This window comes from Schistocerca gregaria, chromosome 1 (genome assembly GCF_023897955.1).
Source record: "Schistocerca gregaria isolate iqSchGreg1 chromosome 1, iqSchGreg1.2, whole genome shotgun sequence".
Lineage (NCBI taxonomy): Eukaryota > Metazoa > Arthropoda > Insecta > Orthoptera > Acrididae > Schistocerca > Schistocerca gregaria.
The window spans coordinates 1,012,084,435-1,013,237,867 of NC_064920.1; the positions used below are offsets into that span (position 1 = coordinate 1,012,084,435).

Here is a 1,153,433-nt window from a genome sequence, read left to right on the forward strand (position 1 = left end):
ACATTAAGTACCGTTTACAGCCATGTAAGATGATATTATAGCAGTGGTCTAAAAATATTTTAACCAATAGGGAATGGAGACGAGTGTCACACATTGTCAATGACAATGGATTTCGAACCCCACAGCAATTGATCCTCTCAGTGAATGCGAGTCCCTCTCAATCGAAGACTGCGAAGGAAACTGTATGCAGTTGACATCAAGGCTCAGCTATCAATCACAATGCCGTTGTTCACAGCAGTACATCGAGCAGTACGTCTTCGTTGGGTCCGACAACACAGACACTGGACGCTAGCTGACTGAAGGCTTAACCATCTACATCTACATTGATACTCTGCAATCACATTTACGTGCCTGGCAGGGGGTTAATCGAAACACCTTCACAATTCTCTATTATTCCAATCTCGTATAGCGCGCGGGAAGACTGAACACTTATATCTTTCCGTACTGCTCTGATTTCCCTTATTTTATCTTGGTGATCGTTCCTCCCTATGTAAGTCGGTGTCAACAAAATATCTTCGCATTCGGAGGAGAAAGTTGGTGATTGTAATTTCGTGAGAAGATTCCGTCGCAACGAATAACACGTTTCTTTTAATTATGTCCATCCCAAATCCTGCATCATTTCTGTGACACTCTCACCCATATTTCTCGATAATACGTGCTGCCTTACTTTGAACTTTTTGATGTACTCAGTCAATCCTATCTGGTAACGATCCCTCACCGCGCAACAGTATTCTAAAAGTGGACGGACACGCGTAGTGTAGGCAGTCTCCTTAGTAGATCTGTTACATTTTCTGAGTGTCCTTCCAGTGAAACGCAGTCTTTGGTTAGCCTTCCCCACAACATTTTCTGTGTGTTCCTTCCAATTTAAATTGTTCGTAATTGTAATAACTATGTATTTAATTGAATTTACGGCATTTAGATTAGACTGATTTATCGTGTAACCGAAGTTTAACGCGTTCCGTTTAGCATTCATGTGGATGACCTCACACTTTTCGTTATTTAAGGTCAACTGCCACTTTTCGCACCATTCTGATATTTCGTCTAAATCGTTTTGCAGTTTGTTTTGATCTTCTGATGGCTTTATTAGTCGATAAACGACAGCGTCATCTGCAAACAACCGAAGACGGCTGCTCAGATTGTCTCCCAAATCGTTTATATAGATAAGGAACAGCAAAGGGCCTATAACACTACAATGGGGAGCGCCAGAAATCACTTCTGTTTTACTCGATGACTTTCCGTCAATTACAACGAACTGTGACCTCTCTGACAGGAAATCACAAATCCAGTCACATAACTGAGACGATATTCCATAATCACGCAATTTCACTACGAGCCGCTTGTGTGGTTCAGTGTCAAAAGCCTTCTGGAAATTCAGAAATACGGAATCGATCTGAAATCCTTTGTCAATAGCACTCAGCAGTTCATGTGAATAAAGAGCTAGTTGTGTTTCACAGAAACGATGTTTTCTAAACCCATGTTGACTGTCTGTCAATAGACCGTTCTCTTCGAGGTAATTCATTATGTTCGAACACAATATATGTTCTAAAGTCCTGCAGCATATAGACGTCAACGATATGGGCTTGTAATTTAGTGGATTACTACTAATACCTTTCTTGAATATTGGTGTGACCTGTGCAACTTTCCAGTCTTTGGGTACGAATCTATCGTCGAGTTGTATATGTTTGTTAAGTATGGAGCTAATGCATCAGCATACTCCGAATGGAACCTAAATGGTATACAGTCTGGACCAGAAGACTTGTTTTTATTAAGTGACTTAAGTTGCTTCAGTACTCCGAGAACATTAACTTCTACGTTACTCATGTTGGCAGCTGTTCTCGATTCGAATTCTGGAATATTTACTTCGTCTTCTTTTGTGAAGGCATTTCGGAAGACTGTGTTTAGTAAATCTGTTTTGGCAGCACTGTCTTCGATGGTGTCTCCATTGCTATCGTGCAGAGAAGGCATTGATTGTTACTTGCCACTAACATACTTCACATACGACCAGAATCGCTTTGAATTTTCTGCCAGGTTTCAAGACAAAGTTTCGTTGAGTAAACTGTTATAAGCGTCTCGCATTGAAGTCCGCGCTAAATTTCGAGCTTCTGTAAAAGACCGCAAATCTTTGGGATTTAGCGTCTATTTAAATTTGGCATGTTTGTTTCGTTATTTCTGCAACAGTGTTCTAACCCGTTTTGTGTACCAAGGAGGATCAGCTCCGTCATTTGTTAATTTATTTGGTATAAATCTCTCAATTACTGCCCATACTATTTCTTTGAATTTAAGCCACATCTGGTCTACACTTATATTATTAATTTGAATAGGTATATTTTCCGCTATTTTTCGAGGATTTGAGGATTACAATATTCAATCTTGCTATGACAGCCCTGTGTTCACTAATCCCTGAATTGGTTTTGATGCTCCTTATTAACTCAGGATAATCTGTTGCTAAGAGGTCAAGTGTGTTTTCACAACAGTTTAATATTCGCGTGGCCTCATGAACTAACTGCTCGAGATAATTTTCAGAGAATGCGTTTAGCAAAATTTCGGATGATACTTTATGCGTATCTCCGGAATTAAACAAGTATTTTCGCCAACATATCGGGTGTAAATTAAAGTCACCACCAACTATTATCGTATGATTCGGGTACGTGTTTGAAATCAAACTCAAGTTTTCTTTGAACCATTCAGCAACTGTATCATCTGAATTGGGAGGTTGGTAAAAGGATCCAATTATTATTTTATTCCGGTTGCCAACAATGACCTCTGCCCATACTAACTTACAGGAAGTATCTACTTCAATTTCGCGACAAGTTAAACTACTTCTGACAGCAAAAAACACGCCTCCGCCAATCGTGTTTAGCCTATCCTTTCGGAATACCGTTAGGTTCTTCGCAAAAAATTCGGCTTTAGCCAGCTTTCAGTGCCTATAACGATCTGAGAATCAGTGCTTTCTATTAGCACTTGGAGCTCTGGTACTTTCCCAACATAGCTACGACAATTTACAACTGCTACACCAATGGTTCCCCTATCTACGTTTTTCCTGTGTTCAGCCTGCACCCTTTGTGACTGAAGCCTTTCTTGTGTTTTCCCGAGACCCTCTAACAGTGTAATCCAAAGAGTCATACTTAAAATAATAATATAATAATAGTAACAATAATAATGTTGTTGTGGTCTTCAGTAGTGAGACTGGTTTGATGCAGCTCTCCATGCTACTCTATCCTGTGCAAGCTTCTTCATCTCCCAGTACCTACTGCAACCTACATCCTTCTGAATCTGCTTAGTGTAGTCATCTCTTGGTCTCCCCCTACGATTTTTACCCTCCACGCTGCTCTCCAATACTAAATTGGTGATCCCTTGATGCCTCAGAACATGTCCTACCAACCGATCCCTTCTTCTGGTCAAGTTGTGCCACAAGCTTCTCTTCTCCCCAGTCCTATTCAATACTTCCTCATTAGTTATGTGATCTACCCATCTAATCTTCAGCATTGTTCTGTAGCACCACATTTCAAAAGTTTCTATTCTCTTCGTGTCCAAACTATTTATCGCCCATGTTTCACTTCCATACATGGCTACACTCCATACAAATACTTTCAGAAATTGCTTCCTGACACTTAAATCTATGCTCGATGTTAACAAATTTCTCTTCTTCAGAAACGCTTTCCTTGCCATTGCCAGTCTACATTTTATATCCTCTCTACTTCGACCATCATCAGTTATTTTGCTCCCCAAATAGCAAAACTCATTTACTACTTTAAGCGTCGCATTTCCTAATCTAATTGCCTCATCATCACCAGATTTTGTTCAACTGCATCCCATTATCCTCGTTTTGCTTTTGTTGATGATCATCTTAAATCCTCCTTTCAAGACACTATCCATTCCATTTAACTGCTCTTCTAAGTCCTTTGCTGTCTCTGACAGAATTACAATGTCATCGGCGAAGCTCAAAGTTTTTAATTCTTCTCCATGGACTTTAAAACCTACTCCGAATTTTTCTTTTGTGTCCTTTACTGCTTGCTCAATATACAGATTGAATAACATCGGGGATAGGCTACAACCCTGTCTTAATCCCTTCCAAACCACTGCTTCCCTTTCATGTCCATCTGGTTTCTGTACAAATTGCAAATAGCCTTTCGCTCCCTGTAATTTACCCCTGCCACCTTCAGAATTTGAAAGAAAGTATTCCAGTCAACATTGTCAAAAGCTTTCTCTAAGTCTACAAATGCTAGAAATGGAGGTTTGCCCTTCCTTAATCTACCTTTTAAGATAAGTCATAGGATCAGTATTGCCTCACGTGTTCCAACATTTCTACGGAATCCAAACTGATCTTCCCCGAGGTCGGCTTCTACTAGTTTTTCCATTCGTCTGTAAAGAATTCGCGTTAGTATTTTGCAGCTGTGAGTTATTAAACTGATAGTTCGGTAATTTTCACATCTGTCAACACCTGCTTTCTTTGGGATTGGAATTATTATATTCTTCTTGAAGTCTGAGGGTATTTCGCCTGTCTCATACATCTTGCTCACCAGATGGTAGAGTTTTGTCAGGACTGGCTCTCCCAAGGCCGTCAGTAGTTCCAATGGAATGTTGTCTACTCCAGGGGCCTTGTTTCGACTCAGGTCTTTCAGTGCTCTGTCAAACACCTCACGCAGTATCGTATCTCGCATTTCACCTTGATCTACATCCTCTTCCATTTCCATAATATTGTCCTCAAGTACATCGCCCTTGTATAGACCCTCTATATACTCCTCCCACCTTTCTGCTTTCCCTTCTTTGCTTAGAACTGGGTTGCCATCTGAGCTCTTGATGTTCATACAAGTGGTTCTCTTTTCTCCAAAGGTCTCTTTAATTTTCCTGTAGGCAGTATCTATCTTACCCCTAGTGAGATAAGCCTCTACATCCTTACATTTGTCCTCTAGCCATCCCTGCTTAGCCATTTTGTACTTCCTGTCGATCTCATTTTTGAGACGTCTGTATTCCTTTTTGTCTGCTTCATTTACTGCATTTTTATATTTTCTTTCATCAATTAAATTCAATATTTCTTCTGTTACCCAAGGATTTCTACTAGCCCTCGCCTTTTTACCAACTTGATCCTCTGCTGCCTTCACTACTTCATCCCTCAAAGCTACCCATTCTTCTTCTACTGTATTTCTTTCCCCCATACCTGTCAATTTCTCCTTTATGCTCTCCCTGAAACTATGTACAACCTCTGGTTTTTTTTTAGTTTATCCAGGCCCCATCTCCTTAAATTCCCACCTTTTTGCAGTTTCTTCAGTTTCAATCTACAGGTCATAACCAATAGATTATGGTCAGAGTCCACATCTGCCTCTGGAAATTTCTTACAATTTTAAACCTGGTTCCTAAATATCTGTCTTACCATTATATAATCTATCTGAAACCTGTCAGTATCTCCAGGCTTCTTCCACGTATACAGCCTTCTTTTATGATTCTTGAACCAAGTGTTAGCTATGATTAAGTTGTGCTCTGTGCAAAATTCTACCAGGCGGCTTCCTATTTCATTTCTTTGCCCCAGTCCATATTCACCTACTACGTTTCCTTCTCTCCCTTTTCCTACTACCAAATTCCAGTCACCCATGACTATTAAATTTTCGTCTCCCTTCATTATCTGAATAATTTCTTTTATTTGATCATACATTTCTTCAATTTCTTCGTCATCTGCAGAGCTAGTTGGCATATAAACTTGTACTACTGTGGTAGGTGTGGGCTTCGTATCTATCTTGGCCACAATAATGCGTTCACTATGCTATTTGTAGTAGCTTACCCGCATTCCTATTTTCCTATTCATTATTAAACCTACTCCTGCATTACCCCTATTTGATTTTGTGTTTATAATCCTGTAGTCACCTGACCAGATGTCTTGTTTCTCCTGTCACCAAACTTCATTAATTCCCACTATATCTAACTTTAACCTATCCATTTCCCTTTTTAAATTTTCTACCCTACCTGCCCGATTAAGGGATATGACATTCCACGCCCCGATCCGTAGAACGCCAGTTTTCTTTCTCCTGATAACGACATCCTCTTGAGTAGTCCCCGCCCGGAGATCCGAATTGGGGACTATTTTACCTCCGGAATATTTTACCCAAGAGGACGCCATCATCATTTAATCATACAGTAAAGCTGCATGCCCTCGGGAAAAATTACGGCCGTAGTTTCCCCTTGCTTTCAGCCGTTCGCAGTACCAGCACAGCAAGGCCGTATTGGTTATTGTTGCGTGGCCAGATCAGTCAATCATCCAGACTGTTGCCCCTGCAACTACTGAAAAGGCTGCTGCCCCTCTTCAGGAACCACACGTTTGTCTGGCCTCTCAATAGATACCCCTCCGTTGTGGTTTCACCTACGGTACGGTTATCTGTATCGCTGAGGCACGCAAGCCTCCCCACCAACGGCAAGGTCCATGGTTCATGGGGGGAGTAATAATAATAATAAAATTCTGATTCTGCCTTACTCTGAACCCACTATACAACATGCTAAATAATACAAATTATGGATACAGCAGATATTGACACTGCCGCACAGATTATGACAGACACCTTATTTCATCCAAGGACCGTGCAATACATTGTCCAAAGGTTTTAATGGCGTTAGCTGCATTTGGGGATTGCAATGAATCAATGGTAACATTTGAAAATTTGTGCGTGACCGGGACACAAACTTGGATTTCTCGCTTAAGTCGAGCAGTCATCTTAACCAACTAGCCATCAAAACACACTTGCCATCCGACCCATATTACAACCTATTACAAACTACTCCTGAACCCTTTACTCACAGTTCCTGATTTCCCCAAGAGATCGGTCATGATGTACATAGGCACTGAAAGACAGGACCACTGGTCATCGACACCCTATTGATATACAAGGTGGTCCATTGATAGTAACCGGGCCAAGTATCTCACGAAATAAGCATCAAACGAAAAACCTACAAAGAACGAAACTCGCCTAGCTTGAAGGGGGGAAACCAAATGGCGCTATGATTGCCCCGCTAGATGGTGCTGTCATAGGTCAAACGGATATCAACAGTGTTTTTTAATAGGAACCCTCATTTTTATTACATATTCGTGTAGTATTTAAAGAAATATGAATGTCTTAGTTAGACCACTTTCTTCGCTTTGTGATAGATGGAGCTGTAATAGTCACAAACGTATAGGTACATGGTATTACGTAACATTCCGCCAGTGCGGACGGTATTTGCTCAGTGATACATTACCCGTGTTAAATGGACCGCTTTTCAGTTGCGGTAAAGGTCGATACGAGTTCATGTATGGCTATTGTAATCAAAATGCGCAACGGGCGTGTGCTATGTATGTTGCTCGATATCCTGGGCGACATCATCCTAGTGTCCGGACCGTTCGCCGGATAGTTACGTTATTTAAGGAAACAGGAAGTGTTCAGCCACATGTGAAACGTCAACCACGACCTGCAACAAATGATGATGCCCAAGTAGGTGTTTTAGCTGCTGTCGCGGCTAATCCGCACATCAGTAGCAGACAAATTGCGCGAGAATCGGGAATCTCAAAAACGTCGGTGTTGATAATGCTGCATCAACATCGACTGCACCCGTACCATATTTCTATGCACCAGGAATTGCATGGCGACGATCTTGAACGTAGTGTACAGTTCTGCCACTGGGCACAAGAGAAGTTACGGGACGATGACAGATTATTTGCACGAGTTCTATTTAGCGACGATGCGTCATTCACCAACAGCGGTAACGTAAGCCGGCATAATATGGGCTATTGGGCAACGGAAAATCCACGATGGCTGCGACAACTGGAACATCGGCGACCTTGGCAGGTTAATGTATGGTGCTGCATTATGGGAGGAAGCATAGCTGGCCCCCATTTTATCGATGGCAATCTAAATAGTGTAATATATGGTGATTTCCTACGTAATGTTCTACCGATGTTACTACAAGATGTTTCACTGCATGATAGAATAGCGATGTACTTCCAACATGATGGATGCCCGGCACATAGCTCGCGTGGTGTTGAAGAGGTATTGAATAGCATATTTCATGACAGGTGGATTGGTCGTCGAAACACCATACCATGGCCCGCACGTTCACCGGATCTGACGTCCACGGTTTTCGTTCTGTGCCGAAAGTTGAAGAATATTTGCTATCGTGATCCACCGACAACGCCTGACAACATGCGTCAGCGCATTGTCAATGCATGTGCGAACATTACGGAAGGCCAACTAATCGCTGTTGAGAGAGATGTCGTTAAACGTATTGCCAAATGCATTGAGGTTGACGGACATCATTTTGAGCATTTATTGCATTAATGTCGTATTTGTAGGTAATCACGCTGTAACAGCCTGCGTTCCCAGAAATGATAATTTCACAAAGGCACATGAATCTCATTGGAACAACCGAAATAAAATGTTTAAACGTACCTACGATCTGTGTTTTAATTTTAAAAAACCTACCTGTTACCAATTGTTCGTCTAAAATTGTGAGCCATATGTTTGTGACTATTTCAGCGCCATCCATCACAAAGCGAAAAAAGTGGTCCAACAAAAACATTCATATTTATTTACATACTACACGAATATGTAATAAAAAAATACGCAGTTGATATCCGTTTGACCTATGACAGCACCATCTAGCGGGCCAACCATAGCGCCATCTGGTTTTCACCTTCAAGCTAGACAAGTTTCGTTCTTTGTAGTTTTTTCGTTGGACGCTTATTTCGTGAGATATTTGGCCCGGTCACGATCAATGGACCACCCTGTATGTATGTTGCGTCTGTTCCTTTGGCATTACTGAAAGAACAGATACCTTGTTTGATCCAGAGGCCACGCATATACTATTCAAAGGTTTTCACTTACATTAGCCGCAATTAGGAACTGAAATAAATCAATGACAAGTGAAAATTTGTGCCAGACCGATATTCGAAATCGGACCTTCCGTGTAGCGCGAGGGGTCGCTCCGGCCATCAGAGCACACTTCCATCTCACCAGAATTCCGAGCATGTTGCACACTACTAGCGCAGCGTCACCTACCCATGAACGCTTCACTCGCCATTTTGGACTCCCGCAAAAGATTTGGCCAGGTGTGCATCTGCACTGAAATAATGGATCTTTGGTCGTTGCATTTGTGTGTGTGTGTGAGTGTCATGAAAACCTTTGAATGGTATTTGTGTGGCCGCTGGTTCTCATAAGGCGTTTGAGTACAGGAGAGTAGTCAGTCAACCAGAAATTGAGTGTTTTAGGAAACTGCTCAAAGATATGAACTGGAAAGATGTTTATAGTTCTCATGGCATGAATCAAAAATATAATACATTCATGAACAATGTCAGTACCATGTTTGAAAACTGTTTTCCTCTAAAAGTTACTCATATTAAACAGAATTCTATAATAAAACCATGGATTACACAAGGAATAAAAATTTCCTGGCGACCAAGAATATCTCCAATGCTGATGATTTAGCTAAATACAAGGAATACTGTAAAATATTTAAAAAAAAGTAATTCAGACATCTAAACAAATGCACTATGAGAAAAAGATAGCAATTTCAGGGAACAATTATATGAGATATAGTGAAAGAGGAGACTGGTAGAACCAGAAAGGAATAGGAGCAAATAGCATTAAGCGTAGAGACACATCAGTAATCAATGGGCATAGTGTAGCAAATCTATTTCATAAGTACTTTATATCCGTTGCTGATAGATTGGGATTGTCAGGATCAGTAAATAATGCCCTTGGATATCTGAAACTAGCCTTTACAAATAGCTTCAGGTACATGAATATGTCACTCACTTCACCAAAAGATATAACTTCCATAATAAAATCTTTAAAAACAAAGCATTCTGGTGGTTACGATGAAATATCAACAAAGTCAATTGAGGCATGTTCTTGAGAGTTTAGTACAATTCTAAGTTACTTCTGTAACCAGTCAATTATAACTGGGATATTTCCTGATTGGCTAAAATATGCAGATGTTAAGCCTCTATTCAAGAAAGGGCATAAAGAGATACCATCAAACTATAGACCGATGTCACTTTTGCCAACATTCTCAATAATTTTAAAAAAAGTAATGTACAGGCAGCTTTTCAACCATCTGACCACAAATAACATATTATCTAGAACACAGACTGGATTTCTGAAGGGTTCTGATATCGAGACGGCTATTTACACCTACAGCGAAAATGTACTTAATTCATTAAATAACAAATTACAAGCAGAAGGTATTTTCTGTGGTTTGTCAGGGGCATTTGATTGTGTGAACCACAACATCCTTTTAAATAAATTAGAATTCATTGGTGTCATGGGCAGTGCTGCAAAATGGTTCAAGTCATACCTCGCTAACAGGAAACAAAGGGTGTCAGTGCAAGGGACTAGTGAAATAAGTCATCAGTCATCATCAGAATGGGAAGAAATTACATGTGGTGTCCCACAAGGATACATCTTAAGGCCATTGCTTTTTCTTGTGTACATTAATGATCTCTCATCAGTTACACTGCCAGAAGCAGAGTTCGTTTTGTTTGCAGATGACACAAGTATTGCAATAAATAGTATGTCGAGTGTAGTTCTAGAAAGATCTGCTAATGATATTTTCATGGATATTAATAAATGGTTTAAAGCCAACTCACTGACATTAAACTTCGAAAAGATTCACTATATGCAATTCAGAACTTGTAAGAGGTTTCCAGCCAGGATATGCATAAAGTATGAAGAAGAGCAGATAGAAGAGGTTGACAGTCTTAAATTCCTGGGATTACAACTTGATAATAAATTCAGTTGGGAGGAGCACACCACAGAACTGCAGAAACGCCTTAACAAATCTGTATTTGCAATTCGAGTGTTAGCAGACATAGGCGACATAAAAATGAAAAAGCTTCCATGCTTTCCCTACTTCCATTGCATAATGTCATATGGTATAATATTTTGGGGTAACTCTTCAAGTCAAACAAAAGTTTTCAGAGTCCAAAAGCGTGTAATACTTATTTTTTGTGGAGTAAATTCACAGACGTCCTGTAGAAACTTCTTCAAAGAACTGGGTATAGTAATTACTGCCTCTCAGTATATTTACTCCTTAATGGAATTTGTCCTAAATAATATATCTCTTTTTCCAACAAACAGCTCAGTTCACACATACAATACCAGGAACAAAAATGATTTGCACAAGGACTTAAAAGCACTTACTTTAGTTCAAAAAGGGGTTCACTATTCAGGAACACTCATCTTCAATAATTTGCCAGCGAACATAAAAAATTTAGTTACAAATAAAGATCAGTTTAAAAGGAGCCTGAAAGACTTATTAGTGGCCAACTCCTTCTACTCCATTGACGAATTTTTTAATATAAACAAATGATGTATCGTATATATTCATACTATTACTATTGTTATTTCAGCTTTAAAAAATTGACATGTTCCACATCCACGAGGATCTCCTCAGCAGGGACCTATGGAACGAAAAACTAATCTAATCTAGTCTGTTCTCCCGGATATATACAGTGAGACGACCAAAGATCCACACCAAGCCCGATCTCCCGTGGGAACCTGAAATGTCAAGCGAAGGGTTCGTGGGTAGCTGTTCAACAGGCGGAGAATCTGGGTGGAATTGAAAGCGCGCACAGATATCTGAAATTGTGAAACCGACCACTCGCGTTATCGGGAAATTTGTATTCGATTCTCAGTCTGGCACATTTTTTCACTTGCTACCATTGATTCATTTCAATGTCCAAATGCGGCTAACATTATTAAAACCGTCGAGGAATGGCCTCTTTATAACAAGCAGCAGGCTATGACATTGGTATCGAGCTGTATGATACCCGCTACTAACATAATCTATCCTTGTATGATTTGTCACAGATAGCATGGAAGAAGACTACTGTCCTTAATACCCATCTACACTGTCGCAGAAGGTTTTTTCCCACGGCGCTTCCATGGCACATTTTCCCTCTGCCCTAAAACCGCGATTTCTTCGTATGTATATGTCCACTATTATCTTCTGATGGGTTCAAATCAGTCGATAATCTCCACCAAACTTATGGACAGCATTACGGTTCCACCTCCTATGATCTCCTTGATTCGAATAACTAACAAATGCAGAGGTGAAAGTAGAAATTTTTGTGGTCAACATGCTAGTGTGGGCATGGCGGACCTCTCTCGCCATCTAAAACAAAATGGTGTTTTTCGTGCACTCGTTTTGAATACCGTGAACATGAACCAGTATGTTTCTGGAATGAGATTTTCACTCTAACGCTGAGTGTGCGCTGATGTGAAACTTCCTGACAGATTAAAACTAACTCGGGACCTTTGCCTTCCTCGGGCAAGTGTTCTACCAACTGAGCTACCCAAGTACGACGCACGACCTGTCCTCACTGCTTCAATTCTGCCAGTACCTCGCCTCCTACCTTCCAAACTTCACAGACGGTCTTCTGCGAACCTTGCAGAACTAGAGCACTTGCCTGTGAAAGGCAAAGGTCCCGTGTTCGATTCCTGGTCTGGCACACAGTTTTAATCTGTCAGGAAGTTTCATGAACCAGGATGTTTACTTCAATATTTTCGATGACCAAGTGCCGCTCTTTCTTCTACATTTTCTTGATGAATATGCTGCTGTGGACATTCCAATCTTCCAAGATGACAACAGTCATGTACACAGTGCTGAACGTGTTGCGTTTCTTGTTCGGCCTCCCGAGGTGACTAATTCTTTGTTCGGTGTGCTTATGTTTATATGTATTATGAATAAATAACAATTCTTTAATTACCTTCCTACTTCTAGTGACGGTTGGTGCAGTGAATCGGTCAGCGTACTATTACACAGAGCTTTTGTCACTTCTGTTTCTACAGACTCCATTTTCAGTAGGGAACAATACAAGAGTAGTTACATTTGATGGTGTGTCAACAATGCGTCATTTTTGGGGGGTAAGGAAAATACTTTTAACATATCAGTAGCTACAAATACTCACTAATCGTTGCTAATCAAGAAATTCTTATATTTCAAGTTTCTGGAAAACCCAATGATTGAAGGCCTCTACCGGAGTTCCATAATTACCACAATGAAAGCAGAAATAGCAGGGCAAGACAGAAAGGTGTTAAACGAAAATAAGGTGCTTGGAGTGCCACGCCTCAGACAGGTAACAATGTTGCATAAAATTAATTAGTTTCAAATCTGCCACATATTGCCTTGGTTACTAGTCAATTGAAACGATCAACGATAGTATGATTAGGATTCTTTTTTTCCACTTTCTTAGCGATATATATTCTATGCGATTCCTCAGAAACAATATTCACAACGACGTAAATACGGAAAATGTCGTTCAAGGCCGGTGATTAACGACACTGTTGATTTTCGAAGGGCAGCAATGTGAATTCAAGGCAGTTAACGACAATGTCCTAGCTAACTGGTTGAATATGTTCAAAACAACATTGTCTTGGCAATTTCGTAATTTTCCAATCTCCATGGTTAATGTGTAATGAAATCTCTTTTTGGGCGACTGTGCGTGAAAGGATTTGAAGAAACGATATTATATAATTATGTAATTAAAAACCTATGAAGTTCGCGCATTTCGTGTAAATGCGGGCTTCTCATGCGTCTCTTGAGTTTTCTGTTGTGTTATAGTGATTGTAGTATTCTGTGTACTGCTTCTATGGTGTGGTAACAAAGACGAGCAGTATGAAAACGATGCTTCCGAAATTTGACAAAGCTTTGTTCTCCATTCTAGAAAGTAAACGAACAGATAACAAAGACTGCTTAACACATGATGGGTCCAATGAACACGTAAAACTTGTAAAAGAATCAATGGAAGACAGAAACATTATGACTAATGAAAATGAATACCGATAATGTGCTAATAATTATTAGTTTGTACTGTCTGTTACTCACGACAGATGACTAGGTTCTATGGACCCATACGTTCAGTACATGCAGAGTTTTTAATATGAAGACTTTTGTACTTTTTTAAGTGCCTTTGAAAATGTATAATCAAAACGCGAAAGGCAGTTCCAACTAGGACTGTTGTTATCTTTAAAAATATCGCGAATTCGATATACCTATATTTAAATAATGACATATTGACCGTCATTTCATCGAAGAAATATATTGATATGTCGATGGAAAAAATGTCTACTTACCTGCCTATACAAATATCGGCTGTACATTGTAAATATATTGCCGTTTTTACAGCTGTATACTTAGGTATTGATTTATTATTAGATATGCTGTACATCAGCGGTAGCTGCCTTCTTATTCATCTTAGAGCGAGGATTGAAAGGAAAACGATGCACATTCACGCTTGGCAATAACCACTTTTCTAACAATGGTAACTGCATGTAAGTGGCAGCCGTTCTGTTTCATCACATATCCGATTTGTCCGGAACACTTCACGTCGACTTCTCTATATTTTTCGCTTCTGAAACGTCACCGAAGTAGCAGTCGTGTGAAAATTACATGGTGAAGTTAAACGTTGCAGTTTTTGTTGGTAGCGCCGTGTGCCGATTACGTCAGCGATTCCTCTCACACGTTTCCGCCCACCGCAAAGACCAATCTGTGTCACTTAGATTTTTAATCATCATTTTCAACAACTATTTTTGAAGAAAGCCAATGTGAAGAAATATCGCACTAGTTGCCGCAAAAACTGTTTTTGACGCAACTGGTATGCTGTTTCTTCACATCGGAAATCTTGTTGTTACGTTCACACTGCTACCCCCTCCCCCATCCCGCCAGTGCAGTCGGACTTCTATGTACCACGTATGCTTGCTTCACACGGTCAAAGTTAAAGATTAGACGTAATGAAAGCTCAAAAAAGAGAAAGACCTCTTCACACAGTGAAAGTAAAATTACTTTCTACCAGAATTTCAAAAGAACGATAACAAATGTTTAGTGACAATTGCGAAGACAATGATGTTGAAAGGTCTCTGTTGCATTCTTTTTCTTAAATCTGTTGTCATTTACGGCATAAATTCCTCTTCTAAATTTACTGTGGTGTTTCTGACTATCTGGGAGGAGACTGAGCAGTGAAACGTGTTACTTCTACACATAAACAAGAACGATCTGTCACACTACTACACTTTAAAACACAGTATATATGTAATTCATGTCACACAGTCTCATACGGAACCTACATCCGCTTTCTTTTATATACTGTATATGATAAGATTCTGTCATCCCCCTTCCCTTCTGTGTGAGAGGATGAATGAGCAAATGTATTTCTATTTGCATGCTTGATGGTAGCATACAAGCCTGTATGCTAGAGAACAGTAGGCCCAACGTCGGAACAGGTAGCTATGCTTTCTAAAAGCAAAGAGGTTTCTATCCTTAGTATGGTTCGTCCCTTGTCATGTTGGTATAGGAAGCTGCCTCTCTGTTCACTTCCGATTGTATCGGTTAAGCACGCTCGGTAGGAGCCCAGGTCAGTCTGTCCGCGGCGAGCGTCTGAAGTGGTAAGATCTCCGGCTAAGCGCGTGCCTGCTAAGTCCGTAGGACAATGGATTTCTTAAGTTCAGCCTAACTGAAAATTTAATCACCTTGATTTCAGGTTTTGCTCTAAAATATCTAATGTTATCTTAAATTGCAACGCAGTATATTTCGAGTGTGAACTTCAGAATATTTTCCAGTAGTTGCTTTGTCACTACTTTGTGATTAAAGTGGAACCACATGTTGATCAGTAACTCTAACTAAGATCATCAATCATAAATGCGAATGTGCGTGAGATTAAAACGTCTCGCCTTAACAATATTTTTCAATGTAGCAACTTATCTTTATGTTCAACCCACGTGGGGTGTACTTTGTGAGACCAGTACCACGTGCTTATACAATTGTTTGACCCATCAGGTTAATAGTAAGACGATAGTAATCAGTTCGAGGTTTTTCTTTTGTAAATTGCGTTTCGAAGTAATTTATTTTAATTATCAAAATTATTGTGGAGTCACACTCTTTGTGTAAACCAAGTTGACCACATGAAGCATGTGGTGTAAGCATCAAAGTAGCCCTCAGCTATTCTTTTCGGGAAGATTTCACAGAGAGTTAGTATGAATTTAGTATACCAGTGTGTGGTAATTTCATGACGGACAGGATTGCGGTACAAACGTAACTTCTTTGGGTGAAAGTTGAATTGGTTGGTTGTGGTTAATTTCCTCTTGCATATGTTTCAACGTTCTTCGTGTGTTATTTTATGAATGCAGTGTTGTATGTAGCCTCCCAATCTTGGCTCCCTATTTGATGTGTTCCATAAGATTACAAACTCACATTTACACAATCCTAAATAAGGCACCAGTTAAGTTATAAATCAAGTTTGATATGCTGAAATTTTAACGGAACAATGATCAGTGTTAAAATAAATGTCCAAATATAAACGGATTTATTTCTTTTTATTTAAATTATATATATATATATCTATATATATATATATATATATATATATATATATATACCACTAGTTATTGTAAGATGAGTACTAAAAGATTCTAATTAATGTTAGTCTGGTTGGGAATTTGGTAAGCTACACTGGATACCTGGTGAAACAGTTGCGCAGTAATGCAAGGTTAACTTCCTCAGATAGCTCACAGCTTTTAACCCACTTTTATGATCTTGAATATCAGCACCGCTTTCAGAACAAATTAAAACAACAAAATTACACATGGCGCCCCTGTTTGTGATTCCGCTAGACTCTGGAATCTCTCAAACGTTAGATTAGGAGCGTTGTATAATCTTCATTTTTTTCACAGCAGCGCTCAAACAGCTCCTGCGTTGTTTCTGAGCAGACTTTCAAAAGATTCACGGCGTTGTGTTGTTTGTCTTGTTTTGTTTTCTATATTTGTGTGTTTTATATGTATGTGTTTTTTTTTCTCTAGCTTGTAAATTGCACTGACTTGATCAAAGATATAAATTTGTTTTGCGTGTGAAAAAGTGCGTACTAGGTTGGGTACCTTTCGTGTGACTGTGGTAATTTTTGGAGGATACATTTATTTTGATTAGTGTGTTGCGTACCGGGTATAAATTGAACTAATGCAGACACGTAACCAAGCTAAAAGTAGACGGTCCAACAACTTAAGCAACATGGACCAAGGGGATAATTTGATTTCGAATATTAACGTGTCGGACGGCTCCGAAAATGCATTGGGGAATACTTCAGAGGAAAGACAAAACAGGACGAACGGGCTCACATCAAAGCCAGAAATTAGTTTGCCTCCAACTAACCAAATTGATTTGGCAGAACTCATGAAAGCCTTATTGCAACAAAATAAAGAAAACGCAGAGAAATTTGAAAAATCGATCCGAGAGCTAAGCGATCAAATGACGCAAAAATCTGAAAAATCGATGCAGAGTACTCTACCCTGCGCAAGCTTATTCATCTCATCTCTTCATCTCCCTCTATGGTGTTTACCCTCCACGCTGCCCCCCAATACTAAATTGGAGATCCCTTGATGCCTCAGAACATGTCCTTACCAACCGATTCCTTTTTCTAGTCAACTTGTACCACAAATTCCTCTTCTCCCCTATTCCATTCAGTACCTCCTCATTAGTTATGTGATCTACCCATCTAATCTTCAGCATTGTTCTGTAGCACTACATTTCGAAAGTTTATATTCTCTTCTTGTCTAAACTATTTATCATCCATGTATCACATCTTTACATGGCTACACTCCATACAAATACTTTCAGAAACGACTTCCTGATACTTAAATCTATTCTCGATGATAACAAATGTCTCTTCTTCAGAAACGCTTTCCGTGCCATTGCCAGTCTACATTTATATCCTCTCTACTTCGACCATCATCAGTTATTTTGCTCTCCAAATAGCAAAACTCATTTACTACTTTAAGCGTCGCATTTCCTAATCTAATTGCCTCATCATCACCCGATTTTGTTCAACTGCATCGCATTATCCTCGTTTTGCTTTTGTTGATGATCATCTTAAATCCTCCTTTCAAGACACTATCCATTCCATTCAACTGCTCTTCTAAGTCCTTTGCTGTCTCTGACAGAATTACAATGTCATCGGCGAAGCTCAAAGTTTTTAATTCTTCTCCATGGGTTTTAATACCTACTCCGAATTTTTCTATTGTTTCCTTTACTGCTTGCTCAATATACAGACTGAAAACCATCGGAGATTGGCTACAACCCTGTCTCACTCCCTTCCCAACCACTGCTTCCCTTTCATGCCCCTCAACTTTTATAACTGCCATCTGGTTTCTGTACAAATTGTAAATAGCCTTTTGCTCCCTGTATTTTACCCCTGCCAATTTCAGAATTTGAAAGAAAGTATTCCAGTCAATATTGTCAAAAGCTTTCTCTAAGTCTAAAAATGGTAGATACGTAGGTTTACCTTTCCTTAATTTATTTTCTAACATAAGTCGTAGGGTCAGTACTACCTCATATGTTCCAACATTTCTACGGAACCCAAACTGATCTTCCCCGAGGTCGGCTTCTACCAGTTTTTCCATCTGTCTGTAAAGAATTCGTGTTAGTATTTTGCATCCGTGGCTTATTAAACTGATAGTTCGGTAGTTTTCACATCTGTCAACAACTGGTTCCTTTGGGATTGGGATTATTATATACTTCTTGAAGTCTGAGGGTATTTCGCCTGTCTCATACATCTTGCTCACTAGATTGCAGAGTTTTGTTAGGCCTGGCTCTCTCAAGGCTGTCAGTATTTCTAATGGAATGTTGTCTACTCCCGACGCCTTGTTTTGACTTAGGTCTATCAGTGCTCTGTCAAACTCTTCGCGCAGTATCATTTCTCCTATTTCATCTTCATCTAAATTCTCTTCCATTTCCATAATATTGTCCTCAAGTACATCGCCCTTGTACAGACCCTCTATATATTCCTTCCGCCTTTCCGCTTTCGTTCTTTGCTTAGAACTGGTTTTCCATCTGAGCTCTTGATATTCATACAAGAGGTTCTCTTTTCCTGTAGGCAGTTTCTATCTTACCCCTAGTGATACATGCCTCTACGTCCTTACCTTTGTCCTCCAGCCAACTCTATTTAGCCATTTTGCACTTCCTGTCAATCTCCTTTTTGTCTCTCTCATTTACTGCATTTTTATATTTTCTCGTTTCGTCATTCAGTTCAATATATCTTGTGTTACCCAAGGATTTCTACTAGCCCTCGTCTTTTTACCTACTTGATCCTCTGCTGCCTTCACTATTTCATCTCTCAAAGCTACCCACTCTTCTTCTACTGTATTTCTTTCCCCCATTCTTGTCAATTGCTCCCTAATGGTCTCCCTGAAACTCTCTTCTACCTCTGGCTCTTTCAGTTTATCCAGATCCCATCTTCTTTAATTCCCAACTTCTCGCAGTTTCTTCAACATTAATCTACTGTTCAGAATCCACATCTGCCCCTAGAAATGTCTTACAATTTAAAATCTGCTCCATAAATCTCTGTCTTACCATCATACAATCCATCTAAAACCTTCCAGTGTCTATAGGCCTCTTCCATGCATACAACCTTGTTTCATGATTTTTAACCATGTGTTAGATATGATTAAAATGCTATCAGGCGGATTCCTCTCATTCATTACCCCATTCCATATTCACCTACTACTTTTCCTTCTCTTTCTTTGCCTACTGTCGAATTCCAGTCCCCTATGACCATTAAATTCTCGTCTCCCTCCAGTGTATGAATAATTTCTTTTATCTCATCATACAATTCTTCGATCTCTTCGTCATCTGCCGAATTAGTTGGCATATAAACTTTCCCTAATGTGGTAGGCGAAGGCTTCGTGTCTATCTTGTCTACAGCAATACGTTCACTATGCTGTTCGTAGTTGCATAGCAGCACTCCTTTTTTTTCGTTCCTAAACCAACTCCTGCATTACCCGTATTTGATTGTGTATTTATAACTCTGTATTCACCTGACCAGAGGTCTTGTTCTTCCTGCCACCAAACTTCACTAATCCCCACTATATCTAACTTTAACCTATCTATTTCCCTTTTTAAGTTTTCTAACCTACCTACGCGATTAAGGGATCAGACATTCCACACTCCGATCCATAGAATATCAGTTTTGTTTCCCCTGATAACGATGTCCTCCTGAGTAGGCTTTGCCTGGAGATCCAAATGGGGGACTATTTCACTTCCAGAATATTTTACCCGAGAGGACGCCATCATCATATAATCATACAGTAAAGCTGCATGCCCTCGGGGGAAATTATGGCTGCTGTTTCCCCTTGCTTTCAGCCATTCGCAGTACCATCACAGCAAGGCCGTTTTGGTTATTGTTACAAGGCCAGATCAGTCAATCATCCAGACTGTTGCCCCTGCAACTACTGAAAAGGCTGCTGCCCCTCTTCAGGAACCACACGTTTGTCTGGCCTCTCAATAGATACCCCTCCGTTGTGGTTGCACCTACGGTACGGCCATCTGTATCTCTGAGGCACGCAAGCCTCCCCACCAACGGGAAGGTCCATGGTTCATGGGGGGAGGCACTGTAATGTAAAGAAGCATATTTTTGTAATTATCGAGTGTCTTTTCGTGTGGATGCAGGCGCATTCATACACAGGTTCTGCATTCGCTTATTCTACTTGTGGCTCGAACGACGTTTCACGCTCGGAAATAGGCCTACTTGCTTCTTCGTTTTATATGTATCAGAGGTACATTCAACAGATCGTTGGTTCCGGTTTTATAGTGAAAGTAAATGATGAGCACAAACTTAAAAATGTTGTTCGAAAGCTCAATTATCGTTGCTGTTGAGGAGAGTTACGCATATTTAAGTAGGACTGCTTGTTGTTGTTGTTGTTGTTGTTGTAGCATCATGTTGTTTTTGTGCCGCTTTGAGCAGTTGTAATGAAAGCCAGAACTATCATGTTTTATGTCATATTGCGATAGGATATTTGTTTATCCGAAAAGAGGTGCTACAAAATCCGCAGCAATCAGTTCATTTAGGCTAAATATTCATTCAGTCCTGTAGCCTGCTACATGATTCAACGTCCTACGGGAAACCATAAATATGTTGTCAACCTGCTGCTGTCATTGTATAAAAGCAAGCATTTCTGTGTTACAAGCTCTTTCAAGGACCATTTGATGATTGATAAAATAAAACAATCGTTTTATTGTCTGTTAAGTACTGAGCTAGAAAGCTAATCACTAATAACAGTCTAGTATTTCTGTTGTGAGACTAACAGGAATATATAGAAATCATCCAGACTGTCGCCCCTGCAACTACTGCTGCCCCTCTTTAGGATCCACACGTTTGTCTGGCCTCTCAATAGATACCCCTCCGTTGTGGTTGCTCCTATGGTACGGCCATCTGTATCGCTGAGGCACGCAAGCCTCCCCACCAGCGCCAAGGCTCATGGTTCATGGCGAGGCGGGGGGGGGGGGGGGGGGGGTGGACCATAATACAATACTACAAAATAAAAATATCGCCACTCGACATTGCCATTTCGATATCGATATGTCGGTGAATTGAACATCGCCCATATGGGTCAATATTTTTTGTAAAAAATATCCATATTTCGATATTTTATCAACAGCCCTAGTTGCAATCAATAAGCTATGTGGCTAAGACAATTTGAAATTTTGAGTACAACATGTTCGGTAGGAATCATATCGAATTTTTGCCGTTTGCCGTGTAAGGGGAGCGTCTTGCATCATGCAAAATTTATCGATAAAATACAGAGGAGATACCTTCCAAGAAGTCAGGCAACTTCTTGCTTCGTTCTACGCATATCAAAGAAATTCAAGCTTAACCCACCACCACACATCCTAAAACGACTGTCGAGGTATAGATGTATACATAGACTAAAGTCAACTGCTGTCTTTTTAAAACAAACTGGTTTCAGTAATTTATCCAGCAACTAGCGAAAAATGCATTTGCCTTTATAATAGCCCATCAGATCAAACACTTTCGAGACTGATTTAATAAAATAATAGTGAAACGTTAAGAATGCGGTTTCGATGCTTTGTGTGTTCTACGTAATCTCCACTCCCCCCCTTGAGTATAACGCATAGGCTATTCATACATAACCGTGGAATAATCCAGTAAAGCCTTTCTTTGTGACGTTCACCCCTTCATGTGGATTTCTGCACTTTATCGTTTTCCAGTAGCTTCGCAGTGATAACTTCAAACCCTGTCAGCCACAAAGATTTTTTTCAAGAAAAGGTTGTCCACATTTTACGTTTCAGTCATGTTGCGGTAAGCGCCCACTCGTCGTCATGTTTGTTCAGGAGTCAAGGAATGCAAGACAAACATTACACACCAATTTCTGTTCTTAGAAACATTATGGAGAATATCTTGAACGCTTGATTTAGAGATGTTGCTCCATTGTGATTTGTGATAAAACAGTGTTGGATAGCTGCGGCCGACGTGCACAGTTGTTGTTGTTATGGTCTTCAGTCCTGAGACTGGTTTGATGCAGCTCTCCATGCTACTCTATCCTGTGCAAGCTTCTTCATCTCTCAGTACCTACTGCAGCCTACATCCTTCTGAATCTGCTTAGTGTATTCATCTCTTGGTCTCCCTCTACGATTTTTACCCTCCGCGCTGCCCTCCAGTACTAAACTGGTGATCCCTCGATGTCTCAGAACATGTCCTACCAACCGCTCCCTTCTTCTAGTCAACTTGTGCCACAAGCTCCTCTTCCTAATTCCCTCAGCATCACCCGATTTAATTCGACTACATTCCATTATTCTCGTTTTGGTTTTGTTGATGTTCATCTTATACCCTCCTTTCAAGACACTGTCCATTCTGTTCAGCTGCTCTTCCAGGTCCTTTGCTGCCTCTGACAGAATTACAATGTCATCGGCGAAGCTCAAAGTTTTTATTTCTTCTCCATGGATTTTAGTACCTACTCAAAATTTTTGTTTTGTTTCCTTCACTGCTTACTCAATATACAGATTCAATAACATCGGGGACAGGCTACAACCCTGTCTCACTCCATTCCCAACCACTGCTTCACATTCATACGCCTCGACTCTATATAACTGCCATCTGGTTTCTGCACAAATTGGAAATAGCCTTTCGCTCCCCGTATTTTACGACTGCTGCCTTCAGGATTGGAAAGAGAGTATTCCAGTCAACATTGTCAAAAGCTTTCTCCAAGTCTACAAATGCTAGATAAGTAGGTTTATCTTTCCTTAATCTATTTTCTAAGATAAGTCGTAGGGTCAGTACTACCTCATATGTTCCAACATTTCTACGGAATCCAAACTGATCTTCCCCGAAGTCGGCTTCTACCAGTTTTTCCATCTGTTCGTAAAGAATTCATGTTAGTATTTTGCAGCTGTGGCTTATTAAACTGATAGTTAGGTAGTTTTCACATCTGTCAATAACTGATTTCTTTGGGATTGGGATTATTGTATTCTTCTGAGGGTATTTCGCCTGTCTCATACATCTCGCTCACTAGATGGCAGAGTTTTGTTAGGTCTGGCTCTCTCAAGGCTGTCAGTATTTCTAATGGAATGTTGTCTACTCCCTGGGCCTTGTTTTGACTTAGGTCTTTCAGTGCTCTGTCAAACTCTTCGCGCAGTATGATATCTCTTATTTCATCTTCGTCTACATTCTCTTCCATTTCTATAATATTGTTCTCAAGAACATCGCTCTTGTATAGACCCCCTATATACTCCTTCCACATTTCTGCTTTCACTTCTTTACTTAGAACTGGGCTTCCATCTGAGCTCTTGGTATTCATGCAAGTGGTTCTCTTTTCTCCAAAGGTCTCTCTAATTTTCCTGTAGGTAGTATCTATCTTACCCCTAGTGATATGCGCCTCTACATTCTTACATTTGTCCTCTAGCCATCCCTACTTAGACATTTTGCACTTCCTGTCTATTTCATTTTTGAAACGTTTGTATTCCTTTTTGCCTGCTTCATTAACTGCGTTTTTATATTTTCTCCTTTCATCAATTAAATTCAATATTTCTTCTGTTACCCAAGGATTTCTATTAGCCTTCGTCTTTTTACCTACTTGATCCTCTGCTATCTTCACTATTTCATCTCTCAAATCTACCCATTCTTCTTCTACTGTATTTCTTTCCCCCATTCTCGTCAATCGTTCCCTAATGCTCTCCCTGAAGGTCTCTACAACCTCTGGTTCTTTCAGTTTATCCAGGTCCCATCTCCTCAAATTCCCACCTTTTTGCAGCAATGATAAGGTAAATTTATTATACGATATGGTTAACAGTAACACTTTAGTCATCGAAGTGCACTTCACGGCTTATAGACCTCCAGTAAACACTAAAAACATTACCAATTTGCACTCGTTGTTCGTATTACGTTTAGAAAGACTCGTCTTATCAGATCGCTATTGAAATAGGTCCTGCCCGAGTCTTCCGCGTCGGGCTGCTTAAATAGTTCCAACTCCGTACTACTGGAGAAGTCTGGTATTTTATCGAATGATGGCGCTAGCTCTAGAAGGTGCTTGCATCGTTGATAGAGAATACGTAGCTTGCAACGTCATCTGTGAGGCGACCTTGTCAAAATACACTTGTCGACAGAAGCCGGCCGTTGTGGAAGAGGGGTTCTAGGCGCTTCAGTATGGAACCGCGTGACCGCTATGGTTGCAGGTTCGAATCCTGCTTTGGGCATGAACGTGTGTGATATCCTTAGGTTAGTTAGGTTTAAGTAGTTCTAAGTTCTAGGGGACTGATGGTCTCAGATGTTGAGTCCCATAGCGCTCACAACCATTTGAATCATTTAACGACACAAATAAAACTAACTGGGGCTGCATTTATTATGTTCCGGTAACAGGTGGTGTTACTTTAGTACTTGAGCCAAGCTCATAATAGTATTTCGCAAAACCAGGACAAAGCTGAGTCTTGCCGGGCTGTCGGGACGAGAAGGCCCATAATGGTAATGGTCCCGATATACTGGGACAGATGGCAACTCTATTCACTTGAAAAGGTTTCCGACGTGATTATTGCCGCATGACGGGAATAACAGACTGTGGATGCGGAAAGGTAGGTGGAGCTAGATGCTTGGGACATTCCATTTCAGAAATCGTTAGGGAATTCAGTATTCCGAGATCCACAGTGTGAAGAGTGTGCCGAGAATACCAAATTTCAGGCATTATCTCTCGCATTTGCCGATGGCCTTCGCTTAGCGACGAGCCGCGCGGGATTAGCCGAGCAGTCAGGGCGCTGCAGTCACGGGCTGTGCGGCTGGTCCCGGCGGAGGTTCGAGTCCTCCCTCGGGCATGGGTGTGTGTGTTTGTCCTTAGCACAATTTAGGTTAAGTGGTGTGTAAGCTTAGGGACTGATGATCTCAGCAGTTTTTTTTTTTTTTTTTTTTTTTTGCTTAGCGGCCGAGAGCAGGGACGTTTGCATAGAGTAGTAGTAGTATGGTATTCTGGCTTACGGCAGTTCTTGTCAAGGGTTAAGCACCTTCAACTTTTGTCTGTCTATTACCCGTCTTTTTTTTTTTAATATTTGTCTCCTTTGATATTGTCCAGCATGTGATAACTTATTTTTCCTCTTCCCCTTTTTCCCTCCATCTTTCCTTCTATTTCTTCCTTCAATAAACAGTCCCTCCTCAAACAATATCTAATCCAGTTCCGTTTTCTCTTTCTGATGACTTTCAGCATGTTTCTTTCTTCTTCAACTCTTCTTAATACTTCTTCATTCCTAACTCGGTCTTCCCATTACACTTTTTCAATTCTTCTCCCTATCCACATTTCTAGTGCCTCCAATCTTCTTTCATCTTCCTTCCTCAATATCCAGGTCTCTGCACCATATAGTGCAACACTGCAGATGTAACATTTGGCAAGTCTTTTCCTCAGATCTTTGTTTAGTGGTCCACAAAGTAATTTCTGTTTCCTCTTGAATCCTTCTTTTGCCATTGCAATTCTTTTCCTAATTTCTGTTGAGCAACACATATCATCCATTGTTACACTTCCCTAAGTAATTGAAGTTATTCATTTGCTCCTTTTCCTCTTCCCCTATTTTCACGCGGTATTTTCTCCCCATTCCTCCAATAACCATGTTTTTCGCTTTCTTCTTGTTAGTCTTCATTCCGCATTCTTCTAATTTTGTGTTTATATCATCTAACATTTGTTCCATCTCTCTTACACTCTCTGCCATCACAACCATGTCTTCGCAAATCTTGTGCACTCCACTCTCCGACCCCCTATACAAACTCCTCTCCTTCCATCAAAACTTTCACTAATAATTTCCTCCAGGTATATATTGAACAGCCAGCCGGAGTGGCCGAGCGGTTCTAGGCGCTACAGTCTGGAACCGCGCGACCGATACGGTCGCAGGTTCGAATCCTGCCTTGGGCATGGATGTGTGTGATGTCATTAGGTTGATTAGGTTTAAGTGGTTCTAAGTTCTAGGGGACTGATGACCTCATCAGTTAAGTCCCATAATGCTCAGAGCCATTTGAACCATATATTGAACAGTGTTGGTGATAAACAACAACTTATTTTACATAGAGTATTCAGGTGTTAACATACAAGCAGCACTGCGTGAAATAATAGCAGAAATCAATATGGAACATACGACGAATCCAACCTTTGGGACAGTGCGGTGACATTTGGCGTTATTGGGCTGTGTCAGCAGACGATCGATGGGAGTGCCTCTGCTAACAGCATGACATCGCCTACAGCGCCTCTCCTGGGTTTGTGACCATATCAGTTGGGTTATAGACTTCTGGAAAACTGTGACTTGCTCAGATGAGTCTCAATTTACCCAAGTTGTCAACAAGGCACTGTGCAAGCTGTTGGTGGATCCATAATGGTGTGGCTGTGTTTACATGGAATGGACTGGGTCCTCTGGTTCATTTGAATCTACCACTGACTGTTCCAAAACAACGATGGAATTTTATGGATGAGAGTGCACGATGTCACTGGGCCACAATTGTTCACAGTTGGTTTGAAGAACATTCTGGATAATCTGAGCGAAAGATTTGGCCAGCCACATCGCTCAACATGAATCCCATCTAACATTTATGAGACACAATCGAGAGGCCAGTTCATGCACGACGTTCTACACCAGCAACGCTTTCGCAATTATGGGCGGCTGTAGAGGCAGCACGGATCAATCTTTCTACAGGAGACTTGCAACGAGTTGTTGAGTGCATGCCACGTCTAGTTGCTCCACTACGTCAAGCGAAAGAAGGGCCGGCACGATATTAAAAGGTATCCCATGACTTCTGTCATATTATTGCAGAGGGGGCTGTACTCGGGGGTGCTAGAGGTGCACCGGATCCGGGCGTCGGTTTCAGGGGGTGCCGAATGCTGAACGATCGATCGATCACCCATCTAGTTACTAATTTGTACTCTCAGGCTTCTAAACACCTGTGGCGCATATACGAGGGTCACTCCAAAAGAAATGCACACTATTTTTGTAAAAATACGGTTTTCTTTCTGCATGTGTGAAAGTTTTACAGTGTGTAGATACATCCTTCCCGCTTGTTTTCAAACTTAGTTCAACGTGTTCCCGTGAGTGGCGCCGTTCAGCTTGTCTTCAAGATGGCTGCTACACTTGACGTTCGTCAGACGCATCGTGCTGTCATAGAATTCCTGTGCTGTGAAAACTAGACAGTGGGAAACATCCACAAGAGGTTGAAAAAGGTGTATAGAGATGCTGCTGTCGATAGCAGTACAGTTAGTCAGTGGGCAAACAGGTTACGTGATGATAGCGGGCACGGCAATATTGAGGAATGTCCTCGCAGCGGCAGGCATCGTACTGCGCACACTCCAGACAATGTGCAGAGTGTTAACGAATTGGTGACTGCTGACAGACGCATCACAGTGAGCGAATTGTCACGCTACGTTGGGAGAGGGGAAGGAAGTGTTTGCGGAATACTACAAGTGTTGGCGTTAAAAAAGGTTTGTGCCAGGTGGGTTCCCAGAATGTTGACAGTGGCTCACAAAGAAACAAGAAAAACGGTATGCAGCGAACGTTTGGAACAGTGCGAGAATGGTGGAGATGAATTTCTTGGAAGAATTGTGACAGGTGATGAAACATGGCTCCATCATTTTTCACCCGAGACGAAGAGGCAATAAATGAAGTGGCATCATGCAAATTCACCCAAGAAAAAAAAATTCAAAACCACACCACCTGCTGTAAAAGTTATGGCTACGATGTTTTTAGATTCCGAAGGACTCTTGCTTGTGTACATCATGCCAAGTGGAACCACCATAAAATCTGATGCATATGTGATGGCACTGAAGAAACTTCAAGCTCGACTGAGTCGTGTTCGACCACATCGTCAAAAGCAGGATGTTTTGCTGTTGCACTACAATGCACGGCCACATGACAGTCAAAACACCATCGAAGCGATCACAAAACTCGGATGGACAACTCTGAAAAACCTGCCTTACAGTCCTGACCTGGCTCCATGTGACTATCATCTCTTTGCGAAACTGAAAGACTCTCTTCGTGGGACAAGGTTTGAAGATGATGACTCCCTTGTGCACGCTGCCAAACAGTGTCTCCAACAGGTTGGTCCAGAATTCTACCGTGTGGGTATACAGGCGCTGGTTCCACGATGGAGTAAGGCAGTTGACAGGGATGGAAATTATGTGGAGAAATGAAAATATTGTCCTAAAGGATTATCTACACCCTGTAAAACTTTCAAACATGTAGAATAAAATACGGATTTTTTTTAAAAACAAAAGTGTGCATTACTTTTGGAGTGACCCTCGTATTTATTTGTGCCTTCTTTTATGTAAACTGAATGCTGGAAATACTCGTCTTCTGTAATGGATACAGCCTCCAGTTTTGTACGGAGAGTGTGGGAAACGACCGTTGGGTGGAGCCAGCAGAAACCGGCGCCGAGGTGGGCTTCATGCGACAAACCTGCATTGTTTCCGGATTCCGGTCCACGTGAGCATCGGCGTCCTTAGTGGCATCAGTGTTGTCAAACGTACGAGGTTTCTCGCACAAATGGGAGATTTGTGGTCTACTGTGCGAACTACGAGGACACGAGATTCCGACATAGGAAATTTTATAACATGATTTTTTACTGTGGGTAATAATTTATAGCGTAAATGGATCTTTACACTATGGCTACATTGAGTGTGAAACATGAAAAGTAGACGTTTTAGGAATGTTCGCGGATTTTAATGTTCCTTTTGAAGTTTTCCTAGTTCGAAATAGTTTAGGCTTTCTTGGCCACTTGTTGACAAACTGCCTATTGGCTCCTGTCTCGAGTTCTTCGGCCGACGTTCATCTGATGATTTTACTGACGTTTGACCAGCACGAGTGGCTGGCATTGTCAAAGCTTCACCCTCCATTGCTTATGGTGAATTGGAGCCGAGCTCGCTGCCGCAAATGCCAGCCGCTCGTGCTGGCGAAACCTCAGTAAAATCATCAGATGAACGTCGGCCGAAAAACCCGAGACAGAAGCCAATAGGCAGTTTTTCCTAGTTCCCTCAGCTCCCTCAGTTTTCCTCAGAGTTCGTCGCAAGAGACCGGAATGTACCGTAGTTTTAAGCACTACTGCCAACGAATGCGATATGCAGTGGGCAGCACTACAATGAACAGAAGTTCAGTGTGCAGTGGACGCGAAAGTGTTAATGATAATGATTATGATGATTATGATGATGCTATAACTACACACTGACCCTACCTCATACAAATGCTGATTACGGGCGAGTTTTCTGTAAGGTTAATTTGATAAAAACAGACATAAGAAACCGGCTAACTGTGGAAAGTGTGAACGGGCCACTTCTTGATGCAGAGAGCGTGAAAGGGCTAACACGTATTGGAAATTGGGTCCATTTTGAACCGACAAAAGATATGTATAGACGTATGACTAGGGAAAAAATATACGGCAACATAAATAAGAACGATGTCCGTGAGACTGAGGACGTACCTGATATTATATTTGGAGACATAAACCAAGACTAGAAAATACCACAAAAAATTTCATAGTTGTATGCAAATGTAGTTTAGATGGTGGCATAGATGAGTGATCTATGGCGGTGCCGTGGCCTAAGTCGCTCTTCTAATGGCAGAGCATGAACAAAAAAAGCTTCAGCGTCACCAAACATTCGCCAAAGCAACGAAGAGGTTTTTCCCGCCAATGAGAGGGGAATATAATCCAGTCAGCAAACAACACAGTTAACTGTTGTTGTTGTTGTTGTTGTGGTCTTCAGTCCTGAGACTGGTTTGATGCAGCTCTCCATGCTACTCTGTCCTGTGCAAGCTTCTTCATCTCCCAGTACCTACTGCAACCTACATTTTTCTGAATCTGCTTAGTGTATTCATCTCTTGGTCTCCCTATACGATTTTTAACCTCCACACTGCCCTCCAATACTAAATTGGTGATCCCTCGATGTCTCAGAACATGTCCTACCAACCGATCCCTTCTTCTAGTCAAGTTGTGCCACAAACTTCTCCCCAATCCTATTCAGTACTTCCTCATTAGTTATGTGATCTACCCATCTAATCTTCAGCATTCGTCTGTAGCACCACATTTCGAAAGCTTCTATTCTCTTCTTGTCTTAACTATTTATCGTCCACGCTTCACTTCCATACATGGCTACACTCCATAGAAATACTTTCAGAAACGACTTCCTAACATTTATATCCATGCTCGATGTTAACAAATTTTTCTTCTTCAGAAACGCTTTCCTTGCCATTGCCAATCTACATTTTATATCCTCTCTACTTCGACCATCGTCAGTTATTTTGCTCCCCAAATAGCAAAACTCCTTTACTACTTCAAATGTCTCATTTCCTAATCTAATTCCCTCAGCATCACCCGACGGAATTCGACTCACAGTTAACTAAAGTACCTTAATGGCTCTGAGCACTATGGGACTTAACATCTGAGGTCATCAGTCCCCTAGAACTTAGAACTACTTAAACCTAACTAACCTAAGGACATCACACACATCCATGCCCGAGGCAGGATTCGAACCTGCGACCGTGGCAGTCGCGCTGTTCCGGACAGAATCGCCTCGAACCGCACGGCCAACTAACTGTTGTATCTCGTGGGAAAATTATTTTTTGATATGCTTTGGTGTGCATTCTCATTTAACCTCAATGTATAAAGCGCTTTTGCGAATCCTTGTTACTCTGTTCCAGTACATCTCATCTCACATCTGTTCGACGTCCCTTCTTGAAAACGGGGATGACCTGTGCCCTTTTCCAATCCTTTGGAACGCTACGCTCTTCTAGAGACCTACGGTACACCGCTCCAAGAAAGGGGGCACGTTCTTTCGCGTACTCTGTGTAAAATCGAACTGGTATCCCATCAGGTCCAGCTGTCTATCCTCTTTTGAGCGATTTTAATTGTTTTTCTATCCTCTGTCATCTATTTCGATATTTACCTTTTTGCAGCAGCAAAATGATGATGTGCAAATGGTAGTATGTTGTTTTTAACATACACTAAATTTAATTGTGCAAGTAAGCCTTGAACCAATTACAGACGCAAGGGCAAAGTGAAGTCAATAGTGGCATTTTTCAAAATAAACATATTCAGAGGCTTGCTCCAAAGTGTAGACAATCCACCTGCTGCAAGCATAGTCGAGCTTTATAAATATATGAAGATGCCACTGATACACAGATCACGAGATCTATTGCTGTGGTGGAAAGAAAATCATGTTTTGTTTCCCACGTTGTTTCAAATAATTAAACGACGTCTTTGTATTATGGCCACACGTGTTCCACGTAAGTGCATATTTTCAAAGCAGGGGCAAACGACTTCCTAACATTTATATCCATGCTCGATGTTAACAAATTTTTCTTCTTCAGAAACGCTTTCCTTGCCATTGCCAATCTACATTTTATATCCTCTCTACTTCGACCATCGTCAGTTATCAGCATGTAGATGAAACAATAACAGATAGACGATCCCGTATTCCAAGTGAAAAAGTATCAAAAACGATATTTCTAAACTACAATTTAGAATAGGCAATAGTGGATCTACTCAGAAATGAAACGCTAAAATTTCAATTGATATTGTTCTCTTCTGAATTTGTATTTGACTGTATTTTGTTTGGTCCACAAAATCTTACATGTAGCTACCTTACAAGAACATTTTTCTCAAATTTGTTGTACACAGAAGACACTTATGTTTTTGTTCACCAATCAGTGAGTTTAATTTTTTGAGTATATTATTTATTTAAGTGTTTGTGAATAATTATCTGATTTATCTATGTATATGTCTGTGTGTTTAATTTTGTACATGTGCTATGTTTGGTTATTACACATCTTAAGACTTGTGTATCATAAATAGTTCTCAAGCAAATCAACAATGATACTTGATACTTTTGTTTTTGGCGTTCAGATACTGTGATAGAAATTGCATTTCAACAGCAACTTAACTTCATTTCTGATCTCCTGGGGAAGTTTGTGATAAAATTATAAGATATCTGCTTGCTGTAAGTACTTGAGGGAACTCTATATACCTGTAGGTCATACAAACTTCTTTAGCAAGAACGGTAAGTGGTGTACAACCATATATCCCATGATATGGGTACCACAAAGGCATTACACTGTATGAACTGTTTTCAATTTTAGTCTGGATTTTTTACTTCAGGGAAACATACCGAACTCTGCATTTCAGTTACCTTGAAATGTTAAACATGTTTTCCAGTTCTATCAAGTGTTCATATTATGAGCTTTATCCACATGACTTGTGAATGTTAGATGAAAAACTGCCATACTTGACAATTGTGTAACACACACCAGTCGGTGATTTTTTGATCAGTCATTTTGCAGTCATGTTCTGTGTGACAAACAATGAAAAATTAAACTGTGAGTTAGAAAAGTGAGAGTGGCACACTCATAAATATTAATTCGGTGCCTCGCTTCCCAGGATGCAATCACAACAAATTATATCTCATGATACGCCTTTTCAAGAGCACATACAGATTATCCCACATGAAACCTATCAAAATTGGGAACTAGAATACAGGGAAACTAGTTTGGCAAAATCTGTTATGTAAAACATACAAAGTCTGTCCCCAGCCAATTGGAAAGTATGAAAGTGACGACACTAACTGCCAAGACGTGTAAGTAAAAGTTTCATACTTTTTGCAGTATGACCGGCGCTCTCGCACCTCATTTGTTTTTATGCGAATATTCATGCAGCAAACACTCAGGGTACTGTAATACGAAAACCGTTTCAATACAGGATCTATTCCATTGTCAAAATCCAGCCACGTCATTTACATGTTGTCCGCATCATACTATAATTAGTTCGGGCTAATAATGCAAAATGACGTTTCCATAGTCGAAGTTGCGATATATAACAAATACTTTAACAAGTGCGTTGCTGGGTGTGAAGTATTGTATTCACAAACTGTCAGCAGATATGGGCACATATTCCAATTTCCATAAGCATCTGGAAATAAGTAAGTGATATCGATAAGGAGATATCTCCTACTTTCAGTATTTTCCTCCTGAATTTCTTATTGCGAGATCCAATACACAACTGATGCGTGCTGCACTGCTGCTCGGTGTCGCCGGCAGATGTCAGCTCTACACGCTGCCAGGAAAACATCTCAGTTGGCCATCATTTTAACCCCGGCTCTTGCCGCTGTCTGCAGTTCATGACTACCTGAACTCGAGTCACTGAGTATTTGCAGCCACATTGACCGTACTCAGAGTGTTAACTTTTGAAACCTCCATATGTGATCAAGTAATTTGTCGAACTTCACTATTTATGCCAAACATTTGACAGTATACGGAGTTATTTGACGTTTTCGTCAAAGATCGCGTTTGAAGTGTTTTCCGAGAAATTTTGATTGACTGAGACTCCCCTCCATCGACCCCTCCTATCAACTTTGATCCTCCCCCCCTTCCTGTGTTATTTCCTTTAGGCACCCTCCCTCCCTTCTCTTTCCTTTTCCCCCTTACCCTTCCTCCAGGCTTCCCCTCCCTCTTCCTCCCTTCCCCCTATCTCCCCTGCCCATGGCATCTGCTCTCCCCTCTCTCTCTCCCACCCCCCCTCCTCCTCTCTTGGCAGGTCCCAGGACTCGTACACGGTTAGTGAACATTCGCGTGCTGGAGATCAACTCCTCATGTTTCTGTGTATGCCGTCGTTTTGTGCTTAAGTGGTTCAGTGTTATTCGTTTTGTGCACCTACGTTCACGTGTGACAATTTTTGGCTATGTATGTGTCCGAGTGTCTGAACAAATTTTATCTTGGACTCTATGCCCATGAAGGGCTCCATGTATTTTACAAAGTGTTTGTCTCCGTTTATATGTCCATCGTATTTTTTTCTCTAATTGTCTCCATTTGTATCTTTTGTGTTTCTCTGCGGCCAAAGAGCGGCGTAGTATGCTGCTGCAGGCCTGCCTGTAAACAGGTTTAAAAATAACAATAAAGAAAAAAAAAGATTGACTGAGAGTGTGACAGAATGGCAGACGTTGTTCGTATCGGTGTTTCACCACATATGTTTAATGTAAAATAGTTTATATTTTACCTAACTGTGTCGTAGTGGTGGCCACTGGAGCATGCGATTGGTGGGGGGAAAAACACCTTCGTTCGTTAGCACCAGTAGTATTAAGAAATTTCTGTTAACAATTCCATAATACACTCCTGGAAATTGAAATAAGAACACCGTGAATTCATTGTCCCAGGAAGGGGAAACTTTATTGACACATTCCTGGGGTCAGATACATCACACGATCACACTGACAGAACCCCAGGCACATAGACACAGGAAACAGAGCATGCACAATGTCGGCACTAGTACAGTGTATATCCACCTTTCGCATCAATGCAGGCTGCTATTCTCCCATGGAGACGATCGTAGAGATGCTGGATGTAGTCCTGTGGAACGGCTTGCCATGCCATTTCCACCTGGCGCCTCAGTTGGACCAGCATTCGTGCTGGACGTGCAGACCGCATGAGACGACGCTTCATCCAGTCCCAAACATGCTCAATGGGGGACAGATCCGGAGATCTTGCTGGCCAGGGTAGTTGACTTACACCTTCTAGAGAACGTTGGGTGGCACAGGATACATGCGGACGTGCATTGTCCTGTTGGAACAGCAAGTTCCCTTGCCGGTCTAGGAATGGTAGAACGATGGGTTCGATGACGGTTTGGATGTACCATGCACTATTCAGTGTCCCCTCGACGATCACCAGAGGTGTACGGCCAGTGTAGGAGATCGCTCCCCACACCATGATGCCGGGTGTTGGCCCTGTGTGCCTCGGTCGTATGCAGTCCTGATTGTGGCGCTCACCTGCACGGCGCCAAACACACATACGACCATCACTGGCACCAAGGCAGAAGCGACTCTCATCGCTGAAGACGACACATCTCCATTCGTCCCTCCATTCATGCCTGTCGCAACACCACTGGAGGCGGGCTGCATGATGTTGGGGGGTGAGCGGAAGACGGCCTAACGGTGTGCGGGACCGTAGCCCAGCTTCATGGAGACGGTTGTGAATGGTCCTCGCCGATACCCCAGGAGCAACAGTGTCCCTAATTTGCTGGGAAGTGGCGGTGCGGTCCCCTACGGCACTGCGTAGGTTCCTACGGTCTTGGCGTGCATCCGTGCGTCGCTGCGGTCCGGTCCCAGGTCGACGGGCACGTGCACCTTCCGCCGACCACTGGCGACAACATCGATGTACTGTGGAGACCTCACGCCCCACGTGTTGAGCAATTCGGAGGTACGTCCACCCGGCCTCCCGCATGCCCACTATACGCCCTCGCTCAAAGTCCGTCAACTGCACATACGGTTCACGTCCACGCTGTCGCGGCATGCTACCAGTATTAAAGACTGCGATGGAGCTCCGTATGCCACGGCAAACTGGCTGACACTGACGGCGGCGGTGCACAAATGCTGCGCAGCTAGCGCCATTCGACGGCCAACACCGCGGTTCCTGGTGTGTCCGCTGTGCCGTGCGTGTGATCATTGCTTGTACAGCCCTCTCGCAGTGTCCGGAGCAAGTATGGTGGGTCTGACACACCGGTGTCAATGTGTTCTTTTTTCCATTTCCAGGAGTGTATATTAATCAAATGAAATGCTATGGAAACAGAAAAAAACACTTATTACAGCGGCACGCTTCTTATGTGCAGTAAGAGTTTCGCATTCCGAAAAGAGAGCGAGGTATTGTGGGCGGGAGTTTGTTTTACTATCTTTTTCTCGCATCTGCCTGAGAAATAAAACATAATTTTCTTTCTTTGTTGTAATTTCATCCACCTGCCCATGGGGCTGGCAGCAGCACAGTCCGGCGCTCTTCAGCCAAACAATTGTACAAAAAAAATGAAAGGGGAACGATTACAAAAAAAAGGGGGATGAAAGGGGGACATAAAACAGAGTAGATGGAGATGATGGGAGTTAGAATATACACCAATATGGGGACATGCATTGGGGGACAGTTAAAAATTAAAAAAAGTTAAAAGAACACATCTGGCAATTTGTTGCGCACTTAAAATCACAGGAGTCAGACGCAAGTTAAAAGTCCGTCACAGTATGAAGATACACAGAGCGAGACGCTTAAAAAAAAAGGGGGGCAACTGGAAGCGACAGAACACTCACAAACTATAAAAACCGCTGGTAGGAACCTGCCGAGAGGCTGGAAGTCAGAGAGGAGGGAAAAAGAGGGGAGGGAGATGGGGGTGAGAGGAAGAGGAAAAGGGGTGCACCAAGAGGCAGGAGATGGGCAGGGTAGGAGTTGAAGAGGGAAGACAAGGCAGCAGGGAGTGCAGAGATATAGAAGGGGAGCAGAGGAGAAGGAGGGGGTGTAGGAGGGAGTAAGCTGCTCAGGGGAAGGGAGGGGGAGGAGAGGGAGCCCTGAAGAGGAGGGAGGACAAACGTGGGGTTAGAGTTGGTAGGAGGCGTAGATGTCAGGGCGAAGCTCATCATTGAGGGGAGTAGGAGCAGGAAGTTGCATTGGGAAAGGAGGGGAAGGGTGTGGATATGGAGAAATGGCTGGATACGAAGGTAAAGGCGTGGCAATGGGCTGGGGGTGGAGAAGAAGGTGGACACCAGGGGGTGGGGGGGATCGAGTCAGCAGATGATATACAGGATGCGGATGTGTTCGAGGACAAGGAGAAGGTGGGAGAAGGGAATGAGGTCATAGAGGGTGCGCGTGAGGGACAGAAGATGGATATGGAAGGCGAGGCGGAGTGTATGGCGTTCTAGGATTTGCAGGGCCTTATAGAACATGGGAGGGGCGGAAATCCAAGTGACACTGGCATAACTGAGGATGGGGTGTGAAGTATGGTGGAGGGATGCAGTCCCCATGTCCAGCCGGACAGGAGTTTCAGGAGGCAGAGTCTGTTGTGGGTTTTGTGTTGGATTGTAAGGAGATGGGAAGTCCAGATAAGTGGAGGGCAAGGGTGAGGTTAAGGTATTTGAGGGTAGGAGTGAGGTGGATAGGACAGCCGAACATGGTTAGGTAGAAATGTTGGAGACAGAAGGAGCAGGTGGTGTGGCCTATGACGATCACCTGGGTCTCAGAGGGGTTGATACAAAGGAACCACTGGTTGCATCAAGTAGTGAACTGATCGAAGTGGGTTTGGAGGGTATGTTGGGACCATTGAAGGGTAGGACAAAGGACCAATAATGTAGTGTCATCAGCAAATTGGAGGAGATGAAAAGGTACGGGAGATTTGGACATATCAGCAGTGTACAGGAGGAAGAGGAGAGGGGAAAGTGTGGAGCCATGAGGCATGCTGGCAGAGTGATAGAAGGTACGGAAGTTGGAATTGTGGATAGTTACATAGGAGGGACGATGGGATAGGAAGGAAGCAACGAGATGGACGAAATTGATAGGGAGAGCATAGGTCTGCAGTTTGTAGAGGAGCCAGGGATTCCAGACACAGTCATAGGCATTCTGGAGGTCAAGGGAAATAAAGACATTGGAGCGACTGGTAAGGTTAAGGAGCTGGTCATCGGCTGAGAAGGAAGGCTGGAAGCCACACTGGGTGAGGGGAAGGAGGTGGTGCTGGTTAAGGTGGTGGTGAATACAGTGGGAGTGGATGGTCTCGAAGACCTTACTGAACAGAGGTGAGGCAGATGGGACGACAGGAAGAAATATCAGAGGGGGTTTGTTGGGTTTAGGGAACAGCAGGACATGGGATGTCTTACACAGGTTGGGGTAAAAGTCAGTGGAGAGGAGGACATTGTACAGGGTAGCAAGGACAGCCAGGAGGATGGGAGGGGGGATTCTTTTAGGTAGTGGTAGGTTATGCAAACACGACCAGGGGCAGTGTTGAATTTGGAGCGGAGGACGAGTGTTATGTCGAGTGCAGTGATGGGAGTGTTTATGACTGAGAGGGGTAACTTATCCAAGTACTGTAAACTAGTAGCGAGCGGTGGAACAGAGGTATCAGTGTGGTCAAGGATGGTGGGGAAGAGGGAGTAATCAAAATGGGGATCGTCAGGAATGGAGAAGACCTCGGAGAGGTGGGAAGCAAAATGGTTAGCCTTACTGAGGTTGTCAGGGAAGGGACGATTGTCGTGGAGAATAGGGTAATGCGTGGTGGGATGGCTACCAATAAGGCGCTGGAAGGTTGACCAGTACTTGGAGGAGTTGATAGGGAGGGTGGAGTTGAGGCATGTGCATGTCTGGCGCCAGTCCTGGCGGTTCTTTGTTGTAAGGAGGCTCTGGATGTGTCGTCGTAACTGCTGGTGGCAGATGAGTGTATTCCAGTCACGGGTGCAGAGGAAGGAGCGGTAGAGCCTGCGAGATTCGCAAAGAAGAAGGACGGCCTGTGGAGGAAGCATTTGGCGTTGAGGGTGGGTGACTTTGGTAGGGACGTGGGCCACCACAGTGTCACAATAAAACTTAACAGCAAATTCTAAAATCTGTCTCGCACAAACAAATGTACACGCTTGGGCTGTGTTCACAGTGGCGACAACGGTCGTCAGACGCCGTCGCCAGAGGCAGCCCGATATCGTCGGCCGACAAATGGATAACAGTGTGTCCGATCTCATTCGCCAGTTTTTGCTGTGTCCAGGAAGTTAGGTTAGTTTAGGTTATAATCTATTTTGTGTGTGAAGTAGTTTAAATTTTAACCTTTTGGGGTGTGATGGGTGCCACGATGTCCCTGCGCTTGGAGACGAGAGCTACAATGCGGCGGTTGCTATTGAAGAGGTGCCTGATGCGTGTAAGTGAGTTATGTTTGTCTCGAGTCTGTACACTCCCTCCCCTGTTACTGGAATTCCACGAATACATGAGACGAAGGGAAAAACGCCATGCTACAAAAGTTACTAACGTTTTAACTTTGTGACGCCACTTTCCTCCTTTCACCACCGATTAGCGTCAGAAGCTAACAACATGCCGTAAGTAATCTTTGACTTATTTATTACATAAATAAGTAGCTTCAGTGACACATCACACTAAGGTTCTCTCCCGAACAACATTATTCTGAGTATGGTTAATTATTTTAGAGTAACAGGGTGTGCTACTTCAGTGTACGGCATAAATGTTTTGCCAATGAGGTTACGAGCGCATAAACGTTGATTTATGTGGTGAAAGTAGATGTCTCTATTATATGATGCATCGATAAGTTTGTGTGTGAGTAAGCAGATATATGGTTTCACGGCAGCTACATCTACATCTATACTCTGCAAACCACCGTGAGGTACATGGCAGAGATTGCATCCCATAGTACAAGTTATTAAGGTCTCTTCCCACTCCTTTCACATAGGGAGCACGGGAAGAACGCTTGTCTAAAACCCTCTGTGCGTGCTGTAATTATTCTAATCTTATCTTCACAATCCCTATGTGAGTGACACATAGTGGGTTGTAATACGAAGGTGTTTTTTTTTTTTTTTTTTTTTTTTTTTTTTTTTTTTTTTTTTTTTACTTAAGAACCGATTTGTGGCTCTGAGCACTATGGGACTTAACATCTTAGGTCATCAGTCCCCTAGAACTTAGAACTACTTAAACCTAACTAACCTAAGGTCATCACACACATCCATGCCCGAGGCAGGATTCGAACCTGCGACCGTAGTGGTCGCGCGGTTCCAGACTGAAGCGCCTAAAACCGCTCGGCCACTTCGGCCGGCAACCGATTTGTAATGGACTACGAGATACTTTATTTATGAACCTAAATTGCATCACAAACTACAATATACGCTTTTTTTCACTTTTCATAAAAGTCACCATGAATATTTAATTATTTGTCAAGTCGTGGCACCAGCTTTTGGATCCCAGAATCACAGAACTCTGCCGCCTCACTGTTAAATCAACTAATAACAGTTTCTATCAACATCTCATCACTTTCCCTTAGTTCTGGAAACAGATGAAATTCAAATGGTGCTTAGTCAGGGCTATATCGTGGAGATCGAGTCAGGGTTGCCTACCATAGAACTTTCTTCCTCGTTCATAAACAACTAAAAATCTCGTACCTTGGCTTTCAAACCTCGTACATTTATCAAGCTTTTAAAATGTCATATAACCAAAAATAAGACATGCTAAATGAGTGTGAATTTAGCAGGCATTCGTTAATTTAAAAATTTTGAGTTAAACTAATAAAATGTTATGGTGGCCATATTTACAAGTCCCAAATTCTGAACACATTACTCGTCTCGGGTGTTGAGGCGGTTAGATGAGACGAAGTGAAATGCGGTGAGTGCTTACTTAATATCGATTAACAACTATGATATAATTTTATTTCAGTCTCAGAAGAAACAAGGATTCGCATAAGCGCATTATAATTGAGGTAAAATGAGAACGCACATTCATAAATAATTTAACCACGAGATATAACAATTAGGTGATAATTTATTAATTTATGAAATTACACAGATACATGATATATTATTAATAGTTAGATGATCTTTAAGGCACTTTAGGTAACTGTGTTGTTAGCTGCCTGGAATATACTCCCCTCTCATTAGCCAGAAAATCTCTTTGTTACTTTGGCAAATGTTTGGTGACGTTGAAGCGTTTTTCATTCCTGATCTGCCATTAGAGATGCGACTTAGGCTACGACAACACCACAGATCACTCAATCGTGGCACCATCTAATCTACATTTGCATACAACTTTGAAATTTTTTGTTGTATTTTCTAGTCTTAGTTTATGTCTCCAGATATTATATCAGGTACAGCCTGAGCCTTTCTGAATCGTTCTTATTTATTTCGCCGTATAATTTTTCGCTAGTCGTACGGCTATACATGTCTTTTGTCGGTTCAAAGTGGACGCAGTTTCCAATACGTGTTAGCCCTTTCATGCTCTCTGCATCAAGAAGTGACCCGTTCACACTTTCCACAGTTAGCCGGTTTCTTATGTCTGTTTTTATCAAATTAACCGTACTGAAAACTCGCTCGCTGTTGACAATGAAAGCCATCTTGTCTTAGATTGCCTAAGAATTTTGTGGGGCTCCACTTCAACAAACGACTGGAGCTTACGAAAATCAAACTGGCGTTTATCACGGTGTTTTAAAAAGTAATAAATACCACGAGCTAGTTGCTCTACACTTTCAGGTAAATGTTTACATGCTTCGCTGGCACACAACTGGGCTGAGAGACAAACACATTTCACTATTGTGATTCCTTTAAAATCATGTTGTAATCTAGTTTTTACCGGGTCGTTTTCACGCATCATGACGTTACATCCATCTGAACCAAAGCCTATAACATTTTTCAGTGGGACATATAGCTGGTGAATGAATCGATAAAAAATCTGTATAAACTCTCGTCACTGCCTGTGGGAATATCATCAGCATCGGTTCTTTCCTTGAAGACGTTGTGCAACTCCCAAAATGTGCTACACATTTTTTGAGCTTCTTGATCAAAATAGTTTACCACAACGCCAGCAGTTTTGACCGTCGAAATGTCGGTTATCTCGCCCTTTCTGACCAAAACTATATTTTTGGTAAATTTTGGGCTAATTCTGCTTTATGATCTTCTTCAAGAACGTTCTTTACCACTGCCCTTACTTTAGTTCGTTTGAGCTATATTTCCTTAATTAATTTAGAGTCCGTCACACCTTCTTTTAATAAAGGTATCAAGTGGTTAGCAACCGAAAATGCAATGTTATGAAAAAAAACAAAAAAACTGCAAGTTTAATTTCTGCACGTGTTTTTTCTTTATTTTCTGGAGTTATACCTTTTTGGAATCCAAGGGATGTTAATGTTGGCGTTTGTATGCTAGAACCAGGTTTTCTGTTTATATGTTTTTTGGTAATGGCATGAGTTTTCAAATTAGATATTTCAACTACCATCGATGTTCCTGGGCAAAATGCACACTTAGCTTTAGTTGAAGCATTGGTGTCTGGCATAAGCCAGTCCTTAAAAGCCATATTCTTTAACCGCTGATGTCTACAATTTTGTGAGCGATGCTGCGATGATTGTTCGTTCCTTTTTTCTTGTCTAGCCGACTTTTCTGGGTATTTTTCTTGGTGGAGTAAGAGTACACAAACGGTTGCTGTCTTCCTCACGATCCCTTATAGTTGTAGGTAAGTAGATAGTACAATACCACACAATATTACACGTAGGAACAGAGAAAAGTAGGTACTACATACGGAGGCGGGCTATTGGCAGTGCCGAAAACACACCTGCGCTGAGCTATTGATAAATTGTGAGCACAGAGCGCCGTAACGATCGTCTGATTTCGTTACAGAGCGTTGCATATGTGTTCATGTTAAAATGTGTGGCTATTTCGTTATTAAATACCTACTGAAATAATACCGCAACACGCATTGTTAGACTGCATATGTTGGCAGCGCTACGATTTCAGTTCGGTAATTGTCGGAAAGCATCGGAGGAAGGGGCCATCGCCGGCCCAGGTGGCCGAGCGGTTCTAGGCGCTGCAGTCTAGAACCGTGCGACCACTACGGTCGCAGGTTCGAATCCTGCCTCGGGGATGGATGTGTGTGATGTCCTTGGGTTAGGTTTGAGTAGTTCTAAGTTCTAGGGGACTGATGACCTCATAAGATGAGTCCCGTAGAGCTCAGAGCCATTTGAGCCATTTTTGATGGGGCCATCTATTCTTGGCTGAGTATCGCTTTTGTGATAGTCTGAGACGACAAATACGAAGAACGGAATTTGTTCGTGGCGAATTCTCGGCTAACCAACCATAGAGTATACTGCTTCTCTTTTTAAATGATGGCATATTTATTTAGGGATACGATTGCAAGAGTTATGTCAATTTTTGTGTAACTGAAAGCCATTGAAACAAAAATTAATATCAATGAGAAAAAAATTATTTTATTTCCATTGGACTTTCTCGTGTTCATTGTCATGTACTTCGGTGTGCAAAATTCGAAACGTAGTTAAAATTAATTCCCGAGGTAGGCTTTATCAACTAACTATTTTTATGAATTGTAAATAAGTAAAGATTGATTAATGTCATTATTACAATAAAAACTTAACTTTTTTTAGTAATAAGAAAGTCACAGGCATGTTGTGTTTAAGTCAAAATTTTAGAAATTTAAATTGTAACCAAAAAGTACAAAAATCTACCAACAGAAGCGCTAATTTTAGATAACACTGCACCATATTTAGGAAATAACGAGTCTAATGTATTACCATGGAGATTAGATCTATTCTCCTTGAGTATTACATTCAACAGTTTTTTTGATTGCTGAGTAACAATTTGTTTTGCATGTGTCTTTTCCATACAAACTAGAAGTAAAACTTATAATACGCATGGTCATGGGTCACTATTCCTTGTAAAGTTTTTCTAGTTTCCTGGGATGAAGGGGAAGCGCGGCAAGAAGGAACGAAAGGAAAGCCAACGGATAACAGTGGAAAGGTTTCCTCGCAGTAGTGCCAACAGGCACGCAGTCCTCGCTTATTGTGGTGGAAATAGCACGAAAGTAAACACATTTGCTGAAAGAGCGTATTTGTGCAAGTTCATATTAAGTTACTGCTCTTTTTTTATATCAATGGATATGAAATACAGAAAAAAGTAAATCACGATGTGACACAGTTATTCAATGAGTGAGACATGAATTACATTGTGGTGTAAAAAGCACGGAAGTAAACATATTTGTTGAAAGAGCGTATTTGTGCAAGTTCATATTAAGTTACGGTTGTTTTTTATATCAATGAGTATGAAATACAGAAAAAAGTAAATCACGATGTGACAGAGTTATTCAATGAGTGAGACATGAATTACACTGAAAATCATGTAAAAATTTGTTTTAATACTCAGAACAGACATAATCATTAACAAGTCAGTCGCAAGCACTGCTTTCTTCTGGACTCTAGATTTCAGTGTCATCATCGTCATCATATCATCACCATTAACACTGCCGCATCCGTTCATTGTAGTGCTCCACATTGCAAATCGCATTCGTTGGCAGTAGTGCGTAAAACTACGGAACGTTCCGGACTCGGCTCCGAGGAAAACTGAGGGAGCTCTCGCAGGAAAGCTTCTGTGGAGTTGCGAAGGTCTGAGACGAGGCACTGGCCGAATTACAGCGGTGAGGACGGGTCGTGAGTCGTGCTTGGGTAGCTCAGTCGGGCATCTGCCACCGGCAGTGCTGCGAGGCGGTCACGCGCCAGAGCGCTGCAGGCGAGGCGCGCACCGTGTGTTTGTTTACTTCGGCCGCTGGAAGTGCCGTTTTCCTTCTAGACCACCATGGCGCACAACTAGACATTACGTTTCAACTTTTGTTCCGACTTCGCCCGACCTAAGGCTCCGGAGGTAGAATGATTTATTCGCGACGAAGTTAAAATACCACCAACGGATCTAATTGGTATCCACCTGTCCATAGTTAGCAGTACCGTATACGACTCTGCCTCGGCGAATGCGGGCTGGTTCCCCTTATTCCGCCTCAGTTACACTACGTCGGCGATTGCTGCGCAAACAAGTTCTCCACGTACGCGTACACCACCGTTACTCTACCATGCAAACATAGGGGTTACACTCTGGTGTGCGACGTTCCCTGGGGAGGTCCATCTGGGGTCAAACCGCACAATAACCCTGTGTTCTGTGTGGGGCGGCGGAGGGGTGAAGTGGACTGCGGTAGTCGTCTTGGTGCACCAGATATAGCATTCCCACGAATAAATAATATAAGTTTTTGATTACTACCACCTTCACTAACCCTTCTTCTTACATCTTCTATAGTAGATAATGGTGCTGGTACATGGGGTTGTGGACCACTGCGGCTGCGGCGGGGACGGAGCGTCTCCGTTGTTTCTAAGTCCCCGGTTAACATACAATACAACACCGTATACGTCAAAATGATCAACGATGCGGCGTGTGACAAGGAGCTTCAAGAGGCAAAACGTGGACCGCGTTTCTGTCATTCCGACGGCAACGTCGGAACCGTTACCGTCTCGGCACACGAACGATAAGGATCTTCGAACTGCCGTTCGAACTACCTGCAGACGTCGTCATTTCGGCGCTTCGTCCCTATGGCAAACTTCTGGAACATGTCGCCGAACGATGGGTACAATTCCAAATCTATCCCGTTTTAAACGGTGTCAGACAGGTCCGCATCGAGTTGCAGAAAAACGTGCCTTCCTATCTACGTGCCGTTATAATGTACGACGGCCAACCTCGCACCTGTTCCGGCTGCGGGAAAGAAGGTCATTTACGGTCTGAATGTATTCAACGATGTGTCGCGCAGCTCCCGTTATCGGAAGCGTCCGTCACACCCACGATGACCGCCCTACCGGTCACTTACGCAGCGTCTCTTGCCACGTCTACAGTTTAGTCCAGTCCTTCCGATCGGCACGTCCCACCGCCCCAGTCACCTACGGACGGTGCAGACGTCCCACCTGACAACCTTGCGGCCGAACAAGCTCCCGCACCGGACGCTGAGGAGAACAGTACTTCTTCACAACACCTGTTTGACAATTTCATTGTACCTACCGACGCTTTCGTCCGACACTAAGGAACACGTGCGCAAAGAACGCTCGCCGCGTAGGCGCAAACGCCGCCGCCGTTCACCCACGGACTCTCAAAGCGTCGCCCCCCAGACGACGAAGACGACACCCAACCAGCCGACATTTCCACACAGAGGTAGGCGGACAGCTTTCACAACCAACAAGACGTTTCGCAGGACGGGACCACCATGGAGGTCGCCACCCACAATGAAACGATCGGTGCGCAGGTTGAGACTCCTGTCTCCCCGCCGACAGCTCCAGATCTCTCTCACCACGATGTCATTCCCATGGACATTGGACGAGTCACGGCACAGGAGCATGGGCCGACGACGTTGAGAAAGGTACGCCCCCTCCTCCGGATGAGTTGCCTCCCCAGAACGAGGCTGCCTGTTAACATCAAAAGCGAGGCACTGCAGATGATGGGACGGGTCTTCCTGTCGGTGCCCTCTCCTTGGTGATGGTAGATGCACATCCACCACCACTGAAACAAACGTACCGGTTCGCCACACTGAACATCAACATGATCGGCACTGCACCCAAGCTGCAGCTCTTAAGTGACATGCTTCGGGCCTCTGACGTCGACGTCGCCCTTCTTCAGCAAGTTCGTGTTGCCAGCTACCACCGGTCTACGCTACGACTCATACACGTCCACATGTGATCAGTCAGAGCGTGGAGTGGCTTTCTACATACGCCAAGGAATCCCACTCACGGACACGGCAATCCTTCCCTCTGGTAGGGCCATGGATCTTACCATCTTCGACCTGCGCATCATCAATATCCACGCTCCGTCTGGCTCCACGAACGACGCAACAGTCCACTTCTTTTGGAGATGACGTGGCGCCTCTGTTTTCTGGGCGCTATGATCGCCTTATCATGGGAGGTTATTTCAACTGCGTCCTCCATCCGCAGGACCAAATGTCTGGTTATTCTCCATCCCCGGCGCTGCTCACTTTAATCGAAGATTTTCATCTAGTGGACGTTTGGGAGAAAATTCAAGGCAATACCCCCGGTTTTACCCATTATACAGCACATTCTGCGAGTAGACTGGACCGGTTTTATGTATCTGCCCACCTTGGCAACGACGTCTCCCAAGCAGAAAGATGCCTCCTTGCATTTTCGGACCATTGCGCCGTTATTTGCTCCCTGGCTTTGCCACAGTCAGTATGGCGCAGCAGAGCTTACTGGAAGCTTAATGCCTCCCTTCTTAATGATCCACACTGTCGTGGTGCGTTCCCGACGACAGGACCTCCTCCACGACGAAACGCCATCCATGCCGCATCCGACCATCGTCATCTACGTCGACTTTTCGTCCCCAACATCACTACCTCCGACGGTGTTCACCACACAACCCAGGCGGCAGTGGTGTCTGCCTTTGCTGAACATTATCGCCAATTTTATGGCGACGAACCGATGGCAACGCCAATTCCTGATTATCTCTATCCTCCCCCTGATCGGACCCTCACCGTAGTGGAGTCAACGTCCATGATGTCTGCAATCACCGCAGAAGAGGTGATAGATGCGATCAACAAGGGGGCCAAGAACAAATCACCAGGACCGGATGGTCTCCCCGAGGAGTTTTACCGGGCGTTCACCACGTTAATGCTTCCTCGCTGGCTGGAAATGATTCAGGAACTCTTCACTCCGTTCTTCCCAATTCCACCTGTATTCGTCACTGACATTCTTCTACCTGTGCCTAAGGCGAAGGGAGGGCCTCATGTCTCTGCATAGCGCCCCCTTACATTAATGAATGCAGACTATAAAATCTATGCAAGCCTCTTAGCAGCGCCCATATGCACCGTCTTATTTACGGTCCTTTCTCCAGAGTAGATTGCACGTGGTTGTGGAGCCACCCTACAAACAGCCCTAGGAGAATGCCGTGACCTCATCGCGCTGGCGGCAGTTTGTCGCCTTCGTGCAGCACTGGTATCCAACGATTTCACGAGTGCCTTTCATCGCATTCAACACCCATTCCTCCTCATGGTAGCGACACGTATGAGGTTCCCATTACTCTTTGTCGATGCCATTCGCCGGACACTACTTCCCGCGGTTTCGATGGTAGAAATCAATGGGAGAATTGTAGGACCTATTTCTATACGCCGCTCTGTGCGTCAAGGATGCCCTATGTCTACTTTACTATACGCCATTGCACTTGAGCCCCTCATCACTGGTCTTAACTTTAGACTGCAGGGTCTCACTTTACGTGACTGCACCTTCCACTGCAGGGCTTATGCGGACGACCTCCTCTTTCTCACCTGCTCCTCCACGGAACTCTATGACGCAATCCAATGGATCCACCAGTATGGACGTATTTCGGGTAGCATTCCAAATGTCCGCAAATCGACTATGATGCACATTGAGCGTGGCCTCAGGATATGGTGCCGACCACGCTCCTAGTCAGCACCACCCTTCGTTACTTGGGTATCGAATTTATGGGCTCCACATACCGCACAGTGGCCCTCGCCTACCGGTGGCTTTTGAAGTCGATTCGGCACCATGTTCGCGGTCAAATGCACCTTAACTTAACCAACTCCAACGTGTGTCCTATGCCAACCTGTATGTCGCCTCTAAACTGGTACACGCCGCCCAGATCCTACCAGTGCCGTTACACCTTGGTCGCTGCATCCAATCAACCTTTGGATATTTCGTGTCAGCAGGGGCACTTTTCAAAGTCCACTACAAAACACTTAACACTGCCTCCTGCAAAAGGTGCCCTCGGACTCGTCAACGTGCGAACACGATATTCTGCACTCTTTGTCCATACTATGTTGTGGCACTGGCGAGGGCCGGTCCCGTCCTAAACACTCAGTCTCTTAGATATCCTCCGACCACCTTCTCTCGATGCACCGATCAATGTGGCACCTATTTCTCCATTATTGTAGCATGCAGCCAATTGTTTCATAGAACTCAGCTACGTTCGGGCCGATCTTCCAATCATCCGTTCTCCCCGTACAAAAGACTATTATCGTTTGTTTACGCTGTCCAACCCTTGCGAACCCATGGTGCTACAGCACCCTGACATTAACTGGCGAACGGTTTGGGGGTGTGTGCATGCGCCCTTTTTACCGTTGTCTGTGTCTGCGCTCTGGTATGTTTTAGTTTATGGCAAATTCCCGACTAATAGTCGACTTTATCGCATAGGATTGGCCACCTCCCCACTCTGCCCTGACTGTCAGCTCGAAGACACCGACGAGCACCGTCTTAAGTACCCCCTAAAACGAAACGTTTGGCTCCTCATCCAACGAATCGTGGACTTTTACCTCCGTGCCCTGCCAACGACGGTAACCCCAGATTTCTTGTTGCTGCCCCAGACATTTCACTGCCCTCTTGCTAAGCACCATACACTCATCTGGTTTCGAGGACAGGCTTTAGAATACCTCTTTCAGAGTGGTCCGCATACAGTCCTCGACTTCTGCTACAAAGTTGAGACGGCGCATAGCACCCTCACCCGAAAACCGTCTTACCGACAAACTTTTGCCGGTTATCTCCACAGCGTCTTCCTTGAACCCCCTCAAAGTTGGGGTGTGCCATGCCTACCTGTCACATGATGCAACACCCTTATCAACGTTCTCATGCATCGACAAAAAAAAAAAAGACAGAAAGTGTTATATTTTGTTGTATTTAATGTATTTTTAATATTTTTGTTAAACTAAAAATCATTTTTATATGTTTAAATTATACCTTGAATAACTGTTGCATTGTGAATATATATGTACTGTTAGTTTGTTCAATCTATTCTGAAGAGAGACTAGAGTACACTATTTTTAAAAAAGTCGGTAGAGCACTTGCACGCGAAAGACAATGGGCCCGAGTTCGAGTCTCGGTCCGGCACACAGTTTTGATCACCAGGAAATTTCAATGTGTGGAATATTGTTCATTTAAACAATTTACAGGATACAGTTTGGCGTATGGAATTAGTTAATTTACAGAATTGGTCAGGAAATCGTATGTAGGATGTGGAATATTTAAACAACTGCGGCGCTTTTTCATTCCAATCACGTAAGGAAACACATTATTACACTGTCACAGATCGAAAGATCGCTTAACACTAGAAGTACCCTGTGGGTCATTTTTGACCCACGATGGTTGTTCGCGGGTCGTAGCCCCCTCCATAATCATTGCAGGACCAAACGCTCCCGTCACTTTTCATCATTTGTGGTGTTGTACAATGCACAAAAATTTCATACCCCTAGCTCACTTAGAAGTGTGAAAAATTTGCCTGTTGTACCAATAGTATCATGTGGGTCATTTTTCAGCCAGTTGCATTTTAATTCAATTTTTTATCAGTAACACCGCTTTTCACACACTAAATAGCTTCTGGGCGTGCCTCGACGTTACTCATGAGATGTTAGAGTATATTATGATACTTTGAGCCAAAAACAACGTGAAATACGAAGTATTCGGAGGTGGAGGATACTTTACACAGCGCGGCTTTTCGTTTTCTATGGACTGGCGACATGCAGACCTACGCAGTGACACTGAGAAGCTCTAGAATAAAATATTATACAGTTTGGAATTCCCCCGTCTCCTTCTAAACTGCTGTCTGGGGCACTGCTAACAGTTCTCTTACACGACAGCAGATTACAGGCCGTCGCCCTTACAGAACATCATGACTGACAACTTCTTCACCTCCTGAAAGTGGCAGATGAGCTGAAACAAAATGGAAGAAGTTTAGTTGGCACTCTTCGGAGATCACTCAAGGAGGTCCTTCCTGCAGCACGAAGTGGAGACGACACATGGTATGCAATACACTTTCAAGTCAGGCGACAATCTTTCCACAGCATACCAAGGGAAAAAGAAAAAATATTCGTGTCCTGAGTAACACGGAGTAGGAATTGAAATCCATATAGAAGAAATGAAAACTTTGAGGTTTTCCGACAACACTGTAATTCTATAAGAGACAGCAAAGGATCTGGAAGAGCAGCTGAATGGAATGGACAGTGCCTGGAAAGGAGAATAAAGATGAACATCAACTAAAGAAAACCGAGGATAATAGACTGTCGTCGAATTAACTCAGGGAATGCTGAGGGTATTAGATTCAGAAATGAGACATTTAAAGTAGCAGATGAGTAAATCAGAGTGGATTTAGGCCTCTTAAAGGTTGTCAGGACCAGATCTTTAGCTTACGGCAAATAATGGAGAAGTGTTATGAGTGGAACAGGGAACTGTATCTATCTACACTTTATAGATCTAGAAAAGACATATGACCGGGTTCCTAGGAGAAAGTTATTGTCTGTTCTACGAGATTATGGAATAGGAGGCAAACTTTTGCAAGCAATTAAAGGTCTTTACATGGATAGTCAGGCATCAGTTAGAGTTGACGGTCAATTGAGTTCATGGTTCAGGGGTAAGACAAGGCTGCAACCTGTCTCCACTGTTGTTCATTTTATTTATGGATCATATGTTGAAAACAATAGACTGGCTGGGTGAGATCAAGATATGTGAACACAAAATAAGCAGTCTTGCATATGCGGATGACTTAGTTGTGATAGCAGATTCGATTGAAAGTTTGCAAAGTAATATTTCAGAGCTAGATCAGAAATGTAAGGACTATGGTATGAAGATTAGCATCTCCAAAACGAAAGTAATGTCAGTGGGAAAGAAATATAAACGGATTGAGTGCAAAATAGGAGGAACAAAGATAGAACAGGTGGACAGTTTCAAGTACTTAGGATGCATATTCTCACAGGATGGCAACATAGTGAAAGAACTGGAAGCGAGGTGTAGCAAAGCTAATGCAGTGAGTGCTCAGCTACGATCTACTCTCTTCTGCAAGAAGGAAGTCAGTACCAAGACTAAGTTATCTGTGCACCGTTCAATCTTTCGACCAACTTTGTTGTATGGGAGCGAAAGCTGGGTGGATTCAGGTTACCTTATCATCAAGGTTGAGGTTACGGATATGAAAGTAGCTACAGGGTGTTTAAAAAATGACCGGTATATTTAAAACGGCAATAAAAACTAAACGAGCAGCCATAGCAATACACCATTTGTTGCAATATGCTTGGGACAACAGTACATTTTCAGGCGGACAAACTTTCGAAATTACAGTAGTTACAATTTTCAACATCAGATGGCGCTGCAAGTGATGTGAAAGATATAGAAGACAACGCAGTCTGTGGGTGCGCCATTCTGTACGTCGTCTTTCTGCTGTAAGCCTGTGCTGTTCACAACGTGCAAGTGTGCTGTGGACAACATGGTTTATTCCTTAGAACAGAGGATTTTTTTGGTGTTGGAATTCCACCACCTAGAACACAGTGTTGTTGCAACAAGACGAAGTTTTCAACGGAGGTTTAATGTAACCAAAGGACCGAAAAGCGATACAATAAAGGATCTGTTTGAAAAATTTCAATGGACGGGGAACGTGATGGATGAACGTGCTGGAAAGGTAGGGCGACCGCGTACGGCAACCACAGAGGGCAACGCACAGCTAGTGCAGCAGGTGATCCAACAGCGGCCTCAGGTTTCCGTTCGCCGTGTTGCAGCTGCGGTCCAAATGACGCCAACGTCCACTTCTCGTCTCATGCGCCAGAATTTACACCTCTATCCATACAAAATTCAAACACGGCAACCCCTCAGCGCCGCTACCACTGCTGCACGAGAGACATTCGTTAACGATATAGTGCACAGGATTGATGACGGCGATATGCATGTGGGCAGCATTTGGTTTACTGACGAAGCTTATTTTTACCTGGACGGCTTCGTCAATAAACAGAACTGGCGCATATGGGGAACCGAAAAGCCCCATGTTGCAGTCCCATCGTCCCTGCATCCTCAAAAAGTACTGGTCTGGGCCGCCATTTCTTCCAAAGGAATCATTGGCCCATTTTTCAGATCCGAAACGATTACTGCATCACGCTATCTGGACATTCTTCGTGAATTTGTGGCGGTACAAACTGCCTTAGATGACACTGCGAACACCTCGTGGTTTATGCAAGATGGTGCCCAGCCACATCGCACGGCCGACGTCTTTGATTTCCTGAATGAATATTTCGATGATCGTGTGATTGCTTTGGGCTATGCGAAACATACAGGAGGCGACGTGGATTGGCCTCCCTATTCGCCAGACATGAACCCCTGTGACTTCTTTCTGTGCGGACACTTGAAAGATCAGGTGTACTGCCAGAATCCAGAAACAATTGAACAGCTGAAGCAGTACATCTCATCTGCATGTGAAGCCATTCTGCCAGACACGTTGTCATAGGTTTCGGGTAATTTCATTCAGAGACTACGCCATGTTATTGCTATGCATGGTGGATATGTGGAAAATATCGTACTATAGAGTTTCCCAGACCGCAGCACCATCTGTTGTTGACAATTGTAACTACTGTAATTTCTAAAGTTTGTCTGCCTGAAAATGTACTGTTGTCCCAAGCATATTGCAACAAACGGTGTATTTCCATCGCTGCTCGTTTAGTTTTTGTTGCCGTTTCAAATATACCGGTCACTTTTGAAACACCCTGTAGGATGACTGCAGGGACTAGTAGATGGGAACAATGGCATTAGGGTGTCCACAATGAGGAAATCAAAGAAAAACTGGGAATGAACTCTATAGATGTAGCAGTCAGGATGAACAGGCTTAGATGGTGGGGTCATGTTACACGCATGGGAGAAGCAAGGTTACCCAAGCAGTAGAGGGTAGGAGGAGTCGGGGCAGACCAAGGAGAAGGTACCTGGATTCGGTTAAGAATGATTTTGAAGTAATAGGTTTAACATCAGAAGAGGCACCAATGTTAGCAGTGAATAGGGGATCATGGAGGAATTTTATAAGGGGGCTATGCTCCAGACCGAACGCTGAAAGGCATAATCAGTCTTAAATTATGATGATGATGATGATGATGATGAATAAGTTTTGGTATTTGGGGAGCAAAATAAGTGATGTAGACTAGCTATGGCAAGGAAAGCGTTTTTGAAAAAGAGAAATTTGTTAACTTCGAGTATAGATTTAAGTGTCAGGAAGTCTTTTCTGAAAGTATTTACATGGAGGGTAGCTATGTATGGAAGTGAAACAGTTTAGACAAGAAGAGAATAGGAGATTTCGAAATATAGTGTTACAGAAGAATCCTGAAGATTATATGGGTAGAGTAACGTAACTAGTGAGGAGGTACTGAATATAATTGGAGAGGAGAGGAATTTGTGCCACAACTCGAACAGAAGAAGGGACCGGTTGATAGAACACGTTCTGAGGCATCAAGGGCTCGGGAGAGCAAGGGATGAATACACTAAGCAGATTCAGAGGATGTCGGTTGCAGTAGGTACTGGGAGATGAAGAAGCTTGCTGCATCAAACGAGTCTCAGGACTGAAGACCACAACAACAACAATTGCACAACTCCATTGGACATATTAAGTTACTTATTTTCCAACAGTTTAATGTCTGTATTTCCGAATTTGTCTACAGCACTTAGAATTTATCAGAGATAACCAGTCACAGTACCTCACAGTAAAAGCGCTTTTTCTAAATTAAAAATAATAAAAAAAATTACCTCTGATCGACGTTGTCGCAATGTAGACTAACCTATTTATCTTTAATTAGTATTGAACATGATATCAGTTTTGAAATCAGTGGCATTGTCAACGATTTTGCGAAAACAAAAGCCCGGATTTTCTGTAGATTTTTATTGTTGTTCTCCTTTTAAATGGAAAAAGCAATACTGCTTTTCTTTTGTATGTGAGATAATAAATGAAGATTCAGTAATATGTGTTTTCCCTAAATCCTAAAACGAAATCATGCCACTAAATTTTTGAGTAGTAGAAGTGAAGTAGAAGCCCCACTAGACAACTTTACCATTTGTTGTGGAGGAGAGGGGAGGGCACCATGATAATGCTCGCACCCCGGCGACGGATACGTTAGGGCAGCCTATGCCTCAATGTATAGTAGTATCCATGTTGTTGTGAAATATATGTACTAGGTATTTATGAGTGCCTCAATGTATAGTAGTATCCATGTTGTTGTGAAATATATGTACTAGGTATTTATGAGTGCCGGTACAATTAAACAGTGGATGTGATCATTGTGTGGCTTGTTGCAAACCGTCAGTTAATATTGCTCTATTGTGACTTAAAAACATAGTGCGTCAGTAATGGGGTACGCAAGCCACAAGGCTGAGAGGACTGTCTGTTGCGAAGACGTCATAAAGGAAAGAAATTAGATCCTGTTATCGTTAAAATAACTAGGATGCTGTTTTGAATAAGCTGCTTTCACTCCAACGTAATTGAAATGATATTCACGGAGTGCCTAAGCGCGTTATTCTTTTTCAAGCAGATCAAGGCCCACAATGGTGTACCCTGAGTGTGATTTTCTTTTCCTGTTGCAGCTAAGGGTTCGAAATGATTCTTGTGAAGTACCAGCCATATTCACCAGAACTTTTTCTACCTGTTACGATGCATACTCTTCTGCTGCAGAAGAAAAGGAGCCATTCGGGCCGAGGAACACTACAGCGTAGGTGACAATGTCTGTCTTTAAAACACTTTTACATGTTTTTACTGCCACAGTACTTATTTCTCATAATCCGTCCATCACCTGTTATTGTTCTCCTAACCCAATTTCCATTTTCTGCATTTTCAGCTGGAGATATACCTCCAGTGAAGAACTAGATGGTATCAGTTATATGGGAACTATTTCAAATTATCACGGAGGAGGCTATTACCAAGATCTGTCCATTGTACCAAATGAGACAGTAAATATTGTGGCAAGTTTGAAAAAGAATCTATGGATTAACCGATCGACCCGAGCTGTATTTTTGGATTTTACCGTATATAACGCAAACATCAATTTATTCTGCGTAATAAAGTAAGAGGCTTCAGACCTCACAAGCCTTCCTAAAACATTACAATTGTTACTAAAATTTGATAATTGTATTTTTACTATGTTTCCAGGCTGCTCTTTGAATTCCCGCCGACGGGTGGTGTCCTGAGCTCTCGTGACTTCACAACCATGAAGTTAATACGTTATGTTGAACCATTAGATTACGCTGTAATGGGCTTTGAGTTTTTATTTATATTTTTTGTCCTTTTCTTCACTATGGAAGAAGTGATAGAAATTATGTTTTTCAAATTACAATACCTCTTTCACTTCTGGAATTACATAGATTTGGTGATTTTACTGGTATGTATTAATGCTTAACAAACGTTACCTTAAGTAGTGTAAACAAGGCGGAGGGAAGAGGGATATGCCAGAATTTGAATGTTCTCGTTATGGTCTTTAATCCGGAGGCTGATTTGATACAGCTCTTCGCACTAATGTAACGTGGACAAGCTTATACGTGTCTGAGCAACTGCCTTTACTGCACCCTACTGTAGAGTCGATGCAAGTTGATCCCTGACAATTACAGTGGACTGGGCGCCGCAGCTTCACGCGCATTCCCCAACCAATCACGTAAAGTGATTTTGTGAACGCCTCTATGGCAACGCCACAGTGTTGCCACAGCTATACAGACGACTATTGTTTTCACCTGTAGCCGTTAGCGCTACGCAAATGAAATCTGGCAGCAGCGCTGTGACCTGTCAAGGTTCATTTTATACCGACTCGACCGTACACCCATTTGAATCCGCTCACTGCACTTACTCTACAATTTCTACCAGTAACGCTTCCCTCGATAGCCAATTGTTTTCAATTTATTGGCTTTCAGGAGATGCCCTTTCATCCAGCCCCACAACGGAAGGTCAATTATTACGACACGAATTTAAGGACAACACAACCCCCAGTCCCCGAGCGGAGAAAATCTCCGACCAGCCGGGGATCGAACCCAAACCCTCTCGCTTTGCAATCCGCAATTGCCAAAGTACAGGGTGACTATAAATAAAGTTAAATTTTCAAAACATTTCTAGAAATAACACTACTGGTCAGAATGACGTCAACTTGAAACGGAATATTATCAGAGAAGGGGGGAATCGTATGGCAGAAGACAAAAAATAGTGAGAAAGTTGATCAATAGGTAGAGCTGTATGTGTCAGAATACGTAAATGAAAACACCTGTCATGCTCACGACCTACTGAAGTTGGTATAAACACGCCGGGTACACGGCTTTTCCTACTTTCGCGTCTGTGACGTTCGCCATGACTGTCTCAATGCAGGATCGCGCTCTGCTTGTAAAGCTGTATTACAAGAATGATGGCTATGCACACGTCGCTCTGCAGAAGTTCCAGACACTGAAGGGTCCGAGAAAAGGAGTCGGTCCAGTGACTGCCGTGGGTCTGGAGAAAATGGTTCGGAAATTCGATAAGATGGATTCTTTTGGTGTGCAACATGGTAGAGGGAGGAAACGAATTGATTCGACGTCAGTGGAAGCAGTGGCCACAGCAATGCAGTAGGAGACGAATGGTGGTTTGCAAAAGTGTAGTGCAGGGAGAACTGCCCAAACTTTGGACATCCCCTTGAGCATGGTACGTAAAATCCTTCGAAACATCCTTCATTCCTATCCATTCAAAATTACCCGTGTGCACAAGTTGCTTCCTGTTGACCTACCAGCAAGAGAGATCCTTGCTTTAGAATTTCTTGCCCGCATGGAGGTGGACAATGATTGGCCATGGAAGATTTTGTGGACAGACAAAGCCCACTTCCATCTGATAGGATATGTCAATACACAGGCCTGTCGAATACGGGAAACGGAAAATCCACACGCACATCAACCAGTACCACTTCATCCTGTAAAGGTCACTGTGTGGTGCAGGTTTATGGCATCATTTATCGTAGGGCCATATTTTTTTGAAGAGACAGGTTCTTCCGGTCTGGTTACATGTACTGGCACTGATAAGCACTATGAGTGTCTTTTGTGCAACCACGTCATTCCAGCTCTCCAACAGCGTGGATGGGATCATTTTCGTGCAAGATGGCGCACCTCCAAACATTGCAAATTCAGTTAAGTAGCTGCTGAAGCGCCATTTCGGAAATGCTAGAATTATCAGCCGCCGCCGCCATTTCCCTACAGTCTGGCCGTTTCGATCACCTGATCTTAATCCATGGTACCTATGGCTGTGGACCTGTCTGAAAGATGTTGTTTTAAGTCTTCCGATTGTAAACTTAGCTGCATTGAAGGCATACATTGCGCAACACAGAAACACTTCGATCAGTTGTGGAACGTGCTGTTTCTCGATTTCAACTTGTTGCAGAAAACGGTGGACAACATGCTGAACATGTTTTTGCGCCAGTCACACGGAAATTAATAATGCGATTTGATTTTGATTGATGCTTTTTATGCGGTTTTGGCCTCGGGGCAATTAAAAACCGATGTGATTGATGCTTTTTATGCGGTTTTTGGAGTTAAGACAGTTAAAAACCGATGTGATTGATGTTTTTTATGCGGGTTTTGGCCTCAGGACAATTAAAAACCGATTTTTCCCATCCGATGTGATATGACCTTCCTGTTATTCATGGTCTTTCGTAAGTAATACTATCACACATGTACACCCATGCACACTGAGTAGTACAGTTTGTTTAACATCAAACGTACACCCAAGGCAATGTTGTATGATTCATTTTTCATTTGCAGTCGGGCACTACTAAATTATGATGCGTACGGCGCCATCTATTGCTGCATTTTGTCACCATTCATTTTTCTTCTGCCATACGTTTTCCCCTTTCTCCGATAGTATTCCGTTGCAATTTGGGGTCATTCTGACCAGTGGTGTTATTTCTACAGAGGTTTGAAAGTTTAATTATAATCACCCTTTAAGTATTTGTTTGTGCATTACAGTTTACCCTATCAATCGCTCCCTTCTTTTAGTGGAGTCGTGTCACAAATTTCTTTCCTCCCCAACTCGATTCAGTACCTCGTAATAAGATCTATCCTTCAAATTTTCAGCATCTTTCTGTAGCAGTACTAGAGGTCAAAAACTTTTATCCTCTTCTTTAAAGCTGCATTATAAAATACATAGCTGCTGTACCACACTTTGTTATTGAACACAATCGATTCGGTCCAACATCAGAGCAACATCAAAAGCAACCAACCTAAGCATTTTCTCAGTTGCGCCACCAAATGTAACTTGTAGACTGTTCCATTACCGTTATTAACTGTCTATGTCATGGCAGCATCAGAGATAGACTTTGCAGCCAGAGATGGTTGTCAAACCGTCTCTCATTCTGACAAGGCATGAAGGTTGCGAATAGACAGTTGATAATGGTAATGGAGCAGTTTATAAATTACAGGATATTGCAGCTGTGAGAGAATTCATAGCTGAGTTGCTTTTGAATCCCCAAGATGATCTAATGTTGGACGAAATCGATTGTCTACAATGAAAAATATTGGTACAGCTGTGTAATTTCTTCGTAAACACAAAATATTTCTTCTTCTCGTCTTGTCTGTGCTATTTACGTCCACTTTTCACTCCCGTATGTTACATTCCTGACAAATATTTTCAGCAAATACTTCCTAAAACTTCACTGCTAACAAATGTGAAGCTCTCTGGCAGATTAAAGCTGTGTGCCTGGCAGGACCGTTCAGTCGCTAAGGTACCTGGCCTCTTAGCAGCGGAAGGCAAAGGTCCCAGGGTCGAATCTTTGTCCAGTACAGAGTTTTAATTTGCCAGAAAGTTTGTTTTTCAGAAACAAGTTTCTTGTCATTACCAGTCTGCATTTTAGATCCTCTCTACTTGTGCCATCACCAGTTATTTTGCTACCTAAATAGCAGAATTCACCTAGTATTTTCAGTGTCTCGTTTTCCGACCTAATTATTTCAGCATCACCCGATTTAATTCGACTGCATGGAATAAGCTTTTTTAGGGTTCCGTAAGTGAATCGGTGAAAGTGGAATAGGATCACAATGTTGTCTGTCTGTCTGTCTGTCAGGACCCATTTTGCTGAGGAAAGTAGAGATATCATGTTAAAATTTATGTCAATACTAAGGTCTACGGTCCCTTGGCGGTGTGAAACATTTAAGCTTCTAAGTGAATGCAGTCAAAAGATACGACCATTTACACTAGTGGCCATTAAAATTGCTACACCAAGAAGAAATGCAGACGATAAACGAGTCCTTAGGTTAGTTAGGTTTACGTAGTTCTAAGTTCTAGGGGACTGATGACCTCAGATGGTAAGTCCCATAGTGCTCAGAGCCATTTGAACCAATACTTCGCTTGGAGCGTTTCTATATTTTCTCTTTTCTTCAGTTCAATTCTGAATCTCGTGTTATACCTAAGGATTTCTATTGGGCCTCGTCCTTTTGCCCAATGGTTCCTGTTGCTCTCACTATTCCATCTCTCAAGTCTACACAGGCGTCTTCTGTTGTGTCCTTTTCAGTCCGTAGCTGCCTGATGCTCCCTTTAAACTCTCAACAAACTCTGATCCTTTCAACTTATCCGTTTTAGATTCTTCAGTCTCATATCTTGAAGTATTTTCGGTTTCAATCTACAATCCACAATAAAAAAAAATTGTGGTCAGAGTCCACATCTGCGCCTTTATGTGTTTTACCGTTTAAAATCTTGTTTCAACATCTCTGCCTTACCATTAAACAACACAGGCCAACGAATTGTTTTTAAACTTTTTTCCTTTGATAGATGATCTTTATAGATTTTTATGAGCTAAATCCAAATCTAGCTTTAGTTTTTTTGCATCACCCATAGTTTTCGAACAATATGCTTTTTATTATATAGTATAAAAGTCCTATGCTATATGGCTGGGAGCGGTCCCACTCAATATTTACAAAACGTTTGTGAGCATAGGCTTCAGTTTAGAATGGCATTTCCCCCCAGCGCTCGGCATTTTCCTTTCAGCGCCTGACCCCAAGACCTCAGCTCTCCCCACTCTTGCCCTGCCGATTGCGCATCTACCGGCCGCGTTATTCTGTGCGCACTCTACATTTACTGTTGAGTTTGGCATTCAATATGAACTCAGATCAGGAGCTGGCAGAAGTGTACTTCATCTACGGTAAAGCAGAACAAACGATATTTAAAAAACTATTTGAGGAAAAAAATATTTTTGCGTTACTTGTGTCAGCTTCATGATGACATGTCCATGATTTAGTTAATGGTCACTCCACTGACTCGTCGTTGGTGCCAAGAGAGGTAGCCACAGTGAAGATGTTCAGATTGGAAAACATTTGAATGTCTCTATCGCTGTCTTCGTGCTCATGAGAAGTTTACATCTCCTGATTTGGAGAGGGGACGACCGAGATCTACAAGTCCATACACAGAAGATGAGATTATGGATTCTATGGACGATTCCTTCCATCAGCACACGAAGGTCAGAGATGCAAGTAAATATTCCTCACACAACTGTCTTGAGACTGTTGTGAAAGCAACAGTTGTATCCTAACCATTTGCAACATGTACAGGCCAGGTCATCATCAGATTAAGCTGCATGAGTTATGTACTACCTGTGGTTCTTTCAGCAGTGTGTTGCTGATCTGAACTTTTCTGCTTAATCATTATTCACAGATGAAGCACAGTACACATCTGATCGCATTACAAAATTCCACAACTAGTTTGCAGTGGCGCCATCTGCCGGAAGATAAACATTCAGTGAATCCCACTGTTTTAAAGGCCATAATTCGGAAACCAAATATTTACAGACACGTTGTAAAGAACATTTTTAGTAGATGATACATACTTGAAATTATGCCTTCTGTTTTTCGAACATCCTGTATATTACCTTTATTTTTTTACATGTTCAAAAGTCATGTTACTTCACTGCGTATTACGTTACATTATTCAAATAGCTGTTACAGCAAAAATGGTTCAAATGGCTCTGAGCAATATGGGACTTAACAGCTACGGTCATCAGTCCCCTAGAACTTAAAACTACTTAAACCTAACTAACCTAAGGACAGCACACAACACCCAGTCATCACGAGGCAGAGAAAATCCCTGACCCCGCCGTAAATCGAACCCGGGAACCCGGGCGTGGGAAGCGAGAACGCTACCGCACGACCACGAGCTGCGTACTGTTACAGCATCGTACAACATTTATTTCTTGTGTTACTCAGCTTTTTCGCTCATCTGCACTAAAAGCAGCAAATGTTTTGTAAGGTATTTGCAAAATGGAATGCCCTTTCTTATTGGTGTAACATTTAGTGACTGCTGACATCATTCAAAAGTCGCCACCACTTACTAGCACTTTATGCAAACTAATCTTATTCTGATTGTATGATTTCTCTCAAAAGGTACCTGAGCTTACGCTCTCCACTGATCTCGTGGTTGGTGGAATGTTAAACCATAACCTACCTTCCTTCGTTTGATATTTTACATAAAAGTTTCTCCACGAACTTGTAAATGATGATTATTTTCTCAATAGACCGAATGATTATGAAATACAACAATTTCCATATAACACTTTAATATACTATTTTGTAGTGCAATCTGCAATCTACCGCAGCGAATTTTATCCAGTATGTACATACTCGTGTGGTAAACTTCAAGATGAAAGCAATTTTCGTATGATATGTTGCTGTCAGGTAACATTGGTTGACGCAACTTGGACCATGAATGTACATCTACATCTACATCTATACTCCGCAAGCAACCTGACGGTGTGTGGCGGAGGGTACCTTGAGTACCTCTATCAGTTCTCCCTTCTACTCCAGTCTCGTATTGTTCTTGGAAAGAAAGATTGACGGTATGCCTCCGTGTGGGCTTTAATCTCTCTGATTTTATCCTCATGGTCTCTTCGCGAGATATATGTAGGAGGGAGCAATATACTGCTTGACTCCTCGGTGAAGGTATGTTCACGAAACTTCAACAAAAGCCCGTACCGAGCCACTGGGCGTTTCTGTTGCAGAGTCTTCCACTGGAGTATATCTATCATCTCCGTAACGCTTTCTCGATTACTAAATGATCCTGTAACGAAGCGCGCTGCTCTCCGTTGGATCTTCTCTATCTCTTCTATCAACCCTATTTGGTACGGATCCCACACTGGTGAGCAGTTTCCAAGCAGTGGGCGAACAGGTGTACTGTAACCTACTTCCTTTGTTTTCGGCTTGCATTTCCTTAGGATTCTTCCAATGAATCTCAGTCTGGCATCTGCTTTACCGACGCTTAAATTTACATGGTCATTCCATTTTAAATCACTCTTAATGACTACTCCCTAATTTATGGAATTAACTGTTTCCAGTTCCTGACCTGCTATATTGTAGCTAAATGATAAAGGACCTTTCTTTCTGTGTATTCGCAGAACATTACACTTGTCTACATTGAGATTCAGTTGCCAATCCCTGCACCAACGTCAGTTCGTTGCAGATCCTCCTGCATTTCAGTACAATTTTCTATTGTTACAACCTCTCGATATACTACAGCATCATCCGCAAAAAGCCTCAGTTAACTTCTTATGTTATCCACAAGGTCATTTACATATATTGTGAATAGCAACGGTCCTACAGAGCGGTGGCGCAGTGGTTAGACACTGGACTCGCATTCGGGAGGACGACGGTTCAATCCCGCGTCCGGCCAACCTGATTTAGGTTTTCCGTGACTTCCCTATATCGCTCCAGGCAAATGCCGGGATGGTTCCTTTGAAAGGGCACGGCCGATTTCCTTCCCCGTCCTTCCCTAATCCGATGAGACCGATTACCTCGCTGTCTGGTCTCCTTCCTCAAACCAACCAACCAACCAACGGTCCTATGACACTCCCCTGCGGCACACTTGAATCACTCTTACTTCAGAAGACTTCTCCCATTGAGAATGTCATGCTGCGTTCTGTTATCTAGGAACTCTTCAATCCAATCGCACAATTGGTCTGATAGTCCATATGCTCTTACTTTGTTCATTAAACGACTGTGGGGGACTGTATTAAACGCCTTGCGGAAGTCAAGAAACACGGCATGTACCTGGGAACCCGTGACTATGGCCCTCTGAGTCTCGTGGACGAATAGCGTGAGCTGGGTTTCACAAAATCGTCTTTTTCGAAACCCATGCTGATTCCTAAAAGTAGATTTCTTGTCTCCAGCAAAGTCATTATACTCGAACATAACTTAGTACAGTATAGTACAGAAGGGAACTGAAAGAAATACACAATGAGACGAACAGAAACGGCACTTTCATTCAAATACAATTTCACCCTCAAGTCACCGCGATTTATGATAATCCACTGGACATTATGAAAGGCTGGATATGGTTCTTAATAGGGCATGTGATCACCACGAACTGCGATGCGTGCTCTGCAACATTCTCCCATGCCGATAGCACCATTGGTAAATGAGCTCATGTGTTAGGCCGTTTCATTCCTCCACTAGCGCGGCTGACAAATGCTGGGAGTCTTTGCTGTACACCAACGTCTACCCAACACATCTCATACGTGCTTCGTGGGATTTAAGTCAGAGGAACGGGCAGGCCAGTTCAACAGCTGAATAGTCTCTCGTTCCAAGGGCTCCTCCACGTGCGCTGACGCGGTCACGCATTATTTTTCATCAAAATGGAATCAGGACTGCATGGACCCTTGAAAAGACGCTTGTGTGGATGGAGTACACTGTCACAACAACGTTGACTAGCAAATGTACGAGGGTCACTCCAAAAGATGTGCACACTATTTCTGTAAAAATACAGTTTTCATTCTGCGTGTGTAAAAGTTTTACAGTGTGTAGATACATCCTTCCCGCTTGTTTTCAAACTTAGTTCAACCTGTTCCCGTGAGTGGTGCCGTCACAGCATGTCTTCAAGATGGCTGCTACGTTTGACATTCGTTAGAAGCAATGTGCTGTCATGGAATTCCTGTGCTGTGATAACGAGACAGTGGGAAACATCCATAAGAGGTTGAGAAAGGTGTATGGAGATGCTGCTGTCGATCGCAGTACAGTTAGTCGGTGGGCAAGCAGGTTACGTGATGAAAGTGGGCACGGCAATTTTCAGGATTGTCCTCGCAGCGGCAAGCCTCCTACTGCACACACTCCAGACAATGTGCAGAGAGTTAACGAATTGGTGACTGCTGACAGATGCATCACAGTGAACGAATTGTCACACTACGTTGGGATACGGGAAGGAAGTGTTTGCAGAATACTGAAAGTGTTGGCATTGAAAAAGGTTTGTGCCAGGTGGGTTCCCAGGATGTTGACAGTGGCTCACAAAGAAACAAGAAAAACGGTTGCAGCGAACTTTTGGAACAGTATGAGAATGGTGGAGATGAATTTTTTGAAAGAATTGTGACAGGTGATGAAACATGGCTCCATCATTTTTCACCAGAGAGGAATGGGCAATCAATGGAGAGGCATCATGCAAATTCACCCAAGAGAAAAAAATTCAAAATCACATCTTCTGCTGAAAAATTTATGGCTACGGTGTTTTTCGATTCCGAAGGACTGTTGCTTGTGTACATCATGCCACGTGGAACCACTATAAATTCTGATGCATATGTGACAACACTGAAGAAACTCCAAGCTCCACTGAGTCATGTTCGACCACATCGGCAAAAGCAGGATGTTTTGCTGTTGCACGGACACATGTCCGTCAAAAACCATGGAAGCGATCACAAAACTCGGATGGACAACACTGAAACACCCGCCTTACAGTCCTGATCTGGCTCCATGTGACTATCATCTCTTTGAGAAACTGAAAGACTCTCTTCGTGGAACAAGGTTTGAAGATAATGACGCCCTTGTGCACTCTACCAAACAGTGGCTCCAACAGGTTGGTCCAGAATTTTACCGTGCGGGTATACAGGAGCTGGTTCCAAGATAGCGTAAGACAGTTTATAGGGATGGAAAGTATGTGGAGAAATGAAAATATTGTTCCTAAAGGATGTATCTACACACTGTAGAACTCTCAGATATGTACAATAAAAGATGTATTTTAAGAAAAATAGTGTGCATTTATTTTGGAGTGACCCTCGTACCTTGTTCAAAGATTTGGGTGCAACATTATGCATCTGCACACCATACACCTGGATGATGTTCGAAAATGCTGGAGGTACCCTCATATGGCGAGAGGTTGGAACACGTAATGCACCCATGAACCATATTGACCATCTCGCTGTTCAGGAAGAGCGATAAGAGAAAGATTTCAAAGTGTTGAAACTGCTCTGAGCGCTATGGGACTCAACTTCTGAGGTCATCAGTCCCCTAGATCTTAGAACTACTTAAACCTAACTAACCTAAGGACATCACACACATCCATGCCCGAGGCAGGATTCGAACCCGCGACCGTAGCGGTCTCCCGGTTCCAGACTGGAGCGCCTAGAACCGCACAGCCACTCCGGCCGGCGAAAGATTTCAGGTTACGTGAAAGGTAAACGCAAAAATTTAATCTCCAGCAGTTACAATGTTCATCATCAATGGACAAAGCCCAAGCGCAAAGCAGGTATGCGCCCTGCAAAATTTTGAAGGATGGAATAGACCCACCATACTAGAAAGCTGCTACGTAAGAAAAAAGAGCTTCACTGCAAATATTCATAGCCAAAACCTCGGAGACGAGCAGAAATTAAACGAAATCAAAATTAGTGTAAGTAGGGCTATGTGTGAAGCGTTAAACGAATTAGAAAGAAAAATTCTGTCTTCCGACTTGACAGACAATCCTAATAAGTTTTGGTATTACGTTAAATCAGTAAAGGGATCGACGTCTTCTGCCCAGACACTCTGGACCATAATGGCGTTCAAACAGAGGATGGCTCAGAAAAGGCCGAAATACTAAAGGCCTTTTTCAAATTGCTTTACAGAGGAAGATCGGACTGCAGTCCCTCCTTTCAGTCGTCGCACGACCTACAAAATGTTACATTTTGAAGTACAGTAAGTGATCAAGCAATAGAAAGGCAGCTGAAATCGTTCAACTGAGAAAAGGCCACTGGACCTGACAGGATACCATTTCTAGTCTACACAGAATATACTAAAGAATTTCATCCCCTTCTAGGTCTCTAAAGTAGCGAAGCGTTCCTAATGATTGGAAAAAAGTACAGGTTATTCCTGTTTTCAAGAAGTGTCGTCAAACAGACGCACAAAACTGTAGGCCTTCATCTCTGACGACGGTTGGTTGTAGTCAGGGCCGTATTTAGGGAGGTGTAACATGTGCATTGAACAGTATGGCAAAATGTTTCCATCGAAATCTTTTTAAGTATAATTTTCATGCTCATTGCTTCAGCGTTCAGGCATTCAATAACTCATTGGCAAAGTGTTGACAGAAACTTGTATCTGTCATTAAACTCGTATTTTACTACTAGTCCACTTCTATGACGTCTTCCATGTACGAGGACATTAAGGCTCTGTCAAACATGGAGCGCGCAACCTGTTCGGGCACCCTCTATGGTCCTTTGCCCATCTGGGGCTACACATCAGTGCACAGAAGTGTTTCACCCTCGCCTTAGTAGCCTCGGGCTGCAAGAAGAAGGTGATGGTGGACAACACTGTCACCTTCATGGCCAACAACGCCATCAAGCCAGCACTACGCGTATGTGAGGCCTTGTCCAGGACTACACTGTGGCAAAGTGCACAAAGATGGAAATGCTCCTCTGTAAGAAAGAAGAGTGTCCCCATCAGTCAAGGCATAAGAGACCAGCACTTCTACCCATCGCCAACCCTGGCAGTGCCATCATACACTCGAAGATTTTGTAGGATGCACAACACAATATTAGCACCCAGGAGAAGATAACAGAACTCTCGCACTTTGAAGCCCTGCTTGAAGAGGTCTCTCGCGGATTGTAGGGGCCATGGTACCACTCACTTTTAATGTGGTCGATGTAAAGGGGCTGCAGTATTCCTCTTCTGGTCTGTGCCACTTCTGTCCTCACCACCATCTTCAGGAACAGCTGGACATCGTCACTCCGGCTCCCCTGAAGACGCAACAGCAACTCTACGCCCTTGTGCACGTGGTGCTGCCAGGCCTGTATCGTGGGCTGGCCCTCAGTTGCACCCACACCAGTGCCCTGAACAACGCAGACAATGTGGTGCGAGCAGCCCTCAGGAGATGGTTCCGCCTTCCAGTAGATATCCCCTTGGGCTACGTCCACACTCCTGTGGCCCATGGGGGACCCAGCATCCCATCTCCCCGCTGGGTGGGTCCTACCCTCCAGTGATCACAACGCTGCAGAAGATAGGGTCAGCTTTGGACGATGCAGGCTTGGGAAAGGTACAGCCTGATGTCGCGGTGCTCGAGCGGCACTTGCCATGGGAAGCCACCTCCAGAAGACGTCGGAGCAGGTTGCGGGGATATGGGCAGCTCATGGTAACGTCGCTTTCGACAGAGAGGCCCTCTCGGAGTCTGCTGCCATCCGGGGGCAGCACCAGTGGGTCGCTGAGAACAGTCAGCAGCTCTCTATGACTATATAGACGCCATTTGCACCAGCATAAACGCCTTGCCCTCCAAGGCATGGCGTAGTCGCAGGCGGATGGCCGACACCCAATGCCGTGTGGGCTGCACAGCCGTTGAGACCGCCAACCACCTCAGACTGCCTTGCGGACAAACGCACGAGTCCCACGTGAAACGTGCGTGGACTCGCGCAAAGGGGCTTTGACGTCTCAGTGGAGCTTCTACTCCGTACACAAGAAGGACTCCGCAAGCAGGACATCGTCACAGTCAAAGGCAGCCAAGCCGGCGTAGTCGACACCCAGGCAGTTGGCGACCAGATATTCGGCGACCACCTCTGGCTCAATTGGTGCCACAATGAGAACTGTACTTCGGTACAACACGCCGTCTATCTGGTGTGCCATCCTCGATCTGTGTCCCAGCGTCATGGAAGTGTCCTTTACATCGGCCACGTTGAACTGGAGGGTGAGATGGTCCCTACAATCCGCGAAAGACCTCTTCAAGCTGGGCTTCAAAGTTCTCTGTCATCACTCCCCGGGTGCTAACATTGTGCTGTGCATCCTACATCTTCGAGTGTATGACGGCACAGCGCCCAACATCCAGGGTCGGCGATGTGTAGAAGTGCTGGTCTCTTATGCCTTGAGTGCTGGAGACTCTCTTCTTTCTTACAGAGGAGCAATTCCGTATTTGTGCTCTATGCCACGGCACAGTCCCGAACAAACAGGAGGCAGGCACCTACGCTAGACTGCCGTTGTCTGTGGTGCACAGCTGGCAGGTTATGATTTTCTACTATGTCCATGGCCATCAAGTGAGCACAAGATGGTGGCAGAAACAGAAAGAGTGATTGAGCTGGTGCGTGCAAATGTACCTCTCTACAATATACAACACTGTGAGTATAAAAATGTGTTTGGTAAAAAGGCGACAACAAGGCAGACAATTGACGCAAGTGTATACCAAACACATGTTTCCTTTGTTTATAAATAAATGTGCGGTTTACAATAGGGCCTATAGAATTAGGTGAATATTGTAATGTACAATACAGTTCAGTTCGAAATAATGATGTACTTGCACAATCTAGTGGTACCATTGAGGTACAATTTAAGCTACAAATATGCTGCTTTGACAACAACTTACGGAGTACAAATTGTTAAGTCTGTAGGGCTTAAAAAGACTTATCACTCTTGAGCGAGTGTACCGATAGCATTTTCCACAACACGATGGCTTCTGCCTATTTCTTTACTGAAAATTGACTTTGGAGGATCATCCAAGGCTGCTGATTTGGGGAAAGGGATTGTCGGCTAGGTTTCTAATATAAGCCCTTCGTCACCCATCAGCACATGAGGGACAGGCATGTTCAAGCCAGGCAATGACTGCAGAGACACAATAAATTTTCCACGTATGAATTCGCGTAAAAATGCAGTTTTAAAAACTTGTGCTGCCACAATGTCCGCCGTAGCTGCCCACGTCGATAACCACGCAGTTCTAATCGTGATCAATAACTGCAAGCAGGATATTGAAAACAAGTTTTTGTAATGAAAATAATTTGAGCCACTGCTTTTAGGACACTTTGTTCTAACACGCTTCCCATCTAGGCTTCCAGTTTAGTTACGAAACTGCCACCGTTCCATCAACACCTTCTCAATTTCCTCTACTGGTTGAGGTAAATACTGTGGTTGTAAAACGCACAGTTCTTGACACAGACATTTGACTACGCTGGAGACGGTTGTCCTTGCCACGCGGAATCAAAAAGCGATGGAATGTTGTGAATCACCAGTGGCCAAATATTTGGAAAAAATACATCAGTTTGCATATGGCTTGATTGTCAGGTGAGGCTGTTTGAACAAGCCTGAAGAATCTAAGAGGCTCCTGTGGTAAATACCTCAAATACATAAAAGGAGCCACAGATTCAGCCAAGAATTATCGGAACTGGTCATGTGCAAGTCATTTGGTATTTCTTCCTGGCACACATTTGTTATATCATCAAATGTTGAAGAGTCAGAGGAACCATTTCCTGGTGACGGGGATCGAGTAGAAGAAACATTCAGCGAGAAAACAGAAACGAAAACAAACAGATGAAGGTGTAGCTGCGGTCACAAATTATCAGCATACCAGAGACAGTAACACGAGAGACAAGCGCGACCTCGGCTATAAGACAACTTATTCTTGAGTTATGAACTCGTTCAACACATTCCCAGCTCGAACACAAACTCAATGAAAAATGTAGCTGGCACAATGTTTGAAGAGATTGAACTTGTGATATTAAACGATGAAACATCACCACATCTATCCCTCTCAATCCTTGCATCACCCAGTTCAGTGGTGTCACAATGTATTGCAGATACTATATCATAAAATGAAGTTATCAACTAAATTTTGGGACCAGGAGAATCGTCTAACGACGTTTCTAGCGCTACATAAATGTATGAGAATGCAAAAATTTCGGTGTGGACGATTGACTCGCACTTGCTTGTACAGCGTGTTTACAATATTTTCGCTTTTATTTTAGTTACTAGTTCCATGTTTTACGATTATTATGATTTTCGAAAATGTATAGTTACAGTAAATAATAAAATAAAGTAAATGGTTTCTACCATAAAAATAATGTTCTGTTGTAAAAAATGTTATAGCAAACAGTGACAGAACAAGCATTTAAGTTCATAAATAATGTGCTTGCCTCAAACAGGCTGATAAGTCTTTCCTCTGAATTTACGGGCTTTCTCTAGTTCGTATCAATTTTTGAGATTTTCAGTTAAATGAGCTTGCGTAACGTTTCCAGTTGTGAGACATTCGAATGTAACTGAATGTCTTCACTGGACCTCAAGTCCTTGCAAAGATGGTGAAATTCCCTGATGTCTTTTCATTCAGAGTTAATTTCGCATTTCTGTTTCCTGCGTTAACTCGAAGCGAGTGCAGATAAAGGCAAACAGCTGATCGTCGTGAGAACTCATATCTACTGGACAACAGCTGACTCGCTCTGAACGAGCGCCATTCGATAGGTGGATCGCTGCACCCTCCCCGCACCAGCTTTGCCAACCTTTCAGCGTTACCGGATCCGCATAACTGCATTGAAATTATCGTACATTTCGTTAAGGGTTCGTACGTATCTGCAATCTGCAATATAAAATCCTTTTATGGGTGTCTGTCCTGGACATTTTGTAGCAGTTGGCCTATCTAACGGCTTCCAAAGGCAACAAAAAGTTCATTTTCAGTATTTCGTCGAAGTATTAACCGAATTTAAAAATTTACCACGCTGTCATAACCTACTCATTAACAGAAAGTTAAGTTTAACACAATGAGATAAGTATTACAATTAGAAGCAAAACTTTTGTCTTGAAACTGATGGCACTCAATTATTCCAACTTCGTTCATCCATTACTCGAAAATGATAACACATGCCAACTTCAAACGAACTTCACACAGAACTTCAAAGTTTTACGAAACTATTTCTCGCTGACAACTCCCACAAAAAGATGGAAGGAAAAAAGTTTATCGCTTCCTACATTTTCACTCTTCATGTGATCAAACTTCAGCATTTGCCATGGCGTTTTCATTTTTTACTTCTTTACTATTAATGCTATTCGCCACACACTTTGCAGACAGTATCTGCATATATCACTGAATGCAACTGCACTACTGTACAGCTCATAGTACAGAAAGGTACGACGGGATAGACACTTAGATGTGTCAAAAACTAACTTCTGCTTATACTGGTGTGCTGTAAAACTTCATCATGTGTGATGTTTTAAGTTTTTCACTTCATTACGAAAAATGTCATTCGCAACACATTTTGCATGTAGTGTCTACATATACTATAACTGATTTGTACCTGCAGCATAATATCACTGTACAGCAAATAGTTCATGAGATATGATGTCAGAAATAATGTGTGTCACACACCCGCTTAAGCATAAAATGGAATGCAAATTATGTTGTTGTTGATGTTGTTGTTGTGGTCTTCAGTCCTGAAACTGGTTTGATGCAGCTCTCCATGCTACTCTATCCTGTGCAAGCTTCTTCATCTCCCAGTACCTACTGCAACCTACATCCTTCTGAATCTGCTTAGTGTATTCATCTCTTGGTCTCCCTCTACGATTTTTACCCTCCACGCTGCCCTCCAATACTAAATTGGTGATCCCTTGATGCCTCAGAACATGTCCTACCAACCGACCCCTTCTTCTGGTCAAGTTGTGCCACAAACTTCTCTTCTCCCCAATCCGATTCAATACTTCCTCATTAGTTATGTGATCTACCCATTTAATCTTCAGCATTCTTCTGTACCACCACATTTCGAAAGCTTCTATTCTCTTCTTGTCCAAACTATTTATCGTCAATGATTCACTTCCATACATGGCTACACTCCATACAAATACTTTCAGAAATGACTTCCTGAAGCTTAAATGTATACTCGATGTTAAGAAACTTCTCTTCTTCAGAAACTCTTTTCTTGCCATTGCCAGTCTACATTTTATATCCTCTCTACTTCGACCATCGTCCGTTATTTTCTCCCCAAATAGCAAAACTCCTTTACTACTTTAATTGTCTCACTTCCTAATCTAATTCCCTCAGCATCACCCGACTTAATTCGACTACATTCCATTATCCTCGTTTTGCTTTTGTTGATGGTCATCTTATATCCTCCTTTCAAGACCCTATCCATTATGTATACTATCATTATCTAGTATTTCATAATAAAAGCATTAGCATCTTCCAACGAACTTGAAGCATAATTTCAATTCTTTTCTTTGCGTTTTTTTCACTTACTTGCTTATCGTAAAAGATAATGGAATTAGAGCGCTATTATGACTAGCGTCGTGCATTGGGAAGAACTCGTGTCTGGCCTCCGCCGGCGATTTTACTGGTACCATACAAAAATAGGCGTGTTCGGTTGTTTCGCGTTAACATCTCCACATTTTAATGCTATTGATTTTTAATTTTTTTCTTAGGAACAGATTTATAAAAATTAAATATGGTCCATAAAATTACATAAAAATTACTTCGTTATTCTGTTACCTTGGAAGAAGATTTAAAGATGGAATGCATCATCATCAACATCTTCTTCTTCCTGTGGAGGGTCAGGAACAGAAGAACTGGAGGTGGACGGCTTGATGATAGTGAGAGTATTTTCAGTAGAAACAAATTTTTTGCATGAGCAGCTTCTCCTCACACACTGGCTGGCAAGCAAACTTCCATTCACTGGGGAAATAACGACTTACCTTACTAAAAACACTTTTGCAGTGAGCATTTGAATTTGTAAGGGATAAACATGAGAGCGCAAACTCTGAAAGCGCTGGGAGTTCTCTCTCGCCAAATGAAATTTTGTATGTTGAGTATGTTCCCCCAAAATACGTCCACTTCTGAACAGTTCTCAATATTTTCGTTTATTTTTACGATAGAAAGTTTCCTCGAGTCATCATCGATTTGTTGTAGATGCTTATCATCATTCAGAGAGACTTTTCTTGGCAATTTCAACACAGAGGTATAAGAGAGGGAGGTTTTTTCTCTTTCTTTATTTCAAGGAGCCCTTTTAGGATCAAAACGGGAAGCAATGACAATAAATCGACAAAACTATATCTCTTTTTCAGTTCTGAACATCCTATCTGCATGAAAGCCCTACATCTGCCTTAAAAGTCTTTCACAGCATCCTATTCATTAAATATTTCAGGCTTCTGACTGTCCTTTATAACTTCAACTCCTAAACACATTTGGCTGTAAGAAAGAAACTTTGACCTGTTGTTGGGGTTAATGTTAATCGATTTATTGGTTACGACATGCTGCCAGTCCATGTAACAATGCAACATTTCCTACTACCATCTTTTCACGCAAGCCAGTAATAACAACCTTACCACTCTGGAAATACTTATTTAAATCTTTGATTTTCGGTAAAAGATAGGGCAGAAATAAATGAAATAATTTTAAACAATTGTCATTGAGGGAACAATGAATTTCTTCTGCTGTAATCAGCCTCTCCTCTAGGTATTTAGAACCAAAATAGAGACACAAAGCGTTTCATTGTTCTAAAATTCTCACTACAACGGCCCACAATAGCCATCTTCTCTGTGATGGATGCAACAATTTATGAATTTTGGTATCTGCAAAGTTTTGAAATTCAAACCTGTCTCTTAGTACTAGCTTTAAAATGGTTACGATATACCAAGCTAGGTCTTCACAATGGCTGGGAAGATACTTACAAGCTTCACTGGCATATATGCGAAGCGAGTGACATATACATTTGAGAATAATTAGTCCAGGACATTTTCCAGTGAATCAAATAGCAACAGAGTTTCTTGACCCCATCATAGGATTACAACTATCAGAAGCAAACCTTATAATATTGTTTTCAGAAACATTGTACTCAGAAAATGAAAGCATTACATTAGAATGAATGGTTTTACCTGTTGTATCTTAGTCTGTCTTATCATATTCACCCTCCTTAAAAATTTCACTAAGATTTCAAAATTTACTTTCTATTTTATTTGTGAATTTATCAAAATATCTAACCACGACACACGACACGACATTTTAACAGATACTATGTTTGTTGACTTATCAGTAAGAACGCTGAATTTTGTATATCTCAGTTTTTCTGCACATTCGTTCTTACGGGTCTTTCCTACCACTTTATTTACTATCTGGGAACATCCTTTACTATCTGGGAACATTTAATGTGACGCAAATGTATTTATTGCATTGGCGACTTTAGAGCCATGAAAGCAACTCTTTACTATGCCCTTCAGGTTATCTACAACATTGAAAGAAGATCGTGTTCTGGCATGAATCCTGCCAATTTAATTTCAGCAATGTGAGCCTGGTTCTTTAAAGACACATCAGTTGTAGCTGATTTCACAAGTGTACTAAAAACTGTCTGTGTTTGAGATGACACAATCTTCACTTTTTTGACATGATTCTCACTTTTAGAATATTTTTAAAATTCAGACATGAACATTACGTTGCAGATTCTTTAGCTAGCCTTTTCAGAGTCCGATTCATCGGCGTACAACCAAGTTAAAAATTCAGAATTAGTTTTCCAGACACTTCTACTTTTTGTTTACGCCTCTTACACCTTTAAACACGCCTGCTCTAGATTTCTTGAGAATACTAGGCCCATTACCACTATCTTCTGTTTACACTGACAAAATTTTGCACTAGTTAACACCACATAAATCGTTCACTGTCCTCACTTGAGCCAACAAGTTAACTGTAATATATGTGAGCACCATGCAGGATGCAAAGCAGTCAATATGGAGAATTCCCCAGGGGATTCATCGTGAATAACCTAAGTTGATATACGCAGCTGCAGCGTAATGAAACTGGGGAATCCCATGGTTGGATAAACTGGCATGTAAATTGTCAAAAATTAAATAAACCATAAAAATTAAAATTATAAAAAAGATGAAATCTTAACAATAGTAAGCATTTCAAAAGCTTGTGCAGCGGACTGGCGATACGAAGGCTGGATTGTCTCTTCGTGCACCAACTTTAGTTATCGTACATGTACGATCCAGGACGTACGGCTGGCAACGCTGGCCCGCGCTCTGACCACAACCGACCGCAGTGCGCATCAGAGCAATCTGAGTGCATGGACAGCGAGCACTCTGACACAGCCTTACTCAACGTAGGGATGCAACCTACGAGTTATTGGGTGCGGCGAGATGTTCAGTTCTTCATCCATTCACGGTTAGTTGCCATCATACAAAACATAACTTTTCATGTGGTTCTCAACTTAAAATTAAAGTACCGTATGTAATTCGAATACCAGCTGGTCACAGTAAAATAAGTTCTGTTGTATTCGATATAATCAAACTACAGTGGACTCGCCACTATCTGGCGCGTGACTATCTGGGCTCCGGACTATCTGACGTACTTAAGCTAATACTTCTCTGTAATAAAATAAGGATCAAATTATTGCATGTACTATACTTTTCCAAAGCTTTAGACAACCAGGCGTCAGCAAAAGTGCTGTGTGCCATTTCAAAATGTTACTTTTGTGCTTCTAATTATAATATTGAATAAATTAGGGGACCCATTCTTCAAAAAATGATACTTGCAAGCGCTCACAACAACAATGAACACACGGAAAGAGCATCTCAGTTGGCAACCCTGTGTTCTTTGTTTCTTCAGCTGGATATCAGATGGCCAAAGTGCGTGCCTTGTGAAATTGTTGTTTCGTGTGGTCCTTTGTGTTTCAATTAAAGAGTTCAAAATAGGTAAGGAAAGAAAACTACTAGTAGTGATTTTAGAAGTAAGGAATATTAATAAAAATCCGTTATTGGTACTTCTCGGGTCAGAGGACAGAATTTGTAAAACCCCGGACTATGTGGCTTTTTTTTGTTGTCCAGCTTGACTTTCCGCGTGATTAGGCGAAAGACTACTGTATCTTCAGTTTCCAACACACTATCTCGAAGATTTTCTATTCTTGCTTTTTTTTCATAAAGGTGAAGTTGCGGTTCAAAACAGTAACAAAAAACAGTGTAGCTGTGTAAGTGCAGATGAAATTAGTTCTAAACAATAAACAGAATGCCGAGATCATCATACGATAAGGCAGCCAACAGGGCTGGTGCATATTAGACTTGCAAGGAGGACTCCAGGACCGAAACTCTAATTTTCTTCATTCCATGTTCGGCTTACTCGCTGATTCTAGCTAGCTCACGAGCTGTAGAATGATGCACAGCAGAAATATTGTTTTTTGGGTTAATTCAAGGTTTATACAATTTCTTTGAAGATTCTAAAGGCTGATTGAATATCTTGGAAATAATTTTGATTCTGCGAGTATGAGACTGAAGTCGCTATCTGCAAGACGATGGTGGGCACGTAAGGTTTCGTGTAAAGCTGTGTTTTTTTTGCATTAACAACAAATTCAAAAAATGCAAGTGGTAGAGTCAGATGTGAAAGCTAAGTAGTATTGAGGTAGTTCTCATGACATCTGTGTCGTGTTCTATCCTGCAACAGTTTGGCAAACCAATGACAACACTGCAAGCAGAAGATGTAGACATTTCTACTTCTGTTGAAATGTGTATTCCCTGTGCAATGTCTTTAGTTGAGCTTGTGTCATTTTCTTCAGCTGCCAAGAATCGAGCTGGAAAAAACTTATGGATAAGAGAAATTTGGAATCAGTTCCACCTTCTTCAGCTGTCGAGAATCAAAATAGGGTGCAAGAGATTTTTTAATGAATCATCTGATTCAGATTGTGTTGAGATCTGCAGAAGAGTGAAAATGTCTCTTCAGAATGAATAACAAAAGAGATTTAATGTCTAAAAAGAGTGTAACTTAAGATTTTCGTTCCTCTCAATTATCGCCGAACTAGAAGGTGTTCAAATTTGTGATACTGCAGAGAAACTTAGAGCCATCTGTAATTATGACCTAGAGAGCAACTTCGGTGAAGAATGTACACATTTTAAAAGGTAGAAAGGATTTTAATAGGAAAAAATAAGATAGTGGAAAGGTGTTCTCTCTTCCATTTTTCTGTAGAATGTTGGTTTCAAAACAATTGGTGATGTATATCCAAATATGAACACAGCACTCAAGATTTACAGCTGTAGCCTACTCCAGCAACAAACTGGTCTGTAGAAATGCCCTTTTCTGTTTTAGCTACATACAGACAACATAAGATCAAGAACGACTGGACAGTCTTGGAGCACAAACCATAGAATCAGGCATGACAGTCAGTTTGGATTTTCAAGAAGTGATGAATGAGTTCGCAAATACAAAGATGAGAAGGGAGTCATTTCTCTAAGTTCACTTTATTTTGGAAAAGGTCATTTAAATGATATTGTATGTTGTATTTGGGACTGATTAAGTTGCACATTTAAGTGAAGTAATTTTAGTATACGGTTTGTTGAATATTTGACTTGCACAAGAAGGCAGCAGACGATCAAGTAGGTAAAAAGACGAGGGCTAGTAGAAATCCTTGGGTAACAGAAGAAATATTGAATTTGATTGATGAAAGGAGAAAATACACTCCTGGAAACTGAAATAAGAACACCGTGAATTCATTGTCCCAGGAAGGGGAAACTTTATTGACACATTCCTGGGGTCAGATACATCACATGATCACACTGACAGAACCACAGGCACATAGACTCAGGCAACAGAGCAAGCACAATGTCTGCACTAGTACAGTGTATATCCACCTTTCGCAGCAATGCAGGCTCCTATTCTCTCATGGAGACGATCATAGAGATGCTGGATGTAGTCCTGTGGAACGGCTTGCCATGCCATTTCCACCTGGCGCCTCAGTTGAACCAGCGTTCGTGCTGGACATGCAGACCGCGTGAGACGACACTTCATCCAGTCCCAAACATGCTCGATGGGGGACAGATCCGGAGATCTTGCTGGCCAGGGTAGTTGACTTACACCTTCTAGAGCACATTGGGTGGCACGGGATACATGCGGACGTGCATTGTCCTGTTGGAACAGCAAGTTCCCTTGCCGGTCTAGGAATGGTAGAACGATGGGTTCGATGACGGTTTGGATGTACCGTGCACTATTCAGTGTCCCCTCGACGATCACCAGAGGTGTACGGCCAGTGTAGGAGATCGCTCCCCACACCATGATGCCGGGTGTTGGCCCTGTGTGCCTCGGTCGTATGCAGTCCTGATTGTGGCGCTTACCTGCACGGCGCCAAACACGCATACGACCATCATTGGCACCAAGGCAGAAGCGACTCTCATCGCTGAAGACGACACGTCTCCATTCGTCCCTCCATTCACGCCTGTCGCGACACCACTGGAGGTGGGCTACACGATGTTGGGGCGTGAGCGGAAGACGGCCTAACGGTGTGCGGGACCGTAGCCCAGCTTCATGGAGACGGTTGCGAATGGTCCTCGCCGCTACCCCAGGAGCAACAGTGTCCCTAATTTGCTGGGAAGTGGCGGTGCGGTCCCCTACGGCAGTGCGTAGGATCCTACGGTCTTGGCGTGCATCCGTGCGTCGCTGTGGTCCGGTCCCAGGTCGACGGGCACGTGCACCTTCCGCCGACCACTGGCGACAAAATCGATGTACTGTGGAGACCTCACGCCCCACGTGTTGAGCAATTCGGCAGTACGTCCACCCGGCCTCCCGCATGCCCACTATACGCCCTCGCTCAAAGTCCGCCAACTGCACATACGGTTCACGTCCACGCTGTCGCGGCATGCTATCAGTGTTAAAGACTGCGATGGAGCTCCGTATGCCACGGCAAACTGGCTGACACTGACGGCGGCGGTGCACAAATGCTGCGCAGCTAGCGCCATTCGACGGCCAACACCGCAGTTCCTGGTGTGTCCGCTGTGCCGTGCGTGTGATCATTGCTTGTACAGCCCTCTCGCAGTGTCCGGAGCAAGTATGGTGGGTCTGACACACCTGTGTCAATGTGTTCTTTTTTCCATTTCCAGGAGTGTATAAGAATGCAGTAAATGAAGCAGGCAAAACGGAATACAAACCTCTCAAAAATGAGATCGACAGGAAGTGCAAAATGGCTATGCAGGCATGGCTCGAGGACAAATGTAGGGATGTAGAGGCTTATCTCACTAGGGGTAAGATAGATACTGCCTACAGGAAAATTAAAAAGACCTTTGGAGATAAGAGAACCACTTGTATGAACATCAAGAGCTCAAATGGAAACACAGTTCTAAACAAAGAAGGGAAAGCAGAAAGGTGGAAGGAGTATATAGAGGGTCTATACGAGGGCGATGTACTTGAGGACAATGTTATGGAAATGGAAGAGGATGTAGATAAGGATGAAATGGGAGATGTGATACTGCGCGAAGAGTTTGACAGAGCACTGAAAGACATGAGTCGAAACAAGGCCCCCGGAGTAAACAACATTCCATTGGAACTACTGACGGCCTTGGGAGAGCCAGTCCTGACAAAACTCTACCATCTGGTGAGCAAGATGTATAGACAGGCGAAATACCCTCAGACTTCAAGAAGAATATAATAATTCCAATCCCAAAGAAATCAGGTGTTGACAGATGTGAAAATTACTGAAAAATCAGTTTAATAAGTCACAGCTGCAAAATACTAAGACGAATTCTTTACAGACGAATGGAAAAACTAGTAGAAGCCGACCTCGGGGAAGATCAGTTTGGATTCCGTAGAAATACTGGAACACGTGAGGGAATACTGACCTTACGACTTATCTTAGAAGAAAGATTAAGGAAAGGCAAACCTACGTTTCTAGCATTTGTAGACTTAGAGAAAGCTTTTGACAATGTTGACTGGTATACTTTTTTTTCAAATTCTAAAGGTGGCAGGGGTAAAATACAGGGAGCGAAAGGCTATTTACAATTTGTATAGAAACCAGATGGCAGTTATAAGAGTCGAGGGACATGAAAGAGAAGCAGTAGTTGGGAAGGGAGTAAGACAGGGTTGTAGCCTCTCCCCGATGTTATTCAATCTGTATATTGAGCAAGGAAACAAAAGAAAAATTCGGAGTAGGTATTTTAATCCAGGGAGAAGAAATAAAAACTTTGAGGTTCGCCGATGACATTGTAATTCTGTCAGAGACAGCAAAGGACTTGGAAGAGCAGTTGAATGGAGTGGACAGTGTCTTGAAAGGGGGATATAAGATGAACATCAACAAAAGCAAAACGAGGATAATGAAATGTAGTCGAATTAAGTCAGGTGATGCTGAGGGAATTAGATTAGGAAACGAGACACTTAAAGTAGTAAAGGAGTTTTCCTATTCGGGGAGCAAAATAACTGATGATGGTCGAAGTAGAGAGAATATAAAACGTACACTGTCAATGGCAAGGAAAGTGTTTCTGAATAAGGGAAATTTGTTAACATTGAGTATAAATAGAGTGTCAGAAAGTCATTTCTGAAAGTATTTGTATGGAGTGCAGCCATGTATGGAAGTGAAACATGGACGATAAATAGTTTGGACAAGAAGAGAATAGAAGTTTTCGAAATGTGGTGTTACAGAAGAATGCTGAAGATTAGATGGGTAGATCACATAACTAATGAGGAAGTATTGAATAGGATTGGGGAGAAGAGAAGAAGGCGTATGAATGGGAAGCAGTGGTTGGGAATGGAGTGAGATAGGGTTGTAGCCTGTCCCCGATGTTATTGAATCTGTATATTGAGTAAGCAGTGAAGGAAACAAAAGAAAAATTTGGAGTAGGTACTAAAATCCATGGTGAAGAAATAAAATCTTTGAGCTTCGCTGATGACATTGTAATTCTGTCAGAGGCAGCAAAGGGCCTGGAAGAGCAGCTGAATAGAATGGACAGTGTCTTGAAAGGAGGATATAAGATGAACATCAACAAAACCAAAATGAGAATAATGGAATGTAGTCGAATTAAATCGGGTGATGCTGAGGGAATTAGGAAGAGGAGCTAGTGGCACAACTTGACCAGAAGAAGGGATCGGTTGGTAGGACATGTTCTGAGGCATCAAGGGATCACCAATTTAGTATTGGAGGGTAGCGTGGAGGGTAAAAATCATAGAGGGAGACCAAGAGATGACTACACTAAGCAGATTCAGAAGGATGCAGGTTGCAGTAGGTACTGGGAGATGAAGAAGCTTGCGCAGGATAGAGTAGCATGGAGAGCTGCATCAAACCAGTCTCAGGACTGAAGACCACCGCACACACACAAGTGCTTTATGTTAGTTAAATATTTCAGTAATGTTTAGAATCGAGCTAATGATTATGCAGCTCTTTTGCCGGTAGTCCAAAAATAAATAGTAATGCTGAAGTTTAGGACCAGGGTCGTAAAATAAATTACTGCAGAGGGGCGTCACACATCCTAAGTATGGTCCAGGTTGTGCTATTTTGTAGCACGTTGTGCTCGCCTGTTATGACATTTCTGGAGATCAAAAACTACTGTGTAGGAACAAACACGGGTTCCCATCTCACTCTGTCCTCAAGATCCACACAGCAGAAGGTAATGGCGTCCAGATAACTGCCATGTTCCATGACTTCCGAAAGGCATTCAGTACAGTTCCACAGTGCCGCCTAATGAGCAAAATATGAGCATACAGAATATCAGACCAGTTGTGTGACTGGACTGAAAAGTTTCTACCAAACAGAACTAAGAGTGTCATTCTGAACGGAGAGGAGTCTTAAGGCGCAAAAGTAACTTCGGGCGTACCCCAGTTGAGTGTTACTGGCAGCGGCGTAAATAATGCCTAATGCCCTGCAGTGTTTTTACATTTATTTTAGCTCTGGAAACTCATTAACGAGAAGCAAATAGAAATGTGTCTGCAAACATTTCGTACCCTTCCTTGTTTAACATTAACGAGAACGCTTTATCGCACGACGAACAGCACTGCGCGCAGCACACAGACAGATTCCACCACTGCTGCTTTTCTAGCCTAGCAGGGACCTGTACACCAGCTAGCATTCTGGAATGCACTACCTTCTTCATTGTTTTGTGTCCTTCAGTTGTTGTTGACAATAATTGGCTCTCCTACTGACAATCCCCAGTTTTCTTGTATGTTTGTTATGAACGCAGTGTTACATGCAAGTAAACTGTTAAGTGGAAAGTGACTCGGACATAACTGTTGTGTACAACAGGTACCTGTGTAATGCAGTTTATTTTCTTTTCATCTAAGCTGTACCTACACCAATGTAAAATGTATTGCTGTTTTGTTTGGTAAGTGTGAAAGTGCCACAGAGATGCTCAGTCATCTTCAGCTGGGGACACTGCAGAGAGGCATTCTGCATCACACTATGGTCTATCGTTAAAGTTCTGAGAGTATATGCTCCTAGAAGTATCAACTAATGTATTGCTTCCTCCTATGTATATCTCATGAAAAGACTGTGAAGATGAAGTTAAAGAGATTTGAGCCCACAAAGAATTTTGCCAACAATCGTTCTTCCCGCCAGCCAGATGCATCTGAAACAGAAAAGGGGAAGTGAAGTGGTACACAAAGCACCCTCCGCCACACACTGTAAGGTGGCTAGAGGGGTATAGATGTAGACATAGATGCAGATGTAGAAGGCCTCTCAAAAACTCAAAGAAATTCTGGTTATGTATAATGGCAGTCAAGGATATCAATGTTTAGCATTCAAATGCTCATGACTGCCACTGGTAGTGAAACTGTGAGCAATGAAGCAAAAGTACACAAACTGGTCCACACATTCAAATGTTCCTTAATAAAGGAAGCTGCAGGGGTACACTCCATTTTAATTCTAACACCACTACAAATATGATTGATACAGATATTAAACAATGGAAAATCCAGGATGGAATGTAACAATACGAGAGAAGGAAAGTTGTTACTCACCATATAGTGGAGATGCTGAGCTGCGATAGGCACAATAAAAAGATTCACACAATCATAGCTTTCGGCCATTAAGGCCTTTGTCAGCAGTAGACACCTATACACACACGCACACACACTCTCACGCAAACACAACTTGCACACACATCTGCAGTCTCAAGAGAGCAGTGTAGTTTCAGCTCTCTGAGACTGCAGATGTATGTGCAAGTTGCGCTTGCCTGAGTGTGTGTGTGTGTATGTGTGTCTACTGCTGACAAAGGCCTTAATGGCCGAAAGCTGTGATTGTGTGAATCTTTTTATTGTGCCTATCGCGGCTCAGAATTTCCTCTATATGGTGAGTAGCAACTTTCCTTCTCTCGAATTGATACAGATATTAGTCGCATTGAGATAGTTAAAATCATTTAAATCTAATAAGGCCACAGGGCACCGAGGAATCTTCATTTATTTTATTATCACATTCTATAGGACCATGTGAGCTCAAGCTACTAGCTCATACAGTGAGTTAGTACATAGTTCACAGAATGCTGATACGAAAATTTATAAACAAAGAACAATAAAACACAAAAAAACAATGTGCAACAGAATAAATAACACATTTCACATAAAAGATCTCATCTACTCTGAAGAGCTCCTGTACAGAAGAGAAGGCAGGAACCACAAAGAAACTTTTCAACTTGGGTTTGAGTACTATGGGTTTATCGTGCAATGTTTTCAGTTCTACTGGCAGCCTACTGAAAATGAATCTTGCTGAATAGTGCACTCCTTTCCATACAATGCTTAAGGAAGTGTTATCCAAGTGTATATCATTTTTGTTCACTGAATGAATTTTGCAGTTTTTTCTGAATGAGTCAGTGTTGTCAGCTACAAGTCCCATGGTGGGATACATGTAGCGGGACAGCAGAGGTAGAATTCTCAACACCTCATCAACAGCCTACACAAAATTCGTGAACTGATAGTGCAGATTAGTCCGACTGCTCACTTCTGGTCAGAGTGCGTGCACAGGTCAGGTGAATGAGAAAGCCACTTGATCTTACCAAAGCCAGAAATGACTTTGCTGGGAAACATTTCATTTGGGTTCCTGTGGAAGGAAGTGTAGTATGGGACACAGAAATGCTTGAAACATGGCTGTGTAACGCTCAGAATTTACTTTTACAGTACGGCCCTGATTTTCAGAAAAATTCAGACAGTAATGCACTTGAAGGAATACTGTCACTTTTGCACTTTGCGTAGGATGCTCCAGTAATTCACATGGGTTGTGTGCAGCCCAGAACTGACACTTCTGTTTGTTTACATACCCAGAACAGTGGAAAAGTGTCTCATCTGACAGTAATCTCTTCATAGTGTACTCTGCAACTTACAGAAGCTACTAGAACTTGTTGCAAAATTGAAGTCTCATCACATTGTCCCTCTCAGTAAGCTTGCGGACATCTTGGATCTTGTACACACGATAGTCAAAATATTTAGGCAGAATATGGTGAACTCTGGTATCTGTGAATCCAAGTGAGCTCCCTGCCGCCATTGGATTAGCAGCAGCCATCAGCAAATCACACTCTTAACTCACTTATTTGTTTCATAGTTTAATTCTTAATTTCTGTGCGTGTTTTAGGGTACTTGCATAGTTTAATTCACAAATATCGGTTGTATTATAGTATTTGAGTTTTGCAGCATCGCGTTTTACTACCCGTATAGTATAAATTCGTGTAGTCATCTGTCATCTGTTTGTTTTGAACGGCTTGTGAGATAAAAGAGGAAGAAAATTGTTAGGGATTGATAGGGACTGCGTCTGTTGTGTACGGATTCAGGGGGACTCAGCCACCGTTTTGCCCATGGTCGACAGGCTCCAGGCTGTTTCCCTGGGCTGCGGTGACATTGGGACACCCTAGGCGAGCGCTTTGGCTTCTCTGGAACCTGTAGAATCGCCTGGGATCTCTGATGCCACTGTGCCCTCGGATTCGGACGTCCGTGCCTGTCGACACTTGCCTGGCGGTGACGCGAACAGTGGCGGGGTCGCGAATCGCTGGACGGAAGGCGAAAGTTGGTGCTGCCTGCCAAGGCTGTACCCTTACGCCTCCGTAACAGGTTTGAGGTACTGCCCACTGCTAAAAGCACTTCTGAGCCAGAAAGGGCGGCCTCGTCTGTTGCGGCAGGGACTGTCTTCCTGAGGGGTCCGGACAGCTGACATGGACCTGAGTTACAGAGCTGCACGTAGTTGTACTAGTAGGCGGCAGAGGTCAGCAGTTGACGGACAGTGCTAGCAGTCGTAGTCAAAACAATATTCTAAAGTTATGTTTGATTAATATTTAATGTATTTGCATAATTATAATTGTTTTATATGTGTAGTAATTAGCAGTGTGAGTGTTGTATGAGTGAAGAAGAACAGAAGTAAATGAAAATTGTTTTGTTTATTCACGAAGTACCAGTTAAACTCTACAGGGGAGTCACTATAATTAAATGTGCAGTCAGTTTATGGTACTAATAAATCATGAGTAAAACACAAATTAATCGGTAATTTCAGATGGAATAATTTTATATTTGATACTTTTCTAAATGTATTTATTTAGCAATTGCCCCATAGAAAGAAATGTTTTACTATGATTGGTCATTGAAGTAAAGCGCGAGTTAGCGCGGGATAATACTGCAACCTGATTTGCTGTTTGTGGTATCAGCCAATCAGAAAAATGCAGGCTTGCGCCAATCTATGCAGGGAACAAAGCCTTTGGTGTGATCTAGGGAAGTCAGGGCTGAGGGTTCGAACTAGTAACATCTCATTGAAAGCAGCTCCGACGGAAGTACTGTAAAATCGCGGAAAAATGCTAATTACGAGTTCGTGAAGTAGTACAAAGTTTATTTAAGTGACCGGTATAGTAAAAGTCGTGTGGAATTTCGGGCAGAATATCAAAATTATTGCTTTTGACTGTTAGTTAAAACTGCGTGGCGTGTTGTGCGATCTAGACTGGAATAGGTATTATGTGTAGAGCAGAGTGCACAACATTTGAGCGAGCATTTTCATAACTAAACGATCCGGTGAACTCTTATTAACTTCGGTAACGGGTGTAAAATACCAAAAACTGGCTACGTGTGTGATTGTGGTGTGCGTGTGAACTTTACATTGTGTTGCCACTTAGTACAGACTTGGCAGTATTAACTGTGATCTTTATCGTAAAAATACACCTGAAAATTTACATTGCTAAGTCTAAACTTTTCTTTCAGTAGCTAGCCACATCCCGTTTACCGGACAATTCTATGTATGTTGCGACCTGCAATAGACAGCAGTGATCTAGTATTTTCTACTACAGCTTTTAGCTAGACAAATGAACACTGCTGAGCACTGGCAGGGCGGTAAAAAGGAACGTGCCGCGCCACACACTGTTAGGCAGGTGATGGAGCCCGCCCCTTAGGAATATAGCAGCTAAGGACAGAAAGAAAGCCAATGTGCACTCCGTGTGCATACTGGGGGGACTCAGTCATCCAACATGTCGAAAGGGTCCTTCCGGATGCCATGAAGGGTACAGGGTGCAGCCAACTGCAGGTAGTGGCTCATGTTGGCACTAACGACGTGTGTCGCTATGGATCGGAAGAGATTCTCTCTGGTTTCCGGTGGCTGTCTGAGTTGGTAAAGACTGCCAGTCTTCCCAGCGAGATGAAGGCGGAGCTCACCATCTGCAGCATCGTCGACAGGACCGATTGCGGACCTTTGGTACTGAGCCGAGTGGAGGGTCTGAGTTAGAGACTCAGACGGTTCTGCGACCGTGTAGGCTGCAGATTCCTCGACTTGCGCCACAGAGTAGTGGGGTTTCGGGTTCCGCTAAATAGGTCAGGTGTCCACTACACACAGGCGGCCACAAGAGTAGCAGAGGCTGTGTGGCGTGGACTGGGCGTTTTTTTTTTTTTTTTTGGTTAGACAGTTTCAGGAAAGATAAAAAATGGCTCCACCCTCAAAAGGTGGTATTGTCGTCGTAAATTGTCGTAGCTGTGTTGGAAAAATAGCAGAGCTTCAAGTGCTGGAAACCACTGAAGCTGAAATCTTTATAGGCACAGAAAACTGGCTAAAGACAGAGATAAATTCTACCAAAATTTTTATGGAGGTGCAAAACCATGTTCAGAAAGGATAAATTAAATAAAGTAGGTGGTGGTGTGTTTGTGTCTGTTGGTAGCAGTTTATCTTGTAGTGAAGTTGAAATAGATAATTCCTGCGAATTGCTATGGGTAGAGGTTATACTCAACAGCCATACGAAAATAATAATTGTCTCCTTCTACCGACCCCCAGACTCAGATGATATAATAGCTGAACGGTTCGAAGAAAACTTGACTCTCATTACAAGTAAGTACCCCACTCTCACAGTTATAATTGGTGGAGAATTCAATCTAACCTCTATTTGTTAGCGAAAATACATGTTCAAAGCCGGTGGTAAACAGAAAACATCTTCCGAAATTGTACTAAATGCTTTCTCTGAGAATTGCTTTGAACAATTAGTTCATGAGCCCTCACGAATTGTAAATGGTTGCAAAAACGCACTTGACCTCTTAGCCACAAATAATCCTGATCTCATAGAGAGCGTCATGACGGATACAGGGATTAGTGAACACAAGGTCACTGAAGCGAGGCTCAAAACCATATCAACCAAAACGACTATAAATAAACGCACAATATATCTATTTAAAACAGTAGATAAAAATTCGCTTGATGCGTTCCTAAGAGAGAGTCTCCATTCCTTCCAAACTAATTATGTAAGTGTAGACCAGATATGGGTCAAATTCAAAGATACAGTATCGACAGCAATAGATAGATTCATACCGCATAAGTTAATAAGAGACGGGACTGATCCACCACGGTACACTAAACACGTCAGAACACTGTTGCAGAAGCAACGAAAAAAGCATACCAAATTCAGAAGAACGCAAAATCCCCAAGACTGGCTAAGTTTCACGGAAGCTCGAAATTTAGTGCGGACGTCAATGCGAGATGCTTCTAATAGTTTCTACAATGAAACATTGTCTCAAAATATGGTAGATAACCCAAAGAGATTCTGGTCGTGTGTAAAGTACACCAGAGGCAAAAACCGGTCAATACCGTCACTGTGCAATAGCGATGGGAATGTTACTGGTAATGATGTCACTAAAGTGGAGTTACTAAATATAGTTTTCCGTAATTCCTTCACAAAAGAAGACGAAGTAAATATTCCAGAATTCGAAACCGGAACAGCTGTTAGCATGAGTGACATAAAAGTAGATATCTTAGGTGTTGCGGAACAACTTAAATCACTTAACAAAGGCAAGTCTCCCGGACCAGATGTTCCTTTCAGGGTATGTAGACACAATAGCGCCTTTCTTAGCAATCATATACAACCGCTCACTTGACGAAAGGTCTGGTCCTAAAGACTGGAAAGTAGCCCAGGTCACACCAATATTCAAGAAAGGAAATAGGAGTAACTGATTGAATTACAGGCCCATATCACTAACCTCGATTTGCAGTGGAATTTTGGAGCACATATTGTACTCGAACATTAAGAATCACCTTAAAGAAAATGACTTACTGATACATAACCAACGTCGATTCAGAAAATATCGTTCTTGGGCAACACAGCTAGCTCTTTATTCCCATGAAGTAATGAGTGCTATCGACAAGGGATCTCAGATCGATTCCATATTCCTAGATTTCCAGAAGGCTTTTGATACCATTCCTCACAAGCAACTATTAATCAAATTGCGTGCGTGCGGAGTATCGTCTCAGTTGTGTGACTGGATTCGTGATTTCCTCTCAGAGAGGTCACAGTTCGTAGTTATAAACGGTAAATCATCGAATAGAACAGATTTAATATCTGGCGCTCAGCAAGGTAGTGTCACAGGTGCTGTACTGTTCCTGATTTACTTAAATGATATTGGTGATAATCTGAGCAGCCCCCTTAGATTGTTTGCAGATGATGCTGTAATTTACCGTCTAGTAAAATCATCAGATGATCAGTTCCAATTACAAAATGATCTAGAGAGAATTTCTGTATGGTGCAAAAAGTGGCAATTGGCACTAAACAAAGAAAAGTGCGAGGTCATCCACATGGGTACTAAAAGAAATCTGATAAATTTTGGGTATACAATAAATCGCACAGATCTGAGGGCTGTCAGTTCGACTAAATACCTAGGAATTACAATTACAATAAACTTAAATTGGAAAGACCACATAGATACTATTGTGGGGAAGGTGAAACAAGGTGAAACAAAGACTGCGCTTTGTTGGCAGAACACTTAGAAGATACGACAAACCCACTAAACAGACAGCCTATGTTACACCTGTCAATCCTCTGCTGGTGTATTGCTGCGCAGTATGGGATTCTTACCAGGTAGGATTGATGGAGGACATTGAAAAAGTGCAAAGAAGGGCAGCTCGTTTCGTGTTATCACGCAATAGGGGTGAGAGTGTCACTGATATGATATGCGAGTTGGGGTGGCAGTCACTGAAACAAAGGCGGTTCTCTTTGCAGCGAGATCTATTTACGAAATTTCAGTCACTAACTATCTCTTCCGAATGCGAAAATATTTTGTTGACACCCACCTACGTAGGGAGAAATGATCATCATAATAAATTAAGAGAAATCAGAGCTTGAATGGAAAGATTTAGGTGTTCCTTTTTCACACGCGCCATTCGAGAGTGGAATGGTAAAGAAGTAGTATGAAAATGGTTCGATGAACCCTCTGCCAGGCACTTGAGTGTGAATTGCAGAGTAACCATGTAGATGTAGATCAGACAGGTTGCCGCAAAGCTGACCACTGAGGACTATGCAAAATCGCATCCTGTACACAATTCATGTTTTCCGGTTTATGCACTGAAGGAAGTCAACTTGTAAATTCCTGTACCAATGCGATGCAGTGTTCCACCGATTAGTGTTCCAGATCAAGTAAACTCCAGAGAATAGTGCCCATAAAAGTGCATGGTATTACAGCAGTGCTTAGTGAGTGTCCTGTGAATGAAAGTTTAAAAACTGTAAGTTGTTTCTGTTGCACCCTGTATAACATGATATGAGATAATAGAGTGAAAGTAAGCAAAGTGAACAAAGCCTCATGTTGTAGTATCAAACACAGTGGAGTTCATTGTTATTGCAAAGACAGAGGCTCATTTTCTGCACATCATCTTGAATGCAATACTTTCAACAAAACCTTCCATCTACCGCCTGTCCTAAGAATTTAAAATGGTTAACTTAACTGCCTGTTTGGCCACCTTTGGACAGTATTTTAGAAATTCTATATAGAATTTTGGAATGATCTGGACCCCCATTTTACCCATGATAAACCATACATCCCTTGAACAAAAACCTATGGCCAGTAGTTGGAAGAGAGCACAGGTCACACCCATCTACAGAAAGAATAGCACAAATGATCCACAAAACTACCATTCTGTATCATTGACATCTGTGTATTGCAGAATGTTAGAACATATTCAGAGCTCACTGTAACGAGGTTGATGCACAGCAGAATCACAACAATAATTATCCATTTGTCTGTGGAAAAAGAAAACTCATAATGGCTTGGTAGTTATGCATTCAATTTAACATGACAGAGCTATTGTTGTGTATCAGAAGAACGAGCCATGCTATATTGTAGATGTGTACATCTTTACTTAATCACAAACACATCAGTGGAAAAAGTACAATTTTCTGCACTAGAAAAAAAGGAAGAAAGAATGAATTTTCGATGTGGAAAGAATGCGCTCTCCAATATTAGGACCTCCTTATAGCCTATAGGTGCTAAAACATTACACAGAGCTATGAATTCTGCATTCCAGTTGGCATACTACTCAACAGTGACATGCTTGAGGGACGGGGTTACCTTGCTGGAGTCCTAGCCTACTAAATGTTCGTTCTACCAGCCAACTTGAGATAGCATTTTGGAGGTTTCTTACATTCGACAAATCTTATTTTGGCTCTGGGCCATGCCTTACCTAATCAATCCCAAAAATATGGCTTTCAAAACACATTTTGTTCACCTCCGGTTATGCCTGCCAATACTAAAAAACAGAAATCATGAAAGCATTGCAGTAAATCCATTGAAGAGAAATGAAATTTTATAACCAAACAGAGGTATGTATAACAGATAACATCAAATCCATTATACTTGTCCGGGCTGTTATGCCGTGGTCGGTTGATGAATTTTGTCTCAATTCCCAACGTTTCGTCTCCGACTGCGGGAGACATCTTCAAGGGGGTCCGTAGGTCGATAGAAGGTCCAACACACCCACTGGCTCGCTACTGACTGCCGCTAAATTCCGTCTCCGCGAGCTCCCGCGCCACGGTCTGACGTCACGTGTTTTGAAAACGTCAGTGCAATTGGCCGCTGTCCGTCGCCGTCGATCGCCGTTGCCATCACCCAATAGTGGACGGGTGGTACACATCTTCTGTAACACCGGCATCCATATACCGTTTAATTTCACGCCCTCCTCCTTTCGGTTGAAATTATTTGGGTGTTTAGCGATTTCGATAGCCTCCCTGTAGAGCCTTTCGTAGTATCCGCTTGTGGCCGCTAGTACTTGCGTCTCCTCGAAAAATTCGATCCAGCTGTTCCAATACATCATTAAGTGGAATTTAAGTCGAATTTTTCCTGCCGATATTATAGAACTATTTAAGTGTTGTTTGACGACCACATACTTCAAGTGGAATGAACAGTTTTATGAGCAAACGGATGGCGTGGCTATGGGAAGCCCCCTAAGTCCCGTAATTGCAAACTTCTTTATGGAGAAATTCGAAGAACAGGCCTTAGGTACTGCCAGCAAAAAACCAAATGTATGGTTCCGATACGTGGATGACACGTTTGTGCTGTGGAGACATGGTAGGGAAGAACTAAGCCGGTTTCACGAACATCTAAACAGCATAAACTCGAGAATTCAGTTTACAATGGAGGAGGAGGTAGACGGCAAATTACATTTCCTTGATGTGCTTGTTTTTAGAAACGAAAATGGTAGTTTGGGCCACTCAGTATACCGCAAACCCACGCACACAGACCGTTATTTGCACCGGGATTCGAACCGCCACCCACAACAGAAGCGGGGTGTTATCAAGACGTTAGCGGACAGGGCTAAAAATATTTGTGAACCTGAGTTGCTCGACGCTGAGATGGAACATCTCCACAATGTATTAATGAAGAACGGATATTCGTCCGCCGAAATAAAACGTGCGTTGAGGCAGCCACGCAGAAACCATACTGACGTACAGGCTACTGCAAAATCTAAGGTATTCCTGCCGTTTGTTAAAAATGTAACGGAAAGAATAGGAAGGATCTTGACGAAGCGGAATATTACCGTAATTTACAAGCCCACCAGGATGATACAGGAATACCTTAAGCCTGCCAAGGACGCTCGCAAACCTTTGGAAAAAGCTGGAGTGTATAGGATCCCATGCAGCTGTGGTGATGTTTATGTGGGTACAACTAAAAGAACGGTTTCTAAACGTTTGGAAGAGCACAAGGGAAACTGTAGAAGAGGAGAAACGGAACGATCAGCTGTTGCGGAGCATGCTTTACAGCCAGGGAACCACAATATTCGATTCGAGGAGACGCAAGTACTAGCGGCCACAAGCGGATACTTCGAAAGGCTCTACAGGGAGGCAATCGAAATCGCTAAACACCCAAATAATTTCAACCGAAAGGAGGAGGGCGTGAAATTAAACGGTATATGGATGCCGGTGTTACAGAAGATGTGTACCACCCGTCCACTACTGGGTGATGGCAACGGCGATCGACGGCGACGGACAGCGGCCAATTGCACTGACGTTTTCAAAACACGTGACGTCAGACCGTGGCGCGGGAGCTCGCGGAGACGGAATTTAGCGGCAGTCAGTAGCGAGCCAGTGGGTGTGTTGGACCTTCTATCGACCTACGGACCCCCTTGAAGATGTCTCCCGCAGTCGGAGACGAAACGTTGGGAATTGAGACAAAATTCATCAACCGACCACGGCATAACAGCCCGGACAAGTATAATGGACATGATATTTCCGGGCGTGAAAGTCTACATTTTAGTATCAGATAACGTCAAAGTTGAAAAGCAATTTTTAAAGCTTTCCCCCCCAAGCGTCCTCTTCAAGGGGTATTATGTAGTAGCATTTTTGTTGATATCCAGTCATGCTGACTGCTTTCACAATTTCTGAATTTTAATATCAACCTAATGTTATGGGAGAATGAATAAATGTTTTTGAGAATATTTTTACCTTATTTCTTACCTTTTTACTTGGATAACTACCCTGGATTTAATCATATATGGGTGTGATTTCAGATCAATGGAAAAAAAAAGCATCCACATTTTCATTAATAACAAAAAAAACATACAATTGAAATATACTTATCATTTTGTACCAAAGTAATCTATACAAAACCAAATAGGTAACTAGCAGTATTTTGAGATATAAAAAGTATTGTGTTGGCCTACTTATTTTCAAATTTAATTCATTGTGCGTAACACATTTTCAAACTCATCAAATCTTTTATAGCAATGTTCAATCATGGGCTTATAACTGTTCTTAATATATATGTTTCTGTAATGACCTCCATTTTATTTGAATCAGGAAGAAAAATTAATCCTTTTTGGAAGAAGATGTGAACATTATTGTCAAGTTGACCAATGAAGCATCCACAGGGAATATAGTAAATGATGTTTTTGTTATAGTTCTTATCAAGTTTTGCACAAATGGACTACCTTTAAAATTTGAAAAAAAGAAAGGAAAAACATCATACAGCCCATCCAGTTTTGTCACATTCTATGACTCTACAGGGTGTTTATAAATGAATACCGGGGTTTTAACACTTTATAATATCTATTGCATTAAACTTATAGTCATAAATGATATGTTGAATGAAAAAGCAACTCAAACAGTTTTACCAAGAACCTTATAAATGTTCAATGTGAGCACTGGCATAGCAAAGTATGTGATTGGTTGAACTTCACTGTACCCAAGCGTTGAATAGGCCGCTAGGGGCCCAATGACTGGGCTTGCTTTGCATGGCCTCCACGTTCACCTGACCTAATGCCATGTGATTTTTTTCCTTTGGAGCTTCATCAAGGATTGTGTGTACGTGCCTCCACTACCAGCAGACGTCCCTGAATTAAGAAACCTGATAGAAGCAGCTGTTGCTACAATCACTGAAGAGACACTTTTCAACGTTTAGGAAGAACTCAGCTATAGACTTGATGTGTGCCGAGTGACAAATAGTGCTCACAATGAACATTTATAAGGTTCTTGGTAAAAATGTGTGAGTTGCTCTTTCATTTGACATATCAGTTATAACTGTAAGTTTAATACAATAAATATTGATGATGATGAGTCCCATACTTCTTTACAGAGCATAGGGAAGCGACGCGGTAGACCTGCGCCGCCTTACTAGGCAAGGTCCTAATGGAGGTGGTTTGCCATTGCCTTCCTCTGACCATAATGGGGATGAATGGTGATGATGAAGACATCACAACAACACCCAGTCATCTCGAGGCAGGAAAAATCCCTGACCCCGCCAGGAATCGAACCCGGGACCTCGTGCTCGGGAAGCAAGAACGGTACCGCGAGACCACGAGCTGCAGACATATTATAAAGTGTTAAAACCCAGATATTCATTTATAAACACCCTGTAGTTTACCAATAAAAAATAATAAATATATTCTGGGGTGTGCATATTGAACAAAACTTAAACTGGAAAAGTCATATATTAAACTTGCCAATATGATTAAGTTCAGCTACTTTTCCATTAAAAACAATTGTCCAATGTGGGAACATACAAGTCATTAATTTAATATATTTTTAATATTTTCATCACCCACCATGCTAGCCGAGAGTGCTAATGCGCTGCTTCCTGGACTCGGGTAGGTGCGCCAGCCCCGGAACGAATCTGCCCGGTGGATTACTGATGTCGCCCAGTGTACTGGCCAGCCTGGATGTGGTTTTTAGGTGGTTTTCCACATCCCACTAGATGAATACTTGGCTGCTCCCCATGTTCCACCTCAGTTGCATGACTCGCAGACATCTGAAGACGTTCAGACTATTTCATGAATTATACTAGACACAGGGAGCGAGGTACACTAATTCCATCCCGGGGGTATGGGGTGGCGGCAGGACGAGCATTCAGCCACCCCTAAAAATTCACCTTGCCAAATCCGTCCTAGCCATGCCGGCCCTACGAAACTGCGGGACAGGGCATCAGCAAAAGAAAGATTTTCATCCAGTGCTGTCCAACTCCTCACTTATGCAAAAAATATTCCTTGTACGAAAGAGTACCCACTTAACATGAGAATTAATCACAGCCTCACAATAACAGAGTCATACACAGCTATAAAACTCTTTGATAATCTGCCCACTGAAAGGAAATGTCTGACAGACGGCAGTAGTGTACTGGAATTCAGATTACAATTGTTTCTCCATAACAACTCCTTCTATACTATACAGGAATTCCTGAATGCATGTAATTAATCCACTATAAACATGAAAATAACCAACACATAGCCATCTAAAAATCATTGCCCCCTGTCTCTGTAATCAATTTTTTCAACGAAGATGTTCCTCATCATAACATTTACTGTGAATATGATCTATAGTACATGGAACTAACTAAATATCTATCTACATAAGCCAGTTCCAAAGTTAGAAAATGTTATGGGCATATCACCTACAACAGGACCATACCTAGTAAAGCACTGTGTTGGTCAAACTAACCTTCAGGTTGTGGATGGCTGTTCTTTACTTATACTCTTCTACAAAGTTTACATTTATTTTCCTTTATCAAGTCCTGTCTATTTTAACGGCTCAGGAACTTATATATACAATTTTCTTTCAATTTTTATATGATTAACTGCACATGTACACCATCTGTACTATCCATGAGCTATTAATTCCCCAGCTGATGGAAAATTTTTCCTTGCTTTTAGTTTAAACTCCTCTAAGCCACTATAGCATATAATGAAACAACTGACGGAATAAAGTGATATTCTGCCAACAGTACTGTCAAACAATATTTTCAATGTGTCTGTCTGCAACTCAGTGTCCTTTATTTACAGTGAGTCACAATATATCCTTTTCATAATATTATTGGTATTTCAACCTGGATTTTTCACTGTTTGATTTTGTTCTGTCATTGGTGTTTGATTTTGTTCTGTCTTTGGTGTTTGATGTGAACAAGGAAGAGGGAGAAACTGTTTTGAGATTCACACATAAATCACTATGATTTGGCATCATTATTATATGAACCCAGTGCCTACAGAGGACAAAACAGCATTTTATAGTTGCAGCCATTATTTGTTCTATTGACAAAGACATTTGTGAACATTAGCAAGCAGAAACTTAGCTCTTCTCTCTAGATTAATCTACCAGATTGTTCACACTGAAACAGATTCATATCTCAGTGAAACCACTGACAAATTAAAATCTTACTCCATGCATAGACTTGCATAGGTATATGGATCTAAGTCACTGAATAGAAACTGTATGAAAAATACTATGACATATCTGATGAAATTGAAGGGACCTGCGTAAGTAGTCTGTGATCACTTAGTTATTTTATTACCTAGCTCTTCAGTGAAACTCATAAGTTACATGAGCTACATTATTGTTGAATCTCCATAACCATACAAATGTAGCATTGTATTTATAATATTCTCTTACTGATTATTTCACAAGAGAAATATTTTAATTTAGAAAACTTCTGTAATTGATTCATTTTCTGTCAGATTATTTTAACAGAAAGAAGCATGTTCACTTCCTCATTATTCAAGGAATTGGTGTAGGCCTAAATAATGTATTTCTCTTTTTATACAGTTGTCATACATCTCCATTGCCTACAGCTTGCATAAACTTGTCATCACAAGAGGTGTGTTGGAAAAATTAATAGATAATACAACTGAATACTCAAATTTAGAGTATGTAGCATTATGGGAAAAACAGTGTAATGCTGTAGCTGCCTTTCTTGTTTTCTTCATGTGGATAAAAGTATTGAAGTATATTAACATAACCCACACAACAGCTCAACTGAATGAAGCACTTAAACGGGTACTGTAAAGCCTTCACATGCCATTTCCTGATTATTAAATATTATAATTTGTAATTACTGAGCTAACAAAAGAAAACAATCTTTCCTTTTCAGTGTGCTAAAGATCTTGCTGCTTTTGGATTATTGTTTTTCATTGCTATTTGTGCATATGCCCAACTGGGATATAGCCTTTTTGGAACAAAGGTAAGTTGTAAAATAAAAGTATTCAGCTATCATTATACAGGAATCCCAGCATACTCTTTTGTTCTGAAATTATATGCCATTCAGACTTGCAGCCATAATGTCTGAGATAGGTCCAGAAGCAAATATTTGCAAAACAACATATACAATACAAATTTGGCTCTTTATTTTTCTCATCACATTAGTTCAACATTTTTGGGTCAATATTGTTTGGTTATCATCAATTTTATTGTGCTGCACTGGATATATGTGCTCCCTACATATGTCTCTCCGAAGCAAGGTGCGACTACCAGTTAAATACTGTAAGATGGTTGTTGGCATTTTTTATTGTAACACTGTGAATGAATAAAGGTGTAAGAAAGTCTTGTGGCAAGTTCATTAGAGGTAAGATCAGTGAAAGCAAAAGTAGCATGCTTTCTGGTTCCCATCACTTAGGTGGCAAACAAATCAATAAAATTAGTGTGTGAAAACAACAGTACTGCATGACACCACTTACAAAAACAATAAGTTACAGAAATAAACAGTAAATATGTTTACAAGAATCAGATAAGATAAAAGCTGCAATAGTGTACTTTTAACAAAAATATTATATGAATATATATTGGTCGTTTAGTTTTCTGACCACGTCCATAAACTATGAATTGTAATTAAAGGAGGTCACACATCACAAGATTCACAAGTGAAATTTTAATGAGTTGAGAGACACAGTAATGCATTCAGTCATTCATTTAGTCAGTCATTCACATTCCATAATGAAGGAGAGCCTTCAGGGATGTGGAACAAGTCAACTTATCCATTAAAAGGCTGAAACTGCAATATCAAACAACTTCTGTAAAGAATACCATCAACAAATTATGGCTAGTGCTAATTTACTTACACTTTTTGGTTCATATGTCCGTGTGAATATTATGATAAAAACAGCTTCATACTTTGAAGTAAAGTCACTGCTCCAGCTCTAGCACAACTCAACTATTGTTTTTAATGAAACTTCCTGGCAGATTAAAACTGTGTGCCGGACCGAGACTCAAACTCAGGATCTTTGCCTTTCGCGGGCAAGTGCTCTACCTTCTGAGCTACAGAAGCACAACTCACTCCCGGTCCTCACAGCTTTACTTCTGCCAGTATCTCGTCTCCTACATTCCAAACTTTACAGCTCTCCTCCGCTGCAGAGTGAAAATCTCATTCTGGATTGTTTTTAATGTCCAGATCACCTACCCAATCAAGAGGGTTCTGCAAATTTTTATTGTTATTTCTAATTTTTTTCTCACTTAATTTTTCTCTGTAATGTTTGAGTACAATTTGTTGTTGCCTATGTGCTGAGTAGAATAGCTGCTTGAACAGAGGTTGCTTGTTCTCATAGAACATACTGACCAAGTTGTTGTGCAAAACTTTGAATATTTAATAAAGAGTGAGGGAGAGAAATTGCATGTTGGCTGCAGCCCATTGCTGAAACATTAGTCCAAGATTGGGCCCTCTGTCTGGCTCCAGCTTTCAACTAACTATGATGTGAACCATATTTTCTCTCTCCTTATTGTTCAGACTTTGTTTTAACATGTATACATGAGCACTTGGCTAGCTAATGGCCTCACTTTCCAACTCTGAACTGAAGAATATGCTTCCAGATCAACTCGTTTGTTTAAAAAGAACTCCCTTCAGATGCTTATATCCTCATATGTTCTGGCCAGAGCCTTTCTGCACCTGCACAAACCAGTGCCATTAGTGGAATCCCCCCACTTACAACCTATATGGGATGCCATAATTTTTGTGGCAACATTTACCATGAATTAAGCATCAAAAGCTACATAGGACCAGTGAGAAACAGACAGAGCCATGAGTTGGAACGCAGTCCACCACTATCTGCCTGCTTCCTGCCACCACTGATCTCTGTGCTATTGGGGTCAGCAGATTCCACAATATCACCTCCAGTAGCCTCATCATGCTTCATGCTGCTGACAGACAAGCCAACCCAGCCACACACAGTATGTAGTAGCCATGAGGGCCTGCATCTTTCTATCTGGGATGTTAGCATCCCATTGATTCAACCTCATCTCAACATCGAAAGAGCTACTGTAAGTGACGCAAAAACACCATTTTATAGCTCTAAACTGCTGGAGATGCAACAAGCATTGGAGAAGAAAACAATAATTCTGTGTTTTAGGTGCCAAGCCCAAGAGAGAAATCACAATATATCTTTATGTTGATGAGTAAAATTTTCCTGTGCATCTCTTGCACTGACTTTAGTGGAAAAAATGCATACTACTCATTCACAAAGGGAAAGTACTTCATAGATGAGCAGTGGTGATCTACTTCTGCTGAATTAGATAGTGACCCTTGCTATGAAGAACTTACTACTACTGGAGCAATTGCAAGCAAGACAAGTGTTGCTATCTCATCAACCAGTAGATTTAAGTGAACAATCAACTAATGAAGATTCTGTGACATGTGCTGAAATCCTTTTTTCTGTATTGCAATTTAGTGTGTTCAGCAGTTTTCTCACTGTTAACTTCTTACCACCAAATGTTGGCCTGATGGGTTTCAGTTGTATATCATGCACCTGGAGTTAACTGGAGATGCAAGGTTCTACATAAACTCAGTAGAATTGCTGCACAGTGTTAGCAGTTTTGGTGTTTTGGCCAAAGGATTAACTAATGATATACTGGCAAAAAGGATGTAAGTATTTAGCAAGGCAAGCTGTCCTCCTTCTGTCAGTGGACTAGGGAAGATTTTGAAGCTTTTGCCGACTTCATCCACTCAGTTTTGTGCCATACCTATTTTGTGCTGTCAGGTAAAGGGAGAATTGATGTGCTTCTTGAAAAGGCAGAGGCGAGAGCTGTGGAAAAAAAATTTACATCACCCCCATCTTTGCAAGAGGCTGTACACCTGTCACTGCAGAGAAAAGGCACTAACGATTTTGTCTAGTCAAATGTCTTGTGGGGGTGGCTCCCATAAAATTTTCACTGCAGAGACCAATTGTAGGCATCGTAAATGCCCTGTGCTCGTAGCCGATAGGGTTTGGACTCCCCTACTGTTCTCACTGTAGAGAGATTGGTCACTGAAGTGCTGAATTTGACCATTTGTGGATAATGTTAAATAGGGGTCAGGGCGGATTTTGAGATCGAGGAGATGGAAAAGGAACTGGTGTTGCCACTCTTCAGTGCTTCCATTAAAATTGATTAATCTCATTACATCTCAGGGAGTAACAGAGCAACAAACATGATTGTTAAAGGCAACATAAAAGGAAAACTGGTAATGATTTTAATAGACATGGGCACTCAGATAAACCCCCATGGCAATAAACAGCACTGAAACCATCTCACTGCCACATCAGTGGATTGAATACGGAAATTATTTATCCATTGGGAACATGTCATGTCAACATGGAGATTGGTGAAGGAGAGTATAAATTTGTCATAGAAGTGCTTAGTAAAAGAGGACAGGATTTGATGTTATTCTTGGGAATGATTTCCTGTGCTACTTTTTGGGAGTTGTAGATTTTAGGTCATAACTTTTTAAATTGTTGACTCAGTGCAACAAGTTGGCTGTGACAGCACTGCTAACGAATGAGTTACAAGGGTAAAAATCCTGTTCCCCGAGTTTACACCAAACCACTTATCATAGTGTTGATAGTGCACTCCCCTGAAACTATTTGTGGTGGAACTGGGGAGTTCTCTGGATAGCACCCAAGAGCCTGTAGGAACTATCTTTTTGGTCAATTTGCTCACCAGAAACAAAGAGCTAGATCACTTCCAAGTAAAGCTTTAAAGGGAAAAAGTATGTTCCTATGTGCTTAGACAACTTTAGGACACAAAAGGTAATAATTCCAATTGGAAGCAGTGTGCAAAAGAAGTAGCTATTGAACAGTATCAACAGGAAGAAATAATATCAGGAAATTTCAAGAACTCACAATTGTGTTAGAAGAAATGGCAAGTGATGTGATGTGATGTGTGTTGCCAAAGTAAGAAGTTATCCAGTTATGCCATCTACCAAAATCCAATTGAGAGAGAAATTAATACAATTGACAGAGCTGGATAGGAACCTGTTATTTACAGTGTTAAGAGGAATTAGTGTGGTTGTTTTATGAAAACACAGTATTCACTGGTCACAGATTTAATGCAGCTTGAAATTCCAACTAGGGATGTGTAGCTAATAGCTCAGAAGTCTTACCACATTTGTTGTCATTTAGTCAGTTGTAGAGGAAAGGATTGAACAGCAGTTAAATGAGGGTATAGGGCAAACTTCCTCTAGCTCATGGACTTGTTTATTTTCAGTTGCCAGTAACTACACTTAATAACAATGTGGCTGGAAACTTGTCCTTGGAGCAAATAAAGTGGACTTTAAGTAATATTGGAAATGTTAAAACAGGGAGATGCATAGAAAATGGCCGGCGAAGTTCAGTACAATGTATTGCACTTTCTGACACATCAATAATGACAGTTCTGTCCAATAATATTTTTGTGGTGGTTTTCCTGGCAGACTGTCCGCCTTTGAATGCTCCATGTGTCAGATCTCTCTAGGACCCACTTGCTAGCACCCAGCTGCAGCTGCCATAGCAGAGCCGAGACCTTGTGTCAAAGGAATTGGCTACCACTCATTACTTTGAAAAGTATAAAATGCTTACTGTTGTTGAGTGATCCACAGTATGAGTGATCTACAGTATGACTTGCATTTCACACTTGAGAGCAATGGAGACAGATGACACTGGTGTAACTGAACTTTGGTAACATAGATGTATAGTTTTTTTTCAGTAACTGTAAAATTGTACCATGAGTGAAAAGTGTGGGTTCTGTCATAGGTTTGTGAGTAGTAGATTATGGTGTGGGATTTGTTCAAAGTATTTTCATTGGGGGGAATGCAGTGGGGAAGCCAGTGGTCATTTTAGGGAGACCCTCTCCTGGGAATGTAGAATCTGTAGTAGAAACAAATTAATAGAGGAGCAGGAGCGTAAGATCTGTGCCCTTCAGGTGCAGTTACAATGCGCAAAGGAGGAAGTAGATAGGTTGAGGAGGGTGAAGGGTGGTGGGGAATGGGAACTGGCAGTTGGCAAGAAGGTAGCTAGGAAGAGGAGGTATTCAGACAGTTTTACTTTGCATACATGCAATAGAAATGACCAACTGTCAGAATTGAGTGGAGAGGAGCCTTGTATAGCTGTAGATGTAGGTAACTTGCAGCAGTCCTCAGCAATTAGGAGGCCTAGGTTAGTTGCAAAGTCTAGCAGAAAGAAGGTTCTGCTGCTAGGTAGTTCCCATGGTAGAGGTGTGGGCCAGCAGTTGCAGGAAGTGTTGGGGAGTGAGTACCAGGTCACCAGCATTGTGAAGCCTAGTGCAGGTTTAGCTCAAGTGACTGAAAGCATAGGGGAGTTATGTAAGAATTTTACCAAGGAGGATCAGGTAGTGATAGTGGGTGGAGCAGGGAACAGTCTAGATAGGGACGGGGAATTTGAAGTCAGGGTGACTTGGTTAAGATAGCTACTCAAACTGGTGGCATAAATGTGCATTTTGTGCAACTGTTTCAGCATCATGATCGGCCTTACCTTAATGCGGTTGTTAGGCACGTTAATGTAGGGCTGGGGAGGGCACTGATTGCGGAGGGCATGGATCACATCTCAGTGGTGACAATTGGGTCTATCAGTAGATGAGGTTTCACTAGGCATGGCCTGCACCTCAATAGGTATGGGAAGGGGAGGCTGGCTAAGCTTATAGGTGATGGTTTAGTGGGTGGTGGTCATGGTAGTAGTGGTGTCACTCATGGAAAAATTCCTGTAGTAATTGATATTAGAGCTGCACCTTTCTTTAGACTGAAGTCAGCTGATAGGTATACCTGCTTAAAGGAAGTGCCTCTAACTAAGTGCTCACCTCCAGAGGATGTAATGTTTCCAGGTAGAGTAGGAATTAGCATATTTCATCAAAATATAAGAGGTATTAGAGATAAAGTTAGTGAACTGCTAATAGATATTAACTCTGAAATTGTTGCTATATCAGTGTGCCACTTAAATAATTTGATAAGTCAAAGGCTTCCTTTACCAGGCTACAGATTAGCTGGCTGTGTCTCAAGGAGTTCCTTGCATGGTGGGAGAGTAGCTCTGTACATAAAAAACAGTGTTCATTTGAGTCCATAGACGTATCACGACACTGCACTGATCAGATATTTGAAAGTTGTGGAGCATTAGTTGAATTTAGTGAAACTAAACTTCTAATTGCTGTTGTTTATAGGTCCCCTAACTCTGACTTTAGAGCATTTTTGCTTAAGCTAGAGAGGGTTCTTGATTCACTTTGTAGGAAGTACCAGAAAGTAATTATATGTGGTGACTTCAATATTAATTTTGTATATGATTGTGCTAGAAAAAGGATGTTGGTAGATCTCCTAAATTCATATGATCTGATGCAAACTGTGTTTTTTTTCAACTTGGGTGCAGGGGAACAGTAGCACAGTCATAGACAATATTTTTATTCATTCTCCATTATTAGATGGGCATTCTGTTAGTAAAAGGGTGAAAGGCCTTTCAGGCCATGACACACAAATTTTAACACTAAAAGGTTTTTGTACTCAAACCAATGTCATATTTAAGTACAAACTATGTAGGAAAGTTAATCCAACAGCAATAGAGAGTTTTTTAAAACTTGTCAAGGAACGAGAGTGGCAAGATGTTTATAGTGCCGATAATATAGATGATAAATACAATGCTTTCCATAACAGTTCTCATGCTCTTTGAGAGTTGCTTTCCATTAGAGCATTCTAAACAGGGTACTAGCAGCAATGGACAGCCTGGTTGGCTGACTAGTGAGATAAGGATATCATATAGAACAAAGTGGGAATTATATCAAAATGTTAGAAGTAGTCACAATCAAGCTACAGTAGCCCATTACAAACAGTATTGTAAGGTGCTTAAAAATGTTATTAGCAAGGCAAAAAGTATATGGTATGCAAATAGAATAGCTAATTCACAGGATAAAATTAAAGCCATATGATCAGTTGTGAAGGAAGTGTCTGGTCAGCACCACAAGGTCGATGATATAAAGTCAGTTCGCAGTAACAATATTTCTGTTACTGATAAATCAGATATATGTACAGTATTTAACAATCATTTTCTGAGCATTGCTGATGAATTAAATAAAAATTTAGTTTCTACAGGAAATCATATAAATTTCTTAGCAAATGCCTTTCCGAAATTGACATCTGAAATACTCCTCTGTGATACAGACAAGAGGGAGATTGAGTCAATAATTAAATCACTGAAGACTAAGGACTCTCATGGTAATGATGGAGTGTCTAGCAGAATATTAAAGTACTGTGCTGCACATGTTAGCCCTTTATTTAGCCATATTTGTAATTTTTCCTTTAGGAATGGTTAGTTTCCTGAGCAATTAAAGTACTTAGTAGTACAGTCGCTTTCTAAAAAGGGAGAAAGGGATAATGTCGATAATTTTAGCCCTATTTCTATGCCAGCAGTGTTTGCAAAAGTTATCAAAAAGGCTGTGTATGTAAGGTTAATTGATCATTTTATATCACACGATTCGCTATCAAATGTACAGTTCGGCTCTAGAAGTCGTTTGACAACTGAAAATGCTATATTCTCTTTTCTCTGTGAGGTACTGGATGGGCTAAACAAAAAGTTTCGAACGCTTGGCGTATTTTTCGATTTAACAAAGGCATTTGACTGTGTTGATCTCACAATATTGCTCCAGAAGTTGGACCATTATGGAATAAGGGGAGTAGCTCACAATTGGTTCACCTCTCACTTTAGCAACAGGCAGAAAAAGGTCATTATTCACAATGTTGATAACGGCTGTGATGTGGGATCTGAGTGGGGTACTGTCAAGTGTGTGTGTGTGTGGGGGGGGGGGGGGGGGGCAGGGATATCAGTGTTGGTGCCACTCCTGTTCCTTATTTATATAAATGATATACTCTCTAGTATTACGGGTAACTCTAAAATATTTCTGTTTGCTGATGACGCTAGCTTGGTAGTAAAGGATGTTGTGTGCAACATTGACTCGGTTTCAAGTAATGCAGTACACGACCTCAGTTCATGGCTCGTAGAAAATAAACTAATGTTAAATCACAGTAAGACTCAGTTTTTACAGTTTCTAACACGCCATTCGACAAAATCTGATGTTTTAATCTCACAGAACGGGAATATGATTAGTGAAACTGAACAGTTCAAATTTCTAGTTGTTCAGATAGATAGTAAGCTGTCGTGGAAACCCCACGTTCAGGATCTTGTTCAAAGACTTAATACTGCCATTTTCACTATTCAAACAGTATCAAAAGTGAGTGATACTTCGACACGTAAATTAGTCTACTTTGCTTATTTTCATTCACTTATGCCATATGGTATTATGTTTTCGGATAACTCTTCCCATTCTAGAATGACATTTTTGGCTCAGAAACGGCCGGTTCGGGCAATAAGTGGTGTGAGTTCACAAACCTCTTGCCGACCTCTGTTCACGAGTCTGGGTATTTTGACATTGGCCTCTCAATATTTATATTCCTTATTGTCGTTTCTTATAACCAATATTAGTTTATTTCCAAGAATAAGCAGCTTTCGCTCGGTTAATACTCGGCAGAAATCAAACCTCCATTTGGATCGGACTTCCTTAACTCTTGCGCAAAAAGGTGTGCAGTATACTGCTGCATCTATTTTCAATAAGCTGTCACTCAAATTAAAAAATCTTTGCAGTAATTCACGCGCTTTCAAATCGAAACTGAAGAGTTTCCTCATGGGTCACTACTTCTATTCTGTCGAGGAGTTCCTTGAAAACTTAAGCTGATTCATATTGATTTGCTGATAGCATTTACTTAAACTTATGGACTGACTTTTTTTTTCAGATTCATGAACATTTATTTTTATCTGTTATTACTTTTATGTTCTAAGCTCACGTATTGACACGTTGCATGACCTTGGAGATTTGTTCCTCAATTTGGTCCTACAGAACTCGACATGTAAATAAACAAATAAATAAAAACAGGGTGTATACGACCCGGAACAACCGGGAGATCCGGGAAAAACCCGGGAATTTCTTCATCCGGGAGAAAACCGGGAAAAACCCGGGATATTTTTAGAATTCCGGGAATTTTTCATTGTTTTAGTTTTCAGTTAATTTTTTTTTTTAATTTTGACTGGTAAGAACCTATACTCTAACAAAGGATATTACTGTATCCCGCTACTGGAGAATAATACTTCAACAATAAAACATAAACGAAAGAAAAAAACGAAAATAACTTAAATTGCAAAGGAAATACACCATATACAACCACGACACACAGTGCTCATGCAAGCGTCTGCCAATTGAAAACGTGTCAAAGGCTTTAGGAAGACTATGCAGTACTTCATAACAACAAATTGCCTCCAATGAGTGTGAAGTCGCAACTGTTTACATTCGATTTGTTTCAGCAGTTACGAGCGGGCTCCTGTGCATACGCAGTTGAGTCACGTTTGAGTAGTTGATTCTCCCGCTTCTAGCAACAGGAATGTGGCTGTTGGCTGTGCAAGCAGTCGCAGCAAGCAGCTAGATGCTACCGGGAAAAGGGGGCGCCAAATTCATATTCTCGAGGAAAAAAACTTGTTTCGCAAAGCACCTAGCTTCCAGCGCACATTTGCCTATCGATTATTCTTTATCTAGAAATAAACTTTCCGCAGACAAAAGGGGACGGAGCTATGCGAGCTGAGGGAGCAAAGCCGAACGGATGAATGCCAATCGCTGTCTGATATATGTGGCTGATTGGGTTTGCGAATGATCAGCGTTCTTATAATTATTAGCTAAATCCATAGATTCAGACTCAGAATGGAAATAAACGACTGACAGGAATAACAGGTGAGAAAGTTTACGTACTATCTTCTCGGTGTATCCAAGAAAACGAAATTTTGACAGAAAATTTTTGGCCAGATCGCTACACTGGTAAGGAGTACGGTCCCTGGCTAGCAGCCGCGTAAGTTCTATTCTGGAAGTAACGCGGAAAACGTGTTGTTCGAACACGTAATAACGCCTAACCGGAAAATAATCGCGGGATAACTAAACTTGTGATTCTGGCAGGGTTAGTTAAGTTAATCGGCGACAAATTTTGACAGTGGCAGCAATAGCTACAGAATTGGTGATGACAAGCTTGTTTGTTGGAACGAGGAAGGAGAAGAAACTGGGACATCACACAAATTATGAAAGAATAACACGTTTCCACGTTTATAAAAAAAGTTCGTAATACTACGTTTCGATCTCATGCTTGAGAAGCTGGTGAGTGTGAATGAAATGTGAAACTATTTCCTAACATAAAGGTTTTTCCTTGTAGTTGGCCTAATAGGCATTTGATATTGGTACTTATTGGATTATATTCTATCGTGTTATAAAAATGGCCATTTGTGCCAAAACAGTCTGGTTTATTTGGTGTGTTACAAAATTGCTGCCATATTAGGCCTATTTTGTTTTATCTAGCAGACAGTGACAAAATAGACGTAATCAGATCGAGAAACACATCAGTCTTGGGTATTATTTGTATTAACAGCTTTTTCAGTATTAGCTAACGACATTTCGATTTGTCATGTAGAAAACGTTTGACCAACTTTGATGAGGTAATAGATTTTTTCGCAGAAAGGAAACCACGCCATGTAAATCTGTAGTAATATTAGAGAGGAAAAAAATGCTAGGAGCTAAGGTTTGAAGAAATATGTAATTTTTTGCTTATCTCTTGTCAGTATTGGTTTTATATATCCTATATTTAATTTTATGGCACCCAAAACAGCAAGTTATTAACTAATAGTCAGTAAAGAGTTGAGGTTTTCTGTAGAGTTCTTGTTCTCTCGAATACAAATAATCCCTTCCGCTATTAATTGCGATTTTCTTTTTTTTTAAAAAAAAAAAAAAAAACGGAGGCAGGCTGTCAAACCGGCCGACTGGGAGCAGAAGAGGCACCACAGGACATTTTAAAAATCAACTCTTTGATGACGAGCCTTTAGAATTTTGAACCCTGAAGATCAGACATTTATGTTATTATTAAAAATTTTACTGGCACATTTGTGTGATATATCTTAAAGTGTAACACGCGCAAGAAAGATCAATAGTATATGCGAAAGCTTAGCTTCTCTTGCAGCTTGAGACCAATATTATATGTGAAAGTTTTACTTTTCTTGTAGCAACACTGTGTATATTAATTTAAACTATTAACTTTCCCTGTTTGTGTGTTCGTGCTACTTAACAGTGATGTTGCTGTTGGCTGACTACATCACGTGTCCTATGCTTTTCAAGAGTTTGACAGAGCACTGAAGGACCTAAGTCGAAACAAGCCCTGGGAGTAGACAACATTCCATTAGAACTACTGACAGCCTTGGGAGATCCAGTCCTGACAAAACTCTACCATCTGGTGAGCAAGATGTTTGAGGCACGCGAAATACCCTCAGACTTCAAGAAGAATATAATAATTCCAATCCCAAAGAAATCAGATGTTGACAGATATGAAAATTACCGAACTATCCGTTTAATAAGTCACAGCTGCAAAATACTAACACGAATTCTTTACAGACGAATGGAAAAACTAGTAGAAGCCGACCTCGGGGAAGATCAGTTTGGATTCCGTAGAAATACTGGAACACGTGAGGGAATACTAACCTTACGACTTATCTTAGAAGAAAGATTAAGGAAAGGCAAACCTACGTTTTTAGCATTTGTAGACTTAGAGAAAGCTTTTGACAATGTAGACTGGAATACTCTCTTTCAAATTCTAAAGGTGGCAGGGGTAAAATACAGGGAGCGAAAAGCTATTTACAATTTGTACAGAAACCAGATGGCAGTTATAAGAGTCGAGGGGCATGAAAGGGAAGCAGTGGTTGGGAAGGGTGTAAGACAGGGTTGTAGCCTCTCCTCGATGTTATTCAATCTGTATATTGAGCAAGCGGTAAAGGAAACAAAAGAAAAATTCGGAGTAGGTATTAAAATCCAAGGAGAAGAAATAAAAACTTTGAGGTTCGCCGATGACATTGTAATTCTGTCAGAGAGAGCAAAGTACTTGGAAGAGCAGTTGAATGGAATGGACAGTGTCTTGAAAGGAGGATATAAGATGAACATCAACAGAAGCAAAACGAGGATAATGGAATGTAGTTGATTTAAGTCGGATGATGCTGAGGGAATTACATTAGGAAATGAGACACTTAAAGTAGTAAAGGAGTTTTACTATTTGGGGAGCAAAATAACTGATGATGGTCGAAGTAGAGAGGATATAAAATGTAGACTGGCAATGGCAAGGAAAGCGTTTCTGAAGAAGAGAAATTTGTTAACATCGAGTATAGATTTAAGTGTCAGGAAGTCATTTCTAAAAGTATTTTTATGGAGTGTAGCCACGTATGGAAGTGAAACATGGACGATAAATACACTCCTGGAAATTGAAATAAGAACACCGGGAATTCATTGTCCCAGGAAGGGGAAACTTTATTGACACATTCCTGGGGTCAGATACATCACTTGATCACACTGACAGAGCCACAGGCACATAGACACAGGCAACAGAGCATGCACAATGTCGGCACTAGTACAGTGTATATCCACATTTCGCAGCAATGCAGGCTGCTATTCTCCCATGGAGATGATCGTAGAGATGCTGGATGTAGTCCTGTGGAATGGCTTGCCATGCCATTTCCACCTGGCGCCTCAGTTGGACCAGTGTTTGTGCTGGACGTGCAGACCGCGTGAGACGATGCTTCATCCAGTCCCAAACATGCTCAATGGGGGACAGATCCGGAGATCTTGCTGGCCAGGGTAGTTGACTTACACTTTCTAGAGCACGTTCGGTGGCACGGGATACATGCGGACGTGCATTGTCCTGTTGGAACAGCAAGTTCCCTTGCTGGTCTAGGAATGGTAGAACGATGGGTTCGATGACGGTTTGGATGTACCGTGCACTATTCAGTGTTCCCTCGATGATCACCAGAGGTGTACGGCCAGTGTAGGAGATCGCTCCCCACACCATGATGCCGTGTGTGCCTCCGTCGTATGCAGTCCTGATTGTGGCGCTCACCTGCACGGCGCCAAACACGCATACGACCATCATTGGCACCAAGGCAGAAGCGACTCTCATCGCTGAAGACGACACGTCTCCATTCGTCCCTCCATTCAAGGTTGTTGCGACACCACTGGAGGCGGGCTGCACGATGTTGGGGCGTGTGCGGAAGACGGCGTAACGGTGTGCGGGACCGTAGCCCAGCTTCATGGAGACGGTTGCGAATGGTCCTCGCCGATACCCCAGGGGCAACAGTGTCCCTGATTTGCTGGGAAGTGGCAGTGCGGTCCCCTACGGCACTGCGTAGGATCCTACGGTCTTGGCGTGCATCCGTGCGTCGCTGCGGTCCGGTCCCAGGTCGACGGGCACGTGCACCTTCCGCTGACCACTGGCGACAACATCGATGTACTGTGGAGACCTCACGCCCCACGTGTTGAGCAATTTGGCGGTACGTCCACCCGGCCTCCCGCATGCCCACTATACGCCCTCGCTCAAAGTCCTTCAACTGCACATACAGTTCACGTCCACGCTGTCGCGGCATGCTACCAGTGTTAAAGACTGCGATGGATCTCCGTATGCCACGGCAAACTGGCTCACACTGACGGCGGCGGTGCACAAATGCTGCGCAGCTAGCGCCATTCGACGGCCAACACCGCGGTTCCTGGTGTGTCCGCTGTGCCGTGCGTGTGATCATTGCTTGTACAGACCTCTCGCAGTGTCCGGAGCAAGTATGGTGAGTCTGACACACCGGTGTCAATGTGTTCTTTTTTCCATTTCCAGGAGTGTAGTTTGGACAAGAAGATAATAGAAGCTTTCGAAATGTGGTGCTACAGAAGAATGCTGAAGATTTGATGAGTAGATCACATAACTAATGAGGAAGTACTGAATAGGTTTGGGGAGAAGAGAAGTTTGTGACACAACTTGACCAGAAGAAGGGATCAGTTGGTAGGACATGTTCTGAGGCATCAAGGGATCACCAATTTAGTATTGGAGGTCAGTGTGGAGGGTAAAAATCGTAGAGGGGGACCAAGAGGTGAATACACCAAGCAGATTCAGAAGGATGTAGGTTTCAGTAGGTACTGGGAGATGAAGAAGCTTGCACAGTATAGAGTAGCATGGAGAGCTGCATCAAACCAGTCTCTGGACTGAAGACCACAACAACAACAACATGCTTTGAATATCCGCTATCATCCGCTGGCGAGATCACATGACGTGAGCTATGAACGGCTTACGAAAGTTCATCGAAATTTTGATTTCAATGATTCGGAAAGTAACATGCTGTGTTTAGTGGAATTCCAATATATGCTCTCGTAATACGAATATACGCAGCGTACATGTTGCTACACATCAAAGATATTTCCAAAATGTGTCTTTTTCCCTGAGTTTCATTTTCTAAAGTGCCTGGATATTGTACGCCATTGTATAAAACCATTACCATTCAAAGGATTGATAAGGGAAAATACACTGTCACCTGGGAGAAAGTGTATTTTTAACCGGAAAATCCGGGAATTTTTTTTTCCTTGTCCACGTATACACCCTGAAAAAAAATTTATATGATGAGTAATGTAGACTCTAAGACAAAAAAATGATACACCATGAAGGGCTAAAGCAAACTGGTCACAAGTTGATATTCATACAAGTATTGATGGAAAATACAAAACCATAAAAACTGGTGGTTGACAGGTGAATGTGTGATGCTGCAGCACAATTTCATCATGCAGCTGGTAGGAGAAGGAAAAGGGGACTGCCAATGCTAGGACATAAAGTCTTTGTGAAGTTCACTCCAAGTACTCAGTTGGACATTAACTGTGCATTTCAGACAAGTGCATGAACAATACATGCAGATGTCAGCATTGGAGACAGGGCGTGTAGTTGGGCTCAAAGTGGCCAGTTGGAGTAACTGGCAAATTGCTTGACATTTGAACAGGAGTGATGCCACCATCAACAATATTGGCATAAACGGGGAACCTTGCCTGAACACAGGGTCAAGAAGGAATTGATCAGCCTAGAGCTATGACAGAATAAGGAGACTGAGCAATCTTCAGAGATGTACCCAGGGAGCCCCGGATTCATCATTGTCATCAGTCTGATGTGCAACTGGTGTTTCAATGACATTGAAGATCACTAATAGGTGGATCACAGAAACAAGGGCTGAGTTCACAACTCACCTTGTTCTGACTGCTGTTGACCTCTGTATACCAACAAGCCCATTTGCAATGATGCTGGGCACCTTTAGCCTGGTATCTCACTGACTGGAGTAGAATTGTCTTCATTGATGAGTACCACTTCAAATAAAGCCCTAATGACCAGCAAAGAATGTCTGAAGAAATACCAGACATTGATTGGATACTAACCTGACTGTCAGCTGCCATACGGCCAGAGAACCAGGAATGATGGTCTGGGGTACCACTTCATTTCATACAGGGACCCCATTTATTATTAACCGTGACACTCTTACAGTGCAGTGTTACACTGAGAATATTCTACACTACATGTTTTTCCCCTTCATGGCAAGCCATGCTGGGCTTACATTTCAACACAATGCACACCCATGCATGGCCAAAGTTTCTACTGTTATTCTTCATGCTTGCCAAACCCTACCTTGACTAAGAAAGTCCCCAAATCTCTCCCCAACTGAGAACAACTGAAGTATAATGAGCAGCGCCCACTGATGAACATGGGTATCTGATGTGCTACTTAGGTGGAATTTGGCACAACATCCCTCAGGAAGACAACTCTCAATGCCAAACAGAATAACTGCTTGCTAGAGGTACACCAACACTTCACTAATTTGCTCAATTTGTGAAGTCCTTTCTCTTGGATAAATCTTCCAATTTTACTGAAATTGAAATTGTTATCATTTGCTCGTCTGTACATGTACAGATCATCTACCAATTTCTGACTCATTCAGGTAATTCCCTCATGGTGCAGCATTGTTTTCTTTTTGTCTTAGAGTGTATTTCACTAATATACAAGACATGATTATGGCTTAAAATTAATTTTATAGTTCACTATTCAATCAGAATACCTCACTACATTGTTTAATGCTGCTATTAACACTTTATATATAATTTATTTTCCTTTTAGAAGTGATACTTCATGCAGTTTTTCGTCAAGAATCCATATATTTTCATGAAGCCACAATCATAAACAGTGATGTCATGAGTTTTACTGTCATTGTTTGATTTTTTTATGGTAAATGTATATGATAAGCCCTCTGAACACCTTGCAATGCATGCTCTATAACAACACAGGCACACTGCACATTTTGTGGTCCACATAAGGGTTCATGAAGGACTTTACACTGATCAAGAGTAATGTTTAAGGCATTGAATTATATCTAAACCAACAAAATTGTCCATTTTTGAAGCTACCCATAGTTGGTGGAAGTTGCTACTGATAGTATCAGCAAATGTCTACACGGCTGCCTAATTGCTATTACACAGATTAAGCACAGAGGAGCTGCTCTCCTTATGTGTGGGTCCTAAATGATGAAAAAAAATAACAAAAAAAAAAAAAAAACACAAATTCGAGTTGATGTCGGTTGATTCAAAGTTCTTCAGGTAAGTTTGTGCAGTGAAGAAACTGGGTATCCATAAAATAGACATCTATGATCACTGACACAGCTTAGGCTACTGAATTGAAATTTACAGAACACAGAAAATGGGAACCTAGAGTGCACTGGTCTACACCATGATTAGAACTAAGACCTCATCAACACAATTTATTGCACAAGCCTTGGCTAACAGGACGGCAGTTTTTGGATTTATTCTTGACTTATCCAAGTTGTTTGACAAAATTAATCATGCAGTCCTGCCAAGGAGAGTACAGTACACTGCTATTTGAGGTCGAGCAGCAGACTGGATAACATCATATCTCATCAAGAAGAGCACATATGTAACCATTAACAATTTATACAGATCAGAAGTTAGAAACATTAAATATGGTTTTGCAGTGGGACCTATCTTCTTGAATTTATTTGGAAATAATGTACAAACATATGGAAATGAAAGTAAGATATGGTCTGCAAATGATATGACTATGCTAAATCTTTCCAACAGTTCTGAAGCACTTGAGAAAAACACTCTCATATAAGTCAATAATACAGAACAGTAGCTCATGGATAATGAGTTAATTCTTAATCTGAAAAAAACTATGTACATGGTTTTCATCACTAAACAAAAAGAACAACATGCAGATGTTTTTCTAGGTGAAAGAGAACTGGAGGAAATAACTTCAGGTATGTTTTTAGGTATAACAATAAACAGTAAGCTAAATTGGAAGCAGTAGATAAATACTGTTTCCAACAAGCTAAGCTCAATGATATTTGTAATAAAACAACTGACTCAGTATGCATTGCAAGACCTCTTTTTGAATCATACATGCAATATGGAATCACAGAATGGTGGAACTCAACTTCCACAGGAATGAAACAAATATTTGTAGAAACGGAAGAAAGCCATTCAGATTATATTAAAAAGGAATCAAAAAGAACATTGTAGAAACTTTTTCAAAGATGTTAATATTTTGACATTTTCATCACTGTATAAACTCAAAACAATTGTAGCTACTTTATGAGATCCCACAAAAGTGGGGACCAATGAGATCATTCACCCCTCACAATACAAGGAACAGAAAACAATTGTGGTATGTTTCACATAGACTTCATATTTTAAAAAATAACCTAAATACTTATTAAAGTTAATACATGCATTACTGAGAGACTTACAAAACTTCAAAACTTAGAAGATGTTTCCTACAACCCTAAAAACGTTTCTAATAGAAGAAGAATTCTGAAGTATGACTGAGTACATGAGTGACAGTGAGCAAAAGTTCATCCTGTGGGTGATAAATTTCATGTGCCATATTAAGAGAAACTAGAATTAGAGATTAGTGTTAGGAAGTAAACAAGAATTAAAACTACTCATGTGTAATAACGATTTATGTCACAAAATTGTATTTTTAGCTCTGGTGTTTGCGTTATAAATTACTGATCATGATGTAACACTAAGTATATACTGTAACAATATTATGAAAAGGAAAGTTTCCGCTCACCTTACAGCAGAGATGCTGAGTCACAGACAGGCACAACAAGAAGACTGTCACAAATAAAGCTTTCAGCCAGTAAGGCCTTTCATCAAACATAGATGACAGATATATCTAAAAACAAAGATGTTGTTACTTACCAAACGAAAGTGCTGGCAGGTTGATAGATCGTGTGTGTGTGTGTGTGTGTGTCAGTCATCTATTTTTGATGAAGGCTTTAACTGGCCAAAAGCTTTATTTGTGACAGTCTTTTAGTTGTGCCTATCTGCGACTCAGCATCTCCGCCATATGGTGAGTGGCATCTTTCATTTTCATGATATTCTTACATTTCATCCTGGATTTTCCATATGTACAAGGTGTAATTGGAAAGTTTTAAGAATGGATCCACTATCACTTACTGGTTTGGCAGGCAGGTACACAGAGGATGGGGGGTGAGTCATTGCCTTGTCCTTGAATGCCCTCTGACAGGAAACACTGTTTCCTTTATTCAGTTCATTGTGGCAGCTGGTTGAGTGTGAGTCTGTTAGAGCTTGTTGCCAGATCCTGTCTGTTTGAAAATAGACATAAAAACAGAGCGACGAGTTTGTGTGAAATTTTATTTTAAAACTGGTAAATCAGCTTCTGAGACTTATGAATTATTAAATCAACTTTTGGAGATAATTGTATGAGCCAGTCAAATGTTTTTGTCTGGTTCAAAAAATTTAAAAATTGCCATGAATTATGGGAAGATCAGCCATGATCCAGCCGTCCCAGATTTGTTAAACAGGGTAATTATAGATGAAGAATTGTGGGTATATGGATATGATCCTGAAACCAAAGTGCAGTCTTCGCAGTGGCAGACTCCAGGTTCACCACGGCCGGAAAAAGCACAGCACAGTTGGTCGAAGGTGAAAACAACGTTGGTGATTTTTTTCTATTCTACCAGTACTGTGCATCATCAATTTACCCCTGGAGGACAGACAATTAACCAGGAATACTACAAATGTGTCCTTGAGTGTTTGCGCAAAAAGGCGCAGAAGAAAAGTCTTGCATTGTGAAAAGACAGGAGCTGGGTGCTACACAATGACAATGCTCCAGCTCATTGTGCCTTCTCCATCGTTGAATTTTTGACCAAATTCAAAATTCCTGTGCTTCCACAACTGCCATATTCCCCTGATTTGGCCTCTGTGGACTCCTTCCTGTTTCCAAAACGAATTTTTTACTGAAACGGAAGTGATTTGACTCGATTTCAGACATCCAGGCAAATACACACTTCAAGAAAAAAATTTCCAGGAATGTTTCCAAAAGTGGAAACATCAATAGAGTCGGTGTGTTCAGTCAGAAGAAGACTATTTTGAAGGAGATGCATCACAGTAGCATGTAAGTACCACCATTATACAATTACAAGATGCATCACAGTAGCATGTAAGTACCACCATTATACAATTACAAGCCCATTCTTAAAACATTCCAATCACACCTTGTATATACTGTGCAAGCTATTATGAGTATTTGCTGTGGAACCTATTTTTTCTATAAATATATTTTGTCTAGATTGGAGGCATAATGACTTGTACAGTTTTACAAGTACATAGCTCTACAAAAGGTTAATTTATGGAACTAATAAAAAACACAAAGCATACACACAATTGTGTCACCCTTCCATCACAACACATGTGGAGAATCACTGAGCTAATGAGACTGTAATCTACCCCTCCCTTACTTGTTGTTGCTACTGTCCAAGATGGTGAAGTCTTTTCAGAAGATTTGAGAGGAGTAAGATTTACAATAAACTTTTTAAATATGTCTTCTCGTACAGTTGGCCCCAGTTCTTCATGTCTAAAGGTCTGATTCTTAAAGCTGAAATTCTCACATTTTAGGTTCTCGTGGTTCAGTTGGTCTAAATAATTTAGAAGAATGTCTTTGCAGAATTTGTGTTTTCACAATAATTTATTCTCACATTGTTCTATATCATACTGTCTTTTCAATTGTCACATTAACAAATCCAAACTACATTGTTCATCCAAAATACAAAAATATGTCAAGTCACATCAGAGGCACACATACTACTACTTTACTCTGTCGTAATAACAATATTCCAAAGGGTTTACAGTTTTTCTTGACAAGTGAATTTCTGTTGGTTTAGATTATTGTTTTATAAATGAATTGCTGGATTGTGTAATTAATAATAGAAATTTTAAGTTTGCTAAATATTTTGTAATTTCAAATGTTTCTAAAATAAAACAATTTTAATTGTACATTCAGAGCTAGTACATATTGATTGAAACAACGAAAACAAAGTAATTCCTTTTCATAAATTTTAGATTGAAATATCACATATTTTGTATAAAATTATACAATTTTTTTTTTTTCAGAAAAATGGCTGAGATAATATTGATCTGTCCAAAATTTGAAAAATATTTCTGGTATCAACTACTACTGTTGAGGAAAAGTAATGCTAGAGGAGGATGTCCCTTACAAACACAGCTAGGAGCTGGATTCTCTCATCACAATATTGGTCTCTGAACCTCACAAAGCAATGTTAAAGATAAGAAAAGTTGAAACTTGAAACTTCCTGGCAGATTAAAACTGTGTGCCGGACCAAGATTCAAACTCAGGACCTTTGCTTTTCGTGAGCAAGTTCTCTACCAACTGAGCTTCCCAAGCACGACTCATGTTCCGTCTTCACAGCTTTACTTCTGCTGGTACCTCATCTCCTACCTTCCAAACTTTACAGAAGCACTCCTGCGAACCTTGCAGAACTAGCACTCCAAGAGAAAGGATATTTCAGAGATGTGGCTTTGCCACAGCCTGGGAGATATTTCCAGAATGAGATTTTCATTCTGCAGCAGAGTGTGCACTGATATGAAATTTCCTGGCAGATTAAAACTGTGTGCCGGAGCACTTGCCCGCAAAAGGCAAAGATCCCGAGTTCGAGTCTCGGTCTGGCACACAGTTTTAATCTGCCAGGAAGTTTCATATCAGTGCACACTCCGCTACAGAGTGAAAATCTCATTCTGGAAACATCTCCTGGGCTGTGGCAAAGCCATGGCTGTGCAATATTGTTTCTTTCTGGAGATCTAGTTCTGCAAGGTTCGTAGGAGAGCTTCTGTAAAGTTTGGAAGATAGGAGATGAGGTACTGGCAGGAGTAAAGCTGTGAGGACAGAGTGTGAGTCATGCTTGGGTAGTTCAGTTGGTAGAGCACTTGCCCACAAAAGGCAAAGGTCCCGAGTTCGAGTCTTGCTCTGGCACACAGTTTTAAGCTGCCAGGAGGTTTCATATCAGCCCACACTCCACTGCAGAGTGAAAATCTCATTCTGGATAAGAACAGTTGTTACTTATGTGAAGTATGGCATTCCTAGTGTCCAAAAATTAAATTTTCTGCTACAATGACCCATCTGAAATGAGGATCACATAGCATAAGTCACTGAAATGGAAAGGGAATGCCAAGTGAATTTAAGGGAATTTGGGACCACATGCAGAGGTAAATGCACTGTCACAGTGTTGCCAAATATTTTCAATCATGTTGCCAGGTCTTAGAAGTGCTAGGGGCAGCTATGTAGTGAAATGCTTTGTTCTGGTCATCTTATAAGGGCTCTCAGAGGAGAAGCATGAAAGTGTTTGATTTTTGTGAAGGATTGCCTCCTGATACTTTCTGACATCACCTTTTATACTATCTATATACACTATGTGATCAAAAATATCCAGACAACTGGCTGAAAATGACTTACAAGTTCATGGCGTCCTCTATCGGTATTGCTGGAATTCCATATGTTGTTGACCCACCCTTAGCCCTGATAACAGCTGCCACTCTTGCAGGCATATGTTCAATCAATCAGGTGCTGGAAGGTTTCTTGGTGAATGGCAGCCCATTCTTCACAGACTGCAGCACTGAGGAGTGGTATCGATGTCGGTGGTGAGGTCTGGCATGAAGTCAGCATTCCAAAACATCCAAAAGATATTCTAAAAGATTCAGGTCAGGACTCCGTGCAGGCCAGTCTGTTACAGGGATGTTATTGTCATGTAGCCACTCTGCCACAGGCGATGCATTATGAACAGGTGCTTGATTGTGTTGAAAGATGCAATCACCATCCCTGAATTGCTCTTCAACAGTCAGAAACAAGAAGGTGCTTAAAACATCAATGTAGGCCTGTGCTGTGATAGTGAAAACAACAAGTGGTGCAAGGCCCCTCCATGAAAAACACAACAACACCATAACACCACTGCCTCGGAATTTTACTGCTGGCATTACACACACTGGCACATGGCATTCACCAGGCATTCGCCATACCAACACCTTACCATCAGATCACCGCATTGTGTACCATGATTCATCACTCCACACAACATTTTTCCCCTGTGCAACTGCCTGGTGTTCACACTCCTTACATCTGTGTACCGTGGTTCGTCACTCCACACAACATTTTTCCACTTTTCAATCGTCCAATGTTTACGTTCCTTACACCAAGCAAGGCATCATTTGGCATTTACCATCTTGATGTGTAGCTTATGAGCAGCTGCTTGACCATGAAACCCAAGTATTCTCACCACCCGCCTAACTGTCATAGTACTTGCAGTGGATCCTGATGCAGTTTGGAATTCCTGTGTATCCATGTCTGCCTATTGCACATTATGACCCTCTTCAACCGTCAGCGGTCTCTATCAGTCAATAGATGAGGTCGGCCTGTATGCTTTTGTGCCGTACATGTCCCTTCATGTTTCCACTTCACTGTTACATTGTAAACAGTCGACCTAGGGATGTTTAGGAGTGTGGAAATCTCGCGTACAGATGCATGGCACAAGTGACACCCAATCACCTGACCATGTTCGAAGTCCATGAGTTCTGCAGAGCACCCCATTCTGCTCTCTCATGATGTTTAATGTGTGAGGTTGCTTATATGGAGTACCTGGCAGTAGGTGGCAGCACAATGCACCTAATATGAAAAATGTATGTTTTTGGGGGTGTCCAGATACTTTTGATCACATAGTGTATAAGCTATTCGATTAGATTTATTGTAGACTCCCAAATTTTTTAAGTGTTCTGGTATGGAAGGGGGGGCTCTTAAAGCCAGTGTTATACAATTTCAGCACAGGGATAGCAAAGACAGCGACATCAGTTTCTGCTCATGCAGCATACAACATCTGAAATATTGAGGTATATAATTTTAAATACTGTACAATTTCTCCTAAATACAAACAAATAAAACTCTTACTTTGATAGTTCACAATGAACACTTATTTCAATGGAATAAAAAGTAACTGGAAATCAATATTCCCTCACACATCACACAGCAGTAAGATATGAAATGCATTGCGCCTCAAAATTGAATGTGTCTGCATGCATACTTGTGCCATGTACAGATAGAATTTCATAACTAATATGAGAATGCAGAAATATTTTGGTGGGGATCGAAGCAAGAAGAAACACAGTCTGGTTCCACTCAGTAATCAGTTCATTTGAGAAGATAAGAAACTGAAAATTATATTCATTAACATAGATACTATATTGTAAATGTGGGCAATGTGTAATTCTGTGCATTCGTATGTTTTTCATCGTGAGATCTACATATGTAATCCATAATAATAAGCCTGTTGATTGCTTTCTGAATATTTGTTCTTGTTTGGTCCCTAAATTTTGAAAAGAATTCAAATCCATGTCACTGATAGTTCCTTTGAATCATTCCAGTGACTTCTTTTGTGTGCTGTTGCATGGTACTCTTAAAGCAGACCACAAAGCCTGCTGCTTTGAGGTATTAGATCAAGGTTGCCAGAAGGCTTACAAATTGTATTTGAAATTTAATGTCACAAGTGAAACACACACTTGATTACCCAGATGTTTCGTATTAAGCTGTGTGAATAAAAAGCAAAAAGAAATTATAATCTATCAATTGGCATAACTCATTCAAACAGCAGAGGAACAAAATTATCCTCATGGTCACAAATTTGTAGCTATTTGGAGCAACGGCAGAGTCAATACTGTCTGTTCGATCGATGATTAATAAATAGACTGTGATATGGATCTATCTGTCATCACAGTGTTAAACCAACATAATTGTTGCTGAGTTCTGCCTGTGTCATCAGCCTCTCAAAGCTATTGTTCATTAGTAGCTTTTCCTATTTCCTTGGAAATGAGACCCCAACTTAAATGTGCATATTCTGCATGGTGAAACACCAACATACCATTTTTCTGGATTCACTGCTATTGTGCATCAGTAACAAACAGGGATAGGAAAATTCTTGGGAGTGAATGAATAATAATAATTATTATTATTGTAGTAACAATGACAAATTAAATTGAGTGAAGCTTATTGGATTACATAAGAAGGATAACGATTAAAAATAAAAATAGGCTGATCAGTTGGCGCAGTGCAAAGGTTTTCATAGAATTTTGTTACAGAATTTTACTCTGGCTATTTTCAAAGACAAAGGAGGAAAACTGAAGTGATACACATTGATGGTCCAGTGAGAGCTAAACCAGCAACAAACCAGTTCACAAGATCATAAAACAAGCTTGGTGCCACAGAGCAAACATGACAATGTTACATTTAGCCCTCTGCCTTACTCTGATCATAGTTGATGCAGACAGTTCACAACATGAAATACAAATTCAGTTGTAGTTTAAGTGTGGAATTATCTTCCAAAGATCAAAAAATTAAGTTTATGATTCCTATCTCATATAAATACGATAACTATTCAGATTATTTAATTAGTATGTAAAGAGAATATTATGAGAATTTAGCAGGATCACTCAGCAGTAATGCTGAAAGTAAGTGAGGATCATGAGATGCTAAACATCATCAACAATATTGCCTTTCCTCAACTGCACTGGCAATACAAAGAAGTTCATGGTTAGCTCACAATGTCCTCACTGCTTTCCATAGCATGCTCCAACCAGGTCTCAGTGGAGCTACACTAACAGACATCAGTCTCAAGGATGGCTTCAAACCAACACCAGATTACACCACCGAAAAATGCAAATGAGTTTCTTAGCTATTCCATTTGACTTCTGGTGAGAGCTTATTTTAACAAAACCAAAAATGTGAGCAAGACAATCATGTCCATAATGTCAAGAAATGGTGAGACCTCAAATGACTGTGTCTACATCCAGTCTTGTGTCATACACAGCTAAAATGTCAGGAATACCACCAAAATATGAAGACATTATGGGTAATAGACTAATACATCACTGCCACAGAGTAAAAATTCAACTTTTGGATTCACAAGGAAAAATTTAAAGTATTACTACTGAAGAATAAACAAACCAGAATAAATAGGCAAATGTGCAGTTGTGCTCTTTCATATATTTTGCACTTCAAGTTATACCATAAGAAATGCACACTAATAAGCATGTTCAGTGCTTTCATGATTTATCCATCTTGTCTGATCACGATACGATGAACAAGGTACAGAATCTTGCCACTGGCAGTTGCTTCAGATCTTTTCAGAGATTTTTGTTTCTTTTGTTGGTGATTAAGATGATATTCATGAATCAGACAACTGTAGCTACTCCTGGAAGGTCGCCAAGAGATATATGACATGGAGGATTAAGATTCACCAGTTACTAGTGACAGTTAGCAGCTCAATTAAAGTAGTAGTGAAAGGCAGTGATAAGATACAGCATTTGCAGCAAAATTGGAACTGATTTCAAAATCAGCTACCATTTTAGAAAGTGAGCCCTTTACAACTAAGCAGTCAAGGCACTGCTGCAGTAAACACTCTTTCATTGCCATAATTGTAGCTTAGGCAGAAGCATGCAATGTGTAAGATGAGAGTAGGTTTAGGTTATGCATGAAATAACCTTTTTCGATTCAAAAGGGTTTGCTTTACTAACCCAGTATGTTATCTTAAGTGGGAATTATTCAGATTATTTCATCAAGCTGACAAGGAAAAGTAAAACAAATTTAGCAGGCTCAATCAGTCCCACACTCACAAATATCTACCATTACAACAGAATTGGCAAATAATGCCTACGATGTTGCAAAGTCTCAACTGCACTAGTGGCTACTGTTTTTGTAGCTGGAATTTTGCGTGATCTGATCTTGTCAACCGGTCTAGCATGAGACGATGTGCTACATTGGAAGTCTGGATCTGAATATGTGAAGTACAAGTGGAATTGCACAGTGCCCACATTTATACTTTAGTATCTATGTTAATGAACATAATTATCAGTTTCTTCTCTTCTGAATCTTGAAATGAAATGATTACTGGTCAGCATCAAATAATTAGTTAACTGTGTTTTTTCTTGCGTTCTTGCAGTAGTTGTGAAATACTATTTGTATGTTGCACAAGACTGCATATAGACACAATTAATTGTAAGGTGCAGTGTGTTTGATATCTTACTGATTCGTGATGTGTAGGAGAAGATTGATCTTCAGTTACTTTTTATTCAATTGAAATACGTTTTCATTTCAAACTACCAAAGTAAGTGTTTTATTCATGTGTGTATTGTAGAAATTGTACAGTAATCATGATGGAAAATTATATACCTCAATATTTCATACACCGTATGCTGTATAAGTGGAAGCTAATATCACTAGCTTTGATATCCCGCCCCTGAAATTGTATAACACTGGCTCTAACAGCCCTCTTACACACCAGGAAGCTTCAAAAATGAGGAATTTTAGATTAAATCTAATTCAATGCCTTAAATACAGATAGTCTGAAAGGTGACATTAGAAAGTATTGGGAGGTTGTTGTTATTGTTGTGGTCTTCAGTCCTGAGACTGGTTTGATGCAGCTCTCCATGCTACTCTACCCTATGCAAGCTTCTTCATCTCCCAGTACTTACTGCAACCTACATCCTTCTGAATCTGCTTGGTGTATTCATCTCTTGGTCTCCCTCTACAATTTTTACCCTCCACCCTGCCCTCCAATGCTAAATTTGTGATTCCTTGATGCCTCAGAATATGTCCTACCAACCGATGCCTTCCTTTTGTCAAGTTGTGCCACAAACTCCTCTTCTCCCCAATTCTATTCGATGCTTTATCATACTCGAGAGGACGTCATTATCAGGAAAAAGAAAACTGGCATTCTACGGATCGGAGCGTGGAACGTCAGATCCCTTAACCGGGCAGGTAGATTAGAAAATTTAAAAAGGGAAAGAGATAGGTTAAAGTTAGATATAGTGGGAATTAGCGAAGTTTGGTGGCAGGGGGAACAAGACTTTTAGTCAGGTGAATACAGAGCTATAAACACAAAATCAAACAGGGGTAATGCAGGAGTAGGTTTAATAATGAATAAAAAAATAAGTTTGCGGGTAAGCTACTACAAACAGCATAGTGAACGCATTATTGTGGCCAAGATAGACACAAAGCCCATGCCTACTACAGTAGTACAAGTTTATATGCCAACTAGCGCTGCAGATGATGAAGAAATTGATGAAATGTATGATGAGATAAAAGAAATTATTCAGGTAGTGAAGGGAGACGAAAATTTAATAGTAATGGGTGACTGGAATTCGAGAGTATGAAAAGAGAGAGAAGGAAACATAGTGGGTGAATATGGATTGGGGGAGAGAAATGAAAGAGGAAGCCATCTCATAGAATTTTGCACAGAGCGCAACTTAATCATAGCTAACACTTCGTTCAAGAATCATAAAAGAAGGTTGTATACATGGAAGAATCCTGGAGATACTAGAAGGTATCAGATAGATTATATAATGGTAAGACAGAGATTTAGGAACCAGGTTTTAAATTGTAAGACTTTCCAGGGGCAGATGTGGACTCTGATCACAATCTATTGTTTATGAACTGTAGATTAAAACTGAAGAAACTGCAAAAAGGTGGGAATTTAAGGAGATGGGGCCTGGATAAACTGACTAAACCAGAGGTTGTACAGAGTTTCATGGAGAGCATAAGGGAACAATTGACAGGAATGGGGGAAAGAAGTACAGTAGAAGAAGAATGAGTAGCTTTGAGGGATGAAATAGTGAAGGTAGCTGAGGATCAAATAGGTAAAAAGATGAGGGCTAGTAGAAACCCTTGGGTAACAGAAGAAATATTTAATTTAATTGATGAAAGGAGAAAATATAAAAATGCAGTAAATGAAGCAGACAAAAAAGGAATGCAAACGTCTCAAAAATGAGATCGGCAAGAAGTGCAAAATGGCTAAGCAGGGATGGCTAGAGGACAAATGTAAGGATGTAGAGGCTTATCTCACTAGGGGTAAGATAGCTGCTGCCTACAGGAAAATTAAAGAGACCTTTGGAGAAAGGAGAACCACTTGCGTGAATATCAAGAGCTTTGATGGAAACCCAGTTCTAAGCAAAGAAGGGAAAGCAGAAAGGTGGAAGTAGTATATAGAGGGTCTATACAAGGGCGATGTTCTTGAGGACAATATTATGGACATGGAAGAGGACGTAGATGAAGATGAAGTGGGAGATACGATACTGCCTGAAGAGTTTGACAGAGCACTGAAAGACCTGAGTTGAAACAAGGCCCCGGGAGTACACAACATTCCATTAGAACTACTGACGGCCTTGGGAGAGCCAGCCCTGACAAAACTCTACCATATGGTGAGAAAGATGTATGAGACAGGCGAAATACCCTCAGACTTCAAGAAGAATATAATAATTCCAGTCCCAAAGAAAGCAGGTGTTGACAGATGTGAAAATTACCTAACTATCGGTTTAATAAGTCACAGCTGCAAAATACCATTGCGAATTCTTTAAAGATGAATGGAAAAACTGGTGGTAGCCGACCTCGGAGAAGATCAGTTTGGAATCCATAGAAATGTTGGAACACGTGAGGCAATACCGACATTACGACTTATCTTAGAAGAAAGATTAAGGAAAGGCAAACCTACATTTCTAGCATTTGTAGACTTAAAGAAAGCTTTTGACAATGTTGACTGGAATACTTTCAAATTCTGAAGGTGGCAGGGGTAAAATACAGAGAGCGAAAGGCTATTTACAATTTGTACAGAAACCAGATGGCAGTTATAAGAGCAAGCAGCAAAGGAAACAAAAGAAAGTTCAGAGTAGGTATTAAAATCCATGGAGAAGAAATAAAAACTTTGAGGTTCGTCTTATATCCTTTCAAGACACTGTCCATTCCGTTCAACTGCTCTTCCAAGACCTTTGCTGTCTCTGATAGAATTACGATGTAATCGGCGAACCTGATTGAATAACAAACTAGAAAATTAATTTTGAGCCATAATCAAGCACTGCATATTCATGTAATACATTATTCATCATATAAAAATGGGTTGTCTGCCTCCATTGCCATTGAGCTTGAAATGCAAATCATACTGTAGGTATTTTTTGTGGAGCATCACTCAACAACAGTAAAGTATTTTATACTCTCCAAAGCAATGAACAGTAGATGATGCTTTTGACACAGGGTGAGGAGTGCAGCTCCTCTGAGCAGCCACTGCCAGCTGCCACCAATTGGGCCCTGGAGGGGTCTGATGCGTATGGCATTCGAAGGCAGACAGTCTGCTAAGAGATCTGCCACAAAATGTTATGGGACAGAACTGTCATTACTGACTTGTCAGAAAGTAAAATATATTGTAGAGGTGCTACCGTTACACTCAGAATGGTTGCATTCAGATGGAAGGTGCTATAAACATTTAGGCAACAAGCAGTTATTACTGCAAGATGCTGTTTACTGCTAGACTATGGGTGTATATGTAGCATAACAACTGAAACAAAAGACATGACTTCCTCCAGGAATTGCCACAGCCTATAATGATGCCAGATTGTGTAGATTGGTGGACTTAGAGTATTATCAATGTGGACACATTATTTATCCCATGTCATGATCTGTGCAGGCATAAACCTTGTAACAGACAGCTGCTGGCCAAGTTTTATGTCCAATGTTGTATGTCAACACATTTGGGGCAAGTTTTTTACTATCTCGTAAATGAAAATTGTTTCAGATCTTTTGACTTTTTCTATATTCATAGGAACCATTTCATTTAGTATCAGTGGAATAAACAATAGCATATCTCTTCTTTTTTTGAAAAAATATTTGTGTGTTATATATTCCCATGTGTTGACATGTTCACCATCCTTGTGGATCTCTTCATGATGGATATAGTGAACAAAACGTATGTGTAACTGGTACATTTGATATGAGAAATATTGTATTATCTATCTGCTCCATTCTTCATGAACATACTTGTCTTGTTTTTATGAGAGATTTTTCATACATTCACACAATAAGTTTGCCAGGTGCACAGACACACACACACACACACACACACACACACACACACACACACACACAAATTCCTGTATTCGGAGGGGGTGACAGACAGAGGAAGAAGAGACACTGGGATGAGAGTGTGGAAACAGGGTGAGTGAAGTAGGGTTCTGATGGGGAAGACAGATGGAGCAGAGGGCTAATGGAGACTGCAGTAATGAGGGTTACAGGAATGAGAGATCTGTTGCAATGAAAATGCCCATCTGCATAGTTCAGAAGAGCTGATGTGGGTAGAAGGATGCACATGGCATGGTTGTGAAGCAGCCATTGAAATGTTGAGCTCTGCAGCAACATATTCCGCCACTGGGTGGACAACTCTGCTCTTGGTCAGGTTGGTGGTAGCTATTTATTGCTGGGTTTACCATGTCGACACCAGACACCCCAATTTACTGGCACTTTTTAAAGTGTGTATGGGACCTCTACGAGGCCAAGGGGAAAACAAGTAAAGTGCATGAAACTGAAATTAGTTTTTTGAGAAGTTGGATAGATGTTGGAAAAAGAAATACATGAGAAAGAAGGGAAATGAAAGTGTTAGGAAAATAACACAAAAATAAAACACGCTACAGGCTAAGACAGAAAAAAAGATTGAAATGGTATGGGTATGTGAAGAGCATGAAGAAAATGGTGCCTAGTAAGATGCACAAGAAGGAAAAAATTATAAGAGATAAATGAGAATTCTAAGGAACAAGTGGCAAAGAGGAGTGGGAGAAAGCATTCAGAACTGAGGAAAAGACTGGGCCACAGTGATGGCAGAGAGGTTGTTGGATACCAGAAGTGATGGAGAGGCGTGCATTCCAAGCTGACTCTGCCGGTGAGTGGAGGTGAAGAAGATGATGATGATGATGATTACAGTTCAGAAATGCTTTGGAGGAATTATTTCTGAGCATAATATTTTTTAACTAGAAGTAATGCAGCTGTTTCCTTGAACTGTTTTTAATTTTAATTGTGTTTGTAATACAGTGCATGGCAATCACAGAGGAGTTCCAATAAATACTTTTTACTCCATGCAGAATGTATGTCACCTGAGTATATGAGAATATGTGACAAGTTAAAACTGTCTGATGGAAAGGTATTTGAAACTGAATCGCTGCCTTTGATGGACAGTGCATTATGCCAATTGAGCATGCTTCTGGGACCAATTTTTAACATGTCAGTGAGAGAGAGAGAGAGAGAGATAGAGATAGATAGATAGAGAGAGAGAGAGAGAGAGAGAGAGAGAGAGAGAGAGAGAGAGAGAGGAGGGAGAAGTAAAAAAAATATTCTCGCTTTTCTTTATTGACACAAATTATCAGCAATGACCATTTATGAAATGAAGCAAGTAGTATAGGCTAATGATACAAATGTTGATGGCTCTTTCACTAATATGTGGGTGTCCTATTAACACAAATATTTATTTATCTTTCAGGCAAGGGACTTCAGAGGGATTGGAATATCTGTGGTGACTCTTTTGCAGACTATCATGGGATATAATATTTATGAATCAATTCAGAAAGCTGATTGGTTTTTTGCCCCTATATACTATATTGCATATGTAGTATTTGTTTTCCTCATATTATTGGTAAGGCAACTTTAAAAAATTATAAGAATAAGTGTTTACACAGCCATGGTGAATGTAATTGTGAAGCAAATGCCTTATATTTTCAGAATATGTTTATTGCAATTATTGTATATTCATATTCAGAAGTAAAAGCTGAGATAGCTGTTATGGATGACGATTTACATTTGACTGACTTTTTGAAAAGACACTTTAAAAATGTGATGGAGAAGTTTGGCGTATACAGCACATATGAGCCAAAGTCTAAGGACAAAGAGAAGAAGCTCACATATAATGATATCAGAGAAATTTTACGAGAGTGAGTGTGTTAAAATATCAGTACAATCTGCATTAATTCCAGTAACTTATCTCATTTCTGACTTTTGCTTCATTCATTTTTGTTAAAGGTGCAAATTTACAGACTTGGAGATAGAAATGTTTTTTGCAAAATATGACATCACAGGAGAAAGAATAGTAACTGAACATGACACACACAGAATGTTACGTGATATGGGATGGGTGGACAAGGAAGACGAAGGTTGGTTATGACTCAGATTTTAATTAAGGCCTAGTCATAGGGGTAGTTTGGTAACTCCCAGTAGCTAAACAAAATTCAATTTGAAAATCAAAATAAAAGTATAATTGAGCAAGTAATTCATTACTGGGTAAAATGTGTTTGAAATTATTTTAAATTATTCGAACATCATACAGCTATTCAAATTTGTATGGTATGCCCTTGAAATTGTATAAAGTTTGACGTCATCACTTATCCCCAATAATTGTCAGTCTGTAAAATACAAAGTACCTTTTACTGTATTATTCAAGCACTTGTTAATTTTGCTACAAAAATTGATAGTTTGACATATTTCTGTGAGAGGTTTGCTTCCATGAGTTTATGAAAGAGGCATTTTTGACTTTGAATCAGAGAATTTCTCTATAATAAAGTACCATTCTGGTGTGATTTATTTCGTACCTAATTGAGAATTTCTAAAGTTTTCCAATATTTTTGATTCAATTTTTTAAATTTTTCAAGCCTCAGATAATATTTAACTTAATACAGACTTTAGTATTAGAGACATTCATTTATGTTAAATCTTATGTACAGTAATATTAACATATTACCGTATTGGTTTACAGATGTGGAACCAGAAGAAGATTCTGGTGTGTCTGTAGATGAATTTGAAGAGTAAGTATGTTGCCTAGGAAATGCAACAACACTATATTCCATTTATGTCAGTGCAGTTATTTTAACTAAATTGTTAAGTGACAACAAGCTGTTGTTAAATTGAATGGTCTCTGGGGTGTGGAAAGACATCAAAGATGTACATTTTACTTCATTTATTTAATTTAAGTGCTACACAGTAAAATAAATTTAGATCACTGTATTACAGTGATAATTCCTAATTATGAACTAAACTAAGATATTAAATTTAAGAGTTCTTGCAAAGATTCTTTTCAATGGAGCAGATGGAGGTGCCAAACAGAAAGTTCTTCAATTCACTCTTAAACTTGACCACATTATCTACATTACATTTAATGTGCTTTGGTAGGTTGCTGAACACATGTGCATCCATGTATCTGTTCTGTAATAATTTTAGCCCTACAAAGTCTTTGTCGGTGTTACTTTTGGCTTTGTCTTATAAATGCTTTCCATTATTTTTTCGGAATAAGAAATATGTTGGTGATGATATATTGTGCATGTATTTGTGTCAAAATACCGAGTTTTCAGGTCTCTGCAGGATGTTCTAGAATTAACACCAGATACAATTCTTATTACAAACTATTGTATTTTGAAAATACTGTCCTTGTACACTGTCTCCAGAAAATGATTCTATACCTGATTATGAGTGGAAGTATGCAGAATAAAGTAGTTTCTTCATTTTTAAGTCAGCTATAGCAGTAATAATTGAGCTGCTCGGGGGAACAAAATGGTAAGTGCCAAAATCACAGTTTCGAGATACAGCGCATCTAAAGTTTCAATTGATCTGCAAATCTGAATAATTTTTTTGAAGAGTCATTTTATTCTGTAGTGATTCTAACATCTATCTTCTACTATACAGACATAAATGAAACTCAGAAGTGACTAAAACAAATGAAATATACAAAAATTATTACGTTACCATACACCATTAACAACACATAGTGATATAACATTACATATTAAATTTTACAGTAAGTTTTCAACACTTTACTGAAACTGCAAAATCATTCATCACTCTCATTACTAATGTCTTTTTCATCCAAAACTGTTGGCTTTAGTGAGAGGAAAAACTCATTGTGGCCAGGAAGTATGTAATTTAGGAACGGCAAGACGTCAGCAACTTTCCTCTTTTCAATAGGCCTTGGCCCATTGTATTTAAGTCGAAGCGTAGGAACTGGTCCTTGCCTTCCACATTTCCTGAAGCTTATTTCATGCCAAATGTCATGACAAAATGTCTCGCTGATGAATAAAGATGATGGATATTCAGAGGTCACTTTCCACCTACATACTTTCCTTAAGTTGACATCTTGACCATCAACTTTCTTCTTTCTGAAGACAAACGCTTCTTTAGAGTGTCGTTTTTAATAGAAATCCTCTCTTTTCATATTATATACAAGCAATGGACACTCCTTAGCCGACTTCTTGATGATCTCACACCACTGACCTGGACTGTACACATCTTGTACTTGTTGGTGAACGTAATTTTCAATTGTACTTCAGGAACATAATAGTATGTGCATGCACTTACCATTATGTTCATGAAACGTACTAAAGACAGTATATTTATAAAATAATATACCTCTGACTCATCTGAATCGTTAGGAATGTATTCTGGATCCCTCTCGAAGATATTAGTATCATTGGAAGTATATTCCTCGTCTTCTGCCATGTTCACTGTAGCAATAATCTCGGAGATGTTTTTACTTGCCGCCATTCTCTCTGTCACTTACCATTACGTTTCCGCAACAGATGGACAGTGGCGCTTACCATTAATCTCCTTCCTGACATCTGTCGAGTGAATTTGGAATTACTAGTAAGTTTAGTGCATTGTGCACGCTAAATACACGGTGATGGTGCTCACCATTGTGTTCCCCCAAGCAGCTCAATTAAAGAAAGGATTTTAAAATTCAATATCTTCCTAAAAATATAGCTGTTTTTGGACAGGTCAATGGATGCATTTGGGGACATGAAATAAAGCAAAATAAGCACAGTTTATTGGATCTTTTTGCACCTTTTTGTGAGCTTACTACATCTATTCCACACATAAGCACCTTCCTTCCCCCTCCCCCCATTTTCATCTGCATTTTGATTTTTTTTTCTCTTCTTGCATAAGATTTTAAGATTTTTGTCTAATCACTATTCAACAATGGTCAATAAATATTGAAATCTAATTTGTGGAATGCACTAGTAATTATGCATACCCCAAGCAACAATGGCCAACCTCAGCAGTAATAGTCAACCTCAGTAACAATAGTCAACCTGCAGCTGTGAAATTAAGTAAAATTTAAGCTGTGATAATGCAGCAGTTGAAGTCTAAATTCAGTTAGTGCTGGCATGAAATGAAATAAAATGTTATGTGATGAGGGTCTCCCATTGGGCAGACCAGTTGCCTGGTGCAAGTCTTTTTGACGACTTGCGTGTCATGAGGATGATGTAAGGATGAAGACAACACAACATCCACTCCATGAGCAGAGAAAATTTCTTATGCAGCAGGGAGTAAATGTGGGCCCCTTACATCGCATTCAGCCATGCTGACCACTTAGCAATGGAGGCGGACAGTGCTGGGTTGAATTTAATGGTTCCTATATTTTTTTGTTGTGCGAAAACTTTGATAAAATCAAATACTATAGTTGTGCTCTGGACTCAATGGACACAGAAGCCATCAAGCAGCCCCAACAATTAGTCAACAATAAAGACCTAGATTTGAAAATTTTTGCATTGTATGACTAAATATTTGCCTGATGTGATTCAGAGTTTGGAAGAAGAAGGTTGGGGAAGGAGGAACAGTGGGAGATGTTAATGAGCATGAGGGACTTCCTTGATGGATTTGCTAAAGATAAATTTGAAGAACAATCCAGATTTGGAAACATTTGCAACTTTTACTGAACTTCCTTTGTGGGTACAGACAAGATATGCTCAATTACTTTTTGTGGATGTGAGTGAAGTTTCTCCATATATAAGGAGTTATTGAGCTTAAAGTGCCAGTGACTTAGTGTGAAAAATATTGAAGTGATGTATGTAATCCACTATAATGTAACATTGTAACTGAGACAACGAACATTAATGTAGTTGGCTTAAACCCAAATAATGTAATTTTATCAGTGCCTTTTTGCACCTTTTTGTATGTATTTTTGGAACATTTTCCCCCTTTTATGACCAGAATTTGCATCTTAAAATCCCATCACAAGTGATCATGCACAGTGCAAACATAGCTGATTTCAGGCGCTTCATTTATTACAGGAAGTGGGTTTCCCAGTTAAAGTTGTGATCTATCTACAATCCCAACAATATTACCCTTTCTACGTCCTGTATTTCATTGTTTGACAAAACCTGTTTTACAGTGCATGGATTGATTTAAAAATTACTGAACTATTTGTACTGAGTCTTGTCAAAATTTAATGATAATCCATTTGCCTAGAACTACCTGTTTACATTTCTTGTATATTTCATGAGCTGCCTTTCCAGTAAATGAATTGGTATTATTGTTTATTCCTATTACTATGTTGAATATCATCTGCAAAAAGAACACCTCCTGAAACTGCAAGTGAAAGATCATTTATGTATATCAAAAACAACAGCAGACTCTAAACCAAACTGTCTGGTACACCATCACTGATTTCTTCAAATTCCGAGTGCTTATTGTTACATATTTGATGTAACTGGCACACATTGCATTCCATCACTAAGATAAGATAAAAACCATAAGCCTGTTTTGTCCACTACTCCATAATATTATAACTTTTCCATTGGGATATCACAGTTCAATAAGAGGTTTTAGTCAAGTACAAAATATTTCTAATGGTAGTAATTTCTGGTTTATTCATTGTAGTATATCATCTGTCAAGGTAAATATATCCAATCAGTTGAAATCTGAACTATTTGCTACTGAGTGTTTTTTCCTGTATTGAATGTTTATAAAATCTGTTGTACGTAATATTGTAAATTTTTTTTGAGGCTACTTACAGTAATCTGGTGAATCAGTAACTCTTTACCAATATTTTGTCTCCTTTCCTCTGAAGTGATTTGAAACAGTATGTTTAAGTCTCTCTGGGAAATTAACACAGTGAAAATATTAATTTCACAAGTAATTCAATACATTGTTACCCACCACATAGAGAAGGCATTGTCCTACAGATGAGCACAAATTTAAGAATACTATAAATATTCAAGCTTCCAGACAGAGTTTTTCCTCAGAAGTAGAACTCTTGCACATTCATCCACCAACAATTTACACACACAAGGCTACTGTCTCCAGGTACTAGGGCCTGACCAGACCATCCATTGTTCAATACATTATTAAATTCAGCTGAACAACATTTCATTATTTTTCTGCTGATTTCATCATAACTACTTGAACATTTATCTTTATCTATAACAGTTGGTGTCCTGATTGACTGACTTACTCGTTCAGTGACTCATCATCGCTTGCCCAAATCACCAAAGACATAGTTTAAGAAGAGATTTTTTGGTATTCCATCCCTAAGCAGGTGAAAATGGAGGTGAGGGGGTTTTGAAAATATGTTGCTATTAAGATTATTTTGGAGCTAGACCCACGAAAATTGGTATTTGAATTCTTGATCAGAAATAAAGGAATATTTGTTTCAGTATTTCTTGAAATTTAACCCCATTGTGGGTGAAATAGTGGTTGAAAGCTTTTCTGACAACATCATTATAAAGAACTACTAAAATATTTTTAAAGCTACATCTCTGAACATTGGTATTTGACCTCTCAGTTACAAATGAAAAGATATGTTTTTCAGTGTTTTTGGAAGTTCAGTCCCTAAGGGATTGAAATAGAGGATGAGATTTTTTATGTAATAATTTCATTATGAAAGCATTGTTAAAGTGAAATCTATGAAAATTCGAATTTGGGTCTCAGTTAGAAAAAAGAAATGTGTTTCACTGTTTTTGGAAATTCAGTCCCTATGGTGGTGAAATTAGGGATGAAACTTTTTATGGAAATATTTCATTATGCAAGCATTGTTTAAACTGAAGCTATAAAAATTTATATTTAGCTTCTCTGATAAAAATTAAAAAAAAAAGTGTGTCATTGTTTTTGAGAATTCAACCTGTATAGGAGGGAAATAGGGGGTGAAACATTTTATGAAAGTATTTCATTGCAAAAGCATTTTTGGAGCTAAATCTTTGAAAATTGGTGTTGGATTCTTGGTCAGAAACAAAAAAATGTGTGTTTCACTATGGGTGAAATAGGACCTGAATGATTCACTGTTTCATCATTGCCTAGCCAAGGACAGAAACTTGAAATCTGGAGAGGGTGTGGGTCTTATACTGTAGGTATCATTTAAGAAGGGATTATTAAAAATTGCACTCCAAATGAGGAAGGAGAGGGGCGTACAGGGGGATGAGGGGAGGGGGATGAAAGACTTTTTGAAAATATGTTACTATTAAGGCAATTTTAAGCTAGAACTGGTATTTTGTTTCTCAGTGTTAAATAAAAAGAAAAACTTGTTCATTTTTTGGAAATTCAATCACTAAGGGTGTAAAATTATGGTTGAAAGTTTTTTTGAAAATAAATCATTATTAAAGACCTACTAAAGCATTTTAAAGCTACATCTATGAAAACTAGTATTTGACTTCTTGGTTACAAATAAAAAATGTATGTGTTTTTGGAAATTCAACCCCTCATCCTCCCTGCAGTCCGGACTTGGCTCCATCTAATTTTTACCTCTGAAGGTCCACCTGGGAGGTAAAACATTTGATAGTGAGAAAGACCTCATTTCCTATGTCAAGCAATGGTGTAAAAGTCAATCCCCAGAATTTTACCAAAGTGCATTTACATCATGGAAAGAGTGTTGGGTCAGATGCGTCACAGTTTATGGAGGCTTCATGGATTAGGCTCAATGTATAGCTAAATGTTCCAAGTACGTTCACAAAAAATTTCATTATCCTCCTGCAAAAAGTAAAAAAAATAGAGACTACTGCGCAAAACTTTTTGAGCGCCCGTTGAGCATTTGGAAAAGACCAAGTTTCTATGAAAAGTTTCATTTTGTCAGCAACATAAAAATTTGATTTAAAAAAAGAGAAAAAAACAAAAAAAGTCAATGCATGCCATACATCTACACAAGAGAAGCAAACTAGTTTTAATAGAGTTGATAACATTGAGAACTTTTTTGGAGGGCTAGGACAAAGCTGAATTTTATTTAGCTTGATAAATGAAAAGTCCTAGTTTGCTTTGTTCTAAAGTATTACATTTATTCTGTTAACAAGTTTTCAGCTTACAAGGCCATCTTCAGTAAATATCTGAAGGTGGCCTTGTAAGCTGAAAACCTTTTAACACAATAAATGTTATACTGTAGAACAAAAGCAAACTAGTGCTTTTCGTTTCTATAATGTTGTTCTAATGAGAACCAATAGAAGATTTAGTTATCTAACTTCTTTTTGATGGCTTTTGTTTGGAACTGTGGGCTCTCTGCTAAGAAAGTGTTCAGACCTAGAGTATCTGCTACTGACAGCAAAAAATTACTGGAAGTTTCTGCCATAAATTTAATTTAAAGGCATTCACTTTCTTACATGTGTTAATGTTTCTGTTGGTGTACCATCAAAAATAATTAATATGGTCTTAATATTTGCTACCATGTAGTTCAGTAAAGAAAACAACCTTTGTAAGTTTCACTAACTGTATACATTTGTTCACATATAGGTCTCTCACTCCTCTGTTCAGAAATATAGTTTCTGAGTACATGTTGTTGTTTTTGTTGTTGTTGTTGTTGTTGTTGTGGCTAAACATGCCTTGGTGCACAGCCAGCACATCTTGGCACAGTGTTACACCATCCGGGTTATCTGGATACTTCCCACTAACACCAACCTATCCGAACTCCCGAGATGGGAACTTGCCCTTCAATATATCCTCTCTTCTCGTTCTCCACCAGGCCTCAATCTCCGCTAATTTCAAGTTGCCGTCACTCATACCTCACCTGTCATTCAACATCATCTTTGCCTCCACACTTCCGCCTTGACTTACATCTCTGCCCATACTCTTTGCCTTTAAATATGTCTGCTTGTGTCTGTGTATGTATGTATGGAGATATGTGTGTGTGTGTGTGTGTGTGTGTTTGTGTGTGTGTGTGTGTGTGTGTGTGTGTGTGTGTGTGTGTGTGTGTGTGCACGAGAGTATACCTATCCTTTTAGGCCCCTAAGATAAGTCTTTCCGCTCCCGGGATTGGAATGACTCCTTACCGTGTCCCTTAAAACCCACATCCTTTCATCTTTTCTTTTCCTTCCCTCTTTCCTGACGAAGCAGCTGCCGGTTGCGAAAGCTCGAAATTCTGTGTGTGTGTTTGTGTGTTTTATTCATTGTGCCTATCTACCGGCGCTTTCTCGCTTGGTAAGTCTCGGAATCTTTGTTTTTAATATATTTTTCCCATGTGGAAGTTTCTTTCTATTTTATTTACATCTTCACACAGTATCTTATCTCCCATTTCGTCTTCATCTACGTCCTCTTCCATTTCCATAATATTGTCCTCAAGTACATCGACCTTGTATAAACCCTCTATATACTCCTTCCATCTTTCTGCCTTCCCTTCTTTGCTTATAACTGGGTTGGCATCTGAGCCCTTGATATTCATACAAGTGTTTCTCTTCTCTCCGAAGGTCTCTTTAATTTTCCTGTAGGCAGTATCTATCTTACTCCTAGTGAGATAAGCCTCTACATCCTTACATTTGTCCTCTAGCCATCCCTGCTTAGCCATTTTGCACTTCTTGCCGTTCTCATTTTTGAGACGTTTCCATTCCTTTTTGCCTGCTTCATTTACTGCATTTTTATATTTTCTCCTTTCATCAATTAAATTCAATATTTCTTCTGTTACCCAAGGATTTCTAGCAGCCCTCGTCTTTTTACCTACTTGATCCTCTGCTGCCTTCACTAATTCATCCCTCAGAGCTACCCATTTTTCTTCTACTTTTTCTTTCCCCCATTCCTGTCAATTGTTCCCTTATGCTCTCTTTGAAACTCTGTACAACCTCTGGTTCTTTCAGCTTATCCAGATCCCATGTCCTTAAATTCCCACCTTTTTGCAGTTTCTTCAGTTTTAATCTACAGGTCATAACCATTAGATTGTGGTCAGAGTCCACATCTGCCCCTGGAAATGTCCTACAATTTAAAACCTGATTCCTAAATCTCTGTCTTACCATTATATAATCTATCTGATACCTTTTAGTATCTCCAGGATTCTTCCATGTATACAACCTTCTTTTATGATTCTTGAACCAAGTGTTAGCTGTGATTATGTAATGCTCTGTGCAAAATTCTACCAGACGGCTTCCTCTTTCAATTCTTAGCCCCAATCCATATTCACCCACTATGTTTCCTTCTCTCCCTTTTCCTACTGACGAATTCCAGTCACCCGTGACTATTAAATTTTCGTCTCCCTTCACTACCTGAATAATTTCTTTTATCTCATCATACATTTCATCAATTTCTTCATCGTCTGCAGAGCTATTTGGCATATAAACTTGTACTACTGTAGTAGGCATGGGCTTCGTGTCTATCTTGGCCACAATAATGCGTTCACTATGCTGTTTGTAGTAGCTTACCCGCAAACTTATTTTTTTATTCATTATTAAACCTACTTCTGCATTACCCCTGTTTGATTTTGTGTTTATAACCCTGTATTCACCTGACCAAAAGTCTTGTTCCCCCTGCCACCAAACTTCGCTAATTCCCACTATATCTAACTTTAACCTATCCATTTCCATAAATTTTCTAATCTACCTGCCTGGTTAAGGGATCTGACATTCCACACTCCGATCTGTAGAACGCCAGTTTTCTTTCTCCTGATAACAATGTCCTCCTGAGTAGTCCCCGCCCGGAGATCCGAATGGGGGACTATTTTACCTCCGGAATATTTTACCCAAGAGGACGCCATCATCATTTAATCATACAGTAAAGCTGCATGTCCTCGGGAAAAATTACGGTTGTAGTTTCCCCTTGCTTTCAGCCGTTCGCAGTACCAGCACAGCAAGGCCGTTTTGGTTAATGTTGCAAGGCCAGATCAGTCAATCATCCAGACCGTTGCCCCTGCAACTACTGAAAAGGCTGCTGCCCCTCTTCAGGAACCACCTGTTTGTCTGGCCTCTCAACAGATACTGCTCCGTTGTGGTTGCACCTACGGTACGGCCATCTTTATCACTGAGGCACACAAGCCTCCCCACCAACGGCAAGGTCCATGGTTCATGTGGGGTCTGAGTACATAATGCGAGAGAATTCAATGTCCTCTCTTTATTTGTGTCAAATGATGCTTACCTGGTATTATAAAAGAATGATAATATTCCTGCAGTACATCCACATTCATTAACCTGCCTTCCACAAGCAAAATACCCATGCACAACAAAAAGGCACAAATCCCCAAATTCACTGTTTTGTAGAATACTGGGATTGGCCTTTGACAAAGTAATCTCATTGACATATAATCTATGCAAACATTGTCAGCGGTCCTTCCTATGATGTTTTGAATTTACTGTGCAGTCAATGGTGCAGCTATCGTGTTTTCGTTGGATTCTGGTGTTATTAGCAAATATCAGTGCACACCATATAAGTCTTTTTGGCTGATAACTGTTTTCACAGCAGTTCATCATCAAGTTTAATGACTGATACGAAGATTACATTAGCACTCATGAGTTGACCCATTTGTAACATCAGTTTGGTTTGCTGCTAGTATTAGGTAAAATGGGAAGGCTTATCTGCCAGTAGAAGTATGTTGTGAACTCGATGTACTTATTCTTCTGTCATTTTTACCATTCTTAGTGGCATCTAGCATAACTGAGATGCCTCAACAGGCTTCTACTAGGAAGGTCATGGGGAAATGGGAACTGAACATAATTCATTAATGCATATTTGAATTACAGTTTATCAAGATTTCACATAAATCAGCAAACTTTAAAAGGATGGTCCTCCAAAACCAAAAAGTATAGTTACCAATTTCTGAACTGAAAGCAGTGCAAATGTTCTTCACATCAGCGAGCATTTGATAGCAAAATTATGTAATCTGAATTGTACAGGTTTTAAATAAAATCATACAACTCTGAAAAGCTTTTAGCACTGCATGAAACAGTGTACACAAACTCACAGTAACACCCAACTGAACTTTAACTGGGCACATCCTACAGCATTTAAATCAATTTAAATAACATTTAGAAAAAAGATGAATACAACATCTATAAAAAGAAATTCCAAACAGCCTTCTGGTATCGCAAGTGGTTTTTGCATGGCAGTAGAACCCATGACACTCCACAAGAACATGACCAAGTAATGTGAATTAACTGTCTAAAACGTACACAAGAGTATTATTACAAACACAATAAAAGTAACACACAAAACATAGTGTGGCAACAAATAGCTGAATTTCACACTGTGGGAATTGGATTTAGGGATTAGCTGCCCACTTCCTTCAGTACCACTCTGTTTTACAATGTAAGAAATGACAAGTAAAATCTTTCTGGTACTAATGGATATAGCAGAGAGATGCAATAAGTTACTAAAATATTGCTTGATTTACAAGAAGTAGAAAATTTTTGATTGCAAGACCTATACTACCAGTCTTCAATACACAATCCCATTAATACTTAGAGAGCTCAGGCTGGGCCAACTCCATAAGGATAGCCACAAGAACCCACATGGAGTTTCAAAAGTCACACCAAAACTTGATGTTATTCACAATAGCAATATGTACTAAATGTAAGATCACACGTCCTTTGGCCAAGTGGTTCTAGGCACTTCAGTCCAGAACCGCACTGCTGCTAAGGTCACAGGTTCGAATCCTGCCTCGGGCATGGATATGTGTTTATGTCCTTAGATTAGTTAGGTTTAAGTAGTTCTAAGTTTAGTGGACTGATGACCTCCAATATTATGTCCCACAGTGCTCAGAGCCATTTGAACCATTTTTGATCACACGCCTTATCCACATGTCCCACCAAAGGACCAATGCAATAAACAACAAGCATGTAATTAGAAGGAAGTTTTACTATGGGAGGCTAAACCTTGGCAGAAAAATTAAATGATTTAAGTAGCAAGATGACAATTAGTGGGTATCGGTGTCTCTCAGAGGTCTGTCCAGTTAATGAGCATTACCCTTGTCAGCACACCCTGCAAGACACTCAGCTGGTGTAATGTGTCATTAGTGCAGTTACAACAGTTCTGCTGAAATGCTAAACACAAGCAACCACTTCAAAGCTCCTCATTGGGTATTAATGGAGAGACATAAACATCCAGCTAGCAGTTCTGTGGCAGCAAGTAGCATAGAACTTTGGAACAGAGGGCAGTTTGTAGTACCAGTTCTTAGGCTGCAGTGGAAAAGGTTTCCTGTGAAACCACCTGCTATGGCGGAATGCGTCAAACATGCCTGTCATCGAAAGCACAGCCACCAATCGCAGACCATCAGGTGCTCCACATAAGCCAGGAGTTTGCCAGCTAGGCACCATCTGCCTCCTTGCCAGTGACCTCTTAGAAGCTACCTACAGACACACTCTAGTCGAAGATAAGTGTGCACAAAAGCCAGGCACAATATGTCGATTCATGATGTGGCTCAATAATATTTTTGTAGCTGGGCAGATCAACATGTCAAGTGTAACCTGATCCTTGGGAGGGACTTTGTGACTGTATATGTGTGCTCGTAGCAAGAGTAGTCTGTCCCTTTCTTCAGTAGATGCAGATAACTTTGAGACACCACATTGACTGGATTTTTGTATCAGAGCAGGCAGCTTGGTAGGGCCACAGCGAGCAGATGCACTGTGCAGTTCAAAAACTATAATTTTTTATACAAAATACCTTCTTTATAATTTATGTGAAACTAATGATAAGGCAGAAAGTACTTCTGTACTAACATTCAGAAACTGAATTAATGACTATGGGACTCACTCAAGCAGTTGGAAACTGCTGTGGACATGTTGGAAGGTCTCCAGAGAGTCATACCAGAGGTACCTCAAGTACTATCCTCTCCTGTGGAACCTGTCTCCTCTGCAGGAATTAAGAGATCCTTCAGTACTCAGTCCAACACTACTCATCCACTTGACTGTGAGTGGCATGTGATTGAATTGCTACACATCCTGTACAAGGGAAGACAAGGTCAGAGTGAACTCAGGGTGGTAATGCTGTCCCTCTAATAAAAAGTTCGAGGTACATAGAAAAGTGAGGGTAATTACAACAAAGCCAACTGTAAAGACAAAGGAGTTATGTCAGGAACTAAAACCAAACTGTATTTGTAAACTAACTAATGAAAATGATTAAGACTTTCATATAGATATGCATTGCACATAATTTTGATATGAAATTATAATATTTCAACATGATAATGATGCAGTGAATTGTAAAACCAAGTTCTATTACTTGTTTTGTAAAAGCATTGAAATCTTAATTGTAAAATTAAATAAGTTTGATTGAACCAACATATAATGTAAGTTTGCAATTGCTGAAACCTATATAAGCAGCCACAACAGTAGCCAAATTGAGTTAGTATTGCTTCAGTTTTTATATCAGTCCTACAATTATGTTTTAGGCACAAAACCAGTGTACGTTTATCAGTGTTGTGATACAATAAACATATTTTAAAAGTATTCTGACTGTTTCAGCTATGTTGTTTATCTGATTATTTCAAATCGAATAATGAAAAATCCAGGATGGAATGTAGGCATGACAACCAACAAGCTGTCTGTCCGCATGAATGGCCACCGACAAACTGTGGCCAATAAACAAGTGGACCACCCTGTTGCTGAACATGCTACCAAACATAATATCCCTCATTTCAGTGACTGCTTCACAGCCTGTGCCATATGGATCCTTCCCACCAACACCAGCTTTTCTGAATTGCACAGTTGGGATTTTTCCCTGTGATACATCCTATGTTCCCATTACCCTCCTGGCCTTAAACTTCGTTAGTCACTGTTAGTCACTGTTCCCATTCCAGCTCTACAGAGCCGTCATTTCACTGCCACACCCAGTCTTTTAATTTCTTTTTATTTCTCTCCTTTCCCCTACTTACCCCCTCCCCCCTCCACACCTTCTCTCTTGCCCTCTGTCTAAACTGCAACACTTCACTGTCTGCCACTCTCATCATACTATCCCTTCCCATCCCTCCCCCAGCCTCCTCCTTACCCCCTCTCAGTCGCCACTCCCATCATGGACTGGTGCTGCTGCTCGCAGTGTAGTTTCAGCTCTCTGAGACTGCAGACTTGTGCGCAAGTTGTGTTTGCTTGAGGGTGTGGTATATTAAAAACAAAGATTCCAAGACTTACCAAGCGGGAAAGCGCCGGCAGACAGGCACATGAACAAAACACACAAACACACACACAGAATTACGAGCTTTCGCAACTGGCAGTTGCTTCGTCAGGAAAGAGGGAAGGAGAGGGAAAAATGAAAGGATGTGGGTTTTAAGGGAGAGGGTAAGGAGTCATTCCAATCCCGGGAGCGGAAAGACTTCCCTTAGGGGAAAAAAAGGACAGGTGTACACTCGCACACACACACATATCCATCTGCACATACACAGACACAAGCAGACATATTTAAAGGCAAAGAGTAAGGGCAGAGATGTCAGTCGAGGCGGAAGTACAGAGACAAAGAAGTTGTTGAAAGACAGGTGAGGTATGAGCGGCGGCAACTTGAAATTAGCGGAGGTTGAGGCCTGGCGGATATCGAGAAGAGAGGATATACTGAAGGGCGAGTTCCCATCTCTGGAGTTCGGATAGGTTGGTGTTGGTGGGAAGCATCCAGATAACTCGGACGGTGTAACACTGTGCCAAGATGTGCTGGCCGTGCATCAAGGCATGTTTAGCCACAGGGTGATCCTCATTACCAACAAACACTGTCTGCCTGTGTCCATTCATGTGAATGGACAGTTTGTTGCTGGTCATTCCCACATAGAAAGCGTCACAGTGCAGGCTGGTCAGTTGGTAAATCACGTGGGTGCTTTCACACGTGGCTCTCCCTTTGATCGTGTACACCTTCTGGGTTACAGGACTGGAGTAGGTGGTGGTGGGAGGGTGCATAGGACAGGTTTCACACCGGGGGCGGTTGCAAGGGTAGGAGCCAGAGGGTAGGGAAGGTGGTTCGGGGATTTCATAGGGATGAACCAAGAGGTTACGAAGGTTAGGTGGACGGCGGAAAGACACTCTTGGTGGAGTGGGGAGAATTTCATGAAGGATGGATCTCATTTCGGGGCAGGATTTTAGGAAGTCGTATCCCTGCTGGAGAGCCACATTCAAGGTCTGATCCAGTCCCGGGAAGTATTCTGTCACAAGTGGGGCACTTTTGGGGTTCTTCTGTGGGAGGTTCTGGGTTTGAGGGGATGAGGAAGTGGCTCTGGTTATCTGCTTCTGTACCAGGTTGGGAGGGTAGTTGCGGGATGCGAAAGCTGTTTTCAGGTTGTTGGTGTAATATATATATATATATATATATATATATATATATATATATATATATATATATATATATGTGTGTGTGTGTGTGTGTGTGTGTGTGTGTGTCTTCTGCTGACAAAGGCCTTAATGACCGAAAGCTATAAGTGTGTGAATCTTTTTGTTTTACCTATCACAACTCAGCATCTCCCCTATATTGTTATCTGATTATTTATCTGATTAACTCAACAAAAATTGCATGACATATGGGAACTGGATCCAGAAGTTATTTCAGATGCAAGAAATACAACAAATCTGATTTACAACCGTCAATTGAGATCATGAATTATCGGAACTGAAATGTATACACAAAATTGGGTTATTTTTTTAACATCGTGATTGGAGCTAGGACACATTGAAAATGTCAGGATAGCCACATTAATCAGCTTTTAAGTCTCATACTTCCATGCATCACAAAAACCAAATTTTAAGCAAAAAATTCAAAATTGTGGGAATGGACGATGCTGAAAAAAATTTAAACATCTAGTGAGTGGATTCACTGAAATAACATCTAGAATCTCATATATGAGATTGAAGACCCGATTCTGAAACTACTCATTGATCAATGTACATGCACCCACAGAAGTATCAGATGACCAGGATAAAGACACCTTCTTTGAGAACCTCGTGAGGACTTATGACAGATGTCTTGTGTATGACACTAAAATAATTATTGGAGAGCTCAATGCACAGACTGGCAAAGAAGACCATTACCTCCCAGCAATATGAAAGCACAGCCCCCATGCCACAGAGTCATTCAGTTTGCACTGTCACATGACATGGCTGTAGGTATCACTATGTTCCCACACAAAAAATTCATAAAGCAACATGGAGTAGCCCTGATCAGCTTACCTTCAACGAAACTGATCATGTAATTATTGGTGGCAGGCATTTCTCAAACTTACTAGATGTATGTACTTACAGAGGCGTTAATGTAGATTCAGATCACTACCTTGTAATTGTGAAACTAAGAGCTCAATACAATGCAAGAAAAGTCAAAGGAACACCTCAAAGTAAGTATATGGTATCATTGCTAAAAAATGAAGACATCTCTACAACGTACTCTGAGAAGGTTGCTGAGAATCTTGCATTATACACCCCTCATGTAAGTGATAATCTGGACCAGGAATAGAACACTTGCAGGGATGCAGTCATTAAGGCAGCAGTAGAAGTGCTACAGAAAGAAGGAAAACAACTGAGGAATTGCTGGTTTGATGAAGAATGTAAGAGAATAAGTCAGGAGAAAATCTGGAATGCAGGAAAATGCATGAGAAATCATATACTCGTGTAGTGGTAAGAAATTATCAAGATAAAAGGAAAGAAGAGAAGAAAGCAAGCAGATTTTTTTCTTCTATACTGTAGTGGAAACAGTGGTTAAGTCATGTGAACTATAATATTTTTTTAATTGTTGTGTTAAGGAAAACTGTTCAACATGGAAAATTTATCTGAACAATTCACCAAGTTACTGACAAAAAACTAAAGTAACAGAGTAAAGAACTAAATAACTGTTTAGGTTGTAAAATCATGGCAGTGACATGTGTCCTATGTTGTGTGAAGCTGCATTCAGTAAAGTAGTTGTCCATCATTGTGTCTGACCATCATTAGTTCTGGTCCACTAAGATATCATAACTATAGTGGTGACCCCGGGTCAGCAGATACTTCACAATAAGAAATGCACAACACCTAACATTGGCCTGCAATGGATAACTTATAGCACCAGCAAATAGCAGAAGTTGACACTCAGGATGCAAACATAAATGGTGAATTGCACACCATTTTTATCCCATCAGCATAGGAAAAAAATGAAGGATTACAGGATTATGTACCTACAGACTACACAGAATATGGGGGTTGTAGCACACAAACCCAGCAGTGACTCTTGTGTAGTGTAGGAGCGAACATGTCAAATTGTGCCTCAAACCTTGTACAAGATGTTGCATGTGAAACACTTTCAACTTCAGATTTTTTCATTACAAGACTCCACCATGTCAGATTCCACTTCGGTGGAACTCAACCTAACATTTCTGCTTGCATCGGCATACCTCATGACCATTTGAGGCAAGTGATGGATGCTTCAAATTTACTTCCACGCTGTTTATAACCACACAGGGGAGTGAGATGAGCACAGGGTGCACTAATATGTCACAGGTGTGCCAAGAACTTTTGCCATCTGAACCTGGCCTTCCGACAGTGATCAGTGATAAGCCACTGAGACCAGGAAACATTCCTAAATTACCAGCGTTCCAGTCCAATGATCCTCAGACATGGTTTCAAATTGCCAAATTAATTCAACAAAGCTACAGAATAACAGATGATACTCAAAAGTTTATATCAGTGCTGGGAAATTTGCCAGAATATTCTCAGCTCAATAGCAATATTATTGCCTCTCCACCTACATCAAACAAGCTTGATGTGACAAGAAAGGCTTTATTGTTACATTTTTCAAAGATATCTGAATATCAAATATGAAAGGACTGGTACAAAGAAGAAATCAGAAATAGAACTGGTACAAAGAAGAAATCGGAAACAGAACTATGGTGACACCTTCGGCAAGCTATATCATCTGGCATCTTTTCCAGTGTCACCTTATGGAGAGTGTGGCTACTAAAACTTCCACCTACACTAAAAGCCCACTTATTTCAAGAGAGCAGGAACCAATAAAAGTCAGATTGAACCTGGCTGACAGAATCCATGCGTTATCTCAGCTACATAATGATATGGCTTGTGCATAAAATATTTTTCCTATGTTACAGAGTCAGCTATGTTTGTACAGCAAGAAGGACGTGGATGACCTGGTGAAACATGAACACTTATGGCCTCGTCCAAGGCTGTCAAGGCAACGCATGACTGTGGGACCCACAGTGATGATGGGTAATGGCAATTCACCAAACTGTCGTGGAAGCTGTCGACCTCTCACAAATACAGCACGTAATCTTAAGGCCATCAAATAACACAATACATGTGAGCAACTTATTTCTGTGACAAATACCTTGGTATCACAAGAAGTACAGTTCAATGGCACGCAAATGTATTTCACCATGTAATTTCAAATACCAACAACAGCCTACTATAAGAACATTGGACCGTGTAAGGCATGAAGTCAACAGGCTGCAAGAGGTAATTGACCAAAATAATCTTGTGACTTCTGAAATTGTCCCAGTGTATTTCTTCTTCCAGTAATTTTCGGGTTTGCAGCCAGATCCCAACATTCTGCCATGATACTTTGGCCCAGAGATGACCGGCCACCCTCAGGTGAGTAGACAAAGTACGGAGAAGACCTGATGCAGTCATGGTATTTATAGAAAAATCTGTGCATGCGAATCATACTGATGGTTTATGGCACATTCGTTAAGCTATGACATGCATGAGGTAGCCAGGTTGTGTGTGCTGCCCTCAGGGGAAAGTAAGAACAAACTAATTGCTGAGCATTGACTGAGCATGTCAGTTCCATTGTGACCACATCATTTTAATAATAGGATTCCAATTTTTATCATGCTGAAAGCTGTTGTCATGAGTCATTAAATTATCATCAAGATGTATTTCCATGGATTCTTTAATTACAGAGTCCCAGAAGCTGGACACTGGTGCTAAAATTTTGGTATTATTGTATTCAGTTGAATGTCCCATGGAAATGCAATGTTCTGCCACTGCTGAGTTTGAAGGTTGCTGCAGATGGGTGTGTCTTTTGTGTTCTTTACAGCGTTCCTGGACTGTTTGTGTCATCTGACCTACATAAGCAGGGCCACACTCACACTCCTGAGTCTGCCGTCTTAAAGCCCACAGTTTTCTGGTGAAATGTAGATGATACTTTCGCTGTATGGCCTCATGGCAGACAAGAACTGGAAAAATTCCTTTCTCATTTAAACTCTTTACATGAGAACATCAAGTTTAATATGGCGATTGAGAAAGATGGAACTTTACCCTTTGTAGACGTGTTAGTATGCCATAAGAATGATGGGTCTTTGGGACATTCAGTGTACAGAAAACCCACACATACAGATCTATATCTTCAGGTGTCCAGCTGCCATTACCCCACATTAACCACCGGTATTCTCAGTACTTCAATTCATCGGGCACATGTAATTTCAGATGCTGATAGCCTTCATGAAGAATTAATGCATATGGAAAGTGTTTTTAAAGAGAATGGCTATACTTCACATCAAATACAGAAGGCCATGCACAATTATAATAACAAGAAGCAATGCTCTGAGGAGACTGATGACGACTATAAATCAACTGCTTTCCTTCCAAATACTGGGAATGTTTCTTCCAAAATAGGCAGATTGCTTAGGAAGAATAATATTAATGTCATCTTGCATCCACCACCAAAGAATAGGGCCTTAGTTAGATCTGTTAAATATGATTTACAAGGTGGGTGTTTATAAAATGCCCTGTGAGTGTGGCTCTGCATGCATAGATCAGATGACACGAACGGTCCAGGAACGCTGTAAAGAACATGAAAGACACACCTGTCTGCAGCAACCTTTAAAATTAGCAGTGGCAGAACATTGCCTTTCCATGGGACATTAAATGGAATACAATAATACCAAAATTTTAGCACCGGTGTCCAGCTTGTGGGACTTGTAATTGAATAATCCATGGAAATACATCTTGCTTATAATTTAATGAATCGTCACAACGGATTTCATCTTGATGAAAATTGGAATCCTATTATTAAAATAGTGTGGTCACAATAGAATTGACATGCACAGTCAATACTCAATGATTAGTTTGATCTGTCTTCACCACTGAAGGCACCACACACAGCTTGGCTGCCTCGCACATGTCATCACCTAACATACGCGCCGTAAACCATCAGTACGATTCACATGTGTGGAATTTGCTATAAATACCATGACTGCATCAGGTCTCTTCAGTACTTTGTCTACTCACCTCAGGATGGTTGGATGCCTCTGGGCTGAAATATTGTGGCTGAATGTTGATGGGATCTGGCTGCAAACCTGAAAATTACTGGAACCAAATAATCTTACTCTCTATCAGCCTGTGGATCCCAGAATTTTTGTGTGGGTTTGAGAGCTAGGCCACAGGTTCCTGGTGGACGCTAGGTCAGCAATTAGCACACTGCGATCAGGCAAGCTTGTCTGGACTGCAAATTCAAAAGAGACCTTTCTATGTGCTATTAATGACACACCTTTTCATCATTGTGAAGTAAGACATTTGACAATAGATTTCGGACTCCAGTGCAAATACAACTTTGTTATAGGGGATGAACCAGTGCAAATTATAGGGGCAGACTTTCTTCGCCATCATAAACTGTTAGTAGACTTAGATAGGAGAGTGATTAGTTGCACTGTGACAGGACAGTCAGTCGGAACCTCCAAGGACACAGACACTTTAGGTATTCCAGCACAAGAAGAGAGTAAATACAAAATCTAGAATCTCTTACATATGATGAAACTGGCGGTAACTTCCATTACCAGCAAAGTAAAGGAAGCGGTACAACAGAAAGTATTATTAGGTCAAGAGAATACAGAACTATAAGTTCAATTAAAGCATCATCAAGAACAGTTGCGTATTATTCACAAAAGAGTAGCCAGCTTGTTGGAACAGAAACAGCTGCGTCAACTGTTGGTGGCACCAAGTAACAACACACAAACACCAGATTAGTATAGTGAAAGTTGAGAGTAATTCACCCAGGAAGAGTGACAGGAGCCAAGAAGATTCTTGCACCACTGTAAAGATGAGTAATAAACAATTTAGTGTCAAATGAAACTAATCAAAGCTCCAGAGCCTAATCTAGTTCCTATCATATTCTGTGCCACATCTGTATCTAAGTTAGCCCATATTTTAATCATAATCTGCAGAAGAGCCTTGTGAGAAGAAAGCAGAAGTCACACCTATTTACAAGGAGGGTAGCAGAAATGATCCATAAAAATACCATCCAGTATTTTTGGCATCCATTTTCTGTTGAATCTTAGAACATATTCTGAGCTCAAATGTAACAAGGAAGCCTATGTTGAACAGTATGATCTCTACAACAACCAGCAAGAATTCCAAAAATACAAATCATATGAAACCCAACTCACACTTTTCTCCCATGACATCCTGAAAGCCATGCATCAAGGGAGTCTGATAAATGCTATGTTCCTTGACTTATGTGAGGCATTTGACTCAGTACCACACGTACACTTATTGAAGATCTGATCATAGAGGTATCAAGAGAGATTTGTGGCTGGATTGATATATTATTATTATTATTATTATTATTATTATTATTATTATTTTTGTGTGTGTGTGTGTGTGTGTGTGTGTGTGTGTGTGTGTGTGTGTGTGTGGAGAACACAACATATTATCTTGGGTGGTGTCATTGACACAGGCCGAGAGGAGACTCTGCTGGTGTCTATCAAATGTGCCTGGGTGTAACTGGCTGCAAATCATGGCTCATGTCAACAAGAATGACACATGCTAGTTGAGTTCTGAGGCCATTCTCAGTTCCTTTCAGTGATTGGCTGATTTGCCAAAGACAGCTAGCATGACATACGGAGTGCAAGCTAGGCACATTATTTTTAGCATTATACCCTGAGTCGATTGTAGTCCACTGGTTTGGAGCAGAGTGTGAGATCTAAGCCAGCGATAAGATAATATTTCAATGACAATGAATGCAAATTTTTCAACCTCCGCTGTTGGGTGGAGAACTGTGGGGTATCCCGCAGTAGATGAGGGATGCAAGAAGCAGTACTAGGGTAGCAGAATTATGTGTGGAGTGCACTTGACAGATTTTTAGGTTCATGTAACTGCCTCATTGTGATCAGTGATGAATTAGCTGCAAAAGTCACAGACCAATTGACCACATTACACTCAGAAAAAGTTAGTCCTTGCAGATCATAAATAGTGAAGGTTAATATGATACTAGCAGACATCAGGAGCCTCTATGGTGAAGTCCAAGACTTAGCATCACTTATTAAAGGTAATAATGCCCACACACTATTAAGAACATAAAAAAGGTTGAAACCAAAAAGAATAGTAACAAAATCCTAGATACAGATTACTTATTGATAAAATTATTTAGTTTTATATCTAAAAACAAAGATGATGTAACTTACCAAATGAAAGCGTAAAGCACCTATGTGATTTACCAACTGACCCGCCTACACTGTGAATCTTTCTATGTGAGAATGACCAGCAACAAACTGTCCATTCACATGAATGGATACAGGCAGACAGTGTTTGTTGGTAACGAGTATCACCCTGTGGCTAAACATGCCTTGGTGCACGGCCAGCACATCTTGGCACAGTGTTACACCATCCGGGTTATCTGGATACTTCCCACTAACACCAACCTGTCAGAACTCCAGAGATGGGAACTTGCCCTTCAATATATCCTCTCTTCTCGTTATCCACCAGCCCTCAATCTCCGCTAGATTTTTTATCTATGCAATTAAATAAATATAGGTTAGAACATTTAACTTAAAGATAGGTTAGACACCAATAGTTGCAGCATATTTATTACAGTAAAGGGTTATTACCAATTCTGGATTGGAAGTAATCTGTGTGATGTTAAGCATCAAAGATGCATTGAATATGGGAGTTGGATGCTTTTCTATATTGCCTGTGTCAGGAGTTGTAGTGGCAGAGCACTTCAGAGAACTTGCAGAATTACATGAACAAGGTTCCTAATCACGCCACTATAATAGGGGGAGACTTCAACTTGACAGATATTGAATGGAAGAGTCATGTGACCAAACCTGGTGCCAGAGACATAGATTTGTGTGATGTTATTCTGTTTTGTATGAAAGTTACTTGGAGCAGATAGAGAACCAACTCACAATGGTAACATCTTATACCTCCTAGCAGCAAAGAGATCTGAACTTTTCAAATTAGTTAGAGCAGAGGAGGGTGTCGGTGATGATAAGGTTGTGATAGCATTAGTTTCCATGGGTGTTATGAGAACTATTAAGAATGCTAGGAAAATATTTTTACTAAGCAAAAGTGACAGGATACAAACTGCAGTATATACAAGTAGTCAACACCACAGTGCTGAGGATGAGGATGTGGAGGTGGAGCACGAACGGACAAAATTGATAAGCACCGTACAATACATCTTTGGCAAATACGTTCTGAGGACGGTTTTAAGGGATGGGATAGACGCACCATGATGTAATAGCCCGGTTAGAGAGTTGTCACATAAACAAAGAGATCTTTATGACAGATTTAAGAAAATCCCAAACTTAGCTGACAAACAAAAGCTGAATGAAGCAAAAATGAACTAAGAAGAGCAACAAGAGAAGGGTTCCGTGAATTAGAAAGAAACATTTTGCCAACAAATCTGACTAAAAACCCTAAGAGGTTTCAGTTTTAAGTAAAATCTGTAAGTGATTCAAAATCATCCATTCAGTCCATGCTGGTACAAAAATGGATGCAGAGATAAGGCGGAAACATTAAATTCAGTCTTTTGACACTGTTTCACTGTGGAAGATTGTAATATGGTCCCTCCTTTCAATCAACACACTAATGCCAAAATGGCAGATATTGAGGTAAATGATAGCGGAACAGAAAAGCCAAAAAATTTATTAGTAGTGGAAAAGCAGATGAGATACCAGTAAGACTGTACATACATTATGCAAAATAATTTGCATTTTTTCTAGCAGCAGTTTATTATAGGTCACTGGAGCAAAGAAGGGTATGTAGTGACTGAAAGAAAAAGCCAGGTCATCTCCGTTTCCACAGAGGATCATAGGTAAGATCCACATGAAGGTAAGCCTGTATCACTGATAGTATCTATTTTTCATACTCACATATTAAAATTTTCTTTATCTGCTAGTTTTCAAGAAAGAAGGTGGTAGTGTTGTCACATGGTTTACCGAAAACCCAAGCGCACAGACCATTACCTACACTGGGGTTTGGATCACCACCCACAACAAAAGTGAGGCATCATAAAAACATTGGCAGATAGAACGGGGAAAATCTGTAAACCAAGGCTGCTTGATGCAGAATTAAAACATCGCATTAATGCATTGGTCAAGAATGGTTATTTGTTCACTAAGGTAAAGAGAGCATTGAGACCATGTAGAACTTAGTGATGCTCGAGTGCCAGTGAAATCAAAAGTTTTCCTGCCTTTCATTAAGGTTGTTACTGACCGCAAAGGAAAAAATCTTGATAAAGTTGAACTTCACAGTAATCTACAAACACATGCAGAAGATACAAGAACATCTAAAATCAGCCAATGATGCTCGCCAACCACTGGAAAAAGCAGGAATTTATAGGATTCCATGTAGTTGTGGGGAGGTGTATGTGGGTACTACAAAATGATCAGTCAATAAACAACTAGAAGAGCACAAGGGCAATTGCAGAAGAAAGGATATTAACAGATCAGCTGTTGTAGAACATGCTTTGCAGCCAGCAGGCCACCATATTCATTTTGATAGGCCTCAAGTTCTGGCAGACACAAGCAGATACCATGAAAGGCTATACAGAGACTATAAAACACCTAAGGAATTTCAATATGAAGGAGGAGTGCATGAAATTGAATGTCACCTGGATTCCATCGCTGAAGAAGATGTATAGCAGTCTTCCACAGTAAACCCACATAGTACACAAAGGGCATCAGATTATTCAGACTGGGGATGTATCAAGAATGGGGTACCACAGGGTTCTGTCTTGGGGTCTTTATTGTTTTTAATATATGTTAATGACTTGCCTAATTATATACATGAAGATGCAAACTTGGTTCTCTTTGCAGAGGACACAAGTATTGTAATCAAGCCTAAAAAGCAAGAATCAGCTGAGGAAAATGCAAATAATGTTTTTCAAAGAGTTATTAGGTGGTTTTCCGCAAATGGACTTTCATTGAACTTTGAAAAAACACTGTACATACAGTTCAGTACAGGGAAAGGCATAACACCGGAAATAAATATAGAGTGTGGGGGAAAATCTTTAGCTAAAGCAGATTGTTCAACATTTCTGGGTGTCTGTATTGATCAGAATTTAAACTGGAAGACACACATTGACAATCTACTGAAACGATTGAGCTCAGCTACCTATGCTATTAGTGTCATTGCAAATTTTGGAGACAAGCACATCAGTAAGTTAGCTTACCATGCATATTTTTATTCGTTGCTTTCTTACGGAATCATCTTTTGGGGCAATTCATTACTAAGAAAGAAGGTATTTATTGCACAAAAACGTGTTATCAGAATAATGTCTGGGGCTCATCCAAGATCATCTTGTAGACAATTATTTAAAGAATTAGGGAGATTGCCAGTAGCTTCACAATATATATACAGCCTAATGAAATTTGTTGTTAGTAACCCAGATCACTTCAGAATTAATAGCACAGTCCACAGCTACAATACTAGGAGACAGGGTGACCTTCACTACCGTTCATTGAATTTGACATTGGCACAAAAGGGGGTGAATTATACGGCCACAAATATTTTTGGTCAATTGCCAAACAATATCAAAAGTCTGACAGCCAACCAATCGGCATTCAAAAGTAAGTTAAGGGAATTCCTGAATGACAACTACTCCTACTCCATAGATGAATTTTTAGACATAGGCCAAAGAAATACAGTAAGCATTAACAATTGTACCGTATATAAGACTAACAATGATTATTTGGGATAAATGAATCTTGTGTACTTTGACACGTTCCACATCATTACGAAAGAATCGTGTTCATGATCCATGGAACAAGTAAAAATAACTAACTAACTAAAATAACTAACTAACCACCATGGGGTGATAGCAACAGGGGATGACGGCAGTCGACAATAGCCACTTGTGCTCACATATTCAAAATGTGATGTCACACCTCTGCTTGGAACCATGCAGAAAGAGAATTTTGCTGCTGTCTATAGCAAGCCAGGAAGTAAATTGGACATTCAAAGACGCTACGATCCCCCTTGAAATTGTCCTCCACAGAAAGGGACGAAACATTGGGTTTTAAGGTGAAATCCATTTGACCATGGCATAATAGCCTGGAAAATTTTATTAATTGTGAAAGCAGGGTCTGTCAACTATGAGGGGATGTGGGGGAGGTTTGGAGGTTGTTTTAGAGGTTGTAGATAGTGGTAGAACAAGGCAGGAGTCGGAAGTGAACAGGGTGGAGAGTTTTTTGAAATGGCATTGTGCATGCTGGTCTAGTTCCTGGAGGGCAAGGGTTTTCATCTGTGATGTGAGATCCAGGAATTTGGGATTGCATAGCAGGAGAATTTTGTGGATGGAGAGCAGGTACTGCAAGAAGATTTGACCCTAATTGATAGGGTTTTGGTGTGGGTTAAGGACTGGGGATCTGAACAGATGGAGGTCATTGTGGAAGGAGGAGTTGCAACTGGAGATGGGTAATTTGATTCTAAGGTCATTTGGGAGATTCCAAAAGCCAAGCAACAACACAGGAACAGTATGTGGGACTGGGTCCTGGCTAAGGATAAGGAAACTTTTCTGGAATGATGCGGATGGAAGGAGCAAGGATTCGTGGTGGAAGTTAAAAATGCGTAAAAAGTAATGTAGAAATACATCCAAAAAATTGGCAAAAATACACCAAAACAAATGTTCTGCTCCACTCCCAAATTCAATTGTGCAATATTCATTAAAGACCATCTCTTGTTCTCCTGGTCCCTATAGTGGAGCCACTTTTTTGCCATTAACCCTATCAGTCAGATTCAACCAAAGATAAATGTTGAGCCTGCCTGACTCAGTTTACTCCTCCATCCAGCTGTGGTCCACCCCCACTGCCCCCAAATCACCCCCTGCTAACTTTCCAGAATTTCTTAACCTCAAACCTTGCATCACCATCTTTCCCCAAATCCCTCAACCTGCAAGCTAACCTTACATCCACAGAAAGAACAGCAAACCACCACCTAAAAACTGATCCTGACCTTATAATCCTACCTGCTGACAAAGGCTCCACCACTGTTATTGTGAACCACAAGAATCACCTGGCAGAAGGACTCTGCCAGCTTTCAGATTCATCCACCTAAAAATCCTACCACAGTGACCCCATTCCAGAAATCCAGCAGGCTCTCCAGTCTCTTCTCAAATCCTTAGACCCACCCCAGAACTTCTCCCCAGAGTCTATCCCTCTCCTCACCCCTAACACTCCCTGCATTCCTTCCTTCTTCATGCTTCCTTAAGTCCATAAACCCAACCAGCCAGGATGCCCTCATAATGCCTGCACTGAGAGAATCTCCATTCTCATAGACAAATACCTTCAACCTATTATCCACAAAAGATACGAACCATTTCCTCCACCAAATCTCCGGTGCCCTGCTCCTCACTGCCACCTCCCTTTATACTAATATTCATATTGCCCATGGCCTCGCCACTGCTGAACACCACCTTCAAAATGCCCAATGGATTCCAAACCTACGATCTCCTTCCTAGTTGCCATGGTCAACTATATCCCCACCCACAATTACTTCTCCTTTGAAGGCATCACCTACAAACAAATCTGGGGCATGGCTATGGGCACCTGCATGGCACCATCTTATGGCAACCTATTCATGGGCCATGTAGAGGAATCCATTCTAACCACCCAGAATCTCAAACAACTCAACTGGTTAACATTCATTGACAACATCTTTGTGATCTGGACTGAGGATGAGGACACCCTATACACATTCCTCCAGAATCTCAACAGCATATCCCCCAATCGCTTCATCTGATCTTCCTCAACCCAGCAAGCCACCTCTCTCAATGTTGACCTCCACCTCAAAGATACCTCCATCCATATCAAACCTACCAACCACCAGCAATACCTCCACTTCGACAGCTGCCACCCATTCCATACCAAGAAGTCCCTTTTATACAGCCTAGTCACCTGTGGCTGTTGCTTCTGTAGTGATGAGCAGTCCCTCGTAAAATACACCAAGGGTTTCACTGAGGCCTTCACAGACTGAAAGTGTGTCCCCAGCCTTGTATAAAAACAGATGTCCCGTACCTTATCTCGCTAGTCACCTACCACCTCCCATAGTCACACTGTCTGGCCACAGACGAGCATTCCCCTCATGACTCATTACCACTCAGGACTGGAGTAAATGAATCACATTCTCTGCCAGAGTTTTTAATACCTCTCGCCATGTCCTGAAATGAAGAATGTTCTACCCACTATCCTCTCCACTCCTCCCACAGTGGTATTTTGCAACCCAGAAAACCTACACAATATTGTTGTTCATTGCTACACAGCCCCCATTCCCAACCCCTTGCCTCGTATCTCATATCCCTGTAATAAACCTAGACTCAAGACATGTCCTCCCACCACCTACTCCAGTCCAGTCACAAGCACCTACCTCATCAAAGATAGGGATACCTGTATAGCAGCCATGTGATCTACAAGCTAAGCTGCAACCACTGTGCTGCATTCTTTGTGGATATGACAAGCAACAAGCTGTCTGTACCAACAAGCTGTGGCCAAGAAACAGCTGGAGCATCCAGTTGCTGAGCAAGCTATGCAACACAAAGTTTTTCATTTCAATGCCTGCTCCACAGCCTGTACTGTATGGATGCTTCCCACCAACACTAGCTTTTCTGAATTGTGCACACCGGAACTCTCCCTACCATGTATCCTAGGTTCCCACAACCCTTCTGGCCTCAACATTCACTATTCATTATTAGTTTCCTTTACCTACCTGTTTTCTTCACTGTTCCCATTCCAGCACTACACAGCCCTCTATTCTACCAACACACCACAGTCTTTTTACTTCTTTTCTGCTGCCTCTGCCCCCTCCCCCTCCCTTCCATTATCCTCCTGACTACACATAGCTGCCCTACCCTCTCCCCACCTCATCCCTGTATGGTCTTTACCCTACTATCCCTTCCAGTCCTCTCCCCAGCCTCCTCCTTACCCCACCATTGTGTCTGCTCCTTTCATCATACGCTGCTGCACGCAGTCTGGCCTTGGCAGCCAGAGACTGTGACCATGTGTGTGTGTGTGTGTGTGTGTGTGTGTGTGTGTGTGTATTCTGATGAAGGCCTGTTTAACCAAAAGCTTTGTTTGACAGTCTTTTTTGTGGTGATTAGCATCTCTGCTATATGGTGAGCAGCAACTGTCCTTTTCATAATATTGCCATTATTCCATCCTAGATTTTCCATTGTTTGTTTTATATATCTGCCTCACTGTGCCTCATGTAAAGTCCCGCTGTGCACCAGGGTGTTCTAATGTGAGACAAAAAATTCCTTATCCAAGTTTCTGTCAACAGTAAAGCAACTAATAAAGACAGGTCATTCTTGAAACTTTTGGAATGTTAACTAAAGATCAAATACAGTTCCAACAATCACTCAAGCCAGTTGACCAAAAACTTCCAAATTCCTTTGACAGTTACAGTTTTTTAATCTGATAATGGTAAACTCTCCCCTATTAAATGGCACTGACAGTGGATACTGAACATGAAAAGAGAAGGGCAGCATGAATGGTCACAGGTTTGTTTGATCCATGGGAGAGTGTCACAGAAATGCTGAAGAAACTGAACTGCCAGACGAATGAAGATAGATTCAAACTATCCATAAAATCATAATTACAAAGTTTCAAGAACCAGGTTTAAATGATTAATATAGGGATATAACACAATCCACTACTATCACTAACCATCTTATAGGAATTGTGAGGATGAGTTAAGTGTATTTCCTGAAAGACTGAAATAGGCAGTAATAAAACCCATTCATGAAGGTGAAGGTAATCAAATGACCTCTAATAATAGACCAATATCCCTCCTTCTATTGTCCCTCCTCCTCTTGTTTCAGAAATGTTTGATAAGGTATCGTATAAAAGACTACTGATCAACTTTTCTTCTAATAAGCTTTTAACAACTGCTCAATTTAGTGTCCTAAAGCATTCTCTACAGATACAGCAATACATTTTTATTTATTTTTATTTATTTATTATTTGTCCTGTAGATCAAATCAGTACAATGGCTTGTAAAACTGATATGGGATAAGTCAATACAAATATACAGTTTACATGAGTCTAAAACAGTAAACAAGAACACAGAAGAATGATTATTTTACATTACCTACAAAATTATGTTACTTAAAGTTACAGCTTTACAGAGAATTGTTACATGATGTGACAAAATTGACTTAACAACATTCAGCTTTGATACATTATCAGGCACTAAGACAATTTTGATTCCAAATATTCCTGGATGGTATAAAAGCAGTCTTTTATTAAAAACGACTTAACTGTCTGTTTGAATTTATTTATTTCTTGGATTTCTTGTATAAAAGTTGGAAGATGATTATATAATTTTATTCCCATACACTTGACACCATCACTGTGCAGTTTTGTTGAGTGGCTAAGTATTCTTAGAGAGGTTTTTGATCTTGTGTCATAATCATGGTAATCCATATTTTTGCTAATTTTGTTGATACTTTTTTTGGTAAAGAATAATAATTCTAGTATGTATTGGCATGGGAGGGGCAAAATATTTAGTTTCTTAAATAATGGTTTACAAGTGTCTCTTTGTTTTTTGAACATAATTGTTCTGGCTATCTTCTTCTGCAATTTGAATATCTTAATTGATTCAGAATTTTGGCCCCAGAAGATGATTCCGTAGTTAAGTACAGAGTGAAAGAGTGCACGGTACATTGTGGTTAGGGTACTTGTGTTAGTGACATTCCTTATTGATCTAATCATGAAGCATACTTTACTAAGTTTTGTGCTGGTAACATCAATGTGCCTTTTCCATGTGAGCGTATCAGTAATAGTGACCCCCAAAAATTTTATTTCATTTTCAAGTTTAACATTATTTTTTTCCAGTGATATAGTTGGTAGTAATGGATTTCTGTTTTGGGCCGTGTGGAAGGTCATTCCAATTGTCTGTTTTGCATTAAGCAGCAGCCTGTTACTATGAAGCCATCAACTTATTTGATCTCTGGTCCTATCTATATTAGATTGGAGAATTTATTCGGGCGCAGATATGAGTATAGAGGTGTCATCAGCAAAGAAAAGGGTTTTTGCATCTGGTAGGCTGTGAGGAAGGTCATTTACGTAAAGTAAGAACAGCAAGGGGCCCAGGACGGAGCCTTGGGGAACACCTTGCTTTATGGTATGTATGGAGGAATGTACAGTGCTAGCTGTACCTGAGAGCTTAGTTTCATTTAATTCGACATACTGCTGTCGATCTTCCAGACAGCTTTTAAACCTGTCATAGGCATTTCCTCTTATTCCATAGGAATGCATCTTTTGCAAAAGTATACTATGATTAACCATGTTGAATGCCTTTGTTAGATCTAGGAAGATACCTATGGCTGGGAGTTTTTTGTCCACAAGCTCCAGTGCATGATCTAGAAATTCTTGTATTGCATCAGTTGTAGCTTTCTTACTTTGGAAGCCGAACTGAGCAGGTGACAGGATATTTTCTTTGTCTAGAAAGGACATGATTCTTGTGGCCATTATATATTCAAATACTTTACTAAAAGTTGAAAGCAGTGCAATGGGTCGATAATTACTGGGATCCTCTTTGCTTCCTTTTTTGTGGACAGGTATAATTTTTGCAATTTTGAGCATACCAGGAAATGCACCATTCAGGAATGAGAAGTTTATTATGTGGGGTAGGGGTTTACTGATAAAGTTACTGCAATTATGAAGGAGGAAGCATGGAATTTGATCTTGTCCAGCAGATGATTTTTTTTAAATTTTGCTGTGAAGTGTCTTTTCTATTTAAATTTCAGATGTAGGCCTTAAAAATAGAGTCTCAGAGCATAAGTTTGGTTCTAGTTGTAAGGGACTGCTATTTTTAAGATGGTTAGCCAGGTTTTCTACTGTTTCTGTAAAGTAGTTCTTGAATTCCTCTGCTGTTTCTTTCCTACTGGAGACTAATTTTCCATTTATTTTTAAGCTAATATCACTTTGTAGTTGTATTCCCCTATTAGTATTCATATTAATAAGTTGCCTCATGCTTTTTCTTTTTATTTGATGATAATTTGAGGCAGTTATCATTCTGTAGCTTTTTGGCTGTATTTACTACGTTCCTTAATATCTTTTTATATAGAATAAAGTATGACTTAAATGCTTCACTACTGCCTAGTTTGGATTTGCTAATGTAAATAAGTTCTCTTTTTCTTTGTGATAATCTAATGATTCCTGGGGTGATCCAGCTGGAGAGTTTCCTATCTTTGTTGATACATTTTGTTTGTAAGGGAAAGTGGCAATTAAAATAATAACAGAAAATATCCAAGAATGCTTCATATTTGCTGTCTACTGTTTGAGCCTCATATACATTTTGCCAGTTTTCATTTTGTATATCAAAGAGGAAAGTATGCATGTGGGTTTTATTGAAGTTTCTCCTCTGTACAGTGATTTTATTGTGTTCGTGATTGTTATTTTGCAACCAGACCTGCATAATTAATGCATTGTGGTCTGAAAATCCTAGTTTGACAGAGGATACAGTACAATTTATATTGCTTGCTACTTGATACAGACAAGTGGTACTGTGATTTGTTATCCTGGTTGGAGTGTTAACCATTAGGTCTAGGTTGTAGCTGTTCATAAAATTTTTAATGCTTAGATGGCTAGAGTTTTCTGAGAGAAAATCTATATTATAGTCACCACATATTAGAACACTATATGATTTTCTTTTAGTTAGATTTTCTATTACTGGTGCTAGATTTTTGTAGAAAGTCCCTATGTTACCAGAGGGTGACCTGTAAAGTGCTATTATATAAACATTTAGATCTGTAAGCTGTATACCTGACAGTTCTATATCTTTTTCAATACTATACGAATTGCAAATATCAAGAGGTGTAGCAGTAATGTTGTCTTTTACAAATATGCAATTACCTCCACCTTTGTAAGATGTTCTTGAGAAGTGACCTACGAGTTTAAAATTTGGTATCACAACACTTTCTATTTCAAAAGACCTCATGAAATGTTCATTAATACATAATATCTGTGTGTCTGACAGTTCAGTTGCACTTGATAACAAAATTTCTAATTCATTAAGTTTGGTTTTGAGCCCTTGTACATTATGGATGTATACTTTTAGATCAAGAATTTTTTTGTTTAATTTTTTTACACATTAGTGAGGAGGTTATGGTAGAACTAATCAATTCTCTGAAGACTTTGGAAGATTTGTAATAACTGTTATGTTTGCTGATGGTACAAGTATTCTGATAAAGGGCCCCACATACATCCACAGACAGCATTTCACCATACAAGGCTTGTTATAATTGTTGCTCTGTACTTTTGATAGCCTTTGTAATAGAACTGTATTAGCTGTATTGTATTTATTTTTGGTGGGTGGTGACAAGATGACTTCACTGATTAAGTCAGTATGTTCCATGAGATTACTGAGGAGTGTGACATATTTGGTGTTCTTGTTGCAACTGAACATACACTATGTAGTAGCAAACCATAGTGCCAGTTGTTCTGTTCTACACAAATTGTGTAAATAAGGTCCAAAGGATAGTGTAATCACAGTTGGCCAATTCAATTTTGAAATCACAGGAAACTGTGCTGAGGTAACTAATGTGGAATCCAGTGCATGTCATTGCACTCAACAGTCTGTGTCAGCAGGTGTGATGTGGGTGGAAGTAAGTTCAGACACATTACATGTTGTGGGACACATGGACAATTTGTGAAACATACCACAGTTAGTGACTAGTTCCACTTGATGGGTCAGTACACACTGATGTGAACAGTAACTGATTGTTTGGGGATTAGATCTACATCTACATCTACATCTGCATGATTACTCAGTTAGTTCATTAGTTATGTTTTTGAAACAATTACTGCTGTCTGTCAGACATTTTATTTCATCCGGTAATTTATCAAAAAGTTTTATAGCAGCATATTTTACCCCTTTCTGTGCCAAAGATAGGTTAAGTAAAGGATAGTGTAGGTCTTTCTTTTTTCTGGTATTGTAATCATGAATGTCGCTGTTGATTTTAAACTGGTCCATGGTGTTGAGAGAAAATTTCATTATTGAGTAAATGTACTGTGAAACGGTTGTAAGAATTCCTAACCTTTTAAACAGATGAGTACAAGATGTGTGACTCTGAACCCCACACATTATTCTAACTACTTTCTTTTGAGCTGTGAATACCTTTTGCCTAAGTGTTGAGTTGCCCCAGAATATTATTCCGTATGACATCAGAGAGTGGAAGTATGCAAAGTATGTTAGCTTACTAATTTCTACATCCTCCAAATTGCCAATTATTCTGACTGCAAAAGTTGCTGAATCTAGTCGCTTTAGGAGATCCAAAATATGACTTTACCAATTAAGATTCTCATCTATATGTACACCCAAAAACTTAGTATGCTCTACCCTAGCTACTGACTTCTTTTGATGTGTTATGTTTATTGAAGGAATTGTACTTTTTGCAGCAAAAAATTGGATGTACTGTGTTTTTTCAAAGTTCAGAGCAAGCCCATACACAGAAAACCAATTAATAACTTTTCCAAAGACCTTATTTGTATCATTTTCTATTGGACTTTCTTTTAATGGATTAATAATTATGCTTGTATCATTAGCAAACAGGGTCAGTTCAGCATTTTGTTTCACATAAGAAAGGAGGTCATTCACATATGTCAAGAACAAGAGGGGACTCATGATCGAACCTTATGGAGCACCTAATGTAATTCCACCCCAGTTAGATGAAGTGGCAAACTCCTTTGAATCACTTGAAGCATATAAAGAGACTTTTGGCTTCCTGTTCTGTAGATATGACTTAAACCACTCATATGCTGTTCCATTTATACCATAGAATTGTAATTTCTCTAACATAATGTCACAGTTCACACAATCAAATGCTTTGGATAAGTCACAGAATATTCCTACTGGTGACATTTTACTATTAAAAGACTGTATTATGTGGACAGTGAAATTGTATATTGCTCTCTCAGTGGAACAGCATTTCTAAAATCTGAACTGTGATTTACTAAGTATCCCATTACTGTTGAGTTGGCTAACCACTCTTGAGTACATTACTTTCTCAAAGATTTTTGAAAATGCTGTAAGCAAGGATACTGGCCGGTAATTATTGACATCTGTGGTTTCCCCCTTTTTGTAGAGAGGCCTGACAATGGCATATTTAAACCTGTCTGGAAAAATACCCCGACTCAGTGATGCATTACATGTTGTTGTTGTTGTTGTTTTTGTGGTCTTCAGTCCTGAGACTGGTTTGATACAGCTCTCCATGCTACTCGATACTGTGCAAGCTTCTTCATCTCCCAGTACCTACTGCAACCTACATCCTTCTGAATCTGCTTAGTGTATTCGTCTCTTGGTTTCCCTCTACAATTTTTACTCCCACGCTGCCCTGCAATGCTAAATTGGTGATCCCTTAATGACTCAGAACATGTCCTATCAATTGATCCCTTCTTCTAGTCAAGTTGTGCCACAAGCTCCTCTTCTCCCCAATTCTGTTCAATACCTCCTCATTAGTTACGTGATCTACCCATCTAATCTTCAGCATTCTTCTGTAGCACCACATTTCAAAAGCTTCTATTCTCTTCTTGTCCAAACTACTTATCATCTATGTTTCACTTCCATACATGGCTACACTCCATACAAATACTTTCAGAAATGACTTCCTGACACTTAAATCTGTACTCAATGTTAACAAATTTCTCTTCTTCAGAAACGCTTTCCTTGCCATTGCCAGTCTACATTTTATATCCTCTCTACTTCGACCATCATCAGTTATTTTGCTCCCCAAATAGCAAAACTCCTTTACTACTTTGTCTCATTTCCTAATCTAATACCCTCAGCAGCTCCCAACTTAGTTAGACTACATTCCATTAACCTCACTTTGCTTTTGTTGATGTTCATCTTATATCGTCCTTTCAAGACTCTGTCCATTCCGTTCAACTGCTCTTCCAAGTCCTTTGCTGTTTCTGACAGAATTACAATGTCATCAGCAAAGCTCAAGGTTTTTATTTCTTCTCCATGGATTTTAATACCTACTCCAAATTTTTCTTTTGTTTCCTTCACTGTTTGCTCAATATACAGATTGAATAACATCAGGGAGAGGCTACAACCCTGTCCCACTCCCTTCCCAACCACTGCTTCCCTTTCATGCCCCTCAAGTCTCATAACTGCCATTTGGTTTCTGTACAAATTGTAAATAGCCTTTCACTCTCTGTATTTTACCCCTGCCACCTTCAGAATTTGAAAGAGAGTATTCCAGTCAACACTGTCAAAAGTTTTCTCTAAGTCTACAAATGCTAGAAACATAGGTTTGCCTTTCCTTAATCTAGCTTCCAAGATAAGTTGTAGGGTCAGTATTGCCTCACGTGTTCCAATATTTCTATGGAATCCAAACTGATCTTGCATTACATATGTGACTCAAAACATCAGTTGTAACTGCTCCACATTGTTTTAATAACTTGTTAGGGATGTCATCTACTCCAACAGAACATTTATTTTTCAAAGATTTAATAATTTTCCTTATTTCACAAGAGGTTGTTAGATGAAACTTAATCTGACTAAAGTTTTTCAAAACTGACTCTTCCATGTACTGCCTGGCTTTTTCTTTTGAACTATTTTCACCAATTTTTTCTCCTACACTTAAGAAGTGATTGTTAAATACATTGGCTACCGTGTACTGTTGGTTAAAATGGTCTCATTCTCCTACACTTAAGGAGTGATTGTTAAATATATTGGCTACCTGTGTACTGTTGGTTAAGATGGTCTCATTCTCTTTAACAGTAATACTACCTAGCCCAGTGGTTACTTTTCCTGTCTCCCTTCTAACAACATTCCATAGTGATTTGATTTTATTGCTGGAGTTGTTAATTTCTGCAATTTACAATTAAGTGCCTGGCAGAGGGATCACAGAAACACCTTCAAGCTCTTTCTTTACTGTTTGCCTCTCAAATAGCGCACAGGAAAAATGAACACTTATGTTTGTGTGAGCTCTGATTTATCTCTCTCTCTCGCTTTATTATTATTATTATTATTATGGTCATTCATCTCTATCTAGGTTGGATCCAACAAAATATTTCCACAATCTGAGGAAAAAATTGGTGAATGAAATTTCAGGAAAGATCATACTCTCATGAAAAATGCCTTTGTTTTAACGAAATCTATCCCAGTTTGCATATCATATCTGTGGCACTCTCTCCCCTATTTCATGATAGTATAAAATGAGCTGCCTTTATTTTTTTGATGTGCCCTGTCAGTCCTGTCTGATGTGAATCCCACACTGTGCAGCAACACTCCAGAGGAGGGCGGACAAGTGTGGTACAAGCAGTCTCTTTGGAAGACCTTTTGCATTATATAAGTGTACTGTTAATAAATCACAGTCTCTTATTTGCTTTCCCCACAACATTATCTATGTGCTCATTCCAATTTAAGTTATTTTAATTGTATTTAGTTGAATTTACAGTCTTTAGGTTTGTGCATTTTATCCTGTAACTGAAATTTAGTGGATCCCTTTTAGTACTCATGTGGATGGCTTCACACTTTTCATTATTTAGAATCAACTGACACTTTTTACACCATACAGATATATTGTTTGAATTGTTTTGAAATTTCTTTTAATCAATTGATAACGTTATAAGACATCATCCAAACAATCTAAGCGGGTTGTTCAGGTTGTCTTTTAATGTAGTTCAGGAACAGTGAGTGCTTATAACACTTCCTTGGGGAAGGTTAGATGTCATTTCCCTGTCTCTCAATAATTTTCCATTAATTACTATGTACTGCAACTTTCTGGACAGGGAATCACAAATGCAGTCATACTGTTGAGACAATACTCCATGGGAACACAGTCCAATTAGAAGTCACTTGTGACTAACAGTGTCAAAAGCCTTCTGTAAATCTAAAAATATGGAATCAATTTGACATCCCATGTTGATAGCACTCATGACTTCATGAGAATAAAGATGTGGAATGTGCAAATGCTCCAAAAAAACACTGATTGTGGCAGGGTGTGGCAATTTCGTGAACTTTAACATTATTAGACACAGTTACTGATTCACTGCATTGGAATGTGAATTCACAGGGTAATCTTGTGCAAAATCTGGCTGTAGGTTGTCTGTCTTTGGCCGTTGTCATGGTTTGGTGATTGTTGGTTCAGTGGTTGGTGTATCACTTAACGTTCTGGCCCACTCCCATTCTATAATTGAGTGGTTTTGAGCACAGTAATTATACTGTCAGTGCATTTAACATGAGATTAATCAGATGTGGAGGTGCATGGAGGTGGTAGCATTGAGAATCAAACAAAATATGGCTGCATTGCTAGTGAGTGTAGGCCATTTGTGATGAAAATCAAGGTATTGTGTGTCACAGTTGTACCTGGGGTCACGGCATTGGTAGAATTCACTATGAGGTGGTAGGAATGTACCAGTAATGAGACAGGAGTGATGATATAAAATCACATCCATACCCAGACACAGCTTGGAATGCACTCCCATCTTCAATCAAGTTTCAGATATTGCAGTCCTTGCCTGCTACTGGTGGTTGTACATATCAATATCTCCACAATTTAGTAATAGAATTAATGCAAGAAATGCCTATGGACATAATTTACATAAATCTTTGTGCACTGTTCTACAATGCTAGAGCCTCAGTCTTAGTGAATCCATACAGCAGCAGCATTCTTCAGGAAAAGACAACTTCCCCAACATGAGTTCCTGCTTACTTATCAGTTTACAGACAGATTACATTTCCCTAGAACTTCACTGAGCACATATGTATACAGTGGAGTTATTTTCAGTTTATTAAATGGATACTTATTTGCATTGTCAAGTGAGCTTTTATGTAAAATACATTCCTGTAAATGATGGCTGAGAACTGTTTAATTTTTAAGTGAGATGTTCAGTGAGCTATGTAGTGTTGGTGAGAAAGGGTTTGTATTGGTAAATGTGGTCCTTGCAGCTGTCTGTTGTTGATAGCATATTGTAAAGCTGTGTAATTGTGATGCAGTCATTTGGTTGTGAATTAATGAATGACTCGAAAGTTACTGCACTTCACTCGCCATTAATTTGTTACTCTTAGATGAAAGAAATCTCTTCCAGTCTGGAACTGGTGGCACTTTTAGAATGGGCTGCACTGAGTGGAACAACTTACCACACATCCACAGCACATCTTCCAAAGCCGATGTGGATATTTCTGATGGAATATGACTGATCATTTTCAAGTCTTAACAGTAATCTGCTGTAATGCATTGCTTGACTCATGTTCAAATGCCTTGAATTCCATAAACCTAGGTGACCCACTTCAGTTACAGAGTGAGCTAATTTAAATGGTCAGCCTCTTCAGATTTGAAAGAATTGAGGGAGGAGTGATGCATTTGATACCCCTCACACTGTGAAAAGTATTACAGCTGATGATAGTGGAGACAATGAAATCAACATTGTGGAATATATATTGACAGCTTTTTGCTCTGGGGACAGGTTCTTCAGCATGGTAGACAGATGAGAGCTTCAGCTGCTGAATATTTTTACATAATAGCTCACTTAACAACTGCAAATAAGTACTCGATTAACTGAAAATAACTCTACTACATAAACATGGTCTTGATGAAATTATCTTGCCTACTCACATAAGAGTACTGGCCAGGATATGCTGAGGAGGCATAGTCTGTCTGTAAACTGAAGAGTGAGTAAAAGTCACAGTGTGGGAACAGCCAGAAAGCAACGGAGAACATCATGACCATAATTTCCAGTCTGCAAATCCACATTACTCTTTGTACATACTGAAAGAAAATGTTCCAAATTGCTATTTACTCAACAGTACTGCACAGACTAGTGCAGCAAGGGGCAAGGCTGGTTTCTCACACAGACAGTGGCAATGGTGTTTTAGGATACCTGATTGGTAGTTGTAGTGGCACATACATACAACAAGTGCATGGCTACTGAGTGCATGTAATAGTCATTTTTGTAATAGAAATATTCTGAGTCTCGCAGCCCAACCAGGAGGATGGGGCTGTGCCAGATGAGAATGCCACATGGACCTGCAATAAGAAGTTGCATTATGGGGTGGCAGGTAAATATCCTAATGGTCAATGCTTCTGTTATGGTCAATACTTTTCCTGTGTCCTTATGGAAAGACACTTAAATTGTCTGTGCATGCCTTACACCTACCTTTGCTGTTTACAAAAAATCCTGAAAACTATTTCTGTGGTCATACAGAAAGCGATGGAGAACATACTGACCACAATTTCCAGTCTGCAAGTTCACATTACTCTTTGTACTCACTGAAAGAATATGATCCTATTTGCTATTTACTCAGCAGAATTGGGAACTATTACTATAAATAAAAGTTTTGAGTTCTAACAGATTGACATATTCTGTAAAAGTTCACAAATGCAAAATATAATAGTGTCCTTAAAAATAATAATAATAACATCCCCATCAGAAATAGTACTATTAACAATTAACAGTTCAGAGGTGACCTCTACAGGAAGTTCCAAGTAAAATGGTCTATCGCCCTGACTTCTAATTACCAAAGTTAACTGCTTGCCTTAAAAGTGGAAAATAATCTTGCTACTTGGCACACTGTTTTGTCAATGTTCAAGCAGCACACAGACGGTTACTTCTGTGAAATCCAAGTGATCCAAGACCGTGTACTGGCCTCATAAATTCACTTCCTACTTTTTCCGAAGATGCTTTTGCTAGCTAACTGACTCTGACGTCATCCGATGCACAGTACACACAGGATTTTACTGATGTGGACAGATTAATATCCCACTGTGAAGCGTATTTCCTCCTGCCTCTCTGGCTGTATTTATATACAGGTACAGCAGACCACCAAATAAAACATCTGCTGTCAACCACCCCAGGCACAGGTAGCAGTACCTAAATGGCTCCTTCCTCAGACAAGTATTAATTAATAGCTCTATCATTCAACTGTTTACAGTCTTCTCAATTTTTATATAAATAGAGTTAAGATTACTTTAGTTCTTGAGAAGATTTTAGCTCAACTCGAGTCAAGCCTTGCCAACAGTAGAACATGACCTCTGATCTGCCTCTTTAAGATTCCTTGTAATTATGATTGTTTACAATACAGTTTTGAAACTTGGTGCAGCTGTGTTGTTGCATTATTGTAATAAAGTGCTGTAATTAGAACCTTCTATTACAAATGCAAATGACACTTAATCTACCATGAATAAGGACGTTTTTGTTCCAGTTTTGGTTTTTAGTAAATAATTTGAAAACTAGTAGAGGTAGCTTTTTGATGTCACATAGTTAATGTTTTTATATGAAACTAAGGCTACATATGAATTTTCATATTTCTGAGTCTGGGATCAATTTTTCGTAAAAATGCCAATTTTGACCAAAATATTGCTCTCATCAACTTGAGACTTGTAACTTTTTAATTGTGACGTTCATATCATATTACGATCAATTTTAGCATTGTAGTCTTATTATTCAATGCCACTTATTTTTTTCTTAAGATTATATGTTTTGCATAACATTTATTTCATCATTCTGGGACCTTACTATGTTAAAATTAATATGCTGAAGCATACACTGATGAACTTTGGAGAAGTTATTTTCATTTTTAATTTCACTCTCAAATTATGGTTCAGTCCTTTGTATGTCAAGCACAGATGCGTTATGAACTTGAGGCACTGGTAGCAGTGAACTGGGGTAAGCCCCAGCATACTTGCTCACCTCTGTACCTCTTACAATTACACAGTGCCTGTTTCACGCCAACCTGTCTGATGCCACAGCAGGACAACAACTCTATGCACTAAGCCCTACCCAGACTTAGTGCCATGGCACAGCTGGCCATCCCAGATTATCTCTAGCAGCACACCTGACTCATGCCAGTGGGCAGTGGATCACACCCTGTGCACACTAGCTGCCATCTGCCCTCACCAGATGAGCATCTGCATGTGATGGGAATCCCCTGCCATGACACAACCATGCTTCACCCAGTACTGTAGCAGACATGCCATCATCAAGAACATGACACTGGCATGGACACTGCATGGCCTGTTTATGTGATGAGGCCACTGGTGTAGTGGAGTACTGTGTCAGCATAGCGGGGCATGCAGAGAGCCAGCCCAGTGGAATTCAGTGGCCAGCTGGCTACTGACCCATTTATCAAGCAGCACAGATGTGTCAAAAGAACTGTTATGTTTGCAGCTGGCTTTCTCTGGAGCCACCTGCCTCCAACACCCACTTGCACCATCCTGTCTCATAGCCCCACCCCACCTTGCACCATGGGGCACTATAGTTTGGTGGCAGAAGTGGGATCTTCAAGCTCATCACCATGCCATTTGGCCACAGTTGGGGGAGTAGCAAAATGTACAACCACCATCCATGGGTGAAGAAGATGACTCAAGTACTGCACGGGTGCAGTTTTTTCAACAATAGGTGGGATGAGTGTAGACTTTCTTTCTTTCTTTGTTTCTTCTTGGCAACTGGGTGGGAAAATTAAGGTTTTTAAAGGAAGCAGTGATGAACAAATTCCTGAGAATAATAATACAGTGATGTTCAGAAGAGTAACGTGGAAGTATCAGCTCTAGTATTATGTGGAGTTGTGGAGTCTGAGGTAGCAGGATTGAGTTTGGACAGTACCAGAGTGATTAAGTATGAGGACAGCAAAATGGGTGATTTAAGTGCAGTAGTATCTGCCCATTGGGTGATAACGGGTGTTGTGTTGAGACTCTAGAGCCTGGGCTGGAAGCACAGGGAATTTCATGTGCTGGTGATTTTTGCATTGTGCAGAGTGGAACTGCAGGCAAAGTTGTTTTAGATACTAAAGGGAAAGCACAAGAAGCTGTTGATGGTCATGTTGCAGATGTTATGGCAGGAGGTGGTACAGGCATGTATATTTCCTCAGAAGCAGTGAGAATGGGGGAAAATAAAGAGTTCATACAGCAGATAGCCAAGTCAACAGGGCTGAATCTGTCAAGGAGTGTATGCCAGAGATTCAGAATGTGGTGTGGGTGCAAGTACTGGGTCACAGCCTTGCAGGGCAAGCAGCTGATGTGTACAGTGATCTGTTTACAGCACAGTCACAGTCTTGTGTATACAATGAGTATGATATGGGTGAAGGGTACAACATGAGCCTAAGGGAAAGGGTAACTGTTGTCACAAGGACAAAGTTCTGAAAGTTGTCCTTCAATAGAGGGTTAAAATATCACCAGATAGACAGAAGGGATGCCAAATGTAACAATTTAATAGTGCCAGACCATGTATTGTTAAAGGTGATGTGTTAAGGATGATTTATTAAGAAAAAAGAGCGTCAATTGTAATTTGTAAGTGTGGAACAGAGAGTTAAAAGTTGTGTGTGCATGGCAAGAGGCCTAGCAGGAAATATGTTTCATAGTGTTTGAAATAATGAGCAAGGCAAGGGATCCTTGAGAGATGTTGTGAAATTAAGAAATATGAGGAGAGATTCCAAGGTGGTAGTAACATTTAGAAAAAGCATGAGGAATATTGTAGTATTGGAGAGAAATGTGTTTTTTAAAGTTTCAAAAGGTAAAATTGACAGAAGCGTAAAGCAAATGTGATAAGTAGACTCATAAGCAAATAGCATAAGAAGCATAGAAAATGAGATTGGATGGGAGTATCTGACCCATGTGGGCACATCACCAGATGTTTTAGTTATAAAATTTCTCTGTATTTTGGATGGATGTGTAGTGTGATATGAAACTAGTTTCAATATCAACCTGAGGACCATGTTTGGTTAATAGAGGGGTTAATGAAGTGTAACGTTCTAAAATGGGCATATTAGTGTGATCATGAGTGGTGTATTGCATCAGTGCTGATAGCAGGCATGCATGGGATGTTGTCACTGAAATAATTCAACATGGCCAGTGTAATGTTGTGAGATAGGTTAGCTTGCTGAAACACTGTTGCACAGATTAATGCAGAAAGGACAAGGCAATGGTGTCTTAAGATTGTGACTTGTACTGATGACTGTAAGCACTGGTCATTTTTGTAATAGAAATATTCTGTGTCTCACAGCCGAACCAGGATGATGGGACTGTGCTGGACAAAATGTCACAAGAGCTTGCCTGAAAAAGTGACCACTTCAAGGCCTTAGCAGTGCATCAGTGCTACACACTAAGTCCCTCCATGGACTGAGTGGCATGATCAGCTGGCCATCCCAGGTCATCTCTAGCAGCACAGCTGGCTCCTGCCCAGGGGGCTCGATGTTGCACCCTTGCACGCCAGACACAGCACTCACCATCAATGGGTGGGCATCTCCATGTGACAGGCATCAAAGGTGTTGCTGGGACCATAGCAGGCATGCCATCATTGAAAAGACACTGCTGACACAGATACCGTGCAGTTGGTGGATATAATAAGGCTGCCTGTGCGGTGTAGTACATGTCAGCATAGTGGGGCATGCAGGTAGCTAGCGTAGTGGAATTCAACGGTGAGCCAGCTACTGATCTGTTGTATGAAGCAGGGCAGATGCAGCAATAAAAGTACTTGTTACATTTACAGCTGCCTTTCTGTAGAACCATCTGAGCACCCAACTCGCCTGCAACACCGGCTCACACAATCCTGTCTCACAGCCACCCCACCATGCACCAGGGGTCACTATATCTTCCTTCATTTTGCAGACATTTGATGGAGAGAAGTGCGTGACCACAATTCAGTGACCTAACTTCCCTTCCTCTTCTACTTTCCATACCCCCTCCACCTTGTTACACTCCACAAATGCATTTTATGTCATAATACAGGTCTAATGCACTTATACATAGTACACACCTTTAATATTTGTTCTTAACCCAATGTATTTAACAATAAATATTAATTTTATACCATTAAAATACCATTTTTAATAGTCTACAATTTTTCCATCTGTTCAATGTGGAAACTATTAGTCCTAGAACTAAAATTAATAGGACCTCATTTATAGGAAATTTAATGTAGTTTAATTTTGTATATGGAATCATTTTCATAGAAATTGGCAACTCTTTATGGACTTTTTTTGATCTTCATCTGGGGCTTTCTGCCCCAACTCAAAAGTATCCTTTTATAATCTGCCTCATAATCAGTTTTAACATTTTTCATTTGTTCCCTGATAATGTTATTCTTGATCATTTTTGCTTTATTCTTTTAACCTCATTTGCATTTTCCAGATATCAAATAAATAAAACAAAGCTCTCTTATCTTAGCACATGATAATTTAATTCTAGATGTTAGGCAATCCTTCTGAAGTATTTACATTCCATTAGTGACCAATCCAGTAATTCTTTAAACTAGCATACATGCATTCTTCTTCTGTTTTATGTACTATCAACTTTCAGTACACATAAAATTAATGGCCAAAGATTTTTTCTTTTGTCTCCAGCTAGACATATAGTGTAAGATAACATTTGAATTTTGCAGGCTGAAGATGCGAGTAGCGAACATGGAACAGTTTATTGATAGACTTGGCAAAAAGATAAATACTGTTCTGGAACGATTGGAGCGTAAAAAAAGAGAAAGATAACACCCCATGAAAAGAAGATACTGCAGTTATTTGTGTTCAGTGTGTGTGTTTTGAAAGTTTAGATTAAGTAATGTTTTTATCTCCTCAGTATGTCTATAAAAGTCATTATATGTCAAAAGAGAAAGATAACACCCCATGAAAAGAAGATACTGCAGTTATTTGTGTTCAGTGTGTGTGTTTTGAAAGTTTAGATTAAGTAATGTTTTTATCTCCTCAGTATGTCTATAAAAGTCATTATATGTCAATAGGATATGTACTTTGCTACTAGAATTGTAGATTTTATTAAAATATGATTCTTTCATAATTGCTTCCTGTTTGTTAGCTTGGTCTGGATAATGCCTTGAGGTGGTTATCGACTGCAAGAGTCGACTGCCTCATCTTTGAGAATGAACTTCTTTGAAAACTGTGACTCAGTGTGTCCTGAACTCTGTATTCGAGCGGATGTGTTTGTACAGACATAATCAAAATAAAGTTAATTCATTACAAATGAGTGAATACTTTATGTTGGGTTCAATATTACCTTGCGTAACACCTCGATCCCCATACTGGTGAACACCGCTTATGATGCCAAAAATGTGTACTGGAACATCGCCATGGACAAACAATGCAGCAGCCCTTTGTCGGATTTCTATGTCCATCGACTTCGCATCGCACCGCATCTGGATGCAGTGTACAAGAAGTGTAATTAGTGTTTGAATTCCAGACTCTTGTGTGAATTGTGCTTTTTGCTAACTTTCGTCACCTTCTCACACATCGACAATGCAACCAAGGCGCACAAGTCGTCTGTTGAAACCTGCTCAACGCGTTGGTAATTTCACTTCTGGACAGTGCAGTGCTCCTTTGCCAATTAATTTGGACAATTTTGACTTGCTTTTGTGTGATAATTATTACAGTGACATTTGTCACTGTAGGACACTGGACAATCATGGCAAACAATGGACTGCAACAAATGGCGACTATGTTGCAAATCCCAGTTCACAAGAACTCCGAACTACGGCTAAATTGCATGCCTGGTCGAATTCACAAATACCTGTCATGGCTACCGCGTCTTCCATGCCATGTGCAAATTTGTTCGACCCAGTTTCCGCACAAGCTGATGTCTGCTTGTGTCTGTGTATGTGCGGTTGGATATGTGTGTGTGTGTGTGCGAGTGTACACCTGTCCTTTTTTTCCCTAAGGGAAGTCTTTCCGCTCCCGGGATTGGAATGACTCCTTACCCTCTCCCTTAAAACCCACATCCTTTCATTTTTCCCTCTCCTTCCCTCTTTCCTGACGAAGCAACTGCCAGTTGCAAAAGCTCGTAATTCTGTGTGTGTGTTTGTGTGTTTTGTTCATGTGCCTGTCTGCCGGCGCTTTACCGCTTGGTAAGTCTTGGAATCTTTGTTTTTAATATATTTTTCCCATGTGGAAGTTTCTTTCTGTTTTATTTATATCATCATATAATTATGGACATTATGTGTGACAGTTTGAGTGACAAGTACAGCAGAGCGAAACCCACTTTAATTCAGCACATCAAAACACCGACACTGTCAACTCCACTCGGAACATCCTGCCATCTACCACTGTAACACACTCACCGTCCACGGACTCTGAGGTGACACTTCCGTTTACACCGAAGTCATCTGCCAGCAAGATCAGTCACGTGCAGCTTGCTGTTTTCTCCCCTGCTGCGACATCAAGCGCCTCTAAAACTCCGTCATTACCGCAAGTGTTGCTCATCTGGCATCTCTTATGCAACATGTTAAGCCACAGCATGCTTGCTCCTTTATGTCATATGGCCAATAACAAACTGTTACAGGACATGTTGCACTTACCGCAGCACTTGCCAGCAAATACTTTGGCAATACATCGCATCGAATCTTCGATGCACTCTGCGCCTTTGATCAGATCAAAACCCCGCTGCGCCGCACGTCCTCGGCATGATGATGTTCTCCCCACTGACACGCCGCCACCTTCTGCATCTATCGTGCCATCAGCAGCATGGCACGGTCAACCTGTGGATGCCTTCCACGCCTCCTTCCCTCCGCTGGTCGTACCTACCAAGACATCGAGAAATGGTCCGATCGCGCCTCGCACTAGTGCCTGCAACGACATGATCGGTCACGTGCATCTGCGCCATCAACCGCCTGGGTGCACACATGACTCTCATCATCCTTACCATGCTCCGCACTACCAGCGGGGGTCTCCGTGACGGTTATCAACTGCAAGAGTCAACCACCTCATCTTTGAGAATGAATTTCTTTGAAAACAATTGATCTCAGTGTGTTCCGAACTCTGTATTCGAGCGGATGTGTTTGTACCGACAAGATCAAAATAAAGTTAATTCATTACATACGAGTGAATACTTTATGTTGGGTTCGATATTATCATACCTAACTTCTCGATTCCCATAGCCTAAACTTCGGATGTACATATGTTGAACACAAGCTGTGCTTTTTTCCAGGCACTATTCCGGTGTCATTGCAGTGTCAGTTTCTGAGGATTCTTTCCTATCATGGATCTGTTACTTCTTTTTTTAGCTGGATCACTTTCGTAATATCACAACATTAATTTGATTTAAGAGGAGTACTATAGTATGAACTGTATGTCTGCAAACCACAAATATTTCATTGTGTGTGTTTTTGTTGTAACTCTTTGAGGGTGTGTCCTTGGGACAGAGGAGAGTCAGCCTACCTTTCACTAGCATGGATGTGGGAGACTGCCCAAAAACTACATCCTAATGGTCCTTTACCTGTCACATAGATTCAGTCAAGATCTCATTCTTTGCCAATTTCTCTGCCATGTATATCTAGCAGTTTTCATTGTTACATTCAAAACACAAAAATAATTCATAATGATGAATACATCTATAATTCAGCTAATAAATCAAAGGCTACGTGGAGTGCTGTAAAAAAAGAATCTCGAGAATACAGACAATCTTGGAAAAATATAACACTATGACAAACAAATAAAAAAGTAGGAAACCCGTTAGAAGTAGCCAACACATTTAAAAAAATTTTCACAGGTGTTGCTGATCATATGTTGCACTCAAACTTTAAGAGCACCCAGGTGAATTAATATAAAATAAGTACATGTAGAGGATGAATGTACATCAGTTCTGTTTCACAAGGTGAAGTAGCTAAAGCCATAAAAGGACTAAAGAATTCCAATTCTGCAGGCATTGATGGTATACCTGCAACGATATTAAACAAGAGTGCATCAAATCTAATTGAAATACTCACACACTTTTGTGGCCGCTCACTTCAGGCAGGCACTTTCCCTGATGTATTGAAAACATTAAAAATTATTCCAGTGTATAAAAAAAATGAGAAAGATAATGTAAATAACTACAGACCCATCACATTTTCCTCCTGTATCTCTAAAGTATTAGAAAAAGTTATGTATGACAAACTATGAAATTTGTAAATGAAAACAGCATCCTATGTAATGAACAACATGGATTCAGAAATAAGAGGTCAACAACAACTGCTATTTATGAGTGCATCAATTTCATCCTAAACCTAATGGACCAAAAACAGGAATCAATAACAGTGTTTATTGACTTGTCAAAAGCTTTTAACATTGTGGATCATAAAATTCTGCTATGAAAGCTTGAAAGATATGGTATTCAATGTCGGCACACAAATATCGAACTAAAAACTGTCAAATGTGGTGTACCCCAACGATCAGTAATGGGACCCATTCTTTTCCTTTTGTACATAATTGTTCTAAACTTAAATGTTGATACACATAAAAAGTCATATTTGCAAATGACACCACAATCCTACTAAAAGGAGACAGCAATGAACAGTTACAGCAGTCAGTAAACATGGTCACGAAACAACTTAGCAGCTGGGCACAGAATAATCAGCTTGTAATAAACAATTAAAAAACCATTGCACTAAAATTTCACAATGCTCCTAACAAGGACATGTTTATGCCATTGGTCTCTGTCAGTGATGAACTAGTTGGTCACAGTACTGAAACCAGATTTTTAGGACTTTGGCTGCAAAGCAACATCAAATGGAATAAGCATATTGAATGTCTCAATATAGAACTGAGCAAAACATGTTACCTTCTTTGCTCACTAAAATCATGCTGTAGTGAGAAAACAGTAATGAATGCATATCATGCATGCTTTCATTCTTGTTTCAGATATGGGGGCACCTTCTGGGGAAACTCTAAAACAGCTAATAGCACGTTTGAACTACAAAAAAGTGCAATTACAATCTTGTTTGGGTGCAAGCCTAGAGATTCTTGTAAACCTCTGTTTAAGAAATCTGGTATTTCTCCATTACCATGTGTATACATTATGAAAATCCTTCCATTCTTTAAAATAAATGTAATAGGCAAGGACTGCAGATTGTAAAAAAATGTGAAATACATGATCACTTTACCAGACAAAACAGAAACCTATGTATAGACCAAATCAGCACAGTTCTGTCCAAAAAGGTACTTTTCAGATGGGTATTAAACTTTATAACCAACTTCCCAAAAACATAAAAGCTATTACTGAGGTCACTACCTTTGGAAGATCTGTAAAGTCATATTTACAGCATCATTGGTTTGACTCCACTGAAGAATATTTAAATTTATGAAGTGTGTTTCCTAAATATTTATGTATAAAGTGTATTATTGTAACCATAAATATGTATGCCTAGAAATGACTTTCAGCTGTATATTTATAACTTGACTTGTCCAATGTCTTATGCTTAAACCGGTTTTTAGACAACAGGACCAATAAATAAAACAATAACAACAACAGTTCTGGATTAAAAAGAGGAAACAAAACAAGAAATTAAGAATACCACTCTTCTAAAACCAAAAAGTTACTTCCTAAGAACCTAAGACAAAAAGAAAGGAAGGCCAGAAAAATGAGAAAACGTTAAAAAAGGAAGCATTCCATGAAGAATTTGGCTCAAAGCTGCTGTGCAGGATAAAAGACAGAATTTCAACACACCATGATTCATACTTGTGAGAAGATAATAGATATTACAGCAAACAAGGCAGTAAAAAAGTGAACAATAGTAGTTTTGTTTACAGTGATATAACAAACTAACACTCAGGCTGAAAAGTTGTGGAATCCTGATACAAACTTCTGGTCACCAGGAGAAACAGAAAACAGATAATGATCAGCTGATTGGGAGCAACTGTCACTTTGTGTCCCTGGTCAGTAGAAACACAAGTGGCACTCATCCAGGGTATAGGGTTTCTGTCACTTTAGCAGCTGTGCTACAGTTATTTCAACCATTTTTTTTTTCCACTGCATATTCTCTTTTCAAAATTTCACAGATGAGATGCAAATGGCAATGTTAATACATAGCTATGCATTTTGAGAATCACACTCTCATCATATGAATGTTTGTATTTAAATTATCAGCCAAAAGCCCTTCAATAGATGAATGTGGGTAAAAGTCCTGCTTAGCATCCCCTCAACAATGAGGTCATTAGAGATGGAACACAAGCTCATATTAGGCAAGGGTGGGGAAGTAATCAGCCACACCATTTCAAGGGAACCATCCCTGCATTTGCCTTAAGCTGTTTAGGAAATCACAGAAAACGTAAATCCAGGTGGATGGACAAGGATTTGTACTGTCATCCTTCCAAATGTAAGTCCATTATGTTAACCACTGTGCCACCTCACATGCTGTGGTTATTTTAGGTAGACATAACATTTTTATATGGGAATAACTCCTTTTTTTTCATAATTGCAGACATGAGTGTGTATCAACCTCTGCTCACAGATTGATCCACACCTATCCATTGGAAACATTGTGAACAACCAACACAGAAAAGACCAAGCTCTCCATGAGGCAATACATTGCTGCCTGCTGTGTTGCAAGGATTGAAGTGTGTGTGGTAGTGACACCTATGTGTGCCAAGATAGACACGAAGCCCACACCTACTAAAGTATTACAAGTTTATATGCCAACTAGCTCTGCAGATGACGAATAAATTGATGAAATGTGTGATGAGATAAAAGAAATTATTCAGATAGTGAAGGGAGACGAAAATTTAATAGTCTTGGGTGACTGGAATTCGTCAGTAGGAAAAGGGAGAGAAAAAAAACAAAGTGGGTGAATATGGATAGGTGGTTGGAGGGGGGGGGGGGGGGGGAGAAATGAAAGAGGAAGCCGCCTGGTAGAATTTTGCGCAGAGCATAACTTAACTTAATCATAGCTAGCAATTGGTTCAAGAATCATGAAAGAAGGTTGTATACATGGAAGAAGTCTTGGGATACTAAAAGGTATCAGATACATTATACAATGGTAAGACAGAGATTTAGGAACCAGGTTTTAAATTGTAAGACATTTCCAGGGGCAGATGTGGACTCTGACACAATCTATTGGTTATGAACTGTACATTAAAACGGAAGAAACTGCAGAAAGATGGGAACTTAAGGAGATGGGACCTGGAGGGATGTATTCTGGACTGGCATCCTCAGAGCCCAGTATTTTTTGAGCAACACAATGATATCATGATTTTCATCTTTGACTTTAGTTTCACAAATGGATTCAAAATTAAAATGTCCGCCTTCATGGTACAAAAGAATTTTCCAAGACCTTACAGGTATTACGTTCATAATCTCTTTCTACACTTCATCCAACCATCTCATGACATCTGGCAATTCAATGCTCTTCAGAATGATTAAAAATGCTTCATTATTATCGGATTGCAGATATCAACAAACAGAGGAGACTATGGCAATTCTTCTTCCGTAGCATTTCAAGGATGTCCTGGTCCATCAGATGACAAAGAGCTGTCACATTTGGTGGTAAAATAATGCTCTGACACCTTCATCTATGAGTTTGTCACTGGCATAATGTGAAGATGTATTATCTAGAAGCAGCAGAGGTTTCCTCAGTTAATTGCCATCTTTCAAATACCTCCCTACAGATGATAAGAATTCATTTTGGAACCAGGTTTTAAAGATTTGTGATTTTATCCATACTTTCTTTTGATTGGTGTAGTACAAGGGCAGTAATTCCTTATTTTTCAGGATTTTTAAAACTCTAGTTTTTCATGATTTCCCTATTAATGTATGCCTAAGCTTGTGGTTGCCTGTTGTATCACTGCAAGCCAATGTTGTACCTCCTTCCTATTCTTATATCTGGGTGGCACAGTTTCCTTTTTTGAAGCAAGCATGTGGCACAGTTTCCTTTTTTGAAGCAAGCATTTTTGTAGGGAGCATCTTGTAATTTAAACCACACTAACTGCATTGGTACAACTGTCCCCCAGAAATTTCCTCCTCATCAATTGACATTGAAAGAGAATCTTAAGACCATGGCCCAGCCTTTTTGTCAGTGGATAAAGGCTACCTGCTAATTGTAATCTGGTGAATACTGAATTTTTTTTCTGCTGATTCAACCGTCCATTACCGGCAGTAAATTCTAAGACTTCTTTTTGTATTTGCAGCTGAAACTGGAGTGCTTTTTCTTGCATTATTGGCCCATCAGTGGACAGACCTTTTCCTCTTAAATGTTCATGGCACAAAAATAAAACTTCCGCAACTTCTTTATGCTTACCTTTCAACATTGTCTTCCTTAGTTTTAGTCCATTTCCACTAGATTTGGAAGCACACCAATTCTCAGTTTCTGTCCATTTTTCTTCCAGGCTCCAATTGTGCTTTTCCCTACCCCTAAGTTCAGAGCAATAGTTTTGGTGCTACCCTAGAATCCAGTCACATTACAGCACATAATTTCTGATCCACAGTCACAGCAAGATTTTCTTTCATTTTGGACTCTTAATTAAAACACAAACAAGTGCACAAAACAACAGTTTAACAATGCACGTACTTTGGGAATCTGAAATGCAACTGAAGAAACAAAGAACAAAGGTTTGCCAACAAAGCTACTCTCTATGTGTGTTTATTGTTGTTTGTGAGTGCTGAAAGGGGGTTCTAAACATCTTGCTGGAAAAAAAAAAAACCATGCGGTACTCACAATGAATTAAACCCCAGTTTACCATGGAGAAGTATTATTATGATATAATTCAAGTTGTTGGACAGTATGAAGGCTAGATAGTAATGAAATGCATAGAAGCATAGAAAAGACTTTACTGTACTCGATAAGTATTCATCTACCCCTAGTTTTCCAAAGGTTTAAAGACTGAATAATCCTCATAAATCTGGCTAAATCCATTATTGGTGATAATGAAGTGATATTTATGGGATTTTGTTGCTTCCATGACTGGTATGTATCCACCAGCTGAGCACACCATCACAGTTACATATTTCCTGGCTCCAGAAACTGTGTGTGTGTGTGTGTGTGTGTGTGTGTGTGTGTGTGTGTGTGTGTGTGTGTGAAGTACATCGTTACCTTGGGCTGATGAACTTCTGCCATTGTTTTTGACCCCAACATCTTAGACCCAGGCACCACTCCATGCTATCCTTGCTGGCCCCATAAGCCATCGTTTCATGCCTGTTACTTGAATTAACAAACTAGAGGCAGCACATTTTTACGTGCATCAGACAAGCCACATGCACCTCCTTGCACATCTGATCACTGATATCCCATTTGCAGTTTTCTCAGACACATTATACTGCACTGTCAGTGCTGGTGCTGTGCTACAACAGAATGTAAGGGAGCACTTGTAGCCTTTGGGTTCCTTCTCCAAGAATGTCACAGAGAAGTACCACTCTTGGCCACAATTTTAAGCAGAAATTTTAGCAGTCTATAAAGCTGTTAGATACGATTCTTAATAGAGGGTCATGCCTTATATGATAGAAAGAAACTTCCACATGGGAAAAATATATTAAAAACAAAGATTCCAAGACTTACCAAGCGGGAAAGCGCCAGCAGACAGGCACATGAACAAAACACACAAACACACACACAGAATTATGAGCTTTCGCAACTGGCAGTTGCTTCGTCAGGAAAGAGGGAAGGAGAGGGAAAAATGAAAGGATGTGGGTTTTAAGGGAGAGGGTAAGGAGTCATTCCAATCCCGGGAGCGGAAAGACTTCCCTTAGGGGAAAAAAAGGACAGGTGTACACTCGCACACACACACACACACACATATCCATCCGCACATCCACAGACACGGACAGCACTGTCAGTTAGTACACCAATAACTGACCAGAGAAGAACTTTTGTCAGTGGCTGATTGCACAAGCTGGCAAATCTATAGTTTGTATCTTCAGTCTTGTTACACACAATTCAACTTTTGGAAGAAATGAAACAGAATTTTTTTTGTGGATGAGACAGCACTCATATCACCATTTGACATGTCCTTGAGCATTTTAGCCTGTGTATTACAGGATATTGAACTTCTGGAGATCACCTTTCTTCACACTTGATGAAAATTTCATACTATTTGATTTTTCACTTCTAGAGCAGGAAATAAAGCATTTTACCATTGACTGGTGGTTTTGGGCCCATAGGTGAAATATCTTTCAGCGTCTACTACAATTACTCTGGCATATAAATTTCAGTGTAGTCACAGCAAGCTGCCACAAGTCTAGGCTGTATACAGATAAGAATGTGTGGTCCTGACTAATGCTCAGATTAAGTTGGGTGAGGACGTAGGTAGTGCCCTTTCTGTGAACTGACCAGATATACTGTGTCCTAGTTTATGTTATGCTGGTGAGGAAGGAGAGGAGTGTCTAGGAAAGTGGTGGCTGTGTTCAGGCAACAAGGTTTTGGACAGGTAGTTTCCTGCAGTTCACAAGGGTGTTTACAAATAAGTGACACGAAAAAGTTTAGGGACTCAGTTTGATATTGTTCCACAAAGGTCTGAAACTGTCTTCATTGTAGGGTGACAATTAAATCACCATAAAAAGAAATGACAGTTTGCCAATAATAGCATGACAAGCAAATAAATATGTTTGTGTCACTATTACGTGGAACACAGTATTTCCAGTCACACTCAGCAACATAACCCCGTGATTTATTATGATCACGGGCAATATTTTTAGAAATGCATGATAATTAAGTAATAAATAAAAAGTGTGATCCCAGATACCAGGAGAGACAAGTGGTCCCTCTGGCATTTCTTCGGGGTTATCTTCGTGTGCTCCAAGAAGGAAGGTCACTACTCCCCGACAAAAGTGGCCGTTTGAAGCAAAATATTTCATACATGATGTGTTTTCAAATGTCCCCCAATACAAACAAAAAATTAGTATTTTTAGGACAGGGCTGTTCTAATATTCACGTCACAACCAACCCATTGATTATGGGAAGTGTGGTTGAGATTTTGGCTCAGGCATATGGTAAAATGTGGAGTAGCTTCATCACACTGGAATTACATTACACGCTGTATGTCCAATTGCATGTCTTCCCTGGCGAGCGTGGCCGAGCGGTTCTAGGTGCTGCACTCTGGAACTGCGCGACCACTATGGTCGCAGGTTCGAATCCTGCCTCGGGCATTGATGTGTGTGATGTCCTTAGGTTAGGTAGGTTTAACTATTTCTACGTTCTAGTGGACTGATGACCTCAGCTGTTAAGTCCATAGTGCTCAGAGCCATTTGAGCCACTTTTTTTTTTTTTTTTTTTGCACGTTTTCTACTACTGAACATATTTTTGAAAAATGCAAGCAACTGCTTCCTGTCACTTGTTTCTCCTACAAAGGAACAGCGCACCACAAGCAAAAATCTCCAATGTATCTTAACATTCTCTAATCAGAAACCTATCAGATAAGCCATCTGGTAGAATTTTGCACCGAGCATAACTTAATCATACAGGGTATTTCAAAAATGACCGGTATATTTGAAACGGCAATACAAACTAAACGAGCAGCGATAGAAATACACCGTTTGTTGCAATATGCTTGGGACAACAGTACATTTTCAGGCAGACAAACTTTCGAAATTACAGTAGTTACAATTGTCAACAACAGATGGCGCTGCGGTCTGGGAAACTCTATAGTACTTTATTTTCCACATATCCACCATGTGTAGCAATAATATGGCGTAGTCTCTGAATGAAATTACCCGAAACCTTTGACAACGTGTCTGGCGGAATGGCTTCACATGCAGATGAGATGTACTGCTTCAGCTGTTCAATTGTTTCTGGATTCTGGCGGTACACCTGGTCTTTCAAGTGTCCCCACAGAAGTCACAGGGGTTCATGTCTGGCGAATAGGGAGGCCAATCCACGCTGCCTCCTGTATATTTCAGATAGCCAGATAGCCCAAAGCAATCACACGATCATCGAAATATTCATTCAGGAAATTAAAGACGTCGGCCATGCGATGTGGCCGGGCACCATCTTGCATAAACCACGAGGTGTTCGCAGTGTCGTCTAAGGCAGTTTGTACCGCCACAAATTCATGAAGAATGTCCAGATAGCGTGATGCAGTAATCATTTCGGATCTGAAAAATGGGCCAATGATTCCTTTGGAAGAAATGGCGGCCCAGACCAGTACTTTTTGAGGATGCAGGGATGATGGAACTGCAACATGGGGCTTTTCAGTTCCCCATATGCCCCAGTTCTGTTTATTGACGAAGCCGTCCAGGTAAAAATAAGCTTCTTCAGTAAACCAAATGCTGCCCACATGCATATCGCCGTCATCAATCCTGTGCACTATATCGTTAGTGAATGTCTCTCGTGCAGCAATGGTAGCGGCGCTGAGGGGTTGCCGCGTTTGAATTTTGTATGGATAGAGGTTTAAACTCTGGTGCATGAGACGATACGTGGACATTGGCATCATTTGGATTGCAGCTGCAACACGGCGAACGGAAACCCGAGGCAGCTGTTGGATCACCTGCTGCACTAGCTACGTGTTGCCCTCTGTGGTTGCCGTACGCGGTCATCCTACCTTTCCAGCATGTTCATCCGTCACGGTCCCAGTCCGTTGAAATTTTTCAAACAGATCCTTTATTGTATCACTTTTCGGTTCTTTGGTTACATTAAAACTCCGCTGAAAACTTGGTCTTGTTGTAACAACACTGTGTTCTAGGCGGTGGAATTCCAACACCAGAAAAATCCTCTGTTCTAAGTAATAAACCATGTTGCCCACAGCACACTTGCACGTTGTGAACAGCACACGCTTACAGCAAAAATACGACGTACAGAATGGCGCACCCACAGACTGCGTTGTCCTCTATATCTTTCACATCACTTGCAGCGCCATCTGTTGTTGAAAATTGTAACTACTGTAATTTCGAAAGTTTGTCCGCCTGAAAATGTACTGTTGTCCCAAGCATATTGCAACAAACGGTGTATTTCTATCGCTGCTCGTTTAGTTTTTATTGACGTTTCAAATATACCGGTCATTTTTGAAACACCCTGTAGATAACACTTGGTTCAAGAATCATAAAAGAAGGTTGTATACATGGAAGAGTCCTGGAGATATTAGAAAGTATCAGATAGATTATATAATGGTAAGACAAAGATTCAGGAACCAGTTTTTAAACTGTAAGACATTTGCAGGGGCAGATGTGGACTCTGACCACAATCTATTGGTTATGAACTGTAGATTAAAACTGAATAAACTGCAAAAAGGTGAGAATTTAAGGAGATGGGACCTGGGTAAACTGACTAAACCAGAGGTTGTACAGAGTTTCATGGAGAGCATAAGGGATCAATTGAAAGGAATGGAAGAAAGAAATACAGTAGAAGAAGAATGGGTAGTTCTGAGGGATGAAGTAGTGAAGGTAGCAGAGGATCAAATATGTAAAAATATGAGGGCTAGTAGAAATCCTTGGGTAACAGAAGAAATATTTAATTTAATTGATGAAAGGAGAAAATATAAAAATGCAGTAAATGAAGCAGGCAAAAGGGAATACAAACATCTCAAAAATGAGATCAACAGGAAGTGCAAAATGGCTAAGCAGGGATGGCTAGAAGACAAATGTAAGGATGTAGAGGCTTATCTCACTAGGGGTAAGATAGATACTGCCTACAGGAAAATTAAAGAGACCTTTGGAGAAAAAACAACCACTTGTATGAATATCAAGAGCTCAGATGGAAACCCAGTTCTAAGCAAAAAAGGGAAAGTAGAAAGGTGGAAGGAATATATAGAGGTGGATTTACTTGACGACAATATTATGGAAATGGAAGAGGGTGCAGATGAAGATGAAATGGGAGGTACGATATTGCGTGAAGAGTGTGACAGAGCAGTGAAAGACCTGAGTTGAAACAAGGCCCCGGGAGTAGACAACATTGCATTGCAACTACTGACGGCCTTGGGAGAGCCAGTCCTGACAAAACTCTACCCTCTGGTGATCAAGATGTATGAGACAGGCGAAATACCCTCAGACTTCAAGAAGAATATAATAATTCCAATCCCAAAGAAAGCAGGTTCTGACAGATGAGAAAATTACCAAACTATCAGTTTAATAAGTCACAGCTGCAAAATACTAATGCGTATTCTTTACAGATGAATGGAAAAACTGGTTGAAGCCGACCTCGGGGAAGATCAGTTTGGATACTGCTGAAATGTTGGAACACGTGAGGTAATACTGACCCTACGACTTATCTCAGAAGAAAGATTAGGGAAAGGCAAACCTACATTTCTAGCATTTGTAGACTTAGAGAAAGCTTTTCACAATGTTGACTGGAATACTCTCAAATTCTAAAGGTGGCAGGGGTAAAATACAGGGAGCGAAAGGCTATTTACAATTTGTACAGAAACCAGATGGCAGCTATGAGTCGAGGGACATGAAAGGGAAGCAGTGGTTGGTAAGGGAGTGAGACAGGGTTGTAGCCTCTCCCCAATGTTATTCAATCTGTATATTGAGCAAGCAGTAAAGGAAACAAAAGAAAAATTCAGAGTATGTATCAAAATCCACTGAGAAGAAATAAAAACTTTGAGGTTCGCCAATGACATTGTAATTATGTCAGAGACAGCAAAGAACTTGGAAGAGCAGTTGAACGGAATGGGCAGTGTCTTGAAAGGAGGATATAAGATGAACATCAACTAAAGGAAAACGAGAATAATGGAATGTACTCAAATTGAATAGTGATGCTGTGGGAATTAGATTAGGAAATGAGACACTTAAAGTACTAGATGAGTTTTGCTATTTGGGGTGCAAAATAACTGATGATGGTCGAAGTAGAGAAGATATGTAGACTGTCAATGGGAAGGAAAGCGTTTCTGAAGAACAGAGATTTGTTAACATCGAGTATAGATTTAAGTGTCAGGAAGTCGTTTCTGAAAGTATTTGTATGGAGTGCAGCAAAGTATGGAAGTGAAACACGGATGATAAATAGTTTGGACAAGAAGAGAACAGAAGCTTTCGAAATTTGGTGCCACAGAAGAATGCTGAAGATTAGATGGATAGATCACATAACTAATGAGGAGGTATTGTGTAGAATTGGGGAAAAGAGGAGTTTGTGGCACAACTTGACAAGAAGAAGGGACTGGTTGGTAGGACATGTTCTGAGGCATCAAGCGGTCACAAATTTAGCATTGGGGGGGCAGCGTGGAGGGTAAAAATCATAGAGGGAGACCAAGAGATGAATACACTAAGCAGATTCAGAAGGATGTAGGTTGCAGTAAGTACTGGTAGATGAAGAAGCTTGCACAGGATTGAGTAGCATGGAGAGCTGCATGAGACCAGTCTCAGGACTGAAGACAACAACAACAACAACAACAACAACAACAACAACAGATAACAGATTTTATGTTTAATTTTTGTAACCACCTCAGCAAACACCATGTAGGACAGGACTTCAAAAAGTAAATTACAAGAGTGTGAAAAGCTGCAGCAACTGGAAATGTACTCCAAAGCTGAAGTAAACTGGACAGTAGTATTCTTGTCAGTTAACTGCTCATAGACTCTCAGTACAATTCTGGTGATGTATGGACCAAGTACAGTGTTGTGTTCAGCCTCAATGAAATGGTTCCAACAATCTGACCAAGGCTGCACATATGTGGTGATGCTGATTAGGAAGGAAGACCAATAACATTGATTACAGACGACTATATCCAAGCAATCCAGGTATTGATTAAGTCACAAAATTTCCACCTATGAGGACATTCACACAGTGGTTCTCAAAAGGTTCCATAACAGAGAAGCAAATTTCTAACACTGAGGAACTGTACTACTGGTGGAATTTTCTGACCGTTGTTTATAGAAACTTTGTGGATATGATGAAAAATACTGTCAGGTACCTTTGTCCCTTTGAAGCATAGAGCTGTATCCAGTAAAAGCTACTTGGGCTGCCATAATAATATGTAACTAAAGTTCCCAAGTAGCAAAATCTTTTAGACATTAATTTCTTTAGAGGAGGAGGAGATTAAAGTTTAACGTCCCGTCGGCAACGAGGTCATTAGAGATGGAACACAAGCTCGGATTAGGGAAGGATGGGGAAGAAAGTCGGCCATGCCCTTTCAAAGGAACCATCCCAGAATTTGCCTGAAACGATTTAAGGAAATCACGGAAAACCTAAATCAGGACGGCCGGAGACGGGTTTGAACCGTCGTCCTCCCGAGTCCAGTGTGCTAACCACTGCACCACCCCGCTCAGTAATTTCTTTAGATCTTCTTGTCGCAGGATACAATTTATCCTTACCAAAGACTCTCATTCTCCTTTCAATAATATTTTTTTTGGACATTTCCACAATCACCATCAACCTCAGACACATCCTGTTAGGCTACACTGATCATCCAGAACATTATGACCACATACCTAATAGCTGGTATGACCTCCTTCGGCACAGATAACAGTGGTGACACATAGTGGCATGGAAGCAATGAGGCCTTGGTAGGTCACTGGAAGGAGTTGGCATTACATCTGTACACACAAGTCACATAATTCTCATGAATTCTGGAGGGGGGGAGTGTAAACTCAGATACCATGTTCAAATCACCTCCCAGATGTGTTCAATCAGATTCAGATCTGGTTAGTTGGGGTGTCAACACATCAACTGGAACTCATCATTGTTCCTTGAACCACTCCACCACACCCCTGGCCTTATGAAATAGAGAATTATCTTGTTGAAAAATGCCACTGCCACGAAGGGGTGTATGTGGTCTTCAACTGGTATACAATACTCCTTGGCTATCATGGTGCTTTGAAGAGCTCCACTGGACCCATGGATGCACATGTGAATGTTCCCCAGAGTATAATGGAGCCATCACTAGCGTGTCTCTGTCCTGCAGTGCATGTGTCAAGGAGCTGTTCCCATGAAAGACGACTGATTCGCACCCTCCCTTTGGCATGAAGAAGGAGGTATCAGGATTCATGAGACCATGGAGCACAGTACCAATGTCCAGTGTCAAGGGTCACATGCCCATTTCAGTCGTAGTTGCCTATGCTGTGGTGTTAACATTGGCACACGCATAGGTCGTCAGCTGCGGAGACCTATTGTTAGGTGTTGTTCTATTTACTTTGTGCTCAGATATACTTGTACTCTGCCCAGCTTTAAAGTCTGACATTAGTTCCACTAAAGTTCACTGCCTGCCCTGTTTTACCAGTCTGCCCAGACTATGATGTCCAACATCTACAACGAGGGGTGGCTATCCAACCCCACTGCATCTGGACATGGTTTCACCTTGGTTTTGCCACACATTGAAGACACTCACCACAGCACTTCTTGAACACCTGGCAAATTGTGAAGTTTCTGCAATGTTCGTGCCAAGCCTCCAGGCCATCACAATCTGCCCTTGGTGAAACTCAGATCATGAGCCTTCACCATCCCACATATGGACAGCGTGCTCACTGATACTACATGTACGTGGTGGAGTCTGACTAGCAGTCATTCCTCACCATGTGACACTGCTATTACCTGGATGAGCTTATGCCAATTGTAAGTCAGTGGTCATAATGTTCTGGCTGATCAGAGTATATGTGTATATTGCAGCTCTACTGTACTATTCACATTTCTCCTGCATTCCTTATAGACAAGCAGTATACCTTATAGCTCTTCGTTAGTGAAATAATCAGCAGTAGACACATGTAAAATACACAGACATAATTTACAGCTGCATTTCATCTTTCCCTCTTTCTATTAGACTACTCCTTATACTAACATGATGAATGTCCTTTTTTGAGTATGAACTAATGAAGTTTTTTATAAGACAAGGATCAGTTTGATGTTCAAAATGGAGAAATTTTAAATAAAGTAATTCTCTGGAATTACTTTCAGTATTACCAAGAGTAAACTCCCAATGTTACAGATCTGTGAGAAAATACTATTGTTCTATTTGGAAAAAAAGATTCGAAAAGTAGCTTCCGATCAGCCACGAAATGGAAACCACTGTGAAAATCGAAAATGTTGTATTCACAGTCAGAGGTTCATGTGAGCAGAGATGAAACTCAGGGGAAGCCTTTTACAGGCTGTATTATGGGTGATCAAACACTTTCCATCAAAAATGCTGCATGAGCATCTTCTTTGCCCCTGCAGAATGTGGCTGAGAATTTTCTTGATGAACAAAATGCATGACAGTTATGTTATGTGGGCTGCATAACTTCAGGAAATATTTCTCACCATGGCCTCGTACTTGGTGGGAGACACTATTTTCTAGGCATGTTTACATTCTCAGAGCTGGAAAGAGTGGTGTGACATGATCGGCAGATGTACTAGAGACACTGCTCAACACATCTGTGCAAAGCTTCATCAAATTTTCACAGTGGCTTCCATTTCATGGCAAGCTGGGAGTAACTTTCTGAATAGCCTGTGCATTTGTCATTTAGGATGTATTCCTTATAGTTTATGTGGGTGAAAAAATATTATATCATCACAAACAGTTCTAAAAATTCTGTAATTGGGGTTTACAGCTTAGATGACTCACTATGTGTTTTGAAAATTAAATGAAGTGGCTGCCAAAATCCTGAAACCCATAAATTACTTCTTTTGCAGTATTGTCAATTGACACTGTAAAAACAAAACAACAATCACATGAAAATACTGAACAGAGGATTGAATGTATCGTTATTAAAAACTAAAAAATCTATGTAACATTCCAAAAAGTGTAAGTCCTGAGGTACTGAAAGCATATGATTTTTTAAATACTGTAACATAGCCAAACTATACTAGGAAAAATTAGTCAAGAAAACAGTTACATTATAGAGAGCAGAATGGTTGGCAAATGCATACCATAAGGAGGTGAAATTCCTTATATTGCTGATAGAAAGACTTAAAAATTAGAAAATACTTTACTCTGCTTTTGGTAGAGAGGGAAGAAAGAGAACATTGTTGGGATAGGTAGAAAATATATATATTTTTTAATGCTTACGCTCATTTTCCAGATCATTTTCATCTTAATATTATTTGTTGATAACATATGAGGGATGACTACAAAACAGTTTACATACAGCCTCATAATTTACCTCCAGTAATACTTTGCAAAGAAACCAGGCCATTGAATTAATTCAGGATATTCAATGATATGACTTTAGTGACCTCCTGCTCCCTTCTTACCTCTTAAGCAAGGAACATCCAAGTTGCAAAGGCTACAAATAGTATTTTCTAAACCAAAATATAGTGTGCTTCTCTAGATTATTAGTTTGATACTTAGTGTACCAGTGTCTATTTGAAAATATTTGTGGTTGTAGATTGTGATAGGTGTATTTAATATTCACTCACAGATTTATTATAAGTCACTGCATCCCACTGACACAGAAGGAAAGAGGAATTAGTTGCATACACCATCTTCGCTAATAGTTTTGAGTGTGTTTACCTCGATGCTACTAAATGAATAAAAAATAATGCTAATTAATTTGACACATATTATAATGTTCTGAGATTGGCACTGAGAGGAAAAGAAGTTGCTTCCTGTACTCTTTGAGAGATAATAAACTGTACAAATCAGAAAAAATAAGAGATTTTCAGCTGTTTCATAGTCACACAGCCAACTTCTAGAGAAACCCTTAGTCTTAAAAAGTTAATGACACACATTCCCCAGAAAATCATACCTTTCAGATCAATTGTATATACACCACATAAGGTATACAATCACATATCTTACACTCACTTTCTAGATCATTTACAAAATGTTATTTGATATAAATAAGCTGATGTTTAACCGCATTATTGATTTAAAGTCATTATTACTTTGGAAAAGAAATCCAAGCTAATACAGAGTAGTCAGTTAAGATGTTTAGCACAAGATTCATTCCATTAGATGCTACTGAAATCAGCACAAGTATTGTGCTTACTTCTCCAAGTACTACAAAATGAACTTTAATTACTCTTCTGAAGTCCAGATGTAAAAAGTTTTTCGAGGTGATCATTACCATGACAGTATAGTTCATACATGCCTAGGTAGAATGTCACGATGTATAATGACATATGTGAAAGATTGAAAGCCATGTATTAGTATCACTGAGGCAAGCAGTACCTGGAGGAGTTAATGCATCCTCAACAGAGAGTGGAGTAAGCAAGCAGAGGGCACATCATTTAGGCAGCCACAAAACAGCCAAATATTCCCACATTCAATACATTTTTACTCAATAAATTTTTGTAAGAGCTACAAAAGGTTCCTTCCACTCAGTTTATCTTATAGAGATCTGTAGTCCCTGTACACTCTCAAATCCTTGCATCACAGCACCGTAGCAGGGTGTGACGAAGCAAGCTGTGATCTCTTTACTTCCTCTCATTTTGCCATCTGCCTCCTTAAATTCATTTTATTTTCATTTTTGCATAATTACTATTAACATGCATGAGTATAATCTGCATTTCCATAGAAGAGAAAGGTTGGTCCTCAGTCTTAAAGAATATAGCACCAGGTCTAATTTTGGGCTTAGTTTTATAGTATGTAATTAATTTCCTAATTTTGACCATTCCTAGTTAATATCTTTTGCTACAGATCATTATAAGGGGAAAATGGGTAACTGTTTTGTGACTTAGATTCTATTGTTGAATAATAAACAAATATAAAGTCCGTACTAATTATAAAAATTTGACAGAAGAGCTACTAGGAGTCTTAAAGTATTTATTTGGCTCCATTCGAAAACATATCAGTAATTCCAAAACAATTACCAGATTTGTCAAAAGTATTGTTTGTATAACTATATCTGTTAATTTCATTATTTAAACAAATAATTCAGCCTAACCTTTGTGGTAGAAGGAACTGTTAAAAAGGAGGAATTTTTCGATGTATTCAGTTAACTGAATGAGTTATGTTTGAATTGTAATTTCTGTAATGTAAACATCAAACAATGTATAGTTCCAGTGCCCGTTATTGTGAGGATATATAAAGGACCGATGTTTGGTCCCAAGACAGTCAGTCCACAGCTGATTTTCAGACGTGAAACATGTGCTGATTAGATTAACAACAATGCATCAACTTAACAGTGGAATAAATGTAACACAAACGGGGCGTGTGTTAGAACAATTAATGAAAATGTCTGTTTAAATCATTCGAAAAGTATATTGTATTATTCTGCAAGAACTGTGAACTGTGTGGCTAGGTTTTTACTGATCACAGATGTTCAACAGCAAACTGTTATAGTACTATGCAATGCTGCCTGCAAACTGTTAATGAGGCTAATCAACATTTACCAGTACTGAACTGGCCATAAAATTGTATAATATTGGGGGGTTGTGAACAGTGAAAGTAAAGAACTGTGGAACGCAATTCTGCAACTGTCAACTACATCATTTACAGGAGTCAGTGTTTGACTTCCACCTCCCGTTTTTCAGGCAGTTTAACAATGAAATATGTTTTTCGAAGACTATCAATGAAGAAATAAAGCAGGCAAATGTCACAAGGGGGACGGGAGAGAGAGAGAGAGAGAGAGAGAGAGAGAGAGAGAGAGAGAGACTCAAATACATTCAAACGTTCTCTAACCAAACAAGAGAGATTCATACCATCAGAAACAACATGTTAGGTGAAGTAATAGATCTAGTGTTCAAACTTTAAAACACTTTGCTTGGCGTCTCTCTTAATTGATGTATATCTACTTTTTGCACTCTAAAAATCTTTATTTGCTGTTGCTTACTACTGCTGTCAAATTTCATACTAGGTGCAGGCACAGTATAGATATGATTTCAAATGTTTCAAATGGCTCTAAGCACTAAGGGACTTAGCATCTGAGGTCATCAGCCCCCTAGACTTAGAACTACTTAAACCTAACTAACCTAAGGACAACACACACATCCATGCCAGAGGCAGGATTTGAACCTGCGACCGTAGCAGCAGCATGGTTCTGGACTGAAGCACCTAGAACCGCTCGGCCATCACAGCCGGCTATTGATATGAATTTGATAGGAATCATTACAATAATGAAAAATCCTGTGTTCTTGTAAATATGTAAATATGACTTATACAAGGATAATATCCTCTTAACGGGATGAATAATTATTCGACATATTGTATAGTGAGCTCTTACTTGAGAGTGTCACAACACCCACAATTGCTATATATAATCTTACTAACTGTCTAAACAAAATATGGTTTCACTTTTAAAAAGAGTAAGTTTATATTACTAGATCACTGTTGGTGGAATGCATGCTGATTCACATAAACAAGATTTCATCCTCCAGAAAGATCGTAATACCTGTGTAAAGCATGTTGGAGGATGGTTTTCAAGTTCTTCCACTGATACTCCATATCTTCATCATGAAGAATGAATGCTTGATATGGTTGCTAATCATATATGTTTTCCTATAGTTCCTACCACCTGTAGTTATCAATGCTTTAAGAGCCTTATGTTCACTGTTTTTCTACTTTATGGTGAATGAATAGAAACATTTATATCTCTTGGTAAGATGTTGCCCTCATGGTATGGTTATCTAGCTCACTGCTCAATGTAGTTTTGACAAAGATAGTTGAAAAAAAAATCTCATACAGTATCTTGTCCCAGCATTTGTTTTAATCATGTTACTCTCCCATTATACAGATGGAGAACTGAAATTTTTCCTTATTGTAACAGATGATCAGCAAATTTACCAGCAGTACTGTCCAAGTAGCCTGCCACCACAGCTCCTGAGATGATAGTCTACAAAACTATCCAATTACCACCTTTGCTCCACTTTTGAAACTTAATCTTCACTCACACTATTTTGCATCTTTTAATAACTCCACCAGATATTACAGCAATTTTTTACAGCATTAAATAAGGCGCCACCATTGGCATCCAGCCTCTTCTTGTACTATTCAGGCTGATTAAGGCAATAATATTCCGGAACCATTTAAGATATTGAAATTCTGTTTTCACACATATAAAGAGGAAGCAAGTGCTCATTAAATTACGTATATTCTCTCTCAAAGCTGTTTTAACAACAACAGTATTGGTATTAACTTCGCTTTTCAGCCTTAACTATTGTAATTACTGTTGTTTCTATTTACTTAAAATTCTCACCTCTCAAAAAACAGTACATTAAAAGCAGCATGACTTCACCTTCTTTATATTACTCTCACATGATATGACTTAACCATAAATCATTACAGTCATCGTCATCACTGTTGTTGCCAGCACCACCACCACCACCACCACCACCACAGCAGATTTTAAACCACAATAATTTAAAATGATACGAATTGCACTGGCAGTTCAGTGAAACCAAACCACTAAGGTGAGCAGGATGTAACGGAAGTGTCACAGATTCAAGGTCCATTATGGATATGGTTGTAAATATTGATCTGTATAATGTTTATCTGTGTGCTTTCTGTAGTACTGACTTCTTGTAATATGAGTAATTATGTGTAATACTAAGAACATTGCCAGAGATTTGCTTGTGTGCTTATGTCTTGCATTTTCTAACTTTAAGAATCCTGAACACCATATGACATAAGAGTACAGGATTAAGGACGTGTATTCAGTTTTTTGAATGATAAAAACAATGTACTGTGAAGGAATTATCCTAATGGGACAGAAATTTGTACCTGTGATGTACGTGTACAGATAAACAAATCATTTACAATTTCAGAAAAATTGAACAATTTATTCAAGAGGAATAGCACTTCACAAATTGTGCAAGTCAATAATGCATTTGGCCACCTCTGTCTTTTATGCAAACCGTTATTCAGCTTGGCACTTATTGATAGAGTTGTTGGATATCCTCCTGAGGCATAGTGCGCTGGATTCTGCCCAATTGGTGCACTAAACTGTCAAAATCCTGAGCTGGTTGGAGGTCCTGCTCCTATTGCTCCAAACGTGCTCAGTTGAGGAGAGATTTGGTGACCTCGACAGCTAAGGTAAGGTTCAACAAGAATGAAGACAAGCAATAGAAACTCTCACTGTGTGCAGTCGACATACCACAGTGCTGTAAGGGTGCCACAAATGACAACTGCTGTGGTCCTGCTATGAAACGTAGTGTTACACCAGACCATGTCAGGCCATACCACTGGCAACAGTACGGTAGGTATCCAACTGTTGTCGGAGCATCTCTAGACACATCTTCACTGGTCATCAGGGCTCAATTCGAAGCATGTGGCTCAAGATGCCCCAGACAGCTGTGGGATACCAACTGTACCGTCATCCATCATATGGCCCAACAACCAGGAGTGATGGTCAAGGGTGCCGTTCTTTTCTCAGCAGAACCCCTTTGGTTGTTATCTACAGCATCCTTACAGCACAGTGATATGTTGGCGATATTCTCTGCCCCATTTGCTGCCCTTGCAAGCCATCCTGGGCTTACATTTCACCAAGATAACATTCACCCACACATAGCGAGAGTTTCTACTGCTTGCTTTCGTGCTTTTCAAACCCTGCCTTTGCCAGCACAGCCATCATTTTTCTCCCCGACTGAGGACATGTGGAGCATTAGAGGCGGGCCATCCAACCAGCTTGGGATTTGTACCAATTGGACAGAATCTGGCACAATATCCCTCAGCAGGACATCCAACAATTCTATCAATCAATGCCAAGTTGAGTAACTACTTGAGTAAGGGCCAGAGGTGGTAAATCATCCAATTCTACTGAAATTGTAATAATTTGTTTGTCTTTGTATGGACATGTCATCCACCATCTTCCATCCCAACTGGGTAATTAATTCATGCTTCTGCTTCTTCTTCTTCTTCTTCTTCTTCTTCTTCTTCTTCTTCTTCTAATTCTTCATTAAGAGTGTGCATTCATATAATTACCTGATAAAAGAAGTTTTCCTTAGATGAAAATTATCTGCTATGTAGACTATATAACAGATACCATTAACTGGGTTTAACTCTGCTGAACTTTCCAAATTGGGTACGATTGAGTGGAATATAATATTTAAGTTTGCTTCTCCATTTTTTTCACTTCAAAGACACAATTATGATTACAGCAGAGAAGCAGAACCAATACCCTATACAACACATGATAAACTTCAGGAAATCTCCTCTTTCAGAATGAATATTAAGGATGAGTAATGACAGACACATTTAGGAATGCTAATATTCAGTACATTTATTTGTTCAATTGGTAATAATTTACACACTTTTAATATTTACACTGTTCATATGATACACAAAACATAAAAAATATACACAACATTATAATGTATGTGATTGTATAATGTATAATATATCACATGTATAACAACACATAATTACAATCCACAAATACTTTGCCAAGCTCTCAAGATGCCAAGCAACCACTTAAGCTCATAACCAGAATTCGTGTAAACAATAATACAAGACACATTCACTCAAGCCTGTCCTGAGCACCAATGGAATGAATTTTCATATTCTTGCTGAGCTATTCCTTGAGTTATACAAAAATGACCACTATTCAGATGTGAAATTCCACTTTTGAGTATTTCGGATATAAAAATCTGGAACCTAATTCTTACATGCAGCTAACATTCATTGCACCATCAGAGCTTTACAACCAGTTGTTCTAACAACTGAAAGCCAGAAAAAGTCGAGCCAAGTCTTAAGTTCAAGTCCATCAAATTCTCTGAAGCTTGGAGATAAGGGATATACAAATCTTTTTCTACTACAAAGATACATTTTTGGCATTTCTTATCTTATATGTCATGTTATCTTCAGTGACACGAAGAGTGGACAATCTTTCTAAATGTAATATTACATATCACTTGCTTAAAAAACACAGACTATCAGCTAGTTTTAGAAAAAAAATATGAGTTCTTTGCCAGCTATAATCTTTGTAATGGGATGTACAGAATATAGTTCTTGGAGCCATACTCAAACAGCACAGTCCATGTTTACAATAAATTGTACCAACTTCCACAAATAGAGGACGACATAGAAGAAAAAAATTTACATAAATAAAAAAGAGAGACTAAAGATACAGCATATACTCATGTTAATGAGCTTTGGAAAGATACATACGTAATACTTTTGGATCCTGCCAGTCACTCAGTCAACATTTAACTACACTGGGGGAGACCATGTTTTATAAGCTGTTATTACTACTAATAAAACAATGTCCTTTGGTAATGTTTTGTTCTCGAGATGGAAATGGTATGTGTAGGAAAGGAGGTTTAGCGGGGAGGGGGGTGGAGGGGGTACTGATACTACCACAGTATATTACTATTAATCCTTGTCTCGTTGTAAAGGTAGATGCTGCTTTTAATAAATCATAAGAATGCTGCATACTTGAAGGTAAAAATGTATTCTTTGATTCATTTACCAAACACAAATGTTTAAATTATGATGGCTATAGCAGCAACAAATAAGCACTCTCACTCTACTCTTCGACCAACAATGGGATAGATGTCACAACACACGAAAATGAACTCTCTACTAAAGGTATGCTTAGATACATCAATTTATTGCTTTACTATCATGATTTAAATAACTTGGTAAAAACTAATATCAACTGGTGAAAGAAGATACAGGAATCAGTTGCAACTCATGATTACTGTAGCAGGTCTACATTTCAGTCACTGAGTGAAAGTCTTCATTGTACCAAATAAAGAGTTCAATTTCAACTTCTGGTGTGTATAGTACAAGAAAGACTATGTCAAATAATGACTAAAATGTGTTAACTTTATCCACTGTGTAGAAGATGGTTACTCAGTGACCAAAATCTGCTACAACAATCCCAAGTTGCATTTCATTACTGTGCCTCCTTTTACGACTCGAAATAAGTATGTTCACTGAGCACTTCCGGGTTCCAGATGAAGTCAAATCTAAAAAAGAAACTAGTATTTTCATCTTTTATCCAATCCAGTATCCATTACAACACTGCATACCATATTGAAAGTGTTAGTTGAATGATTTTATTTTCACTCTCATCTTAAGAAAAATTGGAACAATGATTTTCTGAAACACTATTGAAACTTTTGAAAAAAACCGTTGTTTTTTCTTTTGTTCCTTGTTTGTAAGTTGGTAGCCTCACAGAATCGTACGATTTTTACACTGAATTCCAAAAATATACACACATCAATAATTTTTTCTCATTCATACTGTGAACAGCTGCTACAGCCATCTAATGATACTTACAGGAACTAAATTTTATTGCAGTTCAGTCTTGTCTGAACAAGGAGTATAAATACTTTAACAAATACTGTTAAAAACATTACCACAATTATCCATGAATGACAATCTGAAATAATAAAAATAACAACAGAGTACTATACTTAAGTACAGATTTTCTGTCTAAAGCAATTTAGTAGCATTTCATAGGTTTTAATTCAGTAAGGAGCAGACAAAGAAAAGACGGGTTCCAACTCATAACGAAAGTTTGAACAAACAAACACACACACACAAAAATAATAAAAAATCAGGAAACTGAAACATATCTCAATATTGTAATTTCAAGTATACTGATATGAAAGAGTTCCAACAGCAACAATAACATATTTCTAATTCAGTTTTCTGAGATTTAACATGCAGGTTTAAGTATATTTAGCAACTTTTTCCAAGGCTCTCATTTATTAGTGCCTTGTGTATATTCAGTGTTAAGAAACTGGTTCATAAATGATCTAGCACAACTAACAAAACATACCTTAAATGCATGCAGTGTCTGTAAATACAGGGCCAGATTGAAACTAATATGTACTCAAAACTACAGAGGAAATGTTTTTGTTAACTGTTTTTACAGTCACTTGCCTATCACAACTAGCTCCTTTGAATACGTATTTCAGTTAATGTGCCATTGAGAGGGTGCTATTAACCATTAAAGCAAAAATAGTGAACATAACGTTGGCAAAATCAAACAATGGAAATGCCAGTTAGGAATATCAATAATGTAGGAAAAGACAGATTGCTACTTATAAAAATTACACGTTAAGTTGCAGACAGGTGCAATTAATAGACACACATAAGCTTTCACTTTCTCTTTTTCCAATGAAGGCTGTGGCTGAAAGCTTCGTAAGTATCATTTAATTGTCCCTGTCTGCAGCTTAAAGTGTCATCTTTATGATAAGTAACAATCTATCATTTCCTACATTGTTGAACGTAAGACTGGAATATAATTGGAAGATGTCCTAAAAATGTTAAAACACAGGAAAATGAGAGTACCCAACAGCCATCTTATTGAAATACCTTGATATCTCCATAAAAATCAACAACAAAATAAGTACTCATCTAGTTTTATGGCAAATACGTGTGTACTTACAATTCAGTGATTAGAGACCATTCCTACTTAGAAAGGAAATGTTTTAGAGGGAGGGGGAGGGAATGAAAAGAGAGAGAGAGAGAGAGAGAGAGAGAGAGAGAGAGAGAGAGAGAGAGAGAGAGAGAGAGTGTATCAGTGCAAACATATCCAAAGTGGCATATTCTCTTCTTCCCAGTTCATGGGAGAACAATTTTCAAATTGATAAAAAGTAAGCACCAGACATATAAAACACCAGATGAATTTATTTGAAAATGGGAAATTATTTTTTCATTACAACATTATATGTGCATTTTGCTGTTGATGACTGCTTCTAACAGTGCCCCCATATATACTTATTTCTCCAGGACACGACTTGAAAGTAATTGATTTTGTGTAACAAATATGCCAGATTTAATAAGTCAGGTGTGTAAAGAAAACACACTAAATATCATAAAAACAGATATCTTAGCATGGTTTACAGCTGTATATTTTAACACCAATATAACAGCTGTAATAAAAAGAAAAATACACTAACAGTTGCAAAAAGATATTCCAGTAATTATATTAGCATTGGAACATCCACAATAAATAGTTTTCAGAACTGCTACTGTTTTTGTTTAACTGAGTGCTGTCAGGCTGGAATTCTCTGAATCTACGGAACACCTATCTAGCATGCTACATTATGAATACTTTGAAATGGAAGAGGAGCAAGGTAGAGGTGTGGGTTGGTGGGGTGGGGGTGGGAGGGGAGGGGGTGAGAGCTACTGCTCTACTTACCAGCCACTTTGACTCGCGCACGCACACGCGCACGCACACACACACACACACACACACACACACACACACACACACACACACACACACACACACACACACACACACCTTCCTCCCTCTATTCTCCCACTGGTATTAATGTATTAATATGCTCCTCTTTCCTTATCTCAACCTCATTAACACAGCACACATTGCTTGAAGTATGAACTACCAGTCACATGAAACGCTCCAATATTCATAAATAAATGAGTTAATACAAAACATTATGTTCAGTTCATAGCTCACTGTTTTAATGATTCGTGTTGTCATAATGTTTCGTGGTTGTTTGTCTGAAAAAAATCACCTTGGGCTTATAGTCATATCATTTCAAAATAAATACTTGACTTCTACAGTTGTCTGGGCCATAATCAGGAGTAACACTAATGACCACAATGACTAGCACAATGTTCCACTCATACAGATGGTACAGCAATATCTGGTATCTTCCACAGGAGGTGCAGGCATCATTCTGGCTCCTCTTGGTAAGATTCCAGATGTTGCTTCCTCACCTATATGTGTGGAGTACTGTGCCAGTAACAGCAATTTTATCCAGTCAAAATGATGTGTCTTGAAACACTGAACATTTTACTCGTGTTTATAGATGTTTGGTGCATCTCTTCAATGTCAGATACAACACTACAACTCACATGACCTCAGCCTGGCTAACATTCCTCAAAATATAAATAAACTTTGTAGGAGAATGAAAATCAAATTAATAACCAACAGTTCACCTTAGACATCTGTGTTTTTTTAATTAATTTGTCTTGGGGAAAATGAGTAGAGAACAATACAAAAGAGCAAATAAATTTAGCAGCTGACAGTGTATTTCTTTTCTAGAAAGGATATTGGCATATTTTTCATAAATGGAAAGCTCTTCATCTTATGTTTCTCTCTCCTCAATTATTTACGTGTTAAAAAGAATGTTTTGTTTGGATTCAGAATACATGGTGTTATGTAGCCAGTATACAAAACATGTTTAATTTATGCATGGGGTCCCATGAAACACATTACAAATGAAACTAAGGAATAATGATAGTGTTTCCTAAAAGGGAGGAGGAGGATACCGAGTGACTTACTTCCTGTTCTCTGCAAATTTCTGTACTGCGCATCTGACCTATTCTTCATCTCACTTAAGACAAAAAAGTGTGAAGATTCTTTTTAGGATAACTACAGTCAGCAAAGGCAAAAAGCTTATGCTTTGCTTGGTTTCATAACAAAAGCCAAAAGTCAAACTACATCAAAGATTTGGAAATTATCTTACAAAAGCAAAGTCTAAACACCAGCAAATGCAATTAAATGCTCCATTAAAATATTGATTACAAAAGAGCACCATATTATGTCACCAAATTACTAACATCCAATTCAGAACATCCATTCCATAAATACAACAGATGTATTTTTAGAAAATTTTACATCAGTAACCATAAGCAGTACTAATTAGAGATGGCATCCCCATATACTTTCAGCATTCTATCATGCAAACAGCATTCTTAACCACCATATTCCTACTAATCTGAGGTTAAAATTTCATTTGTAATAGACATATGCTGCACATTAACTATCAATGTCTTTTCACACAGTAGTTCATGGTTGTAAATAGAATGAAACAGTGTCTCACCATTAGAAGAGTAGAAAAGAAAACAATTCAAATTAATTTCAGTATTCAGTATGTTGACCTCCTGGTGCGATACAAAAGTTTCGTGTAGAAATTACTTTTGACAAAAATTTTGTTGGTGTATGAAATGCTTCTATCATCATTTCAGGTGCCCTGTTCTCCAATGAATCACACTCTGTCAATCCTTCACATCGTGATGAAGTATGCAGGTGATGGTCTTGGACGTGTACATTTTTGCTAGATACAATTTCATTATTCAATACACTTTCAGAGTCATTGATACTGTCAAAAAATTCAGATGAGGAGGAGTTGCCATCAACAATAATGTTACTGTCACTGTTTACATCTTGGCTTTGTAAGTTAAGTTGAGATGTCAAACTTTTGAAATCAATCTCATCACTTGTTTTTGGTGAAAGTTCCACTTCTTGGTCAGGAAAATGGTTGAGGGAATCCGAAAAGGAATCTGCATCATGATGATCATCATGGTGACTGCCATGTGTCTCTCCTGTTGCGGAAGAACACTGTTTTGGCTCTAGACTATCAGATGCTGTTAAAACCTGTCAGCAGACACAAGAAAGTAAGCAAACAAATGTCACAGATTGCAAACATGATGCATAAGTTTGATGGGTTGAAACAGTTAAAGCTATTTTAACCATGTGTGTCCCTATTACAATTAATCACAAGATAATTCCCGTTCCAAAATAAATGTAAGTGGTCCCAGTTAGAGAAGTTAGAAAACTAAGCAAGTCTTACTGGTTGCTGTACTCATGAAGTCCCTTAGTTGTATTAAGTAAGCACTTAAAGACATCTATTTTATTTCAATCAAGTTCCTTGAAGCCAGTGATCATCTACAAACCCACAGCAAGATTTAAAATACCATATCAGCATATCTACATTGTTCTATTATTAGTAAGTGCAAGTTGATTCCGAAGCGTAAGATTCTGTCACGCAAGAACAAGGGTGATATAGCTTATGCTAAAGCATGTGAAATTTATTCTCTAAAAAGTATGTGGAAAGCGTGAAAATATCATGTGCAAAACAGTCAACACCATCATTTCTTTCATACTATGCATTACATTAAGCATAAAAAATATTTGCTATAAAATCAGGAGCATTATATTGCCACAGCACTTCCAGCCACCAAAGGTAACAAATATAACATTTCTTATCATTATTTCACTTGGAGCATTGAATAAATGCTTAATGAAATTTCCTACAAGTTCTTGGAATTAGATTTCTATCAAGCGGAAACTCTACTAGTTAAAAAGCTATGAATGATCAGTACTAACAATTTTACGTGAACGGTAACATTCTATTTACAGGTTGTCTTATAACAAACTCTGTTGTGCTGCATTAGAACTTGTTTTGCTGAGACAAATTAATAGGAGAACTATAGTAAGAGTCCAGTTGTGGGCATAAACAGATGTTCTTAGCACTCATCAGTTGTGAAAAAATATTAATCAATTACAGGTATAATTTATCAACAAAAATAACCAATTTTTGAAAATATAATGTAATTGGCTAGACCTAGACAAAAAATCTATTCACCAACAAGCAGCAGTAGAAAACAAATATAAAAGTGATAGAAATGTGCAAGCTTTTACAACCAGTGGCTTCTTATCCTGGCAGAAGGGTCGAAGGAAAGGGAAGAGAGGTGAAGGAAAAGAACTGGTGAGGTTTATAACACAGGGAGAGTTACGTAAAAATCATCCAGAGCCCCTTCTCACCCTGTCCAGTAAGCCTTCCATGACCCAGAATTCTGGGTAACTTTTCTGTAACTCTCCCCACTTCCTAAAACTGTTAAGTTCTTTTTCTTCACCTCCTTCCTTTCCCTTCCACCCTTCTGTCAGAAAAAAGGGCCACTGGCTCTGAAAGCTTGCACATTTCTGTAACTTCTGTGTGTATCTTCTACTGCAGCTGCTTCATAAGTAGATTTTTTTTATCTATCCAATTATATCAGCTTGAAATACTGACAGCGTTTACAGAAGCAGCTTGTATGAAAATAAAACAACTATGAACAAAAAATGCCAGCTGGAGGGCACAATCACAACTGAAAAGACACATGAAAAATAAGTATATCACTCATACTTTGACTGCATTCTTTCACTTCTACTCTGCACCCCTACACATCCCTTTTAGCTTGCAATTAGAATAATTTGCAAGTTATTTTTCTATTTTGTTAAAAATACTTTGCACTATCATCAGTGCACTTTTGGTCTCTGGTATGCAATATATGTTGCAGTTTTCTTTTCAAAGCAACTGGCGATGCTGGCCATATTGGCTGACAACAACAAACCTGACTCAGTCTGAGAGCCCACAAACAGAACTGGCAAATAACGGAAAGTTCTGTGAAGGAAGCCAGAAAGGGAAAGACCCTACAGTAAGAAAAAATAGTAAAACAAGTGACTTCCAGAATGTAGGTGGAAAGACTGAAAGAATAGTATTCTTGTCACTTATACACTCACACATACGTAGCCTGCAGATATGAGTACACAACTGTAGTGCTAAATAAAATACTGATAACACCAAGGGCACACTTCAATTTTGTATCTTATAAATTACAGTGTAGTCATTTTATGAGAGTTTGTTGCTGTTGTATTGCTTATACCAGCTATGTGACACATGTCCTAAAAATTTCAGATGAATGCTTTTCAAGTGTTGTGTTTCTCCAAACGGCAATTTTTGGGAAGATGAGTACTAAGTATTTCGAGAAAGAGGGAGAGGGACTGTGGGAGAATCAATATGTGACTCCCTTGCCTCCCCAGAAGAGATGCATGGATATGTGCCTGGTCACCTTCATACTGGCTATCGCTCTAGTGTCAGAAAAGACAAACTAAGAATACAAATGCTAGACACTACTAAATTCAGAATTTTTATGTTTTTACTCCTGATTCAACAGCTCTTGCATCAGCATCTGGAAAATAAATACATTTACACCACCTATAGATCACAGATGGGACACATGGCTTCCAAACACAGTGGAAGTCTGGAGGGAGGGGGTGTTCCTACACCTTTCACTTGTAGCTGAGTGGTTGCTCATCCTCATTCTTTTTCACTGATTTGAAGTGAGAATTTTCGTATCATCATCATCTGATTTTTGTTCACAAAAAATAAAAATGTTGAAAATGTGGAAGCAGTTTTCATTTTGAAATTCTCCGATAATTGTCGTCTGTGAATCTGAAAAAACCATTTTGGAAGTGCTTTTTCAAATTTATGTCTTCTTCAACTGTCTTATTATATTAAAAGCAATTTCACATGTGCATTCAAAATTGTGCTTCAACAGCGAGGAGTTAAGCTATATTAAATTTTTTGAGTCACAAAGAGAACAGCAAATTGTGAAGTTGATCCAGGCTGGAAAAAAAGGCTTTACATTGAATTGGAGGAGGAGGAGGAGGAGGGTATTAGCAGAGGCCTTAAATGCAAAAAGTATTAGGATCTACTGCAGCACATGTTAAAAAAAGGTTTGTATTTAATACAATTATTCATAGATGAGTCATTACATGTGAAGTAAGGAATAAACACATAATCAGTTACCCCACATTATCTTTAAAGCCAAATGATTAAGAAACTGCTAGGTATAGTTTTAATTTGCATTCCATTATTTCATAGTATTATGGGTATGGCTCAGCAAAAATATTTTTTTTAATATCATAGTGAGTATGACACACTCATGAGAGTAAAAATGATACAAGCAATGTTGAAGTAAGAACATAACAAGAAATTGAAAATCTGCTGTGACGAAACATGTAACAGGGACATGATACTCTCAGTGGGAGCTTATCAGCACTGACACCACTCGAAATGATGGAAGTGTGAAATTAAGTGTTGCAAAAAGCGGACCATTTACATCAACTTCACTCTGAAATGACAAGTGTTTGCTATGGCATTCTGTAAGGAAAAAAGTGTCCTGTCCTAGCCTTGCTTTATTTGAAAATAATTATGAAATGTTCATCAATATTACACTGTACAAACCCCTTTCCACATATCAAAATGGATACCAGCAAAAAATGCACTATTTATTCCAAACCAGTGTAACATTCTAGTAGACGTTGTGGAAAGGAGTTCAATAACTTTTGAAATATTCCCCCTAAAAATAAACATAATTTCTTTTAATCAAACAGAAATTTTACAGTATGTTATCACTTCTGTTGCCACCACCAATGCAAGTTACATCTATACAAAAGGAAAAACAGGCAAAAAGACATTGTAATGCAAGGTTTTCCATGCTCTTTGACTAACTAATGATTGAAAGAGTGCTGACAAGTGAGAAGTTTTTCACATGTGACCACGGTATAATATCAAATAATGCAAAGTTCAGAATGGAAATACAACAGTGTGAAACGATAGACTGCTACTCACCACAGAGAGGAGTTGTGCGTCACAGACAGACACAATAAAAATATTACTAAACTTTGAATTTTTGGACAAGAAAGGTCTTCTTCAGAAAAAGAAAAAGTTTAGTAGTCTTTTCATTGTATATGTCCATGACTCTACATGACCTCTATGTGGTGAGTAGCAATCCATCCTTTTCATGTCAAAATGAAATATTAATATTCATACTTATGAGCTTTGTTGTCAGAAGTGGGTTTCCAAATGAGCTACACATACATATTTTTTTTAATAGTAAACAATTACAATAAATCAAACTGACCAGGCTACATAATATACAGTTTTGATTAAATTTTTAATCCTAACCTTTATTTCATTATTCAATATTTAGGATTATTTGGCATGCCTGGAACTTGCAAAGGTTGTAGTTGTATGTATGAATAAAGTGAATTTAACATATGATGGCATTGGATGTAGCAGGAACTGAAGGGCATGTGAAAATTATATACAGAGTGTGTGTGTGTGGGGGGGGGGGGGGGGGGGGGGCATTGATAACAGCATCATAAGCATGCTGGCTAGTGCAGAAAAATAATATAAAAATGAACACAAAATATCCTCAAATACACACAGCCACCATTCTGGACTATTTGTATAAAGAATTTACAATTCATAGCTAATTTACAGTTGCTATGCTAGAGTTACTGCTGAATAACTCTTCACAAAACAGATAAGAAAAGTTGTTCTGTCAGTTATTTGCATTATTACTATCAATTCACTGAATTTTTGGTCATGCTGGCAAAAGTATAAAGTGTTTCTGTTTCTTTAAATACCAGAAGGATAATTATAATTAAAAAAATCTCAATCCCTGGGTACCAACAGCAAACAACAAATATCTAGTGTCTAGTCCAGAGCTCGACATTGCCTATACATTCGTTTACTTTTGGCATGTTCGGGAACATTATAAAGTGGAAGTTATGACAAAAATAATAATCTCCCTACAAGACAAAGTAACTGCACCAAAACTGAATTATGGATAATTTGTACAGAAAACTCATTTTGTCAAAGAACCTGAAATCTGTTTTAACTACAGTATGTACTCATTACATATCACCCTAGATGCTGAAGTTTCTTCCACCTTTGCCCATTCTGATGGGACTAAAAAAATTATACAAAGCAAACAAAGTTCCAATTGACCAAAAGCAATAGCAATCTTGCTTTTGAAGATCAAAAGATTTACAGTTTTTTAAGGGATTAGTATTTATGAGAACAAATCTGTTTTATGTAGCAAATGTGTTATCCTTACTTTTATTACTGTATTTGGGGGACGTAAATGTTTCATTTCATATATTAGGTTTTTTTACACAGGCAAAATAATGAAACTCGTTTATCATGTTCCAACTACTCATCTCTACCACAAGATGTGATGCGTAACAATGTCATATTCCAAACACTCAGTTATGTTTCTTCTAACAATTTACTCAGCTCATTGCTGTGATTAACTTCAACATTCTTACACTCAGTATAATCAGCATTCATGAGGACTCAACAGTTTCTGCAGGAGTACCTAAACAAATATGGCTGTTGTAGGCTAATGTACTAGTGGAAAACACACGAATATATTACACTGAAACCTATTCTACAAAAGCAACCAAATTACTGTCAATAAAATTGATGTTTTGATTTCAATACCTCAAATATGAAATGGTGTTACAGGGAAAAAAAAATACAGATGTTGTTGGGGATACTTCACAGTCCTGTTGCATCATATTTCAAAATAAGTTCTATATGTAACCCAAATTATTTTCGAAGAACACTTTGGAATCTAAGAATGCTCTCCATGTATCTGATAGGTCTAGGCACTTTACATTTAATAATTTAGTCACATGGCAAATGGACAACAAGCATTGTAACAAAATTTAGTGGGTAGCACAAATCAAATAACTGTACACTACATTTCTTTATTCACATGCAAAAATGCATAAATATGTATTGTAAGTGTAGTACACAAAGTTGCTGCCTGGAAGTTAAGCTACCAAAGATGACTGCATTGAACTAATTGCCAATAACATATTTAAATACACTTTTGAAAACTTAATAACACTGTACTCTCCAACGAATGTCAGTCAGATGCTGAACGTAATTCGTGCAAAAATGAATGTATGGCACATGGAGAGAGACAAGAATGGAATGAGGGGTATTATTTAGTACTTATGTTTCTTGCTTGCCTGCAATGGCAGGATATTTAAAGAATCCAGTATCTCATATGGATCCCCTTTACTTTGAAACCATTTCCAGATTACAATAAATGCACACTACAAAGTTTCATACAAACATGCAATTCAGATTTAGCTTAAAATTTTCAGAAATCCTGACAACTGATTGGTTTCCATTACCACAAGTAACTTAAGTTAGACAAGTATTACTTAGTCTCCTATCACACTTTTTCACTGTACAACTGACAAATAATACCTCAATAAGAGGGTGTTTGATGTTTGTAGTGGAGGAGCAGGTTACATCTTCTCAAAGTTTTATTCACAATGGCACAGCAAACATACATAATTCGCCAACCGTCACCAACACCACCATCACCAAAAGAGATACAGATGGAAAAAGTGAAATAATAAGAACTGTGGATTATTTTCTTTTATTGAAAGGCATTCTTGTTATTGGAATGTGAGTTTACTGTAACAAAATAAAAAAGAGAAAAGCCAAAATTACTGTGTGCTCAGAAAGAAACAGCTCAAAAATAAATATAAAGAGCTAGGAAACAATTTTAAATGCGTGCATGCTCAAACATTGCATATACATATAGCAAACAGAAAATAATTATTACATACAATCTAAATTACAAAGTATGTTATATATGAGGGACGTACTGTATTTGCAGGAAACACATACAATGATTGTAAGTTACACACAAGCTTCAATACTACAAACGAGCGTTTTTACAGACAGAGTTACTCATACATAAAAACATACAATTTTATGAGATTTATTAATGAACAAATCATAGGAGTAACAAAAATTCTAAGTTTCCTTGAGATCAGTCAAACAGTGCTTCTGATATGCTGTTCTTCCTAGTATAGAAAAATCTGAAAAATCAAATCAGCCACTTACGAGGAACTATACTTCCATTCCTTCTCATTCTACTCAAATGATTAAGAAACTGTCAAAAACACACTAACATATATCATCATATTCAACTGTCTGATTAACACTGTGCGACAAAGCTACTGATGTCATATTGTGCCAATTTAACTATATTCTAAGAAGGACCATTGTCAAGAATTTTCAACCAGTTGCTCCAAAACGAAAGCTTAGTCGGTCGTACCTTAGAGTTACGATCAGCTTGATCAATCACGTTGCCTCTTGTGATGCTTGCACTACTGGCCCTCCTCACTGGATGCTGAGTTCCTTTCCAACCACTGGATGATGAGAAAGAAGCTTCTCTGCTTTTTCCAGAAAGAGAATCTCGCTTGTTAGTATTCGATGCATTTGATGAGAAACTATTTTGACTATGACCATCTCTCGACCTAGTAGAAACCATTGTCACTTCCACGGCTGATACTTTTCGGCCATTTACTGAGTCACTACGAGATTTGCTCAGAATGGAATCTCTAGATTTACTACCATTTAGTGATTCTCTACTGTTGTTTCTTGCTGAAAGAGAAGAGTTCCTAACCACAGAAATAGGTTCTCTGCTCTTGCTTCCACTCAGAGAGGCACCATCAGCCTTGCTTTTCCATGAACTTTCCCGGCCAGATTTAGCTGACAGAGAATCTCTGCTCTTATTAGAATGTGCTGCCGTGATAGCACCTGTCTTCCCAGATGGCGGTCTGGGTGCACAGTACGATTTAGTTCCCAGTAAAGGTATCTTGCTAGGCCTGCGACGGGGAGAATTAGATGACTGCACACGGCGCTGTTCAGTGTGATCGTGCGCTGACTCAGTACTACTGCTGTGGTGCTGGTGGTTGTGGTCATCTGAACCAGCTACTGGCAATGCTAGTAGAGGCAGGATTGGATTGCATGTTTCCTCTGGGGGAAGTAGAGGAGGCTGCTCATCATCTGTTTCTGTTGACACTGCTGCAGTGTTTGTTTCAGCTGCCTTGCCTTGCCGCTGCTGTAATACTCGCATGCGTGCCTTGGTTCCCTCCAGCTCTATACTCTTTTCTGCAAGCTGTCAAAGAAAGAAAACAATATCCCTTAAACACAATGTATTTGGGTTCTACATTACAGTTGTTCCATTGTTTGTAAACTGAACATCTGTTTCTTTTGAAATGAATCATTGGCAACGAGAAGAAGTCATGTGATGTAACAAATATAACATTTTAGTAATGAATGACTGTATGTTTACTGCATTATATTCAAAGTAAGTGACAAATTCTTTCAATCATTACAACATTACCTGAAATCGTAGATCATCATTTTCATCTTTCACTTTATCCAGCTGCTCCAGGAGACTAGTGTGCAGCTTTGCTGTCTTCTCTAGTCGATTCTGCAAAGCCTGAAAAAAAAAAAAAAAAAAAAAAAAAAGTAATTTTTTCATTCACACTATTCTCACAAGTAAAATAGCTGTGGCCTAACCAAAAAGTGTCTTTCATAAAGATTTCTAAGTAAAAACTAATTAAAAACATGTGTCATGACATCAGTATCAAAGTTTGACTTTCAGTTATCATCATTCACCCAAAATTTATATGAGGGGGAGAGGCAGAGGGGGAGAGAGCGGGCGGGGGAGAGAGCGGGAGGGGGAGAGAGCGGGCAGGGGAGAGAGCGGGCAGGGGAGAGAGCGGGCGGGGGAGAGAGGAAGGAGGGGAGAGAGAGGGAGGGAGGGGGAGGGGGGGGGGGGGAGAGAGAGAGAGAGAGAGAGAGAGAGAGAGAGAGAGAGAGAGAGAGAGAGAGAGAGAGAGAGAGAGAGAGAGCGCAATATGAGGCCATTATATGACACACTGCATGAAAAACAAAATGTGACACATAAAGAATGACAATGACAAATTGCTGCTGGATTCAGTTTGAGGATAACAAACAAATCCCATATCGTGAAACGAAGTGATACACAATCAACAACATAGCACATCTCTGCCTGCAGGACAGTGAACAGTTGGTATGGTAGGACGGTATCTGAACTATTACAGTAAAAGTTATGGATCCAAAGTTCAGAAGTAAAGACTTCAGGAAGTTTCAAAACTTTGAATCACATTTCAGCACAAACAATACTTACCATATGGCTTAAAAATCATATGGTAGAACAAAATACTCATCTTGAGTAATAACTGTATCAGTACAACTACATATCCAGTGACAATTTGTGAATCACTGAATTACATGGTAAAGGATACTTTTTGGAGTAAGAAGTTTTCATGTTCCTTTCCATCACTCATGGATCGAGTCTGGGAGGAATAACTGCTTTTATGCTTTATTAGTATTATCTGCACAATATTGCCATGAACTGTGGTGTGTGTGCAGTATAGTGATTAGCATCTCTGGCTGGTATGCTGCAGTTCAAACCCGACAACCAACAATTACTTCTCATTTAGTATTTGTCAGTTTTGGGAGGTTCCTGAAATATCTTAGCTTTGCAGTACTTGTATATTCAGGAATATTTCGTGTACGTATAAATACTAGCATTGTGGAATATTTCATGTTTGTAAAAATAGCTGCACACATTGTCCAGGAAATCAGTTTTGTTCTAGCTTTATGTTGGTGATCTTAATATGTGTGCTTTCAGTGCTAAGTGTTTTATTCCACTGACAACCCTACTTTCGGATTTGGATTTGATTCTGATTATGACATGAGACCATTTGGTGGAGACGTCAGATATTACAAAACATTTACATCACCTTGGCTCCAATTAGGCAGCACAACAAGTGGGAAGACATGATACATCTGGCAAAAGAATTGCTTTACTTGGATGGCAGCCCAGCAGTGCTTTGAGAACAATGAAGAGAAGTTCAATAGCTGGGGCAAAGCCCAGCACCAAGTGAAGAAAATGTTCAGCAACACCAGCAGTGAGACCACTAAGCAGAACAACAAATGGGTGTAGAGCCCGAAGTCATGAACAAACAACACAGCTGAACATACAGAATGTTCTGGATCTCTATCATACCATAAAATCAACTTCGACAGAAGCCGACAAAACCTTATATTTGATGAAGGGAATGACAGAAGCCAGATACCACATTGTTCTTGTAAATGACGTCACAGTGACATCACAATTCATCAAGTGATTCCAGCAAATTGAGGACACACAACAGAAAATAGTGGATGAAAGCGGTATGACCAACTGCCAAATGTGTTTCCCTACAGCAGTCGTGAAAGACCATACTCATTCAGTCAGTCTCTCACGCCACAGAGTAAGAGAAGAGATACAGCAGTGTATGGCAGCCAGAAATATCAGACTGATTACACAAGAGAGAGCACCAATGAATGTTGAACTCATATGGCAGAAGGTAATAGATTATGTCAAAGGAGAGGTTTATTGATCTTTGGTAACAGTCTCCACCATCGGTTGAAATTCCTTGAAGAATGGACTCGACCAACTGAGACCCATGCCACTGCTGTCAAATCACAGCATCCAAGCAGCACAGGCACAAACACACACCACCACCAAGTACAACATCCTGCAGATGATCAGACATAGTCAACTTCAGACAATATAGTCAACCTGTAAGTTGTAACTCATCTCCAAACCCTGAATGAGGTCTCTGCTCAACACGCCATTCAGTGCCATACAGAGGTACCTGGCACTCACCTTGCTGTCAAATGCAGGAAAACTAGGCAAGGCTGCTACAGATGAAAATCCTCCATGGGCAGGATTTACCAAGATGGCAGGAAATTTCACTGATGTCATCACTGACAGCCAACCTGTCAAGTTACTAGTCACACTCATGGGCTTATTTTCTGTAACATTGCCAGCTAAAACAGGCTATGTCCTAGGATATGAAAGTGGCAGTGCTGAACATTGCAAATGGAAACTATGTATGGCTGATAGAAACATGAATTGCAACAATAATTATCACCTACTGCATCGAATTAACGGAATTTATTCTTAAATGGGGCACAGCATGCAGTGACAGACTGCTCCAAATTGATGAAGCTATTCCGGCAAACACACATAACAAGCATTGCTCTGGGTGGTTGTTTGCCATGGAAGACAATGTTATCCCATGGTCTTCAATGAGACTAGTTTCTGTCATCAATTGAGATGCTCTGTTAAACTGTGCAAAGGTTTTGTCAGGTGCAAAATGCTACTACTATATACAATGTAGGGCAGCAAGCTACTACTGAACTGCCCACAGGATCTGACATGATCAACTAACAATGTCAGTGTGTGATAGCCATACTGCATCAATTTTTCAAGTTTCCATATCTGGGGAGGAGGAAAGACAGACCATGTGACCCATGGCAAAACATATCAACATTGTGCATCATTAGCAGCCCTCATATACTGTGCTATTGGCTGAACAACACACAATCTAGGAGGAAGTGGAAAAAATGCTACAAGATGACATCACTGGAACTTCGGAGAAGCCTTGATCCTCTCCTCTGATGAGACCATAGAGTGCTTGAAAGGGCCCAGTATGTCTCAACTTTGGACATGCAGACAGGCTACTGGCAATCTGAGGTTCATGAGGCAGAAATTCCTGAAAGCCTCTATTGAGAGTAAAATTATGCTACATCAACTGCAGAACACTCCACCCACCTTCGATCATATGATGGAAACCTGCTCCAATGCCCTAAATGGTCAATGTGTGTCTGCCTTCTGGATGACACTCATTTTATCAAAGACATTTGGAGACCATCTAGGCTGTCTGTTAAGCATGTTGTATCATGTCCAGACTGCAGGCCTCAGCCCAAATTCAAAGTAGTGCCTTTTTGTTGTCCAAGAAATAAAAATTTTGGGGCACCTAGCAAATGACAATGGCATCCATCCTGATCCTCAGAAAGTAAGAACAGTCACTGATTTTCTGATTCCTTAGCACATTCCTGATGTGTGAAGTTTTCTCGGAGTGTGCTTGTATTACAAACAATTCATAAAGGGCTTCTGGATGAAGGCACATTCCTTGCAAGAACTAATGCAAGGAGGTGCCAAATTTTCCTGAAAAGAGGTGCAACACCGATCTTTCCTTGTCTTTAAAGAGGCTCTAGCACTATATGACAAGAATTCCATGACAGAACTAGGGGCTTTGAAATAGGGGCAGTTGTGATACAAATTCAGGAAGGGGGCTGGAAAAGGTAATAGCTTAAACTTCCAGAGAAAAGTACTCTCGAGATCCAAGATGAACTACTCTACAACTGCAATTGTTTGGAACGTCAACAATTTCTGGCTGTATTTATTTGGGAAACCATTCACCATTGTGATGAACGATCATTCTCTATTCTGGATGACTAGCTTGTAGGACCTGTCAAGTTGATTGGTGAGATGGAAACTGAGGCTTGAGGAGTACAATGTCACAGTGATATACAAAAACAGACATAAACACAAGGATGTCAACTGGATTTCATAAAATCCTTTAGTAGAAAACAGTGCCATGGACAAATTCTCTATCATCTCCACATCAAATGACATTGCTGGTGAGCCGAGGAAAGATCTGACAATATTGAAAACCAAATAAGCCTTGAAAGAGGAGGAACTGATCAAAGGAGAAATCCAATTAATAAATGGATCTCTTTATAAGAGGAACTATGATCCAATGGTGTGGAAATGGTTGCTGATCATTCTCACTAATCTATGGCACTCTATCCTGAAGTATTTCCATGATCCTCCAGCACCTGGTCACCTGGGATTCATGAAGGCTTTAGGCAGAATGAGACACAGGTATCACTGGTCAGGTGCCCACCAATCCATTTGACACTATGGAAGCCACTGTGAGGAATACCAGTGATGGAAGTAAGTGCCTCATTTACCTCCAGGGCCTTGGGTACAAATCCTGCCTGCAGCACTGCCCTTCCACCAAACAGGATCTCAGTGGGTGCTTCTTGAAGCCAACAAATGAGAATCAATGGATGACCAATGCTGTGCCAACTACAAAGCTCCAAAAACTGTGAAGTTACTTGTAGAAGAAATAATTTTGAAGCACGGAGGAACACACATGATGATCTCTGATTGTGGGAAAGTTTTCCATTCAAGATGAGTATCACAGAATTTCATGTTGTAATATTATCCACAAGATGACAGCTGCCTACCACCCACTAATGAATGGCCTCACAGTACACTTTAATAAGACTTTAGCAGACACAGTCTCAATGTACGGTGATATAGAACAGAGAGACTGGGATAGAGTACTTCCCGTCATGACATCTGCACACAAAAAAGTGAAGTAAGATGCTACATGCTTCGCACCGTTCTTCATACTCCACAGTTGTGAGGCCAAAACAACAATATATACACTATTCCTGCTTCAAACAGATGACACTCAGATTTATGGTGTGAAACACCTCAACAGCAGAGCTGAAGAAGCAAGTTAGTTGGTTCGTATACAGACCCTGGATGCCCAGGGTAAAGACTAGGAGTGCTGTAGTAAGTGGGATACAGACCGGAAGACTTGGTACAGATTTCTACTCCCGTATGGAAAGTGTAACTATCGTATAAGTTACTAAAGCACTACTTTGAGCTATGTCATATCCTTCATCACTTATCGGATGTTACATACAAAGTCTAAGATTATGAACCTTCATCAGCAAGACAAAATCACACAGACACATCATCCACATCATCCGTATGACATTCTACTACAGTCCAGAGGTGCAAATCGATATTGGGAAGATCAAGGAAACCGAAGACCCAGTCAATGATTGCGAAGCTTTGACAGTAAAGAGGATGGATGTAACAACATGACCAGAACATAAGGATCCATCAGTGCCACCATATAGATGACCATTGACAAAATCTAGATTCAGGGGACTGTAGTTGGCTCCAATGAGAACTTCTGAAACCGCAGGTCACTGCTTCGGAGAAAATGAAGAATTTTACTAATAAATAACTGAAGGCTGATAGGAAAGACATCTTTGTATTTGAAATTATTTGTATTCCATTTTAATCTAGATTTTTTTAACTAATGGCAACAACACAATGGTTTGGTAATCATTTATTAATTTTTTTACCTCCTTTTTGTGAAATGGCTTGATGACAGCATGGGATACATAAGATTTTGTAGTTATTATGTTACATTTCTCTTTGTTCCATAAATCCATAATGAGGAGATCCTCTCAAGAATGTAAAACATGTCATAAAATGAGAATACATAATACATATTTACAAATAAAAGGGAGATGCTAATGTCTCTTTCATATATCATAAATCAAATGGTCCTCATGGAAGTAGAAAAAGTAAAAAATTTCTTGAACATACTTTCATTTAAGCTGTAATAACAAAGTAATCGCAAAACATTTAAATGGAGAAAATCATATTGTGATATATATTTTCATTTATTTCATTATTACATTGAAAATTTGCAGAGGTCAGATTTTACATAATAACTTACCCACATTATTTGCTCTTGTTAATAACATATACATATCGGTTGCTTTTACTAATAAAGGCATCAGTGGAGGGAATGGGGAAGGCCGCCAATAAACCCTTTAGGTTCTTCTTAAACATAATTTTAGAAACATGTGCTGGCAAGCTACTGAAAATATGTATTCCTGAATAACAGACCAAAGAAAGTGACTTTGAATCTTTATGAAGATTATCTTTATTTCTAGTATTTATTCTATGAACTGAGCTGGTGTTTTGAAAAAGTAGTATTATTTATGACAAATTTCATTAAGCAATAATTATATTGGGAAGAGGAACACTAGCATCCAAAAGTTAAGCATTATCACAAAAGCATGCAAATGGAAAGAGTAACGGTTATGTGTCAACCAATATCAAGGTAAATATTACAAACGAACCCATTTGATCGTTCTGTATAGGAAAGTAATACTGTCACAAACAGTGCACGAGACCTCTCATTTCTATCTGTTCATAGCAAGGAGGGTGTAATCTCATGGTTAAGATGACAATGTAATAACACCACAAAGAGGACCTTTTGACAATGTTTTGAAAAGGTGGAATACTCAGCCACCTGGAAGCAGGTTCGACACTGGCTGAAGTCTCAGTATTCTTGGATGTGCCACAAAGTGTCATTTCAAGGCTTTGGTGACGGTTTTGAGAAACAGGAGATGTTTGTTGTAGCCCAGTATAAGGTCAACCAAGAATAACTATGACACAGCAGGACTGATATCAAGCCATAACTGCCCAACGAAATAGGAGTACATGTGCAAGACAGTTGGCAGAAAAGCTTGCAGCTGTTTCCTGACAACTGTGCATTGGCTGCTGAAAACAAATGCACTGTTTGCTAGACATCCGGCTGTGTGCATCCCACTAACTCCAGCACTGAGAAGGCAACATCAATATTGGACCAGGAATGAATGGAAGTATGTACCCTTCACAGAGGAATCACATTTCAGTTTGCAAAATGATTGACGTTGCACAGTACTCTGGAGAGAACACGTTAGCTGATACAACCTCAAGGAAATTGTGGAAAGAGACCGGTTTGGTGGTGATGGCATCACGGTGCGGGGAGGCATCGTGTTGCACGGGCACACGGAGCTGCCCATCTTCATTGGTGGTCAGAGGAATACTTAAAAGCTCAGAGGTACGGATTGAGGCACTGCTACCCAATGTTTTCCTTTTCAGAGGTGCAGTTGGTCCAGACTTTCTCTTTATGGATGATAACACCCATCTGCATTGAGTTGCTCTAGCTGATCAATTTGTTAAAGGTGAAGGTATCTCTCGCACGGACTGGCCAGCAAGATCCTCGGATATGAATCCTATAGAACGTGCTTCTGATGCATTAGGGAGGCTAATACCATCCCGTCAGCGTCCACCACGGACACTTCCAGATCTCAGGCTGAGGAATGGGATCGACTGATACAGAGATCTCTCAATCCATCTCGCAAAGAGCGTGTCACGTCGCTGTGCGGCATGTGCGACTGTTAGGAGTAGCCCCATTCCCTTTTAACAGCTTCATTTGTTGTGGAATAAATTTCCCAATTGTGTTATTTTCTTATAAACGTGTATGTTAGCTGTAAGAACTTTTCTAACGCTATGTTTCGGGCAGCACTGTATGCCAAATATTTTTGATGGAGTTCTATTTTCGTGATTATTTTAAACTTTTGGAGACTAGAGGAGTTTGCATCTGCACTTCCTTGAACAGGCCTGTGTAAGACGGTTTTGAGTTCGAACAACAAATCACTCTTATTACACGCTTTTGGGCTCTGAACAATTTTGCTTGACTTCATGAGTATTTGGTTTCCAGCTACGCCAACGAGAAATGGAAGCGAATAACAATGAGGAGGTGATGTAAAGAGGGGGCCGAGAGTGTGATTTGGTACATCCATGAAGCACGGCGAAGAGTGCGGGAGCTGCGCCGGCGCCTGTTCTGGCCTGGCCTGCGGAGAAATCGGCGACTCGCGAGCCTCCAGCCTCGCTTTCCGACACGGCCAATTCACAAGTGTGGCGCTGCTCTTCCCAGACCACGCGCCTGCCCAACACGTAACAGTTCCGACGATACCCCCGCAAGGCAGGTACGTGCCGAGTAAAACTGTGAGGGACGGGAAAAACCCACCGTGGTTCAACAACAAAGCTACGAAACTACTGCGAAAGCAAAGAGAGCTTAACTGCAAATTTAAACGCAGCCAAAACATCTCAGACAAACAGAAGCTAAACGATGTCAAAGTTAGCGTAAGGAGGGCTATGCCTGAAGCATTCAGTGCATTCGAAAGTAAAATTCTATGTACCGACTTGACAGAAAATCCTAGGAAGTTCTGGTCTTACGTTAAATCAGTAAGTGGATCGAAACAGCACATCCAGACACTCTGTGATGATAATGGCATTGAAACAAGAGGATGACACGCGTAAAGCTGAAATACTAAACACGTTTTTCCAAAGCTGTTTCACAGAGGAAGACCGCACTGCAGTTCCCTCGCACGAACGGAAAAATGGCTGACATCGAAATAAGTGTCCCAGGAATACGAGAAAAGCAACTGAAATCATTCAACAGAAGAAAGTCCACTGGGCCTGACGGGATACCAATTCGATTCTACACAGAGTACGCGAACGAATTTGCCCCCCTTCTAACAGGCGTGTACCACAAGTCTCTAGAGGAACGGAAGGTTCCAAATGATTGGAAAAGAGCACAGGTAGTCACAGTTTTCAAGAAGGGTCGTCGAACACATGTGCAAAACTGACATCGATCTGTTGTAGAATTTTAGAACATGTTTTTTCCTCGCGTATCATGTCATTTCTGGGAACCCAGAATCTACTCTGTAGGAATCAACATGGATTCCGGAAACAGCGATCGTGTGAGAGCCAACTTGCTTTATTTGTTCATGAGACCCATAAAATTTTAGATACAGGCTCCCAGGTAGGTGCCATTTTCCTCGACTACAGGGAGGCGTTCGATACAGTTCCGCGCTGTCGCCTGATAAACAAAGTAAGAACCTACGGAATATCAGACCAGCTGTATGGCTGGTTGAAAAGTTCTTAAGCAAACAGAACACAGCACGTTGCTCTCAATGGAGAGACGTCTACAGACATTGAAGTAACCTCTGACGTGCCACAGGGGAGTGTTATGGGACCATTGCTTTTCACAATATATATAAATGAACTAGTAGATAGTGTCGGAAGTTCCATGCGGCTTTTCGCGGATGATGCTGTAGTACACAGAGTAGCGAAATGCAGGAAGATCTGCAGCGGATAGGCACTTGGTGCAGGGAGTGGCAACTGACCCTTAACATAGACAAATGTAATGTATTGCGAATACATAGAAAGAAGGATCCTTTATTTTATGATTATATGATAGCGGAACAAACACTGGTAGCAGTTACTTCTGTAAAATATCTGGGAGTATGCGTGCGGAACGATTTGAAGTGGAATGATCATACAAAATCAATTGTTGGTAAGGCGGGTACCAGGTTGAGATTCATTGGGAGAGACTTAGAAAATGTAGTCCATCAACAAAGGAGGTGGCCTACAAAACACTCGTTCGACCTATACTTGAGCATTGCTCATCAGTGTGGGATCCGTACAAAGTCAGATTGACAGAGGAGATAGAGAAGATCCAAAGAAGAGCGGCGCGTTTCGTCACTAGGTTATTTGGTAAGCGTGCTAACGTTATGGAGATGTTTAGCAAACTGAAGTGGCAGACTCTGCACGAGACGCACTCTGCATCGCGGTGTAGCTTGCTGTCCAGGTTTCGAGAGGGTGCGTTTCTGGATGAGGTATTGAATATATTGCTTCCCCCTACTTAATACCTCCCGAGGAGACCACGAATGTAAAATTAGAGAGATTCGAGAGCGCACGGAGGCTTTCAGGCAGTCGTTCTTCCCGTGAACCATACGCGACTGGAACAGGAAAGGGAGGTAATGACAGTGGCACGTTAAGTGCCCTCCGCCACACACCGTTGGGTGGCTGGCGGAGTATAAATGTAAATGTGGAAGGTAGCAGCGCACATATCCTCCCCCTAAGCATTGTCTTCCAAGCCCTTCTAAACTTACACATTATGTTCTAACTAGGGTCAACCGAAAAAGAAGAGGAACAATAAAAACTTGGACAAGTACAGTACAAATAGTAATACAGAGGTTGGACGGAACATGGAAAAACCGCAACAAATGCAGGTGCTAGCTAAGCCTACAGGTTGCGCTGTTTTATTTGACCACGAACGTCATCTGCCCATTGTCCTTGATATGTTGTAAGCGTCAGTTATGAGGAAAGTGTTCTGTGTAGTTGTGAGTACATTTAAGACGGAATTAAGTGAAGTTGAATTTGGGAAAATTTTTCGTGTGGTGGGTGCTTCCGTGGCCAAGAGAACCTGTGTTGTTCGTTTCAAGAGCCACAACGCATAGATGATTTATACCACATACATGGATAACGGAATAACATCATCCGGTAGATCACAACACGAACGATAGTGTACTTTGAGGATCGTGACGGACGGTCATTCAAGAGGATTGCGAGGACGATAGCTGCAGAAGTCGCTGCAGAACGCTATGTCGCACTCAGGAACCCTGTCATCAACAAAAAAAAAAAAAAGAAGGGAGCTTCTGAAGCAGAGAATTGCAGCGCGAGCTGGAGTTCTAGAACAGCATGTCAGTGACGCAAATGCCTGTAACAGGAAACTGTGCTGCTGAAGCCACAAGACTTGGACTTTGGAGCAATGTCTCATATTGTTTCCAACTTCTGGCCGAGTTGCGTCCCTAGGGTGAAATATGGCACGAGTTCGGTGATGATTTGGACAGCCATATCGTGGTATTCCATGGAAGATCGCCCCACTGTCAAGGATCGTGTGGCTATTCCGACTGAACCGGTCCATCCCGCAGTACAACGCTAGTTTCTGAATGGTGATTCTGTGTTCCAAGATGATAAGGCATCTATTCACACAGGTCGTATCTTTTGAGATAGGTTTTGCGAGGAGGAGGAGGAGGATGAATTGTCGCATCTTCTCTGAACACCACATACGCCAGATCGCAATATTATTAAGGCTTTGTGGTCTGCTTTGGAGAGAAGGATTCATGACCGTTACCTACCTCCATTTCGTTACATGACCCTGACACTATTTTGGTCGAAGAATTGTATTACATTTCCTCGAAAACCATACAGAACCTGTTTATCTATCCATTCCGAGACGATTGGAAGTTGTTTTCAATGCTAACTGGTTTCTTCCACCACGTTAACCATAGGAAGTGTCGTGCTTGCGCCGTTTCTCGGTTAAATGTAATGTAACCTCGGTTAAAAGATTTGCTCTCATGAAACATTATGCCTCCCCATACAACAACACCTGGACTACCAAGGACGTACTCACATATGGTGAGAGATGGGAACTCTTACAGCATTCAGGAACACTGTCGAACATGACTATTTTGGTAGTCCAGGTGTTATGGTGCGGGAAGGCACGATGCTACGTACGCGTATTGACACCAAAATCTTTGAACAGGATACACCCGCTAGTCAATGTCGTTGTGACACTTACTACCCCATGTGCGTCATTTCGGGTGTCCATACGGCTCTGATTTCACTTTTATGGCTGACAATGCGCGACCGCATAGAACAGCGGAGGTGGAGGAGCTCCTGGAACGAGAACATATTCTGCAAATGGCTGGTGTGCAACCCCCTCTCCTGGAGGAATGGAACGCCCTACGACACGAACCCCGTACCATCCTTGTGGCCAGCGCGGGAGTACACGGCAGAGCATGCACGCCGTCCGTGGCGTACACACATACCCTATTAAGGGGAGGTTTAATATCCTTTGGTTCAACAAATCGATTGTTTTAAATTGCATTTTTGGATCCATAAAGGTGTTTAGGATCCACCCCTGAAACCGTTCTTCCGAATACAGAACGGAAATGTTTGTTATTTGCGGATGAACAAAAAATGCACCTGCCTGAAATCGGCCTTTTTCACGCAAGAGATTTTTTCTTTCAGAGGACTAGTTATTGTACTGCTGCTTGGGAGGAAACGCACAAAATTCATAAGTTGGAAGACGTGTGTTTGAAAGTTAGCCCCAAAGCATTTGCATTCTGTTGCGAAGACTGTGGAGACTGCGACTTTCCTGGCAGTGAGCAGCTTCAACGAAAAGGTATTCAGCGATTCTGAAGACCATGACAACGATCGACGTCAGCCTGGGACTCTATTCGACGCAGTTCACCAAGCATTCGGACGACCACCGGATTCAAGTGGCCGAAAACCGCTTGTCACCGACCGTACGAGCTGATCTAGAGCAGCGAAGGATGGCCCAGATGGAGCAGAACGCCCTCTGTGAGGAAGAGGAAGGACTATTTTATGGACCCGGGATAGCAGATTGAACGTAAGTTGCATAATATTACATTTATATGTAGACAAAATTTCAAACGCGTTTTTCTCGAAATGAATTTTGTTTTATCGCACGGAATGGTAACTTCAAATCCACTGAACCGATTGGCATGATTCATTTGTTTCCGACGAAGCTAACTAAATTGTCTCTGAGTAGTACCACTTTTAGTCCAATCCATCAGCTATCACTATTTTTACTTGGCCGGCGAAGTCGAAAAATCGATGAAAACACCCATTTTTTCAAATGGCCGCCATTTTGTTTCCTCTGGTCCAAATAACTTAAGCGAGGTACAACTCCTAAAAAATCTTATGTACTTCGCTAACGTCAACTCAATTTTGATTTCAGACGAGTCGGCTGACCTGCGACATACCGCGCATGGAGGTCTACATCGACATTTTGTTTCGTTCCGACGTCACTTCCGCCTCTGCTGTTCGACATTTCCGATCGAAAAAATTCTCGCTTGTAGAGGAAATATCAATTGACATTTTCACCAAATTTGACATTGATAAAGAACATGTTTTTTTCGGGCCAAAGATAGTAAACCTCCCCTTAAGAACAACATCCAGGACACGATCATCCATCACGGTGACTTCCGAGTAATTATGATCTTTGAAAGAGTCATTTCTGTCCGTTTCATTGGTTATTTCTTTCAATTACCTTCCATTCTATACACTACACAGGGAGTATAAAAAAGAATAATCCGATTTTAAAAAATCATTACTATTATGTTATTTAAGGTACGTTCGTGAACAACGTAAGGTTGGAAAGAGCAAACTCTCGAGTATTACATGGTCCCCGCTAGGTGGCAGCAGTGTGCGCCCACTTCACTTCAGTACTTGTAAAAATGGTGCCGGGACAACAGAAACCGTTTTGTGTCTACGTTTTCTTCCACGCTTTGTGTTTAGCGAAGAGGCAACATTCTATTTAGAAAGAAAGGTGAACTGTCATAATGTGAGAACATGGGGTATTGAGCAACTACAAGAAGTTGTACAACGTGAGGGGGACTCTCCAAATTTAACGTGTTTTCTGCAGTTTCACGGGAAAAGGTGTAATGTCCATTTTTCTTTGTCGAGAACACTTTTACAGGAAGCATATATCTCGATATACTTGAGAGTTTTAACTTTCTTTTCCCACAGTTGGAGACTGATTCGAACACCTTCATTTACCAACAGGATGGAGCATCGCCACACTGGCATCTGGAAGCGCGAGTATTTTTAAATCAAAGGATTACTGAACGATGGATCGATCGCAATGGACCAAGCCTTACATCACTGGTCTCCATGGTCACCGGACCTGGCTGTATGTAATTATTTCTTGTGTGTGTGTGTGTGGGGGGGGGGGGGGGGGGTTATAAAAGACTTTTTATGCGCCCCCGCTAGCAACAACAATGAATGAACAGACACATCGTGTAACAGCAGCTGTGGAAACTGTAACTCATGACATTTTTGCTTCGGTGTGGGAACAATTTGAATACTGAATTGATACACTATATGATCGAAAGTATCCGGACACCCCCAAAAAACATACATTTTTCTTATTAGGTGCATTGTGCTGCCACCTACTGCCATGTACTTCGTATCAGTGTCCTCAGTGATTATTAGACATCGTGAGAGAGCAGAATGGGGCGCTCCGCGGAACTCACGTACTTCGAACGTGGTCAAGTGATTGGGTGTCACTTGTGTCATACGTCTGTACGCGAGATTTCTACACTCCTAAACACCCCTATGTCCACTGTTTCCGATGTGATAGTGAAGTGCAAACGTGAACGGGCACGTACAGCACAAAAGCGCACAGGCCGACCTCGTCTGCTGACTGACAAGAGACCGCCGACAGTTGAAGAGGGTCTTCATGTGTAATAGGCAGACATCTATCCAGACCATCACACAGGAATTCCAAACTGCATCAGGATCCACTGCAAGTGCTATGACAGTAAGGCGGGAGGTGTGAAAACTTGGATTTTATGGTCGAGCTGCTGCTCATAAGCCACAAATCAATCCAGTAAATACCAAACGACGCCTCGCTTGGTGTAAGGAGCGTGAACATTGGCCGATTGAACAGTGGAAAAACTTTATGTGGAGTGACGATGCTGAGTGGCGATCCGATGGCAGGTATGGCGAATGCCTCGTGAACGTCGTCTGCCAGTGTGTGTAGTGTCACCAGTAAAATTCTAAGGCGGTGGTGTGGTCGTGTTTTTCATTGAGGGGGGCTTGCACCCCTTCTTATTTTGCTTGGCACTATCACAGCACAGGCCTCCATTGATGATTTAAGCACCTTCTTGCTACTCACTGTTGAAGAGCAATTCGGGGGTGTCGATTGCATCTTTCAACACGATCGAGCAGCTGTTCATAATGCACGGCCTGTGGCGGAGTGCTAAGACGACAATAACATCCCTGTAATGGACTGGCCTGAACAGAGTCCTGACCTGAATCCCACATAACACCTTTGGGATGTTTTGGAACGCCGACTTCGTGCCAGGCCTCACCTACCGACATCGATACCTCTCCTCAGTGCAGCACTGCGTAAAGAATGAGCTGCCATTCCCCAAGAAATGCTCCAGCACCTGATTGAACGTATGCCTGCGTGAGTGGAAGCTGTCGTCAAGGCTAAGGGTGGGCCAATACCATACTGAATTCCAGCATTACCGATGGAGGGCGCCACGAATTTGTAAGTAAGAGTTGAAGCTAAATCACACTCAGCATATTTGGGAGTCATCAAGCGTGATATACACGCCTTGAATCCAAGCTCGACCAGTCTCGGTAAGTTGTGAGCGGCGGTTGATCGGTCACGGACCAAGAAAGTCACCCACCGCTTTTGGTGTTTAATGCACGTATAATATTTGTGGAATTCCAGCACAGCGTTGGCAGAAGGACCACGAATTTCATTTCATATTTCTATTTCTTCAATATTCTCTTAGCTGCCTTCACATTTGAGTTTCGAGCGTATTTGTTCACTTTCAAACATTACTTTAGCGTATGTGGGCGTTATTCGACAAAACGAAGAAGAAGATAAATAATCTAAGACTTGTGTCAGCATCGAACTCAAGCTAAAGCGTTTGCTGTGCGGAAAAACACCGACATATGCTAAGGTAATGATCTGAAAATGAACAAAAATATGTTCTAAACTAGTCAGCATTGACTCAAATGCGAACGAAACTAAGACAGAAAACCAAAGAAACAGTGAAGTTCTTCATATTCATTCTCGCGAGATAAAAAAAAATTGTGTTAGCGGGAGTTAAATGCGTAAGACTGAATCTTTCTTGCTCCCCGGTATTTTCTGCAGAGATTAGCAAATAAGTAATCGAAATAGTTTTAGTGTTTCAAATTTTCTTTGTAGCAAACTTATATTTTTATTGTTGAGGCTGGATGTGCGAAACACACAGAGGAATTCCTCAAAACAATCTGAGATTAAATTTACGAAACAATTATTGACAAGGCAATATTAATGTTGATTCAGTGTACGTAATTGGGACAGAAGCGGCACCGTGCGTTTTTTGTCGTCATTTAAATGCGCCAGATTCGCAAATTAAGTTCCAAACCTCAGCGCGGCCCCTCTTGGCGTGAGAATAAGTCACATTACTGACAGCGACACCATCCACCGAATGTGAACGATAGGTACCCCACCCCACTTGGTGCTATACGAGTGGAGTGGACTGTGTGTTGACGACTGTTTTATTGGCATCGTTTCAGTGCTAGATTACAAACCCACCCTCCCTTATTTCTTCCACTGTATCCAAAACCAGGCATTGATTACTGGCCTGACGATGACTTCTTACTTATTTATAATAGTTGGATAATGTTTCGTGTGATTGTGTATGCTGTTAGGTACCACAAGTGGAGTTCTATGTCCCTGAAGATATTATGTACTGCGTGAATGGTCGAAGTTTGTGAACTCATGAATAGTAAGAGGATGCAGAGAAACTGCGCCAAGGCAGCCGTGTCTCTTGCTTTACACTCCGACGACGACGCCACTAATATCGGAGGAACGATAACTGAAGATGAGTCTAATGTGTTAACTGTGCCACGCTGAAATCAAAGGGGTCCCATTTGCCTTCCTACAAACGCACAACGTAAATATTGGTGTAACCCAATCGGTTTGCGGACCCTGCGATTATCGTCGCCGCGAGAGCATTTGTGGCTGATACAGAAAGAGCGACTGAAATGTAGGAAAGCTATTGAAGTTAATTTATACAGACAAGGCTACTGAACCCGATAAGATACACATGTTCTATATCGATAAGGTGATGTAACTGGTCACTACGCTATCAGTAGTTTAATAATGTTCGCTGAACTGTCGGCGTTTCTCACTGACGCACCCCGTTCTAGTTTGCAGGAAAATTGTAACTGTGCCAACGTATTGAACTTTCTCTATAATCTTGTACGTTCCGCAAAACGCGGGAGCGCAGAATCAGTTCGCCCTGAGTTACAAGGGTGTAAATGCGAACAGCTGTGTTCAGGATCTTACGTTTCTCGGCTTCCACAAAGCGTTTGATGATTTTGTATTCTGCCACTTAATGAACGAAACACGTGTCGATGGAGTACTGGACCAGATATACGACTAAACTGCTGCCTTTCAGGCAAACAGAAATCAAAACGCCGTCCTCAATTGGGTGACGGCAGAAGCGAAAGTGGCGTTAGACGTGTCTGAAGGAGGAAAGGCAATTCGTCGTCGACTTTCAGAGTTGGTACCAATAGGAAATGCGAAAAGCAAAATGGCATTCAAACAATTTACTTGGTCCACAGACGGTGCTTCGACTCCGCAATGTTGAGACGAAGAATTCGTAGAAAGTGAAACTCAAATGCGAAGAATGTTACTCGAAGATAATTCTGAAGTACTGATACACTGTCTGGAACATAATTATCAAGCTACATTAGGGAGAGAACGGCAAGATTTGTCTCACTTCTTTCAACACAAGGCTGTATAAGAAAGAGGACATGCATTACTGAAAAGATTACAGAAGACTGGACACTTGTATTTGTTGCAGCCTATGTCCTTCGTTGAGTCACTGAGGCAACTTCAGAGCAGTGCAGAAAGTATCAGTGGAAACTTTTTAAGAATACCAGAAGTTAGCTGCAATGACCTTCCAAATTCGAGAAAGAATATGCCAGTGCTGGACTGCATAAAGCTTGCAGTCAAGTGTGGTTAAGAAAAAGACTAATATCTTAATAGTTAGTATGTTAATATTTAGTTAGCAATTACTAGTATCTCAGTAAGTAACGAATTAGCTGGAATTTACTATCTCTTCGAAAGTAGTGTCAAATTAAATTCTAGTAATAGATGATACAGTAAAAAGCTATACGACCTTTAAGGTTTCTAGTTAGCATCCCTATAAGTAAAGTCATAAAACGCACGGCTGGTTTGAACACCTAAGTGCTTTACTACGCATGATCGTAATGGAAGCGGTATGCCCTCGCTTCTCTGAGACTTCTGCCTCTGAGCTGACCTATCCAGTCAGTTACGCTGGCGGTAGGAAGGGGGGGGGGGGGGGGGGGGGGCTACAGCTAAACGTGGATTTCAAACGCGGAGCAAAATGGCATTTTTCACATTAACAAACACTGCCAGAAGGAAAAAAAAATGGCAAGTGACGTAACAATTCTAGGAATGACGGGAATTGAACTTGAGATTTTAGGCCTAAAGTCTCGCAATTTACCGCTGAGCCATAGTGATATATATCCAAATAAATATTGCCATTGACAGTATTACTTACCACAATTTCCACAACTGCAATTTAGATCGTATGTCATTTTCAAGTGGTAAGCTAGAATGAATACAGACACTAAAGGTAGACGTTCTACTGCCTGTTTCATAGTACATTCACAAAAAATCTCGAATGACAATTAACAACAGATGATCACATGGTGACCAAACAGCACTTGTCAACGACCTCCTCCTCCTCCTTCTTCTTCTTCTTCTTCTTCCGCATTTGGTGGCTGGATGCCATTCCTGAGGCCACGATCCCCCCCCCCCCCCCCCCTATGTACTCCATCTGCTGCATCTACAGTAGATTTCATGGTCAAGTTTGGTAACGTTTCCTAAGGCTGCGACCACAGTGGCAATGATATTGGTGGAAACCGTCGACAACGGCCATCGGCGAAATACGGCCGCCTTTCCAACTCAATATGCCAGTACGTGCAGCCGATCTCATTGCCCGAACGTACAGACTTCGGACAACAGTCGGTGAAATTAGAGTAAGTTTTGTCATGTCGACCGACAAGATGAGAAATATGGACTGTGACAAACTTGTATGGTTAGTCTAAGCACGAGTTTGTGGCACCCTGAGAAAGAAAAATACCACAATCGGGATATATTCAAAATCTACTGACTGAAATCGCTGCTTCATTGGCAACCACAATTACACAAAATTGTTATCGGAAATTTTAGGCGCCTATTACAACTTCAAAAAATAGTTTGTTGAAGTGAGTCAAGTGGTGTATTTTAAGCTTGAAATTACTGTACTGGATCTTTTTTGGGTTCTTGTAATTGGGCCTTAGCTGTTACAAATTATTATTACTATTTACTAGCCTTTTTATGCCAGTAGTGTCGTGATTCTGCTCATGAGGTGGTTTGCAAATGCGTTGAATGTTTTTGCGCTTTTCAGTGCTTTAGATGTTCTGAGTATCTCATTCTGAACTTTATCTTTCATACGTGTGCTGAGTGACAATCACTGAAGGTTAATTGTCGTAGGTCTGCGTACTTTAAATAAATTCAGCAAAACAGGTTGTTTGCAATCTTGTTTTTCAAGGTCGCCACCAATAATCTCGAGTGTGTAACAAAGTTTTTCCCTTCATGTCACATACTCGTAAAACTTGTCTGATAATTCCAATAAATGGTCACCGAGTTTACAGTACTCACCACGTTATTTCGAGGCAGGTATACCTCATTCAACTGCATGGGCACTTTTTTAATAGCGGAAGCAGCGTTGCAGCAGTCGTCTCGAAACACAACCTACTTCATACACAGAACAGATTTTAAACTTCTTAATCACGCCAAAAACTGAGGGAGGAGATAGGATGCGCTGTGACCAAACTGTCTATCATGTTATCCGGCGATCTCTGGCGACGTCGTCTCACGACCGTTATCTGTGTCACTGTGAAAGCAGCGCAGGTGTTTGTGTAGTGTGTACCTGAAGTCGGACGTGGGTACTACTAAGACGTTTACCCAGCTGAATGTAGGAACCGCCTAAAAACCACAACCACGCTGCCGATCCGCCAGCCCTCGCCGTTAATTCGATACGGGTCTCGCTCGCTCCCCGTGATCCGAAAGCGGCCACCCTCAGCCCCCGTGCGGACCGTTTACCGGTATGTAAATCTCTTGAAACTACATTCATGGTATCTGCTGATGTTAGTTATGAGCACTGTACTGGCCAAAAACAGGAGGGAACCAGAATGAGATTTTCACTCTGCAGCGGAGTGTGCGCTGATATGAAACTTCCTGGCAGATTAAAACTGTGTACCGGACCGAGACTCGAACTCGGGGCCTTTGCCTTTTGCGGGCAAGTGTTCTACCATCTGAACTACCCAAGCACGACTCAGGCCTCGTCCTCACAGCTCTACTTCTGCCAGTATCTCGTCTCCTACCTTCCAAACTTTACAGAAGCTGGCAGAGCACTTGCCCGCGAAAGGCAAAGGTCCCGAGTTCGTGTCTCGGTCCGGCACACAGTTTTAATCTGCCAGGAAGTTTCAGGAGGGAACCAGCTTCAACAGATTTAAATAATTTCCAAGATCTACATTTTCACACAACATGAACAACTTTTGTTATTTCTCAATCCACATTTTTCACAGATGTAATGAGAAACCCATACGAGGACTGGCAAAAAAACCTGTATTAGGAACACGACATTCTCTACCATTCTTTCTTCATATGTTTTGTGTTCTTCCCTTCAAAATACTCCCCTCCACGATCCTTACACCGCTCCACTGCAATTCCCCATTGCTCAAAGCCGTGTTTGATGATACAGGATGATATTTAACCAGAACTTTCTGTCCAACCTGTAGCTTCTTGATGTTTACCTGTACTGTTTGCCCGTCGTTGATTTGGTGATCAGACTTCAATTACTTCTATCTGTCGTGCTGGACTTGCCCTTCCAGAGTCCTGCCACTGTGAATTATGATGTTGATTGAAAGCATGTTCATAGTCTCCGTCGCATTTTATTTCACGACTTCAACTATCTCAAATATTATTTCTGTAGCGCAAATTTCACTTGCGAGAACAGAAAGAAAGTCACAAGAAGTAAAATCTGGCGAGTAGGGGGATGTTCCAACACAGGGGTCCCCTGCTAAGCCAAAAACGATTAGCCAGGCATCAGGAACTTTGGCGACATTTTCGAACAAACTTTCCTGATTTGAAAATGTTCATCTAAATCTGTCGAACTGTTTCTTTGTCTATTCTTACAATATCAGCAGCCACACGAATACTCAAACGAAGTTCTTTTCGGATTAAATCGCAAACTGTTTTCGCACGATGTTGAGGTTGGGGGTGCCCTAAATGTGACTTTTCTTCAATCCCTTCTCGTTCCTGTTCGAACCGCTAAAACTACTCAAAAACTTGGGTGCATGAAAGACGTTCATCACCGTGCCCTTGTTTCAATAAAGAATTGTTCTCCGTGCGACAGCCTTTCCAAGCTTCACTCAAAATTTCACATTAATCTGGAGCTCTTTCAAAATTGTTTTGACGGGTTGCGTATACACAATAGGACACAAAAAGGCCATCTTCCGACTGAGGGGTCGGCAGGAGAATGAGCAAACAATGTCTGCGCGGCTCACCTTATCCACCTACACCCACACTCCTCCCCCCCCCCCCCCCCCGCCCATTTGGAGCTGTCAGTAGGAGGTGCAAATCGATCCTACAAATGGTATACTGGTTAAGTTGAATATAACTTGCAGTATGCACTTTCAAAGCAACGGCCCACTTCACCCTTGGTACCGTTTCGCATAATTAAATGTCAATGACACATTGCCGATGTAAGCCTCCAATAGATAGTAAGAAGAAAAACACTAACGTTAAAAGGCGTGTGTCTTTGGTGTAACGTAGTGGTTAAGGCCGTAGATTTGTGTCGTACTCCACTCAGTTTCTTTTATCATCTTAGCGTTTTTAATAAAGCTGCGACTTTGTTATGAAGGCAATCCAAATATCTTCTGCAATATTCGACGTTATTTACATATAAGAGCGCACTCTCAGGAATGAGCTGCTTCAATTTTGTGCCTCGAAAACGGAAGATGAAATTGCTGAGAGTGAAACGACCAGCAGTGACATCTGTATTCCTGTTTGTCACAAATGTTTGCCTTTTTTCCGAATATGTCGCCATTTCCGAGCGTGTGGTTAGGAAGCAACCTAAAAAGGCAGCTACGAGCAACAATAAAACTCATATTCACACCTATTCATATTCTACACCCTATTTTAGATCTATATGACGATGCCACGCTGATTGTATTCATATGTTTTGACGATGCCATTATGGCCTTATCACTTTAGGACATGGTGTAAAAACAGATCTGAAGATTATCATTACGGACTGAAACCGGTCATCGTCTAAAGAATTCATATTGTGATCAAAGACTGGAATAAAAAACGTTTACAATTCATATTCTTACTTGTCACAAACATTCAGTTGTTTATTTCCGAGTATGCTGCGATTTCCAAAAGTCTGGTTAGGCAGGAACAGCTCAAATTGCTGCGAGTAAAATGCTCTTGTCCCTGCGATTTCATGGGTGTGTCAGTGCTCGAAATATGCTGCTGGACACGTACATGCCATCACTTCTGATTAAGCCGACCTTGTGAATTGCACCTTCCGGAGCTGCGCAGATTTTAAGCTCATGTAGTTGAAAGGACAGAGGCGATGGAGAGAGGAGATGTCACATGGCTCTGCAGAGTAGCGTTTCATCTTGAGGCCCGCGCTGTTTGTCCAATACAAAATCAGTCTTTTTTTTTGCCAGTTATCGTATGCTTGATGTCAGTAGAATATCCAACTTTAGTGCATAGGCCCTAAATTGATTGTAGCTACCTACTTGAAAATGTCTTTACGTCTCAATCGCGAAAACTGTAACAAATAATAAAATAGCATACATGCAGAATGAAGATTAGTACCAAGGCCACGGTTCGAATCCGGATCTGCTGTTCACTAGGCAGATGCGCTAACCACTACGCCACCGTGGCACAGTGGCTTTGCACGACTGAACGGACGACCCCAGCACGATTCCCTCCTGAATGCGAATTCCCATTCAGGCCTGAGCGTGGTGGTGTTCCCCACAAGCCCAAGTGGCGTTGCAAAGGTCCTATAACTGTATTTGACTAGCGACTCAGCATCGAACTAAATGGAGGATCCTGCTTGAAACCCAGGCACAGGTAATGTAATTAAATGAAACTTTACGATTCGAGAGATGTTTTTAGGTCTGAAAAATGTATACAAGCAGGAACCTATGCCTGGGTTTTCGGCAGGATCCCCAATTTTGCTCGATAGTTAGGTGCTATTCCAATACAGTTGGAGAGCCTCGGAAATGCTATTCGAGATCTACTACACATATCTACTAAAGAGACTGCTCACACTACACTTGTCCGCCATATTCTGGAGTATTGCTAGGCGGTGTGGGATCCGCATCAGGTGGGACTGACGGATGACATCGAAAAAGTTCAAAGAACGACGGCTCGTTTTGTATTATCGCGAAATAGGGTAGATAGTGCCACAGACACGATACATCAATTGGAGTGGCAATCATTAAAACAAAGGCGTTTTTCGTTGCGACGGGATGTTCTCATGAAATTTCAGTCACCAGCTTTCTCCTCAGATTGCGAAAACATTATGTTGGCACCCCCTACATAGGGAGAAATGATAATCACGATAAAATAAGAGAAATCAGGGCTCACACAGAAAAATTTAAGTGCTCGTTTATCCATCGCGCCGTTTGAGAGTGAAACGGCAGAGAGAGAAAGCTTGAAGGTGGTTCATTGAACCCTCTGCCAGGCACTTAATTGTGAATAGCAGAGTAATCACATAGATGTAGATGAAGGGGTAATACCAGTGGCTCAGGCGTGAATGGAAATTTGCACTGAGGAGGGAAGCGCGCTAGGGTAGTCCATGCAGTTGCACAAAGCTACTGTGTCAGAGTGGTGTAGGGGTTAGATTGCCTAATGAGCAGCAGAACCGGTTTCGATTACTGACAATGGTACAAATTTTCATTCGACACCTCAGTGTGCATATAGACATCACCGTTGTTTGAAACTTTAAAGGTCTCTGGTCCACATAGTTTCATTTTACGGGGGTCACTCCAAAAGAACTGCACACTATCTTTTTCATAATCCATCTTTTATTCTACATGTTTGAAAGTTTTGCAGTGTGTAGATACATCCTTTAGGAACAATTTTTTCATTTCTTCACCTAATTTGCATCCCTCTAAACTGCCTTAAGCCATCTCGGAACCAGCGCCTGTATACCCGCACGGTAAAATTCTGGACCAACCTCTCGGAGCCACTATTTGGCAGCGTGCACAAGGGAGTCATCATCTTCAAACCTTGTTCCATGAAGAGTGTCCTTCAGTTTCCAAAAAGACACGATAGTCACATGGAGCCGGGTCAGGACTGTAAGGCGGGTGTTTCAGTGTTGTCCATTCGAGTTTTGTGATCGCTTCCATGGTTTTTTGAGTGACACGTGGCCGTGCATTGTCGTGCAACAGCAAAACATACTGCTTTTGCAGATGTGGTCGAACACGACTCAGTCGAGCTTGAAGTTTCTTCAGTGTCGTCACATATGCATCAGAATTTATGGTGGTTCCACTTAGCAGGATATCCACAAGCAACAGTCCTTCGGAATCGAAAAAGACCGTAGCCATAACTTTTCCAGCAGATGGTGTGGTTTTGAATTTTTTTTCTTGGGTGAATTTGCATGATGCCACTCCACTGATTGCCTCTTCGTCTCTGGTGAAAAATGATGGAGCCATGTTTCACCACCTGTCACAAATCTTCCAAGAAATTCATCTCCACCATTCTCGTACTGTTCCAAAAGATCGCTGCATACCGTTTTTCTTGTTTCTTTGTTAGCCACTGTCGACATCCTCGGAACCCACCTGGCACGAACCTTTTTTTAGCGCCAACTCTTTCAGTATTCTGCAAACATTTCCTTCCCCTATCCCAACATAGCGTGAAAATTCGTTCAATGTGATGCGTCTGTCAGCAGTCACCAATTCGTTAACTCTCTGCACATTGTCTGGAATGTGTGCAGCACGAGGCCTGCCGCTGCGAGGACAATCCTCAATATTGCCGTGCCCGCTTTCATCACGTAACCTGCTTGCCCACCGACTAACTATAGTGCGAGCGACAGCAGCATCTACATATACCTTTTCAACCTCTTGTGCATGTTTCCCACTACGTAGTTTTCACAGCACAGGAATTCTATGACAGCTAGTTGCTTCTGACGAACATCAAGTGTAGCAGCCTGTGGTGTCACCGCCAAACACCCCACTTGCTAGGTGGCAGCATTTAAATCTGCCGCGGTCCGTTAGTGTACGTCGGACCCGCGTGTCGCCACTATCAGTGATTGCAGACCGAGCGCCGCCACACGGCAGGTCTAGTCTAGAGACACTCTAGCAATCGCCCCAGTTGTACAGCCGACTTTGCTAGCGATGGTTCACTGACTACATACGCTCTCATTTGCAGAGACGACCGTTTAGCATAGCCTTGAGCTACGTCATTTGCTACGAGCTAGCAAGGCGCCATATTCAGTTACTATAATCTGAACAGATAATATTACCTCACTTCAGTATAGTCCTTCGCTCCTCACGGCAGCCTGCATGAGCTACAATGCGTACATTTCGGCCGCCTCTAGTAACACGGTGTTGGCTATTCTGCCAACACTAGACAGCCATCTTGAAGACATGCTGTGATGGATCATTTAGTAATCGCGAAACCGTTACGGAGATGATAGATAAAGTCCAGTGGCAGACTCTGCAGGAGAGACGCTCAGTAGCTCGGTATGGGCTTTTGTTAAAGTTTCGAGAACATACCTTCACCGAAGAGTCAAGCAGTATATTGCTCCCTCCTACGTATATTTCGTGAAGAGACCACGAGGATAAAATCAGAGAGATTAGAGCCCACACAGAAGAGTACCGACAATCCTGCTTTCCACGAACAATACGAGACCGGAATAGAAAGGAGAACCGATAGAGGTACTCAGGGAACCCTCCGCCACACACCGTCAGCTGGCTTGCGGAGTATGGATGTAGATGGCGCCACTCGCGGGAACAGGTTGAACTAAGTTTGGAAACAAGCGGGAAGGATGTATCTACACACTGTAAAACTTTCACACAGGCAGAATTAAAATTATTTTTACAAAAATAGCGTCCATTTCTTTTGGAGTAAGCCACGTAACAAAATGGTGAAGACGCCATTTAAGAAATTCATGGCGAGTGTAATCTCAAAATTAAAAACAAATTGGGTAAATAGATATTGCTTCAGCGGCTATTTGAAGGTGTTCTCGGACAGAATACGTGCTGATGAGAGAGACGGAGAGGTGGTACCCACCTGGTTGTGCGCGGTGGTGGTGAGCAGGTGCCTCTGCAGCTCGACGGGATCCAGCTCTCGCAGGATGGCGGCCACCTTGCGCGCGTCGGGGCGCGCCCTGGGCAGCGTGGAGGGCCCGCTGAGCACGGCGTCCAGAGCGCCAAGCGGCCTCCGCGGACGCGGACGAGGCGTCGGTGGCGGGGGCGGCCGCTCCTGCTGCTCGGCGGCGGGGGCAGAAGGCGCGGGGGCGGCGGAGCCCGCGAGGCGCTGCTGCAGCTGCGCCACCTCGTCGCGCAGGCGCGTGCCCTTGCGCTGGATCACGTCCAGCAGGTTCCACAGCTCGTCCTCCGCCTCGTCCACCACCACCGACGACGAGCTGGCCTGCGGACATAGCGCATCGCGGCTCAGCAGGCGGGCTGTCTGCGTCTGCGGAGGCCGCCGGCCGAGGGCCCGCAGCACGGCAGGCTAGGGAGGGGCAGGAGAGGAAAGGAGGGAGAGAGGCGACGTGACGGTCCGCTGATAACGCCCGCGCCGAATCACTGGTGCGGCCAGCTCTTACCGCCCATAGTTCGCGCCTCGCTGGCACGCCGCTCCACACGGAAACTTTCACTGCATTCCGTCCTGCGCAAGCTCGCCTCACTCCTGAGCCTACATGACCGCAAGACACAAATGCTACTTTTTTTTCAAAAGCGACGTATACGACATCTAACTAGAACAATACCCACTGACGTGACGAAAGACGTGGGATAGTGAGATGCATATACAGGGTGGTCCACTGTTCGTGACCGGGCCAAATATCTCACGAAATAAGCGTAAAACGAAAAATCTACATAGAACGAAATTTGTCTAGCTTGAAGGGGGAAACCAGATGGCGCTATGGCTGGCCCGCTAGATGGCGCTGCCATTACTCAAACGGATATCAACTGCGTGTTTTAAAAAAAACAGAACCCCCATTTTTATTACATATTCGTGTCGTACGTAAAGAAATGTTAATGTTTTAGTTGGACCACTCTTTTCGCTTCGTGACAGATGGCGCTGTAATAGTCACAAACATATGGCTCACAATTTTGGATGAACAGCTGGTAACAGACAGGTTTTTTAAATTAAAATACAGGAAGTGGGTACCTTTGAACATTTTATTACGGTTGTTCCAATGTGATACATGTACCTCTGTGAACTTATTTCTGAGAACGCATACTGTTACAGCGTGATTACCTGTAAATACCACATTAAGGCAATAAATGCTCAAAATGATGTCGTCAGCCTCAATACATTTGGCAATACGTGTAACGACACTCCTCTCAACAGTGAGTAGTTCGCTTTCCGTAACGTTCGCACATGTATTGACAGCGCGCTGACGCATGTTGTAAGGCGGTGTCGGTGGATCACGATAGCAAATATCCTTCAACTTTCCCCACAGAAAGAAATCTGGGGACGTCAGATCCGGTTAACGTGCGCGCCATGCTATGGTGCTTCGACGACCAATCCACCTGCCATGAAATATGCTATTCAGTACCTCTTCAACCGCGCGCGAGCTATGTGCCGGACATCCATCATGTTGGAAGTACATCACCATTCTGTCATGCAGTGAAACATCTTGTAGTAACATCGGTAGAACATTACGTAGGAAATCAGGATACATTGCACCACTTAGATTGCCATCGATAAAATGGGGGCCAATTATCCTTCCTTCAATAATGCCGCACCTACATTAACCCGCTAAGGTCGCTGATGTTCCACTTGTCGCAGCCATCGTGGATTTTCCGATGCCCAATAGTGCATATTATACCAATTTACGTTACCGTTGTTGGTGAATTACGCTTACTCGCTAACTACACCGCGTGCAAAAAATCTGTCATCGTCCCGTAATTTCTTTTGTGACCAGTGGCAGAACTATACACGACGTTCAAAGTCATCGCCATGCAATTCGTGGTGCATAGAAACATGGTGCGGGTACAATTGATGTTGATGTAGCATTCTCAACACCGACGTTTTTGAAATTCCCGATTTCCGCGCAGTTGGTCTGCTACTGATGTGCAGATTAGCCGCTACAGCAGCTAAGACACCTACTCGGGCATCATCGTTTGTTGCAGGTCGTAGTTGACATTTCACATGTAACTGAACACTTCATGTTTCCTTAAATAACGTAATTATACGGCGAACGGTCCGGACACTTGGATGATGTCGTCCAGGATACCGAGCAGCATACATAGCGAACGCCCGTTGGACATTTTGCTCACAATAGCCATACATCAACACGATATCGACCTTTTTCGCAATTGGTAAACGGTCCATTTTAACACGGGTAATATATCACGAAGCAAATACCGTCCGCACTGGCGGAATGTCACGTGATACCACGTACTTATACGTTTGTGACTATTACAGCACCATGTATCACGAAGCGAAAAAAAGTGGCCCAACAAAAACATTCGTAATTCTTTACGTACTGCACGAATATGTAATAAAAATGGGGGTTCCTATTAAAGAAAACGCACCTGATATCCTCATGACCTGTGGCAGCGCCATCTGGTTTCCCCCTTCAAGCTAGACAAGTTTCGTTGTTCGTGGTTTTTTCGTTTGCCGGTTATTTCGTGAGATATTTGGCTCGGTCACTATCAATGGACCACCCCGTATGCAGACGGCGGCAGCATCGCGTACACAAGCCATAAAAGTGCAGAGAATTGACGGAGCTGTCATCTGTACTCGAGCGATCCATGTGAAAAGGTTTCCGACGTGATTAGGAGCGCACGACGTGAATAACTGACTTCGAACGCGAAATGGTAGTTCCAGCCAAACGCATGCGAAGATTCATTTCGGAAATTGTTTGGGAATTCAATATTTCGAGACCCACAGTGTCAACAGCGTGCCGAGAACGCCAAATTTCGGACATTACCTCTCACCACGGACAACGCAGTGGCCGACGACCTTCAGTTAACGACCTGAAAAACTGCGTCGGCGTAGAGTTGTCATTGCCACTATACAAGCAACACTGCGTGAAATAACCGCAGAAACCAAAGTGGGACGTGCGACGAAGCAATCTGTTAGGACCCTGCAGCGAAATTTGGCGTTAATGGACCACGGCAGCAGACAAGCGACGCGATTGCCTTTGATAACAGCACGACATCGCCAGCATCGCCTCTCCTGCGCTTGTGAGCAGATCGATTGAACCCTAGTCAACTGAAAAACGGTGGACTAGTCCCGACTTCAGTGGGTAAGAGCTGATGGTAAGGTTCGAATGTGGCGCAAACCCCACGAGAGCATGGAAATAATTTATGAACAAGGCACTGTGCAAACTGGTGATGCTCCTTAGCGGTGTGGGCTGTGTTTACGTGGAATGGACTGATTACTGACTGGAAATGGTTGTGTCGGCTACTCTGAGACCAGTTGCAGCCATTCATGGACTTCATGTTTCCTAACAACGATGGAATTCTTATGAATGACAATGTCCCATGTAACCGCGCCATAACTGTTCGTGACTGGTTTAGAAAACATTCTGGACAATTCGAGCGAATGATTTGGCCACACAGATCGCCCGTTATGAATACCATCGATCATGTGTGCGACAAATCGAGAGATCAGTTTGTGCACAAAATCCTTACAACGCCTTCGAAATTATGGACGGTTATAGAGGCAGTTTGGCTCAAAATTTCTGCAGTGGATTTCCAATGACTTGTTGAGTCCATACCACGTCGCGTTGCTGCACCAGGCCGGACAACAGGAGGTCCAACACGATATTACGAGGTATCCCGTGACTTGTCAGCTCAGTGTATGAGAGATGGCAGTGAAGCTCTAAATGAATTCGTATAAAGAGCAGTCAAGCGAAAACGAGACAGATCGAGAAAAGTTTGTAATCAGTTTATTAATATAAAGTAATCGCCGTAACTGTTAATACATTTATTCCACTTTGAGACAAGACGGTCAAACACTTCGTAGAACAATGTTTGCGGTTGCCTACGGAATCATGATTATGCCCTGGAGAGCATCTCTTCGTCCGAAGCAATTCGACGGCCAGTAATGTCTCTCTTGTGGGTTCCAAAAATGAAGAAATCGCTTGATGAGAGATGGAGACTGTACGGAGGAAGTATAGGGCCTTTCCAACCAAACTTCTACAGCCTCGTCGAAACAACCTTGACAACACGTGTACGGGCTCTCATTTTGCCGAACTTGGTTGGACTACGCTGAAGAAGTTTTGCTGGGAAGCCCTTACACGTCCTTCAAACAGTCTCGATCTCTCCCCTGAGATTCCATATTTTGGAGCCGTAAAGACATTCGTAGCCGTCGATGTCAATGCCTGAGTACCATCATACGTAGGTCAACGTTTTTCCATAAAGGCACTGACCGTATTGTCTCTCAATACGATTCACGTATTAACAGTCCCTTACTTTCCAAATAATAAACAGGTTACGTACTTTCTTCCATTTTTCTAACTTTCATTTGACTGCCTCCTTATAGATGCCTTCAAGATTCTTCGTTGCTCTTGAAAACACTCTGGAGAGCTAATGAAGACTCGTGGATATACCATAGACGGACAGGGCCACAAATAAAGCAAATCTAGAAGACTCCTGATGTCTGAAAAGACATCAGAAGAGCAGATTTGGAAACATTTTGTTACGATTCGCACCTCCCTTATTACAAACATGAAATCAGCGTTAGGCTACCTTGCAGAAAGACTTATTCTGTCAGCAGAGGAGGTTGTGCTGTTCTGGAACTTCTTGGAAGATTAAAACCGTTTGCCGGACAGGGACCTGAACCTGGTTCAAATGGCTCTGAGCACTATGGGGCTTAACATCTGAGGTCATCAGTCCCCTAGAACTTAGAACTACTTAAACCTAACTAACCTAAGGACATCACACACATCCATGCCAAGGCAGGATTCGAAACTGCGACCGCAGCGGTCTCGCTGTTCCAGACTGTAGCGCCTAGAACCGCACGGCCCCATCGGCCGGCCCGGAACCTGGAACCGTGCCTTTCGTGGATAGTACTCTCACCGACTGAGCTATCCAGGCACGACAAAAGAGGGTCTGAAAACTTGAGCTGAGTGACACTTCTGCGGAGACCCATTTCTGTGGAGCCTAGGGCTCTTGCTGGGACCCTAAGAAATTCTTTCCTGCCTAGCAATGCACCGTAGCGAGCTGTAGTCTACCATACGTTTTAAAACGAGTTAGTTTTAACGTATGTTGAAAGGGTGAAAAAACTGCAACTAGTCACTTTTTTATGATAATTCGATTCTCTTTTACCAGTTTCAAGTTGGTTTGCTCATTCTTCCGACGAGATCTATGTTAGGTTGGAAGACGATAGTTTGGCTGTGAGTTGGCGAAACCATCAAAGGTGAAAGCAACACACTCCAGCACCGCACTAGGGTCAGTCAGCAGAGCTGACACCAACTCCGACTCACGACCTACCTCGTACCCCTCTCCTATCTTCCACATTTCACCAAAGTTGCCCTGCATACTTCGCTGAACTAGTACTGTCGATAACATGGATACTGCGAACAAATATATTATCCACAGCCTTGGGGACTGTGTTCAGTATGTACATCTCACTCTGCAGTGTATCGAGTCCTGTCTGGGTCGCTCGTTCGGTACAATCATTACCCGCAAAAGGCAAGGTTCCGGATCCGAAGAGCCCCAGTCCGGCACACATTTTTACCTTTCTCTTCAGGAAGTCTCAATTGCTATCGTTCTCGATAACTTACATTAAAGAAGGCAAGAGAAGCTATAAATAGTCACGAGAAAGTCTCTCCGAAACACGTATTTATCCTGTGACACCTTCCGTCTTGAGAAAAAAAAATCATGTTCTTAAACAAAGGTCAGACAAGGTGTCTAAATGTGTTTGGAGATTAAAATTAATACAATTTTATTTTATAATTAGAAGCCTCCGTCAATGAATTATTTCAAAGCAGAAATAGGGCCAAGACATTGGACTACTACTCCCCGTATTGGCAACCAGAACAGATACGGATACACACATTTCGAAACACGAGATTATAGCGTACGTTTTTCAGGAAGCTCAAAGGAAGGGATGCGTGGAAGAGGAAGGGACTGTGCAGTACACGTCAGATAAACAAGAAGACAATTGTCGTACGTATTGCCATTTGATGACAATGATGCTGAAATGATGAGGAGAACAAATACCCAGTCCCCGGGGCAGAGAAGCCTCCGTCAATGAATTATTTCAAAGCAGAAATAGGGCCAAGACATTGGACTACTACTCCCCGTATTGGCAACCAGAACAGATACGGATACACACATTTCGAAACACGAGATTATAGCGTACGTTTTTCAGGAAGCTCAAAGGAAGGGATGCGTGGAAGAGGAAGGGACTGTGCAGTACACGTCAGATAAACAAGAAGACAATTGTCGTACGTATTGCCATTTGATGACAATGATGCTGAAATGATGAGGAGAACAAATACCCAGTCCCCGGGGCAGAGAAGCCTCCGTCAATGAATTATTTCAAAGCAGAAATAGGGCCAAGACATTGGACTACTACTCCCCGTATTGGCAACCAGAACAGATACGGATACACACATTTCGAAACACGAGATTATAGCGTACGTTTTTCAGGAAGCTCAAAGGAAGGGATGCGTGGAAGAGGAAGGGACTGTGCAGTACACGTCAGATAAACAAGAAGACAATTGTCGTACGTATTGCCATTTGATGACAATGATGCTGAAATGATGAGGAGAACAAATACCCAGTCCCCGGGGCAGAGAAGCCTCCGTCAATGAATTATTTCAAAGCAGAAATAGGGCCAAGACATTGGACTACTACTCCCCGTATTGGCAACCAGAACAGATACGGATACACACATTTCGAAACACGAGATTATAGCGTACGTTTTTCAGGAAGCTCAAAGGAAGGGATGCGTGGAAGAGGAAGGGACTGTGCAGTACACGTCAGATAAACAAGAAGACAATTGTCGTACGTATTGCCATTTGATGACAATGATGCTGAAATGATGAGGAGAACAAATACCCAGTCCCCGGGGCAGAGAAGCCTCCGTCAATGAATTATTTCAAAGCAGAAATAGGGCCAAGACATTGGACTACTACTCCCCGTATTGGCAACCAGAACAGATACGGATACACACATTTCGAAACACGAGATTATAGCGTACGTTTTTCAGGAAGCTCAAAGGAAGGGATGCGTGGAAGAGGAAGGGACTGTGCAGTACACGTCAGATAAACAAGAAGACAATTGTCGTACGTATTGCCATTTGATGACAATGATGCTGAAATGATGAGGAGAACAAATACCCAGTCCCCGGGGCAGAGAAGCCTCCGTCAATGAATTATTTCAAAGCAGAAATAGGGCCAAGACATTGGACTACTACTCCCCGTATTGGCAACCAGAACAGATACGGATACACACATTTCGAAACACGAGATTATAGCGTACGTTTTTCAGGAAGCTCAAAGGAAGGGATGCGTGGAAGAGGAAGGGACTGTGCAGTACACGTCAGATAAACAAGAAGACAATTGTCGTACGTATTGCCATTTGATGACAATGATGCTGAAATGATGAGGAGAACAAATACCCAGTCCCCGGGGCAGAGAAGCCTCCGTCAATGAATTATTTCAAAGCAGAAATAGGGCCAAGACATTGGACTACTACTCCCCGTATTGGCAACCAGAACAGATACGGATACACACATTTCGAAACACGAGATTATAGCGTACGTTTTTCAGGAAGCTCAAAGGAAGGGATGCGTGGAAGAGGAAGGGACTGTGCAGTACACGTCAGATAAACAAGAAGACAATTGTCGTACGTATTGCCATTTGATGACAATGATGCTGAAATGATGAGGAGAACAAATACCCAGTCCCCGGGGCAGAGAAGCCTCCGTCAATGAATTATTTCAAAGCAGAAATAGGGCCAAGACATTGGACTACTACTCCCCGTATTGGCAACCAGAACAGATACGGATACACACATTTCGAAACACGAGATTATAGCGTACGTTTTTCAGGAAGCTCAAAGGAAGGGATGCGTGGAAGAGGAAGGGACTGTGCAGTACACGTCAGATAGACAAGAAGACAATTGTCGTACGTATTGCCATTTGATGACAATGATGCTGAAATGATGAGGAGAACAAATACCCAGTCCCCGGGGCAGAGAAGCCTCCGTCAATGAATTATTTCAAAGCAGAAATAGGGCCAAGACATTGGACTACTACTCCCCGTATTGGCAACCAGAACAGATACGGATACACACATTTCGAAACACGAGATTATAGCGTACGTTTTTCAGGAAGCTCAAAGGAAGGGATGCGTGGAAGAGGAAGGGACTGTGCAGTACACGTCAGATAGACAAGAAGACAATTGTCGTACGTATTGCCATTTGATGACAATGATGCTGAAATGATGAGGAGAACAAATACCCAGTCCCCGGGGCAGAGAAGCCTCCGTCAATGAATTATTTCAAAGCAGAAATAGGGCCAAGACATTGGACTACTACTCCCCGTATTGGCAACCAGAACAGATACGGATACACACATTTCGAAACACGAGATTATAGCGTACGTTTTTCAGGAAGCTCAAAGGAAAGGATGCGTGGAAGAGGAAGGGACTGTGCAGTACACGTCAGATAGACAAGAAGACAATTGTCGTACGTATTGCCATTTGATGACAATGATGCTGAAATGATGAGGAGAACAAATACCCAGTCCCCGGGGCAGAGAAGCCTCCGTCAATGAATTATTTCAAAGCAGAAATAGGGCCAAGACATTGGACTACTACTCCCCGTATTGGCAACCAGAACAGATACGGATACACACATTTCGAAACACGAGATTATAGCGTACGTTTTTCAGGAAGCTCAAAGGAAGGGATGCGTGGAAGAGGAAGGGACTGTGCAGTACACGTCAGATAAACAAGAAGACAATTGTCGTACGTATTGCCATTTGATGACAATGATGCTGAAATGATGAGGAGAACAAATACCCAGTCCCCGGGGCAGAGAAGCCTCCGTCAATGAATTATTTCAAAGCAGAAATAGGGCCAAGACATTGGACTACTACTCCCCGTATTGGCAACCAGAACAGATACGGATACACACATTTCGAAACACGAGATTATAGCGTACGTTTTTCAGGAAGCTCAAAGGAAGGGATGCGTGGAAGAGGAAGGGACTGTGCAGTACACGTCAGATAAACAAGAAGACAATTGTCGTACGTATTGCCATTTGATGACAATGATGCTGAAATGATGAGGAGAACAAATACCCAGTCCCCGGGGCAGAGAAGCCTCCGTCAATGAATTATTTCAAAGCAGAAATAGGGCCAAGACATTGGACTACTACTCCCCGTATTGGCAACCAGAACAGATACGGATACACACATTTCGAAACACGAGATTATAGCGTACGTTTTTCAGGAAGCTCAAAGGAAGGGATGCGTGGAAGAGGAAGGGACTGTGCAGTACACGTCAGATAAACAAGAAGACAATTGTCGTACGTATTGCCATTTGATGACAATGATGCTGAAATGATGAGGAGAACAAATACCCAGTCCCCGGGGCAGAGAAGCCTCCGTCAATGAATTATTTCAAAGCAGAAATAGGGCCAAGACATTGGACTACTACTCCCCGTATTGGCAACCAGAACAGATACGGATACACACATTTCGAAACACGAGATTATAGCGTACGTTTTTCAGGAAGCTCAAAGGAAGGGATGCGTGGAAGAGGAAGGGACTGTGCAGTACACGTCAGATAAACAAGAAGACAACTGTCGTACGTAATGCCATTTGATGACAATGATGCTGAAATGATGAGGAGAACAAATACGCAGTCCCCGGGGCAGAGAAAACCCCAACCCGGCCGGGTATCGAACCGGGTACCCCGTGATCCAGAGACAGCAACGCTAGCCACTAGATGACGAGCTGCGGACTATTGCCATCTGAAACCATAGGAACATCCACAATTACGATACTACAAAAATAAATCTTCTTAACTTCTGTCTTCGTTTCAGATGGAACTGAAAGACGCTGGGACGTAACTAATAAAATCTACTGTGGAGGTAAAGCTAGTACGCTTCTAAAAGGGAACAGTATAGTTACACACAAGTTTCCTCTAGTTCTCGATATCTGTGGAATGTGTAAGCAACTTGCTGATAATGATTGTCTGACGCACTTTCCGTTACTCAAACTTCCAGCATTGACTGACTCGTCTGCTCCAAGAGGAATTCTAGATTAACCTAGAGGAACTTGAAGGAGATCTAGGTATGTCTGACGCTGTGTGTCGTAAACGTAGTCCAGTTTCCAGTAAACTTCCCGGCAAAGAACATTCGCAGGTACAAGCGCGAGGAAGGAAAAAAAGTAATTACATTGAAAAATCACAAACAATAAAGAGAAAGCGCAGCAGAAAAGCACAATGTGAAGGACGACGACGAACTGCAGATGGTAAGGCTGAAAAATTTACAGAAAATGTATTGCAAAAGCGTAACAAATTTACCTAAAAACCAGCCGTGTAATTGGGAATTCTCTCAACGCATTGGCTTTTCCGAAAGTTACATTCTGGGATCCTCCAGATAATGTTGGGCGGTTTGCTTCGCGGTAATTCGGGAAATAATCGTCCTTCAAAAGTTTCATGAAGATTGTTATCTCTTATACCAGTGGTACCAAGTCACCCGATTATATCCGAAGTCCATGAGTTCCATTGGGTGTCCCATCTGTTCTCGGTTACTGTTAAACTGGAATGTGAACGCTAACTGTGTGCTCTACGCTATACGTGACGTAACCTTGTCTGCAGCACACTTCCTGAATAGTCTTCACGTATTTCTGACCACACGCGATAACGCGAAAGAAGACTAGACAACGCCAAAAGCTAACCAGTTCATTAAAAGGAAAGAAAGTTAGGGTTTCACTTCACATCAACAACGAACTCATTAGACACGGGGCACAAGCTCGGACCGTACAAGAACGGGGAAAGACGACGTCCCTGCCCTTAAAAATAAACCACCCTGCGTTCCACCTCCACCGACTTACGGCAATCATAGAAAAACTAAATCTGAAAGGTTGGATGGGGAACTGAACCCCGCAAATTTAAGTCCTATGTCTCATCCAATGCATCAGTGTATTGTACCAGCAGCCTCTCCTCGGTAGAAAGTAAGATATTTTAATAAAATGCTAACGTGGCTTAAAAAGTCATTAGACTTTTACTGTGCAAAGCACAAACTGGTCTTCGAAATCAACACTACATAGTTTGCCATCTACGTATTGTAAACGACGTTACAGGAGGAAATAACGAGTATGGTTAACACTTTATAGAAAATTTATTGATGTCAAGAAGGTTAAAAGAAAAATTTAATAAAATGAAAGGAAGAAAAGGAAAGGAGAAAAGGGATACAGTTACAAAGTAACAGGTTAATTGGGTAACTCATTACGAAAGACTAACTGGTGGTGTACAGGAACTGAACCATTAGTAATAACTGAATCAAAATTTATTCAAGCGAATATGAAAGTTATACAATTAGCATACTCACAAGCGATTGATACAGCAATAAACAAACAAAAGAAAAAAGAATCTCCTTGCATTTCGTTTGGAGAATAGAACACAGCAATCAGAAGTTAAGTTTCCAGTGTGCCTGAAAAGAGAACAGATGCTTCTCCACGTACAGATGCTTCTAATCTACGGCAATGAGATAGGTATAGTATGTGTGCAAACCATTCAGTTAACATCGGATAACGAATAGAAGCAATTTGAGATGACAATAAGGGAGTGGAACAGAAGTAAAACGGCGACGGTAAAGACATGAATCTGCGATGCTGTCGCAATTGTTACAAAACTGGAACAGAAATGATAGGGCAAACGCTAGTGTCTAGATAAATTCAGGGAAGGAACTTATCTGCATGCGTTCCACGAAACGAAAGTACCTGGGTGACGAGGTAGGTAAACACCACCAGGCAACAACCAGGAAACATTCGGATTCATAAGGCTGAGTACGTAGGGAAGAGCCTTTTTCCAGCAGCGCATGAATATGACGACGACGACGACGACATGAAACAATAGTGAAAACAGTCGGTCTGGAATAACCGAAGTACCCCTAAATTCATCGCTCGTGAAACCTGAGGAAGACGATCAGGTCAGCCGTCGTAATATTATGCAGAAAATTGTAAATACATCTTCTAAATTAAAGAATGGAGAAGAAGAATGGAAAAACTGGTAGAAACAGAGTTCGGGGGAGATCAGTTTCGATTTCGGAGAAATGTAGGAAAACGTGAGGCAATACTGAACCTACGGCTTAGAATATAGGTTAAGGAAAGAGCAAACCTACATTTACAGCATTTGTGGACTCAGAGAGAGCTTTTGGCAGTGTTGACTGGAATACGCTGTTTGAAATTCTGAAGATAGCAAGGATAAAATACATGGAGTGAACCACTAATTACAACTTTTACACAAACCAGACAGCAGTTTACTGGTCGAGGGGCATGAAAGGGAAGCAGTGGTTGAGAAGGGAGTCAGACAGTGCTGTGGTCTATAGCCGATGTTATTCAATCAGTAAACTGAGCAAACAGTAAAGGAAACAAAAGAAAAGTTTGAAGTAAGAATTAAAGTTCAGGAAGAAAAAATAAAAACGTTGAGTTTTGCCGATGACATTGTATTTCTGTCACAGACAGCAAAGGACGTGGAAGAGCTTTTGAACGTAATGAACAGTATTTTGAAAGGAGAATATAAGATGAACATCAACAAAAGCAAAACAAAGATAATGTAATGTAGTCGAATGCTAAAGGAATTAGAGTAGGAAATGAGACACTTAGAGTAGTAGATGATTTTGCTATTTGGGCAGTAAAACTGGTGATGATCGAAGTAGAGAGGATATAAAATGTAGACTGCTAATGCGAAGAAAAACATTTCTGAAGACGATAAATTTATTAACATTGATTACAGATTTGAGTGATAGGAAGTCTTTTCGGAAAGTATTTGTCTGGAGTGTAGCCATGTATGGAAGTAAAACATGGTCAATAGCAGTTTAAACAAGAAGAGACTAGAAGCTTTTGCAGTGTGGTGCTACAGAACAATTCTGAAGATTAGATGGGTCGACCACGTAACTGATGAGGAGGTACTGAATATAACTGGGGAAACAAGGAATCTGTGCCACAACTTCACCAAAAGACGGGATCGGTTGATAGAACACATTCTGAGACATCAAGGGATCACCGATTTAGTGTTGGAAGTAAGTGTGGGTGGTAGAGGGAGAGCAAGGGATGAGTACGTAGGCAGATTCAGAAATATGTAGGCTGCAGTAGTTAGTTGGAGATAAAGAGGCTCGCACAAGATAGAGTAGCAAGGAGAGCTGCATCAAACCAGTCTTTGGGCTGTAGACAACAATAACAAGTTAAAACGTTGGTAAAATCGATAATTGTATCTCTTAAATGATGAAATAAGTTAGAAAATGATGTTTATACTACATCGAGCTCTACGGAGAATATGCTAATAAGGATTACGATTTTAGTAAAATCCACTGTTAATTTTTATAGGCACTGGTATTTCAATCGTCCTCGTAACACTCCAAAAATGAGAGGTGATGTTCTTCATAATGATAGTACCATGAGTAATCCCGGTGTAGATGCAGGGTGGTGATACTCTGACTAAAACCGATTCTTACTTGACGTTTGTCGGAGGAGTGGATTAGGGTTTTACGTCCCGACGACTGCGAGGGCATTAGAGACGGAACAGAAGCTCGGGTTACCGAAGTATGGAGAAGGATATCGGCGGTGCACTTTCAAAGGAACCATTCCGGCATTTGCCCGGAGAAATTTATAATAATTACGGAAAATCTAAATCTGGATGGCCGGACAGGGCTTTGAACCGTCGAAGTAGTTGCCTTTGGGAGCTATACATCGGCGGAGTCGTCGTCCCCAGTCTTGACAGCAGCGCTGGAAGCCTTCAACTGGTACGGTCTTTAACATTATTTTGATTGTTCTCCGGAATCTTTTTACGACATTTTTCAATTTTGGGCACAGAGAAACGTCACAAGGACTCATATCAGGCGAATAGGAGGGCTCTGGAACAACAGGAAGGCCTTTTCCGCGATGGAAGTGATCGTTTGACGTGTGGCGTTGTCTTAATGAAATATCCATTTGTCTGCGATGTCGGGTCTCACTCGATTCACCCTTTTCCTAAGCCATTCAAGGCCATCTTTGAAAAAAAAAAAAAACTTGGTTAACAGTTTGTTCTTTAGGAACAAATTCTTTATGCACGATACCCCTGCTGCTTAAACAGCAAATCAACATTGTTTTAATCTTTGAATTGCTCATTCGAGCTTATTTCGGTGGAAGAGATGTCTCAGTATGCCACTCCTCACTTTGCCGCTTTGTCTCAGGATCGTACTCAGAAAGCCAGGATTCATCACCTACGATCACACGACTGGAAGATCAACGCACACGCTTCTTCGACTGTCGTTCTGCTCAGTTGTGAGGTTTCTCGGCACCATTTTGGCACAAATCTTTCGCACGTGCAAATCTACGGTCAAAATTTGACGGTGAAAGCGTTTAACAGGTCAGCCATCATCCTTATTGTTAAACGTAGGTCTGATCTCACAAGAACACGCACACGTTCGACCTTCTCGTCGGTTTTTGAAGTTGAAGGTCATACTGAGCGAGGTTCATCTTCAACGTGTTCTCGGCCTTCCAAAAACTATCTGTGCCAGCGAAAAACTTGCGCCCTTGATAAGGAGTGCTGCCCATAGACCTATTTCAACTTTTCAAAGGTCACACTCAAGGATTCCCCAAGTTCACACAAAAGTTGATGACTTAACGTTGCTCTAAATTCCGCCATTCAATTTTCATAAAACCCCACTAAAACACAACAACAATGACGGCGGTCTCAATGATCACCTGATGGCTGTACGGAGCTGAAAAACTGACATAGTATCTGGAAGGCACGCACCACCAGTCTACACAGGTAAAGGGGTGGGTTGTTTGGAGGAGGAGACCAGACAGCGAGGTCATCGGTCTCATCTACATATACATCTACATTTATACTCCGCAAGCCACCCAACAGTGTGTGGCGGAGGGCACTTTAAGTGCCACTGTCATTACCTCCCTTTCCTGTTCCAGTCGTGTATGATTCGCGGGAAGAAAGACTGCCGGAAAGCCTACGTACGCGCTCGAAACTCTCTAATTTTACATTCGTGATCTCCTCGGGAGGTGTAAGTAGGGGGAAGCAATACATTCGATACCTCATCCAAAACGCATCCTCTCGAAACCTGGACAGCAACCCACACCCCGATGCAGAGCGCCTCTCTTGCAGAGTCTGCCACTTGAGTTAGCTAAACATCTCCGTAACGGTATCACACTTACCAAATAACCTAGTGACGAAACGCGCCGCTCTTCTTTGGATCTTCTCTATCTCCTTTGTCAACCCGATCTGGTACGGATCCCACACTGATAAGCAATACTCAAGTATAGGTCGAACGAGTGTTTTGTAAGACACCTCCTTTGTTGGTGGACTACATTTTCTATGGACTCTCCCAATGAATCTCAACCTGGTACCCGCCTTAAAAAATTGGTTCAAATCGCACGACCACGAGATGCGGGCGTCCCCGCCTTACCAACAATTAATTTTATATGATCATTCTACTTCAAATCGTTCCGCACGCATACTCCCAGATATTTTACAGAAGTAACTGCTACCAGTGGTTGTTCCGCTATCATATAATCATGCAATAAAGGATCCTTCTTTCTATGTATTCGCAATACATTACATCGGATTATGGAAGGAGGGAGATGGAAGTCTGCCGTGCCCTTTCAAGGAACCATCCTGGCATTTGCTTGGAGCGATTTAGAGAAATTACGGAAAACCTAAATCAAGACGGCCGGACGCGGGATTGAACCGTCGTCCTCCTGAATGCGAGTCCCGTGTGTGAGCCACTGTGCCATCTCGCTCGGTCACAACACAGGTAGAACAACAAAGTGTTGCCAGATCGCTCGCAGTGTTGTCAGTCTCATTACGTTTTTGATACAGCTCGTATATGTTCTTGAGGACAATATTATGGAAATGGAAGAGGAGGTAGATAAAGATGAAATGGGAGATATGATACTGCGGGAAGAGTTTGGCAGAGCACTGAAAGACCTAAGTCGAAACAAGGCCCCCGGAGTAGACAACATTCCATTAGAACTACTGACAGCCTTGGGAGAGCCAGTCCTGACAAAACTCTACCATCTGGTGAGCAAGATGTATGAGACAGGCGAAATACCCTCAGACTTCAAGAACAATATAATAATTCCAATCCCAAAGAAAGCAGGTGTTGACAGATGTGAAAATTACAGAACTATTAGTTTAATAAGTCACGGATGGAAAATACTGACGCGAACTCTTTACAGACGAATGGAAAAACTGATAGTAGCCGACCTCGGTTAAGATCAGTTTAGATTCCGTAGAAATATTGGAACACGTGAGGCAATACTGACCCTACGACTTATCTTAGAACAAAGATTAAGGAAAGGCAAACCTACGTTTCTAGCATTTGTAGACTTAAGAGAAAGCTTTTGACAATGTTGACTGGAATAGTCTCTTTCAAATTCTTAAGATGGCAGGGGTAAAATACAGAGAGCGAAAGGCTATTTACAATTTGTACAGAAAGCAGATGGCAGTTATAAGAACCGTGGGACATGAAAGGGAAGCAGTGGTTCGGAAGGGAGTGAGACACGTTTGTAGCCTCTCCCCGATGCTATTCAGTCTGTATACTGAGCAAGCAGTAAAGGAAACAAAAGAAAAGTTCGGAGTAGGTATTAAAATCCACGGAGAAGAAATAAAAACTTTGAGGTTCGCGGATGGCATTGTAATTCTGTCAGAGACAGCAAAAGACTTGGAAGAGCAGTTGAAAGGAATGGACAGTGTCTTGAAAGGAGGATATAAGATGAACATCAACAAAAGCAAAATAAGGATAATGGAATGTAGCCGAATTAAGTCGGGAGATGCTGAGGAAATTAGATTAGGAAATGAGACACTTAAAGTAGTGAAAGAGTTTTGCTATTTGGGGAGCAAAATAACTGATAATGGTCGAAGTAGAGAGGATATAAAATGTAGACTGGCAATGGCAAGAAAAGCGTTTCTGAAGAAGAGAAATTTGTTAACAACGAGTATTGATTTAAGTGTCAGGAAGTCATTACTGAAAGTATTTGTATGGAGTGTCAGAAATGAAACACGGACGATAAATTGTTTAGACAAGAAGAGAATAGAAGCTTTCGAAATATGGTGCTACAGAAGAATTCTAAAGATTCGATGGGTAGATCACATAAATAACGAGGAGGTATTGAATAGAATTGGGGAGAAAAGGAGTTTGTGGCACAACTTGACTAGAAGAAGGGATCGGTTGGATGGACATGTTCTGAGGCATCAAGGGATCACCAATTTAGTATTGTAGGGCAGTGTGGAGGGTAAAAATCGTAGAGGGAGACCAAGAGATGACTACACTAAGCAGATTCAGAAGGATGTAGGCTGCAGTAGATACTGGGAGATGAGGAAGCTTGCACAGGATAGAGTAGCATGGAGAGCTGCATCAAACCAGTCCCAGGACAGAAGACCACCACCACAACAACAACAACAACAACAACAACAACAACAATGATCAAAGAACTTTGACAGCGCAATCGGACTTAACTTGCAAGGCGCTAAGCGTGAAGTGACAGGCAGTTTTAGCGAGAGTGCAGCAGCATGCGGCTGGGTTACCTGGTGGTGGTGAGCGGGAGGGAGCACGGTGGTTGCGGAGGCGGCCTTGCTGGAGGAGGTCTCGGTGCCGAAGCCGGAGTCCTGTACGGCGGAGCTGCCCGCACTGCTCGTGCCGCTGCCGTCGCCGCTCTTGGGCTGCTTCCGATGCGTCGCGCCGCTCGACGCGCCGTCGCTGCCTCCTACAACACCATAGCAACCGTGACATTTGTGCAAATAAGGAGAGAGAAGGAGAGGGAGAGAGTTTTACTACTACTACTACTACTACTACTACTACTAATAATAATAATAATAATAATAATAATAATAACCAAAGTGTGAAATTTTACCTTACTGTTTCACCAAAACAATTCAGTTCCAAGTAAGTCTTCCGTCTTCTCTTTCCTATGACAGGTGACTTCATTCAAGCGCACATACGCTCATTCACACTAACATAAAGCAGGTACAAATACGAAATCAGAGTAGTATTGTACACCTACACTGATAAGCCAAAAACATTACGTTCACTTCCCAACGCGGCGTTCGATGCCGCCTCGTCGCGATGTGTGCATGTGACGCGGTAAGGAAGTATTTAAGCCGAGCAGAGACGGAAGATACTAGCTGCATATGGAGAAATCCACTGAGATAAGCGACTTTGTCAAAGGAGGAACCCTGACAGCAACGCCACCATGTTGAATAATGCTTTTCGTGCAGTCATAGGACGTCGTGTTAAGACTCAAACTGAGCGCAAAGGCTGCATGATGCGCAAATTCACTCCCGACGTCCATGGCGAGGTCCGTCTTTGCAACCACGACACCATGCAGCGCGGTACATATGGACCCTAAAACACACCGAATGAACAGCTCAGGATTGGCATTACGTTGTGTTCGCCGATGAGTGTCGCACATGCCTTCAACCAGGCAATCGTCGGAGACGTGTTTGGAGGCACCCGGCCAGGCTGAACGCCTTAGACACACTGTCCAGCGAGTGCAGAAAGGTGGAGGTTCCCTGCTGTTTTGGGGTGGCATTATGTGGGGCCGACGTGCGCTGCTTGTGGTCATGGAAGGCGCCGTAACTGCTGTGCGATACGTGAATGCCATCTTTCGACCGATAGTGCAACCATATCGGCAGCATATTGGCGAGGCATTGTCTTCATGGACGACAATTCTTGCATTCATCGTGCACGTCTTGTGAATGACTTACTTCAGGACAACGACATCGCTCGACTAGAGTGGCCGGCTTGATCTGCATACATGAAGCCTGTCGAGCATGCCTGGGACAGATTGAAAAGGGCTGTTTACGGATGACATGACCCACCAACTACTCTGAGGGATCCACGCCGATTCGCTCTTGAGTGGGACAATCTGGACCAACCGTGCCTTGATGAACTTGTGGATAGTATGCCACGACCAATGCTACATGACGTGCTGCTGGGCATTAGAGGTACCAGTGTGTACAGCAATCTGGACCACCACCTCTGAACTCTCACTGTATGGCGATACAATATGTAAGGTATGGTTTTCATGAACAATAAAAAGGGCGGAAATGATGTTTAAGTTGATCTCTCTTCCAGTTTTCTGTGCAAGTTCCGGAACTCTCGGAACCAAGATGATGCAAAAGTTTTTTTTATGTGTGTATTATTACGCAGACCCTGTGAACGGGTATCTCAAAAACGACGAAGCTGGTCGAATGTTCATGTGGTACTGTTGTGAGTATCTACAGAAAGCAGTAAAAGGGCAGTGAAACTACCACTAGCTGCTCAGTGGTTGGACGTGCACACACACACACACACACACACACACACACACACACACACACACACACTGTGGGGTTTGGAGGCTTGTCTGCTCTGTAAAGTAGAATAGATGGCGAAAAAGCACAATGCCTGGGGACGCACACGTGTTTCAGAGCACACCATTCAGCAATCGATGTTGAACACTATGTTCTGCGGTAGAAGACCTCCTACGTGTTTACATGTTGGTCCAACGACATCAGTTACGATTGTAGCGGACTCGGAATCATCGTGATTGGACGGCATATCAGTGGAACCGTGACCGCTCGTCAAATGAATGTACACCAGGTCGATGGATGTCTCCACAAATGCCGTCATCCAGGCGAACGGTTCCTCGAAGCGTCCACCGCGTCCCACGCGCAGGCTGGTAGTAGTAGTATTGCGCTACCATGTGCATTCTCCTGCGCTTGCAAGGGATCTCGCACCACTTTGAGTGATGTCTTTCCTGAAGACGATTTCATCTTTCAGCAGTGTAACTGTCCGTGTCTCGAAGCCAGAGTCGTGCTACAGTGATTCGAGGAGCAAGATAGTGATGTAACGTTACTGTCTTGGCCACGAAATTCGGCTCATGTTAATCCGATGGTTACCATCTGGGTCGCTATCGAGCGCCATAATCGCGTACACAAATCTGAGGCGAGTTGATGATGATGATGACTCGTTTGTAGGGCCCGTAAGTGCGCAGTCATCAGCTCCCGTACAAATTCCCATTTTTTACACACTCCAATGGTTTTCACAGCTCAATCTAGCCGCTGTCACGAATGATGAAGATGATAATGAAATGATTAGGACAACACGAAGACCCAGTCCCCGGGCAGAGAAAATCCCAAACTCGGCCGGGAATGGAACCCAGGACCCCGTGATCCAGAGGCAGCAATGCTAGGCACTAGCTGCGGACAGAGGACAGTTATTTACGGGAATTACGTCACTTGCGCGTAGAGACCTGGTGCCACACAGCTGCACAAATCTGCCAACGAACTGTAGAATCGATTATATGTTGCGTTACAAAGATGCACCAACGAGCTACTAACGCCACGATACCTCTTGAGCAATTTGACGGAACACTGAATATGCATGATGTTTCAAAGTCTTTGCACAAACGTCTAGCACTGATAGATCACATCATAAGAAGCAACATTTGTTGGGGACAAAATGTTCACTAACACTTCTCTCTAGGTGTTCTTTTGTACTGGTTATACTCAGAGTATAAATACTTATGCAGTGAGCATTCGGATGTGTAGAACAACAGTTCTGTCCGCAACATCTGCATCTCAGGTCACGTGATTTTGGGACGGCGCATTTTAATCCGTGTAGCGCTTACCATATTGAGAGTCTTACTACTTCGCTACTACGGTTGTATCACCTTCAGAAGCGCCGTGAAACTTTGATTACGCTTTTAACGGTGATTTTAACAATTTCATAGCAGGAACTGAAGTTAACTGAAAGATGTGAAGAGCGATTCATTTTGTGCTTTTTCGCCACAGTATCATAACTCATTTTATAGTTTATTTACTTTTTTCGGTAAAGAGATAGGAAGTAAAGCCAGCAATAGTTTATTTAAGTTTTCTGTTGCATTTGTTCATAATGTGGAATCTCTGTTCTCATTACGTACTTTACAATGACACTGTATAAGAAACTGTTTCTCGAAAAAATATTACATACACACAAGTGTTTGAGAACCCGCATAAATTGGAGGAAATTACCCATCACGTATAAATTTTGTCTGCATATCAACATGGCACCAATATGCATACACTGACTGGCAGTTTACACAAACACACTTGCAAATTTATGAAGCACTTGTCTCGTAAACACTTAGTAGTGAAGTCGCAAAAATTATCTCAGCAACGCAATACTACAATCCCGTGCCTCGATTTTTTCAACACACAAAGCGCCTCATATCAATTTGACATTTACATTTATGCATGAAAAGTAACAGGTCCTCCTTTCACATACTTCTTTACATTCGTAATAAAGATAATACTGTATCATAGATGTTACTCTAATACTCAAAAGTGCAACAACGCATATAATACGCATATAAAACAAGGTGAATACATGTAATCTTCAATAATCAAACGAGCAACAACATATATAAAACAAATGTATATAAAACAAGGCAAATACGTATAATCTTTAGTAAATATAATCTTTAAGTTTCGCTATTGCCGCAAATTGTAGACAAGCAGCATCGTCCCGAAATCACCTGACTGGCCCGGTTTGATGTTGAGAACATGCGCAGAAGGATATGCTTACTCCATAGATTTACATACTCTATGGCTACGCACCTCAGAGGCGGCACGGCGTTAGCATTCTGCAGCGCGCGTATGCAATGCGTGTTGCCTATGACCCAGTCATCTGCTCCACGTGAAAGACGGTAGCCCGAGCAAAATTAAAAATTTCTGACTCGCTTCTAAAATATCTTTCTCCGCTCACAGGCACTTAGTCTTAATGTTTTCTTGTTAGAAATTCCTCCATCAGTTTACTGCGGTAGGTGATAAGCAGTTCACCTTGTTAGTAAATCCATCGAGTTCGGTGAACTCTCGTCGTCTCAGGCCTGGTGAAAATTAAACGACGCCTTGAAGTGTCGGCAAGTGCCAGTGAACATTTTACATCTACGACGTGCATTCAAAATATAACACCTCTTCTTTTTCCTCACAGAATAATTACGCGAAAACGGATATTTGCTTCACTTCTTGATGTAATCTCCCTGCAGCAGTACACATTTTTTACAACGTCGACGCCACTATTCCATGGCCGCTATGAATGCTACTTTAGGAGACTTGTTTGACCACTGGAAAATCGCTGATTCAGTGGCGGCACAGGTAGTGATTGTGTGAGCACGGAGAGTGTCTTTCATCGTTGGAAACAGTCGAAAGTCGCTACGAACCAGGCAGAGTGAGCGCGGAACATAAGAAATCATTTCGAAGTTGTTATGAAGAAACCGCAGCGTCGCGTTCGCCCGACGTGCTGACGCTTTGTCTTGGTGAAAGGAAACACGAGCAGTCTTTTCCGGCCGTTTTATACGCAGTGCTGAAAGGAGCATCTACAGATTGTATACGTGGACAAGAATAAAACATTCCCGGATTTCCCCATTAAAAACACACTTTTTCGGGGTGAAAAGACATTATACCCCAGTTAAAAGTACATTTCTTTCCGTTATAAGTGGCATCCTTTCCCAGGAGCTGTAAAACGCATCAATTCTTTGAACGCTAGGTGCCCACCACCTGCGTGGAACTTCCCGGCTCTCCCAACAAACAGTAACACATTTTGGAAAGATCTTACATGCGCAGCAAGATGTACACTGCATATTTTAATATTACGGAAGTATAAATACGAATGCACCAAATGCAGCACGATAGTTTCCGAACACACAACACCGACATACAAGCAGTGGATCGCCCTGTTACGATACTGAAACAAGAAACCGTAGTAGCGCTCCGAAAGGCCTGGCAGTGAACTTCGAAATCGGGAAAATATGGTGCGATAATGCGTATTATTGCTTTGCGCAATACAACCACTGGATGACATTTTTCATTAAGAAAATTTCACATATAATTCTGACCGACAAAAATTTTTTGCTGTTTTTTTCTGAGCGAATGGTTGAGCAGGATTTTAAGAGCACAACTTAAAGTGCAACAGCTGAATATTTTTGACAAGCATTAGCCGCGCGGTTTGAGGCGCCATGTCCCTCCCGCCGGATGTTCGAGACTTCCATCGGGTGCGCGCCGAGGTGTGTGTGTGTGTGTGTGTGTGTGTGTGTGTGTGTGTTCTTAGCGTGAGTTAGTTTAAGTAGTGTATAAGTCTAGGGACCGAGGACCTCAAGCAGTTTGGTCCAACATTTCCTGGGTTACCTGACTGAATACATGTTCCGTCGAGCACTTCGATTTTTCCACAGAAAAGCCTATTTTCCTCCAGATCTCATCTTGCACTTTATTTTAAGGATAATTATATTTTTGCTATCATTGTCGTACAATTTGTAATCTATGAAAGAACTAAATTAAATGACAAACTAATCTTTAAGGTGCATATTTTTTTTCAGTGTGTTCCTCTTTAACATTTCCAAAGACAAATGTGACAGTAAAATTTTAAATGCTGGCATAAACGATTGGTCTTCTGGGCCTAAGTGACTGGTCCTCCAAGTGTTAAATTTTGGAAGAGTCAAACACTCCACGATTTAAGAAATTCGTCGCACATTCTCACACGCAATAAAATTTGTCTTGCGTAAAGGGAATTCTGGTTTGAAAGTAACGCTTCTCAAACCACAATTCGCAATATTTTCACGCGACCTCTTAAAAATGTGAACAGTTGTGACATCACGCTCATCAAAAGAGGTTTTATTGTCATGAAGTACTGCGTAGTCTTCGTCCTAAAGCTTTTGACACATTTTGTTGTGTAAGCATTTTCCTCGTCTAAGCAATGTGTTTTCTTGTTGTAAATAGCGCGTTTTCTTTGCAACTAGAGTTTCATTTTCGTGTTATTCCCTCGCTTGTGTTTTATTGTTGCAATATTATTCTGCAGTAGCGGGTTAAAGTCAAATTCTTTGTTAGAGTAATAGTTCTTACCAGTAAAAGTTACAGAAATTTAACTAAAAACTAAAATAGTGAAAAGTTTCTGTGAAATCGTAAAAAATTCGCGGGTATTTCCCGGACGAAAAACGTTTTCGGATTTTTCCGCGGTATCTTTGTTGTCCTGGGACATATACACCCTGTTGCACTTCGAAACATCTTTTGAGGATGCACCTCTCACCACAGTGCCCTTTGGAACGCTATGTCCCAGAACATGACTACCATATTTTTTTCAGCCCTGGCGACAACACGAAATTTTTTCTTTTTTTGTGGCGGTGACTGTTTCTTCATTTAACTGACTCGCGCTTCCTTTCAGGTCGATGAAAGGGCAGTCCCATTCCTGCCATAATAACGCGACAACATTACTTGGCAGAAAGCCGTACGTCAACATTCGTGGCACCCCCCTGGAGAAGACTTTTAATATTTTCAGGTCTTCATGCAGGTTTGTCTGCATAGATCACACGGAAATGCCAACTTTGGATGGAATGTAAACCATGGGGCAAAGCCGAGATTGTCTCGGTTTGTTGTCTTCTTTAGACTGACGCACCCACGAACAAACTTTAGGTATATCTGCCCGGCCTCTGTGGTAGAGCAGTTCTAGGCGCTTCAGTCTGGAACCGAGCTGCTGCTACGGTCGCAGGTTCGAATACTGCCTCGGGCATGGATATGTGTGACGTCCTTAGGTTGGTTAGGTTTAAGTAGTTCTAAGTTCTAGGGGACTGATGACCACAGATGTTAAGTCCCATAGTCCTCAGAGCCATTTGAACCATTTTTTTTAGGTGTATCTATGACACCGTGTCTCACTCAACTGGCGATTAATTTCATTTGGTGTCACACCACGCAAATGGAGAAAACGAATGATTATACGCTGTTCTTCTAATGAAAACTTCGTCATTTTAAGTATCAAAAGTAGTCCTCACTCAAGCATCTGCCACTAGAGTTGTGTGTGTCGTACATTGCTGCCACCTCTGTCATGCATTCAGAATGAATGCGAGCGCATTTCAAAACAAACCGCATGCTTCTGTGTTTCCAGTCCAGAGAAAAAAATCAGATGCCGTATGGCCCGAATGCACCACGTAACGGAAGTTATCTACGGCGTAACGTAAATACTTCGAAACTCCTTGTGTACGGTCTTAGTGCCAGTTGACAATTAATGCCCGGGGAGGACTCGGGGAGGTTGTATGTGCGATGTAACTCTGGAACGCTAGAAGAAATTTCTGCCAAACTTCGTACACATATGGCTTGGAATCTAAAGTGAACCCAACCATCTTAAGAACGCCCTCTTAATCACTAAGAGAAGTTGACTGAATGCTCTGCTCTCAATCGTTACGCTCTAGAGCCCGAAGAACCAGATGTTATCTCCAAAAACTAGGCATCACTACCAAGAAGGATAAACCGTGGCCCACTTGTTCTGTTGCCTATTCTGCCCCGAGTCGTGCTGGTCATCACAGTGTGATACTGTAATTTCATTTTAGTGGTTTTTGTAATTAAGCTTCTGACAAGAATAATAAACTATCTATGTAAAAAATACTATGAACGTGGACGGGCAGTGGCGGTAGGTTGGAGGGAGAAATGATGACATGCAAGCATCACTCAAGGGCGTCTAGAGAAATTTCAAGCATACGTGATATGAACATTATTTACTGTCTCAAAAACAATCTAAGGGGGAGGGAGACAATTAGGAGCGGGTGATAAACAGAGTACCTTTAGGAGAGAGATTTGGAAGGACATTACATCTGAAAACAATCTGAAACAACCAATACTGATATTGGATCCAGAGTGTTCCATGTTGGTACGTTGACTGCTAAGTTTCGATGACATACACTATGTGATCAAAAGTATCCGGAAGTATCAACACCCCCCCCCCCCCAAAACATACGTTTTTCATATTAAGTGCATTGTGCTGCCACCTACTGACAGGTACTCTATATTAGCGACCTCAGTAGTCATTAGACATCAAGATAGGGCAGAATCGGGAGCTCCGTGGAACTCATGAACTTTGAACGTGGTCAGGTGATTGGGTGTCACTTGTGTCATACGTCTGTACGCGAGATTTCCACACTCCTAAACATCCCTGGGTCCACTGTTTCCGATGTGATAGTGAAGTGTAAACGTGAAGGGACACGTACACCTCAACAGGGTACAAGCCGACCTCGTCTGTTGACTGACAGAGACCGCCGACAGTTGAAGAGGGTCGTAATATGTAATAGGCAGACATCTATCCAGACCATCACACAGGAATTCCAAACTGCATCAGGACCCACTGCAAGTACTATGACTGTTAGGCGGGAGGTGAGAAAACTTGGATTTCTTGGTTGAGCGGCTACTCATAAGCCACACATCACGCCGGTAAAATGCCAAACGACGCCTCGCTTGGTGTAAGGAGCATAAACATTGGCGGATTGAACAGTGGAAAAACTTTGTATGGAGTGACTAATCACGGTACACAATGTGGCGATCAGATGGCAGGTGAACGTTATCTGTCAGCGTGTGTAGTGCGAACGGTAAAATTCGGAGGCGGTGGTTATGGTGCGGTCGTGTTTTTCATGGAAGGGGCTTGCATCCCTTGTTGCTTTGCGTGGCACTATCACAGCATAGGCCTACACTGATGTTTTAAGCACCTTCCTGCTTCCCACTGTTGAAAAGCGATTCGGGGATGGCGACTGCATCTTTCAACACGATCAAGCACCTGTTCATAATGCGCTGCCTGTGGCGGAGCGGCTACACGACAATAACATCCCTGTAATGGATTGGCCGGCGCAGAGACCTGATCTGAATCCTGTAGAACACCTTTGGGCTGTTTAGGAACGCCGACTTCGTGCCAGGCCTCACCGACCCACATCGATACCTCTCCTCAGTGCAGCACTCCGTGAAGAAGGGGCTGTCATTCCCCAAGAAAACTCCGGGTACCTAATTGAACGTATGCTTGCGAGAGTGGAAGCTGTCATCAAGGCCAACACCATACTGAATTCCAGCATTACCGATGGAGGGTGCCACGAACTTGTAAGTCATTTTCAGCCAGGTGTCCGGATACTTTTCATCACATAGTGTCTCACTCCTAAGGGATTGATAAATATTTGTATCCTGTCCATAGTATTCCGGACTGCTAAGCTGAATGGTACCAGTCCTGATGACATCCATAGAGGTGTGTGAGGGACCGCAATAATATGTAAAACATAAGTGTGGAATGTGTCCAACAACAACAAACTTTGTGCTCAAACCACATAATACTTACAAAAACATAGAGGGTAAGACCTATGTCAATGTAGGAAGCTGCTGAGGCTGGAAACAAAATATGAATAATATCAGCGACTCAGGAGTTATTGAGTGTTTGGTTACATTCGCAATGACACTTGACCTCAACACACGTCGTGTAGGGGGGGTGAGAGTGGGGTGACACAAAAATAACCACGTGACACTGCGTAATCAGTCAGTCAAGTAATAAAGAAGCGACTTCCAATCTTAGAGGCTGAGTGACCAACATGTTTGCCTGTCACACTCTTAACTCGGGTTCGACTCCTGGTACTACCATAAATTTCTCCCTTGGTCGATGAAACGAAAAGGCGTCCACTCAGCCTCGTGATGAGCTACTCCGAAAACGACTAGCAACAGCTATTTTTAGGGCCGACACCAAACATGGGGGGGGGGGGGGGGGGGGGGGAGGGAGGTGAAAGGATCACGTTCCTCTATACTGACAGCCCACGTCGCATTAGGTGGGGCATGGAGAAGTGGTCGTCGGTCGACGGCAAAAGACCCTACATGCGAAATGGTCTCAGTCCAGCACAGAGTGGCACGTGTAACTCGGGAAGGAAACGTACGCTGGTACCAGTCACCCACTAGAGGCGATCGCTCCATAATGAACGGTTGTACGAGAATGTATTGCCTGAATACAAAATGAGACTCCTCGCATGACTGGGAAACTATCTCGTCATGGCGTATTACCTTGAATCATGTCCTTCAGCTGCACGAAATATCAAAATCGATCTACTCAATGGCAGTAGATGAGCAGTTTACTACAAATATGTTCTTGCGATCCGTTGCAATGCTAAAACGGCGGAGATCCCACGAAGCTCACGGAAGAACGTATACAGAAATGCCTAAAGCACGTGAAGGAACGAATCCGCTGATATGCGGACGCAAATTGGCCTTACTTTGAAAGTGACCGCCGCTATAGGAAATTACAGAGTGTGGGACTGTTAGAGGTACAGACGAAAGGTGATGGGAGGGGGGGATGTAGAGGGCAACGAAACAAACTCTAATTCTACTACAAGTACGGAAACCAAGGGTTTCCCCGATACGACGTACGCGTAACTGCAGTTATGACAATGTTAAAACACCATTTATGTATATCTGTTCCAGGTGGCAGCTCCCACACTTAAAGGCAAATACAATTTGTACGTGTAGCATTTCAAGCATTTCCACACACATTTTCAAGTGAAGAAATGGCTGATATTCACTTCATGTGAAGGCCTGCTAATGTCGGTACATAGGATGCAGCATGGTTGTAAGACAAAGCATATCCTCAGAGGAAACAGCCAGACAGCTGAGTGTTCACTACATCCCATCAGCACCTGCGCGAGACCTGTTCATGTAAACGCAGCATGAACGTGCAGGTAGACAAGGAACAGTGTGGACACCACGAAGGAGCGTGTATTACAGCAACTGTACGCAATGGCCGGCGTAATTACGAGAAGAATTCCTGCTGATGAACACGTTTCGCCCACCACCAACTGGAGCATATAACAAGAGGAATAGGTGCACCCGTATCATGATCAAAGTGTGCAAACCCTGTCGGCACCAGTCTTTCTAGTCCGTATTACCTTCTACCAATAGACCCTTATGCAGTGTGCGAATGATTACCCTAGGCAGTATTAAGAACATCCACAGCGCACAGGTTCGAGTTTATGGGAACTCGCACCTTACCACTGAGACAGCACATTAGGGAAGATTTTCCGTTAGAGTCTGGGCAGCTGTCTTTCGTGGTACGGCCACATTTCCTATCCTGCTGACTTACTGAAACACAAACGAATCGACAATCTGCATGATGTTCCTTACCGTGAAAGGATGCTTATGAAGTACATGCATGATGCACCGGCACGCTTCCACGTAGTTGTACTGGAATACGTGGCGCGAATCTTCGACACCAGGTGTTTCAGCCGTGGTTCGCCAACAGCATGGCCTCTGACGTCCGCTGACTTCAATCCGTTGGATTGTTTTATGTGGGAATATTTATATTATTCTAGCCCTGCTGTTAGGGTCGCTGAACTCTGGGAATGCATTGTGGACAGTTGTCGATGCATTCGGAACACTCCTGGGATTTTTGAACGCGTAACGACATTGATAACGAGACGTACTGAAGCGTGCCTTCAAACGAACGGTGGTGGCTCTTTTAAACAATAACTGTAATATGTTTGTGCGCAAGAGCATACTTGCAGCTTTGATCCTCGTGGACTCCGTTACAAGGTGTTCATGTATTCAGTCGTAATCCGTCACATCGGGAACAATGTCCAAATAAAGAGTACCTGGTTTTTCATTTTTGTCTTGACGAATTAAAGTTACGTTTTCTTAATTTAAGCAACTTTTAGTAACAGTCTTTCATAAAATATCTACAATTAAGAACTTATATTTGAACTGAAAACAGGAATTTGGTGTGCAGTAATGAATTAGAAACAAGGAGACGTGCATTATTCATAGAAATAATGATGAATTTTACAATTATTGAGATGTAGGCATTTCAAATTGAACGAGAAAAAAATTATTCAGGCGAGATCAGAACCAGCGAACCATAAATTGCAGATAGTTACCAATCTATCACGCTACGGGTTCCGCTATACGTCGAACGTGTCTGCAGAGTTTCTAATACAGTTCCTCGCACAACTTCAAAGCCGATTATATCTGTAAATTTATGAAAAACATTAAGGACAAGCTATTTTTCGGCACTTTTTAACTGTGTTCCACACGCGTGTTTCACTACGGAACAGAAAGCAGCCCCAGCCATTTTCATGCCGCGCATTAACAGCGCGACAATCTGAGCACGACGGTGCAGAGGCGTGATTAAGAAAAAGGTTGATGGCTGTTAATGCATTTGAATGCATTAAAGTTTTATTTGACATACGTTAGTAACAACATATCTAATACTTTAAGTAGGACCTACTTCCAAGAGCCTGACAACACTAGAGTATGTGTGCTACGGCTTCTGAGCAACCATCGCGTTTGTGTTTGTTTACATCAGGTTTATTCTTACGCTGAACAGAGTATATAGTACGTCACGACAAATGGTTCTTCCGTATCCAGGTGAATCGTGGGACATTATATTATCAAGCCTATGAAGCATAAACAAGAAATCCACCTTAGCCGCAGTTCGCTTCCAATCTTTCCATACGACGATGGAGGTGCGAGAAAAAGTTTACTTCTACATCGAATCCATGATTCGTGAGTCTTGAACGGCCCCGTGCGGTGCCACGGCACCAAACAATGCGCCTGGGAAATAATTCTGGTGAAGCAGTGGTCGCGGCGACAGCCGTCACGTGTTCTATATGTTATCGTTGGCAAGTTCTCAGAGTTCTAACACAGTTACGTAAGTCGCTGGATACCAAGGAGTGCTTACAGTCCTAGGAGACCATGTGATTATGTTTAGCGCTTTTGGGTGACGGGAAAAACCATTTTCAGTAATAAATGTTCTTTCCTCCGCCTAATTAAAATGCTATGGTAATGCGTAAAGGGTTGCTGCAGCAGTACTACAACTTGCCTAATCTGCTATATCGTCAAAACTGCAGCACACGTCAGAAACTTTCGGACCGCTAAATTGTCTTCCACACCTCACTACAGTAAGCAGCACACGAGTTCTCTTGAAATCTCACACTGAACAGCTAGTATTCTTCGAGCAGGAACAGTTATTGTCATTGCTCCGTAGGTGATGTTTGCGATAGTACGACACACAATCTTGCCAAAAATGAATAAAAAAACTGGACAAACGCGAGTAGAGCTCGCGTTCTGAGGGCTCCATACAAACTAAATTATGTTCTGATGAGTGATTTGGCCGTCTCTTTTCATTGCACTGACTTAAAACCTTTATTTTTTTTTCATCGCGAAGGGATCTTATGTAGACCGCGGTATCTACCAAAATTCAAACTAGATACCTCTGCCCATTTCTGAGATAAAGGGGTCTTAACGGACAGGCAGACCAAACTGACAACAAAGTGACCCTAAAAGAATTCCGTTTCTACCGACAGCGATACAGAACCTTAAACAGAAACAGATCACTGCTTATACAGGGTGTTACAAAAAGGTACGGCCAAAGTTTCAGGAAACATTCCACACACACAAATAAAGAAAAGATGTTATGTGGACATGTGTCCGGAAACGCTTAATTTCCATGTTAGAGCTCATTTTAGTTTCGTTCTTCCACCTACGCTCAATGGAGCACGTTATGATGATTTCATACGGGATACTCTACCGGTGCTGCTAGAACATGTGCCTTTACAAGTACGACACAACATGTGGTTCATGCACGATGGAGCTCCTGCACATTTCAGTCCAAGTGTTCGTACGCTTCTCAACAACAGATTCGCTGACCGATGGATTGGTAGAGGCGGACCAATTCCATGGCCTCCGCGCTCTCCTCACCTCAACCCTCTTGACTTTCATTTATGGGGGAATTTGAAAGCTCTTGTCTACGCAACCCCGGTACCAAATGTAGATACTCTTCGTGCTCGTATTGTGGTCGGCTGTGATACAATACGCCATTCTCCAGGGCTGCATCAGCGCATCAGGGATTCCATGCGACGGAGGGTGGATTCATGTATTCTCGCTAACGGAGGACATTTTGAACATTTCCTGTAACAAAGTGTTTGAAGTCACGCTGGTACGTTCTGTTGCTGTGTGTTTCCATTCCATGATTAATGTGATTTGAAGAGAAGTAATAAAATGAGCTCTAACATGGAAAGTAAGCGTTTCCGGACACACGTCCACATAACATATTTTCTTTCTTTGTGTGTGAGGAATGTTTCCTGAGAGTTTGGCCGTACCTTTTTGTAATACCCTGTATTTTTCGCAGTACTCGTAAGAGTGATTGTCTGCTGTATGTCATTCTATTTGCCTATGTACAACTTGATATCCTTCCGTCCACTTCTGATACAATGGAGACCCCATATTAGACACAATGACTTCATAGTACCTCAGATCTGATAAATTCATGACTTAAAATTGAGAATGTGTCAGGTACTTGCACAATTACCTGCGAAATCATTAATCTCATGTAGACAGTTCAGAGCCTTGCTGCCGTATTCGGTACACAAAATGGGTCCAATAATTCTGGTTACACCTACAATACACCTCCATCTCGTTAGCAACGCAATCCATTCCACACACTATCTGACTTATCTGATGCCGAGTAAGTTGTGCGAGTACGCCTACATGACAGTACTGCACACTGTTTTAGGGTCTTTCGATCTCGTTCTCATATTAATTTTGTGCTTACAGAGCTATGAATGATACTGTGTGACAACGTTTTTCGCAGACTCACAAGAATCTCACTGAAATTGGCCTGAAAGGTACTATTTCCCGGAAGTGCCCACCGGAGAGCCTGGTAGTGGAAGCTGGCTGTTGACTGCATGCAACGCAACGAATCTACTGTCACTCGAACATCTCGGCAGTCAACTGTCGCGTCATCGAACAGCTCTTCCAACTGGTGCGGCTCGACCTTTAAAGAAGCTCTCTGGTGGTCACGTTGCGACTGCAGAGTATGTGAAACCATGTGCGCACCGCAATCTTACGTCAGTTATAATAGCGAAGAAACGTTTCTGACTATAAAAGCGGTAGGCGACTATTTAATTAGGTGTTAGTAAGTCGGCTGTGCATTTTATTATGATACATAAAATTTGTGGCGGACTGGGACACGAACCGGGATTTCCGGCTATCGCGAACGGTCATCTTAAATACTTCGGCTATCCGAGCAAGCGTCCTATACCATTCCAAACTACCATACGTCAAATTGTCCGTATCACCTATCCTCGCACTTTGTGATTCCTACACAGGGTAGGACGGCTTTTTAATGTCGTTACTTTTGCCGGTCGAGGCATATATTTGTATACCAATGATTTATACAATGTCTGTTTCTACAGTGTCAGCATAATACATTCAGTGCCCTACAGGCAAGCACTCAGAAACCCAATTTCCTCTTTCAGCAGGCAAAGTATAATAGTATTACAATCTACCTCTCCTTTCACGGAGACTGACAACAAACTAAGTTGTGTTCATAGAATGGACGGTTTCGTGGTCGGTATTTACGTCCTCGGTGATTTTCATTATACGAGCGTAAGGCCTCGGTGTAATGCACGTTTTGTGCCTAAAGCTTCGTCTCCAAATACTGCAGACAGACTTACTGGTTACAAATCCTTCGTTAGTTGATTTTAGATTTTGCCGAGTTGGAAGATGAACTGAAACTCTTTCTAGCCTCTGAGGATGTGTCAAGATTGGGAGACGAAACGTTACTCACGGAAACACGCCTCCGACCACCGCTTGAAGCATATACGAGGGTTGTAACTTAAAAACAGTGGCAACTATTTATTCACAAACGATACAAAAAGAGTTACCTGTTTGAACCTGTCACTGTCCTTCAAAGTTGTCACCAGCGTTATGTGGATCCCGTTGCCAGCGATGTGGAAGGCGTAGTATACCGTTAGCAGAGCCTGTTCTGTTGATGGTGCGAATGGAACGGTCTACTGCCTGTCGGTTCTCTGGAACAGTTCTCAATCGAATGCCACGAAGCGGTTCCTTCACCTTCGAAATCAAATGAAAGTCAGAAGGTCTTAAATCCGGGGAGTAAGGTGGATGGTACAGTACTTCCCAGTCCCATCGACCGAACAGAGCAGTCACAGCTTGCCATGTATGTGCCCTCGCATTGTCGTGCAAAATGATGGGTGGGTTGCATAGAAAGTGTCGCAGCTTCTTTCGCAAAACTGGTCGCTGGTGATGCTAAAAAACGTACAGTAATACTGTGCATTGACGGTCTGCCGTGGAGGAACATAATGAGTTAGCATAACACCATCACAGTGGTACGCGAGAATCGCCATAACTTTAGACCGCTCCATTCGCACCATCAACACAACAAGCTCTGCTAACGGTATACTACGCCATCCACATCGCTGGCGACTGAAGTACAGTAACAGGTTCAAACATGTAACTCTTTTGTATCGATTGTGGATAAGTAGTTGCCATTATTTAAGTTACAACCCTCATACATTTGAGAATTAAAATTAAAGAGGATGTAAAGGTAGCGACGTCGCCGCTACAGTGAGCAGGCAGTTACCTGTGATCTCCTTGTGGTGCGCGGCGCCGTGCAGCAGCTTGCGACGCACGCGCACGCCCGGTTCCCAGTCTGCAGCCGGCGGGCGGTGCCGGGAGGCGGCGCCGGAGGGGCTGGCGGAGGCGGCGCTGGAGGCGGGGGCGGCGGCGTGGTGCAGCTGGTGGAGGTGCGCCGGCGGCAGCGTGGCCGCCGTGGAGGAGGCGGTGCTGGTGCAGCACGACGAGGACGAGCCGCCGCGCTCGCTGGCCGCCAGCTTCTGCCGCAGGTGCGGGAACGTCTCCATGACCAGGTCCCGGAACTCCAGCAGCGCGCCCACCTCATTCTGCAGCTCCTGTGACAGCAGCACGGCGTCACTAGGGGTGTCGTTAATACTAACACAGTTTGTGTCTACTTGGAAATGAGTATCTGAAGGCAGCACACACCAAAGGCATTGCAAGGGTACGCTACCGGCGTCCGGTGTGGCCTAGCGGTTCTAGGCGCTTCAGTCTCGAACCGCGCGACCGCTACGGTCGCAGGTTCGGATCCTGCCTTGGGCATGGATGTGTGTGATGCCCTTAGGTTAGTTAGGTTCAAGTAGTTTTAAGTTCTAGGGGACTGATGCCCTCAGATGTTAGGTCTCATAGTGCTAAGAGCCACTTGAACTTTTTTTTTTGGGTACACTACGTTAACGCGTCACATCAGTAACGTGATCTAAAATTTAAAATGTAACATATGTCAGCAGTATGTGTAGAGAAGGGTTTGGAGAGTGTGTGAGTATATGAGGAAAGAAGGGAGGTAAGAGAGAACAGAAGAAATGAGGACAGAAAGAGAGAAGTGAGTAAGGGGGAAGAAACAAGTGAGAGACAAGTAGAAAAGAGAAGAGACAGATGGAGTAAACAATAGGCGAAATGGGGGTAAAGAGGAGGCAGAGAGAGAGGTGGCAGGACGTGTGGAGAGAGGTGGCAGGACGTGTGGAGAGAGGTGGCAGGACGTGTGGAGAGAGGTGGGAGGTGGTGTGGAGAGAGGTGGGAGGTGGTGTGGAGAGAGGTGGGAGGTGGTGTGGAGAGAGGTGGGAGGTGGTGTGGAGAGAGGTGGGAGGTGGTGTGGAGAGAGGTGGGAGGTGGTGTGGAGAGAGGTGGGAGGTGGTGTGGAGAGAGGTGGGAGGAGGTGTGGAAAGAGGTGGGAGGAGGTGTGGAAAGAGGTGGGAGGAGGTGTGGAAAGAGGTGGGAGGAGGTGTGGAAAGAGGTGGGAGGAGGTGTGGAAAGAGGTGGGAGGAGGTGTGGAAAGAGGTGGGAGGAGGTGTGGAAAGAGGTGGGAGGAGGTGTGGAAAGAGGTGGGAGGAGGTGTGGAAAGAGGTGGGAGGAGGTGTGGAAAGAGGTGGGAGGAGGTGTGGAAAGAGGTGGGAGGAGGTGTGGAAAGAGGTGGGAGGAGGTGTGGAAAGAGGTGGGAGGAGGTGTGGAAAGAGGTGGGAGGAGGTGTGGAAAGAGGTGGGAGGAGGTGTGGAAAGAGGTGGGAGGAGGTGTGGAAAGAGGTGGGAGGAGGTGTGGAAAGAGGTGGGAGGAGGTGTGGAAAGAGGTGGGAGGAGGTGGGTTAGGGGGAGGAGGTGGGTAAGAGGGTGATGAAGGGGAGAGAGGCAGAATAGTAGAGAAAGGGAGAAGAATGGGGGGGAAATGGGGGGAAAAGAGAAAGAGCATAGAGGGCATGCAGAGTCGAAATCTCTGACCTGGAAGTGAACTAAACCCAAGACCACACAATCTAGAGGAAGTGACGCTAACTAGTATACCACGAGCTGCGGACAATAAATAATAATAGCAAGTCATTTTTATTTTCTTCATGGAGACGTTTAGAGGGCTTATACACTCAGTTTCTGGTAGATCAGTGGATTACATGACGATTTATTTTCCTGAATGTAGCCAGTGGTCTCCCTTACCCTTGTTTTCACTGCAAATTACAAATAGTTTTTATGTGCCACTTGTTATCATAATACCGCACTCACGCCACACACGATAAACAATAGCAAAGCTGAAACTTCCTGGCAGACTAAATGCGACTCGACCCACGACCTCTGCCTTTCTTGGGCAAATTGTCTACCAAATGAGCTATCCAAGGACGACTCAGGGTCCTTTCTCACAGCTTTACTTCCGCCATTATCCCATCTCCTACTTTCCAAACTTCACAGAAATTCTCCTGTGTAACTTGTAGGACTAACACACCTGAAAGAAAAGGTATTACTGAGACATGGCTTAGCCTTAGCTTGGAGGATGCTTCCAGAATGGTTTTTCACTCTGGTACAAACTGTGTGCAGATATGAAACTTCTTCTCTGATAAAAACTGTGGACCGGACCGAGATACTAACAAGTTTAGAAGCTAGGAGGTGATGTATTGGTGGAAGTAAAGCTACGAGGACGGGTCGTGAGTCTTGCTTGGGGAGGTCAATCCGCAGAAAGCTTGCCCGCGAAAGGCAAAGGTACTAGGTTCGGGTCCAGTCCGGTAGACAGTTCTAATCCCCCAGGAAGTTTATCAGCGCACACTCCGCTGCAGAGCGAATAATTCAGTCTAGTAACGAAGCTGCCTATCAAGATGTGCGTTTGTATTACTGCAGGGCATGCAAACACAAAACAAAAACAATCCAATCATTGCACAGGTACAGAAATACGGTGCGTTGTAAGTCAAAGGGAACTAACTACCTGTTCACACTGCGAATCAAAGATACAGTGAACATCCACAATGTCTTTACATCTTCGGAACTCAGGCGTATAAAATTAAACTTCTTTAAAACAATTGCTTTTAAGGGTACTTACAGTGACTGAAATTACGAATAGCTGGTAGTTAAGGCCAAAATATCAAACCTAATCATCATCAAATAAATATGCTGAAATCTGTGTACATATATGTTGTTCGTTAATGTTTATACAAACAATTCATAAATGTGTGTTGTCTTTATATTCATTTCGCAATGTAAGCTCGTAATGAACATTGAAATTGTCAAGTAATGCACCGATCATCAGGAAATGAAGGTGTAAGCCATCAAAGCGCGTTTGAAGAAAACAACCATGACGATGCCGGTACTCGTTTTGTTTTTATTTAATAAACAGTTGCAGTCTCCAAATTACAATCCAGCAGGAACGGCGTGCAGTAATTTCGTCAAGTAGTTGTTTTTGAAAGAGGTTGTGCTCCACTTTTGGCTCTACAAGATTCTATGTCATATTACGGCACACCCACACGTTAACAATGACAAGCTCCTTGTAGGGATGTGTCGTCCTTGTTGGTAGGATGATTTGAGTTAATGGTTGTTATGAACAACGCGAGTAATATGAAACCTAATTTATGTTATTTACGTTGTCATTATTAACCTCTTTTTGGTATCTTTCATACTTAATCCTAAAGGGAGAAAATGAGCTGATGAGAGCGCTTATGCTCGTTTCAACCCAAGGTTTCATTTTTTCTGTTTTGGAACCATTTATTTTCTGACCAAGAGAAACAACAATTTTAATGTATTGCCGTTTCGCTTTTTTTCTGGTTTTGGTTTGAAGGGATAAATTATAATCCCAACATTCACCTTACAGGGGAGGGAAACCACACTAAAAGCTGACATGGGATTATTTCGCAGATAGTAGACAAACTACGAAGTAGTTGTCAGATCTATCTTGGGTTTTGTTACAAGAGATGGTTGATATTGCTGGCTGGTCCCGCTTCCAGGTAAATTTCTTTGTGTTCTTGGTATGTTTTACTCACGCACTGTGCTACTGTACTCGTATATGGCGAGTAAGTGTACTAAAATTTTGCAAAACTGAAATTAACGATTTTATCGTCAAATACTTCCGTCGTCAGTGTAATAGTGCTTAGATTGTTCAATGAAATTCTACAAGTAAATTCGATGAGTTTGCGTTTTAAAGGTTTTATATTTGCTATTTTGTATAAGGTTTGGCGTATGTGTGAGGGATCTTGTTGCTTTCCTTAAGATGCTTGTTTCAGTGCTGAACAATCTTTTTGCTTGATTTTGGTTAACCATCCATACAGGGGCAGCGTATTCGAAAACGGGCCTAATAAAGGCCTTTCACGTACATCTACGTGACTACTCCGCAATTCACAATTCACTGCCTCGCTGAGAGTTCATTGAACCACCTTCAAGCTATTCTTCTATCGTTCCACCCTTAAACAGCGCACTGAAAAAGACCAATATTTAAATCTTTTTGTGCGAGCTCTGATTTCTCTTATTCTACTACGATGGTCATTTCTCCATACATAGGTGGGTGCCAACAAAATATTTATCATTCGGAGGAAAAAGTTGGTGATTCACATGTCGTGAAAAGATCCTGCCACAACAAAAAAGGGCTTTTCTATTAAAACCTCAACTCGCTTATCATATCCATAACGCTCTCTCCCCTATTTTACGATAATACAAAACGAGCCGCCTTTCTTTGGACTTTTTCGAGGTCCTCCGTCAGTCCTATCTGGTTGGTTGGGGGTGTGGGATTGAAGGGACCAGACTGCTAAGGTCATCGGTCCCTTGTTCCACGATAAAATCACACGAAATAAAAACTGTCAGTCGTTAAAAACGGAGAACTGAGACAAGGGACGACACAATACAAGAAAGACAGACAAAGACCAGACAAATGGAACTAAAATCACACCGAGTGTGAAGGTGGTTGGCCGACCACGAAAATAAGGAAAAGCCAACCACCAAATGGCATTAAAACCCACAGTTTAAAACCACAGGCCAAAGGCCCAAGTCAATACAGGAAATAAAAGGACAAACACTCAAATCATACGATAAAAGCCCCCTGCCCGATAAAAACTCAACACGAGGTCCGCCATAGCAACGTCATCACATAAAAGGGCAGGGAGGGTATCAGGCAGCGCAAACGTCTGCCTGAGTCCTGTTAAAAGCGGGCAGTCCACCAAAATGTGGACCACCGTCAGAGCTGCCCCGCAGCGACATAGCGGTGGGTCCTCCCAGTCCTATCTGGTGTGGGTGCCATAACGGGTTGCGATACTCCAGAAGAGAGCGAAAAAGCATTGTGTAAGCAGTCTCTGTTCAGTCTGTTCTGTGAATAAAACGCCGTCTCTGGTTCGCTTTTCCCACAACATGATCTATGTGATCATTCCAGTTTAAGTTATTAGTACTTGTAATCCTGAAGTATCTGACAGTCTTTAGATCTGCGTGATTTATCGTGTAACCCAAAGTTAACGGATACCTTCTAGTACTCATATGCATGACCATTATATAAAACCAATGGCCACTTTTCGTACCATACAGATATCTTGTCTAAATCACTCTGCAGTTGGTTTGTATCTTGTGATGACTTTACGAGACGGTAAATGACAGCATAATCCGCAAACAATCTAAGAGGACTGCTCAAATTGTCTCCTGAACTGTTTATATACATTAGGAAGAGTAGGGGGCCTATGATACTATGTGGGGAACGCCAGAAATAACTTCTGTTTTAGTCAATGACTCTCCACCAGTAACTACGAATTGTGACCATCCTGACAGGAAATCACGAATCCAGTGACACAACTGAGACAGTATCAGACCCTTTCTGGAATTTCGGTAAATCGTGTTTAGTAACTCCACTCTGTGGCAATCAGAAACATTACCGCTACTATCGCGCAGAGAAGGTACAAATTGTGCCTTGGTGTTGGTGTATTTTACATACGACCAGAATCTCTTTGTATTTTCTACCAGATTTATGTACTAATGTTTCGTTTGAAGCGCCGCTGATCCGTCCTTTAATTACTTTTGAAAGTCGTTGTCATCTTCCTTTTGATATGATACTGTAATATTCATAATTAGTCGAAGATAATTAGCTTATTTCTTATTCTCATAACTTACGTCTTGTCTCCTTTCATTAATACGACACCGAATGTCCTTAAAGCGGGAAATGACATCACTTAAGGAATTCATAGAGGCTGCGGACCCACATAACAATAAGTTTGTCGAGTTTGCTGAATAGACTAGAAAGAAGAGGAGAATGGTTTGATCTAAGGCCATATCGCGGTATGCAGCCCTATTTGCGGTACTCAGGCAGCAGTGTTAGACGCGTTCCGGACGAGGCGCTGCGAGGAACGCGCTGTAACAGCATTCTTGACGCCTCTCTGCACGAGCTTGGCAGGCTTCGGTCTTAGCGCGACCTCCGCGCCGGCCGTGTAAGCTGGTCAGCCGTCACACTGAGGCAGCATATCGTAAATAGCCTGAGGCTTCGCGAAGCAACACCTGTGCAGCCACCGGACACTTGCTCTGCAGCACGTGCTTGCCGCCTCCTCGCTGCAAGGCAAACCCAGAAAGCCACCACGCTGACTTAATTCCATCTGCGACTTCGCAGTGCGCCACTTAACGTGGTTACGATTCACAACCTGCCCTAGAATTGACAGTTGCATTCGATCTACAATAACTACAGGGGTGGGGGATTACTGTAGCCCCTAGTATCAAATGTTAGTTGATTTGATTAGCTTTAGCACAAGTACTTACTTACGTATTAAGTGTCCAATATACACTACTGGCCATTAAAATCGCTACACCAAGAGATGCAGACGATAAACGGGTATTCATTGGACAAATATATTATACTAGAATTGACATGTGATTACATTTTCACGCAATTTGGGTGTATAGATCTTGAGAAATCAGTACCCAGAACCACCACCTCTGGCCGTAATAACGGCCTTGATACGCCTGGCCATTGAGTCAAACAGAGCTTGGATGGTGTATACAGGTACAGCTGCCCATGCAGCTTCAACACGATCCCACAGTTCATCAAGAGTAGTGACTGACGTATTCTGACGAGCCAGCTGCTCGGCCACCATTGACCAGACGTTTTCAATTGGTGAGAGATATGGAGAATGTGCTGGCCGGGGCACCAGTGGAACATTTTCTGTATCCAGAAAGGCCCGTACAGGACCTGCAACATGCGGTCTTGCGGTGGGGTCACGGGTCGTAACACAACTTCAAATGTAACGTCCACTGTTCAAAGTGCCGTCAATGCGAACAAGAAGTGACCGAGACGTGTAACCAATGGCACCCCATATCATCACGCCGGGTGTTACGCCAGTATGGCGATGACAAATACACGCTTCCCATGTGCGTTCACCGCGATGTCGCCAAACACAGATGCGCCAATCATGACGCTGAAAACAGAACCTGGATTTAACCGAAAAAATAGCGTTTTGCCATTCGTGCACTCAGGTTCGTCGCTGAGTACACCATCGCAGACTCCCCTGTCTGTGATGCAGCGTCAAGGGTAACCGCTGCCATGGTCCCCGAGCTGATAGTCCGTACTGCTCAAACATCGTCTAACTGTTCGTGCAGATGGTGGTTGTTTTGGAAACGTCCCCAACTCTTGACTCAGGGATCGAGACTTGGCTGCACGATCCGTTACATCCATGCGAATAAGATGCCTATAATCTTCGACTGCTAGTGATACGAGGCTGGCTTGGTTCAAATGGCTCTGAGCACTATGGGACTTAACTTCTAAGGTCATCAGTCCCCTAGACAGTCCCCTAGATCTTAGAACTACTGAAACCTAACCAACCTAAGGACATCAAACACATCCATGCCCGAGGCAGGATTCGAACCTGCGACCGTAGTGGTCGCGCGGTTCCAGAATGTAGCCCCTATAACCGCTCGGCCACTCTGGCCGGCGATACGAGGCCGCTGGGATATAGCACGGAGTTCCGTATTACCCTCCTGAACCCACCGATTCCATATTCTGCTAACAGTAATTGGATGCCGACCAACGCGAGCAGCAATGTCGCGATACGATAAACCGCAATCGCAATAGGCTACAATCCGACCTTCACCAAAGTCGGAAACGTGATGGTACGCGTTTCTTCTCCTTACACGAGGCATCACAAAAACGTTTCACCAGGCAACGCCGGTCAACTGCTGTTTGTGTATGAGAAATCGGTTGGAAACTTTCCTCTTGTGAGCCCGTTGTAGGTGTCGCCACCGGCGCCAACCTTGTGTGAATGCTCTGAAAAACTAATCATTTGCATATCTCAGCATCTTCTACCTGTCGGTTAAATTTCGCGTCTGTAGCACGTGCTCTTCGTGGTGTAGCTATTTTAATGGGCAGTAGTGTATTTGTATGTTCCTCATATTGCTGTGAACACATTTCCGTACGCCTCCATGTTCTTCTAGATATATTTTCGAGCATGTCCGATGTTTAAGTGAGAAATGCATCCGCAACAGCACTGCCCAGTTCTTAAGGATGTGAAGATACAGGCACCTTAATGAGATCCCATAATGAGATCCCATAATGAGATCCCATAATGAGATCCCATAATGAGATCCCATAATGAGATCCCATAATGAGATGTCAGGTGTAGTTGAGGTCAGGCCTTCTTAGTGGCCATTTAAAGGGAGCTGACGCTGCTGATAAACCAAGACCTGTGAAGTGTTTTAAGAAGTCAAGCCCTGCAAGAGAGTAGAGAGGAGGCGCCCGCCTCGCTGCCATACGCGTTCTGTGAAGCCTGTTTCCTCAAGCTGAGGTATTAACCATGTTTCTAGCATGTGAAAATAATTTGCGCCATTCACAATCCCTTCAATGCAGATGTGATGTCATCGCTGCCCATGTCACTACGTGACGTGTATTCCTTTCAAACTCGACTGTGTAACGAGTATTTTCTTTGGCACAACCGACAATATTCCTAGAACGTGAGCTGCGATGAATAGCACACTTATCTCAAAACATAACCTTGGCACGCTTTACTGCACTTGTAAATTCAGTATATAAAGCACGGCATACTAAAACGCGCTCATTCCGGTCTATATCCGGTAAGGTCTTTTTTCTACATCTACATCCATACTCCGCAAGCCACCTGACGGTGTGTGGAGGAGGGTACCCTGAGTACCTCTATCGGTTCTCCCTTCTATTCCGGTCTCGTATTGTTCGTGGAAAGGAGGATTGTCGGTACTCTTCTGTGTGGGCTCTAATCTCTCTGATTTTATCCTCATGGTCTCTTCGCGAGATGTAAGTAGGAGGGAGCAATATACTGCTTGACTCTTCGGTGAAAGTATGTTCTCGAAACTTCAACAAAAGCCTGTACCGAGCTACTGAGCGTCTCTCCTGCAGAGTCTTCCACTGGAGTTTATCTATCATCTCCATAACGCTTTCGCGATTACTAAATGATCCTGTAACGAAGCGCGCTGCTCTCCGTTTGATCTTCTCTATCTCTTCTATCAACCCTATCTGGTACGGATCCCACACTGTGATCTAGCACTGTTCTCGGTATACCGATTTCCGAAGCACTTTTATGTGTCTATTTCGTACGAAACTGAACAATCGAAGAAGTGACTCCGGTGCAAATTTCGCCTCGTGTCTTCTTCCTTCGCCGCCCGTTGTGGACGAGCGGTTCTAAGCGCTTCAGTCCAGAACCGCGCTGCTTCTACGGTCGCAGATTCGAATCCTGCCTCGGGCATGGCTGTGTGTCATGTCCTTAGTTTAGTTAGGTTTAAGTAGTTCCAAGTCTAGCAGACTGATGGCCTCAGATGTTAAGCCCCATAGTGCTTTGAGCCAGTTGATTTTCTTCTTCCTTCTACTCCGCGGCCTGTCTTTCAACACTGCCAAAAGCAAGAGCCCGTCTTTCCCAATTCAGAAGTGTTGCCTTATTAAATCTTTTCAAAAATTCTCCCATTATGTATCGCATTGTCTACCCTTTGTGTCGTCATTCACGCAGCCACACACTTGTCACTAAACGTTCCTCAGTAGTTTAACTATGACCGCTCACATCTGCTATGGCTACAGATTAAAACTCGACTGCGACAAAAAACAAACATGAATGCCAACAAATTACTCCAACAATTGATAAAAACGTAGCTACTAACCTGCATAACAACATTTCGTAGTAAGCAGGGGTTACAGGGGTACAGCGACTTCTCGCTCACCCTGTACTGTGAACTACCCTGTCTATGAAGTTTTTGAGAATTATCATGAACTATAATTGGAAATATAAATTAACATTCCTCAACATGAAGGTGGGATATTATTTTTTCATAGGAAATATAGGATGTTGATACTTGGTTATAAAAGCAAAACAAACCTATGACACTGGTGGTTTGCCTGTAAAAAAAAAAAAAAAAAATTGTTCAAATGGCTCTGAGCACTATGGGACTTAACATCTGAGGCCATCAGTCCCCTAGAACTTAGAACTACTTAAACCTAACTAACCTAAGGACATCACACACATCCATGCCCGAGGCAGGATTCGAACCTGCGACCGTAGCAGTCCCGCGGTTCCGGACTACAGCGCCTAGAACCGCACGGCCACCAAGGCCGGCATCTGATTTTCATAAACATCTCCCTTTCTCAAAACTTTGTGTCTTCGCTTTGGGCCCTTATGTTCCTCAATGCCTCAAATTACAACATGGTTACAGGGTTGCAGGAGGCTGTGGTGGTCTAGCTTTCAGAGCACATGTTTCCGGTCCTGAAAGACCTACGTTCAATCCCGCATTAGTGGCGAGGACTTTTCGTCGTTCCAGTCCCTCCAGGACAGCGCCAGCCCCGTGCACTCAGTGTGCTAACAAATGAGTATCATGGATATTTTGCGGCGGCAAAAGTGCGTCCTAGGATCGCAGCGAAGAAAGCCTGCTCTGTCATCTACAGCGAGGGCGGTAGCCCGCTCACGGGCGTGTGCCACAGACTTTACTTTTTTTACACGATTGCAGGACTATCACTGCAAGCAGTCACATCTATTAAACAACGACGTGTTCACTCAAAAACGCAACGAGAATGCAGTATGTTCGGGCAGTGGGGGTTACTGAGTGGTTGCAGAGTCGGCTCCTACATAAGCGTTGCATCTCGCTACTGCGCAAACGCCCCACGATGCTTAGCGTTTATTCTACAGCAGAGGTTGCTACACTTAATCCCTGAGTGCAACTAGATTTTGGCTGTGCACCCACCCCTCCCTTCCCCAACGTCATCAACATTAGCGGCGTCTAACTTTGCAACAAAAAAGCCTTTTTGTGAACAGTTCTATATCTTAAATAATTAATTTTAATTAATATTTACCTCTTGTAAATGTTTCCTTAAACCACGTCCTAATGAGTGAATGAGACAACTGATACTGCTTATTTCTAATAACTTTTTTCCTAGAATGGTGAGGAATTTTCAGGGCATCGCGAGTGCTACCTACAAACCTTCGTGCATAAAAGAAAGCGCCTACATTGACAGTAGACACTTCTTACAAAATAATAATAATGTGTAGATATAACAACAGTTTAGTGGTCATACATATCTGCTGTTCTGTTGTATTATCAACTATTTCGTAAACTGGAGCGTATACTGTGCTCTTGAGGCAACTAACTTAAAAGCCGGAGAAGGCATTTTCATGAGGTATTTAAGCAAACGTGATCCATGTGTTTCAGTTCCTCTGTCACCGCATACAGTCAAAGGGCACTGAGGTGACAAAAGTCATGGGATCGCAATATGCATAGATAGAGATGACGGTATTATCGCATTACACGCTATAAAAGGGCAGTGAATTGGCAGAGTGTCATTTGTACTGACGCGATTCACGTGGAAAGGTTTCCGACGTGATTATGGCCACACGACGGGAATTAAAAAGGCTTTGAACGCGGAATGGTAGTTGGAGCTACACGCATGGGGCATTCCATTTCGTAAATCGTTAGGTAATTCAATAACCCGAGATCCAAAGTGTCAACAACATGTCGAGGCGCTACCTCTCACAACGGACAACGCAATGGCCGACAGCCTTCACTTAACGACCGAGAGCACGGCGTTTGCTTAGAATTGTGAGTGCTAACAGATAAGGGACACAAAATGAAATAACCGCAGGTTAAATGTGGAACGTACGACAAACGTATCCGTTAGGACAGTGCGGCGAAATTTGGCGTCATTGGGCTATGTATGGCAGCAGACGACCGAAGCAGGTACCTTTGCTAACAGCACGACATCGTCTGCAGCACCTCTCCTGGGCTCGTGACCATATCGGTTGGTCCGTAGCCGTCTGGAAAACCGTGGCCTGTACAGATGATTCCCGATTTCATTTGTTAGGAGCTGATTGTAGGATTCCAGTGTGGCGCAGACCCGCCGAAGCTATAAACCTAAATTGTCACGAAGGGACTGTGCAAGCCGGTGGTGGCTCCATAACGAGGTGAGCTGTGTTTACATGGAATGGACCGGGACCTGTGGTCCAACTGAACCGATCACTGACTGGAAATGGTTATGCTGGGCTACATGGTGGCCATCTGCAGCCAATCATGGACTTCGTGTTCCCCTGATAATGCACCATGTCACCAATGGTGGTTTGAAGATCATTCTGAATAGTTCGAGCGAATGATTTGGCCACGCAGATCGTCCGACACGAATTCCACCGAACATTTACGGGACATAGTTGAGAGGTCAGTTCCTGCACAAAATCCTGCAATGGCGACACGTTCCCAATTGTGTAGAGGCAGCATGGCTCAATATTTCTGCAAGGGACTTCCAACGACTTTTGGAGTCCATGCCACGTCGAGTTGTTGGACTACACCGTGAAAAGGAGGACCGACACGGTATTAGGAGTTATCCCACGGCTTGTTACCTCAGCGATTGTATCTAGCTGGGGGACTATGTGAGGAAGATGGTGTTCAAAAATTAACAAGTTGAACTTCCACCATATTGTGCCACACGTTAATCCTAGAATTTGTAAAAAATGTAATTGTGTTTACTCATATGATCAGTACTAGACAGTGATGACAGTAATGCTCTATTAAAAATATAGTTTCTTTCGTGACCGAAACACCATTGTACCCATTTTCTTAAACCTCAGAAAATTACGTTTTTCATCTCAGTGGTAATTATCCTCAGGTTGGGAAACACTGTCCTATAAGTAAATGTCGTGTGGCTAGGGTCCCGTCGGGTAGACCGTTCGTCGGGTGCAAGTCTTTTGATTTGACACCACTTCGGCGACTTGGCGTCGATGGGGATGAAATGATGATAATTATAACACAACACCCAGTCTCTGAGCGGAGAAAATGTCCGACCCAGCCGGGAATCGAACCCGAGCCCTTATGATTGACATTCTATCACACTGACAACTTTTTTTTTTTAACAATACGTAAAACTTTATTCAACTCAAAGGTATATAGCACATGTAAGTTAAGTTTTAAAATTCATTACATTTAGTTTTCGGTTTTCCATTTTCATAGTTATTGTTTTTATTGCATTACTGTGTTGCGTTCGTTTATTTCTTTTCTAAAACCTTTTCCGTTCGTATTGAAATTTTGTTGAATTTGTGCCATTGTGTCTCATGATAATGGAGCTGACCGTTTTTAATTATGGATTTTCTGGCAGCGTTAAATGTGGACAATATTTTTCTAATGTATTAGAAAACACAAAGAAATAGAATTGGCAATTGATTATTTGCTTATCAGCTACCGGGGAGGGACACACTGCCCTACAGTAAACGCGGACCATCAGTTGACTGGTGGTAAGCAAGCATACCTGTAGCGCGACGAGCGATTTGGCCTGCTCGTGCATGAGGTACTGGAATGGCCCCGGCGGCCGATGCGGTTGGTGCGCATGCGCCGGCTGGAGCGGCATGCAGTCCATGCCCCCGCTGTCCGGAACCTGCAACACCAACACAAACGGCTCTCGTCAGCACAGCTGTCTACTCGGTAAAGACAGCAAGGCCACGCCGCGACCAGACACTGCCCTGCACAAAAAAAAAAGAATGCCACACAAGATACTACGCGCTGTGATCAAACAATAACAGAAATTTTTGTTTTTTGAAAACAATTTTATTTAACCGCGTACATCAACGTTACACCAGGCAAAATGGCCTCCAGAACACAAAAAAGGTTCAAATTGCTCTAAGCACTATGGGACTTCCCATCTGAGGTCATCAGTCCCCTAGACTTAGAACTACTTAGAACTACTTAAACCTAACTAACCTAAGGACATCAAACACATCCATGCCCGAGGCAGGATTCGAAACTGCGACCGTAACAGAAGGGCGATTCCGGACTGAAGTGCCTAGAACCGCTCGGCCACAGCGGCCGGCTCAGTTTCAGTACTAAAATATTGTCACAACTTAATTTATGAAATACAGGGTGATCCCGTGATGATGATAAAACCTATCCTGGATGATGGAAACGACTAAATGTATCCGTTAGAGGTGAGAGACCTCGGGCCAGGAAAACAGAGTCTTTATCACCGACTATCGTTCTGATATCAATGACAGAGGAACTACCTTCGGTTTTAAGGTAGGGAACTTTCGGAGGTGGGAATATGAGAAAAAGCTTCGTAAACATGGGCGTAAAATGTATTTCTTAAGAGCACTTGTTCAGTATAAGAGATGCTTCAAAGTAGCGAAGATGAACGAGTGCTTACCGCTCTTAAGGTATGCAGTTCAGAGCCCATGTTTACAAGGCTTCTTTTTTGTTTTGGTCCTTACTATCACGTCTGAAAGTTGACTACCCTACAATCGTAGCAATGACGGTACCGGGATAGTGGTACATGCACTCCAATGTCACAGGTATCAGAACTATTTTCGCAACTAACTTTCGACTCGGTCGTCTCCGAACCAGGGTCTCTTACCTCAAATTGGTATACATAACCTTCTCCATCATCCCTGATAGTTTGTGACATCACAAAATCATCCTGTATATGCTACGTAACAGAGAAAGTCAAAGTTTCCTAGCCTGTTTAACTCATTTCCGTAACTCTACCAATACCAAAGGGCGTGAGACAACGGTCAAGGTACCAGATCAATATTTTGGACGGATAGTTTCTGAATTCCTTGAGGCGACGTAAAAGAAAAAATAACGGAAAACTTAAGGCGAATATCGTTATGCTTATTTCACGATAAACGCAGCAGATTCCCGTCTATTTCCTCAACATCAGAGCTCTAGTGCTCTGACTAGCAAAACGATGTTGGCGAGAATAACTTCCGTCTTCTTCCTCGGGGTTTCACTTTGTTCCCATAAACATGCAATCGATACTCTCCCAAACTACGATGAACAGCAGGGCAGTAGACAGAAAAATCTTCCTGCTTCCCCCTACAAATACCCCCTACCAATCACAGGAATGTTTCAAACGTATTGTTTGATATAAGCAAAAAGCTTGACAGAGTGATCTCTGAAGATAGCAGCGGCCATACTATCGAACCACCAGTCGCTGTGGGAACTGTTCAAAGAAGCAATCGGGAAGACTAATGGTGTAGAGGAAAGACCTGCGTTTATGTTGGATAATAACACTTATGCATTATGGTTACGTCTAGTCACGCAATCTGAAAATGAACTGTACACTTCTGATGACTTCGAGAGATATATATATATATATAGGGAGGGAGGGAGGGAGGGAGGGAGGGAGGGAGGGAGACGCGAAGAAAGTAAATTGCTCGATCGCCAGATCTTACCGTTAACAGTTTCGGGTTAAGAAAACAATTCCTGTACATTGTTTGCCTGTTTCACGTAACTAACTGAAGCGTCGGGTCTGTGCGGTATGCATGTTCAAATGAAACAACTGGTGGCGCTGTCTGCAAAATGCTGGGATTCGGATTCGATCATCAGTCCAGAAAAGTTTTAACCTTTCATAATTAGTCAGAAGTCTGTGTTCCACGTTTTGCCAACCTTTAAGAACAGTTAAGGCGACCTTGCAGACTGACGGACGGCGAAGAGAGCGACCCGCGGGTGGGGGGGGGATTTTAGTCGGCCGCCCGCCCTCAGGAGCTCAGTTCGTCAGCGCACCTGACGATGGCGACATGTCTGATTGCCGAAATATTGTGCCCGTTGGACACTATGGACCGGCAGTATACCCGTGGACTGTTCGAGTGACCCTTTCTAGTTTCTTCCATACTTACAGGAGTTGAAGTTCAGCGCTAGAGTGTCAGTTCCCTATCCCAATACGACGCAATTAATTTGTGTCTCGGTGTGAGTGTATACATACACAGACACCAGAGATTTCACGATTAAGTTAAGCGCACGGCTTGTAGTGAGGCTAGCAGCTTTTTTTTTTTTTTTTTTACTTTTCTTGCGTTAAATTTTTATTAAAAACGGAAAATGTTAATTAAAAATATTGAATCATAATTCTTAATAAAAATGTGTTTCTAATTACTAATAGCTTGCAAGCAATCCCAATAGATTAAAATTTTGTGTAAAAATGCGAACCATCAAATAGCGAAGCCAACCCTCTTTATTTCTAGAATGAACCGTAATACTGACGTGGTAAATAATTTTCATACAATCAGTAATTAAAAATAAAAAGATATTTTATTAAAAAGTATGATTCAATATTTGTTAATTAGCATTTTCATTTGATAATGAATATAGCTGCTAACAAGAATCGAACCAGCAACTTCACAATAACAAGACGCTACGCACTCAGCTATCGGTGAACATGCGAACACGATTGAAATGTTTAGTACCTGACAGCGCTGGGAAAGCTCATCGTCAGAGCCCCCTTTTTTTTTCAAGTGTTTTTGAGCAATGCGTCGTACTGCTTTAGGAAATCGATGTCCCGGTGCTGGTCAAGAAATTCTGTAAACGTGGAGAAAGTACAATGTTGCCGGACCGTAAGGTATCCCTGTTACCGCTACTGTTGTGGAATACTGTCTTCTGCTTCGCGGTTTTCGAGTATTCTTAGAATAAAATTCTTTAAGTTTACAGGAATCTATTACCTACTCAGACCGGCTTTAAATCTATAGTTGCTCAGAATGAAGCACGAAAAAACAACTTCTTATATTACGGTGAAAGCATTGCTGTTTCTTAGGTTATTTTGAAAGCGTTGCATTGGACGAGGGGTTGCCGTCTGTTGGCCGCATTCGTGTCTGAAACCCTCAAAGAAACTGTGAAGGAATCATTGTCTTGCTAACACACCAGACGAGTTTAGTTAAGTGCAAAAAAACTGGAGTACCACTTTTATGTGCGTAAAGTAGCAAGTAGAAAGCACAGCCGACAGTATTGCTCACATACGTGACTCTACGAGTTAACTGATACTTTTGCAAGTGCTCTGAGGATGTTCAGCACTATATGAATAAGGAGGTTAGATACAGACAGCAACACTACGACTTTACGGACAGTACTTGAACAGACACACGGGGCAAATGGCAATGGGCAGCTGCTGTTCTCCCTGAGGGCTGACGGGTGTGGGTCTTTTGTGCGGCGGTGACAAGAGGCGCGCGTGTATCCGCCAAGTTCATTAGCCGCAGGAGCGCCAGCGCAGGAAGTCGGGTCGGGGTCCTGCATAAGCAATGCGGCGGGGCGCTGTCATCGCACCCGGCAGACTTTGGGACGTCTTCCTCCCGACGGCCAACTTCGAGGGTCACCTCGGAGGCCCGCAGTTAATGCCCCTGCGCCTGGCTATGCTCGCCTCACTAACAAGGCAACCTCCCCATCGCACCCCCCTCAGATTTAGTTATAAGTTAGCACAGTGGACAGGCCTTGAAAAACCGAACACAGATCAATCGAGAAAATAAGAAGTAGTTGTGTGGAACTATGAAGAAAATAAGCAAAATATATAGAAACTGAGTAGTCCATGTGAAAGACAGGCAACTTCATGAATAACATTAGCTCAGGAGTGGCGTGGTCTCGTGGTTAGCGTGAGCAGCTGAGGAATGAGGGGTCCTTGGTTCAAATCTTCCCTCTAGTGAAAAGTTCGATTTTTTATTTTCAGTTTATGTGACAATCTCTTATGTTTTCAACACTTTTTGGGAGTGACTATCACATCCACAAGAAAACCTAAATCGGGCAATGTATAAGAATCTTTTTACCAATTCGCCAAGTGTAAAAGTTAGGTGGGTCGACAACATATTCCTGTCATGTGACGCACATGCCGTCAACAGTGTCGTGTAGAATATATCAGAGGTATTTTCCTGTGGAGGAATCGGTTGACCTATGACCTTGCGATCAAATCTTTTCGGTTCCCATTGCAGAGGCACGTCCTTTCGTCTACTGATCGCACGGTTTTTGCGGTGCGGTTGCAAAACACAGACACTAAACTTATTACAGTCAACAGAGACGTCAATGTACGAACGGACAGATCATAACTTTGCAAAAATAAAGAAATAAAACTTTTCACTCGAGGGAAGACCTGAACCAAGGACCTCTCGTTCCGAAGCTGCTCACGCTAACCACGGGACCCTTGCGCACTTCAGCTTCTATTATCCTTGATGTTGCATATCTTGCACATGGACTACTCAGTCTGTATATTTTGATTTTTTTTCATAGTTCCACACAACTTCTTCCTGTTTCCTCGATTGATCTGTGTTCAGTTTTTCAAGGCCTATCCACTGTTCCAACTTATAACTAAATCTGAGGGGGGTGCGACGGGGAGGTTCCCTTGTAAGTAATACAGTTGTCCATTCTGGCTAAGTGTAAGCACGAATAAATTATCTCTCTTGTATTCCTCCAGCCACAGTATTTATTTTGCTTTAATTTAACCTCTTGCTACGCGTTTCGTGCACCAGCAGATGTTTCAACTTGCGTGCACTATAAACTTTTCTGTGTAGTAACAGATTTCTGCTGTGAAGTCCACAAAAATCTGCAGCAAACCACTTGGTACTCAGCGCTTCTAATGTTGTGATCCAGTTCTTTAATAAGCTGTAAGAAGAAAATAACGAGCTACGTGTCACGAAGGAATTATCCGAATGGAAGGAAAAGCGGCAGATGTGATGTACATGCACAGCCAAACAAATGATTACAATTTTAGTACAACAGAATGATTTAGTCAAGATGAAGTGCTTCACAAACTGAGCAAGTCAACAACTCGTTGGTCCATATATGGTCCTCATGCAAGCAGATATTCGGCTTAGCAGTGAATGACCGAGTTGCTGGATGTCCTCATGAAGGGTATCTTGCCAAATTCTGTCCAAATGGCGTTAGGTCGTCAAAATCCCGAGCTGTTTGTGGGGGGCCTTTCCCATAATGCTCTAAATGTTCTCAGTTGGAGAGAAATCCGGCGACTTTGCTGGCCTAGTTAGAGTTTGGCAAGCAGGAAGACAAGCAGTAGATATTCTCGCCTTGTACAGGCGAGCATTTGCTTGCTGAAATATAAGCCAAGGATAGCTTGTCCTGAAGTCGTCGACGTACCGCTGTTGCAAGGATGCCGCGGGTAACAACCGAAGGAGTCCTGCTATGAAACGAAACGGCACTTCACACCTGGCTGTTGGGCCGTATGGCGGGCGACATTCAAGTTGATATGCGACCGCTGCCTGGGTCGTCTCCACACACGTCTTCGTTGGTCATCAGGGCTCAGTTCGAAGCGGGACTCATCACTGAGTCAATTATGCTCCAGTCAATGAGACTCCAGGCCGAAGCATCGTGCGAAGGGTGGACACAGTCGATGTTTACGTCCACTAATAGGTGTCTCGATACTTTTATGATCAGACAGCTTATGTCACGCCAGTCCAGAAGACCGTCTGATTAAACACAGCTTTAACACTTCCGCTGTTGCTGAAAACGAATTACCGCACGATACTCCAAGTTAACAACGCTCTGTGACATTCTTGCCTCCTCTAGCGACGTGCTACGACACTGTGGGACAGGGTTTTCAATGCGTCGAAAAGAAACATGGAAACAGAAAAGATTGTAACAACTACAGAGGTATCTCTAATCAGCGTTGTGGGTAAAATCTTCTCAGATACTGTTGAAAGTGCGAGTATCAGTTGAGGACAAACTGGATGAAAATCAGTGTGGGTTTAGGCATCTTAGAGGCTGTCAGGACCAGATCTTTAGCTTACGGCAAATAATGGAGAAGTGTTACGAGTGGAACAGGGAATTGTATCTATGCTTTATAGATCTAGAAAAGGCATGTGACCGGGTTCCTAGGAGGAAGTTATTGTCTGTTCTACGAGATTATGGAATAGGAGGCAAACTTTTGCAAGCAATTAAACGTCATTACATAGACAGTCAGGCAGCAGGTAGAATTGACGGTAAATTGAGTTCATGGTTCAGAGTAGTTTCAGGGGTAAGACAAGGCTGCAACCTGTCTCCACTGTTGTTCATATTATTTATGGATCATATGTTGAAAGCAATAGACTGGCTGGGTGAGATTATGATAAGTGAACACAAAATAAGAAGTCTCGCATATGCGGATGACTTAGTTGTGATGGCAGATTTGATTGAAAGTTTGCAAAGTAATATTTCACAGCTAGATCAGAAATGTAAGGGCTATGGTATGAAGATTAGAATCTCCAAAACGAAACTAATGTCAGTGGGAAAGAGATATAAACGGATTGAGTGCCAAATAGGAGGAACAAAGTTAGAACAAGTGGACGGTTTCAAGTACTTAGGACGCATATGCTCACTGGATGGCAACATAGTGAAAGAACTGGAAGCGAGGTGTAGCAAAGCTAATGCAGTGAGCGCTCAGCTACGATCTACTCTCTTCTGCAAGAAGAAGTCAGTACCAAGACTAAGTTATCTGTGCACCGTGCAGTCTTTCGACCAACTTTGTTGTATGGGAGCGAAAGCTGGGTGGATTCAGGTTACCTTATCAACAAGGTTGAGGTTACGGATATGGAAGTAGCTTGGATGATTGCAGGTACTAGTAGATGGGAACAATGGCAGGAGGGTGTCCACAATGAGGAAATCAAAGAGAAACTGGGAATGTACTCTATAGATGTAGCAGTCAGGGCGAACAGGCTTAGATGGTGGGGTCATGTTACACGCATGGGAGAAGCAAGGTTACGCAAGAGACTCATGGATTCAGCAGTAGAGGGTAGGAGGAGTCGGGGTAGACCAAGGAGATCGTACCTGGATTCGGTTAAGAATGATTTTGAAGTAATAGGTTTAACATCAGAAGAGGCACCAATGTTTGCACTGAATAGGGGATCATGGAGGAATTTTATAAGGGGGACTATGCTCCAGACTGAACGCTGAAAGGCATAATCAGTCTTAAATGATGATGATGCTGCTGATGAAAAGAAAGTCATTGTGTAATACTGTTTTTGTGAGACGATAGTTTAAACTAAATGACTACTTATCTCGATGTTGCATCATGCGCGTTACAGGCAATTATTTATCACTTTCCTTTTTATACATTGCCTGAAGACAGATGACAGCCTACAGTCCTTTTCGCCGTAACGCAACAGAACAGCGAAAGACTGGTGGCTAACCATCCAACACGATAGCGCAGCGCTATGAGAGAGCTCCGATGATAGTATTTACAGGCGACGTGCTAGTTTCGCTGCTTGTAATCATCTTGAGAGTGCTCGCAGATAAACGGGCTGCGGCGACGAACAAGCGCCAAAGAGGCGCAGAGGCGCCGAACAGTGAGTGGGGAGGGGAGGGGAGGAGGCGGTAGAGGAGAGGAGGGAGGGGAAATAGAGGGGAAAAAAGAGGAACTGGGCGAGCAGGCAGGCTCTCTGCTAAATGAACGGCGCCGCATTCAGCTCGGGACGAGTGGCGGCAGATGAATTCGACGTGCTTCAAGATCAAGGGCTTAAGAGTGTCAGCTTGAAGCTAGCGAATCGCAAAACGTCTAGCTAGCATTCCGCCTTTTGCAGATGAATGTACCAAGTATGCCAGCACACCGCACCACATCTTACTGTATCACCGAGTAACGGTACTTCGGACCAATCTAGAAGACCATTTCTACTTTAATCATATGAAACCATATCGTTCCAGGGACCTTTTCAAGCCTCAGACTTCTGCGACGTGTATGTGCTGACTGAAGAGACGCATGAAAATTTGTACCTAGGTCAGGATTCGAACCTGAGACTCCCGCTCACTAGGCCAGCTGCGCCGACCATTACGCCTTCCTGGCATTTTGTAAAACTACAACGACTACCCTAGCACGCGTTCCTCTTCAACTCAAATTCCCATTTACGCCTTAGCCCGCTTGGTATTCCCCGCAACAGTTCGTTCGATGCTGAGGTGCCATTCCAGTACAGTTGGAGAGCCTCTACAAAGCTGTTGGGGTTTAGGCGGAATACCAAGTGTGCTACATATCTACATAAATACTCCGCAATCCACCATACGGTGCGTGGCGGAGGGTACCTCGTACCACAACTAGCATCTTCTCTTCCTGTTCCACTCCCATATAGAACGAGGGAAAAATGACTGCCTATATGCCTCTGTACGAGCGCTAATCTCTCTCATCTTCGTGGTCTTTCCGCGAAATATAAGTTGGCGGCAGTAAAACTGTACTTCAGTCAGCCTCAAATGCTGATTCTCTAAATTTCCTCAGTAGCGATTCACGAAAATAACGCCTCCTTTCGTCTAGAGACTACCACACGAGTTCCTGAAGCATTTCCGTAACACTCGCGTGATCAAACCTGCCAGTAATAAATCTAGCAGCCTGCCTCTGAATGACTTCTACCCCCTCCCTCAATCCGACATGACAGGGATCCCAAACGCTCGAGCAGTACTCAAGAATAGATCGTATTAGTGTTTTATAAGCGGTCTCGTTTACAGATGAACCACATCTTCCCAAAATTCTACCAATGAAGCGAAGACGACTATCCGCCTTTCCCACAACTTCCATTACATGCTTGTCCCACCTCATATCGCTCTGTAGTGTTACGCCCAAATGTTTAATCGACTTGACTGTGTCAAGCGCTACGCTACTAATGGAGTATTCGAACATTACAGGATTCTTTTCCCTATTCATCTGCATTAATTTACATTTATCAGGCGTCAATGCGAATTTGGATTGAGGAGGGAGGAGTGCGGTAGTCCGTGCAGCTGTGCAAAGCCACTTTGTCACGTTAGCGTAGTGCCTTGTGAACAGGAGATCCGGGTTCGGATCCTCGCGTTGGTACAAATTTTCATATTTCGCTTCAGATTTAATTTTTTATCGTAGGTATGCTGTTTGTGTCCTTTCTAAAATCATCTGTCTTTGTGTGCTCTTTATGTAGTTCTTCAGTGATCGAACGTACTATAGAGTATTTCATGTCGAATTATATAAGCTTATGCGAAAGTTCTTGAAAATGAAAACTCAAGGTAGGTGTCGAAACACATTTCAGTAACAAGAAACGCCACGGTGGTGCTCGTATTGATAATGTGCTCCTTCAATCGGTGCGATAACAATACGCTCTGAAATCCCTACTCCTGCGAGCGAAATCTCATCCCGGCTGACACCAACTAGCCCAGAAGTCTGAAAAACTGTGGCTTAGACACCATGTTATTTTTCGATTAATTTTCGATATGACCCCTTCACTCTCGTGTTTTAGGCGTATGTTATCCTAACATGATTTTTTTTTTCCTTTCTTCCTCCCCAGATAGCAAGTCGGATGCGTACCTAATGTACCCAGGTTGGTTGACACCGCTCTAGGAGTTCCAGAGCTACGTTGGTTACCGCGCACGTGTATGTGTTATGTCAACTTACTAGCTTATCGACTGCTAAGTAATTACATAAAATAGTCAAAAGTTAGGATAATTCCACCGCTCGTAGAAAAGAGATGCAGAAAGTACTCTGTACTGTATAGCGTAACCTGGGGTTAGCGTGATCTCTCTACATATCAAAGGTAGTGGCCTGACATCTTCGTCCAGTCCAAACCGCCAAGGATAGGAACTAGAAATTTGGAGAAGGTGCGGATCTTACACTGTAGGTATCGCTTAAGAAGGGATTTTTCGAAATTCCAACTCTCAAGGGTTAAAATAGAGCATGAATTTTTTTAAGCAAAATTTATGAAAACTGGCATTTCGCTTGTCAGATATAAAGATATATTTTGCAGAGAACACATAGTGTGTAGTGGAGCGATCACTCTGTTGTAGAAATAATTCAAAAGCCAAGATCGCTTAAATACTGTTTACCGGATAACCGGTTTCAACACACAAAAGGTGCCATCATCGGATCTGTGAAGATATAACAGGTTTGAGGGAGGGCTTAGATGAGTTACACTATATACGTTACTATTAGTGCAGTTGTTTCTTAATTTCTGTGACAGTGATTGTATAACAGCAGGTCTGCATCATGTATCGTTACATCCAAATGGTTTATAAATGTTTATCTACATTCTCGTATGTGATAATGCACTAACAGTAATGTATATAGTGTAACTCATGTAAGCCCTCCCTCAAACCTGTCATGTTATGTCTTCACAGATTCGATGATGGCACCTTTAGTGTGATGAAACCGGTTATCCAGCGAACAGTATTTGAGCGATCTTGGCTTTTGAATTATTTCTATAAAGATAGATTTTTTAGGGGGTGAAAGTTGCTATGTAAATACCTCCACAGGAACGCAAAAGTTAAGAAAAACATTGGATACTAGCTACCACAATACCTTTTTTGTCAGACGTATATGGCCTGAATTAGCATGAAAAGCTTATGAGGTGTCGCAATAGGAGAACATCATAAATGTTCGATTACATAAAAACAAAACAGAACTCTGCAGCCCATACAGTCTACGCGAGCGAAGCAGCGCACGCTAAGCTAGTGCTCAAATATGAGGAGTGCCGTCTACTTGGTGAGCACGCGAGTTTTGTAAAAAAGTTGAAGCAAGTCCACTAGCTGACTGTAGAACTAAGATTCGTAACTCAAGAAAAGAATTCATTTCAAGATTTAAACCTGACTCTTAGAAGCTCCCCTACTTATTTATCAGATAGGGATTGAGATTATGGTCTCGGATCGATATAAGACGCTAAGAGAATGATGGCGACAGTTCGTTGGTTTTATATTACATGAATCATAGTACGATTAATCGTAATTATGTGGAGTCATTTTATATTGACATTACACACTCGTGTGTAAATATGGCTACATGTTGATCCTTTACAACTGATTTTTTAATATGTATAGGAATAATGAACGTTAGTTTTTCTTCTGGTATTTTAGGTACGTCCTTTTGAACTGTAGTGGGTTATTTACAAAAATCTTCATGCAGGAATAAATATTCTGTGAAGTGGCAGGCAAAAAGCTAACTCATTAAACAGACCTCTACAAGATGTTCCTGTGTGTGCTCCACATATTATTATTAGCACGTTTTTGAGCAATGAAGACTTTCTTTCTCGAATACAAGTTACCGCAGTGAATTATACTATATGATTACTGAATAAAAATTCGCAAAATATTTAAGCTTACTAATTTCTCTCTCCCCAAGATTTTTAGTTATTTGAAGTGGAAATTTGGCCTAACTGCGTTATTATAGGAGTTAAAAAAATTCCTTTTTCCCGTCTAAATGATCAATACGGACATTATAAATTTCGACTTTTGTACTCTAGTTGTCATTTCCTCACATCAGTTACATTTATCATCGGCGTCTTACTTCAAGATGTGCAGAAATGAATGAGTTGTGTCTTTTCGAAATTGAGCGTGAGACCATTTGCAGAAAACCAGTTAACAATACTTTGAAGAACGCTATTCACTGTCTCACCTGTTGCTGTATATATGTTTGGTTTGCTTAACGTACTACTAGTGTCATCTTCGAAAATAAGTAATTCTGTTTATTGTATATTAGACAGAAGGCCGTAAGCAGTAGTGGGCCTAAGACGGAGCCTTGTGGGACCGCGCAACTGATATCTACCCAGTCAGCAGAACCTCCCCTGATTATATTGGCTGAATTATGAAGTATAGATCTCTGCATTCTTCTGGTTGTGTGTGATATTATCGACTGGTTGAGCACATAAGTTCAATATAACCTCGGTTTATCTAAAAGGATATTATGATTCATCTACAGGAAATCGTTTTTAGAACAAATTGTTGGTTGTATTGAACTAAAAAAAGTACTTTGTGTCACAGATAAGAGCAAAACCAAAGTTCTCTACGATTTGTTGGCCGGTGTTGTTGACGCCCCATCCTCCCAATGAGGCGCTGCAGTACTCCCGTCTCTGGCGAGATATTCGAAACCCGATAGGGACGCCACGTTCGAGTTAATAAGAGGACCTTTCATCGGCAGTCACAGGTAGCAGCTGATGCGGCAGTGGGAGGAGTTACACGGCAGGTGACTGCGTGGGAGAAATGGGACAGGTGAGGCGGGGGGGAGGGGGGGGGGGGGGGGGAGAGAAGGGAAGGTGGGGTGGGGTGCTGCCGTGGGAGAAAACCCGGCGCCGGAAGTAGTCGTTCGCTTCCCGGACTTGTCATCTACATCTACATCCATACTCCGCAAGCCACCTGACGGTGTGTGGCGGAGGGTGCCTCCTTATCGTGGGCAGGCGGGCATGCTCGTAATATTTTGTCTACATGAAGGTACAAAGACGTGTAACAAACAAATCGTTTTCTGCTACGTCATTTCCACCCACTACACAACACTCATCGACTCGGCGAGTTTTCCAATAGCCCCTTTTTTTCTTAATTAAAAATCGTGGAAACTCTTCCTGTAAACATCTGTAGATACTTTCGGAGAAGTACACACATGGCATGCGTTTATGGAATTCATGGTTGTCACTGTAACTGCGGAATCAGAAATAAATTTGGACACTTCTTCCCGCCTAATACGGGATAATTCTAGGGGCTCCCCTTTCAAGATTGCGTTAGTGATACCTACACTATCAAGAAAAGGGTCAAATGAGCAATCAAAACTATACAAAGATAATAATAATAATAGATCCAATCAGAGAGGTAAAGCACGCACAGTAAATTCAACACGAAAATCAAGTCATGTCTCGGATAAGAACTGAAAGTGAAGCAACCGTACACGTGACACGAGACCAAATACTTAAACCGTCCTTGTAAAAAATTCGTATCTGTCAAATATTATCCTCGAGTTATTGCTCTCTTTGATCTGGACATTTCCGAACTTCGTGTTTTAAATGTCATGCCGTATTTCTCTCAACTTTCCGTATCAGCTGTTCAATTTCCTTTTCTATTCTACTTCGGTTAGCACATAGTGAGGCATCTTCAGATATTTACTGACAAATATTTGTACAGCTGGCAAATGCTACTCGCGTTCCAACGAGCTCTATATTTACCGATAAGCCGCAGCGTTCGACACAGTATCGAGCTTGTTCGAAAAGTCATGTGACATTTGACTCGCGCGGCGCGAATGCATGGGATACGCAAGAAACAACGAGCTAGCCACAACAGTAAGCTGTGGGCTCTGCATAAACTTTACAATTTCATGAAACAGTGGAGGAAACAACATTAACGCCTACCATTGAACAAACTCCTATTGCGTTTGAACAATTTACAATACGCGTTCTTGTAAGGTACGTATGGATATAGGAAACATTTATGGCGATTTGTAAGTAAGGATAAGAGAGACGAAATCGCCGTCCGCTAAAAAATGTTGCTTGACTGAACCAAGTATAATATTTTATTTGACTACGAGAGGCGGTAATGACTTGCCAAGTAGGTTGCAAATGAGCAGTTCATTCCCTGTTGTCATATTTGAATAACAGATAAAAACTTTACCATATTTTAATGCGTTTGAAAACAAGATGGCAACATTCAGATGGAACAGTCAAGACAAGTAATCAAGAATTAAATGCCAAACAAACGAGCTGTATCGTAATAAAGAGACTATAATTTTTATCGCGACAATAAATTACAGCGGAATGACCCTCTTGAAGATAGTGCCGTCAAACCTCACCAGACAGGGACGATCGAAAGCTCGAGAATTACACAGAATCGCGATTGCAATCTTTTAATATTTTCCGTTGTGATGCATAACCTGCACCCTACAAGCTATGCGTGTTTCACAGTTATTTTTATTGTTAAAATACACAGTACATTTTAATGCTAAGGCTAAGACAGGTCGTTGTGATTGTGCTAACTGAAGTCATTAGATCGCATGTCTATCAAATGATTGAACAGAACCCGAGATTTCGCGAACTGAGACGTAAACTGTTCGAACAGTTCGTATAATGCTCAAATACAGCCGCAGGTATTTGTAATGGTCTAAACACCACTATTGTCCTTGGATGGTTACTATTGTTTTGAAAATAAAGATACACACGAATACAGTTTATGCATATGTTGCTCATTTGTCTCCTTTTCTGTCTCACAAACTTCCTACGAATATCTAATATTGGTTACCATTGCCTAACATGCCAGGGGACTAGAATAGAAGTACTTGTCCACCACAGCTAAACAATAAACGACGAAGCATAATGTGAAAGCCACTGGCACTGGACAGCTTTCAGCACTATAAACACATTAAGACAAACACCGTTGTAATTTCCGTAGCGATATGTCAAGTAAGAATGGTAGCAGACTGGTTCCTACGAAGTGCTTTTTCCCCACGATATCGCGTTTCATTCAACACCACTTTGCCACATATGACACTAAACGTAATCATTACTTCAGTTAATCAGAGCATACTACTGGTTTTCAGACCTCAAAATAGTTGTAGCGGGCGCTGAGATTGCGTCACTTTTAATATTCGACACACAGAATAAAATAACATGGATGAATCACGAAACATGAGAAACAAACCAATAGTCATGCAAGAGAAGGAATAATTAAATAAAAAAGAGCAGGGATAACTAAATAAAAACCGGTAGTCAGCGTGTAGTTTGAGGCCTACGTGAACTTTCATCTTCGTGACGCACGTCCGTTTGTCGTCAGACCCGCCATTTGTGTTGATTTGGTCTGTGTGCACAAGCTGACAATGCTATCTCTGAGAAGTGGTCTAGAGTCTGTCACGGAGTCCCTTGTAACTGCCTTCAGACAGCCCTGTCCAGTCTCGGCTATTGTATACAAGGGTGATTTAGGGAGAGAGGAGCTGTAGCTGTTCCTAAGCCCACTTATAGCGGACACAAATTCACTGTGAACGTTTCGAACGTATCACTTCAAATCACTTTCCGACATCATCATAGCTAGGGACATGACCTCTAAAGAACATCGATGCTCGTGAGTATCAGTGTTCCAAGTACAAATTATCACTCGTTCGTTCACAAGAAGAGAGGTATTCTACGACGGCGTAAGGCAGGACAACGAAGCGTCTCAGTAAGACCGGAAATCCATAAGCAGCCATCTTGAATGAATGAAATGAATATGTAAACATAATCTACACTGGGTCGCTGATAATTACATTCCACTGGTGGTTTTAACTGTACTACTGTTTTACTGTATCTCTTCAACAGCCAGATGAACAAATTGAATTATTGGGAGCAAGACTTCGTTAGGTTTCAACTTACAATTATAACGACTGTTCGTTACCTATCTTTATACCTCAATTCCACAGAGGGATGAAACGGAATTGGCAGCACACACAGACTTTTTTAGTGAGTTTTGATTCTGAGGCTGCAACAGCCTTCGAAATTACACAGTATTCCACATTAGACAACGAGACTTAAGCCTTGCGAAGTACTGTTTCAGAGAAAGTAGTGACAAGCACTTCAAACATACGAGAATGAGTCGTTTTAATATGTCGTTACACCGAAGAAAATGCCATACATGCGTATGACACCATCCCCAGATTCAGTTCTAATTCATTTAGTTTTATTACACATCGTTCGGTGGTGTCAGTACTGCAAAAGAAAAGTGCGATTCTGATTTGACTTATTTGACTTCTGACATTGCTTGGGAGCTAGCGGGAGCTCGGTTCCCTCACCAATAGCGTAGGTTTTCATCGTAAGTAATTCTTTACTCACGAAGTGCAATTACGAGTCTTGCTAATCACCGACGCCATGGATACTTTCATCACGCAAGGAAAACTCTGAAGATCTTTTACAAACTTTCTCCCATTAATCGCCATCCAAGTAACTGATCCCATTCAAAATCGAGTAGCTTCAGATTCTGCATTATGCCTTTGTACTCGCGTCGCATTATACTTCCAAGTGTGTCCGAGGCTAATATCGTTCACTGCAGTAACAAACGAGTCAGAAGGCTCGAATAAAAAGTGTTTCCTCTTCACAGATATTATGTATACAGCGAAATAAATGTTTCGTTTACACTGAAACATCGGCATTGATTGCCGGTTACAGAGCACACTTCATGGCGATGACAGTCGGCAGTGTCGATTACTGCACAACATTCATTGTTGTCTTGCGCTCTTCGCAACTGGCGTCCGACATCGCCGCCAGAATGAACGTAGTTGCGTCTGGCCGCAACGACATCGTTACTAAAGCGGTTAGTGCCGCTGACTCTCGTGCGGACACACGCAAAGCAAATGACGAGGTAGTTCCGCGCCTGTGAGGTCATCACAACGCTTACGACGCCATTAAAGAGCGGCAGCCCAGGGCATAAAAAAATACGGCTGTTTTACAGGCGGTTTGTGCGTCCACTGCAGTTTTTAATGCAGATACTCCACCATCCACAGTCTATCAGCTTTTGCACGATGGAAGAGCGGGTGAAGTCCTCAGGCGCGCGTAATTTGCGGCACTGCTCTTTGCTGCAGTTACCCAAGCCCAACCACGCCTCCGGAAATGGCGTTATCATTTAGGAGACTAATTTCGTAATGGACTGCAACGTCAGTTGACGTCATTTTTCCGGAGACGTGAGTTGACATCTTGCACGAGCTGTAAAATCTGTAGTAGCCGCAGTCATTCGAACTAAAGCAATTCCATTCCGAAAAATGAATATAGTGAAAGTTGAGGAATGGAGTGTCGTAAATTGAGGTACACTTTTACTCTGGATCAAAATAGGCGTACATGATTTACTTAAAAAGGAAAAATTACAATAACGCACAGTGTATTCATTAAAAGCAACATATTTCACAGAGAACTTACCAGTTCTACAAATTGAATAAAGCAGCTAAGTTTGGACGTAAACATCACAAGTCTACCAAAGTCACAATGGCAGAATGAAAAGAACAACAAGTTTACTGCTAAGTAGTAAGTTTTCTTGTCATGGAAAATGCGTGGCGTGGATAACCCAGTAGGTACTCTGTGTAATGCATGTAACAGTGGTTCTAGGTACTTATAAACGATCTGCCCTGTTTGCCTACGACACAGTAAATCGCATGTAAGTACCTAAAAACTCTGTTACATGCATTATACCGAGCACCTACTGGATTATCCGCAGCGTGTGCGGTCGATGAGAAAATTTCTGTAATTCACAGCCGTCTCAACAGTGGAGGGTCAATTATGACGATAGGAACGTTAGTGCAGCACAACATCCGATCCCCGAGCAGAGAAAATCTCCGACCCGGCCAGGAAGCGAAACCGGACGCCTTTGGTTAGCAATCTGCGCGCAGCTACCGAGACGGACAAGAGAACGAAGTTTAGTGCTAAACTTACGGATTCTGTCATATCGTTTGAAGTTCCAAGGATAATACTACGAAACGGTATGGAACGGGACGAAGACGTGGAAGCAGTATTATGGGAGAAGACTAAAAGACTTAGATCCGTTGCTTGTGTTATGAGAATGCGAGGTTCATTTGTAAAGAAAATCGCACACCCGACGCTACTGGGACGAGTTCTAGAATGGTTCTCCAGCCCTTTAAGGTGTTATCAGACCGCTAAAGTTTGCATGAAGTACCTTCCATCATGAACTGTGCAGTTGCTTGGAGAGTATTTAGGCCCACACTTAGCAGCCGGTGCATTATGACCACCTACCTAATAGCCGGTATGTCCATCTTTGGTACGGATAACAGCGGAGAAGCATCGTGGCGTGGAAGCAACGAGGCATTGGTTGGTTTCCGGAGGGAGTTGCAACCACGTTTTCATACGCAAGTAACGTATCTCCATAAATTCTGGGGAGGGAGGCGATGAGCTCTCACTCCAGGTCCAATCATATCCCAGATGTGCTGGATCAGGTTCAGATCTGGCAAGTTGGGGGGTCAGCACATTAATTGGAACTCGTCACTGTATTCCTCGAGCCACTCCATCACACTTCTGGCCTTGTCGCATGGCGCATTATCTTGTTGGAAAATGCCACTGCTCTCGGGGGACATGATCGTCATGAAGGGTTTAGGTGGTCTGCAAGAAGTGTATGATACTCCTTGGCCCTCGTGGTGCCTTGCACGAGCTCCACTGGAACCATGGATGTCCACGTGAACGTTCCCCAGAGGAAAATACAGCAGCCGCCGGCCTGTCTCTGTGCCGCAAGAAAGGTGTCGAGGAGCTATTCCTCTGAAAGACGTCGGACTCGCACCTTCCAATCGGCATGGTGAAGAAGGTGTCGGGATTCATCAGACCATGCAAGGCTCTGTCACTGCGCCAAAGTCCAGTGCCAATGGTCACGTGTGCATTTCAGTCGTAGTTGCCGTTGCTGTGGTGATAACATTGGCACTTGCATGGGTCGTCGGCTGCGGAGTACCATCATCAGCAGTGTTCGGTGCACTGTGTGCTTAGACGCGCGCGTCCTCTGTCCAGCATTGAAGTATGATGTTTGTTCCGCTACAGTTCGCCGCCTCTCCGGTTTTACCAGTCTGCCCACTCTACGACGTACGACATCTGTAATGAGGGGTGGCTGCCCAGCCCCAAGACGTCTGGACGCTGTGTGTTGGTGACATTCTCCACAGCACATTCACCTGACAAGTCCTGCAGTTGCTCGTGCCGAGCCTCCGGGCCATCACAATCTGTCGGTCAGACTTAGATCGCGCGCCTTCCGCATTCTATACACTGTCAGCACGCTCACTGATTCTATGTGCACCATGCGTGTGTCTGACTAGCAGTCATTCCTCGCCAGGTGACGCTGCTGTCGCCTGGACGGATTAATATCGATAGTAGGTAGGTGGTCATAACGTTCTGACTGATCAGTGTACGTAGATGTGATGATAATGGTGATTTAAACGTCTCCTGTAACTATTCTCCAGCGATGATTCGTGAATGTTGGTGTGATGTTAAGCACTGTGATGGTTAGTGCGCAACGGTACGAGTATTGTTAGTAAACACACGTATTTGTCCAAGGTGTAGCTGGCCGGTGTGGCCGTGCGGTTCTAGGCGCTTCAGTCTGGAACCGCGTGACCGCTACGGTCGCAGGTTCGAATCCTGCCTCGGGCATGGATGTGTGTGATGTCCTTAGGTTAGTTAGGTTTAAGTACTAAGTTCTAGGGGACTGATGACCACAGCTGTGAAGTCCCATAGTGCTCAGAGCCAATTGTCCAAGGTGTTTAGATTTCTGATACAGATAAATGTTATTCAAAACGTGAAAGCTCAAAACCATCCCTCAGCGCTGCTTTTGGTTCCTTCGTTTGAAGTATTTGTTTACCACGGATCTCTAAATTTACTAGGGTCGATGCTGAGAAGTCTGCCGTGTACACGCTCGCAATTGGTCTTTTGCTGTTTACAGACTTTCTCGCGTAAACTGCGTAGAAGCCGTGGGTATTGAGCAGTGGAGAAAACTGCCGACGGAGGTAACAGATTTCAGCCTGAAATTGTCTGTCACATTCGCAGATTCTTCTGTCTACTTTTGATAGTTCGCCTGCTCGCTTCTGTGCGTATGTACGGGCTAATCTCAGGTAATACCGTGGGGATTTTGATTCGGTTTTGAGAGCAACGAGCGGCCGCGGAGTCTTTGACGCAAAGCTCGCGTCGTTATCGTGTTTCACGCCTGTAGGTGCTGCAGTGGCGAGAGCTGCTTAAGTCGTTAAAATTTATGTGAAAGTGAAACCTATACGCAGACCAGTCGTCCTACCTAGATACTTTGTGCAGACCAGAAAATTACTAAAATCACTGCACCTGTTACACCATCTAGCACCAATTATTCGTTTCTCGACTCGAAAAATTCCAAAGTCACTGCTCGTATTACAAAGATTTTTTCGTGTTACGCGTCTACTGGCTATTTTCCTCTAAGTGTTATTTGACGATTATGTTCCATGTTATTCTTCTTTTCAGTTCAGAGTCTTTAACATGCTGAAGAAGCGTTTCGCCCACCTGTAATCATTCATTTTTCTTACGTTCACCGCACACGAAGTCACCCCAATGCGCACGCACAGATGAATTGTTAAGCCAAAACAGGTAGCGCAGCAAAAGTCACGTTCTCAACCATGCATACACGACATCTACGTGGGAGTGAGGAAGCAGCGATCAGCAAGACTCTGCTGTTTCATGAGGACATTGGACGTAAACATGACAGAGTGACGAAAAAGATGCATCGTTCCCAAGGCCGTAAGGTGTGTGAAGTCGCTGGATTTGTTGGTGTTTCGCGACGGTCTGTTTTGCATCCACAAACCGTGATGTAAAAAACGTGACCATGAAACACGAAGTCGGAATCATGGTCGGAAAAATATCCTGACAGAAGGACCAGAGACGCGTTTCACGGCTTGTGAATCACAGCCGCTTCCAAATCTAATAAGAAATGCCGCAGGCAATGAATGAAGGTCTTTTCCAACCTGTTAGCGGGAGGACATCGCGATGGGAACTTCCTGCCATGAACACTTCGCGTCTTTCACGGCACAAATGGCCATTGCTCGCAATGGCACATAAAGACGGCAACAGTAAAGGTAATCGGGAAGGAAGAATGTGAGACTGGTTTTCTGAACACTCCCCCACCCTGTTACATCTCGAAAAGCTTGCAAAATCACCTGACTTGAATCCCACAGAAAATCTGTAGGACGTTGAAACAACGAGTAAACCCCCGACATCACCCCGCAATTTGGTGGAATGGCGCAATCAGAGCCTCAGGCAGGCTACTACCTGCACAACCTTGTGGACTCACCTGCTAGCAGAAACCAGGCGGTTATCAAGTCCAGGGGCGGTATTATACAGCATTAAATGATGGTTTCTCTACGGGTGTCTAATTTCTGAACTGATGTGCTCACATGGCCTTAAAGCTAAACTGTGCCCCAGCACATTGTGTATGTAATTTATTTTATTTCAGAATACATTTCTTTGATGAAATCTTCTCAGATTATCGACCGAGTCGTGGCAGCTTGCAGTCGCAGCGTTTCGACGAATTGCCTATACGTCATCTACAGGCGAAGACTTGTCGAAATGCTGCGACAACACGCCGCCACGATTGGCCGATAACCCGATAAAATTGCATCAATAAAATTCACCGAGAAACCCTGTATTACCTCATTTAATATTGTTTACGTTTTTATGTACATCTATTTTTACAATTTACACACAGTGTACCGAATAAGATCTTCCTCTCTTTTCCTTCTACCATTCCGCTAACACACATCTCTCGGAGGCGATGAGATACTTACGAGCCTATAGAAAAAGTTGTAACGATGAATTGTAGTATTTATGGGAAGGCACTTCTATTGTACTACTTAAGAGTTTGCGTTTGGTCACCTTTCTTGAACCAAAACAAGGTGGCACGTTTGGTAATACACCCAAATTTATCAATAAAGGTTTTGCGAGAAAGTTGCCTGATGATGGATGTAACACCCAAGCGTCGAAACGTCGAGACTCCTCATTGTCGACGACTCCGAAACTTGAGTGAGACTCTCAACGTTTTGTGCAGCCGGAATGGCCTGGTGCAACGCGGACAGCAGCAGCATGGCGACGGCAGCTCGTAAGCGTGGGTCAAGCAGCGCTTGCACCGGAACAGCGGTCCGCCGCACAGCCCGCCACTGACCCTGCAGGCAGCGCAAGTAGCCCGAGGTCGGCAGCAGCAGTACCGTACAGCCGCAGCTAACACGGGCCGGCCTCGCACTGCCACCGTAACCCGACACGAATCGCGTCTCAGACACTACATCTACACTCCGCAAGCTACTTTACGGTGTGTGGCGGTGGGCACTTCCTACGCCACTATCACTGCCCCGCCCCCCTTGGCCTTCTGTTTTCCTTAAGCGGCGTAGCAAGTGCCGGATCCGAGTGACGGACCGATTCGCGCGCTTTGTGCTTGAAAAAGACTGTTTACTGCAAATTATGTCTCTCGCTTGCTTACCGTCACTATCAGTTATGGCAACTCGCAATAAATACAGTATAATTCACCAAATAACCGCTACGATAACGTTTAATGCTCGTCTCTCCTACTACATTCACAGCAGAGCTCTCAGAACACTACTGAACGTTAATTAACTGTCGGATAATGCGTGACGTAGGTGCGCAGAACAAGCCTAAACTCGACGCCATCGTTCGTGAATCCGTCTATAGTCATCTGAGACCGTGGGGCATTTTGCCAAAATACTCAGGCTGTCCCTGTACAACCTCCGAAATTTTGTCGAAGTTCAGCTCCTCTGCGCAAACCGCAACCCACCTTGCGGTGTTTGGCGCAGGGTACTTGTTGGATCGCCGTTAGAATTTTCCCCCTTCGTGTCCTTTCGCGAATGGTGTGTGTGGGAGCAACGATTATCAGGGTTTCTCCGTATGAGCTCTAATTTTTCTAACTTTCATTTCAAAAGCTACAGGACGGCCACAGTAAGTAGCAATTTCCTGTGGCGCAGAAGAAGTAAAAAAAATGTCTCCTGCATACGGCGAGATTTCCATGCTATGAGTTGCAGCAGTACGACACATATTCCAACAAGTCTGTTTTGATGTCCCCTCCATTTTGCTAACCATCCGTATTTTCTTCTCAAGAAGCCGGCTGGACCATGCGCCCGAGCCGGCCGCGGTGGTCTCGCGGTTCTAGGCGCGTAGTCCGGAACCGTGCGACTGCTACGGTCGCAGGTTCGAATCCTGCCTCGGACATGGATGTGTGTGATGTCCTTAGGTTAGTTAGGTTTAAGTAGTTCTAAGTTCTAGGGGACTAATGACCACAGCAGTTGAGTCCCATAGTGCTCAGAGCCATTTGAACCATGCGCACGACACGTATCTTATCTACTGGGTATCACCAGTTTCTCACACCAACCACATAAAGTAGAAGCCTTAGCATCACTAGCTATGTTTGTGCAATGACTTTCAGAGGAATTGAATATGGGTCAATATGTGTGACCTCTAGCTGTTTCTTCTATACTGACATCAGTTCGATTCTTGAGTATAAAAACATACCTCCTCAGACTTTCAAAGAGCTGTTCTTATTCAAATGTGAGACGAAAATCAGGCTACCGTGATGCCGTTATTTTTTTTTTCGTTACTGGGGTGACACGAAAATTAAAAGGGTTGGTGGCAGCGTAAATTACACAACTTGACATCGATGATAACTGAGGCATCTCAATTACTACGTCAGAATGAGAACAGCTGGATTTGAACCATGGGTGGTTTACGGGTGCTCTTCGGCTGGCAGGGGACCGTTATGTTGCACGCAACGCAAGAGAGTGGCGCGGAGAAGTCTGACGTTACGCATCTAGGCGGAGTGTTGAGGGATCGGAAGTCCCAATGAATGCACCTTTCTTGCACCTCATTTACGTCCTTGCACGCTTTCTTTAAATGCTTGAAGCATGCACACGTACGTCTCTGTGACATTTCACTACATAACGGCTTATATATATCCCTGTAACGCTCGCTTTTTCTCTGTGTAGCGAATGTTATTGCCATGATCCCAGTCCCAACAAAAGATTTAAATACTAACGACTGCGATTATACGTGGAGGAATACAGAAATCAACTACGACTTAGTGTGAATAAGTACACTGCACAGGATGCATTAAACAGAAAGGAAATACAGATACGAAGAGCTGCGAACAAGATTAAAAGCAAACTGAGGTAGGCCGTAACAGAAAAAAAAACTAAGGATAAATGCGTCAAAAACAGCTGTGAAGTAGCAACGGCAACAATCTGGCGTCTCAAAGAGTAGAGTCAAAATATTAACAGATTCAGTAAACCAAAATATTCTGTCCATTTATCGGCGTCACCGGTACGAATCAGCCCGGCGGATTGGTGTCGAGGTCCAGTGTGCCGGCCAGTCTGTGGATGGTTTTTAAGGCGGTCTTCCATCTGCCTCGGCGAATACGGGTTGGTTGCCCTTATTCCGCCTCAGTTACACTATGTCGGCGATTGCTGCGCAAACAATTTCTCCACGCACGCGTACACCATAATTACTCTACAACGCAAACATTGGGGTAACACTCGTCTTGTGTGGGACGTGAAGTAAATCGCGGTATGCGGAACAAGGTAATCTTTCTACCAATGTGTCATTCCAATGTGGTTTGTATATTGTGAAGAATCGAAAGAAAGCATTTTTACTGACATGAACTCTATTCGCTAGCGAATGGAAAGTGTTGTTGCTCACAGTGTTTACATACACGTGCATATGAAACACTAGCTGTAGTGCCCGGCGTTGCCCTGCATGTTTAATATCTGCCACAAGAAGTGATTGGCTATCGTTACATTTTGCGATAAGTATCTCATTGTGCTACTGAGAATTTCTTCTATTGTTTCAACTCAGATTTCACTGTTTCGAGCAGAGCTGTGTTAGATCACGATTCGAGCGGTTCGAACAGTTTACGCCAAAGTGAGGGACATCTCTGATTCTGTTGGATTTTTTGACCAGCCCGCGATATAGTGACTTTTGTTGATTCTACATCCACAGCTTGCCTAAGCGTTTGAGTGGCACTGTGGTTTTCTATAATAGAAATAACTGTGAAACGCGGACTAAAAAATCTTTCAGAGTAAATGTCACATGTAACAACGGCAATTAATTTTTTTAAAAAAACTTTATTCTATCCAATTGTTTCATACATCATAACCCACCACCTCATACATTAGTGGGTCTTAAATCTACATTACATTTTACTAATGTTAGCAGCATTTTTACTTTTATTTCTAGTTGTTAGTGAGCTTACTTGCTACAGGAAATGATGAGTTAGTTTCTTAATGGGTAAGATTAATTAATAAATAAGTGTTTGCAGTCATGTTTCTAGTCACGCCTGACAGTACTATATCCAAGACAAATAGTGCCACTGTTATTTATTCTCGCGAGAGGAATTACAGTCAGTTCACCACGATATATTTCGTTTCTTAGGTATTTAGTTTTTCATTAACCTTCTTCAACTTTTAAGCTGAATGTACAAATTTGGAGTAGATCGGCCAAGAACTTTTAGAGATTTTTCGTAACAGTCCTTCCCCTTTATACATTACATACATGCTGTATCTTGCAAGGCAGACTGCGAAATCTTACGTAGATAGTGATCTTCCCCTTTTCTTGCGGATAAAGGATGTGACATTTCATCAAGATCGGAATAAAAGCATCACTTGATTTAACCCTACAACTGTTTTATTTTTGTTGATGTTCATGTTACACCTTCCTTGCCAAGTAAGCAGGAGACCTGGATTCGAACCTGGTCCAGCACAATTTTTTTAACTTTCCCCGTTGATTTAAATCAATGTCAACCTCTTGACTTCAATAGATGTCAAAATACAGGGTGCATAAAAAACAATCATCCGATTTGGCACGTCTATATTTCTGAAACTAATAAACAACATTTTGTTTTTTATGAACGGGAAACTCAAACTTTTTTTTCACGCCTTTTTCGTAGTGTTTAATTCGCCACTCTTGAGATGCACGGCGTATGTCAATGTGGTAATCAAATCGTTCCCACACAGCAGCGAGCATGTCTTGAGTTACAGCTTCCACAGCTGCTGTTACGCGATGTCTCAGTTCATTCATTATTGTTGGTAAAGGATGCAGAAATGTTCAAATGTGTGTGTATCCCTAAGGGACCGAACTACTGAAGCCATCGGTCCCTAGACTTACACACCACTTAAACTAACTTACGCTAATAACAACACACACACCCATGCCCGAGGGAGGGCTCGAACCTCCGGCGGGAAGGACCGCGCAGTCCGTGACATGGCGCCTCAAACCGCACGGCCACTCCGCGCGGCAAAGGATGCACATAAACAGAGTCTTTTATAGAGGCTGGTAATGTAAGGGTGAATCATTTGGTCGAGTACGACCGATTCATCGTTCAGTAATCCTTTGATTTAAAAATTACCGCACTTCCCAGATCCCAGTGTGACGGAGCCCCACCCTCTTGGCAAATGAAGTCGTTCGAATCTGTCTCCAACTGTGGGAAAGGGAAGTTCGCAGGCATATCAAGTTATGTGCTTCCTGTAACAACGTTCTCGGTAAAGAAAACTGGAACGTACTCCTTTTCCCGTGAAACTACACAAAACACATTAAATTTTGGACAGTCCCTCTCATGTTATACAACTTCATGTGGTTGTTACGTACCCCGTATTCTCACATTATTACGATTCACCTTTCGATTTAAATGGAATGTTGCCTCGTCACTGAACACTAATCGTGGAAGAAACTGTCGTCCTCCATCTTGTCAAGGACCAAATTACGGAACTCCACACACTGTTGTTTGTCACCTTCATGAAGAGCTTGCAGTAGCTGAATTTTGTATGGTTTCATGTGTGACGCAACACACGCGAGACGCACACAGGGGGGCATGTTGAGATGTCGAGCTGCACGGCGAACGGATTGCTGCGGACTCCTTGTGAAATTATGGTAGATGTGTTCGATGTCTGTGTCAGACACTCGAGGACGGCCGGGCGATTTGCCTTTACACAAACAACCTGTTCGTCGGTACTGTTGACGCCATCGTCTAATGCTCTGTGCTGTAGGAGGATCCACACAATACCTAATACGAAAGTCATGCTGAACAGTTATTAATGACCCGCAATGCGCAAAACGTAGATCACAAAACGCTTTCTGTTGTCCCGACACCATTTTTACTAGATCTGAAGTGGGCGCTCACTGTTGCTACTTAGCAGGAAGCGCGTAAATCTCGAGAGTTTGCTCTGTCTAACAGTACCTTGTTCACGCTCGTATCTCAACATAATGGTTACGATATTTTTTAATCGGATAATTCTTTTTGATGCACCCTGTATTTCTACTACTGCAGTGATAACATTGCCGAATGGCACACACTGTCTGACCGTTTCCCTGTTCCAGATGCAACTGACGCTTTTCCAGTCACGCGTAGGGACGTGATGGAAGCCAGGTGCGTTCTTGCTTGTCAGCGACACTCCTCGATAACGCTCTGCAGATGCACGTTGCCGCAACGTGCCCTCGCACGCGTGTGTGTGTGTGTGTGTGTGTGTGTGTGTGTGTGTGTGTGTGTGTGTGTGTGTGTGTGTGTGTGTGTGTGTGTGTACACATCGGACCGCAAAGCCACTCTCAGCCCACCCAGTTGTCGCCGTATCTCGTTTCCTCTACAACGGCCTGGACAGGTTAACGATGCACTCCGTCAGCTTCAGCTTCTACCTCGCAGCGAGGTGAGCACCTGCCAAAGGGATGACATATAATCTCCCCCAATCCGCTTATGTCACTCCAAAGGCGGTCTCGTTTATATTTTCCCACCAACGGCAGTGGCAGCTACTGCTGTGCCTCCTGCTCACACCATTAAGAGTCCACATCCAAATGCAGACCAATCAACGCCATTATGCGGCTTTTGTGACCCCACAAAGATGAAGATGAGCATTTGTTATCACGATCACTGCACCATGTAATATCAGTATTGCTGCAACAAGTTTCACATCATATCTGTTCGTAACCATGTGTCAGACCTATCAAGCCATGTAAATGTAGTTATTTCCAAAACGTTAAGTTGTATGGCCTGTAATAGCTATCATGGTTATGATTTCTACGCAGTACTACACGACAGCTGCAACAGAGAAGTAGCTTGCGGCATAGTTCGTCGTCCCCTCGCGGATACATATGTAACAACGCATTTTCCGAACCAGTGCCTACAACTGTTTTGACATCATTGGCCGTATGAAAGTAAAGGCCATTTTACATTGAGGTGAAAAACGTCATGTGATTCTCCCAATATCTTGTCGGACCTCCTTTTGCCCGGCATAGTTCAGCAACTCTTCGTGACATGGACTCGAGAACTTGTTGGAAGCTGTGATGTCTCTTCCCTCCTCCTACACTCGCCAGGAAGAGACGCGACTGGTAACGATGTTCGTCCCCATCGGTGTAACGTGGAACAGTACCTGTAACTCTCGTGGTTTATAAATATTCTGTTATCTGTCCGCAACAGTCTTCTCAGTTTGTGCGAACTGGTAAACTGCAATCGTTTATTTTTTATGCCCGGTTAGTTCCGTGATGAAATAAAACCTTAATTCTTGATTTCATCATTACGGTCGTTTTTTACATCATACATAGTGAGGCCTCTTAGAGGTTGTCAGGACCAGATGTTTAGCTTGCGGCAAATAATGGAGAAGTGTTATGAGTGGAACAGGGAATTGTATCTATGCTTTATAGCTCTAGAAAAGGCTTATGACCGGGTTCCTAGGAGGAAGTTATTGTCTGTTCTACGAGATTATGGGATAGGAGGCGAACTTTTGCAAGCAATTAAAGGTCTTTACATAGACAGTCAGGCAGCAGTTAGAGTTGACGGTAAATTGAGTTCATGGTTCAGAGTAGTTTCGGGGGTAAGACAAGGCTGCAACCTGTCTCCACTGTTGTTCATATTATTTATGGATCATATGTTGAAAGCAATAGACTGGCTGGGTGAGATTAAGATATGTGAACACAAAATAAGCGGTCTTGCATATGCGGATGACTTAGTTGTGATGGGAGATTCGATTGAAAGTTTGCAAAGTAATATTTCACAGCTAGGTCAGAAATTTAAGGACTATGGTATGAAGATTAGCATCTCCGAAACGAAAGTAATGTCAGTGGGAAAGAAATATAAACGGATTGAGTGCCAAATAGGAGGAACAAAGTTAGAACAGGTGGACGGTTTCAAGTACTTAGGACGCATATGCTCACTGGATGGCAACATAGTGAAAGAACTGGTAGTGAGGTGTAGTAAAGCTAATGCAGTGAGCGCTCAGCTACAATCTACTCTCTTCTGCAAGAAGAAGTCAGTAACAAGACTAAGTTACCTGTACACCGTGCAGTCTTTCGACCAACTTTGTTGTATGGGAGCGAAAGCTGGGTGGATTCAGGTTACCTTATCAACAACGTTGAGGTTACGGATATGAAAGTATCTAGGATGATTGCAGGTACTAGTAGATGAGAACAAATGCAGGAGGGTGTCCACAATGAGGAAATCGAAGAAAAACTGGGAATGGACTCTATAGATGTAGCAGTCAGGATGTACAGGCTTAGATGGTGGGGTCATGTTACACGCATGGGAGAAGCAAGGTTACCCCAGAGACTCATGGGTTCAGCAGTAGAGGGTAGGAGGAGCCGGGGCAGACCAAGGAGAAGGTACCTGGATTCGGTTAAGAATGATTTTGAAGTAACTAATGTTAGCACTGAATAGGGGATCATGGAGGAATTTTATAAGGGGGCTATGCTCCAGACTGAACGCTGAAAGGCATAATCAGTCTTAAATGATGATGATGATGATGATGACATAGTGAGGATGAAAAATTTGCTATCTACTACGCCGTTGCCACGTCCAGTTAACAACAGCGGTTCGACTTAATTCCAGAGATAACTTATGTTGGAGGAATTTTTTTTTAATTTTGTAATACGCCATAATACTGGTTTAAACTAATCAGTCTTCACTGTTCATTATTCATGTACTCACTTAGTCACTTAAAATGTTTAAAGACTTAGGCGACACGTAAGATTTATCTTGTTGACTCAGATTTTATTGTTCTTTGTGTGATTAATTAACACACGCACACCGGTATATTCATTCAAGATTAGGGCCTAACTTCTGTTCAGTTCAATAATCGTGACGCTGACGATAACTTTTTGACTAATCGGCGTACTTGTCTTTCTTCCAAATTGAACGAAAACGAATGACCATAGTGATTTGAGCAGCTTATCGATGGGTTGTACCACATTAACGTTCTTCAACGTATCCTATTTTTTTAGAAACGACGTAACTGTATTAAATGCAGTTTCTCGGAAAACTTCAAAACCGATTATTCCTGTAAACGTGTGTAAAACATTAAGAACAATCTGTTTCTCGACACTTTTTAACTGTGTTATACGGATCAGGAAGGGAAGTCAGAGGTTTTTGAACTGCATATTAAGAGCGCGACGAGTACACCAGTACAGAGATCGCGACTGTACACGATTTTTGAAATGAAAACGACATAGTTAAAGCGTTATTAAGAAAAATGTCGACGGCTGTTAACACATTAGAATGTTATTAAAAATGATTTACCGTAACTTAACAATAACATACCCACTACACAGGCACGACCTACCTACCTACCTACAGGTACACCACCAGTGCACCTGTGCTTGCTGCTTCTGCTGCTGATCAAGCATCGCATTTGCGTTTGTTTACATCAGATCTTGTGATTAACAAAATACAGGAATTTTTCAATGCTGTGACACCGCTGGTCAGACATTCGGTACGCTCTTATTTTGTCTATCACGCGATCGAGAGGAACTATGCCAACGCGCTCCGGAAGTCAAGCAACAAGGCGTGAATCCGGGCGCGGGAACCTACCGTCTGCGTGTTCTGTGGACGAGAAGAGTGAGTGTGGTTTGACAGATGGGTGTTGTATCCATGTTGATTCCTGTCGAGGAGACTGTCAGTCTCCAGCCAGGTTACAATACAAGAGCGTAAACCGTGTTCTCTACTCCTCTCAAAGACTGACACTAGTCACCGAGTAGCGTTTACAGAAGTAACTGTTATCGCAAAGTCACAGTTTCTTAAATATATAGCGTTTAGCAAGAAAATGAAAGAGCACAAGAGACGACCTGATGTACAAGAAAGCTATTGGTAATAGCTACTTCAGTCCATAGGCACACGTTGTAAAGCGGAATTTGTTTTCATCAAAACCAGAAAGCAAATGATGTTGCAAAAGGAGGCGAGAGTGCAAACAGTACCAACTGACTTTATCTCCGTCGGAAGCAAGACGGATGCGAAAACGTGCTCCACCACTGAAGGGCATTGGGTAGTGACGCAAGCATCGGCCGCCGAGAAGCGGTCGATACAGCCACGCGACACAACTGCCAGGGATTTTCGGCGCTGAGTGAGTCACGTGACATGTTCTCTGTCAATTCACGCTAACGAAATTTCAGGAGATACGAAGAACTTCCATTTAGACACACACACACACACACACACACACACACACACACACACACACACACAAAAGAACGTCCCATCGCAATTTCTGTTACGTGTGTTTGCTTTGATTGACCCTGTTGACAGTGTGGTCATTAGAAGAAAGTCTTAGGAAACGGTTCATCAGATGTTGTCTTGAAGAAAATAATAATAATAATAATAATAATACCAGCATTCTCTTCAAATGAGTTATAAGGAACCACGAGTACGACACGAAATAATTGCAAAAGATATAGTATGAATCGCATATACGGCAGGCGGAGGTTTTGGGAGTGAAAATCTGTCTAGTTAATTTGGACGTGTGTGTATGTGGTTGTGTGTGTGTGTGTGGGGGGGGGGGGGGGGGGGTCGAAAAGTATGGAGGTAGACTAACAATCGCCTATAGTAAATATGTTCAAAAGGATGTCGATTGCAGTGGTTATTGAGATTTGAAGGTTCTACAGGATAAATTAACACGAAGACGAGCTTAAAACTAATCTTATGGCAGAAGAAGAAAACAGCAAAAGAACGAACGTCTGCCTGTATAAAATACTTTAAAATCATTCAACTTTTTTTTATTATACACGTACGTTGTAATCACTCTTCTCTTATGGGCGGGAGTAACGACACTACGTAAAACGTACATCGGCAGCATGTAGCTATGACGTTACGATACAAAATGAAGGAAGACTAGTGCATCTATCACTCAGACTGCCAGAAATGGCAGAGGGCCGACAAGCTAATTATCGCAATGAAAGTTTTCCTGACGCACCGCTTGGAGTGGGATGTTATGTCAGTACTTTAGCAACTGCTCGATATCCTTTATAAAAACCATAGTGGAGAAAACAAAAGAAAAGTTCGGAGTAGGTATTAAAATCCATGGAGAAGAAATAAAAACTTTAAGGTCAGAGACAGCAAAGGGCTTGGAAGAGCAGCTGAAAGTGGTGAAGGAGTTTTGCTATTTGGGGAGCAAAAAACTGATGATGGTCAAAGTAGAGAGGATATAAAATGCATACTGGCAGTGGCAAGGAAAACGTTTCTGAAGAAGAGAAATTTGTTAACATCGAGTATAGATTTAAGCGTCAGGAAGTAGTTTCTGAAAGTTTTTATGTGGAGTGTAGCCATGTATGGAAGTGAAACATGGACGATAAATAGTTTGGATAAGAAGAGATTAGAAGCTTTCGAAATGTGGTGCTACAGAAGAATGCTGAAGATAGATGGGTATATCACATTACTAATGACGAGGTACTGAATAGAATTGGGGAGGAGTTTTTGGCACAGCTTGACTAGAAGAAGGGATCGGCTGGTGCGACATGTTCTGAGGCATCAAGGGATCACCAATTTAGTATTGGAGGGCAGCGTCGAGGGTAAAAATCGTAGAGGAAGACCGAGAGATGAATACACTAAGCAAACTCAGAAGGATGTAGGTTGGGAGATGAAGCAGCTTGCACAGGCAGAGTAGCATGGAGAGCTGCATCAAACCAGTCTCAGGACAGACCACAAGAACAACAACAAACAACAACAACAACAACAACAACACAATACCAAGCCTCCTCTCTTCCAGTTTGGTGTGGCACACAAGATCAACGGCGAATTAAAAATAAATGATTGACGCAGAAGACTTTTTGTATTTATCACTCCAAGTCGTGGTGCCCTCGTTTATAGACGAAATAAATAGAAACCTCCACTTCCTAAGGCTCCTCCCAATAATGCCGGTCTGGTGTAAATTATTAGTTTACATGACCTTTCCAGCTCTACAGTCCTGGATATACAAATGTTGACATATATTTCAGTAACTAATCACAAATGGCTCAATGAAACAATTTCGCATATTCTCTCCGTATCACATTCGCTATTGTTTAGTTACTTGCCAGATTCAGTACGAAGTCTTCAGCATTACGCAACAATTTTTTAGCGACGTGCTTTCGCTCGCTTACCAGTAGGTCGGCCACGAACAGCCTAAGAACGTCAGCGACATCAGCTACCTCGTGGGGAATGGCAGGAAGTTGTAAAAATTACACAGTAGGACTCTGTGTTGGGACGCTTCTGTGGATGCAATGTGAGTTTCGCTAAGTACTGCGGCGAAGCACAGTCCTCCCCCCCACCTCTCTCTCTCTCTCTCTCTCTCTCTCTCTCTCTCTCTCTCTCTCTCCAGTCGTCGTTACCGCCAGCCCGCAAGGTCGCCAGCCTTGCTGACTCACAGGGGCAGCCCCCGGACGGCGGTCGGGTCTCGTTAAGCTTTGTGTCGAGAGAGAAGGGGGGAAGGAAAGGGGGAAGGACGGCGGGGGGGGGGGGGGGTTAGGGCGACTCTGCTCGTTGTGGCTGCTTGTCTACTGCAATACGACAGTCCTCAATGGGGCCGGGCTAAACTGCGAATTAGCCGCCGTAACAGCTATTTCTGTAAATGCTACTTATCGGTCAACGGTGTTTTCGGTGGTTTTAAATCACATTTTACGAACTCACAATCTGTATCCCCCTCCGCACTCACCAACGTTAAAATGTTCTTGCTGTTATTCATGATCGAGTCAGGACCTGTCATCACCGTTTTCAGGAACATAACCTTTCATCCCAACAGCACAGTCTGTATAATTACGCTCTGTAACATTTGTTGTTCTTTAGGCTTTAAATTTTGTAGGAATGAAACAAGAATGGAAATATTAATAGTGTGATATTGAGAATCATAATTCACAACGTTTGTTGAAACACAGTACAATACGAGTTCGAGTTCTAAGCGCTTTGTCATGGTCACAGCTGCTTGTGAATCACATTTTCAACCTTTCTCGATAGAGAGAGAATTCAGACATCATTGACAGCAGACCTGGAGATGTCACCGGTCCTTTAAACCATCTTCTTCTGAAGAAAGGTCAGTTTTTAAGCTCGTAAATAAGCTTAAATGAAATTGTTTATTGCAAGTGTGAAGGCCTCCTTCGCTCAACTTCTTTCGTTGCCGGAAATATTACTTCTTGTGCTCTGTGACTAACCTGCTAGTCATCACCCTCGGAATTTTCCAGACTCAGTTCCCATTCTTGATTAAGGCTGTCCTGGTATCCATTCACGTCTAGGTGAGAGGATCTTGAAGGTTCGAAATATTCATCGATATATGTTATAACGCTACTACTGTCCTTGAGAACAGTGGAAATAGCATGTGACTTCCACAATAGTATGAATGCGGTAAAACAATGGCGCGCAATCTAGTTGCGAATGAAGTCACAATCAGATAGCGATAACTTTTTATTACTAGTAGTTTGACTTTTCAGTTACTTGCGATTTGTAAAAGCTAAGTGACTTCGCCCAGCCCGAAATACGACGGTCACGTAATACAAGACGGTGCGGTTCCAAAAGGAGCGTTCATATGACTCTCCTCTCCCCCCCCCCCCCCCCCTCCGCAACCGCCATAGCCACCGAAACGCACCGTTTTACTAAAAGCATATATACATACATAATATATATTTATTTACAAACATCGACATCTCACTTTAGGAGAAAAAAAAGTATCATGAAAACTGAAGTATTTCGAAATCGACAAGGGTTTATATAGAGTTATAATGTTCGGTTAAAATACTTTTCAGTTGCTTTCCTGGAGGTTCACGCACATGGCTGGATTTGCCACAACAACAATTCCGACACGATTCGATAATATACAGATAGAACCGGTAAAGCACAGGAAGGTGAGCAAGGCAAAACAGAAAGGGAAAAAGCCTGAAAGAACACAAAAACAGAAAGACTGGCGTTCCAGAATCGTCGGACTACGTCAAATACTGATAATGGTAGGTAAACGTAAGCTTCGTCCACAGCGGTACCGACCGACTGCCGTTTCATCCTCTACCGACGGCGTTATTTTATGCGACATGGAGGTGCTTCCACCCCCCCCCCCCCCCCCAACTAACCATGGACTTGCCGTTGGTGGGGAGACTTGCGTGCCTCAGCGATACAGATAGCCGTACCGTAGGTGCAACCACAACGGAGGGAAATCTGTTGAGAGGCCAGAATAACGTGTGGTTCCTTGAAGAAGGGCAGCAGCCTTTTCAGTAGTTGCAAGGGCAGCAGCCTGGATGATTGACTGATCCGGCCTTATAACACTAACCAATACGGCCTTGTGTAATGGTACTGCTAACGGCTGAAAGTAATTTTTCCCCGAGGGCATGCAGCTTTACTGTATGGTTAAATTATGATGGCGTCCTATTGGGTAAAATATTCCGGAGGTAAAATAGTCCCCCATTTTGATCTCCGGGAGGGGACTACTCAGGAGGACGTTGTTATCAGGAGAAGAGAAATTTTTGGCACAACTTGACTAGAGGAAGGCATCGATTGGTAGCGCATATTCTGCGGCATCAAGGGATCACCAATTTAGTATTGGAGGGCAGCGTGGAGGGTAAAAATCGTAGAGGGAGACCGAGAGATGAATACACGAAACAGATTCAGAGGGATGTAGGTTGCAGTAGTTACTGGGAGATGATGAAGCTTACACAGGATGGAGGAGCACGGAGAGCCTCATCCATCCGGTGTCTGGACTGAAGACCACAACAACAAAGGAGGTGCTTATTGCCAGCCTATCGATCTCCCGGCCGTTGTCTGTTCTCGTAACATGGAGCTGCTACTACTAGGCATGTAGCTCCAAAGGTGGGTTCAGGAGGCTGAATGCACCCTGTTCCAATCCTACAGGAAAAACAAATCCCTGGCAGTACCGGAAATCCATCTCGCGTCCTCCACATAACTATAATGGTGAGTGTCTACTTCCATGCTGTTGTTGTTGTTGTTGTTGTTTTCAGTCCTGAGACTGGTTTGATGCAGCTCTCCATGCTACTCTATCCTGTGCAAGCCTCTTCATCTCCCAGTACCCACTGCAACCTACATCGTTCTGAATCTGCGTAGTGTAGTCATCTCTTGGTCTCCCTCTACGATTTTTACCCTCCACGCTGCCCTCCAATACTAAATTGGTGATCCCTTGATGCCTCAGAACATGTCCTACCAACCGATCCCTTCTTCTGGTCAAGTTGTGCCACGAACTTCTCTTCTCCCCAATCCTTTTCAATTCCTCCTCATTAGTTATGTGATCTACCCATCTAATCTTCAGCGTTCTTCTGTAGCACCACATTTCGAAAGCTTCTATTCTCCTCTTGTCCAAACTATTTATCGTCCATGTTTCACGTCTATACATGGCTACACTCCATACAAATACTTTCAGAAAAGACTTCCTTGACTTAAATCTATACGCGATGTTAACAAATTTCTCTTCTTCAGAAACGCTTTCCTTGCCATTGCCAGTCTACATTTTATATTCTCTCTACTTCGACCATTATCAGTTATTTTGCTCCCCAAATAGCAAAACTCTTTTACTGCTTTAAGTGTCTCATTTCGTAATCTAATTCCCTCAGCATCACCCGACTTTATTCGACTACACTTCATTATCTTCGTTTTGCTTTTGTTGATGTTCATCTTATATCCTCCTTTCAAGACACTATCCATTCCGTCCAACTGCTCTTCCAAGTCCTTTGCTGTCTCTAACAGAATTACAATGTCATCGGTGAACCTCAAAGTTTTTATTTCTTCTCCATGGATTTAAACACCTACTCCGAACTTTTCTTTTGTTTCCTTCACTGCTTGCTCAATATACAGATTGAATAACATCGGGGAGAGTCTACAACCCTGTCTCACTCCCTTCCCAACCACTGCTTCCCTTTCATGTCCATTGACTATTATAACTGCCATCTGCTTTCTGTACAAATTGTAAATAGCCTTTCGCTCCCTATATTTTATCCCTGCCACCTTCAGTATTTGAAAGAGAGTATTCCAGTCAACATTGTCAAAAGCTTTCTCTAAGTCTACAAATGCTAGAAACGTAGGTTTGCCTTTCCTTAATCTTTCTTCTAAGATAAGTCGTAGGGTCAGTATTGCCTCACGTGTTCCAACATTTCTACGGAATCCAAACTGATCTTCCTCGAGGTCGGATTCTACTAGTTTTTCCATTCGTCTGTAAAGAATTCGCGTTAGTATTTTGCAGCTGTGACTTATTAAACTGATAGTTCGGTAATTTTCACATTTTATACCGTGTAAATCCGTCGTTTAGAGCGGAGATCGCCGCCGTTTTTACTCACATCTAAGTTTTATAATTAGCACACACACTGTTTCACGTTGATGTGGAAATTACTTGCCACTGATGATGGGCTGTGTTCCCGAAAAACCGATGAGGCAAATAAGACTTTTGAAGTGCATTTCTTGGTGTGCAAGAAGATTTGCTTTATCAAATACGTGTTGGCCGTAGGTTTTCAAATCATTGTGTTGTTGTGTCCCAGGTACAGTGAGCCAAAATGAGAGGGGCGAGTGTTGCCCGCGCCCAGGAGGTGCGTTTGTACCTGGCTGGTGCTGTCTATGGACCGGCAGCTGCTCCAACGGCAGGTGGTGGGCAGAAATGGCATCGGCGGCCGCAGTTAGAGCGGCAACCGGCAAGCAGCTCCGCTACAGCTACACAGCAGAGGAAGGGCAGGGCCGCAGTGGCTGTGTCCGCCTCACAAAACAGGGCGCGCCGTGACCAGCAGCCACTCAGCTGGAAACGCGGACCGCCCCCACCTACAGCGCGCCACCTGCCAAGGCTACGTACAGCTGCTCCTCTCTGCTACACCCAACACGCCTCTTCAGCGCAGCAAGTGATGCAATATAACCAATACAGGACAATGTCGCGCCGCCCCCCCCCCCCCTCCCACACACACACAATCTACAATTACAAATACTGATGAGACGCCTCTCACATTCATGATGCACGCTTGAACGAATTAACAAGGAAATGGCTCACAAATGAAAATGAAAATGCTCCTGTATGTGAACAGTGCAGGTCTTACGACACGGGTACAGGATATCGAAGACCTTGTACACTGAAGAGACAAAGAAACTGGTACACTTGCCTGATAGCGTAGAGAACCCGTGAGCACGTAGAACTGCCGCGACACGACGTGGCATGGACTCGACTAATGTCTGAAGTAGTGCTGGAGGGAACCGATACCATTAATTCTGCAGGGCTGTCCATAAAATCGTTAGAGTACGTAGGAGTGGAGATCTCTTCTGAACAGCATCCCAGATATGCTCAATAATGTTTACGTCTGGGGAGTTTGGTGGCCAGCGGAAGTGTTTCAAATCAGAAGAGTCTTCCTGCAGGCACTCTGTAGCAATTCTGGACGTGTGGGAAGTCGCATTCTCCTACTGGAATTGCCCAAGTCCGTAGGAATGCACAATGGAGGTCATGATCAGACAGGATGGTTACATAAGTGTCACCTGGGTCGCATTTAGACGTATCAGGGGTCCCATACCTCCCCAACTGCACACGCCTGGCACCATTACGGAGCCTCTACCAGCTTGAACAGTCCCCTGCTGACATGTGGGGTCCGTGGATTCATGAGGTTGTCTCCATGTCTCGATACAATCTGAAACGAGACTCGCCCGCCCAGGCAACATGTTTTCTGTCATCAAAAGTCCTATGCCGGTGTTGACGAGCCCAGACGATGCATAAAGCTTTGGTTCGCACGCTGACACTTGTTGATAGCCCAGCGTTGAAATCTGCTGCAATTTGCGGAAGGGTTGCACTTCTGTCACTTTGAACGATTCGCTTCAGTTGTCATTGGTCCTGTTCTTGCAGGATCTTTTTCTGCCGCAGCGACGTCGGAGATTTTATGTTTTACCGGATTCCTGATATTCACGGTACACGCTTGAAATGATCGTGCGGGAAAATCCCCACTTCATCGCTACCTCGGTAATGCTGTGACCCATCGCCTCACGCCGACTATAACACTACCCAAATCTTGGTGACCTACCATTGTAGCAGAAGTAACCGATCCAACAATAGCCAGACACTTGTCTTATATAAGCGTTGCCGAAAGCAGCGCCGTATTCTGCCACTTTACACACCTCTGTATTTGAATACGTATGCCTATACCAGTTCCTTTGTAATATCTTACCTTTACTTACTGAACCTACCCAATTAATCTTCAACATTATTCCGTAGCATTACATTTTAGTAGCTTCTATTTTCTTCTTGTCCGAAATGTTGAATACTTCACGACTCAGTTCCGTACAAGGCTACACACCTGACAAGTAACTTTAGAAGAGATTTCCTAACTTTTAAATTTATATTAGATGTGAAAAATATCCTCTTTTTTTTTCAGAAATGTTTTTCGTGCTGTAGCCAGTCTGCGTTTCACATCCTCCCTACTCTGGCCATAATCAGTTATTTTGCTCCTCAAATAACAAAAGTCGGCTGCTACGTCTAATACCTCATTTACTAATCTAATTATTTTAGCATCACTTGATTTAGCTCTACTACATTACAACAGTTTTATTTTTGTTGATGTTCACGTTACATCCTCTTTGCAAGACCCGTCTATTCAGTTGAAATGCTCTTATTAATCTTTTGCTGTCTCTGACAAAATTACAATGTCACCAGCAACCCTTCCTGAACTTTAATTCCCTTTAAAAAATTTTCCTTGCTTTCCTTCTTCGGCCAGCTTACAGATTAACCCTGTCTAATTGCTCAGTTACTGCTTCCCTTTCATGTCGTCCTACTCTTAAGTGAAGTCTGGTTCTGTACAAGTTGTAGATAGCCTTTCGCTACCTGTATTTTACACCTGCCATTTTCAGAACATTAGAGAGAGTATTCAAGTCAAAATTGTCAAAAGTTTTCTCTAAGTTTACAAATGCTATAAATGTAGCTTTGCCTTTCAGTAGTTCCGACGGAATGTCGTCTACTCCCGGGGCCTTGTTTCGTCTTTTAGTGCCCTATCAAATTATTCTCGCAGTATCAATCTCCCATCTCATCTCTATCAACATCCTCTTACATTTCTTTAATAATGCCTCCAAGTTCATCTCCCTTGCATATACCCTCTATTTACTCCTTCCACCTTTTAGCTTTCCCATTTCTCCCACAGGTTGACAGGTGACGGTGGCAACTGGAAGGGCATCAGACAACAAAGTTGAAATAAAACAAATCTGCCGAGTCATCAAAACATCGGATAAATCCCAAGAAGGAGAGCAATTTTAGGAATTCATCATGAACTGTTGCACCTGCAAAATCTCGGAGCAACTCGATTCACTTTCGCACATAAAACTCCCCGTATGGGGAGTAAATTGTCTTAAAAGAATAGAGAATGTTCTTTCCTACCGGACATTGCTGCCTTTTTTCCTGGCAGATAATGGGAATCTCGCGAGAAAGTCTACCGTTGCCATAAAATGAGAAGCTTTTACTCACTTTGCGTACATGCATCTGCGTGGGCCTCAACTCGTTTATCAGCCGCCAATGCAACGCGCATTGTCCGTAACAGAAACCAATCGTTCGCCTTTGGAGAGGGAACACCTGAGCTCCCGAGAACTGCCAAAGACGTCGCCACCTTCATTTGAACATGAACACTGCGGCATACCTCTTATTGAATATTTGAACGCAATGTTCCGACGCTGTTAAAAAAGCATTAACGGAATATGTTAGTTCTGTGACTAACGTGACCTGCTTTGTAAACAAATGAATGTGACACACGTGTCTACTGAAGGAAAGACGCTTTGTGTTAAACCGTTATGGAATTATCAGCTGATGTTCCAGCGATTTACTTATTTATCACATTTATTCATTAAATACAAGAAGCAATCTACCTGGAGCTTAAAGTCGACCTATATTATTTCAATGTCTCCAAAGAAGATAAACAAATTATGAATTATAATACAGCGAACCTGTAGATGTTTTTACAACGTTTTTTTTTTTAAATTTCTGCCTCGAGAACAAATGTAAATATATTTTTGACTGAACTAGGCCGTTAGAGCGAAAAGTAAATGTATGGCAGAGGGGAACATTACCGTCCCAAATCCAAATCACAGTACTTAGTTCGACTAAACTAGGATTTGTCACAGGGATTGTCGTTAATCGACTAACTGCCTCAAAAACTTCCCATTCGATAGTAATTCCGATTTTTTTTTTACATTCTCCACTTACAGATTCAATGATAGTTTTTCTTTAAATTACTAGTGTTCGAACTAATTATCAAACTGTGCTGAAGTCGTGTACTATACGCACCTCCCTTGATGGTAGCACAGTTACAGAACTTAAAGCATTCGGTTCATGAAGCACACCTAACAGATCTCTGAAGATGAGACAACATTGTCTTGAAATCGACTGTACGTACTAAGGTTGGTTAAGAAGTAGGGGTAACACTGACTTAACGTGAAGGATGTGCATCTACCCATTTGCGCGCGCGCTTTCTGCAGTTGATAGCAAAAGGTCAGTCAAAGTAGTGCATTGGGCGGCAACAGCTGTGTTTGAGTCAATTTCAGTGTGTACTGTCTGGAAGTGCGGGAAGCCAGTTCAAGCGCCCTAATGAGTTTATGAAACCCGAACAACATGCGTGGATTGATACTGAAATTGCACGTGGTCGGGGCGCACAACAATGATTTCAGCGACGGCGTGAGGCGTGTGGTAATGCAGCATTCACCTGTATCGCCACCGTACGATATGGGCGAAGGGTTTCGGAATGGCAGGGACGTCATTCCAGATCGGCCGCCTTCGGGACGTCCCACCCACCATGGACAATATGACAACAGAGCTCCCTGCTCTATGTGGGTCGCTGACGGACTGCATCTCATCGTCCTCCATGACAATGCACGAACCCACATGGCGAACCCCACGCAGGAGCTCCTGCTTGTATGGGGGTGGGAAATTACGGATCATCCACAGTGTTCATCTTATGTAAGTCTGTGCTGTTACGATATATTCGCCAAAATGAAAGAAACTCTTCGTGGCATGCGCTACAACGAAAGAGACACCATCCGTGCTATAGGGCGGTCCTCGAGAGGCATCGACAGAGATGGACGCCCTGGCGCTGTACGATGCCATCCATCTGTGTGGGGGAAGGTGAAAGAGATGCCAGGCGATTATGAAGACGACATGTAATAAGGCGAACGGCTGTCAATACAGTCCAGTATGAATTGCAACGATGTTGCCACTACTTTCTATCCAACCCATGTACGTGACGTAGACATCAAAATAAAATGAAATATGTAACTGCAAGGAAGTTAACTTTCATTGGTATAAAAAACTAACAAATAAAAGTCGTATGGGAATTCGGGATTTAACAGACGCCACGAAACAAAAGCATCAAAAGGCGTTTTTGTTCATTAACGAGTAAATAACCTGAAGGATGTTTGCCTGCTGGAGAGTTCACCGTGCAGCACAAACTGCAAGTGTCATTGTAAGGACGTAAAAAAGCAGCGCTGTCACCGAAAAAGATATGACATATGTATGATCCGATGTACTAAACTCGACGTGGAATCATGTGTTTTCGGTCTGCAAACAAAGATCTGGCTTACCTTAAATCCCAATATTTCCATTGCATTAGAGCCACAACAAGAGAAAGCAACAGAAGAGCGACGTACACGAGATTTACGCAGCTGCGAAAACAACAAAGTCGGCGAAAGTTGATGTGGAGGCTGCGATCAGAAAGTGTTGTGAACGAAGGCACGGACGCTGCCTGCTAGCGCGGGTGTCACACCGGTTTTTCTGCCGAAGACTCCAGCGTGGGCCGCCCATCTGCATTTCAAAACGAATCCCGCCAGCCTCTCCCATAACACTGCGCCAGCTGCGCACACAGGGCGACCAGCAAGTCGATCTTTCCAGACACAGACACACACACACACACACACACACACACACACACACACACTGTCCGACAGCGCCGTAGTTCACTCACAGTGCATTCTTTCTGCTACTATTTTAGTGAGCCAAGACATCCAGGTTACTGTAAGCTTCCATATACATGCTTTTCTCCTTCTTTCATCACGATCTTTGCACAACCACAAGTAGTCCCTTTTGCATTTTCTTCTTTTTCTCCCCAAACCTATTCATCCTTTCCCTTCTCTCCTCCCATTGTTCAACAGAGGTCTTCAGTACTATCTTGTCTGCTCCACTGATGACACTATATCCGTTTCCCGTATCCTCTTCTGACGTTAACCTCTGGTATATTGATCAATGTGTATTTAAATTGCTTGTTTTCCTTGCCTTTCACCTTTGCCCCGGTGCTGAGCATATCCGAAAGGACGTCATTCCTTTCTTAACTCAACAACCAATAAACACCGAATTTACGAAGCAACGAAAATCTGCTTAGTTCCTATCTTTACTCTTGACCATCCATTTGTTTCCCATATTATTTTGGTATATTTACCCACAGTTATTCATCTTGATCACATATACCGCACATCATGTATTTTTCAGTCTGGTTTCTCCTAGATCGCCCTCATGCTCAAGTACATTTCTATGTCTTTCATTACTTCTAGAGCTCAGTATTGCTCTCTGTTTTTTCTCTAGTTGTTCTGCATCTTGGCTTCGTAGTATTTTTGTATCAGCAACATATAGTTACGCATTTCTCACAAATACTTTGCAGTACATGATCTTTACGTCTGCTGATACATTCATTTTATTGAACAGGTTTTTATTAAGCAAATTTTGTCCGAAAATAATAACGCATTCAGTAATTACCGTTCATGTGCAACACAGTTTTCTCTCTTCATTCTCTGTGTAATTAAACAGTATGCATAATCGAACAATTAAAGAGTCAAGATCCTTACGAATCCTGCCAATCGTCGCTGCCGTATTAAAGTACTTACTGGTAAAGATAAATGCACTCTGAATATAGTGTCAAACACATGACTGATTCGAGAAATTCTTGACGGATAAAACCAGTTACGTTAGACCATAGCACAGTGCGTAAAAAGAAAACAAACGCTCCAGCTTTATCCATTTTTTGCATTTGTGGACGTGACAATATTCAGTACACAGAAAGTATAAATAAAACGCCTTCAGTCACAAAAAATTCCGTATTTCATCAAATCATACGATACATTTCAGACCCTGTGGTTCCATCATGAAGTACAAATCGTTTAATAAATTACTTAAGCCCGGTCCTGAGTGATATGATGTAAAGAGGTTAGAAGATACATTTCGAAATATACGAGTAATCTCAAAAAATGGCCCTGAGCACTATGGGACTTAACTTCTGAGGTTATCAGTCCCCTGGAACTTAGAACTACTTAAACCTAACTAACCTAAGGACGTCACACACATCTATGCCCGAGGCAGGATTCGAACCTGCGACCGTAGCAGCCGCGCGGTTCCGAACTGAAGCCTAGAACCGCCCGCTCGACCACGGCAGAGGGGAGGAGTAATCTCAGTGTTTCCACGTATCTTCCGTTATGATTGGCGAATTTATAAGTTTGTTATCTAACCTTCTAATAAGGGGAACATACATTTTCCATTAATTCGCGCAAGAGCAGAAGTAAATTATGTAATAAGAGATTTGCACCTGATGCAAAACATAATTTTTTTTCTTTGATCTGAAGGCGTTACTATTCACACTTAGTGGGAAGGCAAACGTCCGGTAGCAACCTATTACATCAGCAATGATGAGCCAGATGTAATAAATATCTAACATTCAGAACCAGTTACAGGTAGAACTAATGAGGCGGCTTGAATTTTTGGGAGATTACTGGGAGTAAGTATGTAGTACTTCCACAGTTTCATACTTTATCTAGTCACGAATACTGCTTGAATGTTTAGAATCCTAAGGTGGGCGACAGAAGATATCAAGAGGTCTAGTTCTTTGCTGCTACTTGCTAGATTTTAAACCAGTTAATTTAGTCAAAACGAGTGTTTCGGAATGGATTTAAAGAGCTTGGTTGTAAAGTATTCTACTGTCTGGTGCTTGTAAGAGTCGTTTAAAGTCAGTACAAAGCTATAAATGAAGGAACGCATGGAAATTAAGTCAGTCATTTCCACTAAGCTCCACTCGTGAGTGAAAGAACAAAGAAAATGTCTAATACAAGCGTGAAATACTACCCACCTTGCGAGTCAGCAAATCCGCGAAAAATTTAATTCTGGATGGCTGTAATTTAGTCTCAGGCTACGTTTACTATTCAGTCTCTGGCGTTAATATAAAATAAGCAAGCGAAAGACAAACTATTATACTTGCGCAAAATTTTCAGCCACTCACTGTGAAGGTTACTAGATTCTTAGGAATTACACCGTTGAAGTAGACTAGCGAAAGAAAGCACGTTCCTGCCATTCCCATGGTATAGATTAATAATATAATTAAGTGCTCCTGGTTTCGAGTCCAGACGTTTCGTAAAGAAGCTTCCACTTCGCCCACATATTACACTTTTTCCAAACAGAAATATTCAGCGAAAAAAAAGAAAATTAGTCCTCCGTCGCTCGACGGTGAGAATGTCCCAGATGGGTAATCAATTCCAAACAAAACTGTGAGTTACAGTGGCACGAAGTAAAAGAGGCACAAGATAATTTTCGAATAACTCTCCTGTATATTCTCCCTGTACTTCGCTGATGGATGTCTCTTGATCTCTCGTTTCTGAAGATTCACAATGAAAAGCGAAGTATATAAACTGATGATAATGTCAGAGAAAGTAACCCTCTAAGCACACCGATGAAGATATGCAAGAGTTTATGCGAAAAGATTAGTTTGGTCTATACTAAATCCGAGATTTTCTTAACCTATGCATTCCGGCGGAAGTATTGCCTATTAGTAAGAGCTCAAACGCACTGAGCAGCTGGGGAAAAGGCAATTCAGTTGACCACGGCGATCCGGGGTGGCTTCTGCGCTGCATGGCTGCAAGCTGTTATAATACGTAGCACGTGTGGACAACGTGAGGGTAGCTGCATGCAGCAGACGGTGCAGCCTTAAGAATCCGGACCGGCGACGTGTTGTGTAACAGCGGCCACGGTGTTAGTCTCCTCAACTAAATTATCACACCATCAAAGCGCATGCCAGGAATACACTCACAAGGAGAAAATCCCCGTCTGTATATTATTTCTTTCCTTTCTCAGACGTTACGTCTGGTTAAAAAAGGAAAGTGACGCGAACCTTGATCAAGCGTGACTTCTTTTTAACTGTACGGTATATGTTACATTGCATTTAGGAACTTTCGGATAATTGAACATTTATCAATAATTACAGATTTCTGTAGTTATACAGATATATACGTTTGGATGTAGCTGTATTGCGTTGATGTACTGGTGGATATTGTGTGGCATGACTCCTGTAGTTGATAGTGTAATTGGTATAATGTCAAATTTATCATGATGCCGCATGTCCTTGACTTCCTCAGCCAGTTGGGCGTGTTTTTCAATTTTTTCTATTTTTCAATTTTTTCTCCTGTTTTCTTCTGTATATTTGTTGTATTGGGTATGTACACTTCGATTAGTTGTGTTAATTTCATCTTTTTATTGGTGAGTATGATATACGGTTTTTTACGTGGTGGTGTTTTATCTGTTATAATGGTTCTGTTCCACTATAATTTGTATTCATCATTCTCCAGTACATTTTGTGGTTCATACTTGTATGTGGGAACGTGTTGTTTTATTAGTTTATGTTGTATGGCAAGTTGTTGATGTATTATTTTTGCTACATTGTCGTGTCTTCTGGTGTATTCTGTATGTGTTAGTATTGTACAGCCGCTTGTGATGTGATCTACTGTTTCAATCTGTTGTTTGCAAAGTCTGCATTCATCTGTTGTGGTATTGGGATCTTTAATAATATGCTTGCTGTAATATCTGGTGTTTATTGTTTGATCCTGTATTGCAATCATGAATCCTTCCGTCTCACTGTACATATTGCCTTTTCTTAGCACGTGTTGGATGCGTCTTGATCGATGTGTGGCTCTGTTAGATGATAAGGGTGCTTGCCATGTAGTGTTTTCTTTTTCCAATTTACTTTCTTCGTATCTGTTGATGTTATGTGATCTAAAGGGCTGTAGAAGTGGTTTTGAAATTGCAATGGCGTAGCCGATGTATTTATATGAGTGATTGCTGTGTGTATTCTGCTAGTTTCCGCTTGTTCTATAAAGATTTTTCTTAAATTGTCTACCTGTCCATAATGTAGGCTTATTATGTCGATAAATCCCCTTCCCCCATCCTTCCTGCTTAATGTGAATCTTTCTGTTGCTGAATGTATGTGATGTATTCTATATTTGTTGCATTGTGATCGTTTAAGTGTATTGAATTCTTCTAGATCTGTGTTTCTCCATTTCACTACTCCAAATGAGTAGTTCAATATTGGTATAGCGTAAGTATTTATAGCTTTTGTCTTGTTTCTTGCTGTCAATTCTGTTTTCAGTATTTTTGTTAGTCTTTGTCTATATTTTTCTTTTAGTTCTTTAATATTTGTATTATCTATTCCTATTTTTTGTCTGTATCCTGGATATTTGTAGGCATCTGTTTTTCCATCGCTTCTATGAAGCCGCTGTGGTTATCCAATATGTAATCTTCTTGTTTAGTGTGTTTTCCCTTGACTATGCTATTTTTCTTACATTTGTTTGTTCCAAAAGCCATATTTACTATATTATTATTATTATTATTATTATTATTATTATTATTATTATTATTATTATTATTTACTGTTATTTCATACAGTCAACTACCCGAATTGTTATAGCATCTATTTTGTGCCTTTTGCGTCCGTCTTCCATTCTGCCAACCGTCATTTCTTCTGGATGATAATGGAGATTTGAAACGGTAGTTTGTCCTTGGGTTCTGCAAGTGTTTACAACGTACATAACTATTATTATTTTCTGAACGCCATAGATCCCTCTACTTGCACGTGTCTATGGCTCTTGCTTATAGGCACAACCGAGGAGTAACTCATTTCAGTCAGGATTCTGCACACCTTCCTCCCTTACTACCCACTGGTCTTTGCCACAAAGGCGATCCGTTGAAGTCATTGTTTTGTAAACTTAAATAACTTATTTTACCTACCTCTTCTCTGAGGAGAGATTTTAATAACTTCCCCCTCTGCCAGGCCCTTAAATGTGATTGGCAGAGTACCGGGGTAAATGTAGATTATCTTCCACTCTAAGACAAGCGGAAGAGGGGCTCTTTGAAGTCCGGTGCAATGGAAGTGAGGTAGATCCAGAGTGAGGATCATATTTGTTCCTTCAGGCATGCATACAAAAATGTCATCATGTTAACCACGAAGTTCCCATTGCTAGTTTAGCACATGGTTTTACGGTCACGTGTCCAAGTTCAGTCGTAGTTGCAAATGTCGTGGTGTTAACATTGCCACTTGCATCGGTAGTCGGCTGCCGTAGGCCCATCATTACCAGTGTTCGGTGCACTGTGTGTTAAGACACACTTGAACTCTGCCGGGGATTAATTCCGATGTTAGTTACGCTACCGGTTCGCCGCCTGTCCTATTTTACCAGTCTGCCCAGCCTACGATGACCGAAATGCGTAACGAGGGGTGGCTGCCCAACCCCATGATGTTTGGACATGATTTCACCTCGGCTTCGACACATGTTGAAGACACTCACCACAGCACTCTTCGAACACCCGACAAGTCGTGTAGATTCCGAAATGCTCGTAGCGAGGCTCCGGGCCATCACAGTCTGCCCTCGTTCGCGCACCCTCCCCATTCTACACACGGACGGCAAGTTCACTGATATGCACCATGCGTGTGTCTGCCTAGCAGTCACTCTTCGCCAGATGACGCTGCTATATAGCCTGGACGCGTTCATATCGACAGCAGGTCGGTACTCATAATGTTCTGGCTGATCAGTGCATATCGCAGTGTTGCGTGCACTTCCACTTTGGAGTATGTCTCCAGTTGCTGCATTATTACAAGCGCACAGTGTACTGCATTTGTTACTCGTACTGCAGCTGAACTGTGCGGCAGGAAATCCGGAATACGTACTCTTTTCTGACAATGCGCCACTTATCGTGGGACTACATGCGCAATTACTTTCTGAAGTTCCCATGTACACACAAAAAAATTAAAAATCTCATTGTTTGGTAAGACAGAGACCGCTTTTTGCCGATAAAGAAGGAAGGAAGACAAGATTTTAATGTCTCGTCGTACAAATGACTGCTGATGTTGAGCTTCTACTGTCTCAATGTTGTAATATTTTTTGACAAGGGAATTCGCCTTTCTGCAAAGTTTTTCCAAAGTTTATTTTGGTACGGAGCACATTTAAAATAATATAGAAGTTTTTAAGTAGCAGATTCCCTTCTTTGATGCTGACTTTTGCAAAGCAATGTACTAAGTTTTGCCGAGTATCTGAATTTCCTTCTAAACACATCAGAAAAAGTGTTATTCTTGACTTTCGCTATCAATTTCACTTTGAAATAAATAACAAATGTTCTTCGGTTTCTACTTCCAATGCTGTAGTACCTGCGAAGCACTTCTTTAGTACTAGAATTAATGTTTTGCTCAGTTTTTATGGTTCTGTGCATAAATTATAGAAATGGAACCATTACAGGACCACTTTTTTGTCTATGTGTCTGTCCGCCCGGTTGTTTAAAAGTATTTGTATCTCAAGAAAAGGGCAGACATATCAAGTTTAAATTTATGTCACGTACCGAGGTCTATGGTCCATTGGCGGTGTAAAGAAATGTAAGCTTCTAAGTAAATGCAGTCAAACGATACGGCCATGTCACATATTTTAATACTTCCAAACTCACTCATCAAAATCTTCAGTGTACTTCCCGTTGGCCTGTAATCTTGAAACTTGGCAAAAAGGAAGCTTTCGAAGTACAATCGAAGGAAAAAATCCGGAAACTAAATTTGTAATTATATCACAAGAAAAAAATTATAGTCTCTTATCTGTGTGTCTGCCTCTTCGTTCGTCTCTTAATACTACTTTTTATTAGGAATGGACAGACATACAAAGTCAAAAGGTACGGCCATTTATTTCACTTATGTTTATACTCGCAAACTCACTTATCAAAACATACGGGGTGCTTCCAGTTATTCTACAACGATGAAATTTGGTAAAAAGTAAGTTTTCACTCCACAAGTAATGAAAAAATCCGAAAACTTAATTTGTATTCATGTAATACAAAAAAATGTTCTCTTATTTTTTATCCGACGTCAAACTTGAACTTAACAGAATTATTAGTTCTGCATTCTGACTGACTACGTGGCAATGGTAAAAGTAAAACATCGGGGGAGGAATTACTTTATTACTCAAATGGTGCGTTTAGGAATTTATCTACCATTATATATCCAGGAGCGAATGCTGCAGGTAGACGTGGCGTTTCAAGTTGTACGGGAAATAAACATTCGCAGACTACTCACTCACTACTTGAAACGGCACATCTACGTGCAATAATCGCACCTGGCTATATGATGACAAATTCCAAAACGTGTCACATGAGCAATACATCATTCCCTGCCTGATGTTTGACTTTTTACTATCACGAGCCAATCAGACTGAATGGAGAGCTACTTACTACTGTCGTTTGCCTCCTGCATGGGTTTATATCACATTCATATAATTGAAATTTAAAAAGAATTCTCGAAGATCTTGGAATCCCTGGGATCGATATGTTACCAGTATTGATGTCGATAGCAGGCAAAAACGATCGAGATTCTCGATTCCCGAAATGGAAGAATTGTGTATATGCATAATTAAGTTCGTACGGAACCCTCAGGGCCCGAGCCCTACTCGCACCTGGGCAATTTTCATTTGGTTCCAAACCACTGCTCACTTGCTGTGGTAACTTGAGCATAACGGTTTGCGTAACGCGGTCCTATTGGAATTGGTAGGCACTTGCCTCCTCCCCCCGACTGAGAAACCCACGCAGGAAATCATGCACGACGTAAAATGAGTAACACGAACACCTAAATGCGGTTAGCCGTGCTAGTTCTCATTTACATAAAAGCGTTTCCAAGGGCTTTTTAAACATGGACGTGGGCTTCGGCCACGGATTCGCCACTCGCGGACAGCCGGCGTGTCGAGGAACACGAAACGTAACGTAGTCGGCGCAGCAGCCGACGGGGCGGATGTCGGCTCACTTTCCCGGTGCATCCGGCGCAGTGATTCTGTTGTGTGTTTCCGGCGCCGCACGCGTAACTCACTGCCGGCTTTCCCTGCGGCTGCCCTGCTCCGTGATCCGTGAACCGCGCACGGCTGTCTACGGCCGATTATAGCCGCGGAGACCGCGAGCAGAGTTACTCATATCTCGTCGTGACAAGTGAGGGCGGCGCTTTCTCCGCTTCCGCCAGATGCAATCGCCGTGTCCTTTCACACGGAAGACCGTTACGAGCCGGACCAGGTCACTCCGCTTCCTACCGTCATCCAACACACATTTTGCTTCCGCTGTTAATGGATAATTGGTGACCTGCTCACCGCTTTGTCGTCGTCATCCCCCGCTCCCCGGGGTATAGTTTACATGTCTCATCTCGTCCATTAATGTAACGTTGTCAAACACGTAACGGCAAACCTCACTAGCATGCATGGTCAAGCGCTCTGTGCAAGCGTGCTTGTCTGTAGGGTAATTTTGTGGAAGTATTTGGACTGTTCAGGCTACTTGAGGCTTGATCGATTTTCAATTATGCAAGTTCATGCAAGAGCACCAACATGCGCATGTTTAACGAGTGTACCGACAATGTGCAGACCTGTACAAGCAAACATCTTCTGTGAAGCAATATTACTAGCGGCGCTGTGTAGAGTGAGGTGAAGCAAACAAATATCTTAGAACCAAGTTTGTTTGTGTGGCCATCCTCCGCAGCAAGCATATAAATACTTGGCTTGTAAATAAAACTGCCTTTTCCTGCTGCCAGTTACTTAATTTATCCCATACACGTTTCTCCTCTTGTTCTAAGGCTTGATCAGTGGGATCTATAACGATACAGTTTTGTTAGTTATACCGGGTGATCAAAAAATCAGTATAAATCTGAAAACTGAATAAATCACGGAATAATGCAGATAGAGAGGTACAAATTGACACACATGCTTGGAATGACATGGGGTTTTATTAGAACCAAAAGATAGCAAAGTTCAAAAAATGTCCGACAGATGGCGGTTCATCTGATCAGAATAGCAATAATTAGCATAACAAAGTAAGACAAAGCAAAGATGATGTTCTATACAGGAAAAGCTCAATATGTCCACCATCATTCCTCAACAATAGCTGTAGTCGAGGAATAATGTTATGAACAGCACTGTAAAGCATGTCCGGAGCTATGGTGAGGCATTGGCGTCGGATGTTGTCTTTCAGCATCCCTAGAGATGTCGGACGCTCACGATACACTTGCGATTTCAGTAAACCCCCAGCCAATAATCGCACGGACTGATGTCTGCGGACCTGGGAGGCCAAGCATGACGAAAGTGGCGGCTGAGCACACGATCACCACCAAACGACGCGCGCAAGAGATCTTTCACAGGTCTAGCAATATGGGGTGGAGCGCCTGGTTTTAATAAAACCCCATGTCATTCCAAGCATGTGTGTCAATTTTTACCTCTCTATCTACTTATTCCGCGGTGCATTAATTTTTCAAATTTAATCTGACTTTCTGATCACCCGGTTGATTATCGAACAGTTCACTTCGCGATATTTTGTAAAAAGAAGTAATTACTTACGATTTGCTGATCTGCGTTTCCTCACATCTGGTCTGGAAGTGGAACTACCGCTTTTAACACTGGCATATAATCACATCTTTGTGTTCTCGCCTTCCACACACTGTTCACCAAGTTTCTCACTCTTTTTTGTGGTGAACTATTGTTCTCTTGTGACTCTAAACTACTATTTCGTCGTACACTGCTTTTCACAGCGTAAATATTGCGACTCCATTACGTGTTTCATCTTCTTTGGTATGTTAACCTATTTGTCGCCAACATAACGAAGTATATATTAGATACAAACTTCTATTTATGATGTTTATACCGTGTGTGTAAGAGAGAGAGAGAGAGAGAGAGAGAGAGAGAGAGAGAGAGAGAGAGAGAGAGAGAGAGAGAGAGAGAGAGAGAGAGAGGGGGGGGGGAATAGAACCGACTTTTTTTGGGAGGTGGGGGGGGGGGGTGGCGGCTGTACTAGCTGTTACCGAGTGGCTGATAACCTTGGTGACAGCTGTTTTGACTTTCCGTTTCAATATTCTGTGGAGGGGTTCATGTATGAGTGAGTGTAAGGATGTTGGGTTCTGTTGTTATTACATTGGACAGTATTATTCTATTAATACTTTTTGCGAACGTTATTCTATTATTTTATCTATTAGCGTAAATAATGACTTGCTTGGAATGTGTACTTGAATGATCAAGTACACCGGACCTCGACACAAGTCCGCCGGGCGGATTCGTGCCGCGGACCAGGCGCTCCTTCCCAATCCGGAAAGCCGTGCGTTAGACCAAACGGCTAACCGGGCGGGCTCGCTTTCCCATTACTTGTCACCTCAGCGTTGTTGTTTCTTTTGTGCCGGAGTAGTACTCTACAAAACAAGCCATGGCAGTCAATATAATTAAATACGTCTAGAGATTAAAAAGGTAGATACTTACAGGTGTTACGAAGGGGTAATGAAGTTAGCAATTTTTCAAGTTAAATTTCCTGTTGTCTTCGTATCATGAAAAAATTGGGAAGTTTACTTTGTCTTTTGAAACAGGAAAAGTGGGCTTCTTCTCTGAGCTAAATTTAATGGGTTTGCAGTTACTCGCGACCATCTTGCGTTTCAAAGGTATTGTCGATTTTTCAAAAACGCTTATAAACTCCGCATGTAGTAACAGCCAACACACGCTGTTTTCCCTGACAGAAGGAATAGTTAAACGTTCTGTCAACTACAGTACTCGTTCACTTGGGAAGGAAGATACGGGTTTGTCGTCCCGTCGACGATGAGATGCAGCACCAGCTAGGATTGGCGAAGGAGATCAGACGTGCCGTTTCAAACGAATCATCCCGGCTCCTTCAGGGAAATCACGGGAAATGTAAATCTTTACGGCAGGACGGGGAATTGAACGGCCGGGTTCTGAATCTTCATTACTGCGCCGGGAAAGTAAATGTAGGTGGGTCCTGGTGAAGGAATGACACATTCGTCAAAAACGATGGGGAACCTTAATCAAATGATTCAAATGGCTCTGAGCACTATGGGACTCAACTGCTGTGGTCATTAGTCTCCTAGAACTTAGAACTACTTAAACCTAACTAACCTAAGGACATCACACACATCCATGCCCGAGGCAAGATTCGAACCTGCGACCGTAGCAGTCGCACGGTTCCGAACTGCGCGCCTAGAACCGCGAGACCACCGCGGCCGGCGGAACCTTAATCTGAACGCTCCGTATGAGATTTGAACATCGAACCTTTCAGAATGCGAAATCAGGTCCCTACCCACTGCGCACTTCGCCCGGTCTGCTTCCCAGAGACCACGTCAACAAATGCGTGTGCATACTTCAGCGTCCTGCAACCGTGACTAGGAAGGCTTATCCGCAGAAGAGGGATTCGCACGTACACGGACTTTCTCCCCGTTACGTCTCTGCGCAGCTGCGCTGCTCCCTGGTCCGTGAAAATCACACGGCTCACATTAATAGCGTGTCCGCCGGCCCTCTTTCAGAGGCCACGTCTCGTTACAGCCCGCTGCGTGTCAAGTAACAACGCGACTTTCTCGCCCTTGCTGCTACAGCAGTCGTCCTTTCTAAAGAAAGGGCATTGCGGAACGGCCAACGATGAAATCGAAATTCTTGATACTCTTTCGACAACGAGCAGTAATCACAACGTAAATGACTGCCGCGAGACACTGGCAATGTTAGCAGGAAGGAGAGAAACATCTCCTTTAATGTGGCTCACCCTTTTTGGAAGGCATCGTAGTTATATGCACTACGTAAGATACCAGAAAAATTAGTGCATAACAGTTTAAAACATTACATTGGGACACGAGTCTCTACCTACAGAAGAGAATATAAATACAGCCACACCTTCAGTCACCAATAAAAACAGAAAGGCATGATCACGATAATGATGATGATATTGTTGAGGAATTTGGTGTAACCGTTCACGACTATCCACTATTTTACTGCAGAAGAAAATTGTCTTTTACCACTGTGTGATATGTATTCTGAACAATCAGTAAGGGCCGACCGCGGTGGCCGAGCGGTTCTAAGCGCTTCAGTCCGGAACCGCGCGACTGCTACCGTCGCAGGTTCGAATCCTGCCTCGGTAATGATGAATCACACACTAACCAGGAAGAAAACCGTAATTACTGGAAGGGGCCCATAATATCATCACTGTGAGCAATATGAAGATGGCACGTAGTAATATTTGTATTACTGTCAGGTACTGTGGAAGGATCAATAGACAGTATATTTCTGGCGAACCTGGCACGAAATGACAGATACGTTCAGCGAAGCAACTTTGTAGAATTAATTAACAGTTGCTTCTTAGGCGAAACCTGCAGATGTGTTAACTGTTATTCCGCGCGCGTCTGCAGAAGATCTGAAAACCTGGAAATAAGTGGTATAGGAGGAGAAAGAAAACCGTACAGTAATCTGTTAAACCCTAGGCACAATGAAGAAGACAAGAAAGAGAAAACTGAAAAACACAAACGACATCTCTGGGAGTGATAGTAGGAATGGTACAAAACAATATATTGTTGAAACACGTCTAACGTTTTTGGCTGCAAGAAACACCCCCCCCTCCCTCCCTCCCCCCCCCCCCCCCACACACACGTATCAATAAAAATAAAAAAATATTCCCAACCCGACGAAGAACCATCAGAATGCTTTAAACGTTTTCATATTGTGGATGGTATACACTTGCCTTCCATCGTACCCTGGACTAACTAATCGTGCTACTTACAGAAGACTTACAGTTACATGTGCAATCCGAACCAAGGTGTGACTTCATATTTCTGATGAATGCAAAACACTCTCAGTGGTGAAACAAGGTATAGTCTTCCAAGATCCAACAAATTCTACGAGAAGGGGATTCGTAAGGGGGAACGTCACTCACTCACTCACACACACACACACACACACACACACACACACACACACACACACACACACACAAAATAAAGGAATTATCCCAATGGGGCGGAAATCGGTAGGCAGGATGAACATGTGCAGACAAATAATTAGAATTTCCGAAAAATTGGACACTTTATCCAAGAGAACGAGCTTCACAACTTGAGCAAGTCAATAACGCGTTGGTCCACCTCTGGTTCCTTATGCAATCAGTTATTCGGCCTTGACTGATACAGTTGTTGGATGTCCTGCTGAGGTGTATCGTGCCAGACTGTCCAATTGGCGCGTTAGTTAGATCGTCAAAATCGCGAGCTTGTTAGAGGGCCCTGCCCATAATCCTCCAAACATTATCGATTGGGGAGAGATTCGGCGCCCTTGCTGACCGAGATGGGATTTGGCAAGTACGAAGGCAAGCAGTAGAAATTCACCCCTGGTGCGGGCGAGCATTAACTTGCTGAAATGTTAAGCCCAGGATGGCTCGCCACGAAGGGCAACGGAACGGGGCGTAAAATATAGTCGACGTACCACTGTGCTGTAAGATTTTCGCTGATGACAACCAAAGGGTCCTGCTATGAAATGAAGTGGCACCCAAGACGATCATCACTCCTGGCTGTCCGGCCGTTTTGGCAGGCAACAGTCAGGTTGCTATCCCACAGGTGTCCGGGGAACCTCCAGACACATCGTGGGCCTGGAATCTGATTGACAGGAGTACAATATGTCTTCAGTGATGGGAAATCCGCCTCGACGAGAGCCCCGATGACCAGAGAAGACGTGTTTGGAGACCCCGTACAGCCGTGCGATACCAGCCTGCCTGTGGAGGAGGAGGAGGATATTGGTATTTAATGTCCCGTCGACAACGAGGTCATTAGAGACGGAGCACAAGCTCAGATTCGAGAAGGATGGGGAAGGAAGTCGGCCGTGCCCTTCCAAAGGAACCATCCCGGCACTTGCCTGGAGTGATCTAGGGAAATCACGGATAACCTAAATCAGGATGGCCGGATGCGGGATTGAACCGTCGTCCTCCCGAATGCGAGTCCAGTGTGCTAACCACTGCGCCACCTCGCTCGGTCAACCTGCCATCTTGTCCGACAAACTGCCCGATAACCAGTAGTGATACGGTCTGGTGTGCCATTTCTTTCTCAGAGCACCACGCCTTTCGCTTTCATCCGGCTACCCTCTTACAGAGCAGCGGTACGTCGACGATATTCTACGCCCCGTTTTGTTGCCATTCAAGGCAAGCCTTCATAGGCTTACATTTCAGAAAGATACTGCCCGACCGCACACGAGAGTTTCTACTGCTTATGTTCGGGCTCGACAAACCGTAAGTTTACCAGGAAGATCGCCAATTGAAAATATTTGGAGCTTCATGGATGGGCTCTCAAACCACGCCGTCATTCGGCCGATCTAACGCGCCATTTGGACATAATTTGGCACGATATCCGTCAGAGGGGCAACCAACAACGCTATTAATCAGTAGCAAGCCGAATAACTACTTGAATAAGGGCGAGAGGTCGACCCAACGCAGTACTGGTTCAAGCACTGGCTCTGAGCACTATGGGACTTAACTTCTGAGGTCATCAGCCCCCTAGAACTTAGTACTACTTAAACCTAACTACCCTAAGGACATCACACACATCCATGCCCGAGGCAGGATTCGAACCTGCGACCGTAGCGGTCGCCCGGTTCCAGACTGTAGCGCCGAGAACCGCTCGGCCACTCTGGCCGGTCAACGCGGTACTGACTTGCTCAATTGTGAAGCCTGAGTATTTCATAGATTTTTTTGAAATTGTTATCAGTTGTTTGTACATTTGCATCTCACTGACAGATTTCCGTCCCATTCGGATAATTATTTCGCAGTGCGTCTTTTGCCTTAAGAGTATTATAGTAAATGCTAACTTTTTTTTAATTTCCCTGAGTAGTGACACTTACTCCCCGCCAGATTAGAAAGTGAAGCAGGAAGCGCGGGATGTGGGAGGTACCGCAAGGCAATGTATCATCTCGCGATACGGCACCAGACGTCACCCAGCGAGGAGGCAGCAGAACAATGGTAGGCGTGGATGCGGCAGACAGACTGGCAGGCAGGCGGGCAGCCACGCACCCTCCCCGTATGACTCACATCCCACGCAGACGCCACTGCTGGAGCGGGAGCAGATTGACACGTCAGTGATCCCCGCACTTCTGCAGCCCGCTCCACCAGTCACATGACGCATCGCACGAACCTGGGGGAGCCGATGGCGCCGAAAGAACCGAATGAAGTAGCGGCGAGCGGTAACAGCAGATTGTCTGTGATGAAGTACAGTGTTGCGGAACTCCCGGAATTAGTTAATATTTTGAAACCTGGGGTGCCTTTACAGCTCCGGTATCGGCTGCACTTTCAAATACTGCGCAGCGTTTCCCACTGCCGCCACAGAGGCACGAGGGCGCTGCCACGTACGATTACGCTGCCCCAGCGGCTGGTATACACAAGTTCGGACATTTATGCACTGACCCTATTGTGTGTGTTTGCCAGATGAATAACACTTACAGACTTTCGTAGTGGCCAGGGCTCGTGATCTACTGAATAGTTAATACTAAATGTGCATTATCCGTTAATGTCCACAGCTATTGTTGCTACTACAGCAACAGCGTAACGTATTATTTTTACTCTTTGATATCAGATGTAGAATAAAGTAATACGAGGGTAATTCCAAAAGTAAGGTCTCCTATTTTTTTTTATAACTACATAGACCTGTTTATTTCTACAATGGTTTACAACAGTTTACAGCTTGAACATTTAGCTATTTTTCTACATAATTACCATTTCTGTCGATGCATTTTTGTAGACGCTGTGGCAATTTTTGTATGCCCATGTCATTCCAATCTCGCCGTCATGCTGTTCAGAAAGCAATGAATCTCTTCTTTCACCTCGTCGTCGGAGCTGAATCGCTGGGACCACAATTAACAATGACAGATACTGAGAGACTCTGAAAAAACTCAAACGGGCAATTCAGAACCGGATAAGAGGAATGTTGAGCAAGGGCCGTACACATTCTCCATGACAACGCTCGCCCACACATCGCTCGGTAAATCGTTGCTCCCCTGCAACAGTTTCAGTGGAACGTAAGCCACCACCCACCCTATAGTCCTGACTTGGTGCCCAGTGACTATCACCTGTTCCCTGGGTTAAAAGGACATTTGACTGGAAACAGACTCAGGTCCGACGACGAGGTGAAAGAAGAGGTTCATAACTTTCTGAACAGCATGGCGGCGAGCTGGTATGACATGGGCATACAAAAAGTGCCACAGCTTCTACAAAAGTCCATCGACAGAAATGGTGATTATGTCAAAAATAGCTAAATGCTCAAGCTGTAAACTGATGTAAACCATCCTAGAAATAAACAGGTCTACGTACTTATTAAAAAATAGGAGACTTTATTTTTGGGAATACCCTCGTATCTGAATCCTCTGTTCATGAACGACATTCTTTCCTCGCACCTGTATCCACTGAAGAACCACGCACCGTGCGAGGAAGTTATAACAACAGAAAAAACCGAAATCCTTCCGACCACGCAGAAAGTACTTGCAGTTTCTCCTCAGCATAGAAAATTCCTAGCGTAAAGGGCATACCCCTAATAACAACAAACGGTTTAAGATGAACTAAGGCTTTCGGAAAGTGGTAACACGTGAACCACGCAATCTTTTGCTATATGACTGTAACTTTTATCGACTGATTTACTACAGAAAATATTTTTTATAGAATTACGTATTTTTTCCCACTTGCTGCTTGCATTACGCGCATAGCCTTAAGGGGTTACAAGGGATCGTAGTTTCACTCTGGCCCCTTAGCCGTTACGCCAGTGCCCACACCCGAAACGTCCTCATTGATGACGTTGATGCTCTCTTGGTTCCGGTGACGGACGGAACGTGCGCGATGCCCTGAAACATGGAGGCGAGCCACATATTAATCTTTTGGGCATAGTGTTGTTTTGTTTTCCCATGCAGTTGCTGTTGAAATGAAATATTAATTGTATCTACTGGAAATTTGAGGTTTACAAATTATCCATCGTAACTGAAGGAAGTTTAAAGATGACAGGATATATTACAGGTGAGAGTGGATTCCTGGCACCAAAGGTCCTGGGGAGGGCGGGTGGATACCTCGGTAGGACATCGAACCACGCACTCGCGGTTGGGCGATATTGTTGCTTAACTATGTACGTACTTCCACGTTATAGTATTTACGTGACCCTAGGTTCCGTAACTCCTCACAGTCGATGGACTAAGTGGTTTTAGTCACTGAAGCTACTGTCGCCGCCGCCGCCGCCTATATTATTGCTTGGATCAGTTTCCTGATCTTCCTCTGAAGTGCCGGTCGTGTAGTTGGTTCTTTGTGTCTTGCGTCAGGCCTAATTCGGCGTTCGTGTGTGAACTTTAGGTTCTGGTCCTTGAAGATCGAGTACGCCGTACTGTCGTTTCCTTTACATGTTGTTTCGCCTCGTATCGCACTGTGTAAGTTCTCGTATGTGTGTGCACATGGTGTGAATGCGCTGGATAAGGGCCGTGTCCAGTGAGGAAATGGAAAATGCCTCACTGGAGTCGACGTTTCTCATTCCTAAGCGCTTCCTGACGCTGTCTAGTAAGAAACTGTACGTACTACCGTATTCGCGAAAACCAGCCAAATACAGCGATTACATAGGTCACCGACAGTGGCTGTATACGCTCTCCTACGCCCGGTACTGCCGAAAACGGGAACAGGCGGAAACAAGCTTTTTCCTAATCCGAGTAAGCGCTGCAGAGATGCCACTTATCGCCGTCTATCCTACTTTACAGACCACACGCGCCTCCGAAGCCCACGTTCTAAGAAGAGTCAAGGACGTTTAACTACTACCTTGTGGTAGTTTCACTGTCCTTCTAGCTCTTCCTGTAGATGCTCACGACAGGAGCAGGTCAACATTCGACCAGCTTCGCCGTTTTCGAGATAATCGTTCACAGACTCTGCCTAATAATAATGTAGGGTGATGCCCCGTTCGTGTCTGCTCCGGTTACATACTTTCCTTACCGCGTCACGTTCCTGAAACGCCACCACGCTTCATCAAATGTCGAAGCGAGCAGTGGACGTAATGTTTTGGCTTATCGGTGTATGGGCTCTAGAGCAAGAGTGTTTTATGATCACTGCTGTAGAGCATCTGGCACAGCAAATTGTACTTTAATGTCATTTTAACAAATGGTGGGCATCAACCTACAGAAGCATGGCAAGCAACGAGTGAAAACATTTCATCAGAACAAAGACCGTCCACCGCGTTTACGTATTTAGCCACGGGGAGGAGTGTCTAGGATTTGTAGTTCACAACAAGATTTGCAGCATAAACGCTGTGGTACGTGATTCTTTCGCACTATAGTTCCGTAAGGTTTTCGATGCAGTCGTTGGTCCACTCCTCCACCATACTTCAAGCAATTTAAATTTGTTACCACGTGGAAACTACGGGAAAACTGACCGACTTTTTGAACGTCACCCGTCGCAGACATCCGCTCGTGCGTTGCCAACTAGGGAGGTGGGATCGGCGTTTCCGAGAACGACAGTTATTATGGCCTGGAGGTCGTGTCTCGACAAACACACAAGCAGGGCTAGCAGCGGGCTTGCCAAAATCCGCGGGAAATACTCGCCACCCGTTCTAAATCTGCCCGTGTGTGACGAGATATTATGGACGAAATAGCTACACCGAGGACAATGCTGCAGGCAACGACAAGAACTGGCAGCTTACAACTGGCGCCAAGGTAAAATTGAATCACTTGTTACTAAAAGCGGATAACTTCTCAACCACTGTAAACGCAAATTTTGTTGGTTTCGATTTCGTGCGACACAGAAGCATCGATGGGAACTAAAGCGGGGTAACGTCATTGCCTTGCCGCTTGCAGAGGATGAACTTAATTCTGCAATTGTTTCTAATAGGGGACAATTCCATGAGTTCTCACTTTTTAGAAATCAACCTGTGGCAGGCCTGAAATTATGCTGAACCAGTCGGTCGACTTTGATGAACTTTTCCGCCGATAATATTAACATGAGCATCTCAGAGTTAGAGGTTTCAAATTACGATGAAAAATCGAAGCAACGAGAGGAAAATAAGCTCGATTGCTTTTTCGTATACTGCGGGTTCTTAATTTTGAGATACACAATATGAAAACAGATGAAGGTATGTTATATTGTTATCATGAAGGCTAAGGTACTGAAGGCCCGAATGAAGTGTGCACCCTCCTATACTATTACACTGAGGACTTTGGCTCCTAAGGCAGAAGGTAAGTCCGTTAGTGCAGCGATGCATGTTGAGGCCATAGTCGCAATAATATTGCTATAAGAATGTAATTGTTCTCTGCAGACGGTTGCAGATCTGACGAAATCTACATCTTTTTTTCTCCACTGCAAATCACTCTTGTCTACCACCTGACTGCTGTTTACGTATCGCCAAAAGAAACGAATGTGCGACCGAGTGCTTATTCCAGATCAATGGGTGCCAACTGTCATCGATCACAGCCGTCGTGGTCACTTGAAAGCTTATGCAGCAAAAACATGAAAATAGCCGATTTCAGAACACGATGTATTCCTTTATTAAAAAAAAACGTCATCTCGGCTCAAAAAATGGGAAGAGAGGATAGAAAATGAGACCGTATCATTTGCCCTACTTTATGAGTACTATTCGGAAAAGAAAGAGCAAGTAGTTGCTAAGCTCTACATCGGAGGACTTTAAGTCCACAGCTTTACTTGGTGGAAGTCAGGATGTAATTTACGATCAAGAACATTGGGTTTTTCAAAGACAGTCATATGGTGGGAAAGTTCCCATAAACAAAAGGAAGAAAGATGATATTGAGGAACACCTGAAGTATATTACAGATCCCCACTATCAAGTCTTGCATAATCAAATGAAGGTGTGGCTTGCGAAAGAAGTGAATGAAAATAACTGTAAAGTGACTACAACCAATCATAATTTGTAACATGTTTCACATTCATATTTGTGTAAAAGTAAGACCAATTTGTGAACACGTGGCCAATCATCTTATATAAATTTTTCGTATCCATTTTGGTATGAACTTAGGACAGTTTTGTGAAAAATTAGCTGTAAAGGTTATACATAAAGTGAATACATTCAGTAGTTAAGGTTCAAAAGTGGTGAGAAACATTAAGTTATTTGATTAGCAATTACATTTCCTTCGTAACATTATAATGTTCGGTAATAAAAGATGTTTCTGTGTAACAGTGCGCTCAAAACATTACATTTATTGCGCCCGATATACTGTCAAGAATTAATTGTAAGTTCTTACTTTCATGGAATTAAAAAATGTGCCTTAAATATATTTGCTTGCTCGTTTATTGCTGTAAGAGGAGAACACCAGGTGATGAAAAATCACCGTAGCATCTACAAATATTTTTCAAAATAGCTAATATGAGCTTTACAGATTCTAGAAAATGAGCTGTTTCATATGGCAGAAAGAAATTCTGCTATGAAAAAAGAATAAAGAAGATTATGGCATGTTTTTTCTTCCTTCTGAATAAAGTGTCAATCGTGAGTTGTCCCCTTTCAAAAATAAACGATTCGAGTTTAGTTTCGAAACATAAGCTAGAATTTATCCCAAGTTTCTATTTTCGCTGATGTCAAAGATATAACAGCGTGAAATCGGCTGAATCTTTTCGACAGATCCCGTACAATAGTTACGAGTCCTACAGAAGGAATAAAGGATGCCGGATCTGACTTCGAGCCTGTAATAAAACGGCGTTCTATGAAGCGCACACCGGCACGGTGAGGTGGGTATGTGTGTGACCTCCAACAAGCCGTTACTTAAGAGGCCGCCGGCCTTCCAAGGCCGTAACCGCAAAATCGCTACGCGCCGGTAAAGCTTAGCAAGGACCTAGAGCGACATTCACCGGCGTCTGCATGCGGGTTCTGGACTTTCATTTATTGTTGCAGCAGCAAAACTGAGGTTTCTTTCCACTCTCTTTGTGAAGCGAGAACACCAAAAGTATCAGACAAGCACGGGAAATCTTGCTGACTAACCAACCATATAAGAAGCTCCATAGCAACTACCTTCCCAGGACCTGCGCTGGGAGGGGATGGGGAGAAACGTAAGCTGGTTTCGCGGTGAATGAGGACATAGTTTTGAAATTTCACCCCCAAACAGCTGCAGTAGTTATTCATTACATGTGCTGCATTTCTTCAAGCTGATGCAGAATTCATGTTTGCCTGGTGGGGCAGAATAAGAGCTCTGTTTGCGAAATTTCCTTCCTGTGCGGGAGCGGGTGGGTTGTTGCAGGGACAGCTCCCCTTCTCTAACCCTCACTCGAAACCTTTCTCCGCAGCAGAGGTTGTCAACGTCGTAACTACCCGTTTGGGAGCAGCAAGTTCGAATCCTGATGCAGGAAGCAGTGGTTTATATGAGCAGCATTTGGCCGGCAAGGAACGAAGGAGTGATGAAGATTTGTGAAGATCTTATGGGACCAAACTGCTTACGTCATAGGTCTCTAAGCCTACACGCAACTTAATCTAACTTAAACTAAGTTACGCTATGGACAACACACACACCCATGCCCGTACCTACGACGGGGACAGTCGCGCGGACCCTGACAAGGCGCCTGAGACCGCGCGGCTACCCCACACTGCAAGGAGTGACTTCGTGACATCAGTGTAAGGGTCTAGTCGTGAGCCAGATTCTGTAGCAGTGGTTGTCAGTATGTCTGAGACCTATTGATGTGATGGTATTACGTTTTCCTGGAGACTTATGCGTCTCAACTTTATCTTCGGTAAGGATAGAAGCTTAAGCAGTGACTTGAACGCGGTTATTCTGCTTAGTAGGCAGGTGTGCTAACCACACTACTGTAGCACTGCAGCTGCGCGGACTACTCTACTCCAATGTCCTCCCTAACGAACTTCAGCACACTGTACCCTTCTTAAATCATCAGTATTGCCGAGGATCTCTGAAATTGGAGTAGCACCCCAGCTTTGTACGTAATGGGGAAATCCTGGGGTGGTATTCCAAAATCTAGGAGCCTCAGCAATACTGACGATTTAAGAAGGGCAACGTGGGTTGAAGGTGTGGACTTAAGTTTAGTCCATGCATCTGTGGTAGCCACAATGCTATGGTGATGTACTAGTTATTACATCTGCCTAGTAAGTAGAAGTCCTGGGTTCAAGTCCCGGTCATGGTACTAATTTAAATTCATCGATTCAATTTCTATCCTCGTTTCTAAGACCATTACCTCCGAGTGCAATCAAATATTTGCTACTAGTAAACACCTTCCCCCACCAACACCACACCCACACCACCACACTAAAATTCAGAAAGAAATTAATTTTCTTTGAACACCTCCATTTTTTTAAATTACGAAAGGTAATTGATATTTATTTTTTGTAGCTGTTTTACTAAATCATACATCAATGCGTCATCAGACGACTGATGCTGCTTCTTTTAATAACTCTTTTTTGTGGAATGATGCAGCACTTCTCAGTGCAATGCGAGTGCTATCTACAACTCTCTCCCAGACAAGAAAGCTCTCCATACTGAGCGTAACCATTTGTTACAAAGCATGCTTTCTCTAGACCACTCCTCTCCCTAGTGATATTTGCTTCACCCACACCCTGCACTACCATTTAAAATCAAGTAAGTTAAAATTGATGCACAATACTTGTCGCTTGTAAATCACTTAATTGCTGGATTCCTTGTCTCTGAACTAACAGAACTTGGATGACTTCAGGCTGCCAATGCCTTGTGTGCGACCAGTGTCACTAATAATAATAATAATAATAATTATAATAATAATAATAATAATAAATTATTATTATTATTATTATGTGTAGGCCCCACAGAAGCACAGTAATTATGTAGTTACTGTTGTGTTCTTAATTACGTTGTTTATTGTTGCGAAGTGAATAATTAGGCAATTTCTGGCCAACTGCAGAAACTATCTATAAATCGGAAAAAGGCTTATGAACAAGATCTTTAACTAAATATATGAGTGTATGCGAGTCCATTTTACTACCATACATGTATAGTACTAAGTATGTATGCAGTGGGTGGGCTATGTTAGGCAAATGTTTATAAATTCTATATTAATCTTGAAGAATCAAGTTGGCCAAGATCGCTAGTAAGTCTTTTTATTATTCTTACCGGTTTCGACAGATCTACACATCGGAGATGGTAACACTATTAGATGTACATGCGTTTTACAATACTGAAGTCACACAGTGATGTTGCGCCAAATTTTAATAAAAAGTGACAGGGAATGTCGGCATGTCACAGATAAAATACCACACAATTAGAATGTACAACATGTGCTGATGTCCTGGCGTGCATAATTGTGGTGTCAGGTGATCAGTGTATGCTGATGCATCAGGCCAACATGTTGTATGCTCTAATTGTGTGGTATTTTAGAAGTGACAGTCCGCCCCAATAGCTGAGTGGTCAGCGCGGCGGTCTGTCACGCCAAGGGTCCCGGGTTTGATTCCCGGCTGGGTCGGAGACTTTCTCCGCTCAGGGACTGGGTGTTGTGTTGTGTTGTCCTCGTTATAATTTCGTCATCATCAGATGAAGGCAACGGGAAACTATCACTGGAATAACTTCCCTAGGCGCTCATGCGGTGGACCTCTCTGACGACGAGGCTTCCCCCATGACACGACCTGCCGTAAGACAGAATACGAAGTATTAGTAGTGACATGCTGGTGTTCCCTGCCACTTTTGATTACAATTTGAGGGCAACATCGCTATGTGACTTTCAGTATTGTGAAAATCATGTACATCTAATAATGTTACAAGATCCGATGATGACAGCGTAGATTTTTGTGGAACCTACAATAGTAATAAAGAGAATCACTAGCGATCTTGGCACACTTGATTCTTCAGGACTATATTAATCTTCAGATCGCCCCACTACGATTGACGCAAAATTAACGCAATGTCAAGCATATAGCTCATAAATTCGTTTCAGAACCTGTAACCCCCGCCACATTGTGCCACATGTTAATGGCAGCATCTGAAATAAGTGTAAACTATTGGTAACTTATGCAAACAGTATTACTGTCTTACGAAATACTGATAACAGTAATTATCTTACGGATAATTTAGTTTCTTGAACTAAGGCAACTGAACCCTTTTGTTTTCACCCCTCAGAAAATTTCGTTTTGCCCTTCAGGCCGTCATTATCCCGAGCTTGAGAAAACTGCTCTCAGCATTCTGTAAGAGGTCCATGATTAAGGAATTTGTTGCTAGCGCACACGAGCAGATGTAATTTCGATGGATTGCTCACGCGCTGCCTGCGATATGTAAGCTGTAAGAGAATCTGAGACCAAAGAGCAGTGTTGACTGCAGTAGGAACTGTGTGTTAGTAGCAGTAAGTAGTTGCTAGCGAGCGGTCTGGTGTATCGTGTTGGCTGGGCCGGTCGTGGTGGAGCGATGGCGGACCCTGAGCGTTGAGTATAAGGTAAAAGCAGCCTCGCGCATATGTAGTAGTGTTATATCAAGTCGCATGTCAATGTTTTAAAAATCTCTTAATAATAATCTTTCTCATAAAAAGTAACTTTTGACAACCATTCATTTCAATTTAAAGAATTTACTAATTTCTCCAATACTTGGTCACCCCGATTATTGAAAGGTAAAATCAGTTGTTTCTTTTTATACATGACAAATCTATCGACCAGCATTGCACTGAGCTGCTCCAGAAAAATTTCTTATAGGAGCAGATATATACGCGTCATCCGGCGACCTAATTGAGGTAAGATTTTTCAGTTTCTTCATAATGAATTTTCAGGGCCATGACGCAGCACTGTCCAAAAATTTACCAGTTCAAATTCACAGTCAATTATTGAGAGGTTATAATTGAGCGACAATTTTATCGAGAGGTTTGTCACATTGCATTATTGGTAGGTTACGCTAAATGAGATTATAACAATTATATTTTTTACTGTTGGGAGGTTATTACACATATTAATTTTTTGTGGGGAGGTTACAATTCTTCCGTCGAGATGCTATTCTAAGGCGGTCCGGTATTTCTCCTTTTCTTTTCTTTTGCTTTCAGTTCACTGCACCGTTACCGACAACACCATCAGCACAATATCGAACCAATATATATTACAGGCATCCAGAAGATACAGGTAACACATGGCAGCACTAACGAGTTACAGGAATTTGCGCATTGTTCCTACAACTCACTGACGACATGGGGTCGAATATAGCTTCTGATTAAACCACAAGAGACTGACAATACTTCAGAATCTACAGCCAGTGTCAGGTATCTTGGAAACGGTACTGCGGAAGCTCATAAGCATCAACTTTCACTGTGCTCCACACAGTATTTAAACTGCTGGAGATGGTTAAAGTTCGTGGTCAGAGAATAACTATGTACACATGTGGGTGGAGGAAGATAGATAAATAGAGATAGATAGATAGATAGAGAGAGAGAGAGAGAGAGAGAGAGAGAGAGAGAGAGAGAGAGAGAGAGAGAGAGAGAGAGAGAGAGAGAGAGAGAGAGGGGGGGGGGGGAGGGGGGGGCATTAGTCGCAGTTGTTCACAAAGAGGGTAGAGCAGAGCAAAGGCTGAGCAAGGAATCGTGTACAACGGCTGGTGATTGCCGGTACCGCTAGTAACGGAGATAGACGCATAGAGCACGACCTGGAACAACTGATGGCGTCAGTGATTCGTTAGAAATAACACAGGATCTGCGGCAACGAATCACTTCAACTGTAATCTACTTCCAGCAGCGCAAGGCGAGCAGAATTATCCGGACTAGCTGTAACAAGCAGCAGATACGCATCTCGTCCCGATCAATGCCGCGAATTTCTGCTATTAATTTCCCGCGAAAGTTCGCTAGCTGCCAGAAGCGGATGGCCGTGTTAAGCCTTGGTGGTGAAACCTCGTTAAAAGTTCGCGTCTGGCTAAAGACAGGGCGGTAGATAAGGAACACGGCCACTGGTTGATTACGTGCTGCGCGGATTTCTGTGCAGCTGTTTGTACGGCGATGGGATACGAACAAAGTCGACGAGCATGTCACTGTTTTCTTGCGGTTTTTAACTGTAGCGTGCGTTCTCTGTCTACAGTGCGCAAGATATTCCTCATGTCACCATCTAATGTCACGTGTCCCTCGCGTTCCGTTTATGGATTTCATAGTGTAGTTCGACTTGTCAGTTATGCTCAGTGTCGATCCAGATACGGTCGAAAAGGTCGCCCTAGGTACACTCCATGATACCTATACTTTTTTTGTGTTTCCACTAACGGCCCCGAAACAAGCCGTCACTCACTTCTGTTACCTGAGAAAGTTGAATGAATTCTAAAGAATTTTGAGCATAATAGACAATGGTATAAGTAAATATATTGAGAACGGAGCTCAGTAGATGCGTAGGTTTAGTCACTCAGAACTTTCTCTCGAATACTTATGTGGTGGTCTTCATTCTTGCAATGCTGTGTACATGTTAAAAATTTCAGTCTGCCTTGTCATTCATATTTTAGTTTATCTCTGTAGCTCTACCTATGGCTAGGTAAGTAGTTCTTCTTTTCATTTAAGTCTTCGAATACTTTTATGACCGACTCTCAAATTATATATGTTTTTCTTTTTTGCTCTTAAAAGATGCAGTCACGAATGCCGAGACTTAAATAAAGATAGGTCGAAAATACCAAAGAACTATTTAGGGAAAAAAGATGTCTATGTCGAACTGGAGACGCGCAGTGACTGTTTTGAGAATAATTTAGTGCCCGGCACAATCACACTGCCTTCAAAACCAAGACGTATCGGTCGTCACCGGACATCCTCAAATCACTCAATCACGGAATCTGAAGAGGCCACCTAACTCAACAAGAATTGAAGACAGTGAAAATAAGCGAGACAAAGCCGTCAACGGTAATGTATGGAGAAGGCTGCAAGAGGTCTTTAACCAGGAGTGCAAGATAAATGAATGAAGGTTAACAGTTCAACGAGCCGTCGACGACGACGCTATTAGCGACCGAGCACAATTTCGGATTGCACGAAGGAGGGGGAAGGATATTGGCCGTCAGTTGGCTTAAGCGATTCAGGGAAACTATGCAAATCCCCTAAATCGAGACGACCGGATGGGGATTTTAACCGACATAATACCGAATCTAACTCGCTCAGCAATGGTAAGTGGAAGACGAGGATGCAGTGTCTCCGAAAGCAGGGTTAAATTATAGTACAGACCCAACTTTAACTGTGGAGTTTTGACGCAACGGGCGAAAGGCTTAGCAACAAATGCTATCTCTGCTTATTCTCTTGTCACCACCGACCACCACTTGTTCATGTGACAGCAGAAGTACCGAAAATTCTTCTGGCCTGAAGTCACAGCGAAGCGTGCGTCGCTTGTGAGAATCCCTGTGTTATCATCTTGGGTTACAATGTAATAAAATAAAGGTAAAAAATCGCAAGCGGCAAAGCAGATAAAAACATAAGCGATTTTAATAACACCATTTACATAGGAACTATGAAAATAAGTTCATTCTGTAGAACTTGAATTATTTTCATTCAGTTTTATAACAAAACCCTCTCCTCTCCAATGCAGTCTAGTGTCCACATATGAGTTGAAACTTTTTTCACCGCGTGAAAGACATTTGTTTCACTCTACTGCAGTCACTGTTCGTACTGCTTGTTCTAATAGTTCTGTAATTTCCGACACTTTGGGTGTTCTGTTTTTTACTGCAACTTAGCCTTTGATTCTGCCCCAAACTAACTCGACGGCGTTTAATGCGCAGCGATACGGAAGAATTCGAAGAACAGTTTTCCCTGCATTCATAGACATTACGTCTACTGCGTATGGGTTGTGCGTTACTGTTTTTATTTTCTAGTAGTTCTTTCGTAAACATACCGTCATCAAGAGCGTATATTTAGATTTTAGCCATTCCGATTTATCTTGCTTATTGGAATTCGCAGCCGGCCGGTGTGGCCGTGCGGTTCTAGGCGCTTCAAGTCTGGAACCGCGTGACCTCTGCGGTCGCAGGTTCGAATCCTGCTTCGGGCATGGATGTGTGTGATGTCCTTAGGTTAGTTAGGTTACGTAGTTCTAAGTTCTAGGAGAGTGATGACCTCAGAAGTTAAGTCTCATAGTTCTCAGAGCCATTTGAACCATTTTTGGAATTAGCATTAGGAACATTTATTCAAGACGAGAATCGTACGTCGTATTATCAAGAACAATAAATGTGTTTTCCTGAAGCCAAGAAAGAACGCCTTTAAACCACTTCTCGAATGTATCAGAGCTCATCACGAAAATCACCACCTTTCTTGGGTTGGAGTCCACAAACTAAACACCTGCGATAAATGTTGGGTTTCTCCAAATGCGTGTCATAATCAAGCGTTTTCTTGCGAATCGGCAACGTGGTTCAGTGGAGTGACAATACGATGATTAAGTTTTCTGCCGCTTAAGTACAAGGGAAGTGCTTGTAAGTCTTATTTGCAGAAGGTTTCTGACATTGCTCTTCACAAGGGACTGCTATTGAAACTGGGGGTCCCTGGACTATCGTCTCAGCTGTGCGTCTGGGTTTGTGATTGCCTATCAGAATGATCACAGATACCGAAGCTGTAATGGGGATCCGCGAGGAAGGGTTGTAAGATCCTCTGCTGTTCTTAATAAATAGAAGCGTTTTCTGAGACAATCTAAATAGGCCTCCTAGCACGTTTGGAGATTATACTGTCGCTTATCCTCTAGAAAAGTCATCAGATGGTCTAAACGAATTGCAAAATGACTTATACAAGACATCTGCTTGGTGCGAAAAGTGAGAACTGAGTAAGTAACCAAACCAGAGAGGGCTTCCATATGAGTACCATAAAAGTTCCGTTAAATTTTATTTACACAGAAAATTACACAAATGTAAACAAATGTGAAGTGTGTCGATTCAACTATATATCTCGGGATTACAATCAGAAGTATCAAACTGGGACCATCATGGAAAATGTTAAGGGGAAAGACTATATGTTATTGGCAGAGCACTTACCAGACGGAACAAATCTGTTAGAGAGAGCGCTTGCATTGCACTTGTCAGTTTTCTTCGGAAAGTATTGTTGCGAGATATGACATCCACACCAGGTACGACTGACGTAGGACATCGAAAAATTTTCAAGACGGAAAGGTCGTTTTGTATAAGCGCGAAATAGGGGAGAGATAGTTGTGGATACGATAAGCGCATTCGGGTGGCACCATTAAAAAGAAATCTAATTAGCAACTTTTTCCTCCGAATGTCGAATTACTTCGCAGACTTGCGCTTACACAGTAAGAAATTATCATAATAAAATAAATCAGAGTTAGTTCTTTTTTTCCAGTTATTATTCCAGAGTGGAACGGTCGACACTTAGTCTGAAAGTGGTTGTATGAACCTTCTCCCAAACACTTAAGCTTGAATAGCGAAGCAATCATGTGTGTAAAAACTGTCTAGAAAAAAAACAAGGCAACCAAGACAATTGCAGTGGATCAGTTGGAAAAGACGATGGGATTACCGGGATTTGAGGAGGAGGAGGAGGAGGAGGAGACTAAACGAAAGTACAAACATAACATTAGGAAAACAGGAATAGCTGAGTTTCCTTGTCGAAAGAGGGCTATCAGGGTCTTTGAACTGCACATAGCAGCAAGTCGGTGCAACACTGCCTGCGGCAGGTCTGGCTTCTCATGGATGTGTAACGCTGTGCCGGAGGTTTCCTCACATTGTTTCTAATAGGCAGTTGAATAAAATGTGAAATTTTACTACTGGCTTTCAACTTTGAGTTCTGTAACACACACACACACACACACACACACACACACACACACACACACACACACACACACACAGTCTGGTGCTCCAGTTCCCATGTAAATCATTTTTCCTTGCTTCACATTTTGAATTGGGTGAGACGAGGGTGAGAACAAAAAGCATGTTAAAATGTATGTAGGGAGGCTTATTCTTGCTGATACGAAGACATCTGTCAGCAGACCATCGTCAGACAATATTTAAGGCAGCGAAGACATGGCCTTCAAGGTAACACCGAATGATATCAGAGAGGTGCTAAGCAGAGGTCTGATAACTGCCAACTGACGGAAAGCGATAACAACGTTAACATTAAATGCACGTGACAGATTGTTTGTATTTTAGAATAATACCGAATACATGTCTTCTTTGGTGACGACCTCGTAGTACGTCAACAACGTGTAAGAGCGGCCCTGGTGTATATGCGAGCAGCAGCCGGCGGGCGCACACTGTGGAACGGTGTGGCGCCAGCGTCGCCGCCGCTCATGCGTGGAGCGGCGTCCGCAGGGCAGCGCCTATTGAGCAAAGTGGCTCAATTACTTGCCCGCATTTGGCGGCGACCTGAGTGGCAGCGCACACAGCGCCGCCCTCTAGCTCTCCTGCCACACAGCGACAGCGAATCTCTGCACAGTCACTCCACTCGACTCGTGTAGTATCTGTGGACACTACACAATACCTGTGCAATGCAGTGCGATAAATTGTGGAGTCTTTAGAGTTCCTGTCTGCACCGACAAAACTCAGGCCAGGTTATGAAGTCAGGCGAGGGCGGCGGGAGAGCCACTTTTCTATCTTTGCAGGCCATTTCTATTGATATTGACCGTCCTCCGAGTTACCAAACAGGGTGCTGGAGGAACATTGTTGCGCGCTTGTCAGTTCGTTTCTTTGAAGTACGCTGTATTAACTGGTATACAGGCCGAACATTTTGGCGGAAAAGTACAATTCTTGGATTGTTGGGGCAATCCACAATGACAAAGAGACCTCGCAGATGTCACGTCACATTTGTTTGAGCTCGAGAAACTTAACTAGCGAGGAATATGTTTTTGAAAGAAAAGTAATGAGAAAAATCTGGGGACCTGTGTTGGAGAATGGCGTATGGAGAATTCGAAAGAACAATGAAATTTATCAGTTAATGAAGCAACCCACTACCATCCAGAAATTAAAAAGTAGGAGACTGCAATGGGCTGGACATGTAGCCAGAATGGATAACAACAGAATCACCAAGAAAGCATTTGAACGAACTCTCCAGGCAATAAGACCATTGGGCCGACCTCGTACCAGGTGGAAAGATGACAGAGAGGAGGACATCACAGCATTAGGAATTTCAGAATGGAGGCGGTGGAAGCAGATCGTTGATGCAGCGCGTGGTCTACAGGGCCTGTGATCGCTGAGGGGGAGGGGGAGAGAGAGAGAGAGAGAGAGAGAGAGAGAGAGAGAGAGAGAGAGAGAGAGAGAGAGAGAGAGAGAGAGAGGAATATGTGCTCTAATTGGCCTATGACTGACGACATTCCGGGTTGGGAATTTGCAAAAACGTTGCACTGATACCCTACAGGCAGAAAAGTGTAACATTTTTCGTGATTGGCGTTTGGGGCCAGACTGGTGCAAACTGCCATGTCGAGAGCTGGTGGAAGAAAAAGAGACACTCTTGGTTTGATTGTGGATGGAGACAGGTAGCTGGTTCCAGATGTGGTGGGGCTTGGAGGTATCCGAGTCCTGACGAGCGAGATTCTGATTCTCCATCGAGAGAAGTCTTCCGAAGTAAGAGTGATTTCAGGTGTGCCGCAGGGGAGTGTCGTACGACCGTTGCTATTCACCATGACATCGGAAGTTCACCGAGGCTTTTTGCAGATGATGCTGCGGTGTATCGAGATGTTGTAACAATGGAAAATTGTACTGCAATGCAGGAGGATCTGCAGCGAATTGACGCATGGTGCAGGAAATGGCAATTGAATCTAAATGTAGACAAGTGTAATGTGCTGCGAATACATAGAAAGATAGATCCCTTATCATTTAGTTACAAAATAGCAGGTCAGCAACTGGGAGCAGTTAATTCCATAAATTATCTGGGAGTACGCATTAGGAGTCATTTAAAATGGAATGATCATATAAAGTTGATCGTCGGTAAAGCAGATACCAGACAGAGATTCATTGGAAGAATCTTAAGGAAATGCAATCCGAAAACAAAGGAAGTAGGTTACAGTACGCTTGTTCGCCCACTGCTTGAATACTCCTCAGCAGTGTGGGATCCGTACCAGATAGGGTTGCTAGAAGAGATGGAGAAGATCCAACGGAGAACAGCGCGCTTCGTTACAGGATCATTTAGGAATCGCAAAAGCGTTACGGAGATGATGCTTCAGTGGAACACTCTGCAGGAGAGACGCTCAGTAGCTCGGTACGGGCTTTTGTTGAAGTTTCGAGAACATACCTTCACCGAGGAGTCAAGCAGTATATTGCTCCCTCCTACGTATATCTCGCCAAGAGACCATGAGGATAAAATCAGAGAGATTAGAGCCCACACAGAAGCATACCGACAATCCCTTTTTCCACGAGCAATACGAGACTGGAATAGAAGGGAGAACCGATAGAGGTACTCAGGGTACTTTCCGACACACATCGTCAGGTGGCTTGCGGAGTATGGATGAAGATGTAGACTACAGTAGTCCGACTTACCACCACCGCAGATTGGTGGTAGCAGCAGTACGGCTCACTAGATGGGGGTTAACGTTTAGATCGAAAGCGTACCGTTGCCACAGCTCTGCTAAACTCAATTCATGCGTTAGTATAGTTTGATGTGGTATTCAATCGACCACCCGAGTCTCTAAATTAAACGTTTGGTTGCATTCTATTAATGATTTAAATCTGCAACCATGACATGATAGCCATCCCTCCGATTGCCTATCTTGTTAGTTGTTGTCAGCAATTAACTTTGTTTTTCACAGAATGTTGGTGCCAATTCTTGTAATTGATAATATAACAAATATTCTGTTAGGTTTCATTTGCATTTTTATTTGATGGAGCACGTAGCTCTCTTCAGTTCACTGTTTTATTCTGTTGATTAAAACGATAGTTACATAGTAATTGTAATTTCCCACCTTGTGATTTATGTTGGGGCGCTTCAGGACAGCCATTCCGTTGCATAATTTACGATTAACACGGAGTCTTAAGTGGAGTGTGACGGAGTGCTGGGTAGGTCCATTACTCTGATACGCTTCACAGTCTCACACACCGCGGGATATTGCACCGAGCGAAGGGATAAACAATAATAGAAAACACTTTCAATTATGTCGGATCTGCAGAATGAAAATACGCTTTAGAGGAGATCTAAATTTCATTAAAAGAAACTTATTTCGTGAAGCAAACGTGTTCAGCAGTCAGTGCGGAAACTGAAAGATTTTGGAGTAATTTGTTGGAGACGTTCAGTGCTCTCTGTATTTACGTGTAAACGTTCATGATTGTAAGATATTTTGAGTCCAGTGACGAGGCGACGGCACCGATCGATGGATATTTGGATGCCTCAGATTTACGCTCCAGGCATCATACACTGGAAAAATGTTGAAATTTTTTTTCTCAACGGGTACTACGCATGTGTATTTTGGCCTAAAAAAAAGTAAACGAAGGAAGGAAGATTAGGCTTCAGTGCCCTCAATGGTGAAATTATTAGATACGTAAAACACACGTTGGAGAAGGGCGCGGACGGAAATCAACGCTGTCTTTTTCACAGGAACGATTCCATTATTTGCCTTAAACGATTTGGGAAAAATACATGAAACTTACAACTGAGTTGCTAGATGCGGATCTGAACCGCAGTTTTCACTATGTGCGCCCAAGGTCTTGGGTTTGTACGCTGTTGTTATTCTATTGCAATTTCAGACGTTAGAAACGACTTTCCTTCATCATTGTCATCTATCCATCATTCACTGCTGGGTATGGGAATCTCCCGGACTTACATGTATACACCTCCTCCGGTGCCCAGCCGAGAAACTTATCTTGCATACGTAGATTGCACTGGAGACCACTTTTTCTTAGGCCGGAATTACACTATCTTATTTCTTTGGCAAAGAAATATTTCTTTTTACAAAGACCTTCGACGTGGCGATAAGGAGGGGATATTACACAGTCGTCATATTTTTCGTCAAATTTCAAGATTGCGGACAACTTGTTATCATGCGCTGCAGTTGCTGGTATCACACTTGCATTGGGTGTGTATTTGGAAAAAAAAGCGGTGGCAAAAAGGAAACATACTTGGATGAAGCCATAGGTATCACGTCGAGATGATGACGAAAGGATTTAGAAAAATTTATTACGAGAACTGCAAGTGGAAGAAGTCAAGGCTTAATATATAAATTACTTATGAATAGATGAGAGTGTATTTCAGGATTTGCTCAGTACAGTGTCTTCTCGTATTACAAAACAGGATACTCTCTTGAGAAATGCTATACGTGCAAAACACAAGCGAATTGTGACACTGCGATTCCTCGATACAGGAGAGAGATACTCTAGTATGCAATACAGCAGTCGAATATCACATTGCACATTAACCAAAATAATTCTAGAGGTGGATGGCTGTAGCTATGATTGTGGACATGAAGTCGCCCGCAGCGTATTCCACTTGCCAGTCAACACACAATTAATAGCATTCACTGTGCCCCTTGCTCACCCTCCACCCTAGTCGACGCAAGTTTATTAGAAAAAATAGCCGAAGGAATTCACCATCTTAGAAGCCATGTTTACAAACACACTACAGGGACGTCGAAGAGCTCAGCGACGCCAGCGCTCCAAGCGATTACATTTCACACTGCACTGAACAGAAGACGAGCGACTTCTATGATCACATCTATGGCGAGGCTCTAAATCTGATATTACACTACTGGCCATTAAAAATGCTACACCAAGAAGAAATGCATATGATAAATGGGTATTCATTGGACAAATATATTATACTGGAACTGACATATGATTACATTTTCACGCAATTTGGGTGCATAGATCTTGAGAAATCAGTATGCAGAACAACCACCTTTTTGGCCGTAATAACGGCCTTGACGTGCATTGAGTCAAACAGAGCTTGGATAGCGTGTACTGGTACAGTTGCCCATGCAGCTTCAACACGATACCACAGTTCATCAAGAGTAGTGACTGGCGTATTGTGATGAGAAAGTTGCTCGCCCACCATTGACCATACGTTTTCAATTGGTAAGAGATCTGGAGAATGTGCTGGCCAGGGCAGCAGTCGAATATTTTCTGTATCCAGCAAGTCCCGTACAGGACCTGCAACATGCGGTCGTGCATTATCCTGCTGAAATGTAGGGTTTCGCAGGGATCGAATGAAGGGTAGAGCCACGGGTCGTAACACACCTGAAATGTAACGTCCACTGTTCAAAGTGCCGTCAATGCGAACAAGAGGTGACCGAGACGTGGAACCAATGGCACTCCATACCATCAAGCCGGGTGATACGCCAGTATGGCGATGACGAATACATGCTACCAAATGGTCATTCAGCGCGATGTCACCGAACACGGATGCGACAATCACGATGCTGTAAACAGAACCTGGATTCATCCGAAAAAATGACGTTTCGCCATTCGTGCACCCAGGTTCGTCGTTGAGTACACCATCGCAGGCGCCCCTGTCTGTGATGCAGCGTCAAGGGTAATCGGAGCCATGGTCTCAGAGCTCATTGTCAGTGCTGCTGAAAACGTCGTCGAACTGTTCGTGCAGATGGTTGTTGTCTTAGAACGAACCCCATCTCCTGACTCAGGGATCAAGACTCGGCTGCACGATCCGTTACAGCCACGCGGATAAGATGCCTGTCATCTCGACTGCTAGTGATACGAGGCCGTTGGGATCCAGCACGGCGTTCCGTATTAATCTGTTGAACCCACCGATTCCATATTCTGCTAACAGTCACTTGTTCTCGACCAACGCGAGCAGCAGTGTCGCGATACGATAAACCGCAATCACGATAGGCTACAATCCGACCTTCACCAAAGTCGGAAACGTGATGGTACGCATTTCTCCACCTTACACGAGGCATCACAACAACGTTTCACCAGGCAACGTCGGTCAACTGCTCTTTGTGTATGAGAAATCGGTTGGAAACTTTCCTCATGTCAGCACGTTGTAGGTGTCACCAACGGCGCCAGCCTTGTGTGAATGCTCTGAAAAGCTGATCATATGCATAACACAGTATCTTCTTCCTGTCGGATAAATTTCGCGTCTGTAGCACGTCGTCTTCGTGGTGTAGCAATGGCCAGTAGTTTATTTATTTGACGACAGGCGAGATTTGACGAAGTACCCTATTACGCCATCAAGTTTCTTTGACATAAATATTTGACATATCAATTCTGACAAAGAAATACGACTCTCTAGAACGGAATACTGTGCGTCGAGTGGGGGCGGGCTACGCTGCATAGACCCAGTGGCAGAGTTGGCAGACACGCTGCCCCGCTCGCGCAGTGGTGAGCACAGAACAGCCGAGCCCCGCGCGTCAGCTGTGTCGGTATTGATCGCAGGGCGGCGCGCGTACTACGGCGCTGCAAGCACCGCTGAGCGCGCCCCGGGACGCGATGCAGCGGACCTGGGACACGCCCACCGCGCTCCACCTGGCGCGGGCCACGTGCCACCTGCCCTCCACCTGGCGCGGGCCACGTGCCACCTGCCCTCCCTGTTCGTACGGGAGCGTGGCTGACCAAACTGACATCTGAAACACGTAGCTATACGCCATACACCGAAGCGAGAGGCAAGGCGCTGCCGTCGAGGGATGAACATTACAGGGAGCGCTGGATCGGTGTGACCCAGGGAGGTGATGCAGTTGTTAGCAACCTGGACTCACATTGTGGCGTCCGGCCATTCAGATTTAGGTTTTCCGTGATTTCCCTAAATCGCTCCAGGAAAATGCCGGGATGGTTCCTTTGGAAGGGCACATCCGACTTCCTTCCCCATTACTGACCAAAAAAATGGTTCAAATGGCTCTGAGCACTATGGGACTTAACTTCTGAGGTCATCAGTCCCCTAGAACTTAGAACTACTTAAAACTAACCTAAGGACATGACACACATCCATGCCCGAGGCAGGATTCGAACCTGCGATCGTAGCGGTCGCGCGGTTCCAGATTGTAGCGCTTAGAACCGCTAGGCCACCCCAGCCGGCTATTATTGACACAATTCGGGCTTGTGGTCAGCTCCAATGACCTCAATGTCGACGGGACGTTAAACCGTATGTTGCTGTTTTCGCTCAGTGTGGCCGCGTCCGTTGCGAGTATCAGCTATTTAACTGCCTCCTGAAACGCTTCTATGGATTAAGAACACTGGAGCCCCTTGAAACTTCCTCGGGGAACAGCAGGTCATACTTTGGTACCACTAGACGACTTCCGTCGATTATTAAGAACTGGGACCTTTCTGATACGAAATTACAAACCCAGTCGCGCAACAGACGATACTCCAGGGACGTGCAGTTTCATTATAAATCGGTTGTTAAGAACAATGTCAGAAACGTTTAGGAAACTGGATTCAACTTTAAAGTCAGAAGCACTTCGCTTGTACATAAGCAGTAAAAACATAATCGTAGTATTGTCATTCGTCTGAACCTAAGACATAAATGACCTCCAACACGGAGGGGAATGAAGATAGAGTACTAATCCCTTCTACTGAACTGACGGTGTTTATACACGTCCAATTGCGCGCTTGTCGTTTTCAGTTGTTGTTGTTGATGATGATGATGATGATGATTATGATGATGATGCATCCTTAGGGCGCTCATCACCGCCTGTACGTTGACTGTGTGAGACGAACGTGGTGAGTCAGATTTTCTTTTGTTGCCTTCCAGACATCACTCATTCAGCCAAGATGAAAACTGAAAAAAAGCGTCTTACACATTACCCAGTGGCTAAAAAGTTTAATATGTATTTATATATCACCACTTCATTGTTGCTAGCAGTGTTTTTTTTTCGTTTTTAATTTGTTCTGAAATGCTATGTGACCAAACTGCTGAGGTCTTCGGTCGCTGAGCTTACACACTACTTAATGTAACTTCAAGTAACTTACGCTAAGGACAACACACACACACACACACACACACACACACACACACACACACACACACACACACACACACACACACGAAGTTCCGACGGGGGGGAGGGGGGAGGGGGGGGGGAGGAAGGAACCTCGGGAACCGTGACAAGGCGCCCCTAGACCGCGAGGCTATTAACCTATTAACAGTGTCCTCACACAAGTGGTTAGCTGTTGTTCACACTTGGGTGGACCCTGCAGTAAATGAGTCATCTCTCGTGATCACAGGGGGGGGCAGGCAATAACGGTATGATTAATATTCTCTGCGCCGCATTCTTGCAGAGGTAGCAGACCAAGCTGCTACGTGAAACTTCCGTTATCGATGCGTAAGCGGAACGTTGTCACGAGAAATTTCCTGTGTTCCACGCCAACGTCATATCATGGCCGTGACGTAATGATCGCGACTTAACGTATAGTGCTGTCTGTTACACTGGTATGAAAGACCGTGTTAGCTGTGCCAGGCAGCTCTTTTTTTTTGCACCCGCGCATGATGGAGTGGGAGTGCGGAACATGTTGAAATTTATTGACCCATTGTGCACTGCCTCCTTCACGAAGGTGTGGACAACTTAACTTCGCATTACGCCACTGTGCCCCTTCCATCACAATATAGTTACAGGTCTGCAAGAACGCGGATATTTTTTTAGTAATTATTACTTTGCAGATAGAAGTGCATGCTAAGCTGAATACCTGAGGCTTTCTGCAGATTTCTGCAGTAATTATTACCTTTTGATGAAAGACTAAATGATGTCAATACTACGGTGTTCGTCTATTTGGATTGTGTGTGACAGTAATAATTTTTGTTTAAATCCATTCGGATTCAGTTTCACTATGTAAGGTGTAATGTGATTGTGTCTTGGGTAAGTTAGACGTGCTCTTGACCTGCAGGGAGTATTGCGTTCTTCCCGTGTTTCGGCACCACAATTAGAAGTAGGTGTGATTTCCGTCTTACCAGCTGCCTTATGCCTGGAAAATTCCTGATTGGTTTGTATTATGCAGTTACTGAAAGCTGACACAGAGCAACATGAATGCTGTTCCTACAACACTCCATAGTTCGAAGCCTCCACTTCATGTTCTGAATCCTGTCTGCATTTCACATACGACAGAAATAGCGTATTGTATGAAATTCAGTCAGTTCCTCAACATTTCTTTTTAACTATATCTGAAAGTACACATTTTAACACTTGTTACGTTGAGAAGTGTGAGACGTTAACATAATTTAATATTACGGGAATTGATGTACTTTTGATCAATAATCTGCATTACAAACATTTGACAACATGCAATATGCAACACCTTCATATCACTTCCCGATGCCGTGGAAATGTCAGACAAAATAATTTACAGTGTAAGTTTTAGTAACTATCTCAGAAAACAGTAGCTTTTGGAAGGCATTAAGAATACGACAGGCTATGTTTATTAAAATGAGGGTGTGATCGACCTCTACGGATACAGGGACTTTCGAATGCGAGGATGCGGATAGCACTTCTCTTATTTTCGCATACCTCTAACCATAGTGATCGACGAATCATGACGAGGTAGTTGTCCCACGGAGGAAGCTACTTGACAGGTTTCAGTCCCAGTAACTGGATTTGGTCTAGTAAAGTAGTTGATTAAACAATGTTATCCACACGCGTTTAGTTCCTAGATCACTCGCATTAGTGGCCTAGAAAGAACCAGCCTTCAGTGATCAGCAAATACTGGACGCACAGTAGCTGTGCCAGCCGCAGCCGACGTGAGGTGGCGGGCCGCCGAGCCACGCTACTGGACGAGGCGCAGCTTACATGCTGCGGCGGCAGCAGCTGTCCGCGGCAAAAACACGTCCGCCGCGCTGTTTGGTGAGTCAGAGGCGGCGCCTGACGCGGAAGTCTGCGCCGGGCTGCGGTACAGCCAGTCGCCCTCTCGCCTGACACACTTATGCGCCTCATACGTGAGCCTCGACTGACCGACCGCTGACCACAGAAGCGCTAGCCGGATAACGATCGCCGTGCGGTGTCGTCGAACACCGTGTAAAGCCGTCGTCACAAAGACCGCACATTTCTGACGTCATAGCGTGGAAAAAGTGTGTCGGAGAGTCTTTCCCAACATCGAGAGCAGTATCAAGTATAACATACAGGGTGGTCGGAAAATACCGTTACATACATCTAGGACTTGTAAAGGGGAGTGAGTATATAATATTTTGAATAGGAACCCATGTCCAGAAACACCATCCGACGAAGCCACAGAACGTTGAAGTTACAGACGGCGGCGCTTTTAATTTATGTATGTACAAGATGATTCCGTGATAGTGTTACAAACTTTCTAGAATGATGGAAAAGGATACATGTACTGGTACTGTTGTTGCTAAGATTTTATGGTAGGCAACTTCCAAAGTTGGTAGTATCGACCAAAACTGGGAAAAAAAGTGCTGTCAACATGGGCTCTAAATGCATACCTAAGGATCTGCGAGCACGTATTCACTACAGTGAAACAGGTCTCTTCTATTGAACAAGTGCTCTCATAGCTCCTCAGGCGTGCATTTTAGAGCCCATGTTGACTACACATTTTTTCCTTGTTTTGGTTCATACTACCAACTCTAGACGTTGCCTACCATAAAATCTTAGCAACAACAGTACCAGTACATGTATTGCACTATCAGATGCATCAGAACGGATTTCGCTTATAACTTTCGACTCGTTCGTTTCCAGTAGAGGGATCCTTACTTCATATTCGTACATTTACCCTTTTCCATCATTCTAGAAAGTTTGTAACATCATCACGGAATCACCTTTACATACATACATTGAAAGGCGCTGCCGTGTGTAACTTGACGCTCTGCGGCTTCGTCGGAGACGTTTCAGGAGATGGGTTCCTATTCAAAATATTATCTACTCACTCCCCTCTACAAGTCCTAGAAGTTTGTAACGGGAATTTCCGACCACCCTGTTTATCCTGAACATGCAGATTAACGTAGACCAATAACATGGGAGGACGCCACCTCACTCACATGCAAGTCATCTCTTTTCAGTGCACAGTTCGGAGCCGCCTTATTGGCTTGCAGCTGAGGCCCATTTTCGTGGGTTTTCTATTATAAATGAATAGATGCAGTTTTAAAGCACCGGTAAATTTAGGTTCTCTTGTAAACCCGTCGTTTATCGGTACAATAAAGCGCAGTGAAAAGTCGTATTGGTGGTTAAAGAATTTTCGAACTGTAACCTGTGTATTATAAGACTGCCGACTCAAGGCAAGGCATACTGAAGAGTCATAACAATGGAAAATCCAGAATAGAATGTAACAATATAATGAAAAGGATAGTAGTTGCTACTCATCATATAGCGGAGATGCTGAGTCGCAGAAAGGCACAACAAGAAGACTGTTGGAAAGCTAGTTTTCGGCCAACAAGGGCTTTGTCAAAGTAGCCCCCCCTCCCCCCCCCCCCCCTCACACACAGGCTCCAACTGCCTTTTGACAATCTTTCTTGTTGTGCCTTTCTGGGACTCAGCATCTCCACTATATGGGGAGCAGCAACTGTCCGTTTCATCATATCTGCCATTAAAGGCTGCACACAGTAGTTACGTGCAAGAGAAAGGCATGTATTATGGGAGTTCAGGGTAGCATAATGAGTTGGTTCGTGTCTGACTACAGCCAAGTTTTTTTACTCACCTTCGCGTTTGCTGTAAGGCTCTGAGACTTATTAAATTAATACAAGTATATTCTACCATGGCCAACGGCCTTGCCGCAATGGTAACACCGGTTGCCGTCAGATCACCGAAGTTATGCACTGTCGGGCTTGGCTAGCATTTGGATGTGTCACCGCCCGATCTGCCGAACGCTGTTGGCAAACGGTGTGCATTCAGCGCTTGTGAAGCCAACTGAGGAGCTACTGATTCAGAAGCAGCGACATCGTCACGAAAACTGACAATAGCAGGGAGAGCGGTGTGATGACTACATGGTCCTCCGCATCCGCAGCCGGTGACGCGTAAGGTGCTAGGATGACACGGCGGTCGGAGGTATCGTTGGGCCTTCAAGGCCTGTCCGGACGGTGGTTGTTTTTTACATTCTACAATAATCGATGAGACAAAAATGTAAGTCTGCTCCTCCTCACGAGTCTATTTGTTCGATTCGCTGTATCTCTAAGAGAACTTACACTACCTGCATTCATTCATATATTTAGCACTTCCTTGTTTAAAGTCTTGTATTTCACATGTTCTAGAGATTCTGCTACTGAATGGAAACAGTGATCATGTAAGAACGACCTCAGGGTTTTACCACAAAGTGAGAATGATGAAATAATTTTTATCATGTGTATCACGTAATTTGTGAAGGAACTTTTATAAGCTTATTTCCTACTGATTGATCATGTAACTTAACTTTTTGACTTACGACATGAATATCGTATAGACATGACAGAATATTGTGCGTTTTAACAGAGCTAACTTATCAATTTTGCACTTGCGTCTTTCCTGAACAAATTGTGTGATTTGCCAGCCAGCACATGGAGCACGATTCGATCGCAAATACCACACTGAGGCACACGTACCGTACCGAAAGTTAACCTATTCTCACACTAATGTTAAGAAGAACCAACAAAAGCTGTGTTATGGTACACTTATTATCTCACGACCGGTTTCTCTTAATGATCATCGCATGACGCTGTCAACAGTCTTCGTAACAGAGTCTCACAGAACTGTACCGATATCGTGACTCACCAAGTCTAATCGTCTTACGTAACACACATGCCTTGTGGATCATGTGCCTTCAGCGTTATTTTGGACGATGAGACTTTCCGACTAATGATACTGGCACAGTTCTGTGAGGATCCGTTACGAACACTGTTGGCAGTGTCACCTTATTATATTCATTGAACCCACAACTAAGTTATAACCTTTCACTACCGAACCTATAGCTCGGGCTATGCAACCCTTCACCGCTCAATGACGAAGATTCGTCTGTAACGACATGTGGTTAGGATTCCACGTTTCTCTCTGACGGGTAGTTTAGTGATGTAGATTAGGGACATGAAAGTCACCAACGTGGCTTCCAATTTAAAAACTTGCACCACGCTGCTGGGCCACGCGAAATTATCAGCAGAATGTTGTCCTGAAGCAACAGGAACCTGAATCACACCTCTGACACCTAACAACACGCACATACTCTAATTTAAGGAGTGTCATTAGCTATTATGTACGAGGATTGAAACTTTTGGAACTGTAATAGTGGCAACTATTTATTTACAACTTACACACAACAGACATATTTCTAAGTTTTACTGTTCTTTAAAGTATTCATCAGCATTGTGTATAGCCCGTTCCCAGCGAACTGGAGGTCGTAAGAATCTTGGCAGCACCAATTGTGCTGACAGTTCGAGTGAAGCAGGCTATTGTCCAACGAATCTCTAATAGTTCTGAAACGAATGCCATGAAGTGTTTCCTTCCTTTAGAAATCAAGTTGAAGTCACAAGGGCTTAAACCTGGGGAGTGTAGTGAGTGGTATAGATAGCTCCATCGATCAAACAAATCAGTCACAACTTGCCCATATGCTACGAGCATTGTCCTGCAAAATAATCGGGGAAGGGGGGGGGGGGGTCTTCCAGGAAGTATACACACTGCTTTCTCTGGTCGCATGCTGAGTTCCGACAATGAAGAGTTTCGAGAAGGGAGCGGAGACTCTTTCTGCAGGACCTGCCCATTTATATTGCTGGACAATGGTGTTGGACGCATAAGGCGCAAGTTGTGACTGATCTGGTCGAAATGCTGCACCATCCACCACATTCCGTGGACATAAGGCATTGTGACTTCCGCTTGATTCTTAAATTGCAGGAAGCATTTCCTGGCATTCGCTTCAGACCTGTTACAGATATTCGTCTGAGAGCAGATAGATCCCCTCGTATTATGCAGAACTAGCAACGGTTTATGAACAATGTTGGTGACTACTTTGAAGGGCAGTAAAACTTGGAAATATGTATCTTTCTCGTGTAAGTTGTAAACGAATAGTTGCCATCATTAGACGTCTAACCCTTGCAGAGGCAACTCTATCAAGCAGTTCCCTGCAACAACCGTCTGTGTGCCTCGGCACGTCACGCCAGTCACGGACCGTTGCACATACTGGGCCGGCAAGGCGATGTACCTTGTGAATGTCCGCTTTCAGGAGCTGAAGCAACAAACCAGCAGCCGTGGCGGATCAGGCGTTCCCCAGAAGCCGGCGCGCGGTCAAGGTGTGACTCGGCAATAATCGCCCGCCAGCCAGGCGGGCAACTCCCGCGTCGCCCAGCAACCGCGCGGGTTTCCCAGGCCGAACAGCAGCAGCCAACGGCGACGGCGCCGGCAACGCCCCTCATTCAGCGCCGCTGGAAACTGACCTGGCCGTCCCGTCGCCGGAAATACGCTCATCTGGCTGCAGGTAACAATAGGCAGCCCCGCCAATGGAACTGGTTTCTGCCGCTGCTTGCTCCGCTGTCGTACCAACCGAACGTGCTCAAAGTCGCTGCAGTAGCGCATCGAAGCGTAGGGAAGTGTAGTGCATTCGTTCTCAAGAGCTTATGGACACCCCATTATATGGCCATTGAGATTATTTATGACAACGACGAAATAAATCTCAAGTGTAGGTCTTGCAGTTCGGTTAGTTACTGGTTTTGAGACTTAACACGAACTGTTGCTCTTGCAATACTGTGTGTCCGCCGAAAGTAAATATATCCGTCAAGCATAACATGCAGTTTACCACCTAACCTTGGGTCTGACTGAGTGGTTCTGAGGTCAGATGAGAGGCAATCTACCTTCCTGCGCTTATCTCTTTATTCGGCTACCTACACTACGGTTGTAATAGATTGCTACTATCATGACGAGTACATTTTTTCTGTACAAGGACTGCCTTTGCGACGAAATAAAGGTGTTTCACATGTTTCGCTGTATTCCGCTTCTTTTATTAACGACACTTTTTTTTTTAATTCTCTCATTCAAATCCTTGCCGTAGTGAGTGAAACGCGCATAGAGGTATGTAAAAGCCTTTTCTCAAGTAGCATAAACGGTTCTTATACTCGAAGAAAGCAATCACAATTTATTGACTAAGAAACGACATTAACAGCGACAGGAGACATACATGATAATTATCATTTTATTTCCCAGTTCAATTTGCGGATGGCGCGCATTGAAGAATGACTGTTACTAATGCATCTCTGTAAGCCCGAATAGCTACAATTTTGCCGTTCTTTATTGACTCGCTTTGGAATGCACGATCTCGAAATTTTAGGACTGAAGCCTGCGTCACTCGAGGAGCGAAACAGTGGACAATCGCCTGGACCATAACTGGGTAGTACTTGTGATTAGAGTATAAACTACACAGACTGTGCGCCGTGTTAGGAAGATATGCAAATGTACTGGTCAGCTTACGCGCCAGGTGTATTAACGCAATGCGGTCTAGACGAAAATCCATCCGCTCCCTCGTCGTGGATCACGTGACTTTCTGTAGCATCTCCTACCGCATATTGAGTATTTCTATGACGCTCTCGTGATGGCTACAGAAAACGGTAACAAAAATATGCAACTTTTCTATAATACCTCTCTCTTTGATCCATCCTTAAAAAGATACTTACGGAACAAATGAACATATTTTCCAGAAATTATTTATCATATTTTCTAGAAATCGTTTCCGACATCTCTGTTGTCTTTCAACCATAAAATGAACGTAAGACGGGAGAAATTCGTCATTCTTCGGAGAGAAAGTCTACTTCGCCTTTTCGGTCAGTTGTGACTGTCCACCGTCTTCTCATAAGCAGTATCGAGAAATGGATGAAATAATCCACCGAAATAAAAGAACGTGACACTCGGAACTCGATAAGGACCAATAAAATAGTGTACTCATACTATGAACCTCATTTCCATGAATTAATAACATACGGGACACTATAAATGCTGCTTGATGATGTCTGCCGCAAAGAGGAAAGAAGTGCCCATCTTAAGCTGAAATTTCGTCAGGCCGAGTGGAGTATTCAGACAGTTCAACTCGTACGAGATGGCCCAAGTGAAAAATCACAGGCTCGATTCCCGGTCGGAAACGCAATTTTAGACTAAGAGGTAATTTCTTTACAGCGCACACACTACTGCTGAGTGACAGGTTCATTCTGGTAACGGTACACGAGTACCATGACCACATCAGAGAGCGAACATCACCACCAACCACCTTAAAAAACCAGTTACAATTCCCGAAAGCCACCGTACGAGGGCTATTTGGAAAGTAAGGACTGATCGGCCACGGAATGGAAACCGCCCTGAAAGTCCGATAAAGCTTTGCACAAGTGTGTTGGCCAGTGTCTCTTAGACTGCCTCACATTGCTGTTTATGAGTGCACAGTGAGACCGTAAAGCCTAGAAAATAGTGTCTCTCGCCCAAGTACGAGGGACTGGCCAGAAATCTCGCCTGTTCTTTGTTCTTTTTGTGTTGTAGTTTTAGGACGCAAAATTTCTACGGTCATTAGCGCCCGGTCTGTGGCTTAGGTAAATAATAATAATAATAATAATAATAATAATAATAATAATAATAATAATAATAATAATAATGGAAATCAGCAGCAATCGGAGCGAAACTCAAAAAGTGGGGAAATGACCGGTGTCATCTCACGGACACTAATAAACTAGAGGACGCGATCGGCGGAGCGCGTGTCATCTGCTAAAATGGAAGATATATCAGGCGACAGCTGTAGACAGGCGCGTAGCGGAGTAAAATAGGGGCACTCAAGTACGAGGTGCATTCAAGTTCTAAGGCCTCAGATTTTTTTTTCTAATTAACTACTCACCCGAAATCGATGAAACTGGCGTTACGTCTCGGCGTAATCGCCCTGCAGACGTACACATTTTTCACAACGATGACGCCATGATTCCATGGCAGCGGCGAAGGCTTCTTTTGGAGTCTGTTTTGATCACTGGAAAATCGCTGAGGTAATAGCAGCACGGCCGGTGAATGTGCGGCCACGGAGTGTCTTTCATTGTTGGAAAAAGCCAAAAGTCACTAGGAGCCAGGTCACGTGAGTAGGTGGCTGTGAATGTGTGTGCTTCCATTGAGCTGACTGGCGCTTTGTTTCTGGATTGAAAAATGGCATCCACGTCTCATCCATTGTCACAACCGACGAAAAGAAAGTCCCATTCATGCTATCGTTGCGCGTCAACATTACTTGGCAACATGCCACACGGGCAGCCATGTGGTCATCCGTCAGCATTCGTGGCACCCACCTGGATGACACTTTTCGCATTTTCAGGTCGTCATGCAGTATTGTGCGCAAAGAACCCACAGAAATGCCAACTCTGGAGGCGATCTGTTCAACAGTCATTCGGCGACCCCGCAAAACAATTCTCTCCACTTTCTCGATCATGTCGTCAGACCGGCTTGTGCGAGCCCGAGGTTGTTTCGGTTTGTTGTCACACGATGTTCTGCCTTCATTAAACTGTCGCACCCACGAACGCACTTTCGACACATCCATAACTCCATCACCACATGTCTCCTTCAACTGTCGAATTTCTCTTGGTTTCACACCACGCAGATTCAGAAAACGAATGATTGCACGCTGTTCAAGTAAGGAAAACGACGCCATTTTAAGTATTTAAAACAGTTCTCATTCTCGCCGCTGGTGGTAAAATTCCATCTGCCGTACGGTGCCATTTCTGGGACGTATTGAGAATGAACGCGGCCTCATTTTAAAACAATGAGCATGTTTCTATCTCTTTCCAGTCCGGAGAAAAAAATCGGAGGCCTTAGAACTTGTATGCACCTCGTAAAAGGTGTCTCACCGTCCACAGTCGAGAGCAGTGGGGACAAAGCGGGGGAGGAACGCCATTTAAAAGATGTCAATGGCTAAAAGGACAGTGCTCTATCCGGAGTCTAGTTAAAATTACCTCCTCCCGACGACGAGTTCGGGAGGAAGAGGTTCAAGCACAGGGAAAAGCTTTCACGTCCCGCAATTTATTATCGGGAAGTGTCGACCAATGTGCGTGCCATTAAAGAGCATCACGACGACATAAAACACTCCATAGATCGGCGAAGGGAACCATGCGAACAGCAGGCTGAAGAAGAGAGACTGCAGCCTTGGCCTCTATATCGGCCGCCTCTTTTCCACAGATACCAACATGTCCTGGGATCCAGAGGAACGCCACAGAGTTGCCGCTTCCGCCCCCCCCCCCCCCCAAGTGGAGCAAGTGGGCGCAGTCCTGAATCCGGTGGACCAGAGGGTGGACAGGGTAGAGCGCTTGGAGACTGAGGAGAGCGCTTAGCGAATGAGAGCATATAAAAATACTGTACCCGCTGATGGCGACGGAAGTAGGACAGCCTGGAGAACAGCGTAAAGCTCTGCTGTAAAAACTGAACACTGGGAAGCCGAAATCGATTAGGGGTGCCGCCAACAATATAGGCACTCCCAACACCAAATATCTCGCCTGATGTCATGCAGGCTGCATAACATGAGTGTCATGCGTTTCCTTTATTACAATTCTCGCCCGCATTCTGCAGGGCCAATAAAGACGCTGCTGCAGTGTATTCGATGCGAAGTGCTTCTCACAGTACAGACCGTGGTTGGTTCTCCCTGAGGTTCATCTCTGCTCAAGTAAACCGTTGGCTATGAAGATAACATTTTGGCATAGGCAACGAGCCGTACACCAACGTAGAGTGTTGGCGGAAAGCACAGGAGGCTGCCTTTTATGACGAGGGTACTAGAAGGTTGGTAGTGCTACGACAAATGCTGGAGGTTCGACAATTTAATGAAATAACTGTAAGGTGTAGCTAACTGTTGCAAATCAAACATTTTTGGTTTTTCACAATGGTTTCCATTTCGCGACTGATCGGACCTTACTTTCCGAATAGCACTCAGTCTCACGTATGTCCAGATCATTATCAAAGGAGCATTAGTTCCACTATAGGACAGGATAAGCGGGCGTCTGAACTATGTAAGGAATCATCCAGAAATTCGCCTGAAGTGACTCTTGAAAGTCCAAAGAAATCAGAATGGCTGGAATGCGTACTGAATTCCGTTCCTCACGAATGTAATTCAGTAACTCAATCACTGTTTGATATCACTATGTTGCAGTGTACCCCCTTAGGCTCTACAAGATACACATCACAATTCTCTCATGTCATGACGGATGAAATTTGTAACCAATGGGAACGATAATACTTCGTGCAGAACAATTGGAAGTGATACAAAAATGGCTGAAAGAAATTGAAACACGCACGTCTGTATCTGCCCTGGAAACAAAGTTCTCGGCTTAAGCAATACGAGCGATGGCGTGCCTCAAAGTGCTCTTCGAACACAGCAGCGATCAGAAAAAACACAACGACAGAAGGCCATCTGCCGCTGCGCCGCGCGAAACGGGCAGATGGCGTCGTGGCCGGGAGGTCTTTTTAAATACGGGACACAGGAGCAAAAACCGCGACATGCGGTCTGCACAGCGCCTCAGGACCCCACGCTACAACAGCCCCGGCGCCTCCGGCGATCTGCGTGCTCACAACTGACAGGGTAGCGGCGCTTCCGTCTCCTCTAACGAAAAGTTGGTCGATACCGGTAATCAGAAGCTAGAGTGTAAGGAAAATCTACGATATCTCGTATATCAGAACGACCTCCACAACGCGCACAGGAAATGAAGCAAAAGAGGGGAATGCAACGGAAGCTGAAATTAAAGCAAGCAGGTCGAAAGTACACGGACGAACATTAGACTAAGGAAACAGACAACACGGAAGGTATCGAACAGATAACGGATCGACGTCTTGTCATCAGAGGCGGAACACTAACTCAGATTGTGGAAGGATGGGAAGGAAATCGGTCCTGTCTTTTTAAAAAGGAATCACTCCGGTATTTTCCTACCAGTCCGAATGGCCAGACAGTGATCTGAAACCCTATATTCGTCCGCTTCGGCAGCTGTGGGGTAAACGCGGCACATTGCTAACCAAACTGTTCTGAATTCCATTCCCGGTCGTGTTTGCTTTATCCTCGAATCGTCGTAACCAATATGAAAGTCCTCCGCATGGCGTCAGATGACAAGATTAATTCTATGTAGCTTCGTACCAGGGTACGGCTTGACCATAATGAATATCCTGAACTGTCGAAGCACACTATTGTATCGTCTTTACACTTCTGAGATGGCTGTCTAAGCTTGTACCGAACGCCACAAATTTTTAAAATAAAAACATAAAATGAGGGTTCAGTGTTAACCACTGCGCCACCTTGCTAGGTCTGTAGTAACGATCACGTTGGACAAAGTGGTGTCGTCGTCGTCGTCGTCGTCGTCAACGGCGGCAACAGGAGCATCAACAACAACAACAAAGAGAAACGGATGCAAATTCAAAAGAGAGCATGCGGTAAAGCACGCAATAGGAATACTTTTATCCAAGCCGTAGAAAATAATATAAATGGAATGATTTCGAAGTTTCTAGTAGTGTGAATGACATGCGGACGTTCTAGAAAACCAATATCCGAGTAGTGAAGGTCCTTCCATGCAGCAAATCTTCAAAGATTTATCCTCAGACTTTAACTGAAAATACTACAAAAAAGACAAAAATTTGCGAAATGAACATTCTGGACTAGTAAGAAAACAGAATGTAAGTCACGAAAGTAGTGTTTCAGAGAGGGAGGGGGGGGTAGTAACAGCAGTAACAAGGCAAAATTGACAAAGTTTTACTTCAGCCTGAGAAATACGAACGCAGTTAAAATAGTTTGTAGTGCGATGAATGGCAAGATCGGTTTGCATAGAACAATGCACTGCAAAAAATGGACCTATTGTACGTGGTATGACCTTGACTTCCTACGACCATAGAAACAACTTGGGTTCACCCTGTCGGCGACCAATAACTTAACGTGGCATCCACACCATGGCGCAGTGTCGGATTTTCATATATTCAATATAGTTCATTACCATCAAAATACGAGGACGCGAAGCGCATGTTATGAAATGTTTATGTGACGCTATGGAAACACAGTAATCCGCAGAGACTAAATTAACTTTTGATTTGAAATTTTGTCGTGTGTATGAACTGTTTTCGATGATGATAATATAATAGTTTCTTGGGCTTCGGACGTTAATCTCTACTTGAGATGTGCCACTGGAACAACAGTCGTCTCCTTAACACCTAGTGACTGGGGCGAACTTTTCGAGGTCGAATACACACACTGAACATGCACATTCTCACACGATGAACGGTTTCTTTATGCTTACTGTGATCGCCGATGCCATTGTAATTCTGTCGGACACCAAAGGACTTGGAAGAGCAGTTGAACGGAATGGACAGTGTCTTGAAAGGAGGATATAAGATGAACATCAGCAAAAGCAAAACGAGGATAATGGAATGTAGTCGAATTAAGTCTGGTGATGCTGAGGGAATTAGATTAGGAAATGAGACACTTAAAGTAGTAAAGGAGTTTTGCTATTTGGGGAGCAAAATAACTGATGATGGTCGAAGTAGAGAGGATGTAAAATGTAGACAGCCAATGGCAAGGAAAGCGTTTCTGAAGAAGAGAAATTTGTTAACATTGAGTATAGATTTAAGTGTCAGGAAGTCGGTTCTGAAAGTATTTGTATGGAGCGTAGCCATGTAGGGGAGTGAAATATGGACGATAAATAGTTTGGAGAAGAAGAGAAAAGAAGCTTTCGAAATGTGGTGCTACAGAAGAATGCTGAAGATTAGATGGGTAGATCACATAACTAATGAGGAGGTATTGAATAGAATTGGGGAGAAGAGGAGTTTGTGGCACAAGTTGACTAGAAGATGGGATCGGTTGGTAGGACATGTTCTCAGGCATCAAGGGATCACAAATTTAGCATTGGAGGGCAGCGTGGAGGGTAAAAATCGTAGAGGGAGACCAAGAAATGAATACACTAAGCAGATTCAGAAGGATGTAGGTTGTTGTAAGTACTGGTAGATGAAGAAGGTTGCACAGGGTAGAGTACCATGGACAGCTGGATCAAACCAGTCTCAGGACTGAAAAGAACAAGAAGAAGAAGAACAACAACACCTGTCGCGATCACCGAAAAAATCAAATATGGGACTGCCGAATGCGCTGGAGCCACTGTGCTTTCCAAATGAATTTTAACTCGGGCATTTCAATCTCTGGAGTTGCCTATGTGGTGTTTCGGGAGTAAAGATGACGAAAAATTTTTGTAGTGATGCTGTGTAAGCTGCGAAATCTTCCTACGTAGAGCACGGCACGCGGCGCAAGTTCTGAGAGAAGTGAGCGATGACGCGGCCGTGAAAGGAAACAACCCAAAAAACAAACGAAAATTTCTGCACGATACAAAACGAGCAGCAGGAAGGGGCGGCGCTGAGAATCGGAGCCGACGGTCGCCCTTGCCTGGTTTTTCTCACTGACTGCGGCAGTTACGCAAGGCCCTCAGGTGTCACGCCAAGGACGGGCAGTTAGTCTGCAATATCGCCATCCTGGGCACCAGTGCTGCTGCCAACAGCTTCGAAAAAGTAATATTTTTCGTGAAAGAAGAAGTACAACGCCGGAAAAAATAGTGCACCTGGAAAGGGGATATCGACTTTGGGCCGATGACGGCATATGCCGCCAGAGGGGTAGTAGATGTGTACTGATAATGTTTCAACGTCTCCGCCAACGAACAACGTGGTGTCATAGCAACCAGAGCGCTATCTGTATCTACCCTTTAACAGGGAATCAGAAGACTCAGTCTGGTGGAAACGTGTGCAGCAAGCAGGCAACCATGCATTCGTGCTTCGAGAAGCCAGTGGGTGAGTTTGAAAGGGTCGAATTGTGACGAGTGGCGGGATGGTCCTTTCGAATAACTGGAATACGAGTTGGACGTGCTGCGTCTGGAAACAACACACTGAGGTTCTGCTGAAACGTTTGAGTTCAGCTACTTATGCTATTAGGGTCATTGCAAATTTTGGCGATATACATCTGAGTAAAGTAGCTTACCACGCCTATTTTCATTCTCTGCTTTCGTATAGCGTCATATTCTGGGGTAACTCATCATTGAGTGAAAGAGTGTTCATTGCACAAAAGCGTCTAATCAGAATAATTGCTGGAGTTCATCCAAGATCATCCTGCAGACACTTATTTAAAGAGCTAAAAATCTTCACTGTACCCTCACAATATATATATATATATATATATATATATATATATATATATATATATATATATATATATATATATATATTCACTTATGAAATTTGTTATTAACAATCCGAACGAATTCCAAAGTAATAGCAGTGTACATGGCTACAACACTAGGACAAAGGATGACTTTCACTACTCAAGGTTAAATCTAACTTTGGCTCAGAAGGGGGTAAATTACGCTGCCACAAAAGTCTTTGGTCACTCACCTAATAGCATCAAAAGCCCGACAGATAGCCATATAGCATTTAAAAGGAAATTAAAAGAATTTCTTAATGGCAACTCCTTCCACTCTTTAGATGAATTTTTGGATATACTAAGTGGGTAATTTCCCAACCTCCTCATGTAATATTTTGTCTAATGTAATATCTTGTATAGACACCTTTTATTAACCTGAAACGTTCCACATCACTACGAAGTATCGTATTCATGATCTATGGAACAAGTACTAATCTAATCTAATCTAATCTAATCTAGTCAATTGTGCAACGACGCTGGTATCAGTGGTTACGTGAGCATTCTCGCAAGCGTAGACAAGGTTCTGGGCATCCACACAGCACAGACGCCCGCGACGACCGTCGTATTGCTAGGGCAGCAGTGGCAGATCGAAAAGCTACCACAGTGCGAAAAAGGGTCATGTGAGCCCAGATGTCCAAACACAAATCGTTGCGGACAGTTTATTAGCAGTGGGACTATGGGTGCACAGCATCTAAGTGCATGGCTAGACTGGTGCCGTCAGAGAGTCATTTGGAATATGGAATGGCGTGGGGTGGTGCTCAGCGATGAAAGCAGATTCTGTCCGCACGGAAGTGATGGTCGTTTGCGCCTAAGACGTACGCCTGACGCTGTCTCGTAGAGTGCGTTCGTCCAAGACACACGGGTCCATCCCAGACCTTATGGACTGGGGTGCGATGAGCTACAACTATCGTTCACCTTTGGTGCTTCTGGAGGCACGCTAACCAGTGCTCGGTACATGATGGATGTTGTCAGACTCGTTCTATTGTCGTCCTTGTAACAGGATAATTCTCATCCACACACTGTCGTGAAAAATGCTCCTGGTCAACACGATATCCGACCTTGTCTCCAATCGAACACGTGTGGGATACGATAGGACGAGAAGTGACAAGTGCGACTCTTCAACCAATAACTCTTTCAGAACTACGCGAAGAAGTCGAGCAGCCGTGGCATAACGTATCCCAGGACAGTATTCGCGATCTGTATCACTGATTGGATGCCAGAGTCAGAATTTGCGTTGCCGCCAATGGAGACTGCACCACGTGCTAATACAGGGTGGGCCATTGATAGTGATCGGGCTAAATATCTCACGAAATAAGCGTCTAACGAAAAAATTACAAAGAACGAAACTTGTCTAACTTGAAGGGGGGAAACCAGATGGCGCTATGGTTGGCCCTCTAGCTAGCGCTGCCATAGGTCAAATGGATATAAACTGCGTTTTTTAAAATAGGAACACTTGTTTTTATTACATATTCATGTAGTACGTAAGGAAATATGAATGTGTTAGTTGGACCACTTTTTTCGCTTTGTGATAGATGGCGCTGTAATAGTTACAAACGAATACGTACGTGGTATCACGTTACATTCCGCCAGTGCAGACGGTATTTGCTTCGTGATACATTACTCGTGTTAAAATGGACCGTTTACCAACTGTGGAAAAGGTCGATATCGTGTTGATATATGGCTATTGTGAACAAAATGCCAAACGGGTGTGTGCTATGTATGCTGCCCGGTGTCCTGGACGACATCATCTAAGTGTCCGGACCGTTCGCCGGATAGTTACGTTATTTAAGGAAACATGAAGTGTTCAGCCACATGTGAAATGTCAACCAAGACCTGCAACAAATGATGATGCCCAAGTAGGTGTTTTAGCTGCTGTTGTGGCTAATCCGCACATCAGTAGCAGACTAACTGCGAGAGAATTGGGAGTCTCAAATATGTCGGTGTTTAGAATGCCACATCAACATCGATTGCACCCGTTCCATATTTCTATGCACCAGGAATTGCACGGCGTCGACTTTGAACGTCGCGTACAGTTCTGCCACTGGGCACAAGAGAAATTACGGGACGATGACAGATATTTTGCACGCGTTCGATTTAGCGACGAAGCGTCATTCACCAACAGCGGTAACGGAAAGTGGCAGAATATGCATGCACTATTTGGCAACGTAAAATCCACGATGGCCGCGACAAGTGGAACATAAGTGACCTTGGGGGGTTAATGTATGGTGCGGCATTATGGGAGGAAGGATAATTGGCCCCCATTTTATCGATGGCAATCTAAATGGTCCAATGTATCCTGATTTCCTTCGTAATGTTCTACCGATTTTAACACAAGATGTTTCACTGCATAACCGAATGGCGATGTACTTCCAGCATGATGGATGTCCGGCACATTGCTCGCATGCGGTTAAATCGGTATTGAAAAGAATATTTCATGACAGGTGGATTGGTCGCCGAAGCACCACACCATGGCCTACACGTTCACCGGATCTGACGTCCCCGGATTTCTTTCTGTGGGGAAAGTTGAAGGATATTTGCTTTAGTGATCCACCGGCAACGCCTGATAACATGCGTCAGCGCATTGTCAATGCATGTGCTAACATTACGGAAGGCCAACCACTCGCTGTTGAGAGGAATGTCGTTACACGTACTGCCAAATGCATTGAGGTTGACTGACATCATTTTGAGCGTTTATTGCATTAATGTGGTATTTACAGGTAATCATGCTGTAATAGCATGCGTTCTCAGAAATGATAAGTGCACAAAGGTAAATGTATCACATTGGAACAACCGAAATAAAATGTTCAAACGTACCTACGTTCTATATTTTAATTTAAAAAACCTACCTGTTACCCACTGTTCGTCTAAAATTGTGAGCCATACGTTTGTGACTATTACAGCGCCATGTATCACAAAGCGAAAAAAGTGGTCCAACTAAAACATTCGTATTTCTTTACGTACTACACGAATATATAATAAAAATGGGGGTTCCTATTTTTAAAAAAAAGCAGCTGATATCCGTTTGACCTATGGCAGCGCAATCTATCGGGCCAACCATAGTGCCATCTGGTTTCCCCATTCAAGCTAGACAAGTTTCGTTCTTCGTAGTTTTTTCGTTTGATGCTTATTTCGTGAGACATTTGGCCCGGTCACGATCAATGGACCACCCTGTATATGTGTTTCATCCATGGGTCGATACCTGGTACCACAGAACCGCTTGTGCTATTGATCTTTCAATGTAATCGTTTCACATACTCCACATGAACTGCTGCAACAATACATCTTGAATGGATTGGAAACCTGGAAACGGTCTACTATTTTCCTTCCGGCAATGTATTTTCGAACTTTACGACGATTATCCAAGCATAACAATTTGTTACGTTTCGAGAACTATAGCAATGGACATTATCCTAGTGCTGAACACATCTTTACATCTTTTTACACCCTATTCATTCCTCCCCCCCCCCCCCCTCCCACTGATATTTTCACGCTTTTTTAATGTCTGACATACAAGGGCGCAAGTGTGGAACGCCGTGCCATAGCTGCTCAATTTTTCAGAGAGATCATGTCACACATAGTTCCAACAACTATAGCAAAATATATTCCTTAAAAGAAGAAAGCGTAGTGGTAAGTTCAATACGTAAATTGCAGAATTTGTTGTGGGGCAATGTGGAATATTCCTGCTTCAGCCTCTGCAGCTGTGCATCGCATATATTCAAAGGGGCTTGCAGAGTGTCTAAGGAGACTTGGCAGTGAACAAAAGCACTGTGAGCCGTCGGGCGAGGCATCTGTTGTCATTGCAACAACGTCGCGAAAAACCTGACCCATCTCCCGAATGGCTGTGATTCCCGCAATGTTGGAACGTACGGACACACTCTCTCGAGGTGACCGATAGATCACAAATACATGGTCGTACAAATGGACGTCTCGTTGGTAGTTCTCACACACTAGTCCAGCAATTGGGGGTACTCAGCCGTGTGTACTCGGATCTCGCACCTTGCGACCAAGCAGTATGTGGATGATGGAGAGGTTATTGATGCAGCACGACGTTGACTCCGCCGACCAGTAGAGTGGTACCATGTGGGTAACGCAGTGTACAGCCGTCGCACTTAACGAAGGTTATGTTTACAAACTGGTTTTGGTAGACAAAAAGAAGCCGACCGGTGTGGCCGAGCGGTTCTAGGCGCTTCAGTCTGAAACCGCGCTGTTGCTACGGTCGCAGGTTCGAATCCTGCCTCGGGCGTGGATGTGTGTGATGTCCTTAGGTTAGTTAGGTTTAAGTAGTTCTAAGTCTACAGGAGTAATGACCTCAGTTGTTAAGTCCCATAGTGCTTAGAACGATTTTGAACAAAAATAATGGGGATTACAGATTAGATTAGATTAATACTTCTTCCATAGATCATGAATACGACACTTCGCAATGATGTGGAACGTGTCCAGTTAATGAAAGATGTCTGTACACGATATTACAGTACACAAAATATTGCATGACACTAATGTTTAAGTAAGTTTTTTTTCCTCCCTTAATTTATATCTAAAAATTCAGCCAATCAGTAGAAGGAGTTGTCATCTAGAAATTCTTTTAATTTATTTTTAAATGTTGGTTGACTATCTGTCAGGCTTTTGATGCTGTTTGGTAGGTGACCAAAGACTTTTGTGGCAGCATAATTTACCCCTTTCTATGCCAAAGTCAGATTTAACCCTGCATAGTGAAGATCATCCTTTCTCCTGGTGTTATAGTTATGCACACTGCTATTACTTTTGAACTTGGTTGGATTATTAACAACAAATTTCATAAGTGAATATATATACTGTGAGGTTACTGTAAGGATCCCTAGATCCTTAAATAGATGTCTGCAGCATTACCGTGGGTGGGCTCCAGCAATTATTCTGATTACACGTTTTTGAGCAATGAATACTTTTTCTACTCAACGTTGAATTACACCAGAATATGATACCATACGAAAGCAGTGAATGAAAGCAGGCATAGTAAGCTAATTTACTGAGATTCTTATCACCAAAATTTGCAATAACCCTAACAGCATACGTAGACGAACTCAGACGTTTCAGCAGACCATCAATGTGTTGCTTCCAGTTTAACCTCTCATCAATGGACACACCTAAAAACTTTGAAAATTCTACCTTAGCTACAGACTTCTGTTCAAAGTCTATATTTATTACTGGAGTTGTGCCATTTACTGTACGGAACTGTATATACTGTGTTTTTTCAAAATTTAAAGAGTCCGTTTGCTGAGAACCACTTAATAATTTTGTGAAAAACATCCTTTACAATTACATCACATATTTCTTAGTTTTTGGATGTTATTACTATACTTGTATCATCAGCAAAAAGAACTAGCTTTGCATCCTCATCAATATGGAATGGTAAGTCATTAATGTATATCAAGAACAGTAAAGGAGCTAAGACCGAACCCTGTGGGACCCCGTACTTGATAGCCCCCCAGTTTGAGGAATCAGCTGTTTTAACATTACATGAACCACTTATTTCAACTTTCTGCATTCTTCCAGTTAAGTATGAATTAAACCATTTGCGCACTGCCCCCCCTCAAACCATAATGATTTATCTGATCTAAAAGAATTGCATGATTTACACAATCAAAGTCCTTTGAGAGATCACAAAAAATGGGTGATGACCGGTTATTCAGAGCTTTTAATATTTGATCAGTGAAAGCGTATATAGCATTTCTGTTGAAAATCCTTTCTGAAAACCAAACTGACATTTTGTTAGTACTTTATTTTTACAAATATGGGAGGGCTACTCCTGAATACATTACTTTCTCAAAAATTTTTGATAGAGCTCTCAGAAGAGAGATTGGGCGATAGTTGTTGACATCCTACGTCAACGGTGTATAATAATTCTGAATAAAATCAACATACTGTCCGAATAAAAAGTGCTGAGTAGCTATGGAGACCCCTCGAACTACTGTTATAGGTAATTTGTAGCTCAGAGTGTTGATCCCAGCAGTAGCACAGATGCAGACACAGTGGGCCTAACGGCTCCGTCGGGGCCCCTGTCTATGAGGCGGGGTGTACCCGGTTAGGCGGCAGAGCCGCTCGCCGTATGCAGCCGAGACGGGCCGGCCGGCTGTATTTGGAAGCGCCGCCCACGCCCAGGAATGCCGCCAACAAGGGCCGCCTGTATGCCGCCAGCCACACAGGAAGCGCTGTCCAGCGAGTGCGCGCCGCACAGCGCATGCGGTCGTCGGCCGCGGGAACGCGGATCCACTGTGCGCCTCTGCTTCTGTACACCGACACGCCGGGGAAACCGCCTTTACTGAAGTCCAAGTTGTACAAGCTTCATACTGGATGAAAAGAAGCACACGTCCGATGAAGGGGAACGTGACCTCGCTGCGTTGGCAGCGGGACCCTCGAGAAATACGGGCCTGTAACGAACTTGAGCAAGCAGTAAAGGAAACAAAAGAAAAATTCGAATTAGCCATAAAAAGCCATGAAGAAGAAATAAAAACTTTGAGGTTCGCCGTCGACATTGTAAGCTGTCAGATACAGGAAAGGACTTGGAAGAGCAGCTGAACGGAATGGACAGTGTCTTGAAAGGAGGATATAAGATGAACATCAACAAAAGCAAAACGAGGATAATGGAGTGTGGTCGAAATAAGTCGGGTGATGCTGAGGGAATTAGATTAGGTAATGAGTCGCTTAAAGTAGAAAATGAGTTTTGCTATTTGGGGAGCAAAATAACGGATGATGGTCGAAGTAGAGAGGATATAAAATGTAGACTGGTAATGGCAAGGAAAGCGTTCCTGAAGAAGAGAAATTTGTTAAAATCGGGTATAGATTTAAGTGTCAGGAAGCCGTTTCTGAAAGTATTTGTGTGGAGTGTAGCATTGTATGAAAGTTAAGGGTAGACGATAAATAGTTTGGACAAGAAGAGAACAGCAGGTTTCGAAATGTGGTGCTACAGAAGAATGCTGAAGATTGGATGGGTAGATCACGTAACTAATGAGGAGGCATTGAATAGAATTGGGGAGAAGAGGAGTTTGTGGCACAAGTTGACTAGAAGGTGGGATCGGTTGGTAGGACATGTTCTCAGGCATCAAGGGATCACAAATGTAGCATTGGAGGACAGCGTGAAGGGTAAAAATCGTAGAGGGAGACCAATAGATGAATACACTAAACAGATAAAGAAGGATGTAGGTTGCAGTAGGTACTGGGACATGAAGAAGCTTGCACAGGATAGAGTAGCATGAAAAGCTGCGTCAAACCAGTCTCTGGACTGAACGCCACAACATCAACGAACTTGTGACGTCACACTAGTCGGTTCTCCTACAGCACTTTACGAACGCTCGGCTCCGTGCAGGACCCAAAGGGATATCAATATGAAACTGAAAGAGCCTGCACGCATTTAAACGTGCTGTCGAGAATTATTAAAATGAAATTAAATGATCGTGTGGCATTGTTGGCAGGGAAATTCAACCGGCGGGAGTGCAAGTCTTGTTTCAGGTGACGCCAGATTGGGCCACTTGCGCGTTGGTGACGATGAGATGATGATGATGATGATGATGATGATAACACATCCAGTCAACGAGCGGAGGAAATCTCCAACCAGGCCGGGAATCGAACCCGGGCCCGCTGCATGGTAGGCAAGCACGTTACCACTCAGCTACCCAGGCGGACAAGAATTATTAAATTCATCTGAAATGGTTACTCACTCACTCCCTGCCGGAGACGGCTGCCTGGACTTCGTAAGACCGGCAGTGTCAGGTGCTGTGACGTACGCGCCAGGGGGGCTTGTATTTCTCGCGGTCTTCGGTTGGCACCAGGGCCGTGAGTACTTGCAGCGCACTATGCCAAACAGGAACCTTAACTACAACCAGATGTCTCTACCACTTCTGCAAAACTACACTATTCATCTCTTCGTGACAATCCCCTGTCTTTTTCGAACTAATCGCCAACAGGCAGTAAGGGACAAAATCGCCCGATTTACCTACGAGTATGAGCAATACTTAGCCCTTCTTTTTTTAAAAGCACTGCCACTGTCCTCTCGGGCATTGTTTCACTCCGACCTTTATGTAATGAATGTTAACATTTAACACAAGTTTTATATAGTCACACTATACCTTCGTATATCACGCCCATGTTCCTGGATAAAATTCCAACCCGAAAAAAAGAAAATGCTTCAGCAACATTAAAGAACAACTATGAACTTGTGAACGACCTGACTCCACACCAGTATAATTGTAGATGATACAGTTGAAACAATAAAAAAGTAGTATTCAATGAACTGCGAATGAAGCCCGATCAACAGGCATTACATGCATTGATCAAAAATGATTGTGCATTGAGAATGGCTAGTTTCTAGCTGAAATCTCGATCTGCCAAAAAAATTTCAAAAGGACGACTGATAGCTGAAATCTATTATTTACAACTCAATAACAGTAGCTGCATGTTTTCAGCCTCTGAATGGAGGGCAACCTGAATAAGAAAGGACCTACTGAAAAATAAGACAATGAGCAGACTGGAAATAATGGAGTTTATAGATGCACCTAATTTAGTATTTCACACAATTACTTCTCTTTCAACAACAAAAGTTACTAGGAAGACCCGGGGCTTGCAAAGAGAAGCCCTCTTCGTGCCCTAATAGCTGACATATCAATCAACCGTTTAGAGGACAAAATACTGAAAGTAAAAGATACTATCAAAAGCAAAGTCAAATTCTGTAAGAGATATATGGATAACAGCCTTACCATATGTGATGTAACAGGCGATGAAGGGGGCAACCCTCTTTAATGAAATCAGTATCCTGCATAAAAATATCCAGTACACCTCGAATATGACCAGAACAAAACTATACCGTTTCTAGACATCAAAACACAAATAGTTTATGCCTTTCAAAGTTCACAAATAACCTACTGGTAAAGAAATCAACATACTATACTCTCCCACTCATCCCAGCTTCCCAAGAAAGCTGAATATAGATCCATAGCACGTACGGAACTCCACGAAATAGAAAGCATAAAATGCATTGTAATTAACAGTATGATTCTTCGATCATTAATACAATATCACAAAAGAAAATAAACAAATGTAACAAGCAACAACGAATTACATTCACAACTGACAGCACCCCAGCACAGAAATATGCCAAAATTCCGCATCTTACTATAATGCCTGAAAAATTAGCTACATTATTCAGAAACACAGATGTGAGAATGAGCTTTAGCACAACCACCAACCTAAGCAGGAGCCTATTCACCATATTAAGTCGCCAGATCCCGACGCGTCTGGCTTTTACCAAATTACCTGCAACGAACACAATAAATTCAATATAGGCCAGACAGTAATTTCAGAACGCTATTTAAATGACATGTACAGTGCTCCAAACTAGAGAAATTTTACAGACCAGCAGTGCCAACACACATTAATACAACAGGGCACCCTTTGAAAATCAAAAACAACTTTGAAATTTTGTATAAAATTGAAAAATCTAAAAGAACCGGCATCATGGAAGAAGAGGAAATTTTCGTTCAATATACTAAGAACTGTGATATTTTAATTTGATAATCGAATTTGGGAACTATCAGACTGTCAGCATCGTCAACATCGCTGGAAAGAAACGATAGTCTAAACTTCTGCATACGCTGCATATTGTTCTTAAGATATACTGTTTACAGCTATGGAGAAACATTTATGCAGAGGAAAGACATCAAAAACAGTGTTAGATGTATTGTATTTAAGATAGGCTGTCTCCATCTATGGAAAAACCTTTTTGCAGAGAGAATACGTCAAAAATAGTGTAAACTGAGCAGTTCAATAGTATAATATTGAGCAACAGCTAGTGTAGCAAAGAGGCAGATGCAACTTTGCCTCATCAAAATTGTAAGCAAACAACCGACACATACAAAAGAATAACACGTGATTATGATGCCAACAACTGATGCAAAACTGTCCTGCACAGGCTGTGGTCTCAATCACAACAACTAGGCGTCGTTCCATACCTGCAGAAGATAACTCTGCCCGTCGATTTCGGTTCATCGACTGCCGGCACCCTCTCCAATAGCGACTCCAGCATGAGAACGGCGAACAAAAACAGATCTTTGTCAATTTAGACATTTTATCTTTAAGGATTATCGGTATGCCAAAATCTGATATAAGCAAAACATTCTTCAAATGCGGTGCAAAACGTTAAATTAAAAATCAAAGAAATATGACTGGTAGCAGTAAAATACAAACAAGTATTCCAAGCAGTCACGGTTCCTAAACTTGGCCAACATGGCCACAATGGAACTGTCTATTGTTTTACGTGCGTATTCAGAGTCTTGAGAAACAAAATCAAAACGTGAACTGTACAGCAAGGCAACAAATTACACACCATGCCAGTCTACTACCGCATATAACCTCTTTATGAGTAGTTATGCTACAATTTAGATAGGCCATTACGCTGCACCAGAAGTAATGGCGAGCCATAACGTCTATAGGACCGCCTCATCATACCGTAAAACTTTGAACTCGTTTCCTTCTATAGCATTGTCCTACTTCCTTATTGTCATTCTTACGTTCAGTTTAGTATAAGGTTGATAGTTTCAATGCTGCAGCTTACAATACTAGTGAAGGCGTTGCAGCAGCGAATAGCAATGTCTCAGCAAACGAGGGACTGGGAAGCGATTAAAAAGAAGTCATTCTGCAATCTTCTGCTTGTGTTATCATCATTCGTGAACGCGCTTATCTGCAACGCACCGCGTCAGCTTGCGCGTTCGCTGTGGTGATAATGACACAGGTGAGCAGGTAAAGCGATAACACACGTATCAGTAATAACGGACGTGTCGTACAGTTATCCGACAACGCACGCTTTAACTGATCGTACTGGATTTGTCCGATAACGGATTCCTGCAGGAGTTAGGACCACTTTGCACCATGTTGTTTCTTGTATCAGCTTACAAGAAGTTGTACGTAACAGGCTATAATAAGAACTACAAACACACTCTAGTCGCAGTTAATGAGCGATAATGCCGAAAGTCGTCCGAGAAAAAATTGAATAAGTAACAAAAAATTAATGCGAGCAGCTTTTATAAGCATTTGTGTGTCAAAAATGAAAGTCACAGAACCGCTGAACGGCAGACTAGTTTCCAAGTTCTGTTAAACGTAACTAACCACATGAATCTAAACATATATAGCAGTTCGAAGAACGGCACAATGTTTAAAACCTCTTGAATGGTTAACTGCTCGCACCAACACACTGCAGGGCTGTGGAGATGCAGCCTCGGATTAGATCTCACGGTATCTAAACTGATGGTTGATTATCGAAAAGGTGTTCCTGTACGTCTGAGAAGGAGTCAGTTCGCGTATCACACAGAGTTCTTTGTAATGGATAACTAACTACAAGGGTGAGTCAATGAAATGCTTAAATTCGTAATAACAAATCGAAATTTCGCGCCACTATCCTTTAAGTCGGTAAGAGTGCTACAAACAGCGTGCAGAATTGCCTGTAGGTGGGAGCATAGTTCAGATGCACACCTACCGTCGCAGTATCAGTATAAAGATGGCCGCTCCACTTGCGACTTGCACCAGGGAAGAACATCGTTCTGTTATTCGGTTTTTGCGCAGTGAAAGTGTGAAACCTATTGAAATTCATCGATGAATGGAGGTTCAGTACGATGATGCATGTTTGTCACAGCAGCAAGTCTACGAATGGAGTAGTAAGTTCGCAAATGGTGTGACTTCAGTGGAAGATGCTCCTCGTCAGGCTCAACGTGTTGTGACCCCTCAGAACATTGCAGCAGTTGAAGCCATAGTGAAGGAAACCCGCCGAGTGGCACTGAATGACATTGCAGCATGTTTATAGATTAGTCATGGGTCAGCACACCATATTGCGCATGATGTGCTCCAGTTTTACAAACTGTCTGCAAGACAGGTGCCACGACAGCTGACTCCTGAAATGCTTGTGAAGAACTTCTTTGGCGCTTTGACCGAGAAGGTGATGGCTTTCTTGCAAGAATCATTACTGGGGATGAAACCTGGGTTCACTTCCACCAACCGGAAACGAAGAGAGCGACCAAGGAATGGCGCCATTCCTCATCACCAAAACCAAAGAAGTTTCGAACAGAACCATAAGCACGGAAGGCTATGCTGACACTTTTGGGACGAAAAAGGCGTCATTTTGGAGCATTACATGCCTAGAGGGACCACTGTCACCAGTGCATCATACACAGATCTCCTAAAAATCATCTGCGGCCTGCAATCAAATCAAAGCGACGTGGATTCCTGCCAGCAGGTGTCCTTTTGCAACATGACAATGCGAGGCCCCACACTGCCCGTACAACAGTTGCAACAATCACATATCTGCATTTTGAGTGTCTTCCTCATCCACCATACTCACCAGACCTTGCCCCAAGTAATTTTCATATGTTTTGACCACTCAAAGACGCAATGGGTGGAAAGAAGTTCTGTCCTGATGAAGAGGTACGTCACGTGGAGCATGAGTGGTTGCGAGGACCACCAAAAGAATTTTTTTAAACGGAATTTATGCATTTTGTAAGCGCTAGAGGACTTGCATTGAGCGTCGGGGAGATCATGTTGAAAAGTGACACAGCTTTGTACCACTTCTGCACTTTAAAAATATTAAAGGTTCTCATTGATTCACCCTCGTATCTTATTTCCTTGTCTATACAACAGCAACTTATTTGTGGCTTTTTTCGAACACAAGCTCTTACAGTTTCGTGTGATGAAAACAACTTTTAGGATTAATGCTTCAGAAACATCTCACTGCATTAATCAAAAATACAAATTAATGGATTAGGAAACAACATTTTTACAGAAATTGTCAAAATAGTTTACAAGGTGTACAGCAACGCTTGGTTACAGGTAACAAGGCTTGCTGCAAACGCAGATCTATAGGGGGTCCGCTAACGGACAAAAAAAACCATGGGCGGTCGGATCTCGCTTTTAGTTTCTAAATGAATTTCTCACGAATGAAGCACCCGAAAGGAGCCCGTAACTCATTCCACAATAGGCTTTAAACCGTTTCACTTTTTCCCATGTACTCAAACTCAATGGCTAACACTCACGCACGCACACGCGCGCGCGCACACACACACAAGAAATATATCAGTGTAACGGTTGCAAGTGGCATTTCTCTAGAGCGTGGCAGTGAGAGCTGGAGGATGAAAAGGGACCCCATTCACGTATCAAGAGCCAACCGGGCAAGTAGCTGCAGCTGAGGAGTGCACATTCAATGCACTTTTTTTACTCATGAAGTGTAACAGGCGGTATAAAGACTGTTAAAATTTTTTTTACCCTCTTTAGTTCTTACAAAATGAGCGGCACTACAGTACCTTGGATTAATGAGATCCGTGTTAAACCTGGAACTTGAACGAATTGTTGCAGCAGTCAGAAAAGAAAGGCTGGACCATTCAGTTTCCATTCTGTATTTATCACGATGTTAAGAACACACATTCTCTTGTCCGTTTAGCTACTAGGGATCCATTCCAGCGTCGCACAGGTAGCACTAACCATCTACGGTAGAACGACTCGTCTAGCGCAAAGGTAATAAATTACACACAAAAATCTTCCTCGTGAACCTATTAGTAAAAACTACATCAAAATCTCTACAGTACTTGCTGACATTAGCCTTCACGCGATGGAAAACTTATAAATCAAAGTTGTATAGATTTCCTCTGCGCACTACACAGCCAACCACAAACTAAGGCACCTTCCGATATTTAGCGGTCTAATTACGAACGGTGTTCTCAGAATATTATTTGGTATGTGAGCGAGTGCTTAAATCAGACGGTCTTCGCATACGAGACAGCTTTTCATGTCAACAGGCAAGTATGTAGTAGGTGAATTTCTCCATCCACATCTACACTCCTGGAAATTAAAATAAGAACACCGTGAATTCATTGTCCCAGGAAGGGGAAACTTTATTGACACATTCCTGGGGTCAGATACATCACATGGTCACACTGACAGAACCACAGGCACATAGACACAGGCAACAGAGCATGCACAATGTCGGCACTAGTACAGTGTATATCCATCTTTCGCAGCAATGCAGGCTGCTGTTCTCCCATGGAGACGATCGTAGAGATGCTGGATGTAGTCCTGTGGAACGGCTTGCCATGCCATTTCCACCTGGCGCCTCAGTTGGACCAGCGTTCGTGCTGGACGTGCAGACCCCGTGAGACGACGCTTCATCCAGTCTCAAACATGCTCAATGGGGGACAGATCCGGAGATCTTGCTGGCCAGGGTAGTTGACTTACACCTTCTAGAGCACGTTGGGTGGCACGGGATACATGCGGACGTGCATTGTCCTGTTGGAACAGCAAGTTCCCTTGCCGGTCTAGGAATGGTAGAACGATGGGTTCGATGACGGTTTGGATGTACCGTGCACTATTCAGTGTCCCCTCGACGATCACCAGAGGTGATCGGCCAGTGTAGGAGATCGCTCCCCACACCATGATGCCGGGTGTTGGCCCTGTGTGCCTCGGTCGTATGCAGTCCTGATTGTGGCGCTCACCTGCACGGCGCCAAACACGCATACGACCATCATTGGCACCAAGGCAGAAGCGACTCTCATCGCTGAAGACGACACGTCTCCATTCGTCCCTCCATTCACGTCTGTCGCGACACCACTGGAGGCGGGCTGCACGATGATGGGGCGTGAGCGGAAGACGGCCTAACGGTGTGCGGGACCGTAGCCCAGCTTCATGGAGACGGTTGCGAATGGTCCTCGCCGATACCCCAGGAGCAACAGTGTCCCTAATTTGCTGGGAAGTGGCGGTGCGGTCCCCTACGGCACTGCGTAGGATCCTACGGTCTTGGCGTGCATCCGTGCGTCGCTGCGGTCCGGTCCCAGGTCGACGGGCACGTGCACCTTCCGCCGACCACTGGCGACAACATCGATGTACTGTGGAGACCTCACGCCCCACGTGTTGAGCAATTCGGCGGTACGCCCACCCGGCCTCCCGCATGCCCACTATACGCCCTCGCTCAAAGTCCGTCAACTGCACATACGGTTCACGTCCACGATGTCGCGGCATGCTACCAGTGTTAAAGACTGCGATTGAGCTCCGTATGCCACGCACGGCTAACTGGCTGACACTGACGGCGGCGGTGCACAAATGCTGCGCAGCTAGCGCCATTCGACGGCCAACACCGCGGTTCCTGGTGTGTCCGCTGTTCTGTGCGTGTGATCATTGCTTGTACAGCCCTCTCGCAGTGTCCGGAGCAAGTATGATGGGTCTGACACACCGGTGTCAATGTGTTCTTTTTTCCATTTCCAGGAGTGTATATACACACTCCGAAAGCCACCTTACGGCCATTGGCGTCGAGTACGCTTGATCACTACTAGTCTTTTTTTTTCCTATTCCACACGCAAATACTGCGAGGGAAAAACGATTGTGTGTGTGTCTCCACGCGAGCTCTAAGTTCTCTTATCTTCGTGATTCTTACGCGAAATGTACGTTGGCGGCTGGAGAATCAGAGAGCTGTGTGTAACGAAGTAGCGATGATCGGAAAATTAGGGGTAGGCGCAGAATGAAAGACAATAAGGAAAGCCGTGGAAGTTCGCGTTGTACAACATTTGCGTGAATGAGGTATTATGCAGTATATGTGAAAAAGTGCAAAATATTGTTCAGGTGAGTGTCGCATGAAAAATATCGCCCGTGTCACATTTAGTTAACGAAGATAAAAAAAATTGGCGTGTGTGTGTGTGTGTGTGTGTGTGTGTGTGTGTGTGTGTGTGTGTGTGTGTGTGTGTGAATTACGGTGGACCCTGTAAGTATTGTAAACAGTAGCGGCCGTTACACATTTCCTACAATCATGCGATTAAGTACGGTTGTACGCAAAACAGTGCGAAAAGGGGAATTTGCATATTAACAGTAACAGAGTTTACCGGTAGAACCGTGAGCCGTATCGGCGTCGAGATGTGCGTAACGGCAGGACTGAAGGGCCGACAGCAGCTAAGTGCGCTGGAAGACGTCGCACGCCTCTGCAGCGCGTGTTCGCGACGAGCACAAAAAAAAAAAAAGTCCCCAGACGCGGTAGGGAACGCACAGGCAGCTCCTTGTGCTCTCAGACAAGTGGGGGAACGGCGGATTCGCGATTTAAATCTGGACAGCGTCACTGGACCAGCTCCGAGTACACACCCGCCATTTAAGCAGAATTCGTCCATCACCGGCGTAATGGCTTTGCTGTCGAGTGCTCGGCGAGAAATAAAAACGAGACACGCGGCAGAAAGCCGATACTCGGATGTGTCGAGGACCCTTGTAAGTTACCGGCAGTTAAAAGAGTCACCTTATTGATAATTGTATGAATGATAACACATACGCATAATTGTGCAATCAGTATAAAAACGAGAAATATGGGTGTGCAAATATTCGTCTTCGGAGTACGAGCTTTTGTTGCAAATTGGAGTTATATTTCGAATGATAGTGAGAAATTTAACGTCTAAATATGTCTAGCATACAATTTGTTCTTTAGAGCATGGAGTGTTATTTCGAATTGTTGGGTGCATCATTACACAACACTACGTCGAGGAGCTCATATAAAGAAAGGATGGTCAGTCAGAGTCTGCGAGTGCGTAGGCTTCCGCGAGCAAAATAAGTTGAAGTAAAAGCGCTCAGTAATTAATAAAACCCAGATTAAGGCCACGGCAGATGTGGTCGAAAAATGACCCTCCAGGTTAGCCGAGAGCGCTAAACCGCTGCTTCCTGGACTCGGGAAGAAGCACCGGCCGCGGATCGAACCCGCCCGGCGGATTACCGCCGTCAGTCGGTGTGCTGGCCATCCTGGATGTGGTTTTTAGGCGGTTTTCCACATCCCGCAAGGTGAATACCGGGATGCTCCCCACGTTTCGCCTGAGTTACACGACTCGCAGACATCTGAACACTTTCACACTATTCCATTAAATATACTCGACGCAGACAGCAGGCGTACACGAATTCTGACGCGAGGGGTACGGGGTGGCGACAAGAAGGGCATCCGGCCACCCCTTCATCCTAGCCTTGTCAAATCCGTTCCTAACAATGCCGACCCTGCGTCAGCGCGCGACATGGCACCAGTGAAATAAATAAATAAAGACGTGGCCGAAAAATAAGTTTTATTCGCCTAGTGCAGTTGTTTTGCCACAAGACCCTGTTCTACACCCAGACTACTTTATTTTAACCGACTGAATCATTTGGAATGTCAGGGGTATTGTACGAACGACTGGAGTCCGAAATGGAGCATTGCCGTAAAACGAACCATCCTGGAATTCAGTATACAGAGAGAGCCCTTGTCAATTTGTATCTTCTAGCATATTCTAAACCTCTTGCCCCAGAATCCTAGTCCTGCGTCTTTTAACCGCAGCACCGCGTCTCTCAATCTGTCGGTAACAAACTGAACCTGCGATTATTAGCTACAATACGATTAAATAAAAAGTTACATTTAAAGGAAACTGACCGGTACAGGGAGAATTATTAACGCTACGAACATGTAAAACCATCACTTATTTGACAACGTCTTGTCATTTGGCCAGCCACAAGATAATTAACGAAAGCGTAACTCAGTAAGGTCAGAAAGAACGACATATTTTTTTGTACGAAATCACTTCCTTCAACACCGCACTTGGGCGGATAGTACAGTATATATCCCCTGACATTGTGTGTATCACTCTTCATATTTCATGTCATTCACAAGCAGGATACATGTAACGACGCATAAACAGGCCATCCTTCATTTGATATACGGTGGCTGTTGCCAAGTATAGGACGACAGGGTATCGTTTAATGGTAGCGAACAGGACGAAATACTTTATCTTCCAGGTGATATGTTGCTACCTTCCTGGCATAAATTTCAGAAATACCTTGTGCGTGATGGAAATTACACTGATATACATATTTGTCTGCAAAAGAACACATACTGCCTACTGGGGAGAGAATCGCCACATTAGAAATGTGTCTAGAATGTGAGAATAGAACGCTGGCTAATGTCGCGAGAAAGAAATAGAAAAACAAGTATAAACCTAGAATGGGTGTCATGTCGGCCTAGTTTTGAAATTAACGTCTATACATCGAACAGACAATGTAAAGAATTTAGACTCTTAATCGGCCAACAAAAACGAGTCGCAATGACTACACTTTTTGTGACAGATTCTGAGTCGGCAGCGATGACTCTCCTAACACTTGAGTGACACGTTAATTTATTTTGTTCCCACTCTTCTAGATTACTGAAGAGATGCACAGTTGCCAAATAGCATATTTTAAGAGCAGACATTTAGAGTATCTTAACGGAAAAAGTGAGATACTGGTTGTTCCTAGGAAGGTGTCTATATTAACAGTTTTACAATGTAGTTAAACAATATTGCATCGCTACAAAAACTGAAGTAACTGATCGTTTAATATATCATAAAATTCATTATATAGTTTACTACGTTCGTATGTACCTGTCTACTTTACATGCGTAAATTATTACGTTAAACAGATGGTAGATATTCCCTACAAAACTAAGCCGTAACTGCTATGTAATAGAGGTAAACAGAACTAAAATTAGATCTAGTTGCCTCCATAATGGACTAGCACTGTCACAATATCGATAACTAAGCTGCCTTGAATGACTGTGGATTCTATGCGCAAGTACAGTTGCTATGAATTCAGAAACAACATTGTTGATAGCTGGAAGTAATCACTATAGATAAATGTACTGTATTTTACAGGGATGGAACATTAAGTGCCGAGAAAACATTGCAATCTGAGAGGACCCCAATCGCAAAAACACCTTAGATGTCTAGTATAGTTTACGAAATACACCCAGCTAACTACAACCAACAAGTCTGTCAACTTCAGCTGGTTGCAAAATTGTGCTACTTGTAGTAGTATTCGCCAACAAACAGAATGTTTGACTTCTAACGAATCGGCTGCGATAGAACATCAGTTCTTGAAAGCAAGTGAGTTATTTGCGTGCCTGCTAGTAGTTTGAGCTGACCTTGGCCTTTACGCGATAAAAACATCTTCCTGCATATCGCGAACATACTTGTCATTTTAGAGGAAATTCTTCACTTTTTTCTTACACCGTGAATAACTGCTCAGATATTGATCAGAAATAACATTAAATTCTCAAAAATGTAAAATAAATGTTACAGTTAGCTGAAAACATTAAAAGATGTTTGGCGACTCGTGCACAAAGATCGCTGCTTACTGATTTGAGCATCTGCTTAATCTGTCGTCGCTAAATTAACTGCGCCTAAGATCTCTTGTGCAGACTGGAAAAAAGGCAAAAGAACAAGTGATTACAAACGCAGCATTCAGCACCGTTAATTTTTAGGTCAAGCATGGAGCTTTTTTTTTTTTTTTTTTTTTTTTTTGCTATCACAGTCAAGAAGTTCGATCTTATCTACGGACTTTCATGTGAAAACATTTACTGCGTGTTACTGCTTCTAACAACGTTTTTTCTCAAATACAACTGATAAATACTGAAAAAATTAATCTATATCTTTCTTATTAGGGTTACGGAAAACTCGAGTGTAAGTAGCTACTCACAGGATCAGTTAGCAAATGGTAACGACAAATGCAAATACACTGGTGTCCAAAATTAAAGTAACAAATGGAAATTTTGCAACGTTGCATTTATTTTGCTACAAAACATTATAAACAGGTGTTAATAGAGTAGAAACAATATAAAAAATACAGAACGTAAACAATTACAACTTGCGTAACGGCAGACAAAAATGTTCTTCGTTTTTCTCAACTGATTTGCACACACATTCAGGCAACTGGTTGATGTGTTCAGTATGGAAAGAGACCACCTCTGGCAGCAATGCAGGCCTGACAACGACGAAGCATGCTGTGGATCATGTTATTAATCTTACGTCGAGGCAATAATGCCGATTCTACCTGCAGAGCTGCTCCCACATCTTGAACAGTGGTTGGTGGATGCTGACGCAATGCAGCCCGTCTCCCTACGGCATCCCAGACGTGGTCTATGCGATTCACGTCGGGAGAGCTAGCAGGCCACGCCATGGGTGCAATAACTTCCGTTCCCAGGAAAACATCAGTTACCTGTGCTCTAAGAGGTCAAGCATTATCGTCCATCACTATGAAGTCTGGGCCCACAACACGCTGCAACAACAGCACATGAGGTCCCCCGGGTCTCGTCACGGTACCTGACAGCAGTTAAACCTTGATTTCTAACGAATCGGCTGCGATAGAACATCAGTTCTTGAAAGCAAGTACGTTATTCGCGTTATTTTACCCGTATAACTTCATGAAGAGGTGTTCGAATGGTCAACACAATCCCTGCCCACATCATTAGGGATTCTCCTCCATAACGGTCTCCTTCCACAACTTTTGGGTCCTGGAATAGTGTTACAAGTTCCCTCTAGACGCGAATATGCCAGAGTAGCATCGCGGTTTGAGGCGACAAGTCACGGATTGCGCGGCCCCTCCCGCCGGAGGTTCGAGTCCTCCCTTGGGCAAGGGTGTGTGTGTGTGTGTGTGTGTGTGTGTGTGTGTGTGTGTGTGTGTGTGTGTGTGTGTGTGCGTGCGCGCGCGCGCACTTAGCAAGTGTGTAAGTCTAGGAACCGAGCAATTTGGCCCCTTAGGAACTCTCTCTCTCTCTCTCTCTCTCTCTCTCTCTCTCTCTCTCTCTCTCTCTCTCTCTAAGACCAAATTGGGACTAATCTGTGAAAAGAACATTGACCCACTGTCCGCCCATCCAGGTGGCATGTCGACGACTCCACTCTCAAGTTCCCTTCTGTGAGGACGTGCCAGCCGTACACATACAGCAGATCTCAGGCAATGAAGGCCACTCTGCCGAAGACTTCTGTTTATAGTTTGCCACTATACAACACGTTCAGTGGATGCTGCGAGGTCAGATGCCAGTTGCCGTGCAGAACTAAGGCGGCACCGTCGTGCCCTTATACCTAAATAACGATCCTCTCTTTCTGATACAATATATGGCCGGCCCTGGCCTGATCTTCGGGACACCGTTTCGGTCTATATAAATTGTCACCACATCCGAGAAGCAACAAAACGATTCACATTAAGCCATATGAGTTTGCCACTGGCTGCTTCCATTCTTCCTACGGCCCTCCACCGCATATTGTCTGGCAGGCGTCTTCTCTGTGCCATACTGCAGTGTCTCTGACTGTGAACACAGCGATTGTGGATGTGGGACTAACCAGCAAACACTAATCCGTTTGAAGGTGCCCTGACGTCATCGTTGGCGTGGTTGTCCGTTCACCCGAATACCATCTTGAGTATAGAACACGATCGTTCGGACATCTGTTGACAGTTTGTATGATTATATCTGAATTAGACGTATGATGAGGAAATAGCGGTTTGTTGCTTTAATTTTGGACACCAGCGTAGTTTTTCACTGAAAGTGTGAAAACAAATCGACATTTTTAACCCATCACAAATGAGTTTGTTAATACTATATTTCGTGTTTGATGTTTTAAACCATTATCTTAAAGACATTCTTTTTACCTATTGTTTTTAGTTATTTTCATATTATTTTCAAAACCCGAGTTAGCGTCCATCTGAGAAGCTTCGTGGTGTTACAGAAGAGAGCGCTGTACTTATAAAATGCGAGTAAGAGAAAATGTTCAACATGTTGGAGTTAAATCCAAAATTTGAAGGAAGTAACTGCATTTTAGTTCTAATTGTGCCAAGGAAAGTTAACAGAAATATTTCGCAAACTACTGTTCTTCACCATTGTTTTCACGGACTCGCACTGCGATTCTTCCAACGTGAGCAATTTGGCACTTGTATAAAATGAGCATGGAGATCGAAGAAATAAAATTATTGAGGATTAATACATAAAAAAGCTTCATTTTAAAGTTTCCACAACAGAACAGAATACTAAGGAATTATCGAGATATCTGTGGCTTAAGTTCCTAAATAAGAAGTCAGTACTGAAGCGCTCGAAATGCTACGAGTTATACAAACAGTTGAACAGCTATGTACGGATTGTGTGTTTCAATTTACGTTTACTTTTTTCGCATCTCATTAGTCTATTTCTTAACGAGCATAAGCCATGCCTCTGTTTATCTCTTAATTCTGGTGGAGGAAGTAATGAATTTCGCTGAATGTAGTGTTCTTGAGGACTTGTGACTTAGATGAAAAAAGTACGATAAATAGTGAACTATTGGAGACTGATGCAATATGACGTTTTCTTGGTTTTTGACTTGGCGCTCAGCAGTGACTGTAGAAAACCAAATTACTTTTGGTGGACACTGCCCACCACGCCCCATGTGAGTGTCCCGCTAGACCCACTCCGCGTGTGGATAACCATCAGCATGCCGAGCGTGTCACGGCAGATACACGAATTGCGACCGCAAGCCTGTGCGTCCGAAAGCGGCCACCTCTCTTCCTCACTTAGTGAGATTAAATTCGTAACATGAGCCCATTACCTTCCAAGTCTGCTGACCCACATGTAACAAAGGTCGATTCAGCGCGCGCGCGCGCGCGCCTGTGTGTGTGTGTGTGTGTGTGTGTGTGTGTGTGTGTGTGTGTGTGTGTGTGTGAGTGTGTGTGTAGGATGGGGGGGAGTGAGGCCGTGTTGGAGAAAGTAAGCGAGTCTGGAACTCATTTATCCTATATCACTTACTGAATCTGATCAGACTTCACACACACGAAAATGAATTTTCATGAACAGTATAATACAATGGAAAACGTATATGTACGAGATCCGTAAGCTTTCTCCACATTGCTGAACTTGCGAAGTGCTAGTTCTTGCAACAGTTCAACAGTCCAAACGTAAGTGAGACAACCGTAATGACTTTCTCATTATATAGAGACACTGATCCGATGAAAGTTTGGAGCTCCTCAAAATTGACTACACTTCAGTACTGGGAAATTTCAAGGGGTATTAGCCACGATTAAACAGAGCATCCAAATAAATTCCATTTGTGTTCAAGAATTGTGTACAGCACATTCAGCCAGCACTCTCATCATGCATATCGTTCATAAACTGGGGAGCTTAATCCTCCACAAGAAGGAAAGACTCGGTCAAGGAATCAGTTTCAAAGTTGTCGACAACCAATTTCGGGTGACTTCGAAATCGGTACATCCGTCGTGATGCCTGTTGATACCATCAATATGACACCACGATATGTAATGTTTTCCACACTAATTTTGTTTCACATTTTATGCATGCTGTAGGTGAACATTTCTTATGTAGAGTATTTTTCACACAAAATGTACTTATTTCATGTTTTACACTCGCTGCAGATGAAAATATTTTTATTATCGGCTCGAGACTGAATACAGACTCACGAAAGGATTAAAAGTAAGTCTGATCAGTGTACCGCCATCCACGATGTTACTTGGTCCAACACCTTCGGATAATACGATGTAATGTCTTTTAATAAAATATACATCTTCATGAACGCCCTTCTTAGAGGGTTTCTTTTGACGTAACGCTTCTTTATTTTAAGGTAAGATGGGTATAGTCTTTTCCGACGGGCTACGAGCTAAAGGCAACTACTATTCCCGGTTGTGCAATTCCATGGCTGTCTTTTCATTTCAAAAGAAGTCCGTAACTGTAGAATTAAGATTTCTAAAACTCCATAGGGCCTTGTTACCTCAAGTTCCCACCAACCAGCTTCTATACTACCAACGTCTGGCTGTGCCACAAACTTCGGTTAATGGGTCAGCTGAGACACAATGCCACTCCAATACTTGAGTAGTGCGCCGCTTTTCAAACAAGAGGCCAATTCGCGACTCAACATGAGCGGAGCAGCCTCTTTATCAACCGCTTTGTCAATATAGAAACATTGTAGTAATTCCAAATTATTTTAGATGATATTCCAGGCCAGAACACATCGCCCAACCCGTCGTGCAGTCTTCTCTGCAGTACTCACACTTCAGTTCCCCAAAGCATCGTGACCAGGGACTCACCTGCAACAGAGAAAAAAAGAAACGTGTTAATTCGGCAGTACTTTAAAATAAAATTCACATCGTTTCAATCAAGAAATTTTACGCGTGACAATATGTTACACGTGTCAACTGTTGCCAATTCCCGGTAAGAATTACAATTCTGGATGACACAGCATGGTGCAACACAATGAACGGAAAATATATGTTTTTTATTTATACAACATAAATAAGAATACCAATAACCAGCACAGGCAAACTGATTCAACGCTAGTAACAAAGAAGAATGTAAGAACACCACTTCAGAAAAGGTAGTTGCTGGCTCGTCCATCGGCTGCGCTTCCTTTTGGGCGGAGCTCAGTACTGTGGAGATGGTAGCGTGACCTGCCACGACGCACGGAAGTACACTTGGGCAAACAGCGCTGTAGAGCAAACAAAGCGCGGAAAATAAAACTTGACGGCAGTAATTAACGTGGCAGCGACCTGGCTGGGAGTTGCGCTCGCCAGCCGTTAAGAGGTCTGCTTATCCCCTCCATCTCGATCGTGACCTTTCTCTTGTCGCGCTGGGCGTGGCGTGGTCTCGACGCGTGTTACGCAATGGTAATGACGTCAGAGAGTCGTGACGATCTAGCAGCTGGCACACCGGAGGTGTTGCTCGTATTCACGTCAGATTTCTCTCTCTCTCTCTCTCTCTCTCTCTCTCTCTCACACACACACACACACACACACACACACACACACACACACAGAGAGAGAGAGAGAGAGAGAGAGAGAGAGAGAGAGAGAGAGCGTGTGCGTGTGTATGTGTGTGTGTGTGTGTGTGTTCGACGTCACTGGCGCTGCGTCACACGGAGCTAAGTATTCCGAACATTGCAAGCCAGCGTGGTCGCTAGAAAAGCCAGTTGTTGTTGACTGTAGGAATAGAAGAATACGAACAAATGAGCAAGAACTTCTTAGGAGCGGGAGTACACCAATTGTCTTAACAGAAGCTGACTTGACGGAGGTTAGTAGTATTATATGAATGCTCTGTCAAAACCAATTTGGACACTGGCTATCCGTTGGTTAACTGAGATTGCAAAATTTTTTGTGTTACTTGCTGATTCTGTAGAGAGATTTCTGCATATAAAGTTTGTCCGGCACAGAAAGCAGCTTTTGGATACATAACAGCTTTCGCCGCGCGGGATTAGCAGAGCAGTCTAGGGCGCTGCAGTCATGGACCATGCGGCTGGTACCGGCGGAGGTTCGCGTCCTCCCTCGGGCATGGTTGAGTGTTTGTCTTTAGGATAATTTAGGTGAAGTACTGTGTAAGCTTAGGGGCTGATGACCTTAGCAGTTAAGTCCCATAAGATTTCACACACATTTTTGAATGTAACAGCTTTCAAATGTACCGACGAAATCGAATTATTTTCCGTAACTTTTCGGTGCACTTCAACCTCTAGGCCTGAAAATACATGGTCCATCTCGACACTGAGCTCTTGAAGTAATCGTGGTAGGTCAGAGCACACATAAGATCTCAAAAACGGCAACAGGAAGAAATCATAAGGAGCCATATCGCAAGATTTCTGTGCCGATTTCACGTCAAAGTTCCGAGAGATTACTGGAACACCATCCTTCGTAAAAAGTCCCTTGTTGCAATCGATGGGTAACTGGCTGCGCCGTCTTGCTGAAACCGCACCTCTTCAGCATTCACACGATCCAGTTCAGAACACACAAACTCTCGTACCATATTGTGGTACCGATCGGCGTTCCAAGTTAAAATGTTTCCGGAGCCATCTTCGAAGTATGGACAATTCGCCCTCAACCCGAATTGCACATCATACAATCATTCGTCGTCGATGTAATGGCTTCTCCATACTTACTTGAGGGTCTTTTGTGGTCGAAATCCTACAATTTTGTTAGTTCACAAAGCTATTCAACACGAAGTGCGCCGTATCACTTAACATTATTTTCTTGGTAAAATTATTGTCTGCTCTTTGCTTTGCAAGTACCCAATGAGATCTATTACTAACCACAAGGAAAACAGATGAAAATCGTGCAACTTTGAGTGCTGCCAACTTACTAGAACAGAGGTGGGTGGGGGGTGGGGCACATTCGAAGTTGCCCTTTGTGGGGCACCCTTTGCAAGCATCATTTATTGGGCGTGTCATTTAGAACGTTAACAGTCTGCTTGGCTGGATGTGAGTTGCTAGGCATCCTAACTGAATTCTGCGTATCTAAAATCAAAAAAGATTACTTCACACGTGGACAATAACTATCCCATGAGCGAACATATCTACCTACAGTAGTCAGTTACCATAGACCGTTTGAACGATTCTTTTACCGAAATGTTGTGGAACGCGTCAGATTAGAGGATATGTATACATCATTAATGTTAACATTAATGCACATATTCATGCAACCTTTTTTACTGGCTATTAGTTTTTAAGTAGCAATCCGTCAATGAAACAGAAGGAGTTGTCTAGGAAACACGATTACAATTAGATTTAAAACTTGCTTAGCTACCTATCAGACATTTTACGTTGTTGGACGAATGGACAAAAATTTGTGTTGCTTCATATTGAACGCTCTTCCGGACCACTGACAGCTTTCAAAATGGCTAATGAAGGTAATTTCTCCCCCCCCCCCCCCTCTACTACTATTGGTATGGGCATCACTGTTCTCAAATTGTGATGGATTATTTATGGCGAATTTCGTTTGAAATTTATGTATAGTAACGTTTGTAACATCACAGTTAAGATGTTAAAATGCCTGGGTTCTCTAAGTAACACCTACATTACGTCTGTGGGTAAAGACTACACATTATTCTCACTGTTGGTTTTTGTGAAATCAGTACTTTAAGTAATGAGTTACCCCAGAAAACTATTACATAAGTAAGTCATTATTGAATGGAAATAGGCAAAATATGTCAGCAGGTTGATATGCTTGCTTCCAAGATGACAGGAACAGCAAAAGTAGCAGAACTTAATTGTTTGAGAAGATGAGTAATAGGCTTTCTGCAGTTCACGTTTTCATCAATCTGTACACCCAAAAATTTGGAGGGTTCTGCCCTACTTGCTGACACATGCTGATGTGCTACATCAGTTGTCGATTTATTGTAACACTAGGAAGGTCTGCAAAAAGTACAATTTAGTACCAATTTTGCTTGTTGAACGTGGGGCTGACCTAAAATTGAAACCCGTCGGACTTGCTTTGAAATTTCTTTCCCACAGTATGTAAAATTTTCAATCTTTCTGATACTGTCTGAATTTTTCAACCATTTGGATTCTGTTTCGTGAGTATGATACTACATTTCAATTTTGTGTGTGAGGGGGAGAGGGGGGAAGACAGAAAGAGAGGGGGGGTGAAGACAGAGAGAGAGAGGGGGGGTGAAGACAGAGAGAGAGAGAGAGGGGGGGGGGGGTGAAGACAGAGAGAGAGAGGGGGGGTGAAGACAGAGAGAGGGAGGGGGGGGGTGAAGACAGAGAGAGGGAGGGGGGGGAGACAGAGAGAGAGAGGGGGGAGACAGAGAGAGAGGGGGGGGAGACAGAGAGAGAGAGGGGGGAGACAGAGAGAGGGGGGGGGAGACAGAGAGAGGGGGGGAGACAGAGAGAGAGGGGGGGAGACAGAGAGAGAGGGGGGGAGACAGAGAGAGAGGGGGGGAGGCAGAGAGAGAGGGGGGAGGCAGAGAGAGAGGGGGGGAGACAGAGAGAGAGGGGGGGAGACAGAGAGAGAGAGGGGGGAGAGACAGAGAGAGAGGGGGGAGACAGAGAGAGAGGGGGGGAGACAGAGAGAGAGGGGGGGAGACAGAGAGAGAGGGGGGGAGACAGAGAGAGAGGGGGGGAGACAGAGAGAGAGGGGGGAGACAGAGAGAGAGGGGGGGAGACAGAGAGAGAGGGGGGGAGACAGAGAGAGAGGGGGGGAGACAGAGAGAGAGGGGGGGAGACAGAGAGAGAGGGGGGGGAGACAGAGAGAGAGGGGGGGAGACAGAGAGAGAGGGGGGGAGACAGAGAGAGAGGGGGGGAGACAGAGAGAGAGGGGGGAGACAGAGAGAGAGGGGGGGAGACAGAGAGAGAGGGGGGGAGACAGAGAGAGAGGGGGGGAGACAGAGAGAGAGGGGGGGAGACAGAGAGAGAGGGGGGGAGACAGAGAGAGAGGGGGGGAGACAGAGAGAGAGGGGGGGAGACAGAGAGAGAGGGGGGGACAGAGAGAGAGGGGGGGGACAGAGAGAGAGGGGGGAGACAGAGAGAGAGGGGGGGAGACAGAGAGAGAGGGGGGGAGACAGAGAGAGAGGGGGGGAGACAGAGAGAGGGGGGGGGAGACAGAGAGAGGGGGGGAGACAGAGAGAGAGGGGGGGAGACAGAGAGAGAGGGGGGGAGACAGAGAGAGAGGGGGGAGACAGAGAGAGAGAGGGGGGGAGACAGAGAGAGAGGGGGGGAGACAGAGAGAGAGGGGGGGAGACAGAGAGAGAGGGGGGGAGACAGAGAGAGGGGGGGAGACAGAGAGAGGGGGGGGGACAGAAACAAACTCGAACTGAAGCGTTGCAAAGTAACATTAGTGAGTCGAATAACCAAGTCAGACACTGCTGGCCAGCGTTAGCTCAACAGCTCGCTATTGCAGTCTGTCCGTGACAGAGAGGGTGATCCTGATTCTCTTCCCACCTCGTGAGCTGTTGCACAGTTATTTCCATTTACAACAGGTATGTGAAAGATCGCGGAGACACGTAGTGTATAAATAAATATCTCACAAGAAAGATAGGAACTATAATATTTCAAAATAAATTATCAGAGTAGTCCTAACAATATAGCGCGCCATGTTTGAGTGACGTCAGGATCTTGGGTCGTATCTTTACACGAGAAACACAAAGATCGACGGTTGTAACAAAGGAGAGTCTTTGAGAAGGCAAGAACCAGTTTCATGAAGAAAGATCGAACCACTTTGACTACTGAATAAGGAATTGATGTAACAGCCGGAGAGAAATGAGAACAGCGTGTCGGCAAAATCATTTAGTGCCCATGGAAACAAGAACTACAAAGTTCATAATGAGTTATATATCGTATCTTCTAAATTAGAGTTGAAGTTTCTCTTACAGTTTTGTAGTCTGGCTAAACTCGACCAGAGACCAACACGGACAAGCAAACCGTATCGACGCAATCCCAGTGAACAGCATCACAAACAGGGGAACGGACACGTGGACGTGTTATTTAACCCGAAGTCAGAGTGCACGGCATGTTGACGAACCAGATGGAGCGGCGCTGTTAAGCTTAATCGACTCAACGGGCATGTAACGAAACAACTCTCCGTCCGAACCAGACACAAAACCGTTTGTCCTTCCGACCAAGGACAGTCTGCCAGTCAGGAATTCTAAGAGCCGAATCATCAAAATGAGTGATGTCCACGAAACCTTCGGTACCATCTTAATATAACCCTTAAAACAGCACATGGTTCTTTTCTCCAGTGGTCACGATTTGCACTCTCTGCCAACTCCTTTCGGACATAATGCTGTAAGTGCATAACAGTATGAGAATGCTCTGTAACGTCACCTGCAAGCCCGCGACCAACGCTTTCCATAATCAGATAATTCATTTCGAATTTTTCCCCACATTTCAGATGTACTAAGTATTCTCCATAAGAACCTTCAGAATAGCTCGCCTAAAACAAAAGAAGAGAGATAAGGAAATGCAAAATGTTACCACGAAACGACGGCACTGCTGACGTCACACATCCCTCCAGTGCACAAGGCGCCCACTTAGTTTTTTTATTGGAGGTGGAGTAATGCCATAAAAATGACATCAGAACACAGAGGAATCGTCAGCTGCATACATTGGAAGGGCAGCGCACCTAAACTACAGTGGAGTCCTAATATCATCAATCCTAATGAGAAACTCAGTGTGACTTTTTCGTTCCCCATAGGGTAGCTATCAATTGCTGCTGATGATATTGTGTTTAAGACGAAAGTTGTCTATTTCAAATGACTCTCACCTCACCCGAGGTGAGGTGGTCAGGATGCAGTCCAGTTGTTCAAATCCTTCAGTCAGAACTGTGGTTCATTTAACCATACGGAAAGAACATGGGAAGTAATGCTACGGACCAGGTGTACAGGATTACACAAGAATCCACGCACAGAGCACAGAGAACGATGTACGGTCGATACAATTGAAACACACACACTCAGTACTTCCTAAAGAGTCAAGTTTCCCAGGTTTGCAGGGCGAAATCACACTACCGATACCTTGTTACTAGTAGTATACAATGAGGTGACAAAAACCATGAGATACCTCTTAACATCGTGTCGGACCTCCTCCTGACCGACGTCGTGCAGCAACTCGACGCAGCATGCACTCAACAAGTCACTGGAAGTCCCCTGCAGAAATAATGAGCCATGCTGCCTCTATAGCCGTCGATAATTGCGAAAGTGTTGCCAGTGCACGAGCTGATCCCTGGATTATGCCCCATAAATGTTGGATGGGATTCATTCAGGCGACCTGGGTGGCCAAATCATTCGCTTCAATCGTCCAGAATGTTCTTCAAGCCAACCACGGGCAACTATGGCCCAGTGACATGGCGTACTGTCATCGATAAAAGTTCCATCGTTGTTTGGGCACATGAATTCCATTAATGGCTGCAAATGTTTTTCAAGTAGCCGAACCAAGCCACTTCCAGTTCGTGATTCCTTCAGCTAGACCAGAGCACCCAGTCCATTCCATGTAAACAAGACCACACCATTACGGAGCTACCATCTCGCACAGTGTCTTGTTGACAGCTTGAGTACATGGTCTCGTAGGGTCCTCGCCACTCTCGATCCCTACCACCACCTCTTACAGACAGTCGTCTTGCGTCCAATCGATGTGGTTATGCGTGCAGGGGAGGCGTTGCAGGTGATGTGATGTGATGTTAGCAAAGGCACTCGCGTCGGTCTTCTGCTGCCACAGCCCGTTAACACCAAATTTCGCTGCACTGTCCAAACGGATTCGTTCGTCGCAAGTACCACATTGATTTGTGCCGCTATTTCACGCAGTGTTGCTTGTTTCTTACCACTGACAACACTACACAAACGCTGCTGCTCTTAGCCATTAAGTGAAGGCCGTAGGCATCTGTATTGTCCGTGGTGAGAGGTAATGACCGAAATTTGGTATTCTCGGCACGCTCTTGACACTAAATCTCGGAATATTTAATTCCCTAACGATTTCCGAAATTGAATGTCCAATACTGCTAGCTCCAACTAACATCCCGCGTCCAAAGTCTGTCAATTTCCGTCGTGTGGCCATAAACACGTCGGCAACTTTTTCATATGAATCACTTGAGTACAAACGACAGCTCCGCCAACGCACTCCACTTTTATACCTTGTTTTCGCGTTACTACCGCCATCTGTATATGTGCATATCACTATCCCATGATTTGTATTGCTTCAGTGTCGTTTAAAGCAGACAATAATGCATATTGGCATACGTTGTTGCATTATATAAATTACTGTCGAAGTCATAAAAGGCTCACTTGGCGCTGGACAAACTGATCCACAGGCCAGACATTTCTCCAATACTTAGTTCTGGAGACTCGTTAGGCAGCAGCGCTGACATGTAAGAGCTGACCAAGAGACGGATGGCGGAAGTCCCTGCAAACTATACGGAACAAACAGACCACGGTCGCATCCACCGCAAACTTTTACGCAGTAGCCCCTCATCAAGTCACTCCACTCTCGTTCCAGACGGAACCTAACAGCGTAAAATACTCATATAACTGTCGCCTAGGACCCAGTAGCGTTTCGGAAGAACTGCTCTGAGGGAAGTGTGTCAGGTGGCTGGCAAGACAAGGCCACGCGATGTCTAGTTGAGCGACGTGGCCGGAGAAGAAGCGCAGGCGATGGAGCACGGGAAGACACGCGACTGTTCAAGGCCGTGGGGCGATTTTGCTTGTTCTTTGTTCAACATGTACACGCGAAGCAGGCCTCATTCTTTTACTGCACGAAGGTGCCAGAGTAATTAATTGCTCCTTTCCTTCAGCATGCACCATTCTTCTCTCACCTTGTTCCTGATTTCTGGGACCACCGCCCACTTTATTTTCCCCTCCGATACTTCACAGAACTTCCCAGGCATCTGGTTTACGGTGGCTGTCCATCGTCTGACGAGGGGCAGGCAGAATCTGCACACTGAATGGATACCATGCTTCACCCTCCCACTTAACAGGTTACCTATCAAACTGCTTCCAGAGGCAATAAAAGTTCGGTTTTCGACGTTTCGCATAATTACTGACCGACAGTAAAGTGCTCTCGTAATCTACAGTTTGAGAGCTATAATCCTGCGTTAAGGTTTGACCCACTGAAAAAAAAAAATCGCAAAATTGGTCTTTATTATCAAAGTAAGCAACGAATACAAGACGAAATTAGCAGAAAGTAAAAATTCATTGTTGTAAGGAGATTTTCTTGTGGAACCACTGGTATATACAACTATAACCTTCCATCATTTCAAGTGAAAGCAATTTCACATTTTTTCCTGGTGAGAAACCCACATCTCCAAACTCCAATGATCTCATAATGCATAAAATATAGCCCTAACATGCAAAAGTTGACCAAGAAAATATAATAAATCTATATCAAAAGTACATACTGCCCCCTGTGGTTTCATTTCCAAACCTCATAAAACCAAGACTACAGAGTTAAATTTACGTAACAATAACTTAGCATACAACTAGATGTCTCTGTCTTAAAATACTATAGGTGACTACATGCGAAATAAGTGGTAGTGTGACGCAGTAACCACTAGTACTCAAAATGTTAACGCAGTAAGGCAAGTATTGCAGTTTGAAATTGTACATTGAGCCTATGTCTTGAAGTAACTCTCTGCGCGCAAATTACCCAGATTATATTCATCCAATATTTGAGAATAAGAGATTTACCGCTTGCCACACTCCCATTGTTCCTGTTGCAAAACGTTTGCATCCGACATGACATTTTAATTGATTCTTTCTTCACTACTACCTCTACTCCCAACATATTTTGCACACAGTATCCACTTAGACCACTGGATGTACCCGCACAATTATATCATTGTACGACTCATAGTTCAGCACATATGATCGGAGAAACTCTGAGATGCGTCAAAATCTAGCTCTTCAACTCTTTAAGGAATTCGGTGTTGAGGGGTGGAGGTGGGGGTGGGGGTGGGATGGGAGGGGGCTGAATTACTGGTAGGTACAGAAATACAGAAGACTAGAATTCAAGGTCCCCTCGGCGACGAGTTCGTTAAAGACGGAGCAAAAGCTCGGATCAAGGAAGTTTGGGAAACGAAATCGGCCGTCTCCATTTCAAAGGAACTACCCCAGTATTTGTCTTCAATAATTCATGGAAAAATAAGTACAACCTAAAGATGGATGGCTGGGTGTGTGGTTTAGGCCTGTCGTCCTCTCGAATGTGAGTCCCATGTCAGCAATGTCCCATCTCGGTCGGTACGCTGCCCGCATATGGCACGTTATTTACAGCGAAAACTAACACAGATTTATGATAAGGTGTAGTTTATCGCTCAGTCCTTTTAATTTAAACCTTGACAGTGCCATTAGAGAATCAAAGAACATTAGAGATCGGATCACGTACCTATACCTCCGAATGCGCTCTCGACGTCCCTATAAACGTTTGCATGGTAAGCAGGTGATAACCGATTTAAGATTGTGGATAACTGCAGACTGGCCGTGGGATTCAGCCGGCAGGGGAAACTCGTTCCTCCGTCCGCAGAGGCAGACAACAAGCGGATCGCCCACGAGCGACGCCCACAGAGCCTGCAAACTGGCCGAGCGCTGGCTCTCGCTGGCCACTGCAGCTGGAAAGCGACCCCTCCCTGCTGATTCGAACGACCCTGTGTCAGCACAGACGGCGAGTGGGCGAGTAATTTAGCAACCGGCCTGCGTCGTGTATGTACACAGGGCTGGTTGCGATACAGGAAAGTTGGAACGTTATTCTTGTATGCCTCCCCGGAATTTTAACATAGGCGTCCAATTTTAGATGTTTTAAAATCAGATTTTTAGCTCGCAAAGTATTACACAAGCCATAGCGGCTAGCTCTTTCTTGAGCAAAGCCATCTGTACCCCAAATGTTTCAACAACGCAGTCTGTCAACAAGCGTGGTTTAATTGAGCTAACGTGTTCTTTACCTGTCTGCATGCACGCACCACAGTACCTCGCAAGATGGTGTGTGGGAGTGGGTAACTCTTACTAGAACTACTGTGCTCCCTTGCTGTCTTCACTAATAGTCAGCTTAGTCAATGCTGTTTCTGTGTGCCACGTAGGTGACTCTATCGCAGTGGCAAATTCTAGATGTGTTGAAGGCAAAGCTTCAGTTCTGACGTGCTACCTTATTTGCAGAGTACCCTACTAAGTTCAATGGCGATCTTCGCATCGCAAACATAGCGACTAAATAAATGTGTATCGATTCGTCTAGTTCATCTTTCAACTGTTCCATATTCCTCCGTTCATTTAAGACGAGCCAGAAACAAAACAGGCCTAGTCAGGAAGGAAAGCTGAGGTGTCATTGTAGCTACCCGTCTTTGCAGAATAGCTGCGCCTTGCCCAATCTTCGAGTAACTGTCCACTGTTATCTTCTCCCGTTACGTGAATCACGTGGTCGGTCCATTTTATGCAGCGACTTCGTAATAGATCTTACCAAATGTAATCTTCTCCGTACGCCGTAATCATGTTTCGATCATAGACTCACAAGTAACTGCGATTTCATGCACATGTCTTAATTAAAGTCTAATAGTCACGAACTGCTGCTTCACAGAGTTCACCGTAAGACAGCGTAGACATACACTCCTGGAAATTGAAATAAGAACACCGTGAATTCATTGTCCCAGGAAGGGGAAACTTTATTGAAACATTCCTGGGGTCAGATACATCACATGATCACACTGACAAAACGACAGGCACATACACACAGGCAACAGAGCGTGCACAATGTCGGCACTAGTACAGTGTATATCCACCTTTCGCAGCAATGCAGGCTGCTATTCTCCCATGGAGACGATCGTAGAGATGCTGGATGTAGTCCTGTGGAACCGCTTGCCATGCCATTTCCACCTGGCGCCTCAGTTGGACCAGCGTTCGTGCTGGACGTGCAGACCGCGTGAGACGACGCTTCATCCAGTCCCAAACATGCTCAATGGGGGACAGATCCGGAGATCTTGCTGGCCAGGGTAGTTGACTTACACCTTCTAGAGCACGTTGGGTGGCACGGGATACATGCGGACGTGCATTGTCCTGTTGGAACAGCAAGTTCCCTTGCCGGTCTAGGAATGGTAGAACGATGGGTTCGATGACGGTTTGGATGTACCATGCACTATTCAGTGTCCCCTCGACGATCACCAGAGGTGTACGGCCAGTGTAGGAGATCGCTCCCCACACCATGATGCCGGGTGTTGGCCCTGTGTGCCTCGGTCGTATGCAGTCCTGATTGTGGCGCTCACCTGCATGGCGCCAAACACGCATACGACCATCATTGGCACCAAGGCAAAAGAGACTCTCATCGCTGAAGACGACACGTCTCCATTCGTCCCTCCATTCACGCCTGTCGCGACACCACTGGAGGCGGGCTGCACGATGTTGGGGCGTGAGCGGAAGACGGCCTAACGGTGTGTGGGACCGTAGCCCAGCTTCATGGAGACGGTTGCGAATGGTCCTCGCCGATACCTCAGGAGCAACAGTGTCCCTAATTTGCTGGGAAGTGGCGGTGCAGTCCCCTACGGCACTGCGTAGGATCCTACGGTCTTGGCGTGCATCCGTGCGTCGCTGCGGTCCGGTCCCAGGTCGACGGGCACGTGCACCTTCCGCCGACCACTGGCGACAACATCGATGTACTGTGGAGACCTCACGCCCCACGTGTTGAGCAATTCGGCGGTACGTCCACCAGGCCTCCCGCATGCCCACTATACGCCCTCGCTCAAAGTCCGTCAACTGCACATACGGTTCACGTCCACGCTGTCGCGGCATGCTACCAGTGTTAAAGACTGCGATGGAGCTCCGTATGCCACGGCAAACTGGCTGACACTGACGGAGGCGGTGCACAAATGCTGCGCAGCTAGCGCCATTCGACGGCCAACACCGCGGTTCCTGGTGTGTCCGCTGTGCCGTGCGTGTGATCATTGCTTGTACAGCCCTCTCGCAGTGTCCGGAGCAAGTATGGTGGGTCTGACACACCGGTGTCAATGTGTTCTTTTTTCCATTTCCAGAAGTGTAGTTTCCATACACTATTTTCGAGATAAGACGTTTTCTTGACAGCAAAACAAATGAGTAGCAACGAAATTTTCTCGCAAATAAGATGTCCCTCTGTGTCGGGGCCCACGATAAATACAGGCCATGCAACGAAGTTGCGACGTCACAGAAGCCGCCTTGTCCGCCACACTTTGCGAACGCTAGGCTCCGTGCAGGGCTCACGGGAAGATCAATATGTAATTGGAAAGTACCCACTACAGGTCTTAACTTGGTCGTGGGCTGTCGAGAGCTTCCATGCATTTAAACTCGTCTGAATTATTAAATTCGTATGAGATGGTTACTCTCTCGCCGCCGGAGACGGTGCACGTAAGACCTGTAGTGTCGCATACTGTAACGTACGCGCCACGGTCTGTGTTTTTCGTGGGCCTCGCTCGGATCACGGGAGAAGAAAAAGAAATATCATCACACCTCATGTTGATATGAGAATGGGATTAGCGACTACCATGTTCTCAGACGCGATATGGTAGCAACTGGCAACGACGGCGGAGAGTTATTCAGCCACTTGCGCTAATGGTACCGGAGATCCGCTACGGCGGCGCGAATCAGCAGCCGTGACCCGGCAGCGTCATGTGACGTCACGTAATGTGACGTCACGGTCCGATCTGCCGTGCGCCCCAGGGCACTGCGGAGCGGTGGCAAATTTAGTGGCTTACGCCTACGTCCCGCCGACTTAGAAGGTCGCGAGAGGCGAACGGAATGCCGGTTGCCCGGTCTCGCAGTACCTTTCCCTGCTCACCTCAGGCACGGGGCACGTCACCGGGAAGGTAACTGCTAGCGCAATGATTCCAGCTCAGCTTCAGTACTTGGACTCGTCAGTCTGGGATCCGCACCACAGAGGATTGCTTGAGGAAATAAGAAGAAGATCCAAAGAAGAGCTGCGCGTTTCGTTACTGGTTCATTTAGCAAGCGTGAAAGTGTGACGGCGATAATCGGCCAACTCCAGTGGCGCACTTTGCGTAAGAGGCGTTCTGCACCACAGTGTGCTTTACCGTTGAAGTTCCGAGAGAGTTCGTTCCCAGAAGAGTTAGTCTATATATTGCCATCTCCTACGTATAATTCGCTCAAGCTTAAGAATGTAAAATTATAGATACTAGAGCTCACACGAAGGCTTACTAACAATCTTTCTTCCTGCGAACAATTCGGCAATGGAACAGGAAATGGGGGAAGTGAAAGTGGTACACAAAATACTCTCCGCCACAACATGGCGCAGTACAGATAATTGATGCATATGTAGATGTAGAAACAGACACAACAAAAGCCGTTTAAAGAAATGGCAACAGAACGGTTTCTCCATAGCACATGTTGATACTGATGGCGTCACAGGGATTAACTACACCAGGTATTGGAATACACATTTGCAGTTTGCGGGATCTCTCTGTAACCTTACCAAGGAAGGTAACTGTTAACAATGAAAAAATCTGAATGCCACGAGACACCATAACAGCTTTGTGTAATACATGCAGATACAAGGGACCTCTCTTACATCTTTCTAGAACCATTGAAATAAAAAACTTTTTTTTGAACGATTCGATACGAAAATACTCAAAATGTGTGTCTTTAAGATACAGAGATTTTTGCAAGCTTTCGAAACAATTCTCGACACATTTTTCCGTTATGATATTGGTAAGAAAAAAATCATGGTTTCTGGAGGTTTTCAGTAGCATATCTTGATGTAATCAAAATAAGTGTCCAAATTTTTTTTTCTTACAAAGGAACAAAATGCAATCGTTAAGCGACAAATCAGATCAACAGGGACAATGAGACATTTATAAAATTTTTTCTCCTCGAATAATCGATTAGCTGGCGTGTGACAACTAGCGCTGTCATTATGAAGACTGATGAGATGTTTTCGGTTGTTTTAACCGATTCGTCGATGACTTGTGGTAAACAAACGGTTGTGTACTATTCAGCATTACCTGTTCTTAGGTAATCTAAGGCAATGGATGCTACATGTCCATTGTAGTCAAAGAAACAATGGATCATTTTCGTGGCATCGCGAACGAACCACTTTTGTTGGTGTCGACTTACCTTTTAAACACCCAGATGATTCGTTACTGTTTGCTCTCAGGCTCGTGCAAATATACCCCAAGGTTCGTCTCCTGTTACGATGCTGTATACGGCCGTTGCAGCTCCTTTTTAACAACAACCGATTTGAGCCGATCTTCCCGAAATTTATTGTTGAAGGAAGCACGGTCACTACGAAATTCTGCCAACCAACTAACTGTATGCAGTCTTATCTGAAGATGCTGACTACCAGAAGTCGAATTAAATGATTCGAGGCATTATTTTCAAGTTAGGCTGCTACGACAATCGTAAAAATATCATCCAGCGAAAATTTCCATGGAAATTTTCCACTTTTCACCGCACTGTTTCTTTACATGCTCAATGTAAATGAACAATTTCTAAGCTGTAATTGTTATCAAGGTGAAAAAATGACTCGTTACACAACTGTATTGTCACTTTTTAATAGCGCCACCTTGTGGACGTTTAGAAAAACTTGTTTCCGGGACAGGTGCCCCCTAGCGATATTTTTCGTCCATTTGCAACATTGTTCGCTGATTTTCGGAGTCGCATCTTTCAGCAGGTGCACGTTACAGTTGGTGAAGCAACAGACTTTTCCCGTCTACAGTTTGTAAGAAACAAATTCTTTCTGCAAAAGCAAGTTGGACTGACAGTCGTCAACTGCACGCCTTATACGTAACAATTAAAACTTCAAAACGTCGGAAGCCGGAAACGACAAAAGATACGAATATTGTTCTGCAGTGGCTTGAGAAGGAAGATGAGCTGGATATGTGTTCCAATAAAAGTGATCAGGAAATTGATGACGTGATGGCAAGTGACCACAACAAAGAATCGGTAAAAAGATGTGAATGCTGAGGAAACTAGATCCATTTCATCGAAGGTGAGATATGAGGAAATAATCAGTTGTTCTCAGTTGTCACGATGGTGGCTTTTGTGTGTGTTGGTGTGTGTGTGTGTGTGTGTGTGTGTGTGTGTGTGTGTGTGTGTGTGTGTGTGTGTGTGTGTGTGGGTGTGTGGGTGTGTGTGTGTGTGGGTGTGTGGGTGTGTGTGTGTGTGGGTGTGTGGGTGTGTGGGTGTGTGGGTGGGTAGATACACTTGAAAAATGATTAAATTTTAGGTAGAATAAGTATGCTCTATTCCCCAAGTTCATATTGAAATAACGAGAAGGGGCTGACTGTTATTCGGTGTTGACGAAGAGGAAAGAGTTGATCTTGAGAAGCCATCAGGCTCCACATGACGGTGTTACGAGTGTGGAAGGGAAGAGAAAGAGGGAAAATCACGAGGAAACTGTGTTTGAAATGTAGAAGATTTGTGTAACATGCTTAGAATCAGACCAGCGGTCATGAAAGGAAGTCCTTTATATTCCGCAGAGCCTTCGAACAATCGGAAGTATAGCTTGTAATTAACCTTTTTTGTCAAATAAATGAAGGAATCATTTAAAAATTGTTTTCCTTATTCTAGATACATGACAACTACCAGTAGCGCGTCTACCTTGAACACAAGCGCACGTATCAAATGCAGGGTAAAAGGATGATCCTTGTGAAGAAAGGCAGATGAAAAAATAAGTGGAAAAAAGAAAGAGGAACGAGACTTCAAATTAACTATACGAGTACAAGGGAGAAAAGTGGAAGGAGGATACTTACATTTTTGGACGTGAAGTGGGGAGAAGGGCGAAGACACGATCGCTTTTGATATTAAGAAAACTTGCCCTAAAAGATGAAATTAGGTGGAACTGCTGATTAAAGTAGAAGTAACAAAGAAACCATCAGGACAGTAGCCGTTAGTTGCAGCTGAAGTGGACCAGGAAAAAGAACTAACCTTGTGCACACAACGCGATATTGAGGAGGAGAGAACTTGCAGGCGAAGAAGAGAGAAAAAAAAATTACAAATAAATCATCCAGTAGATGAAGAAGACTATCTCAAAGAAGCAATACCAATAATGAGAAGAGAACTGGTAATGAATTATTTTAATTACAGAAACCATCTCGACTACCGTCTGAAGTCATGTAGGGGAAAACCTCAACCAGAATGGAATCTTCTTCTCTCGTAAATAAAGGGGAGGAGGATTAGGATTTAGTCCTCCACCGATACGATGTCATTAGATTCGGAGCATCCGCACAGGTGCGGTAAGGATGGTGAAGGAAACATTCGCCTTAAAGAGACTTAGGGAAACCAAGGAAAACCTACGTGCATGATCGGAACCAGGTTTGAAGACCCACTTCTCCTGGTTTCAAGTCCACTAAATTCACAACTGCAGTAACTCGTTAAGTATTTGTAATCTTTGCTCTAATATATGGAGCTTGCAAACTATGTTGATGCGCACGTAAAATTTGTTTCTGTAGGCGCTTTAATTACCTTAAATCGGGTACGATCATACTGAAAGACAGTCTCACACAATAAGACAACAGCGAATCGGAACTGATTCGAAAGCACTTGGCTGATATAGCAACTAATACGTCTTTTCCCTTGCAGCATTATCTGACATGGCATGAAGTGTTAACATAAGAAGCCTGAGCACAAGAATAAGTGAGATGACTCAGTGATCGCCACGAATGTAAGAGGATTACCAGTTCTCCAAGTAATGGAGACATCAAGCGGATTATACAAAGTGACTATTGATAAGAAAGAACTTTTTTGACACACATTTCTAGTTAAAGTCACTGTCTGTGGAAATAAAAGATTTGGTGACTTCTGAATAGAATTCGTGAGTCAGGTGTGTGTGTGTGTGTGTGTGTATGTGTGTGTGTGTGTGTGTGTGTAGGCCACGCTGAAGATAATACAGATTTCGAAACAACAGAACCGGCGTGATGTATCCCAACAACAAGACTGTTCCCGATTGATAACGGCAGAAATGAGATAACAGACTCCCTCGGAGATAGCAGAACCTATCATCTCGAAGAGGTCGCTGAGGTTACTGCCTTCTTATTTTGAGTGTCCTCTGCGCCGATCATGTACAGTGCTTAATATATTTACAACACGTCTTCAATGAAACCCCCCTATAAAATGACTGTGTAAATATTTAAATGTCGAAGTCGTGAATCCTCGTAGTACACTACATTATATGTTAGGCAAATCGACTTCACCATGTTACACAACACTACGTCTTCTTATTTTTGCTCGGAGGTATAGCTACCGCCCAAAAAATTAGAAATAGCTCTGATCTTCAAGTTCCGACTAACTTTTTCGCGAGGCTCTCTTGGCTGTAAGGCAATCTCTGAAACTGGTAATTCTTGCCCACATTTTCCCAATTTTAGATCCCTTTGCCCCACTTCCAAGTTTGCTTTGATTTGCCTGAAAGTAACTGAGTTTTACAGGGAGCTGGATCTCGAGCAGCCCGGCCGACATTAGGGCAGTTATCAATTGGGAACAGTCGTGTTGTTGGGAGCATGTCGGTGCTGTTATTTCGAAATCTGTCTTATCTTCAGCGTGTTCTACACACGTCGTAGCTACAGGTTATGTGCATAAATGCTGTAAACAAATCAGGGCCTAGTGTCGTTAATAATGAAAGTACGGTTCTGTTTCTGATATAAACCCTCCTACAGCGCACGCGTTTAACATCACTGGAAAAATCTCGAGGTGGTAGGGGTCCCTGCAGCTCAAAAAATTTCTAGATTGGATTTAAAAAATGCTGTAGTTGTTTTACAGACTCATCCATCCCGAAAAAAGCTTGATTACAACGCACAGAACTTTCATATAACTATGTGGAACCGTCGGAGAAGTCCTCCTTTAGGATGATGATCAACTCGGGCGTCACGCTGCCTTGAATGATGTCTGTTACGTCGTCGAAGTGTTGATTCCTCATGTGAATTTCTGCACTTTGTCGTTCTGTGGTAGGTTCGACTTGGTAAGACCACGACTCGCTAGCCCTGATGATATTTTCCAGAAAATAATTGTCCGTGTTTTTCTTTTCAGTCGCGTTGCGCCATACGTCCACGCGTCTTTTTTTTTGTTAGGGAGTCAACCTGTGCGAGACAAACATCCCACCCACTTTTCTTCTTAACATTCTAGAGAATGCCTAAACAGTTCAGAGGTGTTCGGTTCGCTGCTCCACTGGGATCCGTGACACCACAACAACGTTGGCCTACTACTGCCTCTCTTCGATTGCACATCTGCTGTTTACAGTCTTTACTAACTGCGTTGACATCGCTAAGTCAGTCTGGAAACATTCCGGACAGACAGTATGTAGGTATGTTGTTCTCGTTCCTAACTGCAATCAAAGACTCTTACGTCTCCGTATAATACCCTGACAGGGTTCTTGAAAATAGAAACTTAAAGGACAATCACGTATTGTTGTTGAGCGAAGTTTCGCACATTTTATTCGAAACTTGATTACCGGCTTGTAAATCAGTAACACTTGTGTCAAAGAGGGGGGAAAACCGGTGCGATGCTCGAACAGTGGTTGATTTCGCAATAATCAAGCGTTGTGTCGTTGAGAACTAACTCTCCGTAACATTCCTCACAAAGAAGAGGGAAAGGTTACCGCCTAACGTACTGTCGACGTAAGCGACGTTAGAGATGGTCAGTTCGTCTGGCTAAATGAGGAGAGAAACCCACCTCAAGAAAGTTGTACGGGGAATACGAGCCAGTTGCCTCAATCGCTGCGCCACCCATTCGACTGGACGAGGAACAAAACATAGATCAAGGCAGTTGCATGGGCAATACCAGCCAAGTGCTTAATCATTGCGCAACCAACCATGTGTAGATTTTGAATTTCTGAACACCAAATAACGAATCACTACTAAACAAATGAAGATATCAAAGGCGCACAATTCAATGGTCATGGCGGACTTTTCAGTATGAATTCCAACCTTCCGAACAGATATAAAGCATTATTGGTGATTTCAACGGTATGGACTGTATCTATGGCCGCGTTTCTCAACCTTTTCCTTCTTTCTTTGGGGGCAAACCACCGTAGGTTTCAAACTTTCGCGACACCCCTATATGTGACTGTTTTCCTAGAAGCAAAAAAGCGAACACAAAGTACATACCATACTTTTTTATTATTATGCGTATAACGATGGATAACGTCTTACAACTGAGCTACTCCAAGAAACGATTTTGCAGGCAGTTTCTTTAATGTTCTAGATATTTTATCTGTGGGAGATTGGAAGACAATAAAAATCTCGCGACACATCTGACATGTAGTCACGACACGCCAAGTGTCATGACAAGGTGGTTGAATGCTCAGCTGAAGAGCTATACGTTTACTGTTGTATTCTACATGTGATATCCTTCATTACATGCATTTGTAGCGAGAGAGAACGCTTTCTGTATCTGCCAGCATAATAGTTCATCCAGCTAGCAACATCAGAAATCTCCGGTTTGAGAGGCACATGACAAAGTCAAGCCCGAATGGGCCGGCATGTGTTCGCTGTTATCTGAACGCTCTCCACATGTCCGATACGAGTACGTCTGCAATAAAAGTCTGGCAAAAATAGGTTCTGATTTACAACGGAGACGGGAAGCTAAAACTTGATCGTTACCTCTGATTATGAAATCGTAAAACACACTCCGTACAACGACGTACTTTCCATTTGGTCCCTTTAACCTACACCGAAAAACATACCTCCCACACCACGAAAGTGCTGTACCTTTTTATCATCATCATTTGTTTTTTTGTGACTGGTGAATCACATCACTTCCTGAAGAAAACAAATTCTTATCCACGAAGATTAGTACTTGAAACTGGCGATAATTACTTCAGGCGTATAGCATCACGCAGCTAACGGCAGCAGGAGAAGACACTAATTTCGTGTGTCAGCAGGAGAAGACACTAATTTCGTGTATAATGGTGGTTGCGACCCTCTGAATAAGACGATGCCACAACAGTCTTCTGCGTGCAGCAATTTGATGTGCATCACACACTGTTGGAACCTCTCCTGGAATTTCAGTTACAGAAATGTAACTATGCCTTTTTTTTAGTTCTTTTGCGTTAAACAATGTTGCTGCAAGAAAGTCTTAAGGGAAGTGTAGCTACCTGAAGGTTTCTCAACTTTTGCTTTTTGGTTCTTTATATTCTGTGTTAGGACTGTATAGCCTCTCCAGACTGCAATGAAGAGACTTTAAAGACCGTTAGGGAGAGTAAGTAAAACCGTTTGATGTGCATTCTACGTTAGCTCTCGAACTACTTTCTGACTGTGCGGGCGCGCAGTCCGGAACCGTGCGACTGCTACGGTCGCAGGTTCGAATCCTGCCTTGGACATGGATGTGTGTGATGTCCTTAGGTTAGTTAGGTTTAAGTAGTTCTAAGTTCTAGGGGACTAATGACCACAGCAGTTGAGTCCCATAGTGCTCAGAGCCATTTGAAACATTTTTTTGACTTTGCGGCTGGTCCCGGCGAAGGTTGGAATCCTCCCACCGGCATGTGTGTGTGTGTGTGTGTGTGTGTGTGTGTGTGTGTGTGTGTGTGTGTGTGTGTGTGTGTGTGTGTGTCCTTATGATAATTTAGGTTAAGTAGTGTGTAAGCTTAGGGACTGATGACCTAAGCAGTTAAGTCCCATAACATTTCACACATATTTTTTGAACTACTCTCTGGAGGTATGACATGGGGCTGCTGGAGCGAGGTTCTATGCGCTATCCTGTTCAGCGCGCATCACACCTGATTGTGGCACCCCAGTCTGCACGGCGAAACAACTCTGACAGTTAAGCAATACAAGCGAACCGTGTAGAGTCTATTGTTATTTATTTGAAAGCTGCACTTTTAAAGTGATAAAAGGACGAATCTTGATGTCCTTCTAAACGAAACTGAGAAACCTGAAAAGCGGGTGGCCATTGTACTAAACTATTTTATAACATACATCAATCCGTTGCTTTGAGTCAGTCCATGACAGATTCCTCTCACCTAACAAACTATCGCTTTTAGCATTACGCTATACGGACGGCTTACGGGACTGCTTTACCGAGAACATAAAAAAAAAATTCTCGAAGAGTATCCTTTGGAGTATCGTGTGCTGCAGTACATTCTTTAGCTGTGAAACATCTGTTGCCCCGATGGATTCTGCACAATTTGGTGCAAGGAAATGAACAAAAAGAAAAAAAATGTCATCGAGGAATGCAAAATTCACACACAGCTTAATATGATACGAAACATGGGTATGACGATACGAGTCAGAAACTAAGCAGCAATGAACTGTTCGGGTATTCACGATCAGCCGAAAACAACAGAAAAGGTTCACTCGCGAAACACTTATCAGAAGATTATCGCTCGTTTCTTTGGTCACAATGGACTTGTCGAGATTAGTGTTTTGCAGGATCAAAGGACTGTTGGCGCTGAATGATGCACCAGAATTCGTCACAAGTCCTCCATAAGATCTGGGGAAGCTAGCGAAACGTCGAAACATTCATCACGATGTCAATGAAACCTGTCTCTCAGCATGTGAAACCATTGCATATTTGACGGAGAAAACATCCGATCTACAGCCTACTACTTGTATGGGGTACTACTGTGACTGTGGTAAGACGTAGTTATCGTATCCTTTGCACATTCGAAGCCGAGTGCGCCTTTTCCTGCAGCAGGCATTGTTTTGATATTTCGTTCGACAATGGCCAAGCGCTGCCTTTTATTGGATTGGCGAGTGAGACATTGTTCAGATTTCGCGTGGAGCGGCCGTAAACAGTCGATTCACAGCAGGAGCAGGAGACAAGTGTTTGACGTCCCGTCGGCAACGAAGTCATTACAGAAGGTGCAGAAGTTCGGACTAAGGAAGGATGGGGAGGAAAACCGGCAGTGTCCTCGACACACATCAGAAAAAATAAACAGTTTGCAGATGTTGATGAACTATGAGTTTTCAAGTCTTCCGTGGAACGGTAGGGAGAAAATGGGTGAATAATCCGTTCACTCGGGGAGGGTACGCGTAATTAGACACGAAATCCGGACATATTAGTGCCGTCGTTCCTAGTCGGTATTATATGGCGAGCTGTTTTAAAAGTAATACGACAATGTCAATCTTCAATGTGAAAGCTGAACTAAATTAAACTGTTAACGTGATTGTATTTGGGTCTAGTCACTGTTAGGAAATGTGATATTTATGAACTCAATAAACGAAGTAAATGGTATTCACTATTAACCTTTTAAAGCAAACTTTTTCACTTGAAACTGAAGAAAACGTGTTGAAGTGACAGAAGGATTTTTCTAGCATAACAACATCAGTATGTTCTCTTTGGAAACAGCAGTGAATAAATGTGCTCATTTTTAAGGTATTTTTGAATCTATGATAAGGTGTGAGGTGGTTAATACTCATACCAACGAAGGAGCGTCACTTAAAGTGTTAATATTAGTAAAGGAAAATGGAGGCATTTTGTTTTATGCAACACGGTCATGTTTCGTCCGAAGCTTATTTTACATGTTAACCATCCCCTCACACGTGTGTCCGATCACTGCAAAGGAAACTGTCAGCAAAATACAGCGGGAGGGAGTTGCGTACTTCATTTCGTTCCCCTACGCTAAACAAAATGCGTGTGGACAGTGATTATATTAGCTAGAAGAATCTGCTGAATCGTTAGAAAATCGTATTTTTTCAGATGCCAACATCGAAATGGATGAAATTTTCTAGTATAGTTTCGAACGCACGAAATAAAATCAAATCTGTGAATTCCTTAGGGACCAAACTGCTGAGGTCATCGGTCCTTAGACTTACACACAACTTAAATTAACTTTAACTTTTGCTAAGAACAACACAAACACCCACGCCCGAGGGAGGACTCGAACCTCCGGCGGGAGGGGCCGCGCCGTCATTGACATGGCGCCTCAGACCGCACGGCCACTCCGCGAAACGCACGAAATATTTGTAAATTTCGAAGTGCAGTATTTTGAGTTGCCACAAAACGATTTGTGGCAAAACATGTTCTCTCCGTAGTTTCTGTAAAACTTAAAAGGCGAGCCAAGTAAATGAATGTACACATTACCAGTTGCACGATGACCAGCAGCGTGCTCTGGAATTTACATTAAGGAAGCCGGCGGCTGCTTGACTTTGAATTCCCATTGGGTTCTCCAGGAACGTTGGCACTCGTTTGTGGTAACAAAAACTGCCTACAAAACATGAAAGAGGACTCATTCACGTGGTCGTTTGCGGAGCACTTTGCGTGACGGCTGCGCCGCATGTTGCGTACGCTGACTGTGGGGCAACAGCTGCCATGCGAGGCGGTCCCTGCGAGTGCAAGTCATTGTGTGTCTGCAGGGACGAGGGACTGGCCCTTCGGAGCGGTGCCCTGGCTACCGCAGTACCGGCCCAAAGCGGAGTAGCGCAGCTGCGCGCCAAGACCACTCACTCATACACTTCAGAGCGGCGTTTCACTTGCCCTAGCCTATGAGATCATTCCGTTCCTCTCACCGCGGTAAAATTTCCTTACGCAGCTGTGACTCAAATTCTACCCGGAACGATCTAATCGGTTTTAATATCTCTCTCTCTCTCTCTCTCTCTCTCTCTCTCTCTCTCTCTCTCTCTCTCTCTCTTTCAGCTTGGCATATGACTGCATGTTTTCGAGCTTCTAGTCCGATGATAACTACATTCTGTATACAATATATCGCTCTCAATCATACCTCGCAGTCTTGTTGGGGTCCACTCAAGCAACGAGCACATCTAGGACCACTGCTGTAGCCCTATAAAGACAACGACGACGAGGGTCGCTGTCGAAATGTGAGCAAAATACTCCTCATGTGCTGTAAATCAGGTAAATCAGGTCGTAGCACCTTATCGTGTGGAGTTTGTCAGTATATGGAGTGCTACTACACCAATAGATAGGCCTTGACAAAATTCCGCAACTTACCAACTGTTCCGTGAAATGTTAGGCTGCTGCAAACAATTTTACGATACGTCAGGGTGATCGACTCTGGTAGTAAAGAATAACTCTTAGCAGCAGCTCTGAGGTTTTAAAATAAGACCTGTAGCAATTATGCAGGAGCTTTGGGCCATCACTTCCACAGAATACGCTAAGATATGCGAAAACTTTAACATCAAGATGGAGACTTAATTACAATGAACTTTATTCCAGAGATTAGAGACAGGACACTACACAATTAGAATTACCGAACTGTACATGCAGTTTGACCCTGAGAAAATAGTTCAGGGTGAAACCATCACGTGCTGTAGTCAAGAGCCTTCTAGACGTCGCGGCAGGGAATCAGAAAACCTAGACAAGCTGATGGGGAACATGTTCCATGCCGTTTTTATGTGCGTTCACATAGCATCGATAGTGGTTGCAGGAAGACCAGAACGAACGAACTGGCGACCCATCATACTCCACACACGTTCCATAGGTGACACGTGAGTCGAAGATGTAGGCCAGGGATGCAATGGTACCAGTTGTCTTTGATGAAGGCTTGCACATTCCTCTCCATATGTGGCCGGGCGTTATCTTGCTGAAATATGACAAGTGGCGCTGCCTAAAGAACAGGTATTGCCTTGAGGTCTAAGACTTCTCTCATTAGCGGCTACTATACATATTGCCATCGGTACTTAGGTGATATCGCATCTCACAGCCAATGGCGCCCCCAACCGTCGCATCTGGCGTTTGCCAGTTATGCCGCTCAACAACGCCCTCTTCCAGATACCTGTCATCAACAGGACCGATTCGAGAATTCTTTTCCATCCACACGAGTTAACACTCGGGCGCCCCTCTTTCCCCCTTTTCCTCTTACAGTTTCAACCATGTCAGGTTTCGCTTCTAATACACACTGTATACAAATCTTGCCCCCTGGCGTCCGGCCTTGGTGACCACCGTGGTGTCTACCACGTATGATTCAATCACTGTAGGACAAACTGAAGTGGGACTCGTCCGAAAAAAAAAAAAAAAACTAAATTTTGCGACTCAGCAGGCCAGTGACGGCATTCACGTGTCCCATAGCACTCTGATGCGATGGTGGTATGCATGCCACCAATCAAGACTTCAGCAGAAAGCGTCAAACCGTCCAGACACACACACACACACACACACACACACACACACACACACACACACACACACACACACACACACACATTGCAGTGCTGCAACTTCGAGTCAACGCAGTGGACGAGGCTCTTCTTTCGGTTACTGCCACGCGGACAACACAGCGGTCAGCCCGCACTGCGGTTACATTTTGAGGTCCGCTATACTCTCGTCACTGTGTACGACCCTCTTCTATCCACTGGTGCCACACATGCATCACTGTCAAAGAAGCGTGCCCTGTACGAGCTGCAATGTCATGGCACGACAAACTTTTCCCGGAGACCAATCAATCATCCTGCCCCGTTCGAACTCACGCACATACAGATACTCTGTCCCTTGACGTCGGCGAGGCATATGGCACTTTGTTGCATATCTCCACTTCCTTTGAAGGCTCTCCACCGACCGAGCGTGGCTAATCAATAACCTGTTTTGAAGCACAACTTTTCTCTGCAATAATAATAATAATAATAATAATAATAATAATAATAATAATAATAATAGGCGCGTCTCCGCATGGTGGGACGTGTGCGCGGACGTGATTGCTGGAGAGAGTTGTAATCAACCCCACTCAGACAACTAAACCGGACATAGGGGCGAAGTGGCCAGTTGAAGACCCACTGTAAGGAATCAAATGGTGTGTCATTAAAAAGAACGCAGCAGAAACAAACAAACAATTGAACAAACAAACAAACAAACAAACATACATGGTCCGTAGTAAGCCATAATGTGATGTTTGTTTATTCGTGCGATTAGCTAACTTCGACTAAGCGCCATTGCCAAGCACGTTTTTGTAACATATGTATTTCATGTCATTTTCAAATCGTTCTTATTTACATGTAAAAAGTAGTCATATTCCGTCATTTTACGAAAGGATTGGCACTACAGTGACACCTTTAAGAAAGTATTCTGAACTTTGCTCTATGTACAACAATATGGTAACTAACCATACTGTCGTACATAGAGCGAAGTTCAGAATACATTGTTAAGGTAGCACTGTAGTGTGGATCCTTTCGTAAAATGACGGAATATGGCTATTTTTTACTTGTAATTAAGAGTGATTTGAAAATATGATATACAGATGTTACAAAGACGTGCTTGACAATGGCACTTGGTCGAAATTAGGTAATCGCACGAGTAAATTAACATAACATTATAGCCTACTACGGACCATCTTTACGTTTATGAAGTATCTGGAGGCCGTGGATCCCCCACAACATTTTAAACAAATATCTCACTCATTATGGTTTCACGGTTCCGCACATCGTACAATTCTGAAGTGATTCATACCATTCCTGATATGTGTTCAGTCTTCACAAACAGTAGTGTATACTGGATATCGCCGCCGTTTCTACACACAGTCCGCGGGCAGCAAGGATGTGACGTCTCCGCAGTGAATGGAACTAGTACGGGACAAGCTGATTTCGAAGTAACGACCGGAAATTTGGCCCGCTCGCGTTTCGGCTGGCTCCAGCATCACTGGGCGGTAGTTAAGAGGGGGCAGAAATTAGGCGTGCGGTAATAAGAGGCAGCTGGTGCCAGCGGAAGTGCTGGGCAGCAATCAATTGGAGCGGCGCGGACGACGGCCTGCTCCGGATGACTTGCCATCCCGGATCGGCGAGTCGGTGATACGGGTCTCCCTGCGTCGCGCCCCGCTTTCTAAACTCGTTCTCAGTTTACAGTGCGACATGAGCGGCCGCAGCCGCGAACTGCGCGTATCCGACTCCGCCCGCGGCGTCCCACGTGGCCTCCATCTCACCTCGGCTCCTGACGACCTGTACCGGGACCTCTGCGTGTCCACACTCCATGCACGTCCAGATGTTGAGTCACTGTTCTCGAGAACCATTATTCAGAGAGACAGGAGCGCAATCCCGATCACGAAGAGACGACGCAGAAAAATGTCAATTACCAAGCACGAAATCCGTTCGTGCATAATGAGAGAATGGTTATGTCGTATGACCGTATGACTACGACCTTCCGTCCGCTAAACCGTTCGCCGGGTGCAAGTCTTTAGACTTGTCGACACTTCGGCGACTTGCGCGTCAATGGCGATGAAATGATGACGATTAGGACAACGCAACACCCAGCCCTTGAGCGGAGAAAATCTTCGACCCAGCCGGGAATCGAACCCGGGCCCTTAGGATTGAAATATGAGACAAAGGTAGGACTGCTGCGATACAGGAACAACAGGACCATGCGTATGTGTGTTCTTCCCCAATACGCGCGAAAGGCTGCAGTTGAACCACGTTCCACCCTCGATAAGTATGATCCACTTTCTTATAGGACATTAAGCTTACCGCACGTATCTCAACAGAATAGGACGTCGACTCCACAGTGGCTGGTACTGTGGACAAACTGGAACGTTGGACATATTGTTAGGCGTTGTATTCATTTCAGGGACGTCGCCCAATTCGTGGTGGACGTTTTACTGTACAGGGTATGGTATCTCAGGGTAAATGCTCGATATTCAGGGATAAGAGAGGAACAACCATTCGAAGCAAATAACCTACCAAACATGCTCTCTAAAATGCATATCTGAAGACCTTTGATGAGCACCTCTTGGTCCTCGATACTGCGAAACATATCTCTTCTACAGCATGCTTTTCGCTTTCAGTATTTTGAGATGAGGTAGTATGGACAAAACAAGCAAAAAATGTTCCAGCCTTGAAAAGCATACCTTAAGACCTATTGGCACCTTTTCAGTGAAATAAACGTGTTTAACAGTAGTGAAAATGAACAAGCGCTCATAGCTCTTAAGGTATGCATTTTGGAGTCAATGTTTACGGGACTTTTTTGCTTCCAACGATTGTTCCTGTCTTATCCCTTAATATGGAACATTCATCCTTGGACACCTGTAGACGTCACCGGATTTGAAACAGTTAGCCAAGCCATTGTCAACCGCATTCCAGAAACACTTTACTAACATCGGACGCTGTAATCCTGGTGGTATCTATTTTTGAAGTAAATGCAGTTAACGAGTAACCGAGATTTTAATCAGTTGTAAGTAAATAGTTAGTATGCTATTAAATAAATTTATTGCGTAGTAGCTAGTGAATTAGCTGAATATTATCTTTTCCAAGAAGTTACCAAATGAAAATCGAGAGTAATAGTTATTATACAGAAGAAAAATTATAGACAGCTTTAGATTCTAGCTAGCAGCCTTTTTTGCTGTAGCCAGACCTTGACTAAGTATCAGGCGTCGTCTCGAAAGGGTTAGCATTATGACAAATCAATCGCAAGAATAGAATCACAATCACTGTTATTGTCGGAATCATTTGAAAACGCTGTCACCTTACGCTTCTTTACGGGTCTGATGATAATGTCACTGGAACCATGTCCTCAGAACCATCAATACATTCATTCACACGGCCATCCGTATCTTATCTGAGCAACAGTCGTCAAATTCTCTCGAAGTATTTCAGATTCGTTTCGTTACTACCTCTCCAAGCAGGAGGAACGTCAAGACGGACGTAGTAACTACTTGAAGTATCAAAATACAATGAAAATGCTAAATAAGCAATAAAATGTATCACAGGAGATGACATCAGCAGGCAGCGTCTAGGAAACACGAAGTATCTCGAGATCCATACGTAACGGATACCGCGCGAAACTGGAGTAAACTCGAGAGCTGTCAGTAATGTGTCAATGAAACGTAAGGTACAGTTTCTTGTTCATTACGAATGCGATGCACTGTACTAGGGGAAGTCACAAAGTTTTAAACACCGCTTAAGAAAAATTATGCTACGTTATTAATTTTTTGTTTGTTTGCAGGTGAATGCCTGCTGTCCTGGCACACAGTGAAATGCCTAATCAACGTACCGAGCCAACCCTTTCATAAAGTAGATAATTACTTCCCCCAGCCCCCTCCTGGTCCACACCACCACATCGTATTCCGGGGATCGTGTTCATTAGTTACATTTCATATTGTATCAAATTAACACTCCGTAACTTATGAATGTAGGCTTTCCCGGTGTATACGACTGATGAAATCTTCTCGGGCTTCCATCCGGGTAGCTGGGTCGAAAATCCGCGACGTTTCGATGTCATTGTCATCATCTTCTGGCGAAGTCACTTAGCAATAAGATGATGAGAATGACACTTATCGAAACGTCGCGGATGGATGGAAGCCCGAGAAGATTTCATCAGTCCTTAACTTGTTCTTTCTGTGATTTCGAAACGGGAAGCTGCCTCAGAAGTCGCTTATAAGAAGGGGATGTAACCCATGGATGATTTACTCGTAAGTCACCTGAAAGTCACAACAACGCCTCTTTGTGGTTGAACTGCCTTCGAAGACAGTCGTGGCCACAAAATTTACGATCTACGTGTGTTGACTAATATGTACGACATTCCTGCTCGTAAACGATGAGAAGGTGCTATTACATCACCACACATGTCAGACACTGTCGCTCACTCACAATTCACATGTGGAACATTCAACAAGCCTTTTTACGCTTTGCGGTTTTAAACCAGGAAGGAAAAAAAAAACAAGAAATGAACTCGAAACACCCGTTTACTAAATGAAAGGGAATGTTCTCTGCAAATTCAGTGGGAAAGAACGAGGTAACCCGTTTCCCTGTGTTATACATCTAGCCATTAACCTTATGCCTCTTCTCCCTGATGACTCTTCTCTAGCGATATGAACATTTGCAGGTGCTGCAATGAAAACGAGGCGACTTTCGATAATTGGCGTATATACTGAGGGAGAAATGCGTCCGTGTCTAGAACCGTACCTACTATTAAAATCTTGTATTGGAATGAATCAGCAAATGTCCCAGTTGGAAGAGCCAACTTAAATATGTCACTAGTCAACGAGGAGTAACACTGGCTTGCGTTTGGTTCCCCTTCGTTTTAAATTTATATTCAGATATGATTCCGCAAGCACTTTCAGAAACATGGATTGAGAGATTCTTGCTATGTGTGCGTATTTTGAATTCTAAAGTACGTTGAAGATTCTTCGGCGTCAGTAGGTTAGGTGGAAGATCTTCAAGCAAGAACTATTATACGGAATAAATGAAGTGAGTCAGTGTTACGGTTTACACCTACGTAAAAAAGAATGATAAGGGCTAAGTGGAGATTAGCTTTATTTCAGAATCGAACAGCAAGATTAAATTTACTGTTCTATAGAAAACCAGTCTTTAGTATTCGTAAAATTAACAATACATCATTTGAGGATTCAGCTCATGCTAGAGGATAAGAAGGTGTTACTTTCCTACAATACCGGGAGAGTCTCACGGCCAGTGAAAGAGATCGCAATGAAAATAAAAATAATGAAGGCTTTTGATATGTGGTCCTGTAAGCTCATACTCAACGTCTCTTGGAATGACTTCCTTGTGCACCACGAAACTGCACGAACGTTGAAACTTCAGAATATAGCAAAAAGACTTAGTCCTTTGCAGCTGACACATTACACCAGGGCTTCCCAACCTTTTCAGATGGCGGACCACTTCTTCAGTCGAAAATCCATGGCGGACCCCTAGTCAGTCAAGAGCACAGTAACTTCAAATTTCAGAGCGAAACCCATGGGAACTAAAAGCTTCTTAATGCAGGTGCCATGTTCCCAATGACCCCCCCCCCCCCCCCCCCCCGAAGTATCAATAGTCTTTGGTTTACAGATGAATGACAACAACTTGAAATTAACGATCCAATTTGAATTGCCACTACATCCAGACACTTACTAGTGGATTTACTCCCTTTGTTCAACACACTATAGCCTGATTAAAATTACTTGGTAATTCAAATTTTACACGATGGAGCTTTCTTCCTCCAAGAGCAATCAACATCACGACCAAACTGTTCGCTGTTGACAAGCTGTTGCTTATGGTCTGTTCATTTCCACTATTTGGCTACTATTGTGTAAGGAGCATGCATATTTCGTAACAGTCTTTGTGTGTGTGTGTGTGTGTGTGTGTGTGTGTGTTTTCGTGAATTCCTCATTCATTTCAACTGGAAACTTCCCTTGTTGTGAAGGCATGGAGAAACTGCAGCCTTTTTCAATGATCCTGACTTCAGCCACCGATCCATGTTAGAAGTAATAAACTGGTTAAAAATCGACTTTGAAACAGGTATGCACTGGCAAGGCAAGTTTAACATTTAATGATGGCAGGGACCGCATACGTGCCAGCGAGCGCTGTGATTGGTCGACAAAGCTCGCTCCGCGCATGCGTAAAAGGTTTCAGCGCATCTAGCGCCGTGAGCCAGCGCACAAACGACCCCTGTATTGTTGCTAAACAGTCGATCAGAGATGCCGCATTCTCCGGTACTAAACTGTGTATGGGGTCCGCGGACCACAGATTGGGAAGCCCTGCATTACACCAAAACAGTTTTCTGAAGATGTGGAAGGATCTGACAACTAAGAAATTGTAGACGTTATTTTCAGAATCTAGCGGCTTTCTCTAAGTACTGATGGACAAGACAAAATTTCAATGTGGAGTGTCAACACCAGGCAACAGAACACCACTTGAAGAAGAGTGCCTTTATCTTGATACAACAGAAACTGCCTTATGTTGGAAGTATGGGCGAAGGCTGTAAAGGTACGAGACCGGCGAACACACAGTGATTCGTAACTCAAGCGCCCAGACGCAGGACAGATGCTGCACAGACCACGTCACAGAATGACGACATCACGCGACACGGCTGCTGCTGGCGCCTGCGCTGACGTCACCGTGCTCCATTGTCTGTAGCAACGGTGAGCGCTGCTGAACCAACTAACTATACTCACTAGTGTATTACGGACCATGCATCAATACGAAGTCGGAATACCGCTCAATCGATTATCCTTGCAGCACGTCGAAAGATTAGTTCAGGTAGGCGATGTGCCAGTCGAAAAATTACAACTGAAAAGTCATATTTCACAATCGCTAACAGCTGTCGATAAAGTAACTCCATAGTAAATACCGATTTCCGCAGCTCTCTAAGTTATAAAGAACAATCCGTATTGCTACGTTCTTAACAAGACATCAAATAAAACTCCTCTTGCTCTCACTGCCTTCAATAGTAAAACGTAGAATACCACATGATCGGAACCAGTAGTTAATAAAGATTTATGTCACCAGCAACTCCCAGCGTTTTCGAAACATGAGTTATTTCCAAATCTGTGCAAGCAGCACAAAATATATTCGAAAAATTATATTGTGTGGCTTTGGTACGCCTTGTAATCTTGTTCGGTTGCTCCGCAGTCTTTTCTAGTTCCGTATGCGGACCTTCGTTAATTGGTAACAGAGCTGTAGATAAATCTGTTTGGAGTTTAATACCACGAGCAACTGCAGTATCAATTCTCTGTTTCGTGTGTAAGACGTTATCTTCCGATAGATTATGTAATAGCGGCGGTGCAAAGAAGTCTATCCTAAAAAGAGAGTTGCGTCGAAAAAGATACGTGACTGTTACTGATAAAAAATTAATTATACGTCTATGTCCACCCCCAGTAGCTGAGTGGTCAGTGCGACAGAATGTCAATCCTAAGGGCCCGGGTTCGATTCCCGGTTGGGTAGGAGATTTTCTCCGTTCAGGGACTGGGTGTTGTGTTGTCTTAATCATCACCTTTTCATCCCCATCGTCGCGCAAGTCACCGAAGTGGCGTCAAATCGAAATACTTTCACCCAGCGAACGGTGTACCCGACGGAAGGGCCTAGTCACATGACATTATACTTCTATGAATGGTACGCCATGGACTCCAAGAGAATCATCTGTCACCCATTACCGAATCTGTCACTCGCTAGTGTCCGTTGATGCAGAAACTGAGCCTGCCTGTAGCTTTAAACAACTTAGTGAAGCGCGCTCAGATGGTGAAACATTTAACTTAACGGACAGAAATTCGAGTTCGAGTTAGGCATGTAGTTACAATGGGCCAAATATAAATTGCAAGGAACACGCCGCCACTGTGTAGCAAATTATATTCCTTATGTGAGTGGCGAAAGTGAACGATCGTCCCAAAAAGCGTTTATGTTTTGGTGAGCAAGAAAATCAATTTTACGAACTAGAATCCATGATAACTGAGCAGAGCTCGGTGATACTGCATAGGACTCGAACAGAGGTTCTGCAAACAGTTTCATTTAACCATCAAAAACAACTGACATTTTTCTCGAGCTTGGGCCGTTAGACACATTCTGGAATGTGATCTTTGATATGCTGGTTTGCTACCACCGATACCGAAAAATATGTTCTGGACGAAACGAAGTTGTGAGCAATAATCCGCTGGATGCACATGGGAGATCCAGAACTAAGCCCGAACAGCCTCCCTAACTTTTTCCGCAATTTCCAACTTTCTCTTTTCTCCAGTGTCGGGACAGATACTTCAAGCGATCATGACCGGTTCCATGTCCATTATAATTATCCGGGCTGTTATGACGTGGTCGGTTGATGAATTCTGTGTCAATTCCCAACGTTTCGTCCCCGTCTGCGGAGGACATCTTCAAGGGGGTCTGTAGCTCGATGGAAGGCCCAACACACCCACTGGCTCGCTATTTACTGCCGCTAAATTCCGTGTCCGCGCGCTCCCACGCCGAGGCGTGACGTCACGTGTTTTGAAAACGTCAGTGCAACTGGCCGCTGTCGTCGATCGCCGTTGCGATCACCCAGTGGTGGACGGGTGGTACCCATCTTCAACACCGGCATCCATATACCGTTTAATTTCACGCCCTCCTCCTTTCGATTGAAATGATTAGGGTGTTAGGCGATTTCGATTGCCTCCCTGTAGAGCCTTTCGTAATATCCGCTTGTGGCCGCTAGTACTTGCGTTTCCTCGAAACGAATATGGTGGTTACCTGGCTGGAAAGCATGCTCCGCAGAAGCTGATCGTTCCGTTTCTCCTCTTCTATAATTGCCCTTGTGCTCTTCCGAACGTTTTTGAAACGAAGACGGGGACAAAACGTGGGAATTGACACAGAATTCATCAACCGTTCACGGCATAACAGACCGGATAATTATAACGGACATGGCATTTCCGGCCGTGAAAGTCTACATTTTAGTATCATGACCGGTTCAGTCACTATTCTCAATGTAATTGACTCTTGGCATACCGGTATTTTGGAAATAACACGTACTTACGGAGACTGGATTGAAGAAAGGAAGACGAAAATGAGTTTATGGCCAGTGCGTAACCATAATCTGAAAAAATAACTCGATACGAAAACGTCAGCAACGTCCGTCCCATTTTACAGCCACTACGCATCATGACATTCGTAAGGGAGTAAATTTTGAAAAAAGAAAGGCTCGAACGTGGAGTGAGGATCGGCACTATCTGTGAGCTTGTAAAGGGTAGGATTTAAGCCGTGGCTGCACTGAAGTTGAAAGTAAAGAGCTGTTGGAGGAGTAATGCGGTGAGAATTTTAAGCGAGTTCAACAAGCGACTGCGCCATGACTTCCGAAGGACTGGGGTGTGAGGTGACCGCCGACAGCTCCTAGGAGCCGGGTTGATCGATGTGTGGCACATCTGCCGCCTTTAACTACGGAGCGGCGCGCTAATGGAGAACGCGCGGTATAAGCGGAAAGTCGCCGCCTCGGAAAATCTCATCTCGCCGCCGCCAATTACGGCGCTCCTTGCCCCAGAACGGCCCGACATTACGGGAGCCTTGCGGCCGGCGGCTGCCGCCTCCTCACTTAGCGTGTTATCGCGCGAAGCAAAAATAAACGCAGAGATGCCGCAGCAGGCCCCCATCTGGCACCAACTCCTCCCCGATCACTCATACGTCAAAGCCACAAACAAAACACTGAGGTCTTCCCTCAAGGGCTTGGCTCTGCCTTCTAGTATGTAACCTATGTCCATCGTAACAAACCTCTAACAGCGCACACTGAAAGAAAGAAGTCACGTCGACGTTGACGTCATTAGAGACCATGGATGAATGATATCAGACGGATGCTATATTCCTTGATTTCCGGAAAGCGTTTGACTCGGTGCCCCACTGCAGACTCCTAACTAAGGTACAAGCATATGGGATTGGTTCACAAATATGTGAGTGGCTCGAAGACTTCTTAAGTAATAGAACCCAGTACGTTGTCCTCGATGGTGAGTGTTCACCGGAGGCGAGGGTATCATCTGGAGTGCCGCAGGGAAATGTGGTAGGCCCGCTGTTGTTTTCTATCTACATAAATGACCTTTTGGATAGCGTGGATAGCAATGTGCGACTATTTACTGATGATGCTGTGACCACTGTAATAAGTAAGATTAATTTTTAGATTAAAATGTAAGTAAAACTATAACACAGTCCATTATTTGTCGTAAGGGAATGGACTTACTGTAGTAACATGTAAAAAAACATGTCTATTTACCCTAACGCAATAAGGAAAAGTAGTCACGTTATTAAGCTCACGTCATTTTCAAGGAAAAAAACTTGTTATACGTTTGGGAGAGAATGTTTTATGTTGTATTAACTTTAATTTTGCGAGTGGTGCACTCCAGGTGCGCAGCACATTGCTCCAGCCCACACGTCACGTTTACAGTATTTCCGAACACAAACGTGGGCCTAGCTAAAGCCGCTTGTCCGTCCATCGTGCGCCGCAGGAAGCCTGCCAGGAGCGCAGAGGTGGCTCCCGCGGTGGCTCGACGCCCAGATGGAGGTCCCCGCCTCCGCTGTCGCCGGAAAGAGGCGGATGACCCGGCGTCCCTTAGTTCGCGGCCACGCCCAAGCGCCCTTTCACATTTCGACCGTTTCAGCGATAATCGCCCTGACTGGACGACGCGCCTCCCTTCGGCCCCACCAGCGATGTCTGTGCGAGCGGACGCATCGCCAATGTGGACGACATGGACTTCGAAAATACCGAACACTTGCAATTCACACCACCTCCAGAAAGCCGTGAATCGAAGCATTCAGGTACATGCCGTATTGCTCGGTTTCCGAAAAACATTTGTCAGTATCACAGCTACGCTTATTATCAAAAGAACGATCGTTTGGAGTTATCAAGAGAAATTTGTGACTGGATTGAAGACATTTTGACAGGGAGGGTGATTTGACGCTTACTGTTCCTGTTGGATACAAACAATCTCGCAGTAACCTCAGACTTTTCGCAGTTATCTACAGAAGGGTCCAAAAAAATGTATCCACTGTTTAAAAGTCCATAACTGGCAAACTAATTGACGGGGCTGTCTAATCTTTGGTAGGGTAATAGTTTGTAGTTACGGCAATCGCCACACAAGCGTTATATTGCGTTGTTTTGTTTTGTCGGATGACAGTCGCCAGATAGTGTTTTGTTCTTAGTTGCACAGTTACCGGTGAGGTGTACCTTCAGAAGCTTCAGACATCCATTTTACCTGCCATCTGATACTTGTATGGAGAGGGAAGAGTTCATTTTCAACAAGATGGTGCCCCAGCTCACTACCAAAATCGTTTTAGGGCGTATCTCGGCGAAAATCTACCAGGAAGATGGGTAGACCGTAGAGGTGCTGTGGAGTATCCACCACTTTCCCCAGACCTAACTCCTGTGGGGAACACTGAAGGACGTCGTTTATCGACAAAAACCACGCGCATTGGATGAACTTCGAGAATCCATCGTACATTCATATGCAAATATCCAACTGAACACGCTGCAGTCAGTAGTTCGTGCTGCAGTTCGGCTGCATCGTTTGTGAGTGGATGTTAATGGTGACCATTTCGAACACCAACTGTGATATCTTTAAGTTGGACTTTTAGCTACACTTTCACCAAAAATGAGACAACTCTGTCAATTAGATTGTAAGTTCCAGACTTTTAAACAGTAGATACATTTTTTTGGACCCTCTGTATAAGCATCTTTTTATGCTCCGAACCTTTTTTTTCTTCTTCCCACTTTTGCATTGTTTTCCCTTATTGTTGAGATGCACTATCAGCCTGAGACACAGTGAACTCACAGTAGTTACGTCTTGAAATCACAGTTTCCGATCAAATATTTACAATTAATATAGTGACGGAAGACTGGCAGTGCATCGCAACAATAAGGACAAACAAGATAAAAAGTGGCAAGAAAGACGTTCGGAACATAAAAAACATTCTTACGTGTCGTAAATAGAGGTGTAGTGCGACCGCCAGCACCTGACAACATGAGTTGACGAGATGCCACTCAAAAACGAGAAAAACTATCCCACTGATGACGACTTTACGTGAAAAAGGCGAAAGACGTCTGGGAGAAATAAAATAGAGTGCAGCAAGAAAAAGTGTTTTTTTTCTGCAAACACAAATATTTAGTTTGACACTTTCGGATTCCACTCAAAATGTTGTTGTTGTTGTCTTCAGTCCTGAAACTGGTTTGATGCAGCTCTCCATGCTACTCTATCCTGTGCAAGCTGCTTCATCTCCCAGTACCTACTGCAACCTACATCCTTCTGAATCTCCTTAGTGTATTCATCTCTTGGTCTCCCTCTACGATTTTTACCCTCCACGCTGCCCTCCAATGCTAAATTTGTGATCCCTTGATGCCTCAAAACATGTCCTACCAACCGATCCCTTCTTCTAGTCAAGTTGTGCCACAAACTTCTCTTCTCCCCAATCCTATTCAATACCTCCTCATTAGTTACGTGATCTACCCATCTAATCTTCAGCATTCTTCTGTAGCACCACATTTCGAAAGCTTCTATTCTCTTCTTGTCCAAATTAGTTATCGTCCATGTTTCACTTCCATACATGGCTACACTCCAAACAAATACTTTCAGAAATGACTTCCTGATACATAAATCTATATTCGATGTTAACAAATTTCTCTTCTTCAGAAACGCTTTCCTTCCCATTGCCAGTCTACATTTTATATCCTCTCTACTTCGACCATCATCAGTTATTTTACTTCCTAAATAGCAAAACTCCTTTACTACTTTAAGTGTCTCATTTCCTAATCTAATTCCCTCAGAATCACCCGATTTAATTTGACTACATTCCATTATCCTCGTTTTGCTTTTGTTGATGTTCATCTTATATCCTCCTTTCAAGACACTGTCCATTCCGTTCAACTGCTCTTCCAAGTCCTTTGCCGTCTCTGACAGAATTACAATGTCATCGGCGAACCTCAAAGTTTTTACTTCTTCTCCATGAATTTTAATACCTACTACAAATTTTTCTTTTGTTTCCTTTACTGCTTGCTCAATATACAGATTGAACAACATCGGGGAGAGGCTACAACCCTGTCTCACTCCTTTCCCAACCACTACTTCCCTTTCATGCCCCTCGACTCCTATAACTGCCATCTGGTTTCTGTACAAATTGTAAATAGCCTTTCGCTCCCTGTATTTTACCCCTGCCACCTTCAGAATTTGAAAGAGAGTATTCCAGTCAACATTGTCAAAAGCTTTCTCTAAGTCTACTAATGCTAGAAACGTAGGTTTTCCTTTTCTTAATCTTTCTTCTAAGATAAGTCGTAAGGTCAGTATTGCCTCACGTGTTCCAACATTTCTACGGAATCCAAACTGATCCTCCCCGAGGTCCGCATCTACCAGTTTTTCCATTCGTCTGTAAAGAATTCGCGTTAGTATTTTGCAGCTGTGACTTATTAAACTGACAGTTCCGTAATTTTCACATCTGTCAGCACTTGCTTTCTTTGGGATTGGAATTATTATATTCTTCTTGAAGTCTGAGGGTATTTCACCTGTCTCATACATCTTGCTCACCAGCTGGTAGAGTTTTGTCAGGACTGGCTCTCCCAAGGCCGTCAGTAGTTCTAATGGAATGTTGTCTACTCCGGGGGCCTTGGTTCGACTCAGGTCTTTCAGTGCTCTGTCAAACTCTTCACGCAGTATCGTACCTCCCATTTCGTCTTCATCTACATCCTCTTCTATTTCCATAATATTGTCCTCAAGTACATCGCCCTTGTATAAACCTTCTATATACTCCTTCCACCTTTCTGCCTTCCCTTCTTTGCTTAGAACTGGGTTGCCATCTGAGCTCTTGATATTCATACATGTGGTTCTCTTCTCTCCAAAGGTCTCTTTAATTTTCCTGTAGGCAGAATCTATCTTACCCCTAGTGAGATAAGCTCCTACATCCTTACATTTGTCCTCTAGCCATACCTGCTTAGCCATTTTGCACTTCCTGTCGATCTCATTTTTGAGACGTTTGTATTCCTTTTTGCCTGTTTCATCTACTGCATTTTTATATTTTCTCCTTTCATCAATTAAATTCAATATTTCTTCTGTTATCCAAGGATTTCTAGCAGCCCTCGTCTTTTTACCTACTTTATCCTCTGCTGCCTTCACTACTTCATCCCTCAGAGCTACCCATTCTTCTTCTACTGTGTTTCTTTCCCCCATTGCTGTCAATTGTTTCCTTATGCTCTCCTTGAAACTCTGTACAACCTCTGGTTTTTCAGCTTATCCAGATCCCATGTCCTTAAATTCCACCTTTTTGCAGTTTCTTCAGTTTTAATCTACAGGTCATAACCATTAGATTGTGGTCAGAATCCACATCTGCCCCTGGAAAAGTCATACAATTTAAAACCTGATTCCTAAATCTCTGTCTTACCATTATATAATCTGATACCTTTTAGTATCTCCAGGATTCTTCCATGTATATAACCTTCTTTTATGATTCTTAAATAAAAAGGAGCGAAAGAGCATGAGGTACTTATACCGGCGCGTGTCTCCTGAGAGTAGTCAGTTTCATTTTCTTTGGGGTTTCGGCAGATATTTATAATTTCGTTTTCGCTTTGTATAGCTAGAGTCAGCCCACACAAATAGTGCTCATCTCGTCTTTCACTCGACGCCCAGTGTCGACGGAATTCATCCGTTTGTTTCTCGTTACAAACAATTTTTTTTTTTTAATGGGAATTGTACGTCCCATACGATAGAGAGTCCCGGGATCGGTGTGGCCCGATATTCGTTTTATCGACATGTGTTGACAGGGACAGTAAAACACCGAGAATAAACTGCAGTCGAACCGTGAATCAGTATTGCTGGATGTCATGCGGGAGCAGCCAGCGAGCAGCAGCGCGGTGCTGTCGCTGCAGTAGTACTCGTCACTCTTCGTATTTTACTGTCCCTGTTGACACATATCGATAAAACGAATATCGCACTACACTAAACTGGGACCGCTCTATCGAACGGACACGTAAAATTCCGCTTTAAAAATCATTTTCTTTGCAACGATAAACAAACCGACGCTTCCGTCGACACAGAGTTACACGAAAGACGTGTTGGCCACTATTTGTTTGGGCTGATTCCAGCTACAAAATGCAAAAACGAAACTCCATGTATCTGGTGACGAATAATAATGTACTCCACTTAGGGAGACGCCATGCCGTTAACTCTGGCTTCCGGGGGCCACTGTCCCACTGCGACACACATTGCGTCATGTGAGAAGCTTGTCCACTGCAACATTTGGTCTCACCCCTCCCCCATAGTAATTACTGTGTAATGTACGACCCCGCTGTCTGGGTACCGTCTCGGTCGTAAACGCCGCCGACTCCGGATAGCCGTCTCTTGCCATGTCGCTCTCTTGAATATTCATGGCCACTTGCTTTTTTAAAGTCGCCATAAAAATCTCCGTCACTCCAGAAGTCTGCTACTGCCGGTAATGTTGCGGTGAATACGTGCCTCTTGCTGTGTCCCTTTGCAGAGAAGTTCGGAGGAACTACAATCAATCATAATTTGATCTACAATCGGCGTTCGTGTCATCAAAAACATCAATGATATTTGTTTTCGACGCTCCCAAGAACTCAGAATTACACACAGGCTTATTGAGCGCATGGTTACATTTAACACAGAGATAGCAGCAGCTACGGAGAATTATGTTTTAGAGAGTTGAAAGGTGTGATAGCTTTGTTTCACGTACTTTCTAAAGTATAATTGATCTTTTTCTCCTGGAAAGCTTTGTAAGATTACGATAGTGAGTGACGATCACTGTTTGTGCATTTAAAAACCTGCATGACTGATATTAGACGCAGGACAAAGTGGTGCGTGAATACAAAGTAATAGTAGCCCGCATGGTTGGTTTCTGGGAACCGAAAAGGTCATTTATTTCGTTAAAACAATATATTTTTCAACTTCCAATATTTCTAGGATTGATTCACTCCACGCAAATCTCGCGTACGATGGATGTCTACTGCTGTAACTACGAAAGTAAAGTGTAACTTAGGGACGTATCAGAAATAACTTGTTATCGACCTGTACGTTTTCAGAAAATGGACTCAAATTGCAAGCTCCGACTTCAGCAGACTAAAATTCAAGCACGGCCACGTCTATCGTCATAATTCCAGCCTACCGACTGGATTAAAATGCTTTACAACATATTAATATCGGCGGATGCTGATAGATGATCTAGAGGTGTGGACGGGATATGACTCTTGCAGATGCGGATAGCATCTCTCTTATCCATGCAGATCTCTACCAACAACCGAACAAACCGTGCTATTTTACTCCATAGTGTATTTAACTCACAATGCCAAATGACATTTTCTATCACATCCGAAGAACCATGATTTCTCTCTCCATTATGTCCATATTGAGAACACAAACAGTAGAGCCACTTGAGCAGACTATTTAGAATGTTTGTCTCTCGAAAGTATTTATTCCCTGGAGCACTTCAGTTTGGAAATACGCTCTTCAGATACGGAGTGTCCCATCTTCTTGGCCACCTGAAATACATTTTTGTCCAGAATGAATATAAAATTAGCTACCGGGAGACATTACCAGCATGATCGCCTTTCTTGTAAGTTTATTCGTTACGATGACATGAACAGCAGCGCATGGTTTTTGAATAGCATCCTATGTTTTTTATTCGGTAATCCTTTCGTCACGACATGTTTAAGAACGTATCATAGTGTCACATTTAGGGCTCTGCTCTGTATAAAAACAAGATTTTTAAAAAGTTAACACAAAACTGACTGATTCTCCTATATTGGTACGCAGTGCGACGTTATCTGTGGTAACATCACTCTTCCACTTGCTGGTGTCGGCAGTGAACAAATGGATAGACCAGGAAAATATGCATCCATCATTCAATCAAGAGTCTTCACAATTGAATGTTTGCTTGAGTACAAGGCAAACCAAGGAAGAGAGGTAGTAATACTACTACTCTACGGAGTACGTAAGTTATCGGAACAATAATAGAAATTATGTTTTCTTATTTACAATGTAGGTACGTTCAATATACAGTACTATATTACTTTTAAAACAATATTTTTTGCACTTACAAAAATGTTCTACTGGAGATGACTGACTGATGACCGGTGTGCATTTTCCTTGTGTTTCCATTTGTTTACTGTCTGTCGACTCCAGCAAGCAGGCGAGTTACGTTAGGGTATAGGTATTTGTGGCAAGGTCTCATGGGACCAAACTGCAGAGGTCATCGGTCCGTAAGCCTACAGATTACGTAATCTAACTTAAACTAACTCACTCTATGGACAACACACACAACCACGCCCGAGGGAGAACTAGAACCTCCGACGGGGGAAGCCGCACGAACTGGACAAGACGCCTCAGACCTCGCGACTACGTTAGAGGGCGTCCATTAATTACGTAGGCTCAAAAACGGAGGGGGGGGGGGGTCCTCCAAAATCTCACCCGATCACATTAAAGGGCAATTAAAATCTCACATCAACTTTTTCATTCACAGAACATACATTATTTTAACAGATAACGTTTTGTTTTATACGTATAACAACCCCGAGCACATACAATACTGTCACCCAACCTTTAAGGTCTTTTATGGATGTATCAAAACAGTTAATGCAACTTTAGTGGAGCCTTTTTGTCCTTGTCTGTGTCTGTCGGCCCGTCGTTCCGTCTGTCCGAATATTAGTCAGGGGTGGTGGGTATGAACTAAAGTGTTCTTAATCGCGTATTTCCTACATTTTATAAACAGAACAAGGCTTCAGTAAAGTGTGTTAATGTTTAAAACAAATAAAAAACTCATTTTTTCATATGTTTACCCAACTAAGGGGGGAACCTCACCATAAAGGAAAGAGGGTGTCCAAATTTTGAACAAAACTCCTCATGTAATTAAAGCACGCCTCTTCCCCCAGGTATTGCCAGTGTGTACTGGTACAAGACAATCAAAATCAATATGAAACTTTCTGGTTTATTCTAGTTAGTATATTCTAGATAGCTAAACAAAATGTACTTCATACATTTTAATATTTTAAACATAGTTGCACAACAGCAACGGTTTCACGTAATAAGATTATGAACAGCCGACCAGTTGCAATGGATAAAAAAATTCTTTACCTAAGTTTAGACAAATATAAATTTGTCTTCATCAGAAGGTAGCCTAAGGACAATGAACATCATAGCTTACATTAGAAAAGTATGAAACTTTTATACCTAGGTAAAGAATTTCTTTAGCCATTGCAACTGGTCAGCAGTTCATAATTTGATACATTTTGTTATTTTGCTTCTGGATAAAAAGCTCTTAGATTTGGTCAAAATACATGGGAACGCGAAAAGAAAGTGTTGGGACGGCTGCTCACAGGACACGAGGGGGGTTGAGCGCAGGTGGATTCTCGGTGCAGCCGTCGTGGAGGTCCGAGTGTGGGGCAGGCGTTTGGCGCGGCGCCCCTGGACGGCTCACGGACCGGTCCGGGCGCAGAGCAGCGATGCGCGTCCTGTTAAGAGCAACCTGTCCTCGCGTGACCTTCGCCAAAACCGCAAGCTGCCGTCCGGACCAACACCGCTTCCTCACCAAACTGCCAGGCGTCTTCTGAGCAGCTCTGTTCCCGCCAGATATCGATGCTTTCTGCTGAGGCATCGGCGAGCTCTGCTCACGTTACCCAAATTCAGTTGTGCAATTAAAACATGACCAGCACGAAGGAAGAGGACGGAGGATCAGGGCTTAATGCCCCGTCGGCGATGAAGTCGTTAGAGGCGAAGAACAAGTCCGGATTGGAGAAGGAAATCGGCTGCGCCCATTCAGTGGAACCGTCCCAGTATTCGCCCTAAGAGATTTAGCGAAGCCATGGAGAACCTAAACCTGAGTGACTGGACTGAGAGCGAACAAATGTCCTCGCGAATACCAGTCCAGTATCTTCGCACAAATAGACAAGCCCAAATCAGAAACGACGGCTTGTGATAATCAAGAGAACGCCTAATTCTAATATACGTAGGTAGTGAGCTACTTGAGCAAGTTGACTGATTCACTTATTTAGCAACTGAGATCAGTAGCGGTGGAGAGAACAAAACAGAAGTCAGAGTACAATTGCTCAAGTAAAAATAGCCTTCAACGTGAAGAACATCTTAACTTCAAAAACCACCAGCCCTGAAGACGGAAAAAGGTTGCTCAAAGCCTATGTTTGTGGTGTGACATGCTATAGCTAACAATTCTGGACTCTCTGGGCTGAGGAAAAGAAATCCTTTCGAGATCTGATATTGTACAAGCTTCCTCAAAATAATGCAGAGTGACATCTTTACAAGTGAAGGGGTCCTTCAAAGGAGCGGATGAGGAAAGAAGGCCATGGAAAGCAGTTGTCAAAAGTATAGTGCAACTTATTGGTCAGCTAATGAGACGTGAGGGACTCCTCAACACAATAACAGAGAGGTATGTAAATGCAGAGTGGGTTAATAGAAGATCAAGACTCAGGTATGTAGACCAAAGCCGGCCGTTGTGGCCGAGCGGTTCTAGGCGCTTCAGCATGGAATCGCGCGATCGCTACGGTCGCAGGTTCGAATCCTACCTCGGGTATGGATGTGTGTGCTGTCCTTACGTTAGTTAGCTTTAAGTAGTTCTAAGTCTAGGGGACTGATGACCTCGATGTTAAGTCCCATAGTGCTCAGAGCCATTTGAATCATATAGCTCAAATTATGATACATGTATGATGTAAGAAATGCGGAACAATTAAGTCTTCCAACTGGTCATTACACAACTGCACAAGGTCTTAAATTTCATTTTTTTTTCGTGCAACTATGAAGATCTACTCTTTCCGAATAATGTACTGCGCGCAATCAAACTTTCATATTTTTTGGTATTCCATTTGGTTTGCTAGCTATTGATATTCAAGTGAAAGGCACGGCGTTCGCAGCCATTTTCTTTAATGACCTACAGCAATAATGCTGTAATGTGAAATTCCGTGTGAAAATGGAGAAAAGGTTCACAAGCTATGGTCGGTCAGTTGTAGGTGATCCTAAAAAACACAAAATTAAGAGTCTGGTGGTAGCCAATATTTGTTTAACGGACGGACAACTCACAGAAGATGCTGAAATCTAGATCTGTTCGTGTCATGAGTTACCGACCGGGAAGTTCAAGAAGCATTGAGGCACAGCAAATCTACTTCCTCGACTGACGACTTAAGAGCTGAAAGAACATCAATTGATACTGCACGGAGCATCTTGAAGTAACTGATAATGACGGAACATTCATGCGAAAGGGGAAACGAGTGGTGAATTTACTGCTACGACAATGAGATACAAGTGATCAGCTGGGACGATGTCACATACCCAGCATAAATACCGTTAAATAAAGTACACCGGAATAAAATTATATCAGCGAATTCTTTCAGAAATACCACAACATGTAGAGCTCTGCTCTATTTTAAAATGGAGAACTCAGATTCTGTTGTTCAGGAAAAAAAGATGTTTGGTTCGGTTCTGGGTACGAGCTTGGACTCCCTAAGTGGTTAAGACAGTTGCAGTTATAATAAGATGATCAGGGCTCGTATTCAGCTCGGGAAAAAATGTCACTCTCATGCTCAGAAGACGCAAGTGGATTGTAGCGCCTTTGATTTGTATATGTTATATTTTTAAGTACTACTGTGGTAACAACACACTCAATTTCAGTGCCAGTTTGTTTCTCTGAGACAGAGAATTTACAGGAGCTTTTGTAAATAAGAGTTGTTCTCAGAATGAGATTTTCACTCTGCAGCGGAGTGTGCGCTGATATGAAACTTCCTGGCAGATTAAAACTGTGTGCCCGACCGAGACTCGAACTCGGGACCTTTGCCTTTCGCGGGCAAGTGCTCTACCAACTGAGCTACCGAAGCACGACTCACGTCCGGTACTCACAGCTTTAATTCTGCCAGTATCCGTCCCGCGAAAGGCAAAGGTCCCGAGTTCGAGTCTCGGTCGGGCACACAGTTTTAATCTGCCAGGAAGTTTCATATCAGCGCACACTCCGCTGCAGAGTGAAAATCTCATTCTGGAAACATCCCCCAGGCTGTGGCTAAACCATGTCTCCGCAATATCCTTTCTTTCAGGAGTGCTAGTTCTGCAAGTTTCGCAGAAGAGCTTCTGTAAAGTTTGGAATGTAGGAGACGGATACTGGCAGAAGTAAAGCTCTGAGTACCGGACGCGAGTCGTGCTTCGGTAGCTCAGTTGGTAGAGCACTTGCCCGCGAAAGGCAAAGGTCCCGAGTTCGAGTCTCGGTCGGGCACACAGTTTTAATCTGCCAGGAAGTTTCAAGAGTTGTTCTGGTTCTACGATAAACAGTGATACTGACACGGAAGCAAGCAGCAGCCATTCATAGTTATCTCCTTTTCTTATGCCGCAGCCCCCACCGTCACCACCACATCATCATCCCATCACCCCATCATCCCCATATCATGAACATCATCCCATCATCCCCATATCATGAGCATCATCCAATCATCCCCATATCATGAGCATCATCCAATCATCCCCATATCATGAGCATCATCCAATCATCCCCATATCATCATCATCATCATCCCCCCATCATCATCGTCATCTCCTCCATAACCACCACCACCATCAACCGCCTCCATCTTTGACTACTCGGTCGCCTTCTTCTTCTTGGTCGCCTCCTCCTCCCCAGTCGCACGGTCGTCGTCGTAGACGTAGTCGTCCTCGTCGCCGTGTTTTAACACGAGGACTGCTGCCTGGGGAGTAGCCTTTCTCGCTTAGAACCGAGGGGAACACGAGGCTGTAGAGAGAGGGGCGCCCACGCTGCCCGCTTGTGACCGGTTCCTCCCACGCGTAACGCAGCGGCGCGGTATATTTAGCGGCCCGTGACAGCCAGCAGTCTGGGAGGGTCGCACAGGGGCGTGGCCCGGCCTTGCCCGTGGACGCCGCAGTCGCAGCCGCCCATGCGTGGCGCAGCTTACCCCACCCACACGCGTCACGGCGCGAAGCTCTCACCCTGCGTCCACACGGGGCACGCTGCTTTACGCCTCAGCAGGATAACACTACGCTACGAATACTCGGTCTCCCATGTGCTCGCTATCTAACACTGTGCTAATACCGGTCTAAGGTCAAGAAAATGTTACTTTGTCGGCGGTTCAAATAGCATTTACTCTAAATAGTAGTGACGTCATTTCAAAAGCGTTTTCAAGAATATTTGAAGAGGTGAATTGTGGAGCAGTTTATGCCTGACCATAAGGGCGCAACATCAGATGTTCGAAGTTCGAATCAAACTATTATTTTTTCATTCTTTTGGGAAGAGGAGGCAATGGGAACAAAAATAAGATCATGCTACCTAGTTCTTGAAACCTTTTTTCTTCCTCTTGCAGCATAGAACTGCTGTCTTAGGTTTCCTTCCCCTAAATAAGAATTATGTACACAATCCTGTCTCACACCTCACAGTTTCGTGTGTAAATTATGTTGATTTTGTATCTCAATAGTAAACAGTGTTTGCAATCTACGATGTAGCACCCCTCCTGGACAGTAATCAGTAACATATGCAGGTGACTAACAGCTTGTTTTCCTCTGTTGAATACGTTTTATCACATGCGTACTGAACCGCGAAGGATAAATGATTGTCAATAAGCGTCGATACCCTGCTTTAAGGTATCTTATTCTAATGAGACATACGATGGAGGAAACAGAAATGTCACACCGTATTTCCCGAATAACGCTTCTCTAAAAACGTTATCCTAACAGGGTTTCGCGTGAAGAACATAGCATTTCTTCCAAATATCACAACTGATATTGGCTGACCATCTCTGTCACGCATTTTTATGTACCCTAGCATGGTGTATGACTGTTCGTTCGATGTCTACTTTCGTACCTACTTGCTAAGAAGCACTCCACACGTTGGACCACAACTCGAGGTTTGGCAACACAAGCATTGTTATGTCATTTTTTTTTTTTTTACAACTGCTCCCTACTAACATATCTATGTCTTCCATTCGCCTCACCTATTACAGACTTTACAGCTTCGAACTGCTCCACATGGCTTATTAGTAGTAACCCTACATATTTAAATTGTGTGTTCTCCAGATGTTCACCCACCACAGATCTTGTAATCGGATGCTATCTGGTTCTTACTCTTTGTTAGGGGCATTATTTAGGATCCGTTAACATTTAAAGAGGGCTTCGATTCATTACACAGGCTGGAAATTTAGTCCACGTATCGCTGGATTTCGTTCCGGCGCCATTCAGACAACATTCTGCTAGTGTTGCTGAACTTCAAGACACTGGTTCAACTTGATGAGCGTGCGACAATACTTGGATCCTGTAAGTTACTTATCTGTCTTTACATCACTATCCCGCAGATCTCTCGCTTTATCCAAATCCCAAATTTTCTCGCTTTCCCCCTATCTTACACAGTCTGGCTCCTGATGGAATAATAAAACCACGCGGAATTTACACGGTTAGGCAGCAAGGTGTTTCATGGTAGGAACTGTAGGCGGGGTGATACCAGCGTTTGCAGACGTAGGCTGGCTGCTGGAGCAGGCAGCTTGTGGGCCTCTTCAAGCCACCAACGGCCTTCTGCGTTGGCGGACAGGATAACCTCGTAACTGCCGCACGGCAACCCGGTTAATCAGCGTGTCACGTCATCGACAGCAAAGTGCGGTATCTTTCGCTTCACGATACCCTTCACCGTCATTTATTTATTACGTACCCCCTGATTCAATTTACTAATCACATCATTGGTGTCTCAGCACATTTTTGGGCATAAAACCTGTGTAAATACACCGCCCTGTCTCTAATTCCGCGTCAAGAAAAGTTACTGCGGGTCAACTTGACAATGCATAGCAAACTGTGGAATCAAACTGAAAATTTTTAAGGTAGGTATACAAATTTATCCCATCGTTCAGTAAGGAATTTATTTTCAATGACGACAATAAGGATTTGATGAGGAAGTGCATATGAAGGAACCCTGAAAACTAGAGGTACCAAGAAAGTTGTATCAAGATCAACTAATGGCTCTGAGCTCTATGGGCCTTCCAATCTCAGGTCATCAGTCCCCTAGAACTTAGAAAAACTTAAACCTAACTAACCTAAGGACATCACACACATCCATGCCCGAGGCAGGATTCAAACCTGCGACCATAGCAGTAGCGCGGTTCCGGACTGAAGCGCCTGGAACCGCTCGGCCACAACTTCTCACAAGATCAACTAACAATAGTAGCTTAATCCTTTCATATATAATTATGCCAACTGTTAATCTGGATGGTAAATTGACTGGAAAGTTATTTATTGTGCTGCAAGAAGCTGGAGGTGCTCTGACCCCTACAGTTATTTCTGAATATTTACATCATAGCAAGCAAGAGTGGAAAAATGGGTGTACGAGAATTAAAACTATGGTATTAGCACTGATTTTGACTGTGGTATTAGCACTACTTTTGACCAATAGCTTGTCAAAACAACTTGCTTTTGTTCGATTCTTGGCTCGAGTATAAAAATTCTATACAAGGCATCCTCAGTGGATTATTTCTTACAAAGAATAAAGGCGAAACGCACATGGCACAAGAATGGTATTTTATTCAGTTGTGATTAGACGGTGCCAAACCAATAATTATCAACATATAATATTATACGCAACCGAACACGAAAGGACTACACAAGTGAAGATACGGTGATATTGCAGTGGCGGTGTTATTCTGATTACGATGCAAAGTTCCGTTGGACAGGATCCAAAGGATCAAGGCATCGTAATCAGAATATCATATGCACTGCAATATCCTATTTATATGCCGATACCGGGCAAGCGACTTTCAAAGTACAAGGTCTGACCTGTACGGGAATATATATAGTGGATGTGCGAATACAAGTCTTAGACGCTCGGTTGACGACATGTGGAAGTTTGGGCTTGGCCGTGAGTCATGCACGGATAGCCAAATGGTAAGGCGAGCGCTCACGGTAAGCAGGAAATCCGGATTCGAATCTCTGTCCGCCACAAATTTTCATTGTCGTCGTTCCCTTCTACAGCTCATGGTAGTCCTTATTTGCAACTGCGAATTCATTTGACACATATGAATATGTTGAAGGGAAGTTAATCTGTAAGAAAACGATGCTAAACGAACTGCCTGATGCAGAGATTACTGGCCCACGCAAAAACAGCCAGAGTCGCTAGATTGTTGAGAGTAATGGGTATCCCACGGCGTTTGTCAACTCAGTGTATATCAAACTCACGTTATGTCAAGGTGGTGGTGATGGGGGAGTGCAGTGAGTGCAGTGAGGTGTGGGAGTTAAGTAACCGGCTGACGGACCGACGATCGCTGCCTTGACGAACCAGAGCCATGTAGTCCATGGCCAGCGGCTGTAGAGGTCTTACACCGCACTGCAGACAGCTCGGCTTATATGGAGTCGCGGCTCTCGTGTCACCTGGAGGGATATTGTGAGCGCCCTATATAGACACCGCTCGCCGCAGCAGGTGCCCAAACAACGAAAGGCGTAGAGTGGGTGAAAGAAATAAAAGAGCGTTGCAGCTCAACTCGCTCAGCGACATTCCTGCCGTGACACACACCTGCTTGGCGCGCAGAGAAAAATTTTGCGGGCTCTGCAGCGAAACTTGGCGGCGCTGACGTAACTATATGGCTGCTCCAGTGCGCCGTGTTGCGTTTGAAAACGCCAAGTGGCTGTAGTTCCGGTGCTCTGTTTCCAGCGCCGTGTCCACTGGGGAAAGCATGGCTATCCCACATGGCGAAGCAGAAATGTGGCGCTTTCACTCCCTTAAGTCGCATCTGCACAGCAGCGGCCCCTGAATAATGTAAGCCCAAGGGTACGTAGGGGAATTTCACGTTCTGGGGGTAAGGCGCATCTGCTGGTATCTCGAAGGCTGGAGCCGTAGGAGCGTCTGCAGCGAGATTCAGCAGGCACCTAGTGAAACTGACGAGACTTCGTTGTGATCTACATAAAAAAAAGTATGACAGTTTCACATGAAGCACAACTCAGGTACTTAAACTTGTTCTTTTTATTGAGATTTAACTGGAATAAACCAAATATCAGGGTAGCTAACATTCCCAACTTTCCGCCAAACTTGAACTATGACAAAATACGAGGGGGTACCCAAAAGACACCGAACTAATTCTTGGTGTAGTATCGCGTTTTGCCGCTAGGAGCGCACAGAGCGTACATTCCAGAGTCAATAAACCGAGTTGCGTCGTTTTGTGATACTGTTTTTTTAATGGCTGATTATTGTGAACAGCGTCCGGCAGTGAAATTTTGCTTTTTGCTCGGAAAAAGTGGAAAAGAAACTCTTGAAATGTTAGAAACGGCGTACAAGGACGATTCTATGGAGGGGGGGACTTAAAGTGTGTGAGACGTTTTATCATTTCCAAAAACTGTGAAATTTCAGCTGACGACAAACACTGTTCTAGTTGCTCGAACAATTCACGGGTATACTTCCAGTTCATAGTGTCCAATGGGCACAATATTTCGGCGATCAGACATGTCGCAATCGTCAGGTGCGCTCCCATACCTGGTTAGACTTGACGCCACCAGCAGTCGACCATATGTTCGCCCTGAAGATTGCCCCTGCGATGGGCTGAAACCGGTCGGCACCAAATAAATAAAAAGCGCGATTAAGACTGGTTTCTTAATACTAACTTGCTGACTAGTAGTGTGAAGTCAATGGGCCTGTTGGGTACTATGAACCCGCAGTCCGCCCTTAGACTTCGATTAGTTTGGACACTTTTTACTTTTACTTGGCAACAGTTAAAATTTCAGTATTAAATTAATGCACTGACCAATATTCATTGTCCAATATGTTCATCAACTTTCGTTCTACAGTACATTTGTCTGTAAGTCCACTCCTTCCACCAGAAACAGTATGATTTAGAGGACAGTGCGTAAATTGCTGTCTCAGCAGTGCTGTACCGATTCTTATGCTATGCGTTTGTTTCTCATTTCTGATGTTATTAGAACAGCTCTGATCGCTTCCCCAAACTCTATAATAATAAGAAATGGAAATTTTACGAATAAACCTTAGTCTTTTTTAAAAAGACTTAATTGAAAACCAAAAAATTTTAGCGTCACTGCTATGACAAGCTGCTATAGCGGATTTTTACCAGGTTATTAGTAAAACAAAAATCTGTAATAACCGAGACCAAACAAATACCGAAAAATGTAAGTTATTCAGAACTAAAATAACGGTATCGGTTTTAAACGGTCCGTTATTCCCGACCTTACTTCCAACTACCTTCCATGCTGCATAAGGCACTAAAAACAGGTACACGATCACAGGGCGACCCATGACACAGCTTTCACTGCTAACATACAGTCTCTTCTCCGTGAATAAGATGCGTCAAACTTGATGAGGAACCCAAGATTTCGATGACTGTTATCGCCATAATCATCTTGAATAAAGCTAACTGTCGGGGACGAGATGTAAAAAGACTTCAGTGTTAAAGACTGCAATTACCACTTGTCAGCAAGTCCTCCAATGGCTGATTTAAGGTAATCAGCGTCACACCTAGCCAATTTAGGATTTTCGTACACGATACAAGTGACCATTCGTGCTGGTCCTCAGGAAATGTTTGGCGGTAAAGAGATGTGAATCACTGTCGTTATGTTTAATAAGGCGTGACGGTAAAATAGCGGAAGAAATGGATGTTTTACACTCACCGAAAATTGACCTCCGCTCCTAGATTTTTCTGCTAAGATGGTGCCAGGCCAATTCTGCGGTTCCGCCGGCGGAGCGTATCGCTGAAAGCTTCCGCTTCGAGGGCGCCGGACATTGCCCTAACGCACTGAGGGAACAGGGCTCTGTACTGTGCAGGTCCCTGTTCAAGCTGGCGAAGCAAATTTCATATCGCTTTCATGTTGGTCGTAAGTGGAGCCGCTTTGGTCTCTCCCTAACGTACATATCCTCTTAATCTCATCGTAATTCTCTAAGCATCAATAATGAATATGGAAGAAAACAGTTCTGCACTACTGAAATCACTTGCATTTAGTCAAACTTTGCTGCTTCTCTGTGGTTTCGTCCGTAGAATGTTCCAGGCTGCATGACTTGTTCGGCGTCAAAAGGATTTATATGTAGATCAAGACATCAGTATTGGTCGAATTCCCTCGTGGACAGGGTAGTTTCTGTATTATCAAGAACGTTATCCCGATCGTAAAGTGAAGACTGGGCGAGTGTTCCGACGAAAGGGGAGTGAATTGAACTTAAACGACTGTACACAGTGCTTTGACCATGGTTCAACTGAGCATCTACTGGGTTACATCTAGCGCGGCTGATTAACACACAGCTACTACAAGACTTTTAGCAAAATCTAGTGTGAACGGAAGAAAATACCTGGAAGTGCCTACGATAACATACTGGTAATTCTTCTAAGAACACCACCTGTACGTCACAGTTTTTCGAGACGCCTAATTTACTCCAAGTGCCCGGACATTAATGACAATATAATTTGACGGTACTATCGCATGTTTCCTGTTTCCTAAGACAGATGGTCATGAGACAACAAACACGAATAACGTAACGACTTACGTATCTTTTTTTTCGTACGCTAAGTAATGATACAGAGTTAACGACAGAACTGCCAGTGTGTTTCTTTCGGAGTACCTTGTTTACTAAGGTAGCTCTATCACTATGGTTTTTACGTTCCCTGGTCAAGAGGACGTCAAGTTAAAATGGCAATATGTAGTAATGCCTGAGTAGATGATACGAGTTCACAAAAAGATGCATCGTTACATCCTATAACGTTGTAACTGGGAGAGGAAGGGGAAAGCCAGAGTCGACTGTCGGGAGACGTCTCTAGCTTATTTTTCTTCGATTCTTGGAATGAGAAATTTTCTGGTTTTAAGATCAAAACAGAGTCGGCGTTCGCCTGCCTGCTGAAAAAGCCCTTTATCCTCAGAAGACACTCAGCGTGGGTTCAAATGGCTCTGAGCACTACGGGACTTAACTTCTGAGGTCATCAGTCCCCTAGAACTTAGAACTACTTAAACCTAGCTAACCTGAGGACGTCACACACATCCTTGCCCGAGGCAGGATTCGAACCTGCGACCGTAGCGGTCGCGCGGTTCCAGACTGTAGCACCTAGAACCGCTCGGCCACCCCGGCCGACTTCAGCTTGGGCATTATTAATCAAGTTCGTTTCGACACAACACATTCCTCCGAACGCAGTATTTTGGTTCTGTACTCTCGGAAGTTAGTAACGGACGGACAGAGAATTCTGTATACAGAGCACGTGGCAAAACTTAGTCACAACTTTCATCCACACCGTTCGCGATGACTGAAGACGGATAACACTGACCAAATACAAGTTTCGTGCAATGATCACACGCAAGAACAATTTGAGCAAGAAATTTTGTTATGGGGCGTTCTGATGAGTTCTGTTTCCAGGTAAAGCAACTTATGCAATGATTCCACGCGAACTGAATACGTTCACCAATTTCATGAGACACTGAATTTCGTGATATGTATTTGTATTCTTCAAGAATGTTGTAAAAAAGACTAAGTGTTCTATATGGATAAGGCTTCATGTGCTGAATTCTGTATTCTTGAACTTATTAAATACGTAGAAGACTGGCGGGTTCATGAACGGACTCTAGAAGACTTCGTTAAATGTAAACACATGGCACTCTTTGATGAAAGAGTTAAGTAATCTAACAGGAACCAACCAAATCCTGTAACACCTGGAAGCAACCACGTAAGAGGAATGTTTGTATGGGTTCAGTAAAGATAAATAAAAAGAATACGCTTATTGATAGGGGTACTGGGAAATTCCATGACTTCCAGTGAAATACTGCGCGAGTTGATAGAATACGTATAAAGTCGAAACAACACTGGATATGCCAAGCGTCTTGAGAGGTTGCATCAGTGTCAGTGGTTGAAATGGTCTGAGGGTATTACACAATTCTTCAAAAATTCGGATATTCGTAAACGCCTAACGAACAACACCAAATGACTGCCAAAAAATCTCATGAAATTTTACGACCAAGTACTCAGTATCAGATTCAGATAGGTCTCACTACAGGACGACCAGAAAATCTCACGTCACGTGCAACTATTTAACTGTAACTTTAATACGACAGTTATTTGTCCAATACGTTCGTATGTGCACCGCCATTATCCATGCAGAGTTTGATACACCTCCGGTGGTTTAAGTCACCCTCCGTACGTTCACTGATGGCCAATGTTCGGAATGCTTGCGCGCCTGAGTGCATTTTCATGTGATGTTTCATTACTCTGCTTTTAATTACAAGTTACGCAGCAAGCTTTCCTCTTCGATTTATTGGTTGAACGCATCGCTGGCGCACTAACTACAGCACATGTGCCCATTCGGATTAATGGACGACCACAGCGGGGGCATCCAAAACACTTCCCAGCTGAAAAACCTTCTCCCACGAGATCAAAGTGTGACGACCAGTCCTTACCGAACTGGAACAGTTCACGAAACCTTTCCATTGCCTGTGTCATATCCTCGTTGTTATGCTTTCGTTGATGGACCGGCACACTCTTCACTAAGCAGGCCTCCAAAGTGAAGATGCTGGTATATACGGCTTCTTTCTTCACCACACACGAAAGACGAAAAATGGACTGGTCAATGCAAAAACTTAATCTCCTCCCTGGGCAATCGCATGGCAGTTATGCAACAGTCAGGCGGAATTCGCGTGACCACTGTTTCCATATCAACGATCAAGATGGTAACCTCGAATCTTAAATGGCTTACCATATAACACTGTTACATGCATTTAGCTTAGGTGTAAAGAGACTGTTTGGTCACCTTGTATGTATGCGTATGAAAGGAAGAGTGAAATTCAACCTTTTCTCGACATCATTATAGATGTGGCACCAGCTCATTTCGAAATGGGTGATGAAGCCGGCCTAGCCATATTGAAGGAATCATGGTGATATTCGACTACAGGAGCTTAAGAGCATTTCAGCAAAATTGAATCACATGGGCCGACCCGTATGGGATTCTGCTCCTCTCGAACGTTAGTTCAGTGTCGTAATCAGTGTGACAACGTACTGGGATAACAATTGCAAAGAAATGTCGCATAGAGGCCAGCCACTGAGTGGAAGGAAACAACGAGCGGACAATGGTGTTATACAGGATGCAGCAGGGAACTATGCGTAACTGTAAAAATGAATACAAGAAAAACTAAAAACGCTACAAAACATTTAGTTATTATCTCAATAAATTTAAACTTGCAACTGTACTTTATTAAGTTTTGAACATCAAATCCTGCAAGTGGCGTTTTTCTTTGTCAATACACAGCTGCAGCCGATTTCTGAATTTCGGCATTAGTCTATAAAGCATTTACTGTGGAATACGGCCTATTTCAAGATGTACAGCATCCTTGAAAGCTCGTAGGATCCTTGGGCAGTGTTTGAAAACTTGAGCTTCGAGATAATCCCAAAGAAATAAGTCGCACGGACTTTAATCAGGCGAGCGTGCAGGAATGGTATGTCGCAGTCCCGTGAGAGCAAACCTCCGACAAAGATTTCCCTTAAACAGTCATAGAATGTCGGACAGTGTGGGCCATGGCACCATACTGCTGAAACGAAACGAGTCTCAGATGCAGTTGTTGAAGCATTGGTTCAAAAATGTTTTGTAACCGTCCACTATTAACGAGAACAGCATGGTTTTTCTCCTACAGAAAAAAAGGTCCAATGATTTCCTCAGCACTGACTCCACATCAAATTGTGACCTTATCACTGTGGAGATGTGTCATGAATTTCTCAAGGATTCACACGACTCGAATAACGCATATTCTGTTTACTAACATATCCAGAAATTTGAATGTGTACTTCATCACTGAAGAAAATGAGCGCGTCTTGAACATTTTCAATCGAGTCGTCACAAGCTTGTCGCCGGTTTTGCCGGTCCTATTGTGACAGTTCTTGAGCCTTCGCCATTTTATACGGATGAAACTGAGAGAAAAAAATGCTCTGAGCACTATGGGACTTAACATCTGAGGTCATTAGTCCCCTAGAACTTAGAACAACCTAAACCTAACTAACCTAAGGACATCACACACATCCATACCCGAGGCAGGATTCGAACCTGCGACCGTAGCGGTCACGCAGTTCCAGACTGAAGCGCCTAGAACCGCACGGCCACACCGGCCGGCATGAAACTGAAGGTCTCCATAGAGAATCCGACGCACAGAGCTGCTAGACAGTGCAAGCGACGATACATGCTTGCATGCAGAACGTTTAGGGCACTGCAACACAAACTTCCTTACACGCTCAATGTTTTTAGGAGTTCTAACTGTCATTGTGCTCCAACTCTCTTTTTCATAACACAGCCACATCGACGATATTTGTCTACCCATAACAGAATCGACTTACGGTCGGGAACAATGTTTCGAGGAGGGGATTCGACATCGAGTACGCATAACACACCGTACTCCGACTGTAGATCGGTTTTCGGAAAAATAGTTTTCGGAAGCAAAAGCACGTTGTTCGTTCGACAACGCCATGTTTGCAGTTAACAGCGGTTCCAACGTAAACGGCCAGTGCCACTGTGACCTTGGAGCATATCCCCACTCCTCTACTGTCCCCTCTCTCTTAACAGTACCAACTTAAAATTTCGGCTAATTTCCTGCCCCACCCTGCACACGCACTCAGGCGCGAGTCACACAGTGAACATGCAACACGAGGAGGACCCTGCGGGCTATGCTGAAACTGCATTTGAAATGGTCTGCTCCAGCGCGCTCAGTAGCAACACGTTTCTCCAGTACCCAGTGGCCATTGTTTTTAACGGCAGAGCAACGCTATCCGGCCGCCGCCTCCAGAGGTCACGCGAGGTGAAGGGCGCCGTACCGTACAGCTGCCACGGCGATACGCGCCAGCTACTGTGTGACGTCACCCAGACTAGACGTCTCGCCAGCTCGGTCGGTCGGTAGCAGCCGCACGAACCAAAGCAGTCCACTGCGTATATTTGAGCTTTACAGGTTGTGTACTATCTATACAGTAGCTTCAAGAGACAAATGCACATGGGTTTGTCTTCTTCCATAGATTACTTTAATCATAATTTTGATTGCTCACTATCGAACACTTGGTAACACGAGGGTCATTCCAAAAGTTCTGCGAGACTGAACTGACGAAAATAATTCATTTTACAAAATTCCTATACAGGCCTTCAGCATGAACTCCACTCTTGCTTATGACAGGCTTATGGCAACTTCTATACTCCGGATAGGGCACTTTCATTGCTGAGCTGTATGATTACCCGTCTCATATGAATTATATAAACACGTTTTCCACCGAGTTGTTCCTTCTATTTGGGAAACATATCAAAGTCTGGTGGGCTCATATCAGGACTGTACGGTGGGCGGGGTAGTATTTTCCATCTATATTTATCGAGCGTTTTTCTCAATAGTAGGGCAATATGTGGTCTACATCTACATCTACATCTACATCTACATGACTACTCTGCAATTCACATTTAAGTGCTTGCCAGAGGGTTCATCGAACCACAATCATACTATCTCTCTACTATTCCACTCCCGAACAGCGAGCGGGAAAAACGAACACCTAAACCTTTCTGTTCGAGCTCTGATTTCTCTTATTTTATTTTGATGATCATTCCTACCTATGTAGGTTGGGCTCAACAAAATATTTTCGCATTCGGAAGAGAAAGTTGGTGACTGAAATTTCGTAAAAAGGTCTCGCCGCGACGAAAAACGTCTATGCTGTAATGACTTCCATCCCAACTCGTGTATCATATCTGCCACACTCTCTCCCCTATAACGCGATAATACAAAACGAGCTGCCCTTTTTTGCACCCTTTCGATGTCCTCCGTCAATCGCACCTGGTAAGGATCCCACACCGCGCAGCAATATTCTAACAGAGGACGAACGAGTGTAGTGTAAGCTGTCTCTTTAGTGGACTTGTTGCATCTTCTAAGTGTCCTGCCAATGAAACGCAACCTTTGGCTCGGCTTCCCGACAATATTATCTATGTGGTCCTTCCAACTGAAGTTGTTCGTAATTTTAACACCCAGGTACTTAGTTGAATTGACAGCCTTGAGAATTGTACTATTTATCGAGTAATCGAATTCCAACGGATTTCTTTTGGAACTCATGTGGATCATCTCACACTTTTCGTTATTTAGCGTCAACTGCCACCTGACACACCATACAGCAATGTTTTCTAAATCGCTTTGCAGCTGATACTGGTCTTCGGATGACCTTACTAGACGGTAAATTACAGCATCATCTGCGAACAGTCTAAGAGAACTGCTCAGATTGTCACCAAGGTCATTTATATAGTTCAGGAACAGCAGAGGTCACAGGACGCTTCCCTGGGGAACACCTGATATCACTTCAGTTTTACTCGATGATTTTCCGTCTATTACTACGAACTGCGACCTGCGACCTTCCTGACAGGAAATCACGAATCCAGTCGCACAACTAAGACGATACCCCATAGTTCCGCAGCTTGATTAGAAGTCGCTTGTGAGGAACGGTGTCAAAAGCTTTCCGGAAATCTAGAAATACGGAATCAACTTGAGATCCCCTGTCGATAGCGGCCATTACTTCGTGCGAATAAAGAGCTAGCTGCGTTGCACAAGAGCGATGTTTTCTGAAGCCATGCTGATTACGTGTCAATAGATCGTTCCCTTCGAGGTGATTCATAATGTTTGAATACAGTATATGCTCCAAAACCCTACTGCAAACCGACGTCAATGATATAGGTCTGTAGTTAAATGGATTACTCCTACTACCCTTCTTGAACACTGGTGCGACCTGCGCAACTTTCCAATCTGTAGGTACAGATCTATCGGTGAGCGAGCGGTTGTGCTAAGTAGGGAGCTATAGTATCAGCGTAATCTGAAAGGAACCTAATCGGTATACAATCTGGACCTGAAGACTTGCCCGTATCAAGCGATTTGAGTTGCTTCGCAACCCCTAAGGTATCTACTTCTAAGAAACTCATGCTAGCAGATGTTCGTGTTTCAAATTCTGGAATATTCCATTCGTCTTCCCTGGTGAAAGAATTTCGGAAAACTCCGTTCAATAACTCCGCTTTAGCGGCACAGTCGTCGATAACAGTACCATCGGCACTGCGCAGAAAAGACTGCGTCTTGCCGCTTGTGTAGTTTACATGCGACCAGAATTTCTTCGGATTTTCTACCAAATTTCGAGACAATGTTTCGTTGTGGAACCTATTAAAGGCATTTCGCATCGAAGTACGTGCCAAATTTCGCGCGTCTGTAAATTTTAGCCCATCTTCAGGATTTCGCGTTCTTCTGAACTTCGCATGCTTTTTCCGTTGCCTCTAGCTGCAAGTATGTCAGGCCTCCTTTGGCGAATTTTCTGGCACAAAACATTTTGCAGAAACAGCTTTTAGTACGCGGCTGTTACAACGTACCCTGGGGCACTTTATAGCTATAACTCCATTCATGTCATACGCAAAGATCATTGTCAGCTTCATCGTTGATTGTTGGTGGCGGGATTTTTTTCGGGCGTGGCTTGTAGGCACTTTTCCAGTTTGATGACTGAGGCTTCAGTTCTGATTCAACATCTCAGGTTTCAGTAAGTGCAATAACCCTTTTCAGAAACTCTTCTTCTGTTCGACAACGTTGAAGCAGTTGTTCTGCGATTCTTTTGCGACCTGCTTTCTGCTCTTCACTCAGATCATGAGGAACCGAACTGGCATCAACTTTTCTCATTTAACTTTTCAGTTATGGTTGCGTAAACTGAACTGACAGACATTTTGGCCCCATATGCAATTTATTCGTACGTTTTTCGTCGTTCTTCTCTCAAAACGTCATTAACAATAACATTTTGGCCCCATATGCAATTTATTCGTACGTTTTTCGTCGTTCTTCTCTCAAAACGTCATTAACAATAACCTGAGAGGTGTAGTGTGTTGCAGTTGGTGGCCTTACACTTCTTGGGTTGTCCTCAGTCCTTACCAGACTTTAACGGAAACAAGCAGACCACCGTCATACTGAGCTCTCTCAAAGCGTTGTAAATTTCCGTTGGTTCTTTTCCCGTTTGGCGGTTCGATTTCTATGTGCGAGTGCTGTTCACTAAGTGTAATCCAATCTGACTCTTATTTAAGCTTCTATTTTGAAACTGAATTACGATACAACCACGTTAATCAGCAAATGCCCCGTCAAGCCTGAAGTCTCGCTCGCAACTAACATGAATTTCAACTTGATCACGCTAACGTACTGCCGCGCATGCGCGGTGTGCCGGACTGTTGAAACTACCCTCGTATTTTGCCGGTCCTGTTGTGACAGGAAACATGCGTTCTGTTGTTTTCATTTAGCTTTAAGTAAACCAGACTAACACAGCAAATTTCAGACCAAATATGACATTGTTCGACATGAAAACTGTTCCGTTGAGGTCAGCTTCGCCTCATTAGCATACTCCTCGGATGAGGAAGAGTGGCCTATCTGCCTAGAGAGGTACAAGGTCCCCTGGAGTGGAGCGCAGCACAATAGTTGTAGTACAAGATTCGGAGCAAAATCTCAGCCTATCCTAGTTTTGAAAAACCTACTTAGTGTAATTGACTGTACGCTGTGTCGATTAACAATGACTAGTTTAAGTTGTCACACGAAGCTTCTCGCACTGTGTTTGAGATATTTCGTAATAGCAAGTATTTTGTTTTATATTATTTTTTAATTTGAGCTTTATTTTATTTTGAACGATACATCTAAATTTTCTCACTGATATCAGCATCTTCTTGACGTATACCTTTACTCCTCTATATAAACTTTCCCGCTGTAATCTAGACATTAGATAATAAAAGGAGGAAGTAACCTAACATAGCTACCACACGTAAGAACATACCATGCGTAGTAAAAACACAGGGGAACGTGTTCAGTAAGTACTGCACAGCAAATGTAAATAAAGTAACAAATCGACAATAAATAAACACTGCGAGAGTAATTACTTCCCTGATAGATACATCGATACTGCAAAGAAATTTCCTATTACACACTTGCTTTTCTATGCTAAACCATTCGAACATGTATCTGGTTTATCTGAATGTTAAAAAGAAGAAAAAGAAAAAAGCTCTATGGCGTGTTGAGACGTGAAATTCACGGTAGCATGTGCACTCGATAAGTAGCCCTTTTTCCTATAAATGCGTGCTGCAAACTCAACCATGTACTTACTACGTAATGCATTAAAATCATCTGACAACCTGAGTGTGAAATCCGCGCGCGTGTGCGTGTCGTATCTTCTAAACCACTGAACCGGTATCAACCAAACAAGGTACACACACCCCTTAGTCAGGCAACAATCGCTGTCGGGGTAAGAACCACCTACCTATCATAGCTCATGAGATATGACATAAATAATGTGAGGTATGAAACACTGGCCCGTCATGAATGACATTTGATTATTCCGTGCTACTAATATGCATCTACAACATTATATCATGGTACCAGACATACACAGAAGATATGTAGTCATGGACATCGAGATGCGTGAGAAACTGCCACATTCCGCATGACTTTTGAATTTATTACTTCTTGCCTACTAACTCCATTCGCAAAAATTTTTGCAGACAACATCCTCATTTGCCGATGAATGTAACTACAAATTTATTCTCTGTATGACACAGATCAGAGGATACGATATCATTAACTCTGAGATGCGTGAAAAATTCCGCATCATGCATGAAATTTTAATACATTTATTTTTTACTACGACACTCCTACAGTCGAGTGAAGTTAAGAAAATGCCTGACACATGGCAGTCTCCTCAATGTCAATTTTGTGTCGGTAGTGGTTGTGCTACGCCGTGGTACAGCGATTACCACATTTACATCAGGGCGAAAAATAAGCCGTTTACTTCATCGATCGATCCTTTTCCAGAAGGTTTTCCCCTTGAGCTGTCTTTCGTCACGACGTATACTGAATAAACGAGACCGCCGACAGGGAACACCCAGACAGCGAATTAGCGACGAAAGAAGTACTGGGAATTGAGGTTCTTTCATCAGCTTCTGCGCCGTTGTGTGTGCAACGAGGTAGGGTGAAACAGGTTGTTAAGAAGAAGATTCGCAATATTGCGAGCTATATACAGAGAAACTCCTTGTTAGAGCTATTTCAACGGAGTGGACTCCAGAAGGCACTTGTTTTATTCTTCACGCAAACTGTCAGCTCCGAACAAACGCGCAGTTTGCAGGAGGATTTAGCGGAGAGGCAGACAGCATCAGAGTGCGAAGTGTGGAGTTACCAGGCAGTGACTTGCACCGGCGCTTCTGGAGCACATCGGCAACGCGGCTGCCGAGCTAGAAGAGCAGCAAGTTGTTAACAATCGGAGCGACTACGCCAGGAGACGTTCAGCTCCGCTGCGCCAATCCCCTTTCGGTACGGGTGTTTTGTCCGCTTGGCAACTGCGAAGGGCAATTACGGGACTGGAAGGCACAACAGACTCCGGATTAAAAGCCCAGTCCCCCCGTCAAAATAAACAACGCAGCGTCTGGAACGCTTCAATTCTCCAGCGCTGATCTGAAGTGCCAAGAGTAGCACCAGCGTCCGCTGATGACCACCTGAAACGAACGTGTTTCAGAAGACTGTATTCTGCCCATATTTCAACACCCGCACTGGGATCGTGGGTTTTAAGATCGTTGTGCCGGCCACATGGTTATAAATACCAACAGATTTACGAAGGAGTCAAAATAACAAGAGCGAGAGTCTCGCCAGTTGTGTATCGGTCTCGTCATAATATCATTTGACATCCACTGCCCTATAAAGGCCTAATCTGAAATTTACGTTCTACAATATGCAACTATAATTCGTACAGTCGGACGCGACAGTGCGAATACATTTCGTTCCGAGAATATTTTCGGTAGAAAATGAACGCCAAAGAAAGGCAAATGGCTTATACTGTAATGGCATGGACGGCAAGTATTTCGGCCGGTAGCACGAGAAGTGAGTAGGTCGGCCGGTAGCACGAGAAGGGAGTAGGTTTATCGGGTTAAGGTACCCTGAAACCGAAGACACTACAGAGATGTGAGTGAGTAGCAGAAAACTGTACCTGCGTCCCACTTCACACATCAAACTAGTAATTACCTTTACGCTCCACTTCTAAGGCATATGTAATGCATAATTAGAACCACGCCATTTTCATCACCAGTAACTTCGAAGATAAATGTGAAGCAGTAAGTGAGATGCGTTTCTGCAAGAAGAATTTTTCTAGTGCTGACGTACTAAATTTGCACTTAAGTTAATTTTCTGAGAATCTGCTTCAAAAAATCGATCTTTTGTTTTCCGTCTTAAATTGATCTTTAGAGCTTTTTAGGAAAATGGTTAAAATAACTGAACTGGTCATCAGGAAGTTGTCTCAAAATAATCTTAAAGATATTTCCGCCTACGTCCACACCCTTATTTACGCTCCTTCCACATGTCAGTGTTATCTTTAAATTTCTGTTCGAGAAACATAAAACTGTTTTTGAAGTTGTCAGTCCTGTTAGAAGATATACTCTGCAACGCTCTTACGTTTCCCTTGTATACACACTTCAGCCGTGCTCCGACTCGCGTTTGTGCCTTTGACACGTCGGCGTCGTGTATTCGGATTGTGACCTCTCGTTTTCTTAGTGCGCTCACTGGCGCCACTACGGTTGATCGCTTTGTCTGTCCGTGAGTGGCAGTAGCGGTGTTTATCGATAGCGATTACTGTGGTATTATCTATGGAGCGACCTCTAATATTTCCGGGTCGTCATGTCTCTGGGAAGGGGGAGGCAGTTCAGCTGGGAAGGAGCAGCAGCGAAGTCCGACAGCGGCAGTACTCGCCGAGGGAACTGGCGATAAAAGCACTGCCCGATGGAAGGACGTGGTCGCGAGAGTGCATGGTCACGTCGAGGTCCGGATTCAGCGAGTTTAAGTTGAATGGGTCGTTATATTCGAGTAGGGCAACTTTCGCGCGCGCGCGCGCGCGTGTGTGTGTGTGTGTGTGTGTGTGTGTGTGTGTGTGTGTGTGTGTGTGTGTGTGTGTGAAATACCATCAAGCTGTCGGTTGGCGGTTTTATACTCGGACGTTTCCCTTGCCTGACTTGATTGGCAGTGACCGATGGTTGGTCGTCTCAGTGGACGACGTGTATCTGGTATTTCGACTGTTTCTGTGTTCTTAACGTTCATGTCTACGCGCAATCCGTCTTGTTGCTGTATAGTGACTGTTTTAGCATTGTTTGAATTGAGTTGTTTGTGGAATTGTCTTTTGCGGTTTCATGTGCATCTAGTCAGATTTTGAATAGGCAGTTTGGTCTTAAGCCTGTCTGCATACTAGGATTTGGTGGTGGCAACTTGTGTAATTAAATGCTTGTCATTTGACGATGTTAACTGTTATTCTATCGTGGTATTGATTATCGCATCTTAGATGGGTTTTGCGAGTGTGCTGGTCGGCGTTCAAGCTGTCCCTAGTTTGAGTTGCCATCCTGTTAAGTGAGCATAACTCTTGGCTGCCTGTTTCACCGCTTACGCAGCTGTAGGGACTTTTCTCTGATCGATCCTGTGGATAACTCCCTTCTTATTTGGCCTGATTGTTTCGACTGTTTAAAAATACTATTTAGTTTAAATTATTCCTATTGATTGTGGCCTTCCGCCGCCAGTGTATCTTGTGTTACAGTCAATCCTTTTAATCATTGTTTTAAAAATTTTGGTGTTTTTAATGTGTAATTGTCTTCCTCGTTTTTAATTCAGGCCTTCAGCCGTTAATTGCTCTGAAGTATTGCTCGTGGCCTTCAGCCGACAAATAATTTGAATTCTTTCTTAATAAGGCCTTCATCCATCAATGTAGCTTGTGTTACAGTCAAGTTTTTTTTTAAAATGATTGTTTAAAAAATTATTTCCTTAAATTAAGTATACGTGTATACTGTGCAAACAATGTTAACTGATTAGGCCTGTCCACACCTTTTCCTGTTTTCTCTAAGTTCCACGTTTCAACACTGACGAAGGAAAGATCGCAATACCACGAAGGAGTTGTGCGACATACACGAAGGTTTGTAAGCATGATGTCTTTTCAAATTTCGCGCCAGTCGCATGAGAGTTGCGTTTGTAGCACCACTATGAAGATGTACTTCAGGTTTACTTTAAATATAAGCTGTAACTGTCGTGAGCGTTAAGTGCCTTTGAGATTAGATATGGTGAGTTGATGTGTGTCAAGAATCTCTTAAAGGTGACAATGACGCCATTAGCTACACCTCACTGAGTATGAACGAAGTCGTGAGATAGGTCTATGTGAAGCTGGATGTTCCTTCTGTGAAACTGCACAGAAACTCGGCACGAATCATGAATATAGCCACTATACATGATAGCTGGCAGCGATGGTCGCGAGAATGTACGGTCGCAAGAAGACCGGGCTCAGAAGGGACACGTGGCACTACCGAGAGGAACGCCATCGTTTTCGGTTTACGGCTCTGGTACATCGTAGTGCATCATCAGCAGCAATTTGAGCAGCAGTTGGGACCACAGTGACAGAAAGAACTGCTAGAAACCGGATACTTCAAGGACAACTCCAAGCCAGACACCATGTACCGTGCATTCCACTGACAGCAAACCAACACCATTTGGGACGTCAGTGGTGTCAAGCGAGAGCTCACTTGAGGTCAGGACAGACATGTGTTGTGTTTCCTGATGAAAGCTGGTTCTGCCTCGGTGTCGGCGAAGGCCGTGTACTGGTTATGAGGATGCCAGCTGACGGTCTGCAAACAACCTGTCTGCGTGCTAGACACACTGGACCCACATCTGGAGTTACGGTCCGGGGGTGCGATTTCATATGACAGCAGGACTACTCTCTTGGTTACCCCAAGCACCCTGACTGAAAATTCTTTTGCGTCAATCTGTTGATTCGATCTGTCGTGGCGCTAGTCATGAACAGCATTCCAGGGTGTGTTTTCCAACGGGATAAGTCTCGCCCACATTCCGCTCTTATAACCCAACATGCTCTACATAATATCGACATGTGCCTTCGCTTGCTCGATCACCAAATTTGCCTGCAGTGGAGCACATATGAGACATTATCAAACGACAACTCCAGCATTTTAAAAACATATTAACCGTCCTTGTACTGACCGACTAAGAGGCAACAGGCGTGTAACTCCATCCCACAAACTGACATCTGGCACCTGTTCAATTTTTGCCATTCGTAGGCAAGTGGTGTACCATCTGAGCTACCGATGTACGAATCACGACCTGTCCTCACAGCTTTAATTCCGCCAGTACCTCGTCTCCTACCTTCCAAACTTCACAGAAGCTCTCCTGCGAACCATGCAGAACTAGCACTCCTGGAAGAAAGGATATTGCGGATACATGGCTTAGCTACAGCCTGGGGGATGATTCTAGAATGAAATTTTCACTCTACAGCGGAGTGCAGGGCAAAGGTCCCGAGTTCGAGTCTCAGTCCGGCACACAGTTTTGATCTGCCAGAAAGTTTCATATCAGCGCACACTCCGCTGCAGGGTGAAAATCTCATTCTGGAAACATCCCCCAGGCTGTAGCTAAGCCATGTCTCCGCAATGCCCTTTCTTTCAGGAGTGCTAGTTCTGCAAGGTTCGCAGGAGAGCTTCTGTAAAGTTTGGAAGATAGGAGACGAGATACTGGCAGAAGTAAAGCTGTGAGTACCTGGCGTGAGTCGTGCTTCGGTAGCCCAGATGGCAGAGCACTTGCCCGCGAAAGGCAAAGGTCCCAAGTTCGAGTCTCAGTCCGGCACACAGTTTTAATCTGCCAGGAAATTTCATATCAGCGCGCACTCCGCTGCAGAGCGAAAATTCCATACCGGTTATTAATGTACCAGCATCTTACATTTACAATTACCGGTACCTTGCTCTAACGTTAACCTGTGATCCTGCAATGCTAACCACTTGGCTATGTTACCTAGGCAAATGTGCCCCGAATGTTCATTATTCTACATTAATTATTTTTTAGTGCTTCGATTTTTTTCCCCAATCAGTATTTGGTTTTCGAGAGTTGTTTTCTCTATAAAATTTTCTGTAGTTCTAGTTCTTCCTATTTTGTCATTCTAGAAATGTATTATGTCTGTACTTTGTTTTAATGGAGGAGGAGGGCAGTTAACAGCTGTGATGCTTTAGTGTCCCTAGGAATATATTCTGGGTTTAATATGAGACAATCACTGTTGGCAACTCATTCCATCTGAAAAGTGAGTACTTCAGACAACTGAAGACGCCCGAATAACAAGAAGAAAAAACAAAAGAAAGAAAGAAGATGAACAACTAGACTAAGAGAAATTAAGCAACTTGAATGTATTAGGAATACTGGAGGTCAGTCATGGACGAAATATATGTTGAATTTATCGAGCGGACGCCAGAGAAAGAACTGGAGCACCGAATCGGTAGCGCTCGTGGCAGAAGGTCACAGGTGACCGCAAGGGAGAGACTGGTACTGCGCACAGCGTCACCCATCTGCAGAACAGCTGGCAGCGGGACCAGGTCGTTCGTCGATACAGGGGAGGGGGTGGGGGCAGTTCGTAACAGCCTGCGCCGGCGTCCAAGGCTGCGGGCAGGCGCCTAGCCGCAAGCACAGCTCCCTGGCCAAGGGCTTCATGTCGCCTAAAGGTAGCATACTTCAGCGTTTGTAGCATAAATTTGCGCATTCTGCAGGATTTAACGGAGGGGGGGGGGGAGGGGAGGGGACGTTCACTAAGTAATGAAATACTTCTTTTTTACTCGGCCAATTTAGATTGAAAAATTGCGGAATCGGGACATCGTGGATGATTCCCGCGTCAACCCCTTTAGTTTCATGAAGTACAGATAGGTGGCAGAGCTATTTGCAGCCTCCAAAATGGCATCTGTGCAGGTGCGTTCCAAGTAGAGAGCACACAAAGGGTATTTTGTGGAAAACAAGAGCATCGCAAGTGTAAATGGTTTAAATGGCTCTGAGCACTATGGGACTTAACATCTGAGGTCATCAGTCCACGAGAACTTAGAACTACGTACCCAACTAACCCAAGGACATCACACACATCCATACCCGAGGCAGAATTCGAACCTGCGACCGTAGCGGTCGCGCGGTTCCAGACTGAAGCGCCTAGAACCGCTCGGACACCACGGCCGGCATCAGAACAAGATCGCGCCAGTCTGTCCGATTTCCCGCGTGCCCGCTGGTCGCACACGGCTGCGAATCCTGCAATGGTGGTACGTGTGGATACTCTCACTCGAGGTGATCGACCGAACACAAACACCTTGTTGCAAAACTGGTCGTCTAGTTGGGGTACTCAGAGGTATGTGTACGCTTCGTTCTTCGCCGCCTAACAGAAGACCATAAAGAGCAACGAACGACCATCTGTCAGTAACTGCTTGAGCGTTACGAGGCTGATCGTGACAATTTTTTGTCAGATACCATGACAGATGATGGAACATGGTTTCATCACTTCGAACCGGAAACAAAACGGCACTTCATAGGGTGGCACGCCTCCACCTCTCCTCCGACGAAAAAGTTCAAAGCCGCAGCGTCAGTCGGCAAACTCATGGCGACGATATACTGTTTGATGTCCTCCCTCATGGTGCAACGATCGACTCTGAAGTGTACTGTGCTAGCCTCAGGAAATTGAAGAACCGACTTCAGAGTGCTCCTCACCACAAAAATGCAAAGGAACTTGTCCATGACAACGCAAGGTCTCACAAGCGTCTGTGCACCCGAGACGAGCCCTTAAAGTCTCATTGGACTGTTCTTCCTCATCCACCCTACAAGCTGGATCTCGCACCTTCCGACTTCAATCTGTTTGGCTCACTGAAGGATGCACTCCGCGTGGCAGTATGTGGATGATGCAGAGGCTGCCGCGGCAGCAAGATCTTGGCTCCGGCGTCGACCAGTACAGTGCTACGATGCGCGCATACACGCCGTCCCTGTAAGGTGGCGTCAGGCCGTCGCACTGACCGGAGATTATGTTGAATAACAGTGTTTTGTAGCCAATAAGATTGGGGAATGATATAGCGTATTGGATTCCTGAATAAAAGCAACTCGCTTGGATACAAAAAGTGTTGCATTACTTACTGAATGCCCCTCGAACAAACTGCTTTATGTTTGACCGTATTTCGATCACGCATGCTTGTGCAAGCGTTCAACCGCGTGCATGCTTGAGCTCGTGTACCACGAATAGGGAGGCTTGTGAAAACATTCATCAGAAATTTTATTTTATTTCATTAGGTCCTGTTAAATAACGTTCTGTACAAAGTCTGTACTGTAATGCAGGACAATTCAAAGAATGCAATATTATTTGGGAAAAAAGGGAAGAAAAACAGTAATACTACGAGACGACTTCTGAAGCGTTTGCACTGCGAATAATATTTTCGTTTCTTTAACTACTGTTTTGTTTCTTTCGTAACACAAAGAGTAATGCTGCCGAAGCCAGCTTATTGTCGCCCATGTTCTAAATGTTCTGGCAAGCAAAGTGATCCTTGTACAAGCATGCATGAGCCGTACGGGAAGGCGAGGAATTTGTGCATGCTTGCTTGTTAAGCATGCTGTTATGCGATTATCCATCTTAACACGAATGGTCCCTCCATAGAGTGTCTCGAGAGATGTAGTATTACAGAAAGGCTACACCGCGACGACAGGTGAAGCACACTGAACAACCCCTCCTGCATGTTTTACACTGTCGAAATAAATGGGCGCTGTATAGGATAGTGGTCTTCAGGGTCTAATCGCGGAGTTTCGTTTTACAAATGGCTCTGAGCACTATGGGACTTGATTTCTGAGGTCATCAGTCCCCTTTAACGTAGAACTACTTAAACCTAACTAACCTAAGGACATCACACACATCCATGCCCGGGGCAAGATTCGAAACTGCGACAGTAGCGGTCGCGCGATTCCAGACTGAAGCGCCTAGAACCGCTCCGCCATACAGGCCGGAGTTTCGTTTTATAGGATAGTGGAAGATTATGTGGCACGTAACATCGGAATAACATCCAACTGCTGATATTTTGCATTTACAGCCAGAAGAGAAAATACCCCTGATGATGACAGATCAACACCTGATACACATCGTCTTTCAGGAATATCTGTAACACTGACGTACGAATACGCAAATCTCATATGTTTTATTGCGTAATATTCAGAATACGGCGACGCGCACTGGAAAACTCGGTTTAGGATCAGTCTTCGTGTCATTTAGTACACCCTTTACTATAATAAGTGCAATGCACAAGTTTCGGGGAATAGAGTTAAAGGCGAGACGTTCTAGACAGTGTGTGTCTTTGTGTAAGTTGTGTGTAGCATGTGGTTAAATTTGGCTTTGAACTTGAAATAAACTGTGTTACGTTGGTGAAATACGGGAACTACGCCTCGTGGATCACGTACATTACGACTAAACCCACCCGCCAGTCGAATATTCAACAAAGCAGTTGCACGATTGGAAGTTTATGAAATTAATGTGAGACACTTCCTTTGTAAACTACCTTTTTCCTGCAATAGTTTCTCATCTGCTCTTTATGTAAATCAAATTTGCAAAATCAATACTCGTCTACAATCGATACCAAAGCTGTTCCATAGACAATTTGCACCTTTTGCTTTGCAGACAATTTGAAGTTAACTAAAATACATGTCCTTTAATTTACGTCTATGGTCGCAACCTTTTGTCCACAGATTACCGATTTCGGTCTATAATGACCATCTTCAGATCTGTTTTTTTATAAAAACAGTGTCTGAAGATGGTCATTATAGACCGAAACCGGTAATCTGTGAGCAAAACATTTGTGACCATTGATGTAAACTAAAGGAAATGTATTATATACACGTGTCACTGATTTATTCGCGACAATGTCGCAACTTGTGAAGTTAACTATCTTCTTACAGGAAATTGCAGGTCTTTATGTTTGTAATCCATATTTTCTCATGTGAATCTACATTTCATTTAATATTTCCATAAAGCAGCAAACACAATTACTGGAGTAATGCCAGTTGCAACTGTCAAAAACTGAATCAATTACTTGGCAATAAAAACTAAACGAGCAGCGATAGAAATACACCGTTTGTTGCAATATGCTTGGGACAACAGTACATTTTCAGGCGGACAAACTTTCGAAATTACAGTAGTTACAATTTTCAACAACAGATGGCGCTGCAAGTGATGTGAAAGGTACAGAAGACAACACAGTCTGTGGGTGCGCCATTCTGTGCGTCGTCTTTCTGCTGTAAGCGTGTGCTGTTCACAACGTGCAAGTGTGCTGTGGACACATGGTTTATTCCTTAGAACAGAGGATTTTTCTGGTGCTGGAATTCCACCGCCTAGGACATAGTGTTGTTGCAACAAGACGAAGTTTTCAACGGAGGTTTAATGTAACCAAAGGACCGAAAAGCGATACAATAAAGGATCTGTTTGAAAAATATCAACGGACTGGGAACGTGACGGATGAACGTGCTGGAAAGGTAGGGCGACCGCGTACGGCAACCACAGAGGGCAACGCGCAGCTACTGCAGCAGGTGATCCAACAGCGGCCATGGGTTTCCGTTCGCCGTGTTGCAGCTGCGGTCCAAATGACGCCAACGTCCACTTCTCGTCTCATGCGCCAGAATTTACACCTCTATCCATACAAAATTCAAACGCGGCAACCCCTCAGCGCCGCTACCATTGCTGCACGAGACACATTCGCTAACGATATAGTGCACAGGATTGATGACGGCGATATGCATGTGGGCAGCATTTGGTTTACTGACGAAGCTTATTTTTACCTGGACGGCTTCGTCAATAAACAGAACTGGCGCATATGGGGAACCGAAAAGCCCCATGTTGCAGTCCCATCGTCCCTGCATCCACAAAAAGTACTGGTCTGGGCCGCCACTTCTTCCAAAGGAATCATTGGCCCATTTTTCAGATCCGAAACGATTACTGCATCACGCTATCTGGACATTCTTCGTGAATTTGTGGCGGTACAAACTGCCTTAGACGACACTGCGAACACCTCGTGGTTTATGCAAGATGGTGCCCGGCCACATCGCACGGCCGACGTCTTTGATTTCCTGAATGAATATTTCGATGATCGTGTGATTGCTTTGGGCTATCCGAAACATACAGGAGGCGGCGTGGATTGGCCTCCCTATTCGCCAGACATGAACCCCTTTGACTTCTTTCTGTGGGGACACTTGAAAGACCAGGTGTACCGCCAGAATCCAGAAACAATTGAACAGCTGAAGCTGTACATCTCATCTGCATGTGAAGCCATTCCGCCAGACACGTTGTCAAAGGTTTCGGGTAATTTCATTCAGAGACTACGCCATATTATTGCTACGCATGGTGGATATGTGGAAAATATCGTACTATAGAGTTTCCCACACCGCAGCGCCATCTGTTGTTGACAATTGTAACTACCGTAATTTCGAAAGTTTGTCTGCCTGAAAATGTACTGTTGTCCCAAGCATATTGCAACAAACGGTGTATTTCTATCGCTGCTCGTTTAGTTTGTATTGCCGTTTCAAATATATCGGTAATTTTTGAAACACCCTGTATGTGCGTACATTGGTGGGTGTGGTGACGTCATGCAGCAATTCTGGCCACGAGCATTGCCAAATCCGTAATAACACGCCTACCCGCTTCAGACAAGGGATAAGGCCACGAAGAAGAAGACTGCTGTATTCTAGTCTGTACTGGAAGTGCCGTTCCAGATAGCCGCTACTGAATTGGGCCGAAACGTCCACTCTGTAGATGAAAGCGGTTTACGAAAGCCAGCATTCCACAACTCTGCAACGCGCACTGATGTTGCCGACGAACGATCCTCCGCGCTTTCAAATAGCAATTGTCTGCACTATTCGTGTGCTTGCCGTCCTCGGAGTTAAAAGACCTCGACGCTTTAACTTCGTCACGGTTATTCGCGTCACGTTTTACATGCAGCTTTCCAGCATTTAACGTACGTCTCTTTGTTGGGTAATTGCGCAAAAGCTTCGTGTCTTCACCCGCAAGCTAAAATAGTTAAAACATTGCTCTGGTGACTAGCTCGATCGTTATATGATATGCAGATAGAGAAACATGCGCTACGGTCGCAGGTTCGAATCCTGCCGATGGGCATGGATGTGTGTGATGTCCTTAGGTTCGTTGGGTGTTTAAGTAACTAAGTTCTAGGGGACTGATGACCTCAGAAGTTAAGTCCCATAGTGCTCAGAGCCTTTTTTTTTTTTAGAAACATGTAAACAACCTGAATGATTCCACACTAGACTAAACTCTATTTACTACCACAAGAAAAAATCAATTTGTTTCAAAAAATTGCACAGGATATTAATTAATCTAATTACTCCGCACCTCAACGTGTTTCTGCAGCAACATATTTTATACAAACGTATTAAGTTGTATACGCTGTAAGAATTTTGCTTCCCGCACTTTAAACACAACCAATTTTGGGTATTTTCCGTTAACTTCTCTCTCAGCTATAATTAATAACGAAGGCGACGATCAAAACGCAGCCAGTCGCTTTTCTGCATTGTTTTGTTAATCAGTATCGGTTTCAAAGCTAAAAGAAGATGAATATCACACGCTATCTTGATACTGCCTTCCGCCAGGAGACCCGAGAGCTTTCAATCATCAGAATACGATAGGAAAGTCTACATATACATATCCTTAACGATCTCGAACATCGGAAAACATTACTCAAGAGAAAAAAAATCAGCGTGCAGGTACTTCGAACAAAATCGCAACTCCAGTTACCTGTGCCTGTAAGCAATACAAGACCGTCATGTCATGACATATTATATATACAATATTGAGTAATGAGTCCACAGCATTCAAAAATTGTTTCAGCTACGACATGGCCGTTTATATGGGAGTTTACATTCTATGGTACGTTCTGCGATTTCGCCCTTCACCGAAAATCGTCATCAGTTGCATAATGTTATGATTGGTGTTTGCAGCACAATTTATGGACAAGTTTTATTTTGACCACACGGCTATATCTATCTACGAGAGCGTATTAAAAAATGCCTCCGAATTTTTTATGTGAAAATTTCAGTTTTTTACATAAAACAGACGTTGTTAACGTTTAACATATTTATTCATTTCTTCAGATCGTTAGACACCAGAGTGAAAACGGCGTAACATCGGACGAAGGGTAGAGACAGTGTACCGAATATGGTAGAGACCATTTTGTCAACTGATATGGTGACAGCAACTTCGGGGATTCCCAAAGAATAATTCTAGATTACTTGGAGAAAGGCAGACCGTATTATGCTTCGTTGCTGGATTATTCAAAACTTGGGTTGCATGACAAAGGCCAAGGTTGGCACGCTAGAAACACAATGCACCAACCCACACATCACAGATATGGATAGGGCTTTGAATTGATTTCTCATCCACCTCATTCGTTAGAGTTAGCCCCAGTGACTTCCTCCTGTTACCTAACTTGAAATTTTGGCTTGGTGGGAAGGAATTTTCATCAAATGAGTAAGTGATAGTTGCAGTCAACGAGTATTTTGCAGAGTGTAACAGATCCTAATTTTCCCATGGGATGAAAACATTGGTGTATGGCTGGACCAAATGTACATCCCTCAAAGGAGAGTATGTCGAGAAGTTGGGTGAGTTGTTTACGAAACAAACATTTTGTAAGGTGTCAGGCAAATCCAACACCTTCCATGAAAACCCTGACATGATAAGCAAATCCAGTAGTATGTCACATAGCTCCGAATAAATCGTGACATTAAATTAACCAAAGTAATACGAGTAACGAGTGAGCAAATGGAATACCACAGACTAACACAAGAATGCCTAAATACGTGTTATACCTTCCCACCGCGAGACAGACGCAGTTCCAGCCCATGTTAAAAGCTAGAGCCCTCCAGAAGAACAGTATAGATCTTACGATAACACAAAAAGGGCTACCCCAGCCGCAAGTTTTAGCGATCCCAAACCCATGGCGTGTTTTTTCCAGTCAATGCACATAGGCGTGGTGTTGCGAGAGAGTCGATCCAAATAATTTTTTTTATAGAATCCAGTGGGACCTAGAAATTCTCTGAGAGTTTTCTTATTATATGGAGTACAGAATTCTTTGACTGCCGTTAGTTTTTCTGGGTCGCGCATAACCCCTTTCTCTGCAATTATGTGTCCTAGAAGTTTGACCTCTCGCCTTCCAAATTTGGATTTTGTTATATTTAATGTGACCCCATGCTCTTTCATGATCTGTAAAAACTGATTTAATGTGTCGTCGTGAAGTTCCCAAGAGAGTTCTGCTATAATCACATCATCAACGTAACAAGTAATTTTTTGTAAAATTTCAGGACTGAGTATAGTATTAAATCCCCTAATAAACGCTGCTGATGATATGTTTAAACTGGTAACATCTACCGAATACGATAAATGCTGTAAATTTTCTACATTCTGGGGCCAATTCTATTTGCCAGAAACTACTCCGTAAATCAATTGATGAAAATATCTTAGCACCGTGGAAGTTTTGTATCAATTCCTCTAATTTTTCTGGGCGATCTGTCTCAGTGATTATGATTGTGTTGATCTGTCTGGAATCACGCACTAACCTGATGCTCGCATCTCGTTTTTGTACAATATGGAGCGGGCTGTTGTATGTGGAGGTAGCTGGTTCAATAATATCGTCATCTAACATTTTAGATATATCCTAGAATATTTTATTCCTGTAGCTTAATGGGATTGTATAGGGTGGCACTCTAAATGGTTTGTGCTGTTTTACTTCAAACGTGTACTGAAAGTGTTTAATACTGCCAGTCTTAGGTAAAAATAACCCTGCTTTATCTCGTAAAATACCCTCTAATTCTCTTTTAATGTGTTCCGAAATACCTTGAAATTCTTGCATCAACATCCCCTACCTTTTCCTCATCCTTGTCTATCTTCTTCTTCTTCGTCGTCGCTACTTCCACATAATCTCATCTAAATTCTCTAATTACCGCTTCATAACTTCATTATATACGTTGGTTTGTGTGCCCACTTGTAACTTATTTTCAACTTCTGTCGACTGCGCATTGTCCTCATTGAATTCCCTGGTTTCCATCTCAAATAGCTCTGCAATGCTCACTACTTCGTCCTTTCCGCCTATATTCGTTGTGCATGCCTCTGGTAATTCATCTTCCTCGTCAGTATTATCTCAATTAATTTCGTCCCAGCACGATATTGTTATTTTCTTGTCTTCGTTTTCATCTGGTCCCTGCGGATTTGTTTCTCCCTCCTTCTCTTCTCGTGATAAGATTTTTACTTCTCTGTTCAAGGTGCTGCAATTGTCCTGGGTCGGTGCGTCATTCTCTTTGGCACGGGGGCTTAGCTGTCAATTAGAAAGTTTATCAGGGTTTGGTGGTCTTACCTCCACCTCTTCTATCTGTATTCTCTTTTCTTGTTCAGCTTATTGATAGTGGTTTCTTTGTTGATAATTTGTCGGTCTATTGGTTCTCCAGTACCCGTTCCGGTTGTCGTTATTCCCTCCGTTCAAAATGGTTCAAATGGCTCTGAGCACTATGGGACTCAACATCTTAGGTCGTAAGTCCCCTAGAACTTAAAACTACTTAAACCTAACCAACCTAAGGACATCACACACACCCATGCCCGAGGCAGGATTCGAACCTGCGACCGTAGCAGCCCCGCGGTTCCTGACTGCAGCGCCAGAACCGCACGGCCACCACGGCCGGCTATTCCCTCTGTAATAGTTGCTGCCGTTCCTGGGCGAATTATAGTTATTGGCATATTCACGATGCCTACAGGATCAGATCCATGCCTCTCTCCAGACTTCAAGTTTCTATCCTTAGCGGCTTGTGCTAGGTGATGACGAGTCAGTGAATCACCAAGGACAGGTTTCACCCCCTTAGTAGGCTAATTTCAAAAACAGTGCAACATCCATTTCTTCATTTCTAACCGAGAAGCCAAATACCAATTTTCATTGCTTTAGCTTTAAGAATGTTTTCACAACGAAATGTTTTCACATAAAACATTTCAACCGCTATTTTAGCCACTTAGGGGCTGACTTTCCGAACACAGTGAAACATGTATTAATTTTTATTTCTAACCGAGAAGCCAGATTCAGATTTTCACAGATTTAGCTTTAAAATGCTTTCATAATGCAATATCAAAAACATTTCATTCATAATGAAATATTTTGAAAAAACATTTCTTCGCCTATTTTACCGCTTTACCTGTTGAATTTCCAAAATCCCTGTAACACTTTATTTGTAACCGAGAAACCAAACATCAAATTTCACAGATGTAGCTTTAAAAATTCTTTAGCAATCCTTTTAAAATTATTTATTAAAAAAAATCTCGCATACTATTTCACCCCCATAGTAATAAGTTTCCAAACGTGATGAGACACGTATTTATTTATTTCTGCCCGAGAAAACAATTTTCGTAGGTCTAGCTTCAAAATTGCCTTAATAGCGACGTATGAAAAAAACCTTCTATTCCCTATTTCACCCCCTTTTGGGTGGAATATCGAAAAATCTCTTGTTACACGACGCCTAGAGTTTAAGACCAAAGCCCTCTGCAGATTTGAAGTTTCTATCCTTAGTGGTTTGGGCTAGGCGAAGAGGAGGAGTGAGTGAGTGAGTGAGTGAGTGAGTCAGTGAGTGAGTCAGTGAGTGAGTGAGTCAGTGAGTGAGTGAGTGAGTCAGTGAGTCAGTGAGTGAGTGAGTCAGTGAGTGAGTGAGTGAGTCAGTGAGTCAGTGAGTGAGTGAGTGAGTCAGTGAGTCAGTGAGTGAGTGAGTGAGTCAGTGAGTCAGTGAGTCAGTGAGTCAGTCAGTGAGTCAGTGAGTCAGTCAGTGAGTCAGTGAGTCAGTGAGTCAGTCAGTGAGTCAGTGAGTCAGTGAGTCAGTCAGTGAGTCAGTCAGTGAGTCAGTGAGTCAGTGAGTCAGTGAGTCAGTGAGTCAGTGAGTCAGTGAGTCAGTGAGTCAGTGAGTCAGTGAGTCAGTGAGTCAGTGAGTCAGTGAGTCAGTGAGTCAGTGAGTCAGTGAGTCAGTGAGTCAGTGAGTCAGTGAGTCAGTGAGTCAGTGAGTCAGTGAGTCAGTGAGTCAGTGAGTCAGTGAGTCAGTGAGTCAGTGAGTCAGTGAGTCAGTGAGTCAGTGAGTCAGTGAGTCAGTGAGTCAGTGAGTGAGTGAGTCAGTGAGTGAGTGAGTCAGTGAGTGAGTGAGTCAGTGAGTGAGTGAGTCAGTGAGTCAGTGAGTGAGTGAGTCAGTGAGTGAGTGAGTGAGTCAGTGAGTGAGTCAGTAGTCAGTCAGTCGGAACATTGCCTTTGATGTACAGTTTTGTTCTCGAAAATGGAAGTGCTGCGAGACCACGAGCAACGGGCTGAAGCAAAGGAACTAGTCTTTTTCAAGAAACTTACTCAGCTGGCCCAATAACTGCTTGGTACAAAACTCACTACACACCTAATTTCGATGTGGTTATCTTCATTATTAAATGCTAGCTTCTCTCTGCCGCAAAGTGGCTTCCCGAAGGCACTTAGTATCAAAAAGATTGTTCTGTGGTGAAAGTTTCCTGGAGCGTCTCGAAGCTAATTGTAAGTTGCACATGCGAACACCTGAAGCTGTGTCAAGATTGTCTACAGCTGTACGACCATCCCAGCCCTCACAAAATTACGCTTTCGCAACGTCCGTAGCACGCGACGCAAGAGAAATCAAGGCGCGCAGCACAGTAACACGTCTATGATCCCCGAACTGGATCGGCTGAGAGACGAGGTGGTGGATCGTCCGTGGTAGCCAGCTACTCGCCATTCTCTCCGCGTCCCCAGTCATTACCCGAAGGGGCGGTCACATCTGATATGGTGGCGGGACCACGGGCCCATACTTACAGATTACGTGGTCCGCAGCATGGCAGAACGCCGCAATGGCTGTTCTCCAGCGGCAGAAAAAGCCGCGACCGCTACTGTCCGCAGCGCCTACTCCGTGTTTTCCATTGTCAGTGGTGCGGCCTTTCACCAGCTGCTGCCGCGAAGGGAAGCTGCCGCCCGCCGAAAACGAGTTTATACTGCAGAGTTGCGTAGCTCAGTTCAGTCATAGGCGTGGCGTGACCAGGAGCTTTCACGATAAACGCCGAGCTTTTAATGACCCGGGGATGCAGAGCATGAAGCAGCGCTACTGGTCTGAGGCGGAATTCAAATCCATCTCTCTCTCTCTCTCTCTCTCTCTCTCTCTCTCTCGCTCGCTCGCTCGCTCGCTTTCTCCGCCAATTCCAAGGTTAATGACAGGGACGACGAGCGGAAGTGAGAACTGAAGCGTGTCGATAATTCCAAAACGTCGTGCGTGTGAAAGTCCGTCACCTGTCCAGCAAGCAGAGAAGCTCCGTCACCAACAGACAAAACTTAATAGGCAGCGCGTGGAAAACCTCTAATACGTACAGAAAGATTATGACTAAGTCATTGTTCTGTTAATTAAAACCTGGTCCTGTGAAAGTCGTTCCAAACTTAGAAGCTACAGTCGTAAAAAGAAAGGACCGCCTAGCAGACCCCGCCGAGAACGTTCAACGGCTCAACTGGAAACTTTTTTCTTCTTCACGGACAATAACACTTCTTCTTCCCTTCTCAGCTATACGTGACTGTTGGGTAAACTTTACGTAACGGACGCTCCCCCACCCCTTGCATTCTTCGCAACTTATTTACGATAAACGTACATAATATGCGTTAAAATACTCTTTGGAGACTTATGCATTGTCTAATGCACGTTTTATGAGTTTACCTTGCAGTTTTGGTTTTTATTATGCAAAGTGGGTATATATGCCGGGATTGTAAACATTAGGGTACGCTACGGGTCAGTCTGTTACTACATCCTTTAATGGGCATTCACGTTCGTTGCGTTCGCCAACTCTTAGCCATATTATACCTTTCAGCCTAAGCTAGACACGGGGCTACAATCGCTTACTCCAGCCGACTGTTGACTGTTATACCTTTCAGCTTAAGCTAGACACGGGGCTACAATCGCTTACTCCAGCCGACTGTTGACTCCATACGTACAGTACTGCTGCATCAGATGATGATGATGATTGGTTTGTGGGGCGCTCAACTGCGCGGTTATCAGCGCCCGTACAAATTCCGAACCTTTGCTCAGCCCAATCTCGCCACTTTTATGATGATGATGAAATGATGAGGACAACACAAACACCAAGTCCTCTCGAGGCAGGTGAAAGCCCCTGGCCCCGCCTGGAATCGAACCCGGGACCCCGTGCTCGGGAAGCGAGAAGGCGACCGCGAGACCACGGGCTGCGGATTATTGCTGCATCAGTCCCGCTGCTGACGATGTTGGGAGGAGGGAATAGATCAAGCGCAGTGCCGTCAAATAGTCCACTCCTCTAGAATAGTGCCGAGGGGCCGCAGAGTTTAACGTCCCCATCCGCTAGAACAATCACTGTCGACTTAAAAGTACCCACCGCTGGAGAAATCGTGCATAAACAAATCATAATTGGACCCCAGGTTTGACATTTCTCACATATGCTAAGGGCAGAAGTATAACTTTAAATCCAGAAAAAGATGATAAAAAATAAAAATCGCGACTGAATACAAAAAGGTTTTGAAAAAAAAAGATTATACAAAAATGCTACTATCAAATTGTTACGTGAAAATTCGAAGCTTTGCATGGATGGCACATGAAAGTATCTACGTCTACATGGATACTCTGCAAATCACATGTAAATGCCTGGCAGAGTATCCATTAGTCGAAAGAGAGAATAAAACTGACATAAATAGACAGTTAAAATGCTCTTTTCAAGGCGAAGTGCATGTATAAATCTCACTTTCTAAAGCATTCTTGCAGAGGGCTGTGAACATGTAGACATGAAGAATAAAGACGTAGAAGGGTAATAAAACTGGTTTTATTTAACAAGCCTTAAGAGTTTCCATATAAAAATTCGGAAACATTACTTTTCAGCACGTTCTCGTACAATGGAAGGCGTGCGTTTTGACTGACTTAGCCACTGTGTTGGAAAGCCGTCTCAGCATGACTCAGAAGTAGAAGTCGGTAACCTGCGTACCTATTGTGACTCGTGGGAACAGCTGAAGTACTCACAACAGCTGTGCTCTCGTATGGAATGTGCACCCGTGTACGGAAACGCACTATGTCACAGTCAATCTTATCAAAGACTGTCAATAAATTATGATCACCAAAAGGCGTCGAATCCCTTTATAGTATGATTATTATAAGCCACTTCTGCGAGGCTCCATGGTAAAAGGGTTGATGAAGTTATTGCGTGATGTTTCCCTATGCATTATTCTCCTGTCTTCCAATCTCTTTACAACTAAAAACTGGTTACTCATATGAAGTCCACAGTACGCCAGGAGTAAGTGCTATAATTGTTTGGACTGTTGCGGTCAGTTCATACTGAACAATACATTACGCTATTTTCACATCTGACTAGGGTAAAGAGAACGCATTAGAAATCTGAACTGTGTGTGGGGCATTAAAACTGTGTGGCACAGAAACGTCATGTAAGAACAAGGCGCAGTCCGTGGGAATAGGTCTCGGCCGCACACTCAGCTTCAACACAGAGAGAACGGGAAACGGAAAGAAGAGCACACAACAGCATCGTGCAGCAGCTCTCGTCACCGAACTGGATAAAAATCGCTGGTTATTTCTGTTCTTCTTCCTCGTGCTAGTATACTACGAAATGTAGGTACTTCGTGTAGACACAAGAAGAACTGGGCCCTTTGTTGATTCTATTATTGTCAAGAGCGATAGAAACGTCGTCTTTGTTGCTAAAGGTGCTCCCAAATTGGCTGACACGTTCTCTGCCAGTGTTAAAAGAAAAGTTATCATCTGTACCGAGTGCATCCATTACACGAGCGTTATTCAGATGAATACAGGCTGTAATCATCTGGCCCGTCCTACAACTCCTTTAATGGACTGGCAGTGCGGAGAAAATACAATGCTGGACAACAATTCCGTTTCCTTTAACTGAAGCCTCACCCACTGGACACCAAGATGTCTGAAATATCTTGGAAACAGTGCATAGTTTAGTTTCAGTACCAGAAATGATCATACAAAAAAAAAAGAAAAGAAAAAAGTGGGGGCCGTTGTACCCACGGGGGAGAGTTTCTTCGTTTCTACAGAGTGATCCGAAAGACCGCTAACATTTGAAAATTCAACATTTCATGGAATACCGTAGGTAGAGAGGCAGAAATTGACACACGTTTGAAATGGTTTAGGCAGTAACTGCTGCCTAAGGACTCAACTAGCCCTAACACCTTCACCTGCAATACGACACTTTCCGTGCTCAGACTGCGAGATGAAACGTGCACTATTTTGAAGTGGCACGTAGGTGTAGCTAGTCAGTGACCGAAGTTAGTTGCTGCTATTGCAGTCTCCAAAGTTCGCTGAGTGAAGTGAACGGTAATGTGCTTTCTTCACATATCAGAGTAAGATAGAGTGGGACCAATACGAGTGCTATCCAGAAAGTAGTAGACGTTTGGTCTATCTCGGTGATGGGCGGGGCTATTAGTCTCTATGTTGGAGCCACAGCGTTCCTACACTCAGTTCGCATCCAGCGGTGGTAGCGTTCGGTCTCTCTCCTACTTTGCTTTCTGTGACGTATTAAAATGCAATGAAAAATCCCTCCCCTTATAAAGTGTGTTCTGTAGTTAGGGTTTTGAGGCAAAAAAATTTTTGCAAAGCAACTGATATTTTTTGCGACCTTTGTGATGTGTACGGAAAAGGTAGAGTGTCCAAGCCGAATGAGGCAATGGTGCTCTGATTTTAAAAACAGCAGTACCAATGTTCACGATGGAGACCGCAAAGGTAGGCCTTTGTGACTGACAAATTGACCATGCAAATTACAGACGAAATTGGTGAAAATCGTCGTTCCACGATTACGGGACCTTACCAACATTGAAATTGTGGCGGACATGTTTGGTTACCACAAACTTTGTGCTAGGTGGGTTACTAAAATCCTAAATGAAGCCCACAAAAAATATACACTGGCAGCGGCACTAAGCTGCCTCGAAAATTACGCAAAATTATCGGTAGTATCGTAATTGGGGCGAGACTTGGGTGAAGCATGTCAATTGCGAAACAAAAAGGCAGTCGATGGAATGTGGACACACAATTTGTCACAATAATCCAAGGAAGAGCATTCAAACGCTGTCATTAAGAATGATCATAGCGACTGTGTTTTGCGATTGTAAGGGAGTGATACTCGATTTCCTTGAACATGGCACAACAATTAACTCAGAACGTATTGTGTAACACTGACAAAGTTACGGAGGGCGATACAGATAAGCGTCTGGTTTTTTTTTCCTTTTTCACAGCAACACACGTCCCCAGAAGGCCACTCGTACCCGAGAGCTCCTAGGAGGTGTTTGATCATCCACCGTGAGCCCGGATTTGGCACCGAGCGACCATCACCACTTTCCAGCAATGAAGACATGACTCGCTACACAACGATTTGGTTGAGTCCGCGGATGATACGGTGGCCGATGCACAAAGACCAGCTTACGTCCAAACCATTGTGCGACTTCATTTGTTTGTTCAGAAGGAGGGGCCACCAGTGCTTGCCACCTTCCGGCCGGTCGGCGATGACAGAAATGAAGCGCACGCCCTGCAGTCTTTATCCAACGATTTTACAGAAACTATTCGGCAAAAAAATTATTTTGGCCTTTCTTGTAGCTTCGTAAATCAGGTCCATGATGATGTGCCCATCAATTCTTTAATGGTCATGGTTATTGTGATATTTACAAGGAAGTAACACACTGCGCGAAATTAAAAAAAAGTTTGCAATGAAAAACAGAGGTCTGGAAGATTTCGCGTTTGCTGCGTATAACATAATACGTTACTGCGTTTGAAATTTAGTTAACATCAGACTTTTTCTTTAGACTTGGGGGGAGGTCTCTGTCGGTGACTAATCTCGAGAGAATCTATCTGCTGTAGCACACTCATTTGCGATTGCGCCTCGCCAACGGGAAGCCAGAGTCAAATATCGATAACATTCCTCTTATTTCACAGACGATCTGAAATATCGAAAAAGAGATTATGGCTAATAACAGCACACAAAGAGGAGAGTGTTGTGCCATATGGTTATTATACAAAACTTCGTTATCTGCCGTGTTATTCCACTAACTACAGACTTTTTTTCGATGAAACAATGTAATTTTTAAGAGCCATCGATAGCTGGTGAAACGGAAAGTGCTATGGGTTTCTGGAACAACACAAATGAAGACATTACATGTATATTTTTGTATCGGCGATGTTCTTTTTCATAAGCTGTTGAGCTAGCTTTTCCTCAGTTCCCCAGTAATGAAGTAACACTGTATAAACTCTACTGTGTTTTGACAAAAGAAGGAAATTTTAATAAAGATGTGTAGGTTTTACTTAAAATTCACCACTCGTGACGCTGCTCTGAAAGTCACAAATCGTTAAAAAAATTGGCAAAAATAAATCGGTGCTTTTGTTGCAATTTCAGCGGAATTTCTTCTGGATACTAACCAAAGCAGAGGTGACATTAGATCTTTATGCCTGGTCACCGTGGAAGTCTGGGTATCGATATTTGAAGAAAAAAAAAAGCTTAGGCTTCAGTTTAAAGCAAATTTCGGAGTGGAGATGAGGCAGCGACGTAGTGGATACCTTCCGCGTTCCGAGCCAACCTGACCCGCAGTGCTGGAGGTCAGAGACGCGTGTGCCAAGCGATTGCCGCCGGCCTGGGGACGCACGCACGGCGGTGCCGGGTGGCGGGAATAGCGATACAGCCAACGCAGTGCGGCGCGGGTAGGCGCCGAGCGAGCGGCCGTAGCAGCCAGTCAATAGCGGGGGTGGCGGGTGGTCCCGTACCAGGGACGGAGCGCCCCGCTGCCCCAGCCGGTCACGGTACGGCAGCCGGCGGCAGCGGCAGTCGACGCCCGGGCAAATTTTGCGGACCGCTGGCTGGCCTCCAGAAAATGAATTTCTGGCACGCACGGCCATCCTGTGACGCAAAGGCGATCGCGAGGACACTGCACCCAGTTCCCATGCACAGAGGAATAAGACGCTGGTCAGATGTTGACATCCAGCCAACTACGAATTTTTTTTCCTATAGCGCACTGCAAACTCAGATCGTTATTCACCATTGGATATACAATTACTGTTAAATTTTGTTTCGATCATACAGGGTGTTACAAAAAGGTACGGCCAAACTTTCAGGAAACATTCCTCACACACAAATAAAGAAAAGCTGTTATGTGGACCTGTGTCCGGGAACGCTTAATTTCCATGTTAGAGCTCATTTTAGTTTCGTCAGTATGTGCCGTACTTCCTACACCGCCAGTTAGCCCAACTGAATGTTGACTTCGGTGTTTGTGTTGACATGCGACTCATTGCTCTACAGTACTAGCATCAAGAACATCAGTACGCAACATCAACAGGTTAGTGTTCATCACGAACGTGGTTTTGCAGTCAGTGCAATGTTTACAAATGCGGAGTTGGCAGATGCCCAATAGATGTATGGATTAGCACGGGGCAATAGCCATGGCGCGGTACGTTTGTATCGAGACAGATTTCCAGAACGAAAGTGTCCCGACAGGAAGACGTTCGAAGCAATTGATCGGCGTCTTAGGGAGCACGGAACATTGCAGCCTATGACTCGCGACTGGGGAAGACCTAGAACGACGAGGACACCTGCAATGGACGAGGCAATTCTTCGTGCTGTTGACGATAACCCTAATGTCAGCGTCAGAGAAGTTGCTGCTGTACAAGGTAACGTTGACCTCGTCACTATATGGAGAGTGCTAAGTGAGAACCAGTTGTTTCCGTGCCATGTACAGCGTGTGCAGGCACTATCAACAGCTGATTGGCCCCCACGGGTACACTTCTGCGAATGGTTCATCCAACAATGTGTCAATCCTCATTTCAGTGCAAATGTTCTCTTGACGGATAAGGCTGCATTCCAACGTGATCAAACTGTAAATTTTCACAATCAACATGTGTGGGCTGACGAGAATCCGTACGCAATTGTGCAATCACGTCATCAACACAGATTTTCTGTAAACGTTTGGGCAGGCATTGTTGGTGATGTGTTGATTGGGCCCCATGTTCTTCCACCTACGCTCAATGGAGCACGTTATCATAATTTCATACGGGATACTCTACCTGTGCTGCTAGAACATGTGCCTTTACAAGTACGACACAACATGTGGTTCATGCACGATGGAGCTCTTGCACATTTCAGTCGAATTGTTCGTACGCTTCTCAACAACATATTCGGTGACCGATGGATTGGTAGAGGCGGACCAATTCCATGGCCTCCACGCTCTCCTGACCTCAACCCTCTTGACTTTCATCTATGGGGGCATTTGAAAGCTCTTGTCTACGCAACCCCGGTACCAAATGCAGATACTCTTCGTGCTCATATTGTGGTCGGCTGTGATACAATACGCCATTCTCCAGGGCTGCATCAGCGCATCAGGGATTCCATGCGACGGAGGGTGGATGCATGTATCTTCGCTAACGGAGGACATTTTTAACATTACCTGTAACAAAGTGTATGAAGTCACGCTGGTACGTTCTGTTGCTGTGTGTTTCCATTCCATGATTAATGTGATTTGAAGAGAAGTAATAAAAGGAGCTCTAACATGGAAAGTAAGCGTTTCCGGACACAGGTCCACATAACATATTTTCTTTCTTTGTGTGTGAGGAATGTTTCCTGAAAGTTTGGCCGTACCTTTTTGTAACACCCTGTATAACGCTCTTTGTTGCAAATTGTGAAATGGTAATTGGTTTGGATCTCTGAATGACCTTTTCACACCTATTAATAATAAAATACTAATAAGTAGGTAAGTAGATAACATGGACTGAAACTATTAAAAACATGAAATTCTTAAAATTATGCCTGACTAACAGGAAGTTTTGACTTTTCACACCTCGTGACTCATTGCACATAATTTTACATTTTAAATATTTTCATTCCATTTATGTACTTAAACAGGAGCTAGCATCAAGGCAGATGCTGTGTAAGTGTGTCGTGCGCCCGCTAGGGTGGCCGAGCGGTTCTAGGCGGTACAGTCTGGAACCGCGCGACCGCTATGGTCGCATGTTCGAATCCTGCCGCGGGCATGGATGTGTGTGTTGTCCTTAGGTTAGTTAGGTTTAAGTAGTTCTAAGTTCTAGGGGAATGACTTCAGACGTTAAGTGCCATAGTGCTCAGAGCCATCTGAACCATTTTAAGAGTGTTGTGCCAGTTTCCAGCATGATAAGGAAGACAAGACGTACTTGCCAGGAATATATGAAGATGGAAGATCACACGTTGGTCATGAAGATACGGAGTGCAATATGCTAAACGGGGAGCAACTGGATGAAAGAAGCCAGGGGGTATCGCAAAACACCCCAATAAGCGAAAAAACCAACACGGTAGATGCAGGTACAGGATTACAGTGGTCGGTCATAGGTGGACTCATACCAGAATAAAAATTAATATGATGGAAGCAGGGAGAACCGGGAGCAGCGAGAGAATAATAAGGGTACAAGAAAGAAAGAAGACGCACTGAATAAGTTCACTGTCATCCTTAAGTATCGAAATGAACCAAACAAATAAATATGCACGTGGCGTCTGTTCTTTCGGACATGTCCCAAAGGACAGGCACTGCATGTGTAGGTAAAGCGAGGGTGGCCAGTGATCCTTTCAGTGGAGATGCAAACGATACTCCAATTCTTACGGGAATCAGCGAAGGGCCGCGAGTAATTACGATAATGCGCATGAGCACTACGTCAGTAGTATGTGGAGTAGTGGAGCATTGGGGTCTGACGGGAGGTGCACTGGGGCAGTCCGCGCAGTTGCGATCACCACTGTGTACGTTGGCTCAGTAGTCAAGCGTATCCGCCTAGTGAGCTGGAGACCCTGGTTCGAATTCCGGCCCAGCACAAATTTTCAACTTTCCTCACAGATGTCAACCAATGCCCACTAGCAGTTAAACGTGATTAATTCTTTTGTGTCCCGAAATAAATAAACAGTTCTTAATTTTTATTTATAGATTTGGAGACGATCATTAGGTGGTCGAAGTAATTGTCATTTATCAAATGATACATATTTTTTAAACTTCTGTGTTGGTTATTTTAATATGGGTTGGGATGTAATCTTTTGGTCACCAGGAAATGGAGAACATTTTTTTTTAAATGCAGCATGCTTAACAATGGAAAAAAGGACTAATTATGTAAGTTTCTATGGGAAATGGCTATGCGAAGAAACACACTCGAAATTGAAGACTGCATTTTTAATATTACGCAACATGAAACACGTCGGACAATGACCAAATAACATTTGACTAGGTGACAAAAGACGACCTAGCACGTCTTGCACGACGAACAAATGACTGTGGATGGCCAATTGGGACGCAAATTAATGTAAGACTGTCTCCCTATCCGATAGTTTACACGCAGCTTCGACGCAGATGATCATTCGTACCCGTTCACCATCTACCAAATGCGCTTTATAGGTGCCATATGAAAATTTGGTGGCCCATCACTGACCAGTTATCATAAGCAATCTGCAAGTAATCTGTAGATGGTTGTGGTGTCCTTAGGAGATAATCACACTAGATGTACTGACGCAAACATGTCAACGACCTCTTAATTATAACGCGCCTCACTAATTTCCCTCTCACCGAACATCCGTGTGACGTACGACGGTCCACGAGTTTAAGTATCAATTCGAAAGTGGAACGGGAAGGAATAACTGTAATAATGATGGCAAAACCAACGGCTGTATTGGAATCTAACGTCATTTATTCTTTTCCAAACATGCTACCAGTTTCGATACCACGTGGTGTTATCCTCAGACCCCGAACGCAACATGCCATCCACAAACGTTTTCACGTACAATGAAAGGAATCGTATGCAGCAAGCCAAAAATAACTGGATTCCGTACCTTCCGTAGGAATAACGAGCCCAGAACGAAGAATGTTGGTGCCTGCAGGGGTCTACCTAGTTTTAGGAGGGAAAATTTTTAGCAACGACCCATGAACGTGTGTGTTCCGGGAACTTCATCATCGGCTTTCCATTTCTCAGACACCGGAAAGCTTACCAATACCTACAAACTGGAAAAACATTAACGTGACGACCGAACTGCGAAACCGGGCGCACTGTTCACAGGGTGACAACTGGAACGCCCACGATCGCCGTTTGGCTAGACGGTCACATACCCCCGCGGTCCAAAAAATTTCGGAACTGGGTTAATAAAAATAAGAAACCTTAAAATTGTGCTTTTAATGCTTCGGGTGTTCTTCGTAGCCTCCATCCAATCGAGTAAAATGCACGGAACCTTCATACAACCAAGAGAAACTGTCATAGACGTCCTTGTTTTACGATGAAGTTCAATTCGAGCGCCACAATGGCTTGACTGTGTCTTATGTCGTCAAATCGTTCACTGTCCATGGGAATTTCCGCACTTTGGTATTATGTAGTAGCTTCGTATTGACAAGACCATGTCTCGTCAACCGTGATGATTTTTTCTAGAAAAGAATTGTCCGTGTTTGCGTTTCAGTCAAGTCGCGGGAGGCGTCCATTGTCTTTTGTTCGGGAGCCAAGGCGTGCGAGACAAACTTCGCACACACTTGTCTTCTTCGTAACATTCTTGAGAATGTCTTGAACATCTAATTTAAAAATGTTGCTCCATTGCGATTTATGACAACAACTTAAACCGACAACGGTCACTGCTTAACTCTGTCTGCTCAGAACTAACTCGTCAAATGCACAGCTTTTATTCAGAACTAACTGGTCAAATGCACAGCTTTTATTTATAGATAGCACCGCAGTTACTGCGGTGACGTCGCTTATATGCCACGAATAAAATCTGTCCTGTAACTTTTTGGACGGATGGTGTACGTCTTGTTACACGTTCAACGAGACAGCCAGTGCACTGTGGACAAGCTGAATATTAAAAGTTCACTCCCTATGCAGTTGGCATCCTTTCCGCCAAATACACGGTTATGGAATTTCTCTGTTTCGGCATGCCTGGTGACTTTTATCCAAAGAGCTTGTCAAACGAATGAATATCACGTGTTCTCTCTCAGATAACAGCTACTCGATGACCGACCAAGCGAGATGACACAGTGGTAACAAACACTGGACTCTCATTCGGGAAGACGATGATTCAAATCCCCGTTTGGCTATTCAGATTTAGCTCCTCCGTGTTTCTCCCAGGTCGTTTAGGGCAAATTGAGATTAATCGTTAATGAAATGGCAATAAAAAGCGACCAGTATGTAACTGCCATGAGGCCGGAGCAAATGAAAGTAGTGTTATGTCTTCTGCACGGAGCAACTGGTTTTAACTGAGATGTAAGATAGTTGACAAAAGGAATTAGGCACCGCTGTGTCTGACGTCCTCCGCGGCGGGGAGTTTCCGAGTAGCAGCAGCCGGGGCTCAGGTTACGTAAGAGGTGGCTATGCGCTGTCGCTGCGCCGGTAATCTCTTCTCGGAAAACAGACGTCTCTGCCGGCGGCGAAGCAGTGTTTCGCGCATGCCATAACACTCTGCCCTCCAGAGAGGAGAAATATCCGACAAAATACAATCGTTTCGGAAGAACAAAATTTTAGCCCAGCTTGAAACGTATAGTGATTGTTTTGGAAACTGATAATATGGTTTCCGCAGTCGTGTAACTGACCCACAGCGTTTTACGATCCGAGGATGGCCGGTGCCGGCCAAAACAGGTCACTTCGTCTGAAACTATTGCAACTGTGCCGCAAAATAAACTGCTTCCAGAAGACTCACACTCATAAAACTAAAAGTTATTAAGTTATTTGTTAATCGCTAATGGCAACTCCAACGCGCATTCCCTGTACATCGCCTGGTAAAGCTTCTAAGCGACAGCGGTCTGCTTAGATCTCTGTTGCCAGTTCCTCATCACATTTTAAGCTGAGCGCGACATATCTCATGTTTGCGAGAAATTGTTCTCTCTCTCTCTCTCTCTCTCTCTCTCTCTCTCTCTCTCTCTCTCTCTCTGTGTGTGTGTGTGTGTGTGTGTGTGTGTGTGTGTGTGTGTGTGTGTGTGTGTGTGTGTGTGTGTGTGTGAAAGAGAGAGATGTAATGCAATAAAATAAAAATTTATTATTATTTTGTGACTATTAGTGTAATGTAATAAAATAAAATATGAGCCGTGACTTACACAAAAAACACACATTAATGCAATGGCTCAGCATAAAAGAGAAATAACTAACGTAGGAATATTAGTAACAATGTCGTATGTTGTTTAATTTAGCCTGACGTGTATAAGCACTCAATAAAATAGCTCAGTTCTCAGGGTAGTTACATAATCGTCTATAATTAATTGTCCTTTTCTTATTTATCCGACACTAGGCTCATGACAAGTCGTGTTCTTATTGCACCGGAGAATATTTGCCAAGTCTGTTCGATGTACACTACTGTAGTACGTAACTTAATATCGTGGTTTCGTCTCGATTCCCCAATGTAAGATAACAAGAGTAGCATCTACAAATGAAATCCTATAATGGAACTGGAATCCTGTGACCAGACCTTTTCTGCCTGGGATGTTATCTCGTTATATAAAGAAAATCTGTAAGTAAATTATTAGTAGCTGCCTCCCGTCTCGTGGGATATGAAATAAAGTTAATTGTCTTAACCGACGGCACGTCTCGTAGATGAGCTAAAAGAAAAATGTTAAAGATTTTTCTAAGATTGCGCCTAACAACGAAATTTCTTTGTTAAGGCCCATATCTACGTAAGGCAGTCTAGTTATCAGAATAACAATAGATTGACTACATACACAAAGTACTTTTGACAAAATAACCATTATATTTTTTGGATTTTAAGTACAACTTACATTATCAGCTGGTACAGCAAGATGAGCTTTACACAAGAACCTCCCCTCAGGTCCGAATCCAAGCAAATAAGATAAGCGAATGACAAACTAAAGATAGTTCATGCATAGAAGCGCAAGAGTCCATGGAATAACATGTCCATTGTAGTTCTATCTCCTCTCCTTTGGCGTACTTGTCTATTATTTATAAAATTTATCGTATTAATTTGTTTACATTTTTTTAAACCCAAGTCGAAACAGTAGAGAGAGAGAGAGAGAGAGAGAGAGAGAGGGGGGGGGGGGGGGGGAGCGGGCGGAGGAGGGGGCCTGAGTCAGCAACGCTTGATAATAAAAATAAAGAAATTTCATGAACTGTCCTGGAACTTCCCTACGGCTTCCTCGCTACACTACTTTAAGTAGCCTGCTGCTTAGTATGTACGCTGTAAAGCATTTAATACCTTATAACTGACAGTCCAGATACCTACTGCTGCTGTTAGAAGTCATTTTCCTCATTGGAGTTTGAGATGAAATACCATCTTTACTGCTCACTTTGTTCTTAATGAATTTTTGATCGATCAGTTCCTAACTTGAATCTTCTAAACTTATTTTATTCCTTCTGTTTCCACTACAGTAGACTTCTCAAAATTTGGCACTGTAATTACCCCAAGTGTTTCGTATAGCTTTTGGTTGCACTGATGTTTCTTTTCTTTTAATTTTCATTTGCAGCAGCAGGGAATATATATAGTTTATGTATCAAGAGTGTCATAACTAGCAGTTTGTACACCACCACCACCACCACCACCACCACCACCACCACCACCACCACCACCACCGACTTAAAATTTTCAGCGGAAGTGCAGCTCATGACACTGACCAAGTGGCGCACCTCTGCTACCAGGGTAAAAGAAACATGATTTGATACTAATAAGGCAGTCACAGCACCGAAAGACAGTTCCTACTCTATACGGGGACACTGAGGGGGCGACGGCCTAGCTTGGGGCTGAACCAACGACCTCTTGGTGTGGCGTGCTAACAGCCGCCGACTGCGCGAGTTAACGGAACGCCTCCGTGCCAGGCCACAGCTGGCAACGTGACTGCAGAAGATTGCATCTGAAGTCAATAAACACGAACGCCGAGGTTTGTTTGCACGTGGCTAGAACGTTAAGTGGTCTAGAAAAGCGCATTTGGGGTACCGTGGATATAGCAAGCTCCGTTCACAGAGTGCAAGATTCGTCATTGAACATCGTATGCCGGATAATACACAAAATCTCGCTCAGACTGAACATGACAGAAGGGTTGTTTTACTAAAAAGTTTTAAATACGAAACCTAGTAGTCGGACCACAATATTACTGCACCTGGCATCGAGGATGCTTCGGTCAGCTTGTCGTGAGTCAGCGCGTTATCAGTGTTGATAGTATATGCAGACTGACGTGGAAGTATTGACACTACCACGTATTTTCCTTAGTCACTACTGCACTTGGCCTGTCGTACCACCACCGTGTCTCTCTCACAACGGCCAAGTAAAATAACATATTGGTTGAGAAGCAACATTCACGCAGGTAACAGAAGAACTTTCGGACTTCTGCATCTACACGCATACTCCCATACTCCGCAAGCTACCGTATCATGCGTGGCGGAGGGTATCTTCTGTCACTAATAGTCATTTCCTTTCCGATTCCAGTCGCAAATGGAGCGAGAGAAAAATGACAGTCTATATCCCTCCATAAGAGCTCTAATTTCTTTCAAGTTGTCTTCGCGGTCCTTAGGCGAAATGGGTGTATTTGCCAGCGGTGAGGTCAGTTTGCCACGATACTTCATCTAATTTCATTTTAGATATTTATTAGCAACATGGGCGTATCAATCCACAGGTAACTTACGACTGCAGCACTGGGAAAATTAGCAAATAACGAAATTTACAGTGAGATCTGCATATACAATGGAGTAGGAAGAATAACGGATTAAATTTCTAAGTTTTTTGGGGGTATACAGGGCGCGAAATTCGGTTTTTAGAACTGCCGCCACTGCAGGAACAATGGCTCCTGTTAGGCTGGGTATCGAGTAGAACTGCTTCAATGACAAAGATGCAGGGTGGCCAGCAACAGTCTGAAGAGCTTTTAAGAGTACTGCATGGTAGGATGTGCTGAGAAATAACTGATAGGGAAAAAATCGATAAGTTGCGCCGTTTCCGATTTAATCAACACTGAAGTTAGCCAATTAGACCTTTGTGAGCACCGATTCGAGCAGCGTGCATAAACAGAGTCGTCAAACGTGTTCTTCGCTAGATTTATTCAAAGCGAACAACACAGCGCTACAAACAAAGATTGGGCACTGAACAGTAGCAAGGTTCGAAGCCACTAGCATCCAATGGTTTCTGTCTTTTTTTTAATTTTACTCATTTTCAGCTAAAAAAATTAATGAAATGTTTGACAACAGCGTCCCAAGCAGGCTCCCTTGATTTGCACGCGCAACTACCTGATTGTGTAACTTCAATGCTTATTAAACCGCAAACAGCGCGACGTATCTAATTTTTTTCTTCACAATTTTTTAACACAACCTATTCTGCAGCACCCTTAAAAGTTCTTCAGACTGTTCCAGACCATTGCGTATAGGTACCTCTTACCACGCTGCTTCAACTAAATATCAGAGTTACTGACTGACTATAGGTGGTGTACCAGTCTTTAGGCAACGCCTGACCAGTTGTCTTCATTGGGTGGGAGATAAGGTGAACAATTTAGCACCGTCTATATCGAAGTAGGTCACGACGGTACGGTCATATTCGGTCTTGCGTTGTTGTTGTTGTTGTTGTTGTGTTCAGTCCGAAGACTGATTTGTTGTACCACCTCTCGATGCTATCCGCTGCAAGCTTCTTAGTCTCCGAACAACAATTACAACCTACATCCCCTTCAACCTGCTCGCCATATATATCAGTTGGTACGTCACGGAACCTCGAAGACCGGGCACAGCCACAAGCCTTAACACGTCAGGAATGTTACGTTTGCTACCCGAATTACAGGCTATGCGAACCAAACATGATTGTCTTTTGTACCCAATGGAATGCCTTACCGTCACACTAGGTGTTGGACCCGTATGACTACGATGAAACCAATTTGGCAACGTTCGGCCACCTCGGAGCCTCCACACATGGATACACCATTGCTAAGCTGTCCGCAGAACCGGGACTCATCCTGAAAGACGACGCCGAACCAGTCCTTAGCCCAGGGTTGTCGCCGGGCACAACACTATTGCCCCGTCATCAGACGACGAAATAATGGTCGCCTGTTGATAGTCGGTGAAGCTTGAGGCATTGCAGTACTGTACTTGTTGTGTTGCAAACACGCCCGTTACCTGACTCAAGTGACGAGGCAATACGATCCTGCAAGGTGGAGCTAACAATGTTTGTGTCCTCTCGGGCGACAGGCGCTTCGGGCCGTAATTATCCCGCATGGCGATGATTAGGGCCCTTCTCAACCCATCGTTTCCAATTTAGCATGACAGTCGTGGAATTCGGACCATCGCGAACGGCAATATCGTGAAACGATAATCGACTGTCTCAATAAGATGAGGCGTAGCACTACGTGCTCTCATAAAGAGTCAATGTCCAAATGCGATTTGTGCATAAGAAACTCACTTTGTATGATCCTTCCTTATACAAATAATGTAGACAACATTACTCCTAACTAAGCTGCGGTTGCACTGCAGATTATAATTTGGATATCCAACCATTTAATACACTTTGAATCCCATTTGTAGTTGGGTGTATGCCAACTTCCTGTGTACCAGTTTTAACGGCCAGCAGTATACTATTTACATTAACAGTATCCGTTTGTACCGATGGACAAGTGGATTACCTAGTAACGCGAAACACTCAGTTCAATTCTCATGGCGGCAGTGGTGACAGGAACTTGCAGTGAACATCTTAAGTTCCTCCATCCTCCCTGCGTACATCCGCGAAACTTTTGATAGATTTCTGCATCGTAAGGGAGCGGTGCGAACGACGCAGTGCTATTCCGAATTCAGATGCAGAACAGAAGTGTCTCCACGCAATGACACAGCGTCGCGCCGTCGAACCCGGAGCCACGGGTGCCGGGTAGGTACCGTTACCGGCGGAAACAGCTGTGCGCCACCCAGCCGCGCGTGAGAACCGGGACAGAGGTCCCGGCCGTGTCCCAGAGCTCTCCGGGCTCTAGCGTGCAGCGAGCGACGCCTCGTTCCGCTACTAACGCGCTCCCACCCACAGCGTGTATGCCTGTGTCTACTGCTCCGCCTTTACGGGAATTTGACTCGGTAGTAGATACATAGGCGCCACGCTTAACTGCTTGCTTTTTCTTCCTTGGTACCTTCACAATTCAGCCAACATTGGAACCCAAGTATTTAATACAAAACTAACTTATGTAAATTAATAATTACATGTATATAAAGCGAGGAAAAAAGGATAGTTCGGTGATGTGAGGAAGATGACACACTAAAAATCGTAGATCAGTTCTCTCATTTAGGCAGCAAAACAATTAACTATGACTGAAGTAGAGAGGATATTAATTGCATACTTGCTACAGCAAGAAAAGCAATTCTGTGTTAACAGAATATAGATTTAGTTATATATGAAAGCGTTGTATCTTGCCTTGTAAGAAGGAGATCCCGTGTTCAAGTCTCGGTCTGGCACATATTTTCACCGATTCCGCATGAAGTCCCGATGCAGCTGATATCATCAGTTCCTTCCCTTTCCATTCTCACCTCTCCACCTCCAATTTACATAAAACAGATTTAAGTAACCTGCAATCTTCTGTGCCTGCTGCGTGATAAAAGAAGGTGAGTCACGTGTTTTTCACGTCAAGACTTGAAAATATAACCTGACGATGGCTACGTAGCCGAAATACGCCTGTACTTCAAAGAAGAATAATATACATAGCAGTGTAACTATATTATACGTCCTTGATAGTTTTAAGTGTTAGGAAACCTTCCTGAAGATATTCGTCTGGAGTGTAGCCTTGCATCGAAGTGAAACGTTGCCATTAAGAAGTTCAGACAAGAAAGAAGATTTTTCAGTTGTGGTGCTACAGAACAATGCCAAAGGTTGGTTGTTTACATCGAGTAACTAGTGAGATACGGAATCGAAATAAGAAAAAAAGAAGGAATCGATTGATAAGACACAATCTGCTACTTCAAAGAATCGTCATTTGGTAATAGAGGGAAGAGAGAGAGAGAGAGAGAGAGAGAGAGAGAGAGAGAGAGAGAGAGAGAGAAAGAAAGTGTGTGTGTGTGTGGGGGGGGGGGGGGGGGGTAGCGCGTCCCAGTGCCAGTATCCAGCACATCAAGTACCAGTTACAACAGTTATGGGTTCTTACAGCCAAGTTCTTACTCCTCCCTTCCTCGCTAGTCAGGCAGGGTATATTGACTGGGTGATTACATTGGAGTCATCATTCATGGAACTATCAAATGTCACATAAAACGGTAAACAGCACACAGCAAAGGCCCGACCCACTGAAATTCTTTCCTTGTCTTTGTTACGCCAAGGCCGTGCAGAAAGTACCATGATCGGTTTCGACTTCTCAGTAAGTTATCATCAGAGTATCTCCTGTCCTGCAGATATGTTTCCAAAGTCAGTGGCTCTTTTGGTGACTGGAGGCTGAAAAGGATAGCGTGAGCAGAGTCTTTTCTTGACAAAAAAAAAGAAATCTAAGGAAGTATGCCAGATACAGCTATGACAGCTTAACTCATACAATTTTTTATGGATACACTTCCACAAGTGCTCCGTTTGTTGCTTCTATAACGTCTAGCGTACGCTTAATTTCTCTCCATGTCTTTGCAAACATCTCTTCCGTCACCGCCTCTACAGCATCTCGTATTCTTACCGTAAGAGCTTTTACATCAATAACTCGTGAATTGAACATTTTATCCTTAGGGTAAAACCACAAAAAAGTGAAGAGGTGCGATGTGTGGTCAATATGGTGGGGTGAAGATGTGCCATCTCTGTTAGTCCATCTTTCTGGAAAGGTGTCACTCAAGAACTGGTGAAAAATAACCCCGTGTGTGGTGTACCATCTCATTGAAACGGTACCCGTGGTTTAAATTCCCCTACCTGAAGTGCAATGTGAATTTCCAACATCCCAGGTTATCACCTGCCGTAATGGTACATTCAATGAGAAAAAAACGGTCCAGTATTTGCGTTGTGCATCACGCCACAGCAGACATTCACTTCCCGGCTGCCTCTTACCTGCTGTACCACAATATGTGGGCTCTCCGATCCCGCCTGTTTACCTTCCCGAGATGAGGAAAGTCGCTTCTTCAGAAAAACAAGTTTTATTATGGTCGTCATCGTCTGTTACGATTCGTTATAGTATGTTCCTAGAATATCCAACACGCCAGGGCCTATCATCTGGCTGTGAAGCTTATATGAGTCGCACTTTACATGGCTGTAAATGCAGCTCGTGGTGGTGTAAAACGTTCACCACAGTGTTCAGAGGTATGCCTGTTCTGAAACAAGACGCGGCGATATCCACGGACTGCGCTGACATGCTGTACGAACGGTGTCCACGATGTCGTCACACCCCAAGTCTACCGCTTCCTGCCTTTTCACCAACACTGCTATTCTCTTTAAACTTTCCTTTGAAACTCTTTTGACGCTCATCACATTTGGCGAATATCGACGATAGGCACTTCGGAACTGTGACAGGTGGACGTAATTCGTGAAGCAATAAAACAGATAGCGCGTCCTCCTGGAAAGACATCATTGTGACAGCAGCACTCTTGAATTACGCCAACAGTAATAAGAGAGACATGAAAGAAATCAGGTGCTGTCAGAAATCTACCCAAAAGAACTGCACGAGTTAAGCTACAATTTGAAAAAAAAACAGCTTCATCTAGCGTAGTTGCTTAGAAATAATTTTTTGTAATCACAGGAAGACTTCATGCTCACACTGTACAACAAATGAAGTTCGTTTTAAGTCGGTAACTGTGTTAACCTTAGTCAGTACGCCTGGTCATTGCTATATAAATTGTTCTCCCCTACATTAATGCCCTTTTACTTAAATCATGGACCTTACAAAGGACAATAAATAGAGACCACCAGTAGTAGCGCTCTTACACTAACATCCTTTCAGCTCCCGACAGAAATCTCCATATGCGAACAATGATCCACTTAAGAAAGCAACACTACTCGCGTGAGGAGAAACCCGTCAAGTGATTTCCATTCGCGCCGTGTCGTGTCGCCGAGCTGAAGTTCAGCAAATCGACAATAGAAGCGTGGTCTCCATAGAAAGCGTTGTGAATCGCTAAAGCCTACGTGCTTGCGTAGTGGTGCATTGTACCCGGTTAGCGGCTGCATTTAGAGAGCAACGAAAGCTGGCTTGCAACTGTTGCTGAAGCGTAATGGAGAATGGAAATAGTAATAAGTAACGAGAAGGCATAGCGGCACGTGAAAACTAGCAGCAGAAACGCTCGCTTGCCTCGCTCACAAGTTACATTCGGCAAACATCCTTGCTCCAAACGGGCTGCGTGACGACGGGCTGTGAACTGTTGGTGAATATTCAACCGAAGAGCAGCCGTCAGCTTTAGCACCAGTTTAAAACAAAGTTCTATCGCCAGCATAAAGGTAATGTACACCTTTCGCACAGAGATATAGAAATACCTTTAGTCACGACGGTACTGCGAATCGACGTTTTACTACCGTTTTTCTGGGCCGTTGCTGAAGGCAGTCCTGATATGGCTACTTTTAATTATTCGTTACGTCTTCCATTTACAACCTGCGTGCGAATAATTGCCTGTTAACTATTTCTTAGAAGCCTTTTAGCACAACTCTCGTAGGACGAAAGAGAGGGGCGGGAGGGAGTAAACTGAAGGAAGAAAAAGAAAAACCGATTCGTTATTAGTAGCACGTACACTATCGCATCCAAAGTATCGGCATTTCGCCTTTTTTGTTATTGCTCGCATAACAACTAATATATTGATAAATGCGTGAGGTAAAATATGTTGCTACGAAAAGAGCCCTGAAATACTTTTTTGGGATGCTGTGCTGTGACTTTCTTTGCAACAAAACAAAATATTATTCTGGATCTGGCTTTCTATAAAAGGAACATTGTTTCGTTACTGTAACTGACTATAAAGCTCAACATATCTTTCTTACTTTACAGTTATTGAAACGGTTACTAAGAATTATTTCAGTTATCAATACTGATGTTACAGTGCGCAATGTTTGTACAACATCAAAATTTTGCAGTGGATTTTTGTTAACATTAAAACACCAACAAGTACCACGACTAACATGAGACTATTATTAGACAAAAAATGTTTTTACTATAATGTTTGCCCGACCAGAGCTACGCACAGCAAGATTTCTTTTATGTCATGAAGGCAAATTATCTTTTTTGCACTGTTAATAATATAACATCATCCGTAGCCCGCGTCCACCTGTAAAACACATCATAAAATCTGCTGCTCTGCCCTGCAATCCCGAAAGCTGAAAGAAATAACTTTAGTTCACTATTACCTGTCCGCTTCTTTGCGGTAAGATTGGTTTCATTTAATGCAGTCTGAATGCGCCGCGGCAGCGGCTCGTTCGTTCGTAGCGCAGCTCTGCACCACGAATAATAGCTGAAAATGTCTTAAAAGGATGGGATAAAATTCCAGGCAAGCTTATTACAAATCATAATGCAAGTTTTCACCAAGTAACTCTATTCAAAACATTTAGACAGATTAAATTTTTACACAGCTTTACAAATCAATGCCTAATGGCGTCCTGCTCTGCATCTTGACAAAAGCATGCAACACAAGCATACAATACAGCGTCACGGGCTCTGCCTGCTCACGTAACTCCGAAAGGACGACAGAGAAATTAATGCTCGGTTACTACCATTTATACTAGGTTTAATAGATTTACGTATTTTTTTATATTAAATAAGTATCGTCTGTGGCGGTTCCAGTACTTGCCGACACAGATATTATCTTTAAAAAAATCGATATATAATACTTGATGGTTTCTCTTTATTACATAAGTTCACACAATCATTGTTCATGCAGAAATAAAATTACAATCATCCAGTTCAATTATTTTTTTACCACATATGTGTTTTGCCAGGAGACGTTACAGGGACAATCTTACATAAGTCACGAGAGGTGGACCCCCTAGTACAAAAGTATGCGGGGAGTACAGTGTTGGCAGTTGGCACGCAGCAACAGCAGAATGGGCTGGTCAACAGAGCTGAGTGACTCCAACTGTGAACTAATCGTTTGATGTCACCTGGGTAACAAACACGACAGGGGCATTTCAACTCTCCAAAAACTGCCCAAGTCACATGTTTGTGATGTGATTGTAAAATGGGCATGTGAAGGTACAAACACAACTAAAACAAGAAACAGACCTCATTTACTGATGGACAGGGACCATCTAACACAGCCGTGGGGGGGGGGGGGGGGGGCTGTGAAACAAACTACCGGAGATAATCACTCCTGCTTTTCCGAGTGCTGCACGAGCCAGAATAATGGCTGTGCGTACGGAATGAAAAAGATTGGGGCCCAATGATCGAGCAGCACCTCACGAGACATACATGTATGAGGTCAATGGGCAGTAGAAAGGGTGACGCTGCTGGACAATGGATACATCAAAAGATAGTGATTTGGAGTGATGAATCGTGCTACACCCTATGGCGATTATACGGCTGGGTTTTGCATTTGGCGAATGCTTGGAGACCGTCGGTAAGCGTTCTATACCCGAAAACTTATTTCAGCGTAATCAGAAAATCCAAAAGGAATAAACGAAGAAGGAGAAAATATAATTGAGATTTCTTTCAGTCTGTTGGTGTGTGACAGATTTTTTACCCCGAACTGCGTCCTTACAATGTGGTGATGATGAGTTGGGTTGAGGGGGTGCTCGACAGCACGGTCATCAGCGCCCTGACGAAAAGTCATCATGAAATCTCATGGGTGGGGCCGAAGGCTGTCGCCACATGCAGAGCAGTTTATAATGTACTAAAGTCTGCCGCCCTTCCACACCAGTTTAGGGATGAGCAGTTCACAAAATTTCACCACTGTTAACACTGGTATCGGTATCTGCGAGGACGGTTGGCAGATCTCCCGTGAGACCAAGGGCTGCACTAAGATCAGTATACAGGACACACTTAGCCACAATATGCTGAACTGGAAGTGGCACGCCACAAACTTCACAGAAAGGTGGATCCTCCCCCCGGAGGAGGAAGCTATGTGTGAAAGTGGCACGCCACAAACTTCACAGAAAGGTGGATCCTCCCCCCGGAGGAGGAAGCTATGTGTGAAAGTGGCACGCCACAAACTTCACAGAAAGGTGGATCCTCCCCCCGGAGGAGGAAGCTATGTGTGAAAGTGGCACGCCACAAACTTCACAGAAAGGTGGATCCTCCCCCCGGAGGAGGAAGCTATGTGTGAAAGTGGCACGCCACAAACTTCACAGAAAGGTGGATCCTCCCCCCGGAGGAGGAAGCTTTGTGTGAAAGTGCTATGCCCGATGCGCAGTCTGGTAAGCAAAAACTCCTACCAGCGGCCAGGCTGACACGAAGTCCGCCAACCTTTTGTGGTCAGTTTAAGCGACCGCAGTTTGTTGTCCGACACCTGCAACCATTCAGTCTCCCACTGACGCATGATGCATCTGTCTGAAAATGAGATAATGACGTGCAACGGGATGGGACATTGATGGACAGCACCATCCCAACATGCGTCCTTGGCAGTTTCATCAGCCATCTCGTTACCCTGTATCCCAACGTGGCCAGGTACTCAGCAAAAGATCACCACCTTGCCACGGCGTTGGAGCCGCTGTAAACAGTCATGGATGAGCTGAATCAGCGGGTCTACCGTATACATTTGGTGAAGCGCTTGCAGTGCACTAAGAGTCTGAACAGACAAGAAAACTCGTACGGTGATCCTTACAATTTGATAAGCTTCCTCAAAATTGGTCACCTCTGTACTACTGGACGAACTATAAACTTACTTTTGGGCTCCGCTGGAAGATAAAAACAACGGCGTTTCAGCGCATCGCCAAAGAAAATGGCATAGAGAGCCGTTTTGAGTGCTGGAACGAACTGATACAGACCTTTCTGCAGAGACAAATAGGTCCTACTTGGAATGTCGCCAACAACAAATCAGTATAAGTGTACAAATATCCGAAGATAGTCTTTATGCAAGAACTTTTATTAATTATTTTCTGGCAGGGTGGAAGGACATGCCAGTTGCGAATTATGTAAGAGGACAATTCAAAGCTGAAAAACAGTCGTGGACTAATACAAATGCTTTCTTAATCATTCTACAGATTTTCTTTCAGAGCCTAGTATATTCGAAAAAACACATTTACGCGAGTGGTAGTAGTGTATTTAGTGCTGTAAAGTATTGTGCAAAGTACTGACAAATACCAATGTAGAATACAAAATAATCTGGTTAAAGATGTGTGTGTGAGGTCGTCAAAGATATTAAGCCACATCGTCATTTGAATTCCACGACAAACTAAATGCATCTTTATAGTTTGTCAGTTCAGCTGCTTCAAAGATCTAAAAAAAGAAGGAAAGAAGGAAAAGGTTATGGTTTTACGTCCCGTCGACATAGACGTCATTACAGACGGAGCACAAGCTCGGAATGTTTCAAGGATGAAGTAAGAAATCGGCTATGCTCTTTCAAAGGAAGCATCCAGGCATTTGCCTGGAGCGATTTAGGGAAATTATGAAAAACCTGAATCTGGAGAGCTGAACGCGGATTTGAATCAACATTCTCTCTATCACAGTACCAGAAATAGCTCTACGTTTCATACCTAGAGCACAAAAATGCAAGAATGATGGAGTACCAGAGTACCTGACAAACGAGTACTGACCTAGCATATTTTTCACATCGATATGGGAAAATGTTTCGCTGATTCCGCGTTTCAAATTTGGAAAGGGTGAAGTTCGAAGAAACAGATCAGTAGACGTACTTTACTCTCAAATAACTGATGGTCGTGATGTTTACTGTGCTAGTTTAAGATAAGGAGGATTGGCACCACGGTATATCAGGTAGAGGTAGACCGCTAATGGTTCACAGTGCGAGGACCCTGCCACGAAAACGAGAGGACGCCAGGAAGACGAAATTTTGGCCGTCTCCGCCATCGTCCTCGTTGTTGTACTTGTTTGATCATTACTGCAAGCAGAACCCCAACTCCACAGACAAAATTTCGGAGGTTGTTCAGGGATATTCTCGAAGTATTTTGGTGTAAGGGACCCGTGGTCAGTGCAGTTTGTGCTCAGCTAACATATGGGTAAAGAAGTTACAGAAAAAGCTACTGTGCACTTCTAGTTTCTTCAATGCCTTCTACACGCACTCGCCCGTATATGCTGTATAATTTAGGGCTAAAATTAAGTGATCTATAATCCAGTGGTGGCTTTCCAGCGACCGATAATTCAATTATGAATACAGATTGCTGCGTGACAGATAGATCGCAAACCGGGATGCTGACAGGGTTCGTGTGTACGTGGATCTCGCAAGATAGTCCTGCGGCTAGTGATTACGAAAGCGAAGCCATCCCAGGCCGTCGTCGCGTTTCGTAACGAGCATTCCTGCCAAAAGCCGCTTTTGAACGAGCTTTAAAATATTATCTCTGCACGCGTCCTGACAGCACGCTGGGAAATACATCGTCACCCGACCCCTCCAGTCCTTCGTTCACCGCAGCGCAGTCGAATAAGCTGTTCGCCATTTCAACACGTTGACACTCAAGACAATGTTTCGTCTGGTAAATACTCTGCTGTTTGTATCATTAGTCATTTTTCAGAAGGCACGCTACTCTAGTGTGAGTCACCGCTAGTAATCGGTTTCAGTATGACACTTTGTGCTCAATATGCGGAGCTAGACACATCTTACTTAGTAATGTGTACCGTCCTCTTTCTCAGTCGTGACGGCAGCCAGAAGTGTCAGAAACGCAATGAGATTTCTCGGAAAGTAGCCCAACTAGTGCATATCTCGACCAAAGGCATCCCACATGTGCTCAGTGTGACTGTGTCAGATGGCCACATAACTACTCCTATGTCCGTTAAGAATTCCTCTACTCCGATATAATCTGGAATGTTTTTCCAACATTTGTGCCCAATAGCGGTGTTCCTGCACCCATACTTCGTGCGCTGCTGCATATAGGACACTTTGCGCTGTCTTCAATATTATGCAACTAGCGTGAAGAAACTGAAGACCAATAGCTCTTTCTATTGATGTTAGATTAGTATCTATAGTGAGACACCGTACTCCAACAATGTTCAAGTCATTTGGTACTTCTGCTGAAACTTAACTAACGGTCCTGATTCATCAAACTATGACCACTGTGTGTTGGAATAGACAGTGTAATTTTAAGCAACAACTTATGGCAGAACCACTCGCAGCATTTGCTAACTCTGTCAAGCTGGGTGAACAGAGATTTGAATCCAGCATGGAGACTAGGGCTATTTAACTTTAGTAGAAGTTTCGATTTCATGGTAGTCGTAGTGGCTGCTCTTGGTAAAGCCGAGGCAGTGAAATGGACGGAAAACTCTGTAATATAGGCTGGCTACCGTCTTTTCAGTAGCGTTTTTTGGCGCGGTAAAAAAAAGTTGATACCTCAGTCTTAAAATGCTGTAGTAGAAATGTTATCGCACGATATGAACTGTTTATCTTCTCAAACAGGCAATGAACCCAAGTGTAGCGTTTCCTACAGCAATGTGAACAACATATTATTCCGATACCGAAAGCAAGGTGTCTCAATTCATACAGTTAATTGCTATAAAAAAAAGTAAGAAAAAGAGGAGAAAAAAGTTACGCCTTAGTAACGCTTCGATGGCGACAGTGGTGAAATTCTCAGTCTTTCAACACTGTGCGGATTCCACTGCAAACTGCGGCCTTTATAGTCACAAAAATCTCCATCCAAATTTCTTTGTGATACTAAATACTTACTTAAATCTTAGTACCAAGAAATCAGGTAGTCCTAGACTGTCAAAGTTAAGCTCCTTGACTGAACAGCTACACCAAGAAATTTCCACAGGCAGTGACGTATCTAGACAGACTCATCTGAGAATCCCAGTGCTCAAGATAGGCGTGAGACACGTATATGGAAGCGTCAACGTATTCTCCGGATCAGGTAAACTTAAGGCCACATAAATAGCTCGACTTCCTGTGGACCGACAACACTGTGTAAACAGAATTCAAGGCGTAGCAGTCGGAATGTGGCCCTCTGTGTGGCAGCTGGCGAGAGGGGAAGTTAACAGATCGCTGTGGCACTGATTCGCCGGTACCTCCCTCCTGTTGGAGACAGAAAAACTCCCGCGTCGAAAGAGTGATGGCGTCTCACTCTAGCAGTTAGTGTGGGAAAGAGCGTCGCGACGCACGGAGGAGTAGACGCCACGCTCCCATTGCCTCTTGCAGCATCCTACGGCACCAAACCCTTGCAGCATAATCAGTTAAGTTTTATTCCTATGTAGAGATGATTCCTGAGAGAACAAGAAAACCACAACGCTCATCGAATAACAAACCAATGACAGCATCCAGAATTAGATTTTCACTCAGTAGCGGAGTGTGCGGCGATATGAAACTTCCTGGCAGATCAAAACAGTGTGCCGGACCGAGACTCGAACTCGGGACCTTTGCCTTTCGCGGGCAAGTGCACTACCTTGTGAGTTACCCAAGCACGCCTCACGACCCGTCTTCACAGCTTCAATTCTACAAGTTTCACAGAAGAGCTTCTGTGAAGTTCGGAAGGTAAGAGATGAGGTAGTGGCAGAATTGAAGTTGTGAAGACAGGTCGTGAGTCGTGCTTGGGTCGCTCAGATGGTAGAGCATTTGCCCGCGAAAGGCGAAGGTCCCAAGTTCCAGACTCTGTCCAGCACTCTCTCAGGTTTAATCTGTCTAGAAGCGCACACACCGTTGAAGAGTAGAAATTTCATTCTCAACACAGTGCTGGGCTTAATAGGAGTTTATTTTCATGGAATGCTTCGGGCCACCCGGTGATTCCGAGCCACTGAGAATTGCTATGTTCGACTGTTAGGCCATCAAGCCACACTTGCGTGGATTACAAGTACACTATCAAACTCTGAATTTCCAGGATTTTATTGCGCTACTATAATGGACGAAAGTGTGTTCACTATTAGCTGGCAGCTGCCGAAGTTGGAAGATTCTGTTACCATTTCTAAGTGTTTTCGAATGAAATTTAGTTTTTAAAGTCCGCCTTCTGTAAAAATAAGTTTCAATTTCATGTCCTTTACTCAAACATCTTTCGAAATGTGTCATCTTCAGCGGGTCTAGTTTCAGTTCTGCAAAATATTATACAAATTTTTGATTGGCTTTTCATTTTAGGCGTGAGACTACAATAAGTGCATTTTATTTTGTTGTGGTTGCTTGTCTGAAGCTCTATTAATTTTATGAACTGGACTGTACCACAATTTGACTTGATTTTACGTAATTTCTGGCTTGACAACATGACAACACTTCATCTGCAGAGTGATAGGAAAAATGTTTCTTTGTCCAGAGATAAGGAAAAGTTGTGAAAAATACTATGTATAATTTCAATCCACAAAGCAACACACGAAGGCTGTACAGTATGACGGAAAACAATCATAGAACACTTCCTAACGTTAATCTTTGGTAAAGTACGCGAAAAGTGTAACTCCTTGAATGAATACAAAAATGCTATGAAGCCGTAAATCGGATGAAAACAGGCTAACATGTACAACCCTATCTTTAAAATTAATGCTCTGCAGCGTGAGCAACCACAACAAAATAAAATACACATGTTACAGTTTTAGGCCTAAATAGGAAACAAAAGTTTAAGTTTGTATAATAGTTTTCTGAAATGAAATGACACACAATAAAGACGAGGTACAGGTGTCGAAACTTACTCTGGCAAAAAGTCAACCTAGATAGGCAGTGATTAACTCATCTGAACGTGTTTGCGTGAATAATGGACGGGACATTATGATGGACGACGTATGTCTCATAACCATGCAATTATGGCCGCCCGTAAAAGCCGTGTGGCTGAGTTCGACTGGCACATTCAAGACTAGCCCACTAGCCGCTCCTGGATGAACTAACGGTGGTGTAAGACGACATTTGTCAGGTACCTCACTGTGAACGCCTGTTTGTGCAATAGCTATGGAGACTCTTCTCCAGGAACTACGGTGCTACGGTGGCAGCTACTCGATATGACGGAACCTCATTCTGATAGGGGCAATCCCAAGGAGCTATCCACTGTGCTGCATGCTAATAACCGTTTCGTCCTTGCATGAAAGAGAACGAGATGGGCTTGATTTTGTTTTACAGACAGGAGCAGGCAAAGGACGGCGCGGTGCAAGCCTGCACTGAGTCAGCAGCCGGCGTGGTCCCGGCGGTCGTGGTCGTGACGCACCGGGAGCGTGATCAAGCCGCCACTGCGACTTTCACAGCAGTCTCCGCCGGAACAATAGAGTCCCGTCGCAGCTACTGCAAGACCGCGCATGTGATCCACTTACGTCCTTGCACTTTTTAGTCGTGGACCTGCCGAGACAATTCACGTCGATAAAAACCAATCGACGCCTGGGGACTAGCAGATAATCTCCCGTTCACTGAGATTACATCCAGCAGCTAAAGAAAGCACTTTACGCCTCGGCATAATGTATCGCCAATTCTTCTCGTTACGGATACGTCCGCAACGTCCCACGTGATTTCAGGCAGTGTTGCTTGTCTGTTAGCACTGACAAATCTACGTAAACACAGCTGCTCTCGGTCGTCAAGTGAAGGCCATCGGCCACTGCGTTGTCCGTGAGAGGTAATGCCTGAAATCTGACTTTCTCGGCACTCTCTTGACTCTGTCGATCTCGGAATATTTAATTACCTAACGATTTTCGAAACGGAATGTCCCATGCGCCTATGTCCAACTACCATTCCGCGTTCGAAATCTGTTAATTTCCGTCCTGCGGCCATAATCACGAGTCACCTGAGTACAAATGACAGCTCCGCAAATGTACCGTTCTTCTATACTTTGTGTACGCGATACTACCGCCATCCGTGTTATGTGCAAATCGCTAGCACACGGTTTTTTCATCTCAGTCTACAACGCAACCGGCAAAATAAGCAGGTATACTTTAAGTCTAAAACAAAAAAACTATGTACATTCCTGGGTCAATTTCTGTCTACTTTAGTACAACTTCGCAAACTTCAATTAAAAGTGCACTTCAACTTCCACATATATGTTTCTTCTTACTGACATCGCAAGGTCATAACGTATCAACTGAAGCCTTGAAGATGATACTGTGCTTCGAAATGTACACTGGTGAAGTAAAAACGCAGTTAATAAGATGATATACGAATACTGTTAATTTTTCCATCCGCTCACTGCCTCGTTTTCCTGAGAACAGCCACTGTGACTATAACTAAACTGGTTTTTAATTTTTTCTTCCCAAGAAGTATTTTCAATTTACCTACAGGTCACGCGTTCAACAAGTATCTCCATGTCGCCAATCTGGTAGCTGTTTGTTAATTACGTTCGGATGACCCCTTGGCCACGACAGCACCATCTTAACACGAGGAAGAATGCAGTGTGTATCTAAGCACGAACAGTAACTGTGTCTGTTGTTTCTAATGCAGAGTGGGAAACCAGCCGAACCCTCGACTCTATAGACGTGAAAAAGCACATATCAAACAAAACTAGCCGGTGTACCAGATTAACAGTCGTCAACAATATACCGTGCGAGTCTCGTTCGTATCTCTCTCTACCCCATCTCTATAGATCAGAGCTATACCTCTTACGTATGGTACACTAACTATAACCAACAGCTGAGCGGAAATGAACGTGAAACTTATCATTAATACTATACGTTGGGATGGGATTCGAATCCGGAACCTTGCCTTTAGCTCGCGATGATTCGGGAGCGAAGCAGCGACAGAATGGGAATTTTAAAGCCCGGCTGTGAGTCGTGTCTGCATATTTCAGACGATCACCTCCAAGGGCGAGGGTATGGGTTCGCGTCCCAGTCAGTTACACGGTTTTTCTCGTTCAGGAAGCTTCCCAACAGCACACATTCCGCGCAGAGTAAAACATTCATTCTATAAGTTAACGAGATAATATACAGGAGAAAAACATACGAGAATTCAGTTAAGATGTAAAAAAATTTTCATAATGTGGGTGGGACAGTGGTTGCCCAATGAAATGAAGTGAAAAGTCGTGTGACGAGGGCCTCCCGTCGGGTAGACCGCTCACCTGGTGCAAGTCTTTCGATTTGACGCCACTTCGGCGACTTGCGCGTCGATGAGGATGAAACGATGATGATTAGGACAACACAACACCCAGTCCCTGAGTGGAGAAAATCTCTGACCCAGCCGGGAATCGAACCCGGGCCCTTTGGATTGACAGTCTGCCGCGCTGACCACTCAGCTACCGGGGCGGACGTTGCCCAATGGTTGTTGTCACAACTGCGAAAGCACCCGACTTATCTTGCACTGGATTTATTTTCACTTTGTGTGTGTGTGTGTGTGTGTGTGAGAGAGAGAGAGAGAGAGAGAGAGAGAGAGAGAGAGAGAGAGAAACGAATGTATTTGAAAGAAATGATCCGTGGATGTTTGTGGAGGTTGAACTTGCGAACAAGCTGCATATGAGTGGAGCACGCTAACCATCCATTCCGCGCGGCAGACTCGTTACGGAGTTAGAGCAAAAAAGTAACTCATTTAAGCAACATCGGTTGCCCTAGAGGTCAACAGCAAATGGCCCGTATATTTTTGTACTTGACTCACGTTGTGAAGGCTGATTGGCGGTGTTGTGTAGAGAAAATTCTGCAGGTGCCTCCATCGACATGTGACACTAGTGAACTTTAGACACGAAGAGCGGAAACAGAGCGCCAGGCGAATTTTCTTTTTGCGCACACGACATGCAAAGCAATCACTGTGAAACGCTTCTCTGTTAAGGCGATAGTGTCACGCAACTGTTGTCAAACCTGTGTCAATTTTGCGAATGATCTGTCCACAAGTAAACGCTAATATTAAACAATAATAGCAAACACAAATTTAGCGGAGAAATGACGCTTCTTCCTGGAATCACTTGAAAGCTTGTAACCGACACTGTACGTCACTGGTTCCACTAGCGAAAAGTTGAAACATATTTTTTGTAATGGTAACTACTAGTAATCAACACAATATTCTGGATCTTTTAACTTTTCCCAGTGTCACAGAGCAGAGCAATGTTCCAGTGAATAGCGATGTATCGTAACGGGTCAAATTCACGCTTCATATTCTGCATGTGAATAATCTCCGATACCACATTTCTTTTCTACCCGTCTCTCCACTCTGTCACATACACGTTCACCACATTTCATGGCGCAAAACGCAGAAGTGGAGCCGACTTCTCGATTCGTGAAAGCAAAACAGAGAACTAGGCATAGAAATCAGTGAAGTGTTTAGTACGCCTAAAATTTGTTGAAATTTTTTGCGTGGATACAAAGCTGCGTGTATATCTTTGGCAAGAACAGTAATGCTCCATAAATAAAGGAATTGAGATCCACTACCATGGTTAACGGCAAGAAATTCGTAAAGTTTCCTTCAGTCGTTACTAAGAATGTACTCTTAGGTCCTTGAGGAAAACAAGAAGGATTTAGAAGTTCCAACACAAGCCAAAAATCACATGTAAAAAATAATCACACGAGTCCTTTACAGAAGAATGAAAGGGAAAATTTGTGTAGCACACTTCTCCATAAGCGTGAAACGCAGACAATAAGGAAAGTTGGTATGAAACTATAAGAATTATTATTTGATTTTTTTTTCTTCTTAAGCGTACTAGAGTTTCACAGTTTTACACCAGACGCGTTTCGCTTTTCTTCACAAACCACAATCAGTGGTGGTTCAGCAAATGTGTTATACGTAACACGTTTCTACACTTCACTATTTATAAACACCTTGGTCTTTCCTTATGTACAGTGTTTAGGTGTCTTGCTCTATATCTCATGGAAACACGTAGAAATTAATTCGATTAGAAAGTTTGAAAAGAGGCTTTACAGGTGACCTGAGTATCTGGCTGATCAAGTAAGGAATGAAAAAGTTCTGAAAACAGTGCACGAGGAAAAAAAGAACATAACGAATCAATTAATTATATCCGTTAGGTGCGTATTACGACATGCGATGTTGCTGAAATTGTAGCTGAGGGAATGTTTGGAACGAAATAATCCTAAGGGCCGTCCTAGAAACAAGTATACAGGCTGTTTCAAAATGTATCTCGGCGCATGCATATCGCTACTTAGTACAGGGACATGTGCCAGCCAGAAGTAGCCAAAGTGACCATTCTCAATGGCAACATGCTGCTAGCCAGTTTCATGGAACGTGGCATCCGACGCAGAACGTCTGTCTTCGAGCTAGCGCTGTGAATATGAACGTAAGAAGGGGGAATAGTAGCTGACAGGAAGATATGTGGAGGGTGCGTAGCTTTGCCAGTAAAGGGTCTAGTCATGGAGCTCACAGTTCAGTGATGAGTGACCTAAAACTTCAAGACAGGGTTCCAAAAATGTTGATCGTATATCAACGACGAACTTCAAAGTATTACTAAATATGACAGCTGAATATTACACATTAAAGGTCACAAATATTCGAGGAGCTGTAACACTGCCGAACAACTTGCCGTTACATTATGCTTTTTAGCTACTGGAGATTCGCACGGCTCCTTAATGTGCATGCATAGTATTTCCAAATCCAAAATCAGTGAAATAATACCAGAAGTGCATCAGGCTACAATAAAAGCATTTCAAGGACATGAATTTCTTATATTCACTGATCTTTTATTTTACACTGAATGCAGTATATTAATGTACCGTTAAACAAATCGAATTTCGCGATATGCTATCCTATATTCTCCGATAACAAAAACCAAGATCGATGCTGTTCACCAGATAGGACCTTTACTTATCTTCATAAACTGCTACTGAATATACACAGCTGACCATTTGCAACGAAGATGCAACACCGAGAGTCTGCCTCTGAACTGACTGCGTATGCGCCGTAGAAAATGTGTCCTGGATGTGTGACTTGTTTTCAATGAGCGAACGGATACAGGCACATGTGCCAGAACAAAAGATTTCTCCGAATTCTAGGGACTGTGCTGCAGGCCTATTGCGCAGGAACTTGCGAACTGTGCCAGACCTAATCGGCTACATGTGCCGGGGCGAAGTCTGCCCGATAGATCCCTTTGTGAACGTAGCTTAAGACGCGGAAGTTGTGATAAATCGGAGATGATAAACTGGTAGCAAGAACGCAGAACCGCATCAAACCAGCCTTAGCAGGCTTGATGACCGAAACAAAACCAATATTGGTAATGAGTGCGGTAGCCGTAGGAGCGTGAAATGACACCTCGTCTAGAATGATGTGACGTCCCCTGTCCCCTTTTTGTTGTCTCTGTTGGTGTTGAGCCGCCACTGCTACAGCTCGGTCTGTGCAATGGAGACGCGACGCGCAGTGATGGTTGTCCCCGTCGGATAACGTGGAACAGCACCTGAAAATCTCTAAAGAAAATTGTTCCTCGCGAAATGTATGGTAGTCCGTTTCAGAGTCCGCACAGTCTTCTCAGCGATGCGAAATGCTGATTTTAATTGTCTGTTATGGTTTTATGATGATTTGCTATGCCCGGTTAGTTAGTTATTGCAGTATTGAGTGCATCATTCATCACCGGCGTCGTTTCACACCACTGAAGCGAGGAAACATTCATGTGCGGTTCATTATCAGCAGTAGTTGTTACGTTGCTAGGCAGAATTGTTCACTATGGCACGACGCGTATCCAGAGATAATCTATAATGCTATATTGCTTTCGCGCGTCGTGACATATTTCGGCAAAACACTCCTTTCAATGCTCAATGGTCATCAAGTCACTCTTTCAATTAAAACGTTCACAGTTAATTTTGATCATCAACTATCACACAGTTCAATTAATGATGGAGCCAACACACGAGATTTCCATTACTGACGAACAATTTAATTGTTCCTTCTTAGCAATTCGTTTATAATGATCACACCACGCGCACACCGATGGATCAGATCAGTTACGATTCTTTTCCGTGCGGTGATCGTGTAAATTACAACAACTTTTACAATCGGCGTATTTGTATTATCTTCGTGTGGTCGTATTAATGTTTCCTACTCCAGGCTAATCAGGTACTGCAGTCTTCGATACTATGTCCATTGTTCGTTGTAACTGTTCACTTTGACGAAGGTTGAGTCCAACAATAATATCTCCAATATTTAAAAGTTCATTAACTCGTCGTGCACTATCAGAATATCACTTCAGTTCAAATTCTCAAGTCAGAACAACAGAGAACAAAGTCCGTGCATCTCTATTACACAATATTACTTTTTTCTTAAAAAAATCTCGTACCGTTCTCTTTGTAGTACTATACCAAACGGTGCTTTCCCTCGACTTGATAGCAAGCAAGCCAGCAAGCGACTAACGCCGGCCGCGGTGGTCTCGCGGTTCTAGGCGCGCAGTCCGGAGCCGTGCGACTGCTACGGTCGCAGGTTCGAATCCTGCCTCGGGCGTGGATGTGTGTGATGTCCTTAGGTTAGTTAGGTTTAAGTAGTTCTAAGTTCTAGGGGACTAATGACCACAGCAGTTGAGTCCCATAGTGCTCAGAGCCATTTGAACCATTTGAAGCGACTAACTTTTCCATGATCGAACATTGTAGACGCATTGAATTTCCTTTTCGCCGCGTTTACAAATCTCACAATAAATGTTATCTCTGACCGACATATTACTTTGGACTTAACTTTCGTCGTACTGATTTACGGTTATTACTGAGATGTTTGATAGCTAATTAAAAAAAAGTTCTTTCTTTCTATCCTTGTATCGTGACATAGTAATTATTGAAATTGGTGTACATCAAAACTTTAACACACACTAATACTCACTCCGTCTTCAGGCCACGAGTGGCCTACCGGGACCATAAGACCGCCGTGTCATCTTCGGTGGAGGATGCGGATAGGAGGGGAGAGGGGTCAGCATATGGCTCCCCCGGTCGTAAGATGGTATTCTTGACCGAGGCCGCTACTATTCGGTCGAGTAGCTCCTCAACTGGCACCACGAGGCAGAGTGTACCCTGTAAAAGGGCAACAGCGCATGGCGACGTGGATGGTCACCCATCCAAGTGCCGACCACGCCCGACAGCGCTTAACTTCAGTGATCTCACGGGAACCGGTGTAACCACTGCGCCAGGTTCGTTGCTCGTTCTTCAAAACTTTAAGGTGTTATGTTATTGTCAAAGTTGTCGTACCTGTCAGGATAACACTGTTCCCTACTTTAAATTATCATGACATTCTTCTTTGGGTTTTCGGGTTTCTTGGGGTGTTACAGCTCGTACAGCTGTGGGCTGTCACAGTGCCCCCATCTCCGCCGTCCTGGGACAGCTGGACCACAGCGTGTAGCTAATCGCTGCCGAGAGCAGAGGGCAACGGCCGCTCTCTAGACGGGCTGCGGTCGCGTCCACGGCTCAGGTTTCTAAATACGGACCGCAGCCAGCTCTAGGCTCACTCGCGGAGACGTTGTCCGGAGCGTCCAGGCGAGTCACCGACAGCCGCAGGAAGCACTGATGGCTATCGGTCGCCGCTCCACAACCAGTCTCCCTCCACACAGGCTGCTCTCCCCGCTCACCAGCGCAAGGAGGGAAACTCCCAGTGTAGCAGTCGCGCAGTTCGACTACACTATTCACTGAGACTTCCAAATTTCGTCAACCATGCGTCTACGACCTGTACTCACGCAACCATCATGTATATTCCAGTACACGTCAGACTTTGAACTTGAAAATCGATTGCCCTGTATCGGGAGATAAATACGATTTACAATATCTAACATACACGCGAGTATACATGACGGATGTACGAGTACAGATCGTAGAGGCATAGTTGACAAATGGACCTTTGTGTCTGGCCGCGAGTCGTTCACGGATAGCCGAATGGTAAGACCACCGCTCCCGATCAACACAGGCACTGCAATATCATATCTAAGGATACTGGACGGTAGATTTGTAGATCACTTATGCTACCCTTCTTCTGTTCTTCTTTCACCTCTTTGTCTCAGACTCTGTGCTTCGATTGTTTCATGAGCTATAAAAATTGTAACTATTTCGCCGTCTTTTCATTTTACTACCATGTACGAGAGTCACTCCAAAAGAAATGTCCCTTTTATTCTACATGTTTGAAAGTTTTACAGTGTGTAGGTACATCGTTTAGGAACAATATTGTCATTTCTCCACATAACTTCGATCCCACTCAACTACCTTACGCCATATTGGAACCAGCGCCTGTATACCCGCGTGGTAAAATTCTGGACCAACCTGTTGGAGCCACTGTTTGACAGCGTGCACAAGGGAGTCATCATCATCTTCAAACCTTGTTCCACGAAGAGAGTCTTTCAGTTTCCCAAAGAGATGATAGTCTCATGGAGCCAGGTCAGGACTGTAAGACGGGTGTTTCAGTGTTGTTCATCCAGGGTTTGTGATCGCTTCCATGGTTTTTTGACTGACATGTGGCCGTGCATTGTCGGGCAACAGCAAAATATCCTGCTTTTGCCGATGTGGTCTAATACGACTGAGTCGAGCTTGAAGTTTCTTCTGTGTCGTCACATATACATCAGAATTTATGGTGGTTCCACTTGGCATGATGTCCAAAAGCAAGCGTCCTTCGGAATCGAAAAACACCGTAGCCATAACTTTTCCACCGGAAGGTGTGGTTTTGAACTTTTTTCCTTGCGTGAATTTGCATGATGCCACTCCATTGATTGCCCCTTCATCTCGGGTGAAATATGGTGGAGCCATGTTTCACCACCTGTCACAAATCTTCCAAGAAATTCATCTCCACCATTCTCGTACTGGTCCAAAAGTTCGCTGCATACCGTTTTTCTTGTTTCTTTGTGAGCCACTATTAACATCCTGGGAAACCACCTGGCACAAAACTTTAACGCCAACTCTTTCAGTATTCTGCAAATACTTCCTTTCCTTATCCCAACGTACACTGTGATGCATCTGTCACCAGGCACCAATTCGTTAACTCTGCAGGTTGGCTGGAGTGTGTGCAGTACGAGGCCTGCCGCTGCGAGGACAATCCTCAATATTTCCGTGCCCGCTTTCATCACGTAACCAGCTTACCTTGCTGGTCAATTTAATAAACAGCAGTTGATTGGAGGTCCGAATGTATTTCGTGGACTCCATCTGAACTTTACCTGTGATGTACAAGCAGTGTTTGGAGGTAGTACTTGGCTCACACTTGCTGTTGTGTGGGGCAATCAAGCAGATTATGGTGGCCTTGAAGCTTTTCCTGATGCTAACATTCTGACTTGGAAGACATGGAGTATTTCGGAGACTACAGGACTGTTGGCTGAACAGCCTTATGGTACTCTAGTTCCAAGCATGCCATTTGTTTTGAGTACTAGAAAGAAGAAGAAACTAAATGCTGATGAGTACCTCTTTATATGGGCCAAAGTTGGTAATGGCAATTGTAAAATAAAGATCAACGGCGATTGTATGATTTATTATAGACAATGAAGATCCTTATCTACTTTCCTTATACCCTTTCTAAAAAAAAACAATGATTGAGGTGGTTATGGGTCGCACCAGACCGCTCGTGAATTTTTTTTTTTATTTTTATTTTTTTAAGATGGCCCTCTGGTTTGCTCGCTAGGCGGGTGACCTTGAACGGGACTTAGCCGCTGGCGAGGCTGCCGCGACTGCGATCGACAGCATCTCCATACACCTTTTTCAACCTCTTGTAGATTTTTCCCACTGTCTCGTTTTCACAGCATCTACATCTACATGATTACTCTGCAATTCACATTTAAGTGCTTGGCAGAGGGTTCATCGAACCACAATCATACTATCTCCCTACCCCGAACAGCGCGCGGGAAAAAACGAACACCTAAACCTTTCTGTTCGAGGTTTGATTTCTCTTATTTTATTTTGATGATCATTCCTACCTATGTAGGTTGGGCTCAACAAAATATTTTCGCATTCGGAAGAGAAAGTTGGTGACTGAAATTTCGTAAATAAATCTCGCCGCGACGAAAAACGTCTTTGCTTTAATGACTTCCATCCCAACTCGCGTATCATATATGCCACACTCTCTCCCCTATTACGTGATAATACAAAAACGAGCTGCCCTTTTTTGCACCCTTTCGATGTCCCCCGTCAATCCCACCTGGTAAGGATCCCACACCGCGCAGCAATATTCTAACAGAGCACAGGAATTCTATGACAGCACGTTGCTTCTGACAAAAGTAAAGTGTAGCAGCCATCTTGAAAATATGCTGTGACGGCGCCACTCACGGGAACAGGTTGAACTAAGTTTGAAAACAAGCGGGAAGGATGTATCTGCACACTGTACGACTTTCACACATGCAGAATGAAAACAGTGTTTTTACAAAAATACTGTGCATTTCTTTTGGAGTGACCCTCGTATCTTTTCAATACTGCGTTTACTTGGGTTAAAAGTTTTTAGAGATGGCGTTCTTAATTAGATCGTAGTACACTACCGAGGTCGAGCAGATAATGTCTCATGGGTTCACTTCCTTGTGCATATTATATAGGAATGCTGATACAATGAAGGTATCTACAATAGACCTACAAGAAAATGGCGTTCAGCTGAAAAGATGGAGATCAGCACTGAAATGCGCATATTTCAATACCAGCAGGTTTTCGAGGGTGCGACGACGCAATCAAAATTTTAATCTCACAATTAATGACGACCGCAGTCACGGAGGAGAGGGAAAGCGTTTGAACTATCGAAGACTTTGAGCAAGAACTCTGACTGGCCTGGAAATGGCTACCGAGATGGTCGCACACCGAGTCAAGAGTTTCCGTATCCGCGCTTGTTACCGGGAATCAGCACCTCGGCCGCAGCGAGAAGTAACGCTTTCAGCTTCAAGATCTGTAGCTCTATGTGGGGAATTACGTCGCTGCCGTTAGCTTACAAAACACATGAGAGCGCACACACACACACACACACACACACACACACACACACACACACACACTGCCGAATGAAGCAACAGGCGAACGAGAGGTGCTGAGCGCTACCTCCGATACAATCGCCAGCGGTCACTATACTGGGCCGAGCACGTATTGGCCAGCTCCTACGCTTCGTGCGCACTGGACTTAAGAGAACGTGCAATGGACCAACTGGCAGGATATGACGTAAGGCGTAACTGTGTTTTGCAAAGAGTAACGGGTTTTACTCAAGCGCTCGCCCCGCCGCTGATTTTCTGTGCAGTACTTCGTCACCGCGAGAATAAAGCTTATGTCGCGGTAATTCAGTCGAAGACTGCACCGCCGTTAACAGCCGCCCCTCCATTGTGAAACAGCGTGGAAAGCTAATGAGTTGCGCGATGCTGCGACAGACGGTGCATAATACCGGCAATGCATTTCAGAAATGAGGGCGTATTACAATCACCCGCATAAAAAATTGCATATCACGCTTCGCCTCGAAAGCTCTGTGAGAGTTCGACGTACCCTTTGGTGTCGGTATTATGCTACGAGAATCATTCTTGTCGGGGAACGTGAATCAGTAACGTACGGAAGGAGGTCCCGCAAAAGTTAGCTGTAAAATCATCGTTGGCTAAATTGCTAACGCTTGTGTAGGAGAATACCGTGTAGTCAGATGACTGCACGAAAACATCCAAATTTCAACATACCAAATGTATACTTCTGAGCTCTTTAAACAGCAGTTACTAGTTTTACTCCTCAAAATTTTTTGTACAACACACTATTTGCTGCTTTAACTGTTGTGAATGTTATCGAACAATCTGATAGTGTAGTCAATCTTCACCGAGCCCCCTCCATCAGGTTAACGACAGAACATGAACCATGACTACAAAACAGTCTTTAAACAATAAGTTTGGGCAACCACTCGCATCAATTTAGCTGTCATTGAACCACTGGAACAACGTTCATTTATCTGTTTTTCTCTTTTTTCTTGCAGGACAAACGACTAGGTAACATTTTTTCACGTAAAAATTATGGTGTAAACTTTTTCAGTTTCAAGTATCACATGTAAAAATAAAACTGTATTATTCGTAATTAAATCCACTAAGATGCCTTTGATACAAAAGGCGAAACTCTTCTTGAACGTAAACAAATACGAAAATGCAGCAAGAAAAATGCATTTCCATTTATAAAACGAATTTTCTTTCATTCTTTTTCCGAGAGCATTTTCAGAAACATTTCGACTTACCTCCTTCGTTGGGTAAGGCATTAAAATCAAAGGAAGACTATTTCGTAAACTTCATTTCTTTATACTTGCTTTGCTTGGATAACGGAGGAATGGATTTCGGCTTGCAAAAGCGAAGCATGTTACGAACACAATATTTAAAAATAATGAATGACAGCTACAAACAGTAAACAATGTCCTCATTTTTTTCTTTTCGTAAGTGCAAGAACTCGTGGATCGACTCTATAGAACGATTTCTGTAGCCCTGCATTATTTCTTGATTGAAAGAGTTTTCTATGTGCGATTATTATTGCTTCCACTATGCGACTTAATGGAGACGCAGAGAAATCACAAAAATCTGACGTGCTCAGACTTTTTGCTTATCACTGTATGAAAGAGAGTTAAATACAGGACAAAACTAAGCAGTATGTGGCATTCACTTTCTCATACTGCAAAAGACAACTTGTTCGTGCTCTTCGCTTGCCGATGAAAATGTTTGAAGACAACGAGACTGATTTTCACGTAATTCTGGATATAATAAATCAGTACTGATGCATACAATTGTTTCAATGAAGACTTTAAAAGATTTCATTACAAGCCGTAGCCTTCATAGTGCAGTCGGATGGAGAAACTAGATACATTATTTCCCAAAGTATTACCTCAACGTAAAGGTAGCTGAACTGCTGGCATTACTAAGAAACTATGTGTCGTAGCACATTATTTCGGAACTGTTTTCGTCATTGAACTGCATTCTCCAGCTACGACAAGCTTCAATAAAGTCTATCAATCTGATGACAGCAAACGAGCGATTTACTGCAGCTGTGTTATTGCACTCCGCCGGAAAGTACAAACGGGCTAGGATACAGCGATGCTTCATGGAAAACGACATACGAAAATGGTTTATGCAGTGGAAGCAACAAATGTAGATCTGTGTAGAGTCAAACGAGCTGTTACTTCAAAGGCAACCAGTACTTCGATTTCGCGTGTTTCGTAACAGAACAAGAACCCGACTCTGGGTAAACTGCTTGTCCACTGGCACTGAATGATAAAACTCATCATTGTGGAAGTAAAAATTGGAATGTTGAAAACAGCTGCACATTAATACACTATCTCTCCGTAAGTATCCTGACACCCTTGTGTAATGCGTAAATGTCATCAAAGGTGGGCCTTCCAGTATAGAAGGAAGTGGAGAGTATTTTGTTGTCAGTAGACGAGCAGTGATGGCAGAATGCGTCGGTAAGGAGATCTTATTGACTTCGAACGTTAACTACACTGGATGGCATCTGGGTGTCAAGTGCGTCAGGGACATTCCAACCCTTCTAACGCCACCCAGGTCGACTGTTGGTGGTGAAATTGTGAGGCGGAAACGGTAAACAACTATAGTGAAAACAAGATATGGAAGAGCACATGTAAAGATGGACAAGGATAGTAGACCATTGCGGAGGGTGGTTGTTAAAAAAAAATCGCATGGAAGCACGGGAAGGGATCACATCTAAGTTCCAAAGTGCTACCAACAGCCCAGCTAGTGTGGTCCCCCTATTATGCGTAAGAAAACGGTAAAGGCAGGAGGATATGAACACGTTTTATAGCACTGTGCACTGCAGAATAATAGTTCGGAGACGATGATTGACTGCATCAGCATGACAATGCATCCTGTCATATAGCAGGATATGTGAAGCAATGGTTTGGGGGAGAATAGCATTCCTGAAATGGACTGGCTGTCCAGAGCCCAGATGTGGACCCAAAGGAACACCTTTGGGGTGAGTTAGAGAGTGAGTTAGGACGTCCATTTGGTTCCAGACCACAGCGTATAGTCTCACGGCCTCTCCTGGTTGTGGCTCTTGACGAAAAATCGGCTGTCATTCCTCTACCGACATTCAGACACATCGCTGAACATTTCCCAAGTACAGTTGAAGCCGTCGTTGATCCGATTCCATTTGAGGAGCTGCCTGATTGAGAGGTAGCGGATCCAAAGTTGGAACGACAAAGGCCGGAGGGTGCGGTGTGCTGACTCCATGCCCCTCCATACTCCATTCGTTGATGAATGAGGATGACACGCCGGTCGGTAGACTATAGCGTTGTCTTCAGCGTCTGAGCATGGGGGTATCCTTTTAAACAGGTGTTCACATACTTCTGACCAGACTGTGTTCTCCAAGATAGAACTTCATTAGTAATTTGAGCAGATACATCACTTCTATCTCGAGGTAAATAACCGACCTGATCACACGTCTTGTGATGTGACTTTACCGGGGAACTAGTGCTGCTTTGGTTCAAATGGCTCTGAGCACTATGCGACGTAACTTCTGATGTCATCAGTCGACTAGACCTTAGAACTACTTAAACCTAACTAACCTCAGGACATCACACACATTCATGACCGAGGCAGGATTCGAACCTGCGACCGCAGCGGTCGCTCGGTTCCAAACTGTAGCGCCTAGAACCGCACGGCCACTCCGGCCGGCTGTGCAGCTTTGTGACTGGTGACTGGTAATCTACACAGAAAAATGATGTGGGTCGTCTCGCAAGGCCCTGCACTGAGCATGTTGTTCGCCGTCACACCGACGCGTTGCAGCGCCCACGTGTGTTCCAGTGTCGGCTCAGACGCGGCACCCACAGACTGCGGCTTCTGATCGCCCGGAGGATCGGCGTTAGTCACAGCCGCCTGACCAGCCAGCCTGTCTGCGCAGACTGCGGCCTTGCGCAAGAGGGCGTCAGCTGCGGCCGTTTGCACAGCAGGGCGCAAGTAGCGTACCAGTGGCAGCGCCGCCCACCCACTAGGTCACCGAGGTCTCGGTACTTACCGGAGTCAGTTTGCGAATCTGGCAGCATAATCTCTCGGAGGGTGCGCTTTTATTTGTCTTGATGGCATCACGACCAGAAAAGGTGTACCGGTGGTTTTAAGTTGCCACGAGTTCACCGGCGCCGTCATCTAAGAAGGAATTACGTCTCATTCAATGTCGAAATTTTATTCACTGTGCTGTGCCTCCGCCAGAAACTGTACACAGCGTTACCTACAGAGAATGCCCCACAACAGGCAATAACATCACGGCCTCGCCTCCTCGATGGCGTTCGTATCAGTAAATGTCTTAAGTCTCCTCTCATGACATTGAAGTAGGCCACTCATCCGCCAATAGTTACGTCTGCCACCAATAGGGAGCGCTGAAATCGAACTATTTCTCTGCATCCGCTACATGGTTCACAGGATGGCATTCATAAGCCGAGAAGGTAATTTAACCGACCGCACGCACACAGTCGGCCAAGTCATCGCCCAGTAATCACATAGTTACTGCTCAGTTCCTCAGTTTTACAGTTGTCTGCAAGTTGCCCGCAGTGCCAACTAATTTATCCGTCGGACAGTTCACGCCGAGTGTCTAACATCACTCAAAGTGTCTGTTTACTGAGACAGTGAACTTACACTCTCTCCATGCTGAACTTCAGGTAGACTTTTTAATCATCATCTACTGCGTTAGTTTAGCTTAGGTGCCACGCCTTCTCTGGAAGCCAAAGCTGAGTATATACGGTGTCCCTGGAGGAACGGTCAATATTCAGGGATGTGACAGGAACGATCATTCGAAGCAAATAAAGTTCAGTAAACATGAGCTCCAAAGTCTCTTCTACTGCAAGGTCTCTGCTTTCCATATTTCAGGACGAGGTAGTATGGACCGAAACAAGAAAAAATTGTCAAGTAAACATGGGCTCTAAAATGCATACCTTATCTCTGAGAAGGGCTCGTAAGGTATGCATTTTACAGCCCTTGTTTACTAGGATTTTCTGCATCGAATGATCATTCCTGTCATGCTGCTGAACACGGATCATTACTACTGGGACACCATGTATGTTGATCTACATTATCTGATAAATTATTGTTATTGATTCTCAAATGTTGTCCAGTTATTTCGTGAAGAGTTGTAGGTAGCGTGCAACCTGACCACTCCCATTTAGCTAAGGAAATCTATGGCAGGCTTTTCGCATCCTGCTACCTCCATATAGGGCACTAACCTTTGGTGTACATAAGATAGTGAAGAGCGAGTAAACATCGCAACGTGTTTGCTGATGCAGAAATCAAGATGTGAGACTCCGACGGAAGCCCATGTAATCGTGGCAATGAAAAAACTCTGAAGTGTTCAAGAGGCAAAAGCGTTTGCGTGAAGGATATGTAAGTACTGAATAAATCCCGTTTTCTCACATCGCTGGCGCAAACATTGAGCCCACTGCTCTCCTGGCCTGGAGACCGTAAAATCACACTGGATAGTTAGCAACACTTTTGCGTATTGTTTTGAACCAGGTTTGTTTACAAACAGTGTTTTTAAGAGGAGAGGGAAGGGTTGTGCTCAATGGCGAATTATTCTATTACCGAGGTAACTACATTTCTGTAGATACTAGCTTGACTTGGGTTTAAACATGTTATTACCAGCACGATATCTAGAGAGGGGGTTAATCAGTTGAAACGAATGGCGAAACATCTCCCAGAAATCAAACAGCTTGTAAAAGCACGAGGAAAGTGATTTTGGAGAAGTTTTTCGATCATTCATTTTTCATTCACTCCAAAGGAGCAGACTACAACTGAGAAACATGATGTGGGCATACGCCGAGTACCGAACGATGTCCGAAGTATGCAAAGAGTTTGAAAAGAACTCTGCACAATCGTCATCACCAGTTACATTACCAAGAACAATGTTACAGCCGGAAAGCTTCCACCCTTCCACGCTCGACAACATACGCAATTTAGAATTAAATTTAGAATTAAATCGACAATACCTCACCTGTGAAATTCTGAGCAAGAGAACTAAAATTCGATGAAGTAGCTGAACGTACTTAACGACGAAGAGTTTTAGAAGCGTTTCAGGAACCTTTATGGGCGTACACGCAAATCATTTAATGCGCGTGGAGAACGTACTCATATCTTGTAGTCTCAATCACAGAAGTACAAAACATTTTCGAAGGCACCTATAATTTTCTGAGACTGTTTCAGACAATATGGCAGCGTTAATTGTGTGTTAACCAGAATCGTTGCTATAAAATTATAGAAACATTACTTATTTACAAAAAAATCAGTTTTCTTCGTTATTTCACAATTATTTTAGTTACACCCAGAAACTGTAGGCACCTTGATTTGAGAAAATAGCTAAACGGTGCCAAAAATCATCACGAATATGTTACAATCAGTCCCGTACAGAAGATTGTGCGCAAGCAGATCCGTTTTCAGAATGAGACTTTCACTCTGCAGCGGAGTGTGCGCTGATATGAAACTTCCTGGCAGATTAAAACTGTGTGCCGGACTGAGACTCGAACTCGGGAGCTTTGACTTTCGCGGGCAAGTGCTCTACCAACTGAGCTACCCAAGCACGAGTCACGCCCCGTCCTCACAGCTTTACTTCTGCCAGTACCTCGTCTCCTAACTTCGAAAGTCACTAACTTCACAAAAAGATCGACAACCAACTAAAAATCCCGTGTTTTCCTATATATTGCAGTGAAGTCAACGAAATGAAGCAGAATCTCACACATCGACAACATCACATAGGAATGACATAAACAAAAAACGCACTTGAAAATGGGAATAATTTCCCGAAAACGTCGTGCGAAAAATTGAATAAAGAAAATCCTGACTGGTAGCAGATAACTTATTTATAAACAAACCTACTACTGATATTCTAATTTACTCTACTTTTTGTTTTTATGTCAGTAGTCACTGTTCCATCTAGAAAAGTGTATTTTTGCACAAGAAATACACTTCCTGAATTTTATTACATTCTGTTTATTGGGTGTGAATAGAAGCCCCTAAGTACCAATCCATTCTGTGAAAATCCCACATCAATAGCACTTTCCATTTCCGCTGTATTTGCGGTGCAGGTATTAAGCGATTCGTCCTGTATAACCAGGCGACCTAGTACCGTGTGTCAGTAACGTCGACGGAAGGTGGAACTCTCTCCTCGTGGTGCCCCTCTATCTGACGTTCGCGCCCTCACCAGCTCGGCGCATCCGGACTGGGCTTTACGACTCATCGAATTATATTACTCAGATTGCGTCGTAAACGGCAGTAGGTGTTCACCAACTTTCGCAATGGCGTTGCACGAATGGCAGGCGTTTCGAAATGGGCGTCACGATCATTTTAACGATGGGGTAAGCTGCAGACGTCGCCGACAGGCAGCCGAAATACTATCGAGCCACAAGTTTACTGACCTAGTTGGATCGTTGTTTTCGCTCAGCATTCGGTGCCACTTGCTCCAGTATAGCAGCCCTCTGTCTTATATATCTGGACAATAAAGTAGAACGGCACTTGTCCGTCACACAGGAACTCGGCTGATGATGTATCGTCGTACCCTGTCTGCTTTGATCCTCGGTCGCTGATTACTTATGATGACCTTAGTATTACTTCAAGATATCTGAATGCAACTTCCGTTCCTTTTTAAGCAAAAAGCCTTATGTCTACAGTTAAAGGACGGCTGTTCAAAAAATGGTTCAAATGGCTCTGAGCACTATGGGACTTAACATCTGAGGCCATCTGTCCCCTAGAACTTAGAACTACTTAAACCTAACTAACCTAAGGACATCACACATATTCATGTCAGAGTCAGGATTCGAACCTGAGACCGTAGCGGTCGCGTGGTTCCAGACTGTAGCACCTAGAACCGCTCGGCCACTCCAGCCGGCAAGGACGGCTGTCTTTGACAAATCTACATTATGGCTATTCTTAATGAGACCAGCTTCGCTTCACACAGGTATCAGAGTTTCGACGCCGAAGCGAATACTGCGTACTTTTCTTAACTTGTCACTCACAGCTACGACAAAAACAATGCTGTATTACAGCTCCCGTCACAAGCTTTCCTTCTTGGCTGAATTCATAGCGTTAACTTTTTCGTTTTTACTACTTTTAAGAAGAATGAAGAAGATATGAACACGTGTCGTCCTAAAGAACGACTCCAATGCTCTCCTCTAATGATTTAGCAAGACAATGAAACCCTTTACAACTATAATCCGGACGGGGATTCGAACCCTGGACCTTCTGTTCATTCTGGGAATGAAATGCTTTGATTATACTGTAATAAGCGACGCACAAACGGATGAGACAACGTAACAGTAGGAATCAGTACGAAATTGCAGCGACAAATACACATGGCTACACACCCAGGTGACGAAAGTCATGAGATAACGATATGCAATCACACAGATAGCGGTAGTAGAGCGTACACAAGGTATTCAAGGAAAGTGCATTGGCGAGACTACCAAATTTCAGGCATTACCTCTCACCATGGACAACGCAGTGGCTGGTTGCCTTCAATTAACGACCGAGAGCTCTGCGGTTTGCGTAGAGTTGTCAGTGATATCAGACAAGCAACACTACATGAAATACCCGCAGAAATCCATGTGGACATATGATTTGTGTGTCCGTTACGACAGAGCAGCAAAAACGCTTTAATGCGCTCCGCCAGCAGGCGATCGACGCTAGTGCCTTTGCTAAAAGCTTGCGACCATATCGGTTAGTTCCTAAGTCTGGAACGCCGTGGCCTGATCACTTGAGTCCCGATTTCAGTTGGTGAGAGCTGACGGTAGGGTTCGAGTGTGGCGCAGACACCATGAAGCCATGGACCCAAGGTGTCAACAAAGCACTGCGCAAGCTGCTGGTGGTGGTGGTTCCATAGTGGTATGGGCTGTGTTTGAATGAGATAGACTGGGTCCTCTGGTCAAACTGAACTGATCATTGACTGAAAATGGTTATGTTCGGCTCCTTGGAGACTATTTGCAGCCAAACAACGATGGAATTTTTGTGTGTGACAATGCGCCATGTCAGCAGGCCACAATTGTTCGCGACTGGTTTGAAGAACATTCTCGACAGTTCTAGCGAACGATTTGGCCACCCGCCATGTCCGACATGAATCACATTGAACATTTGTGAGCCATAATCGGGAGGTCAGTTTGTGGGCAAAATCGAGCACTGGCAACACTTCTCAATTATGAACGGCTATAGAGGCAGCATGGCTCAATATTTCTGCAGAGGTCTTCCAGAGAATTGTTGAGACCGTGCCAGGTCTAGCTGCTGCACTACGCCGGGAAAAAAGGGATCCGAAACGAGATCAGAAGGTATCTCATGACTTTTGTCACCTTAGTGTATTTGTTTCCTATAATTTCGATGAGAGTGATCTGCGTTCATAAGCTTTCGCGATCTTCATCAGTCCGAGTACACTATTATATGTTGTTCAAAAAATGGTTCGAATGGCTCTGAGCATGGGACTTAACATCTGTGGTCATCAGTCCCCGAGAACTTAGAATTACTTAAACGTAACTAACCTAAGGACATCACAAACATCCATGCCTGAGGCAGGATTTGAACCTGCTACCGTAGCAGTCGCGCGGTTCCAGACAGAAGTGCCTAGAACCGTTCGGCCACTCCGGCCGGCTTATGTTGTTAAGATGGTTTATTTCTTCATTTGCCTTCATGCACAACGTTTCGGCCTCGCTGCAGCAATGTTTCTCTGGAGTCCCAGTTCTGAAGATGGCTGAAGACTTATGCAGCCAAATAACCCAGAATACGTACGTTATTGGAACGATACTAGCTAGCAGGCTGTCACGGAGACAGTAGTGAAATTACAGTGTTAGAATTAGGTCTGCTGGAAAAAAATCGAAGGAATAGGGCCTTGTCTTTTCAAAAGAACTCCTCAGTGACAGAGAGCTGTAAAGAGCGATGGGAAATCACAATACGAAATATGAAAGGGAGGAGGGTGTAGGAGGCGGGCGTTATGGGGGAGAGGAGGGAGGGAGAGGGGGGAGACGAGAGAAAGAGATGGGGGGAGGGGGAGAGGGAGGGGAAGGAGGGGAAGGGGGAGAGGGGGGGAGAGAGAGAGAGAGAGAGAGAGAGAGAGAGAGAGAGAGAGAGAGAGAGAGAGAGAGAGAGAGAGGGGGGGGGGGGGGGGGTTATCGGAAGAAATGCTTTTTTTCTGAGAAACAGTCCTCATATTAGCTATAATTAAATGCATTAGAGGTAATGGAAGCCCTTGGATCTAAATAGGGAATTATCAAGTGACTCAAAGCAGCAACAGAAAAATGTAGCTGCTACGTGGCTCTTTTCGTTTCACACCACGAGCATCAGCTTATTAGCGTAACGAGTGGGTCCCGCGGCGCAATAAAACCCAGCAGACGCCGGGGCGGGTAGCCGGTTAGGCGGGTAGTGGTGATGACACAGTCCGTACTTGCCAGCGCCGCCGGCCGAAGGACGCCACGCATGCAGGCCACGCCGCTTGCGTGCCGCCCGCGGGGGGAGAGAGCGCTTGTGAAATCGGCGGCAAGGACGCGCAACCACCAGCCACTCACCTGCAACAAAATAAAGAGCGAGCATTTACAACCAGCACTCCACTGCCGCTTAATTATACGGCTGTCTGTGGTACAAATTTACAAAGACAAGTGACACACATCTTAAGGTACAGTTCAGAATTACTCTTTACATATTTATGAATTTATTCCGTTAAATAACAAGATTACTGCTTCTCCCTTGTTCCCAAGTGTAGCAAGTTCTCAAAATTGTAGGCTGTCAGGTGAAATAGTGCACACGACAATCTCTGACTGAAGAAAACGAATACATTGTTTAAAAGATGTAGCACTACCGCCTTCGACTGTTAAAATTATTTATGAAGTCCATGATGTGCAAAATCAGCGTTTGGCTATCAAACCGTGAATATGTCCCAATAGTTGGCTGCTATTTGTGCACAGGACGTCAAGACAGGATGTTCAGAAAGCCTTACCGGGACTAGTGATCATTCTTAGCATTCACACACAGAATTTGCCTAAATCGCGTACAGACATAGCCATTATCATATCAAAAATTAAATATTGACTAGAAGCGGGTAGAGCTCGCGCACTGATGGTTCCGTACAAAATTGATTATCCAGAGTGAAATTTTCACTCAGCAGCAGAGGGTGCACTGATATGAAACTTCCTGGCAGATTAAAACTGTGTGCCGAACCGAGATTCAAACCCGGGACCTTTGCCTTTCGCGGGCAAGTGCTCTACCGACTGAGCTACCCAAGCACGACCAACGACCCGTCTTCACAGCTTCAGTTCCGCCACTAGCTGGTCTCCTACCTTCCAAATTTCACAGAAGGTTTGCCGCAGAAATTGCAGAAAAAAGGATATTGCGCAGACATGACTTAGCCACAGCCTGCGGGATGTTCCAGTATGAAATCTGCACTCTGCATTGGAGTGTGCACTGATATGAAACTTCCTGGCAGATTTCGAGTCTCGGTCCGGCACACAGTTTTAATCTGCCAGGAAGTTTCATATCAGCGCACACTCCGCTGCAGAATGAAAATTTCATTCTGGAAACATCCCCCAGGCTGTGGCTAAGCCGTATCTCCACAATATCCTTTTTTTCCAGGAGTGCTAGTTCTGCAAGGTTCGCAGGAGAGCTTCTGTGAAGTTTGGAAGGGAGGAGACCAGGTAGTGGCGGAACTGAAGCTGTGAAGACGGGTCGTGAGTCGTGCTTGGGTAGCTCAGACGGTAGAGCATTTTCCCGCGAAAGGCAAAGGTCCCGAATTCGAGTCTCTGTCCGGAACAGAGTTTTAATCTTCCAGAAAATTTCAAACTTAGTTATTTATACAGACAGTTCATCCATCCCGGAAATCGAGGATCTCGACGATTTTTGCCGGTTATCGATATTGATAAAACCTAGATAATGGTCCCAGGGATTCCAAGACTTTCTAGATTGTTTTAAATTTCAAGTCGCATAATAAATGACAAAAGTAATATTTTTTTCGTATGCGAATTAATTTTCTGAGGTTTTCCTTTACTTGTACAGTGAAACCTTGCTTATTGGCAAATTTCATGATTCTAGACCAACGGAAAGTGCACTACAGGCTTTGATGAGTGCGCTTGCAAGTATCAAAATATGCGATCTATATGGCCGAATCTTCTGATTGCAATGACTTAGAAGTTCCACTTTCTTACATCGACAAGGGACCGTAGACCTCAGTGTTTGACATGAATTTCAATTTGATGAGTCCACTTATTACTCAGAAAAAAGGGCTTGAAAGAGACGACCAGACGGACACAGACATACGGACGGATGCACAAGAAAGTGGTACTGTAAGCGTTCAGCTTTTACTGGTTGTAGTTCGGAACCTTAAATACGAGGACAGATACACTGTACGTCGTCAGCAGCTGTAATGTTCAGTACAGCTTTAAGTGACAAAAAAGTCACGTGGGCACTGTTTCCTCACTATGGGTCGCTGAAAGCTTTGACGCTAATGATGTTGAGGGACTGTGGTCAAACTGCCGTATGATGACTATTGTTTCAGAGCTGTTGCCTTACTATTATGGATTTCTTTTCATGTGGAGAAATGAGGCATTTGGTGTATGAATACAGACACTCGGGCAGAGCTGGTTGCCCGTTTTGCTTTAACTGCAGCTATCACATTACCTGCCATTTTGTACAAACAGTGAAGTATGGAGGAGGTAGTGTTATCATATGGGAGGGTCTTTCGTGGTTAGAATGTCGCTTCTTAGCTGCGCTTAAGGAAACGCTGAATGCAGAAGTATATGAACACATTTTATAGCATTGTGTGCTGCGTACAGTAGAGGAACATTTCGGAGGGATATGGGATTCCTATCAAGTAGGACTGATAGAGGAGATAGAGAAGATCCAACGAAGAGCGGTGCGTTTCGTCACGGAACCGTTTAGCTGGCGAGAGCGCGTTACGGAGACGCTAAACAAACTCCACTGGGAAACATGCAAGACAGGCGTTGTGCATCACGGAGAGATTTACTATTGATATTTTGGGACAGCACTTTTCAGGAGGAGTCGGACAACATGTTACTTCTCCCCACATACATCTGGCTTATTGATCACTAGGAGAAAATTCGAGATATTATGCCGATGCAGACGCTTACCGACAATCATTCTACCCGCGCACTATTCGCGAGTGGAACGGGGTTGGAGGGATCGAAGAGCAGTACCGAAAGTATCCTCCGCCACACACCATTCGTATGATGAAGGTGAGACAATAATTGCTTATATCAGCACGACAACGCACCCTGTAACGAACCAACTTCTGTGAGGCAATTGTTTGTAAACAATAGCATTCCTGAAATGGATTGGCCTGTCCACAGTTCCACCGGAACCCAATGGAATGCGTTGCACATCGATTTTGGTCGAGACCCCAGTTTGTGTGTTTTCGGCTCTTGAGAAAGAATAGGTTGCTATTCCTTCAGAGACATTAGACACTTCACTGAAAGTGTTCCCAGCACACATCAAGACCCACCAAACAGTGTCCGGATACTTTTGATCAAATAGCGTTCACTGGTTGATTTATTTTTAATTCCCATATTCCAAACCAGGAAATTTTTGAACTTGAAAATTATCGACGGCAGGAACAGCAATCGTGGACTTCATAAATAAGTAATTTTAACATTTGAAAATAAGTTATGTCCTTTAACATGTGTTATATAATTGCGTACTTCACTAAGGAAAGACAGACTGAAGATGCTAATTGCCTTTAGAATTAACTTTACATTACGTTTCTAACAAAATGCTTATCATGGATTAACGACTTAAGTTACCACCACCACCATTTACGGATCAGTTTTTGGCTTAGTTTCATCTCTTGATTAATATTTCATGCTCATGTATGTAGTATGTCAAATAAGTCATCGTTTAAAGTGCACGCCCTTCGCATACACGCTGCCCTGTTGAGCATCCTTGTCATGGTGACTTGGTAGTAAGCAGAGGCATCGTAGCTGGGAACACAAACAGCGGTTAGACAAGCTTCAAGTGAGCCAATTAGGTAATGACAGTGTAACATATCATTCCCACATACGCCGTGGGATCGTACTCTTGACAGGCAGGGATGCAAGAGCGGGCATCGGATGAAGTTGTACTTCGTCCAGTACATAGCCAATGGGTTGGTCTCCCTAATCCGTTTACAGTTTGTTTTGATTGGAGCCCACCAAGTCGGCGTAGGGACCGTGGCTTTCCCAACATGACAGACGTAGTTCCACTACTTGCTGGAATAAAACTAGCGAGAAGAACACACAGGAAGGGGCACAACGAGTGCTACTACTTGCAGGAAGAAATGACCAACGAGAATGTTTGCATTCTGTTCTCGAATCTGACTGTTTTTACATCCTTAATATTTAACGTTTCTCGGGACTTTAGGCATCTCGTGCAATCGGAGATTCTGCCGGCAGTCTTCCTAGATATAAGAGCCACGTTTTGGCCGTCTTGGTAAGAAGTAGTGTTTCGGATTATTTAACATTTATGAAGCCCAAAGTTTGTGATCCTTCGATATTGGAGAAAGCTTTTCTTTTCCTAATACGGACAGCATACAAGATTTTTACAACTGTGTGTCCGTGCTTGGGCATAGTAAAATTCTGATTAGTTCCTGTCCGGCTATCTCGAGAAGTGATGTGGTTTATATGAGGGTGCAAGACTCAGTAGGAAGGGGCCTTCGTATTATGTCGTGCAGCCATTAGATAGCTGGGGCGTGGTTTAGTTAAAAGGAGGGCTTGGAGAGATCCAACAGAAGTCAACAGGTTATATTTGTTCCGTGGATATTTGAATTGCTGTGCTCCGAACATACAGAATAGTTTTCCAGATATGTGAGTTGAGTCGAGGACTTCTTAAGTAATAGAAATCGGTGCCGTGTCCTGGATGGCGAATGTTCATCAGAGACAAGTATATCTTTAGGAGTCTCCAGGGAAGTACGATAGGGCCGTTCTTACACTCTGGCGTGAGCAGTAGTTTATGGCTGTTTGCTGATGACGCTGTGCTATGCTGGCAGATGTCGTCGTTGAGTGACTGTAGGAGAACACAGCACGACTTAGTCAAAAAGTCTAGTTGGTGTGATGAATAGCAGCTTGCTCCAAATGTACAAAGCTAATGTCGATGAGTACGAAGAACAATCTTGTTACGTCTAAACACACTTGTGTGCAGCTTGACACAGTCAGGTCGATTAAAGAGCACAGTGCAACTCTGCAAAGCGATATGAAATGGAACGAGTATGTAAAGTATAGTATGAGAGAATTTTCAGAATGTCCAGCTTGTCTATACAGTAGACCACATGCAGAAAACAAGTGAGACCTAGTCTTGAGTACTGTTCGAGAGTTTGGGATCCGTACAAGGTCGGATTGAAGACAGACATAAAAGCAGGTCAGAGGCGTGTTGCTAGATTTGTTACCGGTGGTTCGATCTACACGCAAGTATCACGGAGATGCTTCGTGAACACAAATGGGAATCCCGGAAGGAAAGACGCTCTTTCCTCGGAAAACTCGTACGAAAATTAAGAGCACCGGCGTCTGAAGCTGACTGCCGAACGATTCTGCTCCGCCAATATACATCGCGTGCGAGGACCACAAATATAAGATACGAGAAATTAGGGCTTGTACGGAGGCGTATAGGCAGTCGTTTCTCTCTCGCTCCATTTGCGAGTGGGATACGAAGGAAAGCGACCAGTAGCGGCACAAGGTACCCTCTGCACTGCAGCGTACGGTGCCTTGCTGAGTATGTATGTAGTCGTAGACGTAGGCTTTTGACCTGCGGACTTTGAGTTATTATCCTGTTTTGTCTTTGTGGAGATCTCCGGTGGACGTTGTTAGCAACTCGTTGTAGGTGGTTTATTGATTGCTACCGGCAATCCCGTGGTCAGTCAAGGATTCTCTGAATGCAGTTAGATGGCTACAGATCACTGACAAATTTAACTCCGCCTGGCGATACAAATCTAGTCCTATTTACCATATCAATGCCGCAAATTGATCTGAGTCCGCCAGTAAGTTTCCCAGTTCATCTGCGTAGCAATATGTTGCGTAATTTGTGTCGCGCGCCAAGAACGCGTGGATTCTGACCTTCCGTGGCGTGACTTAAGAGCTTCCGCTGGTTTCTGGAGCCGTGTCGTCTTCAGCTTGTGATGAGTACGAGGATTTACAAGGTAAACATGACGATCGAGTGTTCAGTAGAAACAATTCACAGTTTTCTTTTACTAAATGTGTTCAGACACTACGCCCCTGGCAAAAATAGTTGAGAGCCACGCGCAACGACATAATTATTACTGTCGTTCTAAAGTACTCCCCTTATGCATCATTCCGAAGCTTGAATCAATTGCATTACTTTCACTTTGAACTGTTATTGTAGTATTCCATAGTAGCACGAAGCGAGCGAATCTGCAGGTCTACCGTGCCTTGCCGCTGGCTCGTGCCTGCAGGTGTTGCGGAGCCAGGGTGCGTGCAATGGCACTGATGCGTAGGCACGCACGCACTTCCGCTGGCCTGCGTGGCTCGAGGACGCGGCCGGCATCGCAGTCCCAATCTACGTGGTGAGGGTGGGGGTGGGGGTGGGGGCAACCACCTACTGCTTGTTACTGCAACAGCCCACTCTTAAAGAAGGCCCACCAACGAAGAAAAACCCACGCATCTACAGGACTGGACAAAAGAATGGAAACACGAAAACCAGCACTCATTACCATGCGTAATCGGTAAAGGAAACTTCGTCGTTTCGGAACGGATAAATACTGGTCCTGTGTGATTTTAAAAGCAATCTTATACCATTCTTCCAGTAAAATAGTGGTAACTTCAGTTAACAATGATGGAGATGCAAAGCGATCACGCAACTTTCTCTCCTATGTAGACCACGAATGCTCAATAATACTGCCATCTGGTGGCTTTGGTGGCAAGGGCAGAGGTTACAATTTATCCTGTGCTCGAAAAACCAGTTCTGGGTGATGCGAGCTGTGTGAAAAGGGGCCCTGGCGTCTTGGAACATTCCATCACCGTTGGAGAACGAATATCGTACAATGGAATGGACCTGATCGGCCAAAATACGAATGTAATTCTTGGCAATAGTGTGACCTTTATAGAGTACCCATGTGGTACACGGAATACCTCTATATAGTTGCCAAAATTATCATCAAGCCCACTCGCCTTCTTTCGTTCTTCCGACGTATAATTGGCGAGAAGTTTGAAATAATGTGAAACAAGATTCGTCCAAGCGAATTGCTCCGTAGCCCAGGCTTTATGGTTTCGACCCCAACTTTTCCTGTTACAGCCATTTGCGTCACTGATGTGTTGTTTTGGAATTCCAGCTGGCCCTGAAATCCCCGGCTTATTGAGCTCCTTTCCTGTTGTTTTGGTGCTAACAGGGTTCCAGAGGGCGGAATTCGAGTTATGCAGTATTTTTCGTGACAATCCTCCTCTATGACCGCCCGTCACGATCAACCGCACACTTCCGTCTGCGTTGTGACTTAGCGGATAGTGTTTTTCGATATCCTTGTCAGCATTGTGAATCTTCGATACGGCGTGTCTTGAAACACCAAACACTTCGGCTCCGTTGGTTGCGGAAGCACCAACAATGTGCCCACGTTCGAGTTCACTTAGCCCCGACACAATGCGCGCACTGCTACACAGAACACTGTTTGACCACAGTCGGCACTTGCACAAAAACCATTCGTGGACACAACAGCGCAACTTGCAGGCTGGGCCAGCTTCTGCATTTATGTTGAAGTATGCATTTCTCGTGGTGTTTCTATAATTTTTGTCCACCCTCTTTAAGTCACCGTATTCACTTCCCCACCAGTCGTGTTACCTACGAGAACCGATACGTTGAACTGCCACGTTACCACAATTTTCCACTAGGTAGATATGTTTATCGTCGCAACCAGTTATTTAAAATTGTAATGCGTATGTTTCTACTGCATATATGATTAAGGAAGAGAACTTGTGACGTACTTTTCGTTCTAATAAATTCGCAGCGAGGAGATCTACTAGGACGCAGAACATACCAAAAAAAAGAGAAAACAAATATTAACAAGGAAAGAAATATATGGTAATGTATCTTCCACATATACGGACTGAAATGGTCCTCGTGGATGTAGTCAGTCAAAAAATCTTCGACGTATTTTTATTTAAAAAGTAATAACAAAATTGTCACAAAACGTGTTTAATAGACTGAGATCCACATGATAATTGTTTGTTATTATAGCCAGACATCACCAAATAGAAAAATCATTTTACAGCACTTTTTTACATTCATCGCGTTACTATACAGAATTTGTGTTCAAGTCAGAATGCATGTAGTACTTCCATTATTTGACATTATTCATAAGATACACACATCAGTCGGTTCTGTCAAGAAACTCATTAAAATTCTTTAAAATGTGTGTTGCTAAATAACGGACTCGTTTATGGAGCACACTAAGTCACTTTCAATCTTTGTATTATTCTGATTTCTAGTATTGATATCTTGAACTGAACTGTTGGTTTGAGAAAGAGATACTTTTAATAATAAATTTCTTTAACGAATAAATATACTGTGAAGCCGTAGTTAGCATCCCCAGTCCCTTAAAAAGGTCTCTGCAGGAAGGTCTTGAGTTCACAACGTAAATAATTTTATTACTGTCTTTTATGCTCTGAAACATAGCTTGACGAATCCCCCTCCCCGAGCAATGACCCCGTATGATACGCTGAAACTTGGCAGAAACGTTCAGGACAATGCCCAGACCTAACTCCCCCCCCCTCCAAAAAAAAGAAGAAAAACATCACTTAGAGGGGAAAATGCACCAGCTTGGAAAGACCGCCCCCATCTTGGAATTTTCGAGGTTTAACCATATTAACTGAACCATTTTTGCGCCAAAATTAATGAGTTTACGCACCGCTAACGTCTAAAATGATAAAATTATTTACTACAGTCCAGTTTTGCTTTCGTGTATCCACACTTTTTCTGAGGAAATAGTTCATGGTTTGGTCAGACGATGGATATAATTCCCCGTTGCAGCTATCAAAGATGTCACATTTGATTGCGTATCTATGAGAAGGAGAAAAAAACCACACACACACACTATATATATATATATATATATATATATATATATATATATATATATATATAATATCATCTCTATCACTAAGCGTAACTAAAGATCTGACTTCAGCCCCACAGTCAGATAAAGACCAAGATGCTTTCTTGACCAGGTTTGGTCCTATTGGAAGTGGTATACTGCTGTCTTCATTCTACTTCCGAATTCACTAACGTAACCAGTTGTAAGTGGACCTTCCGGTTAAACTGGATTCCTAACCGCCCTGCAAGTTGGCATTTTTCACATTAACTAATAATTGTCAGAGGTTAGAGAAGCGATAAATGACACAAAAATTTCGAAATCTGGCTGGAATTGAACAACGGACCTTTGGCTTTGAAGTCCGGAGCTCACCCACTGAGCGAAGAACAAGTCCCAGAATAAATAAGTTATTTGAAAGTGGGCATAGTAGTAGCTATTGTGCTGCTGAACAGGAAGTTGCACAGTTGGTAAAACTGTCCGCTTTGAAATGTTACCAGCTAAGCGTTTAGAGGGAACTACAGCCATTTGAATGCCACTGTCTTCGCACTTCTTTTGTACGGAGGAAGGTAAGAAAAATGAACATGACCACAAAGAAAGCTAAACGCCTCTGAACCGTGGAGCTACAGGCATAGACTCCATATCTCCCAGTGTTTCCAAACTGCAAGACACTGCCAATATTTGGACAGCATTATGAACATAAAGGCTAAAGACAAAGCGAAAACTGATTATTTCGTTCGAGGGTTGACGTATCATGTGACGCACAGACTACATCTACATGACTACTCTGCAATTCACATTTAAGTGCTTGGCAGAGGGTTCATCGAACCACAATCATACTATCTCTCTACTATTCCACTCCCGAACAGCGAGCGGGAAAAACGAACACCTAAACCTTTCTGTTCGAGCTCTGATTTCTCTTATTTTATTTTGATGATCATTCTTACCTATGTAGGTTGGGCTCAACAAAATATTTTCGCATTCGGAAGAGAAAGTTGGTGGCTGAAATTTCGTAAAAAGGTCTCACCGCGACGAAAAACGTCTATGCTGTAATGACTTCCATCCCAACTCGTGTATCATATCTGCCACACTCTCTCCCCTATAACGTGATAATACAAAACGAGCTGCCCTTTTTTAGCACCCTTTCGATGTCCTCCGTCAATCCCACCTGGTAAGGATCCCACACCGCGCAGCAATATTCTAACAGAGGACGAACGAGTGTAGTGTAAGCTGTCTCTTTAGTGGACTTGTTGCATTTCTAAGTGTCCTGCCAATAAAACGCAACCTTTGGCTCGCCTTCCCGACAATATTATCTATGTGGTCCTTCCAACTGAAGTTGTTCGTAATTTTAACACCCAGGTACTTAGTTGAATTGACAGCCTTGAGAATTGTACTATTTATCGAGTAATCGAATTCCAACGGATTTCTTTTGGAACTCATGTGGATCATCTCACACTTTTCGTTATTTAGCGTCAACTGCCACCTGACACACCATACAGCAATCTTTTCTAAATCGCTTTGCAACTGATATTGTTCTTCGGATGACCTTACTAGACGGTAAATTACAGCATCATCTGCGAACAATCTAAGAGAACTGCTCAGATTGTCACCCAGGTCATTTATATAGATCAGGAACAGCAGAGGTCCCAGGACGCTTCCCTGGGGAACACCTGATATCACTTCAGTTTTACAATTATTTAATTACGTTGCAGATGTGAATGTTCAAAAAGAATCTGATTTCCCTGAAATTTAAGAAGAAAGGTCATTAGTGACAGAACAAGCTCGGCCAGGACGATGACTGAGGAGTGTTCGTCTCCATTTCAGAAGGGTCATCCCAGCATCGAGGAATGCGCAGGAAAACCTATATTTGTGTTGGCCACCAGGGATTTGTGTCACCCTCCCCCAAAAGCGAGTTTTGATTCTTACGCACTACACCGGATACCGTGGAAGTGTAAGGAGTTAGTTTCAGGCTGTATACCACGACCTACTCCGAATGGTGGTGAACAAAGACTAAATTACAATGTGTACCTTCAATGTCCAGTCATGGATCATCATTTAAATTACTAAGTAATACATTAGTATCAAATACGAAACGTTTTTCCTAATTTTCTGCAAAATAACCTTTATTTGGTCACGTATCACACCTTTCGGCTTCTTAGGTCATCGTGAAGTGGCAACACTATGTCAGCACCAGATAAAATGACTTGCGCAGATGTTACTATCACAGAACACAAAGAAGATACCAAAAATGACAACATTTACTGCGTTTGTGAAGGACAATAATGCATTTCATGGTCAATCAAAAATACTTACATTTAACTGTAAGCGAAATCTAAATTTTTTATATGGACATCGCTATATTCAGAAACAGATTAAAAGTAAAATTGAATTTAGGAGTGTAATCTAATATTTGTTGTATAACTGAAAATTTGACAGAGGGGAAATGGAAAATTAATTTTGTCATGTAAAATTAAGCCGGCATTGCGTGTAATATGTTTCAAGGTTTCCAGTATTTGAAGTAGGATGATCTTTGTTTTTCTTAATGGTACCTAAAACGTCACGAACTACAACGTCTACGTCGTTTTCTGTTACACTATGTTCAGTATTTATTGAATCCGTCCTTTCTAGTATTCATTTTCTCTCGTGTTCCGGTAACCTGAGTGCCGCAACTCCACTTACCGGCAAACATAGGCTTTCCCCCAGTGCTTGCAAGTGATGTTACACACGCCACTCTGTGCCAAAACTTTTTCCCAGAGTTTATAGTCAAAACACTCAATATCTAAGAATTCTTTCTTGTAGATTGAATTTCGTCTTCGTTCTACCTTCCCTTTTAGAATTCGTGCGAGTTAGAGTGGAGGAAAGCGGAGGTTTGTGTACAGCTTTTTAAGCCTTTAAGATACTCCAACAGTTTTCTTGATGAGTTATCTAACCACACTTCACTCTGCTCGCAAAATCAGGCGGTTTTGATCGTTGTTTCCAATCCATCATTCGGATTAATTGCACACCCGTAGTAACACTGCGCGCACAAGTAGGGTAAACAACAACTCCTGGTGAGGATATTCGCTACTCCTGTACTTTCTACTCATACCTATTACCAGGCTTCTGCTTTCCCGTGGCTGTGACAGGCGCGCTCCGAGTCGCTGGAGAACGGCTGTCAAATTCCTGCCTACCTTGAGCTGTACAGACGCACCCACCTGGGTCATGCTATCGCGCCCGCAGCCCGCACGATGCTGTCGTGCGTACCAGCCTGTAGGAACAAGGTGAAAGAAAAGAGTCCCGCACAGTGAAAACCAGGGGAACATGCACTAACACCACAGGTGCCCTTAACCTGGTGGTCGGCGATGGCTTTTCAACAAGTAGCATCGGATCGTTATAAATTACAAAATGAGAAAAACCTGCATTGGGGTTTTTCCATTAACGCTCAGCTCTTACAAAGCGCTTCATTGCGAGACACTCAAAAGTGAACGCTTGATGGCAGGTGGAAAAACGGAAAAACATGTTGATTACCATGGTAAGCTATTTGAATGCAAACCTTTCATTGACTATTAGTATCGATAATCCAATCATCGTAAGTTCCTAACACACAGACGTCCTCAGGGACCTAGTTTACAGAAACAGAGTCAATAAATGATGTATATTCAAGTAGCAAATTTCAGAATTTTCACTTTGCAGGGGAATGTGGGCTGATACGAAACTTCCTGGCAGGTTAAAAGTCTGTGACGGACCGAGACTCTAATTCGCAACCTTTTCATCTGAGAACAAGTACTGTGTTATCTGAGCTACCGAAGCACGACTCACGACCTGTCCTTAAGGCTTTATTTACTTCCGCCAGTACCTCATCTCCTACCTTCTAAACCTGACCGAAGCTCTCCTGGGAAACCAGCAAGACTAGCGCTTTTGGAAGCAAGGGTATTGCGGGGACATGGCTTAACCACAGTATGGGGGATGTTTCCAGCTTTAATCTGCCAGGGCGTTTCATATAGAGTGAGAATTTCATTGTAGAAACATCTCCTAGGCTGTGGCTAAGTCATGTCTCATCAATATTCTTTTTTCCAAGAGTACTAGTCTTGCTGGTTTCCCAGGAGAACTTCTGTGAAGTTAGGAAAGTAGAAGACGAGGTACTGGCGGAAGTATAGCTGTGAGAACGGGTCGTGATTCGTACATCGGTAGCTCAGATGGTACACCACTTGCCTACGAATGGCAAAGGTCCCAAGTTCGTGTCTCGGTCCGGCACATAGTTTTAATCAGCCACTAAGTTTCAGGTAGCAGCTTATGCTGGTTATCATGGCGTTCTTTAAATATTTTCAAGCAGTCTGATACGATTGACACAAAATTTACTGTAAAAGAGAGAGCTTACACTGTGAAAAACCGCTGTGGTTTTCAAAACGATTATCCGGCTGATGACTTTACTTTCTTACGTTTATCCTGTGAAAGGAAACACTGATTGCTTAGGGTTTTGGTTCTCACCTATCGATCGGACCGCCTTGTAATGCAACACTTACTCATATGGCCTTCCGACGTGCGCTGTGATTTTGTACTGGAGTACAACTGAATTTGACTGTAATCTATCATTTGGTACGACTAATATGGAACGTAAGAGAAGCAACTGCTGGGAAGTAAATAATCTAAACACGTTGCATTTTACTCAGTGCGGAAAGAACTGCGTACATGTGTAATTTTCCCGCAACTTTTCATATCTAATACAAAAAGCAGCAGTTCCTTAGACGTTTTATGACCAACACACCATTACTATTTTTGGTACCCACGATTCATTCATGCGGACACACAAGTATCCGTCACTGGTAGACAAGTCGTGTGATTACAACATGATGCATTTCCCTTAGTACTGTTAGTAACATAATGACAAGAGTACCAAATAATCAGCGTTTGCGAAAACAGTTGCTTACAGAATATTCCGCTTACAGTGTGGTTTTTCCTGCTATGGTATTATAAGCGTACGTCGCAATGCAGCAACGTATCACAATATCCCACATCCATACGGAGGAAAATATTTTAGATACAGTATCGAAAATTCGTGATACAACATAATGTATCGAGTGAAGAAAAACTTTCGACAGGTGTTCAATAAGTAATGCAACACACTTTTATCCCTATTAGTTTCGGTTGCAAAAATACGAAATTTGTTGTGGGACATCGCGTAATATTCCCGCTTCCGCCCCATGGTTTCATGATGTTCGAAACGTGGTCGCGCTACACGTAGCCTTTAAAATAGTGTCTGTAACGGAAGTGCGTTCCAAGCAGAAAGTTGTCATTGAGTTTCCTTTGGTGGAAAATCAGAGCATCGCAGAATTAATAAGCGCTTGCAGAATGTCTACGGAGACCTGACAGTGAACAAAAGCACAGTGAGCCGTTGGGCGAGGCGTCTGCCTTCATCGCAACAAGATCGCGCAAACTTGTCCGATCTCCCGCGTGCCAGCGGGTCGCAAGCAGCTGCGACTCCTGCACTGCTCGAACGTGCGGACACTCTCGTTCGAGATGATCGACGGATCACTATCACCTCGCTGCACAACTGGACGTCTCTGTTGGTAGCTTTGACACATTCTTCTACCTGTTGGGGTACTCGACGGGTGGGTACCCGCTGTGTTCCTCGCAGCCCAAAAGAACAACAAAAGACCACCTGTGTGGAATTTCTTGCGTGTTACGAGGATGATCGTGAGAATTTTTTGTCGGTCACCGTCACAGGCCATGAAGCACGGGTTCATCACTTCGAACCGGAAAAAAAGTTCAAATGTGTGTGAAATCTTATGGGACTTAACTGCTAAGGTCATCAGTCCCTAAGCTTACACACTACGTAACCTAAATTATCCTAGGGACAAACACACATACCCATGCTCAAGGGAGGACACGAACCTCCGCTGGGACCAGCCGCACAGTCCATGAATGCACCGCCCTAGACCGCTCGGCTAATCCTGCACGACTCGAACCGGAAACAAAACAGCAGTCCCTCTTCTGAATAAAATGTTCAAAGCCCTACCTTCAGCCGGAAAAGCCATTGCGACAGTCTTCTGGAACTCTGAAGAGGTTATTCTCTTTGATGTCTTCGCTCATGGTGTTATGATCAATTCTGAGCCATATTGAGGTGCCCTCAGGAAACTGAAGAAACGACTCAATCGTGTTCGTCGCCACGAAAATGGAAACCAATCTCTCATTCTCCATGACGCCGCAATGCCCTACTCAAGTCTGCGCACCAGAGAAGAGCTCACAAATCTTCACTATATCGTTCTTCCTCAGCCCGGATCTCGTGTCTTCATGTTTTCATCTGTTTGTCCCAATGAAGAATTCACTCCGCAGGAGGCAGTACGTGGATGACAAGTAGGTTATTGATGCAGCAAGACGTTGGTTTCGACGTCGACCAGTAGAGTGGTACCATGCAGGCGTGTAAGGCCTCTCAGTGAGGTGGTGTAAGGCCATCGCATTGACCGAGCAAGGTAGCGCACTCGTTAGGGAGGACGACGGTTCAAAATTGGTTCAAATGGCTCTGAGCACTATGGGACTTAATAACATCTGAGGTCATCAGTCCTCTAGAACTTATAACTACTTAAACCTAACTAATCTACGGCCATCACACACATCCATGCCCGAGGCAGGATTCGAGCCTGCGACCATAACAGCAGCGCGGTTCCAGACTAAAGCGCCTAGAACCGCTCGGCCGCACCAGGCCGGCGACGACAGTTCAAACCCGCGTCCGGCCATCCTTTTTTACGTTATCCGTAATTTCCCTAAACCACTTCGGGCAAATGCTGAGATGATTCGTTTGAAAGGGCACGGACGACTTCCTTCCCCATCCTTCCCTCACCCTATGGGGCCGATGACCTCACTGTTCGGTACTCTCCCCCAAACCAACCAACCATCGCACTTGAACGGAGATGATGTTGAAAAATAGGCCTTTATAGCCAAAAAGGGTGGACAATCTTAGTGTGTATTGGAATCCTGAGTGAAACGAACATGCCTGCTGAAAAAAAAGTATTGCAGTACTTACAGAACGACCCTCGTAATTCAGCCTCTTTTCACATCACTGTGCCACACTTTGAAAGTTTGGAACTGTGAACCATGGCGAATTACTTACAACAGCTTTGTACAAAGTGAGAAAAAAATATTTTTTTATAATCTATTATTACGAAATAAGCCGTTAACTGAGCTACCCTAAGGTAGACCGTGCAACACCGAATACGCCTGAAATGATACAACAATTACAACTTTTCTCATAGCTGGATCTATTATGCACCCTACCATGAAATCCGAAGCTGCTATGGTATTACTGGACTTCGGCGAGTGTCGTAAAATAGGCAAGCCTACTCTCTAAAATCCTTCCTCAAGCGCAAGTGAAAACACTGCACGCATGAGCTTACAAAAGAATACAAATGTTACGTGGAATGTCTGACAGTGCCAATGGAGAGTTGTTCGAAATTTGCTTTCTCGCATACAGATGCCTAACCAGATGTTGGGTGACCCGACCGGGCAGAAGCTCTCTCGGTGAAAGTTCACAACGAAATCGAGTTGTCACAGCGCTTTCATAGGGGACTCCTGCAGCTGCGCACGTGACGTGGGTTCGCGTCTGCCAGCTGTGTCGCAGCGTCCAGACAATCAAATGACATCAACAATATTCCTCTCACTTCCTACTGACATTTTCCTCTGTAAAGACACCAGGAAATGCGAAGCTGTAGGTGAAAAAGCGTACTCGCAAGCCTGAGGCTACAAGGCGTCTTGCCGACTTGCGAGTCATTCAAGGGAGGAGTAAGAAAAAATAGTGCTACACGTACCGTCGATGATGAGAAGACAGAAGCTCAGATTTTGGAAATCGATGGTGTCCTTTTCAAGGCATTTCCCGCAAGCAAGCTATGGAAAATACGGGAAGCTACATCTGCATGGCCGAAAAGGGATTGAGCCGCTGCGCTCCGGAATACACTCCAGTGCCTTACCAGTGCACCACCTCGCTCGGTCACGTTTCACGAAACTCGCTTCAGTGATGCCACTTGAGCATCTGTCGACATTGATAAATTCTAACTCTTTATCCTACCCAGAGTCCTCTTCACCTGCAGCATTTCTCGCTGTGGCCAGCTAATTTAGTTAAAAATGAAATAATCGGCGAAAATGCAGAAATCATCTTGCCTGGTAAGTATAATAAACATTACGAAATATTTGATGACGAATCGTACATACTAGGGCCCACTTCGTGAATGCTTCAAGACGCAATTAATGATTACAATCTAATGATTTTTCCTGTTCACTTTCCAAAAGAGCTCAAGAAAGAGAGAATGAAGGGTAAAAAAAAAAGATTAAGGTTAACATGGACACACGCAGTACTGCCAGCAGATAATTTGATTTACGTGACTGTCCAAACGGACAAACAATGGTCTGTGCACCAACGACAACAACACAAAAAAGCGACTTTCACACTGGTCGTTTTCATCCAGAAAAGTACGGGGATACTAGTACAAAATGTTGACTGGGCCAGCAAAAAGAAGCCCATTTGTAATTTGTTACTAAAAAGTAGTTGCCACCTAGATTACTGTCGGGTCTCTCTGCTAGAACAACAATTTGCCACCTACCTCTGGCTGATACAAGGAATTTTGTTTCTGCTCTCTGCTGTTTTGCCAACGTGTTTGACAAGCTAACCTCTATCGATTTGATTTACTTTCACAGTTGTCCAAACAGCAATTCGTTGCTCGCTTTAAGTTGTTCTTCCACGCACCACAGCTCTGCTGGGAACCCTGACAGAACCAGCCATCTACGACCGAGTAAAATTCAGAACGGCCTTTGCGGGCAAGGAGGGAAGTATCGTCCTGCCATAGGAATGACCTTCATACCAATAAATAGGTTTTGTAACATTGGTACACGCTGAACAATAACATTTACGAAGTGTTAAATTGATACGAGGAACAGATTTAGTTACGTGACTTATGAAGTATTAGTCCTCGGTGTGTCTACTTCAAATCGATACACTTTAATGCCCTGCCGCTAAAAGGAAATTTATTTCTGAAATGTTTCTCATCAACGGAAAATTAGCTAATGTCGGCGATGGGTCATAAGGGGTCCACTTGTTCAGATCCAACAAGTAAGAAATGATCGACTTTAATGTGGCTTTGGGATGATTCACGTGACACAATAACGCTGCCATGACCGATGCAAATACAACGACAAGGCGAATTATAACACTGCATGATCGATGACTAAATGTGTATACGTTTATGAACTAGCTGCAGCCATATCACTAGGTACAGTACACTGTGTACTTTATGTTTTGAATAAACTATCAGGGAGGTTATCGTGGTGCTATGAGGATTTCTTTGGAACAACGACTTAACTGAAATACGCTGAGACCGAAATATACAGCGTCAAACGTTTTAAATAGTGTTTCTATTAATTTCTAACTCTCGAAACATGGGCTAAATTTCAGCCAAATATAAAGCAAATATTACGGTTTCAGAATATATGACACGATGGCATATGTTAGACTCACTGACTGATTTGGATTTCAGTTAAGTCGTCGTTCCAGTGAACGTCTCAATTGTTGAACACTTACCAAAAGAAATTGGAAAAAAAGGTAAATTCTCAACTACATTCGCAGCGCTTTAAAAAGAATCCCACAGATTTTATGCGTCGATGTGTTACTGCAGATGAGACGTTGGTGACACATTTATCGTAAAAATGAACGAACTATCACTTTGCTTACCGAAAGCCGTGGTCCTACACCAATAATGGCGAAGCTTTCATCAGGTGCCGAAAAAGATTGAGACTGGTGTTTTCTTGGATGCAAAATGGCTTCTCCTTCCTGATGACCTTGCAATGTGTAGAACAATAAAACTGCGAATATTAAACACGTGTTCTACATGGTCAAGAACGATCACTCACATCTTGGAATATACAAGGACAGTAAAAATGAGAAATACGCAATCTTTCGTAATGAAAATGGAAGGCGTTTCAGCAACGCGAAAACCGTGATATTTAAAGTACAAAATGCTGTTGCCTCTCTGACCTACACCACCTCTCTTGAAAAAAGAAATGTGTGGCTGTCTTTTTTTTTTTTTTAATCTAATGAAGAGATTATGGGATCCGTATACGGGTATCCTATAGGGCTTCAACAGTCTCACTTCATAGGTGGAAGCTGCTGACGGGGAAAATGGTGGAGAAAGTTCACCGCCCTGAAATTCGATTACACCTCAAAAATATACTCTTCACTCCAGGTAAAGGAAGTTTCTCCTTGCCCTAGTATTTGTTTACAACTTTCATGTAATATGGCTGTAAACAGCGGCGTTCAGATTTATGAATTGTGGAAAGCATATGATGTTCTTCAGTCTCTCATGCTTACGGTATATTGCATCAGCTACGCAAGCGGTCACACCCTAATACGTCGTCCTCACCAGCGGGACGTCACTGGAAGTAAAAGGTGGCGCCGGGCGCCCTTCTAAGAAGTGAGAAGGAACCGTTGCCATTCGAGACGTATATCGGTGACTCAACGGGTGACGTCTGTGTCACTTCCTATTCACAGAGGACGCCGTTTTACGTGTTGGCATTAGCAGATTGTTGAAAACCTCTGGAAGATATGTTGATTGTCACTGAACGAAGTTCGCAGTTACGACATATTTGACAAGATAAGGACTTACGAGAGGACAGGACCAAATGAGAAGACCAGATACACGTATCTAGGTTTCCATAATGAAATTTTCACTCTGCAGCGAAGTGTGCGCTGATATGAAACTTCCTGGCAGATTAAAACTGTGTAACGGGCCAAGACTCGAACTCGTGACCTTTGCCTTTCGCGGGCAAGTGCTCTACCGACTTAGCTACCCAAGCACGACTCACGACCCGTCCTCACAGCTGTAATTCTGCCAGTACCTCGTCTCCTACCTTCTAAACTTCACAGAATCTCTCCAGCGAACCTTGCAGAACTAGCACTCCTGAAAGAAAGGATATTGGAGAGACATGGCTTAGCCACAGCCTGGGGGATGTTTCCAGAGTGAAATTTTCACTCTGCACTGGAGTGTGAAGTTTGAAAGGTAGATGAGGTACTGGCAGAATTGAAGCTCTGAAGACTGGTCGTGAGTCGTGCTTGGGTAGTTCAATCGGCAGAGCACTTGCCCGAGAAACGCAAAGGTCCCGAGTTCGAGTATCGGTCCGGCATGCAGTTTTAATCTGCCAGGAAGTTTCACGTATCTAGGAATTATAATCTTCAACGACTGAGAGTGGAATGATCATGTAAATCTGTCGCAAATGCAAATCTAAGATTAATAGGAGAAATTCTAATAACTCTCCTACGAAGGTGACTCCTTGCAAAACTGTGCTGGAATTTCTTCTTGCACACTATTTCTCTGCCTGCTTTCCTTACTAGAAAGAACTGAAAAACGACGACGACGATTCGAATTCGAAGAAGAACTACGAGGTTCGGCCTGGTCGAGACTTGTGACCTTTTGCAAGAAATGTTGTTACTGTAACAATTAACAGTGTATAACTGGGCCTATAAATCAAATTACGATGTCTACCTGCGATTTTTATCAGTTTCTGTGACAATGTTTGCAAGGAAATTCCAAGTAACTACCGTAGTCTAATCCAACTAGAAACACTTTTTTAAGACAATTCTGAAGTAGTGTAGCATGTCTAGAAAGGAGACCACAATCAGTATTTCCTAGCATCCGGTTTTTTAACACTGTTTGGGAGTCTCAGGCTCCTCACGAAGTATGGTTTAAACAAGAGGTACAGACGAGCTGTTAGTTTGTAACCAGTCGCTGTAGTGCACACTTAAGTTGGTTGGTTGGTTGGTTGGTTTGGGGTACAAAGGAACCGAACTACAGGATCATCAGTCCCATTTTCCTGGAATGAGCAAGGCTCAAGGTACAAAAACACCCAAATATGTTTGAGAAAGTAAAAGGGGGAAAACGAATAGGGAACCATACCTAATGAGAGGATGAGCAAGCCACTCTGCAACACATTAAAATGTCCACCCCACAAAGACAAGGCGAGATGAACATACGTAGGGAAAACACGACGACCACCAAGACAAACAAGTGCAAAGAAAGTGGGACAGAGTTGAAATGGAGGGAGACTGGCGGCCTCAGAGAGAATTCTAAATGCCCACCCTTAGATGGTACCATCACACTGAAGTATTACAGAGATCTTCAGCGAAGATAAATGAGACTTGTCCAATGAAAGGCTGTCACAAAACGCGGACTGGCTAATTTCTAGATACCATGTTTCAGACTTCCTTTAAAACATACCACCGTTTCCGTTCTTTATTGCAAACAAATAAAAAATAAATTAAAAAATTAGGTCTCATACGGAGGCATTCATTTGCACCCGCAATATAATGTAACAAGGATGTGAATGATAAATAATGGGACCAGAGTCAGAGTAATTGCTTAGGTTTTTTAACGTCCGAATAGTTTAAAATTCTCACTCTGCTGCGGCGCATACGCTCTGATGAAACCTCCGGTCAGATAACAGCTGGGTGCTGGACCAGGAATCGAAAGCAAGGTTGGTGCGGATTTTTTCCCGGCACACATACCAAAAGAAGTGTAGGAGTATGAAAGTTGTGATTACAGCGTAAGGTTTTCTTCTGTTATATGCCATTGTATTAATTCTCTTGCCTATACTGTACCGGGATGAAAATGCATGAGCGCGCTCTGTATTGAATATAATCTATGGTGCGCTTGGTCGCCAGTCAGTTGTGCAACAATGGGGCATTCTTATTTGAGGATAGTTTCGAGCAGTTGAGTTTTAGGGAAGATCAGAATATTTACAAAAGCACGGGAAATTATCTGGAAAACTTTATTATGGAGATGAAAACTTATTCGTAAACTTATGTTATTGATGAAATTTCTTTGGAGCAGTTTTTCAAGGTAACCAATGCACGCGCAAGAACGACATGGTTGTTTGTCAAAACTATTAATTAGAGAAAATCTTTGTCCCTCGGATAACTAATAACGTTAATGACTAGTGTTAATTTGTTCTCTTAGTTTTGATTTACAGATACATTTGTATATGAAGCGTACAACAGTAATGACAAAATATTCCTATCTGTATTTAATCGACAGTGAGTATTTACAAAATAAACTAACTATTCCTTCTATATGCATGCTTCTCAAATTTCAAACGTTCAGTGGGTATTGACTGATGATCACAAGCGAATAAAAGGGTATGCGCTGAGGTGTATTAACAGTCCTCATATATCTATTTCACCAATGTTCATTTTGGATACTAGACGAACACATTTACTTTAACACAAAATATGTACAAGGGCGAGTATGCATGGTGAAGGAGAACTCAAACATTCATCTTCGCTACTGTGAAACATTTCTTCTACTGGAAAAATGTTCATAGCTCTTAAGGAATGCATTTAGAGAAGATGTTCTTTCGGTCCGCTACCTCCGGAAGTTTGTCGACGGAGTTCTGGTTCACCCTGTAGGCCGAGAAACAATTCTGTGTATTGTTTACATGACGCCATGGTACTTGGCAATAAGTACTACAGGAGTTGTGCATTGGTGGGCGTTACAGCACATGAAAAAAATTACGCACTTCAAGCCACGCTTTATACTCCGCATGTGCACTGGAAGAATGATCATAGCAAGAAAAGAGATTCAAAACTGTTTTCTACTAGTTAGATATATGGTTTGTTGACACTGATTAATGGCTAAATGCGGCTCAATGGCCTTCAGACCTTAAGATGACGTCCCACAAGTCGAAATGCGAATTCAACTTAAATAAACCTTTACTGTGAACGATGGCTGGGACTGATTTAAAATACGCACAGAAGACATTAAATCAATAATTTTGATTGTGCAGAAGTATGTGAAAGTAACACATGCTCTCCATAATCAATGCGTAGTATGATAACTGAGAAAGTCTCTAGACAGGTCTGCAGCAATATCAATTTCTGCTGTAAATAATGGCCAAATCCTTACATTGATAAAATCACACAGGACGCGTAGTTCAAACGTTCATGACCACATTATAAAGCTGCACTGCTCGTCACAGATCGCATTTTATGTTGTGTTCACTAGAGAGCGAGGAATTACACGTATTTGACGCGGAAAGTGTTTCAGCAGAGAACTTTCCTGCGTAGCTGCCCACCCGCAAATCGCAGACGGCAAACAGAGATGACCTGGAAGACGGCGACAGTGAGTGTCTCTCTCTCTCTCTCTCTCTCTCTCTCTCTCTCTCTCTCTCTCTCTTCCCTGCAGCCCTTATCTTACTTGTCCACCGGATCGTGTCGCGGCGCGTAGAAAGCCCGCGACGGGCGCTTTTGTTACGGTTTCCATGGCACAAATTACGGTCCGCGTCCGAGTGGCTGCCGGTGGCTGGAAACCGCAGTTGGCCGAGGGTGGCAGGAAATAAGAAGGCAGGTCCTCTTATTTGCATCCGGGAAAGCTCGAGCATCATCCCAGCCGCCGGCGCTTGGCCTGGCCTGGGATGCGACGGGATGGAATGCTCTACTTGCTCAGCCAGCGTGATGTGTGTCAAGCGGCGTCGGACTCCTATACTGCGAATATCTGTTGCAGTTTGGAGGCTGAGAGACAATGGTCCTACAATAAATAAAGTAAATGCGAGGAGGAAGAGTATCGCGAAAAGTAGGTAGCCATACTTCTTGCGAATGCTTCTTTAGAAATTGAAACCATGAATATCTTTCTATACAACTGTCTGTGTCTTCACAAAACGCTGAGCTGACTAAAGAACCACTGGGGTGACTAAAGAACCACTGGGGTGACTAAAGAACCACTGGGGTGACTAAAGAACCACTGGGGTGACTAAAGAACCACTGGGGTGACTAAAGAACCACTGGGGTGACTCCGAACACCGCCTCCGACAACCTCCTGCCCTGTGTAGTGCAGCAACTCCATGTGGTTCGGACTCTAGAAGACGTTGGATGTCCCCCTGCAGAAATATTGAGCCATGCTGTCTCTACAGCCCACCATAATTGCGAAAGTGTAGCCGGTGTAGGATTTCGTGCACTAACTGACTTCTCGATACGTTCCACAAATGTTCGATGGGAATCATATCGGGCGATCTGGATGCCGAAATTATTCGCTAGAACTGTCCACAAAGTTCTTCAAACCATCGCTGGGTGACATGGCATCATTGTTTGGAAAAAGAAGTTCATGAATGGCTTCTAATGGTTTCGAAGTAGCCAAACATAACTTCCAGTCAATGATCGGTTCAGCGGACCTGAGGACCCAGTCCGTTCCATGTAAACACAACGCCGGCCGCTGTGGCCGAGCGGTTCTAGGCGCTTCAGTCTGGAACCGCGCTGTTGCTACGGTCGCAGGTTCGAATCCTGCCTCGGGCATGGATGTGCGTGATGTCCTTAGGTTGGTTAGGTTTAAGTAGTTCTAAGTTCTATAGGACTGATGACCTTAGATGTTAAGTCCCATAGTGCTTAGAGTCATTTGAACCATTTGTAAACACAGCCCCACCATTATGGAGCCACCACCAGCTTGCATTGTGCCTTGTTAACAACTTTGGTCCATGGTTTCGAGGGGTCTGCGCCATACACACTATCATCAGCTCTTAGCAACTAAAACTGAGACTTATCTGACCAGGCCACGGTCTTGAGTCGTCTAGGGTACAAATGGCTCTAAGGACTATGGGACTTAACATCTGAGATCAACAGTCCCCTAGGAGCTACTTAAACCTAACTAACATAAGAACACCACACACACAAATGCCCGAGGCAGGATTCAAACCTGCGACAGTAGTAGCAGCGGTGTTCCGGACTGAAGCACCTAGAACCGCTCGGCCACAGCGGCCGGCGTCTAAGGTCCAACCAATAGTGTCACGAGAGGCGGTGCAGGCTATGTCGTACTGTTAGCAAAGAAATTTGCGTCGGTCATCTGCTGTCACAGCCCATTAACGCCAGATTTCTGCGCACTGTCCAAACGGATACGTTCGTCGTTAAGTCCCACATTTATTTTTGCAATTATTTCAACGCAGTGGTCCGTGTGTGTTAGCACTGACAACTCTACGCAAACGTTGCTGATCTCGGTCGTTGATTAAAAGCTGACGGCCACTGCGTTGTCGGTAGCGAGAGATAATGCCTGAAATGTGGCATTTTCGGCGCAATTTTGATACTGTGGATCTAGGAATATAGAATTCCCTAACGATTTCCGAATTGAAATGTTCCATGCGTCTAGCTCCAACTACCACTCCGCGTTCAAAGTAGTCTATGTTAATTCTCGTCGTGCGGACATAATCACGTCGGAAATCTTTGCACATGAAGGACGTTCGTACAAATGACAGTTCCACCAACGCAGTGCCCTTTTGTGCCTTGTGTACGCGATACTGCCAGTATCTGTTGATGTGCAAATCGCTATCCCGTAACTTTCGTCACCTTAGTGCTCAATGCATGCCTGAAGGAATAGCGATTGTCACTCACGATCAGAGCTAAGATAAACATTACGAAACAGATTCGCATCCTGCGACTATGCACCAACATCAGCTGTTGGCGATAAATGAAAATTTGTGCCGGGCTGGGATTCGAACCCGGTTTTCCCGTTTGTCACGACCAGTCGTCTATTCGAGCAACCTTCTCAACGGACCCATCCAAACCACACGTCACTTAGCCACAAACCTTATTCCCGTAAAACTCGTGATTACCGCACAGGGAGACAGGGGGCCGAACCGCACAATAACCCAGAAAGAGTGCTTCGGTGGAGGGATGAAGTGGGCTGCGGTAGTCGTCGTGGGGTTGTGGACCACTGCGGCTGCGGTGGGGGGACGGAGCCTGTCCTCTCCGTCGTTTCTAGGCTCCCGGTTAACATACCAGGTGTACCGGTATAAAATGAGCGTTAAGATACAAATGTGTCGATAGGGAACATTTGTTGTGAACGAGCCTTAATTTTTTTTTGTTTGGTTGGTATGACATCTGTCAAAGATAGTATAAATCAAGTCATGGAAAAACATTTATTTTCATCGTGTTAACAACGTCGAATTTTGTACCAGAAAGTGATGTTTTGCGGAAAGCAGTAACATTTTGTTTTCATTTGAAAAAAAAAGTGCTGCAGAGTCGCATCGAATGCTTGTCGATGCATATGAAGCAACATGCAAAAGATGGTTTCAACGGTTCAGAAATAATGATTTTGATGTTAGAAATAAAGAACGTGGAAGGCCACCAAAAACGTTCGAAGACGCCGAATTGCAAGCAATATTGGACGAAGATGATACTTTGAGTCAGCAGCAAATGGCAGCATTGCTAAATGTTGCACAACAAACATTTTCTGACCATTTGAATGCTATGGGAAAGGTCCAAAAATGTGGCAAATGGGTGCCACATGAGTTGAATGAAAGACAGATAGAAAACCGAAAAACCATTTGTCAAATTTAGCTCCAAAGACATAAAACAAAATCAATTTTGCATCGAACTGTTACTGGCGATGAAAAATGGATTTATTTTAAGAATCCTAAACAGGAAAAAATCATGGGTTAATCCGGGACAACCATCAACATAGACTGCAAAACCAGATCGATTCGGCAAGAAGAGAATGCTCTGTGCTTGGTGGGATCAGAAAAGTGTGGTGTATCATGAGCTTCTAAAACCCGGTGAAACTGTGAATACTAATCGGCACAGACAAAATGATCCATTTGAACTATGCATTGATCGAAAAAAGACGAGAATGGGCCAGAAGACATGGCAAAGTAATTTTTTTACACGACAATGCACCTGCACAGAAAACAAAATTGGTTCAGGATACAATCAAAACACTTGGCTGGAAGCTGCTACCCCAACCGCCGTGTTCACCAGACTTGGCTCCTTCCCACTACCAATGGGATACGCACTGGCTGAGGAACACTTCGATTCCTACGAAGAAGTCGAAAATTGGGTGTCTGATTTGTTTGCTTCAAAAGACGAACATTTCTATTGGCGTAGTGTCCACAAATTGCCAGAAAGGCGGTCAAAGTGTGTAGAAAGCAACGGTCAGTACTTTGAATAAAATGTTTTCACTTTTCAATTCATAATTAGTGTTTCATTTTCACAAAAAAACGCTCATTTCATACCTGTACACCTGGTACAGTGCAAGTATATACAACACACATACAACAATGTATGAGGTTGAAACAGTCAATAATCACCGTCACCATGTGCTGTCGGGTTGAGATACCGGAGTGTAAAGAAACATGTTTGGTCCGCCAACACGTCTGTCCGTACCGGGCTTCCGCTTCCACTGCATGCACTTGCACTGTGGTCTTGGTGTCTGTTGTCATTCCGGTGCCGGCCGACTGTCGCCCGAAATCGGGTCGAGAGACTTATGGGTGTAGTGTAGCTGGGCCCCGCCACCGCGTCCTGGGAAGCTGTCTGATGAAGCGCGCTTTCGGTCGCCACGTGAGGAGGGCGTCGCGTCGCATCGCATCGCGTCGCTTCCGCGGCGGCCCAGTTGCGCGGCCGGCCGTCGCATCCTCCCCTTTGTCCGTGCAGGCTTCCCGTTAATCAACTGGACTGCGTCGGGTCCCCTGGACAAGCGGGTTTGGCGACTGCCCTAAAAAACGCCGCGGACAGCCAACGGCCGGCCCTACTGCCGCGCTCTAAGCGCTGTCCCGTGGGGAGATGATGCGTAGTAATCAGATGATAGCCACCAGAGGGCTCTATGGTCTACACCGACATTATCCTCACCAAGCCACCTTACGGTCAGTGGCAGAGGGTACTTTTGGTACTACAGTCATTTCCCTCCTCCTTTGTTCCGTTCGAGAATGGTGCGAAGGAAGGAAGACTGTGATGCAGAGAGACAGCCTGAGGTACAACTAAAATGGGTATTTACTTAGTCTTTGACCCTATCGGGCTACGCCCATTCTCAAACCAACCCATGTTTGCCAAATAAAATGTCCGTCAAAAATACACTACTGGCCATTAAAACTGCTACACCAAGAAGAAATGCAGATGATAAACGAGTACTCATTGGACAAATATATTATACCAGAACTGACATGTGATTACATTTTCACGCGATTTGGATGCATAGATCCTGAGAAATCAGTACCCAGAACAACCACGTCTGGCAGTAATAACGGCCTTGATACGCCTGGGCATTGAGTCAAACAGAGCTTGGGTGGCGTGTACAGGTGAAGCTGCCCATGCAGCTTCAACACGATACCACAGTCCATCAAGATTAGTGACTGGCGCATTGTGACGAGCCAGTTGCACGGCCACCATTGACCAGACGTTTTCAGTTGTTGAGAGATCTGGAGCAACTGCTGGCCAGGGCAGCAGTCGAACATTTTCTGTATCCAGAAAGGACCCTGCAGGACCTGCAACATGCGGTCGTGCATTATCCTGCTGAAATGTAGGGTTTCGCAGTGATCGAATGAAGGGTAGAGCCACGGGTCGTAACACATCTGAAATGTAACGTCCACTGTTCAAAGTGCCGTCAATGCGAACAAGAGGTGACCGAGACGTGTAACCAATGGCTCCCCATAACAACACGCCGGGTGATAGGCCAGTAAGGCGATGACGAATACACGCTTCCAATGTGCGTTCACCGCGATGTCGCCAAACACGGATGCGACCGTTATGATGCTATAAACAGAACCTGGACTCATCCGAAAAAAATGACGTTTTGCCATTCGTGCACCTAGGTTCGTCGTTCAGTACACTGTCGCAGGCGCACCTGTCTGTGATGCAGCGTCAAGGGTCACCGAAGAAATGGTCTCCGAGCTGCTAGTCCATGCTGCTGCAAACGTCGTCCAACTGTTCGTGCAGATGGTTGTTGTCTTGCAAACGTCCCCATCTGTTGACTCAGAGATCGAGACGTGGCTGCACGATCCGTTACAGGTATGCGGATAAGATGCCTGTCATCTCGACTACTAGTGATACGAGGCCGTTGGAATCCAGCACGGCGCTCCGTATTACCCTCCTGAACCCACCGATTCCATACTCTGCTAACAGTCATTGGATCTCGACCAACGCGAGCAGCAATGTCGCGATACGATAAACCGCCATCGCGATAGGCTACAATCCGACCATTATTAAAGCCGGAAACGTGATGGTACGCATTTCTCCTCCTTACACGAGGCATCACAACAGCGTTTGACCAGGCAACGCCGGTCAACTGCTGTTTGTGTATGAGAAATCGGTTGGAAACTTTCCTCATGTTAGCACGTTATAGGTGTCGCCACCGGCGCCAACCTTATGTGAATGCTCTGAAAAGCTAATCATTTGCATATCACAGCATCTTCTTCCGGTCGGTTAAATTACGCGCCTGTAGCACGTCATCTTCGTGGTGTAGCAATTTTAATGGCCAGTAGTGTAGCTGTAAACACACACACATGCGCCCCCACTTTATTTACTGCTGCCTTTGACGGACATTTTACTCGACAAACATTGCTTGGTTTGAAATGAACGTAACCCGAAATCGGTCATCGACTAAAGAAACAGCAATTTCAGTCGCAACACTGGTTCTCTCTTTTTGCACCATAGTGTAAGTTAAATGAAGAATAATTAAAGTTTCATTATCCTTCATTACGTAGATGATGGCCACATAGGAGGCAACATCGCTTGACACAATTAGCTGTTGATTCACAGAAGATCAACACGCGCCTTCTTGTTGCAGCGAACAAGCTGCACAGCGCAGTTATTGTTTACTGTTGCCTGATACGCTCGTTCACCGCACTCGGTTTCTCCATGATTTGATGGTAACTCCCGGTTACGTTCTTTGTGCCCATAGATACGTGAAGTCCGTTGCAGTAGTAGCTTGATGATTCAGAAAGATTTTTTTTAAAAGTATTTATCTTTTCAGGATTCCGGTTTTATGTCTGGTGCGGTTTACGCTGTATAAGGCAAGATGATCTAATGAACTACAGAAGTCAGTAGTTAACCAGCACGGGGTTGGATAGGCTTGAGGTCACTATTTCATGTAACACATGCATTACTGTTAATTTACAGAATTCTGTAGATGCGCCACTCATCGGTGTTAAAATAAGTGACTGCAACAGAAACTGCCTTTTTATTTGAAAATTGTACATTAAATCTGTTCTATCTAGGAAACCATTCGAAATAGGATGTGTGTGTGTGTAGGAATTTTTTTTGCTTCAACTGAGAGTTCCTATCATATCCCTGAACACCGCCCACACGACACACTGCACAGAAGTACTAAATGTTTGCTTGTAATTATTAAGTATTTAGAAATAACGTAAGTTAACTGACAACTAAAATGCACTTAGACTCAGTACGCTAAATAAATAAATATAGGTCATAGTGTGCACCATAATTAACAGCAGATACATAGGTGAAAGTTATGAAAATAGATGCAGAAACATTCTAGTAAACATGCTTCCGCAAATGAGCCGTTTGCGAGATAACACGTGCTAGGATTTCAGCGTAGATATCCGAGGAGATTGCAGTTTTACGTCGTTACATATCATCGTGTGTAGTTGGCATGTCTTTGTAGACAGTGTCTTACAGCTTGCCCCACAGCAACAAGTCTACAGGTGTCAAATCTAGGAAACGGGCCGCCTAAGGTACAGGTCCTCTGCGTTCAATCCATCAACTCAGAATAGCAGCAATAACATCAACTTCCCGTTCTTCTGTCGTCATTTGTATCCTTCTGTTACGTTGTCTAGATGTTATACTATCACCCTCACGTAAATTGTTGAAGAGGTTGATAAATAATTGCCGAGATGACATATCTACTGGTATAGCTTGCCGCATACACCCTGTAAGAACGAACTGCACCATGATGGTGTCGGCTTTTCCTGCATTGGTAAATCCCATCGTCCAGTCACGATCTACCGCTTGGACTGCCACACACTAACTGACTAAGAAGTCACAATGCACTCCAGGAACACACAAGCATGCTGTAAGCAAACATAATAGCGTACCTAGCAACTACGCAGATTGAACGGCGCAAAAAAATGTCGGTGTGGGAACTTTTCAAAATACGGTATCTCGTTAACGATTCGCAATATAATTCCGCCACAGACAACTGACATTGTAATTTACCGTAATTTTAATTCGTTAATGTCAATAGGCACTATCCCATTTAGAAAAGCGCGTGTTTGAACGAGAAATACGCTTTCCAAGTATTATTACCACCTGTTGATTGGGTAACAATACGAGCCCGTGACTACCAATCCATTTTGTGAAAATCGTACATCAGCAGCACTTTCCATTTCCGCAATATCTGTGGCGCTAGTTACAGGTGATTCACCCTCTATACGAGTTTCATTAGAACTACTGACAGCATTGGGAGAGCCAGGCCTAACATACCTCTACCATCTGGTGAGCGCGATGTATGAGACAAACGAAATACCATCAGACTTCAAGAAGAATATAATAATTCCAATCCCAAAGGAAACAGGTGTTGACAGATGTGAAAATTACCGAACTATCAGTTTAATAAGTCACAGCTGCAAAATACTGACGCGAATTCTTTACAGACGAATGGAAAATCTGTTAGAACCAGACCTCGGGGAAGATCAGTTTGGTTTCCGTGGAAATATTGGCACACGTAAGACAATACTGACCTTACGACTTATCTTAGAAGCTAGATTAAGGGAAGGCAAACCTACGTTTCTAGCGTTTGTAGACGTAGAGAAAGCTTTTGACAATGTTGACTGGAATACTCTCTTTCAAATTCTAAAGGTGCCAGGGGTAAAATACAGGGAGCGAAAGGCTATTTACAACTTGTACAGAAAGCAGATGGCAGCTATAAGAGTCGAGGGGCATGAAAGGGAAGCAGCGGTTGGGAAGGGAGTGAGACAGGGTTGTAGCCTCTCCCCGATGCTATTCAATTTGTATATTGAGCAAGCAGTAAAGGAAACAAAACAAAAGTTCGGAGTAGGTATCAAAATCCATGGAGAAGAAATAAAAACTTTGAGGTTCGCCATTGACATTGTAAGTATGTCAGAGACAGCAAAGAACTTGGAAGAGCAGGTGAACGGAATGGACAGTTTCTTCAGAGGAGGATATAAGATGAACAACAACAAAAGCAAAACGAGGATAATGGAATGTAGTCGAATTAAGTCGGGTGATGCTGAGGGAATTAGATTAGGAAATGAGACACTTAAGGTAGTGAAGGAGTTTTGCTATTTGGGGAGCAAAATAACTGATGGTGGTCGAAGTAGAGAGGATATAAAATGTAGACTGGCAATGACAAGTTAAACGTTTCTGAAGAAGAGAAATTTGTTAACATCGAGTATAGATTTAAGTGTCAGGAAGTCGTTTCTGAAAGTATTTGTATGGAGTGTAGCCATGTATGGAAGTGAAACGTGGACGATAAATAGTTTAGACAAGAAGAGAATAGAAGCTTTCGAAATGTGGTGCTACAGAAGAATGTTGAAGATTAGATGGGTAGATCACACAACTAATGAGGAGGTATTGAATAGAATTGGAGAGAAGAGAAATTTGTGGCACAACTCGACTCGAAGTAGGGATCGGTTGGTAGGGTATATTCTGAGGCATCAAGGGATCACCAGTTTACTATTGGAGGGCAGCGTGGATGGTAAAAATGGTAGGAGACCAAGAGATGAATACACTGAACAGTTTCAGAAGGACGTAGGTTGCAGTATGTACTGGGAGATGAAGAACCTTGCACAGGATAGAGTGGCGTGGAGAGCTGCACCAAACCAGTCTCATGGCTGAAGACCACAGCAACATCAACAACGAGTTTGCTTCATCTGTTGTGCTTTCCCGGTTCGTCAGTGGTGACGTCATTGGGACAGGGCTGTCAGCGGGCGGCCTCCGCTGCCCCACGAGGGGAGTCAGGCCACAGTCGAGTGTGCAGTCTACGCCGGGCTCATTAGCGACGGCGCGGCCGTGCTGGCGGACGTGGCCCAGCTCACGCCACGCCGCCTCGGCAGCCGCCGCTAACCGGTGAGTCACCCGGCCGCTGCAGACCCAGACAGCGGCGCGCTCTGCGCTCGCAGAACGACCTTTGGGAGCGCGGAAAGAGTGAAATGTCCTAGCCACACACACACACGGCAGTACGGCGAGCCCAGCAGTACGGCGCAGGGAAAGCCCGCTCTCAGCAGTAAAACACACACAGCGGATGTCACTGTGTCGAGCCGTCACGGCTGCAAAGCCCACGAACCGGTAGCACGCGGCACGTGTAGTGCGCGCGCGCTGCCGCGTAAACATTTACGCCCAGCTTTCCAAACGTTTTCTCCTGCCTTCTCGAACGCTACGTGTTTATCCACTGGCGATAATCCTTTAACGCACAGCACACAGCTTCATTTGCTAACAAAGGCGTCTTTTAACGCTTTTACACGCGGTAGAACTGACTTTAGATTAAATTCAGTTTTCTTTCCATAGACCCAAAAAATTAGATGGTTCTCTGAGTGTGGGACATACCAAAGTCTAACAAACAAAACAAAAACATTTTAATATAGCCGAGCGGTTCTTGGCGTACTTCAACAGGAGCTAGTATCAAAGCAGATGCTATGTAAGAGTGTCGTGCACCGGCTGGGGTGGCCGAGCGGTTCTAGGCGCTTCAGTCTGGAACTGCGCGACCGCTACGGTCGCAGGTTCGAATCCTGCCTCGGGCATGGATGTGTGCTGTCCTTAGGTTAGTTAGGTTTAAGTAGTTCTAAGTTCTAGAGGGCTGATGACCTCAGAAGTTAGTCCCATAGTGCTCAGAGCCATTTTAATATAATATTTATTACCCTAGTCATTTATCAAGAGACTGTCACAATAGGTGAATACATTACAATAAACTGGAACTACTAATATTTACTGAATTAATACGCTGTCACAGAGAAACAATGTTATGCACTTTTAATAAATTTATCATACACAAAATACCTATCTTGACTGTTGTGGCTAAGTGCTGTCAAAGCTGAAATCTAACACATTTTTACTTAAACCGGTCTAACAGTCCATGTTAAGATTTTCATCTATAGAGCAGAAGGAGCTGTCTATCAAAAAGGCTTTCAAACTCTTATTAAACCATGCTTTATCTGAAACCAAGTTTTTAATAGTTGCTGGCTATTTATTGAAAATGTGTGTTCCTTAATATTGGACCCCTTTTTGGACCAAGGTAAGTGATTTTAGGTGTTTATATAGATTGTTCTTATTCCTCATATTGATGCTATGTATTAAGCTATTGGTTGGAAACATACATATTTTAATGGCAACAAATTTCATTAAGAATAAATAACTGAGAAGCAAGGTTAGAATACAAAATTTCTTGAACAGGTTTCTGCATCATGTTCTTGAATTTATACCATAAATGATTCTTAAACGCTTGCACGCAAATAAACTTTTGCTCGGTTTGACGAGTTACACCAGAATATGATCCCGTATGATATAATAGAATGAAAATAAGCATAGTAGGCAAGCTTCTTTATATTTATATATCCTACATCTGACATTCTCACTGCAAATACAGACTTGTTTAGGAGCTCATGCAATTCTGTGGTAAGCCCTTCCCAACTGACTTTATTACCGAGTTGCTATCCCAGAAATTTAACTGTCAACATCTTAGATCTGTATATCCTCATACGTTATATACATGCTGGAACGAACTGCATTAAGTGGCTCTTTTCAAAGTTTAATGACAGTGAATTAGTTTTGAACCATTTATTAGTGTCACTGAAAATTTAATTAGCAGCTATCTCTAAATCTGTACTTGACTTGCTACTTACTGCAATGTTTGTATCATCTGAAAACAATACAGGTGACTGGAGGAAACTGTCATATTATGGCATTAGCGATCCGTAATACCTTCGCTGTCCTCTATTACGGCACGACACTGCCGAACAGAGACATTATTGTCGAAGTCAAGGGCGCAATTCCTGAAATAATATATGTATTTTTTCTTCTCATTTTCGAAACAATGGGTCAGATACTGAGTCACGAAACATGGTATCTCACAGACAGCAGAATAGTATACTCTTATATAATTTTTTTCCTTGCGTTTTCGCCAAGGGAGAACACGTGACAGTTTTCATTCTTTCTTACCTGCTCTGTTTTTTCCCCTCGATATTCCTTATGATTTTCACCATGTCTTCTTTCTTCAGACAACTTCACAACCGTTCTGTTAATATTTCCTTTGAATACTGAATTTAACACTTCTCAAAATCTATTTTTCTGCTGCTTCCTCTCCTTTCATATTGTGGATTGCTAAATCTGTTGCTTGTTACTTCTCGCTTCTAGCTTCTTGTCGGTGTCTTATCCAACAAATCCGTAAACACTACTTTCGTCAAAGGTAATTCGTTCTGTATAAATGTCTAAAAAATCTCACTTTATTTTCTGTTATTTTTCATATATTTATTGATATACACTATCTGATAAAAATCATCGAGACATCTCTATGTAATGCAGAACTGAGCACAAGTGTCGCGCGAGGCGGGCCCGCCAGTATAAAACGAAACGGTTAATATTGTTTTGTAAGCAGAGAACCAAACAGCAGAATGGGTCTTTCGCGACTGTTCAGTAACTTCGAACGTGGACTACACAATGGGTGTCATCCGACTAACAAATCCATCAGGTACATTTCCACTCCCAAGTCGACTGTTGGTGATGTGCTTGTGAAGTAGAAAAGGGAATGCACAAGCACGGCTAAGAAGACCTTATACGGACCTCAACTACTAACGGTCCGGGAGGTGGTTGTGAAAAAAAAAAAAAATCGCGTGAAATCAGCGGTAGGGATCGCCCGTGAGTTGTCAAGTCCTGCCAACAATCCAGTTAGTACAATGACGGTGCGTGCGAAGGTAAAAAAATGGTGCGTAATGGTCCAGAAGGAGCACCTTCTAGGGCACGCATTTCGGTAGTCAACGCCGAGCTACGCTTGACGTGACAGTCCGATGTAAGGGTTTGGGTTTGGCGAATGCCTGGAGAACATTACTAGCCATCACACATAGCGCCAACAGCGGCGTACGGAAGAGTTGTGTTCCGATATGGAGTGTTTTTCGTTGTTAGTGTATGGTGGAGGCTCTTTGATGGTGTGGGGCGTGTCCATTTGGAGTGATATGGGATTCCTGATACGCCTAGATACGACTCTAAGAGCTGACACGTACGTAAGCAATCTATCTGATCACCTGCATACCTTCAGGTGCATTGTACATTCCGACGGAATGGGCAAATCCAGCAGGAAATCATTAAAATGTTGCGACGGAATCTTCTCACGAAATTCCAATCACCAATTTTCTCCTCCCAATACGAAAATATTTTGTTGACACTGACCTACATAGGGGGAAACGATTACCACGACAAAATAAGGGAAATCAGAGCTCATACGGAAAGATACAGGTATTCGTTCTTTCCGCGCGCTATACGAGATTGGAATAATGGAGAATTGTGAAGGTGGTTCGATGAACCCTCTGCCAGGCACTTAACTGTGATTTGCAGAGTATCCATATAGATGTAGATGAGGGCAATGCGACACCCCACACGTCCATAATTGCTAGAGTGGGTCCAAGAAGATTCTTCGGAGTTTAAGCACTTCCACTGGCCACCAAACTCCTCAGACATGAACATTATTGAGCGTATATGGGATGCCTGCAAAGTGCTGTTCAGAAGAGATCTCCAGCCCCTCGTACTCTAACGGATTTATGGACGGCCTTACAGGATTTATGGTGTCAGTTCCCTCCAGCACTACTTCCGACATTAGTCGAGTCCATGACACGTCGTGTTCTGGCACTTCTACGTGCTCGCGGGGGCCCCAAGCTATACTAGGCAGGAACACCAGTTTCTTTGGCACTTCAGTGTATATGCAGAAGTTTTAAACCGTTCCAGGAGATCACGGTGCATTCCATATTATAGCTCTTCCTCTCACGTCTTCGACGATAGCCGGATGTTAAATCCATTTTTTCTATTTTATTTCTTGAGTCTGGATGGGGTAATCAGGCGCGAATGACAAATGAGTTAGGGAGCGTCAAGTGTCGCCTGCTGTCACAGGACAGGCCGCAGTCCATTTCCACAATCAGGCGGCCGTGTTAGCGGCCCACACCACACAGCCCCCTCATCACAAGGCTCTGACCGACCCCAACAGACGCCCGGCAGCGCTTCGCCGCCTCGCAGCTGCCGCTTGTCTCCACCACAAGTGTCTTTTCGCCTCCCCCTCCTGCTCAGCTGTAACAGCGCCCACACACTATCTGACATACAAAATTAAACACACCAGCTGCACGCCACAAACCTTTGTCTGGGCTTACAGGCCCTATTGCCGGCATCTGGGACTATATTTTATGTAACACTATATGTATCTCTGATTGTTTAATGAAGGGTACCCCTATTCTTTACATTCCCTAGCCTCTTTTTGTTGGGTTGTTCGTAGACCTTATCCCTCCCCCCGCTCTCCCTCCAAAAAACACGCTTCTTTCCTGTATTTATGCTTTTTGCACTGAAATCCTTACAAGCAGAGTAATGTAATGGCACTTAGCAGCAACGTCTGTGGATCTGACGCCGTCTGCAACCAAGAATTTCTGCCCATTCCCCTAGGCGCAATATTCACTATTGCGTCACTTCATTCTTGGGGAGCAGTTTTCTTTACTTACGTGTATGACCGTATAGATCATGACATCTTAAAGCCTAATCCTTAGTGAATCTGAACAAAACTTACGAAAATAAAAATAGTAGTACTAGGTAATTCAAACACTATCGTAAGTAGAGAAGAACTATGGTCACTGAAAAAAAATAAAAAAAATAAAACTGAGAATCATAGGGTTCAATTTTGGAGCCACCTCTTAAAAACCTAACTCCGTCCGACCATGTCTCACAATGATCAACGGTACGCCGAGCAGATTTCAAAGAGAAAACACCGGGATACTTGTGTTTACAACCAACCACATTACTACAGTTACGCTTACCTTGGATGTCAGTTAACCTGATATTCTGAAATCGATTAACAGGCCTATGACGATGCAGTAGCTGAAATACCCATAGCAAAAACGTATCTATATTTTCCGAATTGGAAAGCAAAATGTAGGTACATTACAAATAATTAAAATTATTTTCCTCGAAAATAAAAAAAATGATGTATCCTTTTTGATTTCAACAGCCTGGATATATTTTCCGCAATATTTAGTCACTTACTAGGTATTTAGGTACAGTTTGTTAATCCTGAAAACAATGTAATATTACTAATCAGTAATCATATACAAATTATGTAATTCTCACTAAAATTTAAGATTTAGTCTGAAAACAGACTCTCAGGGCAAGGGCGCATACATGCCAGCGGTCAATAAGCGCTGCTAACACATTGCATCGCTCACATTCTTCACAAAACTAACTTCCATATGGCTGCAGTCCCGCTAGAAGAAATGATTTACGTATCAAGTAGAAATTTATGTCAAATTGTAGGAACAACGGTCCCTTGACGATGTATGAAATTTAAGCATGTAAGTGAATGTAATCAAAAGAGACGGCGATTTATGTCATTTATTTTGATACTTGCACACTCACTCATCAAAACATGTAGATGAACCCTCTATGTACATAAAAGTTCGTACGGTACCCTCACAGAGATCGTCCTACTCACACTTGCCTGGTTTCTTTTCATTTACGACGCACGATTTACAGACATCATTTCGAGTTTTGAGGGTATAATAAAGAAGTATTTTTCGTTGTACAACCACGCGTCGGCAGGAACATTAGAACATTCATATAGACAACTGTTTTATCTATGGACCACGGATTCCGTGCGAAACTTTTATAATTCCATAGTTTTAAATAATGTCAGTATTTGGAATAAGAGTCGTCGCTGGGATAAGGGAAAGTTGTTGGAACGAAGTGAAATAATTATCATGAATTTGTCATATATCCTTGTATAAACATTTCTATGCACATAATTTTGAACAAAATTCTTTACCGATCATTGCCTTGGAGTAAACGATATTTGACATAGGAATGTAATCTTCGTTAACTTCATTTTTTTTAATTTTCTTCAAGAGATTCAAAATTGTTACTTATTTAGGTGCCCTTGGAAAGGCTATGTATAATTGTCCGTGAGTAAAGACGGCATTTGGTTAATACAATGCTAGCCCGGCGACTTGTTTATAGCGGTCGGAAATGCAATTTGAATAGTCAAGTGTCTTCTTGTCCATTGAGAAGGCATGGTTGGATCAGATGGTGTCTCGTCCATCTGTGGTATTACAGTAGCTTTCCAGGAGTCAATCAGCTGACCATTAATTGCAAATTAATTGAGTTTCGTTACAAACATGCATTGCTTCATTCACTAAGCCCTGTCTCTGGAGGAAGGAGGCGTTCTTTTCGTGAATCGCTACTGAGGAAATTTAGAGAACCAGCATTTGAGGTTGACTGCAGTACAATTTTACTGCCGCCAACTTATATTTCGCGGAAAGACCACGAAGATAAGAGAGATTAGGGCTCGTACAGAGAAATATAGGCAATCATTTTTCCCTCGTTCTGTTTGGGAGTGGAACAGGGAGAGAAGATGCTAGTTGTGGTACGAGGTACCCTCCGCCACGCACCGTATGGTGGATTGCGGAGTATGTATGTAGATGTAGATCTTGAAACCTTTGACCATAAATCTGATGGTAATGTGCAAACAAAGGGATGAGCTTCATTGTCAAGGTCAGAGTATTTCTCAGATTTCGGCTCTAATATTTCCGTAATGGAAGGGCAGTTCGCAGCTTAGTCTACGTAATGCCCCATATGGAATTCGTGCGTCAGTTGTGTAACGACGCTGGTTCCACGAACATCCTCACATGTGCAGACGTGGTTACGGACGCCACGTAGCACAGACGCCCGCCAGGATACCGTATTGTACGGACTGTAGTGGCAGATCGTACAGTTACAACAGCACAGATCGGAGGGCTTGTGAGCCCAGACGTGTCGACACGGTTATTAGCAGTGGGACTACGGGCACGCACACCTCTAGCCTGTCATTCACTCACACCGCAGCAGCCCCGTGCACGGCTCGGCAACAGGATCACGTGGAAGTTGGAAAAGCGCGCCTGCTGTTGAGCGCTGAAAGCAGGTTCTGCCTGCATGCAAGCGACGGTCATCTACATGTACGACGTAGACCGCTTGAGTGCTGTCTCGCAGAGTGCATCCCTACAAGACATACTAGCCTCATGCCACCCCAGTCGCCGGCCGCGGTGGCCGAGCGGTTCTAGGCGCTCAGCCCGGAACCGCACGACTGCTACGCTCACAGGTTCGTATCCTGCCTCGCGCATGGATGTGTGTTACGTCCTTAGGTTAGTTAGGTTTAAGTACTTCTAAGTTCTAGGGGACTGATGACCACAGCTGTCAAGTCCCATAGTGGTCAGAGCCATTTGAACCACCCCAGACAATATGGTCTAGTGTGCGGTAAGCTAAAACATTAGTTCCGGTTTGATCTTTATGGAGGGGACGCTAAGCAGCGCTTGGTTCATGTAGGATGTTCTTCGGCCTGTTCTTTTGTTATTCTTGCAACGGGAAGGTGATCTGTCGTTCCAACAGGATAACGCTCGCCCACACACTGCCCGCGAAACTCTACGTGCTCTGCCGTACCTGCAACAGCCTCCCATACTAGCACGATCTCCAGACTTGTTTGCAGTCGAGCAGGTGTGCGGTATGGTGGTACGAGAAGTGACTCATGCCACACGTCAGCCAACAACTCTCCAAGAGCTACGTGAACAGTTAGAGCAGGTGTGCCCTAACTTAGGCAAGCACAGTATTCCCCATCTGTACGATCGACTGGACGCCGAGTCAGCACCTGCATTGCCGCATGTATGTTTCTGCATGGCTCAATACCTGATACCTCACAAGTGTTACTGCTATTGATCTCTAAATGTTATCAATTCATGTACTCCATATGAACTGTTGCGACAATAAATCTTGAGTGAACTGGAAACCTGTGAAAGGGTGTACTAATTTTTTTCCCGGCAGTGTATTTCAGATTCAGTACTCGAGGAAGACATTTAGTTGTAGCACATCTCTGAATTCATGCGCGTAAACTCCAAGTTAAACCGAAAGTGTAGAGTCAACGAACTGGACTGGTTGCGTCTGCAGAGAAATATGGCGTTTCCGCAGCTGCCGTGGGCAACAGCCGGTGGTCCGCTAGGCGGCTGGCCGGCACCCCGACTGCGCTCCTCGGGAGGCAACGGTGCCATCTGCAGACTTCTGGTCGTACTTTCTTCTTTGCTGTCAGAGCACAAATCCTGCGCACTGCGCTGACGCAGCCTTGTTAAGCATTAATTGTGCCGGAGCCGCGCTGCCCCTCGACTTCCGCATTCCCGCCACGCTCGTTTCCGGCAAGCAGGCATCTATTGTGCGGCTGCCCTGTGACCGGCGAGCTCAGCCGCCTGCTTTGTGAATGAATCTCCTTTTCCTGTTTTTCAGAACTCATCTTCCCTTCCGGAACCCACGTTGTTTTGCATGAAGCCGTTATTTCTATTACGAGTTAAATGTGTCGATAAAAGAATGGCAGAGAGAACTTGGAGAATTTCGCTCGAAGGAAATGTTTCATCATAAACACTGATCAACCAGAACATTATAACCACAAGATAAATATAGGCAAAACAAAGGAAATGAGAGTAAATTTAGGGAACATGGAGGTGCCATTGTTAATAGGCGAGCAGCGGGTGGAGACTGTCAAGTCATTCCTGTATCTGGGTAGTATAATGGCGGAAGATGACGCGAAAAACCGCATTAAAAAGGCAAATGCTGCCTTCATACAATTGTGTCCAATATAAAAAAATAGAAATATCACGTACAAAACAAAAATCCGTATTTTTAATACAAATGTGAAGGCTGTCCTCCTGTACGCCAGTGAAAGCTGGAAAATGGATAAAAAGATAACCTCCCAGTTACAAAGCTTCATAAATGTCTTCGACGCATCATGAATATCTGGTGGCCAGAAAACGTATGTAATGAGGAGCTCTGGCGAATAGCAAACCAGATACCTATAGAAGACCAGATACGAGAGAGAAATTGGGGCTGGTTGGGGCACACCTTAAGAAAACCAGATGGAGCCATCGAGAAAAAAGCATTGGAATGGAATCCCCAGAGAACAAGGAAGAGAGGAAGACCAAGGGGCACATGGGAGAGGACAGTGGAAGGGGAAGCAAAAAGAGTTGGCAAGACCTGGGCAGAATTGAGGCGAATGGCCAAAGACAGAGACGGATGGCGAGTTCTCCTGGATGCCCTATGCCCCCATAGCGGCCAAAGGAATTAAGTCAAGTCAACTAGAACATTATAACCACATACCTAACACCCGGTATGTCCACGTTTGGCACAGCGGTGAGACGTCGTGGCATGGAGGCAATGAGGCATGGGTAGGTCGCTGGAGTGAGTTGATACCTCATCGGCACACACGTCATCTAATTCCCATAAATTCCTGGGAAGAGGCCAATCAGCTCTTTGACGCCACATTCAATCACATCCCAGGTGTTTCCACAGAATGAGACTTTCATTCTACAGCGGATTGGTAGGTAGGAGACGAGATACTGGCAAAAGTGAAGGTGTGAGGACGGGGCGTGAATCGTGCTCGGGTAACTCGATGGTAGAGCACTTGCCCGCGAAAGGCAAAGGTCCCGAGTTACAGTGTCGGCACACAGTTTTAATCTGCCAGGAAGTTTCACATCTCAGATATGTTTGATCGGGTTCAGATGTGGCAAGTTGGACGGGCCAGTACATCAATTGGAACTCGCTACTGTGTACCTCGAACCACTCAATCACACTCCTGGCCTCGTGACGTGCTGCCTTATCTTGTTGAACACTACCACTGCCGTCGCGAAACACGGTGGTCATGAAGGGGTGTACGTAGTCTGCAACCACTGTGTACTCCAGGTCGTCTTAGTGCATTGCAAGAGCCATGGATACCCACATGGATGTTTCCGAGAACATAATGGAGTCGCCGCCAGCTTGTCTCCGTCTTGCAGTACGGGTGTCCAGGGGCTGTTCCTCTGGAAGACGACATATTCGCTCCCTCCCAGCAGCAGGAGGAAGAAGGTATCGAGTTTCATGAGACCGCGCAACGCTCTGCCACTGCACCAACATCCAGTACCGATGACTACGTGCCCATTTCTGTCGTGGTTGCCGATGTTAACAAACACTGGAACATGCGTGGGTCGTCGGCTGCGGAGGCCCGTCGTTAGGAGATGCACTGTGTGTTCAGACACATTGTACCCTGCCCCGAATTAAAGTTTGTTGTAGCACCGTCACAGTTCGCCACTTGTCCAGTTTTACCAGTCTGTAATGAGGAGTGGCCGCCCAACCCCACAACGTCTGAACGTGGTTTCACCTTTCTTTCGCCACGTGTTGGAGACATTCACTACAACACTCCTCGAATACCCGACAAGTCCTGCAGTTTCCGTAATGCTTGTGTCCAGCCTCCTGGCCTTTACAGTCTAACCTCGGTCAAACCAGATAGATCGCGCGCCTTCCCCATTCTACACACGCACAGCACTCTCACTGATACTACATGCACCGTACTTGTGTCTAGTAGGCATTCCGAGTTCCTGAAGCTTTTCCGTAGCACTCGCGTGATGATCAAACCTACCAGTAACAAATCTAGCAACCCGCCTCTGAATTGCTTCTATGTCCTCCCCCAATCTGACCTGATAGGGATTCCAAAACGCTCGAGCAGTACTCCAGAATAGGTCGTATTAGTGTTCTATATGCGGTCTCCTTTACAGATGAACCACATCTTCCCAAAATTCTACCAATGAACCGGACACGACTATCCGCTTTTCCCACAACTACCATTACATGCTTGTCCCACTGCAATGTAACGCCCAAACAATTAATCGACGTGAAACTTCCTGACAGATTAAAATTGTGTGCCAGACCGAGACTCGAACTCGGGACCTTTGCCTTTCGCGGGCAAGTGCTCTACCATCTGAGCTACCGAAGCACGACTCACGCCCGGTACTGGGCTTCTGTACAGTTTGGAAGGTAAGAGACGAGATACTGGCAGAAGTAAAGCCGTGTGTACCGGGGGTGAGTCGTGCTTCGGTGGCTCAGATGGTAGAGCACTTGCCCGCGAAAGGCAAAGGTCCCGAGTTCGAGTCTCGGTCGGGCACACAGTTTTAATCTGCCAGGAAGTTTCATATCAGCGCACACTCCGCTGCAGAGTGAAAATCTCATTCTGGAATTAATCGACGTAACTGTGTCAAACGCTACACTACTAATGGAGTATTCATACATTGCGGGATTCTTTTTCCTATTCATCTGCATTAATTTACATTTATCTATATTTAGAATTAGCTGCCATTCTTCACACCCATCACAAATCGTGTCCAAGTCATCTTGTATCCTCCTAGAGTCACTCAACGACGACACCTTCCCGTACACTACAGCATCATCAGCAAACAGCCGCGTGTGTAATAGCGCGCATGGTAATAAGGATAATGTACTGAACTCAGCGCAGACTGATTAGAGGGCTGGTACTTATTTGTAATTTATCTACAATACATCGCAATAATAAAAAAACTTGAGCAAGTATTGGGAAGAAATTTAATACGCCGTTTATGTGACGTACAACTTTCCTACGTCGAGTTTCTCTCCCCGCCACAAAAATAAGTCAAATATCGGTTTGGGTTACTACAATATGCTACGTGCGAACAAAAATTGATAAAGCGATTGCGTTACTTGTAGGAAGATGGCATGCAGGACATCTCTTGTGGTCCCAAGCAACCTGAAGAGGGTCGTGTGGTAGATAAGAATAGTGCCAAACAATGAAAGAAACAATCTTGTGTAGTTACTTATTTGAGCTCTATCAAACATCAGCGACTTTTTTGAATATGTATGTAATGTGATGTCCTTCCGGAATTTCCTGCGGAACAGCTACTATTACCCAACACCAGAGCACTGGTTCGCTGTCGGCAGAGTGGTGCCCAGTGCAGCAGTGGTAGAGCAGTGTGGTGCGGTCGGACGCCTGGACGTCTATTTCCGAAGCTGCGGGTCGCGGCCTGTCCCGACCCGCCTAGCGTTCCTCAACGGCACACTACGTGATCAGCGCGCCACAGCCCCTCTGGACCCGCCAAGGGAGAACACGAATAGACCGCACCAACACTATTTCAGTCCGACCAGCTGCTCTATCACACGAAAAGTACGTTTCTCCCTGTTCAGCCACAGTCTGCTTCTGTTAAGAAGTACTCTAGAGAGCACCGATGTAGTATATAACGGAGTACATCATCTTCGCTGGAGAGGTTCAAATGAATTATCCGATTGTTTCCACTATTACCACGAAGGCAAATTGGAATTTGGTTTCCCTGCCGGAATTCGCTATTCGACGATCTGTGGGCTCTTCCTTACGAGGAAGTTATTTCGACACACAATGTTGGAACCCGACTGCATACGGATTCAAAGATTAACTGTGTTTGGTACATTATACTGTTCACAATTTAATTTTTTTACTACTTGACAGCAATGACGCAAGATGAATTTTATACTGTTGGACACCACAGTTCTAATTTTGCTATGGAAGTTGTTGTAAAGGACTAAAAGACACTTAATTTGAAGGTTGTGAATAAAGAGATATTTATTAATAAAATAAAAGAACTAAATGTCGTAGGAGTGAATATTTTGTGAAAAAACCGTATATACCACTTACTGTATGATTATTTCTAACATTTCAGGTACTGCCGCCATAAGGTACGTAATTTGGATCAAAATAATGTAAGCAGCGAGATGCTTTCGCCTTACATTATAAACATACAACAGATTAAAAATTTGGCCAAGTGCAAGCATGACTCGCGATCTGAGTGTTACGTACAAACTTTACTTGTTATCAGCGTCGATACTGATATGAAATCGATCCCAGGAATTCCAAGACCTTCGAGGATCAAGACGTGAAAGAAAGACATAAACTGCTACTGGGCATTTATTTGTATCAAGGGCGCAAGGTGAAAATTTTTGCCGGACCGGGATTCGAATCCAGGTCTCCTGATTGATAACCATATGCGCTGACCATTACGCCCGATGGCGCACCTGCCTAGTAAGCAGGAGACGCTGGTTCGAATCCCCGTCCAGCACAAATTTGCAATTTGCGCCGTAAAATAAACAGATGACCAGTGTCAGCTAAGTCCCCTTGTGTCTTGATTCATAGTATCAAAATGGTGTCTGTTGGTTCGAACATACCCGAAAGAACAGACACCACATATATAACTTTCGAGAATGTTTTAATATGAAATTTGAAACTAAATCTTTTTGTATAATATCGCTTTTTCTATTGTACTTTTTCATTTGTTTTATAATGTCTGAGTTTATAGCAACATGCTATGCTAATTAGCGACACGAATTACTTTTTTTCTTTACTTATATTGCAAAACCGTGATTCTTGGCAAATTTCGTACTCTAGGTCATCGGTAAGTACCATATAATTTTTGATGACTGAGTTTAAGAGTATCGAAATGTGTGATACCAATTGTCGTATCTTCTTCTTGTTTTGACTTAGACACTTCTATGTCTCACATCGCTACGGGACCATTGACCGAAATGTGTGACGTAAATTTCAAGTTGATACGTGTACCGGTTTCTGAAGGACAGACAGACAGACGGAAAATAAAGTGATCTTATGAGGGTTTTATTTTCACCGATTGTGGTACGGAACCCTAAAAGTAAACATTCTTACAGTGGGAGGGGTAGCGTACTGATGAAGCACTAAAAAACGCAGAATAAGGTCAGGTACGTGAATGCATTGAACTTTTGCACAGAGGAAGACCCAGAAATTTTTGTTCACAAAAACATATCTCTACAAATAAATCTGAAAGAACAAGCGTTCAGCCGTAGTTGGTTTTTTTGACGTTTTTCAGAAATGCTGGTGTGACTTGAGCGTACTCTCCGTCGGCGACTGGGTCACAAGGGGGCGGGGGGGTGGGGGTGGGGGGTGGAGCTGCCGCTTTTTACGCAATGAACAGTGGATCACAATAGTCATCCTTTCGCAAGATGGAACTGCCTTATAAAATATTTTAAACAATAATTACGTTGTTTTGTTCTTTGTAATCTGTTTTACAAAGCTACACATTTCAGTAAAGTGTTGCACGAAATTTTGCCAACGGCCTTGGCGCAGTGGTAAAACCGGTTCCCGTCAGATCACCGAGTTAAGCGCTGTCGGGCTGGGATAGCACTGGGATGGGTGACCATCCAATCTACCGAGCGCTGTTGGCAAGGGGGCTGCACTCAGTGCTTATGAGGCAAACTGAGGAGCTATTTGATAGAGAAGTAGCGGCTCCGGTCTCGTAAACAGACATACGGCCGGGAAAGCATTTGCTAACCACATGTTCCTCCATGTCCGCATCCAGTGACGCCTGTGGGCTGAGGATGATACGGCGGCCGGTCGGTACCGTTGGGCCTTCCAATGCCTGTTCAGGCGAAGTTTGGTTTCAGTTTTTTGTTATTTTTACCTGTACAAAGTTTTAGTTCATAGGGCACAGTTATTATTTATCGGACAAGCGAAATTGAAGAACAAATACAACTTTTATAATCACAACATCATGAATATAGATTAAACAAGAGTTAACAAACATTTGTTCTCAAATTTTGGTGAACACCATTCTAAAAGGAGAGAATTCTTCAGACGAAGAAGTAGCTCTGGGAGTGTCCCAAGAGTGTGTGTTAAGTCCATTATTTTTCACCGTAGATATAAATGATGCACTAGAGAACATCGCACGTCTTTTCGCACATGGTTCTGCTTTACGACGCCAAAAAACTGTAGCGAAATCCAAGAAGACGTGCAAAAGAAAGAGGCTTGGTGCAGAAAGTGGCAATTGACTTCAGCATATACATAACATACTGCGTGTAGATATGCAGAAAGACCCATTACTTCATGACTACACGACTGTCGAACGATCCCTAGAAAAAGTTCCCTCCATAAAATGCCTACGAGCATGCGTATGGAGAGAGATAAAATGGAAGTATCACATAAAATGAAACGCGAGTAAGGCCGATGCCAGACCGATTCAGTGGAAGAAACTCAGTGAATGTATTCCGTTTTATTAATGTGTTCCAAAAAATCTTGAAGGGGTGCAGCTCGCAGAACCCTCGTTCTAACAATGCACGAGTGCCGCTCTTCAGTATGGAAGCCGCAACAGGAAGGCTTGATAGCGGAAGCTCCTAAAAAGAGCAGAGAGTTTCTTTACAGGTTCGAACAGCACGCGGAAAGCATCACGGCGATGCTCTACTATCTCCAGTGGCAGACGCTGCAAGGGAGGTGCTCTGCACCACGGTCTGGTTTACCGTTCAAAGTTTCGAAAGCATACGTTCCTTGAAGATGCGACCAATATACTCCTCCCTCTTTCACCTATGTCGCGGAAAGATGATAAAAACAAATGAAGAAAAATTCGAGCCCACACGAAGGGTTACCAGCAATCTTTGTTCCCGTGAACCTTTCGCGACTGGAACAGGAAAAGGGGGTACTGACGGTGGTACATTAAGTACCCTCTGGCACACACCGAATGGTGTCTTGTGGAGTGTAGATGTAGATGGACGGACGGATTGAGAAGCTAATTTTTGCGACTGTGCAACTAGTATCATTTAGATCGTGTTTTATAATTTGACTTCGAACGTTTGTAATTTGAAGACTGACTCATTTTTTAAGTATGACGCGGTAAAAAAGTTTGACGTAACATCCGGCCACTGCCGACTAAAACTTACATCTTCGAAAAATTTCTTCAGCCAAGTTGACGATTGACGCCCCGAGTAGGTATGGATCTTATTGATTCTGACATCGAACCTCCTACAAGCTCTAAGCTCTGTAGAGAACTTTTTAAAAAAATTAACTTCACAATTTTTAGCCTTCTGTAGCTTGATAATGTACAGCAAAGGATCTCGTTTTTGTTATCTTCCTTTAATGGAGACAGAAGAGAATGTAGATGAAGATGAAACACGAGATATGATACTGCGTGAAGAGTTTGACACAGCACTGAAGGACCTCTCTTTCCAATTCTGAAGGTGGCAGGGGTAAAATACAAGGAGCGAAAGGCTATTTACAATTTGTACTGAAACCAGATGCATTTACAATAGTCGAGGGGCATGAAAGGGAAGCAGTGGTTGGGAAGGGAGTGAGACACGGTTCTAGACTACCTCTGATGTTCTTCAATCTGTATATTGATCAAGCAGTAAAGGGAACAAAAGAAAAATTCTGGGTAGGAATCAAAATCCATGTAGAAGAAATAAAAACTTTGCGATTTGCCGATGACACTGTAATTAAGGAGGATATAAGATGAACATCAACAAAAGAAAACGGCGATAATGGAATGCAGTAGAATTAAATCGGGTGATGCTGCGGGAATTAGATTAGGAAATGAGACGCTTTAGTAAATGAGTTTTGCTATTTGGGGAGCAAAATAACTGATGACGGTCGAAGTAGAGAGGATATAAAATGTAGACTGGCAATGGCAAGGAAAGCGTTTCTGAAGAAGAGAAATTTGTTAACATCGAGTATAGATTTAAGTGTCAGGAATTCTTTTCTGAAAGTATTTATATGGAGTGTAGCCATATATGGAAGTGAAACGTGGACGATACATAGTTTGGACAAGAAGAGAATAGAAGCTTTCGAGATGTGGTGATACAGAAGAAGGCTGAAGATTAGATGGGTAGATCACATAACTAATGAGGAGGTATTGAATAGAATTGTAGAGAAATTTGTGGCATAACTTGACAAAAAGAAGGGCTCGGTTGGTAGGGCATATTCTGAGGCATCAAGGGATCACCAATTTAGTACTGGAGGACAGCGTGGAGGGTAAAAATCTTAGAGGGAGACCAAGAGATGAATACACTAAACAGATTCAGGAGGAGTTAGGTTGCAGTAGGTACTGGGAGATGGAGAAGCTTGCACAGGATAGAGTAGCATGGAGAGCTGCATCAAACCAGTCTCAGGACTGAAGACCACGACTACAACAATCTTAATTACAGATCTTATAATAGCAGCAGACGAAACATCGCTATAAATAAAGACATGTATTAAGCAAATCTACATGGTTTTGATCACGAAATGTAATATTTATTTGCACTTCCTGTTGGTTGAACTCGTTTTTAAATACTTCCGAGCTTAGCAGCTTTACGAAATGTATCTCTTTATGTAAGAGCTATAAAAGCAAGTCACGCAGGGGACGCCGTGACTGCGACCGCGAGGGCGTGTGCGCACCTGACGCTCGCCGGTTTCCTTCGCCACCGGCGCTGACGTGCGTGGTTCCGCGCCCATTCGCAGCCGCTCGCTAACCGCCCACGGCGGGCGCTATGGAGGCGGCAGTTTCCTGCTTGACGCAATGCAGCGCCAGCGCTCGCTGCCTGCCTGCCTGCCTGCCTGCCTGCCTGCCTGCGAATTGCGCAAATCCGCGGCTAGCCCTGCCCAGCCCGTGCTTACTTCCCGTAATTAGCGACCGCAGCCGAGTGGAGTACAGTTGACAGCCCCGCTCCTGCCTGCACCGGGCACAGCTGCAAGCTCGGCCGCCTCGGCGCTGATTCATCCTCTAAGTCACGACGCGCCGTAGCAGGACAGCGACTCAACGGATATTTGGCCCACACAACGGTAAGCACCTGGTGGTGCCTTGTGATTACCGGCAACGGGTTTCACCTCTCCGTTCTCTCTTCGTCTCTTACACGAACGTGACACTACACACTCTATATATATATATATACTCCTGGAAATGGAAAAAAGAACACATTGACACCGGTGTGTCAGACCCACCATACTTGCTCCGGACACTGCGAGAGGGCTGTACAAGCAATGATCACACGCACGGCACAGCGGACACACCAGGAACCACGGTGTTGGCCGTCGAATGGCGCAGGCTGCGCAGCATTTGTGCACCGCCGCCGTCAGTGTCAGCCAGTTTGGCGTGGCATACGGAGCTCCATCGCAGTCTTTAACACTGGTAGCATGCCGCGACAGCGTGGACGTGAACCGTATGTGCAGTTGACGGACTTTGAGCGAGGGCGTATAGTGGGCATGCGGGAGGCCGGGTGGACGTACCGCCGAATTGCTCAACACGTGGGGCGTGAGGTCTCCACAGTACATCGATGTTGTCGCCAGTGGTCGGCGGAAGGTGCACGTGCCCGTCGACCTGGGACCGGACCGCAGCGACGCACGGATGCACGCCAAGACCGTAGGACCCTACGCAGTGCCAGCAAATTAGGGACACTGTTGCTCCTGGGGTATCGGCGAGGACCATTCGCAACCGTCTCCATGAAGCTGGGCTACGGTCCCGCACACCGTTAGGCCGTCTTCCGCTCACGCCCCAACATCGTGCAGCCCGCCTCCAGTGGTGTCGCGACAGGCGTGAATGGAGGGACGAATGGAGACGTGTCGTCTTCAGCGATGATAGTAGCTTCTGCCTTGGTGCCAATGATGGTCGTATGCGTGTTTGGCGCCGTGCAGGTGAGCGCCACAATCAGGACTGCATACGACCGAGGCACACAGGGCCAACACCCGGCATCATGGTGTGGGGAGCGATCTCCTACACTGGCCGTACTCCTCTGGTGATCGTCGAGTGGCCACTGAATAGTGCACGGTACATCCAAACCGTCATCGAACCCATCGTTCTACCATTCCTAGACCGGCAAGGGAACTTGCTGTTCCAACAGGACAATGCACGTCCGCATGTATCCCGTGCCACCCAACGTGCTCTAGAAGGTGTAAGTCAACTACCCTGGCCAGCAAGATCTGCGGATCTGTCCCCCATTGAGCATGTTTGGGACTGGATGAAGCGTCGTCTCACGCGGTCTGCACGTCCAGCACGAACGCTGGTCCAACTGAGGCGCCAGGTGGAAATGGCATGGCAAGCCGTTCCATAGCACTACATCCAGCATCTCTACGATCGTCTCCATGGGAGAATAGCACCCTGCATTGCTTGCTGCGAAAGGTGGATATACACTGTACTAGTGCCGACATTGTGCATGCTCTGTTGCCTGTGTCTGACCCCGGGAATGTGTCAATAAAGTTTCCCCTTCCTGGGACAATGAATTCACGGTGTTCTTATTTCAATTTCCAGGAGTATATATATATATATATATATATATATATATATATATATATATATATATATATATATATATATATATATACAGAAACCAGATGGCCGTTCTGAGAGTCGAGGGGCATGAAAGGGAAACAGTGGTTGGGAAGGGAGGGAGGCAGGATTGTAGCCTCTCCCCGATGTTATTCAATGTGTATATTGAGCAAGCAGTAATGGAAACCAAAGAAAAAATCGGAGTAGGTATTAAAATCCATGGAGAAGAAATAAAAACTTTGAGGTTCGCCGATGACGTTGTAATTCTGTCAGAGACAGCAAAGTTGAACGGGATGGACAGTGTCTTGAAAGGAGGATATAAGATGAACAACAAAAGCAAGACGAGGATAATGGAATGTAGTCAAATTAAATCGGGTGATGCTGAGGGAATTAGATTAGGAAATGAGAGACTTAAGGTAGTAAAGGAGTTTTGCTATTTGGGGAGCAAAATAACTGATGATGGTCGAAGTAGAGAGGATATAAAATGTAGACTGGCAATGGCAAGGAAGGCGTTTCTGAAGAAGAGAAATTTCTTAACATTGAGTATAGATTTAAGTGTCAGGAAGACATTTCTGAAAGTATTTGTATGGAGTGTAGCCATGTATGGAAGTGAAACATGGACGATAAATAGTTTCGACAAGAAGAGAATAGAAGATTTCGAAATGTGGTGCTATAGAAGAATGCTGAAGATTAGATGGGTAGATCATGTAACTAATGAGGAGATATTTAATAGAATTGGGGAGAAGAGGAGTTTGCGGCACAACTTGACTAGAAGAAGGGATCGGTTGGTAGGGCATGTTCTGAGGCATCAAGGCATCACAAATGTAGGGACTCCATGTCTGTGCTTGTCTGAGTATCGTTTGGTATGTACTGCTGACTTGTGTGATGTGGAGCCTGTCTCATTCTAGCATATGGTCTCTCCTGTTTGTATGCAGCACACAGTGCTCGCTATACTTCGTCTGCGATATTGTTTATAGAGTTCCAGTCGTCTTGTCTACATATTAACTGTCCTATATCCTGGTTTCCTAATCTCGGTCTCGTGTGTCCCGGTGTATTATCAGAATGTGGCAGCCCTTCAGCGGAGACCACTAGAGGCGCGCAGCCGACATCGGCACGACGCCCGCCGCGCGGTCTGTGAACCGGCGAAGGCCCGCTGTGATGGCACGTCCCAGATCCAATTAGCGCGCCCGGCCGAGCTGCCGATCGCGCCCGCCACCACGACTCCACCTCCAGGCGGCGCATAACGCCTCCCTCACGACCCGAGCAGCTGATGCCGCCCGCAGATAGCAGCCGCCGGCGCCCGCTATCTCCTCCACTGCCACTGTACCACTCGACACGCGTCGAGCGCACACGGGGCGCAACTCGCGACCACATAGCGGCAAGCAATTATAGCGTAGCGGTACATATCTACAGCTGCTAAGCAGGCAATTTGCAGCTGTAGTGCCGATCCTTTCCCGGCCGCTGCCTGAGCTACAATCATTACACGCTGTAAGCCCGACAGTGTATCACACTTTCTCAATGAAGTTCGTCACCCTACGATTTCAATCTCGCACTTGTGTTCGTCTGCTATCGTCAAGTAGGTACCTCTTCAAGTCGTTAGGCATTGTAACTGCATCGTCACAAAACGTATACGTCATAAATAATCTATCACAATCTGAGAAGGATAGTGATTTCCACATATTAAACACTTGAGGGGGAAAAAATGATATTACCCATTATTACGGCTGTTGCTGGCTCACAAAAAGTTCATTATGCAGCAACACAAGCGTGTGGTCATTTTCCCACTTAAAAAAAAATAACGAGTGATAAATCAAAGTTCCGTCTATTCCACGGATCAATCTCCATTCAAAATCTGTTAGCCCGAAAAAATAATACTATGAGCGGAACAAAAAAATGTCTTCGTTAATTATTGCCAATACTTACCACGTATAGATATGCTGTAAACTGACTCGTTCTACATCATCTTGATAAAAGAATGATGCGAATGATCTAAGGAACACGTAGGTAATTAACTGACCAACTAGCAAACTTCATCGACTTTCATCTATGACAATAGTTCGTACAAAAGCAGCATAAGCGTTCAACGAAGTACGGATGACGATACCATTAAGAACGTACGACTAACTCGTGCTAGAGAAACTGGTGACAGATCTCAAAGAGGAATCACTATCAAAAGAAGTTGTGATTAATGAATTTAAGACCAAATACACAAACATCACACGAAGGTTGAATGACAACCTCAATAAACTCCCAGCGGTTATTTTTGTTTTTTAGTAAGCGCATAGTTTTGAATGCTTATGTAGGTTTCTCCACTAAGGATATATATATATATATATATATATATGAGGAAAATTACAGGACCAATACGTTAAAATGGAATGTGGACGGTGATTAAATGCAAGGAAATTAACAACTAACAGAAAAAGATCACAGATACATTCGGCCGTTATAATGTCGTTATCATTTACTTACAATGAACAATAGGCTCGCAAAGAAAATTATGTTTCCTTACCGACGAAAAACCGAAACAACTGGCCAACAAAAATGATCTTGGCATACACGAAGAAATCCTCTAGGGTAATTAATGTCTTCGAGGATAACCTCAAGGTAAGGATCAGGTATCGTGTCACCTATGCTTATGCGGCATGGACGCTAATAAATCCTGAAAACGATAACTTCGAAAATTTAAGGAAAGAATCTTCCGAAAAAATCTGCAGGACGATTGAAAGAGATGGCACACGGAGTTAAAGATTAATGGCCGAACTCACCATATGATACAAGGGGCTGACATTGCAGATAAAAGAGCAAAACAGCACCATGATTGGCACACGTTCTAGGAACAGACAGTGAAAGATCAACAAAAAGGGTGCTTCAATGACAAGAAATTGGAAGACGACAGGGGGGAAGACTTTGGAGGCGATTATTGGTGAGGTGAAGAAGAGTATTGTCGGGTGGCGTGCGATAAACTGGCCCCGAGTACTAGACTGCTCATTGTCGCCTGCAAATTGTCACCTTCCGTTTCGTAGCTGTTGCAGCTGCCTTTTGTATTGTACGAAAGCCATTTAGATTTGGTTAAGACGTGTGAGGTAAATACCTGCTAGTGGCGGGCAACAATTCGTGCGTAACTGCCGAGCACTCTGTACTCGAGGCCGGTTTTTCGTGCGCCACTCTTGAACTACCCAACTTAGGGATAGGAGAACAACCATCACTGACATTGCAAAAAAGGACAGACCTATTGTACAAATGAGAATTACTTAGTCATAGCGCAGTAAGGAGCAATACCTCGAACTGGATAAGAATGGGATGGAAATCGGCAGCGCCCTCTTAGAAGGAACCATATCGCCATTTGCATAAACGATTTACGGAACTAAGAGCAAGAACTTAAATCTAGATGCCCGAAGGGGGATTACGAAATCGCTCCTCCTAAAAGCGTGATTAGTGTACTAAGACTGCGTTACATGGCACAGTAACTGGACGGATGACAAGCATTCAACGACAATGTATTCCTGGTAAGACTATGTCTACAAGGGCACTGGAATCGTCTCCTGATAAGACCATGTCTACAGCAAAGTTCAATCCCAATATCTGTTTGATGACCGACTGACTTCTGAAAGCACCGTTACTAGAACTTAAAAGTAGTTAACTCTCTATGTACTGGCGATCGATAAAGTATTATCGAAAGTCAAGCAGTGAGGGCGGAAAGCAGCTAGTTATGTGGTCCAGATTATTTGTAAATCATCTTGCTTTAATTAACCGTAACGTAAGTGTAGCCAAATGATTTACAAGATCTATGCAATTCGGTACGAACCCAAGATCTATTTCAGTTAGCCTACAAAACAACATAAAAGACAATATCTTGCCCGCGCGTTTGGCGTTTCCCGTTGTTTTAATCCCAGGAATGGAATTATGACTGGCTCAACATTAAGATCTTCGTAATAATTAATAAGCAGCAAGTGGGGCTGGGCCAGTGGCGTCATACACACAGAGCTCTCTTCCGATGTCGGAAGTACCTGTGCAGGCGATTGATACTAGCATCGCAATTTCATCATGCTCATAACTAGAGACCGGGTTGCATGATGATGAGTACAGTAGGGCAGCTTTTTCACTACACGTCGTTCATGAAAAAAGATTCGACTTGGCCACTTAAGAGAGGCGACGGTAGAGTTACACGGTTATTTATGAGCAATTGCGGTGGTTTGACGGCACACCAGAGCAAGATACACTCGGCGATACTTTCTTCCAAAAGCGTCTTCGGCGTCACCGGATGCGTGCCGGTAAGGGTTGGCGCATCTCACGGCTTCCAACGCTGCGGGTTGCCGCATATCCGCTGGGCTGCAGTTTAGTCGGCATTTTTGTTGCAGTAAGTGCTCGCTTGTAGTCGTGAAGCATTAATGCACGTCTTCGGAATGCGCACAGCGAGGAAAAGGAGAAACCGCGACTTTCTAGACGGAGTTGCGCCTGCGAAAGCATGTTGAAACCGAGTCTCAATTACTGTATCCGCTCAGCGCGGCAGAACCGACTGCGCACGCGTGTTGGGTCCACCGCTTGTCTCATCACGGCTGTTATCTGACACCGTGTTCGTGACGACAAAAGTCCACATGATAAGCAGTCTACTTCCTGTTCTTATGTTAAGTCACGATTATTCGGACGTTACTAACAAAAATGTAAGAACCAGCAACAATAGCAACTGGGAAAACTTAACACTCTCCTTTGGATTACGCATTTGCGAGAAGGTTATATGCTGACTTTGACAGAACGCTAAAGGAACTAATTATAATCTAGCCCTATGAATCATGGTGTCGATCGTTCACACACTAAAAAGGAATTTTGTCCGAGTGGAATGTAAAGTGAAAAATTTGTTGATATGGTAGTTTCCGATCAAAGTGATGCAAATTACATCGCTATATTGATTTCTTAATGTCGGGCGACAAATGTTCAATTAATTCCAAGGACAGCATCATTTATTTAGTGTTCAGTTAGATTACAATTTTTTTATTGTAACTGGACGGCACTTATGGTAGTGATAATCTCCTCCTGGGACTTCACTACATGTGTAGCTACATCACCGCTGTAAGTAACTTCGATACTGCGTCTTTTCTTCGACGTGAACAGTGTATGCGATATTTCCACAACTCAAAGATCGGTTTTTTCGATTCCTGACAATTACGAGACGGGAACAAGAGCATAAAGGCCTTGAGGAATGTAGGTCAGAATTTGGAGCGTCTCGTCAACGTCGAGACCTTGTACAGGTGAAGACCGAGTTCATTCGGAGGAGCTGGGAGACATAAACACTACGGACTGTTTGAAGAATAACCAAGCCATCTTCCGCCGTGATTTAAGAGCACCACCGAAAACCTATAGCGCCAAGAAGACTAAACCAAGTTTGAAGTTCACGCCTGCTATATACCAGTTCCATGTTTGACATTCCTCCTGTTTGGTCGGTTGGAGCTAGATAGACCTACCGAATAAATGAGTGAATAGTCGTTAACTGATGTTCCTTTGATGCAGACCACTTATTAGGACATGCAGACAAGACAGAAAAATCGTGACTTCCAATCCGAATATTCATCAAGTAGACATAATCAAAGATTCCAAAGGTATAAACGACTCTCCACACACATGAGCATACAGTTTAAATGTAAGCGTTACAGTTTAGCGAAGTGTCCGACAATCGCTTCAGCACAGCAGTTTATATACACTATTTTAACAATGACGATTGTCACCTACAGGAACAGAAATAGCTGTTACCATAAGAAAAGGGATACGTTTAAATCAAAGACCTTTTCTACAGGGTGTCCCAAAATAATGTATAAACTCTTTGAAACAGAATATCTCTTTAATTAAAGAAGAAAGAAATACAATTCTTATGGGTAATGATTTAGAAAGCGGTGAAAAACGTAACAATGCTTTCTTCTGTTTAAGGATTGTCACCGAACATGGCGTTATCGTTCGAACAACGGAAATAAGAGCTAAAGTGTTATTGAAAAACCGAGAATGTGAGTGCGGTGCGCCGACGTTGGAGAGTTGAATTTGGAACACCACTACCGATAAGAGTAATAATTACAACAATCAGAGATAAGTTTCAAGTCGAAGGAACGGTGCACGATATGAAGAAGGGACATAGCGGACGAAAGAGAAGTTCAACAGGCAATGAGAGTGTTGATACAGTAACCCAGGCGCGCACACACGATCCCCAAAGAAATCTGTAAGCAATGCTCTCGTCAGACTGGGATCTGCAGAAACAGTGTTCATACACTATTGGCCATTAAAATTGCTACACCACAACGATGACGTGCTACAGACGCGAAATTTAACCGACAGGAAGAAGATGCTGTGATACGCAAATTATTAGCTTTTCAGAGAATTCACAGAAGGTTGGCGCCGGTGGCGACAACTACAACTTGCTGACGTGAGGAAAGTACTAGTATAATATATTTGTCCAATGAATGCCCGTTTATCAACTGCATTTTTTTTTTTTTGGTGTAGCAATTTTAATGGCCAATAGTGTAGAATTTTGCAGTCTCTGAACTTTAAGCCTTACATTCCAAGAATTCTCCATGCTCTTAACGAGGAGGTTCCTGATAGGCGAAGTGAATTTTGAGAGTGGTTCATTAACAGATGTGAAGAAGAGCAACATTTCTTACATCGAATTCTGTGGTCAGATGAAGCGATTTTAAACTTGACGAAACAATTAACCGCCATAATTGCGTGTACTGGGCCAGAGAGGATCCATACGTAACCGATCAAAGGCATGTTAATCTACCAGGAGTAACTGTCTTGTGTGGTCTGTCTTCTAGAGCGTTAATCGGGCCGCAGTTATTTGACAATACTGTTATGGGCGACTCGTACTTGGAAATGTTGCAAATGATAATTCCTGGTCTTAGCGTTACGTTACGAAATGAAGATTACTACTTTCAACAGAATGAGGCAACGCCTCACTTTCACCTGGATATGAGGGCATTTCCCAATCGTACATTCCATGCCAGATGGATAGGACGAAGAGGGAGTGTGGAGTATCCCGCTCGATCTCCAGATTTAACTCCTCTAGAGTTCTTTCTGTGGGGTACTCTCAAGAACAGAGTTTACGCTGCGAGACCACACACATTGGATGATCTCAGAGAGCAAGTTTACCAAGCTTGTGATGCTATTCCGTTGGAAACAAAGTTGGCAAGTCGCTCAGTCTCAAGTCGTTGACGGTGTATTGCGACGGACGGACCCCAGTTTGAACATTTACCATATTAAGTCTGACCATGAGGCACCTAATACCACTAAAATTGTATTTCTAAACCCCTTTCATTAAAGAATGTTCAGTTTCGAAGAGTGTATACATTATTTTGAGACACCCTGTATATCGGGTCTCGAAATGAACTCGGGACAGAAGTATACGGGTGGATGAAAAACTGGAGGTGCGGGTGTTAGGAAGGGAGGGAGATACGGATAGACAGGTAGATAGTTAAGTAAAGAGAGAGAATTAGCAACTGTGCCAAATATTTCACTGCAAATTAGACTGCACCTTCACTTTCGTCATAGTTACAAGGGACTCATCATAACTAGTCGTACTGATGGTGAGTCGTGATGCTGAAATGTTATCGTGCTTGACAGTAACGGCTCGCTAAATCAACTTAAATGCAGTCGGCCATAATTGCCGTTGCTGTTACGTAAATACAAAATGTTAACAACGCAGAAACGCGAATTATTCGTTTCTCCGCTTTTTAACACAGTCGCATTTCTTTGCTCACTACTGCAGGTGACATAATCAAAATGTATCCTAGGCAAGCGAAGTTTTTTGTTTAGTTAAGCTAAAGGACGATGTCTACAATTTTAAATGGCTTTTCTTAAAATTAAAAGTGATTCTCTTAGTACACTGTGAAGAACAGCAGATCGGTTTCACGTCTCCATGAGAAGCCCATTCTTGCCTAAAGGAACATGAAACGATTCATGCCAGCGCGTCCTTGGTAAGATCTCAAGACATGCCAGTCACGTATTTCTCTCAGTTATCATAAATACCTTATGTGGTTTCAAGGAGCTTATGCTGAAGGTGAAAGGCTTCCCGTGACATCGCAATCCTGTTCCATAAAGCATTGCCCTTGTCACAGATTCCTTTTTTCATGCACAAATTTGTGCATGTTCCAAGTTCTCGTGTGTAAGGACACACTATGCACCGAAACAGTTAGATGTATTCTGAGCTGACGCTTACTGCAAGTTAAAATAAGTACGCTTACGTGGAACAGTCACAGATATCAGATGTGGTGACTCTTCGGTCTATTGAAACTAAATATTTTCTGATGCAAAAAGAGATAGCCCGAGTCGAAATTAAAATGGATGTTTGTTTAACCGGTAACTGGTTTCGGGCTACGCCCATTCTCAAATCAACCTAAAAATTACGATATATCCACACACATGTTTACATGAAATACGAGTACAATGCATAAATGGATAGTATATCGGAACCATTACATACCGATGTTTGCCCAGTAAAATGTCCGTCACAACAGTAGTGAAACAAAGTGCTTACATAAGCGTATGGTCCCAATTAAAGCTCGTTAACGAATGATACTGGTCGAGTTGGAAGCTACAGGAAAGCTAGGAGAGGTGGCGCCCCCTTCAGGCTGTGATTCTTGTATTTCAGGGAAGGTTGTTTCCATAGGAATCCACAGTCTTATAAAACAAGCAGAATACAATACCATTGCATAATATACATGTCACATGCATATGATTTGTAAGTTACCTTATCAACACACATAATACAATGTAATACTACGGCCTGACATATAGATCCAGGGAGGGTAAGATCTACGTGCCGTAAGCGTTGAAAATGTCAACACGTCGTCATAGAATTACAACGCAGCATTGGTAAGTACATTGTAGCCTACACAGCATTGCCATTTCGTAGGATAACTATGGCAAATTCGCCAAACATGAGCATAAACCGCAAACGAATGTTCTAACTACGCTTAAAAACCATGATATTAAAAGATATCCACAAGCCTAGTCATTTCTTACACTTTTGAATTAAAAATAGACCAGTCTACGTCATGCAACGAGGGAAATACAACAGCAAGATCACATGCAGAAGTAATTTCACAAAATAAAAATAATTATACGAACAATAGCATCTGAGGAAAGGACCAGCGGAAGGGGGCGAGGGGGCAATGGAAAGGGGAGACGGGAAGGAAAGCAGCAACGAAAGGAAGTGGATGAGTCAGATGGGATGAAACAGTTAAAAAGGGGCGGGAAGAACTCGGGGAGGTGGGTGGGGGGAGGAGAGGGGAGTGAAGGTGGCGAGGGAAGCCTAAATTAAGGATTCTAGCAAAAGTAAACAGTAAAGCCTATATGCCTATTTACAAAATAATGATGAGCCTAAAATATACGCAATGCATTATGAATTTCTCCTCGACAGTAAGAACACTGAAGCTCCTTAATCACACATCTGTTAACAAAGAAATAAAATCATGATGTACATCACAACATCCCTCCAAAATACTGTACGAAACACGACTAAAAGCTGTGCAACATGCAGAAAATAAAGTGATACAAGTCACATACACGGTGACAAATTTTAATTTTCAGTTCTAACAAATTACGTACGCCTGGCATCAATAACAGCGAGCAATTTCTCAGAAGCTGCACATACAGACAAAACTTTCAGCGAAGTAAATGGCATAATTAGACATACTGAAAGAAATTTGGCTGTACGGAAACTAAAAACGGGCGCAGAATAATTATTGTGCGACAAATTAGCAGAGTATCTGGTTTCTTTTCAAGTTAGTCAAACCGAAGGTTGAAGAAATTCTAAAATTTGTTGCCAGAACGTTAAAAGAGCCATTTAAAGAACATTACTAGGTCAATGGTTTTAAACTGGAATAGTTGCCCGATTCTGTAAGCCAGAATTTGTAACACACCTATTTCCTTCGTTCAGTCGTATGATGAATAACTAACAAGGGGACCAGAAGGACAAGGAAACGATGTATAACGCATACGAAGTTAATGAGTTGGTTTCCCCTCGTGCAAGATGGGACTGGATGATAAGCGATAGCAACTCATTTATCAAATAGGTTCAGCAATACGTGAAACGGTTCTTGTCGAAATATGTTTTAAAAATGGGAAAACTTATTTTCACGAGGATCAATATATTCGAAAACTATTTAATTCGATTTCATTGGTCGTTTAAGCAGCTCATTTTTCGGGAGCCATTGCTTTTTGTGGTCTTTTGAGTTTAGCGCTTTGATGATAGGCGACTCATCAAAACACATCAACTGAAGCGTAGGTAACTTGGGCCGTAACGCCTTCATCAGTAGTCACTCGAAAACATTTAAAAACTGGACTCTTATTTTATACTGACATTCAGTGATAATTGAAATGTAGAACTATTCTCACATGCGAGCATATGAAAGAGGAAATTTTCTGAGTAAATGTCGTGTGGCTAGGGCCTCCCGTCGGGAAGACCGTTCGCCTGGTGCAAGTCTTTAGATTTGACGCCACTGCGGCGACTTGCGCGTCGATGGGGATGAAATGATGATGATTAGCACAACACAACACCAAGTCCCTGAGCGGAGAAAATCTCCGACCCAGCCGGGAATCGAACCCGGGCCCTTAGGATTGACATTCTGTCGCGCTGACCACTCAGCTACCGGGGGCGGACTAATTTTCTGAGTCATGAAACTAAATTATTTTTAAAAGATTGTTACTATTATTACTATCTCCTAAGATACTAGTTACTAGTGATTACTTTTTTTTAATACTAGCATTAATGCCTAACACGAAGTTAAGGAGATTATAGCTTGTGAACGAATGTAGGATCATTATCTTCCTCACATAGGCTTCCACTAGACACATACTTTGCACTTTGTGCCAAGTATCTATGGTAGTAAAACTGAGATATATACGTGGCACGTGGTTAAATATCTCGTGGAAATACATTCTCCGAGTTGCTCGTAGTTCCTGCAATAGACCAGTGGATAGTTGGCGTCTTTCTTTTCTGAGGAGGCGATGTAGGTTTCATTCATAATGCACCGAGAATTACTTGATCATCACACAACTGGGTCATTGAAATAAGCAGTGCCCATTTTGTCACTAACTAGTTAGTTCATGGTTTAATGTAACACATAGACGAACCAGAAGTTGAATATTATTTACCTTTGTTGTGTGTGTGTGTGTGTGTGTGTGTGTGTGTGTGTGTGTGGGAGAGGGAAACAGAGCGTGCGTGCGCGTCTAGGAGGGGAGGGTGGGGATAATTAACATCTGATTGCATGCTGGGAACCACTGCAAGCGAACCTAACTTAACACTCATTTGTCACTAGCTGCACATTCGCCACCATTTTCTAATTTAAAATTACTTACAGAAGTATTTCATAAAAAAAAACACAACGACAAAAAAACAAGTTTGACGCAGCTGGCAGAAAAATATGCAGAAGCAGATATTTCCAAAAGGATAAGATTCTCAAAATAAGAGACTGCAAGTATCGTACTATCGTTAAGAAACAGCTTGCGACTCAATATTGGCCTTCTGTATGGTATTCTGCTCTAGTGTCTAGTCAACCATTTACTGCATTTATCCTATTAAGTCAACTATATTTCCACTGAGAGCAGGTTTTCAAAATTTCATTGAGATCTAATGTAATTTTATTTCATTGTTGTAATATATGGAATTGTTACTAAAAAGCTTTTATCTAGGCCCAGGTCACAATACGAGTGGAAAAGCGACTATCGGAACTAATGTAACATATAACGCAAAACTTAAGAAGCCTCTGTCACAGCAGCAATGTTGCACGAGGCAAACTGTGATTTGAGTTCCTGCATAATTATTTGTTTTCAAACATGCGCAGAACCGCAGTAATCATGAAACCAGCGTGTCACCACCGAGAGAAAATTTTTATATTCGTAGTACCCACTTGGCTGCATGGGTGTTTGGTTTACTTAAAGTTCGATCCATGCCAAAGTTGCCATTGTCTGTCTTCAGACGGGTCCGCTGGGTATTTTCTTGTGCTTTTCCCCGAACTCAATTCTTCTTGTCTCTAAGTCTGTACCATGAAAAAATAATTTTAAATACCCACGAAACTAACAGTCTTCTTTTCCTTTACGCACACACTGTCAGGCAATACTTCGCAATTTATTACTGGCACTGGATACTTTAACTCTCATTGCATTAACGCCTTTCTCTTGTCATTACTGAAATTCGGTCCAAGCACGACTCGACAGTGGCGGAAAAACCGCAGTTACAGAACGCCAACTCTCCCAGTAAATGGCTTCAGTGCACTGCATTTACTGGTCAGACAGAAAAACTCCAGCGAAGAGCAAGTGGCTTCTCTTCGATTGCAGTGGCACCAGAGTAAGGAAATGAAATACCCATTCAGCGTGCACTTTCTCCCTGCCATCTCGCTGACGGTTTTTGCTCGGAGCTGGAGGAGGAGGAGGGCTTAATTCAGGTAAGTACCCTGCGGTCTCGTCGTTCGCGGGCCGGTACAAGGAGCGCCATCTTCCAGAACGCTGCCCTTCCTGCTGGCCGGGCCTGTCCAATTCACAATACAAGTGGCCGTTATTTTTAGATGCAGCGAAAGCGCCGTGGGAAGCTGCGAGTCTCAGCAGGAGGGTGCCCCATCTGCGACAGCGCTTCTGCGCGCTGCGAATATCGGTTACTTGGAGGCCTGTAACAGGAGCTGTCAGCTTCAGAAATGTCGCCAAGCATGGAACCATTACGCGTAACGGACTGTCCCCTAGCGAACATTCGCCCGTGTAAATTCTGTGTATGCCTAGCAACAAGCTTAAGAGCAGATGCAGGGCAAAATAGCGATAGCGAAAAAACTGGAATCTTTTTTAATTTCTTAATTTATTATATTGATACTTTAAGAACGGCATCTCAAAATTTCATAATCGAGATCTGCCAAGAAACTACTTCTTGGTTTTTTTTTTTTTCGCTTGCGCCTGACACTGTTCGTGTTTCCGTACTGTGATCCACACCTTCTCTAAGCTAGACTATTCTTGTATTCATTTTTCGATTACACTCTAAAACTGCAGATGTATCTAGAAGGCTTCGAAAGGAATGGAGGCCAAGAAATTAGAAAATGGAAAGCCACTGAGAAATGCTAACACATTTTCAAGCGAAGAAATTCTCAAATTACAAATACATGATAAAAGAAACCGTCAGGGGCTATGTAAATAATGTGAAAACAATGCAGGAAGTAGTTGTTCTTTCAGTAACTTTTCACAGGCTAGAATCCTCAGCACTACCTCTGCGACATATCGTGGTGCAAATATAGTAACGCGGAAGCCAGAGGAAAACCGTAAACCCATAATCATGGTTTGCCGCCCGCTGTTTTAAATGTCACAAAACGAAGTTTCAGATACCTCGCCAACCCTTTACCGGCGAAAAAATGCATACGAGAGAAAATACAAAATGTGAATGAGCCCTACAAACACCTTTATAAGGATGCGTTGTCCAAAAACAGTATTAATGCTCCATGTGATGCCTACTGTGTTTAATATTGACTTGTAGGTAGGATTCAGTGCCTCGACAGATTAGGCTTCCATTCACGTTCATTCACATTAAAAATACTTAGAAGCACCGACGAAGCATGACTTGACAAAGACAAAGCAGCAGAAGGGAGTACGCGAAAGTCAGCTAGGAAAAGGAGGCAAGGGAAAATAACGAGGATTATGGTTATGAATATGATAACTGGTATTGGTAAAAACCGTTATTAGTAAAAACTGAAATAAAAGTTTTAAATCAGATTTTCCGGAGAGAGTTTTTTTTGTTTTTTAGATTTACCTTTCAGCAACTTTAAAAGCTAACATCTTGATATTTAGCACAATTCTTCAAAATCACTAACTGAATAATCGTGTGCAGTACTACTTCTTGTGTGTAAAAGTTCTCCTTTACTACATGGGCAATATTGAGTAGCTGCTTTCAACATAAAACTGACAAATGAATTTGAAAGTATGAGCTCACACAAAAATCCGTTGCACACCATTTACCAGCCTTTTATGCAGGTGTAAGCTGTAAAGTTTCAATTTTAATGCTTGATTAGTATATGAGAAAAGGTACATTATATGTACATCAGTAATAAAAAAAAAATTGAAATTCATATAAATGAATGTCAAAGTAAATGATCAAACAAAAGCAGCACAGAATATCGTGCACTATGTTCTCAAGTTTTAACATTTTAACTGTAGAACTGTAAGAGATATCTACCTTTAAACGTCAATTTGAGATGTGGTGCTACTGACGAATGTTAAAATTAGGTTGACTGGTAAGGTAAGGAATGAAGAAATTCTGCGCAGAATCGGAGAGGAAAGGAATATGTGGGAAACACTGATAAGGAGAAGGGACTTCCACGGTATTAGAGGGAGCTGTAGAGGGTAAAAACTGTAGAGGAAGGCAGAGACTGGAATACGTCAACAAATAATTGAGGACGTAGGTTGCAAGTGCTACTCTGAGATGAAGATGTTAGCACAGGAGAGGAATTCGTGGCGGGCCGCATCAAACCAGTCAGTAGACTGATGACAAAAAGAGGAAGCAGTATTCGTGTTACTGGTGAAACAGAATCAAATTTATGCGACTGAAAGGGCATCCCATCTCATTTCATCGCGGAACACGTTTGAGAAGTTAGATTCAATGGCTTCGTCGACAGAGTTCCCACAAAATCGGGCTAAAGAAATTTATCGCTGTCTTATAAACGGTATCAGCCATCACTCGCCTGGAGCCGTTTACGGAAATCCCAGGAAACAGAAGCAAGGCAGCCGAAGAGGGGCTTCAATATTGGTCAGTCTGAACACGAGCTCAGTGCCGTTTCTACTGAGACAATTCTCTCTCAGTGTAAACTTTACAAATATGCAAATAAGGTATGCACTACGACCGTAGTTCGTTCGTACGTAAACAGTTACACACACACACACACACACACACACACACACACACACACACACACACACACACACACACACTCAAAAACCAACAGCTACGAAGAAAGTGTCAAAGTAGCTGCAATGTCTGTCGATGGAAAGAGCTGAGCGCCATATATAAGTCACGATCACGTCACAAAACATCAAAATGGCCACACCATTTTTAGCGCCTGCTGATTCAGTTATCCAGTTATAGCCACAACGAGTACCACAAAACGTGCCATTTCTTATTTTCTTTCTCCACCCAGTAATATACGATATCATGAATCTAAAGAAAAGAAAAAAAGAAAATGGTCGAACGTGATCGCTAACGAAATTTTTTCGATACAATGCCATAAAAAAGGGTAAAAAAATGAAAGCCAGTAACGGAGAACACGATAGAAAGGTATCGTTTTCTCTTGTTTAAGTTCTTTATTTTCAGCAGCTTTCCGCGCGTTTGGGATCGCTCGAGATACGACAAGACATTAATTGGAACTAGCTATCCGATCTATAATGGAATGACATACTAGAGCAACATCATCGTATTGTTTCGTTATCCTGTTTTCTCGGAAAAGCGTCGCTTTTTGCCAGCGGAAGTAGACTAAAAACTTCAGGACCAACGCGTCTCTCCAAAGACGTCCGGTTATCTTAGTGGGCGATAAGGCGATTTCGGGTTAACAGGATTCGCGGAAGAGCACCCAAGATAATCGACGTAACAGTTCTTTCCTGCGAGCGCAGCCATTTTCAGAAAACGACTGTGACCTGTATTGACTTACTAGTGATTAATCATTTTCACTGTCCTTACGTTACGTGTAATTCTGTTCGCCTGGCTCTGAAGAACTGTAAATAAATTCCAATTGTCTTACGATGTTCTGCATACTGGCACTCCTATTTATTTATTCCACGGCACGTTTCATGAGCTTTTCGTCCCTCATGTTAAGGTGGACGGTACTATTAATTGAGAAGTGTGAGTGATAACTTTAAGACAGTATGCTACATCTGTCATATTTTTTTGTAACAGACACAGGTTTCATATAAAATCAAGGATGGAAATTATTAAATTACTAAGTTCTGTTGACTAACGTGAACATTTTGCAAGAAAAAGATCTTTCTTTAGACTTAACATTAACGCAAAACATTTTATTCTTCGAAAACATGTTTCTCAGTCATTAGCCACTACTTTGTGTTCGTAGCAAACTTAGTCTGAATTGATAAAGCTAATGAGTATAGCATCTGTAAGAATGCAGTACCACATGGTGCTTTTCTTACGTTTTTCTTTAAGGTACTTATATCGCAAATGGCAGAAACACTATCAGGCTAGTCAGGCTATTCCTTCGAAATAGTAACGCAGAAACTAGAATTTTTGCATCAAAATCAGGAAACCTAACACCTGATAGTGTGGATTCCCTTATGTTTTACTTCTTGTGGCTTGTCTGCTTCGCGTGAAGCAAAAGATTGTTCCTCATGTCGTCCCCAAGCGCGTTTAGTTTCGGTATGATTTTATCGTCGTCAGGATAGGGTTTTCATGAAACTAGAAATTAGTGAAAACATAACTGGATATATAATTAAGCTTTAAGTTAGCTGCGACTTACAATTTTCTTCTCTTTACAAAATACTGGTTTTTACAGTTTTAAAAATTTGACGTAACCGTTTTAAAAAATCAAAACCTAACTGCTTCACGTCTTTGACGTTTTGCAAGATCAGTCCGTATCATGAAGACGACACGCTTCATGCAATAAATACGCGAGTCTAATCAAAGTGTAACGTACAAGCTCAAAGTAAATAAGTATTTTCCTTCGAAGGAAACTGTTTAACATCCCAACCGAATCGTTTTGAAGTTTTTACTCTTGCTTGAAGTGTTGTGTCACAGAACGGCGATTACTATGGAAGTTGGATGCAGAATCTCGAGCGGCGGTAGAATTCGGAATTTCTTGAGTACGGTATTATTCGTCTTATGTATCGGGTATTAGTTGTAACGCGACCTTTGAAAATCATAATTTCTAAGGACCAGTTCCTCACCCGATAGATCTCTCCACTAGACACGGAAGACAACTTCCCAGAACACGTAAAGAAGAAGACAGAAGAAAATAAAGGAAAACTTGACGTAATTTAAAATACATAATCAGGGAAGAATTACATCATTATGCTGATAAGACTATGACGGCAAACACAATCGGAATCGCTAGGATCTTGCCCAAGTTCAGACTACGTTCCGAAAGCACAAAAGGCGGTCGCCTTCGGTACAGGAGTTAGCGGATCGTTGACGGTAGCAAGCAGATACAAAAGGATAACAGTGTCCCGCTCTGGCGAGTCATCCGCAAAGGGGGCAGATTTGGGAGGTTGAAAACTGTTAACCGCGCTACGAGTCTTTTCAGTGCGACATCCTCAGCGGTACATCATTCTCGTTCTAGTTGCTGCAAAAATTTATAGCACGAAATACTGCACGGCTACCTGAGTAATCACAACTTAGGAGTTCTTAAATACTACGTGATTTCATGCTCCAGAATCAAATTTACGTTGAAAACTGAGTAGACAACATTTCGAATACAAATTTACGAACATTTATTATTAAAGTATAGCAAAACCTAATGTTTCAATCTCCTTGACCAGACGAGTATTACATTTCTACTGTGTCATTAAGTTTGAGTGAATGAGAGAGCAGCAGATTTGTTTAGTGACCAGCTGAATGCAAAACAAAATGGCACTCGGAATAAAACTGTGTCCGTTCATTTTCGATTGTCAAGTGAATTCGTGAAAAACGAGCGTGGAACTGTCTGCACAACAGTTTAAGACTGCAGGTGTTTTGGCAAAATCTTCGGCCATGTCTGCAATGTAAAACTCAGTGGCAAAATGGCGCGAAACGATCTCTGTAACGAGCAAAAGCCGTAACTGTCCGAAATGAGTTCGACCAACAGGAAATATTGTCGAGTGGAGGAAAACCTGGAAATCATATCCAACGGAATCTGAATCCGTGCAAGTGGAACGCAACAGATTGTCGTGTCGAAATATTATCGAGAAGCATCTACATCTATATCCTTACAGATTTACCGCTGGACATGACTGAAGGCGTCCACAGGAGCTTTCATGTGTTGAGTTCTGCCGATGGATTCTAAGTGGAATCACGACTTTTAAAATCTCAGTTTTTCATTTTTTAAGTTGAGGCCTGATTCATCCTGTCAGGCTTTGTGAGCTCACAGAACACACCCCATTAATCGCTATTACTGCTTTGAACAGCCACTGCATCGCCTCAAGACTGGTGCTTCATGCGCAGAATCTGATTGCCCACAATGTAACACGGCGGTTTGTCAAACATGTCAGTGCTAACTGTTACGTCGCGAAACTGTTTAATGCATTATGTGGACCAACAAACGCAAGATGAGCAACTGCATGGATCCTTTCAGCAAGACGGAGAAGCAGCACATACCGCCTTGACAACTTTGTCAAGAGTGTGTGAGGTATTTTGGAGAGGACAGTCAGCAGAGGCAGTGCAACCTACTGGACATCTCGATCACCTAATCTCCCTCCTTGTGATTTTTCATGCGGGTAAAATTGAAGAATCACGTGTACTGGAAACACAGTTGCTGCTATCCCCCAGGCAGAGCTGATAAGGGTCTCCCACAGTTTGATAAATCGAGCACAGCGCTGAATAGAAGTCAACGGTTGTCATTACCAATATCATCTGCTATGTTCATTAAGAAGCGTCAACCCTGCGTTAGTCTAATTGTAAATACTTCCTGGCTATTTCTGTTGTCTCTCACTGTATAAACCAATGTAGTTACTACTGGCAAGTCATGTGCAAGGGCCCTTTGAGAAAAGCTGAATACAGCAATCGTGTTGTAAATACAGTCCTCTTCCTTAAAAAAAAAAAAAAAAGTTTCCAGATGGAGACACGTTCGTAATGTGAGTTAAGCTGTTTCTCCGTATATTAAATTTTTCCATCCATTTGGGTTGTTGCGTACAAATAGTAAGACATACGTTAACGTCTATTGGGGACAAGGAACCGTTGGATGAATAGGTAGTTTATTGGTCGCTGGTTCAAAATACGTATTTTTATCCCACATTCATTTACATCCGCCTGAAAACTACCGCATCTAACGAAACGTTTCATTGATACCACCAAATTTAATGTTGCGCAAATCACATTCAGCAAATACATCTGTCTTTATTTACGCTATGTCTATTATTTGTTGAATCAAACACGTGAATTACGACTACAAACTAAATAAAATCATGTTAGGATTACGTTATCAACACCGTTGCTATTTACAGGACACGGGTAAGAAATGAGATTCAAGTTTAGAAAAATTATTGACGTGTGAAATGTACAAACTAACTTACAGTACGCCATTTATGTTTGCTGGCGAGGTGCATGGTGAGAGCAAATTCACAGGAGTTCAAGACGGCATGAAGAGCAACGAAATGGAAAACCTAACCGTTACTCTGCGTCGGCACAAAGTCATCCCGAGTTGGTCAGAAATTGGGTGCGCCGTTTCGTTACTTCATCGACTTGACCCGCTGAGACGTACTGGTGGAGCACGGCGGTCGAGTGTGACACGAATTTGCGGGCAATGAAAACATACGACTAACGAAACGTTTTGGGGAGTCGCGAATTGGTACTTCAAGTCTAACGAATAGAAACGATTTGCAGTAAATCTACCTGTATGAAGAGTAAAGCCGCTCCACAGTGGCCCTCGCACGTTCAGTATTACTGGGACAATAATACTGCATCGATACAGTGAGCGAAAGCGCAAGACCAAGAAGGCACGCGATATTTATGCCAGGAACGCGGCAGTTAAAACTCTGCCTTCACAGCAAACATGCCTGCGATGTATTGCTACCGAGTTGTTTGCCTTGCGACACACACACAGACACACAGACACACACACACACACACACACACACACACACACACACACACACACAGTGATCGTGAAGAATGGACGAACGATGTCAGACAAGCCATCTGTGACTGTTTGTGTGGACCAGACGCTCTGGCATCGCATCTTGGAAACCAACAAAAAAAGACTACTGCAATTTAAAAAAGAGAACAGTATAATTTATAGTGTTCAAGTACTGTTTTCTACGCTTTTCTCTGCCCTAACTACTGTTACAAATGAAATAAAATAATTGTGCTTGCTGAAAGCTTACATTATCTTACGTGTGTGTACTGTGACAACTCCTGCCAGAACAAATACGTATGTTCGCTGGACACCTAATGTTGTCTTACTTGTCAATTCTGACAACTGCTACCAGTAAAATGAACTTCTCTGCCTACTCTAATGATACCATGATCTTTACTTACCACCGATGTTGCGGAAAACGAATTATGGCGCATTTCCTCGTCAATCAGGAACTTCATTTCGTCGAAGTACCACATAGTGCTTTCATATAAAGCTTCCAGCCCACTTTTCATTTATGTTTTTCAGTTCTTTAGGGGAATTCATCCAATGAACGAGTGACAATCTGCAGTCTCTAGAATGAAATTTTCACTTTACAGCGGAGTGTGCGCTGATATGAAACTTCCTGGCAGATTAAAACTACGTGCCAGACCGAGACACGAATTCGGAACCTTTGCCTTCCGCGGGCAAGCGCTCTGCCAACTGAGCTACCGAAGCACGACTCACGCCCTGTCCTCACAACAATGGTTGAAATGGCTCTGAGCACTATGGGACTTAACATGTGTGGTCATCAGTCCCCTAGAACTTAGAACTACTTAAACCTAACTAACCTAAGGACATCACACACATCCATGCCCGAGGCAGGATTCGAACCTGCGACGGTAGTGGTAACGCGGTTCCAGACTGAAGCGCCTAGAGCCGCAAGGCCACCTGGGCCGGCCAGTCCTCACAGCTTTAGAAGGTAGGAGACGAGGTACTGGCGGAATTAAAGCTGTGAGGACGGGACATGAGCCGTGCCTGGGTAGCTCAGTTGGTAGAGCACTAGCCCGCGAAAGGCAAAGGTTCGAGTCTCGGTCCGGCACACATCTTTAATCTGCCAGGAATTTTCAATCTGCAGTGTTCAATATCTGCAGTCTTCTTCAACATATTGAAGAAACCGGCAACATCGATATCAGATACTGTGCAATAAATATTGAGCGTCTTAGGGGCACATATTTGCGTTAGTAACCTTGGCTAAGAGAGCGAGCACGAAAGGAAAACACCGACTATAAATACACAGAACTACCATTTCCCCCGTATTTCAATTAAAACAAGATAACCGCAAGCAACGCCTTCCTGTTTACCACAAGTTGCATCAGTATTCTACGCATGCGCCGTTTCCACCTGGGTGCACCCGTGGCTGAGCCCCGACAACAGGCTGGCCGGAAACTATTAATGGCCGCCGTCCGTCCGTCCGCGCGGCAGCCCTATCCGTCACCGTCAAGGAGAGCCTGCAGGGAGAGAGAGATCCACGTGGCAGGCCTCGGCATGCACGTGCAGCCGCAGGCGGAACACGCGCCGCCGTTACCCGCACGTGTAACTGATGCCAGCAGCCCGCTTTGAGGACTGCACGTTTCACAGTTGTCGCCCCACCCTTTCACCCTGGCGCAGAACACGTTGCCGATCACGTGTTGAGGAGAGGAGGAAGAGACACGTGGACGGAGGTGAGAAGTCACAGCCTCATACACTGTGCAGACGTACGCAGCCACACATGAATCCCGTCAGTGCCGTCCCTTAATTAACAATACATTTTCTTTATAGAGTTAATGAGGACTACGTACCAGACTGACATTATATCGTTAAGCTGCACGATAATTTATCAACAGTCACAAAAATATAATTGTGTGACATCGAAAATTAATATACACCGAGCTGACAAAAGTCACTGGATACTTCCTAACATTGTGCCGCGCCACCACGTTGTTCAAATCCCCTGGGCACGGTCTCAACAAATCGTTGGAAGTCCTCTGTAGAAACATTGAGCCATGCTGCCTCTATAACCATCCATATTTGCGTACGTCTTTCCGGTGCAATACTTCGTGCGCGAATTGACCTTTCTATTACGTCCCATAAACGTTCAATCGGTACCCAAACCATTCGCTCGAACTGTCCAGAATGTTCTAACAGGGCGCATTTTCATATACTGGCCATTAAAACTGCTACACCAAGAAGAAATGCAGATGATAAACGGGTATTCATTGGATAAATATATTATACTAGAACTGACATGTGATTACATTTTCACGCAGTTTGGGTGCATGGATCCTGAGAAATCAGCACCCAGAACAACCATCTCTGGCCGTAATAACGGCCATGATACGCCTGGGCATTGAGTCAAACAGAGCTTGGATGGCGTGTACAGGTGAAGCTGCCCATGAAGATTCAACACAGTCATCAAGAGCAGTGACTGGCTTATTGTGACGAGCCAGTTGCACGGTCACCATTGACCAGACGTTTTCAATTGGTGAGAGTTCTGGAGAATGTGGTGGCCAGGGCAGCAGTCGAATATTTTCTGTACAGGCCCGTACAGGACCTGCAACATGCGGTCGTGCATTATCGTTCTGAAATGTGGGGTTTTACTGGGATCGAATGAAGGGTAGAGCCACGGGTCGTAAGACATCTGAAATGTAACGTACACTGTTCAAAGTGCCGTCAGTGCGAACAAGAGGTGACAGACGTGGAACCAATGCCACCCCTTACCATCCCGCCGGGTGATACGCCAGTATGGCGATGACGAATACACGCTTCCAATGTGCGTTCACCGCGATGTCGCAAAATACGAATGCCACCATCATGATGCTGTAAACAGAACCTGGATTCATCCGAAAAAATGACGTTTTGCCATTCGTGCACCCAGGTTCGTCGTTGAATAGACCATCGCAGGCGCTCTTGTCTGTGATGCAGCACCAAGGGTAACCGCAGCCATGGTCTCCGAGCTGATAGTCCATGCTGCTGCAAAAGTCTTCGAACTGTTCGTGCAAATGGTTGTCGTCTTGCAAACGTCCCCATCTGTTGACTCAGGGATCGAGACGTGGCTGCACGATCCGTTACAGCTATGCGGATAAGATGACTGTCATCTCGACCGCTAGTGATACGAGGCCGTTGGGATCCAGCACGGCATTCCGTATTACCCTCCTGAAACCACCGATTCCATATTCTGCTAACAGTCATTGGTTCTCGACCAACGCGAGCAGCAATGTCGCGATACGATAAACCGCCATCGCGATAGGCTCCAATTAGACCTTTATCAAAGTCGGAAACGTGATGGTACGCATTTTTCCTCCTTACACGAGACATCATAACAACGTTTCACCAGGCAACGCCGGTCAACTGCTGTTTGTGTATGAGAAATCGTTTGGAAATTTTCCTCATGTCAGCACGTTGTAGGTGTCGCCATCGGCGCCAACCTTGTGTGAATGCTCTGAAAAGCTAATCATTTGCATATCACAGCATCTTCTTGCTATCGGTTAAATTTCGCGTCTGTAGCACTTCATCTTCGTGGTGTAGCAATATTAATGGCCAGTAGCGTATAAAAATTTCATCGTTGCTGGGAAGACTAAGTCCATGAATGGCTGCAAATGGTCTCCAAGTAGCCAGACATAAATATTTCCAGCCAATGATCGGTTCAGTGTGACGAGAGGACCCTGACCATTCCATGTAAACACAGCCCGCACCATTATGGAACCACCACCAGTCCGCATAGCGACTCGCCGACAACTTGGGTCCAGGGTCGCTGTCATATTCGAACCCTACGTCAGCTCCTACCCACTGAAATCGGAACTCATCTGACCAGGCAAAGATTTTCCAATATTTAGGGTTCAACCAATCAGCTCACGAACCCGTGAGAGGGCGCTGCATACGAGTCTCAAGATTCATACAGCAACATTCCATGGCTACTTGGTTCACAGAGTCTGTACAAAATTCCGATAAAGTGAACTGACAAGCGCAGACATCATGCCCGAATAGGAACTGATCAGCTAATTACTACCTGATCAGTTTCTGTTCTGGCTTTTCGCTTCTTTACTCGGAATTTTTACAGACTCTAAGAAGCATATGAACTGTATGCATATTGTTTCTGACATTCGCAAATAATGCGAAGGTACAATCTACTGAAGAGGGGCACAGAGTGCCGGAAACGGGTAAAGAAATTAAATTTCTTTTATGCAACTGATTATTATTTCGTGATATACGACTACAGTTGCTGAGGATGGATAAAATGCTACACTAAGATGTTTTCCACTGAAGTAACCACACTGGCACAATGATTCCTGTATGGGCCTCTTCAATGCACCTCCACAGGCGTCAGATCTCATACTTTGTCAGTTTGCTCTGCGCTATTATGTCTTTGACAGCAGAGTACAATACTTGGATAAAATATTTTCTTTCGTTTTCCTGAAGCGCTCAGATTACTGACGGCTGCAACTTGTGTAACGTTCTAACGACATCTACCGGTCGGGGAATTTCTCCTCCAATGTTATCTGTAAGTACAGCATGATTGATGAAGCCGTCACCAGGATTCTGTTCCGCCATTAGCGATTTGCCTGCAGCAGCTGTCAGACGAGTTTCAAGGCATTCAGCGTAATTCCCGCCAACTTGCAGGGGGCTTCAGACTGGTTCTGCGGTCCTGGGTTGGAACACTGGATCTCCATGTGCATCGACCCTGAATTCGTCCTCTGTGCGTGCACCAGTAACTCCGATATGGGCAAACATCTGCATACATTACAAACGGCTGTTGATGTTGCGATTTTTCCATCCACTGTAGTTTCTCTGTATCTCCACTCAACTGACTACATCAAGTATACCTGTACCCATCCCTTTGTGCAGAACTACAAGACTGACATCGCGTTTAAGAACAAACAATGTGCAAGTGACTGCTTCCGTTGACAGGAGAAAACTACAATAAAATCATTTTGGGGTAGACTGTGTCAGTCCGTAAGATGAAATAAAAACCAATGTTTCGAGCGACTTCAACGGTTCCTGCAGGGTTCCGAGACTGCCCAAGAAGACCGTCTTACTAATAGAATCATCACCTTTTATTTATTTCATTTTACACAACGATGAGGTATTATACTCCAAAGGTGTACCAAGACCTGCCAGTAGACAAAATATAAAAATCATTGTAAATCGTACTGGAGTTCCATTTAAGTGAAGCACAGCGATCAGTATAGCGCGAAGAAAGGGCAATGTTTCTGAAATAAGAAAGAAAAATATGCTCGTGAATATCATACCTCAAGTTCCCCAGTCTCCACGACGAACACACCTTCGGACTGCGAAGACTGGATTGGTTACTGGACAAATCATGTCGGATACGTTCGTCTTTACAGGAACACCGGGAGGTATAGCCGAGTATCGCAACTGCGTTTCTAATCCGGTTAGGGATGACAGTGACCGATAGCAGCAGACGTTTTTCTAACGCCACTAATCATGGCTAAATGCAGGAGTCTCTACAAAGGACGGTAACTAGATACCGGTAAAGGGACCGGCAGCCGGTACTCAACCTGAACACAGACAGAAGGGCCTATTTCTATTCGACTGCACGATTCGTGGTCATACGGTGGAAACAGTAACAGCCGTAAAATATCCAGGAGGATGCATCCTGTACCACGTCACGCAAAACTATCATATAAAACTGATGGTAGGAGAAGTAAATGACATGTTGGGTTTCACTAGAAGAACTCTCAGAAAATTTAATTCGCCAATGAGCGAATCAACTAACAAAAGGCTCGTCATGCTGAGCCATTAGTAGGTAAGAATAGTACAGGAGATGAAGTATCACGGTTACTCCCATCGAAAACCAGTGGCAGACGGTACAGTGGACAAGAAGCATCTGATAAGAACAGAGGAAAGGGGGGGGGGGGGTGGTGATGGTGGTGGTGGTGGTGGTTGGAGGGGGGGTAGTCTAATTACCTACGGGGAAAAACTGTCCTGTTACCTGCGGAGTACAGATGCACATAACGTATCCCATACAAGGCCACTGTGAAGATCATGTGTGCTGAAGTGTTTGCTTCTAACTGAGAAGCGTAAGCTGAACAACAAGGCGAACTACGCTTCTGGACGCCGAGTCGTAGAAGGAAGAGTAAAAAAGAATAGTACCGGTACCGAAATAGCTTTAGTCTGCGCAGGGATACAACAACGCGAATAAAAAAAATAGGCAAAATCAAGTCTGCTCGTGTTCACGCGGCGTTTCAGTGGGTAAACTTTCAACTTGGACTTGTTAACAGGGTGGTGTGTATGTTAACACTGCCACTCCACATAAAGACGAAGACGAACGACATTGTTCCTGTCTGTCTTGTTCGTACCACCCCGTAGTACTCTGCTACACAGTCAAAAGTGGAAATATTCAAGTGCATGCCTCAAGAAGGAGGTGTTATATCACTTTTGACCCAACAGCGGCGATCATGTCACGAGGCAGTGACCTTGGGCGTGGCCTGTTTGACTCACGAGTGCGACTACACCCGGGAAAAGTCGCGCAAAACAGCATGTAGGCGTGTATTTTTTTTTTCCCCTGATCTGGGCGAATGGAGCCGGTAATGATCGGGTTAAAGTCATAATGCGAAGCAAATTAGTTTCACTTCGTGACCGAACGCAAGCTGCACGCAGGTGCCAATTGCTGAGGCTTTCATATGAGCAGATTAGAAGCGTGAGTCGGCAACACCTGCCTGAGGTCATTAAAACGCCGGTCCGCGGTCTATCGCGCATTCTGAAATGCACGACTTTTGAGAACGTGACGCCACGCCGCCACCAACTCGTTACACAGCGATAGAGCAAGTCGATATCACAAATTTTCCAATATATCCCATGATGGACAGCACGTCTGGACAAACTATGTGGCATTAGTTCCATTGGAAACCGGGAATCATTTCAAAACTGCGTTTACCGTCGATGACCATGTGACTAAGAACGTTCTAAGCCAAAATTAAAATTTAAAAATTATCGTTCTGTGTATCAGATTCTTATTAGCTTCTCGTAGTGCAGCATCTGGAAACAGTACATCTACATCAATACTCTGCAACTCACAATTAAGTGACCGACAGAAGGTTCATCGAACCACCTTCAGGCCATTTCTCTATTGTTCCACTCTCCAACAGCGCGCTGGAAAAACAGATACTTAAATGTTCCAGTGCTAGCTCTGATTTCTCTCATTTTACTATGATGATCATTTCTCCATGTGCAGGCGGCTGCCAACAACATGCTTTCGCATTCGGAGGAGAAAGTTGGTGACTGAAATTTCGTAAGAAGATCCTCCCGCGACGAAAGATGCCTTCGTTTTAATGTTAGCCAACCCCCACTCGCGAATCGTATCCGTGACACTAACCCCCCCCCCTCCCCCATTTCGGGATGATAAAAAACGAGCTGCCCTTCTTTGAAGTTTTTCTATGTCCTCCGTCAATTCTATCTGATGTGTATCCAATGCTGCGCAACAGTGCTCCAGAAGACGAAGTACAAGCGTTGTGTAGGCCAGTCTCTTAGTAGACCTGCTGCATTCTGTAAATGCTCCGACAATAAAACGCAATCTTTGGCTGGATTTCAAATATTCTGTGCTTCCAGTTATCAAACTCACAACTTCTGAGAAAGCACATAAACCGCACAAAAATTTTCTAAACATTTGGTGTGATTTTCGATATTGAAAATGACAGGTATCAATGGCTTACATGAAGTAAAACAGATGACAAATCCGAAGGTTAGTTTAAAAACTACAGTACTTTGCCGGACACGGCTCTCTGAGATGTAAGGAATTTCTCACCCATTCAGTTATTCGGACATTTGTAGATTAGAAAAACACATGTGTCACTTTTTTCCATACATCATTGTAACTACTGATGAGTAACATGTTACCTGGCACGAAATGTTGAGAGATTTAGGCTTCTTGTGTGAAACTGAGCGACAGAGTAACTTTAATAATCCTTGTGAAAGAATTTTACGCACCTGCCGTTTATCTTTCATAACTGATTCATCGTGGATCATTACAGTCAGCAGTTATAGGTACATTACCGTTCTACATTCTCCAAATGTTTTTCTTTTCTTTTTTTAAAAAAATTCTGTCTATCCGTGAAATGACAACATTATTGTCGGACAAATGGAGTCGTCCTTTCCTATTCACGATCGGTTTCGTTATGTGTTATCGTTTATTTACTGGAAGAATGTACAGCTCCGGACTGCTACAGTGTCAAATATTATGGCACGTTGATACAACTTAATGTGCGTCCTCAGGCACATCAGTTTAATGTGGCTCCCTATAGCGCGAGAAGTTAATTTTCTCTACTGTAATTCCGTCACAGTTACGTTTTATTAAGCTAGCGACTAGTTCCGATCTACCAAGTTGATTTTCAAGCCAAAGCAACTAGGTAGTTAGAAACTAGCTGCCATATTAATAAAACGCTGCTGCGAGAAAATAACAATAAAAAATTTGTTACCGAAGTAGCTGTTGTTGCTCTCATTTCATGCTGGAAATACGTGTAAATGTTCATGTTGTAATTTAGTCACGGTATTGCCGAACTGCTTGAGAATGACTGTTCGTGGAATAAAAATAAACATCATGCACACACGTCTTAGGGCGAAAGTGGTGTTATTTCATGAAAACACTGCTATTCTGACAAAACTGAAACAATATATTTGTGTAGTCCTCGCAGTTGTATTCCTGATCTTTGCACCCCACAGTGTACTAGTTACTGAGGCAACTATTTAGCTAATGTGAGATGCCGGCGCACTCCACCTTTGCGATACTTCCATAACCGCTGTCCACGGTCCCACCGCCTTCCGTCAGTCACGGAAGGCACGCCAGTCACGACCTCTTTCGGCTGGTCTGTCTGACGTTGATTGGGCGGCCACACGCAGCATCAATATTTTATGACAGCAGCCGGCAGCAGTCCTCAGCGAATCGTTTCCCTATACCCGCTGCTGACAAAGCGTCCATTTACAGTGTTTCCCACAAAATATGCTGGCCTAACGTTTGCTGATTTCTTTCTGGGTGCGTTATCGCTAACAGTATATCCAGGCACCCTCAACGACCTATTTTACTAAACGTCCACTCCGGTCCATGATCCATCGTAGAACGGCCCTGTGAAAAATTGCCTCAGTAACGGCTTCCAGTGGTAACAGAAAACTGATTTACAATGTTTCATACAATTACTGACCTGATGCAAAAATTTAAAATATATTTATGATCTGCTCATTAAAAGGCACAATTTTATGTTAAAGGTTTAACGCAGTAAGGCAAGTATTACGGCTAGGAGCGCTCTCTCTCTCTCTCTCTCTCTCTCTCTCTCTCTCTGGCTGTGTGTGTGTGTGTGTGTGTGTGTGTGTGTGTGTGTGTGTGTGTGTGTGTGTGTGTGTGTGGTCAGCGTTAACTAACAGCGCCCAAATACCCAGATTATATTCGTCCACAGCACTCTGTGACTTCCAACAAACTTTACACGACCTTTACGAACATCTTTATCGCCGACATCCCCACAAAATGATCTACATCTACATGGATACTCTGAAAATCACACTTAAGTGTCTGTTAGAGTGTTCATCGAACCACCTTCACAATAACACTCTATTACAACAATCTTGAACAGCGCGCGGGAAAAACGAACACGTCTACCTTTCCGTGCGAGGTCTGATTCCCTTATTTTATTATGATGATCGTTCCTCCAAACGTACGTCGGCCTCACCAAAATATTTTCGCACTCTGAGGAGAAAGTTGTTGATTGAAATTTCGTGAGAAGATTCTGCTGTAGCGAGAAACGCCTTAGTTTTAATCATGTCCGTCCCAAATCCTGTATAATGTTCGTGACACACTCCCCTTTTTCACGACAATAGAAAACGTGCTGCTCGTCTTTGAACTTTCTCGATGTACCCCGTTACTTCTATCTGGCAGGAATCCCAGACAGGGCAGAAGTATTCCAGAAGAGGAGGTACAAGCGTAGTGTAGGCAGCCTCTTTTAGTAAATCTGTTGCATTTTCAAGGCGTTCTGCCAATAAAACGCAGTCTTCGGTGTCCCCACATCATCATCTGTGTGTTCTTTCCAATTTAAGTTGCTCATAACTGTAATTCATAGGTATTAAGTTGAATTTAAGGGCTTTAGATTTGACCGATTTATCGTGTAACCGAAGTTTAACGCATTCCTTTTAGCATTCATGCGGATGACCTCACACTTTTCATTACTTAGGGTCAATTGCCAATTTTCGCACCCTACAGATATTTTTTCTTATGGTGAAAGTAAACTTATCGCAGTAAAACTGACGCATAAAGAATGATGTTAATTCATAGTTAATTACTCTGTCTACGACACATTTTGGAGACATTCACATGCAGCACTGAATGCCCCTATAAAGTTACACACAATCGTACGGCAAACAGTTCAGAACGTACAACGTCATAAACACTGAGACACGTGAAAAATCAGATTTAGCTTACAACGGAGTACAGATCATTCAGACCACATTCGTCCAGTATTTCATGCCAGCACTGAGCGACTTCAAACAAACTTTAAACACAGTTTCAAACATTTCTTGCTTACATGTTTAACGTCAAATATTTAGTATATCAATTTATTCGTGAAGTAATCAAAAATTTTAATTTGTTTTACACATGGGAGTTCGAATGTTTAAAGAATGGGTGGTTAACTGGTTTTATACCAACAGATTTATGAAAGGCGAAGTCCGTATAGTAGACATCTGAAGCAATGAACTGTTATTTCTAAATGAAGTAACAGCATCGCGTGTTCTCCTAAATAGTCCCACTTCTATTACACACATTGTAAAAATCGCTCACTAGATCTGTATAACACTTACTTGAATTGCTGTCGCAATCAATCTGATCATCACCACCATCATCAACCTCTAAACAGGCTGCAATAGACATGGACGACAATTTCCTCTCCCTACAACTCTAGTTTTGGCACTTATGCGAATTGACTAAAATTATCGGCAACAGCAGCCCCTGGTCGCAAAACAGAAGTCTTTTGACCCAGGTTTCGGCATTGCTATGAGTGCCTTCATCAGAAATAAAACTATCAAATTGGCATGTCACGTATTAAACTAAAATCAAGCGATAAAGCTTTACTCACAATATTTGTAAAACAGAATACACAAAAGGCAAGCCACTATGGGCTGCTCACATGCGTCGAGCTACGGTAGCCTCTTACTAACGGCTCAGTGGACGGGCGTGAGGACAGTAGCACACAACCCAGTAGTGTCAAAAATTTCTAGAAAGGCAACCTGGTTAAGGGTCTGCGTCAAGAGAAACTGCAGGTTCTTATTTCTTTACTCCTTAGACGGTCGCGAGTTGGTAAACGACCCGTCGACGCCGTGGTGATTAGGACCTAAGCGCGGAGAATGATGAGACGAGGCATCAGCCGTGAGTTTATGGCACGCACTGTCCCTAGTAATTGGTGAACGAATCAAGGAATGTCAGTGATTTGAATTCTGCTTCGCCTAAATGCCAGTCCAGTGTGCCATCTCGCTGGCTGTTTTGTGTCAATGATGGTACGCCTCGCATTAAAAGGATCACACGCCGCAACTTTTGTCAGTAGAACCAACTGATTTGTGTGTATGTAAGTACAATATAACTTCTGCACCATTTCAGTGCAGTAATGTGTTCATTGTAAATAAGTATTATAGTAGTTGTACTGCACGTTTATTACATTATAAATATATAAACTTTTTTATCTCAGTGCTTTAGTATTTGTAAAATGATTCATATAATGTTCATTAAAAAAAAGACGATCATTCCACTTGGGACCTGCGGAATGGTACATTAGCTTGTTTGAGTTGTAAATATTTGTCATGTATTATTGTTTTTCTGACATGTTCTACATTCTGGAGGACCTCCTCACTACGGATCAATTGGAATGAAGCAAATCTAATCTAAATCCAACGACATAATGTCGCAAGGATCGATATTAAACAGTAGTGAAACTCGTCGCAGGTCTCAGTACTTACGGCACGGCGAACAAGAGTGTACAAGGGAGCTTACCTGAAACAGAAAGAATTAAAATAGTATTGTATTTATTGATGCAACAGTGTTATATACGAAGTAAAACACAAAAAAAGAAAACATATGAGTATAAAATCCAACAGAGTAGATGACTCGCAGGAAGAGTAAATATGTTGTACATCCAAACACATTACATTATCGTTTTCTCCAACCACCAATACTGGAAGTACAACTACGGCACACTGACAGCGAGAATGGAAAAAAGAGGAGTAGGTATTTTCTATGACAATCCTAGTTTCAAGCGAGAAAATAAATAGGAAGAATGAGTATGTTGACGGTGCTAAGGCACACTCATAAAACCAAAACTGAGAGGAAAACGCTTCCGTAACAGATTGAGACAGGCAGTTCTTGATCTTTAAATTTCGTAATTAATAATGCAGACACACGTAATTCGTAGCCAGCAAGTTTTACTTAATATTCCTAATTAGTTACTTATGCTGAAATAGTGTAACACGTTTTGTGGAGGTCAAAAAGTGAAATCAGCGTGGACCATCAAACTGTCTTTACCTACAGATATCGACGCGGTTCCTCCTGAACTATCTGAACATGACATCCAACTTAGATACGATATTTCTTTCTGAATGCTTCTTATGAGCATATAATTACGTTGAGAGAAAAATGTATTCGAGATCTGTGGCTATAAAACAATCTAGTTTTTGAGTGACAATATAAATTTCCATTACTGTGACCTTACGCTTATTACTGTAATTTTTATTGCTTTTATTTTATTTTCGCTTTCTACTGGACTACAGTGCCACTTGTTGCTCTCAATGGATTTAAAGGTGCACTATGCTGCTTTGTGAGAGTAAATGGGATATTTAAAGCAGTTTGCGTAACTTCATTTCAGGTAGCCAAGTACAGAGTTTCGAGGTTGATTAACTTAGAACCGAAAAGAGTGGTACTGTAATTAACGTTACATGTGCGTGCAGGATATTTTAACCTTGCCCCTTAACATTTCCTGACAGAGAACAATTACCCTGCACCCTTTACCCGCAATTAAATAGAATTTCCCTAGAAGTAAGTTCGTAGTCCATGTTCAGCCGAAGTACCTTGATTCCCTGTTGAGGGCTGCTATATTCTTAGTTCCTTCGTGAGAGAGTTCAGTCTTTCTGTATTTCTCCTAAATATTACACAGCTTACTGTTTTTAGTCCTAATATGTTAGTACTGTTCAATCTTTGTAACTTCATACAGTGAAGAGGAGAAACTGTGTTTCAGGGAAAAAGAAATCGCTTCAAAAGTGATTTGTTGGTCAACAGACAATTATTGAAGGACGTAGATAAACTCTTACTCATATTACGAATACATACGCTTTCCAGAAAGCAGATTTGTACTGGTGCTTCATAAGTTGTCAGTGGAGGTGGGACGACACGAAACTGAGAAATACGAGTGGGACAGTTTGCAAGCAGCGAGAGCCTGTTAGTATCTGGTGTTGACTGCTGACGTAGCTACAACTTGTTAATGTGTGCAGCCAGTTGTCCTCAATTGTTGCTTCAGTTACTCTTATCATGCACATAATAAAGTATCTTCTTTTACAACTGAACGTTTTATTTGTGTCTACCAAATCTATTTCCCCTATTCATGCTAGATATTATCAGTGGTCTATAATATAAACAAAATAATGTAATTATACATATTTTGATGCTAGCTGATTTCAGTTACCGAACTATTTAGAAATAAACAGTTTTTTACACTTACATTAATTTTTATGCCTGTTTCTTGTAGCCTATTCCTGTGTCGTTCTGTATGTACTAGATGCGCGCGCGCGCGCGCGCGCGCGCGCGCGCGCGTGTGTGTGTGTGTGTGTGTGTGTGTGTGTGTGTGTGTGTGTGTGTGTGTGTGTGTGTGTGTGTGTGTGTGTGTGTGTGTGTGTGCGCGCGCGCGCGCGCTTTATAACAAGTTATGAAGTAGTGAGAATATTGTCCTCGACCTGTTTCTTTTGGTCATGTAGAATATTTTTCCTGCAGAGTGAGCATTTTTCTTTCTTTTTAGCTGCACAACAACCAGCTGTTGAACGTGTAACCTACTATGGAAATTTCGTGTGGCCGGTGGCTGCTTGAGTGAGAGACTTCAGATTCAGAGTTCCTGGATTCTATCCTCGGTCGACCCCATGAGATTTTTCTGCTACCACAGTCAATGAGTTTTGTGTGTGACAGATGCCAATTAGCACTTTCGCTCGTAGTCCTCGCATTCTTGAATGCAGTCAAAGTTTAATTTCCTTGAGGCTGAAAATTTTGCGTCCTCAGATCAGAACGGATTTAGAAAGTATAGCTATGAGTGAAATGATGCTTGCCGTTTTCACACACTACGTCCAGCGAACCATGGATGAAGGGTAGACACACAAATCCAATATTCCTAAATTTCCGGGAAGCGTTTGCGACAGTGCTCCACTTCAGACTGTTAACGGAGGTCCGAGCCGTCGGAATAGGTTTCCGAATACACGAATGGCTCGAATCCAGCATGTTCGCTAGACGGCCAACGTTAATCAGAGACAATGGTATCCTTGGGTCTGCCTCAGGGAAGTGCGATAAGACTTCTCTTGTCCTCTATATACAAGAATGATCTGACGCATAGAGTAAGCAGCAATCAGCGATTTTTTGCTGATGATGCCGTAGGGTATGGCAGAGTCGCCGTTGGTGACTTAAATTTCTGTTTGGTGTGATGCATGGCTGCTTGCTCTAAAAGTAGAAAAATTTAAGTTAATGCAGATTAATAGATGAAACAATACTGTAATGTTCAAACAGAGTATTACTGATTTTCTGCTTGACGCAATCACGTCGATTAAATATCTAAGCTTAACGTTGCAAAGCGATATGAAATGAGACGAGCACTGGATTATAATAGGGAAGGCTTATGGTAAAGTTTAGTAAAGTGTGGTTCACCTAAAAAGGAGACCGCGTGTAGATAGCTAGTGCAACCCATTCTTGAGAATTGTTCGAGTGTTTGGGATCCACCTCAGGTAGGATTATAGAGGAGGATATCTAAGCACTTAAGAACCATGCTGCTAGGTTTGTTTCCGGTAGGTTCGATCAACACTGAAGAACACTGAGACAAAAAAAGGAGATTCACCTTGAAGGAATTATCCGAATGGAACGGAAATCGGTAGATGTAATGAACATGCTCCGACAAACAAATGACTATTTATTCGAGAGGGAGAACTTCGCAAACTGAGCAAGTTAATAGCGCGTTGGTCCACCTCTGGCTCTAATGCAAGCAGTTATTCGGGCTGGCATCGAATGGCAGAGTTGTTCGATTTCCTCCTGAGGGATATCATGGCAAATTGTGCCTAAATGGCGGGTCAGATCATCAAAATCCCCAGCTAGTTCGGGAGTCCTGCCGATAATGCACCAAACGTTCTCAATTGTGGAGAGATCGGCGAACTTGCTGGACAAGGTAGCGTTTGATAAGGACAATTACAAGCATTAGAAACTCTCGCCATGTGCGGGAGGACATTATCTTACTGAAATGTAAGCCCAGCATGGTTTACCACGAAGGGAAAAAAAAGGAGCCGTAGAATATCGTCGACGTACCGACGTGCTGTAACGATACCGCTGATGACAACGAAAGGGGTCCTGCTATGAAAGCAAATGGCACCCCAGACCATCATTCCTGGTTGTCAGGTCGTAGGGTAGTTCAAAAATGGCTCTGAGCACTGCGGGACTTAACATGGGAGGTCATCAATCCCCTAGAAGTTAGAACTACTTAAACCTAACTAACCTAAGGACATCACACACATCCACGCCCGAGGCAGGATACGAACCTGCGACCGTAGCGGTCGCACAGTTCCAGACTGTAGCGCCTAGAACCGGTGGGTCACTTCGGTCGGCGGTCGTAGGGTGGGCAAGAGTCGGGTTGTTATCCCACAAAGGCGTCTCCAAACACATCTTCGAAGCGGGTCTCATCACTAAAGACAACTCTACTCCAATCAATGAGATCTCAGGCCGAAGATGTGTCTAGAGACGCCCCAGACAGCGGTGGGACTGACTGTCGTCCTCCACAATAAGGCTCACCAACAACGAATTATTAGAATTATATATTAATACCTTCACCTGCTGACAGGCGTTGATATATGTATCAAGGGGGACAGGTATAATATCTGTGCCCCGACCGGGACTCGAACCTGGGATATCCTGCTTACATAGCAGACGCTCTATCCATCTGAGCCACTGCGGGCACAGAGGATGTTACGACTGCAGGGACAATCTCGCGCACGCCTCCCGCGAGACCCCACATTCTAACCATGTATGTCCATACACTACATTTGTAGTGTCCCACCCCATCACTCTCATTACTCGTGGAAGACATTCTTACCAAGTCCCGTAAGAGTTCGTGGAATGTTTGTGCCTCCGCACAGGAGGAGGAGGTCATGGCCAGTATGGCCAGTATTGCCAGAACTTATACGTATATGGATATGGTGTCTGTTCTTTCGGACATGTCCCAAAGAATAGACACCATTGATGTCGTCTAGAACGAAATTAGAATTAATTTAATAACTTTAGCTGCTGACGGGCGTTGATATATATAGTCCCTGCAGTTGCGCTATCCTCTGTGCCCTCGGTGGCTCAGATGGATAGAGGGTCTGCCATGTAAGCAGGAGATTCCGGGTTCGAGTCCCGGTCTTGGCACAGATTTTCACCTGTCCCCTTTGATATATATCCATGGCAAGCCATCCTGGGCTTATATTTCAGCAAGATGATGCACGCCCGCACGCGGCCACTGTTTCTACTACCTATCATCGTGCTTGTCAAACCCTACCTTGGCCAGCATGGTCGCCGGATGCTTCCGAAACTGAAAACTGTTGGAACATTAGAGGCAAGACCCTCCAACCTGCCCAGGACTCTGACGTTCTAATGCGCCAATTGGACAAATTTGACACGATATACCTCCGCAGGACATCCAACAACTTCACTAATCAATGCCAAGCCAAGTAACTGCTTGCGTAAGGGCAAGAGGTGGACCAACGCGTTATTGACTTGATCATTTTGTGAAGCTGTGCCTCTTGAATAAAAAATCCAATTTTTTCTCAAATTTGAATCATTTGTTTGTAGATTTACATCACGTCTACCGGTTTCCGTCCCATTCGGATAATTCCTTCGTGGTGCACGTTTTTTTCTCTCTCTTTCCTCCTCCTCAGAGTACATTATGCAAATGCTCCGTGAACTCAATGGGAATTCTTGGAGGAAAGACGTTCTTTTCGCGAATCGCTACTGCGAAAATTTAGAAAACCGGACGGTATTTGAGGATTAATGCGTAACGATTATACTGCTGCCAAAGTACTTTTCGCGTAAGGACCACGAAGACAAATTACGAGAAATTACGGTCCGCACGTAGGGGTAGAGACATTAGTTTCTCCCTCGCTCCGTTTGCGAAAGGTACAGGGATGAGAATCACTAGCAGCAGTAGTAGTAGTCGTAGTACAAGGTACCCTTCGCCATGCACTATATGGTAGGTTGCGGAGTCTGTATGTGGAAGTAGAACTATATGTCCCCCAATAACAAGCTGTTTACCTGAGTCCAGAAGTCAGAGGAGGGAAAAGGCATAGGATACACTGTTGGATTCAAGCAAGTATGTCGTTGCTGAGTTCAGACCAACGTGAGGGTTAATAAGTACGCTTGAACGATACTGCTTCCGAAGGTTGGCAGGTAACTACTTTGATAGCAGGAATGCATAACAGGAGATGGCAGCACGGCAGGCTGCTTCTTTGGGTAGGCCCTCCTAGCCTGGACCCGCCCCTCGGGAGGACGGGCGCGGGCAATCAATACACGGCAGCGCAGCCTCCGCAGGTGGACCGCCGCGAACAACGCATCGACCTCCCCTTCCTCCCAAACGTCTGCTCAATACCTCCAACGAATCGCGTTCTACGTTAGCCGCCCATCTGCTTCCCGATCACTAACAGCTAAGCGAAATTATGCATTCGGTGATCGTTTCCCGTGCTGCGATCTGCTTTGTACTCTAACTTCCATCTCGACTTAACATGCAGCGGCCACCAACGTACTACACGTTTTCGCGGGACTCGTCAGCTGGCGCGAATTTTTCTACTGAATCGTATTTCGATGGTTTGCACGTCTTAAGACAGACGCTAACACACAGGAGAGTGGATGGGGAACAGTGCCGATCTGCATCGAATAGGAAAATTCGAATGTCACTATCGTGGTCTATGAGCTCCGCGTAACCTTTAGACGACTGGGAAACATGCGAGACCTGTGAAGTATACCACGAAAGCAGTACATGTGGATCTAGTACCAGGTAAGAAACGTAGTAATCCCAGCAAAGGCGACATTAGTACCACGAATGTAACTGAGGAAATTTCTCCGTTGCTCTACAATACACATTTTACAAGCGATAGGCAGAATGACATGAAGCACATTGGGAAACTGAACATTTCAAATTTCATGCAACGCTAAAATTGAATTATTGCATGCACTCTTCTTTCGCCAAGATGTCCAGTATATTGGGACAAGGAGGCTCAGATCAGCCAACCAATGCATAATCTTACATCGTTTATATGACTTGAATACTCCCCAGGCCAAAACAAACAACGTAAATGGATAATGTATTACAATAACATATAATATTTGAAACACCAAGGTGAAATGAAGAAAACTGAACTTGAAATATACCCCTTCTCTTTTAGCCCAGTGATTGCAAGACCACTGACTTTACATGTGGATGTTTTTCGCGAAACACTTTCGGCAAACGTTGGTAAGGTTCTGCCAAAGACACATCCGATACATTTTTCTACCCTGAAGCAAATGGCCCACTGTTCCATACTAGTGATGTCCTCGTCGACTGGGTCTTCTTGAATTACACCACTCCTCCATCACTAACGTCACTAAAAAAGGACGACTGCATCAACAACATAATTTTTATTTCGTCAGCGAAGTTCTATTATCGAACACTTTTATGGAGAGTAGGTCATTACGTGTCTAGTTTTATTTCATCTGACTGTGTGTTCTCATCCTGTGCCAAGATAAGCATATCACCAAGCTGCTTTTCAGATAAAGCTGCCGATAGTCGGAAAACAGCTGATCATGTAACTTTAGGTGTGTCGCAGAGACGTGCTTTGGGATCGTTGATTTTTCATGTTTAATATTAATGATTTAGAAGGCAATATTAATAATAGCCTCACACTTCTGCAGATGACACAGTTATCTACAGTGCAGTACTATCTGAAAAAAGCTGCACAAATATTCAGTCAGATATCGACAAGATTTCAAAATGGTACAAAGACTGCCATCTTGCTTGCAATTATCAGTTATGTAATATTGTCCGCTTCACAAAACGCAAGAACGTCTCAAATTATAACTACAAGATACCGGGTTACGCACTATTGGAATCACTCAACTCATACAAACACCTGCGTGTAACAACATGCAGTTGACATATACCGTTCTCTCACGGGGCGTGTTTCACATTGTGAAGCACGCCACACATGGTGTGCGCCGCCGTTGCTACATCCTATGAGAAGACGTGTACTACATCACACAGAATGTGCTCCTCATCGTGATTTGCGGCCATGGCGCTGACCAGCAGCAGTTGTCTACTGCATGTAGCGCGCGCTAATCTTGTTTACGGAAACGAATGCACGTAGAATAGTTGCCTTAACTCCTTAGCGACCGTCGCAGAAGGACGGAGGAAACTGCGAGGTCGACGCTGAACTCGTCGATGTCTGCACAGCAGACGTACTAGTAGTGGTTGTTCGTTAATTCAACTGAATTGCCATCACAATTTCAGTCTTAAATTGAGTATAGTTGAATTGTTTTTAATGTCTCTTCCCACATGCTATATCAATATGTCGATGTCGTATTGACTGCCGTCAGCGTGAAGTGACGTTCGAAGCTACTCGCCATGACTGAAAGAGATATTTACCGGAAAGATACAAACATATATAGCTTGGATTTGTGGACTGTTCAAAACGGTTCAAATGACCCTGAGCACTATGGGACTTAACATCTGAGGTCATCAGTCCCCTAGAACTTACAACTACTTAAACCTAACTAACCTAAGGACATCACACACATCCATGCTCGAGGCAGGATTCGAACCTGCGGCCGTAGCGGTCGCGCGGTTCCAGGCTGAAGTGCCTAGAACCGCTCGGCCACACCGGCCGGCTTTGTGGACTGTATAATATCTATCTCTTCCACAAAATTTCATAAGAGCAAAATCTTACAGTGATTTCTGTTTACTTTCTGATATACACGTTATGATTTCTGGCCATTGGAAAAACATTCCACTCTTCGATCTATGCAATAACAATTGCAGCAAATACATTATAAATAATGATTAACAGCAACTATTGTGAATCCTATTAAATTAGTAAGAAAGTCGTAGAATCTTTTAGCAAACATAAGGTGAAAAATAGGTGGCCACACGAGAACGTGCATCCTCTTTACTAGTTGACGATGCTACGTTCTGAACAAAACAACACAGCTTAAGTTATATGCTACAACTTTTACACATGTCCACGGAATATAACCACATATTTGACACCGGAACAGACTGTACCATAAACGACGTGCCTTTGACAAAGCACAGCACTGAAACGTCTTACATTCATAGATTCCAAATTATAATGCGAAGACCAACTGTGAGAAGCCTTCAGCTATCGATGAGTCATTTACCACCATCTTATTACAATAGACCGCACTAAAACCGACATGTTTTCGAGGAGTTCTCAATGGTCTGCTGCTCTGAAATAGTTTATGTTCGTACTACATACGCTATAATACCAGGCGCGATCAAAAAGCTTCAGTCTGAGAGCGTTGCTGCAGCGTACCTAGAAAGTAGCGCAACTCCGATGCAAAGGGCATATAACACTTCTTTGGGGAACGCCAGAAATCACTTCTGTTTTACTCGATGACTTCTCGCCATTTACTACGAACTGTGACCTCTCTGACAGGAAGTCACAAATCCAGTCACATAACTGAGACGATATTCCATAAGCACGCAATTTCACTACGAGCCGCTTGTGTGGTTCAGTGTCAAAAGCCTTCTGGAAATCCAGAAATACGGAATCGATCTGAAATCCCTTGTCAATAGCACTCAACACTTCGTGTGAATGAAGAGCTAGTTGTGTTTCACAGGAACGATGTTTTCTAAATCCATGTTGACTGTGTGTCAATAGAAGTTTTCTTCGAGGTAATTCATAATGTTCGAACACAATATATGTTCTAAAATCCTGCTGCATATCGACGTTAACGATTGGGCCTGTAATTTAGTGGATTATTCCTACTACCTTCCTTGAATATTGGTGTGAGCTGTGCAACTTGGGTACGGATCTTTCGACGAGCGAACGGTTGTATATGATTGTTAAGTTCGGAGCAAATGCATCAGCATACTCCGAAAGGAACCTAATTGGTCTACTACGTGGAACGTTTCAAGAAATATTATTAGGATCCTACGTATCGCTGCTGTGGAGACCGCAACGGCAAGTTCAGATTGACGATAGCACGCACAGAGACATTTAAGCAGTCATTATTTCCGGCACTCGATGTAACGGGAATAAATTTTGATACGCGGTAAAGAAGGAAGTATCCTCTGCCATGCACTTCGCAGTAGTTTGCAGAGTATATATGTAGAAACAGATGAAGAGTTCTAGCCCAAGATTTATTTTAGAAGTATCCTCAATAAAAGCAACCCATCATCCCAAGACATTAATTCAAAGCGTTGTTTCAGAGTTTTGCATCGCATCCCGCACCCAACATTTCATTCTTAACAGCGAAGACAGACATGTGAATAGCGGCTTGCACTGGGCAAAGAGTTTCCCCAATCTTTCCACGAGCTGTTACGTGGCCATCCAGGCAAGCCATTCCCGGTAAGGCCACCGCTCCAGGAGTTCTGAGAACTCATGCTGCAGCCAACCACGGCAGCTTGTCTCACACACACACACACACACACACACACACACACACACACACACAGAACGGTACTGCATCCTCTTCACAGGCCACACAGGAAGCGTTGGATCAATCTACAAATGAAAAACCGGTGCTCAATACGGCGTCACAATGAGGTTCAGCGAACCGTATCAGTTTGCACAAAAGAATCAAATATTGGCAATTCCGACGATAGAATGAGCGCACAATGGACCTTCAGAAATACTGGATTGATCCTCAGCCGGATTCAGAAACTACTGCTAAGCAGCCATGCAGGATAAACAAATTAGGCACTGCAATTACAATACTTCAGCGTGAAACCAAACTATACTAAGTCAGTCGGTGCTGTAGTTGTTTTTCGTTATCTTCGCTCCCAAAATCTCCGGAGAAGACATTTGGGAAGACAGCTATGAAATTTTTTCATGACTGTTCATCTCTGGTGCATCCTGTAATGGAATTGGTTAATGGCACACTCTTAGTTTCTCGTAAAGACTTCGATACACATTATTCGCTTCGCGATCCAATAACGTTTCTCAGAACAATATTTTTTATTTTTATTTACATCCATTCAGGCCCGGCGATTTAACGATGAGGATCGGCTTGCCGGCCAGTCGGGATGTTCTCTTTACGTGTTTCCCCACATCCCACAGGGTGAATACCGGGATGAATACCCAAATCCCACATTAGCTACACGATCGAACTAGTTTGTCAAATTCGCTCTTTTCTATCCACGAGTTTGTCAGACACGCCCATACACGTACCAAGTTTTCAACCAGATGCTGTTCGTGTCATGAAATAAATTGACACTAGGGCTAGTAGCTGCAAAAGCGTTTCTTGAATTTGCTTCAGCACTGTGCATAAAGAAAAAGGAACAATCTGGTTCAAGGAATGGTTGAAATTGGGAGAGGAATATTTCGTCCTCACCTGGTCCTCTAAGACAGTTCTTCAAAATACCTCAACGCGGGAACATGTACATCGTCCATGGAAGAACAGGGGAGCTTCGATTTTTTTTTATTTTTTTTTTTTTGTACCCCCGCTTACACGTTGTGCGTCGAACATTTTTTCTTAACGTCTTCCTGCAAAATGTATGGCTGGTAAAGACGCAACACCTTTACCTTTTTGGTCCTTTCCACCGCTATTTTATTTTTGTCCTTGATCACAGTTTCCATACCTGTGAAAACACACGATACAGTGAGATTAACTGCAATATAACTTTTCCCCTAGACATGTGCGGCGAAACACCGAGCACGAACAACGTTCGCCGCCTTCTCAAATACGCCGTCATCGAAAGTTCTCTGAAACACATCATTCCTGTTCTACATTGAGAAACACGTGAAAGAGTGTCACACAATGCCAAAAATTTGACAAACCTAGTAAATCGAATGAAACTGTATGGTACCACACACCTTTTCAAGTCTCATTTATGACCTAATATATGCTGACTTAAGTGATGAAAATTTCTACCAAGGTCAGGATTCGAACACCGATCTCCCGCTCACTACGCAGACGCGGTGACCATTACGCCATACTGGCACAGTAGCTTTGCACAACAGCACGGAATACCCTAGCACACCACAGATGTTTGAAACTTGAGAAGGTCTCTGGAAATGTACATAGTTTCATTTGATTAAAGCGCTTTTGTCTGGGTTTCAGGCAAGATCCCTGTGTCTTTCGAAGCTAGGGTGCTGTCGTTCGATGCTGCGGAGCTATTTCAATAAAGATGGGAACACTCTGCAGTGCTGTTAGAGTTTAGGGAGAATACTCGGTGGGCTGACGCGTGAATTGGAATTTTGACTGAGGAGAGAGGTGAGCTATGGTATTCCGTGCAGTTGTGCTGAGACACTGTGCTAGGGTGACGAAGTGGTCAGCGCGTCTGCCTGGTGAGCACGAGACCTGGGATCGAAACCTGGCCTTGATAGGAATTTTCATTCGCCACTTCAGTACGCATATACAGTGTTGTCCATTGATCGTGACCGGGCCAAATATCTCACGAAATAAGCGTCAAATGAAAAAACTACAAAGACCGAAACTTGTCTAGCTTGAAGGTGGACACCAGATGGCGCTATGGTTGGCCCGCTAGATGGCGCTACCATAGGTCAAACGGATAACAACTGCGTTTTTTTTAATAGGAACCCCCATTTTTATAACATATTCGTGTAGTACGTAAAGAAATATGAATGTTTTAGCTGGACCGCTTTTTTCGCTTTGTGATAGATGGTGCTGTAATAGTCACAAATATGTGGCTCACAATTTAAGACGAACAGTAGGTACGTTTGAACATTTTATTTCGGTTGTTCCAATGTGATACATGTACCTATTTCAACTTATCATTTCTGAGAACGCATGCTGTTACAGCGTGATTACCTGTAAATACCACATTACTGTAATAAATGCTCAAAATGATGTCCGTCAACCTCAATACATTTGGGAATACGTGTAACGACATTCCTCTCAACAGCGAGTAGTTCGCCTTCCGTAAAGTTCGCACATGGATTGACAATGCGCTAACACATGTCAGGCGTTGTCGGTGGATCACGATGGCAAATATCCTTCTACTTTCCCCACAGAAAGAAATCCAAGGACGTCAGATCCGGTGAACGTGTGGGCCATGGTATGGTGCTTCGACGACCAATCCATCTGTCATGAAATATGCTATTCAATACCGTTTCAACCGCACGTGAGCTATGTGCCAGGCATCCGTCATGTTGGAAGTACATCGCCATTCTGTCATGTTGTGAAACATCTTGTAGTAACATCGGTAGAACATTACGTAGGATATCAGCATACATAGCACCGTTTAGATTGCCATCGATATAATGGGGGCCAATTATCCTTCCTCCCATAAAGCCGCACCATACATTAACCCGCCAAGGTCGCTGATGTTACACTTGTCGCAGCCATCGTGGATTTTCCGTTGCCCAATACTGCATATTATGCGGTTTACGTTACCGTTGTTGGTGAATGACGCTTCGTCGCTAAATAGAACGCGTGCAAAAAATCTTCCATCATCCAGTAATTTCTCTTGTGCGCAGTGGCAAAACTGTACACGACGTGCAAAGTCTCGTCATGCAGTTCCTGGGGCATATAAATATGGTACGGGTGCAATCGATGTTGGTGTAGCAGTCTCAACACCGACGTTTTTGAAAATCCCGATTCTCGCGCAACTTGTCTGCTACCGATGTGCGGATTTGCCGCGACAGCAGCTAAAAGACCTACCTATGCGTCATAATTTGTCGTAGGTCGTGGTTGACGTTTCACATGTGGCTCAACACTTCCTGTTTCCTTAAATAACGTAACTATCCGGCGAACGGTCCGGACACTTGGATGATTTCCAGGATACCGAGCAGTATGAATAGCACACTCCCGTTGGACATTTTGATCACAATAGCCATACATCAGCACGATATCGACCTTTTCAGCAATTGGTAAATGGTCCATTTTAACACGGAGGAAAGAAAACTGGCGCTCTACGGATCGGAGCGTGGAATGTCAGATCCCTTAATCAGGCAGGTAGGTTAGAAAATTTAAAAAGGGAAATCGATAGGTTAAAGTTAGATATAGTGGGAATTAGTGAAGTTCGGTGGCAGGAGGAACAAGACTTTTGGTCAGGTGAATGCAGGGTTATAAATACAAAATCGAATAGGGGTAATGCAGGAGTTGGTTTAATAATGAATAAAAAAATAGGAGTGCGGGTAAGCGACTATAACCTGCAAAGTGAACGCATTATTGTGGCCAAGTTAGACACGAAGCCCACGCTTACTATAGTAGTACAATTAGATGGGTAGATCACATAACTAATGAGGTGTTGAATAGAATTGGGGAGAAGAGTAGTTTGTGGCACAACTTGAGTAGAAGAAGGGATCGGTTGGTAGGACATGTTCTGAGGCATCGAGGGATCACCAATTTAGTATTGGAGGGCAGCGTGGAGGGTAAAAATCGTAGAGGGAGACGAAGAGATGAATACACTAAGGAGATTCAAAAGGATGTAGGCTCCAGTAGGTACTAGGAGATGAAGAAGCTTGCACAGGAGTAGCATGGAGAGCTGCATCAAACCAGTCTCAGGGCTGAAGATCAGAATAACAACAACAACAACGCATCACGAAGCAAATGTTACGTGATACCACATACTCATACGTTTGCGACTATTACAGCGCCATCTATCACAAAGCGAATAAAGTAGTCTTTCTTTACGTACTGCACGAATATGTAATAAAAAAAGGGTTTTTTTTAAGAAAAAAGGGAACCCGATATCCGTTTGTCCTATGGCATCTGGTTTCTCCCTTCCAGCTAGACGAGTTTCGTTGTTTGTAGTTTTTTCGTTTAATACTTATTTCGTGAGATATTTGGCCCGGTCGCGATCAATGGAGCACCCTGTATAAACTTTCTGAAGTTTGACTGCAGACTCTGGTTTCCAGCTAATACCAGCAAATACCAGCAAATACAAGAAACGCCACAAGACAGGGTACTGTACCAAGTCGTGCGGGACGGACATAGAGCGCACAGTGAGCATGTCAATTTTTTCCACCTCAACAGAACCTATCAGCGCACCGCCCTCCTTCGTGAAGTCCAGTATAGGCGGCCACGTCGAGCAGGAACTGTCAAGAGTTGCGTGAGGAGTCCTGGAACGACTTTCCCGAACAGCTTTCCGCCACGGCCGGCGACTTGAAAGCGGCGGCGTCCGCTTGCGCGTCGGCAGAAGCGCCCGCCTCGGTAACGGCCCGCGCACGGGAAGCCGACCCACTGCACATCCGGCGGCCGGCGCAGCGCACCGTTACCAGACCAGGCAGGCTCTGCAGTGCGGGCCTCTCCTATTCCTGGAGGCCGCGCCGTCAATCTCTCCGGGCGGCGGTACCGGCTGTCAGCCCGCGCCGCGGGCGCACACCACGTCTCCAGCCGAGCGACAAATTACTGCGCGTCCACCGTGAAACGACGACACCTCCCTCTCCCGCCGTGCAGAACGCGTTTTTCTCCGCGCCGCGGGAACGAGGCGACACGGATGACAGTCTCCGCTGGAAGAACTCGTCGGGTCGCTACCGAAACTGAAATCTCCGGGAAAAGCGAACGGAATAAAGTCAGCGGAAAGAGATCACGAGAGCTTTGGCAGTGAGGATGCTGGGCGGGTACGATTAGTGAAGAGACTTAATTGCTGCGGAGTACCACAGGGCTATACAGGGAGCTGCCCCTACCTATGGGTTTTATGCAACTGCAGCACCTTCAGATCTACTCACGAAATTTATTCTCTCTCTCTCACGCTACTGACAAACGATGGTCCCACAGTAAAAATCGAGAGGATTTTTCGATATAAAATTTAATGTATTTGAATTTTGTACTGGGATCTGTTTTTGCTGAAAGCCACAGTTTTCGCATTATTCAAGAAAAATGTGAAAGTAACTTTTCAAGAAAAACGTATAAAAGTTACCTTCAAACGCATTTTTCTTGAATAATTCGAAAAATACGGTCTCTTGCGAAAACGTATCCCAGCACGAAATTTACCTCCACTAAACTCCTACAAAAAGGTCCTGTTTACTTTATCTGTACGGCTAATAGCCTGCCCGTAGCGAGCGAGAGAATATGAAAATGTTGTGCCAGGTTTTGGAAGGCGTTGTGGGTTGTATAAAAGCCACGGCGGCCGGTCAGTACCGTTGGGCCTTCATGGGCTGTTCGGGCGGAGTTTAGTTTCAGTTTAATAACACGAGAAGAATAACCATTACTCCAGCAACCACTGAGCAGAGCTTCTGCAAGACGGCAGCAGTCACCTCGGGTCAGGGTGCTGTGGTCGCTGCTAGAGTACTGGTTATCCTTCGTGTTTTACTGTCCTTATTAATACATATCGACAAGAAGAATATCGCATTAGACTAATATGGGAGCGCTCTATCGAATGGACACTCAGAATTACACTTTAAAAACCTTTTTTTGTAACGGGAAACAACTGAACGCTCTCCGCTGATGCTATGTGTCCTATGAAAGACGTAAGGAGCAGGTGACTACAGCTATGTTGCAGAAAAAGAATTGCAAATGTATGCCGAAACAACAGAGGAAACGCGCCTAGCGACCCTTAGGAAAGAGACGCTGTATTAGGGTGTATAGACGCAGCGTACAATCTTGTCCGGTACTAAAAACATTAAATGCCAGTTTAATCTGGGTAACAGTGAACAGAAATTTAACAGATTAGTCTGATTACAAGGGACTTACTTTGTGTGTCCTTTCGTCGTGTAATACTTACGAAAGGAATTTATTAGAGCAATGAGATCAAATGAAAGGCCTACGGAGGCAACAGGTTGGAAGCGATGAACTGTTTTGAATGGTAGCAGGCCGTTGGCCTTCTCCATGGCCGTAAGGACGAACGAAGAAAAAGAGAAAATGGCGTGTGCGTAGACACACACACACACACACACACACACACACACACACACACACACACACACACACACACACACACACACACAGTGAGAGATAGAGAGAGAGGACTACAGGAAGTACAGTGGCGACAAAAGGGGCTGAGCGAACAATGCCGCTAGTATCGACTTCACCGCCAGTGTGGAAGAGTTGCGGGACAGGGCTCAGCTCTTCAGAGCACTGCCTTCCCGGAAGCCGTTGGAGAGCACGCCACGTCGCGTCGTAATGAAAACTCCTGCAGCCGCTGACCTGGCGGTGGCAATCCCCGTAAAGCCCGTTACACACGAACGCCTTTCCTGTGTTCGCGGTGGGTGTGCGTCACAGGCCGACGTGTAAACCAGCCGCCGACCACGCCGCGAGTGCGCCAGGGACGTCAGTAAACAACTGACAGCGCCGACAGCAGAGTTCCAAAAATCCTGAGGAAGCTGAAGACTATTCATAGGCGAAGGCAGCTGACCCGGGCACCGTCTGCTAACTGTGGAAGTTAATCTGTACTCGCCGTGATCTATCGTGCTGTAGTGCGGGATTTGATGCTTATATGTCTTCTTAATCTACATTTTATTGTTTCCTTTGTTTTCGTGATACGTTGCAGAAGCTGCATGAGGATTTCATATTTTCCCCACTAACATTCTGCCACAAGAGAGGTACCAAATATCTGAAAACTTTCCTTTATACAATACGTGGTTAAAGGTAAAGCCTATACTGTGCCAGACCGTAAATAAACGAAAGATTTTTAATAAACACTGCTTCGGCAGTAAAAAAACTTATCTGTTATACTAAAAGAATAATTTTCGACGTTATTCGGCACTGCGAAAGCAGATAGAGGCAAATAAGATGTAAAAATACGCTGTTTACTGCGTCTAAGTACTGCTTAACGTGTTCGTACGTACATATTTCTCGAGCAAGGAAGTGTTGATTTTTTTTTTAAACGTTTGGACGATATTTTTCCCCGTTCTTTCAGTTATCAGCATTGTGAAGTATATAGCATACTGTCTTTGTTAGGAACATCGACTCTTATTTTGCTTTGTTTACTCATAAACTCTGTTGTCACCACCATTTCCTTAATGCTGTTGCAAGACTACGACTTCTTTTTTAAAGGAACGATCCTTCACAAAAACACGTGTCACCGTTCAGGAGCCAAACTTTACAGCAGGCAGCACTCAGAGCACACGTACATTTGACGTCGACGTGTAAACTGAAACTCTCAACAGGCGAGACTCAGTACAGGATTAATACATTAGGGACGCTACAGTCATCTCACTAGCCACTGATAGTCGGCTGACAAGAATAAGGCGCGGATCCAAGGCGATGGTAAATTCACTAATTTATTTTTAGCGAGCTTACGGAGAATAATGTTGCTTAATAACAAAGATCTTGATAATGGCATGGAAGAAAGATAAATCTTTCCCACAAGATAGAAGCAAAGACCATCCTCCAATTCACAAACTTCCATAGTCACATTGTACAGACCTATGTTCAAAACCGTTGTGCTACGTGAAATACTGATAATATTAAATCCACATTTCGATTTTGTATCGTGTAAATTATGACGCCAGCAAAGTTGTGAAGGCTTGCTTCTATTAAAATCCTTAAATGAATTGCAATATCCACGTAATTTCTTAAGAGGTCCTTTTATGAATTTCAGATTCCTTCAAGTTACGCAATAGCGATGGACGAAGTGCTGATGGAAATCAATCATAATATTAATATATTTTGAAGTTATTGGTATAATTAAAATCCTTGGCATGTGTGCAGTACTAAAACTTGAAGTAATCGCAAGTTATGCTCACAGGGATGGGTGTGGAGAGGGAAGCAGACACTGTTGACATGGGGAACGTACAGCCGAGGTACCTTACATACTAGAAAGGAGAAAAAAACTCTGGAGGACGTTCAGGCGTCACTCTCATTGCACCCAGCACTTAATAAGAAGCGAAACTATGAAGGATAAAGTAAAAAGGCGCTATTTACTGCGTTATAGGTACTGTTTAATGCGTTCACAAGTATGCATTTTCTCGAGTAAATAAATGAGTGTGTTTTGAACTGTTTGGACGACATTTTTTCTACACTTTCAGATCTAAGGAGTGCAGAGATTTTACTCACGACCTTTGACAGGAACGTTCACGATGAATTTTGCTCTGGTCATTCGTAAACTGTATTGTTGCTTGTTCCTACATTTAGTTACTATATTTCGATTTTTTGTATAAAAAATATCGTCCCTCACAACGCCACTTTCAGCGCTCACGTGACAAACTGCACAACAAGACAGCTGCCGTGACACACGTAATTTTAGCGCTGACGTGTAAACGAAAATGACCACTCGAAACAGACAAGACTCAGAACGGAAAGAGAACGCCAGGGGCGCTGCAGTAGACGCATTTGTTCCGAGTAGTAGATTGTAACAAGAAAATCGATTGTAACAAAAAAGTCGATCGTGCAAACGGAGCTTTCCAGGAGGTGAAGAGCGCGGCGGTCATACGGCCAGGTGTGGGGCTCCCGACGAAAGTGTCGGGGCACGAAAGCGGAACGACAGTCGGGTCCCTAGGACTGCGTGCCAGACAGTCGTCATTTCTGTGGACGTAGCCGTGTTCCGCGTCTGTCCGGCAGATACGCTCTCTCACGCTACCCGAGCACGTGTTGCATACGCTTTCTCGCGACCGGGTAACGAGCTAGACACCACTGCTTTAATTAAATGAACCCTTCTCCTTCACATTTACCGCGGACAGAGCGTCGGTGAGTGTCTTTGTAGAAAGTGGAAATCATTCTCTTGAAAACTAGTTTTGGTGTGAATGCACTAATTTCCAGCACACCTCGATTTCTTGAGATCAATGGTCGAGACGCTTCCCAGTTACGAAACATCGCTGTCCCTATATAAAACGCGTAAGTGAACAATACTTTATCAGTCACACAAAAAATACATGTAACATATCATTTATAAACTTGAAAGCTCCACTGAACAAAATAGGACATACATTTTCCCGTCCTCTCCGACGATGATGAATTCGCGAAATACGTTGCCTTGGTCGTCAACCCTAAGCTCGGTTTAATGCAACACATTTACGTAGCTTGCCAGTTATCCTCTCATTTCATAATACCTGCAGCGACCGACATCAATCATCAGGCTTACGGGCTCATATCTAGGTCTGCTCCAGCGACTTTTTCCTTCCACCGTACCTTTAACGACAATGTTCCAGCAACGACTCGTGCTGTAACATTCGATAAAATTTTCCCTCTCATTTATTATTTTGTTTAGTAGATTATTTTACTTATTGACTCAGGCGAGACGTCTTTATTCCTTATTCGATCTCACTATCTGATATTCGGCACTCTCCTGTAAGACCACATTTTGAAGTCCTGGAATTGATTCATTTCTGTCTTCCCCAACGTCCATACTTTCCGATTTTATGTCTTTCTCGTTAGTTATTCGTTCATTTCGTTCGAGTGAAATGAACACAGGAAACAATTCTACGGTTTAACGACTCTTCGACTACAAGATTATTAAGACTGAGCATTTCAGTTCTAGAAGGAAGAGAGAAGACATTGGTCATAGTTTATTTGAACTCCGCAACTCCAAAATTTCGAGTTCAGAGCCTCAAAACAAAAGCCACTTCACTCGATGTCCGTCATCAATTTTGACAACTCTATTGGTTTCTAGCTTACTCACAGAGCACATGTTCTTTTTTCGTACGTGCAGGGTACATCATGAACAGATAGTTTATATATAATAAGAAGAAAATAAGACAAAAAATGTAATGAAAAAGCAAGTGGCAAATGCTGAAAAACGGCGCCGTAGTGGTGCATATATGACTAGAATACGCCATTTCACCATAAATCAATCATCATCAGAGTTCTTACCGTAATAACTTCGCCCAAACAACAAATTGAAAACAGCAGAAAACATGTACCTGAAAATTTCTTGTTAAAGTCCCGGACAGTGATGCAAGAAATTATTGCACTAAATTGTAAATACTTAGAATGTATAATGCTTTTACACCATTATCCTTCACAAATCATGTAAGCTCAACCTCGAAAGTGTTTTGAGGGTCAAAATGAAAAAAAAATCTCAACCAACTACTGTAGTGTTCATTCGCATACTTAAAAAAATACCGCTTGTCAGTCTACTAAACAATTGAGTATGCAGGCAATTAACACGTTCTGCACCTGTTATTAGGCGATTATCTTCCAAGGTTTCTCGTGTGGGCACAGGTTACGAAACCAACATCAGCGTGAAGATTGATCTGTGTGTGGAACGTGGAAAATTTTCTCAGCCATTCTGAAGCAAGAATTTACACACAACTGTACATACATGCGACATCCTCTGTTGAAATACAATGACACATATATTACGTTCCCCATGGGCTGCCTTGCACATCTGTTTGAATTTGCATAATGTGGGACAAATAGATGTCAACACTGTCAGCCAAAAATTCAGTCCATGGGACATCCTGTTCGTAGACACATACGACCACGGGGCTACAAATGCTTATTCTTGTTTAAACTGCGTTCTGAGGTGTGCATTTCCTGCTTCTTTAGTTCAATGATTTAGTTTGTCACAATATTTTACCACCCGCTGCAGCATATTTGCTTCACAGAAGTACAGTAGAAGTTGTACACACGAGAAGAATGTGATGTGCAGTGTGGTGCCCCCAATGAACGCAAGTACAGCGTGAAAAGATTTCTGTTCTGAATTAGTATCATGGTTTTTTAAAATAAAACCGCGTGTGGTTTCTACCTTTCATTTACTCCATTGCTCCTTTTTAGACCATCTACCGAGGAGATCTTCACTTCTTCCTATTAGCACTCGACACGTATCTCTTAAGAGTGTTAAAAAGTGCTGCGGATTTACACCGATAGGATCAAACGTCACGTAGTAAGTATCCATCATACCTTTCAAGCAGGATCAAATACAGCAACCCTCAGTGAAATCTAATTTTGCAGTCACTATTGTAGACTGTGCGAGGTACCCAACAGATGCTTATGTGTAAGCGCAACTTGTCCTACATTATCGAACTCATATTGTCATTTTAAGTGGTTCACTGTGCCCTGTAGGAACAGTCGACATCGACAAATGCTGCTGTCAATTACATTCTTTACAGCATCATTTTAATGCTTATGTAAGAAGAGATACCGGTCTCTCACTAGAACTTTATCCCCACACTGAATAATGTGAAACTGTAGAAGAATAACGCGCAGTTTCATGGCGCGATTCTTTGCGTAAGCTGTGCAGTGTAGACTTTATAGACTTTGTGTTGGCAAGTCATAATGATGTCACATGTAACTATGAAATGCAAATGGCATTTACTGCAGTTATTTGCTTGTTGTAGACGTTTCCTCCACACGGAGAGGACTGTAACTTCACCAAGAAACATTTTTGCCTTGTCGGCTATCAAGAGATTAATGACTGACAGAATGGAATGTACTCTTAAGGCCACATAATTAGTATTTTGAGATAATCCCGCTTCTAACATAAGCTGTTGCAGGCGTCTTGAACACAACTCGTGAAGAATGAACAAAAACCCGTTGCTAACTGCGCTTTGTCTTCAAAGTTCCTCCAGGAAAGAGAGTTGTAAATGTCTTCTAAAGACGCGACACATCATATTAAGGCGATAAACAATGGTCATACTACTGTAGTAGTTGTGTTACTGGTAATATGTGCATTTTAACAAAAGAACTTCATGAAGTGTGTGACATCCTAAATAATAACCTAATATTCCAAAGATTTTAATTATTTTCAAGCATCACGTAAGTTATTATGAAGATGTCTCACTTATTGCTATCTGATACGGAATGAGAAGTGGTGCAATCTTGTATAAATTGAACCAGTTGTTTCAAGGCAACGTAAATGTAAGCTAAAGCCAAATTCCAGCGTCCTTTACAGCGATATTCGATTCTAATGCAAGTTAAAGTAGTGTACTTTTTTGTAGTGAATAATACCTGGAAGTGCAGTATTCCATTCGCAACTTCACTCCGGATAATTCTTGTCTCTGCAAAGAGGAGCTTTTGAAGTCGTTGCGTTAGTCGTCATGGAGTACAAATTTCGAATAAGGAAAAGTGTTCAGTCCAGTAACATTTTAGGTTTTTAAACAAACACGAAATACGGGATCTTCAGTGTCATTAATGTCAATTCGTTCGATATATTGTGTTAAACGCTAACATACCATGATCAACATTCATTTGCAAATTTATTGTGTACATTTTGAGTATCAGTGTTCTGTAACGTATTCATGATTATGCGAAACAAAAACAAAGGAGTTGTCTTGGAGCGTTCGGCGAAAATACGCTCCGTCACTTCATCTGCATGGAATTCTGGTTCGGAGCTCCATTCAGACAGTTACATTTTCTAGGGAACATGGGCTAGTTTCTGAAATTTTAAGCTTTGGGGAGCAAATCTGTGGTAATTTACTTACGAAAAGTTCGAAACTGACATTGTACATGTCTTTGGGTTTCTAGAGTTTGTGTCCTTCTCCCGCATTGTAAATCCAAACTTTTATTTCAACCCGCTACACATTTATTAAACCAAATCTAACTCCCCACCAAAATTTATTTTGGAGCTTAAAAAGCGGCATCGTGCACGCTATTTCTCAGAACTTATACTTCAATCGTCACCAGTGACAGCATGTCACATACGTCATGGTAAAATTAATCCAAGTTCATTTTAGCATGCAAGTTCTTAGTCAGGTCAGTCTTATTTCACGCTAGAATAAACAAAAGAGCGGTGGATGGAGGTTAGGGAGGGAGGGTGGGAGGGAGGGTGGGAGGGAGGGAGGGAGGGAGGGAGGGAGGGAGGGACTAGGAGGAGACAACAAGAAAAAAGTGCAAGACAAAGTGCTCTTCATCTGGAAATGAAAACTAAAACGTAATTATTTCGAAAATTTGCCGCACCAGGAGTGGTGTGTAATACGAGAGAAAAACAAGCACTACGATCAACAAACAAAAACTTGTAATTACGCAAGCCTCCTTGAATTGGAAAAAAAGACGAGAAATGCAAACAGTGGTATTCCTGAAGCCACACACTGCCTCATAGCATGAATAAAATCTGAGTGCACAGCTTAGCATTTTGACATTTTAATGACAGTCTATTTTTCAAACCTGCTAGTGATATATACCCTGCCACCCATTAGTTTTACTGGGTGCAGCTCTGCCCACGCTGCGTTAGATGCAAGTGAAACGGAAAATTTCTTCTTGGCTCCGTGCTTCCCACTCGCTTCTAGTCCTCATTTCCCTGATGCACACGGGTGGGTGGCCGCAAATGGATCGGCGCTGTTTGCGGCACGTTCGGCACCAGGCAGCCCCACACAAGTCAGTGGTCGCTTCAGCCCAGCCCACGAGGAACCGCTCACTCTTTGGTATACTCTGGAATACGCGTAACTGTGCTCATTTTGATTCCAGAGTGTCCAACGAACAAGCACAGCGCCTGGAAAATTTCCAACAGCAGACCTGCTTTACTGCGTAAGTCACCCTAATCTCCTTCCCCATTCTTGTCCAACAGCAGCTTGCGCTTCGCCTTCACTGACGTTTTATGCTCACTGGGAATTAAAATATTTATCTTTCTTTCATGAACTTTGAGACCGTTTTTCATGGGTGTTCCTGGAGATTACAGATAAACAATGAGGTGACAAAAGTCAAGGGATACTTCCTAATATCGTGTCGGACCTCCTTTTGCTTGGCACAGTGCAGCAGTTCGACGTGGCATGGGCTGTTCGGAGCCTCCTGCAGAAATACTGAGCCATACTGTCCGTACAGCCGTCCATAATTGCGAAAGTGTTGCCATTGCAGAATGTTGTGCTGTAACTGACACCTCAATATTGTCAAATATTCGATAGAATTCATGTAGGGAGATCTGTGTGGCCAAATCATTCGCTGGGACTGTCCAGAATCTTCAAATCAACAGCGAACACTGTGGCCCGATGACATGGCGCATTGTCATCCATTTATTTGGGAACATGAACTCCATGAATGGCTGCAAATGGCCTCCAAGGAGCCGAGCATACCCATTTCCAGTCAAAGATCGGTTCCTTTCCATCAAAACACAGCCCATATCATTATGGAGCCATCACCAGCTTGCACAGTCCTTGTTGACAGTTGGAGCCGCACGGAGTGGCCGCGCGGTTAGAGGAGCCATGTCACGGATTACGCGGTCTCTCCCGCCGGAGGGTCAGTCCTCCCTTGGGCGCGCGCGCGCGCGCGTGTGTGTGTGTGTGTGTGTGTGTGTGTGTGTGTGTGTGTGTGTAGTTCCTAGCATAAGTTAGTTTAAAGTTTAAGTGACTGATGACCTCAGCAGTTTGGCCTCTTATGAATTCACAGACATTTTAATATTCGACAGTTGGATCCCTTGCTTAGTAGGGGTCTGCGCCACACACGAACCCTACCATCAGCTCTTATCAACAGATATCAGAACTCATCTAATGAGGCCACGGTTTTCCAGTCGTCTAGGGTCACAACCCCAGGAGAGATGCTGCAGGCGATATCGTGCTGTTAGCAAAGGCATTCGCGTCACTCGTCGTCTGCTACAGCCCACTAACGCCAAATTTCGCCGCACTCTCCTAATGGATACGTTCGTCGTACGTCCCACATTGATTCAAGTGGTTATTTCACGCAGAGTTGCTCGTCTGTTAGCACTGACAACTCTACGGAAACGCCATACTCTGGGTTGTTCAAGGGCGTTGGCACTGCGTTGGCACTGCGTTGGCTGTGGTTAAATTTGGTACTGTCGACACACTCTCGAAATTGTGTATCTCGGAATAGCGAATCTCCTAACGATTTCCGAAATGGAATGTCACATGCGTCTAGTTGCAACTACCATTCCGTGTTCAAAGCCTTAATTCCCGTCATGAGTCCAGAATTACGTCGGAAACCTTTTCACATGGGTCACCTGAGTACAAATGTTAGCTCCACCAATGGTCTGCCCTTTTATACCCTGTGGACGCGATAGTATCGCGATCTGTGTACGTGCAATCCCATGACTTTTGTCACCTCATTGCATGTTTCCGTTTATTTATTTAGAGTAGTCTGTGAAGTATACACCTACGCTTACGTCTATGTTCAGTGATCGTGTAATATAGTGTTATTTTCCGTAGTTATGGGTGGTAACGAAAGGAAATAGGACGGGGATACCCGGGCACATGGTACAGAGTAATCCCCCTAGGCTAAAATGTTAACAACTGTGTCCTCCAATAAAATTATGAACGTGGCGTACTAAGTGAAGAATATCTCTTGAACAACGTAAGAAAGCCGAAGAAGTTAGTTTCGCTGACAGACTGAAGCATCTCAAACTACGTCTGAGGATTACATCACTGCATTAGCGTGCATTAGCGACGGGAATACCAGTTTTAAAAGTTCAGTAACGACGTTTTATGTTACTGAGCCGTCGTAGTAGTGTCAAACTTATTACACAGTCGTATTTTTTTTTTTTAGTAACTTTACGTGTCCGAAGAATGTCATAACGGAGTTTATCTTGTTCAGCAACAATAAGGCGTAATTGGATAAATAAAGGCGATGTATGAAATATTTTAAATTTTGATGCTTTTGAGTAAATTAAGTCAATGGTTACTGAATACTGGAGGAAACATAATTATTCTAACGGATACACTCGTAAGAAACCAGTACTTATGCAATACAAATTTTAAAAAAATGAGCTTGTTGACGCCTTTAGATAAGAGAGCATTTCTGAATGAACCATTCCCATTTTAGATAAATAATCGCAACAATGCACATAGCAAAAAGTCTTCCCCAATTAACACTTCCACTTAAAAAGAGCTGCCTTCGCTGCTGTTGGTGTGTTCTATTAAAGGAGAACGTAGTGCTCTCTTACCACGTTATCCAGTATCACTACAAGCTTTATGATATACAGATAATGACTCACAGAAACAGATAACGTACTTACACCGCAGACGCAGGCATCGCCCCAACACTGCACGTGTCACTTGATTCTGAGTTGGGGACTGGATAGAAACCCGTAAGAAAATACACCTTATCTCTCCAAAGGCGGCAACACATTATCGACACTAACACCGCGATTTTTCAGTCAACGGCGAAAGCCTGAGCGTTCGTTCTCATTTTCTAAACCAGCTTTCTTAGAACACATATCCCACCGATTCCTGAGGACGTGACAGAGCTTCGGCGGTTGTAGAAATTAAATATGATATTCTGGAATGCCTTAGTTACAAACCTCTGTCAGTCTGCTAAACTTCAGCGACTCCAACTTCCTTTCCACACACCATCTTACATAAGGCCAGTGGGTATTGCTTAAAAATCAATATATTCTTAACTGATCACAAGAAAGCGCACAACCTCTATAAATCTTTACAACATAACATGCAAATATTAATAATAGTGTTGGCAAGTGGAAACGGACAAATTACTGCCCACGCTAAGGAAGTTCTCACAGAATTTAGAATGTGTTGATCTGCATTGTACATGCACAGAAACATCAGAATGGAAACACAGAAAATGTCGAAACGGACCTTTACACAGTAGTCTCCCCATGGTCAGTACACGAGGTACCTGTAGGACTTACACTGATAGTGAAGGGCTCATCTGGAGCTTAAATGAGGTAAAATGAAATCAGAAAGTGTAACAGAGTCTGCGTATTATCGAGCCTTGTGGAAGAAGAACTACAAAAAAGTTATGACGAAAATGACTTCAGACGATAAACATCGACTTAAGCATACTCTCCGATCACAGGCCACAATGTATTAAACTATCTTATTTTGGCGGAAAGTGAATACCTAAAGGAGGACAATAAGATTTACTCATACCCAGCGCCACATGAGGATGAGATCTCTCCAACAAATGGCACGATCAAATCGACTGTGGTCATGACAGCTGGACTTAACACTATCATGTACGGTCAAAAAATCTGAGTGCATACAGGCTGAACTCTAGCAGCCAACAAGCCTGAAACTGTTCTATGTCAGCCAGACACACGCACCGGCCCCTTTATCGATGTATCTGTACCATATGATGGTAACATTAATGACAAGACGGCTCAGAAGTAACTGAAATGTAAGGGTGTGAGCACTGAGGGGAGTAGAAAGTTATAAGTGATGCCATACCTTTCGTCACTGGGGCTGTGAGTTCAATGCCACATAGCCCGAAGACCGCTCTGTCCTGAAACCCGGGGTGTAGTGCAGGCAATGAGATACAACATATAATACTGTTCGCAACGGTCCGTACCAAGCGTTGGATATTCTAAAGATATTCAAAATCACCAGGACTACAGAGGAAATTGGAAGTAACCTGTAGCAGACTTCACTACATCCCTCAACACATTCGCCATTGTGAGAAAAAATTTAATAATAATAATAGTAATTATGATACTGTAGTAATAGTGGAAGCAGCAGTATTCTCATGAAAACTGTACGAGACACCGACGTTGGAGAGATTTACTACAGAATCGCTCAAACATCGCACACAACTCTCCGAAAGTGGGCGCAACTGAGTCCACTACGTAATCGTCTCCGTCGAAGACGGCTCAAGAATTCGTAACAGGATTGAGGTCAAATGGTTTACGGAAGCACACCATCATATCCGTGGAGTTCTCAACCTATTCTGACGATATTTGGGAGCATCGGGGAAATGGACTGCCTGAGATGTGCTCCAGTTGAACAAATGGACGTACATTATCAGACGGTAGGTTCACATTACGGCGAGTGACTCTTCAGCGGCCGCATTTCACCCTATGTAAATGTTTCCTACAGGTGAATAATATCAACAGCTATTAGTTCCCTCTTGGCAAGGGGACACACAGACTCAATGATTGTCGACATACTGCACACTTTCATGCTGTCCGTGGACGTATCCAAATGTAGTGAGACTAGACAGTCCAAATGAATTATTTTTTTCCCTGCTTCGGGCTCGTGTACCTGCACCCCTGCGCGAGTAGTAATCTCTTTCCCGTGAGACATGCGATGAGCAGAGGTGTATATATATGAGGAGGCAGAATGGTTTTTTATTTTTTTTTTATTTTACCCGAATGTGTGGAGTTGGGTTCTGGATGTGTGATTTGTCAAATGGCTCTTGATGCGCGTGAGCGGTGTATTCGCAGTTACAACTGTTGAAAGTCGATGGCAGCCCATGTCATCAACAGGTCATTAGCACTATGGAGGCGGCAGTTTACCCCTCCCCCCCCCCATCGAAGCACTCACGGCATTCCCTTGACACGCTGGTGCCTGCTGATGTCAGAGGTAGTGCGTTCTATGCGTTTAGAGTCCACGACGTGTCCGCCAAAAAACGCACTAACATCGCCCATGCACGCACTACCGCTGAAAAATGATAGTTCTATGCAAACAGAATTGTTGCAACTGAGGGACGTTTTTTTCGAGCGACCGTTTTAAGCTTAACTTACGTCCCATTATATCAGGAGAAAGTTATTTTATTCTTCGGGGTATTATAAAGTGGAGTACGATTCAACTTCAGTGAACGAGAGAGAACTGCCGGAGACGGACTTCTGTGCAGACAGGGATGGGTTTGCAGTTCCCCGAGGGATCTCGGCGAGCTGAAAACAAGGAGACGGCGACCAGCCACCCACGGCGACATTATATGCTAATGATACTCGGCGCTGCGGTGTGGCGTGCAGGCGACTTCCCGCGGCTCAAGCGCATTCTGTCCACCCGGTACTCCTGCACTGTAAGACGTCGTCACCCCTTACTTTTCACCAAAAGCTAGCACTCCGGAGTATTCTGTTGCGTTCTACTGCACACTGATTTCTGAAGTTGCAAGTTAGCTGAGCCATAGAGAGTCCGTCTACAGATCCCACAGTTCCGAACCACACACTAAGATTTCTCCTTTTCTGATAGTTGCTGCGTCTTAACCTCTAGTGGTGCTGTGAATGTGTAGCGATAGTTACTTAGCATCGTAGTACGGATTTAACGCTGAACTGCAGGTTGCGGCGGTGGAAAAAAAAAGAGAAGGACACAACCTATAAAATGAGCACGCTTGGTAATATGATGGTGTTGAAAACTACCTGGTTGACCACATTTTATTCTTAGCTCACTACGTAGTACTTTTTCCCACCTCTGTAAGTTACTGGTCAACGCGTCTGACTGCCACGTGGACCATCCGCATTCAATTCCCGGTACTGAATTCCTTGGGCGGAGGACTGAAAAGTGGCCCATTCAGACGCGCGATGCCAGCTCAAAAGTAGCTACTTCGAAGTCTGTGAAGTTGACAACGGCCGGAGCAGCAGTTTGCTGACCCTATGCACAGCCAAACGCCATTCGCATGATGCCGTATGGCACAACATGACAGGGCGACCGGTTGGCATCGCATGGTCCTGTGGTCCTTTAAGTTAAGCAGGACATTTAAAAAGACGTACCGTGACTTGCCACTATGTACTGGTGTGAAACATAAAACTATCATCAACCCGTAGGTTGGTTTGAACACCACAGTGCTTCACTAGGCATGGGAGGACCTACGGGAGGCGGTACATTCTCGTCTTCCACAATCTTTGAACTGACTTACCCTGCCAGTTATAGCGGGACGTACAGCTTATTGCGGTCTCAGAACTATGGGTAACTCGACATTTTTCAAATTAACAAACATTATTAGAGATGAAAAAAATGAAAAGTGGCACAAAAATCCCATGCAAGAAACGTATTCGCAGTTGCGAATACGGATAACCATCAGCTGTATAATGTAATGACAATGAAAATTTATGCCGGACCGGGAATCGAACCCGGATTTCCCTCTTACCGCGAGTGGTCGCCTTACCATTTAGCTATCGGAGCACGGCTCGCGGTCAGATCCAAACTTCCGTATGACATCAACCATGCGTCTACGATTTGAACTCTAATATCCATCACGTGTATTCCCGAACAGGGGAAACATTTTACTTGAAAGCCGCTTGCCTGGCATTGGGGGATAAATATATAAATATGACGCATGCGTGTCCGAAGGAACTATGCATCGTAATTCTTAATAACACATGCACTGCAATATCGTATTTGGCCGCTGATACCGGGCACGTGACTTTCAAGTAAATAGCTCTCCTGTACGGCTATACACACGGTGGATGTACGCGCGCAGGCTGTTGTTGTTGTTGTTGGGATGTTTAAGGGGGACTAAACAGCTAAGGTCATCAGTCCCCCATTCCAAAAAAACCGGCGAAACAAAATTTACGGAACAAGTAAAACCCCAAGGGGGGAGGAGACACCCCTCCCCCCAGTCACTGAAAGAACACCAATGTGGCAGCGAACACTAGAGACAAGAAGAGTACAGACGAACACTGGACAGAAAGAAACGGAAGAAAATAAGAGGGCCGGAGACTGGTTGACTGACCATGGGAACAAAAATTGGGAAAGAGTCAACCACCCGAATACACACATTAAAATCTGCGACCAATGGGACACTGCGCGCAGGCTGTTCACACATGGTTGACGATATATGGAAGTTTTGGCTTGACTGAAACGTGCTCAGATGGCCAAATGGTAAGGTGACGGCTCGCGATAAGCGGAAGATCCAGATTTGAATCCCGGTCCGGCACAAATTTTCATTGTCATCATTACATTGTACGACTGATGATGTACATGTTCACATCTGCGAATACATTTCTTGTATTTCATAACGGCTGTAGTCGCCGCAGTGCCTGTTCCTTGGGACAAGCATACACGTCCGAAAGAACTCTGCATCGTAATACGTAATAACATCTACATCCATACTTCGCAAGCCACCTGACAGTGTGTGGCGGAGGGTACTTTGTGTACCTCTATCGAATCTCCCTTATATTCCAGTCTCGTATTGTTCGTGGAAAGAAAGATTGTCGGTATGCTTCTGTGTGGGCTCTAATCTATCTGATTTTATCCTCATGGTCTCTTCGTGAGATATACGTAGGAGGCAGCAATATACTGCTGGTTCGTTGGTCAAGGTATGTTCTCGAAACTTCAACAAAAGCCCGTACCGAGCTACTGAGCGTCTCTCCTGCAAAGTCTTCCACTGGAGTTTATCATCTCCGGCACGCTTTCGCGATTACTCAATGATCCTGTAACGCAGCTCTCCGTTGGATCTCACACTGCTGAGCAATATTCAAGGAGTGGGCGAACACGTGTACTGTAACCTACTTCCTTTGTCTTCCGATTGCATTTCCTTAGGATTCTTCCAATGAATCTCAGTCTGGCATCTGCTTTACCGACTATCAACTTTATATCATCATTCCATTTTAAATCACTCCTAATGCCTACTCCCAGATAATTTATGGAATTAACTGCTTCCAGTTGCTGATCTGCCATATTGTAGCTAAATGATAAAGGATCTTTCTTTCTATGTATTCGCAACACTACAATATCGTATTAATCCTATGGTTGATCGGAGATCGAACCCTTGACGTTTGGATCCATAGTCTCACACTTCATCACTGAGCTGCCGAAGCGCACACTAAAAATGAACAACCCTGAATAATTTACCGATTCCGGAAGTCGTTCCCAAGAAACTTTGTAACGTCGTTATTATTTGTGAATGCGCTCACTGTCTAAAATGATACGATACGAAGAATGGATGTAGGGTCCCCTCACTACCGAGGCACAAATGTTTTGCAGTTTGTTGCAGCGAGCGATCCATCGCTACTATTTCGTCAGTGCCAGATGACGCGCCGAGGCGGTGAAAGCACGTTGCTTCTCACTTCCAGTGTGATGCGACCAGGAAGTGCGCTAATTACGTCGAGAGCCGGAAGTGTCTACAGGGCGGCAATGCAAGTCTGAAAATTCGCTCCCGAACTTGAACTGCAGTAAATCGAGCGAAAAGCGACAATACCGAGGTTATGATACACTATATCCTGTAAAGAAGTATTCGAGGGAATTAAGTGAATCCCACGTTCTTAGATTTTAAGAAAATCGGTACTAGAAAAATGACGAACGAATTGTCAACATCGAATTCTTTAGAAACGAATCATTAGCTCCGACAGGACAGGATGAGAATCGCTAGTGTCCTATTCAAAGGAATTATTCCGGCATTTAGGTTGAGTGGTTAGGGAAACACGGAAAACCAAATGTGAGAGCCGTAGGGGTATTTGAGCCTCGCTTCTCCTGCTAGCAGTATTCCTAAGGCGTACCCAGCCGCGTTTGTGGTTGAAATGGCTGCTTCTCGACAGCCAGAATTTTACAGAATTTTATCTAGCGCGGAAGGCTGTCAAACAGATTACAGATGAAAAATCTGCTGTCATATTTGATAGCAGTGAACGTGTTAAAAAAAAGTAAGTTTTCACAATACCTACACCGCACAAAAAAAATTGTTGCTTCAAGCTATGAGGAATTTAGTACTAATTTAGCGAGACGTTTTAATTAGTAATAAAATGTACATGGAATGAAGTAATACTTGTTATTTAACTGGCATAGCTGGGAAAATTTAATTTGAAAACACAGGTTACTTCATGTGTGTTAAGTGTTTTTCACTACATATGATATGGTACAAACACCCAAAGAAGAGATAACGAAGCGTTTGAAACGTAGTGCTATAGAACGAAGTTAAATATTAAGCAGCCATATAGAAGTATAATATGCCGTTAAACAGACTAGAAACAATATGCGTGGCAATTTATCAGAAGAGAACATGTTAGGAAGACATCGACGGATGAATAGCTAACTTGATACTTAATGCTACAGCCGTAAGTGACAAGACGAAGTGGCTGACAAAGATTAGATACGAAACAGATGTGTCTTGGGTGCAGTAAAGACGCATGATTAAAAAAAGAACACTATAAGAGATGCAAGATTAAATAAAACCAGTAGAAAAACTGGTGACTTAAAACAGAAATCTGGCGCAAACACAATAAAAAAAAACTTATCGAAGGAGGCCGATTTTTGGCATGCTACGTGAACTGAAACTTGCTCTATAACGAGAAGATTGCATCCCTCCACTTCGTTAGAGTACAAATGTCTGAGAATAAACATGCGTGTCGGGGGGAGAGGGGGGGGGGGGGGGGAAGGAGGGTTAACTGATGCTGCAGAGAGGTGACAAAGGTTGTTGCATCGTTGGGACACTAAGAAACTGCCATTTGTCGATATTTGCTTAAACATTTCTTCAGTCCGTTCTTTAATACACTTATGGCATCAGTAGCTAATTGCGCTAGCTGCGCTTACCTAAATAATATTAATTTTGCGCAAACGATCATAAATTTGCTTTAGTTGACTGACGAACAAGCCTGACGCAAATGCCTCACGCTACAACGTTTAGAACAGGAGTGTAGCAAAATCTACAGCTACGGGAAAACTGGCCGTGATTCGGTCGCATAAGGAACATCAGATTAGTCACACAAAAGATAAAGACAAAAGTACAGTCAATGTACTGCATAACAGGATGACAATTACAGAGTCAGAAATAACCTCAAACGTACATATGTAACGAATTTGTTACTGAGCACATATGTCAGAGGGAATTATTCCAGTCAAATTTACCCACTGAGCAACGTACTTTCAGACAGTGAAAGCAAGCCTTTAGACCAGATCACCTTTTGCACCCTCGACTCTCGGCAGGATGTGCCCACGCAGAATAAGGTCTGACTGTACTATTAACGGCCCACGCTGGCAGTCCCCCTTCTGCTAGTGTTAGCGGCGTCCAATTAGATACCATGACCAAGATGTTCGGACAGAGCGTGCGTTCGCAGCAAGGCGTAGTGTGTATGTTTATGACACAGATTTCAAGCAGTCACTAAGATCTAAAGATACGACGTAGATAATCAGATCATAAGAAAGTGTCTGACTTCGTGATGAGCGACGCGCAACAGTTATTTGAGAGAGAAATTTCTACTCGTGCCCCCTTTATTCTTGCCGTGCTTCTTTGAAAATACTACCAGCGTCCGAGAACTATAAACATCCCATAGGACCGCTAGAAAGACTGTGTCACAGACTTAGGCCGCGTCAAAGGATTCGTTTACAAGAATCCCTTCCCGTCAACCTACTTTCGATGAGTCTTAATCGAGTCATCAGTTCTCTGAACAAAGAAAACAGTAAAGCACTGAAACCTGCACACTTGCCAACCGACTGTTGCGGTTTTCCTGCGCCTCCCTTTCTAGTCAATTTCTCACTTTCATTTTAGTGACTTTCCGTAATCAAAATTTATTTTGAATCTATAAGGATTGAAGTATCCAGGGGAAACGAGTGTGTCAGAGACCGCAAAAATTTGAAAAGGGAAGTTTTTATCCTCGACGAGCGTAGACGAATGCTTTACAGAAGTAAGTAGTCAGTTACGTACTTGTAAATGGCTAATAAGTAAGAACATGTGGCCCTGTTGCAGTACGGTGTAACTTTTGTGCAAATGACACGACCTATATCACAATACGTAGCTCGTTATGAAATGGCTAACCCACTAATACGTCGCAACAGCGGAAGACAATACTTCACCCGTAGAATTTTACAGACTGAATAGCGAGGACGAGAGCTAGAGCGCATTGTGTGTGTGTGTGTGTGTGTGTGTGTGTGTGTGTGTGTGTGTGTGTGTGTGTCACAGGACAGCTAGATAGAGCGAGGCAAGGGGGGGGGGGGGGTGTCTGTTACAGAGATAACCGCAGTCCCGCTCTATCAAGAGACTCGGGAGTTCCAGGAATTCCTTATACCCATGAAGCAGTACGGTGAGCTGATCCAGCGTTTACGTCTTAGCTTACTGACTCAGCCACAAAAGTTTCACTAGAAACAGTCAAAACACACACTACACGCGGAAATGCCATGTGTGCCTACAGTTCTCTCACGTTAACTATGTCTCTCTCCTCGCGCAGTGTGTCGATTGCATACGTGAACGCGAATACCTACCCCACCATGACGCACAATGTATGTCATTTTATGACGCGCATAAAGTTCACACTCCTGGCGGATGACAAGTGTCGAAGGACACTACGTCAAATCGACAGTACATACTTCAATTTTGGTTTCAATCATCAGTAAGAGGAGCAGAATACAAGAGAGGCTTCCCGATTAATTTTGAATTTCTGACAATACTACTGCCTTCTTTCTCCAGCTAATGTGAACGAAACAATGGGTCTTGTCAATGTTGTTACACAGAATATAACACTAGAATTAGCTACCTTGCGAGATATTTTCTTTAATGTAGGGATTCTTTATGTCATGTGCAGTGTACCTTGCCAGTGCTGGTCTACGATTGAAAGACGTAAGTTACATACAACTAGTCCCGGTCCTCCACTTGTTTCGTTACCACACAATGAGCAGTAATGCGCTATCATTTGAAAACTTTACGAGTAACATACGTTTGCTCTTTTAGTTCTAGCTGCAATGAGAGTACCTTTTATCGTCCAACAGTTTCTTCGACCGAACATCACCCGGCCCCATTTTATCGGCGAAACTTTGTATTTTCCCCTTGTTATTGGTTCAATTTGTCGTCAAGAATGTAGTAACTACTAGTCCATATCATACGGACAGCAAGAACTCGGCCATAAAGGAGGTCTCGAATACTGTTCGTCAACCTGCGATCCGCAACAGACAGGACTGCTGGAGGATATAGACCGCATCAACGCCTGTGGCAGCCAAGGCAAGAGAAGCGTACTACATCCTGGTACGCTTAACTGCTGAAATTCCCAGAGTGTACCTTCCTAGAAGAGTCAGATAATAATGCTTCATCCTACGTAAACCTCGCGAAAAGACTATGTAGATAAAACAACAGAGACGCGAGCCCGCACGTATTCACTTATGAATAAAAGTGTCATTATGCGATCAGGACTGTTCTATGTAATATTTTATTACTAGTTCATTGCTATCACTGCTGCTCCCAATATATTTACAAAGGTAACATGCGAAAGTAATGATGTGATGGCCGGTCAGGAGTAGTGCCTGGATCACTCAGTCAGTATGAGCATAGCCCGCAAAAGCTAAGGCCCTGTGTTCGAATCATGGTATGGTGGATGGTTTTACTCTGTCAAGAAGTTTAAAAGACCCAATATGTGATAATGATGTGACTTGTAACGTCATACTTGCAACAACTAGACATAAAACAAAATTCTGTCTAGTTCACGGTATCACTATGGTTCAACCCAATACCAGAAGACGACATCCAAAAAATTACTATTTAGCTAAGTCTAGAAGGTCTGCACGGTGTCATTCGGCACAACTTTAGAGATCATTTATCCAACGTTTCACCCAAATAGTGTAGTACAGGGTTACACACGACATCTCCATGATTTCCGCATGTAATTAAAAACCAAAAAACTGTATCACATAGACAGTTGGAGTTTGCAACATCATGCAAAGTAGTTGAAGCCTCTAGCCACTGGGGACAGACGGATGGGCTATGGCATAAAATGCACGTCTGATGAAATGGTAGAGGAGGAGGAAAAAGAAAAAGGAAAAGAAAAAAAGAACACCCAAATCGCCGAGAATTACGTGAGTTTAACATCCCTTGCTCAGTAGCTCACAAGCTGCTACGTGAACGACTTCGCTTGCAAGCTTGCGAAGATTAAATTGTAGCGAAACAACTATCCAGGAAATTTCGTTTTCTCTGACGAAGCAACATTTAACACACATGGGAAGGTTAATCGACACAACATTCGCGCGGCTCGGAAAACCCACACAGTTTCCGGGTACATGTCAAAGACAGCGAAAAGGTTAATGTGTGGAGTGTGCTAATGAAAGGCACCATAGACGGACCATTTTTCCTCATGGGTCATTTTTCTTCATCGAGTAAACACCAACAGGAACCGTTTATCTCGACATACTTCAGCAATTTTCTGGCCCTCAGCTTCTTCCTCTTGAACCAAATGAGTCTTCAAGTACGATGGTACACCACTGTACTGGAGTTCACGCGTTCGTGACTTCCTGGACCGAATATTTCTACGCGATGTGTGGGACGTGATGGACCTAGTGGTCACTGCGATCTCCGGACGTAAGCCTTCTGGATTTCTTCCTGTAGTGTTATGTAGAAGACATAGTGTACATCTAATCTGTACGTCGTCTTGGCGATCTCCGCAGAAGAACTGTTGATGCAATAGCTTCCATCGCCCCAGACATGCTTGTGTTCACGTGAATTGAGACAGAGTAATGTCTTGACATTTTACGAGTTATGAAAGGAGCCTGTCTAGAGGCGTATTAATTTTTTGTACAAAACTTAGAGTTTTATTTAATCGTATATCTAGCCGCCCCCCCCCCCCCCCTTCGGGCAAACCGGTCGCCGGATGCCGGTCTTTCAATTTGACGCCACTTCGGCGACCTGCAGTCGATGGAGGATGAAAGGATGATGATGATGACAGCACAACACTCAGTCCCTGGGCGGAGAGAATTCCCCGACCCAGTCGGGAATCGAACCCGGGCCCAGAGGGTTGAGAATCCGTCACGCTCACCATTCAGCTACCGGGGGCGGACAAAACTGAGTTATTTTGTGTGATGCCGCAAACCCCAATTATCTACGAGGGGCGTTCAATAAGTAATGCATCCCTTTTTTGTTTTCCTCGGCCAGTTTCGGTTGCGGCAAATGCGAAATTTACTGTGCGACATAGTTGTATACGTATTCCCGCTTCAGCTCCCATAGTTTCAAGAAGTTCCGATATGTGGCGATGCTATAATTAGCATTCAAAATGCTATCTGTAACAGAGATGCTTTCCAAGCACGAAGTTGCCACTGAATTTCTTTTGGCGGAAAACCAGAGCATCGCAGATATTCATAGGCGCTTGCAGAACGTATGCGGTGACCTGGCAGTGAACAAAAGCATGGCGAGTCTTTGGGCCGGACATCTGTCATTATTGCACCAAGGTCGTGCAAATCTGTCGAATCTCCCGCGAGCCGGCCGGCCGCACACAGCTGAGAGTCCTGTAATGTTCGAACGTGCGGACACACTCGCTCGAGGTGACCGACAGATCGCATTTGGACACCTCGCTACAGAACTGGACATCTCTGTTGGTAGTGCTGACACACTCGTCCACCAGTTGGGGTACTCAAAGGTGTGTGTGTGTGTGTGTGTGTGTGTGTGTGTGTGTGTGTGTACGCTATGTTGCTCGCCGCTTGGCTGAAGACAGGATGAAGAGCCCGTCACACTGAACGGAGCTTATGCTGAAAAATACGGTTTTGTGGCCAAAAAGAGTGGGGGAAACAACACGGTGTCCTCGAATCCTATATAAAATGAATCTGCGTTCAGAAAAAAGCATTGTATTACTTATTGAACTTGCCTGATATTATTGCATATCGAAATAGGAAAGGTTTCGGCTGGACGCAATGTATTCGTACTGGGTAAGGCGCCCTTGCAGCAGGTAGGACCGCCAGCTAGACAGGAGCGGAGCGGCCAGTAATCCGCGTGCCGTGACCGGCCGGCCGGCTTGTCCTCGGCGTGGGTGTCGGGTTGTGGTCCTGCGGCGGGCACTGCCTTCGGCGGGCGCTCGGGTTACCTGGCGCTGCGGCTCGCCTTTCCCTGGCAGCCTACAGCCGAGGGGCCCAGACCGTCGGCAAGGCTTCTCTTCTCTTCGTTACGGTAGTCGCCACTTCACCTGCCACACGTCCACCGCTTCGAACACGTCCACCGCTCCGAAAAACTGTGGTAAGCCAGGTGAGCAGGAAATCGGACAATGAACCGAAACACTGCAAGTTTGAAATGAGTGATATTTGTTCATTTATCATCTTCCCTTCTAACCTGGATACACAGACGGCGGTCGCGTCTGTTTCGTTTCTCAGCCAGCGCGCATTGTCATCTGCGACACGGCGCCTCTGCAATAGTATCTCTGCATCGGCCGCTCCTCACAGATGCTGGTCGCAGAGACAGTCAGTACGCGCAGTATAATCGTGAAGTAACGCACGCCGAGAGAGAGGCATGGCAAGAATGATGAAAATTTATCTCTATTGGGAAACTGATTTTAAAATACTGTTTTTGATATCTTTACTGCAAGAAAGAAATACTTTTCGATTGATTGATGAAGACTTCACACTAAGACAATAATTAATTTTCGTTGCTTTAATTGTGCGTGAGCTGCTACATACACACCATTACAACAATTAAGTATCCAACAAAGAACTGTCCCCTCTTCTTAATTACCTAACACTAGCAATAATTTGGGACAGAGTAACATAATGTATTGTATTCTATGATGAAGATATATATATTTCGTAATAATTCTTTGAACATGACACTGTTAAAGAACTTCAAAGTACTTTCAGAGTTAGTCATTTCTTTGCAATTCTTCATTATAAAAATGGTTCAAACTGATCTGAGCACTGTGGGACTTAACGTCTGAGGTCATTAGTCCCCTAGAACTTGGAACTACTTAAACCTAACTAACCCAAAGATATCACACACATCCATGCCCGAGGCAGCATTCGAACCCGTGACCGTAGCGGTCGCGCGGTTCCAGACTGTGGCGCCTAGAACCGCTCGGCCACTGCGGCCGGCTGCAATTCTTGACTATAATGAGTACTTTTGTAAAGTGACTCTTCTAAATCAATCAAAATTAACGTAATTTACCATGTCAACATCCATTTCCCAATCTTTGTCATTCACAAGCCAAGAATTCACAATCGCAATTTAAAATGCAGACATTATGTTGACTCAGTTCACACCGAATTTACCTGTACTACTACGGAAAACACTGCACCTTTTAGTAGGAAAAACAAAGGTAAAAAGTAAAGTGAACTGTCTTTTGCTACGAACAATAGAAAAATGAAACCTTGTTTATTTCTGAAATGTTAGAAGAGAGATACGGGCATCATCAGTTAGTTACGCAAAACACACTTTCTGACAAACTCATGGCACAGTACGTACTGGAGAAGTAAAGCGTCGAATCTACCGGAGTTAAAAGTAACGTGCAAATTGATATTTTGTAGCAGCTACTTTTCGGAGAAAAATCTTTTCCTGAAAAGACAAAGTAGTGAAAACTATGGCGAAGAGCATAAATGGCTCGAAGTGCACTATATCGAAACTGAACAAGGATAATTTGAAGGGAAATGACGAGAACTATACGGTTGAAGAAATTAGTCGGGACGCAGAAGGTACACAAGCAAAACGGAAACTTGTCACATTTCAATAATCACAGCTACGAATGAAGGTACAATAATATGTCGAAAGTGATTGAAAAATAAATACACTTACAGAAAAGAAGATGACACAGAAACGAACACATGATGAATGACGTAAGCGATACAAGTGTCCTAGAAACGGGACTAATGGTAAGTGCATAGCGACACAGGTGGAGCACTGATGGTGCCTGGTGGGACTATACACAGCATAGCGCCTGCTTGGTAGTGGGGGAGGGGGGGGAGGGAGGCGGAGTGGAGGGTGGTAGAGAGGGGGAGGGGGTTGGCAGCACTGGAGGCTGCCGCTACCTCCTGCGTGAGACCCGGCCATCCGCCGACCCCATTATCGCTACAGTATCTCTAGAACCAGGTCACTGCCAAGGGTGATTTGCAGATACACTAAATGGACGGGACGGTTTGTTACCGTATTCTGTTCAATTTGTCACCGCCATAGTCGCAACTTAGGCGATTACGGTACAAACTGAAATCAGGACAAAACTTTTACTTGTCTCAGGTAACGATCTTCAGTTTATGTTCTTGGAGACAGTCCAAGATACCCAACTATCCTATCTATTAGTTACAGCAATAACCTCTGCGCTTGTATGCAAGTAACAGCTTCCCATCATTCTGCATACAACTTTTAAAAGAACTGCCTGAAGAACAGAGACCTTGCGTTCAGTCTTTCAAACTGTGCGTAACGATAACATTGATTGTGTTCTCGATTACTGTGTTTCTTAAAGAGTGATGTAATCACAGTTGAGTGAATGAAGATGCGGTACCGGTGCCTCCGTTTTAAGAATACTAGATGGATATATACACTCCTGGAAATTGAAATAAGAACACCGTGAATTCATTGTCCCAGGAAGGGGAAACTTTATTGACACATTCCTGGGGTCAGATACATCACATGATCACACTGACAGAACCATAGGCACATAGACACAGGCAACAGAGCATGCACAATGTCGGCACTAGTACAGTATATATCCACCTTTCGCAGCAATGCAGGCTGCTATTCTCCCATGGAGACGATCGTAGAGATGCTGAATGTAGTCCTGTGGAACGGCTTGCCATGCCATTTCCATCTGGCGCCTCAGTTGGACCAGCGTTCGTGCTGGACGTGCAGACCGCGTGAGACGACGCTTCATCTAGTCCCAAACATGCTCAATGGGGGACAGATCCGGAGATCTTGCTGGCCAGGGTAGTTGACTTACACCTTCTAGAGCACGTTGGGTGGCACGGGATACATGCGGACGTGCATTGTCCTGTTGGAACAGCAAGTTCCCTTGCCGGTCTAGGAATGGTAGAACGATGGGTTCGATGACGGTTTGGATGTACCGTGCACTATTCAGTGGCCACTCGACGATCACCAGAGGTGTACGGCCGGTGTAGGAGATCGCTACCCACACCATGATGCCGGGTGTTGCCCCTGTGTGCCTCGGTCGTATGCAGTCCTGAATGTGGCGCTCACCTGCGCGGCGCCAAACACGCATACGACCATCATTGGCACCAAGGCAGAAGCGACTCTCATCGCTGAAGACGACACGTCTCCATTCGTCCCTCCATTCACGCCTGTCACGACACCACTGGAGGTGGGCTGCACGATGTTGGGGCGTGAGCGGAAGACGGCCTAACGGTGTGCGGGACCGTAGCCCAGCTTCATGGAGACGGTTGCGAATGGTCCTCGCCGATACCCCAGGAGCAACAGTGTCCCTAATTTGCTGGGAAGTGGCGGTGCGGTACCCTACGGCAGTGCGTAGGATCCTACGGTCTTGGCGTGCATCCGTGCGGCGCTGCGGTCCGGTCCCAGGTCGACGGGCACGTGCACCTTCCGCCGACCACTGGCGACAACATCGATGTACTGTGGAGACCTCACGCCCCACGTGTTGAGCAATTCGGCGGTACGTCCACCCGGCCTCCCGCATGCCCACTATACGCCCTCGCTCAAAGTCCGTCAACTGCACATACGGTTCACGTCCACGCTGTCGCGGCATGCTACCAGTGTTAAAGACTGTGATGGAGCTCCGTATGCCACGGCAAACTGGCTGACACTGACGGCGGCGGTGCACAAATGCTGCGCAGCTAGCGCCATTCGACGGCCAACACCACGGTTCCTGGTGTGTCCGCTGTGCCGTGCGTGTGATCATTGCTTGTACAGCCCTCTTGCAGTGTCCGGAGCAAGTATGGTGGGTCTGACACACCGGTGTCAATGTGTTCTTTTTTCCATTTCCAGGAGTGTATTTGCAGCCAGCAAATTTTATCGATGACAATGCATCGTGTCATCGGGCCACAATTGTTTAGGATTGGTTTGAGTAACATTCTGGACAGTTCGAGCGAATGGTTTGACCATCCATATCGCCCGACATGAATCCCATCTAGCATCTATGTGACATAATCACGAAGTCAGTTCGTGCACAAAATCGAATATTTATTGAACCTAAGTTACAGCACAAAATCCTGCTTCGGCAATACTTTCGCAATCAGGGACGGCTATAGAGGCAGCATGGGGATGTCCAATAATTTATTGAGCCCACTTCAGGTCGAGCTGCTGCACAGAGCCGGGCAAAAGCAGGTTCGACACGATATAAGGAGGTATCCCACTGTAGTAAGGAGGTACCACAGTGTACATTCTCCCGAGACAAACGTACCCTAAACTGTGTGAGCTAGTCCTTGATATCCCGGATCGGTACTAGGCTGGAGTTTATGTTCAAACTGACAATGTACATGTATCGGGGACAGATCTTGCTGGCTGCGGGAGTACCTCAACACGACACAGACATTTCAGACAGACACTTGCCATGTATGGACGAGCACTGGTGAAGAACGGTACCACAGTACTGTCGTGTGGGAGGTAAAGCATGTGGACGAAGCGTGACGAATCGTTGTTTGGTGACTTCTCAGTGACTAGCAGCCGTGATCTGAAGTTATACCCGATAGCTCCCTACACCAAGACACCAGGAGTACCGGCGCTGTGCCCCTCTGAAGCACTGGAAAAATGGAACCTCTCCCCGGGCCGCCATCACATACGTCAATGGTAATCCTCCAGAATAGGGCAGAAGCACAATTCATTGCTGATCACCATTTCATAACCAGTCCATGGTTGCCGGTCAGGCTACCATTTCATACTCAACCGTTTGTGTTGTGGTGTTGTGGCAGAAAACACCTCGGACGGTAAGACCGTAGTCGGGCTGCTGCTGGTCTCTGACCAACGGTACAGGCTGTCAAATTATGTTGCACGATATCTACAGGGTGTTCGAAAAGACTTCCCCGATTATATAAATTGATAACTCAGGCTAGAAGTAAGACACAAATATGAAACTTGTGTCGAATTGTTTACAACTCTCAAAGTTTTTTTTTTCCTGTTTTACGTTCACAGTACGTAAGTAGTGGATGAGGTGCAGTGCCCAAGAAGCCATGTTAACCAATCAGGACAAGGCACAGCGTGTCCTGTGGTACCATGAGACACGATCCCCAACCACTGTGCAGAGAGACTTCAAGATAAAAAATGGTTCAAATAGCTCTGAGCACTATGGGACTTAACATCTGAGGTCATCAATCCCCTAGAACTTAGAACTACTTAAACCTAACTAACCTAAGGACATCACACACATCCACGCCCGAGGCAGGAATCGAGCCTGCGACCGTAGCAGTCGCACATTTCCTGACTGGCGCGCCTAGAAAGGCTCGGTCACACCGGCAGGCAGACTTCCAGACAACATTTGGAAGTAATCCACCTGATGTCAAGAGCATTAAAGCCTGGTATGAGAAGTTCAAGAACACAGGATCGGTTGCTGACCTTCCGAGGTCTGGTCGACCAAGAACCTTCAGTAGACAGGGTGGAAGCTGTAAGGCAGTCTTTTCTGCGAAGTTCGAAGAAATCGGTGCGCAGGGCCTCACGTGAAATACGGATGCGTAAAAGCTCTCTCCATGACATTTTACACAAACGTTTATTGTTTCGTGCATACAAAGTGCAAATCGTTCAGGTCTTGTTGCCCGATGACAGTACACGTCGATATGACTTTGCGGTCGAAATGCTATCACGTATTGAGGACGATGATGGTTATCTTAGACGTACTGCCGTTTCCGACGAAGCGAAAATTTTTTTGTCATTGGAGTAGTGAATCGCCATAATGTGCGCATTTGGAGTTCACAACCCCCTGGCGAGGTCATGGAGTGCACCAGAGGCAGTCCAAAGGTGAATGTTTGGTGCGCGCTATTGCACGATCGAATTATCGGGCCATTCTTCTTCACTGAGGCTACCATCACATCTGCAGTGTATCTGGACATTTTGCAACTGTATGCTGTTCCTCAGCTGCTTCAGTATCACGCCGATGGTTTTTCTTTCTTTTTTTCAGCAAGACGGCGCACCGCCTCATTGGGGTTTGGACGTCCGCGCCTATCTCGATATGAGCGATGGATTGGTCGTGATGGGCCAACGGTTTGGCCTCCACGCTCTCCTGACATAAACCCATTAGACTTCTTTTTATGGGGTTATGTCAAGGACGAGGTCTACCGAACACGTGCACCAGATCTTGAAACCCTGCGGCAACGGATAACCACAGTCGTTGAATCGATCCCTCCAGTGATGTTGGCTAATGTGTGGAGGGAAACTGAATATCGCCTAGATGTGCTACGTGCTACCAAGGGAGCTCATGTGGAAGTTTACTGATGTGTGAAAAAAACTTTGATAGTTTGTAAACAGACACCAGTTTCATATTTATATCTTACTTCTGGCCTGAGTTATCAATTTATGTAATCAGGGAAAGGCGTTTCGGACATCCTGTATTACTTGTTCTTGGATGGCAGGTACTTGGTGCACAGTACGGCGGTCCTACTTTGTAGCGGTCAGACGTAGTTGAGTAGAACCTTGACTACGACCATGCCTGCTCCCACGTTCCCTTTTGGTGCAACGTCGGCCTATGGTCGCATCCGATTGTCCCAAAAATCTGAATACTGCACGATTCGACCGATCAGTGAAATGGATATCTAGAATGAGGTCCCATTCGAAATTTACCAGGCGCTGGCAACTCTGTCTCAAACGCGTTCGCGGCATCTCCGTGTTCTTCACAATGGTCACTGACCATGCGACAGTGTTGGGTATACCTTACCAGGACTGGCAATAAAACTGAATAAAAACACCACTAATGCACTCCGGTGGCCGCTCTACTTGATAGAGAACTGCAGCTCTAATCACGTACATAACCCGGCAGCTTGGCCAGGCAACTTGTACCGAAATGAAACGCGATCGCTGAAGTCTTTACCAGAAGAACGTGGGAAAATTAAGTATTGGGGACGCGGAAGCGCACGGGAGGAACAGAAGCACATTGTTGTTACGTAAGGCCCGCCAAGGTTGGGCGCCGCCCCCTGAGTGATGATGTGTGGCGGTGAGTAACGCCGGCTGGCAGCAGTTTTTGTTGGCAGCGGCCCAGACCTTGCGCCTCGGGCGTCCGTCGCGAGGCGAACGCGACGCGGGAAGCGCAGTCTGGAGACGATGCGTGGCGTGGGCGCCGCAGACGGCCTTGGGTCCTCTGCTCTCCACACGGCGACGCCCGCCACGCCCACCCGACGGCAATCCGCTAACGAGGTCCTAACTCTCCGCACCCATTGTCCGCGGCGCATCGACGCCTCTGGCTGCAAACTCTTCCTCATCCCGCCGCCAAACAATGTGTTACTCTCTTCCTCGCTCGAGGTCGTCAGAGGGCGGATGTGCATCAACCCACGCTGCGCTCTACACAATGGTGGCTAGCCGTCTTGGGTGATTCTCCCGTTGCTAGCAAGCGTTAGGAGTGTCGTTCCGTGTATGAGGCGGAGTATGGAAAATAACTTATCTTCTAACTGCAAGAGAACTGTAGGTCGCTGGAGGAGTGAAGTGTTGCTTGTAATTGCAAAAATGGGCAGATCATTCCCGACTTCAACAAGTGTCGTCGAAAAGAGGCACCCAACTATAGGCCTACATCGTCAATCGCCTGTAAAATTTCTCCTTAACTTACAGTCTGTTCCATCTTCACTGAAGCCATCTTCTTCTCGATCGACCTGTATATCTTTTTTCTATTGCTTTGTAGTCGATTCCTTGTTTAACTAATGTCTTTCCTCATTACGTTAAAATGTTTCTGCTTCCCTCGGGCATCGGTGTGTGTGTGTGTGTGTGTGTGTGTGTGTGTGTGTGTGTGTGTGTGTGTGTGTGTGTGTCCTTAGGATAATTTAGGTTAATTAGCGTGTAAGCCAGTTAAGCCCCGTAAGATTTCGCACACATTTGAACATTTTTTTTCTCTCCTTGATCTGTTTTGTCATTTACACACAGGGCCGGTTCGAAAACATCTTTCCACACAAGCGAAATGTACTCGTAATTTATCGCCACCTCTTCATTTTTTTATGTAAGCGATGTATCATTTGGCGCCCCTCCTCCTCTGCCTTCCTCCCCCATATGTTACGTGCCGTTCCTTCGTAAATAAATCTGAACCTAGTGACCGTCGAAATTGTTTTCGTTATTAAGTATGATACACCCAGTGTAAAAATGGCACGATGACTGTGATCTACTCAACAAAGAGGGTACCACGGTGTCCATTAACTTTAATAAATAACCTACATTTACCAAACAAACACAAAATAATTGGTAACTTAACATTCGTGTATAATTTAAATACTATTATCCTGCGGCATCGCTGAATACGGCATCTGAATTCAGAAGAAGTAAATAAGCTTTCAGATTGTACCAAAGGAGCAAACTGGTCACCTGCAAAGAGTAATGAACCGGTCATCTGCACGATGAAGCGAAGCAAAGGACGCAGCTCTTCCGTAATGCTTGTTCAAGAGCTTGACAACCATTACAGTTGATTAACACTGACGTACACTGGTGAGCCAAAACATTGTGACTGAATAATAGCGTGCTGTTCCTCCTCTGGAACGTACTACGGTAGCTATTCGGTGCGGCATGGATTCCACAAATCCTTGATATGTTTCCTACGGTAAGTAGCGCCAGATGTCTACACACAAGTCATGTAATTCCCATAAATTATGGGCCAGTAGTTTGTGGGAACGGAGCAAGTGCCTGTCAGTGCCCAAGACGCGTTCCACTGAGTTTAGATCACGCGAATTTTCGGCCAAGGCATCAATGCGAGTTCACTATTATGCTCCTGAAACAACTGTAGCTCTATTCTGGCCTTGTGATAAGGACAGTTATCATGCTGGAAGATGCCGTCTCCTTCGGGGAAGACAAGCATGAAGGAATGTACGTACGCTTCCGATTACTATTCCATTACTACCACACGTCCACTGGAAACTCAAACAAACGCCCCTCACAGTACACTATTGCCTCCACTAGCTTGCATTCTTGACGTGTATGTGTTTCGATCAGCTCTTTGCCTCGCTGAAGACGTATCCGGACTCAATCATTGACCTCAAGTAACAAGAAACGTGATTCATCCACCCAGGTGACAGGTTTGCATTGATCAGAGGTCCAATACAATGATCCCATGCCTCTGGCTTCTCTCTCAGCACGGCGCCAAGTGACCACTTAGGCCTTACATTGGCCCTGTTTATGCAATACATATATAGTTCTTCGCCTGTAATATACTTTGTAAATTATCTCAGAGTCCATCCTTTAACTTTTCATAAAAATTTCATTTTAGGACACGTTTTATGCTTTGGTATTACGACACTTCTGCAGACTGAAAATCTCTGTGGCCATCACTACGGTCGCATACAATGATTGTGTTTAAAAACAGCTCAGTGTGTTTGTCCACGAGATCCAGAAAGCAGTACACGTAAACACCGGCGCTCCGGTTGACGTCTGCAAAGTTTGCTTTATAGAACCGCACTGCCGCCTAATGAACAAAATACGAGTGTGCGGAATATCAGAACAGCTTTGTGATTAGATTGAAGAGTTCCAAGCAAACAGAATGATTCAATACAACACATCACTCTTAACGGAGAGAAAGCTACAGACGTAAAAGTAAATTCGTTATTTTTCACCCTACATAAATACGACCTAGCAGATACCGATGTTACACGAGCCTTTTAGCATATGATGAAGTGGTATATGCAGAGAAGTCGCACAGTTAGAAAATTTTAGCGAAATGCAGGTAGGCCTGTACAGAGTTGACGTTTGGTGCACGAATTAGTAATTGACCCCTAACGTAAAATAATGTAACGTATTGTGCATGAACAAGCCGAAAGATCTATTACTCTGTGATTACACGGCTGTAGAATAATCACTAGATTCAGCCACATAAAAAAAAATATTTAGGAGTAGCAGGTGAGAGAGGTGCCAAACAAATTTGTTGGAAGAATTCTCTGGAAAAGCAGCCGTTCAACGTAGGAAGAACGTATGAAACACTCGTTGGACCAATACTCTAATACTGCTCGTCCGTCTGGGACCTGTACCATAAAATATTAATAGGGGAAATAACGGAAGATGCAAAGAAGAGCAGCGCTTTTCGTTACAGGCTTCCTAGCAACCGTTCTTCCCTCGCAGCACTCCCGACTGGTACGGTGGGGGCGGGGGGGAGGTGACAGCGGTACACTAAATAACAACCACCATACACAGAAGTATGTGGTATGGATGGATTCTTCACGGATGTAGTACTGTGGCGGAGTGTACAAGTACATCGTACACATATTGCCGATGTTTTCTCCTATTCCACTCACATACCCAGTGTTCGAAAGGTGTCCATAACTGTCTGCATGCACGTTATCTTTCTTACCTTATTCTCATAATTCGTATGCGAAATTTACGAAGGCGACAACAGAATGGTCGCACTATTTTCAAGCTTATCGATTCTCTGAATGTACCGAACTGGGATTAGTGTTAACTACGTTGTCTTTCTTCCAAACGTTCCCATGTAAGTCCTCTGAGCATCTCTGTTACATACTATACCGACCTGTTACGGTTCTAGTCTCTGGAAGTAAAGGTGGGTTGTAGCCTCACTTTCAGAGTTCACTGCCCAGGAAGAAAGCCAAAAGTCTGCCCGGATCATCATCATCATCCCCTAGAGTTACTGGCACAACTTGGAGCTCACAGCCAAAGGTGCTCCTTGCATCTGTCCTGGCACTATGCTTCGCTGCAGCAGAATACGCGGAACCAGTCTGGAGAGATTCCACACATGCCGAACAGGTTGCGTGAAATGAGTGTCACCAAAATTTTATCAAATTACGGGTACCTGGCCACCTGACATCCATGGGAGAACAGTAGCAGAAATGGAGACGCAGGAATCGGCCCCACACACCCCCTGTCCGGCCATGAACCATAAAAACCTAGTTTCAGGACAATGAGGAGCTTCACATACATAACAAGAGCAACAAGAGCAATTTCATCAACACCTGGAAAGCGCCCAACACAGCTATGGCGAATTTCATTAAGTGAAAGCATTAGCGTGAACGTCAAACAGGAAGCTGCTGCGGGATTTCAGGATTTCCATCTGCTGTATGATACATGGAAGGCGCTAAACCGACTGAGGCCATGAGGGTCACGAGGTAAAGCGAACAAGTGGGGGCTTCAGGACTGTGAGGGCCCGTAACATCTACTGGTTTGGAGAAACCTCCCCGATTCTCGTACCGCAGAAGATCTATATGGAGCAAGTGATAAGGCATTCGAGACAGCGGAATTCTGGAGTTTACGGCACATCAAAACAAAAAATCAGCAGAGCGTGGCAGAGTTCTGTTATTTTTATTATTTTATATTATCTAAGTCTTGGACACTCAAAGTAAACGACTAATTAAATACATAGCATCTCCGAACTCTTTCGATGTCTACTGCCATGTTTACTTGTAAAGGATTCCTGTCACGGGAAAAACAGTTGTCGCACTAGTGCCTCACATGCAATTTGCTTGACAAATCCAACGCACTTCAAGAGAACCCTTTCAAGAAATCCTAGTCTTCCACTCGCCTAATCCCATGTCGTATCGCCTCTTAATATTACTGTAAATGTTTCAACGACGCGACGTAATCCAGATATTCGCGGCCGATTCAGAGCGGTTAATGTCGGGGTCTCTCTCTCTCTTCCATTTATACACATTGATAGATATCTAGAATTCGTTCCACCAAATGAAAATTTTCGCTACATAGAAGGTGACTGGGCAAATCGCTTTCTTGGAAATAACAGAGCAGTACAGACAGAAAACTGCAATCGCTTCTGCGCATTAGTATATGTGTGTGTCATCCTACAGTATTAATTCAAAATAAAAAAGCTACATTAATGTAATAAAAATGTTTGCATAGTGTTGGAATAAGGGCTACAAGCTCGAGAAAATCATTTTATTAATTGTTTTTGAGAAAATTATAACAAGTTAGAATACCAAACCGCAACGCAGCTGCTCCAACCATGGGAAAACGACGCGTAATGGGCGAAACCGAGAAAACAAACAGAGCAGCAAAGACGTTATACATGCTGTTGCTGAATTAAATGAAGACTTGAAGTAAACTTTGCAAATGGTAGTCTGTTTTTTATCATTTTAGAATCATTTAAGTATTTTAGTGCGTCATGTCACCAGGCCAAATGTTGTAACTTGAAATTTAACACTGACACTGAATGGATTTCTTTTGCAGGATAGTTTATTACAAGGTACAGTTAACGTATTCTGTTCTGGAAGAATATATGTGGCTACTTTTATATTTAGGAATTTACTATTTTTTTACGTGGAGAGGGAATCAGTTATGACTTATTTTTCCTTCATTACAGAGCTATGCAAATTCTCTCATTATTTTGTGAATGTTTCGTGAAATCCGGAGTGGTACTTTTTCCTTGATTACGGCGAATTACTCTATGGATTTTTTTTTTTTTCGACACCCAAAGGCGCAGAAAGCGTGCGACCAAAAACGCAGCCAGATTATAAATTTTATGTGCAGTAGGCTGTTACATACTGGATAAGTTCCGATACTCCCGACATTTTTATGCCAGGCCCCTATTAATGTCACATATCCCGAGCCAAATTAGCAGAACTGATATTAAGCGACTTTTGAGCTCAGGAACGGAATCTGCCCGCTAAATCCAATATTTCCGGCTAAATATGAGAACTGCTGCAGCGTTCTCATTACTGCAGTGTACAGCTCATTAATAACAGGTAAAAATAGCGTCGGATATTATGTTGCGCGGACCTCGTATACGTCCAATTTTCGTCGGTAACTGCGTTACATAAACTTCATTACTGCATGCCGCTAGCGTGATTTTCAGACTACAGCTTTCAGAGACGTCCACAGTTAACACCGTGGAATTCTCTGAATACGAAGCTCGAAGGCGGAGTATTACGTAGTACTAGCAAAAAGACAAGTCCTGTAATAAATACAACAGCAGAATTAATCGAAGCAGTAAAGTGTGCGCCGATTCAGGAGAAACGAAGGACAATCGTTTCCTGGACAGGTCCGGCCTAAAGGATATAGAACTTGTAACTACATCAGGCCGCGCCATGGAGAAAATTTTTCTGGGGTGGATGTACACTACCTTCCTCTGACATGATTAGGTTGTTTGTCTACACCTTATACAGGATATCCCTGAAAGAATGGTCAACATTCCGGGATATGACAGGACCGCTCATCTGAACCAAAAAGCTATTCTGAATGTTTTCCGATATATAACACATTTAATGTACATTTGTTTTTGGGCTGGTGTCTTACCTACCCACCCTCTTTAACGTTTGATTCCAGTCATTGCTTTCCAACCTCTTTGATAGGGATGTCTTTCTGCCATTAAACTAACCCGTTTAGCTTGCAACTGTTTTGAGTGAAGTAGTGTAAGGGATTGTGAGTGCGTCAAGGAGAAGAATTAGTTAACTGTGCTTCTACACCTGCTGGCTAAAATTCCACGTATCTAGACAAATGAAGAATATGCAAATATGGTGTATGTTTACGGATTCTGCAATGACAGAGATGCTGCTGCTGCTGCTGTCGAAAAATACAGCTGGCGCTTCCCGACACGTCGAATTCCTGGTAGTAGAGTGTATACCAGCGCTTTCAGCATACTGCAAGAAACTGGTATTCTTCCGGTTCCCATTTCTTCTCCTGAATGTGTAGTTTAACATCCTGTACAAGGCCAGCAACACGCTGAGATGGTGGAGCGTAGACCTATTACCAGCACACGGTGACTTTCTGTCCGACAAACAAGTGAAAGCCGTACATCCGAAAGAGTTGTGCCTATTTCACACTCTGTGTCCGTAATATTCACATCGGCGACAATGACACACGACTTGAATTTGTCACTGGTTAAATGACAGTCGTCATTTGTTTCCATTAATACTGGTCACTGATGAAGCAATGAAGCCACGTCTGCAAGTAATGGAATCAACACCACACGTAATGATCATCGATGGCAGCAGGAAAATCTGTAGGCTACAGTACTTTTTTTTTAATTCCTTTGTTGAGCACATTGAGGATGTCCCTTTGGCCGCGCGGACTGCAATGTACTCCACATTTTAGCAGATGTTAGTTGGTTTGCTCTTCCATCCGCGATTATCCTAATCGCTGGCTTGGTAATTGTCGTACAATTAACTGGCCACCAAGATCACCAGACCTTACGCATTAGATTTTTGTTTATGGGGTTGGATGAGGTCTGATGTAAACGAAAAGGCAATACGCGAGATGATCTGCTTGGTCACATTATCGACGCTGTTGTCCTCTTTAGGGAACGTGCAGAGGCATTCAGACAAGCAACACAACATGTTCTCCCAACAGTGAACAAATGCAAATTTATTGTGTACCGTAATGTGACGTGTGCGATAATGCTCAGAGAGGAATGTGTTAAAATATGTATTTTTTAATTAAAAAATTGTGAAACGCATGTTGGAATATTAACAGTGACTAACAGGTATCTTTCGCATATAGGAAGGATACAAGACTGAATCCGAAAAATTACAAACCAGTATCCCCAACATTGGTTTGCTGCAGAATCCTTGAAGAACATTTTCTCAGTTCGAATGTAATGAATTGTCTTAAGACCGAGAAGCTTATGTCCGCGAATCAGCCCAATTTGAAATAGTATCTATCGTGCGGAACTCAGCTTACCTTTTCTCAGATGATATACTGAGAACTGTAGATGAAGGGAAACCGGCAGATTTCTAGATTTCCGACTCGGCGGCCGAACTTCCCCGGATGCGGCCTCTCGGCCAACAATGCCAAACGCTCATTCAACTTTCTCCGGAAAGCATTTGACTCGGTGTCACACTGCAGGCTGATAACGAAGGTACGAGCATATGGAATAAGTTCACAGATAAGTGAGTGGCCCGAAGGCTTCTTAAATAATAGAAACCAGTATGCTGACCACGACAGCGAGTGTTCATCAGAGACAAGGGTATAGCCAGGAGTGCCCCAGGAAAGTGTGATAGGAGCGCTGTTGTTTTCTATATGCGTAAGTCATTTGGCGGACAGGGTTGACAGCAACCTGCGGTTGTTTGCTGATGATGCCACGATTTACGGTACGGTGTCGAAGTTGAGTGACTGTAGGAAGATAGAAGACGACTTAGACAAAATTTCCAGTTGGTGTGATCAATATGGAAAAAGGAAGTTAATGCGGATGAGTAGGAACATCAAACCTGTAACATTCAGATATAGTATTACTAGTACCCTGCTTGACGCAAGTCGTTTAAATATCTGGGAGCAACGATGCAAACTCACATAGGATGGAACGAGCATGTAAGAATTGCGGCAGGGAAGGTGAATGGTTGACTTCAGTTTATTGGGAGAATTTTAGGAAAGAGTGGTCCACCATAAAGGAAACCGCACGTAGGCCGCCGGTGCGACCTATTCTTGAGTACTGTTGGAGTGTTTGGGATCCGTACCAGATCGGATAGAAGGAAAACATTGAAGCAATTCAGAGACGGGCTGCTGGATTTGTTACTGGTAGGTTTGAACAACATGTAAGTGTTACTGAGATGCTTCGGGAACTCAAAAGGGAATCCCTAGAGGGAAGACGACGTTCTTTTCGAGATACACACTGAGAAGATTTGGAAAAATTTGAAGCTGTTTGCCGAAAGATTCTACAGGCGCCAACAAACACTGAGCGTAAGGACCACGTAGATAAGACACGAGACATTAGGGCTCTTGTTGTTGTTGTTTTTGTTGTTGTTGTTGTTGTCTTCAGTCCTGAGACTGGTTTGATGCAGCTCTCCATGCCACTCTATCCTGTGAAAGCTTCTTCATCTCCCAGTACCTACTGCAACCTACATCCTTCTGAATCTGCTTAGTGTATTCATTTCTTGGTCTCCCTCTACGACTTTATCCTCCACGGTGCCCACCAATACTAAACTGGTGATCCCTTGATGCCTCAGAATATGTCCTACCAACCGATCCCTTCTTCTAGTCGAGTTGTGCCACAAATTTCTCTTCTCTCCAATTCTATTCAATACCTCCTCATTAGTTGTGTGATCTACCCATCTAATCTTCAGCATTCTTCTGTAGCACCACATTTCGAAAGCTTTTATTCTCTTCTTGTCTAAACTATTTATCGTCCATGTTTCACTTCCATACATGGCTACACTCCATACAAATACTTTCAGAAACGACTTCCTGACACTTAAATCTATACTCGATGTTAACAAATTTCTCTTCTTCAGAAACGTTTAGCTTGTCATTGCCAGTCTACATTTTATATCCTCTCTACTTCGACCACCATCAGTTATTTTGCTCCCCAAATAGCAAAACTCCTTCACTACCTTAAGTGTCTCATTTCCTAATCTAAAACCCTCAGCATCATCCGACTTTATTCGACTACACTCCATTATCCTCGTCTTGCTTTTGTTGATGTTCATCGTATATCCTCCTTTTAAGACACTGTCCATTCCGTTCAACTGCTCTTCCAAGTCCTTTGCTGTCTGGCAGAATTACAATGTCATCGGCGAACCTGAAAGTTTTTATTTCTTCTCCATGGATTTTAATACCTACTCCAAATTTTTCTTTCGTTTCCTTCACTGCTTGCTCAATATACAGATTGAATAACATTTGGGAGATATTACAACCCTTTCTCAGTCCCTTCCCAACCACTGCTTCCCTTTCGTGCCCCTCGACTCTAGTAACTGCCATCTGGTTTCTGTACAAAGTGTAAATAGCCTTTCGCTCCCTGTATTTTACCCCTTCCGCCTTCAGAATTTGAAAGAGAGTATTCCAGTCAACATTGTCGAAAGCTTTCGCTAAGTCTACAAATGCTAGAAACGTACGTTTGCCTTTTCTTAATCTAGCTTCTAAGGTAAGTCGTAGGGTCAGTACTGCCTCACGTGTTCATACGGAGGCATATAGACAGCCGTGTTTCCCTACTTCTATTTGCGAGTGGAACACGAAAGGAAATGAGTAGTAGTGATATGGGTACCCACCGCTTTGCATCGTACGGTGCTGGCAGGTTATGATTGTGGCTGTATATTTGTAAACCTGAGAATGAATTGACTAGTAAAGAAAATGAGTTACGATCTACATTAAATGTGTCCCATCTCCAAAACCATTCGGAATAGGACATACGTCCCTGCGAAGCCTTCAGCTTCAAATGATCGTTCCTCCTGTCATAGCGCAGAAATCTGACCATTCCTTCTAGGGTACCTTGTATCCAAGTCGTCGTGTCTCTGCCCTCATTGAGGGAAAACTCCGGGAAATGAATGCGGACACAGTGACTACGGAGGTGCAACACGCCGAGGTCCGGTGTGCACAGTAGACGAGAGGACAGCCCGCTGTGCGGCGGCAAGACTTACGTACTGTGTACGTGGGCGTCTGGCCGGCAGGACTGCTCCCACGCCAGGTAGGCGAGCGGCAGGCCGCGTAGCTGGCCGTTCCAGCAACAAAGGCCGCCGATAGCATCTCGCGCCGCGTACGACCTCCAGGCTGCATGCAGGCAGAACACGCATCTTTATGAATTCTAATTACCATATATTCATGTCACCCATTGTTTCGCCAGAGTTATGTCTTGTCGATTACCGTCTCTAGTCCGGTCTCTGCGGTGAGGGCAAGCGCGCTGCCTACGGAGGCGGACTGATCCCTTTCGAGCACTTCCAGCAGTTTCTCGGCGCAGAGTCCTGCGAATACTCCCAGGAACAGGGAAACTAATAAGGGCGTTTATCTGGTGAAGCTTACTCGCACAAACCAAGGCACACAGTCTTCTACCGTATGTTTTAAATTCCATATTAGACGACAGTAACTGAAAGTGAGTCTTTGCCTAGACAAAATTAGCTTCCAAAAGGAGAATTAGAGCATATATGGTTCCGTCGCTGACGCGGTCATTACTGGCGGGGTCGGGGGAGGGGTGGGAGTAGGGTACATTCACAGATACAGTAAAGACCGAGAAGGCAATAGCCCGCGTCGTTTCGTAGAAACCGGACCAGCATTTGTCTTAAGTACTTTAGAGAAACAAAAACCTACTTATGGATGGCCTGACAGGTATGGTGCTTATTGTTGTAACGGCGACCGGAACAGACTGCTGGCTGAGCGAGAGGCAGGCGCATAAGTACGCTATCGGGGGCGCCGCTATTGGCCTCTGGGACCACGTGTTCCACTGTGGCGCCCTCACACTAAAAGCGGACCCGGAGGCGCGCGCCGCCACAGCTTCCGGCGCGTTGTTGCAGAGACATCTAGGGGCCTTCCACGTCCGTGACGTCTGGCGCGGATTCAAATTCCGCGGCGCGCGGTACCAGACTTATTACGCACCAGTTGTCGCAAATGTGTTTTATCAACAGAAAACGTTTCGCAACTACTCCTTTCCGTTACGAATTACTATAAAACTAGGAAACAAATCATCATTTCGCATTAATACACGTACTAGCACACGCATAATGTAGAGCTACCTACATTGTCCTGTAATATTATACATCTTAAAATTAATATGCCATTAGTCACAGGCGAAAATAATAAGGAAGTAGTAAATATGAGCTATCAAGCAAGTAACACACCTCCGTGTGCATGCCAGGGTTTCGCTCTCAGCCAGCTCAATTTATTAACTGAAGCCAACATCCCCGCATCTATCAAAGACCGCACTACATTTTTACGTATATATTACAGCTAGCGGTCGACAGTAAACTTTTTGAGCGTTTGTGTGTTAAGTCGTAGCAAATATTAAAAAACAATCCTGCACCTGTTTTGCAATGTTTGCGTCTATTGACAATAATCAATGTGAAACATTAACTACATGAAAATTAAGGAGATTAGCTCTCTTGATAATGTTATAATGTAATTAATTGTGTTAAATGAACCATTCACTTTCAACAGCCGGTGCGTAATAATCTTCGCATTGATTCGTATACAGTTGTACTACGGCTTCATAACAGATGACCTGAGAGGTATTTGAGTCCCAAAGTTCCAGTGTGCGAGTCCAGTGCAATAATTACTGCAACGTCTCCCTCCGTGCTGTCCGGTCCGAGTCAGTATTATGACTTTGATGTTCCTGATAACTCTGGCCAGTTATTTTGGAAGTCATCAGCTATTTGGGAGTCAAAGATTAAAACGTTTTTTTTAATACGTCGGCGTGTTTAAAGAAAAGGAAAGTGGCACATCCATATTTTGTTGAAAACTGACGTCATGAGGTAAATTATCATAGAAAGTAATACATGGAACATACTTTCGCGTTCCCTTCAATCACCACTCAGGCTTCACGTAGGTGGTTTCGTTTTACGAAGAATACAGATTATTTTATTACTCAGATAGTACATTTGGCTGTGTTGCGAACACACATGAATGACACCATGACATCCTAGACACTATTTTCCTCTGAACCATTAATTCGTTTTCCTAATCGTTTTCGTTACTCGCAAAGATTTTTTTTCTTTGTGCTGTCACGCAGTTCTCGATTTCTGGATGGTTTAAGGATTAAGGACACGGCTGATAATGAGCGACTCCGTTTGGGCAAACATTTTATGGATCAATTCCGAAACAATTTTATTCCGTTGTTCTTTTTATCGGAGATCAATACCTCGTTGTTTTCACATTTTCTGCGAGTTCGCAACTGTGTTGATGTTTAAAATTAATCGTCTTTTTAGCCGTCTCAGTCCCACATTCATTTTTATGATACGAATAGTTTCAATCAAAGTCGGGCACCTTCAGATCTACGTAGAGGCGTAAGTATCTTTCGTATCCTAATGAAGCTGTGTCCTTAGTCCTTAAACCACCCAGAAATCGAGAACTGCGTGACATCAGATCCAGGCATATTAAAAAACTAAATGAGCAACTGAGATGGCAAACCGAGCAAAATATTTTAAATATCTTCCAGTGGCTTGCAAATTATACCTCTCTGACGCCCTGCCCCAGCTTCGCACGGGAGGCACTAAGTGTCTACTGTAGCGGTAATACATTATATGCACAAACCTTTCTCGTTAATCACTATCAGTGAACCGTATTCTGCACCAGTTCGTGATATTAACCTTCACACACAGACAGAAAAACGAGCGGGGCAGTCTTTAATTGCTTAAGACGCAACATTTGATTTATTGTAGCGATGAATTTTGATAGCTAATTTCCTATAATTTACAGTTCAAGCATTCTTTGTCTCCAGTCAGAACGAACAAAATAATGCCACAGACTAATCGTACGGGGTTCAGATATTATTAACTAATGAATACTCACACGCCATTGCAGTTCATTACTATCTAGTGACGTGGCGCAGTGGTTAACTGTCTGGACTCGCATTCGGGAGGACGACGGTTCAAACTCGCGTCTGGCCATCCTGATTTAGGTTTTCCGTGATTTCCCTAAATCTCTTCAAGCAAATGCCGGGATGGTTCCTTCCTCATGCTTCCCTTATCCGAGCTTGCGCTCCGTCACTGACCTCGTTGTCGATGGGACGTTGAACACTAAATCTCCTCCTCCTCCAATTCAGTTCCTGATCTATATAAATGACCTGGTTGACAATCTGAGTAGTTCTCTTAGACTGTTCGTAGATGATGCTGTAATTTACCGTCTAGTAAGGTCATCCGAAGACCAGTATCAGTTGCAAAGTGATTTAGAAAAGATTGCTGTATGGTGTGTCAGGTGGCAGTTGACGCTAAATAACGAAAAGTGTGAGATGATCCACATGAGTTCCAAAAGAAATCCATTGGAATTCGATTACTCGATAAATAGTACAATTCTCAAGGCTGTCAATTCAACTAAGTACCTGGGTGTTAAAATTACGAACAACTTCAGTTGGAAGGACCACATAGATAATATTGTCGGGAAGACGAGCCAAAGGTTGCGTTTCATTGGCAGGACACTTAGCAGATGCAACAAGTTCACTAAAGAGACAGCTTACACTACACTCGTTCGTCCTCTGTTAGAATATTGCTGCGCGGTGTGGGATCCTTACCAGGTGGGATTGACGGAGGACATCGAAAGGGTGCAAAAAAGGGCAGCTCGTTTTGTATTATCACGTTATAGGGGAGAGAGTGTGGCAGATATGATACACGAGTTGGGATGGAAGTCATTACAGCATAGACGTTTTTCGTCGCGGCGAGACCTTTTTACGAAATTTCAGTCACCAACTTTCTCTTCCGAATGCGAAAATATTTTGTTGAGCCCAACCTACATAGGTAGGAATGATCATCAAAATAAAATAAGAGAAATCAGAGCTCGAACAGAAAGGTTTAGGTGTTCGTTTTTCCCGCTCGCTGTTCGGGAGTGGAATAGTAGAGAGATAGTATGATTGTGGTTCGATGAACCCTCTGCCAAGCACTTAAATGTGAATTGCAGAGTAGTCATGTAGATGTAGATGTAGTTGTGTTCAAACCACGATCTAGGCGAAGTGTAATTACTACAATTTCGTTGTGCAGTGTCAGTTTTCTGTCAAAGGTAGCGCGAAAAACAGGGAGCCTACAATAATCTGATTTAAAGGAGCACCGATGCGTTCGAAAAAAAGAAGAGGTGAGCATTGAATACGAACGAAATGAGAGAGCGATTGTTCGGCATCGGTACCGCGCAGTGCGTCATTATGGGAACAAGAGGACGCTAATTGTGTCGCGCGCGGGAGGGGCGTGACGCAAGCCCAGGCGGTGCGCGCGGCAGATTTCACGCGTCCAGCAGAGCGGTACAGTGGGACAGCGCGCGCGCGCGCGCACACACACACACACACACACACACACACACACACGGCTCAGCCGCTACTTTCACTGGCTCTAGCGTCGGCGCTCGCGACCACACCACTAACCCACTGGCCTGGCTACGGCGGCGGCTGCTCCACAACAACACACAAATCACACGCGTGAATTGATTCTGAAGGCATCTCGACGTGTTTAGCAGCGTCCACTGTTCCTCTTCCGTCTTATACCGATGAGTTTGTTTATAAAATTAACGTTCAGCCACCTGTCACGCTTTTCTATCTACACTACTGGCCATTAAAATTGCTACACCACGAAGATGACGGGCGACAGACGCGAAATTTAACCGATAGGAACAAGATAGTGGCCATGCATACACTTTATTTCACTCATTTAATGACTTGGTTTGTGTATCCTGTACATATTTATATACTCAAAATCCAAGACCTGAATTGACAATGTAAGCGTTTCGGCTTATAGTAACAGGAATTCCAAGAGCAACAAGAATAAGTACCGCTCACTATCTCATCGCAACCCAGAAAAGGAATGACAAAAGATATAGTAACTTCTAAAACAAGCGCTGAGACAGACTCGCACCAGCGATACGATCACTTTGTCGACGTGGCCGGAAATCGTAAACAGAGATAAAAAACCATCAATGAAGAAAATAAGTTCTCAATATTTATGTAATACATTTAAGCAAAACTGAAATGGATATTATATTGGGTTGCAGTAGATACCGTAATTTTATGGTCTTGCAATTCGTTAGTTTCGTATAAATTTGTAAGTGTTGGATGTAGCAGTGCTTTCTAAAATGTGAATGAATACGGTTATTAAAGAAGGAGACCTGAGAAACACAGAACGCTGCGTTCGGAGCCAAAATTTTTAACATTAATTATGAGAAATAGCCAGCTAAATCATGCCTGTCGAATTCAAAGCAGCAGTGCACGCTTTGTGGAGAAAAATTCTGCGAGTCAAGTGCATACCGAAATGCTCTGTATTTTACCTGAATGTTTTTCTCTGCTCTCCATGACTACATATCTAGATAAAACTGATAAGATAAAGCATCTTAGGAGATGTTTTGTGCATTTCGTGACACGTAGTAGTGGAGGAATGTAGGTCGGTAAAATGCCAATTCTACTGGCACTGACAGGCTTGCAGTCGCATATTACGACAGTACCTGGCGGCTAATCCGCAGCACGACGCAGCAGCAGTAGCAGCACAAATCGCGGGTTCCCGGTTTATGCGCTTGCTAGAAGCGCTTACCGACGGTTGCTGGAAATGACTAACGGGCAGCAATGCTCTTACAGTGACGGTGCATTCGTAAAACGTGGGTCACGACCGACAGTTCCCCTTTCTACTGCAAAGCTCTAGAAAGCTGGTAGCTTTTGCAGATGGGGTATAATGTCAAAGTGCACAGAAAGGTGGGATTTAAGACGTACAATGCACCACCTCAGGCGTCTCTGAGTTAAGAATCGTAACATTTCTCTTTCTCCTCCTCCTCCTCCTCCTCCTCAGCCTCAGCCTTCTCTCCCTAGCAATAGTCTCGTGGTTATGGCATTCGACTAGTGGAGTGTGCCGTTTTATGGTCCGGCAGTTTATTTTAACTTTTATGACAGGATATTCCTCCCCGTCGTCAGTTCACTAAAGGGAGGAAATCCGCCCTCCTGTGTCAGTGAATCGTGTAAACGAAATTATTCTTCATTTTGGTTTAACTTTCTGAGGGGGATTCTCAACAGTCCGGCATTTGCTAAACAAGCATGGGGAAAAAGCCTAAAAACTACAAAGGACTCCTAGATGTGCCTGAGTGATGGATGCTAAATCGGCGAGCTGATTCCATCGGTGTCCCTGTCTCACACCCGTGTCTTTTAAATCGGCGCGCTGCACGTTAAATTACGCGAAAATGTCGAGCGGGCTATCTGTGGGTGCGCCAGGTAGTCCTTTTTCATTTCGTACCTACGGAAACATGGCTTCATTGTTATTCACTGCAAAAAGACGTGAGTTGTTGGCAAATGAAAGATTCACTGTAAAGTTATTACAGTCTCTCGATCCGCTTAATGTACCATTACCTTAATGTACCATTAACTTTCGAAGTATCACAGATGCCTCGATTTTAATAATGAAGTATATAAAAAATTATAATAATTCAAACTTTGTGAGATTAAAACTGTGTGCCGGACTCGAACTCGGGACCTATGCCTTTCGTGGGCAGGTGCTCTACGAACTAAGCTACGTCAGTACGACTCACGACCTATCCTCACAGCTCTACTTCCGCCAGTACTTGGTCGCGTACCTTCCAAATTGCACAGCTCTCCCGCGAAACTTGCAGGACCAGAACTCCGGGAAGAATAGGATATTGCGCAATATGGTTTGGTCACAGCTTCGAGGATGTTTCCATAATGAATTCGTCAGAAAATTTGGGAAATACGTGTCTCATGCAAATTATTTAAGAACTATGACAGCAACAAACGCTCACCTTTGACGTCAAAATGCACATTTCACGAAGTCGAGATGTGCATTAAGCGTTATCAGTATTTGACTTAGCACTGCGATAATGGACACAGATATGGAGACTATGAACGTGCGGGCGTGTAAATGAGAAAAATGATGTTTCTTTCAGTCATTTCCTCCAGCATTAGCGATGTCAGTCTTTGTTACTTTTTTCTCATAGAATGGTTTTCCACCTTTTTGTCTTGCCCTACTCAACTCACTGTGGCTTTTGTAGGTAAATAACGCAACGAACCATAAATATTCCGATGGTTTTCCGGCTGAAACTGTAGAACCATTTCACATTTGTTGTCGGTATAAGGGATGATCATCCTGAGAGCGGGCGCTGTTTTTTTGGTTGGAATTTTCTCCGCAGGCCGTCAGGACGGTAGGCCATCCATGCTGGCAAAAAAAAAATTATCCTGTGTTGACCAAAGTCTGCAATTTCTCAAATTCCTTAGTTTTCATGCTACTTTATTTTCCGAAACGTAACCGAGAAATTTGGAGAAGTGTATATGGAAAAATACAAACACTTTTACTATTTTCTTTCTTTGGGCCAGTGCGAGGGTGGGGGGTCGAGAAGTGGTTCATGGCCACCATAACTTTCCCTCCGTAAATCCGCGTCTCTCAGTACCTTCACTAATGTAATTCAGTGTCTAAAGACACGTTTATACGGAGCATAAAAATTGCACATTATCTATTATACAGTACAGCCAAGTTGTCCGGCAACATGCTGGCCATAAAAATTGCAACAAAATGTTCGGCAACATTACAGGTCATTATTGCCCAGCAATGTTTGTGAAATGTATTACCAGACCAGAAGTGTTCACAGAGGAAACACTATGGCAGCGAAATAGACGTAAGCGAGCTAGTGGCAGTGTATTCGGATCTCGTGCACTTATATGTTAGAAAAAAAAAATAATAAAATCCGTATTGTGAAGCAATTCTTTAAGTAAACAAAAAGGCTTCCGAAATAAACTTGTGAAGTGACACTGAAAAGTTGAAACGCAATTTAGAGTGTATCATTTAATAGCAATTTGTCTCCGAATACTTAAGGCGAATACCAGTATGAAAACATGCATACAATTGACAACTAAACAGGTTATCGTACTTCCTTTTTCGACTGCCGATGGTTGGTAAAAAATGATACATTCACCTTTTTCAAGTTCACTTCTCATCGGTATGCTGCAGGAAATTCATTACAGTATTCGCAATTAAGAATCAGGTGTTTATGTTATAACTTTATTGAGGTTCACTATTACATAGAAATAAGGATGCGATACAAGTGGTTCAAATGGCTCTAAGCACTATGGGACTTAACAGCTGAGGTCATCAGCCCCCTAAACTTAGAACTAATTAAACCTAACTAACCTAAGGACTTCACACACATCCATGCCCGAGGCAAGATTCAAACCGGCGACCGTAGCAGCTGCGTGGTTCCAGACTGAAGCGCCTAGAACCGCGCGGCCAGCCAAGGATGCGATCTGGCTTATGGGACATGAAATGTAATTTATATACAGATAGTAATAGAAAAAAAACTGGCGAGGTGATATCCTTGACAACACAAAAACACGTGATGAACCTTAAGAAATTTTAGGAGTCTTATGAGTCTATGAAGAATAAAATTATGCGTCATTATTGCAGATCATCTGTGACGGCAGCACCGAGAACGTCCTTTGCAGGTTGGTTGTGTTGGGGAAGGAGACCTGACAGCGAGGTCATCGGTCTCATCGGATTAGGGAAGGACAGGGAAGGAAGTCAACCGTGCCCTTTGAAAGGAACCATCCCGGCATTTGCCTGGAGCGATTTAGGGAAATCACGGAAAACCTAAATCAGGATGGCCGGACGCGGGATTGAACCGTCGTCCTCCCGAACGTCCTTTGCAGATTCGAGTCTTAGTGTTATTACTTTCTGTGCTCGATAGCTCTGGTCGCAGATGTACGTAACCACATTTATTGTAGTCAAGGTCGTTCGTTTGTTCACTTCTGCATTCCAGTAGGCAACAAACAAATGCAGTGACTCTACATATGCGCCCCATCCCTCAAACTGAAGCGAAACAGTGATGTTTCACCGCTCGCGTTGTGTGCATTAGCACTGTAACGTCGATCGACGTGAGAGGAAGCAAAACAAACACACACACACACACACACACACACACACACACACACACACACACACAGAGAGAGAGAGAGAGAGAGAGAGAGAGAGAGAGAGGGGGGGGGGGCTTTTTTTGATTTTATAGACAAGTACAGGGGAAATGTGCCACGGCGATCCGAAATATTCTCAATCCTCCGTGGACACCAAAGGCACCTACTTTAAGCTGCCTGCCCCATCAACAGTTTTACCGTGTATTGCAGCAACATACCAACAAAGTTGACGGCAACACTGTTGCGGCCATACATTGCCGTACAACATGGCCCGCGAAAACGCACCCTAAGTTGCTGCGCAACGTCGCTAAGTGGCGATGCTGAAGAAAGAGATCAGAGGAGCTGGCCGATTCGATAAGTCAGTGCCATTGTGGTTCAATAGCGGTTTAACTGACTTCAGTAAGACATGCCGCGATTCACTTTCCGACTTGGAACTTCAGAACGCTTCCAGTGTGCGCTGCGGTACGCGCCTGCAACCCGCGCCTGGGACTGGTCTGTGCCTTGAGAGCAGGAACCAGTCCTGGCAAGTGTTCCAGTGGGACAGCGGCTGGCTACCAACCGCCGCCGGCACACGCGACTCTCCCCGAAGATCCTCCTCTGGCCAGCTTTTCCGACCGCCGCGCCGTCGCGTCGTGCTCTTACTGAGGACCACAACTAGAGGAACCGTGTACACTAATGGCACAAGAGCACTAGGACAGAAACTTTGAACACTCCAACAACACGGATGGGCATCCTCATAACGACTGGTAGCCAGAATATAGTCTCCTCTGCTTTGGTGAAACGCAAACTAGATCACAGAACCGGTATACGGCGTGCAATGTGACATTGTGTATCTGTACAAAATGGTTTAAAAGACTACGTCAATGACACGTAAGAAAAAGTTACACTATTTGGGAGGTCGAAAGTACGCAGCATACCTGAGGATGCTAAACTTGCTGTCTTGTCAATCAGCGCGTCAAACGAGTACGTGGGTAGTGAAGGAGACGAACTAGATGAAAACAGTACCTGCGGATGGTTCGATTACCACATGTAGATAGTGTAACAACTGCCAGTCCACCGCCAAAGCCAATCTCAGAACCGCACTAATAGGTACTTTGAAAATAAATCGCTCACCTCGAAACAGTTATACGAGCCATTCGCATGCAAAACACACTTGTTCTCTATTAGCGCCATTCACGTTGACACAGTGTAACACAATAAGTACTTCTCTAGAGTTATAATAACAATACAACTGCAGTAGCAGACCATCTTTTGGAATGTGCGGTTATCTGCTAGTGAGTACGCAGTGTGTATCTTTATCATGAGGCGACTTAATCCATGGATGTCAAAATATTATATCCAAAGTCACGACGTACTACGTACCAGAAGTACACAATCGTCATTTCATCATCAGGCCTCACTCTGTGCTATACAGTCAACTTTCTGTACTGAAGTACAAGCCTATGCTAAAATATGTTTGGCAAACGCCAGATAATGACACTGACATACCAATATCATCGTTTGAAACTCAAATTACTCTGGCGTTCGGTATTAGAATGTTTCACTGTAGAAACGTTGAAAGTGAAAAAGTGGCTTTAGTCGGATTGCATATTACTCTGTTCTACTTTGGTTTGATCATTTCATTGAACTACCACACCCAGACTCCAAGACTTATATTTAAATACCTCTGCAACATTATCAGGTCAGTAGAAGTACGTTGTGGTTGTTCAGTTAGGGTAATTAAGCCATGGGAAAATAGCAATAAGCCACAACTTTGAAATGTTTGTGCTTTTGGTGCTATTATATCGATACTTTGTTTCAAATCTTAAACATGGCTTCGAAACAGCAATTGTGTCAATCTGAAGAGGTTGAAAAATCAGCCAACCAGTTGCAAATGAAAGTTTATTAGCCCTTGACCACGATTTCGACATTTGTAAAAATATCTTCTTCAGAAGTAATGGCCTTACATCACATGGTGGCATAATATTACGCATGAAGCCGAGAGGCTCTTGTCACAAATAAAATTGATAAAACAAGAATTATTGCAAGCCAAGGCTTTTGATAGCGCCAGATTACCTTTATCGCCCCTTCTGCCAGAGACTAAGGCGTTAGTCTCTGGCGTAACTATGACATAGGTAATCTGGCGCTATCAAAAGCCATGGCTTGCAATAATTCTTAATTTATCAATTTTGTTTACGACAAGAGCCGCTCGGCTTCATCTACCTTATTGTGCCATCAGGTGATGTAATAAGGCCGCTACTTCTGAAGACGATATTTTTACAAACATCGAAACCATGATCAAGGGCTAATAAATCTTTATTTGCAATTGGTTGGCCGATTTTTCAACCTCTTCAGATATTTTAGTTCTTCGCGATATCGAAGTTCCTCTCTTAGACACTGAACAAGAGATCATTCAAACGTGTCTCGTGGTAAGACGCGCTGTTATGAATATGAATCACTCATTCCATTCTTTCTTGGGTGAGCGGAGGTTCCCTGATGTTTTGGGGTGGCATTATGTGGCGCCGACGTACTCCGCTGGTGGTCATGGAAGGCGTCGCAACGGCTGTACTATACGTGGATGCCATTCTCCGACCGATAATGCAGCCATATCGGCAGCATATTGGCGAGGCATTGGCCTTCGTGGGCGACAATTCGCGCCCCCTTCTTACACTTCAGGATAACGACGTCGCGCGACTAGAGTGGCCAGCATGTTCTCCAGGCCAGCATGTTCTCCAGAGTTGAACCCTATCGAACATGCCTGAGATAGATTGAAAAGGGCTGTTTATGGACGACGTGACCCACCAACCACTCTGAAGGATCTACGCCGAATCGCCGTTGAGTAGTGAGACATATGGACCAACAGTGCCTTGATGAACCTGTCGATAGTATGCCACGACGAATACACGCATGTATCTATGCAAAAGGACGTGCTACTGGATATCAGAGTTACCGGTTTGTACAGCAATCTCGACATCTGAAGGTCTCGCTGTATGGTGGTATAACATGCAAAGTGTGGTTTTCACGAGCAATAAAAAGGGCGGAAATGATGTTTACGTTGATCTCTATTCCAATTTTCTGTACAAGTTCCAAAACTCTCGGAACCGAGGTGCCGCTAAACTTTTTTTGGTATGTGTATGTGGGTGGTATGATTCTCAGTGAACCTCTACATGAGCACTTATTTACCGGATTTTACTATCGTATTCGCTTCGGGAGGCAAAAAAAAGGAGAAAATACCGTGCTGCCCTGGATCGTACAGTTTCGGAAATTCTACAGTAAACCTCACCGTGACGCACAAAGCCTTTCTTGTAATGTTTGCCACCGGAGATAGTTCCGCGTCTCAGTAAACCCTCTCGTGTGTGTGTGTGTGTGTGTGTGTGTGTGTGTGTCGCTCTACCTCAGGAATCGCTCGAAGAGTTTTGTAGGCCACTTGTTTCGAGGACGAACTACATTCCCCGAAGGTGCACATTGTCTCTCACGATTTGTTTAGTTTATGTGGTCATTCCAGATTTCGTTTATGGTGATTTTCCGTCAATACCATAATCGAACAATGGCGGGTGTCTTCGCCATTACATTTATTTACGTTCAGAGTCAACAAGCCAACCCTTGCCCCAATCGCCGATTCTCTGGAGGCTCTTCTACTTTTCGATACAGTCTTCTCGCGGAAGACATCTCGGACGAAGCCTCCCAGGTGACCTCTTCTGTTACATCCCGTTTTGCACTTTGTAAAGATGGGAAACGTCTACGCCCGAGGCCGAGAGATACCGGAAGGTAGGCGCTACAGGCGGGAAGACGCGCCGGACCTTGGCCGGAAGGAGGAAGGCGTTAAGCACCATCACCAGCCACAGAGTACTCGACACACCGTAAAGGTGTGTAGACAGGAGAGACAGTAGCGAGGCCTTGTTTCCCTGCCAAGCGACGACGACGAGGGCGGAATAGGGGAGGAAACGGCCTCTCGCCGCAGACGGACGCTTCCTGCCGCTCGCAGTTTCCCGAGAACAAGTTGCCTGGGACGAGGCGAGGGGAGTGAAGTTCGTCCGTCTTGCCACCTAACGAGTGAGTTGTGAGCTCAGTCTGCAGGGAAACAGAGGAACGCTCGCCGCAACAAACAGTGGCTGTACGGCGTGGCAGTATTAACAAGGGACGTCTTTGAAGTCGCCAAGTCCGCCTGGAATGCAAAATCGGTTTTACGAAGAGTACTCTGTGGCACTGAACCCTCACTAAGATTGCATTTATAGCGAATCTCGCCAAAGCAAAGACCCACGCGACTGGAAAAAAATGGGATGTGACCACAGTACTTACGGAATGTAAAAGAACGGACCCGCAAAATTACAGACCAAAGTCCTTACTGGTTTTCTGCAGAATCCTTGAACATCTTCTCAGCTCCAATATAATAAAGTTCTTTGAGAAGGAAAAGTTTCTGTCCACGAGCCAGCACGGTTCAAGAAAGCATCGTTTCCGCGAAACTCTGTTTACCGTGCGAACTATGGATGAACAGCAATAATGTTCCTAGATTTCCGAAAAGCGTTTGAGATGGTGCCGTACTGCAAACTTAACGGAGATATTAGCGTGGCCCGAAGACTTCTTAAGTAATAGAAGCAAGTATGTTGTCCTCGACGGTGAACGTTCAGACAGAAGATGTTGTCAGGAGCGCCTCAGCGATATGTGGTAAGGACAGCTATTATTCTGTGCATACACAAATGATCTGATGGACAGGTTAAACAGCAATCTGCGGCTGTTTGCTGATGATGCTGTCGTGCACGGGAAGGTGTCGAAGATGAGTGACTGTAGTTAAGATACGACTTAGACGAAATTTCTATCTGGTATGATGAATTGCAGCTAGCTCGAAGTAGAAAAATGTAAGTTAATGAAGATGAGTAGGAAAAACAACCCCGTGCTGTTCGAATACATCAGTGGTGTGCTACTTGACACAGTAAAATCGGTTAAATATCTAAACGTAACGTTCCAAAGCGATACGAAATGGAACGAGTATGTAGAGATTGCACTAGTAAAGACGAATGGTCGACTTCGATTTACTGAGAGAATTTTATGCAAGTGAGGTTCATCTGTAAATGGAGACCGCGTATAGAACACGGGCGCTAACTATTCTTGAGCACTGCTCAAGTTTTTCTGATCCGCCGTCGGACTAGAGGAAGACATCGAAGGAATTCAGATGTGGGATGCTAGATTTACTACGTTCGACAAACACTGAAGTACTACGGAGATGCTTCGCTAACTCAGATGGGAAACCCTGGAGGGAAGGCGACGCTCTTTCAGAGGAACAGTGTTGAGAAAATTTATAAAACCGCCATTCGAAGTTGAGGGCAGAACGATTCTACTGCCGCCAACATACATTTCGCTTAAGAACCACGAAAAGAAGAGAAATTAGGGCTCCCACGCAGGCATATTATACACAGTAATCTTTCCTCGCTCTAATAGCAAGTGAAACAGGAAATGCAATGAATACTAGTGTTAGGAGGTATCCTCTGCCACGCACCGTAAGGAGGCTTACAGAGAATGTATGCGCATGGAGATATTTCACTTCAGTAACTGTATCCAAGTACCTAAAGATTAAGCCAAAAAGACTTCGCAATCGATTGCAAATAATGTGAACAACAAACGCAGCTAACGAGAAAATTAGTACGGAAATACCCAGTGCGTTTTAGAGCAAGAGGAAAAATAGGGTTTAACCTCCCGTCGACTTCTACGTTATTAAGGACGAAGCAAACGTCCGGAATAAGGCAGGATGGGTACGGAAGTCGGTCGTATCGATTTCAAAGGAATCGCTCTGTCATTTGTGTTGAGCGCTTTAGGGAAACCACGGGGAAGCCTGTGAAGCCTGAATGGGGCTTGAATCGCCATCCTCCTGAACGCAAGCGCAGTGTCTAAAGAGGTCTGCACATGTTCAATATTTATTGACAATACAAGTCTGTCAAACCGTCAAGATAATGAAGCAACTTCACATCATAGATAATAGTGGCAAAAATTGTTAAAAGGCAACACGGTTTTACAAGGTCGACATCCAGAAGAAAGTGTGTCCTGCATTTACATTAGTTACAGCTTGCAAGCAACAGAAAACGACGAAAAAGAGGAGATGGGCCCGAGAATGTCTGATAAAAAAGGAGCGACTGGTCGTATGTTAATTTATTGACTGACATCAGACCATGGACACGAAGGCCATCGTAAATTATTTTCCGATTAGTCCTGCATCGTGAAAGTTATTGATGTTGATTCAAGATAAAACAGAAGCAAAGTACGTTAATTAGAGAGGCAATCGCAGTCGACGAGAGATTGGGGATAACTTCGAAATTTCTGGAGACAAGCAGATCATTCCGATGCTTGAAGTTTAGTTCTGCTACATCAGAAAACACCATAATTAAAATGCTACGGTAACCTGTGAAGTAATTTTATGTCTGCCTTGCGAAGATAAGCTCAGCCGATTACAATAAAAAATCACCTTACATTTCCTGATAATTTGCTGAAACTGTAAAGCATTTCGCATACCTCCGACTAGTCGCTGCACATATATAACGAATTTGTTTTGAAGAGGAAGCGTTTACTGAACTATTATGTAATCCACCAGCATATAACGTATTTTAAAATTAATAAAGTATGCAGTATCATAGAGATTCTCCGCTAATTATCGCGGAGTCGTATATCCAATGATTACTCTTGCGTCGGCCTATTCAAATTATTTTGTGTTAGAAGACTAATTCAAAAATTGAATCTGACGTATGATGTGCTCAAAGGCGAATTGAAAATTAACAGTGCACTCTAAAGCCGTGTGGTTAGTTCATAAAGCTCTGTCATCATATGAAAGACTTGAGGAAAAACTAGAGGATTAGAGGAAGGCACTAGAAGAAAGAGGGATGAAGATTAGCAGGACAAGGTCGGAATATTTAGCACTGAAGGATGTGCAGATAAGGTCTTGCAAGATCCAGCATGACGAGCTGAAATCGGTCTGCAAATTTAAATACCTGGGGTCGTACATACAGAGGGACGGAGGACTGGAAAGCGAGATACAACATAGAATAAATTGCGGTTGCAACAACTGGAGGAAAATGAGTGGAGTGTTGTGTGACAAGTAGGTGAGCAAGGGGCAGAGACATGGCCAATCACAGTAGCCCAGGAAAGCAAGATGGAAGTGGCGGAAATGATGATGCTGAGGTGGATGTGTGGGGTAACAAGGAAGGACAGGATTAGAAATGAATTCGTTAGAGGATTTGTGAAAGTGGGATCCATGGGGAAAAGGATACAAGAGAACAGACTAAGGTGGTACGGACACTTACACAGAAAAGGGAAGAGTATATCGGAAACAGAGTTGAAGATATAAAGATTGAAGAAGCGAGGAGAGGAAGACCGAAGATGAGGTGGAAGGATAAGATATCCGGGGACCTAAGGGAGAAAGAATGGAAGAAGGAAGAGGCAATGGGTAGAGTGCTATGGAGGAGAAGGATCCAGAAGAGCAAAGCCGACCCTACGTGACTTGGGACAAGGTGACGAAGAAGAAGAAGAAGAAGAAGATTATATGAATAGAGAATATTGTGAAAGGGTCAATATTTGACATCACACGTCCACTACGTATTGACAATACTGAGATTATTTTAAAGGCCATCGATACTGCTCGTCATATTTCTCGTATCGACAATACGTTAATACGCGCCCTCAGACCGTCACTATATTGATGACTTAACAATATTATTGAATGCGTGAGGGGCCCCTCGTTCAGTACGCGAAGACGGATGCCACGAAATTAATGTCCAAGTGAAGGGTATCGCTTTAAACACAAACAAAAGTATAGGAATTACAAAATAAAATGCGTCATAAAGAACACTTTCTCGTAATTGTTTGCAAAAATAGTGATTTGTTTACTTGTTATGAATTACACAGTTCAAGTTTTCTGAGAAATGTTCAAATGTGTGTGAAATCTTATGAGACTTAACTGCTAAGATCACCAGTCCCTAAGCTTACACACTACTTAACCTAAAGTATCCTAAGGACAAACACACACATCCATGCCCGAGGGAGCACTCGAACCTCCGCCGGGACCAGCCGCACAGTCCATGATTGCAGCGCCTCGGACCGCTCGGCTAATCACGAGCGGCTCTCGTTTTCTCACCCGAAGATGCTTTCACCACCTTGAGACATCAACTGAGAGGTATCTGCTTCTTCATGCGTGTAATCTTCGTTGTTAAGAAATTGTTACTCACAGAAATAGCACATACACGCTGAAATATGTAGCGGAAGTCGGAAGAAAGTTGTGTGCAGTGGAGTAGCGTGTACAGCTGTTTCCGTTAAAACAGCTGCTACCACGGCTCGTATTTCAGCGGAGACAGACACGCAAACACGCACTTCCTCTCGCACCACAACTAATTCCATTTTCGTCATATTTCCGACTTCTCGTACTTTCGCTTCAACTTTCGTCGTGAAATCATCTCAACTTTCACTGGGCCCCTGACAAAGACATGCTGACGCTCGCGTGTATTGGCGCCGACACGCATGTGTCTGTATAAACACACAAGAAACGTAGAAAGGAACTACTTGTCCGGACGTATTATCGAGGGATTATGTTGACGCCCGCACCCTCTGCGACAAATGGGAGAAACCACTGGCATAAGCAACTTTGGCGAAGGGCTGATCGTTATGCCTGGCGCCTGGGAACGGTCATATCGGCGAAACTGGTCGGCTGCTGTGAACATCTCTGGAAAGTGGTTGAAGGACGATGACACCACGACTTGGACGTCCAAACCTGTGTAACAGAACAGGCGGCGATGTATGGCAGATCTGACGACAGCGTACAATGCTGGTGTAGACAGGTGAGTGCGAGTACACCGTTCAGCATAAATTGTTGAAAATTGTGCTTCACAGTAGGCGACTTCTACCTGTACCCATGTTGATCCAATGACACTGTAAAGTAAGAATGCAGTGTGCAGTTCAGTAGGGCAGTATTATGCTATGAGGGACATTCACTTAGGCTTCCGTTGGACCTGTGGTGGTAATGAAATGCACAGAGATAGCTGTGAGGCATGTAAATGTAACTTCGGATCCTGCTTCGCTTCACGCTTGATGTCTTCTGCGATGGTGACGACACTTTCCAGTCGGATAGCTGTAACAGTCACAAGGCCAAAATCGTGCAACAGTGGTTTGAGCAAAATGATAGTGAACTCTCACTGATGTACTGGCCACCAAATTCGATTGATGTGAACTCTAAGAACACATACGGAAAGCTACTGGCCGCAAGCTGCAAGTCTACTAACCTCTGGCCCGTTATTTACGACGAATGCGTAACCTGTGCGTCGTCATCAGGTGCAACATACCTCCGGAAACCCAACCAGGACTTGTGGGGTTCATGACACACAGAATCGAAGAATCACCTCTTTATTGAGTTCCAAGAGCTGGACCACCTCCCTACTACGCAGGTGGTCATAATGGTTTGCCTCATCAGTGATGGCCTTATTGTGTGACACGTTTCATTAAAAAACTCAGCTGCAGTGACCGAGCAGTTTAGGACAGTCTTGCTCTTGCATCCCACTGGAAAATGACGTCTACGAGAATTAGGAAAGATGCCGCCTATACGTGTACTTAAACATTTCACTTACGTTCATCCAGTAAAGGCCTTCGTAGTATGACGCATCTGACATCACTTAGGGCTGCATTAGCTTACTTCACGCCATAAGAAGTTTCTGAACGTCGCCTTCCACGAAGCTACGCAAAAGCTCTGCCTTTTTTGCCTTCCAGTGGAGGGCAAGGACACACGTGGTTGTAATTAACTGCTCCTCAGCTGCTAACGAGTTGATTGGTTCTGATGAAAGGTGACAGCCTACGAACACAGTCCAAGGTCGAAAAACAGAGTCTCGCTAATATTCCAGAGACGACAGTACGCTAGTAATGTGAGCAATTTCGTTTATTTCACGTTGCTGCAATATACTGCGGGAAAACACGCGTCGGCACGCCAGCTTCAGGATGGCAATGTATGAGGCACATTGAAAGCTCAAAGTTGAAGTACGTCGCCCTACTACTTTTCTGAGGGTGTAAAAGTAATACATAAATAATACTGAAAATGTGCTGTAGTTAATCAGGAAGAATTCAACAAAAAGTTTATGTTTTGGATTTCGAGTGTTCGTTTACACGTGACACATCATGACGTCGCTGAAATAAATATCTACAATAAACTCTACATGACTACATTTCTCTTTTGTCCATCGTAGCCAATATCACGACAACGAAGACCTTTTACAGTCAGAGCTAGTACATAAGGTAAGATACAGATCCCCACATTGGTTATTCCTTGTTAAGTCCTCTGCATGTGCTTTCCAATGCGTTCGGCACTGAAGACGTACATATTCTAGATAAAAAGTGACACTGCTCATGGAATTTATGGCTGGAACAGCCTGAGAAATGAATCAGTCATTAACTCGATCTGAATATCAAAGAGACTACCTCAATGGAAAAAAACACTGTCTCAGATTCCTTCATTCTGAGAATGAGTCCTAGTGCCTCATAGAAAAGCTTACACTTCATTATGGAACCCAACCTTCATACTTCTCACGTAAGACATTGACAGGGGGGATATTTTCTTCGCGTGAAAAGAATTATCACAGAGGTAACAGGTGAAATTCCAAAGATACTCATTACTTACACACAGAAATTGAACGACCCTAATTATTTCATACGGTCAATTAAAATGTAATGCGAACAGGTTAAGTGCACCGACTTCCAAACTACGGTAATGACTGTCATTTCTTATCATCGATAGTTATCTGGACTAAGCGAATACACCGTATGAACTGACACACAGCTTTTAAAAGCCTTTTTCGAAATTCATTGACAATCTTACACAAGTCTGGAAGGCAGTAACGACAGGGTACATGCAAGAGGTTGTCGGCGATACACCAGAACCGTAAACAGTTTGGCCTTGTACTGTAGTATGACAGGCACAGGATGCCTGCGTTTGGCCGACTCCACTCATATTGGGCACCGTATCCAGACCCACAAAGATGAGATTAAGACGGGCCATTATACCCATAGTCTACAATTCATACGTTAAGACAGATAACTGTCGACGTCAACAAAGTGTTTGACAGGAAGACACCATGGGCCACCTGGGATTGCAGGAGTGGTTATTTCGACAACACTACATCGCATTACTTAGCAGAGTTGCAACAACGTTTGATAATGTCCAGAAACAGGCGCCGAAGTTGGAAAGCCGCAAATCTACGTAAGTCTGCGAACCAGGTGTCACAGGGCAGTTCGACGCAGTCACAGGTCGCGTGGCACGCATTGGTAAAGAATATGTAATCAATATCTGTCATGGAGACATACCTGCACGCGAGAACTTTGCCTTCACTATCAATCTAGGCACGGTTCTGCATCGTCAGAATATAGTCTGACAAGCGCGGAGAAGTGCATCTCGACAGCAAACATTACGATCACCTCATTTTAAGTCATCAACCAATTCGCAACTTTAAAGCGCGTGCCTGCAGATGATACAAGTAGATACAAAATACTGAGATATCTGCCGGTTCACAGGTGGGGAAGAACGAAATTGTGATTCCTCAGTCCGGGGACGAGAAAAAGGAGCTGGATTTTAACGTCACAGACGTAGCCGACACTACGAACGGCGATCGACATGCACGCAGATGCGCGGAGACGAAAGTGAGGGGAGAAGGAAATTGACTGTATCTTCGAAGGAACTAGCCAACCATTTGCGTTTACTACGGATGACACAAAAAACTTAAAAGAGGGGGAACTTTGAACTCCGTTCGTTTGCACATGTGTAAGAGTACAATTTTATGACTTATGGCAAAACCTGACGCTTTTTCCTTCGCAGTGTGCAGAGAACGATGGGATAATCTTGTGGATATTTTTGTCAAGCTATTTATTGGGTATCTTTACTGACACGTCTAGATGGAATTGCACTGAGAATCGAAGACTTGCTCATCACAAAAAGAGGATGGCAACTTGTTATTGTCTCATTACGTTCACTGCTTATTCATGTGAAACAACAAAATAAATGGCTCTGAGCACTATGGGACTTAACTTCTGAGATCATCAGTCCCCTAGAACTTAGAACTACTTAAACCTAACTAACCTAAGGACATCACACACACCCATGCCGGAGGCATGATTCGAACCTGCGACCGTAGCGGTCACGCGGCTCCAGACTGTAGCGCCTAGAACCGCTCGGGCACTCCGGTCGGCTGTGAAACAACAGATTCAGGATATTGTTTCTAGTTAGAAAGCGAGGAGTTACTCTATAGGAGATGCCTATAATCTTACGGTGAGACTAAAGCTACAACGTGAACGTTCTCCTGTGTTCAGTTCTGCTTGATAGACATACTAATCGACCGGCACTGCTACCGTAATGAGTACCAGAAAGATGAAGAACATCAGTGGAAAGGCATAATGTCACGGAGAGTAATTCCTCATAATCTACGAGATATGAAACATTTCTCTACTACCTCGTGAACTTCGCATACACGCGCCGCCGTGAGTACTTCGTGGGTCCAGCACTCCTGCAAGAGAGTGTATTGCTAATAATGTCTTATCCACAGCCTAGGGGATTGTTTCCAGAATGAGTCTTTCATTCTGCAGCGGAGTGAGTCCAATTTTGAGACATCCTGACGGATTACAACTGCGAACCGTTAACGTCAACCTTGTCTTCTGAGTTATCCAGGCACGACCCATAACACGCCGCCTCTCAGCTTTAAAGCTGTGGTACAGATCCGGATTCGAATCCCAGTTATAATCTGCCAGGAAGTTCCGAAAGTGCGTACACACTGCGCAGAGTGCAAGATACATTCTGAAAACACAGTGTTGCTATATGCCACCGGCAATGCACAACCAACTTGCAGCAGTGCTCATTAAAGGCCCGTCCACAGGCGCCAATTTATCAGCCGACCGACCGGCCGACCAATGCCGTGGCATCCTACACATGTCCAGACCGACAGTGAATAGCGATTACACCGCCGACCTGTTGCTTAGTTCACTGAATTTATGTTCTACGAGATCCTGCTCGGTTTACACAGAAACATATTTGCCTTGGCTGTTTTAGAGGGGGAAAAAAAAGAGGGCAAGTTGTGTGCAAAGAAGTGGCTAATGCGGAAAAAAGAAATAACGTACGCTGTTACTTAAGCAGCTGCGAGCCGATGATTTTCGTAATTATGTAAGAACGCATGAAACATGCTTTCGGGGCTGCCGAAATCGTCAAAGTATTCTTAAAGAAACGAATATAGTCAGAGGCTGTAAGCTGCGAGGAGAGGCCGTTAGCTACATTGCGGTTTCTAGCCACTGGCAGAAGAGGACCTAAAAAGCGGTGTTGTTGAATCCCTACAATAATTATCTAAAATGAATTCCTGAAACCTGTAACGTGATTTATAACTGTTTGCAGAAATACAGCATGGTAAAGCAAAATAAATAAAACGAAAGCTGTTCGTGCAAACTTTATTGATTTATATATCTATGGAGCAAAAAAGATGCCCCTGTGAATTTAAGAAACTCACTTCAAATGAGAATACATCTAATACATACAACAGGTATATAATGAATGAAGCATGTATCAACTATTAGGACTGAAAAAATGAAGAAAGTCCCACACTTTGCTCTTCATAGAAGAAGGTTTGGCTGCAGGCTGTCGGTATTTTGGTTTTTAGATTTCATTTCCAATGATTATCGGAAATAAAAATCTAAACACCGAAATACAGGTCGACGGACTTTTCTTCATATAATATATATCTTTTACTCGTTCTATGTTGTTGTTGTCTTCTTCTTCTTCTTCTTCTTCTTCTTCTTCAATCCTGAGACTGGTTTGATGCAGCTCTCCACGCTACTCTATCCTGTGCAAGCCGCTTCATCTCCCAGTTCGCACTGCAGCCTACATCCTTCTGAATCTGCTTAGTGTATTCATGTTTTGGTCTTCCTCTACGATTTTTACCCTCCACGCTCCCCTCCAATACTAAATTGGTGATCCCTCCATGTCTCAGAATGTGTCCTACCAACCGATCCCTTCTTCTAGTCAAGTTGTGCCACAAACTTCTCCCCAATCCTATTCAGTACTTCCTCATTAGTTATGTGATCTACCCATCTAGTCTTCAGCATTCTTCTGTAGCACCACATTTCGAAAGCTTCTATTCTCTTCTTGTCCAAAGTAGTTATCGTCCATGTTTCACCTCCATACATGGCTACACTCAATACAAGTACTTTCAGAAACGTCTTCCTGACACTTAAATCTATACTCGACGTTAACAAATTTCTCTTCTTCAGAAACGCTTTCCTTCCCATTGCCAGTCTACATTTTATACCCTCTCTACTTCGACCACCAGCAGTTATTTTGCTCCCCAAGTAGCAAAACTCCTTTAGCACCTGAAGTGTCTCATTTGCTAATCTAATTCCCTCAGCATCACCCGACTTAATTCGACTAAATTCCATTATCCCCGTTTTGCTTTTGTTGATGTTCATCTTACATCCTCCTTTCAAGACACTGCCCATTCCGTTCAACTGCTCTTCCAACTCGTTCTATGTGCCACATAAATCGTTAAGGATTTGTTCAAAATCAAACAAGTGCTCCATTCCTTGAATGTCTATCGCTATACTTCTCGCACGACGGGCCTCGAAAACGTCTCCAGTCTTTACGTTTCTTCAGAAGCTTTGTAAAAGTTTCGTCTCACAACAGCATTAATCCCGACAAATAAAAACGAAGCCTTTGTCGGACGGTTGACTCGACAGCGCTACACATGGAAGAAATTGTTGGATGGAGTGGTGGTGGGGGTCGGGTACTCGGCTGTCATGTGGTCCTAGCCTCCCGACAGCCCGACATGGAAAATTCGTGGCTCGGTCGATCAAAACGCCTAGACACGGTCGGTCGGTCGGTCGGACAGTTGGTCGGTCGGTCGGACAGTTGGTCGGTCGGTCGGACAGTTGGTCGGTCGGTCGGACAGTTGGTCGGTCGGTCGGACAGTTGGTCGGTCGGTCGGACAGTTGGTCGGTCGGTCGGACAGTTGGTCGGTCGGTCGGACAGTTGGTCGGTCGGTCGGACAGTTGGTCGATCGGTCGGTAAGTGCATTTAATATTTCGCAGATGAAATGAAATTACACACACACTGTACAGAAATGCGCCGGCAACAGCTAGTAAGCCTACCTGGCGATTTATCTCCAAAAGCGGAGGTCTCTGGGTCAGAGAGGAGCAGGAGCAGGAGCAGGAGGAGCAGCAGCAGCAGCAGCGGTGCTGGTAGGCGCCTTGGCTTCACGCTCCAGGGCTGGGTAGCGGCGCAGCCAGACAACGGTATGCAGGAGGCCGCACAGTCACTGGCACAGGACGTGTGCACAGCGTGTGCCTAACAAGCCCGCCAGTGTTCACCGGCGGCACACAATTAGCGAGTGCAACTGCGGACAGAACAACACTGACTGCAGGGCGTACGCTCACGACAGTTTGCCGCGGCGTGAATGCGCTGTTCATCACGGTAATACGGCTGAGCGCTGCGCTCAGTCCCCAGCGGCGCCAACCGAGTGGGAATAAAGGGCCCGACACACGCACCGACCGACCGACAAACAGCACTAGTGTTGGCGTTTACACCGACCGACGAACATTCCTTGCCGGGTTGTCGGGCGGGTAGCATCATCCGACACCGGCAGGTCTCTGGGACAGAGAGTAGCAGTAGTAATAGACGGCAAATCATCGAATACAACTGAAGAGATATCAGGTGTTCCCCAGGGAAGCGTCCTGGGGACCTCTGCTGTTCCTGATCTATATGAATAACATGGGTGACAATCTGAGCAGTTCTCTTAGGTTGTTCGCAGATGATGCTGTAATTCACCGTCTAGTAAGGTCATCCGAAGACCAGTAACAGTTGCAAAGCGATTTAGAAAAGATTGCTGTATGGTGTGGCAGGTGGCAGTTGACGCTAAATAACGAAAAGTGTGAGGTGATCCACATGAATTCCAAAAGAAATCCGTTGGAATTCGATTACTCGATAAATAGTACAATTCTCAAGGCTGTCAATCCAACTAAGTACCTGGGTGTTAAAATTACGAACAACTTCAGTTGGAAAGACCACATAGATAATACTGTGGGGAAGGCGAGCTAAAGGTTGCGTTTCATTGGCAGGACACTTAGAAGATGCAACAAGTCCACTAAAGAGACAGCTTACACTACACTCGTTCGTCCTGTTAGAATATTGCTGCGCGGTGTGGGATCCTTACCAGGTGGGATTGACGGAGGACATCGAAAGGGTGCAAAAAAGGGCAGCTCGTTTTGTATTATCACGTTATAGGGGAGTGTGGCAGATATGATACACGAGTTGGGATGGAAGTCATTACAGCATAGACGTTTTTCGTCGCGGCGAGACCTTTTTACGAAATTTCAGTCACCAACTTTCTCTTCCGAATGCGAAAATATTTTGTTGAGCCCAACCTACATAGGTAGGAATGATCATCAAAATAAAATAAGAGAAATCAGAGCTCGAACAGAAAGGTTTAGGTGTTCGTTTTTCCCGCGCGTTGTTGGGGAGTGGAATGGTAGAGCTAGTATGATTGTGGTTCGATGAACCCTCTGCCAAGCACTTAAATGTGAATTGCAGAGTAATCATGTAGATGTAGATCCTATCACTCACGCTTGTGAACTGTGCCAGCCTCCCAAGTTCGTCTTTTGTCAGTGCGCGGGATTAAGTGCTGTTGTAATACACATGGCAGGATGTGAGGCAAACAAAACTTTCACAGGTTTCTGGAGAAACTGAATGACTGCAGATGTTTGTGGGGCACGTCGTGCGAGGAGTATAGCAATGCAAACGCAAGTAATGAAGCACTCTTCATTTTGTTTAACGAGTCCGTAATGGTCTCGTGTGGCACATGGAACGAATACTTCCTCTTTTTAGGTTTTATTTCCGATGCTGGTAGCAAATGGAATCTAAAAATCGAAACATCGACATTCAATGCTCGTTAATTCATAAAATATATCTGCTTCAGCGTTATAATACACTATTGATGAAAAACAGCTTGAAACTGTATCTACTGTAAAATATCTACGATTAACTATCCAGAGCGACCTTAAGTGGAATGACCACATAAAACAAGGAGTGGGAAAAGCAGATGCCAGACTTAGATTCTTAGGAAGAATCTTAATAAAATGTAACCCATCCACGAAAGAAGTGGCATATAAGGCTCTTGTTCGGCCAATTCTTGAGTATTGTTCTTCTGTCTGGGATCCATACCAGGTAGGACTGGTAAAAAAGATAGAGAATATCCAAAGAAGAGTGGCGCGTTTCGTTCGCATGCAGCAATCGCATCATCGGCAAAGGCTACGCAGTGTACTGTGATGCTGTGTTCTATTTTGTACCCGATTTGTACGCCTTCAATAACGATGGTTTTGTCCAGTTGTTTCCACTGTTTGATTATTTCACGCAGCGAACAAGTTGAACACAATCGGTTACAACCCTTCTCCTTGACGAACTCTCGTCTTTATTTTCAGTGCTTCCCGACATAGAGCTTCGGTATTTGATAGCGGTTTCACCTTTCAAAGTGTTCCTGATCAATTCGTGTATTAAAACAACGCATTCCTGTCTACAGAATCGGAAAATTTGGTTGTGTCCACGACGGTCACTACAGCGGTTTTACCTTTCCTGTGACATCCTTTTGAGTCCAAAAATCTGCTAGTTACAGTTCCTACCTTTACGGAAACCAGCCTGACAGTTTCCAAGGCTTGACTCGAGATGCTCTTCAACTCTACTGAACAGTCTATGGAGTACCTTGTACCTGACGTTCAGTACTGAAACCCCTCAGTAGTTATCCAATACCTTGGGATTGGAATGTTAATTTTTTTTGTCATCAGCCTTCTGGTTGGTTTAAAGCAATAGTTCTTGTATTCGCACAAGAACACATTTTGTAACACCATTTATCATCACATATACAACATTGAAACATAAAATCATACATACAATTTAAAAAATAACGAATATGTTTACTAAAATTTTCCGAGCTTCAGTATTCGCAAAATCCTTCAATGACACTGATTTCAATTTGACTTAAACGAAGGCCAAATTAAACATGCAATTCACAAATGTTTGGAATCTGTTTCTCGTGTTTATTAAGTCAAATAAAATCGTTAATATTGTAGCTCTGAGAACAAATTAATAATTAGCCTAGTGACGGATCGTGGGCTCAGCCTTCAGCGCTTTCTGCAGCCGGCGTGCAGCTCTGAAAGTACCCTCCACCAGGGACTGTATACTGAGTTGCATAGTGTATTTGTAGATCGACGTTTTGGACGCTTCTCGAAGTGAAACAATGCGACATTAAGAAAGTTCACTAGGGAATCACCAAACAGAGCGATCAAAAGGAATAATAATCGAAATACGAGGTCTTGTCAATTTAGTTCGTCTCTCACCTCCAATAGTAAGTACAATTTGAACAACTACCTCTCCGTTCATTGATGCGACTCACCAGTTTCAGCTAACAGATGCCAGGCTGCCGAACACGCAGTCGCTCAGATGACGCCCCTTCTACAGGAATGGCGATCGCCTAACATACTGGAACACCGTACAATGGGGAAACTGTGGGCTTAAAGCAGGCATACTGTCAACCGCAGGGGTCTGCACGCAACACAAATGAAGACTGCAGCTCTACAGTTCGGATTACGGCTCCAAAGAAAAAGTTCATCTTTGCTAAAGAAATTTCGCCGGCGTTGTCTTTACAAACAATTTCAGCTGAAAGAAGCTGGCGACGTAAATCTTTGCCAGACCGCTTCCACTACTGGGGTGCGACGCAGACATCTGTTTCTCGTTGCGACGACTGGTTGGCACAGTGTGCGCAGGCGCTTCTCTTAACTCCCCATTAGTCACAGTACGTCAACTGCGCGATATCCTACGTCCCGAGAAAACATCGGCTTCCGCCCACATCAAACAGTCGACAGGAATTTGAACGCTCCCTCTGCTGTTTCAGAGTTGCGACTTCTCTGTACACAACGGCATCAACCGGAAAAAGTTAAATGCAACTTCCGACGTTCTACTAGATCATTCATATATATATGCTGTGAAAAGTAATTGTCTAATAACACTGTCATGCGGTACGCCCGAAGTTACTTTTGCGTCTGGAGATTTTTCTCCTTTGAGAAACCCATGCTGTGTTCTCTTTTCTAGGTCTTCAATCCAATCATACAGCTGATCTGATGCCTCTCTTGAATTCTGATATTAAAAGAACAGCAACGGTTCTTACACAATTTATCCCACGACGAAAGAAAATGTATTACCATTTGCCCCCCCCCCCCCCCACCCTCGGTCCCTGATAGTAAATGTACTCCAGGAATGTAAAGCGAACAGCAACACCACAGAACAATTAGACAGGTTAATGTAAGCGTGGATAAGCCATCGCCTATGCAAAGTGGTACATTGATAACCATTATAACCACCAAATATTGAATGAAAGCATGCAAAAGTGCATGAACTGTGCTGTACAGGCGCCAGTTGTCAGTTTGTGGGATAGAGTTTCATGCCTGTTGCACTTGGTGCTCGATTGGAGAAAGATCTCGTGATCGAGCAGGCCAAGACCTTTGTATCCCGCCTGGAAGGCGGCGCTCTTGTAAACGGAAGGGTAGGCCGAATATAGGAAGCAAGTAGGAGCAGGTGAGGTAAAAATCTCGGTATTGCTTTTAACGTAAAAGTACATTTAATAGAAAATATTAGTCAATGACATATACGTAACTTTTGGTAGCGATGAGCACGTAGATGCGAAGCCGGATATATCAAAACTAACATAGGCAAAATCTGTAGTGGCTCGCCCACTATGAAGATGAAACAATGTTGGCTGGTAGTCAGCTCGCGAACGGATGGGGAGAATGTGGAGCGGCGCTCGTAGAGCTGTACAGCGCCGGCTGGAGTGCGCTGTCTTCGGTGTCTTAGTACCAACCTAAGAACTTAAGTGTACACTGTGGCAACGTAGCTATCGATACCACAAACACAAAACGTCAACATACTGTAGAGCTTGTTGGGTTACAGCAACGGAATGTGGGCGAGAGTTATCGTGTATGGAGGACATCCCCTGGAGTGCTGTTCATGAATGGCACCACAACACGTCGAACCATCAGATCGAGGTACAATTTTGCAGTCCGGAAGCGTGGGACACGATATTGGTTACACAATTCGATATTGCTCCTGCTGTTTTACGAAATCGTAACCCAGACCATAACTACGGGTCTCGGTCCAGTGTGTGCAGCAAGCAGACAGGTTGGCTGCAGGCCCTAAACTGGCATACTCCTGAACAATATACGGCCATCACTGCCACCGAGGCAGAACCTGCTTTCATCAGGAAACACAAAAGACGCCTACTCCGTTCTCCAGTGAGCTCTCACTTGACACCATTGAAGTCGCAAATGGCGGTGGTTTGGTGTCCATGGAATGCACGATACATGACGTCTGGCTCGGAGCTGTACAAGTAACCGATTTGTAACAGTTCTTTGTGTCTCTGTGGGTCAAATGCTACTCAAATTGCTGCTGCAAATGCGGTACGATCTGTCACAGCCGTACGCTAAACATGGTCTTCCCTCTAGATAGTGGCACGTGGGCCGTCCGGAGCCCCGTCTTCCTGTGACGGAACATTCTCGCGACCACAGCTACCAGCAGTCATATACAATGGCTACATTCACGCCAAGTCTTCCTGCACTATCGCAGAATGAACATCCAGCTTGTCGTAGCCCCATTACACGACCGTGTTCAAACTCAGTGAAGTGTTGTCGTTGATAGTGTGCCTCATCGTTACACATGTGGAGATCGGATCATCAACTTGAGGGGGACCAGGGAGAAAATTGCTCAAATAACAAGAACTTCAACAAACAATGTACCGACTACCACTTTCTTCAGACCAGAAGAAAGTTACTACCCTCAACAAAAAATAACGCAGTGATCTGGTTAATGGGCAAATATACAAGTTACATTTTAACAATATTGGGAGCGACGAACATATTGAATACAAGATGTATATAGAAAATGATTTCGAGAAAACACTTAAGTATCAGAATCACAATAATAAATATGGTAACATGCACCGAATTGTCTTCAACAGAATGGGTTATAGTTTAGGAACTGTATTCCTCGTGGAGAGGGGATCGGTTGGGTCACGTTCCCGACCCTAACCTACCCTGCAAGTAACACAAGAAAAATAAATCAGTAGTACAGCAGATACAAGAAAATGACGGCAAACATCTGGTCTCTGTTATAAAGGAAGATCTCTATCTCCCTAAGGTTGCGTTTAGAAGGCTGGAACTGACAAAAATGACAAGGCAGTGAAGGACTTGGCGATTTCGCTGTTCGTGACTTATGTCCACCTAATTTACCCTGTAAGGAACACACATCAAGGATTTACGGAATGATTAATTTGAGTCTGGGAAATTACGATGGTACCTCAGGCTGCAGAAGAAGAAAATGTGCATGCTGAACTGCCACCAGTTGAAGGTGCCAGTGAAGGTGCTAAATGTGTGCTACTGTTAAAGATTGAATATCATTCCCCAGTCTTTGAATGCTGTAATTTATGACTGCTATTATCTGTCACCTTATTTATGTCATTTCATTGTAAGCTAGACATTTCTGTTACTGTTTCTGTGGAATAAAAAATAAAAAAAGCATTCTTGAATAACAGCAAGTGCAATATAAAAGGTAACTAGGGCTCACGATCGTTAAGGAGTGCAGTGAAGACACATTTTCCAGAATGGGATTTTCACTACTGGCAGGTTAAAACTGTGTGCCGGACCGAGACTCGAACTCGGGACCTTTACCTTTCACTGGCAAGTGCTCTACCAACTGAACTACCCAAGCACGACTCACGCCCCGTCCTCACAAGTTTACTTCTGCCAGTACCTCGTCTCCTACCTTCCAAACTTTACAGAAGCTCTCCTGCGAACTAGCTCTCCTGAAAGAAAGGATATTGCGGTGACATGACTTAGCCACAGGCTCGCGGATGCGATTGGAGTGAAATTTGAAGAGCTGTCTTGTACGAGATGTAGAAAGACGGCTACCAACTTTCGTTTAGGTCGCAGATCTCCATCTTGGTGTTGCGATTTGCTATGTCAGTGTATTTTTATTACGTCCATATACTCATATTGAATCGCCGTCGACAACTCATAGCTGGAACTTGCCGGCATCCAGTTTTACACCAGTTTTACTGCAGCACAATCGCCAAAAGATCTACTCACCAAGAGACGGAGGAACACACGCATAAAAGATTACAATTAGGTAAGGTTTCGAAGCCAGTGGCTCCTCATTCAGGCAAAAGGATTGAAGGGGAAGGAAAAGGGATGAAGGAAAAGGACTGGAGAGGTCTTGGAAAAGGCGCAGACTTCGGGAAAATCAGCCAGAACCGCGTGTCGGGAGAGACTTCCCGGACGGGATGAGAAGGAAGGACTTCCGTTCGGTAAGGATCCCCTGACCCGCAGTACTGGGTGACTTCCCCGAAGTCTACCCCTTTTCCTGGGTATCTCCAGTCCTTTTCCTCCAGCCTTCTCCTTCAACTCTTCTGCCTGCCCGAAAGCTTGCCTAAATGTAATCTTATATATTGTAAGGTGGCATCATTTTGAGCCACATTACAACTACCACTCCGGAAAGAAGATCCTTTAATAGTATAAACATCGCGACAGGAAACCGTTAACGATACTGACATCGGCTAGGGATCTTAATTTGTAGCAGAATATCTGCACGTTGGGCGATAGTGAAGCGGAGGGAGACAGGAGGCTGGCAGGAGAACGGGAAAGACACAAGCGTGGCAGGCAGGCCTGAGAACTGAAGACAACAGCTAAAGTAAGCTCCTGGAAACACCAGGCGGGTGGACCGCGGCTTAGCGGCAGCCACGTGGCCGAGGACTAGAGGAAGACACAGGGGCTCGCTCACAAAAGGCGTGGCGGCGTGTAGGTAGTTTTCCCAACGGCCGGAGCGGAAGCTTCTGGAACAGTCTGGAAGCTTCTAGAAGCTTCGGTCGGTTGCAAAAATGAGATTGGTCGGCGCTCGGAAACGAACGCCTTCCAGCAACATGATTGGCCACGCACATTAAAAGGGGGAAGAAAAAAGAACACGAAGTACGAAAAAGCGTAGCGACTGAGAAACACTTGTTCCTGTGGCGTCGAGGAGAGAGGTTGGCCCTGGCGAGGTGTGCGACCTCGTTACTGGGACAGAGTACTTGTAGCGAGAGCCTGAGGATCGTCTGGTGTTCGACGGCAGCCGTGGAGGTGCCTACGGAAACTTTTGGTGAGGTAGAATTTATGTTATCTCGCTGAGGCGAGAACCTTTGCAGCGACAAGGTTAGATCACTGTTGTGGTCGTACATTCGCAACGGCGGTTAGAGAAGTAAAGTGAATTGCTGATCACGTGTCTTATTCGTTCTATGCTGAGGCTTCACGTTGCTAGAAGCGAGTGTAGTTCTAAATATAATTGCAATTGCCATAGCTGATGTCAGTATTCCGCGCTTGAATTAACGAGCGCGAATATATCACAGAACTGTGCCAGACAGAGCGATTACCAAATGTGAATAGGCACAACTAAAATGTTGCTGGTACTGTGTACTCTTGTATAGAGTAAATTGCAGAAGAGTAAAGAATTTAACACTACTGAGTATCATTTCATAACTAGTACTTTCCTTTGTCATTTTATTATCTCCTTATTTGTGTATTTCATGTTTGCAACCAACTGGTGGAGGCAGTGTTTGTAGGTCAGCACATCTGAACATTCTAGCATATACTGAGGATATGGTTAGAAACCAACCAGATTTGCATAAGACTAGTTAACGTCACATATAGAGCAAAGGATAAGCTTACCCTTCTGGAGAGCGTATAAGTGCCAGGGCGACAAATTAGCGTTATAAAATCCCTTGTGCAAAATTTTTCACTTATACGTTCGGCTCGCAGGCTTACCCATCAGCAGAAAAGATCAAAACAGAAGCGGTAGCTTACAATATATAGCCCCTCTGTGGCATGTGTATTCGAGTCTACCCTCAACCATACACTTATGATGTAGTGTTCGTTTATCTTTCGACGCACTACGCGTCGGGGAGCACGCACCTGCGGACGCAGAACCACGACTTAACAGAGACGCCGGTGGCCAGATGGCTAGATTCCGTTGCGGCAGGTGCGTGCAGGGACCGGCCGTGCTCTGGTTACCCCACAGCGGTCCGCGATGCAGCCAGCCAGCCCTTCTCAGAACACGGCTCCAATCCCGTTCCCAGCGGCTTCTCTCATATCACCTGCTCTTTTTCACGCATCAGAATTCCCGGCAGTATTATGGATGCAATCGAGCCGTCTGCTATTTGGCCGAAACGGCTTGCGGTAGTCTTTGCGGGTCGATCCTGTACAGTACTCACAGTTAGATCACTAAAATAGTTAGTATTTGGATGAAAAAGTAGGTATCTGTCAAGTCGAGTTGTTGAGTGTTGTTAGGGGCATATATCTAGCACTCTCTTCCCTACGAACTAAATTACCCGAAAGTTTAGAAAAAAATAATATAAAAGACGTCAAGGCAGGTTCGTTACAGAAAGCGATTCATGTGCGCACACAATTATCAATAATGAAAATGTAAACTTGAGCCGAACAAAATTCAGTATGTGGATACTGAAACAGATAGGAGGAAAAATGATCTCATGTTATGTGGACACACGGTAAGTACAAATAATAAGAGAATAAACATACAATAAACATGTATACTCTTATGTTTCGACAGTCGTTAGATATTTGCAGGTATGTTCCTGAAAAAAAAAAAAAAAAGTTCAAATGGCTCTAAGCACTATGGGACTTCACATCTGAGATCATCAGTCCCCTAGACTTAGAACTACTTAAAACTAACCAACCTAAGGATATCACACACATTCATGTCCGAGGCAGCATTCGAACCTGACATCGTAGCAGCAGCGCGATTCCGAACTGAAGCGCCTAGAACCGCTCGTCCACGGCGGCCAGCTTCGTTTCTGCCATATGCAGATGAAATCATCCCAAACAAATAGTGTAAATAATGTTTCATGTAAAACCCGACGTCAGCGGGGACTCTTCGTTTTGTTTCTGTTACAAACAAAATTGCTTGTAAGCGGAATTATGCGCACGCATCCGTTAGAGCTGTCCCAAATTACTCTTGTGCAATATCCGTTTTATCAATATGTATTAACAGTAAAATAACCAGTATTCCAGCAGCGACTGAGTAGCCCTGCTGTGTGAGAATACCAGACAGTGCGGGGCAAGGTGACATGGGATTTGCTGCTCGAGTACTGGTTATTCTTTGTTTTACTGTTTATGTAAATACACATTGATAAAAAGGATATTGCACAAGAGTAATTTGGAACCGCTCTATCGACGGCCCTGTAAAATTCCGCTCTAAATCATTCTGTTTTTGACGGATACAAACCAGCGCTTTTCGCTGTCATTGGGTGTTGCATAAAACATGTGATACACTCGCACAGTATTTCTTTGCGACGACTTCATCTGCAAATTGCAGAAACGAAAGTATAAATATCCTCGCGAAAGACGCGTGTGTGTGTGTGTGGGGGGGGGGGGGGGCTATTCATAAAGAAGGAAGAGGATCTCGTATTTTTAAGCTTCCGAACCACAGGAACACGAAGCAGCTGGTCTCTCGAAATTGAACTCTCAGCTTCAACAATACTATGTCGTAGGCTCTCCAACAGTGTCAGGCGTAGCGGTGATGGTGGGGGGGGGGGGGAGGGGCTGGTGGGGGGGGAGGCATGGTCGGGGGTGGGGGCGGGGAGGAGATAAAGACACGGATAGAAGTCACAAGTTGTGACATCTGGAGACCTGGGAGGCCACCGACGATGAAGTTCATATTCTGCTCCTCCTCTTAAAACGCAAGGTCCTGTAAAGATGTCATTCAGATAACGTCGGACGTGATTAGAGAAATTCTTCTGTGATTGCAACATTCATCGTCCACTTACTCGTCTGTTCTCCAAATGATAGGTAAGTGTGCTGGCAATAAACATTGCACAAGTATTGAAATGTTTCGAGCCGCCAATCTGTTCTATACGTCTGCATGATACGTAAGCTCCGGTCGCAGTGCATTGCCTGTTAGGATACGTCGTAGTTCACAACACGGCCACGGTGGCGCGACGAGTAATCCCCTGTTCGATATGGCGGTGGAATACGTTGCGAATGGGGTTCCCAATTAGAAGTTATGAAATACTGGCCTGTCATACCCTCGCAGCATGGAGGTGGGGTTCCACGTGCCATCTGATATTCAAGGGCAGTTGAGGAGCATGTAGTAAATTACGATAGCGTACCAATTTCTATTCCTCCGATTACAGTGCCATCTGTCACGAAATCAACAAAATGTTTCAGACAAGTTTTGGCCAAAGACTATATGACATGTTAACTGTGCTATGTATGTTTCTGACACGAGAATAATGGGGGGGGGGGGGGGGGAGAGAGAGAGAGAGAGAGAGAGAGAGAGAGAGAGAGAGAGAGAGAGAGAGAGAGAGAGAGAGGGGGGGGGGGTTAGAATTAACCCAGGAGATTGGCGCTGAGATGGGTGATCAGGAACTTTTAAGCCATTACCTTTGCTCCTCCTCCTGCCTATAATGGCAGTGAAAATTTCATCCACCACCAGAATTCGAACCGAGATTTTTTAATGTGCAATGTCAGCTTAACAAGTATGTGAATCTAAATATCTTCACTGAATATTTCCTGACTAATGAAATATACCTACCTTTTATGTGTCAAAATAATATCGCTTCCAATAAATACTGAATGGATGACTATCATTATTTTGTAATAAGATTTGGATAACGTATGGAGAAATTGGTTCTCTGGGTGTAACACTTTCTCAAACTCGCCGAATAAGTTGCACGAAAAAGTTCACAATACTACATCCGCTTGTAATATCTCTTTATATTCTACTAATTAACCCTGCACAATCTATGAGTGAATTACGTTTCCTACTTGACCATCTATATACTCGCAGAATCGATGCGCAAAGTAGTACAGTACTATTACTATTCCATGTGCGCATAATTCACAATATACATAAATGACCTGGTGGATGACATCGGAAGTTCACTGAGGCTTTTTGCAGATGATGCTGTGGTGTATCGAGAGGTTGCAACAATGGAAAATTGTACTGAAATGCAGGAGGATCTGCAGCGAATTGACGCATGGTGCACGGAATGGCAATTGAATCTCAATGTAGACAAGTGTAATGTGATGCGAATACATAGAAAGATAGGTCCCTTATCATTTAGCTACAAAATAGCAGGTCAGCAACTGGAAGTAGTTAATTCCATAAATTATCTGGGAGTACTCATTAGGAGTGATTTAAAATGGAATGATCATATAAAGTTGATCGTCGGTAAAGCAGATGCCAGACTGAGATTCATTGGAAGAATCTTAAGGAAATGCAATCCGACAACAAAGGAAGTAGGTTACAGTACGCTTGTTCGCCCAATGCTTGAATACTGCTCAGCAGTGTGGGATCCGCACCAGGTAGGGTTGATAGAAGAGATAGAGAAGATCCAACGGAGAGCAGCGCGCTTCGTTACAGGATCATTTAGTAATTGCGAAAGCGTTACGGAGATGATAGATAAACTCCAGTGGAAGACTCTGCAGGAGAGACGCTCAGTAGCTCGGTACGGGCTTTTGTTAAAGTTTCGAGAACATACCTTCACCGAAGAGTCAAGCAGTATATTGCTCCCTCCTACGTATATCTCGCGAAGAGACCATGAGGATAAAATCAGAGAGATTAGAGCCCACACAGAAGCATACCGACAATCCTTCTTTCCACGTACAATACGAGACTGGAATAGAAGGGAGAACCGATAGAGGTACTCAGGGTATCCTCCGCCAGACACCGTCAGGTGGCTTGCGGAGTATGGATGTAGATGTAGAATTACTCTTTGTAATATTCTCTCTGGTGTGTTGAAAGGACTTCTAGGATCTTCTCCGTGCCGAATAGCCGCATTGAATAATTTTAATTTTGCTATCGAGATTACTGGAAGAAAGAGATTGAAAATATATTGTATGCTACTCAAGAAAATATATACTGAGCATTTACATCAAAGATTTGTAAGGAATTTCATTAAGTATGTATGTATGTATTCTCTAATTGGAAATTTGCACGGAGGTGTCGTTTCGTTAGTAGTCAGAAGGGAACTTCCGATGAATTGGAAACGAACCTGCACTTATTAGATCCAAAAGCTCCATTATTTCATAGGATAATTAAACTCTATCAAAGCAAACTTTCCGTTTGATCTGAGGTTTCCGACTGATTACGCAACGCAAGAAAACCTAGACATTTTATTTACACAGGATTTCAGATCGCTTCGAATCATCGAGACTCCGGACAAGAATAGTCATCGTCCGATTCTGATTAAACAAGTAAAGCTTAATTAAAACTTTCTTGAGCGACTGTGATGTGGCTGCTTATGAATGAGATCATTAATAAAATACTAATAACTTTCCTCCTCACCAGCAACCAGTATAAACTCAATATTAATTAAACGCTCTCTGATAAATTTCTGCGGACGGCCACGGTAGTAGCTGTTTTCTTTCGTAACGTGTCAGCACGGCTACTGCCGCAATGGTGTGGCGAGCGCGCCGCGACCGAGGCGAGGCGAGGCGAGGTTATCAGTGGGCGAGTGCCCTAGCCGTGCCTTATCGCCGCTACCTGCTGGCTGCAAGAGACAGCTGCAGCCAGCAGTCCGCGGGCCACAGCTGAGGGGACTCTTTGTTCCGCTTTGCTGTTCAAAAACCGCCAAGCGACTCCGCCGCGGACGTATTACCGCATTCAATTGCAGGATTAAGCTGCCGCGAACACCGCCGTTTCGCTTCAAACTTCCAGGAACTGCGGGCGGTTTACCCACTTCCGACATAAACGCGCAGCATGCTCGTAAACATAAGCGCGGTGACTCAGGCTGAAACGCAAGACGTCAGTTTCTTACACGATAAGATCATAACATTATTTTCTGTTCACTTGCGTCAACAGTCCCTCAGTATTTTAGAAAGGAATTTGACAATGTTGACTGGAATACTCTCTTCCAAATTCTGAAGGTGGCAGGGGTCAAATACAGGGAGCGAAAAGCTACTTACAATTTATACAGAAACCACATGGCAGTTATAAGAGTCGAGGAATATGAAAAGGAAGCAGTGGTTGGGAATGGAGTGAGACAGGGTTGTAGCCACTCCCCGATGCTATTCAATCTGTATATTGAGCAAGCAGTAAAGGAAACGAAAGAAAAGTTCGGAGTAGGTATTAAAATCCATGGAGAAGAAATAAAAACTTTGAGGTTCGCCGATGACATTGTAATTCTGTCAGACAGCAAAGGACTTGGAAGAGCAGTTGAACGGAATGGACAGTGTCTTGAAAGGAGGATATAAGATGAACATCAACAGAAGCAAAACGAGGATAATGGAATGTAGTCGAGTTAATTCGGGTGATGCTGAGGAAATTAGATTAGGAAATGAGATACTTAAAGTAGTAAATGAGTTTTGCTATTTGGGGAGCAAGATAACTGAGATGGTCGAAGTAGACTGGCAATGGCAAGGAAAGCGTTTCTGAAGAAGAGAAATTTGCTGACATCGATTACAGATTTAAGTGTCAGGAAGTCGTTTCTGAAAGTATTTGTATGGAGTGTATGGAAGTGAAACATGGACGATAAATAGTTTGGACAAGAAGAGAATATAAGCTTTCGAAATGTGGTGCTACAGAAGAATGCTGAAGATTAGATGGGTAGATCACATAACTAATGAGGAGGTATTGAATAGAATTGGGGAGGAGTTTGTGGCACAACATGACAAGAAGAAGGGGCCGGTTGGTAGGACATGTTCTGAGGCATCAAGGGATCACAAATTTAGCATTGGTAGGGCAGCGTGGAGGGTAAAAATCGTAGAGGGAGACCAAGAGATGAATACACTAAACAGATTCACAGGATGTAGGTTGCAGTAGGTACTGGGAGATGAAGCTTGCACAGGATAGAGTAGCATGGAGAGTTGCATCAAACCACTCTCAGAACTGAAAACCAGAACAACAATGTCTGCGAATTGAGATGACATAATTTTTCTCTAATTAGTTTATTTTAGGGAAGGAATTAATTTACTATTTTCAATCTTAGCATTTCGCCGCACTGTATGTCTGATGGTAGTTTCTGAACTACAGTGAACTGTGATTTAGCGGTCTGGGTGTATTTGTTATGAACGTATGGATTTTAAAAAAAAATCAAATGGCTCTAAGCACTATGGGACTTAATGTCTCTTTCCACATGCTATATCAATATGTTGATGTCGTATTGACTGCCGTCAGCGTGAAGTGACGTTCGAAGCTACTCGCCATGACTGAAAGAGATATTTACCGGAAAGATACAAACAGTCCCCTAGACTTAGAACTACTTAAACGTAACTAACCTAAGGACATAACACACATCCATGCCCGAGGCAAGATTCGAACCTGCGACCGTAGCAGCAGCGCGGTTCCAGACTAAAACGCCTAGAACCGCTCGGCCACAACGGTCGGCACGGATGTCCATGCAACATTCAGTATCAATTTATTTTGTACATCCCAATAATGGGACAATGGCATGTTTCACTATCACTCCTTTGTAGGTGTGCCTATTTGCACACATATACAGAAATTAGTATTTACATCGTTGGAATTTGCTTTCTATACGCTGCATGAGTTTTTCTCCAGTGTAGGTAATAGAATGATGTATTTCATTATATATTTAAAGATTTCAATTGGATAAAAACACTTCGTGTGGATTTACAGTTGAAGTTTTAGGAGAACTGAAGAACAATGAAGTGAGTGAAGACGATGCTGATGATTTAAAACTGGAGATTATTCCACCCGATGTATATGAAATAACAGATAAATAAAACATTGAAGAAAATGCACTCAGCAATCACTGTACTGCACAAGATGTAGCAGTATCTTAGAATATATAACAAGAAGGGAGGAAGCTAATATTGCCGATTTATCTCCACAAAGTAAGTGGAAAGCATACAAAAACAATACAAGTTTAACTGGCATAACTGTGAACCAACGAGCACAAGCGTAATGAGCCAGGTAAGAGCAACGACAAATATGTTCAAACGTCTAGCAAATAAGATAGCACCCTCGGCGTTCGAGGACTTTTTTCCTGAGGAACTAGTGAACTGAGGAACTACAGAACAAAATCGACCTGACGCTTGCCAATAGAAGAACAACAAAATTTTTTGGCCCAAGAGAAGCTGAAATACTTTATAGGCACGCTACTTTTTAGTGATACTATAAGCTTACCCGTGAGAGGAAAGTACATTTCACAGGGAAATGTGGGGGGAAAAAACTCGCAAATTGGCACTTTTAAGACGAACACCAACAATAATTGAACAGGAGCGTAATATGTAGGAAATTGTCCACGCAACCTGCCACTGAAGATGCCTTGCAGAAAATAAAGGCGGACCGCGTATGCCACTAAAATTGCGTTTTATTCAGTTGCTGTCAGACGGTCTATAAGTAAACACTATCAATAGGTCCGAGAGACTTGTTTCTATTTCCTAACTTGAAACTTTGGCTTGCTGGGAAGAAATTTTCAGCCCGTGAATCAGTGACAGTTGCACTCAATGAGTACTTCGCAGAGTTTGACAGAAACCATTTTTCCTATAGGGTGAAAAATACTAGAGGTTCACGGAACACGTGTATATCCCTCAAACGAGACTATGTCGAGAAATAAGGTGAACTGTCTACCAAACTAACATTTTTCTTGCTTTTTTACTATACTTGTTAAACCACCCACATACATTGATGCACTTCATAATTAGCTGTCACCTGAGAATGTCACAATACCTGAAATCTTGATTCAGAATAAATAAATAATAGTCCAAGCGGGAAATTACGCCATACCTTACATGAGTCTTTCATCGTAAGAATCTGACGTATAGGGTGTACCAAAACTTTACGGTTAAAATTATACAGGGGCAGAAGAGGCTAGACTGTGTACTTGCAGGAAGCATTGGTCGGAGATGGAATATTTAATGAACAGGACAAGTGGTAGGAATTTCAGTTCTGAGTTGCACCGACGTCGGCGCGGCTGACAGTTGTTTCTTACGAAACGTAAGCAGTTTATAGGGGCGTAGGACCCACGCTTCCCTCAGTCAGAAAAACAGGACCCACGAACGATAGCTGTAGAAATATGTGCAGTATAATGGTTTCAACGTATCTCCTAAAAAAGCCTTTGTTTACATTACAACCAAGCGATAACAAGAACCAGTCGAGGCGTTCAGATGCCTGGTACTGAAGACGCACGTAGAAACGAGATAGAACGAACACAGGAGCTTCACTGTCGTTAAAGCAGAACGAGATGCAATGGACATAAACCGAACGTCCTTGAGTCATTTGTGCGGACTGTGCACCCACTCGATTCCAGACGACAACGGGAGCTGCAAAAGATATGCGGTTGCAGCAGCGGCGGCGACTTTCTATCTGGACGCGGGCAGAGGGTGAAAGTTTACCGAGGCTCGCGTTTTTTTCTGCACGTCGCTGACCGAATTCCTGGCAGCCTTAGCTGACCGGCTTCTGGTCGCTTTATGAGCACCTGCCACTCAAGGCAGCCGCTGCAAACGCAATGAATGCGAACCTAGTAACACAAATATATCGTCCGAAATATGAAAACTCCCTTCACCAGCGTGGTGTCCTTGTATTTGTAATTATGTTATAGACCACCTTAAATGTCTCAATTCTGATGAAGGCACTCTTAGAAGAAGTGTTGAAACCTTGTTAATAAGACTAAAAATTTGTGACCGAGGGCTCATTTGTTTCAATTTTAATTTATAAACGGTCACTGAACCAAGCAGCCATGTTTAAAACTTTGCGATTCCATACTACACGCCACGTAAATTCCTGTGTACGATACGCAGCACTGACCTCCCGCTCACTTGTGTTATCGCGGTGGAGGATGTCGTGCGTTGCAACATATAATTCTTGAGGAAGTACAAGTAGCCGGTACTGACATACAGCACAATGACTGATGTCTATTGCGCGGGTGTTTGCTCCCACATTGTTAATTACGCAAGCGACACTGGCCAACATTGTTATTATGGACCAGTGGTTTAAATCACTGAGTAGTAAATGAAGCGCTTGGCTATGTATCACGATTATATATAATTGTCATATTTTAGTCATTACACTTTTCATAAATTCGTGATTGATTGCGACCAAACAATATATTCCAAATAGACTGCTTCATATGAAAACTGTATGGTTCGTCAAAACCTAAGTTCTACCTAATAAAAGTTAGTTCTGATATTACATATACGCACTTTCGGCTACTAAACGACACAGTTTGAAATTATGTCACTCATCGAACTGACATTTTTACTTATTTTTTATTTTGTCAGCGGTTCAAGTTCTCATATTCGATTTCTCTTTTAGAAACTCAAGCTTTACTAACATGTCTTGGAGGAACTTATTTTCCAAATGAAAATGCGCTCCGAAGATGGCTCTACGAGTTCTTCGACTCAGAACCACATGATTTCTGCAGTCGCGGAATTGAAAAGCTATCTCAGCGTCGGCAGGCTGTTATAAACAGGGAAGGACAATGTATTAGTGATGTCTAAAGCCTCTTATGTGTACCTGTTTTTTTTATTTAACCTGTGGAAAATATAAAAAATTGTTCAAATGGCTCTGAGCACTATGGGACTCAACTTCTGAGGTCATCAGTCCTCTAGAACTTAGAACTACTTAAACCTAACTACACACATACATGCCCGAGGCAGGATTCGAACCTGCGACCGTAGCGGTCGCGCGGTTCCAGACTGTAGCTCCTAGAACCGCTCGGCCACTCGGGCCGGCGTGGAAAATCTCTACGAACTTATGCACCAACTCAATATTTAGTTATCACCGTATTAGGTTAACGACCGCAAGTGCTACACATCAAATTGTACCATAGTAAAGTAATATTTTATAACACACTCTTAATAAATGTCATTTGTTACTGTTTTGGCCCCACTTGTGTTATAGTACCCTTCCGTCAGGCAAGTATTTAAAAAAAACATAGCGTGCAATGCCTACCTTTTAGGAACTACATCACGGAAATACTTTTCTGCTACCGTGGATGTTTGGGCTGCATTAAAAATACCATTAATTTACTACATTCCTAATCACAGCGTGCAACTGCTACCTTTCCGCAACTATAACAGGGAAACGCTTTTCTGCTACCGTGGATATTTGGGCTGAATTAACAGTACTATTCAGTTACTACAATCGTAACAGCTACCAACAGTTACAGATATTCTAAAGTGGAGTGGTATTGTTTTCGCCTTGGGTAAAGATGGCCCTAGACAACAATATATCCATGGGAGTAGTGGATTTGGCAATTAAGTTATTACTGGGGACTCGAAGTAAAGCCTTTTAAAATATAAGTGTATCTCAACGACATTACCGATCAAGTATAACTAGCCGATACTGATATTGACGCGTAATACTGGTTCTGATGCCTATATGCTGGTATCTGTATATTCACTTGCTTTCGCAGTGGTAATTATATATTTGATATAGATTGTAATCATGCACACGTTGTTTACACAACGTAGAACAGTGAAATACGTGCTTACCTATATAACGCGATTATGGTGTAATAAATAATTTCTTGATTTTAGAAAAAACTGTGCGCTCTTATAATGCACTAAGTCCAGATCTGCTTGATAATCGCACTACGACGACGCTAGCTGCACCACAACAAAATTTTATTTAATAGGAGCTTTTAATGGTATATGAAAACATGCATCGTTAATAGAAGTCACCAACGTTATAAAGTCTGATTCGGTATTTTGGCGGTAGTGGAGAACGTGCATACTGGAAAATCATCTGGTAGAAGTGCGGCCATTGAGCAACCAAAGACGAACAACACACTAACTACACGTAGATTAATCGTGTACTGTAATAGACGTCTTGAAGGAAGACGAAGTGGTTATAGCCTTGAATAAAACGTGTCGACTTAGTGACCTGTAAGGACAAGAATGTCGAAAGAAGCCTGCTGCTGTTGGTATCCACGGGGCTTGCTCAGATAAGCAACCTGAGTTTCAGCAACGTCTGCCAGGTTTCGCCAGATAAAAGCCCGGTTGTGCAGTGCTGGGATGCCACGGTCGCTTTCACGAGAAGCAGCTGTTGTACTCGAAAAGGGGCCATTTTACGCTCGCTAGTCTAGTATTATGTGATAAATGGTTAAGTGCACTGCGGTTAGGGGTCCATATTACACCGCAGGTCCTCCTGCAGCAAGCTGTGTTAAGTCAGCGAAGAACTGTGATGTCAGAACCAAGGATAGCTCCAGTTAGCACTAATTTTCACTGCGACAACTGGGCCTTCAAAGACACTTCACAAGCCAAAACGTACTTACTAGACATTTCTCCAGCAGAGACTGTTGCTAGATTGCATATTAACAAAGGCTTAAATAAACAGTACCTAAGACAGAATCTTTGAACTAGATAAGATGATCTCGTCTTACAGGTTTGACAGTGCACATTGCTTGCTTCCTATTTTTGGTTGGGCGTAATGGCATATTAATTTTTGGCTACGTAATGCGACATGGTAATATAGGAGGATTTTCATTACATGAATGAATGTTAGTATGTGCAATAATGCGAAAAACGGTTTGTGTTTGTTTTACCCGGAACTTGATATTTACATCATGTACTCCCGAAACGCGTGTTAAATGAATCAATGAGTTCCGACTAATTGGGCGAAATGGAGCACAAGTTAGAACCGTGTAAGAATGGTATGGGGAATTGGCTGCCCCCTTCGCGGTAGTAGATTCAGTAAAATCCAAATCTAAATGGCCGAACGAGAATTAGAAACCTGCCCCTACCCGAATGTGTGTGCAGTACCTTAAATATTGTGTCACCGCTTTCGGCGGGGGTTTCACGTAAGACAGGAAATGTCAGAGCAACAATTGCTTTTCTTCCCCAATTTTCTTTTGAATAGTGCAATGAAAACAAAAAGCATTTATTCCTGAGGGGGAAACGTGACATATGTGACACACACACACACACACACACACACACACACACACACACACACACACACTGCTTGGCTACAGCCACATTCACTCCAAATTTTCTAGTGCTCTATTGCACTTACGAAACACTGGTAAGTGTTATTCATCCACCTACGCCGCCCACATGAAAAAAAGACTCCCGCAGTAACAGCCTATAACAGTGCAAAGAAAATGAGTAAAATAATATTTATTAAGAGTTTCTCGAGAAGCTGCTTGAAATTAGGCGGCGAGGCAGGGTGTGGAAAGGAACCGCAATCTTCGCAGCTGGTAAGGCAATACAGTTCGCGCCAGGCTCGAAGGGGTTAAATTTCCAGTCTCTCCCCCCTCCCTTGCTCTCCGATAACAACCAGTTCACTACCTGACTGCTACTGGGCGAGGGAAATAAGTTCCGTGCGAAACGAGGCAACTATAGCTGCGCGAAAACACCGCCATATTATTTCCTTATTATATACAGCAGAGTGGACAAAACAGTTTTATTTGTCAATCGTTATTGACATTTTCTTTGTGACCAGAAACATAGGGCGAATGTCGACAAGCTGAACAATCTGCTGCGAACGCTCTGCTTCGAGAGCACATTCATTTTTGACTATGTAAAACACAAAGCCACTTCTCAGCTGTGAACAAACATGTGTCATTCTGTAATTCGCATATTGGGTGAATTTTTCGCTTGTAATGACGACATCCTATAACATTCTCAGCTCTTTAGTGTTCAGCGTTATCATGTTTTGCATCCGATCTATTCTCTTTGTATAAAGCTATTGGTACAAGTTAATCTACGCACACAGTTTATCTTAACTTCTAACACAGAGAATTAGTTTTAGAGCCTTCAGAACACCTGCGAGCTGAAAATGGCGCCTAACAGACTTCTGCAGATATACGCCCATTATTCGGCGAAAGCCTACTTACAAACCTTATCAAAGCGGTGTAACGAATGGTTCACACAGTTTAAAAATGGCCGGACGGAAGTTGACTCTCGTTCAGGAAGCCTTTCGACGTCTACCGACAACGCTCGTATCAGGAACGTCAACGAAGTTGTGTGTGCCAATCGTAGACTGACTGTCCGAGAGATTGCAGAAGAGTGTTAACATTTCAGTTGGATCATGGCATGGCATCCTGACACAGCATCTTGGAATGAATTGTATTGCCAGCAACGCCGTCCCAGGGCTAATGTGTCGAGACTAGAAAGAACTTCGCATCACAATCTGTGAAGAGCTTTTGGATCGCGCGAATGAGGAGGAGATGATTCTTAAGAGAAATCATAACTGGTGATGAGACGTGGGCCTACGGTTATGACGGTGAGACCAAGGTTCAGTCTTCACAATGGGCGGGGAAGGTTCTCCAAGACCAAAAAAAGCTCGTCAGTCAAGTGAAATGTCTGAGCCATGCTGGTAGTTTTCTTTGACATGGTGAATGAGTTGTTCATCATGAATTCGTGCCACAGGGACAAGCTGTTACTCGATGATACTGTCGGGATATGTTGCGACGCCTGCGAGAAATTCTGAGAAGGAAATGGCCTTAACTTTGGCAAGACAATTCATGGCTCTTGCACCACGATAATGCACCTACACATCCATCGCTGCTGATGTGTGACTATTGCGCAAAAAAACGATATCACTGTGCTGCATCATCCTCCGTACCTGGCCTTTGCAGACTTTTATTTCCAAAGTTGAATATCCCGTTGAAAGGACGAATATTTACTACGATTGATCAGATAAAAGACAATTCGCAGACGGCGCTTCGAGCGATCCAGCAAGAGGCGTCCCAACGCTTTTTCCCGAAGTGAAAAGGGCGTTGGGAGCAATTGTGGAAGGCAGTATTGCAAAAGAAACCATGCACAATAAGGTAAGCGTAGAAAAATTCTGTGGACAAAGTTCCAGAATTTTTTGAACAGACCACGTATAGTGTCCATGTTGGAATCTAGTTTGAAAACTGCGACTGTGACACAAAAGACAAATTAAACCAACTACCTGCTTCACTCACTCTCATTCTATCCCATGATGCGTTTCGGGACTTACAAAATCAACAACCTGTTTATCAATGACATGAGAAATTTTGTCGCAGATATCCAAAGATTTCTAGCTTACACAAATCATTTCCACCAAAACTAACGCTGAGGATCATTGCCTACTCACTTTTGTATTAATACAAACACGCTATTCGGCGACACAAATGTATGTACACTATCTGATCACAAGTGTCCGGACACCTATTATCGGGCGTCAATATGGCGTGTGCTCACACTCTGCGTTTATAACTGCTTTAACTCTGTTGGGGACAGTGTCAATGGCGTGTCTCAAGGTCTGTGCAGGAATGACAGCCTATTGTTCCCCAAGAGCCGAAACTAGAGAAGGTAATGATATTGGGTGCTAGGGTCTGGAGCGAATTCGACATTGTAACTCATTCCAAACGTTTCCCATTCAGTTCAGGTGGGGATTCCGGGCACGCCCGTCTATTTCAGTAATGTTATCATCTACAAAATTGCTGTTTCACAGATGCTGTTTTGTGACATGGTGCAATGTCACGCTGATACAATCAGTTATCGTCTCTGAACTGTTGTTCTGTGGACAGTACACAATCCAGTAAATGTATTCATATCCTTCCGCATTTAGAGTTTTCTGAAGGGCAATAAGGGGATCATAGCCTTACACGAAAAAAATCTCTTACTGTAACACCACGTCCTCCGTACTTCACTGTTGCCACTACATATGGTGGCAAGGTGACTTTCTCCTGGCATTCGCCACACACAAATTCCTCGACAGATTGGCGCAGGGTATAACGTGATTAATCACTCCAAATCATCCGTTTCCAATCATCCAGTGTCCACTGGCGTCGCTCTTTACACCACCTGAAGGGTACCGTATCAGTGGCTACAGAAATTCGTACATGATGAGGAGCCACTCGACCATTGCAACCTCTTCCTGGTAACTCCCTCCGCACAACGATTGTGCTAGCTGGGCTGTTGATAACCCCTTAGAACTCACGAATAGTTCCTTCCGCTGACTTCATGCGACTTTTTACAGCCACCCTCCGCAACGATCGACTGTCTCTATCAGTCAGTACACGAGGTGTTCCTGGTCTTGGACTACTAGCTGCGGTTGTTCCTTCGCGTTTCCACAATCGCATCGCGAACTGTCAACTAGGGCAGCTTTGTAATGTTCAAAATGGTTCAAATGGCTCTAAGCACTGTGGGACTTAACATCTGAGGTCATCAGTCCCCTAGACTTAGAAGTACTTAAACCTAACTAACCTAAGGACATCACACACATCCATGCCCGAGGCAGGATTCGAACCTGTGACCGTAGCAGCCGCGTGGTTCCCGACTGAAGCGCCTAGAACCGCTCGACCACAGCGGTCGGCCAGCTTCATAAGGAATGAAATGTCCCGAACTGATTTGTTACTGCCGGCCGGGGTGGCCGAGCGGTTGTAGGCGCTACAGTCTGGAACCGCGCGACCGCTACGGTCACAGGTCCGAATCCTGCCTCGGGCATTGATGTGCGTAATGTCCTTAGGTTAGTTAGGTTTAGTTAGTTCTAAGTTCTAGGGGACTGATGACCTCAGAAGTTAAGTCGCATAGTGCTCAGAGCCATCTGAACAATTTTTTTGATTTGTTAGTGAAGTGACATCCAATGACTAGTCCACGTTCGAAGGCGCTGATCTGTTTTGACCGTCTCATTGTGTTGTTGCTGCTTCTCTGCTGACAACTCCGTATTCCCTGTTTCCTTTTATACTGGCGGCTCCTCGTCTCGTGACATCCACCGGTCAGTTCCGCATTACATAGCGGTGTCTGGATACTTTTGCCCAGTAGTGTATATAACGGACCTCAGTGTTCTTTTAGCTGGAACTTCTTCTAAAGGAAGTGTAAGCAGACACCTTTCCACACCCAGAAAAAAAGCCATTTAATCCACTGACCCATCACAGTATGAGGATCTACGCCCTGAAAACGTGTCCCAGAAGAAAGTATGCGTAACTAGCGCAGAATGGTGTTTTAATTTGTCATTTGACCGAATAGAAAGGCGCCGCTCGAGTGACTCTCATCTCCGCCTGGTGGGCTTGGCAACGCACCCAAACACCGCCGCATTCAAAAGTGGGCCACGAGAAACAAAAGGCGCTGCCAAGGCAGGCTGCAGTTGAGAAGCCAAGTCCTGGCCGCGCTCCCAGCTGCAGAGCCGTGTGAAGGCAGCCGGCGCGCGAGATCCGCAGACAATTCCGAGAGAAATAGGGGTCGAGGCGAGGCTGGGATCGGATGAATGCGCCCGCAGCGACACACAATGGTGTCCGCCAGGACCCACTTGAGCTGGTTAAGCCGGCGGCTGCGGTCAGGGGCCAACGGCGCGCGCCAGGCAGCCAAAACGGGGGGCCTGATGGCTGCCAATGCCGGCGAATCACATCTGCATTCGCTGGTGAGGTGCTGTCTTAATAGAGCGCCGCCAAGAGTGTCACAATCTTGAAAACCTGGTCAAAAGTTCGAAATATACTCGAATTTGGCCAAAAAGGGGTACAATGGGCTTTCTGACTTTTCTGATCGATTTTTATATCGTAAGTGACAAATTAGAAATAGAGGACCAAATATGGCGAAAAGACAGGAAAAAAATCAATGAAGTGAACAAAAAATGTTTTCAATAACATTTACAATTTTAATTCTGAAGTTTATTACACAACTGCCTTTACTACAGTTTTTATTACAGAAAATACATATTAGTTACAAAAACGGAACGTTTTATAAGTCGTCTTAATCTTCTTCCTGTGGGAAAATGAAGAATTACAGGATCTGTTGAATGGAATGAACATTATAATGGGTACAGAATATGGATTGAGAGAAAATCGAGGAAAAATGTAACGAGAAGTAGCAGAAATGGGAATATCGAAAAACTTAACCCCAGAATTGGGGTTGGCGAAGTTAAAGATTTCTGCTATACAGGCAGCAAAACAATCCATGACGGATGGAGCAAACAGGTCATAAAAGGCAACGTAGCACCGGCAAAAAGGGCTTTTCTGGCCCAGGGAAGTCTACTAGTATGAAACATAGGCCTTGTTTTGAGGAAGAAATTTCTGAGAATGTACGTTTCGATCAAAGTATTGTTTGGTAGTGAAAGATGGGCGGTGGGAAAACCGGAAGAAAATCGAATAATTTGAAGTGTGGTGCTACAAAGAATGTTGAAAACTGTGTGGAGCGACAAGGTAAAGAATGAGGTGGTTCTCCGCAGAAACGGAAAGAAATATATGGGAAACACTGCCGAGAAGAAGGGACAGGAGGATAAAAGATCTGTTAAGACGTCAGGGAATAACTGGCGAAGAGCTCGAGGGAGGGTAGAGGGTAAAAACTATAAAGGACGGCGGGGATAGGAATATACCCAACAAATAACTTATTAAATGTTTGGCACAGGAGACGAATTCTTGGCGAATCGCATCAAACCAGTCAGAAGACAGATGACTCAAAAATCATCATCTTGTGATTCTTGTTCATTTCCTCCGCCACCTTTCTCACCGACACTTTTCTCCTCTTCATCATCCTTAGCATCTGATTCCTCGTGGTCCTCTGCAGCGAATCCATTATTCTCAGAGATTGTTTCCGCAAAGAAGAAATATTAGGATCGGTTGTATCCGGAAGTTTACGGAACACATCCTCCATATTTTTCACGCGAGAAGACTTATGGCCTATTCTTAGGCTATAATGTCCATTAACTTGTTAGCTGACTCCTGTGCATCTTCCGACAGCTAACTGATTGGTAAAATTGTAGTAGTTATATTTTATTTTGTAATAGTTTATTAGCAGTCTTATAGAAATAGAGATTGTATGATTATGTCTAAAAATGTTCTTTATTCGTATTTTACTAAAATTTTCAATTCTATTTTCCTAGAGTAAATAACGGCATTTTCCAACTTCCTTTGGAAGAAACAGTAGGCGGATTCTAAGATTAGAATTCAATACTACCCTAGCCGACCTATAAAACGATACTTCTGAGCTCTGATCATTTTTTCCTTTATTTATAGCCACTTTTTCTGGATTCTGGCCCACTGGGCGCCTGTGTCAATGCAGGCTGGAGGCTCTCGTCGATCCCGTACTCTACAGCGTGTGGCAGTGGGTACTACGGAACAACGTTTGTTCCTCCCAGCTAGCGCACATGCATATGCAAGATGTAGGTGGTTCGGACAGAAACATGGAAACACCACAAGAAGTGCATGCTTGAACGTAAATATAGACACTAGCCAAGCCTGCAGGTGGTGCTGGCATATTTGACCGCGATCGGCACCTGTGAAATGCCCCCGATACCTTGCAAGTTGTAACGCAGTGATTTATTTAAGCTAGGATACAGCGCATGGTGAGGCCACAGCTACTGTCCAGACCAGTCCCTACCACAAAGAAGAGACAAAAATGAAATTAATTCTACGATTTCGTTCACAGAATCGGACGCCTGATAAAATTACGAGCAACTTGACAGTCAGCTTAGACCAGTCAGTTCATTTTCCACACTTAATTGCGCTTTTTATACTACTGGTATCAACATCTCTACGCCAGCATACCACCGATATCTTGTCTACATGAAGGTCCAGCGGTTGGTTAAAATTTCAGCTGATGCCGTGCGGCGTCGGAGGATAACAGTTCCGTCCCCCGTTCTGAAACTTCGTGCCCAAACAGGTGTCCTAACCAGGGCTTGAAATGACGGTGTCGCCCCGTCTGGTAGAGGCTACGGGAACAGTACCGTCTCCAAGTCCTGTTATGTTGGCTGCGGGAAACTATTTGTACCCGCGGACTTCACGCAACTGTGTGACACCCGCGGATACCGAAAGCACAGAGCGCCCCTCTCTGGCCCCATTCGTTTGCTGTTTCTGAATAAAACTACATCGTTAGAGTTATTGTGCGGAAGTTACCGCCATTTTGCTTCAGGTTTTGCCTTCCAATACTTTGCGGGTAACCTTGTGTATAGCCACAGAGTTCTAATCTCGCAGTACGCTAAGTTTCAAACCAGCGCACACTCCACTGCAGAGTGACAATTCATTCTGGACCATGATAGTGATTTACTGACAGTTCCTAATCTTAATTACTGTGACACCTCAGGGTTAGAGAACTTGTATTCTTCAGGAAGCCACTGTTGCGGATTTCATCTATTACCTCTCTGCGAGTGAGTTCTTGATTGCTGAAGTCAAAGTACTAAATCCCTAGGGAAATCATACAGTTCCAACCGTTTGCAAATTTGTGGTTAAAAGCCACCACTGATTTCAGTCTGAAATAGTACCCTTATTAGTATAGAGGTTGGTCAGAAACAGCTCGAAAAGCTTGTAAGGGTATAGCAGGGCAGATTGTGCTGAGAAATAATTGATGAGAAAAAATAGATATCATGCGTCGTTTTCATATTAATTAGCACTGAATTTAGCCAATCAGACCGCTTCCCTAGAGAATTCACGCGGTCCGCAGATACAATTAATGTCAGTTGATCTCATAGTGTCAATGATAGCGCACGAGACTGCTCAGCCTTTCGCTCTGGTTATATCCTTACTATGGCCCACGTCGAATTTTTGCATCGCTCTCTTGTTTGGTTTTAAGAAACCAAATGAAGAACACGTTCGGCTACCCCCATCTCTGGTGGGCCACATGAATTTGCCGCTTAACGGCATGACTGGCTAACTTCAACGCTTATTAACCCAGGAACAGTCCAACATATCGAAATTTCTTCTTAACAGTTATTTCTCAGCACCACAGCCTTACAAGCTTTTCAGACTTAGTTATTACTCTGCATGTGAGAATCGACTTAGTACTGTGGGAGAATAATGCCAATGGGCGTGGCCTCATCGAAATGAACTACACTAGCGTTTGCATCACGTGGTATCAGAAAACAAAAACATCTAGTTTAGGATGGCAGACGGCGTTTGAACCTGAACGCTACTTCACAAGAGTCCAGTGTTTCAAACACTGCCATTAACCACAAAGGTGTTGCCAACTAATCGTGACACACTCCCTCATTGCATGTTTGCTAAGGATTAGCATCATTGTCTACAAAGACTTAAGTGTCGAGTAAGCGATTAACGTTGAATGAAACCTGATTACTTTTTACTGAAGGCTACTTTTCCTTTTACACTGTTCAGTATAGTGATGGCTTGTGTGTTTTTTTTAGTCCCATCACATCACATCACATTGTTCCCGACCACTGCTATCAGTATGTGAGTGGAGACTATCGTACTGAACGATCAAGGCTGGGCTCGACAAAAAATACAACAGAAGGTCTCTCTAGCAGTGACGCGTGACTGCTTTTCCTGATCGGATAATAGGTGTCGGAGGATTGGGTGAGTTCGGATAAGAGTATGTATTTCGAGCAGAACAGGAAATGATAGGTGCTTCTGCATACCACCACATCTGTCACGTGCAGTAAGATAGTAACGGCAAATAACAAGATATTAGGAGCGTGTTTGCTAACGTAAGAATAATATCGGAGGATATGGAAAAAGTGCAACTGTAAAGAGTTTTTTGTTTATAACTGTAATCAAGCTGCATAAAGAAGTGCATTTGTAACAGGAGCCGTTCCAACATGGGCTCACTGAAGTATACAATTTTTGCTCAGTGTAATGTCAAGTATTAGATTTAAAATCGTTGGTATATCCATTCCAACACAGAGTACGTTGCATAGATCTGTAAATAAAGAATACGAATAAGTCTGTGTCCGTTTGCGCTATACAACTGGAGCATAACTTATGTCGCCAACATCCCATACTGAACTGCAAGGCACCTTAAATCTCAACTGAAAAATTATGGTAAGTTGAGACAATTTCAAAAGGAAATACCCCGTGAGAAATAAGAACATAATAGTTAAATGAAAGAGAAATAATTTATCTAATACGCAGTGAAGGCGAGATCAATGTTTAACTAATTAGCATGCTTTTTTTTATCTCTCTCTGCACGATTGGAGACTGCCGGCTCTTGGAAGAAGAGTACGGAAAATGAAATAAATACAAGGGAAACGACAGGTCATCATTATGTTGTACACAAAAGTACTCTAAGTCCTAAGAACTTTAACATATTAATATCTTCATAAATGGTTCTTCTGTCTCATGTTTCTTTTAATTTCTCTACCCTTTCCTCCTTTCTTAGCGGTGTCTTCTACGTCACGTTTGTCATAAAATTGCTTTCACTTGCTGCTCCTGGTAAAATACTTCATGCAATACCTTTTTTAAAAGAATTCTCTTCTTGATCAAATCTACAATAAACCCACTTCCGATGCTTATTTGTGGGTCCTATTAGTATACATGACAACTGCAGCGATATTACACTTCCAACAGAAATCATGATACAAGTAAAAATAATAATTTATAATTTGGTTCATTCCTAAGAATTACATCTCCTGCCTGCAGCGTTACAGGTTGTGCCAGTGCCTAGCACAATTTATCGGCCGGTGCCCACCCAGCTAATTTCAGTGGGCGTGCCTCAGGCACTGGGCTGGCCCACAAGACTTTATCACTCACTGCAGTCTTCTTAAAAGATAACTTCCAAACGAAATGTGCTTCCCACCTTAAATCTTGCTCTATACTAGTAGTACTAAGTTAAGGGCTGTTGCCAGGTTCATGTTAATCGTCGCACCTTCTTCCTCAACGGACAGGCGCGACATAGCTACGTCTATGTGTTCTCTTATTGGTCATTTTCCCGTAAGAATTCTCTCAAGATCATTTGTGAAAATTCGCCAGACAAAGTGTTTAATATGTCAAAAGTTTCTTCTTGCCAGATGGGACTGTGGTTAAAATACAGGACTGTGCAATATAAATACATATATAAAAATGACCTGGAACATGATGCTGTTTGTGTGCAGAGAATTACGATGACGATTGGTTTGTGAGGCGGTCATCAGCGCCCGTACACAGTCCAATTTCGTACACAGTCCAATTTTGTACACAGTCCAATTTTGTACACAGCCCAATTTTGTACACAGCCCAATTTTGTACACAGCCCAATCTAGCTACGGCACGAATGACGATGATGAGAACACGAGGACAACACAGGCACCCAGTCCCCCTGCAGAAAGTCCCCAACACGGCCGGAATCGAACCCGAGACAAAGTGATCCAGATGCAGCAACGCTAACCACTAGACTACGAACGCGTAGGGAATTCGTAACGCCAGAAACATGTAGCGAAAAACAAGAAGGCGTGCATGATGCAGTGATTGGCAGTATCGCGCCACTTTGCGTAAATGATCACGAAGGGCCATGAAATTTCGACTGACGATAAACCCATGGAAAGTCGCAATCGTTAAATATCTAGCAGTGTGCGTCTGGAGCGGTTTACAATATAATGACTACATTTAACTAACTGTAGGAAAGACATATGGTAGCGACAGATTCACTGCAAGAATTGTAAGGCAAATCGCTCACGGACGACAGGCTACCCTCTTTCAACCGTTCTTTGAGTATCGTCTGCCAAACTGAGATACTTGCCACATGATGCTAGGAGGAATGACGGTTCGTTTAGTAGGCGCGAGAAGGTCACGGTGTTAATCGTCCTACCGCAGTGCCAGACTGCAACAGAATCGTTGGGCACTGTCGTAGGGCGTTTAATGTTAACATTCCGATAGTATGAGTGCCAAGAAGACAGGTTTTCTTTCGCTACATGTATTTTGTAAACGCGACCGCAATATTACAGAAGTACGCTGTAAGCTTACTGGCAGTCATTCTGGCTGATCTAAATACCCTTCGCTTGCACAACAATGTCTAGACGTACTGTTCCGGGAGTGTGAGGTTCAAACCGGCGTCCGGCTATCCAGTTTTCCGTAGCCCCGCTGAATCACGTCGGGCGCACGGTGGGGTGGACTCTTCAACAAGGTCGCAGTCAGTTTTTTCCACTAAACCATGGCAATCTAAGCGAAAGTACCCGCGGAGTGTCTAACCTGTATTTTTCTAAAACTATTTCCTATCCTCTTTCCTGTGAATGTCTAGTGTGTCAAGTTAATCGTCCAGTCAGAAAAACTTCGTAGCATCTTATCGCACTTGAAATAGCTCGGAAATACCTATTGACGTTATTTATTGACGTCCTCATTTGTGACCGAACTGCACCAGCTGTATTACCCCTACTTTACAACAACTATAATACACTCCTGGAAATGGAAAAAAGAACACATTGACACCGGTGTGTCAGACCCACCATACTTGCTCCGGACACTGCGAGAGGGCTGTACAAGCAATGATCACACGCACGGCACAGCGGACACACCAGGAACCGCGGTGTTGGCCGTCGAATGGCGCTAGCTGCGCAGCATTTGTGCACCGCCGCCGTCAGTGTCAGCCAGTTTGCGGTGGCATACGGAGCTCCATCGCAGTCTTTAACACTGGTAGCATGCCGCGACAGCGTGGACGTGAACCGTATGTGCAGTTGAAGGACTTTGAGCGAGGGCGTATAGTGGGCATGCGGGAGGCCGGGTGGACGTACCGCCGAATTGCTCAACACGTGGGGCGTGAGGTCTCCACAGTACATCGATGTTGTCGCCAGTGGTCGGCGGAAGGTGCACGTGCCCGTCGACCTGGGACCGGACCGCAGCGACGCACGGATGCACGCCAAGACCGTAGGATCCTACGCACTGCCGTAGGGGACCGCACCGCCACTTCCCAGCAAATTAGGGACACTGTTGCTCCTGGGGTATCGGCGAGGACCATTCGCAACCGTCTCCATGAAGTTGGGCTACGGACCCGCACACCGTTAGGCCGTCTTCCGCTCACGCCCCAACATCGTGCAGCCCGCCTCCAGTGGTGTCGCGACAGGCGTGAATGGAGGGACGAATGGAGACGTGTCGTCCTCAGCGATGAGATTCGCTTCTGCCTTGGTGCCAATGATGGTCGTCTGCGTGTTTGGCACCGTGCAGGTGAGCGCCACGATCAGGACTGCATACGACCGAGGCACACAGGGCCAACACCCGGCATCATGGTGTGGGGAGCGATCTCCTACACTGGCCGTACACCTCTGGTGATCGTCGAGGGGACACTGAATAGTGCAAGGTACATCCAAACCGTCATCGAACCCATTGTTCTACCATTCCTAGACCGGCAAGGGAACTTGCTGTTCCATCAGGACAATGCACGTCCGCATGTATCCCGTGCCACCCAACGTGCTCTAGAAGGTGTAAGTCAACTACCCTGGCCAGCAAGATCTCCGGATCTGTCCGCCATTGAGCATGTTTGGGACTGGATGAAGCGTCGTCTCACGCGGTCTGCACGTCCAGCATGAACGCTGGTCCAACTGAGGCGCCAGGTGGAAATGGCATGGCAAGCCGTTCCACACGACTACATCCAGCATCTCTACGATCGTCTCCATGGGAGAATAGCAGCCTGCATTGCTGCGAAAGGTGGATATACACTGTACTAGTGCCGACATTGTGCATGCTCTGTTGCCTGTGTCTATGTGCCTGTGGTTCTGTCAGTGTGATCATGTGATGTATCTGACCCCAGGAATGTGTCAATAAAATTTCCCCTTCCTGGGACAATGAAATCACGATGTTCTTATTTCAATTTCCAGGAGTGTAGGACTGCCACCCTGCCTCTGTAACAACGACAAAAATGGCACACAAATTGTTGGCAGTGCTAAATGTTACCACACTCGGCTGACACGAATCACTGCAGCTACAATTTCTTTCTGAAAATGAAAGAAGAACTAAAAGGAAAATTGTTCTCTGACACAGTGTGCCTGTAACAAAATGTGTGAATGGTACACGCAACGCACCCCCTCCCCGATTTGTTTCTAAACCTGCTTAAAGCAGCACGAGATTACGCAGGGGATTTACAAATTATGTCCAAGTTAGTTACTTCCGTGATTCGTACACATACACATACGCATATTGCCACATACATAAAAAACTAAAATAGTCACCAGAGCCGACATATTCACCGTGGTAGAATTTAGAAACTGTGCTGTCATAAAAAAAAACCCTCTATATCATGTGATTTTTCCCATCTCAGATCCACTTTTAGTTTACACTATGACTATTTCAATCACACTCGATCATCTTCAGGTTTAAAAACAAAGTAAATTTTTCAGTTTTACTTTGTTTTTAAACTTGAGGATAATCGAGCTTGATCGAAATTAGTCATACTGTAAAAAGAATATGCAACTGAGGCGGAAAAATAAACGCATTACAATTAATGAAACAACTAATAAATAAAATGCTTTTATTATATGTACGGCACGTGACAATGCACAATGTGCAAAGTGCCGTAGCTCGCCAAGCCAGATGTCGCATCCGAGAGTGCCCTGCAGTTTCACTGGGAAACCGCGAAGCTCATTACCAACGGCAGTTTCGGAACACAGGAAAAGTGTCGGAGAAAAGCGGCTACGCTTAGCTGGCAGCGCGAGGAAGGGCGGCCAACCTACTCAAGCGAACAGGCTTGTTTTGTTTCAGCTTAGACAACGGACGCATTTTTCTAGGCAAAGCCGACAACATGGCACTGCACAAAGTACGCCATATTTACAATTAGATAAGCTAGATCTTTTCCAGTTGTCGCATTTATATAGAAGGACGATCAGGCATTGTATTTACTGAGTGTCCTACAAGCAAACAAAGCAATTACCTTCGAAACTAGGAACAACAAAGTACTTATTTATTCTCAAATAAAGTAGCTGATCGCTTCAAAATAATCTCGCTGTCAAACGAAATCATTGCCTGGAACAGACTATGTCGTAGTTCATTTTACATCTTCTCCGACACCGGTTGAAATCCAATATTCACGTGTGCAATAACTGACCTTTAAGAAGTGCTGGTTTCAACGCCCAAAGAAATACAGAGTGAGCACAAAGTCTTGCCCTGATTACAAATATTTTTTCTAAGGAACTATGCGAAATACACCGCTGAGGTCTGTTACAAACTGTAGCTTAGGTGAATAACATTACTACCACGCTCGCCGGGCACAACCCTTCAAGCATTTTCGTGGGGTTACGTTAAGGAAAAAGCGCCCAGTTCATCAGATGGTGGTGTACAATTTATTTTGGCACGAATACGAGATAATGCAGCGGCGTTGAAGCCAAAGATATGGAGATAAAGTGCGTATTACCTAGAATCTGGATGTTCTACGGACAACAGACAAGGCACAAAATAATCTACCTATGTAGTATCTACCATAGTTCCTTAGAAATGAATTTTCGTAACCAGTAAAGATCTTACTGCTCACCCTGTATTTCACCCATCTTTAGTGACTCATGTCCGTATTCCGTTGCTGGCAGGTTGCTCGTTAAGTTTCATGCATTCAGCAGCCTTACTTCGAAAAAGTAATTCACAGTTTATTTCCGAACAGGGCACGTACGATTTCACAAGCAATAGTACAGTTGAAATGTGCGACGGTGCTAACCTGGAATAAGTGTATTATCGTTGTTAGGGTATTCAGTTCGAAGACTGGTTTGATGCAGCTTTTCACGTTAGTCCATCCTATGCAGATCTCTTCACTCTACATTAATTGATGCGGAACAGCTCCACTTGAACCTGCTTACTGTAATCCCTCTGCGACTTTAACGACCCCGCCACCTCAACACCACCGTTACTTTCCTCATTTACCAAACTGAAGATTCCTTCACCGTGTTCTATGAACCGATCTCTTCTTTTAACCAAGTTGTGCCGTAACATTGTCTCAGATTTAGTACATTCACATTAGTTATCAGATCAACACGTCTAATCTTCAACACTTTTCTGCAGCACCACGTTTCATTATTGATATTTAAAAATAAATGCGTCAGTACTTGGCTGTAAAGAAAGTGCAAAGTATAAACGTTACTGTCTAAAATCGTCGTATGTGCTCATATAAATGAAAGCCAACAGACTTAGACAAAAAACAACAATCACTGAGAAAATCTTAAACTCACAAGAGCGATCCCCATATCTGAATTGGGGTGGAAGGGGTGCTACTCATTAGTTTCGTGGTGAATGACTCTGGGTGCACTAGCTATTAATATTATTTACATACTACACTTTTCTTCAGGCTGATACTGAACTGATACGCCTGTCTGTGTGGCTTGGCAGGGAGAGAGAGCTCGGTCTGTGAGGCAATTTTTTTCTTATTCGTTATATTTTATTTTAAAAAGGCAGGTAGCTGCAGCTACCCCCTCCGGATATGTCCTTGGTTCCACATGTTATGAAATGTTACTTGGGATATGTAGCCTGGAATTTACTAGCGACACGAAGCATTCAACTGCACATAAACTAATTTGATCGGATAGTTGAGTGAAAACAATAGAAACTGTAAAAATTCTACAGTTATTTAAAACTGGGGCAAAGATATCTCACCGATCAGGATAATTTGTTGCATCTATTTCGTTTAAATTTTCACAACCAAAAACAAAACCGAAATCTTGGACCAGGACTTGTAGAAAAACTGCTGACGAAAAGCTAACCACAAAATAATGGGTCTGATACTCTTGGAAAGGTGGCGGTATTGCAACACTGGTACTCGACTGGGAGCCAGAGGATTTATCAGTGGCTAAGTAATGTGTATCTCGCTGTTTACTGTCCAAAACAATGGCGGAAAGGTTTCCGTTCAACAGAAAATTATGTCGCGACTCAATTTATGGTCCAGCTGCATTCTGCAGCTTAGCCACATCATGACAGATTAACCAACTATTATTTGTCATTAAATAATCTTGGGGAATGAAAAAGCGTAGGGGAAAATTAGAGGAGAGTAATGTCTTCTTTTAACAACAGGAAGTCGGCAGTTTCGTCAAGAGAATGAACGCAACAAGACAGTGGACAAACTGCTGACATGTAAAGTGGCAGGAATGATAGCAACTTCAGCAGCAACACACACACACTGCAGAAGGTCGTTTACTGGGAGGCGTTATGACTGTACCTATCGACACACACACAAGTCCATACTGAAGTAAACTTGCGGCGCTAAGACAATTGTCAAGCGTCTAGTGCAGTTTTTAATTATTTTAATGCGGGAAGTAATTTTGTGGCACAGAGGAATATTGAAGGCTACGACAAACGTAGAATGAATTCTTGCAACACCAGAGCGAAACTACTTTCGAAAAGTAGGTAAGGAGAATCGGCCCTCGCGAAAAATTAACAAGCGTTGAGTTACGGAAATTAGTACTGCATTTAATAGTTCAAGCCACGATCAGGAGGAGTTATAAATGGTCTTCCTTTGTTTTCTAACTAAGTAACATGTACAATATTCGCCCACGAACTAAAAAAGCTGATTTGCGGTTACGCTGTGGTGGACACTCCCCACGTAGGTTCCGCAATAGATCCCAATTTCGTGCCTCTTCTCATAACTTATACCAAGCAGAGAACTTTGCAAGATAAGAGAAAGCGGGTTTGACAGCTGGGTGTGGCAATAACTATTATATACCAGCAGTTACAGAACGCAGAATTTATTAGACTAAATGAATTGGCAAGTACCGGTACCACGAAATGACCAGATTCTCAAAATATCCACGGGTGTACTGCCGGTCTATAGTGTCTCAGATTGTCTTCAAAAATCGTATTTAACCTGGAGGTCAGTGACTTGTAACATTAAGACGGATTCATATGGCACGAGCCTGGTTAGCAAACTCCTTTACGGTCAAATTCGATCGAGGAAGAACCTTGCCTTGGAAACATGGCATTCGAAATGAGGTGATTTTCAAAATACATAATAAATCGCAATGAGTATTACAAACCTGGAGTTTTATTTGCAAAGTAACCTCGGTTGATAGTTACCAAGCGCATTATCTGCAAAATCACGTGGTTGAATGGACACACACTAAATACAGGCTTCGCAACTACGAATTTAATTCCAAAGGAAGGGCTACTAAATCTTCCTATATACTTTCAACGAACACGTCTCATTTATGTGAATTTTTCACTGCTAAGTCATTAATTGTTATTAGTTTTTATTTGATACCTTGCAAGTTTTGATTGTAGGCAACGCATAACCTTTTTATCTTTTATTAAGATTCAACTTAATGTTACCATGACTAATTTAATGCATGAACATGTTTACTACAGTAAAGAAAAATTAAAAAGGAATAAATGAAAAAAATGAAATTTTGGTTTCTTGTTTCATTCTGAACATAAGATCCTATACTCCAGTTGACGATGGTTGATTATATGGAATATATATTTCACAGTGGACCTAAAAACGTAAAAATCAAAAACGAAAGGTAGATGCTTAAAATATTTTTTGTAGGTGTGATAAGCCTGTATGTTGCAATGTAGAAAGCCACGGATGGTTGCTTCCATTTCGACAAGACTGCTACACGCTCTTAACATCGGCAAGTAACTCTAAAAGCAGTCAAATTTACACCAATGGCATTCACAAAATATGCAGTGGCCTTTGATAGTGGGCCTACAATCACACCTGGAAGCAATAATTTTCACGTAACAGAAATACCACACAAATTCAGAGGTAAAAAAAAGCGAGAACAAGTTTCGACTGCAGAAAGTTGAATAAAAAAATGCGTACTATTTGATGAAAAACAGCTCGGTAAAAGCACTAGGCATCTTGTGAGGAACCTAGCTGCAGCCCATAGCCCTTTCATATGCTGGTCTACTAGTGCATGCATCGCGCAAAAAGGATTAGAAAAATTAACGTATGAAGCCGTACAAGAACTCTTACGTACTATAACAGTTATGCAGTGTAAGACTGTACATTAACAGACTCTCTCACTGTCTGTACACAATTACTGGTTATAAAAGTGGTAATTATTCATTAATCGCCGAGGTTTCGTTTCAGGTTATATCGTATTTGTTACTTGTGACAATTTATCTCACGGTACTGTACATATCACAAGGAATAATTTGCTGCCATTTGAGGCCGCTAAACTACTACAAGAACGTGAGGCAGAAAAGAAGTGACAGGAAGGAAAGCGAGAAGAGTCTTGCATATGTGGCGGGCGGTGCCCTGGAGATGCGCCAAACAGCTGACTGCGCAAGGTCGCACCGCCTTGCAGCTGCGATTCGCACCAGGCGACAAACAACTCAATAGCGGCGCACGCATACGCTACACACAGCAACCAATGCCTTCAGCTGGCTTTACACCACACATCTTGGCTCTAGTACTTTCGGTATCCAACCAAACATCTGCTGGCAGGCTGAAATTGTTACGGAGAACAAGGCGCCCATTATGAACTCCTTAATCAACAGGGCACTCCTGCCCGTTAACAACTAAAATGACACAAAACTGAGAAAACACAAAAGCCAACTTCTGCTCATGGATACAGTGTACGTACGATTTTTGTATATACTCCCACCCCACCCGCAAATCCACCACTGGTTCTTATCTCAGTTAAAAACAGAGAAAGCTGTTCGACATGAAGATAGCTCCTGTCCTCTGGCATTTGATGATGAAAAACATTTCTAATACAATATTACACTTCAGTCAGTAAATTAGTTGATAATATAATACCTCGATAGTTTCTCTGAAAACAGCGCCTCTAAAACTGGGTGGGATGTAACGCGTAATGCCAACAGTTTCAGTACACTTTTGATAGAACTAAAACTTTATCTTCTCCAACCAAAGAAATCCAAGAAAATGCACGGAACGTAACATACCACAAGAGAAACATTAAAAATCCAATATGCACCTAGCATTTGACTTAACAATGGTACAAGAAAAAACCTGCAACAACAGTGCGAAAATATGGGAATTATTTCGTTCTCTGTCACTTAATACGCTCAATTATCTTCGTCAAGTACCAAAATAATACATGTTCACTTACACAGCCATCTGTTTCTTCTGGATGATTTGTTCTTATTGCAATACAGAAAACATGGCATTTTGAGTTCGTACTTACCAAGTAGAGGAACGGCGCACAGGGTACGTAGTACCCACGGCTCATCCTTGAGAATTCTTCGTCTTGCTGGTCTTAACACTCCACATAATCCAAATCTTCTCGCTACGGTTCAGCTAACACGGTATCAGTCGGAATTTTCCACGCCAGGGCACTGCAGACCCGCTCATTTCGTCTCCTCTCAGTCGCAATAGAATATTCACGCCGTTTCCACGAGTCACAAAGCTCTGTCCTTTCTCATTGATAAGCTAACACATAACTGTAAACGGCAAGCAAAGGTGATAATCTGTCAAATGCTCACTGCTAAGAAATACCACTGTTTCTGCTCTTTAAATGAGACGTCCTGTAAGCGATACGATCTTGAACGACGTATAGAAGCACACTTTAGCCAGTCAGACAATATTTATCCCGCCACGATGAGACAAGTGCCTACACTCACTGTTTACGCACGAAGCGACATGTCGCCATACTGCTCGCCGTCGTGTCTGACTCAGCTCTGAGCGTGCGCCGACTGTTCTGCGACCACCGCGCCACCACTTCCTGTCGCGGCCAGCTGGGGTACTACCCTAGACCAGCTGCAGAACATCCGTCGGCGGCGCGCTTTTTAAGTTCCAGCGGAAGACAGCACCCAGGCAGAGCACATGTGAATCGTGAAAGTAAGTTTGTAGTAGCCCGTAACGACATACGCTTAATTAAACAAAAGGAGAAAAAAGGAGGAACTGTGTTTACTTATAACTGCGCTGGAAGTCAGTGTTGTTAAGTTACTGTTATTATCACTGACGAATCCAACGTTTTTATTTTGTCGTACAAGGGTACACGTTGCAAGCAGTCAATGTTTTTGGTAATTTTACTGCTCACAATAAGAAATTCTGGAGAATAATATCAATGTTAAGATGACTTTTTTTACATTGTAACATACAATTTTGATTAAAAAATGTGCAGTCTGTGGCTCTACAGGTCTTTCAGTAGCTGGTATGCTATCGTTGTGGAGTATTCTTTCGAACAGAGATACACGAAACTGTATCCAATCATGTGTGAATGTAGACTTTCTCGACGTTTTCGTCAGAAGATGATGAGTAAGTCACTCGTCGCAACATCGCGGTTTTATAATACCGCCACCCGACTGGAAACTTGAGAGCTTTTCGTAAAGTGTATGAATCCAATTGTTTAAAATTACCATAAACACAATATAAGTATAACGTAATTTCAAGACACTGCTGATGATTTTTGTGAAAAATAGCGAAACGCAACTAGCGTATATACTCAAGACAGTTTCTTTTGCCGAAATGACGGGACCAAAAACTCGACGATTTATTAAACAAGCAAATGAGGACCAATCAGGTCTCTAAAGAACAAAAAAACTGTAATATTGTCGACTGATCAGGCAGCAATTTCTAACCCCCACAGGAATTATTAAAATGCTGTGAATTTTTCCCACATGTATGTAGTTTTACTTTAAAGTTTTGGACTAATAAATCCACATTATTGCAGGTATTTTGTGATAGCAACGCAGTAAAGACAGAGGGAGGACTCAGCGAAAAAGTCTATCCGCTAATAGAAAATACGTAAACAAAGAATGAATGCGTGGGCGAACAAGTTTAGCAACAAAAATGACCTTGTTTAGCCACTTCTAAACAACACCGTAGAAGCGGAAATGTTAAGCGGAAAGGAGCAAGGGAAGTCTGTATTCTTACTACGAACTTCACTTTCACTCATTTCTGCTAAATTACCATTTAGCTTTAAAAAGCTCAATTTTCGAGTACGATTAACGTACAATAAAGCATAAGGGCAAATATTTCAGTGTTGCGCAATGAATTTGAAAGAATCGTGTTTCTCGTACGTATAACTATGCGTAACATATTCGCGTATTGAACAACCATGAAACCTATTCGTGTTTGCATCCGGAAACAAAATACCAGATGTAGTTTGTAAGAATATACATTACTGGACATTAAAATTGGCACACAAAGAAGAAATGCAGATGATAAACGGGTATTCATTGGAAAAATAATATATTATACTAGAACTGACATGTGATTACATTTTCACGCAATTTGGGTGCATAGATCCTGAAAAATCAGTACCCAGAACAACCACCTCTGCCGTAATAACTGTCTTCATACGCCTGGGCATTGAGTCAAACAGAGCTTGGATGGTGTGTACAGGTACAGCTGCCCATGCAGCTTCAACACGATACCACAGTTCATCAAGAGTAGTGACTGGCGTATTGTGACGAGCCAGTTGCTCGGCCACTATTGACGTCTTCAATTGGTGAGAGAGCTGGAGAATGTGCTGGCCAGGGCAGCAGTCGAACATTTTCTGTATCCAGAAAGGCCTGTACAGAACATGCAACATGCGGTCGTGCATTATCCTGCTGAAATGTAGGGTTTCGTAGGGATCGAATGAAGGGTAGAGCCACGGGTCGTAACACATCTGAAATGTAACGTCCACTGTTCAAAGTGCCGACAATGCGAAGAAGAGGTGACCGAGACGGCACCCCATACCATCACGCCGGGTGATACGCCAGTATGGCGATGACGAATACGCGCTTCCAATGTGCGTTCACCGCGATGTCGCCAAATACGGATGCGACCATCATGATGCTGTAAACAGAACCTGGTTTCATCCGAAAAATAACGTTTTACCATACGTGCACCCACGTTCGTCGTTGAGTACACCATCGCAGGCGCTCCTGTCTGTGATGCAGCGTCAAGGGTAACCGCAGCCATGGTCTCCTAGCTGATAGTCTATGCTGCTGCAAACGTCGTCGAACTGTTGGTGAAGATGGTTGTTGTCTTGCAAACGTCCCCATCCGTTGACTCAGGGATCGAGATGTGGGTGCACGATCCGTTACAGCCATGCGGATAAGATGCCTGTCATCTCGACTGCTAGTGATACGGGGATGTTGGGATCCAGCATGGCGTTCCGTACTACCCTCTTGAACCCACCGATTCCATATTCCGCTAACAGTCATTATATCTCGACTAACGCGAGCAGCAATGTCGCATACGATAAACCGTAATCGCGATAGGTTATAATCCGACCTTTATCGAAGTTGGATACGTGACGGTACGCATTTCTCCTCGTTACACGAGGCATCACAACAACATTTCTCCAGGCAACGCCGGTCAACTGCTGCTTGTGTAAGGGAAATCGGTTGGAAACTTACCTCATGTCAGCACAATGTAGGTGTCACCACCGGCGCCAGCCTTGTGTGAATGCTCTGAAAAGCTAATTATTTGCAAATCACAGCATCTTCTTCCTGTCGGTTAAATTTCGCGTCTGCAGCACGACATCTTCGTGGTGTATCAATTTTAATGGTCAGTAGTGTAATTTGAATCAGTTAGATGCTGTACAAATGAGATGACGATCTGTAGTTTTTTTGCCAAGTAAAGATCGATGGAAGCGGGTTCTTTTCAGCAGACAGTCATTTAATGTTGTGTTTTTACCACCAGTGTTCTGTCCATACGAGTTATTAGTGGTTCTGACTTCTGTGGTACCCTTTTAAGCCATGTGTAAGCACAAATCTCATTCCAGTCAGAGCAAGCCTGAATAAACTTTTTATGGGTATGTAGCCACAGCATGGTGTGCGATACTAGTGGTCTACATCTACATGAGAACTCTGCAGTTCACAAATAAGTGCCTGGCCGAGGGGTCATCGAAACACCTTCAAACTATTTCTCTGCCGTTCCACTCTCGAACCACAAGCGGGAAAAACTAAAGCGTAAATCTTTCTGTGCGAGCTTTGCTTTCTCTTATTTTATTATGATGATCATTCTTGACTACATAGGTGGGCGCTAACAGAATATTTTCACACTCTGAGGAGAAAGTTGGTGATTAATAGTTCATGAGAAGATCCTGCCGCAATGAAAAACTCCTTTCCTTTAATGATTGCCACCCTAATTCACGTATCATATACGAGGCTCTTTCTCCCTGTTTCGCGGTAGCACGAAACGAGCTGTCTTCTCTGAATTTTTTCGGTGTCGTCCATCGATCCTACCCGATGCAGATTCCACATGGACAGTATTATTCGAGAAAAGGACCCACAAGTGTAATGTAGACAGTCTCTTTCGTAGACCTCTCGCATTTTTTTCATTGTTCTGCCATAAATCGCAGTCTCTGGTTTGATTTACTCAGAACATTATCTTTGTGACCCCCCAGCTTAAGTTATTCGTAATTGCAATCCTCAAGTATTTAGTCGAATTTACAGCCTTTAGATTTGTGCGATTTATCGTATATCTGAAATGTAGCGGACTACTTGTATTACTCGTGTGGAAGATTTCATGGTTTTCATTATTTCGAGTTAGTTACCACTTTTCACCCCATACACATATCTTGTTTAAATCACTTTGCAATTTGTTTTGACCATCTGATGACGTACTGATCGTCTTAATCAGGCTTGTCATTTTCTTAAGTAACACTTCTAGGACTGATGAACAAAAATAAATTTTTGTCTTCATTGCTGGTTGGTAACCCCTCTTCCAGAACACAAGTCTCGTCTCTTCATTCGAAGGATCTTTTCCGGTCATAGACGATTGTAACTTAGAAGATACTTTAGATGTTTTCTGTAGGTAATCTGTGTTTCTGGCCCACAGAAAAGAGTAGATTTTACTGCAGCTTGACACACATTTAGTGTGAACTCATTGCTAATTATGTTGATGCACCAGTTTCTTCTTCTCCATTTTTTCGAATGTCCACCTTACACTTCTACGTATACAATTCTACACCTGAGACGAACACCTCTCCTTCGTTTCCATGTCTATAACCAATAACAGTAGAGCTCTTACATCGAAGAAAACCATCTTCGCTGATGCTCCCTGCTTCTGGTATCTTCTTACGAGGGAAACTCGCCAACGTACTCCCCTCAGATTTAGCGGTAAGATGCCCCAGTGGATAAATCGTCAAAAACTGAACACAGATCAAGCATGAAAGCAGGAAGAAAGTGTACTGGACTGTGAAAGAAAAGCAGACTCGACGCAGTGAACACTCCAAGCTCAAGGTATGCAACATCGAGCGAGTTTATACAGCCATACTGTTGTGGTTATGTGGTCACGGTGTTGGACTGCAAAGCGGAAGATCCTCGTTCAATGATGCCTCGTGACCAGTATTTCCTGTTTTCAAACAATCAAGAACTGTCTGTCCCGTCATAGAAGCCTCTATTCGCTGTATTGAAATTTGTGTCTGTGTCGTGGTGTAAAGTCGGTTTGCAACAGCGAGGTGTAAGGAAGGGACCTACAATACGTACCTCCTATTTATTCTACACAAATTCGACATGTTATGACCCTTGAGTTCCGTTTTGGAAGTTTTGACTCTTGATTTCGTTTGTTGTAACATAGTTCACACCCGTTTATTTGTTGTTTACATTTCTGTGAGAGATCTATGCGGCGTCTCGCTTGCTCTCACTATACATCACATTTAGTTGCAACGGTGATATGTAGAACCACATGACTCACATTTTATAATGTATTTATAGTAAACATTTACCAAGACTATCGGAGGAGAACAGATACTTCAGTGACCGGACGGAAGGTTCATAACTTTGTGAAAAAAAAGAAGACACGAAGGAGATTTGAACACAGATCTCCCACACTGTAGTCCGACTCCGTGCCTACACAACCATGACGCCGTGTTTTCAAAATGCGCTCGATGTGTCGATGTGTACATGTTGAGCTTGGTCCGTCACTATTTTGCTTCTTTTTTCACCGTTCAGTACACCTTCTTTCTGTTTTCATGCCTGATCTGTGTTCAGTTGCCGGCCGGAGTGGCCGACCAGTTCTAGGCGCTACAGTCTGGAACCGCGTTACGCTATGGTCGCAGGTTCCAATCCTGCCCCGGGCATGGATGTGTGTGATGTCCTTAGGTTAGTTAAGTTTAAGTAGTTCTAAGTTCTTGGGGACTGATGACCTCAGAAGTTAAGTCCCATAGTGCTCAGAGCCATTTGAACCATTTTTGTGTTCAGTTTATGGCAGACTATACATTGGGTCATCTTACGAGTACACCTGAAGGGGGTGCGATGGGGAGTGTCCCTTTTTGGCTTTTGCCATCCGGTGTAATCTTCCTTCCTAAAATGAAAAAGAGAATTATTTCATTTCTTCCACTACTGTGTCGTTAATTTGTTGAAGCTTAAGACCGTGGGTCCACTTTCGTGAAAAATTAAAATCAAATCTTATGTCATCCATATTGGATTGTGGTTTGAAAAAAGCCGCTGTTTATGGCATAAGAGATAAGTTAAAACAGACATGACGAAGCTTCCGATCTAAATTTAAGGAACACATAAGTGCACTTAGCGTAAAATCTGCCCAGTTACTCACATTAACGACACAGGACATTTTGTGGCAACATAAACAATAATATAATCATACTACATAAACTAAACAAAGGCCACAAACTGAAACACGGCGAAGAACTTGAAAACATGGGCAGAACACACTCAATGACTGAGTTGAGACAGGGTCAATCTACTCGTGTAAGCTTCTCAAGTATACTAGACGATGTACAGTAACTTTTACTACTATCTTTTTTAGTGACCTAAATCGTGAAAACATCTCCAAGATCACCAAACTGACATATTAAAAAATAAATATGCTGATATCTATGTTTATAAGATTTTTATTTTTTGTATTTTGTGGTGGTAAATTCCTATGGGAGCAAACTTTTATATTCTGTTTTTTATTTTTAAGCGGAAAGGTTGTAAAGATTTAAACACATATTTACACATAAGCTGGTAATGAATGATCGTTGGCTTACAAGTCACGGTTTTTCTACATTAGTTCAGTCTCTGGACTGTTCATACTGGTGTGTTTGCGTACCACCCAAACATGAAAATGCTATCGTATATTTCTGACGACGGTCAAGAGTTCTTGCGCTGGAACATCTTGTAAGTACCTTCATTATCCCTTAAAATTGTTAATTCCAGTTCCATGTTAACAATGTCCATTTGTACCTTATTTGTATCGAAATTAAACTCAAAACAGACAACTGGCTACATCTGACAAACAAAAATTTATTGTAATCCACTGAGCCGCCTGAAAATAAGGGAGTAAATGCTTGAAACGCGTCGTGGCAAAAAGTAAAAGTGACTGACACTGATAATTGTTTCAATTTATCTTTTCATCAAAATGAATCTGCACATCACGACTAAGCAATTTCTGCGTTAGAGGCCATTTAGAAATGATACTAAGTTGTTGCCAAATATATCAGGATTTAACAGTATCCTTTTCTGTGTCCTATACCTCGCACACGGATGTAACAGGTATGTGCCTGTGGCTTATCTTCAGCTACAATCGATCACCCAGATTTCTTTGACATCGCTAAACGATTATAGCTGGGCTCCTTGTGTAAAGGCTATAACTACTATTACATCGCAACTGTAAGCCTTTGTCAAAAATTAAAATTTATTTGTGTTACTGATCAGATACGACCCTAGTGGCCATTTACAGATGACATCAAGAAGCTGCCAAGTACTATCTAGGAAAGGAGAATTCAGGTTCATCTAGGAAAGGAGAATGCACCTGAATTCTCCTTTCCTAGATAGTACTTGGCAGCTTCTTGATGTCACCTGTAAATGGCCACTACGGTCGTATCTGATCAGTAACACAAATAAGTTTTAATTTTTGACAAAGGCTTACAATCGCGACGTAATAGTAGTTATAGCCTTTACACAAGGAGCCCAGCTATAATCGTTTAGCGATGTCAAAGAAATCTGGGTGACTGATTGTAGCATAAAGATAAGCCACAGGCACATACCCGTTACACCTGTGTAAGAGGTACAGGACATAGAAAAGGATACTGTTAAATGGAGATATTGCCATGTAGGTCTACAAAAACTGAACATAACAATCGAGCATCACCTGCCACCGGACGCTAGCTAAAAAAGTGGAACTGAAACGTGCTATACATTTGAATACAGATGATCGTTCCACAACATATGGTACAGCATATGCTTGAAACATAATTAAGTATATGAATGCGTGAGATTATTTATACTACTTTTACAATAATGATAATTTGTATGTTTCTATGTATGTGTAGGTCGAGTTGCGATGATCTTGTCTTTGAAACTAGTCGCTACAATAAAGAATATCTCAAAGGAGCAGGTTTCTGAAGGTTTATAATGTCCTTCTCCCAATGGTGAGAACTAATCTTTATTTGTTTTTACAATGAGACTATTTGAGCGAGTAGTGTGAATAGTGCGCATGCTACAATCAGCAATATATAACATCCTCATTGTTCTTCTACCTCCCTCAAGACGACAAATAATTTGTTCATTATTTGACTCCTTGTTGCAAAAAGTCTTTTATGCACTTCACGACAAGGTTAGAATTTACGTGATATTGGTGGCACGATCACTGAAGTGTGTAGTGGATATAATAAAATAATAACTGACGCAATATACTAAGCCAGTTTCACAAAGAGTTGACGCTTTTACCAAGACGAAAGTACCAGATTGTAATTCTATGAGTGAAGTATTTCGTCCTTAGTTTATGACCATCAGTTCTCTGAGTATTGCGAGCCTTTCTTTTCCAAGTCGTCGAAGCTTTCACTGTTCGGCGGAACAGATTTCGCAATTCTTCTTCTCGATGCGGTCAATAAATACCTATCTGCAGCAGTCGTTTGCCGTTAAGAAGCCTCTTTGGTTCGGTGATCCCAGTCTTCTTTACTTCCGGTGTGCTTTCTCCGTGGGCGTTCATTAGTCTTCTTAATTAGTCGGTCTCTTTCCACCGCGCCCGGAAGCTTCGTTGGCCTTTCTTCCGCCTTCTCTGTCGACCATCTTCCCCCCCCCCCCTTACTCATTCTGCTATACTCGTTCCTCAGTTCACTCAAATCTGAATGTTTAACTCCCTTTCTCTTCTATTGGGTAGCTCTTTTAGCTTTACCTTATCCTTTCTAATGATCATTATCGCACAGTGTTATTCGGAATCAATAGCCTCATAGAATACCTTAATATAACTGACAGTATAACTAAACTGTCCTATTGATAATACACTACTGCCCATTAAAATTGTTACACCACGAAGATGACGTGCGAGAGACGCGAAATTTAACCCACAGGAAGAAGATGCTGTGATATGGAAATGATTAGCTTTTCAGAGCATTCACACAGGGTTGGCGTCGGTGGTGACACCTACAACGTGCTGACATGAGGAAAGTTTCCAACCGATTTCTCATATACAAACGGCAGTTGACCGGCGTTGCCTGGTGAAACGTTGTTGTGATGCTTCTTGTAAGGAGGAGAAATGCGTACCATCACATTTCCGACTTTGATAAAGATCGGATTGTAGCCCATCGTGATTGCGGTTTATCGTTTCGTGACATTGCTGCTCTTGATGGTCGACACCCAATGACTGTTAGCAGAATATGGAATCGGCGGGTTCAGAAGGGTAATACGGAACGCCGTGCTGGATCCCAACGGCCCCGTATCACTAGTAGTCGAGATGACAGACATCTTATCCGCATGGCTGTAACGGATCGTGCAGCCACGTCTCGATCCCTGAGTCAACAGATGGGGACGCTTGCAAGACAACAACCATCTGCACGAACAGTTCGACGACGTTTCCAGCAGCATGGACTATCTATCAGCTCGGAAACCATGGCTGCGGTTACTCTTGACACTGCATCACAGACAGGAGCGCCTGCGGTGGTGTACTCAACGACGAACCTGGCTGCACGAATGGCAAAACGTCATTTTTTTTTTTGGATGAATCCAGGTCCTGTTTACAGCATCATGATGGTCGCATCCGTATTTGGCGACATCGCGGTGAACGCACATTGGAAGCGCGTATTCGTCATCGCCATACTGGCGTATCACTTGGCGTGATGGTATGGGGTGCCGTCTCGGTCACCTCTTGTTCGCATTGACGGCACTTTGAACAGTGGACGTTACATTTCAGATGTGTTACGAACTGTGGCTCTACCCTACATTCGATCCCTGCGAAACCCTACATTTCAGCAGGCTAATGCACGACCGCATGTTGCAGGTCCTGTACGGGCCTTTATGGACACAGAAAATGTTCGACCGCTGCCCTGGCCAGCACATTCTCCAGACTTCTCACCAATTGAAAACGTCTGGTCAATGGTGGCCAAGCAACTGGCTCATCACAATACGCCAGTCACTATTCTTGATGATCTGTGGTATCGTGTTGAAGCTGCATGGGCAGCTGTACTTGTACACGCCATCCAAGCTCTGTTTGACTCAATGCCCAGGGGTATCAAGGCCGTTATTACGGCCAGAAGTGGTTGTTCTGGGTACTGATTTCTCAGGATCTATGCACCCAAATTGCGTCAAAATGTAATCACATGTCAGTTCTAGTATAATATATTTTTCCAATGAATACCCGTTTATCATCTGCATTTCTTCTTGGTGTAGCAATTTTAATGACCAGTAGTGTACGAGCTACGTTCAGTAAGTAATGAAACACATTTTTTTATCGGCCAATTTCGGATCAAAAAATGCGGCATTTGTTGTGGGACATCGTGGGATATTATCGTTTCAACCTCTGTAGTCTATAGCTTGATTTACTTGCGATAGGTGGCGGTGCTGTACGCTGCCTTCAAAATGGCGCCTGGAACGGAGATGCGTTCCAAGCAGATAGCTGTCACTGAGATTCTTCTGGTGGAAAACCAGAGCATCACAGATATTCCTAGGCTCTCGCACAATGTCTACAAAGACCGGGCAGTGAACAAAATCACGCGCAAACCTCTCCGATCTTCCCCGTACCAGCCATCCGCACACAGCTGTGACTTCTGCATAGATACTCCTGCAATGATGGAAGTGCGGACACTCTCAATTGAGGTGATCGCCACAGGAATGGAAACGAACTTCTCCTTCTCCATGACAACGCAGCGCCTCATGTAAGTCTGCGCACGCGAGAGCAGCTCGCAAAACTTCACTCGACTGTTTTCCTCGTCTGACCTACAGCCCGGATCTCGCACCTTCCGATTTCCATGTGTTTGGCACAATTGAAGATGCCCCCCGCCGTAAGCAGTACGCGTGTTGTGAGGAGTTTGGTTTATTGATGCAGCAAGACTTTGGCTGTGGATTTGACCAGTAGAATGGTACCGTGCGGGCATACAGGCCCTTCCAGTAAGGCGGTATACGGCCGTCGCATTGAACGGAGATTTCACTGAAAAACAATGTTTTGTAGCCAAAGGAGTGGGGAATAAAATGGTGTATTGGAATCGTGTATTGTAATCCCCTTCCAGTAAGAAGGCATAAGACCGTCGCGTCGCATTGAACGGATATTACATTGAAAAACTGTGTTTTGTAGCCAAAAGAGTGGGGTGTAATATGGTGTATTGGAATCCTGAATAAAACCAACCCGCTTTCAGAAAAAAATGGATTGCATTACTTTTTGAAAATCCCTCGCAAAAACTCCGTGGAAAGAATCTTGCGGTCAGTGGAACGCTAATGTTGAAGTCCATTTAATCAAAAAGCAGAACATTTTCTAGTGCTAGGTGTCATATCATTGGCATTCTAGACCTGTAAGTCTGTAAACGTTTGTATATGTGCATTACTTTATTTATGTTGTTCTTAAATTGTAATACTGAAACATGCCCAGTACCTTTCTAAAGGAGATCTATATAAGGTTAAAACTACTACCAACCACTACTACTACTTCTAGGATTACCAGTCTTCCTCCCTAGACAATGAAACGAGATTTGGATGTGACTCTGATCACTAACTTATTATGGTGTCCTTGACCGCACGATTGGTCGTGCGGTCTAACGCACGGCTTTCCGGGAGGGAAGGAGCGCCTGGTCCCCGGCACGAACCCGACCGGCAGATTTGTGTTGGGGTCCGGTGAAATAGCCAGTATGTGGATGGTTTTTAGGCGGTTTTCCATGTGCCTCGGCGAATGCGATTTGGTTCCCCTTATTCCGCCTCAGTTACACTATGTCGGCGATTGCTTCGCAAACAAGTTCTCCACGTTCGCGTACAGCACCATTACTCTACCAACTCTCTCCGTCGTTGCTAGGTCCCCGGTTAACAAACAATACAATACAATACAGTGGTGTTCTTCGAACTATATACCATTGCCTATGCAATACAGACAGTGGAATTCAGTTATGAAAGATCATTCGATCAGTGCAGTTCGAAACAACTCCTTTACCCTAATGACTGGCAAGTTGCACACACAGCAATACTCAAGAAAGTAAATAAGAGTGATCCGATGAATTACAGACCCATACAACTGCTATCGAATTGCAGTAGGATTTTTGAACGCATATTGTATTCGAACAGCATGAATTGCCTCGAAGAAAACGGTCTATTGACAAATAGCACGGATTGAGAAAATATCGTTCTTGTGAAACAGAACCAACTCTTTATTCACAGGAAGTGATGAGTGCTATCGACAGGGGATCTGAAATGGATTCCATGTTTCCAGAATGAGATTTTTCACTCTGCAGCGGCGTGTATGCTGATATGAAACTTCCTGGCAGATGAAAACTGTATGCCGGACCGAGTGTCGAACTCGGGACCTTTGCCTTTCGCTGGCAAGTGCTCTACTGTCTGAGCTACCGAAGCACGACTCATGCCCCGTCCTCACAGCGTTACTGCTGCTAGTACCTCGTCTCTTACCTTCCAAACTTTACAGAAACTCTCTTGCGAATATCTCCTGGCAAAACACTTGCCCGCGAAAGGCAAAGGTCCCGAGTTCGTGTCTCGGTTCGGCACACAGTTTTAATCTGCCAGGAAGTTTCGGATTCCATGTTTCTAGGCTTCCTGAAGGCTTTTGACAGCGTTCCTCACAAGAGCCTTCTAATCGAATTGCATGCTTATGGAATATAGACTAAGTTGTGGTACTGAATTCGTGATTTGCTGTCAGAAATTTCTATGTACACAGTAATTAAGGGAGAGTCATCGAGTAAAACAGATGTGATACCCGTCGTTTCTTGAGGAAGTGTTACGAGCCCTGTGCCGTTCCTAATCTGTTCAACAGTTTTAGGAGACAATCTGAGCAGCCCTCTTATATTGTTTGCAGATGATGGTGTAAAAGTCATTAAAATATTGAAACAAATTGCAAAATGATTAGATAAGATGTGTGTATGATGCGAAAAGTGGCAATTTACTCTAAATGAGGAAAAGTGTGTCATCCACGCGGTTACTATAAAAGAAATCCTTTCAAATCCGGTTGCACGATAAATCACACGCATCTAAAGGCTATCAATACCATTAAATACCTAGGAAGTACAATTACGAACAACTTAAATTGGAACTACCGCATGGATAATGTCTTGGGTAAAGAAAACCAAAGACTGCGTTTTACTGGGGGAACACTTAGATCCAGTAGGTGTTGTGGAGAGACTGCGTACACTATGCTTGCCGGTCCTCTGCTGTGCAGTATGGGATCCTTACGAGGCAGGATTGATAGAGAACATCGAAAAAGTGCAAAGAAGGCCAGTTCGTTTTGCATTATCAAGAAATAGGAAAATAATGTCACGTATATGATAAGCGAGTTGGGGGTGTTAATCATTAAAACAAAGACGTTTATCGTTGCGACGAGATGTTTTCAGGAAATTTCAATCACCAGCTTTCTCCTATGAATGCGAAAATATTTTATTGACGCCAGCTTACATAGAGAGAAATGACCATCATAATGAAATAAGAACTATCAAAACTCGTACAGAAATATGTAAGAGTTCATTTTTACCACGAAGAGAATGGAACCGTTGAGAAATAGTCCGGAGGCTGTTTGATGAATCCTCTGCCAGGCACTTAAGTGTGAACTGCAGAAGAGTCTTGTAGGTGTAGGTGTAGATGTGGAACGTCTAGCGCCATTTGTTCAGCAGCATGTAGCAAGCTCTGACGCATTTTTAAAAGTTTTTTGTTACGTATTTCCTTCCGACGTCGTTGTAGAACTTCGTTGTTTGCAGCCAACTATCCCAGCAGGCTGGCTGTGCGGCAGAGGTAATCCCACTTGGTAACTTGTTAGGTAGATGACTCTTCGTTGCGGCGTTCACTTGATGAGCAAGGAAAACTCCTGGAAACTTGGTAGGACTGCGGGTTTGGAATCACTTTATTTGTGGGACAGTGTTGTCTGCGGTCCCGGAAAATAACTGAAATTTTGTGTGTGGGGGGTACGCAGATACATGGCATTCTAGATAAACGTGAACGCTTAACGGCATAACTGTCAAGTCAAGAAACACGAGTCGCGGGACAATATCAGAGCTGTTCCGCAGCATGTTTATCTCGTTCAGCGACTGTCGCGGTACTAAAGTTGCATGTCTCAGGTTCCACAGACAAACAAGGAACGTGCGGCAATCTTACTCGGCTGATGGTGACCTGTACGTTACCAGAGTCCCTTTCTATTTGGTTGCCATTCAGGTAACATTGACAATAATTTAAGATCTTGAGGTCCTCCCATGTCTCTGAGATGTATCAGCAGAAAACTACAAAAAAAAAAAAAAAAAAAAAAAGCAAAGGAGGCATGCTATGGAGCATTTCGCCCAAAAATACCAAACGGTCACAATACATGAAAAGAACTACACAATTTAAAATTCGGGAGAGAACCATGGAGCTATGGCAGTAAAAAAAAGTTCTTCTCCGGAGAAATGAAACTGGTTCGGTTACCATCCATCAAAGTTTCTACGACAAGGCGTGGAATCCAGGGAAAGTCGCCTACAAACTCCCAATTAAGTTAATGTTCCGTTTTACTTCCAACTATATAGTTCACTGACTTTCATCGGTACTGCAATGAGAAATACTGCTTATATAAGTGTACATATGTAAGTATCATTTTGATTAAAATGTACCATTTTGATTAAAAGCTATATGTATATGTAGATATTCATTAAATTAATATTCCTTCATCCGCATTTTAATATGACATGTTATAATGAATCATTTTCTACCGTCATTGTCGTTGTTTATCTTGTCTTTGCCGCTCGATCCCAGTTTTTAACCTATTTCTTTTAACATTTGGCGTTTAATGTAGTGCATCTGACTTCGAAGGTGTGGAAGGGCGTCTTTGTAAGGACAGTCACGGTACAGTGTGTCGGAATAGTTTGTATACAATTTCGCGTGACTTTGTCGCTAGGTGTGTACAAGGCTTAACACTTTCATCGCCCTCTACTTTATTTCCGAGTTGTCACCCTTTGTAAAAGGTAATCTTTCATCTGGAGCTTAGATTTCTCTTCTATTCTCAACCAGGGACTCGAACTCGGCTCTACCCCATTCACAGGCAACTCTCAAGCAACTCAGATTTGGAAGCATTCCTCGGAATTCGAAAAAAATGACGAAATCCGCTAATATTACTCTTCAACTTATCATAACTCCACAGAAGCTCTTCTCTTGGATCTCTGGAATGTGAGAAAGTATATGGCCAGCAATGGTTTAACCAAGATTGACAGAGGTTTCAAAACTTTGTGTGCCACGGAAGTTTCATGGATAAGACGCTTCATACAGCACGAAAATGTGGATTGGTTGCATTTTATATTGAAATACGAAACTCTGCGCCGAATCGTTCAGTGTGCTGAGTGAATTTCATCCGAAATGCGATACAGTGTGATTATTCAGCAGCGATGGCCATGGCTGTATAGTATGTTCGTGTTGCTGGGAGATCTGCAAAAGAGGAATATCGTGCATCATCACACATCAACATGGGAACTTTTACGCAACGATTCATACGTGCAACAATAAAGTGGTTGGCGCGCATGCGCACTCACTCACACGTACACACACGAACACATCCACAAACATGGGAACACACACACGTGTGAATAAGACAGCTCCAATAAAGTTGAAGTTACCTTGACTAGATAATCTTGCCCTTATTCGACAGCTTATTATGATATTAATTTCGGTTTAGAATTTACACAAAAATACGTTTTGTAGAATATACATTTATTACCACACATCAACATTACTAAACAGCAAACCCGGGGCGTGTTCACTTTATCCAAGCTGCAGGTTGCCTACCTAACAGCTTTCAGAGGCAACAAAAACTTTATTATCAATATGTCAATAATTATTGATCGATTTTAAGAATTGAAAATTCTGTCATGATGAAAGGAAAAAAGTTAAACGCATATTATATATTCGTTGTTCATACAGTAAAACTGCAGCATCATATATAACGTTTTAATTTTTTACTTCTTCACTACTAACTCTACTCCCCACAAAATTTTCGGCATCCACATATACTACTGAATGTATGATGTCATGACTAGTGATATGGGTGAAAAAGTAGCTTTTTATCTGCCACAGAATTTCCATCGAGGAGATACTTCGATGTAGACCAAAGTTGTGCATTTGTTGTATTTTATACTGAAACACAGAACATTTACTGAATCGTTCAGTGTGCAGTGCGAATTTATTCAAAATGCTATATAGTGTGATTTTCTAGCAATAATGGACATGGCTGTATAATATGTTTGTGTCGCTGGGAGAGCATGTATGTATATCCAAGATCTCCTGCTGATACCCTTGGATCGATTCCAAGCAATTTTGGCACACAAACAGCAAACTTCATGAGCAAGGTTTATAACCTCCTAACTCCCATAGGAGCAAAAAAGAGTTTCTCCAGCCGCTGATGTAGGCTGCCCAGTAGTATCGACCTACTTTGTCAACCTGCTTTGTCGGGCAACATACATGTCAGGGTCAATACAAAGGTTTTCATTCCCAAATATTTAGGCTGCATTGCATGACAGGCATGTTGTGGAAGTTGTGTTGGCCTGCTTTATCGAACTGTTTTGTAGCGCCTACACATGTGGATAGGCATGTCTTGGGGAGGGTGTGTTAGACAGAGGAGGGGGCAGATGGGGAAAGTTGGCAGGAGGGGATGGAAAGAGAGTGAGGGGGTGGGAGGAGATGGATAGAGAGAGGGTAGGAGGAGATGGACAGAAGCAAGGGGAGGAGGAATAGATGGACAGAGTGGGAAGAAGGGTATGGACAGAGAGAGAAGGGGAGGAGGAGATGGATAGAGAGAGAGAGGATAGAAGGAGAGAAAGAGGGGGAGAATGAGTAGAAGGACAGAGAGAGGAGGCAAGACGGTATAGATGGAGGGAGGGAGGAGATTAAGATCTGATCCGAGGGGGGCGGGGGAGCAGATGAACAGAGAGAAGAGGGGAGGAGGTGGAGATGTGGGGACGGAGGAGGAGGAGATGGGGAGATCGAAGAGGGAGGAAGAGATGGCCGGAGTGGCCGAGCGGTTTAAGGCGCTTCAGTCTGGAACCGCGCGCCCGCTACGGTCGCAGGTTCGAATCCTGCCTCAGGCATGGATGTGTATGATGTCTTTAGGTTAGTTAGGTTTCAGTAGTTCTAAGTTCTAGGGTACTGATGACCTCAGGTGTTAAGTCCCATAGTGCTCAGAGCCATTTTTGAAGTAGGTGAGGGAATGAGTCAATGGAAGACTCTCAACAGAGGAAGAGAAAAGTTAGTGGAGCGTCCGTTATAGCGTATAGGGACACTGTGGTGACTCATAAGTAGTGCAGTATCACACAAATTTGGTGCTCACACGATGTGTGATACTTCATGTAATTAATATACTGAATTTCTTATGATAATGTTTTTGTTTAGTACAAAATACAAAGTCTTTTGTTTCTTTTTAATTGTCACACTTATGTCTCAGAGATATGGCTAACATTGATCGCTACACTAAGCGTGAGCGAGTTTATCACCTTGTGCTACATATCGGCAGTGAAGGACTCAACCGCAGCTGCGATTTGCTGGTGTAGTTCTGTCAAACAGTGTGGCAGGTGTCGGCAAACAATCTCTCTTTCATGTACCCGGACGCCTGTACCCGGACGTCATCAGCAGCAGCTACACAGTAGAGCTATCGTCTGTCCAGGTGTGTGGTTAGGTGTCCATGTATGACCAAGTGGAAGTAAGAAGATTTACAAGAGCTGCTTATTGCAAGATGAAATTATTGGCCTCTTCTTGCAACTGATGCAGAAGTCACATTGAAAGCAAGCGCAGGTGCAAACGACTGCGACCGTTTTCTGTATGAAAACAGCGGTCATGCGAGACACAGCTGGCCATCTTTGTGCATGATATACAGCAGGCTCTAGACACCGGCTCCCAGGTTGATGCCATGTTTCTCGACTTTCGAAAGGCGCTCGACTCAGTTCCGCACTGTCGCTTGCTACAAAAAAGTGCGCGCTTACGGTTAATCCGATGATATATGCGGTTGGATAGAAAGTTTTGTAACAACAGGGAGGAGAATGTCGTCCTGAACGGGGTTACAGAAACAAGCGTAATTTGAGGAGTGCGCCAGAGCAGCGTAATAGGTCCTCTGCTTTTTACGATTTACATAAACGATCTGGTTGATGGTATTGACAGCGGCCTGAAACTTTTTTCCGATGATGCTGTAGTCTACAGGAAAGTAGTATCACACGAAATCTGTGAACAAATCAATGAGGAGTTGCAGAAAATAAATGCATGGTGTAATGACTGGCAGTTATCTCTCAATATTAGTAAGTGTAACCTACTGCGTATAACAAGGCGAAAATCCCCATTACTGTACGAGTACAAGATAAATGCTCAGTCTTTGGAAGCGGTAACGTCCGTCAAGTATCTGGGTGTGACTATTCGAAATGGTCTCAAATGGAATGATCAGATTACACAATTAACGGGTAAGGCGAACTCTAGATTGCGGTTTATTGGTAGAAACCTGAAGTGATGCAGTCCTTCAACAAAGGAAATAGCTTACAATACGTTAGTTCGCCCAGTCTTGGAGTATTGTTCATCTGTATGGGACCCTTACCAGATGGGTCTGATTCAAGAGATTGAGAAGGTCCAAAGAAGAGCGGTAAGATTCGTGACTGGTACATTCAGCCGTCGCGAGAGTGTTACAGATGTCATAGGAGGTTTGAAGAGGGACACTCTTGCAGATAGACGGCGCGCTAAACAGAAGGGGCTGCTCACTAAATTGCGAAATCCAATCTTCGCCGAGGATGTAGAGCATATATTATTACCACCAACTTTCAAATCGCGCAATGATCACCATTTAAAGATAAGGGAAATAAGAGCCCGTACTAAGGGGAGGGATATGATTTCGGTGCGAATTGTGCCCTCCGCCACACACCGCTTGGTGGCTAGCGAAGTATATATGTAGATGTAGAAAAAGAAAGGCCCTAAATCTTTTCCTGCGACAATTCGCAGAACACCCTGATCTTTGGCAAACGTCATTCGTGTTCTTGGGAGTAAATGTGAATTTTCTGTTACCCCAAACCAAACCCGATTTTTCGCCATTAGTGTGAAACGTTGCCTAGTTACTAATAATTAAGCTCTCGGAGTTGTCGTTGTTATAGTCCAACCTCACCAACATCTCGGGCCTGGACCAACTGCAGTGTGCATAGTTTCATGAGCAAGCGTTCAAGCAGGATTTTGGAAACAGTTGTTTGTTGGCTCTGAAACTCACGACTTTCTCAGCGTATTGATTTCTGTGGCGTTCGTTGGAATTTAGCTCGAACGCTATTAACATTTTGCTCTGACACAGAAGACCGACCAGGGTTTCTGCCTTTGTAAATACAGCCCTTCTCTTCACACTCTTGTACCAGGCATACATGGAGACTGTATAACATGTAACTTTATATCGAATTATTGTTGCGCATTTTCCATACTTTGATTGTTGACTGAGTTGGATTCCAGAGACGCTAGCGCTCGTCGTTCAAATAACGCTGACTATTAAAAAATATAAAAGGCATAGCCCCCATTTTATGAATCCCACTTCTTAGACAGAACCATCCCTGTGATATCTTCTTCTGCGATAGCCAGTTTCCGAGCTGGAGTTTGTTTCGGCTTTATGACTACATTAGCGCTTATTCAGCCGATTAAATGTTGAACTATTTCACGATGAAGTTTCACACTCTTATTGTGACTGTAGTTACACGGAAGGCAGTCTAAAGTAACGCAATATTGAGTTAACAAAAGAATTCATAGTGTGAACTTACTTAGAATTTTGAATTACTTACCGATTCATATCAGCGAAGTACTTATGAAATTCTAATAACCGTTCAACTGTGATTTATTCGAAATGTTGTGCAACTTTAGTGAACTTATCTGGAAGGCTAGAATTTCATTGTGGTTATTAAGACTAGTTTTCATTTAGCTGATCGATGAACCTGCTACAGGTGTCAAATATAGGCGTTCAGGTTATTAAAATAAAAGCCTACAATAAATGAAAATATTTTCTAACGCTCGGTGCTACCAGATATTGTCGTATTGAATACTACCACTGGGAAACAAAGCACCGTTTTCGCTATCCGCGTAGTAGACGAAATTTTACAATAATGCCTGTCAGGCACTATTGTGTCTGTTAACTGGTTAAGGTTTGAAGCGAATAAGTTGCATTGTTTCACTTACATGAATTTTTGAAAGTGTTAAGTCTTTCGTGCCAACTCTGTACGTGTATTAACTTTTAGTTAGTCCCTAGTCCTTAATCAGTAGAAGCCGGTGAAAGTCCACAGGTTTTGGCCGATAGTCATTCGTTTCCGGCTGCGAACAACATTAGCTAGCTGACGCTACAGTGTATTGTGATCATTGTTGTGTGCTGTGTTGCGCTTTGCTGTATTCAGCACCGTTTTCTTTCCCTGCGGTAATTGCAGTTAGGATCTTTAATAAGTGGGTCAGAGTGACACTCGATTTTGGAAGCGATATTAATGGTCTTTTGTCAATAAAATTACAAAAAATTACAGAATTGACTTTAGACCTATACCGTAGACGCTCAACATTGTATTATCTGTTTTTAAGTAAAAAACGTGCACCCAGAGGGCACTACACGACATCGATGAAAGGTCTTCGCGGAGTGCGAGGACGGTTGAGCTCAGAAAGCCGCAATTTTCAAACTCCATCAAAATTTTTAAAAAAATGCTTTGAAACGTACGTTGTTGTTGTTGTCTTCAGTCCTGAGACTGGTTTGATGCAGCTCTCCATGCTACTCTATCCTGTGCAAGCTTCTTCATCTCACAGTACTTACTGCAACCTACATCCTTCTGAATCTGCTTAGTGTATTCATCTCTTGGTCTCCCTCTACGATTTTTACCCTCCATGCTTCCCCTCCAATACTAAATTTGTGATCTCTTCATGCCTCAGAACATGTCCTACCAATCGGTCCCTTCTTCTTGTCAAGTTGTGCCACAAACTCCTCTTCTCCTCAATTCTATTCAAAACTCCCTCATTAGTTATGTGATCTACTCATCTAATCTTCAGCATTCTTCTGTAGCACCACATTTCGAAAGCTTCAATTCTCTTCTTGGTCAAACTATTTATCGTCCACGTTTCACTTCCGGACATGGCTACACGCCATACAAATACTTTCAGAAACGACTTCCTGACACTTAAATCTATACTCGATGTTAACAAATTTCTCTTCTTCAGAAATGCTTTCCTTGCCATTGTCAGTCTACATTTCATATCCTCTCTACTTCGACCATCATCAGTTATTTTGCTCCCCAAATAGTAAAACTCCTTTAATACTTTAAGCGTCTCATTTCCTAATCTAATTCCCGCATTATCGCCTGATTTAATTCGACTACATTCCATTATCCTCGTTTTGCTTTTGTTGATGTTCATCTTATATCCTCCTTTCAAGACACTGTCCATTCCGTTCAACTGCTCTTCCAAGTCCTTTGATGTCTCTGACAGAATTACAATGTCATCGGCAAACCTCAAAGTTTTTATTTCTTCTCCATGGACTTTAATACCTACTCCAAACTTTTCTATTGTTTCCTTTAGGGCTTGCTCAATATACAGATTGAATAACATCGGGGAGACACTAAAATAATGGTTTACAATAAAACGACGGCACTCTGAAGTAAAAGTTAATTTTTTCGACCAAAAATTCGTTATAAAAACGTGCACCAAAAATCGAAATTAAAATTCATCGCAGAAATCCTACGACCTACAGTAGAAAAATCGCTGACTCACAAGTTACAAGAAGATATAATGCAGTTGAAACTTCCTGGCAGATTAAAACTGTGTGCCGTACCGGGACTCGAACTCGGGATCCTTGTCTTTCGCGGGCAAGTTGGTAGAGCACTCGCCCGCGAAAGGCAAAGTTCCCGAGTTCGAGTCTCGGTCCGGCACACAGTTTTAATCTGCCAGGAAGTTTCATATCAGCGCACACTCCGCTGCAGAGTAAAAATCTCATTCTGGTATAATGTAGTTGCAGGTATATTTCATGGCCTATAGCTCCCGTCAACTTGAAATATGTTGTTTAGAAAAAACAAGCCTATAATGTTTCCGCTTTGTTGTTTCAATATTGAAACTGAACAAAATGTAAACGGCAATGCCATCAGCGTACACTTGGACTGTTTTCAACGATGTGGAAGCTCTCTCATTTTGACGAAATTATATAGATTAACTGGCTCATGCTCACCAATCGAAGCGCTTTTTTGGACTGGGGTATCTTTAGAACATTTTTTATCGTTAAAAATAGGTTCGTTTGTCATTTTCAAATACTCACATTTAGCTTCGTACAAAAAAAATACAATAAAATAAAATAAGAAAAGCGAAAGGACAAGTTCAGCAGACACGAGAAAATCACATGCTTTCAGACTAGTTACCATAAATGAATCACGTTAGAAAGAGAAATCTTGTGGAGAACAGCGTTTTAGTTGATACTAATGCCCTGGGTAAAACTGTTCAAAAGTAACAGGACCCCTATTCCGTCGGGGCTGCATTCGAGCGCTCATATGCAGTGGACCTCAATGCAGTAAATCATGCTTTTGACATATTTTAATATTTATGGCATTCTTCATATGAATGAATGAGAAAAATAGACTCTGCAAGGAACATTTTAAGCCAAATTAGACTAAAAATTTCTATTCTGGTCAACCCTTAACATGTCAATAGGTGTGACGATTTCAGTTTCTTTTACGAACAGAATTTAAATGAATCTTTTTTTTCCCCCCTTCCGTACGTGATTTCTGCTTTCGGGGTATTATGAAGCGCAGTTTATGGCGCCAGCACTGCAGGGGCCAGGCGTGACCTGTTCGCCCCCTCCCCCCTGCCCCCCCCCCCCCCACACAGCTCCTCACCCCGTGGCTGTCTATGTCTTTAAAAATGTAGTTAGTCTCCTCTTGACCTCTCTAGACAGAAACGTCACTTTTATGGCATGAGTTAATGCATTTTATTACTTGACCAACCACTCTATATCTGTGGTGTAAATAAATGAAATTGAAGTATTTTATGAAGAATAACGAATATTCTTTGACTGATACTTAACTATTTTATTTACTAAAGAAGAAGATAGTTTCGATAGAGCATACAACCAGCACAAATGAACTACGCAGTCCAGCCCAAACTGTGATTGTGGAACAGCGAACCAAACCGTCCGGCAGATTGTTGAGGAGCCTACCTTGATGATCGAAACGACTTTTTCGTGGCTACAACATAAAGACTTGGCTGGGAAAAGAGACTCGACATTAGCACGTAGCAACTGTTTTTTAACGTATTATCTTTATCTGGCATTCAGAGCTCCCATCAAGCGTTCTCGCACTCCGCGAAGACCTTTCATCCGTGTTGTGTAGTGTCCTTTGGATGCATTTTTATGTAATGTTATACGCTAAATCAATAAATAATTAACTTGCTAAATGAATATGAAGAAGTTGTTTAATTTTGAGGAGCACTAAAGGTCGGAAGTACATCTTTGATTTTACGAGTACAATATTCGACGGAAAGAATTTACGAAAGAATATATTGGTGCTTCAGCAGAAGAAAAAGCTACAAACAATGGTGTTAATGAAAAGTACACAGTTAAGTTATCTGAAAATTAATCTTACCGAAAATAAATGTTGAAAAATATTATTTCCAAGTGTAGGCGCAAGTACAGAACACAACGATTCACTGATTTTATCGAGTGTCCGTTTAAACAGCATAGTCGAAAAGAGTAGAAGAAACTGACAACTAAAAGTCAACGGAACTATTTATTGTATACAGAAATGTAGTAGATTTATGATTACGATGTGGGCTCCTAGGTAAAAATCCAATATACGGGGTGTTCAAAAACTCTCCCCAGTGCTGTAGGATTGTTAGACGAGCGTGCCGTATGCCGCAGTGAATATACCGAAATGAAATTCAGTGAAATAAAATTTATTACTTTATTGAATATTAATTTTTACTTAAAAATTTTCGCAACCCTTCCATTTTGTTGAACGAAATTTTTGAACCATTGACAATAATGCAGTCCCTTGCCATGATCAGTACTTTTCAGTTCTTGCACGACTGTCACTTTGTATCGGAAAAGTTCTAATTTTTTCCTTACAGCTGTGTGGGCCGTTCCGACACTAACATCGATTTCCAGGACAAATTTTCTTACTGACTTGTTCGGACTCATGGACATTTTATCGGAAATATGGAGTAGTTTATCCTCAGACAAAACGCTAGGACGACCACTTCTCGGTGCATCAGTCACTGAACCCGTACTTCGAAATTTGTTAATCAAAGCTCGCACAGTATCGCGATGTGGGAGTGTTGTCTCCGGGAAAACCGAATTAAATGTTCGACGAACTGAAACTGTGTACCTACCGCTAGCTTTGAACACTTGTTCGACTTAACACACACTTTCTCCATTGGTTAGCATTTTAACAGCGACAAAAACGAAACAAACGAACAAAGGAACTAAACTTAAACGTTTACGTCAAAACGTAACGACACACAGCAACGATACTAATGACGCTGACTGAGATAAACGAAGCATTGGAATATTGGGAGAGTCCACTTGAAGGGAAGTAACCCAGGCAGGCGAACAATCGTACGGCACGCGCGGCTAACATTCACAAGGCACTGCGGAGAGACTTTCTGAACACCCCGTACTTAAGAGTTAAAAATTTATTAACTTGGAGGAGACAGTGAATGATAACAAAGTTGTACCCTGTCCAGTAACTGTGACAACCTGTCAAAAACCTGAATAACCACATTTTGCAGCGCGGTCCGTTGCGATATGTGCAGGAAGAGAGTGAGGTTCTGGAAGGTACCGACAGGGATGTGGAGCCATGCCGACTGCAGTGCAGTGGCTAGCTGCACTAGGTTTATCGGTTTAGGATCCATAGCGCGTACGGCCCGACCAAGGTGGTCCCACTGAATCTTAGGAAAAAAAAAATGTTCATATGACTCTGAGCACAATGGGACTTAAATTCTAAGGCCATCAGTCCCCTAGAATTTAGAACTACTTAAACCTAACTAACCTAAGGACATCACACACATCCATGCCCGAGGCAGGATTCGAACCTGCGACCGTAGCGGTCGCGCGGTTCCAGACTGTAGCGCCTAGAACCGCTCGTCCACCCCGGCCGGCCAACTGATTCTCCACTGGGTTTAAATCCGGGGAGTCTGGTGGCCAGAGGAGAACGGTAAAATCACCCTGTTTTCATTGAACCACGCACGTACACAGCGAGCTGTGTGAGACACTGCATTGTTCTGCTGGTAGATACCACAGTGACGAGGGAAAACAAACTGCATGTAGAGGTAGACGTGGTCCCCAAGGATAGAAAAATGACTCCGAGCACTATGGGACTTAACTTCTGACGTCATCAGTCCCCTAGAAGTTAGAACTACTTAAACCTAACTATCCTACGGACATCACACACATCCATGCCCGAGGCAGGATTCGAACCTGCGACCGTAGCGGTTGCGCGGTTCCAGACTGTAGCGCCTAGAACCGCTCGGCCACTCCGGCCGGCCCCAAGGATAGAGTTGCTGAGGAGATAACGTTGGTGGCCCCTTAGTTCATCTGGGCGGTCAGGTACTCGACAGTTGCAGATCGATTCGCCGCTGCACTTCTCCGCAGCTGTCGTTCACCCCTGTCATCTAAGACCCGTAGATGCCTCGGCGCTGGTTTTGGAGAGCGTCATTTTGCCGTGTACAATATACTTCACCCATGGCGCAACGCGAAAAGTTACAGACGTAGCTGTTTCATAATTGCTCCCATCCTTGGCCTGAAACCCAATGATGTTGCCATTTTGGACGTAAGCTAAATCGCTCCATCAATATGACATCGACTGCACTGTTTCCCGCGTCCTCTGGACACGCTTTATGTAGCCGTCATTGCTAGTGCTGGCACCTGTCGTCTGTGAGCGGTTATTTCACGCTGACATCGAACACAGGAGGTGGTCACGTTAATGTGATTTGACCGCGTAGTATCAGATGCAGCTGTGGTAGCTTCGGGATAGCACACTATAGGGATATCATGAAATACTCTCATGTTCCTAAATTAAGGATAGTTGCAGAATGTGGTACCACACAACCTGGTACTACACAAAATTGTCGGTAACAGCATGGGCACATAGAGAACACACACGACACAGATCTGTAAGTCCACGTTATTGGCGATGAGTTGAGAAAATCGTCCCGAAACACATGTGCTACAAAACGCCACTGTTTCCTGCGCATGTACGCGAACATCAATATGGGTCATGATCACCATGCACACGTATACAGGCCGCGCAACGAGTTGGCATACTCTGGATCAGGTGGTCGAGCAGCTGCTGGGGAATAGCCAGTGCCTGTCGGAGCTGTTTAAGTGTCGTAGGGGTTTGAAAACGTGCAGTGATACGTCGACCGAGAGCATCCCAGACATGATCGATGGGGTTTAGGTCTGGAGAACAGGCAGGCCACTCCATTCGCCTGATACCTTCTGTTTCAAGGTACTCCTCCACGATGGCAGCTCTTTGGGGCCGTGCGTTATAATCAATCAGGAGGAAGGTGGGACCCACTGAACTCCGGAAAAGGCGGACATACTGGTGCAAAATGACGTCCCGATACACCTGACCTGTTACAGTTCCTCTGTCAAAGACATGCAGGGGTGTACGTGCACCAATCATGATCCCACCCCACACCATCAAACCACGACCTCCATATAGGTCCATTTCAAGGACATTAAGGGGTTGGAATCTGGTTCCTGGTTCACGCCAGATGAAAACCCGGCGAGAGCCACTGTTCAGACTATACCTGGACTCGTCCGTGAACATAACCTGGGACCACTGGTCGAATGACCATGTACTGTGTTCTTAACACCAGGCTTTAGGGCTCTCCTGTGACCCGGGGTCAGTGGAATGCACCTTGCAGGTCTCCGGGCGAATAAACCATGTCTGTTCAGTCGTCTGTAGACTGTGTGTCTGGAGACAACTGTTCCAGTGGCTGCGGTAAGGTCCCGAGCAAGGCTACCTGCAGTACTCCCTGGCCGTCTGCAGGCACTGATGGTGAGATATCGGTCTTCTTGTAGTATTGTACACTGTGAACGTCCCGTACTGTAGCGCCTCGACACGTTTCCTGTCTGCTGGAATCGTTGCCATAATCTTGAGATCACTCTTTGTGGCACACGGAGGGCCCTTGCTACGACCTGCTGTGTTTGACATGCCTCCAGTCGCCCTAGTATTCTAGCCCTCATAACATCATCAATATGTGTTCTTTGAGCCATTTTCAACACACTGTCACCAGCAGCACGTCTGAAAACGTCTGCACACTTACTCGCTGCACCGTACTCTGACATGCACCAAAACACTTCTGCGTATGTGGACTGTGCCAGCGCCACCGTGCGACGACCGCAGGTCAAATGCACCTCATGGTCATCCCCCGAGATGTTTTAAACCCGAAAACCGCCCACCAGAGCGTTGTTTCACCATGTATCAGCATTACATTTAATTTATGAACATGATTGTATATTCTTCAGCAACTTTTTATATCGATTAAGGACGCTTTGGACCGCAAAACTTAACTTGGCAATTGTAGGAGCAACATAGAGGAAAAACAGCAAGGGCTCACGAATACTACAGTAAACAGTAAGGATTGAGTAGGTTATCGGTTGTAGTCGTTACTTAGAGTTGAAAAGTTGAACACAAGGTAGGGAAAGATGGTGAATTGCATAAAATCAGATGACTTTTAAAAAAAAGCTTGTTTTCTGTTTGTCGTGCTCAGTTTATAATTTAAGAACTACCGATTTTCGGTAATGTCTCGCATCCTCAGAGCACATGTCGTCGTTACAGAGTAACCTGTCTGATTGGAACTATTAGTTGACTGTCATATTTGTTGTATGTGACAATGAACTGAGAGTTGCATTAGCACAGATTACCCCATACGTACGACGTACGATCTGAACATGGGCGACATTACCCGAAAACGGTCATTTCGAAATAAATATTTTTGTAAGAGTAAGAATTGCGGGTAACAATTTGTGAAAAACACGTCCAGTTTTGTCAAAAAAAGTTTATAGCCTACACTGTCCAGACGAGTGTGGACTAAATTGTGATGTTAAGGAAGTAAAATGACAGTGCAATCGAGCAAAGGCATTGTAATGAGATACTGCACGAGCAGCATCGATAAGTATCCGATATCATTGCTGCATTCGCCGGGTGACACACACATGACAGTTTCGTACCCAGAGTCGCCTGTGTGGTAGACTACCCGCAGAGCAGGTAGCACTAAATCGTGTGTGACATCCCGTTCACCGAATTTCGCTCGCGCCAGGCAGCACCTCGTTCGCTCCAGCTTAATACTGAATCAGTGACGATGTCAGACAGCTTTGAAGCTGAAACAGGGAGAACCGTTCAGAGGCAAAAGTAACTTAGGGCGAATCGCAAGAGTTATAGCATCATTACTTTTCACTAAGATCCATTACTGTACGACTATACGATTTGAGAACAATCGCTGTAAGGAGCCACATCAATAACATATTTAGGTGTGTGCTTATGGAGCAGTTTAAAGATAATCGGCTGTCACAGCGTGGACGAAAGTTTGTGTTGAATGATCTGACAGGCGTTCTTTGAACGGGACTTTGACGAAAAGTAGAAGGACGACAGCTACAAGAGTCCCCGGAGAACTGAGTGCCGCGCTCGCGAACACTTTCAGCCCCAAAACAACACGAAGGAAGCTACAGAAACAGGAAATTGCAGGGCGAGCCTGAATTCCAAAACCACATTTTAGTGATGCAAATGTACGTAGCGGAAAATGCAGTACTGAAGCCGCCAAACGTGGACTATGGGACAATGGAAGAAAGTAATTTGGTCGGATGAGTCTTGTTTCAAACTGTTCCCAAGATCTGATCCATTTTTCGCCTCAGAAGTGAAACATGGCGGGGGTTAGGTGATGATTTGGGCAGCCATATCGTGATAGTTCACGGGTCCCATGGTTACACTGCACGGTGGCTTTACTGCCGAGGATTATGTGACCATTTTGGAAGATCGGGTCCAACCGTCGGTACAGTATTTGTTCCCTAGTGGTGATGCTGTCTTTCACACAGCTCGCATCGTCCAGGACAGGTTTTGTGAGCACGAGGATGAACTGTCACCCTCTCCTGGCCACCACGGTCTCCAGATCTCAATATTATTGAGACTTTGTGGTCTAGTTTGGAGAGAAGAGTGCGTGACCGCTGTCCACCTTCATCATCGCTACCTCAATTTGCTAATACTTTGCAGCAATAACGGTGTACGATTCCCTTGAAAATCATAGAGCACCTGTTTCTATCCATTTCGAGGCGATCAGAAGCTGTTTTGAGTGCCGACGGTTTTGCTGCATCGTATTAGGCATTGTAATGTGTTGTGTTTTTTGTGTTCCCATATTTTTGTCCATCCTTGTCCGTCTTTTATTAACTGACATACATTTACTTGATGATAGAGATTTATACCTCTGAAACATGTAGTCATCATCATCATCATCATCATCATCATTTAAGACTGATTATGTCTTTCAGCGTTCAGTCTGGAGCATAGTCCCCCTTATAAAATTCCTCCATGATCTCCTATTCAGTGCTAACATTGGTGCCTCTTCTGATGTTAAGCCTATTACTTCAAAATCATTCTTAACCGAATCCAGGACCTTCTCCTTGGTCTGCCCAGACTCCTCCTACCCTCTACTGCTGAACCCATGAGTCTCTTGGGTAACCTTGCTTCTCCCATGCGTGTAACATGACCCCACCATCTAAGCCTGTTCGCCCTGACTGCTACATCTATAGAGTTCATTCCCAGGTTTTCTTTGATTTCCTCATTGTGGACACTCTCCTGCCTTTGTTCCCATCTACCAGTTCCTGCAATCATCCTAGCTACTTTCATATCCATAACCTCAACCTTATTGATAAGGTAGCCTGAATCCACCCAGCTTTCGGTCCCATACAACAAAGTTGGTCGAAAGATTGAACCATGCACAGATAACTCAGTCTTGGTACTAACTTCCTTCTTGCAGAAGAGAGTAGATCGTAGCTGAGCGCTCACTGCATTAGCTTTGCTACACCTCGCTTCCAGTTCTTTCACTATGTTGCCATCCTGTGAGAATATGCATCCTAAGTACTTGAAACTGTCCACCTGTTCTAACTTTGTTCCTCCTATTTGTCACTCAGTCCGTTTATATCTCTTTCCCACTGACATTACTTTCGTTTTGGAGATTCTAATCTTCATACCATAGCCCTTATATTTCTGATCTAGCTCCGAAATATTACTTTGCAAACTTTCAATCGAATCTGCTATCAGAACTAAGTCATCTGCATATGCGAGACTGCTTATTTTGTCTTCACATATCTTAATCTCACCCAGCTAGTCTATTGTTTTCAACATATGGTCCATAAATAATATGAACAACAGTCTAGATAGGTTGCAGCCTTGTCTTACCCCTGAAACTACTCTGAACCATGAACTCAATTTACCATCAACTCTAACTGCTGCCTGACTATCTATGTAAAGACCTAGAACTGCTTGCAAAAGTTTGCTTCCTATTCCGTAATCTCGTAGAACAGACAATAACTTCCTCCTAGGAACCCCGTCATGTGCCTTTTCTAGATCTATAAAGCATAGATACAATTGCTTGTTCCACTCGTAACACTTCTCCATTGTTTGCCGTAACCTAAAGATCTGGCCCTGACAAACTCTAAGAGGCCTAAACCCACACTGATTTTCATCCAATTTTGTCCTCAACTGATGCTCGCACTTTCCTTTCAACAATACCTGAGAAGATTTTACCCACAACGCTGATTAAAGAGGTACCTCTGTAGTTTTTACAGTCTCTTCTGTTTCCATGTTTAAAGATTGGTGTGCATGCATGTAGTGGAGATAAAAATAAAATAAACTATGACTAGTTACAGTAACGCAGTTTTAAATGAATTGTTAAAAATTACACACTAGCTAAGGCATGAAATGGAGGGGTACAAATGAAATAGGACAGAAAAGAAGTCTTAGGAACACATCAAAATAAAAGACCGGTTGGGGGAAGGAATGAACTCGATTTGCATCTACATCTACATGATTACTCTACAATTCACACTTAAGTGCCTGACAGAGGGTTCATCGAACCATTTTCATACTACTTCTCTACTATTCCACTCTAGAATGGCGCGTGGGAAAGAGGAACACCTAAATCTTTCCGTTCGAGCTCTGATTTCTCTTATTTTATTATGACTATCATTTCTCCCTACGTAGGTGGGTGTCAACAAAATATTTTCGCACTCGGAAGAGAAATTAGGTGATTGAATTTTCGTAAATAGATCTCGCCTCAAAGAAATCGCCTTTCTTTCAGAGACTGCCACCCCAACTCGCGTATCATATCAGTGACATACTCACGACTATTGCGCGATAACACGAAACGAGCTGCCCTTCTTTGCAGTTTATCGATGTTCTCCGTCAATCCTACCTGGTAAGGATACCACACCGCACAGCAATATTCAAGCAGAGGACGGACAAGTGTAATGTAGTCTGTCTTTTTTGGGTTTGTCGCATCTTCTAAGTGTTCTGCCAACAAAGCGTAGTCTTTGTTTCGCATTCCCCATATATTATCTATGTGGTCTTTCCAATTTAAGTTGCTCGTAATTGTAATTCCTAGGTATTTAGTCGAATTGACAGCCCTTAGATTTGTGCGATTTATAGTATATCCAAAATGTATCAGATTTCTTTTAGTACCCATGTGGATGACCTCGCACTTTTCTTTGTTCAGTACTAATTGCCAATTTTTGCACAATAGAGAAATTCTCTCTAGATAATTTTGTAATTGGAATTGATCATCAGTTGATTTTACTAGATGGTAAATTAAAGCGTCATCTGCAAACAATCTAAGGGGGCTGCTCAGATTATCAACTAGATCATTTATGTAAATCAGGAACAGATGAGGGCCTATGACACTACCTAGCGGAACGCCAGATACCACTTCTGTTCTACTCGATAATTTACCGTCAATCACTACGAGCTGTGACCTCTCTGAGAGGAAATCACGAATACAGTCACACAACTGAGACTATACTCCATATGCAGGCCATTTGATTAATAGTCGCTTGTGAGGAACGGTATCAAAAGCCTTCTGAAAATCTATTAATATGGAATCGATCTGAGATCCCTAGTCGACAGCACTCATTACTTCATGGGAAGTGATATCAGGTGTTCCCCAGGGAAGCGTCCTGGGACCGCTACTGTTCCTGATCTATATAAATGACCTGGGTGACAATCTGAGCAGTTCTCTTAGACTGTTCGCAGATGATGCTGTAATTTACCGTCTAGTAAGGTCATCCGAAGACCAGTATCAGCTGCAAAGCGATTTAGAAAAGATTGCTGTATGGTGTGTCAGGTGGCAGTTGACGCTAAATAACGAAAAGTGTGAGATGATCCACATGAGTTCCAAAAGAAATCCATTGGAATTCGATTACTCGATAAATAGTACAATTCTCAAGGCTGTCAATTCAACTAAGTACCTGGGTGTTAAAATTACGAACAACTTCAGTTGGAAGGACCACATAGATAATATTGTCGGGAAGGCGAGCCAAAGGTTGCGTTTCATTGGCAGGACACTTAGAAGATGCAACAAGTCCACTAAAGAGACAGCTTACACTACACTCGTTCGTCCTCTGTTAGAATATTGCTGCGCGGTGTGGGATCCTTACCAGGTGGGATTGACGGAGGACATCGAGAGGGTGCAAAAAAGGGCAGCTCGTTTTGTATTATCGCGTTATAGGGGAGAGAGTGTGGCAGATATGATACACGAGTTGGGATGGAAGTCATTACAGCATAGACGTTTTTCGTCGCGGCGAGACCTTTTTACGAAATTTCAGTCACCAACTTTCTCTTCCGAATGCGAAAATATTTTGTTGAGCCCAACCTACATAGGTAGGAATGATCATCAAAATAAAATAAGAGAAATCAGAGCTCGAACAGAAAGGTTTAGGTGTTCGTTTTTCCCGCTCGCTGTTCGGGAGTGGAATAGTAGAGAGATAGTATGATTGTGGTTCGATGAACCCTCTGCCAAGCACTTAAATGTGAATTGCAGAGTAGTCATGTAGATGTAGATCAAGAGCTAGCTGTGTTGCACAAAAACGATATTTTATGAATCCGTGTTGGTTATGTATCAATAAGCCATTTTCTTCAAGGTGATTCGTAATGTTCGAGTACAGTGTATGCTCCAAAATCCTACTGCAAATTGACGTCAGTGATATGGGTGTGTAATTCAATGGGTTACTCCTATGTCCTTTCTTGTATATTGGTGGGACCTGTGCTACTTTCCAGTCTTTAGGAGCAGACCTTTCGTCAAGTGAGTGGTTGAATATGATTGATAAGAAAGGCACTGTTGTGCCTGCATACTCTGAAAGAAACCTGATTGGTATACCATCTGGACCGGAAGACTTGCCTTTCTTAAGTGATTTGAATTGTTTTGCAACACATAAAATATCTACTTTTATGTCACTCATGCTAATAGCTGTTCTCGTTTCGAATTCTGGAATATTTACTTCGTCTTCTTTCGTGAAGGAATTACGGAAAACTGTATTTAGTAACTCCGCTTTAGTGGCACCATCATCGGTAACATTTCCATCGCTATCGCGCAGAGACGGTATTGACTGTTTCTTGCCACTGGTGTACTTTACATGCGAGCAGAATCTCTTTGGGTTTGCTACCATATTTTGAGACACTGTTCCATTGTGCAAACTATTAAAAGCATCTCGCATTGACATCCGCACTGCATATTCGATGCAGTAGCGTAGGAGATAAGCTACAGCGGTAGTCACTGAATAGGCTATGCAGAACAGATTACGGTTGGTGTGGAAGGGGGGGGGGGGAGAACGGGGGGTGGAGGTGAAAATCCTAACAGAAGAGAGGAAGATATGATGTATAAAATGAAACACGTGAAAGACTAACGCTTTAAAATTCATTTTGCATGTTCTTAGTTGTATATTGAACAATAACAACATATAGTAGCGTGTTAACAACGCAATGCAGTTTTCATACTAACGACTGCCTTCTTGACACATCGGTTGAGATTCTTCTGAAATATTTTTGCTGCTTTAGGTGGAGTGAGGTGCACTACGTTTAGTTTCGTCATACGGTGCACTGATGTCGTTGCCCTTGCGAGGACACAACAAATCACATGAAGGCAAGGAATTTTATCGCATGAGGCGGCTCCTGATGTGTGGAATTATGGTCATGAGAGCGCTGAGCGAGCGAGGCGGACGATCTGACACAATAGGTAACCGCTGAATCAGAAGACATTGCTTCCTTTGCGTATATGGAAAAGCATGATTCATAACTGTCCAGTGTAGCTAGACTTAGAGCGAGAGACAAGTATTACGATAGCAACTACAACGTGGGCTGCTTCTTGGCTGAGGGCCATTATGCTAAAATTGCTGCTTCGAGCCAAAGCAGACTGCGTGATTCATGGAAGCAAGCACGGATTAAGTCAGAAAATGTTAGCAAGGAAACTAAACTGCTGCACAAGACAGGCTTCACCAGAAAGTATAATTTGAAGCGAAGCAGAGTACAGACAGGTTTCATGACGCTGAAGGTAAGTAATTAGATTTGTGATATAAGCACTGCGGAATATTTCGATCACCACTGAGGAGAATTATACCTTGTTTCTTTTTTGTTTCTACAGCGTGTTTAACAATTCCTGTTATAGGCTTGTAGGGGTGTTAGAGAGGACTTGGTAGATAAAGTTTTGGTAAGGAACCCATGTCCGCAAATGTACAGTTGGGATGTAAAATAAGTTTGAAGATCAGATCATTTTCAAATCTTCCGCTTCGCGGTTAGCACTCAGAGAAGAGGGCGCCGTTCATGTTGTAATTATGATGTCTCATACTATTTTGTACCCCCTACAACAACGGCTGCGAGAAACTGGTATTTGGCAACTAGGAGAGTTGACTGTGGCGGTCGACGGGCGTATCGCGCACTAGCCGTTATAGAAGACAACCTTCCACCCGTAGAAGAGCCGACGACGAGTACTCGAAATACTAGGATCCTGCGGAGCACCTAAGTCACACCTCGTTGTCTCCGCTGTGAGCGCAGCGTCAAGTCGAAGATTTGAAAGTTATCCATTCTTCAAACTAATTTTACATCCAAATGGTGAATTTCCGGACGTTGCTTCCTTGTCAAAACTTTATCTACTAAGTTCCCTCCGTAACCCCTAGAAGCATGTAACAGCAACCATGCAACACCCGGTATTTAAGTCTGTTATGTTAGCAACGAACGTTATTTTGAGTGCACGTATCGAGTAATGAAAATGTTATCCCTATTTCTGACGAATGTAATCAGCTATGAATTTGTGTATATGTTGTAATATCTTGTCACTGAGGAAGAAAACTGGGTATTATTTGTGTGCCAAATATTAAAACTAACGGGTTTTTCGAGGAAAAAAGTTTTAAGTCGTGTGTGGCAAATGGTTCCCAACAAAGTTTCATGTTCTTCACTAACTTTCCCGATAACGTGCGTCTAATATCTACGTTCACTTCCATGTGATATAGCTCTTTTTTCCATGTTCTTTCCGCGTTAAAGACAAATCTGAAACACAGAATCACATAGTTTATTTAGAGGTCTTTTGAAGCTTGTGGACATTTTCAGTGTTATATATAAAGCATATCTGTTGGCTCAGTCTTATCTTTCAAGAATTTTTTTATGGTACACATTTATTAAATGCTGAGTCCATACGGAACTGTTTTCCGAGGACTGCAATTGATTAGATAAGGCACAAATAATACAGATTTTCTGCGTTATTCGTGAAGGACTAAAAACAACAAACGATTTGTGTAATGCATTTAATATAGTCTGCCATAATGTCAATTGAGGGCACACGATCCTTTTTTTATTTAGTCAACATCAACAATAAATGCAAAAATGTTCACATTACCGGTTTTATCAAGATATAGACATCGACGGATAGAGTATGAGTACTCACAATTTTTTTTTTCAAAACTAAAGAGTATAGTTCTCCCAGTGACGAACTCATCTTTACCAAAATAAAAATACTTTTTAGTGCAAAATATCATCAACTTAAAGAGAAGGTGCATTTATATAGTGGACTGGAATGTCCTTGTATTTCGGTAAATTTTTTGCTAATGATCGTAGATGTCTTTCAAGCTTGTACAGCTATTTCCTATAGTCTTGAACGAAACGTTTTGAACATAGGAAGTTTGAATAAAAACGCCGTCAGTTACAATGTTTCCGTGTTTTATTAAATGCGTTTCGGACCCGACATGTTGAGAATATTCGTATCGCATATTTCGATGTAAATGACCGGCAATGTGGACATTTTTGTAATAATTAGCAATTTCGACTAAATAAAGATACTGAATACATTTAATATCTTTTGTGTTGTTTTATATTTTTAACGTTAGAGAAGGATTGTCGTCCTTTGCCTTTATAATAATTTGATGAAGCATGGATGCATTTGAATTTTAGAACTGGTGTTTTTCATACTCTACAATCAATTAATTTCGCTGTGAACAACAAGTGGCAACATACCGTGTGTACTTATGTACTTTCTCTAAATGTGCATCTTGAGCAAACTTTCAGGGACGAATTAAGTGGTCAACTTCATATCGCCTGGGATTTTATGGATACCGGACGATATCATGTTCAAAATTTCAGACGGTGAGACGATATGAAATTAGTATTGTTAAATATAATTTTCCTAACTAAACATTTTTGTCGAACAAATTAGTTGCACAAAGAATATGCATCGCTGTGCGCAGTAGAACGATCGTTGAAAGAAGAAATCAATACTTTGTAGGCTAATAGGTGTGATCAAATATATGTTTTTAATGTTGTACTAAAGAAAAGCTTTAACTAACAATTTATTATTTAAATAAACATATATTTACAGTTTAATATCCTACATTTGTAATTTTTGGAATAATAATAATATTTGTGTTTAAAAATTATAGAACAAATAGAGTGTGATCTCCAGTTTATGCCACTCTCATTTTATCCTGTTGACTTGATGTGCTGCAAATAAATATATCCTTGTCGGTAAATTGGGAAACACTGACAAAACTAATATTCCCTTGATACTTTTTGCAAAAAAGAAATAAGAGTATCAATAGCGCCATTTAACAAGAAGCGGAATGAGAAATCATAGGTAAGAAACATGTCATCTGAAGCCGACTGCAGAGATATTTCGTGTTATCCTAAGCACTCAAAAACGCTACAGGGAAGAGGAGGAAATTATATTGGGCATCTGTTACAGGAGTACAAAACCGTTGTTTCTTGTAGAGACGTTATAGAGACAGCAGAAAAAGTCGCCGAGTTATTTACAGTCCAAACAAATTTCGGGTTTGCAGACTGTCGTCGTCTAATACATACCACGATATACCATCTGGACACTTGCCAATAATGTTCAGGTGAGCCATCGAAGAATGACGAAGACTTGCTCCGTTCCGCAATATATACCGCGCTGCGAGTATTCCATGCATGCATCAAAATCGAATTGACAGACGGCCAAAACTTCCCAGCGACAGTGCGCTCAGTGGTGGAATGGCGGAACTCTTCTGCATTACCGCTCGTCGCGGCTTTTGGTGCACTCAGCCCTCTTCGATTAGAACAAGTAGTGGAGATGACTGGGTTCCATGCACTGTCCAACTGGTAGCCGCTATCACAGTTCAGCAACTTTTCCACCAGGCGTATTTCCACGGATTCTTTAATAAAGGGAGTCCCAAGAACATGCTCTGTGGTCGGAGTCATAGTTCTGTCATACTCCATTGAATGCCCGGTGGAAATACGGTGTTCGGCAATAGCAGGCTTCTTTGGTTGCAAAAGGCGAGTGCAACGTTGATTTCAGTGCAATGCTCTTTCACAGTGCGTGTGATCCGTCCTGTGTAAGGCATGCCGAATTTACAAGATATTATGCAAATTCTGGCCTTCCGCAATAACTAGTCGTCCTTCACTGGTCTCAAAAGGTCTCCAACCTCAGATGTTGGACGGAAAATCAGTTTCCTCTGAAATTTACGGAGAATTCTTTCTATTTTAAACGAAATGCTGCCCACGAAAGGAAGAAAAGCTAAGGATTAAGTTGGCATGTTTTCCTCGTTACACATTTCCTGATCCTTAGTTTTAACCGACAGTGCCCTGTTAATCTGCCGCGTGGAATATCCATTTCTTCTGAACACTGTCTTTAAATGGGCCAGCTTTTAAGGCAAACTATCTAGCCCTGAGACAGTGTGAACTCTGCGTACGAGTGTTTTCAGCACGCTCATAGTTTACGACGGATGATGGCAACTTGAAGCTTGCAAATACAAATTATTATGAATGGGCCTACTACAAACTGAATGCCCTAGTAAGCCATCACTCTTTCGTCTAACCAAGACATCCAAGAAAGGCAGACAACCATCTTTCTCTGTTTCCATAGTGAACCGAATGTTGTTTTGAATGAACTTGAGGTGATGAAGAAACTCTATCAATTTATTTCCTTCATGACGCTACACTATGAACATCGGTCATATACCTACAAAATAGAGTTGGTTTAAGGGCAGCTGATCCAAATATTCTCTCCTCGAAATCCTCCATAGAAAGGTTGACCGTTAAGGAAGACAGAAGGCTGTCAGTGACGACGCAGTGAGTCTGTTCAAAATATTGTTGGTTGAACATATAATACGTTGAGGATAGAGCGTGCCGAAACAAAGCAGTGATATCTACCTAAAACTTTGCGATTAGTGCCAAAGAACCTGCGACAGGAAGCTTTGTAAAAAGTCTTTCCACTGGGCACGGCTAGCATCGCGAACATCAACACAATCTATTTCGCTATACCGATACTGGAGGTTAGAATAGAAAGCTTGAATTTATACTCTAAATTGGTGCAGCAAGAAAACCGAGAATACATCAATTACAGCAATATTAACATAGACAAATGTGTACTTTGAGACAATTTTTGAACAGGAAAGTTATTTGTAGTTTTATGTTGAAATAGCGAAAATACTTTTGTTTTAATAGGAAGTGTAAGACAAAGTTTTTTCCTTACTACATTACAAGATATCTTTAGAGCTCGTACATTGAACTACAAAATTTCTGTTGCTTTCATTAAGTGATTGCGCCAGCAAGGTATTTTTATGATACCATGGTACCGACGCAAAATACCAGAAAAATATCAATATCCAGTTCTCTGCTCATCGGTATTAGCCTAATTTCGTTAGCATTTTCCTGTCTGAAATTCTATAGTTGACCTCGTTTCTCCCAGTTTGCTGTAGTTCTCACATAGTTTGAAAAATGGTTGAAATGGATCTGAGGTCATCAGTCCCCTAGAACTTAGAACTAATTAAACTTAAGTAACCTAAGGACATCACACACATCCATGCCCGATGCAGGATTCGAACCTGCGATCGTAGCGGTCGCGCGGTTCCAGACTGAAGCGCCTAGAACGGCTTGGCCACCGCGGCCTTCACACACAATTTTAAATTCAATTAATTTGAGCTTAAATGTTTGCCCGACATGCATTTCATCAGAAAAAGCCTAGAAATACCGTTAACGGTAATAGCGGCTGATTAAGTCCAGGGTGAAAAAGACAAAAATTTCAATTCTATTACTGTGCAGTATAACGCAGCGGTTGGGACGCTGCTCTCGTATTCTCTAGTTATGAGGTTCAAAGCGCCGACCGGACATCTTGATCCTTCTGTTCTCTTAAATCTCTCCATGTTCCATAAACAATCCGTGGCCGCTTATTTCCCCTATTTTTCTTCTTATCAGAGCGAGCGCAGAACATAGGTTTGAAACTTAAACCATCTAATACGGAAGCAAACATAGTCGCTCACAAAAGACTTGTCACCCCTGAGTTCTGATAATCCTTTACACCCTTAGTCCCAAGTCCTATACGGCAAAAATTCTTTTCCTTCTTTTGAAAAGAACTTGGGGATAATTCTGGACTATTAATTAGACTGAGCTGAACGTACAACTGCAATTTGTAAGACGCCACCGCCACTTCATTCACTAAGGAAAAAATGTGTTTCGTCTTAAGCTTAAAAATATACTTGTAGTATCACCAATAGTTCCCATACTTGATTCTCCAAGGACTTTATAAGGGAGCTCACGCCGATTTGAACTGCCGACGAGTCTTTGTGTGCGGTACATTTGTAGTTCGATATTTCCACCATGTCACTCCTGCCTGGGAACCATTATCGTGGCTACGTGCCGATACGTGTACAAATATCATACCCTACGTTTCGTCTCCTCAATACTTGCACTCGCTCTTAAGTATCTTCAGCTCTTACGCTACTATTTGAACAGCACAGCATAAATAATCATTCTCAAGAAAATCCGCCCTACACTGATGTGTAAAGCTGACATGTTCTTTAAATCGTTTTCTGTATCGTGAACCCAACTTCGGAACGATCTACCACACAACATCAGAGAAATTAAATTCCTTTCAAATTTCAAACGGTATCCAAAGGTCCACCTTCTATTATAACAGCTATCTCTTCCTTTCCTGCCCCCCTCCCCCTTCGCACAGAGTCCTCCATTGAAAATCAGCACTTTCTTGATACCCATTGTCACTGTCCTTTCTATTTTTCCCTCTTTCATTACTCCCTTCGTTTCTGATCATACTCAACGTGATTACGAATGTGCTACGCTAATTAATACTATTATTATTCTTAATGTTCTTTATTATTATTTCTACTAATGTCAGTTATTATAATTATTATTAAGTGCTCTTATTTGTTTTGGCAATTATAATTTTTTATAACAATTTCTGCAATGTATATGACTGAACTAGAAGTATGCATAGAAATTGAGAATGTTTTTGTAAACTTTTTGCTTTGCACTCTTCCAGCTCCGATGTAAGACGAGGTCTTAAGGCCTTGAAAGATTACCGTCAAACCTCCTTGCCTAGGGACGCCAGATAAAAGTTGATGTCGTCAAGCCCTGAATGGAAATTGCGCAACGGATAACTGGGGAGGGGAGCTTGAGGGCGCTACCTAGAGAGCGTGCCCTTTCTGTACGATACTAGGCAAGGGGCTGGAGGGCTCACACGCTGATGTGTGGGTCCCTGCATTCTATATCTTATATTTTAAATGAATTCCTTTAACTTGACTCCTAAGTGGTTTTTAGGGTATGTTAAAGATTGATGACAATTGATTACCTATTTATTTTAAACATTATCACTCGAGTTCACAGCGATTGCAACATTGTTCCAGTTTACAGATATTACAATTTTACAACTTATAGCTCGGATATATTATATACCAATCTGCATGCACATTTCTACGGGAAAGACGGAATTGCGTTGGACAAATGTATACCGCCAAAGTCTCCCAATTTTTTACGTGGGACATCCACTATGTGAGGAGGATAACGGGCAAACTGGGGACCAGATACATTAACACAGGGGGTCAAATTTCCGAAATTGAAAGAGAACATTCATTTCCTTACACAATCCGAAGCTGGAAATAAAAGAATTAGTGCAAATATTCAAATACCTCTCTTCCATGCGTGAACATCGATACAGACGCACTGAGGGCATGTCTGCTCACTTATCCGTCTTCTGTAACACTCCCAGAATATCGCGGGCACCCAGAGGTCTTCTGGGGCCCCGCTGGAGGGGATGGTCGAACCACTTGGCAGTGACCAACCTCTCCACCCCAAATCTTGTGACACTGGAACGTATTTGACTTTTACCTACCTGTGCTGTCTCTCTTATCCCCTACCCAGGACTAAGGTTGGCACTACTATACTACAGAACTACTTCCCAACAAAGATTTGACCGCGCTACACGGAAAGGTGTGAGGAGGATTAGGAAAGTTCAAGTGCAGATTCACATTCACGTACAAGAAATCCATAATACACGACACATATAAATACGTATTATGAAGCCTGACACATTTCTTTCCACCCGCCCACATGGGTTCTGTTGCACCCGCGGCCGGCCGCGTCGTGCAATAAAATTGGCGGCGGAGCCGCCTCTGTTTGTATTTCCCGTTGCGAGCGAGCAGCGGAACCTGCTGCTTATTGCGCGGAAACGACTGTACCGTTTCAGCCTTAACCCGGTTAGAATAAAGAAACAATTAATAAATAAATGCATCTCAAAAGGAACTGGTGCTATGTTTCTAATGACCGTTTGGTCGATCATAAATTAAGCTTAGATGTTTCTGCATAACACCTATATTATGCATAAAAGCGAAATTATACGACACAGTTACGTTTTTCTGGTTGGACAACTGAAAGGTACAGAACATTGGATATAAAGCAGCAATATCGAGCCAGCGCTACCGAGACGCCTTCGACTTATGCAACCTTGCATGACGAAGTGTTCGCTGGGAAGCATGCTAAGGCAGCGTTGTGCTTCATTCTGCTGGTAAGTACGAGTCATCATGTTTATAACACTATAAGCTGCATTCATATGAAAACGAGACAGATGGGAAAAGTAAGAAAGCTTTTCTAATTTCAAAAGTAATCACCATAACTGTCAATACATTTATCCCACTCTGGGACAAGACGGTCAATGCCTTCGCGTAAAAATGTTTGAGGTTGCCTGTGAGACCGTGATTGTCCCCTGGCGTGCAACTCTTCGTCCAAAGTAAATCGACGGCAAGGATTATTTTTTCAGGGGTCAAAAATATGGAAATCGCAATGGGATGGATCGGGTCTCTGTGGAGGATGAGTAAGGGCTTCCAAGCGGAACTTCTGGTACGCAGTTGAAACACATACTAAAAAAATGCCAGCGCACATGTTGCCAACGTTGTTTCGACTAAGCTGCAGAAGTTTTGTTGGAAAATCTTTACACATCCTCCATGCAGTTCCAATTAATCCCCACGTAATTTTCATAGTTTTGGAGCCCTGTAGAAAGTCTTCCGTGGCCGTCGGTTTTTGCTTAGACAAACTGGTGCACGCCTATGTACAAACGTGGTTCCATAAGCAACCAGAAGGCATTGTTCATCTTTCATCTCATTAGGATAAATACATTAACTGTTATGGCGATTACTCTTTAAATAATAAACACTTTATTAATTTTTTTATTTGTCTCGGTTTCCTTTGACTGCCTCTTACTCCTTTGTAATGAATAATATCTTTTAATGAGGAGTTTATCCTTAAGCTCTCGGTTATCTTTACTTTTATTTTCAAAGGCTGCGACATAATCGCGTCTATACCCACAATGATCTAGAAAGTACAGGAATTTCCAATCCTTAGACAATATTTCATGATGACAACAAATAAATAATAATCCGTTTTTTGTTGGTGTAAGATTTTTCTGTCTGTTAGCCCGTCAGTTTTAGGCTCTACTGGACTACTGAGCAGAGAGCTGGATTTGTTTCATGAAAAAAGAAAAAAAGAACCATTTATCTCCAATTTCTTCCTTCTTCTGGGCAGCAAGAACAAATTTTTGAGAATGAAGCATTCGAACGAGTGGCAAAAAGAAAATATCGCCCTTTTATCTTGGGCTGTCTCACACATGTGTAAAAGAGAGAAAATAATGACACATGTGATCATGTTATTTGCGCCACAACGAATTTTAATGACGCTGTTTCTCTAGTTTCTTTGCGCTAGGAACACATTTACGAACGAACGAATGACTGGCTTTTAATGTTGAATAAACAATGTTGACGGCGATTGGTTTATACGCAAATAAATAATAAAATAGGATTTCCATAAAGAAGCTTCACGGAAAAATACTAGTTCACGACGACCTTCAAAGTGGGACATGATCACCGAAAGACAGTGTAAATTAGCACTGGCGATACAATGGCTGTAAATAATTTATATTGTGAGAAATCAGGACTTCAGCTCACCACAGGCATTGAAAAAATCGATGGTGAACGCTGAGAATTTGTGCCAGACAGGAATTAGATACCGGGTGCTCCACTTCTCTAGAACACTAGCCTTAAAAACCTTTTTTGTTCCCATTTTGATCGTTATTGCTCTCGGCATATGGTCTGGGCAGGCGTCAGATGACACCTGTTCAAGTTGATCGTTGAATATGTCACTCAGTTTTTTTCTTTAATACAGAGGGTAGCCAGCCGTCTGACAGAACACGCTGAGCTACCGTGTTGGCAATGACGTTGGCCATCTGGACCCATTTCCTGTCCAAGCCAAATTCTGAACCTGTCACGCGCAAGTAGCGCCCTCATCCATTAGTCCCACTGCTCAGAGCATTCACGTAAGTCCTGCAGGGGTTCAGAACACCTAGGGGCGTTATCACTCATCACTGACGAGGCAAGGAATTTGGTACATCTGCCTAATATCGTGTAGGGCCCCCGCAAGCACGCAGAAGTGCAACAACACGACGTAGCGTGGACTCGACTAATGTCTGAAGTAGTGCTGGAGGAAATTTACACAATGAATTCCGCCGGGCTGTCCATAAATCCGTAAAAGTACGTGGGGATGGAGATCTCTCCTGAACAGCACGTTGCAAGGCATCCCAGATACGCTCAATAATGTTCTGGTCTGGGGAATTTGGTGGCCATCAGAAGTGTTTAACTCAAAAGAGTGTTCCTGGAGCCACTGCGTAGCAATTCTGGACATGCGGCGTGTCGCACTGTCCTGCTGGAATTGTCGAAGTCCGTCGGAATGCACAATGGACATAAATGGATGCAGGTGATCAGACAGGATGCTTAAGTACGTGTCGCCTGTCAGAGTCGTATCTAGACGTATCAGGTGCCCCATATCACTCCAATTGCATACGCCCCACACCATTACGGAGCCTCCACCAGCTTGAACAGTCCTTTTCTGACATGCATGGTCCATGGATTCGTGAGGTTGTCTCCATATCCGTACACTCCTATCCACTCGATACAATTTTAAACAAGACTCTTCCGACCAGGCAACTTGTTTCCAGTCATCAACAGTCCAATGTCGGTATCGACATAGGAGTAAAGCTTTGTGTCGTACAATCATCAAGGGTACACGAGTGGGCCTTCAGCTCCAAAAGCCCATATCGATGAAGTTTCGCTGAATGGTTCGCACACTGACGCTTGTTGACGGCCCAGCATTGAAATCTGCTGCAAATTTGCGGAAGGGTTGCACTTTTGTCACGTTGAACGATTCTCTTCAGTCGTCGTTGGACCCATTTTTACAAGATCTTTTTCCGCCCCTAGCGATGTCGGAGATTTGATATTTTGCCGGATTCCTGATATTCACGATACACTCGTGAAATGGTCGTACTGTAAAATCCCCACTTCATCGCTACGTCGGAGACGCTGTGTCCCTTCGCTTATGCGCCGGCTATAACACCACATTCAAACTCACTTAAATCTTGATAACTTGCCATTGTAGCAGCAGTAACCGATATAACTACTGCGTCAGACACTTGCTGTCTTATATAGGTGTTGCCAACCGTAGTGCCATATTCTGCCTCCTTACGTATGTCTGTAATTGGATAGGCACGCGTATTTCTACATCTACATCCATACTCCGCAAGCCACCTGACGGTGTGTGGAGGAGGGTACCCTGAGAACATTTCAGTTTCTTTGGCGCTTCAGTGTGTGTTTGTTGTGTTTGTATGTATGCAAGTGTGTGTGTGTGTGTGTGTGTGTGTGTGTGTGTGTGTGTGTTGTAAGGTGTCAGGCAAATCCAACACCTTCCATGAAAACCCCGACATAATAAGCAAATCCAGTAGTATGTCACATAGCTCCGAATAAATCGTGACATTAAGTTAACCAAAGTAATACGAGTAACGAGTGAGCAAATGGAATACCACAGACTAACACAAGAATGCCTAAATGCATGTCATACCTTCCCACCGTGAGACAGATGCAGTTCCGAGGGGAGAAACGAGAACAGAAGCCGAGAGCAGAACCGTGTTAAGCTACAAGGCCCTACGATAAGGGACGGACGGGACACCCACGTCGCCAGCTGCAAGTTTTAGCGTGAGACTTTTTCGCGTCTCTGTTACGTCAAGGACCACCCTCCAGCCCATGTTAAAAGCTAGAGCCCTCCAGAAAAACAGTATAGATCTTATGATAACACAAAAAGGGCCACACCACCCGCAAGCTTTAGCGTGAGACTTTTCCGCGTCTCTGTTACGTTAGGACCAGCCCCTCAGCCCATGTTAAAAGATAGAGTCCTCCAGAAGAACAGTATAGATCTTACGATAACGCTAGAAGGACCACACCAGTCGAAAGTTTTAGCGTGAGACTTTTTCGCGTCTCTGTTACGTTGCAAATTTTAAAAACATTGCCCCACCACGAAAAGTATAAGGTTTCTCATTGGATAGACAGAATTTTTGTTCAAAATGGCTATGAGCACTATGGGACTTAACAGCTATGGTCATTAGTCCCCTAGAACTTAGAAATACTTAAACCTAACTAACCTAAGGAAATCACACAACACCCAGCCATCACGAGGCAGAGAAAATCCGTGACCGCGCCGGGAATCAAACCCGGGAACCCGAGTGTGGGAAGCGAGAACGCTACCGCACGACCATGAGATGCGGGCACAGAAATTTTGTAGGCGGAGCTTAAGGTTAACATTGAGACCCTGATTGGTCAGATGACAACACAGCCAGATAGTTTTTTTTAAACCAACTTCGGTAAATGGTAGTAAGGAGACGTTAGGAGAGAGTTGCTTCCGAGACGGCGAGGTGAGCAGAACTGTGCTGCCCGCGGCCCCCTGACGAACACCGACAAGGCAATGAACGCACGCGATGCCGCATAACAGCGTATAAAGCTTCACTCAGAACTTCAGAAGTATCATCTGTTACACCCCCTTTTTTGCGTAATACTAGTGTCGATCATAAATTAAAGCTCATGGTGTTCACATTTGCCACTTGAAGTAAAAGTCTGAAACGCGATGATTTCTCTGTTATATAATTATTGAGAAGCCACATCAGCCACTGTAATTTACGACAAGTTAGATAAGTAATTAAAGATAATTGAGTGTCACTGTAGACCATTTTGATAGTTTTCTCTCTTGTGGAACTTAATTTTAACCTAGATTATAGATGTGATATGGCATGGGTCATCCTTCGATCCATTGTAGAACTTGGAAACCCACTCAGGGAATATTCGTTCACATTTTTGTTGAACGCAGTTGGTTTTTACCATCCTGTATTGAAACATTTCCTTTTATCAATAGTGCAATTTATAAACAATGTTTTGTGAGAAGAATAAAATTTCCAATGGTAAACTTAACTGCTTTTTCGACGTTATTTTATTAGGTAACTAAAAATAGGAAAGTCTTGAACCCCTTCCACTAAATTTAATTAGTTTTAAGATTTTTTTACAGGGAGTGCAGTGGAGCTGACGCTGAGATCATTAAGTATTTGGTTATATCATCGCTAGTCTCACTGAACTCTTCTGAATTCTACATGTCATGTGTGGTCTGGCGTCTCCTTACCAGCAACAGGTTCCAGGTTCAAACTATCAATTCCCTAAAAAACACGCTCAGAGCGTCGTAGCGCGAAAGTGGTAGGGAGACACGATATAGAACAAACAGACACCACCCAGAATGTTAGTGTGTGTGTGTTGGGTGGGTGTGTGGGTGTGTGGGTGGGTGGGTCTGTTCTGTGAGACGTGTCCAGCCCAAATTCTCAACCTGTCACGCACAAGTGGCACCCTCATTCATTAGTCCCATTACTAGTAGCATTCGTTAAGCCCTGCAGGGATTCACGAGATAGGGTGCATCCCGAGTGAAAATAACTAGAACCGTACTCGCTCGTATATTTGTGAGCAAGGACGGCTGTAAGTACTTTCAAAGCAGTTGCACCATGTCTTCCGAACAGCTGCGCTTCTTAGCGAATGCTAGCAGTAGTGGAACTAATGGGTGGGGGCGCTACGTGCGCGTGACAGGTCGAGAATTGGTTGGACGGGAAGTGTGTCCGGATGGCCGCAACGGCTAAGGCAACCATTCTTGAAAAGCGGAACATCCGGGTCCAAGTCCCAGACCGGCATAAATTTTCAGCCTTCACCATTTATTTGTTGTAATGCCTATAGACGTCTCAAGTCCTGTGTTCTCGTAATACACTCCTGGAAATTGAAATAAGAACACCGTGAATTCATTGTCCCAGGAAGGGGAAACTTTATTGACACATTCCTGGGGTCAGATACATCACATGATCACACTGACAGAACCACAGGCACATAGACACAAGCAACAGAGCATGCACAATGTTGGCACTAGTACAGTGTATATCCACCTTTCGCAGCAATGCAGGCTGCTATTCTCCCATGGAGACGATCGTAGAGATGCTGGATGTAGTCCTGTGGAACGGCATGCCATGCCATTTCCACCTGGCGCCTCAATTGGACCAGCGTTCGTGCTGGACGTGCAGACCGCGTGAGACGACGCTTCATCCAGTCCCAAACATGCTCAATGGGGGACAGATCCGGAGATCTTGCTGGCCAGGGTAGTTGACTTACACCTTCTAGAGCACGTTGGGTGGCACGGGATACATGCGGACGTGCATTGTCCTGTTGGAACAGCAAGTTCCCTTGCCGGTCTAGGAATGGTAGAACGATGGGTTCGATGACGGTTTGGATGTACCGTGCACTATTCAGTGTCCCCTCGACGATCACCAGAGGTGTACGGCCAGTGTAGGAGATCGCTCCCCACACCATGATGCCGGGTGTTGGCCCTGTGTGCCTCGGTCGTATGCAGTCCTGATTGTGGCGCTCACCTGCACGGCGCCAAACAAGCATACGACCATCATTGACACCAAGGCAGAAGCAACTGTCATCGCTGAAGACGACACGTCTCCATTCGTCCCTCCATTCACGCCTGTCGCGACACCACTGGAGGCGGGCTGCACGATGTTGGGGCGTGTGCGGGACCGTAGCCCAGCTTCATGGAGACGGTTGCGAACGGTCCTCGCCGATACCCCAGGAGCAACAGTGTCCGTAATTTGCTGGGAAGTGGCGGTGCGGTCCCCTACGGCACTGCGTAGGATCCTACGGTCTTGGCGTGCATCCGTGCGTCGCTGCGGTCCGGTCCCAGGTCGACGGGCACGTGCACCTTCCGCCGACCACTGGCGACAACATTGATGTACTGTGGAGACCTCACGCCCCACGTGTTGAGCAATTCGGCGGTACGTCCACCCCGCCTCCCGCGTGCCCACTATACGCCCTCGCTCAAAGTCCGTCAACTGCACATACGGTTCACGTCCACGCTGTCGCGGCATGCTACCAGTGTTAAAGACTGCGATGGAGCTCCGTATGCCACGGCAAACTGGCTGACACTGACTGCGGCGGTGCACAAATGCTGCGCAGCTAGCGCCATTCGACGGCCAACACCGCGGTTCCTGGTGTGTCCGCTGTGCCGTGCGTGTGATCATTGCTTGTACAGCCCTCTCGCAGTGTCCGGAGCAAGTATGGTGTGCCTGACACACCGGTGTCAATGTGTTCTTTTTTCCATTTCCAGGAGTGTATAACGAATGTTGGTATTTTGTGAAGTAATAGGTTACGTCTCACTTAAGAAGGAGAAATTTCTACTATCACGTGTCGGTATTCGACAGTGGTTAAATTGCGGTCTACTCATAATGTCTATAATTATTCCACGACCCTACGATTGTCCTGCAAATATGGAAACGATGGACTGAGAAGGCCGTACTCAGTGCCATGAAGGATCACAATCGTTGGACATGACTAAAACCCGCTGAGGACAGACACTGTTCACTCGACTGTACAGGATCCTACGGCCTTGACACGTACTTTGAGTCACGAAACAGGCCTGTTTGCAGCAAGAGAAGTATCCACATGGACAATGGACTGTCGGCATGTCAACCAATGTAGAGGCTTCCCTTGCCGCTCCTGTAGCGGTAAGCCCGGCGATAGTGGAGGGCCCAAAGACACTGGATGCAGAAATGGCACCACCTCGTCTTTTGAGACAAGTCCTAGTTCTGCACACAGCATCGTGATGGACGTTTCCGTGTGTGGAGGCCCAGATAAGAAAGGAGTTTGCGTGATTGCATTTGCGATTGTCATACGCGCCCAGAACGTTGCACAGTGATGTGAGATGCCACTGAATATTCAGTGCGATGACCTCTTGCTCGCTTAGTCGTTAATTCGAACAGCAGCGATTACAATTCTGGTATACTAGGACCAATGTAGTTGTGCTACCTTCGAGATGTCCGTGACATTTTAAGTCAATATAATAACACAAGACTGCTTGATAAACCTTCGCATAGAGTTGGAGCAGTGTTGAATGACATACTCATTTTTGTTATCAAGGTTCACAGAAGCCAACGCCCAGCCGGTGTTTCTGGCAAACTTGTACAGTCCTGCATACCAATTTGCGCACCCTGTATGCTTCTAAATCACCTGCAATCACCTACAAATTTAATCAAGTAGTTTTTATACTCTACTGTATACGCATAATAAGTAACATTCGTTTTTCGCTATCCTTCCTGGTGTTACAGTTTTAATGACCAGCGCTGGACATATTAACGATCTCCTAATAAAAATGACACGCAATTCAGAAAAGTTTATGTTTCGAGCTGAGAGACTTGGAATCTTCTGAAAATAATTTAGCAATTAGGCCAGTATAAAATATTAGCTCTTGGCACGCAGAAAACTGATTCATATTTAGTGGCAACTGAACACAGTAAATGCAGTTTCCGACACAGAAATCTTGCAGAAGTCAAATGGTATTGTCACGAGTTGGTCGAATAAACAGTGAGATTGAACACCTTAAATTCTTGGGTCTGAATACAAATAGAAAGCTCTCTTGTAAATATCACATTCACAGTCTCGTGCAGCAACTAACTGCTGCTGTCTTCACCATGAGAATAATCTCCACTGTCTCTGACACTGCAAAACGGAAAAATGTTCACTTTCAATGCTGTCGTTTTATTACATCCTACGCTATTACGTTTTAGGGCAACTCTGTGCATTCACAAGAAGTATTCTCAGCCCAGAAAAGAGCATTCAAAACTATCTTAGGTGTCACTTCGCGAAATTTCTGCAGGCCGCTGTTCAAGCGTCTCGTTGTTCTGACTCTGCCACCCCAGTTCATGAACTCCCTCGTGGGACTTGTGATTGATAATATGGCTTCACGTGGAACTACCATATTTTCAGTGAAAACTTGAGTAGAACTGTCTTGAGTGATGAGTTCCGCTTCGAACTGAGCACAGATGACCAACGAAAACATGACTGGAGACATTCCGGACAGTGGTGGGGTACCAGCCTGACTATCGCCCGCTATACGGCCCGATAACTCAGAATGGTGGTTTCGGGTGCCATTTTACTTCATTGAAGGACCCCTTTGGATCTCATCCGCGCCATCCTTACAGCACAGCAGTACATCGTCGATATTTTAACCCCTCTCCCTTTTTTGTTGCCCTTCACGACAAGCTATTCTAGGTTTACATTTGAGACAGATAATGTCCGCCTGCACAAAGCGAGAGTTTCTAATGCTTGTCAAACCGTACATTGGTCAGCAAGGTCGCGGGATCCTTCCTCAATTGAGAACGTTTCGATCATTATAGGTTGGGCCCTCCAACCGTCTAGGGATTTTGACTAGCTAACTCTCCAATTGAACAGAATTTGTCACGGTATACCTCATGATGACATCCAACAACTGTGTCAATCAATGCGAAGCCGAATAACTGCTTGCATAACGGCCAGAAGTGGACAAACACCTTATTAAATTGTTTAGTTTGTGAAGCTTTTTCTCTTGAGTAAATCAACAAGTTTTGTCCTGCAATTGTAACATTTGTTTTTCTGTACATGTACATCACATTTGCCAATTTCCGTCCCATTCGGATAATTCCTTCGTGGTACGTCGCTTTTTTTTGCTTCAGACGAAGCCATTCATTGATCATTAAATCAGGGAAAGCCACCAAACTGGAGAGGTAATGATTGCAACGTTGCAACCAAGCTTCCAAGTAGTCCTTGAAATTTTGGGTAGGATTAAGATAGAGTGACCAGTCTGTGCAATAGGGTTACTGAGCCTTCGTCAAACACAGAACGTTTGCGTACAGACCTGTGAACATGGCTTGGAAAACGCAAGTGTCCACAGCATACTCATTGTGAAGAGATAAAAGAAAGAACAATACTTGTTCACCGAGAACGTTGGAATAAACATTATTGTTCAGGGTAACCTAAATCAATTGGCTCACAGCCTGGTACGAAAAACAGCCTGGTACGAAAAACAGCCTGGTACGAAAAACACACCAAAAACTTCACACTATCACCTCCTGCCTTACCTACACCCTGCACACACAGCAGGATTTACACTTCATTGAATGGTTTGTGCACTCGACGCCTTGAGGCACTGGAAAAGAGCAGAATAGCGACTCCTCGGACCACACTATACACCTCAGTCAGCGGCCGGCCAGTTTCTATTTTTGGCAGATTGAAGACGTGTAGGTTCATGTGCCACTGTGGGCAACGATCTTTCACGAGGTACCCGGTTCCAAGCGTCCATTGCGTCCAGTTCACTTCCCAATGTTCGCTCGATAACTGGTTGAGATGGGCACGTATTCACTGGCATTAGCAATTTCTGTCGCGTTTGAAGCCGATTGTCTTTCACATGACATGACAACGTCTTTGGTCCTTGTCGGATAGGATCTTTTTACAACCACTGCTCTTAAGCCATATTACATGTGGTTTACCAGTCCTTGCAAACACGTTGAACAGCCCGTGTTGATACAACAACAAATTTGGCAATTTCATTCACGGTTTGATTATGTGCGCGTTTTAAAGGCACATTTGCAGGATGGGCGTTAATGCATTGCAAAAACGTAGATATAAGTCGAGAAATACAGAATTACTTAAGAAATTCAATAGCATAAGCGGTTGTATCGATTGGGGCGTGCAACCGCTGAAACATTAGAATAATTACGCAGTTCAGTTGTCTTTCCGAGAAGACGGCACCTTTTTTGTTCTTGTAGCGGTCCAGGTCGGACGCATATCTGCCATCGTTGCAGATAATTATTTGGCACACCGCCATTATTACTATTACTGTTTTATTGAGACGCAATATCACTAGGTGTACTCCTAGTTAAACACAGCAACAGAATTAAGGTGTCTATGTAATTTAATTTAGTGTAATGTTTTGTGAATACAGTGGTACTACGAGGGTTGGAATTTTAATAGCGCCAACTATTTATTTACAGCTCGTACAAAATAGATACCTGTTTCAAAGTTTTACTGATCTTCAAAGTAGTCATCAGCGATGTGTATAAACCGTTGCCAGAGATGTGGAAGTCGTAGGATACTCTTAGGAGTGCCAGTTGCGTTGACAGTTCGAGCGGCGCGGTCTATTGCCCGACGAATTTGTAGTAGTTCTGAAGCGAATGTAGTGAAGTGTTTCCTTCAGTTTTGAAATCGAGTTTAACTCATGAGGCTTAAGTCAGGGGAGTGCAGTAGGTGGTGTAGCACTTAGCAGTCCCATCAGTCAAACGAAGCAGTAACAGCTTGCACTGCATGTGCTTGAGCATTGTCCTGCAAAATGATGGTCAGGTCCTGCAGAAAGTGTCATCACTTCTGTCTCTAAGGTGGTCGTAGGTTGTTTTCTAAAAATGTAGAGCATAGAGAAAGAAGTGATGACACCTTTTGCAGGACCTGACCATCATTTTGCAAGACAATGGTCAAGTACGTACAGTGGAAGCTGTTACTGATTTCAGAATGAGATTTTCACTCTGCAGCGGAGTGTGCGCTGATATGAAACTTCCTGGCAGATTAAAACTGTGTGCCCGACAGAGACTCGAACTCGGGACCTTTGCCTTTCGCGGGCAAGTGCTCTACCATCTGAGCTACCGAAGCATGACTCACGCCCGGTACTCACAGCCTTACTTCTGCCAGTATCTCGGTAGCTCAGATGGTAGAGCACTTGCCCACGAAAGGCAAAGGTCCCGAGTTCGAGTCTCGGTCGGGCACACAGTTTTAATCTGCCAGGAAGTTTCATATCAGCGCACACTCCACTGCAGAGTGAAAATCTCATTCTGGAAACATCCCCCAGGCTGTGGCTAACCCATGACTCCGCTATATCCTTTCTTTCAGGAGTGCTAGTTCTGCAGGTTCGCAGAAGAGCTTCTGTAAAGTTTGGAAGGTAGGAGACGAGATACTGGCAGAAGTAAGGCTGTGAGTACCGGGCGTGAGTCGTGCTTCGGTAGCTCAGATGGTAGAGCACTTGCCCGCGAAAGGCAAAGGTCCCGAGTTCGAGTCTCGGTCGGGCACACAGTGTTACTGATTTGTTTGAGTGATGGGGCTTCTAAGTGCTATACCACCTACTACACTCCACTGACTTAAGCCCTCGTGAGATCAACACGATTTCAAAACTGAAGGAAACACTTCACGACATTCGCTTCAGAACTACTACAAATTCGTCGGGAAATAGACCACGCCGCTCGAACTGTCAACACAACCGACACTGCTAAGAGTATCCTACAACTTCCACATCTCTGGCGACGGGTTATAGACAAGGCTGGTGACTACCTTGAAGGCCAGTAAAACTTTGAAACACGTATCTATTTTGAACGAGCTGTAAATAAATAGTTGCCACTATTAAAGTTCCAACTCTCGTATTTAATATTGTGTTTAATTTCTGTTGCAAGCTCTATTAAACAGCGTCTTGGCCTGGCTAAAGGTTCCGTGTTACAAATCTTATGAATGATTTGGAATTATTCAATCAACGAAGTGCGATAAACCAATATTTTCCCTCACGGTCTAACTTACACTACTGACCATTAAAATTGCTACACCAAGAAGAAATGCAGATGATAAACGGGTATTCATTGGACAAATATATTATACTAGAACTGACATGTGATTACATTTTCACGCAATTTGGGTACATGGATCCTGAGAAATCAGTACCTAGAACAACCATCTCTGGCCGTTATAACGGCCTTGATACGCCTGGGCATTGAGTCAAACAGAGCTTGGATGGCGTGTACAGGTACAGCTGCCCATGCAGCTACAACACGATACCACAGTTCATCAAGAGCAGTGACTGGCCAGTTGCTCGGCCAGCATTTACCAGACGTTTTCAATTGGTGAGAGATCTGGAGAAAGTGCTGGCCAGGGCAGCAGTCGAACATTTCTGTATGCAGTAAGGCCCGTACAGGACCTGCAACATGCGGTCGTGCATTAGCCTGCTGTAATGTAGGGTTTCGCAGGAAACGAATGAAGGGTAGAGCGACGGGTCGTAACATATCTGAAATGTAACCCACTGTTCGAAGTGCCGTAATTGCGAACAAGAGGTGACCGAGACGTGTAACAAATGGCACCCCATAACATCACGCCGACTGAGACACCAGTATAGCGATGACGAATACACGCTTTCAATGCGCGTTCACCGCGATGTTGCCAAACACGGATGCGACCATCATGATGCTGTAAACAGAACCTGGATTCATCGGAAAAAATGTCGTTTTGCCATTCGTGCACCAAGATTCGTCGTTGAGTACACCATCGCAGGCGCTCCTGTCTGTGATGCAGCGTCAAGGGTAACCGCAGCCACGGTCTCCGAGCAGATAGTCCATGCTGCTGCAAACTTCGTCGAACTGTTCATGCAGATGGTTGTTGTCTTGCAAAGGTCCCCATCTGTTGACTCAAGGATCGAGACATGGCTGCACTATCTGTTACAGCCATGCGGATGAGATGCCTGTCATCTCGACTGCTAGTGACACGAGGTCGTCGTGATCCAGCATGGCGTTCCGTATTACCATCCTGAACCCACCGATTCCATATTGTGCTAACAGTCATTGGATCTCGACGAACGCGCGCAGCAATGTCGCTATATGATAAACCGCAACCGCGATAGGCTATAATCCGACCTTTATCAAAGTCGGAAACGTGATGGTACGCATTTCTCCTCCTTACTAGAGACATCACTACAACGTTTCCCCAGGCAACGCCGGTCAACTGCTGTTTGTGTATGAGACGTCGGTTGGAAACTTTCCTAATGTCAGCACGTTGCAGGTGTCGCCAGCGGCGCCAACCTTATGTGAATGCTCTGAAAAGCTAATCATTTACACATCACAGAATCCTCTTCCTGTCGGTTATATTTCGCCTCTGTAGCACGTCATCTTCGTGGTGTAGCAATTTTAATGGCCAGTAGTGTAAAATGAACGAACCTTATGCAAAAAGCCGTTGTCAAGCGCCCAAAGTCTGTATTAAGTACCATTAGAAATTTATGGTCTCATCACATACTATTATCATTATCTAGTATTATTTGTCTGTTGTCTGACATTCTCAAATGAGACCGGATAAGCCTATAAATTAAAACTTCCAAACACGACAGCTCCTTTCTGTCATTCTGTCTATGTTGAGGCAGGGGGTGACCTAGGCCACCTGGTACCAATTCCGTACCACCTACAGCAGGTGTGTGCAGCCTTGTAACTTACTTGCCACTCACTGGAAGAAGATTATTACTTTTGTGCCACACACCACCGTATCCTGCGGAGTGAGTTTAAAATTGCAGATATCCAATGTACCGTAACTTTTTTTTTACTGGGCGTGTAACTCATGCTCACTTCTTGAGCAACACTGATGCACTGATACTTGATTTGGGTCGAGGGGTAGACACCCGTGTTCTGCAGCCCTCCAAGGACATCAGTCCGTTTTTAGGGTGTCCGATGAGATTATGTAGTACGACTATAAATTTTTCACATATTTTATTTTACCTCATTCTTCTTCGTTATTTTTTTATACGTTAGAGTGACCTCGTTCTCAACTGGGTATTAAACCCCAGCCTGCTCTCCTTTTGAGCGCGGGCCCCACAGCAACTGCAGCCACGTCGTTCGCGAGAGACAGTTGACGGCTACGCTAGCGACCCGCCGTCGTGTGGCCGACACGACCGCACAAGGGCGTAAACGATCCGCAGCCGCTTCGCGTATGGGCGACAGGCGCAGGTTGCAGCTTGTGGATCGCCTGACACGACAGGGCGCACCCAAAAAAATAAACTGGCAAACCGGTATTCAAGAGCCGTAGCAAGACCGGGCACATGGCAGCTTGCGTGATCGCACAAGTTTCCACAGTGGCCAAAGTATCGTTGGAGAATTTTTAACCCAAAACGCCACTGAATTTCTCAGAGCTTCGACAGTAAATAAAATGAGTAACGGGGACGGAGCTAGGGGAACGTTAAAAAAATTGTACCCACTGAAGTGGAGCGAAGGACATGAAATGCTTTGTGTTCTGTAAAAGAAGTACTATTTACAATTCTGTTATTTTCTTCCATTAACATCTGTACAGGATACTGCTTCTATATTCAATAACGCATTACTAATGCAACTTACAGAACTACTGATAGGTTTGGTGCATATGATCTTAAAAGTTATGTGTAAAAGTTATTTTGTACGAGGGTGAGTCAAATGAAAACCTTAAATAATTTTTTTAAATATTATTTATTGTGCAGAACTGGTACAAAGCTGTATCACTTTTCAACATAATCTCCCCCATGCTCAATGCAAGCCCTCCAGCGCTTACAAAGTTCATAAATTCCACTAGAAAAAAATTCTTTTGGTAATCCGCGCAACCACTCATGTACTGCGTAGCGTACCTCTTCATCAGAACGGAACTTCTTTCCTCCCATTGCGTCTTTGAGTGGTCCAAACATATGAAAATCACTTGCGACAAGGTCTGGTGAGAATGGTGGATGAGGAAGACACTCAAAATGCAGGTCTGTTATTGTTGCAACTGTTGTACGGGCAGTGTGGGGCCTTGCATTGTCATGTTGCAAAAGGACACCTGCTGACAGCAATCCACGTCGCTTTGATTTGACTGCAGGCCGCAGATGATTTTTTAGGAGATCTGTGTATGATGCACTGGTGACAGTGGTCCCTCTAGGAATGTAATGCTCCAAAATGACGCCTTTTTCGTCCCAAAAGAGAGTCAGCATAACCTTCCCTGCTGATGGTTCTGTTCGAAACTTCTTTGGTTTTGGTGATGAGGAATGGCGCCATTCGTTCCTCGCTCTCTTCGTTTCCGGTTGGTGGAAGTGAACCCAAGTTTCGTCCCAGTAACGATTCTTGCAAGGGAGCCTTCACCTTATCGTTCAAAGCGCCGAACAAGTTCTTCACAAGCATCAACACGTCGTTCTCTCATTTCAGGAGTCAGCTGCCGTGGCACCCATCTTGCAGACAGTTTGTGAAACTGGAGCACATCATGCACAATATGGTGTGCTGACCTATGACTAATCTGTAAACATGCTGCAATGTCATTCAGTGTCACTCGGCGGTTTTCCTTCACTATGTCTTCAACTGCTGTAATGTTCTGTGGAGTCCCAACTCGTTGTGCCTGACATGAACGAGGAACGTCTTTCGCTTAAGTCACACCATTTGCGAACTTCCTACTCCATTCGTAGACTTGCTGTTGTGACAAACATGCATCACCGTACTGAACCTTCATTCGTCGATGTATTTCAATACGTTTCACACGTTCACTACGCAAAAACCGAATAACAGAACGCTGTTCTTCCCTGGTGCAAGTTTCAAGCGGGGCGGCCATCTTTATACTGATACTGCGACGGTATGTGTGCATCTGCACTATGCTGCCACCTAAAGGTCATTCTGCACTCTGTTTGTAGCATGCCTACCAACTTACTGATACAAAGAATACTCCAGTAAGCTGTATAGTAGCTAGTAGTACCTTTTATGGATTCAGCAATTGCTCAGATGTTTCTACCGAGGCAAAATTAGTAAGAAGTGAAGCTTTCCTAGTGTTTGTAAAATGGACATGTCATTCTCGTTTTAAAGAAAGGTTATCCAGCAGACACCCACTACTGTAGGCCTACGCGACAGTCTGCTGTAAAATTTTAGAACACGTATTATCCTCGCGTGTTATGACGTTCCTGTGGACACAAAATCCCCTCTGTAGGAGTTGACGTGGACTCGTGTGATAGCTAGATCGGTCTGGTTGTTCACGAGACACAGGAAGCGCCACATACCGGGCTCGACGTTGATGGCATCTTCTTTAACTTCCGGAACGCGTTCGGTATAGTTCCGCATTGTCGTCTAACGAACAGAATACGGGCGTGCTGATTATGAGATAGGCCCTCAACATGAAAAAACGTCACGTCACTGAACGGTGCCTTACGGCTGGACAGGGTACCTGCAGTATGGAAAAATCTGCAAAGCACTCATTATTAAGAAATCAGCAGACGGTGTCCTTCAGATCCAAAGACTTACAAGCCAATATGCCTAATAAATACCTTAGCAAAGACTTAGGAGAAGTTACTGTGTAAGCGCTTGCAAACCGACAGATCTCTCAGGGGCATGAGCCTCTACCAATTCGGCTTTAGAACCGGCAAATCCATATATGACGCCATCAACCATGCTCTACACACAGTTAATACTACAACACAGAAATACGCCATGGCAATAATGACAGACATTGACTGGGCATTCGGTAACCTCTGCTGGCCCGCAGTGTTTCAGAGGTTAAGACATCCGGAGGTACTGCGTCACTGTACGATTGTTTCCTACACTACTGTACAGACCAAGTAGTTGAATGGCAGATGGATAGTAGAAAGTGATTTTTAAAAAATTGCCAAAGGCTGTCCTCAAGGGTCATTCTGCGGCCCCATCTTGTGGGATATAACAATCGAACTCCTCCTAGAACTTCTAGAAGGGGATATCAGGTCAGAAGAAATAGCCGCCTGCGCAGATGACCTATTAGTTGTAGTCACTGCAAACAACAGGTCCCAGCTAGAAGAAGAAGCTTATGGAATACTACAAAAAGTTACACGATGACGGCACAACAACAAACTCAGAATAGCCGAAAACAAAACAACACACACATTACTGAAAGGATCTCTCAAAAGAAAAAAAAAAATTCATTTAAAATAGAGAAAACAAACATAAAACGAGAACATGTTACCCACTATCTAGGGGTACACACAGATGAGAAATTGAATTTCCACGCTACCAACAGACAAAGCAGAGGAAATACTACATAACCTCGTGAGACTAAATTCGAAACAGTACAGATTACCTATACCAGTCATAAGCAGATACTACTGTACGCTCTTCAATTCAGTGCTCTGCTTCGCAGCTAGCACTTGGCATAGACTGAATCTGGTCGTCAACAATGCATCAGTCAGACAAGGGTAGAGAATCGTCCTACTTAGGCTATTTGGAGTCTTCGGCAAACATGTCTGGGGATGCACTATGTGTGATGCTCGGAATACGCCCCATAGGTATGACGATGAAATAAAGAGCTGGAAAGTATTGGTTAAAGATGGGGAGGCTGGATAGGGTACACGCATTAACTGGTGTACCGATACAGACGGCATGTCACCTTAAAAGGTTGCGTTTGGATACATGGCAAGGTGAGTGGGATGTAAGTGATAAGGGACGTAGAACGCACGACTTGCTCCCTGACCTAAGGGAGCGGTTGAGAATGAAACATGTCGATCTCAGCCGCGTTATGGTACATTTCTTCACTGGACACGGACTTTATCCCACGCCCTTAAACCGCATGAGTCTGAGACATACACTTACATGCACATGCCGGTAAGATGGTTCCCCAGAAGACACTGTCTTCGTCTGTGGACAGTACGCGAACAATAAACATGCACTACGCTTAGCCTACACAGAAACAGTCATACACGCATAAGCAGAAATAACAGACGAAGAACAATGGACATAACTAAATGCATTGACAAACAATATTTCAAAAACAACACACGTAGAATACCTGCGGACACGATATGACAGACATGCCTATATGCAACAGCCGGCCAGAGTGGCCGAGCGGTTCTAAGCGCTACAGTCTGGAACCACGCAAAATAACAACGATCTCTACGTAGTGGACAACGACGCCCACAGTGGCAGCGAAAATAGTGACACTGAAGAGGGAGAGGAGGAGGTATAGAAAGACGGCAGGCGCTCTGATCTAGCCAAGAAAGCATCCAGTGTTGTACACAGATGAGCACCTAATATTAATGCACAGTGTTGGCATTACTATTCTACGACTAACTAAACTTTTTGTTGTGACTGGTGATCAACAGCGAGAAGAAACCATTCCAAGGTATTCACCGCCAATCACAATCGGTGATGGCACTAACAAATCTCTCCCCTGTCGTATCATCTCTTTGCATTTTTCTTAAAACAATAAAATTTTATTTATATTTCAATCTTAAATTATTGTTATTTTAAAAAAAGTATTATCCTTTGTCGAATATTGTAGACAAAAACACAACGAAAATCCTACAACAAAAGACGACAAACGAAAACAGTGAGATGTACGACCTGTTTTAAAACACCAGATAACAGGTGTTTAATTTTGCTACAAATAATTAAAAAATAAAGCAAATATCGGATCTCACTGTAACTATTTGCAGAGTTTCGCGTTCTTACTTTCCTCTCTCTCGCTGCATTATTTTCAACGTTCCTGAGTGTAGATGCAGCTCTGGATGTAGATATGCAGTTCCAAAATAGATGACTGATTTATTGCGGTTTATTTCAAACAGTTACAGCTAGTGTGCTCGTAAAAAAGAAGAAATTAATAAACTACAGTTATTTCGCGTAAGGAGAAGACAGAGGCTTATGGTAATGTTGGCTGAGAGACCCCGTGCGGTAGCTTCAGCTGCCCAATGGGAGAGGATATTCCTCTCTCACGCACAGTGACCCGTTGTCCCTCGGTATGTGGGAGTTGCGTGCCCAAGTGTATCTGTAGAGTGTAAGGGCAACTGATTGGCAACACATTTGCTGTAGCTTATTCCTCTCAAATAGTACGAAAATGTCCTCCGAGCTTAACCTTCCCATTTAATGGATGGATGATCATCAACAGCCTCGCCTCACTCTTTGATGCGCTGAGGAGAAGTTTACAATTTAATAAAGGGCATCTAAACGAACACTGGTGATCATGAACTTCATTCCACTTTACCGGCGAAACACTGGAGTTGAAAAATTATTCCAGCATCAGGTTTCTAAGCTGCCAATACTGCAGAGGAGGGCGATATTTCAAGTAAAAGGCAAGTACATTTACACTGATATCTGAATGTTTATCTCCTCTGTTGTTGTTGTTGTGGTCTTCAGTCCTGAAACTGGTTTGATGCAGCTCTCCATGCTACTCTATCCTGTGCAAGCTTCTACATCTCCCAGTACCTACTGCAACCAACATCCTTCTGAATCTGCTCAGTGTAGTCATCTCTTGGTCTCCCTCTACGATTTTTACCCTCCACGCTGCCCTCCAACACTAAATTGGTGTTCCCTCGATGCCTCAGAACATGTCCTACCAACCGATCCCTTCTTCTGGTCAAGTTGTGCCACAAACTTCTCTTCTCCCCAATCCGATTCAATACTTCCTCATTAGTTATGTGATCTACCCATCTAATCTTCAGCATTCTTCTGTAGCACCACATTTCGAAAGATTCTATTCTCTTCTTGTCCAAACTATTTATCGTCCATGATTTACTTCCATACATGGATACACTCCATACAAATACTTTCAGAAATGACTTCCTGACACTTAAATCTATACTCGATGTTAACAAACTTCTCTTCTTCAGAAACGATTTTCTTGCCATTGCCAGTCTACATTTTATTTCCTCTCTACTTCGACCATCATCAGTTATTTTGCTCCCCAAATAGCAAAACTCCTTTACTACTTTAAGTGTCTCACTTCCTAATCTAATGCCCTTAGCATCACCCGACATTATTCGACTACATTCCATTATCCTCGTTTTGCTTTTGTTGATGGTCATCTTATATCCTCCTTTCAAGACACTATCCATTCCGTTCAACTGCTCCTTCAAGTCCTTTGCTGTCTCTGACAGAATTACGATGTCATCGGCGAACCTCAAAGTTTTTATTTCTTCTCCATGGATTTTAATACCTACTCCGAATTTTTCTTTTGTTTCCTTTACTGCTTGCTCAATATATACATTGAATAACTTCGGGGAGAGACTACAACCCTGTCTCACTCCCTTCCCAACCACTGCTTCCCTTTCATGACCCTCGACTCTTACGATTGCCATCTGGTTTCTGTACAAATTGTAAATAGCCTTTCGCTCCCTGTATTTTACCCCTGCTACCTTCAGAATTTGAAAGAGAGTATTCCAATCAACATTGTCAAAAGCTTTCTCTAAGTCTACAAATGCTAGAAACGTAGGTTTACCCTTCCTTAATCTAGCTTCTAAGATAAGTCGTAGGGTCAGTATTGCCTCACGTGTTCCAACATTTCTTCGGAATCCAAACTGATCTTCCCCGAGGTCGGCTTCTACTAGTTTTTCCATTCGTCTGTAAAGAACTCGCGTTAGTATTTTGCAGCTGTGACTTATTAAACTGATAGTTCGGTAATTTTCACATCTGTCAACACCTGCTTTCTTTGGGATTGGAATTATTATATTCTTCTTGAAGTCTGAGGGTATTTCGCCTGTCTCATACATCTTGCTCACCAGATGGTAGAGTTTTGTCAGGACTGGCTCTCCCAAGGCCGTCAGTAGTTCCAATGGAATGTTGTCTACTCCAGGGGCCTTGTTTCGACTCTGGTCTTTAAGTGCTCTGTCAAACTCTTCACACAGTATCTCCTCTATCTTCTTATTTTGGTTAGCTTTCACCTCGTCTAATTACGCGATCCTTTGTACTCAAGTTTCGGCAGATTTATTTTATTAATTTTACTTCGCGACCGGATGCCTTTGTGTCGCGATAGTCGTCAGTTACCCAAGGAGGGGAAGAAATGTGGGCCGCCTCTCTGTAAACTTTGTTCTCGGCGTGGTCGTATTTTAGCTGTTTGTGTGTCGTATTCTCTGAGGCGGAAAGTGGAGAGCTGCATTTGCCTAAACGAGCGTGGGAAACCGCCTAAAAAGCTCACTCAGTCACGGTCGTCGGTCCGTCACAGGGATTCGATCCGGTGGTAGCTCACTTTCCGGTCTTGCAAGCTGGCGCGCTGCGCGTTAGGCTAAACGTGGAGATCCTCGTCTTCCCCTTATGATGCACAGGAACTCCTAGAAACTATTTACCTTCACCTGTGGCTACATGTGACTGATAAATATCCATCTTTATTGGTGGTCATTTGGTAATTGTGCACAATCGTTAACTATCGTCTTCACGGTTTTCTTGGTGTCCTCAGAGACACAAAGGCGTCAGAGCTATGAGTACAGTTGTCACCTAACGTGAGATCTGAGGATGGCCACTTCAACATCAACCTAATTATTTTTCTCCTGATGATGTGAGTATACAGTGTGTCCCAGAAGGAATGGTCAGTGTATTCTGGGATATGACAGGAACGATCATTTGAAGCAGGAAGATTCATGCGGACGTACTCCCTATTCCGAATGGTTTCCTAGATAGAACGCATTTGATGTACATTTGTTTTTGTGCTACTGGCGCGCACATACCCACTCAACCTCTTTGACTTTTCACCAGAGCCCAATCTACCTCGCTGCTTTCAACCTCTTGCTCCGGATGTCATTCTACTATTAAAACAGGCCGTTAAATGCCCAGTTGTACACCGTGTGTTGTGAATGAAGTAGCGCGAGAGACTGAGAGAGTGTCAGAGAGAAGCATCAATTAACAGTGTTTGTACGCGCGCTGGCAAAAATTCCACTCATCTACACTAATGAAGAATATGCAGAATAGGTGTATGTTTACGGCTTCTGCGATGGTAATGCTCCCGGTGCTGTGTATGAATACTGGCGGCCCTTATAGACGGGTCGAAGTCCTGGTCTTAGAGTGTTGACCAAACTTCAGAGCACACTGTATGAAACAGGTACTCTTCCAAGTTCCCATTTTCCTTCTGAACCACACTGTTGAAATGGTACGGCGTAATGCTCCTACCAGCACACTGAGACTTGATGCACATATCAGACCAGCACATGCCGACTTTCTGTACGTATCAGTGTCTCACGAACACATTTATGGAAAACATAACATGTGAAATACTTACACCCAATTCACATTCGGCGTGTCCACAATCTTCACATTGGCACAATGCCAAATGACTTCATTTCTGTCACTGATCAAACGAAAATCGTCATTTGTTTCCATTAATTCTCTGCACTGGTGAAGCCACTTTTACAAGAAATGGAGTCAACAACATACGTAGTAATCATCGATGGTCGCATGAAAATCCACACGCTACTGTGGAAACCAATTTCCAAGTTCGTTATTGGATTAATTTTTTGGGTGACATGGTCGAGAAATTGTTGATAAGTCCAGTCATTTTAGAACACCAAATGACGGGACAGAATTACCTGCATTCTTTGGAAAATTTGTTTGCTGAATAACTTGAGGACGTTAAAAAAAGGAATTGGGTAGATGTGCTGCACGTGTACAGAAAAACCAATGATTACCATTTCAGAACAATTCCTTGATTTATTCAACAGTAAGAACTTCGTAAACTGAGCAATTCAATAACGTATTGGTCCACCTTTGGCCTTTATGCAAGCAGTTACTCGGTTTGGCGTTGATTGATAGAACTGTTGGATGTCCTCCTGGCGGATGTCGTTCCCAAATTATGTCCAATTGGAGAATTAGATTGTCAGAATCCAGAGCTGCTTGCAGGGCCCTGCTCAGACGTTCAGTTGGGGAGAGTTCCGGCGACCCTGCTGGTCAAAGTAGGGTTTGACAAGCAAGAAGGTAAGCAGTAGAAACTCTCGCCGTTTGCGGGAGGGCGTTATCTTGGTGAACTGTGTGCGGAGGCTTACCATGAAGGGCAACAAAACGGGCCGTAGAATGTTGGCCGACGCAAAGCGGTGTTGAAACTATGCCGCGAATGGCAAACACAGGAGTCCTGCTTTGAAAAGAAATGACAACTCAGACCAACACTCCTGTTTGTGAGAGTATCCGGCGGGCGCAGATAGGTCAGTATCTCATCGCTATCTGGGGCGTTTCCAGTCACGTCTCTGGCCTCATAGACTAGAGTAGAATTATCTTCAGTGATGAGTTTTGCATCGAACTGAGCCCAGAAGACCAGCGGAGACGTATCTGTAGACGGCTCGGGCAGATACGGAATATCAACCTACTGTCGCCCGCTACACGGCCCGAATAGTTCAAATGGCTCTAAGCACTATAGGACTTAACATCTGAGGTCATGAGTCCCTTAGACTTACAACTACGTAAACCTAACTAACCTAAGGACATCACACACATCCATGCCCGAGGCAGGATTCGAATCTGCGACCGTAGCAGCCGCGCGGTTCCGGACTGAAGCGCCTAGAACCGCTCGGGCACAGAGGCCGGCACACAGTTTGACAACCAGGGGTGATGCTCTGGGGTGTCACGATCAAAATCCTGATCTGCTTGGACAGCCACGCCCATATGAGGCTCCAAACGTTCTCAGTTGAGGAAAGATCCTGTGACCTTGCTGGCCAAGATAGGATTTGGCAAGACCAAAGACGAGCAGTAGAAAGTGCGGGCTATACAAGCTGGTGGTGGCTCAATAATCGTGCGAGCTGTGTTTACATGGAATTGAGTGGGTTCTCTGGTCCAACTGAACGGATCATTGACGGGAAATAGTTATGGTAGGCTTCTTAGCGACCATTTGCATCCATTCGTGGACTTCGTGTTCGTAAACAACGATAGAATTTTTATGGATGACAATGCGCCTTGTCAACGGGCTACAATTGTTCGTGACTGGTTTGAAGAACATTCGTCCAATTCGAGATCCAGATCACCCGACAAGAATCCCATCGAACATCTATGGGATGTAGACGTAAGGTCAGTTCGTGCACAACATCCGGCACTGGCAACTCTTTCGCAATTATGGGCGGCTATAGAGGCTATAGATGGCTCAATGTTTCTGCAGGAGACTTTCAACGACTCGTTGAGTCTATGCCATGTCGAACTGCTGCACTTTTCAAGGCAAGAGGAGGTCCGACACGATATTAGCAGGTATTCCTTGCCTTTTGTCAGTGAACAATCTAAGAGACCAATTTTTATGATCTATGTGAGAAGATTCAAGTTCTTTTTGATGCCAAATGAAGCCCACTACCAAATTAAATAGGTAGTCATACTTTTTTCGTTGACCGAGCCTTTCGCAAAGCTAATTATCAAGTTGGAAATTGTGCTTGTTTTGTAGGTAAGAGCACAACCAGAAAGTGAACAGTCCTGTTAATGACAAGTCCCACAGCTGTAATGCTGCAATCGCTCCCCGACCTCATTGTGCTGTTTCATCCGCACGTGTACATTTCGCAGTGCAAGCGTCCAACAGGCTGATTCCTGGAACTCGATCTATGTTACACAAACACCGAAGTGATGCAACAGGAAGTGTTATTCATCTGACCAGAGGACTCGTTTACGTTTTTCTACGGTCCAATAAAATTACTCCCGTGACCGTTGAAATAGTAATTGATGACGTCGTTAGGTGAACAATTACTCACCTACAGACACACATAAACGGGTTTCCGCTTCGGAGCATGACTTACAATAAATTATGAGGCGTTTTATTGTTCTTTCCCTGTTGTTTTGCTCTGATGCTTATTTATATAATAATTCATTAAGTCAGGATCACTTAGTAATTACAATGTTCACATTATCGGTTTCGTCAATAGATTACCATCTTTAGATGTGATTAATCCATTGACAGCTTCGTCGTGATATACAGGGTGAATATAATTAAAATTTCGCTACTCGAGAGGGCCCCCATGAAAATCGACTGATTGCAGGACAATGAAACTTTGTGGAAACATTTTTAACGTGCGGAAGAGAAATAACGAATAAACCATTCAAAGAAAAACATTTTAATTTCCACATGTGAAGATAACACACGTTAACCGCGTACAATGTTTACGTTCCAGGTAAGAAACGTTGCTCAATGTGACGACCTTCTGCATGCGTGGCTGCCTGGAAGTTTGTATGGATACCATTTCATAACTGTTCGGATCACTTTTCGTACGGTGGACCATGGAAAGTTCAACTGTCGTGACACATCTTGTGCACAGCTTGAAGATAGCACATTCTCAGCCACGGCAACAGTAACTTACTCAAATTTTTGACCCAGTTGGCCGTCTGCCCCTCCGAGGAGCAATTCCCAAATCGACAGTTAATCCGAACTTACGAATAAATGCTCTTCAACTTCGGTGCGAAAAGAGGACCTCTCCACATTCCTTCAAAGTGTCAACACTCTTGAAGAGCAGCAGCACTATTGCTGTTGTTTTGATGAAACAGTTTTGCGAGTAAAGCCCTGCTCGTCCGTTCCAGACCTATGCACACTGATCCTTGTGTTCCAACCCTACGTCGCCGTAGCAGTACCGGCACCTTACCGCAAGTCATGTTACTGAGACTGCTAATAACGCAAATTCTACAATGCACAGTCTCGATATCCCTGTGTGTTGGGTACTTATACAGTAAACAGTTTTGCGTCTGCAGCGGCTCAAGTAGTGAAAATTTAACTACAACCACCATGTCTAACAGTCCACTTATAATATGACGAAGCTGTTACTGGATTAATCATATCTGAACATGGCTATCACCTGCCAAATCCTGTAATATGAAAATTGTAATTTTTAAGCGAGCTTGACTTAGTAAAATACGAGGGTCACTTCAAAAGAAATGGTCACTATTTTTGTAAAAATACAGTTTTCATTCTGTATGTGTAAAAGTTTTACAGTGTGTAGATACATCCCTCCTGCTTGTTTTCAAACTTAGTTCAACCTGTTCCTATGAGTGGCACCGTCACAGCATGTTTCCGTTTCTTTTATTTGCGAAGCATCTTCAGTGGCCTGTAATACATGTATCTTTTTATGCATAAAATAAACGTATTATGTGGTAGATATAGTATGTTACTACGTTACATTTTGTCGTGTTTTGCTCTTATTTTTAGGTTAGAAACAACTTTTGTAGCACACATTTCGAAATGCGAAATTATAGCTCGATGTTTCTTACGATTTCCAGCGCTATTAACTCTTGCGTGTGGTCCTGGAGATGGATTCCTTAGTTCCCATGCTCCAGCTGGCCGATTTCTGGAATTCTTTCACCCATATTTGTCACACCGCATGTATCACTCGCACTTTCCATTTTGTGAACAACATTTGAGTATTTTCGGTGTGTAGTGTTACCAGTTCTTGTTGTGTATTTATCCGTCGTCTGTTGTTTGTGTTGTCTGTGTGGTTTGATATTTTGTATTTGTTACGCGCGCGCGCGCGCGCTCGCGTGTGTGTGTGTGTGTGTGTGCGCGCATTTCCTGTGCGTAATTGAGTCATTCTTTCTTGAGGCGGTAATTTTTTTTAAGTGGAAATTTCTGTGTGCCTTTGTGTCTGTATTTTGCTATGTCCGAATATATAATTTTTTTTGTATATATGGATATTTGTGTGTGTGTGTATTTTGCTGTGTGTAACTATACCCTACTTTCTGAGAGTGCGCTTCGTTTTTTAATATTTATTTGTGTGTGTGTGTGTGTGTGTGTGTGTGTGTGTGTGTGCGTGTGTGGCGTGGGGAGGCGATCCGAATGGTTCACACACAAAAGAAGCAAAACGAGTAAGGCAATAAACAAACTGCCTTTAATTTTTTGCATAGACGGAACATACCTCCACGAATTTAAAGCAACTAAGGAAAGACGGGAAACAGAAAATACGGCACTATGTCAATTCTTAAAAGCTTACTCCGATATCAGCTGCGCCACAGATTACTCCCTGCTCTGCTCTACGTGCTTACACAGGCGAAGCTCTTGGGTGAAGAACGCCTTCCCCTTTCCCTTCCCCTCTACCCCTTCCACCCCTCCTCCCACCATATATCAGTGCACTTCTCAGATATCGTAATGACGTGCACATGTAACGAGCTTCGCTGTAATCGTCACACTTCCCGCCAAAGTTCCCAGCCACCGTGCGATTACAATCTGCCCTCTGTCAAAGTCGCTTAGATCATCAGCGTTCGTCGTTTCGCGCTCACGGAACTGTGCGAATGAATTTGATTCGTCTCCCTGACAACTGTTCTAACATCCCGCCTCTCCAGACGTCGCGGCAAGCAAGTTACATACAAAGCTCTAGTATGGCCAACTTGCCGTCGGCCGCCATATTGGGCGTATCGCGCTGCTGCCTACAGATTCAACACAACAGAATATTTAGCCGTTTTTATTAAAGAAGCAGACTCAGGGACCTCACACATTCTCAGAATTATCTTTACAAATAAAATAAATATGTCCATCTGTGTAACAAGAGAACATTGCACACATTATTGATAACTTAACATTCAACGTGCACAACTAGCTTCAACAGTACACTTTCCCATCTGTCACATACACTGAGGCTACAAAAGTCGTAGGATGGCGACATGCACTTATACAGATGGCGGTAGTATCGTATACGCAACGTATAAAAGGGCAGTGCATTTCCGGAGCTGTCATTTGTATTCAGGTGATTCATATGGACAGGTGTCCGACTTGATTATGGCCGCACGACGGGAATTAAGAGACTTTAAAAGCTAAACGCGGAACAGTAGTTGGTGCTAGTCGCATGGAGCACTCCATTTCGGAAATCGTTAGTGAATGTCAAGAGCGTGCTAACACTACCAGATTTCAGGCATTGCCTCTCACAAGGGACAAAACAATGACCAAAGGCCTTCACTTAACAACTTGGAGCAGCGGCGTTTGCGTAGAGTCGTCATTGATAACACTCAAACAACACTGCGTGAAATAGCCCCAGAATTCAATGTGGGACGTACGACGAACGTATCCGTTAGGAGAGTGCGGCGAAGTCTGGCGTTAATGGGTTATGGCAGCAAACGGCCGACGCCAGTGCCTTTAGTAACAGCACGGCATCGCCTGCAACACCTCTCCTGGGTTGGTGACTGTGCCAGTTGAACCTTAGACGTCTGGGAAACAGTTGCAAGGTCAGATGAGTCCTTTCCTGTTCCACTCGCAAACAGAGCGAGGGAAAAACGACTATCTATATGTCTGCGTATGAGCCCTAATTCATCATAACTTATCTTCGTGGTCCTTACGCGCAATGTATGTTGGTGGCAGTAGAATCGATCGGCAGCCAGCTTCAGATACCTGTTCTCTAAATTTTCTCAACAGCGTTCCTCGAAAAGGAAGTCACCATCACTCCAGGGATTCCCATTTGAGTTCGCGAAGCATACACGTAACAGGTGTCATTCAAACCTACCGGCAACAAATCTAGCGGTCCGCCTCTGAATTGTTTCGCTGTCGTCCTTTAATCCGACCCGGTATGGATCCCAAACACTCGAGCAGTACTCAAGAACGGGTCAACGAGCGTCCTGTATGCGGTCTCCTTTACAGATGAACCACATTTTTCTAAAATACTCCCAGTAAACATATGTCGACGATTCGCTTCCCTGCCACAGTCCGCACATGCTTGTTCCATTTCACATCACTTTGCAACATTACGCTCAGCTATTTACACGACAAGCAGGACACTACTAACGCAATATACGAACATCACAGGTTCGTTTCGACCACTCATCCGCATCAACTTACATCTTTCGACATTTAGAGCTACCTATCATCCACCCATACCAGCTAGAAACTGTGTACCTTAAATAACACAACATCGTCAGCAGATTGCTACCTGCCCTGTTCGACAAATCATTTATGTATATAGAGAACAACAGCGGTACCATCACACTTCCCTCGGGTACTCTTGACGATACCTTTGTCTGTGATAAACACTAACACTGCCGTCGGGGACAACGTACTGTGTTCTAACACTTTAGAAGTCTTCGAAACACTCGCATATCTGGGAACCTGTTCCGTATGCTCGTGCCTGCAATGAGACACCGTGTCAAATGCTTTCCAGAAACCTAGAAATATGGAATCTGCTGTTGCCCTTCATCCATTGTATGTATGTATTGTACGTTAACCGGGGACCTAGAAACGACGGAGAGGCTTCGTCCCCACCACAGCCGCAGTGGTCTGCAACCCCACGACGACTACCGCAGTCCACTTCACCTCTTCCGCCGCCCCACATCGAACCCAGGGTTACTGTGCGATTCGGCCCCCGGTGGACCCCCCCCCCCCCCCCCCCCCAAGAAACGTTTCACACCAGACTAGTGTAACCCCTATGTTTGCGTGGTAGAGTAATGGTGGTGTACGCGTACGTGGAGAACTTGTTTGCGGAGCAATCGCCGACATAGTGAAGCTGAGTCGGAATAAGGGGAACCAGCCCGCATTCGCCGAGGCAGATGGAAAACCGCCTAAAAACCATCCACAGATTGTCCGACTGACCGGACCTCGACACAAGTCCGCCGGGCGGATTCGTGCCGGGGACCAGCCGCTCCTTCCCACTGCGGAATGCTGTGCATTAGATCGCTCGGCTAACCGGGCGGGCGCCCTTGTATCATGTGAGAAAAGGGCAAGCTGAGTTTCGCACGAGCGATGCAATCTAAAACCATGCTGATTCTTGGACGTAAGCCTTGCGCCGGGCAAGAGATTCGCGATAAATGCAAGCTAGTAACGGGCCAATGTCGAAGAGTACTCTTTCTAAAACCGAACTGGGATTCCATCCGGACCAGGTGATTTATTTGCTTTCTAATCTCTCAGTTGTTTCACTACGCCAGGGGTGCTTATTACTATGTCGTCCATACGGGGGCTTGTCCGATGACCATGTTTGTACGATTCACATGCATGTCCGACTTCTTGAACTAGAAATTTAAAACTTCGGCTTTTGTTTTGCTGTCTTCAACTGCCACGCCAGAGTGATCGACAAGATACTGGATGGAAGCCTTAGACGCGCTTAGCTATTTTATTTTACATACGTGCAGGATTTTCTCGGGCTATGCGCCGGATCTTTTGCTAAGATATGACGGTGGTAACTGTGTGCTTCACGCATAGATCTTTTCACAGATACACAAATCTCTACTGACTTTTTCTTTTTATCATTTGTGCGTTCTCTTTTGAACTGAGAGTACAACAGCCTCTTCTTCCTCAGTATTTTCCGAATTTCATTTTTAAGCCATGGTGGGACCTTCCCATCCTTAAGCCACTTACTAGGCTCAAAACTCTCCAGAACATGATTTACAACCTGCTCAAGCTTTGCCGATAATTCCTCTACGTCCCTGTTACTGGAACTAAGTAATGTCCAAGGGAGATGCCAACAACTGTCTGCTCTTTCTAGCAGAAATACCCTCCTAGTCTTCTTGATTGAATTTGTAGCTACAGGGTGTAAGATATTTCCATTGCATGTGGGCTGCCGAACGACATGTTCAAGACAATTTTCAGAAAATGTGTTCGAAAGTACTTCCTAAGACTGTCTGTCTGTAACCCCCCCTCCCCCCGGGAGTAGGGTGGTGGTTACACCTGAAACAACCGATTTTCGGTTATATCGTATTTTTTTGTATCCGTTTTAACCTGTCTGTTAAAATCTTTAAAAAAATCGGTTTCTGAAGTAACCGATTTCCGATTTCTTAGTGCTGCTATTTCTTAGAATTCGAACAAAGACTGATCAATTCGAGTGAAAGTGAAGGAGTAGGAGATCTCGATCATATGAGGTCTCACTGTTGTGTGTGAGTGTGAAATCTTATAGGACTTAACTGCAAAGGTTATCAGACTAGTTAACTTATATTATCCTAAGGACAAACACATACACCCATGCCCGAGGGAGGAATCGAACCGCCGCCGGGACCAGCCGCACAGTCCGTGACTGCTGTCCCTCAGACCGCTCGGCTAATCCCGCGCGGCAGGTCTCACTGTCTTCAGGAAAGACGCGAAGTTGAAGCAGACGAGCGCGATAGCGAGAACAAAATATCACAAGTCGATGACTTTCCTGCGTCTCAATTTTTATGATAAACGTTTTTCACCCAGAAGCAAACACAAAATTTAGGGTTCTAAGTTTATAGCACGTCAATAAAATTACACTACTGGCCATAAAAACTGCTACACCACGAAGATGACGTGCTACAGACGCGAAATTTAACCGACAGGAAGAAAATGCTGTGATATGCAAATGATTAGCTTTTAAGAACATCCACACAAGGTTGGGGCCGGTAGCGACACCTACAACGTGCTGACATGAGGAAAGTTTCCAGCCGATTTCTCATACACAAACAGCAGTTCACCGGAGTTGCCTGGTGAAACGTTTTTTTGATGCTTCGTGTGAGGAGGAGAAATGCGTACCATCACGTTTCCGACTTTGATAAAGGTCGGCTTGTAGCCTATCGCGATTACGGTTTATCATATCGCGACATTGCTCCTCGCGTTGGTCGAGATCCAATGACTGTTAGCAGAATATGGAATCGGTGGGTTCAGGAGGGTTACGGAACGCCGTGCTCGACCCCAACGGCCTCATATCACTAGCAGTGGAGATGACAGGCATCTTCTACGCATGGCTGTAACGGATCGTGCAGCCACATCTCGATCCCAACATATGGGGACGTTCGCAAGACAACAACCATCTGCACGAACAGTTCGACTACGTTTTCAGCAGCATGGAGTATCAGCTCGGAGACCATGGCTGCGGTTACCCTTGACGCCGCATCACAGACAGGAGTGCCTGCAATGGTGTACTCAACGACGAACCTGGGTGCAAGAATGGCGAAACATCATATTTAGGATGAATCCAGGTTCTGTTCTTAGCATCACGATGGTCGCATCCGTGTTTGGCTACATCGCGGTGAACGCGCATTGAAAGCGTGTATTCGTCATCGCTATACTGGTGTATCACTCGGCGTGATGTTATGGGGTGCCATTTGTTACACGTCTCGGTCACCTCTTGTTCGCAATTACGGCACTTCGAACAGTGGGAGTTACATTTCAGATATGTTACGACCCGTCGCTCTACCCTTCATTCGTTTCCTGCGAAACCCTACATTACAGCAGGCTAATGCACGACCGCATGTTGCAGGTCCTGTACGGGCCTTTCTGGATACAGAAAATGTTCGACTGATGCCCTGGCCAGCACATTCTCCAGATCTCTCACCAATTGAAAACGTCTGGTAAATGCTGATCGAGCAACTGGCTCGTCACAATACGCCAGTCACTACTCTTGATGAACTGTGGTATCGTGTTGAAGCTGCGTGGGCAATTGTATCTGTACAAGCCATCCAAGCTCTGTTTGATCAATGCCCAGGCCTATCAAGTCCGTTATTACGGTCAGAGGTGGTTGTTCTGGGCACTGATTTCACAGGATCTATGCAGCCAAATTGCTTGAAAATGTATTCACATGTCAGTTCTAGTGTAATATATTTGTCCAATGAATACCCGTTTATCATCTACATTTCTTCTTGGTGTAGCAATTTTAATGGCCAGTAGTGTATATGTATATCAATCAAATTCACCTTCCCACCCAAAGGTAACTGTATATGCTTTCTCCTTATTTTGCCTCCTTCCGTTTATCTTTTAAAGCAAATGGTGCATTGTACTTGAGTGTTACCGCACTTCGTAAAATACTTCCAGACTAGGGATTCACGTCATTTTGCAATACAACCGATGTCGGAGGACGACATTGAGAAACCAACGTATAGACCAGGTAGGGGCACGTCTTGCGCTCAGGACGTACACGTGTATCGTCTAATACAGGGGTAGTACACCTTCTTTACCTATCGCCCACTTCTGTATATCTGTAAGCAGTAAAATTATCTAACAGTCCGCCCGTTCCACTGTAATGGCTATTTACGAAGAAGTCAAGTAATTTTACTTTATTAAATTTGTAAAGCAGAGTTTCAGGTAGTTAAAGCATATAATAATAATTATAATAACAATAATTATATGTCAAATACTTTGTCAAAATCATCATCTTGATGTTGAAACTCTTTTGTCTGTGTTCGCTTTAACAATAACATATGTTTTTGAGTGGGGTCCGCCTTTAGCAAAACACTATTTTCAGAATGAGATTTTCATTCTGCAGCGGAGTGTGCGATGATGTGAAACTTTCTGGCAGATTTAAACTGTGTGGTGGACCGAGAATCGAACTCGGGACCTTTGCCTCTCGCGGGAAAGTGGTCTACCAATTGCCCGCGATAGGAAAGGTCCCGAGTTCGATTCTCGGTCCGGCACATTGTTTAAATCTGCCAGGAAGTTTCAATACACTACGCTTTAACAAAATCATCAGTGGGTTTACAAGTAATTACGATTTAGAAACTAATGTTTGTATGTATTTAAACAGTAAAGAACATTCATTATGTTTATCAGCCATAACAATAAAAAACACACCGATGATGCTGCAACTGCAGTGAAACATGTCTGAGACAAAAAAAAATAGTGTTTTGTTAAAGCGGACCCCACTAAAAAGCATATGACTTTGTCAAAATTTAGGTAAATCTAATGAAAATGTTTTTTAAATTCTCTACCGACTACTGCATTCCACGAAAGCTATAATGGTCATTATTGGCATTAGGGAGTAGGTTGACTATCACTGGTCTGATAGGCAAAGCCATACGGCAACAGATACATTTTTGTTTCAGCAATTCTGTACTGACTCTTACGTTTTTGTTGCTAGTTCTCAACTGTTGGCATTTTTATTAAAATAGCACTGATCATTTCTTCCATTTTCTATAATAGCCCAATATTTTAAAGCAATGGAAATTTAAAAATATGCATTACTGACTGGTAAAAAATGTTTTATTAAAACAAACAAAAATTAGCTTCAGAGATATGGCAAATTGATATGCCGAATTTTTATCAAGTTATTAGTGAAACTAATAATTTGTTACAACCGAGACCAAATAAAAACCGAAGAATACTGCTAATGGAGAACTGAAATACCGGTTTCGGTTTTTACCGGTGAGTTTTTCCCATCCCTGCCAACTACCAATAACATTGCCAAAGTAAAGCTGTGAGGACAGGGCGTGAACCGGACTGGGCTAGCTCAGTGGTAGAGCACTTGCCCGCGAAAGGCAAAGGTCCCGAGTTCGAGTCTCGCTCCGGCACACAGTTTTAATCTGCCAGGAAGTTTCAACATTGCCAAATAGCATGCTGATCTCGCGTAGATAGGGGACGAGCCGAAGAAGAAGAGGAAGAAGAGCACTCCCCATTTCCGCCAGGGTAAGAGCTCCGTTACGGTTTGAGGATGCAGCGAATGTGGAACTATTTTTACGCCCCGTTTTCCTGTTCCGCCCGCCACCCACGCCGGGCGAGCACGCTTCGTGCGCGGCACTGGGGGAAGTCGTAACAACGCAAACGGGAGGCGAGAGGTGTGCGCGCTGGATGCGGGAAGCAGCAGTGGACGGAGCGGGTGACGCAACCGCAGGAGCGGTCGCAGGCGCGCTTCCGCGGGGGAGAAATTAGCGCCAGCCGGCGGGGCGCTTTTTAGCCGCGAGTTCTCACGTGGCGGTTGCGGCACAGCCTCTTGCGCAAGCCGAGTTTTATTCTAAAAGTCCGCGCGGCGGGCCGGAAGTCGCATTGTCCGCTGCCGGCACAATGACGGAACGCCGGACACGGCAGGCGGCGGCGACACACCGGCTGCCGCCCTGTGGCGCGCCGGTCTCGTCCCTTCTGGAACGGCGCAGCATCCAGCGTTTAGTTGTGGCGCCATTTCAGCTTTTGACAAGCAGAACCTGACTTCTTGATTCGTACCAAGCAGTATGGGGACAGAGTCACAAGTCTGGCACATTTCTACTAAGTAGTGGGTAATTGTGCTAAATGATGCTATAAAGTAAGACTTTTCCTAGATGTTTCACTCACACGGCTTCAAAGGCATCCTCAGATGCCAAGTTCCTTTTGTTTGCCGATGGTACAAACATTGCAATAAATAGCAAATCAAGTGTAGACTTAGAAAGATCAGCTAATAATATATATGTGGACATTAATCACTGGTTCCTAGCCAATTCTGGCGTGCCTTTGGGAAGGGATTTCTTCTGATTCCGATTCAGGGATTCATAACAGCAGTGAAAGTAGCCGTGATATATTAGCTGAAGACAGTGATGTTCATTTGGGGACAGTATGCTATAGCAATCTATTTTCCAGAACATCATCCGAACCATCAGCAAAAAAAAGTAAAACTCTTGTTCCAGTTGAAAAACGTACAACAGAAGCACAGCCTCTACCAATACATGACACCTCAAGGCACTGCGTTCACTGTAGCACAAAGAAGGAACCTCACAGGATCAGATGAAAGTGTGATCTGCGTCTAGTACCCTTATTTCTCTCTGCGGAAAGGAACTGCGTTTTACATTACCACCAAAAGTAACAACATTTCATGCGAAGTGGCTCTGCCGGCCGGTGTGGCTGAGCGGTTCTAGGCGCTTCAGTCTGGAACCGCGTGACCGCTACGGTCGCAGTTTCGAATCCTGCCTAGGGCATGGATGTGTGTGATGTACTTAGGTTAGTTAGGTTTAAGTAGTTCTAAGTTCTAGGGGACTGATGACCTCAGATGTTAAGTCCCATACTGCTCAGAGCCATTTGAACCATTTTTGAAGTGGCTCTGTTTGCAACCATCCCGTATGTATTCAGTTAATGTAAGTAACACTTAATTTTCACATTGTCCTGTTTCAATGTATGCCTAATAATCCACTAATAGACGAAAATAATTAAGAAAAGCTAAGTTTCGACATTTCGAGACTGAAAGGGTTAACGTGATTTGCGCTCTCAGATCTCTCGAGCGGTCGTTGTCAGGTTTATTTAGCTCGCAAACCACAAAGTTTCTTTACGAAAATATCCTCCCGTAAAATAGCTGTGTTAACTCTGTTAGCGATTGTCGAAGAAGAGCTGAGAAAATCGCGAAGCAGATTCTGGCTCGTCCATGGCTTGAATACTGAATTGCTAGTACAGAAACAATACATAATGCAGGACAACGATATGAGATACTTGTGTATTGTGTATTGAACCGGGGACCTAGAAACGTTGTAGAGTCTTCGTCCCGCCGTAGCCTTCAGTGGTTCACAACCCCACAACAGGCCACAGGAGTCCAACCACCCCGCCGCCGCCCCACACCGAACGCAGGGCTATTTTGCGATTCGGTCCCCAGTGGACCCCCCCTGGAAACGTCTCATGCCAGACGGCTCTAACCCCAATGTTTGCGTGGTGTACGCGGAGGTGGAGACAGTGTTTGCGCAGCAATCTCCGACGTAATGTAACTGAGGCAGAATAAGGGGAACCAACCCGCATTCGCCGAGGCAGATGGGAAAATGCCTTGAAAACCATCCACAGGCTGGCCGGCACACCGGACCTCGACACAAATCCGTCGGGCAGATTCGTGCCGGGGACCAGCACGCCTTCTCGCGTGCGTGTGAAGCAGCGCGTTAGACCGCGCGGCTAGCCGGGCGGGCTATGAGATACTAGTAGAAGCTATTCGTTAACTCAATTGAATTTTTCATCCCACTTTCGGTTTTAAATTGAATATACACTGAAGCGCTAAAGAAACTGGTACAAACATGCGAATTCAAATACAGAGATATGTAAACAGGTAGAATACGGCACTGCGGTTGCCGAACTCCTATATAAGTCCACAAGTGTCTGGCACAGTTGTTACATCGGCTACTGCTGCTACAATGGCAGGTTATCAAGGTTTAACTGAGTATGAATGTGGTGTTATAGTCGGCGCACGAACGATGGGGCACAACATCTCCGAGTTTGCGATGAAGTGTGGTTTTCCCGTATGACCATTTCACGAGTGAATATCAGGTATCCGGTAAAACATCAAATCTGCGACGTCGCTGTGGCCGGAAAAAGTTCGTGCATGAACGTGACCAAGGACGACTGAAGAGAGTCGTTCAGCGTGACAGAAGTGCAACACTTCTGCAGTCGCTGCAGATTTCAATGCTGGGCCATCAGCAAGTGTGAGCGAGCGAATCATTTAACGAAACATCATCGATATGGGCTTTCGGAGCCGAAGGCTCACTCATGTACCCTTAATGGCTGCACTGGACAAAGCCTTACGCCTCGCCTGGGCCCGTCAACACCGACATCGGATTGTTGACGACTGGAAACATGTTACCTGGTCGGACGAGTCTCGTTTCAAATTGTATCGAGCGGATGGGCGTGAATGGAGACAACCTCACGAATCCATGGACGCTGCATGTCAGCAGAGGATTGTTCAAGCTGGTGGAGGCTCTGTAATGGTGTGGGGCGTGTGTAGCTGGGTTGATATGGAACCCCTGATACGTCTAGATACGACTCTGACAGGCGGCACGTACGTAAGCATCCTGTCTGATTACCTGCATCCACTCATGTCCATTGTGCATCCCGACGGACTTCGGCAATGCCGACAGGACAATGCGACACCCCACACGTCCAGAATTGCTACGCAATGGCTCCAGGAACACTCTTCACAGTATAAACACTTCCGCTGGCCACCAAACTCCCCAGACATGCACATTAATGAGAATATCTGGGATGCCTTGCAACGTCGTATTCAGAAGAGATCTCCACCCCGTCATACTCTTACGGATTTATGGACAGCCCTGCGGGATTCATTGTGTCAGTTCCCTCCAGCACTACTTCAAGCATTAGTCGAGTCCATTCCATGCCGTGTTACGGCACTTCTTCGTGATCGCGGGGGCCCTACACGATACTAGGCAGGTCTACCACTTTCTTTGGCCCTTCAGTACTATATTGAATAAGGATTATACGCGTATAGAAATACGGTATGCACATTTTCCGAAAAAACGGAGATGGAAATGGAAACGAACACTGTTTCAGAACATTTCGACAAAGAACAATAATCCCTGTAATTAAAACCAAGAGATCTGCCAGGCCCTTAAGGGTGAATTGCAGAGTAACCATGTAGATGTAACCATGTAGAAACTAGTGTTTAACAGTCTGAAGACAAGCCTGACGGCCACTCTTTTCGGCCACAGTTCAAAAATATCGGAAGTAAAAATTACACGCAAGGTCTGTTGGATTCCTGTATAGACGAGACTCTACATTTCATGTAAAAATCCGAGGTGCTGCCGTCACTACAGTAAGAGACATACATATCACGGAAGGACGAGAATTCAACACATAAGCTGCTGTTATAATTTTAAAAATTTCCTTGTTGCATTCATTGGCAGTGACAACACAGTATAAAACAACATTTACATAGCAGGTAAGAACGTAATATCCGTAAAAATGGGTACGTTTCTTAGCCATTTACAGACAGTTCAGCATGGATTTTATATCAGAGGTACTTGTCCAACCATCAGGTGCTATCTGAAGAACCTCGATTTTACGACAGAAAGCTCCCATAGGTGGCAGCTAAGATTATTATAAGTTGCACAGATTATCTGTAACCACATCGGAATACGAAAATGTATTAAGTTAGGAATATAAACGTCTCTCCTGAATCCAGAACATATTTGATGTGTGCAGTGAAATGTTAACAATTTGATGGTTTGACACACAACCTTCGAAAACTCAAACTCATTACACAGCATGTGCTTTAGTCTTAACACTCAGAATAGTATAAATTAGTTCAGTGACATGCCACTGCCAATAAAGTTCCCTGATATTACTTAGGCAATACATCACTGTATTTTTAAAGACCTCTCGACCACAGCGACTGTTAAAAGACTGTAAAAGAAAAGTAGTAGAGATGATATAATAATTTCAATAGAGATTACATATATGCATCTTGTTTAAGAGATGTAGCGCAACCGAGAGGCGACTCGAAGAAACACGAGAAAAATGTCTACTTTATCTTTACCATTTGCCGTTTTATTTAACAGTGAATGAAGACCTTTGTAAAGCAGCATTTCAGGAAACTATGTGCCATGGTACACAGAATACCTTATATCCAGCGTATATGAGAACGTAGACCTTTGTCGGAGAGTTAATGCCAAGTTATCTCTTTGAGCTGTCCACCAAGTAAACTTGCAGACGGGGTGAAAGTTTCGAACTTCCTGACTTACTTGCTTCAAGTGAAGAAGGAAAAAATTAGAGACTTCGGGAAAAGTTGTTGTGTCTCATTAGCGACTTTAGTCGAGAAGTAATCCTGAAAGATTGCGTCGGAAGCTCCCTACTTTAAACCTTAACTAAAAAGCACACAATTAAAAAAGGAAATAACGTAGATGTAAGTAAAGTGTCAATTTGTATCAGCTATCACTACGAGACTACAATTACAACAGAAAATTAACAACAGAGCAGAACAGAAAGATTCTGTTGTTTCAGTGGGATTTAAATATCAGCAAAACAGTGATTATTATTAACATTTCTTTAATACCACTTGGTAAAAAAACAGGAGCTGGTTTTTACATTCCGTATCAGTTTCATTCATGTTGCGACAGAAGGTGGCGTGGGTGCAATTCTTTACAGAAGTGGAATTATAATGAATGTGTGTGGTTAATAAAATTTGCCAAGTCGTCTCATTATAGTGTGCTGTAAAATGATGCACCAAAAAAATTTCTTAGCCGTTTTACATCTTAAATAATTTCTGTGCTCTTAAAGCCGCTATTTTTGCATCAAATCTTCTCCTTCACGCTATATATGGAGTTTATACGACCACTTTCTGTTCAATGAAGGTGTTGAAAAGTATGAAAATTACCGAACTATCAGTTTAATAAACCACGGGTGCAAAACGTTAACACGAATTCTTTACAGACGAATGGAAAAACAGGTAGAAGCCGACCTCGGGGAAGATCCGTTTGGATTCCGTAGAAATGTTGGAACACGTGAGACAGTACTGACCCTGCGACTTGTGTTAGAAGATAGATTAAGGGAAAGCAAAGCTACGTTTCTAGCATTTGTAGACTTAGAGAAGCTTTTGAAAATGTTCACTGGAATACCCACTTTCAAATTCTGAGGTTGGCAGGCGTCAAATACAGGGAGTGAAAGTCTATTTACAATTTGTGCAGAAATCAGATGGTAGCTATAAGAGTCGAGGGGCATGAAAGGGAAGCAGTGGTTGGGAAGACAGGATTGGGGAGACTTAGTTTTAGCCTACCCCCGTTGTTATTCAGTCTGTATATTGAGCAAGCAGTAAAGGAAACAAAAGAAAAATCTGGAGTAGGAATTAAAATCCATGGAGAAGAAATAATAACTTTGAGGTTTGCCGATGACATTGTAATTCTGTCGGAGACAGCAAAGGACCTGGAAGGGCAGCTGAAGGGAAAGGACAGCGTCTTGAAAGGAGGACATAAGACGAGCATCAACAAATGCAAAACGAGGATAATGGAATGAATTCGAATTAAATCGGGTGATGCTGCCGGAATTAGATTAGGATATGAGACACTTAAAGTAGAAGATGAGTTTTGCTATTTGGGGAGCAAAATACCTGATGGTGGTCGAGGATATGAAATGTAGATTGGGAATGGCAAAAAATGATTCAAATGGCTCTGAGCACTATGGGACTTAACTTCTGAGGTCATCAGTACCCTAGAACTTAGAACTACTTAAGCCTAACAAACCTAAGAACATCACACACATCCATGTCCGAGGCAGGATTCGAGCCTGCGACCGTGGCGGTCGCGCGGTTGCAGACTGTAGCGCCTAGAACAGCTCGGCCATTCCGGCCGACGGCAATGGACAGGAAAGCGTTTCTGACGAAGAGAAATTTGTTAACTTCGAGTACAGATTTAAGTGCCAGGAAGTGAATGTATGGAAGTGAAACATGGACGATAAATAGTTTTAGATAAAAAGAGAATGTAAGCTTTCGAAATGTGGTGCTACACAAGAATACTGAAGTTGAGATCGGAAGATGACGTAACTAATGAGGAGGTACTGAACAGATTTGGGGAGAAGAGGGATTTGTAGCGCAACTAGACTAGAAGAAGGGATCGGTTGGTGAGACATGTTCTGGGGCATTAAGGGATCACCAATTTAGTACTGGAGGGCAGCGTGGAGGGTAAAAATCGTAGAGGGAGACCAAGAGATGAATACACTAAGCAGATTCAGAAGGATGTAGGCTGCAGTAGTTACTTGGAGATGAAGAAACTTGCACAGGGTAGAATAGCGTGTAGAGCTGCATCAAACCAGTCTCTGGACTGAAGACCACAACAACAACAACAACAAAGAAAACATGTGAAGTGCGTGTCGAATTATGACTGTCGAAACATACTCAGAATTGACAAAACAATTCACTGGTGTAGTTACCCCCATGACCTGTTCTGTCAACAAATGCTCCTGGGAGAAACTAAAGATTCACATTCTCAGGTCTCAGTGAGAGAATAGTCAGCAACAGCAGATCCAAGTACACTGATGAGAGCAAAATTTATGACTACTGGTTTAACAACGTATTGGTCCGTCTTTGGAATGCAATACAATAGCGATCGGTCTACGTGGCATGGATTCGACAAGTCGTTGGCAGGTTTCCGGAGGTATGTGGCATCATACATTGCGGTGACGAAAGTAATAGCGATGTGCACGTTTACAGATGGCGGTAGTATCGCTTACACAGGGTATCGTAGAAGGACAGTGTATTGGCGGAGTTGTCATTTGTACTCAGGTGACTCGTGCGAAAAGATTTCCGAAGGCCGCATGACATCTTATTTTCGTCACTCGCAAGCAATGTGATAATTAACACTGTCTTAAGAAGAGCACTAAGTGCCTGTATCCGGAAAAGGAAATAAAATTTCTTTTGCTCAGCTGATTGCTCATTATTTCGAAAAATTTACTCGTATATGCTTCGGTGGTCTTACGCTACCACAGTGGCTTGCACTCCATTGTTAACAGCGCATGAACGTATCTTGAATACTGACTGAAATAGTGCATGCTGGAAAGATATGGTTGGACAAAAATACAGAACACCACGAGAAATGCACGCTTGAATATAAATGCAGATTCTAGCCAAGCCCGCAGGTGGCTCTGTTGTATCTGATCACGATCGGCGTCTGTGCAGTGGTCTCAGTACGTTGCAAGTATTATTAGTCGTGGTGAGAACAGTGTTCTGCGTAGTTGTGAGTGCATTATGTTGGAGCTAAGTGAAGTCGAACGTGGGCAAATCGTTGGTTCTCGTATAGTGGCTGCTCTCGTAACCAAGTGACCTTAAATGTTTGGTGTTTCAAGAGGCACCACATTGAAGATTTATATAGCATACAGGAAAAGCTGGAAAATACCCGCAACAGGACAACGTACCGCCGAAGTCATAAAACATGGACTATGGAGCAAAGAAAAATGTCATTTGATCGGATGAGTGGTAATCCTCAATGGTTACTCTGCGACGCCGCACTCCTGTCAAGGATTATGTGAACATTTTGGCTGATCTGGTCCATCCCATGGTACAATGTGTGTTCCTAAATTGTGATGTGTTTCAAAACGACAGGCCGCCTATTCACACAGCTTTCATCGTTCAGGACAGACTTTGTGAACACGAGGATGAATTTTCGCATCTCCTGTGGTCTCTACAGTCACCTGACCTCAATATTGCACATATAAAGAAAAGTTTTGCATCACCCCGCTTGCCAGAACTCCTGAAAATAGACGTTGACTGTGGACATTGTATCACAGACGCAGTCCTTTTGACTGTTCAAAGGCGTCAGAAGGCCCGCCCAAAGATGTAAACAACCATGCATGAGCAGCGCCTATTAGACGGACGGGGTCCGACAGCCGATTAGTTCCAGTCATTCCACCAGGAAGGAGGCACACAGCTTGTACTGACTGTAGTTCAACCATGCCTGGACGATCAATACCGCGGTTCGATCGCGTCCGCATTGTTACTTTGTGCCAGGAAGGTCTCTCAACAAGGAAAGTGTCCAGGCGTCGCGGAGTGAACCAAAGCGATGTTGTTCGGACATGCAATAGATACAGAGAGACGGGAACTGTCGATGACATGCCTCGCTCAGGCCACCCAAGGGCTACTGCTGCAGTGGATGACCGCTACCTACGGATTATGGCTCGGAGGAACCGTGACAGCAACGCCACCGTGTTGAATAATGCTTTTCGTGTAGCTACAGGACGTCGTGTTGCGGCTCAAACTGTGCGCAATAGGTTGTGTGATGCACAGGTTCACTTCCGACGTCCATGGCGAGGTCCATCTTTGCAACCACAACACCACGCAGAGCGGTACAGATGGGCCCAATAACATGCCGAATGGACCGCTCAGAATTGACATCACGTTCTCATTCACCGATGAGTGTCGCACATGCCTTCAATCAGACAATCGTCGGAGACGTGTTTGGAGGCAACCCGGTCAGGCTGAACGCCTTAGACACACTGCCCAGCGAGTGCAGCAAGGTAGAGATTCCCTGCTGTTTTGGGGTGGCATTATGTGTGGCCGACGTACGCCGCTGGTGGTCATGGAAGGCGTCGTAACGGCTGTACGATACGTGAATGCAATCCTCCGACCGAAAGCGCAACCATGTCGGCAGCATATTGGCGAGGCATTCATCTTCATGGACGACAATTTGTGCCCCCCCCCCCCCCGTCATGCGCCTCTTGTGAATGACTTTCTTAAGGAGATAACGACACGTGTGGTTTTCATGAGTAATAGTAAGGCAGAAAATGATGTTTATGTTTGTCTCTTTTCGAATATTCTGTACAGGTTCCGGAACTCTCGGAACCGAGGTGATGCAATACTTTTTTTGAGGTGTATAGGAACCGAGGTGGTGCAAAACTTTTATTTGTTGAGGTGTGTATTAAGCATTTGCGGTCTACTTTGGAGAGAAGGTTATGTAAACGCTACATATCTTCATTATCGTTACCTGGACTTGCCTTTACTTCACAGGAAGAAAGGCATCAGATTCCCTTGAGAACTATACAGAACCTGTATCTATCCATTCCAGAACGACTGGAAGTTGTTTTGAATGTCAACGATTTTTCTACATCGTGGTAGGGGTGGTAATGTAATATGTTTTTAGTGTTTCCACATTTTTGTCACAGTCCATAGAACTGTGAAAATCGCTACCGCCAATAACAAAGTTGCAGATGAAACCATGTAAAAATACTATCTCCCCTGTACCAAACAGCATGAACTACCAAATGTACTATTAAAAAAAAAAAATGAAACCCAATGACGATAGTGTCGCATCACTGAAACATGCATAGCTAAACAGAGGGAAAAAAAAACAATCGTATTTTGTTCAAGGCGGATTCTTCAAGATTATATTTTTCAAAGCTATGATTTTAAAATACATTCACGTCTAACAGTGTCATAATTGATGTAGTGCGGCATCGTACGTTAGCCACATATTTAAGTGTTTCGTTGGCTATTCTCAATTGCTGAGCCCAACGGCACTTTCAAATTTCAGTGTCCCTGAATCGAGAAGTGTTCCGGTCTTCGATTACGAATCCGTCTGAGCCTTCATTTGTCTTTGTCCTTTTGTTACGCTGATACAAAATGGAAACCACAAGCAGCCGTCGGCTGTCCTCCTTTTATGCGGACACAAAGCTAAAGTTTCAACCGTGAAGGACAGACTACGGTACGGCGTGCAGCGGAAAACACTGTTGCCAATAACTTGCCACTGATTGGTTGACGTTGGAATCACTGAGATCTGCCCAGCACAGGAACCCGTCAGAATAATTTACGGGCAGTATTCTTGTCTGTTCGTTCTTCTGAAATGCCATCATTATTATTATTTATCAGTCTCTGATATTAGATTTTTACAATTTTACAATGGCTTCAGGGTGAACTCGAACTCCATCGACAAAACTTTGGAGATTGTTCGGAAATATTTCCTGAGCATTTTCGTATATAGTATCCGCGTTCGCAGTTGGCTCACGTCAGCGTAACCGCGTTTCGTGAGATTTATTATCTTCCATTTAACTCAGAACGATAACGACCTGAAAATACACAATAGAGCAAGTGTAGACGAGGTGCTTTCCCTGTGTCTTGTGTAACAAACATGTTCTGTTCGCTCGCTGTAGCCTACTTGTTGCTGAAAGCAGTAATGGCCGCTTTGTTCTTCGTCCCTGAGCTTGCATTCAACAAAGCTCCGCTCACGTCTTGGGTTTACTTTTGTTGCAGTGTTAATTGTACGTTAAATATGAGACGTCGCCATACTGATAAGTTTACTGATGAAGAATTGGCCGATATGTGCTTCATGCATGAGTTAATTGGATGCAGTGGAATAGGGAAGCAACGAAGCGATACTGAGCTGTTTCCGTAGCGACGTCAAAAACATCACAGTACCTTTGCATCTGAGGGCTGTTGCATTACTCTGTGCTTTATAGTGCACATTTTTGTAACTGCAGTTTATAGGCCTTTTCAATGCTCTGAAGGGATTTTCACAGGAACAAATGTAATGGTGGCAACAAACCAAATAAATTACAATTGCATTATTGTTCTGCAACAAGCCACCGGAGAAAATGGGTCCCTTTTACAAGACTATGTAGCACAGCAATCTGGGACCCGTTCCCATCTTGTTTTGTTATTTGCCTCCTTAAATGACTTTTTTTGCATCTATAATTATCATTAGTAAAAAGACTAGGGCGTCCCGTCGGGTAGACCGTTCGCCGGGTGCAAGTCTTTCGGTTTGGCGTCACTTCGGCGACTTGCGCGTCGATGGAGATGAAATGGTGATGATTAAGACAACACAACAGCCACTCCATGAGAGGAGAAAAATCTCCGACCCACGCGGGAATCGAACCCGGGCTCTTAAGATTGACATCCTGTCGCACTGACCACTTTTTTTTTTTTAATTTCATTTTGTTCGTTAAGGTTCGTTGCAATTGTTCGTGGCGGACGTTCCCTGATGCCCGTTGAAGTTCGTTATTGATCCATTCACTCAGTTTTTTTTTATTACAGAGGGCAACCAACCCTCTGACCGAACACGCTGAGCTACCGTGCCGGCTACCATCAGCTACTGGAGGAGGACGGTACGTGGATGAGCGTTATCGAGAGGCAAAACAGCCCCTGGAACGCTGTTTATGAATGGCAGCACAACAGGTCGAAACAATTTGCAGTCGAGGGGCGCAGGATAACCATGAGAGTGCTCCTGATGTCATGGAAATCGCACCTCAGACCAGAACTCCAGATGCAGGTCCAGTGTGACTAGCACGCAGACGGTTTGGTTGCTGGCGCTCAGCACACGTCGATCGCTGGAACCGATGCAGAACCAGCTTTCATCAGAAAACGCAGCAAATCTCCACCCCATCCTCCAATGAGCTCTCGCTTCACACTACTGAAGGCGCAAATGGCATTGGTTAGGAGTCAGTGGAGCGTCTGGCTCGGAGTTCTCCTTGAGGTGACCGATTTGTAACAGTTCGTGGTGTCAGTGTGGCGCCAACTGCTATTCAAACTGCTCTGGCATAAGCAGCAAGATGCGCCAGAGCCATAAACCGAACACTGTTGTCTGCCTACTCGTTACTGCCACGAGGCCGTCCGCAGCCCGGTCTTCTTGCGACCGTACATTCTCGTGACCACCGCTGCCAGCAATCATGTACAGTGACTGCATTCCGGCCACGTCCTCCTGCAGTATCGCAGAAGGATCATCCAGCTTCTCGTAGCCCTATTACACAACCTCTTTCAAACTCAGTGGGGTGTTTCCAGAATGAGATTTTCACTCTGCAGCGGAGTGTGCGCTGATATGAAACTTTCTGGCAGATTAAAACTGTGTGCCGGACCGAGACTCGAACTCGGGCCCTTTGACTTTCGCGGGCAAGTGCTCTACCAATTGAGCTACCCAAGCACGACTCACGCTCCGTCTTCACAGCTTTACTCCTGCCAGTACCTCGTCTCCTACTTTCCAAACTTTACAGAAGCTCTCCTGCGAATCCTGCAGAACTAGCATTCCTGAAAGAAAAGAGGTAGAGCACTTGCCGCGAAAGGCAAAGGTCCCGAGTTCGAGTCTCGGTCCGGCACACAGTTTTAATCTGCCAGGAAGTTTCAGTGAGGTGTTGACAATGGCGCCTTCGTTGCCTTTCAGAGGTAGCTAACGCTCACGACCCTTACATCGTGTGTTTAAAGCAAACCTGATTTACATCATCATAGTGGCCCTGCTAGAGCCACTCTTATGCGACTGGCGCGAAATTTGAACTTACGTCATCTACTTACATCTACATGGATACTCTGCAAATCACATTTAAGTTCCTGACAGAGGTTCATCGAACCACCTTCACAATTCTCCATTATTCCAATCTCGTATAGCGCGCCGAAAGAACGAACACCAATATCTTTCCGTACGAGCTCTGATTTTCCTTATTTTATCGTGGTGACCGTTTCTCCCTATGTAGGTCGGTGTCAACAAAATATTTTCGTATTCGGAGGAGAAAGTTGGCGATTTTTTTTTCGTCGGTGTATTCCGATCGATCCAGACTTGAACGAAACTCTTTTTTTTTCCACGACGTTATGCCACTCCCATTTCAGGACGTGGATCTGATATTAACGCCATATCGTCAGCGGAACCCTAATTGAAACGTCGGCGAATCATGTACACCCTATTCTGTACGTTGCCTTTCGGAAGCGGAGACCAGTATCGTGTAAGGAGTGTGGAAAACCACTTAAAAGAACTTCCAAACTGGGCAGTGTACTTGGCTACATCTCGTGTATTTGATCCGGTTCTGACTATACGCTTAGAAGAAACAATTACGATTCATCTTAGAGATCACAATCCTTAGAAGCGAAGAAACGATACTGATTGTAGGGTTAGACTTTACCAGCAGCGGCAACGTGACTGTTAGATGGACACTGTTAACGTGCACAATAATTTAACAACTTGTGGCGATATTCCTTGTCGCCTACCACTTTCTCTAGAAAGTACCATGTGTGCTCGAAACCATTTGACGTGATCCTATTTACAGGTGTGAATCAAGCTGTGAATTTGAAGGTCGATTAATCAGAGATAGGAACACAGATATTAAGCACTGAACTCAGGAGAAAAATGTACAATAGTATTTTGAATCAGGTTTCGCATGCAATCAACGATCTGTTAAATATAAAAGTGAAAACAGCTATCAAGGAAACAATAACAGGGTTGAGACGAGCGAGAGAGAGAAATACTAGTAACGGAGAGCAACACTGGAAAATGGTGGGATGTTCCGTTTCGCCGTGTTATGCAGACGGCGCCCAGCGGTTTGCTACGATCGCAGATTCGAATCCTGCCTCGGCATTGATGTGTGTGCTGTCCTTAGGTTCGTTAGGTTTAAGTAGTTCTAAGTACTAGGGACTGATGACCTCAGGCCATTTGAGCGCAGCGGTTATCTTCTGGTCGCGTGAATCACGTATGTCATTTACATCTCGCAAGCAGTAAACGTCATGCCTGAATCTCAAAGTCTGTCATTACTCATACAGGGTGTTTGAAAATTCCCGTTGACAACTCCTAGGACATGTAGAGCGGAGTCAGTATATGATATTTTGAATGGGAACCCATGTCCGAAAACGTAACGTTTCCGTTCTACAATTGTTTCATTTCATATGTTTAACTCATTCACTTCTGCTTGTGGAACTGAATTAGGCGAGATGCAGTACAATTATTAAGCAACAATTCTAAAGGAAACAAAACGAAACAGCCAATCGTCACATAAGCACATTTGTTTGTGTTAACGTTCATACATTACGTGTTTACATTATTCCAAAACAAAAAGAACTCAGCATACTGTATGTAAAGAACAGTATTGTATTTTATTGCATGGAACTGGGGACCGAGAAACGGCCGAAAGGCTCCCTCCCCGCCGTAGCCCTCAGTGGTTCACAACCCCACAACAGGCTACAGTAATCCACTCACCCCTCCGCCGCCCCACACCGAACCCAGTGGACCCCTCGGGAATGTCTCACACCAGACGCGTGTAACCCTAATGTTTGCGTGGTAGAGTAATTGTGGTGTACGCGTACGTGGAGAAAGTGTTTGCGCAGCAATCCCGACATAGTGTAACTGAAGCAGAATAAGGGGAACCAGGCCGCATTCGCTGAGGCAGATGGAAAACCGCCTTATAAAAACCATCCACAGACTGGCCGGCTCACCGGACGTTGCCACTAATCCGCCGGGTGGAATCGTGCCGGGGACCGTCACGCCTTTCCGCCCGGAAAGCAGTGCGTCAGACCGCACGGCTAACTCGGCGGTTTTTGCAGAACAGTATAGATACTTTACAACAGGGGCTCAAAGTGGCAAAATGGTTCAAATGGCTCTGAGCACCATGGGACTTAACATCTGAGGTCATCAGTCCCCTAGAACTTAGAACTACTTAAACCTAACGAACCTAAGGACATCACACACCTCCATGCCCGAGGCAGAATTCGAACATGCGACCGTAGCGGTCGCGCGGTTCCAGACTGAACCGCCTAGAACCGCTCGGCCACAACGGCCGGCTTCGATGTGGCGACCGCTGACGTTGTTACAGACATTGTAAATACGAAGCATGTTCTGATACACATTCTCCGTTCCACCCGCTGTCTCTTCAGTTTCTAATGCGGCGGCCAGAACTAGTGCCACCGGATCTTTCTTTTCTCTACAAGAGCCTCGTAAATTTAACTTTACACGACTGCAAGTGACATCAAGTCTCTGTATGTGCTTCTTTTCAGAGATTGTAGCGGGACTTGGCTATTCACAACAGTTCCAAACTTATTTTATGTCGCCAGCAGTTTCGGCAATTTACCAAGCCATCTTCAGGCCCCTGACACACATGAATGAACATTCCATCTCGGTTCTGGTCAAAACAACGGCTAACTGATGATGTTGAAGTGATCGCTATAGCAAGCAGTATTTGAATGCTGGTTCCTGTCTTGACCAGAACCGTGGTGGAATCTTCCTACACGCCTGTCAGGCGCCTGGAGATGGCGTAGCGAATCGCCGAAACTGGTAGCGAAATAAAGTAAGTTTGGAAATTAGAAGGCTGAAAGGTGTTTGACTTGACATCCTTAAGTGACATCAGGTGACCGTCTGACATAGTACACGTCGTCCTGTCTACACTATTGCATACAAAGACGTAAAGTTACGAATATGACGGCGATTTATTCGTCCACCTAGGCCTGGTGCTGATGGGATATGAATTTGTTAGACGGCTGAACGCTATCGGGCCGGGGACATAGGACGTGCCCGAGGCCAGCCTGGACAGTTGACCGATTCCGACCCAGGCGAGCTCAGGTGCAGAGACAATGAACGCGTCGCCGGAAACAGATAAATTCCAGAACTTGGAATTTGGACGGCTGATGCTCGCACTGCCTTTGTGCAGAAGATGCTCCAGGAAATTGCAGATTGTCAGACACTCTTAGATAGACTAGTTACAGTTCTTTGACATTCGACAATAAGTTCCATCAAATATTAATACAAATATGAATACATTTGCGATCTCAGAAAAATGAGGCGCATCCAATGACACAATTATATCTAAGTATCATTAAAATTACATCTCGCAGCGAATTTTCACAGTGACCCTCTGAATTAACAACTTTTAATCGCTTCATGCGATTTCAAGAAAAGTTATCTCAAATGATAGCATTGCACCATAGCTATAGCTACACATCTGTATCTATTTTACTTATTGATTTGCGCAGTCATTTACATATTTTTCACTACGCGAATGTTTTTCAGAACACCATATTATCCACATTTACACAGCAAATGAATACAGCATGAACACCTCGTATTTTGTCATACTTGTGTTTTTATTTAATGAATACTTAACTATGGTGTCAGTAACTTTACTTAAATGTTGGTACCAAGTGCTACCACAAAACTGTGCTAATTTAAAGCTGGTCATTCGCCTGTGTTGACAGACACCACAATAGAAAAGTGAACCAAAAGACGCCTCTGTCAAGAAGGTATAAAAGTGTTTACACTACTGGCCATTAAAATTGCTACACCACCAAGATGACGTGCTACAGACGCGAAATTTAACCGACAGGAAGAAGATACTGTGGTATGCAAATGATTAGTTTTTCAGAGCATTCACACAAGGTTGGCGCCGGTGGCTACACCTACAACTTGCTGACATGAGGAAAGTTTCCAACCGATTTCTCATACACAAACAGCAGTTGACCAGCGTTGCCGGTGAAACGTTGTTGTGATGCCTCGTGTAAGGAGGAGAAATGCGTACCAACACGTTTCCGACTTTGATAAAGGTCTAATTGGAGCCTATCGCGATTGCGGTTTATCGTACCGCGACATTGCTGCTCGCGTCGATCGAGATCCAATGACTGTTAGCAGATTACGGAATCGGTGGGATCAGGAGGGTAATACGGAACGCCGTGCTGGATCCCAACGGCCCCGTATCACTAGCAGTCGAGATGACAGGTATCTTATCCACATGGCTGTAACGGATCGTGCAGCCACGTCTCGATCCCTGAGTCAACAGATGGGTACGTTCGCAAGACAATAACCATCTGTACGAACAGTTCGACGACGTTTGCAGCAGCATGGACTATCAGCTGGGAGACCATGGCTGCGGTTACCCTTGACAGTGCCACACACACAAGAGCGCCTGCGATGGTGTACTCGACGACGAACCTGGGTGCACGAATCGCAAAACGTCATTTTTGGGATGAATCCAAGTTCTGTTTACAGCATCATGATGGGCGCATCCGTGTTCGGCGACATCGCGGTGAACGCACATTGGAAACGTGTATTCGTCATCGCCATTCTGGGGTATCATCCGGCGTGATGGTATGGGGTGCCATTGATTACACGTCTCGGTCATCTCTTGTTCCCACTGACGGCACTTTGAACAGTGGACGTTACATTTGAGATGTGTTACGACCCGTGGCTCTACCCTTCATTCAATCCCTGCGAAACCCTACATTTCAGCAGGTCCTGTACGGGACTTTATGGATACAGAAAAAGTTCGACAGCTGCCCTGGCCAGCACATTTTCCAGATCTCTCACCAACTGAAAACGTCTGGTCAATGGTGGCCGAGAAACTGGCTCGTGACAATACTCTTGACGAACTGTGGTATCGTGTTGAAGCTGCATGGGCAGCTGTACCTGTACATGACATCTATGCTCTGTTTGACTCAATGCCCAGGCGTATCAAGGCCGTTATTAAGGCCAGAGGTGGTTGTTCTGGGTACTGATTTCTGAGTATGTATGCACTCACATTGCGTGAAAATGTAATCACATGTCAGTTCTAGTATAATATATTTGTCTAATGAATACCTGTTTATCATCTGCATTTCTTCTTGGTGTAGCAATTTTAATGGCCAGTTGTGTAACTAATATTTATCGATAAAATGTTGTCATTCAACGTAGGGACACTCGCGCAAGGGTACTATTTTATTTATTTATGAACCAACTGTTACTTTGATTGTAAATGAATTGAATGTAATCGAATGTTTATAACATTTCTTTTTATTTCAGTATTAGTGTAATATATTATTTTAGTGCGGGAAAGTGGTCATGTTGAGTCAGATCACGTCCATAGAGGTTATTTTTGATTGAGATGGCGTTCAGCCGGTGGCAAAGCAGAGGGTAGCGCAACGCTATGTGACTTACGTGAACACGGGGACTACTCGAGTGAAAAGCGAAGGGAGCGTTTCTGTAGACTTTTACATTTGTATTTGAAGAAGGCAAAACTTTCCTGATACAACGTGCGTGATTCGGTCATATACGTGATTGATTTTGGGCTGTGGACGGTCGCTACCGTACCTTAATTTCTGAAGGGCCTGTACATTTCGAGAAGTCTGAGTGTGCTCCAGAATAGGGCTCTATCTTTTTTCGCTTGTAATACGGACCTGCACATAGACAGTGTATGAGTTACTATTCTTTGTCTCGCGAGTAATAATTTGGAAATCACCAAGCTGAACTCTGAACTGTTTTGAGCTGGTGAATATTTCGTGTGTTGTGATTACGAAATGGACTTAGTTCGCTTCCGTCTTTAGTTTGGGGATTTTGTTACCGTTCTCGTACCGCTCTCAACGTAACTTTGCTGCACTTGATAAGGGTAATATCTGTCTGTATTTTAAATGAATATCGTAGGACCACTTCCCGTTTATTTGAGATGTCCTTTCTTGAATAAACATTGTTCAGCACAATTCTCTCTCGTCTTCATCAATTACAGACGTTAGAATAGAACCCTTTTTATTGTATTATTAATTTATTTTTAATTTTATATTTCTGTGTATTTTATTAAATTGCAGTTCTAGTCAATGCATAGACTATTTGATGGCAGGATTACAGCTAGGGGTTATCATTTACAGCGAATTATCCGTGAGACATGAAATACGTGCGTAGCTTGACCCATGACTACATCGAGCTATTCTTTTCCAACAGAGTTGTGCATAGAAGTACGAGTAACCACAGGTAAAGAGACAACTGATTTTCTCATATGGACAGCTGTTTGCAAGAGCAACTACACTCACGCAGTAACCGTTAGGTACCGTCGCAAGGACAGTTAACTCTGAAGCTTTTCTCTTTCTCTTAGCAGCCACGGATGTCTTACAGATCTGAAAACAAACCGTCGCAGAACGGGAACGATATGCTTCAGGACATGGGTTCCTATTCAGAACATTATATACTCAAATGATTCAAACGGCTCTGAGCACTATGGGACTTACCATCGGAGGTCATCAGTCCCCGAGGCTTAGAACTACTTAACCCTAAGGACATAACACACATCCATGCCCCAGGCATTGTTGGCGAATAAATACGATATTGCAGTGCCTTTGTTGTTCAGAAGCGTTCCTTCGGACATATATGCATGCATGTCCGAAGGAATGTAGCATCGTACTTCTGAACAACACAGCCACCGCAAAAATCTTACTGCTGTATGTGGCCACAAAAGCTCCAGTCATTAACCGTATAATTATTAGCAGAAACCCGATAATACCTATGAGTTGAAGCGGTGCATTGCAGTAAATAAAATTACATCTAGAGTTTCTGCATAATTATCGTACGCTTCTACAGTTGTGGGATGTTCTCACGGCTCATAATAATCCCAAACAAAACAGTTAGCACTAAGTTCCTTGCGCCCACGACGAAAATTAGAATTTTCCAAGCGAGATTTGATCGCTGTTCCTTCAGACAACATGTTTTGCGTTATACCGGAGCGCCGCCTTGCTGAGTGCTAAGCGTGCTGTTGCGCTGTCTACCTTGATCTCACGTCAAATAAACGTTCCAGCGAACAGCTATTTGCGTGGTTTACTGTTATCTTTGTGACATTAATTAGGCGAGGCAGATTGTATACACATGCGTACATAAAACTGCACTCACTCACTCATACACACACACACACACACACACACACACACACACACACACACACACACATACACACACACACACGCACACAAGTACAAAGACGGATAGGGAGAAAGAAATAGATAGCCACCTTTTTGCACCGTTAGAAAATCTTAATCGAACTGTTAGAAAGTAAACGCGCTTCAGACTTTTGAGGGCGTGCAACTGGTCGATGTTGCTCTTCAACTCATCTGAATTAGTCTTCATCATATTCCAGCAAGAGACAAAATATGGTAAGTTCAAGGTAATCTGTTCGCCTGCATCTAAGCCTCGTTTGTAGTATCAAAGGCTGGATGAATGTACAAACTCATTTAGAGCGCCTTAGATTCAGTGCACAACAAGACTCTTGTTCCTTGACTTCCGGAGGGCGTTCGATACAGTTCCGCACTGTCGCCTGATAAACAATGTAATAGCCTATGGAATATCAGACCAGCTGTGTGGCTCGATTGAAGAGTTTTTAGCAAACAGAACACAGCATGTTGTCGTCAATGGAGAGACGTCTACAGACGTTAAAGTAACATCTGGCGTGCCACAGGGGAGTGTTATGGGACCACTGCTTTTCACAATATATATAAAAGGCCTAGTAGATAGTGTCGGAAGTTCCATGCGGCTTTTCGCGGATGATGCTGTAGTATACAGAGAAGTTGCAGCATTAGAAAATTGTAGCGAAATGCAGGAAGATCTGCAGCTGATAGGCACTTGGTGTAGGGAGTGGCAACTGACCCTTAACGTAGACAAATGTAATGTATTGCGAATACATGGAAAGAAGGATCGTTTATTGTATGATTATATGATAGCGAAACAAACAATGGTAGCAGTTACTTCTCTAAAATATCTAGGAATGTGCGTGCGGAACGATTTGATGTGGAATGACCATATAACATTAATTGTTGGAAAGGCGGGTACCAGGTTGAGATTCATTGGGAGAGTCCTTAGAAGGTGTAGTCCACCAACAAAGGAGGTGGCGTACGAAACACTCGTTCGACCTATACTTAAGTATTGCTCATCAGTGTGGGATCCGTACCAGGTCGGGAACACAGAGGAGATAGAGAAGATCCAAAGAAGAGCGGCGCGTTTCGTCACAGGGTTATTTGGTAAGCGTGATAGCGTTACGGAGATGTTTGGCAAAATCAAGTGGCAGACTCTGCAAGAGAGGCGCTCTGCATCGCGGTGTATCTTGCTGTCCAGGTTTCGAGAGGGTGCGTGGATGAGGTATCGAATATATTGCTTCCCCCTACTTATAACTCCAGTGGAGATCACGAATGTAAAACTAGAGAGATTCGAGCGCGCACGGGGGCTTTCCGGCAGTCGTTCTTCCCGCGAACCATACGCGACTGGAACAGGAAAGGGAGGTAATGACAGTGGCACATAAAGTGCCCTCCGCCACACACCGTTGGGTGGCTGGCGGAGTATTAATGTAGATGTAGATGTAGATGAAATGACTTTTTAATTATTTCTTTAGTGTCATATTACGACTGGGTTTCAGTTCGAAGAAGGCTACATCACTGAAGACAATTCTACCCTCAATCAGTGAGATTCCAGTCCGAAGACATGTATGCCTCAGGCAGCGGTGAGATACCAACATGACTGTCGCCCGCCATATGATCCGACAAGCAGGAGTGATAATCTGGGGTGCCACTTCTTTTCATAGCAGGACCCCTTTGGTTGGTACCCGCGGCATCCTCACAGCACTACGGTACATCGACGATATTCTACGCCTCATTCACTTGCCTTTCATGGCCAGCAAGGTCGCCGGATCCGCTCCGAAATCGAGAACGTTTAGAACATTATGGGCAGGTCCTCCGACCATCTCAAGATTCTGACGATCTAGTGCGCCACTTGGACAGAATTTGGCACGACATCCGCGAGGATGACATCCAACAACTCTGACAAACAGTGCCCAGCCGGGTAAGTGCTTGCACAAGGGGCAAAGGTGGGTCAACGCTTTATTGGTTTGTTCAATTTAAGAAGCTTTTTGTCTTGATTAAATCGTCCAATTTCCCTAAAATTGTAACGTTTTGTTTGTCTGTACACGTACCTTATATCTACCGATTTCCATTCCTTTCGGATCTTACCTTAGTGGTGGGTTGGAGTCTTTTTCCTTAAAGTGTATATTGTACTTCGTATACAGGGTGGACGGAAATTGCCGTTACAGACTTCTAGGACTTGTAGAGGGGAGTGAGTACATCGTATTTTGAATAGGAACCCATGTCCGCAAACGTCATACAACGAGACTACAGAGCGTCAAAGTTATAGGCGCGGGCGTCTGTACATGTACGTATACACGGGCGGAAACGAACGAGTCGAAAGTTATAAACGAAAACCGTTCTGATACTTCAGACAGTTCAACACACGTACCTGTTCTTGTGTTGCGAAGAGTGTGGAGCTGGTATCTTTCTGTGGTGGTAGTGCGGGAAAAAAACGAGAAAAAATGTCTAATAAACGTGGGCTCAAAATTGCATACCTGAGGAGCTATGACCATTCGTTCATCGTCGCTAATGTGAAACACATCTCCTCTACTGAGCAAGTGCTCATAGCTGTTAAGGTACGCACTTTATAGTGCACGTTATTGGACATTTTTCTTCGTTTTTGTCCTCACTACCACCACTGAAAGTTACCAGCCCTACACTCTTCGCAACACAAGGACCGGTACATGTATTCAACTGTCAGAGGTATCAGAACTGTTTTCGTTTATAACTTTCGACTCGTTAGTTTCCGGTACAGGGATCCTTTCTTCAAATTAATACATTTATCGTTCTCCGTCACCCTAGAAATTCTGTAACATCATCACGGATTCACCCTGTGTATACGTACATTTACAGATGCCAGCGCCTATAACTTTGACGCTCTGTAGTCTCGTTGGATGAAGTTTCCGGACACAGGCTCCTATTCAAAATACGAGGTACTCACTCCCCTATACAAGTCCTAGAAGTCTGTAACGGGAATTTCCGACCACCCTGTATATGTCAGACATATGCAAGATGCAACGCTTTTACTAAGATGAAAGCTTTCATCTACATTACCATATCCTGAGTGTACCGGGTGATCAAAAAGTCAGTATAAATTTGAAAAATGAATAAACCACGCAGTAATGTAGATAGAGAGGTTCAAATTGACACACATACTTGGAATGACATGGGGTTTTATTAAAACCAAAAAAATACAAACATTAAAAAAATGTCCGACAGATGGCGCTTCATCTGATCAGAATAGCAATAATTAGCATAACAAACTAAAGCAAAGCAAAGATGATTTTCTTTATAGGAAATGCTCAATATGTCCACCACCACTCCTCAAAAATAGCTGTAGTCGAGGAATAATGTTGTGAACAGCACTGTAAAGCATGTCCGGAGTTATGGTGTCGGATGTTGTCTTTCAGTATCCCTAGAGATGTCGGTCGATCACGATACACTTGCAACTTCAGGTAACCCCAAAGCCAATAATCGCACGGACTGAGGTCTGGGGACCTGGGAGGCCAAGCATGACGAAAGTGGCGGCTGAGCACACGATCATCACTAAACGACGCGCGCAAGAGATCTTTCACGCATCTAGCAATAAGGGGTGTTTTTTTTTGTTCTAATAAAACCCCATGTCATTCCAAGGATGTGTGTCAATTTTTACCTCTCTATCTACATTATTGCGTGGTTTATTAAGTTTTCAAATTTATACTGACTTTTTGATCACCAGGTATATTTACTTAAAATTATTGCACTTCACGTTATATTACATATGATTTTTTTTGTCGTTTGTAATTGCTATGTTCCATGATAAATACAACAACGAGACTTATTGTATCATGTAAGGAATTTTTGGTCTGAAGCGTTTGTGCACATATTGACGTTAGGACATGTTGCCGGTTATTCAACTAGTAATTCGCACGATGCAATATTACCGTCTTCGATAAGTAAGCCTCTACACAGTCGCTGATAGGAATAATGTAGATTAACGTGTCAAGTTGTAATTGTGAAGTGGAATGACCAAGTACACAGTTTGCAGTGTGGCAAGGATAGAGGAGGAGAGGGTGGTGTAGCGTAGGAAGGAGAGAACGGAAGGGCGTGGGATCGTGGTGAACCAATTCCATTTCGGATCCACAAGTAGAATTAACGAGCACGGCCCGTTAATACCGGCAGCTGCAGACTAATTTACTGACAGTTGCGGAATTCATTTAGGTGGTAGGCATATTAACTGCCTATCCAACTAACAAAAAGCATAACGTTGATAATATATAAAAGCAACAAAGTCCAATTTGGCTTCGTAGTACTTTATTCAAAAAGTATCATTACTGGTTTCTAATTATACATTCATCTTCGGGTGGTAGCATACTTTTATCAAAGTACGTGGACATTTGTTTAAAGAAAAGATGCCTTGGAAAAAAACAAAAAAATATACTTTCGAGAGTATAACACTCTTGGTTTCGCTAAAAGTCCGTGTTGGAATGAAACTTACCTGATGTAAACCCAGAAAAATTTGTTTTTATCGTCTTTCCCGAATGAATAACAAATATGTTGTCCTTCGTGTTTTCACATACACTTTTTTCATTAGTATTCTAGTTCATAAAGCAACGACACAAGAGATCTCGACTCGCATCAGACGAAAACCCATACAGGATAGTCACTAGGAACGTGAGCGTCGAAGTTGCTGCCATGTTGCGATAATGCACAAAATATCTGGCACCTCAAGCAAAGGAGGCATATATTGCAGTTAAGTTGGATTGAGATAGTATTTCAGACGAAATACAACGTACTAAACAGATAAAAAAATAGCATTTGGGGATGTACTGAATTACTAGCTTACTTTACGAAATAGCATAGAAATAAGTGCTGTGAAGTAAAAGTGTGAAACTACATGTGCTTTCTGAATATCGCTGTCAAATACATTACTACTTATAAAACTTTTTTACTATACCAAAGACAGTTACAACATAAGATAAGTAGTTTGTCCTGCAGGTTAGTGAAGAAACGTTATTTATAGTCGAGTGTGGGAAGTAACTTCTGGAAACGTTTTAGAAATGGAGAACTGCCAACTCAGTGTGCTTGATGGGGCGTGGAAACGGAAATTGTTTTTGTGTGTGCTTATCTGAATTTGTTCTAACACACTCATAGTGACTGCCTTATCTGCTTAGTGTAATAACTTCATATTGTTTTCCGTCTTTCTTGTTGAGACAGTTTTTCTTTTGAAACTTCCTGGCAGATTAAAACTGTGTGCCCGACCGAGACTCGAACTCGGGACCTTTGCCTTTCGCGGGCAAGTGCTCTACCAACTGAGCTACCGAAGCACGACTCACGTCCGGTACTCACAGCTTTACTTCTGCCAGTATCCGTCTCCTACCTTCCAAACTTTTCTTTTGTAGCTCACAACACCTTTTTAATAAAGTACAATAAAATCAAATTACGACTGGTTGCTCTGTGTAGCATCAACATTCTGCATCACATAACAGACACGTTTTTTAAATAATGTCATTATCTGACATAATAGAACTAACACATGTTTTTAGAAGACACGAAGAACAGCGGATCCATTTATATGTCACACATGTGCTCTCTAGTAAAGACGTTACACTGACCACAAGGTCCAATAAGGTGAGTGTAGTTATGAGTGAGCCTAACAGACTCGTAGATCAGCCGTGTACTCCTCTTGCAGCTGCACATCAAGGGGCGCCAATCTCTTCGAATGGGTTGGTTTTCGGCAAACGTGGTCTCACTGTATGCCTTCGCAAGTCAGACATTTTACGGTGGCTGACCTTGTAAAATACCTTGTTTATCTGAAGTTCCATTTTTAGCTAGGAATTAAGAAAAATGCGGTTTAACGTCCCGTCGACGCCGAGGTAATTAGAGACGGACCACAAGCTCAAATTCTATGGGGGACACGGTAAGAAATCGCTCCTGGTTTTCTCAAGGGCTTTTAAAGAAAAAAATATACGCCTTTAGCCATTTAAGGAAGTTAGCGTTGCTGTTGGTGGTACGAAGACTGATATGATGGAGCTCTCCACGCTAATCTATTCTCTACAGGCCTTTTCATCTATGCTTGCTATAGCCAAGTTTTGGTCTCTCTCTATAATTCCAAATCCCCCCCCCCCTCCTCCCCACCCATCCCTCCCTTCACCTTACACACTTCCCTCCATATTCAAATAAACTATTTCTTCATGCCTCAGGGTGTGTACTATCAACTTAGCCCTTCTTTTAGTTAAACTGTGCCGCATATTTACGTTTTCCCCAAATTCGATTCAATATCTCCTAATTAGTCCACCCATCCACCTTCGACTGTCTTCTGTAGCAACACACTTCGAATGATTCTGTTGTCTTCTTTTCTGAAGTGTTTATTGTTCATGTTTCACTTCCGTACAAGGGTACACTCCTTACAAAAATCTTTAGAAATACCTTTAGAAATTTAAGTTCTACATTAACTCTTTCGACTAATACCATGACATCTCAAAGAACATTCAAATAGAAATTAAAAACGCGGTTGACACTGGCGAAGTTCACGCTACGAGTACTGTACTATGGAAAATTCAGTTCCGCTCGTACGTTTAGCGGCAAGTTCGATAAGACCCATACTTCCTTAAAGGCTACTGATGACCAAATTTGGCTGCTTGGCTACGACTTGGTAACTAAGAAGCTCCTACTGCTACTAAAAAAGGGACTGTCCAATCTCGTCAGCTACTTGGGAAAGAGTTTTATCGCAATGTTCTAAGGTATTCAAGCGAAGGATCTTCCATAGCAGTCAGGTACTCCATCACGACAGCTCATGACTGCGTTGACTGTAGGTACATCGTGCAAGAGTATGAAGTTAGAAACAGGATGAGAGTATTTCTTCTTCTGCAGTAGCCCCCAAACTTAATTCCATGTAACGGTTTCTCCTTCAAAACGTGAAAATCAAACTGTTGTCTGAAGACCTACCCCCCCCCCCCCCCCCCCAGTGAACTAAAGTGCTACTGAAAAATCTGTGAAAACTTTAGTCTGAATGATGGACGGAAATATGAACTTCGTTCTTCAGAGATTTGCTTCCTGTGTCTTAACCACTACATCTCCTCAAGCTGTGAAAATATACCTGAAGGGATGCAAATCTGTTAGAGTCGGAGAAGAAAAAAATGAAAATAATGAATATTCTAACAAGACACAGGTTGAATTTCTCAACTGGTAGAAACTGGATGTATTAGGACATTTTTCGGGGTGATATTTATTTTAGTAAGACACTGTAGACGATTGTACAAAGGCTCTAAGAAAACTACAGAACCGGAAGAACCAGAATGTTGCTTCTTGTGACGTGTACTTTGTTTGCAGATGGGTTTCTTGATATCTGCGAAGGACAAAGCAAATAACCGTTCATCTTGCACAAGATCCACTGAGAATCTCGTAATATGAAGGAAGCAGACAGCGATTCGCCACCTCCCCACGTCACTCGATGGCTTGTTACTTTGTCTGGAGAAAGTCATCTGCCCTTTAGTAAACTACAAACGACCACAACGTTTGCAAAATTGCAATGGGCAGGCTTACGGTAGATTCGTGAGATGTATATCGAAATCAGGCGACTAGTCGATCGCCTCATTTTATCATTTTCGTAAGATGAGGCCCAGTTTTACCAATATACAGTTTTTTTTATTTTTTTGAGACAGTAGTTGTGTAAGGGCATTTCTACATGTGTTTCTGTCACTTCTAAAACTGTTTTTATTAATATTTTTCTGTTTTCTGATCACAATATGAAAAATACAATGTCTTAAAAAGTTATTTAAATTTTATTTATGTAAATCTGAATAAATATTGTTAACATACGAAAAAATTCTAAATCAGTAATTTAAAAAGTTTAATTTTTCCAAACATTCAATGTCAAATCTTTGCATTGTACAGTTACCGCTGATTGGCACCATAGAGTATAACTAGCTAAGACGTGAGCATTCGGATTTGCAGAGCTAGAATTCTGTCCACAAAATCTCCTGCTGTTCAAGTCACGTGGTTTTCGGGCAGCGGATATTAGCCCGTATAGTGCTTAGCGTATTATTATTATTGTTACTTCGCTGCTGCGGATAAAATCTTCGTGTATGCTTTTACAGACATCTTAACAATTTGACATCAGATACCGAATTAGCTTGAAGATGTGATGAGCAGTGGTATTGTGCTTTTTCGCCACAGTATCATAGCTTAGAGTCCACGTTATTTACGTTTTTTCGATATCGGAATAAGGAATGACAATCAACAATATTTTTTTTTTTTTACTTTTTCTATCGCACTTATTCATATTGTCGAATCCCGGTTCAAATTACTTACGTTAAATTGACACAGTAGACGGAACCGAAGCGTCACGAAAAAACAACGCCTCTGGAACTATGAAATTGTTACATCAGAGATGGTAAGCGATTTTCACCATCTATTATAATTTTCAGTTTTTCTTTGTTTATCCTTCTGATTTTTGTATATAAACAAAATATCCATAATATTTTTTCGCCTACTCATCAGAAAAGTAAAACCATACACTAAGCACAAAAAAAAAAATTACAAGATCAGTGTTCGAATTTTGGCGTAACAAAAGAAGTCGTCACCAAGAATACTTTTTATGTTTTCTATTGCACTGATTCAGATTGTCGGATCTGTTCTAATAAAATACGTTACAATGACACTGTATAGGAAATTATCTTATGAAGAAATACTGAAATACACACAAGGGTCTGAGAAGCTGCATAAATTGGAGGAAATTAACCAGACTGCCAGATGTCAATTTTATCTGCATTTGAATACAGTATCAATATGTATGCACTGACAGGCAGTTTATGTACTCAACCACACTTGAAAATTTTACCAGCATTTGTCTCGTAAGCAAGTAGCCAAAAAAAGGCAGAAATTATCTCTCTAATTCAAGACTTTATAATACCATGTCTCGACATTTTTCAACATACGAAGTGCCTCATATCAGTATGACATTTACAGTTATACATCCGTTGTACATACCTATAAAAAGTAACTAGTTTTTCTTTCAAATACTTATCTTTATATCCGTAGCAACATCAATATTGTACTATAACTCTTACTAAAACTCAAACAAGGCAAATACATGTAATATTCAAGTTTCTATATTACCGCAAATTTTGGACAAGCAGCGTCATTCCAAAATCACGTGACTCGCCCAGTTTGATGTTGATAACATGTATAGTAGACAATGCTCACTCCTTAGATATATATAATTGGTACATCATCTTTGGCGTTAGCTGTATCGTGAGTAAGACATTGCTGAACTCTTAGAGTTAGACTGTGTTAGTTGTGAAGATTAGTTGCGGCATACATGTGGTGTATAAAGGGAACAATATTATGCAGAAAGGGTTAAAAATACCCTAAACCACGATAGATAAATTACACAAAGCAGGTATATACCAGCTAACCTACAAAGACTGTGTTTTAGTATACGTCGGACAAACACGCAGAAATTTCAGATAAGATACTCAGAACATTTAAAAGCACTGAAAAGCGACAGCACACATTCGACACTTGCAGACCACATCATCAAAATTAACCACCACCACAGTGGCATTGAAACAGACCTCCAAATCCTAAAACACAGTAATCATCTGTTCCAGTTTTTAACAACAGAAGAAAATTACCTCATCCAGAAAGCTATTACACAGGGCAAAAATGTTATTGATGACCAAACAGTTCTATGCAACAAAACACTTTTCAACACCCTAAATGAAATATCTGACGACACACACACACGTGGAACGAAAACAAAAGGAACATATTCAAAGTTTTCGGACGTCAAACCAAAACAAAACAGTAAACAAACGACAGTCGGAAGCGCGTCGCGAACGTAAATTTGTGATGTGATACGTGTGTCCAAGCCAGAAACACAGCAAAATGCATTATTTACAAATGAGCAGGAGAAAATGTGAATAAACACTGGCAAAATAAGAACCATAATCCATGAATAACAAACTACACGAAATAGTTCTCCATATGTAATCTGCGAAAATTTTTTACCTATGTGTATAGGTCAGCCCAACGACATAAAAACAGGTTTGGCACACAAAAACAAACTTGTCACAGCTTAGGACTGGCCAGATACAACAATGGTAAGGCCAAAAATGGGCACATGTCACAATTTTTACCTAAACATACTTTTTAAAGATTAGATCACTAATAAAAATTCAACGCAGACGATACTCTAACATCCCTCACGTTCGCAGATGACATTGTGTACTAATTTAGACCTGTGGCTGACTTCGGTTGACAGTGCAGGACACACAAATAAAATGAAAGTTAAATTGCAAATGTAATTTAAATAACAATAAAATCGATATTTTCTAATCTAAACATAATCTGAATGTATTATTTCTGGAAAATAAAGTAAAAAAAAGCTCATAGCGGATGCCATTACAGGGTGAAACTTGTTTAGGTGTTAAAATAAAACAATAATTAGGTGTACAAGAATTGTTTTGTGGGTTGAAGAAACGTACAGGTTAAATAACCTAAAATTTGCACCACAAACATTGTGGAAATGGAAAGTGCTATTGATGTACGGTTTTCACAGAATAGATTGGTGGTCAGAAGCTCGTATTGGTAGCCAAGAAACGTATCCTAATGAAACTTAGAAAGCACATTTTTTGTACAGACATACTGCGTTTTAGATGGAACAATGTCTATTGATATTAACAAACCTAAGGTAGGGTAAATTAGAATGTCAGTGGTACATGTTGTATCATCTGATGCGAGTCGTTTACAGGATACCATATTTTGAAACGTTCCCACGCCGACACTTGTACAATACTTATGACAGCACACACTAAAGATCAACGCAACTGCATATACTAATTATGTGGATTCTAACCAGTAACCAGAGAATTGACCATCACAGGTTGGGTTCAAAACGACCACCGGCAGCGGCAAATAAACGCTTCCAGTCTGGTATGTAAGTACTGCCGCACAGGGTGCTAGCATCTGAGCGGAGATGTCGGAGCAGGTTGCAGTAAAACGTCGTTGCATGTCATCGAGTGTAGTTAGTATGTCCTTGTAGACAGATGGTTTCAGTTTTAACCCCATAAAAAAGTCTTCAGGTGTCAAATCCGGGGAACGAGCCGGCCAAGGTTCAGGTCCTCTGCGTCCAATCCAGCGAGTCCGAAACAAATCGTGAAACCATGCTGTAGTACTTCGTGTACTATGGGCTGGACAGTCGTCATGTTGGTACGACAGGTTCCCACTAGTCTGCAGAGAAACGTTTTCTACCATCCGTGGAAATGGTCTGTTAGTAGGCTGTGATACTTGTGGGCAACAGTGTTCGGTCTATGAAAAACAGGCCAATGAGCTTATTGCTCACTATTCCACACCACACGTTTACACTCCATGGACGCTGACGTTCCAACTGACGAAAACAACTAGGATTGTCAACAGACCAATTGCGGATATTTTGCCGGTTTACCTAGCCATGCGGCTTCTTCACTAAACAAGATACGTGATAGATCTGGAGTATCCTGTCTTAATGCCCATGTACGGAAATGAACACGATTATCATAATCGTTTCCATGCAGTTCGTCATGGAGAGAGATGTGATTGGCATGGAATCTGTGTCCATGGAGAATGCATAGCACTCTTGCCTGACTCATGCCACTTTCTCATGCGATGGTGCGGGTTCTAAAGTGCGGATCAACTGCAACAGCAGCAAGAACTCTAATTTCCCCTTCTTCTGTCGTCGCTAGTTTCCTTCTGTTATGCTGTCTAGGTGTTTACATCACCACTTTCGCGTAAGTGCTTGAAGAGGTCGATAAACAAGTACAGAGGTGGTTGAAATCTATTGAGATATCTTGCCGCATACACCGTACAAGAACGAACTGCATTATTCCTTCACTCTCCATACACCATGTACACATCGGCTTGTTCTATGTTGGTAAATCCATCGTCCAGTCAAGTCCTACTGTTTGAACTGTCACACACTGACTAGCTAGTCGCACTGCACTCAAGCAACACACAAGCACACTGTAAGCAAACGTCTCAACATTGTACCTAGCATCTACGCAGGATGAATAGCACAAACAAGCGTCGGTGTGGAAACTTTTCATAATACGATATTTCGTAAAAGAATCGCAATAGATTCCTGCAATAAACACCACAGACGTTCTAATTTTTAGTTTCTTAACGTCAATAGCCATTGTTCCGTTTGAAAAAGTGTATGCTTGGGCAAAAACTAGATTTTCTAAGTATTATTACAGCGTCGGTGTGGAAACTTTTCAAAATACGATATTTCGTAAAAGAATCGCAATAGATTCCTGCAATAAACACCACAGACGTTCTAATTTTTAGTTTCTAACGTCAATAGCCATTGTTCCGTTTGAAAAAGTGTATGCTTGGGCAAAAACTAGATTTTCTAAGTATTATTACAATCTGTTTTCGGCTAACAATACGAGCCCCTGAGTACCCATGCACCAATAGCACTTCCCATTTCCGCAATATCTGAGTTGCAAATTTTAGCTTATTTACCCTGTACGTTTCTTCAACCCACAAACCAATTCGTGTACACATAATTATTATTTCAACACCCAAACACGTTTCACCACAGTAATGGCATCCACTATGAGTTTTTTTTCTTTTTCTTTTTACTTTAGTTTCGAGAAATAAGAAATGGTTCAAATGGCTCTGAGCACTATGGGACTTAACATCTGAGGTCATCAGTCCCCGCGAACTTAGAACTTCTTAAACCTAATTAACCTAAGGACAAACACACATCCATGCCCGAGGTAGGATTCGAACCTGCGACTGTGGCGGTCGCGCGGTTCCAGACTGAAGCGCCTAGAACCGCTCCGCCACTCTGGCCGACCCCAGAAATAATACATACAGATTATGTTTAGATTAGAAAATATGGATTTTGTTGTTATTTAAATTACATTTGCAATGTGTATCCTGTGGCTGTCAACAGAAATCAGCCACAGATGTAAATTAGTACACCATGTCATCAGCAAACATGAGGGATGTTAGAATATCGTATGCGTTGAATTTTTATTAATGATCTAATCCTTAAAAAGCATGTTCAGGTAGAAATAGTGGCATGTACCCATTTTTGGTCTTACCATTGTTGCATATGGCCAGTCATGAACTGTGACAAATTTGTTTATGTGTGCCAAAACTGTTTTTATGTCGTTGGGCTGTCCTATACACATAGGTAAAACTTTTGTGAAGCTTACATATGGAGAACTATTTCGTGTAGTTTGTTATTCATGGATTATGCTTCTTATTTTGACAGTGTTTATTCACATTCAGGATGTATAATTAAAAGGAAATAGATCACTGTGCCAGACGAAAAGAGAAGAAATTACTTAATAGAAAAACTAAAACTCATTAGTTCCAGTTGCGGGTATTACGAACAACTTGGAACCAACATAAAGATTGAAATAAACTGGTCTACAGTGGAGTCGACCAAACGTAAGTTAAATATACATTACTAGCCATTAAAATCGCTACACCAAGAAGAAGTGCAGATGATAAACGGGTATTCATTAGACAAATATATTATACTAGAACTGACATGTGATTACATGTTCATGCAATTTGGGTGCATAGATCCTGAGAAATCAGTACCCAGAACAACAACCTCTGGCCATAATAACGGCCTTGATACGCCTGGGAATTGAGTTAAACAGAGCTTGGATGGCTTGTACAGGTACAGCTGCCCATGCAGCTTCAACGCGATACCACAGTTCATCAAGAGTAGTGACTGGCGTATTGTTACGAGCCAATAGCTCGGCCACCATTGACCAAACATTTTCAGTTGGTGAGAGATCTGGAGAATGTGCTGGCCAGGGCAGCAGCTGAACATTTTCTGTATCCAGAAAAGCCCGTACAGGACCTGCAACATGCGGTCGTGCATTATCCTGCTGAAGTGCCGTAATTGCGAACAAGAGGTGACCGAGACGTGTAACCAATGGCAACCCATGCCATTAGCCAGGTGATACGCCAGTATGGCGATGGCGAATACACGCTTCCAATGTGCGTTCACCGCGATGTCTCCAAACACGGATGCGACCATCATGATGCTGTAAACAGAACCTGAATTCATCCGAAAAAATGACGTTTTGCCATTCGTGCACCCAGGTTCGTCGTTGAGTACACCATCGCAGGCACTCCTGTCTGTGATGCAGCGTCAAGGGTAACCGCAGCCACGGTCTCCGAGCTGATAGTCCAATCTGCTGCAAACGTCGTCGAACTGTTCGTGCAGATGGTTGTTGTCTTGCAAACGTCCCCATCTGTTGACTCAGGGATTGAGATGTGGCTGCACGATCCGTTACAGCTATGCCGATAAGATGCCTGTCATGTCGACTGCTAGTGATACGAGGCCGTTGGGATACAGCACGGGGTTCCGTATTACCCTCCTGAACCCACCGATTCCATATTCTGCTAACAGTCGACCAACGCGAGCAGCAATGTCGCGATACGATAAACCGCAATCGCGATAGGCTTTATCAAAGTCGGAAACGTGATGGTACGCATTTCTCCTCCTTACACGAGGTATCAAAAGAACATTTCACCATGCAAAGCCGGTCAACTACTGTTTGTGCGTGAGAAACCGGTTGGAAACTTTCCTCATGTCAGCACGTTGTAGGTGTCGCCACCGGCGCCAAACTTGTGTGAATACTCTGAAAAGCTAATAATTTGCATATCATAGCATCTTCTTGCTGTCGGTTAAATTTCGCGTCTGTAGCACGTCATTTTCGTGGTGAAGCAAATTTAATGGCCAGTAGTGTAATATTTTTCCTATTAAAATTTATAATACGTGCGGCACATCTGTACACAGCAAAGAATCACATTTAGTTATCCATAATCATCCAATGAAAGTGCTTGAGTCTAAGAAGATTCTCACGTCTGTAGCGTAGCGCTGCTGAGTGACAGCGGCAGGCAGCGAGAGCGTGTACTCACCCAAGACCGGCATCCGCCGCAGATCGCGCTGAGGCAGCTCATCAGACTCTCGGCGGTCCGCGGGCCACCTGCTCGGCGCCACTGGAGCGGCTGGAAGGCGGCTGGAGGCAACCAGCACTACCCTACTCACTGACCGCCACCGCCCTTCAGCCGCGACGTGCAGGGCCAGAGTCACCGAATATCGCTCTAAAGTAATCGGCACACACTGATGGAACACCTTAGCTCGTCAGACTGAGAGTAGCATCAAACTACACCCAGTCGTCGCCGAGTTCTTTCACACGTCACTCTGACTGCTGGCGGAGGATCTGTCACTCTCAAGTGCAAAGAGGACTCGGATACTTTGATACCATTAAAAATCCTTGGACGACCAAGGTTTCCATGGTAATTGGTAACTTATACGAAGTATCAACATTTCTGGTAGCACATCTGGTATTGTGTCAATGACACCCATCCGCTTCCATTGTTGATGGGCCCGATAACGAGGACGTTAACACGTTTGATACACGACGTTAGTTATAGGATACTATTACGTAAATTAGCTGGTATTGTATCAATGACACCCATCCGCTTCCATTGTTGACAGACCCTATAAAGTTAACATGTTTGACACACGCTCTTAGTTATAGGATGCTATTACGAAAATTATAATATATGATTTAATCCTAAAGAGAGTGTGATTGAGGAGCCACTACCTCCGTAAACCACTCTCTGGTTGACTATAGTGATACACGTTTGAGGTAATCGTAATCCACGCTAGTAAAATCGTAATCCAAGCGAGTGAAAGTTTATGATAGGCTCTCTGCAACATCAGCTCTCGGCGTACTTAAGAAAGTTATACCTGGCCTGACACGCCACGTACAACATTTATAAGCTTCAATTTATATCATAAAGATGTATCAAACATCACCACGTAACTTCTGAGGTATGATTACTGTGCTGGTGATGCACAGCTATCATGGATTGAATCAGCGTGATCGGCTCACCAAAGGAACCAGGGAGCATTTTTTCACCTGCTAAAAATAGCGAATTGTTTGTATACATTGAATGCAGAGATACGATTGAGTTGACGTTGCAATGAGGTTGTTAGTCTATACCGAGATTGCTGCACCTGGTAGTAGGGGCGCTTCAGTCGGCGTAAGTGTTTGTCACGATATTTCACTTGAACACGCTGGAACGCTTGATAGTATATCCGCGCCTGTCTGGAAATCTTCACAGTGCCCTGCGTTTTCCTTAGTCACCACTGTACTTGCTTACTGTAAGGTCACAGCGTCTTTCCAGTAACTGACACAGGAAGCGAAGTGCAATAATATCGTGGCGGGGTGCTACTTCGAAAGCCTGGTGCATCGAATTGTGCATTAGCTTTTAATGACAATGGAGCACCACTGTTACCTTTGACACCGGCACAACCACTACCTAAATCACAGAAGGAAGCAGTGAAGTCGTGTCTTGTAGCACAAGATGACGGTGGAGTTGCTTAAACGTAACACTGATAGCGACGAGACGCGCTCCGTCGCCGACGGGGTACATCGCGGCTGCTCCACGGAGAGTCGGGGGCGACGCCGCGAGCGCTGCGCAGCGTGGGTGTCGGCGGCGTGCTTCGGCGCCGAGCGTCCGCGAACCACTGAGCGAGCGGGCTGGCGCGCCTGCTGGCCTACCTCTAGCTCGGCTCGCCGTGCTGCGCCGCGGCCGCTGCTGCGAAGCCGACCGAGACGCCACGCCAGGCCGCACACTGCCGCGCCGCGCCGCGCGACCCAAAAACACTGACGTCCGGGCTTGGCGCTCGGCGCTACGCTACGCCGCGCCCCCCGTGGGTCGATTCCCCCGCCCCCGCCACCACCCCGCAGACCGACGGGTGCGCTGTCACCTACCCCTCGACGGCCGCCGACCTTCGCGCCCGAGAGGAAGAAACATTACCTTCTCAAGCTGCTCGTTCAAGGTTTCGACCCAAGTCGTCAGGACTCTATGCGAATCCCTTGAAAGACTTTGCACCGACCACGACGCTAACCGACGAACGTTCATCTGTTCCACGTGGTCATGACTCCTCCACCGTAGTCCAAGTCCTCCAGGCAAAATGAGGCGTAAGATGATGATGTTTGGTTTCTGGGGCGCTCAACTGCGCGGTTATCAACGCCCCTACAAATTCCCAAACTTTGCTCAGTCCAGTATCGCCACTTTCATAAATATGATGAAAACACAAAAACCCAGTCATCTCGAGGCAGGCGAAAATCCCTGACCCCGCCGGGAGTCGAACCCGGGACCCGGTAAGCGAGAACGCGACCGCGAGACCACGAGCTGCGGACATGAGGCGTAATAGTTCGCTCCGCAATGTACTCCTGATCACAAGAACAATGTGATTTACTATTAATAAATATTAGAAGAAAAGATCTTTTCCACCAGCTGTAAGTAAGGTGTTTTACAATTCATGTTACATACACTTCTAGAAACTGTAGAGAGAACTTATTACACTACTGGCCATTAAAATTGCTACACCACCAAGATGACATGCTACAGACGCGAAATTTAACCGACCGGAAGAAGATGCTGTGATATGCAAATGATTAGCTTTTCAGAGCATTCACACAAGGTTGGCGCCGGTGGCGAGGAAAAAAAATGGCTCTGAGCGCTATGGGACTTAACTTCTAATGTCATCAGTCTCCTAGAACTTAGAACTACTTAAACCTAACTAACCTAGGGACATCACACACATCCAAGCCCGAGGCAGGATTCGAACCTGCGACCGTAGCAGTCGCACGGTTCGGGACTGCGCGCCTAGAAGCGCGAGACCACCGCGGCCGGCTAACATGAGAAAAGTTTCCAACCGATTTCTCATACACAAACAGCAGTTGACCGGCGTTGCCTGGTGAAACGCTGTTGTAATGCCTCGTGTAAGGAGGAGAAATGCGTACCATCACGTTTCCGGCTTTGATAAAGGTCGGATTGTAGCCTATCGCGATGGCGGTTTTTCGTATCGCGACATTGCTGCTCGCGTTGGTCGAGATCCAATGACTGTTAGCATAGTATGGAATCGGTGGGTTCAGGAGGGTAATACGGAACGCCGTGCTGGATTCCAACGGCCTCGTATCACTAGTAGTCGAGATGACAGGCATCTTATCCGCATGGCTGTAACGCATCGTGCAGCCACGTCTCGATCCCAGAGTCAACAGATGGGGACGTTTGCAAGACGACAACCATCTGCACGAACAGTTCGACTACGTTTGCAGTAGCATGGACTATCAGCTCGGAGACCATTGCTTCGGTGACCCTTGACGCTCCATCACAGATAGGAGCGCCTGCGATGGTGTACTCAACGACGAACCTGGGTGCACGAATGGCAAAACGTCATTTTTTCGGATGAATCCAGGTTCTGTTTACAGCATCATGATGGTCCCATCCGTGTTTGGCGACATCGAAGTGAACGCACATTCGAAGCGTGTATTCGTCATCGCCATACTGGCGTACCACCCGGCGTGATGGTATGGGGTGCCATGGTTACACGTCTCGGTCACCTCTTGTTCGCATTGATCAGTGGACGCTACATTTCAGATGTGTTACGACCCGTGGCTCTACCCTTCATTCGATTCCTACATTTCAGCAGAATAACGCACGACCGCATGTTGCAGGTCCTGTACGAGTCTTTCTGGATACAGAAAATGTTAGACTGCTGCCCTGGCCAGCACATTCTCCAGATCTCTCAAAAATTGAAATCTCGTATTTCTTAAGGGGTTCCGCTATAGAGAAAGCTATTTACACTTAAGGTGAGAATGTACTTAATTAATTACATAATAAATTAGAGGCTACTGGCGCTTTCTATGAACTTTCAAAAGCCTTTGACTGTGTGAACCACGGCATTCTCTTAAGTAAATTAGAATATTATGGTGTCACACGCAATGCTGCGATATTGTTTGTGTCTTATCTAACTAACAGGAAACTAAGGGTGTTGTTGCGAAATACCTGTCCAGTAAGCACTCAGTTTTCATCTGATTGGGAAATAATTACATGTGGTGTTCCTCAAGGCCGCGCGGGATTAGCCGAGCGGTCTGGGGCGCTGTAGTCAATGACTGTGCGGTTGGTTCCGGCGAAGGATCGAGTCCTCCCTCGGGCATGGGTGCGTTTGTTTGTCCTTAGGCTAATTTAGGTTAAGTAGTGTGTAAGCTTAGGGACTGATGACCTTAGCAGTTAAGTGCCATACGATTTCACACACATTTGAACATTTTTGTTCCTCAAGGTTTCATCTTGAGTCCGTTACTATTCCTTGTATATATTAATGTCCCATCGGCTATTACATTGCCAGATGCTTAGTTTATTTTGTTTGCAGATGATACAAACATTGCATAAGTAGCAAGTCAAGTACAGATTTAGAAATAGCTACTAATCAAATTTTCACTGAAATGGTTTAATGCTAATTCTGTGTCATTAAACTTCAAAAAGACCCAATATACGCAGTTCAGAACCCGTAAAAGCTTTCCTTTGCGCATTTGTGTAACATATGGAGATATGCAGATCGAAGAGTTTGACAGTGTTAAATTTCTGGGATTACAACTCGATGATTAGATTAGTTGGGAAGGGAATACTACAGAATTGCTTAGGCGCACAAACAAGTATGTATTTGCAGTAAGAATGATGTCAGATGTAGGAGATATAAATAGAAAAAAAACTTGCATACTTTGCTTATTTTCGTTCTATTATGTCATACAGGACCATATTCTGGGGTAACACAGCAAACTGAGCAAAAGCTTTTAGCGTGCAAAGGCGTATAAGAAGAATCATTTGTGGTGTAAATTCAGGAACATCATGTAGAAATCTTTTCAAGGAACTTTGTATTCTAACCACTGTTCCTCAGTATATTTATTCCTTGACGAAATTTGTTGCAAGTAATTTATCTCTGAAACTTCCTGGCAGATTAAAACTGTGTGCCCGACCGAGACTCGAACTCGGGACCTTTGCCTTTCGCGGGCAAGTGCTCTACCAACTGAGCGTGAGTCGTGCTTCGGTAGCTCAGTTGGTAGAGCACTTGCCCGCGAAAGGCAAAGGTCCGGAGTTCGAGTCTCGGTCGGGCACACAGTTTTAATCTGCCAGGAAGTTTCATATCAGCGCACACTCCGCTGCAGAGTGAAATCTCATTCTGGAATTTATCTCTATTTCTAACCAATAGCTCAATACATAGTATCAATACTAGGAATAAGAACAATCTACATAAAGACCTAAAATCACTTACTTTCGTCCAAAAAGAGGTCCAATTAGCCAGGAACACACAGTTTCAATAAATTGCCAGCAACCAGTAAAAACTTGGTTTTAGATAAAACACGGTTTAAGCAGAGTTTGAAAGACTTCTTAATGGGCAGCTCCAACTCTATAGACGAATTCCTAACAGCGACTGTTAGACAAGCTTATGTAAAAATGTGTTATATTTCAGTTTTGACAGCACTTGGTCACAACAGTCAAGATTAGATATTCTGTGTATGATAAATTTATTAAAAGTGCATAACAATGTTTCATTCTGACAACATATTAATTCCGTAAATATTAGTGGTTCCAGTGTACTGTAATGTATTCACCTGATTGACAATCTCCTGACAAATGACAAGGGTAGCAAGTATTATATTAAAAAGTTTTATTTTTTTACCTTATACATTCTGAAATGTTCCACACCCATGAGAATCATCTCATTTTTTGGCTCTATGGAACGAAAACTGAAGCTAATGTTCCACGTGGTCGCTAAGGATTAGTCCTCCGCCGCAATCCACGTACTCCAACAAGATCAGGCGTGAGGGAGTCCAATTCACGACGTATTGCTGATCACAACAATAAGGTGATTTACTGCTAATAAATATTTAAAGAAACGCATTTTTTGCCGCCAGCTGCATACAAGGTGTTTCATAGATCATTTTACACACTTCTAGAGGTTGCAGAAGGAACTTAGTGGATCACGTTTTACATTGTAACCCTTGTCCGGCAACTGACGATCGAAGGGATCCCTATTTTGACTGGACCAGAGGTGAAATTCTTCCCACACGTCCGTCAGGGGGCATGAAGATAGCGATATTTAGCGCTGAACCTGGTTCCTCAAATAAAACAACAATTGGAAATTTACACGGCTGAAGGTGTTTCGCTTCGATATTTTATACTGAACAGCCTAGGTCCCGCAACCACCTGTATGAAGAAGGACTTATAGAAACACTTCTGGAAACGTCATCCAACGACGCTACAGAACGTCAATGTTATATGCGCCGGCGTCTATAAATATATGTAAATACAGAGTGATTCCGTGATTAAGTAAAAACTTTCTAGGATGATGGAAAATGATAAATACATCAATCTGAGACAAGAGTCCCTGTACCGGAAACAAAGGCGTCGAAAGTTGTATGCAAAACCCATTCTGATATCTCTGATAGTCGAATACATGTACTGGTGCTGTTGTCGCTAAGATCGTAGGATAGTGTACAGCAAAACAAGGAAAAAATGTCCAGTAAACATAGGCTCTAAAGTGCATACCTTAACAACTGTGAGCACTTGTTCAATAGAGAAGATGTGTTTCACAGTATTGAAGATGGACAAGTGCTCATAAACACCTCAGGTATGCATTTTGGAACCCATGTTTACTGGACATTTTTTCCTTGTTTTAGTCCACATACCACTAAAGGAAACAAAAGAAAAATTCGGAGTAAGAATTAAGAAACAAAAACTTTGAGGTTCGCCGATGACAGCAAAGGACCTGGAAGAGCAGCTGAACAGAATGGACTGTGTCTTGAAAGGAGGCTATAAGATGAACATCAACAAAAGCAAAACGAGGATAATGGAATATACTCGAATTAAATCGGGGGATGCTGAGGGCATTAGATTAGGAAATGAGACGCTTAAAGTAGTAAATGAGTTTTGCTTTTTGGGGAGCAAAATAACTGATGATGGTCGAAGTAGATAGGATATAAAATGTAGACTGGCAATGGCAAGGAAAGCGTTTCTGAAGAAGAGAAATTTGTTAACATCGAGTATAGATTTAAGTGTCAGGAAGACGTTTCTGAAAGTATTTGTATGGAATGTGGCCATGTATGGAAGTGAAACGTGGACGATAAATAGTTTGGGCAAGAAGAGAATACAAGCTTTCGAAATGTGGTGCTACTGAAGAATGGTGGAGATTAGATGGTTATCACACAACTAATGAGGAGATATTGAATAGAATTAGGGAGAAGAGAAACGTGTGGCACAGCTTGACTAGAAGAAGGGATCGGTTGGTAGGACATGTTCTGAGGTATCAAGGGATCACCAATTTAGTGTTGGAGGGCAGCGTGGAGGGTAAAAATCGTAGAGGGAGACCACTAGATTATTCAGAAGGATGTAGGTTGCAGTAGATACTGGGAGATGAAGAAGCTTGCACAGGATAGAGTAGCATGGAGAGTTGCATCAAACCAGTCTCTGGACTGAAGACCACAACAACAACAACCACCTTCGAAAGTTGCCTACCCTACAGTCTTAGCAAGAACAGTTTCATTACATGTATTCCACTGTCTGAGATATCAGATCGGTTTTGGCTTATAACTTTCGACTCTTTCGTTTCCGGCAAAGGAACCGTTACCTCAAATTCATACCTTTATTCTTCTCTATTATTCTAGAAAGCTTTTAACATGAGAATCACCCTGTATATACATACATTTGCATGCGCAGGCGCCTATAACTTTGACGCTCTGTAGCGCCGTTGGATGACGTTTCCATACACGAGTTCATATGTAAAAATTGATCTGCTAAGTCCCTTCTACAACCTCTAGAGGTGTGCTACATGAACTGTGAAACATCCCGTATATTTCAATTTATTCTTGACCGGTTCCGGTTACTTCAACGATCATCACTTGAAGATTGAACAAACAGAAAAAAATATATGTAGTACACAGAGATGATAAGACTGAAATATAAGAACCACCTCTGAACACCAACGTTATATACAGTACTTACAAAAATATACATCTGACGGATCAAAAATGCATATTTCTCATAGCGACACATCAGCATAGTAAACGAAACGGTGACAAACTTTGGAATGTAAAATCACCTTAATCTCTTAACATCTGGAAAAACACCGGCAACTTGTATTCACGCTACTGACAGTTAACAATCGACTGCGTGAGGTAATAGGCGAGTTGTGGCGCCCTGAAAATATTCTAAGTTGGAAGTTGGCGTGGCCGCGCTGGGGCCTCTCGGCGGGCCGCGGCTCATTGGCGGCTCTGTGGTGCCGAAGATTAGCCGGGGTCCAGGGGCCGCATGGCTGGGAAGTCCACGGTGACGCTGTGTCGATGAAGGAGACACGCCGGCAGTGCCAAAGGTGGTGGACTTCGCGAAACCTTAATGGCAGACATTTCACATTTCGTATAGAAACGAATAGTAGCCAGATGAATCACGATACCTCAAAAAGAAACATGTATGTTACCATAATTTGCACGATGATTCTCATGGTGTAATCAGATTTTCAATATCTTTATTAGATTAAAGTTTAGTGTCTGATGATGAATTATACAAGTAACACCCAGCAACGAATTTCTAAAATCCAAACGGTTCATCCGATTTTTTCGATCGACGTGTCTTTAGAAAGATATTAGTGTAAACCTAAATTGGTATAAATTACAGGCTGTGACGTGAATAGTACACGAGATATTGGAGGTCAAAGTGGCCGATTACTATCGATCGCGTCAGGCCGTAAGCATACCACAATTACACGAAAACACGGTAGCAGCATGCTTATAAATACATTTATTCATCTATGTCTTTGTTTATATCTGCTATAAACTATTCATGAAGAAATTGGTTAAATATTTACTATGTTTTAGAAAGCACAGAGACATTAGCCTACTGCCCTACCTTTTTTTGCTATTCCTTTGATATATGTTTATTTAATTTGTTTATGTATTTAATAATGTGTGTTAGAGCGTGTTTATGGTCCAGCCTTAGGAATGTTTATTTAATTTCAAGTTATTTAAATGTAAATCAAGTATTTCGAATGTGTTTCATGATGTTTGTGAGTGTGCGTTGGCTTGGAGACAGGACGGGAGCGCTCTAGCCAATCACAGCGATCGTTTCAAAAGCAGTCTCACAGGACATGGGGAAAGAGTTTTGAACATTGCGGAGAGAGGGGCGGTACGGGAGAGGACACGGGAGAGTCTGGACAGTTCGGCGCGACGGACGCACGGTCGCAGGAGAGGTTTGGAGATGTGGTGCGGTTTACTCTGCACTTGTGAGATTTCCGTGGCTTCTGCAGTCAACACGTAATATGCGTTTAGAAGTGAATATTTCGCGAGATACGTTGTTGTTCATAACTAATTACGTGAAGTAGGAATCTATTGTTTCCCTGTTATTCAACTTATATTTTATTTACTTGCTGGACCATCGACACCAATAAGTGTTTTGTAGTAATAAACAGCATTCTTATAGGTACGTCTACTATCGTACTCATCATTTAAAGTCGTTAAGAATAGCACCTGCAAATTTTATTTAATTGCAATCTTTCATTTATAGATGTCTATTCATTCAAAATACGCAATGAGTGATAGGAACCTTCGACCATTCGATTCATGCGTATATTCACATTGTATACTGTATACTCAGCAGTATCAGACCTGTAATGCGGCAACTACTTATCCCAGCCCCTAGACAACGAAACCAACCAAAACCGTTAATATTTCAACTGTGGATCTGAGGGTACGTAGTTGAGGGCCATCACAATACTTCATTTATTTTTGTGAAAGCCCGCAACTGCCATCTCAGCTCTATATAACCTCATATGACCGAAGAGTTTAATATTACAGAGTAAAAACATAAGAAGCTGTGTAATACAGTCATTGGTAAAGTCAGAGGGAATATTTGCTATCAAGGTTTTTTTCAATGTTCACATCATATGGTTACTATCAACAAACAGCATTCTACGAATCTAGCACATGGAAACGAAAGCCTACCTTGCAGGACACGGCAATCAAGTGAATTGTACATATCAAAACAATGTCTTGTTCGAGACATATGATGGTATAATAATAATTCTGTACAAAAGACATTTGTGAATAGTAATTACGATAAATGAGCTTATCATTCAGTGAAGGTAAAGTCAAGATTACATATTTACGCTACAATAAAAACTGTCATCTTTATCAACAATAAATACAAGTCAACAAACACAATATATAATCTCATATTTTGTCCATAAATGAACATTTATGTAATAGCCATAACATAAATTTTTTTTTTTGTACGTTAGACATCGAGTGCTCTAAAACAGTGAGGTCAAACTATTGCTTACGCAGGGAGTCTCTCATAAAGGTAGACAGGCTCATTTTCTCTGGTGTTTCGGCAGCTATTTGCAATTTTCTTTTTGCATCGGGTAACTGAACTCAGCTGAACAAATACTGCCCATCACGCGTTTCATGTGACGCCCAGTATTTATGGAAAGCGTGCTTTTATCAATACGTATTAACAGGAACAGTAAAACACGAGGAATAACGAGTAGTCCAGCAGCGACAGGTCCGCCCTGGCTCGTGAAGACTGTGCTGCTCGGTTGCTGCTCGAGTACTGATTATTCTTCGTGTGCTACTGTTCCTGTTAATACGTATCGACAAAATGAGTAATGCATTAGAGCAATGTTGGAGCGCTCTATTGAATGACAGGTAAAATTCTGATTTAAGACTCTTTTTGTTTGCAACGGGAGACCAACCTACGCTTTCTGTCGACGCTGCGGTCGCATAAAGACGTTATGAGCAGCATTTGTTTGGCTGACACAAGCTACATGTTGCAGAAACAGGACTGCAAATATCTGCCGAAAAACCAGACAAAATACGTCTAACGACTCTTACGACAGATGCCCTGTATAACACAAAATGCAATTTGTAGAAACAAAGATTGTTGGGAATTATAGTAGATAATAGGCCTACATCACAGATCAATAAGATATGCGTGTAGCACAGCATAGACCTTGGGCTACAGACTACATGCAACTAAACCTCGGGCTACAAATAAGATAAAACTTAGACTTCGGGCTGTGGCTGAAACATAAATTGGGTTTGACTGATTATGAAATAAAACCACACTATTTACATTTCCCTAATGATACTAAACAGTAAGCTATAAATGCCACTGTGTACAGGAACATCATTTGTACGCCATTGAGTCAATTACATTAACTAATCATACAAACAAAGTATGAACAAAAGGCTTGTGTAAAAACTAATCTACGTGCTGGTCAGTACTGAACCGCACATATACCAAAAATGAACTTCAGCTTATAGATGGCTCAAAACTAAGATCTAGGCTACTAACTGCATAAGACATTAGACCTCGGGCTACTGAAATATACATTGGATGTAACTGATTATAAATTAAAACTGCAGTCTATACATTACATTAATGATACATTAATAGATCTGTCCAGCTGTACCAGTTATCAACACAAATTATTAATAATATTAAAAAGGAAGCACTTCCTAATGATCTGAAAAATTATAATTATTTGCTCACGAACTGGCTTTCGGTTTCTTAAGCCATCTTCAGGTAACAACTGAATGTCGCAAACACAGAATAATATGATATTCGACTTACACAGATATTACTTGCACAGAAGATACAAATACGACGTGGAGTATTTGCGAAAGGAAGCATTACATTTCTTGTCACATAAATAAATTACATTAACTATAAAAAAAGGGGAGAACAATTTTTGTGTGTGGTGATACGTTTGGTATCTGATGAGAAATAAGATGAATTAGGAATCTGCAACCTGAATATAGTATTTGTGACAACAATTTAATGTAACAGCCGGCCAGTGTGGCCGAGCGGTTCTAGGCGCTTCAGTCTGGAACCGCGCGACCGCTACGGTCGCTGGTTCGAATCATGCCTCGGGCATGGCTGTGTGTGATGTCCTTAGGTTAGTTAAGTTTAAGTAGTTTTAAGTTCTAGGGGACTGATGACCTCAGTTGTTAAGTCCCATAGTGCTCAGAGCCATTTGGACCATTTTAATGTAACAAATGGGGAAGAGGAAATTGAGTCTCATCATTTAATATTAAGCTGGCATTCTGTGTCATGCGTTTGTTGATTTCCAATATTTCCGGTAGGGTCTTAGTTCTGCTTCTCTTAACTGAATGTAAAATTAGGTTACCTGAAAATAAGAGAAGCTGAAAATTAAGGAAGAAGTATTCAACCTCTGCTGATCATTTTTTAACAGAAAAAGCGAAGTTTTACGTTCTGTTGAGAAAGCACAAAGATGATACTACTGTAAATACTGGAAATGAACATACGTACGTGATAGAATGTCATCTGAGAATTAAAGCACTTCATAATTTAAACAGTCGGTTTCCGTTTTCCCTTTTGTTAAACGAAGTTTTGATCATAAACACTAAATTCAAACAGTAAATTCATCTCATTTCTCATCGCCGGCCGCGGTGGTCTAGTGGTTCTAGGCGCTCAGTCCGGAACCGCGCGACTGCTACGGTCGCAGGTTCGAAACCTGCCTCGGGCATGGATGTGTGTGTTGTCCTTAGGTTAGTTGGGTTTAAGTAGTTCTAAGTTCTATGGGACTGATGACCACAGATGTTAAATGCCATAGTGCTCAGAGCCATTTGAACCATTTTTCATTTCTCATCAGTTATTAAACATACCTCCACATAAAAACCTTTTCCTCCCCCTTTTTTTTACTAATGTAATCATTTTTGTGTAACAAATACTTAGTGTTGACATACGTAGACACTCTGCGTCGTGATATCTTGAGGTGTCGGGTACTCTGACGGATATCAGCGCCGTGCATGCACTACTTTTAGACAGCACCCCATGAAGATAACGTGCCACGTTGCCGAAATATCGTGCATGAACGACGCTGATAGCCGGCAGAATACCCGGCACGTCAAGACGTTAATAGATCGCCGGAAAGTCTGAAGAATTACGCTCTACGTCACATTTTTATCTTCAGTAGAAATAACGTCTATGTAGATCGCACTTAATTTTTACCTGTGTTAGCAACACTCAGTTGTCACCTGAAGATGGCCCTTAAGAGACCAAACACAGTTCGTGACTATACAAATATAGTTTTGCAGAACACTAGGAGATATTATACTATTTAATACTGTACTCGTATTATTATTATCGTGTTCTGCCAAACATCGACGGAAAATCCAGTTAATTTTATAACGTAATTTAAGGTCAGAGATGCATAGGGTTAACTGCTGCCTCCACTCCCAATGTGTCCACAGCAGCGACCGCTGCGTAATTCAGTACTGAATACTGTCAGATTTTCCGTTAACCTGTATTACTGAATACTCGCTTCCGTAGTTCTGTACGTCTGGACGCATATCGCGTCTCGTACAGGGCAACGAACTCCGTTACACACATGGTTCGAATATGAAGAAGAACTGTGGACGGGTGCATAACATTGGAGACTGCAACAGCGAAAACAGAGGATAGGAAGTTTTCGGAATGTCTGAAATTGTAAGTGCTCTCTTGAGCGAGTTGCGAAGCCACAAGGAACATCCGGAAACAAGGTCGAGTGGTGGGAACCGGCCAGGTTGGAATGCTTTGTGCCTTCATTATACTGACACAGCATGATGCAAGTGAAGTTCCACTACCTGATGTGGTTGCTGTCGAACGGAAGGGTGAAAGGGTGGATTTCCAGCACCACCTTGCGTTTATGAAGACAGGGAAGATTGTTTCCAGCGTTGATTGTGCTGTAGTTGCAGGGTCAAGGCTGTACATAGTGAATTCTGTGGCCTCTCAGAAGGAAGGAGATTATGGTTGAACTTGGTTCGTCCAAACACTGCTAGGTTCAAAGGAATCATTCCGAACTAGGTGAAGCACAGTCCAAATACTATTTTGCTCATTGTTAGTAAATCAATTGATATCCTAACGTATGTTGCTTGGAAGCTGAATAGCCCTCCAAAGTATCGTGTCAACGGATCTGGTACAAACTTACAGTCATCTCGTTTCCGGTCCCCGGTGCCACAGAAATTAAATGTTGCTTCCACAATCTGTCATGGGCGGATGATTGGAGACCATGGTGACACCGGTTTGGCTGTCGCGTCCGACGTGAATGTTGTAGGAGTCAGGTAGCTAGATATAAATCAAGTTGGGGGGACAGTAGCTGATAAAGAAAACTACGAATAACTTCACCAACAAGTACTTCAGAGCGCATGTGAGGTTAGAAAATTAAAGGGCTACACATCGTGGGCAACTGGGTTGAGTGTTTCAGCTTTAGAACAAAGCATTTTGCCCAATACCCGTGTTATTCATGTTGTGTCAGCACTGCTCAGTTGTTATCATAGTATTAAAAAGAGCCTGTTTCTCTCAAGGTCATCTGTGTTGTGAAAGAATGGCGTTACACACGTAGTGAAAGAACTCCTCGATGGTAAATAAATCTGCTGATTTAATTGGTTAGATACAAACTGGTATAAACGGTTACATCTGTGTTAGACACTATTTTTTTAAAGTTATCCAAAACTTTTAACCTAATGAAGCATTATTATCAGTACGTGAACATATATACATGAGACGTGCAAGACAATGACCTGAAATTCAGAGATAAACGCATCGATAAAAATGCCCCTAAATATTTGTGATAAAGTTGATGACTGCCGAAAAACACGCAACAACAAAGTATTTATCGTACGATCTGTCAATATCAACAGTTAGAGTTACGTCGTTTATACTGAGAAAGTAGTAGCAACTAAACAAAAATTGCCAAATCTTCTTCCCTAGCCATATTTCGTTTGAAAAATATTTCATTTGTACATTTTTATTTTTACAATTATTGACCTATGTACCTTTCTCCAGAGAATTTCAAAACTCAGATGTTGAATGATAACTGTCATCTGCACATGCTTATCATCATTCTATACTTTATTAGTGCAGAATTTTTATATATGTAAATACAGGTAAGAATAGTCCATTAGTGTCATATATGCGTGTGTATGTACTTCAGATTATGTTTTTAATAATGTGCTACTAATGTCTGTACAAGCGGAGGTCTTCTCATGTGGGCGTGCTCCCAACACAGTACTGTGAATTTTGTTGTATTTTTATTCTCTTGTGAAAGTATCGCACAGGCTTTTGTCTTAGCTACTCATGTTTAGTTTTCGTGTAACTAGATACAAAATAATCCTTTCAGAAGAATACCAATTTCTGTACTTTTTCCTTTAATTTAAAACGTTGTTTCATAATTTTTGTAACATGACATTTCATTAAGCCGTACCTGAGAGATCAATGAGGCAAAATTGCAATATTATCTAGTACTGTCTCAGGTTTTAAGTATTTACAAAAATATGTTACGAAGAGTATTTACTGTAAAAAATGCAAGTGGTCGAGCATGTTGCTCACATTGTAAGTAAATGGATAGTTATAAATTAATGATAAATAAAGAATACTAGAAAACGTCTTGCTTAGCAAGACTCGGAGGTAAGCTGATTCGAATCCAGGTGATTAAATTTTCACTGCCCCTATTTGGCTGGCAAGAGAGGAGAGGTAGTGGCGTGAAATTCCTCGTCACAAGTGGTTGTGCCAACCTCTCCACAGTGTCTCATGAAATGAGGGTATACGAAACGCTTGACGATTTTCGAGAGGAGTAGTGGTGCAGTGAGTTTCACCCTCTCCCGTCCATTCGTACGTGACAACATACAACCGACATTACGCTGTTCAAGCACTCATCAAAGCCATCCATACGACGCAATTGCACCAGTGATAGTTCACGACAGATGGGCGGAAAGCAACGGCAAACTGACTCCACTAGGCTCTTGTACAGGACGGCGGTGCAGTGTTACTTCATCTGCTCCCTTACGCTTATTCCACTTAGTAGAGTCAACTGTTTAGCAGAGAGTAGGAACTTAATAACCTTACTTTTTCTTTGCTGCTCATTTTCCCAATTATCTGCAGATGTTCTTTGGCATGTTCTGAAGAATAAAAGCACATGGAAACAAAGCGTACGGTGAAAACGAATCACGACTGTCATGTTAATGTCCGTAGTTGCCACCTGTAGAGCCATTTGACGATGGCGAACTTAGTAAAAGCGCGACCAAGTTCGTTCTCTGGTAGGTTGTTGCTACACTATCTCATTTGTAAACAACTAGCTGTGATAAAAACGGAAAGAAAAAAGTCGAAGAGTTTGAGATGTGACACTGTAGAGGGGTTGTTAAAATTAAGTAGACTAAACTGATAGGGAATGGAGAGGTCCTCTACAGAATCACCATAGGAAGGGACGTGAAAACACTGGCAGGAAGGTGGGTCAGGGTGATAGGACATGTGTTAAGACACCAACGAATAACTTGCACGGTACTACGCTGCGCAACAGAATTAAAGAATCACTACCGTACAGCCAGAACCCATGACGCCATCCTAAGCGCCAGCAGGCCGGCAACCCCTTTGACACTCCCCATTCCGGATGGCCTATTATCAGGCGCAACAGCAGCATTGTAGCCGCGAAAGAGCAGTAGTGTAGCCTGCCTGAAGGCGCGTAGTACTCCCGTCACGCGCTCTATCTGTACAGGTGCTTTTTAAAAATTCCCAATAACGGCGGGCGGTTACTACCGTGGCTTTTGCCGAACTGGGGGATATGGGGGGAGGGTCTTAGATGGTTCGTTTGCCGTTTTATCCTCGCATGTGTCAGTGTGGCACCCACCGTGATCACACCACAGGGGGACACAAAAAAGGAGCGCTGGAAAATCGTAAGTACCCTTAGCTGCTACGGATCACTTTCAGACTTCTTCGAATTGTTTTAAATGGTCCCTAGAGAGCAAAAATTGCGGTGGAGTTACACCCCAAATGGGTGCAATCACACTCGATGGGAATGCAGCTCCACAATGTCCTGAGAGAAGGGTTGAAACGTCTGAGGTTGTCTAGAATATCCTCCTGTCGCTCATCATTCTACAAACTATCGTTTTCGACCACGAAATCTGTGGGAATCAATGACACAGGGATGGGGGATGAATTCATTGACGCCCTGTATGCCACCGCCTGCGGCCTTTTCGTGTTAATTTTGAAGGGCTGTCTGGAATGGTTTCCTCGGCCACCTCATCAGAAAACCGCCTGATTTCAACGCTAGACGTCACGGCACTGGTCTCAATTGCAGAGGGGTCAAAAGAACGTATGAAATGTGGGTAAGACAGGATGTGGCGGCCTTCCGATCGTGTGACACGACCACCGTGGCATTGAACAGAACTGTGGTGAAATTTGGTGCCTATGTGACATAATTAACGCACCTTACTCGTCACATGAACTTTTTCGCAAGTATCGACATTTTCTTGTCTGAAGCGTTGCAGGGCACCAACCTTTTGCATCATTGCAGAGAAAAGTTGTACGTACCTTTGAGCTAAATTTCAAACACAAGCGTCGCAAAGCGTAGGAATTATGGGGTTCCAAAGAAGTGATTTTTTAATTATGTTGCGCAGTGTGAATGGAGCTGTACAAGGTAAAAGCTGTAGGGGAAGACAGAGAATGGAACACGCCTAACAAATAATTGAGGAAGTAGGGCGCAACTGGTACTTTTGAAACGAAGATGTTGGTGTAAGGGAGGACTTCGTTTTGTGTAGCTTCAAACCAGTCACACGACTGATTACTGAAAAAGAGCTGTCAGTCACTTTGTTCTTCTGACCTAGGTATAATAATAGCGCTGTAGGTGATAGAAATATTAACCGCTTCATTCGCATGGAGAAATTTTTATAACGCTTTAGACTATATTCCTTACTATCGAGGGCGGGAGGTAACAAAATTAGCACCACTCTTTGTGAGGGATCGAAAAAGTGGTGACACGTAAGCATAAATCTGGTGACATGTATGCGTAACTCGATTTTCAATTATCACTACAAGCCCATATCCTACGTGTATGTTGTGTACTCATGGCTTACAGCCTGAAAAAATAAATAAAAAGTAGTATGCGATTAGGGCATTCCTTATGGTCGTAGGGACAGGGGCGGAGGTAGGGAGATGAAAGGGAGTGACCTGAAAACATAGCTGCGAAACGCCTAGAAACTTTTCCACCGAAGTTAGTACATACCAGTTGTGTTCAAAAAGTAACGGAAATTTTGTTGTTTCTCAGGTCACATACGTACGAATCCCGCAATTTCTACGTTTTTGGTTTGGTAGAAATGTGTGAGAAGTATCTATACAGTGTCAGACATATCAGATATTTAGTGGGTTGTCAGCTGTCTAAAAGGTTACATTTGTTTTGGTGGTATCGGCAATTATTTATTTTACATAAGAATCGTTCAAAGAATAAGCATTAAATTTCGTTGTAAGAACGGAATAAAGCGTATAAAATTTTACAGATGTTAAATATGGTATTTGGTGCGTCTCCTGTGAGTAAAACAAGAATTTGGAGTGGTACAACCGTTTCGAAAAAGGCCACGAAGACGTTATAAATGAACCCCAGAATAACGTCAACCTTTGAAATCGTGGAAAAAATGAAAAAAATATTATGAACAATCTCCAAATCGCAGTCAGAGGAATCACTGATGGTGTTTTCTTATCAACTGTCTCATGCCATGACTTCTTTCTATGTTTTGGCTATCAAAATTTTGACAGCAGAATCTGTTTCAAAATTGTTTTATTTCGAAAAAAAACAGTGCCAGTGGAAGTTGCTCGGGAGTCGAGACATGAAGTTAACAACGATGCACAACTGTTGAAACGTGCCATAACACACGATAAAACACGAATTTACGGATATGACGCCGAAACTTTCAAACGTCACACTACAAGAATTCTGGATCGCCAAGACCTGAAAAAGCTCGTTTGACAAGTGCGGTCAAATGTGAAGGCTAGGCCCACTGTGTTCTGCAGTTTTAATGACATAGTGCACCGTGGGTTCTCGCCACAACGTCAATCAAAAGGAATAAAACTTACTAGTTCAACGGCGTTTAGGGTGAAGCAATACGAAAAAATATGTCAGATTTATGGCGAAACAATTCATGAGTTCGCATCATAATATTGTACCTTGTCACACTAAGATGTTAGCTCTGGATTATGAACCAAAATCAGTACTGTAATGATGCACCAGCTTCCATATTGGCCAGACATGGTCTCATGTGACTTTTTATGTTCTTAAAAATAAAGAAAACCGTAAAGGACCAGCGTTTTGCAAACGCAGACGAGATTAAAAACGGATCGCAAAGAGACGTGAAAGTTATCGCAAAGATCGAGTTCGAGAAGTGTTTTGAGGATTAGAAAAAGTGCTGGTGTAAGTGTATAATATCTAATGGAGACTATTCTGAAAGCATAACAATGAAGTAGACGAATAAATAAAAGTCCACAGAAAATTCCACAAATTCAGTTACCACTCCTCGTGTATGGACTACGACGAGTGTCATTGCGAAAGAATTGCACAATATTTTTTCAAAAAATTAGATTTTTCCTACATTTTTGTTATTCATGGAGAACAAAGAAACATTCTTCCCGCTTGTGTTCAAATTTATTTTAATCTGACTGGGCACGCCGCGCTACGTTCTCCGCAGCACTCCGTCAGGATAATGTTCAGCACCACTGCTGACGATGTTGATGATTAATAAAAGCTACCTTAGCTGTATTATTACACATTTATTGTGTTACACCCGGTTTCGTTCGTTGAAAAATAAAAATAAAAAGTTCCATGTCATTACGATTTATCGTGAACGTGGTTCGATGAACTTTCTTCCAGGCACTTTAATGTGATTTGTAGAGTACCCATGTAGATGTAGCTGTAGGTCGCACAAAATGATGCGTGGAACATGAAACTAACCAACTAACTGAACATCTGCAGGTTGCCGATCCACGCTTAAGTCGTGGCATAAACGGTCTGGTTGGCGGGCGTACGTAATGTTGCTGTTGATCTTCTAGCATTACCCACAGCAAGCACACCATTTATATCATGAGTTGATCCCGGACTTCATGTAATTACATTCCGATATTCTGTTTCTTTAAATGTAGCTGAAAGAAAAACTAAAATGTCGACAACTTATTTCAAAGTTTTAAACTACATATTTTTACATATTTTGAGGTTTAATGCATGTTTCCCACTACACAAGATAATTTTCCATATTTTAATATTATTTCAGAGTTACTATACATTTTCGTGTGTCACTTGTATTTTCGTTACTTAGCAAGAAAGGAAAATAAATTAATTTTATTATTATTTTCCTCATACTGTCGTCAATCCCGATACACTAAAAGCTATACTACACAAGTTCGTTGCGCACAACAATGACTCATTTTAACGCTTTCCTTTTTTGTTCTCAATCCTTCATACTATGTAATTGTCAGTTGCATTTAAGTTAACGAATGCACCAGTTGCGTCTTCGTTGCCACCAAAGCTGAAGACATAGATTTCTATTGACAGTGCTGTGATAGTAAAATAGCCCTGTACCAGACTTGTGAACCGTATAGGTCGTACGACGAAATCTCAAACTGGACAACATTTGCGAAGGAATCTACATATTACGAATAAACAATTGATTTTTTCAATGAAACAGGTTCTACTTACACAGTTGTGGGGACAGCCTACATCGTATAACAATGAATTTCACAAAGAACTGTGTCTTTCGTTGTTTACAGGGAACATAACGCTGGAACAAATTTCAGGTATCTGAACGAAACCATTTCCGTACAGAAATACTGCAACCGCAACATTCCCGCCGAGTTCAGTCTCAGGAGGAATTATCTGGATTCTCATTCTGTTAAAATATTAGAGAAAATCAGGGCTGACATCGAAAAATGTTCTGCATGAATTTTCGCTGATGGGCAGGGGATGCTACAGGCCGTTTTATAGCTAGTCTAACGGTGGGCAAGTCGGACTTTGAGACTGCATCTAAACCCTATTTAAATTGCTAGAGTCATTAATGATGGATTTAAGGTACTATGGCCACATGGCGTAAAAGAAGAGTCCGATTGATGTACACAGCTCCGTAAATGTTGAAAGCGGGGAAATAGTTTAATGTATTTAATACAAATTTTTCGCATGTCACATGTAGGGCTCATGCATTGCAACGAGTGGCAGAGGCAGTTACACATCAGTTCCTCGAAGTGAGTACACTGATATCAGCAACGGGGCAGATTTTCTTAGAATATTCTAATCGCGTATAGCGCTATATAAATATGCACCGTTGGCGTCTTGAGAAGCCGAGCCATCGTTCTCTATTTATAAAACCATATTGTCAGACAGACTGCTTGGGAGCAGAACATTTGGAAAAATGTGTTATGAGTAATCGTGCATCCCGTTCCACTGCGATTTAATGCTTGAATAGGCGACACTTGTACGTCAGTGCTTTGTAGGAGAAGTGAACTGACTGAGAATTAACATAGCATATTTGACTAGGCTACTTATGTACCCTCATTGATATTAGCCCATGCGGCTACTGTTGCACCTGACTGACACAACCAACAGGTGCAACAGTGGACTGAGATCAATAAGAGTACTTGTTGCCCAAACTTCTGTACAGAAGCTATTCGTGTTTTTTGGTAGCATATGAAACGTCCCCTTCGAAAAATTATACAAGACTGTGCTTAAACTGACACACAATATTTTTAGCGCAACGCAATCTGACTTCCAAAAATCCCTACGAAAGAATGGCCCTGACTAGCATTAACCTATACGTTTCACAAATCACTTACCTCACAAAAATCTTCGTTACTCAAGCTACTGCAATACAGCGGGCGCCACTACTGCCAGCTAAATAAAAGATTCAAACTACTGAAGGCACTAACTACTGACAGGCATAGTTAGCAAATGAAAGATTTTAATACAGAACAAACAATGTATTTACCTTAATAGTCATAATATATATATCAGTTCATGACACCAATTCTTACAAATTTCAAAACTCCGCCATCTCTCTCCCCACGTCCACCACTGCTGGCGGCTCACCTCCAACTGCCCAACGCTACGCGTTGTTAGCATCCAGCTGCCGCTGCCCAACACTACAATGGCAGACAATAATGCAAACCAGCCACAGACTGCACACGGCACAGCCAGTGATTTTTATACAGAGCGCTACTTGGCGGCGGCGTTACCAGTAAAAAAACCTAAACAGCCTACTTACATAGCCCCCATGCTCCCCACAAAAAAATCTACAAATTGTTTTGGGCAGTGGCCAATACAGATTTGAAAAATTTGTTCATAATTACAATAACAAAGAAATGAAATGAACACACTTATCGATACAATGTTGGTCAAAAGCTAAAATTTTCTCACAGTCCATAAAGACAGTCCTGATCATTCATCAAAGTAAAATTGCAGTGTTTTTCTCAAAGTCTGAGTAGTAAAAGAAAATACACACGGAAGTAGTGGATTTCCATGCAGTCTTGAAGAAGTAGTGTTGTCCTTCCAATGGAAAGACAGTGCTGACTCTTGACATGCAGACAGGTAATGGGCCACAACAGAGCAAACCCACAGCAGAGTCAGTCGAAGTTTTAAAGAATATTGGTAGGTAGGTCGTCACAGAGTAGACCCATTGTAGTCCTGGTAGAGATTACGGTATTGGTGGGCCACCAGAGGTGCAGACCCAGTGCAGTCCTTGTAGAAATAGTGGTACTGGCAGATCATCAAAGATGCACACCCACTGTAGTCCTTGTAGAGATGGCCGGCAGCCATCTGTTGCGACTGTGCAGGCACACAGTCACCATCGAACAGTCTTGCGGAGATTATAGCAAGTCCATAAACCGCCACTTGTGCACTCACAAAAACTGTTTTTGAAATGTCCTTAGAAGCAGCAATGCTGTTATCCAGTCCCTTACTGAATTATTAACACGTGCAAACACTATCAGTCCCTACTTCTCACATATTGTCCGTATACTATCACCAACAGAAGCGTGTGCAGTGAAATGTAACTTACAAGTTACTTAATTTGCTGAACAGGTGTCAATTACAATTTTATAACATGAGAATACAATAACAAAGGTACAAATAAAATCATTAAAGAACATAATAGTACAGATAACATTTGCAGTAATACAGGCTTTACAAAAGAATCGAAATAACATATACACCAGTGTTACAGGAATTATGACAGGAGCACATACATAAAAAATCAGAATAAATTTCTAAACATCAACTTCACACATGAGGATTAAAACAAAATAGAATAAATAATGTCTAAACATCTTTACAAAGTAAATAACATATTATTGATGCAAATTATATTTGAGGATAACAGTATTCCTCATCATAGTGAATGTAGCTTAGTATTAGGAGAGAAAAATTCTATGAAACAGCACACAGAGACAGGAAGAAAATAAATACACAAGGGTACACAAACACATAGTGGGATTACACAAAAGGAAAGGACAGGGTTTGTTTTCAGGGTAACATTTGGTACTGGAGTCCAACCCAAAACTTCATTCCATAGATCGCCCCTCTTATTTCAACATTTGCTCCAGCCAAAAAAATTCCTATCCAGGCATGCTTTCTGCATTCTGTTCTCATCCTCTTTCAAAAATAGTTTTTCTCCACTGTACACTACTTTTTTGGCTAAACCATTTTCTTATAGCTTCTCAATGCTTTTCTTCCAATTCATCATAGTTAGATTCTTATATAGTCTACCCCTTCTTAAGCTAACATAAATCTACTGAGCTCAGATGCTAAACTAAGGGACGAGGCAAAGCAGCAGCACAAAACAAATTAATACAAACAGCAATGTCCCAAAAAAATGGAAATTGGTAAAGCAATTGCAATATTACAACTAATATAAGGCGCTGTGCAGCAAACAAGAAAAACAAATCCCTAGTAAAACTGGCTTAACAGAGTAATACAAAGTCAAATTCAGTAACATTACGCCTAGCACACAGCAGCAGCAAATGCAATAGCTTATAACTAAACATGACAAAGCTCAAGCAGAAAAAATATTACAGTAAAGACAACAATGCAGAAAAGGCAAATGTCTATTCACATATTAATATCTTTGTCATTAAAGTGGTGCACCACAAGAAGTTATCCTACCATAAAAATTACCAAGTACTTGAAAAGAAAATTATGTATGCAGTTCCTGTGAAGGGAAGTCTTTTTGTGCTCCTTCGTTTTTTTAAGTACATCGTAAAGTTATTATTTACTGCATCTGTAGGCATAAAATAATTATATTAGTACATCTATTAAATTGTATTTTAACCAATGCTGCAGTGCAGATAGAAACTAGATATTAAACAAAATGAGTAAATAAGTATATAAAGCAATCCATATGGCATTTCTCTCAACTAGCAAGACAATAGCCATGTAATGTTTCTCATCGTTTCATTAGCATTTTAGTAAATATCATAAATTAAGAGCTCCACAGTATAATCATATGTTTTCAAGTTTGGGCGTGTCGTATTTGCGATGCTTTCTACAAAGGAATGTCAATAGCGAGGTTAATGGCCTCCTTTTTTCTCCACCTGTGCCTCTGAAAGGCACACACTAATGACTTTTTCTCAAGGCGGCTGGCACACCTGGCCGCTCGCAACGCATTACGTCACGGTCACCTACCTTTCTTACCGAAATATTTACGACAGCAGTTTCCGCTACAGTGACAGTCTCATGTAAAAATATTTTCACAGGTTGAGAATTTGCGTTACAAATCTGTGGAAACAAAATCCCTTAAATATAATAGTGTCCAAAAAATTTTCGCCAGCATAGTGATACATTCACGCATATACACACATTTCATAACTCTTAAAGTACGATTCTCGGTTTCCAACAACCTTTTTCACAAATCAGAGTCCCCAACCACTACTCATTATTCCTTGCTTTATTACACATATACATATTCGTAGACATTTCTTCAATATTTCATCATAATAAATACGTAGCATAATCAAATTCCTCATATAACATCAGCTTATTGATCATAAACAAACCGCAACAGCGTAATACACATCGTCATCGTAACATCATAAAAACTCTGCCAAATCTCCAAAATCGTCGTAGATTCCTCCAATAATTTCAAAACCTAAAAAAAATCTCTGCTCTTGTCAAAAGTGTCATCTGCCTCAAACGTACTTTAAAAATCATGATCTCATACCCAATTACGTCATTCAAAGCTCTCATAGTATCACAATGGTTCCGAAAATGTATGAACAGTTCACGAAGTACAGACAAAATACAATTTCGTAAGTGTGAAGTTATCCAACTGTGTAATTACGTAAACATCTGTCACTGATGTAGTATAATAAATGTTTGTTTCTCTCAGTTAAATGATCAGATAGCTGTGTAATTTATGTGTTAGAAAAATATGGTACCGATGTGTAAAGTTGTATAAGCAAATACCATATTAGCTAGGGCTCCTTGTGCTTGCCATACACATGGTACACAAAGTAAGCGTGTACCACCCTGAGGATTAATGTAATTATATCCTCAGGTGTTACAGATTACAGCAATGGAATGAAGTGTATCATGGAAAACCTTTGTATCATTGTACTTCAAATATCTTTAAAAATAAATGTTTTAAGTACAAAATTAATCACTCAAATACGTGTACTGTAGCGATAAACTGTGCGTCTTGTTGTAAGATAATTATGTGGAAGTGTCGTAGTTATCGTCCTCTGTTAGCAAAGTTCTGCTGAAGTCAATGTACTTACCTCGTAATAAATGAAGTGAATTGCTTTGCGTATAAATATCTTAGTTATTACGCTTATTGCCGTGATGAAGAAAGTACTGTGCTGTAACGTATTGCTGTGCTGTGGAAAAGGCTGTCTAATTGTAGCTATACCACAAAAGTTACCACTAAAACATGTTTTACTTTCCAGAATAATTCAGAAAAACTGTGCAGATATAAGACAGATACACCGCAAAAGCACAATGTAAATTGTGTCACACATTAGTAGCGTCGTGATATAATCGTGTAGCTATCAAAGAAACCAAACGCTAAGTCATCTTTAATCTCACAGAAGGTACTTCAAATAAAGAATGTTTTTTCAACTGAACCAAAATGTTGCATTAAAACCTCATTAACAGTATATGTTCTAAGTATGTAAGCCTTATAGTCGTTACGTAATCGTGCAACTAACAAGCAAGAATGTACAAATAACAACACTGTGTCGTCTGTTCACTATAACAATGCATTCGTAATTTCTGTTTAAAAATGTTCCCTAGGTTCTAGACTATATAGTTAACTTCAAAACATTGTTGCATGTTAACAGTTTCTCAGTGTGACAAAGCATACTAGAAATGTGAAGTGAAATGTTTTATGGCAAAGACAAAGTTAAAAAGCAGATTATATTTCAATAAACGGTTTTACATGTGAAATGTGGTGTAAACCTTTACTCTTCCTAGTACTCAAAGTTTCAACTTGAACGCAATTATCATGCGGTATACGTAGGTAAAGAATACTGGAGTTTTTCTCAAGGTTAACGCCTATGTTATTTTTCTCTGAGCCAGCCAGCGCACGTGGCTGCCTGCGGTGCGAGTCATTGTCTGCTATCTCTTTGTTGGCGTGCGTCGTTATTGGGATTAGGAGACCTAACTTCTACAAATTCACCTTGCCGAGAGGCCCAGCTCTGTTTGAATCCCGCCAGTTCTGACGAAATTCCGGTCTGTCGTTATGATTATATCGTCTGTCGTCATGTCGGTAGTTCCTGTAGTTTCTTTCTTGTCGGTTAAGTGGTGGAGAATTTCTCCCTGATTTATCACTGCGCGGTGGACCCTTGCGTCTGAAATTATTCTGCCTCCCCTGATAGTAATAATTCTGGTTGCCGTATTGTCTGTTTCTACGATTGTCTCTGTTATATTCATTACTACGGAAATGCGATCTTTCTCTGTAACTATCATGACTCCGCCAGTGGTTGTCATATGGGTGGTGTCTGTTTTGGTCACGATTTGCGTTGTAAGAATAGACTTGTCGTGTCCAGTTATTGTTTCTGTCGTCACGGAATTGTGACGGATGTGAACTGCAGTGATTGTTTTCCTGTTTTCGCATCCCGCGACTGTCTGTGTCAATTTGTAATTCTTGTAAGAGTCCCTGAAAAGCTTCAATGTCGTCTTTGCAACGCCCTGCCAAAATAATATTCCTTAAATGTTCAGGCAATTTCATTATGCAAATGCGGATGAGTTCTGAAGGGCTATATGGGTTTGAAAGATATTGGTTCTTATGCAACATGTCTTCAAAATATTTGACAAGACTGGAAAATTCAGATTGTTCAAAGTGTTTCATCATTATTATGCTATGTTTTACTCGGTCTTGTGTAGCTTGAGACCAATATGCTGAGAGGAAAGCATGATAAAATTCTCCTTCATTGTGACAATCGTGAATGACCGATCGCATTCTTACAGCTGGTTCATTCTCCAAGTAGCCACACATAAATTCTAATCTGTGCTCTAATGATCAGTTGGGAGGAAAACAATGAGAGAATTGATGGAGCCACGCTTGTGGATGAATGTCTTTGCCAGAATTCTTAAATGTTTTGAATTTACATGCAGTAATGAACAGCTTATAGTCAAAATCATCGTGTCGGCGGGTAGCATATAGTTCATTGTTACGTCGTGTCGGCAGTTCCATCTCAAAATTCGGTGCACCTTGCCAATTTCTTTCACAATTTCCGAAATGCCCTGTGTTATTATTTTGTGGCTTTTCCGTATTTCTAAGTCCCTCTTCCAGTGTTGGAGCGCGAGTGTCCTCTGAAATACGTAATTCTTGTATTACCTGTGTCAGCTGATCTTGCACTTCCCGGATTTCTCTTTGATTTCTGATTTTGTTTGAATTTCCTAATTTGTTCGCACTCTTCTGTATCATTCAGATCATCATCTACCTTTGTAGATAAGTTAGTGAACTGATCTGAAAGTTCGACTACTTTCTCCGATAGTGAACACATTTCCTCAGTGTGTTTTTCTGAACCAAGTTTCAGAGTGTCCATTTGTGTTGAAATCGAATCTACTGTGACCTTTAAGTTTTCCTGAGTTCTTGCAAGTTGCGTAACCGAATCGGTGGATGCAACTGAGTCCATTTTAGCTTGCAAGGTGTCATGATTTTCACGAACAATAGTTTGCAGTTCTTTTATGGCTGCTTCATGATTCTGTAATGCATTTTCATGCCACGAAAAAATAGGTTGAAAATGCTCACAAATTTGTGTTTTTACGTCATTACAGTTTTTTGGCATTTCGATTCAATGTTATGTAAATCAGTAGTTAAATCGTCACGTGTTTGTTCAAGCGTGCTGTCTAACTTCCGAAGATTTTGTTCCATTGTGTCTAACTGTTGCTGTGTTTGTCTCTGGTTGTGTTCCATTGTGTCTAACTGTTGCTGTGTTTGTCTCTGGTGTTGTTCCATTGTGTCCAACTTTTGAAGATTTTGTTCCATTGTGTCTAACTTTTGAAGATTTTGTCCCATTTGTTTCTGATTTTGTTCAAGCGTTGTGTCTAACTTTTGTAGCCTTTGTCCCATTTGTTGCATTAACTGTAATAACAGTGCACTGGTGTCTGAAACATGTTCCTCAGTGCTTCTCGGCAGTGCATTTGAACCGGCAATATTCGCATTTTGAAAAGCAGAAAATGTGTCTTGATTTATTTGAGAAAACGGTGAGGAAGCAAAATCTGAATCTACAGTATTTGCAAGATTGTGTCCTGTCATTTCGGAATCCTGAGCGAGCTGTTGCCGACCGATCGATCGATAATGCTTCCCTGTTCACTAATTGTTTCACTGTCTACACCATTATTTGCAGCCCGCTCCATTTCCCTATGCGCTATTACCAAATTACTACTTTGAACGTTAGTGAATTCATTACATGGTGGCGCTAACACACTGCTTTCGTCTTCACTGTCATTTCTCAGTTTACTTTGGAGCCTAGTGTTACGTTTTTCACACGCCATTATTGTCACAATTTTTCACACGACAACACAGAAAAACACAATTTGAAGAACAAAAATAAGAGAAAACATTAACATAGCACTGAAAATAATATCTAGTTAATTGCAAGCGCAGCTGTGAAATACTTCGTGCAAAACTACATGCATGCCACAACTATTTTACTGTACAATAATGAAAGACTGCAACTACAAAGGAAATTCTCTCTATGATTACGCGCTAGCAATAAACAAAAGCTACACTAATTACACAAACTACAAGGAAAAAATCAGAAGATTCCAGTGAGGTATCCTTGGCTAAGGGTCGACATATGAAACGTCCCCTTAGAAAAATTATACAAGACTGTGCTTAAACTGACACACAATATTTTTAGCGCAACACAATCTGATTTCCAAAAATCCCTACGAAAGAATGGCCCTGACTAGCATTAACCCATACGTTTCACAAATCACTTACCTCACAAAAATCTTCGTTACTCAAGCTACTGCAATACAGCGAGCGCCACTACTGCCAGCTAAATAAAAGATTCAAACTACTGAAGGCACTAACTACTGATAGGCATAGTTAGCAAATGAAAGGTTTTAATACAGAACAAACAATGTATTTACCTTAATAGTCATAATATATATGTCAGTTCATGACACCAATTCTTACCAATTTCAAAACTCCGCCATCTCTCTACCCACGTCCACCACTGCTGGTGGCTCACCTCCAACTGCCCAACGCTACGCGCTGTTAGCATCCAGCTGCCGCTGCCCAACACTACAATGGCAGACAATAATGCAAACCAGCCACAGACTGCACACGGCACAGCCAGTGATTTTTATACAGAGCGCTACTTGGCGGCGGCGTTACCAATAAAAAAACCTAAACAGCCTACTTACACATATAGTATGACTAGGTACGGTTAATAACAAGGTGTGTGGTTTGAGAGTGGGCAATTCAGCCCGAAACCAGTAACGACTGCAGCAACAATTGTACATCAACGCAACTAAGACGGACAAAATAAAAAATTATGCAAATTTCCACAAATAAAATATATACATGGTATATATACCGCCCAGCTAGAGTAATACTTTCCAGGAGGTGCAGTGCGAGCAAACTGAGTATGGGCTAGGTGACACTAACCAGTATCAGCCACGTGTTTAACCATGTTCTCCAAGGGACAATCCTACACATACACAAAATCAGAAAAGTAGCTCTACATAATTTCAGATCATAGTTGGAAACTGAAATGAAAGCGATTGATAAATGCAGACGACTGAAAAAAGAAAAAGGGGGTGTTAATCTCACTACCAACTCAGACAAAGACGCGAACCCAATAAAGGGCAGACTTCGCTCACATAAAACACATTTGGAAAGCTGAAAATCATCTTACATAGAATTTCGCCGATGCAACGCCAGCAAGCTACGCTCTCCCCAAAAATCCTGAACGCTGCATCTTAGAAATGTCCATCTTAGTAACACTGCACACAAGACAAAACGTCTGAACTTGAGCAGGTAGAACAATGTTGACAGTTGCAGGCGGCACCAAGGAAAGTGTCTCTCCTCATGGGATATTCGACTCTAAACTCTGCGCCAAGCAACCTGAATGATGAGTGACAAGGCTCCGCGCTCAAAAACAGCTAGAAAACATGCGTTCTCACAAGTCGACCAAAGACAAGGCTTCTCTAGTACATGAGAGCATGGGCAACAGAGACTGGACAAAAATACGGGAAAATTGCGAGAAATGCATGCTTGAAAATCAACGCGGGTGACGGCCAAGGCTGCAGGTTGTGCTGTTGTACGAGTATGTGGCGACGAACGGCATCTGTGAAACGCCCTCAATACGTTGCAAGTGTCACTTGCGGTCAGCAGAGTGTTCTGTGTAGTTGTGAGTGCGTTGTGTCGGAGTTAAGTGAATTCGAACGTGGGAAAATTGTTAGTGCACGTATAGTGGCTACTTCCAAAACCAACGGAGCCGAAATGCTTTGTGCTTCGAGAGGAAACTTATCGAAATTTACCCCGCTTGCAGGAAAATCGGCAGAACATCATCCGCCAAGTCACAAAGCGCAGGAAAGTGTTTGTTGAGCGATCGTGACAGACGATCACTGAAGGGGGTTGTGACGAAAAATAAGAGGGTGACAACTTGAACAGTCATTGCAACCAACTGGTTATCACACTCACGAACCCTGTCAGCACTGGAACAACACGGAGGTAGCTCCATAAGGAGGGAATTACAAGGCGAGCTGGAATTCCATAACCACACATCTGAGATCCAAATGCTCATACAAAGGAAATGTGGTGCCGAAGCTATAAAACCTGTACCGGGGAGCAATGGAAGAAAGTAATTTGGACAGATGAGATTTGTTTCACACTATTTGCAACTTCTAGCCGAGTTTATTTTTGGCGTACACAGTCACAAGCCTGCGATGCAGACAGCACTGCCAAGAGTGAAACATAGCGGGATATTGATGATGATCTGGGCTCCCATATCGTACGTAGGTTTCTTTGGGTCCCACGGTTATTCTGCAAAGTCGTAGTACTGTCAAGGATTATGTGACCGTATTGGATGATCAGATACATCCAATGACATAATATTTGATCCCCAACGGTGATTCTGTGTTCCAAGTCCACAGTGTCCCTGTTCACACACTCCACATCATCCCAGATTGGTTTCGTGAGCAGGAGGATGAATTGTCGCATCTCCCCTGGCCACCACAGTCACCAGATCTCAGCATCATTGAGCATTTATGGTATGTTCTGGAAAGAAGAGAGCACGATCGCTAAGCACTTCCCCCCATCATTACCTGAACTTACTACTACTTTGAAGGAAGAGTGCTATTATATTCCCTCGAAAACGTTACAGGACCTGTAATTATCCTTTTCGGGACGACTCGAAGCTGTTTCGAATGTTATCGGTTTTCCAAATCATTCTGTTGTTTTTACGTTTTGTCCACCAACTATATACAGTCTTTGAGCCATACGAATGACTCGCAGCTCGTGTATTGATACATAATATGAAAGAAGTTTCTAGGAGATGGTTTTCAGAGAGACATGGCCGTCTGCTACTACAGTCCAATTAAAATTTCTTGATAGTTGACACTTACGGCGCTGTAGTTGGTTTCCTCCAGTCGGAACGCTGAGCGTCATGCCGGAACCGTTCGCTGTTGTCAAACTGCCACAAAATTAGTTCACTTTCAGTATCTTTTCCCTCTTCATTTCTTGATATGTTTAGATCCCGTATTCGGGATTTCGTATTTTATTTTATTTCGTATTTCATCACACATGATAAAAACACCAAACACACACATGCACTAACCAAACACGCACTAACCAAACACTACTGGATACTTCCGCACAAGACGCGATTCAGCGTCACTTGCGCAGTTATTACAATCACAGAGATCAGCATCGGCTTACATTAGATAGGTTTCGCACGACACTGCGTGAGGCCGATTTTTTAAGGACTGTTAATTAATCGTTGCGACTGGAACACCAGAGTCATAAATTCAAGAGACTGCTGCAATGCAAAGGCAAAGCGTAATGCTGAGCGTATTAAGTTGATGTATAGAAGGTCGAAAGTTTGAATCTCATCAAATACAGTCATTTTTTATTTTTCTAAACCTAATCAAAATACTTCCATTATAAGTCAATTCAAAATAAAATGGTTCAAATGGCTCTGAGCACTATGGGACTCAACTGCTGTGGTCATCAGTCACCTAGAACTTAGAACTACTTAAACCTAACTAACCTAAGGACATCACACACATCCATGCCCGAGGCAGGATTCGAACCTGCGACCGTAGCAGTCGTACGGTTCCGGACTGCGCGTCTAGAAGCGCGAGACCACCGTGGCCGGCTATAATTTAATTCCATTAATTTGTTTGCAGCGTTACTCTCATCATCATCTCGACTTTTTCATAAGATCTTATTTTTCTTTCTTGATTATCTGCTTGTGTCGCCTGTAATCTACAGCCAAATGCCAAGCTGGACTGCTCATCGGTCGGTATCGTGGTATCCCGTGTCGCCAGTGTCAGGATAATTTATGGTAACCAATGATAGCGAGAAATTACTGCTTGTTTTACTGTTGAAACTGAAATTTTGCTGCCAAAGATGGCTGAACAAACAAACACATTATGAAATTTTTCCTTCTTGGGTTTGCTCGAAGAGCTTAGCCTTAAAGGCCGTGAACAAAGAGACCGTGATTTTAGTTCTGCCGCAGACTATCGACCACTCTTTTCTCGGATACGTTGCATATCACGAGCTTGTGGTTATGGCTTGAAAACTCGCCGTCTGCCGCATTTAGTCAGTTCATTTTTGAAATGACCTGTCGTGTTTGTTATGTCGCCATTTATAACCGAGCGGTAGCCAGCAGTCGATACGGCAACACTGTAGCGGCAGGTGACAGAAGTCAACTATCAAGTAATTTTAATCGGACTACAATATAACTATTAAAGCGCTCCAAAGCGAACAGTGTGGTCTTGTAATGGAGTGGACACTAATATTTCGACCGGTGAATTTATAATCTAGTAATCGACGGGAATATTTATGATTGTATGATGTAATGTTTTATTTCGGAAGCCTCCCACTTGAGCGAGAGAATTTCGCGAGCTGCAACATGTTGCGTTAGCCAACCGAGTTCCTCGAACGCAGTTTCCACGCTCACCTGACCGAAACAAATTAAAGGAAACTAACGAAGGCGTGACGCGGAAGGATGAGACAGCATTTCTGGGGCTCGCAATGCACTGCCTCACAAGATTACCCCGCTAATTATCGCGCCGCTGTGTGGTAGGGTAGGAGTTTGCTGTCTGATATTCTCCTCAAAAGGTCTGCCGCATATTACTTCACGGCTGAAGGTTTGTATGTGAAGGTACTCATAAAGTTTTAATTGTTGTTGTGGTCTTCAGTTCAAAGACTGGCTTGATGCAGCTCTCCATGCTACCCTTTCCTGTGCAAGCCTCTTCATCTCCGAAAATCCTTCTGAATCTACTTACCGTATTCATCTCTTGGTGTCCCTCTACGATTTTTAGCGCCCACGCTTTTTCCCTCCAGTACTAAATTGGTGATCCTTTGATGCCGCGGAATCTGTCCTACCAACAGATCCCTTCTTCTAGTCAGGTTGTGCCACAAATTTCTCTTCTCCCCAATTCTGTTCAGTAGCTCCTTATCTGTTACGTGATCTACCCTGCTAATCTTCACCATTCTTCTATAGCGTCACATTTCAAAAACTGCTATTCTCTTCTTGTCTAAACTGTTTATCGTCCACATTTCACTTCCATAGATGGCTACATTCCATGCAAATACTTTCAAAAAAGACTTTCTGGCACTTAAATCTGTACTTGATGTTAACAAATTTTTCTTCTCCAGAAATCCTTTTCTTGCCATTGCCAGTCTACACTTATATTCTCCCTACCTCGACCATCATTAGTTATTTTGCTGCCCAAATAGCAAACGGCTACGGCCTTGCTGCAGTGGAAACACCGGTTCCCGTCATATCACCGAAGCTAAGCGCTGTCGGGCGTGGCCGGCACTTGGATGGGTGACCGTCCGGGCCGCCATGCGCTGTTGCCATCTTTCGGAGTACACTCAGCCTCGTGATGTCAATTGAGGAGCTAATCGACCGAATAGTAGCGGCTCCGGCCAGAGAAAACCATCACAACGACTGGGGGAGCAGTGTGCTGACCACATGCCCCTCCTATCCGCATCCTCCTCTAAGGATGACACGGCGGTCGGATGGTCCCGATGGTCCACTTGTGACCTGAAGACAGAGTGCAAATAGCAAAACTCATCTAGTAATTTGAGTATCTCATTTCCTAATCTAATTCGTCAGCGTCACCTGATTTAATTCGACTACATTCCATTATCCTCGTCTTGCTTTCATTGATGTTCATCTTATATCCCCCTTTCAAGACACAGTTTTAATTATATCTCGAAAAAATGAAACTGACAAATTAATTTTTGTTTCCTTGCAGATACATGTTTACTGCCCTGGTACATGCTGAATTCCCCGCGCCACAGTAGTGTAACACACCGCTAGAGGGGCCAAAAAAAGCTAGTGAAGTCCCCTGGCAAGGCGGAGTATCGTGCAGAAATTCTTACTCGGCAGCAGCGGAAATGTTGGTTTGATGCGGGAGGCCACGAATTCCACAGCTATGCTAATGTCCTCATCTCAGAGCAGGGTTGTGATATGTACTAGAATTCTCGTACTCATACCAGTATGTCATCGTTTGGACGACGCAAAAGCAAATATAGCACGCAAACACACGAGAATTTTGCCTAAGGCCTAAGTTTTTACCAGCATATACATATTTGATGGTGAAATAATTAATTCATCTTGCATATTTAATTAAATGCGCCTAGGTGTTACGGATTCATGATTAAGGACAATGTCCGCAGCTGGCAGTGGCTAGCGTTGCTGCCTCTAGATCACGGGGTCCCAGGTTCGTTTCCAGGCCGGGTCGGTGATTTTCTCCGTCCGGGTAGTGGGTGTTTGTGTTGTCCTCATCATCACTCAGGAAGTGCCGAGTTTGGAAATGGAAAGATTTGAAACTTGTACTGGCGCTGATGACCACGATGTTGAATGCTCCACAAACCAATATCATCATCATCATGGTTAACGACAATGCCGTCTCTGTCAATCAACAACTTCAGCCAGAGAGACTTGGCGCCGAGTCGCAGACAGTGGCTCAACAACTGAAGTCGAGAATGAGGATTCAAAACTTGACCTTGGGAAAAAAATGAAAAAGCTAACAATAACGAATCACCTTGTTTTGTATAGTGTTTTGGACTCAGTTCGGATTTTTAAGATTCAGAAATAGACAGCTAAAGCATCATTTCAAACAATATTTTCATATAGTCATAAAACAATTAATCCTACAGTAGTCTGGAATCCCTAGTGAAATTGCTAAAAACAAACAACTGTCGTAGTAATAATAACTTCAGAACAGTTATAAGTGCAGTCAGACATGAGTTAGTACTCTCGCCCTCCTTCCTCCCCTCTCCCCTCCTCGGTCCCTTCTTGGAACAAGTTTATTTTTAAAATGATCGAAAGATGAATGATATTTAGTTTGTGTGAATATGTGGTGTGTGTGTGTGTGTGTGTGTGTGTGTGTGTGTTCGAATGAATGACGAAGGAATTCGTGGTGCATCGCAAGTGCTACCCACAACTCCAAGTTAACTATCAACATTGAGGGTAGGTTACAGAACATACTTCCCCCGCATCACTCCTCTCCATTGTGGCAGTTGTTTGACCTGCTCATCGTAACCCCATTTAAAATCGGACAGGTTCAGACGCTTGACTTGACTTACTGTTTGTAAATCACTTGATTGATGCCTGTTAATGTTTTGTGTCTAGCCACTCTAATAATAATAATAATAATAATAATAATAATAATAACAATGTGTACAGCACTACAGCAGCACTTATGTAGTTACAGCTGTGTCGTGCTGTTTATTAATTCTTTTATCTGTCTCGAAGCGGGTAATCAAGCAATTTCTTGACTACTGCAGTTACTATCTGCAGCTTGGAGAAGACTTTTTCTTGACATCTTTAGCTTTTGTTACGTATACGAGTATGTCTCACTAGACAATGCGCAACATGTGCGTGTAGTGGGTGGTCTATGTGAGGAACCTATAACCTCCACCGCTCTAATGTTACTAATTGGAAAAAAAGTAATTATTGATAACTCAGGTTTAGAGTCTTAGAAAATTGTGGTAATAGTAATGATCATTTAAAAATAATTTAGTTTCGTGAATTGTTTTTTACCCCTCAGGAAATTTCACTCTACTCCTATAGGGGTAGGTTGCGAACCAAGGCTTTAGAACGACACTGTATGAGGCGGCATGGTTATGGCTTCAACAAACGATACTCTCAACAATAAGTGATTCACAGCCGCAGTACGTTCTGCTGCATTCACTTACTATTCAGTTTCTGTGTTTCACGTTATTGCATGTTGCTGTGAGTGTATATAAACATCTACATCTACATCATACTCCACAAGCCAACTAATGGTGTGTGGCGGATGGCACTTTCGGTACCACTATCTGATCCCTCCAACCCTGTTCCATTCGCGAGTAGTGCGTGGGAAGAATGATTGTCGGTAAGCTTCTGTATTGACTCCAATTTCTCGAATTTTCTCCTCGTGGTCAATACTCGAGATGTATGTGGGGGAAAATTAATATGTTGTCTGACTCCCCCTGAAAAGTGCTGTCCCGAAATTTCAATACTAAATCTCTCCGTGATGCACAATATCTCTCTTGTAAAGTCTGCCATTGGAGTTTGTTTAGCATCTCCGTAACACTCTCTCACCAGCTAAACGATCCCGTGTCGAAACATGCCGCTCTTCGTTGGATTTTCTCTATCTCCTCTATCAGTCGTACCAGATAGGGATCCCAGATAGATGAACAATACTCAAGAATCGGACGAACAAGCACCTTATAAGTCACTTCTTTCATGGATGAGTTACATTTCCTTAAAATTCTTCCGCTGAATCTGAGTATGGTGTCGCACGACGATTCAAAAGAGGGACAGTGTTACGATCTTCCGAAGTGAAACAACTTCGGAAGACCGAATTCAGTATTTTGGCCTTTTCTCTGTTATCTTCCGTTTCGGTGCCGGTATGGTCGCTGAGAGAATGAATTGATGATTTTGACCCACTTACTGACTTTACATACGACCAAAATCTCTTAGGGTTTTTACTTAGGTCGGATGACAACGTCTTACTTTCAAAATCATTGAACGCTTCTCTCATTGCTCTCCTTACGCTCATTTTGGCTTCGTTCTGCTTTTGTTTGTTAGCTAGGTTTTTACTTCTCTTGAATCTGAGATGAAGTGCACTTTGATTACGTAACGCTTTTCTAACACGGCTATTAAACGATGATGGATCTTTCCAATCTCTTAAAACAATATTTGTCTAGGCCAGCGGTTCCCAACAGGTGGTCCGCGGACCCCCAGGGGTCTGCGAGCTATGCCAGAGGGGTCTGCAAGATGGTATTAGAATAAAAAATATATTAAATATATTTCGTATGATAACAGATTTTTTGTTTTGGCCGCTGTCTGCATGAGCAGAGCTTTAGCGAACGCTTCTGCGTCTAGCGTCTCCCTAGAGCCAACTGACACTAGCACACTCTAGCACAAAACTAGAATTAGATAGAGGCAAATAGTTCTGCTGTATGCCGCTAGACTGCGCGTGCTGCCTCTTTGCAGTTGACAACAGACAGTCACTTTACACAGAAACTCGCCTTTCAGACGACAATCGGCCATTGTCAATTTATTGCCAGTCCTTTCACAGATTGTGTTGCTTACATACTCAATATTCTGTATTAAAACAGTAAAGCGTTGTTTCTCACAGAAGCTACAGTTCGCGAAGTTAAAAATGGACCGTTGGTTAAAAAAAGGTTCCTTAAAACGAGATAGGCCTACAGATGAAGAGGAAGATAATACATTTGATGATTCAAGCAAGTAAGTCAGTGACTCTCGAACCGAAGTTGTCAGTGTCCATTGAACCTCAATCGTCGGCCTCCCTTGAACATAACCCTTTGAAGATCAGTCTTAAGCTTACTGGAAAAATTAGAAAATTATTTGGAAATCAGTTATACGTTCAGTGGACCTGAGCAACAGCCTAAACGTCAATTTGTAATTTGCTATGAAAGCCTTGTGAATGAATGTATGAAACCAGCAAAACTCCGGCGCCATCTTGAAACAAAGCACACAGAGTACAAAAGTAAGTCATTAGATTTTTTCAAAAATAAATTAGGAGAGATGAAAACATCTCGTAAAACAATTACCAAACGCTGTGGTGCAAATGTAAATGAAAATTCAACTCTTGCGTCTTACGAGGTGGCTCAGCTTGTTGCTAAATGTGGGAAAAAACACACAATTGTGAGGAACTTATACTGCCATCAGCAATAATACTTTGCAAGAGAATGTTAGGTGATGCAGCTGCAAAGGTAATAGGAACTGTCCCACTCTCAAATAATACTGTTCAAAGACGAATTACTGATATGGCAGTTAACATCGAAGAAACATTGCTGGCTAGACTTTGCATGATTGACATGTACGCTCTATAATTGGATAAAAGCACAGACATATATAAAAAAAGCTATGATGTTGGTTTTCGCACTTTCTTATGGGAGAACCAAGTGTTCCAAGATTTCCTTTTTTCATGCGAACTACTGCATACAACAGCAGACGATATTTGTACTGCATTAAATAATTATCTGAATGAACACGATGTGACCTGGAAAAAATTTGTAGGCTTGTCGACGGATGGAGCAAAGTCAATGGCTGGCAAAAAAACAGGACTTCTAGCTCGTATCAAAGCAGTAGCCCATGAGGTGAAATGGACTCACTGTTGTATCCATCGTGAAGCCTTAGTAGCCAAAAGATTACCTGAACCTTTGCAAAAGACACTTAACGAAGTAGTTCAAATCATCAACTACATTAAAACTCGACATCTGCAATCCAGATTATTTTCTTTGTTGTGTAAAGAGATCGGCTGTGAGCATGAGCAACTTATTATTCATACGGAAGTAAGAGGGCTTTCTCGAGGTAGGATCCTTTCAAGATTGTTTGAACTTAGAGATGAGGTTCGTGTCTTCTTCTTGTCACTAAGTTCGTGGATTTTCTCACTAACTTCTCTTGGCTTTCCTCAGTTGCGTTCTTAGCTGATGTGTTTGAACACTTGAATGTTTTAAACCTGAGCTTACAAGACATGTTCAAAGTTGAGGATAAGATCAGTGCTATGGTCAAAAAGTGTCAGGTCTGGGCGTAAAGGATAGAAAACGAGTCACTAACTAACTTTTATACTTTAAAACAATTGTTGGAGTCATCAGAGGAGAGTTTGCCTGACCAGATCAAGATCAATGTAGCTGAGCATCTACGCAGCCTAGCCACCACTTTTAGAGAGTATATCCCTGAAACTGACCCTGACGACAGATGGATTCGAAATCCCTTCAGCGGTGAAGAAATATACAAAATCCAAGGCCTCACTAAAGAAGAGCAACTTGTGGATCTGTCCAGCTGTGGTACGATGATAGACATTTTCATCGGTGATAAAATTACAGACTTCTGGGCATCAGCATGCAAGGACTGCAAGAAACTTCGAGATGAGACAGTGAAAAAGATCCTTCCATTTGCAACCACATATTGGTGTGAGCAAGCATTTTCTTCCATGTGTTTCATGAAAAACAAATATAGGGATCGGCTCGACATGCGGTCGGATTTCAGAGTGAAAGTTTCAAGTTTGGAACCTAATATTTCAGAAATGATGGACTCAAAGGTCAGATTGATCTCATATCATTAAGAACTGAAATTTAAAACTAACTAGATACTGATGGAGCACTCTGTTGTAACTGTATGTTTTCAAATAAATAATACCTTGTATGAAATTAGTGTTTTCTTATTTTTCTCACATGTCTACTCAATGCAATCTCAAGTGTAATACACTTGAAAGACCAATACACTCAGTTTTAATTTTTACCTGTCATTTTCAGTTCATATTCAATTTTTATTTTTTTAAGGAGCTTGTTATACTAAACACCTAGATTTGAAGACAAAGATTTTGAGCAATAATCCAAAATTTAACAATGGCAATGATGGCTAAATTGAAAAACTTTTAAGCTCAATATTTTTTCAATAATGAATATGTCAATGTTTTTTCTAAATACCAAAACTAGAAGACGTATAAAAAGACTCTTGATTTTTTAGGTACTTGATACTGTGATATGACAAGTTACCAATCATGCTCAATGAGCGGGTCCTCGAGAAAATTATGTTGGGAACCCCGGTCTAGGCCATATTGAACGATGCTTTTGAATTTTTTCCATTTGTTCCCCACATCTTCGTCCTCGTCACCGGACATTTGATGCTGACTGCTGAGATATTCTGAAATTTGTATCCTGTCAACCTTTCTGAGCAAATATATCTACCTACCTTTTTAACATTCCTTGTAGGACCCGTCATAATAGATGCTGTCATGGCCTTATGATCACTGATACCTTCCTGATTCGATAAGTTCGGGTCTGTTTGTTGCCAGGAGGTCCAAGACGTTACCATCACGAGTTGGTTTTCTAACTACTTGCTCAAAGTAATTTTCGGACAAGACATCCAGAACAATCCCACACGATTCCCCGTCTCTCGCACCGATTTTGATGGCATAGCACTCCGAATCTATACCTGGCAAGTTGAAGTCACCCCCAATTACAACGGCATGATCAGGAAAATTACAAATGATATTTTGCAAGCTCTGTCTGAAGCGCTCTACAACTACAGATCCTGACCCAGGTGGTCTACAAAAACATCCGATCACCATTTTTGACCGTTCTTTGATACTCAGTTTCACCCAAATTAATTCACATTCAGAATCCGTGATAATCTCGCTAGATTTTATTGAATTTTTTACCGAAATAAACACGCCGCCACCATTGGCGACTAACCTATCCTTACGATAAACATTCCAGTCTGAACTTAGGATTTCGTTGTCATTGACGTCTGGCTTTAACCAGCTTTCTGTTCCCAATACTATCTATACATTATAAACTTCAGTAAGCGATACTAATTCTGGGACCTTTCCCTGGATGCTCCTGCAGTTTACTAAAATCATATTAATCTTTTCTATCTCTGATCTGCCAGGACCCAGATTCTCTGAGGTCGCTGTGGCTCTCAAGGAAGGGGTCCCCTAACCTAAAAAAAAGCCCCACGTTCACGCCACACGTACTACGCTACCCTAGTAGCCTATTCCTGCGTATAGTTCACGCCTGATCTACTAAGGGGAACCCTACAATTCTGCACCAGATAGCGGAGGTCGAGAAATTCGCATCCAATATCGTCGCAGAGTCGTCTGAGCCTCTGGTTTAGACCGTCCACTCTGTTCCAAACCAGAGGACTGCGATAAACCCTGGGTCCGATGCTACAAATAGACAGCATAGCTCGCACTCTGCGTGCGTTTCTAGTTGCCTTCACCAAATCAGCCAGCCGCCGAAAGGAGCCAAGGATGGCCTCAGAACCCAAGCGGCAGGGGGCATTCGCGCCGACATGAGCCGCTACATGCAGCCGGTTGCACCCAGTGCGCTGCTATCTCCCTGATGGGCTCCGTCACCCGCCTAACATTAGAGCTCCCAATGACAAGCATACCCACCCTTTATAATTGTTGGGACTGGGCAGGAAAATTGAGTGCTGGCCCAACAAGAGAGGCGTCCTGTGCTGGTTCAGAGCTATCATCAACACTGGGAAGCATCTCGTATTTGTTGCTAAGACGTAGGGAGCCAGCTGCCCAGTGACACGCGGATCCACCACTGTCTGCCACCCACTCTGGAGTGAGGACCATCAGGGAATACCAGTGGCACCAAAGGTGTCGCAGGTCTCGTCACTGGCGCCCCGACGTCACTGCAACTTAGAGCATTAGCTAGAACCTTGTCGACGGTAACCAACGCAGCTTCCAGCTGTTTACGGACAACAGCCAACTCTCCTTGTGTCCGCTCACAACAAGCACACTCCCTAGCCAAACCGTATTGTGTATAAAATAGATATATGATCTCAAATGGCGCTACTCAGTTTGAAAATATACCAGAGGAGAATAAAGTAACACTAAAAGTTGGTGTGCGGATTTCTCACTGAACTCTGAGACCGCAAGCTATTAAACACAAATAAGTTTCTCTACACGGAAAATTTATACTAGGAAGCCGCCCTACACAAGGTTCAAATGGCTCTGAGCACTATGGAACATAACATCTGAGGTCATCAGTCCCATAGAACTTCGAACTACTTAAACCTCTCTGACCTAAGAACATCACACATATCCATGCCCGAGGCAGGACTCGAACCTGCGACCGTAGCAGTCACGCGGTTACAGACTGTAGCGCCTAGAACTGCTCGGCCACAGCGGCCGGCCCCTACACAAGGATATTCACAAGACTTACGCAAAAACGTAAACTACGATTAATTTCCTAACCAATAATCTACACAGTAAAATGCACACGTGCAGTTCACTTCTTTGCAGAAGCACTCGAACAAAAACAAAGACTAAATTAATTTTTTACAGCTTATCACACAAGTGCTGCTGCTGCTCTGCTGCGCGTCCTCTCGGCTCGACGGCTGGGATGTGATGGTGAATTTGAATAAAACCCAAGTGAATTTGAAAACAGCGTCTAAAGAGAGGCGAAACCTGTAAAACCTAACGTCCTGTGCATAGATTGGAACAATTTCGAGGAAAATGACAAAATATACCAGAGATCCGTAATTGGCTGGTGCGTTATAATGATCAGTACAGGGGGCGGTGCAGATGCTGTAATGCAGGTTTCTGGTGTTCAAAACACTGAAAGCCATTCAAAAAGTAAGAAACACCCTAACTCTTAACGTCCCAGGTGCGGTCTCACATACCGCTAGCGTTTATCGTTACTCTGTTGCTAGCAGTTTGTGGTGGGTCAAGAGATTACAACGCTATCTAGTTGTTCTTTTCCGAAGCTGCAGTGGTTTCCTTTGTCAGTAGCCACTTTAATGTGAAGTGAGCGTGGGTTATTATTGCTTCTTTCGTGTCAGCGGTCTCTGAGACCGCTCTGGGGACTTATGGATTCAATAGCCTAGTCGTCATCTGCTGTTCATGTTACGGACCCTGACTTTGAGGATACTGTTTGAAATGGTTTGAGGACAGTTTAGGAAGTGATGTTGGATTAGATAGTGACAACGAAACTGAAAGTGAATATACTTCAGAATAGGATCGGTGCGAAAGTAAAGACGATTCTTTTTGCCACCTATAAAATCCTTCAATGAAACAAGTGATCAAAGTGATGAAGACAGATTTCTGCTAGAAATATATTTAGTTGAAATAAATATCGCTGGTCGTCGAAGCCTCTTCCAACGACGGCCAACGGCATTATTTTTCCGCGTGTTGGACGTAAGTGGGATGAACGCGTTTGTCATTCACAATTCTTACAAAGACGATAGTCAGCTGAGTCGCTTTAATTTTTCGAAGAAGCTCGCAAATTCCTTGGTGACACTACAGATAAAAAGCGAGTAAAGAACTGTCACACAACTCGTGAACTTCGTGCACCCATTCAACGTGTTTTTGGTTTAGCAGAACCAAGAGTAGGAGTCGTTGTAGAATGACTGGAAAAATGCAAAACATGCTTCACCTACGGCTTAAAAAAGGAGAGAAAGACGTCTTAAATCTGTCATTGTTTCAAGAAGCTGTCGAAACTGGTGGCTTACGGCAGGTGGAAGGAGGGAGAGAGAGAGAGAGAGAGAGAGAGAGAGAGAGAGAGAGAGAGAGAGAGAGAGAGAGCATACATGTATATGATAAACCCCTTCCCACGAAAATTTCTCTCCTTCATACCACCTGTGTGTTACCACCGATGACGTGTCACTGACCTCATTTGTACTAGGACTGCAGTACTCGTGAGATGCCTACTTGCTTCTACCGTCCATAGTGCAATGCGTGAGTTCTAATTAATGCTCACCAACCTAAAGTCTCCTTTAGTTGTCGTCCCCGCCCAATAAACAGCACGGTAGGTCGTGATCCTGCTATCTTGAGGCTGTAATAAACTCTTAGCGAGGAACTGGTACTGCATAAATAATTAAAGCTTCAATTAGTTTGTTTAAACGGGATGCTACTCCTTTATTTATTAGCAGACTACGAGAAACTGCACAGCTATAAACCACTTTATGCATCAAAAATAATCTCCATTCTTCACGCTTTCATACAAATAAACAAATTAACGAACAGCTTATTTCCGTAGTTACAGTCAATTTGTTCTCAGTTACATGTCCACATAACAAAAGATTGATAGTTGAATTATTAACCGATGCCGACCAAGGCAGACCACATGTCTGTCTTCCGAGACAGCCGAACAAGCTCTGATCTTGCAGCCGAATAACTTCGCCCGCCATCCAAGTTAGGCGCGATCCGAAGAGCTCCGAAGTGTCTGCTTTTCGTTTAGCAATTGTTTATTATTCTTCTGGTAACTAACACTTTTAAAATAATGGAATGATAACCTATATTGAGGGATGCTTTTATATGAAGGGCAACGATTTTCAATGTTTAGTTTTTCTAAAATTAATAACAGGTTTGTCGTTCTGTTGCGCTTCTTCCGAACGCAGCAGCCAATCACGGAGGAGGACCATAATTTACGCGCTCTTTCTCACGATTGCCATACCGAATAAACCGTCTGTCACTTGTTTCTTACACAACATTACGACATCTCCCCACTGCTGCCTTCTCAACTGCTGTAAGAACACCTTTCTGTAGCCGAATATGATGGTTGTAAAGCCAGAAATATTACACATCGGCGTCCTTCCGAGATTTCCAAAAAATGGGATGTTCTCGCAGGCAACTATCAATTTTGGATATAAGCAAATTTTTGCTCAAATTTCTGTAAATGTTTCAGCTATCATCTCTCAAGAGCCATGCCATTCTACTATACTTATAATTTGTTATCGTTTTTAAAAACTGATACTATTTTGAATATTTTCATTCTAATATTATTGATCAACTTACACAATCATGTACTTAATTATTTTGTGATTAGAGAAAACTAATTGTTACCCTCAGTCAAACATTTATAACGTTATATCCCAAAATCAGCAATCTTTAGTTACTAATTACATCATTCTTTTAGTAGCAAAGTTTTTCAAAGTGTCATTATTCTGCAGCTTTATGTCGTTGGTAGACTTTTGTTAACTTACAATCTATCATTTCCGCTAGAATAATCTACAGCAGTCCACTATCTGCTAGCCAGGCTTCAATCACAAAATTTTATACAGCTGTTAAGTTATTATCTGCGCATTACCGTCCATTATATAAAACAAATTATTTCTCGTGAGTAATTTACTTTGTTACTAACTTTTGACAAATTACCGTTCTTTAAATTGTCATAAAAAGTTACACTACTACACAACTACGATCAACGCATTGCCGTCCTTTCAGTGCGATCAAACATTCTTTACACTTTACACTTTTCCTCACTATTACGTCGGCACCATGCCTTTCCGCACTTATCTAAAGTCGAATGCGTCATAAAGACGTCCACTTCACAAGGTTACAATTAAAATAACCACAACATCCACATATTTCTCAAATACGTCTAGAGGGAAGAACATTACACTCACACCTTTTAACAGAACATACGCAAACAGCAAGCAACAGCAACCTATATTGATGACTCTGTTTTCTGTGGCCTTTCATTGTGAAACTCCAGACTTGCCAACTGGTGTTAAGTTTGAAACTACCTCTTTAATTATTTTTTTATTAATCACTGACCTACAGAATTTTCCCTGACAAAGACAACTTAAGGTAATCTATTCATTTATTACCCTCGGTATTCAAGCCCAACCCAATCTGACTGCTATACATTGACAACATGACTTCCAATATGTAACACAAAAGAATGGCCCCGAATTGCAAGAAATCCTAACAATAATACAAATCCAAAAAATATGAGATTAAAGAAATATGAAACTACTCCCTGCTCTGTTAATTGCCTAAACTCATTTCAATCACGAATCCCGATAATTAAAACCCCATTCTTTTCAATAAGTGACTTACCTCACAGAAAATCTTCATAACACTAACTACAGCAATTACAGCATACAGCAACTAAAGTCAGCTAAATAAAAAGATTCTAACTGCTATAGACTAACAACTAGGTGGCATAGGCTAGTAAAAGAAAGATTTGATTGAAGAGCAAACAATATATTTAAAAAATTTTACGTTATTTATGTGACATCCAGTTCCAAAAATTATGTAGTTGCCAATAATTCTACCGCCTAAACGTTATGAACCATACACCCATTATCATACATATCCTTGCATATTTTCTTATAAACATATCATTTCATCTCACTTTACATGACGTGTCCTACCAACACAGAGTGTCCACTAATAAAATTATGTCCATACACTTCCCTAGCCTACCTGCTAGTCCGTCCCATCCCAGAATGTCTTGCCGAGGGTGCAGAGCGCAGGCAGCGATATTAACACAGTCTATAGCGCTGCCAACGTACATACAGGCTACTTACAAGTTCAACAACTGTCAGTCAATTCTCCCATCTCCCAACTCAGTGTACAGCTCCTGTACGGTACCATGATACAATACAAAATTCCTTAAATTAGTTTCCTTATAAGTTGAAACAAATTTCAAGTAAACATATTTTCATACGCAATCACAATATAAATCTATAACACGTAATGTTTTGTGTTGATGCAAACAATGACACTATTTAATCCAACGAGAGTGGTTTATCATCGTATTTGTTTTGGTCACTGCTGTATCGACTGTCTACATACAGCTGGGGCATTGGCCTTCGCACCCTTTATAAGAGATCGGTGCTTGCTCACAACACTGTTACTACTGACCCGCTTCGGTAATGACTCACGCCGTTTTTATAAAGTCTTGCATATGAGCGTGTGGTGGCTTACAATTGCGATTCACAGATAACATTGACAGAGCCTTCTAGAGTCTTGCTTGAAGCATACTGCACATTCATTTGTTTACCAAATCGTTGCTTCATTCCACAATATGTGGTATCATTTCTTCTATAGTTGAGTGTCACTGTTACCGCAAACCGTACTGAACATTTTATACTGACTTTCATATAAGAGCTTTATGTCACTATGTAACATGTAGGGGATAATTACCTTATTCTTAACTAGATATTTATTTTACTTTCCTTTCATGTCTGAAACCAGCGTGTGTCGTTACTCTCTATACTTCATACTACGTGGCCTTCTATTCAGACCTTGTCAGTGTTGTGTCTTACGTCGGCAATATGTTTACTCCCTTGTACTTCATAAAATAATTGGCGGAAACAACTTAGCACATAAATAGTACTTAATGGCCGATTTATACGTCGCCTTTGCCTTTCCTCTCTTACTCTTAATAAACAATTGGCCGACTTTCCTGTCGCCTAGTAACCATTCTTCCACTTTCTCTATGTACATAATTGGCCGAATTTTCTGTCGCCTAATAACCATAACTCTATTTACCACAAACCTCTTTGGCAGGACTGTTCCTAGCCTACCAGTGTATCATCATTAATTACAGAGGGAACCACTTCTCCGTTTCTGTTCATACTAAAGAATAAAGATTTGTCATTTTGGACACAATCTGTAAATCATCTCGAAACAACATTAGTTATTTCCATTACTTTTTGCTATCAGAATTTCTTCTATGAATTTTGTCATAGTAACTTATTTGGTTTAGCATCGTTCTCTTCTTCTGCAGCCTTCACTTTATTCATATGCGTTATTTCAGATGTGTTACATATAATAGCCCTCGTCTTACTTTCCTGTTCTTAAAATATTTTCAAACATGAACGTTTGTTTATTGTTGTTATAAACAATAAAAAATTGCTCCACTATGCACTTCATAATATTTTTTCTGTCATGCGCATTAACATGATACTGGTGTCTAGGAACTACATACTTCGTTCTCTTGCTGGTGTATCTGTAATCCTATACTTCATGTATTCTAGCCTATCGACATATATTCCGTCAAATGTCTGTTTTCGCTCATACTATGCAGATGTATATTCTGCTGGACTGCTTTGGTTTTGTCATACGTCGTTTCTTTGTTGTCGCATTCAATGTAAGTAAACTGTCTCATTTTAACCGTGATAGTGAAGACTGTTAAGGAATACAGATATAGTTCTGGATGAAAGAAGAGGAAGAGCTAACAGCAGGAAAACAAAATGAAGTATAATGTCAGTTAACTCGGGGACCTGCTAATCGTCAATTACCTAACGATACAGAGAACGTTATTGCCCCCTGGGGTTTTAGCAGTCATAATATTTTTCCATGTCGCTGATTGACATTTCGTGTTATAATCGATGTGGCGGTATTGCCGTCGTAGACTGAGGCTCTTCATTCACTACTTTCTCAAATTAAACCGTGTAATTTAACCCCATATAATGCTTCTTAGAACTGACGTGATGATATTGTCTTCCATAAACGAATGCAGTATACATTTGACCATTATTTGTTAGCGGCCCCTAACAGAAACTGGCTGTAAAGTCTATGTTTATTGATATCTAGCCATTGAACGCTGGCAGGGACCTTCTAGTACTTTACTCCTATACATTTGTGGTATAATGACTTTTTCAGTATGAAACCTTTTTTCACAAATATTTCACCTCTCGTTCTGTGCCGCGCGAGGTAGTCGCGTGGTCTCAGGCGCCTTGACACAGTTCACGCGGCTCCTCCAGTCGACGGTTCGAGTCTTCCCTCGGGCGCAGGTGTGTGTGTGTTGTCCTTAGTGTAAATTTATTTAAGTTAGATTAAGTAGTGTGTAAGCTTAGGGACCAATGACCTCAGTAGTTTGGTCCCATAGGATCTTACCACGAATTTACAATATCTCACTCTGATTCGTTTGCTGCAAGGTCAGTATTGATTCAAAAATGATTGAACGAATTCGTTACGTTTTACCTGTACCTATGTTACTGACCTTCGTTCCCCATGACACTGGTTCCCCTTCTAATCTACTGACCAAGAATTTTATTTTTTGTTGTTCTGTCATGTTTTCAGTAATGATGCCAGCAAACTACCTAGAGAAGGATACCGATATGTGTAGTTCGCTTACTAGAGAAATGACGGCATATACATGCCTTAGCGTCATTTGCTTTGTCACTTACATGAGCAAAACCTTCCTTTCTTTCTTGTTTACACCAAATTTCTACTTTTTTATCCTCACTTCATATTTTGTCTTGCATTTCAGGAAGTATTTTTTGTTCTGTTTCTCTGAATTTAACTTGGATCGCACTTGTGTTGCCTTTACAAGAGGATTCTACATGTGAAATGCTACAATTAGGTATTTCAAAGTCATCTTTGATAGATTGGAAATTATTTCATGGTATTTTATGATGATCATTACATGCTTTGCTAGCTTTGCTTTGTTACATTACTAAAAGTCATTAATTGTTGATTGAATTTCACCATTTTGATCCTGCAGATACTTATTTAATTGTTGATTTCTTGGTCAACCTTTTGATTCATTTCTGTCCTACATAGTTCTAATTTTTTACTTCATTCTTTTGTTTCATAATCTATTTCTGTACTACATAGCTCAGTTTTAGCACCAAGATTTGTAACATTTTGTTCCAAAGCATCGAATATACCGTTAATTTGAGCTATTTCTACGTTGACTTCTTTTACCTCTTATTTATTTTATTTTGAGTTTTTCTTAATTCCTCCTTATTTTCTTTTTGTGTCTCTTTGTGTTCTTGCAAAATTAATTTTAGCATAGACCTTATATCCTCATCATCATCCTGAGTTGGCAAAATCTCAGCTGATGCTGTACCATGACTTAATGTGAATAACTTATCTGTTGGTTAACTACTAAAGTCGACGTCAGAGTCATTTTTCTCTGGCATCGTCATTCCAATTCATCATTTCATTTTGACTAGGTACCAAACATTCTGGGTTTACGTTATCATTGTTTTCCACCAAATCTATACTTTCACTGTCTTCATTGTTAATTAACTTTACATTCCCACTGAAATCATTCATGGCTACTTCAGAATTCTCAATGAGATGATTGCTTATTGAATTTGTTATTTAAGATTCATCGCTAAACTTTGAATTTACATTTTCGCTTGGGTTATTTGTGACTAAATTTGAGGTATCATTAAACCCATATGAGACTTCACTAACATTTATTTGTATCTGACCCACCGGATGTTTACTAATACTGTGAGATTTAACGCCTTCTCTACTTCTGATAGCGTATCTTACTTCCTTTCCCCAGACATTTCACATGGTAACCAACAAAATGAAAACTTACGGGAAATCAGCGGTTAAGTTTTGAGGAAAATAGCAAATAGTTTGCTCTAACAAAAGTCACATAATTATGTTGCGCAGATATTCTATGTGTACTGAAAAGTAAAATTCGTCTTAGTTGCTCCTCATAACATTTTGTTTGAGAATATAAGAACTAAAATCAGAGGAAAGATGCCCGTAGATACCATATTTTTCATTCACGTATGAGATATTGCTCCCTTGTTATCTGCCAGATACGATGATTTACAACTGACGTTAAATGTTGCTTCTGGTACGTGGAAGTTACCACATAGATGGAACCTTACCAGGATGTTTACAGTGCAGTGGTGTAACATGATAATCATATTGGAAATAAAATAAAGTAGCCAAAAGTTGCATTTCCAATTGTTTTAATAGTAGCTTTTAGGTACAATAATTTTACATTTAATGCTCAGGAACTTAGCTCGTTTAATATCCGAGATATGCCTTTGGAATATACTTGAACAGGCTGAGGACATCGCGAAATTTTTGTTTATTGACTGGTGTTGGTGTATTAAACAGCAGTGGAAGAGGTGCGATAAATTTCCCCAGAAAATCTTCAATGGTATTTCTTCACCAGATCCGAAATATGATTTATAAAAAGTCAGAGAATCTGGTTCTTCGCGGACCAACAGAAGTTTGACAGACGCAGTAATTACATTGTTGGGTGTTTTAAACAGTGCCTTCAGTGAAGAAACTTGAAAGAAATCTCCCTGCTACATTCTGTACACACTAAAGGGAGGCGAGCCTTGGGCGTTTTTCAGGATCTGTCCCCATCCCTCCAGGCAATACACATACTGAATGTGATCCCTCACATACTGCTCTACTTGGCCGAAATCTCTATCTGATGGCAACATAGTATGTCCAACAACTGGAAAAACATGTTCAACACGTTTTACACGGCCACTTGCCAATAATTTAAGCCAGAGAGCGACTATTGTCCAGTTTTTATTTTGATCACAGCAGTTATCTGATATTACTATCAGTTTCTTACACTGTATGTCATTCACGGTGAAGTGTTTCAATATGCAACTTGCAATTTCGTCGCTTCCTCTCCTAGCAGTAGCCTCGTCCCAATAATAAAAGTACTCTACATTATTGGAGCAATCATGAATGCAGAGGTTGAAGCAAAACAATTTTCTTTTGTAAAATGCAGGTCCAGTGGATAATTTTGGAATGGGCAACACCTGTTGGAGATCAAATGTTAGAACAAGGGCTTCTTTGTCCTCTGGGGCAACTTGCAAAAAATTTTGGCCGGCAGCAGCATGTAGGTGGTGTCTCTCGATTTTGTGTCTAATTTCTTGGACTTCAGCGTCATTTTTATTGTTTTCGGCTTGTTGCAGTTCAATTCTCATTGAGTCGAAGTCCTTAAATGTGTCTGTCTCAGGAGACTTGAATCCTATATTAAATTCTTCCGTAAATATTCTTCTGAACTTGTCTGAAGATACAAGACAGCTACCACTTTCTGAACAGAACTGAGTATATTCTTCAAAACAACGTTTAACTGTGTATTCCATAGACATAAACATCTTATAAGGATTTTTGGGCCTGGTGTAATAACTTTCGTATTTGGGAAGTTTTGATATAAAAGTATGCACATTTTTTATATCGTCTTCTGAATACTTTTTCTTGTGGTGACCATGTGCACCTCTTTTATCTGATGCGCCATTGGTTTTTTTTAAACCAAAATTTTAACTCTCCCCCTACTTTTTTGCAGCCCGTGGATGTTGAGGAAAGCAGTTTTACATACTTCTACTTTTTGCCCTTCAACCAAGATATTGTAAGTAATGGTAAGTTTTCTTCGAGAGGGACTTCCACTCTTTTTCGTACTTCTAGCAGTTTTTTTTCACATCTATTAGAGAAAATAGATCAGCGTTTTGGATGTTGTAGTTTCCCATTCTATTGAACTCTTCAAACACCGAGTGTCGTTCGTCAGCATCAATCATTGAAAAACATTTTTTTCTTACAAAGGCAATATGGGCCTGCTTCTCGAGGTGCTTTTGGATTTCCTTTTCCTCGATAAGACAAATAGCTTTTACCTAAATCCCTCAATTTTTTATATTTTTTCCTGTTGGTTTACCCCACGTTTCCTTTTTCTAACTTTTTTGTTTGATTTTTACTTGTCATCTACAGTATCCTTTTGTTCAAGAGGTACCGACGATCCTGCATAACGGACTCTACTAGGCAGATTAGATTTTCCAGAAGCAATAGGTGACCTTACATCCGCATTGTTTTCATCATGACTGGTAGTTGTAGACCTACCGGTACATGGTTCCCATTCACAATCCTGGTTGATATTGAGCGCGGTCGATTTCTGGAACAAAACAAGGAATACTTGTGTCGAAAAACTCATTACCCTTCTCTCTAAAAAAAAAAAAAAAAAAAAAAAAAACCACGTGCAAGGGGTAAAAATAAAAATCTGGAGTGCCTCCCGATTCTGTTGCTAGTCTATCAACTTGAAGCCACTTGGGAGGTTCCCGTATCCCCAACCTGTAAGGAAACCGAACCGCGGCTGTATCTGGCGTAATTCGTATCTTATTGAAAACGATCGGTCCGAAAATTAACTGAAAACGCTTCGTGATCCGACCAGGATTCAATCTCGTGAACTTTGGCTTGGTAGTCAAGCGCTTAAGTCGCTACACAACAGGACGTAAGGTACAAGTGTTGTGTTTACGTTTCAGGTAGACATTTCTTCTGAAGAGATGCGTTACACCATGATAATAGAAAAAATCCTGAGTGATTTAACTTAGTGGGTGTAAAACATGGTAACTCTAGTAGATACAATAGGTTTGTTTATAAATAAATGAATCTTCTGCTACCAGTCACGATTTTTTCTTTATTTTACTATTCGCGTTTCGAGAAATAATTCCCATTTTCAAGTGCGTTTTTTTGGTGTGTATTAAGCCATTTCTTTTGATGTTGTCAGTGTGTGTGAGTCTGCTTCATTTTGTTGACTTTTACTGTAAAACATGAGAAGCGCAATTTGTAGTTGGGTATCAATTCTTTTTGTGAGGTTAGTGGCTAAAATTTAGAACAATTTGTACTTACAGTTTTCTAATGGTCCATTTGTGTAGAGCCTCACACACACTTAAAATCACACACAGCTTGTTGTACACTTTACACATCGAAAATATCTTATATAAACAAAACTGTTACAAAGATCTTCTTACAGAGATAACATTATAGGTCTTCCACAGATTATGATATGCTTTTGTACAGAGGTTATTTATTTATAAACAAACGTATTGTATCTACAGTCGCAGGCTTTCAAAAACCATTTATAATGGATCAAATCAGATCTAGTAGATACCGTGGTCACCTTCGCACATATTTATAATTAGCGAGTCAAAATGAAACCTATTTCGGTTATTTCTATATAATGCATTGTGTTTATGTTTTACGAAGTTTGGTTACCACGTACTCAGTTCATATTTGATGAAAGGAACGTTCAGAATTTCCGTTTTTGAAAAGTTTCAACACGGAACAGGTAGTCAAACTTGGTAAGTGCAGTACATACCATCTTTTACTTCAAACAGATTAAGAAATAAAGGCATCTGTTCTTACCTTTTTAAGGAGCAATTTGCATCCGATTTGTTTGCACTCATAAACAGGATAATACACTGGGCTTTCATCTTCGTCATTGCAGGAAGAACTTTAGTCAGAATTATTGTTAGCGCTCGAAATTTTCGTCTCAAGTTCCTCATCACTACGGAACAGACTGTGTCGGGCCGCCATGTTTGTTACTTACAATGTTTTACCTGCAGTCAGCTGTCACTTACGATAACATAATACCAACATAATTTCTTACAACGTACACATCTCCCACAGATTCCTTCATCAACCTATTAAATCAGCTGTAAGGAGTCCGACGTTGCCAAAAACGCCAATTGGCAAAAAAATTGTTAGATACCATGTTTTACGACCGAGTGCATCAAATATTAATGTTCCAGTTATAAGTCTTGGACTGCCACATGTAAGCGCAACACTTACACTACTTCCCTTCCTCGACGTACTGCCGCTGATTCTCGTAGCTGTTGGCTGCACGGCTGGCTGCAGATCCGCGATGAAGCTGACAACTCAGACGCTCCCTGTGCTGTTAACTGCGCCAACGGCTGCTTGCTGCCGCCGCACCTGTTGTCTGTGGTTGCTTCACGCTGCTCTCCATGCTGCGCCTTCTCGTAGCATTAAGAATCTTGAAGTGATGATTTATAACGTAATCCCATGGACCGCGCACAGAGCGTTAACTTTTATTCTCGTAGCACTTCAGCACTTCCTATTCCTGATTTACACCGATACTACTTTCATCTAAAGAAAAGGTTAATTTTGCGGCATCTACTATCATAGTTCGCCGCTTGGGGTAGCCGCGCGGTCTAGGGCGCCTTCTCACGGTCCGCAAGACTCCCCCGAGTCGGAAGTTCGGGTCTTTCATCGGGCATGGGTGTGTGTTGTCCTTAGCGTAAGTTAGTTTAAGTTAGATTAAGTAGTGCGTAAGCTTAGGGACCGATGTCTTCTGCAGTTTAGTCCCATAAGACCTTACCACAAATTTCCAAAAATTTCCATAGTTCAGCTGAAGTTCAAAAGCAGTTCAAATACAATTCACAGTTCTTACACAGTTGTCTGGTCATTTACAGTTCACACGAATCACAGTACTTACACATGCACCGGTCGGTTACAGTTCACAGTGAATAAACTCTAGTCTCATAATTCCAAAGCACTTCGACTGAAGAGATCATTACCACCAAGGATGCCATGTATGGCAAGTGGAAGAAGTGAGGGAGAGAGGGGGTTTATGTACGTGTATATCAGAAAGCCCTTCCCTTGAAAATTTCTCTCTTTCATTCCTCCTCTGCGTTAAGACCGACGTCGTGTCGCTGATCTCATTTGCACTAACAAGAGAAACCGAGCGGTTCTAGGCGCTTCAGTCTGGTCGCAGGTTCGAATCCTGACTCGGGCATGGGTGTGTGTGATGCCCTTAGGTTAGTTAGGGTTACGTAGTTCTAAGTTCTAGGGGACTGATGACCTCTGATGTTAAGTCTCATCGTGCTCAGAGCCATTTGAACGATTTGAACCATTATGTGGTAAGAGGATCCAAAGTGAACAGCGCTTGAAAAACTGAACACAGGTCGAGTATGAAAACAGGAAGAAAGCCTACTGAAAAAAAAGCAAAACAGAAACAGTGAACGTTCCAAGGGCAAGAAGTGCAATATAGAGGAAGCTAGAAGAGTGACGCGTCGTGATTCAGTGGTCAGTCCGCCTTCCGCGTTGTAGCGGCTCGGACGTGCCTAGCGCACCGACCGCGCCCCGTTTAGCACGAGCTTTGTTTACAGCAATGAGGTTTCGCATAGCGGTGCATTGATTACTGCAGATCACGATGGCTCTTTCTTACCGGAAGGCGACTATCTAGTTCACGTTCGACGCAAAATAAATGCGACCAAAAGCACAAGAAATCGAACGTTTCACGCGCAAAGTGGTGAAAGAAGATCCCCGGGACAAATCTCCATCAAATGGAGACTACAGAATGTTTGCACGTATTCTTCGTGCTCGCCTTCAAGCGGCGATAAAGGACAAAATACATTTAGATCAATCGTGTATAGGTGGGAAGAACAATATGGACCTATACATAGCGCTAGGGGCATACAGGAATGTTGTAGCATTTATGTCGGCATGTAGATTACGAGGAGCCCTAGTGGCAGTGGATTTCGATCGCGCTTTCGACCGAGTCGATCTTGTGGTTGGTTCATGGCGCGCACTGAAGAGTCTTGGTGAGAACCTGTTTATGATTCAGTGTGGCAAGTTAGCCCCCTTTCGGCCATCTTATTTGCAGTCTCTCTTGAACCTGCACTACACGGCCTTTGACGACGACCTGAAGGCGTCCAACCACAGACCGCATCTTTCCAATGCCGCAGAGATGCCAATGACGCCGTTCTTTTGGTCAAGACAGGAGACGAAATCCAGGCGGCAGTGGACTGCCTTCAGCAGTATGGAGCGGTAGCGGTTAGAGTCATCAACCTACGAAAGACCCGATGTATGGAAGCGGGCAGAGAGCTGGCACCAGGTACAGCTGTGCCCATCACCAGGTTCCCCACTCTCATGTGGTTGGGTGTAATATTTCATGGAAACATAAGACGTACAGCTGCGGATCGCTATCGACTGCTGCTGCTACAGATTCGCGCATTAGTACGACAATCACTGTGCGCCACAGACACTCCAGAGCGCACTTTACGTCAACGTCTGTTTGTCACCAAAAAATAAGTCACTTGGCACACATACAGTCGTTGCCCACCACGTTCGCGAAAGACTACTGTCAGCCTTCGGGCATTCCGTAAGTGCTGATCTCCTCTTCAAAATTCGCTACGATAACTTGACGCTGCCACAGAGAGGAGGAGACATCGGACTCGTAAACGTCAGGAACAGGGCGCATGCGTCATTTCTTACTACGATGGAACGCTATCGGAAAACCAAGCACGTCACATCAGTAGGCGCTGTGATCAACGAAGTGGCCTCACCAATCACAATGTCCATCAGTCAATGTTGGCCACATCACGGCACCGCTCCCACACCTTGGGGACTTCTTCGTCGATTACAGTTACGTTCAGAACAGCTTGCCGGAGACCAGGCTGCGCACAACAAAAGACGTGTATCGAAGCTTCCTCGGCAACAATCTCGCAATGTGGCAGAACAGAAGTACCCGGCGATACAGTGGCAGAGAACATGGAGAGCGGCTCATCTTCCCTCTCTCCCTACTGAAGTACGTGCGTTGTAATGGTGAACGGCAAATTACCGAACCGTCGGCGACTGCACTTTGTTCACGTGGTCGACACGCCAGTATGCCCCCACTGCGTGGTCGTCGACTCCGACGAGCACCGTTTGGTCCGTGGCAAGACAGGCGACTGTTTGCTTCTAACGAGGGAAATGGTGGCTCTTTTACTGAGTACGGCGATCAGAGCTGAGGACCTACTGTTCCCGGACAGATATACACTCCTGGAAATGGAAAAAAGAACACATTGACACCGGTGTGTCAGACCCACCATACTTGCTCCGGACACTGCGAGAGGGCTGTACAAGCAATGATCACACGCACGGCACAGCGGACATACCAGGAACCGCGGTGTTGGCCGTCGAATGGCGCTAGCTGCGCAGCATTTGTGCACCGCCGCCGTCAGTGTCAGCCAGTTTGCCGTGGCATACGGAGCTCCGTCGCAGTCTTTAACACTGGTAGCATGCCGCGACAGCGTCGACGTGAACCGTATGTGCAGTTGACGGACTTTGAGCGAGGGCGTATAATGAGCATGCGGGAGGCCGGGAGGACGTACCGCCGAATTGCTCAACACGTGGGGCGTGAGGTCTCCACAGTACATCGATGTTGTCGCCAGTGGTCGGCGGAAGGTTCACGTGCCCGTCGACCTGGGACCGGACCGCAGCGACGCACGGATGCACGCCAAGACCGTAGGATCCTACGCAGTGCCGTAGGGGACCGCACCGCCACTTCCCAGCAAATTAGGGACACTGTTGCTCCTGGGGTATCGGCGAGGACCATTCGCAACCGTCTCCATGAAGCTGGGCTACGGTCCCGCACACCGTTAGGCCGTCTTCCGCTCCCGCCCCAACATCGTGCAGCCCGCCTCCAGTGGTGTCGCGACAGGCGTGAATGGAGGGACGAATGGAGACGTGTCGTCTTCAGCGATGAGAGTCGCTTCTGCCTTGGTGCCAATGATGGTCGTATGCGTGTTTGGCGCCGTGCAGGTGAGCGCCACAATCAGGACTGCATACGACCGAGGCACACAGGGCCAACACCCGGCATCATGGTGTGGGGAGCGATCTCCTACACTGGCTGTACACCTCTGGTGATCGTCGAGGGGACACTGAATAGTGCAAGGTACATCCAAACCGTCATCGAACCCATCGTTCTACCATTCCTAGACCGGCAAGGGAACTTGCTTTTCCAACAGGGCAATGCACGTCCGCATGTATCCCGTGCCACCCAACGTGCTCTAGAAGGTGTAAGTCAACTACCCTGGCCAGCAAGATCTCCGGATCTGTCCCCCATTGAGCATGTTTGGGACTGGATGAAGCGTCGCCCTACGCGGTCTGCACGTCCAGCACGAACGCTGGTCCAACTGAGGCGCCAGGTGGAAATGGCATGGCAAGCCGTTCCACAGGACTACATCCAGCATCTCTACGATCGTCTCCATGGGAGAATAGCAGCCTGCATTGCTGCGAAAGGTGGATATACACTGTACTAGTGCCGACATTGTGCATGCTCTGTTGCCTGTGTCTATGTGCCTGTGGTTCTGTCAGTGTGATCATGTGATGTATCTGACCCCAGGAATGTGTCAATAAAGTTTCCCCTTCCTGGGACAATGAATTCACGGTGTTCTTATTTCAATTTCCAGGAGTGTACTTCCCCACTGGCAGGACAAACGCCGTAAACTGGATAAAAGGGGTGGCGACGTATTATCTGTATCGCACCTATGACAAGAAATACTTCTCGTAGGTACTGCAAGAGCAACAAGTGAGCTTGCGGAGATACGTGAAATGTATAACATGTTTTTCTAATTATTTGGAGTCGTTATTCACGGACCCTCCGACTAGCTGGGGTGTTCCGGGTACGAGAAGTGAAATGAGAAGAGAGCTCAGCGTTCAGGATCTTACGTTCGTGCCTGATGCGCTCAGGAGACTATATATCGTTTTTATGTTAGCGAGAAGCCGACCTGGATACACGCCAACAGGGCCGTTGCAGGGTCCCGTTTTTTTCTTTTGTTAGTGAACTCTTTAAATGTAGACAGCGTTGGGTGCCGTTTTTACGATGGGATGTGTTGAATGGTACTTTTAGTTTCTGCATGTTGTGTTTTGCACCTACAAAAGGCAAGAACTGTCAATAGCCACAAACGAAACCTAAAATAAAAATAAAAAAGCATTTCTTAACTTGGACCATATCCCCAGAAAAGATAGGGAGGAGACATTATGGCTAGGCCTCGAATTGCGACCCCTGCCCACGCAGCCTCTGCCAGCCCATGACCTGATTCCATTAAAAAAACAATTTTAAAAAAGCGGTTAACGTTCACGCCTTTCTGGAAGGTCGTAGACGAGGCGATGGTTCGTAAAAAAAATGGTCCCGGTGTTGGACTTCGAAGTGGACGAGCCGTGTTCAAAGCTCTCTCATGCCCTTCTTTTTCCCCATAGCATTATGAACCGTCCATTCGGTCACTGAACGTTTGTTCTATAAAAAAAATAATAAAAATGAAAAGAAAGTGGTCATGGCGTTAAACTGCGAAGCGGGTCAGCCGTGTCCAGTCCTTCCATAGGCCAACTTTTTTTTTTTCGCTGTACGCTACAATCAAATTTATCTCTGCGTCGCAGCATAACTTTCTTTTGTAACAGCCTATAATGACAGGTGATTTTGCACAATTATTCTATTAGCAGCCGAAAGGGTTTTCCAATGGGAACATTTGATGACAAGGCGACAAGTCAACCGAATCCTCCACCGAAAAACACGTCTGGTCTGTCACACAGGGCATTAGTGACAATATGTGTGTGGTACGAGAGGAATCTCTTACAGACGCACCTAATTTGTACGCCCGGTGAGTGAGATACGCCTCCTTGCCCGATTTAGATGTTCATATGAATGTGAATGTGATCACTCCCAAGAAACTAGTGAAAACACTATAATCTGTCTTATAAGTTGCAACAAATCAACGCAAAAGTTTTGCAATCACACAGTTTGTGCTCTGTCAAAATATATGTTTTTGCCGTTTTTGAAGTTGCGTTCCGGTTTGGAAGTTTTGATCCTTGAATCCCTTTGTTGTAACGTACTTGACACCCGTTTATTTGTTGTTTTCATTTGGGTGAGATGTCTGTGTGGTATCTCGCCTGCTCTTATATTTACGTGCGACGGTAACGTATTCTTCCCACATGGCTAATATTCTATGCATTGCGTAACCAATATATAGCACAACTGCCAAGACTACGAAAGAGAACAAACATTTCAATGATGAAACGGATATTTCATAATGTTGTGAAAAAAGTAAAAAACGAACAGCAGGAGGGAGTTTTGATCACTGCTCGTCCGCTTTTCAATCCAAGACCGGGACCCCTTAAGAACAACAGTTCGTCTTCAGTCAATACTGCACCAGTTAAGCTTGGGCCGTTCGCTGTTCCTATTTTACTTTTTCTTCTCAGTTCAGTACAACTTCTTCCCATTTCCATGCTTGATCCGTGCTCAGCTTTGATGGGCTAACCACTGGGCCACCTAACCACTAAATCTGAGGAGGTGCAATGGGGAGTTTCCTCTGTAAGGTCGCAGTACACACGAGGTGCCTATTTGCTTCCACCGCTTTGAGTGAAATGCATAAGTTCTAATTAATGTTCACCAACCTGCAGCCTTCTGTAATTGCTGTCCCCTGTGCAGAAAACAGCATATAGGTCGCGAATCTTCTGGCTGTAAAAAACTCTTAGCTAAGAAATTATACCTGCATAAATAATTAAAGCTTAAATCAGTTTGTTTATACGAGATGCCACTCCTTTTTTTTATTAGCAGAAAACGAGAAACTACACAGTTATAATCAACTTTATGAATCACAAAAAATTTCCATTCTTCACACTATCATACGAAATAAACAATGTCTGAAGATTGCCTTGTAAGCCGAAAACCGGTTAACACACTAAAAGCATTACTTGGAACAAAAACAAGCTAGTGCTTTCCATTTGTCAAAACAAACAAAATAACGAACAGCGTATTTGCATAGTTACTGTCAAATTGTTCTCCGTTACATGTCCACATAACCAGAGATTCTACTTGAATTCTTAATCGATACCGACCAAGGCAGACCACATGTTTGTCTTCCGAGATTACCGAACAAGCTGTGATCTTACAGCCGAACCACTTCGCCCACCATCCAAGTTAGCCCAATCCGAAGACCCCCGAAGTGCTTCGTCTACCTTTTCGTTTAGCAACTGTTTATTATTCTGCTGGTAATGAGCCATTTTTAAATAATGGACCGATAACCTGCTATGGAGGGATGTTTTTATATGGAAGGCAACGAATTTCACTGTTTTGCCTTTTCTAATAGTAATTGCAAAAGTTTATCATTTTGGCGCGCTACTTCAGAACGCAGCAGCCAGTAACGGAGGAGGACCATAAATTAGGCGGTCTTTCTCACGGTGCCCGTACAGAACAAACCATTTGTCACCGGTACCTCATAGCACATATATGGCTGTAAAGCCAGAAATATTACAGGCTCTGAAACCTAAAAATGTTGCCACAAAGTTTCGGAGATAAAACATTTTCGCTTACGCCCCTAATGGAACTATTGCCACGTATGCTTCCTGCCAGAAATGCTAATTTATCACAAACTGCAGACGACCAATGGAGGCGTCACCCCGTGGTTTTGGTTTGTGTCGCAGACTCACTGCAAAAGGATCAACACCGGATACAACGTGGAAAGTAATACATCACGAATCCGAAGAGTTTTCTCAAATGCTGACCGCGAAAAAGTTTTTTTTAAGATACGTAAAGCCTTAAAGCTCGTAAACTTGTTAATAACATATATTCATGCCTTTTAGGTTATTAACATTTTATGCTAAATTTCACTTAAGCCTTATGAAAATCAAAATCAGAAACCGACTGCAAACCAACACTTTGAATGGAGCACTTCTTGCCTCAGAATGTGTTAAAGGGGCCCAGAAAACATGTATAACTTTTCCAGCAACACATAAAATTTATCAAAAAAATGACTTCAGCTACTGTATATACAACGAAAAAGGGAGAACAAGTCGGCTTCGTAATATTTTTATTCTAGTTCTCTTGCAAATAAAGTTAAATTTTAGGCAGTATATGGAGTCTATAATATAATACGAAAACAATATTTTTCAAAAGATACGAGAATTTTTACTAAAAAACAATAATTTTACGAATTTTCTGAGGTACGTAAAACAGTAAAGCTCATAAACTGGTTAATAACATGTGTTCATGTGGATACCAGAACCCTTTCTGAGAATAGTACATGCTCTCACCGTTCTCACGGGTTTATTGGATACATTCCAATCTGTCTTCCCCTACAACTTTTACCCTCTACGGCTCCTCAGCTATCAAGGACGTCATTCCCTGATGACTTTAACACTTGTCCTATCATCTTGTCCCTTCTTTCTGTCAATATTTTCACAAGTTCCTCTCTTCGTCGCCTCTTCGCCACTCTCTACCTTATCAGTCTCCCTAATTTGCAACCTCCTTCTGTTACACCACATCTCAAACGCTTCGATTTTCTTCTTTTCCAGTTTTATGACAGTCCATCTTTCAAAATCATACAATGCTGTGCGCCAAACATACATTCTAAGAAATTTCCTCCTCAAATTAAGGTCTATGACTGATGCTGGTAGACATATTTTAATCGGCAATGTCCTCTCTACCTGTGACAGTCTGCTTTTATGTCTTCATTGCTTTGCACCATCATGTCTAAAATACCTTCCAAGGATGCAAAAATCATTTACTTCTTCTACTTAGCGGCCCCTGAATTTGGTGGTAAGTTTATCGCTGACATCATTTCTGCTACTTACTTTTGTCTTTCTTCAGTTTGCTCTCAATCCCTACAATGTGCTCATTAGTGCGTTCATTCGATTCAAGAGGTCCTGTAGTTCTTCCTCACTTTCACTGAGGATAGCAGTGTCATCAGCGAATCTTATCATTGATATACTTTCACCCTGATTTTTAAACCCATTCTCGAAACTTTCTTTTATTTCCGTCATTGCTTCTTCGATATATAAATGTAATAGTGGAGATAAAAAAGTCATTGCTTTTTCGACGTATAAATTTAATAATGATGATGATGAAGTCCCATACTCCCGTGACGAAGCGTAGGGGAACGATGCGGGTTAATAGTGGAGATAAAAAACAGCATACATGTCTTACACCCATTCTAATCCGAGGACTTCATTCTTGGTCTTCTATCTTTACTTTCCCCTCTTTTTTCTCGTATGTATGGTATATCACCCGGCCCTCACTTTCATTTACACCTATTTTCCTGAGAAGTTCGAACATCTTCCACCATTCTACTTTGTCGAACATTTTTCTGAGTCGACAAATCCTAAGAACTAGTCTTGGTTTTTCCTTAGTGTTGCTTCATTATCAAGCCCAACGTTAGAACTGCCTCTCTGGCGCCTTTACCTTTCCTAGATATAGACTGATAATCGTCTAATAAATCCTTAGTTTTCCTTACCTTTCTTCGCTTTATTATACTTGTCAGTAACTTGGATGCATGGGATGTTAATCCGATTGTGCGCTAGTTTTCACAATTACATACGCCTGATAACTGCAGGATGTGTGGATGATATTTTACCGAAAGTCTAGTAGTGTGTCTCCAGACTCATAGGTTCTACAGAACAGCCCGATCAGCCGTTTAGTTGCCACATCCCCGATGATGTTAGAAAATCCGAAGGAATGTTATCAGTCCCTTCTGCGTTATTTGATCTTAAGTCGTCCAAAGCGCTTTTAAATTTTGCCTCTAATATTGGATCTGCTATCTCTTCCTTGTCGTCTTTTGTTTCTTCTTCTATAATGTTATCAGACTGTTACTCTCTCTCCTGGAGCCATTCAGTGCACCACCGCCACCTATCCGCTCTCTCATCTACGCTTAACAGTTGAATTCTTCTTGTGCTCTTATCGTTGATACCTTTGCTATCAGTTTTACTGCAGTTTGTCTCGACTTTCCTACAGAAGACCATTTCGGTTTCGACTTCTTTACAATTTTCCTGCAGCCATTCTGCTTTGGCCTCCTTGCACTTCCCGTTTATTTTGTTACTAAACGACTCAGATTGCTAAACTTCTATCTTTTCTTGAAAACTATTTTACTTCCTCGTTTCGTCGACCAGCTAAAGTATTTCTTCTGATATTCAAGGTTTCTTCGCAGTTACCTTCCCTGTAGCAATATTTCTCTGTCTGTGGTAACCCTTTTTAGAAATGTCCATTCGTCTTTAACTGAACTGTGGTATTCAATATCAGCTTAAGTTATTTTCAGTCGCGCTTTTATTTCCACATTGATTCTTCCGGACGGTTCTCTTAATCTTCTATCTACTCTTCATCATTACTTGCTTGGGTTTGCCTTATAGTCCAGTATTTGATATCAGTATCTCTCTCTGTCGATGATGCAATCCAGCTGGAATCTTGTCGTGTCTCCGCGTCTTACCCAATTGTACGTGCTCCTTTTGCGATTCTTGAACAGTGTATTTTTTATTATTAGCTGAAGTTTATTGCAAAACTCACTTAGTCTTTCTTCTCTCTCGTTCCTGTTATCGAACCCGTATTTTCCCGTCTTCTGTTCCTTCCTCTGCTACAGCCTTCCAATCACCCACTATTATTAGATGTCTGTCTCTCTTTACATGCTGAATTACATATTCAGTGTCCTCATATACTATCCCTTCCTCTTCATCATCTGACTGTGATGTCGGCATGTATATCTGAACTATTGTTCGCGCTGGTTTGCTGTCGACTCTGATGAGAATAATCCTAATTCTGAATTGTTCACTGTAACTCACTATTTGATACACCATCTTATTCATGAGGAATCCAACTCGTGTTACATTGTTTTCTACTGTTGTTGATATTGCCCTACTTTGGTCTGATCAAAAAAACTCATTTTATTGTTATTAGTGTTTTCCATTTCACTTCACTATGCGTCGACTCAGACTTTGCATTTCCCTTATCAGATTTACTACTTTCCCTAGCATCTCCAGACTTCTACATTCCACTCTCTGGCTCGTCGAATGCTACACTTCCGTTGGTCTCCTCCTCCTTGGCAGTATGGGAAATCCAGATAGGAGAACAGTCCAGAATATTTTGCCAATTATATAGGATACATGCTCTGTGCACACTCTTTATGTCTCTTTAATGCACTAGTTTCCAGTCCCTTCTGCATCATTATGTCGTTGTTCATTGCTCGTCCGTCTTTTAAGGGTAGTTCCCCATCTCCGGGGCAAGACATTGCCCTAAACTCTGTCCGCTCTTCCTCTCTCTTTAACAAGGCCGTTGACAGAATGGGGGTGATTCCTTATACCGGAAGTCTTCGGTCGCCGTTGCTGATGGTTTTCATCAAAATTTAAGCAATGGTTGCTATCGAACTCGGGACCCTGTTCGTTTTGAATTCTAGCGAAAGACGTTGACACACACTTCTCCATCAATAGCATGCTTCTTTACTCCTCTACCGGTGTGCTCCGATACTACGGCGTGAGCATTTCATTGTGTACCAAGACTGCACACTTTCACCATCAAACAAACAAATAAAAAAGAATGATGTAGCGTTACTTGCCGAAGTGATGAATAAAACTTTATGGCTACCTATCGCAAGTTACGACATCAGAAACCAGTAACACGGTCAAACGGTCTACATGTATACAGTATCAAACTGCGCCAACAGTTTTGACCGCACAAGGTGCCTACGACTTTTCTCCAACGAGGAGGTCTTCCGGCCGACTCTCACATTTCGCGAACTACAAGTAACTCTTTAATTATTTAAGTACTGAGGCCTTGCATCCAGTCAGGTGTTACGAGTAGCGTGGTTGGCTTTTGACTCTAATGTCCGAGCGGTCTAAGGCGCTGCAGTCATGGACGATGCGGCTGCTCCCGGTGGAGGTTCGAGTCCTCCCTCGGGCATTGGTGTGTGTGTTTGTCCTTAGGATAGTTTAGGTCAAGTAGTGTGTAAGCTTAGGGACTGATGACCTTAGCAGTTAAGTCCCATAAGATTTCACACAAATTTTTTGACTCTAATGCGGACATTTTCATTTGCCAGCTTCTCCTGCCTAGTAGTGCTTCTCATTAAAATGCTACCTCTTGGTACGCTTCTCACAATATTACAAAACAGTTCGAACATTATAAATCACCTTAAAAAAAAGGTCTATTGCCACACAATCAACATGGGTTTAGAAAACATCGTTCCTGTGAAAGCCAACTAACTCTTTAGTCTCATGAAGTGTCCAGTGCTATTGACAAGGGACTTCAGATCGATTCCGAGTTTTTGGATTTTCGGAAGGCTTTTGACACTGTACCACACAAGCAGCTAGTAGTGAAATTGCGTGCTTATGGAATATCGTCTCAGTTATGTGACTGGATTTGTGATTTCCTGTCAGAGAGGTCACAGTTCGTAGTAATTGACGGAAAGTCATCGGGTAAAACATAAGTGATTTCTGGCGTTCCCCAAGGCAGTGTTATAGGCCCTTTGCTGTTCCTTATCTACATAAACGATTTGGGAGACAATCTGAGCAGCCGTCTTCGGCTGTTTGCAGATGATGCTGTCGTTTGTCGACTAATAAAGTCATCAGAAGATCAAAACAAACTGTATAACGATTTAGAAAAGATATCTGAATGGCGCGAAAAGTGGTAGTTGACCATAAATAACGGAAAGTGTGAGGTCATTCACATGTGTGCTGAAAGGAACTCGTTAAACTTCGGTTACACCATAAATCAGTCTAATCTAAAAGCCGTAAATTCAACGAAATACCTAGGTATTACAATTACGAACAACTTAAATTGGAAGGAACACATAGAAAGCCGGCCTGGGTCGCCGAGCGATTCTAGGCGCTTCAGTCTGGAACCGCGCGACCGCTACGGTCGCAGGTTCAAATCCTGCCTCGGGCAGGATGTGTGTGATGTCCTTAGGTTAGTTAGGTTCAAGTAGCTCTAAGTTCTAGGGGACTGATGATCTTAGAAGTTCAGTCCCATAGTCCTCAGAGCCGTTTGAACACATAGAAAATGTTGTGGGGAAAGCTAGCCAAAGATGGCGTTTTATTGGCAGGACACAGAAAATGTAACAGACCAACTAACGAGACTGCATACAATACGCTTGTCCGTCCTCTTTCAGAATACTGCTGCATGGTGTGGGATCCTCACCAAATAGGACTGACGGAGGACATCGAAAAAGTTCAAAGAAAGGCAGCATGTTTTGTATTATCGCGAAATATGGGAGAGAGTGTCACAGAAATGATACAGGATTTGGGCTGGACATCATTAAAAGAAAGGCGTTTTTCGTTGCGACGGTATCTTTTGACGAAATTCCAATCACCAACTTTCTCCTCCGAATGCGAAAATATTTTGTTAACACCGACCTACATAAGGATGAACGATCACCTCCGCGTGCTATACGAGATTGGAATAACAGAGAATTGTGAAGGTGGTTGGATGAACCCTCTGCCAGGCACTTCAATTTGATTTGCAGAGTATCCATGTAGATGTAGGTTATCTGAAGTATCTGGCGATAGCTGGTGTTCGGATAACCTATCAATTAGGAAAACATGTTGCAGTAGTGTTCATAGTAATATGAAATAAACACTGAAGTAAACGTAAAACGGTAGTTCGCGTAACAGCAAGAAAATGTGCGTTGAGGACAAGATGTATCTCTTGTTCGAAAAAAAGACAGACTCAAAAGGAGAAAGTATCCGCAGAATTGAAAATTAAATTCCTAGAGACGTCTACGAAGGGATATATAGATTTATTTCTACTGAGGATGGGTATGGCTATGAGAACATCCCACCCCACTATTTTAGTTGAGTCGCAAGAGCATATGGAATTTAGGATTTAAGTGGTGGATATAAAAGTAAAAAAGGAGAAGTTTAAAAGTGTAAGATCAGGCTGATATTATTTGAGAACTATAATCTTATGGGCATGATGTATTTCCTTTTAAAATAAAATAGAAATGTTGTTTAATTTTTTACTACATTTTGTAAGTATCTTAAAAGCAGATTGCTATTTTAATGAATACAGTTTATATTGATTCGCTGTCTCTTTCTTGCTGTAGAGCAGTCGATGATGGGGGAGTAAATTTGGGCTTTTATCACAGTGATTCAGTACTATGCAGAAGCTGTTACCTAAATCAGTGGTCTCCAAACTTTTTAGTGTGCTGGCCACATTGACTCCTCCACGAAGCCATAAGGGCCAAAATCTACCTAGTGGGATTACAGCTCCCTAGCACTCCATGATCACCTTAATATAAGGCTAAAGGAAAAATCGCAAAAATCTAAGGTTGTGGGAACCGCTAGCACTGCACCGAACTACGATTTTTATTTAATTACATACTTTCGATTGGTGGACGTACCTGATGAAATTCTGGCGTATTTTATTCTGGCAAATTTCACCGACAAAAAAGTGTGTCATTGCACATTCTGTATGTATTTTACAACGTAATCAAAGGAAAGCGAAACCTCGCTTAAGAAGCATCTTCCATAATGATTGATTACTAAGGCTAGTCGCCGAAGTGGCGCCCATTTGAAAGACTTGCACCAGACTCGTGAGCAGAATAAAACGTAAGGAATTTTTTTTACTTCAAATGGTTCAAATGGCTCTGAGCACAATGGGACTTAACTTCTGAGGTCATCAGTCTCCTAGAACCTAACTAACCTAAGGATATCACACACATCCATGCCCGAGGCTGGATTCGAACCTGCGCCGTAGCCGGCGCGCGGTAGCAGACTGAAGTGCCTAGAACCGTTCGGCCACTCCAGCCGGCATTTTTTTTTTACTTAAAATGTTTTCGCCAAACTAGTCTGTTAACCGTTTTTTTTCACAATCGCACGGAGAATTGTCTGTCTGTTTATTGTGGATAGCCACAAGTTCAACCACGACCTTCCGCTTTGTAAAGACACAGCTCCTCGAAACTCAATTGTTGGCAGTATAGGTACCACCTCAAATATTTGGCGGGCCGAATACCGGGGATGTCCAGCCAGCTAACGCGGGAGTTTGGAGACCCCTGACCTAAATGATATGCAAGAGTGTTAATAAGTCGCCATTTTCCAAACGTTTCACTTTTTTTTACGTTAAAGGAGAAATGTAACAGCATGTAGCAGGAAGGGGTTCAATTACCATCTGAAAGCGTCCGTTCTCAATAATAAATGAGGACTTACTTAGGGTTCCAAGAGGTGTTAAAAAGTTACGAGTTGCTAAGCTTTGAGAACGATGACAAAGAGAAAAATTATTTTAATAATTTTAGCCAAAAAATTGTGTATTACAGAAGAAAATAAGCGCAACTGCGTGTTTTTCAGCTGCACTGATGGGTTTCTTGAGCAAGTTGCACTTTTTTTCTACAAAGTACAAAATTCTGAATTTGGAGTCGTCGTTTACAAGGTGCCTATTAATCCTGATGTTAAGACAACATTCACTGTCATGTGCCGCAAAAATACTATTAATCCTGTTCTTCTCCTTCATCCAGTTGAAGCGCCACGATAATATTACCGTGTCATTTTCTTCTTGTAGTAAAATATCTAAGTAGTTGAAAGTCAGATTCAATTCGATCGCGCCTCTCTCCATCCCGTTGGCGCTCGTGTCACAGCAACGTCTGGGCCGCGCCTAGGGAAACAGCGGCGACTCAAGACGAAATTCTGTCGCGTCGCCGTGTACTTGAGTGAGCAGGCGACCCATATCACAGCGGGGGGTCCGTCACCGCCGCCAAGTCACTGTCACAACGCACCTCTACGAGAGTTTTCTTCGCGAAACTCTGTACAGAAAACTCTAGAACTATAGCATATTCACAAGAACTCTGAAAAAAAAGTGTATTTCCCGTAACTCGAGTGGCAACTTCACAGCTAGTCAGCTATTCAAAAGTGTCATCCTAATTTATTCCGCGAACTTTAGCAGAACTATTCGAGCTTTGCACAGAGAACTCTAGAACTATAAAATATCTATAAAGAGTTCTGAAAAAAAGTGTATATTACTCGAGAATCGGTCGCCAACTTTACAGCTACTCAGGTATCTCAAACCGTGATCATAATTTTTTTCCCCAAAATTCTACAGAACTATTACAATTTTTTACAGAGAACTCTAGAACTATAGCACATCTACCAAGCACACTGAAAAAAATGTATATTTATCGAAAACCAGGTGCCAGCTTCACACGACTGTGAAAATGCGTCCCACATTATCGCAGTTATCTCATACACGACTATCTGCACAAAAAAGTCATTAGGATTTTCTGTACAGGTCTTGGGGAGCTATTCAAAATTGTGATTACTATTTTTTCGCAAATTTGGCAGCTAATTTTTTATACAGTATTAAAATTTTCCCGATTAATAACGTTTTATTAGCAAAATTCTGCACAAATATTCAAATTCTGTACAGAGAACTGTAGAACTATGGTATACCTCTCAATAACTCTGAAAAAAATATATAGTTCTCGAAAGTCGGGTGCCAACTTCACATGACCGTCAAATGGAGACCTACAATGAGGCCCCTTTCGAACACTGTCATGTGTTGATAAAGCTGTCTCGCGTGAACCGGCATGTCTGTTTCCTTCTTGTAGTCATCACTCAACATCTGACACCATTCCCCCGTTCACGTTCCTTATACAGTATACCAGGCCTGGTATCAACACTGAACACGAGCAGTATTAATGCAGGCTGGTACCCGTTCTACCCGTCACCCAGAATTGCAATTCGAATAATTTACATACCCGTCGATGATGTGTACGCGTACTTGTACGAAGTTACAATGAAATCTGACCATGTCTGACGGGTATTTCATTCTTTTGTCAGACAGTGTGTTTTGTAGCAAACATCTTACAAATAACACACGGATCACTTCATAGCTTAGTTTCAAAAGTTCAAAATGTTCAGTAAAGCAGGCCTCCATTTTAAGAAGAGACGTGCGAAATTTATTTTTCCTTCGGAGTTGAGATTAATTTTCTGGCCTCTAAATGGTTCAAATGGTTCAAATGGCTCTGAGCACTATGGGACTTAACTTCTGTGGTCATCAGTCCCCTAGAACTTAGAACTACTTAAACCTAACTAACCTAAGGACTTCACACACATCCATGCCCGAGGCAGGATTCGAAACTGCGACCGTAGCAGTTCCGCGGTTGGCCTCTAAATGACGCAAACTTTTTAAGAGACAACAGTATGACAACATCACATTCTTCTTGGTGTTTTTAACACTTCACAGTCGCCACAGAGCAACGAAACGCTTCCTCAGCCTCACTGGATGGTCCTTTCGTGGCTCTTCAGGCGCAAAGTGAGACTTGACCGAAGGAAAACTCTTATCCCGAGCTTTGTGCAGTGTCTAAGTCCTGTTTTTTCTGCAGTTTTCATCGGTTTGCTGTACTAGGTTCCGTCTTCAGTGTCAACCACACTCGTATTGTCTCTAATGGTACCACTGGACTCTGCATTTCGTATAATTTGTTTCTCCAGCCCGATAACCACGGGCTAAACTCGACCCAATAGCGCCTTTCTTCAACTAATCTATTATTTTATCTTTATCTGAAACAATAAGAAGAATAATTTCCCGTTTAGTTGTCAATAGGAATAGCATAAGAACAGCATGGCCTGTCATAAAGGAAAAACAACAACAATGACAGCTGGCATGGAGGAAGAAAACCCTCGAAATGGCCAGCCCAGCGGCAGCAGAATAACGTTTAAATTTGCCGACATGAACATTTTCGGTTAAGCCCTGTTTAGGTTGATACGTATTCAGATAGTGATGTTATAGTGTGTTTCCAACCAAAATAGTACAGGGAAAATACTCGACGCGATGGGAAAGTTTCTAACCGCTAAGTAAGCCTAGCAGACGGGAAAAAACAGCATTCAGTACAGTAGAATAATAATCGAAAACACTGCCGGACGCCAGCTCTAGTGTCGCTGACACCCAAGATACCGTCACCATGGTGCGGCAGTTTTTCGCGTCAGACTTGTAAGGGGGAAAAAACTGCCACATTGAATATCCGAATCGGATAATCATTCCTGCGAACTGAAAAACAACTCAGACTACTTAAAGCGAACGACGTACCAAGAGCCGATGAAATTCTAGTTAGGTTTTATACTGAATATGCTGCGGAATTAGCTTCTTTCCTAGCTCATACTTAAGGAACGTAGTCCCGTGCTACTGGAAATCAGCGCTTATCACTGCTGTTTAAACAGTAAAACATTGGATGTACAGAACTACAGTGAGATGCAAATAAAAGTGGCCCGGACGAATGGAAACCATTTTTGGCAGCATTAACGGAGGATGAAAGGACCTACAGTTACTTCCAACAGGATGGAGCAATTCCCCATACAGCCAGTCGAACCTTGGAGCACTTTTACACAGTCTTCACGCTTGACAGGGTTGTTAGCAGAGGCCAATCTGGTCGCAGCCCAAGGGAACCACCTAGGTAACCTGTTCTGTCAGTGTGTGGGGAGCCCTCAAATTTAAGGTGTATCGCAACCCGCACGGTCTTCAGGAATTTCAGCAGAACGTTTCGATTGAAACTGCAGCAATTCCAGCAATCAAGCTTCGATCCGCCTTCAGCCACTTACTGACTAGGGCCACAAAGTGTCAAGAGATGAATGATGGTCACTTTCAACATCTGCTACAGTCACGTTAGTGCTGTATTTCCTTTCCTCTGCTGTGTTTATTTGTTTCCTGGAACTCTATTCTCCGGACCACTTATATTTTTCCACAACCTGTGTAACTATAGTTCGAGAATAACGCTTACCAGGGAATCACTGTCCCCATCTGAAATTGTAATGTTAATTCCTTATATCTCCGGTCCATTGTCGTCAAGTCTGTTATGTGCTGCCTCTAACCGTCATAGATTTTCAGATGACTTTTTACGCTGGTGGTCAATCCTTCTCCTTACGCGAAGTGTAACACTATATTCTGACAAACAACCAGCGTCCAAATAAGATTTCTGAATGCGAAACACGCAGTGTCTTTCCTTATAACCGAGCGAGGTGGCGCAGTGTTTAGACACTGGACTCGCATTCGGGAGGACGACGGTTCAATCCCGCGTCCGGCCATCCTGATTTACGTTTTCCGTGATTTCCCTAAATCACTCCAGGCAAATGCCGGGATGGTTCCTCTGAAAGGGCACGGCCGACTTCCTTCCCCATCCTTCCCTAATCCCATGAGACCGATGACCACGCTGTCTGGTCTCCTTCCCCAAGTAACCAACCAACCAATCTTTCCTTATACAGGGTGAACCTGAACTCCACCAGCAAAATTCCAGAGATGCCAGCATGGACCACAACAAGAATAAAATGCATAGTAAACGTGGAATAGAAAATACGTAGCTTAAGAACTGCGAGCACTTTTTCATCTTCTGTTCTGCGAAACACTTCTATTTTATTGCTTGCTCTTTGCTTTCCGTATTTTGGGACAACGTAGTATGAACCAGAACAAGGACAAAATGTTCTGTAAACATTAGCTTCTTTCATACTACCACCTCTGAAAGTTTGTCGGTAGAGTCCTGGTTCACCTTGTAGAAGGAAAGAAACTGAGGGTTTCACATATCTGTTTGTGAGAAGATCATGTTATATGTCGAACAAGAAAGACGCTGGACTACCAGCGTACAAGAGCATCTGAAAATCAATAACGGTTAGAAGAATGAGATAGCAGATTTCACATTGGGCTACAGAGATAAGGGATTAACTTCACGGTTTCAGATGGAGTTACTGTTTCCCTGGTAACCGTGACTCTCGCATTTCATAACGTTGTGTAAGTGGTAAATTTAGAAATACACTCAGTCGCAAAAGTATTCGGACAGTGGGATGTTTCACAATGAGTACTCGAGAAACACTGACTATGAAACCCAAACATATTTATCAGCAATATATATGCGCAACAACATTAATTACAAAAGAATTATTGTATTATTTCGTTTCCAAAACATAAATAACAGAAAAATTAACAACAAAAATGAAACATCCTGCACACCCAGCTGCTACAAAAGTATTTGGACACTGTCCAACAAATGTTGATAAGTTGTACGACGAAAATGTCAATACCTTGTGGGTCCACCTTTCATTTTCAATACCTCCTCCAATTTATTAGGCATACTTTCCACGAGTTTTTTCGTGAATATTTGTCCATTCTTGGCGCAGTTTCCCTTTCAAGGTCTCCTTCGTATAGATGTTGTCCGCGCGGAGGGTGCATTTCAATTTATCCCACAAATGTTCGATTGGGTGAAGGTCTGGTGATTGGGGAGAGGGGTGCAATACTTTCGGACAATTGAAGAGCAACCACATTTGTACAACATGCGCGGTATGCTTGGGGTCATTATCCTGATAAAAATGAAAGTTGTTCGCAATACCTAGATGTCATGCACTCTGCTTCAAATCTCCTCGCAGTATATTCAGATACGCTTTCTTGTTCGTCGTATCATCAATGAACACTAAATCACCAACACCAGTGCCGGACATGCATCCCCGCACCATGACGCTCCCACCTCCAAACTCTACTGTTGGTTTGAGGTTCGTGGGATTCAGCTCTTCATTGGTCTTTCGCCACACGTTTGCCTTTCCGTCGCTTTGCCATAATGTAAATTTATATTCGTCGTAAAATATCACCCCATTCCACCAAGCCTGATCGTATTCGGCGTATTCCCTCGCAAACTGCATACGTTTCTTCTGGTTCACTGCATTCTTGAATGGCTTTCGCCGTGCCACTCGACCATGGTACTGCGATCATCGTAGTACTCTCCGCACGGTTTCGGGATGAACTTTTATACCAAGGTCTCCCTCCACCTCACTTGCAATTCGTGTGGCAGATATTTTCGGGTTCTGTTGTACCTTACGCAAAATCACACGTTCATCTCTCTGTGAAAATGTCCGTGGCCGTCCTGTACTGCAACGGAATTCCAATCGGTCTTCTTTCTCGAACCGTTTAATAATGTCGCGAAATGTACTTTTCTTCATGTTCACTATTGCGGCAATTTCCGTGCCGGTTTTCCCCTTCGCGTGATGATAATAGACAAGTTGCCTTTGCTCGAACGTAGAACACCTCCCTCTGCGTCCCATCGTCGACCTGCACAGGCTCGCGATACGTGTTTACTAATCATCGCTATCGTCTCGCGGAAATGTCGGACACACTCAATTGCTTCATCCTCTGTGCGTCTCGGAATGAACTATTCTCTCACGTTGTACACCTTTGTCCGAATACTTTTGTTGGACCTTCCCATGCCGTTTTCAGGAAATATTATTTAACAGACACATGTCCTACAACAAGTCTTCGTATTTGACGCGTGTTTCACGTTGCGACATCGTACCCAGAGTCCCAAATACATTACAAAGTGCAATTTCTGTATTTGTTCATGCGGCAAACTGCAAAATTATGCGCCGTTACGTGCTGTCCGAATACTTTTGCGACTGAGTGTATTGATATTACCCCTAGAGAAATGTGGTTGTGCTTAGTAAAACCCGATCAGAATAGCAGACCTGAGATTTCCTGCAGTAGAACGAGTGATTGCAAGTTAAAAGTCACTACCTTGAAAAATTTTGCTAACAGTGCCTCGCGGGAAATGTGTTTCAATTACTAGCATTATTTAAGGATTGGAAATTACTGCGGAATGGCACGAACAGGGTTAGGTCAAGTCACTTTGTGCTTATTCAGTTAATGTCGCCTTGTCAATTGCAACGGGCTTATGGGCGAGAAGCGCCCGTAAGAAATCGCCAAAGTAAATGAAAGAAATATTGCAAAGTTTTTAACCGTTTGGGGGAGTGCTATTAACGTGATTTCCGAAGGAAAGAGAAGGCGTCAACCGGAGAAGTTTCACGTGATATACAAGTCATGTTTGCTGAGATAGGGGTCACTGTGTTATTCATCTTGGTCCATTGTGAATATCTGATGACGAGAATATAACTGCGAAATGGCAGGGACAGGGTCAGGTTAAGTCACGTCACGTCTGTTTCGTTAATATCGCTTTGTCGGGCTGAGACATATTGTGCGCAAGGTATTTAATATTTGCACGATATGAAAAGTTATAAATATTATTTTTTTCTTCTATGTCAAAGAGTTTTTATACGAAAAGCATGAAAGGGAAATATGAAAGTGAAACACAAAGGAAATACCTCCGGTCCGTCTTCCTGGAAGTAGTATCAAACATCCACCCGTGTGTAAGCTTTGTCTGATGCTAGGAGAGCACTCTTGTGGCCGTTCTCCGAAGCTCGCCGACGACACGTCAGCGGTTGCGGTCCACATTCATTAGCAAGTGATTCTGACGCTCGTCGCCGTCCCACTTACAACTGTCCCGACATATTAGACAGAACCGATGTTCCACGAATGAGCACATTTTTTTTTGCATAATTACCTTTCCTCTCATACTCTTACGCTTATCTAATTACTTTACTCACAGTTCCATGTGCAAGACTTCCTATAACATCTGCTTTTTTTGCTTTTAATAATCTGTTCTTTACTCACTTCTTTCACTATCGTCAAATGTTTCATTGTTCATGTAATAAACTTCCTCAGTTGGTTATATGATAACAAGCTGAACATTTACATGGATATCTTTTACATAAATATTTCTTGTATGATTCATGGTTAACACTACCTACATTCACACAACGGCCAAATTACACAACCAACAACCTACGTGCTTGACAGCACTATAAATACGTAAGGGATCAAAGATATGACTGAGACGTCACCCCTGTCTGCTCTACATTAAGACAGAGTGATGGAATGTGTATGTCATATCTCTCTCTCTAAACACAACATATATGCAAGTTAGTGTTCTTTTCCAACATGAGTGATTGTTGACAACAAACTTCATGATAGGGTAAATATACTGTGAAGCTATTGTGAGCTGGATCGCCAGGTGTCGGTTTTTACCGAACTGTTCCACATTTCGGACCCGTGTTCAGTGATAATTTTACAGTTGCTTTTATCACTCATTTAAACAGTTTATACCAAGAGATCCGGATACTAAACAAAACTTTGCAACATTTACAAAATCGTGCTTTTACATCCACAAAATCACTTTTCTGGAAAACGCTTTTAAATAGGGACGAAACGCCTAGCATAAAAAATATCTGAAGCATAATGGCGGTTCCCTGTAGCAATGCACGACTCTTCAGTCAGATAAATCGTCTGTAGTCTGACGCTAGAAACAAACTGAGTGTCGACATGGCGAAAGCAGAATTACTCGTTAGTTGTAATTTGAAGTTCGCTACGTGCGACGATTTTGCCAAAGTATTAAACGTAACAAAAATGTTTTGAAAGCTGTAAATAGCAGTAATAACCATAATTTTTAATGTGTACTAGGTATCTTATAGCGTTCAGCGTCAGCCCCCAGCTCAGCAAATCCTTTCACCACGAAATGTTGGGTAATTTTGTCAGTTTAATCTGGAAACCCTAAATGTCAGTACGTCCAACTCTTTTAGAGAGCTGTCTACTAGAGGTTGTAGAGTGGAAACCACTTATCATCCATATTACTTCCGTACCGTTAACACGTCTTATCTCAGTGAAGAGTTGCTCCAGAATATAACGACCAAAAGCATTGATCTGTAAAAGTAAGAAAAGTAAACAAACTTATTACATTCTCATCTCCAAAGTTCGCTGTTTATGTGTAGGGTAAAAGTTGCTCAGCTTGCACGTTTAAGGAGCTCTGTAGGTGTAATTTCTTCTTTTCTATAACTATAGTGTATTTAGCTAGTACAATCAATTGCCGAGTGAGATTAAATAGACTACTAAAATCCAAAGATTTAAAAAATCAGTCAGCTCATACCTCTTAAGTAATTTATAGTACAAAGTCAAGGAATATATATTGACTATCCAGGAGGGAATGTTATAAAATTTAGTAACGAATAACTGTCATTGTGTGGTAAGCTATTACAGTCTAACGAATCTTTCTGTACAATATTATGAGAGGATCTGTAATGGGTAATTCAAAACACTTTTCGTTTTACTGAACTCATCGAGGTTCTGACTCAGCTTTTTTCTGAAGACCACAGGAACAAAACAAACAATCCAATAGAATAGCAAAAGTGGTGTCAAATACCTGATACTATTCGAAAAAGTGTGTGGTTGTGATAGAGAGAGATAGAGGGGGGAGGGGGGGAGAGAGTAAGATTCATTAATTATTTGTTCTGATTGTGTTTCAGGTTTCTGTTTGTTATTGTTTTAGTGGCTAACATGATCAGTGTATTATTACTTACATTGATTTTCTCCTTAATCACTTTCTTTTTCATTGCAAGGGCTCTTTGTATTTTAAAGTTTTCTTGTAATACCAGGAATTTATTGTTGTGAATGTTCACTCAAATACTTTTCATGTCTTGTTCCATGTTGGATGATGGACGATTATGTTTTATCAGGCGTTCGGCAAAGATAGAATGGCTATTTTCATACTTCCATCTTTTTTATGGTCTTTATACCTAGTTTTGGAACCACACACAACACAAATAAAAGTCGAGAGACAAACACACAGCAAGAGTTGGCAACACTACACACTGAGAACACATACATGTTAATTACAAAATGAAAAGTGGAAGTGATGTATTGTAATAAAGTTGGGTGTAAAAACGGTGGAAATCGGCCAGCTGGAGCATGTGGACCGAGTGAACACATCTCAAGAACCAACACTAAAAGTCTTAACACCAAACGACAATTTAATCTCGCGAAATTTGTGTCACAAAAATTGTTTCTAATCTGAAAAACAAGAAAAAATACGACAAAATGTAACATAGTAACATATAGTAACTACAGCAAAATACGTTTATTATAGATGTGAAAAGAAACACGTATAAGGGTTACTGAAGATCCTTCATAAATAAAAGAAGCGAAACGCGCGTGGCAAAAAACGAGCTGCCTTTCATTCATTTGCATCGATGGAATATACAACCATGAGATTTAAAGCAACTAAGGAACGACGGAAAAAGTGAGTGTAAAGTAGTTTTTTATTTTTAAAAGTTTTAGATTAATTGTAAATTTTTTGCAAATACCGGAATGAAAGATGCTGCTACTATAGCACAACAAAAGGTGAGTACGTCCTGAGCGCAGTTAGGGATGTAAATTAAGGGAACTAACTTTTCGACTTACCTGGCAACTTCAACGACATTTAAATCAAAATATCTTGAAACATTCGCGCTTTGTTACTTGTTAGAATTAGTACCCATATCACGTAATCTAACGCATCGTATCAAGTAAAGTAACATGATACATGATGTTAAGTCGTATGACATGACATGCCATTATGTCATCCTACATGGAATTTGTCATGTCGTGCAATATGAGAGAACGTGTCATTAGAGTTTAGGATGAATGCAACCCCTGCTCCGCGACAGTCCATATTTCAGATACGCCCTCACTCTCGGATACTCCCTACTGTATATGCAACCCTCTCCCTAAAAGCCCATTCTGGCACCTCTCACCGTACATCTAACAGGGTGGGTACATCGAGGGTTGGAACTTAAATAGTGGCAACTATTTATTCACAGCCGATACAAAAGAGGAACATATTTGCACCTGTTACTGTCCTTCAAGTAGTCACCAGCGTTGTGTAGAACCCGTTGCCAGCGATGTGGAAGGCGTAGTACACCGTTAGCAGAGCCTGTTCTGTTGATGGTGCGAATGGTGCCGTCTACTGCCTGTCGAACCTCTGGAACAGTTCTGAAGCCAATGCCAGGAAGTGGTTCATCTTCGGAATCAAATCAAAGTCACAAGGACTTAAGTCCGGGGAGTATAGTATGGTGGATGGTACATTACGTCCCAGTCCCATCGACCGAACAGAGTAGCCACAGCTTGCGCTGTATGCGCCCGCGCATTATCGTGCAAATTGCGTCTCTGGAGAATCACCTACGACCAGCTTTGCGAAAGAAGCGGCGACACTTTCTGTGCAACTCACCCATTAATTTGTAGACTTCTGTTGACTCTGGCGACGACCGATCCTGTACAGCTTTTTTTTGTCTTTTTTTTTGTCTGTCAAACCATGTTACTCTAGTTAGGCATCATTAGTCTGGCTCGTCTAAGATTACTTGCATGGCTGGTTGAACCTATCCAATCTAGACTGCTGTGTCCTCAGAACACACAGGCCTCATCACCAAGTGAAGGTCACACGCCCGTGGGAGATTTTTTGTTTTGTTTTGTTGTTGTGGTCTTCAGTCCTGAGACTGGTTTGATGCAGCTCTCCATGCTACTCTATCCTGTGCAAGCTTCTTCATCTCCCAGTACCTACTGCAACTAACATCCTTCTGAATCTGCTTAGTGTAGTCATCTCTTGGTCTCCCTCTACGATTTTTACCCTCCACGCTGCCCTCCAATACTAAATTGGTGATCCCTTGATGCCGCAGAACATGTCCTACCAACCGATCCCTTCTTCTGGTCAAGTTGTGCCACAAACTTCTCTTCTCCCCGATCCTGTTCAATACTTCCTCATTAGTTATGTGATCTACCCATCTAATCTTCAGCATTCTTCTGTAGCACCACCTTTCGAAAGCTTCTATTCTCTTCTTGTCCAAACTATTTATCGTCCATGTTTCACTTCCATACATGGCAACACTCCATACAAATACTTTCAGAAATGACTTCCTGACACTTAAATCTATATTCGATGTTAACAAATTTCTCTTCTTCAGAAACGCTTTCCTTGCTATTGCCAGTCTACATTTTATATCTTCTCTACTTCGACCGTCATCAGTTATTTTGCTCCCCAAATAGCAAAACTCCTTCACTACTTTAAGTGTCTCATTTCCTAATCTAATTCCCTCAGCATCACCCAACTTAATTCGACTACATTCCATTATCCTCGGTTTGCTTTTGTTGATGTTCATCTTATATCCTCCTTTCAAGACACTGTCCATTCCATTCAACTGCTCTTCCAAGTCCTTTGCTGTCTCTGACAAAATTACGATGTATCGGCGAACCTCAACATTTTGATTTCTTCTCCATGGATTTTAATACCTACTCCGAATTTTTCTTTTGTTTCCTTTACTGCTTGCTCAATATGCAGATTAAATAACATCGGGAAGAGGCTACAACCCTGTCTCACTCCCTTCCCAACCACTGCTTCCCTTTCATGACCCTCGACTCTTATTACTGCCATCTGGTTTCTGTACAAATTGTAAAAAGCCTTTCGCTCCCTGTATTTTACCCCTGCTACCTTCAGAATTTGAAAGAGAGTATTCCAATCAACATTGTCAAAAGCTTTCTCTAAGTCTACAAATATTAGAAACGTAGGTTTGCCCTTTCTTAATCTAGCTTCTAAGATAAGTCGTAGGGTCAGTATTGCCTCACGTGTTCGAACATTTCTACGGAATCCAAACTGATCTTCCCCGAGGTCGGCTTCTACTAGTATTTCCATTCGTCTGTAAAGAATTCGCGTTAGTGTTTTGCAGCTGTGACTTATTAAACTGATTGTTCGGTAATTTTCACATCTGTCAACACCTGCTTTCTTTGGGATTGGAATTATTATATTCTTCTTGAAGTCTGAGGGTATTTCGCCTGTCTCATACATCTTGCTCACCAGATGGTAGAGTTTTGTCAGGACTGGCTCTCCCAAGGCTGTCAGTAGTTCTAATGGAATGTTGTCTACTCCGGGGGCCTTGTTTCGACTCAGGTCTTTCAGTGCTCTGTCAAACTCTTCACGCAGTATCGTATTTCCCATTTCATCTACATCCTCTTGCATTTCCATAATATTGTCCTCAAGTACATCGGCCTTGTATAGACCCTCTATATACTCATTCCACCTTTCTGCTTTCCCTTCTTTGCTTAGAACTGGGTTTCCATCTGAGCCCTTGATGTTCATACAAGTGGTTCTCTTATCTCCAAAGGTCTCTTTAATTTTCCTGTAGGCAGTATCTACCTTACCCCTAGTGAGATAAGCCTCTACATGCTTACATTTGTCCTCTAGCCATCCCTGCTTAGACATTTTGCATTTCCTGTCGATCTCATTTTTGAGACGTTTGTATTCCTTTTTGCCTGCTTCATTTACTGCATTTTTATATTTTCTCCTTTCATCAATTAAATTCAATATTTCTTCTGTTACCCAAGGATTTCTAGCAGCCCTCGTATTTTTACCTACTTTATCCTCTGCTGCCTTCACTACTTCATCCCTCAGAGCTACCCATTCTTCTTCCACCGTATTTCTTTCCCCCATTCCTGTCAATTGCTCCCTTATGCTCTCTCTGAAACTCTGTACACCCTCTGGCTTTTTACTTTATCCAGATCCCATCTCCTTAAATTCCCATCTTTTTGCAGTTTCTTTAGTTTTAATCTACAGGTCATAACCAATAGATTGTGGTCAGAGTCCACATCTGCCCCTGGAAATGTCTTACAATTTAAAACCTGGTTCCTAAATCTCTGTTTTACCATTATATAATCTATCTGAAACCTGTCAGTATCTCCAGGCTTCTTCCATGTATACAGCCTTCTTTTGTGATTCTTGAACCAAGTGTTAGCTATGATTAAGTTGTGCTCTGTGCAAAATTGCAAAATTCTACTAGGCGGCTTCCTCTTTCATTTCTTTTCCCCAGTCCATATTCACCTACTACGTTTCCTTCTCTCCCTTTTCCTACTACCGAATTCCAGTCACCCATGACTATTAAATTTTCGTCACCCGTCACTATCTGAATAATTTCTTTTATTTGATCATACATTTCTTCAATTTCTTCGTCATATGGTGAGCTAGTTGGCATATAAACTTGTACTACTGTAGTAGGTGTGGGCTTCGTATCTATCTTGGCCACAATAATGTGTTCACTATGTTGTTTGTAGTAGCTTACCCGCATTCCTATTTTCCTATTCATTATTAAACCTACTCCTGCAGTACCCCTATTTGATTTTGTGTTTATAACCCTGTAGTCACCTGACCAAAAGTCTTGTTCCTCCTGCCACCGAACTTCACTAATTCCCACTATATCTAACTTTAACCTATCCATTTCCCTTTTTAAGTTTTCTAACCTACCTGCCCGATTAAGGGATCTGACATTCCACGCTCCGATCCGTAGAACGCCAGTTTTCTTTCTCCTGATAACGACATCCTCCTGAGTAGTCCCTGCCCGGAGATCCGAATGGGGGATTATTTTACCTCCGAAATATTTTACCCAAGAGGACGCCATCATCATTTAATGATACAGTAAAGCTGCATGCCCTCTGGAAAAATTATGGCCGTAGTTTCCCCTTGCTTTCAGCCGTTCGCAGTGCCAGCACAGCAAGGCCGTTTTGGTTATTGTTGCAAGGCCAGATCAGTCAATCATCCAGACTGTTGCCCCTGCAACTACTGAAAAGGCCGCTGCCCCTCTTCAGGAACCACACGTTTGTCTGGTCTCTCAACAGATACCCCTCCGTTGTGGTTGCACCTACGGTACGGCTATCTGTATCGCTGAGGCACGCAAGCCTCCCCACCAACGGCAAGGTCCATGGTTCATGGGGGGAAGATTTTTTGTTTTATTATTTTGAAAAGTTTTGTTTTTTATTATTTCTTAATGTTTTGCTTTGTTGTTACATTTTATTCATGTTCACATGACACCATATACCTAACATATGAAAAACAGTTATAAATACTTGAAACGTCCCCTTAGAAAATTTATACAAGACTGGTCTATGTGAAACGTCCCCTTTGAACAATTATACACGAATGTGCTTAAGCTGACACACAATATTTTTAGCGCAACGCAATCTGACTTCCAAAAATCCCTACTAAAGAATGGCCCTGATTAACATTAACCTATACGTTTCACAAATCACTTACCTCACAAAAATCTTCGTTACTCGAACTACTGCAATACAGCGAGCACCACTATTGCCAGCTAAATGAAACATTCAAACTACGGAAGGCACTAACTACTGATAGGTATAGTTAGCGAATGAAAGATTTTAATAGAGAACAAACAATGTATTTACCTTAATAGTCATAATATATGTATGAGTTCATGACACCAATTCTTACATATTTCAAAACTCCGCCATCTCTCTCCCCACGTCCACCACTGCTGGCGGCTCACCTCCAACTGCGCGACGCTACGCGCTGTTAGCATCCAGCTGCCGCTGCCCAACACTACAATGGCGAGTATTACAACAATGCCAACCAGCCACAGACTGCTTATGGCACAGCCAGTGATTTTCATACAGAGCGCTCTGTGGCGACGGCGTTACCAATAAAAACACCTAAACAACCTAGTTACATACTTAACACAGTGCACAAAATAACAGCAAAAATAACTACGATACCGAACTAGATATTAAATACTGTTCGAAGTTTATGATAATAAAGTATGTAAATAATTAATATTATGTAGATAAACTTACTTAAAAGCTTACTATATTGCAAGCTGGACGATTTGCGCAACAAATGAAAAGCATACATCTGGTTGTTATCTCTTATCTTAAAATTCTTATCGTTGTTCGTTTTAAAGTTTGCAAAAATAAAAGCTGGAAATTAACAAACCGCCACTGAGACAACTCATGTGAAAAATTTTGGCACAAAATGTTGTCGCAACAAATCGGAATTAGGTATGACTGTGATTAGCTGAAATTAGAAGAACAACTGCGAAACTATTTATGCACGACAGCATACTATCAAATTTTCAATCCTGCACGAAATTTTACGAACTTCAGCTTGTTCTGTCTGAAAATAAATTTTGCACAAAATAGCATAGTGATTTTCGAAGAACGCACTAGAATACTTTCTACCGGTCAGAAATAATGTCACCTTTTTCCTGACAATTATTTTTAGAGCAATTTTCGGATTAGTTTAATATTCTGCGTGGTCATCGATAACGCTTTAATTGATCGGTAAGACAGTAAATCATTCTGTTCAGGGCTGTGCATATTTATGGTCTGGTGCATTCATTGTTTTGCACGTCCAAAGATTTTTCGATGATTCATGAATAAAATCTGTAACATATAAACAACGAAACGAAAATCAACTGTAATAGCCAGTTTTTTGCTGCACTTAAAATGCAACTCTTTTCTACAAAACACTTTTTCACATGCAAACGCGTAACTTTTCGCATGTAAAATCCGAACGATTACAGATTTTTGCAAACACTGTTTATGGTTACCGTAAGAATATATTTTTTTTATTATCATCTGTATCACTTTAAACCGTTTCATCACATGCGATTCCGTAGAACCGGATATTTCGAGCATTTTATGTGTAACTTAAACCGTTACATCGTGGCAAGCGACAATGTTTTCACAAAACAACAACACGACCATTAATCACATTTATTTGTCTACCTTCTTACCAAATTTGACCCTATTTGCACATTTTTGAGAAGTGGCACGCGTAATAAAATCACAAAAAAGGATTTTTTGCAAGTAAATTCCGTATGAAGCTAAATTTTTTGTAGGAGAGTTATCACTTTTATTGTAAGAATCCATTTTTTTATTTATTTGATTCATTTTAACCCGTTTCTGCGCCTTCAGTTGATGTCTGAACGAATTATAGGTGCTACATTTAGCTCGACTTTAAACCATCGTATCTCGACAACGGTTAAAGATTGTTGTTGTTGTTGTCTTCAGTCCTGAGACTGGTTTGATGCAGCTCTCCATGCTACTCTATCCTGTGCAAGCTGCTTCATCTCCCAGTACCTACTGCAACCTACATCCTTCTGAATCTGCTTAGTGTACTCATCTCTCGGTCTCCCTCTACGATTTTTACCCTCCACGCTGCCCTCCAATGCTAAATTTGTGATCCCTTGATGCCTCAAAACATGTCCTACCAACCGACCCCTTCTTCTAGTCAAGTTGTGCCACAAACTTCTCTTCTCCCCAATCCGCCGGCCGCGGTGGTCTCGCGGTTCTAGGCGCGCAGTCCGGAACCGTGGGACTGCTACGGTCGCAGGTTCGAATCCTGCCTCGGGCGTGGATGTGTGTGATGTCCTTAGGTTAGTTATGTTTAAGTAGTTCTAAGTTCTAGGGGACTGATGACCACAGCAGTTGAGTCCCATAGTGCTCAGAGCCATTTGAACCATTTGAACTCCCCAATCCTATTCAATACCTCCTCATTAGTTACGTGATCTATCCACCTTATCTTCAGTATTCTTCTGTAGCACCACATTTCGAAAGCTTCTATTCTCTTCTTGTCCAAACTAGTTATTGTCCATGTTTCACTTCCATACATGGCTACACTCCAAACAAAGACTTTCAGAAACGACTTCCTGATACATAAATCTATATTCGATGTTAACAAATTTCTCTTCTTCAGAAACGCTTTCCTTGCCATTGCCAGTCTACATTTTATATCCTCTCTACTTCGACCATCATCAGTTATTTTACTTCCTAAATAGCAAAACTCCTTTACTACTTTAAGTGTCTCATTTCCTAATCTAATTCCCTCAGCATCACCCGATTTAATTTGACTACATTCCATTATCCTCGTTTTGCTTTTGTTAATGTTCATCTTATATCCTCCTTTCAAGACACTGTCCATTCCGTTCAACTGCTCTTCCAAGTCCTTTGCCGTCTCTGACAGAATTACAATGTCATCGGCGAACCTCAAAGTTTTTACTTCGTCTCCATGAATTTTAATACCTACTCCAAATTTTTCTTTTGTTTCCTTTACTGCTTGCTCAATATACAGATTGAATAACATCGGGGAGAGGCTACAACCCTGTCTCACTCCTTTCCCAACCACTGCTTCCCTTTCATGCCCCTCGACTCTTATGACTGCCATCTGGTTTCTGTACAAATTATAAAGATTACTGAATAATAAAAAAAAATAGTTTTGGCTTTATACATTTGTCTACCTTAGTTCAAAGCTTAAATCGACTTGTACTAGTTTAAAGTATAAAACTGGTAAACTTAAAAAACATCCAAGAAGAACTGATTTTCTTGCACATGAAATCCGAACGAAGACAGATTATTTTCAAACGGTTAAACCTTACGTTACACCAAGGAATGATATACCGGTGGACCAAATTTGAACCATCAGTCTCTCTTCAGTCTGTAGTTATTTAAGGGTAACTGTTTTCGCATGTTATATTCGAACGAGGGGGACTTTCTTTGCACGTAAAATACGAACGGTACACATACATACGGTGCCGTTAGCTGAGCACTAATTTGAGACCAAATAAAATATTCTGCGAAAGGAATTACTCGAATCACACAGTTTGTCTGGGCACCAGCTCCGATTCGTCGTTCAAACCTTGCTTAATACGTTGTAACATATCTCCAGTAAGACATGTTCTAACGGCTATTCAAATGGCCGCTGGTCAGGTTTAAACCAAAATCACTTCTTACCCCATAATTTTAGCTCAGTTAAGAATCGGGCACCAGGACGCACCCCCAAACCGTGATTCTGTCCGCACCTCGTGGTCGTGCGGTAGCGTTCTCGCTTCCCACGCCCGGGTTCCCGGGTCAGGGATTTTCTCTGCCTCGTGATGACTGGGTGTTGTGTGATGTCCTTAGGTTAGTTAGGTTTAAGTAGTTCTAAGTTCTAGGGGACTGATGACCTCAGATGTTAAGTCCCATAGTGCTCAGAGCCATTTTGAACCGTGATTCTGCGTGCGTCATTTTCATACAAGTTTGTTACAGTACTTCCGCCTTTTCGTACACAATTGTTACAGTGCTTCCGCTTTGTAATGATATTTGAAATCACTGTATCCAACGTATCAAAATTAACAACACAGTGTATTAATCTAGACCTACCTGAAATAAAATTGCTGTATCTATGAGTTACTTGAAATTACTGTAATTATGAGTTACTTACTTTTTAAGACTTATGCTTCTATGGTCTTAGACCACCAGGCTCTACCCTTCCTCGGCAGCCGCTCTGGCTGAGCGGTTCTAGGAGCTTCAGTCCGGAACCGCGCTCCTGCTAAGGTCACAGGTTCGAATCCTGCCTCGGGAATGGATGTGTATGATGTCCTTAGGTTAGTTAGGTTTAAATAGTTGTAAGCCTAGGGGACTGATGACCTTAGATTTTAAGTCCCATAGTGCTTAGAGCCATTTGAACCATTGGAATCTACCCTTTCTCGTAATAAGCTAAATTTATTATCTATTAGCTGCTCCAATGGCGTTGTATCTATGTTATTATTCCGTTCCTTGTTGTCTTTTCGTCCAGTCTACACTTGCTTGCTAGAGTCTTATTGAGTTTATTTTTTAATTTCATCCCTACAATCCCCGCGTTGGAAAATGGACCCACAAATCTTAGATATCATTCTCTGATTGACAAAGTTGCTGTATTATCCACATTCCACAAAGATAATACTGCTAATATGACTGCTAAAACTCATAATAAACTACTCTACAAAACAAAACAACACATATTTTCGTTATCTGTGATCTACGAGTTTACTTCTAATTGGGTAATTCAAGTGCAACGGTTTTTCATGTTCGTAACAGAGTACCGCTTAGAACACATGCAACCTGCAACGTGTTGCGAGAGTTTCCGGCGATAGCTGTTCCTCTGGATCACGCACAGACGTACATTGATGACAGGGACGCATTTTTGTCTCGTATGTCACTCTTGCGGTGATTCACAGCACAAAGGAGATGGAACGTCTTGGAATGCCGTCTGACGGCATTGGCCTCGCCCGTGATAAAACACAGCTACGTAGTCGAGGTCGGTAACACACGCTTCTTCGATGGTTCTCACCGCAAAGGCAATTGGATGCAGTAGGGCGGTGGAAGAAATTTACATAATCTGTATTTGCCAGAAAGGAGGAGGAGGGGGATGGGGGGGGGGGGGAGGACAGATAATAACATACAATTCCTAGACCGTGTTATCAATGTCGCACCTCCTATCTGGGTCTCACAGAGTCAAGTCATGTGACACTTCGATGCCGATACGTTCAATGGAAAGGTTATGTTCCGCAGCTAAGCTTGGTGCCACATGACTGGAGCAGATTATGAACCGGTAGAGGACTTTTATCTTCAGTTTTCATAGTCATACGGAACAAAATAAACACAGGATCGCAAAGCACCGAAGGTTTCCTCGTGTCACCACCCTTTACCCTGTATAATAATTCTTCGCAGCATTTTATAATCGTTCAGGGGCGGCCCTGAGCGAGGCTTATAGGACCGTTATTGTTCATAATGTATACACGATTCGCATATGCTATGCAACAGTTTGAAATGATATACAGGACATAAAATCCCGTCTGAAGCCTTTGATCATTTTTATGTTAATTGGCAACCAATGCTGTACAATCGCAATAAAGTCATGAAATGTTCAATCGACTCTTTTATTAGAACATGTTACGCGTTTCAGGATTACACCCATTTTCAGACATCACAAACTCCAACTCCCTCCTAACTAACCAGGCGTGCAGCTCTGCTTGAAGACTGCTTGTGTCGCATTTATAGTCATATGTTGTTAAACACTTTCTTTGAGTTGTCAAGGCTGCACGCCTGGTTGGTTAGGAAGGAGTTGAAGTTTGTGATGTCTGAAGATGGGTGTAATCCCGAAATACATAACATGTTCTAATAAACGACTCAATTGAACGAACATCTCATGACTTCATTGCGATTGTACAGCATTGGTTGCCAATTATTAACAATTTGAAAATGCTACTATTTTCACAACAACCTCCTTAAAATAATCGAACATGTATCATAGCTCTGCATACTTATGGGATAATTCTTTAAATACTTGTTTCTGCTATCCGGACCATGTAGGTCTATGGAGGATAACGGCCACCTCTAATTAAATACTGTGTGAGCTCCGTTACTTAAGAATGGCACTTGAATTTAGCACTATGGTCGGTAATAATCTAGATCATAACAGTTTGTCTCGGGTGCACCACCGCAATAAAGGACCTAAAATAAAAACCGCTGGAGCCGGCCGGTGTGGCCGAGAGGTTCTAGGCGCCTCAGTCTGGAGCCACGCGACCTCTACGGTCGCAGGTTCGAATCCTGCCTCGGGCATGGATGTGTGTGATGTCCTTAAGTTAGTTAGGTTTAAGTAGTTCTTAGTTCTAGGGGACTGATGACCTCAGATTCTAAGTCCCATTGTGCTCAGAGACATTTGAACCATTTTGAACCAGGTTCGATTTCAGGCCGGGTCGGAGATTTTCTCCGTCCGGGGAGTGGGTGTTTTTGTTGTCCTCATCATCATTCAGGAAGTGCCGAGACTGGAAATGGAAATATTTGGAACTTGTACTGGCGCTGAGAACCATAGTGGTGAGTGCTAGAAAATTTAAGTTGCCGGTATAAAAATCGTAGCTGGCGCCCTAGATTTAGCATCAAACTGCATTAAAAACTGTTCTGCCACTACTGGCGCCGTTAAGAAAAACCCAAAAACACCACATGTTGAAACAAAATGTAAATATTTGCCTCAGCTTCACACGGTGATTTGAAAACTGCACACTATTCAAAGCTACCGAAAATAAAAGGACACACTTTCAGATAAGTTCACTCAGTAGATTAATGTGTTGTTAACTGAATTAAAAGCATAATTATATTCTCTCAATAAACTACAGGCTCTGCGCCTCGTATACTAATAACTTCCTAGGAGTTTAAATAAATATTCTACGCCTATATCTACATCTACAGTCTACATGCGTACTCCGCAAGTCACTGTGTGGTGTACGGCAGATGGTGCCTTCTAACTTGTACCACTACTGGTCATTTCTTTTCGTGCTGCACTCCCAAACAAATTTAGGGAAATACGATTGTTTGCATGCCTCCGCGTGAGCCCTGATTTCTCTTATCTTTTCTTCTTAGCCCTTACGTGAAATGTACGTTGGCGGCAGTAGAATCGTTCTGCACACAGCTCAGATGCCGTTTCTCTACATTTTCTCGGTAGTGTTCCGAGAAGCGAACGTCATCTTCCTTCTAAGGAGTCCCATTTGGATTCACAAAGCATCTCCGTAAAGACTAGCGTGTAGAAGGAACCTACCGGTAACAAATCCAAATTTTCCTCAGCTTCACACGGTGATTTGAAAACTGCACACTATTCAAAGCTACCGAAAATAAAAGGGCACACTTTCAGATAAGTTCACTCAGTAGAGTAAACTGTTGTTAACTGAATTAAAAGCATAATTATATTCTCTCAATAAACTACAGGCCCTGCGCCTCGTATACTAATAACTTCCTAGGAGTTTAAATAAATAGAATCGTTCTACACACAGCTCAGATGCCGTTTCTCTACATTTTTTCGGTAGTGTTCCGAGAAGCGAACGTCATCTTCCTTCTAAGGAGTCCCATTTGGATTCACAAAGCATCTCCGTAAAGACTAGCGTGTAGAAGGAACCTACCGGTAACAAATCCAGCGTCCCGCCTTTCAACTGCTTTAATGTCTTCTTTTAATTCGAAATCGTAGGCGATCCCGTACACTCGACCAGTACTCAAGAATGAATCACATTAGTGTTCTATAACTAATCTCTTTTAAAGATGAACAGCACTTTCCTAAAATCCTCCCAATAAACCAGAATCGACCATTCGCCTTCCCTGCTCGTTCCACTTCATATCGCTTTTCAACGTTACGCTTCGATGTTTAATCGATATCACTGTGTGCAGCAGTAAATTACTAATGCTGTATTCGAAGATCACGAGATTGTATTTCCTATTCATATAGGTTAACTTAGAGTTTTCTACATTTAGAGCAAGCTGTCATTCATCACACCAACCAGAAATTTTCTCTAAGATATCTTATATCCTCCTACAGTCACTCAACGATGATGCCCTTACGTACACCACAGCATCATCAGCAAAAATTCGCACGTTGCTCTCCCCCTGTCCGTCAGATCATTTATGTATGTAAAGAATAAGAAAGGTCTTATCACACTTCCCTGGGACATACCAGACGATACCCTTGTCTCTGGTGGGCACTGGCCATCGAGGACATCGTACTGAGTTCTATTATTTAGAAAGTCTTCGAGCCAGTTATACATCTGGGAACCTATTCCGTATGAGCGGACCTTCGTTGACAGTCTGCAGTGGCGCAGTGTATCGAACGCTTTCCAGAAATTTCCCGACAGGCTGCTTATTTGTTTCCAACTCTTTCAATTTGCGATGCGATACGATATTGCAGTACCTGTGTTGTTCAGAAGTAGGATGCAAAGTTCATTCGGAGATGCGTTTAACCGCCCACACTGGGCAAGCGACTTTCAATTATTATGTCTCCTCTGTACAGGAATATAAAAGCTTATTCAGGAGGAACGTCGCTAAGTTGTGAGGCGATTCTGCATGAGAAAATAAAACGAAAAAGTCGTATGAAGATGTGTCCGACTTTCTATGGTTACGGAACTGGATCGGTTTGAAGACTACACACATCCATGAACGATTATGAAAACAAGTGTGAATATGACTTACCGACATGCTGTCTAGGCGCTGTGATAGACAAAATAATGGTGGGACAGATCACTGATCTCTCCTACAACTCAGTACTCTTGTCAACGTGTTGGAGGGTGTTTTGCATTGCATATCGAACATCATCTCGGCGGGCTTTAACGAAGGCAATATCGTCGATGATGGGAGCGACAAGCTTTTCACGTGTATCCACTTTCGTAGGGTACGCAGCCCCCTTTAAACAGCCCCATAAACAGAAGACTAACGAACTTAGGTTGGGTAATCTGGCAGGCAAGTTACAGCCAATCCACCCTTGAGGGAACGTGTTATTCAGAGACTGGGATAGTTGTCTGGTACAGTGAATCGGTCATGTTGCAGGTACATATGCCGTCGTTGCTCTGATGTTAAGTCTTCTAAAAGTGCAGGTACGTCTTCTATCAGGAAATCTACATCTACATTTATACTCCGCAAGCCATCCAACGGTGTGTGGCGGAGGGCACTTTACGTGCCACTGTCATTACCTCCCTTTACTGTTCCAGTCGCGTATGGTTCGCGGGAAGAACGACTGTCTGAAAGCCTCCGTGCGCGCTCGAATCTCTCTAGTTTTACATTCGTGATCTCCTCGGGAGATCATCCAGAAACGCACCCTCTCGTAACCTGGCGAGCAAGCTACACCGCGATGCAGAGCGTCTCTCTTGCAGAGTCTGCCACTTGAGTTTGCTAAACATCTCCGTAACGTATCACGCTTACCAAATAACCCTGTGACGAAACACGCCGATCTGGTACGGATCCCACACTGATGAGCGATACTCAAGTATAGGCCGAACGAGTGTTTTGTAAGCTACCTCCTTTGTTGATGGACTACATTTTCTAAGGACTCTCCCAATGAATCTCAACCTGGTACCCGCCTTGCCAACAATTAATTTTATATGACCATTCCACTTCAAATCGTTCCGCACGCATACTCCCACATATTTTACAGAAGTAACTACTACCAGTGTTTGTTCCGCTATCATATAATCATACAATAAAGGATCCTTCTTTCTATGTATTCGCAATACATTACATTTGTCTATGTTAAGGATCAGTTGCCACTCCCTGCACCAAGTGCCTTTCCGCTGCAGATCTTCCTGCATTTCGTTACAATTTTCTAATGCTGCAACTTCTCTGTATACTACAGCATCATCCGCGAAAAGCCGCATGGAACTACCGACACTATCTACTAGGTCATTTATATACATTGTGAAAAGCAATGGTCCCATAACACTCCCCTGTGGCACCCCAGAGGTAACTTTAACGTCTGTAGACGTCTCTCCATTGAGAACAACGCCTTCCGGAAGTCAAGGAAAATAGCATCTACCTGAGAGCCTGTATCTAATATTTTCTGGGTCTCATGAACAAATAAAGCGAGTTGAGTCTCACACGATCGCGTATGCTAACGTTATCACGCGATTAGAAAGGAACACATGACCTATCACCAGATCATCAATAACAGCACATCCAACTTTCACAGACAAACTAACTTGGAATCCTGTTTCCATTGTGTCATGGAGGTTCTTCATCGTTCATGTAGTCCGCAGCTCGTGGTCAAGAGGCTAGCGTTGCGACCTCTGAATCATGGGGTCTCGTGTTCGATTCCTGCCGGGTTGGGGATTTTCTCTTCCCAGGGACTGGGTGTCTGTGTTGTTGTCATCATTCTATCATCATTCTTCGCAGTGGCTCGCTTGGATGTGTACAGATTGACAATGTTGTAAGTAGGCTGTTTAGGTTTTTTTATTGGTAACGCCGCCGCCACATAGCGCTCTGTATGAAAATCACTGGCTGTGCCGTGTGCAGTCTGTGGCTGGTTTGCATTGTTGTCTGCCATTGTAGTGTTGGGCAGCGGCAGCTGGATGCTAACAGCGCGTAGCGTTGCGCAGTTGGAGGTGAGCCGCCAGCAGTGGTGGACGTGGGTAGAGAGATGGCGGAGTTTTGAAATTTATAAGAATTAGTGTCATGAAGATATATATATATATATATATATATATATATATATATATATATATATATATATTATGACTACTAAGGTAAATACATTGTTTCTTCTCTATTAAAATCTTTCATTTGCTAACTATACCTATCAGTAGTTAGTGCCTTCTGTAGTTTGAATCTTTTATTTAGCTGGCAGTAGTGGCGCTCGCTGTATTTCAGTATCTTGAGTAACGAAGATTTTTGTGAGGTAAGTGATTTGTGAAACGTATAGGTTAATGTTAGTCAGGGCCATTCTTTCGTAGGGATTTTTGGAAGTCAGATTGCGTTGCGCTAAAAATATTGTGTGTCAGTTTAAGCACAGTCACGTATAATTGTTCAAAGGGGACGTTTCATATAGATCAGTCTTGTACAATTTTTCTAAGGGGACGTTTCATATGTCGACCCTTAGCCAAGGATACCTCACTGGAATCTTCTGATTTTTTCTTGTAGTTTGTGTAATTAATGTAGATTTTGTTTATTGCTAGCGTGTAATTGTAGAGAGAATCTCCTTTGTAGTTGTAGTCTTTCATTGTCTTTCATTGTACAGTACAACAGTTGTGGCATGCATGTAGAGTTGCATCAAGTATTTCGCAGCTGCGCTTGCAATTGACTAGATATTATTTTCAGTGCTACGTTAATGTGTTCTCTTATTTTTGCTCTTCAAATTGTGCTTTTCTGTGTTGTCGTGTGAAATATTGTGACAATAATGGCGTGTGAAAAACGTAATACTAGGCTCCAAAGTAAACTGAGAAATGACAGTGAAGACGAAAGCAATGTGTTAGCGTCACCGAGTAATGAATTAACTAATGTTGAAAGTAGTAATTTGGTAATTGTACATAGGGAAATGGAGCAGGCTGCAAACAATGGTGTAGACAGTGAAACAAGTAGTGAACAGGGAACAATTATCGATCGATCAGTCGGAAACAGCTCCCCTCAGGATTCCGAAATGACAGGACACATTCTTGCAAATACTGTAGATTCAGGTTTTGCGTCCTCACCGTTTTCTCAAATAAGTCAAGACACATTTCTGTTTTTCAAACTGCGAATATTGCCGGTTCAAATGCATTGCCGAATAGCACTAAGGAACATGTTTCAGACACCAGTGCATTGTTATTACAATTAATGCAACAAATGGGACAAAAGCTTCAAAAGTTAGACACAATGGAACAAAATCAGAGACAAACACAGCAAAAGCTTCAAAAGTTAGACACAATGGAACAAAATCAGAGACAAACACAGCAAAAGCTTCAAAAGTTAGACACAATGGAACAAAATCAGAGACAAACACAGCAAAAGCTTCAAAAGTTAGACACAATGGAACAAAATCTTCAAAAGTTAGACGCAATGGAACAAAAGCTTCAAAAGTTAGACTCAGCGGAACATACGCTTGAACAAACACGTGAAGATTTAACTACTGACATAAAATCGAATCGAAATGTCAAAAAGTCTGTAATGACTAAAAATCACAAATTTGTGAGCATTTCCAACCTATTTTTTCGCTGCACGAAAATGCATTACAGAATCACGAAGCAGCCATAAAAGAACTTCAAACTATTGTTCATGAAAATCATGAGACCTTTCAAGCTAAAATTGACTCAGTTGCATCTACCGATTCGGTTACGCAACTTGCAAAAACTCAAGCGAAGTTAAAGGACACAGTAGATACTCTGAAAATTGGTTCAGAAAGACACATGGAGGACATTAGTTCATTATCAGAGAAAGTAGTTGAACTTTCGGATCAGCTAAATAATTTATCTACGAAGGTAGATGATAATCTGAATGACACAAAACTGGTAGTCTTTAATGACACAGAAGAGTTCGAACAAATTAGGAAATTCAAACAAAATCAGAATCAAATTAATACGCAACACCAAAGAGAAATCCGGGAAGTACAAGATCAGCTGACTCAGGTAATACAAGAATTACGTATTTCAGAGGACACTCGCACTCCAATACGGGAAGAGGGACATAAAATTACGGAACTGCCACAAAATAATAACACAGGGCACTTTGGAGATTATGAAAGAAATTGGCAAAGTACACCGAATTTTGAGATGGAACCGCCGAAACGACGTAACGATGACCGACATGCGACCCGCCGACACGATGATTTTGACTATAAGCTGTTCATTACTACACGTAAATCCAAAACATTTAAGAATTCTGGCAACGAAATTAATCCACAAGCGTGGCTTCATCAATTCTCTCATTGTTTTCCTCCCAACTGGTCATTAGAGCACAGATTAGAATTTATGTGTGGCTACTTGGAGAATGAACCAGCTGTAAGAATGCGATCGGTCATTCACGATTGCCACAGTGAAGGAGAATTTTACCATGCCTTCCTCTCAGCATATTGGTCTCAAGCCACACAAGACCGAGTAAAACATGGCATCATTATGATGAAAAATTTCGAACAATCAGAATTTTCAAGTCTTGTGAAATATTTTGAAGACATGTTACATAAGAATCAGTATCTTTCAAACCCATACAGCCCCTCAGAACTCATCCGTATTTGCTTAAACAAATTGCCTGAACATTTACGACATATTATTTTGGCAGGACGTTGCAAAGAGAACATTGAAGCTTTTCAGAGACTGTTACAAGAATTGGAAGTTGACACTGACAATCGTGGAACGCGAAAACAGGAGCACAACAATTACAGGTCACATCCGTCGCAATTCCATGATGAACAAAATAATAACTGGAGACGACAAGGATATTCTCACAACACAAATCGTGACCAAAACAGACACCACCTGTATGACTACCGTTGGCAGAGTAGTAATAATTACAGGGAAAGGTCGCACCTCCGCGGAAATGACTATCGTAGAGACTGCCATTGAAACAGACAATATGGGAACCAAAACAATTATTATCACGGGAGACATAATAATTTCAGAGGCAACGGTCCACCGCGCAGTGATAATTCAGGGAGAAATTCTCCGCCACGTGATCGACAAGAAATTAATTACAGAAATTACCGACATGACGACAGACTATATGATCGTAACGACAGGCCTGAATTGCATCCGAACTGGCGGGATTCAAACAGAGCAGGGCCCTCTCGGCAAGGTGAATTTGTAGAAGTTAGGTCTCCTAATCCCAATAACGACGCGCGCCAACAAAGAGACAGACATTGACTCACACAGCAGGCAGCCACGTGCGCCGGCTGGCTCGGCGAAAAATAAAACAGACGCTAACCTTGAGAAAAATTCCAGTATTCTTTACCGACGTATGCCGCATGATAATTGCGTTCAAGTTAACTCTGAGTACTATGAAGAGTAAAAGACTGTACCACATTTCACATGTAAAACCGTTTATTGAAATATAATCTGCTTTTTAACTTTGTCTTTGCCCTAAATCATTTCACTTCACATTTCTAGTAAGCTTTGTCAGACTTAGTAACTGTTAACATGCAACAATGTTTGAAGTTAAATATCCAGTCTAGAACCTAGGGAACATTTTTAAACAGAAATTACGAATGCATTGTTATAGTGAACAGACGACAGAGTGTTGTATTTGTATATTCTTGCTTGTTCGTGGCACGATTACGTAACGACCATAAGGCTCACATACTTAGAACATTTACCAGTACTGCTAATGAGATTTTAATGCAACATTTTGGTTTACTGGAAAATAAATTCTGGATTTAAAGTACTTTCTGTGAGATACCAGATGACTCAGAGGTTAGTTTATGTGACAGCTATACGATTTTATCACGACGCTACTAATGAGTGACAATTTACAATGTTGCTTTTGCACTGTATCTGTTTTATATCTGCACAGTTATTCTGAATTATTCTGGAAAGTAAAACACGTTTTAGTAGTAACTTTGTGGTATAGCTACAATGAGACAGCCTTTTCTGTAGCACAACAATACGTACAGTACAGTACTTACTTCATCACGGCATTAGGCGTATAACTACGATATCTATACGCAAAGCATATCACTTTTGTTTATTATGAGGTAAGTACATTGACTTCTACAGAACTTAGCTTTCGGAGGACGATAACTACGACACTTCTACAGAGATTATCTTACAACACGACGCACAGTTTAGCGCTACAGTACGTGTAGTTGAGTGATTAAGTTTGTACTGAAAACATTTATTTTTAAAGATATTTGAAGTACAATGATACAAAGGTTTTCCGTGATACATTTCATTCCATTGCTGTAACCTGTAACATCTGAGGATATAATTACATTAATCCTCAGAGGGTACACGCTTACTTTGTGTACCATGTGTTTGGCAAGCACAAGGAGCCCTAGCTAATATGGTATTTGCTTATACAATTTTACACATCGGTACCATATTTCTCTAACACATAAATTACACAGCTATCTGATCATTTAACTGAGAGAAACAAACATTTATTATACTACATCAGTGGCAGATGTTTACGTATTTACACCTTTGGATAACTTCACACTTATGAAATTGTATTTTGTCTGTACTTTGTGAACTGTTCATATTTTTTCGGAACCATTGTGGTACTATGAGAGCTTTGAATGACATATTTGGTATGAGGTCATGACTTTTCAAGTACGTTTGAGGTAAATGACACTATTGAAATGAGCAGAGAATATTTTTTTTTAGGTTTTGAAATTATTGCAGAAAGCTATGACGTTTTTGAGATTTGACTGAGGTGTTATGATGTTATTATTACTCCGACGATGTGAATTATGCTGCTGAGGTATGTTTAAGCTGATGCTATATGAGTTATTTGGTTATGCTACGTATCTGTTATGATGAAATATTGAAGAAGTGTCGACGAATATGTATATGTGTAATAAGGTAAGAAATAATGAGTAGTGGTTAGGGACTCTGGTTTGTGAAAAAGGTAGTTGGAAACCAAGAATCGTACTTTAAGAGTTATGAAATGTGTGTATATACGTGAATGTATCACTATGCTGGCGAAAATTTTTTGGACACTATTACATTTATAGGATTTTATTTTCTACACATTTTTAACGCAAATCTCAACCTGTGAAAATATTTTTATATGAGACTGTCACTGTAGCGGAAACTGCTGTCGTAAACTTTTCAGTAAGAAAGGTAAGTGACACCTGCACGTAATGCGTCGTGGGCACCCAGCATCGTAAATACGACACCCTCAAACTCGAAAACATGATTACACTGTATAGTTCTTAATTTATGATATTTACTGAAATGAAATGATGAGAAACATTTTATATCTATTTTCTTTCTGGCTGAGAGATTGCTCATTTTGTTTAATATCCAGTTTCTATCTGCACTGCAGCATTGGTTAAAATAAAATTTAATAGATGTACTAATATCACGATTTTCTGTCTACAGACCCAGTAAAGAATCATTTTATCATGTACTTTCTTAGAAAAGAGAACACTAATAGACATTTCCCTTCACAGGAATTGCGAAAATAATTTTTTTACGATTTGGTAACTTATCTGCTAGCGTATGTTCTCGTGATGCATCACGCTAGTGTTAAGATGTGACATACGTATTAAACATTTTTACTCTAATATTTTTTCTGCTTCAGCTTTGTCATCTTTAGATATAAATTATTACATTTATTGTTGCTCGCTATGCTTACTTGCATTTTTTTTGTCATTGCTGTTTGTATTAATTGTTTTGTGCCGCTGCATTGCCTCGTCCCTTAGTTTAGCATCTGAGCTCAGTAGATTTAAGTTAGCTTTAAAGGGGGTAGACTATATAAGAGAATGAGTTGCGATGAATTGGAAGGAATGCATTGAGAAGCTATAAGAAAATAGTTTGGCCAGAAAAGTGTTTTGAAAGAGGATAGGAACAAAAAAAGGGACAACAGGTTAAGGCAGGATTTTCTTGGAAATAAATGATGAGGTAAGATGATGGAAAATAAATAATGAGGTAAGAAATATGTGAATATATAAATACAGAAAGTATGCTTGGATAGGATTTTTTTTGGCCGGAGCAAATGTTGAAATAAGAGGGACGATCTATGGTATGAAGTTTTGGGTTGGACTGCAGTACCAAATGTTATGCTGAAAACAAACCCTGTCCTTTCCTTTTGTGTAATCCCACTATGTGTTTGTGTACCCTTGTGTATTTATTTTCTTCCTGTCTCTGTGTACTGTTTCATAGACTTTTTCTCTCCTAATACTAAGCTACATTCACTATGATGAGGAATACTGTTATCCTCAAATATAATTTGCATCAATAATATGTTATTTACTTTGTAAAGATGTTTAGACATTATTTATTCTATTTTGTTTTAATCCTCATGTGTGAAGTTGATGTTTCGAAATTTATTCTGATTTTTTATGTATGTGATCCTGTCATAATTCCTGTAACACTGATGTATATGTTATTTCGATTCTTTTGTAAAGCCTGTATTACTGCAAAAGTTATCTGTACTATTATGTTCTTTAATGATATATTTTGTACCTTTGTTATTGTATTCTCATGCTATAAAATTGTAATTGACACCTGTTCATCAAATTAAGTAACTTGTAAGTTACATTTCTGTTGGTCATAGTATATGGACAATATGTGAGAAGTAGGGACTGATAGTGTTTGCACGTGTGTTAATAATTCAGTAAAGGACTGGATAACAGCATTGCTGGTTGTAAGGACATTTCAAAAACAATTTTTGTGAGTGCACAAGTGGTGGTTATCGACTTGCTATATTATCCGCAAGACTCTTCAATGGTGATTGTGCGCCTGCACAGTCGCAACAGATGGCTGCTGGCTATCTCTACAAGGACTACAGTGGGTCTACACCTTTGATGACCCACCAATACCATTATTTCTACAAGAACTGCAGTGGGTCTGCACCTCTGGTGGCCCACCAATACCGTAATCTCTACCAGAACTACAATGGGTCTACTCTGTGACGACCTAACTACCAATATTCTTTAAAACTTTGACTGACTCTGCTGTGGGTTTGCTCTGTTGTGGCCCATTACCTGAGTGCATGTCAAGAGTCAGCACTGTCTTTCCATTGGAAGGACAACACTACTTCTTCAAGACTGCATGGAAATCCACTACTTCTGTGTGCATTTTCTTTTACTACTCAGACTTTGAGAAAAACACAGCAATTTTACTTTGATGAATGATCAGGACTGTCTTTATGGACTGTGAGAAAATTTTAGCTTTTGACCAACATTGTATCGATAAATGTGTGCATTTCATTTCTTTGTTATTGTAATTATGAAAAATTTTTTCAAATCTGTATTGGCCACTGCCCAAAACAATTTGTAAATTTTTTATTGGAGAGCATGGGGGCTATGTAAGTAGGCTGTTTAGGCTTTTTTATTGGTAACGCCGCCGCCACATAGCGCTCTGTAGAAAATCACTGGCTGTGCCGTGTGCAGTCTGTGGCTGGTTTGCATTATTGTCTGCCATTGTACTGTTGGGCAGCGGCAGCTGGATGCTAACAGCGCGTAGCGTTGGGCAGTTGGAGGTGAGCCGCCAGCAGTGGTGGACGTGGGTAGAGACATGGCGGAGTTTTGAAATTTGTAAGAATTGGTGTCATGAAGTGATACATATATTATGACTACTAAGGTAAATACATTGTTTGTTCTCTATTAAAATCTTTCATTTGCTAACTATACCTATCAGTAGTTAGTGCCTTCTGTAGTTTGAATCTTTTATTTAGCTGGCAGTAGTGGCGCTCTCTGTATTGCTGTAGCTTGAGTAACGAAGATTTTTGTGAGGTAAGTGATTTGTGAAACGTATAGGTTAATGTTAGTCAGGGCCATTCTTTCGTAGGGATTTTTGGAAGTCAGATTGCGTTGCGCTAAAAATATTGTGTGTCAGTTTAAGCACAGTCACGTATAATTGTTCAAAGGGGACGTTTCATATAGACCAGTCCTGTATAATTCTTCTAAGAGGACGTTTCAATGTGTATGGGCACTGATAACGGCTGTGCGCCCCACAGACCAAACATCATCATCATCATCGTTCATGTATGAGAAGTGTGGGTGTTCATGATACCACTGAGTGTAAACGTTACCTCATCCGTAAATTAAGTGACGTCTCTGCATACAACCAACCACTTACAAAATTGTTGTCTGCTTGCTGAGACACCTTGATGGAGATGTTGCACGGGCTGCACATAGAATGAGTACAAGCCCTCGGCATGTAATGTACACCACTCTCGAGTTTGTGGAATATCGAGCTGACAGCTACTGCGCCATGTAGTGGTGGGAGCTGTACAGTGTCTTCCCTTTCCTCAACTGACTAGACGGTCTCACTTTCTGATGTTATGTGTACACTGTGTAGCGTTCCAGGTTTACCCTCGCTTAGGGGGTTTGTCAATCAGGAAAACGTCTCTAGTATTCTGTCGCAGCACCACGGGCACTGCCAGTACAGTACCCTTAAACAAACATGTCGGCGTATGTTGCTTGAGGGAATGTTTGTGACATGTTGGTATTTACAGACACAATGGACTTGCTCAGTTAAACAACACTCAAGATGGACACACACACAGACGACGTCACGACTTCTCACTGATCTAACCCACGATTGTACACTGGATACACTTGCAGCTGTAGCCTCGGTGCGACGTCACAGCACTGCCATCCGCTGGAGAACACCCAGACCTCTTGTATGGTGGATCAGTCATCCATCCCACCCTTATTCTGTCCACCACAGCACCTACATAACATTTCGCTAGTAGTATTCACACGTATCTTCATATTCGTTCAAGCGTGTTTGTAGTCTTCAACCTGCTCCAATTCCGTAACGATCGAAAATCGGAGACATATTTGTAGGACCCCTTCAGTTTATATTAATATGTAGAATCACCTCACAAATTATGTGATGTTCCTTCTGAATCACTCCATACATAATATGTGTACCGATACAAGCCGAGACTCGATCCCCCTCACCCCTTGGTGTCTCCCTTCTCTCCACCCCCATCCTGTTGCCGCGCCTTTACCGTTATGTCCCATGTTCTCTCCATTTTCACACCCTCCGCCTCCTTTCCCAACGCAACTTCCAGCATCTACCCCTCCCGGATGATGAACTTCGCCCTGACATCTACCAATCCTACCAACTCTAACCCCACCTTCCCCCTACCTCCTCCTCATGGCTCCCTCTCCTCCCCCTCCCTTCTCCTGAGCGGCTTCCCCCTCTTACGCCCCCTCCATCTCCTGTACTCCCCTTCAGTGTCTCTGCACTCCCTCCTGCCTTGTCTTCCCTCTTCATCTCCACCCCATCTGTCTTCTGCCTCTTGGGGCACATTCGGACACTCGTACACTTTTCATCCCGCCCCCTCCCCTGCTGCACCTTGCTCTCCCCTCCTTTTCCATCCTCTCAGGCTTCTCCCTCGGCAGGTCCCTTCTGGCAGTTTTATTCTTCGTCGTGTGTGCGTCATCTCTCCAAGTAGGTTTAAAGTGTCTTGTTGTGGAGTGTTTTATTAAAAACACTCCACACTCCACTGTGGCCAACTTTTAACCTATGTATGTGACTTCATTGTCTTTTTTGTGCTCTATGAATCGCCAGCTGTATTTTTTTTCATTTGATGGCCCCTTTTTTAATTGTCCCCCATGAATGTCTCTATGTCAGAGTATTTTTACCTCCATTATCTCCCCTTACTGTGTTTTTATGACCCCCATTTTTATCACCTTTCTATGTATCATTTTCTTCTTGTATTAGCTGTAATGTCACTCGGCTGAAAAGCGGCGGATTGTGCCACTGACATCCCTCCCCTGCCCATGTGGGGCAGGGGAATGAAATCACGATGAAGGAAAAAAAACAAGCTGTGTGCAGGAACGACGACATATGGAAGTTTGAGTCCGGCTGTGAATCATGCTAGGTTAGCCTAATGGTAAGGCCACCGCTCGCAATAAGCGGAAAATGCAAGTTCGACTCCCACGCCAGCACAAACTTTAACTGTTGTCATTACATTACACAGCTGCTGGTTGCCCATATTCGCAACTGCAAATACATTTCATGAATTTCATAACCGCTGCAGTCGCCACAGTGCCTGTTCCTAAGGATCATTGCCTCATAACTTCTAATAACATAGGCACTGCAATATCGTAGTTATGAGGGCTGTAGGCCAGCTTACCTCAGGATAGAATTCAACACTTTTATGACACGTTTCTCGAACGAATCAGTGATCCATCCAGGCCAGAGGGCGAGCAACGTCATGTTGATTAGTGCGTTCACACGGCAAAGTTCCTTATAAATTTGACACGGTTTTGTAATCTCTGAAATAACATCACATACACTCCCAACCCATGAAGGTTGATTTCGCTTCCCCCTTTTCTACCTGATACTTCACATTTTCTGTTGTCAGGGTATATAGGCTGGTTCACAGGTGTGGAAGTATTTTTCTAAAACAAAAGGAGATGGATAAAATGAAAATTAAAATCAAGTATTATGAGACAGGAGAGGGGGGGGGGTAACCTTTGACACTGTTACCACCATGGTGGCCATATTGGGTGTAATTCGTAATTTTCAAATGTGGAAGGTGTGCATATGACGCATGAATCAGTTATAGGTTTACACGAGAAAAACAATGGTGACTCTTCTCTGGAGTATTGTGACATATTTACATCCGGGAAAACTTGATATTAAGTATGTACTACTAGCCTCTAATGAGATGGGAAAGAAAGTTGGACACTAACAAATCTTTGTCTAACACCAGCTGAAAACGAGCTTTTGTTAGTGTACCCTGAACGAAGAACGAGCCAAAAATACATAAAACCATCTCTTTTGATGCGCCGAGTAACTTTGATGGATCGAACTAGAGAGGGTTGACTTCTGACCTGTGTATGTGATTCTGTTTATTTATGTTTCCGTTCACACATAAAATAGCTTCATCTGTAAACTGTACGTCACAGAGGAAACGACGTTTTTAGTTCAGCTAGCGTATCACCCACTCTGGAAACTGAACTCGACGAAACGGATCGTCATCAGTGGGGATGTTGTAACATTTGCATTTTATTAAAGGTGCCATTCTTGAGTGGCCGAATTTCTCATTATTGACGACCCCAATTTCCTGTGCGATGTGGTGAGTACTGTGACATGTACTCTTACTGAACGATGACTGTTGACGTTGCTTCACCGGTAGTCATTTTCAGTCGTTCAGCTTTAAGTTTTTCTGCGACTGAGCTAGTTTCATAGAGTTTCTCGAGAGGTTTCACCACCACATTGTGTGTGGTGGCCGGTAAGTCTGAGTGGTTTTGGTTGAGATCCTATGCGGTAACGTGGGAGATCCTCTCTTCTAATATCTGGACGATCGGATTGTGTTAACACCATCAGCTTTCACGTCACCTGTAACGAAGAAACGTCCGTCAGAATAAATAAAACTGCTATCAAATGACGGGAAGTATCATTTTCCTTGTGTATTACTTTATCTTAAATTTATCTATTGTTGTCAGTATTTCTTCGTAATTGTATTACTTTGATAAATTAAAGAATAACCTCCTTCAGTCACAATAATTATTTTATTTCAATGCACGACGTACTTCGAACCCTGGGGGCTCATCATCAGTTGCTTTGACAGTCGATACCTTTTTTTTCAGATATAGGTTAATTCTGGTCCTGATAAGATTACAATGGTATACTATAAAATGACACATTGTGAATATTAATTTACAAAACTAAGAAAAGTCGAAAAATTACTTTCTGTTTCCAGTAGTGCCACATGGTTTTCAAGCACACTTTGAGTAAAAATGTTTCTGTAAATTCGAGTATACATACTTTACATTCTACAGCACATTCGTAAAAACAAGTTAAAAAAAGTCAAAGAATTTCAAAAGTAAAAAAGCTGCTTTTCTACAAATACACAGATATTATTATTTCGTAGAAGATAAAAAGCTATTATACTATTAATTATATGGAGATGTTATTCATAAAACAAATATTTGTTAATATGTTTAATGTGACTGCATATTGTCAAATGGTTGCACTTTTATATGTTTGTTTTTTTTGGAAAAAATAAACTTTTAAAATTACTGATGAAACTGCCGCTGCTGAAATCTGTTCATTCAACATGTTTTCAGAAGATTTGTCCTTGTGTAAAATTATTTCTACTTGTTCCAGTAGATCAAGTTTTTTAGCACTGTTTTCTGTCTGGGGTGAAGTTAAGCTGTTGCAGATGACACTCAGTGTCTCTTAATGTATAAGTGGTTAGCTATTGTGGATTTGTCAAAATGGTTCAGTCTAAAAGCATCAGTGTGCTCCTTATAGTGTGTGTGTGGAAAGTTCCTGTTTTGCCAATGTAAAATGCAGAGCAACTGTCACACTGTTATTTATATAGTCCACTATGCTTTCATGATGGGTTGTTTTTGTTTATTGTATGTGGTAAATGGCGTCCATCTTTGTTGTTTGTGGCGAAGGATATTTTAATATTGGTTTTTCTAAACAAGTTAACAACATTTTATGGGGCTTTCCCTAAATAGGGAAGATATGTATGTGTCAGTTGTTATTCTTGTAGTGCTTTTATTACTGATCTTGGCCTATATTTTGATGGATAGTTTGCCAACTGATTTTTCTGAATACTCATTATACTCTATTGGAGCACTGATTTACTTTTTCTGTTCTTGCTGAATAATTTCATTAATATTATTTGCTAGAACAACCAGCTCATTATTGTTCAAGTTGGCCATATCTGCAGCTTTCATTGTATTTAGTGATAGGTTTCTTAAGTAACAGTGATTAAACATTGGTGTGTTATTATACTTAAGACCTTTGTTCAACACATTTTGTTTTTGTTTGTGAAACTAATGTTATATTTTCATCTTCATGATTTATTTCTAAAGGATGTAGCATGTTGGTTAACTCACGATGCAGGTTGTGAAAGTGTCAATTAAGTTCTTCTTACTCCTTGTGCTGTAGTTTAATTTCTGTACATACCAGGCTTTCTCAGATATACTTGTAATTATTTTGGCTGCTTAATTCACTTAATTCACCTTTTTCCGTGCCTATAATTTCTACTACTGCTATGGCACAAGAATTTAATTTCGCGCCTTCAGTCTTACTGAGTGTTAACTTTATCCCAGCATTCTGCATAGGCACTAACAAGCTGCCCCCAAAGTTGACGCAACTTGCAGTAAGGCATAATCATAAAATGATAGTGATTCTATGACTTCAGGGCCCAGTACCTTATGCAACGCCCAAAAGAAAGCACAGTGATATTTAAACCAAAAAGCGCTACACAGAACTGGTAGTACAACCTGCTTCGCAAGGACATGGGGTACTTCAATGATTCCAGTGCTAACCGCAGGTTCCAGTAACCACGTTTAATATTCAGTGACGACAAAAGTTTCGCTCCACGATATCTTTGCAGCAGCTCATCCATCCAAACTGTTTTTTCACTCTCCCTCTGTACTACACTCCTGGAAATGGAAAAAAGAACACATTGACACCGGTGTGTCAGACCCACCGTACTTGCTCCGGACACTGCGAGAGGGCTGTACAAGCAATGATCACACGCACGGCACAGCGGACACACCAGGAACCGCGGTGTTGGCCGTCGAATGGCGCTAGCTGCGCAGCATTTGTGCACCGCCGCCGTCAGTGTCAGCCAGTTTGCCGTGGCATACGGAGCTCCATCGCAGTCCTTAACACTGGTAGCATGCCGCGACAGCGTGGACGTGAACCGTATGTGCAGTTGACGGACTCTGAGCGAGAGCGTATAGTGGGCAAGCGGGAGGCCGGGTGGACGTACCGCCGAATTGCTCGACACGTGGGGCGTGAGGTCTCCACAGTACATCGATGTTGTCGCCAGTGGTCGGCGGAAGGTGCACGTGCCCGTCGACCTGGGACCGGACCGCAGCGACGCACGGATGCACGCCAAGACCGTAGGATCCTACGCAGTGCCGTAGGGGACCGCACCGCCACTTCCCAGCAAATTAGGGACACTGTAGCTCCTGGGGTACCGGCGAGGACCATTCGTAACCGTAAATTAGAAGATTATATTTTCCGAAATAGAAAATATGCTGCACATCCCTATTCTATCACACTACATAAAATTTGTTAATTTTCTTCTTTATTTACTTTTGCGTGTCCCCTCGTCATAGACATTATAGGTATAGAAACATCCCGCTCTTGAGTTTTTGTTCTGCAACCAAAGAAAAATCCCTGGCTGTACCAGGAAGTGAACCTGAGTCCTCCACATATCATTCACACTTGTTGTCCGTTCAGCCACAGAATCAGAAGTAACACTAGCAGGCTCAGGGCTCAGGTCCAGAGGCAGCGACCATCGCTGACGAGCCAGGGTACGGGTACGAAGGCTTTGCCAGAAATGGGGGCAATCCCAGTGTGTAAATTTTGATTATATATGATGGTAGTATCTGTTCCCGAAAGAACAGATACCATTGATGACCGGGCAGCTTCTCTAGAATGAAACTATAATTAAATCTCACTCTAGCTGCAAACAGGCGTTGATATACATCATTGGGGACATGCTGAAAATGTGTGTCCCAACCAGGACTCGAATCCGGGGTCTCCTGCTTACATGTCAGACGCTCTGTCCATCTGAGCCACCGAGGGCACACAGGATAGTGCGCCTGCAAGGACTTATCCCCTGCACGCTCCCCGTTCTACCCCCATTCCCAACTTAATGTCCACACTACTACATTCGTAGTGCGCCTAATAGATGTTTGCCCATCACACTCATTACTGTACAATGTAAGAATGTTGTATTTTTGGTGAGGATGGCCTTCAGCCAATGGAAAAGCAGACAGTAGTAAAACACTACAGGAGTTAACTGGAGACTGGGACTTTTTGAGTGAAGAGCTCAAGAGAGCGATTATGGCACTTGGATGTTCGTTTTGGAACGAACCAGACATGTATGTTGTAACTAGTTGTACTGATAATAGGCAGTGGACGGCCACTATCATATTTTTTGGGGCTACTAGATGAGACCACTGTTGTTATAACCAATTAATCCAACATAACGAAACTGGTGTTAGTTTATTTTGCGTTGTTTGGTTTGTTATTGCGTTCCATTGAGCGTCAGCAGATGAATAGACGTCTATGATCTATCGCAAATATGGCCCGTGTGACAACAGTGTGCTTCGCTGCTGGCACAGCTAACTTATGTTCAACTATGGAGTTCTCGCTGCTACTTCGCTACGGTATTAGATATCTCAAATGTCACCGAGTAGGTGCTCAACCTAATAACCGGAAGGCTTCAGATTTTTGTCAGTTTCTGCCGACTCTCGACTGGAACGAGACCGACGTTGGAGGAAGGAAGCGAAAACAATAGAGGAGACATTAATTTATCCTTCAAGCCAGAATTTCTGGTGCTCCCAAGTTCGTTTGGCACGATCTGCTGTGCAAATAAAAATTATTCAAAAAGTAGCCTTTTTCGGCTGATTAACGACTTAACGGGAGATCTTAGTCATCGTGTCTATAGTTACATTCTGTTTAACAAACATATAGGCCTACTCTGCGATTGGTCATCGGCTGCATTGCTGAAACATCTGGTGTTGTAAAACCACTGGAAGTCGGTCTTACGTGTGTATTAGATATTCTGTTGTTATTCTAGCGTGAATAAAACCCTGACATATGCTAAAGCATCCAAAGTCTCAAGTTTCTTTGCTACCACTGTGCTAAACGATAAACCCATGTGTAAGTAGGCTGTTTAGGTTTTTTTTTATTGGTAACACCGCCGCCACGTAGCGCTCTGTATGAAAAACACTGGCTGTCCCGTGTGCAGTCTGTGGCTGGTTTGCATTGTTGTCTGCCATTGTAGCGTTGGGCAGCGGCAGCTGGATGCTAACAGCGCGTTGCGTTGCGCAGTTGGAGGTGAGCCGCCAGCAGTGGTGGATGTGGGGAGAGAGATGGCGGAGTTTTGAAATTTGTAAGAATTGGTGTCACGAACTGCTATATATATTATGACTATAAAGGTAAATACATTGTTTGTTCTCTATTAAAATCTTTCATTTGCTAACTGTGCCTATCAGTAGTTAGTGACTTCTGTAGTTTGAATCTTTTAGTTAGCTGGCAGTAGTGGCACTCGCTGTATTGCAGTAGTTCGAGTAATGAAGATTTTTGTGAGGTAAGTGATTTGTGAAACGTATAGGTTAGTGTTAGTCAGGGCCATTCTCTTATAGGGATTATTGAAAGTCAGATTGCGTTGCGCTAAAAACTATTGTGTGTCAGTGTATAAATTGTTCTAAAGGGACGTTTCACATGTACTTCTTGTATCAAATCTCAACGGACAATTGTTTCCACTGTGACTGACAGTCGAGCCTTGGTACTTCTGCAGGGCGTCTCAAACCTTTTGAATCAAACTTCAGCAGGTGATAGTGGGTCCACAGCCGACTGTATTGAGATGGGGAACCAATGGCGGGAAATGCATACTCGTATTGTGCTATGGACATACACAGCTACACCGCATAACAACAACGTAGTTCATAGCAACTGTTCAGAGTGACTACCGCCAGTGTCAGTGATGCATGGCAACGTCGCATGCAGTTCTACCACACTCTCTCAAAGTTCCCTGAATTCTTTCGCATCGGGAGACAGTCAGCCTGGATCATAGCAGGCAGGTCGTCAACCGTTTCTATGGGGGTTTAGGGCACCAAGGCCTTGAAGTAACCCCAGAGGAAAAGGTCGAAAGGTGTAAGATCCAGCAATCACGCTGGCCATGGGACAGGACCTCTCCTTCCAACCCAAGGCGCTCGCGGACATTAACATCGGAGTGCGCTGATGCACGGTAATGATGAAACCACATCTTTTCGCGACTAACAAGGAGTACAGTCCCCAAGAACTGTGGCAGCACATGTCGCAGGGACACCAATTAACACTGACTAGTCAAACGCGGAGATAGAAAAGAATGTCCTGTTAGGTGCCCTTGGACAATGCTCACCCACACGTTGACAGAGAATCGTTGCTGACGGCCACCGGTTTGGTGGTGTTCTTTCCACGAACAATACGGGACTGGAATAGAATGGAGAACCAATAGAGGTACTCAGGGTACCCTCCGCCACACACCGTCAGGTGGCTTGCGGAGTATGGATGTAGATGTAGATGTAGATGTAGATTGTCCTAACTCCAGACATGGCTGTTGTGGCTTTTGAAAACACCATCACGGGTGAATGAAGTCTCATCCGTGATCAAAACAAACTGTACGAGGTTCGGCACTCCAACATTGCAGTGAATAATCCATTGACAGAAGTGTAAGCGCAGCTCAGAATTCGTTGTTCTCAGTGCTTGCAGATATTCTTTGTGATAGGGATTTAATACGTGTTCCAACAGTACTCTCCACACTGTATCATTCGAAGTGTGCGTTTCACGGGCAAGTTGATGGGTGCTTATTGCAGGGTAGTCGGCCACACAGTGCAATACCATCTCCTCAAAGTCTGGTGTTCGTACATGTCTTTGGAGGGAACCTTGATCGACTCTTTGTGGCGTGAACTACCCAGTCTCCGCAAGTTGGCATCCACAGAGGTAAACTTCTTCCATTAGGATGACGCCTGTTCAATAAGTGTTCTCTGTACATTCGTACTCCCTGTCTGCCAACTCTCGTGACGAGTACCGTTCCATCCTTGCTAAGTGCCGTGCACTGCACACAGTACTACACGTCACCATGGACACGTCACAAGCTCTCTGATGCAACGGACAACTGACACCAGGGACAACGGTGTGCGTGGGGCACACGTTACTACACGGGTAAGCATGCGGTCGTCCCACGAAACACGTGCTATCAGCTGAGTTCTGTACAGTAATGTTTGAATGTTTGGTGGTCACGTGTGTACGCTGTTTATCACCTGCTGCCTGTTCCAGTGTGTAACAAACATCCGGGATGTTTGCGAGAGAGCGGCAGAACTGCATGCGCCGATGCAACACATGCGCTGAGACTGGTGGTTTCACTTTAAACAATTACTATGAGCTACGTTGTTGTCATGCGGTGTACGTCATGTATGTTCAAAACACAATAAAGTAGCATTTCCGACCACTGGTTTCCCATCTCAATATAATCGGTTGTGGACCCATTGCCAGCAATTTTAATTTGACTCAAAAGGTCTGAGGCATCCCGTATTGATGCCGACCAGCAAACGAACAAACTATCTAAAACAAAAAAGTGACGCAATATTCTCAAAGGTATTTTAGACACATTCAGTGCAGTGACGTATCTTAAATGACTTAATAAAGGCAAGACCTTCGATCTGGATTTTATACCAGGCAGGTTCCTCTCAGAATATGCTGATACAGTAGCTCGCCCGACGGAAGACCCCTACTTAAAGAATGAAACCTTGCGCAGATAGCACCAGTACTCAGGAAAGGAAATAGGAACGATCCTCTGCATTACAGACCATTAACGTCGATTTGTAGTAGGATTTTGGAAAATATACTATTTTCGAACATTGTGAATTACCTCCAAGAAAACGATTTATTGACTGTTTGTGAATAAATCGTTTTCTTGGAGGAGTACTTCATTATACATAACTGCATTATCTGTGAAATGCGTGAGATTACAAGTAACATTGTCTGCTAGGTCATTGATATACTATATGAACGGCAAGAGTCCTAATACATTACTCGCGGGACGCAAGAAGTGACTTCAATAGCTCTTCATTCAATATAGAATGAAGCTTTCTCTCCCAGAAAATATCGTTCTCGTGAAACAAAAGCAGTTCTCATTCACACGAAACAATGCTATCGACTGAGTATTGAAACTGATTCTATAGTTTTAGATGTCCAGAAGGCTTTTGTCATCGTTCCTCACAAACAGTTTACAATCAGATTGCGTGTCTATGGAGTATCGTCTCAGTTGTGCAACTGGATTCATGATTTCCTGTCAGAGAGGCCGCAGTTCGTAGTAGTCGACGGAAAGTCATCGAGTAAAACAGAAGTGATTTCTAGCGTTCCTCGAGGTAGTGTTATAGGCCCCCTCTGCTGTTCTTTATCTATATAAACACCGTTCTCCATAGCGCCTCGAACAGAACAAATTACTTCTAAGAGGAGATTCCGATTCTGTAACAGTGAGAGAATCTGCGGTGTAATTGTGAGCTTGATCGCCTAGAAAATGTTGGAAGTCGAAATCATGTTTCATGTAATTTTTTCGTAAAATTCAGTATGAGGTTAGAGAAAACTCGGGATATAGATTTCGACCTGAAATAATGAGAAACATAAGAAGTGCTAAGAACTTTGGTATTAAGTTTGATAACACTACACAGTGCACTGATAACAGGAGAGAGAAATCATTAAGTATGTCTACATTGACAATGGAGAATGTTCAGTGGAAGAAATTTTTGTTGATTTCATCATAAGTCATCAGAGAGCTGGAAGAGGCTTAACCGAAAAAAAATGCAGAAGCTGAGAAATGATGGTCTGGTCATTCGGAGCTATCGTGGTCGAGGTTTCAATAACGGCAGTAAAATAAGAAAGCGCTCAGTCACATATATAAAAAAAAAACCTTGTTGAATTTGTGCCTTCTGCAGCAGCACACGGCCTAAATCTAGTTGGCGCGTATACCGCGTTAAGTGTCGGTTCTTAAAGTCACTATTTTGGAAAGCTATTTAAGTTTATTAAGTACATCAACAGCTCTACTTTGAAGTGCTACGCTTTATCGATTGTATTAAAAGGAGTCTCAAGACACCCTGCAATACAAGATAGTCTCGTAGGCGTCAAGAAGACACAGAAGGTGTTACCAATAGAGACAAATGCACCACTAAAACTTGAACTGCTGCGGAAGCAAAGGGAACTTCACAGCAAACATAAACATAGCCAAAGCCTTGCAGACAAACAAAAATTACGCGAAGCGAAATGCAGTGTGAGGAGGGCTATGCGAGAGGCTTTCAATGAATTCGAAAGTAAAGTTCTATGTACTGACTTGGCAGAAAATCCTAAGAAATTTTGGTCCTATGTCAAAGCGGTAGGTGGATCAAAACAAAATGTCCACACACTCTGTGACCAAAATGGTACTGAAACAGAGGATGACAGACTAAAGAGCTGGAAGAGGCTTAACCGAAAAAAAATGCAGAAGCTGAGAAATGATGGTCTGGTCATTCGGAGCTATCGTGGTCGAGGTTTCAATAACGGCAGTAAAATAAGAAAGCGCTCAGTCACATATATAAAAAAAAAACCTTGTTGAATTTGTGCCTTCTGCAGCAGCACACGGCCTAAATCTAGTTGGCGCGTATACCGCGTTAAGTGTCGGTTCTTAAAGTCACTATTTTGGAAAGCTATTTAAGTTTATTAAGTACATCAACAGCTCTACTTTGAAGTGCTACGCTTTATCGATTGTATTAAAAGGAGTCTCAAGACACCCTGCAATACAAGATAGTCTCGTAGGCGTCAAGAAGACACAGAAGGTGTTACCAATAGAGACAAATGCACCACTAAAACTTGAACTGCTGCGGAAGCAAAGGGAACTTCACAGCAAACATAAACATAGCCAAAGCCTTGCAGACAAACAAAAATTACGCGAAGCGAAATGCAGTGTGAGGAGGGCTATGCGAGAGGCTTTCAATGAATTCGAAAGTAAAGTTCTATGTACTGACTTGGCAGAAAATCCTAAGAAATTTTGGTCCTATGTCAAAGCGGTAGGTGGATCAAAACAAAATGTCCACACACTCTGTGACCAAAATGGTACTGAAACAGAGGATGACAGACTAAAGAGCTGGAAGAGGCTTAACCGAAAAAAAATGCAGAAGCTGAGAAATGATGGTCTGGTCATTCGGAGCTATCGTGGTCGAGGTTTCAATAACGGCAGTAAAATAAGAAAGCGCTCAGTCACATATATAAAAAAAAAACTTTGATGAATTTGTGCCTTCTGCAGCAGCACACGGCCTAAATCTAGTTGGCGCGTATACCGCGTTAAGTGTCGGTTCTTAAAGTCACTATTTTGGAAAGCTATTTAAGTTTATTAAGTACATCAACAGCTCTACTTTGAAGTGCTACGCTTTATCGATTGTATTAAAAGGAGTCTCAAGACACCCTGCAATACAAGATAGTCTCGTAGGCGTCAAGAAGACACAGAAGGTGTTACCAATAGAGACAAATGCACCACTAAAACTTGAACTGCTGCGGAAGCAAAGGGAACTTCACAGCAAACATAAACATAGCCAAAGCCTTGCAGACAAACAAAAATTACGCGAAGCGAAATGCAGTGTGAGGAGGGCTGTGCGAGAGGCTTTCAATGAATTCGAAAGTAAAGTTCTATGTACTGACTTGGCAGAAAATCCTAAGAAATTTTGGTCCTATGTCAAAGCGGTAGGTGGATCAAAACAAAATGTCCACACACTCTGTGACCAAAATGGTACTGAAACAGAGGATGACAGACTAAAGAGCTGGAAGAGGCTTAACCGAAAAAAAATGCAGAAGCTGAGAAATGATGGTCTGGTCATTCGGAGCTATCGTGGTCGAGGTTTCAATAACGGCAGTAAAATAAGAAAGCGCTCAGTCACATATATAAAAAAAAAACCTTGTTGAATTTGTGCCTTCTGCAGCAGCACACGGCCTAAATCTAGTTGGCGCGTATACCGCGTTAAGTGTCGGTTCTTAAAGTCACTATTTTGGAAAGCTATTTAAGTTTATTAAGTACATCAACAGCTCTACTTTGAAGTGCTACGCTTTATCGATTGTATTAAAAGGAGTCTCAAGACACCCTGCAATACAAGATAGTCTCGTAGGCGTCAAGAAGACACAGAAGGTGTTACCAATAGAGACAAATGCACCACTAAAACTTGAACTGCTGCGGAAGCAAAGGGAACTTCACAGCAAACATAAACATAGCCAAAGCCTTGCAGACAAACAAAAATTACGCGAAGCGAAATGCAGTGTGAGGAGGGCTGTGCGAGAGGCTTTCAATGAATTCGAAAGTAAAGTTCTATGTACTGACTTGGCAGAAAATCCTAAGAAATTTTGGTCCTATGTCAAAGCGGTAGGTGGATCAAAACAAAATGTCCACACACTCTGTGACCAAAATGGTACTGAAACAGAGGATGACAGACTAAAGGCCGAATTACTAAATGTCTTCTTCCAAAGCTGTTTCACAGAGAAAGACTGCACTGTGCTTCCTTCTCTAGATTGTCGCACAGTTGACAAAATGGTAGACATCGAAGTAGACGACAGAGAGATAGAGAAACAATTAAAATCGCTCAAAAGAGGAAAGGCTGCTGGTCCTGATGGAATACCAGTTCGATTTTACACAGAGTACGCGAAGGAACTTGCCCCCCTTCTTGCAGCGGTGTACCGTAGGTCTCTAGAAGAGCGAAGCGTTCCAAAGGATTGGAAAAGGGCACAGGTCATCCCCGTTTTCAAGAAGGGACGTCGAACAGATGTGCAGAACTATAGACCTATATCTCTAACGTAGAACAGTTGTAGAATTTTGGAACACATATTATGTTCGAGTATAATGTCTTTTCTGGAGACTAGAAATCTACTCTGTAGGAATCAGCATGGGTTTCGAAAAAGACGGTCGTGTGAAACCCAGCTCGCGCTATTCGTCCACGAGACTCAGAGGGCCTTAGACACGGGTTCACAGGTAGATGCCGTGTTTCTTGACTTCCGCAAGGCGTTTGACACAGTTCCCCACAGTCGTTTAATGAACAAAGTAAGAGCATACGGACTATCAGATCAATTGTGTGATTGGATTGAGGAGTTCCTAGATAACAGAACGCAGCATGTCATTCTCAATGGAGAGAAGTCTTCCGAAGTAAGAGTGATTTCAGGTGTGCCGCAGGGGAGTGTCATAGGACCGTTGCTATTCACAATATACATAAATGACCTTGTGGATGACATCGGAAGTTCACTGAGGCTTTTTGCAGATGATGCTGTGGTGTATCGAGAGGTTGCAACAATGGAAAATTGTACTGAAATGCAGGAGGATCTGCAGCGAATTGACGCATGGTGCACGGAATGGCAATTGAATCTCAATGTAGACAAGTGTAATGTGATGCGAATACATAGAAAGATAGGTCCCTTATCATTTAGCTACAAAATAGCAGGTCAGCAACTGGAAGCAGTTAATTCCATAAATTATCTGGGAGTACTCATTAGGAGTGGTTTAAAATGGAATGATCATATAAAGTTGATCGTCGGTAAAGCAGATGCCAGACTGAGATTCATTGGAAGAATCCTAAGGAAATGCAATCCGAAAACAAACGAAGTAGGTTACAGTACGCTTGTTCGCCCAATGCTTGAATACTGCTCAGCAGTGTGGGATCCGCACCAGGTAGGGTTGATAGAAGAGATAGAGAAGATCCAACGGAGAGCAGCGCGCTTCGTTACAGGATCATTTAGTAATTGCGAAAGCGTTACGGAGATGATAGATAAACTCCAGTGGAAGACTCTGCAGGAGAGACGCTCAGTAGCTCGGTACGGGCTTTTGTTAAAGTTTCGAGAACATACCTTCACCGAAGAGTCAAGCAGTATATTGCTCCCTCCTACGTATATCTCGCGAAGAGACCTTGAAGATAAAATCAGAGAGATTAGAGCCCACACAGAAGCATACCGACAATCCTTCTTTCCACGTACAATACGAGACTGGAATAGAAGGGAGAACCGATAGAGGTACTCAGGGTACCCTCCGCCACACACCGTCAGGTGGCTTGCGGAGTATGGGTGTAGATGTAGATGTAGATGTAGAACACGTGCTATAATTATGAATCTTTATGTTTCTCAGAGGTAAGGCCTTATGTTCTAATAAGACTGAATAACTGCAAGGAGCGATTGCTTTGCTTGATGTAGCATCGAGTTTGATCTCTGTTCTGCCGAAGAATATTAAATACCTAAGTGAAGAAGGAGTGCGGAAATACAGAGCCAAAGAAATTTGTGATTCTATACCCATCCAGTGCACTTCTGTTGTTAAAAGATTGAGAGGGGTGAGGAAGATGGCAGGAAAGATGACTGAATTAGAGCCACTCTTTATCTGTGCTTAGTAACTGTTTGAACTACAGTGCTTCAAAGTATTTTATAGAACCATAAATAAAGTGGAGAACAAGTCTCGCACGTAACACACTATTTCTAGTTAGGAAACGCTTTAAATGAAATCTTTTTACCGTATCTTGTAAACTTTGCAACAGATTTTTGGGGCCAATAGAATGTTGGGAAAAAAATCGCAACACCATGACATAAACGAAAGTTGGTAGGTGTGTTAGTAGATCTGAAAGCTGTCTCTTCAAATTTCGCTCCAGTCGCATAAGAGTGGTGCTACAGCGCCACTATGAGGATGCAACTCACGTTTGCTTCAAATACACTTTGTAACGATCGTGAATGTTAGTTACCTTTCAGACTGAACGAGGTGAGTTGATGTTGGTCAAGACTGCCTTCAAGGCGACAAAGACACCATTACCAAAACCTCACTGAGTTTGAAGAGGTCGTGTAACAGGGCTACGAGAAGCTAGATGTTGCTTCTGCGATATTGCTGAAAGACTTGGCAGGAATATGGCCACCATACATGACTGCTGGCAGCGGTGGTCAGGAGAATGTATTATGGCAAGAAGAATGGGCTCCAGACGGCGCCACATGGCACTATCGAACGGGAAGGCCACTGTGTTTGGCGTATGACTCTGGAGCAACAGACAGCATCTGCAGCAGCAATTTTAGCAGCAGTTCGCACCACAGTGACATAACGACAAATCGGTTACTTCAAGGACAGCTCCAAGCCCGATGCCCTATAGGTTGCATTCCACTGACCACTAACCACCGCCATTTGCGGCTTCAGTGGTGTCGAGTGAGAGCTCATTGGAGGGCAGGGCGAAGATCTGTTGTGTTTTCTGTTGAAATATGGTGCCAGTGATGGCCGTCTCTTGGTTACAAGGCCGCCATTGAGGACTTACAACCAACCCGTGTGTTTGCTAGACACACTAGATCTACAGCTGAAGTTATGATCAGGGTTGGGTTGGGTTGTTTGGGGGAGGAGACCAGACAGCGAGGTCATCAGTTTCATCAGATTAAGGAAGGACAGGGAAGGAAGTCGGCCGTGCCCTTTTCAAAGGTACCATCCCGGCATTTGACTGGAGCGATTTAGGCAAATCACGGAAAACCTAAATCAGGATGGCCGGACGCGGGATTGAACCGTCGTCCTCCCGAATGCGAGTCCAGTGTGCTAGCCACTGCGCCACCTCGCTCGTTCCTATGATCAGGGGTGCGATTTCACATGACAAAAGGAGTACTCTCGTTGTTATCCAACGCTCCCTGACTGAAAATGTGTACGTTGATCTGGTGATTCGACGTCCTGTGTTGCCATTCATGAACACCTTTCCAGGGGGTGTTTTCCAACATGATAACCCTCACCCACATAACGCTGTTGTAATCCTACATGCTATAACAGACTGTCGACATGTTGTCTTGGCCTGCTCGATCACCATATCTGTCTCCAATCGATCACATATAGGACATCATCGGACGATAACTCCAACGTCATCCACGAACAGCATTAACCTTCCTTGTATCGACCAGTGAGGCGTAGCAGGTATCTACATCTACATCTACATACATACTCCGCAAGCCACCTGACGATGTGTGGCGGAGGGTACCCTGAGTACCTCTATCGGTTCTCCCTTCTATTCCAGTCTCGTATCGTTCGTGGAAAGAAGGATTGTCGGTATGCTTCTGTGTGGGCTCTAATCTCTCTGATTTTATCCTCATGGTCTCTTCGCGAGATATACGTAGGAGGGAGCAATATACTGCTTGACTCTTCGGTGAAGGTATGTTCTCGAAACTTTAACAAAAGCCCGTACCGAGCTACTGAGCGTCTCTCCTACAGAGTCTTCCACTGGAATTTATCTATCATATCCGTAACGCTTTCGCTCTCCGTTGGATCTTCTCTATCTCTTCTATCAACCCTACCTGGTGCGGATCCCACACTGCTGAGCAGTATTCAAGCATTGGGCGAACAAGCGTACTGTAACCTACTTCGTTTGTTTTCGGATTGCATTTCCTTAGGATTCTTCCAATGAATCTCAGTCTGGCATCTGCTTTACCGACGATCAACTTTATATGATCATTCCATTTTAAATCACTCCTAATGCGTACTCCCAGATAATTTATGGAATTAACTGCTTCCAGTTGCTTACCTGCTATTTTGTAGCTAAATGATAAGGGATCTATCTTTCTATGTATTCACAGCACATTACACTTGTCTACATTGAGATTCAATTGCCATTCCCTGCACCATGCGTCAATTCGCTGCAGATCCTCCTGTATTTCAGTACAACATTCCATTGTTACAACCTCTCGATACACCACAGCATTATTTGCAAAAAGCCTCAGTGAACTTCCGATGTCATCCACAAGGTCATTTATGTATATTGTGAATAGCAACGGTCCTATGACACTCCCCTGCGGCACACCTGAAATCACTCTCACTTCGGAAGACTTCTCTCCATTGAGAATGACATGCTGCTCTATTATCTAGGAATTCTTCAATCCAATCACACGATTGGTCTGATAGTCCACATGCTCTTAATTTGTTCATTAAACGACTGTGGGGAACTGTATCGAACGCCTTGCGGAAGTCAAGAAACACGGCATCTACCTGTGAACCCGTGTCTAAGGCCCTCTGAGTCTCGTAGACGAATAGCGCGAGCTGAGTTTCACACGACCGTTTTGTTCGAACCCCATTCTGATTCCTACAGAGTAGATTTCTAGTCTCCAGAAAAGTCATTATACTCGAACATAATACGTGTTCCAAAATTCTACAACTGATCGACTTTAGAGATATAGGTCTATAGTTCTGCACATCTGTTCGACGTCCCTTCTTGAAAACGGGGATGACCTGTGCCCTTTTCCAATCCTTTGGAACGCTACGCTCTTCTAGAGACCTACGGTACACCGCTGCAAGAAGGGGGGCAAGTTCCTTCGCGTACTCTGTGTAAAATCGAACTGGTATCCCATCAGGTCCAGCGGCCTTTCCTGTTTTGAGCGATTTTAATTGTTTGTCTATCCTTCTGTCGTCTATTTTGATATCTACCATTTTGTCATCTGTACGACAATCTAGAGAAGGAACTACAGTGCAGTCTTCCTCTGTGAAACAGCTTTGAAAAAAGACATTTAGTATTTCGGCCTTTAGTCTGTCATCCTCTGTTTCAGTACCATTTTGGTCACAGAGTGTGTGGACATTTTGTTTTGATCCATCTACTGCTTTGACATAAGACCACAATTTCTTAGGATTTTCTGCCAAGTCAGTACATAGAACTTTACTTTCGAATTCATTGAACGCCTCTCGCATAGCCCTCCTCACACTACATTTCGCTTCGCGTAATTTTTGTTTGTCTGCAATGCTTTGGCTATGTTTATGTTTGCTGTGAAGTTCCCTTTGCTTCCGCAGCAGTTTTCTAACTCGGTTGTTGTACCACGGTGGCTCTTTTTCATCTCTTACGATCTTGCTTGGCACATACTCATCTAACGCATATTGTACGATGGTTTTGAACTTTGTCCACTGATCCTCAACACTATCTGTACCTGAGACAGAATTTTTGAGTTGAGCCGTCAGGTACTCTGTAATCTGCTTTTTGTCACTTTTGCTAAACAGAAAAATCTTCCTACCTTTTTTAATATTTCTATTTACGGCTGAAATCATCTATGTAGTAACCGCTTTATGATCGCTGATTCCCTGTTCTGCGTTAACTGTTTCAAATAGTTCGGGTCTGTTTGCACCAGAAGGTCTAATATATAATCGCCACGAGTCGGTTCTCTGTTTAACTGCTCAAGGTAGTTTTCAGATAAAGTGCTTAAAAAAAATTCACTGCCACTCATTATGAACGTTTGAGTCTCCCAGTCTATACCTGGCAAACTAAAATCTCCACCCAGAACTATAACATGGTGGGGAAATCTACTCGAAATATTTTCCAAATTATCCTTCAGGTGCTCAGCCACAACAGCTGCTGAGCCAGGGGGGCTATAGAGACATCCAAATACCACGTCTGAGCTTGCTTTAACCGTGACATTCACCCAAATTATTTCACATTTCGAATCCGTCAATTTCCTTCGATACTATTGCACTTCTTATCGCTATAAACATGCCTCTCCCTTTACTGTCCACGCTGTCTCTGCGGTATACATTCCAATCTGAGTTTAGGATTTCATTACTTTTACGTCTGGTTTCAGTCAACTTTCTGTCCCTAGTACTATATGGGCGTTGTGACCGTTTATTAATGAGAGCAGTTCTGGGACCTTTCTATAGACGCTCCTGCAGTTTACTATTAACAGATTAATATTGTTATTCCCTGTTGCATTTTGCCTACTCCTGTCTTGCCGCGTCTCAGGAGGCGTCTTGTCGGGCCTAGGGAGGGAATTCTCTAACCTAAAAAAACCCCACGTGCACTGCACACGTACTCCGCTACCCTTGTAGCCGCTTCTGGCGTGTAGTGCACGCCTGACCTATTCAGGGGGAACCTACATTTCTCCACCCGATAGTGGAGGTCGAGAAATTTGCACCCCAGATCTCCGCAGAATCATCTGAGCCTCTGGTTTAAGCCTTCCACTCGGCTTCAAACTAGAGGACCGCGATCGGTTCTGGGAACGATACTACAAATAGTTAGCTCTGATTCCACCCCGCGAGCGAGGCTTTCCGCCTTCACCAATTCCGCCAACCGCCTGTACGAACTGAGGATGAGCTCTGAACCCAGACGGCATGAGTCATTGGTGCCGACATGAGCAACAATTTGCAGTCGGGTGCACCCAGTGCTCTCTATCGCAAGCAGACAGAGTTAACACTGGCCTTCTTCCCCGACATTTCCGCTATTTCCCTATGGGGCTCGATCACCCGCCTAACGTTGGAGCTCCCAATAACTAATAAACCCCTCCCCCCGTGTGCCTGTTCGGACCTCGCTGAAGGAGCGGCCACACGTCCACCCACAGGTAGCGCGGGTGATGCCACACGGCCAGCCTCCACATTTACCCTCCGCCTTGTGCGCCGCGAACGCCGCTGAACCCGCCACTCCCCTTGGGGAGAGGGTGGCCCAACCGCGCCCGGTACCAGCGAAGACGTCTCGACAGCAGGGACAGTGTGTGAAGCATGTAACACCTGGGGTGTACCATGCGACGCACCAGACTCCCCACTTCCGCTACATTCCGAGGCAGCAGCCTGAAGACGGCTGACCTCGGCCATCAACACGCTCAGCTGTTCACGAACAGTGGCCAGTTCCTCATGCGTCACACATCCTGTCCATCCTAAGGAATCAATTTACTGCAGAGAGTTAATCAACTTTTAACTAGACTGCTAATTCACTAAAGGCGGCTGATTGTTGACTAAACTGTGATTGCTAGCCACTTCTGGTAAAAAACAATGAAAATAGCACTACCTGTCTCTGGACTGTATTCAAAATAAACACGAAATCTATCGAACACTATTACTAGCACTCGACAATTAAAGCTTGCTAAAAGCTAAAACACACTGAAGAAGAAGTGACAAGTAAGAAAAATACAGTTAATACTTAAATTAAGGTAGCTCGCTACACAGCAAACGTGAATCAGACGGCAGTTAGGAACTCCATCCCACAAACTGACATTCTGCATGCTTGTATTAACCTCTGATCTTGCAATGTTAATCACTGAAATATGTTACCTAGCCAGGTGTAACGTCGAATTTTCATTACTCTACTTTTTTTGTGCTGCGTCTTTTTTCCCGTCAGTGTATAGAAGGTATAATGGTACAGCGCAACTAGTTAACGATATAGCTGCATTCAAGATCCAGGTGAAAGAGATGATGAAGAGCATTTACACAGTTTCTTATTTGGATATTTTGAAGGTTTCTTCGAGGCAGGGCTTAAGATATGCTTATGGAGACACCAAACTATATTTGTAACAATCCCAGTGACTGCAGCATTTTGCGAATGTAGTTTCAACAAATTAACGGTTATAAGAAACTACTTAAGGTCGAGTATGAGTGAAAGCAGACCGTCGGATTTAGCTATCTTGTCGACAGAATTTGACATAGCTGCTAAATTTGACTTCAATCACATAATTAATGTTTTCTTTTCAAAAAAATGAATTGCTGGTTAAAATTATAATAGCAAAACAATTCCTAGAAAGGACATTTTCTCAGTTATTAATTACGGTCTTTTTCTTTTTCACTAATAATTTAGGCACTATTAAAAATCTATGAGGAGCAAATAAAAGCTGTTTGTTATTATACATCATACTAAAACCAATGTAGAGCAACTGCTATATGCCATAAAATATAGGTTTTGTTTTACTTTCCAGTTTTTAGATAGTTTATTCAATTTGTAACTTATTTACTACAGTGATTCTTTTAATTTTTTTGTGCAACATTTTTCATCAGTATAATTTTTTTAAGCAATATTTTTCAGTAATACTTCGTTTTTATTAAACTGAGGCACAAAATTATAAAATTTGATAAATTTGTGTATAGAGGAAGTGTGGGAGAGATGGCAGAGGGATGGGAGTTCTGCCAGGGGCACAGAATCACCTCGATGCAACTCTGATCCTAGCACTGATGCTAAAGTAGTTTAAGTCAGCTCTAACTACTTTCCTGAGGGTTAAAGTGTAACATTAGTTCCTAAAAAAAAAAAAAAAAAAAAAACAAAAAAAAAACGATACGCGTTTAACTTTGGCTATAGTATTGCCTCGAATAGAGGTCAAGTCCCCTAGCAAACTACTTGACACCCTTTGTTCATTACAGATGTATGATTTCTCATCTTGTCTGGATATTCATTCTGCATTCCGGAATCCTCCCTGTTCTGTTGTGTCGGGCACATTTCACAATATGAAACACGCTTCCGTCGCTGAGGTCACTAATCAACGTAGGTGCTTTGGAACTCAGTCCCGGGGTTAGCTGCTTCCAATTCCGATTCTGGTAAAGATTTTCGCCGCCGAAGTTTGCCGAGAACAGTTAGGAGAGGTTTTGGCGCCAATTCCAAATCACTGTGACCCGCCCGACACTAAGTTTCACCACCGTTCGTCATCAGCGTTTCAAATCATTTTCTACGCAGACTTAACACTCCTGTCCACATACATCAACACAGCCCCTTACGTCCAACAACAACTTTCAGTGTTCGCCAGGACAGCAGTCACACAGCTTTTTCCATAATACAATTAATTTTTCTAAGTTATTAGATCCCTGCCGTACTTTGATGTAGAGGGTATATGAAGGGCTTATTTCAATAGTGGTACAAGTTTATTTTTGTTCATTTCGAGATACAGAGTCCTAAAGTTAAATGTTGTTGTTGTTGTTGTCTTCAGTCCTGAGACTGGTTTGATGCAGCTCTCCATGCTACTCTATCCTGTGCAAGCTGCTTCATCTCCCAGTACCTACTGCAACCTACATCCTTCTGAATCTGCTTAGTGTACTCATCTCTCGGTCTCCCTCTACGATTTTTACCCTCCACGATGCCCTCCAATGCTAAATTTGTGATCCCTTGATGCCTCAAAACATGTCCTACCAACCGATCCCTTCTTCTAGTCAAGTTGTGCCACAAACGTCTCTTCTCCCCAATCCTATTCAATACCTCCTCATTAGTTACGTGATCTATCCACCTTATCTTCAGTATTCTTCTGTAGCACCACATTTCGAAAGCTTCTATTCTCTTCTTGTCCAAACTAGTTATCGTCCATGTTTCACTTCCATACATGGCTACACTCCAAACAAATACTTTCAGAAACGACTTCCTGATACATAAATCTATATTCGATGTTAACAAATTTCTCTTCTTCAGAAACGCTTTCCTTGCCATTGCCAGTCTACATTTTATATCATCTCTACTTCGACCATCATCAGTTATTTTACTTCCTAAATAGCAAAACTCCTTTACTACTTTAAGTGTCTCATTTCCTAATCTAATTCCCTCAGCATCACCCGATTTAATTTGACTACATTCCATTATCCTCGTTTTGCTTTTGTTGATGTTCATCTTATATCCTCCTCTCAAGACACTGTCCATTCCGTTCAACTGCTCTTCCAAGTCCTTTGCCGTCTCTGACAGAATTACAATGTCATCGGCGAACCTCAAAGTTTTTACTTCGTCTCCATGAATTTTAATACCTACTCCAAATTTTTCTTTTGTTTCCTTTACTGCTTGCTCAATATACAGATTGAATAACATCGGGGAGAGGCTACAACCCTGTCTCACTCCTTTCCCAACCACTGCTTCCCTTTCATGCCCCTCGACTCTTATTACTGCCATCTGGTTTCTGTACAAATTATAAATAGCCTTTCGCTCCCTGTATTTTACCCCTGCCACCTTTAGAATTTGAAAAAGAGTATTCCAGTCAACATTGTCAAAAGCTTTCTCTAAGTCTACAAATGCTAGAAACGTAGGTTTGCCTTTTCTTAATCTTTCTTCTAAGATAAGTCGTAAGGTCAGTATTGCCTCACGTGTTCCAACATTTCGACGGAATCCAAACTGATCCTCCCCGAGGTCTGCATCTACCAGTTTTTCCATTCGTCTGTAAAGAATTCGCGTTAGTATTTTGCAGCCGTGGCTTATTAAACTGATAGTTCGGTAATTTTCACATCTGTCAGCACCTGCTTTCTTTGGGATTGGAATTATTATATTCTTCTTGAAGTCTGAGGGTATTTCGCCTGTCTCATACATCTTGCTCACCAGTTGGTAGAGTTTTGTCATGACTGGCTCTCCCAAGGCCGTCAGTAGTTCTAATGGAATGTTGTCTACTCCCGGGGCCTTGTTTCGATTCAGGTCTTTCAGTGCTCTGTCAAACTCTTCACGCAGTATCGTATCTCCCATTTCGTCTTCATCTACATCCTCTTCTATTTCCATAATATTGTCCTCAAGTACATCGCCCTTGTATAAGCCTTCTATATACTCCTTCCACCTTTCTGCCTTCCCTTCTTTGCTTAGAACTGGGCTGCCATCTGAGCTCTTGATATTCATACACGTGGTTCTCTTCTCTCCAAAGGTCTCTTTAATTTTCCTGTAGGCAGTATCTATCTTACCCCTAGTGAGATAAGCTTCTACATCCTTACATTTGTCCTCTAGCCATCCCTGTTTAGCCATTTTGCACTTCCTGTCGATCTCATTTTTGAGACGTTTGTATTCCTTTTTGCCTGCTTCATTTACTGCATTTTTATATTTTCTCCTTTCATCAATTAAATTCAATATTTCTTCTGTTACCCAAGGATTTCTAGCAGCCCTCGTCTTTGTACCTACTTTATCCTCTGCTGCCTTCACTACTACATCCCTCAAAGCTACCCATTCTTCTTCTACTGTATTTCTTTCCCCTATTCCTGTCAACTGTTCCCTTATGCTCTCTCTGAAACTCTGTACAACCTCTGGTTCTTTCAGTTTATCCAGGTCCCATCTCCTTAATTTCTCACACTTTTGCAGTTTCTTCAGTTTTAATCTACAGGTCATTACCAATAGATTGTGGTCAGAGTCCACATCTGCCCCTGGAAATGTCTTACAACTTAAAACCTGGTTCCTAAATCTCTGTCTTACCATTATATAATCTATCTGGTACCTTTTAGTATCTCCAGGGTTCTTCCACGTATACAACCTTCTTTCATGATTCTTAAACCAAGTGTTAGCTATGATCAAGTTGTGCTCTGTGCAAAATTCTACTAGGCGGCTTCCTCTTTCATTTCTTAGCCCCAATCCATATTCACCTACTATGTTTCCTTCTCTCCCTTTTCCTACACTCGAATTCCAGTCACCCATTACTATTAAATTTTCGTCTCCCTTCACTATCTGAATAATTTCTTTTATTTCATCGTACATTTCTTCAATTTCTTCATCATCTGCAGAGCTAGTTGGCATATAAACTTGTACTACTGTAGTAGGTGTGGGCTTCGTATCTATCTTGGCCACAATAATGCGTTCACTATGCTGTTTGTAGTAGCTTACCCGCATTCCTATTTTCCTATTCATTATTAAACCTACTCCTGCTTTACCCCTATTTGATTTTGTTTTTATAACCCTGTAGTCACCTGACCAGAAGTCTTGTTCCTCCTGCCACCGAACCTCACTAATTCCCACTATATCTAACTTTAACCTATCCATTTCCCTTTTTAAATTTTCTAACCTACCTGCCCGATTAACGGATCTGACATTCCACGCTCCGATCCGTAGAATGCCAGTTTTCTTTCTCCTGATAACGACATCCTCCTGAGTAGTCCCCGCCCGGAGATCCGAATAGGGGACTATTTTACCTCCGGAATATTTTACCCAAGAGGATGCCATCGTCATTTAATCATACAGTAAAGCTGCATGTCCTCGGGAAAAATTACGGCTGTAGTTTCCCCTTGCTTTCAGCCGTTCGCAGTACCAGCACAGCAAGGCCGTTTTGGTTAATGTTGCAAGGCCAGATCAGTCAATCATCCAGACTGTTGCCCCTGCAACTACTGAAAAGGCTGCTGCCCCTCTTCAGGAACCACACGTTTGTCTGGCCTCTCAACAGATACCCCTCCGTTGTGGTTGCACCTACGGTACGGCTATCTGTATCGCTGAGGCACGCAAGCCTCCCCACCAACGGCAAGGTCCATGGTTCATGGGGTGGGTAATGTTAAATAAGCGCTCAAAAATATGCAGTTGGGAAACCAGAAATATTCAAGCATATGGCTTCTTGCTAGAGACGAACCTTTGTTTCTGTTTGTTTGGATCATTAATTTCAGAAGCATTATAGGCAGAAAAGTGGAGGTAATGGACTTATGCCACTACTGAAATAAGCCCTTGATATGTTAACCTCCGCTGTGGTCGTGTCATTTGGTGAAAGAACTATGCAAGGAATGCTAGGCCTTCTTCCTCAGGACCACTCGGAAAACGCAGCAGTCTTCAGAGTCACAGAATCGCTTTTCGAGTACGATAAAAATCTGCGCCTCCAATCAGACAAAACACGTAAGTGACAAATTACCGTCAACTGGGACGACTTTGGCACATGAGACTATTTTCCCGGCTTTTTAAAACGATTATATTTGTCCGCTATTGCTCTTCACAATATAGATAAACGATCTTCCTACACAATACACAGAATTAGTTCTTTTTGCGGTTGACACTGGTATTGAATCAATACTAGCATACATACAACAACAGAAGAAATGCTAAACAATATTCTTAAAAGTACCATTGACGGGATTTCTGCGAATAGGCTCACCCTCAGTTTGAAGAAGACACAACATATTCAGTCCTGCACATTAGAGAGACCACAGTAATGGTAAGTGTAACTTATGATGCGGAAATAATAAATGGGGTGGAAACTTCAAATTTTTTTGTGCTCATACTGATGAGGATTTAAATTGGAAAAAGGACGTTTCGGAACTCCTAAAACAACATAGTTCAGTCACATTTGCACCTCAAATCATTGCAAATCTTGAGGAGAGACATATAATTAAGTTGACGTACTTTGCATATTTTCGTACTATAATGTCCAATGTCCAATGAAACAATGTTTTGGAGTAACTCATCTTAATGAAAGGAAGTCTCCGTTGCCCAAAAAACTTCCTGTAAGAATAATACGTGGTGCTCACTCAAGATCTCCTTATAGGTATCTGTTTAAGGAGTTAGCCATTTTGACTACTGCTTCTCAGTACGTTTATTTCCTCATGAAGTTTTTTGTAAATAATTTACTGCAGTTCAAAAGGAAGGATGATGTACATAAGTACAATATCATTAAAAATGATATTCATTAATCCACGTTAAGGTTGTCTTTAGCACAAAAGGGGTGCACAAACGCACAATGTTGCAACCAAAAATGTTTGATTACTTTCTCTGTGACACGATCCAAACTAAAATTTGAAAACAAAACGAAATAAATTTCCCCTCGGCGACCCCCTCTACTCCTTAGAGGAGTTTCTACTATTGCAATGTGTAAAAGGTTGTAGGCAGGAAACATTAACTCACATCTGTGTATTTATGTACATAAAAAATTGCAAATGATCAGCATGTAACAAATTTATTTCAATGTAAAACGACTCGTAACACATCATTACGACTTATCGTGCAAATGATCCATGGACATGAAACTAATTGGTGCTCTACCAAGATTCTGAACTAACCAGCAGAGGCGCATCGCACGCATACATTTATCATTTTGCACGTTTCTGGGATTGTGACGTGGGTGTGTGCTTTCGTCTTGGAAGAGGTATTTTTTTTCTTTTTTGTAGTCTACGAAAGTATCTCGCCCTGCTCATTCAACTGAGAAAAAACTACTTGTTTTGCTTTATAGAACACACAAAACTGTCTTTCAAAATCACTTTTAGAAGTAAATAGTCTATGTTCCATTTAGGTGGCCATAAGACACGGAAAGCTTGTTCCATTGAAAGTTATGTCATGTATGACATCCGAATGCTGCGGTCAGATGCAGCGTATGTTGGGACTTGAAGAAGAACGTCACACACAGTTGTGAACGTGGCAGGACACCGCCATTTAGCCGATTTGGAACGTGAGACGATAATCGGCGCAAGACGCACGGTCATGCGTTGGAGATAGGAAATTACACAAGAATTTGGAATTTCGATGTCAAGGCTTTTAGAGTGGATCCTCAGAATCGCAGAGACAATGATTCCATACGCGTAAACTGCCACATAAGACGATCACAAGTGTTTAACGAGCAGACGTCATGTCATCTCCGCAGAGCCATACCAGGGCGATCGTGGGTCAGCTGCTTGTCAGATTGTCGTCGATTTGAATGTGGGAGGTCAGGAATCCATTTCTATCAGGATTGTACGGGAGCAAACGCGCCGCAAAAGCTTCAACAGACGACGATCAACACCACATCCTGTGCCTTTCCATGACTTTTGACCAGTCAGTGTAATAACGTCTAGCAACGTTACAGCAAATGGTTTCTTTTCACTATGGTTGTACCCAGCGAGCGAGGTGGAGTAGCAGTTACTTAGTTCGCTCGACTCACACTCGGGACTATGGTTCAAATCACTGTCCAGCTATCGATATTCAGGTTTTCCGGGAGTTTGCTAAATCGTTCCAACAAAATGCCTGGATGGTTCCTTTGAAAATTACACGGCCGCTTTCCTTCCCTGTCCTTTCGCAATCCGAGTTTGTGCTCTGTTTCTAATGGCCGCGCTGTCGACGGCACGTTAAACTCTAGTCCTCCTTGGTTGCACCACGAATTTCAGTGAAAACGGGACAACTTCGTCAGCCTGGAATTTTGTACTGTTCTCGTCATTGCCCGTACTTATCTACAGAAAATGAATCTTTCAGTTTTTTATATCAATACGTTTAGAGACCAAGCTGAGAGGTCGCAAGTATCAGAACTGTAACGATATTACTCTGCAGCTTGCTGTCTCTCAAGTGGTTAATAAGAAAATAACCAATGGGAAATCAGTTGAAAGGTGTAATACTCCTCTTTGAAACATGAAAAGAAAGTGTCTCTATTCAAAGACATCAAGGATCCAGACAGTATTGGGCAGTGATGAGGAAGAAGGCAATGTGTGTTATTGACCTTCCCTACGATGAAATTCGAAAAAAAATTGACTTTCTTGATGAAAATTTCGAAATTTTCTTTGTTGTCTAAAGCATATAAATTTAAAATCGCCTGTTTTAATGTTGTGAGCATGTAGATGTACATGTCTTTCCAATAAAGAGTTTTCATACTTCAAATATTCTTTTCTCCGGCAGTTGTTGGTGATTTACATTGTTTTAACATAGTTGACAAATTTGTCCCGTTTCTGAGGGAACTTTGCCATTGCTGTTTGCAATTGTTTTAACGTATATCTCGGTTTTTAAATAATTTGTCATGTAGCGAAAATTATGAAATTAGAAATCGAGATTAATGGTTTATGGTGCATCGCAGTAGTTGAAAGAAAATTGAAGTCACAAAGTTGCCCCTGTTGACGGTAGGGTAGAATCACCGACTGCCTTCTTTGCAGACTTGTTCTTCCAATAATGCAAGAGACACTGAAGAAAAGTCTACAGTTAAAAGCAAGGATAGGACATAAAACAGAAAGAGTAGCATACTTGTGAATAACGAACACCACACCCGAACAAGTAGTTAAAGACAGAATAATAACTATCTTGTATAAAGCAGGGTTTCCCAAACTGCGTTCCGCGACTTTTTGTCGAAACTAATTATTTTTTAATGTTTTTGTTATTTCTGTGTTATTAATTACGTTTTAAGATTGAGGTTATCACTGAATAAACCAAGTTTCTGTCATTTTTTAAAAATTTTATTATCCTTCAAAATAAAAGCGGTGTTCTGTCAAAGTATTGTTAAAATGTTCCGTCAGAATAAAAGTTCGAGAATTCCTGGCATAGACGAACATATTCAACACACGCCCCAAACTCTCTCTCATTAAATACGTCTAACAGCGTATTCAATTAAAATCAAAACGAGTACAGGACCTTTACGAAAATGATATTACGTTGTAGGCTTCCGCAGCATAGCCTAGCGTGGAGACCCGCATCAGACCAATTCTTCGAGCCGCAGACCATAGCAACATCCTGTGCCTAATGCACACCTTTTAAATGGAGGTAGGTGGTTGTGATGCTGGACAGTAATATGTAACATTGCTACAGCGACAACAGAAAAATGGGAGAACTCATTCTTTGTTTCAGTGGGATGTTAAATGCCCGATAATCTGGAGACAATGAACGAGTGCTAATTGTTTTTCAGGTGAACTGCCTTTTTGGAAGACTGATGAGCGGGTGAATGAGGTAGACCGTAAAAGAGTTATGATGCAATCCACCACCTCAGTTTTAGACAAAGGAAAAGTGGAAGGACATAACTGTAGAAAAAAATATTGTTAATGCTGTACAGTACAATGATTACTTTAGGTAATTGTGTGACTTAGGTTAGCAATGGTAAATTTTCCGTCCCACGAACTACGTAAATTACACCTCAGAAGTGATACATTTTAGTCTCAAATAACAAATGAGAGATGGACGTAATTGAGCAGACTATGGGAAGTGGCAGTGACAATGATTTCTTCGTTGGTGTGTTCCTTCCGGTCAAGCGAATGCAAATGTATTTTCTAGAATGACATGCGGTACTACATCAGATCTATAGATTTCGCACCGACCTGCTCTCATTTCGATGACCTTCGTTAAGTATACAACAAAATATAACAGTAAAAAATTTGGTTCTCTTTACAGCACTATAGAAAACGTATGTGCTATCAGATAAAAATGCCTTACGTTCATAATATTACAGCAACAAATCCAGTGTCTACAGCTTCCTTATTTTTAGTCGTCGAAATACGAAAGTTTAGCAACTCGTACGATAATGCACGGCATACGTTGAATGAATAGTATATACTAATATAATAGTAATTTGTTGGTACTGAAAGTATTGTTCATATAGAATTTCAATAAATTGTAGGAGCTTCGAAGTTACCTTTTGTGGACTTATATCGCTACCGCTGCTCCTGTGTGCAACCAGGTGAAATTTTCTAAGAAATTAACTTCATTAAATTAATGTGGATTCGCAGAATTTACAGGTATTTGGAAGGAGGAAGAGAATATTGCTTGAAACGAATGTGCGTGTGAGGTAGAGAGAGATTCCACTCCTCATAAATTTACATTAAAATTGCCTGCACTGTTATAAAAGGCATAGTGCAATGTAAACTCAACATAATTCAAGAATTATCTAAGAACCTAACTCACTAAAAATTCTGAAGTACTCCCTAAATCGTAACTAGTCTTCTGTCAAAGACGCTCTTTATAAAGTGTACTCTGTCGGGCGGCAGCAGAACTATCTGGTCGGTATAAACATCACTGCCCTCTCGTAGTGAAGCTTCGAATGTGGTGCCGGACAGACGTGAAGTCTCAAGCGGAAAGGAAGCACTATCATTGCTGAGTTGTTGAACATATGAAAGAGGAGAAATGTCATATCGTTTTGGAGCAGTGGTTATCAATATATAAATCATATTAATTGACGTTGTTGGTGTGCGTTGTTTTCAGTGGTTAATCGGTGATTTTTGTCTTACTTCTGTGAAAGTGCAGGATTCAGCTTGACTAGCTGTGTATCATCGCGTTAGAATTAGAAAGCAGCCATCTTACTTACCCAATCAAAGGTCTTTGGCTAGCGGTTTCATTGTCTGGTTTCAAACCAGAAATATATAATACACAGCCCGTCAAATGGCGTTAAAACGAATTAATAAGGTAAATAATCTATGTCTGCACATGTGTACTGTTCATAAGTTATAAACAACTAGTTTACGCGCTGCGGACGTGTGTTACTACAGTAACGATTTTGTGCCTACAATGTGAACCTCATATACTTCGAAATTCGTAAAGCACGTTGTGATAGTGATGGCAGGTGACAAAAGTGGTGGAGTTATCATTATGAACAGTGTAGATTGTGCACTCAAGTGAGTGCCTAAAGTTGATATTATTCTCTGTTCCTGATTAAGATCATAGTAGAAATCGGCGTGCCTTGCAAGTGCTTCTTAACCAACCAGGAAGTGTACTTTTCGGTAGGTCGTACAGTAAAGTAAGACTCTACTTGGTTGTAGAGCTGAACGATTGAACAACGTGGGAGGTGATTTGAAGGTTTGGTGTTCCAGGGTTTTATAGTATACGCTGCTGTGATCTGATAATACAGACTTGGTTTAGCATGTCTTCGTGTAGTATTGTGAATTTGGGCACCTGCCTTTTAGAATAAACTCTTGTGACAAATAACATGCCGTTGGTTATTTTTAGCTATACATGGGCTTCATAATTTGACATGCACGGCCCTTGTTTCAGGAACTGCAAGACCTGGGTAGAGATCCTCCAGCACAATGCTCAGCAGGACCTGTGGGCGATGATTGTAAGTTTTTGTCTGTATATTAGACATAATTTATTACTTGATTACAGTATTTACAAAAAAATTGGCTAATTTAAATGTGATTAAAGAAATCAAAAGCTGTCGTACAAAATGTGCGGTGTCTAAAATGTGTAGGCGGGTGAGCAATAGCGTTGAAAATTAATTTTCGCAAGTAATTCTAACATCCCCCCCAATTCTGTATGACTCTTTGTTGTAGCAGTGATACTCTACCAGAGAAGTTGACATATCGTGCAGTGACATTTGCTTACTCTGATAGTCACTTGAAAATATTGAAATTTTAAAGGTTGTAAAAGAGCTAATAAAATAGCTTCTATATTTTGAGTTTTTTTCTTTCTAAAATGACGTGCCACAAAATCCGTCTTAACAGATGGGACAGTTAGTACTTTTTGATAATGCACAGCTTAAATCAGTGTGATGATTAGTTGAAATAACTGGATAAATGTGAGCCACTTTAGTGTCCTGTTGTCTGAACTAAAGACCCAGAGAGAGATAAAGAGGAAAAAAAAGTTAACTCCTTCTGAATTCAAATTACTTGCTACTCCCTTAGTGTCATTAAAATACCTGCACTTTAAGTTACAACACAGTTGTAACGGCATTCAGAGTGAATTCGGAGAGGGTTAATTTCCCTAGCAATGTGTAGGCCTAATTGCTTCAGATTAGTTGGTATTATTGTTTATTTTGTGTAATATTTGGAAAAAGTAGATACAAGTAATGTTCTGCTCTTATTTGAATAGATGTTAAACATTGAGAAATCTTAGTAGAGTTTTTTTCATGCATGAACTTACATAGCCTGTAGTTTACTGATTAAATTCTTAGTTTCTGATTCTTATGTTGATCGTTTCTTTTGCAGTGTTCCACTGGCAGGCCACAATAATGGGACCAGTAAGTACATCACCTATGTTCTTTCTACTGACTGTTCTCCAAGTAAATGAGTGTTTGATCAAAACATCCATTGTGACATGGGTTTAAGAGTAGTGAAATATGATTGAGGGAGCTAGTAGATTCCATCTCTGAATGGATGCAACAATTAATCTTGTAAGAATCTAGGTACCATTACTTACTACTACCAGTTTTCAACTATGTAACTTTTTAAAACTGAAAATTTCTCATGTGTAATACTTCATATTGTGAGCTGCCACACGAGCAGTTGAGATGCCTGTTTATCAGAATGGCGTGTCAAGATGTAATGAAGCATTCGTTATTCTGGAAATCATTGAACGCTTTCATCAAAATATTTCGTATAAAATATTGTCAAGTGATGCAGGAAGAAGAGTAAAGAAATTATTTGTGGAGGTTATCGGAGTGTAATTGAAAATACATTGGTATTGAAGCACGATTTGGTGCTAGTACACTTGTTTGCAAATGCACACTAGCCCCCTGTTAGTGACTGTAATTTTTACACTGCTCATATCAGTTTACTATGGGTGCTGTTCCAAAACCAGTGGTGCAAAACTTCTTCAGTTTAAACTTCCATCTTGTGTACAATTATGATTAAAAATTTCTCTTGTCAATGTACCAACAAGTCTGTCAGATACAGTAAAAATTCATTTAGTTTTTGTGATTTACTAGTAAAGTGTTAAAAGATGCTGCAGTTTCTCACAATAGTAAATTTTCCTTCCATACGGAGACTCATTTATCACTTGCACCGTTTTTAAGTGGGAAAAGAAAACATGGTTAGAACATTATTTTGTAGATATTCTTTTCAGAATAAGACTTAGAATTTGAAACTCTGTGCTATAGCCTTTTCGAAGTAATGTCACAGGGGATATTTATTTTGTTAATTTTATTCACTGGGATACAAATCAGAAAAGGGGGAGGGAGGGAGAGTTCTCTTCAGTTGAGAAGAAATACATGCTGATATCTTTAAAATTTTCTTTAGTCCCAGGTTTTGTTGGGTTCACTGCTATTTGCCACCAATAATTAATTTTCATAATGGAATAGATGTAAAACAGCAATGTGAAACAAGCTGCTAGTTCCAACCTGGCAGTTGGCAAGCCATTCTAGGACTGTTACATGTGAAAAGCTTTGCATCAGTGACTGAACCAAAACTGGTGGAACTGTTCGCAAACATAAAGTTTTACTATGCATTTTGTTTGTTGATCATAAATTTGGTGTCATTTCATATTAATAAAGATGTGTTTAAATGGTGTTTAAAGACCTTGCGATATGTTGGTTTAAACACAGCAGTGCTTCGTCATGGTCTTAACATGAGGAATGTCCCTGCCTTCATTTCATTTGAAATTACTGCAGACTAGTTCAGTGTAGAATCAGAATATGAAACAGTTGTCATATTTACGAATCATTTCCATTGGTAAATGTAAGTGGCATAAAAAAACTGTTTCCGATTTATAACACGGAAACAATCAACTAAGCTATAATGTCCGATTTGATTAGTCAGCTTGCTTGACAAACAGCTATGTTCTGAAATTTATTAACTTGTGTACTACCTATTTTGGGAGAGTCAAATCCCGTCCTTGACTATTTTCTAGAGGCCACAAAATTTCAAACTCGGAAGTACAGCACTAATAAAATGGTTTAATAGTATCATGATCAGTAAGATGAGTTCAGGAGAATATCTTGTGACAGACCTTTCAATTTATAGTAGGATTTTAATGCAGTGTTCCAATCAAGATTCTTTTCCAGTTTCCAAAACAAATGCTACTCAGAAAAAACTTAGATTAACATCTAAAACTTACATCTCTTGTTTTATCCCTGCTGTCACTTTTTCCAGTAGCCAGAGATATAATTTTATTATTGAATGGACAGGGATTTGTTTTGAATTACTGGAACCTGATACAGTTTAGGATAACACGCATGTGAACTTGATACGCCATTCCTCATTTACAATTGCTCCCATCAGCCACTGCACCTAGTGTCAACTTAGTTTGCACATATAGTACATATTTACTGGTAGTGTATGCATCCCATTGATAGACTGACCAGTAATCCCAGCTCTCCTGCTGCCCATACCGTAACAATTCGTGGTTGGGTGCGCTCCCTCCCTCCCTCTCCCCCCTTCTTATTCTAAAAGAGCTAACCGGTACCTTTGAATGGTTGTAAGTTCCTTTGGTAGATCTGGTAGGCACAGTTTCTGCTGTAGTCACTGACAATTTTTCAATGCTTAGTATTAGAATATTGTGATGCAGTTTCCTACCCAGATCACAGTCTGCATGTAAGAGCTATTTTTCTGCTTATAACCATATTTCCCATGGGCTGTCAGTAGATCTACGATTTCAATCTACCTCCAGTTAGTTTGTTAGGGTTACATCAGATTCCAGTTCAGGAAATAGTCATTGCCCCAGCCCTGGCCAACATATGCTTGCAACTTCGTGGCAGATTAAAAGTGGTTCCAGACAGACTTAATCTTGGGACCTTTGCCTTTTGTGGTGTAGTGCTCTATCTTATATATCAGTGCACATGCTGATGCAAAGTGAAAATTTCATTCTGACAACCTATGTTTAACATTAATTCCTGGGTGACCAGGGACCCACGGCAAGGTTACCCCGTTATTATCTAGGCAAATATCACAGGGGTTTTCATGGCATTCAGCATCAGTCACCCATCTCATTGCAAGGATATTTGCTCTTCCTTAAAGTGTAAGTGAAAGGAGTAATTTGCCTGAAGATGGGGTAACGTGTACTTTCATGGCCCTCTGACGTCTGTGTGAAGGCAAGTACTGGCCAGTATTACTACCTGAAAATTCTGTAATTTTCCTTTTGATATTCAGAATAATGCTTTAGTTAAGACTTTCAGTTTTGTTAATGTACTAGTGAAGAATTAAATTATGAAATGTTAACTATGTTTAATCCATCTCTTGTGGGTAACATTGTGTACTCAAATTTTTATATTTGTTACAGCCAGACAGCCCGTACCAGGGAGGTGTATTCTTCCTAACAATTCATTTTCCTACAGATTATCCATTTAAACCTCCAAAGGTAAGAGAAGGGTTTTACATAAACCCCAGTCATAATTTTATAGTTCAACTTGCTGATAACCATAGCTAGTTACTTCTATGTCCCATAGACAAGTGAAAAACATATACATTATACATTCAAAAATTGTTCTATGGGCTAGTTGTCACACAAGATTTGTTTGTTCTTGGAGTTGCTTGTATTCTGACATTCCTGAAATAAAGGAGTAGAAGCTTATGGCTAAACATCTCACTTCTTTTTGAGCCACACAAAGGCTGATGTAAGTCACTTGGGCTTCTTATGAAACTTACTATAGTTGACAAGCTTCCTAAGGTAGCAAAATTACTGTGAGGCCATTGTCAATGTGCCCAACTGTTTCTCTGTAACGGGATTCAGTGGAAAACAATTATCCTTAGACTTCTGTGTACTACTTGCCACATAATTTTTGAACAAAAAGTCAACTTTTGGTCATTTTTATCTAAAAAATTTTACTATATCACAATAGTTGCAGGGCTTATGGATTTAGATCTGTAATTTGAGAATGCCAGTTCAGCCTCTTAATTTAATGCAAATGCCTTAAGAGTTTTGGTTGTGACATACACTGAAAAGTGTGCATTTGTCAACAGATATGTGGAAAATGCAGTAATATAGGATGGATTTATGTAAATGGGTTTTTTAGTTCTGGCGTTGATTCTTTTGGACTCGACATTTTTCATAGTAGTACGAAGGTACTGTAATAGGCTCGGACTGATAGTATAAGGTACCAAATGGACATTGTTTATGGGTAGAGTTGTAAGTAGTGGGCATCGTAAAAAAATTTAGTTCTGCCACATCTTCTACCACTGATTTGTATTCCTCAAACTTCAGCAAATTAATGGGATAAAGCAAACCGTGGGAAGGGACGAAAGTTACTCTTCAATCAGTAGTGCATGGCATATGTTTGTATGTCATATTTTGAAATACAGCATCTGATAGGAAATTCTGTAGGAATGTAAGCTGTTGCATCTGGCACAGCTCGATGGATCAGTGGAAGAAAGTGCTAAGTCTCATTTTAATAGGGATTAGTTTGATCACATTATCAGCTATGTTTTCAAACCACACACTGGCAACAGAGATCTGTATGAACAGACACACACTGCTATCTACTATATTAATTTTTTCTTGCTATGTATATTTTCTGCTTCATTTAAATCCCAGTAACCATGTGCAGTATCAATGGTCTGACATTTGTTAGGCAAGTCCTTCTGGTAATGTTGTTCTTAGTGTCTGTTGTGCCTTTGTTAGTTCCCTTTCCTGCTGTTCATAAAATGGTTAAAATTGATATTTGTGCCAGAAGAATTATACATTGAAATCTTAGATTCAGAAAGGTATAAGGTCAGATTTAAAACAAAAAATTAAAGAATCCCATATTCCCCTCAAGTTATGGACACAATAAAGCAGTCATATTCCATGAAATTCTGCACACTTCTGACATGGTGTAACCACTTCATTGCATCATCACACAGTCCCTGATGTAATGAGCTATTTCATATCTGTGTATGTTAAGTTTTGTTGAATGAAGCTCTGCTGGATAGTGAATGCTCTTGAGGGGTCACAACTGTTAAAAAGGTTGTGGGCAACTAAAGTGTGCTGGCATGGTTTACCTGGGTAGCAATTAAATGTGAATTGTGAATGTAAGGTAGGAAAGGAAAGTGTACATAGTCATACTGAATGTAAACATTGTCTCGGGTAATTGTGCTGTTCTGAAAGACACATTGAAACAAACAATAGATTTAAATTTTTTATCTGTTACTGTCTTTAAATGTGGAGATTGAAGAGAAAGAAAATATGTTCTATTTTTGATACATGTGAAATAGTTAACGCAATACAATTCTAATGAAATACAGAAACGTACAATCTGCCCAAATTTCCTCACCACTTTCATATACTTGAATAAATGTTCCCACTGACAATGAGTTAAATGTCCCAAAACACTGTAGACTTAACCTGTTACAAAGAAAGTTAAGCATGTGTAATATTGTTGTTTAGCAATACACATTGAAATCTAGGAAAAGACAAGTTGTAGCAGAAGTGGCATGTAAAACACTCCAGCACTAACTTGTAAATTAATTCAGCATAATGACCTATTGACTGGAAAAAGTAAAAATGATCTTGTCCTGACTGTATAAGGCATGTCTAGATCAGGAAGATCCACCAGATTATGCTTAAAATTTTTACATTGTAATTGAATGTGCCAGTTCCCTTCATGACTGGTCTAAGGTTAAAGGTAGGTCTCTCACCTTGAGTTGACATACGGACACACTCTAAAGTTTGTATTTGCTCTTTTAGTGTCTGTCAAACATTTTAACTTCACAAAACCAAAAGTTTGATCCCCTGCAGTACATTCAAGCACAAATGCTTTCAGCCCTATCACAAATTTGAAAATCTCTCTTCTGCTTCAGTTTGATTTTTGTAAGTGGTGCATAGTGGAGTGCACAGTGTTGAAAAGCATGTACTCAAAATCCAATTACAACATCCCATTGTAACCTAGAGCTTGAACTGTGCTAAAAGTTGGTTACCACAACTTTCATTAAAAATAGCCTATTTCTGTTACACATTCAGTGACTTCAACAACTTCGAAAGACTTATATAACCTTCCACCCTACAGTTCGCATGTATGAGAGGAAAAGTGAACCTGGCCCAGCTGCTTTGCATGGTTACCAAAGCCAGTCACGCAGAAAAATTTTTTTGGCAGCGTCTTGGTGTTGGTACAGCTTTGGTAATGCCAGTAGCTTGCCAACACTATCATGTAAAACCATTTTCCGAACAAATAACATAACAGAAATATGATGCAAATGCAGAATGTAATGGGAATACTGTAATTCAGAGTGTTGTACATTGTGATGTTCTTCGTGGTGTTAATAACTTCTGAAGTCAGGTTACCTTCCATTCAGAAGGCTGTTGCACTCTGTGACTGTTATATTGCCTTGTAAATAATAGATTTGAGCTATCGATTGTCTTTTCTAAATTTTATTGGCAGATCTAGATTTCAGCTAGAAAATAGCCGTTCTCAGTGCACTATCATTTTTGATCAGTGAATGTAACGCCTGTTGGTTGGGCTTCATCCACACTGTGGATGAAGCTGAAATCTATTTATGTCTGAAGTAGTTATGCAGGTTCAGCCCTGTGGGATATTACGTTGTCAGCTCACACAAGTGGCATGTGTTCTGGTAGTATCTGCAATTATCTACTTCGTTTAAAAGTTGCTAAGAGAATTTGTATTAAACTTTCATACAAGACCAGAACAAAATGCAGCAAAGTTTTAGAAATGTCAAATTGCTATTCATGAGACAAGTATGAGTAAAATTTGGATTTAAGAGTGGTATAAGTGTTACAAAACAGTCATGAAGATGAGTGCCCTGGGTACTCAAGCACAAGCTGCCGAAGTCATAGAAAAAGTGAAAGAAATTTAATTTTATTCTCCCTGGGTATTTAGCCATATGTTTGGGGGGGGGGGGGGGGGGTTGCAAAGTAATTTGTTAGTGTTGCTCATGATGTACGAAGCTGTCATGGAACTGCTCCATTGTGTGTAGTACCTGCCCAACACACACACACACACACACACACACACACACACACACACACACACACACACACACACACACACAGTGATGCATCTGACAGCATGTAATTCATGACTGTTCACAGGTGGATTAGTGGTGTGATGGTGGGGGAGACACGTTGACCAAAGAGTTTGGTTGATGATTGGTGGATGCATTGTAGTTATAGGGGGGCAGTTATTAAGGTAGGGACATGTCTCTTCCGATGAATGTGGTATATCATGAAAAGGTGATGTCAGTGAGATATGTAGTGGTAATACTATATCAATCGTCCAGTCATCTGGATAAAACCTGTGGAGGGCTCAGATCCTTGCCAGTGTCGGAACGTAAGTTTATGAACAATCCCCTAATCAGTTGGAAAATTTCTTGATATTGGCTTTTCAGTTGGCTCTTGCTATTAGATTTCTACAAGTGTTCTAGGTATGAAATGTATGGTCGCAAAATTAGTTTGCAAGACCATTGAATTTTGAAGAGGGGGGGGGGGAGGAAAGTTGCCTAGCAGTCTGTAATGAAATCGTCAATGAAGCACAACATTTGAAATGTCATAATGCAGTAGGCATGTACAGGGCATGTACAGATACAATGTTGAAACTGAGGGTGTCATCAAAATAAACATTTTGGGGTTCCCAAGACCGAAAAGAGTTGACAATTTAATGGTGTGTGTGTGGGGGGGGGGGAGGGGGTTATGCTCACTCATTGATTTTTAAGGACATCGTACACTACCACCTTTTATCACAAAGTCAAATGAGTAATAATGCAAGTTTCAACACCATTTGCCTGAAGTAACCCGAAAGAACCTGCTTAGTTTTTTGACAATAGTTGTAGTTTTGCTTCACAGTAATCCACATAATCACACACTGATGCTTGTTCATGGATTTTTGATCAGAAGCAGTATGTAATAATGCTTCAGCATCTGTATTTGCCAAGAATGGCATTATGTGGTTTTTCATAAAATAAAACTTTAATAGGTTACTATTTCATAAGCTAAAACATATACTTGAGGGAGTGAAAAACTACCCCAAAGGCAGTTCTTAGAAGTGTTAGAGATTGGAGAAAGTGCTAGTACAGGTGTACATCTGATGTGACATCAATGTAAATAAAATTCTTTCCCAAAAAGATTCATGTTTTTTAATACATATTGTTCATAAAATACTAAGAGGTGTAATCAAAACATGATCCAACAAATATGTACCAAGGAGATGCGGGAGACTAGCTTCTAATTAGAATTGGCAATGTAATGGGATGAGTAACGACAGCAATCACAAAGAAAAATGTAGATAATTTAAAAAGACAAATTAGAAATTCAGAGAAATTGACAAAGGTAAATAGATAGGAGGAAGTGTGGTTTCAGTTGAAAGAAAGTTGAGATCTGAGAGACTGAACCAGTTTCAAACCTAAGTCCCATTACAAAATTGGGCCTGTGAAAGACATAAAATGTAAATACAGCACAAGCCTTTGTTGCTGTGGGGAAAAAAACTTTTGATTGGGGTTTATGGTTCTCTAGAAAATAAGCACCAGTTACTTGACTTTTTTTTTTCCTCTCCATATACTTGTGCCAGTGCCTGTAAAGTGTCTGGTTCCCTGAAACTATCTTGCCTGTTTTATATAATTAGTAATGCAAATGTTTAAACAAGGAAAATACAGGATAGAATGTAACAGTATTGCGAAAAGGAAAGCTGCTCCTCGCCATATAGCAGATGGATGGTGAGTTGGAAATAGCACAATAAAAACTGTCACAAATATAGCTTTTGGCCAGTACGGCCCTCATGAAAATGTATGTGGGTGGGTAGGTGGTTTAATTTTGATGAAGGCCTTACTGGCCAAAACCTATATTTGTGACAGTCTTCTTATTGTGCTTGTGCGACTCAGCATCTCCGCTATATGGGGAGTAGCAACTTTGCATTTCACAATAATGCAATTGTCTGATTGATGCCGAGTTAAGTAGTTTTGAAGTTCGTCCCTTTCTGCTTTCACCCTTTTTTTCCACAAAGTTCTTGTAAAGAGAATTGATCATGATAAGACCAAAAGCACTGCTGCATCTCCATCATTTAGTAGCTTCTTTCGAAGTCAGAAGTTTTTGCTCATGTAATGCTATCCAAACTACTAAACTTTGTCGTATTGAAAGTATGAGATGACGTTCACTTTCCTGCATCCCAAGTGTATGGCTAACGGTCCAAACTATTGACGAAGTGCAGCTTTGTAATTCATTGTACATACAAATTGGCCCTGCAAGCCGCATATAAATTTCTTTTAAACTGCAGGTTAATGTCTCTGAAACCAGGCATTTAAAGTATTGAGTAATTCTGTATTGCATTTGTGCAATATTTTTCACGATATGCTGTGTACTATGTAAACTTTTAGTGTGATGTGTTCTGTGAAATCTTGATTTTCATTCCTCCAGACAATGTGCACCATGATATATTAATTTTGAAGTGTTATGGAACTGTTATTGAAATACCTCGAAGTTTTCAGAGTTGTTGTGCTTAAAATCATTCTGCTGTTTTTTGAAATTGGTTTAAAATTGTTATACTTCAAATAATTGAGTCGGTACAAATTCATATTGTACAATTAGTGAGGCAATTGTTAGCAGGTGGTGTTGATGTCGGGCATTAAGATGCTGCATTAAAAAGAACACTTTGCTGTTAGGTGCAACAGGTTTGGGAGAGTGTTAAAAATAACTAGCATTTGTTCGTGGTGCTTACTGTTGAAATGATTGTTTTGTGTTCACAGTAAGTCCAAAAATAACATGGGGGACTTCCTACTGTTAGATGGTATTAAATGCTATTAGTTGAATTACTCTTGTGTGTAAAAAAATTGGGCTGTGTAACTTGTCATGTAATTATAGTAGGCTGTTTCAAAGAATTGTTTTGGGGAGGTGGACAGTGAGGAAACAAAGCATGAGTCACATCCACATTACAAGCCATTAATTTAAACTGTTGGTGATGCTTTAACTGACTTAGTGAATCGTGTGTTATGAGAAACATTTCAGTAATTGAATGCACAATACCAGTATTAATCCAATGGACACATGAACAGTTTGACAAATACTATTTTGGATAGTATCATTGCACTGAAGAAAGCAAATTAATATTCCTTGGTTGACAAAGAGCCTGAGGGAAATGTTAAGACACCAGTTTCAAAGTTATCATAATTGGATGCCACTTCTGTTACTTTGGTGCTCATAACGTACTGTAGTAATGATACCAGGGAAAAGACCTACAGTTTCATGCGGAATCTGAACCACACATTTTTCCTGTCGTATCCTCACATCATGTAGGTGAAGCCTGCTGTAAATGCAGACTGAACAATTCATCTTGAGTGAGATTCAGTTCTGTGGCTGTAAAACCTCCAGGCTCACACTTGATCACTAGATCACCAGGCCAACTTAGTACTGAAGAAGTTTGCAAATTTAATATGATTACATTGCTAGAACCTCTTTGTCAGTGTTAACTATGTAGCCATCACATTCATGAAAATGTTTCCCGAACAGCATATACATGTTTGGGCAACATTACTCCGTCTCATTTCTGTCAAATTCATTCTTCTCAGTTGGACTGTACATAAAATTTTGTAGGTGGTGATGGCTGTACATTAGTGAGCATATTAATTTGAATTTTTACTTTTAGATATTTCTTTGATACAGTTTAAGCAAGCTTTTTGTGAAATGTAAGTAGGCTTTAGACATTCACATCGGTTTAGTCAATTTCCATGTGCATTTTGTAGTGATGTCTCACTACTTTGATAATGAAGCTGTCATTTAACAAAAAGTAGGTTCCAGATTTTGATTAATCATAAATCTGTGTATCACAGAAAGATGTGAATCTTTTCAGTACTGAAATGGAAGCTAAATTTTGTGAATGCAGGAAAATAAGCTTTTACATAAATAATTGTCTGTTGTAGGTTGCATTTACGACAAGAATATATCACCCTAATATAAATAGCAATGGCAGTATCTGTTTGGATATTTTGAGATCGCAGTGGTCCCCAGCGCTTACTATATCAAAAGGTAAGCTTGCTTAATATTTATGAATTACTTGTATTAAAATTAATTAGAAGGCTAGACATAGTGATTTTTTTTCTGATTCTGTATGTCCTTTCTTTTTCAGTTTTACTGTCCATATGCTCTCTTTTGTGTGATCCTAATCCAGATGATCCACTAGTGCCAGAGATAGCTAGGATATACAAAACAGATAGGGAAAAATATAATGAACTGGCAAGAGAGTGGACGCGGAAATATGCTATGTGATGCTCTCAACACCAGCAGCGGCCCGGCTCACCAAAATCAGCTGTCGGTTAATTTCCAAAAAACAATAGAACATGAAACAACAAAAGATTTCAAGCAACTTAAGGGACTTCCTGACACTGGTGTTTTGATTCTGACCGTTGCTAGCATTTCAGCAGAAAGCTCCACAGCTTTTACTTTTTGAGAAATATGAAAGGGAAATGCAATTGGTCCTACTGAATAATTTTCACTTAAACTTCTGTGGTTTTAATGAAGAAGAATGCCTGATTTATTTTGTGGTGTTAGACTTAGCTATGATTTTCTTCTTTTTAAAATGTGATATGTTGTTGAAATATTTCGAGAGACTTGATCAGTCAAGGCAGGAAAGGCTTGGGAATTGTATGTTGGAACTTACTTTATGCCCGGTCACAGGAAGTTCCTCTGTCCTTCTGTCACCTTTTGGTATGCCCTTATTGTGTATGCAAGTCAGATATAGTTAGTAAAAATATTTTGCTGCCATTATCTTGTATCCAGTTTACTTGATCATTGCTGTCTCATGGTTCCATCTTAATTTACTTATCATAGCATTGCCCTCCCATTCTAATCCTAACTTAAGGTGGGAGCTACTAGTGCTGTGATCTTCAAAGAACAAGAAAAATAACAATGTGTGGTGCAGAATGCGAAGAAGGCACCAGGTTTTGATTACTTTTAACATCAAATGTGGAGCCCATATTAATTTTTCTCATTGTACATTTTCTCCATACTCCATCTAAAGTGGACATGTATGAAACTTATGATCTTGTTAATAAACATTGAACATTAATTAGTTAAATTATTTATCAGGGATAGATTTTGAGAACAGTACTATTTATTACACTTTAAAACCTTTTTTTCTGATATGTTTTGATGATGCATCCTGCTTAGTATTGGTTTTTAGTCACTTATTTTTCCTTGCTCCATAGTATTCTTTTAAAATAACTTTCAGATACATGTGAGCTCTGCAGTGGATGCAACTAGATAGTGCACCACTTTTAATAAATAAGTTTTGTTTATATTGATGTTCTGATGTAAATTGTGATTTCGAAATGAAACTGTAATTAATTCGGCAAGTTTTGTATGTATATATCAGTAAAGATTGTTCATTTGTAAACCTAGTATTAAATTGCATACCAGAAGACCTCAGCACCCTCCACTTTGCATTGATCGAAATGAGAGGTGCGTTGCTGTAAGAGTAGCATGATTAACAATTTGCAGAAATTTCATTTAGAATATAGGCTTTTAAGTGTCGGCATCAAGTAAATTTTGTTCAGTAACTAGCTGTTGTTGACAATAGCTAACTATTTGTAACTAGATAATGGAATTTCTGTATTTACCAAACTTCAGTGGACTGGAACTTGGGGCATACCCTGGAGTAGGCAAATGATGCATAATGCATCATAGGCTGTGGCTTATGGTAAATTAATTTAACAGAGCTTATTGTAATAGTACAATGTTCAAAGGAGGATCGAGTTTTTCATCCTGTCCCCTATTCATTTTTATTGGTAGTGTTCATGTGTGAAGTGCTGAGATATGTTGTTGCATGTTGTCTTCAGAGGTGATAGTGGTAAACTTGACTGAAAAAGCCTGAAGCTAAAGAAAATTGCATTTTAATATATATTGATTCCTGATGTTTTGAAAGTGGGTGTGATCCATTCATTGTACAATAACAAATGCAAATGCATTCTTTTCAGTTCGTTATATATTTTGCTTGGCATTGTACAGTGCAAAAATTACACACAAGGAAACACAATAAAATGAGTGAAACTTTAGACCTAACATTATTTTAAGCTTTTACATGATACTGACGATCGCCTGGAGAACAGATAGGACATACCAAGTGTGAAAAATCTCTATGGGGAAACTCCCCACTAGAAAACTGAAAGTTGCTTCTCAGTGAGCAAAGTACTTTGAGCAGCAATTTTTACACATGAAATTAAAGGACTGTCATTGGATAAGTCTTCAGAATATTTTAGTGCTGCAGACTGTTACTGACACTTCCTTGATAAGTAAGATACATCTGGGTGTTTGCAGTCTCAAGAAAAGAAACTCATTTGTGTGTTGTACTGCCCTCTAGTGAAAATATGCCAGGCAATAGTTCAGCTCAGAACACCTTGTGTAAAGTTGACATAGGTGTTTTGAGCTTAAGCTTCAAATTCCCACTGTTACAGTGTGGGTGAGATCTAATTGAAAGGGTTCAAGACATCGTGTTTTGTCAGAACAATTCCAACCTGAACAATATTTTGATTTACTTTAAAATATCAGACTCTGAACTGTAACAGATGTAATTCAGTATAATCTATTACACAGTTGTAAGACTACTTGAAGTCAAGGTAAATTTTTCTGCAGTTAAATATTTCTTGTAGATAAATCCTATTTCTCAACCCTTTCCTTTGTAGTATTATGCTCTCATGATGAACTTTTGTACAAAATAAATTGATGTGGTTAAAGCTGAATTGACTGGTAACATTCCCAGCTTTGCTAGACCTTGCTTACATGTCATGTAGAAGTATGTAGGTAGTTATGTGGTACTCATTCTGCATTGACGTAGATTTTCCTTCGAATGATGCATAGTGGCAGTTGTGTTGTTTACTTGACTTGAGGAGGAGGAGGAGGGGGGGAAGGGGAAGAATAAGTTATTTTCCATGATAACTTGATGCAGCAGTAGTTCTAATTGGGCATAAATTTGCCAAATATCTATTAAGCAATTAGTTCAGGCAGATATTTTTTTAAGTCAATTTCTTCTATGGAAGAGTGCACACTGCTAGGATTGCCTTAACACATTAAACAAGATTATAAAGGTTCAGCACACTACAAAATCAGCTGAATCCAAACTTTGCTCCTCATTAGAATTTAAATATGCATAGGTTACTGTGAAATATTGATGCATACATTTTTTGGTTAAGTACATGCAATGCATGCAGCCGATATTCCAGCATCTATTATTCACTCGAGTGTCCAGTGTGTTCACTGAACTTAGCCGAATCCTCCAATAATGTTCCACTGGACTAGCATTTGGGAGGATTGTGCAAATCCCTCTTAAACCACACATTTAGGTTTTACATGGTTTCCTTCTATTGCTCCAGGTATATACTGTGATGGTCTCATAGAAGAGGGTGTGACTAATTTCTTTCCTTGTCTTCCCATGATCTAAGTGCTATGCCTTAATGAAACTGTTATTTTCAAGTCATTTTAATTTTTCTTCCGCTACAGTATTTGATATCCAGTTAATAGTATACTGTGGTCTTCACTTCAGCATACTATGTATTGAATGTTGTCCATTATGATTGTTTCATTGTGCATTTGTTTACCATTTGTCTTTGCCCATGGATATGTTTGGTGGGTATCAATTTTAGTCTTTCTTGGAAAGATTATGAAGAGGGAGGTGTCAACAGTGTTACTGAAGTTTGTTTCTGAGTAGTCTCTCACAACAAACTAGGAAAGTTTTGATTGCTTATAGTAACTTGTGCATGGATGTTGTGTAATAGCAGTTTATATTTGGGATTAATTTGACACTGTTCACCATGAGTATGTTCAGTACACTTGTGCAGATTAAGGAGATTATTTCAGGAATGTGGGTGTATCTACTAGACTCAAATACAGGTGCCCTTTTGATGACTGAAATTGCAGTTTCACTAGCTACTGAAGGCAAAGATGGTCTTTCAAGAATGTTTGTAACCATGCTGATTGCTTAGAGATTAAAAATACAAGTAATGATGCACACTGCCCCCCCCCCCCCACCACCAGGAAAATAATTTCTAATTTATTACTAGATATAGATCCCACTTGTGTTGCATATCTTCTGAATTTACATTGAGTCCAGTAACATTTTCTGTAATTGTAGTAAGGCAGGTTCGACAGTTTCTCATTCTTATGTGTGAATGTGGATCTTATAGTCCATTCTGTTACATCCTGTTGTGATGTGCACATCAAACTTTTGAGCAGAGCTGCAGTTACTCTTCTGCATATTTGTCACTTTTTATTTGAGAGTATTGCTGGGTGTTTAGTGTAATGCCCACAGAGTTTGATAGTCATCGTTGAGTCTGTAGTATTGTTGGTAGATGGAGTGTTACCCTTCTAGTCTTCAGATTTCATAGTTTTTCAGTGTGTTTTGCAAAAGACACAAGATGAGAGAACGGAGACATTTCAAAATGAAAGAAAGAAACCTATAGGATTAATATTTAATTTTTGAATTTAATGGCCAGTCACCTTCAAATTAAAGAAGGCAGATAGCTAGCACCACAATCATCTGGTTAGATGGGATCTCTGTTTGTCATAATAATACTGTGTTCAGTTCTGACAGGCAGTGAATTGCTTCCATAGAAGGGTGAACAGATGTTAATTCTCAAATTTAAGTTAATGGTCCATGTTGGATTCCAGTAGTCTCCTTTTGGTGACGAATGATAGTGCTTACAAAAGTATTCTCACTATATCCTTGTTTTGTCATTTTGTAGATTCTCGGTTTTCTAATCTTCTGTATACTCTAATTAGTAAATTGGGTGCTTCAGCTTTCAAAATTATTCTGTATATCCTTGTTTTGTTCAGGATAGTGTGGATAGAATTTAATCATTAATTTCAATAATTGTAAGACTGTCACTTGTCAAGTTAGGAAATTAAGTAGGAATGTTACTTATTGGTTGTGCCTTGCTGAACTGCAATACCTCATAGACCCATCAAAACTCTTGGCTCTAATACTGGATCCCTTAGTATTTTGGTATTGGTACTCTAATCACAATACTTTATGGTATGCTGCGTTGAGATTAAATTTTATACGTACTGATGCTTCTTTAACTCTTGTCCTAAACCTCCAATACTGAAATACATGTTTATGTAAGAATTTGTTACTAAAGAATATTAGATAGTGAAACATGTTGGCAGTTTCTACACCTATTCCTTTGAGGTCAGGGGGCTGAGAATAGCATTTCAGTTTTTTGTAACTGAATTTTTGTGTATAGGCTCCCATTCAGGTGCAAAATAGGGATTACTTGTATGTTTGAGGCTCAGTCCATGTTTTGAAAATTAATTTCCTTGCCAGGGACATGCGCAAGATACGCTTTGGCAGTAGGCAGGTATTTTTACATTGCAATGGCACTTTTCTACTAAAATGCTTACAAACTATTTTGTTTGTAGATTTTTTATTAGTATGTCCCCTTCAGTGACAGTGAAATATCCTACAGATTTTGTAGGCCAAATGTTGGTTTGGGGAACACTTGCAACAATTTGTGCTGATAGTTCAATTTAGAAGAGATGTTTTGTAGAAATTTATATATACATTTTATTCAGTGTTACATTCCACAGTGTGAAATGGAAAAGTCGACCTAGAGTGTAAAATGTTGCTGTAGACATATCTTTTACACATTAATTTTGGAATTAATCTAAATACAACCTTTTTAGGTGTCAATTATTTGGCTATTGCATCAGAAATGTATGCCCACCCTTAACTGAACTGCTACATACTTTACCTTGGAAGGTGGATAGTTATTCGGCAAGTAACAGTTGAATGGCAAGAGTATAGTGAACTTAACCAACCTCTGGCCATGGCTCATCTACTAATCATGAACTTCAGTCTGTTGACATCTTACTGTTTAATTTTTCATGACTATTTTGTGCTCTGTTTGAGGTGGGAAAGTGGAGTCCAATTTTGCTACTCATTTTGTAGGAGTAGTGGGAAGAATAGAAAATATTTTAGGAAACAATGATGAAAAGCTAAACAGTGTTGAAAGTCATTTGGCATTTATGCAATGATATTGAATACCATCAACATTCAATAGGCCTACAGTATAAAAGTGCGAATAGCTTTGGAATTCGAATGTAAAATTTTATCCACAGAAATTTTCAGTGTGATAGGATCAGCAGCTGTGATGAAATTTTTTGACTGATTACGCTATGGCTTCGGCTGATAATCTCTTTATTTCACGAAAGATTACACAATTTTGGTCTTGGGCCATTTCCAAGTATTTTATCGATGATATTTAGTAGTAAATCATGCCTTGCATGTTGTTGCACCTAAGCCTCAAATTTAGGCCCATAGAAAGATGTTTTATGCCATTTTAGGAGCACGCTACTTTCGACCAGTTGTTGCAGTGCTTGTATATAAGGTTGATTAAATGTTCTTCGGATACCCTGTTGTCAGATGTTGGTAAACTTGCATCATTGTTATCGCCAGAGTTATCTTGTATTAATAGGCTCTCTGGTAATTCATATAAGTTGCCCAACTGAATGCGAAAGTACCACACGGCATATTAATACAAACAGACTATAGATGAACTCGTTGAATGCTTGAATATACCAACAGTTATGTGGTAAGAAATCTGATAAAGAGCCAATAATGATACAATGAAAAGATACGTTCTCGTATTAAAAACTTCCTTTATTGATTACGTACATTTCGCTGCGTTGACGTCATGGTGCAAGTTTCGAGGCTCACACTGTACAGTGATGTGAGCCAGTAACTAGTATGTTTTCTATTGTACTTGGCTTTGTATCAATCCTCGCGGACGACAGACGCCAAACGATCTTAACTGGTGAGGTTGAGCCGTCAGTAAGAAAGTGTAGATTGAGCAAATACTTGAAGTGATGGAAAAGAATGTGCAGTCAATCCGTTGCACTGAAAGCGACAACTTGCCTTGTAACCAGAGGAAACTTCAAATGATGGCAATTCATTTTGCAGGGGGTAATTTTACATGAGCTCTCCATGCAATGCGGCAAGATGAGTCTAACAGTTTCCCTCTTCCAGTGTGGGTTACTGATGTGTTGAATTCCCATGTGTGCTCGTCGTTCTACCGAATGAAATCCACAGTTTGTTCAATTGCACTGATCAGAAGACACATACACTTGAGTTTGGCAATCCTCCAGAAAAGTATTTGTTAGACTGCTGCTGCAAACGTAGCATGAATATGGCTGATATTCGAATCCAACCCCTTGCATCAAATAACATACATTCTTGGGCAGCTGCTGGTCAGTTTTATTGTTTTGGAAAATCATACCTCATGAGGCGAAGAAACAAATGGAAAACTGAGTATTGGATTGAATGTGAGCAGCTTGGAGAATTTCATCACCTCCAACAAAGACTGAAGAGGAATGGGAAAAAATGGATTGCCACAGTGTAACCAGAGAGACATTTCAGTATATTTTTAACAGGTAGCTAGCACTCAGTTCCGAAAAATTCAGAGAAACCTCGGTGAGTTACATGTAGATGAGGATGTCAATCCAATCGTAGGCGGCTTTTGGAAGAAATTAGCTTCCCTACTGTATTGGGTACGTGGATGAGAAACCTGTGGGTATGTATTGCCCATGTGTTTGAATAATACGTTCGGAATTTGTAAGCAGTTTCTTCTTACAACCTGTAGCTCGTCCAGACTGAGCTGAAACGGATTAAAAAAAAAATACTTGCTAAATAGTGAGACACAACAGTGTGAATGCTGATGATGCCTTAGGCGTTATGTACAACTTGCGTAAAAGTGTTATAAATAATGCAAAATTACAGTTTAGTGTAAGAAATGCCATGCCTTTGAAAGTGCGATAACCTAAATAAAGAGTAATGTTTTGACAGATTCCAGAAATCATGTTCATTGAACCCATAGCTAAGCATGTGGGACGTATGGTAAAGAGATGAGGTGCAGTTACAGAGTCCAAAAAGTATTCTATTCGTGATTTTTCTTAAAAAAAAAGTGTAAGTCGCATGAAAGGAAGGGAATATAAAATGTGAACATCCAGTCACATGCAACGAACCTTGGTAAGTCATTTTTATTGATGGACAAGGTAATAAATACATCCATAGAGGACAAAATGGAGAATTTGTTGAAGGGCTGCTTCAAAAAGTGTTCGTCCAATCTTTTTTTTTTAAATTTACAATCTGAAAACATGATTTCAATTACAAAAATTAATATTTAGAGTTTCCCTTGGCAGCTGTTACTGCTTGTAGTCATCTGGGCATCGACTTGACCAAGTTTGTGGTCAGAGAGTCTAAAAATTTGTCTTGAAGTAAGAAATTCTTCTTCTGATGCTATCTTCCACTATTTTCCAAAGGTGTTCAATAGGATTAATGTTTGGGTACTGAGGAGGGGTGTTAAGTATAGTACAGGAGTCACAGCCTTGTATTTAGAGCCGTATGCTTTGGGTCATTATCTTGTTGAAAAACGTAATTTCCTTGCAGACCTAATTTTTCCACTCTAAATTCAGATTGTCCTTCAAAATGTTGCTATACATGTGGTGACCCATTGTACCTTCTATGAAATGTAATTTTCCAACACCTGCAGCACTTATACAGCCCCACACCATCAGAGAGCCGCCACTGTGTTTAACCGTTGGCACAAGATGGCGTGGCAACATCTCCGCATTCTTCTTACGCCTCACCATTCGCCTGCCATCCGACCCAAATACGTTATATTTACTCTCATCAGAAAATATTACACTATTCCGGAAGTCTTCTGTTTTGAATTTATGTTCCTTCGCAAAATGAAGACGTTTCTTTCGATTGTGTTCTCTGACCCAAAATTTCTTGCGCGCTACCCGGCCGTGATACCCATACGTTTAGAAGGTATTTCTGATTGTGTTGGCACATTCCTTCTTTCCCCATACGTTTAGAAGGTATTTCTGATTGTGTTGGCACATTCCTTCTTTCCCCTAGACTCTTAACTCCCCAGCCAACTTGGGAGCGCTCGTTTTAGGTTTCTTCTTCATTTCCCTCATGATAAATCTCACGTCTGCATCAGTCAAAGTGTGAGGGCGTCCGGTACGTGGTTGGTTTCTTAATTATTTTGGTGCGCAAAATCGATCTGTTATCGACTGAACTGTTGATCTAGGTCTACAGGCTACTTTAACAATCTCGTACGAAGATCTGCACTCCTTATGTAAGCGCAGAATAAGTTTCCTTTCGATCAGCGTCATCTCAATACCCTTATGGCCCATGGCTCTAATTGTACTCTTCTCATAGGCGCCGTTCAGAACCACAACAGGCGATAGAGTGGGGCCGCGCACGTTTAACTCTTAGTGTGCGCTATGAGTCAGCGTTATACACTCCTGGAAATGGAAAAAAGAACACATTGACACCGGTGTGTCAGACCCACCATACGTGTTCCGGACACTGCGAGAGGGCTGTACAAGCAATGATCACACGCACGGCACAGCGGACACACCAGGAACCGCGGTGTTGGCCGTCGAATGGAGCTAGCTGCGCAGCATTTGTGCACCGCCGCCGTCAGTGTCAGCCAGTTTGCGGTGGCATACGGAGCTCCATCGCAGTCTTTAACACTGGTAGCATGCCGCGACATCGTGGACGTGAACCGTATGTGCAGTTGACGGACTTTGAGCGAGGGCGTATAGTGGGCATGCGGGAGGCCGGGTGGACGTACCGCCGAATTGCTCAACACGTGGGGCGTGAGGTCTCCACAGTACATCGATGTTGTCGCCAGTGGTCGGCTGAAGGTGCACGTGCCCGTCGACCTGGGACCGGACCGCAGCGACGCACGGATGCACGCCAAGACCGTAGGATCCTACGCAGTGCCGTAGGGGACCGCACCGCCACTTCCCAGCAAATTAGGGACACTGTTGCTCCTGGGGTATCGGCGAGGACCATTCGCAACCGTCTCCATGAAGCTGGGCTACGGTCCCGCACACCGTTAGACCGTCTTCCGCTTACGCCCCAACATCGTGCAGCCCGCCTCCAGTGGTGTCGCGACAGGCGTGAATGGAGGGACGAATGAGCGATCTCCTACACTGGCCGTACACCTCTGGTGATCGTCGAGGGGACACTGAATAGTGCACGGTACATCCAAACCGTCATCGAACCCATCGTTCTACCATTCCTAGACCGGCAAGGGAACTTGCTGTTCCAACAGGACAATTCACGCCCGCATGTATCCCGTGCCACCCAACGTGCTCTAGAAGGTGTAAGTCAACTACCCTGGCCAGTAAGATCTCCAGATCTGTCCCCCATTGAGCATGTTTGGGACTGGATGAAGCGTCGTCTCACGCGGTCTGCACGTACAGCACGAACGCTGGTCCAACTGAGGCGCCAGGTGGAAATGGTATGGCAAGCCGTTCCACAGGACTACATCCAGCATCTCTACGACTGTCTCCATGGGAGAATAGCAGCCTGCATTGCTGCGAAAGGTGGATATACACTGTACTAGTGCCGACATTGTGCATGCTCTGTTGCCTGTGTCTATGTGCCTGTGGTTCTGTCAGTGTGATCATGTGATGTATCTGACCCCAGGAATGTGTCAATAAAGTTTCCCCTTCCTGGGACAATGAATTCACGGTGTTCTTATTTCAATTTCCAGGAGTGTAGTTTAATCACTGCGCGCAGAATTTCGACGTGTTCAGATGGTGGACGAATACGTTATGAACGAGCTCTTGTATTATATTTTCTATTTTGTTAACCTTACTGTCGATTTGGATGTATTTCTTACCTTACTTTTAAAGAAAAATGACTTACCGGGATACTTCTTACATGACTGGCTCTTTTAGATTTTGTATACAATTCTTTTCATGTTACACAGACTTTGTTTTCTAAAAGATATGCAGCTAGACGAATGCCTTTTGGACTGTACGTGCTAATTTTGCTAGGAAGCGTGAGTGAAGTAGCTTTGGACACGGCACGCCGCGATTTTGTTCCAGGAACAAACATTATACCTTAACGTTTTGTTAGAAGAGAGATATTCGCTCGAATAATCTGATAAGTCTCTCTACATCGTCAACTAGCGTCTTTTAAAAGTTGTAGTTGATAAAATGGAGATTTAGAATGAAGAGCACTAAATGAGAATTGCGCCCAGCCCCTCCCATCCAGGCATACAACATTCTATTCATTTCAGAATTCTAATGCCTAGTTTGCTACAAACACTACCCGCGAATCTACTTGACCGTAAGTTCAGACTGCTTTGGCCGTCACGGCACTGAGCAAGATCAAAATACCGTTGACCCTCGCAACTGGTGTATCCATTTTTTTTTTTTCCCCAATACGGTTTTCTGTAGAATGAAGCCCTTCTCTCTACCCTGAGGTGCTCATGGCGTCATGATACCATGAAGACGGATGCGACCCTTTACAGAGCAGTCCCAAAATTGAGTCGTAAACATTTCTACTTTCAATTGCTTGTGCGTGCCATTACTGAGTTGCCGAAAACCTTTCCAGTGCGTGAAATCAATCCGAGATTTTCTCGTTACCCGCCTCTCGGGTGTAAAACTTGAGATGCGAGGACTGTCATGGACCGCTCGTGGATTGTTTATTATTTTTCCGGTCAATTTCAGTGTGATTTTTAAGGTTTACGTCTCGCATGTAGACGTATTTTAAGCCTACACAGAAGATGTAGCTTTTAACAAACAATATTTCAACATTCATTGTGACATTGAAACTTAAAAGTGGGATGAGTCGGAAATAGTGCTACACATCCATAAATGCTTTTTCCGCCGGCGATAGCCTTAACGCTTAATAGGTTTGGCCTCGCTGAGTATGGAGCCGTCCACGCGAGTGCCCTCCGCTGATCAGGGGATTAATGTATCAGCAAACACAGTCACGGCACGAGACTAGACGCCAAGTTAGAAGTATGTACACGGACGAGTCAAAACATTAAGACCACCTGATTAATAACTTCTTGGTCCATCGTTCCAACGCATTATAGCAGTGTATCTTCGTGGCGTGGGTTCGACAGACACACCCTTACAGGCGAAACTCTCCATCGCACACTCCCACCCCCTCAGATTTAGTGGCAAAATGACACAGCGGATAGCTCGTCAAAAACAGAACACAGATCAAGCATGAAAACAGAAAGAAGGTGTACTGAACCGTGAAAAAAAAGAAAAGACCAAAATAGCAGGGGTTGTGTGGCGTGGACTGGGCGGTTTTTTTAGGTTAGATGGCCTCGGGCAAGTACAGAAATGGGAACAGCCTGAAAGGGTTAGGGACCAAGCAGCAATCGGTATTGTAAATGTAAACTGTCGAAGCTGCATTGGTAAAGTACCGGAACTTCAAGGGCGGATAGAAAGCACCGAAGCTGAAATCGTTATAGGTACAGAAAGCTGGCTGAAGCCAGAGATAAAATCTGCCGAAATTTTTACAGTGGCACAGACGGTGTTTAGAAAGGATAGATTGCATGCAACCGGTGGTGGCGTGTTTGTCGCTGTTAGTAGTCGTTTATCCTGTAGTGAAGTAGAAGTGGATAGTTCCTGTGAATTATTTTGGGTGGAGGTTACACTCAACAACCGAGCTAGGTTAATAATTGGCTCCTTTTACCGACCTCCCGACTCAGCAGCATTAGTGGCAGAACAACTGAGAGAAAATTTGGAATACATTTCACATAAATTTTCTCAGCATGTTATAGTCCTGGGTGGAGATTTCAATTTACTAGATATAGACAGGGACACTGAGATGTTTAGGACGGGTAATAGGGACAGAGCATCGAGTGACATTATAGTGAGTGCACTATCCGAAGATTACCTCGAGCAATTAAACAGAGAACCGACTCGTGGAGATAACATCTTGGACCTACTGATAACAAACACAGCCGAACTTTTCGACTCTGTAAGTGCAGAACAGGGAATCAGTGATCATAAGGCCGTTGCAGCATCCCTGAATATGGAAGTTAATAGGAATATTAAAAAAAGGAGGAATGTTTATCTGTTTAGCAAGAGTAATAGAAGGCAGTTTTCAGACTACCTAACAGATCAAAACGAAAATTTCTGTTCCGACACTGACAATGTTGAGTGTTTATGGAAAAAGTTTAAGGCAATCGTAAAATGCGTTTTAGACAGGTACGTGCCGAGTAAAACTGTGGGGGACGGGAAAAACCCACCGTGGTTCAACAACATGGTTAGGAAACTACTGCGAAAGCAAAGAGAGCTTCACTCCAAATTTAAACACAGCCAAAACCTCTCAAACAGAAGCTAAACTATGTCAAAGTTAGCGTAAGGAGGGCTATGCGTGAATCGTTCAGTGAATTCGAAAGTAAAATTCTATGTACCGACTTGACAGAAAGTCCTAGGAAGCTCTGGTCTTACCTTAAATCAGTAAGTGGCTCGAAACAGCATATCCACTCCGGGATGATGATGGCATTGAAACAAAGGATGACACGCGTAAAGCTGAAATACTGAACACCTATTTCCAAAGCTGTTTCACAGAGGACGACCGCACTGCAGTTCCTTCTCTAAATCCTCGCACAAACGAAAAAATGGCTGACATCGAAATAAGTGTCCAAGGAATAGAAAAGCAACTGCAATCACTCAACAGAGGGAAGTCCACTGGACCTGACGGGATACCAATTCGATTCTACACAGAGTACGTGATAGAACTTGCCCCCCGTCTAACAGCCGTGTACCGCAAGTCTCTAGAGGAACGGAAGGTTCCAAATGATTGGAAAAGAGCACAGGTAGTCCCAGTCTTCAAGAAGGGTTGTCGAGCAGATGCGCAAAACTATAGACCTATATCTCTGATGTCGATCTGTTGTAGAATTTTAGAACATGTTTTTTGCTCGCGTATCATGTCGGTTTTGGAAACCCAGAATCTACTCTGTAGGAATCAACATGGATTCCGGAAACAGCGATCGTGTGAGAACCAACTCGCTTTATTTGTTCATGATACCCAGAAAATATTAGATACAGGCTCCCAGATATATGCTATTTTCCTTGACTTCCGGAAGGTGTTCGATACAATTCCGCACTGTTGCCTGATACACAAAGCAAGAGCCTACGGAACATCAGACCAGCTGTGTGGCTGGATTGAAGAGTTTTTAGCAAACAGAACACAGCAGTTTGTTATCAATGGAGAGACGTCTACAGACGTTAAAGTAACCACTGGCGTGCCGCAGGGGAGTGTTATGGGACCATTGCTTTTCAGTATATACACTCCTGGAAATGGAAAAAAGAACACATTGACACCGGTGTGTCAGACCCACCATACTTGTTCCGGACACTGCGAGAGGGCTGTACAAGCAATGATCACACGCACGGCACAGCGGACACACCAGGAACCGCGGTGTTGGCCGTCGAATGGCGCTAGCTGCGCAGCATTTGTGCACCGCCGCCGTCAGTGTCAGCCAGTTTGCCGTGGCATACGGAGCTCCATCGCAGTCTTTAACACTGGTAGCATGCCGCGACAGCGTGGACGTGAACCGTATGTGCAGTTGACGGACTTTGAGCGAGGGCGTATAGTGGGCATGCGGGAGGCCGGGTGGACGTACCGCCGAATTGCTCAACACGTGGGGCGTGAGGTCTCCACGGTACATCGATGTTGTCGCCAGTGGTCGGCGGAAGGTGCACGTGCCCGTCGACCTGGGACCGGACCGCAGCGACGCACGGATGCACGCCAAGACCGTAGGATCCTACGCAGTGCCGTAGGGGACCGCACCGCCACTTCCCAGCAAATTAGGGACACTGTTGCTCCTGGGGTATCGGCGAGGACCATTCGCAACCGTCTCCATGAAGCTGGGCTACGGTCCCGCACACCGTTAGACCGTCTTCCGCTTACGCCCCAACATCGTGCAGCCCGCCTCCAGTGGTGTCGCGACAGGCGTCAATGGAGGGACGAATGGAGACGTGTCGTCTTCAGCGATGAGAGTCGCTTCTGCCTTGGTGCCAATGATGGTCGTATGCGTGTTTGGCGCCGTGCAGGTGAGCGCCACAATCAGGACTGCATACGACCGAGGCACACAGGGCCAACACCCGGCATCATGGTGTGGGGAGTGATCTCCTACACTGGCCGTACACCTCTGGTGATCGTCGAGGGGACACTGAATAGTGCACGGTACATCCAAACCGTCATCGAACCCATCGTTCTACCATTCCTAGACCGGCAAGGGAACTTGCTGTTCCAACAGGACAATTCACGTCCGCATGTATCCCGTGCCACCCAACGTGCTCTAGAAGGTGTAAGTCAACTACCCTGGCCAGCAAGATCTCCAGATCTGTCCCCCATTGAGCATGTTTGGGACTGGATGAAGCGTCGTCTCACGCGGTCTGCACGTACAGCACGAACGCTGGTCCAACTGAGGCGCCAGGTGGAAATGGCATGGCAAGCCGTTCCACAGGACTACATCCAGCATCTCTACGACTGTCTCCATGGGAGAATAGCAGCCTGCATTGCTGCGAAAGGTGGATATACACTGTACTAGTGCCGACATTGTGCATGCTCTGTTGCCTGTGTCTATGTGCCTGTGGTTCTGTCAGTGTGATCATGTGATGTATCTGACCCCAGGAATGTGTCAATAAAGTTTCCCCTTCCTGGGACAATGAATTCACGGTGTTCTTATTTCAATTTCCAGGAGTGTATATATAAATGACCTGGAGAGCTGCATCAAATCAGTCTCAGGAGTGAAGACCACAACAACAACATAAATGACCTATTAGATAGTGTCCGAAGTTCCATGCGGCTTTTCGCGGCTGTAGTATATAGAGAAGTTGCAGCATTAGAAAATTGTAGCGAAATGCAGGAAGATCTGCAGTGGATAGGCACTTGGTGCAGGGAGTGGCAACTGACCCTTAACATAGACAAATGTAATGTATTGCGAATACATAGAAAGAAGGATCCTTTATTGTATGATTATATGATAGCGGAACAAACACTGGTAGCAGTTACTTCTGTAAAATATCTGGGAGTATCGTGTGGGACGATTTGAAGTGGAATGATCATATAAAATTAATTGTTGGTATGGCGGGTACCAGGTTGAGATTCATTGGGAAAGTCCTTAGAAAATGTCCATCAACAAAGGAGGTGCCTTACAAAACACTCGTTCGACCTGTACTTGAGTATTGCTCATCAGTGTGGGATCCGTCCCAGATCGGCGCGTTTCGTCACAGGGTTATTTGGTAACCGTGATACGTTACGGAGATGTTTAGCAAACTCAAGTGGCACACTCTGCAAGGGAGACGCTCTGCATCGCGGTGTAGCTTGCTCGCCAGGTTTCGAGAGGGTGCGTTTCTGGATGAGGTATCGAATATATTGCTCCCCCCTACTTATACATCCCGAGGAGATCACGAATGTAAAATTAGAGAGATTCGAGCGCGCACGGAGGCTTTCAGACAGTCGTTCTTCACGCGAACCATACGCGACTGGAACAGAAAAGGGTGGTAATGACAGTGGCACGTAAAGTGCCCTCCGCCACACACCGTTGGGTGGCTTGCGGAGCATAAATGTAGATGTAGAAACAGTCCATGTTAAAGATGTGCAACATCGAGGAAATTGCAAGAGCCACAGCGTCGTGGTTCTATGGTAACGGTGCTGGACAATAAAGTGGGAGATCCGTGTTCAAATTTCCCTCGTGCCCTTTTATGTCTCGGTATTATCAGCTTTCCGTCCAGTCATTGACGTATCTTCTGTAATTTGACAGTTGTCAAGCTATACATTGATTATAGAATGAGTTATACTGTAAGATTATATTACCGTCGCTACTACATGTGAGGAATAGTGAGAGGAGACGAGATGCTGCATAGACCTCTCAAAAACGACAAACAAATAAACGGGTATGCTCCTTTCCTTACACCTCACTGTTGCTGACGGTCGTTAGACGTAACACATCAAGCGCGGTGGCGATGTGGTTAGCACACTGGACTAGCATTCAGGAGGACGACGGTTCAAACCCGCGTCCGGCCATCCTGATTTTGGTTTCCCGTGATTTCCCTAAATCTATTCAGGCAAATGACGTGATGATTCCTTTGAAAGGGCACTGCCGACTTCCCTCCCCATCGTTCCCAAATACGATGGGACCGATGACCTCGTTGTTTGGTCCCCTTTTCCCAAATCAGTCAACCAACTAACCACGGCAGAGACAAATCTGAATACAGCGAACAGACACGTCAATGACCGGACGGACAGTTAGTAATCTTGTGGAAAAAAAAGAACACGGATCCCCTCTTTCGCAGTCCAACACCATGACCATATCACTATGGTACCACTGCCAATCATGTTCGCTCGGCGCTGCACTTGGACCGGTCACTGTTTCTATTTTCCTTCTTTTTTCACAATTAAGTGCACTTTCTTCCTGTTTTCCAGCTTGATCTGTTTTCAAATTCTGACGGGCTATCCACTGGGCAATCTTACCACTAAATCTGAGGGTGTCCGATGGGGAGTTTCCCTTGTTAGTAGATATCTTGAGGTATGTGGCATCAAATGCCTATGCATAGGTCACACAATCCCCTTAAATTACGAACTGGTGATTTGCGTGCGCAGAGCTGACGTCCAAGATGTTTTCTTTCGGGTCCAGATCAGGTGGATTGGATCGCCAAAACACAACTGTGAGTTCACTATTACTCTCCACAAACAGCTATAGTACGATTTTGGCCTTGGGACCCTGGCAGTAATGTTCAAACGCCATCGTAAAAGACATCGACCATGAAGGGGTGCGGGTGTTCCACAATAATGTTCACACGTAATCCACTGCTGTTGCGGTGCCTTCGATTTTTGCCACAGGTCCCATGGAAACACTGGTGAATGTCCTACATCCGTGGCGTGGTGCAAGTTTCGGACAGTCGTTCGCCTGGATGACGTCATACTGCACCCGGTGTGTGCTTTGTTCATCCCATGAATAAACCTCATGTAAGCAAACACAAACGCAATGATTGGTCAGCTGCCGAAGAGATGTACATTGATGTTGGTACGATCTTCGGAGAAGGTCCTACGTAAGTATTAATTATCTTGTTATTACGTTACGGCAAATGATACTTCGTACTCGAATGTGTTAACAGCCAGCTACGTTTTTATTTAAAAGAGTCGTGTACAGTCACAGTCTCGGTACTGTTGTGCTCTGATAGTCGCGCTGTTAATAAGTACTGTTGTGTGAAAATCGCTGACTCTGCTTCCTGTTCCTTTGTGAAACAGGCAGGTGCAATTCCTGTGGAGAGAAACACAGCGTTGTCTGTGTTCCTCACGAGTTTACAGAAAAAATTGGCTTTAAAGTTTTCCGATAACATATACACCACAGTTAAAGCATCGCATTGGTATTCTTTTTTTCAGTTTGGAATACCTTCATATTTTAAATATAAAATTCATCAAATGCTTGCTAATTTACACCTAACAAACCATACTTTTTTATGAGAAATGCACATCTTGTTTCTAACTATATTTTTCATTCAATTTTCAAGCATTCATTGCAAATAAAAATTCTTGATTATCGATTTTTGGGGTTCAGATGGGGTAGTGAAGCGTAAAACACGACTTTAGGTAAGACAAAGTCACATAGCCTCTCCCATTCAATCCTGTTTCTCACAACCTAGTTGGCGAACCCCGGGAACGTGAACAACCCTGTGGAAGATTGCTTGCCCATCTCCGTTAGGAAATAGGGCAGCGCAGACGAGACTGGGAGAAATAGTCCTCCTAAGAATAGGAGATGAGCGCATGTCTTAACACCCCTGCCTTCAAAGAAACTTATTGTTGCGAATAACTTAACAGAGAAAGATGAATTGCTATTCTGAAAACGAAATAAGCTAAGGCACAAGGATATGAATAGGACTCTTAAATTTGGAACATGGAATATACAGGGTGGTCCATTGATCGTGATCGGGCCAAATATCTCACGAAATAATCGTCAAACGAAAAACTACAAAGAACGAAACTTGTCTAGCTTGAAGGGGGAAGGCACATGGCGTTATGGTTGGCCCGCTAGATGGCGCTGCCATAGGTCAAACGGATATCAACTACTTTAAAAAAAATAGGAAACCTCATTTTTTATTACATATTAGTGTAGTACGTAAAGAAATATGAATGTTTTAGTTGGACCAGTTTCTTCGCTTTGTGATAGATGGCGCTGTAGTAGTCACAAACATATGGCTCACAATTTTAGACGAACAGTTGGTTGCTTTTTTAAATTAAAATACAGAACGTAGTGCATATTATGCTGGTTTACGTTACCGCTGTTGGTGAATGACGCTTCGTCGCTAAATAGAGTGCGTGCAAAAAATCTGTCATCGTCCCGTAATTTCCCTTGTGCCCCGTGGCAGAACTGTACACGACGTTCAAAGTCGTCGCCATGCAATTCCTGGTACATAGAAATATGGTACGGGTGCAGTCGGTGTTGATGTAGCATTCTCAACAAGGACGACTTTGAGATTCCCGATTCTCGCGCAATTTGTCTTCTAATGATGTGCGGATTTGCCGCGGCAGCAGCTAAAACACCTACTTGGGCATCATCAGTTGTTGATGTCGTGGTTGACGTTTAACATGTGGCTGAACACTTCCTGTTTCCTAAAATAACGTAACTATCGGGCGAACGGTCCGGACACTTTGATGATGTCGTCCAGAATACCGAGCAGCACACATAGCACACGCCCGTTGGGCATTTTGATCACAATAGCCATACATCAACACGTTATAGACCTTTTCCGCAATTGGTAAACGGTCCATTTTAACACGGGTAATGTATCACGAAGCAAATACCCTCTGCACTGGCGGAATGTAACGTGATACCACGTACGTATTCGTTTGCAACTATTACAGCACCATCTATCACAAAGGGAAAAAAGTGGTCCAACTAAAACATTCGTATTTCTTTACGTACTACACGAATATGTAATAAAAAATGGGGTTTCCTCTTAAAAAAAACGCAGTTGATATCCGTTTGACCTATGGGAGCGCCATTTAGCGGGCCAACCATAGCGCCATCTGGTTTCCCCCTTCAAGCTAGACGAGTTTCGTTCTTTGTAGTTTTTTTTGTGTTTTATGCTTATTTCGTGAGATATTTGGCCCGGTCACTATCAACGGACCACCGTGTATACCATGGGGCCGAAAGTATCCAGGCACCTGGCTGAAAAGACTTACAAGTTCCTTGCGCCCACCATCGGTAATGCTGGAATTTCATATGGTGTTGGCCCACCCTTAGACTTGATGACAGCTTCCACTCTTCCAGGGATACGTACAATCAGGTGCTGGCAGGTTTCTTGGGGAATGGCAGCCCATACTTCATCGAGTGCTGCACCGAGGAGAGGTATCGATTTCGATCGGTGAGGCCTGTCAGAAAGTCGGCTTTCCAAGACATCCCAAAGGCGTTCTGTAGGATTCAGGTCAGGACTCTGGGTAGGTCAGTCCATTACTGGGATGTTATTGTCTTGTAAGCACTCCGCCGCAGGCCGTGCATTATGAACAGGTGCTTGATCGTGCTGAAAGATGCAATCGCCATCCTCGAATTACTCTTCAACAGTGGGAAGCACAAAGGTGCTTAAAACATCAATGTAGGCCTTTGCTGTGATAGTGCCACGCAAAACAACAAGGAATGCAAACACCCTCCACGAAAAACACGACCACACCATAACACCATCGCCTCCGAATTTTACTGTTGGTACTACACACACTAGCAGATGACGATAATCGGGCATTCGCCATACCCACACCCTGCCATCGGATGCCACATTGTGTACCGTGATCCGTCACTCCACACAACGTTTTTCTACTGTTCAATCGTCCAATATTTGTGCTCCTTCCACCAAGTGAGGCGTCATTTGACATTTACCAGCGTGATGCGTGGTTTATGAACAGCCGCTCGATCATGAAATCCAAGTTTTCTCATCTCTTGCCAAACTGTCATAGTACTGGCAGTGGATCCTGATGCAATTTGGAATTCCTGTGTGATGATCTGGATAGATGTCTGCCTATTACACGCTACGACCCTCTTCAACTGTTGACGGTCTCTATCAGTGAACAGATGAGGTCGGCATGTACGATTTTGTGCTGTACGTGTGCCTTCACGTTTCCTCTTCACTATCACATTGGAAACAGTGGACCTAGTGATGTTTAGGCGTGTGGAAATCTCGTGTACAGACGTATGACACAAGTGACACCGAATCACCTGACCACGTTTGAAGTCCGTGAGTTCTGTGGAGCGCCCCAGTCTAGTCTCTCATGATGTATAATGACTACAGAGGTCGCTGATACGGAGTAGGTGGCAGTAGGCCTACAATGCACCTAATATGAAAAACGTATGTTCTGTGGCTGTCCGGATACTTTTGATATCACATTGTATGTGCCCTGCTGCAGTCAGGAGTAGTGAAAAGTGTAACCAAAGAAATGTTGAATTACGGACTGAAATTACGGCAAAGGAGAGGTACAGAAGCAGAATTTATATTACCGTGGTAGAGCTGATAGTCAAGTAGATCATGGTGTTGGGTTCATTGTAGCAAAAATATGTGCAAATTTATCCTTGCCTTTATGCCATATAATGACAGAATATGTGCCTTGAGAATAAAAGGAAGACCCCATCATAAGACTTTTGTAAACATATACGCCTCAGCAGAAGGATCAGATGAGAACTTGGTGGACAGCTTTTACTATCAGCTGCACAAAGCCTGTGAAAGGATACCTGAACATGATTCATGAAGAATCCTGGGGGAAACAATTCCAGAAGAGGTGACCATAGGTGGAATCTAGACCATATATGAGAAAGGTGACAAAGGCATGTAGCTCTAGCTACTGAGAGATCACTCTATTGAATGTGGCCTGTAAGATTTTTCCAGAATCATGTGCAGTAGATCAGTCCCATATGTGGAAGATATACTGGGTGATAACCAGTGTGGCTTTTGACCTGAAAGATCAACTGTGGGCAAAATACGTATTTGTACAGGGACACATACAGGAAAGAGCATGTCAATATAATATAGAATTCAGCAATATCTATGTGGATTTCAAGCAGGTCTTCGAAAGTCTAAATAGGGAAGAGGTGTTAGAAGATATAAAACTGTTTGGCATACCATCCAACTACACAAATCAAAAAAAAGTTTTGTATCACCCTAGTTCCCAAAACTCCTGAAGATAGACGTTGACTGTGGATATTGTATCATAGACAGAGTCCTTTTGGCTGTTCAGAAATGTCACTCAACCCGCCCAAAGATGTAAACAACCATGCTTGAGCAGCGCCTATTAGATGGAGGGGGTCCGACAGCCGATCAGTTCCAGTCATTCCACCAGGAAGGAGGTACACGACTCGTGTTGTCCGTAGTTCAACCATGTCTAGATGGTCAATACTGTGGTTTGATGGCGTCCGCATTGTTACTTTGTGCCAGGAAGGGCTCTCAACTGGGGAAGTGTCCAGGCATCTCGGAGTGAAACAAAGCGATGTTGTTCGGATGTGGAGGAGATATTGAGAGAGAGGAACTGTCTATGACATGCCTCCCTCGAGCCGCCCAAGGGCTACTACTGCAGTGGATGACCGCTACCTACGCATTATGGCTCGTGGAACCCTGACAGCAATGCCACTATGTTCAATGATGCGTTTAGTATAGCCACAGGACGTCGTGTTATGACTCAAAGTGTTTACAATGGGCTGCATGATGCGCAACTTCACACGCGACGTCCATGGCAAGGTTCATCTTTGCAACCACGATACCATGCAGTGCGGTACAGTTGGGCCCAACAACATGCTGAATGGACCACTCAGGATTGGCATCATATTCTCTTTACCGATGAGTGTCGCATATGCCTTCAACCAGACACTCGTCGGAGACGTGTTTAGAGGCAACCCGGCCAGGCTGAACGCCTTAGACACACTGTCCAGCGAGTGCAGCAAGGTGGAGGTTCCCTGCTGTTTTGGGGTGGCATTATGTGGGGCTGATTTATGCTGCTGGTGGTCAGGGAAGGCGCCGTAACGACTATACGATACGTAAATGCCATCCTCTGACCGATAGTGTGACCATATTGGCAGCATATTGCCGAGGCAATTGTCTTCATGGACGTTAATTGCGCCCCTATCGCGGACATCTTGTGAATGACTTCCTTCAGGATAACGACGTCGCTCGACTAGAGTGGCCAGCATGTTCTTCAAACATGAACACTATCGAACATGCCTGGGATAAATTGAAAAGGGCTGTTTAAGGACGACGTGACCCACCAACCACTCTGAGGAATCTATGCAGAATCGCCATTGAGGAGTGGGACAATCTTGACCAACAGTGCCGTGATGAACTTGTAGATAGTGCGCTCCGACGAATACAGGCAAGAATTAATGCAAGACGACCTGCAACTAGGTATTAGAGGTACCAGTGTGTACAGCAATCTGGACCACCACCTCTGAAGGTCTCGCTGTATGGTGGTACAACATGCAGTGTGTGGCTTTCATGAGCAATAGAAAGGGCGGAAAAGGTGTTTATGTCGATCTTTATTCCAATTTTCTGTACGCGTTCCGGAACTCTCGGAACTGAGGTGTAGCAAAACGTTTTTTGGTGTATCCTTATTTCGGTTATTAATGCAACCATGGCAGGTTCTACGGCAACTATGAGAGTGGATCGGGAATTAACCAACTGTTTCAGTATCAATAAAGGAGTTATACATCAACTACAAATGTTTGAACACATAGATGTAAGGACCATATAATTGTCTACATATGCTGACGGATGCTGCAGCTGTTAGTAGACGAGATGTCACTGTAGTGGAACTGAAAGAAGCCGCGCAGCGAATCCAAAACTAAATATATAAAATTCCATAGAACAGGGGACAACAATAAGGATGACTTGCCAGCGGCAAGTTTTAATTTTCAACATTTAGAAGATTTTGTATATCTAGGAGTTAATAGTAATAAAGTAAAATCCATGTCCACTGCAATAAAAGCCCGAATTTTAGGTAGTAATAGATGTTACCATACATTTAAATAACCCTACTGACATCGAGGATGTTAAACTGACAGCTCAGAATGGCTGTATGCAAGGTTCTGACTAGGCCAATGGCTACATTGGATGTGAAGCATGGGCGTTAACCAGCACTGATGAACAACAACTCCAATTATTTGAATGAAGAATATTACGGAAAATTTATGGAGGGGTTCAAAATAATGATGTTGTCTGGAGAGCAAGAACCAGTTATGAATTGGGTCATCTCATACAAGGAGCTGATATTGTAAGGCTAATTAAAAGTGAAAGAAAAGCCCGGCTGGGACATGTCCTAAGGATGAAGGACGTAAGAACTACAAAGAAGGTCTTCCAATGGAAACTGACAGGGAGAAGTTTAAAAGGAAGACGACGTAGGTGATGGCTGTGCAGTGTGGAATAAAACATCAAAGCCCTAGGCATCAGTGAATGGAAAAGGAAAGTAAGCGAGAAGGCAGAATGTAAGGAAAATGTTAATAAAGCAAAGATCCACACAGGATTGTGGAGACGCAAGAAGTAGAAGAAATATCGATATTTTATTTAAAAAATTGTGGAAAGAGCATTTCAATTAAGAGAACAAATTTTTAGGATGAAAATGAAAACTCAAATAATCTTTATGTGGACTGTCCATTGTTTTGCACCATAGATGTCTTGCACAAGCCAGCGTGATAAGTGCCGTAGAAACATGGAAAACAATAAATGCTGCATCTTTACAGTTGCCACCGTCCCAGTGCTATACGAACCCAGCAGAACTGATCTGAAGCCAAGTTAAGGGATTTGTCGCGAGAAATAACAAGACATTTAAGCTGCCACATGTACTGGAACTAATGGACAACCTTTGTCACACGTCACTGCCGACCTCTGGCAGGAAGCAGAACAGCATGTTATGAAAGAAGAGGAGAAAATGTGGCAATACATAGCTTCGTGGATTATGTTTGTTGATCGACTCGTTATCAACGTCGCAGATGACAGTTATAGTACTGAAATGTATTTGTCGGATTCGCATATGTAAGTAGTTCAGAGATTATCAGACGAATGACTGTAATACCTTCAGTGGCATCAATATGTAACTATAGAATGAAATCACTGCAATACGCTTTTGAGTCACACACAGCTCGGGCAGAAAAATTGCCCTGTGTTTAAATTAGGAATTTTCATCAGTCTTGTTTTTAGTTACAGTACTATGTCAGCTAAGAACGAGATCCTGTTACGCTTTCCGTCTGGTGCCCTAAGAAGCGTGCAGTATTGCTGGAGCTTTGTCGTATATCACTTTATTCTGCTTAAAAATTAAATGGCATTCTAAGCCATATTGTTCCGCTGCAAGCCTCTTTTTACATCTAAACTGCAGTTGCTCACAAAACTGCAGGTTAACGTATTACTTCGTTGTGACTGACGACCTTAGTGGCCGGTAGTGACTGTGGGCATTTGACTGCCGTTCGTAGGCAAAGCAAAGGACCATCATTATGTCGCTGTAACTGCTCGGCAGTCAACGCGAGGTCCACGAGAAAGCTCGTGACACTGTAGATCCTAAAAGTACCAGCAACCGTCTCCGACGGCGTGTTTAAATTCTGGGAAGGTCTCGATAGCACACGACAAAATTAAGACCTTTATTGAGCATCTTTTCAATTAAATAGTGATTTCCCGTGGGCCCTGCACGGGCCCGAACGTTCACGAAGTGTGGCGAACAAGCTGACTAGCGTGACGTCACAAGTTTGTTGCAAGGCCTGTATACCTCGTTGACCCCGAGTCAACGGTCGTAACGTCATCGCAACTGCCGCGTCTCGATTGTTGCAGGAGCAGTGTGAAAGTCGGGCCTCTAGTGCCGGGTCTGTAAAAACTGCATTAAGCAACTACGGGCAATGTCGAAGTAAGGTATGAGGGCAGGCACATGTCGTATGATCATAACCATACATATTTCAGAGATGTGGTGGCAAAGGATCAGGTGTGGATGAAGATAGGAGAAGCAATGAAAAAAGGTGGTAAGTTCTTTTTGCATATACATATTTATTTATTTATATTTTTTTCTTGCCGTTACATGTAATTTCACAACACTGGCGCTAGAACAATGCCTTCCTTCTTTCTGTCGCCAAATTATTACAGCAATAGCAATTATGAGTAGCAACAATTAGTTATTTCCTTTATTTGAGCTTTAGTTCTTTTCCTGGTTATAATCATTGGTATGTAGGTTCACAGAAATAATTTTTGAATGTATCCAGTACCTAAAACGCTTCAGCTTGGTAGGATCCCCTGTTCGATGCAAAGGATTAATGTTTTGTGGTAAAATCACGTCATGGTTGAGTTCATAAAAGAGTCCTCTTTTTTCTGAATAGGCATCCATATGGAGATTACTTAACGAGTTTATCACGTGTTTGTTGAGGATTCACATTTGCATAAAACACCCGAAAAACCTGACACTTAAGTCCAAAAGCATTTTCAGAAGCTCAGCGTGCACTCGTGACACTTTATAGTTGAAGGCAGCTTTTGATTTATCTTGCTGGGCAGTGGAGCGAGTGTAATGGTTGAGAATATGTTTTCGCGAACGGAATGCCTAGTTGCCAACAATAACAAATGGCATCTTTATTTTATTGTAACCTCTTTATCTGCTGGAATTACGTCACCGTTCATGATAATTTTTCGCACTGACGACTTATTGAATATGCCATGTTTCCTTCTTTCCCATATAAACAGACGTGTATCCCAACGAATTTACAGTTCGCGTCAACCAATACCAAAAGTACTATGGAGAAATAGCCTTTGTAATGCCAGAAAAGAGAACTACTTTTTCCATAACATCGTATCCTTATGTCTCCCATTAACAGCAGCACAACAGTTAGGGAAACCCCAAAGAGTGTACAATTTTTTCGCTCTTTTACGGAAAGATTCTCGAGACGGAGGAAGCAGGGAGCCAGATACCAAGTACCTGCACATTGCAAATATGTTTCAGGAACGATGACGCTTACGTAGCTTGGTGATATCCGAAAACCATACCCAAGGTACACGAAACTCTCCCCTGTAGCTAGAAACCTGTAACACAAACCATAATTACTGTTAATATATGAAACTTAAATAATGTAAGTTGTACTAATTAAACAATTAAATAATCATCTTTCTGTTTCAGGTAACGATGGTAAGAAGAGGTGGAATGACATAAGAGAAAAGAAGAATTTGCAAACAGGTTCTGCAGCACCAAGTTCATCCAAAAATGGCGGTTGTTGAACCGATTAAATTTTTTGAGATATGTAGAAAGGAAGTGATCCTCTTTTTGCAGCGTTCCACTACAATAGCCAAAATGATGAAACTGGAAGCAACACTCCACAAGCCATATCTTTCTTGTCCTCTAGTGACACACACACTGCCAACTCCGACTTCTCAGTTAACGGTTCGAGGAAAACGTATTGGATGTCAGTCAACAATAGGTGCCAACAACGGTTGGAATTAATGCAATGCTTGGTTGGTAAGCAGGAGTCCCAAGATGATGTGGGGATATCATGAGAGGCATTGCAGCGCCTGGTAGCAAAGTGCCACATCAAATCATTAATAAAGCGAAAATTGACTCATAAGCTACGTTACAGGACTTAAATGTTCTTCGGGATCATCTCTTGAGCCCCAGGCTACCACCATCAGTCCTTCCAGCTTTTGTTCCCTTTCATCTCCGATGGTCTAACTTCACAACTATGAGATATTTCTTGGGTTGGAGACGATGGGTACACTTTCACACTGTTAAATGTCGAACCACAGGTAGGTGATACTGTTATTACTTTGTAAAATAATTATTAATAATAATAATATAAACATAATGTAAAGGTAATGTAAAAATAAACAACAAACTGTACAAGCACTGAGTTATTTCCAAAGAAATTTAGTAGTATTGTATCTTATCTCACAGAAATGCGAAATCACCATTTTAAACCGATGTTGATGAATTTTTGTGTGTGTTTATACTGCTGTTTACCGTAAAATCACTACCATTTATCCACCAGCTTTTGTTGAAGTTTGCGCTACACTGGTAGCTTGTAAAGGGACATCCTGCTCCATCATTACTCTTCCTCAACAGAAGCAGTCGCTACCAGAAATATTTTCGGAATCTTTGATAGGTCAGTATTATTTCAGCTGCTTTTCTGAAAAGTTTCATATAATTTTATACACAATATGTTATATTTCAAGCTAAAATTTATGAAAAGGAATTGCATTATTTTCGTTGTTACCATCAGTATGCACTAGCTCCGAAGGTACAGTTAAAATTACTTTTTCAGAAACATTTGAAATTACAAAATATTTGGCATACTTAAAATTTCTATTATTAATTACGCAAATTAGTGTGGTTTATTATGTTATTTCAGGATTCATTTATAAAATAATAATCTAATCTAATAGAATTTCATTTGTCAAGAAACCTTGCAGACCCTTTGGAATGTTGTTATTACTGCCGAGTGAAGTTGTAGTAAGCATGCCACTGATGTGATCGGACATGCTTTTGTATTTTGGACAAACAATGTAATTTTGGCTTTGTTAATGTGAAAATTCTAAAGACACGTGATATATTAAAACGCGACGCAAATAAACATCGAAGAAACAGAAAGTCTGCTCAGATATTCTTCAAATCTATATAGATCAATTGGACCACGAGAACCCAAAATGTGAAAATTTCAGCTTCAAGAATCAGACCCCTAGACATGAAGAATTGGAGCCAGCTACGAGAGAAAAGATAAGTAAAAAGTTTATTGTAAATCCAACTCCTCTCGAATCTTTTGGAAAGACTTTATCATAGCAGCCAGTAGCCACAATAAAGGAGGGATGGGTAGGTTACAAGCTGTTCCTGGTATATCTTCTTTCACTAGGCTTAAAACAAAATCGAACTGAGATAGATTAAGCATAAAAAATAGTGAACCTCTCTTCATCATTTCACAAGTGGCAGGTTACTAAGTTAGCATAAATTCCTTCATATTTCTGTGTTCGGAAAATGCTGTGAGGGCAAGATGTTGTAAACATTGCTATAATTTGCTCTTCCTCTTCTTCCTCGTCCACAAAAAATCTAGAATGGTATTAGCAACTATGTTGCGAATTCATGTGCGTGTTCCTTTTACGCACAATGAGTGGCGCGACAGCTGTAGCGAGCAGTTTCAATGAAATCGTAGGCAGTGATGGTTGGCAGTTAAGGCTGGCAGTCGCAGCGAAGTAGTATCTTTACTTGGACCAGCTGGCTGGTCTGTGTTGTACAAGTTAAATGCGCCAGTAAAGCTGTTGTCGTGTATTATCTGTCAATCGATATGCGCGTAACGCATTGCTTAAAACCTGCCTCGGCCATCGTACTTGACTGTATTCGAGACAGCTTGGTTTCCGCTCCATATGAAACAAAATCCAATGAGATTCCAGCAAACGCGGAAGAATACATGGTGGAATGTTTGTATCAGGTTTATTCCTACGATACAGAGTATAACAAGAAATGTGATTCAGCCGACAAGGCGACACGTTTCCATTGATCCACGGTTCAGTTCTGACTATTCCGTGCCCACTGTATTCGTAATTGTTGATGTCGGTGGATCGACTTTGGAACACATAGGGATTGTCTGCAGCGGAGCACGATGTAGGAGCATTGCCCACTACTTTCTGCAGACAGAAAAATTACTAGAATTTCAGGGGAAAAGTATTTGGTGAGTTAACGAGTTGATTTCGTGTCCGTGCATCAGTGTACTGAATTATTTATAAGAGGTGGAACAGTTTTTGTATAGCACGATCTGTGACGTCCGTATATGCGTCACACACACACATACGTCGCGAGAAGCGGAACAGCACTATCTGTGACGTCAGTATCTGCGCGTCAGAGGTGTCCCGTTAGAATGGCGATAGAGAGAAAGCAGTCGAACAGATGAGAGGGATGATAGCGTGCTCTGGTGGTGGTGCTGTGCACTAGATCAGTTGGGCTCTGAACCTCGTGGTGAACACACCGGATGGTGGTAGTGGCTCAAATTGTTTAAAGAAAGACTGGTGTATGATTTTGACAGTAGATGATTAGCAAGCATGTTTGCAAAGTGTTTTAGTGGTTCACATGTCTCGAGGCTGTGTGACGTGACCATGTGCAAGTCAGAGCGTGTGTTTTGTATCAGAGTAATAAATATACTCCATCCCTAAATAAATTGTACCAAAATAAATAAAGTACACTCCTTCCTCTCTCCAACAGCCCAGTGCAGGCTGAGTCCTTCTCCCACAAATACCTAGGAGCAGGTGGCGGTCAGGTGACTTAGGTTAGTGGAGGTAGTTCAAGTTTCCTTTCTTTTGCGCTATTTTCTTAGTGTAGCAGAGGTAGCCCAGTTGACCTATTTCTCGCCAAAATTCAAACCTGGCGCCAGTTCCTAGGATGAGGTGTCGGTCGGATGACTTAGGTTAGTGGAAGTAGTCCAAGTGCACTTTCTTGCATGCCAGTTTCTTAGCTTATTAGAGATACGCGAACTGACCTTTCTTAACCACCAAAATTCAAACTTGGCACTTGTTCCTGGGAAGAGGTGGTGGGTGGATGACTTAGGTTAGTGGGGGTAGCCCAAGTGACATATATTCCCTTGATTGTTTTAGGTGGTGTGATGCATTATCCTGCTGGAATTTGAACTTCCCAGCGTTTTTCTGAGGGAGGGGAGGGGAATTAGGTTACTGGAGGTAACCCAATTGACATATCTTCCCGCCAAATTTCAAACTTCTTGTCAGGGGTGTGTGGCACTTGCGTCATCAACTGACGTCACAGCCGTCATCTTGGATGGTGTCATGCACTGTGCACATTAGTACATGTTAGTGCACGTTAGCCCGCCAACATAGGTTGGTAAGGGGATGTGGCAGCCGGTTGAGGATCATGGCGGAGACTTTAACCATTTCCTTCCAAGTCGAGGTCGGCGTTGCACTCACGAAAATTTGACAAAATTTGAATTTCCCGCCTGGGAGGGGGGTGGGGCCCTTTTTTAATTTCCCGCCACCGCCATCTTTGATTTGTGGTAGGAACCCTATCAGTGTATCTGTGGCTTCACAGTTCTAATGGTACTTGCGTCATCATCTGACATCATGACCGCCATCTTGGACGACAGCAGCCTCTGTGGTGGCTCTGTGTACTAGGTCAGTTTGAGTCTGGACCTCGTGGCGAACACACTGTTTCCTGCCATCTTGGATTATGTCACAGATGAGAGCACTCTCTGGTGGTGGTACTGTGTACTAAATCAGTTGGGGTCCGGAACTCGTGGTGAACACACTGGATGGCTGTGTTGCATGAAACTGTTTAAATAAAGAGTGGAACATGGGAAATAAAGACTTATGCCCAGCACTGGTCGAGTCCTTTCCCCACAAATACTTAGGAGGAGGTGGTGGTCGGCTGAATGAGGTTAGTCCAAGTGTCCTTTCTTACGCGCAGTTTTCTTAGCTTAGTAGCGATACGCGAATTGACCTTTATTTACAGCCAAAATACAAACTTGGTGCCAGTTCATAGGAAGAAGTAGCGGTCGGATGACATAGGTTAATGGAGGTAGCCCAAATGACCTATCTTCCCTGCGATTTTCTTAGGTTAGTAGAGATAACTGTGGTGTGATGCATTATCCTGTTGGAATATGAACTTCTCGCCATTTTTCTGGGGGAGGGGGGGGGGCGTGTCACTTTCCCGCCAGCGTGGATAACGGTACTTGTGTCATCAGCTGATGCCATGGCCGCCACAAAATGCGTCGTGAAAACAGTTAGCAGTAAAGAAGTAATAAATTAAAACGTCATGGCTGATGTAACACTTTTACTGCATGAACAGAGGAAATGTAGGAAATGATAAACTTCTTTCCTTTCGTCATTTTGTGGGAGTTGTAAGTGAAACAATTTTCGAAAAAGTTTGGAACTAAGCATTCTATTCATTACTTTGAATCGTATCACGTAGCACATATCAATCAAGAAAACCATTTTCACAATTATGATAAAGCCCAAAAGTCAAAGAGTAAATAGCTTTTCCAAACAGTAAATATTTTCCCCTAATTCGCGCAGTACTCTTCAAATCAAGAAGTATCTTGTACCACATACTTTGTAAAGTTGCCTATGTTCTTCTTCATGGTTCAAACTATCTCCTTCATCGAGATCGGTCCAGTGGGTTTTTAATAATAAATTTAAGCCTCATGCACGGTGCGGTTGTTTTTTACGCATTTTAATGCTGTTGACGTCATATATCCTGAACTATGTGTCGTATAATGATAAAAGTTCGCAGATAAACTCAGTAATATATGCGAATATTCCTTGTAAAATGTGTCGCAAGTACAGTTAGTTGTAACGAAGTAATAAATCAAAACGCCATGCATTATGCGAAAATGAACAGTGAATATGTATTAAGCGATAAACGTTTTTCCTTTTGTCATTATGTGCGGGGTGACAGCAGCCAGAAGCTTCGTTAAGTTTTAAATTATGTGTAAAGTTTGTTGCAAGTCGCTAAGTGCTCTCGTCCTCAGATACTGGATGAGTAAGATCTGAATATTCACGCACTGTGGTCTACACTTCTTTTTCATCCCCCCCCCCCCCCCCCCCCCAACGTACCCCACCGACAAGTAGGTGTTTCGTATCCCCACGGCGTTCTTACCCAGACAGCGATTTTTCCCAAACGGTAAGTGGTATGTGCACCAAGTTTGGTTGAAATGGCTCTGAGCAGTATGCGACTTATCTCTTGAGGTCATCAGTCGCCTAGAAGTTAGAAAAAATTAAACCTAACTAACCTAAGGACATCACACAGATCCATGCCCGACCCAGGATTCGAACCTGCGACCGTAGCGGTCGCTCGGCTCCAGACCATAGCGCCTAGAACCGCACGGCCACTCAAGTTTGGTTGAAATCTGTACAGTGATTTCGGAGGAGTGGAACGTATATATATTCGTGTTCCGATTTTGATGAAATAGAGTTTATACGGTGCCCCTAGCTACGCTGAAGTTATCGGTGAAAACTCCATAAAATCCATCCTGTAGGTTTTGAAATTAGCGTGCTCAGATAGGCAGATAAGAAAGTTTTAGTGAAACTTTAGGTCACAATATCGATTTTTCGTAATCGGATTTTGATTAACTGACCCTGTACGGTGCCGCAAACTATGCTCAAGTTACCTGCGTAAACCCCATGAAAATTCGTGTATTAGTTTTCTAGATTAGCGTGCTCAAAGACAGATCGAGAAAACGGTTTTAGAGATTTATTATTAGTATAGATACTGGAGATACTAAAAGGTATCAGATAGATTACATAATGGTAAGACAGAGATTTAGGAACCAGGTTTTAAGTTGTAAGACATTTCCAGGAGCAGATGTGGACTCTGACCACAGTCTATTGGTTATGACCTGTAGATTAAAACTGGAAAAACTACAAAAATGTGGGAAATTAAGGAGATGGGACCTGGATAAACTGAAAGAAACAGAGGTTGTACAGAGTTTCAGGGAGAGCATAAGGGAACAATTGGCAGGAATGGGGGAGAGAAATACAGTAGAAGAAGACTGGGTAGCTTTGAGGGATGAAGTAGTGAAGGCATGAGAGGATCAAGTAGGTAAAAAGACGAGGGCTAGTAGAAATCCTTGGGTAACAGAAGAAATATTGAATTTAATTGATGAAAGGAGAAAATATAAAAATGCAGTAAATGAAGCAGACAAAAAGGAATACAAACGTCTCAAAAATGAGATCGACAGGAAGTGCAAAACGGCTAATCAGGGGTGGCTAGAGGATAAATGTAAGGATGTAGAGGCTTATCACACTAGGGGTAAGATAGATACTGCCTACAGGAAGATTAAAGAGACCTTCGGAGAAAAGAGAACCACTTGTATGAATATCAAGAGCTCAGATGGAAACCCAGTTCTAAGTAAAGAAGGGAAAGCAGAAAGGTGGAAGGAGTATATAGAGGGTCTATACAAGGGCGATGCACTTGAGGACAATATTATGGAAATGGAAGAGGATGTAGATGAAGATGAAATGGGAGATATGATATTGCGTGAAGAGTTTGACAGAACACTGAAAGACCTGCGTCGAAACAAGGCCCCCGGAGTAGACAGCATTCCATTGGAATTACTGACGGCCTTGGGAGAGCCAGTCCTGACAAGACTCTACCATCTGGTGAGCAAGATGTATGAAACAGGCGAAATACACTCAGACTTCAAGAAGAATATAATAATTCCAATCCCAAAGAAAGCAGGTGTTGACAGATGTGAAAATTACCGAACTATCAGTTTAATAAGCCACAGCTGTAAAATAATAACACGAATTCTTTACAGACGAATGGAAAAACTAGTAGAAGCCGACCGCGGCGAAGATCAGTTTGAATTCCGTAGAAACACTGGAACACGAGAGCAATACTGACCTTACGACTTATCTTAGAAGAAAGATTACGGAAAGGCAAACCTACATTTCTAGCATTTGTAGACTTAGAGAAAACTTTTGACAATGTTGACTGGAATACGCTCTTTCAAATTCTAAAGATACAGGGAGCGAAAGGCTATTTACAATTTGTACAGAAACCAGATGGCAGTTATAAGAGTCGACGGTCATGAAAGGGAAGCAGTGGTTGGGAAGGGAGTGAGACATCTCTCCCCGATGTTATTCAATCTGTATATTGAGCAAGCAATAAAGGAAACAAAAGAAAAATTCGGAGTAGGTACTAAAATCCACGGAGAAGAAATAAAAACTCTGAGGTTCGCCGATGAAATTGTAATTCTGTCAGAGACAGTAAAGGAATTGGAAGAACAGCTGAATGGAATGGACAGTATCTTGAAAGGAGGATATAAGATGAACATCAACAAAAGCGAAACGAAGATAATGGAATGTAGTCGAATTAAGTCGGGCGTTGCTGAGGGAATTAGATTAGGAAATGAGACACTTAAAGTGGTAAAGGAGTTTTGCTATTTGGGGAGCAAAATATCTGATGAGGGTCGAAGTAGAGAGGATATACAATATAAACTGCCAATGGCAAGGAAAGCGTTTCTGAAGAAGAGAAATTTATTAACATCGAGTATAGGTTTAAGTGTCAGGAAGTCATTTCTGAAAGTATTAGTATGGAGTGTAGCCATGTATGGAAGTGAAACATGGACGATAAATAGTTTGGACAAGAAGAGAACAGAAGCTTTCGAAAGGTGGTGCTACAGAAGAATGCTGAAGATTAGATGGGTAGATCACATAACTAATGAGGAAGTATTGAATAGGACTGGGGAGAAGAGAAGTTTGTGGCACAATTTGATCAGAGGAAGGGATCGGTTGGTAGGACATGTTCTGAGGCATCATGGGTTCACCAATTTGGTATTCGAGGGCAGCGTGGAGGGTAAAAATCGTAGAGGGAGACCAAGAGATGAATACACTAAGCAGATTCAAAAGGATGTAGGTTGCAGTAGGTACTGGGAGATGAAGAAGCTTGCACAGGATAGAGTAGAATGGAGAGCTGCATCCAACCAGTCTCAGGACTGAAGACCGCAACAACAACACAACATAATTTCGTTTGCAGTTGGCAATCTAGAAACACGAGAAAAAGTAATAGAAATATGCATGAAACTGCTCATTTCAGTCACGATGTGATGAAATAAACATAATTTCATCAAACAAATCTATGAGGGTAGTTTGAAAAGTCTCGGAATGGAATGGAAATGACTTACGTCAGTGACACTTTTTTGGTTTTCAATGTACCGTATTGCACTTGGTCCAGCAATGATCCAACGCTATGATTCCACTCTAAAATTAGATTCCCCCAAGTCTGCAAGTTATTTGTCAACTCCGACTATTAGTTCTTCGTTTACGGAGTATTTGGAGATTGAGAAAGAGATGGAAGTGTGATGGAACTAAATCAGGCGAATAAGTCTGGTGTGGCAGAAATTACTATTTTAGTTAATGGAGTTTTGCCAGGGCAACGACAGTTGTGTGTGGATTTCCTTTCTGTGCAGCAACAGTGGAATATAAAATTATAAAGAATGTAGCAACCAGTCGCGGAAACATAATTTATTTATCTTGTTGCAAATCGATTTCGACTGATATCAGCCATCATCGGTGCATTTTTCTAACCGATACATGCCATAAGTAGAAGTACTGTCCTTGGCAGATTTCTGTCATGAAAGATCATTCATGATTTGCGGGCTACTAAAGAAGAACTGAAAAATATGAGGAACACTAAATGTGCAAATAGAGGACTGAATGCAAAATGGCCAAACTAGAAGATGACATATCGAAATGGATTCAAGGACACCGTAAAAAGGGCCTACTTTAATCAGGCTTCCTCCATATTATGCTCCTTTAAATCTGATCGAGAATATATGGGTCTAGGTGAAAAGTAGTGTGACAAAAAACAGCAATTGCGGTTGGAATGCTGACAAAAGAAGCCACTGAAAATTTTACACGACAGGATTGATTTTGAGTTGTTAGCCAGAGCAAGAAGATAGTTGAGGAGACACTGATTCATGAAGGACTGTAACGAGTTTTGAGGAATATGTAGATTCTATTGTTGTCATGTTAAAACGTGCTTGTATTGTCGAAACACATTAGATCTTAGAAGAATTCATCTCTTTAACATTCTGATGCAGTTGAAATTGCGACAGTATTGTGAAATAGTGTATTATTAAACTAACAACTGAGTGCGATCCAGGTCAATAGTTTATGAAATGTCCCATTCTCCGTATAAAAATAAACGAGTAACTTCTTCGTTTACATTGTTACAAAACTCACAGCAGTTCTCGATTCACCATATATCGATGGCTCTCAATTACATTATTTCATTGAAAAAATTTGTAGTTACTTGAAAATCGGAGTAGAAACGAAAGTTACATATATTAATCATATGGCAATACACTTTCGTGTTTGCGCGCTATCATTCGCCAAAATCTTGTTTCGATATCTCGGACTGGTTATGAAATTCGAGGAATTTACGAATATGTCATCATTTCACCTGCTCGCTTTCCATTTTCGTCTGCATATGTTATCACTTTCAATTTACAGCCCCCATCATATGAATACCTTTAATTTCTCCAATACAAACCGAGCTTCGAACAAAAATATTGTACAGTTACCGGTAACACAAATCACTTTTAATTCAAGTTCACTGGCACCGCAGACTGCGATGACGTACAGTGTTCGGGGCAGGTGGGAGACAGTGTTAGCAAGCTTGTGAATCCCCGCAACTCGTCGCATCGGTGCCCTGTGTTGTTGCCAGTTGAATCCAGTGTTGCCAGGTAGAGATAGATTTCTCACGTCATCAGATATATGGCCATTTTTAAGACTTGCGGAACTTTTAAATCAGGCACTGGAAATTTTTATATTGATTTCGAGTATAACATACACCTGAATTTTGAAGGTAATTTTTCGAAGAAGTGATCGCATCTTATAATATGTAAAATACGTTATTAGATCCAGGAATTTAGCATAGTACTCGCTTGTAATTGTTTGACCAGTGGGAAGATAATCGATCAGCAGAATCTGTTTCTCACTACAGAAAACTGACACCATGACCTATCTGGCGGAACACATTGCTTTTTGCTTTCTTTTGTTGTGGTGAATCGCCACGTTTCCACTGCTTTGATCGTTTTGTCTCTGGGGTGTAGTAGTGATTTGTTCAGACATTTCCAATCTGATGTATTTCTGTTGCTGTGTTAAGATAATTAGTAGATAATTTTCTCCTATACACTCCCACTGTTAAAACGTGATATGCTGATTCAGTTGTCCCTGTAGCTTCAGCAGTTTCTCGCACTTTCAGTCGACGGTCCTACATGACGTTTTATGGACTTCTGCAATAATTTCTGTGGTAGTGGCCCATCTTTCAAATGGCTCTGGGCACTATCGGACTTAACATCTATGGTCATCAGTCCCCTAGAAGTTAGATGTACTTAAACCTACCTAACCTAAGGACATCACACAACACCCAGCCATCACGAGGCAGAGAAAATCCCAGACCCCGCCGGGAATCGAACCCGGGAACCCGGGCGTGGGAAGCGAGAACGCTACCGCACGACCACGGGATGCGGGCGGCCCATCTTTGGCGACCACTGTGCGGTGCATCATTTGAGCTGTTCAGACCAAATGTAAACTCGTTTGTCCACTTGTCAACAGTTGATTATGATGGAGCAGAGTCTTTCTGAAAATCGGCACGGATTTACTTTGCTTCCATACCTATCTTTACGAAGTATTTAATCACTGTTTGAATCTCGATTTTTTTTCCCATCTTCACAAAACACTACACGGGAACAGCTACAGAGAGACATCTGCACCACAGATCTCTACCAATTGCACTGATGCGTCACCTGTTTACTCATAAGGGATGAGAAAGCATTGTCGGGAAACCTACTTGCACCAGCACTGACATCCGGTGATAAATCCGCGAACTTCCCAAACTGCTCGCCTTCAACTACGGTAATGCTCTACAAACCAGCGTATGTGAGTTTATTGTTTGTCCCGTCGACAACTAGGTCATTAGAGATGGAGCACAAGCTCGGATTAGGGAAGGATGGGGAAGGAAATTCGCCGTGTCCTTTCAAAGAAACTGTCCCCGTATTTGCCTGAAGCGTTTTAGGATGATCACGGAAAACCTAAATCAGGATGGCTGGACGCGGGTTTGAATCATCGGTCTCCCGAATGCGAGTCCAGTGTGCTAACCACTGCGCCACCTCGCTCAGTACCGTATGTGATTAGACCTTTATGTGCTCTGTCCCTCATCCTTTCCTGTTGCAGTTGCGAATGGTCTGCAGGATGAACAGTTATTGGTAAGCTACCGTGTGAGTTCAGATCTCTTGAGTTTTACCTTCATGGTCTTTCCGAGATATATCCGTAAGAGAAAACAATATATTGGTCGATTCTTCTACGAACGTACTGTAAAGAATTCATTAGAGCACAACAGGTATAATTTCCAGATGGTTCAAATTGTTACCGTCAAGTACGACCGAATGGGTTTCTGAAAGTAATGCTTTTCACGAAAAACGTGTGCCGTGATTAACAAACGCGGCGGATTTCATTAAGTGATGTCTGTGCTCACTATCCATAGCATATCCGAGGGCAAAATGCTTACCTCTTGTCTTCTAAAGATATAGTTCTTCTCCCAAATAGTTTCTTCTCCGCTGGCCATTTGCAGTGACGTGTATGCAGTAAACAATACATAACGAAGTGAAGATGAGAAAGATTTCAGTGCTGTTAAAATTGAAATTACGGAGCACTGGGAAAAATATCAAGAAAAAGATTCTGAAAGCCAGTCTATCATTATTCATGGCAAAGTTTCTGGATGACAATCATTTCTAGAGCACCACAAAAGACATAGTACACTACTGGCCATTAAAATTGCTACACCACGAAGATGACGTGCTACAAACGCGAAATTTAACCGACAGGAAGAAGATGCTGTGATATGCAAATGATTAGCTTTTCAGAGCATTCACACAAAGTTGGGGCCGGTGGCGACACCTACAACGTGCTGACATGAGGAAGGTTGCCAACCGATTTCTCATACACAAACAACAGTTGGCCGGTGTTGCCTGGTGAGACGTTGTTGTGATGACTCGTATAAGGAGGAGAAATGCGTATCATCACGTTTACGACTTTATAAAAGTCGGATTGTAGCCTATCGCGATTCCGGTTTATCGTATCGCGACATTGTTGCTCGCGATGGTCGAGATCCAATGACTGTTAGCAGAATATGGAATCGGTGGGTTCAGGAGGGTAGTACGGAACGACGTGCTGGATCCCAACGGCCTCGTATCACTTGCAGTCGAGATGACAGGCATCTTATCCGCATGGCTGTAACGGATCGTGCAGCCACGTCTCGATCCCTGAGTCAACAGGTGGGGACGTTTGCAAGACAACAACCATCTGCACAAACAGTTCGACGACGTTTGCAGCAGCATGGACTATCATCTCGGAGACCGTGGCTGCGGTTACCCTTGACGCTGCATCACAGACAGGAGCACCTGCGATGGTGTACTCAACGACGAACCTGGGTGCACGAATGGCAAAACGTCATTTTTTCGGATGAGTCCAGGTTCTGTTCACAGCATCGTGATGGTCGCATCCGTGTTTGGCAACATCGCGGTGAACGCAAATTGGAAGCGTGTATTCGTCATCGCCATACTGGCGTATCACACGGCGTGATGGTATGGGGTGCTATTGGTTACACGTCTCGGTCACCTCTTGTTCGCAATGACTGCACTATGAGCAGTGGATGTTACATTTCAGATGTGCTACAACCCGTGGCTCTACCCTTCATTCGATCTCTTTGAAACCCTACATTGCAGCAGGATAATGCACGACCGCATGTTGCATGTCCTGTACGGGCCTTTCTGGATACAGAAAATATTCGACTGCTGCCCTGGCGAGAATATTCTCCAGATCTTTCACCAATTGTAAACGTCTGGTCAATAATGCCTGAGCAACTGGCTCGTCACAATACGCCAGTCACTACTCTTAATGAACTGTGGTATCGTGTTGAAGCTGCAAGGGCAGCTGTACCTGTACCCGCCATCCAAGCTCTGTTTGACTCAATGCCCAGACGTATCAAAGCCGTTATTACGGCCAAAGGTGGTTGTTCTGGGTACTGATTTCTCAGGATCTATGCACCCAAATTGCGTGAAAATGTAATCACATGTCCGTTCTACTATAATATTTTTGTCCAATGAATACCCGTTTATCATCCGCATTTCTTCTTGGTGCAGCAATTTTAATGCCCAGTAGTGTAAAAATCTCCACCAGATGGCACAAGAAGGTAATTCGAGGCAACGCTAACAAACTATTACGTGTTAGCGCGAGGTCACATTTTACACGCGTACTGCCTCCTCCGAAAACGGCCATAGACTAGTCGTGAGCAACCGGTATCTTAGCAGCTTGGAGCCTGCCCTCTCAGTGCGCTCTTGTGATTGGTCCATCCTTTCCTTCAATAAGCGCTGACAGTAACTAAAATTTGTAATTACCACATCCTGATGAATTGAGTGTTGAAATCGTTGTTAACGAGTTCTCCGTGCAAGTAATGTCATCAGCACGGTTGGATCTGTGTATTAATATGTAAACAGAAAATATAAATAATACAAGATTAGCTTCTTAGCACCCTACTGTCTCTCCTCCGGTACGATACGACTGTTGCTCACCCGGCAGTTCTCATGCTATGTGACCAGCTGGCGCGTCGTTCAATGAGTCTGCCTTGTGACCCTACCTACTCGCTAGTCTTCTGCAGCAAAATCTTCCTATATTGAGCATTAAAATACAGCAACAAAAATGTAATAAAATTGTGCAGTGATGTGGCATAAACGCCACAGTACGTTCCAGGAGTTTCAATAGTGAAACACACGTTGGTACACAGCGCCTGTCTTGTAGAATCTACCACAAAAGTTGAGTGAGCATCTCCTTGATGCTTTTGTGCTTTTTAAATGAACCTGTAACGAATATGGTGCTCTTCTTCGGACCTTCTAGAGTTTGCGAAAGAATTAAAGGGTCACTTTTTGAAAGTCCGTCTTTTTCAGGCATTGTGATGCAGAAGTGTGGAATCGGGCGCAAACAACCTTCCTCGATAATGCGGAAAATGTGTGAGTCCTGAAAAGTCACTTTGAGGCTCGCCAACACTTCAAACAGCAAGGAGTTTACAAAAGTGAAAGAAGGACCAGAGCTCAAAAATTCATGAGGTTTATGATGGGTTAACGATGTCATATGGGCACCAGATTTCAACTCAATTAAGCCCAGTGCCATGCATGTGTCCCACTATGGGAAGGACGTCACATCCTACTTACCCACATCTCAACCATCCTCTTGAGGCCCCTGCAATTCAATTAGAACTGGGATGTCCGATGTTGAAATCGCGGATTTCTTATGGGTGACAGAGGAAAACATACCATGCCACAGAATCGAAATGGTAAGGCCTCTGGAGGTGTCTTAAAGGGTGCCCGCCGGCCGGTATGGCCGAGCGGTTCTATTCGCTTCAGTCCGGAACTGCGCTGCTGCTACGGTCGCAGGTTCGAAGCTTGCCTCGGGCATGCATGTGTGTGATGTCCTTGGGTTAGTTAGGTTTAAGTAGTTCTAAGTTCTAGGGGACTGATGACCTCAGAAGTTAAGTCCCGTAGTGCTCAGAGCCATTTGAACCATTTTTGAACTACTGAAAAAATAGATAAATATCGTCAAATGTTGGAAATGTCAAAAAATTAGGTAGGAAATCTGGATGCTATATGCTCACATAGGATATCTGATGACCCCAGATGTCAAGTCCGATGGTGCTTAGAGCCATTTGAACCAAGAAATCACCCCTTCCCATGGGGCGTTCATTTACACACATTTCGCAGGCAAATAAGACAGTTTATAGGAGGGCTCGCAAATCTTGGCTCGCGAATCATTCCGCTCCAGCGCGTGTCTCCCCCTGCAAATTTAGACGTTCGCTGCCGTCACGGCCTCGCCGGTAACAACAGACCCTACTTACTCCCTACAAGCAAAAGCAAATTCAAACTATTTAAGTGATCTGTAACATTTGCTAGAAACGCTGTTTGTGAAAAAGAGAACCCTGCAGTGTATTTTCAAATTCCGATGTGTCCGATTTTACCTTTTTATTGAAAAACCAGCAAACTTCAAAGGATACAAAAAAATAATTAAGCTGTTTTCTGCGCTACACAAACCATTTTCGGAATGAGGAACTCTGTCTCTATATACCGCATCATATTCTACCAAAAAATGCTTAAACTTCGCCGGCTAGTGTGGCCGAGCGGTTCTAGGCGCTTCAGTCTGGAACCGCGCGACCGCTACGGGCGCAGGTTCGAATCCTGCCTCGGGCATGGCTGTGTGTGATGTCCTTAGGTTAGTTAGGTTTAAATACACTCCTGGAAATGGAAAAAAGAACACATTGACACCGGTCCGTCAGACCCACCATACTTGCTCCGGACACTGCGAGAGGGCTGTACAAGCAATGATCACACGCACGGCACAGCGGACACACCAGGAACCGCGGTGTTGGCCGTCGAATGGCGCTAGCTGCGCAGCATTTGTGCACCGCCGCCGTCAGTGTCAGCCAGTTTGCCGTGGCATACGGAGCTCCATCGCAGTCTTTAACACTGGTAGCATGCCGCGAGAGCGTGGACGTGAACGGTATGTGCAGTTGACGGACTTTGAGCGAGGGCGTATAGTGGGCATGCGGGAGGCCGGGTGGACGTACCGCCGAATTGCTCAACACGTGGGGCGTGAGGTCTCCACAGTACATCGATGTTGTCGCCAGTGGTCGGCGGAAGGTGCACGTGCCCGTCGACCTGGGACCGGACCGCAGCGACGCACGGATGCACGCAAGACCGTAGGATCCTACGCAATGCCGTAGGGGACCGCACCGCCACTTCCCAGCAAATTAGGGACACTGTTGCTCCTGGGGTATCGGCGAGGACCATTCGCAACCGTCTCCATGAAGCTGGGCTACGGTCCCGCACACCGTTAGGCCGTCTTCCGCTTACGCCCCAACATCGTGCAGCCCGCCTCCAGTGGTGTCGCGACAGGCGTGAATGGAGGGACGAATGGAGACGTGTCGTCTTCAGCGATGAGTGTCGCTTCTGTCTTGGTGCCAATGATGGTCGTATGCCTGTTTGGCGCCGTGCTGGTGAGCGCAACAATCAGGACTGTATACGACCGAGGCACACAGGGCCAACACCCGGCATCATGGTGTGGGGAGCGATCTCCTACACTGGTCGTACACCTCTGGTGATCGTCGAGGGGACACTGAATAGTGCACGGTACATACAAACCGTCATCGAACCCATCGTTCTACCATTCCTAGACCGGCAAGGGAACTTGCTGTTCCAACAGGACAATGCACGTCCGCATGTATCCCGTGCCACCCAACGTGCTCTAGAAGGTGTAAGTCAACTACCCTGGCCAGCAAGCTCTCTGGATCTGTCCCCCATTGAGCATGTTTGGGACTGGATGAAGCGTCGTCTCACGCGGTCTGCACGTCCAGCACGAACACTGGTCCAACTGAGGCGGCAGGTGGAAATGGCATGGCAAGCCGTTCCACAGGACTACATCCAGCATCTCTACGATCGTCTCCATGGGAGAATAGCAGCCTGCATTGCTGCGAAAGGTGGATATACACTGTACTAGTGCCGACATTGTGCATGCTCTGTTGCCTGTGTCTATGTGCCTGTGGTTCTGTCAGTGTGATCATGTGATGTATCTGACCCCAGGAATGTGTCAATAAAGTTTCCCCTTCCTGGGACAATGAATTCACGGTGTTCTTATTTCAATTTCCAGGAGTGTAGTTCTAAGTTCTAGGGGGCTGATGATCCCAGAAGTCCCATACTGCTCAGAGCCATTTGAACCAATTTGCTTAAACTTCCGATGAAACAGTGGTGGAGTTCCTCGGCGTATTATTTTTGTAATTTTCGTTACATTTTTCATTGCGGGCAGCATCCTGACATTTTCTCATGCGGTATTTCCTGATGAATAACGCAATGTAAAGTTGAACAATGTATTCCGTTTTTTTTTTTTTCATAGTTGACCACCTAAGCTATTTACGCTACCCACCGTAGCTGGTACGCTTCCAGTAAAAATTGCAGAGTATTTTTGAAAACCACCAATTTTACCAAGGTACGTTTTAAGAGCGTTAAAAATATCCAAAGTTGTTGTTCCTAACAACGTAGTTAAAGAAAGTAGCTCTTACAGCACAGAAAAGTAGTCTGTTATTATGTGAATAAAAATTAGTTGTTGACTGAGGTCTGTTAGACCAGTAGGGGAGCGAGGGGCTTGTTGTAAAGTTTTCATGAAAACTAATATATCTTGAGATCCATTGATGAAATTGCTACTAAATAAAGATGGATGGATGCTGTAACTCTTCCTCTACCATATCAAGTAAAAATAATACCATAACTATTGGTCATTATTTTACAATCAATTATTTGCTAGAAGAAGTGCTGTGTTACAACTTACCTCGTGCTTGGGACAAGTTGTAACGTCTACCGGGTCAAGTAGTATTGACAAAAAAAACAACAATAATACGTCTAATCATTTATTCTTTGTTTATTGTTAACAGCATTGACACCTTTCTAAAGTAGGTATTATGTAATTCTTATCAAAAGTCGACTTAAATACCCTTTTTAAGTAATTAACAGTTGTATTTAGTTAAACACTACTTATAATCATTATGGCACTTTTCAATCACATCACGTAATTAAATTATTTATATCTAAGGTATGCTTCATAGTTATCTCTTTTTAATATCTATCTAACAAAGTATTGCACTTATATACGAATCAAAATTTGGTGGCTTTCATTGTAATTAAATTCAGTCTTCATCTGAGCTACAATTAATTCAAATAAAAGATTTAGTGTCTCCTATAACACATGCTACATGTGCCCACATCTTACAAATGCAACATTCGACCCACTCTTCTTTATTTGAATCTGTGTAAGCGTCACCACATACCAGACAATACCACTCTTCTGATTCAGATTCTGAATCTGAACATAAAATCTTTTTTTTTAGCTCTGTTCACTCCGGTTTTTTTTTTTTGTTGATTTACTTTTGCCTTTCCCCTTCCCCTTTCCTTTACCATTTTCTTTAATTTTTCATCTTTTTTCTGTTTTTTCTTCATCTTTTCCTCATATTCCTTTTGTGAAGCTTCTATTTCAGGAGTGTCCGTCAATACTGTAGATTTTATTCTGCGTCTGCTATTTGTATTAGTTTTTCTTAGTGGCGCCTTTGTAGGGGTCTAATCTTCGATGGCGAGAAAGGTTTTTGTAGACTGGAGCAACTCGGAGGTGATTCGTTTGCAGTTTCAATTTGGCTTATAATTTCCGTGATGCTGATATCTAATTGGGGGCAGAATCTAATAGTTCTGGATTTTCGAGATTCAATGATAAATTTTCTGTGACATTTACGACTTCTGGCTCTTGTGTAGGATCTGGACGATCAGTAACATAAGATGGCGCAAAGTCGGAGTCTTGGAGAATATCAGCATTCAAAGGCCACACATCATAAGCTTTAAATCCACTTATAATATTAGCACGGTTTAAGGCAAGCGGTAACGACTCTTTCACAATACCTGGGATGTCATATATTGTCATCGTTTTCCCCGGATTGTTGTGAATCTTGCTATCTGTGCCCTATTTATGTAATTTTTGAAAGGGCCGTACACTCCTACGTCTAAAGGTTGCAAATTGTGGGAGCAGTGCGGGGGAAACGATAACATGATGAGATTATTTTCTTTGGCTTTATCAACAACTCCAATATTCACGTGTGAGCTATGGTTATCAAGTAGCAACAGATCTGGCTCTTTCTTGGTGGGTTTGCCGTGTTTGATAAAATGATCCATAAAAATTATAAATTCTTTTTCGGTCATCCATCCAGAGGAATTACCAGCTCCAATGCAATCTGGAGGTCCACCACGAATAAACATTTCAGAATATTTGAGCCTGCGGAAAACGAACGTAGGTGGGATAAAATTACGCGCAGCGTTAGAGGCACAAGCAAGTGTTACAAAAGTTCCCCTCTCAGCCGATGTGATAGCTCCAATTTGCTTTTGGCCACGAGCAGCTACTATTTTCTTAGATTTTTGAACCGTTGTGACCCCTGTTTCATCAGTGTTCCATATTCGAGAAGCACTAAACTGATATTTTTGGAGAAGTCGTTGATATATTGCAAAGAATGAATTAATGTTAGTCTTATTGACCGACGTCGCTCGACTTAAAGACGTCGCGTCTGGTGTCCTTAGAGATAACTGTGGATTTCTGAGCATAAAATTTTGGAACCAGTCAGTACCAGTCATGTTATTTTTATGCCAAGAAGGAGGAATGTTTTTAGCATTAAGTTGCACACCGCATTGGTAAGCTAGTTTTCTTACTTTTGTAGGAAGTAGTCCAAAATACATTTCGGCGCACTTGAGTAGGCAGGAAGCCATCTTACCCTCTTCTTCTGCAGTAATTAGTTGTCTAGGGTTAACATAACCAACTCTAAAACATTCATTATTCTTCTTTTTCTTTATGTATCTATAAAGAGAGACGTGACATAATCCGAAAGTCTGACTAGCTTTCCGAATACTTCATTTTTTTTCTACAACTTCAGCTGCCGCTAACTCGTACACTTCTTGGCTTTGTGTTGCCCGCTCTGACTTTCTTTTATACACCCTCATTCTAGAAGAAAGGAAAAAAATAAGTAGGTATCTACATCATAACGTGGGGTATGTTGTAACAAGTTACAACAAGCCCGAGATTTTGTTACAACTAACCCTATGGTATGATTTTCAAGATTTATCAAGATAACTATTTAAACAATTTAGCAATCTGAAAAACTGTTACACAATATCAGAGATAGACAAATTCGAATGTAAATAAGATATAGAAAGTTTACAACGAGTCGATAATAATAACGCAAACCAAAATGTTACGACAGTACAATTTTATATTACCTGGCAAAAGTGAAGCGCGTGCACACTTCCGCTTATTGCGCCGACCGGCGGAACACTGGGTATGGCAACATGATGAGGCGAGGTTTACAGGTCAAATCGAGTCAAAGAAATACGCTAATAAGGTTTAAGATCCTAATGAAAGGAGCCTGTTATTATTTACCCCTGTTACGACAAGTCCCTCGCTCTCCTACTCTCGACCGACAGTTTGCAATTAAATTGTTTAGTTTCCTGCTGTGACCTACTGCAAGAAGTAGACCTTCTACAGCATTACGTTACAAAGCTGCTATTCTTAAAAGTCATTGTCGTCTTCGTCGTAACCTTTTTTTCCGTATTTACTGCACATTTTTTCAGAAGTATGCCGTTAACGAAGCATTTCTGATCTTTTCCGAATACTGAACATACCGCATAACACTTGATGGTTCAGGCAACTTTTGTATTTCTGTTTTTAACTTATCCACTAAACCTAATCGTTCGTCATGAGAGAAAACCCGTGTGTTCTGTCGTGAAGCGAAGAGGAATGTCGAGCAAGATTACCACTTTTTACGTATTAAACTTTCGGATTTTTTATGGGAATTGTGTACAAAAAAGACTTAATTCCCCACTCCTAGAGGAAAACGCGGTTTGCAGTGTTCTTTCTTGTCAACATTCTCAAGAACTGTAACAGGCACAGTAATAAGCTACCCAAATGACAACCCGAACGGTAGAGAAACATTAAGGTGCGGGACCGCATGCTTCCAGAAAACGGTCGAAGGAAGACGCTGACCCTCTAGACTGCAGATAAATAAGCGCTGGTGCGTGGCCGTGGCCACTCTGGGCGATAGGAGCTGGAGGGAGAAGCGCCCACTGGAGGGGAATGGCTCGCGAGCCACGCCTCGCCTCGCCTTGTTCACAGTGTGGTGTGCGACACAACTACGTTCTTGACGACGTTGGACACTGCTGACACCCCTCTACGACTCAGCCCTTCTCTAAGCACACTATGGGGCTGCATCCTAACTGAATGTGGTCTTACGCCGGGGCGGGTTGCTCTCACACTGTCCAGTAAACAATCTGTTACCATACCTAGATAGGCTGAAGGGTGTCTGCCCCTTCACTCTCCGATGGTAGATACTGGTTTAGCCCACAAAAGAGGCGTTGACAAAAATTCGACAAAGTACCTACCAAGCGAAGGTCAAATAAGCTGGGCAGACGCTTAAAGTTAGTTATATCTAATGTTCGGGATTCTTGCATGACTCGTTTGAAAAAATGTCTAAAATTACCTTTTAGTTGTTTACTGTCCCTAAAACAAGGAAAATGGCTATCATGTCCGTTGTAAGGTGGTTATAATTTCACACCTTTCAAGCACCCATCCACACACTTTGCCGTGATCTGCAAATGCAATTAGGTATCATATGATAGGTTGTACATCGTATGGGATGGTCCCTTTGAAAGGGCACGGCCGATTTCCTTACCAATCCTTCACTAACCCGAGCTTGCGCTCCGTCTCTAATGACCTCGTTGTCGACGGGACGTTAAACACTAACCACCACCACCTTGTACATCGTACATATGATACATTTAAAGGAGACTGACATTGTCACGTGTTGTTGTTGTTGTTGTGGTCTTCAGTCCTGAGACTGGTTTGATGCAGCTCTGCATGCTCTCTATCCTGTGCAAGCTTCTTCATCTCCCAGAACCCACTGCAACCCACATCCTTCTGAATCTGCTTAGTGTAGTCATCTCTTGGTCTCCCTCTACGATTTTTACCCTCTACGATGCCCTCCAATACTAAATTGGTGATCCCTTGATGCCTCAGAACATGTCCTACCAACTGATCCCTTCTTCTGGTCAAGTTGTGCCACAAACTTCTCTTATCCCCAATCCTATTCAATACTTCCTCATTAGTTATGTGATCTACCCATCTAATCTTCAGCATTCTTCTGTAGCACCACATTTCGAAAGCTTCTATTCTCTTCTTGTCCAAACTATTTTTCGTCTATGTGTCACTTCCATACATGGCTACACACCACACAAATACTTTCAGAAATGACTTCCTAACACTTAAATCTAGACTAGATGTTAACAAATTTCTCTTCTTCAGAAACGCTTTCCTTGCCATTGCCAGTCTACATTTTATATCCTCTCTACTTCGACCATCATCAGTTATTTTGCTCCCCAAATAGCAAAACTCCTTTACTACTTTAAGTGTCTCATTTCCTAATCTAATTCCCTCAGCATCACCAGACTTAATTCGACTACATTCCATTATCCTCGTTTTGCTCTTGTTGATGTTCATCTTATATCCTCCTTTCAAGAGACTATCCATTGCATTCAACTGCTCTTCCAAGTCCTTTGCTGTGTCTGACGGAATTATGATGTCATCGGCGAACCTCAAAATTTTTATTTCTTCTCCATGGATTTTAATACCTACTCCAAATTTTTCTTTTGTTTCCTTTACTGCTTGCTCTATATGCAGATTGAATAACATCGGGGAGAGACTACAACCCTGTCTCACTCCCTTTCCAACCACTGCTTCCCTTTCATGTCCCTCGACTCTTATAACTGCCATCTGGTTTCTGTACAAATTGTAAATAGCCTTTCGCTCCCTATATTTTATCCCTGCCACCTTCAGAATTTGAAAGAGAGTATTCCAGTCAACATTGTCAAAAGCTTTCTCTAAGGCTACAAATGCTAGAAACGTAGGTTTACCCTTCCTTAATCTAGCTTCTAAGATAAGTCGTGGGGTCAGTATTGCCTCACGTGTTCCAACATTCCACGGAATCCAAACTGATCTTCCCCGAGGTCGGCTTCTACTAGTTTTTCCATTCGTCTGTAAAGAATTCGCGTTGGTATTTTGCAGCTGTGGCTTATTAAACTGATAGTTCGGTAATTTTCACATCTGGCAACACCTGCTTTCTTTGGGATTGGAATTATTATATTCTTCTTGAAGTCTGAGGGTATTTCGCCTGTCTCATACATCTTGCTCACCAGATGGCAGAGTTTTGTCAGGACTGGCTCTCCCAAGGCCGTCAGTAGTTCCAACGGAATGTTGTCTACTCGGGGGCCATTGTCACATACGCCTTGTAAATAATTGTTAACGCTTATTGCATGAAAGGTGACGGATTGTCCTTATTATCAGAACGGCGTAAGGAATGATTGCCTATACTAGTAGAGGTTGAAACGCCAGTGGAGATGAAACGGCAGGCAGAACTCAAGCTCTGGGTGAAAGGCCCGCACATGTGTTGGTCCTGCTTAAAAACAGGAAGTAGCTAGACGGACGTCGTGGCACCTGAGCTCTGGAACACAATAGGGTGACGGCCGGCCGCTATTGTAGCAGGACCGGAGGGTAACCGGAAACTCTGCAAATCTTGGATGCTGGTGAGAGGAACGAAGAAGCGGCACCTTGGAAACCACGCAGGCTGAGTTATTTCCAAGAATTTTTACTCAGAAGCGTACCATTTTACGAGTATAGATATTTCCTCGCAAACTTTCCGCGCTGGACGACAAAAGATTAAAATATAACCAAGTCGGCGTTCGAAAGAATCTGTAGAGAGGGAGAATATTCCGTGCTTTCAGGAATACGATTCGTTTTCGGAATTACGAGTGTGGGGAGCCTCGCCTCGCTGGAAAGCCAGCGGTGGAGAGACGAGGTCTTCCGTTGTGAGCGTCCGTGTGTGACAGTCGCTCGGTATCAGCTTTGTTGGTACAGACGGACTTGCTGTCTTTTCTCTCAGGAGAGTTTATAGTTACAACAGTTAGCCACTGTGCTATTGCGAACCTCCGGGTTGGAAGTCGTCGTTGAGTATGCAGCGTTCAGTAACTGAGAGCAATTCCTCTGCTTGTACTTACGTTGAGACGTTATTTGCATTACGTCCTTGTGGCTGGCAGTTCGTGTTTCTCGTCTGTAGAACACAGAGAGGAGAAGACAGTATTAGAGTAAATTAGGCAGAGGACCGCCTTCTGTCGTCCTAGTGTTTGAAAGAACATTTGTGGCTGGAGTTCTTCCATCGTAGCAGACGAGTACGAGAACCATCACTTCGACGCACTGGATGCAGTACATAGGCTGATATCGCAAATTGCTTCGGCTTATTAGAGCTATATAAAACCGAAAGCATGGCGACAGTCTGGTTTCTGTTCGCAAGAGATAAGAAAAAAAAAGTAATCACACCCAGCGACAGTATGATGGTCGTGGATAAAGCTGCGTGCTTTAGTTCCAGTACGTCTGGCAGCTTAATAGTCTTGTTACTTCTCGGGCCAAATCTCGCACCTTCGCTCCAGACCATTTCTGTTGGGTTCATGATGTAATGGTACAGTAGCAAATGTAAAAATGCAGCATTTGTATGATGTGCTCGACGCTGTGAAAATGATTGTTTTTCATGTTTCTATGATACTTATCTATCTCTGTAGTATAAAACGATGGACATAGTCCCAATAAAGAGGATTTGGTTTTTCATTTTTACCTTAAAAATTAAATTGTTATGTTTTCTTAATTTAAACAACTTTTATGAACAGTCTTCATTAAAAACATCGATAATTAAGAATTTTTATTTGAAAAGGAATCAAGAATTTCGCGTCCAATATGTAATTAGAAACAAGAAGACGTGCATTCATAAAAAATAGTGATGAGTCTTAAAATTACGAGATAAAGGTATTTCAAATTGAATGAGAAAAAAAATGATTTTTTAAGATTCGAAGCAACACACAAATAACTGCGATTGACTTATACATCCATTAGAAGCTTTCGAAATGTGGTACTACAGAAGAATGCTGAACATTATATGAGTAGATCACTTAACTAATGGGGAGGTATTGAACAGAATTGGGAAGAAGAGAAATTTGTGGCACAACTAGACTAGAAGAAAGGATCGGTTGGTAGGACATATTCTGAGGCATCAAGGGATCACCAATTTAGTATTGGAGGTCAGCGTGGAGGGTAAAAATCGTAGAGGGAGACCAAGAGATGAATACACAAAACAGATTCAGAAGGATGTAGGTTGCAGTAGATACTGGGAGATGAAGAAGCTTGCACAGGATAGAGTAGAATGGACAGCTGCATCAAAGCAGTCTCTGAACTGAAGACCACAACAACAACATGCTATCTACTGAGCTACACCTTAAATCTAGCTTTGTTATACAAATGCAGTATATACAGGGTGGTCCATTGATCGTAAGCAGGCCAAATATCTCACGAAATAAGAGTCAAACGAAAAAACTACAAAGAACGAAACTTGTCTAGCTTGAAGGGGGAAACCAGATGGCGCTACGGTTGGCCCGCTAGATGGCGCTGTCAAACGGATATCAACAGAATTTTTTAAAAATATGAACTCCCATATTTTATTACATATTCGTATAGTACGTAAAGAAATATGAATGTTGTAGTTGGATCACTTTTCTCGCTTTGTGACAGATGGCGCTGTAATTGTCACAAACGTGGTATCACGTAACATTCCGCCAGTGCGGACGGTATTTGCTTTGTGATACATTACCCGTGTTAAAATGGACTGTTTACCGAGTGCGGACGCAGATCCTCTATGACCTCATTCCTTTCCCCCATCTGTTCCTATTCCTCGAACATATCGGCATCCTCTACACCTCCCGCCGCCTTGATCCCCTTCACCCCCTGGTTCCCTCTCCCACCCCCGCCCCCTGACACGTCTTCACTGTTGCGTCCCCCCTACCCTCCATCTCTACACCCTTCATCTCCTTTCCCAAGGTGGTTTCCATTAACTCACTCTCCCGGATGATGCCATCTCTCCCTCCATTTATTTCTCCTATCAACTCTGATCCTCACTCTCTCTCCTTTCCTCTGTCCTTTTCCCAGGCTCCCTCTCCCCCCGTTCCATCCTCTTTTTTCCCCACCTCCCCTCTCTCTGCCCCCTTCTCTCCCCTGAGTCCTTTTGCATTTCCCTCCTCTGCCTTCTCTCATTCCTTCTCGCATCTGCCCTGCCCCTGCCCCCCTTATGAGTCCTCTCCCTCCTTAGTTCCCACCCTTTCGTTTTTTCCTCTCCTCCCTCCTTGTTTTTCACCCTCCTCCAGGTCCCCCACCGCCCCCCATCTGCCTTTGGCTCGGGAGTGACATCTTTGTGCCGTCATTTTCGTGCAGTGTTTTACAGTGAGTGTTCCGTGTTGTGTCTTCTGGGAAGTGTTGCGAACGACCATCATACTGTCGCTGGGTGTGATTACTTTTTTTTCTTATCTCTTGCGAACAGAAACCAGACTGTCGCCTTGCTTTTTAATTGTGCAGTTGATATGCGTTTGACCCATGGCAGCGCAATCTAGCAGGCCAAGCACTGCGCCATCTCGTTTCCCCCTTCAAGCTAGACGAGTTTCGTTCTTTGTAGTTTTTTCGTTTGATGCTTATTTCGTGAGATATTTGGCCCGGTCACTATCAATGGACCTCCCTGTATATGGATGGGAAAACCCAAAGCCGATTGTCTCCGTAAATTTATGAAAAACGTTAAGAACAGCCTATTACTCGGCACTTTTAATCCTGTTCCACGCACGCTTCACTACAGAAAAGAAATCAGCCTCAGCCATTTTCATACTGTGAATTAACAGCGCGACAATCAGCACAACGCTGCAGAGGCTGAGGCTGTACACACGATTTTTGAAATAAAACCTACGTAACCAAAGCGTGATTAAGAAAAACGTTGACGGCTGCTAACACTCTTGAATATCTTAAAGTTTCATTTAACGTAACTTAGTAATAAGATATCTAATACATAAATAGGACCTTCTTCCTAGGACGTAACAACACCAGTGTACGTGTGCTACAGCTTCTGACCAATCATCGCCTTTGTGTTTGTTTATATCAGGTCTATTCTTATGATGAACGGATTATAGCACTTGATTCTAAATATAAAACAAATGAAACGCACTGCTCGTAATAGGCGGAAACATTGTACAGATTAAATATCTGGTAGTACGCGTACTGAACAATATGGAGTGGAACGACCTCATAGTATTAATCGTAGGAAAGGCCATTGACATTGCATATTAATTGTGAGAATCCTCAGTACGTTAGTACACTCACGACGGAGATAGCTTACGAAAGGCTTTTGCGACCGATAGGTAAGTATTGTTCGCTTGTCTGGTCGTTATAGGGAATATAATTGAGAAGATCCAGAGAAGTGCAGCACCTATGGTCACGAGTTCATTTAATACGAGCGAAAGCATCACGCAGATGCCACAGGAGAGGAGGTGTGAGTATAAACGGGATGAAATCTCCCGGATAAATGCAATGAAGCCGGTTACATATAAAGCGGTGCTACTGGTATCGCTTATTGGAACACCCTGTGCATGATACGTAGTGTAGGTGTACAAATAGTGAATTATCAATTTTATAAACGATGGTACAGCTAGTTCAAAGACATCCGGTGAAAGCATCCAATCAATTATGTGGCAGAACGCACAGAAACTATTTATCTGCCGTTTAATAAATACATAAGAGATGTAACACGTGGACCACTCCAATATAACCTAGACATTTATAATTTACGCATCTTTCCTGCATAGTTGACGCAGCAGGAACTCCCTGTAATGCCTGGTCTAGGAAAAAGTGTCTTATGATTTTTTTCTCTAATCCCTTGTTTAGCGCCTTTCGCGACGGCTGAGCACTGTGTCTACTTTGCAGTGCCTTACATCTTTGCGTAAGTGCAAGACACAAAGGCATTATGCCAGAAAATGTCATAAAAGTTGTATGGAAATCCCCTTTCTTGGGGAGGGTGGAGGGATACTTACTTTGGTTTTGGGTGCAAGCTGCAGTAAGTTTCTTCACTCTGTAGAAATGTTTCAAGTTACATCACCAACAAGATAGGGATTTTTTTTTTTGTGTTTTGCTACTAACACTGCTGCACCCCTAGAGAAACAGTGTACGTATCAAGAAATGATTTGGGTGCCATATTAAACTGTAGGTTTCCCACAATCGGCTTGATTTCAAACGTAATTCTTTTCCGAGTGTATAGAATAATCACATCAACACTCCTTAATCAATAGTAGACATTTGTTTCAAAAATTTGCGCGTGCTGTGTTATCGTAAAGCATTAACCGACGTTGCAAAGCATTTACAACGTCAACCGAAAAGTAACTGAAAGATGAATTGTTGCACGCATTTGTGACGAAAGTACCTCCAACACGGCAGAGGTAGGACGACAAGCCTGGAGAGAAGAGGCCAAGTGGCTGGGAACTGGATGCTGGGGAATCGCATTACTCGTTCGCGGTGCAATGAACTCGCTCTTCTGGCCACAGAGGAAGAACACTGCCCTTGATTCACTGCCACTGGCTTATTCAGCTGCAGGTTTTTGTGAAAACAGCACGTGCTTTATCTGCATAACTGTCACATGTAGCTAATTCATTTCTCTTTCCCACACTTATGTCTTCCTGCTATTAGGTACTCTTCGGGTTTTCTTCTTGTGTCACACCGTTGTTCCTGTGCACTCCGTTTCTGAAACTTAACATTACCTATTCTACACATCTACAAAAAAAATTTCACATTTACATGACCCAAGCGAATGGTAGCCCCCGTATCTCATCAGCCATCACACAGAAATATTGTACTTTACTCTCAATTACCATTAATCAGCAAATCTTTTATATAACTACAGAACAATCAAACAATAATTACTCTTAGAATTATGAAAGGAATAAATGTTGCCCCTCCTCAAATTCTTCACTAAACATTCCCAAATGCAGAAAAAATTATCAGTTAATAAAACTAAAATACGAAGACAAACAAGTAAGTCGTATCGTGAAAACAGAGAGTTTCCAAGAGAACATATTGCGAACGAAAAATTGCCAAGTTTGACGAAGTGTCGCAAAAGTTTTCATACACTCACTCTGTCGTTAGCACACACCGCTCGTTCCATTATTGGACTGTTGGCACTCTTGTGCTCAATTGTTGAAAGTGTTGGAATCGAGCTATGCCTCCAAAATATTGGGTATGTGACACAAATTTATGAATCATTACTGGGATCATCGATACGATACCTGCTATAAAGCTCTGATATCGGCAAAAGTGTCAGTTGAAAATTATCGAGCGAGAAAGTGGCGTCGACAGCAAGTACCAAGAGATATCGATACTTAATCCGTGTTCCTATGCCCACCACACGTAAACCAGCCGCCCTTCCAATCACCATCGACACTGAGAGAATGGCATCGGCATCGTTTGCAAGGTGATGAGACGTTGACGAGACAGGCGAGTTTGTTGATCTGCCACGCAGCCGCGCTCCTGTCGGGCCTATCAAGGCCGTCAGACGGCTCCTACCAACTTCTCGCGCCCGGCTATATTTATACACGGCGTTCGCCAGACCACGTGGAGTGGTCACGCGGCCACAAGCGCTTCTGGGCGCCAGTCAAGGGGCAACCATTGTCTAACAATTCTGTCCACAGAGAATCAGAACATTACAATAACCAGAGAAAGACTACATACTTTAGTAATTTACATGGCAATAAGTTCAATCCACTTTACTAAGCTCACAGCTAGACCTAATGAAAATACAGTGATGAAAAAATGGCAGCATCAAAAAATAATAAATGTAGAGTAATGAAATTTCGGCAGTACATTTGTCCAGGTAACATATTTAGGTGATTAACATTACAAGATCACACGTTAATGTAATTACGAGATAAGCCATTGCAAATGTGAAATGCTGGTATGAGGGTAATCCCAGAAGTAAGGTCTCCTATGTTTTTATAACTACATACACCTGTTTATTTCTACAGTGGTTTACATTAGTTTACAGCTTGAACATTTAGTCATTTTTCGACGTAATCACCCTTTCCGTCGGTGCATTTTTGTAGACGCTGTGGCAGTTTTTGTCTGCCCATGTCATACCAGCTCAACGCCATGCTGTTCAGAAAGTTATGAACCTCTTCTTTCACCTCGCCGTCGGAGCTGAATCGCTGGGACAACAATTAACGCTGACAGGTATTGTGAGAATCTGAAAAAACTCAAATGGACATTTCAGAACCAGAGAAGAGGAATGTTGAGCAAGGGCGTCCACATTCTCCATGACAACGCTCGTACACACATCCCTCGGCAAACCGTTGCTCTCCTGCAGCAGTTTCAGTGGAGCATAATCACCGACCCACCCTGTAGTCTTAACTTGGCGCACAGTGACTATCACCTGTTCCCTAGGTTAAAAGAACATTTGGCCGGAAAGCGATTCAGCTCCGGCGACGGGGTGAAAGAAGAGGTTCATAACTTTCTGAACAGCATGGCGGCGAGCTAGTATCACATGGGCATACAAAAACTGTCACTGCATCTAGAAAAATGCTTCTGCAGAAGTGACAGAAGTGGTGATTAGGTCGAAGAATAGCTAAATGTTCAAGCTGAAAAGTGATGGAAACCATTGTAGAAATAAACTGGTCTATGTACTTATAAAAAATAGGAGACCTTTCTTTTGGGATTACCCTCGTATATTAATAACCGGTGTAATCCCAAGAATGTTGAATGCGAGCATGCAAACGTGCATGCATTGTATTGTACAGGTGTCGAATGTCACATTGTGGGATGAAGTCGCAATACACGGACGGTTAATGCTGTTTGTGGATGATGCTGGAGTTGTCGTCGTATGAGGTCCCATATGTGCTCGGTTGGAAACGGATTTGGCGATCAAGCACGCCAAGGCAACATGTTGACACTCTGTAGAGCATGTTGGGTTTCATGAGCCATATGTGGGCTGGTGTCATCCAGTTGGAAAGCACTGCCCCCCCACACACACAATGTTGTCATGAATGGCAGCACAACAGGTCGAATCACCAGACTGACGTTCAAATTTGCAATGAGGGTATGTAGCATAACCAAGTGAGTGCTCCTGCAATCATGCGAAATCGTACCCCAGACCATAACAGCTCCAGGTGTAGTTACAATGTGTCTAGCACGCAGACAGTTTGGTTAAAGCCCTCAATTGTCCTCCTTCCCCCCCCCCCCCCCTAACCAACAGTCGACCATCACTCCCACAGAGGCAGAACCAGTTTTCATCGTATAATACAATACATTTCCTTCTTGCCGTCCACTGAGCTCTGGCTTGCCACAACTGAAATCGCAAATGACGGTGGTTTGCGGCCAGTGGAATGTACACTACATGCTTCTGGCTCGGATCTGTCCTTCACGTAACCGATTTGTGACAGTTGGTTGTGTCACTGTGGTGCCAACTGCTGCTGCAGTTGCAGTACGATGCCCCAAAGCCCCACGCCGAACGCGATGGTTTTTCCTCCCGGTAGTGCCAAGTGTTCGTCCGGAGCCCTGTCTTCTTCGACCACATATTCTCGTGACCACCGCTACCAGCAATCATGTACAGTGGCTACATTCGTGCCAAGTCTTCCTGCCGTGTCGCAGAAGGAACATCCGGCATTTCGTAGCCGTATTACACGATTCCGTTCGAATTCAATGAGGTGTTGATAATGCTGTCTTAAAGGCATTCTTGACTAACATCAGTTCACCACGTCTAATCTCAAAGACCGTTACAGCGTCTATTTAAAGCAAACTTGATTTGCATCCTTATGCGACTGGCGCGAAATTTGAATAGACATCGTCTTTAATACGCCACCAACTTCCGTTTATGTCGCACATCACCTTGGTGTTGCGATTTTTTTTCGTCAGTGTACTTACACTTGTTGATTTAATCTTTCCTGATCTCTAATGTAGCATCTGAAGATGACCTCTGAAGGCCGAAACTGGTTATGATTGTATCATAAAAATGATTGTGTAAAAAGTAAAAAAATAGTACCTTATAACTTACTCTAGATTAGAGTTTTTAAAATACTTGTGACAGATCTGACTCCTCCCTCCATTTGTTTCTTCCCCACACCAGTTACTGCGTTACTGTTGAGCGGTTACTATTTAAGTCCTCAAGATACTATGCTGTATGTCTCAGTATTATCTCCCCAAATAGCTTTTCTTTTTTGAACATCCTTTCATTGCAAAATTACTTATTCTCCGATATATCCGCTCATGTCCTATCAACATGTGGGCCTCTAGTATACTTCTCATATCTTACCTAAAAAAAGTCTTCATTCTTTATTTTACTTGTCCACTTAATTTTTCAGAAAAACTGTCAGCAACCTACAGTGGTTGACTGAACGCCCCAATTCTGGCTACCACATATTGGTGGACCTACATTTCAACATGAAATGCGACCGCGATTTTGGGGCGATTCTACATTTTATAGTCTGAATGGGACGCAAATCAATAGATGTGATGTACATTTAAACAAGTTATGATTATACATTAATACCTTCAGCTGCTGACGGGCGTTGATATATATCAACAAGGATAGGTGAAAATGTGTTTCCCGACAGGGACTCGAACCCGGGATCTCCTGGTTACATGGCAGACGCTCTGTCCATCTTTCTTCTTCTTCTTTAGTATGTTCGTTGTTGTTCGTTGCGTTTCGTCTGGGCGGACGTCACAAGACATCCGTTCAAGTGGATCGTTGAATCCTTTACTCAGTTTTTTTATTGCAGAGGGACACTGCTTCTCTGACCGAACACGCTGAGCTACCGTGCCGGCATCCATCTGAGCCACCGGGGACACAGAGGATAGTGCAACTGCAGGGACTATCTCGCGCACGCCTCCCGCGAAACCCACGTTCTCACCTTATATATGTACACACTACATTCGTAGTGCCCCAACCCAACACACTCATTACTCGTGGAAGACATTCTTACTTACATTCGGGTAATATGTGTGCTTCCACACAGAAGAAGAAGGTCATGGCCGGTTTTTGCCAGAACTATATACTTGCATGGATATGTGGTCTGGATATGTCCGAAAGAATAGACATCATATCCCTATAAGTATATTTCTGACAATACCGGCCATGACCTTCTTCTTCTGTGCGAATGCACATATATTACCCGAGCTCTTACGGGACTTGGTAAGAATGTCTTCCACGAGTAATGAGTGTATTGCGTAGGGACATTACGAATGTAGTGTGTGGACATATAAGGTGAGAATGTGGGTCTCGCGGGAGGCGTGCGACAGATAGTCCCTGCAGTCGCTGTATCCTGTGTAGCCTCGGTGACTCAGATGGATAGAGCGTCTGCTATGTAAGCAGGCGATCCCGGGTTCGAGTCCTGGCCGGCGCACACATTTCCACCTGTCCACGTTGATATATATCAACTCCCGTCAGCAGCTAAAGGTATTAACATATAATTCTAATTTCGTTCTACAAGGCTGCAGGTCATCCGAAAGAACAGACACCATATCCATGTTGTTGTTGTTGTTGTCTTCAGTCCTGAGACTGGTTTGATGTAGCTCTCCATGCTACTCTATCCTGTGCAAGCTTCTTCATCTCCCAGTACCTACTGCAACCCACATCCTTCTGAATCTGCTTGATGTATTCATCTCTTGGTCTCCCTCTACGATTTTTACCCTCCACGCTGCCCTCCAATACTAAATTGGTGATCCCTTGATGCCTCAGAACATGTCCTACCAACCGATCCCTTCTTCTGGTCAAGTTGTGCCACAAACTTCTCTTCTCCCCAATCCTATTCAATACTTCCTCATTAGTTATGTGATCTACCCATCTAATCTTCAGCATTCTCCTGTAGCACCACATTTCGAAAGCTTCTATTCTCTTCTTGTCCAAATTATTTATCGTCCACGTTTCACTTCCATACATGGCTTCACTCCATACACATACTTTCAGAAATGACTTCCTGACACTTAAATCTAGACTCGATGTTAACAAATTTCTCTTCTTCAGAAACGTTTCCTTGCCATTGCCAGTCTACATTTTATATCCTCTCTACTTCGACCATCATCAGTTATTTTGCTCCCCAAATAGCAAAACTCCTTTACTACTTCAAGTGTCTCATTTCCTAATCTAATTCCCTCAGCATCACCCGACTACATTCCATTATTCTCGTTTTGCTTTTGTTGATGTTCATCTTATATCCTCCTTTCAAGACACTATCCATTCCATTCAACTGCTCTTCCAAGTCCTTTCAGTCTCTGACAGACTTATATCTATATAAGTATATATTAAACAAGTGGTTACAGTTTCTGAAAAGCAGGACAAATTATTCGAGAGAAAGAGCTTCACAAAGTGAGCAAGTCTTTAGCACAGTGTTCGCAGCTCGTGGTCTTGCGGTAGCGTTCTAGTTTCTCGCGCGCGGGGTCCAGGGTTCGATTCCTGGCGGAGTCGGGTACTTTTCCTGCCTCGAGATGACTGGGTGTTCTTGTGTCGTCTTCATCATCATCATTCATCCCCATTACGGTCCGAAGAAGGCAATGGCAAACCACCTCCACTAGGACCTTGCCTAGTACGGCGGTGCGGGTCTACTGCATCGTCTCCTACGGTCCTCGGAGTATGGGATCTCATCATCATCATTAGCATACTGATCCACCTTTGGCTCTTTGCAGCCAGTTATTCAGCTTATCACTGATTCTAGATTTATATCTACGTGATTGCTATTCACAATTAAGTGCCTGGCAGAGGGTTCAATGAACCACCTTCAAGCTGTCTCTCTACCGTTCCACTCTCGAACGGCGAGTGGGAAAAACGAGCACTTTAATTTTTCTGTGCGAGTCCTTATTTCTCTTATTTTATCGTGATGATCATTTCTCCTTATGTAGGTGGGAGCCAACAGAATGTTATCGCAATCGGAGGAGAAAACTGGTGATTGAAATTTCATGAGGATATCCCGTCGCAACGAAAAACGCCTTTGTTTTAATTATTGCCACTCCAATTCACTTATCATGGCTGTGGCACTATCTCCCCCCTTTTCTCGATAATACAAAACGTGGTGCGCTTCTTTGAACTTTTTCAGTATCATCCGTCAGTCCAACCTGATACGGATCCCACACCGCACAGCAATACTGCAGAACAAGTGTACTGTAAGCAGTCCCTTTAGTAGATCTGTTGCACCTTCTAAGTGTTCTGCCAATAAATCGCAGCCTTTGGTTTGCTCTACCCACAACATTATGTGATTGTTCCAATTTAGGTTATTTGTAATTGTAATCCCTAAGTATTTAGTCGAATTTACAGCCTTCAGATTTGTGTGAGTTATCGCGTAATCGAAATTTAGCGGATTCCTTTTGGTACTCATGTGAATAACTTCACATTTTCTTTATTCAGGGTCAACTGCAACTTTTCACACCACACAGATATCTTATCTAAATCATTGTGCAGTTAGTTTTGGTCATCTGGTGACTTTACAAGACGGTAAATGACAGCATCATCCGCAAATAATCTAAGAGGGCTGCTTAGATTGTCTCCTATGTCGTTAATATAGATCAGGAAAAATAGAGGGCCTATATAACACTTCCTTGGAGAACGCCGGATATTACTTCTGTTTTACTCGATGACTTTCCGTCTCTTTCTACGAACTATGACCTTTCTGACAGGAAATCACGAATCTAGTAGCACAGCTGAGGCGATATTCCATAGGCACACAGTTTTGTTAGAAGACGCCTGTGAGGAACAATGTCGAAAGCCTTCTAAAAATCTTAAACTTTGGAGTCAATTTGACATCCCCTGTCGATAGCACTCATTACTTCATTAGTATAAAGAGCTAGTTGTGTTCCGCAAAAACGATATTTTCTGAATCCGTGCTGACTATGTGTCAGTAAATCGTTTTCTTCCAGATATTTCATAATGTTCGAATACAGTATATGTTCCAAAACCCTACTGCAAATCGACGTTAGTGATATGGGCCTGTAATTCAGCGGATTACTCCTTATTTCCCTTTTTGGGTATTGGTGTGACTTGAGCAATTTTCCAGTCTTTAGGTACGGAACTTCCTGTGTGCGTGCGGTTGTGTATAATTGCCAAATATGGAGCCGGCCGCGGTGGTCTAGCGGTTCTAGGCGCTCAGTCCGGAATCGCGCGACTGCTACGATCGCGGGTTCGAATCCTGCCTCGGGCATGGATGTGTGTGATGTCCTTAGGTTAGTGAGGTTTAAATAGTTCTAAGTTCTAGGCTACTGATGACCACAGATGTTAAGTCCCATAGTGCTCAGAGCCATTTGAACCACTTGAACAAAATATGGAGCTATTGCATCAATATACTCTGAAAGGAACCTGAGTGGTATACCATCTGGACCGGAAGCCTTGTCTTCATTGAGTGATTTAAGGTGCTTTGCTACACCAAGGATATCTACTTCTATTTTTCTCATCTTCGCAGTTGTTCTTGATTGGAATTCAGGAATATTTTCTTCGTCTTCTTTGGTGAAGGAATTTCGGAAAACCGTGTTTAATAACTCTGCTTTGGTGGCACTGTCATCAGTGACTGCACCGTTTGACTTTATCGTTGTTATCGCGCAGTGAAGGTACTGACTGCGTCTTGCCACTGGTGTGCTTTACATACGACCAGAATCTCTTTGGGTTTTCTGCCAAATTCCGAAACAGAATTTCGTTGTGGAAATTATTAAAAGCATCTCACATTGAAGCACGAGCTATACTTCGAACTTCTGCAAAAATTTGCCAATCTTCGGAATTTTGCTTTCTTTTAAATTTGACATGCTTTTTTCGTTGCTTCTGCAACAGCGATCTGACCCGTTTTGTGTACCATGGGGGCTCAGTACCATCACCAGTTGCCGTCGATACTATCTCTTTGAAATCATTCCACACCTTTTCTACGATAACGTGATCAGATCGGAAGGAGTGAAGACTGTCTTTTAAAAAGGCGTTAAGAGCATTTTATCAGCTTTTTAAATAGATGTACTTGGCGTTTCTTTTTTATGGTTGTGGGTGTTACGGTACTCAGCGTAGCAGCAACTGCCTTGTGGTCGCTAATCCCTGTATTCGTCATGATACTCCCTATGTGTCCAGGATTATTTGTTGCTAAGTGGTCAAATATGCTTTCGCAACCATTTACGCTTCGAGTAGGCTCATGAACTAATTGTTCAAAATAATTTGCTGAGAAAGCATTCACTACAATTTAGGATTACGTTTTTTGCCTGCCGCCGGTTTTAAACGTATGATTTTTCCAGAAAATCGAAGATAGATTGAAGTCGCCACCGACTTTAATTGTATGAGTGGGGTACCTGTTTGAAAGGAGGCTCATGTTTTCTTTGAACTGTTCAGCAACTATATCTTCTGAGTTGGGGGTCGGTAAAACGATCCAATTGATAGTTCAATCCGATTGTCAAGTATAACATCTATCCATGCTATTTCGCAGTAACTGTCTACTTCAATTTGACTACAAGGCAAACTACTTTTGACAGCAATAAATACTCCATCACCAACTGTATTTAATATATCCTTTCTCAACACTGTTAGATCGTTTGAAAAAAATTCTGCCGAACCTATTTCCTGCTTTAGCCAGTTTTCTGTACCTATAACTATTTGTGCTTCAGTGCTTTCTATTAGAGCTTAGAGCTCTGGTTCTTTCCCAGCACAGCTACGGCAATTTACAACTACAACACCAATCGTTTCTACAACTACCTTACTGTGTTTTACCTTCCCTCTTTTAGATGGACGCCCTATCTGCGGTTTCCTGAGACCCTCTAACCTAAAAAACCGCCCAGTTCCTTCCACACAGCCACCGCTACCCGTGTAGCCGCTTCGTGAGTACAGTGGACTCCTGACATATTAAGTGGAACCCGGAAACCCTCTAGCCGATGGCGCAAGTCAAGGAATCTGCAGCCTATACGGTCACAGAACCGCCTGAGCCTCTGATTCAGACCCTCCACTCGGTTCTGCACAAAAGGACCACAGTCGGTTCTGTCGACGATGCTGCAGATGGTGAGCTCCGCCTTAACTCGCAAACAAGACTGGCAGTCTTTACCATTTCCGCTAGCCGCCCGAAACCAGAGACAATCTGCTCCAATCCAAAGCGACAGACATAGTTGATAGAGTTGAGAATATCTTCTTGAGGATATCGTGCCAAATTCTGTCCAATTGGCGCATTATATCGTCAATGTCCCGAGTTGGTTGGAGGGCCTTGCCCCCAATGTTCCAAACATTCTCAACTGTGGAGAGGTGCAGCGAGCTTTCTGGCAAATCTAGAGTGTGGCTAGCACGAAAACAAGTCGTAGAAACACTCACCCTTTGCAGGCAGGCGTTATTACGCTGAAATATAAGCCCAGGATGGCTTGCTATGAAGGACAACAAAACAGGGCGTAGAACATCGTGCTGTAAGAGTGCCACAGACGGCAAACCAAAGGGGTGTTGCTATGAAAAGAAATGGCACCCCAGCCTATCACTCCTTGTTTTCGGGCCTTATGACGGGCGACAGCCAGGTTGGTATACCACAGCTGCCCGGAACCTCTTTGCTGGTCATTGGGACCCGTCACTGCAGACAATACTACTCCAGTGAGTCTGATTTCAGGCCGAAGATGTATCTGGATCACCCCCCAATTGAGAGCGTTTGGAGCATTATGGGTTAGGCCATCGAAGCAGCTTGCAATTTCGACGATTTAACTAGCCAATTGGACACAATTTGTCACGATGTCCCTCTTAGCGATATCTAATAAGTCTATTAATCAATACCAAGCCAAATAATTGCCTGCATATGGGCGAGAGGTAGACCAACGTGTTACTGACTCGTTCAAATTGTGAATCTTCTTCTCCTGAATAAATAATCTATTTTTTCTGAAACTGTAATCATTTGTTTGTCTATACATGTACATCATATCTACCGAATTCCGTCCCAGTCGGATAATTCTTTCGTGGTGCTTCATTTTTTTTTCTTTTCTTACGATGTATTTCCATTTTTATTTTCCGTTATGTTAAAATGCAATTTTTGAAGAAATGTATGAGGCAGCGGGTAAATAATATTACTGGCCTTTACTTTTTGTTTCGCCGTTATGAAAATGAATCTAAAACTGTCTGTGCTTGTTTTACACCTACCTCCGCCGTTTACAAGAGCCTGAAAACTGTTTTCGCGGTCAGCTAGATAGCGATGGAGAACATACTGATCATTCTTTCCTGTATGCATGTTCACATTACTCTTCGTACTGACTGAAAGAAAATGTTCCTACATGCTATTTAATCAGCAGGTATGACTATAAATAAAAGTTTTGAGTTTTAACTGGTTAATATATTCAATAAAAGTTCACACGCACAAAATATAATAATATACCTGATAACAGTAATAATGTCCCTATCGGAAACAGCATTATTAAAAGTTCAGAGGTGACCCCTATAGGAAGTTCCAAGGAAAATGTTCTATCGCCCTGACTTTGCTCGCCTTAAAAGCGGAAAATATTCTCGCCAGCCGGCCGGAGTGGCTGAGCGGTTCTAGGCGATACAGTCTGGAACCGCGCGACCGCTACCGTCGCAGGTTCGAATCCTGCCTCAGGCATGCATGTGTGTGATGTCCTTAGGTTAGTTAGTAGTTCTAAGTTTTAGGGGACTGATGACCTCAGCAGTTAAGTCCCATAGTGCTCAGAGCCATTTGAACCATATTCTCGCCACTTGCCACGCGGATTTGTCAACATTACGGGCGGCACACAAACATTACTTGCGTGGAAACTAAGCGAGCCAGGACGATGTACAGTCCTCACTTGTTCACTTCCTTTTACCAAAACCGCTTTTCGTAGCTGCCTGGCTCTGAAGTCATACGAGGTGCAGCGCAAGCTGGTGTTTGACTGACACGGACAAATCGATATCTCGATGCAACGTGTCTATTCTACATCTACATCTACATCTACATACATACTCCGCAATCCACGGTGCGTGGCGGAGGGTACCTCTTACCACAACTAGCATCTTCTCTCCCTGTTCCACTCCCAAACAGAACAAGGGAAAAATGACTGCCTGTATGCCTCTGTACGAGCCCTAATCCCTCTTATCTTATCTTTCTGGTCTTTCCGCGAAATGTAAGATGGCGGCAGTAAAATTGTACAGTAGTCAGCCTCAAATGCTGGTTCTCTAAATCTCCTCAGTAGCGATTCACGAAAAGAACGCCTCCTTTCCTCCAGAGACTCCCACCCGAGTTCCTGAAGCATTTTCGTAACACTCGCGTGATGATCAAACGTACCAGTAACAAATATAACAGCCCGTCTCTGAATTGCTTCTATGTCCTCCCTTAATCCGACCTGATAGGGATCCCAAACGCTCGAGCAACACTCAGTAATAGTTCGTATTAGTGTTTTATAAGCGGTCTCCTTTACAGATGAACCACATCTTCCCAAAATTCTACCAATAAACCGAACACGACTATCCGCCTTCTACGCACTGCCTCTCTGGCAGTGTTTATATATGGGCGTAGCGAATCGCCGAACGCAACATGTGCTATCAACCGCACTAGGCATTGGTAGCAGCATCTAACTGATCTGTTTCGCGAACGTGTATTAATTAATGTCTCTGAAGATTCCTTGTAATGATTGTTATTTACATTAAAGTCTTGATACTTTGTATGTATATACAGGGTGTTTCAAAAATGACCGGTATATTTGAAACGGCAATACAAACTAAACGAGCAGCGATAGAAATACACCGTTTGTTGCAATATGCTTGGGACAACAGTACATTTTCAGGCAGACAAACTTTCGAAATTACAGTAGTTACAATTGTCAACAACAGATGGCGCTGCGGTCTGGGAAACTCTATAGTACGATATTTTCAACATATCCACCATGCGTAGCAATAATATGGCGTAGTCTCTGAAAGAAATTACCCGAAACCTTTGACAACGTGTCTGGCGGAATGGCTTCACATGCAGATGAGATGTACTGCTTCAGCTGGTCTTTTAAGTGTCCCCACAGAAAGAAGTCACAGGGGTTGATGTCTGGCGAATAGGGAGGTGAATCCACGCCGCCTCCTGTATGTTTCGGATAGCCCAAAGCAATCACACGATCATCGAAATATTCATTCAGGAAATTAAAGACGTCGGCCGTGCGATGTGGCCGGGCACCATCTTGCATAAACCACGAGGTGTTCGCAGTGTCGTCTAAGGCAATTTGAACCGCCACAAATTCACGAAGAATGTCCAGATAGCGTGATGCAGTAATCGTTTCGGATCTGAAAAATGGGCCAATGATTCCTTTGGAAGAAATGGCGGCCCAGACCAGTACTTTTTGAGGATGCAGGGACGATGGGACTGCAACATGGGGCTTTTCGGTTCCCCATATCCGCCAGTTCTGTTTATTGACGAAGCCGTCCAGGTAAAAATAAGCTTCTTCAGTAAACCAAATGCTGCCCACATGCATATCGCCGTCATCAATCCTGTTCACTATATCGTTAGCGAATGTCTCTCGTGCAGCAATGGTAGCGGCGCTGAGGGGCTGCCGCGTTTGAATTTTGTATGGATAGAGGTGTAAACTCTGGCGCATGAGACGATACGTGGGCGTTGGCGTCATTTGGACCGCAGCTGCAACACGGCGAACGGAAACCCGAGGCCACTGTTGGATCACCTGCTGCACTAGCTTCGCGTTGCCCTCTGTGGTTGCCGTACGCGGTCGCCCTACCTTTCCAGCACGTTCACCCGTCACGTTCCCAGTGCGTTGAAATTTTTCAAACAGATCCTTTATAGTATCGCTTTTCGGTCCTTTGGTTACATTAAACCTCCGTTGAAAACTTCGTGTTGTTGCAACAACACTGTGTTCTATGCGGTGGAATTCCAACACCAGAAAAATCCTCTGTTCTAAGGAATAAACCATGTTGTCCACAGCACACTTGCACGTTGTGAACAGCACACGCTTACAGCAGAAAGACGACGTACAGAATGGCGCACCCACAGACTGCGTTGTCTTCTATATCTTTCACATCACTTGCAGCGCCATCTGTTGTTGAAAATTATAACTACTGTAATTTCGAAAGTTTGTCCGCCTGAAAATGTACTGTTGTCCCAAGCATATTGCAACAAACGGTGTATTTCTATCGCTGCTCGTTTAGTTTGTAATGCCGTTTCAAATATACCGGTCATTTTTGAAACACCCTATATATATATATATATAAGTGTGTGAGCATAATATAGTGAATTTTTAATAATCATGTATGTAAAATAGCATAGAAACTTTAACTAGACATTTTTTACGAATGCAGTTTTGTGATTTAGTGTTTTCAGTGTTTACCTGAAAGAGAAACACACAAAAACATGTAGCGCACAAGACGGGAAGTGTAGTCAATTACAGTCATTGGAAAAGGAATGGTCAAGGTACAGGGACACAGTACTAGAAGTGGCTAAAGAATGTCTTGGAACAGTAGTGTGTAAAAGTAGGATGAAGCAAACAGCTTGGTGGAATGACACAGTCAAGGCAGCCTGTGAAAGGAAAAAGAAGGCGTATCAAAAATGGCTACATACTAGAACTCAGGTGGACAGAGAAAGTTATGTTGAAGAAAGAAACAAAGCCAAAAAGATAATTGCAGCATCCAAGAAGATATCTTGGGAAGACTTTGGAAACAGGTTGGAGAATTTGGGTCAAGCTGCTGGAAAACCATTCTGGAGTGTAAGTAGCAGTCTTCGAAAGGGAGGTAGGAAGGAAATGACTAGTATTTTGGACAGGTTAGGAAGACTGCTGGTGAATCCTGTTGATGCCTTGGGCAGATGGAGGGAATATTTTGAAGAGTTGCTCAATGTAGGTGAAAATACGATCAATGTTTCAGATTTCGATGTACAATGGGATAGGAATGATGATGGAAATAGGATTACATTTGAGGAAGTGGAACAAATGGTCAATAGATTGCAGTGCAATAAAGCGGCTGGGGTGGATGAAATTAAGTCGGAACTCATCAAATACAGTGGAATGTCAGGTCTTAAATGGTTATGCAGGATAATTGAAATGGCGGGGAAGTCGGGACAGATTCCATCAGACTAGACGAAAGCAGTAATCACACCAATCTTTAAACACGGAAACAGAAAAGATTGTAACAACTGCAGAGGTATCTCTTTAATCAGCGTGATGGGTAAAATCTTCTCAGGTATTGTTGAAAGGAAAGTGCGAGTATTAGTTGCGGACAAATTAGATGAAAATCAGTGTGGGTTTAGGCCTCTTAGAGGTTGTCAGGACCAGATCTTTAGCTTACGACAAATAATGGAGAAGTGTTACGAGTGGAACAGGGAATTGTACCTATGCTTTATAGATCTAGAAAAGGCATATGACCGCGTTCATAGGAGGAAGTTATTGTCTATTCTACGAAATTATGGAATAGGAGGCAAACTTTTGCAAGCAATTAAAGGTCTTTACATAGATAGTCAGGCAGCAGTTAGAGTTGACGGTAAATTGAGTTCATGGTTCAGAGTAGTTTCAGGGGTAAGACAAGGCTGCTACCTGTCTCCACTGTTGTTCATATTATTTATGGATCATATGTTAAAAACAATAGACTGGCTGGGTGAGATTAAGATATGTGAACACAAAATAAGCAATCTCGCATATGCGGATGACTTAGTTGTGATGGCAGATTTGATTGAAAGTTTGCAAAGTAATATTTCAGAGCTAGATCAGAATTGTAAGGACAATGGTATGAAGATTAGCATCTCCAAAACGAAAGTAATGTCAGTGGGAAAGAGATATAAACGGATTGAGTGCCAAATAGGAGGAACAAAGTTAGAACAGGTGGACGGTTTCAAGTACTTAGGATGCATATTCTCACAGGATGGCAACACAGTGAAAGAACTGGAAGCGAGGTGTAGCAAAGCTAATGCAGTGAGCGCTCAGCTACGATCTACTCTCTTCTGAAAGAAGGAAGTTAGTACCAAGACTAAGTTATCTATGGACGGTTCAATCTTTCGACCAACTTTGTTGTATGAGAGCGAAAGCTGGGTGGATTCAGGTTAGCTTACCAATAAGGTTGAGGTTATGGATATGAAAGTAGCTAGGATGATTCCAGGTACTAGTAGATGGGAACAATGGCAGGAGGGTGTCCACAATGAGGAAATCAAAGAAAAACTGGGAATGAACTCTATAGATGTAGCAGTCAGGGCGAACAGGCTTAGATGGTGGAGTCATGTTACACGCATGGGAGAAGCAAGGTTACCCAAGAGACTCATGGGTTCAGCAGTAGAGGGTAGGAGGAGCCCGGGTAGACCAAGGAGAACGTACCCGGGCTCGGTTAAGAATGATTTTGAAGTAATAGGCTTAACATCAGAAGAGGCACCAATGTTAGCACTGAATAGGAGATCATGGAGGAATTTTATAAGGGGGACTATGCTCCAGACTGAACACTAAAAGACATAATCACTCTTAAATGATGATGATGATGATGACGGGAAGTGGCTATGTAAGGCTCCTTCACGAGTCTCTATTACAAAAGGGAAGGAGGCACTGTGGCTGATGTCCTTCTCGCTTTCTTTCCCAATACAGCTTCTAGGCTGCCATTCATGAAGCCTACAGGTCCCTGAAAAACAGATAAAATAGCCTAAGCTTCTGTTCTCAAATTGCATCTGAGGGAGGACAAAACACAATTCTATATTCTATTTCCCTTCTATAATTCAAATAAACAGTTGAGAAGTTACCAGAAAGAATTTTTCTTTTTTTAAATTTTTTTTCGAAAACTGTCATTAACTTTTTCAAAGTGCTTGTTAGCCACATGTCACTGCAAAAAATCGTGACATTATTCCAGCTGACTTTTACTGGATACATCATAATTAAGTTTGAATCACGAATTTTGCAAATTTAAAAAAAATCAGAGCTGTTACGATCTGAAAGTCAACATAGATTTTAAATAATCATATTTTGGGCTAGTCTGCAGTTTATTTCATCGCCTTAGATGTTGCTTTACTTAGAAAATCGAGCAACATTTGTAAGTTCTATCTTCATATAGCTCAATTATCGTACGGATTGGTATGCCAAAGAAGTCATTTGGTCGACAACAGTTACTTTGCTTTTTTACACACACCACTAAAAACCTGTTTTTTCTATAACATACCAACACTCTACAATCTGCATTTCTTAACACATTTGTTTATCTGTGGTTTTGTCTGTATGTGTCAATATTTAGCTGTTAATTGACCATATGCCTTATGTAACATTACGCATTTCTCGACCATTTTTTCAAGACGTGAGGGGATTACACACCAGTTTTCCACCATTTTACCATATACATGAGCCTATTGATTTCATTTCTCCAATTTCTCCCTATTTTAACTTATCCATATATTTCACTTTCCTACATGTTTCGACACTTCTTTCTCCCTTTTATCTTCGTCAGCATATTGATCTCATTATTTTTACCTATTATAGGTGTGATCTCCCACCACTTTCAGGCATCTACTTCAGTTAATATCAAACAGCTTCTGCTTGCCTATAGTGGCACCATATTATTACCCTCTCTTATCTACAGACAACCTTACTTCCAACATGAAAATTATTATTATGCACAGTTTATTCTTTCTGATTTTAGTGATATTCAGCTTCAGTTACTTCTCTTAATGCAAAATATCTATAGTTTGTTGCCAAATATCCTTTTTGTGGATGTTATTTGTTACTTGTATTCTTTAACAATTATTTATCTATCACTGGTGCTCATAAGTCACCCATTGCTATTTTAACATTTAGAATTTACTGCTGCTAATTACCTCTCATATCCCCTTATATGTCATCATTCAGATGAAGTCATTTTTTAGAATCATTTTTACTTACCAGGAAGATTTTACAGACTAATAGCGTATGTGCAACGTGAAGGAGTATAGTCCTTACTGACCATAAATAGAACAGAAGAAGAGAATGAAACTTGAAAGCGAAATAACGTTTCATCCAGCTGGGACCGCACAATACGCTAAACTTTATATCCCCCAAAGAGATGCAGATTTCCTACAGAATCTAATTAAATCTACAATGATTCGTAGACATAGTTCTCTCGTACTTTACGGGTATTCTAATCGGTACGCGTTTGCGTGACGCTTACCTGTCTTTAACTGCTTTCTTTCTCACAACAAGTTTACCACAAACAAAGAAATGTTTTTTGAGAAATACCTGCCCAGGCCTTACATTCAAACGGCATTTATACCCTTTAACTTCACCAGGCGTATTCGAGAATAATCATCCCGTTGACGTCGTACGCATTAGCCAATAGCAGCGCGAACCTCCGGAATGGCCTACCTGATTGTTTCTAGTTGCCTTGGCTCTCCTTAATAATTCGCCGACTTGCCGCCCTCGCTACTCGAAAGGCTGCGAGATTCTATGCAGTTGGTCGGCATTTGAACCTATTCCGGGCCGCCCACCTGATCCTTGTTGCAGGGCGGCATCTTCGCTCCACCAAGGGCTGGTTACCTTGTTATCTGGCCTGAAGATGGCGGAATGGGTGCTTCAGCGGCGCTGTGGCGCATTTGGGTAATATGACTCGCCATTCCTGGACCATGTGACGGTGTTCAAACACAGCGAGTCCGCCTCCTGTTAAGCAGCCATCGCGGCGGCTTTTTTTCGGGCACCACTCTGACAGGGGGATACAGATCGGGACGTGATCACTTGAGGGCAAGCCCGCATCTCGTGGTCGTGCGGTAGCGTTCTCGCTTCCCACGCCCGGGTTCCCTGGTTCGATTCCCGCGGGGTCAGGGATTTTCTCTGCCTCGTGATGGCTGGGTGTTGTGTGATGTCCTTAGGTTAGTTAGCTTTAAGTAGTTCTAAGTTCTAGGGGACTGATGACCTAAGATGTTAAGTCCCATAGTGCTCAGAGCCATTTGAACTTGAGGGCAGGTCATGGACCACTTCCCGTTGAGCAGCTTGTGCAAGGGCTTGAGAGCATACGGAGAGACCGATATCACTGAAGGACACTCTTCCAGTGCTGAAGTGCTGGCTCATCCATTTTATTCGGTGATTAGCTAGCTGTAGGTATCTGCTGTCCATTTTTAATTCTTCACATTGCTTTTTCCCTTTTCACTGAGTATTATATCTGAAATGTGATTCTCGTTGTTGTGTGTGTGTGTGTGTGTGTGTGTGTGTGTGTGTGTGTGTGTGTGTGTGTGTGTGTGTGTACGCGCGCAAATTATAGGATGTTCCTTACGCTTTTATTTGCAATTCCCATTGTAACAGTTTTGTGATATCTGTCCACTCTCGTCTCATTACGCTTTAGTACAGACGCTAAAGACCTCTCTGTCGTGCACCCACACTACCGCTTATTATCATCCTCTAATTATTGCTATGTTTATTAATGAACTGATATTAAATGTGTTTGCTGCTTTTCAAGCCACTCTGAACAAGGTGAGTCAGGAGGGAAGTTACATGCTATGAGGTGAGATAGTATTAGTGATTATGAACAAAAGAACGTACGCCCTTTCCGAATGGTTTCCGACATAGAACACATTTGATATACAGGGTATATCAAAAAGAATCATCGGATAAAAAAAAATCATAACTATTATGTTATTTGAGATATGTACATGAACAACGTAGTGTTGCAAAGAGCAAACAGTCGAGTTTTACGTGAGTCCCTCTAGGTGGCAGCAATGTGTGCCCACTTCAGTTGTGTACTCTTCATCTTAAGAATAAACCTGATGTAAACATTACGCCATGTATTTTTCCTTCTTTGTTTGAATCTCACTGGATTTTGTTTCACATGTATCAGAAGCCAAGTTGTGACCAGTGCAGTGAAGTACGATCATAAGGATACGTTTGATGCTGTGTTACACGCACATAGAGTGAGCGATAATGTGCGACACAACAGCTTTTCTGGCGCATAACACTTGAACAGCACTGCCTAACCAGCTGTCCAACTAGCCTGAATGATGTGAGCAGTTGCAGTTCAGACGTAAAATGAGACGAGCAAAGAAACAATATAGCTTCGAATGTCATTTAACTTTTAAAGAGAATGAAATAATATTCGGCAAAACTCCGCACTACCGCGCGCTTCTTAAGTGACCAGACAGAAAGCATGAAGTGCTCTCGTTCTCACCTGACATAGTATTCTAATTATAAAACATATAGTAAAAATACTGTCGGGACAACAGAAAGCGTTTTGTGTTCTACGTTTTGCGCAGTGCGGCTCAAAAATAACTGTTCAGCGTGACTTTCGTACTAGATATGGTGTGTGGATCCTCCTACAACACAGATCATTAGACGATGGTATGAACAAGCTTCTTTTGTCTAAAGGCACATCGCCAGGCCGTCCCCGCGTTTTTGACACAGACGTCGATCGCATCCGCCACAGTTTCACAAGGAGTCCGCAGAAATCCGTACGCCATGCAGCTCGACAGCTTAATATGCCCCCGATGTACGTCTGGTGTGTCTTGCGTCTACGTCTACACATGGCACCATGCAAAATTCAACTACTACAAGCTCTTCGTGAAGGTGACAAACAACAACGTGTGGAGTTCTGTAATTTCGTTCTTGGCGACATGGTGGATGACAGTTTTCTGGGCACTCTGGCGCTTCAGTCCGGAACCGCGCGACTGCTACGGTCGCAGGTTCGAATCCTACCTCGAGCATGAATTGTGTGATGTCCTTCTCTGGCCGAGCGGTTCTAGGTGCTTCAGTCCGGAACCGCGCGACTGCTACGGTCTCAGGTTCGAATCCTGCCTCGGGCATGGATGTGTGTGATGTCGTTAGGTTAGTTACGTTTAAGTAGTTCTAAGTTCTAGGGGACTGATGATCTCAGATGTTAAGTCTCATAGTGCTCAGAGCTTAGAACTAATTAAACCTAACTAGCCTAAGTACATCACACACATCCATGCCCGAGGCAGGATTCGAACCTGCGCCCGTAGCGGTTGATCGGCTCCAGACTGTAGCGCCTAGAACCGCACGGCCGGTACGAGGATGAAACTGGGGCAATTCTCCTGAATTTCCCTTAGTAAAGGAACATTTGAAAACTGAGTTAAGCATTTCACCTTTTACTTTACTACCCTCAATTTCAGTTCCTGCCTCATTCGCGAGGGACTTCAGCTACGCGATACGCCAATGATATTTTTATGTCAAAAACATACTTATATGATATGACGACAGCAATTGTCTACCCTCTTATAGAGATCCGGACTAGAACCATCCAGAAAGCGTATTGTTTAATCTCGTATATGACGATGTTTTAGGTTCGATTATTATTGGTCAGTGATGTGTAGACGTCGATGATGAAATCGAAATCAGCGTCGTCGATCTGCCAACATCGCACATCCCTGTCGCGGAGTGGGTGGTGGTGCAGCAGCCTGCAGCAGCGCGGCGCTGCCAGCGCGCGGTGCCGTGAGCCGTTACGTCCGCCCGCTCGAGCTGGCGCGCTGGTTGGTCATTCAACTTGCCGCACTCTTGCTGGTCTGCCGCCGCGTGACGTACCCAGCCGCGTGACTCACCACTCGGCAGTGCCCGTGACGTCACAGCACTCTCCACTGGCGGGCGAGAGGGGGAGCGGCAGGCGGCTCGATAGCTGCCGCAACTCCTGTAACTGCTGCCGTGTTTGTCCGGCAGCGGTGCCAAGAGAGGCAGGCGGCTGCTAGGGGCAGCGGCTGCGGCGTTCTGTACTGTGTGCTGTGCCGTGGCGTGCTGCCGCACTCGGCTGGCACTGCGCGGTCGATACCCGGGAGGCTGTCCGTCACTTCCTTAGCGCGACCTTGTCCGGCCGCAAGGCGCCGAACGAGTGGCGTCGCGTGAGGCGAGCCGGCGACGCAGTAGCCGAGACTGCAGTCTCGCGTGGTGCAAGGGATGACACTGAAAATGTCGAGAAGTATTCCATTCCATTGCGGCAGGGTGCTGCAGCAACCAGTTACGAATTATTTCAGAATAAAAACAGTCGTGGTTGCGAAATTATTTAATATCAATAACGCGCTTATCATCCTTTTGGGGCATCATCAGATTGCGTAAAAGTAGCTAGGTGTGTAACATATCCGTCATAAAGCCATATAAATTGGAATATGGACGCAACAGTAACTGGATACGTAACCCGTCCGTAACAGGATGTGTAATCCACCCGTCATATCGTTGTTTCCGTTTTTCATTTTATGTCTTTATGACGGATAGCTTACATATCCATCTTCTTTTATACAATCTGAAGATGCCCCATAAGGCCGAAACGCGCCATTTGATATTAAATAATTTGGCAAAAAAAAAAAAAAATGACTCTGAGCACTATGGGACTTAACTGCTGAGGTCATCAGTCCCCTAGAACTTAGAACTAGTAAAACCTAACTAACCTAAGGACATCACACACATCCATGCCCGAAGCAGGATTCGAACCTGCGACCGGAGCAGTAGCGCGGTTCCAGACTGTAGCGCCTAGAACCGCTCGACCACACTGGCCGGCAATAATTTCGCAACCAAAACTTTTTTAATTCTGAAATGAAAAAGTTGAGTCTTTTACGATTATAGTGTCTATAGCGCATGACGAGACAGCTACAGATTTAAATCGCTTTCATGAGCAGAAAATTAGTGGAGCAACACACTGAGAAAAACCGATAGACGCTCACTGAAATTTTGGAGTTATCAAGGAAAAATTCTACATCGTATACAGAAACCAGAATGCTGTAATCAGAACCGAATCCGTGGTACCGTTCCCGTGGAGGAGTTGGGGGATTGAGATGGAGCTCTGCTTATTACCGTCTTTCCCTCCGCCCCCTCAGATTACAACCATCTCTCATCCCCACTTTTTAGCCCAGTCAATGAAGACCAAAAGAAGCTGGTATCAAGGAAAAATCGTGTAGTTGAACATTTTTGTACAGTAGTGCGAGACATTGTCATGACTTGCATACTAAAAATTCTTACCAGGGAATGTGTGAGTGGGGTTGGGGAGGATTTTAAGGTGACTTTTTAATATGTATTTTGAACAGTTCGAAAACAGCTGTTTCCAGCGAAAATGCTTCCCAGTACAAAATTAAACTATGTTAAATTTCCTGTAAAAAAAAAGCCACTTCATTTTTTCTCTAGGACTAAATGTTTCCACATTTCAGAAGATGGAAAAATTGCAGTGTGTTAATGGCATGGAAATCATCGGACCGCATTTCACAGTGAAAAACCTAAGGACAATAGAAAGAGTAATGGTGACCTATAAGCGATCAGAGAGTCCAAAACAAGACGATCCAGACTCGTTTGCATCATTACGGAGGAATCCCTCCTCATCGAAGACCTACAGGCGAACCTGCGCTTCAGGAAGTCTACTGCAAACATTGAAGGGAAAAAGGGAACACATAATTCCAGAATTTTACAGCACAGGCGCCGTGATTGACCGAACATCGACGAAGGAAAACTTCGAGATGAGACGTGTGAGCCGGCCACTGTGGCCGAGCGGTTCTATGCGCTTCAGTCTGGAACCGCGCTACCGCTACGGTTGCAGGTTCGAATCCTGCCTCAGGCATGGATGTGTGTGATGTCCTTAGGTTAGTTAGGTTTAACTAGTTCTAAATTCCAAGGGACTGATGACCTCAGTTGTTAAGTCCCATAGTGCTCAGAACCATTTGAGACGTGTGAGACACAGAAAGGCAGCCCATGTTTTCCACCGCCTTATTTGCAACAACACGTCATATCATGAACGAAATGCAATGTGTGAGCGTCAACTGTGTCATCGAATATGGAAACTTTGCCACATATTTGCACCAAAAGTGACTATGCACGTAAAATTTCTAAAATGGTTCAAATGGCTCTGAGCACTCTGGCACTTAACATCTGTGGTCAACAGTCCCCTAGAACTTAGAACTACTTAAACCTAACTAACCTAAGGACATCACACACATCCATGCCCGAGGCAGGGTTCGAACCTGCGACCGTAGCAGTCCCGCGGTTCCGGATTGAGCGCCTGAACCGCTAGACCACCGCGGCCGGCGTAAAATTTCTAATTTCGTCTATTATTACAATTGTACTACGATTTGTATGGCTGTTTGGCTGCAATAAACATATTATTATTATGATATGAAATTAAAGTTTACTGTAAAATGAAAAGGGTTAAGAACAAATATTAATTATATTTATCACGTCTAGCTCCAGTAGTGTCGTGTTAAGGGGTGAATTGTATTCTGGGGCTGTAGCAGTGTGTGGACGGGAATGGGGCGAGGCGTGGAGGGTTGAAGCGCGAGGTCGCCGGATTGTGGTTTTGCACTTGCCTCTTTCATAGGCCTGCAAACTGATGATTTATTCATTAATTCATTCGTATGGCTCACATGCACTGTTAAAATGCAGGTGTATAACATTAGTATATGTACTTACATAACAAGTATACAGAAAGACAAAACTATATATAAAATTAACTGAATATCAATATCTAAGTTCATAACCTATATAAGAGCTGCATAGTCAGCTTTCATGAGGTCGCTCTAACTCTTCTAATAGGAGCGTAAGGGGCATTCATTTCTAATGAGCTTGACTGTCTAGTTCGGAGTCTCACAGCTACAAACCCGAGACTCTTTAACACCCGATTTGTAAAGTGAGTTTGTGCATCGACCACGCCCATTGGCAGCTCTGTTCAATTTGACCTACAGTTTCCTACCGAGTACTGTGTCAGCAGTATCAGAAGTATACTTTCAGAATTTTCAGTAATTTGACAGTTCTGGCCCCACAGGTCTCTCACCTCGATATTACTGCTTGCCACAACTATGGCTTTCTTGGATAGAGCCTGTTACATATGAATTGGAAAATGGAAGCAACAGTAACTGGATACGTAATCCATCCGTAGCTGGATAAGTAATCCACATCTGTTACATCGTAGGCTTGGTATGTCTTCTTGTGCGTATGTGTAATTCCAGGCTCTCCTGTAGCTTGCGGTATTCCCTAAGCAAGGCTTCGCTTCTTCGGATTGCGGGTGGACAGATGTTGCTCAAAGGAGGAAGCTAATAAGTGGGTGTTGGTAGCACTGTCCCAGTTATTAACCGCATCGTATGGTTCAACAGGACGTCGCTCAAGTTGGTGTGATAGCTGTTTAGCCACACCGGATTTCAATACTCGGTTGCTGAGAAGAGCAGCGCAATGGATTATGTGAGCAAGGTACCTTCTGAAGCTCCCCATGTCATTCCAAACAATTTTTGAATAATATTTCTACGAGTTTTTATCTTGGCAGCGGTATTTTGAAGATGTTTTTTATATGAAAGTGTGCGTTTAAGGTGACACCAAAGTACTTCGGGTACTTGTTACGGCAAAGAGTGTTTCCTGTAAGTTTAACTCTGAGCTCCGTGTTGGTTTGTTTGTTGTTCAGATGGAATGTACGTATTTCAGCTTCACTTGTACTGGGTTTAAGTCGCTACTTTCTAAAATAGGAGCTCATAACGCCTAGATCCTCTGTGGGAGCTGTCTCCGCATGTCCGAATCTTTGGTTCTACAAAGAGCGATACCGTCGTGTAGCAGAATTTTGGTGACCTTGTATTTGGGAGACCGGAGGTATACAGGGTGTTCATAGAGAAGTGTCGAATACTTTGAGAGGTGATAGTACTCTTTGAAACAAGAAAAATAAGTCCAGTAAACACGGGTCCAGATATGCATAATTTCTGCGATAAACACGTGTTTACAAGAGGTGTTCAACGTGGCATTCCTAACAATTCACCCGTACACCTACATCTACATCCATACTCCGCAAGCCACCTGACAGTGTGTGGCGGAGGGTTATCCATTATATTCCAGTCTCGTATTGTTCGTGGAAACTAGGATTGTCGGTATGCTTCTGTGTGGGATCTAATCTCTCTGATTTTATCCTCATGGTCTCTTCGCGAGATATACGTAGGAGGGAGCAATATACTGCTTGACTCTTCGGTGAAGGTATGTTCTCGAAACTTCAACAAAAGCCCATACCGAGCTACTGAGCGTCTCTCCTGCCGAGTCTTCCACTGGAGTTTATCTATCATATCCGTAACGCTTTCGCTCTCCGTTGGATCTTCTCTAACTCTTCTATCAACCCTATCTGGTACAGATCCCACACTGCTGAGCATTATTCAACCAGTGGGCGAACAAGCGTACTGTAACCTACTTCATTTGTTTTCGGATTGCATTTCCTTAGGGTTCTTCCAATGAATCTCAGTCTGGCATCTGCTTTACTGACGATCAAATTTATATGGTCATTCCATTTTAAATCACTCCTAATGCCTACTCCCAGATAATTTATGGAATTAACTGCTTCCAGTTGGTGACCTGCTATTTTGTAGCTAAATGATACGGGATCTTTCTTTCTATGTATTCGCAGCACATTACACTTGTCTACATTGAGATTGAATTGCCATTCCCTGCACCATGTGTCAATTCGCTGCAGATCCTCCTGCATGTCAGTACAATTTTCCATTGTTACAACCTCTCGATACACCACAGCATCATCTGAAAAAAGCCTCAGTGAACTTCCGATGTCATCCACAAGGTCATTTATGTATATTGTGTATAGCAATGACACTCCCCTGCGGCACACCTGAAATCACTCTTACTTCGGAAGACTTCTCTCCATTGAGAATGACATGCTGTGTTCTGTCATCTAGGAACTCTTCAATCCAATCACACAATTGGTCTGATAGTCCATATGCTCTTACTTTGTTCATTAAACGACTGTGGGGAACTGTATCGAACGCTTTGCGGAAGTCAAGAAACACGGCATCTACCTGTGAACCCGTGTCTATGGCCCTCTGAGTCTCGTGGACGAATAGCGCGAGCTGGGTCTCACACGACCGTCTTTTTCGAAACCCATGCTGATTCCTACAGGGTAGGGAAAAGAATGACGCACCCTTTGAAGTACACCAGATTGTTGTTGTACCTGCTGGCATGCGTTGAAGGCGCGACACTGTAGTGTCCGCACCTCGTTGATGGCGTATCGTAGACCAGTTCCTTCAAGTGTCCCCCTAGCCAAAGGTCTAGGAGATTGAGGACTGGGGAACGAGCAGGCTAAGGTTTGGGGCCCCCCAACCAATCCAGCGGTCCTGTGATCTCTGCGTCATATGATCGCGCAGATTGTGACGAAAGTGTGCTGGTGCGCCATCATGCATGAACCACATTTGTATTCGTTGCTGCAGTGGCATAGCCTCCAGCAAAGTAGGCAATACTGTAAAGTCCAGATAATGTGCCCCAGTTAACCTTTGTGGTAGCACGTATGGCCCTATTAATCTATCGCGAAATACGTCTGCCCATGCGTTGATTGAGAATTTGTATTGCTGCCCTCTTTCCTGAATCGCTTAGAGATTTACATCTGCCCGTACAAGCTGGTTATAGAAATTCATAACACCATCTCTTGTGATACTGCCTCAACGGTAAATAAAATGCTAGATGTGAACAGTGGAACTGCAGCACACTGCTGCAACAGTCGTTGACAGAATTCCCGTCCGCCATGGTGATCCTGTGGCCCTAGGGCCTGAACGCGCTGTAGATGATACGGGTACAGCAATTGTTCACAAAGTGCCCCCTCACCCTCCCTCCTCCAGATGAGAGAGTGAAACTTTTCTTCTGCTGCTCTTAGTCGCCGCACACTCGTCCCAGGGGTTCTTTCTGCCGAACGTAGCACACGCTTCTCCATGCCAGGCGTGCTGACTGTGCAGGTTCTTCCATTGTCAGTCTTCCGAGGTGCGAGGGTACCTGTGTCCCTCAGGCGCTGGAAAAATCTGCCGAACTGCTTATAGGAGGGCACTCTACCCTGTGATTATTTTTCAGCGCCACGCCCAGACGCCACGACAGCTGCCTCCAACGGCTAAGTCCCCCTCGGTCACATTGCGCCTAGCGCGAGACTACATAAGCGAATGAATGTCTTTTGTTTAACAAAAAAAAATCTCACAAGAGATAAGGAAAGGAGATAAGGAATTTTTGAGCCCGCATCTCGTGGTCGTGCGGTAGCGTTCTCGCTTCCCACGCTCGGGTTTCCTGGTTCGATTCCCGGCGGGGTCAGGCATTTTCTCTGCCTCGTGATGGCTGGGTGTTGTGTGCTGTCCTTAGGTTAGTTAGGTTTAAGTAGTTCTAAGTTCTAGGGGACTGCTGACCATAGATGTTTAGTCCCATAGTGCCCAGAGCCATTTTTTAAGGAATTTTGGTGTCTATGATGGAACACACAGTCACCAGTAACCTTTATTTTACAATTGTTGTTCCCTTCATGTCTTCCAAGCCAAGATGTTTGCATGAGGGAAAGCTTCAAGGCCACCGTAGTCAGCATGATTCCCCTACAGAACGGCCAAGGTCAGCCATGTAATGCCTCCTCACACAGCAAAAACATCACGCGTAAACTGCATTCTTAGTCCACATACATTTGCTAAACCATAGCAGAGTATCATATCCGCCATTACTGTAAACACGTAAGTAAATCTGCGTTTGGAAGAAGGTAAAACACTACGATACGTAACCACAGCCGCGCGGGATTAGCCGAGCGGTCTCAGGCGCTGCAGTCATGGACTGCGCGGCTGGTCCCGGCGGAGGTTCGCGTCCTCCCTCGGGCATGGTTGTGTGTGTGTTTGTCCTTAGGATAATTTAGGTTAAATAGTGTGTAAGCTTAGGGACTGATGACCTTAGCAGTTAAGTTCTATAAGATTTCACACACATCTGAACATCTACGTAACCACGGTTGAAAATACTGTACGCCGGTCGGAGTGGCCGAGCGGTCCTAGGCGCTTCAGTCTAGAACCGCGCGACCGCTACGGTCGCAAGTTCGAATCCTGCCCCGGGCATGGATGTGTGTCATGTCCTTCGGTTAGCTAGGTTTAAATAGTTCTAAGTTCTAGGGGCCTGATGACCTTAGATGTTAAGTCCCATAGTGCTCAGAGCCATTTGAACCATTTTTGAACAATACTGTTCAAAATGGCACACAAACATAACGAAAACTAACGCAGCGTACAACACGAGTCGAACCACACAACTGATTGCTGACTACCTAATGGTGGGTAGTGTACTGTGAGTAAGACATCATAATACACTAGCGACACATTTGACAGAGCGCCAATGCAACGACTGTGCTGATATCCGCAACCAAGCTTAGCGCAACCCTTCCTGCAAACGCGTGTTTGTCTCGGAAAGTATACATTTCCGGACCCATGTCTACTGGACTATTTTTTCTTGTTTCGATGAGTACTACCATCTCTCAAAATATTCGAACTTCTTTTGAACACCCCATGTAGTTCAACAACAGGGAGGCTAAGACGGAGCCCTGTGGTAGACCATTACTTAATTTCGCCTCCTCGTTCACATTTTCTCCCAAGTAAATGCTGAAATACCTACTGTTCATCATGGTGTTGATAAGAGTTACAGGCTGTGCGGAGTGGCCGCGTGGTTTGAGGCGCCCTGTCTCGGATTGCGCCGCTCCTCCCACTGGAAGTTCGAGTCCTCCCTCGGGCATGGGTCTGTGTGTTGTTCCTAGCATAAGTTACTTTAAGTAGGGACCGATGACCTCAGCAGTTTGGTCGCTTAGGAATTTACACACATTTGAACATTTAAACATAAAGAGTTACAGTCTTACGGCACGGAATTGTTTTTAGTAATTTGTGTATCATCCCTTCTCTCCAGACTGCTTCAGTTACGACTACGAACGCGACAGATGTTTTCACGTTTTCTTGGAAACCAGCTTCTATGACAAGTTTTTAAGGCCAGTACCTGGTTGCAATAACTTCTTTGCGGCCTGAAGCTTGCTTGCTCAGCTGGGATGTGCAAACTGAGAAACGAGCGGGCGATTACCCACTCTATCTGCTCCACTACGTCACAAGAAGCAAAGTGCTATGCAGCGTGCCTTATGCTTCACTGGCAATGCAGTGCGCCGACATGACTGAGGGTGTTTATTTTTCACAAAGTGCATACACATTACATGGAATTCATATACGAGATACTAATAATGCTAATGCAAGATAACCATATGGACAAAATCAACGTAAATTTCTTCCCACTGTTCTACACTGCTAGAGGGGAAACTCATTCTCTGCCAACCTGTGCGGCACCTGTAGCGTTCTTCCGGAAAAGACAACTTCCCATATCACGAGCGCTGATCGGCTTTCATTTTGCAGACAGACTATCGCTCACCAGCATTTCCTTCCTGTTCTCTTAAGCGAGTAGACAGAATAACTTCTCTGAGTTCGTGTTTAAACAGTAGATCTATTTTCACTTCATTAAATAGTACTTATTTGCAGTTATTAAGTGACTTATTTCGTAAAAATGCTTGACAGCTGGAGCTGTCAACTGTCTGCCACAGTGAAGAGCCTCTCCCAAGAGTAACATGCAGTCAATACGTATTCGAAAACGTCGATTTCATTGTCTCCAGTGTCACTGGGCGGAACACTTTCCACACAGTATTTGGAGAATCAAATGCATCATCCCGGCCTCAGCTCTCCCGATATCTGAAGAGACCCAGAGCCTTAAATTGCCTCCTTCTGCAACAGAAGTTGGTGACCGGAACTTGAAGTTTTCAACATAAGTGATACATTACATCAGGTTATAGTTCTAGACTTCAACGTGATCAGCCCGTTTCCATCAGACATATTGAAACCCACCTTGCAAGATACACTGTGAATGTGTGGTAGGTGGTTGCGGTCAATGCACTCCTCTTTAGAAGTTCCAACAATTCCTGAATGGATGAGCTCTATGCAGGCTACCATTAACACAATTAATGGCGAAAGAATAGCATAATTTTCTGGTCATTCATTAATTCACCACCAAATGATTATAACACAGTTGCAGGGCTTTACAATATGCTGTCGACGATAGACAGCTGCAAGGTGCCACATTTACCAATCCAATCCCTTTCCCACGAACGCTACAAAGGTCGGTGAAAAGATCACACTTACTAATTGTACACTTCTAATTATTGTTTATAGGAACGTTTTATACGTAGAACCTCACTTAACAGCTTATAAATAAATACGCGTTTAATAAACTGAAGGAAGCTCCACTAACTACACGTCGAGCGAAGTTGCTAGATTCCATTCGGAGGCGGAGTATGAACTGATGGCAGCTTTTTCAGTCGAATGGTCAGACATCGGAATCTTTCCGAAAGCAGTGTTAAGAGACATTGGACCAGTGAAAATTTTAACTTGTAAGCAGTAATGCTACACAGGATTTATTAGAGATATATGAATAGAGACAATTTGAACCATGTAACAACGGTCAGAGCGAACTTGGCGACCTTAATATAGACTGCTGGGGCCACCGATAAACATTTCCGAGTAAATCTGCGAGCAACCCCCCCCCCCCCCCCCCCCCCACGTCTCACAGTGTTAGCGGACCCAATGGGCAGCATGGCAAAAACTGAACATAGATCAAGCATGAAAACAGGAGGAAGGTGCTGAACTGCGAAAAAAAAGCAGAATAGACGCAGAGAACGGTCCAAGTTTAACAGGTGCAATATTGAGAGAACTTGGAAAGCCGTGTCGTCGTGATTAAAGCACTCGCGGGCACGGTAGTTCAGCGTGTTCGGTCAGAGGGTTAACTGCCCACTGTAACAAAATAATTGAGTGAATGGACTGACGATGAAATTGAATGGGTGTCGAGGTACGTCTCCTCCGAACAAATGCAACGAACAATAATGAACAAAATGAGATTTAAAAAAATTGTCACGGTGTGGGACTGTCAGGCGGACGAGCCGTGTTCGAAACTCCATCCTGTCATTAAAAAAATATATATATATATTTCATTACGTTATGAACTGCCCTTCCCATCATCAGAACGTTTGTTCTCTTTCTGTAGTATTGGCAGTTGTCATACTATACATATGAACCCTGTGGTAAGAATATCTTGCCGTCGTCCAGTAAACGTGATGAGTTGTGAGAGCAGGCGAGATACCACATAGACGTCTCACAGAAATGAAAAGAGCAAATAAACGAGTGTGAACTATGTTACAATAAAGGAATTCAAGAGTCAAAAATTCCAGAACGGAACGCAACTTCAAAACATTAAAAATCTTTGTTTTGGCAGAGCACAGATTGTGTGATTGTGAAACTGTTGCGCTAATTTGTTGCAGCTTATGTGACAAACAACGTGTTATGTTTTCAGTATTTCCTTGGGTTTGATCACATTCACATTCACGTGACACCTAAACTGGGCAAGGAGTCATACCTCACTCGCATACCAGGCGTACAAATTAGGTGCGTCAGTCAGAGATTCTTATCATACCACACGCACTGTCACTAATGTCTTGTATGACACACCAGACGTGTTTCGGTTGACTTGTCGCCTTGTCAGCAAACGTTTGCGGTCCCCATTCGAAAGCTACTCCATTTCGGCAGCTAATAGCGTAGTTCTCCAAAAAGGAACTGTCATTATAGGTCCCTCCCGCACGTCTCGCTGTTGTAAACGGACGTTACACAGCGACACAGACACAAATTTGAATACAACGAACAGCGAAGAAAAGAAGTTGGTACAGCTGAGGTTCGAACATCGACTTGATCGCTTGGCAGTCCAACACTGTGGCGTCAGTCAGAGATTCTTATCATACGACACGCACTGTCACTAATGTCTTGTATGACACACCAGACGTGTTTCGGTTGACTTGTCGCCTTGTCAGCAAACGTTTGCGGTCCCCATTATAAAGCTACTCCATTTCGGCAGCTAATAGCGTAGTTCTCCAAAAAGGAACTGTCATTATAGGTCCCTCCCGCACGTCTCGCTGTTGTAAACGGACGTTACACAGCGACACAGACACAAATTTGAATACAACGAACAGCGAAGAAAAGAAGTTGGTACAGCTGAGGTTCGAACATCGACTTGATCGCTTGGCAGTCCAACACTGTGGCCATATTCTTTCAGACTGCTCTATATTACACTTCTTGTCCTCGGACCGTTCAGTGTTTCTGTTTTGTTCTTTTTTCACAGTCTAGTACACCTTCTTCCTGTTTTCATGCTTGATCTGTGTCCAGTTTCAGACTTGCTGTTCATTGGACCCTCTTACCACTTAATCTTAAGGGGGGGGGGGGGGTTGTAACGATGTGGGTTTCCCAATTTCGGATCTTGCCGCGGCAACGAATATCACTTCGCGCGAAGACTAGACAAAAGGAACATTACCCATTCCCTTCTCAACTCCTGCCTGTGTTTCAGTCCTGTGCGGATCAAACTGCTAACGTACGGAGAATAAATTAGCAGAAAATTAAAGAAATCTCGAAAATGGCACAAGGAATTCTACAAAATTACAAGCTATGTTTAACACAGGATACTTTTCAGCTGCTCGCATGAGTACCATCGCACATGGATGCGATTGCTACCTGACCGGCAGCAGAAAACATTCCAGTCAGGCAAGGCAACTTGTCACAGGCTGGCCATGCCTCCTCCGAATCCGACACGGTTCAAGAGTCCATAGGCAGTGCCAGCAAACCACAGGAAGCTGAGTAAGACAAGATACAAAGGGAAGAGATCTTCCTCTCAGGAAAACAATAAAAAAGGTGCTTTTCCCAAACGTAGTCGGAAACGACTGAAATAATCAGCATTCCCCGGCTTACACGCTTGCAGAGACCGTGTTCATAATCTTATATGGAGAGGTCCACAGGGGTGTTATGAAATCATCTCCATGTTGATGTAGATTAGGGTCCCTGATACCATACCTTGGAGCCATTCGCCCTGGTGAAACCTCATTTGCAAGTAATCGACGAAAAAAATTCGAAATTTCGAATGATTGTCTAGATGCTCAACAATAGTCATATTACGCAGGCTGACAGCGCAGCTAGTGGAGGAGATACGTTTCTGACGTGCAAAAGGTTCTGCGTTTCTAGAAAACACTGATTCAGTGTAGTTTGAGATATGTTTTTGTGTTTCTGCCGTCGAATGTTGTCGCTAGTAGCAATGAATAGTGAGCAGCAGAGAAAGAAGAAAACAAAAGGAAAAAAATATTATCCCTCACTTCCCAAAGAACGTCATTTCACCGCCGGCCGCTGTGGCCGAACGGTTCTAGGCGCTTCAGTCCGGAACCGCGCTGCTGCTGTCGTCGCAGGTTCGAATCATGCCTCCGGCATGGATGTGTGTGATGTCCTTAGGTTAGTTAGGTTTCAGTAGTTCTAAGTCTAGGGGACTGATGACCTCAGATATTAAGTCCCACAGTGCTTAGAGCCATTTGAACCATCTGAACCATAATTTCACCGAAATGTTTAGCGCTTTATCAATTGCCACATACTTAACTTAAACCTGTGTTAAAAATATTACTATTCTAAAACGCATCCATGCAAAATATTAAATTCTGCTCTGAAATCTCAAGCCTAACCATTTTATACTTGAAGTCATTGAGTTAAACCATCCGTCAACATGTATTTCCCCAGATTCCCTTTATTTAGATATTACCGTGAATAATAGTCTTCCTATCGACTTCTTAATAATGTTAAAATTGTAAATAATATTACAACCATAAAGCGTTTTTATTTGCATTGCCCCGATGACAAATGCCGGTGCCACCTTCCCACATTAAGCGAGGAGCTCCTAACTCTAACGTCTTCGAAAGATCAAAACATACAAAGTTCCATTGCAAACTAACAACAGTGCAGAAGGTCAACCTACAATCACACATCTGTATGCTATAAAAATTTGTGCGCTACTAATATAAAATTATTTATTTGTTGACATTAAAAGTCAAATAATAACTCATACACAAGGACGAAAGAAGTGAACAAACACAATTCCAAAACTTCACAAAAAGACTGAAAACATTCCAAAAACAGACACAAGGAAAAATATCCTACGTCCAAAAACAAAAAGAATTCTCAACACTGAAAAGATATTCAATGAAAGTGTAATAAAAGAGGAAAGGTTTAAAAGGAAAAACTGTTACGAATTATAATGTAACATTTCTTGATAATATGTGCAGTTTGGATGAATACACTAAACTGTATAAAGTTTTATGACTGTTAAAAAAAGGTTCGAATTCTCTCAGAAGCTTTGAAATTTTTAATTTTCAAATCTTTATTGAAATGACTGCGGTCACTGTTTTTATTCAGTTATTTGACTCAAATGTAATTTTTGATTTACAATATTTAGTCATGTCATTTTAAAAATGGTATTAACTTTTTTATTGTTAGCTCTCAATTTTCTTCCTGCCATTCTTTTTTATTTCAAACCCTTGTGGACGTGATTTTAATTATTTTTATTTATCACGATAAAGGATGACAGCCAAAACAGTTGCAGGATAAACATTTATTAAAATTCTTGACCAAGGTTTCGGTACATATAAATATACCTTCATCAGAAGTAAAAAATCTAAAATTACATCATGCAATGGAGATTAATAAATCATTGTGCCAAAGGCGTCGTCAATAATTAAGACATCTTCTCCATTTGAACAATATGACTATGGGCACAGGGTCAATGCTAACAGTTTAGCACCAGTACTTCGCCTATGAACTATGACACAATTGATTTATTAAACTCCATTGCATGATGTAATTTTAGATTTTTTACTTCTGATGAAGGTATATTTATATGTACCGAAACCTTGGTCAAGAATTTTAATAAATTTTTATCCTGCAACTGTTTTGGCTGTCATCCTTTATCGTGAAGAATTTCAACAGTTGCTGTTGTAGCCATGTTTAAAATCTTGAGATATTTTTATTTATCTGTCGTAACATTTATTTGTTTGAAATTGCTGATGTGCTGGTTAAAAACTGAAGATGAAATACTCTATTTCTTGGCTGTGTAGTAGCACCTAAAAACATATTTTTCATTACAAGATGTTAATTTTTTGGATGGTAGTCATCATAAAAACTTTTAAAACGTAAATTCTTGTCGTACTATGGATTAAATAACGCAGATGAAGAATTAATCGGAAGAAAGGTTCATAAATAAAACGAAATTCAACCAAAATGAGGTACTGAAGTAATGAATGCAATAACAAGGACAAAAATAAAAGGTGATAAAACGGAAGAAATTAAATCTAAGTGAAAACATAAAAATTATTAACATCATGTGCATAAGGATTCCAAATAAAAAAAGAAAGACAGTAAGGAAAAATGAGCGGAACTGAGAAAGTTACTACAATGTTTACAATGACGTGTCAAAGCATTATAAATTTAAAAAATTACATTTAAATCAATTAATTAAATAAAAATGGTATCAAAGTCATTTCGGTAAAGATTTGAAAATTTAAAAAAACTCAAAGCTCCTGCCTCAGTTCGAACAAACAGCCTTCTGCACAGCACGAGTATACCTTCTCCACTATGCTACATCGTCAGTGTGGACAGTACTACTATTTTTAAGGCTCTAGAACGTCACGTGTGATTCTGAATTTTTTTTCGTTAATTACTCGCAAACGAACCGGGATGAATGGTTCTAGGGTGTAATACCTGGCACCCTAACCTACACCATTATATAGAAGGTTCCAAAAAGTCGATCGCACCTCTGGGATCCTTCCCTTACTAAAATACTGATAATGATGACTGCGCAGTTCGATTTCATACCGTGTAAATAATGACGTCGCTAAAGGAGTGACAGCTTATTGCTGTTATCGATCTTAAATGAGTTGCATGAGACATGTACCTCTCAAGCCCTTGGATGAACGCTTTTAAAATTATATATTTTTCAACTGTAACAACTAGGAAGTTATACTAAAGCTTTTTGCTTAATACCGCTACAAGCAAAATATAGTTAGGGTAATTAAGGTAATGGAATGAACTCGAGTTAAATCGAGTGATGCAGCCCCCTATTGAGATGTGGGTTATAACGTGAGAGTGAAGGGAGGAGGGGGAGGGGGAAATGTACAGAGAAAGGGAAGGTGAGGAGATGGATAGAGAGAGGGGCGAGGAGGGGATGGACAGACCGAGAGGGGAGAAGGAGAGAGATGGACAGAGGAAGGAAAGAGGAGGGAATAGGCAGTAGAGGGGTGGGGAGGGAGGAGATGTAGCCAATGCGTTAGGGGGAGATAGAGAAAAAGAGTGGACTTAGCTTGGGGAGGGGAAGATGATCAGTGTGGGCAGGAGCAGCTGGACAGAGAGAGGAGAGAGAGGGACAGGAGGAGATGGACAGAAAGTGGGAGGTGGAGGATGTGGACAGAGAGGGGGGGGGGGGGGAAGAGGAGTTGGACAGAGAGAGTGAGAGGTGCAGAGTGGCAGAGAGAGGGGGAAGGACTTGGACTAATGGAAGTGGAATAAATAAATACTCTAGCAATGCAGGGTACTCAACTAATTTATAATCTTTGTCATTTGAACCATGAAGGTCATACACAACATCACTATTCTTAAGTAGCACTCTGCAGCCTTCCGTTTCAAATTGCCTGTCCTCTGTTACTTGTATTTCCTGGTTGATTCTTCTTATTAAAACCATACTTAGTAGTTGGCGGTATGCCTGAACTTAACTAACAATGCACTACACATTGCAAGCTAAGTAGCAACAAAGGAATTACAAATGTTAAATGTTAGGCTGTAGTTCCAACTGCAACAACACTATCTGCAGATATATTTTCTTTATAAGTACAAAAAAGGAATCCGAATCACAATTTATTTGTGAAACCATATAAAGACGTATGCATCTCAGCCTATTAAAATATTGAAAATTGGGCTACAAGCAAAATGTACGAGGTGTCGGAGCTAGCAGTGTATTTAACACTAAATTCTTCTAGAATCTTCATATGGAAATGATGCTCTAAGCCCCCCCCCCCCTTTTCTAACTCCGACTTTTGCTGTTGCACATGAATTAAGAAGAAACGCGAACTGACTGTAATCGACCATGCAAGTGGAGTAGAGAAGAGTTTGGCACCTGCAATAATTTAATTTGATAAAGGAAAGTTTCATTAGAGTAGTGAGGAATGAAAGGGTTGCTTTACCGATCCACAGAAAGAAAGTTCTGTCCAAAATAACAGTTTGAGTTATTATGACTAAACTCAAAATAATAAACAAAACACATGAAACATACGTCAATTGCTGTGAAGGTGAAGTTTTCCATAAACTAGCTTGTGACGTTTATGACCAAGTGGTACGTGGAGCCAATTCCTTGAAACTCAAACCTTAAGAGAAACACCCGGCCAACCCAACATTCATTGCTGCTACAGTAGTGAGAACTCAGGCAATGAACATCCAAGGCAGAACCACGTAAGAAAAGACGGGAACAGGCGCGCTCTGCTGAGCTCTGATTATCTCAGAGCAAATTTATGAAAAACATTAAGAGCAGCCTATTTCTCGGAACTTTTTAACCCTGTTTCGGAACAGAAAGCAGCTTCAGCCATTTTTTTTTCTCTGCATTAACAGCGCGACAATCAGCTGCAGAGGCTGTGACTGTACACGATTTTTTAAATAAAATCTATCTAGCTAAAGCGTGATTAAGAAAAAGCGTTGGTGGCTGTTAATACATTTGAATATGTTAAAGTTTCATTTAACGTAACTCAGTAATAAGATATCTAACATATAAGTAAGACCTGGTTCCAAGAGCATAACAACGCCAGTGTACTTGTGCTACGGCTTCTGACCAATCATCGCGTTTTTGTTTGTTTTCATCAGGTTAATTCTTATGATGAGCGGATTATAGTCACCTGAGCCTCGATTTGTTGTCATCATGACCTCCAGAAAAAGTGATGCGCTTCTGGCTTTTATTAATGGGTGCCGGAATCTTACTGAGCTTCTGCATATATAGAATGAGTTTCGTATTCCAGACGCGTAAAGAAACGTACGATGTTTTAATAGAAAAGCCGTAAACTTTTGCAGCATGACGTGACTCGTGACATTGCTGTGAAAAAGAAAAAAATGTCAACCATTGGCACTTTGTAGCCACGACCACTGTACGGAACGCCAGAACGAAAGGAATTAAGAACTGACCTGAGAAGGGAAAAGTGATTGTAGCGTACACATCTTCGGTTCAGATTACTGAACAGATTTTGAATCGGACGGATAACTGATCGGTTAAACTGAGGATGGGGTGGCCTCGTAAAATCGACCGATAAGCGAGAGAGACTTCTTCCACAGAATCAGTGCCACGTCACGCCTGTGACTTCAGAGCCCTATCGTCGCCGCGCTGCAGTCGGTATCTGACGTGACTCACAGGGTGGGGGAAAGGAAAAGGGCAGATACCAACAGAATGACACAGGCGCTCGTGAGAATCGTGGGTTTCTCGAAAACGATGACGACCGTTTCCTTTCGCCTTGCTGTAGCACGTAACAACTCTGATACAATACGAAACCGAAGAAAGGAATGAGTAAATTAACTGGTCGATTTAACGAACGGTCGTCTGCTCGAATTTCGTAGTGCGTTCAGTGTATGTCCGCAATCACCACGGTATCTACCATTCGCCACAAGCGTGATTGTACAGCAACTGAAAGAGAGTGACAGATATTGCGAGAGGGATTTCCGTGTGTATGATAAATCCCTTGCCACAAAAATTTCCTTCATACCTTCTCTGTTTTACCATAGATGATGTGTCACTGAGGTGCCTAGTTGCTTCCACCGCCCTGAGTGGAATAACATTCACCAACCTGTATCCTTCTATAGTTGCTGTGTACTGGGCAGAAAATTGCACGTAGGCCGTGAATCCGTTATCTTGAGGCTGTGATAAACAGCGAGGAAGTGGTTTTGTGTAAATAATTAAATTCTGATTTTTTTTTATAAACGGGAAGCCAGTTGCTTTTTATTAGCAGAATACGAGAAACTCCACAATTCTAGTCCACTTTATGAATCACAAATAATAATTTCCGTTCTTCGCACTTTCACAGCGAATAAACAAAATAATGAACTGCGTGTTTGCGTAATAACTAGCAAACTCGTCCGCCAGCTTAGCTGAGTGATAACGTGCTTCCCTAACATGCAGCGGGCTCGGGTTCGATTCCCGGCCGGATTGGAGATTTTCTCCGCTCGTGGACTGGGTGTTGTGCTGTCCTCAGCATTATTTCATTCCAATGTGGCGTCGCCTGAAATGAGACTTGCACTTGGCCACGGAACTTCCCCGGAGGGGGCCTCCCGGCCAACAATGACACACGATCATTTCATTTTTACTATCAAACTAGTTCTCAATTGAATGTCAAAAAAAACCAATGATTGCTAATTAAGTTCTTAACCAATATCGGCCGCGGCAGACAACATGTCTACCCTGCGACACTGCCGATCGAACTCTCACATTTACAAACCAGAGATTGCTAATTAAGTCTTGACTAATATCGGCAGCGGGAAACAACATGTCTGTCCTCCTTAACTACCGATCAAGTTATGACCTGACAGCCGAACCACCTCGTCCGTCATCCAAGTTAGGCGCGACCTGAAGAATTCCGAAGGGCTTCGTCTGCCTTTACGTTTAGCAATAGTATGTTATTCTAATGGGAACCAACACTTTTGAAATAATCTACTAATAGCCAGCTGCTGACAGCTGCTTTTATATGAAATACATGTAAATTCACAGTGCAGTTTTTCTGGTATCAGTAACAGAAGTTTATCATTTTGGTTCCCTACTTCCGAACACAGCAGACAATCGCGGAGAAGGACCACAGTTTAGGCGGTCTTTCTCACGATACGTGTACCGAATAAACCATCTGTCACTTGTACCTCACACCACATTACGTCATCTTCCCACTGCTGCCTTCTCAACTGCTCTAAGAAAAGATTCTTGTAGCTGAACATGAAGGTTGTAACGCGAGAAATATTACAATTGTCATGGCGTTCATAATGTGTCTGTGATTACTACAAGCTTTCGGATGTAGTCTAGGAGGACCAAAATCAACTTTAAGATAATTGAAGTAGCCTCCTACAACACCCCAATCGAAATTCGATGAGTTACAAAATGAAAACCTTTGAAGAATGTACTTCAAAAATTGGAATACAACCATACGAGTCTGCACTTACAGTTTTTAATTACTTTAAATTCAAGTTAGGAAGAATAAGCAGGCAGTAGTCGTCCAAATGACGTTCTGCACCTTTGAGACAAGCACGACAGTTCTTCTATAATCCTTGCACCCGGACCAATAGCACTGAGAACTGTTTCGACGATATTACGTGCCATTTTGATTCTTTCCAACAGGTCTTCGCTTTCTGTGGGTGTCTCGTAGTCTCGACAGGGTTCCTCAAAGAAAATATACCTTTGTGATGCAGCCATCAGTTTTTATTAAGGCCGGCCGGTGTGGCCGAGCGGCTCTAGGCCCTTCAGTCTGGAACCGCGCGACCACTACGTCGCAGGTTCGAATCCTACTTCGGGCATGGATGTGTGTGATGTCCTTAGGTTAGTAGGGTTTAAGTGGTTCTAAGTTCTAGGGGACTGATGACCTCAGATGTTCAGTCCCATAGTGCTCAGAGCCATTTTGATTTTGAATTTTTATTATGTGTATCACCTTTCTGACGAACGTCCGGACTGGAGACCGATCGGACACCCAACATCTTTTTACAACTAACATGAGTGCAATCACACATAGCAAGAACTCTCTAATTTAACGTATGCTTTAAAATAAATGTTTCATGTTATATTGTTTGCTCAAGATTGGCAGAGACTGAAAACTTCATTGCGACCTAACAAAACTTCGTTACCGTAATACAGAACATAACAAAAACATGGTACTATTACGCAACCACATTTAAACAAATCTCAAAAAACGTAAAAGTGAAAAAATTCATTAGCAGTGATTGGGGGAAAATTTAGCGACCAAATACAATCCTAGGACCACGTTGCCGGTAAGCTCGATTTCCCAGACATGTAACTCTCTCACTATTACAGCGTCAATCACTACTAGACTCGTGAATAGATGCGGAATTAATTTTATACAACATTTGCCACATGCAAACCAGACTGAGAAATGGTGACAGTGCTGGAAAAAGAAGGAAATTCTTCCCACATCCGAAGTCATAGACTTGAAGAAGTTACGATACTATGAAATGCGACCTCAGAGATCGAGCACCATATACCAGTAAGTGTATCCTCCGAAGACCAATTAGCAAGATGACTAAAAAACATGCGAACGACACACGCAGAATGGTCTCTGGAAAAGCGAGTTGTACATACCAGATAACAGTTCGATCAGCACCATGTTTATCACGAGATGCTGTTCGTATCCGCGTGCGCTTTAGAGCCAGGAATCGCGCCACAGTGAACCTGCAGTTAGGCCTTGGAATACAATGATGCTCAACATCCCTCCCGCACGTCCCAGAGGAAGAACCACGTCACTGGCTCCATGTAACAGTCGGACACGTCTTACGCAAACTGAGAGATGGGGGGGAATCACCGGCCTGTGTGTGGGTAGAAGTTAGTGTCAGAATTCTTTTACAGCGGCTTTCGTCTGATAACTAGCGTCGCCTCGGTTTGCACTGCGGCAGTTGACACTAGCCGACGATTGGGCACGCGACTCCGGTAATCTCCAGAGGCCTGCTTGATCAAGCTACCAGCCTAACGCCTGTCGAACGCGAAGCAGACAGCAGACAGCGTCAGAAAGAAAACGTGGTAAAATGATTTTATGTTACACGTCTGTGATCTGCTGCATATAGTCTTATTAACAAAAAAACGTTATTTAGCATCAAAAACAATCTATACTTGCACTGGTTACAGTAAAATCGGCAGATGTTGGACCTTAAGATTGTACCATGAATCCGCCTTTCACCTATCGTTACAGCTCTGTCGTTACACAATGTCGTCGACGACGAAGCATAAATCAGGTAATGACGGAGCATGATATTTCTGAGAGGACCGGTAGCAGAGTCTACCCGGACAGCGAGATTTTATTAAGTTGATTGTACTAGGAAGAAACGTTCTGAGACAAATATGACCAACTATGAAACGTCCCCTTAGAACAATTATACAAAACTGTGGTGCTTAAACTGACACACAATATTTTCAGCGCAACGCAATCTGACTTTCAAAAATCCCTACAAAAGAATGGCCCTGACTAACATTAACCTATACGTTTCACAAATCGCTTACCTAACAAAAACCTTGGTTACTCGAACTACTGCAATACAGCGTGCACCACTACTGCCAGCTAAATAAAAGATTCAAACTACTGAAGGCACTAACTACTGATAGGCATAGTTAGCGAATGAAAGACTTTAATAGAGAACAAACAATGTATTTACCTTAATAGTCATAATGTATATAGCAGTTCATGACATCCATTCTTACAAATTTCAAAACTCCGCCATCTCTCTCCCCACATCCACCACTGCTGGCGGCTCACCTCCAACTGCGCAACGCTACGCGCCGCTAACAGCCAACAGCCCAACACTACAATAGCGAATCTTACAACAATGCCACCCAGCCACAGACTGCGCACAGCACAGCCAGTGATTTTCATACAGAGCGCTATGTGGCGTTACCAATATAAAAACCTAAACAGCCTACTTACACAACTTGAGTCATTTTGGCCATTATGATAGGGACCACTAAAAATGCGTTAAATTACGATCGATGTCTCAAATATGGCTCTGAGCACTATGCGACTTAACTTCTGAGGTCATCAGTCGCCTAGAACTTAGAATTAATTAAACCTAACTAACGTAAGGACATCACACACATCCATGCCCGAGGCAGGATTAGAACCTGCGACCGTAGCGGTCACTCGGTTCCAGACTATACCGCCTAGAACCGCACGGCCACTAAGGCCGGCGATGGATGTCTCACAAGACAGGCTCACACAATGTTTCCTATGAAAAAGAAAAAAGAACTATGATCAGCCAGTGCCTTTTAAAACGTTGCCGACCAACTTCGTAGCAGTAACTCTCGTCGCTGTAATTCACTCTCCTGACACGTTTCCCGTGTCTAATATTTCTTCATAACTGTACGTATGTAAGCACTTCATTGTCAGTAAAAAGAGACTTCTGTGAAGTAGCTCTTAGGATAATTGTAGTCTATAGCCATTAGAATGACCTGGTTTGGGTCTCAGACAATTTTGCCATAACACCATAAGGTAATCCTAAAAATGTTACGTATGTGATAAATAATTACTGGTTCCAAGTTCTATCGTAGCTACCACCCTACTGACATCACCACTCTGTAATGAAACTGTGGCACATCGGGAAAGACGTTTCTACAGCCATAATTGCAGGAGCATAAGAAAGCTAGTGTCGCAGTCTCGTTTCTACATAAAGTAACGAATCAGACTAAATAATTTTCAATCATACGGCAGACTAAGTCTGAATTTAATCATTAGTTCGGCTGCCAGTATAGCTGTTTTGTGTGATCGATTTCCAGTTCAAAACTGTAGGTGTACACCATATTTTCATAAACTACTGTAGGTGCTGATTGTATTGGTAACGCCACATAGCGCTCTGTCTGAAAATCACTGGCTGTGCTGTGCGCATTGTTGTAAGATTCGCTACTGTAGTGTTGGGCTGTTGGCTGTTAGCGGCGCGTAGCGTTGCGCAGTTGGAGGTGAGCCGCCAGCAGTGGTGGAAGTGGGGAGAGAGATGGCGGAGTTTCGAAATTTGTAAGAATGGATGTCATGAAGTGCTATACAGTGGGGTACCAAGCTATTGCATCGATAACGAATAATCCATTAAAACTACAGTCTTCCACAACATTGAGACATCCAGTTAAAAACGCCGACTGAGAGTGGTTATTGCACGTTGATGTCGAAAGTAGGAGGTGTTCACATTATTGTCACTGGATCACGTGTTAACCCCTCTGTGGAAATGAATGAATGTGCAGGAGCACGTTGCCAGAGGTCTCCAACCGTGCACAGAAAGCGGAACGTCATATGTGGATCAGCGTGACTAGAGCGCCAAATGGATCTGGGCGCACGACACGAGGCCGCTGATGGAACGGGAAAACGACAGTGTGTATGTCAATCAGCGAGTGGTTGCCATGACCCAAGAAAACATTTGGAAGATTTCATCCCTCGGGACGCGTCATACGGAAACTGGCGGATGGCCGGCCGCGGTGGCCTCGCGGTTCTAGGCGCGCAGTCCGGAGCCGTGCGACTGCTACGGTTGCAGGTTCGAATCCTGCCTCGGGCATGGATGTGTGTGATGTCCTTAGGTTAGTTAGGTTCAAGTAGTTCTAAGTTCTAGGGGACTCATGACCACAGCACTTGAGTCCCATAGTGCTCAGAGCCATTTGAAACTGGCGGATGGACTAAATGTGACGAGTGTAGCTCCGGAGTTTGCTATTCTCACAGCAGTGTTTCACGTGCGTGAAGATCGTTCCGAACCACAGGCCCTGCTGTCCGAAGGAGAGGAGGTTGTCGACGACGGTCTACACCTGTAGAAGACGTCTAAATTGTGCAACAGACATCAAGAGACCTACGTCGAACAGCGGGTGCAATTGGCGGGGCTGCAAGGGACGTAATGTTACGTTCCACTGTGGTAGGGCGATTGCATAGTGGGGGTGGACTCTTTGCCCGATCACTACTATGTTGCCTTCCCTTGACAGCCGTACATCGAAGGCATCGTTTTCGATGGTGTCGAGAGCATAGGGACTACACCAGTGTGAGTAGTGATTCTGGACATATCCTCACATGGCGAGAGTCGGTGGTTCATGTGTTATGCTGTGGTAAGGCAGAACATTGCACGGGTGTCCTAACATACAAATCTTTGTACATGGTACATTCACTGGTCAACGTTACTGCAACACAGTACCCCTTCTCCTTGCGTGTCTCTTCTGGGGTGCATTCACGCCTGACCATTTTTATGGATTACAGTGCGCGACATCATCGGACAGAGCAGGTGGAGGAGCTCTTAGAAAGAGATGAAAATCTGGGAATGGACTGGATCGCCCGTTTCCCCTGATAGGAATCAGGAATCAGGAATACGTGTAGTATGAGTTGGGGGAACGTAATTCAGCACTTCCACATGCGCCAACGACCATCCATCAGTTATGAACAGCGCTGATGCAGAAGTCGAATGGTTTACCACAAGAATGGGAGCACGTTGCAGAGCACTCATCGCCTTACCAGTCTGCGTTAGTCTTCGCAAAACTGTAGGTCAAACACTGGACTGCGTCATAGCATGGTAATATAACCACCAACAGAAAATCCTTTTTACTAACGATGTTTATTCACTATAGTACAAATATATTATGATAGTGACACTTCCAGTGACATGATCTAAATGTGACAGAACTCACACTGTATCTTGTGTGCCGTGACTTGGATACTCCAGAGTCGTGAGAAGAAGGCCAGAAACTACGTCGACACGAATGATGCCACTCAGCACACCAAAAACGCACACTTAGTGGTGTTACTTATTAAAGTATCAGCCTAGATGTCTGTAAAAAATGAGATATACAGCTCTCAGGTCCGACAACAAAATGGAAGACCATGATAATGCTGCTCTACGATCGTTATAATATGTGGACGATTTTGTTATCATTTTAAATAGAACTAAGACACATGTTACGGTAAAATCGTAGGCATAATCTAGACTTAGATTCTCAACCCAGTGCTTATGTACCACCTGTAGTAGTAGTAAACTGCTCAGAATACGTTTTCTTTTTATAATGAGCAGACACCAGCATCACGATATTCAGTAATCGGTTTCTACATTAAATAATTAAAAATTATAGAGAGATAGACATTTCGCACACGCTAAACACAGGTGATTCGTATAAAACGTACGGGTAAAGGCTTAAAACCCTGTGTTCATAACGGCATATTCACTTTAAAGACACCCAGAACACTTTATAACAATAGAGTAATTGTTTATTAGATAATAATAGTGTAAGAGAGTGAAGCGCATAGCAGCGAACTGCTGCAGAAGTTCGTAGTCAGGCAAGCAGACTGATACGGCTATCTTGTCGACGCTGTTGATTCAGTTGCGTGATAGACATGACCTACCGTACATATCGTAGGCACAGGTAGGCACGCAGTCGGAACTGACAACATCTCAGGAACTCTGTCTCTCTCTCTCTCTCTCCCCCTCCCTCCCTCCCTCTCTCCCTCTGCCTCCCCCCCCCCCCGCTCTCACCTCAGTGATCGTTGATTCTCATCCAATACAATCCACTGTATTGTCTCGAAAGCATAAAGTCCCCTCAACTGACGCCAGCGGAGAGAACAGTTAGAGAAAAAGATTAAATGTACGATAAATACATTTAAAAATTATAAAAGCATCAAGCAATAACACAATCACTTTTTCTGTCTCTCTCTCTCTCTTTCTCACACAGACACAGAACTAGCAGGAGTATGTGTGTTTCATCATGTCTCCCTCAGAATGCGGCATCGTTCCGCTACCAAAGCAAAAGCGCTGACAATCCCCGACCTATCTGCTGGCTACATATTCTCTCAAAAGATTGCCCCATTTGCGTAAGTATATCTGCGACACCCTGTCAGTTTAGATGAGGATGTCGCAGTGACTGTAACAGATCACTCATACTCATAACTTTCTAGGGAAGAATTGCACCCCCCCCCCCCCCTGGACGCTTTGACCTAGTGCTTATTTAACATCTCGAGTACACTTTAAGTAAATGTGCAGATATCCTATGTGAGCATATAGCATCTAGATTTCCTACCTAATTTTTTGACATTTCCAACATTTTACGATATTTATCTGTTTTTTCAATAGTTCAAAAATGGTTCAAATGGCTCTGAGCACTATGGGACTTAACTTCTGAGGTCATCAGTCCCCTAGAACTTAGAACTACTTAAACCTAACTAACCTAAGGACATCACACACATCCATGCCCGAGGCAGGATTCGAATCTGCGACTGTAGATGTCGCGCAGTTCCAGACTGTAGCGCCTAGAACCGCTCGGCCACCCCGGCCGGCTGTTTCAGTAGTAAATGAACATGTATACACATGCTCTTATTGCTTACATACCCAAGTGTGGCTTACTATTCTTATGCCACCCAACTTTAATACAGAGCCCCATCCCTGCCAGGGTATATACTTATTCCTCCATTGGCAATACAAACGTTAAAACTCATTGACTTTTGATGGAGATAGTGTGTTGGCATTATTCAGTTATAAATAGTTAATTATCTAATTTATGCTTATTCATTGACGACACTTTGTTGTCGGGGCTCTAAAGCCATGTGAAAGCCGGATTCGTAGTAGAACATTGATCTCCAACATCTGACAATATTACCGTAACCAATACAGGTACAGATTGTTTTTGTTACTAAATAATGCTTTTTTGTTGATAACACTACATGCAGCAGTCCACAGACGTGTTATATAAATTCATTTTAGAACGATTTTATTCTGACAGTCTCTGCTGTCTACTTCGCGTTCGACAGGCGTTAGGCTGGTAGCTTGATCAGACAGGCCTCTGGAGATTACCGGAACTGCGTGGGCAATTCTCAGCTACAGTTTCTCAATTACCGCATTTGCGACCGAGGTGACACTGGTTATTAGACGAAAGCCGCTGGAAAAGAATGGTTGATGTGTGCGTGAAATCTTACGGGGCTAAGGTCATTAGTCCCTAAGCTTACAAAGTAATTAACCTAAATTATCCTAAGGACAAACACACACACCGATGCCCGAGGGAGGACTCGAACCTCGCCGGGACCAGCCGCACAGTCCATGACTGCAGCGTGGAAAAGAATTCTGGACCGTTACTTCTACCTATACACAGATCGGTTATTCCTCCCATCTCTCAGCTTGCATAAGACGCTTCCTTCGGTTACTTGGTGCCAATGAGGTGGTTCTTCCTCTGGGAAGCGCAGGAGAGATGTTTAGCGTCACTCCACTCCAAGGGCTACCTGCAGGTTCACAATGGCGACGTCAACTCTCGCGATTCCTGGGTCTATAGCGTCCGCGGATACGAGCAGCACCTCGTCATAAATATGGTGCTGACTGAAGTGTTATCGGGTATGCGCTACTCGCTTTTCAGCTCGATCTCTAAGGTCGCATTTTGTAGTATCGTGAGATATCCAAGTCTATGTCTCTGATTGTGGGAAGAGTTTATTTTTAATTTTTATTTTAATTTGTGCTGCACAGTGATGATTTCTCAGTCTCGTTTGCATGTGACAGCGTTATTTATGAGTATTTCCGCATCTGTTTAAGAGTTTTATAGTGATGCGACGCCGTAATATTGCGAGTGTTACACGTCTGGCAGATCTAGCCCACCGTCGACGTGCGTGCGTTAGGCAGATATGCGGATCTCTCCCGCTCGCGACCTGGTGACCACGATCGAACGAGGAGTTCCAGATCGTATCAGCATTATCTGGCAAATATAGGGGAGGAGTTCCTCATAATCAAGGTACGTAGCAGTCTTTGATATTTCCACCTATGGCTTGGGATCTGTTTGCCGTTATTATCGGTAGCGGGAGACCTCTCGGCCAGAACTGATATAGCAACAATATTAGACACCAACTGCCTTTCTCGGCAATTGTTGGGCGCTGTGTCCACTATCATTAGTGTTTGCGGCCACACACCCACACGTCGGAGTCTGAGAGGTGAACTGCTCTCCAGCAAGCTACAAATACAGTGTCTTTGCTTCGAGGCTTCAGAATTTTACTATGACGTCACATAAACTAATAATGCAGTGTGGTGTTTCTTACAGAATATCTTTCCTTAGAAATCGGCAGTTTTCTATGACGTCATCGACATGACGTCACTGTTTCTACCAACGAGTTCGTTTCTAACACTATGACGTCACACACTAGTTATGATGCTATATATTAGCAATGGTACATAAACTCGGACGACGCTGAGAGCATCATGATGTCGATGAGATGCGATGCGTTGCGATACGACATTCGATGTGATCATGACGTGACGTTGTGACACGATGTGACGTAATGTTGACACATAACTCGCGTAACTGGGTACAATGAGCAAAAGTTTGGAAAATATGTAAAACTGAGAGTGCTTATCTATCTGTCTGGGCGAGGCCGCTGCTGGTACCTTGAAATATCAAACAAACAGACCTCAAGTGGTGTAATTTGTTATGAACAAACAGACTCGGCGTATCCCTATGGTGCCCATCACCAGTGTGTCCCAGTTTTAAAGTATAGTGTTGGGGAGGTGCGCCTCAGTGTCAGATATCTAGTTAAGGCACTTACACCATTGTCATTCCCTTAGAGCTTGTTGACATAGACACGACGTCGGAAACTGTCTTACATAATTGGATAAAATGTGTAAAACTGTGGAAAACGTGGTAGAAATACGAAAATGGGTGAAAAATACGTAAAATTAAGGAATGCACGAAAAATACGTGAAACTGAGAATGCTTACATATTTGCCTAGGTGAGGTCTTCGCTTGTGCCACATAGTACTAAACTGTTATTAACAAATAAAACTAGAGTGATGTAATTTGTCATAAACATACAGACAACGCTTATAACATCTTCGTATGTTCCAAAGTGCATCCAGTAATTGTTGTTGTTGTGGTCTTCAGTCCTGAGACTGGTTTGATGCAGCTCTCCATGCTACTCTGTCCTGTGCAAGCTTCTTCATCTCTGAGTAACTACTGCAACCTACATCCTTCTGAATCTGCCTAGTGTATTCATTTCTTGGTCTCCCTCTACGATTTTTACCCTCCACGCTGCCCTCCAGTACTAAATTGGTGATCCCTTGATGCCTCAGAACATGTCCTACCAACCGATCCCTTCTTTGATCAAGTTGTGCCACAACTTTCTCTTTTCCCCAACTCTATTCAGTACCTCCTCATTAGTTACGTGATCTACCCATCTAATTTTCAGCATTCTTCTGTAGCACCACATTTCGAAAACCTCTATTCTCTTCTGGTCCAAACTATTTATCGTCCGTGTTTGACTTCCATACATGGCTACACTCCATACAAATACTTTCAGAAACGACTTCCTGACACTTAAATCTATACTCGATGTTAACCTATTTCTCTTCTACAGAAACGCTTTCCTTGCTATTGCCAGTCTACATTTTATATCCTCTCTACTTCGATCCTCATCCTTTATTTTGCTCCCCAAATATCAAAACCCCTTTACTACTTTAAGTGTCGGGAAATTGTGGAAAATGCGTGAAAAAATATGTGAAACTGCAGGAACTATGAAAAATATGGAAACGTTCATACAAATGAGAGGTCTTACATATCTGTGTGCGTGTGGTATCAGCTGGTGTCACATAATATTGTTAGTAACAATAACTCTATTTGTTTTTAACAAATAGAAACAATCTTATCTGATTACTGTACTGTGAGGCTGCAGAGTAATTCCTCCCACTCAAGCATCCCAGTTATATAAGACGATAAGGGGGAGGGGGGGGGGGAAGAGAGGTTGCTCAATCCTCAATGGTCATCAGTCGCCTAGAACTTAGAATTAATTAAACCTAACTAACGTAAGGACATCACACACATCCATGCCCGAGGCAGGATTAGAACCTGCGACCGTAGCGGTCACTCGGTTCCAGACTATACCGCCTAGAACCGCACGGCCACTAAGGCCGGCGATGGATGTCTCACAAGACAGGCTCACACAATGTTTCCTATGAAAAAGAAAAAAGAACTATGATCAGCCAGTGCCTTTTAAAAACGTTGCCGACCAACTTCGTAGCAGTAACTCTCGTCGCTGTAATTCACTCTCCTGACACGTTTCCCGTTTCTAATATTTCTTCATAACTGTACGTATGTAAGCACTTCATTGTCAGTAAAAAGAGACTTCTGTGAAGTAGCTCTTAGGATAATTGTAGTCTATAGCCATTAGAATGACCTGGTTTGGGTCTCAGACAATTTTGCCATAACACCATAAGGTAATCCTAAAAATGTTACGTATGTGATAAATAATAACTGGTTCCAAGTTCTATCGTAGCTACCACCCTACTGACATCACCACTCTGTAATGAAACTGTGGCACATCGGGAAAGACGTTTCTACAGCCATAATTGCAGGAGCATAAGAAAGCTAGTGTCGCAGTCTCGTTTCTACATAAAGTAACGAATCAGACTAAATAATTTTCAATCATACGGCAGACTAAGTCTGAATTTAATCATTAGTTCGGCTGCCAGTATAGCTGTTTTGTGTGATCGATTTCCAGTTCAAAACTGTAGGTGTACACCATATTTTCATAAACTACTGTAGGTGCTGATTGTATTGGTAACGCCACATAGCGCTCTGTCTGAAAATCACTGGCTGTGCTGTGCGCATTGTTGTAAGATTCGCTACTGTAGTGTTGGGCTGTTGGCTGTTAGCGGCGCGTAGCGTTGCGCAGTTGGAGGTGAGCCGCCAGCAGTGGTGGAAGTGGGGAGAGAGATGGCGGAGTTTCGAAATTTGTAAGAATGGATGTCATGAAGTGCTATACAGTGGGGTACCAAGCTATTGCATCGATAACGAATAATCCATTAAAACTACAGTCTTCCACAACATTGAGACATCCAGTTAAAAACGCCGACTGAGAGTGGTTATTGCACGTTGATGTCGAAAGTAGGAGGTGTTCACATTATTGTCACTGGATCACGTGTTAACCCCTCTGTGGAAATGAATGAATGTGCAGGAGCACGTTGCCAGAGGTCTCCAACCGTGCACAGAAAGCGGAACGTCATATGTGGATCAGCGTGACTAGAGCGCCAAATGGATCTGGGCGCACGACACGAGGCCGCTGATGGAACGGGAAAACGACAGTGTGTATGTCAATCAGCGAGTGGTTGCCATGACCCAAGAAAACATTTGGAAGATTTCATCCCTCGGGACGCGTCATACGGAAACTGGCGGATGGCCGGCCGCGGTGGCCTCGCGGTTCTAGGCGCGCAGTCCGGAGCCGTGCGACTGCTACGGTTGCAGGTTCGAATCCTGCCTCGGGCATGGATGTGTGTGATGTCCTTAGGTTAGTTAGGTTCAGGTAGTTCTAAGTTCTAGGGGACTGATGACCACAGCAGTTGAGTCCCATAGTGCTCAGAGCCATTTGAAACTGGCGGATGGACTAAGTGTGACGAGTGTAGCTCCGGAGTTTGCTATTCTCACAGCAGTGTTTCACGTGCGTGAAGATCGTTCCGAACCACAGGCCCTGCTGTCCGAAGGAGAGGAGGTTTCCGACGACGGTCTACCCCAGTAGAAGACGTCTAAATTGTGCAACAGACATCAAGAGACCTACGTCGAACAGCGGGTGCAATTGGCGGGGCTGCAAGGGACGTAATGTTACATTCCACTGTGGTAGGGCGATTGCATAGTGGGGGTGGACTCTTTGCCCGATCACTACTATGTTGCCTTCCCTTGACAGCCGTACATCGAAGGCATCGTTTTCGATGGTGTCGAGAGCATAGGGACTACACCAGTGTGAGTAGTGATTCTGGACATATCCTCACATGGCGAGAGTCGGTGGTTCATGTGTTATGCTGTGGTAAGGCAGAACGTTGCACGGGTGTCCTAACATACAAATCTTTGTAAATGGTACATTCATTGGTCAACGTTACTGCAACACAGTACCCCTTCTCCTTGCGTGTCTCTTCAGGGGTGCATTCACGCCTGACCATTTTTATGGATTACAGTGCGCGACATCATCGGACAGAGCAGGTGGAGGAGCTCTTAGAAAGAGATGAAAATCTGGGAATGGACTGGATCGCCCGTTTCCCCTGATAGGAATCAGGAATCAGGAATACGTGTAGTATGAGTTGGGGGAACGTAATTCAGCACTTCCACATGCGCCAACGACCATCCATCAGTTATGAACAGCGCTGATGCAGAAGTCGAATGGTTTACCACAAGAATGGGAGCACGTTGCAGAGCACTCATCGCCTTACCAGTCTGCGTTAGTCTTCGCAAAACTGTAGGTCAAACACTGGACTGCGTCATAGCATGGTAATATAACCACCAACAGAAAATCCTTTTTACTAACGATGTTTATTCACTATAGTACAAATATATTATGATAGTGACACTTCCAGTGACATGATCTAAATGTGACAGAACTCACACTGTATCTTGTGTGCCGTGACTTGGATACTCCAGAGTCGTGAGAAGAAGGCCAGAAACTACGTCGACACGAATGATGCCACTCAGCACACCAAAAACGCACACTTAGTGGTGTTACTTATTAAAGTATCAGCCTAGATGTCTGTAAAAAATGAGATATACAGCTCTCAGGTCCGACAACAAAATGGAAGACCATGATAATGCTGCTCTACGATCGTTATAATATGTGGACGATTTTGTTATCATTTTAAATAGAACTAAGACACATGTTACGGTAAAATCGTAGGCATAATCTAGACTTAGATTCTCAACCCAGTGCTTATGTACCACCTGTAGTAATAGTAAACTGCTCACAATACGTTTTCTTTTTATTATGAGCAGACACCAGCATCACGATATTCAGTAATCGGTTTCTACATTAAATAGTTAAAAATTATAGAGAGATAGACATTTCGCACACGCTAAACACAGGTGATTCGTATAAAACGTACGGGTAAAGGCTTAAAACCCTGTGTTCATAACGGCATATTCACTTTAAAGACACCCAGAACACTTTATAACAATAGAGTAATTGTTTATTAGATAATAATAGTGTAAGAGAGTGAAGCGCATAGCAGCGAACTGCTGCAGAAGTTCGTAGTCAGGCAAGCAGACTGATACGGCTATCTTGTCGACGCTGTTGATTCAGTTGCGTGATAGACATGACCTACCGTACATATCGTAGGCACAGGTAGGCACGCAGTCGGAACTGACAACATCTCAGGAACTCTGTCTCTCTCTCTCTCTCTCTCCCCCTCCCTCCCTCCCTCTCTCCCTCTGCCTCCCCCCCGCCCCCCCCCCCGCTCTCACCTCAGTGATCGTTAATTCTCATCCAATACAATCCACTGTATTGTCTCGAAAGCATAAAGTCCCCTCAACTGACGCCAGCGGAGAGAACAGTTAGAGAAAAAGATTAAATGTACGATAAATACATTTAAAAATTATAAAAGCATCAAGCAATAACACAATCACTTTTTCTGTCTCTCTCTCTCTCTTTCTCACACAGACACAGAACTAGCAAGAGTATGTGTGTTTCATCATGTCTCCCTCAGAATGCGGCATCGTTCCGCTACCAAAGCAAAAGCGCTGACAATCCCCGACCTATCTGCTGGTTACATATTCTCTCAAAAGATTGCCCCATTTGCGTAAGTATATCTGCGACACCCTGTCAGTTTTGATGAGGATGTCGCAGTGACTGTAACAGATCACTCATACTCATAACTTTCTAGGGAAGAATTGCAACCCCCCCCCCCCCCCCCCTGGACGCTTTGACCTAGTGCTTATTTAACATCTCGAGTACACGTTAAGTAAGTGTGCAGATATCCTATGTGAGCATATGGCATCCAGATTTCCTACCTAATTTTTTGACATTTCCAACATTTTACGATATTTATCTATTTTTTCAATAGTTCAAAAATGGTTCAAATGGCTCTGAGCACTATGGGACTTAACTTCTGAGGTCATCAGTCCCCTAGAACTTAGAACTACTTAAACCTAACTAACCTAAGGACATCACACACATCCATGCCCGAGGCAGGATTCGAATCTGCGACCGTAGATGTCGCGCAGTTCCAGACTGTAGCGCCTAGAACTACTCGGCCACCTCGGCCGGCTTTTTCAATAGTAAATGAACAAGTATACACATGCTCTTATTGCTTACATACCCAAGTGTGGCTTACTATTCTTATGCCACCCAACTTTAATACAGAGCCCCATCCCTGCCAGGGTATATACTGATTCCTCCATTGGCAATACAATCGTTAAAACCCATTGACTTTTGATGGAGATAGTGTGTTGGCATTATTCAGTTATAAATAGTTAATTATCTAATTTATGCTTATTCATTGACGACACTTTGTTGTCGAGGCTCTAAAGCCATGTGAAAGCCGGATTCGTAGTAGAACATTGATCTCCAACATCTGACAATATTACCGTAACCAATACAGGTACAGATTGTTTTTGTTACTAAATAATGCTTTTTTGTTGATAACACTACATGCAGCAGTCCACAGACGTGTTATATAAATTCATTTTAGAACGATTTTATTCTGACAGTCTCTGCTGTCTACTTCGCGTTCGACAGGCGTTAGGCGGGTAGCTTGATCAGACAGGCCTCTGGAGATTACCGGAACTGCGTGGGCAATTGTCAGCTACAGTTTCTCAATTACCGCACTTGCGACCGAGGTGACACTGGTTATTAGACGAAAGCCGCTGGAAAAGAATGGTTGATGTGTGCGTGAAATCTTATGGGGCTAAGGTCATTAGTCCCTAAGCTTACAAACTAATTAACCTAAATTATCCTAAGGACAAACACACACACCGATGCCCGAGGGAGGACTCGAACCTCGCCGGGACCAGCCGCACAGTCCATGACTGCAGCGTGGAAAAGAATTCTGGACCGTTACTTCTACCTATACACAGATCGGTTATTCCTCCCATCTCTCAGCTTGCGTAAGACGCTTCCTTCGGTTACTTGGTGCCAATGAGGTGGTTCTTCCTCTGGGAAGCGCAGGAGAGATGTTTAGCGTCACTCCATTCCAAGGGCTACCTGCAGGTTCACAATGGCGACGTCAACTCTCGCGATTCCTGGGTCTATAGCGTCCGCGGATACGAGCAGCACCTCGTCATAAATATGGTGCTGACTGAAGTGTTATCGGGTATGCGCTAGCTCGATCTCTAAGGTCGCATTTTGTAGTATCGTGAGATATCCAAGTCTGTGTCTCTGATTGTGGGAAGAGTTTATTTTTTAATTTTAATTTTAATTTTTGCTGCACAGTGATCATTTCTCAGTCTCGTTTGCATGTGACAGCGTTATTTATGAGTATTTCCGCAACTGTTTAAGAGTTTTATAGTGATGCGACGCCGTAATATTGCGAGTGTTACACGTCTGGCAGATCTAGCCCACCGTCGACGTGCGTGCGTTAGGCAGATATGCGGATCTCTCCCGCTCGCGACCTGGTGACCACGATCGAACGAGGAGTTCCAGATAGTATCAGCATTATCTGGCAAATATAGGGGAGGAGTTCCTCATAATCTAGGTACGTAGCAGTCTTTGACATTTCCACCTATGGCTTGGGATCTGTTTGCCGTTATTATCGGTAGCGGGAGACCTCTCGGCCAGAACTGATATAGCAACAATATTAGACACCAACTGCCTTTCTCGGCAATTGTTGGGCGCTGTGTCCACTATCATTAGTGTTTGCGGCCACACACCCACACGTCGGAGTCTGAGAGGTGAACTGCTCTCCAGCAAGCTACAAATACAGTGTCTTTGCTTCGAGGCTTCAGAATTTTACTATGACGTCACATAAACTAATAATGCAGTGTGGTGTTTCTTACAGAATATCTTTCCTTAGAAATCGGCAGTTTTCTATGACGTCATCGACATGACGTCACTGTTTCTACCAACGAGTTCGTTTCTAACACTATGACGTCACACACTAGTTATGATGCTATATATTAGCAATGGTACATAAACTCGGACCACGCTGAGAGCATCATGATGTCGATGAGATGCGATGCGTTGCGATACGACTTTCGATGTGATCATGACGTGACGTTGTGACACGATGTGACGTAATGTTGACACATAACTCGCGTAACTGGGTACAATGAGCAAACGTTTGGAAAATATGTAAAACTGAGAGTGCTTATCTATCTGTCTGGGCGAGGCCGCTGCTGGTGCCTTGAAATATCAAACAAACAGACCTCAAGTGGTGTAATTTGTTATGAACAAACAGACTCGGCGTATCCCTATGGTGCCCATCACCAGTGTGTCCCAGTTTTAAAGTATAGTGTTGGGGAGGTGCGCCTCAGTGTCAGATATCTAGTTAAGGCACTTACACCATTGCCATTCCCTTAGAGCTTGTGACATAGACACGGCGCCGGAAACTGTCTTACATAATTGGATAAAATGTGTAAAACTGTGGAAAACCTGGTAGAAATACGAAAATGGGCGAAAAATACGTAAAATTAAGGAATGCACGAAAAATACGTGAAACTGAGAATGCTTACATATTTGCCTAGGTGAGGTCTTCGCTTGTGCCACATAGTACTAACAAATAAAACTAGAGTGATGTAATTTGTCATAAACATATAGACAACGCTTATAACATCTTCGTATGTTCCAAAGTGCATCCAGTAATTGTTGTTGTTGTGGTCTTCAGTCCTGAGACTGGTTTGATGCAGCTCTCCATGCTACTCTGTCCTGTGCAAGCTTCTTCATCTCTGAGTAACTACTGCAACCTACATCCTTCTGAATCTGCCTAGTGTATTCATTTCTTGGTCTCCCTCTACGATTTTTACCCTCCACGCTGCCCTCCAATACTAAATTGGTGATTCCTTGATGCCTCAGAACATGTCCTACCAACCGATCCCTTCTTTGATCAAGTTGTGCCACAACTTTCTCTTTTCCCCAACTCTATTCAGTACCTCCTCATTAGTTACGTGATCTACCCATCTAATTTTCAGTATTCTTCCGTAGCACCACATTTCGAAAACCTCTATTCTTTTCTGGTCCAAACTATTTATCGTCCGCGTTTGACTTCCATACATGGCTACACTCCATACAAATACTTTCAGAAACGACTTCCTGACACATAAATCTATACTCGATGTTAACCTATTTCTCTTCTTCAGAAACGCTTTCCTTGCTATTGCCAGTCTACATTTTATATCCTCTCTACTTCGACCCTCATCCTTTATTTTGCTCCCCAAATATCAAAACCCCTTTACTACTTTAAGTGTCGGGAAATTGTGGAAAATGCGTGAAAAAATATGTGAAACTGCAGGAACTATGAAAAATATGGAAACGTTCATACAAATGAGAGGTCTTACATATCTGTGTGCGTGTGGTATCAGCTGGTGTCACATAATATTGTTAGTAACAATAACTCTATTTGTTTTTAACAAATAGAAACAATCTTATCTGGTTACTGTACTGTGAGGCTGCAGAGTAATTCCTCCCACTCAAGCATCCCAGTTATATAACACGATAAGGGGGAGGGGGGGGGGAAGAGAGGTTGCTCAATCCTCTATGGTTACGAGGGGTTATCTCCACTTTTATCTAACATGACGACATGTCCTTAAATACAACTAGCACAGTTGCCTGGTTGATTCCCCTGGGTGACCTTGATTAATTCCCTGTGGTGCCCTGGGGGAGAGGGAGCCCAGATGTGTAACATGACACTGGATGAAACATGATCGTCATCTCAACTAGAACATACTCTGTTTTCACACTGACCTCCACTTGCAGTGTTGGTGTGTGTATTCCGTCTTTGTCGGTAATGAACAACAGTCAGTCTGGATGCCAACCAGGCACCTGCAGGGAAGACCCAACTACTGCAACGACCGTTGAACAGTTGTTAGGGAGACACTGCTGGTAGCCCCTTGGTTGATCTGGTGGAGTCAGTTGTTCCACAGTCACACATCTGTTCGTCCGTACACGTCACAGCTTACTTTCACCTCTGTCATCTACGGCCCGCGCTGCACCACAAATGCTCATTGCCTATTTGGATAGCGCCATTTTGCTATTCACCGTATACTTGAACCACGGCGGCATGGAAACAGGTTACAAACTTTGTTGTTTTGGAAATGCTTCCACCCTTGGCCCTTTTGGATGTCAGATGAATCGCTCCATTTTCACATTACGACAACGACTACTCTGTTTTCCGCATTCCCCCGACATGCTTTATGTACGATCCAATGATAGTGCTACAGCGTGCCATCTGTGAGTGGTTGTCGCACTTTGATGTTGAATATAGGCGGTGGTCACATGATGTAAAAGGATTGTGTATTATCTTATACGGTAGAACAGTTTTCTTAGTAATCAATGTTATCCGATATACTCTGCTTCTTATCTTAGCACAGGTTCACTATACGCACAAGATTCAGTAGCAATCTCAAAAACTGGCTCTTTTACTTAAAAACCGAACACGACGGATGAATGTGGATATTATCATTTCTGATGGCAACGTAAAGTAAATGTTTTACACTGCTCTTGAAAAATTAAGTTAAAATGAAATATCTCATACTAAACTGACAAATTGTTTTCTAGTCCTGTATGTACGGTGAATCAGATGATATATTGTGGAGCAAAGACGGAAAAGTCACAAAAAAGTACATACAGAAAGAACTGTACATACAGCATTTCAAACTTGCCTTTTACAGTTGTACGTGATTGAGAATTCGAATGATACAGCTCATTAATATGGAAATTTAGGAAAAAGTACTTTAATTGAAGTGTCTCTATTGTTTTATTTATTTGATGTCCAGTAAATGTGAGCCATTTAGCCAAATTTTAATGTTACATATGTAATTTCAATACAGTATGCTGCAGAGTTGTTAAAATCAATCCTTGATTTTCACTGTAAATGAGACGAACTGCGAATTTCAGCACCGCTTAGCAGACTATATATTGACTGGGACTCGGCTTTGCTCCACCCGCCACAAGACTTCGATGTTGGTGTCAAAGATTAGCATGACAGAGATAGGGAAATGACTATATGCGTCTATGGTTTTACTTTTTTTTAAAACTCTTTTCATTTAGTAGATTCGGCAAGGAAGGCCTCGCATATATTGTTTCCTAACTCACGTTGTTTGTTTTAGAGTGCAAAGGCTGGAAAAGTACCTTAAAATTTTTTTGATAGTCTAAGACGTGTCCACCTTTGCACGTGAAACTTCACTCGTCTCAGTCACACTTTTTTATTGGATGATAATTGTAATCCAATACAAAAGTGTGGCTGAGGCAAGTTAAGTTTCATGGTCACCTGGAAATGTGTCTAAGAGAGACAGACGAATTACGCAGATGCTGGAGGAGATGTTATCTGAAGACTCTGAGTCTGAAATTGATTCCAGTGATTCATATGTTCCTGACGAAAACGATATGGCAACGTCAGAACACGACACGGGCACAGAAATATCCGAAAATCAACTGGATCACAATATTTTGTACGAGGAGAATGCAACTGTTATTAATAATGTAGATGATTACAACCAAACTGAAACAGTGCGCAATCACAGATGTGATGATAATGTGATACATACGTGATGATAATGTGATACATACGTTAGAAGGGAAAGTGTCTTCCAAATTCCCCTGTTAGTTCATCTCACGTCTGCTAAAGTGACTCTGATCCGTATTTCACAGCACCAAAAAACTGTTTTACTTGGAGTGCTGTACTTCTAATTCTAGATCGCCACAACTGAATAAAAATTCGACTATCAAAATGTAATGGGCCATCTCTTGCATTAGGACAAAATCCATCTCTCACTGATGTATGTAGCTCATTTCTTACCGATGGTATATACAAGAAATTGTTCACAGAATTAACGAGAAGCTGGCCGCGGTGGTCTAGCAGTTCTAGGCGCTCAGTCCGGAACCGCGCGTCTGCTACGGTCGCAGGTTCGAATATTGCTTCGGGCATGGGTGTGTGTGATGTACTTAGGTTAGTTACGTTTAAGTAGTTCTAAGTTCTAGGGGACTGATGACCATAGATGTTAAGTCCCATAGTGCTCAGAGCCATTTTTTTTAGAATTAACGAGAAATTAGAATCAGTATGACCACATCTGACAAAAATCAGAAGATGTTTCATACAAAAATACAAACGTGACTGAGATGAACGCTATTATGGATCATGTGGTGCTCTGTTGCATCTTCAAATCCTCTCGAGCGTTACTCAAAGAGCCTTTTCTATGGGGCACGCAGGACGATCAGTATTCCGATGTATAATCTCTGAGAAGCAGCGCCAATTATTACTGAGGCAACTGACATTTGGTGAAAGTTCTAGAAGTTTAGCTCTCCAAGCAACTGATCCAGCACCTGCTATAAGCGGCATTTACCAAACGCTGATGAAGAATTTTCAAAACGAGTATACTATAGGGGCTTTCGTATATGTTGATGAAATCCTAGAACCATTTAGAGACAGGGACCGTTTCAAAACGTATATAGGAGCAAACCCTGCAAATTACGGTACGAAAACAGCTGCCCTTACTGATGCTCAAAACGGCTACCTGACAGATCATTACATTTGTACAGGGTGGGGAAATTCCCGTTACAGACTTCTAGGACTTGTAGGGGGGAGTGAGAACATCGTGTTTTGAATAGGAACCCGTGTCCGGAAACGTCATCCAACGAGACTACAGAGCGTCAAAGTTATAGGCGCGGGCGTCTGTAAATGTACGTATACACGGGGTGATTCCGTGATGATGTTACAGACTTTCTAGAATGATTGAGAACGATAAATGTATTAATTTGAAGTAAGGATCCCTCTACCGGAAACGAACGAGTCGAAAGTTATAAACGAAAACCGTTCAAAAATGGTTCAAATGGCTCTGAGCGCTATGCGACTTAACTTCTGAGGTCATCAGTCGCCTAGGACTTAGAGCTAATTAAACCCAACTAACCTAATGAAATCACATACATCCATGCCCGAGGCAGGATTCGAACCTGCCACCGTAGCGGTCTCTCGGCTCCAGACTACAGCGCCTAGAACCGCACGGCCACTCCGGCCGGCCGAAAACAGTTCTGATACCTCTGACAGTTGAATACATGTACCGGTTCTTGTGTTGCGAAGAGCATAGGGCTGGTAACTTTCAGTGGTGGTAGTGTAGACAAAAACGAGAAAAAATGTCCAATAAACGTGGGCTGTAAATTGCATACCTGAGGAGCTATGACCATTCGTTCATCTCCGATAATGTGAAACACATCTCCCCTACTGAGGAAGTATTATTAGCTGTTAAGGTACGCACCTTAGAGCCCAAGTTTACTGGACATTTATTCTTGTTTTTGCCCACACACTACCACCACTGAAAGTTACCAGCCCTACGCTCTTCGCAACACAAGAACCGGTACATGAATCCAGTTGTCAGAGGTATCAGAACGGTTTTCGTTTATAACTTTCGACTCGTTAGTTTCCGGTACAGGGATCCTTACTTCAGATTAATACATTTATCGTTCTCCATCATCCTAGAAAGTCTGTAACATCATCACGGAATTACCCCGTGTATACGTACATTTACAGACGCTCGCGCCTATAACTTTGGCACTCTGTAGTCTCGTTGGATGACGTTTTCGGACATGGGTTCCTATTCAAAATAGGACGTACTCACTCCCTTCTACAAGTCCTCGAAGTCTGTAACGGGAATTTCCGACCACCCAGTATAGGCAAGGTTGAGGAAGATTTACGCTAACCGAAGAGCAGAAGAAATACCAAAAACTCACTCAGGCCCTGATCAGACTCACCGACAGCCTGAAACACAGTCGTAGGAACGTAACCTATAATAATTCGTTTCCTTCCGTAGAATGTGCTTAGTGACTTTCGGATAATGATATGAGAACCGTCGGCACACTAAAAAGAAACAAACCTCAAATTTCTTCGGAATTTCTCCCAAGCAGAAATCTAAAGAAACGAAACGGAGATGGATTGGACACATCCTGAGAAGAGGCCCGCAACATATTACAATGGAGTCCTTAGAATGGAACCCATAAGGAGCAAGAAGGAGAGGCAGAACGAGGTTGACCTGGCGCAGGACTGTTGAAGCTGAGGTGGCAGCTGTTGGCCACTCCTAGAGTTCAAAATCGTTCAGATGGCTCTGAGCACTATGGGACTTAACATCTGAGGTCATGAGTCCCCTAGAAATTAGAACTACTTAAACCTAACTAACCTGAGGACATGACACACATTCATGCCCGAGGCAGGATTCGAACCTGCGACCGTAGCAGCAGCGCGGTTCCGGACTCAAGCGCCTAGAACAGCTCGGTCACAGCGGCCGGCACTTCTAGAGTAATATCGAGAAGATGGCAACGCACAGGGTCTAATATGTGCTCTAATATGTGCCTCGTGCTCCACATCGGAGTGAAAGGAATTAAGTCAAGTCAGAAATCGGCAAGTTAGTTCTGCCGTACGGATTTATGAAGGAACTCGCACTCCTCTGCTACGTTCACAAGAAATCTAGACCCGTCGTTGTCTTTTCACTGATACACCCTTATAAATATACACGAAGCAGTGCGCTTGTGTCGATTCAAACGCCAAATTCAAGGTCGCGTTGTAGCCTGATACCTCGCCTACGCGTTTCACGCAACTGCGTGAGGTATACTCAACATTAGTTTGTAACCTGATACCTGTCACATGCCCGCCCACGCCTCTAGGGCAATTGCATGACATAAAAATAACGGGAAAATGAAGATCACCCGTAGACTGTACCGGTTTTGGCACCAAAACAGGGTCATCCTCCCTCTCCGCTCACTCCTCTCTCTAGTCCAATAGGAACACTTAAATCAAGTCCCCCCCTCCCCTCACTTCTTTTATAACTATTCCAACCGAAACTTCCTGGCAGATTAAAATTGTGTGCCGGAACGAGACTCGAATTCGGGACCTTTGCCTTTAGCGGGCAAGTCCTCTACCATCTGAGCTACCCAAGTACGACTCAGGGTAGCTCAGATGGTAGAGCACTTGCCCGCAAAAGGCAAAGGTCCCGAGTTCGAGTCTCGGTCCGGCACACAGTTTTAATCTGCCAGGAAGTTTCATATCAGCGCACACTCCGCTGCAGAGTGAAAATCTCATTCTGGCCTATTCCAACTGTTTGAGTATCGTCATTCGATGTCTGTAAACCATAGTGGTTGGATCATGAAGTGTCAACAAGGATCTTCCATCGCCTCCAGCCAGGATAAGAAGACTGTCACATTCGAAATAAGTATTAATCCATTCGTCACTCTCATTATCAATAATTTAGTAATATTCTACGTGTTTTTACTTACGAGTTTTTCCCAAAAGCGCTATCCGCGGTGAAGTGGGAACCACCACTAGCTGAAATGTTGAACCAGGACATACAGGTGTTCGAATTTCTGTTGTCTCCACCGGCACAGTGGCAGTAGATACTTGAATTATGGGATCAGAAAACGCAGCTGGCATTTGCACCTGAGCAGCGGTAGCAGTACAGTGGCGTGCTATCTCACACACAGCTGTTTCCGGTCTTCGAGTTCCCGTTATCGGCTTCATCAGCATCGCCTGTCAGACCAATATTATTGCATACTTCAGCTACACAAGGGATGTTATCCTCAATAATCTACAATGTAAATGTGAGTGCCAGTAAACGTTTGGTCGGTGTAGTTTTAAAGATTGAAAATCCCTAATATACTGGTATAAGTGTGAATGCTTCCAAACTACGGATGGTGTGAATTAAGTCAGAGTTTTTCGTATGCGGAGTGATTATAATTAAAGTTCCAGTTTCAAAACGCTGTTAGAAAAATAACCGCTGCTAAGAAGGACATCAAATTTGAACGGGGAAAAAAAGTAACGAAAATTTTAACACTAAGTCATAACGTAAATGGATTCAGCTGTAAGTGCCAGATGAATCGCAGTACGACCGCTATGGTGTGAGCTACTGTGCAATGTGCATGACCGCTCAAGTCTGGCATCCAACAGCTGTGACACCGTTAGTTACGTAAGCCCATGCACCACGGCTATGTCGTACCGTATCCAATACGAAAAATTGGGATTTCAATTTTCCTGTGGCCAAAAACCTCATAAAAAGCAAATTTTGACATCGGTTTTTAATTGTCCTGAAGCCAAAAACCGCATAAAAAGCAACAATGAAATCGGGTTTTAAATGTGGTAAGACTGGCGCAAGACCTGTTCAATATGCTGTCCACCGTTTTCCGCCACAAGCTGAAATCGAGAAACAATGTTCTCCAACAGATTGGAGTGTCTGAGGGGTCACGTTCAGAATCCGTTGCACATTATATGCCTTCGGTTCAGCTACGTTTGTAATCAAAACGTTGAATACAGCAACTTTTCCATAACTACACCACCCGAGGACATATGGATTATGATCAGGTGATCTGGACGGTCAGGCTGTAGGGAAATGACTGATAATTGTAGCGTTTCCGCAGCGTCTCTGCAGTAGGTGCATCACTGGCTATGTAATGTACAGAGGAGAGCTATATTGTATAAAAACGATTCTACTCACATATCCTCACTGTTGAAGGCTTGGATTAATGTTGGTGTGCAAAAGACTCTCATACATTTTACCAATGGCGGCGCAGGACCCATCTCCTCGATAAAACGTGGCCACACAGGAAAGGATGCTATCAACCTGCCCACACAGTTCCCTTTACAGAGTGAAGTGGTAACGTCTTACTTGCGAAAAGAGTCTCCATTGCCCATATTCTGCATTTTTTAGGGAATTGACTAGTCTGAACCTGGGACCTGTTGCTGGTAAGGAGACGCCAGACCACACATGACATGTAGAGTTCAGAAGAGTTCAGTGAGACTAGCGATGATATAACCAAATACTTAATGATTTCAGCGTCAGCTCCACTGCACTCCCTGTAAAAGAATCTTACTACTAACTAAATTTAGTGGAAGGGGTTCAAGGCTTTCCTATTTTTAGTTAGCTGGTAAAATAACGTCGAAAAAGTTAAGTTTACCATTGGAAATTTTATTCTACTCACAAAACATTGTTTATAAATTGCACTATTGATAAAAGGAAATGTTTTAATACAGGATGGTAAAAACCAACTGCGTTCAACAAAAATGTGAACGAATATTCCCTGAATGGGTTTCCAAGTTCTACAATGGATCGAAGGATGACCTATGCCATATCACATCTATAATCTAGGTTTAAATTAAGTTTCACAAAAGAAAACTATCAAAATGGTCTACAGTGACCCTCAATTATCTTTAATTACTTATCTAACTTGTCGTAAATTACAGTGGCTAATGTGGCTACTCAATAACTATATAACAGAAAAATTATCGCGTTTCTGATTTTTACTTCAAGTGGCAAATGTGAACACCATGAGCTATAACTGGCGATCGACACTAGTATTACGCAAAAATGGTGTGTAACAGATGAGACTTCTGCAGTTCTGAGTGAAGCTTTATGCGCTGTTATGCGGCATCGCGTGCGTTCAGGGGGCGGTGGGCAGCACAGCTCCGCTCACCTCGCCGTCTCGGAGGCAACTCTCCCCTAACTTCTCCTAACTGCAATTTACCGAAATTGGTTTAAAAAAACTATCTGGCTGTGTTTTCATCTGGCCAATCAGGGTCTCAATTTAACCTTATGCTCTGCCTCCAAAAATTATGTCTATCGAATGAGAAACGTTATACTTTTCGTGGTGGGACAATGTTTTTTAAGTTTGCAATGTAACAGAGACATGTAAAAGTCTCACGCAAAAACTGGTGTGGCTAAAGCTGGTGTGGCCCTTTTAGTATTATCGTAAGATCTATACTGCTCTTCTGGAGGGCTCTAGATTTTAACATGGGCTGGGGGGTGGTCCTGACGTAACGGAGACGCGAAAAAGTCTCACGCTAAACTTGCGGCTGGGGTGTGGTCCTAGCGGTTAGCTGGATGTCCGTCCCTTATCGTAGGGCCTTCCAGCTTAACACGGTTCTGCTCTCGGCTTCTGTTCTCGTTTCTCCCCTCGGAACTGCGTCTGTCTCACGGTGGGAAGGTATGACATGCATTTAGGCATTCTTGTGTTAGGCTGTGGTATTCCATTTGCTCACTCGTTACTCGTGCTACTTCGGTTAATTTAATGTCACGATTTATTCGGAGCTATGTGACATACTACTGGATTTGCTTATCATGTCAGTGTTTTCATGGAAGGTGTTGGATTTGCCGGACACCTTACAAGTGCACGATTCTGCAGTGAGACAGTCATGCCGATCATCTCAGATGCAAAGCGAGCAACAACCGTGTACCACCACCACCCTTCCTCTCCCTCCTTATTCTGCCACTTACAGTGCCAAGTAGTGCTAAAATCTTCGTAAAATTTTTCTTGTTTCCTTCACTTTTTCCCATTCATTGGTAAGATTCCGTTCAAATTTAAACTCATTCTGAGCAATGGTTTCTTTTTACAGTGTTTTTAAATTGGAACTTTAATTATAGTCGCCCTGTATGTTCCTGAAGAGGGGAAGCAGCTTTTTCAGTAATTACAGTGGCAGAAATCTGGACGATTGACCGATCTAGCCTTAAAAAATCATGCTAAACGGCTTTGCCGTGCTCATACAGCCAACGGCGTGCAGCTCTACTGCGTGGCTAAATAATGATGGCGTGCTCTTGGGTAAAGTATTCCGGAGGATATGTCGCCAACCATTAGGATTTCCGGGTCGAGACTACTCAGCAGGACGTCGTCATCAGGAGAAACAAAACTGGTGCTCTCCGGATCGGAGCGTGGAATGTTAGGTCCCTTAATCGGGCAAGTAGATTAGAAAATTTAAAAGGAGAAATGGATGGGCTGAAGTAAGACGTGGCGGGAATTAGTAAAGTAGGGTACAGATCTGTGCACAAATATGCACATAATACTTTAGAAATGTCAGGTAGTCTTGATGATATATCACACATTTTATGTAAATATGCTACCGGTGTGCTGATGTGTGGGAGACTCAACGATGGACGTTACATGAGGTGGGCCGCTTTTGTTTATCCTGTCTTCGGGTGGTGGCAGATGAGACTTCATGATACTGAACAGAACATGAGTGTTGAGAATCATACAGTTGGCCTAGAGAGCGAGCGAGAGAGGTTTGGTTCAAATGGCTCTGAGCGCTATGGGATTTAACTTCTGGGGTCATCAGTCCCTTATAACTTAGAACTACTTAAACCTAACTAACCTAAGGACAGAATTCGAACCTGCGACCGTTGCGATCGCGCGCTTCCAGACTGCAGCGCCTAGAACCGCTCGGCCACCCAGGCGGGCGAGCGAGAGAGGGAGAGGGAGAGGGAGAGAGAGAGAGAGAGAGAGAGAGAGAGAGAGAGAGAGAGACAGACAGAAGGGGGAATAGACACACAGACAGACAGAAATGTTACAGGATTCAAGTTTGCTTCTCACTTCTGTAGAAAATATGGAGAAGGAGGAGCTGCTGCATTTTTCAGAAACTGTTTTAATTTCAAGAATATTGATTTTAATAAATTTTGCTCAGAGCGAAGTTTGGAATCTTGTGCAACAGAAGTAGTACTTCATAATAAGTCCTTTATAATAGCAGGTATATACAGATCAGGAAATTATAGCCTCTTCATAAGAAATCTTGAAGCTCTGTTGTTCCATCTCATGGTAAAACAGGAGGAAATAGTTGTTGCTGGTGATTTTAATGTGGATTTATTGAAAAGCTCTGCCAGTGAACAATTATTGCAGCCAGTAACACTATAATTCAATTTAGTTCCTACTTTGAACTTTGCAACTGTTGTTGTTGTGGTCTTCAGTCCTGAGACTGATTTGATGCAACTCTCCATTCTACTCTATCCTGCGGAAACTTTTTCATCTCCCAGTACCTACTGCAGCCTACATCCTTCTGAAACTGCTTAGTGTATTCATCTCTTGGTCTCCCTCAACGATTTTTACCCTCCACGCTGTAATCAAATGGTAAATTTGTGATCTCTTGATGCCTCAGAACATGTCCTACCAACCGGCCCCTTCTTCTTGTCAAGTTGTGCCACAAACGCCTCTTCTCCCCAATCCTATTCAGTACCTCGTCATTAGTTATATGATCTACCCATCTAATCTTCAGCATTCTTCTGTAGCACCACATTTCGAAAGCTTCTATTCTCTTCCTATCCAAACTATTTATCGTCCACGCTTCACTTCCATACATGGCTACACTCCATACAAATACTTTCAGAAACGACTTACTGACATTTAAATCTATACTCGATCTTAACAAATTTTTCTTCTACAGAAACGCTTCCTTGCTATTGCCAGTCTACATTTTATATCCTCTCTACTTCGCCCATCATCAGTTATTTTGCTCCCCAAATAGCAAAACTCCTTTACTACTTTAAGTGTCTCATTTCCTAATCTAATTCCCTCAGCATCACCCGAGTTAACTTGAGTAAATTCCATTATCCTCGTTTCGCCTTTGTTGATGTTCATCTTATATCCTCCTTTCAAGACACTGTCCATTCCATTCAACTGCTCTTCCAAGTCCTTTGTTGTCTCTGACAGAATATCAATGTCATCGGCGAACCTCAAAGTTTTTTATTTCTTCTCCATGGATTTTAATACCTACTCCGCACTTTTCTTTTGTTTCCTTTACTGCTTGCTCAATATACAGATTGAATAACATCGGGGAGAGGCTACACCCCTGTCTCACTCCCTTCTCAACCAATGCTTCCCTTTCATGTCCCTCGACTCTTATAACTGCCATCTGGTTTCTGTTCAAATCGTAAATAGCCTTTTGCTCTCTGTAATTAACCTCTGCCACCTTCAGAATTTGAAAGAGAGTATTCCAGTCAACATTTTCACAAGCTTTCTCTAAGTCTACAAATGCTAGAAACGTTTCTAAGATAAGTCGTAGGGTCAGTATTGCCTCACGTGTTCCAACATTTCTACGGAATCCAAACAGATCTTCCCTGCGGTCGGCTTCTACCTGTTTTTCCATTCGTCTGTATAGAATTAGTGTTAGTATTTTCCACCCGCGATTTGTTAAAGTGATAATTCGGTAATGTTCACATCTGTCAACACCTGTTTTTTTGGGATTGGGATTATTAGATTCTTCTTGAAGTATGAGGGTATTTCGCTTGTCTCATACATTTTTCTCACCAGATGCTAGAGTTTCATCAGGACTGGCTCTCCCAATGCTGCCAGTAGTTCTAATGGAATGTTGTCTACTACCAGCGCCTTGTTTCGACTTAGGTATTTCAGTGCTCTGTCAAACTCTTCACGCAGTATCATATCTCCCATTTCCTCTCCATCTACATCCTCTTCCATTTCCATTATATTCCCCTCCAGTACCTCGCCCTTCTATAGACCCTCTTAAGACTCCTTCCACCTTTCTGCTTTCCCTTCTTTGCTTAGAACTGGGTTTCCATCTGAGCTCTTGATATTCATACAAGTAGTCCTCTTTTCTCCAAAGGTCTCTTTAATTTTCCTGTAGACAGTGTCTATCTTACCCCTAGTGTGATAAGCCTCTACATCCTTACATTACTCGTCTAGCCATCCCTGCTTAGCCATTTAGCAGTTCCTGTCGATCTCATTTTTGAGACGTTTATATTCCTTTTTGCCTGCCTCATTTACTACATTTTTATATTTTCTCCTTTCATCAATTAAATTCAATATTTCTTCTGTTACCCAAGGATTTCTACTACCCCTCGTCTTTTTACCGACCTGATCCTCTGCTGCCTTCACTATTTAATCCCTCAAAGCTACCCATTCTTCTTCTACTGTATTTCTTTCCCCCATTCCTGTCAATTGTTCCCTTATGGTCTCCCTGAAACTCTGTACAACCTCTGGTTCTTTCAGTTTGTCCAGGTCCCATCTCCTTAAATTCCCACCTTTTTGCAGTTTCTTCAGTTTTAATCTCCAGTTCATAACCAATAGATTGTGGTCAGAGGCCACATCTGCCCCTATAAGTATCTTACTATTTAATATCTGGTTCCTGAATCTCTGTCTTACCATTATATAATCTATCTGAAACCTTCCCGTATCTCCAGGGTTCTTCCATGTGTACACCTTCTTTCATGATTCTTGAACCAAGTGTTAGCTATGATTAAGTTATACTCTGTGCAAAATTCTACCAGACGGCTTCCTCTTTCATTTCTTAGCCCCAATCTATATTCTCCTACTATGTTTCCTTCTCTCCCTTCTCCTACTATCGAATTCCAGTCACCCATGACTATTAAATTTTCGTCTCCATTCATTATCTGAATAATTTCTTTTATCTCATCATACATTTCATCATTCTCTTCGTCATTTGTGGAGCTAGTTTGCATATATACTTGTACTACTGTAGTAGGCGTGGGCTTTGTGTCTATCTTGGCCACAATAATGCGTTCACTATGTTGTTTGTAGTAGCTGACCCGCACTCCTATTTTTTATTCATTATTAAACCTACTCCTTCATTACCCCTGTTTGATTTTGAATTTATAACCCTGTATTCACCTAACCAAAAGTCTTGTTCCTCCTGCCATCGAACTTCGCTAATTCCCACTATATCTAACTTTAACCTACCCATTTCCCATTTTAAATTTTCTAACCTACCTGCCCGATTAAGGGACCTGACATTCCACGCTCCGATCCGTAGAATGCCAGTTTTCCTTCTCCTCATAACGACAGCCTCTTGAGTAGTCCCCGCCCGGAGATCCGAATGGGGGACTATTTTACCTCCGGAATATTTTACCCAAGAGGACGCTATCATCATTTAATCACATTGTAAAGCTGCATGCCCTCGGGAAAAATTGCGGCTGTAGTTTCCCCTTGCTTTCAGCCGTTTTGGTTAGTGTTACAAGGCCAGATCAGTCAATCATCCAGACTGTTGCCCCTGCAACTACCGAAAAGGCTGCTGCCCTCTTCAGGAACCACACGTTTGTCTGGCCTCTCAACAGATACCCCTCCGTTGTGGTTGCACCTACGGTACGGTTATCTGTATCACGCAAGTCTCCCCACCAACGGCAAGGTCCATGGTTTGCAACTAGGACATGTAAATGCTCTGAGACTGCTATTGATAATATCTTTCAAATTACACAGAGGTCAAAAAGTAAACTGTGGATTACGCAAGGAATAAAGATATTATGTTGGACAAAAAGGAGACTGTATCTACTATCTAGGAACAGCTCTGATGTTAAAATTGTAATGCATTACAAAGAATGCTGCAAAACATTGAAGCATCTAATCCAGAAATCAAAGCAGCATTATTATGAGAACAAGATAATTACATCTGGCAAAAAAAAAATAAAAACTGTATCGGATATAGTGAAGACACAGACAGGTGGTGCCAAAAAGGAAGAGGAACAGATAGGTCTAAAAATAAATGAGACTTTGGTAACAAATGCATGTAGTGTCGCAAACCTCTTAAACAAGTACTTCATTCCTGTTACTGATAGCTTGGGATTACCAGGTTTTGTGCACAGTGCAATGGAGTATCTGAGATCAGTCTTTAAAATTAACTTCAGTGAAATGGAAATGACACTCATGTCTCCCAAAAAGTAGCATTCATCATAAAATCCTTAAGATCTAAGTATTCCAGTGGGTATGACACCATATCAACGAAGTTAATTAAAGAGTGCTCATGTGAGTTGAGTTCTATCTTAAGTTATTTGTGTAATTAATGTCTTATCAGTGGAACAATTCCAGACTGGCTGAAATATGGTGACGTTAAGCCTTGGTACAAGAAGGGGGATAAAGAGGTACCATCAAACTATCGAACAATTTCACTTTTGTGCCGGCCGGTTTGGCCGAGCCGTTCTAGGCGTTTCTGTCTGGAACCGCGCGACCGCTACTGTGGCAGGTTCGAATCCTGCCTCGGGCATGGATGTGTGTGATGTCCTTAGCTTAGTTTGGTTTAAGTAGTTCTAGGTTCTATGGGACTGATGACCTCAGATGTTAAGTCCCATAGTGCTCAGAACCAGCTGAACCATTTGAATTTCACTTTTGCCAGCTTTCTCAAAAAATATTTGAAAAGGTTGTGTACAAGCGTCTCCTTAAGCATCTGACTGAAAATAACAATTTGTCCAAGTCACAGTTAGGATTTATTAAGGGTTCTGATGTAGAGAAAGTTATGTACACTTACAGTGAGAATGTACTTAAATCATTAGATACTAAATTAGAGGCTACTGGGATTTTCTGTGGCCTGGTTAAAGCCTTTGACTGTGTGAACCACAGCATTCTCTTAAGTAAATAAGAATATTGTGGTGTCGCTGACAATGCTGCAAAATTGTTTGAGTCTTATCTATGTAACAGGAAACAAAGAGTGTCGTTGCAAAACAGCCGTGCTAAGCAGTCAGTCATCAACTGATTGGGAATTAATTACATGTGCTCCAGGAGGATGACAGTTCAATCCCGTGTCCGGCCATCTTGATTTAGGTTTTCCATGATTTCCATAAAACGCTCCAGGCAACTGCCGGGAAGGTTCCTTCGAAAGGGCCCGGCCGATTTCTTTTCCTAATCCGATGAGACCGACGACCTCGTTGTCTGGTCTCCTCCCCCAAAACAACCAACCAATTACATGTGGTGTTCGTCAAGGTTCCATCTTGGGTCCATTGCTTTTTCTTGTGTACATTAATGACCTCTCCTATGTTACATTGCCAGATGCTAAGTTTGTTTTGTTTGCATATGATACAAACATTGTAGTAAGTCGCAAGTCAAATACAGATTTAGAAACAGCTGCTAATCAAATTTTGGTTTAAAGCTAACTGACTGTCATTAAACTCTGAGGAGACCCACTATATGTAGTTCAGAACCTGTAAGAGATTTCCTTCCAGCATATGCATAACACATGCAGATCAAAGGGATTGACAGTGTTAAATTTCTGGGCCTACAACTCGATAATAAATTCAGTTGGGAAGAGCATACTACGGAATTGCTTAAGCGTCTAATAAATTCAGTTGGGAAGAGCATACTACAGAATTGCTTAAGCGCCTAAAAGCGCTGTACAAGCCATCCAAGCTCTGTTTGACTCAATTCCCAGGCGTATCAAGGCCGTTATTACGGCCAGAGGTGGTTGTTGTGGGTACTGATTTCTCAGGATCAATGCACCCAAATTGCGTGAAAATGCAATCACATGTCAGTTCTAGTTTAATATATTTGTCCAATGAATACCCGTTTATCATCTGCATTTCTTCTTGGTGTAGCAATGTTAATGGCCAGTAGTGTATTATGTTCTATGGGATCATATTCTGGGGTAACTCATCAAACTGAGCAAATGTTTTTAAGGTGCAAAAGCTTGTGATAAGTATCACTTGTGGTGTAAATTCAAGAAGATCCTGTAGAAACCTGTACAAAGAAGTCTGTATTCTAACCACTGCTTCTCAGTATAATTATTCCTTAATGAAATCTGTTGCAAGTAATGTATCTCCGTTTCCAACCAATAACTCAATACATAGTATCAATACTTGGAATGAGAACAATCTACATAAAGACTTAAAATCACGTACCTTGGTCCAAAAAGGGGTCCAATATTCAGGAACATACATTTTCAATAAATTGCCAGCAACTATTAAAAACTTGGTTTCACATAAAACACGATTTAAACAGAGTTTAAAGACATTTTGGTAGGCAACACCTTCTACTCTAAGATGAGTGTCTTAACAGAGACTGTTAAGCCAACTTAATTAAAAATGTCTATCAGATTTCAGTTTTGAAAGCACTTGGACACAACAGTCAAGATTTGGTATTTTGTTTATGATAAATTTATTAATAGTGCATAACAGTCTTTCATTCTGAGAGTGTGTTAGTTCTGTAAATATTAGCTGTTCCAGTTTACCGCATTGTAATCACCTGTGTCAACAATCTCCTGACAAATGATCAGGTAGTATTATATTCAAATGTTTTATATTTTCATGTTATATTTTCTGACATGTTCCACACATACGAGAATCATCTCATTTTTTGGGTCTATGGAATGAAAACTGAATCTAATCTCTAGTCTAATCTAATCTCTATAGTGTTCAAACCTGAGGTTGGTTTACAGCAGTACGACAGTCCCCTCTTGTGTCTTCCTTACTCTTCATTTGCGCTTATGCAGTGTATCCCACATGATTCACAATCTCCTGCATGTATGAGATCCGTGGTCGACGCTGACGACTCCTTCCCACAATAGTTCTTTCGGCTACTGTTCCAGTGATGCTATTGTGTCTTAAATTACTATGTGCTGCAAGTTTGTCTCTTCTTCTTCGGCTATGCCTCCACAGAGATTGGTTTTCTGTACTGTTCTCAGCACCTCTTTATTGATAACATTGTCTCTCATCTTTCCGTAGCACCAGATTTCCTAGCCGACTTTCCTCTTGTTTTCCTGTTGTCTGAGTTTCACACCCGTGTAGGACCACACTCCACAAAAATGTTTTCATAAACCGTTTCCTTATTTCCAGAATGATGTTCCTCCTGGTGAGTAAGTAATTTTCTAAATTAAATGGAATTTTGGCCTGTTGTATACTGCTAACAATTTATTTCCGGCTTCTACCATCCTTTGTAGTCTTACTTCCCAAAGAGGTAAATTCCTTTGTCATTTCTGCCTCCTCTCTTCCAATTCTTATTCTTAAAGATTCATATTCTTCTTCAGCGCTGAGTATCATTGCTTTAGTCTTTCGTTTGTTTATTGTCATACCATACTGATTACATAAAATCCTTTCCATTGTGCTTAGGACCTTTTCTAGATCTTCTTTCGTCTCCATGACCACAGCAGTATCATCCATGCAACGTAGAATGTTTACTTTCTGCCCATTAAGTCTGATCCTCAACTAAGGAATTTCATGTACTTGATCTATGGCTTCCTGAATGTAAGCATGAGTATAAAATGAGAAAGATCACATCCTTGTTTCATGCTTTTTCTTATTTTTGCTTCTTGTTGCTGACGACAATTTCTCATCATAGCCATTTGTTTCTTATAGAAGGTGTGTATCACCTGCAAGGCTTTGAATTTTAGACATATTTTCTTCAGCACTCTGGACATCACTTGCCGGATAACGTTATAAAATGTCTTTTCTAGTTCTACAAAGGCAATATTAGTTGGTTGATTCTTCTGTATTTGCGTTTTGATAAGAAGTCTCAGTCCCAGAATACCTTCTCCCGCTCCTAATCCCTCCTCCCCCCGCCCCCCCCTGAATCCAAACTAATCTTCACTCAGCATATCTTACACATTTTATTCAATTCTCCTCAGAATTATCGTTATGAGAATTTTTGATACTTGCGATATTAGGCTTAAAGTTCGGTACTGTTCTTATTTTGTAGCTGCTGCCTTCTTAGGTACATGAACAGTGATGCATTTCTGGAAGTCGATTGGTATATCTCCTCTGTTATAGATGGACAGATGGGCGCAATCAGTTTCAGCAATATCAGTTTCCTTTTGCCACCGATATTCTTTATTAGCTCTGCAGGAGTGACATCAGTACCCGTTGCTTTGTTCTCCAGCAAATCTTCACGAGGTTTCTCAAATTCTTTTTGCAGAATTTCGTCTCCTTTTCTTTTCCTATGACATTCTCCTGTAAAGGTGTTCCGTCGTACAGTTCTTCAGTGTATTCTTTCCATCTCTTCACCACATTTCCACCAAACAACATTTTTTCCTCTTTGTCTCCTACTTTATCAGAGTTTGACACATAAAAATGATAATAAAAGATACAAGATATGTACAAATGGGGCATTTCAGTCTGTATTGATGCTCTTTTGCTAGACCCTCTTTGAGAGCAATTTTATGTAATGCTCTTTGTTCAGTGCACTTTGGGAAGCTATTTTATGTAGTGATGGCTCTGTAACGTTATACAACTTGGTAAAATTACGTCTTAATTACATTTATTTTAAAAAAAAGTGCCTACTGTGGACTACAGCATTCCAAAGCGTTTGAGTCAATACAGCTAACATCTCACCATAACATACTGGAATTAAAAAGTAAAACAAAAATGTGTTCATTCCATTAATGATAATATCAAGGTGCTATCTATTCATTAGAGACAAACTTAACATTAACAGGAGGACTTCAGTACAAATTCTTCAGTAAACATCATAAACATCATTACCAGATGGTGAACAACCAGTTCGTGGCGTTGGCCGTCGTGTGGCATTCATGCTCCACCACAGAAAAGATAATTGTCTGTCAGTCGCGACTGTCTGTGTTGTTATGGCTGGACGGCTGCTAGCAATGACTCTGACAGATGGTCGTTGTAAGGCGTTGTATTTGATTTTCACACAGTCGCTTTTTTGTGATACAATTGTAGCTGGTTTCGGCCTTCAAAGGCCATCTCCATACGCTACGGGCGGCATTGTCGACGCATGAACAGTTGTGAATCAAATGTCGCCCATAGCATCTGAAGATGGCCGTTGAAGGCCGAAACCAGCTACGATTGTATCGCAAAAAGTTGATTGTGCCAAAAATAAAAAAAATTATGCCTTACAATAAGTCAACCACCTTCTCCGCAAACGGAATACGGTTTGTTTTCTTCCTAGGTAGTCATTGCTAAACTAAGTTTGGATCGATCTTCCACTTGGTGTTGAAATGTCTCACATCAGACGAAGCAGCAAAAGATTCACACTAGCCGTATTTCACGTCTCCTCGCTCCTCTGGTGTTCTGCAGAATTCGTTCTGGATGTGCTGTTGCGATTCATTAGCCAACTCAGATTATTTATTCTGTCAGTTGAATTATTTGTTAGCAACTTCCCTTGCTATTGACCTCTTTTTCTACATTAAAACAAAATCTCCTGGAAAATATTGTTTCTTCTAAAGTCTTTAGGCTTTAGAGTAGTACTTTGATTGCCAATAGTTCTCGCAAAATCTGAAAACTCCTTGTTCCATTGAGTCGTTTATCTGAGACTTGTCTATTTTCCATTATCACTGATATGCAACCCAACAACAAGTACAGGGTGTTTCAAAAATGACCGGTATATTTGAAACGGCAATACAAACTAAACGAGCAGCGATAGAAATACACCGTTTGTTGCAATATGCTTGGGACAACAGTACATTTTCAGGCACACAAACTTTCGAAATTACAGTAGTTACAATTGTCAACAACAGGTGGCGCTGCGGTCTGGGAAACTCTATAGTACGATATTTTCCACATATCCACCATGCGTAGCAATAATATGGCGTAATCTCTGAATGAAATTACCCGAAACCTTTGACAACGTGTCTGGCGGAATGGCTTCACATGCAGATGAGATGTACTGCTTCAGCTGTTCAATTGTTTCTGGATTCTGGCGGTACACCTGGTCTTTCAAGTGTCCCCACAGAAAGAAGTCACAGGGGTTCATGTCTGGAGAAAAGGGAGGCCAATCCACGCCGCCTCCTGTATGTTTCGGATAGCCCAAAGCAATTACACAATCATCGAAATATTCATTCAGGAAATTAAAGACGTCGGCCGTGCAATGTGGCCGGGCACCATCTTGCATAAACCACGAGGTGTTCGCAGTGTCGTCAAATTCACGAAGAATGTCCAGATAGCGTGATGCAGTAATCGCTTCAGATCTGAAAAATGGGCCAATGATTCCTTTGGAAGAAATGGCGGCTCAGACCAGTACTTTTTGAGGATGCAGGGACGATGGGACTGCAACATGGGGCTTTTCGGTTCCCCATATGCGCCAGTTCCGTTTATTGACGAAGCCGTCCAGATAAAAATAAGCTTCGTCAGTAAACCAAATGCTGCCCACATGCATATCGCCGTCATCAATCCTGAGCACTATATCATTAGCGAATGTCTTTCGTGCAGCAATGGTAGCGGCGCTGAGGGGTTGCCGCGTTTGAATTTTGTATGGATAGAGATGTAAACTCCGGCGCATGAGACGATATGTGGACATTGGCGTCATTTGGACCGCAGCTGCAACACGGCGAACGGAAACCCGAGGCCGCTGTTGGATCACGTGCTGCACTAGCTGCGTGTTGCCCTCTGTGGTTGCCGTACGCGGTCGCCCTACCTTTCCAGCACGTTTGAAACGTCCCCTTAGAAAAAATTATACAAGACTGTGCTTAAACTGAAACACAATATTTTTGGCGCAACGCAATCTGACTTCCAAAAATCCCTACAAAAGAATGGCCCTGACTAACACTAACCTATACGTTTGACAAATCACTTACCTCACAAAAATCTTCGGTACTCAAGCTACTGCAATACAGCGAGTGCCACTACTCCCAGCTAAATAAAAGATTCAAACTACTGAAGGCACTAACTACTGATAGGCATAGTTAGCAAATGAAAGATTTTAATAGAGAACAAACAATGTATTTACCTCACTAGTCATAATATATATAGCAGTTCATGACACCAATTCTTACAAATTTCAAAACTCCGCCATCTCTCTCCCCACATCCACCACTGCTGGCGGCTCACCTCCAACTGCCCAACGCTACGCGCTGTTAGCATCCAGTTGCCGCTGCCCAACACTACAATGGCGAGTATTACAACAATGCCAACCAGCCACAGACTGCACATGGCACAGCCAGGGATTTTCATACAGAGCGCTACGTGGCGGCGGCGTAACCAATAAAAAAACTTAAACAGCCTACTAACACGTTCATCCGTCACGTTCCCAGTCCGTTGAAATTTTTCAAACAGATCCTTTATTGTATCGCTTTTCGGTCCTTTGGTTTCATTAAACCTCCGTTGAAAACTTCGTCTTGTTGCAACAACACTATGTTCTAGGTGGTGGAATTCCAACACCAGAAAAATCCTCTGTTCTAAGGAATGAACCATGTTGTCCACAGCACACTTGCACGTTGTGAACAGCACACGCTTACAGAAGAAAGACGACGTACAGAATGGCGCACCCACAGACTGCGTTGTCTTCTATATCTTTCACATCACTTGCAGCGCCATCTGTTGTTGAAAATTATAACTACTGTAATTTCGAAAGTTTGTCCGCCTGAAAATGTACTGTTGTCCCAAAACATATTGCAACAAACGGTGTATTTCTATCGCTGCTCTTTTAGTTTGTATTGCCGTTTCAAATATACCGGTCATTTGTGAAACTATATATATATATATATATATATATATATATATATATATATATATATATATATACTTCTGGAAATTGAAATAAGAACACCGTGAATTCATTGTCCCAGGAAGGGGAATCTTTATTCACACATTCATGGGGTCAGATACATCACATGATCACACTGACAGAACCACAGGCACATAGACACAGGCAACAGAGCATGCACAATGTCGGCACTAGTACAGTGTATATCCACCTTTCGCAGCAATGCAGGCTGCTATTCTCCCATGGAGACGATCGTAGAGATGCTGGATGTAGTCCTGTGGAACGGCTTGCCATGCCATTTCCACCTGGCGCCTCAGTTGGACCAGCGTTCGTGCTGGACGTGCAGACCGCGTGAGACGACGCTTCATCCAGTCCCAAACATGCTCAATGGGGGACATATCCGGAGATCTTGCTGGCCAGGGTAGTTGACTTACACCTTCTAGAGCACGTTGGGTGGCATGGGATACATGCGGACGTGCGTTGTCCTGTTGGAACAGCAAGTTCCCTTGCCGGTCTAGGAATGGTAGAACGATGGGTTCGATGACGGTTTGGATGTACCGTGCACTATTCAGTGTCCCCTCGACGATCACCAGAGGTGTACGGCCAGTGTACATGCAGTGATAGTCCCGTACATTCGCATGGGATACCATTGTCTAGTATGATTCTTTATTATTTTGTCATGCTGAATGGTGCCAAGCTCCGTGGCCGTTCAGAATTTCTGTTCTTTTTGTCCTTCACCAAAGTTTCTTTCTCATATTTTCGAACAGCGCTGAGTGGCCGCGCGGTTTAAGGCGTCATGTCATGGACTGCGCGGCCCCTGCCGCCGGAGGTTCGAGTCCTCTTTCGAGAATGGGTGTGTGTGTGTTGTTCTTAGGGGAAGTTAGTTTACGTTAGTTTAAGTAATGTGTAAGTCTAGGGACCAATGACCTAAGCAGTTTGGTCCCTTAGGAATTCACACACATTTGAACATTTACATTATCGAGCTTCCCTAGTACAGTCACATCACAAGTTTTTACAGTTGTTACACGAAAAAGTATTTACAAACACAGTTCTTTCAGCCTCAGCTAGGTGGTAATACATACATTAAAAACACACGTAAGGAACTGAGTTTAAATTAAAAATGCAAAAAATACAATGTGTTTAGTGTTGTATATTGTGTCATGACGGAAGTCACGCGAATCTGTACATCTTCTAACTGCTAAATTAATGTGTACATATTTCATGACTGTCGCATCGGGATCCAACCCAGAATCTCAGCATGTTAGTGAGTTCCTCTCTCCTCCTTTTACCACTTACGCGAAGTATTGCATACTGACATTGTACAAATCGTAGTCGGATATCTCTCCTGGAAGAGCTGCGGTCGTATAAACAAAGACGTATGTTTGAATTGCGATGTGGTGCTCCCTATTAACGTGTCAGCTCTGTCGACACTGGATAAAGTTTAGAAGAATTTCTCCCTCCTTACAGAAAGCTGTATACAGATGACTTTGCACAAGTCAACGAACCGACAATCCCTGGTGTAATTCGAGTCTGTCCTTTACAAAATATTTTGAGGGCTTCTGACTGGAAGCTATGTCTTAACTGTATGTTATTTATTTATTTCTGCTACGTAGAAGCAGTAATTTTGCGACTTGAATTACTATTCGGCATATAAACGAATGGAAGTTGTCAAAGCGTGAAATTGATTTGATGAAGCACCACACACAAGATACAAACGCTTCAAGATTTAGGGCGATCCTCTAATGCGTTGAAAGACAAGAATACCCTAGAGGTTGTCGGGTAAGGGACGTGATTATTTAATTGTGAATAGCACAGTACAGTTATCAGTTAAATTAACATTGCCAATGGTGACTTCCAGACTTCCTTCAGCTTGACAGCATGATATTCTTCCTGATAGGGCCTGTCATTCGTTTCATGGATAGCATAAAACGAGGGAAATAAAATAAAACAAAAATTAAGCTGAATGTCGCGGGTGACTGTTTAGTAATCATACAGATTTTAACGTTACGGAAGGAGGGAACACTACAGAGTGTGTTGCTGTTATCATTAATTACCTTCAGATAATTTTGGGAACATGTGTTTTGGTATAACCTTTATCAAAAGTACCATTATATTTTAGAGGTACGAAGGCTTTAAAATTGTGTTCACATTTCTAGCTTTCTGCATGTTTTACCTCGCTTTTTAACGGGTCACTTCAGCCGAGGAAGCCAGTTCATTTACTTCCCGCTGCATATTTATGGATGCGGTGTCTTACAAGTGAGCGCAACGCAATTGCCAAACGTTTTTCCACCGTTGTAGAGCTTGCTTCCGTGAAGTATATCAAGTTAAGTTTTTCTCGAAGAAAAAAACCAAAGCAGAAAAGGAAACTGTTTAAGAAGTAACTTAGGTATTTCTACAGAAATCAGTGGCTTCAAGAAAGCGGTATTAATAAGCAATCAGGATCCTATTTTCGTTTTCAGTGAACTACTTAATGAAATGAACAAAAATTTATAGCTACCATATGTATACAAATAACACAATTGCTCAGTATTGTAAGTGAGTAGGCAAGCGTCAGACTAAACTCACAAAGGCATGGTCTTAGATACTCAGCTAGGTCTAGAGGAATACAGACACATGAAGTCGTGTCCACTATACCGTATATCAGGTTAAGTATTTCTCAAAGACGTGACACCAAAGCAGACACGGAAGCTTGTTAAGAAGTAGCTTAGGTGTTTATAGAGGGTGGTCAGAAACACCCTGGAAAGCTTGTAAGAGTGCTACGGTGTGGGTTGTGCTGAGAAGTAATTAAGAAAAAAATTCTACACGTTGCTGCGTTTCCAAGTTAATTAGCACTGAAGTTAGCCAATAAGGCCATTACGAGCGCAAATTCAAGCAGCCTGACAGATAAAATTAGTATCAGTTGTTCTCACAGAACAGATGAAAGCGCACAATACTGCTCAGCCTTTGGCTCGAGTTCGATTCTTACTACCGTCCTATGTCCAATTTTCGAACCGCTCTCTTGTTCGTTTACAGAAAACCAAACCAGCTTGGCGACATCGTCTCTGGCGGGTCTCTTAAATTTGCAAACAGCGGCCTGATGTTAATTAACTCGGAGACGGCGCATCGTATCGAATTTTTTTCTTGACAAGTATCTATCAGCACAACCTACCGTGCAACACCCTCCCAATCTTTTCAGACTATTTCTGACCACGCTGTAGCCCGCATCTCGTGGTCGTGCGGTAGCGTTCTCGCTTCCCACGCCCGGGGTCCCGGGTTCGATTGCCGGCGGTGTCAGGGATTTTCTCTGCCTCGTGATGACTGGGTGTTGTGTGATGTCCTTAGGTTAGTTAGATTTAAGTAGTTCTAAGTTCTAGGGGACTGATGACCATAGATGTTAAGTCCCATAGTGCTCAGAGCCATCTGAACCATTTGACCACGCTGTATAACTAAATATGCATCATTTTTCTTATACGTTTGAGATCCTCTGCTGGATTAAAAGCCCTCTAGATTTCTCTATGCATTGTAGCCTTCTGCTAATCGTGCCCGTTTATTTTCTACGAGTAATACTAACTGTTACCATATGTTAAGCCAACACCTCGATCTTTTCTTATCTCTTCTAAACCAGAAAAGAGCTTCTTTGATCCAAATACCACACATTCAACAGACCTCGTGCTCCATCCATCTCTATTTAACTCCTCTTAGAACCATAATTCTGTCAACATTTCCACTTTGTTGGAGACATGTAGCTAGGCGAACGGGTAGTAAATAGACCAGGGAAGGTTTCGTCTACGTTCCAAGAGAGAATAAATGACCGAGACAACGACCCACTAAAATGTGAGCAGTAGTAGTTGTAGTATTTGTTGTTGCTGCTGTGGGTTTTGTTGTTATTGTGGTGTTCAGTCTGATTTCTGAGGACAACAGAGCTATTAATACTACTCACACTTTTGTAGTCTGAAGGCTGGTTTGATGCATTTCTCCACTCTTGTCAATCTCTGTGTGTTCTATTCACCTCTGCAACGCACGTCCGTTTCAACCCTCTTTCTGTACTCAAGTTTTGGTTTCCCTATCCAATTTTCAGCCTCCACACGTCATCTCATTACCAAAATGACGATTTCTTGATGCCTCACAGTGTGTCTTGGGAAGAGATCCTTTATTTACTCACCTCGTATCATAAATTTCATTCTCCTCCAACTCGATTGAGTACCGCTTTATTAGTTTCTCGATCTGCTCATCTAATCTTCAGCACTCTTCTGTAGAACCACATTTCAAAAGCTTATATGCTCTTCTTGTCTGAACTGTTCATCTTCCTAGTTTCATTTCTGTGCTAGTCTATACTCAGTAGAAATATCTTCGAAAAAACTTCCTAATACTTAAATATGTATTCGATGCTAACAACTTTTTCTTTTTCAGAAATGATGTTCTTGCTGTTGTCATTCTGCATTTTATATGCTCTCTGCTTCGGTTGTCGTCAGTTATTTTGGTTCCTCAAATAGTTAAACTCGTCTCATTACCTAATTTAATCCTCTCTGCTTTGCTTGTTTTAATTCGGGTAATTCCATTACCCTCATTTTTTCCTTTTGTTGGTATTCAACTTACAATGTCTCTTCAAAACATCATCCATTCCGTTCTACTGTTCTTCCAACTCCATTGCCGTCTTCGTTTGAGTTACGATCTCATCGGCCAACCTCAAAGTTGTAATTCCTTCTCCACAAATTTAAATTCTTCTTCTTCTTTTTCTTATGCCTTTGCCGCGTATTGGCGCAGGATCGGCACGATTATTAACGAATTTGTCATTGTTAGTTTAAAGGGTGGCCGGATTTTCTTCCTGTCGCTACCCTGCTACCCCTCAGCTATCCACGTGCTGTGTTATTCATGTGAAAGTTAGAGAAAGTTTTTCTAAATGTTTGCGAATTTAGTAACTGAGCTGGGACTTAGGTACTACCCTGGTATTCACGTAGTGGAATGTGGAAAACCGCCTGAAAACACATTCTGGCTGGTCGGCCCTCAGACCCTCCACGTTTATCCGCCGGGCAGATTAGACCCGGGTCGGAAGCGGCGCTTTAATACGTACAGGTATGCAGGTGAGTCTCTCCCGAACTTAAATACCATTTCCAAATTTTTCCATACAATGAAAGCTTTCACGACCGGATGTTTCAGCTGCCGAGAATTCTTCCGGGTTGTATGTTTCTACTGGACCACGGCCATACAACACGGAAGACTTCTAGGCATCAAAATTTTTTGTTGCTTTCCTTTACTGTTTACTCAATGTTCAGATGGAATAATATCGAGAACAGGCTTTGTCTGTCTCTGACTCCCTCCTCAACCACAGCTTTTCAAGCATGTCCTTGGATACACAAAACTGCAGTCTGGTTTCTGTACCATTTTTGGATAACTTTTTGCTCCCTGTATTATATCTCCGATATCTTCCCTCGTAGTACACTCTACGACAAAAAAATGGAGCACCACGAAGAAGTTATGCAAACTGGTAACAAATAGATATTCATACAAGTATAGTCAGGAAATGCGAAACTGTAAACTTTGGCTGTCGATGGATGAATGTGTGACTTTGCAGTGCAGTTTCACAGCGCAGCTGGCAAGGATACTAAACAGGAGGCATGTCGATACCAGGGCATAAAGTCTTTGCGAATTTCATTCCGTGTACTCAGCTAGACAGTACTGATGTTTCGAAGACAGGTGCGTGACCAGTATACGCACATGTCAGCATTCCACAGAGGACGTGTAGTTCGGCTCAAAGAAGTCGGTTCGAGTAATATGCGAGTCGCTCGACATTTGAGTAGGAGCGATGTCACCATTCGAAGATGTTGGCAGAAATGGGAGAACAGTGTCAAGAACTTGGCGGTCGACTTGGGGAGACGACAGAACGAGACAAATGACCAGTAGTCAGAGAGGCACTCAGACCCCCCCCCCCCCTCCCCCCGGAGTCATCATTATCATCGACCCGATGTGAAACTGGTGCTTCAGTGATCACAAGAACCACAGAAAGAGGGCTGAGCTCATGACGCTCTTTTTGCCGACTACCTTTGATCTCTGTACGCCAACAAGCCCGATGGCAATGGTGTCGGGCACATTCGGCATGGAATATCATTGAAAGTTGTAGAATTCTCTTCAATGATGAGTCCCGCTTCGAACTGAGCCCCGACGACGTGCGAAGAGATGTCTGGAGATGCCCAGGACAGCGGTGGAATACCAAACTGACCGTTGCCGCCATATGGTCTGGGTTGCCATTTCATTTCACAGCAGGACCCCGTTGGTTGTTACCCACGACATCCCTACAGCACAGCGGTACGTTGACAATATTCTACATCCTGTTTTGTTGCAATTAATGGCAAGCCATCTTGGGCATACATTTCAGCAAGTCAATGCTCACCCAAACACGGCGAGAGTTTCTACTGCTTGTCTTCTTGCTTGCTGGAACCTACCTTGGCCAGCAAGATCGCCCCATCTCTTTCTAATTGAGAGTATTATGGGTAGGATCCTCCAACCAGCTTGGGATTTTGACGATCTAACGCACCAATTGGACACAATTTGGCAGAATATTCGTCAGGGGGACGTCCAACAGCTCTGTCATTGCCGAACCGAATAACTGCTTACGTGAGGGCCAGATGTGGACCAACGCGTTATTAACTTGTTCAAGATGTAAAGCTCTTTCTCTTGAATTAATCATCCGATTTTTCTAAAATTGTGATAATTTGTTTGTCTGTAAATTTGCATAATTTCTGACGATTTCCGTATGATCCGGACAAAATCTTCGTTGTGCGTCGTTTTTTTGTTTTAGTTTTAGAATGTATTTCTCCTGTCTTGTAGATCTTGCACACTCTGTGGAATAGTGTGGTCATGGCTGACTCTCCCATGGAGCTCAATACTTCTGAGGGACCAAGTCTTGATTTAGGTCTTTCAAGCTCTGCCAGACTCCTCCCAGAGAACGATATGCCTCATGTTATCATCATCATCATCGTCATCATCTTCTTCTTCATCATCTTCTTCCCGTTCTCTTTCTATGATAGTCCTGAAGTTTTTTTCCCTTGTATAGATGCTCTTTATAGTCTTTCCACCTTTCAGCCTTCCCTTCTTTGATTGGTACAGGTTCGCCATCTGAGCTCTTGATAAAGATAAATGTGCTTTTCTTTTCTCCGAAAGTTTTTTAAAATTATTTTCCTACAGGCGGCATCTATCTTTCCTGTAGTCATGCATGATTCTACAGCCTTGAATTTCTCCTTTAGTCATTCTCGCTTTGTCATTTTGCTTTTCGGTCAACCTCATATTTAAACGCAAGTATTTTCTTTTGCCGGCTTCAGTTTTCTAGATGACCTTTGGAAACCTGCAGGAGAGAGAAGGGTGCATATAGCTGAAGGTTGTAGTGCGTGCAGATGTCTAGGGAGGACCTTCATCTGGCAGTGAATGTCCAGTGTCTGGTGGTCGTGATAATGGCACCGCCTATAGGGGTTGCCGGGTCCAAAAATAGGAAAGCTTGACATGTTGACATGGCGTTATGTTTAGCAGACATTTTGCCCCAAAAGTCAGACTGTTTAAATAGAAATAGAGTCAGTTGGTTTCTTAATACTCAGTTACAGTCAGTTTTATGCAAAGTCAACCTTAAACGTGCTTACACTGAAAGAAGAATCAGCGCTTGCATGTCTCAACACGGGTAGGAGAGACGTGCGAATGTGACGAGGTGGATGGTTTGGTATTGGCTGATCGCCTTGTCTCGCTCACTCTGCGAGTAGCGTGCTAATGCTGTTGTGTGTTAGGCTCGTTCGGCCTACGAAGAAAAACTTAGCACTTGGACATAAGATAGCGTCGGTCGCTATATTTATATATCCTTATGGTATACGTGGAGGTGACAAAGGTCATGGGATCCCTCCTAATATCGTGTAGGATTTCCTTTCGCGCCGTGCATGGACTCAACAAGTCGTTCTGAAACCCCTGCAGAAATATTGAGCCATGCAGCCTCTATAGCCGTCCATAATTGCGAAAGTATTGCGGTGAAGGATTTTGTGCATAAATTGATCTCTCGATTATGTCTCATAAATGTTCGAAGGGATTCATGTCGGGTGATGTGTGTGGCCAAACTATTCGCTCGAATTGTCCATAACGTTCTTCAAAACAACAGCGAACAATTGTGGCCCAGTGACTTCGCACATTTACATCCATTAAAATTCCATCGTTGCTTGGGAAGATGAAGTCCATGAATGACTGCCACTTGTCTCCAAGTAGCAGAACATAACCGTTTATAGTCAACGAGCGGTTCAGTTCCATGTAAACACAGTCCACATCATTGTGGAACTATCACCAGCTTGCTGAGTGCCTTATTATCAACTTGGGTCCACCATGGATTCGTGGAGTCTGCGCCATACTCGGACCCTACCATTAGCTCTTACCAAATGAAACCGGGACTCAACTGACCACGCTATGGTTTTCCAGTCCAGGGCCCAACTCATATGGTCAAGAGAGCCCAGGAGAGGCGCAGCAGGCGATACCATGCTGTTTGCAAAGGCACTCGCGTCGGTCACCTGCTGCCATAGCCCATTAAGGCCAAATTTCGCCGCACTCTCCAAACGGATACGTTCGTCATGCGTCCCACCTTGATCTCTGCGGTTATTTAAAGCAGTGTTGCTTGTCTGTTAACACTGACAACTCTACGTAAACGCCGCTGCTCTCGGTCATTAGGTGAAGGCCGTCGGCCACTACGTTGCCCGTGAGCTAATGCCTGAAATGTGGTATTCTCGGCACGTTGTTGACACTGTGGATCTCGGAATATTGAATTCCCTGACGATTTCCGACCGAGCGAGGTGGCGCAGCGGTTAGCACACTGGACTCGCATTCGGGAGGACGACGGTTCAATCCCGCGTCCGGCCATCCTGATTTGGGTTTTCCGCGATTTCCCTAAATCGTTCCAGGCAAATGCGGGGATGGTTCCTTTGAAAGGGCACGGCCGACTTCCTTCCCCGTCCTTCCATAATCCGATGAGACCGATGACCTCGCAGTTTGGTCTCTTCCCCCAAACAACCCAATCCCAACCCCCAACGATTTCCGAAATGGTATGTCCCATGCGTGTAGTTCCAACTACCATCCTGCATTCAAAGTGTGTTAATTCCCGTTGTGTGGCCTTTTCACATGAATCATGTGAGTACAAATGACAGCTCCGCCAGTCCACTGCCATTTAATACCTGTGTACGTGATGCTACTGCCATCTGTATATGTTCATGTCGCTGTCCCATGACTTTTGTCACCTCAGTGTATCTCCTCCTTATATTTATTCCTCGCGCTTAATTCATTGGCTTTAAACGTGCCTCTCTACTTCATCATTAAAAAGCATAAGAAAAGTCAGAGAAGCCGAAATTGTATGTATTTGGCCAGACATGTCCGGCTAAAGTTGGACATCTGACAACTCTAGCCGCATTTTCATGTCTTTTAACTTTAGATTACTAAACACTCAAAAAATCTATGATTGCAGTAGGATATACAACAGTATATTTTGTACTTAATTTTGTATGTAACGTATCACTAGAAATCTAATAAGTTGTAAATCATGACTTCTTTTGAATAAAAAGCGGAGTAATAAAATTTAAAATTATGTAGTACCAGGGTAACATTCTCCCCCCGCCCTTCCCCTTTAGTGTTCTGGGGTTAAGGGTTACTCGTTTTCGATTTTTCGCTCCTCAAGATTCTGGAAAATCACGATATAGCGGTATAGGTTGTTTCAGTCGCCATGGCTATGGAAGAATCATCACATCACTGTCAGGCAGTATAGCGTTCGAGTTAGGAAGTTGCGGCATATTTCAATGGAGATGCATTCACACTTGGTTGTTCCTTACAGCGGACAACTTTAACTTGATTGATATTACCATCATTATAGAACACCAGTGACCTATTTTGCGTATTTTGGAGATTTACCTTTACTTCTGAAAAGTGGACGTCTTTCACAGTAGTTAAAGAACCCATGAAATTTTCTTCGTTTTCAACTTTCAATATTTCGCGAGTTTCTTTAGTGCTGTTCTGTTGTGGAATGGACATTAAATCTAAGCATATTAATATGTGTTCCACATTTTTTTCGCCGTATTCCACATCCACAATGATTTTTTCACTATGTATGAGGCGTGTTTTTTAAGTAAGTTCCGTTTGAACACAAATACACAACGAAAGGTTATTTCGAAAAAGTAAATTTATTTTCAGAAAGTACTTACTTCACTCTATTTTTGGACATAGTTGCCACATTTGTTCAAACACGTATCATACCTCTCAACCAATTTTAAAATACCCTCTTCATAAAAACTTGCCGCAGTTGCGATAACCAAGAGTTCACTACCGTTTTTACGTCGTCGTCATCATTGTAACGATTGCCAATGAGGTGTTGTTTGAGGCGGAGGGACAGATGGTAATCGCTCGGCCCAAGATCAGGACTGCAGGGTGGGTGGTCTAAAACATCCCAGCCAAAACTGTGCAATAAATGGCGGGCCTCACCTGCAGTCTGAGGTCTTGCATTGTCATGGAGAAGGACAATTCACTTTGTCAGCATGCCGCATCTTTTGTTTTGAATCGATCTGCATAGCTTTCTCAGGGTTTGGGACTATGCTTCTGCATTGATAGTGGTTCGTCGTTGCATGAAGTCGACCAACAAAACACCATGCCTATCCGAAAACACCGAAGCCATGATTTTGCGCTGGGACAGAGTCTGTTTGGCCTGCACTTTTACATACGAGTGTGTGTGTCCATTCCATGCTCCGTTGCTTCGATTCGGGCGTGATCATGGACTGCCGTACTTTGGCCTACACCGTGTTCACGGGCCATTGTACTAGTGTTCGTCTCAGTATCGTGTAGAAACTGGCTCTGCAAACCTGGCGTATGCACAGTCCAACGCCTCCCTGCACGTTCGTCTGTCTGGAAGGACCCACGATCACACAAATGCCCAAAACGGGCTTGAAATGATGTGCGATGTGCCTGGTGTCTGTAAGTTTTGGTATAGCCGTGCTGCCTCTCGACCGTCTCCATCTGTTTGGCAGTACACAAACACCATCTCGGCTTGTTCCCGACATGAATACTGGACCATTCTGTTGCTTACAGTACGATGCTTCAATCACACAGCCTGCAGCTCACAAGGAAGACACGGCACGTGGCAGAGGAAGTGTCATTCGTCAGTGCCGTCTACCATGACAACGATGCATTTCCGGACACATGTTCTTAGTACCTTTTTTCTTCCATTTCCAGTCAGAAATCCGTCCCTGCGATTTGTTGGTGTTTTGATGTTCACCATATATATAGACCTTGTGGAAGCAATAGCAATTATACTGTGCTTTAACTACATTCTTACAGCGTTTTCAGCCAATCCTTTATTTTCTCTCGAGTGATTTCCAATGCCGCACTCAAGTGTGATTTTTATGATTGCTACGTAAGTAACCCACCTAATGTGAAGCTAAATAAAGCACCGCTTCAAACCTTTACATTCTTAGAGGCTGTGCAACCCAACGTAAAAAAGTTGAATGAAACAAGAGCTTACACGTTTCGCAAAAACAGCTCACGTACATGGCATTCATCTGAAATTACGGCGACGTTGTGCTATCGTGAACAGTACATAGCAACAAAAGGATGATATTCCGCTGCAAATCCAAATATTCATTCTCATTTAACAGCCTCTTGTTATACTAAGGAGCTGATATTGATCTAATTTGCGAACCTGTAGAAACTCGTTCGTTCATTTTAACATAATTAATTTATTCTGAAATACGAACGCATATACATATGTTTTACAGGAGACACGAAAGGTACGTTTGACACAGCATTCTATTCAAAATAAGAATCACTTAGCGAGTTCCCAGTGACGCGTCTACGAGTCTTGTGTCACGCTATGTCTACGAAAATATTTCATTTGTCTCTATAGAGGACATCAGGGCGCTCTCGAGCATAGGTCTCATAAATTATTACATGTTTGAATGTTTAGGAGCAACGATGGAGGTTTAAAGTTTGAAGACTGCTTTAACTTAAATGCGTGTCAGACACAAATAATGAATATTTTCCACGACAGATAATAATACTCAGTCGCACAAGCGCACAGTCTTTTAAATCAGGCTTTGTATATGAAAAAGTACTGCAACATCTACTGTTTATTCAAAGGTATAACTCAGGATAATATTCCGAGTGCTCGTAAATTCCCTTTGCAGACTTATAGGACTTGGAAAGTTGTGTGAGTACATAACATTTTCAATAGGAACCCATGTCCAGAAATGTAGGGTTTCGCAGGGATCAACTGACGGGTAGAGCCACGGGTCGTAACACATCTGAAATGTAACGTCCTCTGTTCAAAGTGCCGTCAATGTGAACAAGAGGTGACCGAGACGTGTAACCAATGGCACCTCATACCATCACGCCAGGTGATATGCCAGTATGGCGATGACGAATAAAATATGGTTCAAATGGCTCTGAGCACTATGGGACTCAACTGCTGTGGGCATTAGTCCCCTAGAACTTAGAACTACTTAAACCTAACTAACCTAAAAACATCACACACATCCATGCCCGAGGCAGGATTCGAACCTGCGACCGTAGCAGATGACGAATACACGCCTCCAATGTGCGTTCACCGAGATGTCGCCAAACATGGATGTGACCATCGTGATGCTGTATACAGAACCTGGATCCATCCGAAAAAATGACTATTGCCATTCGTGCACCCAGGTTCGTCGTTGAGTACACCATCGCTGGTGCTCCTGTCTGTGATGCAGCGGTCAGGGTAACCGCAGCCATGGTCTCCGAGCTGATACTCCATGCTGCTGCAAACGTCGTCGAACTGTTCGTGCAGATGGTTGTTGTCTTGCAAACGTCCCCATCTGTTGAATCATGGATCGAGACGTGGCTGCACGATCCGTTACAGCCATGCAGATAAGATGCCTGTCATCTCGACTGCTAGTGATAGGAGGCCGTTGGGATCCAGCACGGCGTTCCGTATTACCCTCCTGAAACCACCGATTCCATATTCTGCTAACAGTCATTGGATCTCGACCAACGCGAGCAGCAATGTCGCGATACGATGAACCGCAATCGCGATAGGCTACAATCCGACCTTTATCAAAGTCGGAAATGTGATGGTACGCATTTCTCCTCGTTATACGAGGCATCACAACAACGTTTCACCAGGCAACGCCGGTCAACTGATGTTTGTGTATGAGAAATCGGTTGGAAATTTCCCTCATGTCAGCACGTTGTAGGTGCCTCCACTGGCGCCAACCTTGTGTGAAGGCTCTGAAAAGCTAATCATTTGCATATCACAGCATCTTCTTCCTGACGGTTAAATTTCAAGTCTGTAGCACTTCATCTTCGTGGTGTAGCAATTTTAATGGCCAGTAGTGTATTTTTTGAGACCTGAATGAAGACATCGTGGCTGTCGATTTGCTTCGGACGAAGAGGTGATTGCTTGGATGCAATCATGCTTCTGTAGGAAACCGTGAACATTTTCCCCATGAAGGCATTGACTGTCTTGTCTCTCAGCGGGATAAATGTATTGACATTTATGGCTAGTACTCTTGAAATAATAAATAGTTCACTTACCTTATTTCCATCTGTCTTGTTTTCATCTTACTGCTCCTTATACCTCCCGCAACCTATCAGCATTTGTCGAATCATGTCACGTAGATTCGTTGCTGCATTACATTCCAAACGTGGACCAACAAGCTTTTAAGTTGGTGGTCGTAATATTTCGGGTCATAAGCGTACATCCTACAAGTATACGCCTCGAAGAGCAACAAAAGGGCCGTCGATCTTCACGTGAAGAAATAGGGCCGGCTAGTGTATCAGTTTCCATGCGGAACTAGGGTTCCTCTGATAACCTTCTGGCGTGGCAGGTTCCGCTCCTGCGGAAGGCAGTGGTAAGCCACTTCCAGCGACAAAGGCAATGCGAGGATTCCCACAGTGGCACTCTGTGGTCAGGAACCAACTACGACATGGCCGCCTTTTATGTTCTGTGTACAGACAGATCACTGAGATGCGCTGACTTGTATTTAGGAACTACAAGGTATCGCTGTGCCATTTAACAGAAAGACAGGTGCTTTAGAATTCCCTGTTGTGTTTGTTACTGACACCGCGGGGGCCGAAAGCTAATCAGTATGAGTTTTTAATGAAACTGCTCGTCTTCAAGACCACAGAATGACGACTTATCGACAGTGAGACTTCTCGCATGCTTAACCCTACTTACACTTTCGGATGCATAAGTGACCACCATGCTCAGTGTTGCTTATAGTTTTCATTACCTGATTACGTGATTGCCAGAAGATGAAGCACATTGCAGATCTAGAATGATTCCTGTTTAGGATGAAGTCATTCATTTCTGGAATATTTAGGTTGTGCTATCATACCCAAAAGTATCCGAACCACCTGACTTGCATGCAGCCCACATAACGCAGCTGTCTTGCAGGTTCCCTGATATCTTTGCAGTGTAGTCGTTTGACTATATGAAATAGATACCACAAGAGCTAGCCAGAGAACAGCGTTCTTTAAAGTAATTGATCCACATGTAAATCAGCAACACAATATTGGAAATACTAGGAAACGCGTCATTAGAGATGAAATAGTCCTTGACGCTTATAAACTCAATTTATTACAGTAAGTAACATTTCAAAATCACCACACCCATTAGAATTTGAATTAACGAACTCCGTCGCAAAGTCATTCTAGAAATCCTTAGGCAAAATTAAATATTTTTATGAACAAGAGATCTTCACACAATATCTGGACTCGTAAAGTTCTATGACAATTCGAAGTATTTTTGCTATTTAAAAGATTTTCTCGTAACTGTGAAACGTCGTTCCTGATACGAGTGGCTGGTTATAATATGGATGTTGAATTAACTGGTTAAAAGCAACAAACTTAACAGCGGAAAGCGCTCAATGGCAACCTCAAAATAACGCCGTATCACCAGTAATTTCTCTGTGCTCATAGCTGAGCAATTCCTTGTGCACATTTTTGACTTTAAATGACACGACGAACTTTTTTGTTCTGGGTCTGGACTGAAACCGAGCACCCATAGCCATTGCAACTAATTGCAGCTGTTGCACCTGACCGAGACTCAACCATAGCAACGACCGTCATTGGCGACTTGGCATAAAGAGTCGTGAAATATGGAGGTTTCAAGTAGTATCAGTTACCAAATCTGAACTTGAAAATTTTTGTGCTCTTGAATGCTATCAATGCCCATATCTCCCTGTTAACTAACTAGGACTAACTGGGACCTCTGCTGTTCCTGATCTATATAAATGACCTGGGTGACAATCTGAGCAGTTCTCTTAGACTGTTCGCAGATGATGCTGTAATTTACCGTCTAGTAAGGTCATCCGAAGACCAGTATCAGCTGCAAAGCGATTTAGAAAAGATTGCTGTATGGTGTGTCAGGTGGCAGTTGACGCTAAATAACGAAAAGTGTGAGATGATCCACATGAGTTCCAAAAGAAATCCGTTGGAATTCGATTACTCGATAAATAGTACAATTCTCAAGGCTGTCAATTCAACTAAGTACCTGGGTGTTAAAATTACGAACAACTTCAGTTGGAAGGACCACATAGATAATATTGTCGGGAAGGCGAGCCAAAGGTTGCGTTTCATTGGCAGGACACTTAGCAGATGCAACAAGTCCACTAAAGAGACAGCTTACACTACACTCGTTCGTCCTCTGTTAGAATATTGCTGCGCGGTGTGGGATCCTTACCAGGTGGGATTGACGGAGGACATCGAAAGGGTGCAAAAAAGGGCAGCTCGTTTTGTATTATCGCGTTATAGGGGAGAGAGTGTGGCAGATATGATACACGAGTTGGGATGGAAGTCATTACAGCATAGACGTTTTTCGTCGCGGCGAGACCTTTTTACGAAATTTCAGTCACCAACTTTCTCTTCCGAATGCGAAAATATTTTGTTGAGCCCAACCTACATAGGTAGGAATGATCATCAAAATAAAATAAGAGAAATCAGAGCTCGAACAGAAAGGTTTAGGTGTTCGTTTTTCCCGCTCGCTGTTCGGGAGTGGAATAGTAGAGAGATAGTATGATTGTGGTTCGATGAACCCTCTGCCAAGCACTTAAATGTGAATTGCAGAGTAGTCATGTAGATGTAGATGTAGATGTTAATACAATTTCAGTCAACAAAGTTTGCGTGTCTGTAAAACGAACTCATGATATAAAGTTTTGTGACGCCAAAGCGAACCCATTTACATCTACATCTACGTGATTATTCTGATATTCACAATTAAGTGCCTGGCAGAGTGTTCACTGAGCCACCTTCAAGCTGTCTCTCTAAAGTTCCACTCTCGAACGGCGCGTGGGGAAAACGAGCACTTAAATTTTTCTGTGCGAGCCCTGATTTCTCTTATTTTATCGTGATGATCATTTCTCCCTATGTAGGTGGGTGCTAACAGAATGTTTTCGCAATCGGAGGAGAAAACTGGTGATTGAAATTTCATAAGAAGATCCCGTGGTATCGAAAAACGCCTATGTTTTAATGATTGCCACTCCAATTCACGTCTCATGTCTGTGGCACTATCTCCCCTATTTCGCGATAATACAAAACGAGGCCTCCTTCTCTGAACTTTTTCAATATCATCCGTCAGTCCCACCTGATGCGGATCCCACACCGCACATCAGTACTCCAGAATAGGGCGGACAAGGGTGGTGTAGTCTCTTTAGTAGAACTATTGCACCTTCTAAGTGTTCTGCCAATGAATCGCAGTATTTGGTTTGCTCTACACACAACATTATCTTCGAGATCGTTCCAATTTAGGTTATTTGTAATTGTAATCCCTAAGTATTTAGTTTAATTTACAGCCTTCAGATTTGTGTGACTTATCGCATAATCTAAATTTAACTGATTTCTTTTATTACTCATGTGAATAACTTCCCACGTTCCTTTCTTTCAAGGCCAATTTCCACTTTTAGCACCATACAGATATCTTATGTAAATCATTTTGCATTTCGTTTTAGTCATCTGATGTCTTTACAAGACGGTAAATGACAACATCATCAACAAACAATCTAAGACGGCTACTCAGATTGTCTCCTATGTTATTAATATAGATCAGGAACAATAGAGGGCCTATAACACTTCCTTGGGGAACGCCGGATGTTACTTCTGTTTTATTCGATGACTTTATGTCTATTACTACGGACTGTGACATATCTGACAGGAAATCACGAATCGAGTCGTACAACTGAAGTGATACACCATAGGCACACAGTTTGGTTAATAGAAGCGTGTGGGGAACAGTGTCTAAAGCCTTCTGAAAATCTAAAAGTATGGAGTCAATTTGACGTCCGCGGTCGATAGCACAAATTACATCATGAGTATAAAGAGCTAATTGTGTTCCGCAAGAACGATATGTTCTGAATCTGTGCTATGTGTCTGTAAATGGTTTTCTTCGAGGGACTTCATAATGTTGGAATACAGTATATGTTCCAAAACCCTACTGCTAATCGACTTTAGTGATATGGGCCTGTAATTCAGCAGATTACTGCTACTTCCCTTTTTGGGTATTGGTGTGATTCGAGCAACTTTCCAGTCTTTAGGTAGGGAACTTTCTGTGAGCGTGCGGTTGTGTATAATTGCTAAATATAGAGCTACAGCATCTGTATACTCTGAAAGGAAACTGACTGGCATACCATCTGGACCAGAAGACTTGCCTTTATTCAGTGATTTAAGCTACTTTGTAGCACCGAGCACATATACTTCTATGTTTCTCATATTCACAGTTGTTCTTGATTGGAATTCGGGAGTATTTACTTCGTCTTCGTTGATGAAGGAGTTTAATAACACTACTTTGGTGGCACTGTCATCAGTGACTTCGCCGTTGATATCGCGCAGTGAAGGTATTGATTGCGTCTTGCCACTGGTGTGCTTTATATGTGACCAGAATCTCTTTGGCTTTTCTGCCAGATTCCGAGACAGAGTTTCGTTGTGGAAATTATTAAAAGCATATTGCATTGAAGCAAGCGCTATATTTCGAACTTCTGCAAAACTTTGCCAATCTTCGGGATTTTGTGTTTTTTAATTTGGCATGCTTTTTTCGTTGCTTCTGCAACAGCGATCTGACCCGTTTTGTGTACCGTGGGGGATCAGTACCATCACTTATAAATTAATGTGGTATATATCTCTCAATTGCTGTCGATACAGTCTCTTTGAAATCATTTTACACCTATTCTACAGTTACTTGATTTGATCGGAAAGAGTGAATACTGTCTCTTAAAACGGCGTTAAGAGCATTTTTATTATCTTTTTTAACTGGATGTACTTTGCGTTTCTTTTTGACGGTTGTGGGTGTTACGGTATTCAGCCTAGCAGCAACTGCCTTGTGGTCGCTAATCCCTGTATTCATCACGATACTCACTATTTGTTCAGGATTATTTGTTGCTAAGAGGTCAAGTATGCTTTCGCAACCATTTACGCTTCGAGTGGGCTCATGAACTACTTGTTCAAAATAATTTGCTGAGAAAGCATTCAGTACAATTTCAGATGTCGTTTTATTCCTGCCACCGGCATAAACGTATAATTTTTCCAGCGCATCGAGGGTAGATTGAAGTCACCCCGACTACAATTGTATGAATGGAGTACCTACGAAATAGGATTGTTAACAAGTAAAATCAGGCGTTGGATATTGAATTTTTTCACCAACAGCGAGGTGTCTGATTTTGAAATAAGGATACACTTTTCCTGCCTGACCGGGAATCGAACACGGTACCTACCGCAGTTGATTCATATCAACGAATTGTTTGCCACCAAGAGTGAGATGTGGGAGTGATTGGTTAGAAATAACAGCACCTATCGACGTTGTTAACAGCACATGAAGAGTCATTAAAAATGAAAATTATTTATCACTGGTAATTCGATGTGCGAATGCTAGGGCTTGAAATGATACCATGAACATTTGTGTGTTGGACTAGAATTCGAAGTGACTTATGAGCTTTTTGTGGCGATCTAGTGGAGTTTGCAGTCTTGGAGAAAACAACGAAATGATCTAATTATATCGTTCTGTGTGTGTCAGATATCACGAAATAGGAGATCCGAATTCTTATCCTAGTCCTGCACCAAATGTTTCATCGTCCTATGTTAGATAAAATAAGAGTTCTACGACCTTAAATGATCACTAGCTCATCAAATAAAATAAAGTTCCTAGTGAATGGAAGCTCACCGGCGACAGAGTTTGTTTGAAGCGACTTCCACCCGTGCTGTGACCCCCACACGGGACGGACGGGCCATTTCAGCTACCAGACTTCCCGATAATCCGGTTCGGTGGTGGGTTCACAATTTAACCATCACACTTAACATAAAGAGCAGCTACTCTCTCTTGGACTTTGACAAGGCCGAGGCCGACTTCTCGAGGAGGAAGTGTTAGCGTGTCGTAGCGGACTTTGAAGATAAAACCCGCACTTACGAAGTAGCCGAACGCCGCCTGCAGTCTGTGAGCCACTGCCTCTCGCATCGGTAAAATCTGTGTTAAATATGGTAGTCATGAGGCCAGATGAGTGTTAACAAAAACCACTCATTGTACCATGTCCAATACTCTCAGGAGGACGCCACGAAATCTGTGCGGATAGCTTGAAGCAGGCGTTTATACGAGGAACTGCAATAGTGGCAACTGTTTATTTACGACTCATAAAAAATAGATACGTGTTTCAAAGTTTTACTGACCGTCAAAGTAGTCACCAGCGTTGTGTACAATCCGTTCCCAGCGGCCGCGCGAGATTAGCCAAGCGGTCTTGGGCGCTGCAGTCATGGACTGTGCGGCTGGTTCCGGCGGAGGTACGAGTCCTCCCTCCGGCATGGGTTTGTGTGTTTGTCCTTAGGATAATTTAGGTTAAGTAGTGTGTAAGCTTAGGGACTGATGACCTTAGCAGTTAAGTCCCATAAGATTTCACACACAATTGAACATTTTGAAAAACGTTAGTGGACCTGCAAGACAGGCGCGTTATGTGGGCAGCATGAAAATCAGAAGAAACGTAATTTCGGACGTTCGGATACTTATGGGTATACACCTGTTGTAACACTGACTTGTTATACGCCACTCTTCCATAACAACCTAAGCTCAAGCCCTGTCACGGGAAAAGCCACGTATAACACTAACCTATCAAGATACAAGCTAATTTCACCCTCTGAAAGGTTCAAATGGCTCTAAGCACTATGGGACTTAACATCTGAGGTCATCAGTGCCCTAGACTTATAACTGCTTAAACCTAACTAACCTAAGGACATCATATCCATGCCCGAGGCAGGATTCGAACCTGTGAACATAGCAGGCGGGCGGTTCCGGACTGAAATGCCTAGAACCGCTCCACCACAGCGATCAACCCTCTGAAAGGATTTTGGAATTTGCACTGTGCGTGTATCTAATGGGTATCGGACTATAATTTTGATTATAATGAAATTAATAGAAAAACTAAACAGGCTCTAACATTGGAGGTTAATGAAAGTGGTAAAATTCATATGTGAACGAAAAAAAAAGTGAACTGTCGCCAGCCCAATTAGGCTCATTAATTTGGAAATGTATGTTTTGTAAGTAGGCTGTTTAGGTTTTTTTATTGGTAATGCCACATAGCGCTCTGTATGAAAAATCACTGGCTGTGCTGTGTGCAGTCAGTGGCTGGTTGGCATTGTTGTAACACTCGCCATTGTAGTGTTGGGCGGCTGGATGTTAAGAGCGCGTAGTGTTGCGCAGTTGGAGGCGAGCCGCCATCAGTGGTGGATGTGGGGAGAGAGATGGCGGAGTTTTGAAATTTGTGAGACTCGATGTCTTGAACTGCTATATACATCATGACTTTTGAACACTATTGAGGTAAATACATTGTTTGTTCTCTGTCAAAATCTTTCATTTGCTAACTATGCCTATCGGTAGTTAGTGCCTTCAGTAGTTTGAATCTTTTATTTAGTTGGCAGTAGTGGTGCTCGCTGTATTGTAGTAGTTGGAGTTGTCAAGATTTTTGTGAGGTAAGTGATTTGTGAAACGTATAGGCTAATGTTAGTCAGGGCCATTCTTTTGTAGGGATTACTGAAAGTCACATTCCGTTGCTCAAAAAAAAAAAAAAAATGTGTGTCAGTTTTAGCACAGTCTTGTATAATTTTTCAAAGGGGACGTTTCAGTTTGAGAAGATTGAATATTAATTGTTAAAGTGACTTTCATTAAGATTTCCCTCTGAATAGCACATAGGATACAAACTGACACAGGGCACTCTGAGCTGTGTGTAACATCAGTCTTCAACAATGCACATACTAGCAATCATGGAAAGCAAAATTGTGCCAGACTCACACCATTAGAAAAGACTAATTGAAACAACGTTAATCCCTAAATT

The 1,153,433-nt window shown here is 42.8% G+C and overlaps 3 protein-coding genes and 1 pseudogene across 4 annotated transcripts; 3 read left to right on the forward strand and 1 right to left on the reverse strand.

Moving 5' to 3' along the window:
* Positions 1–12,979: 12,979 nt before the first annotated feature.
* LOC126284714 (polycystin-2-like) lies at positions 12,980–175,221 on the forward strand. The gene is made up of 11 exons (XM_049983881.1): positions 12,980–13,096; positions 54,920–55,044; positions 55,171–55,395; positions 55,482–55,710; positions 96,728–96,958; positions 97,053–97,142; positions 128,749–128,901; positions 128,988–129,196; positions 129,285–129,415; positions 130,015–130,063; positions 174,685–175,221. The coding sequence occupies exons 1-11, from the start codon at positions 12,980–12,982 to the stop codon at positions 174,785–174,787; spliced, it is 1,662 nt and encodes a 553-aa protein (XP_049839838.1). The 3' UTR covers positions 174,788–175,221.
* A 23,738-nt stretch (positions 175,222–198,959) lies between these two features.
* Positions 198,960–852,591, reverse strand: LOC126278798 (nucleolar and coiled-body phosphoprotein 1). 2 transcript variants are annotated; one of them, XM_049979075.1, is made up of 8 exons: positions 739,200–739,694; positions 286,912–287,037; positions 273,491–273,818; positions 256,849–257,027; positions 239,193–239,552; positions 213,242–213,340; positions 212,168–213,013; positions 198,960–205,064 (listed from the first exon to the last, which is right to left on the reverse strand). In XM_049979075.1, the coding sequence occupies exons 1-8, from the start codon at positions 739,242–739,244 to the stop codon at positions 204,549–204,551; spliced, it is 2,499 nt and encodes an 832-aa protein (XP_049835032.1). In that variant the 5' UTR covers positions 739,245–739,694; the 3' UTR covers positions 198,960–204,548. The 2 variants fall into 2 exon arrangements, with proteins under 2 accessions (XP_049835032.1, XP_049835038.1); XM_049979081.1 differs by lacking the exons at positions 198,960–205,064; positions 739,200–739,694 and adding an exon at positions 850,830–852,591 and having other exon boundaries at positions 211,465–213,013.
* Positions 852,288–865,193, forward strand: LOC126284793 (L-lactate dehydrogenase-like; annotated as a pseudogene).
* Positions 865,194–984,653: 119,460 nt separating this feature from the next.
* Positions 984,654–999,331, forward strand: LOC126278847 (ubiquitin-conjugating enzyme E2-17 kDa). The gene is made up of 6 exons (XM_049979126.1): positions 984,654–985,124; positions 985,710–985,773; positions 986,642–986,673; positions 989,649–989,726; positions 997,202–997,307; positions 997,408–999,331. Exons 1-6 carry the CDS (start codon positions 985,101–985,103, stop codon positions 997,545–997,547), a joined length of 444 nt encoding a protein of 147 aa, XP_049835083.1. The 5' UTR covers positions 984,654–985,100; the 3' UTR covers positions 997,548–999,331.
* Positions 999,332–1,153,433: the final 154,102 nt, after the last annotated feature.

What these genes read in the sequence shown, in the direction of transcription:
- LOC126278798 (XM_049979075.1), bottom strand. Translation starts at nt 739,244, where the DNA reads ATGAGCCGTGGGTACTACGTACCCTGTGCGCCGTTCCTCTACTTG. An exon ending in GCACCACAAGGAGATCACAG is followed by an intron (nt 257,028 to 273,490) that starts GTAACTGCCTGC and finishes ATGGTGTTGTAG; the next exon opens with GAGGCAGCGACGGCGCGTCG. An exon ending in CCACCACCGCGCACAACCAG is followed by an intron (nt 213,341 to 239,192) that starts GTGGGTACCACC and finishes TTTTTTTTTCAG; the next exon opens with GCTTTGCAGAATCGACTAGA.
- LOC126284714 (XM_049983881.1), top strand. Translation starts at nt 12,980, where the DNA reads ATGATTGAAGGCCTCTACCGGAGTTCCATAATTACCACAATGAAAGCA. An exon ending in GAGTGCCACGCCTCAGACAG is followed by an intron (nt 13,097 to 54,919) that starts GTAACAATGTTG and finishes TTCCTGTTGCAG; the next exon opens with CTAAGGGTTCGAAATGATTC. An exon ending in ATAGCCTTTTTGGAACAAAG is followed by an intron (nt 97,143 to 128,748) that starts GTAAGTTGTAAA and finishes TTTATCTTTCAG; the next exon opens with GCAAGGGACTTCAGAGGGAT.
- LOC126278847 (XM_049979126.1), top strand. Translation starts at nt 985,101, where the DNA reads ATGGCGTTAAAACGAATTAATAAG. An exon ending in AGGCCACAATAATGGGACCA is followed by an intron (nt 986,674 to 989,648) that starts GTAAGTACATCA and finishes TATTTGTTACAG; the next exon opens with CCAGACAGCCCGTACCAGGG. An exon ending in ATCCATTTAAACCTCCAAAG is followed by an intron (nt 989,727 to 997,201) that starts GTAAGAGAAGGG and finishes TGTCTGTTGTAG; the next exon opens with GTTGCATTTACGACAAGAAT.